General features: G+C 39.5%; 5 protein-coding genes, 1 non-coding gene and 5 pseudogenes across 11 annotated transcripts; 5 read left to right on the top strand and 6 right to left on the bottom strand.

Moving 5' to 3' along the window:
* Positions 1-48568: 48568 nt before the first annotated feature.
* LOC123807731 lies at positions 48569-50162 on the top strand (annotated as a pseudogene).
* Positions 50163-73021: 22859 nt separating this feature from the next.
* On the top strand, positions 73022-147459 carry SLC15A1 (solute carrier family 15 member 1). Its single transcript, XM_045821832.1, has 23 exons — positions 73022-73141; positions 99040-99056; positions 99463-99544; positions 99641-99782; positions 100706-100825; positions 105041-105140; positions 105697-105787; positions 108093-108176; positions 110557-110639; positions 113170-113256; positions 115559-115648; positions 117362-117406; positions 117575-117607; positions 117690-117778; positions 118906-118987; positions 120986-121105; positions 123231-123377; positions 124227-124276; positions 142949-143059; positions 143426-143531; positions 144457-144600; positions 145695-145802; positions 146757-147459. Exons 1-23 carry the CDS (start codon positions 73138-73140, stop codon positions 146940-146942), a joined length of 2121 nt encoding a protein of 706 aa, XP_045677788.1. The 5' UTR covers positions 73022-73137; the 3' UTR covers positions 146943-147459.
* Positions 147460-209469: 62010 nt separating this feature from the next.
* LOC123807730 lies at positions 209470-215207 on the top strand (annotated as a pseudogene).
* Positions 215208-279357: 64150 nt separating this feature from the next.
* LOC123807810 (ubiquitin-60S ribosomal protein L40-like) lies at positions 279358-279722 on the top strand. The gene is made up of 2 exons (XM_045821922.1): positions 279358-279460; positions 279544-279722. The coding sequence occupies exons 1-2, from the start codon at positions 279358-279360 to the stop codon at positions 279720-279722; spliced, it is 282 nt and encodes a 93-aa protein (XP_045677878.1).
* A 14838-nt stretch (positions 279723-294560) lies between these two features.
* STK24 (serine/threonine kinase 24) lies at positions 294561-425512 on the top strand. 3 transcript variants are annotated; one of them, XM_045821582.1, is made up of 12 exons: positions 347993-348129; positions 364855-364993; positions 367054-367129; positions 397941-397997; positions 401910-402018; positions 402311-402468; positions 411874-412059; positions 414137-414282; positions 416123-416252; positions 418038-418106; positions 420486-420622; positions 424494-425512. In XM_045821582.1, the coding sequence occupies exons 3-12, from the start codon at positions 367094-367096 to the stop codon at positions 424528-424530; spliced, it is 1065 nt and encodes a 354-aa protein (XP_045677538.1). In that variant the 5' UTR covers positions 347993-348129; positions 364855-364993; positions 367054-367093; the 3' UTR covers positions 424531-425512. The 3 variants fall into 3 exon arrangements, with proteins under 3 accessions (XP_045677537.1, XP_045677538.1, XP_045677539.1); XM_045821581.1 differs by lacking the exons at positions 364855-364993; positions 367054-367129 and adding an exon at positions 294561-295344 and having other exon boundaries at positions 347899-348129; XM_045821583.1 differs by lacking the exon at positions 364855-364993 and having other exon boundaries at positions 347998-348129.
* Positions 425513-428493: 2981 nt separating this feature from the next.
* On the bottom strand, positions 428494-809237 carry FARP1 (FERM, ARH/RhoGEF and pleckstrin domain protein 1). 4 transcript variants are annotated; one of them, XM_045821170.1, is made up of 27 exons: positions 808821-809237; positions 732150-732343; positions 551538-551642; positions 532477-532519; positions 530430-530508; positions 521675-521772; positions 516180-516294; positions 515185-515332; positions 510981-511076; positions 509334-509497; positions 508536-508604; positions 506359-506434; positions 504971-505217; positions 491664-491821; positions 490204-490293; positions 488505-488638; positions 466645-466726; positions 446955-447192; positions 444557-444687; positions 439911-439979; positions 439592-439681; positions 438827-438909; positions 438638-438750; positions 437948-438114; positions 433094-433201; positions 432530-432681; positions 428494-430645 (listed from the first exon to the last, which is right to left on the bottom strand). In XM_045821170.1, the coding sequence occupies exons 2-27, from the start codon at positions 732318-732320 to the stop codon at positions 430564-430566; spliced, it is 3108 nt and encodes a 1035-aa protein (XP_045677126.1). In that variant the 5' UTR covers positions 732321-732343; positions 808821-809237; the 3' UTR covers positions 428494-430563. The 4 variants fall into 4 exon arrangements, with proteins under 4 accessions (XP_045677126.1, XP_045677123.1, XP_045677125.1 ...); XM_045821167.1 differs by having other exon boundaries at positions 428495-430645; positions 491664-491851; positions 808821-809236; XM_045821169.1 differs by lacking the exon at positions 808821-809237 and adding an exon at positions 808161-808183 and having other exon boundaries at positions 428495-430645; positions 491664-491851.
* On the bottom strand, positions 714114-717131 carry LOC123807714 (annotated as a pseudogene).
* Positions 809238-826669: 17432 nt separating the features above from the next.
* LOC123807844 lies at positions 826670-826762 on the bottom strand (annotated as a pseudogene).
* A 20187-nt stretch (positions 826763-846949) lies between these two features.
* On the bottom strand, positions 846950-847069 carry LOC123807849. The gene has a single exon (XR_006783723.1). It is a non-coding gene; the product is annotated as a small nucleolar RNA SNORA67 (small nucleolar RNA).
* Positions 847070-943751: 96682 nt separating this feature from the next.
* On the bottom strand, positions 943752-990436 carry IPO5 (importin 5). Its single transcript, XM_045821391.1, has 26 exons — positions 990201-990436; positions 982722-982802; positions 977799-977991; positions 974925-975027; positions 971529-971625; positions 971183-971287; positions 969045-969167; positions 968842-968962; positions 967019-967106; positions 964814-964920; positions 960523-960647; positions 960341-960430; positions 960082-960255; positions 957475-957693; positions 956359-956442; positions 954720-954852; positions 954512-954633; positions 953420-953516; positions 952082-952254; positions 951002-951113; positions 950858-950913; positions 949613-949735; positions 948568-948787; positions 947736-947964; positions 945619-945760; positions 943752-945037 (listed from the first exon to the last, which is right to left on the bottom strand). The coding sequence occupies exons 1-26, from the start codon at positions 990288-990290 to the stop codon at positions 944951-944953; spliced, it is 3294 nt and encodes a 1097-aa protein (XP_045677347.1). The 5' UTR covers positions 990291-990436; the 3' UTR covers positions 943752-944950.
* Positions 990437-1007510: 17074 nt separating this feature from the next.
* On the bottom strand, positions 1007511-1008592 carry LOC123807768 (annotated as a pseudogene).
* Between the last annotated feature and the right edge of the window lie 48731 nt (positions 1008593-1057323).

Below are 1057323 nucleotides of genomic sequence, written 5' to 3'. Positions count from 1 at the left end.
TGGTTGCACAATAATATAAATATACTTACTGCCACAGAACTGTATGCATTAAAATGGTTAAAATGGAAACTAGTCCTCTGTTGGGTATGTTGGTTTGCAAGTATTTTCTCCCAGTCTGTAGCTTGCATTTTCATCCTCTTAGCATCATAAGAGCAGAAGTTTTTACTTTTAGAACTGGCTCTTTTCACTATAATTCTCTAGACAATCCTCTTAGAACATGACATTTCACTGGAAAGGGTAGACAGATGGCAAATAAAGAAAAGATACTCAGCATCATTAGCCATGAGGATAATGCAAATCAGAGCTATGTATGATGAGAGGTCACTACACAACTGGCCAGGGTGACTAAAATCACATGTAGAGACAACACCAAATACTGGTGAGAGAGACTAGATCACTCATCTTTTGTTGGTAGAAAGTAAAATGGCACAGCCACTCTGTAAAATGTTCTTAAAAAGCTAAGTATGTAAAGACCATATCACCCAGAAATTGCACTCTTGGTCACTTGTCCCAGAGAAATGAAAATTTATATTCATACAAAAACCTATACAGAAATGTTATAGCAACTTTATATACAATATAATAACCCCCATTGGAAACAACCTAGATGCTGTTCAACAGGTAAATAGATGACTGGTACATCCAGGCCAGAGTGCTACTCAGCAGTAAAGCAATGAACTACTGACACTCACAAGGACCTGTGACAGTCTGGGGAATTATGCTGAGTGAGAAAAACCAGTCCTAAAAGGTTACGTACGGTACGATTCTATTTATATAACATTCTTGAAATGACAGAATTATAGATATGGATACCAGATTACTGGTTGGCAGGGATTAAATAGGAGGTTGGATGAAAGGGAAGTTGGGGGCTGTGAAAGGTTAGCATGAAGGATCCCTGAAGCTTCCTGCTGCCTGTTCTGTCTCCTGCCAGCCAAATGCTCCCACTGCTGGGATGGCCTGTGCTGCCCTTAGGGGCGTTGTCAGAGCCAACACCACAGCTGAGCATCAAGCAGAGAACATGTGACTGGGCTTGGCTTAGAGTTACGGATGTAAATACCTGCCAGATGATTCAGTGAAGGGTAATGCCATTTTAAGCAAGCTGGTCTCATGTGGTATGAAAATAATGAAGTTCCCTTTTCCTGACTCACTCTTTGGTTCTCTTCCTCATGACTATGCATGTCCCCATTCTCTTATGTGACTTAACCCCATGGTGACAAGTCTGGAAGGGAGTTCCCATAGAGTTTGGAGTACACATTTGTCATTCTCTTGGCACTCATAGTTTTCATCCATGTCAGTACAATTTGACCTTGCAAATTTCTTTGAGGTAATGCCCACCTTAGGACAGAGCCTGAGAACCTGGCCTTGAGTCCTACTGTCAACCATACATTCCCCTTGACCAGCATGCCCATCATTTCCCCTTCCCTTCTTCACCAGCTGGTGGTATCAAAGGTATACCTTTAGTACTCTGGGACTGCTCCTTTAGACCACATGAGATCATTCTCTGCCCTGCTTTCTCTCCCAGTTCTGTGTAGAGAAGTGGCTCTGATATACTTGTTTCAACTCCAGCTAGGAACACAAATGTAGCAGTCACCTCCTCTACCTGAGCAGCCATGTGCTGCTCCCCTTGGCCCATGCAGTGGGGTAGGACACACATTGGAAAAAGGGAGGGTTGCTTTGCCAGACCAGCCAAGCCCTCTTGATGTATGAAGTGGCATGTCACAGATCAGCCTGATACCTTGCAATGGTATGGGGCTTGTCATGCTGCACAGGCATTGAGGAGCAAAAGGTTTGGAACCAAAGTCTGGAGCATGCTTCTTCCTTGTCTGCATGTGACTTAAGCAAATTCATCTTTCACTCTCTGTACCTCCCTCTACAAGTCAAGGGCAAAGCCATGTCACTTCCTACATCAGATGGGGATGGTATGCATATTATAGGGAGGATCATCAAGGCTTAGAAGGAACACCTCCTCTTGTCTTTGTCAATTAGAAGTTGCTAGAGTGTAGACTCACTGGTTGAGATGGGGGTGGTGTCACCTACAGGTTTATTGGAGGTTATTAGATTTCTCTAGAAAAACAGAACCAATAGGTTGTGTGTGTGTGTGTGTGTGTGTGTGTGTGTGTGTGTAAGTATAAAGGTTTATTTTAAGGAACTGGCTCACACGATTATGGAAGCTGGGAAGTCCCAAAATCTGTAGGATGAGTCACCTAGCATGAGACCAAGGAGAGTAGATGTAGTTCTAGTCTGAAGGTCAGCAGGCTCAAGACCAAGGAAGATCCAGTGTTTTACTTTGGGTCCAAAGGCAGGAAAAAAGCCCATGTTCCAGTTCAAAAGCTGTCAGGAAGGAAGAATTCTCTCTTATTCAAGGGTCAGGGGGTCAATATTTTATACTACTCAGGTCTTCAGTGATTGGATGAGGCCCACCCACATTAGTCTACTGATTTAAATGTTAATCTCATCCAAAAACACCCTGATAGAAACAATAAGGATAATGTTACACCAAATATCTGGGCATCCTGTGGCCCAGTCACACCTATGATCTGTGCTTTGTAAAGGGAACCATGTGGAGAAATTACTTTGAATTGCTAATTAAGCCTTAGGTATTTGAGCAGCATTATACCTGATTCGAGGCCCAAGCCCACTATTAGGATGTTGAAGTCACTAGGCACCAGAGAAGTTGAAAGAGAATTTCTTTCTTTCTTTGGACACAAGACAGAGCTGAGCTCTGAAAGTTGCTCAGTGGAGGAGGATGTCATCCATTGAGGAGACCCAAAAACTTCCAGGCAAAATTTTTTCTAGGCGTGACTGACCCATCAGCTTAGAAGTAGAACAAGTCTGGCATCCCTCACAAAAGCTGGCAGTTTGGTTAAGTATCAACCATAGCTTTGTCTCAGGAGCTCCTCCCAGATGACAGTAGTTTATAGATTGTTGTCACTCTTAATCCTAATAACTATCCTGTTAAGTAGGTGGTGGTTTCATATGAAGAAACCAAAGCTCAGAGAGGTGGAAGATATTGCGAAAAGTCACACGTGAATGGTGGATCTGGGGTTCTAGTTAAGATTTATCTGACCCAGAAGTCTGGTCAGCTGCTATCTAAGAAAAATGGGTATGATCTGGCTAGCCTGGATGCCTGGGGCCACCTAGCAACATAGGTCTCTGCGGAAGCTGTGGCCCAAACCTCCAAAGGTTAAGTATTATGGGCGGAATTATGTCCCCCAATACTCTTATGTTGAAGTCCTAACCCCCCAGTACCTCAGAATGTGACCTCTTTTACAAAGGTAATCAAGTTAAAACAAGGTTACTAGGGTGTGCCCTAATCCAGTATGATAGGTGTCCTCATAAGGAAAGGAAATTTGGACACAGACATGCACAGAAGGAAGACAATGTGAAGACATAGGGAGAAGATGGCATCTATGAGCCAAGGAGAGGGACTGCAGAAGGAACTAATCCTGCTGGTATCTTGATCTAGGACTCCAGCCTCCAGAACTGTGAGAGAATAAATGTCGCTTAAGCCCTCAGTCTGTGGTACTTGTTATGGCAACCCCAAGAACTTAACACAGCAAGATTCTCATAGATGAGGGAAGATAGGGAAAAGACTTCCCCAGGGTCACGTAGAGGGACTCAGAATGCTCAGAGGGACAACATTTTAAAAAAAACAAAACAAAATGTCACCAAATCAGGACAGAAATGAGGACAGCAAGTCTTTGGAGGGACTAACCCTTACTCTGAAACCAATATTGGGAAATATTGTCACCATTGAATTTGGCTGCCTTGTTTGACTGCTTAATGTGCTTCCTAGGAGTAGATGAACAACCTGTTAACTACTTTGTACCTTTCTAGATGGGGGAGGGGGGTCACCAGGATTGGAAGGCAATAGGACCCTGCCCGTCACCATCCCTGGCAAGTGTCACAGAGAGCCATCCTAATGCCCCACTACTTAGCTTGGCACAGTGAAAGAAGCACTGGATGAGGAGTCTGAAAAGTTGGGTTCTAGTTCAAGTACATCAAGTGTAGAGCCATATTCACCATTTCTGAGCATTAATTTCATCATCTGTAAATGAGAAAAGACCTTGTTTCTCTTGACGTCACAGAGGTTTTCTCTCAAACAAGGTCAATCATTAATATTATGTTCCACACCCTCTCCAAAAGGATGGTAGGGAACTTGTTTTAAAGATATATTAAATAGAGTCATCTAAGTGACCATAAAATAATGGAAGTCAAGGAACAGATCGTTGTACTATAGGCATATCTCATTTTGTCGCACTTTACCGAGCTTCACAGATATTGCATATTTTTACAAATTAAAGGCAAGACCCTCCACTAGCAAAAAGGTTATGACTTGCTTTATTACAATACTTGCTTTATTGCAGTGGTCTGAAACAAAACCTGTAATATCTCCAAGGTATGTCTGTACTATAAAATATGGACTAAGCCCAATCTTTGAATATCCAAGAGAAAAAGTAAAAACACTTTGAAAAATAGGAAAAACTATAAAGTTTAAGATACTACTTTTTCAGTTACTGTACTCTTTTTAAAAAGTAAAGTATTACACAGTATTTAAAATGGTAGTTTTATGCCCTGGCCAGTGTGGCTTATTTGGTCGGAGCATCATTCCATAAGCCAAAGGCTACAGGTTCAATTCCCAGTCAGGGCACATACCTAGATTGCACATTACGTCCCCAGTCAGGGCCCATGCAGAGGGCAGCTGGTCAATGTTTCTCTCTCACACCACTGTTTCTCTCTCTACCCCTTCCTTTCTCTAAAAAAGCAGTGAAAAAAAGTCTGTAGGTGATGATTAAAAATAATAATAGTTTTATTTCAATGTGCAGGTTCAAAACATGAAGAATCCATCTACCAGGTTCTAAACTCAAATTTTCTACATTTCTAGAAAGTCTAGAATAGATGACTTTATCACTATCTCTTCACAGTCAGTCTCATGTTGTAGGAAAATCCAGTAAACTTTTTTCTCCTTTATAAAAATAGTACTTATTCTTTTTTTCTAATTGTGAAAGCAATACTTGCTCATAACCTGGAATAAAATATATAAAATACTGGAAAATATAAATAAGAATCAAAATATCCATCCTCCCTGCTCTTTCCCTTCCAGATAACTCTTATCAACATTTCAGTTGACTTAATTCCAATATTTTCCCTATGTTTTTTAATCTCCCAGTTATTCTGACCTACAGATTTTGACTTGCCTCAACCTTAGAAGTTTTCATTCCAGGTAAACACTATGTAGGGGCACCTAATATTATCAGCTTGTCAACCTCTCCTGGACTTGGAGCTCATTTCCTTTAAAACAAAACTGAGCAGTCTCCGTGGTGCCAGCTTATCTCATCCCACCTGAGGACCTGAAGACATCAGCTGCCTCCGCAGGATAGAGTTGTGGACATCCCATCGTGACACTCACTTCAACCAATTCCCACTCCAAAAGGGATCTTTGTGCCAATTGTAAGAGACCTCAGTCTAGTGGGAAACCTAGTTCTAAGCTACTACTGACTTCTTTTGCCCAATATTTTAATTTTCTTGGTAAAATTTACCTGGAGGCAGAGTGGGCTTTGAGAAAGGACTCCTCATGATCCCATTCCATTACAAAAAAAAAAAAAAAAAAGTCTTCACCAATCTGAATTTTCTTGCCCCTTATTTTCTTATTTAATTTAGTTATAATTGACATAACATTATATTAGTTTCAGGTTCACAACATAATGATCTGATATTTGTACATATTGCAAAATGATCACCACAATAAGTCTAGTTAACATCCATCACCATAATTCAGGGATGTCCAACCTTCAGCAGCCCAGGATAGCTACAAATGTGGCCCAACACAAAATCATAAATTTACTTAAAATGTGAGATTGTTTTGTTTTTGTTATTGTTTGTGTATTTAATGTGTGACCCAAGACAATTCTTCTTCCAGTGTGGCCCAGAGACACCAAAAGTTTGGACATTGCTGCTATTTCTTTGCCCCTTCTTATTTCACTGTTTTAAATTCCACCAACAGGAGAGTCATACAAATTAACACATGCCATTTAAAAATCCCACTCCAAGATAAACTGATCACCAGTTTTTGTGATAATTGTGTCAATCCATGATTTTTCTTTCTCCATGTGATACTAACTGCACTAAGGGAAGGGAAGGCTTGTTGGAGGGAGTAAAAGAAGTCATTTATGATCTGAGGAAAGCAACCCTCTCTGGCTCTGCAAAGAGCATCCTGTAGCCCCTGGAGGCACTAGATGCTGGGAGGCACCAGTGGCCCCACCTGCTTCTCCTTGTTGTCAGGATAGGTCCCTAGTTCCATGGAACCCTTGGGCCAACCTCTTTCCCCTGGTCTCTTTCAAGTGTCATCATCCTTTAGTGTCTGCTGGAGAGAGGGGGACTGAGCTCTCTCATTCATCCTGAGTTGTCCACATGGCAGTTTCCCTCCTGGGTCACCATGTACTCCCCTGGGGTTACAGCCTGGGCCTCTTGGAGACTCCTGCCCTGAGAACAAGCATCTTCTCAGCCTAGTGGAGGGCAGGGGTTGGCCATGGTGCAGATTGCAGATCCCTTCAGTTCCCACAGCACCACCAAGACGGTACCTGTCTAGGCCACTCCACCTGACAATAGTAGCAGTGGGTGCAATTGACAAAAGACCCTTAGACCCAGCAAGATCACCCAAGAATCTAGCCTATCCTGGGGCTCCTGTCAAGAATGTACCCCAGTTCCAACTATGTTCCCGTGACCTCAGGTCTACTCTCTTCTGTCACAAAGTGAGTTGTTTTGCAAAGCTCCTTAGAGATACACCTAACCACCATAATCTCCTACCGGGTCAGAGCTGTCTTAAGGGATGCTTCAGGCCTGAGGTACAGGTTACCACCACTCCACCAAAACCTCTCTTATAAAATCCTCCTATGCCTTTCATGTTGCCAGTTCCCTTAGACAACCCTCAGTTCTCACCTTGCCTGATCACCAGTGGCATTGTATACAACAGTCACTCCTTGACTCACCATCTTCACTTGGCTTCTAAGACACAACCCTCTCTTGCCTTCCTCCTGTCTCATGGTTGCTCCTCGGGTGCCTTTGCTGCTCTCTAACTTTTTCTTTTCAGAGTTCCCTAGCGTTCAACATCACGTCTTTTGTTTGCCTTCACTTGCTCCCTTGGTGATATTGACTGATCCCCTTTACATGCTGATTGTATGATTACTTCTACCCTCTGTATGATGGCTTCCACATGTCTCCAGTATAGACTTCCCCAAACTCCAGGCTCTCTACTTACCTGTGTATTTGACAGCCCCACTTGGAAATGGATTAGAATTTGTAATTCAAATGTGCCAAGTCAAAGTACTCATCACTGAAAGCCTTTCTTGGCCCAGTTGATAGCACTGCCAAATGAAAATGAGGTATGTGTAAGGAAATAGGGTTTTATGTACATACGCTGCTTTACTTTTACTTTACAGAGCCAAGGAGAATCTGGTAAAAGTCAGATTTCTAAAGGGTTTTTGGAACCACACGGGCTGGTGTGCTCAAATACTAGCTTACCTACTTACTAACAACATGACTTTGGGCAGATGACTCATGCTCCCTTACCCTGCCAACATCGGAGGACTGTTGCAAGGATCCAATCCTGCATAAGCAGGGTCTGGCACATAGTTCTTAGGAAAAGTGCCTTTCCATCCTGTCCCTCCACTGTGCAGAGGTTGCAGTTTCAGAAACATCCTGGGGACCCATGGAATTCCTCTTTGTCCCCACTGTTGCCCAATGAACCATTCACTGTTGCTTCAACCTTCACTGTTGCTCTGCAACCCCAAAGTTGCAGAGTTCTGCATCTTTGCACATGAAATAACATTGACCTGGGATGTCCTGGCCCCACCACACCCCTCTTCATGGGCCAATCTTCCATATTGCAGGTGCTGATTAGCTGTTATGTCCTTGGGGGCATGGGCCATACCCCCAAGCAGAGGCAGCACCCACATGGTGCTCTGTGCTTCTTAATTAACACTCTTATTCCACTCTCTGAGCCATGAGCTGATACTGAAGAAATAGTGAAATAGCAAAGATGGGAAGCTAACATACATTTAGCACTTAGTATGTGGCAGACACTGTCTTGGTGACTGACAAATGTGAGCTTATTTAATCTGCCCAGCAACCTCTACAGTGGTATTTCTATTAGCCCCATTTCACAGATGAGGGAACTGAAAGGAAGAAAGGATGCAAGGTTATATAGCTAGGAAATAGCAGAGTTGGAGTTTGAAGCTATGCACTTGGCTCCCAAGTCTGTGCTCTTCACCATCCTGCTATTCTGCAAATTAGAGCCATCACTAAGGATCCTTAAGGCTGCGTGCAGGCCCAGGTTACAGATCAGGCAGCTGGTACTGAATAGTGATAGAGCCTGAAAGGAAACACAAAGGCAAAGACATCCCTTCTTTTGGAGCCTTTTTTATAAACACTTGACATTGATGTACAGGGGTGGGCGGAAGTAGATTTAGAGTTGTGAGTACACAAACACAGAGTTTATTCTTGTGTTATTGATTATTAATTATTGTATTATTTCCTTATATTACAACTGTAAACCTGTCTTTGCCCACACCTGTATTTATTTTTTATTTTTTCATCATGGAAAATTTCAAATGTACACAAAAGAGACAAACTAATGCAATGACTCCCCATGAACCCATCCCCTAGCTTCAGCAATGATCAACGAACTCACTGCCAATCTTGTCTCACCTTCACCCTCACCACTTTCCTGTCTTGTGCTAATTAGAAGCAAATCCCCAACACATCTCACTTCATCCCCAGGTATTTCAGAATGTATCTTTAAAAGATGAAAATACCATTATTATACTTCAACATTAACAATTATCCCTTAATATCATCAAATATCCAGTCAATGTTATTTCCAGTTGTCTCATTAATGTCATACTTTCTCAAAATATTTTTTATTGATATCCACATTTTAAGAAGTAGACATTTCTTTTGAGCCTTTTTCATTAATAGTTTTCCCCTTTACCTTTTAGTTCCTTGAAATTTACTTGTTGAAGAAAACATTTCATTTGTCCTGTGGAGTTTCCTACTAGAGTTTCCAGATTGCACCCCTACAATGTCTCTTAATGTGTTCTATCCTTTGTATTGCTGATCAGTGAGAACTGGGATCCAGAGGATTGATCAATTTAAGAACTGGATTTTTTTAGCAAGGTTATTTTGTAGGTGGTAGTGTATTCTTCCATTTTGAGGTACATAATGTCTTGTGTGGCTGTTAAGAATTCAATTTCATTAATTAATTAGAGATTGCAAAATAGTGATGTTTTTTTGTTTCCTAATTGGAATACTTCTAATAAGAAAAACTGCCCTTCATATACCATTCCATTAGTCCTCAGTGCAGTTCATATAAGAAAAGCAAGTTAAAGATCGAGTTGGCCAAAAAGTCCATGTAGTTTTTTCCATAAAATAAAAGACACATTTTTTATTTTCACCAATAATTATATTGATTTGGATATTTTGAGTATGTCAGCTGTCTCCTGTGTGGTATAACATTGATTGTTCTCAGTTAATGTCTTGATTTGATCGATATCAACTTCAACCAGTCTACCCGACCGTGGAGCAATCATCCAGGGAGAAATCTCCAGCACGAAACTTTGCAAACCGCTTTTGACACTTTCAATCAGTCACAGCACCTTCTCCATACACTGCACAGATCTTGTGTTTCAGTTGTGTGTTTAGCTTTCTTGAAAAAAAAAACATAATATGCCAAAAATGTTGTGTATTTTCTCCTATCTACAATATTAAAATGGCTGCACAAAAATTCACCAATTTTGATAAGGTTTTTAAAAATTACACGCTGATATGACAGCTGTCACAATACAATCTAACAAAATTGTTTCAAGTGAAGTTAAAGACAACTAAGTGCTACTAGAGCCATCTTATGGGAGAAAAATGAACTTTTTAGCCAACCTTCTTCTTTAATTACCATTTTTCAAAATAATGACTTAGTTCACTTGCATCCTCCTATAGCAACCAATTTGTTTTCTTTTTATTGTCATTTTGAATGCACAAATTTAAACATATTTGATGTTGCATTGCAGTATTATTCTTATTGGTGTTCAAATTGTCATCAATAAGATGTGGGTACTTCTTCAGGCTGTACCTGACCCCTGTTGCCATGACCCTCAAAGTCTTTGGTAACTTCTCTCTTTTTGATATCATGAGATGTTTCAGATTCATCTGGTATATTTCCTGGTGCAGATGTGGAATCAGCCCATTCTCCAAGGATCCCTGAGTTTTGTTGTTGTTGTTGTTGTTGTTGTTGTTGTTTTAGTTAGAAATTTGCAAATCAAAGTCTGGACAAAAGGGGTACTCATTGCTCTGGGTTGGTCATTGGTTTGAGGCCTTTACAGTGAAAGAGCTAGGAAATACAAATCTGTAAAATACTTCCTACACCATGAGCTCCTAATGCTACTTTTCCAGGACTGCAGGTGTTCACTTAGCTTCATCTATCTTCCACTTCTATCCCCTTCTTCCACACTAACAATCCTGGCTTTCAGAACATCAGGAATGATAGAATATCACTAGTAACCTGCTAACTTTATTCCACATTGTATACTTGACAACCTCATACTAACAATACCAATACTATCTCAAAAAAAAAAACTGTATAATGCCAAGTGTTGAAAACTGTTAAAAACATTTTTTGAAGTTATTTTGTCTTAAGCTATAGATTTTTGGTTATAATGACCTGTTGGTTCATAGAGTGTGATGATTGTCCCACTCTTGTGTAGGATGTCCATAGTGAGGGAGGCTGTACTTACGTGGGTGTGGGTAGGAAGTATGTGAAAACTCTACTTCCACCTCAATTTTGCTGTGAACATTACTCTAAAAAATAAAGTATTTTTTTAATTTTCATAATTCCAGGGTCAGATATGTCAGAATAAAAAGGTACATTTGAAGAAGTCTAGTTTCTATGCTTGTCCCTCCTTAAAGAAAAGCCATTTTAAGCATGTTGGATTATACTACCACTTTTTTTTTCAATATAACACACATGCACACTATTTCTACTCAGCACTGTCTCTGGAAATTTCTCTACAATTGTTGTTTGTGGAACTTTCCATCTGAAGACTTGATCTTGTTACTTGGGAAGCACAGTAGTTTATCCAACTGCTTAAATACTGTCTCATTTTTCCTTCAGAGCAATAAAAGCTAATAGCCCATTTTCAAATAAACAGGCATCCACATAGGCAATAGTCATTAATTGTCCTCTTTGCTCACTCTCTCTGTGGTGTTCAGTCTCCAGGCTCTCATCCATCCTGGGCGGGACCAAAATGCTTGTCTTCTCAATTAATGTTGGACCTCTGCTACCATCCTGATGTGCACTGAGCAATCAGCCACTCATCCAACCCCATTTAAAGCCTTCACACATCTACTAGGTCCCCTGGATAATGGGATCAAAGTCCCCTTGTAAAGAAAGGAACACATTCTGTTGATTTAGATGAATTGCCCCTTTGCCTCTTAGGGAAAAGCTCCATTGCTGAGCAGGAGTGAACAGCACTTGTCCCAGCAGGTGGGCTCCCATCTGTCTTGTCATGGAGCACCTGTGTGGGGAGATCTGACATCCCCTCCTGGACACCCCCACCCAGTCACACCACACACCAGGGTCCCTTTGAGGATGCAAATGCCACTGCGCCCGGCCTTAGCTGGGGTGCAGGGGTGGCGCTGCTACATGTAGCTGTTGTGAAGAAGGTTGATCTGTGACCTTATATTGTTAGAAGTAAAATAAGAGGCCAGCTCTGGGGACATCTTTTCCAAGCTTAGTGGCATGTGTGTTTTCAAACTAAGAGGTTTTGAATGGGCTTTTGATCAAAGAAACATGGACTTGGGAGAGTTTTTGAAAGTCGTCTAATCCTATGGTTCTCAACTGGGAATGATTTTGCCTCCATGGGACAATTGGCAATGTTTGGAGACATTTTTTGGTTTTTACAGTTGAGTGTATGAGTGCTACTAGATTCTGGTGGGTAGACTCCAAGGATGATGCTCATGGTCTTTAGTATAGGGACAACCCCCACAACAAGTAATTGTAAGGCCCAGAATGTCGGTAGTGCCACAGCTGAGAGACCTTGATCCAATAAATGCCTCTGTGTTCAGGACGTGGTCTGCAAACCAGCAGCCTCAAGCAGACAAGTGAGCAAGCTTGTTAAATAGAGGGTCTTGGCCTCTACCCCAGACCTACTGAATCAGAATCTACATTTCAACATGACCTTAGGTAATTCATGCTAAGGTTTGTGAATCACAGTTGTAAGTGACCTCCAACCCAATGCCAAGAGGGGCCTGATAGCAAAAGTCAAATCTCCCGCCAAAATGTAGTGTTTGACAGTTTTGTCTAAATAGCCATCTCTTTTAATAAATTCAAGATATTTTTAAGGAATGATTTAGCCTAAGAAGTTCTATAAATATATACTATATAATGTGTAAAGACAGGTACCACCATAATTTTGATTTTTAATCTAAGAATAAAAAGATTCCACAAACCTTTCAGTTGCACATTCTGGGGTTGTGAAACTCCCTTAAGGCCCTTGCTCAGAGTATCTGCTGGTCAGTTACAGAGGTGCAGTCTTGAAACCCACTACCCACTCACCCCACCCCACCCCCAGTTATTTCCTGTGTATCAGAATAACCTACACAGAAAGTAAGCTTCACAAGAAAGCTGTCCAAGCACAGTGCTAGGCAGTTAGTAAATATGGTCTTCCTTTGGTATTTGCAGAGAACTGGTTCTAGTAACCCCACAGATACCAAAACCTGCAGATACTCAAGTCCCTTGTGTAAAATGCCATAGTATTTCCATATAACCTATGCACATCCTCCTGTATACTTTAAATCATCTCTAGATTACTTGTAATACCTAATATAATGTAAATGTGTGTGTAAATAGTTGTTATACTATATTGTTTAGGGAATAAGGACAAGAAAACAGTCTGTAATGTTCAGTACAGACACAATGAGCAATCATTGTAGGCCTACATAGTACATCAGCAATAATGTAACTTTTTTCTGGATATTTTTGATCCATGATTGGTTGAATCTGTGGATATGAAACCCATAGATAAGAAGGACTGACTGTATTCCACAGATTGGATTAATAGAATTGAGAGAAGTGGGGAGAAGGAGAGAGGGAGGGAAGGAGAAAGTAAGGAAGGGAAGGAGGGAGGGAGGGAGGGAGGGAGGGAGGGAGGGAGGGAGGGAGGGAGGGAGGAAAGAAGGAAGGAAGGAAGGAAGGAAGGAAGGAAGGAAGGAAGGAAGGAAGGAAGGAAGGAAGGAAGGAAGGAAGGAAAGAAGGAAGGGAAGTGACCACCTCCAGAAAACATTCAGGACACAAAATTTTAAGTCCATAAGAATGAAGCTCCCTAAAGTACAATCCTCATAGTGTTCACATCCACCACTGAAAGGATGGCTGAGGAAAGCACTGAGGTACCATAGCTGGTCAGCTTCCACCAGAACCCTTGCAGGCCTTGGAATTGCTTCAGAATGTTCTTCGAGCTGACTCATCAGTTTTAAGTCTTTACTTTCTCCCTCTCTACCTACATCAACACATCACTTCTAGAATGATATTATCTGTGACTGGCCAAGAGTTCAATGGCTAGCAAGAATTTGGACCTAACCCCTGAGCTGACTTCTCACTCTTGATTGCCCTTCCTTGCACATTTGTGAGCAGAAATCTAAGTGCTGGTGTTCTGTTTCAGTAGAACTCTCACCACAATTACACCTGTTATTGTGCTAATAAAGTACCTGATCCAGTGTTTTGTACTTATGTTGTTATTCTTCACCACTTCACAATAAAGCTCCATAACAGGAAAAGGAGGCTCAAAGGGTATAATGACTTGCTGGCAGAGTCAGGACCAAAACTGCAAGTCCTCTATGCCAGTGTTCCCTGAGCCAGTACAAACAGCAGTGACTGACAGAGCTGCTAAAAAGATAAGGCAAGAAAAGAGAGGCCTCTTTATTAAGACTTTAATGTGTTTAACTAATTTATTTGTATTTCATACTGTTTCATAAATAACTTTAAGTAGAAAGTAGAAGGTGGTGGAAAAGAAGAAAACCAGTCCAGGAACATAAAAGAGAGGCAGGAGTGAGACTGAGACAAAAGTGTATCATTAAAGACCTAGACATTTGCCCACAGGAAAGCACACATTTGGCTTTTTACTTGCCAGTGAAAAAGAAATTCAGTTTTCAGTAGAAGAGTAAAACAATTGCCAAAGGAAAACAAGTGGTCCTGAAACTGAGATAGGACATGAACTTCTCCTTAGGATCCCTAAAAAATGGCCATTTCGACAAGCTTCCAGTAGATCTTGTATATCAAAAAGGGTAGCATATGGAAGGGCAATTCAATAAAAACAGTTCTATGAAGGGCATCACCATGCAATCCTGGCCCATATCTCTGCAGGTCTGGTTCATTTCAGAGGTAGACCTGAATCACCAAAAGTCTACCTCCAAAGATGACCCTCACCTCCTCCAAGTACCCCACACTTGAGCCTCTTAACCAAGACTCTGAATCTCCCAACTACCAAGAAGAGCTCTTCCTTAACTTTTTATCTTCCCGAGGGCTACAGCATCCTTTTTTCCTTACCTCGTCCCCATCAGGAACAAAATCATGGCTGGCACTCATGGAAGGCTGTAGAGCAGAATGATAAGCTTTTGGGCTCTGGAGTCAAGGGGCCTGGGCTTGAATTCTGACTCTGCTACTTCCTGACACTGTGACTTGGAGCCACTCACTCATATCTGCCATAGTAAATGGAGGATAATAATGGCATCTACCAACCAGGTTTCCTGTGAAGAGTAAATGAGATTATACAGTTGTTCAATAATTTCTTGAGCTCCTATTATATACCAGGCATTATTTTAAGCCTTTGGAATACATCAGGCCACACAATTGATAAAGCCCCTGTCCTTGTGGGACTTAACAGTTCTGTTATATGTGTGAAATAGTGTTTGGCATATAATTAAGAAATGTTAATTGCCCAGTGCTGTTGAGAAGGAGTTAATGGTGGTAACAGGAAACATCTTTCTTTGTTTCAATCAGTCAAGTAGCTAATGAGGATGAGGGGGTAACTAGAGAGGTGGCAAAAGGCTGATTCATACTCTCAGAGTTCGCAACCCCCATGAGGAAACAAAGTCTGAGGAGAAGATGTTCCTCTCTTCCCTGCTCCTGGCAGCTATTAACCTATTTTCTCTCTCTATGGACTTGTCTATTCTGGACATTTATATAAATCAATTAATACAATATGTAGTCTTTTGTGACTGGCTTCATCCACCCAGCATAATATTTCCAAAGTTCATCCAATGTTGTATCATGTGTCAATACTTCATTTCTTTTTATAGCTGAGTAATGTAGATAGACCACATTTTGTTTATTTTTAATCAGGTGATGAACACTTGGGTTGTTTCACTTTTGGTCAATAGTAAATGATGCTACTATGAATATTTGTGCAGAAGTTTTTGTGTTTTCAGTTCCCTTGTGATTTATCTAGTAATGGAATTGCTGGATACAAGGTTCAATAGACCTGTCTACAGAAGACATTCTTGCCTTGTTTTTGATCTTAGGAGAAAGGTAGCCTTTGTCAAATTGAAGTAGTTTCCTTCTATTTCTAGGTTGTTGAGTGTTTTTAACATGATCAAGTGTTGGATTTTGTTGAATGCTTTTTCTGTGTCTATTGGAATGATCATTTGGTTTTATCCTTTAATCTATCATTATGGTATGTTATGTTGATTTTTGTAGTTAAATCTTGTATTTTGGGATAAATCCCACTTAGTTATTGTGTATGGTACTTTTTATATATTGCTAGATTCAGTGTATTAGTATTTTGTTGAGAAATTGCTTCTATTCATAAGGCATGTTGACCTTTTCTTGCAATGTTTTTAGATTTGTATGAGGGAAATGCTGGCCTCATGCAATGAGTTGGGAGGTGTTTCTTCCTCTTCCATTTTGACAAAGAGTTTATAAAGGTTTGGCATTAATCCTTCTTTAAGTGTTTGGTGGAATTTACCCATGAGGTCATCAGGGCTTAGGCTTTTCTTTCTGGGAAGTTTTGATGTACTGATTCAACCACTTAATTTGTTAAAGGCCTATTCAGACTTTTTATTTCTTCTTGAATCATTTGGAGCAGTTTGAGTCTTTCTAGGAATTTGTCCTTTTCATTGATATTATCAAATTGGTTGTCATACAACTGCTTATATTGTTTCTATATAATCTTGTTAATTTCTGTAAGGTCAATAATGACGGTCTCTCTTTTATTCTTGAACTTAGTAATTTTAGTTTCTCTCTTTCTTTCTTGATCTAGCTAAAGATTTTTCAACTTTGTTAGTTTTTTTAAAAGAACCAACTTTTGGTATTAGTTATTTTTTCTATTGTTTTTCTATTCTTTATTTTTTCCACTGTAGTTTTTATTATTTCCTTCCTTCCTCTTACTTTGGACTCAGTTTTTTCTTTTGTTTCCAGTTTCTTAAGGTATGTGTTTATTGATTTGAAATCTTTTCAGTTTTTTAATATAGCAATTCACAAGTATAAATATTCCTCTAAGAAATGCTCTACCTGTATCCCATACATTTTAGTATATTGTATTCCCTGTGCCCTTGAAAAGAATTGATATTCTGCTTTTGTTATGTGTTATTTAGATGTCAATTAAATTTAATTGGTTGACAATGTTGTTCAAATCTTCTATATCTTCACTTTCTTCTACAAGTGATTGAGAGTGGGATATTGAAAACTTCAACAATAATTGTTGAATCATCTCACAACCTTGAAAAAAGAAATTAAGGAAGACACAAACAAATGGAAGCACGTACCATGCTCATGGATTAGAAGAATTAACATCATCAAAATTTCCATACTACCCAAAGCAATTTATAGATCCAATGCAATCCCTATTAAAGTACCAATAGCACATTTCACAGATAGAGAACAAACATTTCAGAGATTTATATGGAACCATAAATGACCCTGAATAGCTGCAGTAATTTTGAGAAAGAAGAGCAAAGTAGGAGGGATCACAATACCTGATATCAAACTGTATTACAAGGCTACTGTAATCAAAACAGCCTAGTACTGGCATAAGAACACACAGATAGACCAATGGAACAGAACAGAGAGCCCAGAAATAAACCCAGGTCTCTATGGTCAATTAATATTTGACCAAGGGGGCAGCAGCATAAAATGGAGTAAAAAGAGCCTCTTCAGCAAATGGTGTTGGGAGACCTGGAGAGCTACATGAAAAAAGAAGAAAGAAAGAAAGGAAGAAAGGGAGAAAGAAAGAAAGGAAGGAAGGAAGGAAGGAAGGAAGGAAGGAAGGAAGGAAGAAAGGAAGAAAGAAAGAAAGAAAGGAAGGAAGGAAGGAAGGAAGGAAGGAAGGAAGGAAGGAAGGAAGGAAGAAAGAAAGAAAGAAAGAAAGAAAGAAAGAAAGAAAGAAAGAAAGAAAGAAAGAAAGAAAGAAAGAAACTCGAGCACCAACTTACACCATACACAAAAATAAATTCAAGGTGGATAAAAGAGTGAAATATAAGTCATGACACCATTAAAGTCCTAGAGGAGAACATTGGCAGGAAAATCTCAGATATTCCACACAGAAATATTTTTACTGATACATCATCCCCTACAGCAAGGGACATAAAGGAAAGAATAAGCAAATGGGATCTCATCAAAATAAAAAGCTTCTGCATGGCTAAAGAAAACACCATTAAAATGAAAAGAGAGCCAACCATATGGGAAAACATATTTGCCAATGACACCTCAGACAAGGGCTTGATCTCTAAAAAATATAAAGAACTACACAACTTCACTCTAGGAACACCAAAAAACCAATTAAAAAAATGGGCAAAAGACTTGAACAGACACTTCTCCAAGGAGGACACACAGAGGGCCCAGAGACATGAAAAGATTCTTAGCATCACTAGCCATCAGAGAGATGCAAATTAAAACCACAATGAGATGCCACTTCACACTGGTCAGAATGGCCATCATAAACAAATCAACAAACAAACGTTGGAGAGGATGTGGAGAAGAAGGAACCCTAGTGCACTGTTGGTGGGAATGCAGACTGGTGCAGCCACTGTGGAAAACAGTATGGAAGTTCCTCAGAAAACTAAAAATGGAACCGCTTTTGACCCAGCAATTCCACTGCTGGGATTATACCCTAAGAGCCCTGAAACACGAATCCAAAAGCACCTATGCACCCCAATGTTCATAGCAGCACAATTTACAATAGCCAAGTGCTGGAAACAACCTAAGTGCCCATCAGTAAATGAGTGGATCAAAAAACTATGGTACATTTACACAATGGAATTCTATGCAGCAGAGAGAAAGAAGGAGCTTCTACCCTTTGCAACAGCATGGATGGAGCTGGAGAGCATTATGCTGAGTGAAATAAGCCAGGCAGTGAGGGACAAATACCATATGATCTCACCTTTAACTGGAACCTAGTCAACAAAAGAAAAAAGGAAGCATACTATAACCAGAGAAATTGAAATTAAGAACAATCTGACAATAGCCAGAGGGGAGTGGGGAGGGGACAGTGGGGAGAAGGGTTTTCAGGAACTACTATAAAGGACACATGGACAAAACCAAGGGGGAAAGTTGAAGCATGGGAGGGAGGTGGGTTTGGAGGGGGTGGGAGAGAGTGGTAAGGGGCAAAGGTAGACAACTGTAATTGAATAACAATAAAATAATTTTTAAAAAAAGAAGAAAGAGGAATAACAGATAAAAACCAAGAGTGTCCGCCCTCCATCTGATCACTCATTGATTCCCTTACTGAATCGTAGGCCCTAAGTGAAGAAGAGCTTACAGGCTGATGAGGAAGACAGATTTAATAAGCAATCACATCAATCAATGCACAACTACAGAATGACATAAATGCCCTGAAAAAGAGGAACTCAGTTCTGTCAGTTTCATGCCTGTCCTAAACCAAGGTGTGAGAAGATCTTCCCTGCACTCAGAAATGAGCAAGAACCAGTGTGCACCAGGCATTTTACTGTTTATCACAATGTGGGTACCACATTTCAATTTTTTTCTTTAATACAAAAGAAAAGAGAATGTGATATTGGGACTTATAATAAAAAGTATGTATTTAAAAAATGGAAGAATTATTCCTTTCCTATACTCCTTTGAATTTTAATATTCCAAACTAAATTTTGGGCTCTCTGACTAAGAATGTGACAATAAATTTTAAAAATATATAAAACCGTCAATTTCAGAAATACAGAAATGACATGTGGGGCTCAGGATAAATATTAGAACTCATAATTGCTACAATATTTATCTAAAATGTCCAATTTTCAACAAAAAGGTATGAGACAGTTGAGGAAACAGGAAAGTGTGACCCCAGAGTCCAGAGAACATAGTCTATAGAACCTAACTCTGAATGGGTCTAGATACTGGATTTTGTAGGAAAATACTTTTCAGCTATTGTAATTGTATCCAAAGAATTAAATAAAACCATCTTTAAAGAATTAAAGGAAAATATGTGGACAGATAGGAAAACAAAAACACAGCAATTAAAACCATAAAAGAACCAACTGGAAATTCCACACTTGGAAAGAACAATAACTGAACTGAAACTCATTAGACAAGCTCAATAGTATGTTTGAGGTTCCTTTATCTAGCAAAATTATTCTTCAAAAACAAGGGCATTAAAAAATCCCCAGTTGATTAAAGATTGGGATAATTTGTTGTTAGCAGACCTGCCTCACAAGAAATACTAAAGGAAGTCTTTGCACTTGAAGGAAAATAACCCCAGATGGTAGCTGGAAAGGACATGAGGAGCTCTAGAAAACGTCAATTTGTTGGTAACTACAAAAGACTGTATAATCAGTAGGTTTCTGTAAACTACTCTCAGTTTGTTTTTAAAACATAAAATTATATAAATCAATAACTACAACATCATGTTGTTAGGTTTGAGATATATATATATATATATATATATATATATATATATATATGCGCCAAAAATAGAGTAAATACATTTTTCCAATAATGTATTGGAAAAAGGAGTAGAGGAAATGAAGTTGTATTTGAGCAAAATTGCTATATTTTACTGCTATTAAGTTAGTTAGTATTGTGCATATTGTAATTTCTAAAGCAACCTCTTGGGAAATAACTTAAAATATGTAGTTAAAAAATCAACAGGAGTTAAAAATAATATGCTATAAACTATTTTAAGTATATATTATTGATTATACTACCACAGTTGTCCTATTTTTTCTCACCTTTGTTCCTCTCTGCCTGCTTTCCCCATTCCTTCCAGCATGTCGCCCCACCTTAGTTCATGTCCATATAAGTTCTTTGGCTTCTCCATTTCCTGTAGTTTTCTTAAACCCCTCTGTCTATTTTGTACCTACCAATTATGCTTCTCATTCCCTGTAGCTTTTCTCCCATTCTCCCACCTTCACTACCCTGCTGATAACCCTCCATGTAATCTCCATTTCTGTCATTCTGTTCTAGTTTGCTCAGTTTGTTTTTGTTTTTGTTCTTTTTTTTAGGTTCAGTTGTTAATAGTTGTGAGTTTGTTGTCATTTTACTGTTCATAGTTTTTATCATCTTCTTTTTCTTAGATAAGTCCCTTTAACATTTCATATAATAAGGGCTTGGTGATGATGAATTCCTTGAACTTGACCTTGTCTGGGAAGGGCTTTATCTGCCCTTCCATTCCAAATAATAGCTTTTCTGGATAGAGTAATCTTGGATGTTCCTGCCTTTCATGACTTTGAATACTTCTTTCCACCTCCTTCTTGCCTATAAGGTTTCTTTTGAGAAATCAACTGATCGTCTTATGGAACTCCTTTGTAGGTAACTCTTTCCTTTTTTTCTTGCTGCTTTTAAGATTCTCTCCTTATCTTTAATCTTGGGGAATTTAATTATGATGTATCGGGTGTGTACCTCCTTGGGTGCAACTTCTTTGAGAAGTCCAGGACTCTCTGAGCTTCCTGGACTTATATGTCAATTTCCTTTGTCAGATCGGGGAAGTTTTCATTCATTATTTGTTAAAATAAGTTTTCAATTTCTTGCTCTTCCTCTTCTTTTGGCTCCCCTATGATTTGGATGATAGGGCATTTAAAGTTGTTCCAGAGGTTCCTAAGTGTCTCCTCATTTTTTAAATTTTTGTTTTTTCATTCTGTTCCAGATGTATCATTATTTTTTCCTTTTGTTCCAAATTGTTGATATGAGTCTGGTTGCCTTCTCTTCACTGTTAGTTCCCTATATATTTTCCTTTATTTCACTTTGTATAGCCTTCACTTCTTCCTTTATTTTTGTGGCCATACTCAATCATTTCTGTGAGCATCCTGATTGCCAGTGTTTTTGAACTCTGCATCGGATAGGTTGTCAGTCTCCTTTTTGCTTAGTTCTGTTTCTGGAGTTTTGATCTGTTCTTTTGTTTGGGCCATATTTCTTTGTCTCAGCCCACTGGTAAGGGGAGGAGCCTTAGGTATTTGCCAGGACAGGGCAACCCACATGGCTATGTTATGGTCTATATGTGGGGGAGGGTTCAGAAAAGGAACAATGCTGCTTGCTCAGCTCTTGACCTGCTTTCAGTCACTTCCCTTACTACCCATAAGTGAACTGGGCCCTTCTGGAGCTGATTCCCAGGTGTATGGGTTTGTGTACATTGTAGGACCCCATTGGTCCCTCCAACACACTCTCCTGTGAGACTGGAAGTTTATTCCACTGCCACAACTCCCACAGGTTTTTACAGCCATAGGTTTTGAATCTATTTCTCTGCAGTAGAACCTTGAGTTATATGGTCTGTCTCATGCCCTAGTTGTTTTTCCCGGCTTATCTGCACACAAATATGGGACTGTCTGGTCTGCCAGCTGCAGCCTCACCTGCATGGTCCAGCAATCACTGCCTTGCCACATGTCCTCTCTGCTCCAGCTGTCCATCTCTGCCCCTCCTAGCAGTCTGGATGAATGTTTCTTCTGTCAACTCCTTGGTTGTTGGGCTTCCATTCAGTTTGATTTTCTGGCTGCTCTGGCCGTTTTTGTTTTTAAGTTGATCATTGTACTTCTTTTGGTTGTGCTAGGTAGCAAAGCATATCTAACTACACCTCCATCTTGGCTGGTGCTATAAAATATTTGTTTAACATGAAAGAGAGCAGTAAAGGCTATAAAAAGGAACAAAAAAAGACATGAGATATATAGAAAACCAATAGCAAAATGGCAGGTGGAAATCCAAGCATATCATTAACCACATTAGTGGGAATTAATTAAACATGCCAATCAAAGAACAGAGATTGTTATATTATATTTAAAAAACAGATTCCTTCTGTATTTTGTCTACAGGACACACATTTTAGATTAAAATCACAAATAGTTTCAAAGTAAAAAAAAAAATGAAAACAAAATATGCCTTGGAAAATCAAAAAAATATAAGGAAGCCCAACTGCCTACATAAATATCAGACAAAATAAACTATTTCTAGAGACAAAGAGAGACACTTCATTTTGATAAAAGGCTCAATACATTAGAAACATATACCAATTATAAATGTATACTTGTGTAATACATGTCCAGAATATATTAAAAAAAAACTAACAAAGTTCAATAAGAAATAGATAATTCAACAATTATTTTTTTCTTGGTGTTAAATGAGTGAATTTATTATTCATTTAAAAAATTCTTGTCTTGGCTGGTGTAGTTCAGTGGATTGAGTGCCGGCTGCGAACCAAAGTGTCGCAGGTTCGATCCCAGCCAGGGTACATGCCTGGGTTGCAGGCCATAACCCCCAGCAACTGCACATTGATGTTTCTCTCTCTCACTCTATCTCCCTCCCTTTCCTCTCTAAAAATAAATAAAATCTTTAAAAAATTTTTTATTAAATGAATTTTTGTTAAATGAGGCAGGAAGTAATAAGTGTAAATTAATCAACTCTTTTATTTTATTATTTATTTATTTATTTATATTTTATTGTTGTTCAATTACAGTTGTCTGCCACCTCCCTCCCATGCTTCAACTCTCCCCCTTGGTTTTGTCCATGTGCCCTTTATAGTAGTTCCTGAAAACCCTTCTCCCCACTGTCCCCTCCCCACTCCCCTCTGGCTATTATCAGATTGTTCTTAATTTCAATTTCTCTGGTTATAGTTCGCTTGCTTTTTTTCTGTTGTTGATTATGTTCCAGTTAAAGGTATTTAATGGTATTTGTCCCTCACTGCCTGGCTTATTTCACTCAGCATAATGCTCTCCAGCTCCATCCATGCTGTTGCAAAGGGTAGAAGCTCCTTCTTTCTCTCTGCTGCATAGAATTCCATTGTGTAAATGTACCATAGTTTTTTGATCCACTCATTTACTGATGGGCACTTAGGTTGTTTCCAGCACTTGGCTATTGTAAATTGTGCTGCTATGAACATTGGGGTGCATAGGTGCTTTTGGATTCGTGTTTCAGGGCTCTTAGGGTATAATCCCAGCAGTGGAATTGCTGGGTCAAAAAGCGGTTCCATTTTTAGTTTTCTGAGGAACTTCCATACTGTTTTCCACAGTGGCTGCACCAGTCTGCATTCCCACCAACAGTGCACTAGGATTCCTTCTTCTCCACATCCTCTCCAACGTTTGTTTGTTGATTTGTTTATGATGGCCATTCTGACCAGTGTGAAGTGGCATCTCATTGTGGTTTTAATTTGCATCTCTCTGATGGCTAGTGATGCTAAGAATCTTTTTCATGTCTCTGGGCCCTCTGTGTGTCCTCCTTGGAGAAGTGTCTGTTCAAGTCTTTTGCCCATTTTTTTTAATTGGGTTTTTTGGTGTTCCTAGAGTGAAGTTGTGTAGTTCTTTATATTTTTTTAGAGATCAAGCCCTTGTCTGAGGTGTCATTGGCAAATATGTTTTCCCATATGGTTGGCTCTCTTTTCATTTTAATGGTGTTTTCTTTAGCCATGCAGAAGCTTTTTATTTTGATGAGATCCCATTTGCTTATTCTTTCCTTTATGTCCCTTGCTGTAGGGGATGATGTATCAGTAAAAAATATTTCTGTGTGGAATATCTGAGATTTTCCTGCCAATGTTCTCCTCTAGGACTTTAATGGTGTCATGACTTATATTTCACTCTTTTATCCACCTTGAATTTATTTTTGTGTATGGTGTAAGTTGGTGCTCGAGTTTCTTTCTTTCTTTCTTTCTTTCTTTCTTTCTTTCTTTCTTTCTTCCTTCCTTCCTTCCTTCCTTCCTTCCTTCCTTCCTTTTTCTTCCTTCCTTCCTTCCTTCCTTCCTTCCTTCCTTCCTTCCTTCCTTCTTTCCTTCCTTCCTTCCTTTCTTTCTTTCTTTCTTCCTTTCTTTCTTTCTTTCCTTCCTTCTTCCTTTCTTTCTTTCTTTCTTTCTTCCTTTCTTTCTTCCTTCCTTCCTTCCTTCCTTCCTTCCTTCCTTCCTTCCTTTCTTCCTTTCTTCCTTCCTTCCTTCCTTCCTTTTTCTTCCTTCCTTCCTTCCTTCCTTCCTTCCTTCCTTCCTTCCTTCCTGTCTTTCCCCCTTTCTTCCTTCCTTCCTTCCTTCCTTCCTTCCTTCCTTCCTTCCTTCCTTTCTTCCTTTCTTTCCTTCCTTCTTTCTTTCTTTCTTTCTTCCTTTCTTTCTTCCTTTCTTCCTTCCTTCCTTCCTTCCTTCCTTCCTTCCTTCCTTCCTTCCTTCCTTTCTTTCTTTCTTTCTTTCTTTCTTTCTCCCTTTCTTCCTTTCTTCCTTTCTTTCTTCTTTTTTCATGTAGCTGTCCAGGTCTCCCAACACCATTTGCTGAAGAGGCTCTTTTTTACTCCATTTTATGCTGCTGCCCCCTTGGTCAAATATTAATTGACCATAGAGACCTGGGTTTATTTCTGGGCTCTCTGTTCTGTTCCATTGGTCTATGTGTGTGTTCTTATGCCAGTACTAGGCTGTTTTGATTACAGTAGCCTTGTAATACAGTTTGATATCAGGTATTGTGATCCCTCCTACTTTGCTCTTCTTTCTCAAAATTACTGCAGCTATTCAGGGTCATTTATGGTTCCATATAAATCTCTGAAATGTTTGTTCTCTATCTGTGAAATGTGCTATTGGTACTTTAATAGGGATTGCATTGGATCTATAAATTGCTTTGGGTAGTATGGAAATTTTGATGATGTTAATTCTTCTAATCCATGAGCATGGTACGTGCTTCCATTTGTTTGTGTCTTCCTTAAATTCTTTCTTCAGTGTTGTATAGTTTTCTGCATACAGGTCTTTTACCTCCTTGATTAGCTTTATTCCTAGGTACTTTATTTTTCCTGTTGCTGTATCAAATGGATTTTTTCCCCTGATTTCTGTTTCTGATGTTTCATTGTTGGTGTACAAAAATGCCTCTGATTTCTGAATATTGACTGTGTATCCTGCTGTTTTCCCAAATTCATTTATTAGTTCAAGTAGTTTTTTGGAGGTGTCTATAGGATTTTCTATGTACACTACTATGTCATCTCCAACAGTGACAGTTTTGTTTCCTCCTTTCTAATTTGGATACCTTCTATTTCTTTTTCTTGTCTGAGTGCTGTGGTTAGGACTTCCAGTACTATGTGGAATAGGAGTGGTGAAATGGGCATACTTTTATTCTTCCTGATCTTAGTGGGAAATCTCTAAGTTTTTGTACTTTGAGTATGGTGTTGGCTGTAGGTCTCTCATATAAGGCCTTTATTATCTTCAGGAATGCTCCCTTTATTCCCACTTTGTTGAGTGTTTTTTACCTTAAGTGGGTGCTGTACCTTATCTAATGCTTTTTCCTCATCTATGGATATGATCATGTGACTTTTCTGTTATGTTTTATGTGGTGTATTATGTTTATTGATTTGTGAATATTGTAACATCTTTGCATCACTGGAATGAATCTCAGTTGATCATGGTGTATGATCTTTTTAACGTATTGCTGGATGCATTTTGCCAATATTTTGTTGAGAATTTTAGCATCTATGGTTCATCAGCAATGTTGGCCTGAAGTTTTCTTTTTTTGCTGTGCCTTTATCTAGTTTTGGGATTAGGATGATGTTGGCTTCATAAAAAGACTTTGGGAATCTTCCATATTCTTGAATATTTTGAAATAATCTGTGGTGGATGGGGGTTACCTCTCCCTTAAGTGCTTTGTAAAATTCTCTTGTGAAACTGTCTGGTGCAGGGTTTTTGTGTGTTGGAGGCTTTTTAATTACTGTTTTAATTTCATCAGGTATATTGGTCTGTTAAGGCTTTCTGCTTCTTCTTTATTGAGTTTTGGTAGATTATAATTTTCTAGAAATCTCTCCATTTCACATAGGTTTTCAAATTTCTTGGCATACTGTTCTTTGTAGTGATTTCTTACAGTCCTTTGTATTTCTGTGGTATCAGTTGTAATCTCTCCTCTTTCATTTCTGATTGTGTTTATTTGGGTCCTCTCTCTTTTTTTCTTGATGAATCTGCTTAAAGGCTTGTCAATTTTGTTTATCTTTTCAAAGAACCAGCTCTTGGATTCATTGCTCCTCAGAATTGTGCTTTTAGTCTTTATGTCATTTAATTCTGCTCTGATCTTGGTTATTTTCTTCCTTCTACTTGCTCTGGGTTGTCTTTGTTGTTGTTCCTCAAGTTCTTGTAGGTGTAGGGTTAGGTTGTTTATTTGAAATGTCTTTTTTAGGTAAGCCCATATCACTATAAATTTCCCTCCCAAGAATGCCTTCGCTGTGTCCCATTTTGGGTTGTTGTGAGTTCATTTTTGTTTCCAGAAACCTTTTGATTTCTTCCCTAATTTCATTCTTGACCCATTCATTGTTTAATAGCATGCTATTTAATCTCCATGATTTCGAGAGTTTGGTTTTTTTTCCCCCTTGAGGTTGGTTTCTAGTTTCAGTTCTTTGTGGTCAGTTCCTTGAGTAAATGCTTGGTATGATTTCAATTTTCTTGAATTTGTTGAGGCTTGTTTTGCATCCTATTATGTGGTCTATCTTTGAAATGTTCCATGTGCATTTGAAAAGAATGTGTATTTAGCTTCTTTGGGATGAAGGGCTCTATGTATACCAGTTAAGTCCATTTCCTGTAGGGCATTGTTCAATTCCACAATATTTTTGTTGATATTTTGCTTGGAAGATCTGTCCATTTTTGACAGTGGAGTGTTAAAATCTCCTACTATAATTGTGTTGCTGTCAGTATCTTTCTTGAAGTCCTCCAAGATTTTCTTTATATATTTGAGTGCTACTATATTGGGTGCATACATATTTACAATGTTTTTGCCTTCTTGATGGATTCTTTTCTCAAGTATTATCAAGGGACCTTCTGGGTCTCTTTTCATGGCCCTTGTTTTGAAGCCTATTTTGTCTGCTATGAGTATTGCTACCCTGGCTTTTTTTTTTCCTTTCCATTTGCTTGGAATATTTGTTTACAGCCCTTCACTTTCAGTCTGTGTAGGTCTTTTGTTCTGAGGTGGGTCTATGGTAGGCAGCATATATGTGGATCATGTTTTCTTATCCATTCTGCTATTCTTTGTCTTTTGATTGGGGCATTTAATCAATTTATGTTTAAGGTTATTATTGATGGGTACTTATTCATTGCCATTTTTTTGTAGCTGTGTTCCTCTCTCTTTCAGTTTTTCTTCCTTTTCTTTAAGCAAACCCTTTAGCATCTTCTGCAGAGCTGGTTTGAAGGAGGCATATTCTTTGAGGATTCTTTTGTCCAGGAAGCTCCTTATTTGCACTTGCATCTTAATTGAGAGCCGTGCTGGATAAAGTAATCACAGTTGCAGTCCTCTGGTTTTCATTACTTGGAATATTTCTTGCCATTTCCTTCTGGGTTAGAGCATTTCCATTGAGAAGTCCGCTGCTAGTCTTATTGGGGCTCCCTTGTAGGTTAGTTCCTTTTTTTCCCTTGCTGTCTCTAAGTTTCTCTCTTTATCTTGGAATTTTGACAATTTAATTATGATGTGTATTGAAGTGTGCCTATTTGGGTTCCTCATGACTGGGACTCTCTGTGTTTCCTGGATTTCTGTGACTTTTTGTCTCATCAGATTAGGGAAGTTTTCCATCATTACTTTTTCAAACAGGTTTTCTATCCCTTGCTCTTCTTCTTCTCCTTCTGGTATCCCTATTATATGGATATTACATTGCTTTATGTTGTCCTGCATTTCCCTAATCCCTCTTATTCTTTCTGAGCCTCTTTTTCCTTTTCTTGCTCTGTCTGGGTGTTTTTTTCCTACCTTGTCCTCCTGCTCACTGACCAGATCTTCGGTTTCATTGATTCTGCTTTTGATTCCTTTTACTGTGTTCTTCAGTTCAGAAATTGTATTCTTTACTTTCTCTTGGTCCTAGCTGATCATTTCTATTTCCTTTTTCATGTTGACATAGTTTTCAGTGAGTTTATTATAGTTTCCCTGTAGTTTTTGGTAATTCTCTGAGATCATTGAGCTTCCTGATAACCATTGCTTTGAACTCAATATCTGATAGTTGAGTTGCCTCTATTTCATTTAGCATTCTTTCTGAGGCTTCCTCCTTTTCTTTCATTTGGGGATTGTTTTTTTGTCTTCCCATTGTTCATGAGACTCTTCTTGTTAGTCTCTGCTTCTTAAATTGATCTGTTCTGACTATCTGGGTTTATGGTGTGAACTTCTATGGTCGAATACCTCTGAGATTCAGTGGTGCAGTCTCCTTGATCTCCTGAGCTCACTGGTCTTGGGCTTTCGCTTATGTTGGCTCTGTGTATGTCTTTGTGTTTTGATTGTTGTTGGGTCTTTCTTTCGTGGGTCCTTCTCACCAGCTGGTTAACTGAGGGTCACTCTGTCCACCACATCTTGTATTCTGTTGTGCAGGTGTGGACAGATTCTGTTGAAGCTGGTTCATCCTTGTGTACAAAGTTTTGAGGATTCTCTCTTGCTCTTGTTCAGTTGTTTGTTCTGGGTAATTTTTCAAGTATTTAGTTTTATTTCCAGATAGGTCCTGGGTGGAGTTAGTGTGGCTTCCACTCCCTCCTTCATCTTCTTCTGTTGTTATCTGTTGGTGGTTCCTTTGTTGGTGGGTTTCCTCTTCCAGCAGGTACCCCTGTGTTCATAGTTTCCACCTACCCTTTTTTTGTGTGATCATTTGGAGGGGGAAGGCCAAATGGTTTAAGACAGCAAGAGTGTATTCTATGATATTTACAGTACCAGCCAGTAGAGAAGAGATAGGAGATCCTTTGGCTATATATAGTGTTAACCATGATATTCTACCCTACAAGCCACTTTTTAGGAAGAGTGGAAAAAAGATAAGACTCTTGTTGGGAAGGGAAGAATTGTGATTTGGATCTAGAAAGCAGTAAGCTTGTGAGAGGTCAGATTATGGGGTATAATGAAAGTAAAGGATAGAAAATAGGTGTAGTGTGTGAGAGAATAGAGTTAACCACTACAGTAATAGAGTTCAGGAAACTGTGAAGTGGGCTAAGATCTTGGAGGGGTGCTGTGTAGTATTTACAATTGTATGGAACAGCTATTATTTACAATAATAATGGAGCAACAATCATATTACAGAATCTTTGTGATCTGGATAACAAGGTCTCCAATTCTTCTATTTTGAAAGAAAATGTTTTATTATTTTCAAAAGGCACTTTTTAGAAGGAGATTATAATGTAATTTTTTATTCAAATATACATAAACAGAAAAAAATTCAACACCATCAAAAAAAGAATGAGTACACTTCTTTGTGTACTATTTTGGGAAAAAATAGCTAAAATGAAATTTTAAGTTTAAAAAAACAAGGGGTGGAATGGTGTGCATAGTGTGCTCCCTATTATATATGTGCTACCATTGGCTTGTACATACCTAAATTATCTCTGAAGACAATTTGGATGTTGGGAGAAGTGGGTAGCTGAGGAATAGAAGTGGGAGAAAGAATGTTCACTCTCCTATACTCTTGAATTTTAATATTTGGGAAGAAATTTTGGATAAATCCTTCTAACTTATGATAATGAACATTTGATAAATACTTATAATGTGTAAATATTTAGTAACTTATTGAGTCCTCACAATAATTCTAAGACATAAGTATTATTTTAAGCCCCACTTTACAGATGCAGGAACTGAGGCCCAGAGACCACCACAAAACTGGGTGTCCGAGACCCCAAAGCCAGTAAGTGGTAGAAATAGTTTTGGGGCCCAGGCTCTTAAGATCCCATCTGATATGTAGCATCTTGCTTAGCTACCTCTTCTTATTATTTTGTTTAAATAATTTTAAATTTTATTGTTGTTCAAGTATAGTTTTCTGCCTTCCCCACATCCCTCCCCTGATTCCACCTGCCCTTGTTTTTGTGCATGTGTCCTTTATAGTTGTTCCTGCAAACCCTTCACCCTTTTCCCCCAATTATCCCCTCCCATCACCCCTCTGGTTACTGCCTATTTGTTCTTAATTTCAATGTCTCTGATTAAACTTTGCTTGCTTGTTTGTTCTGTATTCTCAGCTGATTATATGTTTATTGATTTTAGAGAGTGAGGAAGGGAGAGAAAGAGATAGAGATGGAGATGGAGATGGAGATAGAAAGAAAGAAAGAAAGAAAGAAAGAAAGAAAGAAAGAAAGAAAGAAAGAAAGAAAGAAAGAAAGAAAGAAAGAAAGAAAGAGAAAGAGATGTGTAAACATCGATTGCCTCCTCTACATGGCCTGACTGGGGATGAAACCCATGACCTAGGTATGTGCCCTGATCAGGGATGGCACCCACAACCTTTTGGTGTACAGGTCAATGCTTCAATCAACTCAGTCACTCAGCCAAGGCTCAGCTTCCTCTTCATATGCCACTCAGAACACAGAAAAGTTATTGTTTAGTATGCACAGCCTGTCCCACAAGACTAAATTTTATGAGAGGAAGGGCTTCTCATTTTAAATATGACTCATAATAGATGTCAGTAAATATTTTTCCTTTTCACTTATTATATATATATATATATAAAACATATATATACTATAAATACTATATATACTATATTATAAAAACTATATATACATATGGTGTTTTTCCATTGCCATTTAACCCCCTTATGCTCAGTAAATATTTTTTTGGATTTTTAAATATGTTTTATTGATTATGCTATTACAGTTGTCCCACTCCCCCCCTTTATTCCCCTGTGCCCTGCACACCCCATCCCACCCACATTCCCCCCCTTTAGTTCATGTCCATGGGTCATATATATAAGTTCTTTGGCTTCCACATTTCCTATACTATTCTTAACCTCCCCCTATATGTCTTCTACCTATCATTTATGCTTCTTATTCTTTGTACCTTTTCCCCCACTCTCCCTACCCACTCCTCGTTGATAACCCTCCATGTGATTCCACCATTTCTGTGGTGTTCCTGTTCTAGTTGTTTGCTTAATCTGTTTTTTAGGTTGGGTTGTAAATAACTGTGAGTTTGTTGTCATTTTACTGTTCATATTTTTTATCTTCTTTTTCTTAGATAAGTCCCTTTAACATTTCATATAATAAGGGCTTGGTGATGATGAACTCCATTAACTTGGCCTTATCTGGGAAGCACTTTATGTGCCCTTCCATTCTAAATGATAGCTTTGTTTGATAGAGTCATCTTGGATGTTGGTCCTTGCCTTTCATGACTTTGAATACTTCTTTCCAGCCCCTTCTTGCCTGTAAGGTTTCTTTTGAGAAATCAGCTGAGTCTTATGGGAACTCCTTTGTAGGTAACTGTCTCCTTCTCTCTTGCTGCTTTTAAGATTCTCTCCTTCTCTTTAATCTTGGCTAATGTAATTATGATGTGCCTAGGTGTGTTCCTCTTTGGGTACGACTTCCTTGGGACTCTTTGAGCTTCCTGAACTGCCTGGAAGTCTATTTCCTTCATCAGATTGGGGAAGTTCTCCTTCATTATTTGTTCAAATAAGTTTTCAATCTCTTGCTCTTCTTCTTCTCCTTCTGGTACCCCTATGATTTGGATGTTGGAATGTCTCAAGATGTCCTGGAGGTTCCTAAGCCTCTCCTTATTTTTTTGAATTCTTGTTTCTTCATTCAGTTCTGGTTGAATGTTTCTTCCTTCCTTCTGGTCCACACTGTTGATTTGAGTCCCTGTTTCTTTCCCATCACTGTTGGTTCCCTGTACATTTTCTTTTATTTCCCTGAGCATAGCCTTCATTTTTTCATCTAATTTGTGACCATACTCAAACAATTCTGTGAGCATCCTGATTTCCAGTGTTTTGAACTGTGCATCTGATAGGTTGGCTATCTCTTTGTCGCTTAATTGTATTTTTTCTGGAGTTTTGATCTGTTCTCTCATTTGGGCCATTTTTTTGTCTCAGTGCACCTGTTGCATAGTGACAGGTGGAGCCTTAGGTGTTCACCAGGGCAGGACAACCCACATTGCTGCATTGTGACACTGTATGTGGGGGAGGGGTTTGAGAGGGAACAATGGCTGCTTGCTCCATTCTCTGCTGGTTTTCAGTCTCTTCCTTGCTACCCACAATCAAATTGGGCCCTTCAGGTGCTGATTCCTGGGTGGGTAGGCTTGTGTACATTCTAGGACTCTGTTGGTCTCTGTGACGAATTCACCTGTGAGACTGAGAGTTTCTCCTGCTGCTGTCTCAATTCCCACAGATGTTTTCAGTCAGAGATTTGAGTCTTTATTTCCCCACAGTGGAACTCTGGGCTGAGCGTCTCCCCAGTAGCTCCTCCTGGTTTATCTTCACAGGAATGTGGGACCATCCAGTCTACAATCCACCACCTCACCAGGTCCACCACCCGCAGCCTTGCACACCAGCACCCTGTCCTTCAGCCACAAGTCCTCTCCACCTGGCTGCCTGTCTCCACCCCTCCTACCAGTCTGGATGAATGTTTCTTCTTTAACTCCTTGATTGTTGGACTTCCATACAGTTCCATTTTCTGTCAATTCTGGTTGTTTTTTCCTTTTAAATTTGTTTTTGTCCTTTTGGTTGTTCAAGGAGGCACAGTGTGTCTACCTATGCCTCCATCTTGGCTGGAAGTCTCAGTAAATATTTTTGAACTGAAGAATTAATTCTCCTCAGAATATTTTCTTTTTACACTATGGTGTAAAATCTGTATTTCTTCAGGTCACCCTGAAAATGGCATAAGACTCATTTTAAAAGTTTAGAGACCCTATAGGATTCTTTAAGAGCTAGGAAGTTTAAGACAAAATGTTCTGATATCTTATTAATCTCCGGAAGTTGTCTGACACCCTCTTGCTTCCATCTCTGAGCACACAGCCTTCTCAGAGGTGTGTCCCTAGGAAATTTAGCTTGTGTATAAGTAACTTGTGTATATTCAACCTATGCTCAGGCACATTCATGTACATGCAAAGGATTAAGTCACCCAGTCATTTTGCCTCCTACCCTCTTGTCCTGGCTGTATTCTCAGAGGCTTCTCACCTGCCTATGCTGATCTCCTTACCCGGCTTACTGCCCCAGTGAGAGTTCAAAGGTCACAGAGCTTATCTATTGAAGCACAGTGAACCATTACTCACTGATTCCAAGGTGCATTTTCCCATTTAAACATCTCTGAAATTAGATGCCACATATAGTCAATGATAAGAAAGCCTTATGTCATCATTGAACTGTAGTTTTTTTCTTTCTTAGTAATCCATGCAACTTCTCGTAATAGTTGGCATCTTAGATTTGGTGAAATAAAGTTGGCAAAAGTATAAGCAGAAGTTCAGTTCTTCTGAAAACTGATGCTCAACTTAATTTAGATTCTACACTTGGGTTTCTGGATATTGCAGGGTCACCCAACTAATAATAATTATTTAAAACAGTATCACCCTGGCTGGTGTGCCTCAGTTGGTTTGGCATTGTCCTGCAAAGTGAAAGGTCACTGGTTTGATTCCTGGTCAGTGCATATGCCAGGGTTGCATGTCTAGTCCCCAGTCGGGGCACATACAGAAGGCAGTCAATCAATGTTTCTCTCTCACTTCAATGTTTTTCCCCTCTTTATCTCCCTCCCTTCTGCTCTCTCTAAATACCAAAAAATAAAAATAAATTTAAAATAGTACCTATATAGCTTTTATAGCTCTTAAATGCTACGCACTGAACATAGACTACCTCTCCTCTTTATAATAACCAGGAAAGGTAATTTTCTTTCATTATAGAATAGAGAAACTGAGAGAGAAATCAAGTAAACTAGTCCTTGATTATGTGCTCCCCTTCCAGCCAAATGTACCATCTACCTGCCTTTCCCATTCTTATTTCAAAATATTTTCCAGAGGCTGAAGGGTACACATGGATTCCTCCTGAAGTCCTCCCACCAGAGGCCTCCCTTCCTCAGCCATAATCACATATTATTACAGCAAATAATGACAATTTACCAACTGTCCAGAGGTTACCAGCATGATAGCTCAATCTGAAGACACACATAGCTGCAGCTGTGTGCTTTACACAAATCATTATAAAATACTGTGTGATCTATCTACATCTTTGAGTGAAGTAGAGAGTGGCAGGTTTGTGTAAGAGTGAATGTAAGAGGATAAGGAGTAAGAAGCAGGCAGATGGCAACATAGCCGCACCTGGCTGCAGAGGGATTTTAAGGTGAGTAGGTGAGCCACCGACCAGTTGCCTATAAATGCTGCACAGGGAGCTCCCATCAGTATGTGCCCATAACAATCTTGGAAACAGGTCTTCTAAAACAGTAATGACATTAAATATTCTCCTTAAGTTTATGAGATTTTTTTTCATAGTCAGTACATTTTGTCTCATTACTTTCATACACTGCTGAGGAGAGAAAAGTATTTCTGGAAGACAATTTGGCAATGTGTTTATTTTATTTTATTTTTCCTTTCCTAATTTTTTTATTTAATTGTTGTTCAAGTACAGTTGTCTCCATTTTACCCCCACCACTCCCTCCAAACCCAGCCATCCTCAGTCCCTGTCCTTGATCCTACTGCTCTTTGGTTTTGTCTATGTGTCCTTTACACATGTTTCTGAAAACCCTTCTCTCCATTTCCCTTCATTGCCCTCTTCCCCGCTCCCCTCTGGTTACTGTGAGTTTGTTCTTAATTTCAATGTCTCTGGTTATATTTTGCTTGCTTGCTTGTTTTGTTGATTAGGTTATAGGTGAGATAATATGATATTTTTCTTTCATGGCCTGGCTTATTTCACTTTGCATAATGGTTTCCAGACCCATTCATACTGTTGGAAAGGGTGGGAGTTTAAAGAGAGCCTAAAATCGTTATCATACCCTTTGACCAAGAAACTCCAATTTCTAGGAATTTGTACTCAGGAAATAATTGGAGAGACACACAACTATTTCAGTACTAGAGTCTTTATTGTAGTGTTGTTAAAATAGCCAACAACAACAACAAAAAACAACAACAAAACTTAAAGGCCCAAATAAAAGGGAAAAACTTCTTTATTTATGGTACCTATTTACAGTGAAATACAGCCATTAAAAATAATTTGAACACTACTTAGTGATGTGGGAAGATGTCCAGGAGATAAGGTTGAGTGAAAATAGGTTACAAGTACCATGTATGAAATGATCCATGTTGCTGAGTTTATTAATTTATATACAAAGAACAAGTCTACAAAGAAGGACAATAAAATATTAGTATTAGCTATATCTAGATTTTTTGGATACACTTTTCAAAACTTGCCAACAAATTTTATAGTGAAAGTGTATTACTTTTATACTCAGAGGAGGTAAAAAAAGATACCTAAAAACATTGTCCTCTTCATTTTGTTGATAATATGGGAGTAACTTTCTTATCTTCAAGAAGGATGTTAATTCTTCTCTGTTAGTAGGTTTAGAGAAATTATCTATGATTAAAAAGAGAATTTCCCATCCCTGGCTGGTGTGGCTCAGTTGGTTGGAGAGTCATCCTGTGCACCAAAAGTTTGCCAGTTCAATTCCCCATCAGGACACATACCTGGGTTGCAGGTTCGATCCCCAGTCAGGACATGTGCAGGAAGCAAACAATTGATATTTCTCTCTCAGATTGATGTTTCTCTCTCTTTCTCCCCCCTCCCTTAAATGAAAATAAAAAAATAAACCTTCAAAAAAAGAGAAATAATTTCCCAGTATATTTACTATGGAGAGCAAACATTACTTATTAAATAGACTAGGGTAGGGAGGGTTAATGAATGTCTTATTTCTGCAGATCCAGTTTGTTCTTATTGATGGTAACACTCTAGGATCTTAGGACACAATCTCCTGGACCATGAGAAATGAGCATTATTTGGTCTGTTTTACAGATGAGAAAAGTTCTGTGCAAAGAATTATTGGTACTTTTTTTCCCAACTCAATAAAATCAGTAAACTTATTCTTTGAGTTTCTGGCCACTGTGTTTCACTTGTTGCTTGTCCATAGGCTTTTAGAGAGTAAAATCCCCAAAGTAATATAATACTCTGATATTTGTCCCAGAAAATCTTATTTTCAGAAATCAGTAACACATTAAGTTAAAGCTGTTTTTCTTCTCTAATCACAGACTCTCTCATTCAAAGGGAAGTATGCTTTATGGTTTTATATTGTCCCCACTGAAGTGATACGATTCACCTTGTTCATGAAATATTTTTCAGGGAATATTGTTCCCATGAATCCTATAGGAACTATGAATGAAATGTATTCACCAAATGATAACTGGGAAATTTTGGCAAAGGAACCAAGGGTGAATACTGAATATGTTTAAAAATGAAGTTGAGACTAAAAGAAATCTGAGAAAAAAAGTGACAGGTCATAATTTAAATGTATAAAGTCTTGAGAAGCTAGAAAGGACACAAACAATAAAACTCATTGGGGGAAAAGGGATGAAGGTGGAGAGTAGAGTAGGTTTGTTGATTACCTCATCTATACTTGAGAGTCAAAAATATTTCTTAAAACTGACAAATCAAATAACAGAAGTATAAGTATATGTATCAGTACTAACACAAACATCAAAAAAGAGAACATCCTTAAGTTGGGTGGTGAAGAAGAGGAAAAGAATACAAGAAGAAGAGAAACATTTTAATGTTATTTCTCATAGCAGGGAACAATTGGTAATATCTAAAGAAACAGATAATTAAGGTTGTTACATAAGATTATAATTATAAACTGACCACATGGGCAAAAATACTAATCTTCTTCCTTACATATTAGGAAAAAGTAAGTCCCCAAAATACAAAAAACTAAAACTCATCAAACTGCATACTTAGAATGGACAAATTTTACATTATATAAATTGTATATCTATAAAGCTGTTAAAACTGCAAAGAAAATGGCCACATAAGGAAAAGCTTTATTATACTATGAAAACATAAAATATGAAATAAAACACTTTGACAATTAAATCTAACATCCATAAATGGACTAACTTGCCTATTAAATAAGAGTTGCAGATTGGTTCACAAAGAAAATCCTAGCCTGTGATGTTTGAAAGAGACACATCTAAAACAAAGAAATTTAGAAAGATTGAAAATAAAAGAGAACAAAGTTTCTCTCTTAATTCCAATCTCTATTAAATGATCCTTATCTGTCACAACTTAACAAATGTAGCCATCTGCTAGAGTAGTGACTAACATTTGATGGTTATTTTACAGAGCACTTTTATATATACTATCTTAATTAAACCTCTGTAAGTTGATGAGAAACATAATTTTCATTAGTCTTTTACAAAAAGGGAACCCATATATGAAACTTGAATGTGATTTACCCAACTTCATGTAGCTATCATTTGATTACACAGGAATCAGTCCTAGGTTTTCAACTTTACTCATCCTATGCCATTTTGTCAACAGTGTTTCCTCAGGAAGAACACTGAGGGAGCAGGTCGTAGGTATACTTATGTAAACCATCCTCTTCATAATAAAAATTGCTTCCAATTTTGAGTGCTTCCTTGTTTTACGGGACTCCTAGGCCTAGACATTTTATGTTATGTACTTAATCCCCACAATATCAGCATGAATTATATATCATTATCTGTATTTTTACATTTGTGTTAAGTAAACTGTCCAATCACATACAAGATATGCAACAAAATTGAGATCCCAAATCAGGTATGCCTCACTCCAGAGCTTGAGGGATTTCCAGTATGTTACTAACAGCAGTATTAGTAAATGTTGGGGCTGGAAGGGAATAAAAGAACTTAAACTGAACCATCAATCCTAAAACATTTTTTATACTTTGTTTTGCAAGTGAAATCTGATGGGACACTGGAGCATGAGCCTGAGCAGTGGAGGTACACTCATAAGCATTGTCTGCTGCCATTCCTTACCACCCCACTGACCCATGAGATTCCAGTGGACCTGTGATGCATGGCAGTTCAGCAGGAGTAAGCAGGGGTGCTGACAGCCCCAAGGGGCCACACTTTTCATTACAACCAGAACTTGTTTCTGATGCAGAAAGGAAGCAATTATGTTCTAAGAAACACAACCACAAGACTCTGTCATATCCTTTCTTCACTTGTGTTCTTACTCCGTGTTAGCCAATGACTTATACTGAAAATGACAACATAGAAGGAAAAAGGAAGATAGAGCAACTCATAGTTCCTTTTCCTTTCAGATCTCCTTCCTCATCAGTAAGCCAAAGTTTGAGAGTGTCGGTAGAATGTGTGTGTGTAGCAAGAACTGAAATAAAAAACAGTAAGTTCATTTCACCTAGTGTTTCTGCTCTTCTGGTAAGAACAAAATACATATGCATGTATGAGCTATGAAGTAAGAATTATGTAATTTTGATGATTTTTCATGTGAGTTAAATGTACTTATACTTGCATTTAAACTGGCATCACATAATATAAAGATGAACAGTAAAATTCATTTACACTTTTCTTTACTTAAAAAATAATTTACATTTTTCTTTACTTAAAATGACATGAAATAGCAAATGAACAGTGTGACAAGTCAAGAGAAGAACTGTCCTGCTTTTTTAATAAGGGGGCATGTGTTTTTATTTTTCACAAAGCCCTAACCCACAAATTAAGTGGTTGGCCCTCAATTAAATACAAACACACGTAAATTTGTAAACGTGAGCTTTTGACCAACAACTGTTGTACATTTACATTGCATTTACATTATATATATTTTGGGATTTGAAAATTTCAGTAATATCTCCAATTTCAAAGAAAGATCAGTCCCACATTGCTCGTTGGTTCAACTCAATTTCATAGTTACACAATTTTGCACCTAGGATGATTTTTCCTTGCCACTGACTCTGAGACCATATCCATCATGCCAAATGTGGCAACGTCTGTCATGTTTCACTAAGCTGGTATCTTAGTTGCTATATGTTTTACCAATGACCTTGTGCAAAGGAGGTGAAGGTCTTAGAGGTTGACCAATAGTAAAAATATAGAATAGTAGGTGCGGTAGTTGACTAATGACCTTCCCCAAAATAGGTCCTAATCCATGGACCTTGTAAATGTTAATTATGTGGAAACAGGGTTCTTGTGGATGTGATTAAATTAAGATGGGCTTAGTTTACAAGGGTAAGCCCTAAATGCAGTCACAGGTATCCTTATAGAAAAGAGGCAGAGGGAGATTTGAGGACACACAGAAAAGAAGATGATATGAAGACAGAGGCCGAGGTTGATGTGGTTACAAGCCAAGGAATGCAGCCCCCCGGCCCCAGAGTTAGAAGAGGAAAGGAAGAATTCTTTCCTAGAGCTTCCAGGAGTATGGCCCTGTTGACACTTTGATTTTGAACTTCTGGCCTCCAGAACTATGAGAGAATAAATTTCTATTGTTTTAAGCCATCAAGTTTTGGTAATTAACTTACTCCTCAAAGGAAAACAAGACAAAAAAAGAAAAACAAAACAAAGCCTATCTCTTAAGGTAGAAAATTAAGACTGTAATAGAAGTTTCTCACATACTGAAGAGTTAAAGGAAATTATTTAAAGGCCTTAAAATGACTGAAAAACCCAATTAACAATAGTCTTATCTCCTCTCTTCCTGTTCGTGAAGTCCATGGACCACATGTAGCAGAAGCTGAGAATCAAAGCACAATTTTATACAGTCATAACAATCTATCCTTGATAGCTTGTCATCATACAGAAAAGATTCAAATCATTTATTAAAGCACATTGGTATTTTGCAAGGGCATAGTTTTTATGAAAAACATGTTTTCATAAATAATTTTGTGATGTGGGACTTATATAATAATTAGCAAGAAATGTGTATTGCGACCCTTGTAACAAAATGACACCACCTCTCACATTATTCATTTACAACCTTGTTCCTGTTAAACTTCCTTTCTTCTATGCATGCAGTTTTCTCCCTGCCTGATGTGTAGTTTTGCAGCTTTGGGGAGCTGATTCATACTGCAATTGTGAGTGCTTTGTACTCTTGTTAGGTTCATATCATTCATCCTCTGTTGTCTTTTTTTCAAGAAATAAATTTACAAAGTATAGTCTGAGTAGATATTACAGAATAATAGGGAGTATAGTAGATCTTTATAGATACTTATAGAACTTAATAAGAATAATAGATTTTATGTCATTTGAAACAAAACATAAACAGAAAAACATATGATCTTAAAGTAATGTGATATGTAAACACTGTGTTATTGGTATTTATAATGTTATAAATCATTTATGATATAATCAGCTCTTGGAGAAAACAAAACAGTCATAGTTAGAGAATTTGCAAATTTCTTTGGTGTAAATGCTCCCATTGTTGCTGATATCAAGCCACCTATCTGAAGTCTAAAGGCAGACTTGGGAAGAGTGGTACACAATCAGTTCAGGGTGAACTTCTCCAGTACACCACTGCTCCTTACACTCCAGAGCTGCCACCATCAGCCTCTCCATTCAGAGAAAGGGACTGCTGAGTACATCGATCTACCTGCCCAAGTATAGGGGAAACCCATGCCAGCTGCCTACAAAAGTCTACATATTCCTTCATTCTTTAAAGGGACAAGTAAGGGCAACTGTAATAGCATAATCAATAAAACATATTTAAAAAGAAGAAAAAAGTACAAATAAAGAAGGCTCACCAAACTGAGAAGGATATCTAGCAGCTTAAAGGAGGAGCCCATGGATGGTTAAACAAGACCCTGGAGGGTGACTGAGATGATTTAGGAAGAGTAAGGGATTTTTTTTTGAAATTTTAATTTGTATCCCCAAGGAGATTCAAGAAAATATTCCAAAAACTACAATAAAGATTAAATTTTAAAAAAATAGCACCTAAAAAAGAAAAAGAAAGTATTACACCTTTAAATTTAATTAAAAGGACAGGAGCAGATGGCAGCAAGTTAGGTGGGAGCAGAGCCCAGTTCTTCCTGTGCCCAGCAGGAACACCTAGCCAATCTTATGGAGAACAGAGTGAACAGCCAATGGAATCCCAGCTTATAGAAAGTTTGGAGGCCAAAAATTGTAGGGGACACTGAAAAACAGATGGTGAGGAGATTGCGCTGGGACAGTAAGGTCCCCAGATGTGTGGGGACCAAGGCTGCTGCCTTGGCCTAATGCCTGCCCCAGGATATGGGAAGGAGAGTTAGATCACCAGCTCCCTCCCCTACTAGACCAGGGAGGGCAGCCCAGCACCAGGAGAGACCTGGATGCTGGAAGTCACTGGGGAGAATAGAGATGAAGTGGGAGATACACAGAGGCAATACACATCCACTGGTACTACAGACACTGACACCAGAGAAATTGAGGTGCCAGGCAAAACCTGGAGAAGGGAGGAGTTGGGCCATGTCAGACCCTTATTTGGATAGTCTCTGGAATGGTTGGAAAGTTGGGCTGTGTGAAAAGCCGTGCACTTTTCAAGAACCATGGGCAGCTGCTTTGTAAGGAACTCTCCAGCAGCAGCTGACTTGCCCTGAGGGTGATTTCTGCTGTGTGTGCCCAGAGACTGAGCTGCTGAGGGGAACCATGTGCCCCACTTGTCTCATGCTACGCACCCAGAGGCTGGGTGCTTGAGTGAAACAGCACGCCTGAGATTGACTCACACTGTGAGCAGCTGAGTGGTTGATTTGAGCCTGGCAAATCACAGAGGACCTGGGCCAGAGGCCAGAACACTGTGAATATTGTGACCCAGACCTAATCCCCATTCTCTCAAAACCATAGGAAGGGAGAAAGTGAAGCACAGCTCCCCTCTTCCTGTGGCATCTAGGAGGACCAGCAGAACTGGCTGAACAAGTTTAAAGTCAGCAGGAAGCTTATTATTATTGATTTTTCATTTTGTATCCTATCTCTTTTTTTGTTTCCTTTTTTTTCTTTTTTGTTTCCTTTTTTTTCTTCCCCCAAGTGAAACAGTAAGATATGGAGTTACAAAGGGTCCAGAGAAAGATCCAAAGGGGCATCACAAGGCTAACCCCCAAAACTGAGAAACTGAGACAAAATGCCACTTTGCTATCCCATAGAGCTGTCATTTTATTGTTTATGTGTATTATATTATTATTATTTCATTATTTTAACACTTTTATTAGTATTTTTCTTATTTCTTTTCCTTATGTTTAGTTTTCCTCATTTTATTTCTCTGTTTAATTGCATTGTTTGACTGGTTTTCCTTATTCTCTCTTTATTGTGTTTTAATTTTCCTTCTTTCACTTTATTCATGTACCAATAACACACTACTCTTGATTGGGTACTTTCTATTCTGGTTATCCAAATCATTTATTTCTTGCCATATTATTGTTGTTCCAGTGTTATTGTGAATAATTGTTGTTCCATAGAATTGTACATACTACACAGCAACCCTCCAGGATCTTAGCCCATGTCACTTTATTCCTGAGCTTTATTATTGTTGTGGTTAACTCTATTCTCTCACACATTATGTCTACTTTCTATCCTTTACTCCGCTATATGTCATCATCTAACCATGCACAAGTGCTCTGTTTTCTGGAGTAAGCTCACAATCCTCCTCCCCTCTAACAAGAGTCTTATCTCTCTTTCATCTTCATAAAAAGTGGATAGTTGGGTGAAATATCACAGTTAATGCTGTACTTATCCAAAGACTCTCCTACCTCTTCTCTACTTGCTGGTACTTTAAATCCTATAAAATACTGTCAGGCTGCCTTAATCCATTTTGCCTACCCTCTTCCACTGATCACACACAAGAATAGGTGGGAGCTGCAAACATCAGTACACCTGCTAGAGAGAAACCACCAACAAAGGAACCACCAAAAGATAAAAACCCAAGTACAAGAAGAGAGCCCACACAAACAGAAGAAAAGTCAAACCCAGAGCATCCAGACAAAGAGATCAAAGAGGCCACACCACTGAACCCCATAGAATTCCTACCATAGAAGTTCACCCCACAAAGACAGATAGCAACACAAAACATCAGGAAGCTGAGAAACAACAAAAAGAGTCACCTAAAATGGGGAGACAAAAAAAGAACATGCAATCAAAAACAATGGAAGACTCCCCACTAAAAGAGCCTAATGAAATGGAGGCAACCAAACTACCAGATATAGAATTCAAAATAATGGTTATAAAGATGCTCAAGGAACTCACAGAAAACTACAAGGAACTGAGTGAGAACTATATCAGCATGAAAAATGAAATAGAAACTATAAACAAAAGCCAGGATGAAATGAACAATAAACTCTCTGAAATGAGAAACACATTAGGAGGAATTACAAGCAGGCTGGAAGAAGCAGAGGATCAAATCAGTGAGCTGAAAGACAAAGTAGAGAAAAACACCCAGAAAGCAAGAAAAGAAAAAGAGACTCAGAAAGAATGAACAGGTGGTCAGGGAGCTGCAAGACAACATGAAATATAATAATATCCATATAATAGAGATACCAGAAGGAGAAGGAGAAGAGCAAGAGATAGAAAACCTGTTTGAAAAAGTAATGCTAGAAAACTTTCCTAAGAGAAAAAGTCACACAAATCCAGGAAAAACAGAGAGTCCCAATCAAGAAGAACCCAAAGACACCCAGTTGAAGACACAGCATAATTAAAATGGCAAAACTCCAAGACAAAGAGAGAATCTTAAAGGTAGAAAGAGAGAAACAGGAAGTAACATACAAGGGAGCCCCGAAAAGACTAGCACCTGACTTCTCAATGGAAACACTCCAAGACCAATGATAATGGCAGGAAATATTCCAAGTAAACAGAACCAGAGGACTGAAAGCAAGATTACTCTACCCAAAAGGCTCTCAATTAAAATAGAAGGCCAAATAAGGAGCTTCCCCGACAAAAAAAAATATCTAAAAGAATACACCTTCACCAAACCAGCTCTGCAAGAGATGCTAGAAGGACTGCTTTAAGAAAAGGAAGGAAAAGAGTGAGAGAGAAAGGAACACAGGAGTGAAAAACTGGCAGTGAATAAGTACCTATAATAATCACCTTAAATATAAATGGCTTAAGTGTACCAATCAAAAGTCATAGAATGGCTGAATGGATAAGAAAACATGAACCACACATATGCTGCCTACAAGAGACCCACCAGAACAAAAGACATACACAGACTGAAAGGGAAGTGCTAGAAACAAATACTACAAGCAAAGGGACAGGAAAAATAGCCAGGGTAGCAATACTCATAGCAGACAAAAGAGACTTCAAAACAAGGGCCTTAAAAAGAGACCCAGAAGGTCACTTCATAATACTCACGGGAAGAATCCATCAAGAAGACATAAACATTGTAAATATATATGCACCCAACATAGGAGGACCCAACACATAAAGAAAATCTTCCAGGACTTCAGGAAAGCTACTGACAGCAACACAATTATAACAGGAGATTTCAACACCCCACTGTCAAAAATGGATAGATCCTCCAAACAAAATATCAACAAAAATATTGGGGAAATGAACAATGCCCTAGATGAAATGGATTTAACTGATATATATAGAGCCCTTCATCCCAAAGAAGCTAAATACACATTCTTTTAAAATGCACATGGAACATTTCAAAGACAGACCATGTGATGGGATGCAAAACAAGCCTCAACAAATTCAAGAAAAATTGAAATCATACCAAGCATTTACTCTGACCACAAGGCACTGAAACTAGAAACCAACCTCAAGGGAAAAAACCCAAAACACTCAAACTCATGGAGATTAAATAGCATGCTATTAAACAATGAATGGGTCAAGAATGAAATTAGGGAAGAAATCAAAACGTTTTTGGAAACAAATGAAAATGAACTCACAACAACCCAAAGCTTATGACACAGCAAAGGCAGTCCTGAGAGGGAAGTTCATAGTGATACAGGCCTACCTAAAAAAAAATAGAAACATTTCAAATAAACAACCTAACCCTACACTTACAAGAATTTGAGGAACAACAAAGCCAGCCCAGAGAAAGTAGAAGGAAGGAAATAACCAAGATCAGAGCAGAAGTAAATGATACAGAGACTAAAAGAAAAATTGTAAGGATTGATAAATCCAGGAGCTGGTTCTTTGAAAAGATAAACAAAATCAGCAAGCCTTTAACAGACTCATCAAGAAAAAAAAGAGAGGACCCAAATAAACACAATCAGAAGTGAAACAGGAGAGACTAGAACTGATACCACAGAAACACAAAGGACTGTATGAAATTACTATGAAGAACTATATGCCAAGAAATTTGAAAACCTGGGTGAAATGGACAAGTATCTAGAAAAATATAATCTTCCAAAACTCAATGAAAAAGAAGCAGAAAGCCTGAACAGACCAATAACAGCAGATGAAATTGAAGCAGTAATAAAAAAAAAAACTCCCAATACATAAAAGCCCTGGACCAGATGGTTTCACAGGAGAATTCTACAAAGCATTTAAGGAAGAGCTAACCCTTATCCTTCACAGACTATTACAAAAAGTCCAAGAGATGGAAGAGTCACAAACTCTTTTTATGAAGCCAGCATCGTCCTAATCCCAAAACCAGATAAAGATGCAAGAAAAAATGAAAACTTCAGACAAATATTGCTGATGAACATAGATGCTAAAATCCTCAACAAAATATTGACAAATTGCATCCAACAATGCATCAAAAAGATCATGTACCGTGGGCAACTGGGCTTCATCTCAGGGATGCAAGGATGGTACAATATTCACAATCAATCAATGTAATTTGCCACATAAACAAAAGCAAAGACAAAAATCACATGATCCTATCAATAGATGCAGAAAAAGCATTTGATAAGGTACAGCACCCATTTATGATAAAAAAAAAACACTCAGCAAAGTGGGAACAGAGGGAGAATTCCCCAACATAATAAAGGTCATATAGGAGAGACCCACAGCCAACATCATACTCAATGGGCAAAAACTAAAATCTTTTCCACTGAGATCCCAAACAAGATAAGGTCATCCACTTTCACCACTTCTATTCAACATAGTATTGGAAGTCCTAGCCACAGCAATCAGACAAGAAAAGGAAATAAAAGGCATCCAAATTGGAAAAAAGGAAACAAAGCTGTCATTGTTTGCAGATGACATGATAGTGTACCTAGAAGATCCTATAGACTCCACCAGAAAACTGCTTGACTAATAAATTAACTTGGCAAAATGGCAGGATACAAAGTCAATATTCAGAAATCAAAGACATTTTTGTATACCAACAATGAAACATCAGAAACAAAATCCCATTTGATAGAGCAACAAGAAAAATAAAACACCTAGGAATAAACCTAACCAAGGAGGTAAAAGACCTGTATGCAGAAAACTACACAACACTGAAGAGAGAAATTGAGGAAGACACAAACAAATGGAAATATATACCATGTCCATGGATCAGAAGAATTAACATCATCAAAATGTCCATACTACCCAAAGCATTTTACAGATTCAATGCAATCCCTATTAAAGTACCAATGACACATTTCACAGATAGAGAACAAACACTTCAAAAATTTACATGGAACCAGGGTCAATGACCCTGAATATCTGCAGCAATTTTGAGAAAGAAGAGCAAAGTAGGAGGGATCACAATACCTGATATCAAACTGTATTACAAGGCTACTGTAATCAAAACAGCCTAGTACTGGCATAAGAACACACACATAGACCAATGGAACAGAACAGAGAGCCCAGAAATAAACCCAGGTCTCTATGGTCAATTAATATTTGACAAAGGGGGAAGCAGCATAAAGTGGAGTAAAAAGAGCCTCTTCAGCAAATGGTGTTGGGAGACCTGGACAGCTACATGCAAAAAGAAGAAAGAAAGAAAGAAAGAAAGAAAGAAAGAAAGAAAGAAAGGAAAGGAAAGGAAGGAAGGAAGGAAGGAAGGAAGGAAGGAAGGAAGGAAGGAAGGAAGGAAGGAAGGAAGGAAGGAAGGAAGGAAGGAAGGAAGGAAGGAAGGAAAGGAAAGAGAAAGAAAGAAAGAAAGAAAGAAAGAAAGAAAGAAAGAAAGAAAGAAAAGAAGAAAGGAAGAAAGGAAGGAAGAAAGAAAGAAACTCGAGCACCAACTTACACCATACACAAAAATAAATTCAAGGTGGATAAAAGAGTGAAATATAAGTCATGACACCATTAAAGTCCTAGAGGAGAACATTGGCAGGAAAATCTCAGATATTCCACACAGAAATATTTTCACTGATATGTCCCCTAGAGGAAGAGACATAAAGAATAAACAAATGGGATCTCATAGAAATAAAAAGCTTCTGCATGGCTAAAGAAAACAGCATTAAAATGTAAAGAGAACCAACTGTATGGGAAAATGTATTTAAATATTTTGATCTCCAAAATATTTAAAGAACTCACATGGCTCCACTCTAAGAAGACAAGCAACCCAATTGAAAAATGGGCAAAGGACTTGAACAGACACTTCTCCAAAGAGGACATACAGAGGGTCCAAAGATATATGAAAAGATGCTCAGCATCACTACCTATCAGAGAAATGAAAATTAAAACCACAATTAGATACCACCTCACACTGGTGAGAATGGCCATCATAAACAAAGCAACAAACAAGTGTTGGAGAGGTTGTGGAGAAAAGAGAACCCTAGTGCACTGTTGGTGGGAATGCAGACTGGTGCAGCCACTGTGGAAAACAGTATGGAATTTTCTCAAAAACTGAAAATGGATCTGCCTTTTGACCCAGCAATTCCATTTCTAGTATTATATCCTAAGAACCCTGAAAGGCCAATCCATAAGAACCTATGCACTCCAATGTTCATAGCAGTACAATTTACAATAGCCAAGTACTGGAAGCAACCTAAGTGCCCATCAGTAATTGAATGGATAAAAATCTATGGTATGTTTACAGAATGGAATTCTACACAGCAGAGAGAAAGAAGGAGCTTCTACACTTTGCATCTCCTAGTTCATCTTTAGTTCATCTCCTTTGCAACAGCATGGATGGAACTGAAGAGCATTATGCCTAGTGAAATGAACCAGGTGGTGAAAGACAAATATCATATGATCTCACCTTTAACTAGAACCTAATCAGCAAAATGAACAAGCAAGCAAAATATAACCAAAGACATTAAAATTGAGAACAGGCTGACCAGAGGGGAGAGGGTAGGGGATAATGGGGGGAAAGTGTGAGGGGTTTACAGGAACAATTATAAAAGACACATGGACAATAACAAGGGGGGTGAAAACAGGGGAAGAAGGTAGGGAGGGGTGGGAGGAAAAGGCAGAAAACTGTACTTGAACAAAATAAAAATGTTTAAAATAAAAAGAATAAATGTAATAAGAAAAGCTCTTAGAAATTAAAAATATTCTCACAGTCTTCATGCTGATTGATGTTGGACATTTTCAGAGCAAGCAAAATGCAGCCTGTCCACTTTCCACCATCACCTGTGAAAAGCCTGAGCCAGCTTTCTAGGTACAAACTCAGGCCCTGTCCAGTCAGATAGCCATCTCCCTTTGTGTAATAACGATGCCCACCAACAAGAATGCTAATTTGCCAGCTGCCTGCCTTAATAGATTTAAGAATGGGAGAACGTTAGTACAGAAATGAGGAGTCACTGAATAGAAGTTAATATGAAGCTGAGAAAAGCTAAGAAGTATGAACAGGTGCTGAAAAGAAGAAATGTAAGCTTCTTTCCTGATGATGCTACTTTTCCACTTCAGGAAAACCACAACAACCAGGGTACTATAAATTGGTCTGTTGAGGACATTGTCAAAGGCATCAACAACAACAATTTGGAAAGCCAGCTCCAAGCTACTCAGGCTGCAAAGAAACTGCTTTCTAGGGGAAAACAGCCAGGCACAGACAACATAATCTGGGCTGGTTTGATTCCAAAAATGTGTCCTTCTTGGGCAGAACTGATTGTAGTCCCATTCAGTTTCAATCTGGCTGGGCCCTCACTAACATTGCTTCTAGGATATTGGAACAAACCAAGACCAACAGATGGAGGTGCTATTCCAGTATTCATTTCTCTGTTGGCATCTCCCCATGCTCAAATCCGTGAACAAGCCTTATGGGCTCTAGGAAACATCACAGGTGATGGTTCAGTTTTCCAAGAGTTGATTATCTGGTATGGTGCAGTTAATCCACTGTTGGCTCTTCTTGCAGTTCCTGATATGTCATCTTTAGCATGTGGTTATTTATGTAATCTTACCTGTACACTTTCAAACCTTTGTCGCAACAAGAATCCTGCACCCCCGTTAAAGGCTGTTGAGCAGATTCTTCCCACTTTAGTTCATCTCCTGAATCATGATGATCCAGAAGTATTAACAGAGAGCAGCTGGTCCATTTCCTGCCTTACTGATGGTCCAAATGAATGGATTGAAATGGTTGCGAAAACAGGAGCTGTGCCTCAACTTGTGAAGCTCCCGGGAGCTAATAAATTGCCAATTGTGTCTCCTGTGCTAAGAGCCATAGCAAATATTGTCACGGGGACAGATGAACAGACTCAGGTTGTAATAAATGCTGGAGCACTTGCCATCTTTCCCAGCCTGCTAATAAACTCTAAGACTAATATTCAGAAGGAAGCTGCATGAACAATGTCAAACATTACAGCTGGCCACCAGGACCAGATACAGCAAGCTGTGAATCATGGATTAGTCCCATTCCTCATTGTTGTTCTCTCTAAGGCAGACTTTAAGACACAAAAGGAAGCTGTTTGGCCTGTGACCAACGATGCAAGCAGTGGAACAGTTGAACAGATTGTATACCTTATTCACTGTGGCATAATAGAACCATTGGTGAACACCTTAACTGTGAAAGATACCAAAAATATTCTGGTTTTCTGGATGCCATTTCAAATATCTTCCAGGCTGCTGAGAAACTAGGTGAAACTGAAAAACTTAGTATAATGATCAAAGAATGTAGAGGTTTGGGCAAAATTGAAGCTCTACAAAATGATGAAAATGAATCTGTATACAAAGTTTCATTAGACTTGACTGAGAAGTATTTCTCTGTAGAGGAAGAGGAAGATCAAAATGTGCCAGAAACTACCTCTGACAGCTATATGTTCCAAGTTCAGGATGGCACTCCTGGTACCTTTACTTTTAGATTGTACAGCTAAGGCATAATATGTTTTTTCGTGTGTGTACTATCTTTGGTATAAGTTTGTCTTACTGTTTCTCTACTAAGAACTTTTTTAAAATGTGGTTTGTTGTTGTAGCACTTTTTGCAATAAAACTATACTTGAACAGTTCCAAACTGTACATAGTGTATGAAACTTCTCCTCTCAATGGGTTTCTTATTTCTATGTGGAATTTCATATCTTACAGTGCCCTGTTAATAAAGATTAAGTTCCACCATAAAAAAAAAATTAAAAATATTTTTTGCTAAATAAAAATATAAGGATGAAAAACAATGCTGTGGCAATGTAATATAAAAGAAAAATAATTTATTGTATTTTATCAAATGAAAAATTTTAACTTACCACAATCTATCAATAAATACATAATTTTTAGATGTTATATCTTTAAAACATTCTAATTTTAAAATAACTTTAGATTTATGCAAAAATACTATTGCCCCAACTTTCCCTAATGTTAATGTCTTATATAACCATGGTACAACAATCAAATCCAAAACATTAGCAATGATACTATAGTTTAATTGAGGGAGCAGATAAGAAGGATGAAACTCCAGAGGTGCTCCAGAGCTAAAATAAGGAACCTCCATACAAGACAGAGACCCTGTTTTAAGACTGGTTATTCCTGCTTCCTGGAAAAGTGCTGAACATGGTGACTCATGAATGCACCTGCACAGAAAATGCTACATGATGCCTGCTCCATTATAATAAATTAACATTGTGTGACCCCCTTCTCCGTTGGCCAGTCAAGGAAAATCACTGGAGACCACATGCACAGTAGCTTTAAAATACAACTACTTGTATATGAGCAATAAAAGGCCACCAAAACTAGTCAGGAGGGATCCCCCCTATAAGAATAAAATCCCTCTAGCCCACGAGGTCAATCTCTGCTCAGAGTTGGCCCACTCCCATGTTCTTTGAACTGTACTATTGCTTAATAAATCTGCTCTCTCTCTCTCTTTATGCTGTAAACTCTATGTATTTGGTTCAATTCTTTGTCTGTGATCACTGAGAACCTGGTTACCTGTGCCCATCTGTGACATAATGATACTAGACTATTTATTAAAACTACAGACCTTGTTTGAATTTCACTGTTTTTTTTTTCACTAACATGCTTCTTCTGTTACAGTATCCCACATTGCATTTAGTTTTCATGTGTCTTCAGTTTCCTCTAATCTATGACAGTCCCTCAGTCTTCCTTGTTTTTCATAGCCTTTACATTTTTTAAGCATACTGATCTGTTATTGTATAGCATGTCACTCAGTTTGGGTTTGTCTGATGTTTTCTCATTATAAAGTTATGCATTTTTGGCAATAATTCTACAGCAGTGATATCCTGCCCATCTCAGTGTACCATATTGGGAGTATATGTGTTGACATGTCTTCTTTGTGAATATTGACCTTGATCACTTGGTCAAGATGCTATCTGTAAAATGTCTCCACAGGGAAGTTACTGGTTTTTCTCTTGTAATAAGTTTCCTAGGAAGATATTTTGAGACTAGATGCAATACCTTTTGATTGCTCATTTCTATTGGTTATCAGTTCCTTAACATTTTCAAAGGGTTTTTAGAGTGGCTAGGTAATGATTCTAATAATGACAAAGGATCTAACTTGTAAATATCTATATCATAATTTTTAATTATTTCCCAGTTTTCTCCTTACTTCTTTCCTAATGAGACTTACACTCCTTATATGAGGAGTGTAAATCCTCATATACTTTCCTCACATGAGGAAAGTAATGCAGTGCATTGGTCCTCCACATTTGAAGGCTTATATACACTTAGGACTTTTATACATGTAGGACAATCAATGCTCAGGATTCTTTACATATTCATTTGCTTTTCCTTTTGTTTTATTCATGCATATTAAATGAAATTTCCTGGGGCCAAGAGGCTGGAGAAGGAAACTGACAACTCCATAGTTTGTTACGTCAGAGTTTCAGGAAATTTACAAAGAGATGCATCTTGGGTGGTGGCAAGACCATGTGGATATCCCTGCATCATGTGGCAGAAGCTAAAGGGTTAAATAGGACAGCAGGATGGATAGGGACACTGGGGTATGAGCCACCCCAGATCAGGGGGAAATGCCTTTACATACTTTACCAGAGCCAGGGCCTCTTCCAGGAACCAGCATACCTAAGGCACAGGGGAGCAGTCTGATAGTCTCTGAGGTGATTTAGGGGAAGGGATCTCTGTTCTGGCCCAGATCTAGTTGGATCTAGCACAAGGGCCCAGTAGCAGTCAGGCAGGGTCAGGCAGCAGTCATGTCATAGAATAGTCTCTCCTCTGAATTAATTGTGAATTTGAGGAATGGACTTGATACTATCCAAATATGTTTTTAAAATCATGTGTGTCATAGTGTTTTCCTCTAAGAAAACATTGTCATGTACTAGCAGTATTCAGTTAAATATGTTACCACCTTTAACCATATAAAGAAATGATCAGTCACAATGGTAGAAACCAGTATTTTGGTATTATTACTGCCTGTGATGGACAGTAAAATGTCCTGTGTACAAAAAGATGTCCATGTGCAAATGCTCAGAATCTGAGTGAATATGCTACCTTAGATGGCAAAAACTACTTTCCAGATATGATTAAACTAAAGATCTGGACATGGAAAGATTATCCTGTATTATCCAGGTTGGTCAACTCACAAGGGTCCTTATAAAGCAGAGGCAGGAGAGTCAGAGTCAGGGTCAGAAGGAGATGTGACCAGGGAAGCAGGTATGAGAGAGCGGGGGAAAGGGGGGATTTGAAGATGCTACACTGTGGGCTTGGAATGCAGGCAGCCTTGAGAAGCTGAAAAAGACAAGGAAATAGATTCTACCCTAGAGCCTCCAGAAGGAAGTCAGCTTTGCTAGGTGGGGAGGAAGAAACTTTCCTCTACCCTCAAGGTTCTTCTGGCTGGTCTAATAATCAAACAGACAAGAGACAGATTAACAAGAGAAAAACACTGCATTTTGCCATGTATAATGTGCACTTTTTTGCCTAAGTTTTTAGGGAAAAATAAAGATGTGTGTTATACATGGGTATGATGATTACATACCATGATTGTATTTTTTTTTTGGAGTTTCCAGACTTTCTTTTTTTTAATTTTATTTTAATCATTGTTCAAGTACAGTTTTCTCCCTTTTACTCCCAATCCATCCCACCCTCCCAACCCTCCCCACTTCCCTCCCATTACCACCCTTCCCCTAGTTTTTGTCCATGTGGCCTTTAAGTTTGTTCCCGTGAACCTTTCCCAATGTCCCCTGAAATTCCCTCTTCTCTCCCCTTTGGTCACTGTGAGTCTGTCCTCTATTTTAGTGCCTTTGGTTATATTTTGCTTGTTTCTTTGTTGTTTAGGTTCCTGTTAAAGGTGAGATCATATGGTATTTGCCTTTCACTGCCTGGCTTGTTTCGCTTAGCATAATGTTTTCCATCTCCATCCATGCTGTTGCAAAGGGTAGGAGCTCCTTTCTTTCTGTTGCATAGAATTCCATTGTGTAAATGTACCATAGTTTTTTGATCCATTCATTTACTGATGGGCATCTAGGATGCTTCCAGCACCTAGCTATTGTAAATTGTGCAGCTATGAACATTGAGATGCATAGGTTCTTTTGGATTGGTGTTTTAGTATTCTTAGGGTAGAGTCCCAGCAGTGGAATTGCAGGGTCAAAAGGTAGACCCATTTTTAGTTTTCTGAGGAAGTACCATACTGCTTTCCATAGTGGTTGTACCAGTCTGCAGTCCCACTAGGGACCCCTTTTCTCCATAACCTCTCCAATACTTGTTGTTTGTTGCTTTGTTTATAATGGCCATTCTGACTGGTGTGAAGTGGTATCTCATTGTTTTAATTTGCACCTCTCTGATAGCTAGCGATATTGAACATCGTTTCATGTGTTTTTGGATTTTCTGTATATCCTCCTTGGAGAAGTGTCTGTTCAAGTCCTTTGCTCATTTTTTAATTGGATGCCTTGTCTTCTTAGAGTGTAGTCATGTAAGTTCCTTATATATTTTGGAGATTAAACCCTTGTCTGAGGTATCATTGGCAAATATATTTTCCCATACACTTGGTTCCCTTTTAATTTTGATACTGTTTTCTTTAGCTGTGCAGAAGCCTTTAATTTTGATGAGGTCCCATTTGTTTATTCTTTCCTTTATGTCCCTTGCTCTAGGGCAAAAGTCAGTAAAAAAAGTTTCTGCGTGAGATATCTGAAATTTTCCTTCCTACGTTCTCCTCTAGGACTTTAATGGTGTCACAGTTTATATTTAAGTCTTTTATCCACCTTGAACTTATTTTTGTATATGGTGTAAGTTGGTGCTCAAGTTTCATTTTTTGCACCTGGCTGTCCAGTTCTCCCAACACCATTTCTTGAAGAGGCTATTTTTATTCCATTTTATGTTGCTGCCTCCTTTGTCAAATATTAATTGACCATAGAGACTTGGGTTTATTTCTGGGCTCTCTGTTCTGTTCCCTTGGTCTATGTGCCTGTTTTTATGCCATTACCAGGCTGTTTTGATTACGGTGGCCTTGTAGTACAGTTTAGTGTCAGGTATTGTGATCCCTCCTACTTTACTCTTCTTTCTCAAAATTGCAGCAGCTATTCGGGATCGTTTATGATTCCATATAAATTTTTGAAGTGTTTGTTCTATGTCTGTGAAATATGTCATTGGTACTTTAATAGGAATTGTATTGAATGTGTAAATTGCTTTGGGTAGTATGGACATTTTTATGATATTAATTCTTCCAATCCATGAACACGGCATATGTTTCCATTTGTTTGTGTGTTCCTTGATTTCTTTCCTGAGTGTTATGTAGTTTTCTGAATACAGGTCTTTTACCTCCTTGGTTAGGTTTATTCCTAGGTATTTTATTTTTTCTTTTTGCTATTTCAAATGGGATTTTTTTTCCCTTGATCTCTGCTTCTTCTGTTTCATTGTTGGTGTACAGAAATGCCTTTGATTTCTGGATATTGACTTTGTATCCCTGCTGTTTTGCCAAATTCATTTATTAGGTCAAGCAGTTTTTTTTGGTGGAGTCTATAGGATTTTCCATGTATACTATCATGTCGTCTGCAAACAGTGACAGTTTTGTTTCCTCCTTTCTGATTTGGATGCCTTTTATTTCTTTTTCCTGTCTGATCGCTGTGGCTAAAACTTCCAGTACTATATGAATAGACGTGGTGAAAGTGGACAGCCTTGTCTTGTTCCTGATCTTAGTGGAAAAGATTTTAGTTTTTGCCCATTGAAAATGATGTGGGCTATAGGTCTCTCATTATGGCCTTTATTATGTTGAGGAGTGCTCCCTCTATTCCCACTTTCCTGAGTGTTTTTTATCATAAATGGATGCTGTACCTTATCAAATGCTTTTCCTGCATCTATTGATATGATCATTTGGTTTTTGTCTTTGCTTTTATTTATGTGATGTATTACATTTACTGATTTGTAAATATTGTACCATCCTTGCATCCCTGGAATGAATCCCACTTGGTCATGCTGTATGATCTTTTTAATGTACTGTTGGATGCAGTTTGCCAGTATTTTGTTGAGGATTTTAGCGTCAATGTTCATCAGCGATATTGGCCTGAAGTTTTCTTTCTTTGTTGTGTCTTTATCTGGTTTTGGAACTAGGATGATGTTGGCCTCATAAAAAGAGTTTGGGAGTCCCCCATCTTTTTGGATTTTTTGGAATAGTCTGTGAAGGATAGGGGTTATCTATTCCTTAAATGCTTGGTAGAATTCTCCTGTGAAACCATCTGACCCAGGGCTTTTGTGTGTTGGGAGTTTTTTGATTGCTGCTTCAAGTTCTTTTGTTGTTATTGGTCTGTTCAGGCTTTCTGCTTCTTTTTCATTGAGTTTTGGAAGATTATATTTTTCTAGAAATTTGTCCATTTCACCTAGGTTTTCACATTTCTTGGCATACAGTTCTTTGTAGTAATTTCTTACAATCCTTTGTATTTCTGTGGTATCTGTTGTAATCTCTCCTCTTTCATTTCTGATTGTGTTTATTTGGGTTTTCTCTTTTTTACTTGATGAGTCTGCTTAAAGGCTTGTCAGTTTTGTTTATCTTTTCAAGGAAACAGCTCTTGGATTCATTGATCCTTAGAATTGTGCTTTTAGTCTCTATGTCATTTAATTCTGCTCTGATTTTGGTTATTTCCTTCCTTCTGCTTGCTCTGGGCTGTCTTTGTTGTTGTTCCTCGAGTTCTCGTAGAGTAGGGTTAGGTTGTTTGTTTGGAATGTTTCTAACTTTTTTAGGTGGGCCTGTATCACTATGAACTTCCCTCTCAGGATTGCCTTGGCTGTGTCCCATAAATTTTGGGTTGTTGTGAGTTCATTTTCATTTGTTTCCAGAAACCTTTTGATTTCTTCTGTAATATCATTTTTGACCCATTCATTATTTAATCTCCATGATTTTGAGTGTTTTGGGGTTTTTTTCCTTGGAGTTGGTTTCTAGTTTCAGTCCCTTGTGGTCCAAGAAAATGCATGGTATGATTTCAATTTTCTTGAAACTCTGGAGGCTTGTTTTGTGTCCTATCATGTGGTGAATCTTTGAAAATGTTCCATGTACATTTGAAAAGAATGTGTATTTAGCTTCTTTTGGATGGAGGGCTCTGTATATATCAGTAAAGTCCATTTTATCAAGGGTATTGTTCAATGCCACAATGTCTTTGTTGATATGTTTTTTGGAAGATCTGTCCATTTTTGATAGTGGGGTGTTAAAATCCCCCAGTATAATTGTGTTGCTGTCCATATCTTTCTTGAAGTACTCTAAGATTTTCTTTATGTATTTGGGTGCTCCTATGTTGGGTGTATGTATATTTACAATTTCTATGTCTTCTTGGTGGATTCTTCCCTTGAGTATTATGAAGTGACCATCTGGGTCTCTCTTTATGGACCTTTTTTGGAAGTCTATTCTGTCTGATATGAGTATTGCTACTCCGCCTTTTTTTTTTCCTGTCCATTTGCTTGGAAGATTTGTTTCCAGCCCTTCACTCTCAGTCTGTGTCGGTCTTTTCTCCTGAGGTGGGTCTCTTGTAGGCAGCATATATGTGGGTAATTTTTTCTTATCCATTAAACTATTCTATGTCTTTTGATTGGAGCATTTAATCCATTTATGTTTAAGGTTATTATTGATAGGTACTTATTCAGTGTCTTTTATGTATGTGTGTTCCTCTCTCTCTCTCTCGTCCTTCCCTTCCTTAAAGCAGTCCCTTTAAAATCTCTTGCAGAGCTGGTTTGGTGGAGGTGTATTCTTTTAGACTTCTTTTGTCTGGGAAGCTTCTTATTTGGCCTTCTATCTTGATTGAGAGCCTTGCTGGATATAGTAGCCTTGGTTGCAGACCTCTGGTTCTCATTACTTGGAATATTTCTTGCCATTCTCTTCTGGCTTGAAGTGTTTCCATTGAGAAGTCAGCTGTTAGCCTTATTGGGGCTCTCTTGTATGTTACTTCCTGTTTCTCCCTTGCTGCCTTTAAGATTCTCTCTTTGTCTTGAAATTTTGCCATTTTAATTATGATGTGTCTTGAGGTGGGCCTCTTTGGGTTCCTCTTGATTGGGACTCTCTGTGTTCCCTGGATTTGTGTGACTTTTTCTCTCATCAAATTAGGGAAGTTTTCCTTCATTACTTTTTCAACTAGGTTTTCGATCCCTTGGTCTTCTTCTCCTTCTGGTAGCCCTATTATACAGATATTATTGCATTTCATATTGTTTTGCATTTCTCTTAATCCCTCTTCATTCTTTCTGAGCCTCTTTTCCTTTCTTGCTCTTTCTGGGTGTTGTTTTCTACTTTGTCGTCTAGGTCACTAATCCGATCTTCTGCTTCATCGATCCTGCTTTTCATTCCTTCTACTGTGTTCCTCAGTTCAGAAATGGCATTCTTCATTTCCTCTTGGCCCTTGTTGAGAGTTTCTTTTTCCTTTTCATGTTTATATAGTTTGCAGTGAGATTGTTGTATCTTCCCTCTAGTTTCTGATAGCTCATTGTGAGTTCATTGAACTTGCTGATAATCATTGTTTTGAACTCACTATCTGATAGTTGAGTTGCCTCTATTTCATTTAGCATTTTTCCTGAGGCTTCCTCGTTTCCCTTCAATTGGGGGTTGTTTCTTTGTTTTCTCATTGTTCGTGGGTTTCTTCTTGTTAGCCTCTGTTTCTTAAATTGATCTTTTCTTGTTCCCTGTAATTATGGTGTGAACTTCTGTGATAGAATACTTGTGAGATTCAGTGGTGCAGTCCCCTTCATGTATCCTGGTGTTCACAACTTCCCCCTACTCTTTTTGGTGATCAGTTGGAGGAGTAAGGCAAAATGGTTTAAGACAGCAAGACAGTATACTATGATATTTACATTAGCAGCCAGTAGAGAAGAGATGGGTTATCCTTGGCTCCTTATAGTGTTAACCGTGATCCTCCACCCCACTATCCACGTTTTAGAAAGGATGGAAAGAAGGTAAGACTCTTATTGGGGACGAAAGGATTGTTAGTTGGATCTAGCAAGCTGTGAAGCTGTGGGGGGTCAGATTCTAAGGTAGGGTGTGAATAAAGATTAGTAAATAGGAGTAGTGTGTAAAAGAATAGAGACAACCCCCACAATAGTATAATTCAGGAAATTGCAAAGCGGGCTGAGATCAGGGAGGGGTGTTGAGTAGTAGTTACAATTGTATGAACTAGGTCTTATTAACAATAATAGTAAAGCAACAGTCTTGTGGCAGAATCAATGAGATCTAGATAACAAGAATAAGGGGTATAGAACCTTGAGAGGTGTATTAATGGAACACAGGTGAAGGATAGTAAATTATCAACACACTGTGACTGAGATACCAGGGGGAACCTATCAAATGACAGTATAACCAGCCAAGCAAAGAAGATTATACAGAAAGAAAAAGAATACCAAAATACTATTAAAATAAAAATTGTCGGAAAAGTGAGAAAAAATACAAATTTACAGTAACCTGCAAGATAAAAAAAAAGCAAAAAAAAAAGCAGAAGATGGAGTGCAGGAGAGATAAATTTGGAGTGGAAGGAATAATACTAGGATGAATGGAAGAGAAACATAAAGGATTGAGAGATATAAAAATAATAAGAATTCAAAAATAAAATGTCATTTAAAACACAAGATAAAATCAATCAACCAACAACAGCCACAAAAGCAAAACAAAACAAAACAAAACAAAAAAACCTCTTGTTGGTTTCTAACTGGCCAGACCATTTTTTCTGATCTTGCTGGCTGTTTGAAATGCTTATCACTCTTCCCAGCCAAATATCAGTAAGTCTCTCAGATACTATCTCCAGGGCCAATCTGACTTTCCCCTACAGGACCCTGGGCACTCCCGAGCAAGCCCGCTCTCCGTAGCTCACTGCCGTGTTCTCCTGGGCTCCGGGGTCCCCGCAGGGTTCCTCTTCAGTTTCAGGATGCAAGCTCCCAGCATTGCATGAAGACTTGCCCTTCCGCCAAATTACTCCACGGCGAGCTCTATGATCTCAGGAAGCACCCACAACGTTTTGGAATTCACTGTGCCATCTTTGGGGATCGTAAAAGGGAATGCCCATCAACCAAATTTTTGAGTTTCGGACTCTAGGAATGCACTAAGCACCATGTCCCTTTGGGGTTCATAGCGCAAGAGTCAGGATTCCCGATGGGGCGCGCGCTTCCACAGTTCACCACTGAAGGCTCCAGAAACCTGAGAACACCCGCGCCCTTTCCTGGATGGGGCTACGTTGTCTGGGTTTTCCACCGATCCACACTCCCACCAGGCTAGGGGTGCAGGCGCACTTCCAGACCGCCCCTGGTCATGCCGGGTGGAGGCACTCACTTCTCCCAGAGCTATGGGTGGGTGTTCACAGTCCCTGGGTGTTTTTTTCCCCAGTCCAACTGCCCTCTCTGTGCCTTCAAGCCACAAGGTCTCCCCTGGTGTTTCTCAAACCCTATAGTCCGGGGAGGGAACAGTGACTCCCCTCTCCCGGGAGCCCTGAGGCAGACCCAGGAGCACCAGGCCTGGGGACTGCAAACCCCTGGTCCCCACGCTGATCCCTGGGTCCCTTTTGTTCTGAAGCAGTCTCCTTACCGTCTGGTTTTTCAATGATCGCTATTAATTTTTGGTGTCCTGTTTTCAAAAATGTTTCAGTAACCTAGGCCACTTGCTCTGTTCCTCCACCAATCCGCGAGTTTCCCTCCTCTTCACAGAAGCCAAGAATCATGCTGCCTAGAGTAAAGCCACAATCTTTCCCCTCTCCCCATACCATGATTTTAATAATGGGTATAATAATGCTGTGCATAACTGACACAGAAGTGTGGATGCGTATCATACATGGCAAAACATGGTAACCAAATTTAATACATAAATATGTATGGGAACCCCACATACATGAGAGACTGAGAGATGCCACATGCACAGGAGGTTCAGAGAGAGAAAGGCAGATTAAGATATATAAGCCACTATGAACTCAGGATGAAGTAAATTGCCTTGAAGGCTTCAAAGGTTGTTGTAACATGATAAGAAGAGCAGAATAGAAGTTTGCCCTACAGAGAAATCAAAAGAGGTCATCTCTGATAATGTCTTACTATGGGCAAGGCCTCTAATTTAAGTTCTCCTAAGTAGTTAAGAGGGACAAGAAGTTATTCTCGCTGAAGTTGCCCAAAGTGGCTAAGGTTGCCTTAGGTTAAAGCAGTCTGCATACCACAGAAGCACACCTTGGGTTGGCTCATTCTGAACCCCCCATCAACATAACACTTTCAGTCCTGTAAGACCCGTTTGGACTTCTGATCTCCAGAACTCTAATAAATTCATGTTGTTTTATGCCACTAAATTTGTGGTAATTTGTTACAGCAATAATAGCGATAGGGGATTTAAGAGTTGGAAAATTTCAGTTTAAGTAATAGCTAATAAGCTTAGTAATCAATGCATGTAAAAGCTTTTTTTTTTTCCAAGAAACTGAAGACATGACCCACCCTGACTCCAGGAAACCATAAACAGTTCCACCTTTGTTCCTTGGAAGGACTGCAAGCAACTCAAGATGATATCTGAGCCATTGAACTCCAGGGTGAGATGACCACCACCTGGGGCACAGCTAAAGACCACCACCCAGGACAAGAGTGAAGTTGTTTTTTTCTAATCCAATTAACATTTCCCTGAATTTCAAAACTCCTCACTTGTACCTTGTTTATTCCCTGCTATAAAAGTTATAAGCCTAGCAAGTAATGTATATGTTAAAGCTTTTGTTTCAGAAACTACAGATAAGGCCTGTCCTGGATCCTGGAAAAACAGCTGACCTCCTGGGGCACTACTAAAGATTACTGCCTGGGGACAACTGGAGGCATCCAGGCCACTGTGTTTTAGGGAGAGACAGAGGACCACCCACCCCTGGGAATAGCTAACTGCCCAGGACAGGAATGTTGCAGCTTCTATCACCTAATCCTCCCTGAATCTCAAAGCCCTCACTGCACCTGGTTTATTCTGTTATAAAAAGTCTGGCCTGGAAAGAAAAGACAAGTTGCTCTGTTAGGATATGAACCCACCATTTTCTCAGATTGCCGGCCGTCTGAATAAAGTGCCCATAAAGATTCAATCCCTGTCTTTCTTTATTGGGTTTGGTAGTGACAGGCAGCCTGAACTCCAGTGTCTTTTCCGATTTCAATGGGAAACTAATATACTGCCTCAAAAAATTATTTATACTTCTTTTATTTGCCAATAATGTATATTTAAGTGATATAAAACTTGAAACATAAATTAAGTGATATGTTATAAAAATGCCTGAATTTTTCAATTTGTGCCTTCCATGGCATTTGCAGAGATGATATGTCTTTATTAATTCTAGAAAATAAAATTGAATAATTGTATAAGAGTAAACCAGGTGCTAAAAGTATTTATTTATTCACAGTAAATTCCCTAGACTCCATCACTTGTATTATTTTAAGTTAGCAGTAATTGACTAGAGCAAGTCATTAGATAGATACACTTTGACAAATTCTGGTTTTGTGTAATTAAACATGAAGAGAATAAATGGGCCATTTGGGTCTGTATTACTTATATCAAATGATAGATGTTATATTATTGACACATAAACCAATATGCATGAGACATTACCATTTTTATGCCTAGCTATTCGAAATAATTTCTGAGCAACTACTAATAGTAGTCTGAGCAACTACTAATGATTTTATTTTATTTTTTTAGAGAAAAAGCAGTGGAAAGAACACATAGGAAATGTAAAGATATCTGCTTTCATTTTTATTTTTTATTGTCCCAGGGATTTTATATTAATTAATTAGAAGTTTTTCCAAAATACACTGTCCTAACACTTTCTAAAGCAGTGGCATTCCAGATAATGAAAAGTTTCCAGCATCTACTGCTGATCTAGATGGAATGTGTGCATGTGTGTGTGTATATATATACACGGTATTTTTGGGACTGTAAGATGCAGGTTTTTTACCACATTTTTTGCTTCAAATTTTTTTCCTATTTTCCTCCTCTAAAACCTAGGTGCATCTATTTTTTGGACCATAAGACACACCTAAGTTTTAGAGGAGGAAAATAGGAAAAAAAAGTTTGAAACAAAAAATGTGGTAAAAAATGTGCATCTTATAGTCTGAAAATGTGGTGTACATATATATTTCCCTGTATTGCTATCACATGGATCTCTTTTTAGTTTCTTCCACGTGCCTACAGAAGGTAAACCTTGTTATGTTATTTGGTCTCTCAACATATGGAGGTCTAGAATTATTTGATGGCCTTTATTTTCCAAAAAAAATTGATATTTTTTATATCAAAATAACTTGTGTGTGTTATTGTCATTGTTTTATTTTCTGGCACTTTAGGTGAGGACAGAATTAGATTATTTTGCACCTTAGATGAGTCCCTCCCTCAACCCCTATTTTCTCTCTTTGCTGATCAAGTTGAGGGCATCAGTTTTAGTTATACACCTTCCTCTCTTCAGGCTATGCCTTTGTCCATACTTCCCATGACTCGTCACTCAGTGGCTGACCAACCAGACCGTGTTGTCAGGATGAAAGAAGAAGCCATGGAGAAACTGTGACTTGGGCTACACCTCAGCCATCACGAGGCAAGCCAGTCTTATGCATAGGAGGTGGCCCATGTGATATAATTACCTAAATGCTGGGAAGAAACTTGCTTTTAAAACATCTTCCTTTCTCTCAATTTCACAGCTAGAGTTTCCTTTGTTTCATTTAAATAGGTAGCTTCCCCCTCCCTGTTAAAATGCAGATTTTTTAAAAAGTAATACTTTGAGGATTAGTAGGCATTTATTTCATAGTGTGGGTGAGTTACCAGATTCCTTCTTGAGAGTAGATTTTGATGGAGAAAGGGAACAAAAAGACTTTGATGGCTAAGGAACAGGAGACATTTATGAAAGGAAAATAATTCAGAAAGGGCAAGCTATTCACAGGGAATCAACATTTCATAGGTTATCCTAAAATAAGCCTTTTGTTCAAATTATGATATATCTACTCTTTATCCTTCCTCATCTGCTTCCCATAGCTTAAGGGAACTGCAGGACAACAAGAAACACAACCACCTTTGGATCATAGCAATACCAGAAGGAGGAGAAAAGGAGCAAGGGATAGAAAGTGTGCTTGAAAAAATAATGGTAAAAAATGTCCCTAATCTGGAAAGGGGAAAAGCCATGCTAGTTCAGGAAGCACAGAGGGTCCCAATCAAGATGAATCCAAAGAGGCCCACTCCAGCACATATCATAATTAAAATGACAAATTTCAAAGACAAAGAGAGAATCCTACAGTCAGCAAAGGAGAAACAGGATGTGACATACAATGGAGCTTCAATAAGGCTAGCAGCTGATTTCTCAATAGACACTGCAAACCAGAATGGAACGGCAAGAAATATTTCAAGGAATGAAAAGCAAAGGCCTGCAACCAGGACCACTCTACCCAGCAAGGCTCTCAATTAAAATGGAAGGCTAAATAGGTAGTTTCCCAGACAAAAGAAGGCCAAAAGAATACATGTACACCAAACTAGCATTGCAAGATATGCTAAAGGGACTGCTTTAAGAAGAGAGAGAGAGAGAGAGAGAGAGAGAGAGAGAGAGAGAGAGGGAGGGAGGGAGAGAGAGAGGGAGGGGAACACAAGAACAAAGCAGAAAAACATGCATAAGTACCTGAAATAATAACCATGAATGTAATGGTTTAAATGCTCCAATCAAAAGACATAGGGTAGCTGAATGGATAAGAAAACATAAGTTGTACATATGCTGCCTACAAGAGATCCACTTTAGAACAAAAGACCTACACAGACTGAAAATGAAGGGTGGGAAAAATATTTAAAGCAGATGGACAGGGAAAAAAAGCTGGGGTAGCAATACTTATATCCCAGAAGGTCACTTCATAACACTCAAGAGAAGAATCCACCAAGAAGACAAAAGCATTATAAACATACAGGCACCAAACATAGAAGAATCCAAATATATAAGGAAAATCTTGGAGGACTTCAAGAAAGGTAGACAGCAACATACTTACAATACAGGAATTTAACACCCCACTGTCAATAATGGATAGATCTTCCAAAAAAATACCAACAAGGATATTGATACCTTGAACAATGTTCTAAAACAAGTGGACTTAACTGATATATTTAGGTCCTTTCATCACAGGAAGCAAAATACACATTCTTTTCAAATGCACATGGAATATTTTCAAAGATAGACCACATGATAGGACACAAAACAAGCCTCAACAAATTCAAGAAAATTGAATTCATATCAAACATTTTCTTGTACCAGAAAGGGCTTGAAACTAGAAACCAACGGCAAGGAAAAAGCTAAAAAAATATTCAAAATCATGGAGTCTGAATAGCATGCTACTAAACAATGAATGGGTGAATAATGACATCAGGGAAGAACAAAAAAATTTTCTGGAAACAAATGAAAATGAACACAAATAGTCCAAAACCTATGGGACACAGCAAAGGCAGTCCTGAGAGGAAAGTTCATAGCAATACAGACCTACCTAAAAAAGATAGAAACATTTCAAATAACCAACCAAACATTACACCTACAAAAACTGGAGGAACAACAACAAACAAAGCCAAGAGCAAGTAGAAGGAAAGTATAACCAAGATAAGAGCAGAATTAATTGACATAGAGACTAAAAGAAAAATTCAAAGGATCAATAAATCCAGGATCTGGTTTCTTGAAGAGATAAACAAAATTGACAAACCTTTAACCAGACTCATCAAGAAAAAAAGAGAGCAGACCCAAATAAATAAAATCAGAAATGAAAGACGAGAGATTACAACTGACACCACAGAAATACAGAGGATTATAAGAAATTACAATAAACAACTATATGCCAGGAAATTTGAAAACCTGGGTGAAATAGTCAGATTTCTAGAAAAATATAACCTTCCAAAACTGAATCAGTAAGAAGCAGAAACCCTGAACAGACTAATAACAGCTAGTGAAATTGAAGCAGGAATCAAAATACTCCCAACACACAAAAGCCCTGGACAGGAAAATTTCACAGGAGAATTTTATCAAAGATTTAAGGAAGAGCTAACCCTGGTCCTTCATAGACTATTCCAAGAAATCCAAGAAGATGGAAGACTCCCAAATTTCTGTTATGAGGACAGCATCATCCTAAACCAAAATCAGATGAAGATGCAGCAAAGGAAGAAAACTACAGGCAAATATCACTCATGAACATATGATAAAATCCTCAACAAAATATTGGTAAACCACATTTTGCAATACATTAAAAAGATCATGCACTATGATCAAGTGGGATTCATCCCAGGGATGCAAGAATGGTACAATATTTGCAAATCAGTAAACATAATACATCACATAAACAAAAGCAAACACAAAAATCACATGATCCTATCAATAGATGCAGAAAAAGTACTTGATCCAGTACAACACCCATTTATGATCAAAACACTCAACAAAGTGGGAGTGGAAGGAGCATTCCTCAACATAATAAAGGTCATATAGGAAAGACCCACAGCCAACATCATACTCAATGGGCAAAAACTAAAATCTTTTCCACTGAGATCCCAAACAAGATAAGGTCATCCACTTTCACCACTTCTATTCAACATAGTATTGGAAGTCCTAGCCACAGCAATCAGACAAGAAAAGGAAATAAAAGGCATCCAAATTGGAAAAAAGGAAACAAAGCTGTCATTGTTTGCAGATGACATGATAGTGTACCTAGAAGATCCTATAGACTCCACCAGAAAACTGCTTGACTAATAAATTAACTTGGCAAAATGGCAGGATACAAAGTCAATATTCAGAAATCAAAGACATTTTTGTATACCAACAATGAAACATCAGAAACAAAATCCCATTTGATAGAGCAACAAGAAAAATAAAACACCTAGGAATAAACCTAACCAAGGAGGTAAAAGACCTGTATGCAGAAAACTACACAACACTGAAGAGAGAAATTGAGGAAGACACAAACAAATGGAAATATATACCATGTCCATGGATCAGAAGAATTAACATCATCAAAATGTCCATACTACCCAAAGCATTTTACAGATTCAATGCAATCCCTATTAAAGTACCAATGACACATTTCACAGATAGAGAACAAACACTTCAAAAATTTACATGGAACCAGGGTCAATGACCCTGAATATCTGCAGCAATTTTGAGAAAGAAGAGCAAAGTAGGAGGGATCACAATACCTGATATCAAACTGTATTACAAGGCTACTGTAATCAAAACAGCCTAGTACTGGCATAAGAACACACACATAGACCAATGGAACAGAACAGAGAGCCCAGAAATAAACCCAGGTCTCTATGGTCAATTAATATTTGACAAAGGGGGAAGCAGCATAAAGTGGAGTAAAAAGAGCCTCTTCAGCAAATGGTGTTGGGAGACCTGGACGGCTACATGCAAAAAAGAAGAAAGAAAGAAAGAAAGAAAGGAAAGGAAGGAAAGGAAAGGAAGGAAGGAAGGAAGGAAGGAAGGAAGGAAGGAAGGAAGGAAGGAAGGAAGGAAGGAAGGAAGGAAGGAAGGAAGGAAGGAAGGAAGGAAGGAAGGAAGGAAGGAAGGGAAAGGAAGAAAGAAAGAAAGAAAGAAAGAAAGAAAGAAAGAAAGAAAGAAAGAAAGAAAGAAAGAAAGAAAGAAACTCAAGCACCAACTTACACCATACACAAAAATAAATTCAAGGTAGATAAAAGAGTGAAATATAAGTCATGACACCATTAAAGTCCTAGAGGAGAACATTGGCAGGAAAATCTCAGATATTCCACACAGAAATATTTTTACTGATACATCCCCTACAGCAAGGGGCATAAAGGAAAGAATAAGCAAATGGGATCTCATCAAAATAAAAAGTCCTGCACAGCTAAAGAAAACAGTATTCAAATAAAAATAGAGCCAACCATATGGGAAAACATATTTGCCAATGACACCTCAGACAAGGGTTTAATCTCCAAAATATATAAAGAACTTACATGACTCCACTCTAAGAAGACAAGCAACCCAATTAAAAAATGGGCAAAGGACATGAATAGACACTTCTCCAAAGAGGAAATACAGAGGGTTAAAGACATATGAAAAGATGCTCAGCATCACTAGCTATCAGAGAGATGAAAATTAAAACCACAATAAGATACCGCCTCGCACCATTAGGAATGGCCATCATGAACAAAGCAACAAACAACAAGTGTTGGAGTGGTTGTGGAGAAAGGGAACCCTAAGTGCACTGTTGGTGGGAATGCAGACTGGTGCAGCCACTGTGGAAAAACAGTATGGAATTTTCTCAGAAAACTAAAAATGGAACTGCCTTTTGACCATGCAATTCCACTGCTATGATTATACCCTAAGAATCCTGAAACACCAATCCATAAGAACTTATGCACCCCAATGTTCATAGCAGCACAATTTACAATAGCCAAGTACTGGAAGCAACCTAAGTGCCATCAGTAAATGAGTGGATCAAAAAACTGGTACAATTACACAGTGGAATACTGCTTAGCAGAAAGAAGGACGTAAAATAACTTCCTACCCTTTGCAACAGCATGGATGGAACTGGAGAGCATTATGCTAAGTGAAATAAATCAGACAGTGAAAGAAAAATACCATATGATCTTGTCTATTAGTAGAAGCTAATCAACAAAACAAACATTCAAAATACAACCAGAGACATTGAAATAAAGAACAAACTTATGGCAACCAAAGAGGAGGGGGACAGAGGATAATGGGGGAAAGAATAGGAAGGGTAGTCAAGGAACACATATAAAAGACCTATGGACAAAGTCAAAGTGGAGTTGGATTGAGGGTGGGAGGTTGGGGTGGGTGGGGTGGGGTAGTGGTGTGAGGAAGTGGAAACGACTGTACTTGAACAACAATAAAAATATAAAACTAAATTAAAAAACTGACAAGCATCTTTGAGTCAGCTTGAGCTGGTTGCTGATAATCTTCTCCTGAAACCTGTTTTCCAAATTAACTTTAGTATATTTTCAGACCTCAAATTCTTCCTTTCCCCATGTCAGGCCATTTTACAAAATCTCTCACTCTTCTCAAATAGGTAGCAGTGGGACCCACTTTTTTTGTTGTTGTTTATTTCTAAAGTTCTCCAATTAACCATCAGCATCTCCATTGTGACACTAGTTGCTTTATAAAAAAGACTTCTACTCAATTTTCCTCTGAGACCAAATTAAGAGGTCTTTACAGTCAAGAAACCTGAGGGACAGAGCTCAAGAAAATGATACTCTATTACTCCAAAAAGTTCACAAGCCACCTTCCCAGTTAGCATTCTTACTGAAATAAATTTTATTAAACCTCTGTACCATTGCTTCAGTAAAAGAAATTATGAATGGTCTGGGTTTAAATCAGCCTTAATGCAAGTATTTTGTGCCAATCTCAGTGTTACCACTAACATTCACTTCTCCCCTAATAGTATTCACGAGGACCACCCTCTGAGGCTAAGTAACAGTTCTGTATATGCAGAACCAGTTTGCCAATTTTGCACATTCAATTTCCACACATAGAGGCACTTTGGGGATGTGTAGTGGGTTCAATGGCCCTACCCCACCACTGCCCTTGATAGTTAAGTCCATTTGGAACCATTAAATATGCCTTTATTTGGAAAAAGACAGACAGAATTATGTTAAGGATCTTGAGATGAGATCCTCCTAGATAGGATGGGCCCTAAATCTAATAACAAGTTCCCTTAGAAGAACAGAGGAAAGGGGAAGTGAAAACAGAGATGGAGATTGGAATAAGCCACTGGAAGATGGAAGAAGCAGGGAAGGATCCCCACTGTAGCCTTTAGGAGAACACTGTTTCTCTACTCCCTCAGTTTTAGTTCTTCAGTTTTGCTTCTCCATCTCAAGTAACTTGCTTCTTCTTTTCATGCTTAAAAGATAACATAAGCTCTGTGAGTACAAGGCTGTTTGCCTGATATCTGTCACTAGTATAGTACTTTGCCTGTAGAGACAATAAATAAATAATAACTGGACTTAAATAATCACATGAAAGAAATAGCATTTGCTTTACGAGTACTGAAAAGTGGGCTGCATCATACTGAAGAGTTTCTGATTCAGTAGACCTGGCATAGGGCCTGAGAATTTCTTTTGTCACAATTCCCAGGTAATATTGATGCTGCTGGTCTGTAGACCCTGTTAGGGTGGTTGGTGACACAGGCCGTGAAAGAATTCACAACGAGGAGAAAGTGTAGAGAGTAAAGATTTTATTTGCTCTCCAAGAAAGGAAAGGGACATGGTGTGGAGACATACAGCAGCATTAAGAGGTGGGGGTTTTGAGCTTTTAATAATTATAATTAGATTTTAAAAGGGTGGGGGTGCTGTTGTATGGCCCCTGGGCTATTGGGGTCATTGTAACTGAAGCTACAATTTGTTCCAATGTTATCTTCTGCCTATGGCTGTAGGCAGTGGTTAGTCACTTAAATCGTGTTCTGTTCTTGCTTTCCAGTAATTTCCAGTCCTGGGGACAAGCTCAGAGAGTAAAATGGCAATCATGTTTAACAAGGTTGTAGGCCTGTTCAGTAAGTGGAGCCATAGTAGCAAATGGCTTTGGCTTTATTTACCCTTTTAGACCCTACTTTGAGAACCACTGGCTGTAAAATAATAATAATAATAATAATAATAATAATAATAATAATAATAATAATAATAATAATAAACAGAGCCACTTTAAAATAGAGCTGGAGCTACCTCAAACATCTCATGCCTCAAACCTTTCCAATGTCGAAACAGGGCAATATAACCTTTGGACTAAGCCGAAAGCAACATTGTACCTCAAAGGGCTGTTTGCAAAGATAACGAGAAAGAAGTTATTTTGACTACTGGACCTGGGTTGGAATTAGCATGGCTATGTTAGCCCATCTGCACTGATAGAAATAACTTCCTTCCCTTTTTCAAATACCCCTTGCCTTTGTCTCCTAATTGAAATATTATTTAGGGTTCTGTCTGAATCAGTGCTTCCCCATAGCTATTCTTTGATCTCAAATAAATGTTGTCTCTTGCTTTGAAAGGTCTTTTGTTTTTAGGTTAACATGGCCTAGAACAAGAGTGCCTAGGATTCCTAGCTTCATGAGCTCATCAACAGAAATACCACCTGGTAGAGAAAAGTTTAATCAAGAGAAAATACCACAAGCTTTTCCTTTCTACCCCTGACTTATCTGACAGCAGGACAACTAGGAAGCATGCTTCCAATACTTCAAGAGCATGTTTTCTTTCCTCCAGTCAATGCTGCATTTTTCTGTTTGATGTAGTGTTTCTACTTGTAGCTCCATGCCCTTTGGTAACATCAGCTGCTGCCCTGTGTATATCAATTAAGCCACTGCATGAAGAGGTTTCTTCTCATGCACAGTGAAGAAGCCTAAGGAGGGCAGGTCCAGGCACCTTTGAGGAAGAGCTGCCTGGGTTTGTCTCTCTTACCACAGTCTTCCAGTCAGGCTGGAGGAACTGCTAAGACAAAAATTAATAGAGACAGAGGAATGGATACATGCAAAGTGCATATGTGATAGAATATCATTCAGCCTTAAAAAGGAAGGAAATTCTGACACATGCTACAACATGGTTGGACCTTGAAGACATTATGCTGAGTGAAAGAAGCCAGATACAAAAGGACAAATATTTTTTTATTTCAGCCATATTGGGTACCTAGAGTAGTCAAATTCATAGATGGGAAGTAAAAGGGTGACAGCCAGGGGCCAGGAAAGGGGGAGTGGAGAGTTAGTGTTTAAGGGGTAGTGTTTAATAGAGTTTCTTTGAAAAGATGAAAAAGTTCTGGAATTGAATTGTGGTGATGTTTGCACAACAATGTAAATGTACTTAATGGCACTTAATGTACACTTACAATTAAGAAGGTGACTTTTATGTTAAGTATATTTTACCACGATTTTCTGAAGGCAATAGAAACTCACCTTCATTTCTATTTTTTATTTTTCTTTCAGTGTTTGCTGAGCACACATCTCTCAAGTCAGACAAGGAAACAGAAAAATAACCTGGGGATAATCACTATATCATTGCTATTTTTGTTTTTGTTATTTTTAAAGAAAGTGTTATCAAGAAGGGTACCAGCTCAAAGTACAGATGATTTTGAGAGTGTGTTTATTAAAGCTGGGGGTGGGAAACCAAAGAAAGGTCTCTGATAGAAGAAGCAACAGGAGAGAGACTAGGCAGGGCTGCGTTTGGCACTCTAGAAACATGATAGGGAAAAAAGGGGGCCAAGGTGAGGCTGCTGTCAGCTCACAGGAGAGCTCACAGGAGAGTCAGAGAAAAGGAGGCCTTGGAGACAGGTTCAAGGGATTAGCCCAGGACAAACTGCTGCTGTGCATTGCTTCCCTGGTTGTAAGTCTCATGGGGGCCCTTAAAGTTAAGGAAGATGCATGCCTGTGGGGGAAGAAAAGGGGTAAGGAAAAGGTACAGGCTTGCTCCCCAGAGGAAGAGGAAGCACCCTGGGTCCTTTGGCTTGAGGGTTTTAAAGGCCAGGGGGTCTAGGGGTGGTTTTAGGGGAGGATCTCAATAGAGTATTCATCAGCTTTTCCAAGGTGTACCTTTTTATGGTCATAGTTTCCATGGATTGGTCAGCACAGAGAAGAGGGTTATTAGTCATTTCAGCTGCTCCTGGCAACACCTGCCTGGTTTTGATGACTTTTCTGGGCCTGGAGCTGAAAATACAACTGAGGCCTAAATGTTATCTCAGGGGGGAATGTCAGGGGTCTAAACCACAAGACCAGTGATATGCCAGGGGAGGAGAGGACTCCTTGGGGGCCAGGCAGCACCAGTTTTCTCCATTATCAGGCACCAGGGGCTTACCACCCTGGTGATCTTTTGTATCTGGCTGTAAATTGCTCAGCCAGTATGTTCAGCTCTCTGTCTCGGTTTCCCCATTCTACTTGCCAAGGTATTTTCCTAGCTTCTTACTAACCTTCCTCCAAAAGATAGGTAGAATCCTTCAGAAACGCTTTCCATGGGTTCACATTCCAGGTGTGTGCAGGTGGCACACATGTGAAACTGGTCAATGCCCCACCCACTTTGCTTCCTGCTGCAGAAGTGTGTTTTCTCAGTGCAGTGGTTTCCAAAGTGGAGTCCTCAGGAGCAGCAGCAAAATCACATTAGAATTTGTCGGAAATGCGAATTCTGGGGCCCACACCCCAACCTACCATGTCAGCAAATAGGGTTGAGGCACAGACCTGCATTTTGAGAAGCCCTCCAAGTGACTCAGATGAGCACTCACGTTGGGGTGTCCCTACCCCAGGACTCCCGCTGCCACGTGCAGCCCTGCCCCTTGCTCAAAGGCGTCCCAGGGCTGGGCACGGGACAGGTATCCCTCTGCTGAGGCTCAAGGAGCTCTTAACCTCTGCTCCCTGGGTGGAGTCCGGCCGACCCGCCCGCACACCTCCAGCTGCGCAGGTGGCTGGGCAGGGCCTGGAAATAAAATCAAAGGAGCAACACCTTGAAAAAAGGTCTTCCTGCCTAGACTCCTCGGTCGCCAGTCCCTGGAAGCCCTTGGATCCGCCACCATGGGTAGGCTTGTGTGTCCGGGCTCGGGCAGGGTTTTCGGAGGCTGCGTGGTCAGGGCGCTTGAGAGGGAGGGGGCGTCAAGGGTCCAGCCGGGCTGCGACGTTGGTCCCCTCTGTCGCCTGCGGCTCGCGGACCGGCACGCCGTGCCGGGAGGGATGGCACCGCGGGCGAGCTCAGGGATGCACGGCAGGGACTGGTCGCAGCAACGAGAAGCGATGAGGGGTTAGTGGAGCTGGAGTTTGAGGGCTCTGGGGAAGTTACTGCGTGTGGGATCGCCCTGCCAGGGGGTGTCTTGGCTCCCAGGTGAAGATGTGGAGGGCCCTGAGGTGCCCTGACTCAGAGATTGCAAGATTGAACGCAATAACTTTGACCGGCCCACGCCTGTTAGGAATCGTCAGTCCTCGGATTGTAGTCTGGAGGTGTGGGCATGAAAGCAGGGCTAGCAGAATCTCCACCCACCTTGGGCGCTTAGCGGCTGGTGACCGCAGAGCTCCAGAGTGAGTCCTGCCTGGCCCAGACGAACTGGGGCTGGCCCTTTGTGACCCTTCTTTTTATTCTGTCACTATCCTCAGACTTCAAGAGAAGGCAAGAGGAGAGTTGCTGGTTCTCCATAGGTAGGGTGTCAGCAGAACATCTAGGAAACAACTACATGCTTCCCGCTTCAGAATAAACCACTCTGCAATAAATGCAGAAGCAGAGAGTAGGGTTTGGAAGACACCAGAGGTCAGCCAGACCTCTTCTCCCTTAAACATGGGGAAAACAAATCAAGTGATTCACCTGGGTGCCATGGATGGGCCCAGGCAGGGATAGTGTGGCTTTGGGGGTCAGACTCTAACCTGCCAGCCCTAATACTCCTATTCTACCACTTGCTACTTCTATGATTTTGCCTCAGTAAAATAAATTCTTTGGGTCAGACTTCCTCAGCCATTGAACAGAAGTATCAGTACTGACCTCAGTGGCTGTGTTACAGTGTACAAGAGTGTTACACCTGTGTGGGCTCACAGTCTCACTGTCCCGTGCATTGTCATGGTTCTGAGGAACCAGTTCTGAGTGTTCCCCATGTGGAACTCATAGTTGTCTAGCTGTGCTGTTCCAGAAAGATGCTACAGCCTCTCTCTCAGGTGCAGGTGCAGGTGCAGGTGCAGGCTGTCAGCAGTGTGTGCTTCGCAGACAGACTGACTCCTGGGTTGGAGTTCTGGATCCCACCTCAAACACTATTGGCTTGTCAGTTGGTTAACTTTTCTGGGAGGTGATCTGAGTATTGGTTTTGGTCTTTAGGTGGCAAATACCTGAATAGCATCTGTGCTGATTTACAACTTCCCTAAAACATTTCCAGTCAGGATGGCCAATTATTGATGAATGAACACAACTAGCTTTTGAAACGTAGCCCTAGTGAACTGAATTTTTCCAGTTTACAAATTTGTTCTTAAGTAGTTTTGTTTTCATTTTGCATCTGAGTTTGGCATAGCATGTGAGTAGCAATGAAAAGTTTATATGCAAGCAACAGTTTTATTTTTAACTCAGGTTCTAAATTTTCAGTATCTAGGTTTAGTTAGTAAGTGCAAAAAATAATTAGAAAATGTTTTTAGTAAAGATCTAGCAGTAACTTCCCCTTTTAAGAACAGATCTTTGGTGCTTAGATTATGCCAAGTTCTTTCAGATCCCCTGGTGACTGAAGGGGACACTTGGAACAGTTGATGAATACAGCAGGAGGGAAAGAAGCAAGGAAATGGTTCACAGGAAAAAATGTTTGCATTGAGCTAATTTCATTTCATGTGTTGTTGGAATTAATTTTCACACCAGGTTCTTTCTCTCACCCTAGGAATGGAGAGGCAGAAATTATGACCGAATAAGAAAGTGAGAGATGTGATGAGAGTCAGAACTGTACTATTAAGGCACTAGTTAGACTTAGTAACACAAGCAACAAGAATCCACAAGAATAAACTGGATAGAAAATTGCTTTGGGGTGGGGCTGGATAGCTAAATCTGGCTGCAGAATCTGGTTAGAATCTCTAATGCCAACACTTTGCTTTAAGAGGAGTCAGCAAACTTCTCTTGCAAAGGGTCAGCTAGTCAGTATTTTTGGCTTTAGGGACTATACAGTTGAGTGACAACTACTCAACTCCACCTTTGTAGTTCCAAATACATAAACAAATAGGTGGAGTTGTATTTGTTGTTGTTGTTTTAAAAATATTTTATTGATTATGCTATCACAGTTGTCCCATTCCTGCTGTTCATTCCCCTCTACCCTGCACATCCTCTCCCACCCACATTCCCCGCCTTTTAGTTCATGTCCATGTGTCATAAGTTCTTTAGTTTCTACATTTCCCATACTATTCTTGCCCTCCTCCTGTCTGTTTTCTACCTACCATCTATGCTACTTATTCTCTGTATCTTTTTCCCCTCTCTCCTCCTCTGTTGCTAACCCTCCATGTGATCTCCATTTCTGTGGTTCTGTTACTGTTCTAGTTGTTTGCTTAGTTTGTTTTTGTTTTTGTTTTAGGTGTGTTTGTTAATAATTGTGAGTTTGCTGTCATTTTACTATACATGTTTTTTATCTTCTTTTTCTTAGGTAAGTCCCTTTAACATTTCTTAAAATAAGGGCTTGGTGATGATAAACTGCTTAAACTTGACCTTATCTGAGAAGCACTTATCTGCCCTTCCATTCTAAATGAAAGCTTTGCTGGATAGAGCAATCTGGGATGTAGGTCCTTACCTTTCATGACTGAATACTTCTTTCCAGTCCTTTCTTGCCTGCAAGGTCTCTTTTGAGAAAGCAGCTGACAGTCTGATGGGAACTCCTTTGTAGGTAACTGCCTCCTTATCTCTTGCTGCTTCTAGGATTCTCTCCTTCATTTTAATCTTGGGTAATGTAATTATGATGTGCCTTGGTGTGTTCCTCCTTGGGTCCAACTTCTTTGGGACTCTCTGAGCTTCCTGGACTTCCTGAAAGTCTATTTCCTTTTCCAGATTGGGGAAGTTCTCCTTTATTATTTGTTCAAATAACTTTTCCACTTGTTGATCTTCTTCTTCTCCTTCTGGTACCCCTATAATTCAGATGTTGGAACGTTTCAAGATGTCCTGGAGGTTCCTAAGCCTCTCCTCTTTTTTTAAATTATTTTTTCTTCATTCTTTTCTGTTTGATTGTTTCTTTCTTCCTTCTGGTCCACTCCATTGATTTGAGTCCCAGTTTTCTTCCCATCACTATTGGTTCTTTGTGCATTTTCCTTCATTTCACTTAGTGTAGCCTTCATTTTTTCATCTAATTTGTGACCAAATTCAACCAATTCTGTGAGCATCCTAATCACCATTGCTTTGAACTGTGCATCTGATAGGTTGGCTATCTCTTTGTTTCTTAGTTGTATTTGCTATGGAGCTTTCATCTGTTCTTCTGTTTTGGCCATTTTTTTTTGTCTTGTCGTGCCTGTTACATATGGGGGGTGGAGCCTTAGGTGTTCACCAGGGCAGGGCAACACAGTTGCTGGGTTGTGATGGTGTATATGGGGACAGGGTCCAAGAGGGAACAATGGTGCTTGCTCTGCTCTCTGTCAGATTTCAGTCCCTTCCCGTGCTTCCCCCAAGCAAACTGGGCCATTCTGGTGCTGATTCCCATGTGAGTGGACTTGTGTACATTCTAGAACCCTGTGGGTCTCCCCAGTGAACTCTCCTGTGAGGCTGGGAGTCTTTCTCTGGGTCTCAGCCCCCACAGATGTTTTCAATCGGTGTTTTGAGGCTTTATTTCCAGGCTCTGGGGACCCTGGGCTGTGCGGTCTGTCTTGCTCCTGAGTTTCACCTGATTTATTTGCACTGGAATATGGGACCACTCAGTCAGCCAGCTACCTTGTGTGCAGTGCCTCAATTCACAATCGCTGCCTCGATTCACAATCACCGCCTCGCTGGATATGTCCGGTGCCACCCAGCACCGAGGGTCTGCCAGCCACCTCCTGCACACCCAGGGTTTTCCCGCTGCCATCTTGTGCACCCAGGGTGCCTTGCATGCCTGGTGCCACCAGTTTTTGTGCCGAAACCCCTCTCTGCCCAGCCATCTGCCCACTGGTCAGGATGAATGTGTATATTTTAACTCCTTGGTTGTCAGACTTCCATACAGTTCAATTTTCTATCAGTTCTGGTTGTTATTTTGTTTCTAAATTGTTGTTGTTTTTATTTTGTTTGTGCGAGGAGGCACAGTGTTTCTACCTATTCCTCCATCTGGGCTGGAAGTCCTAGAGTTGTATTCTAATAAAACTTTATTTATGGCCCTGGCCAGGTTGGAGCATGGTTCCATGCAGCAGTAGGTTGTAGGTTTGATTCCCAATCAGGGTTTGCAGGTTCAATCCCATTGGGTTGCATATGGGAGGAAACCAATCGATGTCTCTCTCTCTCTCTCTTTCTCTCCTCCCCACTCCTTCATCTCTTTAAAATCAATAAATGTATCCTCAGATAAGGATTTTTTTGTAGCCCTTAACTACACAAGGGCTGTCTTGTGTAGTTAAGTCTCAGAATGACTGAGGACCCCTCAAGTGACTGGAGAGCCTCCTCTCAGGCCTTTGTGGAGCTAGACTTGCTTTGAAGATTTTAAGTACTTGATCTCTATCCTCTCACCCCACCCCACGTTCTTACCCACAGTTTAGCAAGCATCTACATTAAATCTGTTGCTATCACAAATTACTTTGGTCTGAAAAACCATAGATCCTGCTCTGTCATTTGCCACGTATTTGACTGAAGATTAATCAGACTCATAGATTGAGAACAGGATAACAGCTAAGGGGGTGAGAGAAGATGAGGGAATAGAGGGATTGAGCAAAAAAGAAAAAGGATTCAGACATAGACAAGTGTGATGGTTGTGGGGTGGGATGAGGGGATGTAAGGGAACTAAATGGTAATGGAAAAAAATATAATAGGAAAAGAAGAGAAAATTAAGTATGAGGAGGCTTCAAGTTCTTCCTCTTCTGGGGCCTCCAGACTGATTTGTGAAACTTACTCACTTAAGAAAGGACAGTTTATTATGTTCCTGACCCTCTTCCCCAGTTATCAGCCTCCTGCTTGAGCATAAAATGATGGATTAGTCTTAAAGGTGTGGAAGACCAGGCTATTAAAAAACCTTTCTGCATCCTCTCCTTTTGCTAGAGGCTCTTGGGTAAACCAGTGAACAATACTGAGGTCCCAGAGCAGCTGGCACTTCTGCTACAGGCTGTATATGCACAGCTAGAATCTGAGATGGCGGCACACCAAAAGTGGCCTTGGGCTCTGACCCCTGGGAGAATCTTCTTCCTCCCAGACAGCAAGAAGAAAAAACTGACATTGGTTCTTCCATGTTGGCATGACTCTAAGTCAGTGGTCTTCAAACTTTAGCATGCATCAGGATCACCAGAGTGAGGGCTTATTCCGACAGGCTGCCAGGCCCTATCACTAGAGTGTCTGCTTCAGGATATCTAGGACAAGGTTCAAGGGTTAATGTTTGTACAAGCCACCAGGTGCTGGAGCTGTTCCCAGGACCACACTTGGAGAATCACTGCTTTCAATGACAGACTCTCTTTTTCTTGACCCTCGCCTTGGCCACATGTTGCCACTGTGCCCCCAAATAAGGTCATGGCTAGAAGATCTCAAGAAGTCTGGCCCCTGGCTTATCCATGATGGTCAAGTTTTGGGTGAATTTGAAAACTAGTTTGCAAAGGCTCAGAACCTGTGGTGGAAAAGAATAGAAGTGATGAATCTATATAGCCCAGCAAAGGCTGGCAGGGAGCAGACCTAAATTCCTTAAAAATCTATGCAGATATTTATTTGCCATGTAAAGGTAGAAAAGAGTCCTGCCTTGAAGAAATACATATACTCAGGAACAGAAACACAAGCCCATAAACAACATTTTTCCACATTAAGTTACAGTTGAGGCGCATGAAGTATAAGACCAGTGAAAGCAGCCCCTAATAGTTGCTTGTCAAAGTTGGATGATTTGCCATCTTAATGCTAAATTTTTACATAATCCTCCATACCTCTGCAAAATGTCCCGAGTGGAAGTATTCCATTATTGGTTTACTTGGATTTTTGGATTAATAATTTTCCTGCTGCCTTTTGAGTCACTATTAGTTAATGGGCTTGTTGAGCCACTGGGAAAGTTCACTAGTGAGAGGGACAGTCATCAGGGCATGAGCGGAAGCATGGAACTGGAACTACACAACCAGCTATGTCCCCTCCCAGTGTAGCTCATGGACACAATTGCATCTTGATTTCATCCCTGTCAGGAGAAAAAGTAGGTAGGTGTTCCAGGTGAGCTGATAAGGAACTAAAACCAAGAGTAGACTCTGAGGATGATGAAAGAATGAGAGCAGTATCGTAAACAGGTGAATGAGAACATTGACTCATAGACTGGGGTTGCAACACAAAGAACCAGAGAATTGCTATTTTGTAATTTTGTCTATTGGTTTCAGAGGCCAGAAATATATCACTGAGAAAAATGGTCACAGGGTCATCTCATGGGGTTGTTTTGAACAGGGTTGTGTTAGACAGGCCTGGCCATGCTTGTGTTCACTGCTGAGATTGGATGCAAGTACAGCTAATGATTCACTGGACAGTCTCCACAGTTGGAAATTACCACAGTCAAGGGGAAGGAATAGGATCCTCATAGATGATTTAGTTCCTCCAGATTGCAAACTAACCAAGGCCTCCCACTGGTCTGCCAAAAGGAGTCTCTCATTGGGTTTGGGTTTAGAGTCATCAGTTATTGTCTGGAGCTTATATAACTGAGCAAACACCCAAAGGAAAACATGCTTTAAGAATCAGACTTAAGACTGGAAAGTTCACAAAATTTACTCACATGTGACAATTCATTAAAAGCTCACATACCAAGCATTTGAAACTTCTACAAACCACCCCAAGTGGGAAGATTTTGTTATAAAATCTATTACAACTATCAGGAGATATATTTCAGATGTTCTTAGAGGAATGAATCTTTTTTTTCACTTAGCCAAAACATATAAGTTCATATGGTGTGTTTGTTTCCCATGGCCACTATAAGAAAAGTAGCACAAACTGGGTGGTTTAAAGAAACAGAAACCTCTATGGGCAGGAGGAAGATGTAATTGAGGTAGGAGGGAACAGATTCCACTTCCCCTACACATGGGAGAAGATCCTAGCTGATCAACGGAGTAAAAGAGAAAACAGCCAACAGTACATCAGCATATATAAAAATAAGAGACCAAAAATTGTGGCAGAACCAAAAACCAGATGGTAATGAGAGTGCTTCAGGACAATAAGATCCCAGGGACCAGGATAGCATGGGGACCAGGACGGCTGCAGCCCCAGGCCCTGTGCACCCCGGGTCTGCGATAGAGTCCTTGGGAGAGAGCTGGGGCAACTGCTCCCGCCTCGGCCAGACAAGGTCTGAGCAGCACTGGGAGAGACCTGGTTGCTTGAAGTCGCAAAGAGGGGAATAAGGATTAAGTGACAAACACAAAGGGGCTGTGAGCACCCATGGAGTCGGTGGACACCTGTTGGGGAGAGTTGAGACTCACACAGTGATGGGCCCTCACACTGATAGTAACAGGTCTGGCTGGAGAATTGGGCTGTGGGAGAAGCCAGGTCACTGTATGGAGCAGCAGTCTTGAGTAGGAGGAATTTCTCAAAAAGAAAAAGTGAAAAGACTGTTTGGGGAATTCTCCTGCAGCAATCACTCTGGCCTCCCCGCTACCCAGCCCAGCAGAGATCCCGAGGGTGCAGGGAAGGTTGCCAGGAAGTCCCTGAGCAACCCAATAGCACTGGGAAGGGTGTGTGCACCTGAGGGACTGAGGTAGCCTGGCTGAATGCATGCATGTTTGCACTGCAGCCAAGAGTGATAACCCCCAGGAAAAGCCTGGGTCCCACACCCAGGAGAGGCACTTGGGTAGCTGCCAGGAGGGTGTGCGCAAGGATGACTGAGTGCAGAACGGGAAGGAAGAAAAGCCATACCAATTGCTTCTCAGCCTGCTGCAGCCAGCAAGACCAGAAAAATGGCTTTGGCCACATTGAAACCAAGAGGCTTTTTAATTTAATTCTATTTTTATTGTTTTTTAATAACTTTTTATTTTTTATTATTTTTTATCTTTCAATTCCTTTTTCCTCTCTTTCCTTCTTTCTTGTTTTATTCTTTCTTCCTTTCTTTCCAACTTTATCTCTTCTTCCTTCCTTCTTCAGCCTTTAAAAAAAAAACATCTACAAGTAAGACAAAAAGAAAATAACCTCGAACTGTGAAAAGACCAGAGTTGGACCCAAAGAAGGGGCATCCCAACAGCTGAGACAGTGAGACAAATTTCACTTTGCTATTACAGAGAACCTCAAGTTATTGCATATTTGTATTATTATGATATTTTTCATTATTCTTTCATTTTTTATTTTAATAGTATTTTTGTATTCCTCTTCTTTCTGTATAGTCTGCTTTGCTTGGCTGGTTATATTGTATCATTTGACAGTTTTCCCCTGATGTCTCTTTCGCAGTGTACTACTAATTTACTGTCCTTCACTTCATTTGTGTTCCATTAGCACATTACTCAAGATCCTATACTCCCTATTTTTGTTATCCAGATCACATAGCTTCTGTCATATTATTGTTGCTCTAATATTATGTAAATAATAGCTGTTCCATACAATTGTAAATACTTCACAACACCCCTCCCAGATCTTAGCACACTTCAGAGTTTCCTGAACTCTATTACTGCAGTGGTTAACTCTATTCTCTCACACACTACACCTATTTACTATTCTTTACTCTCACCTTACCTCACAATCTGACCTCCAACAACCTCACTGCTTCCTAGATCCAACTCACAATCCTTCCCTCCCCAACAACAGTTTTATCTTCTTTCCATCCTTTCTAAAAATTGGCTAGTTGGTTGGAAGATCATGGTTAACACTATACATAGCCAAAGGATCTCCTATCTCTTCTCTACTGGCTGCTACTGTAAATATCATAGAATACTCTCTTGCTGTTTTAAACCATTTTTCCTACCCTCTCTAACTGATCACAAAAAAGAGTAGGTGGAAGCAGTGAACACAGGGATACCCACTGGAAGAGGAAACCCAAAAACAAAGAAACCACTAACAGATAACAACAGAAGAAGGTGAAGGAGGGAGTGGAAACCACACAAACCTCAATCCAGGACCTATCTGGAAATACAACTAAATAGTGAAGAAAATACCCAGTACAAAAATTGAACAACAGCAAGAGAGAATCCTCAAACCCTTGTACACATGGAATAATCAGCTTCAGCACAAACACCCTCATCAGCACAACAAAATACAAGAGATGGTGGACAGAGTGACCCTCATTTAACCAACTTGTGGGAAGGACCCATGAAAGAAAGACCCAACAACAATCAAAACCCACAGACAAACACAGAGCCAACTTAAATGACAACCCAAGACCAGTGAGCTTGGGAAATCAAGGAAACTGCACCACTGGATTTCACAGGTATTCTACCACAGAAGTTCACACCACAAACCCAGGGAGTCAGCACAGATCAATTTAAGAAGCAGAGGCTAACAAGAAGAGTCTCAGAAACAATGGGAAGACAAAGAAACAATCCCCAAATGAAACCAAAGGAGGAAGCCTCAGAAAGAATGCTAAATCAAACACAGGCAACTCAACTATCAGATATTGAATTCCAAGCAATGGTTATCAGGAAGCTCAATGAGCTCACAAAGAATTACCAGAAACTACAGGGAAACTGCAATGAACTCAGTGAAAACTATGTCAACATGAAAAAGGAAATAGAAACTATCAACAAGGGCCAAGATGAAATAAAGAATACAATTTCTGAACTGAAGAACACAGTAGAAGGAACCAAAAACAGGCTAGATGAAACAGAAGATCAGATCAGTGAGCTCGAAAACAAATTACAAAAAGAAAAAAAAAAAAAACCAGAAAGAGCAAGAACAGGAAAAGAGACTCAGAAAGAATGAAGAAGGATTAAGAGAAGTGCAAGACAATATGAAACATGATAATATCCATATAATAGGGATCCTAGAAGAAGAAGAATAAGAGCAAGGGATAGAAAACCTGTTTGAAAAAGTAATAATGTGAAAGTTCCCTAATTTGATGAGAGAAAAAGTCACACAAATCCAGGAAACACAGAGAGTCCCAATCAAGAGGAACCCAAAGAGGCCCACTTAAAGACATATGATAATTAAAATGGCAAAATACCAGGACAAAGAGAGAAACTTAAAAGCAGCAAGGGAGAAACAGGAAGTAATATACAAGGGAGCCCCAATAGGGTTAGCAGCTGACTTCTCAATGGAAATGGTCCAAGTCTCAGAAGAGAATGGCAAGAAATATTCCAAACAATGAGAACCAGAGTCGTGAAACCAAGGCTACTTTACCCAGCAAGGGTCTCAATCAAGATAGAAGGCCATAAGGAGCTTCCCAGACAGAAAAAAAAAACCAGCCTAATAAAAGAATACACCTGCACCAAACAAGCTCTGCCAGAGATGCTGAAGGAACTGCTTTAAGGAAAGGAAGGAAAAGAGAAGGAGAGGAGGAGGGAAGAGGGGGAGAGAGGAACACAGGTATGAAAATGGCAATGAATAAGTACCTATCAATAATAACATTAAATGTAAATGGATTAAATGCTCCAAACAAAAGACATGGAATAGCTCAATGGATAAGAAAGCATGACCCACACATATGCTGCCTACAAAAGACCCACCTTGGAACAGATATATACACAGACTGAAAGTGAAGGGCTGGAAACAAATATTCCAAGCAAAGGGACAGGAAAAAAAAGCCGGGGTAGCAATACTCATTCAGACAAAATAAATTCCAAAAAAGGGCCATAAAGAGAGACCCAGAAGATCACTACATAATACTCAAGGGAAGAATCCACCAAGAAGACATAAACATTGTAAATATATATGTACCCAACATAGGAGCACCCAATACATAAAGAAAATCTTAGAGGACTTCAAGAAACATACTGACAGCAACACAATTGTAGTAGGGGATTTTAACACCCCACTGTCAAAAATGGATAGATCTTCCAAACAAAATATCAACAAAGATATTGTGGCATTGAACAATGCCCTACAAGAAATAGGCTTAACTGATATATATATAGAGCCCTTCATCCCAAAGAAGCTAAATACACATTCTTTTCAAATGCACATGGAACACTTCAAAGACAGACCACATGATAGGATACTAAACAAGCTTCAACAAATTCAAGAAAATTGAAATCATACCAAGCATTTACTCTGACCACAAGGAACTGAAACTAGAAACCAACCCCAAGAGAAAAAACTCAAAACACTCAAAATCATGGAGACTGAATAGTATGCTATTAAACAATGAATGGGTCAAGAGTGAAATTAGGGAATAAATCAAAAAGTTCCTGGAAACAAATGAAAATGCACTCACAACAACCCAAAGCTTATGGGACACAGTGAAGGCGGTCCTGAGAGGGAAGTTCATAGTGATATGGGCCTACTTAAAAACAACAGAAACATTTCAAAAAAAAAAAAACAACTAACTCTACACCTACAAGAACTCAAGAAACAACAACAAAGACAGCCCAGAGCAAGGAGAAGGAAGGAAATAACCAAGACCACAGCAGAAGTAAATGACATAGAGTCTAAAAGCACAATTCTAAGGACCAATGAATCCAGGAACTGGTTCTTTGAAAAGATAAACAAAATCGACAAGCCTTTAAGCAGGCTCATCAAGAAAAAAAGAGAAAGGACCCAAATAAACACAATCAGAAATGAAATAGGAGAGATTAAAACTGATAGCACAGAAATACACAGGATTGTAAGAAATTACTATGAAGAACTTTATGCCAAGAAATTTGAAAACCTAGGTGAAATAGACAAATTTCTAAAAAAATGTAATCTTCCTAAACTGAGTGAAGAAGAAATACAAAGCCTGAACAGACCAATAACAGCAGATGAAATTGAAGCAGTAATCAAAAAATTACCGGCACACAAAAGTCCGGGTTTGGATGGTTTCACAGGAGAATGCTACAAAGCATTTAAGGAAGAACTAACCCCTATCCTTCACAGTCTATTCCCAAAAATCCAAAATGATGGAAGACTCCCAAATCCTTCTTATGAAGCCAGCATCATCCTAATTCCAAAACCAGATAAAGACACAACAAAGAAAGAAAACTTCAGGCTAATATCACTGTTGAACATAGATTCTAAAATCCTCAGCAAAATATTGTCAAACCGCATCCAAAAATACATTAAAAAATCATACACCATGGCCAAGTAGGATTCATCCCAGGGACTGAAGGATGGTTCGGTATTCACAAATCAGGAAGTGTAATACATCACATAAACAAAAGCAAAGACAAAAATCACATGATCATATCAATAGATGCAAAAAAAGCATTTCATAAGATAAGGTACAGCACCCGTTTATGATAAAAAAAAAAACACTCAGCAAAGTGGGAATAGAGAGAGCATTCCTCAACAAAATAAAGGCCACATATGAGAGACCTACAGCCAACACCATACTCAATGGGCAAAAACTAAAATCTTTTCCACTAAGATCAGGAACAAGACAAGGTTGTCCACTTTCACTACTTCTATTCAATATAGTGTTGGAAGTTTTAGCCACAGTGATCGGACAAGAAAAGGAAATAAAAGGCATCTAAATTGGAAAGGAGGAAACAAAATTGTCAATGTTTGCAGATGTCATGATAGTGCACCTAGAAAATCCTATAGACTCCACAAAAAAACTGCTGGACTTAATAAATGAATTTGGCAAAACAGTGGGATACAAGTCAATATCCAGAAATCAAAGGCATGTTCATATACCAAGAATGAAACAGCAGAAGCAGAAATCAAGAAAAAAAAATCCCATTTGAAATAGCAAAAAGAAAAATAAAATACCTAGGAATAAACCTAACCAAAGAGGTAAAAGACCTGTATTTAGAAAACTACATAACACTCAGGAAAGAAATCAAGGAACACACAAACAAATGGAAACATGTACCATGTTCATGGATTGGAAGAATTAATATCACCAAAATGTCCATACTACCCAAAGCAATTTACACATTCAATGCAAGACCTATTAAAGTACCAATGGCATATTTCACAGACATAGAACAAACACTTCAAAAATTTATATGGAACCATAAATGACCCCGAATAGCTGCTGCAATTTTGAGGAAGAAGAGTAAAGTAGGAGGGATCACAATACCTGACACTAAACTATACTACAAGGCCACTGTAATCAAAACAGCCTGGTACTGGCATAAAAACAGGCACATGGACCAATGGAACAGAACAGAGAGCCCAGAAATAAATCCAAGTCTTGACAGTCAATTAATATTTGACAAAGGGGGCAGCAACATAAAGTGGAGTAAAAAGTGCCTCTTCAAGAAATGGTGTTGGGAGACCTGGACAGCTACATGCAAAAAAAAAAGAAAGAAAGAAAGAAACTCAAGCACCAACTTACACCATACACAAAAATAAATTCAAGGTGGATAAAAGAGTGAAATATAAGTCATGACACCATTAAAGTCCTAGAGGAGAACATTGGCAGGAAAATCTCAGATATTCCACATAGCAACATTTTCACTGATATGTCCCCTACAGCAAGGGGCATAAAGGAAAGAATAAACAAATGGGATCTCATCAAAATAAAAAGTTTCTGCACAAATAAAGAAAACAGTATTCAAATAAAAATAGAGCCAACCATATGGGAAAACATATTTGCCAATGACACCTCAGACAAGGGTTTAATCTCCAAAATATATAAAGAACTTACACGACTCCACTCTAAGAAGACAAGCAACCCAATTTAAAAATGGGCAAAGGACATGAACAGACACTTCTCCAAGTAGGACATACAGAGGATCCAGACACACATGAAAAGATGCTCAGTATAGATAGCTATCTGAGACATGCAAATTAAAACCACAATGAGATACCACTTCATACTAGTCAGAATGGCCATCATAAACAAAGTGACAAGCAAGTGTTGGAGAGGTTGTGGAGAAAAGGGGACTCTAGTTCACTGTTGGTGGGATTGCAGACTGGTACAACCACTATGAAAAACAGTATGGAATTTTCTCAGAAAACTAAAAATGGATCTGCCTTTTGACCCAGTAATTCCACTGCTTAGGATTATATCCTAAGAACCCTGAAACACCAATCCAAAAGGACCTATGCACCCCAATATTCATAGCAGCGCAATTTACAATAGCCAAGTGCTGGAAGCAACTTAGGTGCCCATCAGTAAGTGAATGCATCAAAAAAAACCATGGTACATTTACACAATGGAATTGTATGCAGCAGAAAGAAAGAAGGAGCTCCTACCCTTTGCAACAGCATGGATGGAACTGGAAAGCATGATGCTCAGTGAAATAAGCCATGCAGTGAAAGATAAATACTATATGATCTCATGTTTAAGAGGAACCTAAACAAAACAAACAAACAAGCAAGATATAACCACAGGCACTGAAATAGAGAACAGGCTGACAGTGGCCATAGGGGAGAGGGGAGGGAATTTCAGGGGAAAAGGGGAAGGGTTTACAGAAACTAGTATAAAAGACACATGGACAAAACCCAGGGGGCAGTGGATATGGGAGGGAGGTGGGGAGGACTTGGAGGGATGGACTGGGATGGGAGTAAAAGACAGAAAACTGTACTTGAACAATTAAAATTAAAAAATAAAAAAGAAATCTCTATGTATTCTCTCATAGTTCTGAACATTGGAAGTTCAAAACCCAGGTATATGTAGGGCCATTCTTCTTCTGAAGACTCTTGGGGAGAATCTGTTCCATGGCTCCCTCTTAACTTCTTGGCATTCCTTGGCTTGGAGATGCATCACTCTGAACTCTTCCTCCATGATCACCTGGCCATCGTGCTCTATCTGTGTGTCTTCATCTCATCTCCCCTGTGTGCAAGTCTGTCCTTACATGGCTGTTTCCCTATAAGAACACCAGTCATATGGATTGAAGACCCATTCTATTCCAGTATGACCTCATTTTAACTCATTATATCTGCAGTGACCCTATTTCAAATAAAGTCACATTCTGAGATTCTGAGAAGGAAATGAGTTTTGGGGACACACATCATTGAACCCAGTATGCATGGTAATATAAAATGTTCCCTCTGAAATGTGTACATCACTGATGCATAATATTAGGTAGAAAATATTCTTCATGTGTAAAGATAACTATATTGCAACCTGCATCCTCAGCTTAAGATGCTAAATTTGGTGACTAGTGTCTTCCCCCAAAACAGCAGATGGACTTTTCTGATCATAGTTTAAATCAATTGTAAACAACAATCCTTTTAATAACAGAATTAGTATGTAGAAAACACTTCCCATATATAATATCTGGTGAATTAGAGATGCTCATAGTGATGTCATAGATTCAGGTAATTTACCTCAAATTAATTCTAAAAATTATGTCCATACTGTGGATAAAATTTCCAGGCAACATTTAGCTGTGGATAATGTTTAACCTTTTCTTTATAGTTGTTTTTTCTATGCATGCTTATTTAAAGATTACAAGAATGGAAAAAATGTGTCACCTAACATTTCTATGGAGAGTTGTTAGGTAACATCTAACAGAATTTAAAATATGCAAATATTTTACCAGCATTCTAGTTCTAGAAAATTCTTATAGATAGTCTCATGATAGGAATGAGGCATGTGAAATCTAAATATCAAGTGGGGGGAAATGTGCATTTTGTACATAGCTTTGTAGCCTCACACTTTCCATGATCATAAAGCAAATTTTCTAGCCAGGATTTAACATCTAAGAGTGAATCTTTGTCTCTGATATTTAGAGTCTCTAACTTAACTGCCTCCAAATCAACACCCTGCTCCCCCTGCCCAATGACAAGAATATTAGTTCCTTTTGATTTAGTGACACTTGTGTGTCTTTGGTATTGTTTTCTCACATGACAATAAACAATACTATTAGGGCCAATGCTAATAAATTTGCTAGTGTCTCCTGTTGGGTGTGTGTGACTACCTGTGGTGGGAGGGTGTTGTTCAGGTAGCTGATAGCTGCTTCCCTTCTTGTGCTGTTCTCTTATTTCATTTTGGAGCCTACTCTGAGGATAAGTCTGCCTTCTCTCTAACCTGAGAACTTACTCACTCTCAGCAATCATAGCACCTAAAGTAAGCCTGACTTGATGTGCAGAATAAAGGATGTTCTAGAATAAAAGACTGTCCAGGTGTAGATAAAGGACATCACATGGAGAACAAGTGCTGCCTTCCTAACACCCAGTAAAATCATCTCCCTGTAGTAACTGTTCCCTGCTACTACCTGAGGCAGAGCCTAAGCCTGTGCCTGGATCTTTCTGTTTTGCATAACAGGTCATTGCACATTAACTCTCTAGCACCCTCTGGACTGGCTGCCCTTTCCCTGCAATTGAGGAACAATCAATCTCGGAGCATGTCTACATGCCAGTTGGATCCTGAGACCCATAGGGATCATTTTTTTTTCTGAAAGAGAACAGAAGTGGTGGTCAGGATACACATATGTAGTTATGAAACAATGATAAAAGTCATAGTTTATTTATGAAACCATCAGAGGCAGCTATTATGGACCTCTTAAGCCTATCATTTTAGGCAAGCATGTGTAGAAGTCTTTTTGAAAGGTAAGAGAATATCTGTAGCATACAAAAATAGGCTGTATACTATAAATGTTCTCTGACTGATATGGGTTGACCTCTGTTGCTCCCCAAACCCCCAAATTTATGTGCTGAAGTCCTAACCCCTGGTACCTCAAAAAGTGACCTTGTTTGGAAATAAGATCATTGTAGATAAAATTGGTTCAGATGAGGTCATACTGGAGTAGGTGGGCCACTAATCCAATATTGAGGGTCCTTACAAAAAGGAAAAATTTGTACACAGACATGCACACAGGAAGGGGACCCTGTGAAGATGAAGGTAGAGATCAGGGTGATGCTCCTACAAGTTAAAGATTGCCAGTAAGCCACCAGAAGTTAGTGAAGAGGCCTGGAATAGATTCTCCCCCACAACCCTCAGAAGGAACAAGCTCTGCCCACACCTCGATCCTGGATTTGCAGCCTCCAGAATTGTGGGTCAATAAATTTCCATTGTGTTTAGCCACTCCATTTTTGGTATGTTGTTATGGCGGCCCCAGCAAACTAATGAGCTGTTTCCCTCAGTCCTGACCAGTGGACTCCCAAGCTGATAGACGAGGTGGTTTTAACCAAAGGCAAGGCAAGAAAGGCAAGGGCATAGCTGTCAGTCACACCTAGGACAAGGCAAGGACAAGACCTGGCTGATGTATAGCTAAAGACACAAGAAGGCAGTTTATTACACCCACAGCAAGGGAAGACTAGCCAAAGGTGCCAGCTCCCTGTGGTCCCTGTTCCCACAAAAAAAAGGGCAACACTGAAACAACAGGAGCTCACGATGGCAACATGTGTTGTGAGCTACCCTTTGCTGAGAAGACTATGACAGACTAAGACTAAGTGGTTTTATATTCTGTATCTGATTTCTGGGCAGGGAGCAGGGCAGAAGGTGTGGAAGCTGGACAGAAAACTCCATTCCTCATCAACGAGACTCACACCTTTGCCTGCATTGCCTGAGTGTATAACAAGTAAGGTTGCAAGTGCTCCAGAGCTGAGCCATTCCTTGCAATGGTATCATGCCAAAGTCACTTAATAAAACCTATGCTGTCCCGTTAGCACTGATTGCCTCATATTTCTAAAGCAGCTTCATGTTATTGGGGTTTAGTTGGCACTCTTAGTTCTGAAAGGGCTGATCACTCCTTAGCTTTTCACAATGGTGCAGACGAGGAAACGAGTGGCATGTTTAAAGTGACTTGATTCCTCAGAGCATACGTGAGTGCCTTCTGTGTTTATGTAGCTACTTGTTGAATATCAGAGAACAAATAGATACTCTCTTAGCGGGAAAGAAGGTGGTTGTGGAAAGGGAACTGTTTCTATAAAAAAAAAATTGGAGGATGGGCAGGGCCTCTGCCCATATGTGGACAGGCTGCATGAAGGCCCCAGCAAGAGGGCCCCAGGGTCTGGGATGTAGCCCATGCTCCATTCCCAAGCAATGCATCCTCCCAAGGACACCTTTTCTTATTGGAGCCAAGCTACTGTCCACTCATCAAGCTGTGCCTCCTGGGGAAGCATCTGGCCTGAAAGATCACAATTTCCTAATGGGTAAAAGAAGTGCTATGTGGACTAGCAGGGACCGTGAGAGTAGGACATGGGGCAAAACATTCAAGTAAGGGGGGGAAAAAGTCATCAAGTTGTTACCAGACAGGCACCTGGCCCTGAGTGGGTTGCCCTAGAGCCAGCTGTAGCGTGTGGGTTCTTGACTTTGTGTAGGAAAGATTTTACAACATGAGTCCAGGTGACTATGAGGGTACATTTATTAAAGATAGGGATAGTGAAACAAGGAAGCACTTAGCATAGAAAAAGCAACAGGAGAACCTAGGCTGGGCTGCCTTAACTCACTGGGAAGTCAGAGAAAAATGGGCCTTGAGGGCAACCTGGGACAAGCTGCTGCTATTGCCCATTGCCTTAGAGTTCAGGACTTGGGGGTGGCTGTGGGAAAGAAGTGGGGGAAGAAGAAGGGAATGGCCTGGGCTGCTCCCCAGAGGGCATGCACACTGGGTCCTTTGTCTTGGGGTTTTTATCTCTCTCTTGCAGGCAGGAATCTTAGGGGAGATCTCATGGGAGTGTTTCAGTAGAATATTTACCAGTTTTTCAGGTGTGCCCTTTCAGGGTCATGGTCTCCTCTGATTGGTCAGTGCCAGGGCAGAGGGTCTTTAATCGTTGTAGTTGGTTCTGGCATTGCCCACCTGGTTCTGCTGCTTTTCTGGCGCTGGAGCTGAAACACAAGTGAGGCTTAGATGTTATCTCCAGGGAGGTGACCTTTTGTATCTTCTTGTAAATTGCTGGGCCAGTTTGTTCAGCTGTGTGTCTCAGTTTCCCTACTCTACTTGCCAAGGAACAGTCAAAAAACAGGCTCAAGAAGAGCTGCTTCAGAAATGAGGGACTGGGTTACAGACACAGAATTTGGTCTAAAGTTCATCTGCTATTATGGAATCATTCATTTAAGGAGAGAAAAGCACTTTTCACTTCATTTTTTATCCTTACCCAAGGATATGCTTATTGATTTTAGAGAGGGACAGAGAGAGGAAGAGAAACATTGGCATGAGAGAGAAACATCTATTGGCTGCCTTTTGTATTCACCAAGACCAGGGATCGAACCTACAACCTAGGCATGTGCCCTGACTAGGAATTGAACCTTTGACTTTTCAGTTTAAGGGATGATGCTCCAACCAACTGAGCCACACAAGCCAGAGCACTTTTCACTCTTGATCAAAGTTGACCAATTTTGGGGAAAAAAATCAAAGCAAGTATGCAACACAAGGCACTCAAGTTTTTTCATCTTCCCCTGGATTCCCACATCACCTTGCCTCAGGTCAACCACAGTTATGCCTCATGCATATCCTGGTAGGCTCTTTTTGAAGTGGTACACACTGTTCTCTTAAAAAAAAGTGATGTGTGAGGCTCTAACTTTTTTCAGAAATCAGAACAACTTGCTTGGTCAGGGGCAGTTGACCAAAAAGATTTAAGATGGGGAGAAAATATGTGGAAGGCTGAGAGAGCAGGTGAGGTGCTAACTGCCCTAATGGTGCAGGAATCTATGAAGAGCCCGGCACAGAGGGAAAAGTCGTGTGCCTGCACTCTCTGTAGGGTGGAGGAAGATGGAAGTTAGATCCCAAATGACATTGAATGCTGTGTGGAGCAGCAGGTCTGACTGTACAGGTAACAGAGAGCAAGCAAGGTTTGAGAGCAGTCCTAAAATGCACCATCTAGGGAAGCTCAGGTTGAGTGGACAGGAGACTGGGAAGGTTAAAAAAGGATGGAGCCTTAGAAACAGGCAAAATTAGCAAAGGCCAGAATCATATCAGAGGAGCTAATCACCAGGATAGGAGTGACCACTTAGCATGCACATCTTTGCACCAGGCCCATCTCTTTATGCTCTGTAGTGTTGTTCTGGAGTAGTAGTGTAGTGCCATTCTAGACTTCAGCATAACCAGAAGGGCTTGATAACTTGCAGAAAGCCAGGCCCCACCCTCAGAGTTTCAGATTGTGTTGGTCTGGGATGGACCTGAGAGTTTGCATTTCTGATGAGTTATCAGGTGCTGCTGCTGGTGGTCCAGAGACCCCACTTTGAGACCCACTGTCCTGGGGAATTAAAAATTATCCTTAAACCCTTACAGCTACCCACATGTCACACACTGTAGTGCTGCCCATTGGAAAAGCAGCTTGATTGAAAAGCAATGCTTGCCACTGTGGCTTGCATTTGAGAATATTGACTTTTCTCTGTCCTAATCTCCATGTTTAAAGTTCCCAGGGTGACATCATAAGGACCTTCTGTGTTTGGTCAATGTGAGCAACCCTGGAGGGGACTGCATCTTTCATTGAGAGCCTTCTCACCCCTGCCAAGGCTTGCCATGGAAAATTCTTCTCCATATTTTCATTTTAAGTCAATTCATTCAAAACACCCATCTATACTACCCAGCTGTCTTCCTGGGGTGCAGTGAATAACAAACTTCATTTTATTAATGTAAACTCTGATTAATCAACTTGCAAAGAAGGTGTTAGCCTCTCTAGATGAAGGAATGGAGGTGATTAAGTGTTTTGAACAAAGCCACATGGCTAAGAAGAATGTCTTCAAGCTGCAGTTCAACCTCCTTATTTCCAAGGATCATGTCCTTCTCCCTATTAGATTCAGGAGCAGTATTGAGAGAGGAGTTCTCACCTTAATTCAGAAACCACTTAGGCTAAGAGTGAGGCTAAGTGTATTCTAGCAGAGACCACTACATTCCCTGGTGTCTCATGTGACCTACTTTGTGAGGCATGTGCATGGCCTAAAAACAATAACGATCAACTTAACTCATTTTAATCCTGGTTTATTAAACTATTGGTAGACCACTCCTGCTTTGCAGCACCCCTGGGAGGCAGCATCCATGCACTAGAGATGGAGAGTCAGTAACCTGCCGAAGAGAGCAGAGCACATACAGATGCTGCCAGATCACATCAAAAAGGCAGGTGCCAGGTATGGACTTCTAAGGCCCCAGGTAGAAAATGTAGCTTAGAAAAAAAAATACAAAAAGGGCATTCTGCCAACAAATAAAACTGCTAAGAAGTTCAAGACTTGGTTCTATATAAATTATGATAAAAACCTATGTTTACAAAGCTTGAGGCCACCCATGTGTTATTTCCTATTGCAGCTATAACAAATTAGCACAAACTTAGTGGCTTTAAATGTCACAAATATATTGTGTTACAGTTCTGGAGGTCAGAAACTGACCTGAATCTCACTGAGCTAAAATCAAAGTGTCAGCAGGGCTGTATTCCTTCTGGAGTTTCAAGGGGAGAAACCATTTCCTTGCCTTTTTTAGCTTCTAGAAACTACCATATTCCTTGGCTCTTGGTGGCCTTCCAGCAATTGCCATCACTCTAACCTCTGCTTCTTGCCTCATATCTCCTCCTTGGACTCTTTTAAGGACGCTTGTGATTGCCCTGAGGCCACCCAAATAATCCAGGGTGAACATTCCATTTCATGGTCTTTAACTGAATCACAGAGTCCCTTTGCTGGGGAAGGTAACATGGCCACAACTGCCAAGGATTAGGACATGGACATCTTTGGGGCACCAGCGTTCTGCATACCACACCACACAACTTTGGAAATACCATCTCTAATACATTATGCAACATTTAAAGTATTCCCCCAAGTTCATTCTTGGTAACGATAAGGAACAATTTTCTGTCAACATGAAGGTGAGAGCTCCTCTGTTAGACTTCAGCAAAATGTTTCATTCCTTCTCTCCTTAAGTCCGAGTACTAGAAACTCATTCTTTAAACCCATCATGGTGCTAAGGGAGTTTTTAATTTCTAGGTAACGAACAGTTAAAGTTATGATTTCCACCCCTAAATAGTTTAAAATGTGAAATGTGTTTTGTTAGATAGTAGGAAATAGTCACCTGAATGGAGAGATTTCATTAAGTAATGAGAAGTGTAGACTCCTTTGTTTTTCCTGATACTATCCCCAAGTCAGTAATCATAGAAATGTATAATGTATATTTATTTTATTAAATTCTTTAGCCAAAAGAAAGATAAAAGCACTGCTCATCTTAGAATAACAATAAGAACCAGTCTTGATCAGTGCTTGCCATGTGCCTGGTACTGGCTAAGCTATCTCCATGGCAAGTTTGATTCTAAACTGGCTTACTTGGATCAGTAGTTAAATCCAAGTAACCCATGAATGATACTAGAAACATCTGACCACTCAAATATGCTGATTAGATTTACTTTCAGGATACCAAGAACAGACACAGTTATACCAGAATAAACAGACTCTGCGACAGTTGAAATTTGAGTTCAGATTTAAGGCTCAACATAAGCACTGCTTCTGCTTTCTAAGATAGCAGTGCTTAATACACCTGTTGACACAGGTGTATTAAGATAATAAATACTGACTACAGTATTACATCTAGTAAATAGCTCTTAATTCTGCAGATGAGTTTATCAGCCTCTGCCCTGCAATACATGCCTTTTAAAAGTACACCTGTCAGAAAATTAAAAAACTTCCTGAGTGATGCTGTGTACTCAGATTTTTTCTTGAGTGAGCTTAGAAATACCATTTTCCATAATGTAGTTCTAGGTGTGATGGTTGTGATGGTTATAACAAGACCTAAGTTGTCTGATTGTTTTGGTCTCTTTTCTATAATCTTATTTATGTTTGAACTAAACAAAACCTTTGCCATTATTATTTAGCAAATAATCAGTGTTAAATAATATTTAGAAAAAAAATTATAGATGCTACCTTGGCCAAACAAAGCCTTTCCTTGAAAACCAAAATTCTGAGAAATTCGCAGAAGGCATGATTGCAGTGAAGATCTAGGCTATCTCTGTTGAGGTTGAGTGTCCATATCTCCCTCCTGTTTTTCTAAAGAAGGTTCATTGCAAGGACCAGTCTGTGGGTGTCAGTCCCTTCTGTGTCTTGTCTTTGGGAGACAATAGTAAGACAACATCATATGGAGTCTAAGTAGGCAGAACACTGTAAGGTCCTGCCATGTCCTCAAGAAGACAGAACACCATTGCAATGAAACTGGGCTTCAAATACTGCCAGCAGGCTTTATAAAACATGTGTCCTAAAATCCATACAGCTCAGCTTAATGGGCAGAAGGTGGCTAGCAGGAGGGGCAAATGCAACTAGCAAGTAGCAGAGCCAAGATCTGAACATGGTAATTGATGACTTGGCACTTTGGAATATATATTTATTCAACAAACATTCAATTTCCGCTCTGTTAAAAGCACCATGAAAGGTGCTAAAGACCCTGTGGTAGTAGAATTTCCCACTGAATGATGTGTCAAGCCCTGGGCTGAGGCTTTTCACATGGAACATTTACGGCAGTCCTGTAAGGTATGTGGCATTATCTTCATTTGATAGGTAGGCTGCCCAAGGTCACAGCTGGAAAGTAACCGGACTGAGATTTAATCATATGAACCCATGCCCGCATTCTTCACATGATGCCCCTCAAAGCAGCCCATTCCCACAAGGAAGTCTAACTGAGGAGAAAACCAGTCTTTTTTTATTGTTATTCAAGTACAGTTGTCTCCATCCCCCCAAATTCCCCCCAGCCATCCCCACTCCCCACCCTTGATCCTACCTACCTTTAATTTTGTCTATGTGTCTTTTATAGATGTTCCTGAAAACCCTTCCTCTTTTCCCCTCCCCCCTCCCCTCTGGTTACTGTCAGTTTGTTCTTAATTTCAATGTCTCTGGTTATATTTTGCTTGCTTGTTTGTTTTGTTCATGAGGTTCCACTTATAGGTGAGATCATAGGGGAAAACCAGTCTTACAGTGTTGAGGAATCTCCTTCCAGAATTTTTGTAGGCAAGAAGAGTTCAGAATCAGAGCCTTGTGAGATCAGAACAGTTTATTTCCCTCCTAAAGACAAGGACTAAAATAGCATTACTGTTCTTAAGTGGGCCCAAGTGAAACTACCTGGTATGAGGCCATGGGGCCATGCTGAGCTGGAGAAGTGCAAATATCCACAGTAAAGCATGACCAGAATCAGGAAGTATGGCCCCACCAGAGGAGTGAGTGGAGGCCTGAAAGACCACATGGGCCAAGAACGGAGTTCCTCAGGCAGAGTTGCAGTTTTGCTTATTGTGTCATGGGGCCCTGGACTTGCACATAATAGACCCCAGAGGAAGGGCCCTGAATGGGGAACCATGTAGGAGTTTGAGATGGGAAGCCTTGGTGAAAACTTCAGTGTACTCTCCAGCTTCTGTAGTCAGTTCCTACTCTAAACTGACATAGAATGGTCTCTGGTCTCAGGGCCAGTGAAGTGATAAAACTTACTTATGTAGATCAGACAATTCAACATCACAGCACCCCCCCCCCCGCCCCGTGGTTCTCAAAGAGTAGTCCCTGGACCAGGGTATCAACATCACCTTAGAACTTTTCAGGGATGAAAGCTCAAGGGGCCACCCCAGACCTATAGAGACAACTCTGGGCATGTGGTCCAGCAACCAATTCTCATAAGCCCTCGGGTTCATGCTGAGATACATACCAGTTTGAGAATCACTGCTGTGGAATCACTGATTCCTAATAGAGGTAGGGTGAGGCAGCGAAGCTCAGGGGACCCTGAGAACAGGATCTCAACAACAAAGAACTCTAAGATGTGGTCTTTGATGGCTGGAGAGGGGGAGGGAGATGATTCCCCATGGAAAGAGGCCTAGCATGTAACAGCCACTGATAATTACTGGGCAATGTGTTGGTGTAGGAAGTAGTACAAGGAAATGTTAGGACTTGAGACAAGACTGTGGTTCAATTTTTGTCAGAATTCAGGGGAGACAGAAGATCAGGGGCTAGGCAGTGGAGATGAAGGACACTAAGTTAAGAAGATAGTCAATGGCCCTTGGTTTTTACCAACTCATTTGGATTCTCACCCTTTGTCTTTTTGCTCTTCTGATAATAGGCCCCACTCTGGTAGGTATTGGGAAAGATGTGGAGATGGCCAGCACATGATTCTTCCATTAAAGTGGGACAAAAATATAAACTGTTATTGCACTGTGGTAACATAGGAAGTCAGAGAGGCCTTCATGAAGGGAAGGAGGGCATAAAAGGAGCATTCCTTGCAGAGAATTTGTTGTCTTCTGCATTAAGGGCTTTGGGTGGGTATACGACGTGGTCAGTGAACAAATGTTTGGGTATCATGGGAGCCCTCTATGTATGGGGAAGGGGCTGGAAGGAAGATGGGTCTAGTTAACAGGAATGGTGGTTGAATCTTCAGTGTTTTAGGTACCCATTAGCAGTTCATATTTCCATTATTTAATCCTCACCAAAGCCACCTTGTGAGATACTAAAGAACATGCTAAAAGTTTGAATTTTATTCTGTGGACAAATAGGCAGCCTTTGAAGTGTTTTAAGAAGGAAATGGCATTCTCTGTGCCTCTGGTTCTCTGCTCTGACTGCACATGAGAATTGCTGGGAGCTAATTAAAAGGAAATGCAGCTGCCAGGTCCTACTCTGGATAAGACACATGGTCTAGGGCTGGAACCCTGGAGAGGGCTGGAGCTATCTGGAATCCCATCAGCCTTTTTGGCACCAGGGACCAGTTTCATGGAAGACAATTTTTCCACGGACCAGGGAAGGGGTTGGGGGTAGGAGGGACACAGAAGACAGAGCTCAGGCAGTAATGTGAGTAAAGCTTTGCTCACTCACCTGCTTCTCACCTCCTGCTGTACAGCCTGGTTGGGCAGGGTTGAGAGTGGTTTGGGACCCTTGGACTCAACATATCTGACTGCCAGGAAAAGTCAGAGGGTCTGAGTTTAGGCTCAACAAAAGGTATGTTAGTTACCTGACTTTAATATTGGCATCTTTGTTTTTCTTTCAGGAATGTCTGAACCACGGGTCAGTATCCTTTTTTCATTTCCATTTGGCTTCATCTTATAAACTTTAGTCTGTTTTGCCCTTAAATGTTCATATTTGTGCTTCATTGACATAACAAATGTGTATCATGCATCTAACATGAATGGGAGGACAATCCTGAGTTGCTGTGTGACATTCCTTCTCTTTAGGAAATGCTATATGTAGCCCTTCTCAGACTAACAGTAAAACTAGATGCTTCATTTCATTGTTGTCTTTGTGTGGTATGTAAGGGAATAGAAATGTTAAAATCCTATATTCTACCTCTAGATAGTCACCGACAAGTTTCTAAATAGGTACAAGCTACTTTTCATGCCATTAGCACTCATTTGGGACTAAATATGGGCCAACGAAGAGCATATTTTAACCCCTGACTGTTTCTTTTTGTCAGAGTGTCTTTGGGTATCCCCTGAGCATCTTCTTCATCGTGATCAATGAATTCTGTGAAAGATTTTCCTACTATGGCATGAAAGGTAAATATTTTTGACATCTCACCCCTTTGCATGAAGAGAGCCAGTTACCACAGCCATTTCTAACTGTGTTTCCCTCCCCCTGCCCACTTCGGAAAGCACTCCTGATTCTGTACTTCACACGGTTCATTGGTTGGGATGACAATCTGTCCACTGCAGTCTACCACTCATTTGTTGCTCTGTGTTACCTGACACCAATTCTCGGTGCTCTAATTGCTGACTCCTGGCTCGGAAAGTTCAAGTGAGTTGTTGCAACTTTCTTATTCACAAACAAGAAAAAACGTAATTATTAGCCTTGTGATTTGAGATTGTGGACTCTGGGAGAAAAGAATTGGGAGCATAAAACTCTTAGGAGTGCATGTTGGACCCTGTTTTGGCTCATCATCATACTCGCAGAGTTTGGCACTCTGCCTAGCATTTAGCAATGACTGCAAATAGCATTGGTAGGTTCTTTTTGTCCTCCTTCAAACAGGGATAACATCTTTGTCTCATCTTGAAATAGTAGCAGGAATACTGTGTATCATTAATAATGTGTGGGCCACTGAGTTAAGGGCAGGGAGAACAAAGAAACTCCCTAATTTATGTCCCAGCTGCCAAAAGGCTCACATTCCTCCATGAGTAGAAAGGATATGCGACACTCACCCAGTCCTTCAGGAAGTGCATTCAATAGCAGATTATCAGGAAGTTTCTAGAACTTAGTAAGCAAGGAAGTGGAGGCTCTTCCAGGTCAAAGACATGAAGTGTGCAGGAGCAGGAAAATTCATTCTCAAAGTAATTTAATACAGCATAAAAATAACCAATGGTCCACTCCAGCACAAATGTTACCAGGCAGAAGATAACTATCTGAAGTTTTATGTACTGAATCCAATAGTTAGGTTAAAGAAAACACTGAGTCTTTCAAAGAGTTCAAAGATGAAATGGATCTTCCTCCTTGCCTTGGCTCTTCCAGCCAAAACTTTGCTCTACACTTGTGGGCTGGGCTGGGCTGGGCAACAAATTCTTCAGCAGGTTGCCTTTCTAAAAGTTACTGGTTTTACTCAAGTTTGAGAAACAAATATATTCATGTCTGGGCTCTTGAAAGTTTAAGGTAGGGGACTTCTTTGTGGTGGAGTAGGAAGTGGACTGTACAATTAACTTGGATTTTCTTAACCCCTTGAAACACAGGACAATTGTGTCACTATCCATTGTCTACACAATTGGACAGGCAGTCACTGCAGTAAGCTCCATTAATGACCTCTCGGACTTTGACCACGATGGAACCCCTAACAACATTGCTCTACATGTGTGAGTTGATGTTACCCCTGCTGCCTTACCTCAACCCTCCCCCTGGCCTTATCTGATGCTCTAATTTTTAATCTTTTCCCTTGAACTTCATTATAAGTGTAAGAAGGGATTTACTCCCTCACTAGCAGTACAGAGAAAGCCATTTAACTGACTAAGAGTTGGGTCTTTAGTAGGTCACCATCCTAGCAGTTGTCTGGAATCATTGCTGACTTGAAAGCTTGCTGTCCAGACTACATCTCACATGGTCAGTGAACAGAATACTTGCATTAATCTTGGTCTTCCCTAAAGGGACATAACTCCCACTGACCTTGATAGTTAATTGTGCCAGGTTTCCTCAAAACTCTATACATTTGGTTTTCTGTCTTGTACTACATTTTTGCTGAACTTTCACTAATTCAGTTTCATAAATATTTGTTTGAATCCTGTGTTCTGAGTCCTTGATCAAAACTGCTATTGACAAATGCTCCTCTGTGAGACTAATTTCTCTTCACAGCAGTCTGGTCTAGTAGACATGTTACAAAGATTTAGTTTGTTTCCTGTTCCTGTGCTTCAGTTCCTGGATCTCTAAGTAAACCATCTTATTGGTTGGAAAAATATCATTGAAATTCAAATTCATATCCTGAGTCCCTGTATTTCTGGTTTGTTCATCAGTCAGATCGCTGTCCACACTAGGTCCCTTGATGCAATACTCTCAGAGCCCATAGGGAACTGTGTTGGTTGAGGGGAGTGGTTATTAGCTCAGTCTGGCAGCTCAGGCTTCCAGTATTTGACTTCCAGACCGAGGGCAATTTATCTTCTCTGTGCCTCAATCTTCTAATCTACAATATTAACAACATAGACTCTGTAGCCTGGCTATGTGGATTCAGATTCTGGCTGTGCCCTTTACTAGTTGTGTGATCTTAAGCAAGTTTTCTAACCTCCATGCCTAAGTTTCCTTATTCATAATAGGAATCACCTATCTCATCTAGGACTATTGTGTGTTAATCCAAATAGAGCACCTGGAACATTGTCTGGTGAGTGAGAAGTACTCAAGAAAGCTTACTTATTTTATTTGATGGAGTTAGTATTAAAATATTTAATACTAACAATTCTTACAACAGTGCATGGTATACTATATTCAATTAGCCATGTTTTTGTTGTATTCTGAAAGACTTAGAGTGACAGCCTTGGCCAGTGTGGCTCTGTTGGTTGGAGTGTTGTTCCATAAACCAAAAGGTTGCAGTTTCAGTTCCCAGGTTTAGTCTCTGGTCAGGGCATGCACAGGAGGCAACTAATTGATGTTTCTCACATTGATGTTTCTCTCTCTTTTTCTTGCTCCTTTCTTCTCTCTCTGGAATGAAAAAATGCTTAGAGTGAGAGCACTTAAGTTGTATTAAGAAGCAAACAATGAAAGAGGTTCTTCAATCAGCTAATTTGGGAAGATGAACATGATTTTTTAAAGAAGTCTTTCTTGAACTTCTGGCAAGATGGAGGCATACATAGACACACTGTGCCTCCTCTCACAACAAAAAGAAGGACAACAACAATTTAAAAACAAAAAACAATCAGAACTGATAGAAAATCAAACTGTATGGAAGTGCAACAACCAAGGAGTTAAAGAAGACACATTCTTCCAGACTGATAGGAGGGGCAAGTTGGGTAGTCGGGGCAGAGAGGACTCACAGCAAGGCTGGTGGGCCCAGCGAGGTGGTGGATTGTGGAATGGGGTGCACAAGACTGCAGCTGGCTGGCAGGGCAGCGGCTGGTGGACCAGGCGGTCCCACATTCACATGCAGATAAAACAGGAGAAACAAAGCGGGAGCGGGATGGACCACACAACCCAGTGCCCCAGGGCGGGGAAATAAAGGCTCAAACCACTGGTTGAAAACACCTGTGGGGGTTGTGGCGGCAGCTGGAGAAACTCCTACCCTCACAGGAAAGTTTGTTAGAGAGACTCACAAGGTCCTAGAATGTACACAAACCCACCGACCCAGGAATTAGCACCAGAAGGGCCCAATTTGCTTGGGGGAAGCGAGGGAAGTGACTGAAATCCAGCAGAGAGTGGAGCAAGGGCCATTGTTCCCTCTCAAACCCCTCCCCCACATACAGTGTCACAAAACAGCAACTGGGTTGCCCCACCCTCGGGAATACCTAGGGCTCTGCCCCTCACTACATAACAGGCATCTCAAGACAAAAAAAGTGGCCCAAATGAAAGAACAGATCAAAGCTCCAGGGAAAATACAACTAAGCAAGGAAGAGATAGCCAACCTGTCAGATGCAGTTCAAAACACAGCTAATCAGGGTGTGTTTTGGTGTGATCACAGAATTGATTGACTATGGTCACAAATTAGATGTAAAAATGAAGGCTATGCAAAGTGAAAAAAATGAAAATATACAGGGAACCAATAGTGATGGGAAGGAAACAGGGACTCAAATCAATGGAGTGGACCAGAAGGAAGAAAGAAACATCCAATCAGAAAAGAATGAAGAAATAAGAATTCAAAAAAATGAGGAGAGGCTGAGGAACCTCCAGGACATCTTTAAACATTCCAATATCCGAATTATAGGGATGCCAGAAGGAGAAGAAGAAGAGCAAGAAATTGAAAACTTATTTGAAAAAATACTGAAGGAGAACTTGCCCAATCTGATGAAGGAAATAGGCTTCCAGGAAGTTCAGGAAGCTCAGAGAGTCCCAAAGAAGTTGGACCCATGGAGGAACACACCAAGGCACATCATAATTACATTATCCAAGATTAAAATGAAGGAGAGAATCCTAGAAGCATCAAGAGATAAGGAAGCAGTTACCTACTAAGGAATTCCCACCAGACTGTCAGCTGCTTTCTCAAAAGAGACCTTACAGGCAAGAAGGGGCTGGAAGGAAGTATTTGAAGTCATGAAAGGCAAGGACCTACATCCAAGATGACTCTATCGAACAAAGCTATCATTTAGAATGGAAGGGCAGATAAGTGCTTCCCAGATAATGTCAAGTTTAAGGAGTTCATCATCACCAAGCCCTTATTATATGAAATGTTAAAGGGATTTATCTAAGAAAAAGAAGATAAAAAATATGAACAGTAAAATGACAGCAAACTCACAGTTATTAACAATCACACCTAAAACAAAAACAGAAACAAAAACAAAAACAAACTAAGCAAACAACTAGAACAGAAACAGAACCACAGAAATGGAGATCACATGGAGGGTTATCAACAGGGGAGGTGTAGGGGGGGTGGTACAGAGAATAAGTAGCATAGATGGTAGGTAAAAAACAAATAGGAGGAGGGCAAGAATAGTATGGGAAAAGTAGAAGCCAAACAATTTATATGCATAACACATGGACATGAACTAAAGGGAGGGGGGAATGTGGATGTGAGGGAGTGTGCAGGGTAGAGGGGAGTTAAGGGGGGGAAATGGGACAACTGTAATAGCATAATCAATAAAATATATTTTTAAAAAATTCTTATGTGCAGTATCTCCTTTGACTTTATCTTTTCCATCAAATATTTTTTAGCATTTTAAAGCAACATAGCAACCAAGAAGATATGGAAAAAATCATAAAATCTAAAATTTGTAGTACCTGCTATAATTCAATGAACTACAAAATGAGGGTTGGTAAATTCTACGAGTGATTTTTTTTCAATTCAGAAAGTAAAACATTTATAGATAAGTTGGAAAATGCAAAAGTAAATAAAAATAAATAACTTTTATCCCTTCTAATTATTATAAATAATATTTTAATATTGTGAAAGATTATAATAATAAATCTTCTCCTCTACTTTTTTTCTGGTCTTCTGTAAACAAGAACATACCAAATAACTTGATATTCTGCTTTGCAATTAAATCATGTTTTTAATGCTTTTAATGACTGTTATGAGTCTATTAAGATTATACCAGAGACAATGCTTAAACATTTCACTTATCTATTCTTTTACTGAAAATGATAAGGCTGCAAAAGAACTCCTTACAAAAATTTTTATTCAGTATTAAAGCTATAACTTTAAAGTTTCTAGCTAGTAAATTATTAGATAATGGTATAAGCTTAAAGGTCCAAGAGATCAAATTCCATTCACCCATCAAGACTGCATGTCTGTACATTTTCTTCTCATATAGATTGTGTCCCTTTTCTGTTTTTACGGCTGCACCTGGTCCTCAGAGGGAAATTAGGAAACAAGAGGCTCCTGCTTATAAGGATCTTACATTTCAGCAATAACTCCCACCCCGTTGTTCTTTCTCTAGGGCATTGTCCATGATTGGCCTGGCACTGATAGCTCTTGGTACTGGAGGAATCAAGCCCTGTGTGTCTGCATTTGGTGGAGATCAGTTTGAAGAGGGCCAGGTAAGAGCACATGCATTCACAGACACCAGATAAATGAATGATAAACCTCCAGGACTCAAATTCTACTGATACAAAGTCTGTTCTCCACTGGATTCTTTTTTCTTTTTTAAATTATTTTATTGTTGTTCAACTACAGTTGTCTGCATTTACCCCCCTCCCCCCAACCCCAGCCATCCTGCTTCCAACTCCCCTTTATTTTGTCCATGTGTCCTTTATAGTTGCTCTTGAAAACTCTCTCCCCTCCCAACTTCCCCTCATTATCCCTTCCCACCTACCCTCTAGTTACTGTCAGAATTTCAATGTCTCTGGTTATATTTAGCTTGCTTGTTTGTTTCATTGATTAGTTTCCACTTAAAGGTGAGATCATATGGTATTTACCACTCACTGCCTGGCTTATTTTACTTACCATAATGCTCTCCAGTTCCAATTCTTTTCAAGTAGACTTGAAAGTATGACACTGACCAAATCTGAGAAGTAAATCAGGTCATCAGCTACATTTGATCAGTTGATATATAGCCAAAGTCATTATACTTTAACTTTATCCTTTTTATTATAGGAAAAACAAAGAAACCGATTTTTTTCCATCTTTTATTTGGCCATTAATGCTGGAAGTTTGCTTTCTACTATCATCACTCCCATTCTCCGAGGTAAAAATATCAGAAGGGGACTACTGTTTTCCTTTTTTTAATTGTGGGGAGAAAGTCAGATTAAAAGTTTAAGTCCTTGCTTTGTCTGTTTTGTGTCTTTAGTCTCCAATTATACTTCAGCTACCAGGCACACTGGAGTACACATTGAAATCAGAATATGCACTTCTTTTCTTTTGAGTTTTATCTCATTTCCATCTTATTTGAATTCCTTATCCTAATGACTACTGAAGAATCTATGGCATCCTTAGCATAACAGTCAATTTTTCTAAATTATTACCAATGCAAAGTCCTTATTCATGGTAAAAGATGAGATAGGAGAGGCTGTGGAAACCACACATTTTGCCTTCAAATTTTGCTCCCCAGTGATGTTCAGTGAGTTAGGAAGAATTTTGTGGGCAAGGTCTTATTCTTTGCTTTTCTATTATCTCACATATTTCAGAAAGAACTGCTGAAAGTAGAGGATGAGATAGCAACTAGCAACATCACTCATATTTTTATGCTTACTAATGATACATTGAGAGTTTGTGGATTTTTGACATGGAAGGGAATATTTGGGAACAAATTAGACCAAAACAAGATTATGATATGCACACTGAATCATTTTAAATTATGAAATAAAATATTTTGTGAGGATTTCTGGATATCTGCATAGACTAGTGGTTTGGAGATGATACTTAAACCACATTTCAACTTGTATTATAAAAATTTAGTAGTTTTTATTCTTATGTTCCCTCACCTTCCCTACCTCCCCACCTACTAGAATATCTACTATGCATATTTGAATTAGAGAGTGTCTTAAAGTATAACTTTTTTTAAAGGTAAAATCGTGACTCTCACACAAATATGAAATAAGCATGTGACAAATATTTTATATAACTTATTAATTAATGAGGAAATTGGATAGTAGTCAGTTGAAATAGGAATTTGACTAATAGGGATTTATTTATATTCTTTACAGAGAGGGAATTTATTTGTATTGCCATGAATAGGAAACATTGTGTGACTATTAGCTGTCTATTAGTTAACTTCTTGCTCTACAGAATTATGAAATAGCTAGTCAAAGACAAAGTTAAAACCCCCTTAAGATCAGATTCACAGAGGTTCCAGCATTCCATTAAAAGGATTTCCAGAATTCTCTGTTGCCCCTTCCAAAAGTCTTAATTATTTTCATACCAACCCTAGGATTTCAGAGTTGAGATTGTTCCTCAGTCAGGGGTTAGCAAAACTATGGCTCACAGGCCAAATCCAGAAATATGGTAAAGACCATTCATTCATGTATTGTCTAATGCTCCTTTCACCCTACAAAAGCAGGGTTGAGTAGTTGGAACAAGGACTAAATGGCCCATATTTTTACTAAAATATTCACTTTCTGGCTCTTCACAGAAAAGTTTGTTGACCTCTGCCCTGAGTCATCTAATTGTTTTCAAATTGGCATGAATTCAGGAACATGCAACCATGATTTTCCAAGTCACTTTTGATTTTATTTACTGAATATTCTGGTTATTTTTAACTCCCCCACTAAGAAAACCCACTAGACATAAGAACTGATTTTGGCTTAGCTAGTATCAGATATCTACTTAAGGGTTGAAATTAGACCAGTCTCCATCTCCTGCTCTTTCTACTACAAAACTCCTTTGCTCGGCTGCCAAATTGTTGCAGATGGATATGAGGTCCAGGCTCTTGGTGGTCGTGAACAAGGAATTGAATGGACCACAACAAAATAAAGATAAGCAAACAAACGAGAGAAAGTTTCTGACATCATAATTGACATATCCTTTGAGAAACAGGAGAAAGCCTAAAACCAGCAACAGCCACTAGACCCAATACTGACCATCAAAATATCCAGGGAAATAAGGGGAAAACCTGACAATCAGGATCCACTTAATTACAGAGAGGCCAAATCCTGAAATGGCCTCAAATGTTCCAGTAGCTGAAGTGGTCAGGCAAAAAGACAGAAAAAAACCCAGTCTTGTTACAGAGGAGGAAGCACATCATTACAGTATGTTAGGGATCATTTCAAAAATTCCAAGTCAATTATTTCTTTGATCCTAGCAGTTAATCCCTTCCCAAGCTTGGCCACCTCTGACCTGGGGTGCCAGCATTTCAATGTCATTGGCCTGCTCCATGTGAGCTGGTTTAATGAAGCTACTCAACAACTTCTCTGCTGTGTCAGTAAGGCAAATAGATAAGTCTAGAAGATTAAGTGTAAACAAATATGTAATAACCAGTTAGGGATTTTTAAAATGGAAACTAGATAAACATTATCAATGCCATAATAAGCTTTAATCTTGTAATTTCTCCCCAGTTCAAGAATGTGGGATTCACAGTAAGCAAGCTTGTTACCCATTGGCATTTGGGGTTCCTGCTGCTCTCATGGCTGTTGCTCTGAGTAAGTAGAAATGAGTTGAATTAATATAATCCTATGATCAGATCAGGCCTTCACATTAATTATTGTGACCAATTTTTAAAAGTTCCTGTAACAAATTATAATAATATGTAGTATGAAGAATTGTCATCCTATGTTAAACATGCTCTGGGAATTTAAAGAAAGTAGCCTTGGCATTTTTCAGAGGGAATAAGGTCAAAGAAGTTTTACAGAAAAAGGGATCAACTGAGTTGAACATCTAAAGGTGTGATACTATTTAGGCTAGTGATACTTTAGGCTTGATACTATAAGATGAAGTTGATAGAATAGGCTAAACTGGTTGATCCCATTGCTGAAAGTTTTTCTTCCTGTCAACATGTGACCATCTACAACTTGAAGACATGGCAACCTAGTCCAATTGTTTAAATACCTTCAGTACCATCTAGATTTCTATAAGGTATCATCTCAAATGTTTCTATCATAATATATATGTTTATTTTAGATGCATTCCTTTGCACACAAGTTCTTGGCACTAGCTTTTTAAAAAGTGTAAAGAGATTTCTACATGGGACAATCTAGTGTGAGACATGATAGGGGTCTTCATTTCCTAGGACTACCATAACAAAATACCACAGACTAAGTGGCTTAACCAACCAGAAATTTATTTATTGTCTCACAGTTCTGGAGGCTGGAAGTCCAAGATCAATGTGTCAGAAGGGTCATGCTCCCATTTAAAGACCCTGGGAAGAATCTCTTCCAGGCCTCTCTCCCTCTTGAAGCACCCTGGCTTGTGGTAGCATAATGTCAATCTGCCTATGCCCTTCCCTCTGTGTGTCCAAATGTCCCCTTTTTATAGGGCTACCAGTCATATTGGAGTAGGGCCACCATAATGACTCATCTTACCTTGTCACATTCTGAGGTCCTGGGGATAAGGACTTCAACATATTTGAGGCAGGACATGGAGCATAATTCAACCTATAACAGTAGTACAAGAAGGAAACAGAGCCCAGTTTGCCGTCTCAAGCCTTCTTAGCTGCTATTCCCATTCAAAGCACTGTCACTTTCCCTGCTGATTTTTTCAATTCTTAATAGTATCAAGTATGCACCTTTTAAACATCTTTTGCTCATGTAGAAATTGAACTTTTTCTATACACTTTTGTAAGAGTTCAGCATTCTCCTTTTTGTATATGTCCAATTTCTTCCCTAATTGTTTAAATACTTCCCTACTCCCCTACTCCCCTAAAAGGCTCATATATGCCTTCTCTTCTCTAATTCTGGATAAGGAAGTGGAGATAAAGAGGATTTCAAAAAATGTTGTTTTAGGCTGGACACTGTATTAAGTTGGTATTAGGTAAGTAGTCATTTAGTATGTATGAGTCCCTCCTACATCAAAGATTATGCTAATGGAAGAATTGAGAACAGGCCAAATCCTATGTATCAACACCAACTCTAGAAATTTCTATCTGCAGCAGTCTTTTGCTTGAATTAGCTAATCAGAAGCTTAAAGATTAAAATATTAATTAGCAAAAAATGTACACTCAACCTCTCCCATCCATGTCTGGGTTGAGGAAAATTGACATTGGGTGAGAATATGAGTAAGCTCCCTTTTCTTCAATTTGGAGATATGCTTGAGAATTAGCACCTTTCAAAATCTCAAGCCCTTTCTTAATTGAGGGGGGATCTAATTCAGACAATTCATTGGTGTTTTAAAAATTTTGAATTCTTGTATTGGATAATCAGAAATTCTGGTACAGGGATTATGTTTTTAGAGTTTCTTTCAGAAATGCTTTTTTTCCTAAGATTTTTTAAAAAATAATATGTCTTTCCTAACAGGGTTCATGGAAGAATTGCCTCCTTGTATAAGTGCTTTGTCTTGTGTAAAACTGTAGCTATGTTTCTGGACCACGAGCACAGAATAAGTTTTGTCACATTTGATTAAGTAAAAGTTTCAAAAGATTAGTTCCTATGTTTTTCTGAAGATTATAAAAAGAAACTTTCTCCTGTCATTGCAACTGGAAAAATAAAGCTGGTTTTAGTCTGTATAGAGTAATACGTTAATCTGTTATGTGAAAGCACTTATTCCTTTTTTCTCCCTTTACACAGTGAAAGAATTTGTGTCTAAATAACCATATTTAGTGTCTTTGAGCGGCCCCAAGTTCTGGGAAGTAGATAGTAGTAGACCTCATTTTTATATGTGAGAACACAAATATAACATTGCTCAGAAGCTCCTGTGATTGGTAGAATCAAAAGCATTTTCTAAACTGGGAGGTAGGTAGGTAAACCCATTCTATGAGTAATCCTAGTATATCTGAAACAAGATTATAACTGAAATAAAAGCACATCTTCTAGGTCTAAAGTAGTTTTGACAATACCCTGTTAACACATATTCTTTTCCTTTGTCCAGTTGTATTTGTCCTTGGCAGTAGTATGTACAAGAAGTTCCAGCCCCAGGGTAACATCATGGAGAAAGTAGTAAAGTGCATTGGTGTAAGTATCTTAGTAGCTCTCTCTCAATGGCATTTTTAGTCAACCTAGAACCTTCCACCTTCTTCAAATTAAAATTCAATGAAATGTTAACTTTCTTTTAAGCATTTTATTAGTGTTCTTTACTACAGGGGTGGGCAAAAGTAAGTTAAATTATCTGCCATCATTACCTAAAAGGTAAATCGCAAGTAAGGATATGAAAAGAAGAAGAAGAAGAAGAAGAAGAAGGAGAAGAAGGAGAAGAAGGAGAAGAAGGAGAAGAAGGAGAAGGAGAAGAAGGAGACAAATAATACAATGTTTAATCAATAAGTAATTAATACAAGAATAACTGTGTTTTGTATACTCACAACTGTAAACCTCCTTTTGCCCACCCCTGTATTTTGATAAACTGATGCTTCTTATAAAACTCACCACATGGAAAAAGACACAACAGAACTCAAAAAGGGAAGGACAGCAATGACTCTTGAACGTATAAGATTAGTGGTCAAAGAAAATCAAATCAAAGTGACTCTTCACCTATCAAAATGGTAAACAAAGTTTGCCCTTTGTCAGAGAGCAGAGAAACAAAAAAGGAGGAGGCATGGTTGGGCGCTGCTGTGCATTGGGAATCTGAGGAACTGAAAGTATCAGTTAATACTACTTTCAGGAATCAGGCTAAAAAAGTAAATTTTATAAATGAATATTTGATAAATGAATATATGAAATATTATAAATATTTGTAATATTTACAATACCAAAAACAACAACACAAAACAAATATTTACAGCAGCAAAAATTTAAGTCCTCCAAGTTGCAGATAATGGGAGAATAACGCCTAACTTACAGCACATCTATGCCATATTATGCAGTCATCAGAAGTCTTGTCTTCTAAGACTATCTGGTGACAGGAACATGCAGAATATGAATTCCTCCATATACATCCACATGGTGTATGTACATATAGGCACATTTAAAGTCAGGAAACAAATGTTGAGTGTAGGAATCTTTAAATAATGGAGTCAAATAATCCCTATTTTCTCCCATTTTTTTTAGTGAATATGTATACATTGTATAACCAGGGGAAAATGTGTCATTTACTTGTAAAAACAATGTGTGGATAATTTGGGGGATGTGAAGGCAGCCTTACGGCAATGTTAGGTCACTTACTTTCCCTCCGCCTAGCTTTATTGCATTAAATTATACATGTGCACTTTACTTCATGAAATAAATGTGTCCTCTCAAAATCAAAAACATTATCTTTCCTTTCAACTATTTTTTTTCTTTTTGTACTTTCCTCTAACAGTAATTAGATTGATTCCCTTCACAGACTTTTTTCCAAGTTAGGGAAGGATCTAACCAATGGTCTCTTCAAGTTCTTACTTCCCTAGTAATTGACAACTTAGTTCAAACTCCAAAAGAACAACTTCAGGCTCTTTAGAGTCATGAGAACTGTATTGCCCAGCATCCAAAATAACCCACAGCTTTGAGTTATTTACTGCCTTTTAGTCACATCCATGTTCCCAACCAACCCCACCATCTCTTTCTCTTAGTGTTACATATATAAATGCGCTTTGCTTTTCCTAAAGGCCTCTTATTAACAAGGAATCTTAGAAACCCCTGGTTTTATGATGGGTGGTCAGTATATTTTTCTAATCAGTGTTAATGTACTATGTTAAAACATGTTCAACTATAACCTTTATTTTTTTATAAATCCATTTCCGTGTAGTGGGTTTTCACTGTTCTTTGTGTAGCTATGATCCATTTATTATAGACCTTTACTATCTAATATGGTAGATATTAGCCACATGTGGCTATTAAGCATTTGAAATGCAGAAAGTTCAATAGAGGAACAGAGTTTTTAATTGGATTTCATTTCAATTAATTTAAATTATATGATTTCTTATAATGTATTTCTATGTAATGTGTTCTTTTAGATTTTAAAAACCAATACTTAGTTCAGGTATTGGAAAACTATAAAGTATATTTGGAACAACATGGGTATATAAATCTAGTTTTTCACACAAATTTTATGAAATGTAAATACAGATCAAATATTTCTAACAAAAATTTAGCATTCAAATTAAAATGTGCTGTGAGGATAAAGTATACCCTGCATTTCAAAGGCTTGGTTTAAAAAAAGAATGTAAAACTTATGAGTTTTTAAAATATCAATTACATATTAAGATCATGTTTTGTGTTTCTTGAGTTAAAGAAAATATATTTTAAATTAATTTTACCTGTTTCCTTTTTGCTTTTTAATATGGCTGACAGAAAACATAAATGTCACCTTATATTTCTATTCAATGTTCCTCTCTGGAGAGTAGAGTAGTAACAGAATGACTTTGTTTACTTTAAACTCACACACTCGTAGTTAGTAAAAGATTAGATAAATGCATGTCATGCCTTTTAGCATTGTCATATATATATTAGTGTATACAACTTTCTATTTTGCTTCTCTCACAAGTTTTCCATGAAAAGGAGTTTAATTGAAATGTGTTTTCCTGGTAAAGTAATCAGTCCTGTTTTGAAATTTCCTTTTTCTTCTTTCTTTCAGTTTGCCATCAAAAATAGGTTTAGGCACCGGAGTAAGGAATTTCCCAAAAGGGAGCACTGGCTGGACTGGGCCAAAGAGAAGTATGATGTAAGTGATCATTATTGCTACAGTGGTCCCAGTCACTTTCCTCTAGAAAGTGAACATCCATAGTTGCAACTCATATTGTTAAGGCTTCATGGACAAGATAATCAGCTATATCTTTAGAACCTTTATATCACATTAAGTAAGATTCTGGGAGTCTGTTTTTTCATATTGAAAAGAACTTGATGAATAATGGATATAATTTATCTAGAAACAATATTATCTTTTTAAGTATATTTTATTGATTATGCTATTATAGTTTTCCCAATTTTTCCCCCTTTATCCCCCCTGTACCCTGCACCCCAGCCCTCCAGCATTCCCCCTTAGTTCATGTCCATGGGTTATACAGATAAGTTCTTTGAGTTCCCTGCTTCCTACACCATTTTTTACCTCTCCCTGTCTATTTAATGCCTACTAGTTATGCTTCTTCTTCCCTGTACCTTTCCCCATTCCTCCCCTCCCCCTCCCCACTGAAAACCCTCCATGTGATGTCCATTTCTCTGATTCTGTTCCTGTTTTAATTGTTTGCTTAGTTTTTGTTTTCATTGTTTTTTCTTTTACTTTTTTTAGGTTCATTTGTTGATAGTTGTGAGTTTGTTGTCATTTTACTATTCATATTTTTGATCTTCCTTTTCTTAGATAAGTTCCTTTAACATTTCATATAATAATGGCTTGGTGACAATGAACTCCTTTAACTTGACCTTATCTGGGAAGTACTTTATCTGCCCTTCCCTTCTAAATGATAGCTTTGCTGGATAGAGTATTCTCGGATATAGGTTCTTGCCTTTCATGACTTCAAATACTTGTTTCCAACCCCTTCTTGCCAGTAAGATTTCTTTTGAGAAATCAGCTGATAGCCTTATGGACACTCCTTTGTAGGTAACTGTCTCCTCTCCTCTTGCTGCTTTTAAGAGTGTCTCTTTGTCTTCAATCTTGGGTAACTTAATGATGATGTGCCTTTGTGTGTTCCCCTTTGGATCCAACTTCTTTGGGACCCTCTGGGCTTCCTGGACTTCCTGGAAGTCTATTTCCTTCACCAGATTGGGGAAGTTTTCCTTTATTATTTGTTCAAATAAGTTTTCAGTCTCTTGCTGCTGTTCTTCTCCTTCTGGCATCCCTACAATTTGGATATTGGAATGTTTCAGGTTGTCCCAGAGGTTCATAAGTTTCTCTTCACTTTTTTGAATTCTTGTTTCTTCATTCTGTTCCAGTTGGATGTTTATTTCTTCCTTTTGTTCCAAATCATTGATTTGAGTCCTGGTTTCCTTCCTGTCACTGTTGGTTCACTGAATATTTTGCTTTATTTCATTGTGGGTATCTTTCATTTGCTCTTTCATTTTTCAACCAAGCTCAATCAGTTCTGTGATCATTTTGATTACCAGGGCTTTAAATTCTCCATCAGATAGGTTGGCTATCTCCTCATCACCTAGCTTTCTTTCTGAAGTTTTGCTTTGTTCTTTAATTTTAGCCCTATTTCTTTGTTTGGGGCTCCTTTTATGTTGTAAGTGGGCAGGGCCTTAGGTATTCATCCAGGCAGGACAAACCTCCTTTCTGCACTGGGGCGCTTCCTGTGGGGGAGGGTCCAGAGGAGGAACAATGCACCTCTCCTGCTCATTCTAGCCCACTTTTCAATGAGCTTTCATGTGAGACTGGGAGTTTCTCTCACCTCAGCAACTGCTATAGTCCTCACTCACCTCTGAGTCTCAGTTTCCCCTTAAGTCAGCTCTTCTCGCAAAGTCTGCAGCCAGCCCCACCCCCACTGTCCACTGCCTCACCAAGGTTTCTCTGTGTCCGCCACCTTACTGGCCTGGTTGTTCTGTCTGACTGTTTCTTTAATTCCATGGTTGTTGGAGTTCCATGCAGTTCAATTTTCTGGCACTTCTGGTTGTTTACTGATTTCAGATTGGTTGTTATCCTCCTTTTGGTTGTGCAAGGAAGCAAAGGGTTTCTGGAAACAATATTATCTTGACATAGATTTTCATTTGATACAGTCTGCCAATCATTATATTTAATTGTGATCACATAACTTTAGTTTGAACATAGAACAATTAAAAGATGGTAGTGGAATTTACATTTAGTTAAATTGAAATATAAATTCGAGTAACTTACCTCCTAAACAGACATTTTCACTCATATTTTAAATAGCTTAGGAAGTTTTGCTTTTCCAAAGAAACCTGAGGAAGGGATTTTAGAACTGTTAACTACCACCCAAGTTGCCTTTAGATGTAAATGTCTACACTGAAACTAACATTGCTGATAACTGTAACACAGGTGGTTCCTATTTGTCCCTCCCCCACTCCAACTACAGGAGCGGCTTATCTCTCAAATTAAGATGGTTACAAAGGTGATGTTCCTGTATATTCCACTCCCCATGTTCTGGGCCTTGTTTGATCAGCAGGTAATGTGAAACTGTTTTTGTACATCTTCATGTAGCAAACATCCTTTGGTCACCATGTACCAAGCCATAGTTAGTATCTAGCTCTTAAAAAGGTTCTCTTCCAGTTTCTCTTTTATTCATGTATTTGACCACTTAATCACATTGTATCTCTCTTTAAAAAACCAACTCTAGATGGTTCTATCCACATCTGTGCTGCAAAACAACAAAGAAATTAGATGTGGTCAAGTAAAGGAGCCTTAGGAAAGATTTGATCAAGTGTCCAAGACTCTTTCAAATCAAAACTGAGACTAAAGAAAATTTTTAAAAAAGAAAAACTGAGGAAAAAAAGAAAATTAAACAAAAAATTGAGAAGAAAGAGTTTTTCTACTGATGCATCATGGTAAATGGATGTATTACCTTTTATGGGATCCACAGAATATTTAAACTGACAAGGACTTGATATCTTCTCTTGTAAAATGGAATGCTTGGTTTAAAAGTATCATCCAGGGATGGAAAGTCATTCTTATTAGAGCAGGGAACTAGAACCCTGATCACTGGCATGTCACCTGCTCTTTCTCCCACAGCTATAAGATGTGTACCTAGGAATTTTTCAACATAGGGTTAGATAATTCAATGTATGATGCCTACTAATCAAAGTCCTAAGATATTATTCCTTTTAGAAAATTGAATTTCAAAAAAATTTATAAACATGAATAATTTTATTGTGCAGGAAGGATTATTATAAGGGTAAACCATCTCTTGGAAAAAAATTGAGTGTACACACTATTCTCCTTATTTGTAAATACGGAATTTAGAACAGCATTTTAAAGACCAGGAGGTGGTTTTGCATGTTGAATACAAAGCTATTATTGGATTTAGACTTGCACTAGAAATACGTTCATCACCTTTTAGCTGTGTGACTTGGGGTAATCCCTTAACCTATCTAAAAGGGTAATAACAGATGGCAAAGTTGTGAGGATCAAAATTGAGAACATATACAAAGTAACCAGAGACTGGCATATATGAAGAATTCAAATAATTAATGGTAATGGAAAAAATACACAATAAAAAATGAACTATTTAAAAAAGAAAAATAATTCAAACAGTGTATTTCATGACTTTCTATGATGTTCTCTTAGTGGAGTTGATAGATTATATGGACACATTTATATCTTTAGTCCTCCATGGAAATGATCATATATATTTATACAGTCCTGAGTCATCTTTTCCTATAAAATAGATTGAATGTAATGAGGCTGCCCAGGTTTAAATTTGTCAGTCTCTTCATAGAATCACATTTTCGGACATCCTATCCTGTCAAAAATGATTCTTAGCAATAATAATGTTCTTGACACTATGATGCCAGTGAATGTAGAATATCTTCAGGGTATAAAGCTACTTTCACCTTGCAGGTAATGTCTTGCTTCCCAACAAGCCTCAGAAAAGCATTTTTGTCTTTCCTGAGGAAAGTTTTCTCTCAGAGTAGTACTTTGTAGATTCCTTGTGGGGGTGGGGGTACTATATGTTATGTTAACTTGCAGAGCAGAAATGCAAGTTGTTTCTTCTCATCCAGTATCACAGTGGAACTAGGAAACAAACTTGACGTTGAAAAAAAATTGTAAATCCTGCAACATTTCAGACCTCCTTCCTGATTTGGAAAAAAACTCAGTATCAACTTGTAAAATGTTTAAAACCCATGCTCTGAATGATGCAGTAAACTTATTTATTTTTAAGGGTTCAAGGTGGACACTTCAAGCAACAACTATGAGTGGGAAAATTGTAAGTTTGAGCCATCAGGATATTTTAACTCCCCTGGTCACTGTTTCTTTGCTTTAGTCCCTTTGTCCCCTTTCTCTTTTCCTTTCATGACATTTTCAAACCCCAAATTGATCATCTGTGGAAACTAGATGATCAACTCAATGAGATTCCCCCCACCCCCATTTCTAGGGAATTATTGAAATTCAGCCAGATCAGATGCAGGTAAGACAATATTTAAATTGCTTTTGGAAATCAAAGTCACCTTTGAGACAATGGTAACTGTTCATCTCCACTTTACCTGCAGACTGTCAACGCCATCTTGATCGTCATCATGGTCCCCATCGTAGATACTGTGGTGTATCCTCTGATTGCAAAATGTGGTTTCAACTTCACGTAGGTGACCTTAGTGTTGAGGTTGGTGGGAGCCTCCATTAGTCTTAGAGCTTTGCAACTAGACTGCACTCCCTCAGCTTCCAGACCTCTATGGAAAGAAGCCTTTCTTCCCTCCCACAACACCAACTATATAATGGGGCTTTTAAAGAAATATATTTGAAATAGATATCTGTGTGCTGATGTTTCTGAAAATTTGTCCTTAAATGTGCTATTTACAGCAGCCTGTAAAAGCCTGTAATTAAGGCTCTCTTTTTTATATATTGAAGGCTGTTCAGAACAGGCTTCCCCAGGGTGTGCCACTTTGGTCTACAGAGTATTTTCAGCTGAATACAATCTAGACCCTACAGGCTCAGGACAATCTTTTGACCCTCCCTACACTACCTAGAAGAATCTAAATTGGGGGTCTTGAGCTGAAAGCAATCCAGACCCTACGGGCTTACAAAAAACTTTTACCTCTCCCTTAAAGAATTTAAATTTGGGGGCTTGCCCATAATGAGTCATTACCAGAAATAACTTTTTATGACTTATCTATATGGCAGAATAAATATCTAAATTGCTGAACACCTGCTTCTCTTATCATCTTGCAAACTGTGCTTCTTCCTTCAGAAGGCCCAAGGCATCTTTCATCATTCCTTGACTCAGGATGCGGCATATACCTCATTTTCCCTTTCTGTCTCTGAACCTCTCATATATATAGGGTTCCCATACATATGTATACAATGAAATTTGGTTACTTTCTCTTGTTAATCTCTTGTTAAATTGACATGAAATACATGTCAATTTGATCATTAAACCAGCAGAAAGAACCCAGAAAGGTAGAGAAAAATTTCTTCTTCCCCCAAAATCTAGACAATAGAAATGTTAACTATAATCCAAAGTATCACCAGGATTATAATGAAATTTCTAGAAATTAAATGTAAAAATGTAAATGAGAAGCTGTATTACATTTAGCATCCCTAGTCTTGATGATGAAAAACAGATGAAGAGATGCTCTCAATCTCATGTATTTTGGGAGGGAAGTTAGTTTTGTTTGGGGGGATGGTAGGAGAGGAGTGCTTCTTTGGGGAATTTGTCATTAGCTTGTTTGTTTGAAGCTGATTGGGAATCACTCTTGCTTGTCCCATCAGCTCCTTGAAGAAGATGACAGTTGGAATGTTCCTGGCTTCCATGGCTTTCGTGGCAGCTGCAATTGTGCAGGTGGAAATTGATGTGAGTTGCCCTCTGATTCTCTAGTGGCCTTTCTTAGCTCAGGTGGGATGTTCAGAAGTCTTTCTCTAGGACTAAAAGGATTAGGACAGGCCATGATCTTTGCTGATAAAATAAGTTCTGGAGCTATGGGTGATGTACTAAGGGGCAAAATAGTCCCTTCCTGACAGCATGGACTATGGATTCTTAGCTCTGCAAAGGATGCCAGGAATAAGGTCAAATGGGTACACTTAATTAGGAGAAAAACTAGACAACAGTTACATAAGGAGCTCCCACTGCAGTTCTTATAATGGGAGAGAAGTTTATGGAACTTGTTCTTTTTTTTTTTAATTTTAATCATTGTTCAAGTACAGTTTTCTCCCTTTTACTCCCAATCCAGCCCACAGAACTTGTTCTTTTATGAACTCCTAAAAGATCTGGTTAAAAGAAGTTCAGCACTCACAAAGTACTTCAAAGCTGTATAAATTATCTTTTTGATGAGTGTCTTGGCTTTTGTATTCTAACTTTCCTTATGATGGTTAGTTCCCAAGTTAATTCACATGGCTATTGAACACAAAATAGGACTAAAGTGGGCTTTTAATGCCCTTAGTCTGAAATCAGGTCCTAGAAACCTGATCTCTCCCTCTCTCTCTTTCCCTCCCTCACTCCCACCCACAACCACTCTCACTCTCTCTCCCTTACTCCCTCATTTCTTCTCTATTTTTTCATTTTTATTTTTAACAGATTTTATTTATTTATTTTTAGAGAGCAGGGAATGGAGGAAGAAAGAGAGAAACATTGATGTGTGAGAGATACATCTGTCAGTTGCCTCTCATATGCTCCTCTACTGGGGACCTGGCCTGCAGCCCAGGCATGTGCCCTACTAGGAATCAAACCAGTGACCTTTTGGTTCACAGGCCAGCACTCAGTCCACTGAGCCACACTAGCCAGAGCTCTATTTTTTTATTTTTAATTGTGATAAAGTATACATAACAAAATTTACTATCTTAATCATTTGTACGTGTACAGTTCAGTAGTAGTAAGTACACTCACATTATTGTGCACTTAATCTCCTGAATGCTTTATATCTTCCCAAACTGAAACCTTATATTCATTCAACAACAACTCCCCATTCCTCCTCGCCACCCCCGCAACCCCTGGTAACTACCATTCTACTTTCTGTCTCTATGAATTTGAATATTGTAGGCACTGCATTAAGTGAAATCATACAGTATTTGTCTGTGACTGGCTTATTTCATTTAGCATAATGTTCTCAAGATTCAACCGTGTGAAGTGTGTGTTAGAATTCCCTTCCTTTTTAAGGCTAAATAATATTCTGTATGAATATAGCATATTTTTAAGGCTGAATAATATTCTATATGGATATAGCACATTTTATCCATTCATTTGTTGATGGATACTTGGTTTGTCTTACCTCTTGGCTATTATTAATAATGCTACTAAGATCATGGTACTCACTTTCCCTTGAACATAGCTATTCTTGTGGAAAATGAATTATGGGGCTAAATTAGAAATAGATTGCTTAGTGACACTGGAATTTGAGAGAGGACAAGCAGGGAAAAGGCAAAAACCCTGAGGCAGGAGGGCATAAAGTGTTTGTGAGAGGCTGTTTAGAGTACCAGTCTAGGGCTGATGTCTGAGCTTCCAGAGTTACAGGAGAGGCATCCAGGGAAAGCACATCTTGGGTGCCACAACAAAATAAGTATTCATTTAAGCTATGGTTACTCTGACCCCCTTAGATATTAGGGTTCATAACTTAGCATCCCTTGACCTGCAGGTAGATGGGTAGATCTGAGATATGAACAAGAACAGCTTCTTTCTCATTACATCATTTTCTAAGGGTGCAATAAAGTAAGAGATTGGAGGTTGGCAGAGGGGTATTTGGTACACCTCAGCCAGAACAGATTTCCATGGCTGGGGGAAGTGACTCCTGTGCAATGGTTAAATTATATTCCATACAAACTGAAGACCTCACTTCCAATTATGTTTTATTTTGCTCAGAAAACTCTTCCGGTCTTCCCCAAAGGAAACGAAGTCCAAATTAAAGTATTGAATATAGGAAATGATAATATGACTATATATTTTCCTGAAGAGACGGTGCACCTTGTCCAACTGTCTCAGGTAAGTAGAAGGAACTGCAGTTTTCTTTTTCATCATCTGATCTGAGTTATAATAGAATTTGCAGGAGCTAATCTTCTTGGTCCTTGTATAAATTCCAAGAGGAACCCAGAAGTGAAAATATCTTATTATCTTGATCTTTTGGCTTCACTCTAGACTGTGGGGAGACTCTGCCCACAGAGATCCCCCAGATGTGGCAGATGAGAATAAGTCTACCCAGACAGGATCTGCTTGGAGAGGAAAGGCTGGCCAGTCTCTCAGAGGAGAAAGGCGTTTAGCCTCTCTCTCAGTGGGCTTTTATTGAGTTTATCTTGCATAGGGATGCATATCAAAGAAAGGAGGTACGGTTTACAGATAATATTTCTGGGATCACAGGGGTCCTTTTGAGTCAGGGTCTGGTAGACAGGGTAACGCCAATTGGCTATAAAACCTTGGGAAACAAACTTATTTTGTGCTTGGACCCTTAACATTTAAATTGAGGACATTCTTAGCAAAGCAGGTTTCACAGGACTTTATGCAGTCTTTCTTAGTCCTGATTCCCGCCCCCCCCCCCACCTTCCGCCACTGGGAACTGCCAGTTCTGGCACAGGGCTGCACCCCCGTTTGGCATTGTTTCAGGCCTGAATCAGGTGGGGGAAGGAAGGAAACCAAGAGATTAGGAGACTTTTACCGATAGAATGAGGATTCAGGCTATGATAAAGCTGAGGGGGGGGTGGTGTCCCTTCTCCACAATACCCTAAGTCCTTCCCTGATGCCCCATTCACAACTGTGCCTGTCTTAGGTTGTTCCTTTCTTGAGGAATCTTACCAGTCATTGACTATCCAGCCATCCTTCAGAGGCCAAGCAAGGTGAAGTAAAGGGGACAGAGGCTACACCCCTGCCAGGAGGATAAGTTTTGTCTCCTTAGTGGCTTATGGTCCCAAGGTCCCCTAGCTGTGAGGCCTTTTCACCTGTTGGTGGGGTTATAGCTTCTGAAACCAGGCAGGATGGTTCCCAACACTGGACCAATGCACATCAAACTTTAATGGGCATATGAATTACTGAGGGAGCTTGTTAAAATGCAGATTCTTGATTGGTAGGTCTTTAACCTTCATTTTTAAAAAGCTTTGAGGTGATGTTGTTGCTGGTAATGCATGGACCCACAATTTAAATAGCAAAGTCTGTGTCAGTGGTCTTCCACCAGGAGCAATATATAATGGGAAAAAGTCTATGGAACTTGTTCTTGGCAACATTAGCTCCTGAAAGATCTGGTTAAAAGAAGTTCAGTGCTTACAAAGTACTTCAGAAATGTGTCTTTTTGATGGACTTCCCTTTTGTGTTCTAACTTTTCTAATAATGGTTAGTTTCTAAGCTAATTCACATGCCTTTTGGACCCACAACGGGGCTAAACTAGACTCCTAATGTCCTTAGTCTGAGGCCAGATCCTAGAAACCAGATGTTATATAGTTAAGGGACATCTGACAATCTCTGGAGGCATTTTTGTTGTCACACCTGGGAGTGCTATTGGCATCTTCTATGTACACAGCACCCCATCCCAACAAAGAGTAATCTGGTTCCATGTGTCAATAGTGCCAAGGTTGGAAAAACCTGATGCAGACAGTCATTGGTCTGGATTAAAGGTTCTCAATCTTGAGTCCACATTGGAATCTCCTGGAAAGCTTTGAAAATTCTGATACCTGGGTCCCACCCCCACAGATTTTGATTGAACTGATCTCATTCCTGTTTAGACATGGTTAAGAACCACTACCTTAGATCTTGCCAAACTAATAATCTCAAAGAAAAAAGAAAGTTTGATCCCTGGTATTAGGCGCAGCCCAGTATTTATTATCTCCAGGGTTGATGCTCTTCTTTGCCCAATGATAGACATGATTACCATAGCATTTATTTTCATAAAACAAAAGTAAAATGCTGGATGAAAACTATAATTCCTCTGGTAGTACTAAGCAACCTTATGGCAGAGTCCTTAAGGGTCAGGGGCTAAGACAAACCAATGCCAACTCCCCAAATCATTTTTCAATATGTTTGAACATGCACCAGCAATGTCAAATAATATGCCATGACAGTGTTCAATGACACAGTACAGAGCAAGACTCTGTGGTGTTAATTATGACCCCTTTTCCTGTTACAGACAAATATATTTAGGACTTTTGATGTGGACAAACTGACAAGTATAAACATTTCTTCTGCTGGATCAGCAGTCACTCCAGTAACTCATAACTTTCAGGTGGGCCATCGCCATACCCTTCTAGTGTGGGATCCCAACCATTACCAAGTGGTAAGTAGCTGGACACCTACAGCTGACTCTTTATTTACTATATGTGGTATTGGAGACATGGTCTTTTAGTGGTGTGACTTTGTTTTACCACTTTGTAGAATTACATTAGATAAGCCTCAATTTGTTCCTTCTTTAAAGACACAAGTCATTTGACTTCCAATAAAAGTTTAACTGGTGGATGGGAAGGACCAATATTAAATTTTTAAAAAAGAACTTTTGAATGTAGTGTGTGTATGTGTGTATACATATACACAAGTCACATAGAGTACACGCGTTCATTCTCAGTGACTTTTTGAGGTGAAGTTTAAAATATATCTTTAATTGCATAAATTTTAAAATTTTGCTGAGTAATTAGAAAATTGGAACAGTTTCTATAAAAATATAGTGAATATATGAGGTAAAAACAATAAAAATACATATAAATATTTCATTAGAAATATAGGCATCTGGATGTGCCATTCAGCATATGAAGTAGTTATGAAGGTGTAATTGATCTAGATGAAGGAGTTGTGGATATTCTGTAAGGTGAATTTAAGTGAACTTCCATAGAACTGCAATATAGAATTAGGACTTCTGGATCATGTGTTTAATCAGGGAGCTGTTGAATGGCATGTTCTACATTCTCAGAGAGTAGTGTTCTGTGGAACCATTGGAAAGCAAGCATGAAAAATTGTAGAGACTCATGTTAACTTCAAAGAAAACCAGGGCAGAAGGATGGAGTCCTGCAAATGTAATCATTATTCCCTCAGCTTACAGGATAAATGTCAACATCATTCTCCTTTTCAGAGGCTGAAATGTTAATCTAAATGTATTTTAATGGATTAGACTTTAAAGTGTTTTCTTTTTCAGGTAAAGGATGGCCTTAACCAGAAGCCAGAAAAAGGAAAAAATGGAGTCAGGTATATGTATTTCTTTTAAAATTCAGCTATATCAGCTTCTTATGGAAGTAATGCATATCCGTAGTAAAGTCCAACTATAACAAGGATATAAAGTGAGAGTATGGGTTTATCCCAAGAAGTAAAGTTGGTTCAGTATTTTAAAAAATTACTCAATATAATTCATTATTTTAATAAAACTAAAGAGGAAAATCCATAAAATCATATCAATTGATGCAGAAAAAAGCATTTGATAAAATTCAGTATCCATTTATGAGAAGAACTCTCAGCAAACTAGTCATTGAAGGCAACTCCCTTACTCAGAAAATGGCATCTAAAAAAAATCCCCAAGTTACCATTATACTTAATGGTGAAAGTCAAGTGCCCTCCCCATAAGATATGAAACATGATCAGATCTTCTATCCTCTTTACTCATATTCAACATCCTTCCAGAGGCTAATGCAATATGATGAGAAAAAGGAGTAAAAATATCTAGATTAAAAAAGGAAGAAATAAAACTCACTACTCACAGATGATATAATTATCTGCAGAGAACATCCCAAGGACTCTACAAAAAAACTCATGGAGTTGATAAGTAAGTTTGAAAAGAGTCCATGATACAAGGCCAACCACAAATCAAACATATTTCTATACACCATCAGTGACTGACTGGAAACTGAAACTTTAAATAGCAGGAACAATAGCTCCAAAAAAGGATGAAGTACTAGTTATAAGGAAACATATACAGGATTTGAGAGTTGAAGCTACAAAAGGTTTATGAAAGAAATCAATGACGAGTAAAATAAATGGGCAGATATAGTGGGTTCATTGATTAGAAGACTTAATACTGTAAAGATGTTGGTTATCCTCAAATTGATCTGTGCATTTAGTACAATTCTTATCAAAATCATAGCATTATTTCTTGTTTATTTCTTCTAATTTTATTCTATTATAACTGACAAACCTGTGTGTATTTAAAGTATACAATATCATGATTTAGTATGTGTGCACATTATGAAGTATTTACTGCAACTAACACATACATCATATCACAGTTAACCTTTTTTGTGATAAGAATGCTTAAGATCTATTCACTTAGCAAATTTCAAATATACAATACAATGTTATTACCTATAGTCACCATGTTGTACATTAGATCCTCAGAACTTATCTTAGAACTAAAAGTTTATACCCTTTAATCAACATTTCCCCATTTCCTAACCCTTACACCCTGGCAACCACTATTGTACTCTTTATTCTATGAGTTCAGCTTTTTTTTTTTTTTAGATTCCATATATAAATGATACCATACAGTATTTGTCTTTTTCTGACTGGCTTATTTCACTTAGTTGAATGCCCTCCACACCCATCCATGTTGTCACAATAGCAGAATTTTCTTTTTATGGATGACCAATATTCCATTATATATTTTATATATATATATATAATACATATATTATAAATGTATATGTGTATATATTTAATATATATGAACATATTGACAAATTAGATTTCATCTAAACTAAAAACTATGTATTTCACTGTTAAGAGAGTGAAAAGTTAAGCTACATACAGGTAGAAAATATTTACAAATCACATGTCTGACAAAGAATTTGTATCGAGAATATATAAATTACTCTCAAAACTCAATATAAGAAAACAACCCAGTTAAAAAATAGAGCAAAAGATTTTAACAGACATTTCACTGAAGAAGATTTTCAAGTGATAAACACATGAAAAGATGTCCAACACAATTGGCCATTAAGGGAATATAAATTTAAACTACAGTGAGTTTCATGACACACTTATTGGATGGCTAATATATTTTTTAACCAACAATGCCAAATGGATTAGGCCCCATCCTAATAACATTTTACCTCTTTATTTTTAAAGTATACTTTATTCATTATGCTATCATAGTTTTCCCAATTTTCCCCCTTTTTCCCCCCGTACCCTGTACCCCCAACCCTCCAGCATTCCCCCTTAGTTCATGTCCATGGGTTATACAGATAAGTTCTTTGAGTTCCCTGCTTCCTACACCATTTTTTACCTCTCCCTGTCTATTTAATGCCTACTAGTTATACTTCTTCTTCCCTGTACCTTCCCCCATTCCTCCCCTCCCCCTCCCCACTGAAAACCCTCCATGTGATGTCCATTTCTCTGATTCTGTTCCTGTTTTAATTGTTTGCTTAGTTTTTGTTTTCATTGTTTTTCTTTTATTTTTTTTAGGTTCATTTGTTGATAGTTGTGAGTTTGTTGTCATTTTACTATTCATATTTTTGATCTTCCTTTTCTTAGATAAGTTCCTTTAACATTTCATATAATAATGGCTTGGTGACAATGAACTCCTTTAACTTGACCTTATCTGGGAAGTACTTTATCTGCCCTTCCCTTCTAAATGATAGCTTTGCTGGATAGAGTATTCTCGGATATAGGTTCTTGCCTTTCATGACTTCAAATACTTGTTTCCAACCCCTTCTTGCCAGTAAGATTTCTTTTGAGAAATCAGCTGATAGCCTTATGGACACTCCTTTGTAGGTAACTGTCTCCTCTCCTCTTGCTGCTTTTAAGAGTGTCTCTTTGTCTTCAATCTTGGGTAACTTAATGATGATGTGCCTTTGTGTGTTCCCCTTTGGATCCAACTTCTTTGGGACCCTCTGGGCTTCCTGGACTTCCTGGAAGTCTATTTCCTTCACCAGATTGGGGAAGTTTTCCTTTATTATTTGTTCAAATAAGTTTTCAGTCTCTTGCTGCTGTTCTTCTGGCACAAATTTGGATATTTGGAATGTTTAAAGTTGTCCCAGAGATTCCTAAGCTTCTCCTCATTTTTTTTAATTTTTGTTTTTTCATTCTGTCCCAGTTGGGTGATTATTTCTTCCTTTTGTTCCAAATCATTGATTTGAGTCCTGGTTTCCTTCCTGTCACTTTTGGTTCACTGAATATTTTGCTTTATTTCATTGTGGGTATCTTTCATCTGCTCTTTCATTTTTTGACCAAGCTCAGTCGGTTCTGTGAGCATTTTGATTACCAGGGCTTTGGACTCTCCATCAGATAGGTTGGCTATCTCCTCATCACTTAGCTCTCTTTCTGAGGTTTTGCTCTTTTCTTTCATTTGAGCCATGTTTCTTTGTCTTGGCATACCTGATAAGTTGTAAGGGGGCAGGGCCTGAAGTACTCCCCAGGGCAGGGTAACCCTCCTTGCTGCGCCAGGGCGCTGTCTGTGGGGGAGGGTCCGGAGAGGGAACAATGCAGCTTCCTGCTCAGCTCTGGCCCAATTTCCAACAAACCCTCATGTGAGACTGGGAGTTCCTCCCACTGAGGCAACCCATGCCAGAGTCCACAGTGAGCTCTGAGTTTTAGTTTCCCATTCAGCCAGACCAACCGGCATGGTTTGCCACCTTGCCACAGGTTCTCTCCATCCTCCTACCTTCCCAGTCTGGTTGGTCTGGTTGACTGTTTAATTCCTTGGTTGTTGGAGTTCCATGCAGTCTGATTTTCTGGCACTTCTGGTTGTTTATTGATTTTAGATTTGTTGTTATCCTCCTTTTGGTTGTGCAAGGAAGGAAAGGGTTTCTACCTATGCCTCCATCTTGGCCGGAGCATTTTACCTCTTTAAAGACCCTATCTCTAATGGTCACTTTCTGAAGTACTGAGGGTTAGGATTTCAGCATATGAATTTAGGGTCAGTGGAATATAATTTAGTCCATAATACCTTCTTTTGTGTCTTCTGGATTGCTCCTCTGTCCCCCACACATACATGTACCACAGCTGCCACAGCATATCTGGAAGGACATACATTGATGATGGTCACCTGGCCCTTTTCTGATCTTTGTATTGGATTCTAAGCTGGAAATGCCTCTGGGATATTCTTTGTGCCTCAGAATCATTGTTTTGATTTCTTCAGAAATGTCTCTTATCTTTGGAAACTTTGAAGAATTTATTGTGGTATGCTTTCTTATTCCAGTGCTGTTAAAGCTTCATTTTTCTTTAAATTGTCATTGTTGAGATCTTGGAAAAGGACCCATGACATCATCAACATTTTACCCCACCAACCCACCCATGTGGTAAAAGACAAACCAGAAGCATTTTTCTTCTAATTGCAATATCAAATCCTTAATGGATCCAAATGTTCTGGAGCTAACTCATGAAAAAGGGGAAGTCCTAAAAAACTAGTCTGAAACTAAATGATAAATAGAACAACTTCAAGAATTTCAGGAAGTCAAATTTGCGAGTATGTGAATTAAACAAAGAGTACACAGAAGGGCTTGCCAGATGGTGGAGGAATGAATGGAAGTCACACTGACCTCCTCCCTGGACCAATCTGGATTTACAAATAAATTGTGGAGAAATCACCTGGGATAAACAACTGAACAATAGTGAGAGAAGAGTCTTAAACCTCAGACAGAAGGATCATCTTTAGCACAACTTGACTGCTAAGGAATGTAGTGGAGACTCAAGAAGGCTGGCTAGGCCCCCACAGGTGGCAGTGCTGGAGGGATAACTAAGCGACTAGTTGGATCCTCCTGAGAAGTGTGGGATCTAAACCCTAAGCTGGGATCCCCAGCTAGAGCACCAGAACCCAAAAAGTACACAGATGACATCCAGCTGCAAAAAGCATCAGGGTTGCTCTCTGCCAGAGCACTTAGCTGGGGACACAAAGAGCCATTTAAAGGGACAACACACAAATTTTCATTTTTAGCCACTTACCCTGGGCTCCAGCAAAGGTGGGGTCAGAGTGGGCTAGAGACTCCTGAGGAGAGACTGGGCATGGAAGCTTTGAGGAGAGAACTGAGAGAGTAGCCCCTGGAGATCCTGGTGCTGAGTCATCCCCCATACAATAGCAGCCATCACGCTCAGGCAGACCACTCCCCTCCAAGCAGCAGCAGCCTGAGGGGAAACAACAGTCCCAACCCCAGGAGGGATTCTGCCCTTCCCTGTGGTGCTTATCTGACTGCTGAGTGCAGAGTGACTAGCTTAACAATCTTGGGAGACAGCCACAGACTGTAGATCCCTGGAAGTCTCAGAATAGGCTGCCTAAGGTCAGACAGGGTCACCATTTCACATCACCAGAAGCAGATCCAGAAAGAAAAAAACAGTGGTAAATATTAGAGGCTACAAAGACAAAATCCACTGTGGTCTTCTCCATGATTTGTGATATTTCCTTTCCTGCACAGCATTTTAACTTTCATTTCTTGTCTGTCAAGTTTGTGCATATTAAGTCACTAGATTTTATACTATAGTTTATTTCAATTCACATATTTTGCTCATCCCTTCTCTAACCCCATTTTACCTTCTTTTTTCCTCTCATTATTTTCATTTTAAATTTTGATTTCTCTCTTGCTACAACTTGTTTTTGTTCTTCACTCTTACTATTTGTCCCCCATACAGCCCCACAAAACCAAGTTTCCTGTCACTGGCCACCTCACATACTTTCCTCCTGCTCTTAAAATACCTGCCTTCTCTCTCTACCTTTAGTAATATTTGTTCATTTGTTCTACATAGAGCAGTTGTTATACTTTTTCATTTTTATCTCTAGATCTTCACTATTTTGTATTTCAAATCTCAAATTTTACTGGTCCCCTCTCCTACTCTTTTTGGAAGAGAAACAGGAAGTAACATACAAGGGAGCCCTGATAAGACTAGCAGCTAACTTCTCAACAAAAACACTGCAAGTCAGAGGGAATAGGAAGAAATATTCCAAGTAATGAAAAGCAAAGGCCTGTGACAAAGATGACTCTGCCAAGAAAAACTCTCAATTAAAATGGGAGGCAAAATAAGGAGTTTCCCAGACAAAACAAGAATACATGTCCACCAAAGTAGCATTGCAAGATATGCTAAATGGACCATTTTAAGAAGATGAAGGAAAAGAGTGAGAGAGAGAAGAACACAGTTACAAAGGGGGTGAAATGGCAATGAAAAAGTACCTATCAAAATAACTTTAAATCTAAATGGATTAAATCCTCCAATCAAAAGGCATAGGGTAGCTGAATGGGTAAGAAAACATGACCTGCACATATGCTGCCTACAAGAGACCACCTCAGAACAAAAGACCTACACAGACTGAAAGTGAATGGTTGGAAACAAATATTCCAAGCAAACAGACAGGAAAAAAAGCCAGGGTAGCAATACTTCTATTACACAAAGTAGACTTCAAGACAAAGACCATAAAAAGAGATGCAGAATGATATTTCATAATACTAAATGGAAGAATCTATCAAGAAGACATAAACATTATAAACATATATGCACCCAACATAAGAGCACTCAAATATATAAGGAACATCTTGGAGGATTTCAAGAAAGACATAGATGGCAACAAAATTATAGCAGGAAATTTTAACACTCCACTGTCAACAATGGATAGATCTTCCAAACAAAATATCAACAAGAATATTGTGGAACTGAAAGGTGCATTAGATCAAATGGACTTAACTGATCTATATAGAACCTTTCATCCCAAAGAAGCAAAATACACATTCTATTCAAGTGCACATGGAATGTTTTCAAAGATAGTCCACATGATAGGACACAAAACAAGCCTCAACAAATTCAAGAAAATTGAAATCATACCAAGTATTTTCTCTGACTACATGGGCTTGAAATTAGAATTCAAATGCAAGGAAAAAAACTCAAACACTTTCAAACTTATGGAGACTGAATAGCATGTTTTTAAACAAACTGTTGAATAATGAGATCAAGGAAGAAATCAGAATGTTTCTGGAAACTAATAAAAATGAGTACACAACAGTCCAAAACCTATGGGATATAGTGAGGGCAGTCCTGAGAGGGAAGTTCCTAGTGATATAGGCCTACCTAAAAAAGATAGAAACATTTCAAATAAACAACCTAATCCTACACCTACAAGAACTCAAAGAAAACAACAAACAAAGCCCAGAGCAAGCAAAAGGAATGAAAGAGTCAGGATCAGAGCAGAATTAAATGACATAGAGAAGAAAAGAACAATTCAAAGAATCAAAAAATCCAGGAGCTGCTTCTTTGAAAAAGTAAACAAAATTGACAAGGCTTTTACCAGCTTCGTCAGCAAAAAAAAAGGGAGAGGACCCAAATAAACAAAATCAGAAACAAAAGAGGAAAAATTACAACTGATCCCACAGAACACAAAGGACTGTAAAAAAATAACAACTATATGCCAAGAACTTTGAAAACCTGGGTAAAATGAATAAATTTCTAGAGACATGATTTTCCAAAACTGAATCAAGAAGAGCAGAAAGCCTGAGTAGACTAATAACAGCTAGTTAAACTGAAACAGTAATCAAAAAACTTCTGGCACACAAAATCCCTGGACCAGGGGGTGTCACAGGAGAATTTTACAAAATATTTAAGGAAAACCTAACCCCTATTCTTCACAGACTATTCCAAAAAAATCCAAAATGGTAGAAGACTCCCAAACTCTTTTTATGAGACCAGCATCATCCTAAATCCAAAACCAGATAGATGCAACAAAGGAAGAAAACTACAGGTCAATATTGCTCATGAACATTGATGCTAAAATCCTCAACAAAATATTGGCAAAACACATCCAGCAATACATTAAAAAGATCATACACCATGACCAAGTGGGATTCATCCCAGGGTTGCAAAGATGGTACAACATTCACAAATCATAAACATTATACATCACATAAACAAAAAGAAAGACTAAAATCACCTGATCATATCAATAGGCGTGGAAAAAGCATTTGATAAGGTACGGAACCCATCTATGGTAAAAACACTCAGCAAAGTGGGAGTAGAGGGAGCATACCTCAACATAATAAAGGCTTTAAATGAGAAACCTACAGCCAACATTATATTCAATGGGCATAAACTAAAATCTTTCTCACTAAGATCAGGAATAACACAAGGATGTCAGCTTTCATCACTTCTGTTCAACTTAATATTGGAAGTCCTAGCCACAGCAATCAGACAAGGAAAAATATGGCATCCAAATTTGAAAGAAGGAAGTGAAACTGTCACTGTTTGCAAATGACATAATAGCATACATAGAAAATCCTATAGACTCCACCAAAAATTACTCAACTAATAAGTTAATTTGGCAAAAAAAAAGCTGGATACAAAGTCAATATTCAGAAACCCAGGGCATTTGTGTACACCAACAAAAAAATATCAGAAACAGAAATCAGGAAAAAATCCCATTTGATATAGCAAAAAAAATAAATAAATAAAGTACCTGGAAATAAACCTAACCAAGGAGACAAGAGACCTGTACTCAGAAAACTACACAACAGTGAAGAAATAATTTCAGGAAGACACAAATAAATGAAAGCATATACCATGTTCTTGGATTGGAAGAATTAACACCATCAAAATATCCATACTACCTGAAGTAATTTATAGATTCAATGCCATCCCTATTAAAATACCATGACATATTTCACAGATATATAAACAAGTATTTCAAAAATGTATATGGAACTATAATTGACCCTGAATAGCCTCAGCAATTTTGAGAAAGAACAAAGTAGGAGGGATCACAATACCTGATATCAAAACTATACTACAAGGCCACTGTCATCAAAGCAGTGTGGTATTGGCATTAAAACAGGCACATAGATCAATGGAACATAATAGAAAGCCCAGTAATAAACCCATGTCTCTATAGTCAATTAATATTTGACAAAGGGGACAGCAGCATAAAATGAAGTAAAAATAGCCTCTTCAAAAAATGATGTTGGGAGATCTGGACAGCTACATGCAAAAAAAAAAAAAAAAATGAAACTCAATCACCAACTTATACCATACACAAAAATAAACTCAAGATGGATAAAAGAGTGAAATATAAGTTGCAACACCATAAAAGTCCTTCAGGAGAACATGAACAGGAAAGTTTGAGATATTCCATGCAGCAATATTTTTACCAATATGTTCCCTAGAGGAAGGGACATAAAGGAAAGAATAAACAAATGGGATCTCATCAAAATAAAAAAGCTTCTGCGTGGCTAAAGAAAATAGTATTAAAATGAAAAGAGAACGAACCATATGGGAAAATGTATTTGCCAATGATACCTCAGAGAAGGGTTTGATCTCCAAAATATATAAAGAACTCACATAACTTCACACCAGGAAAACAATCCAATTAAAAAATGTGCAAAGGACCTGAACAGACACTTCTCCAAGGAGGACATATAGAGGGCCCAGAGAGATATGAAAGGATGCTCAACATCACTAGCCATCAGAGAGATGCAAATTAAAACCACAATGAGATACCACTTCACACTGGTCAGAATGTCTATCATAAACAAATCAAGAAACAACAAGTGCTGGTGAGGTTGTGGTGAAAAGGGAACCCTAGTGTACTGTTGGTGGGAATGCAGACCTGTGAAGCCACTGTGGAAAACAATATGGAATTTCCTAAAAAAACTAAAAATGGAACTGCCTTTTGACCCTGCAATTCCATTGCTATGATTATACCCTAAGAATCCTAAAACACCAATCCATAAGAACCTATGCATCCCAATGTTCATAGCAGCACAATTTACAATAGCCAAGTGCTGGAAGAAACCTAAGTGCTCATCAGTAAATGTGTGGATCAAAAAACTGTGATACATTTACACAATGGAATACCACACAGCAGAAAGAAGGAAGTAACATAACTTCCTACTCTTTGCGACAGCATGAATGGAACTGGAGAGCATTATGGTAAATGAAGTAAGCCAGGTGGTGAAAGAGAAATATCATATGATCTCATCTATAAGTGGAACCCAATCAATTAAACAAGAAAGTTAGCAAAATATAACCAGAGACATTGAAATAAAGAACAAATTGACAGTGACCAGAGTGGAGTGGTGAGGAGGATAATGGGGGAAAAATGGGGCAGGAGAAAGAAGGGGCAGGTTTAAGTCAAGGAACATGTATAAAGTACTCCTGGACAAAACGAGTGGGGCAGGTAGGATGGGAGGTGGCATGGGTAGGGCAGAGTAGAGTAATGGGAGGATAATGGGAACAACTGTAGTTGAACAACAATTAAAAAAAAAAGAAAATCCTCCATTCCAGGAAAAAAAAGAAAGAAAGGTAATGGGGTAAATATGAAGGGAGATATAATCATATGATATAAAACCATGATATAATCACATTTTCTTTGAACTTACAAATTTGTAAAACTAAAACAAAATAAGGGAAGATCATGCAGTTTCAAATGTATTCAATTGTTAGTAAATAAATATATAAAAAATTTGATTTAGTGTAAATTTGACAAGCACAATAGTTATAATTTTGCATTGTTCTTTTTTCCTTATTGTGTTTAAGCTGAATGTCTTCTAAAATTATATCACTCAATGTTAGAAAATGTGAACAAACTTGATTTTTACTTCATTAGATTAAAAAGTGTTTTTTCAAATTAAAAAGAAAACAAAAAGCACACTGAATTTTAAGCAAAATGGTATCCTTTTAATTATGTGGTATAACTAAGTTGCAGGATGTAAATAGACTACCCTAAATAGAGCTTTTAAACAAGGTGGCAGTACTTCAGTCAAAAATTAGGTGAAAATTTGATACTTATGCAGTTTTCTCATGCATTTTTAAAATTTTATTTATTGAATTTATTGGGGTAACACTGGTTAATAAAATTATATTGATTTCAGGTGTGCAATTCTGTAATACATCTCATCTGTAATTGTATTGTGTGTTCACTACCCCAACTCAAATGTCTTCCATCACCATTTGTCTCCCCATTACCCTTTTCTACCTCCCTTCACCCTCTTTCCCTCTGGTAATCACTACACTGTTGTCTGTGTGTTGGTTATTTTGTTTGCTTAATCACTTCACCTTTTCCACCCAGCTCCTCGACACTCCTCCTCTCTGACAGCTGTCAGCCCGTTATCTTTATCTATAAGTATATCTCCATTTTGTTTGTTAGTTAATTTTGTTAGTTTATTTTGTTCATTGGATTCCACATGTAAGTGAAATCATTTGGTACTTGTCTTCCTCTGACCAGCTTATTTTACTTATCATAATGTTCTCCAGGTCCATCCATGGAATCACAAAAGGTTGTAAATGTACCACAGCTTTTTATCCACTCATGTACTCATAGGCACATAGGCTGCTCCCAAATCTTGGCTATTGTAAATAATGCAGCAATGAATATAAGAGTGCATATATTCTTTCAAATTAGTGTTTCAGATCTCTTTGGACATATACCCAGGAGTGGAATCAATGGGTCATAAGGCAGTACTACTTTTAATTTTTTGAGGTGGTACTCCATACTGCTTTCCATAGTGGCTGAACCAATCTGCATTCTTACCAACAGTGCACAAGGGTTCCATTTTTCCCACATCCTCACCAACACTTGTTGGTTATTGATTTATTAATGATAGCCATTCTGACAGGTGTGAAGTGATATCTCATTGTGGTTTTAATCTGTATTTCTCTGATGATTAGGGATATTGGCCATCTTTTCATGTGTTTCGGCCATCTATATGTCCACTTTGAAGAAGTGTCTATTCAGGTCCTTTTTCCATTTTTAAGTTGGATTGCTTGGGATTTCTTGTTTTGGTGTTGAGTTTTATCAGTTCTTTATAAATTTTGGATATTAACCCCTTATCAGATGTATCATTGGTGAATATGTTCTTCCATTCAGTGTGTTGTCTTTTCATTTTGTTGATGGTTTTCTTTGCTGTGCACAGACTTTTTAGTTTGATGTTCCATTTGTTTATTTTTCTTTTTTTACCTTTGGCTAAGGAGATACAACAAAAAATATATATTCCTATAAGAGATGTCTGAGATTTTACTGCCTTATGTTTTCTTCTAGGACTTTTATGGAAAGTAAATTAGAAAAAATGTTTATGGTTTTTGAGTCTAATATAATGTCTTGAATCCATTTTGAGGTTATTCTTCTGATATAAAAGATGGTCTATTTTCATTTTTCTGCATGTATCTGTCCAATTTTCCCAACACCATTTATTGAATAGACTATCTTTACCCCATTGTACATTCTTGCTTCCTCTGTCAAATATTAATTGACAACAAAATCATGGACTTATTTCTGGACTCTCTATTCTGTTCCATTGATCTCTATGTCTGTTTTTATGCCAGTACCATGCTGTTTTGGTTTCTATGGCCTACTAGTATAGTTTGATATCAGTTAGTGTGATTCCTCCAACTTTGTTCTTCTTTTTCAAGATTGCTATGGCTATTTAGGATCTTTTGTGATTCCATATAAATTTTTGGAATATTTGTTCTAGTTCTTTGAAATATGCCATTAGTATCTTGACAGGAATTGTGTTGAATCTGTAAATTGCTTTGGATAGTATGGACAGTTTAATTATGTTTAATTCTTCCTATCTGTGAAGATGGTATATATATATGCTTTCACTTATTTGTATCTTCTTCAATTTCTTTCTTCAGTGTCTTATAATTTTTCAAGTACAGGTCTTTTGCATTCTTGGTTAAGTTTATTCCTAGGTACTTATTTTTTAATATAATTGCAAATGAGATTGTTTTCTTAGTTTCCCTTTCTGATTATTGACATATAAAATGACACTTATTTCTAGATATTTATTTTGTATCTTGCTATTTTACTGAATTCATTTATTGGTTCTAATAGTTTATTGGTGGAATTCTTAGATTTTTCTATATACAGTATTATGTCACCTGCAAATAATGATTGTTTTACTTTCACTTTACATTCTGAATGCCTTTTATTTCTCTTCTTGTCTAATTACTGTGTCTACAACTTCCAGTCATATGTTGAATAAGAGAGGTGAAAGCAGACATCCTACCTTGTTCCTGATCTTAAGAGAAATGGTTTAGTGTTTCCCCATTGAATATGGTATTAACTATAGGTTTGTCATATGTAACCTTTATTATATTGAAGTATGTACTCTCTATTTCCACTTTGCTGAGAGTTTTTATCATAAATGGGTACTGGATTTTATCAAATACTTTTTCTGCATCTATCGATATGATTATGTGGTGTGATTTTTCCCCTTCATTTTGTTTATGTTTGTTTGTATGTTGGGTGCATAAATGTTTATAAGGTTTATATCCTCTTGTTAAATTGTTCCTTTTATCATTATGTGGTATTCTTTCTCTCATACTATAGTGTGTGTTTTAAACTCTATTTTGTCAGATATAAGTGTTGCTACCCCAGCTTTGTTTTTCTCCCCATTTGCATGAAATATCTTTATCCATCCTTTTATTTTAGTCTGTGTGTATGTTTTTTTCTGAGATGGGTCTCTTATGGTCAGCATGTATATGGATCTTGTTTTCTCATCCATTCAGCTCCCCTGTGTCTTTTTATTGGATCATTTAAGCTATCTACATATAAAGTGATTATTGATAGGTACGTATTTATTGACATTTTAATCTTTTCATTATGTTCTTCCGTTGTGTTTTTTTTTTCCCTCCTCTTCCTTCTTCCTTTAACATTTCTTGTAATACTGGCTTGGTGGTAACAAACTCCTTTAGTTTTTTCTTTTCTGGAAAGCTCTTTATTTCTCCTTCAATTTTAAATGATAGTCTTACTGGGTAAAGTAGTCTTGGTCATAGGTCAATGCTTTTCATCACTTTGAATATTTCATGCCAATCTTTTCTGGTCTGAAAAGTTTCTGTTGAAAAATAAAATCAGCTGTCAGTCTTATGAGAACTCTCTTGTAAGTAACTGTCTTTCTCTTACTGCTTTTAAGATTGTCTCTTTGTTTTTAACCTGTGCCATTTTAATTATGATGTGTCTTGATGTGGACCTCTTTCGGTTCATCTTGTTTCAAACTCTGTGCTCCCTGGACTTGTATGTTTTTTCCTTCACCAAGTTAGGGAAGGTTTTGATAATTCTTTCTTCAAATGGGTTCTTGATCCCTTGCTCTCTCTCTTCTTCTTCTGGTACCCCTGTGATGTGAATGTTGTTCACTTCATGTTGTCCCAAATATTTCTTAAACTATCTTCTTCTTTTTTTTTCTTTTGCTTCTCTGATTGTTTTTTCTACCTTATCTTCCAAATTGCTCATTCAGTCTTCTACTTCTACTGTCTAGTGTATTCTTCATTTCAGATATAGCATTCTTCATTTATGACTGGTTTTTATGGTTTCTGTGTCCTTTTTCAAGGAAATCATGTTGTAGTTCTCACTAAGTTCTTTGTAGTTCTTATTAAGTTTCTTTGAGCATCCTTATAGCCATTGTTTCTAAACTCTGTATCTGATAAGTTGCTTACCTCCATTTCTCTTAGGTCTTTTTCTGGAGATTTCTCTTGTTCTTTCATTTGGGACATGTTTCTTTGTCTCCCCATTTTGGCTGCCTCTCTGTGTTTCTTTCTGTGTGTTAGGTAAATTTGCTATAGTTGTCAGGGTGAGGCCAGTGGAATTTATCAGGCCCAACAAGACCAAAATTTGACCATGTAAATGGAGGGCTGTGCACTGGTCAGGCATACAGAGGAAATAAGGCCCCCATCCTAGAGCCACACAACTCAGTCTGTCCTAACTTCTTTTCAGAGCATGATCTCAGCAGGGGGTGGTAGTTCATCTCCCATGAGGGGTAAGTGCCAATAAGCTTGTGGGAAGGTAAAAAGGGTAGTCCCCACCCAAGAGCCACACAGTTCAATCTGTCCTGGATTCTTCCCAGCCCTCAGCAGGGCAGAGCCTCCAGAAGTCAGGAGGATGGAGCCACTGGGTTGGGCTTGTGGACCTTCTGTGAAGGAGAGGCACCAGTCAGTTTCAAGGGAAGATGTAGGAAATTGCTCCCACCCCAAAGTCACACAACTCAATCACTGATGCCCCCTGAGTCCAGATCTCTATACCTTGACCCAGGCAACTGACTCCTCAGCAGGATGCAAATTCCACATGAATGGGTAGCCGGGAATCCAGAGGATAGGGCTATTGCATTCCCCCAATCTGATGCTTTAGAGAGGGGAGTGCTCCATCTGAGAAAGTTGTCATCTGTGGTGTGGGAGCAGAACTCAGCTCAGGGATCCTGGTGGCTGTCCCTTCAGCTCTGTCCAAGAGCCACAAACCCCAGTCTCTCCTCATGTGACTCCAGGGTCCTTCCAGCAGAGCCTAGGGTGAGGGTCTGTAAATGAGATTTTGTGTATTGCCCTTTAAGAGGGCACCTATGTCTCTAGCAGACATCTGTCTCTCCCTGGTGGACAGAATCCCCACTGATTTTCATTGCCAGATGTTACACGGGTGCCTTTTCTTGGCTCTGGTGCTCTAGACTGGGGATCCAAGCCTGGGGTTGAGATCCCACGTTTCTCAGGTGGAACTCCATAGCTGAGATATCCTTTTGGAATCTCAATCACTGCCCATGGGTGAAAAGAGCAGCCAGCTGTTTTCACATATCCACTCTCCCTACTAGTCTCGATGTAGCTTCTTCTGTAACTCCTTGATTATAAGACTTCTCTTCAACTAGTCTTCCATTGGTTATTTAGATTGTTTGCTCTATAATTTAGTTGTAACTCCAGGTTTTCCCTGGTATGAAGTAAGTGTACCTTCCATTTATTCCACCTCCATCCTGGATCCTTCTATCTTATGCATTTTTTGACATTAGATATTACTACATAAATACGTGTCTATAAACAATATGTTTTTAGCATGTTTTAAAATAGTTGGTATTGTCCTGTGTATATGTCATTCTGCAATAATATAAACCATATTATAAAATATTATTTTAATGTTTAGCCATATTGACATCCACTGTATAATAATTTATTGTATGGGTATACCACAATTTATCCATTTCTCTTTCAAGGAAATTTAGGCTTTTCACATTTTTCCAAATAATGCCACAATTTACATTCTTGTGGGTGTTTCTCTGGGGAAGTGGTCTTTAGACTTTTCATCATATTCAATAAAAATATTTTGAGCACACAACCACAATGGATGAATATCACATCCTTTATAAATTTGTACATATAACCAACATATAACTGTACCAAATTAATATGTGCCTCATAGCAATATAAAAAAAGAAGTATAAAAAATGAGAAAAGTAAACAAACAATATTTTACAAATATTTTTATTCATTATAGGTACATAAATACTTAGTGTAGATAATGTGAATGTATGCTTCATTAGTTTCTTTTAAAAATCTCAATTTTAAGTCTTGAAAAAAAAGTTATGCAGAGTCCTGGTTTTAAGTTAGGTGTATTTCAATCCTGTCATACTGACAAAAATACTTTAAGGAGGGAGTGAGGGTGAGACATAAGTGGTCTTAAGTAGATTCAAAAAGAAACCTTCATTTAAAAAGTAAAATTTCAACAAAAACTGCTTAAACAACTGGAAATTCATATGCAGAAGAGTAAAGTTAAATTTTCCCGACCTGATACCATGCACAAAAATTAACTCAATGGATCATAAACCTAATAAAATGAATATAATAAAATGTAGAAGAATAACAGGAGTAAATGTTTGTGACCTGGGTTAAGTAATGGTTTCTTAGGTATGAAACAAAAAACATAAGCAACAGAAGAAAACTACAATAACTTGGACTTCATCAAAATTGAAAACTTTTGTGCTACAAATGATATTATCAAAAAAGTGAAAAGACAACTCACAGAATGAGAAAAATATCTGCAAATCATAGATCTGATGAGACTTATATTCTGAACACACAGGGTCTGGCACAAATAATACCCCTTTTATTATAAAATCTCTTATTACAAAATCATGAGCATGTAATTCTATAACATAAAAATATCACACTCAAGCACACCATATGACATTTTAGGTGAAATGTTCAAATTAAATTTATAAATTACTACATCCATATTATTACCCTACCAACCACACTCAAGCAAGCATTACTTCTGCTAGATGCTGTATAAAGAATTCTTACAGGTCAGTAATAAAAGGACAGATATCCCAATTTTTTACAGGGGCAAGTATTTAAACTGAAATTTTTCTAAAGAAAATATACAGATGGCCAAAAACCCATGGAAAGTTTCTTAAAATAATTAATCGTTAGGGATAACTATGATTCAACAAATGAAAAACCAAAACCATAATGAGATACCACTTCAAACAGGCTCTATTTTTTTTTAATTAGACAATAACAAGTCTTGGTGAAGATGTGGTTAAATTGGAATCTTTGAAAACTGCTGATGGAAATGTAAAATGATGCAGCCACTTTGAAAAACTGTCCCTCAAAATGTTAAACAGAGTTACCACATGATCAAGCAATTTCACTCCTAAGTATATGCCCCAAAGAAATGAAAACATATGTCTACCCCAAAACTTCTAGATGAATGCTCATAGCAGCATTACTCACAATAGACAAAATGTGGAAACAACTCAAATGGCCATCAAGTGATAAACAAACTGGGATCCATCCATACAATGGAATATTATTTAGCCTTAAAAAGGAATGAGGTACTGATATATGTTATGAATGCACCAAAAACATTATGCTAAGTGAAAGAAGCCAATCAGAAATACTCCATACTATATGATTCAATTTACATGAAATGGCAGGCAAATCCATACACACACAGAGCAGATTAGTGGTTGCCAGGGACTGGAGAAGGAACCATGAAGAGTCACTGCTAATTAGTTTGCATTTCTCTTTGGAGTGATGAGAATTAGATTGTTGTGATGGTTGCACAACCCTGTGGATGTACTAAAGCCACTGAATCGTATACTTTAAATGGGTGAATTTTGTGGTATGTAAATTTATCTCACAAAGCTGTTTAAAAAAATCAAAAGGAACCAACCACTAGGTGCCTTGGTTATTTTTTAAGGAACTGATCCCATCTTGTTATTTTCTCAGCTGGTTCCCATTCTCCATACCTCATTCCATGATCAGTTTGTAGCCTTAGATTCTGGCACTCCTAAGAGGCCTAAGCTAACTTGAGCCTTAACAAGGACTGACTGGGCCTGATCACAATTAATAGAGCATAAGAGACCTTGGATCTCTGCTCTCCTCACCCTTCAAAGCACTCAGTGTGTTTGCTACTTATGCTCTATTTTCTATTGTTTAAAACACATCTGATATATATGATGTTGCTTTTTTCAGTTTATTTTATTCTTTTTGATATCTTATACAGGCTGAGATGTATGTCAGGAAGATAATAATACTCTAGTATAGTACTCTAGCCTTATGGCGAGATTATTTAGAGTCTTTTAAGTTACAAAGCCAGGCCCCAGATGTAAGTTCCTAAATTCATACTCTTTCCACTGTCTCTTTTGAGTGGTTCATCTTAATCTTTGTTAAAAGCAGCTTTGAGTGTTTGGGGCCATATTAATTCTATCTATTAGGTTCCTTGGCACACATATCAGGTTCAGTTTCCTATACTAATTACCTATTGAACTACAACACATCAAATGCCTAAGGATGTCAGGGCCTGAGTTTAATTCATAAGTTCCCATCAATTTCTGCTTTTTGTCCTCCACCACTTTAGCTCTAAAGTTGCTGAAGCAAGGAACACAATGGCATAGCTACCTTCTTGAGAGGAAAGAGATCAGTACCTGTTTCAGTCCATGTTTAACATCCCAAACATCCTTGAAATAGTTCCTAGTTACAAAGTACTTAGAACAGTTCCTGGTATTTAACTACATTAAAATTTTAGGTGTGTTCTTATGCAAGGGCAAGCCTGGGGTTGCTTACTTTCTGCCTTTACTCTAGAAATCTAGGAGATTCTAAAGTAAACATCTTCAATTCCTTCTAATAGGAAGTATAGCTTACTTCAGGTGCTGTGATTTAGAGCTAATCATTCCTTAGTCCAGTCACAAGACAGATTCCTGTTTTCTGTTTCAGGTTTGTAAATGCTTTTGGTGAGGAGAGCTTCAATGCCACAATGGATGGGAAAGTATATACAAATGTCACCAGCCACAATGCCAGCATATATCAGTTTTTTCCTTCTGGCATGTAAGTACCTATACTAGACAGTTTGTTCCAAAGTTCAAGGATTTCAAGTCTTATTCTTTAAACAATATATTGAAGCTTTTTCAAAATTTTTATTGTTATTCTATTACAGTTATCTGAATTTTTCCCCCTTTGCCCTCCTCCACCCAGCCCATTCCCTTGCTCCCACAGTCACTCCCCACACTGTTGCCCATGTCCATGGGTCATTTATACATATTTTTTCACTAGTCCTTCCCCTTCTGTCCACCATTATCCCCCTCTCCCCTCACCTCTGGTCACTGTTAGTCTATTCCATGTTTTCATGCCTCTGAATATATTGAAGCTTTTAATACCTAGAATGTTAACCTATATTATTCTTTCTTTCCATAGGAAAAATATCACACTAAGCTCCTCAGAGATTCCAGGGAACTGCAACAATACTTTTACATCCAGCCTTAGTTTTGGTAGTGCATATACCTATGTAATCATCAAGAAGGTTAGTAACCCATTCAATCAAATCAGAAGTGCTTCTCAAACTTTCTTCACCTGAGTCCTCACAAACACTTAGGACATAGTCATGATTTAAATTATTATTAAGATCTGTACTTTAAATGGTGTTGGAACAGGGGTGTCAAACTCATTTTCACTGGGGACCACATTAGCCTCACGGTGCCTTCAAAGGGCTGAGTGTAATTTCAACTCCTTAACAGTTAAGTAGTTACATTTAAACAGTTCTAAAATTATTTCAGCCCTTTGAAGGCAACCATGAGACTGATGTGGCCCCTGATGAAAATGAATTTGACACTCCGCCTTAGAATTAATTAAGTTTACCACCAAGTCTTTACTTAACATTGACTTAGGTTCACCATTAAAATAAAACTGAACTCAAGCCCTGGCTGGCATAGCTCAGTGGATTGAGTGCGGGCTGTGAACCAAAGTGTCGCAGGTTCGATTCCCAGTAGGGTACATGCCTGGGTTGCAGGCCATGACCCCCAGCAACCACACATTGATGTTTCTCTCTCCCTCTCTCTATCTCTATCTCCCTCCCTTCCCTCTCTAAAAATAAATAAAATCTTCAAAAAATAAAAAATAAAATAAAACTGAACTCACTAATAGTTCACGTTGACCAGTATTTGATACTTCTAGTTCACAGAGATGGCAATGTTTTGAACAAAACTGACTGCCAATCTACTCTCTTATTTAAGGGGAAAACACTAGTGAACATATTTTCAAATCCCATGATGGCTATCTCATCCCAAGTATAAAACATAATGTTGTGTATTTACATTGAAAATATGTACTTGATAAATCATTTGACATAACCGTAAAATCAAAATTCAAATTGCTAGTTTGAACAATTTTTACTTTAGAAGCAATCTTGATTTTAATTTATTTTTCTCACTTTTGCTTTATTGATTTAGGGTGATGGCTGCCCTGAACTGAAAGAATTTGAAGATATTTCACCCAATTCAGTTAGCATGGCTCTGCAAATCCCACAGTATTTCCTCCTCACCTGTGGGGAGGTGGTTTTCTCTGTCACAGGATTGGAGTTCTCATATTCTCAGGTTTTTTGTTTATTGGTTTTACGACCCTTCCTTTAAACCTCTGCCTTCAAAATGCTGCTGGGCCTTCATTTAAATCTGGGTTAGCCATATATTTATAATGTAAAATAATTCTAGAAAACATTATGGTATATTCCACTAAACAAGGTTTTTGAGGTCACCATGCGTTGTCTTTATATTGACTACAAATATTACTGTTTAATTTCATGAGTGCATATATTATACATGTCTATATTCCCACAGTCATACACAGAGGTTTATACTTTTAGTAGGAAAAACTGTATTAACAATGGTTACAAAGGTCATGATAATCAGGTAACTCTGCATTCTGAAACAACCAAATGGTATCAATAATTCATAACAGTGCTCATTTTCAGGTCTCTGTTCTCACTATCTTTAAGGTTCATTTGAGGTCTCTCTGTAGCTCCTAATAAACATACTGATTAAGGCCTAGATTTTAAACATTAAAAAACTATTACTTTATGTATATATACTAATGAGGCAAATCTTGCTGATACCCTTTGTAGGGTTTAATTTCTGAATGATTTTATCAAAGCTAGTTATAGTAATTATATCCCCATAATATCTAGTACCTTCAAGTTTTCAGTAAAGATTGTAAATATGAGCTAGATAACCCCTTTCTGTGGTGACCTCAGTCTAATAAAGGAGATGACATAAAACAGGTAACAACAGTTTGAAGAGAGGTTTTGGTGATGTGGCAGGGAAGCTCACAGAAGAGGAAACTTATAGCCTCCAGACAGCAGCCTCCATGGGATGGGGGAGAGTGTCATGCTGGATGTCTTTACTTGGAGACTTCTGCAGAAATAGAATCAGTTCATCTGTAGAGTTGTCTGTTTAACTAGGATGGCAACTTTGTGAGTATGTGGAGAGGGAAAAACAAGGGCTTCTTGCATGTTTGTACAACTTGAGGATTTAGAGTATCTTGCTACCAAAGCAATTATTTCTTTTACATTCAAGTCAGCCTGACTTCTAATGTGCATTTTTAGCATGACTGCTTAATTAAATTAATTGGTAAATTGTATTCTCCTGCTGAGGTTGAGATCTGGATTGGGATTCTCTTTGCTTTGCTTCTTCAGGCTCCTTCCAACATGAAGTCAGTTCTTCAAGCAGGATGGCTGTTGACAGTGGCAGTTGGCAACATCATTGTGCTGATTGTGGCAGGAGCAGGCCAGTTCAGTGAACAGGTACGAGGTAGAAAAGGGGATGTACCTTTGTGTTATCTATCAGTGGTCATCAAGACGTCCCTCCCTAGCCATCTATATATACATGGTCATCTCAGCTACTGGATGAATAAAACTGCCAGACTGGCCAGATAGGGTAGCTACCAAATGGTCTTATGGCCAAGCATGTGCTAATTCTTATTTCTACTGGGAGTTATGCGTTTGAAAATTGGCAACCAAAATAACCAGATTGGATTAACGTACATACACCCTAATGTCATTTACTAGCAAAGAAAAGATCTTTCTTAGCTTCAGTGAATGTAAGTTAATAATCTCAAACTAGACATGTTATCTAGAAGTTGTCATAATTACTAAAGTTAAAGTCATTCTAAAGATTGTTGTGATTTTTTTTCCAACTAAAATAAAGGGTTTTTTATGATCCTTAAATTCTCTCCTTCAGCACATCAGCATATCTACCCCATAAGGGAGTTATGCCATACTCCACCCCATCAGTTTCATTACCTCCTCTACTGGGTCCCCTCAGAGTGTGCTTATGACCTCAGGGTACTGGCAAAGGATAACAGGGGGCTCTTAACTTCAAACAGTTCAATATATTCTTTTTCTTTCAAGTACCTGGTGTTCTCTTGATCTCCATCCTTTCAGGGGCTAACTATGTACCTTAAGACTTGAGTTTTTCAGAAATTTTGTGTTGTCTTCCCAAAGTCTCATGTTCCTACTTTCCAGTGTTGTTAGAAAAATGTTATCTTGATCCTCGAGCATTCACAAAATACTAGCCCTTCTGTATCAGTGGTGATAACTGACCATTCTATATCTATAGCATAAGCCTACCAATTTTCCCTAACAATTTCAAACCACCTTTCATCTGGACATAGCAAGAAAATATACATGTGCTATATAAACTACTATAACTGATATTGTTTTTGTTTTTTTCTTGCTCCATCTCCAATTCCTTCAAAGTGGGCTGAGTATATTCTGTTTGCTTCATTGCTTCTGGTTGTCTCCATAATCTTTGCCATCATGGCTCGATTCTATACTTACATCAATCCAGCAGAGATTGAAGCTCAATTTGATGAGGATGAAAAGAAAAAGAAGCCAGAAAACCTATATAGCACATTGGAACCCACCTCACAGTCACAGATGTGAATGTCAGGAAGCCAATGGAGGATGGATTGGGCCCAGAACATACCCTGACTTCTGTCCGAAAGTGGCAGGACACTGTTGGATGGCCCCTGATGGGGGAGACTTAAGAATTATGAGCCAAACCAAGAAAGCAATTTTTGAAGTAGCCATCGGTGAACCTAAAACTCTGGAAGAAGTCTTTTTTAAAAAGTCTTATTTAAGTATGCATGTGTGCACACACACACTTTTACACACTAAAAGCCTATCCTGCATTTAACTCCTTTCCTATCACACAAATAAAGTTATTTTAGACTAACTTAATTTTTGAAAGGATGACAAAATTTCCATATCACTTGTATTCTAACACTGTATGAAAACAATGTTAACCAAGGCCAAGACAATGTGAAAGTGAATTTATAGGTTTAAGGATGGTGTATAATAAGCTAGTATTAACTGATACCTTTACCTTTTTTTTCCAGTCCCTACCCCTTTTAAAATTATGTGTAACTCAAAAGATCACTCAATAAAAGCCAGTAATGACTTTTGGAGTCTCAATGATATGAAATAAGTTCCCACTCAAGAGAATAAGTTTCTCTGTGCTTTTGGGTAGAGTAAGAAATTCTTAACATGTTTTCTGATTATTAAAGCTGTACACACATTAAAATTTCATCAGAAGTTGGTAAAAGCATGAACAAAAGACATGCCCACATATAGTAAATTCCAGGAACATGAGATATAGAGGTTTGTGTCTTCCTGGTTTTATTCTCTCCAGGGATAGATAGATATACTTCTTTTATTACTATGATCTTTCTATGTGCATGTTTATATACCATCTCAAAGTGTTTTTCTTGATATTCATTAGCATTTTCTGCTTGAATAAAAATTCTTCCAAAACATTATAAACGCTTAATGCCTAATTTATTCTATAGGTACTTATCATTTAACCATTCCCAGGTTTCAGAGCCAAAAAAAATCCATGTTGGTACTCTTGTAAAGAGAAGCAACTCTTCTTAGATAACTTGTGCACAGCTCTCAATGTAGAAACTGGTCCCTGGGTTCAAAGAGAGGGCCCACGTTAGACATGCTTCATGCACAAATTTATTGCACTGTTGAGATAGAATGAAGCTGGCGGAGGAAGTAGGAGACTCAAAATCCAGAGCAAGAAACACACATGTGATCACACCTTCCTGAAGACCTTTTTCACCATTAGGATCAAGTGCTCATTCTTTAACTCAGGCCCATGAGGCTCCTTTTTCTCTGGACATACCTCCTTTCTGCTCACTCCAATCTAACCAACATTGAGTTTCTTCTAGTTCCTGGAATGCACCAACTTCTTACTTCCAGGTCAAAGGCTAAAGAAAAAACAGGTCCTGAGACACTTATTCTCTACCTACTGTTCACCCTTCCCCTCCACCTGGCTCAGTACTCTTCATTTGCAGGATTCAGCCCAGTTCCTCCAAAGGCTTCTCTGTCCCCATTCCCCTGCTTTAAGCTATATCTTCTTTGAGGTCTCTGCCATCGCACACCCTAAGCGTACTATAACTATGTAGCTTTCCCTGGGCTGAAACTTTCTACATGTACTCTGTTCTGTGTTCATTCTCTGTGAATGTAGGTCTCTACATGTTAAATAAAATTTTTAAACTTCTTGGGCTATGAAGAGTGAGATGGAAGAGGAGAAAAACTGAACATTCAATAATGATTTGAATGGGCCTAATTAAAGGACTTGAATGTGACAGACTAGCTATAAGGGGCAGCTAATTTTGCTTCTCTGATCATTTCTACCTTGTAATTTCTATCTTTTGCCTTTGATGGGTAAACCAATAGTTATAGTAATGAGCACTCAGTTTTCATTACTTCTCTTGTCAATAATCAAAAGAAAACTAATCCTAAATCTGCAAATGATATTCTAGTTCTAACACCTCTTATAGCCTCAGGGAACTTTGAGCCACTCTGGATCTTTTTTTTTTAATTAGTATGCATTTTTTAATTTTATTTAAATTGTTGTTGCAGTACAATTTTCTATCTTTTACTCCCATTCCAACCCACCCACCCAGCCCTCCCCTCCTCCCTCCCATTTCCACCTGCTCCTAGTTTTTATCCATGTGTCCTTTATACTTGTTCCTGTAAACTCTTCCCCTTTTCCCCTGAAATTCCCTCTCCTCTCCCCTCTGAACTCTGTCAGTCTGTTCTTTATTTCAGTGTCTTTGGTTATATTTTGTTTGTTTCTTTGTTTTGTACTCTGGATCTTTTAGATCTTATTTTCTTCTCCTTCAAAACAAAGAGAACGCTGGTTGATCTGAGGTCTTAAAAATTCTTTGTTCAAGAGTGTCTGGCACACAATAGGCTTCCAAATATTTGAATGAAGGCCTGCCCCTCTATGAACTCTGATCTTGACATTATAGATGGCTTTTGTGTATGGATGGAAATTACTCCTATATCATATTCATTGGCCTTTAAATAATATGATGAAGCATGGAGGAGAACAGGGACACTTGGCTCATCAGGGTTCAGTTTTCAGAGTAATCTTCTAACTGTAATCAGAACTGATGGTGTTCTGGATGTGAGACTTTAGACAATAACAAACATCATGGGGTATGGGTGGCAAAGGGGTACACATGAGGCCAGATCAATAACTTTGGGTCTTCTACCCTTTCCTCAGCTCCCATTTTTTTGTGCTTCATGCCCTTCTGTACATTCTGAGCTGATCAGTGTATAATCAAAATACTAGACTTGAAAAATTGACTGACTCTTAAAGTACAATTCAACATGGGTTGGTGAGCATGGAAATACTTTCATTGAAAATAGCAGGGCTGCTCTGGCCAGATAGCTCAGTTGTTTGGAGCATCATCTCGATGCATTGAGGTTGCAAGTTTGATCCGCAGGCAGAGCACATATAAGAATCAACCAATAAATGTATCAATAACTGGAATAACAAATCAATAGTCTCTCTCCTTCACCTTTTCTATCTAAATCAACAATTTAAAAAAAAATTAAATAGCAAGGCTTTATTGTTGATATTAAAAAGGTATATTATTTATACTGAATATACTGAAGAATATTGTGAGAAGAGTTTATAATGTTCATATGAATCTTTTAAATTAAATAACTTATTTATTTACCTTCAACATTATTAATTTTTTATTAAGACTGCTTGCAAATTTTAGGGTTTTCTGTGGTTCCAAATTAATTTAAAGATCATTCTGCTGGTTCTGAAAAAAAAATGAGTATTTTTTATTATATATTTTCCTTGGGATCCTTTCCTTTTTTTTTCTTTTTTCTTTATTTTATTTTATTGTTCAAGTACAGTTGTCTGCATTTTCCTTCCACAACCCCCACACCCCAGCTATCTCCACTTCCCTTCCCTGATTCCACCCTGCCCCCCTTGGTTTTGTTCATGTGTCCTTTATAGTTGCTCCTGAAAGCCCTTACCCCCTTCCCCCAGTTATCCCCTCCCACCCCTCCTCTGGTCACTGTCAGCCTGTTCTCAGCCTCCTCTGGTCACTGTCAGCCTGTCTTTGGTTATTATATCTTGGTTCCCTGTCTGTTTTGTTCATTACATTCCACTTAAAGGTGAGATTATATGGTATTTGTCCCTCAATGCCTGGCTTGTTTCACTTAGCATAATGCTCTTCAGTTCGATCCGTGCTGTTGCAAAGGGTAGGAGCTCCTTTCTTCTTTCTGCTGCATAGAATTCCATTGTGTAAATGTACTATAGCTTTTTGATCCACTTACGTACTGATGGGTGCTTAGGTTTTTTCCAGCACTTGGCTATTGTAAATTGTACTGCTATGAACATTAGGGTGCATAGGTTCTTTTGAATTGGTGTTTCAGGGTTCCTAGGATATATATAATCTAAGCAGTGGAATTGCTGAGTCAAAAGGCAGATGCATTTTTAGTTTCCTGAGGAAATTCCAACTGTTTTCCACAGTGGATGCCCCAGTCTGCATTCCCACCAACAGTGCGCAAGGTTCCCTTTTCTCCACATCATTTCTAACACTTGTCTTTGTTGATTTATGATGGCCATTCTGACTGGTGTGAAGTGGTATCTCATTGTGGTTTTAATTTGCATCTCTCTGATGGCTAGTGATGCTGAGCATCTTTTCATATGTCTCTGGGCCTGCTGTATGTCCTCCTTAGAGAATTGTCTGCTCAAATCCTTTGCCCATTTTTTAGTTGGGTTGTTTGTCTTCCTGGAGTGGAGTCCTGTGAGTTCTCTCTATATTTTGGAGATCAAACCCTTGTGTGAGGAATCATTGGTAAATATGTTTTCCCATACAGTTGGTTCTGTTTTCATTTTCACGCTATTTTCTTTAGCCACGCCAAGCTTTTGATTTTGATGACATCCCAGTTGGGAGGGGGGGGTCTTTTGATTATTCTTTCTTTTATGTCTCTTGTTCTAGGGGACATATCAGTGAAAATATTGCTGTGTGGAATAGCTGAGATTTTCCTGCCTATGTTTTCCTTCAGGACTTTATGGTGTCACGACTTATAGTTAAGTTTTGATGATCAGGTTTCATTGTTTTGCATGTAGCTGTCCAGATCTCCCAACACCATTTGTTGAAGAGGCTATTTTTACTCCATTTTCTGCTTCTGTGCCCTTTGCCAAATATTAATTGACTTTACAGACTTGGGTTTATTTCTGAGCTCTCTAGTCTCTTCCATGGTCTATGTATCTGTTCTTATGCCAGTAACAGGCTGTTCTGATTAGAGTGGCCCTGCAATAGAGTTTGATATCAGGTATTGTGATCCCTCTTACTTTGCTCTTCTTTCTCAAAATTGCTGCAGCTATCTGGGGTCATTTATGTTTCCATATAGATTTTTGAAATTTTTGCTCTATATCTGTGAAATATGTCATTGGTACTTTAATAGGGATTGCATTAAATCTATTAATTGCTTTGGATAGTATGAACATTATGATGATGTTAATTCTTCCAATCCCTGAGCATGGTACATGCTTCCATTTGTTTGTATCTTTCTTAATTTTTCAGTGTTGTGTAGTTTTCTGAGTACAGATCTTTTACCTCCTTGGTTAGGTTTATTTATAGGTACAGTATTTCTCTTGTTGCTATATCAAATGGGACTTTTTTCCTGATTTCTATTTCTGATGTTTCATTGTTGGTGTACAAACATGCCTTTGATTTCTGAGTATTGACTTTGTATGCTGCTGTTTTGCCAAATTCACTTATTAAGTTGAGCAGTTTTTTGGTGGAGTCTACAGGATTTTCTATGTACATCATCATGTCCTCTGCAAACAATGACAATTTTGCTTCCTCCTTTCCAATTCAGATGCATTTCACTTCTTTTTCTTGTCTGATTCCTGTGGCTAGGACTTCCAATGCTATGTTGAATAGGAGTGCTGAAAGTGGGCATCCTTGTCTTATTTCTGATCTTAGTTGGAAAGATTTTACTTTTTTGCCCACTGAGTATGATGTTGGCTGTAGGGCTCTCGTATATGGCCTTTATTATGTTGAGGAATGCTCCCTCTATTTCCACTTTGCTGAGTATTTTCATCATAAATGGATGCTGTATCTTATCAAATGCTTTTTCTGCATTATTGATATGATCATGTGATTTTGACTTTCATTTTGTTTATGTGATGTATTATATTAATTGATTTGCAAATATTGTACCATCCTTGCATACCTGGGATGAATGCCACTTGATCATGGTGTATGATCTTTTTAATGTATTCTTGGATGCAGTTTGCCAATATTTTGTTGAAGATTTTAGTGTCTATGTTCACTGGCAATATTGGCCTGAAGTTTTCTTTCTTTGTTGTGTCTTTATCTGGTTTGGGGATTAGAATGAAGTTGGCTTCATAAAAACAGTTTGGGAGTCTTCCATCTTCTTGGATTTTTTTGGAATAACCTGTAAAGGATAGGGGATGGCTCTTCCATAAATGTTTTGTAACATTCTCCTGTGAAACTGTCTGGTCCAGGGCTTTTGTGTGCCAGGAGTTTTTGATTACTGCTTCAATTTTGTGACCTGTTATTAGTTTGTTCAGGCTTTCTGCTTCTTCTTCATTCAGTTTTGGAAGATTATATTTTTCTAGAAGTTTGTCCATTTCACCCAGGTTTTCAAATTTCTTGGCATGTGCTTCTTCATAGTAATATCTTACAATTCTTTGTATTTCTGTGGTATCAGTTGTAAACTCTACTCTTCCATATCTGATTGTGTTTATTTGGGTCCATCCTCTCTCTTTTTTCTTGATGAGTCTGCTTAAAGGCTTGTTGATTTGGTTTATCTTTTCAAAGGACAATCTTCCTGGATTCATTGATCCTTAGAATTGTGCTTTTACTCTCTATGTCATTTACTTCTGCTCTGATCTTGGTTATTTTCTTCCTTGTACATGCTCTGGGCTGTCTTTGTTGTTGTTCTTCAAGTTCTTGTAGGCATAAGGTTAGGTTGCTTATTTGAAATGTTTCTTTTTTTTTTTTTTTTTAGGTAGGCCTGTATTGCCATGAACTTTTCCCACAAGACTCCCTTTACTTTATCTCATAAGTTTTACATTGTTGTGAGTTCATTTTCATTTGTTTCCAGAAACTTGTTCATTTCTTCCCTAATCTCACTCTTGACACATTCATTGTTTAATAGCATACTATTCAATCTCCATGAGTCTGAGTGTTTTGAGTTTTTTCCTTCAGGTTGCTTTTTAGTTTCAGTCCTATGTGGTCAGAGAAAATGATTGATATGATTTCAATTTTCTTAAAGTTGTTGAGGTTTCTTTTGTGTCCTATAAAGTGGTTATATTTGAAAGTGTTCCATGTGCATTTGAAAAGAATGTGTATTTTTCTTCTTTGGGATGACAGGTTCTATATCTATCAGTTAAATCATTTGATCTAGGACATTGTTCAATGCCACAATATCTTTGTTGATGTTTTGTTTGGAATTTCTACCCGTTTTTGACAGTGAGATGTTAAAATCTCCTATTATAATTGTGTCACTCTCAATATCTTTCTTGAAGTCCTCCCAGATGTTCCTTATAGATTTGGGTGCTCCTATGTTGGGTGCATATATATATATATTCACAATGTTTATATCTTCTTGATGGATTCTTCCCTTGAGTATCATGAAGTGACCTTCTGGGGTTCTTTTTAAGGCCCTTGTTTTGAAGTCTCTTTTGTCTCCTATGAGTATTGCTACTCTGGATTTTTTTCCTGTCCATTTGCTTGGAATATATTATCCAGCCCTTCACTTTCTGTCTGTGTGTGTCTTTTGTTCTGAGGTGGGTCTCTTGTAGGCAGCATATGTGTGGTTCATTATTTCTTATCCATTCAGTTATTCTATGTCTTTTGATTGGAGAATTTAATCCATTTACGTTTAAGGTTATTATTGGTAGGTACTTATTCATTGCCAGTTTTTCCTACCTGTGTTCCTCTCTCTCTCTCTCTCACTCTTTTTCTTCCTTTCCTTAAAGCAGACCCATCAGCATCTCTTGCAGTGATGGTTTAGAGGAGGTGTATTCTTTGAGCCTTCTTTTGTCTTGGAATCTTCTTATTTTGCCTTCCATTTTAATTGAGAGCCTTACTGCTTAGAGTAGTCAGTTTCAGGCCTTTGTTTTTCATTACTTGAAATATTTCTTGCCAATCCCTTCTAGCTTATAGCATTTCCACTGAGAAGTCAGCTGTTAGTCTTGTCAAGGCTCCCTTTTATGTTACTACTTGGTTCTCCCTTGCTGTCTTTAAGATTCTCTCTTTGTCTTGGAGTTTTACCATTTTAATTATGATGTGTCTTGAAGTGGACCTCTTTGGGTTCCTCTTTATTGAGACTCTCTGTGTTTCCTGCATTTGTGTTACATTTTTGTCATCAAATTAGGGAGGTTTTCCATCATTACTTTTTCAAACAGGTTTTCTATCCCTTGCTCTTCTTCTTCTCCTTCTGGTATCCCTATTATGTGGATATTATTATGTTTCATATTGTTCTGAAGTTCCCTTAACCCTTCTTTGTTCTTTCTGAGTCTTTTTTTTTTCATTGTTTTTTTCCTGGGAGTTTTTTCTACCTTGTCCTCCAACTCATTGATTCAGTTCTCTGCTTTGTATAGCCTGCTTTTGATTCCTTCTACTGTGTTCTTCCATTCAGAAAGTGTATTCTTCATTTCCTCTTGGCCCCTGTTGATAGTTTGTTTCCTTTTTCACATTGGTATAGTTTGAAGTGAGTTCATTGTAGTTTCCCTGTAGTTTTTGGTAATTCTCTGTGAGCTCATTGAGCTTCCTAATAACCATTGCTTCAAATTCAATATCTGATAGTTGAGTTGCCTCTATTTCATTTAGCATTCTTTCTGAGGCTTCCTCCTTTCCTTTCATTTGGGGATTGTTTCTTTATCTTCCCATTGTTTCTGAGACTCTTCCTGTTAGCCTCTGCTTCTTAAATTGATCTGTTCTGACTCCCTGGGTTTGTGCTTTGAACTTCTATGGTAGGAGACCTGTGAGATTCAGTGGTGCAGTCTCATTGGTCTCCTGATCTCACTTCTCTTGGACTGTCATTTATGTTGGCTCTCTGGATATAGTTGGGTCTTGACTGTTGTTGGGTCATTCTTTGGTGGATTCTTTTCTCCATCTGATTAACTGAGGGTCACTCCACCCACCACATCTTGTATAGTGTTGTGCAGGTGTGGACAGGTTGTGTTGAAGCTGGTTCTTCTGTCTGTGCCAGGTTATGAGGCTTCTCTCTTGCTATTCTTCTGTTGCTTGTTCTGGATAATTTCTCCACCATTTATTTGTAATTCAGTTCATTCTGGGTAGAGGTTAGTGTGCCTTTCACTCATTCCTTCACCATCTTCCCCTATTATCTGCTGGTGGTTCCTCTGTTGGTGGGTCCTCTCTGCCAGCAGGTATATTGGTGTTCACTCTTACCTACTCTTTTATGTGATCAGTTGGAAGGGAAAAGCAAAATGGTTTAAGACAATGGGAGTATATTTTATAGGATTTAAAATACCAACCCATAACCAGAGAGTTCTGGCCAAGATGGAGGCATAGGTAGAATCCCTTCACTTCCTCTCACAACCAAAAGGAGGATAACAACCAATCTAAAATCAATAAACAACCAGAAGCACCAGAAATCAAACTGCATGGACTTCCAACAACCAAGGAATTAAAGAAAAAATCAACCAGAACAATCAGACCAGTAAGGTGGACCCTGCAGGGTGGGTGACTAAGAAAAACCAGGGAGAGGTGGCTAAGGTGTGGGGCTGACTGCCAAGCTCAGAGGAGCTGCACAGGAGGGACTGACTTAAGGAGGAAACTGAGACTCACAGCTTACTGTGGTCTACAGCTGGGGTTACTGCAATGGGAAATACTTCCAGTCTGACTCAAGAGTCTGTTGGAAAGTGCACTAGAGATGAGCAGGTGAACTGCATTGCTCCCTCTCTGACCCCTCCCTCACAGGCAGTGCAGCAAAAAGGGTTGCCCTGCTTCTGTGAGTACCTAAGGCCCCACACCCTTACAACTTATCAGGTGCCCCAAGACAGGGAAATATGACCCAAATGAAAGAACAGCCTAAAACCTCAGAACTAAGTGATGAGGACATTGCCAACCTAACTGAAGAATTTAAAGCCCTGGTAATCAAAATGCTCACAGAACTGATTGAGGTTGGTTAAAAAATGGAAGAACAAATGAAAGATACCCAAAATGAAATAAAGCAAAATATTCAGGGAGCCAACAGTGACAAGAAGGAAACCAGGATTCAAAGCAATGATTTGGAACAAAAGGAACAAATAAATATCCAACTGGATCAGAACAAAAAAACAAGAATCCAAAAAAAAATGAAGAGATGCTGAGAACTCTCCAGTAAAATGTGAAATGTTCCAATATTCGAATTATAGGGGTGCCAGAAGGAGAAGAGCAACAGCAAGAAATTGAAAACTTATTTGAACAAATAATGAAGGAAAACTTCCCCAATCTGGTGAAGGAAATAGACTTCCAGGAAGCCTAGGAAGCTCAGAGAGTCCCAAAGAAGTTGGACCCAAAGAGGAACACACCAAGGCATATCATCATTAAGTTACCCAAGATTAAAGACAAAGAGAAAATCCTAAGAGCAGCGAGAGAAAAGGAGACAGTTACCTACAAAGGAGTTTCCATAAGGATATCAGCTGATTTCTCAAAAGAAACCTTGCAGGCAAGAAGGGGCTAGAAAGAAGCATTCAAAGTCATGAAAGGCAAGGACCTACACCAAGATTACTCTATCCAGAAAACTTATCATTTAGAATGGAAGGGCAGATAAAGTTCTTCTCAGATAAAGTCAAGTTCAAGGAGTTCATCATCACCAAGCCTTTACTCTATAAAACATTAAAGGGACTTATCTAAGAAAAAAGAAGATCAAAAATATGATCAATAAAATGACAACAAATTCACAACTATCAACAAATGAACCTAAAAATAAAGAGAAACAATGAAAACAAAAACTAAGCAAACAGCCAGAATAGGAGCAGAATCAGAGAAATGGACATCACAAAGAGGGAGTTCAGTGGAGAGAGAAAAGGGAGGAATGGAGGGGGAGATAAAAATGGTATAGGAAACAGAGGACTCAAAGAACTTATATGTACAACCCATGGACATGAACTAAGAGGGGGATGATGCTGGAGGGTTGTGGGGCAGGATGGATGGGGGGATAAAGGGGGAAAAATTGGAAAAACCATAATAGCATAATCAATAAAAATACTTTAAAATAAAAATTAAAAAAAATAAACTACCAACCCAAAGAGAAGAGATAGGAAATCCTCCAGATATGTATAGTGTTAACTGTGATATCTCACCCAACTAGCCACTTTTTAGAAAGGGTCTTTCCACAAGATAAGACTCTTGTTAGAGGATGGAAGGATTGTGAGTTGAATCCAGAAAACAGAGGGCTTATGGGAGGTCCAATTATGAGACATAGTGAGAGTAAAGGATAGAAAATAGGTGTAGTGTGTGAGAGAATAGAGTTAACCAGAACAGTAATAAAGTTCCAGAAGATAGTGAAATGGACTAAGATCTAGGAGGGATACTGTATAGTATTTATAATCGTATGGAACTACAATTATTTATAATAATACTGGAACAACAATCAAATGTCAGAAACTATATGATCTAAATAACAAGAATAGGAAGTACATGACCTAGAATAGGGTGCTATTGTAACACAAGTGAAGTGAAAGAAGGAATGTTAAAATATACTATGAAAGAGAGAACAAGGAAAACCAGTCAAATAATGTAAACATACAAATAAAACAAAGAAGACTGAACAGAAAGAAGAGAAATAAAAAATACTAATAAAATGAAAGAAGTAAAAATAACAAAAAAATAATAATAATACAAATAAACAATAACATGCAAGTTCTCTGGAATAGCAAAGTGAAATTTGTCTCAGTTTCTCAGTGATTGGGATTAGCCTTGTGATCCCTCTTTGGGTCTGATTCTGGTCCTTTCACACCTCCAGGTCTTAATGTCTCACTTGAGGGGGAAAAAACCAAAAGAAAGAAAAACCTCCTGCTGACTTTAAACAGTCCAAGAGAGCTCTGCTGGTCTTCCTGCCTGTTGCAGGCTAAGGGGGATTGGGCTTCACTTTTCTCCCTTCCTGTGGTTTTATGAGGATGGGGGCCAGGTCTGAGCCACAATCTTCATAGTTGCTCAGCCTCCAGCCCAGTTCCGCCATTTGCTGCTGGCCCCCACTGCCTGTCTGTGCCAAGCCAGCACCTTTAATCCACCAGTTGTGCTGTCCTTGAGGTGCACTAATTAGGGGCAATTCACACACCAACTTCTCGCTCCTTGTTGTTCTAGATGCTAGGCACTCTCAAAGTCTCTTCAGGGTAGTTCAGCTCTGCTACTGAGTTAAGTCTTTCTGGGTACTGCTAACTCCTGGAGCCCTGCTGCTGTCCTCTGCAGAGGGTGCCTCCTCCTTACTCTTAGCAAGCCAGCCCAGCCATGTGAGCACCGGTGCACCTTGGTGGCCACTGGGGCAGCAGGGACCAGCAGGAGACTGTATTGTGGCAGCAGGGGCAGGGGCATGGCCACTGTGGGAGTGGTGGCATAGGCACAGCCTAGGCAGTGGGGGCAGCTGCTGTGGGAGAATTCCCTAAACAGCCACCAACAGCCTTCTTTTGATCAAAATCCCCCTGTTCAAGCCTGCTGCTCCTAACAAGTGCCCAGCCTCTCACACAGCCCAACTTTCCAACAAGACTGGAGACTATCTGGGTCAGGGTCCATCACAGCCCAACTCTTCTCCCTTCTCCAGGCATCACCCAGCTCCCCAATTTCTCCGGTAATGACCTGTCCGGTGTCCACAGTCTTAGTGGGTAAACACTGTCACTGTGCATCTTCCAGTTCATCTTTATTCCCCCCAGTGACTTCAAGCATCCAGATCCATCCTGGCGCTGCTTTATCCTCCCTGTTTGGCAGTGGGGGTGGGGGAACTGTTGATTTGGCTCTCTTCAAAGAATCCTGTGGCAGGCACCTGAAGGCACTGGGATAGGAGATGCAGCAGCCCTGGTCCCTGTGCTGGTCTCAGAAACCTTACTGTCTCAAAGCAATCTCCTTACCATCTGTTTTTTGATTTTGGCCTCCAACCTCCATATATGCTGGGATACTGTTGGCTGTTCACTCCGTTCCTCAGAAGATCGGTTATGTGTTCCACCTGTGCACAGGGGGAAGTGGGCTATGCTCCCACCTACCTCACTGCCACCTTCAAGAATCCTGAATCTTTTTTATTTAATATATTGACCTATTCTTGTTTTGATGCCACATTTCTCTGTTTTTTTTTTATTTTGTGGATGTTCAGTGTACAAATTATTTGTTTTGCAATCTATCTTAGACTTTATAAAAACTACTTTATTAAATGTATATTCAAGTTTGATTTTTGTCATGCATTCTGAAATTTTTTTGCAACCTCATTTTTTAAAAGATGTTTATTTATTTATTTATTTATTTATACAGAGAGGGGATGGGTAGGAGAAAGAGAGGGAGAGAAACATCAATATGAGAGAGAAACATCGATTGGTTACCTTTGTATGGGCCCTGACTGGGGACCAAAGACACAACCCAGGCAGGTGCCCTGCCTGGAAATCAAACAGGTGACTTTTCACTTTGCGGAACAATGCCCAACCAAATGAGCCACACCAATCAGGGCTACAATCTCATTTTTTAATGATAATCAATAATAGTTAATATTTATTGGACACTGAATGTGTGTAGAATAACATGTTAAATGTCTATTACATGAAGTTTACAAACACATACTTCTTGTAACAGACCTATAAAGTAGATGACTATTATTATTCCCATTCCACAGAGGAGAAAAGCAGCTCAGAGAAACCAAAGAATTTGCCCAAGGTCATGACTGGCTCCCAAGCCCAGGCTGCCAGCCACTACACAAACCTGCCTCTTGATGCCAATGTTTAATGAGCACTGTGGATGGATTCGATTTAATCCTTATAGTAATACCAAGAAAGGTCTTATTATCTTTGTTTTAGAGATTAGAAAACTGAGGGCTCTCTGGTTTACGCAATTTGCCCAAGGCCATACCTCAAGCAGTCAGCTGAACCAGGATTTGAACCCAAACATAGACCCCTGAGAAGAAAGACCCCTCTTAACCACCAGGCTATGCTGTCCCCTTTCACGTAGTGAAATGCAAATATGTGGTGGTGGAGATGATATAAAGGGGCCAAGAGAGCAAACCTCAGAAAGTCAATGATCCACTTGAAATTCAGGGTGGATGCCTCAGGGCTTCCCTAGATGGACAAGAGCTGCTTTGTGTAGAGAGGAGTGGCTGGTAAGCTCTGCTCTCAAAGGATTAAGCAGGAAAGATTAAACACATTTACTACCTTAGAAGGAGCCACAGGACTTCTGGTCAAGATGCAGGTATAGATAAACACAGCTCACCTCCTTGCACCACCACAGCAAAATTACAACTAAAATATAGAACAACCATCACACAGAACCATCATAGCAATATGGAAGTCAGATAACTAAGGAATTAAAGAAACCACATTCACCTCAATGGATAGGAGGTGTGGAGGAGTGGAGATGCGGTGATGTAGAGACACAGAGACGTGGAATTGCCTGATCCCAAACCCACAAGTGGTGAATATAAAATGGATGGATATCTTGGGAGTGATATTCCACACCAGACCTACCAGTTCAAGGTTCCAGTGCCAGGAAAATAAGTCCCCATAACTTCTGGCTGTAAAACCAGTGGGGGTTGGGTTGTTGGAAGAAACAGCAGAATTCTCAGACCTCTTTAAAGTCTTAACAATGCACATGTAATTACTCAGACTGACTCCCTCTGGGCTCCAACACTCGGGGCAGAAGTTTGAAGGGCACAAATGGCATACAAAGAAGAACTGCCTGGCATCAAGACGAGAGCTGGGGAACAATTCCCTTCCAGACAGAATTGTAGACAGTGGCCAATACAAAGTCACAGTGCAGCACCATATCTGCATCTTCATCAGCCTGGCTTACAAGGTAAGCCCCACCCTGATGATTACCTAAGGGTATGCCCTGTCCAACTTATGGGCCCACCCAAGTAACCCTCCCACTCAGGTAGCAGTGGCTTTCCCATATGAAGAGCTCAGCTAGGCACAGGCTTCAAACCTTTCTAAATCCATTCAAACAAGCAAAGCTCAGCCCAGCCCCCATACCTCTCACTGAATGGCCCCAGGCCCAGCACTAGCAGCAACCACCTGCATATCACTTTATAGCTTATGTCAAGGGAACCCAGAGAGAACACAGGTAGAGGCTGACCTTGGTCTGTACCACCCAGGACACCCCAGAGCCTGGGCACCCAGTGTACAGTTACAGACCAGGTCAGAGCACCACCCAACCACCTCCACAAGCCACAGAAGAAGGTGGTTGCTGGCCAGGGGTCACAACCAGTCCTACCAGCTGTCTGGACTGGGTAAATCCCTCCCATTGACCTGCTTACAGTAACTAAACTCATCTATTAGAGGAGGGAGTACTCAGCCCACAGGAAGGGCATACCTCGAGTACCCATTGGGGATAAGGGAGGCTGTGCCACTAGACCCTACAGGATATCTGCTACATTAGGCCATGCTACCAAGACTTGGAGTAAAAGCAGCTCTACTTAACACAGAGAAACAAACACAAAGAGGCTACAAAATGAGGAAACAAAGAAATATGGCCCAAATGAAAAAACAGATCAAAACTCCAGAAAAAGAACTAAACAAAATGGAGATAAGCAATCTATCAGATGTAGAGTTCAAAATACTTGTTTTCAAGACACTCAAGGAACTCAGTGGATACTTCAACAGCATAAAAATATGCAGACAGAAATAAAGGATATACTAACTGAAATAAAGAATAATTTACAGGGAATCAACAGTGTAGTGGATGAAGTCAAGAATCAAATCAATGATTTGAAACATAAAGAAGAAAAAAACATCCAATCAGTGCAGCAAGAAGAAATGAGAAGCAAAAAAAAAAAAGGATGAGGATAGCATAAGGAGCCTCTGGGACAACTTCAAACTTTCCAACAGTCATATCATAAGGGTGCCAGAAGGAGAAGTAAAAGAGCAAGAAATTGGAAACCTACTTGAAAAAATAATAAAGAAAACTTTAATTTGGTGATGGAAATAGATGTATAAGTCCAGGAAGCAAAGAGGGTACCAAACAATAGGATCCAAAGAGGACTACACCAAGATACATCATAATTAAAATGCCAGAGGTCAAAGATGAAGAGAGAATCTTAAAAGCATCAAGAGAAAAGCGGATAATTACCTACAAAGGAGTTCCCATAAGACTATCAGCTAATTTCTCAAAAGAAACTTTGCAAGCTAGAAGGGACCGGCAAGAAGTATTCACAGTGATGAAAAGCAAAGACATACAACCTAGATTATTCTACCCAGAAAAGCTACCATTTAGAATTGAAGGACAATTATGGTGCTTTCCAGACAAAGTAAAACTATAGAAGTTCACCATTGCCAAATCATTATTATTTGAAATGTTAACAGAATTTAAGAAAAAGAAGATAAAATTATGAACATTAAAATGGGAATACATAACTATCAACAATTGAGTCTAAAAACCAAACTAAGCAAACAAGCAGAACAGAAACAGAATCATAGATTTGGAGAACATTGGGATGATGGCCAGTAGGGAGGGGGGTTTGGGGTAATGGGGGAAAAGGCGAAGGGATTGTTGGTAGTTACAGAATACACAGGGGGATGTTAAGAGCAGGTATAGGAAATGGAGTTGCCAAAGTACTTATATGGATGACTTGTGGACATGAACAAAGGGGGTGTGATTGCCAGAGGGAGTGGGGATTTCTGTGTGGAGGGGGGTGAAGGGGGGAAAAACTGGGGCAACTGTAATAGCATAACCAAAAAAATTATATAAAAAAAAAGAATCAGTGACCTTTTGCCACATCAGATGCCACTTAGCTGATTGAGCCACACCATTCAGGGCCATGGATCATATCTTTAAATTCATAGAATGAGTCATCTGTTTCTGTCCTCTAGCTCAAGAAATTAGCACTTTAACAGCTGTTTTATGAAACCTTTCTTTCAGTTAATTCATATGCATTATAATTTTCAAATACCTATTTGCAAATCTGCTTTATTATAACTTCCTCTAGGTTAGCACTGACCAATAATTTCTTTACTATTTCCTTAATTCTGTGTATATTTTTAATATCTGTGCTTATACTTTATATGTGTGTATAGCCAGACAGAAATAGACACATGGTGTTTGATTTCATTTATGTGTAATGTCCGGAACAGGTAAGTCCACAGAGATAAGAAAAGGGTTACTGGTTACCAGGGGCTAGAGGAGATGAGGATTTGTATAGCTACTGTTAATGGGGATGAGGTTTCTTTCTGGGGTGATGGAATGTTCTGGAATTATTGTAAACCATTCATATTGTGATGGTGGCAGAGTGGTACAAATTTACTAAATATCATTGAACTGTACACTTTCAAAGAGTAAACTGGACTGCCAGTCAAGATGGCAGTGTAGGCAGACATAGCTTGCTTCTTCACACAACCACATCAAAATAACGAATAAAATATAGAAAAACCATCACTCAAACCCATCAGAAATCTAGTTGAATGGAAGTCTGACAGCTACAGTATTAAAGAAACCACATCCATCCAGACAGGTAGGAGTGGTGCAGACGTGGAATGGGCTGGCCCTACACCCACATGTGGTAGAAAACAATTCAGGAGGGATATCTCTGGAGTGAGGAGTCCCAGACACACAACAGGCTCCCCAGCCCAAGGTTCCAGTGCAAGGAAGATAAGTCCCCACAACTTCTGGCTGCAAAAACCAGTGGGCATTTAGTCAGTGGAAGAAATTTCTGGAGCCTCAAGCAGTTCCTCTTTAAAAAGCCATGCATGGACTCACCTATTCAGACCGTCTTGCAGTCTGCCAAGGCCCGGCAGTTTCCTGGATTCCGGCAGACAGAAGAAAATTCATGGAGTCATAGGGATGCTTGACATGACTTTATTCAAGGGAAGGAGATCCACAAACACTTCAAGCAGCATGTGCCCAGTGGGAACCCCTTACCCCCTTATATTCTACATACATACAAAGCTGCCAGGGACCCAGAATACATTGTGTAACACAGCGAGATTCTGCACATGTGAACCCACTTAATGTTATGGGAACTGTTTATCAGACCCAGTCTCAAGGCTTTGAGAACACAGCTTCTCTTAGTTCCCCAGACAGTGGGGTGAGGGAGCCAGACTGACTCTGTTTACCCTACAATCCACCCCTTCTGGGTTCCTCATCATACAATATATATAACAGTGTCTTCTGAGATGGTCCTTGGTGAGGAGGACAAATTCCTGCACCCATTAACCACAACAGCAGTACAGACTACAGCAACAAGCAACCAAAACACAAGCACTGCCACCCAAGACAGCAAGGACCCACCACTATTCAGGCATTTGGGATGCCCATCATTCCTGTAGACCATGTGTTTAACAGCACAGGTCTCAGAAGCCAATGCCCACAGAGCTTGGCTAACATTGTGATGGACATCAGGAATATATACACAGCATTCAGCCCCTACTAGGGCACACACTCCACCTTGGGATGCAGTGAACATGTCTAAGGCCACACATTTTGCAAGGCTGCATTTCTCAATTGATACCTTTCTTCATTTAAGAGACTCAAAGAATCATGTGTTGCATTCAACACACAAGCAGTGTGCAAAGCCAAAGCCATTATCTCAGTCTCAATGACTATAGAAACAGCTTGAGGAGAAAAAAAAATAGATAATGGATAATACCACCAGGGGTATGCTCTACCCACTGTCACACTTTAAACACCACCCAACTGGCTGGCCAGACTATAAGTTTTCTGAACTCAAACAGGCAAATAGGGCCATCCCCAAGTACAACAGACAGTCCAATTTCCAGGCAGGTAGGCTACCCATGTGAGCCACATACCCAAAGGGCTCCAGTGGGAACTTCAGCCCACACATCATTCTGCACCTCCCAGAAATTCTTTAGTCTCAGTCTGAAACAGATCTGTCAGAGTCCAGCCTACCCAGCAGTAGGCTTGTCCATTGAGGTTCTCAAGACAGAGGGGCCTAGTCCAGCCAACTCCATGGTCTGAGCCATGAACCACCCCAAGTCATCCCATATGGAGTAGCCAACTGAAAGCTGAGTCCCATCATACTGTTGCTCTGCCCCAGCATAGATTTTGGTCCAGGCAAACCTTGTGGAATGCACATACATTCCACAAGGTATGTGCACTGTTCCACTGGTGCTGTAACCAAGTCTAATTTGAGACAGAAGCTGGAGAGATGTGCCATGGGAGGTCATGCTCAGGGGGATTTCGGCACAGATCCAGCATGCTGATTGGTTAGCCACAGAGGCATAGGTATGTACTCAGTCCACTAAGGTGTTGTTTATATCCTAGGGGCAAAAAGACAGAGCAGTTATAGAAACCAATAAGGACAAATACCTCAGGCAATATAAAGGCAAGTATCTGGTCAGCCTATAAGACAATGGATGGCAGAGGGGGCCTTCCTGGGCACAAATGCCATATTTTTCATGCCTCAACTGGGAGTTCAGCATCTACTTGCAAAAACAGTGGAGAACTCATAGTGGGCCACAAGGATATCACAAAGGTGCTATAAAGAAGCATTTTGTGGTCTGCTGGCCCTGAGTATGTAACCTTTAAAATTGGGGGCCATGTCCCAATCACCCAGGGCACTATTTGCAAGTTTCTCTCCAGTCATTGTCCCCAAGGAGTAGAAATAGCCACCCAACTTTTATTTCCTAAGGCCACCCAAGTGGCTATTTGCCCTTACTCCAGGCCTTCAGGAGCAAGCAAGAGAATATTCCCCTGTTTTCCCATGCCTGGTTTTAGTAAAACATCCTTACTCTGTACCTGCAGCTGAATTGGAGCTACAGTCCAATGGAGCAAGGCTTCCACCAGAGCCGGGCCCCACTTTGACTACTCTCATTTAGAGTATGGGGTACAGTTTATAAGCATTTCATCCAACCCCCTAGCATAGGGGTGATAGGCCCCGTGGAATTTCCAGTCAATCTGAAAGTCTCGAGCCCATTGTTGTACCTAGACACTAGTAAAATGCATCCCCTGATCACTTTCAATGATTAAGTGTCACCCCTAAGCAACACTTAAGCACTCCAGCACAGCAATTACAGCTTTCTGATCCCGGTGCCATGTGGGATAAGCAGCTAAAAGTCCAGTAGCCATGTCCAAATGTGTAATAGCATACTTAAAATTCTCTGAACTAGGTTGGGGCCTGATTACATCTACCTGTCACCAGGTCAGCGGTGTTCATCCACTGTGTCCAGTAGTTCCCACAAGCCTTCGAAGATGCTCTCATGAGCAGACAACAGGCCTCACAAGCTTCCTGCACCAGATTGTTACAGTAGGTCACATGGTTTTCTATCCAGCATGTAAGAGGTGATGGTGTAGCCACTGAGCTACTTCCATTCCTGAGGGATTGGTAGGTACCGTTTTTAGCCACCATACCTTGGCTAGAGTATCAGCCTCATCATTCCTTGGGGAGGCTAGGGGTGCATGCCCAGTCACATGATATACAGTGATTTGTTTCTGGTGGCTTAACTCCCAGAGGTCTTGCCTAAGGCCTGTCCCTATAATAGCCTATGCATAACCATCTGTGGCGGACTCCGGCCAGCAGAGTCACCTGTTGTGACTGGAGATGAGAATAAGTGCACAGGTGACAGCAATCCTGTGGAGAAAAAGGAAACGGCACAGCTACTCTCTCAAGGGGAGAGTGTCTATGAATGCCTCGGCCGCTCTCTCAAGAGGAGAGCACCACGACCCTTGCCTAGACAGGCTTTTATTGTTTTTCTCCAGTCTTACAGCAGAGAAAGATTTATCATCTATTACATAGAATATTATTGTCTACATTTTAGGTACAATCAAGGAAATGAAAACAACATGCAGAGGGGAATGGCAATGAGCTAATTAGCTCTGTCCTTGGGCAAATTCACACAAGCTTTGGAAATTACCTTGAAGATAGATAATACACATTTGTTGTTTTAGACCAGGGTGATGGATTTTTAGCAAGAGCAAGCCATAACAGTCGGTATGCATTTTCTAGGTCTGATTCCCATGGGAAAACTCGGCTTGAAGGTCTGGCTCCTGCCCACCACCTCACTTCTGTAGGTTTTCCATACAGAGCTGATTTGCATTTGCCAGACTGAAATAAACCGGTCCCCTACAACTATCCATTTATTTGCATGCTGTGCAGAGATCAATAACGTTAGCCCCAGTACACTGCCCAACTATCCATGCAAATAGTCAGGGGCAGTGCTTCACTGGCAAACATGAGCCAAACAGCTCATAGTTCTGCCCACTGGCTACTCTGACTTACGTCAGCATTAAGCCAGATTGTGTCTGTTTAACTGCCATCACCCTTCTAGAGGACAGCAACTGAACAGGGGGGATGCTCAGCATATCCCCTCAAAAAGCCTTAACAGGCCCCCACAAGTGGCACCAGATACACTCAGGAATGGGGAACACAAACAGTATACTCACAGAGAGACAGTTGCCCAATACCCAGAGAGAGATGCACAGCCTTCATCTTTTCTGGTCCCTGCCCATCGCCTGTAGATGGGTTTCTTGGCCCTTCACCCTATTCAAATTTTCAAAGGATAGTTCCTCCCCCTTCTTGGGAGGTTGGCACAGCCATACAATCTTTCAACATACAGGATGGACCTGCTGGGGTGTACCCCCAGGTTTTTCTCTTCACCTCTGGCTGCCTTCTTCTTTTGGGACCATAGTAAATGTAGTTCAGCTTGCAACCACATGGGCTTAGTCTTTAAGTGTGAAACAGAGGAAAATACCATCTCTCCCTTCTGCTACTTCATCCCTTTGGACCACTCTGCTCCCATCACCTCTTCTGTGGCTCCAGCTGCTGCCACCTCTGTGGCTCCAGCCTCTTCTGTCTTCTCCTTTCTTGCTGCCTGCTTCACCATCTTGTGCCCGCTCCAGCATGCTTGGAGGCTTTTTGCCAGGGTGCAGATTTGAGCCTTTCAGGCTTTCTTTCTGCCTCAAAAAAATGTTCATGTAACTTTGCTGAGTCAGGAAGTGCAGCCTTCTCTTCTCCAGGCTTCAGGGCTTCTGCTCCCTCTCAGGTCTCAGAATTTTGCTATGCTGTGAAGTGCTATCTTTGTTTTAGCTCTCAAAGCTGAGAAAAACACCCAGCTTATGGCTCCCACAGCCACATGGGTACTGGGCTTTTCCAGAGTATTCCCCACAACCCACAGGGTTTCTTCTATCATGTTGGGTACACCACTAACATCAGGCCAGTCCTGGAGGGGAAGGCCAAGCCACCAGGAGCTTGGCCACTGAATACTACCTGCCAGTGATCAGCCACCCTTCCAGGTCCCTCTCTGGGGGCACTGGCTCCATACCATTCTGTGACAAATCCTGCTGCTTATGCCAATTGTCTTGTAGCCTATCAAGGCCTGGCAGGTTCCTGGAATCAGGCAGAAAGAAGAAAATATGTGGAGCCTTGGGGATGCTTGACATGCCTTTATTCAAGGGTGGGTGGGGCGATCCATGCATACTGCAAGCTGCATGTCCCCAGTGGGAAGCCCCTACCCCCTTATATACTACATACATATAAAGCTGGCAGGGACCCAGAATACATTGTAACACAGCAAGATTCTGTGCATGAAAACCCACTTAATGTTATGGGAACTGTTTATCAGACCCAGCCTCAAGGCTATGACAACACAGCTTATCTTAGTTCCCCAGATATCTTGTTGAGGAAACCAGACTGACTTTGTTTACCCTACACAGATTCACTTTCTCTGAGCTCCACACCAGGGTAGCAGCTTGAAAGCCACCAGTGGTATACAGGTAGAAATGGAAGTGTCTGGCATCTGGGCCCATTTTCTAAACCCTTCTCCTACAGAGCTGGTAAGCTGGTGCCATATCTGAGATTCCATCAGCATTGCTAACACTGTTTGACCTGCCTTGGAGATTCCCAGAGACTCTGCCTTACCCAACTTATGGGCTCCACCCCCCATGCTGCTTTTCCATATGAATTACTGGTTTTAGCTGATGCTTCACAACTTCCTAAATCCTATCAAACGAGCACCCACAGGTCTCAGTGAGCCCAGGTTCAGGTACTAGCAGCACAGTCAGCTAAGCTTCACAGCTTGGCTTTGCCTGGCAATCTCCAAGCCCAGCACAAGTAGCAGCCATATCAGATTGCTTTATAACTCAGGCAGGGTGGCTCATGGCAAAATACAGGTGGGTGCTGACATTGGCCTGCACCACCTGGGAAACACCAGGGCCAGCACACCCAGTGTACAGCTAAAGACCACTTCATAGCACCACCACCCTGCCACTGCACAGCTGATCCTCCACAAAGGATGGTGGTTGGTGATCAATGGTCACAGCCTGTCCTTGCAGCTGACTGGCCTGGGTAAATCCCTCCCATTGATCTGCCAACAGCAACCAAGGCTCACCTACAAGAGGAGAGTATACTCAGCCCACATGAAGGGCATACCTCGAGTACCCAGCTTGGATGATCAGGGGAGGCTGTGCCACTGGACACTACAGAACACATTAGGCCACAATGTAACCAAGCAAATCAAGGCTTGTTAATGTGGTGCCTTGACACATGACCCCACAATTAGTATTGAGGGAAACAGGTTTTTATTTACAGCAGTCTAACCTCAGTAGGGTGAGGGGCTGAGAGCACTCCTGCTGGGAGCCCTGTTCTCCCATGAGACTCTTCCTTTACTCCCCACCAGGCTATAAGCCAAAAACTTGCCCAAAAGTTCCCCATATAATCTGTCCTTAAGCTTGCTGCACAAACAGTTCTCCAAAATCTCTGGAAGATAAATTTGTGGGTTTCAGAATCACCATCCTCTTGCAACAATTATCTCCTTCAGGACCTAGGGTATGTTGTCCTCAGCCTCCATGTAGTAGTCCAGGAAAACATGTGCCATGTTACACTGGATCATGGTGCAATCCAGGGAGGCACACACCCCAAGAGAATGGTCTTTCCATATGTTCTTCAGAGAAGCAGAAGTCAGCATTCCACATTCAGCATTCCAAGCATCTCTCACAAATATGTGCTGGGTTTGGCAGGTCCCCACATGGCTTCATCAACTATTTCCTTACCACCCCAGGCTGCATGGAAAATCTCCTTACTTCATGGCTCCTTTCTCATAGCTGCCTTCTCAGAGCAGAAGATATAGCTCCTCCTTCACTACAGAGAGCATGGCTGAATCTCAGAGGAGCAAAAGTAGCTCCTCTCTCACTATAGAGAGCATGGTAGAATCCCTCTTGGCTGTCTCTCCTCCTGCCATTATTTTAAATGCTCACCTGGAGCTTTCCACGTGACCTCACATCCAGCCCCACCTACAATGAGCTACTTTTTCCAGTTACTCCAGCTACATCATGAGTCACTGAATGTTCTTACAGTCACATTCACATTTTTCCCAGGGTAGCAGCACAACTTCTTAACTGCTGTATCATCCTTTCTCCTCACCCCCCAACCATGGGTTGTGGGGAATATTTTAGGCCCCTTCCCTTCTCTGCACCACATCATAACACTATCAAGACATGGAGACAGAGCAGCTCTACCTAATACATAGAAACAAACACAGGGAGGCTGCCAAAATTAGGAGACAGAGAAACATGGCCCAAATGAAAGAACAAACTAAAACTTCAGAAAAAGAGCTGAATGAAATTGACACAAGCAATCTATCAGATGCAGAGTTCAAAACACTGGTTATAAGGATACTCAAGAAACTTTGAGGACCTCAACATCATAAAAAGATCAAGTCAGAAATGAAGGATTCACTAATTGAAATAAAGAACAATTTACAGGGAAACAATAGTACACTGAATGAAGCTCAGAATCAAATCAATGATTTGGAATATAAGGAAGCAAAAAACAACCAATCAGAACAACAAGAAGAAAAAGAATCCAGAAAAATGAGGAGTTCTGGCCAAGATGGAGGCATAGGTAGAAACCCTTCACCTCCTCGCACAACAAAAAGGAGGATAGCAACTGACCTAAAATCAATAAACAAGCAAAAGTGCCAGAAAATCAAACTGCATGGAACTCTGACAACCAATGAATTAAAGAAAAATCAGCAGAAAAAACAGACCATAAGGCAGTGCACTGCTGAGACAACTCAGAAAAGCCATGGTGAGGCAGTAGACTGGGTGGGCGGGGCTGGCTGAAGGCAAAACTGAGACTCAGAGTAGATGATGGACTGCAATGGTTGCTGCAGTGGGAGAAACTCCCAGTCTCACAGGAGAGTATGTTGGAGAGTTCATTAGAGACAAGCAGGCGAGCTGCACTGTTCCCTTTCTGGCCCCTCCCCCACAGGCAGCACCACAGCACAACAAAAAGGGTGGCCCTGCCTGGGTGAACACCTAAGGCCCTGTGCCATTACAATGTAACAGACATTCCAAGACAAAGAAATATGGCCCAAATGAAAGAACAGAGCAAAACCTCAGAAAGAGAACTAAGTGATGAGGGGATAGCCAACCTATCTGATGGAGAATTTAAAGCCCTGTTAATCAAAGTGCTCACAGAACTGATTGAGCTTGGTTGCAAAATGAAAGAGCAATGAAAGATACCGAAAATGAAATAAAGCAAAATATTCAGTGAACCAACAGTGGCAGGAAGGAAACAGGAATCAAATCAATGATTTGGAACAAAAGGAAGAAATAAACATCCAATCGGAAAAAAATGAAAAACAAGAATTCAAAAAAGTGAAGAGAGTCTTAAAAACATGTGGGACAACTTGAAATGTTCCAATATCTTAATTATAGGGTGCCAGAAGGAGAACAACAGCAAGAAATTGAAAACTACTGCCATTCCTGCTTTATTTATTAATTGCTGTTAGTTTATCCACATCATTTTCCATTAGTTCCATGACAACAAACTTCCATCACAATCATTACTTATCCCAATGTTCAGATTACCCCACATTTGACCACTGGGAACTCCTTCAACTTGGTCCCTCTGTTCCTTTGATATATCCCCATTAGTATTTAAGCCACTTTTTTTACTTAATGGCACAGGATGTTTTGGGGGTCACTTTGTACTTTCCCTGCTCCAGCCCTGGAGTCAGCCATTTCCAAAAAACCCTAGTTCCTTTTAGTAGAGAGTGGTATTTAGAAACCAAGATCTGCACTCTGCATGTGCTCATCATTCCTGGTACATCATTGCTTCCAGGCCCTCTCAGCAGATAGAGTTAGGAAATGTGTGTGAGTGTGTGTACATGCGTATACATCCATACATATTACATGAACACATATACATATAGGTATATTTCTATCTATCTATATAAAACCATGAGTTTACTGATACCTCCACTTCTAAACCCATACCACAGAGCACACATTGTAGTCTTCCCTCTGTCCACATTCATAATTCCCTTCTCCAACAGTGAGAAGCCTAGCTCTCAGTATCCTGAATATATCCTATTTATTTGCTCAAGACCTGAGTACACAGAAAGTAATTTCAGAGTTACTAACCTATACCGCTATGAGAGGTAAATCTACCAGCTAGAGTTAAATATGTCTTTACAGTTTCTTTTAGGTAAAATTTACACCCAGTGAAATGTATACATATTAAGTGTACAATGCAATGTGTTTTGGTGAATGCATAAATCCAGTTATAGAAGATTTCTGTCACTCAGGAAATTCTCTCAGGCTCCTTTGCAGTTACTTTTCATACCCCATCAGAGATAGCCACTGTTCTGATCCACACCCATAGATTAGTTTTGCCTTTTCTATAACTTCATATAAGAAGAATCTTCCAGTATGTACTCTTTGGTTTCCAATCTATTCTGCTTAGCATCATGTCCATAAGAGTTGCCCATGTTGTTGCATGTATAAATGTTCCATCCTGGAACTTTTGGTCAAGATGGAGGCATGAGTAGACATGCTTTACCTCATCACATAACCACAAGAAGAATTACAACTAACCTCAGAACAAATAACACGCAGAACTGCCAGAAAAACAAACTGGATGGAAGTCTGACAACCAAGGATTTAAAGAAGCCACATTCTGCCAGATGGGTAGGAGAGGTGGAGGTGCAGATATGGGGCAGAGAGGTGAGAAGATGCGATATGGCACAGAAAGGTGGTGGTGGCAGAACAGGTGCCCCCACATTTAAGTGTGATGGATAAAAATCAGGAGGGATACATTGGGACTGAGCAATTCCAGCCCCAGGCCAGACTGCACAGCCCAGGGTTCCAGCACCAGGAAGATAAAGGCCCAGAACTCCTGGCTGTAAAAACTAGTGAGGATTAAGGCAGCAGAAGAAACTGCTGGTTTCTCAGGAGAGTCTGTTTATAGGGCCACACAGACTTAGAATGTCTGCAAACCCATCCATTCTGGCATTCACCACCAGGGCAACACCAGGAAGGGCACCACTCACCTACAGGAAGTGGGACATGAGGAGAGTGCCAAGCAAAATTCTAGAAACCAGGCAGCAGCATTGTTCCCTCTCTAAGCCCTCCCCACACAGAGCCACAAGTACTGAAGTGAGTTGCCTCACCTTAGCGAATACCTAAGGCTCAGCCCCATAAAACTGAACAGGTGTGCTAAGACAGGGAGTCACAGCATCTCCTCCTAATACACAGAAACAAATACAGGGAGGCTGTCAAATTGAGGGGACAAAGAAATATGGCCCAAATGAAAGAGGAACAAAACCCCAGAAAAAGAACTAAGCAAAATGGTGGTAGCTAACATATCAGATGCAGAATTCAAACCCCTGGTGATCAGGATGCTCCGAGAACTCACTGAGTATGGCAACAATATAAAGGAAGAAATGAAGGTAACACCAAATGAAATAAAGAAAAAACCTACAGGGAACCAACAGTGAAGGGAATGAAGCCAGATTCAAATCAATCATTTGGAACATAAGGAAGAAATAAACATTCAACTAGAACAGAAAGAAGAAACAAGAATTTAAAAAAGTGAGGATAGTATAAGAAGACTCTGGGACATCTCCAAAAGTGCCAACATCCAAATCATAAGATGCCAGAAGGAGAAGAGGAAAAGCAAGAAATTGAAAACTTAGTTGAAAAAATACTTCCCTAATTTGGCGAAGGAAACAGACATGCAAATCCAGACACTCAGAGAGTCCCAAAGAAGTTTGATCCAAGAAGAAACAAACCAAGACACATCGTAATTAAGTTCCCCAAGATTAAAGGTAAGGGGAGAATCTGAAAAGCAGCAAGAGAAAAGGAGGCAGTTACCTACAAAGGAGGTAAGACTATCAGCTGATTTCTCAAAAGAAACCTTACAGGCAAGAAGCAGCTGGAAAAAAGTATTCAAAGTCATGAAAGGCAAGAACCTACACCCAACATTACTCTATCCAGCAAAGCTATCATTTAGAATGGAAGGGCAGACAAAGTGCTTCCCAGACAAGGTAGAGCTAAAAGAGTTCATCATCACCAAGCTCTTATTATATGAAATGTTAAAGGGACTTATTTAAGAAAAAGAAGAACATCAAAACTATGAACATTAAAATGACAACAAACTCACAACTATCAACAACTGGATCTAAAAAAATTTTTTTAATGAATTAAGCAGACAACCAGAACAGGAACAGAATCATAGATATGGAGATCATTTGGAGGGCTATCAGCTTGGAGGGAGAAGGAGGAGAATGAGGAAAAAGGTGCAGGGATTAAGAAGAATAATTGGGTTGGATCTACTCCTGTACTGATATGCCAAGGATTTGGAGGAGGTCTATGGAAGCATCAATTTACCAACATTCCAAACTTGGAACTTAGAGATAGAAAGCAGCCCAGGAGTTCTGGCCACAACTTCTTGGAGACATAGGTAGAAACGCTTCACTTCCTTGCACAACCAAAAGAAGGACAACAACAAATTTAAAAACAAAAACCAACCAGAACTGCCAGATATTCAAACTTCACGGAAGTCTGACAACCAAGGCATTAAAGAAACATTCACCCAGACTGGTAGGAGGGGCAGAGACAGGCAGCTGAGGCAGGGAGGATGCACAGCCAAGGAGGTGGCTGGACCAGTTGGACCAGTTGGTCCCACATTCGTGGGCCGATAAGCTGGGAAGAACCATTGGGAAGTGAGATAGACAGCAGAACCCAGGGTTTCAGCATGGGAAACTAAAGGCTCAAAACCTCTGGATGTAAAAATCTACGGGAGTTGTGGCAGTGAGAGAAACTCTCAGGATCACAGGTGAGTCTGTGGGAAAGGCCCACAGGACCCTAGAATGGACACAAACCCACCCATCTGTGAATCGGCATCTGAAAGGCTACAATCCACTTGTGGGAAGTGAGGAAGGTGAGGGAAAGTAGGGCTAGAGCAGAGCTAGTAAGTGGCATTGTTCCCTCTCTGACCCTTTCACTACTGACAGCTCCACAACACAGCAAAGAGGTTGCCTTGCCCTGGCGAATACCTAGGTGTCCACCCCTTACAACATAACAGGTGCACCAAGAAAAAGAAATATGGCCCAAATGAAAGGAGAGATCCAAACTCCAGAAAAAGAACTAAGCAACAAGGAGATAACCAACCTATCTGATGCAGAGTTCAAAACACTGGTAATCAGGATGCTCACAGAAATGACTGAGCTCAGTCACAAAATGAAGGAAGAAATGAAGGCTATACAAAGTAAAATAAAGGAAAATATATAGGGAACCAAAAGTAAAGGGAAGGAAACTGGAACTCAAACCAAGGATTTGAAACAAAATGAAGAAATAAACATCCAACCAGAACAGAATGAAGAAACAAGAAGTCAGAAATATGAGGAGAGGCTGAGAAAGCTCTGGGACAACTTTAAATGCTCCAACACTCAAATCATGGTGGGGCCAGAGGGAAAATAGGAAGAGCAAGAAATTGAAAACTTATTTGAACAAGTAATGAAGGATAACTTCCCCAATCTGGCAAAGGAAATAGACTTTCAGGAAGTCCAGGAACCCCAAAGAGTCCCAGAGAAATTGGACCCAAGCAGGGACACACCAAGACACATCATAATTAAGTTACCCAAGATTAAAGATAAGGAGAGAATCTTAAAAGTAGTGAGAGAAATGGAGACAGTTACCTACAAAGAAGTTCCCATTGAGCTATCAGCTGATTTCTCAAAAGAAATCTTACAGTCAAGAAGGGGCTGGAAAGAAGTATTTAAAGTCATGAAAAGCAAGAACCTACATCCCAGATGACTCTATTCAGAAAAGTTATCATTTAGAATGGAAGGGCAGATAAAGTGTTTCCCAGAGAATGTCAAGTTAAAGGAGTTCATCATCACCAAGCCCTTATTATATGAAATGTTAAAGGGACTTATCTAAGAAAAAAGAAAATAAAAAATATGAACAGTAAAATGACAACAAACTCACAACTATCAACAAATGAACCTAAAATAAAAGACAGACAATGAAAACAAAAACTAAGCAAGCAACCAGAACAGAACAGAATTACAGAAATGGACATCACATGGAGGGATTTCAGTGGGGATGGGGAAGGGAGGAATAGAGGGGGAAAGGTACAGGGAAGAAGGAGCATAATTACTTGGCATAAAATAGACAGGGAGAAATACAAAATGGTATAGGAAACAGAGTACTCAAAGAACTTATATGTACAACTCATGGACATGAACTAAGTGGGGGGAATGCTGGAGAGTTGGGGGTGGGGCAGGGAGGAGAGGGGATAAAGGGAGAAAAAAATGGGGAATATAACAGCATAATCAATAAAAAATACTTAAAAAATTAAGGATAGTGTGAGCAACTTGGACAACTTCAAGAGGTCCAACATTCAAATTGTAGGGGTACCAGAAGGAGAAGGGAAAGAGCAAAGAAATTGGGAATCTGTTTGAAAAAGTAATGAAAGAAAACTTCCTTAATTTGGTGAAGGAAATAAACATGCACATCCAGGGGGCACAGAGAGTCCCAAACAAGATGCATGCAAAGAGGCCCACTCCAAGACACATCATAATTAAAATGCCAAAGGTTGAAGATAAAGAGAGAAGCTTAAAAGCAGAGAAAAGAAGAGAAACTAGAGAAAACTAGAGATTCATTTAGAATCAAAGGGCAGATAAAGAGCTCCTCAGACAAGAAAAATCTAAAGGAGTTCATCATCACCAAACCATTATTACATGAAATGTTAAACTTATTTAAGAAAAAGAAGATCAAAACTAGAAACAATAAAATGGTGAAAAGTATAAATCTATCAACAAATTCATCTAAATAACAGACTAAGCAAACAGGAAGAACAGAGACAGAATTAGGGACATGGAGAGTATTTAGATCATTGCCAGATGGGTAGGGGATGTCGGGGAATGGATGAAGAGGGGAGGGGATTAAGAAGTACAATAGGTACTTACAGAATAGCCAAGGGGGTATAAAGTACAATATAGGAAATGGAGTAGCCAAAGAATTTATGTGCTTGACCCATGAATAGGAACAAAGGAGGAGGGGGGTTGCCAGAGAGAACAAGGGGTGCTGGGTGGAGGGGGGCAAAGGGGAAAATCATGAAAACTGTAATAGCATAATCAATAAAATATAAAAAACAAAGAGTAATCTCTATGGTGTGTGAATTGCATCTCAATAAAGCTGTTAATTTAAAAAGAAGAAGAAGGAAGAGGGGGAGCAGGAGGAGGAGGAAAAGGAGAAACCAGGACTTCCTGGTTTGGTGATGTCCTAAAGACACTGGAACCTACCCTCCACCCCCATGGATCTGAGTTTTGTACATCCCCATTGTCAATGGGAGTCCCAGTGTTGGCTCCTAAAGGTCATAAGGATTTGCTGTGAAGTTTGCCATGCAGAGCTCAGTGACTCACCCTGAGGGGCAGCTGGCTTGAATGGCAGAGGTGGGTGTGAGGAGGAGTGGCCGTGGATGTGCTAGAGGATAAATCAGGCAGGGGAGTCACAGCACAAGGCAGCAGAGAAAGCAAAGGCCATTTTGTTTAGTTTTTAATTGTGGTAAAATATACATAACAAATTGACCATTTAGCCATTTTTAAATGTACAGTTCGGTAGCATTAAGAGCCTTCACATTGCTATTCAACCATCACCACCATCCATCTCCAGAACTGTGCTCATCTTGCAAAACTAGCAACTCCCCATGCTTTTCTCCCCACAGAGGACTCCAGAGAAACAAAAAGCATTTCTCCTTCCATTAGCCTCCATCAGATGCTCTCGGAGGGAGCCCCATATGTCAGGGGCCTCTGTCTCCAACCTGATCAAAGGCAATAAACAGGAGAGAGCTTGGGTCTCCTGGGACTCCAGGGTGTGTCAGTAAGGACACAAGTTTATCTCTGTCCATTGCAGTGTGACCAGAATGGCTTTTGGTCTCACTTTCCTGTATTCTACTATCCTCTGGCAATTAGAGTCACCAAAGTTTTTATTTGATATAACATCTGGCTTGTTCTAACGAGACTTGTAAAATTTATAAATGTGTTTAAAGACTCAAAAGAAACAGAAATCGAATCTGCTAAGTCACTATTCTGGTGACTCTGGAGCAGGATTAGTCCCAACAACAGGCCTCTGTTCCTGGGTACTGTCCTATCCTAAGCACTGAGTCCCGCAAGTTTCCCTTAGGTTTCTATTTCATAGGGGGCTCCTACAAAATGTCCCCCATCACCAGAGAAAAGAGAGGAGGGGGATATAGGCCATCCATCAGAGAACTCTGACAGATTTCCCCTGCTTCGCAGTTGCTAGCAAAATGTACTAAGACCCCCCTACTAAAATGCACTTTTGGGCAGAGATAACATTTTCTGCTGCCCCCTGTTGTGCATCCAGATTTTAGTCTTTGGTGAGACCAACCTTCAGTGAGACTAAACTTCAATATGTCACTAGTCTTATTTGAGCCCTTGGTCTGGTTTACAAGCCTGGAAAGAATTCTTAGTACAGGCAGACCTTGAGGTATTGCCAGTTCAGTTTCAGACCACTGCAATAAAGCAAGCATCACAATAAAGTGAGTTGTCATCTTATTGCTGATAAAGGGTCTTGTCTCCAGTTCGTAAAAACCACATCTGTGAAACACAATAAAGCAAAGCCCCATAAAACAAGCTATGCCTGTATGTCCCCCTCAACTGCTAAAAGTCACAAGCCATGTTTTATGTCCAGTAAGTGTTAGGAACCTACAGCAGGCATCCAAGGAGTGAGTGAGTTAGTGAGCCCACATGTTGGAATTAGGGTCCTCATAGAAGAGGAGAGAAGAGCTTGCCTCTCACCACAGTGAGAAGTCCACAAGCCAGGAAGAGAGGTCTCACCAGAAACCAATTTTGATGGTATCTTGGACTTTCAGCCTCCAGAACTATAAGATATTAATTTCTGTTGTGTAATTTAAGGCCCAAGTCTGTGGTAAAGTGTTATTGCAGCCTGAGCTGACTAATACAGGGACCAACTGTCCCCATTTGTTAGGGACTGAGGGAATTCCAGGGACAGTTCTGAGCAAACTAGGACAAGTTGTTCACCCTAATTTATGAACTGATGAATGTAAAGTGCTTGGACTTCCTATAGTGCATGGCAGTGCATGCACTTAATGGCATACATTAAGTGCTCTGCATACATTAAGTGCTCGGCATACAGTAAGTGCTCTATAAGTGCTAGCAATTATTATGTAATTCCTTCAACAACTATTTAGTAATCTGCTCTGTGCTAAATGTGATTTAATATATGGGGGCTTACAAAATAGATAAAACCTTCCCTTGTGGAGTTTACAAGAGTTTATTGAGATCAGGATCTAGCTGTGACTGGTTGATAATGGGGACTGTGTGAAAATGTGGGGACAAAGTTTAGACAGGGCTGGGCTGTGGGGAGGTGGCCATTAGGCTCTCCCCTTATCTGACCTCTACAGAAGCCACCAAAGGAGGCAGTCATCTCAGTTGTTTCATGCTTCTAAAAATGGAAGCCTGAGAAGCTGGATAGCACTGGGGCTTGGTCAGGCAACCACAGGTGTTTTGCCAAGTGGCTCTGGGCAAGCCCAGGTGCCCTGAAGTTTCCTTTTACTAAGCAAGTTCATCACAAACTGAAAGTTCCCATGTTGGCCACAAGATAGCAGAAGAGAACAAACTTTAGAAAATGTGGTGCCGACCAGAGGCTTTTGTAAATGTCAGAAACCTCTTATTAGGAATTTTTGATGAGTGCACATCATCAGTCTTCATCAGATACTGAGTATTTATACACCTGGTATCTTGGGACTAGCTTTAGGGGACTCATTCTTTCTGAGACTCAGATACAAATTCCAGCAGGGGTCCCTGTTTCTCAGTACATCATAAGGCTGCAAGTGGAACAACAAGCTTTCCTTGAGTAGGGAAAGAGACCTTTATTAAGTACTTTCTACATGCCAGAGTTTGCATTATTTTAGATGCAAACTTTATCCACTCCTTATCCACTCCTGTATCTTTAACCACTCCTTATTTATTAAATTTCACAGACTGATGGCTGTAGGAGGGGAGGGGGGAATGGAGGCAAGAAGGGGAAGGGACGAGTTGAAGAACATGTATGAATGACTCATGGACATGGATAATGGATAGGGGATTGGCTGTGGAGGAGATGGGTGGGCTGGGTGTAGAGGGGAAAAGGGGAAAAGTTGGGACAACTGTAACAGAATAAATAAAAAATATTTATTAAGTTTCTACTGTTCTCCAGGTATTTATGTAGAACAGAAAAACTAAAATATGTCAGATGTTGATAACTGCTATGAAACAAAATAAACAGAGTAAGGGGATAGAAAGCAGTGAAGACTGGTATTTTAGCTGAGGTGGCCAAGGACGGCTTCTCTGAGGAGGTGACCTTTGAGCAGAGACCTGAATGGACTAAAGCAGCAAGATAGGTAAATGCCTAGGGGAAGAACTTTACAGAAAGCATCCCAACAAAAGCCAATGTCCTGACATGAGAATTTGGTTGGTGTGTTTGAGAATGGCAAAGAGGCTCCTGTGTCCAGGGCATAATGAACAAGGGACAAGGGAGAGGTGACTCGGATTGATCAAGTAAGTCCTTGTGGGCCATGATAGAGACCTTGTATTTTGTCTTATGCATGTTGGGAAGCTATCAGAGAAGTGATTCTCAATGCTACCTGTTCATTAAAATCATCTGAGGAGCTCTAATTCCAACACCAGGGCTTCACCCTATACAACTGGAATCAGAACTCTGGAGTTGCAGCCTGGGCATGCTGCTTTTTTTCTAAATGCTCCCAGAGATTCTCATAAGCAACCACGACTCAAAACCACAGCATTCAACAGCCTGTGTGAAACCAACATAAAAACAGCAGAAACATAATGTGAACACTATGATTAATAATATGTGCCTTTCTGGAAGACTTCAGATCTAGTAAGTGCATGGAAATGAGGCATGAGTCATTGAAGACAGCTCTTTAAAGCCAACAACTTTAAGTTGGAACTCCTGTCTTGTTGGGAACCACTCTGCCTGGTCTCAGGAAGCTGTAACCTACCGTGACTTAGGCTGAGTGAAAGACCTCCAGACCAGGAGCCACTAAGGAGACAAAACTTATTCCCCTGGCATGAACACTGCCTGTTCTGTGCCTGGCCTCTTAGGCTTGATCAGTTAGCCAATGATGGGTAAGATTTCCCATGGAGGGAATCATCTAAGACAGGCATGATCACTAGGAGGCCTCTGGGAAGAGACTCAGGGGCTGTGGAAATGAAGGGGTGATGGACATCAACCCCTGCCCCCTTGGCTTTGTCAAAGCCTGAGTCCTTGTTCTTAGATGTGAGAAATCCATGTCTCCTGGCTGCCTTTGTCTCCTCTGCCTGACTCAGGCCTGTGGAAATAGCAGGGGCGGTGCAGTCCAGACCAGAGACGGCAGACCGCCGGGGTAATCAGGCCTAGGACATAGAATATGCAAGATCCTGTGAGATCTGTTTGCTGGAGGACGATTAGATTAGAATTTGAAGGCACAGACAGGAAACCAAAACTAGCCCTTTGAGCCCTGTAGTCCTTTCAAATGATAAAACTCCAAACTTTGCCCAGAATCACAGCGGGGGTTCTGTCAGCATCTTTGAAAGTCACCTATTTCTTTTGATCTTTTCTGCCAGACTGTGAATCCACAAACTAAGTCTGTATTCTTAGTAAAAAACCTGCTTAGGAATGGAAATGGTGTGCTCCCCACTAGAGAGAGTGGCCATTCCATCCCTACTTCCCCACAGGACATGGTTATCTCTGTGTATGTTTTTCTCGTGTTTCAATGAGCCATCTGCAGCATTCTGTGCTCACTGCAGGCCAGTGAGCATGCATCACTGTCTCCCATCAACACAAATGAATCTTTACTAGGGAAAATGCACTTTCTAAAAGCATCATGAATCACTCAATGCTATGATGACAGTCACAATAAACATGGTGGTATAGCTAAAATACAGGCATATTTTTGTTAGTGTATATTTTTCAGAATATGAAGTTTAGATATACACTTGTCCAAAGTAAGGTTTGGACTTCCACTGTGCTATTGTTAACAGCAAGCATAGTGAGAGGCTGGTGATAACAACTCTGTAAACTGTGAAACACGTCTCATAACTTGCCCTTCCTCCTGGGTCTTTGCTCTCTTTTTCTCTCCACATTGGCATGTGATCTGCTGAAGAGATCTGTGGAAATAACATTCATTTAATTAAGCGAATGTGTTGACTTTGACCTGGAAAAACAAATGTATTGGGGTCCCCCAAGGGGATTTCAGTGGTGCTGGGACCCTGACACAGTCATGTGTAATTTTTAGATAATTTTCTCAAGCAAGATAGGCCAACCAAGACAACTATGCTTTTCTTTCGACATTAGAACCTCTGCACAGAAGAACTATGAATATTACATAAACATGCTTGCTTGGACTCCATTTCACTACAAAATAAAGTGTGATGAGATTCCCTCATAACCTCTGCCCTGGGAAGATAACTGATTACCAACAGGTTGGAACACTTTTTCCATTTGCAGCAACTCCCTCTAGGAGTTCTGCTAAATCCTGCAAGCTCTTCTTCCTGACCACTTCCTTTCTCACCCCACTCCTCCAATCACAGCACCAGCAACCTTCCTAGCTCTGGGCCCAGGAAACCTTTAGATGTAGATGTTGGCATTTTTGTTTCCCACATTCAGGCTGAAGGTTGAAATTCCTGTGGATAAAAATCAAATATCACCCTGGCTGGTGTAGCTCAGTGGATTGAGCATGTGCCTGAGAACCAAAGGATCACTGGTTTAATTCCCAGTCAGGGCACACACCTGGGTTTCAGATCAGGTCCCCAGTAGAGGGCTTATGGGAGGCAACCACACGTTGATGTTTCTCTCCCTCTGATGTTTCTCCCTCCCTTCACCTCTGTCTATAAAAACAAATAGAATCTTAAAAAATAAATAAATAAAAATCAAGTATCAGTTGCAAGTGACATTTAATAGAGATTAAAGTGCACAGGAAGCTTTTTGATTGGTCTCTGAAATTTTCACATCCTTGCAATTAAAAAAAAAGAATGTTGGATCTAAACAATGTGTTTTGGCACAGAGATAAGAAAGAGAACTATGCTGGCTAGCCCTTCTTTGTTCTTCTCGAGCGCACCTAGTGGAGTGCAAAAGGCACAGTACATGTTGGTACTCTAGGCTCGCAGATCATGGTCCCTTAACGTTAAGCATAGCAAAACTGCATGCAGAGTGGCTGGTCACCTGCTACCCCAACTTTATTTTTACAACATGGAGGTAAAGCACCCAGTCAGCTTCTCGCTGGAGCTTTGGGTACATGAAATCTCTCCATACCTAGCTGAAACAAAATGTTTGTCCAACCACAATCCATTCTTTTGAATATTCTGTATAGTCTAGTATATTTTTAAATTAGATTTTATTATTTTTTTTATCAAATCAGTATATGCAAAATCTAAAAAGGCAAAGATCTCTACAAGATTTGAGTTGGAAAAAAGCAATCCTCATTTTCTCTACCCTGCCAATTCCCTCTCCCTGGGGAATGCTTTGAATGTTTTTCATATGATTATTTTTCTCTAAATAGCTTTCTTATATAACTACTTGTTGGTTTATTAGTTTTAAACATTCTATATTAACTTTCTACTATAGAGGATGAGACTTTAGCTCTCCATTCACACCAGCAACAATTAACAGTTGTCTGTGTGTGAAGACAGGTGCCCCCACTCCCCACAACAGTGATATAGTGACTTTTGTTAGACTAATATTACTTTTATATTATTATGCTCATATGAATTCTATTTTCACATAAGCCATATAGTGTGCTATGATTAGATTTTTTCTTCCTTGCACAGTACCATAGTTTGGTTTGCCTGTAGTTAAGCTCCTTTTAAAATTTTGCTTAATTTCTACATATTTTTACTAATTCAACTTCCAAATCTCCTCTCAATATGATCAAATACACTAAATATTCTATCCATTTCATCTTTTTAAAGAGGTTTCTTTTGGGAATTTCTGAGGGCCAGAAAGATCCTTTCAAAACTGCCTTGAGGTTTTCTTTACCTTTCCACTTTCTTATCTCCTGCATTGTGCACCCTACATCACCTTCTTTCTTGATTTATTCCTTTTGGGGGGCATTGGGCACTTTTTTTGTAATATCTTCCTGAGAAATGGAACATGGGGGGTATATTTTTTTTCTAGGGTGGTATGTGTAGGAAAATGTTTTTATTCTAGCTTCCCATTTGATTGACATTTGGCTGGGTGTAGAATTCCATTGAAAGCCATTTGCCCTAGGAATTTTGAAAGCTATTGTCTTCTAGTTTTCAATGTCACTGTTGAAAATCCCAAGCCATTTTGATTACTGATCTTTTGTAAGAAAACGTTTTTTTCTTTAGAGACTTCTAGTAAGTTGAAATGTCATGTTGATGTATGTTAGTGTGGGTCCATTTTGCCTATTTTTCTGAATGCTCAGTGGGCCTTTTTGATGTGGAAACTCATGTCCTCTGAGTCTGGGCCATTTTCATGAATTTTTAAAAATTGTCTCTCCTCCATTTCCTGTTTTCTCTAGAACTCCTATTATTTAGACGTTATTCCTCCTTGACCAGCCCTCTAATTTTCTTATCCTTTCTCTCCTAATATTTTTCTTTTAGTTTTACTTTTGAGATTTCTTCAATTTATTTTTCAAACTCTGTAATGTTTTTTTTTAATTTCTACCATCACGTCTTTAATCCAAAGAGTCTTTTTAATTCTAAATTGTTATTTATGATAGTACCCAGCTCATATTTCTTGACAACTGCATCTTCTAGTCTAACTTTTAGACTATTCCTATGGTTGTTTTGAGGGATCTTACCCTGTACAGTCCCTATGCCCTCTAAGTTGCTATTCTTCTTATTTACTTCTTTCTTAGTCTGTTTTTAAACAGCACATTTCCTTTAATGTCCTGTGAGTCTTGACTGTCTGCTCATATTTAAGAGGAGGGGTCTAAAAAGCTGATTGGAATCTCTGTGCACATGATCTATAGGGAAATCTGGATGAGCTATTTTGTTTCAGAAACCCAGAAGGTGGCATTTTTAGAATTTCTTCCCTTCAGGTAATCCAGATGGGAGGATAAAAGTATGACTGTCCTGAGTTCCAGGTGGGGGAGGAGGAGGAGTAGCTTAGCATTCAGTGTGTAAACCTTCATTTACACCTTATGTTTGCCATCTAGTACCCTATCTCCAATTGTGCCAGCTGTCTCCTGATCCAGTCTCTCCAGACACTAAACTACACTGAGCCACTGAGGTGGTAGAGCAGGAAAAGGTCTCAATTGTGCAGGGAGAAGAGGGACTCAATGATCAAATTCCTACTTGTTGCTCTCTCCTGCTTCCTAATGGACTTGTTGTTTTTTTTAAGATTTTATTTATTTATTTTTAGAGAGAGGGCAAGGCAAGGAGAAAGAGAGGGAGAGAAACATTGTTCAGTTGCCTCTCCTACACCACCAGATGGGGTCCTGGCCCATAACTCAGGCATGTGTTCTGACAGGGAATCAAACCAGCGACCTTCCAGTTCACAGTGTGCTCTATCCACTGAGGCACACCAGCCAGAGCACAAATTGACTTGTTTTATAGCTTCCCTATAAAACAAACTTTCAATCCAGCTTTCTGAAATCAGCTAAGTTACTTACCACTGCTTTTTAGTTTTGAAAATTGTCAATATTGTCTTCTCTCCAGTTCTTGTGGGCTTATACATGTACAAGAATATATCTTACCATTTTTGCTGTCATTTAGTGACCTTTAAAGTAGAAGTAAATGTAAATTTATATTTATATTTAGTTCTCGTCTCTATCCAGGAGTCCTAATGAGGCCTTTTTTATATTAAATATGCTTTCTGTCTACTCTTCCCAACAGTTTGTTCAAAATACTCGGAAAAGCTACCTTTTCTTCCAGGTGTAGTTTCCTAACCTGTTCTTCCCAAGCCCAAAGTAGTCTGTCAGATTGATCCTGCAGAGGTTAGCTTGCCACCTGCTCTCCTTCCCCTGGGGCTTCAAGCTGTAAGCCAGATTGTGGCATCCACTCAGAACAGACCCAGTGGGGCTGAAAATGCAGGGATCTGGAAAGAGTAGTGTGATTCCCATCAACATCCTCACTGAGAACAAGGCAGCCTCAAATTCTGATCTGGCCACCTCACACCCACGACAATTAGTTTCTAGATTTGTATTTAATTTGGGGGGGTGGATATTGGGAACTTTCTGTAATACCTTCCTGAGAAATGGAACATGGGAGGTTTATTTTATTCCATCTGCTTAGTGATTTGGAAACAGAAAAAACAGCAGTGGTATACTTGCCTTTGGCTGCAAGTAACAAAAACCCCAACCTAATCTGACTTAATAAGTGACATGGACATTTTCTTAGATTACATAACTGAAAGTCTGAAGGTTGTTCAGCCTGCAGGCCTGGTTGATACAGTTGTTCTACAATGTCATCACTGACTCAGTTCTTAATGGCTTTTCATATTCTTTCAGTTTTTCTCCATCCACATTACTCTTGTTTCATTCTAAAACCAGTTTGCCTCATGGTTATAGGAAGGCTATGCCAATAGCAGTGCTTCCTGACTTATGATCAATGTGTGTGCACATGACAGTGTGGGAAAAAAAGGGGAGGCCTTCATGGCAGGCTTACAAATTCAGAGACCTAAAGTAACCACATAGCGTGGTCTGAAATTAAAACTTCTTTGTTAAGATTGAGTCATAATTTTCTGGTCAAGACAGAGACATATGTAAACATGCTTCTCCTCCTCACATAAATACAGCAGAAATTATAACTAGACTACAGAACAAATATCGCCCAGATTTGTCAGAAAATCAAGCTGTATGTAAGTCTGACAACCAAGGATTTAAAGAAGACATATTCATCCAAACAGGTAAGGGGGTGGAGATGCTGAGATATACAGAGAGGCATGGAGACACCGAATGGGTGGTCCCACATCCATGTGTGGTGTATAAAAGAATCAAGAGGGTTACCTAGACAGAGAGGGACCCCAGCACCAGACCAGACCAGACCAGACCACATCAACCAGGGTTCCAGTGCCAGGAAGATAAGTCCCTACAATTTCTGTCTGTAAAAACCATTGGGGGTTGGAATGGCAGAAGAAATTGTAGGATTCTCAAGAGATTCTTCTTAAAGGACCCACAATGGACTTTGAACTTCTGCAGACCCACCCCCCACAGGGATTCAGCACCAAGCCAACAGCCGAAAGGACACCAGTGACATACAGAGAGAAACTAAAGTAACTGGCAACAGGGCAAGTGCCAAGAGACAGCTTCCTGCTGTACAAAACTTTATAGGCCAGGCAGTGGCATTGTCCCCCTCTGAGCCCTCTCTCACACAGAGCCACAGATCAGTGATGTGGGTTGTCCCACCCCGGTGATTATGTAAGTCTCTACCCCACACAACATACAGGTGTGCTTTTCTATAAGAGGACATACTACTAAGACAGGGAGGCAAGGCAGCTCTACCTAATACACAGAACCAAACACGGGGGGCGGGGGGGTGCTGACAAATTGAGGAGACAAATAAACATGACCCAAATGAAACAAGAGATCAAAACTCCAGAAAAAAAAAAAACTAAATGAAATGGAGATAAGCAACCACCTATCAAATGCAGAGTTCAAAACACATTACCAGGATGCTCAAAGAACTCATTGGGTACCTCAATAGCATAAAAAAGACCCAGGCAGAAATGTAGGTTACATTAAATAAAATAAAGAAAAATCTATAGGGAATCAATAGTGGAAGGGATGACTGAGAATAAAATCAACAATTTGGAACATAAGGAAGAAAAAAAAAGCATTCAATCATAATAGCAACAAGTATGAAGAATCAAAAAAATTAGGAAAAACGAAGGAGTGCCTCAACAACTCCAAACATACCAACATCAGAATCATAGAGGTGCCAGAGAAGAGGAAGAGCAAGAAATTGAAAACTGATTTGAAAAAATAATGGAAGAAAACTCCCCTAATTTGGTAAAAGGAATACATATGCAAACCAGGAAGCACAGAGAGTCCCAAACAAGTTGAACCCAAAGACGACCACACCAAGACACATCATAATTGAAATGCCAAAGGTTAAAGATAAAGAGAGAATCTTAGAAGCAGCAAGACAACAGCAGATAATTACCTGCAAAGGAGTTGCCATAAGACTGTCATCTAATTTCTGAAAAGAAAGTTTGCAAGCTAGAAGGGCCTGGCAAGAGGTATTCAAAATGATGAAAAACAAGGATCTACAACCTACATTACTCTATCAAACAGAGCTATCATTTATAATTGAAAGGCAGACAAAGTACTTCCCAGACAAAGCAAAGCTAAAGGAGCTCACCATCACCAAGTTATTATTATATCAAATATTAAAGGGGCTTATTTTTGAAAAAGATCAAAATTATGAATATTAAAATGGGAATAAATATATAACTATCAACAAGTGAATAAAAACAAACTAAGCAAACAAGCAGAACAGGAACAGAAACATAGATATGGGGATCATTTGGAAGGTTATCATGGGGAAGGGGGGGAAAAGGAGGGAAAGGTGCAGAGATTAAGAAGCACTAATTGGTAGGAACCAAATAGACAGGGGTTGTTAAGAAGAGTATAGGAAATGGAGTAGCCAAAGAACTTATATGCATGACACATGGACATGAACTAAGAAAGGGAATTGCTGGTGGGAATGGGGGTACCAGGCAGAGGGGGAAAAGGGGGAAAATTGAGACAACTATAATAGCATAATCAGCAAAATATATTTTAAAAAATAAATAGGTGAGTCATAATAGATAGTCACATCCTATGCCAGTATCTTCCTTGACAAACATCAATCTTTAACTGAAATGAGGCTATCTATTGTCTTTCTCCATCTACAATAAAATATCTTTGGAATGTCAGAATAATCTCTCTTTTTCCAGATCCCTTAGGGTAAAAATCTCCCATCAGAACATCAAGACCAAAGAACCCCTCATGGTTATCTTGTTCCCTGCATACTATCTCTATATACTGTGAATGTTCATTGTTAACTATCCTGTACTGACTGAAGTAAAACAAGTATTTCTCTCTTCATTTCACTCTTTATCCCATCTCAGAGAAATCCCCACTTTGCTTTCTTCTGCCTCTTAACGTACCACCAATGAATTTCATGTAGCCTTCCTTTTGCCACCTCCATTGACAGTAATATATAAAATAAAGTGTAAAACTGCCATTCTCTGGAACATTTTCTTAATCCATTGAGATGTTGACTTCCAGCAATTATCATCAGTTTGGCTCAAATAAATTGATAAAAATTCTCTACAAATGTGGACTTTTCTTACATCAGTAAGAGAAACAAGAAGAACAGGAGACTTACCTCTATCTATTAAACAAAATTCCTTTTCTTCATGCTAAGTATAGATCACCAGCTATCCATGTTTACACTAATAACTACAAATAGAGAATGCCTTGGCAACTTGGCTCAGACTTGGGAGGTGGAAAGTTACTCAGGAGACCAGGATAGGTCAAAGGAAATAAATGCCTTAAAACTAGAATAGCAATAGGGTCAGAACAAAAATAAGAGCTTTAAGGGGAATATTAAAGTAATAGGGAAATCAAGTAGGAAAGCACTTCAAGAAAGTGAAGCAGGAAGAAAGACAAATGGAGGGAGATTGGGGCTCATAGGAACCTGGAGAGAGAGAAAACCTCCCTGAAGACATTACATTTGTCAAGCTCAGTTGTGACTGAACTATATTCACGCACCACCCCCCCAAAAAAAGATGTGTTGCAGTCCAAATCCCTGGCACTTGTGAATGTGATCTTATTTGGAAATAGGAACTTTGCAGATGTAATCAAGTTAAGACAAGGTTATACTCATTTTGCATTCCCCCTCCAAATGATCACAAAAAAAGACAAGGTGGGAGCTCTGAACACAACTATACCTGCTGGAAGAGGAAACCCATCAACAAAGGAACAACCAACATATAACAATAGAAGAAGGTGAAGGAGGGAGTGGAAGCCACACTAACCTCAATCCAGGACCTATCTGGAAATATAACTAAATGGTAGAGAAATAAACCAGAACAAACAACTGAACAAGAGTGATAGAGAAACCTCAAAACCACATACAGTCAGAAGAACCAGCTTCAACACAATCTGTCCACATCTGCACAACAGAATACAAGATATGGTGGACAGAGTGACCCTCAGTTAACCAGCTGGTGGGAAGGACCCACCAAAGAAAGACCCAACAACAATCAAAACCCAAAGACAAACACAGAGCCAACTTAAACAACAGCCCAAGAGAAGTGAGATCAGGAGATCAAGGAGACTGCACCACTGAATCTCACAGGTCTTCTACCACAAAAGTTCACACCATAAACCCAGGGAGTCAGCACAGTTCAATTTAAGAAGCTGAGGCTAACAAGAAGAGTCTCAGAAACAATGGGAAGACAAAGAAACAATTCCCAAATGAAAGAAAAGGAGGAAGCCTCAGAAAGAATGCTAAATGAAATAGAGGCAAGTCAACTATCAGATATTGAGTTCAAAGCAATGGTTATCAGGAAGTTCAATGATCTCACTGAGAATGACCAAAAATTACAGGGAAACTACAATGAACTCACTGCAAACTATATCAACATGAAAAAGGAAATAGAAACTATCAACAAGGGCTAAGGGCAAATGAAGAATACAATTTTTGAACTGAAAAACACAGTAGAAAGAATCAAAAGCAGGCCTGATGAAGCAGAAGATCAGATCAGTGAGCTAAAAGACAAAGTGGAAAAAAACTGCCCAGAAAGAGCAAAAAAAGGAAAAGAAGCTCAGAAAGAATGAAGAGGGGTTAAGGGAAATGTGGGACAACATGAAATGTAATAATATACATATAATAGGGATACCAGAAGGAGAAGAAGAGCATGGGATAGAAAACCAGTTTGAAAAATTAATTATAGAAACTTTCCTAATTTGATGACAGAAAAAGCAGCAAAAAAACATGGAAACACAGAGTCCCAATAGAGATGAACCCAAAGAGGCCCACTTCAAGACATATCATAATTAAAATGGCAAAATTCCAAGATAAAGAGAGAATCTTAAAGGCAGAAAGGGTGAAAGACGACATAACCTACAAGGGAGCCCAATAAAATTAGCAGCTGATTTCTCAATGGAAACACTCCAAACAAGAAGGAAATGGCAAGAAATATCCCAAGTAATAAAAACCAGATGTGTGCAACTGAGACTACTTTATCCAACAAGGCTCTCAATTAAAATGGAAGGCCAAATAAAGAGCTTCCTGGACTAAAGAGGCCTCAAAGAATATACCTCCTCCAAACCAGCTCTGCAGGTGATGCTAAAGGGTCTGCTTTAAGAATAGGAAGAAAAACAGTGCCAGAGAGAGGAACACAAATACTGAAAAAGTACAATAAATAAGTACCTATCAATAATAACCTTTGACATAAATAGATTAAATGCTCCAATCAAAAGACATAGGGTAGCTAAATGGATAAGAATGCATGATCCACACATATGCTGCCTACAGGAGATCCACCTCAGAACAAAAGACATACACAGACTGAAAGTGAAGGGCTGGAAACAAATATTCCAAGAAAATGGAGAGGAAAAAAAGCCAAGGTGGCAACACTCATATCAGACAAAATAGACTTCAAAACAAGGGCCATGAATAGAGACCCAGAAAGTCACTTCATAATACTCAAGGGAACAATCCATCAAGAAGACATAAACATTGTAAATATATATGCACCCAACATAGGAGCACCCAAATACATAAAGAAAATCTTGGAGGACTTCAAGAAAGATATTGACAGCAAAAAATTATAGTATGGGATTTTAACACTCCACTGTCAAAATGGAGAGATCCTCCAAACAAAATATCAACAATGATTTTGTGGCATTGAACAATGCCCTAGATGAAATGGACTTACTTAACTGACATATATAGAGCCCTTCATCCAAAAGAAGCTAAATACACATTCTTTTCAAATGCACATGGAACATTTCAAAGATAGACCACATGATAGGACACAAAACAAATCTCAACAAATTCAAAAAATTGAAATCATACCAAGCATTTTCTCTGACCACAAGGGACTGAAACTAGAAGCCAACCTCAAGGAAAAAGACCCAAAACACTCAAACTCATGGAAACTGAATAGCATGCTATTAAACAGTGAACGGGTCAAGAATGAGATTATGGAAGAAGTAAAAATTTTCTGAAAACAAATGAAAATGAACTGACAACAATCCAAAACTTATGGGACACAGCAAAGGCAGATCTGAGAGGGAAGTCCATAGCGATACACGCCCACCTAAAAAAGATAGAAACATTTCAAATAAACAACCTAACCCTACACCTACAAGAACTCAAGGAACAGCAACAAAGACAGCCCAGAGCAAGTAGAAGGAAGGAAATAACCAAGAGCAAAGCAGAAGTAAATGACATAGAGACTAAGAGCACAATTCTAAGCATCAATGAGTCCAGGAGCTGGTTCTTTGAAAAGATAAACAAAATCTACAAGCCTTTCAGCAGACTCATCAAGAAAAACAGAGAGAGGACCCAAATAAACACAATCAGAAATGAAACAAGAGAGATTATAGCAGATACCACAGAAATACAAAAGACTGTAAGAAATTACTACAAAGAACTATATGCCAAGAAATTTCAAAACCTAGGTGAAATTTACACATTTCTAGAAAAATGTAATCTCCCTAAATTGAGTGAAGAAGAAACACAAAGCCTGAATAGACCAATAACCCCTGATGAAATTGAAGCAGTAATCAAAAAACATCTGACACACAAAAGCCCTGGACCAGATGGTTTCACAGAATTTCAAAAAGCATTTAAGGGAGAGCTAACCCTCATCTTCCACACATTATTTTTAAAAATTCAAGAAGATGGAAGAGTCCTAAATTCTTCTTATGAAGTAAGCATCATTCTACTCCCAAAACCAGATAAAGACATAACAAAGAAAGAAAACTTCAGGCCAATATCACTGATGAATATAGATGCTAAAATCCTGAACAAAATATTAGCAATCCACATCCAACAATACATTAAAAAGATCATACACCATGACCAGGGGGGATTCATCCCAGGGATGCAAGGATGGTTCAATTACACAAATCAGTGAATGTAATATAGCACATAAACAAAAAGAAAGACTAAAATCACCTGATCATATCAATAGGTGTGGAAAAAGCATTTGATAAAGTACAGCACCCATTTATGATAAAAAAAAAAACACTCAGCAAAGTGGGAACAGAGGGAGCATCCTTAACATAATAAAGGCCATATATGAGAAAACAACAGCCAACATCATACTCAATGGACAAAAACTTAGAGCTTTCCCACCAAGATCAGGAACAACACAAGGATACCCACTTTCACCACTCCTACTCAACATAGCACTGGAAGTCTTAGCCACAGCAATCAGACAAGAAAGAGAAATAAAAGGAATCCAAACTGGAAAGGAGGAAACAGAACTGTCATTGTTTGCAGATGATAGTATGATAGTATACATAGAAAATCCTATAGACTCCACCAAAACACTACTTGACCTAATAAATGAATCTGGCAAAACAGCAGCATACAAAGTCAATACTCAGAAATCAAAGGCATTTTTGTACACCAACAATGAAACATCAGAAACAGAAATCAGGGGAAAAAATCCCATTTGATATAGCAACAAGAAAAATAAAGTACCTAGGAATAAACCTAACCAAGGAGGTAAAAGACCTGCACTCAGAAAGGTACACAACACTGAAGAAAGAAATTAAGGAAGACACAAACAAGTGGAAGCATGTACCATGCTCATGGATTGGAAGAATTAACATCATCAGAATGTTGATACTACCCAAAGTGATTTATAGAGTCAGTGCAATCCTTATTAAAGCACCCATGACATATTTCACAGATCTAGAACAAACATTTCAAACATTTACATGGAACAATAAACAACCCTGCATAGCTACAGCAATTTTTAGAAAGAATTCAAAGCAGGAAGGATCACAATACTTGATATCAAACTGTATTACAGGGCCTCTGTAATCAAAACAACCTGATAGTAGCATAAAAATAGGCACATAGACCAATGGAACAGAACAGAGAGCTGAGAAATAAGGCCAAGTCTCTATGGTAAATTAATATTTAACAAAGGGGGAAGAAGCAGAAAATGAAGCTAAAATAGCCTCTTCAACGAATGTTGTTGGGAGATCTGGAGAGCTCCATGCAAAAAAATGAAACTGGATCACCAACTTACAACATACACAAAAATAAATTCAAGGTAGATAAAAGAATGAAATATAAGTCATAACACCATTAAAGTCTTAGAGGAAAACATTGGCAGGAAAATCTCAGACATTCCATGCAGCAACATCTTCACAGATGTCTCCTAAAGCAAGGGACATAAAGGAAATAATAAACAAATGGGATCTTACCAAATTAAAAACCTTCTGCATGGCTAAAGAAAACAGCATTAAAATGAAAAGAGAACCAACTATTTGGGAAAACATATTTGCCAATGATACCTCAGGTAAGGGTTTGATCTCCAAAATATAGAAAGAACTCACATGACTCCACTCCAGGAAGACAAAAACCCAATTATAAAATGGGTAAAAGACTTGAACAGACACTTCTCCAAGATGGACATACAGAGGGCTCGGAGACACATGAAAAGATGCTCAGCATCACTAGCATCAGAGAGATGCAAATTAAAACCACAATGAGATACCATTTCACACTGGTGAAAATGGACATCATAAATCAACAAACAAGAAGTGTTGGAGAGGATGTGGAGAAAAGGGAACCCTAGTGCACTATTGGTGGGACTGCAGACTGGTGTAGCCACTGTGGAAAACAGTATGGAATTTCCTCAGAAAACTAAAAATGGGACTGCCTTTTCACCCAGCAATTCCACTGCTAAGATTATACCATAAGAGCCCTGAAATACCAATCTAAAAGAACTTATGCACCCCAATGTTCATAGCAGCACAATTTACAATAGCCAAGTGCTGGAAGGAACCTAAGTGCCCATCAGGAAATGAGTAGATCAAAAACTATGGTACATTTACTCAATGGAATACTATGCAGCCAAGAGAAATGAGCTCCTAACCTTTGCAATAGCATGGATGGAACTGGAGAGTACTATGCTAAATGAAATAAGCCAGGTGGTGAGGGACAAATATCATATGATATCACCTTTAACTTGAACATAGTCAACAAATGAAAAAAGCAAACAAAATATAACCAGAGTCATTGAAATTAAGAACAATGTAACAATAGCCAGAAGGGACGGGAAAGGGGACCATGAAGGAAAGAGTTTTCAGGAACTACTGTAAAGGACATATGGACAAACCCAAGGGGGAGGGTGGAAGCAAGGGAGGGAACTGGGTTTGGCTGGGGTGGGGAGGCGTGGTGGGGGACAAATGCAGACAAATGTAATTGAACAAAAATAAAATAAAAAAAAACAAATAAAATATAAATACATTTTATTAAGTTTTTTTTAGTGCTACTGTCTTAAATTTGCACAATATTTGAGAATTTAAGAAAAATCTCCAGTAAATTCTCATTCTTGTGTTATGGAATTTTCAATTAAAAAAAAAAGATAAGGTTATACTGGAATAGAGTGGGCCCTTAATCCAATATGGCACGTTTCCTTTTAAGATGAGAAGAGACACAGAGATACACAGGGGACAGAATGCAAGGTATGAAGAACGCAGAGATTAGAGTAGTGCAGCTGCAAGCCAAGGAAGGCCAAGGATAGCTGGCAACACCAGAAGCTAAGAGAAATTCCTAGACAAAATGTCTACTAGAACATTCAGAAAGAGCATTACCTTACAGCAGCTGGCACCTTGATTGGGGAGTTCTAGACTCCAGAACTATAAGAGAATACATTTCTTCTATTTTAAGTCACCCAGTTTGTGGTTGTTTGTTACAGTAGGAAACTAATACAGGCCCCAGAAGAAAATAGATGGCACACTCAAATGGGGGAAATGAGAAGAGTTTATAGGAACCATAAGCAAGAGTGTGGGTGAAACTGACGGTATCAACACATGAAGATGAGCACCCAGATCTAGTAAAGACCTTACCAATGTGATACTCAGGTGGCAAAGTGAGACAGCAGTTTCTAAAACTAGGAGAGAACTGCTAGGCTGTTGGAGAGGGCTGCAGTCCTTGATGGAGGTGCACAGCTAACCCAAGACAAGAGAGTAAAGACCCTTACCTCCCTCTCCTCCTGCTTCCATTGGCTGAACCCAACCAGAAGCCAGAGCAAGGGCACCATTGATGTGGTTCCAACAGACCAGCCTCCTGGGGCAGAGAGCAAAGTGGAAATGGATGGAAAGGGAAACTTGACAGGCCTCTGGAAACTATACCTAGAAAAAAACACGGAATGTGGTTTCAGCTACAACCTTCTGAGAGAACCAGTCAATACATTGGGTGCTTTTTCTGAAAGGCAAGGCACCTAGGAGACAGAACCAATTAACATGACAAATGGGAACTTGGCCACATTTCAATGTATCTACTTATATAGAACTCTTCAAATTATAACAGTTTCTGATATTTTAAACTGCCAAACAAGAGTGGAGGAAGGGATACTGAGATGAATAGAGAATTAAAACCAGAGCTCTCATCAAAGATGACTGATATTAAAGCCTTTCTCCTGCTCCTTTCCATTACTCCTCATAAAACATGTTTTTTGTTTTTTTCTGGAGAAATGTGTTAATAAGGTTTTCTTATTCCTGCTAACCAGGTGATGTTAAACTAGCTTCTTGGTTTCCCACATTAGCATGCTTCTTAAGAAGCCATAAGAATTTGAAGGAAGGAGGTTGGGATTAGAGATCATGCCTCAGACCCCACTTGGCTGGTCCAAACATCCATGCATGCCTTGCCTGAGTTTTGTTCCTGCTTCTGGAGAAGGTTGCATGCTTGTTCTTAATTCAGAACTCCATTTGAATTTTAGATTTAGGCTTTTTTAAAAAAGGCTAGCAGATTATCATGGAAATCATTCAGGTACTTTTATACTTTTATAACATAAAAGGCAAGTCTTCTAATATCCTAATAAAATTATGAGAATTGAAAAAATATGTCTTAAAATAGAGCAATTACCAAGTTACAGTTAAACTGCTTAAGATTGCTATATCTTCTGTCAGTTTTAGTCTGTGACCCAACAATTTCCAAGGATGGAGGACTCAGAATTATTGAAATATTTCTGATACAGAACAAAACCATCCATTATGATCCCTTTCCTGAATAAGCAGGGCTTTCATTCTCATTTAACTGTAAAAATTATAAAGTAGTGACCTCCGTGGGGAATGCAAATGTTTTTTAATTAAAAATACATTTGAAGGAGAAGATTTTATTTGTAGATGATTACAGTCATATTGGTCAAATTAATGAATCTATGTTGGATTGGTCTATAATAAATCATATTTTCTTTTTTTTAAGTTTTCATTTATTTATTTTTAAAAAGATGGGAAGGGAGGGAGAAAGAATGGGAGGGAAATATCGATGTGTGAGAGATACATAGACTGGTTGTCTCTCACATCCTGCATCCCAGCCATGTGCCCCAAACAGGAATCAAACTGATGACCTTTCTGTTCACAGGCTGGCACTCAGTCCACTGAGCCACACCTGCCAGGGCCATATTTTCATATTTTAAGAATTCTCCAAAGCTTCCTCACCATACAGATTTGCACATATTAAAATGGTTAGATGCGGGGTTTTTTCCAACAAAATGAGATGAAAGATCACTATTATAAAAAAGAAATAATTATAATCATTACAATTACTAACAATTATTGCACTTTTACCATGCCTGAATCACATGTATGAACTCATTTCATGTCATGACAGCCCTGTGGGGTGTGTTCTGTAATTACTCATTTTGCAGATGAAGCCTAGATTCCAAGTAACAAACCATGTTTGTCCACTATGCTTTTCATCCTCCAGGTTTAAGAGGGCTTTCATTCAGTTTATTTAAAACAAAATCCAAGATTTGATTTTAAAAAGAGTTGTAGTTCAAGTATAAATTGAAAAACCTGGATTATAATGTTGACCATGAGAATAGAAAAGGGGAACATTTAACAATGAAGTTATATGTTCTCCCTAAATTGATGTGAAAAAGCAACACATTCCATATAAAAATACAAGTTTTTGTTTGTTTGACTGGCTGACTTTAAGAACTAGATAAAGTAATTCTAAAGTTGGACAAATAAACATGCAAGAATACCAATAGAACTCTAAATAAGAAGACCATTGAGGAAACTCTACCTTAAGAGATTTTTATCAACTGGGAAGATAGTCTGGCAGAGTTACATGTTGCTGGTAGAAGACATGAGGTCTGGATAAAGTCAAAATTAGACATCTGGCCTAGCCAAGTTATACATAAAATTAACTATCACATTCCTCAAATTTTCATTCAATAATTTTAGCACTCACTGATAATTTTACTTTTAATCAATCATTACTATGATGGATAAAAATGACAATATACTCACTTTATTACATCCATATTTGTTAGCTCTTTAAAAAGTTAGAAAATTGCAAATAAAGCAAAGTTCTCCTTCTAACTGTTTCTGAGAGGTATAGTACATGTACTTACTTTGATGTATAGAGTTTCACATAATTTCTTTCTTATTTTTTCCTTGGTATTTAAATCTTTGCTTCATTTAGAACTTATTCTGAATGCATTGTGCCATATGGAGCCAAATTAGTTTTTCCCCCAGATAACTACCCTATCTTCCTAACTTCTTTTGTTGAAAAGTCAATTTTTTCCAATGATTTAAGACACTTCTATCAAATTCTAATTCCCATTTAATTTGAGACTGTTTTGATCTTTATACTCTGTTTCACTTTAAATGTCACTGGAAGGTATTTTTTAGATGCAATTAATATGAAAGTCAGTAGATTTTGAGTAAAGTAGTTTAACCTCCATAATGTGAGTTTGCCTCATCCAACCTGACAATGGGCAGTTGAAGGCCTTAAGAGAAAAAGACTGAGGTCCCCCACGGAGGTGTCTCTCACCTACAGACTTTGGAGCTGACAGCTTCCACAATTGTGTGAGCCAATTTCTTAAATCAATTAATCTCATTATTTCTCTATCTATATAGATATGTCTATATATCTACATATATTTTTCTTTGCTTGTTTCTCTGGAGAACCCTGACTAATACAATAGATTACAGGTTATTACATATGTCAAAATATACCCTCACAATTAATTTATTAATTGCAAAGGAAAAAAAGGAACTTTGCAGTTGAGACCTAGACAGTATTGCCTTCACTGAGAGGTCACCAATAATGGGATGAACCAACTTCACATGCTCCCTAATGTGCTGTGCTAAGAAGGATCCAAAATCATCAATGAGAAATACTGCCAAATAAAAAACTCAGTTCTAATCAAGGGGAAAGCTGACTGTAATCATGAGGAAACAAAGTAAAATGGAAGAACAATCTACAAAACAAATGGCTGTACTCTTCAAAAAGCCAATGTCTTTGAAGAACAACAACAAAAAATAAGCCTGAGAAAATGGTCCTAATTAAAGGAAAGTTCCAGTCAAGATGGTGGCTAGGCAGACATGCTCACCTCTTCACACAACCACATCAAAATTAAAACTAAGATATACTGTTGTATATCTTAGTTTTGAGTGATGGTTGTGAGTGATGGTTGTTACCATCACTCACAACCATCAAAAATCAAGTTGAATGGAAGTCTGATAACTATAGAATTAAAGAAACCACATCCATCCAGATTGCTATGAGGGGTGCAATGCAGAACAGGCTGGTCCCTCATCCATGTGTGATGCATAAAAATTGAGGAGGGATATATTGAAAGTGAGGAGTCCCAGACCCACACCAGTCACAGCAGTGTCAGGAAGATAAGTCCCCACAACTTCTGGCTGCAAAAACCAGAGGACATTGGGTCAGTGGAAGAAACTTCTGGAGCACCAAGCAGTTCCTCTTAAAGAACTCACACACAGTCTCACCTACTCAGATTCCACTGCCTTTGAGCTCCAGAACTGGGGTAGAAGTTGAAAGGCACCAGTGGCATACAGGGAGATAGTGAAGATCTGGCAACTGCGTGAACAGAGGCCATTGTCCCTTTTCTAAACCCTCCCATCACAGAGCCTGCAAGTGGTGCCATATTTGAGTCTCCATCAACCTGGCTAACACTGTTTGATCCACCTTGGAGATCTCCAGAAACTCTGCCGCACCCAATTTACAGGCTCACCCAAGCTGCTTTTCCATGTGAATTGCTGGTCTTGGCTCATGCTTCAGATATCTTGCCTAGCCAAGTTATCTGGCTAGGCCTCAGGAGGCCTCAGTGAGCCTCAGGCCCAGCACTAGCAGGAGCCATCCTAGTTTCACACCTTGGTTTTCTCTGGGAATCTCCAGGCCAAGCACAAGTAGCAGCCATCTCAGATTGCTTTATAGCTCAGGTAGGGTCCCCTGGGAAAAACACATGCAGGCTGACCTTGGCCTGCACCACCCACAAAACTCCAGGGCCAGCACACCCAGTGGACAGCTACAGACAACACTGGAGAACCATAATCCTGTTGCTGCATAGCTGATCCACCATGGAGGTCGGAGGTTGGTTGTCAGTAGTCACAACCAATCCTTGCAGCTGACTGGGCTAGGTAAATCCCTCCCATTGATCTGCCAAGAGCAACAAGACTCAACTAGGAGAAGAGCATATACTCAGCCCACATCAACAGTGCACCTCGAGTACCCGGCTTGGGTGATAGGGGAGGCTGTGCCACTAGACGATACCATCTACTACATTAGGCCACACTACTAGGACACAGACTCAAAGCAGCTCTACTTAATACATAGAAACAAACACAGAGAGGCTAGCAAAATGAGGAGACAGAGAACATGGTCAAAATGAAAGAACAGATCTAAACTCCAGAAAGAGAGTTAAACAAAATGAACATAAGCAAACTATCAGATGCAGAGTTCAAAACATTAGTTATAAGGATGCTCAAGGAACTCAGTGAGGACCTCAGCAGCATAAAAAAGATACAGTCAGAAACAAGGGATTCACTGATTGGAATAAAGAACAATTTACAAGGAAACAACAGTAAAGTGGATGAAGCTGAGAATTAAATCAATGATTTGGAATATAAGGAAACAGACAAACAAAAAAAAACACCACCAATCAGAACAAGAAGAAAATAGAATACAAAATAATGAGGGTAGTATAAGCAGTCTCTGGGACAACTTCAAGAGGTCCAACATCCACATCTAAGAAGTGCCAGAAAAAGAAGAGAAAGAGCAAGAAATTAGAAACCTTTTGAAAAAATAATGAAAGGAAACTTCTCTAATTTGGCAAAGGAAATAGATACACAAGTTCAGGAAGCACAGAGAATCCCAGACAAGATGGATGCAAAGAGGCCCACTTTAAGACACATTATAATTAAAATGCCAAAGGTTAAAGATAAAGAGAGAATCTTAAAAGCAGCAAGAGAAAAGAAGTGAGTTACCAGCAGGGGGTTCCCATAAGACTGTCAGCTGATTTCTCAAAAGAAACTTTGCAGGCTAGAAGGAATTGGCAAGAAATATTCAAACATGAGAAGCAGAGACCTACAGCCAAGATTGCTCTACCCAGAAAAGCTATCATTTAGAACCAAAGGACAGATAAAGAGCTTCTCAGATAAAGAAATACTAAAGGAGTTCATCACCACCAAACTATTAAGAAAAAGAAGATAATCAAAACTGTGAACAATAAAATGACAAAAATACATATATATCAACAATTGATTCTAAAAACCAAAGTAAGCAAACAAGGAGAACAGAGACAGAATCATAAATATGGAGAACATTTTGATATTTGCCAAATGGGAGGGTTGTCTTGCAGCCCTTTAAGGCCAGGCAGCTTCACAAGGATTCAGGGTGATATAAGAAAATTTGTGGAGCCATTGGGATGTCTGAAATGACTTAATTCTGGGGTGGGGCACACGTGCCACAAGCCATGCATTACATTGCGGGAGGTTCTGACTCCCTTATATACTAAATGCATGCAAAGCTGACAGAGTGCCAAAATATTATATAAGAGAGTGTGATTCTCCATGTGTAGGCCCATACTTAACACTATGTTAATAGTGCTAAGTAAGCATTGCCTGGATGTCCAGGTGAGGGAGCCTGACTGACTCCACTTTCCCTACAATCCACCCCTTTAGGGTTCCTCACTATACAATCTATGTGAGAGTGTCTTCCTCTAGGGTCCCTTGGAAATGAGGGTAGAGCCCTGCCCCCATATGCCACAACAGCACTACAAACTGCAACAGCATGCAAAGAAAACACAAGCACTGCTGCCCAAGACAGCAAGGACCCACAATTCAGTGGTTAAGTATGCCCACCATTCCTGCAAGGTGTGGACTGTTGGGAACTCAATAGCATGGGTCTCAGAAGTTAATGCCTGTAGAGTTTGACTAACTTTGTGATGGACATCTGGAATGTACACACAGCATTTGGCCCAACTAGAGCACATATCACACCTTGTGATACCGTGAGCATATCTATGACCATATGATTTTGTAAGACTACTTTTCTCAATTGTTACACTTCCTCATTTAAGAAGCTCAAAGAACCATGTGCTGCATTAAATGCATGAGCAGTGTGCAGAGGTAAAGCAGTTATGTCAGCCTCAGTGACTATAGAAGCAGGTTGAGGAGAAAAAACTCATGGTTAATGGGTAGTACCACCAGGGGTACACTTACCCGGTGTTGCACTTTAAACACTTCCCAATTGGTTGGCCGGATTGCAAGAGTCTTCTGAACTCAAGCAGGCAAATAGGGCCACCCCCACATATAATGGCCAGTCTAATTCCTGAGTAATTAAGACCACCCATGTGAATCACACACCCAGAGGGCCCCAGTGGGAATTGCTGCTGACAAATTATTCCAAACCTCCAAGGAATGCTTCAGAGTATGAGTCTGACACAGACCTATTGCAGTCCTACCCACTTGTGCTTGTCCTTTGAGTTTCTCAGTACAAAGGGAAGCTGGTCAAGTCAGCTCCACAGTCTCAGCCATGAGCCACCTCAAGTCATCCCATATGGAGTAGCCAACTAACAACCTAGGCTGGTCATACTGTTGCTTCACCCCAGCATAGATGTTGGTCCAAGTCATGTTCCATAAGAGATGTTCACTGTTCTACTGGTGCTATAACCAAGTCCAATTTGAGGCAGTAGATGGAGAGGTGTGCCATGGGAGGCCAGCAGATGTGCTCAGGGGGATTTTGGCACAGATCCAGCATGCTGAACTGGTTAGCCACTGAGGCATAGAGATGTACCCAGGCACTAAGGTGTTACTTTGTATCCTAGGGGTGAAAAGGAGCAGTTATAGGTACAAACAATGGCAGATCATGACTCTCAGGCAATATATAGGCAAGTTTCTGGTCAGCCGATAAGACAATGGCTGGCAGAGGGGGCCTTCCTGGGCATGAATACCACAATTTGTGCACCTCAACTGGGATAACAACAGTGGTGAACTCATAATGGACCATAGAGATATCACAAAGGAGCATTTCATGATCTGCTGGTCCTGAGTATGTTACCTACAAGATTAGGGGCCATGTCTTGATCATCCAGAGCATTATTTTTAAGTTCCTTTCCACCCTTTTCCCCAAGAGGCAACAAGAGCCACCCAGTGCATGTGGAGGGACCTTTATCTCCCAAGCCCATGTCCAAGTGGCCTTTGCCCATGCTCCAGGCCCTCAGGTGCAGGCAACAGAATGTTTCCTTATTTTCCCATGCCTGGTTTCAGCAAAGCATCCTTATTCTGGATTGGAGCAACACTCCAGTAGAGCAGTGCTTCTGCTGGAACTGGGCACCCTCTCTGACTCCTCTCATTTAGAGTTCAGAGTACAGTCCATAAGCATTCATCCAGCCCCCCAACATCAGGGTGGCAACTGTGGCCTGCAGGCTCTGCTTTAAGAGACCATTGTACCATTCAATCATCCCAGCAACTTGGGGGTGATAGGTCACATGGAACTTCTAGTCAATCTGCGTGTCTCGTGCCCATTGTTGCACCAAGGTCCCTGTAAAATGCATCCCCTGATCACTTTCAATGATCAAATGTCCACAATAAGCAATACATAAACACTCTAGCACTGCAATTACCACTTTTTGATCTGGGTGGCATGCAGGATATGTGCTAAAAATCCAGTAGCCATGTTCACACATGTGATTGCATACCTATACCCCTCTGAACTAGGTAGGAGCCCAATCATATCAATCTGCCACCAGGTCAGTGGTGTTCATCCCTACACTACATGCCTGGTGATTCCCACAGGCCTCTGGGGATGTTCTCACAAACAGACAACACAGGTCTCACAAGCCCCTACCTCTGTTTTGGTGACAGGTAACCCCCAAGCTTTTATAGTAGACCACATGGTTTTCTGTCCAGCATGTAACAGGTGACAGTGTAGTCATTAGGCTACTTCTCTTCCTGATGGGCCCATAGGCAACATTTCCAGCCATCACAGATTGGCTAGAATGTCAGCCTCATCATTCCAGAGGGAGGCAAGGAATGCATCTCCAGTCACATGATAGACAGTGATTTGTTTCTGGTAGCCTAATTCCCAGAGGTGTTACCACAAGGCCTGTCTTCATAATGGCCTATACATAACCATCCATTTATTTACAAGACATGTAGAGATCCATAATGTTAGCCCCTAGTACACTGCCCAACTACCTGTGCAAATAGGGGCTGTGTTTCATTGGCAGCCACAAGCCACACAGAATCTCACAATTCTGCCCATTGGCTACTCTGACCCAGGCCAATGTCAAACCAGATTGTATCTGTTTCTGAATTGCCACAGCAGTCCAAATGGCAGGCTGGCCCATGGTGGACTCATCAGTATATCATGCATCTGAGGGAATGGTGTCCACCATTCATGGAAGGGGCTAGCTTCTGGTTCTTCTATTGTGGCAGGGGCAGTACATTGTTCATCTATATAGGTAACAGGGCCCAACATTTCCTGTGACTCAGCTCATAGAGGGCTAGTGGAAAGGTAGTTCTTTGTTGCAGATAAGCCCCCCATTTAGCCAATGTGGACATCTGAGCTGTCCCACTGTGAGGTTGGCCATAGTCTTAGAACCACTCTGCAGTGGGATAAGTGGTCCTTACTGTCATGGGGCAGTTCCTATTGCAGCTTCCATGGCCAACAGGGCAGCATATGCCACTACCCATTGCTTTTCAACTAGGGAGTACTGTACCTCTGCTCCTTCCCATAGTTGGGACCAGAATCCCAAGGGTTGATGTAGCTGTTCCAGTTGCTGCAAAGTCACCACCCAAAGCCTTCTTGTGTCACATGTACATAAAGATCACAGGGTCTAGCAGGATCCAGAGCATGCAAGGCCTGAGCATGTTAAATGATGTGCTTCACTCCTTGAAACACTTGTTCCAAGGTCGGGTCCAGTCCCAGCTCACTCCCTTTTTTACCAAGGCATACAAGGGGCGAACAACCTGAGCAAGGTGAGGCACAAACACTCTCCAGTACCCAGGCAGGTTCAAAAACTTTTGGAGCTGCCTCACAGTGGTAGGGGTAGGATATGCTTGAATTTTATCTATCACAGCATCAGGAATTACTTTTGTCTTACTCAACCATACAACCCCCAAGAATTTGACAGATAATCCAGGCTCTTGCAGGTTGGCCTCGTTGACTGCCCAACCACATGACTTCAGGTATGACACTGTGGCACTGCCTTCTCTAACTCTGTAAGAGACTCACTGGTTAGCAAAATGTCACCAATGTAGTGAAAAAGGCACACTTCAGCAGGCCATGGACACTTAGCCAGGTCCTCCACCACAAGCCCATGACAGATAGTCAAGCTATGCAAATACCCTTGACAGTACTGTAAAGGTCCACTGTCAGCCTTCCTATGTGAAGGCAAACTGATCTTGACTCTCCAGAGCAATATCAATGGAGAAAAAAGCATTTGCCAGATCAGCCACAAAATGGTATGTTCCCAGCTCATTGGTTACCTAGTCCATCAAGTCCACCCCCGAAGGGACTGCTGCATGTATTGGGGTAATGACCTTATTGAGCTCCTAGTAATCTACTGCCACTCTTCACGTACCATCCAGCTTCCACACTGGCCACACAGGAGAGTGGAAGGGACTGTGAGTGACCCTAATTATCCCCACTTTTTCCAACTCTCCTATAGTAGCTGTGATCTCCTCATGGCCACTGGGCAGCCAGTACTGCTTAAACGCCATCACCCATCATGGGAGCAGCAACAGAATGGGGGAATGCTCAGCATGTTCCCTCAGAATAGCTTTTACCACTCACATTCTTAAGCAGAACTCTCCTGCAGTACTTTGTAGCCATAAGCCTTGGAGCACATCAGTGCCCAGGATATACTCAGGAATGGGGGTCAAATATACAGTATTTAAAGGGAGGCAGCCACCCAATACCCAGGGAGAGCTGCACAGCCTTCACCTTTATACTATGCCCCCTATAACCATCAACAGAGGCCTCAGGCCCCAGAAACTTCTCAGGGTTTCCATGTCGGAGGTTACACTCAGCTCCTGTGTCCACAAGAGCCAAGACCTGCTGGACATTTGTAGGGGACTAAAGAGTAGCCAATTTGACATGCAACCTCTCATCCCCACCTGTCCCCTGTAGAGAGATTCCTGACCTGCCCCCTATTCAAATGTCCAAAGGATATCCCCTCCCTCCTCTCAGGAAGTTGGCACAGCCAGGTGGTCTTCCAGCCAGATAGGATGGGCCTCTCGAGTTGCATCCCTGGGTTTCTTCTTTGTTACCTTCTTCTTCTGGGGCCACAGGAAATGTTGGTCAGCTCCCAGCTGTTCCCAGAGTTCTAATAGGTAAGTGGCTACCTATCAATCTTATTTTGATCTACTCCAGGCCTCAAAATGGCTGACCACATCTGGGTTCTTGTTACCCACATGGGGTTGCTCTTGACTATAGACAGCTTGAGACACCATCTGCACTCCTTTCTGCTGCCACCAAGTCTCTGCCTCCCCCAGATTTGTCGCCATTATGGTGACGTCATTAATGCAACACCCAACATATGTAGCCAAGGTAGCCATGATGGATCCAAAAGAGGCTGAAGGGGCATGCTTCAGCACCAGATCTCTCATCCCCACTGTAAAGCATTCATCATCGGGGCCATGAGTATTGGGATTGAACATAGCCTGGTGCATGCCCAACTCCCATAGGATCTGCACTAAGTCTGCATAGGACTGCCATTTGCTCACAGTTTCTGACATGTCTCCCTCATCTGTCCAGGCTGTACCAATGGTAGCCATGACCCATTCCAACAGAGAATGAGAACCCTGCACCCTTGCATTTCACCAGCTATTTTGCAGTCGTTGTCTCAGGGAGGTGTGAGTCATGATGGAAGCTAACTTTTCCATCTCATTATAGTGCACATAATACTATCCACCCCTAAACCCCAAAGGCAGAAGAGCCACACTGCTAAGGACTCCATGGCCTGCTGCCAAAACTGCTTTCCCAGATCAACTAGTTTGGCATGCATATAGGGGAAATTCATGGTGTGCTCAACCATCTAGGTAGGGCCAGCTGGATTCCCCCTGGCGCTGTGGGCTACCTCGACTTCATCTTTTATATCACTACCAGGTGGGCCTCCAGGGAATTCAGTTCCCCCTCCTCTCGCTCCTCCAACTCATCTGCTACAACTGGGGAGGGGGGATCCCATAGCTCTGCTGTTCAGAGGTCTTCCTCCGGGGCTCAGATTCTGGCCTCCAAGGCTTCCTCTCTTCCTCAGAGTTGAGTCCACATAATTTAGCTATATTGAGAAGTGCAGTCTTCATCTCAGCTCCCAGAGCTGAAAGAAATATCCAGCCCACAGCCCCACAGCTGCCCAGGCACTCGGCTTCTCCAGGGTCTCCCCTACCACCCACAGGGCCTTCTCTACTGTGTTGGGGGCACCTCTAACACCAGGCCAGTTCTGGTGGTGAGCCCAAGCTACCAGGAGACTTACCACTGGATGCCACACACTGGTGGCAGACCACCCCTCCAAGGCCCCCTCCAGGGGTGCCAATGACTCCTCCATACCATACTGTGATAAATCCTGCCAACTATGCCAAATGTCTTACAGCTACTCAAGGCCAAGAAGGTTCACATGGGATTCAGAGATGGAAGAAAATTCGCAGAGCTGTTGTGATGTCTGGCATGTCTTTATGCATGCCACAAGCTACGTGTCTCATTATGGGAAGTCCCAACTCTCTTATATACTAAATGGACACAGAGCCAGCAGAGTGCCAAAACATTACATAACAGAGGGTGATTGTGTGCATGCAGGCCCATGATCAAGATTATATGAAGAGTGCTAAATCTGAGTTGCCTGGACATCCAGGTGAGGGAGACTGACTGACACCATTTACCCTACAGATATCATCAACCAAAGGGCACATAAAAAGCTTCTTAGACCAGAAAAATCTGAAGGAGTTCATCACCAAACCATTATTATATGAGATGTTAAAGGAACTTACTTAAGAAAAAGAAGAAGACTAAAACTACAAATAATAAATAAAAATCTATTAACAATTTAATCTAAAAAACAAACTAAGCAAACAAGAATACAGAATCATGGACATGTAAAGTGTTTTGATGGTTGCCAGATGGGAGTGGTGTATGGGGGAATAAGTGAAATGGTGAGTGGATTAAGAAGTACAAATAGGTAGTTACAGAATAGCCATGGGGATGTGAAGTATAGTATAGGAAATGGAGTAGCCAAAGAACTTATACACATGACCCATGGACATGAACCTGGCAAGGGTATGGCCTGAGGGAGGGGGAGAGACTGGGGGGGATGGGAGCTGAGAGGGAAAAACCAAGACCATTGTAGTAGCATAATCAATGAAATATAATTAAAAAATAAAAATAAAAAGCTTCCAACACACACAGAGGGAAGAAAAGAAATGAAAGTGAAGAACCATGACAACTACAAAGTGTAATCTGAATTATATCATGGATCAGAAAATAAATGCAATAAAGGATTTACTGCACAATTGTTTAGATAATAAAGTGGCATTATTATGAAATCTCCTGATTTTGATTAATTGTACATAGGTAAAGACTGTCTTTGTTTTATGAGAGAAAGGAGAGAAAGAAGACAAAATGACAACAAGAAAACAAATGTGTAAAATGGCTAAAATTGCTGATGGGTACATAGGGTTCATTGTATTATTCTTGAAAGTTTCTGATATCTGAGTTTTTTTCAGAGTAAAAAGTTTAAATTAAAAAAAACATAAGCATTGTAAAATTTCAAATCAAATATTAACAAACCTGCTTTGAAAAAGGCAGACATTGAAGGATTTCCAGTTCATCTAATTATATGGCAAATTTTTTTGAGTATCCACTCTACTATTCTAGGCATGCAGTCAAGACAAAGTAAGATACTATAACAGTGACCTCTCCACTTACCCTCCCACAGCTATCTGATGCAAGTCTTCCTGGGATCCCCACTCCCTATTTATCAATATAATCAGTATCAATTCAAGGACAGGTATTAGGTGGCTTGGTATAAGAGCTATATTTTTAAATGCCTGAACTTGTGACATGTTCTTCTTCCTTTACCTATTGATTCCCAAGATTTCTTGAATTCCAATCCATTTTTGCCTTAAAGCTCTGATCAAGCACATTTTTCTATTTAACCATATGGCAGCTTTGCCATTGTTACAGGGTTTCAGCCCATGCAATTCAGAGGCACACACAGCCCATCCTAGAGAGTTTGGCCTCAGCTCAGGAAGGCACAGGCAGTGAAAGTGACACAGGGTTAGGCTCTGGGAGATGGAACCTCTTGTCACAGAACCTGACATTGGGCAATAGAGGTATAGCCACAAGCTCAGGGTTTCAAGGGTAAGCATTGGGGCCCTTCAGGTCTTAGGGGACACCATAAGATCCCAGTCCTGGAAGAACCAAGGCCACTGGACAGAAGAACTTGGAACAGGAGTGGAGACAAAATGAGAATGCAGGTGTTAAAATGCTCCTACTGAACAGCACACTGGTCTGAAAAACAGAACGCAGGTGTCCCTTCCTTGAGAAGGAAGAGGGTATCCATGTAGGATCAGTTTCAAGACTAATATTATCATAAGCTCTTGAGCTCACAACTTCTCCACCTATTTTGGTTATCCTTTGACCTTTGCCTTCATTGTCATTCACTCACCCCCAACCCATGCCACCCCACTTCAATTTTCCCTAGACCAGTCATTTAGAACTGTGTGGGCTCAGCTTAAGTAAGGGTGTCCTCTGGGACTACAGATGCATTGAATGTTTCTTTTGGCTGAATGGGAATAGCTAAGGGTTAAAATCAACATCCAGTTGATGTTGAAGCCAAATAGCAAAGCTTTAACTCGTCAAAGACTAAACACATGGGCTACAAAAATAAATCTGGAATGTCATCAAGATTTAATTATGATTACAATGTTATTATTAAAAATTTTAGAAGTCAGTTTTTACATGTGACATTTTAACATAGAGACAATAACTTCTCTTGTCCAGATCCTGACAGTGCAGCAGCCCTCACACCTAGCCAGAGAGTCCCAGGCACTTTCAATAGAGAAGCCGAACCAGCCATCAGCTGCTACACCACCACCATCATTATGATTTCTACAACCACCACCACAACCACAATCACAAGTGGCCTAACCAATACCTACAGCGTGGAGCCAAGGGCAGCCCCAAGTCAAGTTTCAAGTTTTGACTGAAAGTCAAAAGTCACAGCCACATGAGCAGAAACATGCCCTCCATCAGCACCAGGACACATCAAAGAGGAAAATAGGCTATGGTGAACTAAATGGTAATGCTGGATAAAAAGAAATATCTTTCAAGAACCTGGGTCTTTATGTAGCTACCAATCCTATTTCCAGGGTCTTCAATGGCAGCCAACAAGTTGTAACCACTGATCTCAGACAGACTCTAAAGGCTAGAACTCTTGGAAAAGCAGAATTAAAACCAGGAAGTTCATTCAGTAAAACAGTATGGACAAAAAGCACAGGAAGACTTATAAAAATAAATCTGGAGACAACCAGTCTGTAGATAAGAGTGATAGTGTAGCAATTCCAAATGGTGTTGTAACAATTAATTCTGTCTATATTACTAATGGTTATATGGCCACAGGAGCAGGTAATAATGGTAGTGGATCTGAGAGCAAATATACCACTCCTAACAAAAAAAAAAGCTAGGCACAATAGTGTCAAGGGTTGTGAAAATCTAAATTTTTGCAGGACAAAATAATGCAAAAAGAGACCAGTGTCCCAGCATTAAATAGACTTTCAAGCCTGACTACACTGAACAAATGGGAAGAAAGAGAAGTCGAATAGGTTGTTCTAAGCCAATCTGGAAGTATGAACCTGGGCTTGGAGTAACAACTTGAGGAAAACCTGCAGTGGAAAAACTGTGAAATTAACCTGGAGTCAGCAGCAAAAAGTTTGATGATTGGCGCAAAGGAGAGCATGCTTCTTCTGTTGTCTCCCAAGAGGACTTGTGGGCCCTATTTAAAACACTCCAAGTTTTTTCCAGTGGATAATGGTAGCGCTAAACCAAGTTAAGCAAGTGAAGTTAAGGAAAACCTCAACAAAACTGTGTAGATCTCTTTTGTGTCACCATCCTCTTCATCATCTACTAGGAAAACTCTGTCCCAGTCTTCAAGTTGGTTATCCCAGGTCCCTATGGCAGTGAGTAAAACTGTTTCTGGAGGATCCAAGATAGAGGCATAGGTGGTCGTACTGTACCTCCTCACGCAACCAAAACTAAGGACAACAAGAATTTACAAACAAAAAACAACCAGAACAGAGAGAAATGAATCGAACGGAAGTCTGAATACCATACATCCGGTCCTGTAAGGAGGGGCAGAATCGGAGGCCTACAGAGAGGGGTCGAGGGGTACCAGCAGGAAAAATCGGTGGCTAGCAGACACTTGTGCACAGGGTGCAGACTGCAGACCATAGCTGATGGACCCATGGCAGACCCTGGGAAAGTGAAGCAACAAGCAGACCCAGCAAGGTGCGCAAGGCAGCTAGCTGTCCGCAGCCTCACATTCGCTCACAGAACTAAGCGAAAACAGGCAGCGCAACACAGACCACGCATTTCAGGGACCCAGCACCAGGAAACAAAGCCTGAAGGCACCAATTGAAAACACCTGTGGAAGTTGAGGCTGGGAGATTCAACCTCACAGGAGGCTCCTTGGAGAAACCCACAGAGTCCAAGAGAGTGCACAAGCCTGCCTGGGAGCAAGCACCAGAGGGGACCAATTTGCTTGTGGGAAGCAGCAAAGGGGAGTGAAGTCCTGGTGAGAGCGGAGCAGGCGCCCTCGTTCCCTCTCAGACCCCACCCCCACATACAATGTCACAACTCAGCGACTGAGGTGCCCTGCCCTGGTGAACACCTAAGGCTCACCCCTCATATGTAACAGGCACGACCAGACCAAAGGAAAAAAATAAAATAAAAAAGATGGATCAAACAAAGTTAAAAGCCCCAGAGCCAATTTTTTTAAGCAACCAAGAAATAGCCAACCTATCAGATGCACAGTTCAAAGCACTGGTGATCAGGATGCTCACAGAATTGGTGGACTTTGGTCATAAATTAGGTGAAAAATGCAGATTACAATAAGTGAAATGAAGAAAAATGCATGTGGAACCAATAGGGATGGAAAGAAAACTGGGTTTCAAATCATTGAAAGGGACCAGAAGGAGGAAAAGAACAACCAAACAGAAAAGAATGAAGAAACAAGAATTCAAAAAAATGAGGAGAGGCTTAGGGACTTCCAGGACACCTTTAAACGTTCCAATATCTGAATTATAGGGGTACTAGAAGGGGAAGAGGAGACACAACAAGTGGAAAAGTTATTTGAACAAATAATAAAGGAGAACTTCCCCAATATGTCAAGGGAAATAGACTTCCAGGAAGTCCAGGAAGCTCAGAGAGTCCCAAAGAGGTTGGACCCAAGGAGGAACACACCAAGGCACATCATAATTACATTATCCAAGATTAAAGAGAAGGAAAGAATTCTAGAAGCAGCAAGAGATAAGGGGACAGTTACCTACAAAGGAGTTACCATCAGACTGTCAGCTGATTTCTCAAAAGAGACCTTGCAGGCAAGAAGGGGCTGGAAAGAAGTATTCCAAGTCATGAAAGGCAAGGACCTACATCCAAGAATACTCTATCCAGCAAAGCTTTCATTTAGAATGGAAGGGGAAATAAAATGCTTCTCAGACAAGGCCAAGTTAAAGGAGTTCATCATCACTGAGCCCTTATTTTATGAAATGTTAAAGGGACTTATCTAAGAAAAAGAAGATAAAAAATATGAACAGTAAAAAAAGACATCAAACTCACAGTTAGTAACAACCACACCTAAAACAAAAGCAAACTAAGCAATCAACTAGAACAGGAACAGAACCACAGAAATGGAGATCACATGGAGTGTTAGCAACAGGGAAGTGTGAGGAGGAGAGAGGGGGAAAAGATATAGAGAATAAGTAGCATAAACAATAGGTAGAAAATAGGGGGAGGGCAGGAATGGTGTGGGAAATGTAGAAATGAAAGAACTTATGACACATGGACATGAACTAAAGCGGGGGAATGTGGGTGGGAGGGGGTGGGCAGGGGTGAGGGGAGTGAAGGGGGAGAATGGGACAACTGTAATAGCATAATCAATAAAATATATATAAAAAACTGTTTCTAATGGGCCTGTTTTAGGAGGGACAGATGCAAATGCATATTCTCCAGGAGGTCAGCTAGCTACCGTTGCTAATATACTAACACTCATCTCTTCTGGGACTGATTCAGTTCTCCAGGACATGAGTCCAATTTCAGCCACTGTTGAACAAATTAAGGCCAGCCTTTTGATCGACCCTTCAAATGTGCAAACTATGCTATTGAGATTAGCACAAGTAGGTCTATCCTTTCAGATAGATCAGCAAAACCTGGGGGATATCTCCCAGAATCAGTGGGAGTTATCATTTATAAATGAACTCAGTGTTGCTCCTGAGACTACTGGGAAGTCATCACATCATATAGTGATGCAGGTGACATTTCCAGGGAAATATTCTGCCACTTTGGTTTCACAGGGTGCTGAAATGATTCCCTCAGGAAGTGAGCATCCTGTGTTTCCCAAGGCTTATGAGCTGGAGGAACAGACTAGTCCTCAAATTCCAGGTAGCATTCTAAAATCTGGGACTAGTGAGAGTGGAGCCTTATCCTTGGAACCCAAACATAGCAAACACCCACAGTCAAGGTGCTTTAGTGTTTCCCTCAAAGGATTATGAGGTATAAAAGCAAAGTCCTCTGGTGTCTCCTATAAACACTATGTTAGGCTTCACCAAACAACAAAGATACCAGAGAGGCCTAGAAAAGAATGATAGCTGAGGTTCTTTTTACCTGAGGGCTGCTATTGTATATCACACTAAAGAGAGGAAGTCTGTTTAGAATTTGCAGAGGCAAGACCCCAAAAGATAATCACTTTCAATGAAACCATGGATAGTCCAGATCAATGAAGGACTAGACTGCCACTTGTAACCTACACTGGCATTAGAGTCACCACTCATGGAGGACACAAGGTTTTTATCCTACTAGATCTTCAACACAGCAGAGGAACCATAAATAGAACCACAGGCTTGTATGTGTATATGTATAGTTTTATAGAGAGAGTTATGAAGACAATATGGGGAAAAAGTAGGTTTATAGGTGTGAGTTTGCAAAACAGTTTATTCTTGTGTTATTATTTGTTTGTTGTATTATTTTCCATATAAACAACTATATACCTACATTTGACCCACCCTGTATTATATATGTATATATAAATCTATATGTTTATGTTTAAATCTATATATGTATACATATAAACATATATGTTTACACACACACACACACACACATATAGTTTTTTTTAAAGGCACCTGAGCCCTGGCTCATGTGGGTCATATGGTTAGGCATCATCCTGCACAGCAAAAGTTAACCAGTTTGATTCCTGGTTGCACACAAGAAGCAACAAATGGATGTATCTCTCCCTTTCTTTCTTCCTCTCCTCCCCTCTATCTAAAAATAAATAAATAGGGGCAGGGCCAAGATGGCAGCACAGACAGAAACACTTTGCTTCCGCACACAACCAAAAGAAGGAAAACAACCAATTTAAAAACAAAGAACAACCAGAACTGCCAGAAAAACATTTGCATAGAAGACCAACAACTAAGGAATTGAAGAAACATTCTACCAGAGGTAGGAGGGGCAGAGACAGGCAGCAGGGCAGAGAGGATGTGCAAGGATGTGCTGGCAGACCTCACAGTCAATCCCACATTCTTGTGCAGGCAAGCCTGGGGGAAAGCAGAGATGGACCACACAACCCAGAGTTTCAGGGTGGACAGCTAAGGACTCAAAACCACAGTTTGAGGAAAAGATCTATGGGGATTATGGCACCAGGAGAAACTCCCAGCCCTACAGGAGAGTACCTTGGAGAGACCCACAGGGTTCTAATATGAGCACAAACCCACCCACCTGCAAATCAGCACCTAAAGGGAACAAACCACTTGTGGGAAGTGAGAGGAGTGACGGAAAGTGCAACTAGAAGAGAGCAAATGGCATTGTTCCTTCTCTGACCCCTCCCTCACAGACAGCACCACAAAGCAGCAAAGAGGATTGCCCTGCCCTGGTGAATACCTAAGGCTCCAACTCTTACATGTAACAGGTGTGCCAAGACAAAGAAATATGGCCCAAATGAAAGAACATATCCAAACTCCAGAAAAAAACTAAGCAACAAGAAGATAACCAACCTATCTGATGCAGAGTTCAAAACACTGGTAATCAGGATGCTCACAAAAGTGATTGAGCTCAGCCACAAAATGAAAGAACAAATAAAGGCTACCCAAAGTGAAATAAAACAAAATATACAGGGAACCAACAGTGAATGGAAGAAAACCAGGACTCAAATCAACGATCTGAAACAAAAGGAAGAAATAAACATCCAACTGTGACAGAATGAAGAAACAAGAATGCAAAAAATTAAGATATGCTTAGGAGCCCCTGGGACAACTTTAAACATTTCAAAAGCCAAATAATGCAAGTGCCAGAAGGAGAAGAAGAAAAGCAAGAAACTGAAAACGTATTTCAGCACATAATGAAGGAAAACTTCCCCAACCTGGTGACAGAAATAGACTTCCAGGAAGTCCAGAAAGCTCAGAGAGTCCCAAAGAAAGTGGACCCAAAGAGGAACACACCAAGGCACATCATGATTAAGTTACACAAGATTAAAGATAAGGAGAGAATCTTAAAAGCAGCAAGAGAGAAAGAGACAGTTACCTACAAAGGAATTCCTATAAGACTATCAGCTGATTTCTCAAAAGAGACCTTACAGGCAAGAAGGGGTTGGAAAGAAATATTTGAAGTCATGAAATGCAAGGATCTGCATCCAAGATTACCCTATCAAGCAAAGCTATCATTTTAGAATGGAAGGGCAGATAAAGTACTTCCCAGATGAGGTCGAGTTAAAGGAGTTCACCACCACCAAGCCCTTATTATATGAAATGTTAAAAGGAATTACCTAAGAAATAGAAGATAAAAAAACTGCTAACAGTAAAATGACAATAAACCCACAGCTATCAACAACTGAACCTGAAAAACAAAAACCAAAACCAAGCAAACAACTAGAACAGGAACAGAATCACGGAATGGATATCACATGGAGGGTTATCAGTAGGGAGGGAGAGTGGGACAATGTGGGGACAAGGTACAGGGAATAAGAAGCAGAATAGGTAGGCACAAAATAGTCGGGAGGTTAAGAATAGTATAGGAAGTGGAGAAGTGGTAGAACTTATTTGTATGACTCATGGACATGAACTGTGGGGGTTGGGGTGGGAGGGCTAGAGGGTAAGGGGGGCAGAGCAGGGAGGAGGGGGATAAAGGGGAGGAAAAAACTGGGACAGCCGTAATAGCATAATCAATAAAATACACTTAAAACAATAAATAAATAAATAAACAAACAGATAAATAAATAAATAATTGATTAATTAATTTTAAAAATGAAAGTGAATAAACTTTTTAAGGAATCAAATTTATTTCAAAAGACTACACATGGTTACTTAATCCATGGTACTGAACATCTTTTTCTTTTGTTAGTTTTTGTTTTTAAGTGTGAATGTGACCTCCAGACAAGATGGAGGCATAGGCAGACACACTGCCTCCTCACACAACCAAAATAAAGACAACAACAATTTAGAAACAAAAAACAACCAGTACTTACAGAAAATTGAACTATATGGAAGTCCAAGAACCAAAGAGTTAAAGTAGACACATTCATTCAGACCAGTAGGAGGGGTGCAGTCAGGCAGCCAAGTGGAGAGAGGTCATGACAAAGCAGCGGTTGGCAGACCCTGGGCATGCAAGGCAGCAATGGGTGGACCCAGTGAGGTGGCAGACTGTGGAGGGGTACAGCACACAAGGCAGCTGGCAGACCAGGAAGTCCCACATTCATGCACAGATAAACCAGGTGAAACTGGGGAGTGAGACAGACTGCACAACTCAGGGTCCCAGCATGGGGAAATAAACCCTCAAAACACCAATTAAAAACACCTGTGGGGGTTGAGGTGCTGGGAGAAACAGACATCCTCACAGGAGAGTTTATTGGAGAGACCCACAGGGTCCTAGAATGTACACAAACACACCCACCCAAGAATCAGCACCTGAAGGGCCCAATTTGCTTGAGGGAAGCAGGGGAAGTGACTGAAATCTGCCAGATAGCAGAGCAAGCACCATTGCTCCCTCTCGGACCTTTGCCCCACATACAGCATAACAACAAAGCAATGTGGGTTGCCCCATCCTGGTGAACACCTAAGGCTCCACCCTTCACTATGTAACAGGCACGTCAAGACAAAAAAAAAATGGCCCAAATGAAAGAACAGATCAAAGCTCTAGGAAAAATACAACTAAGTAAGGAAGAGACAGCCAACCTATCAGATGCGCAGTTCAAAACACAGCTAATCAGGGTGCTCACAGAATTGGTTGACTATGGTCACAAATTAGAGGAAAAAAATGAAGGTTATGTAAGTAAAATAAATGAAAATATACAGGGAACCAATAGTGATGGGAAGGAAACAGGGACTCAAATCAATAGAGTGGACCAGAAGGAAGAAAGAAACATCCAATCAGAAAAGAATGAAGAAATAAGAATTCAAAAAAATGAGAGCCTTAGGGACCTCCAGGACATCTTTAAATGTTCCAACATCCAAATTATAGGGCTACCAAAAGGAGAAGAGGAAGAGCAACAAGTGGAAAAATTATTTGAACAAATAATAAAGGAGAATTTCCCCAATATGGCAAAGGAAATAGACTTTCAGGAAGTCCAGGAAGCTCAGAGAGTCCCAAAGAAGTTGAACCCAAGGAAGCACACACCAAGGCACATCATAATTACATTATCCAAGATTAAAGAGGAGAGAATCTTAAAAGCAGCAAGAGAAAAGGAGGCAGTTACCTACAAAGGAGTTCCCATCAGACTGTCAGCTGATTTCTCAAAAGAGACCTTGCAGGCAAGAAGGGGCTGGAAACAAGTATTACAACTCATGAAAGGCAAGTACCTACATCCAAGATTGTTCTATCCAACAAAGCTTTCATTTACAATGGAAGAGCAGATAAAGTGCTTCTCAGATAAGGTCAAGTTAAAGGAGTTCATCATCACCAAACCCTCATTTTATGAAATGTTACAGGGATTTATCTAAGAAAAAGAAGATAAAACACAAGTATAGTAAAATGACAGCAAACTCACAATTATTAACAACCACACCTAAAAGAGAAACAAAAATAAACTAAGCAAACAACTAGAACAGGAATAGAATCACAGAAATAGAGATCAGTTGTAGGGTTAGCAACAGGGGAGTGGGAGGAGGAGAGAGAGGGAAAAGTTACAGAGAATAAGTAACATCGATGGTAGGTAGAAAATAGACAGGGGGAGGGTAAGAATAGTACGGGAAATGTAGAAGCTAAAGAACTTGTAAGTATGACACATGGACATGAACTAAAGAGGAGGAAATGTGGGCGGGAGGAGGTGTTCAGGGTGAAGGGGAGTGAAAGGGGGAAATGGGACAACTGTAATAGCATAATCAATAAAATGTATTTTTTAAACTGTAAATGCAAGTGATTAATGATTCCAGACTTGTTAACAAGCATCATTCTAAAGTTCCTGCTCTCATCAACTTGGGTAACAAATTATTTACTGGAAAGAGAAATTCACTTAAAATGTCTCCATATCTTCTGTGACTCAAGTGGTACACTAATTACAGGGAACCCAGAATGATTCAACACTTTTCCCCATTGTTCCCATGATCTTTTGGTTATACTTTGAGACCTAGAAGAATGCTAGATAAATGCTTCGAAATTTGCAGGGTGTATGTTTTTAGCCCATATGCAGGTTTTGCCAGAAGTTGAACAGCATTTCTGGGATGTTGCAAAAATATTTTCTTCCTTTCCTTTTATATTTTTGTGGGGTTGAGAGAGGGGAGGGCATTGCCTTCTGGCATAGTTGGTGGTAGACAGTTTACTTGGCTTTGGTTTTATATGTGTGTGTATGTGTGTATAATATGTATAAAATATACACACACACAGAGAGCAAGAGAGAGAAAATATGCATTAGTCCAGAAATTGTGGCCAGTCCAGATACTTTCTTTTTTAAAAATTTTATGTGTTTATTTTTAGAGAGAGGGGAAGGGAGAAAGAAAGAGAGGGAGAGAAACAGCAATGTGTAATTGCCTTTCATGTGGCCCCATTGAGGACCTGACCTGCAACCCAGGCATGTGCCCTGACTGGGAATCGAACCAGTGACCCTTTGATTTGTAGCCCACACTCAGTCCACTGAGCCACATCAACCAGGGCCTCTACATACTTTCATTTCAGCTGTAAACTGTATCACTTACTGACATTGTAATTTGCAAATGTATCATATGTTTACAGAAGTGCCTTGCATTTAGTCTGCCTTGTTTCTATTTTGATTTTTTGTCCAGTTTGCTGCCTGCTTGCCCAAAGCTAGTATGCTTTAGAACCATGGACAATCAAAAACAGACATATCCTTGAGGTTTTTAAAGCATTGAACAAACTGGAAAATGTGACATACTACATATGGAAGTGGAAAACATCTGTGTTTTTGTGGTTTTTTAAAATAAAAATTATAAAAAATTAAAAAACATAATTTCTCTTGTGGTCACTAAACCCATTTCAATTATGTCAGTGTTGATATAACATAAAATTTATTTAAGCCAAACAGAGGATACATCTGGAAGAAAGATCTTAACAGACTAAGAAAAATATTCTTCCAAGAATGACAGTTTGCAGCTGTTTTTATGCATTTGGAATTAAGGAGAGAACATAAGGAAGATCCCATGAAGGTGGGAGAAAGCAAGTTGGGGATTGGATTACAGGTTAGTTAAAATTATGTGCTCCCATGAGGGTGATTACTTTAAAAAGAAATATTTCAAAGGTGTGTTAAACCAGATGCACAAAAACAATGGACAGGGCTTGCTTAAGTCAAAGATAAACCTTTTACTAAAGTTATATGCCTGGGTTGTGAGTACCCACCATGAATTTTTTATGTTCAGTCCACCCTTTGTGGTTACTTTTGTCTCTGGGTTTGTAAGGTCCACCCTACAGGCCTCTCTTAGCTTGTCAGTTTTAGCATGTGGCCTCTTTTTTGTCCACACAGCCTTATCCTCTACCAGGTATTTTTCAAGAAAGGTTTCCTGGTCTTTCTACTGAACACTTTTTGGGAAAGTGAGTAACAACAGGATTCAGATCACATGCCAGGTGCTTCCTGGGGGCCCTGGACACTGAAGAGCTCACTTCCTTGGGGATAGATGGCTTAGTCCCTACAGCTTGACATATTTGTTTTTCTCTCATATTTATTCTTTGTGCACAGGCAGAATCTGTCCACACCATCAGAGTAATGCCCAACACAAAGTTGACCATCAATCCATTTTTGTTAATAGCTTGAATGAGTGAACAAATGAATGGATATCCAGTAGATTGTAGCAATGTTGACATTTTATTTAAGATGAGACCAGCAGTTACCTGCCTGAGGACATCAGATCATGACCTGTCTGGAGGCAGAGGATTTGACTTTATGGTTTATCCGAGATCTATTTCAATCTCTTGACAGTTTCTGGTAGGGGGCTGCCATAGGTGCCTGGGGCCCTAGAGAATGTTTCAGAAGAAGCAGGAAGTCCACTTCACTGGAAAGCAATCAAGAGGACAGGAGCAGCATTCCAGAGAGGACTAGGTTGGGAAAATATTCTTGTAGGTAAAGGGAGAAAATGTGTGTGTATGTAAGGACTGTGCTATTTGCAGGTGTCTGTTCTCTAGTGTTCATGTTGCAGCCTTTGGAGCAGGGCTTCTTAAGTTGCTTGTTGAATAGCTCTAACTCACCACCTGATGCTTGTTTTCACTCTAATTTTCCATTATAGAAACCTTATCTTGTGAGTCAAAATGAGAGACAAAAAACAAGAAAATAGAAAGAGTGGGGTGGAGTGGGGGTTAAGGCTGAGTAGAGATAAGCATTGGAGAAATAAGCTCTTATAAATCCCACCCCAGCTTTGCCCCAGAGGGCTTTTCTACCAGGAATTCAAAGCCCTCTTCCCTCACCATGGGCTGCATGGGGCAGAGGAAAGCTAGAACCTCGTCTGAATGGAAAACTGCTCCCACAGCCCTGTGTGTCCACACCAGGCTTAATGGCTGCAGGTTCCAGCTGAGTCTCTCTAAACCAGCCCTAGTTCTTGACCTGAATCAGGTGTGGCTTTTTAAGGGAAACTATTAATTTAAAAGTAAAAGGCTTAATTTTTCTAGGTGAAAGGAAGGGAAAAGCACTTACCCCACCACTCCCTTTTCTTTCAGAATTTCTTTCTTCATCCTTTTCATATGTACTTAATTTTTTTTGTGGCCACATAAGTTACTTGCCAGTCTTATAACTCAGGATTGTTTCCTCAAGGACCTGGAAGCCACCTCTTTGCAATGTAATCATCAAGGAAGATAACACCCTATCTCCCAGTTTCCTGGGAACAGATGGTCTAAATTGCCACCTGACTCCATTTGTGGTAACCTACCTAATCTAATCAAATTCATCCATATAGTAATGTAAGCGTGAGATTGCTTTATCTTTGCAATCTCTTCAGTTGCTCATTTCTGGTTTATGCTTGTTCAGTAATACAACTGTTTTTTTCCTCTTCTACCTTTGTGGCTAGATTTTGGGGGTTAGGAGTGGATTTCGTTTTTAATTATATTCTCCACACTTTGTACAGCACCAAGGACATGAATTTCATGTCAAGGACAAGCAGGAGACCTGGAACCTCTCTAATGACCCAACAAAAACAGTTGAGTCCCAGTCCTCTGTGGCTTCTCTCCCAGGTCCCTAACCACTTATTTTTTATCGGTAGGCTTTGAATCTATAGGGTTCAATCTACAGTACAGGTGGCAAACACAAGGCCTGCAGGCCAAATCTGGCCCTCCACCTTGTTTTATCCAGCCCCACACCTTGTTTCTACCTGGCGGGAGCACTGAGTTCCTTGCCCCTAGTTAAGGAATAGTTATATTTTTACAGTCCTAAAATTACTTTCGACCCTTTAAAGGCAACCTTGAGGCTGATGTGGCCCCTGGTGAAAACGAGTTTAACACCCCTGATCTATAGGGACAGAAGGTTCAGTATGTGACATAGCATGAACGCCAGTCTTTACTGGTTTCAGCAGGAAGCAGTTAATTAAAGTTGGGGCAGTTACTCAAAGTTATTTATGGGCTGCTTCTTTGGACACTATGGAACCTCTCTGCATTTCAAGCCTTGGGATGAAATCACAGTTTCAAGGCTTTCTATCCCAGATAGTGGAAACACTACATAGAATTTCAAGGACTTCCCTCCTTGCATTCTAGCATAGTGTTTCTTGTGATGTTGGAACACCTGGCAATGTTATTGGACCAGGCTCAGGACTAATGAGTTAGTGGGGGAAACATGTCTTCCTCCTCCTCCCTGCGTTGGTTTGCTATTCATGTCTTGCAGCCTGTCAAGGCCAGGCACATTCACTCAGGATTCTGTTAGATGGAAGAAAATGCGTGGAGCCAGTTGGGTGCCAGACATGCCTTTATTCAAGGGTGGGAGATCCACACTCACCACAAGCCATGTGTCATACAGCAGGAAGCCCCAAGTCCCTTATATACTACATGTACACAAAGTGGGCAGGGTGCCAAAACATTGTATAACAGCATGATTCTGTGCATGCAGGCCCACTCAAGGTTATGGGAATAAAGTTTCATGGACCCTGCCTCAGTTGCCCAGACATCTGGCTGATAAAGCCTGACTGCCTTTGTTTACCAAACACATTTTACCTAAGTGATAAAAGGTGTTTTCTGTCAACCAGGATGCTAGGTCCTGGCCAATAATAGCAGCACAGTCTCAGAGTTCTTCATATACTAGTCCCTGCCTCAATAAGAATTGCAGGGCCCCAAGGTGGCATCAAATCTCTTGCTTACTCCTCATTTTGCTGCTTGCCCCTGGCTGTGGCTGTCATCTTAAAACCAGAAAAGTCATCATTCATGCTGCCTGTCACTTTCAGAACCAATAAGTAGAGCCAAGGATTGAATCTTTACAGGAACTTTATTGAGATGTTCACCATCTAAGAAGACAGTGGGTTATGTACCTTAAAAAAGTCTTAAAATATCATCTCAAGCCAATCTTTTTATAGGGAGAGGGAAAGGGTAGGTAAAGGGTTTGGGGAAAGGTCAATCAGATAAGAGTTGCATTCCAGAAGTGGTTGTCCTAGTATTTCTTTATGTGATGATAATCAATTCTTTTTTTTTGCGGGGGGGGGAGTAATTCTTTTTTTTTTAATTTAAATTATTTTATTGTTGTTCAATTACAGTTGTCCATAGTTTCTCCCCACCCCTCCCTGCCACCCTGTCCAAACCCAACTCCCTCTCTTGCTTCCACCCTCCCCCTTGGTTTCATGCATGTGTCCTTCACAGTAGTTCCTGAATACCCTTCTTCCCACTGTCCCTTTCCCCCTCCCATCTGGCTATTGTCAGATTGTTCCTAATCTCAATGACTCTGGTTATATTTTGTTTGCCTTTTTCTTTTGTTGATTATGTTCCAGTTAAAGGTGAGATCATATGGTATTTGTCCCTCACCACCTGGCTTATTTCACTTAGCATAATGTTCTCCAGTTCCATCCATGCTGTTGCAAAGGGTATAAAGCTCCTTCTTTCTCTCTGCTGTATACAATTCCATTGTGTAAATGTACAATAGTTTTTTGATCCACTCATTTACCGATGGGCTCCTAGGTTGCTTCCAGCACTTGGCTATTGTGCTGCTATGAACATTGGGGTGCATAAGTTCTTTTGGATTGGTGTTTCAGAGCTCTTAGGGTATAATCCCAGCAGCAGAATTGCTGGGTCAGAAGGCAGTTCCATTTTTAGTTTTCTGAGGAAATTCCATACTGTTTTCCACAGTGGCTACATCAGTCTGCATTCCCACCAACAGTACACTAGGGTTCCCATTTCTCCACATCCTCTCCAACACTTGTTCATTGCTTTGTTTATGATGGCCATTCTGACTGGTGTGAAGTGGCATCTCATTGTGGTTTTAATTTGCACCTCTCTGATGGCTAATGATGTTCAGCATCTTTTATGTCAAATTTTTTACTTTAATTGTTGTTTCAGTACAGTTTTCTGTCTTATACTCCCATCCCAGCCCACACCCTCAGCCCTCCCCCCAGCCCTTCCCACCTCCCTCCCATTTCCATGCCCCCCTAGTTTTTGTCCATGTGTCTTTTATACTGGTTCCTGTAAACCCTTCCTCCTTTCCCCTGAAATTCCCTTGCCTCTTTTCTCTGGTCACTGTTAGCCTGTTCTCTATTTCAGTGCCTGTGGTTATATTTTGCTTGTTTGTTTATTTTGTTGTTTAGGTTCCTGTTAAAGATGAGATCATATGGTATTTGTCTTTCACCGGTTGGCTTATTTTGCTTAGCATAATGCTTTCCAGTTACATCATGCTGTTGCAAAGGGTAGGAGCTCCTTCTTTCTTTCTGCTGCATAGAATTCCATTGTATACATGTACCACAGTTTTTTGATCCATTCATTTACTGATGGGCACCTAGGTTGCTTTAAGCACTTAGATATTGTAAATTGTGCTGCTATGAACTTTGGGGTGCATAGGTTCTTTTGCATTAGTGTTTCAGGGTTCTTAGGATATAATCCCAGCAGTGGAATTGCTGGGTCAAAAGGCAGATCCATTTTTACTTTCCTCAGAAAATTCCATATTGTTTTCCATAGGGGTTGTACCAGTCTACAATCCCACCAAAAGTGCACTAGGGTCCCCTTTTCTCCACAACCTCTCCAACACTTGTTGTTTGTTGCTTTGTTTATGATGGCCATTATGTCTGGTGTGAAGTGGTATCTCATTTTTAATTTGCATCTCTCTGATAGCTAGTGATGCTGAGTAACTATTTATGTTCTCTGAATCCTCTGTATGTCCTCCTTAGAGAAATGTCTGTTTGGCCCATTGTGATCCCTCCTACTTTACTCTTCTTTCTCAACATTGCAGCAGCTATTCAGGGTTGTTTAAGGTTCCATATAAATTTTTGAAGTGTTTGTTCTATGTCTGTGATATATGCCATTGATGCTTTAAGTAGGGATTGCATTGAATGTGTACATTGCTTTGGGTAGTATGGACATTTTGATGATGTTAATTCTTCCAATCCATGAGCATGGTACATGTTTCCATTTGTTTGTGTCTTCCTGAATTTCTTTCTTCAGTGTTGTGTAGTTTTCTGCATACAGGTCTTTTACCTCCTTGGTTAGGTTTATTCCTAGGTATTTTATTTTTCTTTTTGCTATATCAAATGGGATTTTTTCTTGATTTTTGCTTCTGCTGTTTCATTATTGGTATACAAAAATGCCTTTGATTTCTGAGTATTGACTGTATCCCACTGTTTTGCCAAATTCACTTATAAGGTAGAGCAGTTCTTCGGTGGAATGTATAGGATTTTCTAGGTACACTAACATGTGATCTGCAAACAGTGATGGTTCTGTTTCCTCCCTTTCAATTTGGTTGCCTTTTATTTCCTTTTCTTGTCTGATCGTTGTGGCTAAAACTTCCAGTACTATATTGAATAGAAGTGGTGAAAGTGGACAACCTGTGTTGTTCCTGATCTTAGTGGAAAAGACTTTATTTTTTGCCCATTGAGTATAATGGTGGCTGTAGGTCTCTCCTCTATGGCCTTTATTATGCTGAGGAGTTCTCCCTCTATTCCCACTTTGCTGAGTGTTTTTGTCATAAATGGGTGCTTTACCTTATGAAATGCTTTTTTCTGCATCTATTGATATGATCATGTGATTTTTTGTCTTTGCTTTTGCTTATGTGATGTAGTACATTTACTGATTTGCAAATATTGAACTATCCTTGCATCCCTGGGATGAATACCACTTGGCCATGGTGTATGATCTTTTTAATGTATTCTTGGATGTGGTTTGCCAATATTTTGTTGAGTATTTTAGTCTCTATGTTCATCAGCAATATTGGCCTGAAGTTTTCTTTCTTTGCTGTGTCTTTATCTGGTTTGGGGATTAGGATGATGCTGGCTTCATAAAAACTGTTTGGGAGTCTTCCATAATTTTGGATTTTTTGGAATAGTCTGTGAAGGATAGGGGTTAGCTCTTCCTTAAATAGTTTATAGAGTTCTCCTGTGAAGCCATCTGGACCGGGCTTTTGTGTGGGGAGTTTTTTGATTGCTGCTTCAATTTCATTTACTGTTATTGGTCTGTTGAGACTATCTGCTTCTTTTTCATTCAGTTTTGGAAGATTATATTTTCCTAGAAATTTATCCATTTCACCTAGGTTTTCAAATTTCTTAGCATACCATTCTTCATAGTAATTTCTTACAGTCCTTTGTATTTCTGTGGTATCTGTTGTAATTTCTCCTCTTTCATTTCTGATTGTATTTATTTGGGTCCTCTCTCTTTTTTTCTTGATAAGTCTGCTTAAAGGCTTGTAGATTTTGTTTATCTTTTCAAAGAATCAGCTCCTGGATTCATTGATCCTTAGAATTGTGCTCTTAGTCTCTATATCATTTACTTCTGCTCTAATCTTGATTATTTCCTTCCTTCTGCTTGCTCTGGGCTGTCTTTGTTGTTCCTTGAGTTCTTGTAGGTGTAGGGTTAGGTTGTTTATTTGAAATGTTTTTATATTTTGTAGGTAGGCCTGTATGACTAGGAACTTCTTTCTCAGGACTGCCTTTGCTGTGTCATAAGCTTTGGGTTGTTGTGAGTTCATTTTCCTTTGTTTCCAGAAACTTGTTGATTTCTTCCCTAATTTCATTCTTGACCCATTCATTGTTTAATACCATGCTATTCAATCTCCATGAGTTTGAGTGTTTTGGGTTTTTTCCCTTGCAGTTGGTTTCTTGTTTCAGTCCCTTGTGGTCAGAGTAAATGTTTGGTATGATTTCAGTTTTTTTGGATTTGTTGAGGCTTGTTTTGTGTCCTATCATGTTGTCTATCTTTGAAATGTTTCATGTGCATTTGAAAAGAATGTGTATTTAGCTTCTTTGGGAAGGGCTTTATATATACCAGTTAAGTTCATTTCATCTAGGGCATTGTTCAATGCCACAATATCTTTGTCAATATTTTGTTTGGAAGATCTGTCCATTTTTGAAAGTAGGGTGTTAAAATACACTACTATAATTGTGTTGCTGTCCATATCTTTCTTGAAGTCCTCTAAGATTTTTGTTATATATATGGGTGTGCTTATGTTGCATGCATATATATTTACAATGTTTATGTCTTCTTGATAGATTCTTCCTTGAGTATCATGTAGTGACCTTCTGGGTCTCTCTTTATGGCCCTTTTTTGGAAGTCTATTTTGTCTGATATGAGTATTGCTACCCTGGCTTTTTTTGTGTGTGTGTGTCTGTTTGCTTGGAAAATTTGTTCCCAGCCCTTCACTTTCAGTCTGCGTAGGTCTTTTGTCCTGAAGTGGGTCTCTTGTAAGCAGCATATGTGTGGATCATGCTTTCTTATTCATTCAGCTATTCTATGTCTTTTGATTGGAACCTTTAGTCCATTTATGTTTAAGGTTATTATTGATAGGTTCTTCATTGCCATTTTTGTACCTGTGTTCCTCTCTCTTTCTCTTTCCTTCCTTTCCTTAAAGCAGTCTCTGTAGCATCTCTTGCAGAGCTGGTTTGGTGGAGGTGTATTCTTTTAGACTTCTTTTGTCTGAGAAGCTCCTTATTTGGCCTTGTGTCTTGATTGAGAGCCTTGCTGGGAAAAGTAGCTTTGGTTGCAGGCCTCTGGTTTTCATTACTTGGAATATTTCTTGCCATTCTCTTCTGGGTTGGAGCATTTCCATTGAGAAGTCAGCTGCTAACCTTATCAGGGCTCCCTTGTATGTTACTTCCTGTTTCTCCCTTGCTGCTTTTGAGATTCTCTCTTTATCTTGGAATTTTGCCTTTTTGATTATGATATGTCTTGAAGTGGGCCTCTTTGGATTCCTCTTGACTGGGACTCTCTGTGTTTCCTGGATTTGTGTGACTTTTTCTGTCATCAAATTAGGGAAGTTTTCCATCATTACTTTTCAAACAGGTTTTCTATCCCTTGCTCTTCTTCTTCTCCTTCTGGTATCCCTATTTTACAGATATTATTATGTTCCATGTTGTCTTTCATTTCTCATAATCCCTCTTCATTCTTTCTGAGCCTCTTTTCCTTTTCTTGCTCTTTCTGGGTGTTTTTTTCTACTTTGTCTTCAAACTCACTGATCTGATCTTCTCCTTCATCTAGCCTGCTTTTGACTCCTTCTATTTCAGAAATTGTATTCTTCATTTCCTCTTGGCCCTTGTTCAGAATCTCTATTTTCTTTTTCATGTTGCTATAGTTTGCAGTGAGTTCACTGTAGTTTCCCTATAGTTTCTGGTAATTCACTGTGAGCTCATTGAACTTCCTGATAACCATTGCTTTGAACTCAATATCTGATAGTTGACTTGCCTCTATTTCATTTAGCATTCTTTCTGAAGCTTCCTCCTTTCCTTTCATTTGGGGATTGTTTCTTTGTCTTCCCATTGTTTCTGAGACTCTTCTTGTTAGCCTCAGCTTCTTAAATTGATCTGTGCTGACTCCCTGGGTGTATGGCGTGAACTTCTGTGGTAGAAGACCTGTGAGGTTCAGTGATGCCATCATCTTGATCTCCTGAGCTTACTGGTCTTGGGCTGTTGTTTAAGTTGACTCTGTGTTTGTCTTTGGGTTTTGATTTTTGTTGGTATCCTTCTTTCTTGTTTTATTTCTTCTTCCTTTCTTTCCAACTTTATCTCTTCTTCCTTCCTTCTGTTTTTTTTTAATACCTACAAGTGAGACAAAAAAAAAACCCTGAAACTGTGAAAAGACCAGAGTTGGACCCAAAGAAGAGGCATCCCAACAGCTAAGACAGTGAGACAAATTTTACTTTGCTATTACAGAGAACTCCTTTGTAGTAGAAGTTCTTTTATTTCTTTGATGGGTCCTTCCCACCAGCTGGTTAACTGAGGGTTACTCTGTCCACCGCCTCTTGTATTTTGTTGTGCTGGTGAGGGCAGTTTGTGTTGAAGCTGATTCTTCCGTGTGTACAAAGTTTTGAGGATTCTCTCTTTCTCTCTCTCATTCAGTTGTTTGTACTTCGTATTTTCTTCACTATTTAGTTGTATTTCCAGATAGGTCCTGGATTGAGGTTAGCGTGGCTTCCACTCCCTCCTTCACCTTCTTCTGTTATTATGTGTTGGTGGTTCCTTTGTTGTTGGGTTTCTTCTTCCAGTGGGTATCCTGGTGTTCACCGCTTCTACCTACTCTTTTTTGTGATCAATTGGAGGAGGAAGGCAAAATGGTTTAAGACAGCAAGAGAGTATTCTATGATATTTACAGTAGCAGCCAGTAGAGAAGAGATAGGAGATCCTTTGGTTATGTATAGTGTTAACCATGATCTTCCAACCAACTAGCTGATTTTTAGAAAGGATGAAAAGAAGATAAGACTCTTGTTAGGGAGGGAAGGATTGTGAGTTGGATCTAGGAAGCAGTGAGGTTGTTGGAGGTCGGATTGTGAGGTAAGGTGAGCGTAAAGGATAGTAAATAGGTGTAGTGTGTGAGAGAATAGAGTTAACCACTGCAGTAATAGAGTTCAGGAAACTCTGAAGTGTGCTAAGATCTGGGAGGGGTGTTGTGAAGTATTTACAGTTGTATGGGACAGCTATTATTTACAATAATATTACAGCAACAATCATATGACAAAATCTATGTGATCTGGATAACAAGAATAGTGAGTATAGGACCTTGAGTAGTGTGCTAATGGAACACAAGTGAAGTGAAGGACAGTAAATTAGCAATACACTATGAAAGAGACATCAAGAGAAACCTGTCAAATGATACAATATAACCAGCCAAGCAAAGCAGACTATATAGAAAGAAGAGCAATACAAAAATACTATTAAAATAAAAGATGAAAGAATAATGAAAAATATCATAATAATACAAATATGCAATAACTTGCAGGTTCTCTGTAATAGCAAAGTGAAATTTGTCTCACTGTCTCAGCTGTTGGGATGCCCCTTCTTTGGGTCCAACCTTGGTCTTTTCACAGTTCCAGGGTTTTTTTTGTCTCACTTGTAGGTATTTAAAAAAAAGCAGAAGGAAGGAAGAAGAGATAAAGTTGGAAAGAAAAGAAGAAGGAATAAGACAAGAAAGAAGGAAAGAGAGGAAAAAGGAATTGAAAGGTAAACAATAATAAAAATTTAAAAATAAAAAATTATTAAAATAACATAAAATAAATAAAAAATAAAATAAAATAATAAAAAGCCTCTTGGTTTCAAAGTGGCCAAACCGGTTTTTCTGGTCTTGCTGGCTGCAGCCAGCTGAGGGGCGATTGGTGTGGCTTTTCTTCCTTCCTGATATGCACTCAGTCAGCCTGGTGCACACTCTCCCTGGAGCTAGCCTGGTGCCACTCCCCGGTGCCTTGGGTGTGGGATCCAGGCCTTTCTGAGTGTGTACTTTCCCTGGGGTTACTGCTGTGGACTCGGGTGGTGGTACACTTGCACTCGGCCAGGCTGCCTTGGTCCTATGGGTTCAGGTGCACATCCTTCCCAGTGCTATGGGGGTGGGCAAAGTCTTCCTCACAACCTTCCCTGCGGCCTCGGGATCACTGCCTGGCTGAATGGCGGGGAGGCCAGAGTGATTGCTGCAGGAGAATTCCCCAAACAGTGTCTCTCTTTTCACTTTTTCTTTTTGAGAAATTCCTCCTACTCAAGCCTGCCACTCCATACAATGGCCTGGCCTCTCCCACAGCCCAATTCTCCAGCCAGACCTGTGACTATCAGAGTCAGGGCCTATCACTGCGTGAGTCTCAACTCTCCCCACGTGGTGTTCACTGACTCCGTGGGTGCTCACAGCCCATGTGTGTTTGCCACTTAGTCCTTGTTCCCCTCTCTGTGACTTCAAGCAACCAGGTCTCTCCCAGTGCTGCTCAGACCTTGTTTGGCCGAGGCGGGAGCAGTTGCCCCACCTCTCTCCCAAGGACCCTGTGGCAGACCCTGCACATGCCCGGCCTGGGGCTGCAGCTGCCCTGGTCCACACACTGGTCCCTGGGACCTTATTGTCCTGAAGCACTCTCCTTACCCTCTAGTTTTTCAGTGTCCACTACATTTTTGGTCTCTTATTCTCATATATGCTGGGTACTGTTGGCTGTTTGCCCTTTGCTTCTGTAGATTGTCTAGGTTTTTCTCCCATATGCAGGGGGAAGTGGAATCTACTCCCTCCTGCCTGGACACTATCTTCCTCCTTTTCATGCTGAGCATCTTTTCATGTGTCTCCGAGCCCTCTATATGTCCTCCTTGTAGAAGTGTCTGTTAAAGTCTTTTGCCCATTTTACAAATGCATTTTTGTCTTCCTGGAGTGGAGTCATGTGAGTTCTTTACATATTTTGGAGATCAAGCCCTTGTCCAAGGTGTCATTGGCAAATATGTTTTCCCAAATAATTGGCTCTCTTTTCATTTTAATGCTGTTTTCCTTAGCCATGCAGAAGCTTTTTAATTTGATAAGGTCCCATTGGTTTATTCTTTCCTTTATGTCCCTTGCTTTGGAGGACTTATAAGTGAAGATGTTGCTGCATGGAATGTCTGAGATTTTCCTGTCAATGTTTTCCTCTAGGGCTTTTATGGTGTTACAACTTATATTTCACTCTTTTATCCACTTTGAATTTATTTTTGTGTATGGTGTAAGTTGGTGATCGAGTTTCATTTTTTTGCATGTAGCTGTCTAGATCTCCCAGCACCATTTGTTGAACAAGCTCCATTATATGCTTCTTCCCCATTTGTTAAATATTAATTGACCATAGAGACTTGGGTTTATTTCTGGGATCTCTGTTCTGTTCCATTGGTCTATGTGCCTGTTCTTATGCCAGCATCAGGCTGTTTTGACTACAATGGCATTGTAATACTGTTTGATATCAGGCCTTGTGATCCCTCCTGCTTTGTTCTTCTTTCTCAAAATTGTTGCAGCTATTTGGGGTTGTTTAAGGTTCCATGTAAATTTTTGAAATGTTTGCTCTATATCTGTGAAATACGTCATGGGTACTTTAATAGGGATTGCATTGACTCTATAAATCACTTTGGGTAGTATCGACATTTTGATGAAGTTAATTCTTCCAATCCATGAGCATGGTACATGCTTCCACTTGTTTTTGTCTTCCTGAATTTCTTTCTTCAGTGTTGTGTAGCTTTCTGAGTGCAGGTCTTTTACCTCCTTGGTTAGGTTTATTCTTAGGTACTTTATTTTTCTTGTTGCTATATCAAATGGGATTTTTTTCCCTGATTTCTGTTTCTGATGTTTCATTGTTGGTGTACAAAAATGCCTTTGATTTCTGAGTATTGACTTTGTATCCTGCTGTTTTGCCAGATTCATTTATTAGGTTAAGTAGTGTTTTGGTGGAGTCTATAGGATTTTCTATATATACTATCATGTCATCTGCAAACAGTGACAGTTCTGTTTTCTCCTTTCCAATTTAAATGCCTTTTATTTCTCTTTCTTGTCTGATTGCTGTGGCTAAGACTTCCAGTACTATGTTGAATAGGAGTGGTGAAAGTGGGTATTCTTGTCTTGTTCCTGATCTTGGTGGGAAAGCTCTAAGTTTTTGTCCATTGAGTATGATGTTGGCTGTTGTTTTCTTACATATGGCCTTTATTATGTTGAGGAATGCTCCCTCTGTTCCCACTTTGCTGAGTGTTTTTGTCATAAATGGGTGCTATACCTTATCAAGTGCTTTTTCTGCATCTATTAACATGATCATGTGATTTTGTCTTTGCTTTTGTTTATGTGATGTAGTACATTTACTGATTTGTGAATATTGAACTATCCTTGCATCCCTGGGATGAATCCCATTTGGTCACGGTTTATGATCTTTTTAATGTATTGTTGGATGTGGTTTGTCCATATTCTGTTGAGGATTTTAACATACATATTCATCAGCGATATTGGCCTGAAGTCTTCTTTCTTTGTTATATCTTTATCTGGTTTTAGGGTTAGGATGATATTGGCTTCATAAAGAGTTTGGGAGTACTGCCCTGGCTGGCATAGCTCAGTGGGTTGACTGCAGACTGCGAACCAAAGCATCACAGGTTCGATTCCCAGTCAGGGCACATGCCAGGGTTGCAGGCCACAGCTCCCAGCAACCACACATTGATGTTTCTCTCTCTCTCTCTCTCTCAATCTCTCTCTCTCTCCCCCTCTCTCCTTCCCTTCCCTCTCTAAAAATAAATTTTTTAAATCTAAAAAAAAGAGTTTGGGAGTCTTCTATATTCATGAATTTTTTTAATTAATCTGTGGAGGATGGGAGCTAGCTCTCCCTTAAATGCTTTGTAAAATCTCCTGTGAAACTGTCCAGTCTACTTGGTATTGCTGGATACCAACACCATCCAGATGAACGCCAAGAAACTTTATGATAATTTTGCAGAAATAATGGACGTTCGTGACAGTGATGAGGATGAAGATGAGGACGACAGCACAGAAGCAGGACCATCAAGTGCTTCTCCCACCAGACCAACCCCATTCAGTGCCAGCAAGGGCTGGTTTGACAAATTCCAGAGATGCTTTGAACTCAAGAGCATTTCTCTGCATGGAGAACCTGCCTCTGTGGATGAAAAGCTGCACTAGGAACTCCCCACAACTATGTTCATCACTCAGGCAAAGAGATCAGTCAAGCCCTATGCCTTTAGTGGAAATAGAAGTTATGGCCCAGGGCAAAGATACCGCACCACCTGATGAAGCGCCTAATGAAGTCGTGCCTTCAGAAGAGTTGCAATGCTCTTCTTGGCTGTGCAGTACATTCATCGTATTGTCATCATCTTCATTGCCATCAGCACTGCACAGCTACATAATTCATGATCTTCATCATTCAAGTTGTAGTATACTTCACTGGTGAGTACCCATATAGAATTTCATATGTTGTTAAAATTACGTAGGTTTAAGAGTATAGAAAGTGTTTAAGGGCATATGAAATGTTTATATGAGTGTGTGAGAGGTTAATAAGACAGTGGGAAGGGTTTATAAAGCCTTAAAATATATATAAATAATAAAATAAATGTAATGCTGCTACTTCACAGATTTTCACCTATCACGGGGGTCTCTGGTATGTAACTCCCTCAACAGGTGAGGGATCACTTATGCATTCTTTTCAAATGCACATTGGACAGTTTCAAAGATAGACCACATGGTAGGATACAAAACAAGCTTCAACAAATTCAAGAAAATTGAAATCGTATCAGGCATCTTCTTGGATCACAAGGGCTTGAAACTAGAAACCAACCTCAAGGAAAAAACTCAAAAACTCATCAAGAAAAAAAGAGAGAGGACCCACATAAATAAAATTGGAAGTATAAGAGAAGTCACAATTGATACCACAGAAATACAAAAGATTGTGAGAAATTACTATGAACAACTATATACCAAGAAATTGGACAACCTGAGTGAAATGGATAAATTCCTAGAAGCATACAATCTTCCAAAGAAGATTGAAGATTGAAGATTGCTTCTTCCAATCAAGAAGAAGCAGAAAGCCTGAATAAACCAATAACAACTAGTGATATCGAAGCAGTAATCAAAAAATTTCCAGCACAAAAAACCCTAGACCAGATGGCTTCACAGAAAACCCTGGACCAAACATTCCAAGAATAATTAACCCCTATTCTTTTTAAACTATTCCAAATAATTTAAGCAGAAAGATGAGTCCTAAACTGTTTTTACAAGGCCAATATTATCTTAATTCCAAAACCAGGTAAAGACACAACAAAGAAAAAAGACTATAGACCAACATCTTTGATAAACAGAGATGCTAAAATCCTCAACAAAATAGTAGCAATCTGGATTCAGCAATACATTCAAAAGGTCATACATCATAATAAAGTTGGGTTTATTCCAGAGATGCCAGGATGGTACAATATTCACAAATCAATAAACATGATATACCACATAAACAAAATGGACCAAAATCACATGATCATATCAATAGATGCTTAAAAAGCATTTCATAAAATCCAGCATCAATTTATGATAAAAACAGTCAGCAATGTGCATATAGAGGGAGCATTCCTCAATATAATAAAGGCCACATACAAGAAACCTACTGCCAACTTCATACTCAATGGGCAAAAACTAAACTCTTTTCCCTTAAGGTCAGGAGCAAGACACAGGTGTCTGCTTTCACCACTCTTATTCAACATAATGCTGAAAGTTCTAGCCACAGTGATGTGACAAGAAAAAGAAATAAAAGGCATCCAAATTGAGAAGAAGGAAGTAAAACTGTTATTATTTGCAGATAACATGATAGTGTACATAAAAACCCCTATAGACTGTACCAGAAAACTACACAACTTAATAAGTGAATTCGGCAAAGTAGCAGAATGCAAAGTCAATATGCAGAAATTGAAGGCATTTGTGTACACTAATAATAAATTATAAGAAAAAGAAATTAGGGGGAAAATCCCATTTGATATAGCAACAAGAAAAATAAAGTATCTAGGAATAAACCTAACCAAGGAGGTAAAAGACCTAGACTGAGAAAACTATAGAACGCTGAAAAAAGAAATTGGGGAAGATACAAATAAATGGAAGTATATACTGTGTTCATGGATTGGAAGAATCAACATCATTAAAATGTCCATACTACCCAAAGCAATCTATAGATTCAATACAATCCCTATTAAAATACCAATGACCTATTTCACTGATCTAGAACAAATACTCCAAAAATTTACATGGAACCAAAATAGACCCCAAATAGCCTCAGCAATCTTAAGAAAGAAGAATAAAGTTGGAGGGTTCATAATACCCAATATCAAACTATATTACAAGGCCACTGTAATCTAAACAACCTGGTACTGTCATAAGAATAGATGCATAGATCAATGGTACAAAATAGAGATTCCAGAAATAAACCCATGTCCCTATGGTCTATTGATAGTTGACAAAGGGGGCATGAGCATACAATGGAGTAAAAACAGTCACTTTAATAAGTAGTATTGGGAGAAATGGAGGGGTATATGCAAAAAAATGAAATTTGATCACCAACTCACACCATACACTAGAATAAATGCAAAATGGTTAAAAGACTTAAATATAAGTCATGATACCACAAACATCCTCATGGAAAAGGTAGGCAATAAAACCTCAGATATCTCATGTAGCAATATTTTTGCTGATATATCTCTATGGCAGAGATGTCAAACTCATTTTCAGCAGGGGTCACATCAGCCTCGTGATTGTCTTCAAAGGGCCAAAAGAAATTTTAGGACTGTATAAATGTAACTACTCCTTAATTAGGGGCAAGGAGCTTGGCACTACCACTGTGTAGAAACAAAGTGCCGGGCCAAATAAAACAGGGTGGAAGACTGGATTCATCCTATTGGCCTTGTATTTGCCACCTGTGCTGTAGGGCAAGGTAAATAAAGCAAAAAATAAATAAATGGGACTACATCAAAGTAAAAAGTTTCTGCACAGATAAAGAAACCATGATCAAAATGAAAGGGGAACTGACTGTATGGGAGAACATATTTGCCAATGATACATCAGGCAAGGGTTTAATCTCCAAAACATAAAGAACTCATAGTACTCAACACCAGGAAGACAATCCAATTAAAAAATGGGCCAGAGAGGGAAGATGGCGGCTTTGCTCTAGGCAGCGTGTTTCTAAGCTTCTGTGAAGAGGAGGGAAACTCCTGGTTCGGTGGAGAAGCGGAGCAAGTGGACTAGGTTACTGAATCACTTTTGAAAGCAGGACATCAAAAATTATTGCGATCATTGAAAAACCAGACGATAAGGAGACTGCTTCAGGACAAAAGGGACCTAGGGATCAGCTCGGGGACTAGGGATGTGCAGTCCCCAGGCCCGGTGCTCCCAGGTCTGCCTCGGGGCTCCTGGGAGAGGGGAGTCGCTGCTCCCTCCCCCAAATACAGGGGTTGAGCAACTCCAGGGGACAACTTGTTGCTTGAAGGCACAGAGAGGCCAATTGGACTGGGAAAAAATCACCCAGGGACTATGAACACCCACCCAGAGACCTGGGAGAAGTGAGGGCCTCCAGCCAGCATGACCAGGGGCAGCCTGGAAGAGCGCCCCACACCCCTAGCCCGTGGAAGTGTGGATCAGTGGAGGACCCAGAGCCGGGAAGGGCTCGGGCGTCTTCAGGTCTCAGGAGCCAGCAGTTCTGATCTGGGGAAGTGCGCACCCCATCGAGAATCTTGACTCTCAGGCTGTGATCCCGGAAGGTATGGGCGATTAGTGCCTTCCTATAGCCCGAATCTCAAAAGTTGGTGGAGGGGCGTGCCCTTTTATGACTCCCAGGGAGGGCACAGTGAATCCCAAAACATCTCGGGTGCTGCCTGAAATCATAGAGCTGGAACCCTGCAGGAACCCTGGAGTCTGGAAGAACGTGGCAGTGAGCTCCAGAGAGCAAGTGTCCTCAGGAGCGCCCAGTGTTCCTGAGAGACTTGCTGAGATCTGGCTGGGAAGAGAGAGAAGCATTTCAAAGGTCCCTCAGCCAGCTGAAGCCAGCAAGATCAGATAAACTGGTCTGGCCAGTTAGAAACCAACAAGAGGTTTTTTTGTTTGGTTTGGTTTGGTTTGGTTTGGTTTTTGTGGCTGTTGTTGGATGATTGATTTTATCTTGTGTTTTAAGTGACATTTTATTTTTCAATTCTTACTATTTTTATATATCACAATCCCTTATGTTTCTTTTCCATTCATCCTAATAATATTCTTTCCAATCCAAATTTATCTCTCCTGCACTCCATCTTCTGCTTTTCTTTCCTTTTTTTTTCTTGCAAGTTACTGTAAATTTGTATTATCTTTTTCTCATCTTTCTGACATTTTTTATTTTAACACTATTTTGGTATTCTTTTTCTTTTCGTATAAACTTCTTTGCTTGGCTGGTTATACTGTAATTTGATAGGATCCTCCTGGTATCTCAGTCACAGTGTGTTGATAATTTACTATCCTGCATCTGTGTTCCATTAATACAACTCTCAAGGTTCTATACTCTTTATTTTTGTTATCTAGATCTCATCGATTCTGCCATAAGACTGTCACTTTACTCTTACTGTTAATAAGACCTAGTCCTTACAATTGTAAATACTACTCAATACCCCTACCTAATCTCAGCCCACTTTGCAATTTCCTGAACTATACTATTGTGGGGGTTCTCTCTATTCTTTTATACACTACTCCTACATACTAATCTTTAATCCAACCCTACCTTAGAATCTGACCTCCCACAGCCTCACAGCTTTCTAGATATAACTATCAATCCTCTCATCCCCAATAAGAGTCTTACCCTTTTTCCATCCTTTCTAAAACGTGGATAGTGTGGTGGAGGATGACGGTTAATACTATAAGGAGCCAAAGGATAACCCATCTCTTCTCTACTGGCTGCTAAAGTAAATATCATAGTACACTACCTTGCTGTCTTAAACCATTTCGCCTTACTCCTCCAACTGATCACAAAAAAAAAGAATAGGGGGAAGCTGTGAACACCAGGATACACGAAGGAGATTGCACCACTAAATCCCACAAGTATTCTACCACAAAAGTTCACACCATAATTGCAGGGAACCAGAACAGATCAATTTAAGAAACAGAGGCTAACAAGAAGAAACCCACAAACAATGAGAAAACAAAGAAACAACTCCCAATTGAAGAGAAACGAGGAAGCCTCAGGAAAAATGCTAAATGAAATAGAGGCAACTCAACTATCAGATAGTGAGTTCAAAACAATGATTATCAGGAAGTTCAATGAACTCACAATGAGCTTTCAGAAATTAGAGGGAAATTATATCAATCTCACTGCAAATTATATAAACATGAAAAAGGAAATAGAAACTCCCAACAAAGGCCAACAGGAAATGAAGAATAAAATCTCTGAACTGAAGAACACAGTACAAGGAATGAAAAGCAGGATTGATGAAGCAGAAGATTGGATTAGCAAGCCAGAGGACAAAGTAGAAAACAACATCCAGAAAGAGCAAGAAAAGGAAAAGAGGCTCAGAAAGAATGAAGAGGGATTAAGAGAAATGCAAGACAATATGAAACGTAATACTATCCATATAATAGGGATACCAGAAGGAGAAGAAGAAGAACAAGGGATCGAAAACCTAGTTGAAAAAGTAATGAAGGAGAACTTCCCTAATTTGATGAGAGAAAAAGTCACACAAATCCAGGAAACACAGAGACTCCCAATCAAGAGGAACCCAAAGAGGCCCACCTCAAGACACTTCATAATTAAAATGGCAAAATTTCAAGACAAACAGAGAATCTTAAAGACAGCAAGGGAGAAAAAGGAAGTAACACACAAGGGAGCCCCAATAAGGCTAACAGCTGACTTCTCAATGGAAACACTCCAAGCCAGAAGAGAATGGCAAGAAATACTCCAGGTAATGAGAACCAGAGGTCTGCAACCAAGGCTACTTTATCCAGCAAGGCTCTCAATCAAGATAGAGGGCCAAATAAGAAGCTTCCCAGACAAAAGAAGTCTAAAAGAATACACCTCCACCAAACCAACTCTGCAAGAGATGCTAAAGGGACTGCTTTAAGGAAAGGAAGGAAAAGAGAGAGAGAGAGAGGAACACTCATATATAAAAGACAATGAATAAGTACATATCAATAATAACCTTAAACATAAATGGATTAAATGCTCCAATCAAAAGACATAGAATAGCTTAATGGATAAGAAAAAATGCCCCACATATACGCTGTCTTCAAGAGACCCACCTCAGATTAAAAGACCTACACAGGCTGAAAGTGAAGGGCTGGAAACAAATCTTCCAAGCAAATGGACAAGGGAAAAAAAGCCAGGGTAGCAATACTCATATCAGACAAAATACACTTCCAAAAAATGCCCATAAAGAGAGACCTAGAAGGTCACTTCATAATACTCAAGGGAAGAACCCACCAAGAAGACATAAATATTGTAAATATATATGCACCCAACATAGGAGCACCCAAATACATAAAGAAAATCTTAGAGGACTTCAAGAAAGGAATGGACAGCAACACAATTATACTGGGAGATTTTAACACCCCACTATCAAAAATGGACAGATCTTCCAAACAAAATATCAACAAAGACATTTTGGCATTGAACAATCCCCTTGATGAAATGGACTTCACTGATACATACAGAGCCCTCCATCCAAAAGAAGCTAAATATACATTCTTTTCAAATGTACACAGAACATTTTCAAAGATAGACCACATGATAGGATACAAAACAAGCCTCAAGAATTTCAAGAAAATTGAAATCATACCAAGCATTTTCTCGGACCACAAGGGACTGAAGCTAGAAACCAACCCGAAGGAAAAAAACCCACAACACTCAAAATCATGGAGATTAAATAGCATACTATTAAACAATGAATGGGTCAAGAATGATATTAGGGAAGAAATCAAAAGGTTTCTGGAAACAAATGAAAACGAACTCACAACCACCCAAAACTTATGGGACACAGCCAAGGCAGTCCTGAGTGGGAAGTTCATAGCGATACAGGCCCACCTAAAAAAGTTAGAAACATTCCAAACAAACAACCTAACCCTATGTCTACAAGAACTTGAGGAACAACAACAAAGACAGCCAGAGCAAGCAGAAGGAAGGAAATAACCAAGATCAGAGCAGAATTAAATGACATAGAGACTAAAAGCACAATTCTAAGGATCAATGAATCCAAGAGCTGGTTCTTTGAAAAGATAAACAAAATCAACAAGCCTTTAAGCAGACTCATCAAGAAAAAAAAGAGAAGACCCAAATAAACACAATCAGAAATGAAAGAGGAGAGATTACAACAGATACCACAGAAATACAAAGGATTGTAAGAAATTACTACAAAGAACTGTATGCCAAGAAATGTGAAAACCTAGGTGAAATGGACAAATTTCTAGAAAAATATAATCTTCCGAAACTCAATGAAAAAGAACCAGAAAGCCTGAACAGACCAATAACAACAAAAGAAATTGAAGCAGCAATCAAAAAACTCCCAACACACAAAAGCCCTGGACCAGATGGTATCACAGGTGAATTCTACAAAGCATTTAAGGAAGAGCTAACCCCTATCCTTCACAGACTATTCCAAAAAATCCAAAAAGATGGGAGTCTCCCAAACTCTTTTTATGAGGCCAACATCATCCTAATTCTAAAACCAGATAAAGACACAACAAAGAAAGAAAACTTCAGGCCAATATCACTGAGGAACATTGACGCTAAAATCCTCAACAAAATACTGGCAAAACGCATCCAACAATACATTAAAAAGATCATACACCATGACCAAGTGGGATTCATTCCAGGGATGCAAGGATGGTTCAATATTCACAAATAAGTAAATGTAATACATCACATAAACAAAAGCAAAGACATAAACCACAAGATCATACCAATTGATGCAGAAAAAACATTTGATAAGGTACAGCACCCATTTATGATAAAAACACTCAGCAAAGTGGGAATAGAGGGAGCACTCCTCAACATAATAAAGGCCATATAGGAGAGACCTACAGCCACCATTATACTCAATGGGCAAAAATAAAAACCTTTTCCACTAAGATCAGGAACAAGACAAGGCTGTCCACTTTCACCACTTCTATTCAATATAGTACTGGAAGTTTTTGCCACAGCGATCAGACAAGAAAAAGAAATAAAAGGCATCCAAATCGGAAAGGAGGAAACAAAACTGTCACTATTTGCAGATGACATGATAGTATACATAGAAAATCCTATAGACTCCACCAAAAAACTGCTTGACCTAATAAATGAATTCGGTAAAACAGTGAGATACAAAGTCTATATCCAGAAATCAAAGGCATTTTTGTACGCCAACAATGAAACTGCAGAAGCAGAGATCAAGGAAAATATCCCATTTGAAACAGCAAAAAGAGAAATAAAATATCTAGGAATAAACCTAACCAAAGAGGTAAAAGACCTGTATTCAGAAAACTACATAGCACTCAGGAAAGAAATCAAAGAAGACACAAACAAATGGAAACATATACCGTGTTCATGGATTGGAAGAATTAATATCATCAAAATGTCCATACTACCCAAAGCAATTTACACATTCAATGCAATTCCTATTAAAGTACCAATGGCATATTTCACAGACATAGAACAAACACTTCAAAAATTTATATGGAATCATAAACGACCCCCAATAGCTGCTGCAATTTTGAGAAAGAAGTGTAAAGTAGGAGGGATCACAATACCCGACACTAAACTATACTACAAGGCCACTCTAATCAAAACAGCCTGGTACTGGTATAAAAACAGGCACATAGACCAATGGGAACAGAACAGAGAGCCCAGAAATAAACCCAAGTCTCTATGGTCAATTAGTATTTGGCAAAGGAGGAAGCAACATAAAATGGAGTAAAAATAGCCTCTTCAACAAATGGTGTTGGGAGAACTGGACAGCCACGTGCAAAAAAAATGAAACTTGAACACCAACTTACACCATATACAAAAATAAATTGAAGGTGGATAAAAGACTTAAATATAAAATGTGACACCATTAAAGTCCTAGAGGCGAACGTAGGTAGGAAAATCTCAGATATTTCATGACGAAACTTTTTTACTGACTTGTCCCCTAGAGCAAGGGACATAAAGGAAAGAATAAACATATGGGACCTCATCAAAATTAAAAGCTTCTGCACAGCTAAAGAAAACAGTATCAAAATAAAAAGAGAACCAACTGTTTGGGAAAACATATTTGCCAATGATATCTCATACAAGGGTTTAATCTCCAAAATATATAAAGAACTTACATGACTGCACTCTAAGAAGACAAGGAATCCAATTAAAAAGTGGGCAAAGGACTTGAACAGACACTTCTCCAAGGAGGACATACAGAAAATCCAAAGACATGAAACGATGTTCAATATTGCTAGCTATCAGAGAGATGCAAATTAAAACCACAATGAGATACCACTTCACAACAGTCAGAATGGCCATCATAAACAAAGCAACAAACAACAAGTGTTGGAGAGGTTGTGGAGAAAAGGGGACCCTAGTGCACTGTTGGTGGGACTGCAGACTGGTACAACCACTATGGAAAGCAGTATGGAACTTCCTCAGAAATCCAGAAATGGATCTGCCTTTTGACCCTGTGATTCCACTGCTGGGACTCTATCCTAAGAACACTAAAACACCAATCCAATAGAATCTGTGCATCCCAATGTTCATAGCAGCACAATTTACAATAGCTGGATGCTGGAAGCAACCAAGATGCCCATCAGTAAATAAATGGATAAAAAAACTATGGTACATTTACACAATGGAATTCTATGCAGCAGAAAGAAAGAAGGAGCTCCTACCCTTTGCAACAGCATGGATGGAGCTGGAAAACATTATGCTAAGTGAAACAAGCCAGGCAGTGAAAGACAAATACCATATGATCTCACCTTTAACAGGAACCTAAACAACAAAACAAAGAAGCAAGCAAAATATAACCAAAGACACTGAAATAGAGGACAGGCTGACAGTGACCACAAGGGAGAGTAGAGGGAATTTCAGGGGACATTGGGAAGGGTTCATGGGAACAAACTTAAAGGACATATGGTCAAAAACTAGGGGGAGGGTGGTAATGGGAGGGAAGTGGGGAGGGGTGGGAGGGGGGTGCTGGACTGGGAGTAAAAAGGAGAAAACTATATTTGAACAATGATTAAAATAAAATTTTTTATAAAATGGGCCAAGGACCTGAAAAGACACTTCCCCAATAAGAACATACAGATAACCCATGAACATATGAAAAGATGCTCAACATTAGTAGCATCAAAGAGATGCAAATTAAAATCACAATGAGATATCACTTCACACCTGTCAGAATGATCATCATTAATAAATCGACAAACAATAAGTGCTGGCAAGAGAAAGCACTTATTGGAGAAAAGGGAACCATAGTACATTGTTGGTTGGAATGCAGACTGGTGCAGCCTCTTTGAAAAACATTATGGAATTTCCTCAAAAAATTAAAAATGGAAGTGTCTTTGACCACGCAATTCCATGGCTGGGGATATACCCCAAGAATCCCTAAATATAAGTTCAGAAGAACTTATGCACCCTTATGTTCATAGCAGCACTATTTACAGTAGCCAAGTGCTGGAAACAGCCTAAGTGTGCATCAGTAGATGAGTGGATACAAAAACTGTGGTACATTTACACAATGGAATACTATGCAGTAGAAAGAGAGAAGGAACTCCTGCCTTTCACAACATCATGGATGGAACTGGAAATGATTATACTAAGTGAAATAAGCCAGGTGGTAAAAGATAAATGCCATATGATCTCACTTTTAAGAAGAACCTAATGAACAAAATAAACTAACAAGCAAAACAGAACCAGAGACATAGACACATGGAACAAATGGACAGCAGCCAGAGGGGAGGTGGAAGGGGGATAATGGTGGACAGAAGGGGAAAAGATTAGTCAAAGAACATGTATGAATGACCAATGGACATGGACAGTGGGGATTGACTGTATGAGTTGGGGGGTGGGCTAAGCAAAGGAGGGAAAAGGGGAAAAATTGGAACTGTAATAGAATAACAATAAAAAAAACCCCAGGTGATCATGACAGCTGTTCTCTCTCATTCAGTGGTTCTTAGAGTTCCTGACAAGCAGTTTCAGCATCATTTGAGAACTATTTCAAAATGTTCAACTGTGCTCAATCAGAAACTCTTTTTATAAATATATTTTATTGATTACGCTATTACAGTTGTCCCATTTACCCCTTCACTCCCCTCCACCCTGCACAGCCACTCCCACCCACATTCCCCACCTTTAGTTCATCTCCATGTGTCATAAGCTCTTTAGCTTCTACATTTCCCACTCTATTCTTCCCCTCCCCCTGTCTATTTTCTACCTACCAATATATGCTACTCATTCTCTGTACGCTTTCCCCCTCTCTCCTCTTCCCACTGCCCTATTGCTAAACTTCCATGTGATCTCCATTTCTGTGGTTCTGTTCCTGTTCTAGTTGTTTGCTTAGTTTATTTTTGTTTTAGGTGTGGTTGTTAATAACTGTGAGTTTGCTGTCATTTTACTGTTCATCTTTTAAATCTTCTTTTTCTTAGATAAATCCCTTTAACATTTCATATAATAATGGCTTGGTGATGATGAACTCCTTTAATTTGACCTTATCTTAGAAGTGCTTTATCTGCTCTTCCATTCTAAATGAAAGCTTTGCTGGGTAGAGTAATCTTGGATGTAGGTTCTTGCCTTTCATGACTTGGAATGCTTCTTTCCAGCCCCTTCTTGCCTGCAAGGTCTCTTTTGAGAAATCAGCTGACAGTCTGATGGGAACTCCTTTGTAGGTGACTGTCCCCTTATCTCTTGCTGCTTCTAGAATTCTCTCTGTAATTATAATCTTGGGTAACGTAATTATGATGTGCCTTACTGTGTTCCCCCTTGGGTCCACCTTCTTTGGGACTCTCTGAGCTTCCTGGACTTCCTGGAAGTCTATTTCCTTTGCTGGACTAGGGAAATTCTCCTTTATTATTTGTTCAAATAAGTTTTCCACTTGTTGCTCTTCCTCTTCTCCTTCTGGTACCCCTATAATTTGGATATTGGAACATTTAAAGATGTCCTGGAGGTCCCTAAGCCTCTCTTCATTTTTTTGAATTCTTATTTCTTCATTCTTTTCTTATTGTATGTTTTTTTTTCTTCCTTCTGGTCCACTCCATTGATTTGAGACCCAGTTTTCTTTCCATCACTATTGGCTCCCTGTGCATTTTTCTTCATTTCGCTTAGTGTACTTTTCATTTTTTCATCTAGTTTGTGACCAAAATCAACCAATTCTGTGAGCATGCTGATCACCAGTGCTTTGAACTGTGCATCTTATAGGTTGGCTATCTCTTGGTTGCTTAAAAGTATTGGCTCTAGGGCTTTGATTTGTTCTTCCATTTGAGCCATTTTGGGGGGGGGGTCTGGTTGCGCCTGTTGCATAGTGAGGGGCGGAGCCTTAGATGTTCACCTGGGCAGGGCAACCCAGTAGCTGGGTTGTGACTTTGTAGGTAGGGGTGGGGGTCAGAGAGGGAACAATGATGCTTGCTCCACTGTTGGATTTCAGTCCCCTCTGCCACTTCCCACAAGCAAATTGGGCCCTTCTGGTGCTGGTTCCCAGGTGGGTGGGCTTGTGTACATTCTAGGACCCTGTGCATCTCTCCAACGAACTCTCCTGTGAGCCTGGGAGTCTCTCCCAGCACCTCAACCTCCACAAGTGTTTTCAGTCAGTGCTTTCAGGCTTTATTTCCTTGCGCTGGAGCCCTGGATTGTGAGGTCTGTCCCACTGCCTGTTTTCACCTGGTTTATCTGCGCTCAAATGTGTGACTGTGGACAGCCATCTGCCTTGTGCGCCATACTGGGTCTGCTCATTGCCTCCCCGTGCCCGCGCCCTTGGTCTTCCACTGGGGTCTGATAGCCGCTGCCTGTGCCCTGTACACGCTGGTCTGCCAGCCACCACTTTTTCCTGCCACAATCCCTCTCCACTGGCCACTGACTCCATCCCTCTTACTGGCCTGGATGAATGGTTGTTGGGACTTCTGTACAGTTCAATTTTCTGTCTGTTCTGGTTGTTTTTTTGTTTCTAAATTTTTGTTGTCCTTAATTTTGGTTGCTCGAGAAGGCACAGTATGTCCACCTACACCTCCATCTTGCCCAGAAGTCTCAATTGGAAACTCTTGGTATGGGGTCCAGGAATGGCAGGTTTAACAAGGTCTTCAGGTGATTCTGATACATACAAGTGAAGTGGGCAGAATATATCAAGAAAGGCTTTGCTGAAATGCTGTGCCCTTCATATACCTCCTTGTCACCAGGTAAGTGCAGATGGCTGACAGGCCCTGACCATAATCTTGGGATTTCTGGATTGAATCAGTAAATCCTCCAGATACTCAAAGACAATAGTCAAAGATTTCCTGAAACAATACTCTCACGAAGACAAAGGAGATACAGAATAAACTCCATTATGTCACCAACACTTCTAAGCCCCAGCTCAAGGTGGAAAGCCATCATGCTCCTCTGCTCCAGAAAACAGTTCATGTAATAGTAGCCTCAGAGGGCCACCTGATGTAGACTGTGGCTCAGCATATTTAACTCAAGAAATACAGGACTAGGGTAAGGCTGTGATTTTGAATTTTATGCATTCAGTAATCACTGAGAAGGAATGCATTTCCTAGCCTTTAAAATAAAATAGAGAAGTGCTCCAAGACATCTTGAAAGATGTAAGTTAGAATAAATTCCAGTCTCAAGCTAATAACTATTTAATTTATTGACTTTGGCATCAGGCATTGTGCTGGGAGTTTCCTGGTTGCTTCTCAGAACAACTGTGTGTGAAAAATGCGTCGATGGAGAGATGTCAAGGAGTGGAAGGACTGTGTCTCGAATCTGAGCACTTGGATTGGGGTTTCAGTTTCTCAGTTCTGCCCCTAACCACAAACTAACTGAAATAAAAGATAGATGGTACTGGATTCCTGGGTTGTCGTTTGTTTGTTTGTTTGTTTGTTTTTTCTGATGGACAAGTGAGAACATGTTTATAGGTACTCAAAAAGTAAGCTTTGGTTATGACTGGTTATTCCCATTTTATACACAGGAACGAAAAGGTTGGAGAGGTGAATCAGAGATTCTCAATGCTGGTGGCACTTTTGAATCACCTGCAGGGCTTTTTAAAAACCCAGTAATACCCAAGTACAGTAGATAGGATTTAAACCAGCAGGTTAAATGAGTTGCCTGCCATTGTACAGCCAGCAGGTGGCAGGGTTGGGACTCGAGCCCAGGCCTATTGATACTGAAACCCAAGCCCTGCTGAAAAACCAATTCTTGGAGCTCATAGTGCAGTAACACCTCTGAGGTGTAAGGCAGATGTAGTGTGAGGATTCTGGCCTCTACTGGGCTTCCCTGTGACAATACTTGTCACAGTAAGCATGGTATTTTCCCAGCAGATCCAGTTCAGAGTCTGTCTCAGGTGGTGCTGATCTCAGCAAGAGCAGTCCTTGGGGAATAAAAGCAAAGTGTGAAGTCACAGAGAAGGAGCAAAAGGTTTCCTTCTGACTAAAAGTATTACTCTGCCACTAAAGAAAAGAAAAAGAAAAAGAAAACCCATACAAATAAACTACCTACTCACTTTATAATGAGCTGTGGGAGTCACAAGGCACATTCATACTCATTTCCCTGCACTGCTACTTCCTCGCTGAGCGTCTTTGGGCAAGTTACTTAATCTCCCTGTTCTCACTTTCCTCCTCTAAAAAATTGGGGTGATAATAATATCTATCCCATAGTGTTTCTGTGATGATTGGGTGAGATGGTTGTAAAGCACTGAAAACAGGAACTGGCATATAGAAAGCATGCAATGATGTCAGCAGCTATTAAATTCAGACTTCACAAAAACCTGAGGCTTGATGTCTTACCCCAAGTTAACAGCTAGTAATTCAGAGCTAGTATCAAACCCCCTTTTCTAAGTCTAGATTTAAAAGTCCTCTCCTTCTATACCTGTATCTCATAGGTCCTATCTTTGTCATCTCTCACCTGGGCTTTTCAGGGCTGCCTACCTGTGTTTCTGTCTCTAGGTCCTTTTCCATTTAATGCCTCTTCCTCCTTTATATTTATATACTTAGAGATTTTATATATTTACTTTGAGGGATGGGAAAGGGAGGGAGAAAGAGAGAGAGAGAAACATCAATGTGCAAGATATATTCATCAGCTGCCTCTCAAATGCCCCCAAGTGGGGACCTGGCCCACAACCCAGGTATGTGACTGACTGGGAATCAAAGTGGCAACCTTTCAGTTTGCAGGCCAGTGCTCCATCCACTGAGCCATACCAGCCATGGCTATTTACATATTTTAAAGTTTTTATCTTTATCTTTTTTATTATAAAAGTAACATACTTCACTTTGTATTATAAAGGTAAAATAGCATTAGTGAAAATGTGGGGTGAGAAAAATTTATCAAGAATCCCACTACATCTGACGTAAGCTTACTGCACAGTTTCACCCTAAGCACACAGTTTTCTCCATCATGGCTCTTTTTCTTTAAAATCCATAAGAACCACCAAGAAAACTTGGTTAAATTTCAGATTCCTGGGCTCTAGCCTCAAATGTTCTCATTCAGCAGAACTGGGACTGGAGGCCTAGATATTTCTAGTAGCATCAACTTTGAGAAATATCCTTGCGGCATCATGTACATTCCTGTCCTATTTCACAGGAAGTTTTTGCTACAAGCCCCTTTCCTAGTTTCTACATAGGCTTCACACCATAATTTGGCCTCTACAGGGCTTCCATGGGTCTTAATGGTCATTGCAAAAATATGGGTGGTATTCTCCTAGCCAACCCAGTTCAGATTGTTTCTATGGTTGTGTTGATCTCAGATAAAGGGTGTAGGAATACAACATTCAGTCAGGGGGATGCACAGTTGTATACCTCTGGTGAAGTCTTTAAATTGAATTCGTTTAAGCCGTCCAGGCAGGTTTGTGTGTGATAAAGCCAAGTGGAGATCCAGAATGGAGACTTTGACTTTGTCCAGAACCTGAGCTGGACAAAGTCAAAGTCTGGACCAGAAGATTTGAGGCTGCAGGAATTCCAGAAGCTGGTGGTCGGAGCAGCCAGAAGAAGGCCCAAACCACCAGGAGGCGAACTAGTGTGAGCATCGCCCAGGGCTCAGAATCAAGGTTCAGAATGTAAAGAGGCACTGCCCTTCTCGACCGACCCTCAGATCAAGAGGGCCTTGCTTGCCTCACCTGGTCCACTGTCTCTTAACCACATTGGCCTTGACAACTGCTCAAGGGATTCTGCTGAGTTTTAAGCTGGAAAACCTTATATGCCTACTGACCTGCTCAGGTTCATCTGTCTGCTCTATGCCTCTGGGTTTAAAAGGCCCTTCTCTTTCCTTACCACTTACTACTTGGTTAATTAGTGAGTTTATGTAATTGGTGGTACTGATGCAAGGACAAAATCCTTCCATGGGAGAGGAATAACCAAATAAGCCAATGTATCAGAGGCTTTATTTTCTCACTTCCCTCCCTCAGTGTTGTCAACCACTAAAAACTGGGAAGGACCTTGGCTTTAGGGAGCACGACTCTGCTGGGCAAATCTGTGCACAGAGATTTCAGCACCACTCATGCTGAAAACAATTTTTAATACCTTATTACTGAAAGATTCCACTGGAAGCAAGAGGTCCCTCACCTTGTTGCCATGGAAGTCACCAAAGGCCTCCAGCTCTGTTTCCAGGGTCCTTAGCATTGTAGGTCTTGCAATTCAGACTCTCTGAGGGTGAATGGGCAGGACTCAGCAAAACCAAAATGATCATTTATTAACTTACAATAAAAACAGTCACATCTTTATTTTAGCTGATCAACAGAAAACCATGCATAGATATAGACAACAGCATGGTTATTACTAGAGGGGAAAGGGGGGATAAGAAGAGGGTAAATGGGGGGACAAATGGGTGATAGAAAGAGACTTGACTTGGGGTAGTAAACGCACAATACAGATGGTGCATTATAAATCGTAAACCTGAAACCTATATAATTTTATTAACCAATGTCACCTCAATAAGTTCAATTTTTAAAAAAAAAAAGCAGAAAACACACTGAGGTCAGGATTGCATAGTGAATACAAAATTAAACTAAAAATTCTGAGACTGTAAGAAACATTTTCACCAAGCCATAGTCCGGTAATAGGTTCCCATTCTTCACTATTGAGACATGGATGTTATTTCATCCTGTCTGTGAACCCTCTTTCTCTCTGGTCTCTGACCAGTTCCTTTCTCTTTACCTTTCCTCTTTCAATGCTGCAAGCCAGCTCTCAGGATTAAACTTATCAATTCTTGCTTGATCATCATCCTTTGGATGGAGTATGTGCCAGTTTTTTATATACTTCCTCACTATGACTTGATTGCTTTATGATTTTTTCTTTTTTAAAAGATTTTATTTATTTATTTTTAGAGAGAGGGGAAGGGAAGGAAAAAGAGAGGGAGAGAAACATCAATGTGTGGTTGCCTCCCACATGCCCACTACTGGGGACCTGGCCTGCAACCCAGGCATGTGCCCTGACTGGGAATCAAACCAGTGACCCTTTGGTTCTCATGCCCACACTCAATCCACTGAGCTAGGGCCAGGGACAATTGTTTCTGATAATTTCTCCTCTTAGGCCAATTCCCCTTCATCTCATACTTGGCCTCCTTGCCTACATGCCCTCATGTGCCTCTGAGTTCACATAATCAAGAAACATGAGATTTGGAAGTATCAGGGACATGCTGTCAAGCTTGAGAAACAGGTTTTGCAAGAAGCTTGCTGTGGTGAGTAGTAGTATTTACAGAAACAGTAATTGGCACAAAGAAGGCATGAGTGTGTAGGAGTATATGTCACTGGTGCTATTTCAGGGCAAAGTCCAATTTCGTGTGTCCACATGTGAGCACACTCCAGTCAGGTCAGTCTTCATCAACATAGCTTCCTGGTACCAGATTTCCAGGTCTGATGATGTCACTGGGCAGAACTGCAGGACTAGCTGTGACCCTTTACTTACTTTCTTTGCCCTTTGCATGACAGCCTGTCCCCACCCTGTCTTCATTCCTCTTATCTCTAAAGCACAGTTTTTCAACCTCAGCACCAGTGACATTTTGGGCTAGGTTATTCTTTGCTGTGGGAAACTCATATGCATTGTAGGATGCTTAACAGCATCCCTGGCATGTACCCATTAGATAGAAAGCATCTTCCTCATTTATGACAACCAAAAATGTAACCAGACATTGATAAATATCCCTGGTGTGAGGGTGGGGGGCCCATAAGAACCATATATGTAAAGAGGATGGAAAGCAAGTAACACTAATTGCCTCTGATTTCAGGTAGGTGCAGAGAGAGAGACTGGAGTGAGGAAAGTGTTGGAGTAAGCAGGTATATCCTGAAACATTGGGCTCAAATGGTCCCCTGCCACACTACCTCTCAAAAACATTTTTATGCAACAAACCATTAAATATGCTTTGTGCAGAAATCTGCCTGTTTATAGATTCTAACCAGTTTTAGAGATTTTCCTGAAGGCTACCCACATCTATTATGTTTACTCACTCTGACCCAAACTAAATAGGATTTTGAAAAAAAAAATTTTGCAATTTTTTTATTCAGTTACAGTTGTCCCACATTTTCCCCCATTGCTCTCCCTTGCCTCATCACCACCCACTCCCATAGTCAATACTCTCTTCATTGTCCATGCCCATGAATCCTCTATTCATGTTCTTTGGCTTGCTCTTCCCCTTCTTTTCCCATTTTCCCCTTCCCCCCTCCCCTCCAGTCACTGTCAGTTTGTTCTTTATTTCTAGGTCTCTGAATCTGTTTTGCTCATTTGTTTTGTTCCTTAGGTCCCACTTATAGGTGAGATCATATGGTATTTATCTTTCACTGCCTGGCTTATTTCACTTAGCATGATACTTTCCAGTTCCATCCATGCTATCATGAAGGGTAGGAGTTCCTTCTTTCTTTCTGCTGTGTAGTATTCCATTGTGTAAATGTACCATAGTTTTTTGATCCACTCATCTACTGATGAGCACTTAGGCTGTTTCTAGCCTATTGTAAATAATGGTGCTATGAACATTGGGCTGCATAGGTTCTTTTGCATTGGTGATTCAGTATACTTAGGGCATAATCCCAGCATATAGGCAGGAAAATTTCAGATACCCTTGCAGCAATATTTTTACTGATACATCCCCTAGGGTAAGGGATAAAAAAGAAAGAATAAACAAGTGGGACTACATCTAACTAAAAAGCTTCTGCATGGTTAAAGAAAACATCAACAAAATGGAAAGGGAACCAACTATGTGGGTAAACATATTTACCAATGCCTCAGACAAGGGTTTGATTTCCAAACTATATAAAGAACTCACATGACTCCACACCAGGAAGACAAACAATCCAATTAAAAAATAAGCAAAGGACCTGAACAGACACTTCTCCAAGGAGGACATACAGTGGGCCCATAGACACATGAAAAAACGCTCAGCATCACTAGCCATCAGAGAGATGCACATTAAACCCATAATGAGATTCCACTTCACACTCATCAGAATGGCCATCGTTAATAAATCCACAAACAACAAGTGCTGGTGATGTTGTGGAGAGAAGGGAACCCTAGTACATTGTTGATGGGAAGGCAGACTCGTGCACCCACCATGGAAAACAGTATGGAATTTCCTCAAAAACCTAAAGATGAATTTTGAAAAAATCTTGAAAGAACAAGACTTTACTTTTTTAAAGTTCTGAAGCAAAGTTCTCAAAGCCAGAATTTACCACCAGCATCTTAAGAAGTATCATTATTGTTGTTGATGTTGGCATTGCATAAACAACATTGAGGATAATAGAAAGGAAAAATTCTATTTTTATGCTATTCCCCAAATCCAATAGCTTTAATTTTCCATTTTCCTTCTAGTTCTTAACCATACAAATGCATGTTTTTCTCACATACTAAACTCTTCAGTAGACTCAACTTCAGTTTCTCAACACCATGTTCTAATAAACATTTATGGGATGTGAACACATGGCTTGTTCTTCTGTGTCTGAAGATACTTTGAAAGAAAATGTGTACTAATGTACATACATTTGCAACCACTGATTCAGCTACATTTAGTAGAAGGCATCTAGAAAAACAGTTCCAGTTTTATTTTTTAAAACCCTCACCCAAGGATATGTTTATTTTATGTTAGAGAGAGAGGAAGGAAGAGAGAGAGAAGCATTGACTGGTTGTCTCCTATTCACTCCCCAACCAAGGATTGAACCCACAACCTAGGTATGCATCCTGACCAGGATCAAACCTGCAAACTTCTGGTGCATAGGACAATGTTCCAAGCAAGTGAGCCACCTGGCCAGGGAGATAATTTCAGTTTTGATTACCCTGATTAGTCCACGTTACTCTACTTAACGATTGGACTTTAAACTAGAATAAGTTAACTGTCATCCAGATATGTTGACTGTTCTGCTAAGATAACATGAAGAGTAAATGACAGGGCTGGGGACAAACAACAGGCCTCCTAATTCTCTGACCAAACCTAATGGCTTTTCACCACACCCCCTTCCTTATTGCATACCCATAAAATTTACTAAGGGAAGGATAAGTCAGAATGAAACAATACTATTACAAGGAAGCTCGTACACAGTTGATTTTCACAAAGTGTTTCCCATACTGCAAGGATTAAGGTTCTGGGTTTTTGACATTTAGTAGAAATTGCCCAAGGCAAAAATTAGAAAATATGGGTTTAGTCTGGACTCTACCATTTATGAGTGCTAAAACCATGGCTGAATCATTTAACTTCTCTGATCCTTGGTTTCTTAATTTGTAAAATGTCATTGAGTCCTACCAAGTATGTATTAGTACATTCTATCTAAAGAACATTCTATCCTTTGAACAAATAATCCCCCACTTCAGGAATTTTATAATTTAAGAAAAATTTTGGTATGCAGAAATAGCATTATGTACAAAATATACTATCACCCCTTTATTTATAACTACTATTTGTTAAGCCTGCTGTGTGTGAGTGCTCCTCTGCTGATTGATGTAATTGTCTCAAATCTTTATAACAAATCAGAGAGAGGAATAGTATAGTGTTTATTATACAAATGAGAAAACTAAAGGCCAGACAGGAGAAATCCCATACCAAATTAGACATGGTATGTGGTAGAAGCAAAAGTCAACCTCATAATTGCTTTTCTCACTGCTCATTTTCTTTCCTCCTATGCCTTGCCAGTTTTATAATGGCAAATATTTGGAAACACCCTAAATAACCAATAATAGGGATTGACAATGAGGACCTGACTGATGTAGCTCATTGGATTGAGCATGGGCTGTGAACCAAAGGATTGCCAGTTCTATTCCCAGTCAGGGGACATGCCAGGTCCCCAGTATAGGGCACTCGAGAGGCAACCACACACTGATATTTCTTCCCTCTCTTTCTCCTTCTCTTCCCCTCTATCTAAAAATGAATAAATAAAATCTTTTAAAAATTACACAATGGAATCTTTCCAGCCATCAAAATCCTATTTCTATAAAGTTTTTAATCACTTTTATTAAAGTGCTTAATAGAGTCTTCTACCTAATAGAGATGAAAATGCTCTGGAGTAGAAGGAAAGGATCTCCATGCCCCACACCTGGATGAGGATGGGAACAGATGGGCTTGGGTGGAGGTGGGTGGCCAACAGGGATGGGTATCAGCCATCCTTGTGCGACCAGGCATTCACAAAGATGCCAAGCCACTGGGTCAAAGGACAGAATAAGGATAAAGCCAATGGGAGCTGAGTATAAGCTCATGTAAGAAGATATGTTGTTAGGATTTAGGTTTGGCTGCTCTAGCAGAGAAACTTTTGTTTAACAAATGGAAGTAGAATTTTGTTGCTGAGAAATCCAGGCAGGTTCTCAGGAACTGGATTCCCATTATCGGAGACCCAGCTTCCTTCTATTCTGTGGTACTGCCATCCACCACTAAGCTTCCATCTTATAATTCAAGATGACTATTCTAGTGCCTCTGTTCTAGTCAAGGAGAAGGATGGAAGGGGAAGAAAAGGAAACACCTTTTTCCTTTAAGGCTACAACCTGGAAGTTATGAGAATTAATTTATGCACGCCCCATTGGCTAGAATTTGGTCACAATACCCTTTCAGTGCAAGGGAGTCTGGAAAATGTAGTCTTTAGTAGATCCACCATATGCCCAACTGGTGATCCCATTTATATCAAATTAGGAGAGAGAATCTTTGTTGGGGGACAATTAGCCCAGAAGGCTAAAGAAAAGCAAACAACAAAGGAGATTTTATCCTGTTATTATCTATAGAAATTGTCAGTTCTACTCATGAAAACAAAAACATCCAGCCCTGGCTGGTGTGGATCAGTGGATTGAGCGCCGGCCTGCATACCAAAGGGTTGCCAGTTCAGTTCCCAGTCAGGGCACTTGCCTGGGTTGTAAGCCAGGTTCCCAGTAGGGGGCACATGGGAGGCAACCACACATTGATATTTCTCTCCCTCTCTTTCTCCCTCCTTCCCCCTCTGTCTAAAAATAAATAAATAAAATCTTTTTTAAAAATCCAAAAATCCATTTTACACCACTTTAACTTTTCACAGACTTCACCTTATTTCACCTGCTTCAAACTTCCCCTATCACCATCTTCTTAAGAGACATTGAGTAAAATTCTACCTTATCTCTCTATGCTTTTGAGAATCACAGATGAGTTCTTATTGTACAGAACACTGTGCCAAGACTGGTGTGGAGATGATAAAGTTGTTGTTTGCATTATATTAAGAACCAGGGCACATTATTAAGAGCCAGGACACAAGATTGCATATAAAGTTGAATCAAAACTTTAATTCTTTTAAATTCATAGGAAAATATTTGGGGGGGGGACACCATTTCCTGTTTTTGGTGTTAGGACAGTAAGTTTTTACACTTAAAAAAAATTATTTTCCAGCCCTGGCTGGCATAGCTCAGTGGATTGAGCATGGGCTGTGAACCAAAGTGTTGCAGGTTCAATTCCTAAACAGGGTACATGCATGGGTTGCAGGCCATGACCCCCAGCAACCGCATACTGATGTTTCTCTCTCTCTCTCTCTCTATCTCCCTCCCTTCCCTCTCTAAAGATAAGTAAATAAAATCTTTAAAAAAAGAAAAAAATTATTTTCCAAAATGTCTAAAACTTCTTTAATGAGCACCTATAAATTTTATTTTTAGAAATTTTTAAAGTGTTTATTTTTTAAGCCACTATCTTCTTGTCAATCTTTATGTGGAAACAATGAATATAGCATATGTGAAATTGCTTTGAAAACTATAAGGAAAATTGAAAATGCAACAATTTTTAATATGTCATAATTGCTTATTATCTAAAGAATGGGCATTACTAGCAAGGCAGTGGATTTAGGTATTGATTCTTCAAATACCAAGGCAGATTAATTGTGTTCTGAAAGATAAAGTTTGCTACCATACTAGCTAATATATACCAAGTATCTACTATTTACCAGACAGGAGCTTTTCACATATGGAGGAGTTTCTGTCATTATCCTCTTTTTTTCTGGCAGAGAAACTGAGGTTTCCAGTTATTAGGAAACTAGCCTAAGATAACATAGTTCATGATCTAATGTATAATTTTCAAGAAAAACACTACCTATCAAAACTAACGTGTCTGTTTAAACTCCTGGACAAGATGGGGGCATAGGTAGACTCACTGTGCCTTCTCACACAATCAAAAGAAAAACAACAAATTTAAAAACAAAAAACAACTAGAACTGGCAGAAAATTGAACTGACAACTAAGGAATTAAGGAAATATTCATCCAGACTAGTAGGAGGGATGGAGATGGGCAGCTAGATGGAGAAGACTTATGGCAAGGCAGCAGCTGGAGGACCAAGGCAGGCAAGGTGGTGGCTGGTGGACTGGGTGGTCCCACATTCGCATGCAGATAAACCAGGAGGAACAACTGGGGAGCATGGTAGACTGTGCAATCCAGGGTTCCAGCACTGAGAAACAAAGCCTCAGAGCCTCCGACAGAAAACACCTGTGGGGATTGAGGTAGCAGCAGGAGAAACTCCCAGCCTCACAGGAGAGTTTATTGGAGAGACTAATAGGGTCCTACAGTGTACACAAATCCACCCATCCAGGAATCAGCACCAGAAAGTCCCAATTTGATACTGGGTAGCAGAGTAAGTGACTGAAAGCCATAAGAGAGCAGAGCAAGTGGCACTGTTCCCTCTCAGACCCCTCTTCCACATACAGCATCACAACCCAGTGAGGTGGGTTGCCCCTCCCTGGGGAACACCTAAGGCTCCACTCCTTACTGCATAACAGGCATGCTGAGACAAAAAAAAAGGCCCAAATGAAAGAACAGATCAAAGCTCCAGAAAAAAAATACAACTAAATGACAAAGAGATAGCCAACAAATCAGATACACAGTTCAAAACACTGGTAATCAGGATGCTCACAGAAATGGCCGAGTATGACCACAAAATAGAGGAAAAAGTGAAGGCTATAAATAGTGAAATAAAGGAAAATGTACAGGGAATCAACAGTGAAGGGAAGGAAAACCGACACTCAAATCAATGGTTCAGAGCAGAAGGAAGAAAGAAATATTCAACCAGAACGGGATGAAGAAACAAGAGTTCAAAACAATGAGGAGAGCCTTAGGAACCTCCAGGACATCTTTAAATGTTTTAACATCTGAATCATAGGCATACCAGAAGGGGATGAGGAAGAGCAAGAAATTGAAAACTTATTTGAAAAAATAATGAAGGAGAACTTCCCCTATCTGGCAAAGAATACAGACCTTCAGGAAGTCCAGAAAGCTCAGAGAGTACCAAAGAAGCTGGACCCAAGGAAGCACACACCAAGGCACATCATAATTACGCCAGCCAAAATTAAAGAGGAGAGAATCTTTAAAGCAGCAAGAGAAAGGGAGGCAGTTACCTACAAAGGAGTTCACATAAGACTATCAGCTGATTTCTCAAAAGAAATCTTACAGGCAAGAAGGGGCTGGAAAGAAGTATTCCAAGTCATGAAAGGCAAGAACTTACATCCAAGATGACTCTATCCAGCAAAGCTATCATTTGGAATGGAAGGGCAGATAAAGTGCTTCCCAGATAAGGACATGTTTAAGGAGTTCATCAACACGAAGCCCTTATTTTATGAAATGTTAAAGGGACTTATCTAAGAAAAAGAAGGTAAAAAATATGAACAGTAAAATGACAACAAACTCGCAGCTATCAACAACTGAACCTAAAAAAAAAAACAACTAAGCAAACAGCTAGAACAGGAACAGAATGACAAACGGAGATTACATAGAGAGTTATCAGTGGGGAGGAGGAGGCAGGAGAATGGGGGAAATGTACAGGGAATAAGAAGCATAAATGGTAGGTAGAAAATAGACAGGGAGAGGTTAAGAATAGCATAGGAAATGTAGAAGCCAAAGAACTTGTATGTACGACCCATGGACATGAAATAAAGAGGAGGGAATGTGGGTGGGAAGGGTTGTGCGGAGCGGAGGGGAATAAAGGGAGGGAATGGTACAACTATAATAACTTAATCAATAAAATACATTTGAAAGAAAAATAAATAACCTGTCTAGACCTGGCTGGTATGGCTCAGTTGGTTGGAGTGTTGCCCCATAGCTGAAAGGCTGCAGGTTTGATTACCCATCAAGTCACATACCTAGATTTCATGTTCATTTCCCTAGTCAGGGTTCATACCATCCCTGGTTCCCATGTGTGGGCACATTAGGAGGCAACTGATTGATGTTTTTCTCTCACATTGATGTTTCTCTCTCTCTAAAAGTAATGGGAAAATGTCCTTGGGTGAGGATTTAAAAAAAAAGTCTGAACAGACTGACTAATTACCAGAGAAGAAATTAAGAAAGTAAAATTCTAAAAAAATACATCAAATCCAGATTTCATGGGGGGATTCTATCTTCTATTTACTTTTAAAGATCAGATAATCCCAGAGTTATTTAACATAGTCCAGAGCATAGAAAAAAAAAGGAAAATTTCCAATTCCATTTTATGAAACAAGTGTCATTTTGATCCCAGTACTTGATAAAGATGGCACCAAGAAAGGAAACTATAGATCAATTTCATTTATGAATAGCAATGTAAGCATCTTAAATAAAACATTAGGAAGAAGAATCCAGCAGAACATTTAAAGTAAAGCATCATGTGGTTGAGTTTTGGTGTCAGTTATGTCTTACTCCATCTGTTGCTGCCACGTTCCCTGAATAAGAACCTACTGAGTATTTTAAAATTGTGTTAAATACACAGGGGTGTGTTTAAATCATAAGTGTACTAGTTGGTAAATTTTCACCAATTGAACATATCCATGTATAGCACTCATGTTAAGAAATAGAACATTATTAGAATCCCAGAAGTCCTCTCATACCTTCTTTCTCTCTTACCCTTTATCAAGGGTATCTATTATCTTAATTTCTAGCACCCTAGATCAATTTAGCTCATTTTTAACTTTATAAGGGGTTCATACAGTATGCATTCACTTGTGTCTAGCTTCTTTCACTCAAAATTATGTTTCTGAGATTTGTCATATTATTTTATGTAGTTAAAGTTGATTCATTCTCAATTTACAGAGTTTTGTTTACAACAGTGTGAATATATAATCATTTCATAGTCCACTTTACTGTTAGTGGTGAGTTGGATAGCTTCCAATTTGGGACTATTTCAATAGTGCTGCTATGAATATCCTTATATACGCCTTTTGTCACACATATATATACACTGATCTTTGATATCTACTTAAAACTATCCAACAGCATTGAATGAATGTACTTGTTCTATATTCTGATTAGCCCTCAATATATGTCTTTTTCTATTTTAACCATGTAATAGTGTTACCTTAGAGCTTTAGTTTGCATTCATGATGTCTAATAAGAATGAAAATCTTGTCACATATTTATTGGTCATTCTTAAAATCATACTTAAATTTGTCAGGCCACTTGAATTTTATCTCACTTTGCATCAGTAAAGAGATGTGTGTGTTAAAATTGAGTGTGTATGCCTTCTAATCTTTGGTAATATGACACTTAAATAGCTCTCATTCACATAGTCCAGGCTCGAGTGGTGTGTAATTAAAGAGTTCACTCAAAAAAATTAATTTCAAAATAATTCAACTTTAATTCTCAGACATTATGAAAAGAAACACATAGACTACAGTAATGCCTCATTAAATCTCTGTTTCTCTCTTATCTCCACCTCATAGGTTCCCTAGCATTTTTCCAAAAAGCATTAAAAAGAATTATAAAATAATTTTCAGTAGGAAACTCTTTTCTATCATTACTTTAAATCCAAAACTCATATGAGATGATAAATGCAACCTCAAAAAAATAACAACAAAATAAACCTCACAGACCTCTGCATCTTCTTTTTAGTTTTTATATTTTAAAAATATACTTTATTGATTATGCTATTACAGTTGTCCCAATTATTTCCCCTTTGCCTCCCTCTACCTGGTACTCCTCATTCCCTCCTGCAGCCTCCCACCCCTTAGTTTATGCCCATGGGCCATACATATAAGTTCTTTGGCTACTCCATTTTCTATACTGTTTTTGACATTCCTATGTCTATTCTGTACCTACCAATTTGTACTTCTTAACCCAGCACCTCTTCCCCTGTTCTCCCCCTTCTCCCTCCCCACTGATAACCAACCATCCAAATGATTTCCATATCTATTATTCTGTTTCTGTTCTGCTTATTTACTTAGTTTGTTTTTTAGATTCAATTGTTGGTAGTTATGAATTTATTGCCATTTTAATGTTCATAGTGTTCATCTACTTTTCCTTCAATAAGTCCCTTTAACATTTGATATAATAATAGCTTGGTGATGATGAACTACTTTAGCTTTACCTTGTCTAAGAAGCATTTTATCTGCCCTTCGATTTTAAATGCTAGCTTTACTAGATAGAGTAATCTAGGTTGTAGGTCCTTGCTTTTCATCACTTTGAATGCCTCTTGCCAGGCCCTACTAGCCTGCAAAGTTCTTTTGAGAAATCAGCTGACAGTCTTATGGGAACTCCTTTGTAGGTAACTGTCTGCTTTTCTATTCTTCTCTTTTTATCTTTAAACTTTGGCATTTTAATTATGATGTGTCACAGTGTGGTCTTCTTCGGGTTCATCTTGTTTTGGACTTGCTGTGTTTCCTGGACTTGTATGTTTATTTCCTTCATCAAATTAAGGAAGTTTTCTTTCATTTTTTTTTAAGATTTATTTATTTATTTATTTATTTTTAGAGAGGGAAGGGAGGGAGAGAGAGAAACATCAATGTGTGGTTGCTGGGGGCTGTGGCCTGCAACCCAGGCATGTGCCCTGGGAATCGAACCTGTGACACTTTGGTTCGCAGCCCGCGCTCAATCCACTGAGCTATGCCAGCCAGGGCTCTTTCAGTATTTTTTCAAATAAGTTTCGATTTCTTGCTCTTTCTCTAATCTTTCTGGCACCCCTATTATTCAAGTGTTGTTACGTTTTAAGTTGCCCTAGAGGCTCCTTAGCCTACCCTTGTTGTTGTTGGTTTTTTTTTATCTTTTTCCTTCTTGCTATTCTGATTTTTTTTTCTTCCTTATGTTCCAATCATTGATTTGATTTTTGGTTTCATCCCCTCCATTGTTAATTCCCTGTAGATTTTTCTTTATTTCACTTAATGCAACTTTCATTTCCACCTGAGTATTTTATATGCCATTGAAGTACCCAGTGAGTTCCTGGAGCATCCTAATAACCAGTGTTTTGAACTCTGCATCTGATTGATTGCTTATTTCTATTTTGTTTAGAGTTTGTTCTGTTCTTTAATTTGGGCAAAATTTCTTTGTCTCCTCATTTTCGTAGCCTCCCTGTTTGTTTCCATATATTAGGAAGAGCTTCTTTGACTCCCTGTCTTAGTAGTGTGGCCTATGATAGATAAGTGCACTGATAAGTTGGTTGAGGTGGAGATTTAGGTAATCTCCAGGGTGGGACAACCCATGTGAACCAGGTTGATGGAGCCTCCCATATGGTGCCACTGCTCTGTGGCTCTGTGTAGGGGAGCACTCAGAAAGGGGACAATGCTGCTGCCTGGCTTCTGGATTTTTACCTGGGTGGTAACTGTCCCCCAGCACTCCCTAATACCAGACACCTTGTTTCCCCTTGTGTGCCACTAGTACCCTTCCAGCTGCTGCTCTGGTGCTGGACCCCAGAGGGAGTACGTCTGCTAAGTCCTAAGTCCATTGTGGGCCCTTTAAACAGACTACCCTTGTTGAATCCCACAGTTTCTTCCGCTACCCCAACCCCCACTGGTTTTTATAGCCAGAGGTTATAAGGACTTATCTTTCTGGCACTGGAACCCTGGGTTGGGTGGTCTGTCTCACTCCCCAGTTATTCTTTCTGGTTTATCCACATGCAAATATGGGACTGCCAGCTGCTGCCTTGCTGTGCATCCTCTTCTCCCAAGCTGCCTATCTCTGCCCTTCCTACTAGTCTGGGTGAATGCTTCTTCTTTAACTCCTTAGTTGTCAGACTTCATATAGTTCAATTTTCTGTCAGTTCTGGTTGGCTTTTGTTTTGAAATTTGTTGTTATCCTTCTTTTGGTCATATAAGGAGGCAAAGTGTATCTATCTACACCTCCATCTTGGCCAGGAGTCTCGAAGGGATTTCTATATACCCTCTCTGACTTCTTTGATCCAGCCACTTAGCAAGGATTTACTGAAATATTATGTACAGTGCTGTGCAAAGAGCCTTCTAGATTTGCAATCAGCATTCAACAAAATCAAGTCCAGTGACCTGTGATAGTTCCAGATGAAAATGTTTGGAATCCCTAAATATTGCTCATATGTGTCCAAAGGTTGAAGGTAATTGGGGTGTCAAAAGAATGACGGAAAACGAAGGAGGAGTTTGGGGAGAAAGCAGAATAAAAAAAATAAAATCTTAAACATAATGGAAAAAAGACAAGCATTGAATAAGGAATGAGAACTCATTTCCAGTCCTATACTTCTCCAAATCAATGTGTGGCTAACATTTCCTTCCAATATTTCCTTTTTGAGCATTGTAAGGAACTATTGAGGCCTTTTATATCCACATCATTATTAAGGAACACAATGAAACCCAGGAGGGGTGGTGACTTGATGGAGACATGGCTTCTGCTAGGTCCACAGTAATCTCCACTCTTCTTCCTGATTTTCTATATCTTTAAATTGTTTTATAATGGGTTCTCAATACAATGGAAATAGTGCATTGACTGAAAAGTCAATTGATTGATATTACTTTTTGTCACACCCAAGAGGAACGTGATACCTAATATACAAATAAGTCCCTGGCTTTTAGGTACAAACCTTAAAAAAAAAAAAAGAAAGAAAGAAAGAAACAGTGTGTCAAAAACAAAAATCTTTGTTAGGCAGGCTTTAGAAGGAGAAACACAAACACCAAATGAGGAACATGAGATTGTTTTTTTCACTCTATAAATAGACTTTTGTATAAAAAGGCAAAGGACATGAACTGTCCCTTAAAATATTTTCTTCATAGCTGGTTTTTAATTTTTATTTTTTTAATTATATTTTATTGATTATGCTGTTACAGTTTTCCTGATTTTTCTCTCTCTGACTCCCTCCACCCAGCATCCCCCACTCCCTCAAGCAATCCCCCCACCATTGTTCATATCCATGAGTCATGTGTATTAGTTCTTTGGCTACTCCATTTCCTATACTGTACTTTACATCCCCATTGTTATTCTGTAACTATCTATTTGTACTTCTTAATCCCCTCACCCCTTCACCCATTCTTCCCCTCCTGCTTTCCACCTGGCAACTATCTAGTAACTGACTTCTTTTCTCTTGCTACTTTTAAGACTATTTATCTTTGACCTTTGGCCTTTTAATTATGATGTGTCTTGGAGAAGGCCTCTTAGTATCCATCATAATTGGAACTCTCTGTGCTTCTCGGACTTGCATGTCTATTTTCTTCGCCAAATTAGGGATGTTTTCTTTCACTATTTTGCCAGGTAGAATTCCAATTGTCTGCTCTTTTTCTTCTCTCTCTGGTAACCCTATAATGCAAATGTTGGGCATCCTGAAGTTGTCTGAGAGGCTTTTATACTATCCTCATTTTTTGGATTCTTTTTTCTTCTTGTTCTGTGTGGTTATTCTTTGCTTCCTTATGTTTCAAATCATTGATTTGATTCTCAGCTTTATCCACTCTACTGTTGTTTCCCTGTAAATCAGGGCTGTCCAACCCATGGCCCACAGGCCACATGTGGCTCAGGATGGGTATGAATGCAGCCCAACACAAAATTGTAAATTTACTTAAAACATTATGAGATTTTTTGGTGTAACTACATGTCACAATGTCACATAAAATAAATGTATGTATGATCTTTCTATTTGTACACAAGCATGACTTCAGTTTTATTGTGGTGTATGGCTTCCAGTGAGTTATCTTCCAAGTTCTGACAGTAGAATTGACACCATCAGACATATGTGCTTCTGGTGATTTAGTGAAGAAGTGATTATCAATCATATTTCAACCAACCATTGCAATATTAGGTGTTTTACATCCCCATGCTTAATAAGTTATTTAGAAGTCAGGTAAGCATTTTTATTTGATTAGTAATGGTATCACATCTCAGTGGCACTTCACACGTGGCCTGCCACACTTTATAATTGGTTTTCCACCTCGCCCTGCATCAGCAGACAAGAGGGCTGTGGAAGGGCCAAAACCTTTCTTTCTATTTTCCTGTCAGTTAATTTTAATAATAAAAGTAAATAAAAGTCCCTTATCTATTTTTTTTAATCCTAGCATGGCTTCTACACTGTCTCAAAAGAAAAGAACCCAAACAGAAAAATTACAGAGGAAGGAAGATTGTTCAGTGAAAAGTGAACAGATGACTACCTTTTTATCTAGGCAAATAGTAAGGCACACTACTTCATCTGTAGGGAATTTATGCAAGTTTACAAAGACTATAACTTGAAAAGTATTATATACAAAAACAGGCTGTCAAATTCAATATGTATGAAGGATAGTGTCATACGGGCAAAAACAGCAGAATTGAAAATAAGTCTGTCTTCTCAACAAAAAATTTTTCAAAAACTTACAACTCATGCAGATTCCATTGTAAAAACTACCTATGTGGTAGCATATTTAATAGCAAGGAAATCAAAACCATTTATAGATGGTGAGTTTATTAAGCAAGGCACAGAAAATGTGGCAGATATAATTTGTCCTGAGAAAAAGGGAGGATATTTCTAAAATTAGTTTGTCTCACCAGACTATATAGACAGATGAACTGAAGAAATTGGAAAATCAATTGAAAAAAGTTCGAAGAGTAAAGCTGCTAATTTTAAATTTTATGCTTCGGCAATGGATGATAGTACTGATGCTACATATGGCTCAGCTTGTTATTTTTATTAGAGGTACTGATGATGCTATAATGTCACTGAATAAATGGTTTCTTTAGTGCCATTAAAAGACACAAAAAGAAAATGAACTCACAATACCTCAAAAGTTATGGGACACAGCAAAGGAGGTCCTGAGAAGGAAGTTCATAGCGATACACGCCCACCTAAAAAAGATAGAAACATTTCAAATAAACAACCTAACCCTACACCTACAAGAACTCAAGGAACAGCAACAAAGACAGCCCAGAGCAAGTAGAAGGAAGGAAATAACCAAGAGCAAAGCAGAAGTAAATAACATAGAGACTAAGAGCACAATTCTAAGGATCAATGAATTCAGGAGCTGGTTCTTTGAAAAGATAAACAAAATCTAGAAGCCTTTAAGTAGACTCATCAAGAAAAACAGAGAGAGGACCCAAATAAACACAATGAGAAATGAAAGAGGAGAAATTACAACAGATACCACAGAAATACAAAGGACTGTAAGAAATTACTATGAAGAATGGTATGCCAAGAAATTTGAAAACCTGGGTGAAATGGACAAATTTCTAGGAAAATATAATCTCCCAAAACTGAATGAAAAAGAAGCAGATAGTCTCAACAGACCAATAACAGTAAATGAAATTGAAGCAGCAATCAAAAAACCTCCACACAAAAGCCCGGTCCAGATGGCTTCACAGGAGAACTCTATAAACTATTTAAGGAAGAGCTAACCCCTATCCTTCACAGACTATTCCAAAAAATCCAAAATTATGGAAGACTCCCAAACAGTTTTTATGAAGCCAGCATCATCCTAATCCCCAAACCAGATAAAGACACAGCAAAGAAAGAAAACTTCAGGCCAATATCGCTGATGAACATAGAGACTAAAATACTCAACAAAATATTGGCAAACCACATCCAAGAATACATTAAAAAGATCATACACCATGGCCAAGTGGTATTCATCCCAGGGATGCAAGGATAGTTCAATATTTGCAAATCAGTAAATGTACTACATCACATAAGCAAAAGCAAAGACAAAAATCACATGATCATATCAATAGATGCAGAAAAAGCATTTCATAAGGTAAAGCACCCATTTATGACAAAAACACTCAGCAAAGTGGGAATAGAGGGAGAACTCCTCAGCATAATAAAGGCCATAGAGGAGAGACCTACAGCCACCATTATACTCAATGGGAAAAAATAAAAATCTTTTCCACTAAGATCAGGAACAACACAGGTTGTCCACTTTCACCACTTCTATTCAATATAGTACTGGAAGTTTTAGCCACAACGATCAGACAAGAAAAGGAAATAAAAGGCAACCAAATTGAAAAGGAGGAAACAGAACCGTCACTGTTTGCAGATCACATGTTAGTGTACCTAGAAAATCCTATACATTCCACTGAAGAACTGCTCTACCTTATAAGTGAATTTGGCAAAACAGCGGGATACAAAGTCAATACTCAGAAATCAAAGGCATTTTTTGTATACCAATAATGAAACTGCAGAAGCAGAAATCAAGAAAAAATCCCATTTGATATAGCAAAAAGAAAAATAAAATACCTAGGAATAAACCTAACCAAAGAGGTAAAAGACCTGTATGCAGAAAACTACACAACACTGAAGAAAGAAATTCAGGAAGGCACAAACAAATGGAAACATATACCGTGTTCATGGATTGGAAGAATTAACATCATCAAAATGTCCATACTACCCAAAGCAATGTACACATTCAATGCAATCCCTACTGAAGTATCAATGGCATATATCACAGACATAGAACAAATACTTCAAAAATTTATAAGGAACCTTAAACAACCCTGAATAGCTGCTTCAATGTTGAGAAAGAAGAGTAAAGTATGAGGGATCACAATACCTGATAGTAAACTGTATTACAAAGCCACTGTAATCAAAACAGCCTGGTACTGGCATAAAGACAGGCACATGGACCAATGGAACAGAACAGAGAACCCAGAAATAAATCCAAGTCTCTATGGTCAATTAATATTTGACAAAGGGGGCAGCAACATAAAATGGAGTAAAAATAGCCTCTCCAACAAATGGTGTTGGGAGAACTGGACACCTACATGCAAAAAAATGAAACTCAAGCACCAACTTACACCATAAACAAAAATAAATTCAAGATGGATAAAAGGTTTAAATATAAGCTGTGACACCATTAAAGTCCTAGAGGAGAACATAGGTAGGAAAATCTCAGGTATTTCATGAAGAAACTTTTTTACTGATATGTCCCCTAGAGCAAGGGACATAAAGGAAGAAATAAACAAATGGGATCACATCAAAATAAAAAGCTTCTGCACGGCTAAAGGAAACAGTATTAAAATGAAAAGAGAACCAACTGTATGGGAAAACATATTTGCCAATGATGCCTCAGACAAGGGTTTAATCTCCAAAATATATAAAGAACTCACATGACTCCACTCCAAGAAGACAAGCAACCCAATTAAAAAATGGGCAAAGGACTTGAACAGACACTTCTCTAAGAAGGACATACAGAGGATTCAGAAACACATGAATAGTTGCTCAGTATCGCTAGCTATCAGAGAGATGCAAATTAAAACCACAATGAGATACCACTTCACACCAGTTAGAATGGCCATCGTAAACAAAGCAATGAACAAGTGTTGGAGAGGTTGTGGAGAAAAGGGGACCCTATTGTACTCTTGGTGGGATTGCAGACTGGTACAACCACTATGGAAAACAGTATAGAACTTCCTCAGAAAACTAAAAATGGATCTGCCTTTTGACCCAGCAATTCCACTGCTGGGATTATATCCTAAGAACCCTGAAACACCAATCCAAAAGAACCTATGTACCCCAATGTTCATAGCAGCGCAATTTACAATAGCCAAGTACTGGAAGCAACCTAGGTGTCCATCAGTAAGTGAATGGATCAGAAAACTATGGTACATTTACACAATGGAATTTTATGCAACAGAAAGAAAGAAGGAGCTCCTACCCTTTGCAACAGCGTGGATGGAGCTGGAAAGCATTATGCTAAGTGAAATAAGCCAGGCAGTGAAAGAAAAATATCATATGATCTCATATTTAACAGGAACATACACAACAAAATAAACAAGCAAAATATAGCCAAGACACTGAAATAGAGGAAAGGCTGACAGTGACCAGAGGGGAGAGGGGAGGGAATTTCAGGGGAATTTCAGGGGAGAATGGGAAGGGTTTACAGGAACAAATATAAAGGACACATGGACAAAACTAGTGGGGGTGGAAATGGGAGGGAGGTGGGGGGGATGGGTGGGTGGGCTGGGATGGGAGTAAAGGAGAGAAAACTGTACTTGAACAATTATTAAAATAAAATTTTAAAAGACAGAACTAAATCAAGAGATTTATAGGAGGCAATAAAAAATATGTTAATGTGATTTTCTTTGTCCATTGTCAACATATCTGGTAGTTACTGATGGTGCCCCAGCAATGGTAGGGAAAAGAGAGGGACTTGTAAAATTAAGAGAAGGCAATGCAATTGTCATCCAAAACTCATGTTTGATGAAGTATCATTGCATAGTACATCAAGAAAATTTATGCACAAAAGCTTTAAAAATTATTAACAACATGCAAATCATCAAGACTGTATTTCATAAGAGCCAATCATGGCCAATTTTAGGAATTTCTTGAAAGTGTTGATGCCGACTGTGGCAAAAAATGTTTACTTTTGGAAGTAAGATGGCAAAATTGAGGCCATATGTTGAAAAGATTTTATGATTTTCAGCATGTTATCAAGTCGTTTATGGTATCAAAAAACAAATTTGTGCTGAAACTTAATGATAAAAACTGACTTAAAGATTTAGCATTTTAGTGGATTTAACCACTCATTTAAGTTAGTTAAACATGCATCTTCAAAGTGAAAACCAACTCATCAATACCATGTATCAAACCATAACAGCATTCCAGATGAAACTGGAATTATGGCAAGCTTAAATTAAAGCAAACAGCCCTGCCTGTTGTAGCTCAGTGGATTGAGCGCGGGCTGTGAAACAAGGCATCGCAGGTTCAATTCCCAGACAGGCCACATGCCTGGGTTGCAGGCCATGGCCCCCAGCAACCGCACATTGATGTTTCTCTTTCTCTCTCTCTCTCTCTCTCTCTCTCTGTCTCCCTCCCTTCCCTCTCTAAAAATAAGTAAATAAAATCTTAAAAAAAATTAAAGCAAACAATTTAATGCATTTCAACACATTGGCTAAACACAGTCCCATGAACAGTGAAAAATATGCAGCCTTGCTTTTCAATTTGATACAAGAATTTGAAAGCAGATTTCAAGATTTCTGGGAAAATAATATTTTGCTATATTTGTGACTCCATTTTCAATAGACATAAATATGTTACCTGTCAGTTTTCAAATGGAATACAGGGAGCTGCAATCTGACATTGAACTTAAAGAAAAATTTGATCATATCTCTACTGGACTTTTATAGGTGCTATATTCCCAAAGACAAATATCCCTTGCTTCACAATCATGCCTTATTCAAATCATGGCTATTTGGCAGCACCTATATTCACGAGCATCTATTTTCAAGAATGAGACACATTAATATTACAGAAACATGCTCCCTGCCCCTGGGGATCTTGTTACTCTATGGTTCTTTTTGCCCACCACTGGTGAGAGTTGTGGCTTTCAATGCCAGAGTTTGGTAAAAAGGAAAGGAATTGTTTTATTAAAAGTTATACAGGTTTAGAGTACTGGCAGAATGTTGCCATTAAATCCCAAAGTCCCTATAAAACACCCACCCACCCACCCACACAGTCCTGCCTCCCATTGCCAAACCAGGACAGTCAAGGGTACCATATTTTAGGAAAAGAAATAGAACTCCATAGCTCAGTTATACTCCCATTCTTAATCCAAAACTGCATCTTCATGGTGGGCTGGTGGGAGTCCTTCTGCATTCTTTCAAACCATGTGGCCAAGAGAAACAGAGCTCTGCTCAATTGCTACATCCTGCTTTACTGGTTTCTAAACTGCGTGGTCAAGAGAGTCAGCTCTCTGCTCCAAAACCACATGGTAAAGTCCCAGCATGGCAGCCACGCCTAGGTTTTAATCCCAGCATGGATTTTCCTCCATGACCCCATTTCCGACTCCTCCCACACTGGGTTACACTTGTCAGTAGTCTGCCTTTCGTGGCTATGGTTGTTAGTCTGGGCAAATGTGGCCGCCTGACACAGATGCTGCCTCCAAGCTGCTCTCACAAGGCACAGGAAGCCTCTCTGGCTACATCACATCATGGGTTAGAGTCATACCCATCTCCCTGTCTCTGAGCGCTGGTGAAGCTTTTTAATGTTATTAAAATACTGACCAAGTTCTTCAGATATGAAAAGTACCTCTCAATGGCCCTGCTTCATTTCCCTTATTTCCCAAATGATAGCCATCAGTGTTTTCTGCATTTGGGGGGAACCTCTAGCTCAGCACCCCATTACATTAAGAGTAAAATTAGAAACAAAATATCTGATAAGCACCTTGAAAACTCACTGAGAATTGCAACTACTTCTATCAAACCAGATATTGATGCACTAGTTTCTCATATACAATGTCAAATATCCCACTAGTTTTATGTTGCTGTCTTTTCTTTTACTTTTATAATAAAAATATTAAAAAATCAATGATGTTTTATTACTTAGAATTGCACATTTTCTATGTTAGTGATCATAAATTTGGGACCTGCTCGATGATTTTAAAAGATTATTGAGCCCTGGCTGGTGTAGCTCAGTGGATTGAGCACAGGCCGGCAAACCAAATGGTCACTTGTTGGATTTCCAGTCAGGGCACATGCCTGGGTTGCAGGGCCAGGTCCCCAGTAGGCGGTGAGCGAGAGGCAACCACACATTAATGTCCCTCTCCCTCTCTTTCTCCCTCCCTTCCCCCTTTCTAAAAGTAAATAAATAATATACTTTTAAAAATAAATTAAATAAATAAATAAATAAATATCGAAAGGACCACTGCATAATTAGGGCTATTATGTGAAGACTTCTTTACTTATCTGTGGTGGTGGATATCACAAAAATTATGTGCAGAACTTTTTTTCCCTCATCAGTTTTCATTAGTGTTTGCGTATTTAATGTGTGGCCCAAGACAACTCTTCTTCTAGTGTGGCTCAGAGATGCCAAAAGGTTGGGCACCCTTGATGTAAATTATTCTTTATTCCAATTAGAGTATTCTTCATTTCTGATTGGGTCTTTTTTATGCTGCTGAGGCCCTCATTAAGCTCCTTGGGCATCCTTATAAGCAGTGTTTTGAATTCTGCATATGCTAGATTGCTTATCTCCATTTAGCCACTGGTTCATTTAGCTCTTTTTCTGGAGTTTTGATTTGTTCTTTCATTTGGGCCATATTTCTTTGTTTTCAGGTTTTGGAAGCCTCCCTGTGTTTGTTTCTATGTGTTAGGTACAGCTGTTTTGAGTCCATGTCTTGGTAGTATGCCCTAATGTAGTAGGTGTCCTGAGGGGTCCAGTGCCACAGCCTCACCTATCACCCAAGCTGGGTACTCGAGGTGTGTTCTTCATGTGGATTGAGTACACTCTTCTCTTATAGTTGAGCCTTGTTGCTACTGGCAGATCAATGGAAGGGATTTACCCAGGCTAGTCAGCTAGCAAGGATTGACTGTGACCACTGACCACCAACCTCTACCCTCTGTGGAGGATCAGCTGTGTAGGGGCAGGGAGGTGGTGCTCCAACATGGCCTGTAGCTGTCCACTGGGTACACTGGCCCTGGGGTTTCTCAGGTGGTGCAGGCCAAGGTTAGCCCCTACCTGTGTTTTGCCCAGGGCACCCTGCCCAAACTGTGAAGCAATGGAGATGGCAGCTGCTTGTGCTTGGCTTGAAGATTCCTGGGGAAAGCCAAGCTATGAATCTAATCTGGCTGACACTAGGGCTCACTGAAGTCAGCTATTGCTTGTTTGATAGGATTTAGGAGCCAATACCCTCCATTCTTATGGAAAAGCAGTTTTGGTGGACCAATAAGTTGGGTGGGGCAGAGCCTCTAGTGATCTCCAAGATGAGTCAAATAGTGTTAGCCAGATTGATAGAGCCTCAAATATGGCACCTGCTTGCCAGCTCTGTCAGGGGAGGGTTTAGCAAAGGGACAATGGTCTCTAGTCACCTTGATATCAGGCACTTCATTTTCTCCCTATGTGCCACTGGTGCCTTTCAGGCTGCTACCACAGTGCTAGAGTTCAGAGGGAGTGAATCTGAGTCTGAGTCTGAATAGATCCTATTAACGAACCTGGGTGTGGATTCCTTAAGAGGAACTGCTGCAACTCCAGCAGTTTCTTCCACTGACTCAATGCCCACTGGTTTTTGCAGTCAAGTGTTGTGGGGACTTATCTTCTGGGCACTGGAGCCGTGGGCTGGGGGACCTGGTATGGGTCTGGGGCTGCTTGCTCCCAGGACATCCCTCCTGAATTTTTATCCATGTGGCTGTGGGACCAGCCCATTCCATGTCTGTGCCTCTCCTGCCAGTCTGGATGGATGTGGCTTCTTTAATTCTATAGTTATCAGACTTCCATTCAACTCCATTTTGTAGTCGTCAGACTGCCATTCAGCCTGATCTCTAACATTCCTGAGTGATGGTTGTTTTATATTTTAGTCATAATTTTGATGTGGTTGTGTGAAGAGGCAAGCCATGTCTCCCTATGCTGCCATCTTGACTGGTAGTCATCTAAAATAATATTTTTAAAGCTGTTAATTATAGTAAAATTTTGTTCTAGACAAAAGTGATACACATTTGTAAATATTGATATATACTATTTACATATATTAAATGTATATATTTATGACATAATAAATATACATTTAGCTTTTCAAGGTCTAGAAACAAATATAAAAGCATAAGGCCAAAACTAGTAGTGATGAGTGACTTAAAGTTCTAGAAATTGTGAAGCCACTTTTCAGTAAAAACAGAGCCTCTTATAAATTCTAAACTTGTCTTGCTGTTAATTTCATCTCCCAAATGCTAACTAATTTGAAATAAATAATCAATCAAAGTGAAAGCTTGGGACATCTGGAGGACAGTGACTGTGCCAGCAGAGAGGGAATGCTGAGTACATGAGGAAGGTATTTAAGGCAACAACAAGTCATAGAAAATGACTGGTTCAAACTTAATCCAGAGGGGAAAGTGAGCCAAAGATTCAGGAGCATTCCCCACAACCAACAGAAGGAAAACTTTTGGGTCTCATAAGGGACTCATACCAGGAACTAGACATCTCTCGGGCCCGAGGACACTATCTGTTCTTCTGGGATGCCCAGTTTCCCATTTGTTCTGCATCAGATTGTTTCAACCACCAAGGGTTTAGGTGTAAGTGAGATGCTCCTGGGGGAACTTAGTTGCTGGGAAATGAGAAGGTCAGGGGTATAAATTAGACCTCAGGGTTTGTTCTACTTTAATCAATGGATGTGGACTTTTGTACTTGGACATTGATCAGTTGATGATTATAACCTGTGGAAAGAGGGGTGAGGGCCATGAAGGGAAACAAAAATCCCAGGGGTTTCTAGCTCTCCAGATGGTTGGGTGTCTTTGGCACCCAAGGTCAATCCTCAGAAAGTCACTGGTGAGGGTGGTGAACAACAAGGCTTGCAGAAGCTGGCAATGGCATGCACAGAGCTGCTGAAAGAGCCCAAAGGGGTTTGGGCAGGGAAACAAGTATGTCTGCCATAGTATATCTGCTTCTTTCCCTGTGCCTGCTCTGTTCTTTCTGAAAACCAGATTTCTCAGCTGTCTGCCTGCAATGGGCCAGATGCGGCTATTGCAGGCTCTGCTTCTTACCATTTCCCATGCAAGTGTCTGGAAGAGACTGAGAGTCTCTGCTTCCCTATTCCATCTTCCCTGGAAAAATAATCTACAAACTTGTTTTGACCAGATATTTCCAACTAAGACCAACTGACTTGTCATAGGGCCAAGGATGGTCCATAGATCAACCACTGAGTCAGGGTCTTAGCTTGTGTGTGTGATGTTGGGGCACAGGGGTAAACACAGCAACAAAATTGTCTGAAAGGGTCAGAGTAAACCTGGCCAACCCTGCACTGGATTCTCTGCTCTGGGCTCAGTCAACTTCATACCCTAGATTTTAGGAAAGAAGATGTAAAAAATGTCCAGATGGAAGAAATAGATCTGATTCCAGACCCAGAGGCTCTAAACACTTAGTTGCTCAAGAGGGATAAAGGCTTACCAAAAGCAAAATTCTGAACAAGCAATTACCAATGATGGGGTTTTTTTCCTGAGAAAAAAAATGGGAAGATATCTTGTTGCGCGTAGGTCACCAACCAGCAGTGACCACGGAACGCTGTGGATGGCTCGACGATAAACACGTGAGAAAAAACATGCACAGAGACAAACTAGTTTCTGTGGAGAAGTAGGGACGAAATGGCCACCCCTTCTAGTGAGGAGCGCGCCGATTTACAGTCCATACCTGCTTTTATTGGGCTCATGCTACATAATAACTCAGGTAAAGTACAATACTCATTAGGGGAAGTAAGGAACCATAGAAAACAAAGAACTCTGCCCGTCTATTGAGTTGGGGGTCAAAGAGCTGTAAGGCTGAGGAACAAACTAGCTTCCTCCTAAGACCCTTCTCATTCAACTGAGAGCACTCTTGAACAAAGAAGGTTTCACAGTAATTTACATGTTCTTTCTTAGGCCTGATCACCCCGGGAAATCCGCACTTCCCAGTACCGAGCTGTACTACCCCGTCATTGTTTCAGGCTTAGGTGGAGCACGGGAACTAAGGCCACCGAGAGATAAGGAGATTTTCTTCCGGACGCTGAGAACTCAGACTTTGTCAAAGCCGAGGAGTGAGGGTCCATCACCCCCTTTTGCTGCAGCCCCCCCCCCAAGTCCTTCTTTTGGGGGGGCCTCCCAAAGTGATCGTGCCTGGCTTGGGTTGTTCCCTCCGTGGGGAATCTTACCCGTCTTTGGCTAACCGACCAAGCTTTTTTGGGGTTCAGCAGCAGAAGCAGCATTCCTGCCAGGGAGATAAGCTTTTGTCTCCTTGCTGGCTCACGGTTCCAAGGGCGTTCCCTTAGCCTTAGCTAGGCGGGGGTTTCAGCTTCTGATACCAGTCAGGGCAGTTCCCAACAATATCTAAAGAAAGTCAGGTTGTAGGAATGAGTGACACCAATATAGACAGATTATAGGTGATTGTGTACACAAGACAGAAGGATGTATACAGAATCAAGTCAGTGAAAGTTATGGAACAAAAAAGTAGTACCAGGACCCAAAGAACAAAATATTCAGGATCTTAAAAAATAGGTGCATTTGAAATTAAAAGAATCACTGAGAAACAACTCACTGCTTCATACTGTGGTATAACAATAAAAGAATAATGTGAGAATGCATGCGTTTTCAAGACATATTTGTTAAGTGGAGAAAGCAAGTTCAAAACAGTACAGACAGTGGGATATTTGGTAAATGTATAATCATGCTTATATTTATTTATTTAAAAAGAGAGAGAGATCTGGGTGTTGAGTTTATGGGTAACTTTTTCTTCTCATGGTCTACCTTTTTTCACGATTTAAAAAAAAAACTATGAACTTTCATTGTTTTTATAATGGCAAATAAAGTTAAACAATGAAAGAGAAAAGGAGAGCTACGTAATTTCAATTTCATTTTTTTAATAAGAAATTTTTCAAATGGAATGTGGAGAACAGACATCCTTAAGAGTATACAAAGTTCTGGACAGAGGAGGAGTAAAGATAAGATCCATTTGTTTTAAATGAGTTTAAGATTCCAGACTCAGGCAGATTATTCCCCAGAGTCCTGCTAAAACTTTAAAATTATGTCCCTGAAACCACTGCTAATAAAGTAGACAAATTCAGGGAAGCAACAAAGATAAAAGATGGATCAGTGAAAAGAAGTTAAAGAGGCAGAATTTGCCTTAAATTAGAGCTGCTCATAAAAGGCATCATTTGTCCCCAGTGAACAGCTGTTTTCTGTGCCTGGACACGATGGAGCAGGAGCTAAGTGAAATGTGTGTTCTACATGATGGGAGTTTGGACCAGATCAGGATGCTTGAAGAAGGTTTGATGGCCCTTACCAGTGTGGCTCAGGTGGTTGCACATTATTCTGCAAAACAAAAGGTTGCCAGTTCTATTCCTGGTCAGGGGTACATGCCTGGGTTTTGGGTTTTGTCCTTGGTCTGGACACAGATGAGAGGAAACCAATTGATGTTTCTATCTCACATTGATATTTCTCTCCATCTCTTTCTCACTCCCTTCCCCTCTCTTTAAAAATAAATAAATAAAATATTTAAAAAATGATTAGTGGACCACAACATTCCCCTGATAAACCTAAAACTAATCTAAAAACACAAGTTCTCTCTTGATTCTTATGAATGATTAATGCACAAATCATTGGTTTTCATTTTACGAACGACACAGGGTCACTTATACATAAGGTATGTGACAAGATGACTTATTGGGGTCTCTTCCAACTTCCCAAACGTCACCCCTCCCATTCCACTAAGATGGGTAGGACCTTTGTGCCCCCTCAGCTCCACAATTAATCCTGTGCCTCAGAGGAAGTTGGGGGCTACTGTACCAAAAATAAAATTACTCGAAAGATGCTTTACCTCTTGATCTTTATTTTTCTAAACACCAGAACTCACCAGATAAATCATGCTCTCATCCTTTGAAGACACCAATGGGAAGAGGAGCATCTTAGAGGCAAAGGCAGGGCAGAAGGAGGGTCCTTCCAGCCTTTTGAAATGTGTGTTCTACATGATGGGAGTTTGGACCAGATCAGGATGCTTGAAGAAGGATTGATGGCCCTTACCAGTGTGGCTCAGGTGGTTGCACATTATTCTGCAAAACAAAAGGTTGCCAGTTCTATTCCTGGTCAGGGGCACATGCCTGGGTGCCTGTGCTCCCTGTGGAGAGTGTTGAGATTTAGGAAGGGTTTGGGAGGTGGACCCTAACTACCAGGCTCCTGGCCCCAAGGAAGCAGAGGCTTAAAGAGACTATGATTGGTTTAGAAAATGGAGATGACAAAGAGGACACAAAACCCAGGAGAGTGGACTTGCAAGTTCTCTGCCCCACATGTATTTTTTCTAACTTCTGTTGAGAGTCTGGGAAGAAAGGAGAGAGGACTTAATAACAATGGAAATTTAATTTCCCTCCAGCCAAGGAGGCTGGAGAGTTGTAAGATTTAGTCTGATATAAAGAACTAAAGAAATTTGTTACCTTCTCAAAGAGGCTGCGGAGTGGGTCAGTGGTGGTGTCCATGTAGCTTCTCCAGCAGATGCAGAGATGCAGTTCTTGGTGAAGACCCTGACTGTCAAGACCATCATCCTCAAGGCTGAGCCCAGTGACACCACTGAGAAGCCCAAAGCTAAACTTCAAGACAAGGAAGGCATCCTGCCTGACCAGTGGTGTTTGATTTTTGCAGGCAAAAAGTTGGAGGATTGCTGTACTCTCTCAGATTACAACATTCAGAAGGAACCCACCCTACACTTGTGTTTCACCGGTGGGGTAGCATCATGGAGCCCTCCCCCCACCAACTCATCCAGAAGTACAACTGTGGAAAGATGATCTGCGACAAGTGCTATGCCTGCTTGCACCTCATCAATGTCAACTGCCACAAGAAAAAGTGTGGCCACACCAACAAATTGTGACCCAAGAAAGTTAAATAAGGCCCCTCCACCACCTCCTTGGGCCCACAGGATGGCTTTCTGCCTAAACCCTGTGACCTGGGTTCTCAATAAAGTTTCCCTTTCATTGACTAGAGAGGAAGGAAGGAAGGAAGGAAGGAAGGAAGGAAGGAAATGAATTATTTTTGGAATACCTTGAATTTCTGAACTAAGCTTTATACCTGTTATTCTCACTAGGTGTGGTATGGTTACCATTATTAGAGTTGGAAGTGATGTCAAAGCTCTTGGTAAGTTAGCAGCAAGTGTACGTACTTGAATAGTTGGCATCCCTCCAGGAACAGGATGCTATTTATCAGGGCATTAACAGTACTTTCTTAAGTAGAACATGTTCTCCAACTACTGCCATTCCTGCTTTATTTATTAATTGCTGTTAGTTTATCCACATCATTTTCCATTAGTTCCATGACAACAAACTTCCATCACAATCATTACTTATCCCAATGTTCAGATTACCCCACATTTGACCACTGGGAACTCCTTCAACTTGGTCCCTCTGTTCCTTTGATATATCCCCATTAGTATTTAAGCCACTTTTTTACTTAATGGCACAGGATGTTTTGGGGTCACTTTGTACTTTCCCTGCTCCAGCCCTGGAGTCAGCCATTTCCAAAAAACCCTAGTTCCTTTTAGTAGAGAGTGGTATTTAGAAACCAAGATCTGCACTCTGCATGTGCTCATCATTCCTGGTACATCATTGCTTCCAGGCCCTCTCAGCAGATAGAGTTAGGAAATGTGTGTGAGTGTGTGTACATGCGTATACATCCATACATATTACATGAACACATATACATATAGGTATATTTCTATCTATCTATATAAAACCATGAGTTTACTGATACCTCCACTTCTAAACCCATACCACAGAGCACACATTGTAGTCTTCCCTCTGTCCACATTCATAATTCCCTTCTCCAACAGTGAGAAGCCTAGCTCTCAGTATCCTGAATATATCCTATTTATTTGCTCAAGACCTGAGTACACAGAAAGTAATTTCAGAGTTACTAACCTATACCGCTATGAGAGGTAAATCTACCAGCTAGAGTTAAATATGTCTTTACAGTTTCTTTTAGGTAAAATTTACACCCAGTGAAATGTATACATATTAAGTGTACAATGCAATGTGTTTTGGTGAATGCATAAATCCAGTTATAGAAGATTTCTGTCACTCAGGAAATTCTCTCAGGCTCCTTTGCAGTTACTTTTCATACCCCATCAGAGATAGCCACTGTTCTGATCCACACCCATAGATTAGTTTTGCCTTTTCTATAACTTCATATAAGAAGAATCTTCCAGTATGTACTCTTTGGTTTCCAATCTATTCTGCTTAGCATCATGTCCATAAGAGTTGCCCATGTTGTTGCATGTATAAATGTTCCATCCTGGAACTTTTGGTCAAGATGGAGGCATGAGTAGACATGCTTTACCTCATCACATAACCACAAGAAGAATTACAACTAACCTCAGAACAAATAACACGCAGAACTGCCAGAAAAACAAACTGGATGGAAGTCTGACAACCAAGGATTTAAAGAAGCCACATTCTGCCAGATGGGTAGGAGAGGTGGAGGTGCAGATATGGGGGCAGAGAGGTGAGAAGATGCGATATGGCACAGAAAGGTGGTGGTGGCAGAACAGGTGCCCCCACATTTAAGTGTGATGGATAAAAATCAGGAGGGATACATTGGGACTGAGCAATTCCAGCCCCAGGCCAGACTGCACAGCCCAGGGTTCCAGCACCAGGAAGATAAAGGCCCAGAACTCCTGGCTGTAAAAACTAGTGAGGATTAAGGCAGCAGAAGAAACTGCTGGTTTCTCAGGAGAGTCTGTTTATAGGGCCACACAGACTTAGAATGTCTGCAAACCCATCCATTCTGGCATTCACCACCAGGGCAACACCAGGAAGGGCACCACTCACCTACAGGAAGTGGGACATGAGGAGAGTGCCAAGCAAAATTCTAGAAACCAGGCAGCAGCATTGTTCCCTCTCTAAGCCCTCCCCACACAGAGCCACAAGTACTGAAGTGAGTTGCCTCACCTTAGCGAATACCTAAGGCTCAGCCCCATAAAACTGAACAGGTGTGCTAAGACAGGGAGTCACAGCATCTCCTCCTAATACACAGAAACAAATACAGGGAGGCTGTCAAATTGAGGGGACAAAGAAATATGGCCCAAATGAAAGAGGAACAAAACCCCAGAAAAAGAACTAAGCAAAATGGTGGTAGCTAACATATCAGATGCAGAATTCAAACCCCTGGTGATCAGGATGCTCCGAGAACTCACTGAGTATGGCAACAATATAAAGGAAGAAATGAAGGTAACACCAAATGAAATAAAGAAAAACCTACAGGGAACCAACAGTGAAGGGAATGAAGCCAGATTCAAATCAATCATTTGGAACATAAGGAAGAAATAAACATTCAACTAGAACAGAAAGAAGAAACAAGAATTAAAAAAGTGAGGATAGTATAAGAAGACTCTGGGACATCTCCAAAAGTGCCAACATCCAAATCATAAGATGCCAGAAGGAGAAGAGGAAAAGCAAGAAATTGAAAACTTAGTTGAAAAAATACTTCCCTAATTTGGTGAAGGAAACAGACATGCAAATCCAGACACTCAGAGAGTCCCAAAGAAGTTTGATCCAAGAAGAAACAAACCAAGACACATCGTAATTAAGTTCCCCAAGATTAAAGGTAAGGGGAGAATCTGAAAAGCAGCAAGAGAAAAGGAGGCAGTTACCTACAAAGGAGGTAAGACTATCAGCTGATTTCTCAAAAGAAACCTTATAGGCAAGAAGCAGCTGGAAAAAGTATTCAAAGTCATGAAAGGCAAGAACCTACACCCAACATTACTCTATCCAGCAAAGCTATCATTTAGAATGGAAGGGCAGACAAAGTGCTTCCCAGACAAGGTAGAGCTAAAAGAGTTCATCATCACCAAGCTCTTATTATATGAAATGTTAAAGGGACTTATTTAAGAAAAAAGAAGAACATCAAAACTATGAACATTAAAAATGACAACAAACTCACAACTATCAACAACTGGATCTAAAAAAAAATTTTTTAATGAATTAAGCAGACAACCAGAACAGGAACAGAATCATAGATATGGAGATCATTTGGAGGGCTATCAGCTTGGAGGGAGAAGGAGGAGAATGAGGAAAAAGGTGCAGGGATTAAGAAGAATAATTGGGTTGGATCTACTCCTGTACTGATATGCCAAGGATTTGGAGGAGGTCTATGGAAGCATCAATTTACCAACATTCCAAACTTGGAACTTAGAGATAGAAAGCAGCCCAGGAGTTCTGGCCACAACTTCTTGGAGACATAGGTAGAAACGCTTCACTTCCTTGCACAACCAAAAGAAGGACAACAACAAATTTAAAAACAAAAACCAACCAGAACTGCCAGATATTCAAACTTCACGGAAGTCTGACAACCAAGGCATTAAAGAAACATTCACCCAGACTGGTAGGAGGGGCAGAAACAGGCAGCTGAGGCAGGGAGGACGCACAGCCAAGGAGGTGGCTGGACCAGTTGGACCAGTTGGTCCCACATTCGTGGGCCGATAAGCTGGGAAGAACCATTGGGAAGTGAGACAGACAGCAGAACCCAGGGTTTCAGCATGGGAAACCAAAGGCTCAAAACCTCTGGATGTAAAAATCTACGGGAGTTGTGGCAGTGGGAGAAACTCTCAGGATCACAGGCGAGTCTGCGGGAAAGGCCCACAGGACCCTAGAATGGACACAAACCCACCCATCTGTGAATCGGCATCTGAAAGGCTACAATCCACTTGTGGGAAGTGAGGAAAGTGAGGGAAAGTAGGGCTGGAGCAGAGCGAGTAAGTGGCATTGTTCCCTCTCTGACCCTTTCACTACTGACAGCTTCACAACACAGCAAAGAGGATTGCCATGTGTTGGGAACTGCCCTGCCTGGTTTCAGAAGCTGTAATCCTCCATGGCTTAGGCTGAATAAAAAGACCTTGGGACCCTAAGCCCCTAAGAAGACAAAGTTTATCCTCCTGGCAAGAGTGCCACCTCTGCCCCCTTTACTTCACCCTGCTTTGCCCTGAGAGGATGACCGGTTAGCCAATGACAGGTAAGATTCCTCAAAGGAGGGAGGACCTTTGAGGAGAGACAAGCATGGTCACAAAGGGGCCCTCAGGGAAGGGTTGGGGAGCTATAGAAAAATGGGTTGATGGATCCTCACCCCTCAGCTTTGACATAGCCTGAATCTTCATTCTGTCTGTGGTAAGTCTCCTAATTTCTTGGCTGCCTTACTTCCCCTGCCTGACTTAAGCCTGAAAGAATTCCAAAAGTGAATGCAGTCCTGTGCTGGAAAGGGCAGGTTCCCTGGGATGATCAGGCCTACGAAAGAATGCATAAAATTCTATGAAACCTACTTTGCTAATACCCTCACTTTAAATGATAAGAGTCCAAGCATAGAATGATTTTGCTTCCCCAAAGTTTTATGGCCCTTTAGCTATCTGACCCTGACTCAAAATAAGCCCTCAGAGTTCTTTGAGTGTTATCTATTGTTTGATACTTACTGCCTGACAATGATTGATGAGTTTTACGTATATGCCCTGTATTCCTATGCAAAGTAAACCCAATAAAAGCTCATTGAGGAGCAGGCTCCTGGCCCTTCCCCTTTGAAAGATTGACCACCTTTTCTTCTCAAGCAGATCCTGTCTTGGTAGACTTATTCTTATACTTGGTGGCTGGTGCCGGGGTTAGGGGTAGGGGTCTGTGGGAGAAGCCCCTCCACAGCCCTGCCCTGGTGAATAACCCCTGGTGAACTTCCACCCCTTATAACATAACAGGTGCCGCCAAGAAAAAGAAACATGGCCCAAATGAAAGGACAGATCCAAACTCCAGAAAAAGAACTAAGCAACAAGGAGATAACCAACCTATCTGATGCAGAGTTCAAAACACTGGTAATCAGGATGCTCACAGAAATGGTTGAGCTTGGTCACAAAATGTAGGAAGAAATGAAGGCTATACAAAGTGAAATAAAGGAAAATATATAGGGAACCAAAAGTGAAAGGAAGGAAACTAGAACTCAAACCAAGGATTTGAAACAAAATGAAGAAATAAACATCCAACCAGAACAGAATGAGGAAACGAGAAGTCAAAAATACGAGGAGAGGCTGAGAAAGCTCTAGGACAACTTTAAATGCTCCAACATCTGAATCATAGGGGTGCCAGGAGAGTAGGAAGAGCAAGAAATTGAAAACTTATTTGAACAAATAATGAAGGTAACTTCCCCAATCTGGTGAAGGAAATAGACTTCCAGGAAGTCCAGGAAGATCAAAGAGTCCCAAAAAATTGGACTCAAGCAGGAACACACTAAGACACATCATAATTAAGTTACCCAGGATTAAAGATAAGGAGGAATCTTAAAGTGAGAGAAAAGGAGACAGTTACCTACAAAGGAGTTCCCATCAGACTGTCAGCTGCTTTCTCAAAAGAGACCTTACAGTCAAGAAGGGGCTGGAAAGAAGTATTCAAAGTCATGAAAAGCAAGAACCTACATCCAAGTTGACTCTATTCAGAAAAGTTATCATTTAGAATGGAAGGGCAGATAAAGTGTTTCCCAGAGAAGGTGAAGTTAAAGGAGTTCATCATCACCAAGCCCTTATTATATGAAATGTCAAAGGACTTGTCTAAAAAATAGAAGATGATAAAAAATATGAACATTAAAATGACAACAAACTCACAACTATCAACAACTGAACCTAAAAAACAACAAAAACTAGGCAAACAACTAGAACAGTAATAGAATCACAGAAATGGAGATCACATGGAAGATTATCAGTGGGGAGAGGGATGGGGAGAACAGGGGGAAAAGGCACAGGGAATAAGTAGCATAAATAGTAGGCACAAAATAGACAGGGGGAGATTAAGAATAGTTTAGGAAATGGAGAAGCTAAAGAACTTATATATACAACCAATGGACATGAACTTAGTGGTGGTAGGGAATGCTGGAGGGTGGTAGAGTTCAGGGAGGAAGGGGACAAAGGGATAACAAAATTGGGGCAAAAAAGAAGAAAACCGAATTAAAAAAAAAGAAGGAAATTTGGTATGTACAAAATAGACAGGGGGATGTTGAGAATATTCATATATTCCTATAACTTAGTTTCCTCACACATCCTCATGTGAACTATGAATATCTTTAATAAGTTTTTCAATATTTACACAATAATTTTAAGTTGCTACATAAAATTTATACCTTCTATGAGTGAATCATAATTTTTTGGCCAAAGCTTTATAATTTGATAATTCTACTATCTTTTCCTCTGTTACAAATAACAATATAATGTTCATCTTCATATATATTATCCTAAGTAGTTGTAAGTATTCCATAAGTATCTTGAAATAAAAATGTAATATTAAACAATATAAATGTTTCTGTTATATTAAGATCCTCTAGAAAAATCACATCAATTTACACTTCCATGAGTAGTGTATAGGTGTTAGTTGCCCTATGTTTTTAAGCACTTTGTAAATAGTAGAATTTTAATTTTCAAACTTGCCTATGTCTGACACAAATAAGCAAACATTTACTGCAGGTTTCTTCTGTATCTATATACCAGGAACACTTTTAGGATCACAAGAAAAAAATTTAAACTTAAATTCCAATCTTAAGGAGCTCATGATTGTTCATAGATATTCTTCTATGACTCCCTTTTCATTACGAAGGTACATAGGTAATGTTCCTGGAAGGCCTAAATCCTCAGTATAGAAATTTCCCTCCTCATGTTCTCACCACTTATACTTGTAACTTGGACCCTGCCTTTATCTTTAACTACAATTATGTAGTATGGACACTTAATTACAGTACCCAGTTAGCATAACTCCTTTGTCTCTTTCTGTCAACTCTACATATCCATGTAGTATGTTTATAGTTTCTTTTTCCTCCTCCATGTACTTCCATAAACTTGTCCTCTTTAAACTCTATTCAGTGGTCTGACACCTCAACCAACTTACCAATGTCATTCATCTAGATCAGGATTCAACAAAGAACACCCTGGGTATAGATCTGGCCTGCCAGCTGTGTCTATAAACTGTGTTCCTTGGAACACCTGTGCTCATTTGCATGCATAGGCTGTTGCTGTTTTGCTGGCAACAGTGAAAATCACACAATCCAGTAAGCCTAAAATATCGACTGTTCAGCCCTTTACAGAGTTTGCCAAACCCTGATCCTCAGAACTCTATAAGAAGATCCTGAATAAGAAAGATTTCCCCATTGCCAAATTAAGCAGCTATAGGAAATGAACGTCCAACTCTCCCACTTGGTAGGTATAGGGCTCTTGTCTGCTCTGCACCCCAACCCCTATCCTCTAAGAAACTGTCCTCTGTTCCTTGATTCTGATGGGATGATTCTGCCTCTCCCACTACTCCAGCCAATTGGAAATACTCCCTGCAACTTATGGTACAGCTATTAGGACAGATGTTCTTTTTAAATCTGGGCTCTCAATCTGTGAGGCTGTTGAAGAACTAAGGCTGATATAACCATCCTTTTCTCCTATGGCAAGAGCCTGTCTGACAGGTAATTCAGGCAGAGGCCAATGAGCCAAAATATCAAGATACACAGAGTCCTGGTTACTTTCTTTAACTCTCCAAATCGAGTTGTTAGAGGTAGTTGCACCTCTTACAACTTTTCTCTTTGAACTTGACTGCAACTTACTTATAAATACTATAGTCCACAGCTATACAAGACAATAAATTACTCTTTCTTCTTAAGCTAATTTTAACTGGATTTCTGTTATACGAAACCAAACAAGTCCAGACAAGTAGGAAAACTAGAGCCTGGAATGGAAGGTAGAAGAGAAAAATTGGGTAGTTGACATGGATAAGACTGAATGGAGTATAGTAGGAGACCCTGTATCTGGAGAGCTGGTGATCTTTGACTTGAATGATCCTTGGTGAAGTTGACTGAATCATTTGTTACCCGTCATGCTTCAGGACCTGGATCATTTGTAGACTTTGGACTCAACAGGTATAAGGGATGAAAAGTTATGACATCCACATCTACATATACTGGTGTAAACAAAAGAGGGTGCTCCCCAGCAGAAGTCACTGGCCTAGAGCTCTGGATGCCTTGGCATTGTCCTTGGCATGGATATCTGCCATATTGGAGTGCCACAGCCCAATACTTAACAGGATAAAAAGGTTCAGGTTCAAGAACCATAACTCAATAGGTTGATGACTTTGGTCTCCTACTTAGTTTTCAACGTAGTTATGTCACCAGAGCAATTTACTGACTATTGAATCTCATATACATGGTTCCCAAACTCTACCCCAAGGTGCTCTGAGTACTGTGGAGAATTTGCAAAGGTACCATGGGATATTTTAAGTTTTTTAGAAAACACAGAAGTGCTAAATGTCTATTAGATACCGCACTGACAGGTAGTTTACAGTTTTAACATTCTTTTTGATGAAGTGATATGTCTGCAAAGTAGTTGCTTTTACAAATATCACAGTTGCTATGATAAATACCATAAAAATCAATGTGTAACAAGAACTGAAGGTGGTGGTGTCCAATCTGACTTTAGAGTTTGAGAAGTTGTGCTGTGTCCAACAGGAACACATGTCTCTTAGCAAGTAATTTTGATGATTTAAGAGTGAAATTAAAATATTATTTTAATTTGCAGCATTATTTCTTCAAATGGCTACTAAGCTCTATAAGACAAATAGTCAAGCTGTTTGTACCTAGCTTTTCAGTTAATTAGACAGATATTTCTTCTGGCTCAGAGGTGCTATGAAAAAATTACTAAGATACTAAGAAGGTTGTGAAGGAAAAAGTTTGGTACCTCTGCGTTAAGACAATCCCCAGAACCCTAAATCCTCACCAACAGAGCTGGGCTAGTAAAGTGGTGCAGCCTCCAGAAGGACCAGCCCACTCAGGCTCCTCTTGAATGTGGCCATGGAGGACTACGGAAAAGGTAGAATCTTCCAAAGAACAGAGCCAAGTGTAGCACCAGTGGCTGACCCAGGCAGTCCTCCTAATGCCTTATTTTCCAGGAAGATGCACAGTTGATCCTTGGAAAACTCGAGTTTGAACTGCATAGATCCACTTACATGAAGATTTTTTTCAATAAATATTGTAAAATGTATTTTCTTTCATTTTCTTTTATCTAGCTTACTTTATTGTAAGAAAATAATATATAACATACAAAATATGTGTTAATCGACTGTTTATGTTATTGGTGAAGCTTCTGGTCAATTGTAAGCTATTGGTAGTTAAGTCAAAAGTTATGTGTGAATTTTCAACTGCACAGGGAGTTGGCACCTCAATTCCTACATTAAGCGTCAACTATATATTACAGATTACTATTTCCTGCTTATTTCCCTTTCCCCCCCTTTCCATGTGAGTTTTTAAGGTGGTTATCAAAAGTTTTCTTTTCCATAGTATATAAAACACATTAAGGATGTTAATACTTACCATTTAGATATAGATTGCTGGCCTGTGAAATGCCATGTCCAGACTTGACAAAGAACAATGCATATTACCCAGAGCCCCTAAAATAGTATGATCTAACTAAAGGGCACATGGGCTCCACTTGCTTTGGGGAAGAGATAAGTACATGAATGGATACACATAGGTTGACTGTATTATGTTGGGAAGGGTACAGAAGAAATTATACATATGGAAAAAGAGAACAAGTGTGTGCACAAGTGTATGCATGTGCTGGGCAGCCAAGGGGTGGAATGTATCAGGACAGTCTTCTCTACGTTGAGAAATTGCCTCTTCCACATTGCATGCTATGTGAATTGGACTGTTTCCTCCCTGTGTCTTCTTGTCGTCTGGTCAGAAGAATGCAGATAAACAAATCTGAGTTCCTCCATTATATGTGGCATAGGGACACTGAGTAAGAGAAAGTCACTCTCTTTTCTCTAGGATTACAAGGACCAAATAGAATGACTCTTGACACCACACAGAAAACCTATGTGAGGATAAAGCCACACAGAGCTGGCAGAGGAGAAGCATAGAGGAGAGGCATAGAGAAAGATACAAGGTCTGATTTTATTATTTAACCCTCCCTCCTGGATTTATCCAAGCCTGATTCAACCAACCTTGGATTCTGTCACTGAATTAAAATTTCCCTTTTGTGCTTATGCAGGTTTGAGCTAGGTTCCTGTCACTTTTACTCAAAGAGGTCTGACTGATAGTATCACTAACACAGGTTCTTAGGAAACCAAATAAATTGGCTGGAAAATCAATGTATGAGACTACATGCTTAATTTTTTGCAGGTGAAGCCTTGATGAAATGGTACTGTTTTCGTCAGTATTTTCAATGAGGGTTCCAAGAATACTTGGTTATTGCATTCAGGAACCAATGCCTGTAACTCATAGGTACATTTTATCTTTGTGTGGTTATATAACCACCTTTATGCACATAACTTCCTAGATCTCCTTGAAATGAAATAAAAATAATTTTCCATGATTGTCTTCCTTGTCAGAAAGTAGGGCCAAGGACTTTTAAGAACTGGTGCTGCAATTTTTGTAAACTGTAGGATGGATGACATCACCCTTCTGGGGATGATTTCATTTATGCCCTTTCTGGATATATCTTCAGAAAGCAAACTTGCCCCTGGAGGGAGGGAAATTCACACAGCTTGATTAGTCTTTGTATACTGAAGACTTTATAAGCTGATTGGCAGGGTCAAGGGGCCACTGTTTAGAGGGGGACAGATAGTGTTAATGGGCTCTTTGCCAAACAAAATTGTGCGTGAGAATTTTTCTAGTGAACCCGTTCTAGAGCCCTCTTCTGCACAGCCTAAACTTCTCTAGTGAGAGCCTCTGGAACTTCCATACTGGGAATGTGTATCTAAAAGCCGCCTCCACTGCCCTCGCCCACTTGGAATCTCAGACCCTAGTCCTCCTGGTAAATTTCACCTCCAAGTACAATGACACTCATGGATGAAGGAGGCACTAGAGAGAAAGACAGTCCTTATTAAATAAATCATAAACTTTTGGATGAAATGAGTATTTATTATTTTTTAGGTACTCCCAGCTAAATATTCTGAACTCTTTTCTGGCAAGTTCTTCCGTGTATTCCAAATAATTTCTCATCATTAGAAATATTTTACCAAGCAAACACCTGATTCTATTCCCTGCTTTTGCATTCAGTTGTCCAGTGATTGGAGATTAGTGCTCTGGTTTCTGTGGGAGATAACTTTAGAGACTACACCCAAGGAAATATGAAGCAATGCCTTTTAGTAGAAATGTGAAGTATGTAGCAAGGTCCACAGGCTTTGGGAGAGGACAAAGGAAGCTCTTGCTCATGGAGCTCAGCCTGGAGGAACCAGTTACAGGGGGTTGATCAGAAACACATATACATAAAATGTACAATAAAATGAGTGTGTTATGGGTTGAATAACGAATGTCACCTTTCCCTAGTTCATATGTTGAAGTCTTAAGCCCCAGTATCTCAGGATGTGATTGCATTTGAAGATAGGGTCTTTAGAGAGGTAATAAAGTTAAAATAAAAGTCATTAGGGTGAGCCTTTATCAAATATGGTGTCTTTAAAATACGAAACCAGGACACACACACACACAGAAGACTATGTGAGGACACAAAAGAAAATTGGCCAACTATAAGCCAAGGAAAGAGGCCTTACAAGAAACAAACCCTACTGATACCTTGATCTTGGACTTCTAGGCTCAAAAACTGTGAGGAAATAGATTTCCAATATTTAAGCCACCCCACCCATGGTACTTTGTAATGGCAGCCTGAGACATTACAAAGCCATGCGGCTGCAACCAAAACTTAGAGTGATGTTGCTGTGACAGCTTGTGCTCTGAGCATTACACCCACAAAATGAAATTGTCTTTTCACCATTCCACAGTGTAGCTGGATCTTTTCTGAAAGCTGTAGCATACATTTCCTTGCTGTCACATGATCCAGCTATGATGGCACATGCTTCTTTATATTGATCTTAATAATCTGTCTTCTTCTTTTGCATCTTTACCTGCTCAACACATGCAGAAATTTGTCAAGCCTTCTGTTACTTATCCAAGCTACTCATATTTCCCTCTTTAAAGTTCACCATGCAAGTCTCTTTCATTAATCTATAAATTTAAATTGCTAATGTGCTACTTGTCTAGTGGTTCTTTATAACGTGGCATTTGGGGGTGTTTATCTTTTCAACTCAGAAGTGAAGAGAGTGATTGTTGGATTCTTGTTTTTGGCTGCATTCTCAGTTCTGCTGAGGCTATTAGCTGGCTTAGGGGGAGTCAATACACAGGGCTCTATATATGGAGGGGCTTTATACAGGGTTATAGAAATATCCTTTGTGGTCCCAAATATGTGTCAGAACCCAATTCACATCTTTAGGTCAACATAAAAGACAAAAAGGGCCCCAGGGATGAAAATAATTCCATGGGTTACTGTCTCCATGGAGACCAGGAAATGCATAATCTCTATGGAGACCCTCAAAATCACTCCTTCTGAAATTACAGTAGTATACGATCTTTTGTAATTATAAGTTGAAGGCAGAGTAAAAATGACAGGAGGAAGAGGATGAAAGGATAACCCCCTTCTTTCCTTAGAAATATAATTATTGTGACTCTAAATTTAATCAGTTGTGTTATTGTAAGATTCTTAAGTTAGGATTCTGGGAGGATAGGATAAGAGGCATCTGAGAATCTAGTATTTATATGCCTAACATTGGACTAAATGTCTGACATGCAGTTGGCTTTCAAAAACTGTTAGTGTATGATGAATGTAATGAACATTTGGGGCTCAGGCCCTGTCTATAATCTCTGCTCTGCTAAAACAAAGGGAGAGGGCCACTGTCCTGGGGATACTGGGTAATGTCTGTATATGACTGAGTGGAACACTAACTTCTATTTTCCTTCTTCCCTTTCAGGGAGAATGCTGTTCAGTAGTACAAATATAGTAAAAGGAGGAAATGAAGTTCAGTTGTCGTGAGGAGATAAGCAGGGTATATGGAAATAGACCAACTAGTGAGTGCAAGTCAGTGTCCAGATACATTATATCCCACTGTAACCCACATATTCTTAACTTTACTAGCTTCCAGATAAAAAAAGGGACTCGGATTACTTTTTATACCTAGATTATGATCCAATGCCTCCTGCAGCTTATTTGTTGGAAATTAGCTCACTGCAAAAATAGGCCCCAGTGTTTCTTTAGTTTCCTATGGTAATGCCTTAGATCAGTATCCAAACATTTCTATTTGTCCTGTTTCTTCCTCATCTTGCTGCCGTGTTATTGCCCTGACTGCGGACCCTAAGGAGAGACATCTTATAATGATTTCTACTGGCTGACTACTGCTGACAAAATCATCTTTACTTCCAGAGATAGCCACTGCTAAATCTTGGTTTATATAATTTCAGGTTTTTCTGTTTATAAATATATACATAAAATTACACATATAGGTACATGATATATATTTAAGTATAACTTCATATACATGAAGTAGCTTGAGATCAGACTATATTGTTTTGTACCCTGAATTTTTGTCTTAATCATATAAAAAGAAAATATTTTTCCATACTATTTTTAATGACTATGTGGCACTCACTGTATGAATATACCATCATTTGCTTTGGTAGTGTTTTAATCTGTTCTCATTTTTTCCCACAATTATAAATATCACTGCACCGCATCTTTTTATATCCATTCTTACGCACTTTTTGGTTGTTTCCTTGGCATATGTTACTATAAGTAGAATTCCTGGGTCGAATAGTATGAACATTTTAAATATTTATGCTCTTGCTTGTTTTGCTGTTCATCTCCTATGTAACCGTTTTTCAGGTACACAAAATTTACACAAGATGATAAACTAGGTAGCAGGGTTCAAGCTTTGCCATAGTCTTCATAGTATTTGGGGCTGGCACGGCTTTAGTGAAGTTAGTGTAGTACCAAGTGACAACCATGAAGGTATTTGAAGGTGTTCTGGAGAACCCTGAGGAAAAATTTGCGTATTTCTCAAGGGAAAGCAGGTATTAAGTTTTAGCATCCATGCTTTGTGTGATCCAGAGCACGGGAGGGAACTGAAATTCTGAGTACAATGATCTCAGAAAATAAACAGTCCTTATCCCAGTGGAGGACTTTTTAGAGTTTCCTCCAATAGTCTGTAAACTCTTTGGGGCTCATTTTTTGCATGTTCACCATCGCACAACAATAGTACAACATGGGCGCTCATGGCATCAAGGAGGTATCAGCGTCCCAATAATTTGACCTACAGATTAACTTCACTGGCTACCACTCTGTGGTTATAAATAAAATACTTTCTGAAGGCAGCACTGTCTCATTCCATCTTATTTCTTTCCTCTGTAGTTGGAAAATAGAGGAGTAAAATGTGGAGACAGTACTGCTGCCCATAGTGGGGCCTCGGCTTTTGTAGGCCATGGAAAGAGAGGGAGAGGGCTGGGGAAAGCCTAGACTGGCTTCCTTCTATTGTCCTCCCTTCCTCCTCGCCCCTCCCTCCGTTTCCCCTTCTCTTAGTGAACTCTCCCGCTTCGGACCAGAGCCCAGAGGCCATGGAGTCCCCCCTCACTTACTCCTTGGCTAAGTTTACAGAGCCTAGCATTCCAGGCGGGGCTATTTTCAAGTGGAAAAAACACCAGGCATTACCAGCTCTTGGTCTTTCCCCTCTGTTCCCTCTTTGGCTTGGTTGGAAACTTCACAGAGACCCCGAAGCTCCGCCCAGGTAGTTTCGAACCCGCCCTTGCCTGCGGCCCCGCTGGGCGTTCTTCCTCCCGGTATCTCCGGGCCCCAGACTGCCCTCGGGGAGGTCGCCCAGACCTCGTTTCCCGGCGGGGAGGTAGGGAAGCGTGGGCTTGCTTGGAGGAGAGGAGGAACATGGTAGAGTAAGAGTTGGTGCTAACCGCTCCCCCCTCACCAAACTCCTTAAGCTCCCAACCGGGCCCGGGCCGGGTACCCACTTCTCCACGCAGGGAGGACACCCAGTTGAGGCCCGCTCCTCGCACGCAACTGCCTGCCTCCGCCCTGCTTCGCCAACTGGGGACGAGGGGCAGCTCGCTAGTGACGCTCAGATTCCCCGCCAGCCCCTGCAGAAAGCAGCTCAGGCTTCGCTAGGCGGCTGCGGCCTACAGCGCCCGGAGGCCGCGAGCCTCCTCCCCCTACCGGAAGCGCGGGGCGGGGTCCCCGGCCAGGCTGCGGAGGCGGGCGCGGGGTCCGGGCGGAGGCGGGACGCGGGACGCGCTGGGCGGTAGCGGGCTCCGCGGTCTGTGGGCGCCCACTCAGGCTCCAGGCTGCCGGGCTCCAACCAGCAGCAGTTGTAGCGGAGGCGGCAGCCCCGCGCCCCTCACAGCCACTCCCTGGCGCTGTGAATGGAGATACTGTCCACCACTTGCCGCTGAGCCACCGCTTGGCCCAGGACCCGCGAGGGCTTGGGTGGCTTCAGGCTCTGGCCGGCTCTGCGGAAGCCGGACTAGGGCTTGGCCGGCTACCCCCGCCGCCCAAAGGCTGCGCGTGGCTCGCGGGTCTCGTCGCTAGCGTAAATCCTCGCAGCCCGGCCGTCCCGTCTCAGGAAGTAGCCGTCCTGACCGCCATGGCTCACTCTCCGGTGCAGTCGGGCCTGCCTGGCATGCAGGTAGGCATGAGCCGGGCCGCCGAGGGCTGGGAGCGGGGGTTGCGCCGGCCCGGGCGGAAGCGGGGAACTTGGTGTAAACACGGCCCCCCCCCCCCACGTTGCCCCTCCCAGGGTCGCGCCGACCTCCGGCCGCTCTCCCAGCCCCCCAGGGCATCCTTGCGGTGTGCAGCGACCAGCTCTTGGGCTTGGGGGTGGGGGCAGCAGGCGCCTGAGGCCGCGGCCTGGAGGCGGCCTTTGCTATTCTAGAGTCGCGGTGGTCAAGGGAGGATGTGGGGTGCCGGCCTCCTAGCCCTCGCCGCTACCCTCTTCCCCCACTGTCTCTAAGCTGCAGGCCCAGCGCTGGCCCCAGCCCGGAGGGAGAAGTGATGTGGGGAAATGCCTTTGGAGGCCCCTGCGCGATCTCTGGGCCCTGCGTGCGGGCGGGGGTGGAGTGGGGTGGCCCCAGTCCTCCGCTCGGCGAGCCGGCTGCGAAGTTAAGAGGCGGAGAGGAGCGGGGTGCGCGCCGGCACAAGTCCTGAGCCGGGCGGGGCGGAGAAGGCTGGGTAGAGTGGAGGAAGGTGTAACTGCCAGCCCCACTTACAGCGTGTCAGTTTCGCGCGTTTCCTTTTGGTGTAGACTGAGGGGAAAGTGTGCGAGACTTTAAACCTGGAACAAGGAGTCATTCGGACAACTTGCACTCGGAGCCTAGGCTGACCCGCGGGATCCCGGGGTTTTTTACTTTGAAACTTGATTGGATCCAGATGAGTTCCTTTCCAGTAAACCTCTTTAGTTGATGCTTTGTGGCATCTTGGCCTACCAGTGACTTTTTTAGAGGGTGGGGAGAAGTTGAATTTCAAATTTACATGAATGCATTAAAGTTTTTCTTCACTTGGGACTGTTTTTCGTCCTTTGAAAAAATAAAACCTCCATTCTTGGCTAGCTTGTAATGTTTGTAAGCGCTTAAATGGTGGCAAATGATTAGGATTAAAATCTCCCGATGCAGTTAGGGTTTTTCTTTAAAATTTTACTTTCCCACTGTAGCTAAATGAGTGAGCCTAAGAAAACAACCACAGTATCCAATTGGATTATTTATCTTACAGACATCTACCGGCTCATTTTCTCTTACCTCGCTTTTGAGGGCTGAGAGGAATACGGCGGGCCTCTTAGAAGTCAGGACTCTGTTCCCCTCATCTGACACAGATCATTAATTCTATTTTTTAAACTATGAAAAAACTGGATTTCATTGTTCAGGTTTGAAATAGAAAAATAGTGACATAATGTAGCCAGAATTTTAGTCCGCGTTTTTTTTTTTAAACTCCTCCATTGGAGTAGCAGTTAAAGCTAGTATCTTAGGAGTGTGCTTCATGAAACACTGCCCTTGAATCTCATCTAAATAGTTTAAAAACTGAACAGGCATTTGAAACCTAAGCTTCTGCTGACTGCTAGGCAAAAATCAGATGTAGTTTCTTGGTATTTCTTAAAGTTTTTGCTTTGGTTTGGTTTGAATTGGAAGGCAGTGTGAACTGGGTGAAAATTATCCCTGACCAGGAGAGTAAAAAGGCCCTCTTGTCATGATTTTAAAAAACAAAACAAAACAAAACAAACCCAACCCAAACTTTTACTCAATACTTCCTTTAGACTGACTTTTATGCTGTGTTAGATTGCAATCTAACACACATAACTCCTTAGAGTTCACTTCGGTCTTGGTGGAAAGAGAATCAGTTTGAAGAGGTACTTAAAGCCCCACTAGCTGGTGCCCTGAAGTCAGTATCAGATAATTACTAGGCGGTTTCTAGTCTTTACTTTTTTTGTCCTCACTTTTTTCTTTAAGAGTGTGGACCAACACTTTTAAATCTTGGGAAAACATGAATTTTGTTTAATAATTTTGCCTTCCAAATATGGTGTATTTCCTAGATAATGGTACAAGGGAACGGTTTCTATTTTGCTTTCTCAGTATAACAGCTGATAAGTTTGCAGCTGTTACAGTTTCAGTGGTGCTAAGGTGACTTCTGACAGTCTGTGATACTATATTAGTATGGTACACCTACAAACTGCAAAATGGTTTCTCGTGTACCATTTGGGGAAGAACATTCCTTTCTTGCCCTCACCCTCCAAAAAACCCCACAAAAAACAAGAACATTTATTTTCTTTGAATTAGTAGCTGCTGCTGTCCAAGGGAGGCTTTCCTTAGAAGATTAAGTTAGAGGCACACCTGCCTTTGACTACTCTCCGGGATAAAACAGAAGCACTAACCCTTCTGTGCCCTGTCCTGATACATCTCACATCCCTTCCATTTTTACCCTCTCTCACCACATGACCAGGGCTCACAAGGGTTTGGCCTAACAATTTCAGAAAGAGCAGAATAAATTGGTGGCCTAGGCAAAGATGCTTAAAAAATAAACCTGAATGAAACAGCCGTTTAGTATAAACATCATTTTTCACTGTCTTGCAAAACATTTTTGTCTCTTGATTCTTACTGGTACCACTCAAAGCATGCTGTTTTCTAAATGTGCAAACCAACAGAGACTAATTGAACTAACCAAGGTGAGGTATTGTTATGTGGCAAATTTGTGACTTGAAAACCAGATTTTTTCCTACCTTCAAGAGCATACTCCTAACCATGCTGTATTACTGCTTTTTTATTAGTTTTACATAAATTAATGTTTAATTCTTTCCAACTTGGGTTTGCTGAAGAAATTAGAAATGTGGCATTGATATTTTGTTTAGTCAATAAACAGTCGTTATTGAATGTACCAGGCCCTAGGTAATTAATGACTGTAAACCTGAATAACATCATTTTAAATAAATGTTTAACGAAAATTGCCCAAAAGCCTTTTCTTTTGTACCTCCTACACCCCAGTTTCATATTAACGAAGGGGGAAAAATAGAAATCATGAACTGAGTGTAATAACTACAAATAGACAAGAAGAAATTAGGTTAATTTGTGGATTTAACTATACCTTGTTCTTCATTGAACATAGTGGCATTTCACTCAATTAAGATTAAAAGAAAATCAAACTTCAGTTGGAGGCAGGTGCACTCATCAGCCTATAGTTTGCAGTTATAATTTTAAAAGAAATAGATTTTGGTTTATTTTTACTACAGAATTTTATCAGTCACTTTAAACATTTCTGGACTGTGATCCATATAAGAAATATATTTTACATCAAGACCTGAAACAAAACTTTTAGAAGACAGTCCTAATTATTACCTGGTGAAGTAGTTGTGTGATGTATTTTATTTTTTAAAAAAAGCTGGTTGCAACACCAAATTGATTTCATACCTGAGTGGTTTTGACCTAAGTTTGAGACACTGATTAGCTATGTCACATGTGTAGTAGGTCTTGAGATCAGTTAGCATGTTTTGAGGATGCCATAAATTTAAGATATTTTCGTATTTGAAAGTATAGACACTTTAGAGGAATAGCTAGAAAATTGAAAGTTTCTAGTGGTTAGCATCATACTTCCACTTTTTTAGCTGCTTGGAGAAACCTTCCCCTGAGAATGCCCCTTTGTGTGGGGAAAGAGGGAAAAACATTTATTTAATGGCCAGATTGAGTGCACTGGGAACCTCTTTCAAGTGTTCTTGCTTACCTTGGGGAAACCTGTGTGTTCTGCAAAATCTGGGAAATGAAGGTAAACAGAAGGACAGCTGGATTTAATTGTAGCTTAAGTGCTCCTGTCCCCCCCCCCATTGTCACATTTCTGTAGGGTTTTTTTTTCCCCTGTTTCCATGGGAGAGGCCTCCCCATGTTTAGCCTGTTACCATCTATACTCAAGGAAAAGGTTGGCCTGTTAAAGAGTGTGGACCTCTAGGGTGTTTGTGAGATTGAGGTTCTAAAAAAGCACCTTAAGGAAGATGTTGAACTGTAGAATGTGGTCTGGTGTCTTAGAACTTTGGGGATGGGGAGCTTGCATTCATGCAACACATTTGTCTCTGTGGTGTCAGCCGCCGTGGGAGGTATAGGTGATAAACTCCTTTGGTCCTGTCCTCAGGAAATCAGCAGCTTAGTGAGGGCTGATTTAAATGAGTAACTGAGGTGCACAGAGAGCAGAGGTGTGTGGTTGAAAATCTGGCTCTTAGACCTGGGAGTGGAGGGGCAGCACACGCCCAGGGAAGGGATCCTGTGTTCCCAGCTACAGTTGGGTAGCATTGTTAAGTGTCCTGTATATACTTTAGGAATCATGCTTCCTCCAGTAGAAAGTGTGAGGAGTTGGATTCTGGGGAGTGCTGGGTGCCAGCTTGGAAGGTAGTGGTAGCACTTTAGGTGAGAGAGGAACCTCAGGAAAGTGGGAGTAGGGGCAGAGGAGACAGTGGTTGGAGGTCCCAGTGTCAGCAGAGTAGCCTTGGTGGACCTTTTCACAAAGTTCACTTAAACTTTGGTCATTTGAACTCTCAATGAACATTTTGTAGTCCTTTATTTATTGTTTTTCATCCCCCTTCTTTTGACCCTTTTTGTTGTTTTATGCTGGAGTAATAAGGAAAATAAAGGTACATTTTTCTGTAACTATTAGTTGCTTAAATTTTTTTTTAATATGTATTTTAATACTTCACATTCCTCTTTTCCTCATCACAGCTTAACAGTATTAAGAATTTGTTTTGCTTAATGTATTTTGGGGGTGAGAGTTGTCAGAAGATTTTTAAAAATTAAAATTAAAAACATAACTTGGAGCATTCTTGATACTTCTGTTTCACATAGAACCAAGTCAGCTTCAAGTACAAATTGGTCAGATTAGATTTTTCTAGGCAGCTCATGTAGTACAATTCCAGCAGAGAGTTAGGGGTAAGTGGCAGCGATTGTCACTGTATTCCTGTTTCTTGTAATTTTTTTGTCCTCATTTTTGAGCTATGGCTCTAATGTGTGGAGCTGAGCTTACTTATTTGATGCAGGTTGACACTGCTTTTCAGTTGAGTATTTTTCTAAGACCTTGGTTCAGGATGTAGTGTGAGTGGTTACTGAAGAAATGAGCCTCTGGTTGCTGCTGGTTTCTATGGAGTCTGATGATTTCTTGAGAAACATGCCACTTCACCCTCTATTTGAGTGATTTCTCCCAGTGATTCACAGTTGCTGGCTTGGAAACTTGGTACCTGCAGGAAATGGACTACACCCAACCAACCCTTCTGTGGGTTCTTTTTTTTTCTTTCTGTTTTAGCTGAGTATTGTTATCATAATTGGAATCTTGTGGCAGGAGTACAGGAAATAGAAGTTGCTCTCTGATAGTCCTCTCTTGCTGCTTCGAGTCAACCACTGTCATTGGACCTGTCATTTCCCATAATTCACGTTTTTGCATTGCAATGCATTTAAAACTCTTAATATCAAATGCTTTGGGAAAAATAAAAACATGGCTATTGCAACATCTGGCTCCTGGGGGTGAACATGGAGTTTCCTAATTTAAAATTTGGCTCCCTGGTTTCCAGGTCCAAGATTAGAGAAAACAAAACAAGATGTACCTTTGCTACAAAGTATGAAACATCCCAAATTGTGGATTACAAAGATACTCTATGTATGCACCCCTGAACAAGCACAAGCACAGCCTTGACTTTAGGTACCTTTTATTGTGTTCTCATGAGGCTTCTTGGCCAGCAAAAGGAATCCTGTATGTTCAGCATCCTATTGGTATGTGAGTAAATCGTGAGAATGTTTCAAGTTTTATGCTGATTATCAAATATGTACCTGGTGTTTATCTTCCTGTTATTTTCAGTCTGTTTTTAAAAAGACTTTTCTGCCTTAAGATTTGAAAGAACCATATAGACCCAAATCCTTTTTAAATGTTTAATTATTTAGGATTTTAATTTAGATTTTATTAAAGAAATTATGCATATGTGTTAAAGAATCAAATGGTTTCATAAGGTTTGTTTGGAAAGATAGCAGTTACTTGTCCCTTGCCTCCATTTCCTCCTCCCGAAAGACAAGCCCCTTTGATCTCTTAGCTAATTGTTGATACGCCTTTGTTTATAAAGAACATTTAAAAAATTGGTGGTGCTTTTTTTCCTAGTTTCAAGCATTATTTCTGAAGATAAGGATTTAACTTCTTGCCTCCTTCACTCTCATGTTACCTCCCCTTTCCCTCCCCAGAATAGTTAGTTACATTGTAACTTTGGTTAGATAGCTGAACAATTACTGTGACAGTGTAAACAGTATTCATAGCCCAGCTGTTAGTAAACCAGGATTACTTTTTAAATCTTTTTTGAAAGTTGTTTTTTGGTAATGTACTTAGCTTTAACAAAATAGCATAGATTGGGTGGCTTAAACAACATATATTTCTCACAGTTCTGGAGGCTGGGAAGGCTAAGATCAAGGTGCTTCAGTGTCTGGTGAGAATCCTGATTCATTGAAAGTATATTTTTGAGCCCTGGCTGGTGTAGCTCAGTGGATTGAGCGCTGGTCTGCGAACCAAAGGGTGGAGGTTCAATTCCCAGTCAGGGTACATGCCTGGGTTGCAGGCCAGTTCCCAGCAGGGGGTGCATTAGAGGCAACCATAAATTGATGTTTCTCTCCCTCTTTCCTTCCCTTCCCCTTTAAAGATAAATAAATAAAATCTTTAAAAATAAAAAAAGAAAAAAGTAACTGTGGGAGTATTATAAACTATTATTTTTTTTTAAAATGCATTTTTGCTGTGTCCTCACATGGCAGGAGGGGCAAGGAACTTGCTAGGGTCTGTCTCATTTATAAGAGCATTAATTCTAATCCTCAGGGCTCCATTCTCATGACCTAAACACCTCCCAAAGGCCCCACCTCCTAATACAGTGACATTGGGGGGTTAGGTTTCAACATCGAGATTTTGCGGGGAGACACACAGACATTCAGTCTGTAGCAGTACTTATCCAACTCCCAACTTGCACCAGTTGTTGAAACCCTCTCTTGGGAAGTGCAGGAAGAGCAGACAGGCTTTCTGCAGTTTTACCTTTCTACAGAAGGCTTCCCTGTGAGCCTGTGTATCTGCTTGGTACGGATTGGTGATCTTCCACACTTGGTGCACTGCTGGCTTCCTCTGTTTTTGTCTGCCAGATTTCTCATGCTGCTCTCTGTTGGATGTCCAGTTTTCTGTTCCCTGTCATCTTTCTTGGTTTACATCATTGTGTTGGTGTAACTACTTTGCATTGCCTTCCTGCAAATGGAGTACATGGGAGACAGGTTTTTGAGGCTCTACATACCTGAAATTTTCTTTCTCTTTTTTTAAGAATTTATTTATTTACTATTACAGAGAGGTGGAGGGAGGGAGAAAGAGAGGTAGAGAAACATCAATATGTGAGAGATACATGGATTGGTTGCTTCTCAGTTGCCTCTTGCATGCCCCAAACTAGGGACCTGGCCTGCAGCCCAGGCCATGTGTCCTGACTGGGAATCGAACCAGCAGCCTTTCGGTTTGCAGGATGGCACTCAGTCGACTGAGCCACACCAGCCAGGGCTGAAATTTTCTATATATTTCCCTTCCATTGATATTTTGGTATGCAGTAGAGTCATAGGGTGGGAATTATTTTCCTCCAGAATTTTGAAGTCACTTCTTCACTGTTTCAGCTTCCAGATGCAATGCTACACCAATTTTGTAGAATCTGAATTTTTCTTTTCTCCTGCATTCATGTTACCTCCCCTCACTGTCCTTGACATCTTTATATAGGGGTCTATTTTTATTTTTTGTGATAGGTACTTTGTTAGGTCCCTTTAAGTGGTCAGTGCAGGTCTTTTTTGTTGATTTATTTCTTGGATTCCCCTTCCCTTTTCTTTGTTCCCTCTTAAACTTTTATTTTTTGGGTGTTGGACCTTCTGTACTGGTCTTCAAATATTCTTACCCTTTTAAACCTAATCTCTCTTTTTTCTTTGGCTTTAGTGATTATCTCAACTTTTTCTTCTAGTGAGTATTTCATTTCTGCTCTTGTTTTGTAAATTCTAAGAGCTTTTTTTGGTTCCCTGAATGTTCCTTTGTTACACTGTTCTGTTCTTGTTGCAGTTGAAATATCTGTTCTTATCTCCCTGAATATATTAATTTTGGTATTTTTTTTCTCCCAGTAGAGTCTCCCTGCCCCGCCTTTGGTAGGTTTTAGTCTCTATTGTTGTGGTAGAGGCCACCTTCAGATGTCCACTAATATGTAAGAGTGGGGGACTACTAAGATGGTTAGAAATCTGAGCTCTTGAAAGGGTTTTTAGCCCTGGCTGGCGTAACTCAGTGGATTGAGCGCGGGCTGTGAACCAAAGTGTCGCAGGTTCCATTCCCAGCCAGGGTACATGCCTGGGTTGCAGGCTATAACCCCTAGCAACCGCACATTGATGTGTCTCTCTCTCTCTCTCTCTCTCTCTCTCTCTCTCTCTCTCTCTCTCTCTCTCTCTCCCCCCCTCCCTTCCCACTCTAAAAAAAATAAATAAATAAAATCTTTAAAAAAATTTTTTTAAAAAAAAAGAAAGGGTTTTGTTTTTTGTTTTTTTTTTAACCATACTTTTGTCAGGTGCTCTTACTGGACAGGATAGTTGAGGAATGGCTTATGTCCATTTCTTTCTTTCTTTTTTTTTTTTTAAAGATTTTATTTATTTTTAGAGAGGGAAAGGGAGAAACATCAATGTGTGGTTGCCTCTTGCGCGCCCCCTACTGGCGACCTGGACTGCAACCTAGGCATATGCCCTTAGATTGGGAATCAAACTGGTGACCCTTTGGTTTGTAGGCCCGTTCTCAATTTACTGAGCTGTACCAACCAGGGCTCTTTTCATCTTTTTATGCATTTCTGTTTTCTGAGGAAGCCTTTTCTGAGGTCTTCTGACCTGCTCCCATCTGGACTGGTTGTCCTTGTTCACACTTTATATACCACTCAGGCTGATGCCCCTTCTCTGGCCTGAGGTGTCATGCCCACCTGAGTGCTAGATGGAGGGAAAGGACTGAGTGTGGACACAGTGTCTTATGTAGCTTCATTCTGTTCCAGAAACCCTCAGTTTCCTTTCCAGGGAATATGCTTTCAGTTGTTTTCTTGATAGGGAAGGCATGAAGCAGTTGCTTGGCTTTGAAGGGTGGGGAAAGCAGTCAGAGGTATCAGATCACTTCTTTAACTCTTCCTCACTGTAGGTGCTCCCTTCCAGAGGTTCCTGTGCTCAAGTTCCTGAGTTTTGGGGATTTGCCACTGCAAGTGAAGTTGATTCTCTGCTTTTTCCACTTGTCTTTTAGCATTTGTTTTCTCTTCTCTCTTGGTACACAGAGATTTCAGGATTAATCAAAATAGAAGGTCATGCTCAGTGTGCTCTCTACCTGTAAGTCGCTACAGATCAATGAATAGAATTTGAATTCCAATGTCAGGATTGTTTGGGCTTCATTGTTCCCTTCTGTGATTGTGCCTTCTGCTTTCTTTCTGTAAGTATACAGGAATATAAACATATGCTTGTTTTCCATATCTCTAATAGTCATGGACCTCCACCTCCCTAACTTGAACCGAGAACCTATTTTGTCTTGTTTACTGGCCCCAAGATCTTGTGGGCACAGAACCAATTTAGGGAGCCCTCTTTGGAGAAACATTTGCTTGAGTTGAATGATGTTTTGGGGGCTCAGGCCATGGTCTAGAATTGAGTGCTTCTTGGGAGGATGGTGAGGGCAGCGTCAGTCATGGCTGTTATTTTGTGGCTCTCAGCATAGCACTTGAGCGCAGGTGCACAGCAGATGTTGAATAGCTTTCCACGGTGGGTTCAGGAGCCTGTGTGGCAAATTCAGTTTGCCACTTGTGAGAAGATAGTGGACTGAGGAATGGAGAAGAGGTATCTTGGCATGTTTAGTGCAGAGCACAAACTTGGTCACTGCACAGTGTTGTTCCTTACACATGTGACATCTGTGGATGAATGACTCAAGGGAGCAAGTAGAAACAGGGAAAGCTGTTCTTTGGGAGACTGCCTTAAAATGTTATCTGACTTAAGTACAAAATACTTTTTTGGGGGGTAGAAATTTACAGTAACGAACCACTGAGTGAAAATGGAAAGTAATCCAGAATCTGGGATTAGCCAGCAGCTATTTTAGGCAGAGTTTGTAGAACTGTAAAATCATTTTCACTTGTGGTTAATTCAGAGTTGTTAAATTGGTACCTGAACTCTGGATGAACTGAGACTCTGCTGAAGAGAAAGATACTATTTGAAAGTTCCTTTACTGTGTTCATGTGTTTTCATTGTATCAAACATTTCTTGAGAGGTAATTTAAAAAAAAATAGAGACCTCTGGTCAAGATTGTGGCATAGGCAGAAATCGCTTGCCTCCTTGCACAACTATGTCAAAATTACAGCTAAAATAGAACAGCCATCATTCAGAACCATCAGAAATTGAGTAACAACTATGGGAATAAAGAAACCATATCCACCCAGACTGGTAGGAGGGGTGTAGACATGGAACAGGCTAATAATCCCTCACCCCAGTGTGGTGGTAAAGATTCGAGAGAGGTATCTTGGGAGCCAGCAGGCTCAGCACCACACCAGGCCCCCAGCCCAGGGTTCTAGTGCCAGGAAGATAAGTCCCCACAATTTCTGGCTGCAAAACCCGGCAGGGATTGAGTCAGTGGAATAAACTTTCGGAATCCCAAGCAGATCCTCTTAAAGAACCCATTCAGGGACTCATCTACTCACACTCACTCCCTCTGACCTCTAGCACTGGGGTGACAGCTTGAGGAGCACCAGTAGCCTATAGGGAGAAACTGAAGTGTCTGGCATTGTGGTGAACAGAGGCCATTGTTCCTTTTCTAAACCCTCTCCTCACAGAGCCTGCAGGCTGGCGCCATATCTGAGACTCAGTCAGCCCGGCTAACACTGTTTGACTAACTTTGGAGATCCCCAGAGACTCAGCCCTACCCAACTATGGGCCCACCCCTGCTGCTTTTCTATATGAATAATTGGTCTTGGCTCTTCCTTCCCAACTTCCTAAATCGTATCAAACTAGCCACAGCAGGTCTCAGTGAGCCCAAAGCCAGGCACTAGCAGAAGCTGGCCTGGATTCACAGTTTGGCTTTGCCTGGGAATTTCTAAGCCAAGCACAGGTAGCCGCCATCTCAGATTCCTTCATTCAGTCATTCATTCATTTATTTATTTTCAGTTTTTCTTTAAAAAAAGGTTTTATTTATTTGTTTCTAGAGAGAGGGGAAGGGAGGGAGAGAGGGAAAGAGTCATCTATGTGTGGTTGCTTCTCATGTGCCTCTGACTGGGGACTTGGCCCGCAACCCAGGCATGTGCCCTGACTGGGAGTCGAACCAGTGAACCTTTGGTTCACAGGCTGGTGCTCAATCCACTGAGCCACACCAGCCAGGGCTCAGATTGCTTTATAGCTCAGGTAGCATGTCCCTGGGCAAAACACAGTTGGAGGCTGACCTTGGCCTGTACCACCTGGGAAACCCCAGGTCCAGTGTACCCAGTGGACAGCTGCAGACCACTTCAGAGCACTGCCACCCTGCCTCTCCACAGCTGATTTTCCACATAGGGTGGAGGTTGGTGGTCAGTGGTCACAGCCAATCCTTGCAGCTGACTGGTCTGGCAAATCCCTCCCATTGATCTGTCAGCAGCAACCAAGGCCCAACTACAAGAGGGGGTATACTCAGCTCACACGAAGGGCACACCTCAAGTACCCAGCTCAGGTGATATGGGTGGCTGTGCCACTGGACCCTACAGAACACCTGTTACATTAAAACACACTACTAGACATAGAGTCAAAGCAGTTGTACCTAATACATAGAAACAAACACAGAGAGGCTGACAAAATGAAACAAAGAAGCATGACCAAAATGAAAGAACAGATCCAAACTCCAAAAAAAGAGCTAAATAAAATGGAGATAAGCAATCTAGCTGAAAACACTGGTTATGTAAGAGGGTGCAACCAGGGGGCCCCCACAAGAAGGATTTGTAATGGGGTCCAGAACTCAGGGTGTCCAGGAAATATTAAAAACATGGGATGTCTTCATCCCCACAAGTCTGAACGGGGGGGTGGGACACATGGAGCAGGACCATTGAGAGTTGTTTTGCATAGCAACTGGTTTCATAAATATGTTAAATAGCTGTGGCCTTGCTCTGAGCCAGGGAGAAGGGAGCAACTTCCACCCAGGATGTAACTGGGAGGCAACTCGCTCTGGTTACAGAGCCTGTATAAGAGCTTGGAGATTACTGGCTCCACACCACAGGGCCATGCCTGCCCGGACTTACCATGGCAGCCCAGAAAAACTGGAAAAATAATGGGAATGCTGGCAAGTGTAGCCGATTGTGCAAGGAGTTGGAAATGGGGCTGCAGAGGATGATTGGCACTGGGATTTAAACCCAGGTGCGGCAGCCATGACAAGAAGAATCATGTGGCTCTGGCAGGGGAGAACCACGCGGCTGTGGGTCTCCCTTTGCCACATACCTTAGGAAGCCAGAAAGCAAGATGTAGAAGTGATGCAGAGCTCTGTCTTTAGCTTTTTGAAGAAGGCAGGAGAGACACTGCGGGAAGGAAGGGGTAAAAGGACTGGTGGGCCACAAGGAGGTGCCATGTGGATTTGTATTAAGAACTGGAGATCCCAGCAACACAGCTGATGGTGCTGGGAACCGAGGGAGGCCTGCCAGCCAAACGGATTACTGGGAAGAGCCGGGGGCTACCTGAGCCACAGACTTCTATTTCTTTTCCTGAGATACAGTACCCCAGACTGGGCAAAGGGGGGAAGGAAGGACTGTGTGTGTTTGTGGGTGTTTTAAGGGACTTTGGAATTTTAATGAGGACATTAAGTCATTACTCTTAAATCTGTATAACTTTTGAATAAATAATTCCTTTCCTTTTCACCAATCTCTAACATGGAGAGCTATAATTCCCTGGTGGTGGGCAAGGCGAACCTAGTACAGAGGACTCCAGGAGAAGGGGGGTCCATTTGGTAACATTGTGCAACCCCTTCTCCAGTGACCAGTTGGGGAAAATCATGGTAGACCACATGTGCAGTAGCTTTAAAGTAATACAATTGCTTGCACATGTGCAATAAAAGCCCACCAAAACTAGTCTGTAATGATCCACCCTATAAGAATAGAATCTCTCTAGCTCATGAAGTCAGTCTTTTCTTGCAGTTGGCCTGCTCCAATGTTCTCTGCTATAAACTCTGGGTGTTTGGTTCAATTCTTTGTCTCGATTACCAAAAACCTGGTTACCTGTGCCCACCTGTGACATTTATAAGGATGCTCAAGGACCTCAACAGCATAAAAAAGATCCAGTCAGAAATGAGGTAAACACTAATTGAAATAAAGAACAATTTACAGGGAAACAACAGAGTAGATAAAGCTGAGAATCAAATCAATGATATGAAACCGAAGGAAGCAAAAAAACAATCAGAACAACAAGAAGAAAAAAGAATCCAATAAAAAGTGAGGATGGTATAAGCAACCTCTGGAACAACTTCACAGTGTCCAACGTTTGCATCATAGGGATGCCAGACGGACAAGAGAAAGAACAAGAAATTGGAAATCTATTAGAAAAAATAATGAAAGAAAACTTCCCTAACCTGGTGAGGGAAATAGACATGTAAGTCCAGGAAGCACAGAGACACCCAGCAAGATGGATGCAAAGAGATCCACACCAAGATACATCATAATTAAAATGCCAAAGGTTAAAGATGAAGAGAGAATCTTATAAGCAGCAAGAGAAAAATCAGAGTGACCTACATGGGAGTTCCCACAAGACTGTCAGCTGATTTCTCAAAGGAAACTTTACAGGCTAGAAGGAGTTGGCAAGAAATATTCAAAGTTATGAAAAGCCGGTACCGATGGCCGATATTTCTCTACCCAGCAAAGCTATCATTTGAAATAAAAGGGCAAATAAAGAGCTTCCCAGACAAGAAAAGAACTCATCATCACCAAACCATTATTATATGAAATGTTAAAGGGACTTATTTTAGAAAAAGAAGAACATCAAAACTATGAACAATACAATGTCAAAAAAAATACAAATCTATCAACAACTAAATCTAAAAAAATAAACTAAGCAATCCAGAAGAACTGTACAGGATTTTGGACATAGAGAGCATTTTGATGGTTGCCAGATGGGAGGTGGGTGTGGGGGAATGGGTGAAAAGGTGAGGGTATTAAGAAGTACCAATAGACAGTTACACAATAGCTGTGAGGATGTAGAATACAGTATAGGAAATGGAGTAGCCAAAGAACTTACTTGCAGGACCCATGGATCGAACAATGGTGGGGGATTGCCTGAGGGAGTGGGAGGTGCTGGGTGGAGGGTGGTAAAGTGGGGGGAAACCAGGACAACTGTATTAGCATAATCAATAAAATATTTAAAAATAAAGGTGTAAGAAAATAAAGATGTGCAAGTATAAAGAATTACTCATTTACTCAGCACTTCCTACTGCTACAGGTTTTTGTTTTTCCTTCTGCTTCATTGTGTTACTGAATAGATAATTGGAAAAGTAAACATGCCTTTGGCTTGCTGTATTGATGTTAATACAATAAAAATTTGTTGGACTTAGTAGAAGCCTTGTGGGATGGGAACTGAATTTTATTTCCTCCTGAGGGCCAGGTACTGTGGTAGGCTGCTTATACCCTTGGGTAATCCTTAGTTGCTGCTGTTACACTAGTTTTATAGAGGACAATCCTGAGGCTCTTAAAGCTTACCCAGGGCCCGTCAGAGAGAACACAGCCCCATTGGTATTAGAGCTCTAACTTTTGGTGCCAGCCAATTGTGTTCTTTTGCTTCTTTACACCAGCATGCCTCCTACTAACCATTTCTGATCTTGCTTCTCTACTCTCTGGGCCCCCGTGGGCTCCTATTTCACTTTGCATACAGCTTATTGAAACTGCCTCAGTTCAGGGCTAGTAACTGATGGTATTTTTTGGCACTTTTATTTCCACTATTCTTTTGACTTTTAAAGAAGATTTTGTTACTGCTCCTGTATTATTTTTAATTGGCATCTTGGAAGGTAGGATTGTGTGGGGGGTGGTGACTTGGACTTTTGATGTTTTCCCTGTTCCTTCTTTGATCTGGTCTCTCTAGAGATAAAGTCCTTAGGTTTTCCTCTGTTTATTGCCTTTCAGGTATTGCCCAAATTGTTTTGAACTGTGAAGCAATATTAACTGAAAAAGTACCCTGCAAATCTAGCATAGTAGTTTTCAGATTTTAACATTTATCTTTATTACCTGGAGGCCGACTGCTGGTCTGTAGGCCTGGGATGGGGTTTTCTGTTTCTAACAAGTTTTCTAATATGTGGCTGCTTAATATTAGAACCACTGTACTGGAGAATTAAAACTGCTTAAATCCCTGTTCCTCTCCACTGTGGAGTATACTACAGTGATCCCCACTGAAAAGCACCTCAGTAGAAACAGTGCTTGGGACCTATGTATGGCTTGTATTTCAGAAGACTGAGTTGGTAACACTGGTCTCATTTTAGGAGTTGAATAGGCTTTTAATTGTAAGAACTGTCAGTGCCTTTACTATTTCATCATGTATTATACAACTGTTGAGGTGTAGAGGAAGGCATGTGTTCCCATGTCTTTATGATCTTATAACCTTATTTTTTAAGAAATGCATCTCTCAGAACTAGCATTTCTTGGTTCTTTTGGAAAATCCTGAACCTGATAATCTTCCACTTTAACAGTAGTTTTTACATTGTCACTCCCTGCTTAAGAGCCTTTGGTGACTTCCTGTTGCTTCTGCATCAAATGTAAACTCCAGTTTAAAATTCAAGGTCTGTGTTAATAATACCAAGCTTCCTCTTGGGCAACTTTCCAGCCACCTCTCCCTGTCAGCTCACCTTGCTTTTGCTTCCCTGTGCTCCTCCTGCCTCTGAGAACTTGCTTATCACTGCAGGGTACCCCCTCCCCCATTCCTTTGCCTGGTAACCCCTGTGAGTTGTTAGTGATTTATATCATGTTTTTTTCTTTTGGATTTTAAGGAAAGACACAGGCCCTTTGTTGATCATCTGTTGGCTTTAGGGGTCCAGTTAGAATGGGTTCTCGGGCAGGTTTGATTTTTTTTTCCATGTAATTGTTCTGTTTAACACTTAATTGAAATGTATGTATTTCTCTGAACTGGGAAAAATATTCTGGATCAGTAGATGTTTTAATGTTTGGGATGTCAGAGGTTTTTATGCTTAAAAAATATTTGTTTATTTTTAGAGAGAGGGGGAAGGGAGGGAGAAAGAGAGGGAGAGAAACATCATTGTGTGGTTGCTTCTTATGTGGTCCCCACAGGGGACCTGGCTTGCAACCCAGGCATGTGCCCTAACTGGGGATTGAACTGGCAACCCTTTGGTTTGCAGACCACACTCAATCCACTGAGCTACACCAGCCAGGGTGGTTTTTATGCTTTTTATGTATATGAGGGGGACCCCCCCAAAACTGGAATTTATTTATAAAAAATTGTGTATTTATTCTTACATGTTTAAACTTCAGTATCCTTCAAAGTACTTTCCATTTGATGCAGTACACCTATTGAAATGTTATTTTCCACTGCTCAAAACAGTTTTTGAACTGACATTTGATGCCTTTTAGTGCTTCTGCTGTGTTTGGTTTGGTTTGGTTTGGTTTGGTTTGATCTCATCTCTTCCACATCGGCAAAACATTTCCCTTTGAGGACTTTTTTTTTATCTGGGGAAACAAAAAAAAGGGGGGGGGGAATCCCTCCAGGTGAGATCAGGTGAATAAGGGAGGGTTAGGCAAGCAAAAAAGTGCTGAACACTCAGCACAGTGTGGCAGGTGTGCTCGTAAATTGCCCATTATGAAATGGGCAAACTTGTTGAGTCTTCAGAAAAATTCACTGAAGCGACCTCTCACGACAATGTCTCGCAAGCTGGTACACTGATACTGATGGCTTCATAGAACACTCACCTAGCAGGGTAAGCCTGTAGTACATGAGGCCTACTAGCCTGAAGATAATTCTGTTTTTGTGGGGGAGGTCCTCCCTTTTAAATAGTTGATTTGATTTTTAATTCAAACAATGATCTGTATTAGCAGTCTTTATTAGCGTGTACTGCAATTAGCTAGGCTTTGATCTTACCACACTTGCTTATTTGAGGTTTTTTGGGGGTGGGGTGGGTGTTGGTGCTTGATTTTTGTTTTTTAAGTGCATTGTTATTTTTCTTTGGTTTGTTTTGGCTTTTTCCAATATAAGGTAAATGGCATATTAAGCAGACTTAGGGCATTGACTGTGACAGGAAAGGAAGTTGTGAGGTTTGGACTCCTTTCATTTGTCAGTGAACAATCTGAAGTCATTAAAAAAAATCCCTTGTGTCATTCAGAATGCTTTCCTCCATATTGTCTTTTTTAAGAAAAAAATGAAGCACTTAAAAGTGAAACTGCTTCATTTCCTGGCCTTAGTCACACAGGCCATCTGTCTTTATCTGTGAAGCAGATTGGGACGTGATTGGCGGCTGCTCACCTGGTAATTGGAGGTCCCAGGTCATTCCCAAAGGGGCCTGGTGCTGTTGGTGCCAGTAGCCCAAGGGTGTGACCCTAGATACTGAGGGATAGAATTTCTTCTCCCTGTAAGGCATGAAGTGGAGCCATATTTTAAAGTGATCACATAATTTAAAACGGTTTTGAGTTGAAAAGCAATTGACTCTTTCCTCTTGAATGAGTTACTGTTTATGTGGAACCAATGGTTTTTTTAGAGCAGGCTTTCTTACCTCTCCCCCTCCCAAATATGTATGCACATATGTGTTTATGGTACATATGTGTGTGCATAAAATGTGTTACTTTATTTTTTGTAATTGTAATCTGACTTTATTAGTAAGTAGCCCAAAGGAGCTCATGCTATAGTACTCATGGTCAGAATTAATTTTTCCTCTGTATTTCCAAAAGGAACAAAATCCTCAACATCCTGAAAAATAACTGGAATAAAAAGTTACTTAAGGTAAAATATTTTAAGCCTTTTTAAAATGGTACAATTATTAGTGTTTTTATACATGGCTTGTTGCATGGATTATTTCTTAACATGTTAGCCAGAGAGGTCAAATAAGGTTGAGAAACCCTGTGAAAATGATTCTTCCCTTGGTTCTTCTTTTATCAGAATATCTGTAATTCATCTGTTTCTGCTGGGGAATTGGTGGTGGGTGGTAAGGCCCTTTGAAACCAAGTGGAAGGGCCCTCAGTTGCTTATCTGCTGCAGTGTTCCAGCCCCATTTCCTATCCTGGCCACGTTGTCTGAATAAGCTATTAAAAAATAATATGAAATGGGGGGTTGGAGATCGGTGTAGAAATGGGGGCTTTTTCCTCCTCACCAGAAAAACACTCTCACTTTACCCTTCATTAAATTATTTTTAAAGCAAAGGCATCTATAATCACATTACTAAAATAGCTGCTTTCTATTTTGTTTATTTTCTAGTTGTTTATGTATACATGTATCTTTAGGTAATTGCAGTCATACATATGCACTTTTATATTTACTATTCAGAAGTGGATCATAAATACTGTTCTCTATTTCTATACAGTTTTCCTGATGATTATTTTAATGTCTTAACTGACTTACCCTTGCCTCCTTTGGACACAAGAGTTATAGGCAGAAACAAATTCCAGTTTGGCTCTGTTGGTTAGAAAGAATGATCTTGCTGCTTTCTTTTGCCTTTGGGGAAAAAAAAATTATCGTTTCTCTTCTCCAACAGTATTATTGGAAAACACTGTTGTTACTTAATGAGGTTTTTGTAGTTAATTGCTTTGGTCACATTGATAAGCTAGACCTTTCACCCAGTAGTATTACAAATTCACCCTGGGCTCCTTACCCCTTGACCAGTTGTACTGTAAACAGAGGACAATACAGTGGACTGGGGCCCACAAACAGTGTGTGTGAGCATTAACTTGGAACAACAAAACCACTCTTCTTGCTGGGCCACCTCTTCTAAAGTGTCAGTGAAGGGGCCTAAGGAAGATGAATGGGTAATTCTGCCTGGCTGAATTATATTCTTCTTAATTGTCCTCCAGATGAATACATTGTATATGTGATAAATATTTCAGTTTTAAAATAACTTTAGATAAAAGATTTTATTGTTTTTAGAGAGAGAGGAACAAAGAGAGGGAGAGGAACATGGATGTGAGAGAGAAAAACTGATTGGTTGCCCCTTGTATGCTCCACAACCAGACTGGAACTGAACCCGCTATCCACTTTTGCTTTGCAGGACGACACCCAACCAACTGAGCCACACCAGTCAGGGCTAAAATAGCCTTTATGCCCAGTATGATGAAAAGTTGTAGAAGACATGAACATTCCCAGGACTATGATAGGCACAAATATCGTGACTTAATATTATTGCTGTATGAATATTTATTCCAAAATGGAACCAGTCTGTTTTTAACAGTTTCATATTATGTAAATTTTAAGTGAGGTGGCAGTAGTCATTGAGATAACAACATACTGTGTATACATGTTTTTTTCCTGTGTAAATTGCCTGCATGAGTAAGGGACTGCAGGCAATAGTGGCGAAAACCGTTGAAGACAGGACACAGGATGCCTGGCTGCATGGAGCAGCCCATGGGGCTGGAGCAGTGGGTGTTTGTTAGGATTGAGACTGAGTCTGCCCCACATTTGTTCCTGCCAAATTTTTTGGATCGGTCTGTTTATTTTTAATATTTTATTAATTGTGCTATTACAGTTGTCCCATTTTTTCCCCTTTATTCCCCTCCACCCCGCATACCCCCTCCCACCCGTGTCCCCCCCCACCTCTCCCTTAGTTTATGTCCATGGGTCATATGTATAAATGCTTTGGCTTCTGTTACACAAGAAAGGGTGAGCCTTAGGTATTTGCCAGGGTGGGGCAACTTACTTCACTGTGTTGTGGTGCTGCATATGGTGGCGGAATGGGGGTGGGGAGCATCCAAGAGGGAACAATGCCACCACTTGCTGGGCTCTTGTCTGGCTTTCAGCCAACCCCCCCGCCCCACACACTACCCAGAAGCAAATTAATTGGGCCCTTCTGGTGCTGATTCCCAGGTGGGTGGGTTTGTGTATGTTCTAGGACCCCATGGGTCTCTCCAACCAACTCTCCTGTGAGGATGGGAGTTTCTTCCACTGCCACAACTCCCACAAATTTTTACAGTTAGGTTTTGAGACATTATTTCCCCAAGCTGGAACTCCATGTTGCATGGTCTGTCTAGCTCCCCAGTTGTTCCTTTCGGTTTATCTGCACACAAATGTGGAACTACTGGGTCCTCCAGCCTTGCTGTGAGTATTGTCTGCTTGGCTGTCCATCTTTGCTTCTCCTGCCAGTCTGGATGAATGTTTCTTCTTTAACTCCTTGGTTGTCGAACTTCAATACAGTTAGATTTTCTGGCAGTGCTGGTTAGTTTTTGTTCTTAAATTTGTTGCTGTCCTTTTCTTGGTTGTGCGAGGAGGCAAAGTGTATGTGTTTTCAGATCAGTTTTGATCTTTCCTCCAAGGAAGTTATGAAAACTTGATTTTTCAGAATTTTGTGGAGGGGATGGAGACCTGTACTAGTACCTTTCTACTATATATAAATATGTCTCTATAGATATATATTTAATGAATAAAAATGTAAGAAATATAAGGTAATAACGTGAGGCTTTAGCATTTCTGAATTTTACTGCAACACGCTTGCTTTTTTCTTCATTCAAATTAAAAAGTTTTTCTATATTGTATGATTTTTAGTTATTTGTTTAACTCTTATGAGAGTAACCCAGAAATGGATAATTTTTGACTAGAAGTACAATTGAAGAAACAGAGAAAGTGTTGTCAGACTAAGTCATAAAGGTCTTTGCTATTTTAAACTGAGAAACTGTGTGTAGACTATTTACCTCATAGTAGTTTTTTTAAAACAGAAAAATTAACCAAGGATATTTTGATTATCATTTAGTCCTGTGATCACCATGGCTCCAGTTTGATGCATAAAGAAGCAAAATTTTCTGTGGGTCAGAAATAAAGTTAACATACGGAATAGTTTCCAAATGCATTTCATATTTCATTTTTAAGTTTGTTGAAGTCCAGTATGTTTTCTTGTAGAAATGAGTTTATAAATGTAGTGAAGTTGAGAGGTTAGGCTAGAAAAGCCTAACTGGACTATAATGTTAAGAGTTAAGTTTGTGGCTCTGGGAGGAAGCTAGTTGGTATAAGGATTGGAGGAGAAGAATTTTCTTAACTTTTCTTGGTGCATGACTGGTTCTGTACAATATTTCTGAGTTCAGATTGGCCTGTGCTAGCCCTGACTGTTACCTCCAGTCCCTTTTTCCTCTATTCTATAATTCCTTCTTGATACCATGGCTCCAGTGTGATGCCCTCTTTACTACATCTCTTCGATAAGTTTCAGTAGTTCCCAATTAAATTTCCCATTTCTTGTTTTAAAATTGATTTTAGCTAGGTGTTGGGAAAGCATTTATACAGTTTGTGCAAGGTTGTAGTGCTTTTAATTATAGGAAGAAAGAATGTGTGTTGATCCATCTAGATATCTAATAGGTGGAATATCAGGCAGTGAAGAATTGGTGGCGTTATATAAGAATGATGTTTGGTGTTGAAGAAGAGGAATCTGCCACGTGTCAGACACTGTGCTGGGATTGGGATTAGGAAGATAAATGGTAACCCTCTCTTTTAGGAATTTACAAATCTCTTAGCAGAGGCATGTATGTGAACATACATTTCAGTGGGATAAATGCAGCTGTGGAAGGAAGTATTGGGTTGGCCAAAAAGTCTGTTATGTTTTTTCCATAAAATAAAAGACACATTTTTCATTTTCACCAATAAATTGTATTGATTTGGATAGTTGAAGTATAGAGATAGTATGTTAGCTATCTCCTGCTATTGGCTTCTAGTGGGAAGAGGCCAGGGTGGTGCTAAACATCTTCCGATGCATAAGACAACCCCACAACAAAGAATTATTTGACCAAAATGTTAAAAGTACAAGAAACTTCACAAACTACTTTTGACATGTTCAACAAGTCACAGCACCATCTCCATACATGGCACAAATCTTTTTTTGCATTTCAGCTGCATTTTTACCTTTCTTGAAATAATAGAGTACAATATGCTGAAAATTTTGCACATTTTCTTCCATCTTCAGTATTAAAATAGCTGCATAGGAATTCACTAATTTTGATTTTTTTTTAAAAAAATATTTTATTTATTTACTTTTAGAGAGGGGGAAAGGAAGGAGAAAGAGGGGAGAGAAACATCAATGTGCCTTTGCCTCTTGCGTGCCCCTTACTGCCTGGCCCGAAACCCAGACGTGCCCTGACTGGGAATTGAACCAGGGACCATTTGGTTTGAAGGGCCAAGCTCAATCCACTGAGCTACAACAGCCAGAGCTGATGTTTTTTAAAGAGCTGTCACAATACAGTCTAACAAAATTGTTTCCAATAAACTTAAAGACAACTATACTACTAGAACCATGGTACAGAAAAAACTAAACTAAATTTTTGGCCAATCCAATATAAGGCATAGAAGAAGTAGCACAGAGGAGGGAACAATTAAATATCAAGAGATGGCAACTTGAAGATTAATAAAGAAATGATGCCTGAGCTCTGTTCTAGAATTTCTGTTAAATGTGGAAGGAATCCAGAGACAGTGTTTTTTGTTTGTTTGTTTGTTTTGTTTTTTAAATAGCATGGGGTGTTTGGAAAAGTGTAGGGAATTCAGTTTTGCTGGACTTCAAAGGGAAATAAAAAACAAGTCCTGAAGTTGAAGAAGGTGTTGGGGGATCAGTTCATAAAGGAAGGACCATGCTGAATGGTTTAGGCTTTAGCCTATTAGATGATAGGAAATTTCCGGGAAAGTTTAAAGTGGCAGAAATGAGACCAGTTTTAGATTTTAACAGTTTGGTGGTTGGACTCCAGGAGGTAGAGGCTGGTCCCTCAGCCTGGAGACCATTGCTGTGGCCCAGGAGAGAGCTTATTGGGATTGGACTGAGTCACCCATGGCTGGGTGAAGAGGAGGGGGAGGAATTCAAGAGTGACCTATGGGTAATATGGGACAGGTTTGGTTATAATGGAAATGGGAGGAGGGAACAATCCTAGTATGGCTTCTAGGGTTCTGGCTTGGGTGTGTCAGTCACTCAAGCATAGTAGATGAAGAACCTATGTAGATAAGATGTTCTATTTCAAAAAACTGGAATGTGGGTGGAGTTAATCAGTAGGTGGTTACATAGTTGGGTCTGGCTGGAGCTTGGGGGAAGAGTTCAGGCTAGGGACTGAGGCTGGCAGTTTAATTGGGGCACCAGTGTTGGTTAGCAATATGAGAACAGGTGTTGTGAGCACTATGAAAAGGGTGATTGAAAAGCGAGGAGCCCATGTTTCAGTTCTCACAGGCACCTAGATGCTTCACTTGGCTTTACCTGCTATTTGCAGTGAGTTCAGACTACTTTCACAGTGTCAGAGTTTTTACTTGTGATTTCCATATCTGGCCCAGGTGGATGGATCAGAATAGAGGGGTGCTGTGGATAGCTAATCTGTTACTGCCATTGGGAGCAGATCATGAGTTAATTGTAAGTGAAGAGCAGCTTGAATGTGGTTTCTTAAGTGACAGGAGTTACCTTTTAAGTGCTTTATTAGATAATTGTATGTCAGAGCTCCACATACATAGTAATTACTTATTTTTGACCGGAAACTCATTAATGTGTACCTCAATGGATGTCACTCCTGAAGAGGATCAGAAAGTAACTTTTGGTTGAGTTGAATAGAATTTAACAAGGAAGTTTTTGAGACATACTGGTTATGCTTGCAAAAATTGGTATAGGAGCCTCTTGGTTTACTAAACCAAGAAAGCTTTCATTTTAATGAAGATGGATGATACTGGGGTTCCTGTGGTGCCTCTTTACCCCACCTGGTACAGCCTGGAGATTAATCAGAAAAAAATGAAAACACTGTTAGGGGTAGAATATTTTAAGTGATTATGTTATTAAAATAATTTTATTTAATATTGGTACAATTTAAGCATTGTAAAATACTTTTTACATGAGAAAGGGATTTTGGAGTTTCATCTGGTTGGTTACTTTTAGTCGATTAATCTAATCTCTAAGAGGCATGATGTTTTAGATAACTTGGGGGTCCGAAGATGACAGTTTATATTCAGCTTGGCAGGTTAAATCTGAATTCTTGTTTTAAAACTATTTTAGTCAGAGGTAATTTCCATAATTAAAGTGAAATGGTTCATTTCAAAATTCTGTTCTATTACGAACAGTGGGCATTAAATGTCTTAGGGAAGTGTGGGCTTTTTGGGGATTAACTGGAATAATGGGGATATATTTTTAAAATATAGTATATCTTAGAAAAGTTTTAGGTTAACAGCGAAATTGAGTGGAAGATACAAAGATTTCCCGTATACCTCCCTTTGTCCTCCATCAATCTCCTGTACCATATTATATTTGTCACAATTGATGAACCTACATTGACACATTGGCACCCAAATTCCATAGTTTACATTAGGGTTCACTCTTGGAGTTGTACATTTTTTGGGTTTTGACAAATTTTTAATGACATACATCTACTCTTATAGGATCATACAGGATAGTTTCACCCCCCTAAAAATCAGTGAGGGTATTTCAAAGACATATCATTTTGAATTTCTACTGATTTTTTTCCCCTGCATATACCATTTTTTTTCTTTACTGGCTTTTTTAGTTTTTGACTCAACTAAAAGTAGTTTCTCTTGGTGTGGTGATGCCAGAATCGCCCTTGGTCTCTATCATCATGAAAGCTCCACTCACTTGGGGTTCTCAAGGTGCGAGTGTCTGAAATTAAATCCTGAGAGGTTAGTGGCTCTTGGCAGCCACCCAGGAACCCAACAATAGGGAAGATTCTAATAGGGCAATTCCTTTTGGTCTTTGTCCCTTAAATTATTTTGAGACTGTTAAGTTAAAAAGCAAATGTCCACACTGAAAATGGAGGTCGCTTTTTCTCTGTATAGATCTCCCTCTTTTTATATTGACTCCCTAAAATTTTCCTTATCCTTTACCAGCTGGGTCAAGTGGAAGGAGATCTTGCCCCGGGGATGGAACTGGCGCCCCCTTAGCCTTTGCAGGTGGTTTGCCTCTGAGCCTCTCCTGCCTCCACCACATCCCAGCTCTTGTAGCTCCTGAGGTCCTGTCTTGAAGCTGCCCTCACCTTGTGCTATCCCCCATGTCTCTCATCTTTCTGACCTTGGTTTGGTATGTATGATCTGTCTAAATCACTTTCTTAACACCATATCTCGTGGACAGCTGTTGGTGATTGTAAGGAGGGAAGAATACCACATGATGCTTCTTCTCCACCCCTTCCCCAACTAATACAAGTTTTTTAAAAAATTGAGCTATTTTAAATATTAATTCATTCAAAATATTATAGAAATAATACATAACTAATTGTAGAAAAATCAAACTGTACAGAATTGTATGATTTTATTCCCCAGTAGTAACTAATGTTGAGGGTATATATTCTGTGGTTACCTTAATTGCAAAGAATTGTTCATTATCCACCATTTAGAATGGAAAGGAAGACTGAGAATTCTATTTGATGTTTTGTTTTCTTCCTTACCACAGAATTTTCATCGGAAATGTCACTGACCTCTAACTAAGACCTCTTAAGCAATCTAATTTCTACCAGCACTTAAGTGTTTTTCATACTCCTGATGAGGCATGATACTCATTCTTCAAGGAGGGGAGATTTATTAGATGTCCTCTAGGTTTAATTCACCATGTTAGAGGCCAAGGGAATTGATGAGCTATTCCCACTGTCCTTAATACACGCACAGCCCAGCTTTATTGGGCAGACATTTCACCAAACAAGTGCTGGGATTACAAGGCAAAATTAAACAAAGTGGGTAAAAGAAAGGAAGTCTTCCTGGAGGAAGTGGAATTCAAGTATGTATTTAAGCAAATTTTTAAGGAGCTGAAGGTAAAGGAATTTTAGGCAGATAGGGTATATTCATAGAATTCTCTGTAGTAGAGGGTGACTGGTGTAGAGAAGTAAGACTCAGTCAGGTTTTTCCTTCTTCCTTCTCCTACCTGGAAAAATGGGAAAGAAGAGGTATTAGAAACATGTTAGTTTGGAGTGGGATAAAAGTACTAAAAAAGAAAGGAATTATGATGGGGGGTTGCTTCTCCTTAATGGATTGGATATCTGAATCAATCTTAAAGTGGTCTTGGTGGCTTCTTACTTATTTCTGATTTGCTTCAGGTACAGATAAACAAGGAGAGATTGGAAACCTAGGTAGGTCTTGATTTTTATAGGCTGGTCATATATGTGCATACTTTTTAAAAAGTTGAGCTTAATTTTCATTCCTGATTCAGAAGATGCTTTAAAAAAAAATTGAGCCAAATACACTTGGCTATATAGATGGTTTCATTTTATTGTCATACTTAGAGTTAAACCTTTAGAACTAAATTGAATTTATACAAAAATAATATGCAAATGAGTGTTGTACCTTTGAGCCAAGAGTTTTGGGGCTTGAGAAGAGAATAGTGGGGCCTGTGAGCTTTTATTGGAAGCCAGTGTATTAGGAAGCACAGCTGGACTTCAGTGATGGTTACTGGTGGTTTGTCTTTTGAGAAAATCACAAAACTGTAGGAAGGAGGCTGCCCTTTCTTTTTCATGCAGAAGAAGCAAAGACTTTCACCTTATCTGTAGAATCACCTCAGTTGGCAGTGACTGTTACTGATGTTTCATGAATTAGGATGAAAACTTGGCTATTGAGGTTGGAAACCTGAAGCATTACAACTTTAGTAACTGTAAATAAGTGTATTAATATGTTAAATGAGTAAGTGAGGTTCCTGTAGAAAAGTTGAGATCATTAAGTTAAAGAGTTGTAATGCATGATTTCCTACTGTCAGGTTACACCAAGCATAGGCAGGCAGGCAGGGGAGAGGAGAGAAGGGTGGCATTAGGCTAATGGAGGACGTTGTTAAGCTCAATTGATAATTTGCTGAACATATTTCACATGGTTGGAGCAAAAAATACCCTTAACTGAAATCTTTGTGTTTCATAGCAGGTATGCTGTCTCTGTGGTCTCAGCATGGAGCTGCTGATGGAGTTGTTGTAGCAATAGCCCAGTTGCAGAGGCCCGTGAACCATGACCATTGTGGTCCTAGCCTAGGGTAATAATCTTCTCTATTTTAATTACTTACAGAGCTTGCCTGAAAGATGCAGATGTACATCGAAGGCCATAGAGTAGTTAAAGCAGTTTATTGATTTTCATTGAGAAAGAAGTGGCATGAGGGAGAGAATAGGGACATGTGTACATGGTCAGGTGTTTGATTTAATGGTAAACTCTTGACAGTTCCTTGACACTTGCATGATTCATCTTCCCATATCCAGCCATCAGTTGAAATTTACTGTGTGCCATTCATCTGTGTTTCAACTAACAATGCCTATAATTTTGGCAGTTGTGACTCAAGAAAAATGCAACTGAAGTACAACTATAATGGGAACATGGGAATATTTGTTATATACCAGTTTTTCAAAATACTAGTTTTCATATCTTTTTTCCCTCAGGAAAACTATAGTATGTATGCATTTTAACTCATCTTTTGTAAAAGAGTGAACTAAGGCCTAGTGAAACAAATAACTAGTAAGAGGTAGAGATGGATTTGAATCCACATGCATCTGGCACCATGTTGTTTTCTTCACACTGTGCTAGGTTCTCAAGAGAAGAGGGAGAGACTGGTGATCCAGCTCCATAAATGACATCAGCTACCCTGAGGGTTTAGCAGCAGGTGGTTTAATATGGATAAGAAATATAGTTTGGAATTGTTTTATTGGAGTATTTACTTGGATAGGTGATTGAGGCTATGGTATTGAGATATAGAAAAGGTTACTTATATGTTGTGCATTTTTTCAGTTGGTCAGAAAGAGTTGGTATCAACCCAGTGGGTTGATAGCTGAACATAACTGGGAGCTTGGCAGAGGAACGGTGATGGGCAGTTAGAGATTACACCTCCTAATAACCTTCCCTCCTCCACCTCCATGGCATACCCTAACAGGAATCCATGGACAAGAGATGTCTTGGTACAGATGTTGGGAAAACAACACACAACTAACACTATATTGACTTTTTAATGTGTATCATCTTTTAAGTTTTTTAAATATAAAAAGTTGTGCCTTAAAACAATTAGATATAGGAAGAAGGGGAACCTCAGGTGTTAGAGGGCCTTAGAGATCAAGGTGTGAATAACTCTATAAGGGTTCACGTGACAAGTGTGAATAGATTGTGCTATGTTAGTTTTTAGTTGAGAAAATCCATCTTCTTGGCTCTTTTGAGCCTGTTGCTTGGTTCTCAACACCTTTTTGGAAGTGAGAAATGGGAATTTAACTTTTCATGGTGGAGGTCATGCTACCTGCTTTTGTGGGACTGGTGATATAAGAAGGCCTGTTGTGGGTGATAATTTGGAAGATGAGCAGCCAGCCTGCTGGTCTTTGGGTTGGTTGAAAGGAAACCAGGTAGAAGGACAACAGGCAATCTGGTGATGGATGAGGCCTTTGCTGCCTCTGATAAGCACTTGAGTTGGTCAGTAAATGGAAGAAAGCCTTTGTTCACCATATTCTGCAGAGTTGGTCCCCTTATGACAGCATCGTCCATAGTTTAAGCTTTTTGACAAGTCTGATAGTTTCATCACTAGAAAAAAGAAAAGCACTATGCCTGGTGTGGCTCAGTGGATTGAGCACTGATCTGCAAACCAAAAGGTTGCTGCTTCAGTTCCCAGCCAGGGCACATGCCTGGATTGAGGGTCAGGTCCCTAGTTGGTATTCGAAAGGCAACCAATCTATTTCTCTCGCACATGAATGTTTCTCTCCCTCTCTCCTGTCTGTCCCCTCTCTCTAAAAATAAATCTTAAAAAAAAATAAAAGAGAAAAGCAAAACCAAAAATATAAGAAGACTTTTACAATGAATTACTCAAATAATGAGTTTTGTAAAATTGAGTGGAAAGAAGGTAAGTAGATCTTTGAAAGTAAAAAGGTGGGTTTTTTTTTTTTTTCCCCTCTTCTATTTATGGGCTTGGCCATTTGAGATCTGCCTGGCCTGGTAGAGACTTGTCTGGAGGGAGAACAGTTTTTGGGAGCAGGTGAGATCAATGCCACGTGTAGGCCAGAACTTTACCAGGTGTCCATTGTAAAAGGTGAATCAAACTTAAGAGGGGAATGAACCCCTGCAACCTCCTCAGCCTTTACTGCTGTGATATTTGTTTTGCCACATCTTACTCTTTGCCTGAAGAGGAACCAAGTCATTGCTTTTAAATGTAATGATTTTGCATATTGAAGTTACTTCTGTTTCTTCAGTGAAACCTAGAATGACAAATTAAGAATAGTATTTGAATTATACCATATCTTAAGAAATTTTCACCCTGACTACTGTGGCCTGGTTAGTTGGAGCATTGTCCCGTACACCAAAAGGTTGGGAGTTTGAATCCCAGTCAGGGTACATACTGAGGTTACAGTCTCTGGTTGGGACGTGGATGGGAGGCAACCAGTTGATGTTTCTCTCTTACTCCCTTCTTCTTTCTCTAAAATCAATAAACATATTTGAAAAAATTCTCAGATCTCCCAATTTTTAAACAACATGTTTCTTTTTTTATTGAGTAGAAACTTAAATGGGTTTAAAAATGAATGCAAACATAGTGGGAGTTAAGTTTTCTTGAGGTTTTCATATTTATATTTTTTAGTATTTTTATTTTGTTTATTTGCTCTCCTTATGGAGAGAATTGTTTAAAAGTAATGCAGTAATTACAGTGTTTGGTATAATATAATTCAGGATGTTTAATCTAATACAAGAACATTTGCTGCATTTGACTTCTTTAGTATCCAGATTGATTTAGGACAATGGATTAGAGATGTCTAATAATGAATATTTTGTATTTTTGTAACCAGAATAGCTTGATCCAAGAGTTTTGGACCATGAACTTAAAAACCTTCCTGAGGTCAAGCCTGGCCTTCTGTCATCTTTTAGTGTATTGATGTGTGGAAAGGTTACAGCTTCACTTTTCTTAGCATAATACATTCGTAAAATAACCTTATTGTCAACATTTGAGACAATGCAGAAAGACAGTGATTAGAAAAACAGATTAGTGCTGTTAATATTTTAGTGTACATTCTTCCAACCCCCCACACAATAAGAATAGGGGCAGGTGAACCATTCTTCGTGTACTGTTCTGTAATGTAATGTGCTCTTTCCTTCTTAAACATAAGGATGATTTTCCAAGGCAATAAATCAACATTATTTTGAGTGGCTGCTGGTGTTTCATTGTATAGCTTGCAGGACGATTCCTATAATTAATCCTACATTGACATCTGCTTACAGTACATAGAGTCTTTGTTGCTTCAATAGGTAGTATTTTATGTGATCATTTATAGCCTCACATTTTTAGGTGGTCTGTCCTCTCTATAATTGTTTTTTAGCAGTGTCTCTTATACTTTTGCTGCTTTTAAGGTGATGTTTACTTTGGTAATGGTTTTTATTATCTCCAACTGTGTTGATCCTTTTTTGAGATTGTTAGAAAAGAGCATTCCAGTTTTCTTTAATTTCTCTGAGAGTCAAGAGAACTATTTGAACCCTTTCCCCTCTCCCTTGGGAATTCCTCTGAAATGTCAACTTCCTTCTGCCTTCGGCTCGTTGTACTTCATTTTTACACTACCTTTTCTTTTACAGGCATCTCTGCATGTTTCTATGTGGAGTTTTTTGGCTTAGGAGCCATCGCTGAAGGGACAGTTCACATGGGCCTAAAGTCGGCCTCAGACTAGTGCAAGGACATGGGAGCCCCTCCAACACACCTGTCTAGGTCAGCTCTATCCTCTTACACCCTGTCTGACTCTCTTTTCTGCCTGTCAAGGAGCATGCCTCCGCCATCTCTTACATGATGATGTAGGTGGCTTACTTGGTAAGGGTTAAATGGGCTGCTCTGCCTTAGGTCCATAGTGGGAAGCTGGTCTCTCTTCCTGTTTGGGGAAGTGGAGATACCCCTCATCAGCCAGGCCTCCCCCAGGCATGCTGGGTGGCTTTGTGATGTGAACCAGGTGCCCACAGGTTGGATGGATACTTACCACCCCAGAATACTGCCCACAGCCTTAGCCCCTGCCATTCGTAGAAAAGGGCAACTCAGTTTTAAAAGCCCCATCTTGTGCCAGGCCTAGCAAGTTGTGGATTTGTTCTCTTTTCTTCCTTCACTTTGGTTCAGTTGTCACTGTATTTTGCAGATAGTCTTTGCTATCTGTTCAATTGTCCTTGTATTTTTGGAGCTACTCTTTGCTATCTGTGGTTTTGGGTTATGGCTCTTTTCTAGTCTTGCTGTAGATGGACTTTTCTTCTCCTTTTTATGATTTTATTTCACGTGAATTAGGAGAGAAGCATACATGTGGCTTTTATTTTGTCTTCTTTACTGGAAGTGTCCTCATAGTTATTTTTCAGCTTAGGTTCCATCAACACAACTGACTTTGAATTAAAGTCAATCTGCATTGCATGCTCTTCTCATTAAGCATAGGAACAAGAAGGACTTAGAAGTAAAATGGAGTTTCTTTTGTATAATGTGTGCTTAACACATATATGTGTATAATATGTGTTTATCTAGATAGATAGATGTGTGGGTGACTGAGTCTCCCAGATATCTAGTAGTAAATGGTTAGTGATTTTGATGGGAGTCCTTTAGAGATATGCCTCTTAATTTAAAGCTTTCTTTAACAGTGTTTGTTGATCACTTTCCCATTGGAAAAATGGTCACATGTATCATTGTAATCTGTTGAGATAGTAGGAACGCTGGACTCACTGTCCCTTCTCTGTGGTTTGGTTCTGACCCAGCCTGCCCCACTTGCTGCAGCAGTGGGGACAGAAGCCTATACACAGCTTTCTTATAGAAGGGACCTTACAGAAATTACCTCCCCAATTCCATTTGTAGAATTGGAGAAATATTGAGAAGAGGATATCTTGAAGGAGAAACTGTGGGGCAATGTCTGGTATCTTTTTGTATTAGGAGCAAGTCCTTTTTTGGGGGGCATATATCTTCATTATTTCAGTAGGGTATTTTCAGACTTTACCTTATGGAGGATGGCTGGCATTTCCTCTCACAGTTGGGGAGGTCTCCTGGGTCATACTTTAACTCAGTGATGTCCTTGGGCACTAGCTGGGAGTGGAAGGATTTGGTGCTGCACCATAGGGCCTCAGATAGCTGGCCTCTGTCCTCTGCATTTCCTCTCTTGATAGAATCAAAGCCACTTCTTAGGGTTGTTGCCACCCTTGCCCTTTCTGCTGCTTCTAATCTGCTGCTTCTAATTTGTCGTGGGAGAGGAACCCAGGTATTTGGCCTTTTTTAGAGTGTGTGTTGATTGTGGTCCCGAATATTCTGAACAGGGTCTGGGTTTCCCTCTTGTGAAGAGCAGTGCATGTGAATTCAGGACCCAGGATTCCTGACAGCTGTTTCCGTGTGTGGAGGCCTGAATTTTTGCTTCATGCTTCTGGAAAGTTAGGGTTTCTAAAATCCAACCTCTGAGTCTAAGTAAGTTGCTATACTTGAATAGTTGTGTGTGTTTCAGTTAAATATATGCATACCTCTTTTTGGAGTCAATCCAGGGGGAACAAATTTGTTGCATTATTCATTTGATTTTCTCTTTAAGTGTTTAGTTATCTTTTTTTGGAATGCATAAGCTCTGTAGGGCATGAGTGTCCAACCATTTGGCATCTCTGTGCCACACTGGAAGAAAAAGAAGAGTTGTCTTGGGCCACACATTAAATATATTGTGACATGTAACCACAAAAAATTCATAATGTTTTGTGTAAATTTATGATTTTGTGTTGGACCTCATTCACAGCCATCCTGGGCTGCATGTGGGCTGCAGGTTGGATACCTCGGCCAGTACAGGGTATTGGGTAGGGAGAGCTTTGACTGGAGCTGTGAACTTGGGGAGGATTGTATCGCAGGCTTTTTTTTTTTTTTTAATTCTACCAATTCTACCAGAGAAGAGCCCTGGCTTGTCTTCCCTCTTTTACCTTTGCTGGCATTTTCAGGCCCAGTGTGGCTTCAGTTAGGTGACTTTTCCTTATATACTGTCTGCCTGGAGGGTTTTAAGGCACTGTGGATTAGAGGGTCTGAAATTTTTCTGTCTCACTATCTCCACAAACACAGTCATTCTTGGCAGGCTGTATGTTATGACTTTGAGTTTGGGAATTATGGAGTCTGAATTTAAAGAGTTATTGCAGCTTAGTGAGTGTTAATACTTGGACATGTAGATAGAGAAATACAGTAAAACAGAAAGACTTAAATGAAGTCAACTCCGTCATCCACTTTACTAGGGTCTGCTTTGTTTCCCCTCAGTTTCCTCTTCATGAAAAGGGAATTTGATACAGAAAGATGTAATGGAAATTAGTAGCTAGGAAACCTGAGTTTTTATTAAGCTCAGCCATGTGAGTTTTAATGTGTCTTTCTTAATCTGAAGTAAATGAACTGTGTTATGCTGTGTCTTGCATCTAAGAAGTCATCAATAGGATGAGTGTGAGGGTTAACCACAACACAGTTAAATTGAATCCAGAATCTGTGAGGTTGGCTCAGTTTTAGTTACCATCAGTAAAAATGCAGGGCTGGGAGGAGTTGGAACTGATCTGCTATTAGAGATTGATACATACACACACACACACACACACACACACACACACACACACACACACACACACACACACACACACACATGCTTTTTTTTCCCTTACCTAATAGATAATACAAAGTTGGCTGGAATGGTCCTGATTCAGCAATATTTATTTAGGTTTGCATACCTTCCAAAAGGTAGCTTATTTAAGTTTTCATTTATAATACTTCAAAATGGATGAATACCAGTCTATACTGGGGTAGTGGAATGTGGTGTCAAGAAAATACTAAATCATGAGAGCTGTTACCATGTCCAGAAAATAATGTAGTCTTGTGAAGACCTTAGTGTTCAAACTGGGATAAGAAGTAAGCTATAAATAGCCTATGATTAAATTTAAAGGAAGTTGAATCATTGAATCCTCACCTTTTCAAAGTTAAGGAAACCACAACACAAAGGTTAGATGAATTGCCCCAGATCAAAGCAAATGTGTGGTGAAGACAAGATTTGAACCAGTTTGTCTCAAGAGCCTACACCATAACCACTATACTTGACACTTCTACATAAGGAAATGTGTTATGTTTCTATATCTGCATGACTGATACTGGTGTAACTGAAACCTGGGACTAAGTAGGACATGTCACGTGGAATTCTAGGTAGCAATGCATTTTTACTCACTTCTACAGTACTAGTTAAGAAAATAAAATCTTTCATTTTAAAGCAAGATTGGTATTGTTCTTCCTTGATATTCAATAATTAGGGTCTACTGAAACAACTTCCTCTTGGGAGCTATTTAGTACACATAAAACAACACAGAACCCAAGTGAGTCAAAGCTTATTCCATTTCCTCGCTTCCAGTATTTATTTAATTCCCTTGGGACAGTATCTGGTGCTTTTATTAAATTGGCTGCTTCTAAGTAAAAAAATAATATATTTCCTGAAAATATAAGAATTATTTTAAGTTAGATTATAATTTTCCCAAACCTTCACCTGTTCTGAATCCAATCTCATTTATATCATGTTTTGTTTTCTATTAACAGCCCCAGAGGTTATCATAATGTTGCTATTACGAAAACATAGGAAACAATATTCCTTTTTAGACTTTGAACAGAGGCAACTATTGCACTTCATAAATAGTTGGTCAGGATACATCTTGAAGTGTTGGGGTTATGTTTTGATTAGCTTGGAGCTTCCTGGACACATTTACTTTGAGGCTTTTACAGGCTGTTCTGTTTTGGGGTTCGATTGGATAGAAGAATAGATAAGGATGTGAAGTTTTGGCAAAGCATGAAGTTATAGAGAAGACAAAACTTTATTTTGTTTTTCAAAAAGGCATTTATTCATGGACATTTTAGCACTCACTCTATGCCAGGTAAAAATTTTGCTAGATGTTGGGGTAAGATGAACTGAATGAAGCCTTTGTCCTTTCTGTGCTTTTTCTTTTTACAAAGCTTTGTTGTGACATATTTTACATGTCATAAAAATGCCCTTCTTATAGGCATACAAGTCAGTGATTTTTAGTACTTTACCAAGTGGTGCAGCCATTACAACAAACCTGTTCAGAGTATTTCATCCCCCAGTATCATCCCCTATTCTCAGCCCCAGAAAACCCCTGATTTGCTTTTTGTCTTTATCAGTTTGCCTTTTCTGGACATTTCATATAAATGGAATCATACAGAATGTGATCTCTTGCGACTGACTTCTTCCACTTGGCATAATGTTTTTGGGTTCATGATATAGCATGTATCGATCGTTTGCCCCCATTTATTGATGAATATTATCCCATTGTGGAGGTATCACATTTTATCTATCCATTCACCAGTTGATGGACATTTAGATTGTTTCCAGTGCTAGGCTATTATGAATAATGCTGCTATGAACATTAGTGTGTATGTCTCTGTGGGGATGTGTGTTTTCAGTTCTTTTGGGAATTGAGTTTTTGGGTCATGTGGTGGTTTTGTGTTTAATTTCTTGAGAAATTGCCCGGTTGCTTTTTGAAGTGGCTGCACTATTTCACATCCCTCCAGCAGTTTATTATAGAAAGAAACAACATGCTTTTAATTCATTTACCACTACTTCATTAAAACATCAGTATGTTATGCCAGTATGACAAAATGAAGAAAAGCAACCAAAAGCAACAAAAAGTCATGTTACATTATTTACTCTTTTGGAGGCAGTTTAGCATTCTAACCAGCTTAACCCACCCATGGAAGAGTTCAGGGCAATATGATTGGAGAGAACAGAATGGAAATTGATAGTAGTGTACAAAGTGGTCAGCAGACTGACATAATATAAACAGTTTGTCTTGTTTTGTCTTGGTGGGTGTCAGGATTTTTGTAATAATTCTTTATATTAAATTTTGGTTATTAATCCTTTTCTTTCAATCATCCTCCAGTCCTGGGTTCCTATGTCTCCTCATTTAATTTTCCTTATGGTATCCTCCAGAAATTATGACAGGTTTTGGGTGGATTGAACAAAATATCTGTACTATGATTTTCTCAGTAGCAATCAAATTGTTTTAGGTTAGTTTGGGTCTAATTAAGGAGCAGAAAGGAAGAAATGCCAGTGGCCCTGTGGGACAGAAGTAATGATGAGGTGAGCCTGGGAGGTTAGGTGGCAGGTGGGACTGTGCTTTAAATTAGCATTTTCCTGATGATTAATGATGTTGAGTATTGACCGTCCTTTTATATGTATGTTGACCATCTGAAGGTACTCTGGAGAAGTGTTTATTCAGGTCCTCTGCCCATTTTTTTGTAACTGGATTACTTTTTTGTTGTTGAGTTGTATGAGTTCCCTATAGAGTTTGGATAAACCCTTTGTTGGGTGTATCATTGCCAAGTATCTTATCTCATTCAGTATGTTGTTTTCTTTGTTTTGTTTTAATCCTCACCTGAGGATTGTTGATTTTTTTTTAAGAGAGAGAGGAAAGGGGAGACAGAAACATCAGTGTGAGAGAAACATTGATTGGTTGCCTCCCATACATACACACCTTACTGGGGATGGAACCTGCCACCTTTTGAGGTTGAGGGGATGATGCTCTAACCAACTGAGCCACCTGGTCAGGGTCAGTATGTTGTCTTTTCATTTTGTTGATGGTTTCCTTTACTCTGCAAAAACTTTTCAGTTTACTGTAGTCTTAGGTTTTAAATCTTTCCTTTGTTGCCCTTGCCTAAGGAGACATATCTAAAAAGATACTGCTAAAAGTGATGTCAAAACATGTACAATATACTCTTTAAGCCTCCATTTTCTCATCTATAAAAGTAGCTTCTTTAGAGGGTTGGGTGAGGAGATGAGACTAGCCTAAGTGAAGAAAGCTCTGGGTAGAATGTTAAAAGTGCTCAAACTGTCATGTTTCTTTCCCCTGATTGCAGCTAGAGGACAAGGAAAGGAGCATGTCAGGATAGGGGAGAGGGAGGGGTATTGTTGGTGCTGTTGAATAATGCATGGAAATTATTTCTGCGAGGTCACAGACAGCTCCTGTGCCTGCTTGAGCTAGTACTGGTTCCTTCTTCATTGGGATTAGTCAGTGTTACTAGTATGATAGGTGAGAGACATAGTTTCATGTTTTGACCATCTTGATTGTTCAGCATGGGGATAGGTAAACTACAGCTGCCTTGGCTTGTTTTTGTCCACTCTTTTTGTATACTCATGAGTTGAGGGAGTTTTTACATTTTTAAAGGGTCATTAGGGGTTCCCGTTAAGATGGAGGCATAGGTAGAAACCCTTCGCTTCCTCACACAACCAAAAGGAAGATAACAGCCAATCTAAAAACAATTAATTAGAGGTGCCAGAAAATCAAAGTGCATAGAGCTCCAACAACCAAGGAGTTAAAGAAACATTCACCAGACTGGTAGGGGGGATGGAGACAGGCACCTGGGTGGGTGGAGAGGACCCAGGGCAAAGCGGAGGACCACGTGAGCAAGGTAGCAGACTAGCGAGGTGGGGCTGATTTAGAGGACCCCGGGCAAGGTGGTGGATAGCATGAGCGAGGTGGAGATGCCTGAATGGGAAATTAAAGACTTAAGCTAGCTGTAAACTACCTTGGGGGTTGCCATGGTGGGAGAAACTCCCAGTCTCACACGACAAAGTGGGGCTAGAACCAAGCATGCTGCGTTGTTTCCTCTCTGACCCCTCCCCAATAGACAGTGCCACAAAGCAGCAAAGAGAGATGCCTAAGGCCCCGCCCCTTTATAACAGAATAGGTGCACTGAGGCACAGAAATATGGCCCAAATCAAAGAATAGATCAAAACTCCAGCAAAAGAACTAAGCAACAAGGAGATAACCAACCTATCTGATGCAGAGTTCAAAACACTGGTTTATCAGGATGTTCACAGAAATGAACATCCTGATAAGGATGAGCTCTGAGTTCATAGAGCTCTGTTGCAAAATGAAGGAACAAATGAAGGCTACCCAAAGTGAAATAAAGCAAAATATACAGGGAGCCAACAGTGAAGGCAAGGAAACCAGGATTCAAATCAATGATCTGAAACAAAAGGAAGAAATTAAACATCCAACTGGAACAGAATGAAGAAACGAGAATTCAAATAAATGAGGAGAGGCTTACGAACCTCTGGGACAACTATAAACATTCCAATATCTGAATCATAGGGGTACCAGAAGGAGAAGAACAAGAGGAAGAAGTTGAAAACTTACTTGAAAAAATAATGGAGAACTTCCCCAATCTGGCAAAAGAAATTGATTTCCCGGAAGTCCAGGAAACCCTGAGAGTCCCAAAGAAATTTGACCCGAAGAGGAACACACCAAGGCACATCATCATTAAGTTACTCAAGATTAAAGATAAAGAGAGAATCTTAAAAGCAGCAAGAGGAAAGGAGACAGTTACCCACAAAGGAGTTCCCATAAGTCTATCATTTGATTTTTCAAAAGAAACCTTGCAGGCAAGAAGGGGCTGGAAAGAAGTATTTGAAGTTATGAAATGCGAGGACCTACATCCAAGATTACTCTATCCAACAAAACTATCATTTAGAATGGAAGGGCAGATAAAGTGCTTCCTGGAGAAGGTCTAGTTACAGGAGTTCACCATCACCAAGCCTTTATATGAAATGTTAAAGGGACTTATCGAAAAAATAGAAGATCAAAAAGTATGAACAATAAAATGACAACAAACTCACAATTACCAACAACTGAACCTAAAAAAAAAATAAAAACTAAGCAAAAAACTAGAACAGGAACAGAACCTGAGAAATGGAGATCACATGGAGGGTTTTCAATGGGGAGGAGGAGGGGAAGAATGGGGGAAAGGTGCAGGGAATAAGAAGCATAATTAGTAGGCATTAAATAGATGGGGAGAGATAAAAAATGGTGTAGGAAACAGAGAAATCAAAGGACTTACATGTACAACCCATGAACATGAACTAAGAGCGGGGAAGGCTGGAGGTTTGGGGGTGCAGGGTGAGGGGGGAATAAAGGAGGAAAAATTGGGAGAACTGCAATAGCATAATCAATAAAATATACTTAAAATAATTTAAAAATGGAAAAAAGGTCATTGGAAAAGAATATGCACTAGATACTAATTGGCCCTTGAAGCCTAAGGTGTTTACTATCTGGCCCATCACAGAAAAGGTATGCTGCCCCCGCTCTAGTCTACTGCCTGAAGAGTCTTTAATCCTTTGAAGATTACACAGGACAGCTGATTTGGCAGCAGTCATTTTACTGATTGACACAGAGCCACAGAACCTCTGTGAAATGTAAGATTAGGTAACCCTGAATGCACCTTACACTCTCTGTTGCCCTTGCTGCCCCTTCTAGGGATAAAAGAATGCTTAGTGACATTCTTCTCTCCCCTAGTGGGCAGGATTCATGTATTACTGTTTGTGACAAATCAACCTTGTCCATGACTTGAGCATTTCTCCTCCAGCCATTTTCCTCCTGATGCCTCTAGAAGCTGAAGGATTTTCAGGTAAAGGAAATGTGGTTATTGATTTAAATATACATACACCAAGACTATTGGGTCTGGTTTTTAGAATAGGCAGTGTTTCCTGACAGTCTTGTGACTGCAGGCTTTTATTAGAAGCAAACATGAAGGTGAGTTTACCTGTAGGGAATTGGAAGTAGTATCAGATTATGTCACTCTTGCTGATTGTGTCATTCCAGTGTGATATAACTCAAGGGCATTCCTTGCCAGCTAGGTTGTCTAATCAGGCATCCTGCCAAGCTTTCAGTTTACAGGCACTTTTCAGTCTGACGGATGACCTATAATACACAGAGACTTAAAACCTACTTAATACCTGGGGGGGTGGGGACATTGTTCAAGTGATCTACCGGCTGCCCCCAGGTTTTTTCAGCTGTGTCATGCTGCCTTTCTCCTGGGCTGGTTGTGATGTCTAGAAAGGGTTAGGAAGATTTCTTAGCATGGAGCCTTTGGGTGGAGGAGCTTTGGGCAGTAGGGTTAGAATCTTTTCCATGACTTGTTTGTTGTTTGTGCCTTGGTTTTAATAAAGGAGATGCCAGGATTCATTTATCAATGAGCTATATAATTTATTTGGAATGCATTGATTTTTCAACAAGTGAAACCATCCCAATTTCACTATTTGTCTTGGTGTCTCTGTCTGCTTGTCATCTCAAGGAAGCTCCAGCCTTCATCTTTCATCCAGGGAACCTTTTATTGAAGAAGGGTGAACCCAGCAACCACTGGGAGAACGTGCTGAGGACTTAAGGTGAAGTCTAGCTAGGGGCCAGGACTTAACACGGAGCTCTGTGACCACCAACAGGCTACTTTTGCTGTCAGTCTCCTTATGGACCAGGAGGGATGTGAATGGGCAGAGTGGGAATATTTGATTCTTGGCAGCAATCTGCAGAACAGTAGTGGGAGCCTCAGAGCCTTTTGTTCAATCCACACTGAGAAAGAGCCCGAGACCAGGTAAATGAGGGCCTGAGAGTCTCTCCAGGCAGCTTTCCAGCCTGTACCTTGGACCCTATCCCCTGCACATGCCAGGAGTACATGTCCAGACAGTCATACTCCAGGTCTGATCATGTGCCCCCTGGCATGGCTTTTCCCTGAACTCTGACCTCAGAGCTTCAGACAGTGTTTTTTCCTAAGGTTAACAAGCAGGGATGTGTGTATGGAGGCAAGGGGTTTTTAGATACTGAGGCTAGAAACAATAAATGCACTTTGGTGGTGCAGACATTTTTTCCCCTAAATGGTTTTAGAAAATTGTATATGCATTTTTCTTATTAGCTAAAGCAGTTTCTACCATAAATAAACATCCGTTTAAAGATGAGCAGACCCTGGGACTAGGATTCCATAAAACTCCTGGTGGTTTGGATTCATAGGATATAACACCTGCCTCAAATTTCGTTTTGTGTAGAATATTTATTCACCTTCTAGATTATGTAATAGTTGCAGGATTGAAGTAAAGGGTATTATGTGGGGGAAATGAATTTACTAAGCCAGATTGTGGGGGGCGCATTTGTAACATGCTTAAAAGAGTTGAGGTAGAGAAAATGAGTGCTGTCATTTAGAAAAGGAAATGATCTGTTCATGGCCATGTTTCCTTTTAGTGATTAGTAGATTTCTTGTAATGTGGAAGAAAGTATGTTTCTGTATAAATCTGTGATTTGGGCTTTCATTGGGAAAAAATGATCTTTCATTTAGCTAGGAATGAGACTTTTTTGCTAGAGAATATTTGGGAATTGGGAGATCTGTCACTTCTTTGAGCTAATTGCAGCCATTTGCTATTTAGTTGTTTTTATTTGGTAAATAAGGTTTTTTTTTTTTTTTGGGTGGTTTTAGATTGACCAACCTAGTTAGTATGCAAAACACACTTTGGGGCTTGAGGTGGAGAATGGGTATGGCAGGGTCAGTGACTGGGTTGTCAGCCGAGGCAGAGGAGGAAAGAATTGGAGAAAAAAAAAAGATGAAAAATGTGAGCTGCAGGGAGATAGTCAGTGGTTAGTTGCTGTGTGAGGTGATCCACACACAGTGGGGGAGGGCTACCTTGTAAACCACTGCTTGTGCTTTGAGTTGAGGTCGCACAGCAAATGCAACTGCTGTTCTCATTGCTCCCTTCCCGACAGGGTCTCCTGGCCCTGCTTACAGTACTGCATCTGTGTGGTTTTGCTCACTTCTGAAGGAGGCTAAGGATGTCTTGGAGATGGCAGACACCGTGCAGTGGTTAGTTGTTTGTTTGTACCATTTGGTTTTTTTTTTTCCCCATTGCTTTTAGAGAGAGAGGAAGGGAGAAGGGAAAGGAGAGAGAGAGAGACATAGAAACACTGATTGGTTGTCTACCATATGTGCCCGCAACCTAGTATGTGCCCTGACAAGGAATCAAATCCCCAACTTTTTGGTTACAGGATCACATTCCAACCAAATGAGCCACACTGGCCAGAGCTGCTGTTTGTACCTTTGAAGGGCGCTGGCTGACTGTATAGGAAAATATACTGCAAATTTTTCCTCCTCCTCAAGAAGGAGCTCTCGTGTTCTGAGTCTACATTTGGTGTAAAAATGAAAGTCCTGACCTTAGACTTTTTTTTTTTAAGATTTTATTTCTTCATTTTCAGAGAGAGGGGAAGGGAGGGAGAAGGAGTGGGAGAGAAACATCCATGCGTGAGAGAAACTTTGCTCTGTTGCCTCTTGCACGTCCCCAGTTGGGGACCTGGCCTGCAGTCCAAGCATGTGCCATGACCGGGAATTGAACCAGCAACCTTTTGGTTCGCAGGCTGGTGCTTAATCCACTGAGCCACACTAGTCAAGGTGACTTTTTTTTTTTAAATAGTCAAAATAAGGCGCGCCCAACAGGTTTACCCTCTTCTGTTCATGTCAAAATGTGTTGTAGGTTGGCTTTTTTAGGGTTCTAGGTTTTGGAGGGTGTTTATAAGCTTTACATTGGCCTTGGATACATATATTTCTGTAGGTTTTTATTAAAAGGGCAGCTTGATTTTCAGATGGGGGAAACATGGGAAAGATCCTGATAAAGAGTGAGCTTCAAAGTTTTAGACAGTGAGAAAAACTTGACAGGTTAATAGGCTTGGTTAGACAAATTGCCCAATATTACGTTCAGTACAGAATGCTTCTTGAAATGTAATGATGAATATGATGAGGTGGGTTTCCAGGGCATTTTATTTGCTTGTAATTAGCCTTAAGATTTCTTATTTATGGGAAGAAGACTAAATTGTATAAAAATAGGAAAATAAAATTCAGCCAGACTTAAAAAACAATAGTGTTTAATCTATTTGGCACTGTGTTGCATTGTGTTTGTTATGCATAGTATGTTCTCAGTAAGTGTTTTGGCCAGTGTTTTATTGGTTTCTAAAAATGTCTCCAAAATCAAGTGCTGTTTTAGAGATGACCTCACTTAAATGTGCTTGCTGAAAGTTCACACCAACTCTAGCAAAAATAACAATCAACTATTTATCTCTGCAAAAGGTTTGGGACTGGCCTCACTTTTTCCCCTCTTACCCTAGGTTCATCTGATCCTGACAAACCTCTGAGGTAAATGAATACTTAAGGTGTCATTTTTCTGTTTTACTGAGAAGTCAAGAACTTGCTCAAGGTCATGCAGCAAGTTGTTATGGCAGGACAGTCAGGTCTTTTGATTGTTAATTTTGTGCTCTTTGTATTTTGCTGTCAGAACCAGGGAGGTAGTGATAGACCTGTTCAAACTTTGGAATCAGATGACCCTGGGGTTCTAGTTCAGGGTCTGTCACATGCACTCTCTCCTTGAACACATTGTAAAGCTGCTGTAAATTGGATGTAGTAAAGCCTCTTTCCGAGTAGGTACTCAGAAATGGTAGTAATTTTTGTGAAGGCTTTATTTTTCCTGGGCCACATCCAAGATCATAGAGTTACATACATAGCCTCTGACTGTAGCTTTCACCTGATTTGTGACATAGGGAAGGCCAGGCATTCTGGGACTCTAGCTCCTTTATGTCTGTCAAAATGTAGCTGCCTATGTATTTGAATCTTCTGAAGATTGTTCTGCAAGATAGTCTCTTAGATTTAAGTGTCTGTTCAGCAATCATTAGTGAGGTTATATCTTTCACAAACTGTCTAAAGGTAAGTGCTTCTGCTTGGGAACCACATGGACCTCTTGACAAGCTGTCTGGGTGAGTTTTGTCCCCCAGGCCAGTGCTTTTTGCATCTTGCTTTCTTAGCTGTAATTCTCTCTGTACATGGGCCTGGTACAGAGACTTCTTTCCTATTTGAAGTCTCTTCTGCTCATCTAACTTGAGTCCCTTCTCTTGAGACTACCTGTAGAGTCTTCTTTCTGTTTTGATTTTAAGGGATTTGGTAGTCAACATCATAGGAAAGTTCTCATAGCTATCCATGACCTTTTGTTTATAGTTTCTAGCATCATTTTTTAGGCCTAAGAGTCTTATAATTCGGGTTGGGGTCATTGCATCAGTGGCTCAGCCTTCTCTCCAAAAGCCACATGTTAGAACATTACCCAGGCTGTGGGGCCCTCTGGCCTCCCTCGTGGGTGGTTTATTAACCTGTATCATGTGTAGGTTCTATCACACATGGCCTCCAGAAGGTCAGCCTCTGTAATTTAGAAGTTGTTGCAGATGTTTCCTTGTCTTTTCCTGAGGACGCTCACTCAGGCCTCCTAGAATTTCCCTTGACTCTTGTGCGGGAGGAAGGCCACATTATTTTAGTTGATTTTAGGATGATAGTGCAGTAGAAAGTGTGCTGGTTTTGTGAGTTAGTTGATCTAGGCTTTGCTTCTGGCTCTAGTTCAAGTGAAATGCTTCTAAGGAACTACTGAGTCTTGAACAAGTACTGTCAGAAAGAATAGCTCACTATAACTACACCAAAAATAATACCACAACAAAAGCAGTTTCTACTTGTTACTACCTATTGATCAGCAGATACTGTCTAAGGAGCTTTCCTTATGATCCTTATTTTATTTTAAGAAGTAAGTAGTGTTACCCCATTTTACAGATATGGAAACAGGCTGGGTTGCTGAGTAACTTGCTAGTAATTTGGCAGAGCCGAGGTAGGAAATTGTGTTTAGATACTAAGTCTCTGGCTCTTAGGAACCATAGTTTTGGGCAAACTATTTAAGTGTTTAGAAGGACAGTACTGAATATCTCTGTCCCATAGCTTATTTTGGGGATGTATCTAGTATCTTACCTCTCTAGGTTTTATATAGACACTGCGCCAAATGAGATATTTTGCAAAATTAGAACAAAACAGCTGTTTGGTGCACATTTGGTTGCAGTTTTTTAGGCTATGGCTATATTTTCCTTGTGTCCATGTAATGCTCTGAATTTGAACTGGGTTTTTGTTTTTGGTTGTTTGGTATATCTGGGACTGCTTTCTAAGGAAGTCTGTGTGTGGCCTGGAGGTACAGTTAGCAAGATTATAAGATACAGTTTTTAGTAGTAGATCATATTCTGGAGGAGAAACAACATATGAAATTAATACACTTTTCAACCTAAGGCATAACCGTGTACTCTCGGGAAAAAGGAGACTGCAGCTGTTTTTACTCAAGGGAGTTGTCATGTTTGAATGTCTTTTTTGTTTTGTTTTGTTTAAGATTTTATTTATTTATTTTTAGAGAGGGGAAAGGATGGAGAGAGAGAGAGGGCGAGTTGCGTCTTGAGTGCCCCTCTACTGGGGACCTGGCCCACAACCCAGGCATATGTCCTGACTGGGAATTGAACTGACGACACTTTGGTTTGCAGGCCGACATTCAGTCCACTGAGCCACACCAGCCAGGGCTTGAGTGGATTTGAAACAGCAAATGGGAATTTTCCACCTATAATGGTGAAATAAGAGTGACTTCTGTGAGGCAGAAGAAAAGTTGAGATTGGGCTTAAACAAATTTCTGGAACTTTAATAACTTTATTTTTGAATAGTTTCAGGCTCATAAGATGTTGTAACAGTGATGGGAAGTTCCTGTATGCTCTTCACCTAGTTTCCCCCAAATGATAACTAGGTGTGTCCAACCCTGTGGCCCACATGCAGCCAAGGATGACTGTGAGTGCGGCCCAACACAAAATCGTAAATTTACTTAAAACCTTTTTTTAAAAGATTTTATTTATTTATTTTTAGAGAGGGAAGGGAGAGAGAGAGGGAGACACCCCCCCCCCCACAATGTGCGGTTGTTGGGAGTTATGGCCTGCAACCCAGGCATGTGCCCTGGCTGGGAATCTAACCTGCGACACTTTGGTCCACAGCCCGAGCTCATTCCACTGAGCTACGCCAGCCAGGGCTTAAAACCTTTTGTTTTTGTTTTTGTTCATCAGTTTTTGTTAGTGTTTGTATATTTAATGTGTGGCCCAAGACAACTTTTCTTGCAGTGTGGCCCAGAGATGCCAAAAGGTTGGACACCCCTGTCTGTAAAATCAAGGAAGTTTATGTTGGTACAGTTCTCTTAATTCAGGTGCAGACCTCAATTCAGATGTCACCAGTTTTGGCATGTCTTTTTTTTTTTTGACTTACAGTGCTGTGGTTCCAACACCACAAAGAATCTCCCTGTGTTACCTGTAACCCATCACCCTCTTTCTTCCCTCACCCCACTCCCAGCAACCACACATATGTTCTGTCACTCTAATTCTGTCAGAATTTTCTATTAAATGAAATCATACAGTATCCAACTCTTGATGCTTGTACACAGTGTTAAGAAGTTGGATGATGGGAGTGTAAGTGGGAGTAATGGCAGAAAGTGGGACTAAAAAGGAGCTTACAGGGTTTAGATTCACAAGTGTTGGTGATTTCCGTCTGAGATGGTATGTTCTTGATTGTTTAAAGCAGTAAAGGAAACCCTTGAGCTTTGAGGAAGGTAAATTCCAGTGGCGGGGTGGGGGCGGGGTAGGTCTTGAAGTCGTTTGCCTGCTCGGTTGCTGTGGGTGAGGGAGGGCAGGGTGTGGAGTCAGACTAGGGTGTGGCAGGGGGACTGCATGGTCAGGTATTTTGGAACAATGAAGGTACAGTTTGGATGTTGGTGTAAGCAAGGAATTGGGATACAGGGTGTTCCAGTTTTGGAAATGGGAGGCAACAACACTACTAGTAGTGAAAAACATAGGGACAGCCTGGTTGGGAGGGTTATGCGGATATGGAAGGATATAATGATGGTGAACAGCCATGCAGAGATCTGCAGATAATAGGGATATATCAGGCTAGCAAATAGGTTCCACCTGTGTGCCCAGTCGTCTGTTTTGTTGGTGGCTCCCTAGGGTGGCGGGGTGAGAGGGATTCTGAAGCCCAGTTGAGCTCGAGGGGGAGAGTTCTGTGGTGTATTAGGGATGCTTGCTAAGTTCAGAAGAAGGGAGGGGGCATACCTGCCACAACTTACCTTCCTGGTCTAAACCCCCCCAAACTATAGTGTTTCTTGTCTTTTACTGCAGAGATAGTGGTGTGTAAGTAGCAGGAATTAGAACATATCAAACTTAGTTCCTTTCTCTTTTCATGGAAAAAAAAGTGGAAAACTTGGGCTTCTTCAATCAGAGTGGTACATCTGAAACTAAGAAACTTTGAAAGTTGATTAGTAATGCCAGATGCATTTTCCATTGCCAGAAATGATCAAAAGAAAACAGTAATAGCTACTGAGGTTTAAAAATAAAAAAATACATAAGTCATCATCAAACTATTTTATTGAATTTTCTTAAGAGATTGTGAAATTCAGTGAATTATTGTAGAAGCCTGAGTTCCAGAATGGCGTAGCTTTGAAATTTCTCTTAAGTCTTGGAGTGAGGAGCAGGATATTGCACTGTGGGTTTTCTTTTCAAAGGAATCTTGAAATTTTAGATGGCCTGCCTTCTTGTGCGGTGTGGCAGTGTAACAGCTACTTGTGTGGGGCAAATGTTTGTTCTTTTCTCATAGCTGGGGTTTCTAGGAGACCCCAAGCTTTGGGGTAGTTGGTTGCCCCCAAACTTCCCTGTCATATCAGTGAGAAACTTGTACAGAACCACTGATTTCAGATTCACCTGGGGCACTTTCCCTGGCTTTTAGTTCTTCCCATGATCTCCAAGCCCAGTAAAGGTTTTCCGGGAGGAAGGGGCTTAAGCGCATTTTCAGAGGCCAAACTTGTGCATGGGGCCTGTTGCTTTGGGAAAATTTAACTTCTACTTATTTTGGTCAGTTTTTTAAGGATCCTGACCTTAATACAATTAAGTTTAACAAATGCCCTGGTTTTCCTAATTTTGTAATTAAAAACAAACAAAACAAGGTGTGACTCTGTAGGAAGGCCCAGAATTTAGCAGGCTAAAGAGACAGCCCAGTGTTGTCATGAGTAGTGCAAAAGACAAGAAAATGAAGCCACCAGAAGTAGGAAAACCAAGTGACATTTCCCTGAGGTTTTTAATTAACCACGAAGCTCCTCTAGACTGGAAGTTGGGCTCTTAGGTTTTGAGGGAACTTGAGAGTTGTGATTAGAGAAGAAGCCTTCTGTTACTGACATTGCACTAGCTATGTCAAAGATCATGATGAGAAGGTGCTAGATTCCCCACTCTAGTTGCATTTGCATTAGCTATGTCAAATATCTTGATGGGTAGGTGCTAGATTCCCCACTCTAGTCTCCAGTCCAGAGATAAAGACTGATCAAAAGTGTCAAAGTGGTTTGCCAAGTTTTGTGCTGGAGATTTCTCACTGGATGATGCTTCATGGTTGGGTAGACCATTTGATGTTGATAGTGATCAAGTGGAGACATTAATTGAGAACCATCAGGGAGGGGTGGGGTGATGGGGAGGGGTGGTGGGGAAAGGCAGAAAACTGTACTTGAACAACATTAAAAAATGTTAAAATAAGAAATATATTTTAAATAAAAAATAAAGTTATATGATAATTAAAAAATGAACAGTCAACATTGTACCATGTGGGAGTTAGCAGACATACTCAGAATATCTAAATGAATAAAGTTATTGGTGAAAATTAAAAATACGTCTTTTATGGAAAAGAACTAAATGGGCTTTTCTGGCCAATGCAATAGTTTATGTTTGCTATGAGATGAAAAAGGTTGAAAATCTCTGCCTTAGAATGATAATCTCCTAGCTCAGCTGTGGGAATGGGAAGTTGCACTCGGCATTGGTATTTTTGGTTGAGTCTGGGTCCTGAGGACTGGGATGTTTATGTGCAGGCAACACCCAACCCCTGTTCTCCCCAACCCCCCAGCCTCTCAGCCTCATCTCTCTTAAGAAAGGGGCATGTAAGGGGAGGGTCCTGACATTTCCCTGCCTTAGATTTAGAGAAGACAGAGCTACTGTGACTCATCAGCCAGACCCTGTTGCCTTTCAGGCACTTGGAATGGGCAGGCTGGGATGGGTAGAGGCCTTCCTAATCTGGAGTGATGACCTGTGTTTAGTTCAGCAGAAACCTCTCTGAAAAGAAAATCCTCAAAATGGTTGGCAGAATAGTACCTTTTCTACCAAGGAAATCTCCTTTCCTCAGCAGATTCTGGCAGCAGAATATTGAAGGTTATTTTTGACACAGATCATTGTTGGCATTGATTTTTCTTACGGCTATTGGGCTACACTGCATGTAATCTGAGTTTTTGCAAGGATTGCCAAAGGGCAAGGAACCCTGCTTGTTTAGTGCCCTGCTGTCACTATCTTAGCAGATGTCTCTATTCTTGCCAGGGACAGTTTTTAGCCTAGTTAACAGTTGCTAACAGTGACAAAGAGTGTGGAATGACACACTACACTTGAGTACACAAGACCAAGCAATTGCCATTAGCTTTATAGGTGCAGACTCCAGGAAAAAGGGCCTTTGAGAAAGACAGTCAAGCAGTAGTGGAAGTTATTTCTAAGCTTAGGCCAAGCAAAAGGAAAATCAGGCAGTTTTTAAAATGAAACCTGTCCAGCATTAGTACCCTTTAAACACTGTCCTCCTGCAGTGATCTCTGTTGAATCTGTTAGGTATTGTGTAGCAAATCACCCCAGAACTTGATGATCTAAAATAATAATGACTTAGTATTTCTCATGGTTTCCCTAGGTTGGCCAAGGGTTTTTCTGTACCTCTCGCTTGGGCTCACTTGTGTGCCTGTGCTTAGCTAGAGAGTTGCTGGCCTGGGCTCAGCAGGGGCAGCTAGGAAGCTGGGGATCTCTCTCCATGTGTACAGTGGGCCTGTGTGTGGCTAATGCCTTGGATCTCAAAGTGTGGTACCCTGTCCACCAGCAGCTGTATTACCTAGGCACTCTCTGTTTCTTGAGCCCCACACCAAATGTACTGAATGAGGAACTCTGTAGTGGGACCACTCAGTCTATGGTCTAACAATTTCTCCAGGTGATTCTGATGCTAAGACAGGAGATTCACTGCTCCTAGCTCTTAGCACCTCTTCCTTACCCTTATTACCATCCCCTGCAGCTCTCTCTGAATTGGGATATTTATTGTGTCTGACCTGGATCCTGTTTGTGTCAGTGTAAGGCTGGGGTTTTCTTAACTGCTCACAGGACATTTATTGACCTCAGCTATTTTTTTCAGACACATCGGTATAGAGGTAAGATAGGTCCTTGAACGTCCTCAGTTTATGTAGTCTATCAAAGGTGTAGTGTGCTGTGGGAGATCTACCAGTTTGTCAGGGGAAATAATTCAGCTCATACGTGTTGAGCTTCCAATATCCAGGTAGAAAGAAATATCTAGCAAGTAATTAAATGTAGGAATTAAAACACAAAAGGCAAGGCTGGAGCTAGCAATTTGAAAGTCCCTGTGTACACCATGATTCAAAACCACTTTTCCTCAAAGGTGGCTATTCATTAGAATCAATTGAGGTCTTTTAAAAATGTGGATTATGCACCCCCCACTCCACATGTTTGTAAGTGTTTGGGATCTCTCAGTGTCCCGGATATTTCTGACCAGCTAGATTTGGGAACATGGCCCCAAACCATGAAAGTGAATGACAACCTGGGGGTGAGTAGAGAAATAATAGGCTAAGTCTGGAACCTTGTGGGGAACTGCCTGTGATTCTGGGCTGACATAGGTAGAGTCTGACTGTGAAGACTCTTCTGGGCGTAGGGGAACTAGAAGAAGATGAGTGGAGAACAGGATTGTAGACACCAAGGGACTAGAGAGTTAATAGGGTGTTCAAGAGGAGGATCAGGTGTACAACACTGCTGCCCCATTGGTAGCCAGAGCTGGAGCCAGACTGTGGTGGTGGCCAGTGAGGGGTGGGGCACCTGAGACATCTGGATGACTTTCAGGGAACTTCAAAGCAGGGAGAGAAAGAAGGAGAGGGCAACTGATGAAGCAAAGCAAGGTTTTTTTTTTTTGTTTTTTGTTTTTTTGTTTTTTTTTTTGAAACCTGAGTAGCCTGCCCAGGGCAGAGTGGCAGTAGAAAGGGATAAATGTGAGATAGTTATTGATGAAGCCACATCCTGGAAGAGAGGATGGATTTAAAGGCCCAACTTTTAGAATTGGCCTTTAAGAAAAGGAGAGCCATTTTTTCTCATCCTGGAAGAAAGGCGGTAAGAGAAAGGTTATGAAAACAGGAGAATTTCTAGCTGCTAAAAGTGGACGTGGTTTCTCTCATGTCCCTTTTTCGTGGCCCATTTTCTCACTTATTTTGTTTCTTTTTACTGATAGGCTAGGTGGGTTTTGGGAGTTTCTACATTATTTATTACCTAGTCTGAAAACAGGGCCTCTTTGGTGTTAAGTGAGGCCAGCCATGACTGTTGTTTCTGCAGTGTTGGAACTGCAGCACCCTTTGACCTTCCACATTGAAAATGGGCTGGCTGGGTTTCAGCAGTTCCCTTGTAAAGTGCTGCTTGGGACTCCATGTTTCACTTTGGAAAGCAAGTTAGTGATTAGTGCCTGGTTAAGCCCACAAAGCTCATCTAACTCAAAATGCTGTAATTCTGTGTTTATGATAATGTTTAACCATCTGTGGATCCCTCCTCTTCCCATGCGTGCTTTCTTCCTCCTTTTCAGTCCTCCTTTCCTTCTCTATTCCTTTTCCCATTAGTATTACTTCCTGAAGGAGTAATAGGCTTTGAGGGTTGGCTTGGTATCCTCTTGCTCATGTGCAGTGTTTCTAAGGGAAGATGTATCTGTAAGGGTTGGTGGCTGTCAGGATTCTCTCTTACTTTATGGGATTGCAGGCCATTGGCATTTAGAGCTGGGCAGTTCCTCATGGTGAGATGTGCAACATCCCTAGGCTCTCCTTGTTAAATGCCAGCATTGCCCCTAGTTTGTGACAGACACCCTCTCATGTCATTTCCAGATGTCTCCTGGGTATGACAGGTTGTTGCCTGTTGAGAATTCAGCTGTTCACACATCTCTGTGGTCAGGGAACTGTTAGGATGGGTATTGTATTCCCTACAGCTGTATTCCTTGGAAATGTGTACTCTGTATGTGTTTTCAATTAACCAGGTTGGTAGATAAGAGCTTTTAGAGGCTATTCCAAAGGCATGATGTGTAAACAACCAAAGAAAACAGGTTGCTTTTTGTTTCTTGGGATCTGTAAAATATTTAGTTAGATCAGGGCAGGAGCTGTAAGTGAAGATACATGGCACAGTATTTGTTGGACTTTAAAATCGTGGCCTGTTAGGAAACAACTAAGTTAGGGTATAAATGTTTCTTCCTGTTACATGACATAGCTATTTAACCTGTGTTTTATAATATATCAACCTGAACTTAGAAAATTGAAGAGGGGGTGAGGAAAAAAGTAGAATTTTTGCTAGATGAGAGAGATTTTTCGATAAATCTATATATCTTAACACAGTTGTAGTCAAGTAAGTGTTTTGATTTTCTTTTAATTTTAACTATACAAATGCTGGAGCATTTTCCAGTTTTTATAACCTGCGTATTTGTTTACACACTGTGTTGATAGTCTAATGCACCCATATGAGACTTAGAAATCTTTAAGTCCTGGATATGAAGAACCATGGTCACAACCAGCCTAGTCCTTAAATGAGGAAGATGGATCAGTACTTGAAAGACTGTGGTCTGGCCCTTGCTAGGTAGCTAAGTTGGGTAGAGCTTCATCTGGATATGTCAAGGTTGCGGGTTCTATCTCAGGTCAGGGCACATAAAAGAACTAACCAATGAATGCGTAAATAAGTGGAACAACAAATTCATGCTTCTTTCTCTTTCCCTCTCCCTTTCTCCTCTCTCCCTTTCTTTCTTTCTCTAAAAATCAAGAAATAAAAATAAAAGACGACTATGGTCTGTGTGTTATAAATAAATGCAAGGAAAAAGCAATCCCAGTACTGTGAGTTATTGAAGTTTGCCTTTTCTTTCTTTTCTATAGAACCTAAAAGCAGATCCAGAAGAGCTTTTTACAAAACTGGAGAAAATTGGAAAGGGCTCTTTTGGTGAGGTGTTCAAAGGCATTGACAATCGGACTCAGAAAGTGGTTGCCATAAAAATCATTGATCTAGAAGAGGCTGAAGATGAGATAGAGGACATTCAACAAGAAATTACAGTGCTGAGTCAGTGTGACAGTCCATATGTAACCAAATACTATGGATCCTATTTGAAGGTAAGGCTTAAAAATAAAAATGTCATTTTCCATGATGCAGCACTTGACTGAGATGTGAATAGTATATGTGAAGGACTTCAATAAATAACATAGCAGGTTTTCAAAGGAAGGATAAATGTTTTGACCTTTGCAGTCAAAAAAACTGGGCTTTGATAGGTTCATCATCTTAAATGTCACTATAGAAATATATTTTTGGTAAGAGTGTTTGATATTGAATTGCCTTTCTAACAAGAAAGTATTTTTGAGTGGGACTTTGTCATAAAAATGTATTTCTTATTAAGTTACAATGATGGCTGTTAAACATCTAATGTTAGCATGGTTTATAACTCATGCCAACCCAAGCATATTTTAGTCTTTTGATATTTAATGTGGTTTGTTTTAACACCATTTTAAAAAACTGCTGCTGAGAATTGATAATGTTGATTAGTGAGCAGTTTATCTACACTGGACTTTTAAGAATTCTAGGTAAGTAAATAATTACTTAAAATAGTAATTATAGTATGACACTACATGTTGTTGTTGATCTTCACCCAGCTCTTTAAGTGGAAAAGAACAGTATTAAAACTGGTTTTTCAGTCCTACATGGAACCATTTTAGATGCTGTAGGGTAAAAATCATGTCACACCACTAAGAAAGTTCAAGACTATCCCTTTGTTTCAAGTTCACTGACATATACCTGTTTTACTAAACTAAGAAATGTATCTTTCAAAATGGGGTTTTGGAAATCTAAGAACTAGTAAAAAATATTCTGAAGTAATTCTTGTGGAAACTAAAACTTAATAGGTAAAAAACAAGTATTTCCTCAGGGAGGCAGTGATTAAGTCCAGATAATGCAAGAAAGACGAGGCCTCCTCCTGTCCTGGGTTTATCCTCTAAATTCTTTATGTTGCTGATTGCAGCTGACTTTGTAGTCAAAGGGACAGTGCAGGCTTTCATTTTGTGGAAATGGGATAATACGGTGTAAGTGGAAGGATGGACATTTTAAGAACCATTGCCTCACTAAAATAAATGTATAAAGGAAATCAAAATTGAGTGGTAATCATATTTTTTTTCATAGCCTAAAGTCTGGCAATATGTAATAGGTTAAATGCAGCATTTTGAAATGGAAAGGATAAGTTTAGGAGTCAGATATCCAGGACTTGAATCTTGATTGGGTATGTGGTCTTCAGCATTTTTTTTTTTAATTTTAAATAACTTCTCTGCTTCTCATTTGTAGAATGGAAAATAATGGAAAAACCTCATTGTTGCACAGATGAGATTGAATTGTGTTAAAGTACCCAGCATGTAGTAGCTACTTAATGAGTACTAATTTCCTTCCTGAATTGGTTCTATTTATTGATGTCTCATTTCTGAAATTACATTGCAATGAAGGACTTACCCAACTGAGGTCAAAGCAAGGAGGAGGAAGTATACCAACAATAATAATCAATGATCCTTTGGGAGTTCATCCGCTTTGGGTCTTGACCAGGGCATAAAGGGAAGTACTTTACATTTTGTCATTCTTATGACCAAGAGGAGAGCCCATGCAACTTCCATGTGGGAAAGGAAAGATCATCTTGATGTTAAATTTCTGTTGAGAAAAAAACATCTGAAGAAACCCAACTTGAACTCTGTCTCCTATATCACTTAATATCATTTGTGAAATGACTTCAACAATAGTTTTTAAGTAAATTAAGAGTTGGATTTCATGTAGTATTCTAATGTTGTGCTTTAATATGAATTATGATAACGTTTGGCAATGGAAGTACAGAAGATCTTCACAAACTTTTGGTGATTAATACCATCTAATATTTAACTATGGAAATTAAGGATCAGTGGTTCAAAAGTATCTTTTTCAGCCTTGTATATATATATTGCTTTACTGTGGCCAAACCTGGTGTTACCTTGACTGTGTATATTTATATATTCCATCTGGTATGCCTATGATTGCCTGTGTCACTAATTCTAGAACATACATTTCAAGTCAACCTAACCTCCATCTAGAGTTACCCAGTTAATTTATTTAGTCAAACATAATGTCAGCTGCTAGAATAACCCCCTCCGTTTATAATGGTTTAGATATGATAGATATTTATTTCTTGCTTGCTTGCTCACAGGTAGCCTTTTTATGTGGGCAGTTTTCCTCCAAACAGTGATTGAGGAACCAAGTTTCTTCTACCTTGTTGCTGTCTTCCTTCCATTTTCCACATGTGGCTGTGCTTATCTGCCTTAAGTCATTGTGGAGGGCAAAAAAATGGAGGTTCCTGTGTGAAGTTTTCATGTGTCCAGGCCTAGATATACAGCCCATTATTTCTTCTGCCCATATTGACCTGGCCGGAAGTCAGTCATACAAGCACACCTAAATTCAAACAAGGCTGGAAAATGTTACCTAATCATGTGCTTCATGGAAGAGGAAGTGGGCCTGGTACACAGTTGGCCATTCCTTTCCAAAGCCACTTACTATATAAAGGAAGTGAAATAACTCATGGGATGATTTTCTCCATTGACTGTCTTCAGGTAGGATGAAAAGTTTTGATAATTTTGTCTGTAGTGTCTTGTATATTTTACTAGGCAGATTATTCTTTAGGACATATAACTGCCAGGAATGCCAGGAAATGCCAGGAAATCAATCATATAACCCTTGTGAAAAGTTGCCCTGATTTCTTTCCTTTTCTCTCTCTCTCTTTTTTTTATGTTCACCCAAGGACATGCTTATTGATTTTAGGGGGTGGGGGGAGAGGGAGAGAGAGACAGAGACAGAGAGACAGACAAAGAGAGACAAAGAGACATCGATCAGCTGCCACTCATAATGTGCCCTATGTGGGGACTGAACCTGCAGTGTAGGTATGTGCCCTGACTGGGAATCAAATCCATGACCTTTTGGTGTACAGGACAATGCTCGCAAACAGAGCCACATGGCCAGGGCCAGTTATCCTAATTTCTTAAACCATGTAAAAGATGATTCTATCTCATTTGACTAAAAACATGGTGAATTGCTGTTGTTAAACAATATTAGCTATGACAAATTAGGCAGGACAATAATCCAGACCTGTGATTTTTTTTTTCTTTTACTGGATATCAAGATTTATAATAAAGCAGTAGTAATAAAAACAATGTTATACTGGCAAAGGGAGAAACAAGCCTGGTTTCAAAATAGTATAGAAGATGCCCTCAAATTATATAACTAACTTTACATTAAATAGGCCAAATTTTTCTGTATGTACATTATATTTCCATAAAAGAACAAAATGACCTTATGTGTTTGAGTATATTTCTCGACTCTGTTTTGTCCCCTGTTGGTTCTCATGCAACATTGTCTTGAATATGTTGTTTTCTATGTATTAAGTTGTGAAGTCAGGAAGTATTAAGTACTGCAACTTTGTTGTGTCTCAATCTTACTTTGGATATTCTAGGTCCTTTCTTTACATTGAAATATAAATTTTGGAAGTCGCTCACAAATTTTTTCTGTTCTTTTTGGTGAAAGCATTTGAATTCCACTGTAGTAAATTTCAATTACTAATAGTTTATCAGTTTATAAAAAAAATTAACCTGAACAAACCTAGTGGGATTGCAATGGGGATTGTGTTGAGTTTGTAGATTAATTGGAGGATTTGAGGTTTTAATATTGAGTTACCCAATCCATTACCTTGGAACTTGTTATATACATGAACTTCATTTATTTAGGTATTCTTTAATTTCTCTTACCAGTATTTCATAGTTTGCATTTGAGTGTCTTGGATGTTTCTTATGAAATTTATTTTTATTTATTTTGTGCTTCTGATATCATAAGTGGGATTTTAAAATTTTATTTTCCATTTCTTTGCTTCTAGTAACTAAAATAAAATTGATTTTTGTATTTTAAACTTGGATTCTGTGAACTTGCTACATGCACATAATAGTACTAGTTGCTTTGCAACTTAATTGAGGTTTTCTATGTAAACAGTCATGTTATCTGTAAGTAGGGAATATTTAAAGCCTTCATTTCTGCTCTTTATGCCATTCATTTCTTTCCTTTGCCTTATACCACTGGGCAGGACCTCTGATACAATATTGAATATACGTGATAAGAGTAGGCATCCTTGCATTGTTCCCAGATTTAGGACTACAGGGATATTTTTACACCTTTTTTAAACATATATTTTATTGATTATGCTATTACAGTTGTCCCAATTTTTCCCCCTTTGCCTGCCTCCACCGGATACCCCATTCTCCAGCAATACCGTCTTGTCGTCCCATTCCTCCCCCAGCCTGCTTAGTTCATGTCCATGGTTCATGCATATTCTTTGGCTACTCCATTACCTATACTGTTCTTAACATCCCATCCCCCTGTCTATTTTGTACCTACCCATTTGTGCTTCTTAAAATCCCATCAACTTTCCCCTCATTTTCCCCCTTCCCTTGCAAACTGGTAACCCTTCACATGAACTCCAAATCTATAATTCTGTTCCTGTTCTGCTTGTTTGCTTAGTTTGTTATTTGGATTCAGTTGTTGATAGTTGTGAATTTATTGCCATTTTAGTGTTCATTGTTTTGATCTTCTTTTTCTTACATAATTCCCTTTAGCATTTCATATAATAATGGCTTGGTGATAATGAACTCCTTTAGCTTTACCTTGTCTGGGAAGTACTTTATCTGCCTGTTTATTCTAAATGAAAGCTTTGCTAGATAGAGTAATCTAGGTTGTAGATCCTTGCTTTTCATCACTTTGAATACTTCTTGCCAGTCCCTTCTAGCCTTCAAGGTTTCTTTTGAGAAATCAGCTGACAGTCTCACGGGAAGTCCTTTGTAGGTAATTCTCTGCTTTTATTTTGCTGCTTTTAACATTCTCTCTTTATCTTTAACCTTTGGCATTTTAATTATGCTGTGTCTTGGAGTGGTCCTTTGTGGGTCCATCTTGCTTGGGACTCTCTGCTTCCTGAACTTGTATGTCTATTTCCTTCACCAAATTAGGAAAGTTTTCTTTCACTATTTTTTCAAATAAGTTTTCAATTTCTTTTCTTCTCTGGCACTCCTGTGATTCTGATGTTGATATCTTTAAAGATGTACCACTGGTTCCTAAGCCTGCCCTTGTTTTTTGAATTCTTTTTTCTTCCTGCTGTTTTGATTGAATGCTTTTTGCTTCCTTATGTTCCAAAACATTGATTTGATTCTCATCTTCATCCCCTCCATTGTTAATTCCCTGTAGATTTTTCTTTATTTCACTTAATGCAACCTTCATTTCCTCCTGGGCCTTTTTTATGCTACTGAAGTACCCAGTGAGTTCCTAGAACATCCTAATAACCAATGTTTTGAACTCTGCATCTAATAGATTGCTTATCTCTATTTTGTTTAGTTCTTTTTCTGGAGTTTTGTCCTGGTTTTTTTTTCCCCCCTCCCCATTTGTGCCACATTTCTTTATCTCCTCATTTTGGCAGCCTCCTGTATTTATCTCTGTATATTAGGTAGAACTGCTTTGACTCCCTGTGTTAGTAGTGTGTCCTATTGTAGAAAAGGATACTTGTTAAGTTGCATGTGGTGGAGCCTTAGGTAATTGTGAGGGCAGGACAACCCCTGTTACCAACCTGTTGCTCTTTGTTGGGGAGGGATCGCAGAACAGACAATGCCCCTGCCTGTCCTCTGGAGTTTTGCCCAGGAGGAAACTGCTTCCTGTCACTGGTACTTCATTTTCTCTCCATATGTCACTGTTGCCCTTTCAGCCATTGCCCTGGTGCTGAATCCCAGAGCGGGTGGGTCTGTATGAGTCCTAAGCCAGTTGTGGGGCCTTTTAAGAGGAGTCTCTTGCAAATCCCAGTTTTTTCTCCCCCTACTGGTTTTTATAGCCAGAAATTACTGGGATTTATCTTCTTGGCACTGGAACTTTAGGCTGGGTGGTCTGGACTGGGGCTGGGATCCCTTACTCTCTAGGTATTCCTCCCACTTTTTAGCCACCACATATGGATGTGGGACCACCCATTCCTGTCTCTGCGCCTCTTCGTGCCAGTGCCATTCCATGTCTCCATGCCTCTCTGTGTCTCCTCCCTCCTACTTATCTGGATGAGTGTGGTTTCTTTAGATCTTTGGTTGTCAGGATTCCACACAGCTTGATTTTCTGACAAATCTGGGTGATACTTGTTTTGTACTGTAGTTGTATTTTTTTGCTATAGTTACGAATGGAGGCAAGGCATTTTTACCTATGTCTCCTTCTTGACCAGAAGTTCCAGACCTGTGATTTTTATCTGCCCATTTTTATATAACAGTTTCAAGAATTTTCTTAGCCTAGAGGAAGACCCTCATGATGAGCCAAAGGCTGTTTTCCTATTATCTCAGTAGGCTTATGAAGTTTAAACTAGTATAGTCCTGTCAAGTAAGATATAAATTAAATTGCTATGTAAGGACAAATGGGTCTTGGACACACAATTGAAAATAATTGTGGTTTATATGTTTTTTCCCCTTTAAGAAGTTCCCCATAGTATTGTCAGAGGTAATATTCGTAGTTTTAAAGTAGTGATTGGAGGAGGGGGCTTAGGATTTCATCTCATGTTAAAGGGCTTTTACATAGCAAGATTGGTCAAAGAGGAAATTAGCTGTAAATGGTTTCTTCATTACTGGGTTATCATTAAAAGATCTCATAGTGTTTTGGTTTCAGTGATGCAGTCCAGAAAAAATATTGAAAACAATAGGTAAATGGTGTAAATTTATGAATATTGTTTAAGATTAGGGCAGTGGAATTGATTTTGACTGTGTAGTTATGATCAAATCACACTGCTGCTTTGTAGCGTGTTTCCCCTTGAAAGATTAAACACAGTGACAATTTAGGGAAGAGAAGGAATAATATAACAGTGACAATTCGTTTATGTTGATGAATCTGAGGGCTGGAAAGTCCCCGATAGATTATGACATACCATAGAAGAACTTAATTTGTTGTAGTTTAAACGTTTACTTTTTTGGGAAATTAAACCAGCTGGAACTTTTAATTAACCAGAGACCTCTGTGTCCCAACCATAATACCACTGGAAGTCCCCCCCCCCCCACCCCAGAAAAATACCATCCACAAGGTCATAGTGAAACTTTGTGTGTTTGTGTGTAAGGGGGTACTTTGGGAGGTGTACAGTAAGAGAGAGAGAGGAGTTTTTGATTTTTTATTTAAGCAGTGAAGACATACTAAGACAATATAAGATCATAACAGAGGATAGTAATTGGCGTTGCAGGATTTTAAATCTTTTTTTAAATGAAGCATTCACAAGTTCTCATTCTCTTTAACAATATAAATTTCTAAGTTTTTTTTTTGTTGTTGTTTTTTGTGTTTTTAGAGGTGCCAGACTATTAAAATCTCCACTTTGGGATTTACTTAGAGTTAAAGCCAGGGCTTTAGTCAGATCCTAATATAGGTACTTAATTATGTGGGTGCTCTTTAGGCTGCTGACTGCCTCAAGCATAAAATGCAGATAAATGCAGATAAATGAACTTACCTTACTGGACTACTAATAGAGATTTAACTTATATATAAGTAAACTGCCTGACATGTAATGTAGGTGATTTTTAGCAAATGATAACTTAATATTTTTAGTAAGAAAAGTTATCTGTACCAAAATGACTTAGAATTCATGAGTCTTAAAATAGATTATTATAGTTTTATCATTTTCTTTTACAGTAAATTATGTAGTACTGTCAAACATCAAGCCAATTTAACCCAAGAAAATCAGGTTGAAGGCAAAAACCCAATAAACAAAAAAGGTGTGTTTATCAAATGTTTACTTCATCTTAGTTGTTTTTGTTGTATTGAGTTGGTGAAAAAGTCTGTTGAATTTTTTTCATAGAATAAAGGACACATTTTTCATTTTTACCAATAACTTTATTGATTTGGATATTTTGAGCATGTTGGCTATCTTGCATGTGGTATAACATCAATTGTTCTCAATTAATGTCTTGATTTGATCACTATCAACTTCAACTAGTTGACCGGACTGTGGAGCATCATCCAGCGAGAAATCTCCAGCCGGAAACTTGGCAAAACACTTTTGACATGTCCTTTCAGTCACAGCACCTTCTCCATATACCAGGGGTGTTGCAAACTCATTTTCACTGGGGGCCACATCAGTCTTGAGGTTGCCTTCAAAGGTTGAATGTAATTTTAGGATTGTATAAATGTAACTACTCCTTAACTCTAGGGGCACGGAGCTTGGCGTTGCCGCTGGGTAGAAACAAGGTGCTGGGCCGGATTTGGCTCGTGGGCCTTGTGTTTGCCACCTGTGCCATCACTGCAAAAATCTTTTTTGTGTGTTTCAGTTGTATTTTCACCTTTCTTGAGATAATAAAGCATAGTATGCATAAAGTGTTGTTTATTTTCTTCCACTTAAAATTGGTAAAAAACATTTACCAATTTTGATAAGTTTTTTAAAATGCACACTGATACGATAGCTGTCACAGTACAATCTAAGTTGTTTTGAATGAAGTTAAAGACAACTAAGCTCTACTAGAGTTATCTTATGGAAAAAGAATCTGAACAAACTTTTTGGCCAACCCACTAGTATGACTATTAAGGAAATCTATCTGTGAAGTGAGTATTTGTCTACCAGAGGGATTCAGGTCCTTGACTTCATAGTGAGTTTTTTTCTAGTTCCTAAAAATTTTTAGAGTAGTTTAACTCATTGGATTCACTAGGAAAACTAATGTGAGAAAATCCCTTGATGAGTTTTAGAAAACTAAGTCCTTTAGGTAAGTGAATCTTATTCTGGTAAAGGATTGATTATATTGTATTCATTACAGATGTATGTACTTAGGCATAATTTTTTTAAGTTATATTCTTTTGACTTGGTCATTAGAGTAGTGTTAATGAATGAAAAATCAAGGAAGATGCTGATTCATTCCCTCCCTCCCTCCCACATGGTATGTCATTCATAATGCTAAAGCAGAGATCTTCCCACTTTAGCCTCTGAGCTTTGGGTGTACTGCCCTGCCAATGAACTAGCTTATTTTAAATCAAGTGATTATTTTCTTCCTGTGTTTCTTTCCCCCTTTTCCATTTGTGGACATTAGACGAGGGGAGTTGAGTTGAGTTTGATATTTTTTGATTTGTGGCACCATCATCATTGATCTGTGTAAGATCCTTGTTCTTTTTTTATTCACTTTAATATTTCATTCTTCATCTCCACTGCATTTCTCTTTTGTACCACAAGTTATTTTAAAAAATTTATTTATGTATTTTTAGTGAGAGGGCAGGGGAGGGAGAAAGAGAGGGAGAGAAAGATTGATGTGTGAAAAACATGGATCGGTTGCCTCTTGTACTCTCCCAGACTGAGACTGAACGTGCAACCCAGGCATGTGCTTTGACTGGGAGTCAAAACAGTGACCTCTTGCTTTGCAGGAGGACACCCAACTAACTGAGCCAAACTGGTCAGGGCTGTCCCACAAGTTCGGATATGACTTAGGGTATGTATGTCCTCAGTAGATAAAACATTTTTTTGTGTGTACTGTGTATGAATTTATTTTTCCTGCTACCTATAGTGATTTAAAAAAATTTGAACACAATAAAATTAACTTTGAGTGTCCAATTCTTATAGTTCTGTGCATTTGAACACTTATGTAGATTCTAATAACCATTGCTACACATAGGATATATACAGTCTCAGCATCCCAAAGAATTCCTGACCCCCTTCCCCACCTCAACCCCTGGCAACCATTGATCTGTTTTCTGTCCCTGTAGTTTTGCTTTTCCCAGAGTGTCATATAAATGGAATCACATACCTATTGTTATTGGCTTCTTTCAGTTGGCATAATGCATTTGGGATTCATCCATGTTTGTACATGTATCAATTGTTCCTTTTTATTGTTGAGTGGTATATCATTATATGGATGTACCATATTTACTTGTGGACGGACAGTTAGGTTGTTTCCATATTTTGGCGGTTATGAGTAATGTTGCTGTAAACATTCATGTGCAGTTTTCATTCATTAACACTAATGACCAATGAGTCAAAAGAATACCTAGAAGTAGAATTGCTGGATTGTATGGCAACTTTTAATTTCTTTTGGGTATATGCCTAGGAATAGTTATGGGGTCATATTGTAACCATGTTTAACCTTTTGAGGAACTGTTGCACTGTTTTCTGATGCATCTGCACCATTTTTTATATTCCTTCCAGTAGTGAGTTGAGGGTTCCAATTTCCCCATATCCTCATTACATTTATTATCTGGCCTTTTGATTATAGCCATACCTACTGGGTGTGAAGTGGTATTTCATTGTGGCTTGGGTTTGCATTTCTCTCATGGCTAATGATGTTGGGCATGGTTTGTTTCCTTTCTTGCCAACACTGATGTAAAACTTCCCAATTTTTCCTTCTGATTAAAAATTTTTTGTGTGTGTGTTTATTTTAATCATTGTTCAAGTACAGTTTTCTCCCTTTTACTCCAAAAATTTTTTAAATTGAATTTATTTAAACCAAAAAATAAACAAAACCCAGTCCATTTGTTCCCCTCCACCTGCCTCTTTCAACCACCTGTCTGTTCTCTGTATATATATGTGTTTTGTTTTTTTTTTTTTTTAGTTTAGGTTCTACATATGGGAGAGATCTTATGGTATTTGTCTTACACTGACTTATTTCACTTAGTTGTAATGCCCTAAAGGTCCATTCATGTCATCACAAATGGTAGGATTTTATTTTTTTTTTGTTATGGCCAAATAATACTCATATATATATTTGTGTATCACAGTTTCTTTATTCCTTTATTTGTTTGTCTATGGGCATTTATTTAGGTTGCTTCCATCCATATCTTGGCTATTGTACATAATGCTGCAGTGAACATGGAGTGCATATTGAAATTACTGTTTTTGTTTTCTTTGAATAAAGACCCAGAAGTGGAATTGGTACATCATATGTTAATTCTGCTTTTAAATTTTGGAGGAACCTCTATACCATTTTCTATAGTGTTTTCAGTAGTTTACATTCCCAACCAAAACTACACAAGGGTTCCCTTTTCTCCACGTCCTCAACACTTGTTTTCTTTTTGATAATAGCCATTCTGACAGATGTGTGGGGATATATCATTGTGATTTTGACTTGCATTTTCCTAATGATTAGTGATGTTGAGCATATTTTCCTGTGTCTATATGTCTTCTTTGGAAAAATGTCTATTCAGATCATCCCATTTTTTATTTGAATTGTTTGCTTTTTTGCTGTTGTTTGAGTTCTTTTTATATTTTGGATATTAGCCCCTTCTCGGATATATGATTTGCAATTATTTTCCCCATTCCTTAGGTTGCTTTTTTATTTTGTGAATGGTTTCCTTTGTTGTACACAATTTTTCCACTCTCTTAGGTGTAAATATAGGATTTTATTATGCTTATTTGCATTTCTACTATTAATAGTAAGTTTGAGCATCTCATAGTCTTAGTTAGACCTTAGCATTTTCAACTTTGTTGAGTTGTTCATATTTTTTGTGAAGTTTTCCATTGTATTTTCTGTTTTATAGAAGCTTTTTATACTTAGATATTTTGATATGGCTTGTAGTATGAAGTAGGATTTAATTTTTCTCCGTGTAGTGGGGTAGATTTTCACCTGCTCTTTTATCAACTGTCTTTTTCCCACTCATGTACGATGCTATTATCACACCAATGTCTCATACGAGTTCTATTCAGAAGGTATCCAGCCATGCAATATGAAAAATAGAGACATTTATTGAAGAAGATACAAGAAACATTGTACACAGGACAATGATGCCTCAGTCTCCTTCAAAAGTAGGCACTTTGGGATCTCCCACAGTTCTCCCAATCACCATTAGCTGCCTCCTCATATTTTCCCAAATCTCACTGACAATCTTAATCTCTTTCCTTTCAAAGGTGATTTTAGTTTTGGGAAAAGGCAGAAGTTCTCAGGGTGCCAGATCTTGGGTGTAGGGGGGCTGAGTCACCTGGGTGATTTGATGTTTCTCAAAAAAACTGCGTGAGTGGACATGTTGTCATACGAAGCCACCAATCACTGGTTATCACCCATAGCTTTGGCCTTCTAAATCATCCGGATGGTTTCTGCAGAGGAAGTTCAACCTGAACATAAAATGTGATGCAGATTTGTTCCTCTACTTGCTCAATCATTTTGAATGTGATGATCACACAATACACATGCTCATTCAATAGCGTCTACCACCCCTACTGACCATTACAGTGAAGTCATCATTGTTTATACATGTGCATTCCAGTCTACTCTCCTTCTCTGCCAAGTTACATAGATGTGGCACAAACTGTTCTCATTATATTAACAATGACTGGACCTTTTCCAAACAGACATTGTGTCTATATGTATATGTGTGCATATACACATATACACATGTGTGTGGCTAGGGCTGTTTCTGGATTTTCTGTTCTTGGGCCAATATCATTCATGGGGTGTGTGTGTGTGTGTGTGTGTGTGTGTGTGTGTGTGTGTGTGTGTGTGTGTATTTTAGATTTTCACCTTGGTTTTAAATCTTAATATCTGAAAGGAGTAACCCTGTTCACCTCTCCCCACAGACACACTTTTACTACTTTAAAAAAGTTTATGAAGACTTTCAAGACCTTCCATCTTTTATATAAGGTTTAGAATGTTTCTACATTTTTCTGTTTAAGATCCTACTAAAATTTAAAAATTGATTTTAAGCCTTCCCATTCTTGAACATGAATGCCTGTCTTTTTGTTTGGGTTGTTTGTGAGCTTTAATAAAGTTCAAAACTTCCCTTCATAAAGATCTTGTGGATTCATAAGTCAGTTTTTAGATACAGAGTTTTTATTGATATTTTAGTGATAGGTGTTTGGATTGGTAATTGCTTAGTTAAGGGAATGGTGGTGATTATTTTCACATTGCATGTGATGATCTTGCTAGTTTTCTATGTATATGATTATATCTACAAATAATGATGGTTTTCTGCCTTCTCTTCCATCCTTATCACCACCTTACATTTTGACCATGACCTCTGGTAGTATGTTGCCTATGTAGTTGACTTTGCTGACCATATTTGCTTTGTCCATGACCTCTAGTGTTCTGTTGATTATATAGTGATAGGAAGGATATATTTGTCTTGTTCTTGATCTTAAAGAAAATGGATCTTAAATTTTGCTTTAATAAGTGTGGTATTTGCTCTAGAGTGTTGGTATACAACCTTTATTTTTTTTAATTAAGGATGTTTGCTTCTATTCCTAGAGGTTTATTTATTTTTTTGTTTACTTTTAAACCAATCATAGCACATACTTTTTACTGTAGTTTTAAAGATATGTGATTTTTCTCTTTCAACTTTGGTGGAAATAGGTGGCAGTTGGCTAGATTTAAGGTGTGCCCTTTCTGACTTCTAAGAAAATTGGCATCGTAGAGCAAGGAAAGCCTTTTAGTTGATGTTGCTAAGGAAACCAGAGAGTTGGCTTTATTAGTTAAGAATTTTGCAATTCTCATCTGAGGCAGCTTCTTACATCAGTCTGCAGTTTTGCACAGTTCTCATATACCCAAAAGAGCAATAGAAGCTGATCTTGTTTTGGATAGTAGGCTGTTGGAGAGGCCCCATCAACACTTCCCTCTCTAGTATTTCCTCCCTGGCTGTTGGGTAGGAAGGATGCTGTTCAGAGAATTTTAGCTGGCAGTTCTGCATGTTGGCTTCTAAACCTCTGGGTTCCTAATGTAGAGGGCTAACCTGGCTCAAAGTGACTAAACTGAAAACACTGCAATGGCTTGTATGTTCATTTTGAGCAAATGTTTTCAGTTTGCAGAAAGTTTTTGTGTTTGGACTTGGCAAGAAGGGACTATTTGTCTCCTTCAGAATCATTCAGATGGTGTCTGGGTGAGGCTCTGGGTGGTTATCGCTTCTGTGTATGCAGCTTGGAATGATTTCTCCCTTGGTAAGAGTCTATGAGGAGGAAGGAAGGATCCTGGGTGGCCTGGACTACCATGGTGAACCACACAATTCTTTATGTTTTTGAGCTGACTATAATACTAAGTATTCTTCATACAATAGCTTTCAATTACACTTTGGTACTTTTTCCCTCTGCCTTTTTGGCCAGGTGGGCTTGTGGGATAATGCAACTCCAGTGTGACTTGGAGTAGAGGTTTGTGGATTGGGAGAAAGGTCTGCAGATTTGGTTTTGGGAAATAGCATAAAGGAGCAAGGGAAGAGACCTAGTTAAAAAGGAGGAAGACTGTCTTTACCCATCACTTTTCTGTTCTTTGATAGCCATTTCTGACCCCAAGCTCTAGGCCATCTGGAGACCTTCTGTTGAAGATCTAGTCCTGGCTCTGAATTAAATCAGAAGTGTGGTTACCTATTTTTGGGCCTGTGTCCTCATCTGCAAAATAATGAGATTGGACATGTTTGTCTTAAAAGTTTTTTCAGTCTCTGATTTGGCTTAGCTTGCTATTACTAAAGTATTTCTTGAGCACAGTCAGAGAAATTAGAACCATAGATTATTAGAAGAAGAAAGGAACTTGGAGGCACCTGGCCTACACTTTTTATTCTCTATATTAGAAAACCAAAGCATGGAGAAACCATTTTTTTTTCCTGGAAGTATTGGCTTCTTTAGGTTCCAGAAACCTTTCTTAGAAGCCTCACCAGACCACTTTCCTCATATTTAATTCATCAGAACCCATTGCAGACTGATGCCTTAGTTAGATCCTGGCTTGGGGGTTGGGGCCACCTCATTGGCTCCCACCAAACAGGATTTATCTCCGGAGCTGGGAGAAGGGTCCGTGGAACTTCTCCAAAGTCACAAAGTCAGGAGAGAGAGAAAGGTGGAGGTGTTGGTTGAGTGGATCAACCATCAGCACCTCTGACAAGGAGTTCTGGTAGGTCTTGCCTTTGACATGCCCATTTTTTGAATGAATGCTCTATACCACCACCCTTCTGAGTAATCTGGCATCTGCTTACCTGTGAGCACTCCCTGTGCCTGTGGCCATTGGGGTCCCACTGGAAGCTTGAGCAAATTAGTCAGACAATGGATCTATAGGCTCTTAGCCCGGGGTCACCATTTCACATTTGCCTTGAATCAGAGGCTGTTGAATTTTCATGAACTTCTTGGGTAGTTCAACAGAGGAAATTCTTGCCTACCATGTATAAATGGTTTTATTTAGTTTTCGTTGCATAGGTGATGTTTACTCTGTAGCTCTTACATCTTAAATGAATGGATTTGCATTAGAATTTGTTCCAGTAGCTATGGCCTATTGTGAGATAGATCCAGACACCTAGAAAAATCTTAACTGGGTTGTTGGGAAATTGGACTCTTGCAAATGGAGAGCTGCTTCAGCTGCCACGCAGGGCGGCCCTTGTCCCTCCAGCTCCTTTGTTTATACTCAGTCTCTTCCAAGAATCATTTTGATTTTATGGTCTTGTAGCTTTCTTTGTCAGCATGCCCCTTTTCTTGTTGTTCATCTGTGGATGGTTCTGTGGTGGCCCATAAAACAATCTGGCTGAGATGGCTTTCCTCTCCTTATAGCCAGTCCAGTTACTTATTAGCAAACTTGCTTTCTGAAGAAATGAGGTTTTCCTTACAGCTTGTGTTTGTTCTTCATCCTTATATCATGGGGCAAGTCCTTGGTGGTAATACTGCTTTTTTATCTGACAACTGAGAACTGTTGGATCTGAAGGATAGAATGATGTGGAGTTAGTTCCTGGTCATTTCAGGAGTAGGTGAAAGGTGAAGCAGTTTAGATGTTTCCCTTTTGAAAACCTACCAGACCTAAAGGTTTCATTGATCTATTTGGGAGTCTTTTGGTCCCTGTTATGCTGATTCATTTTAAAAGGAGTAAATTAATTTGTTGATACCTTTTCTCCATCCTCTTTGACTAGATATCTAAAAGATATATTGAATCAAACCTTTACAACACAGTCTCCCTCATTATGAGTAGATTGTTTTTTTCCTTCTCCCTTTCTATGTGTGATGCACAGATAACTATAAAAAGAGTATTCCGATTTATTATTTGCATTACTGTGGTGGCAAGAATCAAATATCTTTAGGTATTTCTTTGCCTGAAGGAAAGAGGATTTTTTTTTTTGTAGAAAGGAAATTGTGAGATGATACACAATAGAAATATACACAAAGAACTTTGCTAACTCTGCAGTCATTTGGGAAGTATCAGTGTTTTGGCATTGGGTGGCTATTGACTTACGGCAGATTGAATTGTTAAAAACAATTTATATAATCTGTTAAGTAGACCAAGCATTGTTACATTGGATGAGGTACTTAGTTCCCTGAATTTTCATGCTTTTTGGTTGATGTAGTATGAGATTGTTTTTGTAATTGATTATATGTTTTGATCAGCTCTAATGACTTTTCCTTGTATTTATCAGTTGAATCAGTGGAGATAAGTCAATGGCCAGGTTGATTATAGACCAGTGTTTACAGGAGTTAATGACTTATATTTTTCATTTACGTAGAATCCTTTTTTACTTCTAACCAAGGCTGGTTGGTATAGGGTGGCACATGGATTTTGGAGTCGTCATGGGTCATGTATTTTAAACTGGTGTGATGAGTTGGCTTGTGTTGAAATGTTTGGTAGAAGGCATTGGTTCTTTAAAAGTAACAGTTGATTTATTCCTCTTTTTTGGGAAGGAAATGCTATTACGCTGACTTTCTGCCCTGAGGTTTAGCATGAGGCTTCCTGCCTTTGTCTTGTCTCTTTTATACCTAGGTAGTCCTATATTTCTGGATGCTTTCTTTTTGAAAGTTAAGATTCATTCAGAAGTCTTTCAGACTTGTCCCTAAAAGAAAGGGCATAAATATGCCAAATGCAAAACCACAATGATTTCTTTGATTTCAGGGACCTTTGGGCCAGCTTGCAGTAAGAACTTGCCTTTAGAAGATCCTTTGGTTCCCATCAATGTCTCCCTCTCCTCAAAGGGATGGCAGTCCAATGGACAGTGGGCACATGACCCTGACATCGACAGACTTCCACAGAGGTAAGCTGCTCTGTCAGTGTCATCCAGACAGATATGCATCTTCCTCATCAGTCCCGAGCCCTGCCTCCATCCATACCTTGTGCGCATGAGGTCAAAGAACCTGAGGCTTTTTCTCTTGTTTCCAGCCAAGGCTAGGGTTCTGGATCCTCAGATAACAAATATCCCTTCTTCCTTGGGGCTTAGGAATGAGTGCAGTGAAAGATTTCTGTGGCAGCTTTCTTCTGGGTGAGATGGTGGTCTTGAACTTACGGTCAATCCTTTATGGCTTTGTGTCTGTCTATCATTGCACATTGAGCTTAATTATGGCCACTGGTGGCATTTGGGGTTAAGTTGCAAAGAGTTTCTTTCCCTTCTCACTTGTATTAGGAGATAAACTATGGATGGATTTGTTTTAATTACTGTGGTGGGTACCCCTGCCTGAGTCTGATGCTAATGTGCTTGAATTTTAGAGACCAAGCTCTGGACTTTTTAGAAGGTATTGCTCTAGATCTTGAGCTAGGGAACACATAGTAGACCAGAGTCATCTCTCTAGAAAGTGGATTGTGACCCTGGAGAAGTTTATTGTTGGCAGAGATTCTGTTTCCTTCTACTATATTGCTTTATTCTTAAAAGAAATATATATATATCAGAAATTAATGTGTTTCCTAGCATATTTTAGATGTTTAAATTGTGTTAAAAATTTATCCTCTTTTCAATATTGTAACCTAAACTTGTAATTAAAACAAAAACAATTGAAACAACAAAAATATGCTTGGAAACACTAATTTGTTCTGATTGATATATATCTCTTATATCTCTATATCTGTGTCTATATCTATATATATGTATCTTTAAGAATAAAGCAATACAGTAGAAGGAAACAATCTCTGTCCAGAGTTGGAATCCACTTTCTAGAGAGATGATTCTGGTCTAATATGCCTTCCCTAGGTCAAGATCAAGAGCAATACTTTCTAAAATTTTGCTTTAATGACAAGCTTAGGTTACAATGTTGAAAAGAGGAGAAATTTTAACTTATTTCCTTGGGAAAATCCCTGGGAGTGAACCTTTACTTTTACTGTTTTAATGTAAAACTTCAGGAGTTTAGGAATGGCTGTTAAAATTGATTTTAACCAAGTATGATCTTTTTAAATTTAGTAGAGGTCACATTTGCCTTTTTGACACTAATGAGGAGAGTGAGTGTGTTTGGGTATTGCAAGACTTAGGAGCTATTGGTGGTTTAAGAAGTCACAGTGGTTTTTTGCAAGGCTCTCTTCCACGGAGTATGAGATGGGCTGCCAGAGAGACTGTGGTGCTTGCTGCCTGTTGTCTTCGGTTGGTGAGATTACTCTTTTTGTGACCTCACTGTGAACATTTCCTTACAACAAGTTGAACCCATTTTTAAAAAAGGGAAAATGTTCATTGTTAACCTTTTTTTTTTTTTTTTTTGCCTTTTTTTCTAACCCACTAAGATCATCTTTATGACTGTTGTCAGGATCTCCTTTCTGAGCTCATGGGCACACTTAGCAGCTGTGCTCCTGTAAGGCTCTGGCTACTGTAGAATGTATTAGGAAGATTATCTCCTGGTTTTTACATGTTCTTTTATTTTTCAGGTCTCTTACTATGGTGTTTACTTTCTAAGAGGCACATTAAGCCATGTGTTATCGCTTGCTTATTCTTTTATGGACTATGTGAACAAGGAGGCAGCGGCTCTAATGGAAGGTAGCCACAGTGAACTTCCATGTGATAGCAGGTGTTCATGAAAAGGTTATTAAGTGAATTTAATTCTAGCTTCACATCTTGGTTTAGTAATGTACTAAGTTTGATACTGCCTTTTCTGGTTTTAATCATGTTTCTCTCTCCATTTTATAATTGAGAAATTATAACTGGTCCACTGGAGTAGCTTTCAGGAAGAGGGACATGTTCTTAGTCTCTGCCTTTTTGCTTTCTTCTTTGAGCAAATAATTATTGGGTCCCTTAAACCTACACTGGAAATACAAGTGTGCAGAGTTGTGTCCATCTTTAACTTGTTTTTAAAAGTTGAATCTCTTATTTGGTAAATTGGGATCTCTTATCTGGTTTAGGACTGGAGCCCATAGAACACATTTAACTACTGAGGAAAACATGCTGGGAAAGTATTTCCAATATGCTCAACATGAGGTATGTGAGCCCTTAATTACCTGGGATCTGAAGTGTCATCCCCCACAGGTAATTCTCACAATATTTGCTTTTAAAAAATTGTTAACGGGATTTCACATATGTGAAGAAAGTACTTGGGATTACCAATGCCCCTATCTCCCTCCAATAGTGTGTTACAGCTGTGTTGAAATCATTTCTGTGTGTCTGAAGGTCATACTCTCTCTTGATCCTAAGACCCAGTTTCTAGGGCTCTAAGACTTGGCAGCAGGTCCATATCTTCTTCCTTGCTATCATTCATGGCTCCCTGATTCCTGAGCTTTTAGAGCCCTGCTGCTCAGCCTTGGGACAGGAATGCAGGTGTGGGCCTTGTATGCATAACTTCTTTGGTGTAGTGAGGGAAAGAGACAAAGCAAACACACACACAACAAACAAAAAGCAACCGGTAGTCATTACCTGAATAAGTACTCTGGCAGGCCACAGAGTTGTGCTTGGAGAACAGGAGGTAGCACCCATCCAGGATGGGGGAGGTTAGGGTGAGGGCAGAGTAACACGAATGCAGGACTCTTGGATTCTTTTCTTGGAGTTGCTCTAGCACTGACTTAGGAATAGAAAGCCAAGAGAGCAGTTCAAAGAAAATAGCCTTGATTGGTGTTGGAGACTCTGGGAGAAGCCTGGGTAACAGATTAAGGAAGTGGGGGAGGTTTAAGAGATAGCTGCAAGGACCCTGGCTGTTGTGGCTCTGGATTGAGTGCAGGCCTGCGAACCAAGGGGTCACTGGTTCAATTCCCAGTCAGGGCATATGCCTGGGTTGTGGGCCAGGTCTCTAGTAGGGGGCACATAAGAGGCAACCACACATTGATGTTTTTCTCCCTCTTTCTCCCTTCCCCTCTCTCTAAAAATAAATAGATAAAATCTTTAAAAAAAACTTTAAAAGAAAGAGAGATATCAGGGAAATTTGTTAGTAAAGACACTGAACTGAAGGAAGAAGAAAGGAAAGCCAAACTGGAACTTTGGGCCATGTAAGGAAGCTGTTGTTTAGGTGGTTGCTTATTGTACTTGTCCCACCATAGGAGTTGTACATGAGTGTTGTTCAGTGTCAGATAACTTTAGTTTGAATTGTATTTGATCACACCAGCCAATTCTAAACATGCACCCAATTTTCATAGTTTATTACACAGCATGGTTTTCTGTTCCTAAATTTTAAAGAAAGGAATTTCACTTGAAAAATTTTTCCTCTAAAAGTTTGACACAGGTGAGTGTCAGTCTGTTTGCTGTCCCATTTCCCTACTTGCCTCTCTTGGCTATTCCCGGTAACAACCCCCTGACCATGCTCTCCCTGGCTGTGTCTGTGTACAGCCTCACTGACCCCAGGAAATGAGAGCAAGTAGTGTGCAGATTCTGTGTGGCTCTAGCCTGGGGTTGCTCTGTTCCTGGCAGACCACGCAGGCCTGGGAGGCTATGCAAGTGAACCCTAATTCAGATCCTGAAAACAAATGTTTTTAGTCACTTCAGTGAATTAGAGGCTCAGGAGTTTCAAATCACACATAACAGGTGTGAATAATGTGATATAAATATTGTTAAAACCCTCTGTTATGGTTTCTTTTTTTTCTTGTATTCTTATTTCAAAGTTTAAGCAGTAACTTGAATGACCAAGTGGTTTCTAGAAAGACGATGTGTTGGCTAGCTTGACATGGATATACCTGATTTACTCATATGTAATAAGAAAAGGTGTGGGCACTTGAGAATATTGAGGTATGTGACTTTTGACTTTGAAAGTCTAGACGTGTAATTAAAAAATGTGTCCCCTATTGTTCTCATGAGTTTCTTGAATAATGAAATTTGCTACTAATATCATTCATACTGTATTATGTCAGGCCTACCCAACCTTTGCATGCTGAATCTCATTACAAGCACATAATTGGGCTCTTTGGTGGTGGTGGGATGGATGGGGAGGGCATGGAGTGGGGTGAGGTGTGAGAGGAGATAATGAAGGGTTTCTGACTGGTGAGCTGATGGACAACTTCTAGCTGATGGATAGCTCTCTAGGTAGGTTTGAGCGGGCTCTTCTGGAGGACTCCCATTCGTGGAGTTACTAGTAGGTGCTACCTGATAAAATTCTGGATGTGTTTGATGTAGCAGGTTTTTATTGTTTTCTCAGAGTGTTTGAGACTCTTTAAGGGAGGTAAATATGCAGCATTTCCTGATTGTATTTTATTTTGGGACCCTCCATTCTCTCTCTCTTTTTTAATGTAAATTTCATTCATTCTATACCAAGTCCCTGGCAGATCTCTTTTGAAATAGTTCTTTAGTCAACATGCTTGGGAAGATTAGCCTTAGGAAACGCCACATGGTTAAGAACCTAGTAAATCTGGAGATGTCAAGTTAGCTGTAAGTAATAGCTTTCTTCTGGTCTCCTGCTATTTTGCTATCTTTTGAAAAACGTTCCTTAAAATGTTGGTATTTTAAAAACTGGATGAATTAATAAAGACCATGAAGCAGTAAATAAAAGATAACTACTGAAGTAGCATATTAATGTTTTATGCAGTTTTATTTTTCAGTGAATGATTTTCTGAGTGATATTGTGGAAATTGAGAAAACAAAGTGTGAAGTATTTGGGCACATTCTGTTTCTTAGGAAACTAATGTTACATAAAATCATGAGCTGAAACCTACAGTAGGTTACAATTTTAATGAACAGAAAATTTTCAGGGATTGAGAGGGTTCTGATTAATACAATATTACCCTAAAATCTTTTTGTCTGTTTTTCTTAAAATCTTTCTAAGGATATAGGTAAGATTTCCTCTGCCTCAGATGAGTGTGGTTCACTTTTTGTTTTATTTAGTGAACATTTGAATGTTAATAAGCTGCTTTGTTGGCTTTGTGGAGTGCAGCAGTAGGCAGAGCAGTGATGACCCTTGCCCCCATGTCTGGGGAACATGATAGCCTTTCTTTGATCAGAATTTCTAGTGTGTCTGTTCGCCATTCTTTACTTCGATTACTGTTGGTGGTCAGCTTGTTATTCCTGCTTGTGTTTTTGCATGCTCATCTAGGCTGATCTTTTAACTACTGCCTGACCTTCCAAATTTTAGCTCCAGATTGGGACATTCTCTAAACCGTAGATCCAATTATGGAAGCATCTGCCAGATAGCCCTCCTGAGAACTTCACAATCAACATACCCAAAGCAGTGAAATCTCTGATTGATGAGCTGGGTCTCCATAAGTCAAAAGTTCCCATTACAAAGGGATTGATTAGAAGGTGCTTATTTACTCCAGAGGTAGTAACTGAAAACAAGGACACATGGGGCTTTGAAAACTGCATATGCACTGTGCCACCCCTGAGCTGGGATCTCAAGGCAGTGGACCTGGTAATGTTTATGAGTGACCTGATTTAAATTCCTTGGTGACGAATCTGTCTTAGGCCATGCATTGAGGAACCTTAGAATTGTGTTAGTGGTTTGTAAGAGTGAGCCTGTGGAGGCCTTTATTTAAAGCTATTTTCCGAGGAGCCATTTTGAGGGCCCTCGTGGAATCAACCAATGGTCTGTAGAAGACAATCTGGAGGCAGCTACTAGAACATTCTTTACAAGCTGCTGTCTAGGATGTCTTAGTGCTCCTTACATCCTGCTTTCCCACTCCTTTCTGTAGAGTTGCTCCTGTGCTCTTCAGGTGGGAAGTACAGACAGGTGACCCCTCCTGTCCCTTTGAGGGAGAGGCAATGTGATAGCCCTACAGGCTGTTTCACAACACCTACCAGGCAGGGGGCTGGGGCTGCTGGGTACTTCCTGAGGTTATTCTCAGCTTTCTACCTCTGTGTAGCTTGTTCCCCTTGCTTTTTCTTGCTGGTGTAATTGAGGGATGGAGATTACCTGTCCTTCTTGGGTCCATTGTAGGGCCAGTCTCTTTACATATCTTGTTATCCACTCAACCTGTACTCTAGGGATGAAAGGAAAAAGCCTTCTTTTCTTCAAGTGAAAGATGAGGGCCAGGGTTTGGGTGGTCTGCAGAATTTAGGTGCAGCGGTCAGCAGGGGCCTAGCTGTTTTGTAGGCAGAGTGGCCTTTGTGAGCTTTGCAGCAGGACCCCCACCCATATATCTGGAGCACTTAATTCAGTTAAGTTACTCAAAGACCATGGCACATAATTTGAGGTGTATAGTGTGAGACTGGGAAAAATGGATTTTAGCCTCCATAAATTTGTGGGGTATCATCACTGTTTTTGTGGCATGGAAAGTAAAATAAATGGGCAGAGAACATTCGGCATTTTACTTTCATTGATTGGGCAGGTATGGGAAAAAGGATTTTGTTGACGGTCCTCAAAGTGGGAGACCACAAAGCAATACATAAAAACACATGGTGGATCTAACTCTGGCAGGTGCTGTAGGGGCTGCAGTGGTCAGGGAATCTCCCAGAAGGTGGCTCTGAGCAGAGAAACCTGTGGAAGGAAGGCAGGAAGCAGACTGGCTGTTGGGAGGGAGAGCGCTGTGGGCTGAGGCGATGGTGAGGAGCAGGGCTGGCAGGTAAGGAATGCTTCCACACCTGACCTGCTTGCTTCCCTGGCCTGTACCAGAATTTGGTGGAGTTAGGAGTTGTCTGGAATATGCCTGTTGCTTCTAGAAATGCTCGACTAATCTTCTTAGACTCTTAAGTATATTAAAACTTGGAAGGGAGACTGGAATGTATGACAGGAAATATGATTTGTCCATATTATCATCTGTCTTGTAATTCTTTTGGGGTGTGTGTGTTTTAAGGTTTCTGGCTTATTTTGATTTCAAGGTTACTTCCAAATAGCTGTCTTGTTTCCATGCTTCTTATTTCTGTTTTCTCTATGCATTGGCTTTAATTAATCTCCTTTACTCTCTAAAGAAAATGGGTTTTGGGTTTATGATTCTATTTAAGGACTTGAATATATTGTAGTAAGTAGAGTCCCTGAAAAGAAGAAGTTTATGCATACTTTAATAAACATGATCAGATGCACAGCTATTTGAAACCTCCTCTGAGCGGTAATTTCCCAGATGTTTAGATTGGGTTTTTTATTTTGTGGAGGAGGAGTTGAAACATTCTTTAAGAAGGACAAAACTATTGATCCTACATCCAGAGGAGACTACTGATGATGACCCAGGGCAGAGCCCATCTGATAGATGGTGACTTGTTTTAGTCATTGGTTTCTGGTCATTCAGACAACTGGCAGCAACAGCCTGTTGCTTGGTCCTGCAGCATTGCTAGGATAGCTTTTCCTTTGCACAGTAGAGTAGCCTCATGTCTTCTGTCTGACATGGCAGTGCAGACTTCTTTTTTTCCATGAGATTTCCTTTCTCTGAGCAATAAACAAAAGTAAACAAAAGCTTTATGCTTGTGACTTAAGCAAGGATTTTAACCATGATCTCTTCCACTTTTGCTGCCTTGTCAAGGCTTAGAGCTCATCCTTGTTGATTCCAGATTAGAGAGAGGATGTCTTCAGGGCTTGAGAGTGTGGTTGCTGTCCCTTGGCTAGCAGAGTCATCGTTTCCCTGTATTAAAATAGGTGCTTATCTGTGCAGTCACTCAACCAAAGGGTTCTTGGTTGGAACAACAGAACTTCCTTCCTCTTCCACATGCATGCACGCACACAGTGGCAGCGCCCTCCAAGTCTTCCTCTACCATTTGGAAGTCATCTGCTGCATTCCCCATTGGCCTGAACAGCTGCAACTTCTGGGAGAGGGAGAAGTACATCTGCTTTCTTGGGGAGTGATTTTTACTATGTAAGAATCTGTCCTTAATGTTTCTGGGAAAAATAGAAAAGATACATGGAACCCATGGTATCAGAGACGACAGGGTGGTAGTGGGTAAAAGCGGAACCACTTAACTTTTTTTGAGGGTGGACTAAACAAATCTGCAAGTAGATCTTGCTTTGAAATCACATGGGAATACATTTCATTTTGCAGTCAGTCATGGGAAAAAATTGTAGGCCCATGCCAAAGATAACATAAAAGATCTGCTTTGAAATGCTTCTGAGGATGGGGACTGCGGATTCCTTTCTGTCTCATGAGCATGCTGTCCTAGTATAATTGAAAATTCCTGAAGATGTTACGTTTTTCTACCCAGAAAGTTGAATGAATTAAAATTTCAGTTAGGCTAAATATTTTACTTCAGAAAGGAACTCAACTCTGTTTTCTGGCTGTTATGTAGTTTAAATTATGTATTAATTTTATTTCTGGGTCTATTTTTCTCAATATATTGTACATGTTCTATAAATTTAAACCTCTATCTGCAGTAGCCAAGTATAGCTGATATATTTGTTTTTTATTTTAAAGAGAGGGTAAGGGAGGGAGGAAGAGAGGGAGAGAAACATCAGTGTGAGAGAGAAACGTTGACTGGTTGTCTTCTGTGTGCACCCTGACCAGGGACCGAACTTGCAACCCAGGCATACACCCCAACTGGGATTGAACTGTCTACCTTTTGGTTTGCTGGACGATGCCCAACCAACTGAGCTATACCAGCTGGGGGCACTCAGCTGATATATTTAGATAAAATAACTAATTATGCCAAATGCTTTTTTCCCCCTAAAACTTTCATATTTGAGTAAATTTCTAAAAAATGGTATTATATATAACATCACAAATCTTAACCTAGATTATGTAATGAGCTGGTTGGTGTGTATTTAAAGAATACTGATTTCCAGTGAGGTGAACAGACTTTCTCTTGTCCCATGGTATATGTAGCATAGCATGCATGACTTTTGAGGCATTGGGGTAAATGAAAACATCTGTTTCAAAATCAGAAGATTGGGCTGCTAGAACCAAGCTCCTTTATTGACTCCTGTGAGCAGTTATATGTTGTCATGATTATTGCTGACTGACCATGGTTTGCTGGGTGTTAGAGCAGTTAGGCTCCTGTTTTGTAGGTGTCTGCAAGGAGTGATATGGATTTTTACAGTGGAGTTGTGAGCACATGTTTGCTCACCATTTTTGGGCTATGAGTCTTCTGTTGTTTGACCTTTGAGCCCCAGGTTTGCCTCAGTTGAGGGAGTTACTGAGTGAAAGTGGGGTTTGGCTGCCCACTGCCACCCATAGGTAAATTCTAGAGGGCAGAGGTTTGGTGAGAAAAGGAAAGAGGTCTTTTATTCAGTCTGGGAGGATGGCAGGCTCCTGCTTCAGAGCCATCCCCTCCAGAAAACTCTGCCACTCTCTGCCAGACCAGTCCCAAGCTGCAACCAGAGTTCCTTCTTCCATTAAAAATACCATCTTGTGCCCTGGCTGGCGTAGCTCAGTGGATTGAGTGCGGGCTGCGAACCAAAGTGTCGCAGGTTCGATTCCTAGCCAGGGTACATGCCTGGGTTGCAGGCCATGACCCCCAGCAACCGCACATTGATGTTTCTCTCTGTCTCTCTATCTCCCTCCCTTCCCTCTCTAAAAATAAATAAATAAAATCGTTAAAAAAAAAATACCATCTTCCCCTGGCTGGCGTAGCTCAGTGGATTGAGCGCGGGCTGCGAACCAAAGCATCGCAGGTTCAGTTCCCAGTCAGGGCACATGCCTGGGTTGCAGGCCACGGCCCCCAGCAACTGCACATTGATGTCTCTCTCTCTCTCTCTCTCCCCTTCCCTTTCCTCTCTAAAAAAATAAATAAATAAAATCTTTAAAAAAATACTGTCTTTGGGAATTTCAGGTGGCTGCTGAGTTGCCCTTTAAGCAGCTTAGCTTCTCTCCCTGCCATTCTTGGGCCTCAGGCTTCCTTCTTTTCAGAGTTGCCATTTGCCATGCAGCTTCCAGGGCCAGTTCATCCTACAAAGCACTGGCCTGAATGTCCTGGTGGTGGAACCAAGAGAGCCTGTGTCTCCCCCTTCGGTTTATATAAGCTGCCCATGTGGAGTGTGTGCTCCAACTTCCATGTCCTTTGGTAGGGCCTCTCCCAACCAATCCTGTCATCCCAGACTGGACTGACAAGTGTTCACCAGACTGGAAGGGAGTAGGAGCTTTTCCCTTAGCCAGTCACCCTCAGTAGCCTGGAGCATGCTCAGTGCAATGACTTCCTCCTGCACTGTGGTACCCTGGGGTGGGGTGGTTGGTGTTCCAGGCAATGCAGCACTACCCCAGCGGGCCCTGCTTTCTGCTTTTACTTTTACTGTAGGCACAGGCCACAATACCAGCACTGGACAGGTATCAAGGGCACCTTGGGATTTGCATGTTTGATTATAAATTGAGAACATGTGCACGTATCTGACTGTAGAATACACCTGTGCAGAAAATAAACATTAGCAAAGCGGCCAGAACTTTGGAAGAGAAGCAGAGGGTTCAAGTAGCAGAAGCATTTCCTCAGTACAGTCAAGCATTGAGCAGTTACACATATTAAAAAAGTCCCTCCAGTAGCTATTTACCTTTAGGCCAAACTCTACATATGGCAGTAATAGTATAGACATTAATTTGCCACCCATGCATTTGAAGCACATCATTTGTGTTTTGTGAATCTACCAATTCCATAAATTGTCTGATGATACTAAAGGCACCTCTTTAAAAATCTGTAAAACACAATGAAGTCTTTATCCTTCATCCTTCAGCCACAGCCACCCTCTGACTTGGTCTTGTCTGATCTTTTTAGTCTGGGTTTTTATCAAAGAATTAATGCTGAGTTCTCTATAATCACTTGGTTTTATGGTTTTTGTGATTGATATTTCTGACATATGTTGCATAAAGACCACTGAGATCTTCACCTAGCAGCAGATAATCTTGTAATTACTAAATTGTTCACTGTTGCAGAAAGAACACATCATTAGCTTCACAGCAAGGTTTGTGGCATAGAACTCGTTTGATATAGCAGTTTGTAATCATTGACTGATGTTTTGTCTTAAAGAAAATGCTTCCCTTTTTCCCAGGGTACTTTTTTCATGCTTCTCTTTTTTACTTCTTTCCCCTTAGATTTAGATTATTTGTGAGCATATTTTTCTGATAACCTTGTAAGTGTCCTTAAATTTAAGCAGCTTTTTTATTCATTTAAATATATATGAGCACTCAGCACAGGAACTTCCCTTTAATAGAGTTATTACTGTGTTGTGTCAAATTTATGTTGATGGAAGAGAGAGGAACATCCCTACCCACTGGGGAAACTTAATTACTGTTGGGTTGGCCAAAAAGTTTGTTCAGTTTCCCCATAAACTGGCTCTAGTAGCGCTTAGTTACCTTTAACTTCATTTGAAACGATTTTGTTAGATTGTATTAGGATTAGTTGTCATATTGGTGTGCATTTAAAACAAACTTCTCAAAATTGGTGAATTTTTGTGTAATAATTTTAATATTGAAGGTAGAAGAAAATAGAAGAAAATAAGCAACATTTTTGGCATATTATGCTTTATTATTTCAAGAAAGGTAAAATGCAACTGAAACACATAAAAAAAGATTTATGCAGTGTGTGGAGAGGTGCTGTGACTGATGGAACATGTTGAGTGTTTTGCCAAGTTTTGTGTTTGGGGATTTCTCGCTGGACCATCTATGGTAGGGTAGACCAGTTGAAGTTGATAGTGATCATGTGGAGACATTAATTAAGAATAGTCAATATGCGAGAGATAGCCAACTTACTTAGAATGTCCAAATCAATAATGTTTTGGTGAAAGTAAAAAAATGTTGTGTCTTTTATTTTATGGAAAAATCTTAACTGGACTTTTTGGCCAGCACAATAAAATATGTAAACTGTACACACAGTTATATGGCAGCCTCTACCAGAAGAGACAGTCTTTCGACTTAAGTCCTAAGAAGAGCTTTTTAGGGAATGCCTGGTGTTCTTCCAATTTATTAAAAGACATTAGGACAGGAATTCTTAAACTTGGGTATGATTGACTGGGATCCTCAAATTACAGGCAAACACTTTATAGTTTTCAGGCAGTCAGAGTAGAGTTGATTTCTAAAAAAGAAACTCATGAAACAGTTAAATATTAAGAACAATAATTAAGTTACATTAGAATGTATTTTCCACACTGGAATTCTATAGAAATTGCTTAGAGTCTATGGTTTTTGTTATTGTAATTTTTGTTTAGGTTTCTGACTCTGTCAGAATATCTGGTTTTGACTCTTGATTGGTATCCTTCCTTTCCCTTGTCTACGTATCTTAATTTGTAAAATGGAAAAAACAGATTACCTAAGTAGACAGGATAATTGAATCAGATGAACAATAATCTATGAAGGTATTTAGTAATCTGTGGAGTGTTGTTGCCTTGCACTAATGTAAAATGATGGTGGGGATCCCATCTACCTGACTAAGAGGAAGACACTAGAAATTCTGGAGCTGTTTCTTTTCCTAAAGGAGCCTATGGTCACCTGTTATGAAGGAGGATGTGGCCATCCCTAGTACTGTGGAGGACTTGGCCCTACCTTCCTTGAATGACTGTTCCCTCCGGACACTGGTTCACAGCTGAGTCGGACCCAGTGGTGAGAGGGGATGGAATATGCCCCTGGAAGACAACAGTTCCCCCCGTAAAAAAACAAGAGTTGACTTCTCTTCCTGTCATTTCAGGTTTCTTCAAAGTCAGGGCTATCTGTTTGTTATGGAGTAGAGCAGAGTAGAGTACAGAGGTGAGTTCAAGCCTTCTGAAAGCAGACCAGGCTGTGCTGGTCTGAGCAAATCCTGAGAGTTGGTAGGGGTAGGGCAAGTGATATTGAAAAATCAAATGAAAAAATGTATGCATACAGTGACTCTCACACCTAACATTCATTTCCCAAAGCATCCTTTTCTTCTCTAGAAATAATCCTCTTTGGGCCCAGGCAGTGCTGCATCCCTGTACATAGAAATGCACTGGTTGCCTTAGTACCATTTCTCTTCCTAGGAGTTGTGTTTATTCCTCAGTAGGAACCTTCTCCACCTCTTACTTCTGGAGTTTTTCCACAAGTAAGTATTATGTTGTGATGTCATGAAAAGTCCTGTGTGTAAGGCTAGTTGTTAGAATAATCTGTTCTTTCAAGATTCAGAATTTTTCAAGGACAAAAATCATTTGAACTTCTTGCTGTCTGTTCATTCTTGTGTGTGTGTGTGTGTGTGTATTCAGAGGAGGTTTGTGTGTGTGTGTGTGTGTGTGTGTGTGTGTGTGTATTCAGAGGAGGTTTATTGATCAGTTTCCCTAATCCACCTTTTTCTGCCTGTAGTTCTTACTCTTTTTTTAAGTAAATTTTAATTTATAAGTTATAAAGAAATTATCTGTTTCATTCTGGATTTTTAAATTTCCTGTCATAAAATATTATAATCTGTTTGCATTTAAAATCTTTTCCTCTGTAATATTCTTTTTTAAGTGTTATATTAATGTGTTTGCTATTTTTTCTTGATTACAGTAACTGGATGTTATCTATTACTTGAAAAATTTTTCTTCTAACATTTTCTATTAATTATGCACATGTCTTTATTAATTCTTTTTGCTTTCCTTAGGTTGATTTCTTTTCTTAGGTTTCTGTCTGCCTTTTTTCCTTTTGGATTGAGCACTCAAATATTTTTCTTTGTTGGCTTGGTAATAGAAGTACATAATGGTGTAAGTTTCCCTTAGAATAATTCTTCAGGTCTTTTGTGTAGTTTTGGTGTATGTAGTACTTCCAACAGTATTTTTAGCTAATGTGTGGTGCTGGGTTTTTGTTGTTGTTGTTTGTTTGTTTTGTTTGAGCTAAAAATTTGATCCAGTAATTTTCAGTTAATTTGTTTCTATTTGTGCTGTTTCAGGTTTTGTTGTAAAACCTGTCCTTAGTTGATATTTGTGTATACTGGCCTTTTTCCCATTTTGTACTTGTTTCCAGCACTGGAAGACTTTCCTTGCCTTGCAGTGCTGTTGTCTTCCTATTAGGGCCACCGAGAGAGGAAAGACTGGGGTTTCTTTTTCCTACCCTTTTACTTATCATTGGGAACCCCCCTCCCCACAGTGATCATATCTTTAATGGGCTGAATGATTCCCCTGTCACCTGTCCCATGCTCAGGTTTACTTTGGGGTGAGCAGAGAAAGGATGTGCGAATGGAGTGAGAGGTGGTAAGGCTGAGTAAAGGCTTCAGGACCTGTTGCATTCTAGGATCTGGCAAGTTATTGTGTTCTTTGTACTCCTTTTCTAGAGCATGGGCCTACTACAACTGAAACATAGGAATGTGGTGAGCACTGGCGGAAATAATGTGTGTGTGGCATCTCATACTGTGCCTAACATATAAAAGGTGCACAACACCTACTTCTCTCTTGCTGCGGCCAGGCAAATTACAGCTTTCTGTGGAGCAGTCTGCTCCTTCTACATCTGTCCTGGGATGCTTCATAGCACTCATTTCTTCCAAAGAACAACCTTATGCTGGGTCCCTGTTGCATCCAGCAAACGCGAGAACAAATGTCGGAGACTTTCAGGGTACCAAGGATGTTACTTTATTGGCCAAGTTTAACCTGTGCAGGGGCGAACTCTCAGAGTGTCCAGAGACACGGTACCCTCAAGGGGTACCGTGAAACGAGAGACGCCCTGAGTGCTTACAATTAAGTCCTTATATAGGGGCGGGCAAGCAAGCGTTTATACAGAAGCAGATGTGGCAGTTAGCAATTCGCTTACAAAGACCGAGCGCGGGAATTTCAAACCAAGCATTCTTGCATAAGGCAGGAAGGCAGGATGTTTGTTCAGTAACCTAGTAATCTCCTGGCTCTGGCTAGCTAGGTTCCTATTTTCTCATGGTCTAAGTTTTTTCCCTACTCCTTACATTCCCCCGTTTTCTCTTGGGGGTTTGTCAAACCCTTGACTCTTCATCATTAGGAATAATGGTATAGGGTTGAGATAGAACCATTAGCTTTACTACCTTTCTTTAATAAAGGCTATGACTTTATTTAGAATACAGGGCCCTATAGTAACTAATAACAGAGGCAAAAGAAGGGGTCCTGCAAGTGCAGATAAAAGGGTGGTTAGCCATGGGGAAGTATTAAATATAGAGGCATACCAGTTGGAGTTTTCTTCTTCACTGTCTCTCTCTTTGAGTCTTTTGGTTAAAGTCTTGATATTCTCCCTTATTACTCCTGAACATAAAAACAGCATTTCTCTCCTAAGGCAGCATAAAGTCCTCCCTGCTTGAGGAATATGAGATCTAATCCTCGTCTGTTTTGGAGAGCTACTTCTGCTAGGGAGTCTACTTGACACTCTAGATATATTACCTGATCTTGAAGGAGAGAGATGTCCTTGGTAAACATTTGGGATAATCTCCTTAGGCTTAGTTCTTCCTGTTTTATATTGGACACCACATCATTTATTTGCTTTACTTTATGCTCTATAAGCTGTGAAGTATCAGGTTAAAACAGCAGAGTCCCTTATATTCCTCACATCCATGATTATGTCTCAAAAGAAGGTAGTCTATAGCTGCACGATTTTTCAGTACTGCTTCTCTGACTTGTCCTAGTTCTTGACTAGTGGCACTAATAGCTTGAGAGGTGGCATTTAAGGCTTTCACCATAGCGCAGGCTAACCTGCTTATTTTTACATTAAATAAGTTACCATGGTTGACATTATAAACACAATTAAGGACACATATTCAGCAGGCTAAAAGGTGCAAGTCACTGATACAATCAGGTGTAAGGGAGACATCCTGTTGAACCTGGGTTAAGTGAGGCTTCTGAGGCATAAACACCGTTAGTCTTCCCAGAGAGCATGGTCCCCCAGAGCTGTTTGCTGAAACATAAGAATAAACTGTTATTTCACATATCAGGAACCATCCTATTGGCAGCTTAACATGGGCATAAGCATAAGATACATCAGTGGTGGTGGTGCAATTCATCTTCACACCTGCAGAGAGCACAAGACAGTTTTTATTGCAATTGACAAAAATTACATATTCCCTCTCTAGGGTTACATTAGCAACCTTCAATGAAAACATTTCCCTGTCTTTTATATTTACCACTGGTCCCCAATTATAAATGTCAGAGTAGGCCATTTTCTTTTCAATATGCTCAAATATAGTATAGTTTTTAAAGCTTTCCAAAGGGGCACAGACGCCTATAAGACATGAAGTGAAAGTTTGTTTTACATAAGTTCTTCCTGCAAGACAAAAGTCAGAAATATTCAGGACGTTTTTCTCCAAATATACCCAGATGTTGTCATCCCATTTGAATGGAATAAGTTGTCCATAACAAGGGGTCAAATAGGAGGTAATGAAGAGAACATAAGTCACTGTTTTTCAAAGATGACTTTTAGATCTTCTTCCTGTGCTTTCTTTATTCTGGTGTGATGAATCTACAGTTTTATTCCTGCCAGCTTCACTGCAGTTGGGGTGGTGAGGAGTATATCCCAAGGTCCAGTCCACTTTTCTTCTAGCTGATTTTCTGGGGATCCTGTCCTCCAAATCTTGAGCAGCTCCTTATCTCCTGATTTGAATGAATGCAGTGGACCTATGGGAGAGAAGTCCCTAATACAGGCAAAGTTATTCATCACAGCTAAGGTCTGATTTAAATATTGCACATATTTTTTTCTTACCTTCATATTTTTATCTATATACGTATCTTTCACCCCAATTGTGACCTGAAATGGCTATCTGTACACAATTTTATAGGGACTGAACTGAATCCCACTTCGAGGAGCCATCTTTATCCTGAGCAGGGCAATAAGTAAAGCTTGATTCTAATGAAGATGAGCTTCTTGACACTTTGGCTATATTTTTCTTTAAGGTGTGGTTCATCTTTTTTACTTTCCCAGAAGCCTGGGGTCTCCATGCCGTATGGAGTCTCCACTTAATTCCTAGGATTTTACTAACCTTCTGTGTGATTTCTTGAGTTGATACACACATTCACTCTCTTTACATGAGACAATTCCATCGCCCTTGTCAATGCAGCCAGTTTAGCCTTCTGGGCAGAGGTTACTGGCAGCAAGGCCTTGGCCTCCACTACTCCTTGAAGAGTCACAACTGCATATCCAGCTCCTCTGCTTCCTTTGTCCATATAACTGCTTCCATCTGTATAGACAGTCCAGTCTGCTTCTTCTACAGGATGGTTCTGTAAATCAATTCTGCTAGAATACACTTCATCAGTTATTTCAGCACAATCATGTGTTAGTGCAGCCAAGTCAGGGTCTGGGAGAAAAAGGCAGGAATTACTTTAATTACAGTTTTGAGGGAGACATTGGGATTGTCGAGAAGAAAGGGCTTGGTACCTGCCCATTCTTTCAGCAGTCAGCCACATTTTTCCTTTTTTGCTCCAGCAGGCTCAACACTTGCTGCGACACATAACTGGCATAGGCTGCCCCATGGCAAACTTTTTCAGTTTCCTCCAAGAGCTTGCAGGTGGTTGCCACTCTCAAGCAGGCTGGCCACCCCAGGACAGTGTGATTTAATATCCTTGACAATTATGTGATGGATTGCAAATGTCACTAAGCATTTGGGTGAGGAATCCTAGGGCAGCACCCTGTTTCTCACACACACATCATTGAAAGGGCTCCAGTAAGCTTGAAAGCCCCAAGGCTGGTGCTGAAGCCAGGTGCACTTCCAGAGACTCAAAAGCCTGAGTGCGCTCCTGTGTCCACTCTAAAGGGCTATATTCCGTTCCCTTCAGAGCCTCACACAGTGGATTAGCAGTGAGCCCAAAGCTTGGAATTCAAATGCAGCAGTCACTTGCCATCCTCAGGAATCTCCTTAACTGTTTCCTAGTGTTGGGAGGAGTTTTCTGTGGACTTTTGTTGCACGGCCTGCACTTACTCAGACTTTCTGTTCAGGGATGCCTTTCCCATTCCCTCAAGGAGGCATCTCTTATAATGCTCTAAGAGAGAAAGGCCATTCCCTTAAGGGCTCAGATATAGGTATTGCCCTGGGAAGGCCCAGAGCCCCATCTGGATTTTCTTGGCTTAACCTCGGAGCCTCTTCATTTGCCTTATCCAACACCAGCCTCTGCTCATCCCCCTTACTGAAGCAAAGAATTCCATAAGGCTCCTATGTCTGCCCAATTGAGAAGATAAGTGGCAAAAACTGACACAATCAAATCAGTCATTTTAGCAGGGTTATGTCCATAAGAAGGGTTTGAGCTTTTCCAGTTTAACAGATCCAACGTACAAAACAGAGTATGTGCCAGATAACATCTAGCAGACTGGCCTCCTGGCTTTACTCTCACTGAAAAAAGTCTCCAAAAAGGATATTGCCCTGCCCCGGTAGGGTGTTTTCCTCCACCGAATCTGGTTTTTTGACTGATTCAAGATAGTGATGCCAGTTCAGGTGCACTTTTCCCATTTCACTCACAGGAGTGGATCCCCTGGGGCTGCAGGAACTCTGACCAGCCTGCAGCGGTTTTAATGCCTAGATCTTCCTGGCCCCTCTCCTCTGATGTTATATCTTTCATATGTAAATTCCCTTTTCTCTGAGCTATTAACTGACTTTCCTCTCTTTCCTTTTTAACTCTGCATGCATCTTTATCATGTAAACCCAAAAACTTCTAGGTAAGGCAATTTGTCCCACTTCCCTGATTTTGACAAAACAACTTTAGTTACAGTATAATACAGTAATTTAAAGACCCATTCCATGACCGGCACTCTCCTGAGTCTAAATTATACAAGACACAAACAGAACAGTACTACAACAAAACAACATACACCTTCGATACACGATTATACGTCTATCAATTTACCAGAACCTACCCCAGCAGGCTGTTTTTCGGAACGGAGGGTTTCCCCCCATATTACCAGACAGAACTCCACGGAGCTCCAAACAGACTCCCCTTTCGGGACCAGACCAGATGTCCTTTCGGACCAGATGGAGCTCCAAACAGACGGTACCCAAACAGAACAGATGACTTAAGTCGTGACCCGGGTTTTCAACCTGAACCAGAAAGCGCAATGATTCAATCCAGTGTGATGCATGACCAGAGGTGCTGGGAGCAAGGGGTGAGAATTCCCAAGTGAAATCACTTGGCAGCTGCTTGGGATTCTCTGACTCCAAGCCCCCAGAGCCCCTCAGTCCAGGCAGCCAATGGGACTCCCCACCAAACACCCAAACTTACCGGAGAGTCCCGAAGTCTGTCCCGGCTCGGAGTTGCCAAAATATGTAACCGGAAAAGACACCGGTGTTCGGGCTGCCTGTCACTACCAAATCCAATAAGCAATGACAGTGATTGAATCTTTCATAGGCGCTTTATTCAGATGGCCGGCGATCCGAGAAGATGGCGGGTTCATACCCTAACAAACCATCTTGCTCTCTCCTTCCTCTCCAAGTACAGATTTTGCAGCCTCTCTTATAATAGGGTCTCTTTCCTCTGATGTGAAGAGAGTCTGCAGAATCTGCTGACAATCATCCCAGGTCGGCTGGTGAGTCCTGAAAATAGTCTCTAGGAGGGAAATCAATCCCTGGGGTTTTTCAGAAAATGGGGGATTCTGATGCTTCCAATTATATGTCACTAGTAGAAAAGGGGACATAGATTAACCGTGGGGGTGCTCTCGGCGGAGCGTCCGGCGCCGCGGGCGCCTCCAGGAGAGGCAAAATGGCGGCACCTCCCGCGCCCGCTCCATAGTGGGTTCCCCCTCGCGTATGTGGCGGGCTGGAAAATCCGCCTATATCCTGCAAGGAAGAATCAGGCTCCTCCTTCCGGGGATAAGGCGGGGGTGCATTCACAGGGTCTAAATGGTCCTGTGGCGGTCCTGGTAAGATGGGGACAGCCTCGACCGCCCTGGGGGCCCACCTGATGCGGTGATCGGGGTCTCAGTTCCCCTCCCCTTTGCCTTATTCCCTGTTGATGCTAGGCACACCGCCCGCCTCCCTCCCTGATTTCCACCCTGACACTTCTTGATGTACTGGGGTCGCTCGGTGGCAATGTTGACCCAGACATCTATATAAAGGAACTGATCTGGATGGGGAACCCTGTATACTGTGGCTCAAACAGCAAAGAGGGTGGGCAAGTCAAAGGTCCCCTCCGAGGGCCATCCAACATCAAAAGTGGGCCACTCAAGCTGGCTTAATGTTCTTAAAAATTCTGGATCCGGTGGAGGTCCTCCATACCCTCGTGCCTGCCGCTGGAAATCGGAGAAATTCTTAAGGAGGCAATCCAGTGGGGATCCTGGCACCGATTCCTGCTGGCCCATTCTAATAAGGTCCGGGATGAAGGAGAAGAAACAAACAACACAAACCAACAAGGCGACAGACAATGCAATATCTCTCACACACGAACTAGGCATATAATCCAAAACTAATCGCAGCGCAGCGCAGGGAAAGAGGAAATCTGACGTGACCGGTCACCCCTAAGATTACTGAAACCAAATTTCAAAGAGCGGCGTCTTGCCTTTGGAAGTCCCTAGGTAGGTTACCGGCGGTGTCCCACCTACTACCTCAGGGTAAGATTGCCCAGAAACCAAAAGAGGATCCTCAGCTAATACTTACTCAGCTTGAGCTGCCCATCCGGCCTCCAAACCGAAACTCCACCAAGGGAGATCTCGCTGGGGCCTCCAAATGTTGCATCCAGCAAACTTGAGAACAGATGTCGGAGACTTTCAGGGTACCAAGGATGTTACTTTATTGGCCAAGTTTAACCTGCGCAGGGGCGAACTCTCAGAGTGTCCAGAGACACGGTACCCACAAGGGGCTGCAAACGAGAGATGCCCCGAGTGCTTACAATTAAGTCCTTATATAGGGGCAGGCAAGCAAGCGTTTATACAGAAGCAGATGTGGCAGTTAGCAATTCGCTTACAAAGACTGAGCGCGGGAATTTCAAACCAAGCATTCTTGCATAAGGCAGGAAGGCAGGATGTTTGTTCAGTAACCTAGTAATCTCTTGGCTCTAGCTAGCTAGGTTCCTATTTTCTCATGGTCTAAGTTTTCTCCCTACTCCTTACAGTCCCTATTTTTCTTCTTTACTCCAAGCAGCCTCTTAAGACAATGTCGATAGAAATGATGTTCTACAAAAATTCCTTTTTTATGTTGTTATTGTTGTTTTAATGTAAAACCTTCTTCCCTACCAGAGAGTATTAGAGATAGACAACTGCTGTGTGATCCTGAGTTGGGGGATGGAGGATAGAAAGTGGGAGAGTTAGCCTCCTCCTTCCTACCACAATGCCCAGTATTAGGTTGGTTAGTTTTGATAATGATTACTTAGGGGAACTGAAGCATCCCCCAAGTGAAAGTTTTGACCCTGAATATTACCAGACAGCATTGTTATTCTTCCACCCCCTTCAGAATGTGGTTGAGAACTAGGGTAGCCAGTGGGGAAAGTGACTCACAGAGATTTAATGTTCTCATGTGCTTATGGGGCCATCTTATTAACTAAAGATCAGTAAAATGATAGGGACTGACCTTTATTTACCTGGGGTGGCTTGCATACAGGGATGGGCAAAAAGTAGGTTTACAGTTGTTTGTATGACAATCTATAATCCAAAAAGAAATAATAATACAGGAATAAACTCTTGTGTTTTGTATACTTACAACTGTAAACCTACTTTTGCCTACCCCCGTATGTTCTGAGCAATTGTCCTTCATCTGTTCAAGGCCGGGCAGGTTCACATGAAATTCGAGCAGACAGAACACAATTCATGGAGCTCTTCGGGTGTCTGACATGCCTTTATTCCAGGGTAGGGTGAACCACGGGAGCCCCAAGCTTCCCTGGGAAGTCCCAACTCCCTTGTATAGTAAATGCACACAATGCCGGCACGGTGCCAAATTATTATATTACAGAGCTTGATTCTGTGCATGTGGGCTCATACTCAAGGTTATATGAACACTGCTAAGTTATAGTTGACTAGACTTCCAGGGGAAGGAGCCTGACTCACTCCATTTTCCCTATGGCACCCCTTCAGGTAAAGTTTTATAATATATTACTTATTAGGGAAAAAAACAACTTTTCCTTTACCCCCTTTTTGACTAGGGGACCTGCAAATTAAAATGACAAAAGACAAATTAACAGGAACATTTATAAGAATGCCTACTCATTAAATGATTAAAGATAGAGGCTTATATCTTAACTAGCAGGGGAAAGGGAGAGGGAGAACAGGTGTGTTCCTTTAGGAAAGTCAAATGAGATTTTACAAGTACAAACAGGAGATAAGTAAATTTGTGGTTTGTCTTTGAAAATGGGAAAGATCTTGCTTCCTCCTTCAGGTCCTGAGGGGGATATATGATTGGTTTATTCTGTTCTTCCTCCTGAGAGAAGACCCACCCTTAAAGAGGGGATTTGTGGCAGCCTCATTTACTAGAAATAGCTGCTTTAGTCAGATAAGGGAAGTTCCTAGAAGGCTTCTTTCTGCCTCTGTTGAATGTCAAATATTTGTGTTCAGCCTAAAATAATTTTCATAACCTACCCAAGGGTCCTCAGTGGTTCCCTATACAGTTTCTACTGTATATTAGTTATTATCTCTATGTTGATCCTAGTCTGTCTCCTGAACTTCAAAACCATATTTTCCCCTGCTTTCGTGTACTTACCAGACTGTGTCATAATATTTCAAAAGTACAAAGAGCCATCTCTGTTTCCCTCCCCTGTCCACCCAGTTGTCCTCTTTTTGATCTTCACATTTGTATTCCTGGAGTCCTCACTTACTGGGGCTCAAAACTGGGACAGTTTTGATTTGTCTTCTCAGCAAACACTCATCAATGTCACTTTTAGAATGTCTGCAGATCTTTCCCTGACCTTCTGCTTTGCTTTGTGATGATCTTCTTACTCTTCTCTCCCCTTTCATTCTTTTTATTTTTAATTGAATTTATTGGGGTGATATTGATTAATAAAATTATAGGTTTTATGTGTACAGTTCTGTAACACATCATCTGCATATTGTGTTGTTTACCACCCTGAGTCAAGTCTCTTTCTCTCCCCATTCATTCGGTAGTGTAGGTAGTTGCTGGTTACTTATCCTTTTATCTAAAATTTTCAGTGATTTCCTCATTGCTTATTAAGTTAAGCTGAAACTTTATGAACTGGCATCATTCTCTGTTGCTTTAGCTGAACAAGATCACTTGTTTATTCCCTGACCATCCACTTTGCTTTCCCACGAGTCTGCCAGAAACACATTCCTTCTCACCCCTGCGCCAGTCTGTCACAGTTTTTCAAGGTGCAGCTCTAATACTACTTCTCTCTTAATGCCTCATCTAAGCCTTCTCCTCGTCAGTTCAGATGGGCCTCTCCTCTCAACACCCGTGACATTTTGTGTCACCTACCACAGGTTGTCTGATTGTAGTTATTTGTCCACTTTTTCCATTATGTGAAGTTCCTTAAAGTCAGAAACTAGATATTTATTACTCATTTTTTTTTACCCCTCAGTGACACCATGTGCATGGTAGCCATCTATATCATTTAAGAAATGCTAGGATCAGTGAGATAGGGGAATAAGTTTTTGAGGTCAGGAACTGTGTTCTGTACTTGAATGCAGTTGAAAAGGGGCTGTGGTGTCAGGGAGTCACTGAGGGACTGGTCTCAGGGTCATAGAGATGGTAAGGGTCAGGGACAGGGGTCAAACCCCATCTGAACATTTTATTTTTATTTATTCAATTTTTAGTTTATTATTATTGTTCAAGTACAGTTGTCTCCATTTTCACCCCACCTCCTCCACCCCAGCCATCCTAATCTTCAACATTCTGTATTCATGCCCACATCTGAACAGAAAGGTATTTCTACTTTAAAAACCATATTCTTAAGGAAGTCTGTGACCACATGTTGTTTTAAAAAGACTTACTGCATTGTAGATAATTCTTGAGCTCAGCCTTTTGTTACAGCTAATGAATTTGGAGGCCTCTGAATGAAGTATAGATGCAAAGCAGATTTAGTTCATTTTAGAATTCCTACTTAAAAATCTTGTTAATGGTGCAGAATCTACCATCTTGTTTACTTCCTTTTAACCTTTCTGTCATCTGCTGATGTCTGTTAAGCCCCCTTCTCCGTACTGAGAAGGGAGCCCCCATTTTGAGTCACCAATTCCAGGTTCTTAGGAAACAGTTCCAAACAATTCAGAGCACATTTAAATGTAGGGTGGTATTGTTGTCGGAGGCTTGGTTCTTCTTGCCAACCAGTAAAGAATTATAGATCAGCAAGCCTATTTAGCCTGTAAACAAAGTTTATTAGTGATATGTTCTCAGGAAGAGAATAGGCCTAGCTGAGGTGGGTGAGAAAGGCATAGGTGATTGGTCTCTTGGTCCTGAGGATTTATATAATTTGTGGGCTGGGATGAGGGAATAATACATCAGTTTGCTGGGAGAATGGGGTGTGTACTCTTTCAAGAGAGGGTTCGACCTCCTTAACATAAGTATAGGTAGAGGTCTGTTAATTCAGGTTTTTGTCTTGGTCCAGACCACCTCTTGTTATCCTGTTAAAAACAGATACTTGGTGGAAGCAGTTAATCAGTTGTTTATGAACTTTTTCTGAAAGTACTGTGTATCCCCTCCCACCCATACTTCTCCTAAACTTCTACCTAACAGTATCATTATTGATGTTGTGTTGCCATTAATTTCTGCAAGCCAAAAGTACCAAAAACAATCCAAAGACAAATGAGGAAAATGCTGTTTGTAGATCATATTACAGCTCTTGTTTTTTAAAAATATCTTTAACTCAATAAAAAATAGGCAAAGGAAATGAATTGAGGGTTCACCAAAAATGTGCATGATTCTTTAATATGTAAAGATGTTCAACTTTACAATAAGAGAAAGATGAACTCCCTGAGATACTATTTTTTCTCACTTGTGGATCATCTTCATTTTCTGCCACAACAAAGTACCACAGATGGTGTCACAGGTGTGCACAGGTAACCAGGTTCTTAGTGATCAAGGACAAAGAATTGAACCGAACACACAAAGTTTATAGCATAAAGAAAGAGAGAAGATTTATTAAGTGATAATACACTCCACAGGACATGGGAGTGGGCCAAATCAGAGCAGAGAAGGAACACGTGGGCTGAGGGGATTCTATTCTTATAGGGCAGAAGCTCCCTGGCTAGTCTTTGGCGGGCTTTTCCTGCGCAGGGTCAAGGAGTTGGATTTCATAGCTACTGCGCATGTGTGGTTTCCGATGATTTTCTTGATTGGCTACTGGAGAAGGGAGTCCCACAATGTTATTTCATTATAATGATATTCTAATGAATCAGGGGTAGTGTGCAGGTGCATTCCATGATTCAGAGTTATCCCAGAAAACAGGAACAACCCCTTTTAGGGGGTCTTTGTCAGGTATAGATGTTTTCTACCTCAGCCCTGTGGGGCCCCTGGAGTTTCCTTCCTGACTATCTCCTGCCTCAATGGCATAGTTTAAACAACATAAATTAATTTATTTTCCTCGAAATCTGGAGGTTACAAGTCTGAGATTAAGTCAGGGTTGGTTCCCCCTCAGGCCTCTCTCCTTGACTTGTAGTTACATATTTTCTCTGAGTGTCTTCACTGGTCTTACCTCTGTGTGTGTTTGTGTCCTAATATCTTCTTAGAAGGACACCAGTCAGATTGGATTAGGACCCATCCTAATGGCTTCTTTTTAATTTAATCACCTCTTTAAAGATTGGATCTCCAAATCTAGTCACATTTTGAGGTACTGGAGATTAGGACTTCAAAGTACAGATTTGGGGGGGACACAGTTCAGCCCATGACAATAGGGCCCCCAAATAGTTTGAGCTCTGGCTAGGTGGCTTAATTGCTTGGAGCACCATCCCATATACCAAGGAGACATGGGTTCTTTTCCTGGTCAGGGCACATACTTGGGGTATGGGTTTGATCCCTGGTTGGGCTACATATGAGGGGAAGCTAATCGATGTTTCCCCTCACATTGGTGTCTCCCTTTGTCTCTCTACCTTCATCTCTCAAATCAGTAAGCATGTAAAAAATAGTTTGATTACACTGTAGTAAAGGGGAAATTAAGATTCTCATACATTGCTGGAGGTAGTATAAATTGAAGTAATCTCTTTGAAGAGTCATTTGTTGTTATCTGTTAAAATTCAAGTTGTTTGCTTTGACCTAGCAGGATTTGGGAATTCCAGGAATTCCCCAAATGAGAGGTTCTTGCGAGCCAGCTCAGAACTACAACAAAAATGATAAACTTAATGTTGTCACGTAGGGAATGGATTAGTTATGGTTAAAAAGTCCTTTATGGACATGTATTAAATACTCTAATGAAAAGCAAGATACAGAACAGTGTAAAGAATGTTACTATTTGGATATAAGGGTGTTACAGAACAAACAAGGGGGGCCAGGGAAGATATACTATTACTGAAAGAAGCCCCCAGGTCCGTTATGTCCGCCGCCAGAGGAAAGACGTCTCTCAATGCCAGAGATTCATGAAAAGGAAAGGAAATGTTTATTTAATGCTATACAAACTTAAAGTAGTGACCTAATGTCTTTATCAAAAATCCTGAAGTCCTTTAAAACACCCACAAACAGACACAGTCCTTCCTTCCTTCCCCCTTTGCCCAGTCCAGAGTACCGTATCTCTGGAAAGGAAATAGAAATCCATGGCTCAGGCAGTCCTCTGGTTCTTCCTAGTTAGTACTCAATCTCGACTGGGAGACCTCCCTGGGTTCCCGGCACCCTCAGCAGAGTCGCCGGGATCTCTGCTAAAACCGGGTGGTGGTTCCCCTTTCTAAAGCTGCGGGAGCCTCCACTCTGTCAAGGCCGCGTGGTTCTCTCTCTCAGGGCTGCAGGAGTCTCCACTCTGTCAAGGCCGCATGGTTCTCTCTCCAATGGCTGTGATGCTCTCTGCACTTCCACAGCTGCATGGTTCTCCCCCTGCACAATGGCTGCAAGGGGGGTGGGGGTTGCCACTCTGCCAAAGCCGTCTGGCGGTTCTCTGCTAAAGGCGCATGGTGATTCTCTCTCTCAGGGCTGCGGGAGTCTCCACTCTGTCAAGGCCGCGTGGTTCTCTCCCTCAGGGCCTCGGGAGTCTTCACTCTGCTAAAGCTGTGTGGTTCTCTCTCACAGGGCTGCAGGAGTCCTCACTCTACTAAAGCCTTGTGGTTCTCTCCAATGGCTGCTGCATCTGGGTTTAAATCCCCCCACCAATCTTCCTCTGCAGCCCCATTTCTGACTCCTCCCACACTCGGCTTCACATGCCAGAACTCATACCCTTCCAGCTTTACTGGACTGCCATCATGAGTCTGGGCAGGTGTGGCCCCAAGTCCCGGAGCCAATCTTCTCCAAGCTCCCACGCAGGCGCTGTAGCTCGGGGGACCTGCCCCTAGTCACATCTTGGTGGGGAAGTTACTTCCATTCCCCTGGCTCAGAGCATGGCCACAGCTATTTAACACATCTAAGCAACCAGCCAAAGGCTATAAATATGTTAAATGACCACACCAGGGGTTAGCTGCAAGGCTGTTGCTATGCAAAACAGCTCTCAATGGCCCTGCTCCATGTGTCCCTTCCCCCAACCCACACCTGGGGAGTGGGAGTGAGGACATCCAGAAATCCCCTGGACACCTTGAGTTCTGGACCCCATTTCAAATACCCATTTGGGGTCCCCCCTCTTGGCTGCACCCTGTAACAAGGGGAGAGAGAGTGTCTAGGTACATATTTGCATAAAATACTTCTGAGGTTACGTAGGATATGATAACTTGTTGGACATGGAGACTGACCTGGGGGGCAGGGATGGGAGGGAAGATTTTCACTGCATATACTTGAGTATCTTTTACATTTTGATCCTTAACTAATTAAATAAGCCATTTTCTTTCCCTTTTAAGAAAATTGTATTCATGACTTACACTGTTTGAGGTAATTTTTTTAAAAAATGAAATTATTCTGATCAAAATTATTCTCATTTTAATATTGCCTCACAGGCCGCCATTTATAAGATTTTATAAGGGCATTTACATCTGGACAGTGACTGTGTGGTCATTTGGTCATAGAGAACAGGCTAAGGGTATCCCTGGCAGAATAGTAATTATTTTTTCATTCTAGTATAGAATATGTAGGAATCATTGTTTCACTTTTTTTTCCCTCAGAAACTCCTATGCAGAGAAATACTATTTGTTCTGTTAATTTGGCTTTTAGCAGGTTATTTTAAGGCATTTATGAGTGATGATGTTGATAAAGCACTTCCCATGTGTTTAGTAACTTGAACTTTATAAAGTGCTTTAACATTTATTATCTCATTTTATTGTCAGTTGAACTGTGAAGTTTGGAAATGTAGAGATTATTACCTTTTTTTTTTTTTTTTTTTTATGGATGACGAATCCAAAGCTTAGATGTATCATGGTGAATTAGTGATAATCTTTTAGCTGGATGTTTTAGGGTATATGCAAAACTGATTCTGTTAGAATAAGGAGGAAATTATTTGTCAGTGTTTCTGGTATAATAACACTTCATGTTTATCACTGTTGATCATATTGTTTAGTGGTTTTCGATGACTTTGTCTCCTCGAGGTCATTGGAAATTTTGGAGAAACTTTGGGTCATCAGAACTGGAGATGTGTTGTTACTGGCAGGGATGCTGCAGGACACTCTGTAGTGCACCAGACAGTGCACACAAAAAAGGATTATTCCCCAAATTTCAGTAGTGCCAAAGTTGAGAAACATGATGTAGCTAGCTGCATGGCCATTCTTGGATGGAGGATAAGGTGGACTTCTCTCTGAGGGGAGGGGAAGAGTGAGGAGAGATGTTTGGGTCTGGAGAATGAAGTAGGGAGATGGATACCCTAAATCATCTCCTCAGAGGATCAGAGGGAGCTGCTGTGCAGAACCATGCAGGAGTTAGACAGGGTTATATTCCAGGGGCATGGCACAGAGCTTGTGGAAATGAGATGGGGAGACAGATGGCTACGTGCTTGTGATTGGGGTAGTTCACCAAGCCAAAGAGTTTGGAAGTCATAATAGAATTTAATAGAAGCTGTCAGATATTTTTAAACCAGGGTTTTGTTATTTTTTAAGATAAAAGGAGATTGACTCATTCTCTATAATGTTGGGGGAGCATCTTTATGTCAGACCTCTCATATTTGCAACCCCTTACCTCCTTCCCTGTGCTGCCTGTCAGTAGATGGCATTGCCAGGTGTTTGAGTGAGGTCAATGCCGGAACTTGCTTTGACCTTCCTGTGCACCATGGAGTCCTGCCACTTCTGCCTCCCAAGCCTCTGAAGATGAAATCATATTCATCTTTCACCTCTCCCCTTCCCTTTCCGCAGACCATGCAAGAACCATTAACTATTTCCAGCCCTTTCTCACACACATTGAGGGCCTATTCCAAAATGAATATATGCTTTGGTACCCTTCAGTGACTTTTAGGAAAAAGTCTGACATATTTGCCTCCAGTTACTATAAGATCAGCCTTTTTCTGTGGTTTTACTTCAGGTCACTCGCCACCGGGCCCCCTCCTTGTGCCTTCTTTCCCTTAGGTCCTCAGTGCTGCCTGTTCCCTGCATTGCAGCTTCATTTCTGCCATTCTGGTTGCTGACCTGCACTTCTTCCCTTGGTCCCCTTCCTTAGTTTCTCCCCTGATCCCAGTGCCAACTCATCATTCGACTTTATTTTAAGAGATACTTGGTTTTGATTTGAACTGGCAGATCCCTGCTGTACTCTCCCATTGTACCCACTTGTGAGTTATGATTCGTTGGAGGTCGTCTTCAGCTCTAGAACACAAGCTCTCTGTGGGGAAGACAGGTGCTCATGCTGCTTATTGCTGCCTCCTGGTGCTGGCTCCTGGGAGAGGCTGCCCAGTGGCAGCTCATCTTGGAGTGAATGGGGACTAGCCGACTGTCCATGGTAAGAGTCAGTGACATACTGAGTAAGGTTGGAAAGCAAGTGGAGCTTTTCATGGTGCAAATTCCATTCTATTGCTCAGTTAGTAGATTAGTGGTGATGATGGCACTGGGGGCAAAAGTCATAGGACCTAGCCAGGGTACTTAACACATTGTTTGCGGGTAGTTTTTATCACGTGCTCTACTACCAGTCAACGTAAAACGTATAAATACATTTCCCGCATACAATGTGTTAAAAAGCAGTGGCCCAAATAAAGGACCTAACACTGTTTTCTTAGGTGCCCTTGAATCTGGTGGACTTTGTGTTTGTATAGCATTCACACCTCAGTGTGTCTGGTACTAGGAAGCAGCTGGATGAAAATAGAAGTAGGCTGGTCATTTTACTGCATTTCTTCTCCAGGAAGGTGGGGTCTGTACAATGAAGGAGTGGGGTTTTAGCCTTTCAGCTAGGGAGCACTTAGTTTACCACTTGTTCTGCTATTGCTTTAATCCCCCTGTGGTATTAGGGCACCACTGGAAAATGTGTCATCCCTGAAAAGAGGATATAGTATTTTTAAAGGGTATTTTGTTTCCTTAGTGTAGGTAGTTGCTGGGCTAGGCCAGCAGGGATTTAGGAGTATGGAGTGTTGGAATGACAGACAGGGTGTGGTCACTTGCCTCTTCCTGTTCCAGGAAGCAATTTGGTGACACTGGGATCTCCAGAGTCAGCAAAGATTGTTCCCAGGGTGTGCTATGGCACAGCTCCCTGCAGGTCGGGCGTGAGGCGAGGAGAGATTACCTACCTGTTGAAAGTTTATCTTGCTCTCAGCAAGCTTGCCCTTAATGCCCATAAAATAATAAAAAAGATAGGAGCTGGGTCAAACAGCCCCATAAAAAGGGAATGGGAGTAGAAATTTGAAGTTCTAAGTTCCCTTATAGAAAAACAATTTGACCCTGTCCAGTGTGGCTCTGTTGGAGTATCGTCCTGTAACTGAAGTGTTGCAGGTTTGATTCCTGGTCAGGGCACATACCTGGGTTGTAGGTTCAGTCCCTAGTCTAGAAGTGTATGATTTCTTGTCTGGTCATGTATGGGAGGCAAGCAGTCAATACTTCTTTCTCTCATTGATATTTTTCTCTCTTCCTCTCTCTCTAAAAGCAATGAAAATATGTCCTCAGGTAAGGATAAAAAACAAACCTTTCATTAAAAAAATAAAGAAAAACAATTTAAGTTTCCCGTGTCATTGAAAATGGTATTAGGTGTTTCCTGGAGTACTTTATTTCTAGCTATCAGACAAGATGCTTTTGAAATGTTCAGAAGGAGCAACACAAACATTCTCTAGTAGCAGGTGTTACAGAAATCTATCATTGGGCTTATATGTGAAAGGAGAAGAAGGCTGGGGAATATTCCTTCTGATAAGAAGTTCTCTGTAAATCAGAACCAGGAGGTGATTGAGCCCAAGGCAGGTGCTCTTAACTGGATGGATGGTTATTAAGTGAGTAAAATCTTTGTATGGATACAGTGAATTCCAGACATACCATTTAAGTCTTCTGTGCCTTTTCCAATCTAGACCTAAATTGTCTTCATCACATTAGTAGTCAAGGGCATTAAAAAGCTTGAGAAAGTATTCTGTATACAATCAAACTTGGACTTTTTATTTATAACATTATAGAATTGACTTCAGATGTCAGGATTTATTTTAAATTTTAGAAGTTTATTTTACAAGTGCAGAACATGCCTTAGTGCCTCCCTGAAGTGAATACCCAGGAAATATAATTTACCCTTCCTTGACTACAGAGTACCATAGCTAACCTTTCCAGGGATTGAACATGCCAGGCACTGTCCCCTGGCACTTGTTTGTTGTTGGTGGGAAACACAGACAAGTAAACCTAAAATGAAAGTCAGACTAATAGGTGCTAAAGCAGAAGTCTGCACAGCATATGGGGCACATGAGGGTTGTCCTGACAGTGAACTGCTGAGGTGAAAGGCCTGAGAGGCCAGAGTCAGTGTCACTGGAACCATGGATTTGCATGGGTGCCTGGCAGAGGGGCCTTCTTGGGGATATTCTGAAGACTCAAGACACGGTTCCATCCTGAAGGTACTAAAGAGCCTTGGAAAAGTTTTGTTTTTCTATTTTCTCTTGATGCATACAAAAACTACCATAAAATACTGAGTTAGCAATGAATCATGCTGATATAAGTATGCCCATGATTGTAGCTCCCAGGTAGCAGGCCAGAATACCACCAGTGTTGTGCTAGGTTATCTTCTACCAATATTACTGATGGGTTACTTGCCACTGGTGCTGTTATGGTTTATACGTGTCACCAGCTCTTGTTCTGGCACTTAGCTAACCTCTCAATTGGAAGCTTAGAGAGGAAATAATTTTCCTGGCCCCTCAGATAGTAAAGAGGAGTCAGAATCTCAACCCTGGTCTGGCTTATCCCCAAGCCCACATATTCCTGATCACCACATAGGCACTCCCTCTTGGGGAATGGTGCAGATATGTGCTTGCTTGCTTGCTTGTTTGTTTTCAGGGTAGAATCAGTTTGGGATTTATGTCTAAAAAGAGAACTCCAGCCTCATGAAAGACAAAAGGAAAAGACAGTCACAAGTGGCATCTCACCTTCTGGTGAAGGGGGAGCTAAGGGACACAGGTACAAAGCTCAGTAAGCAGGTGCCTGCTTTCCTGGAAAGCTCCCTTGAAGAGAGGACAGTAGCCTTTGGGGGGAGTCTGGAATTGGCTGCCTTCATAAGCAGCTCACATTAGCTGCCATCCACCTTTGCAGTATTGCCTTTCCCTTTGCTCACAGGGACTGAAGGTCAGTCTCTGTACCTCAGAGCTGCAAGACACTAGCAGGCAAGTGACCTGATCCCTTGTGTGCTCTGGCACCTCCTGGCTTACACCCAGGGTGGTACTTGTGTGACAGCTGCTGTCCTTAACTGGCTTTGGGAACTGATTCTCAAACCCTACTGCGCTTCTGGGTCACTAAGTTAGTTTGAGAGGATACCATGCGCTCCCCATCCCCTTACCCCCGTTCGCATCTTCAGAGATTCTGGTTCATGAGGTCTGGAACACGCTGCCTGGAAGAGTCTGATGCCGGGGTCCCAGCCAGACTGTGAAAGCCCTCCTCTGACCTTGTGTAGTTTTTCCTGCGCTTGACTAAACTTTAGACACACTTTTCTTGATGATGTACATGTATATATAAAAATTAATAGTTTCAAAATAACAAAAAGATCCCCTTAGATTATTTAATTTTTGGAGGGGTTTGCTTGTTTTAAAAAAGTAATTTCTATTTTGTTTTTGTAGGATACTAAATTGTGGATAATAATGGAATATCTTGGTGGAGGCTCTGCACTAGATCTAGTAAGTATTAAGTTGGAAGCTGGTACGCATTAAAGCTCTTCTCAGTAAATCTTGGTTTTGAATATAATTCTGTGCTTACCCATTTCTGTTTCTCTCTTTTATGTTCCATGAAAAATGGACCAAACTGTTTCTTATAATATGTATTTTCGCTTCTGATATACTGAAAATTACAGGTCTACTTAATGTTATAAACCACAAAGGCAGTTGGTCAAAATGATGTTCAAAGGAAAGTTAAATAAAATTAATAAGCTATAAACCATTACATTAAAATGGGAAAAGAGACAAAACAGCTGGATAAATGTTATAACTTGCTTTGCTGCTTTCCAATAAATATTCACATTACACAGGGAATTTTCATTTTGTTTTTACTCTTTTAAGAAATGCTACAGGACTGTAGAAAATTATCTCATTTTGTATAATTAGATTTCCTGTTATATTAAGTGAATTTCATTTGTGACATATACGAAGTTGTTTGTGGGGACTTTTTTTCTGACCTTGAATCCTAAGAGCAGCAATTCTCTCTAAATGTTGTGATTTATTCATTCTTAAAGCTACAGTAATTTAACTTCTTTAGTGGTAACTTTCTTGGAGCTTCAAATTGAAATCTGTGAAATTTTAGACATTACAGTTTAAGAAGTTCAGAACTCTCCATTTTAAATAAAATCCCATATGGTATGAGAGTCCCAGCAAACTGCTATCTGCTTTACATATCAGTGGTCCTGGGTGACAAGAACCAGGCTTCCCTTTTTAGAGATCCCTAATCATCTCATTTTTATTGATGATGAAATGGAGACACTAAGGAGATGGGTGCCACATGCAGCCAACAGAGCTGGACTTTGGGCCTCATTGTGACCCGGTATAAAAACCTGTGGCCTTCCCTGACACAATGCTGTCCTTCCCCTCCCTCTGACTTTGTTGTATCTTTATTTGTCTTTTCTCCCTTCTCTGTTGGCTGCCTGCACCCAACTCTCTGAGAATAGGACACACTTTTATAATGGGATACAAGAATTATTTTTTGCATGTTGAAAACTGTTAGTATTTTTTTGAGATGGCCTTCGTTTATAACAGATTTTAAAAAAACAGAATGTTGTCACACAAAACAATTTGATACTATGTAGAGATGTTTGATAAACTTAAAAGATGTATCTGCAATGTGTTTTTAAAAAACGAGATAGCATATTCATTAAGGTTTGGGTTGAGCTGCTGTTGTAGTGGCCCCAGTGTCTCACATAGGTTAGAAATTTATTTCTCTCCCACATGTGGGGGTCAGTGGACTCTAGTCCATGTGATCTTCAGGGTCCTGCACTGGTGGGTGGGTCTACCATCAGTAACCTGTGGCTTTCTATGGTCTTCAGTCATTGTTCTCTCTGGCTGCCAGTGTTTCAAGGCCAAGACCAGGAAGGGAGCATGTGTCACTTCTGCTCATATTCCACTGGGGAGAACTTATTCACATGTGCAGACTTGCTGCTGCAGAGGCTGGTATATGAGGCCTCTTATTGGGTGGCCATGTGCCTGGTTAATAGTCTCTGTTGCAGAGGAAGAAGGAGAGGGAATTAGAAGTCATCTAGAGATGAGGTATAGCCTAAATTTTTTTTCCTGGGAGTCTTTCTTTTGTGAAGATTATTTGAAGATTCCACAGTTCTCTTAATGATAGAGACTACCATATTTATACTGTTTAGAAATGGTGGAGAATGCTAATATGTGACTCCAAGAAGTTAGCTCATCCTGGTCTCACCCACTAGTGAGGATCTCCGTGATGTAGAGAGCAACTGAATACCGTTTATAGTGAATTTTGACACCAAAAAGGTCCTCTCTTTTACCCTCTTCACCCCTGGTGACTAAATTATTGGTGGGTGGTGTTTAGGCCACATTTAAATACATATTTTAATCAGAGAGCCAGTTCTCAAATATCCAGGGGAAGATTTTTCTGTTAGTTTTTCTCAACTCTTCTTATCTCCCCTTGCTAAAGACATGAGGCTGCTCTACTGTTTCTTTCCAAGACTTGATAATAGAAGGAAGGTTAAAGTTCAGCACAAGTCTAGCCAAATGTTACTGATAATTGGCTTGGGACAAAATGTGCTGGAGGAAGAACTGGAACTTACATTCTTTGATATGATTTTGAACAACTGGATTATCCTTCTGTGTTCTGATGTTGTGACTAAGAGCAAATACACCTTTCTTCCTCTTACCCCCAGCTTATGAGAAATAGTGTCTTTTCCTCATTTTGAGTATTAAAATTTCTACTTTGCATGAAAACTCAAAAGTAGATGTGGAGAAGACGGACAGGGAAGGTTCCAGACTGTGCTCTTTGGAACAGTAGTTTCAATGTGTGTTTCTTGAAAATAAGACTCTTGGTCAGATAACTAGGGGAAGTTAGGTTCTGTGGAACAAAGTGTGCAACATGTTGCCTCTGAGGTAATGTTTAGATAGTACCTTAATTAGAATTTGGGATACTTTTTGGCAGGCTAGTTGGTTCAAGCAGTGCGACTGAACATATAACATATACAGGAAGACTACAGTGAGTAGCAGCGCCATTCTCTTACACCTGTGTCCTGAAGGCAAGGGAGCTGAGAAGTGCTACCAGACAAGCCCACTGACCTCACCATCTTTTCTCCAGACTTTGTGGATTTTTGTATAGACCATGTTGGGCTAGTGAGCAGAGGAGACACGGGTCACTAGATGAATCAGAAAGCAGTTCCAGGTGAGAGTAAAGCTGTAGTGAAGCAGGAATTGTGTCTCAGCTGCCCTCTGCCTTGGACCCCATAAACAACTGTGCTATCACTGTTGTCCCAATGAAGGCCATGATACACACAGGAAAGTAGGAGCATTAATCAGAACTCCAGGAGAGCCTTAGTTTTCACTCCTTTTCAAAGAGTGTCTTAGTTTTTATTCCCTTTGGTTTAAAGCACATCTATCTTTTTAAAACTTCGTGAATGTCACAGGATTGTGTGAATTTGAGTTATGATAGCTTTAACTGTGATGTGAATTTGGGTTATAATGTCAAATCTGAAAATGCAATACTGAGAACCATTGTTTAGAAGAAAAATTAATATTAGAATTCTGACCCCCCCACCCCCACCAGTTCCTTTATTAGTTCTTTAGGGAGTGTTCAGTTGTTTTGCTATAATTATTAAGTTGTGGTTGAATTCCTTGCTCTGTAAGTGATGGTGGACTCACCCAATTTGAACTGAGCTTTATAGCCTAATTTTTCCCTTTTAAAATGGGCATGTTTCTTGACATTTCTTCCTTCACCTTTATACAATTGTGGCTATTAAGAAGTCAATATCAACTTCTTTGAGTTTCTCAGAATGAAAGTTTTCAGAGGAAATTATTATCTTATTTGGGATAATATAATAGTAATTTTTGCTTATATATACAAAATACAGCAAAAAAATCTTAATCATCAGGAATTGAGTCCTTTCTGCTGTCTTCCCCATGTTTTAAAATTCAGGCTTAAAAAATTCTGGTGCAGGGGTAGCCTCAGGAAACAGTGGGCTCTCAGGCCTTCTCTTTTGAACTACTTGTGTTTTGATTACCATTACATATGTTAGGACAAGGCCAAGCTGCTTTGTACCCTATCTAGCAAGTGCTGTGAGTTTCTGGGCTTTTGCTTTCTGGACTACAATCTATTATAGCTCAACCTGTAGCCATGGCAGTGCTGACCATGGACTTTCTCACTGCTCCTACTTTAATTCTTAGCCAGCTTCACTTCATTCAGCAAAGTCGTTTTCTCTGGTTCATTATAGCTGTTGTTTTTAGGGACCTTTAAGTAGATTTTAATTGGACAAAAATGCCTGTTCTGGCATAGAGAAGTTTTTCGATTTTAATTATTGTCATCTATTTAACATGAGTATTAACTTTGCTTTATCATTTCAAACTTCTTATAATTATTTAATCCTTTTTTTTTGTTAGTTAGAACCTGGCCCTTTAGATGAAACTCAGATTGCTACTATATTAAGAGAAATACTGAAAGGACTTGATTATTTGCATTCGGAGAAAAAAATTCATAGAGATATTAAAGGTAAGAAAGCATATTGTTTTTATTCCTTTGAAATACCTAAGGTGGGTAGGAATGTGCTGTAGAATTAAACCATGCTCCTCAAGGGAGGTTGTTCTGTGGGTTTTTGTAGAGTACCTTCAGCTGCATGGGGGTGAGTTGGCTTTGAGGGGTGTCTAACCAAAAGTATCCCTTGGTGCCTTTTCTTACTGAGCACATGGTCCCACTGGGAAGAGAACATACATATTCCTAAAATGATAATGGGTGAAACAGCACAACAGACAGTCCCAGGAGTCATCTTGGTTTTATTTTGCAGCTGCCAATGTTCTGCTCTCCGAACATGGAGAGGTTAAGCTGGCTGATTTTGGAGTGGCGGGGCAGCTGACAGATACCCAGATAAAAAGAAATACCTTCGTGGGCACCCCTTTCTGGATGGCACCCGAAGTCATTAAACAGTCAGCCTATGACTCAAAGGTTAGTGCTGACACATCATACTTGTTGGGTCAGGAGAATTCTCCACTTTTATGTTTTCAGTTTCTAGTTTTTCCAGTTAGAGTAAAGACTAGCACCTTGAAGTAGGTCGTAAGGTCATTCTTGGACCTTGGTTAAAAACGGGTTTATTCTTTGTCCCCTACTGTATCATATTATACCTTTTGTTTATCCAGTCCACAGTTAATGAATTTTTTAGCTTAAACGATATCAGCTTGGTGGTGGGGAACAACAAGAAAGGAGGGTGTTTGAAGGTGGGTGTGGAGGAATGGAGGATCAAGGTGGCAACCATGGTGGAAGCACCCAGTAGAGGCATGTAGGGTGAGCACCCACAGAGAGAGATCTAGGGTTGTGAAGAGGAGTAAGTGATGGAGGAAGACCTTGGACCATATTTGGAATGATATTTTACGGACAAGTACAGAAAGAGATCCTACAAATGAAACAGAGAATCCACAAAAATGTAAGACCAGATCCTAGAAAGAATAGTGCTTTTAGTGATTGCTGCAGATTCTTCCTCTCATTATTTTTAGTTCCTAATTAGTATCTTTAATCTCACAGGCTCCTAGCCACCATGAGGCAAAGTTATAATTCTTTTTTTCTAACCTCTTATACATGTCATATATTCTGTCAAATTTTCCTGCATTTCCCTTCCCCCCAACCCGTTGCCCTTCAACTCTCTTAACCTTTTTAGTATAGACTGAAAATCTAGAGACCCTACCTCCTGGATCTCAGATTTAATTCCAGTCTCCCACAGGCTGCTCTTTCTCAGCCCCCAGGATAGGAGAGCTATCTAGTCTTTGGTGTGTTTGTTGCTTGTTAGGGCTTTATCCTGTGTGATGGATGGATTACCCTATAGCTACTTCTAATCTCTGCAGCTGCTTTTGATATTGGCCTTTTCCTGGGGACATCTCATTTTAGGCCTTGACAGGAACTTAATATTCAGTCTATTCTCTTTATTTTAAGCTCAGGTTCATTTATCAAAATTCATAGGCCTACCTGGCTGGCACAGCCCAGTAGATTGAGCGCGGGCTGCGAACCAAAGCATCGCAGGTTCGATTCCCAGTCAGGGCACATGCCTGGGTTGCAGGCCATGGCCCCCAGCAACCACACATTGATGTTTCTCTCTCTCTTTCTCCCTCCCTTCCCTCTCTAAAAATAAATAAATAAAATCTTTTAAAAAATTTCATAGGCCTAGATTTTGGTAGGGAGTTGAATCCAGATTTCTTAACTCCTTTGATTATATCACACTAATTATTCTCTTTCTAGTAAATTAGCTGATCAACTGTGGCACATGTGACTCAGGATTCAGATCTTCTATTTTTATTATTACCCATCATTGTTCACTTTATAGTTATTCTTCAAGAATTGTCCTGGCTGCCCTGTTTTCCACTCCACCTTTCTAACTAGTGCAGGGTCTCTCTGGATGTTTGCCTAAGGCAGGCTCTGAGCAGCAGGGATTTTAACATATCAGAAAGCTTTGCACTTTATTTCTTGAAGGCACTCCCCCCCCCCACCTGGTGTTCAAGATCATAATGTTCTTATCTGATCAGAAAATGCTGCAGTATTCTTTTTAGGTAGATTAAAAGATGCTGTCTCTCAATAATAAGATCAAGGAAGAAATCAGAAGATATCTTGAAACAAATGAATATGAGGATACAGCTATCCAAAATCTGTGGGACACTAGGAAAGCAATCCTAAGAGAGAAGTACATAGCATTAAAGGCCTATCTCAAAAAAACAGCAAAAAGCTCAGCTCAAGTGATCTAACTTCACACTTAAAGGAACTTGAAAAGGAACAACAAACAAAGCCCAATGTGTGTAGAAGGAGGGAAATAATTAAGATCAGAGCAGAAATAAATGAAATAGAGTCTAAAAAAATGATACAGAAAATCAATGAATACAAGAACTGGTTCTTTGAAAAGATAAACAAGACTGAGAAACCTTTAATCAGACTCATCAAGAAAAAAAGAGAATGGACCCAAATAAATAAAATCAGAAATAAAAGAGGAGAAATAACAACAGACATCAAAGAAATACAAAGGATTATAAGCAAATATTATGGATGATTACATGCCAACAAACTGGACAGCCTGGATGAAATGGATGAATTCCTAGAAACACACACCTCTTCCAAAAATAAATCAGGAAGAATCAGAGAATCTGAATAGAGAGATTACATGTAATGAAACTGAAGCAATATTCAAAAAATTTCCAAAAAACAAAAGCCATGCACCAGATGGCTTCACAAATTAATTTTACCAAACATTCTGAGAAGAACTAACACCTTTCCTTCTCAAGCTATTTAATAAAATTTAAGAGTAGAGAAGGCCCCCAAACTCATTTAATGAGGTCAGCATTATCATAATTCTAAAAGCAGATAAAAATACTACAGAGAAAGAAAATTATAGGCATATATCACTGATGAACATAGATGCTAAAATCCTCAACGAAAGTAAATACAGCAGTGCATCAAAAAGATCATACACCATGATCAAATGGGATTTATTCTGAGCATACAAGGATGGCACAACATTCGCAAATCAATAAAATGTGATTTACCACATTAACAAAATGAAGGTTAAAAACCACATGATTATATCAATAGATACAGAAGAAGATTTTGATGAAATCCAGCAACCATCTGTGATAAAAACTCTCAGCAACGTGGGAATAGAAGGAACATACTTGAAAATAATAAGGCCATGTATGACAGACCCATTGCCAGCATCATACACGATGGGCAAAAATAACAAGTGTTCCCCTTAAGGTCGGGAGTAAGACAGGGATGTCTGTTTTCACCTCTACTAGTCAACATAGTACAGGAAGTCCTGGCCGGAGGAATCTAACAAGAAGAAGCAATAAAATGCATCCAAATTGTAAAGGGAGAAGTAAAAATATCTATTTGCAGATGACATGAAAACCCCAAAGATTTACCAAGAAACTGATAAATGAGTTCAGCAAAATAGCAGGATGCAAAATTAATATTCAGAAATCAGTTGCATTTTTATATGCTAATAATGAACTAACAGAAAGGGAAGGAAACAATTCCATTAACAATTGCTTCAAAAAAGAATAAAATAGCTAGGAATAAACCTAACCAAGGATGTGAAAGACCTGTACTTGGAAAGTTATAAGACACTGAAGAGAGAAATTGAAGAAGATACAAATAAGTGGAAGCACATACCATGTTCATGGATAGGATGAATTAACATCATTAAAATGTCCATATTGCCCCAAACAATCTATAAATTCTGCGCAATTCCTGTCAAGATTCCAATGGTGTATTTCACAGAACTAGAATATTTCCAAGATTTGTATGGAACTACAAAAGGACCCTCTTAACAATTGCGATTCTGAAAAAGAAGAACAGAGGTGGAGGAATCATGCTACCTAATATCAAACTTTATTACAAGACCATAGTAATCAAAACATCCTGGTACTGGCACAAAAACAGAAACATGAATCAATGGAATGGAATGGAGATCCCAGAAATAAACCCACACCTTTTAGTCAATTAATATCTGACAGAATAAATAAGCACATACATTGGGCTAAAGATAGATTATTCAATAAATGGCGTGGGAAAAAATGGACAGGTAAGTCCTGAAAAATGAAGGCAGACCACCTTCTTGCACCACACACAATAACAACTTCAAAATGGATCAAAGATTTGACACCTCCGAGTTTCTGGTCAAGATGGTGACATAGGCAGACATCGCTTGGCTCTTCACACAACCACATCAAAATTATAACTAAAATGTAGAACAACCATTCAGAAACATCAGAAATCAAGTTGAATAGATGCCTGACAACTACGGAATTGGTGAAACTATACATCGAGACTAGTAGGAGAGGCACAGATGGGGAACGGGCTGATCCAACACCCATGTGTGGTGGATAAAAATTTGGAAGGGATATCTCAGGAGCAAGCAGACCCAGACCCACACTAGGCCCTCCTGCCGAGGGTTCCAGTGGCAGAAGGAAAGGTCCCTACAAATTCTGGCTGCAAAATCCAACAGGGATTGAGTTGGTGGAAGAAACTGCTGGAGCCCCAAGCATTTCCTCTTAACTCACGCATGGACTCTCCAACTCAAACTCCCTCTGAGTTCCAGCTCTAGGTTAGCAGATTGAAGGGCACCAGGGGAATACTGAAAGAGGCTGAAGTTTCTGGCATCAAGTTGAGCAGAGGCTATTGTCCCTTTTCTGAGCCATCCCTCCTGCAAAGCCATGGAGCAGGAAGGCAGGTACCATATCTTAGACTCCATCACCTGCCTAACACTGTTTGACCTGCCTTGGAGATCCCCAGAGACCCCACCCCACCCAATTTATGGGCCCATCCAAGCTGCTTTTCCATGTGAATGGCAGATCTTGATTCACGCTTCACAACTTCCTAAGTCACAGGTGGCAAACACAAGGCCTGCAGGCCTAATCTGGCCCTCCACCTTGTTTTATCTGGCACAGTACCTTGTTTCTACCTGGTGGCAGCGCCAAGCTCTCACTTAACTGTTAAGGAGTAGTTACATTAATACAGTCCTAAAATTACATTCAGCTCTTTGAAGGCAATTGTGAGACAGATGTGGCCCCCAGTGAAAATGAGTTTGACACCCCTGTCCTAAATACTATCAAACAAGCAATAGCTGGCCTCAGTGAGCTCTAGGCCAGGCAGTAGCAGTAGCCAGCTTAGATTTACAGCCTGATTTTGTCTGAGAACCTCCAAGCCCAGTAAAAGCTGCAGCCTTCTCAGATTGTTTTACAGCTCAGGGAGAATGGCCTTGGGCAAAACACAGGTAGTTGCTCACCTTGGCCTGCACCACATGGGACACTCCAGGGCCAGTGCACCCAGTGGACAGCTATAGTCCACACTGGTGTACCACCACCCAGGCCCTGCACAGCTAATCTTCCATAAAGGTTGGAATCCATCATAAGGGTGACAGAGAAGAAGAGAAAGAGCAAGAAATTGGAAATCTATTTGAAAAAATAATGAAAGGAAACTTCCCTAATTTGGCAAAGGAAATAGACATACAAGTCCAGGAAGCACAGGGAGTCCCAGTCAAGTTGGACCCAAAGAGGACCACACTAAGACACGTCATAATTAAAATGCCAAAGGTTAAAGATAAAGAGAGTATCTTAAAAGCAGCAAGAGAAAAGCAGAGAGTTACCTACAAAGGAGTTCCCATAAGACTGGCAGCTGATTTCTCAAAAGAAACTTTGCAGGCAAGAAGGCTGGAAAGAAGTATTCGCAGTCATGAAAGGCAAGGACCTACATCCAAGATTGTTCTATCCAGCAAAGCTATCATTTAGAGTAGAAGGGCAGATAAAGTGCTTTCCAGACAAGGTAAAACTAAAGGAATTCATCATCATCAAGCCATTATTACATGAAATGTTAAAGGGACTTATTTCAGAAAAAGAAGATCAAATCTATGAACGCTAAAATGCGAACAAACTCACAACTATCAACATCTGAATTAAAAAACAAAACAAACTAAGCAAACAACCAGAACAGGAACTGGGAGGTGGAAGGGGTTGACATGGAGAAATGGTGTAGGGATCAAGAAGCATAATTGGTAGGTACAAAATAGACAGGGGGATGTTAAGAATAGTAGTATAGGAAAGGGAGAGGCCAAGGAACTTACATGCATGACCCATGGACATGAACTAAGGGGGATGTTACTGGAGGGAAGGAGGGTACTGGGCAGAGGAGGGCAAAGGGACAAAAAAATGGGACAACTGTAACAAAATAATAAAATATACATTTAAAAAATGGATCAAAGACTTAAATGTTAGACCTAAAACCATAAAAATCCTAGAGGAAAACATAGGCAGCAAAATCTTGGACATTGCTTATAGAAATTTTTTATTGGTTATATCTCCATGAGGCAAGGGAAACAAACAAACAAAAAACAAATGGGATTTCATCAGACTAAAAAGTTTTTGCACAAGGAAGGATACATCAATAAGATAAAAAAAGACAGCCCACAGAATGGAAGAACATAGCCACCAATGCATGTTATAAGGGGTTAATATCGAAATGTATAAAGTACTTAGAAATCTGAACACCAGAAAAACAACTAATTAAAAAATGGGCGAAGGACCTGAATAGACACTTATCCAAAGAGGACATACACTTGGCCAGTAAACACGTGAAAAGATGCTCAACATCACTAATCAGAGAAATGTAAATAAAAACCCCAATGTGATATATCCCAGTTGTCAGAATGGCTGTCATTAATAAATCAAACAACAAGTGTTGGAGATGATGTGGAGAAAGGGGAACCCTTTTGCACTGTTGGTAGGAATGTAGATTGGTGCAGCTGCTGTGGAAGGAAATACAGAGGGAGATACCTTAAATAATTAAAAATGGATCTGCCTTTTGATCAGCAATCCCACTTATGGGTGTATATATCTGAAGGAACCGAAAACACTAATTTGAAAGAATATAAGCTCCCCATTATTCATTGTATCATAATTTACAATTGACAAGATATGGAAACATCCTATGTGTCCATCAATAGATGAGTAGATTAAAAAAACAACAACTGTGGGACAGTTACACAAGGGAATTCTACTTGGCTATAAAAAAGAAAATTTTACCCTTTGCAGCAGTATGGATGGACCTGGAGAACATTATGCTAAGTGACATAAACCAGTCAGAGAAAGACAAATACTATATGACTTCAGTCACATGTGGAAACCAATGAACAAACTGAACTAACAAGCAAAAAAGAGACAGACTTATAGGTGGAGAACAGACGATAACTAGTGAGTGGGGGTGGAGTTAAGGATGTGGCGGGAATGAGTAAAAAGGAGAAAGGACTCATGGACATGGACAACAGTGTGGTGATTGCTGAGGGGTGGGGGGATGTAGGGGGACTAAATTGTAATGGAAAAAATACAATAAAGATTATATATTTTAAAAAATAATATATATTACATTAAAAAAATGCTGCCTGAAGTGCACATTCAGTTGGGACCTCGAGAATCTGTCACCTGACATTTAATTACTTTACCTTTTCCTCTGGCTTGTTTTTGAAGTAAAATCTTTCATTTGGGTCATAACTAGTGACTTAAGTTTTCTAAACCTTTTTAAAATTTTAAAAAAATTTCCAGTGACTCTTTAGTAGAAACAATCTGTGAAAATATGTTTATGTGAAATTTACTTCCCAGGTTTGTTGACCCAGAAGGTGTGGAAATTGTAGATAAGGATAATGTCTGTCTGAGAATTGAGGCTTACGGGAAGGATTTCAGATGCTGAAGTCTTAGGGGGTATCTCTCTCTCTCTCTCTCTCTCTCTCTCTCTCTCTCTCTCACACACACACACACACACACACACACCACCCCACCCCTGCCCACCCACCCACTCCTTCATTAGTTTCGACTCTGGGCTAGCAGCTCTTGTTATAAGCAATGCCTAAAAAAAGGGCCTTTTCCTGAGGTTGCTGTACTGTGTGGAATATCCTTCCAGTGAATGCATGTTCTCAACACAGCTTTTGCCTGACAGGACAGTTTGTGTTCTTTGATGGGCACTGTTGCTCTTTTGGTCACTGTGGTCTCCAGCTACACAAGTTTAATTCAGCTTCTTTCCATTTCTCCCTTCCATTTTTCTTTGTGTATCTTCTGGACATTTTCATGACTGACTGGTCTCTGCATCACAGGTAGAGCTTAACAGTTGTAGGGTAGCAGGGTTTGTTCTGTTATCATTGTCATGAGAGCACGCTCCCATCAGTTTCATCTTTGAGTATGCACAGTGATTCGCAAAGGAAGATGAGGCTGGGAAAAGAAAAGGATTTATCTGCCTCACTAGCATCTTCATCTCATTGAACTAAAAGGGAATGTAAGTCTTAGTTTTTCTTAAACTTTATTTTTAGAGAGTAGAAAGGAGAAAGATGGAGAGGGAGAGAAACGGTGGTGTGAGAGAGAAACATTGATTGGCTGCTTCTCACACATTAATTTTAGATGTTAATAAGTAATAACTGTTGGCAAACTGAAGTACTTGGGGGAAATGTCATGACATTTTTTATCTATTGTCATATACTACAAAACTTGTGTTAATGATTATTAAATTTATATGATAGGCATATAAGGGTGCACTATATGAATATTTTCCACTTCTTTGTGTATTTGTACATTAAATTCTGGGTGTTGTGTTAGGCACCTTGCACAGTCAACATGTTGCTATTCCCATTTTACAAATGAGGGAACTACGCTCATGGATTAGATCTTTTGTCTTAATGTCACAAGACTTTTGTGATAGAGCTAGCATTTAAAGTTACAGTCTGCAAGACCCAGATGGCTGTTCCCAATCTCAGAACATTATATTACTTCTAAGCATTGCTTAACTGGCAAACACACCTCCACTCCCCAGATCTGCCCTCTCTGCTCACCTCTGTTGGCCTACCCTACTGATTGACTGAGGGACTACAGGTGGCGTTAAATGCGTTATACCTGCAACAGTGAGTGGAAGAGGAATAATCGTAAAAGCTGTCTTCAGTTCAGAGATAGAAGATGTTTTGTATATTAAATTTTCTCCCGTGCGTTGCCTATTTTGAAATTAAACCAAAAGCTTATATTTTTTATTTTTGGTTAAAAATAATGTTTTCAAACCCTTTAAAGTACATTGAGAAGTACTTTTTTTGGTAAGAAGTATGAGGCCTGTCTGGAAAAAGTCTAGCCATTGTTAATATAATGAGAACAGTTTGTACAACATCAATGTAACCTGGATTGGAATGTGTATGCATGAACAATGATGACTTCACTGTACTAGTCAGTGGGGGGTGCTAAACGCTGTTGAGTGAGCATATGTATTCTGTGACCATGCATTCAAAATGACTGAGCGAGTAGAGCAATGGATCTGCATCAAATTTTGCGTTAAGCTTGCACATTCCTCTGTGGAAACTATTCCAGTGATTCAGAAGGCCTCAAGCTATGGGCAACTGGTGATTGGCAGCTTCATCATGACACAGTGCCCACTCATGCATCATGGTCTTATGCAGAGTTTTTTGGCAAAACATCAAATCACCCAGGTGACTCAGCCCCACTGTAGTCCAGATTTGGTGTCCTGCAACTTCTGGCTTTTCCCACACTCCCACACTGAAATCAGCTTTGAAAGGAAAGATTTTAGAGCATCCTTGAGAATCAGAAAAATATAATAGGGCAATTAGGAGAACTGTGTGAGGTCCCAAGGTTCCTGTTTTGAAGGAGACTGAGATGGCATTGTCCTATCTACAATGTTTCTTGTATCATATCTTCTTCAATAAATGTCTCTGTTTTTCATATTACATGGCTGGGGCTGGATACCTTCTGGACAGACCTTGTATATTTATTTGAATTTACTCCTGCTTGAATTTATTGCTACTTGGTAGGTCTCTAAATTAGATATATTTTTTTGTTGCAGGCAGACATCTGGTCCCTGGGCATAACAGCTATAGAACTTGCAAAAGGGGAACCACCTCATTCTGAGCTGCACCCCATGAAGGTTTTATTTCTCATTCCAAAGAACAACCCCCCAACACTGGAAGGAAACTATAGCAAACCCCTCAAGGAGTTTGTTGAAGCCTGTTTGAACAAGGAGCCAAGCTTTGTGAGTTTCATGAGATCAGAACAAGCAGGCACCTCTTCGTGTGTAGCTTGATTTGGTCTAGATACATCTTAGTGGGATTTTTTAAATCAGTCATGTCAGCTATCTTCACAATCTCAGTTTTTTTTCTCTTTCTAAATGGGTAAGATTGTATCTTTGCATTGCAAATATGTTTTAATTTTTTTTCTTGAAGGATTTAATGTTTATGGTGGAAGGTCAGGCTGTAAACTGTTAAGCTTTTTTTTTAGTAATTGCAAAGTCTGGCCTGAAAAATAATGGCTAAATTTTTTAGAGTAAATGTTTTCAGTTTCTTCTTGGCATGTGCCAGGAAAGAAAAAGCAAATGAAATGTAAATGAACCATCCACTTCTCTTCCCTCCCCTTCCTCCTCCTTTATGTTTGACTGACTCTGGGAGAGCTATGTAGCAGTAACAACTGCATAACTTTAGCCTAATTTTCTCTCTGAATTAGGACAGTTTTTGAAAGCTATCTGTATATTTTGGTGTTGTTTATAGCACCATAAGTCCTTGTTTTGCTTATGAACTTTTCCAGCAGGGTTAGCTGGACCCCTTTTTATTAACTCTTACTTAAAAACAGGTGATTAGTTTTACAAGAGCACCATGGTTTATTAGAGCATTAAAAAGGGAGCGCAGTATATTCTAAGATCCTTTTGCAGGGCTGTCCAACCTGTGGCCCATGGCTGCACGCGGCCCAGGATGGCTGTGAATGCAGCCTAACACAAAATTGTAAATTTACTTAAAACATTATGAGATTTTTTTTGTGTGTGATTGTGTCACAATGTATTGAATGTGTGGCTCAAGACAACTATTTTTCCAGTGTGGCACAGAGACACAAAAGGTTGCACACCCCTGCTAGGGGATGCAGAGTACAGCAGGTATTGGTGGTGTGGGGCTGTTGTTCTACATGCCATGGTGTTCCGAACTTTGTATCCTGATGTTAGCTCCTAGTCATAGGGCACCAGCACTCAAGAAGATACACCCATACATGTATACATCTTACTGTTAAAAATGCCCTGCTGGTATTGGCTTACTTTCTCTACCCCTATCTTGACCCCAAATGCACTGAGAGAAGGATAAGAAGCTGAGAATGTGAGCACTTCTGAGATAACTTGGAGTTTCACAATCACCTGGACAGGGAGAGAGAAATACCTGAGGTGGCCCAGGTTTTTCACAAGCTTGAATTTGAGAAACATGTCTGGCTCTTGTTAATAAAGCTTTAGTAATTTGGAATAAGTGGGAGTTTAGTCTTACTAAATTGTTTAGTCTTACTAATATTGTTTGTGTGTTCCCACTGCCTGTTCCAATTTGGGCTTCATTCAACTTCCTTGGGAAGCATGCTCCCTATAATTTGTTTTGCCAACCTCAAGGGCAAAGCAGTTGGCCAAGTTCAAAGCATGCTGTATGGCTGTGGCCATTCTTAGTCCAGGGCCTTGGCACCCCGACCACCACAAAAGAGGCAGACTTGGGAAACCTGCATTTCTAAATTGGGAGAGCTGGATGACTAAGAACTCAGACACTCTTTCAGCAAACAGGAGAAGGGTAACTTTTATCTCCTTTCTAGTTTCTTCTAGGTGGAGCCAAACGAACATTTTTCTTTATTTTGGGGGGTGGAGCCAAACATTAATATAGAAAGTTAATAAGGTAATACAAAATGTTTTCTTTTTTGCCAGCATTTGCAATAAAATGTTTTATAAAAACTAGGAGGCATATTCTAGCTCTTCTGAATGATCTTTGTGAAATTCTCTGGAGTATTTTCTAGGTAAATGCTTTTTTCTGTGTAAGTTCTCTTGCTTTCATTGAATGGTTTCCTGAGGATTTAACATCAGATACTAAGTGCTATGTCTACACTGTACACGGTATCCCACACACAGGTGCTAAATGGCTATTTACTGAATAGGTCTTAGGGGAAAAAACTTTGAAGTAGAACTTGATCTTTAGGTATTAGTGTGGTTGGTTGATATTTCGAGGCAGAAGTCTGACTTTTGGGATAGAATCAAGTAAAATGTAGGAACTGCATCTTATGCTTTCTCTGTTTTTTTTGCTTGGTGGTTTGTTTTCCAGAGACCTTCTGCTAAGGAGTTACTGAAGCACAAGTTTATAATACGCAATGCAAAGAAAACTTCCTACTTGACTGAGCTCATTGACAGGTACAAGAGGTGGAAGGCCGAACAGAGCCATGAAGACTCTAGCTCTGAAGATTCTGACACGTAAGTTGGCTCCTCCTGAGTCGTGCAAGTGCATGTGAGCCAGATGGTGTGTCCATGCCTGCTCTGTGCCTAAGCTGCAGGCATGGGGGGCGGGGCATGGGCTGTTTGTTCTAGTCTCCTCTTTGCGTGGGCTTTAAGTCCTTCTCCTTTTCATCCCTTCCTTAGTTAATCCAGGTTGATTGTACTCCTTGTGTTAGTAAAATATGGGGCTATTTGGGAGTTTTTTAGCCTCTTTTGGTTGTCAGTGGGATTTTTCTGTGTCAAGTCTGTGATAAAACTTCATAAAGTAAACTTGACCTGTTTTTTTTGCCTTTGTTATACTTCCTGCTCTCGAAATTCTGATCAGATGAAACTGCTTTAGATACAATTGTGTGTTTTTGTGATACTGTGTTGTGTTCTAGTAGATGCTGGGCATTGTAAAATATCTGTATCATGAAGTTACCAAAAACCGGTGTCAAGTTAAGCATCTATGAATTCTGTTAGCTAAAGAGATGAATGAGGTCCAGGAGCCATTTCAGTACATAAAAGAAGAAGGAAAGCCAGGCCAGTTGAATCGAAGTTTCTGGGCATGAAACCCAAGTATTTTTTTAAGGTTCCAGGTGATTGATTATAAAGCCAATAATGAGAACCACGTCAAATTTGTTGAGGCTGTGAAGATGAGGAATTAGGGTGGTAGCAGTGGGGTTAGAAAGATGAACAGAGAACCTAGATGTGGCCATGGATTTGGGTAAAGGAGGCGGACACAGTCCTGGCTTCAGCAGTGTGGTGGATGGTGTTGAGATGATGATGTTAGAGAAGAGGCTGGTCTGGGGAGGCCAGGGTACAGGAAACTGAGTTTGGTGTGGGACGTATTTGAATTTCTGACAGGATGACCAAGAGGGTGTGTCTAGTTGAGCATGGCACTGAGGTTTAGAGTTTAGGAGAATGCTTTGGTAGATGATACAGATTTAGGAATCACTACTCTAAAAATGGTCATTGGAGTCATGAGAACAAATGGTGTCATTCATGGCATACCTGCAGAGTGAGGAGGACCTGAGGCTTAGGACCAAGTATTTGGAAATGCCAGCATAAAGGGTGAACCTGGGAATGACATGAGTCAGAAGAAATTCAAACATTGTGGCTTCAGGAGTCTGGAGCATCTAAGGGAGGTAGGTGTGATCAGCAGGGTCATTTGCTGCTGACAGTTCAAGCAGAATAAGGATTGACCAGTAAATCCTTTGTCTAATGGTATATAGAGGCTTGGTGGCCTTGGCCATAGCAGTTCAGGGCTAGGGTGAATTTTAGAGTGAATGGAAGGTAAGAAATGGAGGCAGTAAGTATAGTAACGTTTAAGAACTGTGGCAGAGAGATTGGCTACAGGTAGAAGGGAGACAGTGTTGAGTAAGCAAAAGGAATACATTTTGAATCTTGGGTGGGAAGGAGCCTAAGGGGAGAAAAATCTAAGAGAAAGGGGCTGTCAGCGGAGGAAAGGATTGTTTTGCAGGGGAGGAGACCCTGCTTTCCATTTGAGGAAGAGGTGGGAGGGGTGGGTGTGGATGCAGCTGGCACTGTGGGATGTTATGGGAACCACATTCTGATGGTCTCTCTTCTCTGTGAGTTAGGAGGCAAGCTTTTCTTCTGAAGCCCAAGAGGGAATGGGAGTGGGTGTCACTGGTGGGGAGTGGAGAAGATGGGAAGTAGCTGTGGAGTATGAGTGTGAGACAGAGAAGACATGCATAGTAGCTGGGCAATGTTGAGTGCCGAGTTGTGGTTTGAGAGGCCACCAGCGGGTCTCCTCCATGAAGTCTTAGCCCCTGCAGAGCCAGGTCAGTTATGAGTTCTCCTGGGTTTCTGTGTTAAGGGAAACGGACACAGATGGCCAAGCAGCTGGAGGGAGCGACTCAGGAGACTGGATCTTCACGATCCGAGAGAAAGATCCAAAGAGTCTTGAGAATGGAGCTCTTCAGCCATCGGATTTAGAAAGAAATAAGGTACGTTTGGTTGTTGTTACTGGAGTGACTAACACTTGTTATCAGTCAGCAGCATTTTTCAGTCACTTTTCTGTGACTGTTAGGGGGCTAGGTGATCCCTCATGGCAGCCTGTTTTGGAATTTTGCTGCCAATGAATTGACAGTAAGAGATTTTGTCTTGTCTGGTTACTCAGAGAGTCAGACCTATAGTGCTCGTTTCTGCTCTCTGCCCTGCTGTTCTGTGGAGTCAGCATGACACTTGGACATATAGTGGGAGTCAGGGGTTGTGGGGTGAAGTTTCAAATATGAAATGACTTTAAAGCTCTCTTGACAGGACTGTGTCTGTTTTGCACATAGGGTCATTCATGTGAAGTACTAGAATTTTGAGATTAAGTTTTATTTAAAGTCGCTAAAACCACAGTGAGATATCACTTCACACTTGATAGAATAGCTGTCATCAATAAATCAACAAACAACAAGTGTTGGTGAGGATGTGGAGAAAAGGGAACTCTTGTGCATTGTTGGTGGGATTGCAAATTGGAGCAGCCCCTATGAAAAACAGTGTGGAGATTCCTCAAAAAATTAGAAATAGAACTACCATATGACCCAGCAATGCCACTTCTGGCTATTTATCTAAAGAAATCCAAAACACTAATTTGAAAGACTATATGTACCTCTGTGTTCATTGCAGCATTATTTATACTAGCCACGATATTATGCAGCCTAACTGCCCATCAAAAAACAAATGGATAAAGAAGATGTAGTACATATGTATACTACTCAGCCATAAAAAAAGGATGAAATTTTACTGTTTGTGACAGCATGAATGAACCTAGAGGGCTTTTCTGCTAAATGAAATGTCAGATAGAGAAGGACAAGTACCATATGATTTTACTTATATGTGGAATCTTAAAAAAAAACAATAAATGAACAAAAGAACAACTTATAGAATAAACTGATGGTTGCCAGATGGAAGGGAGGGTTAGGGGGCTGGGTTAAGGGATCAGGAAGTACAAATTGGCAGTTATAAAATAGTCATGGGGATTCAGCATAAGGAACGTAGTCAATAATATTGTAATAACTATCTGTGGTGTCGTGTGTGTATTAGACTTACCAGGGGGATCACTTTGTAAATTTTATAAATGTCTAATCACTATGCTGAACACCTGAAACTAATAGAAAATAATACTGGGTGTCAATTGTAGTTGGAAAAATCTTAAAAACAAAGATTGTTTTTGATAGTTATATAAAACTTTATTTTGATTAATTGATTTCATGCCTGTTTTAAGTTTATGAAAAGCTGTTTTTAGGATGTCCTTAAAGCACAGGGGTGTAATTTCTCAGACAGAGTTGACCAGTGGCTGTCCTTTGGTGTTATGATTAAGTCCTCCTTTGATAAATGGATATGAGTCATTAAGTGTGCGGATAGAATTTGCAAAAGTGAAGAATAGGCTACTGTTTTATGACAGCCACCAGCTCTGACCTGATCTCAATTTCCAGGGATTCATTGGTCAAGTCCTCCAACATAGGTAGCACAATTGTGCAATTCAGCATTGCCTGCATCCACAAAGTGCCGTTTTCTGGACCCCTAGTACCTTTCCATGTGGAATCCAGACCATGGTTTTGCATGTCACTGCTAATGGAACTTTGTTGTCCAGGGAAGGATAGTAAAACAGTCCTATTCAGATTTTGTATAGAATAGACAACATTGCAGATATTCTATTTGGATAGCAACTATCAGAAGTTTATGGAATTTTTGCAAACGTGAATGTTAAATATTTCTAATCACCTTTTTTCTTCCCCAAGATGAAAGACATCCCAAAGAGGCCTTTCTCTCAGTGTTTGTCTACAATTATTTCTCCTTTGTTTGCAGAGGTAAGACACCCAGTTGACCCTTGGGGGGAGCTGGGAAGGGAGGAAAAGAACTAGAGAGTAGGGTATTCCTTGTGTGACAGTGTTGCCAGTAGAATCTCAGAGGTTAAAACGTGCAGGAGAGTGTGCGGTTTGGTCCTGGAAGGCTGGCTAGAATCCAGCCTCTTGGAAATGTCATCGTATTACCACCTTGAGTATACAGATGGGGCATCAGTGACCCAGCCTAAGTCCATATATTATCAGAGCAGTTTTTAACTTCAGTTGTGCTGCTTTTAACAAAAAGTATTGGGGTATAACCTGATCTGTCTGGCTCAGACACATATATGGCAGGGTAAAAAGTCAATTTTTATTTTAAAGGAGACACCGGGTTTCCTGGAGTCCTCATGTTTTCCATTGAGCCCCCAGATTAACCCTAACCCTTACTCAATACCCAGAGTAGTCATCTTACCCAACAGGATCACTTGTTTCCCAGATGAGGGCCCTTTTCAGTTCCTTATTCTGTGACTGCATCCTGTGCCATATCCCTGTTCCTTCTCAAGGAGGCATATAGATATAGATATAGATATAGATGTCTATAGGCCTCCTGTAGATATCTATATGCATACTGTATTTGAGATGTTTTAAGAAGAGATTTCGTGTGAGTGAAGATTATTTTTCATTTGATTAGTGTCTGAGTGGGGGAAAAGTTGAAAATACCCCTTTCTTTTCATTTTCTTATGCCCACTTCCTGGCTCAGGTGGCCTTTAAGATAATTCAGAGTGAGTCACACTAGTCAGTAACTTCTGTTTGTGTGGTGATTCAGTGCTTTCCACTGAATGCTGTGTCACAGGGATGCTGTGTCACAAAACCTTCAGACTTGAGGTGGGCTGTCAAAGGTGGGAAGGAAGTGCTCCCCTTGGCCTGAACCCAGTCCCATAGTGCCTTCACCTTGGCATTGCCCAGGTGCTCTAGGGCAGTCTCTATCCCGCTCCCTCTTTTAGCCCCTCCTTCAAGCTCCCACCCCTTTCTCAGCCCAGCAACTGCTTTCACAAGCTTGCTTAAGGGCCCTGCCTTCCACCCAGGCAGACTAGGGTCCAACCCTGTAACCACTGAACACACTGCTTTTAGTTGGAAAACTAAACAACACAGGGCAGATAGAGGCCCCTTCTGTGTTGCTTTCTGGTTCCAGCCTTGGCTGATTTTCTGGATACCATTGCTCTTCCTAGGGTGCCAGTAAGGCCCCATTTTGCTCTTTTTGTATATTGTTTGGAAGATTGGTCCTTCAGGTTTTCTAGATGCTCTCTTGCTTTCCTGAGACCCTTTATTGTGACTTGACTGGGATCAGTCAGGGAATCAATCAGGAAAATGGCACGTATTTTCTTATATGTCTGAAGCTGTTTATTTGTTACTGGGCATATGAAGAAATTATTCTGAAATCATTATTCAGAATTAATGAGTAATCCTAGATATAATAATATTTTCATTTTTTATTCTAGCTAAACTTAAACTCACAGGCCAGGCCTTTCCTGTTGTTCTATATGTCCCTTTAGCAGGGAGAAAGAGAAACTATTATTTCTTGAATGAAACTGATGCTGGGAATGATAGCATGTGTTCACAGCAGCTTTAAAAGCCAAAGCTATTTTGTAAACTATTTCTTAAACATGAAACTGAGGAGGAGGACTCCTGAAGAGGAAGTCATTTTTTTTGTCTGCGCCTGGCCCTCAGTCCTGGCTTGGCTGCTCCTTGACCTGAGCAGCTCTCCTTCTACACTGTACACTTTGGTCACATTCCAAGAAGAGACCAGTTTGACCTTAAAATGAGGAAGGTGCCTGAACAGATTGTCATGATACTGTCATGATTTCTCATGGGAGCAGAGGTGTTAAGAGGGATGTTGCAGATTCCCAGAATTTAGGGCTGGCACTCATTTACATGAAATAGAATATTTTGAGAAAAGAGGACCAACAAGACAGTTTGTTGTCTTTTATGAACCAACCTATTATTAATATTAATAAGCTTTCTCTAATTAATAAGCTTTAGATAGCCCACATGGCAACCTGAGTGTGGAAACTAGTAATTTCAAAATTGCTTTTCTGGTGTAAGATTAGATTGAAATGGAAAAATAAAACAGAGGACAGATTGCCATGATCACATTTTGAATAGATGCACAAGAATCTAGTTGTCTCTGTTCACTCTAGTGAAGATAATGACTTAAGTCTCAGTAATGACCTTTCTATAAATAGTGTTCTTAGCATTCAGAAAGCTGTTCATTGAAAGAAATGGGTCCTGAGCTGAAGCCGCTGCCAGTACTCATGTGGCTGGAGTTGTTACAGATCCACACATTTTGTTACTCTCTAAAATAGATGCTCATTGATTCCTATGATCTTCACATTTGTGTCTTTCAAGTTGAAGGAGAAGAGCCAAGCATGTGGCGGTAACATGGGCTCCATAGAAGAACTGCGAGGGGCCATCTACCTGGCAGAAGAGGCATGTCCTGGGATCTCGGACACCATGGTGGCCCAGCTCATACAGCGGCTTCAGAGGTAACTGCCACCAGTGTTGCAGCTGAGGTCACTGCCTCCAGGAAACAGAGCCTCATGGAGGCCATTACCATTTGTCCTCTGGCTTTTGCAGGCTGGGTGTGGGAGCACCTTCAAACAAACTGCTCTTCTATCCTCCATTTGATTGTTTGGTGCTTTGTTCCTACTCTGTTTCTCTTCTCTTGTTCTGAATTATAGAAATCAGTATGAATGAATGATACGAACCTGGAAACAACGGGGAAGGACCACAGAAGTTTGTGCCACATGAATATAGAATGACTTTAAAATGTCTGCTTTAATGATGTAGCCTAATTATATAGTCCTTAGCTAGGTGTTGGTAATTATCTGTTTGGTTTTATGCTTTAAAGTCAAGTGTCCAAAAATTCCCTAAGTTTGGGCTTGGTGAGTTTCATGAGGATAGATGTGGGTCTGCTCTTTTTCTTGGGTTTCCATGCCAGATCTCAACTCTGCCTCTTGCCCTGAAGCTTTGTTGTGACTCAATACACTCTGTCTACACCAGCCTGCAGGGTGCTCCTGGTCCCCACTGGTAGCCCTGGTTGTGGGTGAGGAATAATGAGCTGTATTCCTACCCACTCTCTTGAACTCATTTTAGAAGACTCATTGACTGATACCCTGGCGTACGTACAGTCATTTGAGGGTATTTAGAGAGAAGGGACAGGTGCTGTCCAGCATCTCTATGGATCCATATCTCTTCCACATCCCAAACCTTCAACACCCTGAGCACAAGGCATGTCATTGCTTTGACATTCCCCTTCCAAATGATGACTGAGCCCTTCTGAGAATCTGGAACATTTCAGGTCTGTTGTGAGGTGTCAGCTTGATAGCATATGAGGAAGTTTGGGGTACATGGGGTCATCTTTGCCATTTCTTATAAGTGATGATTGAAGGGGCTTCCCGATATCCTGTGAAGAGTCCCTCTAAAGAGGGACATCAAGAGAAACCTTAATTTTTACCCTTCAGCTATATTCTCCTGAACTCGCAGGTTTCTTTGTAAAAGACATCCCAACATTCTACCTTGCTCTGAAGCTTAGGCTAGAGAATACAGTTTACTTATCTTCCTTCAATTTTGAAGCAATAGGAAGAATTGTCCTCTTTCCCCCTGCCCCGTTTGGTACTAATGAATTACAAAAATAAAGGAAAACAGAACAAAGAAGTCACATCCTCACAAAAACATTGTTGTTACCATGTTCATGCATGTCTATTACGTGTATGCACTTGACTTCTAACATAGCTTTCTTGTAATATTCATTGACTGTTTTTATATTATCATCACATAAGCTTTTCTCCTTATGTATAATGGTCCATTTTTCTAATTTCTTAAAGAAACTTAGAATCACTTCATACTTCATTTTAGTGACATTTACTTTTCACTAAAAATAAAGAAGACTTTAAGTCTCAAAGAGAGCTTAAACCAGAAACCGGTGGCCTTACCATCTTGTTTTTGGTCTTGTTTTCTGCTTTTGTAGTGCCACTTTTAGGGCTGATATTTTTCCAACTTGCCTGAAATTGTCCCTAGTGATTCTTATACGTGCCTTGGTTTCCCTGCAGCTCCAGGACTTGGGTGTGGCCTGTGCATATTTAATTGGTCTGTCTCTCTGTTCCCCTTTCTTCAGTTGCTGATATGAGTTGATCTGTACCAGCACTAGTAGGAAAATAATGTGAGCCACACACAGAACTTTAAATTTTGTAGTAACCACATTAAAAAAAAAGTAAGAGGAACAAGTGAAATAAGTTTTAATATTAGATTTTTTTAACCCAGTGTATCTGCAATCTTATTTTAACATGTAATCAATATAAAAAAAAACTATCAGTAAGGCATTTTACATTTCTTTTGGTGCTAAGTCTTTGCAGTCCAGTATGTCTTTCATTTCACAGCACATCTGTGGTGAACTCACCACATTTCAGATGCTCAGCAGCCATATAATACAAATACAGCTGTCCACATTATGTTTGAGGTTTTAATTTCCAGTGATGCATTACACATACTAAGTTAGCATTCTTTCTTTCTTCCCCAGATGGCTCTCTCTTGTTTTTCCTTCTTTGTGATTGTGAACCCTCCTCCTTGGCCATCAGATGACCCTCTTCCCCCGGGGTCCCGGTCTGCTTTTTCAGGCCTTGGCTGATACTGTCCATTTACTCCTTCTGGACTCCCCCATGCTCTTCCTGAGTGTCCCCACCCAAATGCTGCCAAACCACACAGGTCCTTGCTCATGCTTCATAGTAATTTTATTCCCAAATGCACTAGTTCAATGGATCACCTAAAAAAACCCCAACACCTTTTGTCTAAAGCATTTCAAAGGCTTCCTGTACATCTTAGTTTGAATTAATGTGTGGATCCTTTTGTGTGGCACCAGGTCCTCCTGTGACTAAGGCATTTGTGTTTTCTGAAAAATGAGTCTTAGGATCTGTGCTAAAGCTTGCTTTTTAAGAGGTTCTTATGTAACCATTTGTTTTCTGGGAGAATGCCAAGCTAATCTACTGTGACTGAGTCAGTTTTGAGGTGGTTGAGGAAATCTTAGCCATGAGGGAACCCTCCACCTTCATCCTCATCCATTTTTATATTCCAAAGCAGGAAAATACTGTGGAATTTTTGGAAAACAAAAGTTGTACACGATCCCACCCCTCTAGCCCAAGTACATTATCATTATTTTTGGTGTGTTGCCTTCAATTATTATATATATATATCATGAACTTACTAATTTTTTTACATTTATGAAAATTGTAGTGCACATGTAATTTTTGGACATTGTTTTGTACTTAGGATAAATTCTAAAACTACGTGTATAATTTTGTGCACACTTACTATGTATAGTTTTCATATTGTTTGAATATAATTACAATTTCTGATCTGTTTTATTCATTTTTATTTTTTTTCATTTTGTAAAGATTTATTTATTTTTTTTTTTTGAGGGAGAAAGAGAGAGAGATATCAATGTGTGGTTGCCTCTCATATAGCTCCCACTGGGGACCTGGCTAGCAACCCAGGCATGCACCCTGACTGGGAATCAAACTGGCGACCCTTTGGTTTGCAGCCCGTGTCCAATTCAGAGCTACACCAGCCAGGGCCTGTTGTTTTATTTAGATGCTTATTTACTTAACTCTTTCTCTCTTATTGGGTGTCATAGTTGCTTCCTAATTATTATAATTACAAAAAAAAAAATCTAAGAGACCTTGCCAGGAGGTGGATTACCTGTACAACTGTCAGTGTTTTTGTGGCCAAAATAGTTTCTTGCACTGGTACTCAAACAAGCCATGGTTATGTATTCCTGGAATCTTACTATGTTGTTGGGTATTACTGATTTTTCAGTTTTTAAAAATTGATTATAAGTAAAGATGTATCATCTACTGTTTTATTCACATCTGTTTTTTCCCCCTCTGGAAGGCTGAATCACATTCTCACTTTTTACCTAACAATGAAAATTTTTGTGTTGAAATCAGGATTTTCTTAATTTTTATGAATTCTTTTGAAAAAATGTTATGTATCTCTTGTTTTTTAGATGTTATTTATTTATTTTGTAGAGAGAGGAAGGAAGAAAGAGAGGGAGAGAAACATCAGTGTGTTGTTGCCTCTTACACCTCTACCAGTGGCCTGGCCTGTAACCCAGGCATGTGCCCTGACTGGGAATCAAACTGGTGACCCATTGATTTGCAGGCTGGCACTCAGCTACTGAGCCACCCCCGCCAGGGGTGAATTCTTTATATAATTAATTCATTGATAGTTCCTCTGTTGTTTTATGACTTGGGAATGTTTGTAAAAATTAGGATTTTGGTTACTGTTTGAATTTTTGCAAATTAATTTTTTAATTTAGAGAAAATGGCATTTATTTACTTTTATTTCTGTTTTTTTCCCTAGATATTCTCTAAGTGGTGGAGGAACTTCATCCCACTGAAATCCCTTTGGCATTTGGGGTTTTGTTTTTTCTTTCTTCTTTGTCCTCCTCCTTCAAAAAAGTCAATGAGAGCCTTTGCTGACTTTGCTGAAGATACGCACCATCAAGGGGCTGTCCCCCAGCTGAGGCTGCCTGTCCAGAGCCACGGGTCCTTCCTCACTAGCCTTGGCCAGATAAGTCTCTATCAGCTCCTTCAAGTGATAATTTTATTTTATTATTCTTGTTTTTAATTTTAACCATAGCACACATATCAAGGGAAGTATCTTTAAAAACAAAAATCAAACCCAGAAATGTATATTTGGGATTATGAAAAGGCAACTGAAGAAATGAAACCTCAGGTATCTGGCTTTAAGTTGTAATTCCCCTCCCCGGGAGAATCGCTCTGGTGGATCAGTGTACAGATTTGTATATAGTGTCATTTTTACAGAAACCTTTTCAGCGTGCATAAGGAATCACTGTGTACAAATTGGCCAAGTGCTTCTGTAGATAATGTCAAGTGGAGTAAATATTTGACAGGCCATAACTTGAGTCTATTGCCTTGCCTTTATTACATGTAAATTTTGGATTATGTGACCAGTGATTTGGGTTTTATTTTGTATTTGCAGGGTTTGTCATTAATAATAATTAATGCCCCTCTTAAGGAATATTCCTATTTGTACCTCAATAAATGAAAATTTTCATTTGCCCTCCAGCCCTTTTGGTACACTTAGAAGTTGATTTCCTTTTTCATTGATGGTACTATTTCTTAGTGTTTTAAATTCGAACATATCTTGTCTCGTGAAGCTTTAAATTATTATTTTAAGTTTTTCCCCAATGAAGTGCTCTCATCTAATATTCGTTTGGAATTGTTCCACCGCCAATCCTGCACCAGCTGTACCATTCTTTCCTGTATGATTTTGTTGCACCTGTAGTGAAATTTGCATATCACCTTTCCCACCTAAAAATATGTGAATGCTTCCACGAATAAATTTTATAACACTTATCTTGCATACTCTCCTTGAAATGTGACTACTCTGAGGGCACAGTGCACCTGCTGTATTTGTGTGTGTGAATGTGTGACTTTGTATGTGATAAGACATTTTAGAATACTCTGGAAGGGCCCACATTCAAAATGCTGAATGTTCAGGTCAGTTCTCTATGCAAGTTTTAAAAATTGGTCATTGAGAAGATAAAGATGAACACTGCTGATTTGTGAAAGTGCTCTTTTCCTCCCAGGGACCTCAATTAAGGATTATTTTGTTCTCTTATAAGGGCCTGTGTCTGCTAGCTTGTCAGCCAGGTGTATACTTTTCTTGGCTTGTGGCAGGGTTTTGCTTGCCAGGAGGGGAAATCTCTTGGGTCTTTGATATGGGAATTAGGGTTCTCACAGCAGCTCTTGGCTGTCTGATTTATATATGTGTGGCACTTTTAATATTTGTTGATATGAGTCATTGTCATCTCTTGTTGGAGTAGCAGTTCTTGAGGGGGAAGACAAAGGATTTTTGGAGGCAAGGAAGTTACTGGGTAAACTTTGGGATGGAAGGTCAGATACCTGCTGGTTTTGTGGCCTGGATGCTACAGGGAGAAGAGGACAGAGGCCTGAGTCAGAGACACTAGAGTGGGTGGTTATTGTTTAGGTTTGTTAATGCGGTCTAATTTTTAAATTCTGAAATAAAATTTTTTTAATTAGAAGTACATTTGGGTTGAATTTCTGTAAAGGATACCTTTTGTTTATGGGAAATAGAACTGACTTGCTAATTCTTACTGTGTATGTTAATTCTGCAGCAAGACTGTTAACAAATAATAAATTTTGAGAATACTTCATTTTGTTTCCGAGAGTGTGAGGGAACTTTAATTTCCCTGTGAGGCATGTACCAAAGATGAGTTTTGTTTATTACAGGAGAATCACTCAAAGAATGAACAGTGTTTCCCCACAGTGCTTATGTAATTTTGAGAGAGACAGAATAGACAGCAGCTTTCTGATTCAAAGTTCCTATAACTGGACAATGAAATACAAGATCTGTCTGGAAAAAGTCAAGCCATTGTTGATATAATGAGAACATTTTGCACAGCATCGATGTAACCTGGCAATCAGAGAGAGTGAACTGGAATGTGTGTGAACAAAGATGACTTCACTGTACTAGTCAGTGGGGGTGGTAGACACTGTTGAGTGAGCATGTGTGGCCATCACATTCAAAATGGCTGAGCAAGCAGAGCAGCAAATCTGCATCAGATTTTGTGTTAAGCATGAACAATCCTCTGTGGAAACTATTTGGATGATTCAGAAGGCCATAGCTATGGGCAACTGGCACTTGGCAGCTTCATCAAAACAACATGCCTGCTCATGCATGTCTTGTGCAGAGTATTTTGGCAAAACATCAAATCACCCAGTTGACTTAGGCCCCCATACCAGATTTGGTGCCTTGTGACTTCTGGCTTTTCCCAAAACTAAAATCACCTTTAAAAGGAAGAGATTCAGACTGTCAGTGAGATTCAGGAAAATATGATGGGGCAGCCAATGACAACTGGGAAAACTGTGGTCCCAAGGTACCTACTTTGAAGGAGACTGAGGCGTCATTGTCCTGTGTACAATGTTTCTTGATTCTTCCTCAATAAATGTCTCTGTTTTTCATATTACTTGGCTGGATACCTTCTGGACAGACCTTGTATCAAGATGAAGCTGAAGCTAATTGCAAATACAAGTAATGGTTATGCTCATAGATAGACTGGATTCCAGTCAAGCCTATTGGTATAAATGGTTAGAGATATTTAGCAATCATTAGACTATAATACACAGTGCTGTCTCTAGGGTAAAGCAGCAAATTATTCTTTAGTTTGTTGATAGTATCTTCTGTTGATTGAGCTTCCTGGGGAAGATGTCATTTTACTGGATTTTAGAAGTGGATCATCTCCTTATAGTCTTTTCTGATTTGTTACTTTCTGTAAATGCATAAACTCAGTTTATGTGTTTTTAAGGGTATCCTGTTTAGACTAGGAGGCTGGCATTTGTGTATCTGCTTCAAGCCTTTCACCAGAAAAGACAGACCATACCTCAGAGCTAAAATGGGACCTGCCTCAGACCATGTAAACTGCTGTTGGTGTTGAACCATACCTGTGAGCTCAGCATTCAGGATAGATGTATGAACACTGGCAAGGCTCTTGATGCCAAACCCCAGCAGTTTACAGTTCATCCGCCTGGATGGTGGCAGAGCTCCTCCTCTGGGAGCACACACAAACATAGCTACCACCTTTTGGAAACGGAAGCAGTGTGTTCACCGTGCCTGGCTGGTGGTTGATGCTTTTGAATTGTCTTTTCTGTGTGCTTGTTGGATATGCTAAGTGAGGTGGCCACTGGTGTCATTCAAGATGTCTTGGTGCTCTAACAGTCAATCTCAGTTTGGTCTTGTGAAGTGTCTAGTTTAGTTCTTCATATAGTATTTTGTACCTTTCTTTTGGCACAGCATATGGTCTGTTTATAAGCATTTTTATAGTTTCTTAAAATACAGTTTCTGTATTTCTGCTATAAAATATGGCAATAAATGGAAAGTGCTGCAAGGTGTGTTCTTAAGCACAGGTACTGTATCATGCTAGGGTGAATGAAGTTAACAGAAAAGTTATTTTTGTAATTGTGTGTTATGCATAGAGGGAATAGATTAAATGTCTGTCTTACCCTATTTATAAGTTGAAATTCTAATGCCCACTATGATGGTATTGGGAGGAAATGATTTGGTCATGAGGATGGAGCTCATATCTGGGATTAGTGCCCATAGAGAAGAGATTCCACAGAAATTCCTCAGCCCTTCCACCTTGTGTGGACACTTTGAGGCTGGCTGTGAACCAGGAAGTAGGTCCCACCAGACACCAACTCTGCTGGCACTTTGATCTTGGACTGTAAGAGAAATTTCTATTGTTTATAAGTCCCCCAGTCGATGGTATTTTTGTTGTATTAGGTGTCTGAAACTGTTCCTGGCAACTTGGGATCAGTCTAAATTGCCCATGTGATTTGGACTCGTAGGTTTTCTTTGAAGTCACAAAGGAGTAGGGAGAACAGTGGTGCTGCTCATAAGTCTGAACTGTTTCCAATCATTCAGAAATACTGATGTGGAGACCACCTTATCCCTGGACCTTGTAGAATTTAGTTGACTTCTGAAGAACTTTAGTGATACTGCCTCTGCTCAGAGCACTTGAGCTTCATCTTTCCTGTTGAGTAGGTGTTGGTCTTGCCCCAGGAATGTGGGGGAAATCTCAAGGAACTAGCTTATCTCCAGGGTTCTTTTTATAAAGGAAGTGCCAGGTAGCCCTTCTCTGCTTTGCCTTCCTCCTTTGGGTTTTAGTCATTGTCTTTTATAGCCACTGAAGATCAGTCTCCTAGAAAAATTCTGTCTCTGAGGGCCAAGTTGAATGAAACAGAGACTATAAAATACCAATTTTTTTCAAAACGTTGTTTGTCTCAGTGAGCAATCAAGTTAGTTCATTGTGTTTTTCTCTTTGACCATAAACTCTGTAGTGACCAGCCAACTCTGACCTTTGCCTATAGATCACCACCACCCAAAATTAGATGAAAATAAAGACGAGAGACAAGGTGAGTTGTTCTGCCTTAAAACTTCAATATGCTGGAGTGTGGTGTGAGGTATTTTTATTCCCTTTTGTTAGTACTTAAAACCATCTGGTACACATTGTAAGGCAAATGATTAACACATTTCAATCTACTTGTCCATTTGTACATTGCCATTTCCACATAACCAGTCACACAGCTCCACAAAGTTGGAGTAGTCCTGTGTGTTTTAGGTAAGGGGATTTCCCAGCTGTGGTGCAGGGGAGAGATCTGGGTTGATTGGCTGCCCCCTCTGGACTACATCAGAAAGGGCTTGAGAACACTGAGGAATAGCAGCCACCTGATCTCCACAGAGAATAGGCAAACAGATTTTGACCAGTGGGCCCAGCATTACTGGAAACAATGTCCCTATGTAGTCTGACTGTCAAGGATGTGCAATGTCATAGTGTTGATACTCTATACCTGGGGAGGAATGAGTATCAAAAAGGAAAAAGAATGTTTTTTGAAGACAGGCACGATATATACTACTATAAAATGTGCAGTTCCAAACCACAGTTGCAGTAGGATACAGATAGGTATGATAATGGGTGCCTGGGGACTACACACCATTATTCATAGTGCTTCTGCATTCACTGAAGCTCACAAAACCCCTCCATAACATAACATCACAGATGGCCCTGATTACGGACATACAGGTTTTCATGCTTGTGAGACAGACAGCAAAACACCACAGCTTAATATCTTCCCATTATATATACCACTAGCAGTACAGTGAGTCTAGACATCGCACTGGATTTCTGCTTCACTTGACAGAAAACCACCTGCTACACTTTGTAAATAGTAACTACTTAAACATTTTGGTCAACTTGCGCCAGCAAGTAGGTCTGGTAACCAGCGTTTCATTGGAGCACAAGACCCCCGAGTGGAACAAAGTGTGCTCCAAATTTCTTACTAATTGAAGGAGTCAATCCAACTAACTTCCTGTTATTATAAAAGTAGAAAGATTGAAAAAAAATGAAATCTGAAAATGATCTCATTTGCTTAAGACTGCCATGTGTATCGCAAACACTGGAAAAATCCTTTTTTAAAAAAAATGCAGCAGCCTATAAAAGAAAAGAGTGCTTGCCCTGTCTTTTAGTTGAACAGATGTGTCTGTACTGCTTTTAATGTGCAGTCATGGAGGAAAAATTGTCATTTGGCACTATATTAATGACAATGTTTTAATACTGGCACAAGCTAAAAACTGCCGTCAAGAGAATAACAGAACGCCACCAAGCCTTGGAGGTGGAAGTACTTCCTTTCAGATGAGAAATTAACAGTGGAAAACACAAGGTTAAAAAAGGTTCCATGGAGACAGATGAGAGCTGCTGTAAAACCATGTTTTTGTTTTCTAGACAGATGTTAATTTTACTAGGCTTCATTAATACAGGCATTCACTTCCTTAAATGTCTTCCAGGAAAGCAGCCACTACTGAAACAATCGACCGATATGTTCTGTCATTAATATACATGAGATTCATTGTGACTCAGAATGTGGGCACGGGAGGCCGAACTGGTGGCACTTCGGATCACCTCCATCCACCTAAAACAAGGAAGTGAGAAGTAACTGTTGAGGGCTACTTTCGATAAACTCATAACTCTGTTTTTTTTTATTTGTAATCTGCCATTTTATTTTTAAAATTTATTTCAGATTTTATTTATTTTTAGAGAGGGGGAAGGGAGGGAGAAGGGAGGGAGAAAGGGAGAGAAACATCAATGTGTGGTTGCCTCTTGAGTGCCCCCTACTGGAGACCTGGCCTATAACCCAGGCATATGCCCTAGATTGCAGGCCAGCACTCAATCCACTGAGCCACACCAGCCAGGGTTCATCTGCCATTTTAGCAGATTAAGAGTTCTTAAATGAACTCTTTAGTAAATTAAGTAATGGAAAGCAGGGTTAGGGGTTACTTCAGGTGTTCCTCAGTATCAGTTTGAGAACTGTTGACCTCGGTGTGCTAATTTTTCCAGAGAACCAGAAGTGTCTGAGTTGGATATGCCTTGCCCAGGATGCAGCAGCACACTCCATTTAGAGGTGGCATCTGGCTGTTAGGAGAGTTCTGCTTTGTAATCCTTCCCACAGACACTGCTGTACATTCCATCCTGCTTCGTGGGAGTTCTGTTTTCTATATTTGAGTACTTGTAGTGTGCTGGTAGTTTCCACATACCTTGGGGACACTGGCATTGCCTGGAAACATTTTTAATTGTCACAACAGAGGAAGTGCAACTGATATCTAGTGGGTAGAGGCCAAAACATCCTACAGTGCATAGGACAGACCCTACTTTGACCCTAACAAAGGATTATATGGTGTAAAATGTCAGCAGTGCCAAGGTTGAGAAAACCTGGGGTGCGCCAACCTTCTTGCCTTCATGGAACTTACAGCATGACTTCAGGCATTCTGTAATCGTAGGTCTTTTAGGATGTTAGCACTGCAAGGCTAATTTAACCTTGCCACAAGTGACAGGATCCGAACTTGGATAAATTTTCTAGCCCAGCATCAGAGTTGAGAATTGCTACGCCCTGGGCTCACTGCTCAAGCAGTGCACCATAGAGACTGCTGCTTAGACGACATGGGAGCTTTCAGCCCTGGTTGTAAACCACCGCGCTGTTTCCACTCAAATAACTTACTAGGGATTGCACACAGATCAAAACTGGACCATCGATTAGAAACCCTTGTGGGTTCAGTATCAGTGGGGGGGTAAGGAAACAAGTTATTTTCCTGTCAAATAGCATGGCAAAGAGAATTTTCTGCCTTAATGGGGGTGGGGACTATTGCCCAGTCTAGTCTGTGGCCTGAGGATTCCCTCCAAGGTACTGGTTCAGCAGTGACAACTGCCCATGTAGCCCGCATCAGGACGCAATTTCAGAGGCCCAGAATTTGCACTTGAAATTTCAGGAGCAGACTGAAGCCACTGGTCAAATGTGATAGCTGGGCTCTTTCCACTTTATTTTTATTCTTGGCTCAATGAAGACTACTGCCCCTGTGTCTCATCATACCCATAGTCAGTCTAAGTAATAAGCACCAGGTTTCTTTCCCTTCCTCATGTGGTCTTTTGACTGGAAACGGCCTTTGGCCATAGCCCAATCAGGGATGTTAGAACTGAACTACTGAAGTCGAAAACTGAAAAAAAACATAAGAGTTTCAGAAGTGGAATGTGTGTGACATGAATACTAATTAAAGTTGTACAGGTAAGGACGGGCCTGTTTCCCAGGGGAATCATGGTTCCACTTTGAGAACAGAGGTGGGTTTTGGCAGAGGGACCCCAGGTTTATTCTAAGCAGGTGCTGGGGTTAGGAGGACAAGCCCATTCTGGAAGGCTGTGAATGCCCACAGTGGAGAGCCTTATCTACTTGCTTGCTTGGGAGAAATCCTATTTAGAAGAGGATTATCCTTTTTCTGTAGGTCCCTGGGCAGAGGGAAACATCTACCTTTCAAACGTGTATTCACTTTCAGCCCTGAAGTAGTACACGTGGGACTTGAAATGCAGCTTGAACACGTAGTCTTTGTGGATGTCCTCAGACTCCGAGGGAATGGTGAGTGAATACCCAAGCAGGGGCAGGCTGGCGAGGGGGTGATTGTCCTGGAAAGGGTCAACAGAAGGTGGCCACAGGCATTGAGCTTGGCTGCAGCCTCTCACCCTGAAGCAACTCTGGAAGCCAAGGCAGCTGGTTTGGGCTAATGCTCTGTGGTCCAGCTGGTGCCTCCCAGCCAGGACATGAGCCATCAGTTAAGTCCTCCCCACTCCCTTATCCAACCAACAACATGTAGATTGCCTGTCAGCAAATGGATGTCAGTTTTCACTTAATAATCTAGGGCCTCATGGATATGGTCCTGCCCTGCACACCCCTTGCAACACCTGGCTTTTTTCTCCCCATGCCTGCCCCATGAGGGGAGGGTGCTGTTTTGGGGGTCCCTCAGGCTCTCTGCAGCCTACACACTAGATGCCTCATCTGAAGGGTCACAGGGCCACCTGCCCTGCATGACACACGTACCTGGTGTGACTTGTAGAAGAACAGGCAGAAGTTTGTGAACACCACCCACAGCTTCTGCCACCCATTGCTGTTTTTGAATTTCCGCAGCAGGTTCCCAGACAGCTGATTCTGAAAGACAAGTATGGCTGTAAGGAACACAGATGGGAGCCCCCAACACTAGTGGGGTGCAGCCTTGTGCTGTGGGAAGGACATCTCAGTCTTCAGACTAGTGAGGCTGTTATTTGACAGGCTCACAGGTGGGGGGGTCTGTGGTTCTGAGAACAGGCTTTCTGTAACTGATACTAAAAAATGGCCTTACTCTGTGGTGGGTGGAAAAACTTTTTAAGAGGTGGACTCCATGAGCTTCATTTAATTTTTTTTGTCATCTATGGGTTGAATTATGGCCCCAACTGCCCCAAAAGATATGCTAACCTCCATTACCTCAGAATGTGGCTTTAGCTGGAACTAGGGTCATCACAAATATACTACTTAGTTAAGAGATAACCATAGCGGAACAGAGTAGGCACTTAATCCACTGTGACTGATGTCCTTTGAGAGAGGAGATGCAGATTCTCAGGGAAGAGCTCCCTATGATGATGGGAACAGACTGGAGTGATGTATGTAAAGAATACCAAGGAAACCCAGCAAGCTATAAAAGTGGGAAGAAGCAAGGGAGGATCCCCCTGTAGGTTTCAGAGGGGGCTTGGTCTTCTTGACACCATGATTTTTAGACCTGTCACCTCCAGAATGGTGAGACAAATCTGTTCGTGGTGCCCATCTGGTGGTGGTTTGCTGTGGCTATCACAGGTCCAGGACCCCTCAACAATAAGCACCCATGAGCACTGCACCAGCAGCTCCTTGCTGCCATCTAGTGGCCCAGGTAGAACACTGGATTTTGGGAGAGAAGTGACCTCTCCAGGAGATACAGGTCAACATTGGTAAAACCAAGCATTCCAGGGACATCTGGTAGCTCCTGTGGTCTCCCAGCGGCTGCAAGAGTTGCAGGCACAGGGCTTTACTGTGAACTCCCACACAGCCGAGATGCAACGCCAAGAGTAGAGGATGCATGTCCTTATTGACTCCAAAGCCCCTCAATGTCTGGCTGTGAAGCAGACACTGGGAAGGTCATCCACATCCCTGACAAGCTAGCTGGCAGCTCATTCCCAGGGAGACTTGGAGAAGAGGAAACGGATGGCGGTGGTGGGCACAAAACTCTGCAAATGTCATTACTGCCACTCAATTGTTCATGTACAAATGGTGAAATGGCCAAGTTTGCCACAAGTCAAGAAATGTTTAAAACTATGCTGAGTCTAGTTTATTCTATCCCTTTGGTGCATCTCCCATAATTTGTGTTTAATAAGCATTTTTAAGTGCCCGTTTAAGGCAGGACTTTAGACAAAAAGTTTAAATGTGTCTGCTCTCAAGTTGCTTGCAGTCTGAAGGGGGAGACTGACAGCACATGGGAAGGAGAGCCGGTCCCTGCTGTCAGGAGCCTCAGCTGGACTGAGGGGGACCACAGATGGAGGATGTCCTATCCCTGCACCAAGAGACCACCACCTATCATCACATCTGGCTGCCACTCACCAATTGGCAGAAAGGCATACGAAAGTGGGGTGCTCTGAGTGCCAAGCAGGTGGTGGCACAGCCAGAAGTAGGGGGTGGTGGAGCTTTTGCATCATGACACATGGTTACATGCAAGTCACACTGTGCAGGCAAGAATAACAGCACATTTTATTTTCCTTCATGTTTATATTGAACCAAGTAAATTCCTCTATCTGTGGGACAAGAGCCAGTCCCACAGTGTGGTATACATACCAAATCGAGGTAGGTTCATGAAAATGCCAGCTACCTTAAATCCTTTCTGGAACATGCAAGGGTGTAAACTCTGAATAAATTCCCCTGGCCTTGCCATCCTAATAGTTTAGATGCTTCTTAATAATCATACCCACTGGCCTTTTCTCTCCATTGCCCTAGCCATAGTCTCCAAAGTTGCCAATGACACTGAATCTTCCTCCAATACATTTCAGCCTCCTACTTAGCTAACCTGGCTCCCTATGCTCTGCCCTCCTCTTTCTGTCACTCCTCTCAAGAGGCTGAACCCTTAGGAGAGAAGTCAACATCCTTGCCCCAGACCAGCCAACTCCCCATTCCCTTGCTACCTTTCACAGCAGCTTCCTACCCCAGACTCTCACTGAAGAAAGGCCTCTCTGCTCCGCTCTCCTTGGCTCCCAAACTGCTCAGTCCCTGTTGTCTCTGCTCCAGAACAGACAACAGTACAAAGTCCTGGTATCTACGGAGGTGATCTTTGGAAATCAGTCCTTTGCAGGTGCGGTCAAGTTAGGAGGTCGTACTGGAGTAGGATTACATCCTAATCCCAATGACTCTTGTCCTTAAGAGAACATTTGAACACAGGATACTCACAAGTGAGATGGAGATGGAGATTAGAGTGATGTACCTACAAGCCTTGGAACAACAAGGATTGCCAGCCATCACCAGAAGCCAAGAGATAAGCATGGAACAGACACTTCCCACTTAGGGCCTCCAGCAGTAGCCAATCCTGCCAACACCTTGATCTTTGAATGCTAGCCTCCAGTAGTATAGAAGACAAAATTTCTGTGGCAACTACAGTAATCTAACTGTCCCCTCCTAGTTGTCCTCACCTTATCAGACTGTAAATAGCACCCATGTCTCCCAGATCAACACACCTCCTAACTCCAGTCTTAAAAAGTAACTTGGCTCATTTCACCTCATATCCCTCTGAATGCTAGGCTTCATACTTCCAGGCATAAGACTGTCCCATGTCTAATGTGAGCCCCTAGTGCCCGCTTGCTTGACCCCAAACTTTGAGCTCACTTCTGTGTTAACCCCAAACATCCCTGTTACTCATTTCTACTGGTATGAGTCCCACAGGAAACAGAATTGGAAGAGAGAAACAAGTGAAGGATGATGAGAAAGCACAGCAATAGTAAAGGAGCTGCTGCTTTCCTTGGGCAGCAGGACTCACGGTCCTGGAGGAATGGAGCTTGTTTGCCAGGGGTGGGAAAGTGGGGGTCTGTCAAGGGAGAGACATTTGCAGAGTGACAGATGAGTCAACTCCATGAGTATTTAACCTGCATTTTGCCATCTTAAAACCACATACCTAGGGGCTTCCTTGGAATTTGGGGGGAAATTTTCTTCTAAGTGCCTCATATTAAATATTTTAGGCTTTTTGGGCCACGAGAAAAAAACAGTTATTTGTATTTGCAGTACCCATTTTAGAAAATAAAACCCTGTTTTTGGTTCATGGGCTGTAAAGAACCAGGGATGGGTAGGGTTTGGCTTGTGGGCTACAGTCTGCTGGCCTGGCTTCTAGACTCATCTGGCTGGCTTTGAGGAGGCTTCTCCGGGCTGCTGAGGACCCACCTGACTTGGGTGTTAGCTGCATTCTTGAATGATCTACATGTCTCTAGGGATTAAAAAGGAGGTTTCAGATCTGCCAAATCCCCATGCCTTGACAATCCTAACTACACCTCACAAAAGTCACTGTAAAGTGAGGCAGAGACAAGTTCCCTCTCGTGATGTTGTATTTCCACCAGCTTCACTGGACTAGATTGGCAGGCTAGATCTGATCAGGTGTTTTTCCCACCAGACTGGCACTGGTTCTTCCCTCTGTGCTGGAAAACTCCCTATTCCCTGGAAGAAATCTCTGCCTGGCAAGCTTTGCAAACAGACCCAGTGTGGAGGGAGGAAGAATGCTGAATACGGTGAGCCTGTGAGGGAAAAGGCTGTCCCTGTGGGAGATGAAGGAGAGGGAATGGTCACTGCAGCCTACTCAAGGCCAGGTGCAACCCAGGGAGCCTTACACCCTGACCCTGTGCCTCAGACATCTTTGGAAGCACATACGGGTTTTTGAACCCTATGAAGCAAATGCAAAGTAAGCAGCTCCATGGAACTGTGAAGGTCACTTCTAGAAAACAATCTCAAGAGATACATTCCCAATACTATTGGTTCAAAAACCAAACAAAACTGCTATTCTTGACATAGTCTCTTACGTGACATTTTTTGGGCCAGGTGTCTTTATCTTTCTAAAAAAATTGAAAAGTTCTGAATTCCTGATCACATGCGTCTACTATGGTACCCCTGGCAGTGGGGTCTGGGGTGACACCTCAGAATCAAAAGGATTATTTGCCAAAATGTAAACATTCACACAAAACATGATCAGCAGCCTCATGACAGCTCAGGTTCTGTTGTCAATGGGATAGATAAGAAGAGAGCCTAGTGGTTTTAGAGCTTTCTGGGTTTGATGTTTTCAGAAAGGATAGGGATTATGGCCTGGGACTAGAGGATGTTTAGGGAATTGGGTTTGGAGAGTTCTGGAAGATTTACAGTCACAATCTGGGGAGAGTCCCATTACCAATGCCAACTCTCAGGACAACTCCAGTGCCCCCAGAAGCTATGCTCCAAGGTTCTTCATGAACTGCATGTGCTGTGGCCCTGGTTGGCATCACTTTCTGACCCTACTGCTTCCTTGAATCCGAGTTCAGGTGTGTGTGTGTGTGTGTTGGGTGGGGGCTGGCCACTCTAGGATGTGGCAGCCTTGATGCAGGGAGCTGTCCATCCACACCTGCACTGGGGACCTGTTTCTAGGCCTCTGTGGCACAGACACATGGCTAAATGCATGGAGAGTCTCTGCCCCACAGTTAACTCCACAAGAGAAAGGGTAACAGTGGTGATGGCCTGGAGAACAAAATCGGGGGATGAATGAAGGCCAAGAGACTCGTTTGAATTCATAAGAGAAGGTCAATGCCAGCTGGCCCAACCTGAGAGGTCAAGCTCAAATGCTCAAAAGGATGAGCTGTTGCCCTGCCCCCCACCCTCTGGGGTCACAGCTGGTACCTCCACAGCAATGCTGAAGTCCACCATGGAGACACTGGTGTTGCGGTGCCAGCACACGTGCACCATAGTGTTGCCACGGTGGGGGGCCTGGCGCTCCAACGAGGTGCGAGAGGCGTTGAGGTCATCCTCTGACTCCTGGTCAGCCACTGTGGCCTCATCGGGGCATTCTGCAGGATATGACAAAAGGCATCGGATCTTTGCTCTCCAGAAGGGACCCTTTTCTTATCCCTCTCAGGATCTCAATGGGGAAACGGCCCTGAGGACCCCCATATAGCCACCTGCTTGTCAGGGTCCCACCCTGTGGAACGTCCCACCAGCCCCTCTGCCAGGGAGCCGCTCGTAGCACACTTGGGCCCTTGGCCCACAGTGCTTACCCAGCATATGGATGGCCTTATTTTCTAGGTTGTGACATTCTATGTAAAAAGTAGCAATGCTGGCCCCAGAAAAGAGTACTTCCCTGCTCTCTCACCATTTTAAGGTTTTAAAAATATTTTCGGGAAATGGAATTTCCTTGATTTTTAGCTTTACATACAAATACAGTCCATGGATCTGAGGTTTATTGGGTAAGGTAACTTTAAATCCAATAGGATGCTTGCCTTCTGTAAGCCAGAGATGTCCCGCCCCTCCGTGGCTAATTCCTTGAGGCGATGGGCCTGTGTGCCACCCCAGAAAAGCCTCCCCCACACTTACTGTTGTCAGGGGGGCTGCTGGTGAGGAATTCGGCAGTGGGGCCACTGCTCTTTTCTGCCAAATCAATGGCCATTTGTATGTCCTCAACCCACTTTTCCATCTCGGACCGGGAACTGAAGAAGAGATGGATGTCAGGTTTTCAGACCACAACCGGTAAAAGAGTAAATACGTAAGAGATCCCCGAGTTACCTGGCGGCCACGATGATGGACTGCTGTTGGCCCCTCAGGGTAAGGCAATGGGGCACGCCCCACTCATCTTCACTTTCCTCTATCTGTGGGATGAGTGTTCATAACTTACTGCCAAGAAGCAAGCAAGACACTCAATGCATTTTCAGATGTTCACTAATGGCTACGACTGGGAGAACAAAGTCAGAAAATTCATAACTGGAAAGGGAAATGAAAGATCAAAGGCATTAAATCTTTTTGGCAGAGGCCATAAACTTCTCTTTATTCAGCCACTGAGGAGAATGTAGGTATGACAGACAAATAATGCTTTGCTGACTAGCCTGTTAGCATCTGCCAACCAAGGGTCACCGAATATGGAGAACTGTCCACTGGCACATCTCAGGGAAGGTCAGATGGCTCCCTGGTCTACGAGTGGGCTCTGTGCCTCCACATGGATGGTGAGGATTGTCTTTCAGGGCCCCTGGGGCTGGGCACAGGGCAAATTCACCCTACGTGGCCACATCATCTTGCCTCTTCACTTGGTTCTAGAAGCAACATACCCATGTATCCCACATACAGAAGAGAAGCCAGGTCCCAGAGCCCCTCTTGGGAAGTCTTATTAAGGCCCATGTTTCTCATGGCACCTGCGATGCTCTCACTTCCTTGTCAAGTCTCTTCTTTTCCTTCCTCATGTCACTCTCACTGGCTCTTGCTCCCTTAACCTGGTCTGCAAACTGCAGGCAGCCCAGAGGGAGAGGCCCTGTCCTCATACCCATACTGCATACTCACGGTCATGCCATAGAGCGGGAGCTGCCCGTGAACTTTAAACTGATTTGAGATCGTTAGTCCCCTACTTGTGTACAGCAAGACGTCATTGAACTAGAGGAGAAAGGACAAGGGTGAGATTGCATGGGCTCCATTTTAAACCAAAAAGTACAGAAAGTGTTTTTAAAATCTTGCATGAAAATTTGCTCATCTCAACAACCTTAATCTGAGCAGCTCTGGCTGATCCTCCTGCCTTCCAGGTACCCCCCTTGGACAGCAGAGTCCTGGCCCTATGACCCCATGAATCATGGGTCGTAGGACAAAAAAAGCCCTTACCACTTACCAGGAAAAACATGCGCTGCTGAAGCCCCTTTCCAGAGAGCTTGCTGAGGCTTCCCAGGCGAATAAACTCCTGCAGAGAAAACAGTTCCCAAGAGTTAGGTGGGAGTGTACAGACCTGGGTCAACACAGAGACTCTGGCTTCCTAACACCGCACGCAGTCCCTTTCATACTAAAAAATCATAGCGATCATGGTGACTATTTATTGAATGCTGTGCTTTGCCTTCTCTAAGCTTCTCTCCTTCCCAGGAAGCTGTGAGGCAGGGACTACTATAGGCTCCACTAAGCACTCAGAGGTCCCGTGGTGTGCCTGCTGGTTCACTCTGGCCTATAATTATGCACTTAATCTGCAGGCCCTGAAGGCTTCCCAGTGTGAGGGAGGGGAAAAGGACCTGGCCAGATACAAAGTGGCAGCCAGGGACCAGAAGTCATAAGCCATAGGAGAGTACTATGAATAGAGGAATCTTCTCTATGACTTAAACTTTGCTTCTCAAAAACTAGTAACTATTCTGGGGTAACAGAGCAAGAAGCAAATATATCTAAGGAACTCTTCCTCCTGAACTGTAAACTCTCAAGGGTATGAACCATTTGGAGCCACTTAGGAAAAAAATCCCAACAATTAAGTTACTCCCCATTTCCCCTTCTCTTACCACCTGGCAACCACCAATCTTTTTTTTTTTTTTAAAGATAACTCTCTGGATTTGCCTAATCTGGATATTTCATTTAAGTTGAATCATATAGATGGCCCTTTGTGTCTGACTTCATTCACTCAGCATAGTGTTTTCAAATTTCATCCATGTTGTAGCATAGATAAATACTTCATTCCTTTCTGTGGCTATTTCATCGTATGGACAGACCACATTTTGTTTATCCATTCAACTATTGATGGTAAATTTTGGTTGTTTCCCCTTTTGTCTAACTGTGAATAGTATTACCAAGGACAATCATGTTGAAGTTTTTGTTTGAATACCTGTTCTCGATTCTTTTGGGTATATACCCAGGAGTGGAATTGCTTGGTCCTATGGAAATTGTACAGTTAACTTATTGAGGAAACTCTAAATTGTTGTCCACAGCTCTGCTTTTAAAACAGAGTTGCAAGTTCTTTGACATCCATTACAGGTGGAGTCTCTGTCCCTTTGATGTGGGTGGGCTGGTGACTGATTTGACCAATAGAGGATGGAAGTGATGCCATGTGACCTCCGAGACTAGGTCATAAAACTATATATAGTCTCTGCTATGTCCTTGGAGATGATTGCTCTTGGAACCCTGAGGTGCAGGTAGTCGGTAAGACCACTTTGAATACAGACTAGGGAGACCCCTCATGGACTGTCTGTGCAGTCCCAGCTAAGCCCAGCCTCCAGTTGTCCCTGCTAGGCATCAGCCTTGGTCCCTCCAGGCCATTCCATCTGGGACCTCTGTCAATACCACATGGAGCAGAAGAATCACCTGGCTGAGCCCTGCCCAATTCCTGACTTGCAAAACCATGACAGATACTAAAAGGTTGTAATCAGCCACTAATTATTGGAGTAGGTTCTCATAGAATAAAAAATCCCTGGAGCACCTGCCATTAGATTTTTGTGTGCTCACAGTAGCTTCTGAGCCAAGAATAGGGACTCAACCAACTTCTTTGGACTCTATAGACTTTGGCATGGCCTAACAACTGTTTGGTGCTTTATGAAATGTGGATCAAAGACTATGTCTGCTAGTAATTTCATTGACATTCTTTGGAGATCAACAAAGTAATATATAATAAATGCTTGCAGGACTGTAGGATGGATGTTATCAGGCATAAACAATACAACATGAGGAAATGGTGGCTAGGGGACTGCTTTCATCACTGAAGGGTATCAGAGAATAAGAATGGGGACCCTAACATGCTGTTGTCACTCCTGTTTCAACCTTACAGGAGGTTGAAACAAATGGCAACCTCCATCTGTTGCCATTGAAACACATGCATTTTCTATGGAATTGTAGGTATCTCAGCTGTAACCTGAGTGGGAAGGAAAAGACAGGGTGCCTAACATACTTACTACAGAAAGAAAAGGGAGTGTGGTCTGGCATGTGTGTTCCAGGTCTTCAGGGGCAGAGATAAGGGTGCCTATGGATTCAGATGTCAATGTCTAAGGGCTGGAGATGGAAAATGTCCCTTGCCTAGGACTTTTTTTTTTCCCTTCTAAACTGTGGAACAGGAAAAGAAAAAAGAAAAGAAGAAAAAAAGAAAAGACACCCCCCCCCCCCCCGAAAGCCTTAAGCTCAAGCAGCTTTCTTCTGTAGGGAAATCCATCCAAAGATGTCTAGACCTCTGAGTTTTAACCAAATGATCCCCTTTCCCCTTGCTCCACCTCCCCAGCCCTGCTTCATTTTGTTTAATGAAAAAGAATGGGCTCCTATAACCTAGAAAGCACACAATTCCTAGGATAAACACCCCCAGGGGACCTGGCTCAGGCCAAAGTGTTCTGAGGCCTTCTTGTTTCAAGGACAAATCCTGCTTATCAGAACATAAAACCATCTCAGACTAACCCCAGCAGAAGGATGAGTGGGATTTTGCCTGAAATCCATGTTAGGGATTAGGCTGCAGGTAGTTTTGGGGGCATTTCTGAAATTACCCGCTCACCTTCAAATCTGTTTTTCAAATTCCACCTGTAGACAAATCTATCAGAACCTTCTTTCTACCCATTACGTTATTTGACAATGGAAAATTAATTAATGATAATCAGTTGGCCTTGGTGTGTGGAATGCCCCATCTCAGAACTCATTCCTTGAGGGCCTGAGCCCTCCCCTTCCCTGTCACTCAGGGCTGACTTGGAACAGTGAATAGCTGTAAAGCCAGTTGAAGAGCAAAAGAATATGCAAATAAGGTGGGTCTGCATTTAGTAACCAGCACCCCAATTCCAACTTCACCTTTATAAATAACAATGACCTTTTATTTAACATGGTATATGCCTCAAATATGCAGTGTGTTTATGTCAGCTTCATGCATGAACCTGTGAATTCAATATTATCTCCATTTTTCAAATGAGGAAACTGAAAAGCAAAATGATTAGAAACTTGCCCCAAATCACCTTGTCAGTTCTGGGTTATAGAGCTCATATTTGGTTAAATGCTTATGATGTCTTCCACAATGCTGGGCCATGTAACCAATAACATTATAATAAGTGTGTATTTAGTCATTCAAATAAATGGAGGCGGGGCAAGGGGGAAGAGAATTCATATTTATTGTGTTAGTTTTACACATTAAATCTCATTAAATCCTCATGACCTAGGAAGGAGAGGATATCATCCCCAAGTAATAGAAGGGAAGGAACGTGTCAGTTGGTAAAACATCCTAGCTCTGGTGCAGCTAGAATTTCAACCCATGGCCACCTACTCTAAGCCAATGCTTTTTTCATAGCACCATGGAAAACAAACTTTCTTCAAAATAAATGATTTACAAATGGTCTGTTTGACATGTAGCATAATATGATAAATATTTTATAATGTCCAAAGGTAAGAGAAAATTACATTGATTTCACAGGGCTTTACTAAGAGTTCTGTGTGGATGGGTAAATGTGGGTGTTTGTTGTATACTAAAGCCTGGTAGGATTTTCTCAGTAGCAGAGATGGCAGAGCTGAAGCAAATCCCAGCTTTAATTCCCACCCATACTTACACATCACTCTTCTGACAACCCTTTACAACTAATATTTGGTCAGTTTTGTAATTAGGCTTCCCAACAGAAATACCAAATACACAGAGATGTTCCCACATCCTCCCTAGGCTTCACAGGTTTAAAGTTTCCAGGACAGCTACTGAGAGCCCCTGGTGTAATGGCAACTTGTATGAAGGTTGAGGCAGGTACAAAGCAGATCAGAGACTAAAATTCCCTTCTGAACCTGGGTGATGGATAGTTGAAAATTGGGTAGCTATAGGAGAAAGATCGCACAGAGAGATTTGATGAGATGTATTACCTGACTAATAGTTTTGATTCTCGGGAGAGAACTGAAAAAAAGGCAGGCTGTGCTGTGTTTTTTAAAATTCCGATTGGCCTGGAAGAAGCATGTTTTTGCAATGAGGCTCTGCTTCACTGCAAACAACCTATATCTCATGAAGGGTGCTGGCTCGGTGAAGGTTAACAGCACAAGAGAAACTGCATTTATCCAAGAATCATGTTCTAGCTAAAATGTTATTTTAATTCCTAATTAAAATTACATTATGTACAGAATATTGTATCTTTTAAAAATAGTTTCATACATGGAAATTTACAGCATGTTTTCATGTATTAACTTTTCCTCTGCCTTTATATCACTATTTTACCCAATTAAAAAATTTTTATCTTCCATTTTCATTTACCTAAATTTGAACAAATAAAATAAGCTATCTCAGATTGTCCTAGAACATGGTAGGGAAAAAAGTAAATGAACAGATCAACCAGTAAGGAGAAAAAGCAGAATACAAGGCCAAACACTTGCTTTGTCTCCTTCTGACACAAAATTTCCAAATGACACTGTAATGTTCAAGGTTTTTCTCCAGTTATCCCGCAGGTGAAAGGAAGCCCTTTCAGAAGGAGGATATTTTAACTTGGAGTATCTGTATTCCAAACATTCAAATTTAAGTCACTTAAATGTTGCTTTTCTATCTTTACTTCCAATGCATGAGAGAGCACAGCTGCTTACCCTTCCTGGAATCACAAGATTGTCGACGCCAATCAAATCCTTCTTGAGTTCATGCAGCTTCTGGAAATTCTCCATCTTGATCATTGTACCATGAAGCTGTGCCACCATTTCTGTAATCTCTGCCAAAGCAGCTAGTGAAGGAAACACACACAGACTGCAGCATTAATGACAGATAAGGGTTTTTCCCCAACATATTTAAGCTCAGCTCTCCAGGGTATTATCTTTCAGTAGCTGAACTATGTTAGATGCTGTCCTTCTAGGGAAAACACTGCTACTTCTCATGAATAAAAACCAAGTGATTTGTTTTAATGGATCTACTTTACTTTATGTATTTATTCACTTAGCTTGAGTTTCACAAATGCATTATGACAATGTAAGTTGGCATAAAAGGGAAAACTGCAGGGGAATAAGAGTTCCTTGAATTCCGTCTCCAGGTTAGAGATCTTTCTATCCCCCTTCTCTGGAAAGAAGAGAGTCCAGAGAAGCCAAAGAAAAATCTGGGGCAAAGAGTGATCTTTCTGGGAGACAGTCTAATTGATAGTGAAACTTTTGAGTAATGAACATTCATTTCATCACTTCCCAGCATTACCTTATGCAGAAATCACACTGTTTACCAAGATGGCTATAAAGAATCACTGCAAAACAAAACTTTATTTTGCAATATGGACACATCCTTTCTATACTGGTGAGTACCCAATGTGTACGAGGAGCTAATGCCCAATTAGCATGAGTTTGGCTGGCAGGCAAAGCCACCATAGCTGAGCATTTAGGTATTTTTTTCAAGAAAGCAAAAAAATTCTTGTCAACTGAACTTCAATCATCAGAAAACTAAGTACCTCTTTTATCCCAGCACTTCAATTTTGGAAGGGAAGCATATTGTTTTCTGGCTTTCTCCCTGTGGATGCAAATTAAATGCTTCCTGGATTATCACAGAATGCTTGGTCTAAGCCACAGTAATAAACCCCAAGGCTTGCTCAGTCTTCAGACATTACCAGCCTATTTAGTCCAATGAACAATTACTGGGCACCAAAAGCTCAGTGGGGTTGGGGTGAGGAGCCTCTCAGGGTAGGGATGGCACCCTGGTCTCCAGGAGCTCATGCAGCAGGCATCTTAGGAACAGCTCTTGGCACTCTTCATCCCTGACATTCAGGAAATGTATGTTTAGGTATACTCTGATTTCCACAGCCTTTTCGCAATGATGGCTACCATATGGTTTAAGTTATATAACAAATGCTTTTCCCTTTTAATTGTCAAGGATAGACTTTTCTCATTGGGGACTATTTAGTAAAATGCAAACTGGGCAGGTGGGCCAAAGATAGCACATGCAAGACTAAAGATAGTTCTCACCCTCCTGGGTAACATATCTGTACAGCTTTGAGTCCTCAGAGGTGGAATGGCTTTGGGTCATCCTGTCCAGGCAACGGTGATACAACAGAACAAGATAGGTGGGCAGAGAAGGTCATCTAACCTCATGGGTCAGGCAGGAACTGAGGATTAAATGAGGAGGAGTATTGTGCAGAGAAGGACAAGGAGGTGGTAGCAATGACTCCAAGCAAAAGGAAGAGAATATGCCAAGGCATGAGGCATCATGGTTTGTTTTAAAAACTGATAGTAAAAAAGAAGGAAATTTTACCCTTTGTGACAGCAAGGATGGACCTGGAGAACATTATGCTAAGTGAAATAAGCTAGTCAGAAAGACAAATATCATATAATCTTACTCATATGTGGAATCTAATGAACAAACTGAACTAACAAGCAAATAGAGACAGACACATAGAGAGCAGGATGAGAGCTAAGGGGTGGGGAGGGTAGGGAGTGGAGGGATTGAGCAAAAAAGAAAAAGGACTCATGGACATGGATAGCAGTGCAGTGATTAAGGGAGGGAGGGGGTATAAGGGACTAAGTGGAAATAGGAAAAAAAAACACTTTCAGAAACAAAACAATAAAAATAAAAAAATTTTAAAAAATTGATTCAGGTGAAGTGCTCAGTAAGGTGACTGGCATATTACCAATGCCCAGCAGCAATGAGCACTATTTGTTACAAGCTGTTTTTCATGGGCAGTCCAAGGAGGTAGTGATGAGTTTCAACTGTGTAGATAGAGAAAAGGTTCTTGGAGGGACTGACTCTATGTGTAGCTTCTCTAGGGCTGACTGCCCTAACCCACTCAGGATCAGAGGAGAAAGTGTATGCAGTAGGGGAAAGAAAAGTGAGGTCCTAATGATCATCACTTTTTTAATGGAAAGATCAAGAGATAAGAAAAAATATTTGACCAGGTACTAAAAAGCAGTGTCTGCCCTGCATGATTATGAAAACGTGGGGCTGTGATTACAGAGCTCTTCTCCAGAAAGACCCCCCTCCCTGCAGGGCTGGGTCTGGTGGTGCCTGTCCTGCACTTACCTCGGCAGTCTCTAAAGTCAGTGTGGCTGGGTGGGTGATGCTTGCACAACCGCTCCAGGACCTGCTTGTAGTGCATAAGTCGGTGCAAAGGGCGCAGGAGGAAGGTGTTAAGAGGCAGATAGCACACCTTCTGCAGTTCGAAGTCTCTGCACAAGTTCTCTAGCCGCCGGGAGCTCCTGATGCTGGTCTCCAGGGCCTCCAAAGCCTCGCTGTGCTTCCACAGGTGAGCAGCCAGTTGCTGGTGGGGGTGAAAGACAAGGGTTGGGGTAAGGGTCCTGATCAGCTGCACTGAATGTGCACATGGTCCATCCACTAACTTCTGGAAATGAAAATTACTTTCACTTTTCTTCATTTTATTAAATTTCACATTTCTCAAATTTCATGATTTATTTCATTATATTAAGTTTCAGGATGAAATAAAATGCTCTAATAAAGCAATGAGGGACTTCTGGCCAAGATGGAGGTGTAAGTAGACACGATGTGCCTCGTCGAACAACCAAAAGAAGGACAACAATTTAAAAACAAAAAAACAACCAGAACTGACAGAAAATCGAACTGTATGAAAGTCCGGCAACCAAGGAGTTAAAGAAGAAACATTCATCTAGATGGGTAGGAGAGGCAGAGACAGGCAGGTGGGTAGAGAGGACTCTTGGCAAGGCTGGTTGAAGGACTGGGACAGGCAAGGCAAGGTGGCGGCTGGCGGACCCAGCAAGGTGGCGGATTGTAGAGCAAGTGGTCCCACATTTATGTGCAGATAAACTGGGAGGGAGGAACAACTGGGGAGTGAGAGAGACCATGCAACCCAGGGCTCCAGCTCATGGAAATAAAGCCTCAAACCACTGATTGAGAACACTGTGGGGGTTGAGGCAGCAGCAGGAGAAACTTCCAGCCTCACAGGAGAGTTTGTTGGAGAGACCCACAGGGTCCTAGAACGTACACAAGGCTACCCACCTGGGAACCAGCATCAGAAGGGCCCACTTTGCTTGTGAGTAGTGGGGGAAGTGACTGAAATCTGGCAGAGAGCGGAGCAAGTGCCATTGACCCCTCTTGGACCCCTCCCCCACATACAGCATCACAACACAGCAATGTGGTTTACCCCTCCTTGGTGAACACCTAAGGCTCTGCCCATCACTACGTAACAGGCACGCTGAGACCAAAAAAAAAAAAAAGGCCCAAATGAAAGAACAGATCAAAGCTTCAGAAAAAACACAACTAAGTGACAAAGAGATAGCCAACCTATCAGACAGACAGTTCAAAACACTGGTAATCAGGATGCTCACAGAATTGGTTGAATTTGGTCACAAATTAGATTTAAAAAAAATGAAGGCTATGCTAAGGGAAATAAAGGAAAATGCATAGGGAACCAATAGTGATGGGAAGGAAACTGGGACTCAAATTAATGGTGTGGACCAGAGGGAAGAAAGAAACCAGAATAGAATGAAGAAACAAAAATTCAAAAAAAATGAGAGGCCTAAGAACCTCCAGGACATCTTTAAATGTTCCAACATCTGAATTATAGGGGTACCAGAAGGAGAAGAGGAAGAGCAACAAGTGGGAAAGTTATTTGAACAAATAATGAAGGAGAACTTCCCCATTCTGGCAAAGGAAATAGACTTCCAGGAAGTCCAGGAAGCTCAGAGAGTCCCAAAGAAGTTGGACTCAAGGAGGACCACACTAAGGCATATTGTAATTACACTACCCAAGATTAAAAATAAGGAGAGAATCTTAGAAACAGCAAGAGATAAGGAGGCAGTTACCTACAAAGGAATTCTCATAAGACTGTCAGCTGATTTCTCAAAAGAGACCTTAAGGCAAGAAGGGGCTGGAAAGAAGTATTCAAAGTCATGAAAGGCAAGGACCTACATCCAAATTACTCTATCCAGCAAAGCTATCATTTGTAATGGAAGGGCAGATAAAGTGCTTCTCAGATTAGGTCAAGTTAAAGGAGTTCATCATCACCAAGCCCTTACTATATGAAATGTTAAAAGGACTTACGTAAGAGAAAGAAGATAAAAAATATGAACAGTAAAATGACAGTAAACTTACTGTTATTAACAACCACACCTAAAAGAAAAACCAACTAAGCAAACAACTAGAACAGGAACAGAACCACAGAAATGGAGATCACATGGAGGGTTATCAACAGGGGAATGGGAGGGGAAGACGAGGGGAAAAGGTACAGGGAATAAGTAGCATAAATGGTAGGTAGAAAATAGATAGGGGAGGTTAAGAATAGTGTAGGAAATGTAGAAGCCAAAGAACTTATGTGTATGACCCATGGACATGAACTAAAGGGGATGGAATGTGGGTGGGAGGAGGTGTGCAGGGTGGAAGGGAATAAAGGGGAAAATGGGACAACTGTAATACCATAATCAATAAAATATATTTTAAAAAAGCAATGAACAGTTTAAAATACATACGATTTATAAACAGGGGACTTATTTATCATATTAGAGGTATAAATGTTCTTTTAAAAGCCAGACTGGCAAAAGTGGGGAAATAAATGAACAGGAGCTCCTTCAGGGGGCCTGTGGTTTTCTTCCACATGTCGCAAGATGTCAAATAGACCAGAGCTATTCAATAAATGTCATACAATTACATATATTTCTGATTAACTCTCCAACTGTCCATACAATGCCTGAGTATCTGTCACCAGCCACCTTCTTTGCTAGACTCCAGGGAGCTGGATGAGAATTAGACAGCGCCCCTCCACTCTTCTGGGGTCTGACCAAAATCCTTTGCTTAATCACACACATTGGTCAGGCTCCAGAACCTCCTCTCAGACCTGTAAGTACCCTTCCATGTATTCAGTTTTAGCAAGAACCCTGCTAAGGCAGTTAAACCAGAACCCTCCAACCTGGGTATCTGGTATGCATGATCTCAAGTTCCTCATCTCCTACCATCCTTAAGGTGATGTCTGATCACCCTGTCCTGTGTGCAACAAGAATCGCCCCAGATGTTTTCTCTTAGTATTTTTCCATTCTGACCCTGGCCTTGCTCCTTAGCTATAAATTCCCAGTTGCCCACACTTTATTCAGAGTTAAGCCTAACCTCCCCCTGCCACCCTCACTATAAAATCCCATTGCAGTGGTCCTACATCTATCGCAACCGCCCTGAATAAAGTCTGCTTTAGTATTAACAAGTGGTGAATACTTTTTTTCTTTAACAAGTCATGGTGAAGACAGATGCAGGGTAAAAAGTTTGATGGTAGAGCATTAAAGGAGGACTGAATCTTCACGATAGGTGGGGAGGAGTACAAGGGAGCACATTTCCAGACAGATGGGTACTAATGGGATGGGAGAGACATGACACTCCAGGACTAGAGAACAGCAGTTGCTTTAAGTCTTACCCTGTAAGTACTTCCCAGGAATAGGCCTACTACCTGTGTGCTGCTGCTAGCCCCCACACCGACAGTTCTAATCCCAACATCTGCACTCTCATTCTCCAGGAACATCTAGAAACTCAATTAATTTAGACACAAACCTGCCACCACCTGGGGCCACCCTGTGATTCTCTAACTTCAAGAACAGTGCCACCATTAGCCACTTACTCAAGACAGAAAATGCTGGAGAACATTCCAGAGTCCCTCATGTTTTGAATCCTTCACCAAAGTCCTACCAATTCTACCTCCTAAAACCATCAAACCTGTGTTTGTCCTCATCCCTGCAGTTTCAAGCCTTGTGCCATCCACCACTGGAATGATGTCTCCACTGGCATCTCTGCCACCTCTCCTCACCCACCACCTTATTGCATATCAACCACCAACATGAACTTAAAATTTAACTGAGCAGGTCACTGATTACTTGGATATGACAAGAGCTCCCACCATCTTAGAATAACCCCCAGAGTCTTCAGCAGGGTGCATAGGGTTCTTAGGATGAAATCCCTCCTAGCCCTCCATCTTCACCTCTTGCTGTGCATCCCAGGCCATCCACTGAACAGCCTGCACTTGAATGTGTTAGAACCTTTGCATATGACACTAGCTTCCTAAGACATCCTTCTACCCCAGCCCTGCCTCACCCTTCAGGGTTAGCTCTGGGGCCTTCCCTGATTTCCAGCAGAGTTAGGGACTCGTTTATCCTCCTGTTCTCACACTGTGTTTGTCTACCTTGTTCTTATCACTGGTCTCCTCTGTAGAGTTTATTTTGTGACTTTTTAAAAAAAAAATACAGATTCATAGGAAGTTGCAAAGAAATGTACAAGGAAATCCTGTGCACCTTCACTTGGCCTTCCTCATGCCAATATTAAGCACAACAACAGACATCACAACCAGAAAAACACTGGTATAGTCCATTGAGTTTATTTGGATTATACCAAATAAACAGTTACACAGTGTCAATTATACAATGCCTTCACCTGTGTGTGTGCATGCAAGTAGTGTGTTATGTCACTAGATCCTTAGGGCCTGATATACATAGTAGGTGCTCAATAAATGTCTATTACCTGCAGGCATTAATGAACAAATGAACCAAATGCATGCATGCAGCGGAGGCAGGAGTCTTACAATGACCTGAGTGCCTGAAGAAATGAGTTCATGGTCACTGGAACACAGAGTAGAATGTGAAAGAATGGGGAGAGAGGGTCTGGAAAGAGTGTGAAGGATTTTTCAACAGGTTTAAAGTTTGGACTGCATTCTCCAAATCACAGACAACGAGAGTTTTGAGTCTTGTCAGTCTGGCTGTAATATAAAGGCTGGTATAAAGGCTCAATGTGAAGTGAGGAGGCTCATCAGACCCTGGCTGGTATGGCTCAGTGGATTGAGTACGGGCCTGAGAACCAAAGAGCACATGCCTGGATTGCAGGCCAGGTCCCCATGAGAGGGCATGCGAGAGGCAACCACACATTGAAGTTTGTCTCCCTCTCTTCCTCCCCTTCCCTCTGTCTAAAAATAAAATCTTAAAAAAAGAGAGAGAGAGGCTCATCAGGAAACTGGGTGGTCATCCAGGAAAGGGAAAACAGAGTGAGAAAAAGTAATGTCACAGGAGTTTAAGGCAGGAGGTAGAGGCCTGGGGAGACAGACAACTCAAGTGCAAATGAAGATCCCAGCTTGGGTGGCAGGTGAAGGATCAAGATGAAAGGTGGGGACCTTCTTTCTTTGTGTGGATGTTGAAGTGCCTTTGTGCATGTAGCAGATGTTTCCAGTTGAAAGTTCACTGTGTGGGCTACAGGCCACAATTTGGATATCTCTGCCGTTCCAGTGGGGATTGGAGCCCTTAGCCCAGCTCCTTCAGTCCTGTGCAGAGGGTCTGGGAATAGCTGAAGGGTAATGACAGCACCCTTGCTGAGCCTCTGCAAAATGCAGGTAAACACAAAGGTTGGGGGGTGCGTGGGAAAGACAGTGAAAGCAGATCACCCTAAGCATTTTGGATGAAAATGCTAACCAGGGTTTCTGTATCTTCTGCTGCTCCCTTCCACACTTCATAAAAATTCTTTAAAACTAACAATAATAACTATAGTAATCATTAAACAATAATAGTCTCCAAAAGTCTGCTAGTGGCTCTGAGCCTCTCCATCTATTTCCATTTTGCTTGTGCAGAGTTCTGTACTATAGATGCTCATGGCATCAGCCCAATAACTAAAATGCCAGCACAGCCGAGGAAGCTGACTAAATGTAAAAATGCCAACTCAGCAGACTGAGGAGACAGAATTGTTATGAGCGGAAATTGGGTATATTTTTAGGTCTTAGGTGCTAGGTGAACAGAGAAGAGGACCGATGTGTACTCAATGTCAGCTCTCCGTGGAAAGTCAGCAGACAGGCCAGAGAGAGCCACAATGTAGAGCTGGTAAATGGGAAACTCTGGGAACTGTCCCAGAGGGGCTGGGGAATGTAACTGGCAGGTTTTCACTGCTGTTCCCACAGGCCCATGGTGGAGTCCACGCCTCCTTAAAGGGAGCAAGCTCAGTTTTATAATCTCAGATAAAGGAAACACTGTGAGAAAAGGCAAAAAATCAAATTGGGCCAAGAAAAAGTAGAGAATATGGGAAAAGAGGCTTTCTGTGAGGAAAAATAATTGGGAAGTAAAAGAGTAACAAAAACATGTCAAGAAGAGAGGAAAAGGGCTATTTTTAACAAGTGACAAAAGCCAGCCTGAAAAGGCTATATATGCAATGATTTCAACTCTACGACATTCTGGAAAAGACCAAACTATGGAGACAGTAAAAGATCAGTAGTGTCCAGGGTGGAAAGGTGGGAAGGATGAACAGGAGGAGCACAGAGGACTGTTAGGGCAGTGAAACTCTCCTGCATGCAACTGTCATGGTGGATATGTGACATTATGCACTTGGCAGAATCCATGGAGTGTACAACACAAAAAGTGAATCTTAATGTAAATTATGGGTTTAACAATAATATATCCATATTGGTTCATCAGTTGTAAGAAATTTGCCACACAAATGCATGATAATGGGGAGACTCTGTGTATGGGATGGTGGTGAGAATATGGTGTTATTATATAATATATATTAATTTTTTAAGAACCACCATGGACATGAACAGATGTCTGGTACTGTTACATCTGAGTTTTGTACATCAACCTCATTGTGGCAGTAACGATACCATAGTTGTGGAACATCTTGGATAATACTTGCTGTCTTTTTTTTTTAAAGAATTTCCACCTATATTTATTTATTTTAAAGATTTTATTTTATTTTTGATTTTATTTTTTAGAGAGAGGGGAAGGGAAGGAGAAAGAGAGGGAGAGGAAACATCAATGTGTAGTTGCATCTCATGAGCTCCCTGCCAGGGACCTGGCTAACAACCCAGGCAGGTGCCCTGACTGGGAATCGAACCTGTAACCTTTTGGTTTGCAGGCTCATACTCAATTCACTGAGCTACACCAGGCAGGGAATCCTCGCTTTTTTTTAGCATGGTAATCTGCAATCCCAATCACTTCCATGGCCTCTGATATTGTCTAAAGCAGGGAGGGTTGCTTTTTGAATACCATGAAAAAATAAGCTATAGCTCAGGGTCTGTTAGATAATTTCTTGATGTTTATTAAGAGTAATAGGAAATCTCTTGACAAGCTTTAGATCTTATCTTTGCTGGGTCATATATCACGCCCTAAATCCTCTCCCGCCCTATCTCATGAGATTATACAATTCTAAAGGGAAAACATTAAACTCTAAACAAATTAGCCAGATTCTTGGGATTTAATTCCATCCCCAACAGTAACTTTTACTCTATGAGTGCCATATGTATAGTAGGTACTAGATAGATGGATGCATGGATGCATGGATGGATGGATGGATGGATGGATGGATGGATGGATGGACAGATAAATGATTGGACAGCTGGACAGACTGAAATGGTGAAAGTTATGAGCAATCTCTTTTCTTTAGGGGGTTATTAGCTTGTTCAGGGCAGTTATCAGTTAAGGTTTTTAGGCAGGCTCTGGGGCAGTCAGGATATAGAAAGAATGCTTTAAAATGCAAATGTATATGTATTTATATTCAAAAGATAAGTTGTGTGAATTAAAAGTCTACGCTAAAATAATTATTCATAGATTAAAATGAAAATGCAAAAATGAAAGTTTCAGATATAAAAGATGGGGCAGCTTTCAAAAACAAGGTAGAGGAGGAGGGAAGATGGCAGCGAGATAGGTGGGAGTGGAGTCCACTTCCCCTGTGCATGGGGGAAATACCTAGCTGATCTTCTGAAGAACAGAGTGAACACCCAACGGTATTCTAGCCTATATGAAGACTGGAGGCCAAAACTGAAGAGGACATTGAAAAATCAGATGCTAAAGACAGTGCTTCAGGACAATAAGGTCCCTGAGACCAATGCGAGGACCAGGGCGCTGCAGCCCCAGGCCTGGTGCCTGCCTGGTCTGCCACAGGATTATTGGGAGAGAGCCAGGTCAAAGGCTCCTTCCCCTGCCAAACAAGGTTTGAGCAGCACAGGAAGGACCTGGATGCTTGAAGTCGCAGGGGTTGAATAAAGATGAAGTGGCAAACACACAAGGACAGCGTGTACCTATGAAGACTGTGGATGCTGGCTGGGAAGAGTTGGGCTGTGATGGACGCAGACCCGGATAGTCTCCAGTCTGGTTGGAGAGTTGGGCTATAAGAGAGGCTAGGCACTTGTTTGGAGTGGCAAGCTTGAATAGGAGGGAAGTTTTCAAAAAGAAAAAGAAAAACAGAGGCAATCAGTGGCTGATTAGGGAATTCTCCCACAGCAGCCACCCCACCTCCTGTGCCCCTACCTCTAGCCCCAGCTGCTGTGCTCCCCCAGCAGCAATGGAGGCCAAGGCCGCAGGCTCACACCTGAAGCCCAAGGGATGGTGTGCACCTGACCTTGCTGCCCAGAGGCACCTCGAGTCCAACCCCACTGCCCCAGACGCAACAGCAAGGGGACACCTTGTGCACAACCCCACTGCCTTGGGTGCAGCAGCAGAGGAGGCGTGTGCCTGCATTCCCCGTGGCAGCCACAGCAATGTTCCTACCCTGCAGGACCGACTGGCTCTCTAAGAGGAAGGCGGAGATGTCCCCCGCAGAGGAGAGCAGCAGGGCTCAGGGAGTTAGCAATCCCCAGAAAGATTTAACTCACTGGTGGCTGAGGGGGTGCTGAACTACCCTGAAGAGACTCTGAGAGTCCCTAGCACCTAGGACAGCAAAGAGTGAGAAGGTGATGTGTAAATTGCCCCTAATTGGTGCATCTCAAAGACAGTACAATTACTGGGCTGAAGGCATGGGCTGAGTGCATAAGGGCACTGGGGGCCCAGCAACGAACTGAGGAACTGGGCTGGAGGCTGGGCAACTATGAAGAATGCAGCTTGCACCTGGCCTGCATTCCTGCAAAATCACAGGAAGAGAGAAAAGTGAAGTCCAATGCCCTGCTCAGCCTGCTGCAGCCAGGAAGACCAGCAGAACTGGCTTGGCTTGTTTAAAGCCAGTAAGAGGTTTCTTTTTTTTAATTAACATTTTTTTCATTACTTCTTCCTTTCTTTCCTCCTTTATTTTTTATTCCTTCTCCTTTTCTTTCTTATTCATTCTTCCTTCCCTTTTTTTTTTAATTCCCACAAGTGAGACAGTAAAACCTGGAGTTATGAAAGGACCACAATAAGATCCAAAGAGGGATCATCCCAACAACTGAGACAGACAAATTTCATTTTGCTGCTCCAGAGAACTTGCAAGTTATTGCATATTTGTATTATTAATTTTTCATTGTTTTTACATCTTTCATTTTATTAGTATTTTTATATTTCTCTTTTTTCTGTTTAGTCTTCTTCACTTTGTTTGTTAAATTGCATTGTTTGACTGGTTTCCCTTGTTCTCTCTTTCATTGTGTATTTTTAATTTTCTGTCTTTCACTTCACTTGTGTTCCAATAGAACACTACTTACTCTAGGTCCTGTACTTCCTATTCTTGTTATTCAGATCACATAGATTCTGTCATATGATTGTTGCTCCATTACTATCATAAATAATTGCTGTTCCATACAATGGTAAATACTACACAGCACCCCTCCCAGATCTTAGCTGACTTCACTGTTTCTGGAACTTTATTACTGTTGTGGTTAACTCTGTGCTCTCGCACACTACAACTATTTTCTATCCTTACTCTCACTGTACCTCAGAATCTGACCTCCCACAAGCTCACTGCTTTCTAGATCCAACTCACAATCCTCCCCCACCCCCCAACAAGAGTCTTATCATTTTTCCACCCTTTCAAAAAAGTGGCTGCTTGGGTGAAATATCATGGTTACCACTATACATATCCAAAGGATCTCCTATCTTTTCTCTACAGGCTGGTACTTTAAATACCATAGAATATACTCCTGCTGTCTTAAACAATTTTGCCTCCCCCTCCAACTGATCACAAAAAACAATAGGTGGGAGCTGTGAACACCAGTATACCTGCTGGAAGAGGAAACCCACCAACAAAAGAACCACCAACAGACAACAATAGAAGAAGATGAAGGAGGGAGTGGAAGCCCCACTAATATCCACCCAGGAAAAATCTGGAAATACAATTACATGCTGGAGAAGTTACACACAAAAAACAACTGAACAAGAGAGAAAAGCCTCAAAACCTCATACAGACAGAAGAACCAGCTTCAACACAACCTGTCCACACCTGCACAACAGAACACAAGATGTGGTGGACGGAGTGACCCTCAATTAACCATCTGGAGGGAAAGACCCACCAAAGAAAGACCAAACAACAATCAAAACCCAAAGATATCCAGAACCAACATAAATGACAGACCAAGACCAGTGAGCACAGGAGATCAAGGAGACTGCATGACTGAATCTCACAGGTCTTCTACCATAGAAGTTCACACCATAAACCCAGGGAGTCAGAACAGACCAATTTAAGAAGCAGAGGCTAACAACAAGAGTCTCACAAACAATGGGAAGACAAAGAATTCCCAAATGAAAGGAAAGGAGGAAGCCTTAAAAAATGCTAAATGAAATAGAGGCAAGTCAACTATCAGATATCGAGTGCAAAGTAATGGTTATCCGGAAGCTCAATGAGCTCACAGATAATCACCAAAAACTACAGGGAAACTACAGTGAACTCACTGCAAACTATATCAACATGAAAAAGGAAATAGAGACTACCAACAAGGGCCAAGAGGAAATGAAGAAAACAATTTCTGAACTGAAGAACACAGTAGAATGAATCAAAAGCAGGTTATATGAAGCAGAGGATCGGATAAGCGGCTGGAGGACAGGGTAGAGAAACACACCCAGAAAGAGCAAGAAAAGAAAAAAAAGCTCAGAAAGAAAAAAGAGGGGTTAAGGAAAATGCAGGACAATATGAAACACAATACTATCCATATAATAGGAATACCAGAAGAAGAAGAGCAAGGGATAGAAAACTTGTTTGAAAAAGAATTGCTGGAAAACTTCCCTAATTTGATGAGAGAAAAAGTCACAAAAATCCAGGAAACACAGAGAGTCTGAATCAAGAGGAACCCAAACAGGCCCATTTCAAGATACATCATAATTAAAATAGAAAAATTCCAAGACAAAGAGAGAATCTTAAAGGCAGCAAGGGAAACCAGGAAGTAACATACAACAGAGACCTGATAAGACTAGCAGCTGACTTCTCAGTGCAAATGCTTCAGACAGAAGGGAATGGCAAGAAATATTCCAAGTACTGAAAACCAAGGGCCTACAACTGAGATTACTCTATCAAGCAAGGCTCTAAATTGAAATGGAAGGACAAGTAAGGAGTTTCCTGGACAAAAGAAGCCTCAAAGAATATAGCTACTCCAAACAAACTCTGCAATAGATGCTAAAGGATCTGCTTTAAGAACAGGAAGAAAAACAGTGAGAGAGAGAGAGAGAGGAACAAGGGTAAGAAAAATTGGCAATAAATAAGTACCTATGAATAAAAACCTTAAACATAAATTAATTAAATGCCTCAATCAAAGACATAGAATAGCTGAATGATAAGAAATCATGACCCACACATATGCGATCTAGAAGAGACCCACCTCAGAACAAAAGACCTGCATGTACTGAAAGTGAAGGGCTGGAAACAAATATTCCAGGCAAAAGGACAGGAAAAAAAACCTGGGGTTGCAATACTCATATGAGAAAAAAATAAGACTTCAAAACAAGGGCCATAAAAAGAGACCCAGAAGGTCACTTCATAATACTCAAGGGAAGAATCAATCAAGAACACATAAACATAGTAAATATATATGCACCCAACATAGGAGTACCCAAATACATAAAGAAAATCTTGGAGGACTACAAGAAAGTTATTGATGTAACACAATTAGAGTAGGAGATTTTAACACCCCACTGTCAAAAATGGACAGATCTGCCAAACAAAATGCCAACAAAGGTATTTGCCATTGAACAATGCCCTAGATGAAATGGACTTAACTGATATATACATAGCCCTTCATCCCAAAGAAGCAAAATACACATTCTTACCGAACGTACATGGAACATTTTAAAAGACGGACCACATGATTGGACACCAAAGAAGCCTCAACAAATTCAAGAAAACTGAAATCATATCAAGCATTTTCTCCAACCACAAGGGACTGAAACTAGAGATAAAGTGGGAAAGCTCTAAGTTTTTTCCAGGAAAAAAACCCCAAAACACTCAAAATCATGGAGATTGAATAGCACGCTATTAAACAATGAATGGGTCAAGAATGAGATTAGGAAAGAAATAAAAAAGTTTCTGGAAACAAACAAAAATGAACTCACAACCCAAAACTTATGGGACATAGCAAAGGAAGTCCTGAGAAGAAATTCATAGCAATACAGGCCTACCTAAAAGAGATAGAAACATTTCAAATAAACAACCTAACCCTATGCCCACAAAAACTCGAGGAACAACAACAAAGATGACCCAAAGCAAGCAGAAGGAAGGAAATAACCAAGATCAGAGCAGAATTAAATGACATAGAGACTAAAAGTGCAATTCTAAGGATTAATAAATCCACAGTCTGGTTCTTTGAAAAGATAAACAAAATCAACAAGCCTTTAGCAGGCTCATCAAGAAAAAAAGAGAGAGGACCCAAATAAACACAATCAGAAATGAAAGAAGAAAGATTATAACTGATAGCACAGAAATAAAAAGCATTGTGGGAAATTACTACAAAGAACTGACTATATGCCAAGAAATCCAAAAACCTAGATGAAATGGACAAATTTCTAGAAAAATATAATCTTCCAAAACTCAATGAAGAAGAAGCACAAAACCTGAACAGACCAATAACAGCTGATGAAATTGAAACAGTAATTAAAAAGTTCCAAAAACAAAAGCCCTGGACCAGATGGTTTCACAGGAGAATTTTACAAAGCATTTAAGGGAGAGATAACACCCATCCTCCACAGATTATTTCAAAAACTCAAGAAGATGGAAGTCTCCCAAACTCTTTTTATGAAGCCAACATCATCCTAATCCCAAAACCAGATAAAGACATAACAAAGAAAGAAAACTTCAGGCCAATATTGCTGATGAACACAGATGCTAAAACCCTTAACAAAATACTGGTAAACCACATCCAGCAATACATTAAAAAGATCATACGCCTTGATGAAGTAGGATTCATCACAGAGATGCAAGGATGGTATAATATTTGCAAATCAAAAAACATAATACACCACATAAACAAAAGGAAATACAGAAATTGCATGATCTTATCAATAGATGCAGAAAAAGCATTTGACAAGGTATAGCACACATTTATGATAAAACACTTAGCAAAGTGGGAATAGAAGAGTATTCCTCAACATAATAAAGGCCATATATGACAGACCTACAGCCAACATCATACTCAATGGAAAAAAACTTAGAGCTTTCCCACTAAGACCAGGAGCAAGACAAGGATGCCTGCTTTCACCACTCCCATTCCACATAGTACTGGAAGTCCTAGCCACAGCAATCAGACAAGAAAAAGAAATAAAAGGCATCCAAATTGGAAAGAAGGAAGCAAAACTGTCATTGTTTGCAAATGACATGATCATATACGCACATAATCTTGTAGGCTCCCAAAAAAACTACTTGACCTAATAAATCAATTTGACAAAAGAGCTGGATACAAAGTCAATACTCAGAAATCAAAGGCATTTTTGTACACCAACAATGAAATATCAGAAAGTGAAATCAGGAAAAAAATCCCATTTGATAGAGCAACAAGAAAAATAAAGTGCCTAGGAATAACCTAACCAAGGAGGTAAAAGACCCGTACTCAGAAAACTATACAACACTGAAGAAAGAAATTAAGGAAGACACAAACAAATGGAAGCATGTACCATGCTCATGGATTGGAAGAATTAACATAATCAAAATGGCTATACTACCTGAAGTGATTTATAGATACAATGCAATCCTTATTAAAGTACCAATGACATATTTCACAGAGACAGAACAAACATTTCAAAAATTTATATGGAACTATAAATGACACCGAATAGCTGCAGCAATTTTGAGAAAGAAGAACAAAGCAGGAGGGATCACAATACGTGATATGAAACTGTATTGCAAGGCCACTGTAATCAAAACAGCCTGGTACTGGCATAAAAACAGGCAAGTACACTAATGGAACTGAAAAGAGAGTGCAGAAATAAACTCAAGTCTCTATGGTCAATTAATATTTGACAAAGGGGGCAGAAGCATAAAATGTAGCAAAAATAGCCTGTTCAACAAATGGTGTTGGAAGAACTGGACAACTACATGCAAAAAAACAAAACTCAATCACCAACTTACACCACACACAAAAATAATTTGAAGGGGGATAAAAGACCTCAACATTAAGTCGTGACACCATAAAAGTCCCAGAGGAAAACATTGGCAGGGAAATCTCAGACACTGCACGCAGCAACATCTTTGTCGACATGTCCCTTATAGCAGGGGACATAAAGGAAAGAATAAACAAATGGGACCTGATCAAATTAAAAAGCTTCTGCATGGCTAAGGAAAACAGCATTAAAATGAAAAGAGAACCAACTATATGGGAAAACATATTTGCCAGTGATACCTCGGACAAGGGTTTGATCTCCAAAATATGTAAAGAACTAACACAACTCCACTCCAGGAAGACAAAAAACCCAATTGAAAAATGGGCAAAGGACTTTAACAGGCAATTCTCCAAGGAGGACATACAGAGGGCCCAGAGACACATAAAAAGATGCTGAGCATCACTAGCCATCAGAAAGATGCAAATTAAAACCAAAATGAGATACCACCTCATACTGTTCAGAGTGGCCATCATAAAGAAGTCAACAAACAAGTGTTTGAGAGGGTGAGGAGAAAAGGGAACACGAGTGCACTGTTGGTGGGAATACAGACTGGTGCAGCCACTCTGGAAAACAGTATGGAATTTCCTCAGAAAACTAAAAATGGAACTACCTTTTGACCCAGCAATTCTACTGCTGGGATTATATCCTAAGAATCCTGTAACAGCAATCCAAAAGAACCTATGCACCCTAATTTTCATAGCAGTACAATTTATACTAGCTGAGTGTTGGAAGCAACCTGAGTGCTCATCAGTAAATGAGTAGGTCAAAACTCATGGTAACTCTGATACATTTACAGAATGGAATACTACGCAGCAGAAAGAAGGAACTCCTACCCTTTGTGACAGCATGAATGGAACTGGATAGCATTATGCTAAGTGAAATAAGCCAGGCAGTGAGGAACAAATACCATATGAGCTCGCCTTTAACTGGAACATAGTCAACAAAAGAAAAAAGCAAATGAAATATAACCAGAGATACTGAAATTAAGAACAGTCTGATAGTAACCAGAGGGGAGGCGGGAGGGTATAATGGGGGAAAGATTTTCAGAAACTACCATAAAGGACAAATGGACAAAATCAAGGGGTAGTGTGGAAGGAAGGGAGGGAGATGGGTTTGGCTGGCGTAGGGTAGTGGGTAGGGCAAATGCAGACAACTGTAATTGAACAACAATAAAATAATTAATTAAAAAACGGAAAAAAAAAACTCCCCAAAAACCAAAACCCAAGTAGAATACTGACTCAATATGTAATGAATTTTTGGGGTATGTCTTCATTCTTTTGTATGATTACAGATATTACTGATAGTTAAAACTATATTTGTTGGGAACCGCCCTGACTGGTATCAGAGGCTGAAACCCCCGCCTAGCTAAGGCTAAGGGAACGCCCTTGGAACCGTAAGCCAGCAAGGAGACAAAAGCTTATCTCCCTGGCAGGAATGCTGCTTCTGCTGCTTTATTCATGACTGAACCCCAAAAAGCTTGGTCGGTTAGCCAAGACGGGTAAGATTCCCCACGGGGGAACGACCTAAGACAGGCACGATCACTTTTGGGAGGCCCCCCCCAAAAGAAGGACTTGGGGGGCTGCAGCAAAAGGGGGTGATGGACCCTCGCTCCTCGGCTCTGACATAGCCTGAGTTCTCAGCGTCTGGGAGAAAACTTCCTTATCTCTTGGTTACCTAGTTCCCTTGCTCCACCTAAGCCTGAAACAATGACAGGGTGGTGCAGCTCGGAACTGAGAAGTGCGGATTCCCCAGGGTGATCAGGCCTAAGAAAGAATATGTAAATTACTGTGAAACCTCCTTTGTTTAGAATGCTCTCAGTTGAATGAGAAGGGTCTTAGGAGGAAGTTAGTTTGTTCCTCAGTCTTACAGCTCTTTGACCCCCCAACTCAATAGACCGGCAGAGTTCTTTGTTTTCTATGGTTCCTTACTTCCCCCTAATGAGTACTGTACTTTACCTGAATTATTATGCAAAATGAGCCTAATAAAAGCAGGTATGGACGGTAAATCAGCGCACTCCCCACTAGGGGGGGTGGCCATTCCGTCCCTACTTCCCCACAGAAACTAGTCTGTCTCTGTGCATGTGTCGTTTTTTCTCGCGTGTTTATCGTTGAGCCATCCACAGCATTCCGTGGTCACTGCTGGCCGGTGACCCACGCACAACATATATTTAGCTTGTATATTGATGGTTTTACCATTAAATTATTTTTGTGGTAAAATGTACATATATACCATTTTAACCATCTTTTTAAACAATTGTTTTTTATTGATTTTGCTAATACAGATATTTTGATTTTTTCCTGTTTGTTGCCCTCCACCCAGCTTCCCCCACTCCCTCAGGTAATCCCCTCACCATTGTCCATGTCCATGGATCATGGGTATAGGTTCTTTCGTTACTCCATTTCCTATACTGTACTCTATACCCCCATAGCTAGTTTGTGACTACCTATTGGTATTTCTTAATCCCCTCACGTTTCCACTCATTTCCCACCCCTGCCCACCCCCACCATCTGTCAGCAATCAAAACATTCTCCCTGTCCATGATTCTGTCTCTGTTCTGTTTGCTTAGTTTGTTATTTAGATTCAGTTGTAGATAGATTTGTATTTTTTGCCATTTTATTGTTCATAGTTTTGATCTTCTTTTTCTTAAATAAGTTCCTTTAACATTTCATATAATAATGATTTGGTGATGATGAACTCCACTAGTTTTTTTCTTGTCTGGGAAGTTCTTTATGTGACCTTCAATTCTAAATGACAGCTTTTCTGGGTAGAGCAATCTTGGCTGTATGCCCCTGCTTTTTATGTTTGAGTATTTCTTGCCAATGCCTTCTAGCCTGCAAAGTTTCATTTGATAAATCAGCTGACCAGTGTTATGAGAACTCCTTTGTAGGTAACTCTCTGCTTTAATCTTGTACCCTGAAGATCTTCTCTTTGTCTTTAATCCTCGGCATTTTAATTACGATGTGTCTTGGTGTGGTCCTCTTTGCATCCACCTTGTTTGGGACTCTCTCTGCTTCCTGGACATGCATGTCTATTTCCTTCGCCAAATTAGGGAAGTTTTCTTTCATTATTTCTTCAAATAGATTTCCAATTTCTTGTTCTTTCTCTTCTCCTTCTGGCACCCCCATGATGGGAATGTTGGACCTCTTAAAGTTGTCCAAGAGGCTGCTTATACTACCCTTGTTTCTTTGCATTCTTTTTTTCTTCTGATGGGTTGATTTTTGTTTCCTTATGTTCCAAATCATTGATCTGATTATTGGCTTCATCCAGTCTACTGTTGTTTCCCTGTGAACTGTTCTTTATATCAATTAGTGAATCCTTCATTTCTGACTGGATCTTTTTTATGCTGCCGAGGTCCTCACTAAGTTCCTTGAGTATCCTTATAACCAATGTTTTCAACTCTGCACCTGAAAAATTGCTTATCTCCATTTCATTTAGCTCTTTTTCTGGAATTTTGATCTGTTCTTTATTTGGGCCATGTTTCTTTGGCTCCTTGTTTTGGCAGCCTCCCTGTGTTTGTTTCTATGTATTAGGTAGAGGTGCTTTGAATCTGTGTCTTGGTAGTGCGTCCTAATGTAGTAGGTGCACTGTGGGGTCCAGTGGCACAGCCTCCTCTATACCCCAGCTGGGTACTCAAGGCGCATACTTTGGGTGGGCTGAGTATACCCTCCTCTTGTGGTTGAGCCTTGGCTGCTGTTGGCAGATCAATGGTAGGGATTTGCCCAGGCCAGGCAGCTGTAAGGATTGGCTGTGACTACTTACCACCAACCTCCTCCTTCCCTGGAGGATAAGCTGTGCAGGGGTAGGGGAGTGGTGTTCCGAAGTGGTCTGTAGCTGTCCCCTAGGTGGTCCTGGGTGGTGCAGGCTAAGATCAGCCCCGACCTGTATTTTCCCGGGGACCACCCTGCGTGAGTTATAAAGCAATCTGAGATTGCTGTTACTTGTGCTGAGCTGAGATTCCCAGGTGAAGCCAAGCTGTGAATCTAAGTTGGCTGCTGCTAGTGCAGGGCCTGGGTCTCACTGAGGCCAGCTGTTGATTGTTTGATAGGATTTAGGAAGTTGTGAAGCATGAACCAAGACCAACCATTCATATGGAAAAGCAGCTTGGGTGGACCCATAAATTAGGTGAGGTAGAGTCTCTGGGGATCTCCAAGGTGGGTCAAACAGTGTTAGCCAAACTGTTGGAGTCTTAGACATGGCACCAGATTGCCAGCTCTGTGGCTCTATTGGAGGAGGGTTTAAAAAAGGGACAATGGCCTCTGTTCACCTTGATGCCAGACACCTCAGTTTCTCTCTATATGCCACTGGTACCTTTCATTCTGCTAACCCAGTCCTGTAGCTCAGAGGGAGTCAGCCTGAATAGGTGAGTCCACATGTGGGTTCTTTAAGAGGAACTGCTTGGAGCTCCATAAGTTTTTTTCCACAAACTCAATCCCCACTGGTTTTTGTAGTCAGAAGTTGTGAGGACTTACCTTCCTGGCACTGGAACCCTGGGCTGGGGGATGTGGTGTGGGCCTGGGACTCCTAGCTCCCAAGATATCCCTCCTGAATTTTTATCCACCACAGGTGGGTGGTGGGACCAGTCCATTCTGCGTCTGGGTCCCTACTACCAGTCTGGGTGGATGTGGCTTCCTTAATTCTGAGTTGTCAGACGTCCATTCAACTTGATTTCTGATGGTTCTGAGTGATGGTTGTTCTATATTTTAGTTGTAATTTTGAGTGGTTGTGCTAAGAAACAAGCCATGTCTGCCTATGCCACTATCTTGACTGGAAATCTTGTACATTTAAAGTCTTGTACTTTTTAAAGTCATATACCTGACTAGAATTGTCATATAGCTTTGAATCCAATATTTTTGTCATGCTTAGAAGAAGCCAAACAACTGACTGAAAATGAAATGTTCAGTCAGAGAGAGAGAGAGAGAGAGAGAGAGAGAGAGAGAGAGAGAGAGAGGGAGAGAAATATGAATGTAAGAAGGAAACGCTGACTGGTTGCCTTCCATACCTGCCCTAACCGAGAATTAAATCTCCAACTTAGGTATGTCCCCTGACTGGAGACTGAACCTGTAACATAGGTATGAGCCCTGACCAGGGATCGACCCTCAACCTTTTGGTGCACAGGATGACACTCCAACCAAGTGAGCTACCTAGTCAGGATTTGTGTACACAATTTCTTGAAACAAGTTTTGAATGATCTGTTCATGGAAAATACCTTTTGTTTTGGTTACAACATAGAGTTTTTGAGTAGAAAATGTACAAAAGTGTTTCTTCCCCTATAGTGATTGGATTTCCCATTATGCTCTGAAATGAAATTACCTAGAAAGGATAGAAGAGTTTATATTTACCCTGCTCTGTGTTAGGTGCAGGCTGTCATATCATGCACTGTATGTTCATTGAAAGGTTATTATGGCTGGCTGACTCTGGCAGCCACAGCATTGTTTTTCCTGGGGAATTAGCTGTGCCCAGATCCCAAAGCAGCTTACCTTCATGGCCTGAATGTTTTTCAGCATGACATCTCCGATTCTTTGGTAATCTCCTCTGATGTGGGCATTGGAGCGGCCCTCCCTGAAGACAAAAGGAAAGGATTAGACACGAAGGTGTTAGCACCGAAAACATTACTGGAAAAATGTCCCAGTGCTAGATCACAAAATAACAAAATTGAGGTCTTCCTTCCCATTGACTATTTGTGTCTCTTCCTTCTTGGGTGTTAGAGATTGTTAGCACTGGGAGGAAATTATGATATTAATGCAGTCATTCTGCAGGCAGTGAATTCTATTTGCCCTTTGAAAGAGACAGGGCAGACTATTTTCTGATCATTTTAATTTGACCTCATTTTACATTTATACTCTTGTAAGAAGCAAGACTTAGCCTCAAAAATCAAGGTTTCTGCTCCCAATATCCCTTAGTGTGAAACATAAAAGGAACTGTGTGAAAATCAGTTGGGAAGAGAAAAATATAAATGAGAAAGTGCAGGAGACCCATACATGGAGGTAATGGGAAGTATGATCCAGAAGAAGGTAGGATGGGTGTCCCAGGTTCAGAGATGGGCAGGGAAAGGAGGGACCAACGTACCCCCAGATGTGCTAAGTGGCAGATGACAAAGATGTGAGCATTTTCAGTGAGTATTTGGGTATATATTCATATTTCTTATAGCTTAGTGGTTTAGCCAACATTGATAATCCAGGGGCTTAAAGAATAGAGAGAAAAGTAATAATAATAGTAGCTAGTACTTCTTAAGTAGAGTCCACCACACTGAGCACATTATAGGAATTAACTCATTTAATGCCTTAATTATGGCAGCAGTGTGAGGTAGGTACCATTAGCACCTTCATTAAATAGCTAAAGAAACTGAGGCAGAAAGGACCATATAACTTGTCTAATGTCAGTTATCATGAGACAGTGAGCTTTGTATTTGAGCCCAGGAGTCTAGTTTGAATCTATACTCCTAATCATGATGTCAGTGTTTATCTGTGAAATTTATCTGATGACAAGGAAAGAATTTCTCAGATACAATTAGAACATGACTTTCAATAATCAACCAGGCTAATACCTTCAAACCAACTATTCAGGATAGCCAGAAGCCAATTTAAATAAAAGAAATGAATTAAAAATAAAAAGGTGTAGTAATCTGGGTAGGACTGTGAAGTGAGAAGTATTCAGTGTGGATAACAACACGTACAATACAAATCAAGAGGGACTGTGATTTACACACAACAGGTGCCATTGCTAATATACTTCTGGCAATGGGAGAAACAACTGCCATCTTAGAGGAAGCAGCTGGAGCCTGCCAGTACTCTTGACTTAATCACTGATTCAATCAAATATCTCAGGTGGGGAAGTGAGAGCAGGGGGGAATGTACCTGCTATCAGGGGGTAGAAAATCCAGGGCAAGTAGACACAGAGGAGCTAGTTTCTTATGTAGCTCCTGGCTGTCCATATCATGCCACTTAATCCACTAGTTTTAACTGAGCATGTATTATAAATTACATCGCAGGGGAGACAGTGCACCCAGACCTATTAGGCAACTAAAGCTTCTCTGAAATATAAGAAGGGAGAGCATCCATTTTGCCCCCAGCCCCTCCTGGGGGCTTCAATGACTCCTCTAGGCTCTGCCTCCCTGTTACCTATTCAATTCTCTTCCCCCCAGAAATAGAGTTCATTCTTCAACCCTTCTGCTTCCTCTTGGCTGCCAAAAGAAACATTGCTGGCCAACTGCCTTAATTACTACTCACCTCTATGAATTAAAATATGGATTCTATGCTCACCTTTCCTGAAATGGTCCCATGGAAGATTACCTTCTCAATGACCTAAACCATTGAGGTATCATCACTCCTGCACCTAGCCGACCTCTCTGGGCTAGTTGGCCCCAAACTTCCTGGCTCTCTGCTCTTTAGCTTCTGGAAGCCTCTGTCTCCAGGTTGCCGGACTTCTTAAGTTCTTCAGCCCTCTTTGCAACTCTTCTTCAGGCTACTCCTAAGCTGTCTGTGTTCTTTTAGTGGTAATCTTCTCTCTTCACTTTCTATTTCTTCTTCTATTTTCTTACGTCATCCTTCTATTCCACATGGTTTCAATTCATGATGTCAAATCTATACTCAAGTGTTCTTTGTAGCTACTGATCTGAGTACTGTATTTCCTGTACCTTCCAGAGGGTTCTACATGAATGACCCCACAAGTATCTCAAACTCAACAAGTTCCACACAGTTATATTATTGTCCAAACCCAATCCTCTTCCAACATTTTCTTCCTTAATGATGTACCTGTGCTGTCCCAGTCTCAAGCTAGAAATCTCAGTTATCCTCACTCATTTGTGTCTTGTATCTACACCCATCAAATCAAATTCTACCCTTAAATAGAGAATGCTCAAGGATCTGACTTAGACCCAGGCTCTGCTCTTAAGATAGTTCTCAGTTCATTGCAAATCACCCCATCAGCTGCAGGACTGAAGTACCTCTGGATTTTTGACAAATGGTTATTAATCAAACTGCTGTTGAAAAATTCATCATTTGACCATTCTGTTGATCCCTGCATGGCTGGGTTTGGTTGAGAATTTACTGGTTGCTCTTCTCTTCCCACTGGGAGCAGAAAGGAGCTCCAGCTGGAAATGGAGGCTTTCTGCTATTTATAAACACCCAGCTCCTGCATCTTCACTGTCACATGAAGCTCTTCTAGGAGCTAGAAAGTCCTCCTTCCTTCTCCCCACTGCACCTCATGCCTGAACAACAAAAGACCACCCAGGTACTGAGCCAGAATGACCTAATATTGAGTAAATGCCACACATCAATAAAAGGAGGCAACACACAATTTAGACCTGATTTGTGAGAATGTAGCTATTATCCAGGGCTTAAATAATTGACCCCAAACTTTCAATCATATCACTGACAATGCATATAAGATCTTTAATTAGTTAGAAGCACATAATTTAGGTATTTTATTTTTTTAGAGATTTTATTTCATTTTAGACAGAGGGAAAGGAAGGGAGGAAGAGAGGGGGAGAAATATCAAAGTGTGGTTGCCTCTCATGTGCCCCATACTGGGGACCTGGAATGCAACCCAGGCATGTGCCCTGACTGGGAACTGAACCAGCGACCCTTTGGTTCGAAGGCTGGTGCTCAATCCACTGAGCCACACCAGCCAGGGCTATAATTTAGATATTTTAGAGTCCTCTGGATTGGGTGGGCAAGGGGAGAAATGGGGGTCTCTGGCTTCTATTAATAATAAGCATTTTCTTCCTCTCACAGATAATGCCCTACACTGAGGAGAAAATGAAGTGCTGGGAGGCAGATACTGGGAGAGGGTTGTACAGCAGTGATGGAAGCCAAACTTCACTGACTTCACTTCCTTTCTTCTTTTGCCAAGTATTTATCAAAAGAAAATGTACTGATGTTAAAACCCTAAACTGAAGGGAACATTCTTCCTGCATCAGCTTGCTAGTACAACACTGTCTGTTTCCCTAAGTCTTTAGCATCTTAATTTTCATTTTAGAAACTGCTCTGGGTTAGTAACATCAATCCCCTGTGTTGCAGGGAAGACAATGATATCAGTAATTCAAAGGGGACAGCTCTAGGTGGTGTAGTGAAACCAGGCTGGGGCCTCTGAAGTTAATGCAGTCAGTGCAGGCAGCTCATCTCCTCCTCCCCGGAAACCCCTACCCTGAGTTAGGCCATGGGAACAAACCAGAAACTCCTGCTGCCTCCTATAGAAATACCATCATGTTTTGACTTCCTCTCTATGTTAGTGCCGCCAAATCAACAAGTCCAAAGCATATACTTTACTGTGAAGAGCTAAAAGGTCATTTTATTATTGGGAACATGAAAAAGTAATTATAACTCTTCCAAAACATCCTCCGGATGTTAACCTCACAAGGGTCCTTGTTTGGAAGACAGGGCCACATATTTGTTGTCTGCGTAATTACCACGTGGCAGCAAAGCTGAAAATCCTTTGACAATTTCACTTTAAAAACCCATGTACTGAGTAGCCTCCTTGATGCTAAATTCTGACCTGTGTACCATGATTAATGTACTCCCAGGATCAATGACATAGGATTTCAGCACAGGGTTGAAGACACAGACACGCACACAGACTCACACACCCCCTCATGAATTTCTGAGTCTTGGATTCTCTGGAAACACTTCATTCACCACTGCGTGAGCTGGTCCATAACTAACAGCAGCCAGTCTCAGAAGAGAGGAGGCAAAGAATAGGGGAATAAGAACCAGTTCTCCGGAAAGGTTACTGACGAACAGCGAGGCTGTCCACCTGTCTACACAGGGCACAAGGAGGCAGGTCTCTGGTTGTGCCCGTCAGGAAACACTTTTACAGGCTCTAGATGCAGATGGGGCAAGGCCAACAGGATAAATCACCACTAATCACGACTCTGCCACCCCATTCACTTCCCCAACCCCAAGGTGGGACTTAAGAAACAGTTTACAGTATGCTGATGACATTCTTGGTGATACAATCCCCAGTTATGAAATACGCACCCCCTATGGCACTGTCCCCTTCTGGGAGGGCAGGAGGGCAGTCCTGGGCTTAGGTCAAGTGTCAGAGGAGATTCTTTACCAGGGAATGTAGGAAACAACTGACCCACTGGGCTTTTAAAGTAGCCCAAGGTTAATCTAAGCATGTTATTAAACATACAGCTCTCCTCATCTTCTCCCAACAAAATTAAGAGTCATCCCCTTAGATTGAAACACAACAGTAAACTGTGCATCTGGGAGCTACAGGGTTGACTTTTTCACCTGGCGTTGTGTCTGGATGCTCCCTAACCCTGGGAAAATAGATGTAACTATGTGAAGCCTCACTTGCAAAACAAACATCACATCCCCGTGGTTTCTATGATTCTAAATGAAAAGAGTGTAATTACATGTGTTTGTCTATCTGCATAAGTAAAAGGATAATACATAAATAAGTAAGTGAATAAAAAATCTTCCATTTATATGTGGGTAGGGAGAGTGGCTAGGTTCAAAAAGCTAATGAATTAGAGTAATAGATTATAATTATGCACAACTTAATGACTAGAATTCATTCTGAGGAATGTGTGGTTAGGTGATGTCATTATTGTGCCAACATCACAGAGTGCACTTACACAAATCTAGATGGCCTAGCCTACTACACACTTGGGCCATATGGTATAACCTACTGCTTCGAGGCTATAAGCCCATATAGCATGTTACTGTACAAATAACACAACATTAAACCAGCATGAGAAAAATGATGCAGTCAAGAGACATAGTAAGAATTAGATGAGGTTGCTGGTGGCATAAGATGACACAGTTTTATAGCAAACTTTTTCTTAAAGTATCGTTTTATTTTTTAAATTTTATTTATTTATTTTTAGAGAGAGGGGATGGGAAGGAGAAAGAGAGAGAGAGAAACATCAGTGTGTGGTTGCCTCTCACACACCCTATACTGGGAACCTGGCCTACAACCTAGGCATGTGCCCTGACTGGGAATCGAACTGGTGACCCTTTGGTTCACAGGCCCATGCTTAATCCACTGAACTACACCAGCCAGGGCCTAACTTTTTTTTTGTAAGATTACACTCTAGTGTAGTAAACTCATACACCAGTAACATAGTCATTTATTGTCAAGTATTATGTGCTGTACATAATGGTATGTGCTATACTTTTATACACCAGCAGCACAGCAGGTTTGTTTGCACCAGCATTCCCACAAAGGTGTGAGTTATACACTGTGATATGGCATTACAATGGCTACCTCACAGGCAATAGGAATTTTTCAGTTCCATTATAATCTTATGGGGCCACCATCATGTATGCAGTCCATTGTTAACTAAAATATCATTATGTGGTGCATGACTGTGTATTAACTTATATATATAATATATTAGCCACATGTAATATATGTGGATCTCAACATTCTTCGATGGATTTCTATAGCCTTTGAAATCCCTAGAGTGGGAAAATTCCACTAATTTTAGGAAAGATGTTTGTATAAGAGCTGTTTTCCTTCACTAGGAAAGGCACTCAAGTTTCCCTTGGGCAGCTGACAGATAAAAGATTCATCCTGTACATTGGCGCCATGGGTGTATACCTGCTTCCCATTCTTGGCTATCATGTGCCCATGAGTTACACTACTGCATTGCATTAAGTGGTGCCTTTACCTCTTCTGAGGTTTAACTTCCAGTTTAATTAGAGGAGCTAAAGTTATACTCAGCACTTGTCAAGCAGGCTTGTCAAACAGGCTTGACAAGACCCAGATGAGACCTCATGTGGTCACCTGGGTTCAGTCTTGTTAATGAGCCACATAGTAAAATACAGCAAAACAGCAGTTTCAAACTGTTTAGTGACCTGGAGAGTGCTCTTTCTCAAGTGTTTTCCAGCAGAAAGCCACCTGTGATTCAGGCAACTGGAAATAATCATTTTTATTTTCTAAGAAAAGAAGCTTGCTCTCAAAGCACAGAGGCTATACAGTCAGGAATAAAGCAGAAAACCCAGGAAAAACTATTTACTACATATGACTGGCAACATGCAATTTTATTCATGTATGACAGGGAAACAGTCACCCATATCCATCATCCCTGGAACCCTAGGTAGACAGTGGAGAGCAGAGTAGGACAGAATATTGTGGGAATATCACAGTGCCCCTGAAACATATCTCTTGCCTTTGAAACCAATAAATGTAAAAATTTTAATCCTAAATAAATTTATATAAATCTAGTAAATATACAAGTGATTTCCCCTTATGGTATACCCATAATACTTATCTTGTCCTAACTTCCTTTTAATCTTTCTTTCATTGTGTATTCTTCCAAGCTGTCTTCCAGGTAGACCACACTGCTTTGTCTCCAATGAATTTCACTGCTATTTACTTTGAAAGCAGTGACTTTTAAATCTTTTGTGTACAGTTTTGTTTTTACGACTAATGAAAATCTTACAACTAACGCTTTTACACAAGAGATGTTGCCCTGATCTGGCTAAAGCAGGGAGTGGAGGGCTCAGAGAACTGCCCTTGAGTTCTAATTTTTGATAACTGCCTCAAGGACTCTGAGTTCTAGGACAGTGGGTGGTAAAGGGCATAGTGTGCTGGGCCTTCAGTCACAATGGGAAAGGAAGACTGAGTCCATTGTCTTGCCCACCCCATGGTGCCTCTCCTTCAAGCCTCTAAAACTGTGTTGTTCCAATATAGTATCCACATATGGTTATTTAATATTAACTTCACTTAGAATAAAATAGAACTTAAAGATCCAGTTCCTCAGCCACAGTAGTCATATTTCAAGTGCTCAGTAGCCCCATGTAGCCAGTGCCTAATATATTGAATAATGCAGATATAGAATATTTCCATTATTACAGTAGGGTGTATTAGAAAGCACTGCTTTAGATAAAACCAGAGAATAGGTAATGTTAATAACTATCTCTTGATCCCTCAGGTTCATTCCTGGCCTCCAGGGAAAGTAAGAAAAGGGATACAGTCCTCCTACACAGCTTTATTCTGACCAACTTCTGGAAAGGCCCTCTCCATTTCAGAATCTCATTTCCCACTGGAGGAAACATGAGGACAATTCCACAGACTGTTTTGATTGTTAAATGAGACAATTTAAAGGAAAATGCTTCAAAAGATATTGCAAGAGAAAAAAATGCAAGGTGCTTTACTGTATGCATATTTCCAATCTTAGAGCTATGGTTGTCTTTTACCACCTCTAGAATTTTGACAATGATTTCTGTTCTGAGAAAAGTGTCAGATACTCACTGATCTGTCTTGGCATAAGTAGAAAATAAAACAGGGTCTCTTGAGCTTTCCCCAGGCTCCGCTATCTAATCTTAGGCTGGTTCCGGCTGCATCCTTGATGCAGAGCAGAGCACACAATGTGAGCAGAATGCAAGCCCTAGGAGAATGGGAATTGTGGCCTGTTTTGTTCACTGAATAGTGAGAAAAAGGAAGGACACAATAAATACTTGCTGAACAAATGAAAGAAGACCCTGGCCACCCTAGCCACATTTGCTGACATACACATTTGCATGGACCCTGCTGCAAATGAACAGAAAGAAAAATGAAAAACCCACCCTGGCTGGTGTAGCTCAGTGGGTTGAGCGTGAGCCTGCAAATCAAAGGGATGATGGTTCAATTCCCAGTCAAGGCACATGTCTAGGTTGCAGGCCAGGTTCCCAGTTGGGGGCATGCGAAAGGCAAACACACATTGATGTTTCTCTCCCTCTCTTCCTCCTTCCCTTCCCCTTTGTCTAAAAATAAATAAATGCAATCTTAAAAGAAAAAAACTCAGGCTCTTTCATTCATTGATGGCATTATTATAAGGAAGAGGGTAGCTCTCAGGGCTGCCCCAAGGTGGAGGCTGCAAATATTTTATTGGGGAGGGTTTTAGCTATTGTGTGTTGAGTGCCATTGTGTTTCAGAAATCATGCCAAATGCTTTACCAAGTCCTCTCCTTCACCCTTCATAGGCAAGATATCACTATTTCCACTATGCAAATAAAGAAATTGAGGGTAGAAAGGTTTAGTGACTTGTCCAAGGATGCCCACTGGTAAAGAGGGATGAAACTGGGCTTTGAAGTAAGGGCTGCCTGACTCGAAGGCCTGCTTTTTCTTTACTATCCTATAAGGTCTAAAACCAACAGCACAAATACACAGGCCATTGCTCAAGGTTGTGACGTGCTGATGGTGGCTCCTGCCACCAAAACCCCAAGTGTGTGAGAAAAGGGAGAGTGTCACAACCTCATCCGTCTACACAGTCTGTGTATAGTTTGGCAGGAAAGGAATGAGTAGCACAAGCTGGTAGGTGCAGAAAGCTGAGTTTTCCAGGGAGCCAGGAAGTTCTCATGTTACAAGTGAACAGCAATGAGGCTGCTTCTCAGAGTTCTTTTTCCCTAAATCAGAGGTGTCAAACTCAGTTTTACCAGGGGCCACATCAGCCTCATGGTTGTCTTCAAAGGGCCGAATGTAATTGCAACTACTTAACAGTTAAGGAGTAGTTACATTTATACAGTCCTAAAATTATTTTGGCCCTTTGAAGGCAACCTCAAGGCTGATGTGGCCCCTAGTGAAAATGAGTTTGACACCCCTGCTCTAAATGTTAGGCCTAAAGCTATGCATGGTAGTTTATTATTAATAGTTATACCATAAACTTTGCATGTGAATATGAGTTTAGATTTGTAAAAGCACTGTCCAGTCTTACTAGCCAGGCCCCCTCTGCTTCGAGCCTTTGAAACACCACAATAGTAAACTTATAACTCTTCAGGATTTACCTCGGGGGAAATCAAGACATTTTCATGCATTTGTTTTATAAGTATTTGAGCAACTATTGTGTGGCAGGTCCTGTGTTCATTATGGTACTGAGTACTAATTCCTGTTTTATTCTTTAGATCAATGCTGTCCAGAAGAACTTTCTGTGATGACAGAAATGTTTTTTTATATCTGCTATCCAATACAGTAGCCATTTGCCACATGTGGCTAATAAGCCCTTGAAGTGTTGCTCATGTTACCAAGAAAGTGAATTTTTATTTTAACTAAAATTATGTTAAATTTAAATTGCTACAAGTGGCTAGTGGCTATTACATTGAACAGAACAGTGTTAAGTGTTCTTGTTTATCACTTACATTATTTTCCATTTGTAAAGTGTCTCAAAATCTTTGAGGAAGATGAGGCATAAAAAGATTGAAAACCACAATAAAAATGAGCCCTAATAAGAATTGTGATACAGTTTACAAATGAGAAATAATTCATTTGTCAAGCAAGCAAACATCATCCTAAATTTTAATCTGTACTAAGTGGTTCAGGAATAGTTTTCCTTGGAGGAATCCATAGTCTTGGCCATGGGGTGAAACATGAACATAAGGAACTGAGATTCCAAGTGAAAAGTGATCAGTGGGTAACCAATCATAGGATTTCAGAGGAGAGGGGGAGAGGGGAGGGAGGAATCATAGCTTCTGAACTGGGCTAATCAGTTTTTCTGGTAGAAAAATCAATGTACTTAATTGGCTTTGCCAGATTAAGGAGAGACTTGGGATTCCAGTCACACAGGGTTGTAACCCTGATTCCTTGCTCATGACTGAAATCATGGCTACTGGGACATTGGGATCATTTATATCCTATAAGACAGTGGGACAGTTCACACAAGAATGTTCCATGAGAAAAAGCACTGCAGCCAATTTTTATGCTAAAAGAAGTAAAAAAGTTTTCATTGTCTTTTGTACATGTACTATGGTAACATAGGAGACCTCCACACTGTGGCAGTAATTATCACCCTGGGAAATAATGACAAGGGGTTCTCCATAGTCAATCCACCTTTACAAATATTTTGATCTTGGGCAATAACAAAATAATACAGAAACCAGGTCCTTTCCTTATGTGGATATGGGAAGCAGTTTACAGAGAACAACTTCAGGCCACCAAAGCTTTTGTGTCAAATAAATTATCTGTATGGGCAAAGCCAGCACTATGCCACAGTCACCACTGGCAACCTTACAAGAGTATGCTGCTGGGTTCTACTTGTCCTTCCTAGTGAGACAGAGATGAAGCTGAGTGGTGGTGTTGACTCTCAGGGTTCAGGGAAGAGGTGGGGTGCATGTGCACACACATGTAGAACACAGTTATGTGTTTGGGCCTAGTTTGATACCTGCCTCAACCACAAGTGGACACTGTCCCTTTGACAGAGAATGTTACAAGAAACTGCTTCTGATTTAAGGTGCATCTACCTTTCTGGAGAGTGGAGGAGACTGGGTGGGGGTGACTATAGGAGACCTCAGGGGCCTGTAAGAACAGCAGTATCCCAGCCTGCCCTACTTACAGGAACCTCTGGGTGCGTGCAGCAAGCTCCTGAAAACAGGCTGTCCCACCATAGAGCTCCTTTCTACCATTTCTCATAATGATCCTAACTCAAATGTAGGCCTGAGAAGGCATGAATTTTAATATCAAAGGTTTTTCCCTTAGCAAAAAAAGTGCAACATCTCACCAACTAGGATGATTGCCCCAAATGCCCTCTTACTAGATCACTTTTAAAAGGTAAAAAGGCCATTTCACTTCCCATCTGCTGAGTATAAATAAAGCCCTGCGACCTCTCGGACTGTTGGGCAATAAAACAATAATGAAAGATGAAAAGAACTTCTACTGAGGACAAGATAAAAAGTGAAATGTGAGCATCACAGGGCTTGCACTCAGATGGAAAAGGCACCTGGTAAACCCTACCCACCCCCCAAAGGAGTTTGAATCAATAAGCTGGGAGCTGAACTGTCTCCTCAGTGTAAGAATGGTTTTGGCTTTAAATGGAGGTTCCCAGTTCAATTTACCCCATTAAGGCCCAACTGCCAGTGCTGACCAGGGCAGAATGAAAGCGGTTCAATGAACAAGCACACTGCCTCCTGAGGTCCACCTGCCACTGTCCTGAGCTTTAAATGAGTTCTTTCAGGGTAGCACTTGGTTGGTGCCCCACACAGTCACTGTACCGTCCAGGCCCTCTGGTATAAGGCACTGTTTTGAAGTTTCTGGTTTATATTATAAATATATATATATATATATAATTTATTGTCTTAATCATTGTTAAGTGTATAGCTCAGTGATATTAAGCACATTCACATTGTTATGCATCTACCACCACCAACTATATCCAGAACTTTTCCATCTTTTCAGACTAAAACTCCATATACCTTGAAAAGTAACTCCCCCTTTCCCTCCCTAACCCCATGGCAACTACCATTTTATTTTCTATCTTTATGAATTGAACTACTTTAGGAACTTTATATAGGTGGAGTCATACAATATTTGTCCTTTGATGACTGGCTTATTCCACTTAATTTAATGTTCTCAAGGTTTATCCATGATGTGGCATGAGTCAGAATGTCCTGTTTTTCTAAGGCTGAATAATATTTCAGTGTGTGCTATCCCACATTTTTTTAATCCATTCACATGGCAATGGGCATCTGGGTTTTCTCCACCTTTTGGTTATTGTGAATAATGCCCTAGGAACATTGATGTATAAGTACCTGTTTGAGTCCCTTGTTTTATTCTTTTGGATATATATCTAGAAGTGGGATCACTGGATAATATGGTAATTCTATATTTAACTTTTCAAGAAAATGTTTAATTTATTTTTGTTCTATTGTTTACTGGTGCTAATGCAAAAATGTTCCACTTTTTGGGGTGGTGGAATGGGGATGAAACAATTTTCTGACCACTCAGTCATCTCTACTCCACTTCAGCCACTGAAGAATGTCATAGTGAGACAAAAACACTCCGCCTATAAACTTCCTGATCAACCTGCAAGAGTGTCACAGTCCTGAAAGAAAAGCCATCTTTTGCTCCAGAGGGACCTCTGATCCTGCAAGGATGCCCCTCTCACCTCTCTTCCCTGGAGAACTCCCTTCTGTTTTGAGCCTACTCCACACACCAGGGAACACCTTCCTGAAATCACTTCTGCCCTCCAGGAATCACTCTCAAAGACACGGCCTCCTCTTGGACCCTCTATTCCTGTGCTCTTCCTTTTTTCACATCTCTGCCAGCTTCTTCCATTGTCTGTGCTGGCTCTTGCTCTGCCATAAGCTACCTTTATGGAAAGTTGCCAAAAATGTGTATTCAATACACCTGGCTCTCTTTAGTTTTAGCATTCTCTTCCTTAAAGATTTGATTCTTCTTGTAAATAACTTCCAAAATCCATACCACTGCAACTGCTTTCTCTCCCAGGGCTGAGATGAGCATCTTCCACTGCCTGCAGGACTATGTTAGAACCCTTAAAATCAATATGCTGCAAAGCAGGCTGATCTTCCCTTTGCTTTACTTGTTTCTTCCTTTCTTCTTTAACTGTTTTCTTCATTTCATGACCATCCTCTCAGTCAACTGGGCTCAAAGCTCTAAAGACCTCCCTTTCCCTCTCTGTTCCATGAGACCTGACTTGTCTGTTCACTGACATCTCGACTTCCAGTCTTCCCAGTTCCTCCTGGCTAGATTTCTGTACTCTTTCCAAGCGAACTACCTCAAGTTTCTTTTGGAAAAAAAAAAAAAAAAAAGCATCTGCTCCATCTTGGGAACAGTATGTGCCCACAGCCTATCAGAATGCCTCTTTGCATGACATGACTCTTTCCTGGATCCCAGCTCCCTGTCAGCTGCAAGCCAAGTTTTGTACACTGAAGAATCCACCAGGCACCCTGTACCAGAGTAGGTCTTCATCCGTTTCTGGGGACTGACTTGGCTAGTTTGTGCTCAGTGCCTGCCGGTCATTTCAGAGCCGGTATTCAGGATTCCTGCCTGAATGCCAAAGGCTGAAGTGGCCTTCTCTGAATGCATTTGAACAGCTGAGTAAAATGTCCTTGCTTTCCTTTCAAAAGGATAAGCATTCTTCATGTTTTCATAAGTCATCAATCCTGGTGTTTTTTTTTTTTGCTTTTGAAGAAACAGAAACTTGAGCTTTGGCCAGGATGAAATGGTCCATCCTTTTTTCAAGTGTATTTACTTAGGAGAATGCAAGATTTGGACAGGGGCAGGTGTGTACACTGAGCTGAGGTTCAGACTAATCATTTAGGAAAACTTCCTGGTAATATTTCTCCCCTATGACTTCCCACTGTTGACGGAAGTATATGACAACCCAATGTAGGACTGCAAAATTAAAGCATAGTGGCTATCATTTAAATATGAAATTTTTGGAATTTTAGGTGTATAGTAAACTTTAGATTCCTTTTCCCAAATTAATAATTTAACATACCACTGAATAAAGTTTGGAGTTTAGTTTACAGTAATGTACCAACCCTGGATTTTTAGTTTTGATGAATGTGCATGATGATGTTAAAGACTGATATTAGTAGAAGAGTAGGGGTGGGGGTGTACAGAAAGTGCTGCCCTGGCAACTTTCCTTTAAGTCTAAAATTATTTCAAAATAAAAAGTTTATTTAAAAAAATGATCAGCTTTTCCCCCTTTCTACATGTGGGTCAGAAGACTGAGCCCTTTACAAACACTGTCTCATTTAGTTCATGTAAGAGCTGTATGAGGTGGAAGCTGCATTCTACATTTTACAGATGAGGAAATGAAACTATGCAAGGGCCATGGACAGCAAGACACAGACCTCAGGTGGTGGTATGATGGTGAATGCGGATCACAACCATCCCAACCTGCATGAGCCAACCCATGTTTCTCATGTCATTGTACAAATACATACAGGATCTGGCATAAATAATGCCCTCCCTTTTTTATTATAAACTATTTTATTACAAAATTATAAGCATGTAATTCTGTAACATAATAATATCACACTTAAGTACACCATTTGACATTTTAGGTGAAATGTTCAAATTAAAAGTATACATTATTACACACATATTATTACCCTACCAACCACAATGAAGCAGGTGTTACTTCTGCTGGACCTTGTGTGTGTGTACACACACACTCTCTCTCTCTCTCTCTCTCTCTCTCTCTCTCATATAGAATTTGTCAGTTAGTAACTCAGTGTGAACTCCTTTGTTGGTTAACGTCCCTGTGTCCATTCTTCTCATTGAATATATTCACTCACAGGTAGCCTCTTCTGTGCAGGCACTAATGGCCCACATGTCCTCCAAGGCAAAACTGGTGACACTCTGTGCCCACACTGGACATGGCACACACATCCATGAGAGGGCCTGGCACACCTACCCCTATGTGCCTGCCTCCTCCTTTGAGAATGCAAGTCCCAGTGGGCAAAGCCTAATGATCTGGCATTCACTCATCCACCCATTCATGCATTCATTCATTGTTTGAAGAAGAAACAAGAGTAATCAAAATGCAAATTAAGGAATCGCAGAATCTCAGGTTTGTCTGGGGGACTCCACATTAGTTGTTACAACAAAAGGTATTAATCACAATTACCTCGAGAAGCACTCTAAGAAAACAAATTTCTGGATCACCTCAATATTCTGATTCAGAAGGGCTGGATGGCACCTGGAAATCTGTATTTTTCCAAAACTCCCCTATCTCCCAGCCCCAGGTGACCCTGATGCACTGCCAGATTTGGAGTTTCACCCAATAAATAGCTTCTGGAAATAGTCAACCTCTGCTCAAGAAACCTCAAGGTGGAGAAACTTATTACCTCTAAGGCAGCTTCTCATTGCTAAGATGTACTTCGTGTTAAGAAATCCTTTTCTGAGTGTCGCAGGTTTGATTCCTAGTCAGGGTACATGCCTGGGTTGCAGGCCATGACCCCCAGCAACTGCACACTGATTTTTCTCTCTCTCTCTTTCTCCCTCCCTTCCCTCTCTAAAAATAAATAAATTCTTAAAAAAAAAAAAAGAAATCCTTTTCTGTATTCAACATAATATACCTCTTTGGAAAATCAATCCTTTGTTTAAATTTTGTCCTCTGGTACAACCAGAAAGACATATACTCCCTGTTTAATACCATCAACCTGAAGTGAGTCATCATATTTTTTAAAAAGTTCTCTCTTCTAAACCAAATGTGGAACTCAGAATTGGGTTGTATATTCTGAAGGAACTCTAAAATTTGATGTTTCCAGCAGCAATTGTCTTCCATGTTCCAGTCTCTTTCTAATGTGGCAGTCTAGGCCAAAGGTTCTTGACCTTGGCTACACACTGGAGTTATCTGGGAAGCTTCAGTAACCACTGATGCTTAGGTCTTACCTTCTGGAGATTCTGATATAACTATTCTGGGGTTCTGCCTGGATAGCTAGGTTCTTTAATTTTCCAAGTGGTTTTAATGAGAAGTCAATGTTGACAGCTACAGATAGAGACAATAGTTTATCTCCACATTATTCTATGAGCTCATACTAAACTCATTCACATTCAGGCTTTTTACCTTGAATCCCTGTCTAGCCAGGTCTTCCTCATTATGCACTTGAAGAATTGGTTAGTTGAACTTAATGGCAGACTTTTACATTTATTCCTGATAAACATCATCAATTTGGTCTGGGTCCTCTGCTCCAAGGCTACTGAAGTTCATGTCAATTGAGCTACTTCTATCCTCTGCTTTCTCTGGCTTTGAGTCTTTTATATGATTTCTGGTATCTTCATGTAAAACGTGAATAAAATTATGAATCTTTGAAAGATACTATAATGAAAATTCTTTGAGAAAGAAATGATAGCAGCTGTTTTTTAAGCAATTGGATATTCTTTCATAAATAAGGTCCAGATGCTAAAGATTTATGGTTGTGGATAAATCCAAGGATATGGCATTTATTCCTAGAACGAAATACAGCTCTCCAAAGTTCTCTCTGATGGCAAGAGCTAGCTAAAGCCACCATGCTGGGCTGCCAGGTATGTCAATTGATGACATATCCTATGTCATCAATTTTAGGAATCTTCCTAAAATCACTTAAATCAACATCCATGTGGACTAAGCCTGATCTAGTGACACCAGCTCAAGATGCTTTGAGCCTACAGTGTACACAGGTATACACCCTAAGCTTTCTCTGTCCTCAGATCTATGGTCAGTGACCTTGTGTTTCAACCCACAGGTCATTCATTCTTACAGGTGTTTCTGCAGCTTATGTGCTGCCTTTTATCTTCAATAATGATGATGTTAGGATGGTGACAATTTGTATTAAACATGACAACTTATCCCACTGGGTTGGAAAGTTAAAAATATGTTGGTTCAAGGTCTAAACAAAAGTGGTCATCAATTCTTATAGCATTAGCTGTGATTATGAAGCCATTGGTAACCCTGAGAGCCCTTTGCTCTGATGGAGCTCGAGTCCCCGTGGTTTGCATGCCGGGCTCTGGACTCACATTGTCTCCATTTCCCTGTTCTCCTGAGGTCAACAGGAGATGGAGATAGGGGAAGAAAACACCACAATAAGGTGTGGAATCTGCTGCTAGGACTTGGATGGAAGCCCACCTAGTGGTGAAGAGAGCCCAGTGAGCAGGCTGGGAGTGATCATAGTTTGTGGGTTTCCTGCAGAATGTTCAGGAATATCTTGCCCTACTACTGAGCTGTATTACCTCCTCTAAGGTAGACTCAGTTGGGGAGGAGTATGGCACCCAGCTCCAGGCAGAGTTTGTGAGAAATTTATCTTAATTTAAAGAAGCAGGGGCAACTGTTGGTGTTTCAGAGCATGAGCAGGGAAGCCAGCTTTCCCATGCAGGCAGTGGGGCTGCGGCTAGAAGACCGGCTGGCTTACGTGCTGTGCCAGATGCTCCTGAGGCCCTTAGGCCCTTCTAGCATCATATCCTCTGTATAGTGTGGCACTAGCCCCAGTGCATTTCTATGGTAACCTCAATGTTTTTATTTGCAAATTTTTATTTTATTTTTTCTCAACTAGAGTTGACATTCAATATTATTTTGGACCTTAATGATTATGAAGGAACACTGTCAGTTTAATGAACATATGCTCAAACAAAGATCTGCTTTGGAAGAAAAGGATCATAGCAACATGTAGCAAGGCTGCTAATTAACAGAGAAAACATTTTTGGATGGAGATCACACATCTGTTAAATAGAATACCTCAATTTGTTTGTTTTGGAGAGAAATAATAGTTTTAAGTTTGTTTAATTTTTTTAACCTAATTATCTAAAAGCAAATATCAAAGGCTGATGTCTGTATTTGGGGCAAAGGGTCAGTATAATGTTTTTCAATGTTTTTTTAGTCAGCTATTTTGTATTTAAAGTGAAAACTGTAAATGTTTAAAATAAATAATTGCTAAAAAAAGGATGCTCTGAGTCTATGGGAACACTAAAACTATATTAACATATATCTCACTGGCTAAAAAACAAACTGTTAATTGATTTCTCTAGAGTTGTACAGTCTTTGACTCCATTATGGAAGCATCATTCAATTTTGTAGGAATGATGAGGCAACGTGGCAGAACACAACTGGAAGTTTCCAGGTAAACAAACTTGGGGAGGTAAAATAAAGTTAGATTTTGTAGATAGTTTTTTAATTTTGAAAAGTGGTACTTCTCTTATATTCACAGTATCAACCTAGAATAAGACTCTAAAGTGGCATTTTTACTCTCTCCCCACGTTCAGTGAGGCTTCATGGTACCTATTATTTCCTGATCCTGGCTATACCCTCTTCCCTGGGGCATCTAGGTCAAGCCTCCCATCTTTCAATCTCAGGATAGAGAAATGCACAAAATTATCTCCAGATACAAAAAACAAACAAAGCTGGATGCCTGAGCACATCTGCTTCACAGCACAGGGGAGCAGCTCTGCTAACCTGGTAAGCTGAAACTTGAATCCCATGATCTGGGATCACCTGGAGCAAGACCACCTCATCCCAGCTTCATCAGGTCGTATAGTCACTAATGCCCAGGAGACCACTTTCAACCAAGTTTCATCTGCAGTGAGGATACAGAATGAAATGGGTTCCATTTCTGCCAAAACCATGGAAGAACCATTCTCCTACTTTGATCCTGGCATTTTTTAAATGTGACTTTAGTAAACAGTCACCTCCCCATGCATCTGCATATAAGGTTTGTCTTCATAAACCCTATAAAATTTTTCTCAGAAAGGTTCTATTTTAGCTAAGAATATGTCAGAGATTTTGTATTCCACAGCAGTCTTTCTTGATTTTTTGTGCCACAATCTTCCTTCAGATTAATGTTTACTTGGCTTAGTAAAACTGATAAAACATTATTTTTAACTAATCTGTTATTCATGGACATTTAGGTCATTTCTAATCTTTTATTTTATTTTATTTTATTTTTATTTTTTCAGATTTCTTTTTTATTCTTGTATTATTTATTGATTATTGCATTATTTTCTTTCCGTTTTAAAAGTGTATTTTATTGATTATGCTGTTACAGTTGGCCCAATTTTTTTTTGCCTTTGCTGCCTTCCACCTAATACCTCCCTTTCCTCCAGCAATGTCCTCCCCCTCTTAGTCATGTGCATGGGTTGTGTGTGTAAGTTCTTTGGCTTCTCCCTTTCCTATACTATTCTTAACATCCCCCTGTCTGTATTGTTTCTCCCAATTATGCTTCTTGATGCCTGCTTCTTGGTCATTTCTCCCATTCTCCTGCTTCTTCTTCCCAACTGATAACACTCCAAATGATCCCCGTACCTATGATTCTGTCCCTGCTCTGGTTGTTTGCTTAGTTTGTTTTTGTTCTTATTTTTTAGATTCAGTTGCTGGTAGGTGTGAGTTTGTTGTCATTTAATGTTCATAGTTTGTCTTTTGATCTTTTTCTTAAATAAGTCCCTTTAAGATTTCATGTAATAACGGTTTAGTGATGATGAATTACTTTAGCCTTACCTTCTCTGAAAGCACTTTATCTGCCCTTCCTTTGTCTGGGAAGCACTTTATCTGATAGCTTTGCTAGAGAGAGTAATCTTGGATGTAGGTCCTGGCTTTTCATGACTTTGAACACTTCTTGCCAGCCCCTTCTTGCCTGCAAAGTTTCTATTGAGAAATCAGCTGACAGTCTTATGGGAACTCCTTTGTAGGTAACTCTCTGCTTTTCTCTTGCTGCTTTTAAGATACTCTCTTTATCTTTAACCTTTGGCATTTTAATTATGACGTGTCTTAGTGTGGTCCTCTTTGGGTCCAACTTGATTGAGACTCTCTCTACTTCCTGGACTTGTATGTCTACTTCCTTTGCCAAATTAGGGAAATTTTCTTTCATTATTTTTTCAAATAGATTTCCAATTTCTTGCTCTTTCTCTTCTCCTTCTGGCACCCCTATGATGTGAATGCTGGACCTCTTAAAGTTGTCCCAGGGGCTGCTTATATTATCCTCAATTTTTGGATTCTTTTTTCTGTTTGTTGTTCTGATGGGTTGTTTTTTGCTTCCTTATGTTCCAAAACATTGATTTGATTCCCAGCTTCGTTCACTCTACTGTTGTTTCCCTGTAACTATTTTTTAAATTTGATTTAGTGTATCCTTTGTTCCTGACTGGATCTTTTTAATGTTGCTGAGGTCCTCACTAAGTTCCTTGAGCATTCTCATAAACAATGTTTTGAACTCTGCATCTGACAGATTGCTTATCTCCATTTCATTTAGCTACTTTTCTAGAGTTTTGATCTGTTATTTCATTTGGGCCATGTCTCCTCATCTTGGCAGCCTCCCTGTGTTTGTTTCAATGTATTAGGTAGAGTTACTTTGACTGTGTCTTGGTAGTGTGGCCTAATGGAGTAGGTGCCCTGTAGGGTCCAGGGCACAGGCCCTCCTATCACCCAAGCTGGATACTCAAGGTGTGTACTTTGGGTGGGCTGAGTACACCCTTGTCTTGTAGTTGAGACTTGTTGCTGTTGGCATATCAATGGGAAGGATTTGCCCAGGCCAGTAAGCTGTAAGGATTGGCTGTGACCACTTACCACAAACCTCCGCCCTCCGTGGAGGATCAGCTATGCAGGGGCAGGGTGGTGGTGCTCTGACAGGATCTATAGCTGTCCACTGGTTGCACTGGCCCTGGGGTTTCCTAGGTGGTACAGACCAAGGTCAGCCCCCACCTGTGTTTTCCCCCAGGGCCACCCTGACTGAGTTATAAAGCAATCTGAGATGGCTGCTACTTGTGCTGGGCTTGGAGATTCCCAGGTGAAGCCTAGCTGTGAATCTAGGCTGGCTTCTGCTGGTGCTGGGCCTGGGGCTCACTGAGGCCAGCTGTTGATTATTTGATAGGATTTAGGAAGTTGTGAAGCATGAATCAAGACCTGCCATTCATATGGAAATGTGGCATGGGTGGGCCAGTGAGTTGGGTGGTGCAGGGTGTCTGGCTCCAAAGCAGGTCAAACAGTGTTAGCCTGGTTGATGGGGTCTCAAACATAGCACAAGCCTCCTGGCTCAGTGTCTCTGTGTGAGGAGATCTCAGAAAAAGGACAAAGGTCTCTGCTCTGCCCAATGCCAGACACTTAAGTCTCTCCCAGTATGTGTCTAGTGCCCTTGAAGCTGCCATCAGGGCTGCTGGAGCTCAGAGGGATTGAATCTGAGTAGGTGAGTCTGGGTGTGGGTTCTTTAAGAGAAAGTGCTTGGGGATCCAGCAGTTTCTTCCACCAACTCAATCCCTACTGAGTTTTGCAGCCAGAAGTTGTGGGGATTTATCTTCCTGCCACTGGAATACTGGTCAGGAGAGCCTGGTGTGGGGCTGGGCCTGCTCGCTGCTGATATATCCCTCCAGAATTTTTATACACCACAGGTGGGTGAGAGACCACCCTGTTCCACATCTGCACCCCTCCTACCAGTCTGGATGGATGTGGTTTCTTTAATTCCGTAGTTGTCAGACTTCCATTCAACTTGATTTCTGATGGTTCTGAGTGATGGTTGTTCTATATTTTAGTTGTAATTTTGATATGGTTGTGCAAAGAGGCAAGCCATGTCTACCTACACCACCATCTTGACCAGAAGCTCAGATTTCTGTATTTCTAATCCTTTAATCCTGCCATAAATATCTTTGTCTTATGTCATTTCACATATTAAAATACATCTTTAAGATAAACTCCTAGGAGTAAGATTCAAGGTAAAAGAGTGTGTATAAGGTGTGTATAAGGTGTTTATAGCATTCTGTATTTTTCAAATCACTTTTAAATACTGTGAAATATAATACAGAAAACTCCATCACGAGGCATACAGATACTTAACAAATGAGTATAAAGCAAGCACCAGTGAAATATTACCAACACCTTTCAAGTCCCTCATATGCAGAGGGACTTACCTAACCCATATTGTCCTCCCAGAAGTAACTACTATCTTTATTTTGTGACATTCATTTAATTATCATACAAAAACATGCATCTTGAAGAACTGTAAACCAAAGGGAAAAAAATTCAGGATGTGATCTAAATACATGTGGAATCTAACTGAACATTATTTTCAGGTTGGCTTGTCTTAAGACAGTTTCTTGTTCTTATCTTTTCTAATATCTGCTGCTTATGAGGACCAACATAAAAATAACATTGGGAATAGAAAGAGGAGAGAGAGAAGTGAAGGTGAAATATAATTATTAAACATAACTGTACTCACCACAGGGCTAGTCGTTGCTCAATTTCCTTGAGAAAATTTGTATGAAATTTGTGCAAAGGTTCAAAATTTGGGAATATGATACTTTTCAATGTTTCGGGCATGGAGTCCTCTTTGCTCACTGTGCTCTGAAACCACTGGGAATAAAAAGAGCACACCCTTAAAAGCGTAAAGATGAATGGTGTTTGCAATTCTTCAAAAGCAAAGCTGCAGCCAATTCTTCCTGAGGACAAAGGGCTTTACTACTTGGTTTGTAGAATTTTCGGAGCATTGGGGGTTTTCAGGCCTCTCTGCTTGTGGCTTCTTTCATCAGATAGGGTGACAAGCACCCATCTCTTTCTCCTTGCTTCCTGAGACTGGTTACCAAAAAATTGCTGAAGTCAGAACAAATCTCTAAAATGAGCAGGTCTTTAAATCAAATCTTCCATTCTAGCCAAGTCACTGAGTAATCACTAGTTTATAGCACTGAACACCCCCTGGCTTAATACTTTAGGAACTTCTATTTCTGCTCCTTTCTTAAAATGTTGAGCACTAAGGTGGCTGAACCAGAGATAAAGCCACTATCTTCACACAATGCCAGTCACCCTGCTGAGGTAAGGCAGGGCTGGGGACCAGGATGTTTACTGAATATCTGCCCAAGGCCAGTCACCATACATGACATACAGGAGGCACACAAACCTAATGATTTCACTGACCTCCAAAGGGCCAGTTCTTTCCCAGAAATCAGGGGTCATAAAGACTTCCCGATTTCTTTAATGCTTTAAATTTGTTTCCAAGGCTGAACAGAGCTCATTAAAATAATAAAAGACAGTCGTCTGACAGATTTTGCTGACATGGCTCAATCTATTATGAAAGATAAAAGGAGGCTTCTATTCCCTCTGAGCTCTCCTTTAGGTGTACTAATTTTTTTCGAACTGTAAGATGCACTGGACCAGAAGATGCACCTAGGTTTTAGAGGAGGAAAATAGGGGAAAAAAATTGAAGTAAAAAATGTGGTAAAATATTTAATAACATAACTTACATAGGCCCCACTGCCCCACAGCAAGCCAGGTATGCTACATTTGGACTATAAGACATACCCCTTCCCTTTCAAATTTGGGGGGGCAAGTGTGTCTTATAGTCCAAAAAATGTGGTAGCTATATTTGACAATGGGCAAAACAAAATGTTCAGCATTGGTGCATGCAGACAGTAAAATGTTTATTTTTAATTTTTTTATAAGTTATGTTTTTCCTTTTTTAAGACTTTATTTTTATTTATTTTTAGAGAGAGGGAAAGGAAGGGAGAAAGGGAGGGAGAGACACATTGATGTGTGTTTGCCTCTTGCACGTACCGAACTGGGGACCTGGCCTGCAACCCAGGCATGTGCCCTGACTGTGAATCAAACCAGCAACCCTTTGGTTCCCAGGTCAGTGTTCAGTCCACTAAGCCATACCAATCAGGACTGTTTAGTTTTAATTTTATCCACTTTAGAAACATCCTGCCTCTACACTTAAAAAAAATCACAATTTTAAACATTTTTATAGAGCACATTCCAAATTACATATGCTATTACTATCTTAATTTCTATAAACCAGGACCAAACTCATGTTAATTGAATTCAGAGAATCCAACTTTTAATTAGATCCAGCTTCTCTCCTAAAGCTGAGTATTAGTTGAGATAAATTATGTAATTTAATGCTTTAGGGGAAATGTTACACATACCGAAGTGATGACTTCAAGATCCTTCAAATATGTCCTCTCAGTGGTGGATACTTCCTTAGCTATGAAGTATGCTTTGTCAGTTGGGAATCTCTGCGAAGTCCATAAAAAGAAATAAGACATGATTTTTGAGTATGACTCTAAGAATATCTTGATTATGAGAAAGCGGTACATATTTTGTTAGCTGGTATCACGCCTAATTGAATTCTTATTTATTCTTTTTTGTATGAGAGGAACTATGTATGAGAAGAGAATAAATTTCCATGATGAGAAAACAGTCCAGGAGAATTTCCTTCCAAGCAAATACCACCCTCAGTGAAAGGCCTCAAATGGGTATGTTAGCCATCACTGAGGACTATTCATTCAAAATTGGGCATCTGAAAATCTAATTCATTAGTAAAACATCAGAGTGATGCAGTCTTCAGGGAAATAAATGAAACAGAAACCATTAGCAGCCTTTGTCCCAGGTGCTGGGCTGGTGGTGTTGGTGTTCAGGAAACAGAAGTCACATCGTTTGTGGGACTACAAAGGGTGACTTACAGAAACAGATGAGGGTGAAAATAGCTGGTGATGCCAGTGTGAATTCTTTGGAACCCATTGTTTAGGTGGGCAGGTAGTACCACTCTAGATTAGGCCAGTTATTTTTATTGATTTTAGAGAGGGAAAGGAAAGGAGAAAGAGAGGGAGAGGGCAGGGGAGAAACACTGATTTGTTGTTCCATCTGTTGATGCATTCATTGGTTGATTCTTCAATGTGTCCTGCCCAGAGATTGAACCTGCAACCTTAGCATATCAAGATGACACTCTAACCAACTGAACTACCCAGCCAGGGCCTGTTTTTTCTTGAAACAATAAGTAAAAGGAAATCCTTTGGTGCTAGCTATCTTGCTTGCTTCCCAGAAGAGTCCACCCAATTCCACTTCTGGGGATATACAAGGAAGCACTGAAAGCAGAGACTTGAATAGATACTTACACACCCATGTTCCTAGCAGCACTATTTACAATATCCAAAAGGAGGGAACCACCCATGAATGGACAAACAAAATGTGGTATATCCATACACTGGAGTATAATTCAACCTTAGAAACAAAGAAAATTGTGACACATGCTATGACATGGATGAATCTTGAGGATATTCTGCTGAGTGAAACAGACCAATTGGAAAGGGATAAGTAGTTTAGGATTCACTTACATGAGTTATCTAGAGTAGTTAAATTCACAGAGACAGAAAGTAGAATGGTGGTTTCCAGGGGCTGGGGTCGGGGGAAGGGAATGGAATTATTGTTTAATTGGTATGGAGTTACAAAGTTCTGGAAATAAATAGTGATGATGGTTATATGACATAAATGTACTTAATGTCACTGAACTGTACCCTTAGAAGTGGCTAAATGGTAGACTTTATGTTATGTATATTACTACAATTAAAACAAAGAATAACATGCTGTTGTGCACAAGTCCCCGCACCTTTCTTCGGCCCTCCTCCTCGTCATCAGTCCGTGGGCATGGCTGGTCGTTCAGCAGTGGGCTGACCAATGGGGAGGCCTGCTTAGTGTCCGGGCTCAGGTTGGGAGACAAGATCAAGTTGGTGGGCACAGCTCCTCCCTGAGAGTTGATGGACAGCTCTGAAAGGTGAGGGCTACCAGTCAGGGAGCCTGTTTGGGGATGAGAAGTTTAAAAAAAAAAAGTAATTCTTCTAGGACCTGATTTCTGCTTACAATTTTCACTTTTTTAAATGTTTAGAATCGACTACTCTGTGGCAAATGATATGCTTCATTATTTTCTAGTTTTTTTCCCCTTAAGTTGCAACTGCCTTAACAATAAAGATACCATAGTATGAGTAATTCAATGGAGCCTCAGTTATGTGATTAATAATAAGGCAGAATACTCTGCTTAGAGAATAATTACAATAAGTTAAAAGCATAGTGTATCCCCAAATAGAATCTTCATCTCCTAACTACTGCCTTCCTTAGTTTCTAAGAATTACTTAAGAAAGACACACTGTCTATATTACTGCAAGACATGGGAAATGACTAGAAAATAGAGCTACACTAATAGGGCACTAAATGACTGGTACACTGAGGACAGACTACATCTTGTAACAACAGGTCGCAGCTAAAGAAAGCTAAAGCAGCTAACTCCCCATTCGACAAAGAACAGAAGCAAACTTGTTATACCTGGTGATGTCACTCCATGTCTCTCTCACTGTTTGGGACAGAAATACTAGCATCACATTTACATGCAAAGATGATCATTTAAAAATACAAAGCTGGAGGCTATTACATTACCCCAAGTCCCCTTTATGAGTCAAAAAGTGACAGGTAATTAATTATTCCTCTGAAAAGGATACCATATTAAATAACATAGAAATGTATAACTACCCATTATGAGTCAGCCAAAAGGAGATGATGTGTACATGAAACTCTTTACCTACAGAATTTTGTAATTATCAATACAACAAACCATGGAAGCTAAACAGGATATTTCAAATATACCTCTAACCTAAGTGTTTTTACCTAATGTAGATTTGCTAGAACTAGTATCAGGGTAAACAAAGTTAAAGCAGCCTACAGTTCTGTCTGTTACCATTATAAAGAAAGACAATGTAAATATTTTCTCCATTTTCCAATATACAGTTTCAGATCATTGCTACTCCACACACTATCAAGGATCTTGGAGAAAAAGATGAAGTGCCATTTTCTTGACATCTATCTTCTCCCTCTAGATTGTCATGTCTGTTTTGAAATTATAAGATAGGGCAGCCTAGAATAACGTAGAGTAGTTTACTTGATCCCCGTATAAATGAACCATGAAGAAACCACCACCAGCCCCCTGCCCCCAGTCTCAGGTGGATCAGCTAGCTGTGTCACTAACACATGAGTGAAAAGCTATCACACCCAGAAAAAACAATGGAAAGCATGCATCCTGCCTACTGACTATTGGTCAGTACAATGACCTTTGAAGAACAAGGTTAGAAAATGTGAGGAAAAGGCAGAGTCAAGAAGTCCACATTTAAAAATCCCTCCATTTAAATCCTGGCATTTAAATATACAATTACTGAAATGAAGTTCTGTTGTTAGACAAAGATCCAGTTGCCCCACACACCACCAGCCCCAGTGAAATCCAGAGAAAAAAAGTCAGAAATTGCTTCACAAATGTCAATTTTATTGACACTAGTGCACAACTGAATACAATAAATTCAGAAGAATTGAAACTCATGAAATAGAAATGGTGACAACAATTAGAACTGCAATTGTTTCAAGGTACTACACTATTCTCTTTTTTTAAAAAAATCACAAAAATGTTACTAGTACAAATAGGAATTAGAAAAAAACAAATTCTGGCAGTCTGGAGATCAAAACATTTCATGCATTTGTGACTTGCTAGTCTGTTTGCCTGTTTGAGAGTCCCTTTTTCTTTGTCCACCATTATCTGATAAAATTTAGGGGCTTACCTTCAGCTCTCACACTGCATGAGATCAGGTGAGGCAGTTATAAGTGAGAACATGTTGGGGCCTTGATTTTGCAGCGACATGGAATAGAAAAAAAGGATTCGCTTCATCATTTAAAGAGTTGAAGCCAGGAATAAAAAAGCAGTTAAAAGGCTAGCTTGAAAGGGGAGTGGGGGTTGGGGTGGGGAAACAGTACCAATTAGCCCTGGACAGCATCCTCAGCAGTAAAAAAAACCAACTGCCACATAGCGAGGGAGAAAACAAGGGTGAACACACTCAAATACGACCACTTCTGCTCTCTGAAGGTCAAAAGCTGTTGCCCTTGTGCATTCCTCCAGGGACTTCTATTTAGTAGACTGAGAAGGCAAAAAGAATGAGCAAACAGACTAGGTTTCCACTCTGCCAAGAAGATAGGACCCATTTCAAAGAAGAGAGCCACCTAGAAGAATCCCCACTGGACCATATCAGAGACAGGACTCAGAAAAATGGGACACTGAAAGTAAACTTCACAACAATCTGTGTTCCTAGGTAGAGGACAGCCCCAGGTCAGGCACAGGTTGTTGGGTAAAAGCCTCATTGGCTCATGTAGCCTAAAGATATGTATGTAACCACTGACTTTACATGGGTGGCCCATTTCTATTTCCAGAGTGGCTACTTCAACTGGTTTGTTGGGGCCTAAGAAAGGCTGGGCAATGGGTGTATTTAAACTGCTAGACCAATAAATAATATATACCAAGCAGCCTGTTCTGGAAATCTATCAGCATTTCTAAGGAAGGGAAAGGTCCAAAACTCTGAAGTTCACATTTGCTCATTGAGGGGCATCCATGGAGAAGAGCCCTCTTCTACCCTTACAAGATAAACTACTCAAGGCTTTGAAAATGTATAGGTGACAAGGTCTAAAGAAAAACATTTAGCTCATTTACCATTCAGCAATCAATGAAATAGGCTGACTAGGGTACTTAGTTGAATTTAGCACCTTAATGAGTAATTAAAGTTCTCTTCTGACTTTCAGTCTGTGTGTGATAATGGTCTGTACAAACTGGTGCCCACGTTGGGTCCGCCTCTGGGTAAGAGTGAAGAGCTGAGTCTTAAAAGAAAGTCAGCATCTAAGGTGATAGCAACTAGAACTACATGTAACCAATTTTCACTGAAATAGTCCATGTTACAAAAAGAGCTGGACAAAATGAGTTTGCTTGACTTAGCCTGTTCAAATCACTGCAGTCTGTGACCTGGTTTGAAGGCACATCATTGCTACTCAATGAACTTACTAATGCCTGGGGTATTGTCTTTTCTTGTCCCTGTGACAAACTGACAACAAAAAAATTTCTTTTAGCAAGGGACTCTGGGTAAATAATTTGGGGGTCCTTTTGAGAAAGCACCTGGGTATTAAGGCAATAGATGAAATAAGTGTGAAGAGAAGAGATTAGAAAAAGGTTAGTTACACCCTGAAAGTCTGGAAGCTCTGATTCTTTTTTAAAATTATTTTTCCTATTTCCAGAAATTGCCTGCTGTTTTTTTTAGGCATTCACTTATATTTTCAGTTAATAACTCTTAGATCCTTTACCTCTTCCAGATGATTTCTCCCCTGCTCCATGTCCTCCTCCCTGTCATTCATCTGTATCAAGAGGATTGAATTTAAGGCACCCCCTGCCCCTGCCATGGGCTAGAAATACCTTCACTAATATTTCTCTCAAGGGAGACTCTCAAGGGAGGCATTTTAAAATCTTTTTACCTGTACATATTCTCATGGCACAAACAATTATGGAACTTCAAATTAGTACAGCGGTATTTATGGATTTAAATTTATCACCTACCCTAGACACAGGCTTAGCTTCTCTTTTTAATGCCAAACATATTCATAGTTCTCCTTTCCTGACTTCTCTGGGGAAGGTGACTTTGCAGCATCACCCAGTACTGCAGCATCTCCTGACTAGTTTTTCATCAGTGGCACATACAGTGGGAACACAATCTATGATCAACAGGCCAAATCCCTCCTGCCTGTGTTCCTTTCTGGGATCTGGCACAAGTTGCCCAGGAACTACACACTGCCTCTGACTATATTAAAGGCTTAAGAGCAAATTCACACAAGTGTGGGAAAAGAGATTTTCTTGTACATATTCAGTATTTTAAATTGGGCAATAATTTGGTAATCTTCATTTTTTTAAATTGAGATATTGTTTTTCCTGTTAAGAATACTAGAAAACATGACAATAATTTAAAAAATAGTAATCTACAGATTTGTTAAATAATATTTAAATATGTGAGAATGAGAATACTGAAGAAAATAAGAATATTGATCACTTTCTCAAGTCTTCTTTTCAAAATTTTAAAAAGTACTATTCTTTAAAAAAAAATCAATGCTGCCCTGACTGGTGTGGCTCAGTGGGTTGGGCTCCCACAAACTAAAAGGTCGCTAGTTTGATTCTGGTTGGGGCACATGCCTGAGTTGTGCGTCAGCTCCCTGGTTGGGGCTGTGCAGGAGGCACGTGATTGATGTTTCTTTCTTTCTCTTCCTCTCTTCCCCTCTCTCTAAAAATACATACAATCTTTAAAAAAAAAAGATTTAAAAAAGTATGCTGATTCTTCAATTTTCCCTCAAATAAATAACTTTATTTGGTATGCTTCTAGATTCCACCCATCTATCATGATTTGTTTCCTGTTATTTGGTCCTAGAATATAGGAGATTTTATCTCTATATACCCAGAACATGTTCCAAAGGCACATATAGGAAATACATTACAGGGGTAGGTTTTCCTCTGCTTTTTAAAGTTTCTTTTTTAAATCCACAATCTCCCTATAGAAGAAAATACAATGAACTCTCTGTGAAGACTGTCTGCATTTGAAAGCCATTTATCAAAAAAAAAAAAAAAAGTCAGTATTGTGTTGAATAATGCATCATCTCTAGAACTTGCAGTTCCACTCTGATAACTTAGCTGGGTACCACCCCAATGGAATATGTGAAAACAAAACAAAACAAAACAAAAAACCTGACAGTTTTATTGAAATTACAAGGTTCCACAAGAAAAACTAGATTATAGGATTACCAATCATAGTGGTGTTGTCCTCTTCCTGATAACTTAGGCTGTTGAAGGTAATGTATACATGCTTCTTAGACCAATTCCTTTAAGAAAAGTTTTACAAGCAGCTAAATATCAACTTCACCATTTATCATCAAGCAATTCAGAAGCACAATAGGGATGCCACTTGCAGAGAAATAAAGAGAAAAAATGCCACCAATGGAAAATGGTAGTGAATGCACTAGCTTATTCTAACTTACGGGGAAAGATAAAGGATAATTTCCTTTGTTTGAACATGGTGATGGCAGTGTTTGGGTTGGGGAACATGGTGCTTCATACAAATGAAAAATACCAACTTGCACTCAGGCCAAAGCTTCAGCCATCAATGGGAAAGAACAGTTAAAATTGACAGTCTTTACAGTAAGATACCTGTTAGGACAAGTAAAAGCCTCTTCAGTTTAGATTAACAAGAAATATTAATAACATGCATACATTGTTACATGAGTTTGGCCTTCCATGCTTAAAGAATCACCAGGCTCACTGTTATTAGAGAAGCTGGCAACCTTTCTAGTGGTGTAAATCCATGCTTTATTGAGGTACTGCACCCTTAGGCCATGGAGAGAAGACGAAACCAGAGAGCATCTGTGAGAGCCTACATTTTAGGTATGTATCACAACTAAAAACAGCTTATTGGCCATGCGTGGCTAAGGGGGGCTGAGCTAAGTGAGCTCTTCTCTACACTTACTCCCACACCCCTCCAAAGCAAATACACAACTAAATTTTCTTATAAACTATGTAAAATTCTCCATTCCCCCTTGAATAGATGTTCCCATTCAGAGTACGAAGCCAGTCCTTTGATTAGTTGTCTGAACTCTCCTATGTAAGCTACTGTCATGGATGCTCTCTGTTTTCTTGGATACTCTCCCCCAGCCACAGTGATTCTGCTCACTTCCAAAGACTACCCTGCCCCACTGCCCCGATGCACACAGTACACAGTTTAAGGTTATTAGAAGATGAAATGAAAACAGTGAAGTTTTCTATTCACTTTCTATTTCCCCACCCTTAGTGAAACATAACACCACCCAGTGTTAAAGCTTGCTTCAGTGAATAGGACCACTGTATTCTGGAGGAAATAGGTATTCCAAGTACAAATTGGTATTCAGCATTGAAAAAAAAAAGACATCAGACAGTGCTCCAACAATGCAGGGAACAGAAGGAATACCATGCTTTGAGGATAAAGACACAACATTGGGAAAAAAAAAAAAGCTTTTTCCTGTTTGATAGGTACATGCTGACAAAACAGTGCATACAATGTAAAACAGAAAAATGCTGTCTTAAATTCATTAAACAAATGACAAAAATGAGAATGAAGTCCCCAGCCTTTTCTATTTTAAAATTAATTTGGTATATTAGAAATTTTTAATAAAATATTTTCTCTATAGTATTAAATATACACACAGAGAGAACAGAAGAAAATTAGATTAATAATTGAGGCCAAGCTTGTGAGATTTGGTTAGTTAGGTTTTCACGGCAACTTTTCAGGCAGAAAGGGGGTGGAACAAAAGGGATTGAATCCATTGGCCATTTAGGTGCATGTGGGGAGGGCAGCAGGTGTGTGTTCTTCACCAAGGAAAACCTATCATCTTTGGTCTTTCTATATACCACTGTAGGCAGAGTGACAAATGACTTGATTCTTATAAAGGAATTTTGAGGCCCAGGAAAAAAATAACTGCAGTTGTTAGCACAGTTTCATGACCCAGAAAGCCCATCCATGAGTAATGACTGGCCTACCAACACACCACTGCAGGCTCCAAAATGACACTTCTATTGTTTCCTGGTTGAAAGTCAGTTTATAACAAAGCAGAAGCATGGCCTGCACACCCCCCAGTACCTCCCTCACCTCCACTTCAAAAGTAGAGTTAATCATTTTTCCATGCTTTTTACCACACACACACAGACCTCCTTCCTTCCTTAATGCCCTTGGTTTGTGTTCCATTTTGCAGTGATTTCTACTCTTCAATACTCTGAAATTATCGGTCCTGGCCCCAGTAGCAAGCTCAAGTATCTTCGGTACCATTTCTATGACTGCATTAATAGCATTAGTCTTGCATATATCCCATGTCAACAGTTGATTTTTAATTCTCCCTGCTTTGAGATATAAAGACATGTTAGAGTAACCTGATCTGGAACCCACGTGAAGAGGCAAATGAGCTACCTTCCACCAGAAGTTATAATCATATGCCAAGGGCCAAGATCCTGCTGCAGGCAGTTTCCAGGCTAAGCTGTGAAGCCTGCGTCATTCAGCTGATCCAGTGAAATGATCCTGAACAAATCAGAGTCTGTTCCATTTGTAAAGCTTCCAGGAAATGATGTTCTAATTCTTCCCTAGCTTCCACCAGGGTGTTTAATTGCTTTCACTGGAAAAGAAAAAAAAGTTCCTCATGCTAGAAGTTTCATCTGTGATTTTTGAAGCTATATGTTATTTCATGAAGAACTTTCTTTTCAAAGTAAGACTCTACCCACCTCCTCCCAAATGTTTACAGGGCATACAAATTAGCATTTGCAACTTTTCTTCATGGGGCAAATACTTGAAAATCTCTAGGTTACAACCCAAGAAAACAGTAAGCAGCTCTTTTCTATTGTGTATCTAAACAGCTGGCACAAAGGCCACTTTTAATCTTTGATGCTACAACACTGGGCCAAATCCTCATGGACTTTTTTTTCCATTTTCATTACTATCACTCTTTTATTTTTAAATAAAAAGAGCACTGCTACATTAAGTGACATGCTTATTTTGATCTAAAAGTCATGATCTAAAAGTCACCAGCAACTAGTGTTAGAGGTATGCACAAATGTATACTAGAGTCCCTGTTTCCCTTTGTTAACTTTCACTCAACTAAACAGAAACAGATGAAATTAAACAAACAAGGAAAAAGCAGCACCAGTAAATTCTTCAATCACTTAATGCTGGTAGAAGTTCGTTTACTAGTACCTTCCCTCCCATCTGATCACACAGATTTGGCTAACATGGCTGAATGTCAACCTCATCTTAGATCTACCTGCAATGGATTATTTTGAAATGTTCACTTCTTTCAGGTTCAACGAGACTTACTCTACTGCACAGAAACTCCTTTTAAATTTGATTTATAAAATTTGCAGAAATAAAACAGATTCATCTTATGAAACTAGAGGTAGGTAGGCCAGCCTTAGGGTAACTAAGCTCATTACTGTCAGAAGAAGAATATTTACATACTGCAAAGGAGAAATCTAGCAAAAAGAGCCCTTCTTGGGAAGGCAACTCTGAAATCTCTTTAAACTTTGACTAATTAGAATAAGGACCTACATAAAGAAAAGTGATTGAGATGAAGCAACTCAAATCTAAGAATGAAGATTTTTCTTAATCCTCTTAATTTAAGGCTGGGCTTAGCAGTAACACATTTATTCACTAAAGTCTACAACTGCACCAAACCTAGTCTGTGTTGAAATATGGAATAACAATTTAAGTGGAAAAAGTTGATTAAACGCATGTGAACACTGATTATAGACATAAAAGAGAAAGCTGTATGCACATTCCCAATATTTTTAATACAATTTAAAATGACAGTTTAATATTTTAATTTTGTCTTCTTTTAGAAACTGCTTGGCAACACAATCAAAATGAATCCAGAGCTAATAATGCAAGATGAGTTTCTGATTCAATTGAGGACAAACTGGATTTTGTATACTTGGTGGAAATTTCATGAGACTCATGCTGTATTTTAGTTTTGCAGACATAGCTTATTTTAGCATTACTTGGCTTGAATCTTCACAGAAGTTCTGGAGGGTAAAATTGGGATTATTCACATTTTAAGTGAAGGCCACACAGCACAATTTGGTGAGATAAATCTATGAGAAATTTCCAAGTAGGAATCACATATTTGGGTAAGAATCTGGCCCACAGACTTTCTTTAAGTAAATGCCTAATAAAATATTGTCAATGGTATACACATTACTGTTAAAAGAGCTGGAGCAATTCATTTTAAGTTCTGGAACTCATTTCTTCATGCTAAGATAACATCTTGCATTTTTATTTTGCCTTGAACAAGCAGCAACTAAATCAACCACAAAAGGGTCTATAATTTATGTATTTTGAAATGCTATCTAATCAAATATATTAATCCAGGGAGGCCCTGGAGTAGCCTGGAGTGGCTTGAAGATTTATTTCTATATATGGTTTGTCTTCCATTCAAGGCCTTACAATATCATTTCAGAGAGTAGCTATTAAGTGAAGACCTGGGTACTCTGTTGATTCAGGAGATCTCTTCACTAGCTATTGTCTTAGAAAAACTCATTGACAAGTTTTAGAAACCCCTTTAAAATATGAAAGAATTCACAGGTCTCTGATCTCTGTTGTCTATTCTTCATCCCAACACCCCTTCACCCCATCTTCCTGCACTCTTATGTCAACTTTATGCATGTGCATGTCCTCGTTATGTCACATAGTGAGATTTCGGGGGTCAGGTAAAGACCTGGGGACCAGAGTTGCACAAAAGGTAGGGGGCATGGAAGGTGGGATGCTGGAGTCTGTTGGCTTTCCTTGATCTACACACAGAGAAAGACAATATCACCTCAGCAAACTGGCTCAACTAGGCTCACAGAATGCTTATGTTTACTCTCCCACCAAGGCTTGGAATCTATTAGGGCAAGGCAAGCTCCTCCAGAGGCAATTAGTGAATATTCTCAGCACTTAAGGGTATGTGGCTTTTGAACAAGCTACACCCTTTTCCTTTTAAGCACTGTTAATCATACTGGGATTGTTGTTTTCATAAATATTGGTCAAGAGGCAAAAATTTGAGTTGCCTGGCTGGTACCAAACCAAAATGATAAACTATAAGCAACCCTGAAAGTGGGAAATCTATTCAGTATAGAACCAAGTACCCCACCATTGATCGGCTGCTTTTAAAACACTTCAGATAAAATCACTTCTTTAAGAAAAAGCAAACCAAATTAGTGGAGCCTGTTTGGCTTTGGAGGTTTATATTTGACGATTTGCATCATATGCTGGGTAAGTTAACACCTATCACTCATTTACATTTCATTATCAGGCTACTTTATAATTAGATGTAAAAAGAAAACTCATTTGCACAAATCACTTTCACAAATAAACCACAGGGTTGCAAATATGAGTCTGCTTAACTCACATTTAACTAGATTTTTATATAGTAAGTTGATATCTTTTTCTAAGTCCAAAACAGAATATGCAGAAACACGTTATAACTGCAAAAACCTCAAGATATAAAAAGCAATAGTTCTTCCTACCTAGTATAAACTATAATTATTTAAATCTACATGATTACTGGTCTGCACATTATTTTAATTATTAATCCATACAAGATTTTCAAAAATTAAAATACTGACCCAGAAAAATCCTATTGCATCAAGATGTCACAAAAAGTGAAAAGCTGAAGTCTAGAGACAGGGTCTAGTTTGAGCTTTGTCACACCAGCTGTGTGACTAGGTGATATCTCTTAACTTCATCTGAGCAAGGTTTCTCATCCAGAAAATGAAGGTGATCTCTAAGGTCCCTTCTAGTTTTAAAATTCTGTGACTCTGTTACATATATAAATCTAAAGCAAGACATATAATTACTTTAATGAGCACCTTTCAAACTATCAGTTTGATTCATGAATCATGCACTGAATCAAATGATTAAGAAGATAAAACAAAAATCTGTTTAAAAATGGATTAAGTTCTCAGAATCGTTAAAACCAACTTCTTGACATGCATATGGACCAGTAATCACTTGTGAACCACAAGGTCAGTCAATACTGCTATTCATGATATGCTGCTGCCAAATTTTACTCACTTTCCCAAACAAGTTCAGCTCTTCCTCTGTGAGAGTCATGTGATGAGTTTAGTAAGACCACTGGTGTGGTAGCACACCAGGGATGTATCTTTCCTATAACTCTTTCAATAATTTTGTAGTTACTTAGGATGTAAATATTTGATTCTATAATTCATCTTTATATAAAAGTAGCAAAGACTGAAAAGTACCAAATAACAAGCATGAAAAAAAATTCATTTGTGATGCTTTTCTTACTCTGCAAACACACCAAAAATTCAGCTAATGTTTTAAATATATTTCACTGGTTCTAGAAGGCAATTGTGTCTGGCTGAGAAGTGACCCTTAGCTACCTAGCAGAACCATCTGGAGGCCCAAGTGGTACCCAAGACTAATTAGATCAAAATTTCTAGGGTCAAGGTCCAGGCATTACCAATTTTAAAATATGATGCTAAGGCTGAGAAATAATGAAAGTTAAAACCAGATTCTCTTCTATCTAAAATACAGAAATGCTGGGTAAAAGCCACTGGCACAGGTGGGCAAGATTTAAAAAGAAATGAGACTCCTCACTACTCACACTTTCTTTCTTCCTGAACAGAGAAACATCGAAAGTCACTTCCCAAGAAAAGACACCCGGAAATGATCCTTCTCTGTACTTTGCACAACTGAGAGGCAGACATTTTGTTTGTTAACCTGCTGGTGACAAGTACTTACTGCAAGGACTCACTTTCTCCTGCATCATCACTAAACAGCATTTCTGATTCACCAAGGGATTCTGACAGCCAGAGTTATAGCTTCTTAAAAAGAACAATTTGATCCAGCAATGCAAATCCAAACCAAATCAGCATTTCCATGTAAATTATAGTTCATGAAAATTTGACAACTTTTATATCATTTTATTTGAAGTCAGGAAATACGAAATAACTCCAAATTCTTCTGATTAAAGTATTCATTACACTTGACTAAGATTTCACCAACACAATCTAAACTAGCAATCAACTTACATTTGGCCTTAAATTTTGTTAATTGCTCACTTTATGAGGCACAGAAAAGCAGCCCTCCTTTTAAAGAAGGGGGGGAAAGTAAAATCAACACCTTTCTGGATCTCAATGACACTTTAGTCAAAACATTTCAAAAATAGGAGGGTGATGTGCACACAAAATTAAACATATACAGAAAATTTCCACATAAATACAACACACTATAGGCATGATCAAATTCCCAGCGAAGGATTTCAACTAGAAAGATCAACAAGCTCCTGATAACTTGTCATTATGACTTACTATTTATCTTGACAATGTTTTTTGGAATGCAAGCCACCATGTGAAGTTTTGTTTTTCTGAAAGATTTTAGAAGTCAGGCATGCCCTATCCAAACAAGTGCCTGTCCAAAACTTCCTCTAACAAATGTTTATTAAAAATTAACAAGTCATTAGAATAGGTATTCTTCACTGAAGCCCTGGCCTCATGACTCCGGGTTCCTGACTCTTGAAGACGTGCCTTCTAGTTTCCTCGTTCATCTTCCTCTTGCTCCTCACTCAAATGCAGGCTACCCAAGGACTTACTACTTCTCAGCATGGAAGAGGGACTCAGCACTGCTGAATTACCAAACATGAGGGGATGGCTTGAAGGGTTTACCTTTTCAGAGTCTGAATCACTAGATTCAGTCCCACTGCTGGTGGAGCCCTCCGTCATTTGCAGGGGTGCCAGCTGGTCTGCCATGCCACAGGCACGCCCTGTCTGCATGATGAGAACCTTTGAGGTGGGACCCAGGAGAGGTGTCCCATTAACCAGCATTCTACTTTCTAAACCAGCCAGACTGGCCAATTCTCTTTCTTCATGGCCATCAAGCCTATCCATTGCCTCTGGGATTGATGCTACCTGGCTAAGGATGAGGGGATCTGTCTCTGACTTATTATATCTACTGGGAAGATTTTGTAAATATGGCCTTTGTAAGATGGGGGAACAGTTTTCATAATGAGGACCCTGACTGTGGAGAGTATCTTCTCCTATCCTTCTCTCTGTAAGGTCATGTTGGTTTTTGGAAACATAGCCTTGAGACCCAATCCTGTCCCAACTGATATTTGGACTTGAACTTCTGCTGCTGGGAGACAATGCTGTGGCCAGGGGACTGTGACAGCCTGAGCCCCTGAACATCTCATCTATCAGAGAGCTATGTCTTGGGAGTCTGGGGCTCCCACTCATATCAAAGGTGATGTCTGCTGAATCATCATCAAGCAATTCTCTGGAAGGAGGCCGGGACGACTTCACAGAGTGGGGGTATGCCCTGTGCCTAGCTTCTATTCGCCTCTCGTCCCTGGAGAGCAGATAAACACCACTGGTCAAATCACCCTCATAATTGTCATTTGTTTGGGACTGTGACTGGGATGTTTGTTCCCTGAGAAGATCATATTCACTATCTACATCACTGCAGTCAATGAAAGGAATAGAAGTGCTGCTGCCTCTAGCAGCCCTGGATGCTGGACCTGTTGGCTGCTGGGGCTGAGGTTTATTCTGCTGGGTCCTATCCTTAACGACCTCCTCCTCTTCCTCTGTTGTTGCCTTCATGCCTCCACCGGCCTTCTTGTTACCCACTGGGCTCTTCTGCAGAGCAGGGCTTTGGCATGACCCATACTCGGTGGTAGAAACTTCCAGTTCCTTTCTTTGCTGGCAGCTCTGGCCACCTGGGGATTCAGCACCTTCTCCAAGTGTAAGGCTGGCTCTCTGCTGAGCCTGAATTGGGCAGGGGCAAGAAAAAGATGAAGGAATGGGAGAGAAAAGGCAGACTGTTACACCAGAGTTGGGAAAAAGAAAGACATCAGAGTCTAGTTTATTAACTCCTCTTTAAGCTTTGAGCATCTGTATCACCAAATAAAGGCTGCCTCCACAGTATTAGGACAGAGCATTCTGACAAGAAGCAGCACTCCTGAGTGTGTTTGGTTAGTATCCAGAAAGCTCTTTCAGGGTATGGAAACTGACAATGCAGGGTCCCCAGCAACACACATTAAGCAGTGTCTCTGCTTTCCAGGACCCATAGTCTCATACTGGGTTTCCAAAGTGTCTTTGGAATGAGTCTCTCTAGGCCACAGGCTTCCTGAGGAAGCGCGAACAGGGGCAGAAGATAACACTTCATGGACCCCAGAAGGCAAGTTGACAAGTATTTCAGGCAAAGGACAAAAAAACTTCTTTGTTTATACTTCTAAGACTAGAATGAACAAATTAGGGGGTCTTTTTGGATTCACACAGTGAAATCTCCTTTATGTCCTTTCTCAACAATGTTCTTATTCTCTTGTAGAGAAAACCCTGAAAACCCATCCAGAGACCAACTCTAGGGAAAATGATCTCTTGCCACCCTGAGAGCAAGAGTGATAATGTCTCTTGTTGCCAACTATGGTCATTGCCCTGTAACACAAGCCCTGGGAGCTCACCACCCAGTTCATTGCCAGAGAAAGGTTCTAACCTTGGCACCAAAGGGGAGCTACACCCATCAATTGCAAAGCAGGCCCTGATCTCTTCATAGAAGTGTATGCATTCACTGGAGGATGCGCTCTCCCATCCTGGCTTTCATGGAAGGTTCCACCCCTCAGCTGAATAAAGGCCAACAGAGCAAACTTCTCCATGGCAAGAGCATGGGAGGGAGGATAGGAAGTCAGTTGAAAAAGGACACACTTCAGGGCCATTGAGCCCAGGATGGGGGTATGCAATGCAAAGCGCATGTATCTGCTCAAAGTCAGGGTGCAAAACTGGACTCTCCTCTGCGAAACACCCCCAACAGTAAAGGGTGGAAAATTTGAAAGCATTCTACGAAATACAGAATTCGGCAGAGGAAGTCAGGTGAAAAACAGAGCTATAGCAGTGTATCACTAGTACTGACTTGTTTTGGCACTTCTGAATTCGGCTCTGTAGGCTGCACTGCAAGGCTTCGGACAGAATGAATCTTGCTGTGTTTCCTTGGGGAAAACACATAACACAGCTAAAGTTAGGTGAGTTGTATTTATTTTTCTTAATGAAAAATAATAGCATTAGACACTTCCTAAAAAATGAAGGTACCCAAAATAGTTTGTATAAATGCTCCCTGGAAACAGACCCAGTCACCTTTTCCACAATTCTTGCAGGTTCCAGGATTACTTAAACCTTGAAAAAGTTCTCAGCAATCCTGTTCCCATTTGAGGGGCATAGCCGGTTAGGAGCCCAGCAATGGAGCACTGTCTAGTTATAGGGAAAGTCACTGGGAGGAAGAAGTTAGGGGGCCCACATATGCTCTGAATTACTAGCTATGGTCTAATGAAATCAATTCGTGCTTTTGGGGTAATAATTTTCTAGATCAGTTCTATAACAGAAGCGTTAACTACTCATCAGTTAATTCTTTCATAGTATTGAGTTCAGAGGAGAAGACCTGCTCTGTGAATGAGTGTATAGACTCAACAGTAGATGAAACTGGCTTTAATGCCACTAGCTCCTCTCTTAAAATTCCTCTTCCTTAGTCTGTCTCTCTCCTCCCCAGTGAACAAGCATTAGAAACTTCTCAGGTATGCAAATGGAGTGAAACTGTGTAAATATTAAATTCCAATGTACAGCCAACTTTTCTTCAAAATACTCCAAGTTAATACTCAAAAGCTCTGCAACATCCACTGTCTGAATCAGAGAACAAACTGGACCACTTCTATGATCTTCAAAAGATTAATTGTGGATTACCCAAGGAAATTATGTGGCTTGTTGTATCAAGGTAAGCATGCAAATAACCTTCTGAACATTATATTTCTGGGTACATGGAGGGAGAAATGACCCCAGGCCTGCATCAGGAGAAATGCACAAGGATGGTCACAAGCAGCAGGTTTGTTGCAGCAAAAGCAAAATACCAAACAACCAGATGCTTACCGATAGGGAATCAGATAAATATAATGTAATACTCTCAGATACCATAAAACACTTGAAATAGATCTCAAAATCAGGGAAGGGTTTCAAAAGCAAGATGCAGAATTATAGATAGTGTGATATCACTTATACAAATAAAAAAGCACATATTCTACATAGTCTTTTTGGGTGCATGAAGATGTGTAACAGAGTAAAATGAATTAGCCAGCTGTTACCTCTGGGGAGGGGAGAAGGGAAATATGAAGACTGCTGGTAAGAAGGCCACATCGCTAACAATAGCTACAGATAGGAGAAGAAGAAAAAGAACTCCAGAAACACATGTTAAAATGTTAATTCTAAGTAGTAAGTATATGGGTGTTTGCTATATTCTATGTACCTTATTGTAATTTTTAAGTGTATTAAAATGAAAAAAGAAAAAGATTTAAAAACACATGCACTAAACAGTCCTCGGAGCACCATCACTCACCCCTTTACCCTTGGATCTTAGACCCTCTGGGTTCTCTGCTTCTCCCCCTCTGGGAGGCAGGGCAAGGCTTAAGGACAGTGGGCTCCAGAACCAGCCTCCAGAGGCTGCTCACCAGCTCAGAGACCTGGGCTGGTTATTCATCCTCTTTGAGCTGTAGTGTCTACATCTTTAAAAATGGAATAAGATAGCACGGGCCTCACAGTGTTGGTATGGAGACTATGAGTTAACATAGTAAAGAGCTTGGAATACTGCCCAGTACATCATATGAGCAATAATCATTTGCTAACAACAACAGTAATAAATCCAGTTTCTTCTCCAAACGTTATTTAATTGAAAAGTTTATAAAAATGCATTCAATACAAACCCCCAAATATTTAAGGACTAACCAATGAGTAAGTTTTACAGCACTGTATCTCCACTGTAATCTCCTGTTCCTTTTCCCTCCCTGCCTTCTACTGTCTTTTTCTTCTTCCTCACTTGTTTCTCTCAGTTCATTCTCCTTACCTCTTCTTACCCTCAGTAAATGCCCCTGTGCTCTACAATGTTTCTGTCTAACACTAAACTGTCTGAACTGGCCAAGGTGACTATGATGCAGGGATTCTCTAACTCACAAAGCCTGGGTGAGCGCTATCTCACAGCAATTGCACTGTTACCTGGAGAGAATGGCTTGACTCCTCCCATATCAGAAGTAGCATGGAAGTTCCTCTTACCTTTCAAACTGCACTTTCTTATGTCCTCCTTCTTTAACATAGTCGAGAACCTGCTTCTGAGTCCGACCACTAAAATGAAGACCGCGAGAGGAAAGGGAAGAAGACACCAAGGCATTCTCATTTAAACACACAACACAACACTCTACTATCTTTACTTCCCTTCCGTGATGAGGAGATATGTGGGTTTTCTCGGTTAGCCAGCAGTATAAGCAGACTAAGAAAAACCATGTTTTCATGTCTAGTCTACCTCTTGATAATTTCCTTAAAAATAAAAGAAAATGTTCAATTAACTAAACCACTGAATTCTGTGATTGGTTATTATGCAAACATTCTGAGTATATATGCTTTGAGAAGGCAGGGATAATTTTGTTTTCACCATATGTCCCCAATGGCTAGAAGAGTATTTGACATGCAGTAGACATTCAAAGTGTTGAAAGAATGAGTGAGAAAGTGACCCAATGATAGGCAAGTCTACATAGCATTTTATGAAGCTACACCAAATGTTAATAAACACTTTCGCTTTTATAGAGAAAGGAAATTCTTTCTGAATTAGAGAGTTCCATTAAGAGTTTACTGTGGCAAGGTAGATGGTCCTGTGCCTCACTGACATTCAGACAGAATGCAGCAAGGGTCTGCCAAGGAGCCTGCTGGGATTACCAAGCAAAACCCCATTAGCAAACTGGAGACTGGCTCTGACCTTACCTCCTTGCTGTATACCACAGCAGCTGCAATAGGTAATATAGCACAAGGAAAGTCTCAGGGGAAGACAAACAGAAAGGTGTGAAGTAGAATACTTACCTGAACCGAAATGATGATCCTCGACTAAAGAGAACAGGCTTTGGCTTTGGTTTGGGTTCTTCAAAAAGTCTAAAAAAGGCATGATGTTCAACACAGATTTTCCAGAAGGATTTACAAAAGTCTCGACTGGCCATTAGGAATTCCAAAGTATCCTGGTATGAGCTCTAAAAAGAGAAAATGCCATTTTGGCTTTTATCCATTACCCATGGACACTGAAAAACTAAAAAAAGAGACAGAAAAAAATCTGTCCAATTAAATTTCAATCGTGTATTTTATTATAGCATGACCATAAATTCACGTATTTAGTAAAACACTGTTGTTCCTAATGACAAAATATAGTTATCATTCAAACATTTTATTCCCCACAGAATTCCTTAGAGGAACTAACAGAAACCAGGGGTACTCAGCAAAAATCATATTTCTTTTGACAAAATTCATAAATAAATTGCATTTACTTGGTTTACATTTCCTTAAAAAATATCCCAGCACAGAAATTCCTTTCTTGCACTCTTAAAATAACTGAAACACAGTTCTTCTTTCTGTTTTCTCCCTTATGGTTCAGGCCAACTTTAAATGTTCTCTATAAGGCTGTTCTCTATCAAAAAGTATATGGCTCAAGACCCCAGGTGGCCCCAGGGACCATACAAGGAAAACATTTTTTCTTTCTGGAGCACAAATTTATCAGTCAAGACTGAAGACTCATGTCCTTTGATTTTGGAAAGAGGACACAGAAATTTTCTATTCCCAGATGGAATGTCCCTAATTTATGGAGCCATATTATATAAATAAAAATTACCACAGTCTTTAACATTCCTAGCAGTTCCAACTATTTGGTGGATCCCACAGTTCTGGGCAGTGGAGTGGCAACTTAAAAAGAAGTTGTGCTGTAATTTTTCATGTGTAAACCAGCCTTTTGGAACACAAAATGCATTTTCCCATGGAAAACAACTAATAATGGGTGCTTGCTTCTGAGGTCAAGCCATAAAAGCCTATTTAAACCATACTATAGCTAAACTATAAGCCTAGACTTACATTTATAATCTTTTTTTCCATGAGAAAAACCACTCCCAAGTACTGGCTAGAGACATCAGTGATATATTATCCATCTCCTCCACTGCTATTTCTGGCAAAAAAGATGCTGTTCTTTCTTCTCTGACCTAGTCCCAGTATAAGCAACATCTATAGGGTTTCTGTGGGAAGTGGACCTATCTAGCTCATGACAATGCACTGTCAGAGGTCTGGGATAACAGCAGGCAGTCAAGAGTTTGGGACTGCTGCTGTGTGGGCAGGGATATGCCTGGAATATGGCAGAATGCTGAATAGGGTCTCAAGGTGACCCAGAGGCTGGAGACACAGCAATTGCAGAGCTCATGTTGTTTATTGGGGATAAGGTTAAAACTGCCGGTGTTTGCACAGGCAGTGACCCTATCCCCAGGCACACATCTGTGCTACTTATCCACTACCTTCTTTCTACTGAGAGTGACAACTGTGGCAATACCAAGCATTTAGAAACATCTCTCTGTAAGACACTCAGACACCTGAATGGCTGCTGGCCAGTTTCTGCCTATGCCTTAGCTTGGCCCACTCCATCCCAATGGCTCACAGGGAAGGCTCAGCAGGTGTCCCTCTTTTCTGGGAGCCACTTACATTTGTATCTGGACGGAGCTTAATGAGAAAGCGCTTCCTCTTGAAGCTCAGCTTCCGAACCTTTGCCCAGTTGAAGGCATTGATCTTCGTGAAACCCTAAGAAGAAAGGTGTCAGCCAGTGAGCCAGGAAATGCACAATAAGCAACATGGGAGTTGGTGTGCGCTGCTTATGGGGAACAGCAAGGAGGACTGATGTCCTATGGCTCTGTAAAAATTCATTAGATCTGAAGCTGTGGGAGTGATGCTGGTTCCCAGATCATTATTGCTCACTGATTACATGATTTGGTATTCCAACTAAGTCTGCCTCCAGGGAAGAAAAAGACTAGCCAAGGGAATGATAAAGAGAAAGAGAAATAAAAATAAAAACTGTAACAACCACCACAATAATTAGCAATCATCACTTACAACATGCCAGCACTGGCCTAAGGACTATACAGATCTTTTCAAACCTTACACAAAACCCAGTGATATGGCTTTCTTATCTTCATTTTATAGATGTGGAATCTGTAACATGGATATATTTTAATTTGGTCAAAATGACACATTGAATGGCAGAATGAGATTCCTGAGCATGTGTCTGTTAACCAGTAGCTGCAACACCACCGGTTAGCAACACAGAAGCAACATTACATGTTAGCAATCATCCCCTTGTCCACATGGCTCCCATGTCCACTAGGCTTCCAACAGCACAATCAGGACCTGGGAAGGAGGGCCCTGCCTTCCCTGTGTTTTCTAGGCCAGAGAACACTGTACAGAAAAGATATCCTCATCTTTGATAACCATGTGGGAAGTGGTGGAGAAGTAAGAGGGAGTTGTCAGACACCAGCTCCTATTTGTCCTATCATAGCAATTGAAAATAGAATTCCTCTATTTTCAATTCCTCTATTTTCAGCCCATTTGAATACCAGGACCATTTAAGTTGGTTAAGAATGAAGCAATTATACACTGAGAAGAAGATTAATTCCAAGAATCGCTTTTGTACATAATTAAATTACTGAGCAATTCTCAGTATTCAGATTGTACCTAACATAATCAAAACAAATTAATTCAATTGTGAGGCACTTCTTTTTCCCCCTCTATGATTTTTAGAAATGTTCCAGGGATTTAATTTTGAAATTTAATAGTAGTATTGAAAACTTCACTTGGTTTATTGTTGTGTTTTTTCATCAGAGAGTCCTACATTATTTTTGCAGGTCCAAACCTATTAGGAGGAGTAGCCTCCTCAAATACCACACTATTTTCAACACATCACTTCTTAGTATCCCATGTGCAACCCAACTCAAACTCCTTTCTTGGGGCACAGGTCTATGATAATTAGCATCCATAATAAACATCTGATATATGAGCACAGAATCATAGGCTATTTTAGTAAAATAAGAAGGGGGAAATGTAACCAAACCAGGCAGAGCTCTTAAAAGTTTTAGTTCATACACACACCTACACCTTCAAAATTGGGTGAAATCTGACTCTATTGCATGAGAAAGACAGATGCTTTCTCTATACCCATTTGCAAGCAAAGCACAGATTGCTGACTTTTGTTTAAAACAAAAGCCTGGAGAAGATTTGGGGGGGGGGCAGGGTTGGTGAATATGTTCATTATCTTGAATTCATTGATGTTTTACAGGATATGCATATATAAAAAATTATCAAATGGCACATTTTAGATATGTGCATTTTACTGTATGTCAAGTAACATTTCAGAATGTGGAAAATCTTATGTTCCTAAGAAAAACAGGTAAACTTCCAGCCAAGATGGAAGCGTACGTAGCGTAAACTTGGAAGCGTAAACTTGGCCCACTTGCATAACCAAAAGAAGGACAACAAAAAATTTAAAACCAAAAAATAACCAGAACTGCCAGAAAAACAAACTGTATAATAGTCCGACAACCAAGGATTTAAAGAAGAAACATTCATCCAGACTGGTAGGAGAGGTGGAGATGGGAAGCCAGGGTGGAGAGGACGTGTGGCAAGACAGGGGCTGGCAGACTGGGACAGGCAAGATACTGGCTGATGGACTAGGTGGTCCCACATTTGCATGTGGATAAACTTGGAGTAATAATTGGGGAGGGAAAGAGGCCCCGCAACCCAGGGTTCCAGTAGGGGAGAAGAAAGCCTCAAAACCTCTAGCTATAAAAATCTGTGGGGGTTCTGCAGTGGGAAAAACTCCCAGCCTCACAGGAGAGTTCACCGGACAGACCCACAGGGTTCTAGAATGTACACAAACCCACACACCCAGAAATAAACACCAGAAATACTTAATTTGCTTGTGGGTCACAGGGGAAGTGACTGAAAGCTGGTTGAGGGCCAAGCAAGCTCCATTGTTCCCTCTTGGATCCCTCCCCCACATACAGCACCACAAGACAGTGATGTGGGCTGTCCTGCCCTGGCAAATACTTAAGGCTCTGCCTCCTTACAGTGTAACAGGTGCACCAAGACAAAAAATTATGGCAAATAATTTTGACAAATGAAAGAATAGATCAAAGTTCCAAATATAGAACTAAGTGATGAAGAGACAGCCAGCTTATCAAATGCAGAGTTTAAAACACTGGTGATCAGAATGCTCACAGAAATGGTTGAGTACAGTTGCAAAAAAGAGGAAGAAGTGAGGGTTATATAAAGTGAAATAAAGGACAATATATAGGGAACCAACATTGAAGGCAAGGAAACTGGGACTCAAACCAACAATCTGTACCAGAAGGAAGAAATAAGCATTCAGCTGTAACAGAATGAAGAAACAAGAATTCAAAAAAATGAGGAGAGGCTTAGGGACCTCCAGGACAACTTTAAACATTCCAACATCTGAATCATAGGGGTGTCAGAAGGAGAAGAGGAAGAGCAACAAGTGGAAAAGTTATTTGAGAAAATAATGGAGACTTTCCCATTATTTTAATATGGCAAAATAGACTTCCATGAAGTCCAGGAAGCTCAGAGAGTCCCTCAGAGAGGCTCAATAAGTTGGACCCAAGAAAGCACACACTAAGCCACATCATAATTACATTACCCAAGATTAGCAGTAAGGTGAGAATCTTAAAAGCAGCAAGAGAAAAAGAGATAGTTACCTACAAAGGAGTTCCCATAAGACTATCAGCTGGTTTCTCAAAAGAAACCTTACAGGCAAGAAGGGCCTGGAAAAAAGTGTTCCAAAGGGCCTATATCCAAGATGACTCTATCCAGCAAAGCTATCATTTAGAATGGAAGGATAGATGAAGTGCTTCTCAGATAAGGTCAAGTTCAAGGAGTTCATCATCACCAAGCCCTTATTATATGAAATGTTAAAGGGACTCATCTAAGAAAAAGAAGCTAAAAAACTACAAACAGTAAAATGACAACAAACTCACGACTATCAACAACTGAACCTAAAAACAAAACAAAAAACTAAGCAAACAACTAGAACAGGAAGAGAATCACAGAAATGGAGATCACATGGAAGGTTTTCAGTGGGGAGTAGGAGGGATGAGAATGGGGAAAAGGGAATAAGAAGAATAATTTGTAGGTACAGAGTAGACAGGGGGAGATTAAGAAAAGTACAGGAAATGGAGAAGCCAAAGAACTTGTATGTACAAACCATGGACATGATCTAAAGAGTGGAATGCTGGTGGGAGAAGTGGTACAGGGTGGAGGGGAATAAAAGGGTAGAAAAAAACCGGGACAAGTGTAATAGCATAATCAATAAAAATATATACATATATAAAAAGAAAAACATAGTTAGGATCCATCCAAGTGCAGTGTGCATTTTGCTGCAAAATTACTGCAGTACAGACATGGCTCTTATAAACTTATGAAAGCTATATCTTACAAGTGGATACTACAGTTTTTTTTTAAGTTAGGTAAATCTGTAATCAGAAATAGGCTTATGTAAACCCCAAATTAGGTTTAAAGAAAAGTGAAAAAGGTTGTTTTGGAATCTAAAATCTTGATCCTATCATATGTGTTCTAAGCATAAGTCCACAGAAAGATATAGATTTCTGTGATCCTATAAAGTGAGTAAATGCAAAGAACTCTATCATGGTGGATTGATAGAATCTGTAAGTTGAGTGCCTGGAAAGAAACAGAAGCTCTAAGATGAGGTTAGTTTTTCCCTATTCACCTAAAAATAACTATTAGAGGCCTTTGCTTAGACTGCACAGCATGGAATCAAAGTTGAAGGGCCCATTCTTATCTCCCCAACACCAAGGGAACTCAGCTGTGTTCTAAATGCTCTTACCTGAAACACTAGAATTCCTGTGTTTGCAACAGCCAGGTTGATCTTAGTACCTTCTCTGTCCTTAGCCGGGTGCAACCGGATCCCATACATCTCCAGCCTACGGGCAATCTCTAGGAGTTGGAAATCTGATTCTGCTGGTGTTTGTCCACTGAAAAAACAAAAATTAAAGAGAAAGGCCAGGAAATTTGAGTTCTCTGTGTCTATGTGAGATTAAGAAGCTTCTCTTGGGAAATAAAAAGGTATTTCATCACAAACAATGGGGCTACCCAGTTAGATGACACCTAACCCCCCATTCATTATAAGCCCAAGTTGGGTAGCTTGAACAAAAGCTCTATTGCTTGTGTAACACAAAACCCCAAAGGTTTATCTCAAACTTGACCAGTTTTTTTGAATCTCAAAGAGCTTCCTTTAAGGTCATAAAAAAGCAAAACACTATCGTGTTAAAACAAGTTTTTAGTCACTTACAATAGACCTAAACTTGCAAGCAAAGTTCAAGTCATATTATCACATTATTATCAGGACTCAAATGCCTTCCTTAAAACAACAACAACAACACAAACAAAAGGCACAGAGAATCCTTTGAAAATGTTTTACTGATCCAAACAAAAAAACAAAGTGGAGATGATACAAAGGTTCTAGATTTTCACAATATTCTTACTTTGTCCCTAGTGTACCATGTTGCTTTCCCAATTTCCTAATAACTGGCCTTATGTTCTCTCTTTTATTCCAAAGCCATCGCTTGCCCTAAAATTCCAGTGTTAACTTAGGTTTCACAGGAAGAAAAGCCAAGAGGCCTGGAGCTCTGGTTTTCAAGGGTAACCTGCATATTTCAGAGTCTATGAATAACACCATGTAAGCTGTTGTGATCTTTCCCCTCAACCTTTGCATATTTCTTCCAATAGTTATAGTGTCTGTGCATGTGTGTGTATCCATGTATATCAGAAGGATAGAGAGAAACAGTTGAAAGGAAGTACAAAGCAACAAATGAAACTTACATGTGGTTATGGTGAAATTCCACAATTTTGTCTTCTAGTGCATCTTGCTGAGGTACGTACTTATTTTTTGCTAAGTGCTCTCTGTCCGATGCTTCATCAAAATCCCCAATCTCAGCTACAAAGAGACAGAAAGAAAAGCCAGCCAAATATGCTTAATATTCCACAATTTGTTATATTCCCAGTGGAATATCCCCCAACTAGCAAATCACAAGATAGATGACAACACAAGGCAATCCTGGCTGGTAGGTGGCATAAGGGCTAGATGCCAGAAGATGTGGACATGAGGACATATTTAACAATTGTTCCAATATAAAATCATGTTTCTTCTTCTCATCTCTAATAGCTGGAAAGAAAACTTCAGAATTATCCATCTTTAGCCATTCATGTTCCTGGTTTGTTTCTTTCCTCCCTACCCAACTAAGGGTAACTTCTGTTCTAGGTAGTAATTTGAGATGTGGTTTTTGACTTATGACTTCTAAATAAGACCCCAAATTTCAGAACTTCACAAAATCAACTTTGAAAGCCATATATATATATAATATATAACAATGATTGGTGCAAATTCTAAATGTTTTATCATGTACAGAAAAGACGATTGTAAATAGGTATATAGGTATGCAATCTGATTTGGGTAAAAAAAATTACCACTTATTAAATTTCTTGTAGTCCTTGTACCAGAAATGACTGGTTGGACTATAAATACTTATGAACTTTTTTTTTAAGGCTTTATTTATTTATTTTTTAGAGAATGAAGGGAGGGAGATAGAGAGAGAGAGAAACATCAATGTGCGGTTGCTGGGGGTCATGGCCTGCAACCCAGGCATGTACCCTGACTGGGAATCGAACCTGAGACACTTTGATTTGCAGCCCGCGCTCAATCCACTGAGCTACGCCAGCCAGGGCTAATACTTATGAACTTTAAAAAAAAAAGACTTCATTTATTTATTTTTTAGAGAGGGGGGAAGGGAAGGGGAGGGAGAGGGGGGAGAGAGGGGAGAGAGAGAGAGAGAGAGAGAGAGAGAGAGAGAGAGAGAGAGAGAGAAGCATCAATGTGTGGTTGCCTCTCATGTGCCCCTTACTGGGGACCTGGCCTGCAACCTAGGCATGTGCCCTGACTGGGAATTGAACCAGTGACCCTTTAGTTCGTAGGCTGGCACTCAATCCATTGAGCCACATCAGCCAGGGATGCTTATGAACTTTTTGTCTATAAGAAATAGGATGTATCTTTGTCTCATGTAACCTCAACATAATCCCCAAATTGTTGTAGTCGGGAAATTTAAATGGTAGAACTTCAAAACAATAATTGTACCTTGACAACAACAGTTTCAGCTCTGTTTATGCTGGTTTAATACCTCTGGGACAGCATGCCATTTTTGTTTATGTCATGTAGTCTGTGTTACAAGCTTTAAAAAAACGTAGTCTAATGACCAGAGCCCAGATGTCTTGAGTAAAAGCAAGTGAACTGTTGCTATGAAACCTACCTCCCATTTTGTCATGTGAAGCAGCTTGTCATACTTTAGCCAATGCCCCTCCAGGACTCCTGCAGGATATGGCTTACATGTAACCATAAATCTTACCCACTGACAATTATTTGCTCTACATAAAACAGTGCCAACTCATCTGGCACCAGCTGGAAGAATTAATCAATCACTTCCTTCGGCTATGACAGATCAGTAATGCAACCTCCTAATTGCCTTTTCTAGTCTAATTTTTCCTTCCCTAAATACAGTAAAATTGCCACTCTCCATCACAAAAAACAGTACAGAAGTTGGGGGGATCTCTTTAACCATAATGCCATCTTCATTGGTTGCCTTGATGATGGTGGTATTGACTTTTCATACCTTCTATCTGGCCTTGAGAAAGTACAGTTCATTTTCATTCTTCACGTAAGTTATGTTCTGTGAAGACCCCTTGAACATTAAATTAACAAATACCAGACCACTGTTCCTAAGAGAAATACAGGGTTAGGGTTCTGCAAGACTCTTGAAATGACATTTTTGTCAGTGGACCTTGTTTTATGTGTGTTTATGTTGAAAGACATATTTTATATATATTTTTAATTCATTAACATTGAACTTGTGGCCAACAGCACTATCACTCATGCCTGGAAAAAGCTTATCTGATATACATATTTATGTTCTCTGTAAGGCACATCACCGTCTTCCTGCACTTAGGAACACTAGGCAGCAATTCAACACGACACTTGGGGACCACTATATATAGGGGAATCACCAACAAAATGCACAAAAATGCAACAGTGTGGCACTAAAGAGACCGTGAAAACCACCCTTTTTTATGGTATGAGAGCTGAAACAGGAAGGCAAAGTACCACCTTTTTTGGCCTCAGCTGGGAACATAGGTGTGGGATGACTCAGATGTTCTACTATCTTGTATGGTAGACCACAAATGACCATAATGCACCACAAGTATTGGTTTGGGGGTTACAAATAACTTTTATAGAGTAGGTGAATTTGCAAATATAGACTATATAATATAATGAAGATTGACTGCATGTGGAGGCCTCATCTAAATCCTAACTTTTCGTGAGCTTTAAGCTTAGGCTTCTTATCACATATGGATTTTAAAACACACTCTTTTCCATAAGTCAATATAATAAAGGGGTTAAGAATTCCTATTTTTCCTTTGGCATCAGGGTCAATACACCTGTCTTTTTTTTTTTTCCTCCTGAGTTACTTTCCTTTCACTGTTCACCTAAAATTCAATGGTAATATATGACTATGGCATTCATTTTCCCCTCAGTGTTCTCTTCTTTGAAACATGGAAATAGGCTCCACCTTATTTATGGAGAGTTTGAAAGCTGACAAATATTCAAGAAATGATTTAATATTTTTAAATATCTTTATGCCAAGATATCTTATTAGCTTATGCATATACTAAATTCCATAGCAGTCTACTCACAGCAAAAAATAGGAGCAACAAGAATACCCCAAAATCTGTGATTTTACTAAATGAAATCTCATGAGGATATGCTCTCATGAGGATTTTACTAAATGAAATCTCATGAGGACAAACCTATTTGCTATGCATGATCTTTAGCATGGAGACACACACAACTTGAAAATGTAGCCCTGTCATGTTTCCAAGTTACCCAAGTGGAATTTTAATATCAGGGATATCTAGTGATTGATTCTTCATCAACTTGTCATACTTAATTGATTCACAGTAAATTAAAGAAAATTAAAAGTGAGAGAGAAACAAGTGAAAAAAATAGAGACTATCTGAAAGACAACTCCATGAGTTCAAGAAAGGAAGATTTTTTAAAAACTCAGATTGGATGTATAGATACATGTGAGATAAACATATAGCTCATTCAAGATAATTTTCCATCACTATTAATATAGCTTCTGCAAAGGGGAGATGAGTTGACCCCTTACACCTTACAAGTAATGTAAATAACAATCAATAATTTTGAATAAGACTACTCACAGAGGATTGAGCAATTCCTCCTCCCATGACTGAGAGCATGAGATGCTTAAAAATGCAGGAATGGGGCTTTAAAAGCATGAGAAGTTTATAAAATATCGTGTGTCTCATCTCTGAACAAATAGTATTCAAATAGCAAGCATACTTTTGAACCCATCTATTACATTTTCTCTGGAGAACTCAAGATTCTCAGGTAATTTTGAGCTTCTTGCTGGTGTGTAGGAAAGAGGGGCCAGTCAGACGGAGCACATGGTTTTCTGAGTGCTAGTTAGCCTCCATTTCCCATATGTGCAAGTGAGATTTACTGAGTTAACAGAGTTTAAAAATGAAGAAACATAAAAGGAGGAAACAGGCACAAAATTAAGTGGCATCAGGAATATTCGAGTAAATAAGTTTCTTTTTTGCTTATTAAAAAAGCCCAGGATCAGGAACATTTTATACATTTACTATCCAATAAAGAAGTTTCATTCATTTTAAAAATTTCCACTGTTTGGAAAGGGAGGTTTGCAGGTGAGTGAGATAGAGAAAGAAGAATATCTTTACTGAATACCTAACATGTATTGGGTATTTAATTTTCACACCCTCATGAAAAATTTTTTTTTTAAATTATATATATATTTTTTTAAGATTTTATTTATTTATTTTTAGAGAGGGAAGGGAGGGAGGGAGAGAGAGAGAGAGAGAGAGAGAGAGAGAGAGAGAGAGAAACATCAATGTGCGGTTGCTGGGGATTATGGCCTGCAACCCAGGAATGTACCCTGGCTGGGAATCGAACCTGGGACACTTTGGTTCCCAGCCCACACTCAATCCACTGAGCTACACCAGCCAGGGTGAAAAATTTTTATTATTTTCATGTTCCAAAATAAATAACAAGTAGGGGAAGGGGTGGATAACACGCCAGGGTCATCAATCAACTGATAGAAATGGGCTCTGCCTGATTCAAAGGTCTCCTCTCTCCACTATCATATGAAGAGAGAAGACCAAACACAACAGACAAAAGCTATGTAACTTTCTGTAACAAAGCTTCCTCACTTATAAAAATGGGGATAATAAGAGTACTGATCTCACAGAGTTGTTACAAGATTTAAATGGGATACACAGTGCTGACACTTAACAAAGGATACCTATTTTTGTTTTTGTTTTTTTCCCCTCACATCAAATTTTCAAATTGATATGAAAATATCTCTCTGCTAAGTTTGGTAGATATTCAATAATGCCCATATACAAAAAAAAAAAGGATAAGCGTGGTTTATAGAAACACTACCATATTAGACTAAGGTAATTTTTTGACTACTAGGAGTGACATTTCCTACATTACTTTGGGAAGTCTTCATATCTGGGAAGTTATCAAACAAGATGGGACTGATTATATGGAACTGCTTTGTATACATTGGAAATTTTAAAATGATAGTGTAATATTTTTTATGCTAGCACTTATACATGTTGATCTCTGTCTATATATATAACTACTTTCCCAAAACAGCATGTGTATATCCCACTTTAAGTAACTAAGTAACTTCTGCCTTGGCCAAGAGAAAAGAAATAAATGCTCAGGTGGATTGTCAGTAAGCCTTAGAATGAGCACAATCTAATTTATCCTTTGTCTAGGTTAAGAAAGTTAAAATATTTTATTTCAAACATCACTAGGATTTAGTCTAGCTAGAGAGCAAAATACAAGAAATGAAATCTTTGACAGTTTTATATCTATGGCTAATGAGCCATATTCAATGATAAGGGACAGAACAAATTTAGTCCACTTGGCCCCTGTCCCTCTAAGCTTCTCCTTTGAGACAACTGAGATGTCAACAGTTGCACTAGTCCTTGAAAAGGGTAGACAAACACCAGAACATAGAATTGCTGGGTCAATGTTTTGGTGATATGCATATTAAATAAAATTAGGAGTACTGTTTTCCACCCATAAACATTCATGCTAATAGCAAAAGAACACAAAGACATTAGTATTATTTTTATGAATGTGATTTTCCTTTCCAGTCAATCAGATCATTGTATTATTTCCAATGTGATTTCTAAAGAAAACCAACAGAACTTACATTGTACAATGTGTGAGATCAGGAGAGCAGCACTGGTGTCATTACACGTCAGCCTGCCCTGAGCCAGATCCTGCTTGACCTGCAGAGCAAACAGGTACCTGCGAACACAGAGATGGGCATCATAAACACAGAGATGGGCAGCATGTGAAGAGGGTGGGGCATGTCCCCATCTAAGTCTGATGTCAGGCTCACCCCTGGCAATCTGTCCACACTGTGAGCAACTAAAGAAATGTACATAAACCAAGGAAAAGAATGCCTGCAAGGTTGGGATGAGTTCCTGGTGCCACTGACTGCCATGCAGATACTCATAGCTTCCTGAAAGAACAGGGAGACATGTGCTGTAATCTTTATACACAATGAACAATATGTTTCATTTTATATAGAGAAATACAGTGATAAAAAACATAAGACTGTGACTTACCATCCTATATATTTTGGTAGAGCGAAGCAAACACTTAACAATTTTTCACAGATCAAATGTATTTAAAAATGGCTTTATGGCTCAGACAGTAACAATAGTTTGTTATGCTTATGAACAGCTTTGCCAACAGGTAACAGCAAGATAGGGGTGACTTTTTGTGGCACATTATTCACTTAGGTGCTGCCATACTATCAGCTCCCAGATGTATACGAATCAATTTATTTTAAAACTCTTTTCTTTACATTGTAGGAAAAAGCAAGTGAACATTTTTGGCAAAAGAGAAAAGATATTCATAAAACAAAGAAATTAAGGGAAAACATTCATTCATTGTTAAAATTGATTTGAAAATATCATATGGACATGGGCAACGGTGTGGCAATTGCCTGAGGGAGTAAAGGTGGGGGCTAGGTGGATGGGGGCAAAGGGGGAAAAATTGGACAACTGTAATAGCATAATCAGTAAAACATAATTAAAAAATGAGATATCAGTATGCACTCATAAACTTTTCTAAAGGTATTTACTAGGTTTGTCCACTACCTAGTAACAGTGTCATCTCAGAAGCAACCCTAAAGGGACTTCCAGCCAAGATGGAGGCATAGGTAGACACACTTTGCCTCCTCGCACAACCAAAAGAAGGACAACAACAATTTTGAAACAACAAAACAACCAGGACTGGCATGAAATTGAACTGTATAGAAGTCCGACAACCAAGGAGTTAAAGTAAATACATTCATCCAGACCAGTAGGAGGGGCAGGATTGGGCAGACAGGCAGAGAGGGGTCGCAGCAGCAGTGGCTGGCGACCCTGGGCACGCAAGGGAGCAGCGGGTGGACCCAGTGAGGTGGTGGATTGTGGAGGGGTGCGATGCACAAGGTGGCTGGCAGAACCAGGTGGTCCCACATTCATGCACAGATAAACCAGGTGAAACTGGGGAGCAAGACAGACCATGCAACTCAGGGTCCTGACTCGGGGAAGTAAAGCCTCAAAACACCGACTGAAAACACCTGTGGGGGTTGAGGTGCCGGGAGAGACTCCCAGCCTCACAGGAGAGTTCGTTGGAGAGACCCACAGGCTCCTAGAACATACACAAACCCACCCACATGGGAATCAGCACCAGAAAGGCCCGGTTTGGTTGTGGGAAGCAGGGGAAGTGACTGAAATCTGGCAGAGAGCAGAGCAAGCGCCATTGTTCCCTCTTGGACCCCTCCCCATGTACAACGTCACAACCCAGCAATTGGATTGCCCTGCCCTGGTGAACACCTAAGGCTCCGCCCCTCACCATGTAACAGGTGTGTCAAGACAAAAACAAATGGCCCAAATGAAAGAACAGATCAAAGTTCCAGAAAAAATACAACTAAGCGATGAAGAGATAGCCAACCTATCAGATGCACAGTTCAAAGCACTGGTGATCAGGATGCTCACAGAACTGGTTGAATTTGTTCGTAAATTAGATGAAAAAAATAAAAATTGGCTAAGGGAAATAAAGGAAAATGTACAGGGAATCAATAGTGATGGAAAGAAAACTGGGACTCAGATCAATGGAGTGGACCAGAAGGAAGAAAGAAACAACCAAACAGAAAAGAATGAAGAAATAAGAATTCAAAAAAATGTGGAGAGGCTGAGGAACCTCCAGGACATCTTGAAATGTTCCAACATTTGAATTATAGGGGTACCAGAAGGAGAAGAGGAAGAGCAACAAGTGGAAAAGTTACTTGAACAAATAATAAAGGAGAATTTCCCCAACTGGAAAAGGAAATAGACTTCCAGGAAGTCCAGGAAGCTCAGAGAATCCCAAAGAAGTTGGACCCAAGGAGGAACACACCAAGGCACATCATAATTACATTACCCAAGATTAAAATGAAGGAGAGAATCCTAGAAGCAGCAAGAGATAAGGAGGCAGTTACCTATAAAGGAGTTCCCATCAGACTGTCAGCTAATTTTTCCAAAGGGACCTTACAGGCAAGAAGGGGCTGGAAAGAAGTATTCCAACTCATGAAAGGCAAGGACTCACATCCCAGATTGCTCTATCCAGCACAGCTTTCATTTAGAATGGGAGGCCAGATAAAGTGCTTCCCAGATAAGGTCAACCTAAAGGAGTTCATCATCGCCAAGTCCTTACTATATGAAATGTTAAAGGGACTTATGTAAGAAAAAGAAGACAAAAAACATGTACACTAAAATGACAGCAAACTCACAATTATTAACAACCACACCTAAAAGAAAAACGAAAACAAACTGAGCAAACAACTAAACAGGAACAGAACCACAGAAATGGAGATCACATGGAGGTTTAGCAACAGGGGCATGGGAGGAGGAGGGAGGGGAAGGTACAGAGAATATGTAACATAGAAGGTAGGCAGAAAATACACAAGGGGAGGGCAAGAATAGTATGGGAAATGTAGAAGCTAAAGAACTTATGACACATGGACATGAACTAAAGGTGGGGGATGTGGGTGGGAGTGGGTGTGCAGGGTGGAGGGGAGTGAAGGGGGGAAAATGGGACAACTGTAATAACATAATCAGTAAAATATATTTTTTTTAAAAAGGAAGCAACCCTTAGTAACTAGATTCTGGCTGTCATCCAATTACCTACTGAAAGGACACAGAGGTGAGTCCTTGGAGAAATGGTGGATTCCAGGTGTATGGTAGGGAAAGGTGCAAAGTGAGCCTGGAGTATCTAGTTATGCTGAAAAGCAAGGCAGCTTCCAAAAATAAATGTATCAAAAGGGTGAAAGATACATATTGAAGGGACATTCATTGGCCAAAGTGACAACCATTTAGTAGCAACAAGAATAATTAAAGAGGAAACAAATGAAATTAATGAAAATTCAAAAGTTCAAATAATGATACTGAAGAAAAGAGTAAACAAAAAAGACCCTGAGTGTGTCACCAATTTGAGAAGACTATTAAAGCAATTCTTTATTTAAAAATTGATAACCCATGGCAAAAAAGTGGTCATGTAATCTGCCTCTTCGGTAGGAAGGGTGTTTCAGGATATACAGATAGTCCAAGTGGATGAGGCAAAGTTTTACCTTACAGAAGAATGCTAACTAATAATGTTAGCATTATTATTATTACTGACTCTGGCAAGGATTGTTAATTGGTGAAAAAACCATTTAGTAAATTGGATATTTGCATAGAGACAAAGTAACATGACCTTATTTCACAATGGGAAGATCAGAATGTCAACACCCTAATGATCATTCTTTGTGTCATTAATGATATAGGAAGGACAAAACATTACTTATGATGAATTCTAGTAAAAAATGTTTAACTTGTATCTGTCAAGTCTTTAGAACTAACAGTTTTCAGAAAACAGAGACTAAAGGAATAAGCTAAGAAGCCCAAGGAAGCAACCAGATAAATTCAAGAGGCAATATATTTTATAGTATAACTGGTCCATTTTCTATATGAAGAGGGTATATTGAGGAAAAAAATGAGGGACTCTGATAGACTAAAAGAGGTTCAAGGCCATGCAATGTGTGGTCCTTCAGTGAATTTCATTTTAGAATAAGCAGATATAAATGGCATTTGGGAAACAAATGGGGAAATTTGAGTGTGGCCAGGGTAATAGGTGAGATAAAAAAATACATATATGTGTATAGAAAAAAATCAGAAAGGATACCACATTCATGTGTTTATTAACAATGATAATCTCTGGACAACAGGAATATAGTATTTTTACGTTCTCATTCTTGTTTATCTGTACTTTCTAACTTTCCACACTGTACACTAATTGCTTTTGTAATAATGAGAAGTTATTTTTAATTAAAAAAGGCTTTAACAAGATCAACCACAGGTTTCCATTAAATGAGATAATACATGGAAGACACAGTGACTAAACCAAAAATATTAAATAAATGTTAGCAATTTTTTTAATAAAATAAAAACTAACCCTCTTTAAGTCATTTAGAAAGTTCCATTATTAAGAACTAAAAAATAAGGGGCAAATCTATAACCATCAAAAATAAAACAAAACCCCAAAATAAAACTAAATCACCTAGAGATCTACCAATTAATAGTTGATCTCTATCCAACCCCTGTAATATTTATTTCTGTTCTCAAGTTTCTCCCCACCTCCCTTCTCTTTCTCAGGGAAGCCAATGGGAAGAAAAGATGAGAATATGAAATAACAATTATCAACATATAATGTTATATGAGAAAAGGTAGTATAAACCATCTTTCTGCATTAGGTAGTGGCATTGTCTTTTGAATCCAAGACTTCTTAGAGCTACAGGCTTTAATTCTCAGTTATGTGGTTAATTTAAAAGTAAGTAGGAGAGCTTTGTGTTTCACAGATATTACATTCTGAGTATTTTACTATCTACCAGTTCAAACACAGGATCCTGTGTTCATAGGAATGGGTTCAGAGTCTGACAGGCTTTCGTGGCCTTTGGTGACAGTGTCCTGTGGGCTGTGAGATGGCAGCAGGTTCTGAAAGATCACACATTTAGCTGGAGGGCAAGTGCCATGTCGAAGACTGCAGGAAGAACTTGTCACCCTAATTATGCCAACTCTTTTTGTTCTAAGGTCAGTGTAATATGAGAAAGACCTTCTTGGGTACTGACTTCTCGATGATAGCCATAAGTTGAGCACACTGGCCACAAGGCTAACTTCAGAGATTCAGCAACACCTTTCACCCTATAAACTGAAACAATTCCAATCAAATTCACAAGAACTAAAGGCTAAGATGTACTCAGTAGGGACTAAATAAATTAAACTGGTAAACACAATGGAAATGTCCAAAGCACTCAAAAGGGAATTGAGTCTCCTTGGGTGGATGTGAGGAGGAGGCAATGATAGTGGTGGGACTCCTCAAGAAGGGCTTTCAGTTCTGGGGACCTCAAGAGTTGCAAATCACACCCATCTGATGCCTGATTTTACACATGTCTATTTTCATTTATTTCACGTGGGAGATCTGACTCTGTCTTTTCTTCCCCTGTATCATGTACAACTCCTCTGCCAGCCTAAGGAAACACACTTTAGCAGACCTTGCATATTAGCAAGTTGTGACAGGGTCTCTCACTTGTTTGAACACAGCTCAGCAGAAATTATGTCTGACTGATGATGGGACACCCATTAAGAAGTATGCCTAAACTCATTAGCATGACAAAAAGTGACTTAGGGCTCAGTAATAACACTGAAATTGAGAACAGGCTGACAGTGACCAGAGGGGAGAGGGAAGGGAATTTCAGGGGAAAGTGGGAAGGGTTTGCAGGAACAAGTATAAAGGACACATGGGCAAAAACAAGAGGAGGGGTGGAAATGGGAGGGAGGTGGGAAGGGCTGGGGGAATGGGCTGGAATGGGGGTAAAAGGCAAAAAACTGTACTTGAACAATAATTAAAATAAAATTAAAAAAAAAGAAAAAAAAAAGAAAGCCTGGTAACTTCTTTTCCAAAGATCTCTCCCTACCTTTTAAAACCTGCACCTAAGTCAGCTTTTCTCCTTCTAGACATTGTCAATAGGACAGAGTTCCACTGAAAGTGCAGTTCTATAAATAGGAATTGAGCTTCTTGTTTAACCAAGTAAAATTTAATCTTCCATCTATATAAATGGGAAGCCAAAAGCTATTCCCAGAGGCTCAAAGAACTAACCACAGGGCTACAGTCTGCCAAACTATAAAGTCTACAGGTCCATTTCTATCTGTCTCGCTCTTTTCTACACATCCCTTGCCTAAAGCACTGTCCACACAGACCTTGTCCAAACCCCTTCCTCCCTCACCATCTGCCATAGAAAAGTCCCTGGAATCTCAATGGTCACATCATTCAGTTTTTGCTCATGCAGGAATCTGAGAGTGTGGGAGTCAATACGTTGGATCTGGGAGGTCCTCTTCATGTCATACCTCATGACAAAGTAGAAAGCAATGGGGAGCTTCTAAATTTCATATCAATTTTATTCATCTTTGAGCCCAAAATTTTTCTCTCTTTAGGAAAGCTTTTTAAAATGTCAGTTAACACTAGGAGACAGAAAACAAAACCCTAAACTTGCTGCTTCCAGCTGAGCTTGTGTAATGTGAGGAAGTTTTATCAAGTCAGACAGAGCACCTGGCAAGATACCAGTCCCACTTGGCTTAAGGGGAACAAGTTGTATGGAATTTTATACCAAGGACCAGAATGGTAGAAAACTATAAACTTCTAAAGGCAATGAGTCATAAAAATTGAAAAGGTGCAAAACTCATTGCAAAGTAGAACAGGGAGAAAAAGTGGGAAAAGGGGGGTTTATAATGCCAATTTTCTAGGCAGCAGAGAGGCCCCAGTGCAATGCAGAAGGACAAAGCACATTGCTGACCCACAGCTGGACTTGCCTTTAGATTTGTTTCAATATTCTGAGCTTGGAGCAATGCATGTTCCCACAACAGAAAGGCTGGCTCCAGAAACTGAGACACAGTAGCCCTAATAATGACAACTCATGAAAACTTGTCAGCCCCTCTGTCTTGTGCAATTTGGTAGAGTAGCTCCAGCTGCCCCTCCTCTACTTAGGTGTTCTGGCAAACTGTATACAGTTCTCAGAAGGCTGATGGCTTCTGCAGTTCCTAGCCACCTCTAATTGCTTCAATGATTTCAGGATGGTGGGTGGGGGTAAACAAGGAGTAAAGACTCATTCAGAAAACACAAAGCCTTTGTCTCTCCCTGGAATCCACATTCAGGTGCCCAATGACCTTCCTGACACATCCACATAATGTGGAGTAGGTATCTCAAGTGCAGCCTTGCAGAAGCAAACTCCTGACTCTCTTCCCCTCCCCAATCCTCTACTTCTCTCCACCCATTACCATTTTAGTCATCACCACTACCACCCAGGCAATTGCTAAAGTCAAATCTAAACATCCCCTCTACTTCCCTCAGTCTCTATCACCCAAATGGATTGACCCCACTTCCAGCAAGAATTGCAAAAGCTACCACATGTCTCTATTCCCACTTCTACCATCTCCTCTATCTCCATCATCTTGGCCTGGATGACCAACATCGCTTTCTCACTGGCTTCCTTGTAGTCATCCTCCACCCAACATCCACACGGCAACTAGTCTTTAAATAGGACGTATATTTGGGCCTCTGTCCCACCTCACTGCACTTCACCCTCAGGGCCTATCATGCCAGTACTTTTATGATTGACCTGATACTTGCTCCTGCCTTGGGCACTGTCTACCTGGAAAACTCTCCCTCTGAAAATGACTGACAGATTCTCATCATTTCTTCAGAGGGCACCCTAGACTAAAGAGTTTAATTTAAAATTGTCACCCACCATCCTATTTCAATGACCTTAAGAGCCCTTACTATTATCTGATGTTTTTCTTCTCTATTTAATCATCTTGTCTATTACCAGGCTTGTTTTGTCACCAATATATTCCCAGTGCCTAGAATAATTCTTGCACACATTGTATATACTTCATAAATATTTGACTGAATGTCTTCAACCCTTCATTGATGACGGTCATCAACCCAAGACATTGGGCTCTATATCAGAAATGAGAGGATAAGAAAGATGTGATAGTCTTGGTCTTAAACAGAGTTTAAAAGGCATGTGTAGCAAGAATTTGGCTGGTCAGACTAGTGTGTTAAAGGGCACTTTTGAAAGGGAGGCATTTTATCTTCATGTGTTCCCACTGGGCTCTGATCTCTTTTAGAAAGCTGTGTGTCCTGCCACAAATTATGAAATATGTAGTGGTAGCAATGATGGGGACAATGATGGTGATGATGATGATAGTGATGGTGATGATGGTTATTATTCATGGTGTCCCTACTAGGTTCCGGCCATTATATGTAATAATGCTTACCCTCAAAACAACCATGTCCAACCCAGCCTTATACTCACACTGACACAGAGGAATTAATACAAGTGCAGAGGGAACAAGTAACTGGCTAGTCACAGAGCTATCAAAGGCATGACTGATGCCAAAGCCAGGCAAGACCTGATGCTTATGCTTCTTCTACTTGGCCAAGCTGCCAAAGAAACTGACCTACAGTTCATGTCCACTCACTCATGACAACAATGAAGAGAAACTCTTGAGTTAACAACTTAGTTTCACAGAAGAGATTCACTTTCCAAAACCATCTTGTGATGTGATAGATAAAGAGGGAAACTATGGCAGTAACCGGTTAAGTTCAGTCCACTTTGTATCACAGCCTCAAAGAAACGAGGCTTCATGGAAAACATGGTACTTTCTTACCCCCCATATTTATAAGCCTAACTGGAAGAGAGGGGGTTAAACTGTTCAGCACAGAGCTGATGCTAGGCAAGCAGACTTTGAGAAAATGTTAATCAAATTGATTTAGAACACCAATTTTCTCTTTTCCTTATCGTCTCTCCCATAGCAATAAATAGCCAAACCACTAACCTTGTGAGTTCTTCCTGGAGTTGTGTGTGGTCAGGTGGAAAGAATTTCACCACAAACCTAACAACAACGTGCTTTGGCCCTAAAGAAAAAAATAAAGCAGTTATTGATTTGTGTCTCAAAAGCAGTTAAAGAAAAATATTTTCTGGGGTATATTATACGCCAAATAATAAGTCTCATTCCAAGTTGCAAAGTGTACACCTAGCAACACATAAGTCACTAAATGACTAGTTAAGCTCGGTTACTAAATTGCACTTTTACATTGCAGGGAAACAGATGGCTCTTTTTTTTTAAACTGTGACAAAGATATTACAGAGATGTTAAACTTTTTCTCTGAAGACTTCAATTGTACTCAGATTTAAAAGGCATTTCTCTTCAAAAATTGCCTAATTAGCTGCTTTAGTGCAAGTATAAGTTTTACATAATTTTAAAAGGGGGTAATAAAAATGTAAATCCATCATGTAATTTATTATTTTTAACAATCTGTAAGTTACAGCAGCTAATGTATTTATTAAATATGTACCCAGCACCAATCTGCCAGGTACTTGCCTGAAGTCTGGAGAGAAACATCAACAAGCCAAGTCCCTGCCCCTGCCACAGTCAGCCAAAGTCTTTCAAGTGTCTCATAGCCATCTTGTTGATGAGTTTAGACAAAATTAGGAAGCAGATCTGGGAGGGAGTGGTCAGGGAGAAACTGAAGGAGATGGGTAAATTTTGTTTTCAGAATTAAAACAGAACAAATAGATTATAAAATAATAATTTGTAATCTGAATCAGAGTTTGATGTGTGAACTACATTATAAGGGCAATCTTATACGTTCTGCCATTTAGAGTGATAGCAATGAATTTATATGTTTTGTGAAATATAAGGCACTATAATGAAATCCCAATTTTAACAGTACATGTATAAAAGCAGAAAACGTCTTTTTGCTCTACCATTCACTATCACAAAAATAGATGGGTGTATCATAATTTCTATGCTAACACATTCAAGTTTACAAAATAAACAAAACTGATATATGATAAGGTGAAGATGTCACCAATATACACAAAATTAGGAGGAAGAAAACAAGACACACAAATACAGAAGCCAAGAGAAGCTGGACTTTTCCCTAATCATTCTAAAGATTAAAACCCTTGTATATCAACTCTGGGTTACAAAAGAACAATAGCAAAATGGAGAAGATGGGTAGGCCATGCTATTTCCTTTCAGTTATTTTTACAGAGAGGGGAATTAAATGAGGGTACTCAGATCCTTAGAGAACCTGAAGTTGAGTAGCTGCTAGCATTAAACACAAAATGACTGTTTTGTCACACATGGCTAGTTACACAGCACATGGGATGAAAAGGCGCACCTGGTGCTGACCCAATAGGGACAGACTCTCTTCGTCCGCATTTGCTAATATGCTAAGAGATTCTTTTCCACCATTAGCAGAGAGAGGGGAGGAAGGTCCAGTGCTGAGGCATGATAAGAAGGGAGAGAAAAAGCAAGTGTTCTCTTTCCTTCCTTTTCTCCTAGACTCTCCTTAATTTTTTTCCCAACACATGGCCTAAATGCAAGTCAGACTCACTTCAGTTCTGCCTGCCATTCAGTAATTCAGAAATACATACACACACATACATGCACCTTATTTTTCCAAATTTCACTTGCATTCTGATTTTACAGGTTTTGATGAGGCAGGACAGAAAATCTTACACCAATTTTATAAATAAATGCCTCTTCCTCCCCCCTTAAAAAGTGACAATAAACCTGGGCACAAACAAGCCAAGCTCAATTATTTTGGGGCTTAACAGCATGCTTTAGTTGTTAATCAAAATGATACCTGATTTCCCATGCAAGGTTTTGATTACCAAATTGTTATTTATTAAAACTGCAAAACATATATTTTAATGGTATGTGAATTAAAAGATGATGAAAGGCAATTATGATGTAAAAAAAAAGAACCTGTATCATTAAGTGTGCTTGATGACACAGGACAGACAACATCTAGATGAGGAAACTGTCTGGTTTTATATTTAATATCACTGTTAAACATATGGTATATACTTACTTCTAATCTGCTTGACAATAGGTTTTAACAGATCCAGCCACACCTATAAAGGAAAAAAAGGAGACACAAATTCTCAATAATAGTTTAACTAATTTGAAACTTATGTGGAGCTGTTTAAAATAAAATTTTGTGTAGTTGAAGTTGTACCTTTTTTCTCCAGAATTTTGTTATTTTATATCGTATACCACTTTTAAAGAACAGATTCAAATTTATTAACATTATCCCTAAGATCCAAAATTAAAATCTCTCCTAGACTCAGTTAACTAAGAATTTTTCTACTCTCATTTGTACTTTAGTCATAATTACCTAGTCAGCAAGTATTAATGTATGACTGCATGTCTGGCTACAAGCTGAGTGAAATACGCACGCTCCTTAATGAAACAAAATGCATGTATGTGTATGTATTGTATGTATAGACAGAATAGCTTTGAGGGATATGGAAAGTAAATGGTATTTATAGAATACCACCTTTGCACCAGGCACTATCCAGAAGCTATTTATTTATGGACAAGGCCAGAAGAATTCCTGTTACCCAGGAAAGAAATCTAAGAATTGGAGAGGTTCAATAACTTGTCCCAGTTCTCTCAACTCCAGAGCAAAAGAACCAGAACTGAAATAAGGCCTGCCTAATTTCAAAGTCCAGAATCTTTTCACACATACTTGCCTTAGCATGCAGTTTGAGCTGCAAAATTAGAGGGGGGGGGCAGATACCAGCTGCCCTTATTAATAAAGTATGTTAACCATTTTATCTCATTTTACAACGGTTTTCTTTAAACTCACCTTGAATTTGCAGCCATTTGAAAATGGTTCTACTGAAGCTCATATTTGCATATATGACAAAAACAAGGTTAATGTGCTTAATGTAAAAATGGTTTTATAAGTAAATGTGAAAAAGAGAACACAAAACTATACAAAGAACAACAGGTAATTGAGGAAGAAAAAATGACAATAGCTAAGGAGAAATGTTCAAATTCAGGAGTAATTTGCACTACAAATGTATGTTTAAATAACCATATACTATTTCCACCCATTAGATTTGCATCTATATATGCCTACATGTCTTGCATGCTTTATTTTATAATACCCAAGGGTGCATGGAATTGGCACTCTCTTACTCTATTGGTGGATGTATAAATTGGTACATTTCTGGAGGACTAATTTGGGAATAATTATCTAAAGCCAAAAAAGTATTCCTACACCCACTCTTTCACCCAGTCATTCAACTTTGGGTAATTAGACATTGATGCACAAAAATATTTATATATAAGGACTGTTAATAGCATTTCTTTTTTTAATATATTTTATTGATTATGCTATTACAGTTGTCCCATTTCCTGCCTTCACTCCCCTCCACCCTATACACCCTCTCCCACCCCCTTCCCCCCCTTCAGTTCATGTCCATGTGTCATACTTATAAGTTCTTTAGCTTCTACATTTCTCATACTATTCTTACCCTCCCCCTGTCTATTTTCCACCTACAATCTATCTACTTATTCTCTGTACTTTTTCCCCCTCTCTCCTCGTCCCACTCCCCTATTGCTAACCCTCCATGTGATCTCCATTTCTGTGGTTCTGTTCCTGTTCTAATTCTTTCCTTGGTTTGTTTTTGTTTTTGTTTTTTTGGGTATGGTTGTTAATAATTGTGAGTTTGCTGTCATTTTACTATACATGTGTTTTATCTTCTTTTTCTTAGATAAGTCCCTTTAACATTTCATAAAATAAGGGCTTGGTGATGATGAACCCCTTCAACTTGATCTTATCTGAGAAGCACTTTATCTGGCCTTCCATTCTAAATGAAAACTTTGCTGGATAGAGTAATCTGGGATACAGGTCCTTGTCTTTCATGAGTTGGAATACTTCTTTCCAGCCCCTTCTTGCCTGTAAGGTCTCTTTTGAGAAATCAGCTGACAGTCTGATGGGAACTCCTTTGTAGATTACTGTCTCCTTATCTCTTGCTTCTTCTAGGATTCTCTCCTTCATTTTTACCTTGGCTACTGTAATTATGATGTGCCTTGGTGTGTTTCTTCTTGGGTCCAATTTCTTTGGGATTCTCTGAGCTTCCTGGACTTCCTGGAAGTCTATTTCCTTTGCCAGAATGGGGAAGTTCTCCTTTATTATTTGTTTCAAGTAAGTTTTCAATCTGTTGCTCTACCTCTTCCCCTTCTGGTACCCCTATAATTCAGATGTTGGAACATTTAAAGATGTCCTGGAGGTTCTTAAGCTTCTCCTCATTTTTTTGAATTCTTATTTCTCCATTCTTTCCTGTTTGGTTGTTTCTTTCTTCCTTCTGGTCCACTCAATTGTTTTGAGTCCCGGTTTCCTTCCCATCATATTGGTTCCCTGTGCATTTTCCTTAATTTCTTTTACGGTAACCTGCATTTGTTCATCTAATTTGTGAGCAAAATCAACGAATTCTGTGAGCTTCCTGATCACCAGTGTTTTGAACTGTGCATCTGATAGGTTAGCTATCTCTTGGTCACTCAAAAGGATGAGTTCTGGGGCACTGATTTGTTCTTCTGTTTGAGCCATCTCTCTTTCTCTCTTTTTTTTGGTCTGGTAGCTCCTGTTAAGGTGAGGGGCGGAGCCTTAGGTGTTCACCAGGGCTGGGCACCCCAGTCGCTAGATTGTGACGTTGTATGTGAGGGCGGGGTTGAGAGGGAACAATGGTGGTAGCTCCGTTCTCCATGGGACCCCAGTCTCTTTTCGGGGATCCTGGGTTGCACACTCTGCCCTGCTCCACAATCGCAGCCTTACTGGGTCTGCCAGCTGCTGCTTGCATACTCAGGGTCCACCCACTGAGATCTTGCGAGCCCCAGATGCCTTATGCGCCCAACTCTCCCTGCTCTCCACGCTGTGACCCGTGCCTGGCTGTTTGTCTTCGCCCCTCCCACCGGTCTGGATGAACAGGTCTACTTCAACTTCTTGGTTGTCCAACTTCCATTCAGATAAATTTTCTGTCAGTTCTGGGTGTTATTCTGCCTCTAAATTGTTGTTGTTCCAATCTTGGTTGTGTGTGGAGGTACGGTGCGTCCACCTATGCCTCCATCTTGGCCAGAAGTCCTGTTAATAGCATTTCTATAACAGTAATTTATTTTCCCAATAAACTAAATAAATAAATAAATGGTCTACATCTATATAACATTACCATGCAGGAATTAAAAATTATGTTCTTGATAGATACTTATGAATGTAGGAAAATGTGTTTGGGAGGTTGCAAAATGAGTGATTTCTTGTCTTCTGCCTTTTTTGTTATCCAAATTACCTTAAATAAGCAATTTATTTCTCATAATGAAAAATTCTCATAATGAAAATAACTAAAAATTTTAATTCCTACCTATTCACATTAAACTTCCACATCACCTTTTCAAATATGTAAGAGTTTATAATAAAACTCTCATTTTTGTATTCTCCACCCTATATCACTATCCTGTAAGATAAAAATATATTGGCAACAGCTGATTTAGGATCACCTCTACTGTGGTGTTCAAAAATCTCAACCTTAAAATGAGAGAGATAATCATGTGAAACAGCAATTGTCATTGCAAGATGTATTATTTTCCTCCAAAGAATCCTAAAAGATGGATGAGGTGGCAAATGTATCTTCATTTGATAAGAAAGCAGATTCAGAGAACAGACACCCAAATTTGGAACTTAAATCCTATACTTCAAACTTATGTATTAATTCTACTAAATATTACTATGTCCCTATGCTTGGCTCTGGGAATCCAATGATGAGAAAACCAATCATGGTCCTTACTTTATGGAGCTTATGGTCTAGTGAGGAAGACAGACAAGAATCAAAAGACCTTCTCAACAAAAATGAAGAACCTGAGACAACTGAGTAAGAAAGTGGAGTTCCAGGAGACTCAGAGTGTCTGGGATAGAGAAGTTTGAAACAGTCATGGAAGAAGCAGAAATAGAGGGAAACAGAGACTTGATATGAATATGACACTATTCAGGGAATATGGCATTGTACTGAGATCTGAAGGGGAAGAGAGTAAGAAGAACAGATGACACAGTAAAAACAATTGTCTAGATGCCTAAGGTGAAGGACACTAACATGGCTGGTGGGTCAGGAAGTGGTCAGACCCCACAGAGGTCAGGTTAAGGTTCTTCGCCCGTATCCTAAGAACAATGTGAAGGTTTTAAGCATGGTGCTGATCCAGTCTGATGTGTACTTTAAAAACATTAATCTGGAAGTGTGAGAATAGATGGGAGAGCCAGAATGTATATATTTTTTCAATTACAGTTTACTTCCAGTATTATTTTGTATTGGTTTCAGGTGCAGAACATAGAGGTTAGACAATCATATACTTTACAAAGTGTTCCCCACATTATTTCCAGAACTCACTTGGCACTGTACATACTTACTGCAATATTATTGCCTATATTCCCTATGCTGTACTTTACATCCCATGGCTATTTTGTAAATGCTGATCTGTACTTCCTAACTGATGAAGGGCTTTTTCAAGAAGCTTCCTCCTCCCTGTGAAGGGGAAGAAGACAGGCTAGGAGTATAGAGGGTAAAAAAAATCAAATAAGGGCAATGATTATTTGCTTATTTTTAACAGAAAACCCCTGGATACTTTCAAAAAGGGGAGGGATTGAGAATATGAGCCAGCAGAGCTAACTGATGTCCTGAGGGACTTGAAATAATGTGACAAGAACTCTAAAACAGGGGAACTGGATTGGGAGTAAAAGGGAGAAAACTGTACTTGAACAATGATTAAAATAAAATTTAAAAAAAAAACCCTCTAAAACAGAGGGCAATGACTTGAATTAGAAAAGAAGAACTCTTCCATTGGGGGAGAAAGATGGAAAAGTTAATTATAAGTGTAATTAAGTTTACATTTGTTTCTTGGGAGGATAGGAAAGTTCCTTTTCAGTGACTTCTGTTTCCCCTTTAACATTTGAGAGTTGGTAAATTGAGGCATTTGGAGAAGATTCAGAATAGTTATATTGCATGAGGCATTGAGTTAATATGGAATTCTAGTGGGATTCTGCAGGGCTGCTGAGCACACACTCACACACCTGCTATCCTGTGCTCTTTCAGCCTCTGTGGCTGCCTCAGGAGACCCATCTCAGAGATATTTCACTGTCATCAATTCTGCCATAGGATCTGCCTAAACACTGCAAGCAACTCAGGACAAAACAACTATACTCTGGCAACACAGTTGCCAATTTTATGAACTGTTATAAAACAACTCTCTTCTATTTTTGGCATTTCTGTGGAAAGCATCAAATACAAGCACCAATTTGAGCCAACTGAGTATGTGGTTTTTAGAACATGTAGGTCAAGAAACATCAGATTGGCCTGAATGAGGCCATCTGGCAGAGCTCTACAGCAGTAATGCCACAGGGCACTGATCACAGCTGCACTGGACTGGGCGAGAACACTGAACATGAGGGAACCTCTCCATTAACCAGTGAGGCTAGTATCTGCAGAGCTGAGAGAAAATGACTTGCACACATATACTATAAATGGATGGGCTGGAAGGAGCTCCTCTCATTTCTAAGAAGAAAAATAGGGTTGCTGACTAGAGTTAAAACACTGAAGTGTGATCTATAGGAAGGGCTACTGGGAAACATTTGAACTGAATCAGATTGCCTTAGACATGTCACTTGTTCATTCAACTTAAGCAGAACAGAAACAAGTTTCACATGAGTTAAAAAGGCATCCAAGCACCATAATCTGTCTTTCCCTGTGAACAGATTTCTAATCTCTAGAGGGTCATGACTGTAATGATGTATCTCGAACCCAACCCTCCACCCCTTCAACCAAGCCACACATCCTTGCTCTTTCTAAAACCATGCTGCTCATCTCCAGAGCACAACTACACATACACATTACTTGACTGTAAAGAGATTTGATTAAAATGAGTGAACTTCTAGAAATATCATTCCCAGTGAGTAGGACTCACCAAATCAAGAAACTTCCCAGCTGAAATTTGAAGGCCTACTGGAAGAGTTTGCTAGGGATGCCATGACTAAGCACCACAGAGTAGGTGGGAATGGACAACAGAAACTTATTTCCTCACAATTCTGGAGGATCAGGGTGTTGGCAGGTTTGGTTTCTCTTGAGGCCTTGCTCATTGGCTTACAGATGGTTGCCTTCTGGCTATATTCTCACATGGTCTTCCCTCTATGAACACATGCCTCTGGTGTTTTTCAGGCATCTCTAAATTCCTTCTTCTAAAAATGATACCAGTCAGCCCTGGCCGGTGTGGCTCAGTTGGTTGAAGCATAGTCCCATGGACCAAAAAGCTGCAGGTTCAATTCCTAGTCAGGGCACATACTCAGGTTGCGGGTTCTCCCCCCAGTAGGGGTGTGTATAAGAAGGCAACCCAATTGTTTTCTCTCTCCTTTCTTCCCTCCTTCCCTTCCTTCATTTGTTTAAAAAAAATGACATAGTCAGATTGGATTAGGGAGCACTCTAATGGTCTCATTTTAACTTAATCACATCTTTAAAGGCACATCTTCAAGTACAGTCACATCCTGAAGTACTGAGCATTAAATTTTTCAACATACAAAGTTTAGGGGGACACAATTCAGCCTATTACAGCTATCTTCCACAATTTGGTTTCATCACAGCTTTACTCTGCTTATATACATTTTATTCAGGCTCCCTATTTTCCTCCAACACCCTGTTAATATTACTTTCCCCTTTGGAATGTGCTCTGAAATACTGTTAGCTGAGAGGAAATGTTTTAGTGCTTAGGTATCAAAGACAAAGCAAGATGAATCACTGTTCCCAAACCTGTTCTCTTCTTTCCCTCAACATTTTTTGCCAATATTATTTTGGCGAGTGACATTTTAGCATTTTTAGGTGGATTTTGTAGGCAACTGAAATATTTGAGGTATTTTGCAAAAGGTCTTATTAAAAGAAAGTCAGACCCTGGTCAGGTGGCTCAGTTGGTTGTAGTGTCATTCTGTGCACCAAAAAGTTGTGGGATTAATGCTTGGTCAGGGCACATACCTAGGTTTTGTGACTGATCCCCGACAGGCACACTGTGGGAGGGAGCCTATCGATGTTTCCCTCTCACATCAATGTTTTCCTCGATCTCTAAAATCAGTAAACATGTCCTCGAGTGAGGATTAAAAATATAAGTAAATAAAATATAAAAGAGAGTCAGTTACTTGATATTACACAAGGGGCAGGGAAAAGAGACTGTTTCTCGAGCAACTACTGTATGCCAGGCATTGTATAGTTGCTTTATATATTCTCATTTAATATTCATAACAATGTGGTCATTTTACACAGGAAGGAAGCCAAATTCACAAAGCTTATTTAAGTTGCCCAAGGTCACATAGCTGGGGTTCAACATCGAGTTTATTTGACTCTAAACAATTGCTTTTTCTACAACAAAATATCCTGCCCCTCAAAAACTACAAGACTCAACAACAGTTCAAGTCTCATCTTCATGTTTAAAAATCAAAACTGTATACAACAAGAATATTTCACTGTAAACTATAACATATACAGAATCAGAAAAATAGGTTATAAAAAATTATCCAGTATCTAGAAATCATTGCAACAATTTAGACTTTCTTCAGGCTGACTCCTGGAAGAAATAACTTCACTTTGAATTTTTTTTTTTAGTAATTTTACATTTGTTTATATTTAAAAGATATGTAAAGTGTGGCTTTCTTTTTAAAACCCATTAGAGGTTTCTGATTCTGGTCTAAATAGAATAAGAGGGACAGGATCTTCCCACATGAAACAATAAAAAAATGGAAATAATACATAACACAAAAGATCTGGGACACCAGGCAATGAGTATCAGTGATTTCCTGAGAGATAACAAAATAATCACAATCCCTGCAGTCAACCCAGGCTTCCACTTTGAGCAAGTCTCTAGACTGTGGTACAGGAAGAAACAACCTGGAAAAATCCATGAGTTGAAGAGATGGGGCTGAGAGTATAGGGAACCTGAGTAGCAAAAGTTCACAGGAGAGTTCCAAAGAAGAGAAAGTTCTCTCCAGAAAGAGCACTGAAGAGAGTAAAGAAGGTAACCCTTCAGTAATCAGCTGAATACTGATCAACATATGCTTGTGAGAAAAATACCAATATTGGGAAAAAGAAACAATAAAGACATTAGATGTCATAGTACCTGGTGTTCACACAGGGCTAGGAACATTACTTATGTGCACCAGGCAGATTGGAAAACTTCCTTGTTCATGGGTATTGGGTAGAATGCTGAAGGGCCATCCCTAGCAGTAGGGAATAATTTATTCCATGTTGTAGACTATACCAGTCCCACCTAACAGGCGTTAAAAGTCAAATCTGAGAGCCCAGAAATAAACCCACACCTTTATAGTTAATTAATATTTGGCAGATGAAGCAAGCACATACAATGGGCTAAAGATAGTTTATTCAATAAATGGTATTGGGAAAACTGGACAGACATGTGCATAAACTGAAACTAGACCACCTTCTTACACTACACACAAGAATGAATTCATAATAGATGAAAGACTTCAATGTTAGATCTGAAACCATAAAAATCATAGAAGAAAACATAGGCAGCAAAATCTCAGACATTGCTCTTAGCAGTGTTTTATCAGATATATATCCTCAAGCAAGGGAAACAAAAGAAAAATAAATGGGACTGCATCAAACTAAAAAGTTTGTGCACAGCAAAGGAAATCATCACCAAAATAAAAAACCCACAGAATGTGAGAACATATTTGCTGATACATCTGACAAGGGGTTAATATCTGAAATTTGTAAAAAACATACAAAACTGATCATTAAAAAAACAAACAACCCAATTAAAAAATGGGCAAAGAATTTGAATAGACACTTCTCCAAAGAGGACATGCAGATGGCCAATAGACATATGAAAGGATGCTCAATGTCACCAGTCACCAGAGAAATGCAAATCAAAATGAAAATGAGATTATCATCTCATACATGACAGAATGGCTATTATCAATAAATCAATAAACAACAAGTGCCGGCAAGGATGTGGAGAAAGGGGAACCCTTCTGCATTGCTGGTAGGAATGCAGATTGGTTCAGTCACTGTGGAAAGCCGTATGGAGATACCTCACAAATTTAAAAATGGATCTGCCTTTAGACTCAGTGATCCTACTTTTGGGAATATATCTGAAGGAACCCAAAACACTAATTTGAAAGGACATAAGCACCCCTATGTTCACTGCAGCATTATTTACAGTTGCCAAGATATGGAAGCAACTCAAGTAGATGAGTAGATAAAACAAGTATGGGATATTTACACAATGAATACTACTCGGCTGTAAAAAAGAGGAAAAATTTATCCTTTGCAACAGTATGGGTGGATCTGGACAACATTATGCTAAGCGATATTAATACGCCAGTCAGAAAAAGACAAATACCACATGATTTCACTCTTATGTGGAATCTAATGAGCAAACTAAACTAAGAAGCAAAGTAGAGACAGATTCATAGATAGAGAGCAGGATGACAGCTAAATCGGAGAGGTTATGAGGTAGAAAGATTGAGCAAAAAGGAAAAGGAACTCATGGACATGGACAATAGTGTGGTGATTGCAAGGGGAGGGTATAGGGGGATTAAATGGTAATGGAAAAAATACAATTAAAAAGTTTAAAAAGAAAAAATAAAGGCTATTGATTTTTGCATGCTAAAAAAAGGGTAAAGATAAATGTGACAGTAGATTTGTTAGAAACAATGAAAGTGAGAATGCAGTGAAGGAAAATTTTAATATATTGGAAGAAAAACACAAAATTCATCTTACAATTTTATACCCAGCAAAAAAAAATACCTTTTAAAAAAGCAGGCAGGATAAAAACACTTTCAAACATAAAAGTTGAGAGAATTCGTCATCCGTAGACTCATGTAACATAAAATATTAAAGAAAGTCCTTCAAGCAGAAACAATGATATCAGATAGAAATCTGTGTCTACACAAAGGAATGAGGAATACCAAAATGTTAACTCCTGGTATATAGGTAAGATGCTTTAAAGATTTTTATTATTTATAGCTACAAAAAAGACAACAAAAATAGTAATAGTAATGTGGTGTTTATAACTTATATATACAAAAAGATCAGCAAAGGGTAACTGGAATATATTATTTTAAGTTTTTACACTGTATGTGAGTGACATAATATCCCCTGAAAGCAGGCTCTAATAAGTTACAGATGCATACAAACTCCAAAGCAACCACTAAAGTGACAAACCAGAGTTATACCTTATAAGCCAACATAGATGGAAAAGTGGAATTATCAAAAATATTCTATTAATCAAAAAGAAGCAGAAAAACATGAACAAAGAATGAACAAGACAATAAAAAACAAATACAAGATGCATGATCTAATCCATATTGCCAATCACATTAAATGTAAATGGTCTAAATACTACAAATTAAAAAGCAGGACTGTCATGACTGAACAAAACAAGACCTAACTGTACACTTCCTATAAGAAATGCACTGTAAATATAAAGATATAAGTTAAAAGGAAAAGGATGAAAGGTATATTATGCTAACAGTAACACTTTTTAAAAACTAAAGAGGCTATCTTTGTATCAGACAAGGCAAATATCAGAGTAAAGAATATCCCTAGGGATAAACAAGGTAATTTCTTTATCTAATAAAAATTAATTAAGAAGATATAAAAGTGTTTTACATTTATATACTTAAATGTAAATGTAAATACACTTAAACTTAAAAGCAGAACTTCAAAATCCATGAAGCAAAACCTGATCAAACTGCAAAAAGAAACTGACAATTTCACAATTTTAGTTTGAGATTTTAACACCCATCTCTAGCCCTGGGAAGGGCAGTCAGTCTCCAGTCAGCAACACCCAGATATCAGAACACCAAGAATACAGAAAACAAGAAAATATTTTTTTAAAAAATCAGTGGTTGCTAGGGGCTCAGCAGGAAGGGAGGGATCAAGAGGTGGACCACAGGAGATTTTCATGGCAGTAAAGCTATCCCTTATGATACATGTCATTATATATTTGTGGAAACCTGTAGAATGTATGATACAAAGAATGAACCCTAATGTAAACCTTGGACTGTAATAATGTATGAATATTGGCTCATCAATTGTAACATATGTATTACATTATTGCAAGCTGTTAATAAAAGAAGTCACTTGAGCACATGTTGGGGGAGGGTAGTATATGGGAACCTCTCTGTACTTTCTACTCAGTTTTCCTTTAAACCTAAAACTTCCCTTAAAAAAGTCTATTAATTAAAACAAAACAAAACACAGAGTTGGAAGATGGAGGTGAGGTAGGTGGGAGCAGAACCCAGTTCTCCCTGTGTCCAGCTGGAACACCTAGCTGATCTGAGGAACAGCCAACAGAACCCCAGTTTATATGAAGTCTGGAGGAAAAAATTGCAGAGGACATTGAAAAACAGGCCGTGAGGAGATTGCACTGGGACAGTAAGGTCCCTGGGATCTGCATGGGAGCCAGGGCTGCTATGGCCCCCAGTCTGGTGCCTGCTGAAGGATACAGGAAGGAGAGTTAGAGCACCTGCTCCCTCCCCTACCAGAGCAGGGAGGGCAGCCTGGCACCAGGAGGTACCTGGGTGCTGGAAGTCGCTGTGGGGGTGAACAGAGACAAAGTGGGAGACACACAGAGGCAGTACACATCTGCTGGGACTGTGGACGCCAGCATTAGAGAAACTGAGGTGCCAGGCAACACCTGGAGAAGGGAGGAGTTGGGCCCTGTCGAACCCTGACTCAGATAGTATCCAGACTGGCTTGTTAAGAACGATGGGCAGCTACTTTGTAAGGAACTCTCTAGCAGCAGCCAGCTCACCCCGAGGGTGATTTCAGCTGTGCCTACCCAGAGACAGCAGCTGAGCAGAACTGCACGCCTGCTTGTTTCGGGCTCCATGCTGTGAGCAACTGAGTGGCTGATTTGAGCCTTGCAGCTCACAGAGAACCTGGGCCGGAAGCCAGGAAACTGAATATTGCAACACAGACCTGGTCCCCATTCTCTCAAAACCATAGGAAGGAAGAAAAGCAGAGTCCAGCCCCCTTCTTCCTGTGGCATCTAGGAAGATCACCAGAACTCCCTGAATAGGCTGAAAGTCAGCAGGAGGCTAGTTATTATTATCATTATTATTTTTTGGATCCTCTCTCTTTTTTCCTTTTTTTCCTTCCCTCAAGTGAGACAGTAAGATGTGGAGTTACAAAGGGTCCAGAGATAGATCGAAAGGGGAGCACAAGGCTAACCCCCAAAACTGAGAAACTGAGACAAATGTTACTTTTCTATCCCATAGGGCTGGCATTTTATTGTTTCTGTGTATTATTTTTACCACTTTTATTAGTATTTTTTATTTCTCTTCCTTATGTTTAGTTTTCCTCATTTTATTTCCCTGTTTAATTGCATTGTTTGACTGGTTTTCCTTATTTTTTCTTTATTGTATTTTAATTTCCCTTCTTTCACTTCACCTGTGCTCCAAAAACACAAAACTCTTGATCGGGTACTTTCTACTCTGGTTATCGAAATCATATATTTCTTCTCATATTATTGTTGTTCCAGTTCTACTGTAAATAATTATTGTTCTATACAATTGTACATACTACACAGCAACTCTCCATGATATTAGCCGACTTCACTTTAATACTGAGCATTATTATTGTTCTGGTTAACTCTATTCTCTAACACATTATGCCTACTTTCTATCCTTTACTCCGCTATATGTCATCATCTAACCATGCATAAGTGCTCTGTTGACTGGAGTAAGCTCATAATCCTCCTCCCCTCTAACAAGAATCTTATCTCTCTTTCACCTTTTATAAAAAGTGGCTACTTGGGTGAAATATTATCATAGTTAATGCTATACTTATCCAAAGAATCTCCTATCTCTTCTCTACTTGCTGATACTTGAAATCCCATAAAATACTCTCCTACTGTCTTAATGCATTTTGCCTACCCACTGCCACTGATCACAAACAAGAATAGGTGGGAACTGCAAACATCAGTATACCTGCTGGAGGAGAAAAACCACTAACAAAGGAACCACTAAAGGTAAAACCCATGTACAATAAAAGAGCCCACACAAACAGAAGAACCTAGTCAAACCTAGAGTGTCTGCACAAGGAGATCAAATACACCACACCACTGAACCCCAAAGAATTCCTACCATAGAAGTTCACCCTACAAAGATAGCTAGCAAAGTGAAACATCAGGAAGAGCAGAAACAAACAAAAAAAGTCTCCTAAAACAGGAAGACAAAAACAGAACACGCAATCAAAAGGAATGGAAGACTCCCCACTAAAAGAGCTAAATGAAATGTAGGTAACCAAACTATCAGATACAGAATTCAAATTAATGGTTATAAAGATGCTCAGGGAACTCACAGACAACTACAAGGAACTGAGTGAGAACTACATCACCATGAAAAAGGAAATACAAACTGTAAACAAAAACTAGGAGGAAATGAACAATAAAATCTCTGAAATAAAAAACACATTAGAAGGAACTACAAGCAGGCTGGATGAAACAGAGGATAGAATCAGCGAGTTGGAGGACAAGGCAGAAAAAACACCCAGATAGAGCAAGAAAAGGAAAAGAGGCTCAGAAAGAATGAAACAGGTGGTAAGAAAGCTGCAAGACAACATGAAACATAACAATATCCGTAATATAGGGATACCAGAAGGAGAAGAAGAGGAGCAAAGGATAGAAAACACGTTTGAAAAGGTAATGATGAAAAATTCCCTAATGTGATGAGGGAAAAAGTCACACAGATCCAGTAAACACAAAGAGTCCCAATCAAGAGAAACCCAACGAGGCCCACTTCAAGACACAACATAATTAAAATGGCAAAATTCCAAGACACAGAGAGAATCTTAAAGGCAGCAAGGGAGAAACAGGAAGTAATCTACAAGGGAGCCCTGATAAGGCTAGCAGCTGACTTCTCAATGGAAATGCTCCAAGACAGAAGAGAATGGAAAGAAATATTCCAGTAATGAAAACCAGAGGCCTGCAACCAAGATTGCTCTACACAGCAAGGCTCTCAATTAAAATGGAAGGCCAAATAATGAGCTACCTAGACAAAAGAAGTCTAAAGGAATACACCTCCACCAAACCAATTTTTCAAGAGATGCTAAAGGGACTACTTTAAGGAAAGGAAGGAAAAGAGAGAGAGAAGAACACAGGTACAAAACTAGCAATGAATAAGTACCTATCAATAATAACCTTAAATGTAAATGCATTAAATGCTCCAATAATAGACACAGAATAGCTGAATGGATAAGAAATCATGATATAAATATATCATGATTTATATAGAAATCAATATATCCACACATATATTGCCTAGAAGAGATCCACGTCAGAACAAAAGACCTACACAGACTGAAAGTGAAGGGCTGGAAACAAATATTTCAAGCAAACTGACAGGAAAGAAAATCTGGGGCAGCAACACTCATATCAGAGAAAACAGACTTCAAAACAAGGGCCATAAAAAGAAAGCCAGAAGGTCACTTCATAATATTCAAGGGAAGAATCCATCAAGAAAACATAAATACTGTAAATATGTAGGCACCCAACATAGGAGCACCCAAATACATAAAGAAAATCTTGGAGGACTTCAAGAAAGATATTCAGAGGAACACAATTATAGTGGGGGATTTTAACACCTCACTGTCAAAACTGGACAGATCTTCCAAACAAAATATCAACAAAGATATTGTGGCATGATTTTTCAATAAGTCCATTTATTCAGAGATTTAAGTCCATTTGATCTAAGACATTTTTGTCTTAGATCAAATGGACTTAACTAATATATATATATAGACCCTTCATCCCAAGAGGCAAAATACACATTCTTTTCAAATGCACATGGAACATTTTCAAAGACAGACCACATGACAGGACACAAAACAAGCTTTAACAAATTCAAGGAAATGGAAATTATATCAAGCATTTTCTCTGACTACAAGGGGATGAAACTAGAAACCAACCTCAAGGAAAAAACTCAAAAACACTTGAACCCATGGAGATTGAACAACATACTATTAAATAATGAATGGAATAAGAATGAGATCAAGGAGGAAATAAAAAAGTCTCTGGAAAAAATGAAAATGAACTCACTAAATCCAAAATTTATGGGACACAGTGAAGGAACTCATGAGCGGGAATTTCATAGTGATATAAACCTACGTAAGTAAAATAGAAACATTTCAAATAAACAACCTAGTCCTATACCTATAAGAACTCAAGGAAGAACAACAAAGACAGCCCAGAGCAAGTAGAAGGAAGGAAATAACGCAGATCAGAGCAGAATTAAATGACATAGAGACTAAAAGCACAATTCTAAGGATTAATAAATCCAGGAGCTAGTTCTTTGAAAAGGTAAACAAAACTGACAAGCCTTTAAGCAGACTCATCAAGAAAAAAAGAGAGAGGACCCAAATAAACACAATCAGAAATGAAAGAGGAGAGATTACAACTGACACCACAGAAACACAAAGGATTGTAAGAACTTACTATGAAGAACTGTATGGCAAGAAATTTGAAAACCTAGGTGAAATGGACAAATTTCTAGAAAAATATAATCTTCCAAAACTCAACAAAAAAAGAAGCAGAAAACCTGAACAGACCAACAACAGCTGACAAAATTGAAGAAGTAATAAAAAAACCTCCCAATACACAAAAGCCGTGGATTGGATGGTTTCACAGGAGAATTCTACAATGCACTTAAGAAAGAGCTACCCCATCCTTCACAGATCATTACAAAAAATCCAAAATGATGGAAGACTCCCAAATTCTTTTTATGAAGCTAGCTTCATTTTAATCCCAAAACCAGATAAAGATACAACAAAGAAAACTTCAGGCCAATACACTGATGAACATAGATGCTAAAATCCTCAACAAAATATTGGCAAACTGCATCCAGCAATACATTAAAAAGATCATACACCATAACCAAGTGAGATTCATTCTAGGGATGTAAGGATGGTAGAACATTCCCAAATCAATAAATATAACCCATCACATAAACAAAAGCAAAGACAAAAATCACATGATCATATCAATAGATGCAGAAAAAGTATTTGATAAGGTACAGCACCCATATATGATAAAAACACTCAGCAAAGGGGGAATAGAGGGAGCATTCTTCAACATAATAAAGGACATACATGAGAGACCTACAGCGAACATCATACTCAATGGACAAAAACTTAGACCTTTCCCACTAAGATCAGGAACAAGACAAGGATGCCCACTTTCACCACTCCTATTCAACATAGCACTGGAAGTCCTAGCCACAGCATCAGACAAGAAAAAGAAATAAACGGCATCCAAATTGGAAAGGAGGAAATAAAACTGTCACTGTTTGCAAATGACTTGAGAGTATATATAGATAATCCTATAGACTCCACCAAAACACTACTTGACCTTAAATCAATTTGGCAAAACAGCAGGATAGAAAGTCAATACTCAAAATTGAAAGGCATTTTTGTATACCAAAAATGAAACATCAGAAACAGAAATCAGGAAAAAAATCCCATTTAATATAGCAACAAGAAAAATAAAGTACCTAGGAATAAACCTAAGCAAGGAGGTAAAAGGCCTGTACTCAGAAAACTATACTAAACTGAAGAAAGAAATTAAGGAAGACACAAACAAGTGGAAGCATGTACCATGCTCATGGATTGGAAGAATTAACATAATCAAAATTGTCATACTACCCCAAGCAATTTATAGATTCAATGCAATCCCTATTAAAGTACCCATGACATATTTCACAGAGACAGAACAAACTTTTCAGAAATTTATATGGAACCATAAACAACCCTGAATAGCTGAAGCAATTTTGAGAAAGAAGAATAGAGCAAGAGGGATCACAATACCTGATATCAAACAGTATTACAAGGCCAGTATAATGAAAACCGCCGGATACTGCCCTAAAAACAGACACGTAGACCAATGGAACAGAACAGGGAGCCCAGAAATAAGCCCACATGTCTATGGTCAATTAATATTTGACAAAGGGGGAAGAAGCATAAAATGGAGGAAAAATAGCCTCTTCCAACAGATGGTGTTGGGAGATCTAGACAGCTACATGCCAAAAAATGAAACTCAATCACCAACTAAACCATACACAAAAGTAAATTCAAGGTGGATAGAAGACTTTAATGTAAGTTGTAACAGTATAAAAGTCCTAGAGGTAAACATCGGCAGGAAAATCTCAGACATTCCATGCAGCAACATCTTCACTGATACATCCTCTAAAGCAAGGGACATAAAGGAAAGAATAAACCAATGGGACCTCATCAAATTAAAAAGCTTCTGCATGGCCAAAGAAAAGAATATTAAAACGAAAAGAGAACCAACTACATGGGAAAACATTTGCTAATGATACCTCGGACAAGGGTTTGATCTTCAAAATGTATAAAGAACTCACATGACTCCACTCCAGGAAGACAAAAAAAAAAATTTAAAAATGGGCAAGAGATTCGAACAGATGTTTCTCCAAGGAGGACATATAGAGGGCCCAGAGACATAGGAAAAGATGCTCAGCATCACTAGCCATCAAGAGATGAAAATGAAAACCACAATGAGACACCATCTCACACCAGTCATAATGGCCATTATAAAGAAATCCACAAATGAGTGTTGCAGAGGATGTGGAGAAAAGGGAACCCTAGTGCACTGTTGGTGGGACTGCAGACTGGTGCAGTCACTGTGGAAAACAGTATGAAATTTCCTCAGAAAACTAAAATGGAACTTGCCTTCTGACCCAGCAATTCTGCTGCTGGGATTATACCCTAAGAGCCCTGAAATACCAATCCAAAAGAACCCATGCACCCCAATGTTCAGAGTAGCATGATTTACAATAGCCAAGTGCTAGAAGCAACCTAATTAGCAAATGAGTGGATCAAAAAACTATGGTACATTTACACAATGGAATACACAGCAGAGAGAGAAAAAAAGGAGCTTTTACTCTTTGGAACAGCGTGGATGAAACTAGAAAGCATTATGCTAAGTGAAATAAGCCAGGCAGTGAGGGACAAATACCACCCAATCTCACCTTTAACTGTAATATAATCAACAAAAGAAAAAAGGAAACAAAATATAACCAGAGACATTGAAATTAAGAATAATTTAACAATAGCCAGAGGGGAGAGGGGAGGGGACAATGGGGAGAAGGACACAGGGACAAAACCAAGGGGGAGGGTAGAAGTAAGGGAGGGAGGTGGGTTTGGCTGGGGTGGGGGCTAGGGGTGGGAAGAAAATACAGACAAGTGTAATTGAAGAACAATAGAGTAATTAAAAAAAGAAGCAAAGCAAAACAGCTGTGTTCTAAGAGAACAATATGACATACAGGGTGGGGCAAAAGTAAGTTCACAGATGTTCGTATGGAAAATAATACAATAATTAATAATAATAGAAGAATAAACTGTTTTGTGTAGTCAAAACTTTAAACCTACTTTTGTCCCACTGTGTATTTAGCCAGCTTTTTGAAATAGGCAAACCCATGCATTAGGTAAGTCAATGCTTTTGGATCTGAACTACTGAAATTCGTAGCCATGGGTGCAAATACAAATGTACTAGTATGTTTACAGTAGAATCATTTGTAACAGCAAAAGTTTGAGAACAACCCAAGTATCCCATCATTTAAAATAGAGGTTGGCAATTATGGCATATGCATTCATTGGAATTGTATGAAAGAAACTATTTAAAAAGAAGGAAGTGAATTCTTTTTAGGTCCTGCAAAGGAATGATCTTAGTGACATTTTAATGAGGGAAGGTATGAAAAGTACAGGTGTGTGTGACACTTATATTAGCATATTTCAAAAATATGTATTTATGTATATATATACATGGACTTTGATCAGAAGGATACACAAGAAACTGTAATGGTGGCCCTGGAGGGAAAGTTGTGGGAAAAGGGTGAGAGTGAGATGGTCTTCCTTGTGTGTTCTCTTTTAATGCCATCCACACATTACTTTCAGAAAAAGATTAAAAGTGCTCTGGGCATTTTTCTGCTGTATATTTCTGTATGGTCAAGGAAAGGTCCCAACTACTCCCTTCTCCCAAGTGAAACAGGAAACAAAATAGCAACATCAATATGACATCACCTACCGTGATCTTTTTGTGGTCAGGAAACTCCAGGCCAAAATAGTCGCCTTCCACAAGGTTGAGGTGGTTGCAAACTGCATCCAGCAACACTTTCCCCGGGGCTCTTTGCTGGGAACAGAAACAAGAGAAGTTATGCCCTCTGAGACAGGCAGGAGCACAGAGAGTTCCCAGATACCTCTCCCTGCCACACACAGTGTTCTCTGTCACTATCATCTTGCATTAGTGCAGCAATTTTCAACCAGTGCATTGCAAGAATTTTTAAAACATGTAATACCTGAGCATTTAGTCAGGGGCACTCACCTCTCTTCCCTTAGATTGTCAAATAAAAATGACAACAGCCAGCACAACAATAGCTGTCTGATGTGAACAAATCAAAATTATACCTATTTTTTGTCAGATTTGCAAAAAATATATTTTTTGGCTTGCCACAAAATTTTAGTAATTAGTTTATGTGTGCCATGAGATAAAAAAGGTTGAAGATCACTGCACTCATGCAATGTATTTGTTATAATTAGCCAATACGAATACATTACTATCAACTGAAGTCCAACTGTTTGCAGTAGTGCTCATTCTTTGTGTTGTACAGTTCTATGGAGTTTGACAAAGGTATAATATCATGTATCCACCATAACAGTAGCATCATCCTAAAAGTCCATTGTGCTCTACCTCTTCAACCTTTATCCTCCTCCTCCTTAACCCCTGGAAACCAATGATTTTTTTTATTGTGCATTTTAAAGAATATCATATATCTGGAATTACAAAGTACGCAGATTTTTCAGACTGGCATCTTTTACTTGACAATGTACATTTAAGCTTCCTTTATTGTCTTTTCATAGCTTGATAGCTCATTTCTTTTTATCATTGAGTAATAGCCCATTCTCTAGATTGATCACAGTTTGTTTATGCATTCACTTATTGAAGGACATCTTGGTTGCCCAAATTTTTGCAATTATGAATACAGTTGCTATAAATACTTTTGTGTAGGTTTTGGGTGGATGTAAGTTTTCAATTCATGATCCCATTCCCTTTTTGTTGCCATTGAAACTCTGCCCTGTGCCTCTCTCCTCCATGAATATGGTAAAATTTATGGCTTTTTTTCCATCTAGGTTTCTATAGCATTTTTTTTAATAAGATCTTCTTTTAGATTTTTTATTTATTTATTTTTAGAGAGGAAGGGAGGGAGATAGAGAGATGGAGAGAAACATCAATGTGCAGTTGCTGGGGGCCATGGCCTGCAACCCAGGCAGGTACCCTGGCTGGGAGTCGAACCTGCGACACTTTGGTTCGCAGCCCGCACTCAATCCACTGAGCTACGCCAGCCAGGGCTGGTTTCTATAGCATTTTGTGTAGACTCATCTAGACTACATATACAGTGAAGGTAAAGGCCATATTTTATTAATCCTTCTATGCACAATGTTTAAAGAACAACCAATTTTATTAAAATGAATCATAAAAGTTTCTCATTCCACTATATTATATATAAATAGCTATGCGTCTATCTCTCTTATTAAATTCTGAACTATTAATTCCCCTTATAGTCCTACTGTTTAGCAAAGCACCTGACACCTGCTCAATGTCTGTTAAATCAATACTACACTGAATCTGTAAGGAAAGGGAATATGATATATAAGAACCCAATTTGTACCCTAAAAGCTTAGAATCATATGCTTTGGTTTCTCTTCACTATCCAGTGGACTCCTAATGACCCACCAGTAAAATATATTCAACTCCACCACATCAAACACTGAAAGAAAAATGTTTCAAAGACATGGTTATCTCTAGTTGCCCCTTTCCTAGCTTCACCTCCCCTCTGAGAAAAGCAGAACATTTAGAAACCAATTAGCAACCCAGGAGACTAGCTGATAGAGTCAGAGTCTGACAAGTACAAAGATGAATGTATCCAATGGCCTGCCCCAGTGTGACCTGAGGAGCCATCAAAGGTGCTTCAGTGTCCAACAATAAAGCATCTTTGTTTTAAACAGATACCAATTTATGCTCCAATAATTACTCATCATTAAAGTCCAGAAGATGCTCACAGCTGTCTAAGGGAGAGCAACATCCTCCATGGATAATTCCAAACTCACCAGGCTTCAGACTTTGAATGCCTGGTCCAAGGGTTGAGTCATTTTACTTGCACTGATGGAAGGCAGGAGTAACATGTGATTGAATGAAAACCCCACTCTCTTCTGTCAAACACTCCCCCATACACCTGCATTTACCCAGTGGATGTAAGAGCCACATGAATTACTGGTAACCAATCTTATTTCTCATCTCTTCGTGACACCACTGTTCCCTATTCAGTCTTGCTGAAAGCATTCGGGAATTCCTCAGCCAGGCTAAAGCAGGGTCCTGGGTGCAAGTTCTCACACCTGCCTCCAAAGAGCTACATGAGTAACTGATACACAACTCTTGGTTCTAAGTCCTCTTCTCTGTCCAGTAAAATATGCAGGCATTAATAACAACATAATAAACAAGAGTCTGGAGATAAAAAGTTATGGAAGTATTCCTATATTATCAGATGTTTTTAAAAAAGAAGAGCACATGCCAGTTTCACAATCCTTTTTCACAATTCTTTTTTTTAAATTATATTTTATTGTTTATGCTATTATAGTTGTCCTGAATTTCCCCGTGGTCCCCTCCACCCAGGACCCCACAGTACCTCAGGCAATTTCCCCACCATTGTTCACATCCACGGGTCAAACATGTAAGTTCCTTGGTTACATCATTTCCTATACTGTACTTTACATCCCCATGGCTATTGTGTAACTACCTACTAATACTTCTTCATCCCCTCACGTCTTCACCCATTCCCCCACATCCCCTACCCATCTGGCCACCACCAAAACATTCTCCATGTCCACAATTCTGTCTCTGTTCTTGTTTTCTTAGTTTGTTTTTTAGATCAATTGTTGATAAATATGTATTTTTTTCCATTTTATTGTTCATAGTTTTGATCTTTTTCTTAAAAAAGCCCCTTTAACATTTCATATAATAATAGTTTGGAGATGATTAATTCCTCTAGTTTTTTCTTATCTGGGAAGCTCTTTAGCCACCCTTCCATTCTAAATGACAGCTTTGCAGGGTGGAACAATATGGGCTGTAGGTCCCTGCTTTTCATGACTTTGAGTATTTCTTGCCTATTCCTTCTAGTCTGCAAAGTTTCATTTGAGACATCAGCTGATTGTCTTACGGGAACTCCTCTGTAGGTATCTAACTGCTTTTTTCTTGCTGCTTTTAAGATTCTCTCTTTATTTTTAACCACTGGTATTTTAATTATAATGTGTCTGGGAGTGGGCCTCTTTGCAGCTATCTTTTTGCAACTCTCCATGCTTCCTGGACTCTCCATGCAACTCTATTTCCTTCACCAATTTGGGGAAATATTCATTATTTTTCAAACAGATTTTCCATTTCTTGCCCTTTCTCTTCTCCTTTTGGCACCCCTATGATGTGAATGTTGGACCTCTTGAAGTTGTCCCACAGGCTGCTTATACTACCCTCCTTTTTTTGGATTCTTTTTTCTTCTCGTTGTTCTGATGGGTTGTTTTCTGCTTCCTTATGTTTCAAATCATTGATTTGATTCGTGGCTTTATCCACTTTACTGTTGTTTCCCTGTAATTAGTCCTTTATATCAGTTAGTGAATCCTTCTTTACTGACTGGATCTTTTTTATGCTGTTGAGTTCACTAAGTTCTTTGAGCATCCTTATAACCAGTATTTTGAACTCTGCATCTGATAGATTGCTTATTTCCATTTCATTTAGCTCTTTTTCTGGAATTTTAATCTATTCTTTCATTTGGGCCATGTTTCTTTGTCTTCTCGTTTTGGCAGCCTCTTTGTGTTTGTTTTCTGTTTTTAAAATGTATTTTATTGATTATACTATTGCATTTGTCCCATTTTTTTCCCCTTTATTCCCCTCTACCCTGTACCCCCTGGCCCACCCTTATTCCCCCTTCTTAGTTTATGTCCATGGGTCATACATTTAAGTTCTTTGGCTTCTCCATTTCCTATACTATTCTTAACCTCCCCCTGTCTATTTTGTATCTATCATTTGTTCTTCTTATTCCTTGTACCTTTTCCTCCATTCTTCCCCCTTCCCTTCCCTGCTGATAACCCTCCATGTGGTCTATATTTCTGTGAATCTGTTACTCTTCTAGTTGTTTCATTAGTTTTTGTTTATGCTTTTTTAGATTCAGTTGTTGATAGTTTGTTGTCATTTTACTGTTTATATTCTTTATCTCCTTTTCCTTAAATAAGAACCTTTAACATTTCATATAATGTGGGCTTGGTGATGATGAACTCCTTTAACTTGACCTTATCTGGGAATCACTTTATCTCCCCTTCCACTCTAAATGATAGCTTTGCTGGAGAGAGTCATCTTGGATGTAGGTGCTTGCCTTCCATGACTTCGAATATTTCTTTCCAGACCCTTCTTGCCTATAAGGTTTCTTCTGAGAAATCAGCTAATAGTCTTATGGGAATTCCTTTGTAGGTAAATTCCTTTTCTCTTGCTGCTTTCAAGATTCTCACCTTACTATTAATCTTGGGTAATGTAATTTTGAGGTGACTTGGTGTGTGCCTCCTTGGGTTCAACTTCTTTGGGACTCTCTGAGCTTCCTGGACTTCCTGGAAGTCTACTTCCTTTGCCTAACAGATTAGGGAACTTCTTGATTATTTATTCAAATAAGTTTTACATTTCTTGCTCTTCTTCTTCTACTGGCACCCCTCTGACTGGGATGTTGGGACATTTAAAGATATCCTGGAGGTTCCTAAACCTCTCCTCAATTTTTTGAATTCTTGTTTTTTCATTCTGTTCTGGTTGAATGTTTATTTCTTCCTTCTGGTCCAAATCATTGATTTGAGGCCTGGTTTCCTTGCCTTCACTGTTGGTTCCCTGTATATTGTTCTTTATTTCAGTTTTCATAACCTTAACCTCTTCCTGTATTTTGTAACCATATTCAACCATTTCTGTGAGCATCTTGATTACCAGTGTTTTTGAAGTCTGCATCTGACAGGCTGGCTATCTCTTCATTGATTAGTTGTATTTTTTCTGGAGCTTTGATCTGTTTTCATTTGGGCTGTATATTTTTTGTCTTGGCATGCCTGTTATGTAGTAATGGGCAAAGCCTTAAGTATTCACCAGGGCAGGGCAACCCATTTCACTGGGTTGTGACACTGGGATGTGGAGGAAGGGACCAATAGGGAACAATGCCGCTTGCTCAGCTCTGGACCAGCTTTCAGTCACTTCCTCCACTACCCACAAGCTAATTGGGCCCTTCTGGTGCTGATTCCTGGGTGGGAGGGTTTGTGTATGTTCTAGGACCCTGGGGATCTCTCCAACGAACTCTCCTGTGATGCTGGGAGTTTTTCCTGCTGCCTCAACACCTGCAGGTTTTTTCAAAGGTTTTGAGGCTTTATTTCTCCATGCTAGAACCCTGGGTTGCATGGTCTGTCTTGCTTCCTGTTGTTTCTCCCGGTTTACCTGCACACGAATGTGGGACCACCAGCTCAGCCAGCCAGCTGTCTTGCCTGCCCTGGTCCTCTAGCCACCACCTTGCTGTAAGTCCTCTCCACCTTGACTGCCATCTCCTCCCCTGCTACTGGTATGGATGAATATTCCTTAACTTCTTGTTTGTCTGACTTAGATACAGTTCAATTTTCTGACAGTTCTGGTTATTTTTTGTTTTTTACATTTGCTGTTTTCCTTCTTTTGGTATGTGAGAAGGCTAAGTGTATCTATGTATGCTTCCATCTTGGCTGCTCCCTGTGTTTGTTTGTATGTATGTAATAGGTAGAGTTGCTTTGACTCTGTGTCTTGGTAGTATGGCATAATATAGTAGCTGTCCTGTAGGGTCCAGGGGCACAACCTCCCCTATCACCCAAGGTGGGTACTCAAAGTGCGCCCTTTGTGTGTAGGCCTGAGTACACCTTCATCTTATAGGTGAGGTATGGTTGCTGTTGGTAGATCAAGGAAGGGAGTTGCCTGGACCAGTAAGCTGCAAGGATTGTCTGTGACTTACCACCAATCTGCCCTCCGTGGAGGATCAGCTGTGCAGAGACAGCATGATGGCGATCCTACATAGTCTATAGCTGTCCACTGGGTGGACTAGCCTTGGGGTTTCCTGGATGGTGCAGGCTAAGGTCAGCCCCAATGTGTGTTTTGCTCGAGGCTACCCTACCTGAGGTATATGACTGTTACTTGTGCTGGGCTTGGAGATTCCCATCGAAGCCAAGCTGTGAATCTAGGCTGGCTCCTACTAGTGTTGGGCCTAGAGCTCAGTGAGGTCAGCTGTTAAGCATGAGCCAAGACCAGCCATTCATATGGAAAACAGCTTGGGTGTACCCATAAGTTGGGTCCGGGGAGTCTCTGTGAATCTCCAAGGTGGGTCAAACAGTGTTAGGTTGATAGAGTCTGAAATATGACACCAGCTTGCTGGCCCAGTGGCTTTTTGGGAGGAGGGTTCAGGAAAGGGGCAATGGCCTCTGCTAGCCTTGATGCCAGATCCTTCAGTTTCTCCCAGTACATCACTGGTGTTTCAAGCTGCTACCCCCATATTGGAGCGCAGACAGAGTGAGTCTGAGTAGGTGTGTCCATGTGTCGGTTCTTTAAGAGGAACTGCTTAGGGCTCCAGAAGTTTCTTCCACTGACTCAATACCACCTGGTTTTGCAGGCAGAAATTGTGGGGACCTATCTTCCTGGCTGGGGGTCTTGGTGTGGGGAGGAGACTCCTTGCTCCCAAGATATCCTCCCGAATTTTTATCTACCACACGAGTGTGGGACCAGCCTGTTTCTATACCCCTCCTTCCAGTCTGGATGGATGTGATGTTTTAATTCCGTAGTTGTCAGACTTCCATTCTCCTCGATTTCTGACTGTTCTGAGTGATGGTTGTTCTATATTTTAATTGTAATTTGATGTGGTTGTGCAAAGAAGTGAGCTATGTCTGTCTACGCCACCATCTTGACTAAAGTCCTCTCTCATAATTTTTGATATTTCCTAATTGTTAAAATATGAGTTACCAATTACATGACCAACTGACAAGCACTCATATTTCCCAAGAATCCCTGGAAAAAAGTGAATTTGATAACTTCATCTAGGGTTTACAGTCTGGGAAATAAGATTTTATAATTCAATGCTGGAAGTGTAAACAACAACAAAAATTCAATATGCAGTGGATGTTTTTATAGAAATGATGTTCTACTAGCACCTTGTGGAACAAGCTGGGATGAGGTGTATTTACCACCTGAACTGGGTCTTTTACTGAGTCTGCAGAGATTTTTGTGAACATATCAAACATATCTTGGTAATACTAAGTGGCTGAAAATAGATGCTTGAAATCTAGTTGATAAATGACAAATCTGGTCTCAATTCTTAATAACTTCCTTAAAGTTTTTTATTTTGTATAAATCCTTTGTAGAAAACGACTTTTCTATGATACCACAATTTTTATACAGGGAAAAGTTCAAGTTTGAATGATATTAAGCTCTTACCATTCATCTATAAAATAAGTGCCTAGGTAGCATTATATTAATTTCTCTGTGAATGCTGTTAATATTTGGGTATATAAGGAAAGCCAGTATGTAGCACTGCTAGAAAGTATTTATAAAGTTTCAATGCAGCCACTACATGACAATTTCATGGGTAAGTGGTCCTCAGCATTCATTAACATTCCAATGTGTACCAGACACTGCAGTAAAAAATGCTTCTAGACATCATGATTTCAAAGCTCAGGGACCCAGTTTACCTTCCTTTTAGGAGCTGGGGTAGAAATGTCCAGAGGTATCCATGTACCAAGGCTAAATTCTGCTTTAGAGAAAGCATCTTGGAGAAGGAAAGAAGCAAAGGAGTTGCAACCTCATTCTTTAAGAAAAATCATCCCTCCTTTTCCTTTTACTATGGATTTTCTCCATTGGTCTGCAACATCATTTCTCTACACTTGTCTCCAATGAATTTTTGAGCTTCATACTATTGGTTTGGCCAAAAAGTTTGTTTAGTTTTTTCCATATAATGGCTCTAGTAGTGCTTAGTTGTCTTTAACCTCATTCAAAACAAATTTGTTAGACCTCATTGTGACAGCTGTCATATCACCATGTATTTAAAAGAACTTACCAAAATTGAATTTTTGTACAGCCACTGTAACATTGAAGGTGGAAGAAGATACACAACATTTTCAGTGTATTATGATTTATTATTTCAAGAAAGGTAAAAATGCAACTGGAATGCAAAAAAAAAAGGATTTGTGCAATGTATGAAGGAGCTATGACTGATTGAACGTGTCAAAAGTGATTTGTGAAGTTTCTTGGTACTACTGACATTTTGGCAAAATAATTCTTTTTTATGGGGCTGTCTTATGCATTGGAAAATGTTTAGCACCACCCCTGGCCTCTATCCACCAGAAGCCAACCAACATACTGAAAATATCCAAATCAATAAAGTTATTGGTGAAAATGAAAAACATGTCTTTTATTTTACAGAAAAAAACTGAAGAGACTTTCTGGAAAACCCTATAGAAGTCATTCTATTCAAAATCATATCACAGAATGTAAAATGCAGAGTGGTGATGACTGCACAACATTGTGAATGTACTTAATGCCACTGAAGTATATATTTAAAAATGGCTAAAATGGTTAATTTTATATTATGTCTGTTTTGGCACAATATAAAAACACAGGAGGGAAAAAGAACTGAGGAATGGGGTTCACATTGTAATCAACTGGAGAGGGTTACTCACAACAGAATCCATTTACTTCACACAAGAGCTCAGAAAAATATTGATGGGTTGGACCCAGCTCAAGCAGAGTAGCTGTGAGGAAGAGCCTATCACATGGGAAGAATATGTGAATATCCACATGTGTGCACTAAAATTTTGCAAATATTTCTAAGCGTGAAGAGCTGTTATATGTGTCTGGCAAAAAAGGCATAAAATAAACATTGTTGGGAGTAACCACAAATTATAGATTTGGTGCAGGCTTTACACTGAAAACTGATGAACAAACTGACAGTAACCAGAGGGGAGAGGGAGGGGGATAACAGGGGAAAGAAGGGGAAGAGCTGTCAAGGAACATGTATAAAGAACTCACAGACATTGAGTCCATGATGGGTGGGGTGTGGGGGGAGTTGTGGGGGCAAATGGAGACAACTGTACTTGAAAAAAGAAGAAAAAAGAAAAACACTGATGATGAGGTTAAAAAGCTACAAATCCACTAGTCCTTTATTGCTAAAATGAACATGTAAGTCAATAAAATCTGAATGGTGGAAAAGGTGGCAACACCATAGATTAAACTGGCAGGACAGAAAGTAAGAGATCCTGAGGAAAATTCATCTGTAAAGGAACTTTTCTCAAATAGTAACTTTCTTTAAGAAACACAAAGATATACCATTAACAATTACAGCTATATAAGGTGTCATACATGCGGAAGGGAAATCAAGTTATTTAGGCATCTTTTGAAAGCCTATATTTGTTAGTAATGATTTAATATGAAAGGGATCTTTTGACAAATAAATAAAAAAGATTGACTTCAAGTGTTTGAATTGGGAGTGAAGGGGCAGACCTGTAAGATTCCCACAGCCTCTAAAAAACTGTGATGCACACATACTGTCAGCCTTGATTAACATATTCTAGAAGTGTACTCCTTACAAAAAAGAAGCCAAATGGTAATTATGTGTTATATTTTAGAGAACAACCCAGTAATGAGTGAAACTAAATAATCAAATTTTATCACTTTTTTTCTTACTGGCTGTTTTTATTAAACACTGAAAGGCACTTGAATTTTAATCTATTATACAAATAAACTGACTGATTTCAAACTGTATGCCCTTATGCTTTCTGCATTTTGAATTAGATTTTCATGGAATTCTATGAAATTAAATTTTAGGAGGAGGTTTACATTCTTGGGGAATGTCTGACAAGTAAGCACTGAATAATACACAGTGTATGCTGTTGGGCTGTCTTATGCATTGGAAAATGTTTAGCAGCACCCCTGGCCACCACCCACCAGAAGCCAGCCAACATACTGAAAATATCCAAATCAATAAAGTTATTGGTGAAAATGAAAAATATGTCTTTCATTTAACAGAATAAAGCTATATTCACATACAACTTCAAGCTATTAAAAACTGTTAACCAAAGTTGCTTTAGTTTACTGTGCTTTTAAAATATTTCTGTGCCTTCAGGTTACTTTTGTTACATAAAGTTTTATGTGAGAGTACTTCTTTTCCTCCCCTAAAAGAATAAAGACACCACTCTTTCTGAGTTGCAGGTGTCTTCACCTCCCCCTCTCCACCTCCACACAGGGTCTGAACAAATGGTTCATCCTACTTGATACAAGCAAGTTCTGCCTCTCTGAAATAATTTCATAGACAGAAATCTATGAAGATAATGTCTGACTGGGTTTATAAAATTTGCATTGGCAGGTTTCAGAGAGCTCCTTCTGAAAGTGTTTTGTTTTTTTCTGGTTTGGGATCAACATAACCATGATGACCAGGGTATGCTGTTATTCAGCAGAAGGGAAGGCCATTTCTCAAAGGCCTTTGCTCCCTTTCTGCTACTATTAAAAGTTATTATTGATTAGAATATTGTTCCATCTCCCATAAATCACTAGCCTTTAACATGTCTGATCTTAGGGCATTAAAATGTCATGGATTTTGTAATGGCCCTTTGGCAATTTTTGACCAGGTGAGTAGAACTAGTAATAATTATGATGGTTTGAGACACCTGGGGTACACTTGTCATGTGAGTAGCTATGCACAGGTGCTGTGCTAGGTGCTGAGTGAATGGAATCAATAGGTATCTCTTTCTGAGTTGGGGTGCAAATAACCAGCTAAATTAGAATATGTAATAAGTGCTGTGTTAGAAACAGAGAGGAAGAGAGGGAGAGGGGCAGAAAGGGGAACAGGATGGGGGAGGGAGGGAGTGAGCAAAGGAGAGAGAGAGAGAGAGAGAATGAGTGAACATGTGCTCTCTGGCATTTCTTCTTATAATAACACTAATCCTATTAAATTAGGGCTTCACTCTGATGACATTTGACATTAATCACTTCTTTACTCCAAATCCAGCAATATTGGGAATTGGGGCTTCAACTTATGAATTGGGAAGAGGAGCAGGGGACACAATTCAGTCCACAGCACTTGGAGTCATGAAAAGACTGGAGATACTATCTACTCCTAAAATCAATGTGAAAACTAAATTTATAGATTTCATGGCAGAGGTATAGACTGACATTGAAAAGGAGGGGGTCCACTTACTAACCCTAAAGTCATGTCTGTGCAATATCACAGAATGAAAAGCCCAGTTAACACATTGATGTGCTGTGTGACAATGTCCCCAGGGGCAGAACCCATACTTGGGTCCATGCTTATTCTGTCCTAGAATGCTGCAGGAGGTGATTTCAAGCAGCACTTCTCCAATTTATGTGCTCACTGATCACCTGCAGACCTTGATAAGCTACAGATGCTGGTGTGAGGCCTGGGAATCTAAATTTCTATCAAGCTCCCTGCTGCTGTTTTGAAGACTATACTTTGAATAGCAAGGTGCACACACGTGGATGAGTTGCTACTAAATGATAGGTGGATCCTTTACAGGCAAGGCTGGCTGGCTCTGTGGACTCTTGCAAAAAAATACCAAACCTACTGTTATGGGCTGAATTGTGTCCTTCAAAAAGATATGTTGAAGTACTAACTCCTAGTACCTGTGAATTTGGAAACAGGGTCTTGCCATTGTATCTAAATTAAGATGAGGTTAATAGGGTGGGCCCTACCTAACCCAGTAGGACTGGTGCTTTTATAAGTAGATACTGTGAAGACACAGACACAAAGGGAGAAGGTTATGTGATGATGGAGGCAGAGATTGAAGTGATACAATTGCAAACCAAAGAACACCAAGGTTTGATGGCCTTCTCAAAGAGCTGGAAGAGGCAAGGAAGGATTCTACTGGATTCTACCAGAGTTTCAGAGGGAGCATAGCCCTGACTATGCCTCAATTTGGACTTCTGGCCTCCAGAACTGTGGGCGACCAAACTTCTGCTACTGTAAGCCAACCATTGGTGGTACTTTGTCACAGCAGCTCTTGCAAACTCTATCAGCCATTTTTAGTGGTGCCATTACCCACCTCTCAGGGACAAAAAATTCATGTTAAGCACTCTCCCTTTTGAATAAAGGGAGTACAAGAAGTTAATAACCTAATAAATGGATTTGAGATAAAAATTTTGGCTTCAAATTTGAGTACCTTGATAACCAAATATACTCAGCTAGTAGCTGACTAATTATGGGAGGTAATTCATTTCTCCTGCTGTTAAAAGATGTTCCTCTTTTTACTATTGTTGCTTCAGATGTGAATGGTGTTCTACAACTCAAGTTCTTTTTATAAAATATTCTCTTTTGAGAGCCTTCTACCTAGTGATGTAGAGGGTGGGATTCTGGCTAAGAAGTCACACAGATCACACCCTTTCCTCTACCCCAGGGTCCACCCAGGGTGTCACTTTTCCAGCCCCTCTGCACACAGTCTGAAGCTGTCAATGAAGTACAGTACAGTTTGAGCAAAAGGTCATGGCTAGCCTAGGCTTACTATAAACAATGAAAAGAATGTCAGACTTGTGACTAAATATGGCAGACTGAAAACATGCAAGTTTATCTCTGCAATATCCAGAAAGCCTGCTTTAAACAAAACAAAACAAAACAGTAAAAGAAAAAAGGAATAAATTCATTAAAAACCAGTGAAAATGAAAGAAGAGATAGCAGGCATGAGATTTCCCCCAGATTCTAGAAGATGACAGAGGAGAAAGCTGAAATCAAATTACAGAGGAGAGGAGAGAGAGAGTTAGGAACAAGAAGCAGACAAATCACATAGAACTCCCCAGAAGGTCAGAAGTGGGAGATGCCAGGTACTTTCAATAATGCAGGGTAGCGTAAAAACTTTTGAAAACGTTGTAATTTGTATCCTCATATAGCTAAGAGTTTACAACAAAAAGAAAAAAGATTAGAAGGTTATAAAAAGGAATGTTTGGATAACAAGAAAGAGCTCTTCAAAATAAAAAAAAATAGTGCAGCAGAAATAAAACTTGCATTAGAAGAGTCTAAAGATACAGGTGAAAATTCCTAGAAACTAGTCCTGAGGACATAGAGATGGCAATGAGGAGAGAATATAAGACATTTTGGACTCCATTCAAAAGTTCCAACATTTAAATAATGTAACTTCTGGACAGAGACACCCAAGAGGAAAGGAAATTATGGAAGAATAACATAAGGAAAATTTCCAGAACTGAAAGGTTTAACTTCCTAGACTGAAAGGGCCAGCAAGTATCTCACAGAATGGAGTACAACGCATTTCAAGGCAAAGAAACTCAGAAATACAAGGATTGAAAAGATGATTCTAAAAGTTATGAGAAAGCAAAGGCTAGAATCAAATGGCACAAGACTTCTTGACAGCACATCAGAAGCCATAACAGCAAGTCCCTACCATTTTCCCTATGGAACATTAATAATAATGTCTGTGTGACCTGCTGTAGTAAATAGACACTGGAGACCAGATGTGACTGCTCTTGGGGCTCACCCTGTGGCCAGAGGGACCAATACATCTGATACCTGCAGTTCATCTAGGCTACATGCCCTAGAACATGCTAGGCTGGAGAACACAACATTGTCAAGGTCACATTCACTGTGGAGCTCAGATTCAAACCCAGCTTCAGAGAATCTGCTCCTAACCATTATACCACAGAGTCTATTTACTCTCTTAATCTCTTTCAAGACTTACATCTCTAATTTGATGGACCAAATTGTCCTAGAGAAAACTTGCTGATAAAACCAAGGGAACAGGCTCAGACTTTGCAAGTGCTAAGGCACCAAAGCTAGTTAATAGGATATACAGTATGATACATATAGTTAGTATGATACATATGGTTAGTATGACCACAGTATGACACTATCCCTGCAAGCTACAATGAGTGTCACATAAACCAAGCATGATCTCCACTGCAAAGGCAGGAATCCTTAGTTAACAAAGAAATGGGACATTTGTACTTCTTATATTCAGTACAAACTTCCAGTTGTAAAATAAGTCATGGTGCTAAAATGTACAACATAAGAAATAGAGTCAATAACATCATAATAACTATGTACAGTGACAGATGGTTACTAGACTTACTGTGGTGATCACTTTGTAAGGTATATAAATGTTGAATCACTATATTGTACAACTAACACCAACACTGTATGTCAACTATAATTAAAAATGAATTTTTAACAAACAGAAATGGGACAGCTGAAATGTGGGAGATGTTTCTTGCTGTTTTTCCAGCCCTTCAGTGACTTGGAGAGGCTGTATGATATAATTATTAAAAATACAAACTCTGGAGGCTCTTTGCAAATCCCCTATCTCTAGTCCATGGAGGTATGACCTTGGGCAAGTTACCCTTGGGGTCTCAGTTTCCTCTTCTGTAGGCCGGGAGTGATGGCTGAATCACTTCCAAGGGTTGTGGTGCAGGTTAAATGACTTAGTATACACTGTGCTCTTCGAATGGTATCCAGTACTAAGTAAGCTCTACTGGGTGGTGGTAAGGTAAGGGTGGGGGTGAGAGTGTGGATGGTGGGAGGGGTGCTGATGGTGGGGAGGGTAGTGGTGGTGGTGGAGGAGGAGTTGGAAGGAAAATTACTCAAATGCCGAACAGCAGACCTGGTGGTAGCCAGGTCAACACAGTGTGATCACTGTTGTGAAATGCCAACCAGAGCAAGAAAAGGAATTACAACTTTAAAACCAAAGTCTGGGGAACCAGGACAAGGCTTTCATTCTGGGAGAATATAGCTAAATGTTTATTAAGCTTGCCCATCTACTGGGTCCACAAATGCAGCAATTCTTTCTCCTTGCTGTGGCTCCACGGGTGGCCACACTGTCTGCCAGGACACACTGCACTCCTTGTTCCCCTCTGCACTGAGCCCCAGCATTCAGAACACTCGTTAAACACATTTCAGACTGGATTTCAGAGTCCCAACTCCAAGCCAAGAAGAGAATGGGCCCTTTCAGCTCCTTTGCTATAATTTAGCTATGTTATAACCATGGCGTCATTAGTAGAGAACGGCTCTTCTTCCTTCACTCCAAGACTGTGTGTGTGCATGCACACTCATTCAGTGGCAGGTTTATGTTGCTTTCTTTTGCTCACTGTATTGCAGAAAAAAATGTTTATGGAGAATATGGCTATTCATGATGCTGGCTTTGTCTGCTCTGGACCTTGAGCAATTCATTGTCTTTTGATCACTTTTAGAAATAGATGAGTAAAAAATATTCAAAAATTCACCCACCAGAATAAAAAAATCTTGCTACCTTAAATATCCATTAGGCAGGGGCTAAAATATCACACAAATAATGAATGAGGTGAGTAGAAACTAGATTATGACTGCTCAAGGAAGGCACTCAACCCTTTCCAGCAACAAAATGCTTGCATTTTCTGTATGTTCATTTACTTTGACACTTTTCTTTTTGGGTTCAGTGGTCTAATTAAACCTCAAAAGTGCATTCTGCCTGCTGAGCCTAAACTTTCTGAAAATATACCTCACATGATACACTTGGCCTCCAAAAATGATTATTCTATAGGAACACGGAAAGTAGATATTTTATTGAATTTAGTTTAACATTTGAACAGAAAGGTAAAGACTTTGTAAACCAAAACCACCAAATGTGGTTCCTGGTTCTCATCTTTCCTTATGCTCAGGAAGAGTTCTTATACCATGTTTTTTGAAATACAGCCTTTTCCCAAGGTTCTTGGAGAACTTCTAAGAACATTAAATGAAAGAAAATTATTGTTAAATGTTTACAGACACTTTAATCAGAACACATTTTTAGTGCTTTTCAATTAGTCAGTAGAGAGACTAGGAATGTTTTCTCAATCCTAAACAAGGATTTTTAAATTATTTTATGCATAAGGCTTTTAAATTTAAAAATATGTAAATAATGGCTTTCAGTTTCCTTTAAGAACTTATTCTTGGCTATGGAATACCCAGAAAAACTCCCAAATCAATACTATTTTTCATTCTTTTTCATATACTTCTCAGGTTTAGTATTCTGTTAACAGTGCAACTTGAGGTGGAAGTGGGTTCCAGCTTCAGATTTGTGTATCTGCAAGGAAGTCAGAGTTCTAATCATAAAGTTAACACTTCTTTGCCTTTGAAAAACTGAAATGCTCAGATTAATGTAAGCACAGAGGCACTTTCTTTTTAGGGAAAAGAAACTTATACATAAGTATATAATAAAAGGACCAGAAGCATATGCAATAAAGACAGAAAGTAGAATAGTGGTTCTCAAGGCCTGGGAAGAGGTAGGAATGGGGAGTTATTGTTTAGTGGGTACAGAGTTTCAGTTTGAGAAGACAAAGACAGTTCTGGAGCTGGATGGTGGGTGAGGGATGCACAATGTGAATGTACTTAATGCCACTGAACTATATGCTTACAAGTGGTTAAATAAGTGTATATATTATATGTAGTTTTACCACAACAAATATTGGAAAAACTCCAAAAATATTTACACTCTATTTAAGGAACTGGTAAATTTGGGGAGGAGGGAGTCAAGACCCATAAAAAGCATTTTCATTATAAAAACAGAGGGAAACCTAAATTTTACATCTTTTCCAATGAATGAAACTATTACTATTAGGTATAAAAATGTATAAGATCATATTTGAGAGCAGCACGGAGTATCACCAGGTTATAGCTTCGATGCCCAACTTGTCACTTACCAGCTATGTGGCCCAGGCAAGTTAAATGGCCTACCTGAGCACTGATTTTCCCATCTGGAATACAATGAAATAATAATACCCTCTAAAGAAGTGGCTAGGATAATTAAATAAGGTAAAGACACATAAAGTGCCCACATTTATAAGGTACTCAAAAAATCACAGTGAACCATTATACTTTAGTTTAGCTGAAACCTCTTCAAGGTTATTTCCAACTTTTGGTTGCTATGCAAACTCCCTCTTGAGCATTTTTAAGCCTAACTACTCTAACTAGTATAAAATAAACACATATTTCCCCTTATTCCCTTATAGTCACATATTTTCTGATGAAGGGTTGGGGAATGAGAAAATGGATAGAAGAAAAAGTGTGTGTTGGGAGTTGGGGTGGGGAGAGACAGACTGCATGATCTACAAACTGGAAGCCACAAAAAAGCCACTGCATGATCTACAAACTAAAATAACAAAAAGGAAAAAAAATTATGTGTTCACTGTTGATGACAGTCCCTTCGCACCTGCAACTTGCTAGAGTACAATAAAAATATAAGCACACAGACCCTACATTTAGGAAAAAGAAACATACAAATAAGTATATAGCAAAAATATGGAAAGCACATCCAAAAATACTCCACTAGAAGTACTGCCAAGAGTATGAATTAAACACATTTTTCCTTTAAGTATCAGACAACAAGCTCCTTGTGTGCTAATAAACTATAGTGTTCACAAACAAGATCTTTCTGCATGGCTTACATCATGGACTCTTTTAAGTTATTGCAAACTTACTAGGAAGGAATGCTGATCAGCAGCCAGGATTTAATTAAGGAGCTAATTCTACCATAAAGCAGAGATTCTGAGGGGACTCTGAAAATCAGGTCCACCTGGAAAATTCAGATCATTCACAGTTGAGTATAACCTCATACATACCTAGAGTCTCACATGTATTAAGGGTTTGGGAAAGTATCTCGTGATGATTCTGATTCATACACACATAGATGGCACACAAGAACTTGGAAACCATTCAGCTTACCTTTTATGACATTCTCCTCAAATTTACCTATTTGAATACCTTGATGAATTTTTTTCATGAAAATTTCCTTGTATTTCTCTGCTGTATTTGACCTCTGTCACTTATGATTACTGACTTACCACATAATTAATTCCCAAATAGCTTTTCAGGTCAGCTCTATCAGAAACAGTCACCTTTTACTAAATCAGATGTATCACTCCTCTGCTCACAACTCAGAGTAAAACCCAGGGAGAATTCTGTCAATGGAAATCAAAGTCCCAGGGAATCTGCTCTACCCCACATCATCTGTCCAAGATCATATCAAATTGCTCTCCCTCTTGTTCACTCAGCTCCAGCTGCACAACAACAGGACTCCTGGCTGTTTTCTGAGCATATCAGAAACATACCAGCCTTGGGGCCTTTCCACTGACTATTCCCTCTGCCTGGTCTACTTTCTCTCCCAGAGATCTTTATGAATAATTTCCTCACCTTTTCCCAATCTTTGCACAAATGTCAGGTTCACAAAAGGACTGACCCAAAATTGTAATTTGCTCCCACATCTCCATCCCTCTTATTCTGCTCCATTTCTTTTCATTTTCACTTTCAGTATGAACTCCGTAGTATCCAAAACAATGTGTTTATAGTGGTTCTTATACGCGATAGTCTTTCTCTGGTAGAATGCATGTTCTGCTAGCACATAGATCTTCATCGATTTTGTTCATCAGAACAGTATGATATAAAGTGGGGGCTTATAAAGATTTGCTGAATGGATGAATGTATGAAATTACTTAAAACTGTAATTCTCATGGAGACACTATAATAACAAAGTCTTTAACAAATATATACAACTATAAGCTGGGGTCTAGATTCTAAAGCCAATTTGAGTATATTTTATTTCAAGAAACTACAGAGGGAAATGTTAAAAAGGAAAATGAGAAAATAAAGAATGTCATTCCACTAATTAGGAAACAAATGTCAAACTGGGCAACAATACACAAGACTGAGCTGACAGTGAAAACTGTCACATCACCAGTATTACTGGGCCATGCAGCCTTATCCCTCAGATGGCTTTTATGAATACATACAACATGTGAAATAAAAGGAGGGTTTATGTTCTTTCAAATGTTCAGATGACATATCAATGTGTTGGCTATTTTTGGTGTAGTGCTTTTGGAGGATCCAGGACATCAGCTCCCCTTTGAACAGGTTCACTAGTTTACTCCTGTGTAATTATTTCAAAATTTGGTAAAGAAAATATTGCCTTTGGATTTAGCACATTATGTTATTACACTATACTGGCTTTTAGTTCTTGGCTCAGTTCAAAGCCTTGTTATAAAACCTTACCTTAAAGCCGAACATCCCAGAAATCACCGTTGTAGTGACACTCACCTTTATGTAATGATATCACCAATGCTCAAAGTCAACACTGGGAAATGGAAATGTAAGATAGGAAAAAGCGGAGTCTTAAGATGGTGGCGAGATAGGTGGGAGCAGAGTCCACTTCCCCCTGCGCACAGGTGGAACACCTGGCTGACCTTCTGGGAAACAGAGTAAACCGCCTACGGTATCCCAGCATATATGAAGGTTGGAGGCCAAAAACTGTAGAGGACATTGAAAAAGCAGATGATAAGGAGACTGCTTTGGGACAATAAGATCCCTGGGACCAGCGCAGCTGTAGCTTCAGGCCCAGTGCCTGCCTGACCTGCCCAGAATTCTTGGGAGAGGGCCAGGTCAACAGCTCCCTTCCCTGCCACAAAGGGAGTATAGAGAGGGACGAGGATGGGCCTGGATGCTTGAAGTTGCTGGGGGGAATAAAGATGAAATGGCAAACGCACAGGGATGGTGTCTACCGGCTGAAACTGTGGATGCTGGCTGGGTCATTACCAGACAAACTGGGGACCTGGATGATACCTGGAGAAGGAAGGAGAGTTGGGTCGTGATGGACCCTGACTTGGATAGTATCCAGTCTGTTTGGAAAGTAGGGCTATGAGAGAGGCTGGGTGCTTGTTTGGAGCAGGGGGCTTGAACAGGAGAAATTTGTTAAAAAAAAAATGGTGTGGCTCTCGTGGTTGTTTATGGAGTTCTCCCCCAGTGGCTGCTCCCACCTCCCCAGCTGTGCCCTGCAGCCGCAGCCACAGCCACAGCTAATGCCCTGCCTCTGTCCTCTGACTGGCTCCAGTAGCAGAGAGTGGAGTGCTCCTGACCTTGCTGCCCCACAACTGCGCCCCTGCGGGCAGCAAAGGAGGCTGCGTGCCCATGCCCGCAGTCTCAGCAGCTCATGCCTGAACCAGCCACCCAGTGGCTGCACTCCCACACCCACCACAGCAGTAGAGGAGGCTGCATGCCCATGCCCAGAGCCCCAGCAGGCTGCGCCCACAACTACTGCAAAAGAGGTGGGCAACACACCCACTGCGGCAGCCATGGTGGCACTCTTACCCTGCAGGACCAGACTATCTCCGTAACAGGAAGGAAGAGGTGCCTTCTGCAAAAGAGAGCAATAGGGCTTAGGGAGTTACCAGTCCCCAGAAAGACTTGACAAGTGGGGGAGCTGAACTACCCTGGAGAGACTTTGAAAGTCCCTAGCACCTAGGACAGCAAAGAGCAAGCAGGTGGTATGTGAGTGACCCCTGATTGGTACACCTCAAGGAAACCACAAGTGGTGGACTAAAAGCATAGACCTGGCTCAGACAAGCACTGGGGGCCAAGAAGCGAATGGAGGAACTGGGCTGGAGGCTCGGCAACTGTGTGGAGTGTAGCCCAACCTGGCCCCCATACCCCAAAACCACAGGAAGGGAGAAAAGTAAAACCCAATCCCCTCAGCCTGATGCAGGCAAGAACCAGCAAATAAGGAGCCAAACCAGCTGGTTTAAAGTCAGCAGGAGGCGCTCTCTCTCTCTCTCTCTCTCTCTCTCTTTCTTTCTTTCTTTCTTTCTTTTTTTTCTCCCAAAGTCAGACAATAAGATATGGAGCTGTGAAAGGACCCCAGTCAGACTCAAAGAGGGATCACAAGATTGATCCCAACAACTGAGAAAATGAAACAAATTTCACTTTGCTATTCCAGGGAACTTTAAAGTTACTTTATTTGTATTATTATTATTATTTTGTTATTTTTACTTCTTTCATTTTTTGTATATTTTAATTTCTCTTCTTTCTGTTTAGCTTTTTTTGTCTTTTTTCTTTAATTGCATTGTTTGACTGGTTTTCCCTGTTTTCTCTTTTATAGTGTATTTTTAATTTTCCTTCTTTCACTTCACTGAGCTCCAATAGCACACTACCGTAGCTCCTGTACTTCCTATTCTTGTTATTCAGATCACACAGACTCTGTCATATGATTGTTGCTCCGTTATTATTGTAAATAATTGTTGTTCCATACAATTCCAAGCAATAAACAGCACCCAGATCTTAGCCCATTTCACTGTCTTCTGGGCATTTATTACTGTGGTTAACTCTATTCTCTAGTACATTACACCTATTTTCTATCCTTTACTCTCTCTGTATCTCATAATCTGATCTCCCACAAGCTCAGTTTTCTGGATCAAACTCACAATCCTTCCCCCGTCTAACAAGGATCTTATCTTTTTTCCAGCCTTTCTAAAAGTGGCTAGTTGGGTGAAATATAATGGTTAATAGTATACATATCCAAAGGATGTTCTATCTCTTCCCTATGGGTTGGTACTTTAAATCCCATAGAATACACTCCTGCTATCTAAAAGAGAACCCACCAACAAAGGAACCACCAACAGATAAAAACAGAAAAACATGAAGGAGTGAGTGGAAGCCATACTAACCTCCACCTAGGACCACTCTAGAAATACAACTAAATGGTGGAGAAGTTACCCAGAACAAACAATGGAACAATAACAAGAGACTAGCCTCAAAACCTCTTACAGACAAAAGAACCAACTTTGACACAACCTGTCTGCACCTACACAACAGCATACAAGACATGGTGGGTGCAGTGAGCCTCAGTTAACCAGCTGGAGGGAAGGACCCACGAAAGAAAGACCCAACAGCCCTGGCTGGTGTGGCTCCATGGATTGAGCACTGGCCTGCAAACCAAAGCGTCGAAAGTTCGATTTCCCAGTCAGGGCAAATGCCTGGCTTGTGGGCCAGGTCTCTGGTGGGGGGTGGTGGGCATGTGAGAGGCAACCACATATTGATGTTTCTCTCCCTCTCTTTCTCCCTCCTTTCCCCTATCTAAAAATAAGCAAATGAAATCTAAAAAAAGAAAAAAAGAAAGAAACACCCAACAACATTCAAAACCTAAAGACATATGCAGAGCCAACATAAACAACAGCCCAAGACCAGTGAGCTTGGGAGATCAAGGAGAAGGCACCACTGAATCTCACAGGTCTTCTACCATAGAAGTTCACACCATAAACCCAGGGAGTCAGAACAGATCAATTTAAGAAGCAGAGACTAACAAGAAGAGTTTCACAAACAATGGGAAGACAAAGAAACCCCAAATGAAAGGAAAGGAGGAAGCCTCTGAAAGAATGTTAAATAAAATGGAGGCAAGTCAACTATCAGATACTGTGTCCAAAGCAACGGTTATAAGGAATCTCAGTCAACTCACAGAGAGTTACCAAAACCTACAGGGAAACTACAATGAACTCGCTGCAAACTATATTAACATGAAAAAGGATAGAAACTATCAACAAGGACCAAGAGGAAATGAAGAATACAATTTATGAACTGAAGAACCCAGCAGAAGGAATCAAAAGCAGGTTAGATGAAGCACAGGATTGAATAGAAAAAAAAAAACCATAAAGAGCAAGATAAGGAAAAAAGACTGAGAAAGCATAAAGAAGTGTTAAGGGAACTGCAGGGCAACAAGAAACATATAGCAATACCCACATAATAGGGATACCAGAAGGAAAAGAAGAAGAAGCTCAAGGGATAGGATAGAAAACCTGTTTGAAAAAGTAATGATGGAAAATTTCCCTAATGTGATAAGACAAAGTCACACAAATCCAGAAAACACAGAGAGTCCCAATCGAGAGGAGCCCAATGAGGCCCACTTCAAGACACGCCATAATTAAAATGGCAAAATTCCAAGGCAGCAAGGGAGAAACGGTAACATACAAGGGAGCCCCAATAAGACGAGGCGCTCACTTCTCAATGGCAACGCTCGAAGTCAGAAGAGATTGGCAAGAAATATTCCAACTAATGAAAACCAATGGCCTGCAACTGAAAATACTCTATCCAGCAAGGCTCTCAATCAAGATAGAAGGCCAAATAAGGAGCTTCCCAGACAAAAGAAGTCTCAAAGAATACACTTTCTCCAAATCAGTATTGCAAAAGATGCTAAGGGGTCTGCTTTAAGAAAAGGAAGAAAAAGAGTGAGAGAGAAAGAGGAACACAGGTATAAAGGAAGTAAAATGGCAATGAATTAGTACCTATCAATAATAACCTTAAATGTAAATGCATTAAATGCTCCAAGAAAAGATATAGAATAGATAAATGGATAAGAAATCATGACCCATACATATGCTGCCTATAAGAGACCCACCTTAGAACAAAAGACCTACACAAACTGAAAGTGAAGGGCTGGAAACAAATACACTAAACAAATGGAAAGGAAAGAAAATCCGGGGTAGCTATACTCATATCAGACAAAACAGACTTCAAAACAAGGGCCAAATAAGAGACCCAGAAGGTCACTTCATAATACTCAAGGGAAGAATCCATCAAGAAGACATAAATATTGTAAATATGTAGGCACCCAACATAGGAGCACCCAAATACATAAAGAAAATCTTGGAGGACTTCAAGAGAGATATTGACACAATTATAGCAGGGGGTTTTAACACCCCACTGTCAAAAATGGATAGATCTTTCAAATAAAATATCAACAAGTCTGGCGGCTTGAACAATATCCTAGATCAAATGGACTTAACTGATACCAATAGAGCCTTTTATCCCAAACAAGAAAAATATACATTCTTTTCAAATGCACTTGGAACATTTTCAAAGATAGACCACATGTTAGGACACAAAACAAGCCTCAACAAATTCAAGAAAATTGAAATCATATCAAGCACTTTCTTGGACCACAAGGGCATGAAACTAGAAACCAGCCTCAAGGAAAAAAATTCAAAAACAGTTAGACCTCATGGAGATTGAATAGCATGCTATAAGTAATGAATGGGTCAATAATGAGATAAAGGAAGAAATCAAAAAGTCTCTGGAAACAAATGAAAATGAGCTCACAACAATCCAAAACTGTTGGGACACAGCAAAGGCAGTCCTGAGAGGGAAGTTCATAGTGATACAGGCTTACCTAAAAAAGATGGAAACATTTTAAAATAAACAACCTAACACTACACCTAAAAGAACTCAAAGAACAACAATAAAGACAGCCCAGAGCAAGTAGAAGGAAGGAAATAACCAAGATCAGAGCAGAATTAAATGACATAGAGACAAAAGCACAATTTTAAGGACCAAAATCCAGGAGCTAGTTATTGGAAAAAATAAACAAAATTGAAAAGCCTTTAAAGCAGACTTATAAAGAAACACAGAGAGGACCCAAATAAACACAATCAGAAATGAAAGAGGAGAGATTATAACTGATACCACAGAAATATGAAGGATTGTAAGAAATTACTACAAAGAACTATATGCTAAGAAATTTGAAAACCTAGGTGAAATGGACAGATTTCTAGAAAAATATAGTCTTCCAAAACTCAATGAAAAAGAAGCAGAAAGCCTGAACAGACCAATAACAGCAGATGAAATTGAAGGAGTAATCAAAAAATTCCGAACAACCAAAAGCTGTGGACGAGACAGTTTCAGAGGAGAATTGTACAAAGCATTTAACAATGAGCTATCCCTTATCCTTCACAGACTATTCCAAAAAATCCAAGACGGAAGACTCCCAAACTCATCTTATGAGGTCAGCATCATCCTAATACCAAACCGAGATAAAGACTTAACAAAGAAAGAAAACTTCAGGCCAATACACTAATGAATATAGATGCTAAAATCCTCAACAAAATATTGGCAAACCACATCCAGCAATACATTAAAAAGATCATACACCATGACCAAGTGGGATTCATTCCAGGGATGCAAGGATGGTACAATATTCACAAATCAGTAAATGTAATACATCACATAAACAAAAGCAAAGACAAAAACCAAATGATCATATCAATAGATGCAGAAAAAGCATTTGATAAGGTACAGCATCCATTTATGATCAAAACACTCAGCAAAGTGGGAATAGATGGAGCATTCCTCAACCTAATAAAAGCTATATACAAGAGACCTACAGCCAACATCGTATTCAATGGACAAAAACTTAAAGCTTTCCCACTAAGATCAGGAATAAGACAAGCAATGCCCACTTTCACCACTCCTATTCAATATACTATTGGAAGTCCTAGCCACAGCATCAGACAAGAAAAAGAAAGAAAAGGAATCCAAGTTGTAAAGAAGGAAGCAAAATTATCATTGTTTGCAAATGACATGACAGTGTACATAGAAAATCCTATAGATTCCACAAAAAACTACTTGACTTAATAAGCAAATTTGGCAAAACAGCAGGATGCAAAGTCAATATTCAGAAATGAAAGACATTTTTTGTACACTAACAATGAAATATCAAAAACAGAAATTAGGAAAAAAAGTCCCATTTCCTATAGCAACTAGAAAAATAAAGTACCTAGGAATAAACCTAACCAAGGAGGTAAAAGACCTGTACTCAGAAAACTATACAACACTGAAGAAAGAAATTAAGGAAGACACAAACAAATGGAAGCATGTACCATGCTTATGGATTGGAAGAATTAACATCATCAAAATGGCCATACTACCCCACGCAATTTATAGATTCAATGCAACCCCTATTAAAGTACCCATGACATATTTCACAGGGACAGAACAAACATTTCAAAAATTTATATGGAACCATAAATGCATAGCTGAAGCCATTTTGAGAAAGAAGAACAAAGTGGAAGGAATCACAATACCTGATATCAAACTGTATTACAAAGCCACTGTAATCAAAACAGCCTGGTACTGTCATGAGAACAGACACACAGACCAACGGAACAGAACAGAGAGCCCAGAAATAAGCCCATGTCTCTATGGTCAATTAATATTTGACAAAGGGGGCAGAAGCATAAAATGGAGGAAAAATAGCTTCTTCAACAAATGGTGTTGGGAGATCTGGACAGTTACATGCCAAAAAATGAAACTCGATCACCAACTCATACCATACACAAAAATAAATTCAAGGTGGATAGGAGACTTAAATATAAGTCATGACACCATAAAAGTCCTAGAGGTAAATATAGGCAGGAAATTCTCAGATATTCCATGCAGCAACATCTTCACGGATATGTCCCCTAAGGCAAGGGACATAAAGGAAAGAATACACAAATGGGATCTCATCAAAATAAAAAGCTTCTTCATGGATAAAGAAAACAGCATTAAAATGAAAAAAGAATCAACTCTTTAGGAAAACATATTTGCCAATGATATCAGACCAGGGATTGATCTCCAAAGTATATAAAGAACTCACATGACTCCACTCCAGGAAGACAAAAACCCAATTAAAAAATAGGCAAAAGACTTGAACAGACTTTTTTCCATAAAGGACATATAGAGGGCCCAGAGACATATGAAAAGATGCTCGGCTTCAGCAGCCATCAGAAGTATGTAAAATAAAACCACAATGAGATACCACTTCACTTCATCATTCTCACTTCACTAGTAAGAATGGCCATCATAAAGAAATCAACAAACAAGAAGTGTTGGAGAGGATGTGTAGAAGAGGGAACCCTAGTGCACTATTGGTAGGAATGCAGACTGGTGCAGCAACTGGGAGAACAGTATGGAATTTCCTCAGAAAACCAAAAATGGAACCTCCTTTTGACTCGGTAATTCCACTGCTGGGATTATATCCTAAGAACCCTGAAACACCAATTCAAGGGGGGTTAGAATCAGGGGAGTGAGGTGGGGATGGGTGGGGCTGTAGAGGGGAGTCATGGGGGGTAAATGCAGACAATGGACAATGAAAAATAATTTTTAAAAAGCATGGGTGCAGATTACACCTTTTGAGTAAAATTGTGCTCATTATAAATTTATAAACTAAATTAGTAATGGGGGCAGCCTCCAGTGACATAATATCAGCACTGAGAGAAAAAGCCATATTGAAAAACACAGGTGTTTCTGGAAAAACAACAACAACAATAAGAAAGCCAAACTTTAAGGGTTCTATTTAAAAACAGTCCTCCATGATTTCATAGCATTCAAAACATTCATCTACTATGGTGAGATACAGCAAGGGATACATGCCACTGAGAACTGAGTGTGTCCCCTCGATAAAGTTGGTGTTATTCAAAATGACATTCTAACAAGTGTGTAGTCATTAAATGCATTTTGTTTAAATTTATAAACAGTTACATTAGTGTTGAAAACCAATCAAACTAAAATACTGGAGGGCAATAAGCATGTTTTTGAAACAGATTCCATCATCTGCTCAAAATTAAACACACCCTGGTAGAATAAAGAGAGTTAACAGTTTTACCTAGTAACTGGATAGTCCAACATTTCTGGCTGAGAGAGAAAGGAGAATTATCTAGTTCTTAAAGCTTGGCTGGCCTCTTACCATCTAATTTCTTAGTTAATCATGCAGGATGACTTTAATATATTTCAAACATTTATGCTATATGCTAAAACCAAATTAGAAGCCCATTTACTCCTAAGTGTAGGTTGGTACTCCATTTTATAAAGTCACTGCGAAAATTACATCGAGTTCTCTCTTAAAGGCATGATTAGTCCAAATGGTACTGAAGCAGGAAAGGAGACCTGGGAGTGATTGTTTGTAAAAGAACAAATTCATAGAAACAGAAAGTGGAATGGTGGTTATTAGGGGATGGGGGGAGGGGGAGGGGGTGTTGTATTTTTTAATTGGTATCAAGTTTCAGATTTGCAGAATGAAAAAGTTCTGGAGAGATGTTTCACAACAATGTGAATATACTTAACACTATTCAACTGTGTTAAAAATGGCTAAGATGGTAAATATTATGGGTTTTTTTAAACCACAATTTTAAAAAAGGCAAGTAAGGAAGACTAAGTATGAGCCTGTGGAATAGAATCTTCCCTTCATGATACTATAGGCCAAGGTGGTTTATTACCTGCATGGAACAAAAATATAAAGCAGAAATAAAACACTATAAACAAGTGACACACATGCACTTGAATGTTCTTTGGCATGTGTTTATTTATTACTGAGTCATTTGTGTCTTTATGTTTGATTTTGATTAATTTTTCTTTTTTTAAAATGTTTTTTGATATATTCCTCCTTTTTTTAAAGATTTTATTTATTTTTTAGAGAGGGAAGCGAAGGAGAAAGAGAGAGAGAGAGAGAGAGAGGGAGAGAGAGAGAGAGAGAGAGAGAGAAACATCAATGTGCGGTTGCTGGGGGTCATGGCCTGCAACCCAGACACGTACCCTGACTGGGAATCGAACCTGCGACACTTTGGTTCACAGCCCACACTCAATCCACTGAGCTACGCCTGCCAGGGCAATTTTGATTCATTTTTCAAAGCAGCCATCTATTGATGGAATTCCCAATGGGAAAGTTTCAAAAGAATTTATTATAATGTTAATTTCAATTTAACTCAATGTGCTTCCAAGCCTGTTAGGCAAATCTATGGCTTAAGGGAGTGGTGGGGGGAGTGGGTGGAGGGGTGCAAAGGGGGAAAAATTGGGACAACTGTAATACCATTATGAATAAAATATAATTTCAAAAAAGTATGGATATAATATGCCCATCATATGCAAGGACACTGGGAATAAACTGATGACCAAATCAGACATATTTTTGTTCACAGGTAGGACAGACCAGCAATGAAGCAGGAGGGACAATGCCATGTACTGAGTGCTCTGATGGGTTGAGAGACACAGGGTGCTGCAAAGGCACAGGACAGTGGAACCTAAGCTAAGATCTGGACTCCATTCCTCCTATGGCCTTGATCTTGAATGAATGACAGAAAGAAAGAGAAAGAGGGGGGGAGGGAGGGGGGGAGGGCGGAAGGAAGGAAGGAAGGAAGGAAGGAAGGAAGGGGGAAGTAGTAACAAAACAAGCTTGTTTTCTCTGCTGAAATGCTCTGTGGCTGTTTCAGGGTATTAGGAAAAGTGCAGCTTTCAGACTTTGGTGGTTTCAGTTTTTACTTTTCTTTCTTTAAAACAGGAGACATAAGTTTAACCAAGATACTGTGTTTTACCAACTCCCCAGCCACAAATTCTTTCTGTATGACAGCTCTATTGAGAACAAACTGGAAAAGCTACAAATATTAGGTAAATATTATTGAGAAAACTTTTGAGTATGTGTTCAAGAAGGTACCTCTCCAATTTATTAATGCCTTTGACACACATGTAATATTGAAGTGAGAAACCTGATTTTGAATTCACAAGTACAGAATGGGTTATTAGCAACATAGGAAGGGCTAGCATTTTCCCTAGACTTCAGTTGTAACTCTCCACCCAGAAGTCCACATTACTTCACCAATGAAGAAGCTGGAAGAGTGCTGGGGAGACTGTTTATTTCCCAAACGACCCATCTAACCTAAATTTAATCAGCCAATGAGGGAAGCAAGAGCCTTTATTTTTGGTAACATTGTATGGATACCCAAGTATACTGGGAACAGTACGAGAATTAGAGAGCCAGAAACAAAGGCCAACAGTTTTTTTAAATCAAATCAGTAATAAGTTGTGTATAAAGATGGGTCCAATGATGTAAAAAAAAATTAAGTATATATTCCTAGAAGTACTGTTTTCAGTATTCATGGGAATATGAGTATAGGAAAGAAATAATTTCTCCCATTTCAACATCAAATGTGTAAACTTAGCACCCCTAGTACAGTGGACTGAATGTTTGTGTATCCCCTTGCCCCTCAATTCATATGTTGAAATCTAATCCCCAATGTGATGACATTAGGAAGGTCTTTGGGAGATGATTAGGTCATGAAGGTAGAGCCCTTATGAATGGCCTTAGTGCCCATAAGAGAGACTCCCAAGACCTCTCTTGTCCTACATATACCATGTAAGGACACGGTGAAGAGAACCAGGGCTGTATTTTCACCAGATACCAAATCTCCAGCACCTTGATCTTAGATTTCCCAGCCTCAGAATTGTAAGAAATAAATTTGTTGTTTAAGCTACCCAGTCTAAGGTGTTGTTAGATTTGCCTGGACCTAAGACCCTGGGGTAACTATACCAAGACATTTTACTTTAGAAAAAAGTGGGAGGGAATCTGTACCCATTTATTTGGGATCCGACCATCTAGGAAGAATACATCTGCTATTTTCCTTCTGCAGAAAAGGTATTTGCTGAAATATGGAGGGATATAAAGAACTAAGGGCCAACTAGATCTGGTAGGTAAGAGAAATAAGAGCCAGCAAAGAAAATTTAACATTAAAAAAACTTAACATTCAGATCTTCACTTTCTAAAAATGGCACAAGGAGGGCAAACCATTCAAATGACAAATAATGTGGATGCAGTTGACTCCAAGCTCAAGGGCAGCCAATGTTGTAGCTGATAATGGAGAGTTGTTCTGTTGTTTCAGCCAGTAATGACAGGGTAGGGCTAGGACTCAAAAGGCTAAGGAAATGTCAAAAATTATAGGAAAGGAGCACTGGTCGGATGGCTCCAATGGTTGAAGCATCATCCCATATACCAAAAAGTTGTAGGTTCAATCCCCAGTTGGGGCCAGTATGGGAAGCAACCATTCAATGTTTCTCTCCCTCCCTTCCCCTTTTTTAAAATCAGTAAAAATATCCTTAGGTGAGGATTAAAAAATATATAGGAAAGGAGTTTTAGTTTAGAGAGAATGAACCTTCTGATGTAAAAATATTCAACAGCCTAACAGTGTGTCTTAGAAGGAAATAAACTGCTACCTCCAGTTTGTCAACAGATTTTGACCACAGAAAATAGACCAGTGAATATTTCATATTTTTTCCTGATAATGGTAAAAAATTTTTTCTTTTGAAGACGTATAAAAAGAGTTCTGTATAGGCAATATACCAAAAAGAAGACTCCTTCCAGAAAATGTCAAAACATGATTCCATCAGACTATATAATCTAAACTGATGGATCATGAATTTCAGGTTGGTAACAATTTGCAGATAAGTTGTAAAAAGTCTAAACACCAAGGTTACCCACTACAAAATAAATCTTATATAAGGAGCAGTGGGAACTGTACTTTCCTTGTCCCTGTTGCCAAAATACATAGGCTGAATTACGTGCCCCAAGATTTCATCATGAAAATGGGATTTCCTTCATTAAAGACTAGGCAGTAAAGTATGAGAGCAACTTGAACTTTTTTTTTCTTTCCAAGCCACAAATTAAAACACAAAGAAAACTGAGAGCCACCTGGAACTGAGAAAACATCTTTAAAAACAGCACTATACAAGAACTCAAAGTTATAGATGAAATAAAGTGAAGAATTGTTTTAACCCTTAAATCACAGACCTATGAGCAAATTTTCCTATTGTGTTGAATCTATTAACCAAGTAATACAACTCTGATTTATGTTTAATTCTTAGGCATAGTTCAATTGTGAGGCATCTCAGAATGTGTATTAGTTATAATTATAAAGATGACTGAATTCTATTCTGGTTCTTGAGTATATAATTGCTATAAAGGTAATTTCCTTAGAGAATTAAAAAAAAATTTCTGACACTCAACAGGAAGACAAAGTTATGGGGCATTGCAAATATTCTCTGAATTACTCCGGAAAGGGAGATAATTTTTTGTTCCCTTTAAAGGTTGAATAAGGCAAAAAGCAAATAGTAAGAATCTAAATTTTTTGTTGTTTTCAGTAACAAAGTAAACTAGACATATATTTGTTTGAAGACCTGTTTTTCTAGGCTCCTTTAAAAGTAAAAAATTCTATTATGCTTGTTAGTTTGGTTTGTTCATTAGACAGATAAAGAGCAGGATGATAGCTCTTGCTGGGGGCAGGTTACGGGGTAGAGGGACTGAGCAAAAGGGAAAAAGGACTCACAGGCATGGACAACAGTATGGTGATTTGCCGGGGGGAGAGAGGTATAAGGTGGGTAAATGGTAATAGGAAAAATACAATTAAAATTAAAAAATAAATAATAAGTTAATTTAAAAAAGTAAAAATTACTAAGCAGAAATAGGTCAATTAGAGAAATCTAAAACATAGCCTTCAAGAATTTTCCTTTAAAATAAAGCAATCCAGAAAGAACTGAAAGACATATAGACCAAGAAAAGTATGTGATATTTTTATGTTAGGAAGAAGCTACAAAATATTTAATAGGCATAAATTTCACATATCTCTTATTGATATAATAATGATGAAGTCTCAAATGGGGGAAAAAAAGACTACTTTAAATAACTACACCTTTGAAGCCAGTAGGAAACTCAGCAAGAAAAATAATTTATGTCAATGAATTTCTCATTATATAGGCCTTTTGAACCACATTTTAAATAAAGTCTAGTTGCCTTTCTAATTCTACTATATACTAATAACAATTGCAATAACATCTCTAAAATCTTACATGAAATAATTGTATGGCAATTGCTTTTAACACTGAACCAAAAATCAGCCCTCTCTCAAAGGTGTTAAAACATACTGATCATCTTATTTATTAAGTGCAACATATGCTTTCTTTCACCACAGATATCACAAATGAAATAAATATACCTTTTCTTGTAAAGCAGTTCTCTCTGTTGCTGTCATTAATGTGTGTGGTATGTATGGTGTGTAGGTGTGTGCATGTTTCCAGTTGGTTGGGTTTGGCTGCCTCTTGTGCAAAATGGCTACAACAAAAAAATGAAATTAGAATTTGTAAATTCCACACTAGTACTAAAAATTCTGCAGTTAAGCTGTGATCCTTGGATGATTCCCAAGCAACAGCTTTTATTCAGTTACTGCCTTCTTCCGTGTTCCTCAACAGTTGGCCTTCTGTTTCCAATAAAGAACACCTAAGCAACATCGTGGTCTTGCTCACATGGCATTCAGACAGAACCACATTCAGCCAAAGATCACTGACAATTGAAAAGAAAGAAAGCACAGCATTTTGCTGTTGCAAAGTAGGGTGGAGAGTGGTCCAAATCACAGTGTTAAAGGCATAGAGACTTGGGCCAGAGGCAGGCTGGCATTCACTTTGGGAGTCAACTGCATGTCACTGACGTTTCTGCATAGTTGGCAGTATTATGCATAAATTACCTTGTGGGTGTTGCTGTCTACTACATGCTGTGCTTATGTATTTACATGGCCTACAAGACACCCACTTCAGATTTAAGGACACACAAACTGAAAGTAAAGGGATAGAAAAAGATATTCCATGCAAATGAAAACAAAAAAAGCTGGGGTAGCAATACTTGTATCAGACAAAATAGACTTTAAAACAAAGGCTGTAAGACACAAAGGAGGACACTTAATAACGATAAAGGAAGCAATTCAACAGAGAATCTAATTCTTATAAACATGTATGCACCCAACATAAAAGCACCTAAATATATAAAGAAAACATTGATGAACATGAAGAGAGAGGTTGACAATAACATAGTCATAGTCAGGGACTTTAACATCAATTGATAGATCATCCACACAGAAAATCAACAAGGGAATGGTGGCCATAAATGATACGTAAGACTAGATAGATTTTTATTTTTATTTTTTTCACAGATGATGTCTTTACGTACTTTACAGTAATTATAACACATGCAGTAACACTAAAATGCATACATGTTTAGAAAGGCCATTTCTTCTATTGTTCTTCTTCTTTCTTAGAATCCACTAACTTGTACCCAGTGAGTTACCACCTGGTAATTTGTTTCTCAATTTTTGGATCATTAATACTTGCATCAGATTTACTTAGGGTATGCAGCAGATGGTTCAGACTAGCTTCCTCTTCTGCAATCAGATACAGCCATGAAACTGCGAGGGGAGTAACTATCATGAAGCAGTGGCCCTTTTCCTGCTACTTTCCCTATTTCTGCTGCATGTAGGGTTAAGGTTATGGTAAGACTTTCCTGGGACAACTGTAGGTGTTCCCTGTGCTTCTTCCATAGCTTTCTGGTGCCACCAGGAGAGGAGAATGCCATCTATTTTGCTGGCATATTTGGTGGCAGAGATTGACTAATTCCCTAATGGCTCAATCAAGACAGGCAAAGAAACTCCCTTGACGACCAAGTTCCATGATGTTATTTGGGCAGTTATTCCCGGAAGTCACACCTGAAGCCAGGTACACAAACTCTCCCTAACAATTGTGTGGGCATCCAATTCCTGCTTTAAAACTCTTTCCTCTGAAACTAAGTAGATTGGTTTTATTATCTGCAACCTAATGAACCCAGAATGCTTGTTACCCTGGGAATCTTTACCTTAAACTACCTTCCAAGGATATTTGGTACACAGTGAAATTTGAGAACCCCTGCTTGGTCACACATGTTGAAGGGTAAATCTGTAAGGTGATCACCACTATGAAACTGCAAGGCAGGCAGTGAGCTTCAGTTTGACCCCTACAGATAGATTTAATTGATATATTTAGAACATTTCACCCAAAGCAGTAGAATATTCATTATTTCTAAGTGTACAGGGAATATTCTCTAGGCTAGTCACATGCTAAGCCACAAAACAAATCTCAATAAATTTAAGAAGATTGAAATCATGTCAAGTATCTTCTCTGATCACAATGCTATGTAAGTAGAAATCTATTACAAAGAAAATGAAAAATACAAACACATGGAGGCTAAATAACATGTTATTAAACAAAGAATGGGTCAATAATGAGATCAAGGAAGAAATCAAAAGATACCTACAGACAAATAAAAATGAAAACACAATGAACCAAAAGCTATGGGACATAGCAAAACCATTTCTAAGTGGGAAAAACCATAGCAATAGAGGCCTACCTCAAGAAACAACAACAAAAAAATCTCAAATAAACAATCTAACTAACCTTACACCTAAAGAAACTAGAAAAAAAACAACAAACAATGCCAAAAGGGATTAGAAAGAAGAAAATAATAAATATCAGAATATAAATAAACAAAATAAAGACCAAAAAATACAGAAATGAGTAAAATCAAGAACTGGTTCTTCAAAAAGATAAATAAAACTGATAAACCTTTAATCAGAAAGAGTTTGAAGAAACTCTTCAAACTCTTGAAAAGAAAAAGACTAGAAAAAGAGTGGACTCAAATAAATAAAGTCAAAAATGAAAGAAGAGAAGTGACAACTGACACCACAGAAATACCAATGATTATAAGAAAATATGACAAACAGGTAACAGGCGTGCCAAGACCAAAAAAAAAAAAAATGTCCCTAATGAAAGAACAGTTCAAAGCTCCAGAAAAAATACAACTAAGCAATAAGAAGATAGCCAACCTATCAGATACACAGTTCAAATCACTGGTTATCAGGATGCTCCAGGAACTCACTGAGTACTTCAACAGCATAAAAAAGACCCAAGTAGCAATGAAGGTTGCATTATGTGAAATAAAGAAAACTCTACAGGGAACCACCAGTGATGGGAAGGAAACCAGGACTCAAATCAACAGTTTGGAGCGAAGGAAGAAAGAAACATTCAACAATAACAGAATGAAGAAACAAGAATTCAAAAAAATGAGGAGGCTTAGGAACCTCCAGGATGTCTTTAAACATTCCATCACCCAAATCATAGGGGTGCCAGAAGGAAAAGAGGAAGAGCAAGAAATTGAAAACTTATTTGAACAAATAATGAAGAACCTCCCCAATCTGGCAAAGGAAAGAGACTTCCAGGAAGTCCAGGGAGCTCAGAGTCCCAAAGAAGGTGGACCCAAGGAATCACACACCAAGCCACATCATAATTACATTAGCCAAGATTAAAGAGAAGGAAAGAATCTTAAAAGCAGCCAGGAGGAAGGAGTTACCTACATAGGAGTTCCCATAAGGCTGATTTCTCAAAAGAAACCTTGCAGGCAAGAGGGGGCTGGAAAGAAGTATTCAAAGTCATGAAAGGCAAGGACTTACCCCCAAGATCACTCTATCCAGCAAAGTTATCATTTAGAATGGAAAGGCAGATGAAGTGCTTCCCAGATAAGGTCAAGTTAAAGGAGTTCATCATGACTAAGCCCTCATTATATGAAATGTTAAAGGTTCTTATCTACAAAAAGGAAGATAAAAAATATAAACAGTAAAATGACAACAAACTCACAGGTATTAACAGCCGAACTGAAAAAAAAAAAAGCTAAGGAAACAACTAGAACAGGAACAGAATCACAGAAATGGAGATCACATGGAGGGTTATCAGTGGGGGAGTGGGAGGGCGAGAGAAGGGGAAAAGGTACAGAAAATAAGTAGCATAAGTGGTAGGTAGAAAATAGACAGGGGGAGGTTAAGAATAGTATAGGAAATGTAGAAGCCAAAGAAATTATATGTATGACCCATGGACATGAACTAAAGAGGGGAGAAAGCGGGTAAGGGAGGTTGTGGAGGCAGGAGGGGAAAATAAAGGGGGAAAAATGGGACGGTTGTAATAGCATAATCAATAAAAAAGAAAAGAAAAAGAAAATATGACAATTATATGCCAATAAATGGAACAACTTGGAAGAAATAGATAAATTCCAAGAAACACAATCTTCCAAGATTGAATCAAGGGAAGATCGGAACAGACTGATAGCTCCAAACAAAATTGAATTACTAATCCAAAAGTTCCCAACAAACACAAGTCCTTGACCAGATGCCTTCAGAGGTAAATTTTATCAAAGAGGAATTAATATCCTTCTCAAACTATTCCCCCCCAAAAAAATAGCAGGGAAGGCTTCCTACAATTTTTGAAATTGAAAGGGAAGGTTTCCAATCTCATTTAATGAGGCCAGCAATAATATCCTGACCAAAACCAGACAAAGGTATTACCAAAAAAAAAATTATAGGTCAGTATCCCAGGTGAACATCCTCAATAAAATATTACTAAAACTGATTGAAGTGGGATTTATTCCTGGGATGCAAGGTTGGTTCAATATCTACAAATCAATTAATGTGATATACCACATAAACAAAATGAAGGATAAAAGTCATATAATCATATCAATAGATTAAAAAAAAGCACTTGTGAAAACTCACCATCCATTTATGATAAAAACTCTCACCAAAGTGGGGATAGAGGGAACATACCTCAACACAATAAAGGCTATATAAGGCAAACCCACTGCTAACATGAAAAACTCAATGATAAAAAACTGAAAGCTTTTCCTTTACAATGAGGAGCAAAACAATAATGTTCACAGTTACCAATTTTATTCAACATAGTATTGGGATTCTTACCCACAGTAATCAGACAAGAAAAAGAAATAAAAGCCATCTGAATTGGAAAGGAAGAAGTAAAACTATCATAATTTTCAGATGTATGATAATATATAGAGAACACTCAAGAAGCCAAAAAAAAAACCCAATTAAAACTAACAAATGAATTCAGTAAAGTAGGAGGATACAAACTAATATTCAGAAATTGATTACATTGTTATATACCAATAATGAAGCACCAGAGAGAAAAATTAAGAAAACCATCCATTGGCAATTACATCAAGAAGAACAAAATACCAAGGAATAAATGTAACCAAGGAGATAAAAGACCTATATTTGGAAAACTGTGACATTGAAGAAAGAAAGTGAAGAATATACACTTCTTGGAATATGGAAGAATATGGAAGGATATACATTCATTGATAGGAAGAATAAACATTATTAAAATGCCCATACTACCAAAGGAATCTGCAGCTTCAATGCAATCCCTATCAAAAATACCAGTGGCATTTTTCGAAGAACTAGAAATAATAACCCACAAAATACTGCAAATAGACAAAGCAATCTTGAGAAAGAACAAAGTTGGAGGTACCAAACTATACTACATGGCTATAGTAATCAAAACAGTATGGTACTAGCATTAGACAGACACAAAGACCAATGGAACAGAAGGGAGAATCCACCTCTATGGCCAATTAATTTATGACAGCAGAGGCAAGAATATATAATGGGGTAGAGATAGCTTCTCTAATAAATGGTGTTGGAAAACCTAGACAGACACATGTCAAAAAAAAAGTAAACCACTTTCTTATACTGTATACAAGAATAAACTCAAGATGTCTTAAAGACTTAAATTTAAGACCTGAAACCATAAAAATTGTAGAAAAAGCAGAGGCAGTAAATACTTTGGCATTGTTCTTAATAATATATATATATTTTTTGGATAGGTCTCCTCAGCAAAGGAAACAAAAAGAAAAAAAAAGAACAAATAGTACTACAACAAACTAAAAGAGTTTTTGCACAGTGAAGAAAACCATTAACAGAACAATAAGACAACCTACTGAATGAAAGAAGATATTTGCCAGTGACACATCCAATAATGCACTAATACTCAAAATATAGAAGGAACTCATACAACTTAACATACATACACACAACCTTGATTAAACAACGGGCAGATGATCTGAAGAGACACTTCTCCAAAGAGGACATACAGATGGCCAACCTAGATATATGAAAAGATGCTCATCACTAATAATTAGGGAAATGCAAATTAAAAGCGCAATGAGATATCACCTCACACCTGGCAGAATGACTACCATCAATGCATCAACAAACAGTTTCTGGCAAGGAGGTAAAGAAAAGGGAACCCTCATGAACTGTTGGTGGGACTGCAAAATGATGCAGCCACGTGAAAAACAGTATGGAGTTTCCTCAAAAATTTAAAAACAGAACTACCATATGACCTAGTAATTCCACTTCTGGGTATTTATCTGAAGAAGTCCAAAACAGTAATTTGAAAAGATATGTACATCTCTATGTTAACTGCAGCATTATTTTATAATAGCCAAGAAATGAAAGCAACCTAACTGTGCACTGATAGTTGAATAGATAAAGAAGATGGGGTACATATATACAACAGCATATTGCTTGGTTATTATAAAAAAAGAATGAAATCTTGCCATTTGTGTTGATATCGATAGATCTAGAGAGTATTATGCTAAGTGAAATACTATATTTCCCAAGTGTAATGTGCGCCCATGTTTTTGGCCTGAACTTTCAGGAAAAAAATCCTTCATTTTAATTTTTAATCCAATTATTTATTTATTTATATTTAGATACTTGTTTTTTTGTATTAAAAGGGTATTATTTTGCATATGGATATATCATTATTGCTTTCTAAAGTTACACTTTTAACATATAAGCATAAATAAGAGCTAAAACATTTATGTAAGTCAGACAAAGACAAATAACATATTATTTCTTTTACATGTGGTATCTAAAAAACAAAATAAATGAACAAAGAAAAGAGAAACAAACTCATAGATATGGAGAACAAATTGATGGTGGCCAGATAGATGGAGGGTTGGGGGGAATGGATGAAAAATATGAAAGGAGTAAGAAGTACCAATTGTCAGTTACGAAAAAAGCCATAGGCCTGTAAAGCACAGCATAGGGAATATCATCAATATTATTGTAATAACTATGTATGGTGTCAGATGGGTACAATTTAATGCGGCGATCACTTCAAAAGTTATATAAATGTGTAATCAATATGTGTACCTGAATTAATATAATATTGTGTGGCAACTTAATTGAAAAAATAATAAAAATTTTAAAAAGGAATAAGAATTCCTCCATTCCATAAGATTTCCAAATAGCAATGCACACATAAGCTATGCTTTTCTTTTACTAACTGAGAAGTTAAAATATGAAGGTCATTTGAAGCAAAGAGGTTTTCCTCAACTGATGTTTTGTAGATGAGTCAACCATTTATTAATTATGGTTAACTTTCCATAGCCTTCTATCTCCACCTCAACATTAATATGGCTCTTTTTTTATCTTTTTTAAAAAATATTTTATTTATTTATTTTTAGAGAGGGAAGGGAGGGAGATAGAGAGAGAGAGAGAGAAAGAGAAACATCAATGTGCGGTTGCTGGGGATCATGGCCTGCAACCCAGGCATGTACCCTGACTGGGAATCAAACCTGCAACATTTTGGTTCGCAGCCCAAGCTCAATCCACTGAGCTACGCCAGCCAGGGCTTAATATGGCTCTTTTCTGCAATAACCTCATGTCATTTTTCTCCTGGAATTTTCTCTGAGTATTGCTGCTTCAACCAACTATCACTTAAAGAACATGACACCGCAAAAACCTTGGATGAATCTAATGGTGACTTTTTCCTACCCTAAAGCTGCTTAATTCTTAGACCTTTTTTTTCAGACCTAACCATCTCTAAGTGTAAATTTAACTTAAACTCAGGCTAATGCTTTGATATGTAACTCAGGTTTGCTTTAGTCACCTTGACTCAAGAGCTTTCTCATAAGTTAATCCATTGGCCAAGGGCTGTGAGCGTGTTTCTTGACTCTACAGAAAGAAATGGGATCTTCAGTTTTAAGGCACAGAGGAAGCCAGCCAACAGTGACAAACAATTAAAAGAGAAGGGGTTTCTTCATTCTGTAAGGTCAGTGGCGACAGCTTGGCTTTCCCTGGCTTTCCAGACCAGAAGGACTGGAGGGTTTGTCTGAATCAGATTAAGAGCAGCAAAACAGAGCTTTAAACATTGTAAAAGGAGCTTGTGAAAGGTTAGAGGTTCCAGTCATATACCTCTTACATAACTCAACGGACTCCAAGTCTTTGAGTCACAGACAATGACAAGCACCTGAGGGGGTCAATTGTACTTTCTCAAATTGGAGGTGCCTGGGAAGTAAATGTCAGCTCCAGTTTGTATTCAGATTCACAGGTCTTGTACAGAGGGCACAGAGGCAATGGGGAGCTCACAATTAACTGCCAAACAACATTGGTGCTTGTTGACACAGGACTTGGTTCCAGAAGCTCCTATCAACTTGCAGAACTGGTGGCTTTTCAGAAAGGGGATAAGAAGAACAATGCCTGCTTTTCTTCGAAGGTCACTGTTGGAGAAGTTCTGAATAAATGACTAAAATGACTGTCTTAAGAGCTTCATAGATGGAGAGCAGGATGACAGCTGGGGGTGGGGAGGTTAGGGGGTGGAGGGATTGAGCAAAAAGAAAAAAGGACTCATGGACATGGACAACAGTGTGGTGATTGCTGTGGGGAGTGGGGTATAAGGGGACTGGGAAAAAATACAATAAAGATTAAATAAAAAATACAAGTGAAAAAATGTACACAAAGAAAAAATACAGGGCCTACATTTCTATGTTTCAAATTCTAACAAATTCTAAAGTTTATGTAACAGTCTCAGGTGTCACATGGACACCAAGAAATCAAGCTGAATCTGCTTATTCTCATCTGACTTGAAAAACCATGTATTTCATTAGGTGTTTTGCCACCAGCTTATGGTGAATGAAAGAAGTCAAAGGAGAAGAGAATACCTGTTCTTTTCCCATTTCATTCTAATCTTTTAAGGTGATATTTAAATAATAATAAAATGTAAATGCATTAAATTCTCCACTTAAAAGACAAAAAATAAAAATAAATAAAATAAAATAAAATAAAGTCAGCCTTGCATGGCTTAGAATGATTACAGGAGTTATTCCCAAGTGGTGTCTAGAAAGTTGATCAAAACTGCATTCAGACAAACAAGAGGTGCACATCCAGACTGTTCTGTGAGGGAAGGGGGGAGGAGCCAGAGGGAGTCCTAGCACAACTGGGCCAATCAGAGAGCCTTTTCAGGAATTTGGAATCACTACTGAGAAAATGACATTGTACCTTCTCTTGTGATTCTAGACTCAATTCCAAGAATTGGCATCTCTCATTTTCCATTAGGCCTCTGCAGACAGAAATAGACAGGCCCACAAGAGAAGGAGACAGTGTGTCTGACCCTCAGACCAGGGTTGAATACTCACAATCCTCAACTGCATTCCAACCCAAGTGGCTGAGATGCCCCTGTAGCCTGGGAATTGATTTTCATGCTCTGCTTAACAGATCTTCACTTATAACCTAAGGTATCCAATTCAGAAGTACACCTTTAATTTTTTCCTTAGTGAATATAGGTATATAGGTATTTCAAATATAAAAACTAGGCTTGGATTTATACTTAAAATATTCTGGAATATTTTTGTTCTTGAGGGAATTATGCTAAGTGAAATAAGCTAGGCATGGTATCACTTATACACAGACTCTTAAAACAAACAAACCGAAATCAAACTTATAGAAACAGAGTAGAAAAGTGGGTGCCAGATGCTGAGGAAATAGAAAGAAGTTGGTAAAAGGATATAAACTTTCAGCTATAAGATGAATTAGGTCTGAGGAGCTAAGGTAACACATGATAACTATAGTTGATACCACTGTATTGTATAAATGAAATTTGCTAAGACAGAACTTAAATGTTCTCACCAAAAAAGAAAAAGATAAATATATGCGGTGATAGATGTGTTAATTAACTAGATGGGAAGAATCTTTTTATAATGTATACATAGATCAGCATGGTGTATACTTTCAAAATCTTACAATTTTATATGTCAGTGATATATCAATAAAGTTGAACTTTTAAAAATATTTTAGAAAGGGGGATTATAACAAGTTATTTGAGAAAAACAAAAATAATTTGATCCTGCCAAGTTATACCTAAGTTGAGAGTTGTCTTTCCTATGGATTTATATATAACTTAAGGGGGGAAATGAGAGAAATAAGATTGTGAACTTATTCTTGATTTTCTATAATGGATTATATTTTTCCTGTCCGAGTATTTTACTAATTGTTTAAAAACCAAATTACAAGGGTGTACTATATACATATCTGAAGATATATGTATTTTACATATCACACAGATGCATAAAAGAAAACATACATACTCCTTATACAAAAGCCACAAGGTGCACGGTCAAGCAATGAGAACCCATCACTTGCTGCTTGAAAGTGGAAGCAGTGGCATGGAGCTTTAGAAGGAACAGGGTAGATGGCAAAGGAAACTAAAGAAAAGACGGGTTGCTTGGTGGTACAGTGGCAGCACCCTGGATATCAGTCCAGCCCTCACCACCTGGCAGAATATAAGACCAGACAGGAAAAGTGACAAGAAGTCCAGGAAAACAACAGCCACTTTCAAAAGGAAAGATTCTGAGGAAACACAGGGTGGTCTGACCTTCTACACCAGAGCACCTCCTGAACTTTTCTACCTGATTATGTGAAGTAACAATTTTTACAGACTGAATTGTGTTTTCTGCCAAAATTCCCATGTTGTAGCCCTACCCTCTAGTATGGCTGATTTTGGAGTAAGGAAGTAATTAAGGTTCAATGAGGTCAGAAGGATGGAGCCCTGATTGGCAGGATTAGTATCCTTGTAGGAGGAGACCCAAGCTTGTTTTCTTCTATCTCGTATGAGGACACAAGTGGAAGGAAACCATGTGCAAACTGTGAAGAGAGTCCTCACCAGGAACTGAATCAGACAGCACCTTGATTTTGGACTTCCCAACCTCCAGAACTGTGAGAAAATACATTTCTGTTGTTTAAGCCTCCAAGCTTGTGGTATTTTGTTATGGTAGCCTGAGCTGACCAAGACCAACAGCCACTTATCCTAAAAGATAGTGGGGATCAATTGAAAACTCCAATTCTTTTTACCTTCTATGGAAAACAAGTGGATAGAAACTAAATAATCACCTTTATAGCTGAAAGGGGCCTTATAATATAAGGAAGGACATTTTGTCTCAGAAACAAATGTCCATTTCCAAATACATTTATGAAGTTGATGCCTCCAGTTCTAAGCAACAGCATGGGACACTCAAAATGGAATTTCATTTTAAAATTTCCCTCACTCTCTGGTAACAGCATATTTCCCCTGTGCTTATTAGCTTTGGTCAAAATAAGAACCTACCTTTCTGCAAGCAATGGTGGGACTAAGGAGTGGGACCTAGAAATGGAGAGAGGTTTCTCTGCACTCAATGTTGCTGTGGGGTTCCCACATGCTGAGAATCGAGTGGCTTGTTTTCTGAGACGAAGCCCTGAAATTCAGAGTTTCTGCTCCCTCAAATGTATAATATTGGGGGTATTTTAAGCATCAGCCTTACAGTTTCTCCTTCCTTGGTTTACTACTTTACCAAGAACATATAACAAAAATAGAATGAAAAAACACATCTCTGCTTTCTAACCAGTTGCTTCTGAGCAGAAGTTGATTCTTTACAATGACCCTATGGATCACACACACTTGCTCAAATGTCAGAACAAATTTTATCCCTGCCTACATCGCATCTGTGGTCATTCAAATGCCATTTAAGGGCACAAGACCCATTTTGCCTAAATTTTCTAATAATATAATCCTTGGGTAGAGTTATATTATGCTTGAAATGTGGTCATTTAGAATCAGCTTATTAGTGAAATTCTAGCTGTACTAATGGGTGGCTTTGGCAGTGAAGCAAACTGTCACTCAAAGGTGCTCTTGTGGGAAAGGGAGAAGCAAGGATGAGGTGAGTAGGGCTTGGAAGGCTCCCAAAGGAAGCAAAGTGGGTCTGTACAAATATGGGGCTGCTTGGGACGGGCTGTACCCTCAAAGGTGATGGTCTCACACATGTGGGGGCAGGGGCCTCCAAGCCCTATGTTAACAGGAGCAGCACCAGGAGCTTCAGGGGGTCTGCTGTCGCTGTTAGAGTTCAGTGTCTTCCACAAGTGAGCTGTGTGACCTTGGGCAAGTTCTTCAACCCCTCTGTACCTTCATTTCTTCATCTATAAAATCAGAGTTGATAAAAGAAACTACCAAACAGGGTTCTTATGGAGATTAAATATTAAGAATTTACTGGGGTCACAGCAAATAGCTATGGGTAGGTGGTGGTATTTGTCAGTGGTGTCATGGCTATTATTTAAAAAGCCTGTCTGCTCAAGGAGCAGGATGATGACCTAGCAGAATAGTCTGTGGGGGTGTGGGATAGCTTACCCCAGCCCAGGAGGCAGGCCTGTCTTCTGAGAGGGAATTCAGAGTGCCAGAAGGAAATCGTGGCAAACCCTTATGATATACCAAAATTCCAAGGTCTAGGGGTGGCCCCTCCACACAGAAACACCACGCTCACCCCAGGGCACAGCACAATCTCACGTGTAGGATCATATGGAGCAGATAAGATACTGATTTTCTTGCCTTAGTCGAGTTAATAGGAATGAGCTGAGCCAGTGAGTAGAGGCTGCATGTGCAACCCATCCCATGCATGGGGCTACCATGTCTGCCCAGAAAGTTCACCTTTCTGTAATTCATCCTTCCAAATGGGACCTTTTTCAAATTCACACAATAATGCCAAAGAGCCTAGGCACCTTCCTGAAACGGCTTTGACATAAATACTGAATGAGAGAACAGACTCCAGTCAAACACTGACACAGATAGGAATTCAATCACAGCCAACAGAGTTTGTTTAATCCAACTGAAATTGTCTCCTTTCATGGACATCCCCAAGCCCATTACATAAGACTATCTTTATTTTTCATAGTTGAAAGGGTTGGCTGTGTTCGTAGGAGGGCTAGGACTAAATTTGTTGCATATCTAAAATCATTTAAGATTATTAATGACAATTAGATGCTGAAAAATGTAAAGTTTTAAGAGCTATTTCATTTGAGGATAGTCATTATGACTGTGTTTATCTTCGTCTTCTCCAACACAGCCTGATTATTTCAGAGTAGCTATTTTCAACCTATGTGCCGCAAAAACTTTTAAAACATGTAACACCTGACTATTTAGTAAAGGGGCACTGACCTCTTTTCCCTTACACTATCAAATTAAAAAAATGACTACAGCCAACACAACAATAGCCATGCAGTATAAATGAATCAAACTTAGACTTTTTTTCAGATTGGTAAAACATATATATTTTTTGGTGTGCCACAGAATTTTAGTTATTAGTTTATGTGTGCCATAGCATGAAATAGGTTGAAAATTGCTGTTCTAGAACACACTGTCCTTTGTATAAAACCATATAATCACATATTTATACCCCCAAATTTCCTTTTGGAGTGGGAAGCAAATGGGCACAAGTAAGTAACTTGAATTGTGAAGTTCACCAGCATAAATCAGATAAGCACTTAACCCTACAGGAGTCATATTAACAGAACATCTCTGCTTATAACATTTCAACCTTAATTTCCAATCACTTGTTATTGTGCAACCATCTGACAAGGCCCAAGAGGTATGTGGAGGAGCCCCAGCCACCTGTTGCTCAGCCCTCTGTACTGGCTCTGAGCTTCATCCTCTCCCATGTTGCCCTGAGCCTTTTCCAGACTCCCTCCAAATCTGTAAACCATCTGCTGCCTCCAATCAGAGTCCCCAGGAAAACAAAAAGTTTCTCTGGATCACACATAAACACAGTATGTAAAGATGGTCTGCTGTTCTCTTTTCCCTAATCTGATCATTCTCCATGGCAGAGGTGGCTGGGTCCCCCAGGGAATGTCACCCCTTATTTGATATTTCCTTCGAGCAAATACTGCTATCAAGTCCAGCTATATGGGATTCCATCACAGACGTTTTTTTTTCCTCTTTCTTTTTTGAGCTACCTTGAAATTGTAAAATCAATGGCAATATTTTAGAGACCAAAATACCATTTAGTCAGCATTGTCCCTTACATTATTTGATTTTTCAGTTTTTTGATGTGAAGAATAGAAAACTAGCATTTACTAAGTACCTACTGAATGATGTGAATTATAATAGGTACATAATGTATATTACGTTGTCTAATCCTAATCCTAAATCCTACCTCTGAGAGGTAGGAATTATTTGGGAAGATTTTAATTATTATGAGGTCATGTCATAAGCACTAGGATAAATCACTTATTTGTAAGTATTTTTAAAGAGTAAATAAAGTATTACATTTTGTTGCCCAGGAGAGTAGCATGTATATAGTAGACTCTTGGGAAAATGTTCATTCCCTCTACTTTCTTACTGAGGAGAACATGAATTACATAAGTGCCTCCATGTCATGCACTGAAGGCAAGAGTGAGGGTTGTAGTCAAGTCTACTACTTCTACCTGGCCTGACCTAGCTCCATGCACACACACCACATAGGATCTTAGACCCAGATTCTTTCATCGTACACACAAGGACACTGTACTTTGGGGAGGTATAGTAACTTGCAGAAGTCTTCAGGCAAAGAGGTAGAGCCCCCAATCCTAAATCCAGTCTTTGTTTAGACTATGACAGCTTTCAAGGTAGTTTTTATGAAATATGTGCTTTTCTAAAAGTGAAATATCATAAGACCTTTGGTGGAGGGAATAGGGGAGCAAAATATAAGCAAAGAGGATGGAGGCTGGTTCTTTGCCTTTCGTTCCTTCCTGGTACTGTGATAAGTAATTTCTTCTGTATTTCTTTTTCTGAAGGATACTTTTCCTTTGTTTGCTGGAATGATACTAGATTCATGCTGAAGGGCAAGTAAAACAAGCAAAACTCAACTGAGTGTGCAAGGGGGCTGGTCCTGTATCACAAAGAGAGATAAAATAAGTACCCAGAGCAGCCTAATATCCATGCACATGTGACCTATTTCCTAGGATTATTGTTTCAAACTAAAAGGATTTGGGTGGTTTAAAACAACAGAAGTTTATTCTATTACCATTCAGGAGGCCAGAAGTCTGAAATCAAGATGTTCACCAGGTTGATTCCTACTAGAAACTGAGAGAGAACCAGTTCCATACTTATCCCTGACTTCTAGTGGTCTCCGGCAATCTTTGATATTCCTCAGCTTGTAGACCTGTCACGCAGATGTCTGCCTCTGTCTTCATGTGGCATTCCACTCCCTGTGTGCCTTTTCTTTCGAAGACCCTTTTCCCAAATAGTGTCACACTTACAGGCCCCAGGGGTTAGGATTGCAACATGCCTTTTGTCTGTAATGAAGTCAGCAACAGTATAAATATATGAAGTAAGTTGGCCACACTGGCTAAGAGAGAAGGCAGAGAGAGCCCTGTGCTGGTCAAATTAGAGAGTAACACAAGAATGAAGGTCAGCAGCACTCAGCTCTGTTCTGTATCAAAATGTACTCTTGCTAAAAAAATTTACTCTTGTTTTTATGCAAATGATGCTTGGTTTTTAAAATTTTCAGTTATAAATAATGTTCCCATCTTCCAAATCTTCCTACTTGAAAACAAACAAAACAACCCTGCTGCAACTGGGTACACTAATTATTCCATTGAGTTTTGTTAACCTCTTTTCAAATGAAAAAGCATTTCAAAATATCTTCACACATCATGAAAACTAAAACTAAAATGGTAGAAGAAATTTATCTTTGTCCATCTTTAATCTGTACAATTTGGAGAGCAAACACAAACCTTGGTGATCTAGCAAAGGCCATCTTAAAAACAGTGCTTAAATCGCATGCAAGGCAAACCCACCACACAGAAGGCCAGTCCTGCTCATTCAGGTTTAGTTTTTAAAGTACAAGTTCTCTCTGGGAGTTGAGAGATAGATCTCAAAGTCTCTTTAAAATTCCTCTAGAAAGAGAAGATTTTTAAAGTAGTTAAAAGGGTCACCTATCAAAACAATGGAATTATATTTAAAAGCCACCATTTTACTAACACACACACCCCTGACTTGCCTTCTGTCACATTTCGTTCCTCTCAGCAGGCAGGAAAAGTTTAAGAGCACTTATCATGGAACTAAAAGATGCTAAACAGCTCAAAGTCCAAAATTCACTGCCCTAGCATAAAGCAAACAGGGGTGGAGAGTGCAGTGGGGGATTCAGATCTACTGATATTTTGGTAATCACATCCCTTTTGGCAAAATCCTGGGATTAATCCCATCTAGCCACTTTGTAGCCATATAACCTGGATAAGACATTGAACTTTCGGAGCTTCAGTTTCCTTATCTGTAAAATGAGTATCATACAATTTACCTTGCAGGTTTGTTGTAAAGGTTAAAACTATCACATGTAAAAGGTTGACTGTAGGGCACCAGGCCCAGAGTAGAAGTTCAATAAATGGTGTTGTTACTATTGCTGATTATATTACTGTTTCTGCTGTCATTGTATGTGTCATTGACATTATTAAGGAGTACTAGATCCCAAGGCCAGTCTCCTGATCATCCTAACTACCTCCCTGCCTTCCACAAGCCCTCAAAATGGAACCCATTTCCCACTCCCAGAACCCAGACAATTTGGGGGAATGCCATTGCCTGCACTTTTACCTCTTCTTCTTAGGTAATTGGGATCACCTGTACCCAAGGACAACTTTGATTCCCTTTAAAAGGGGATAGAATAGGAAGAAGTGTAAACTGAGATTCTTCTCAAAAGGGAAATTTCAAACAAATAAAGTGAAATCTTAGTAAGCAATTAGAGTGTACTTAAAAACACTATATTTCTTGGGAGATACAGTTACTGTTTGGAAGAACTCTGTATTATGATCCTTTCACCCACAATCAGTTAAGCCACTGGTCCGATTTCACAGCCCCTGAAGGTAACATTTCTTTCCATTGTCTAAAATCTCCAGTTTTCCTACTTGTAACTGATATCCACTCCACCTTCAAATGTCATATTAGGATCTCCATGATATACAACCTGTGAATTAGTAAAAGAATAATTCTAAAAATTTCATCAAGACTAGTAATTTCAAAAAATTAACTTCAAATTTCTTAGTATAATGTGCTCTGGGCCCCTTCACACAGCTGTGCCCAGGCATATGCACAGCTGTGTGCAATGATAAACCTTGAATCTGAATTACTGATATTCAGATTTATTATAGTCTGTAGCTATAATTTTTAGAAGGAGAAAGGGTTTAAGCAGTGGAATTTAGGAAATGCCTTTAACTGGGCCATTCCTGTGGGAGCACAGAGGTGACCTGCCTCTCTGAAGTTGATGAACCCAGATCAAGGTCAGTCAAAAATGCTGACACCCCAACAGAGGAAATCCAGAGAAGAAAGGAATCAAACATTCTGCATTATGGAAATAACATTCATTTTCTATCTTTACTTCTCTATATATTCCAGCAATAAGTATCTTAAATTTAAGGTTACTATGGGAAAATATTTATTAAGTGGAACAAAAAAGCAGATTATGAGAAGTAGAAGTATATAGGGTACAGCACAAATAATGCCCCTTACAAAAAGAGTTATTACAAACTCTTTTTTAAAAAAGATTTTATTTATTTACTTTTAGAGAGGGGCAGGGAGAGAGAAAGTGAGAGAGAGAAAGATCAGTGTGTGACAGATATATAATTCAGTTGTGTCTCTCACACACCCCCAACTGGGGACCCAGCCTGCAACCCAGGCGCGTGCCCTGATTGAGAATCGAACCAGTGACCTTTGGGTTCATAGGCCAGCACTCAATTCACAGAGCCACACCAGCCATGGCAAAAATCTGTTATTATAAAATCACAAACATGTAATTCTGTAACACAACAATATGACACTCAAGCATACCATATGACATGTTACGTGAAATACTCAAATTAAAACTATAAATTATCACACCCATATTATTACCCTACCAATCACACTCAATCAGGCCTTAATTCTGTCAGACACTGTACATAAAGAATGATCTCATTTGCATAAAAACCAAATATAAATGCATATGAATAAGAGAGATCTGAAAGATGGATTATACCAAGGTTTAAGGGTATTGTTTTTGAAGACTAGAACTATAGGTAATAAGTATGTTTCCTCCTGTTTGCTTATTTCATTCTCTAATAATGCTACAGTGAACAGGAATAGCTTCATAAGGAAAAAAATCCAAGTTTTCATCTACTATTTGAACTAAGTTTTAGATAAGGGGCTGCCTACTTAGTCTATATTCCACATTACTTATCCACAGTGCCTATACTGTTTTCTGTCTTCCTTTTAACTTTTCACAGTATATTATTACTCACTCTGTCAAATATACCACCCCACTTCCCTTTCTTTTTCCTTGATTATTTTTTAAGCATTTGTTCTTTCTCTCATCCTCTGCTTCCTACAGCATCTCTCTGGCCCAGCTAAGAGAAATGTAGTGTGAAACACAAATAAAATTAATTTTTTTTAGTTTTAAAAGTTAAGAAAACTAATGAAATTAATCTTAACATACTTTATTTAACCCAATATATTCAAAATACTACCATTTTAACCATCGATATTTTAAAATTGAACTATTTTACTTTTGGGGGGTAACTAAGTCTAAAACCAGTTTAGACTGCCCACATTTCAAATACTCATTGGCAACATGTGACTGTATTGGTGTAGCCTGTAAGCCTATCTTCTATCTTTATCCACCATCCTTCCTTCATGATTCATTCCATGTACCATCTAAATGGGTACAGATTTGTCAATCTCTCCAAGTCATAGTTCTCAACTATTGGATCAATAAAGGATGTGCCTTTAACTTGGTTCTCCAGGCATATATAACAGGACCCAAATGAGCATCAGAAGAGCAGTGGTCTTGAAATGTACTCAATGATTAAATATTTACTGAATACCCACTATATGAAGAATGCCGACAAGGCAGTTAATTGTCCTCAAGGTCTTTATCCTTTGGGAGGAGCTGTGTAAATGAAGCAAAATATAATACAAGGAATGTTATGTGTTCAAGGAATGTCATATGTGCTGGAACCACAGTGGGAGAAACAGTTATAATGAATTCTGTGGGTTTCAGAGCCCAGAAAATCCTCTGAGATGAGGGAGGGGAGACCAAGGCAAGGGGAAGACTATGCTAAGGCTGAGAAGCATGAACTTGCAGAATCTTGTTCCAAAATGACATACAATATGCAAAAAGGATGACAAGTGAATAAGGCAGGAAGTTAGGCTAGTGTCAGACTGTAAAAGATCTTGTATGTCTTGCTAAGTAATTTGAGCTTATCCTGTGGGCAATGAACAATTACCAAGAGGTATATTGCAAAAGCATAACATTGTCAAATTTGGAATTTAGAAATTCTGGTAGAAGGTATGGTAATAGTGAAGGGGGGAAGACAAAAATATAAGGAAAATAGGCCTCATATTTCCAGTTAGCTGCTATAAAGAACTAAACAGATCACCAGCAACAGAGATAATAAATGAAAGAAATAAATGTTGAAGGATATTTATTTAGCAGGGGGGGCACTGGAAGTTGGTGCAGCCTTGAAGAAAAGAGGACACAGATAAGACAGCAGTGTGAATTCATTCGTTGTATATCTGGTGTGGTAATCTCCAAGATGTGAGGCCTGTGGGGTGACAGCAGGTGTTAGGAGAGAACCTCAGGGACACCCACAATGTTGGGCATCTCGGACAGGAGTTGGTCAATGACATGAACCTGGTGGACCTAAGGCAAGAGATGTGTTTCAGTGGGAAAAGAAAATACTTTTCATTAGGAATTAGTTCTATAAATCCCATCCATAACATGATCTGCATGAGGTATTCAAATTCAATTTTTAATAAGTTTGGTAAAATTCCTACCCTAATTCAAAAATCATCAATTTTATATTAACCAAAACTGCCTTTTGAGAAAAACATCAATATTTATAAGTAAAGCCCTAAACCTTTGCTTTTTTCCAGCTTTCAAATCTGTTCACCTACAATTTATAAATGAAGAGTTAAGCTGTAGAATAATACCAATGAAACAGCATGGTAGTCATATGTGGGATGACTAGACTCTGTTTAGACCCAGAGCTTCTCTGTGATTTGCATTGTTACTTTCTCACCTTAAGTAAAGGAGTGGGTCAAGCAATTGCCCTTTTCCCATATTTTTAAGAATACAGGCAGTCCTCACTTTGTATAATTGATATACACCAATTTCAGGTCCCACAATTTGGTTAAATATCACCAGTCTCCCAACAACACAATTTAAATTTCAGTTATAGTTTCCCTAATTGAGAACTGGGAATAACTATATAAAGTACAGTTTTAATGCTAGCTCCCCAGTGAACAAATAAGTGTAAAGAATGTAAATTGCTTCAGAAGTCTTTTATAACTATTTAAAAATAATTTTTTTGCCCACCTGGTCCTTAGGTAAAAATCATAAAGAAAAACTGGTGAATAAGGGTGAAAACAAGGGCTTTCAATTAAGCAGCTAGAAAGTCCCAGCCTACCAACTGTGATGCTGTTGGCTTCTATAATCAAGTCTAGCAATGTAAGAAGTTTCTGGAAGGGAGTTCAGGCCCCACTAGTTGCATACCAAGACGAATCTACCAGTGGAGGTAGAGAAAGGAAAACTTGTATTTTCACCAGACCTGAATCGACTCTCAGCAGCCCTACTAATAATAATCATAGCATTTCCCTAAATAAACCCAGGAGTATCATTAGGTGTGGAGTTTTCTAAATACCAAGGGAAAGGAGACTCATGATTAAAATTCAGACCACCACTGTGGTCAAATAATGAATAAAATCTGATGAAGAGAACTTTCTAATTAAAGGGACATTCATTAGATTTGAGGTCTCTCAATCTGCTAATCAAATATACTCTAGATTCTTTAATTTTTTTAATCATCTGCTATTTTTCAGTGTCTGTGCTCCAGCTCTTAACCTTTAAAGTCCTTTCCAACCCTGAGATCTTACAGAATTTTACTCCTTTTACACAGAGATGTTCTTAATTTGGACTATATTCAAATATCCAAATTAGTGAGATCTTCCCATCTATACAAATGTATGCCTATATATATGTACACACACTCACACACACACACACACATATATATATATACTATGAATTATTTTATATTAAGTATTTCAGAAAATGAATGATTATAACAGGTCTACTGACTAAAGTTGGGTGAGCAAGTTCAGACTACAACTTTGGTTAAAAGTTTCAACTGGTAATAGCATCATTCATAGACTATTTCTCCAAAATCAGAATCAACATAATGGGGACCAAACTCCATACCATATAATTCTTTTTGTGTGTTACTCAGCTGCTCCCTACAAGCCCACCATCAAAATCTAATAAAAGTAAAATTTCATTGCAGTATAATTTAAATCTTACAAAATTCAACCAGAAGTGTTCAATTCAATGATTTTTAGTAAGTTCATAGAGTTGTGTAAACAACACCACAATCCAGTTCTAAACCATTTCCATCTCTCCTAAATGTTCCCCAATCCAATCTGCAGCCAATGATAGTTATCTGCTTCCTGCCTCTTTAAACTTCCTGACACTTCATATGAATGGAATAGACAGGTAGTCATTTTTACCTGGCTTCCTTCATTTACCATGTTTGTGAGGTTCATACAAGGTGATCCTGTTCAAATGAGGTATGTATGCAGGTATGTATCTAATTTTTTCTATTACCATCTATCCCCCTTATACCTTCTGCCCATTGAGGTAAGTTTTACTGATATTCCCTTTAAGATCAAAAGTGCCTGCTACCCAGAAAGCACACCCAAGGGAAATCTAAAAACTCCACTAGGGCCAAATGGTCACCTCTAGACTCTGAGCAGACTACTGCACAGACTCTCTGCTCAGTTCTTGTCTCAGGAACTACCACACCAGGACCTGCCTGACGCCTCTTTTTTCATTCACCCAAGTGGGCTTATTTCACTCACTATAAGTCTCCATTGCCCAATTTCAAAGCATCCACAGCTGCAGCTCAGACTCCTGACTCCAACCTGAGGGGTCACTATCCACCGAGCTACCTGCTGCCTCATTCTCTCAGTGAAGAGGAGTATGTCCCATAACTGAGAAGTGATTGTGAACATTTTTACCCTAATGAGATCATCAGTTCCTCCTTATTCTTCATATTCCTTTTCTCTATCAGTCCAGAGAACTATTATTACAGAGAAAACAGATGGTGCTTGATGATCATGCCCATAAAGGATAAGATTTGGCAAACTGGATCTGTCTGTGGCTGGAAAGAAGTGGCACATGGAAAGCAAAAGTGACCATCTCTGGCCACTCGTGACTGCAGTAGTTAAAAAAAGGTATGTGTGTTCCAGTGGTGGCGGGTATTTACTGTAACTTGACAGAGTGGAGGAATACAGGTGAGGTACAAATTCATTCCTTGTGATACACAAAATGACAAGCAAGTGTGGCATTTGGTGCTCACAGGAGAGTATATAGAAGTGGTAGAAATGAATTTCCTTAAGTGCACTTGCCCTGTTATTCTGGAGGTTTGATGATGACTTTCTGTCAAAGAGGAGTCCTAGCAAACTGGCAGGTCCCAGATTTTTGTGGGAGCTGAACCAAAAGCATGAAAGTTTCTTTCTGCTTCTTGCCTCCTGGCAGAGGAGCTAAGGAGATGTACAGAGAGTGTCTGAGTATGGGGTCAAAATTGAGATGTGTCTATAAATATTCCTTAAAAGGAATCAAGCTTCCTTAGAGAAAATTGCCAGGCCTATCTGTTTTGTTTCTGAAATTGGATCACCCTAATTAACGAGATTGTTCTGGGCAACCTTCTTGCTCTGGCTTTTGCTTAGGGGACAGTTTTCCATTTCTGCTTTTCAAAGAGGTCTAAGCCATATGCCACTAAGCATATGTGCCCTTAAATAAATAAACAACAAAAACGTGCTCCTTAAGGCAAGTTACATATGTCTCTGTGTGTTTTCAATGTGCCATCATTTCTTGGCTTGTTTTTCTCCCTGAGAAAGCCCATGGAAAGGTTTATACAATCATGTTAATTTATTTTGTCAAAAGGCCTCTTCTTCAGGCATCACCCCTAGGAAGATTAAATGATACATGATCATCTAGAAAATGATAAGCCTTTAACATTCCAAGTCCCAAAATGTACTGGAAATATAGAAAAGTAAATAAATACCACGTTTCCAAGTCACTGCCAGAAAAACTCTAAATGAGAGAAGAAAACAAGCCACATATTTTTAACATGGTTTAGAAAACCAACACCTCCATGTATGTAGTGACTTCAGGCTTCTCACATTTGCCAGCAACATCATACAATAGAAATTTTGTTTTCTTTAATTGAACCCATCTCACTTATTCCATAAGCAAGCTCTTCTATCTTTTCACCTAGAGAAGTTTCAGATGGTAAACGGATACTGAAAGTGAAACATGGACCAGACAGAACCCTGTAAGCCCAAAGAAGAGACAGAAAATGCAATGAGAAGGTCAAGAGCTGGTCACTCACCTCTGCTGGCTTCCTCTAGAATTGAGTTTCTCAACCTTGGCACTACTGGCATCTTGAGTGAGTAATTCTTTGTTGTGAGGGGCTACCCTGTATATTGTAAGATGATTAGCAGCTTCCCTAGCCTGTACCCATTAGATGCCATTAGAAAGCAACTAAAACAGTCTTCAGACATTGCCAAAGGGCCCCAGTTGAGGGCCATTTGTCCAGACCAACTACAGAATTTCAGGTTGGAGAGACCCAGGAGATTATTTAGGCCAAGGCCAAGGCTCTATCATTTAGGAAGACCCTTTAAAGGTAACTCTAGTTTGTGGTAGCACAGACACCGGGAGCTATGATACCTGATCAGGACATGGAGAAATCTTTTTCCAAAAAAATGACTGAATTTTAAGAGCATCATAAATGTTTAAAACCACTATTTGGTTAGCAAAATAGTACTGATAGTGTTGTTCTATCTTTATTTTAAAAAGTAAAAAGTACAGAGGGAGCAAGAAAGAGTGGCTCTACTGGGACAAGTGTCCCAGCTGCTAAGATGGCAGGTCTAATGACGCCAAGAGGCAGAATGCAAAAGTAGTTTATATTTATAGAATACATTTTATATAAGTTTATAAATTTATTATTTTATGTAATAAAAATTTTTCCTGGATATCAACCAACTCAAAAAAATAATTTCATGTACACACACCCTGGGTGCTCTATGAAGACGGATTCCAAGTGTCTGACCATCCCCCTTTACTGTCATTTGAAGAACAGCCTATTAAAAATAAGATAGTGATGTGGTTTGGATAATGACTACCAAATCTGGAGAGACACAGGATCTATACATACAGAGTGACTGCTGAGTGACTTACAGGAAACCCAGATGTCATCACCAAAACCAGTAAGACAGCATGGACTACTAACCTGCTAACTCAAAAACTACTTCCTCTTTGTCTTAATAAGTATCTCAATTGAGATACAGTACTGTTGGGGCAATGGTGTATTCAAAATCTGAGTTTGGTGGCATTCTTGGCATACTATGGGGACCTATAGGTAGTTTATCAACAAATTCTTAAAAGATTATTTGAGAGAATGTTGGTGACTATTCAAAAGGGAGATTAGAACAAAAAATGAGAATTTTCAATGCTCTTGGAGCATTTTAGTCCCAACTAATTAGCACTCTATACTTGAAGCATCAGGTAATCTGAGCAGACAAGAAGAAAGACATATAAACAAAAAACTATTTAAAAATAATAAAGAGCTTGAATCAAATGAACTGGTTACTAAAATAGCAATGACTTCAGGACACCTTTAATTTGCACATGCACTCCAGCAAAAAACTTTTTGTTACTATTTATATTCTTAAACTTTCAAAGAGAATGATTTAAAAATTACATTTCTAGCTAAAGCTGCTCACAGAAAGAAAAACAAGGAAGGAGGGAGAAAGATGTGGGTAAAGAGGAAGGGAGGTAAGGAAGGAAAGGATCTTTTTAAAGTCCATGAATTCGGGTTTATAAGCTGATTTACTGGGCTTAAGACTTTAATGTAGTTCTTCTGAGCCCAGACAAGATTTTATTAATATTTTTCCTTCTTTAGCAATTATTTTAGCTCCTTCTTCTGCCACCAGGAGCTTAACTCTATACACAATGCTCAAGGCTCAGGAGCCCTATGTAAATCAGGTGAGGAAAATCATTTGAATGAATAATGTCAAAGTCCTCAAACTGATGGTCACCTGCTACATTTCAATACACTTCACTAGCCAGGATCCATCTTTCAAATGGAGCTGGCCAGGGAAAGCTTTTATGACTCTAGGCTATTAATGTTTATTGTCAGTGTATGACAGAGACAGTATAAAGAGAAAGGTTGCTTTTAGCAAATGTTAATTATTAATAGGATACTCAGAATTCTGGCCAAGATGGAGGCGTAGGTAGATAAACTTTGCCTTCTCGCACAACTAAAAGAAGGACGATGACAAATTTAAAAACAAAAATGACCAGAACTGGCAGAAAATTGAACTGTATGGATGCCCAACAACCAAGGAGTTAAAGAAGAAACATCATTCAGACTGGTAGGAGAGGCAGAGATGGGCAGCCAAGATAGAGAGGACATGTGGCAAGACAGTGGCTGCAGGACTGGGCGGTCCCACATTTGCATACAGATAAACCGGAAGGAACAACTGGGGAGTAAGGCAGACTGTGCAACCCAGGGTTCCAGTGTGGAGAAATGAAGCCTCAGACCCTCTGACTGAAAAAACCTGTGAGGATTGCAGCAACAGGAAAACCTCCCAGCCTCACAGAAGAGTTCCCTGGAGAGACCCCACAGGGTCCTAGAACATATGTAAAACCACCCACCTGGGAATCAGCACCAGAAGGGACGGATTTGCTTGTGGGTAGTGGGGGAAGTGACTGAAAACTGGCCTCCGGTATGAGGAGTCCCACATACCAGAGTCCGGTATATGGGACTCCTCCCCCACATACAGCATCACGATGCAGCAAAGTGGGTCACCCTGCCCTGGTGAATACCTAAGGCTCTGCCCCTTATGACCTAACAGGTGTGCAGAGACAAAAAACAATATGGGCAAAATGAAAGAAGAGATGAAAGCTCCGAAAACAGAACTAAGCAATGAATCTAGCCAATCTATCAGATGTATAGTTCAAAACACTGGTAATCAGGATGCTCAAGAAATGGTTGAATATGGTCACAAATTAGAAGAAAAAGGGAAGGCTATGTAAAGTGAAATAAAGAAAACCATACAGGGAACCAACAGTGAAGTGAAGGAAACTGGGACTCAAATCAACAATTTAGAGAAGGAAGAAATAAACATTCAACCAGAACAGAAATGAAGAAGCAAGAATTCAAAAAATTGAGGAGTGGTTTAGGAACCTCCAGGACATCTTTAAATGTACCAACATCTGAATCATAGGGGTACCAGAAGGAGAAGAGGAAGAGCAAGAAATTGAAAACTTATTTGAACAAATAATGAAGGAGAACTTCCCCAATCTGGAAAAGGAAATAGACTTCCAGGAAGTTTAGGAAGCTCAGAGAGTCCCAAAGAAGTTGGACCCAAGGAAGCACACACCAAGGCACATCATAATTATATTACCCAAGATTAAAAATAAGGACAGAATCTTAAAAACCCTAAGAGAAAAGGAAACAGTTAACTATAAAGGAGTTCCCATAAGACTGTCTGATTTCTCAAAAGAAATCTTGTAGGCAAGAAGGGGCTGGAAAGAAGTATTCAAAGTCATGAAAAGCAAGGACCTACATCCAAGATTACTCTATCTACCAAAGCTATCATTTAGAATGGAAGGGCAGATAAAGTGCTTCCTAGATAAGGTCAAGTTAAAAGAGTTCATCATCACCAAGCACTTACTGTATGAAATGTTAAAGGGACGTATCTAAGAAAAAGAAGATGATAAAAAATATGAACAGTAAAATGACAACAAACTCACAACTATCAAAACTGAACCTAAAAAAAGAAAAACAAAAACAAACTAAGGGAACAAGTAGAACAGGAACAAAATCACAGAAATAGAGATCACATGGAGGTTTATCGGGAGGGGGAGAATGGGAGGAAAAGTACAGGGGATAAAAGCATAAATGGTAGGTACAAAGGAGACAGTGGAGGTTAAGAACAGTATAGGAAATGGAGAGTTAAAAGAACTTATATACACACCCATAGACATGAACTAAGTCGGTGGGAATGCTGGTGGGAGGAGGGTACAAAGCAGAGGGGCATAAAGGGGGGAGAAAAAAATGGACAACTGTAATAGCATAATCAATAAAATATATTTAAAAATAGGATATTCCATGCAAAGAAAACAGATACCAAAATTTTATAACTACAGTAAATGATGCAGGGTAGAATTTTTTTTCCTTCTTTTCTTTGGGCTCGATTTTTTTTTAGACAGGAGAGATATTACTTTCTTATTCAGAATTAAAGTAAGTTAATTTTTAAAAATTATAATACAATCAACATTTTCTGAAGTTGGGAATTATGGTGGCTAGAATACCCAGTAAATCTGCTCCCTACACTCCTAACCAAACCTCTGCTTTCCTATTTTCATTCCTCCAGCCAGATGTCATCTGAGCAGGATTCCTCCAAATTTGGCAACCCACTCCACTTACAATATGATAGTCTTGCTGAGACCAGAGTCAGAAACCTCTTTTCTTTTAATGTATTTTACTGATTATGCTATGAGTTGTCTCATTTACCCCCTTTATTCCCCTCCACCCTGCACACCCCCTCCAACCCACTTTCCCCCCACTTTAGTTCATGTCCATGGATTGTACATAAAGTTCTTTGGCTTCTACATTTCCTGTACTGTTCTTAACTTCCCCCTATCTATTTTCTACCTACCATTTATGCTTCTCATTCCCTGTACCTTTCCCCCTATATCCCCCTCCCACTCCCCTGCTGATAACCCCTCATGTGATCTCTATTTCTGTGATTCTGTTCCTGTTCTACTTGTTCACTTAGTTTGTTTTCGTTTTTTTAGGTTCGGTTGTTGAAAGCTGTGAGTTTGTTGTCATTTTACTGTTCATATTTTTGACCCTCCTTTTCTTAGATGAGTCCCTTTAACATTTCATACAGTAAGTGCTTGGTGATGATGAACTCCTTTAACTTGACCTTATCTGGGAAGCACTTTATCTGCCTTTCCATTCTAAATGATAGCTTTGGTAGATAGAGTAATCTTGGATGTAGGTCCTTGCTTTTCATGACTTTGAATATACTTCTTTCCAGCCCCTTCTTGCTTGCAAGGTTTCTTTTGAGAAATCAGCTGATAGTTAATGGGAACTCCTTTGTAGTTAACTCTTTCCTTCCCTTTTGCTGCTTTTAAGATTCTCTCCTTTTCTTTAATCTTGGCAAGTGTAATTATGAAGTGCCTTGGTGTGTGCTTCCTTGGGTCCAACTTCTTTGGGACTCTCTGAGCTTCCTGGACTTCCTGGAAGTCTATTTCCTTTTCCAGATTGGGGAAGTTCTCCTTCATTATTTGTTCAGATAAGTTTTTAATTTCTTGCTTTTCCTCTTCTCCTTCTGGTACCCCTATGATTCGGATATGGGAGTGCTTAAAGACGTCCTGGAGGTTCCTAAGACTCTCCTCCATTTTTTGAATTCCTGTTTCTTCCTTTTGGATGTTTGTTCCAGTTGGATGTTTATTTCTCCCTTTTGCTGCAAATCATTGATTTGAGTCCTGGTTTTCTTCCCTTCATTGTTGTTTCCCTGTACATTTTCCATTATTTCACTTTTCATAGCCTTCATTTTTTCCTCTAATTTGTGACCATATTCAACCATTTCTGTGAGCGTCCTAATTACCAGTGTTTTGAACTATGCATCTGATAGGTTGCTTATCTCTTTACTGCTTAGTTGTATTTTCTGGAGCTTTGATCTGTTCTTTCATTTGGGCCTTTTTTTTTCCCTCAGCATGCAAGTTACATAGAACGGAGTGGAGCTTTAGGTGTTCATGAAGGCGGGGCAACCCACTTTGCTCAGTTGTGATGCCCTATGTCGGGCAGGGGTCCAAGAGGGTACAGTGTCACTTGCTCCATTCTCTGCCACCACTTCCCCACCTACCCACAGTCATATTGGGCCCTTCTGGTGCTGATTCCAGGGTAGGTGGGTTTGCGTATGTTTCCCACCCTGTGGGTCTCTCCAATGAACTCTCCTGTGAGACTGAGAGTTTCTCCCACTGGCACCTCAAACCCCACAGGTGTTTTCAGTCAATGGCTTTGAAGCTGTATTTCCCAGTACTGGAACCCTGGGTTGTGGGTTGTCTCCCTCCCCAGTTGTTCCTCTGGTTTATCTGCATGTGAATGTGGGACCACTTGGCCAGCTGCCACCTTGCCTGCCCTGGTCCACCAGCTGCTGATCTGCTGCAAGTCCTCTCCATCTGGCTGCCTGTCTCCATCCCTCCTCCTGGACTAGATAAGTGTTTCTTCTTTAACTCCTTTGTTGTTGGACTTAGATACAGTTTGATTTTCTGTCAATTCTGATTGTTCTTTGTTTTTAAATTTGTTGTCCTCCTTTTGGTTGTACAAGGAGGCACAGTATGTCTACCTAGGTCTCCATCTTGGCTGGAAATTCAGAAACCTCTTATGTGGAGACCAAGCTTAGTATATGACCAATTAGTTCCTAAATCCTACTCACTAGTTCCTTTATATTTTAGCATTAAAGAAAAAAATATATTAGTCATCAGCAGGTAAAACTCACCTCATTTACAGTCCAAATTACTATACAAAGCAAGCTGCTGAAAAGACAGAATACTAATTTATGATCTAGTAAATTATGATGGTCTAAGCTCCTACAAGACAGGAACTGTGTTTAACTCCTCTGCGCAGTGCTTAGTTCCCATGACCAGAGAATTAATGAAGAAAACTCTGCACAAAAGGTCAACAACAATAATACAGATAAAGACAAAACAAGGAGTTTGATGCATTCCTGGGAACAGCTGGCAGAACTAACCCCAAATAATTGAAAAACACAGTAAGCTAAAAAGAATTAAGCTGATTGTTGTACCCTAACTAAATCTTTCACATAAACTGTTAATACAAAGCAAAGAATATTGAAGTGCAGCTCCATAAGAGGTTATGTCTACCACTTTGGGACTTATGTTTCCTCTGCTAGTCAGTTAAATTTGACAAATTACTCCTGAGCCCAATCTCTGTGCAGGTATGGGACTACCCCGATGCAGTCCCCATACTGTAACATGCCAGTTTCTTCACTTTTCCTTGGTAGATGTGGACAATCAAGCCTCCTCAAAATGCCAATCTGAGGGATAAAAATGAAAGTACGAGGTCTGCACAGAAGGTATCCTGATATATAATGTGAAAAATAGAGACATTTATTGAAGAAGATACAAGAGATGAGAAACATTGTATGATGCCTCAGTCCCCTTCAAAGTGGCACCTTGGGACCTCACACAGTTCTCCCAATGGTTGCCCCATCATATTTTCCTGAATCCCATCAATGGTCTAAAATATCTTCCCTTTAAAGGTGATTTTAGTTTTGGGAAAAGGAGAATTTGCAGGGCACCAAATCTGGGCTATAGACAGGCTGAGTCACCTGGGTGATTTTATGTTTCACCAAAAACTCTGCAAGAGATGTGATGCATTAGCAGATGTGTTGTTGTGATGGAGCTGCCAATCACCAGGTGCCCATAGCTGTGGCCTTCTGAATCATCCAAATGGTTTCCACTGAGGAACGTTCAAGCTTCACACAAAATTTGATGCAGACTTGTTTCTCTACTTGCTCAGTCATTTTGAATGTGTCAGCCACATAGTACACATGCTCACTCAACAGCATCTACCACCCCCACTGACTAGTACAGTGAAGTTGTCATTGCTCATGCTTGTGCATTCCATTCTACTCTCCTTGGCTGCCAGGTTGCGATGATGTCCCACAGACAGTTCTTGTTATATTAACAATGGCTGGACTTTTTTCAGACAGACCTCATATATACAAAGGGTCTAGTATGTGACAGGTACTCAAAAATGTAGGATACACCAAGGACCACTGTAACATAGCTCCTGGGCTGTGGGGGACATTTCCATCACAGATCTGCACAGCCTTCCACAAAAATCCTGGATCATCTTTTTTCTTAACTTCCTATTTTGTGGTTCATTTCCCTTTCCCTCTCTGCCTGTCCTCATCAGAAATGTCAAGATCAAAATTCAAATGCATAGGATGATGGCAAACAAGATAGAGGATTATGGATAATTTAGAAAAGAATTGGCTTCTGATGGATATCTATTTCTATGTCATAGAGAATGACAAGAAACTCATTCAAGATCTATCTTTAACTCCTAGATATTACTGACAGCTTCAAGAGACATAAATCATGTAATACTCTCATTCCTCTTGGAGGAGGGTTTTCCACAGGATCCTGTTGAGAATTTTATGAAAGACAGAAGCCTTCTTCCCCCCCAATATATATGTTACTAGACAGGGGCCTAGCCCTGAGCAGGTCTGCCTAGGGCCAGCTGTAGTGTATGGGTTCTTGACTTTGTGTAGGAATGATTTCACAACATGAGTCCAGGTGACTGTGAGGATACATTTATTAAAGCTGGGAACAGTGAAACAAGAAAGGGCTTAGCATAGAGGAAACATCAGGAGAGTACAGGCTGGGATGCGTTCGCTCACTGGGAAGTCAGAGAAAAGAGGTCTTTGGGTACAGGTTCAGGGGGTTAGCCTGGGACAAGTTGCCAGCTGCCCATTGCCTTAGAGTTTAGGACAGGGGTGCCTGTGGGAAAAGAAGTAGGGGAAGAAGAAGGAAAAGAGAATGGTACAGGTAAGCCTCTCCCCAGAGGGGGAGCACTGCTGGGTCCTTTTTCTTGAGGTTTTTGTCTCTTTCTTGCAGCTGGGAATCCTAGGGGAAGTCTCAGGGGAGAGTTTCAGTAGAACATTAATCAGTTCTCCAGGTGTGCCCTTTCAGGGTTATGGTCTCTGATGATTGGTCAATGGCAGTGCAGGGTGTCTTTAGTCATTGCAGTCGGTTCTGGTGTTGCCCACCTAGTTTTGCTGCTTTTTTGGGCTTGGAGCTGAAATATAACTGAGGTCTAGATATAGTCTCTGGGGGAAAGGTCAGAAGAGGATAGGTTACCCTGGGGGTAAGGTCCTTGTTTTCCCAGTTTTGCCTCCTGCTAGCCATTCCTCCCTGGTGTATATCAGCATCTAGTTGTAAATTGCATCGCCAGTGTGTTCAGCTATCTGTCTCAGTTTCCCTATTCCACTTGCCAATGAATTTTCCTAGTGTCTTACTATCCTGTCTCATATGCACATATCCCAATTTTTCTTACACTTCAGACAATTCATAAACACATACCCCTATCCTAAAGCCCCTTGCCCCACAGCAGTATAAAAGACTCAGGCAGGCCTTCTTGTAATTCAAATGTGGAACAATCTGACTTTTAAAAATTATTGTACATACAGCTGGTTGCAGTCCCCAAAATTCTCTCTCTCTAGGTTGTGTTAAAATTCCAAAGAACAAATAGCATGAAGAAAACCTGAGAGGTATGTGAAGCCAGTCTCTGGTCCAAAAATGCCTGCTGCTTCACCAAATAATTAAGCCATTACTTCAACTCTGTTGCACACCTGCACATAACTATTTCACAAAACCAAACTCACAGATGACCTTGAGAGATCAAAGCCCATGTAATAAAAGTTCACTGGCAACTCAGTTATTTGGACATAATTTTGGAATTATGGAAACGCTGCCCAAGGCGAACACAGCATCTAATTAGCTCCAACTAATTAGCTGAGCTGCACTCTGCACTGGGCCCATGTAGAGTACCAGACAGCTGTCCTCAGAAGGTGGGGGCTGTTGCATCCACCTGGAAGGCAACCAGATTACATTCTAAACAATAAACAAAGCACGACATCCCACATTCTAACTTGAAGAGTAGTTTGTCTACATAAAGGTGACAAATGAATATTTACTTGCTATCATTTAAGGATCAAAATGAATAATAATCATAAACCACTTTATATTTATAAGATGCTTTACAGTTTACAAGCACTTTAACATAGTTCAGAATGTCAGAATCTCAGAAAGAAAGGCAGATACTATTATCAATTCACCATTTACTAACAAATGTTTTTTGAATATAGGTTGTGCTAGGTGTGGAGGAGTAAAGAGGGGTCATCCCTGTCTTCCAGTGGTCATGGAAATACAGAAGAAGAATGCCAAGTGTGCCTCGGGGAGGAAAAGGGATGGTTTTATGAGGGAAGGACAAAATGATTGAGGGAGAAAGTAACTCTGTGCAAAGAATTGGAGTGGGAAGAGACTGGGGAAGTGGCATTCAAGTCAGAAAGAATAGTGTGTGTAAATACAAAGGTAGAGAGTTGAGAAAGGACACTTCTGCTGGCTAGAGGTGCAGGAGCCTGGGGAGCCCGGACAAGGGGAGGAAGTGATAGGGGATGAGGCACAGAAGTAGGTGGGCCACACCAAAGACTGTCTTTCCTGCTGTGGATACTGGGAGTTTATAGATAGGAAGCTGAAGACATAGAATGGCTAGAGCAGTTGTTCTCAAACCACAATGTGCATTAAGACCATATGGGGAGCTTTTAGAAACGCATTACCTCTCAGGTCCCACCTCCAAAGACTTGAATTCAATTAGCCTGGTGTGGTATCTGGGCATCAGTGTTATTTTTAAAAAGCACCCTAGGTGAGTCTAATGTGCAGTTGGCAAATAGCACTGACCTAAAGATTAAGCAGGCACCTAAGGTCATCCAAGTTCAGGGCTCTTTCTTGAGCTTTAAACTACAGCAATTACTGCCTTTTAATTTCATATATCAATTTTAAGAGTGAAAAAAAAATGTGGAGAGAAGGCTTTCAGTACAACACATACACCAATGTTTCAGATACAGCTCTTCATTACAGCTAGAATTTTAACATTAATTTAATATGCAAGATGTCCTAATTAATATGGATACCAACAAATCCAAACTGACCTTTATTTCTGGATCACGTGAGTAGAAAAAAATTATGAATGTCTCCTTATACTTTGAACCATTCTTTAAGACCATGATGCTTTTCTGAACAAGATTAACAAGTCCAATATACTTTGTAAACTGACTCACCCCACCAGTACAACATGGGGGAGAGAAGGAGACCTGGGAGATGACGTTTATCTGAAAAGCTACAATGCTTTCAAAGGTCATCTGACTGACAAATCTGCAGTTTATAAGCAGAATAGGTGAATCAGAGGTAGTAACCCAGCATACTTCCATATATCCAAATGGCTAGCACTCCCCAGGTAGCAAGGTCAGCAAATTGGGGTCATGTCTACTCCCCCTTCATCCTTCTCATGTCCAACAAGAACACCACTAACAATGACACCTGCTGTCTTTCAACACAGTGCTCCTTCAGCTGCTTTTACGTCCAGTTGCTTCATGAATCAACTGGACTCAGCAATGAAATCAAAACCAATTTATAATTCCTGCACCATAATTTAATACTACTTAAAAAAAACACACTCACTAGGACTACTTCAAAAGAATACCAATTTATACCAGGCAAAAAGTTCAGAACATTGATTCCATTCATTTAAACTAACAGCATACCCTTTTAGGTAAGAAGTGGACTTGCAAAAAAATGTTTGAAGACATAAATTTTAGGGGAAGAATGACATGCTTTTCACTCTTGTCAGAAGAGAAAGAAGAAATGAGGGAAAAAACTCAATCTCAAAACAACATTTTGTACTAACCTTTGAGCATAATCTCTTCAAAAGTAATGATATGAATTCACCTTAATTCCAAGAGTCAGGTTTGTGTCTATTGCATTATGACACTCCATACAAGGACACATACGGGGAAGTAAGTGGTGAGGCTATTGCCTTTACCTCACAAGTTATTTTTTTTAAATTAAGTAATATGACATCTAGGAAAACCCAACTGCATGGAATGATATAAATAAAGTTTACAAAAATATATTAATAACATTTATCAATATTTCTTGGATGCTTGAAAAGTGATGGTTGACTTTCGGGCTATCCAATAATTTGCTGTCATTAATTTAGTTGTTTGTAAAGTTGGTTGCTTAACCAACATGTCTTTAGACCAGCATATCCCCAGGAATCATCATATATACCTCACATCTGGAAACACAGCTATGACCAAAAGTTTTACTGACTTAGTAGTGAACATGAGAGAAAAGAACTGGGTAAGCAACACTACAGGCCCTCTGCCACATGGACAGCCAGGGAACCTTCTCTGCTGGCCCATGTTAACCTGATAAATCCTTTCTCTGCTTTCCCCCAGCTTCCTCCTATTACTGTTTGTCATTATAACATCCCTGGTTTCAGCACACATTCTTGATAAGCTGTGAACTTAGAAATTCCAATGACTTATACTGACTATATTTCATGTTGTGTTGACTATTTCCTGTGTTTCCAAGCCTCTCTGTGGGCTGCATTACACCTGGAAGTTTTCCCATGGGTTCTGGGGCAACCAGAGGCATGGAGTTTGGTGTCCCAGAGAAAGGCCACATTTCCTTAATGGTCTTGATTTAAAATCACTGTACCTTCCACCAAGTGGCTGGGAGTTACCTCCTTTGAAGTAATAACCTCAAGACACCTGATGTATCTGGAGCAGTGGTGTCAGGCACCTCTGCTATGAGGGGAATGTTACTGGCTCTCAGACACCCCAACCCAGTCGTGTTCTTACAGGCCTAGCCAGCTTAGTAAATATTTACCCGGCATACCTGACCCAGGCAAAAGAACGCTAACCACCCTTTGTCTACTCTTCACACTAGAAGAGAAAATGATTGACTCTATTTAAACATAACTGAAAAATAACAAGTTGGCAATCCACAATCAAGTTAAGAAAAGAGCCCTCCATCTAGTTAGCTGTTCTTGAGAATTGGATCACACAATACACGCAGAACTTTAAAAATTCCCCCCGTTCTGCTTTGTATATTTATGGCCTTATTAATTTAAACTACTCCATTACCTGTATTTTTCGGACCATAAGACACACCTAGGTTTTAGAGAAGGAAAATAGGGAAAAAATTTTGAAGCAAAAAAATGTGGTAAAATATTTAATAACATAAATAACATAATATTTCACCAATGTAACTATAAACAAAACTCAACAGCAGCATTAACAACCATTATTCCTCCCAAATTTGGAGAAAAGAAAGTGCGTCTTATAGACCGAAAACTGTGGTGCTTTCTTACTAAAATGGTTATGTTTCTATTTCAGCACTGTGGAAAGAAGCAAGCATGTTACTACATGGTAACTCTTAACTGTCTTCCACCCGAGTTACAAGCAGGATAAAGGTACAAACCGAAGGATGCAAAAGTGAGCCCCTCCCCTCCCATGCAGCACCTCCAAGATCATACTATTTTCAGAAGACTGGAGATTTTCTTTCAGCCTCTCAGCACATTCCTACCTTAAGGCCCTGAGCTGGATGGCAATGTGTGAAATGTATGACAATTTATCATAGATTGTTCTTATTTTATATTCTAGACCAATACTGTCCAATACAATGTTCTATCATGAAGGAAATGTTCCATATCTTAATACAGTAGCCATGAGCCACAAATGGCTACTGAGCACATGAATGTCGCTAGGGCAACAGTATTTTTAATTGATTTCATTTAAATTTAAATAGTCACATGAGGCTATGGACTACTGTATGGGATGGTATACTTTCAGACTAAGAGACACAATTATTATTACTTTATTTAAAAACTAATGTGTTTTGACAAATCCATTTTCCCCTGAAGCTTTTCACCATCCTATTCATTTTACCAAGAGCTTATCATCTTCTATCACTTACAGTCCCCCTCCTCTCATTAAGAAAATGTTAATAGTTCAATGGAAAAAATGGGACGCAGATTAAAACTTTAGGTTTCTAGTTGAAGCTACTGATGCTATCTGCCTTACTTTCCCCCACCTGTGTGATAAATGCGTTCTTTTAAATTACAGCATGTAAGAGATGCTGAAATGACTGTAGATTCTTCCACAACTACACACTTCAGGGTGCATACTATGCTTTGTTAAGGAGCAGGAAATTTCAACAGAAAAAGCCTGGCAAAGGAAAAGAATTACACTTTGTTTCCTACTCTTGAGAAAGCCTTTTCAATGCCCACCCACCCAAGTTTAGTTTGCTGTTCAAACAGGTTCTTGTAAAGAACATAGATGCTATTGTCTCCCTCAAAAATTCTCCTCAAATAAGGCTCTGTCTTTATGCTTTTGGAGACAATCTCTGAGAAAATGCTGCTGAATAATTGGGCCAAATTGTAACAGCTTGGTGGTGTTTACAGACTGTTACCAGAATGAACATGAGAGAGGTGGCAGGGTCACCCAACACCAAAGAATTGAGACCAGAGACTGTGTCAGTCACTCCATCCAAATGGGGAAAAGCAACTTGTGGCAAGAACACCCTTCTCCACAATATTGGGGGTTAGCTAGCTGGGGAAAGTCCAAACCAACTATGCTTAGTATTGGGATGCAGCATCTTGCTGGGGATGTAGGGCACTTGGGCTGGTGTGGAAAATGCCCACTGGCAGAAACTTGCCCATCATGAGAGGTACTCTGCAAGCCAGAAGCTGCATGGATCACTCAACATACTGTGTGATCAAAAACCCTGCCAGTGATGGAAAGCTAAGGACAACTACACAGACCTAAATACTCTCGGACATTAGGCAATTGTTAATATTTACTTTTATATTCAGGAATATTCATCCTTTCGAATTTCAAGTTCCTCTGGTATTGAGCAAAGGAAACAGATAAGATTCAGGGCTAACATTCTTTTCCTTGTGTTTACTTCTTGGTCTTCCTCTATGCAAAACTGGTAACTAACTCCACGCCAAAAAATGCTCAGACCAAACCCTCCTAGTTATCTTTGCTTCTTTCTCTCTCACCTACTATCTAATTCCTTAGCAAATCCTGTGATCTTTACCTTCAGAATATATCCTGGACACAACCACTAACTGCCACCATTAGTCTCCTGACTACAGTAGCTTTCTCAGTGGTCTCCTCACCCAAACACTATAGTCTGCCGAACTCAGCAGCTGGTATGATCCTTGCATAAGGTCCAGTCAGTTCATGTCAATTAGAATAAAGTCTGTACTCCCTCTCCTGGATTACCAGACCCTGTTATTTCTCTGGACAACATACCCCCTCACATTCCATTTCTTGCTCATTCTATTCTGCCACTGTGGTCTCCTTACTGTTCCTCAAATACATTGAACACGTTCCTGCCTCAGAGCCTTGGCACATCCTCTTCATTCTCTACGAAATGACTTTCACCTCAAAATGTAGAACTTGCTCCCTCATTCCCTATACTGTCTGCTAAATACCATTTTATCATAGAAGCTTCCTGGACAAGTTTATTTAAAATATGGACACTACAAGTTTTTAAAGGTGTGGACCATGACACACTCCTTTCTCCATTGCTTGATTTTTCTTGTCATCACTTAATACTACCTGGCATATGATGTATTTGGTTCTGTTTCTATCTTTTTATACTGGAATACGTTTCATGGGGGCAGGAATATTGTCTGTTTGGTTCACTGCTATATCAGGACCTGCCTAGCACATAGAAGATACTCAATAAATATCTGTGGGTTTTCCTTTTGAATGTTTGGTTTGGTCCTTTACAAAGCAGAATTCTCTCAAAATGAAATTTTTGTGACTATGTACTATGTAAACATCATGAAGAAGACTCACATAGTTATGGACCATAATATTATAATTTAATTTATACAAAGCAAATAAAGTTAAGACAATATAGTTCTATGTAATTGGCTCCAGACTCAAAATTATATTCCCCAATTCCTCAAATAGTTCTTCCTCAGAGGCATTCCCTCCAGTTCACAAAGTAAAAGGCACATCTGCCCAACTGGGCTGTTCTGGTCAGAGGTGGGACTCTGGCTCCCCTTCAGCCACATAAAATGAGGGAATCCCCACAAAGTAAGATTTAGTGGTCATTGATGGATCTCTCCCACTTAAAAAAAAGACAAATGTTTACCACATGTGTGTACATCAAAGGGTTGTACAGTCAAGTACAAAAATGAATGTGCATGTAGCATGTGTGAAAAACACCTACCTTTCTGTCAGGAAGTCTATTCAACAGACACTAAACTCTGTTCTCCTTCTCTATCACCAACAAGGAGGCTTTGTGCACCTCTAGACCTGCTCCTGACCTCAGTCACAACCTAGAAGGCTCTAAGCTCTGTGAAGACAGCACACTTGCCCTTTAGGTTCACCTGTCTATACCCAGGAGGGCCTCTCCAAGAACCAAGAACATTGCAAGGGCTCAAATGTCTGCTGAATAATGAAGGCACCAGTTCAGAGCTGGAAGGGTCTAACAGTTAATAATCTATACCCAGTAGCCCTGAGATTGTGCGGCTCTATGGCATCTTAAACATCATGAGGGACATGGTTGCTTTGCTTTTACTTTTGAGAGAAAGTTGACCACACAGTGAAGTTTTTCCCATTTATTTCCAGAACAGAAGTATGTATCTCACTGATGGTTCCCATGTTCTTCCTGTACAAGCTAATTTTAATTCCATCTTAACAGATCCCTTTAATAATAAATGCTGACAATCCCAGATGCCAAAGCTTATCCTCTCAGGATTAAACTAAATGACTTAACTTCCAGGACAGCAGGTCTTCCTCCAAAGTTTTGCTGAAGAAAAAGCATACAGCACAGACCCAGCCAACAGACACATGTAAATAAGTCACTGTACTCAGACACCTATTTATCTAGTCAGTGACATCCTTGTGAGCAGGGACCTTTTCTCATTCATCATTACCAATGCATATAGTAAAAGCTCAATGAAAGAATGAAGAATGTCACAGGATGTGGTAAGTACTGACCAACTGAAAATTAGTAGTAAACCAAACATTTTTCAGGTTGGTTAGTTACTATTTAAGAATGGTTCACATAAATGTTTATCATCTGCTGTTGGAAATTGATGTATTTTTTTAAGTATCATACTATGTTACAGGAGTTCACATTAAGTATATGATCTTAGACACCACACATGCAGCCATATTTACACTCCATAGGAATGAGACTACTTTCCATTTTATGGGTAACCTCTTAGAATTTCATATATTGTATTTAATTTCATTGTATTTAATTTAACTTTGATACTTTGCTTTAGCCAAAGCAACATTTAAGTTAATTCTTTCTTTGCAGAAAGAAAGGCATGGTTGGATTTGGTACACATACCAGGCTAAGCATGTGGTTCCCATCTTCTACTGGGTTCATCATGCTCCCTTGAGTCTTGGCACAGGACTAACTACTACAGCAGAAAAGTACAATCTGATGGTCTGTGGAATCAACCCCAATGATAACTGAGAGCTGACAGTGAGTATTTGGGTACACAGGGCCACAAATATTAGTGAGTTATAAAATAAAATATCATCATCCCACTGAGCTCAATTGTTCATACACAGAAAAAAGCACTAGGGCAGTAGTTCCTACACTACCCAGAAACAGAATTCATAACATATGACAGATTCAATGAAGACATTTGGGAGCTTGGGAAAAAATTATGTAGTGAAAACCAAGTAGTGACAACTAAGAATCAGAAAATTTAAATGCCATGTAGGCCAATATCCTACCAAATATAGAATCTCACTCATCGGATCCAACAGGGATTTAGGTGTTTATTTGAGCACTTGCAGAAACTAGATGTTACTACCTCCATCAATACAATGGTTCCATTTGTAGGCCTCCCTTACCATTAGACCTACAAAGGACCTATTATATGTTAGATGTTATGCTAGCTACCAAGAATAAATTGATAGAAGATATCATCTCTGCCCAAAGGGTCTCAGAATCTACTGGAGGAGAAAATAAATACTGTTTGGGTGATGGGGCACAGAGAAGCTATGGGGGCACAAAGGAGAAACATCACCCATGAAATATCAGGAAAAGCTCACAAGAAGTGACAGTGGTAAGTTCCATACAGAGGTTTCCCCAAGAAACAAGGGGCCAAGACACTCCAAAGAAGCAGAGACTGGAAAGCCAGGAAGTGCAGTGAGCTTTGGAGGTATGTCAGTCCGTGGGGCCATGGGTGAGACAGGACATAGCAGCCTGGAGAGAGGATTCAATCCAGAGGTTGCAAAAACTGGGAGGGTTTTGTCTCAAATAACTCCCATTGAATTCCCTTTTATTATTGCAAATGATCACTGAAAAGCAACTGAGCAATTTGCTATAAGCATTTCCTTTCAACGTCTAAGATTGCCAATAGCTCAAGCATGAACTAGATTATGTCCAGAGAAAGAAGACAGACATTTGAATGCTGGCTATTGGGTGAAAAAGCAGTTGAAAACAATATGCATAACAAAATTAGTCCAATGTCAGATGTCAAAAGGACTAATGATGACTCTCTTCATTGCAACCAGGATCTACTTAAGCTCTGAGTTTCTGTGAACACAAGGGAGCATATTATAGGAAAGATAATGAGTGTGCTTTAACGTCTAGCAAGCACCTGGCTTTCTCACTAGCAGTGACATCACTAAGCAGGCAAACATATTCCTGGAGCCTCTTTGAGATGAAGAAAAATTGCTCAGAAAATTCTGACTGAAATAAGTGAATAGCTAATCCAATAGTAAAGAAAATGTAGCTGTTGGGAAGAGGCTGGGGTTCATGACTAGAAAATATAAATTAATCTGCTTCATGACAATTTTATTAAGTCCTTATAAGTATGATAATCTCCAGGTTGGAGGGAAGAGGATCTTCTCCAAATTAGAACAAATTTAGGAATAATTTTAAAGTGTGTACATGTTGCCTTTTTTCCTTCAAAATTAAAATAGCTTTGTTTAGTCTGATAAAGAAAAATTTACACTGTTATAATCTAGACTGACTTCTTTACTGAATGAAATAATGTCAATGAGAACATTACACCACACTTTAGATACTAAAAAAATAATTCTGGCACATTTTTGAAAAGCAACATGGAGGCAGCTTTCAAAATCTTTTGTTCTGAAATCAGATCAGAAGCCAGACCATAATGTTAGACAGAGTCCATGTGGCTTTCAGGTTCAGATGAGCTCATGATGTTTGCTGTTTTCCCATCTATCCAATAGGGAATGAGTACTCTCAACATTAGTGAGATGTGTGCCTTAGTTGAAGAAGAGTCATAACCAGTAATTCACAATGAAAGAGTCATTTCGATGCCTGTTTATTCCAAAACATACTCAAATTATCCTGAGGCATACTGAAAGCCTATGAATATTAAAAATTAGCCTTCTCAGTTCATTATAAGAACAAACTTCACTTGCAAATAGGGAGTCAGCAATCTAGATAAATAACTGGGATTCACAATTCTGAAGAGTCTATGAATCCCTACTACACTCAGGAGAATGATAAGGGCAATCAGTTTATTCAACTAATTATTGAGATTATAAAAAACTATTGCTCCCCCCCTCCCCCAAGTATCCTGTGTCTGTTGAAGCCAGTTTAGCCACCTGGTTCTTGGGGCTCAATTTCTAACTCTCAAGTTGGTGTGAACTTTTATCATGAAGTTAGCTTTGTTGCCTAGAGAAGTGATAGCAGGGCAGGGAAAGGACAAGTGCAGGGAAAATTATGATGTATGTATCATCTCCAACTTTTTAAGACACTTACACATAGAGAGGAGGTGGTGACAATGGTAAGCCAAGTGCTGACTAAAGAGAGCTTTCTGTAATGATGGGAATATTCTACACATATCTGCACTGCCCAGCATGGTAACCACTAGCTCTATGTGGCAACTGAGAATGTACAACATGACTGGTGTGATTCTGGAACTAACATTTTAAGTGTATTTAAATTTAAATAGCCACATGTGGCTGTTGGCCACCATATTGAATAGTGTAGACTTACAAGATATAACCTAAATACTTTGTCAACTGTGCACCCAAATATAAATTCTAACCTTGAAAATGTTAGGATTATTTAAGGAATGTGTCAGTCCTTAAGTAAAGTCAGCAAAACCCAGAGAATTAATTAATCTTCATCTTCAGAGATATACAGACAATCCAAACAAATTTTCTCTTACAGGTACAACAATTATATAAAAGCACACATTTTTTGTTTTATTTCTCCAAAATAAGTAAAAACAAATATCTAGGCAAATAGTACTAAACTACCTGATAAAAATCAGAAGGTTTATTATAAAAAAAACTTTTAAGATAAAAAACAAAACAATAATGTTGTAGCATCCTATAATGAATCTCAGGCTTTGCCACAATCACACCAGGTGACTTGAATTCTTATCTTGCCTCTCTAAAAGGTCTTTTGGGTGATTATATCAATACCTCAGTAAACTTTATTGTGTCCTTAGGCATTTTGGGAAAATACTAAGTTTTAAACACCACACGTGACATTTTGCAGAAGAAAATGCATTCTGCCAATCTGAAAGTCTGAAGATAGGTAAAAATCCCCAAGTAATTTTAGCCTTTCCTGACATTAATTTTGCTTAAATAGCTTCCTCTAAAACTTCTCTTTGGTTTTCTCTGCGGAATGGATGAAGATGTCCTCATTTACCTCATGGAAATTTCAAATTAAGTCAATTTACAGGGAAGATACTTTCTTTCACCATTTACAGGAAAGATATTTTCTTTCACAGCACTTATTGTATGTGGTTATCCTGTTTAATCAAGAAAAATTATCCTTTTTCATGTCTAGAAAGATAAATCCTTTCAAGTGCACATAAAGTCCTTTATTATACAGAAAAATGCATAATGTGCATATTGAACAATTATTTTTGTGAAATGCATGTTCTAAGGTGGTAGGTACAGTGATATTTCATATATACAGCAATGTCAAAAATACAGCATTCAGAAGTTCAAGTCTCTTTTAATCCTCTGATAAAAATGATTTTCAAATGTTTATAATTCCTTGAATTCTGAAAGAAAAAGAACTGCATTTCAAACTTTTCACTGAATATCCATAAATATTATTATTACTATTCCAACTATAGTTTCTAACTCTCTGTGGCTGATTTTTTAATTACTCTTTACTTCTTCAAAGTCAGCATCAGCTATCAACCCTCACAGCTTGCTTTGCCTAATTTCCCAGATTACAGCTTCCAATTTTCCATGGAGTAAGAACAACAATAACCAAGTCTGGGTAGTTTAACTGAGTTAATTATGCTTTGAATGAGGAGCTAAAGAGTAAATTTCAGGGCTGAGGGGCAGAGGATTTCCGCCAATTAAAGCACTCAGAGGATCATGTCCCACTCTCCTTCCCACCCACACCCATATTAGAATTTGACATGTGCTGAAGTTGAGGAGGAAGCCAAAAGAGTGTGGCCTCCAATGAACACCTAACGTCCCAATTTCAATTAATATAAAATCAATTGGTCAATTTTAGTATTACACAGAATACTATAAGTATTTAAGTTTATACTATAAGTTTACCATATAATTCTTGTGATAATCAGAGAGATGCATAGCTCATTAACAATTTAGGAATGCCTCTGCCATAAATTTTTCAATGCCAAAGGCTTATCATCTATAATGGTGACCATGTGGCAGAATCTCTTTGTAGTTAGCACCATTTAATTTTTTCCTGTTAAAATTAGCTAGTGCATTTTGGTGATCTTCCTTTATGACCTTCTTCTGCTGATTTTATAGGAAGGTGGGGACATGGAGTGAATGTATCTGTACCTGAATGTAGGGCAACAAGATAATGCAAGCTGGAGGGCAGACACCTGCACTATATATTCTGAAGAGAACAGTAATGAACAAACTGAATGTCACTGAAGTTATTCCTCTGAAAACTATCTTTAGATAACAAGTGATTTTTATCAGCTGTTATCTATAAATGGAAATATTCTTGTTTCTGCTTTCATCATTTATAGTATACAAAAACTTTTTAAAATACTATCATATGAAGTCCTATAAAAATTTACTCATAACAAAGGCAATCCTATCTGTATTTTTACTTTTCTTAGAATTCAGTCATCTATAGTTGATGATTGAAATACAATGAACCCTAAGTGAGTGGTTTAATAGCCCCAGAACAAGAATATAGTATTTTGTAAAAAGAAAAATCTGGAGTTGATGAAACTGAGCAATCAATAAAAAAGTCTGGGGGGGTGAGCAACTCCAGGGGAGAACTTGTTGCTAGAAGGAACAGATTGGCCAGTTGGACTGGGAAAAAATCGCCCAGGGACTATGAACACCTGCTCAGAGACCGGGGAGAAGTGAGGGCCTCTAGCTGACAAAACCAGGGGCAGCCTGGAAGAGGGCCCGCACCCCTAGCCCGGTGGAAGTGCAGATCAGTGGAGAGCACAGAGCGGGGCCGAGCACGGCTCTCCACCCATAGGGAGGCCTGAATTGCGCGCTGTGATCCTGGGAGGGACATGGTGCTTGGTGCGTTCATACAGTAGAGTGGCTCAGAAATTTCCAGCCAGCCCAACCAGGGGAGCCAGAAAAGGCGCCAACACCCGGTCGGAGAGTGGTTCTGCGAGGATCACAGAGCTGGAAAGGGCTCGGCTCCTGCACCATCGGGAAGACTGTCTCGCGGGCGCTGTGAACCTGGAAGGGTCGCATGCTCAATGGGGAGCCTGTCTCTCGCTCACTGTGAACCTGGAAGGGTCGCGGCTAGGCCCTTAGGGCGATCCTAGACCCCGAATCTCAAAAGTTTGGGGGAGGGGTGTGCCCTTTTACAATTCCCAGGGAGGGGGCAGTGAATCCCAAAATGTCGCGGGTGCCTCCTGAGATCACAGAGCTGGAACCCTGCAGGACCCTGGAGCCCCGAAGAACGTGGAAGTGAGATCCAGAGAGCCAGTGTGCTCAGGAGTGCCCAGGATACCTGACATACTTGCTGAGATCTGCCTGGGAGAGAGAGAAGCATTACAAAGGTCCCTCAGCCAGCTGAAGCCAGCAAGATCAGAAAAACTGGTCTGGCCAGTTAGAAACCAACAAGAGGTTTTTTTTGTTTGTTTGTTTTGTTTTGTTTCTTGTTTGTTTGTTTGTTTTGTTTTGTTTTGGTTTGGTTTGGTTTGGTTTCTGTGGCTGTTGTTAGTTGATTGATTTTATCTTGTGTTTTAAGTGACAGTTTATTTTTCATTTCTTATTTTTTTATCTTGCAATCCCTTATGTTTCTCTTCCATTCAACCTAATATTATTCTTTCCACTCCAAATTTATCTCTCCTGCACTCCATCTTCTGTGTTTCTTTCATTTTTTTTAATCTTGCAAGTTACTGTAAATTTGTATTACCTTTTTCTCACTTTTCCGACATTTTTTATTTTAATAATATTTTGGTATTCTTTTTCTTTCTGTATAATCTTCTTTGATTGGCTGGTTATACTGTCATTTGATAGGGTCCCCCTGGTACCTCAGTCACAAGGTGTTGATAAGTTACTATTCTTCATCTGTGTTCCATTAATACACCTCTCAAGGTTCTATACTCTTTATTCTTGTTATCTAGATCTCATCGATTCTGCCACAAGACTGTCACTTTACTATTACTGTTAGTAAGACCTAGTCTATACAATTGTAAATACTTCTCAATACCCCTACCTGATCTTAGCCCACTTTGCAATTTTCTGAACAATACTATTGTGGGGGTTCTCTCTCTTCTTTTACACACTATTCCTATATACTAATCTTTAATCGAACCCTACCTTAGAATCTGACCTCCCACAGCCTCACAGCTTTCTAGATCCAACTAACAATCCTCTCGTCCCCAATAAGAGTCTTACCTTCTTTCGATCCTTTCTAAAACGTGGATAGAGGGGTGGAGTATCACGGATAACACTATAAGGAGCCAAAGGATAACCCATCTCTTCTCCACTGGCTGCTAATGTAAATATCATAGTATACTGTTTTGCTGTCTTAAACCATTTTGCCTTATTCCTCCAACTGATCACACAAAAGAGTAGGGGGAAGCTGTGAACACCAGGATACATGAAGGAGATTGCACCACTGAATCTCACAAATATTCTACCACAGAAGTTCACACCATAATTAAAGGGAATCAGAACAGATCAAATTAACAAACAAGAAGAAAAAAGAAGAAACCCAAGAACAATGAGAAAACAAAGAAACCACCCCTAATTGAAGGGAAACGAGGAAGCCTCAGGAAAAATGCTAAATGAAATAGAGGCAACTCAACTATCCGATAGTGAGTTCAAAACAATGATTACGAGGAAGTTCAATGAACTCACATTGAGCTTTCAGAAATTAGAGGGAAACTACATCAATCTCACTGCAAACTATATAAACATGAAAAAGGAAATAGGAACTCTCAACAAAGGTCAAGGGGAAATGAAGAATACAATTTCTGAACTGAAGAACACAGTAGAAGGAATGAAAAGCAGAATCGATGAGCAGAAGATCGGATTAGCGAGCTGGAAGACAAAGTAGAAAACAACATCCAGAGAGAGCAAGAAAAGGAAAAGAGGCTCAGAAAGAATGAAGAGGGATTAAGAGAAATGCAAGACAATATGAAACGTAATAATATCCCTATAATAGGGATACCAGAAGGAGATGAAAAAGAGCAAGAAATCGAAAACCTAGTTGAACAAGTAATGAAGGAGAACTTCCCTAATTTGATGAGAGAAAAAGTCACACAAATCCAGGAAACACACAGAGTCCCAATCAAGAGGAACCCAAAGAGGCTCACCTCAAGACACATCATAATTAAAATGGCAAAATTTCAAGACAAAGAGAGAATTTAAAGGCAGCAAGGGAGAAAAAGGAAGTAACATACAAGGGAACCCCAATAAAGCTAACAGCTGACTTCTCAATGGAAACACTTCAAGCCAGAAGAGAATGGTAAGAAATACTCCAGGTAATGAGAACCAGAGGTCTGGAACCAAGGCTACTATATCCAGCAAGGCTCTCAATCAAGATAGAAGGCGAAATAAGAAGCTTCCCAGACAAAAGAAGTCTAAAAGAATACAACTCCACCAAAGCAGCTCTGCAAGAGATCATAAAGGGACTGCTTTAAGGAAGGGAAGGAAAAGAGAGAGAGAGAGAGAGAGAGAGAGAGAGAGAGAGAGAGAGAGAGAGAGAGAGAGAGAGAGAAACACATGTACATAAAAGAAAATGAATAAGTACCTATCAATAATAACCTTAAATGTAAATGGATTAAATGCTCTAATCAAAAAGCATAGAATAGCTGAATGGATAAGAAAAAATGACCCACATATCTGCTGTCTACAAGAGACTCACCTCAGGATAAAAGACCTACACAGGCTGAAAGTGAAGGGCTGGAAACAAATCTTCCAAGCAAAAGGACAGGATAAAAAAGCCAGGGTAGCAATATTTATATCAGACAAAATAGACTTCCAAAAAAGGTCCATAAAGAGAAACCCAGAACGTCACTTCACAATATATATAGGAGCACCCAAATACATAAAGAAAATCTTAGAGGACTTCAAGAAAGATATGGACAGCAACACAATTATAGTGGGAGATTTTAACACTCCACTATCAAGAATGGACAGATCTTCTAAACAAAATATCAACAAAGATATTGTGGCATTGACAATACCCTAGATGAAATGGACTTAAATGATATATACAGAACCCTCCATCCAAAAGAAGCTAAATATACATTCTTTTCAAATGTACACGGAACATTCTCAAAGATAGAAGACATGATAGGACACAAAACAAGCCTCAAGAATTTCAAGAAAATTGAAATCATACCAAGCATTTTCTCAGACCACAAGGTACTGAAGCTAGAAACCAACCCTAAGGAAAAAAACCCACAACACTCAAAATCATGGAGATTAAATAGCATACTATTAAACAATGAATGGGTCAAGAACAATATTAGGGAACAAATCAAAAGGTTTCTGGAAACAAATGAAAATGAACTCACAACAACCCAAAACTTATGGGACACAGCCAAGGCAATCCTGAGACGGAAGTTCATAGCAATACAGGTGCACCTAAAAAGGTTAGAAGCATTCCAAACAAATAACCTAGCCCTACGTCTACAAGAACTCGAGGAACAACAACAAAGGCAGCCCAGAGCAAGCAGAAGGAAGGAAATAACCAAGATCAGAGCAGAATTAAATGACATAGAGACTAAAAGCACAATTCTAACGATCAATGAATCCAAGAGCTGGTTCTTTGAAAAGATAAACAAAATCAACAAGCCTTTAAGCAGACTCATCAAGAAAAAAAGAGAGAAGACCCAAATAAACACAATCAGAAATGAAAGAGGAGAGATTACAACAGATACCACAGAAATACAAAGGACTGTAAGAAATTACTACAAAGAACTGTATGCCAAGAAATGTGAAAACCTAGGTGAAATGGACAAATTTCTAGAAAAATATAATCTTCCGAAACTCAATGAAAAAGAACCAGAAAGCCTGAACAGACCAATAACAACAAAAGAAATTGAAGCAGCAATCAAAAAACTCCCAACACACAAAAGCCCTGGACCAGATGGTTTCACAGGTGAATTCTACAAAGCATTTAAGGAAGAGCTAACCCCTTTCCTTCACAGACTATTCGAAAAAATCCAAAAAGATGGGAGTCTCCCAAACTCTTTTTATGAGGCCAACATCATCCTAATTCTAAAACCAGATAAAGACACAACAAAGAAAGAAAACTTCAGGCCAATATCACTGAGGAACATTGACGCTAAAATCCTCAACAAAATACTGGCAAAACGCATCCAACAATACATTAAAAAGATCATACACCATGACCAAGTGGGATTCATTCCAGGGATGCAAGGATGGTTCAATATTTGCAAGTCAGTAAATGTAATACATCACATAAACAAAAGCAAAGACAAAAACCATGATTATATCAATTGATGCAGAAAAAGCATTTGACAAGGTACAGCACCCATTCATGATAAAAACACTCGGCAAAGTGGGAATAGAGGGAGCATTCCTCAACATAATAAAGGCCATATATGAGAGACCTACAGCCTACATCATACTCAATGGGCAAAAATAAAAATCTTTTCCACTAAAATCAGGAACAAGACAAGGCTGTCCACTTTTACCACTTCTATTCATATAGTACTGGAAGTTTTAGCCACAGCGATCAGACAAGAAAAAGAAATAAAAGTCATCTCAATCGGAAAGGAGGAAACAAAACTGTCACTGTTTGCAGATGACATGATAGTATACATAGAAAATCCTATAGACTCTACCAAAAAAACTGCTTGACCTAATAAATGAATTTGGAAAAACAGCAGGATACAAAGTCAATATCCAGAAATCAAAGGCATTTCTGTACACCAACAATGAAACAGCAGAAGCAGAGATCACGGAAAAAATTCCATTTCAAATAGCAAAAAGAAAAATAAAATATCTAGGAATAAACCTAACCAAAGAGGTAAAAGACCTGTATTCAGAAAACTATATAACACTCAGGAAAGAAATCAAGAAAGACACAAACAAATGGAAACATATACCGTGTTCATGGATTGGAAGAATTAATATCATCAAAATGTCCATACTACCCAAAGCAATTTACACATTCAATGCAAGACCTATTACAGTACCAATGACATATTTCACAGACATAGAACAACCACTTCAAAAATTTATATGGAAGTATAAACGACCCCGAATTGCTGCTGCAATTTTGGGAAAGAAGAGTAAAGTAGGAGGGATCACAATACCTGACACTAAACTATATTACAAGGCCACTGTAATCAAAACAGCCTGGTACTGGCATAAAAACAGGCACATAGACCAAGGGAACAGAACAGAGAGCCCAGAAATAAGCCCAAGTCTCTATGGTCAATTAATATTTGACAAAGGAGGCAGCAGCATAAAATGGAGTAAAAATAGCCTCTTCAACAAATGGTGTTGGGAGAACTGGACAGCCACGTGCAAAAAAATGAAACTTGAGCACCAACTTACACCATATACAAAAATAAATTCCAGGTGGATAAAAGACTTAAGTATGAAACGTGACACCATTAAAGTCCTAGAGGAGAACATAGGTAGGAAAATCTCAGATATTTCACGAAGAAACTTTTTTACTGACTTGTCCCCTAGAGCAAGGGACATAAAGGAAAGAATAAACATATGGGACCTCATCAAAATTAAAAGCTTCTGCACAGCTAAAGAAAACAGTATCAAAATTAAAAGAGAACCAACTGTATGGGAAAACATATTTGCCAATGATACCTCAGACAAGGGTTTAATCTCCAAAATATATAAAGAACTTACATGACTCCACTCTAAGAAGACAAGGAATCCAATTAAAAAGTGGGCAAAGGACTTGAACAGACACTTCTCCAAGGAGGACATACAGAAAATCCAAAGACACATGAAACGATGTTCAATATCACTAGCTATCAGAGAGATGCAGATTAAAACCACAATGAGATACCACTTCACACCAGTCAGAATGGCCATCATAAACAAAGCAACAAACAACAAGTGTTGTAGAGGTTGTGGAGAAAAGGGATCCCTAGTGCACTGGTGGTGGGACTGCAGACTGGTACAACCACTATGGAAAGCAGTATCGAACTTCCTCAGAAAACTGAAAATGGACCTGCCTTTTGACCCTGCAATTCCACTGCTGGGACTCTATCCTAAGAATACTAAAACACCAATTCAAAAGAATCTATGCATCCCAATGTTCACAGCAGCACAATTTACAATAGCCAGATGCTGGAAGCAACCAAGATGCCCATCAGTAAATGAATGGATCAAAAAGCTATGGTACATTTACACAATGGAATTCTATGCAGCAGAAAGAAAGAAGGAGTTCCTACCCTTTGCAACAGCGTGGATGGAGCTGCAAAACATTATGCTAAGAGAAACAAGCCAGGCAGTGAAAGACAAATACCATATGATCTCACCTCTAACAGGAACCTAAATAACAAAACAAAGAAACAAGCAAAATATAACCAAAGACACTGAAATAGAGGACAGGCTGATGGTGACCGGAGGGGAGAGAAGAGGGAATTTAAGGGGAACAGTGGGAAGGGTTCACAGGAACAAACTTAAAGGACACATGGTCATAGACTAAGGGGAGGGTGGTAATGGGAGGGAAGTGGGGAGGGTGGGAGGGGGGACTGGATTGGGAGCAAAAAGGAGAAAACTGTATTTGAACAATGATTAAAAGAAAAAAAAAACAGACTAAAAAAATCAATAAAAAAGTCTGAGGAATCAAGTTGAGGCAGTTGGATTCTCTGTGAAATTTACTAATTTATCACACAGGATTTAAAGAAGTGTGTACAAGCAGATACCAGCTAAGATTTGGGTTTAATGATGAATTTATTCATGTTGCTCATTCACCAAATGCAGTCACTAATTGTACAACATGTGCTCAGGGTCCTTCCAAGCATGGCTTGGCTTCACAGATTCAACATGGGAACAGACTGGTACCACAGGGACCGAACACCCAGGAAGGATACCTGACCATCCTGGACAGGTTTGCTGGACTTCCTGCAAGTCATGTCAGCCAACACAAAAAGGAGCAAGGCTTAGATGAACCATGGCAGAGTGTAATTCAGGAAGATGTGAACTAGGGAGCTGCCAAGGCCCGGGAGCTGGCAGGCACAGCAGCAGTTAACAGTACTTACTGTAGTGGTTTTGGGGCTGAGGGGTGGGAGCAAAGGTGAAGCTGGGGAGACAAATGATCCTGGAGGTCCCTAAAGCATATTCAGGAGCCTGTTTTCTTAGGGAAGCCATGGACTGTGGTTTCAGCTGAAGGGGGGGGGACAGTACACTAAAGAGGAGGGGTGGGAAGAAGGCAGGCAGAGTCAGATACAGGGATGTTGATGGGACAATACTTATATCCTGCCAGAAAGGAGGCAGGACAAAGCTAGAGGTTGAGAATACCTGAAAAACATAGTACACACATTAGAGCAGGCTGTCTGAGGACATGGGTTGGGTATGTAAACTGCACCTCTATCCCACAGAGCTATATCCTTTCCCAACATCACACATTCTTATCCAAGCCTCTATGAGAGTACCAAAGCAGGGGATGGCAGAGTACTTGCCATCCATGGGAACAAAGGTCTCTTACATGGGAAAGCTGCCACTAAGGCACAGCTCAGCCAATACTGTCCTCACGTTATGCCGAACAAACCTCGAAACCTGCTCTGCCTATTCAGTAGCCAATAACCACATGTGGCTATTGCAATATAAATTAATTAAAATTAAATAAAATGAAAAATTCAGTCTGTGTCAAGAACCACATTTCAAGTACCTACCAGAAGTAGCACAGATGCAGGCATTTCCTTCATAATAGGAGTTTTATCACACAGAGCTGCTGTGAACTAGCAATGTGTGGAATTTGTCTCAAACAGGCATGTTCAAAGGGTGAATAAATTTAATTTTACTAATAAAAAGGTAGAAATTTCAGTCAATCATTACTAATTATTTCAACATTTTCAGTGAAGAGAATCAATGTAGGAAACAAATATAAACAGCAACTACAAAATTGTCTTGAATATACAAAATGTTCAAAACAATAAATTTCAAATGCCAACAAAGCTACCTAAAAATGTCTCCCTAGTGTATATGTATAAACTTAGTATTTATTTACTATGCTGTCAATGTGGATAAATAACATTAAAATGTTAAGAAAAACTTGCAATCAAGATGGTAGAATAGGTAAGTACGGCTCACCTCCTTGCACAATGACATCAAAATCACACCTAAACTATAGAACAACCATCACCTAGACCACAAAAAATTGAGTTGAATGGGACTCTGACAACTAGGTAAAGAAACCACATCCATCCAGACTGGTAGGAGGGGTGCAGACATGGAACAGGCAGGTCCCACATCCACGTGTGGTGGGTAAAAGTTTGGGTGGGATATCTTGGGAGTGAGGAGTCTCAGTCCCACACCAGGGCCCCCAGCCCAGAGTTCCAGTGCCAGGAAGATAAGTCCTCATAACTCCTGGCTGCAAAAACCAGCAGGGACTGAGATGGTGAAAGAAACTTGTGGAGTCCAAAGCAGTTCCTTTTAAAGGACCCATGCACAGACTTACTCAGACTCACTCCTTCTGAGTTCCAGCACCAGTGTAGCAGACTGAAAGACACCAGTGGCACACAGGGAGGAAATGAGGTGTCTGGTATCAAGAGAGAGCTGGGGGATAGCTTTCTCTCAGACAGACAGGCAGACAGAGGCCACTGTCCGCTTTCTGAACCCTCACACCACAGAGTTGGCAGGCTGGTGCCATAGGTGAGACTCCATTAACCTAACATTGTTTGTCCTGCTCTGGAGATCCCCTAGGACTCTGTCCCACCAAACTTACCAGTCCACCCAAATGTTTAACAGTAATATTTCCATATAAATGGCTGGTCTTGGCTCATGCTTCACAACTTTCTAAATCCTCTCAAACAACCCCCAGCCTCAGTGAGTCCACAGCCTCCATAACTGTTGCTAAGAGACCCCAGGCCCAGCAGTAGCAGCAGCCAGCCTAGATTCATAGCTTAGTTTCACCTGGGAATCTCCAAGCCCAGCGCAAGTAGCAGTCATCTCAGATCGCTTTATACCTCATTCAGGGTCACCCTGGGCAAAACACAAGAGGGGGCTGACCTTGGCCTGCACCTCCTGGGAAGCCCCAGCAACTGTGCACCCAGTGGAGCACTACCCTTCTGCCACTCCAAAGCTGTTCCTCCATGGAAGGTGGAGGTTGGTGGTCAGTGGTCACAGCAAGTCCTTGCACCTGACTGGCCTAGATAAATCCCTCCCATTGACCTGTCAACAGCAATCAAGGCTGAACTACAAGGGATGGGTATACTCAGCCCACATAGTGGGTACACCTTGAGTACCCAGCTTGGGTAATAGGGGAGGCTGTGTCACTTGAACCTACAGGACACCTACTACATTAGGCTATGTTACCAAGACACGGAGTCATAACAGCTCTACCTAATACATAGAAAAAAACAGAGAGCCTGCCAAAATGAGGAGACAAACATGGCTCAAATGAAAGAGCAGATCAAAACTCTAGAAAAAGAACTAAATGAAATGGAGATAAAAAAAGTATTAGATACAGAGTTCAAAACAGTTTTATAAGAATGTTCAAGGAACTTAGTGAGGACCTCAACACCATAAAAAAGATCCACTCAGAAACAAAATATACACTAATTGAAATAAAGAACAATTTACAGAGAAAAAACAGTAGGGTGAACGAAGCTGAGAATCAAATCAATGATTTGGAACATAAGGTAGTAAAAAACAACCAATCAGAACAACAAGAAGAATAAAGAATCCTAAAAAAACAGGATACTGTAAGTAGAGCCTAGGACAATTTCAAGCATTCCAACAGTCACATCGCATGGGTACCAGAAGGAGAAGAGAAAGAGCAAGAAACTGGAAATCTCTTGGAAAAAATAATGAAAGGAAACTTCCCTAATTTGGTGAAGGAATTAGACATGCAAGTCCAGGAAGACAGAGGCCCAAACAAGATGGATGCAAACAGGCCCACACCAAGACACATCATAATTAAATTGCCAAAGTTTAAAGGTAAAAAGAGCATCTTAAAAGCAGCAAGATAAAAGCAGTTAGTTACCCCAGGGGAGTTCCCATAAAAAGTCAGCTGATTTCTCAAAAGAAACTTTGCAGGCTAGAAAGGATTGGTGAGAAACTTTGAAATTCATGAAAAGTGGGGACCAATAGCGAAGATAGCTTTACCCAGCAAAGCTACCAGTTACAATCAATGGGCAGATAAAGAGCTACCCAGACAAATATAAACTAAAGGAATTCATTATCATCAAGCCATTATTATACGAAATGTTAAAAGAACTTATTTAAGACAAAGAAGATCAACACTATGAACAATAAAATGGTAAGAAATACATGTCCATCTCAACTGAATCAAAAAACAAACTAAGCAAGCAAGAACAGAGATAGAATTATGGATACAGAGGGTTTTTAAAAAATATATTTAATTGATTGTTATTACAGTTGTCCCATTTCCCCTTCACTCCCCTCCACCCTGCACACCCTCTCCAACCTACATCCCCCCATCCTAATTCATGTCCATGGGTCAGAAGTTCTTTAGCTTCTACATTTCCCATACTATTCTTACCGTCCCCCTATCTATTTTCTACCTACCATCTATGCTACTTATTCTCTGTACCTTTTCCCTCCCTCTCCTCCTCCCCCCACTCTCCTGTTGATAACCCTCCATGTGTTTTCCATTTCTGTGGTTCTGTTCCTGTTCTAGTTGTTTGCTTAGTTTGTTTTTGTTTTTCTTTTAGGTGTGGTTGTTAATAATTGTGAGTTTGCTGTCATTTTAATATATATGTTTTTTGTCTTCTTTTCCTTAGATAAGTCCCTTTAACATTTCATAAAATAAGGGCTTGGTGATGATGAACTCCTTTAACTTGACCTTATCTGAGAAGCACTTTATCTGCCCTTCCATTCTAAATGAAAACTTTGCTGGATAGAGCAATCTGGGATGTAGGTCCTTACCTTTCATGACTTCAAATACTTCCTTCCAGTCCCTTCTTCCCTGCAGGGTCTCTTCTGAGAAAGCAGCTGACAGTCTGATGGGAACTCCTTTATAGGTTACTGTCTCCTTATCTCTTGCTGCTTCTAGGATCCTATCCTTCATTTTTACCTTGGCTAATGTAATTATGATGTGCCTTGGTGTGTTCTTCCTTGTGTCCAACTTCTTTGGGACTCTCGGAGCTTCTTGGACTTCCTGGAAGTCTATTTCCTTTGACAGATTGGAGAAGTTCTCCTTTATTATTTGTTCAAATAACTTTTCCACTTGTTGCTCTTCCTCTTCTCCTTGTGGTACCCCTATAATTCAGATGTTGGATTGTTTAAAGATGTCCTGGAGGTTCTTAAGCCTCTCCTCATTTTTTTGAATTATTTCTTCATTCTTTTCTGCTTGTATTTTGTTTTCTTCCTTCTGGTCCACTCCACTGATGTGAGACCCAGCTTTCATTCCATCACTACTGGTTCCCTGTGCATTTTTCTTCATTTTACTTATTGTACCCTTAATTTTTTCATCTAATTTGTGACTAAAATCAACCAATTCTGTGAGCATCCTGATCACCAGTGCTTTCAACTGTGCATCTGATATGCTGGCTATCTCTTGGTCACTTAAAAGTACTGGTTGTACGGCTTTCATTCTGTTTGAGCCATCTTTATTTTTTCCCCTTGGTCTGGTTGCACCTGTTATGTATTAGGGGCAGAGCCTTAGGTGTTCACCAGGGCAGGGCACCCCAGTCACTGGGTTGTGACGTTGTATGTAGGGGCGGGGTCCAAGAGGGAACAATGGTGCTCCCTCCGCTCTCCGTGGGACTTCAGTCCCTTCTGCAGCCTCCCCGGAGCAAACTGAGCCCCTCTGGGGCCAGTTCCCGTGTGGGTGCTCACATGTGTTTTCAATCAGTGTCCTGAGGCTCTATTTCCCGTGCTGGGACCCTGGGTTGCATGGTCTGTCTCACTGCCCAATTTCTCCTGGTTTATCTGTGTGGGAATGTGGGACTGCCCAGCCAGCCAGCCGCCTTGCACGCAGTGCCTCACTTCACAATCACTGCCTCGCTGAGTCTGCCAGCCGCCTGCGTGCCCAGGGTCCGCCCACTGCGGTAGTCTGCCCAGGATGCCTTAAGCGCCTGGTGCCACCACTTTTTGTGCTGCGGCCTGCCTCTGCCCAGCTGCCTGACTCTGCCCTTCCTACCAATCTGGATGAATGTATATATTTTAACTCCTTGGTTGTCCAACTTCCATACAGTTTAATTTTCTGTCAGATCTGGTTGTTATCTTGTTTCTAAATTGTTGCTTATAGATTGTTGACCTTATTTTGGTTGTGCAAGGAGGCACAGTGTGTCTACACATGCCTCCATCTCGGCTGGAAGTCCAGAGAATGTTTTGATGTTTGCCAGATAGGAGGTGTTGTTGGGGAATGGATGAAGAGGTGAGGGGATTAAGTACAAATAGGTAGTTACAGAATAATCATGGGGATATAAAGTATAGAAAAAGCAGTAGTCAAAGAAACTATATGTATGACCCATGAACATGAACAATGGTGTGGGGACTCCCTGAGGAAATAGGAGGGTACTTGGTGAAGAGGGGAAAAGGGGGAAAATTGGAACAACTTTAGTAGCACAGTCAATAAAATATAACTAAAAAATAAAAATGTGGAAACAGGAAAAAATTGTTAAGAAAACCAATATTGCAGTCTTATCATTGTAGGCATCAAGGAGCCTTCATAAATGTTTATAATTCATGTTTTTAAATTTACAACATATTCCATGAAACTAGAATTGAGGAGCTGCTGAAAGTAGCATTTAAAACTGTTAAATCTACCAAGTCCTATGTGCCTTTTCATGTTTATTGCCAGGTAACAGTAGTTATATCTATAAAGATATAATGTTCATATTCAAATTGCTAGTCCTGTAACGTAAAAACAGTGTTCCAATAAAGGGGGATGAATCTCAACCTATCTGCACATTGAGGTCATCTGAGGAATCAGTCACACATGAGCACACTCACACCACTGCCCTCCCAGACCACGTCGTCCTTCAGAATGGGTTGGGGGTGGCAAGTAGGGGCAAGCACTTGTGTTTTTTTAAGTGCCCCTGAGGACAAAATAATATGCAGATGGGGTGGAAACAACTGCCAGGAATGAGACAAACCTTTCACATAGTCTTCGTGCATACTATTGAAGTCTTATTAAGGATCTGTGGGAGAAAACACAGCCCTTTTAAATAGTTACAATAGTATTTTTCTTAAGCTCAATTTAAAACAATGTCCTATTATCCACTAGGATACTGGATTTTAACCTCAGCTGCATGTTAGAATCATCTGGGAAGCTCGTTAAAAATACTAATTCCCAAGCCCCCTCTATATCAACTGTATCATTATTTCTTGTACTGAAACTTGGGCATGTGTGTGTTTACAAGATTCCTATGTGACGCCAGGAGGCAGGGAAGACTGAGTATTCCAGTTCATCAGATGAACTGAATGCCTTGTTTTTGAGAAACTAAAATAGCAGCCACATGCCCAAAATAAGCCCAAGGAAATTAGACTCACTCCACTGAGTTTGTCCAAAGCTTTGCCACCAGTGCATGAATTTATCCTGAAGGTAGCATTCAGGTGTTCACACCAAGCCTTCACTAATTCCCCAGTACCACCTCCTCACAGTATGTGACCATAACTAGCACTCAAGGGAGGCCTTTGAATAAATGGAACCAATTTATGTGGGTATGAATACTCTTTTTATACATGTTGAGTAAATTAAAATGTTTCATTCTCAAAGAAATCCAAGAGTTCTGATATAGTCTGGAACAATATCCAGACTATTTTTTTATTTGACAGATCACTTTGAACAAAGTATTTGTATTTATGATGTTAAAGCTTTTATATCAATCAGCTTTTGTCATCAACACAAAATACCAGAAAATCTTAAAATTAAGGACAGAATAGCAAACAATCCTATATGTAAGCAATAATGGAATCTTCCTTCTCTTCTAATCCTTTTTACACAGTCTTGCTGGAAAAATACCCAGTGTGGGTGGTAGGTGGCAGTAGCAGGAATCCCTTCCCCTTGCACAGAGTTTGGGAGGTAACATTCAGATCTCAGGAATGGCACAGGGATGTGCTAAATGGTATTCAATTACATTATAGGTTCATTTATCCTTCCTACATACCTAACCATTTACACCATTGCATTATGACAGGAAATTTCATCTTTGGAATTTTTGAATGCCAACTTATTTTACTTCTTCTGTCCACAAAAATACAACTGTAAAACAATACAACATTGAAGATAAAATTAAATAAGAAAAAAACACCCATATTCCCTTTGCCCTAAAACAACTATTTATAAATTTGTTTAGGTCTTCCGTTTTGTTTACTGGTGCAATATCCTAATACAGCTTTTGTAATGAAGATTTACATATAATCTCAAATTCTTCTATTTTCAGTTACAATTATTCTGTAATATATGAATCAAGAGCTGTATAAAACAAGCAGAGCTAGACACAATGATCCAGGGAGAACTCTTGTTCTCTAACACTGCTACAAACCCTGGACACCTCAAGCAAAATCAGCAGGCTTCTGAGTGTCTTATTCAGAGACTCTGAAATAAACAGTAATCTAGAAACTGATCTCATCCTTGGCATCTAGGTCCTCATTCAATCAAGTACATTAATAAAGGGACAGCTGAACACAGCACCCCAGGCTTCAGTTATGTTTAATGACAATGGTGACAGGAACAAAACCATCAATGATGGATGGCGTGGCCTGCCATCCTGTCAGCCACTGAAAACATTACACAGAGCTGTCAACAATGAAACAAAGTGGAACTCCATCTGCCTACAAGGCTGAGAAGAATGAAGACGGGATTGCCAGCGTCCCTTATGCCCTCTCATGATCACACTCATTGCAACCCATGTCTCTGCTAGTTTCACATGCGGATTTTAACTTTTGCAGCCTTTCAATTAAAACATTTTAAAAATGCACTAAGAAATTCAGGCAAGGAAGAGTGTTATATGTCTCTCTACTGTGTTTAAACGTTACACAAGTCACACTACCTGCAGCCACAGAAAGTGACCAGGAGATCAGATGTCAGCCATTCATCAGTCACTCTAAGGTTTTATTTTCTTCTCAGGCCCCAAATTGGTGAGTCACCAAAAGCCAACCAGTCATCTGGAAAGAGGGACATTTTATACTAATTGTCACAATAGTTCAGCTCAGTCTGTAAGAGAAAAAAAAAAGTGGGGGATGGGGGCGGGGGTGGGTGGCAATTTCCATTCAAAATGTGAAAATGTGACAAATTACTCTATCTGGCCAAACATTTTCCTCCCTGCAAACTTGTCAGATTTGGCCTTTAGGAAAACAATTAAATCCACTAAATTTTTTAGTATATAATATTTTAAAACATACACCAAGTTATCAACCAACCTCAACAACAATCAACCCATGGTTGATCCTGTTTACGAGATCATACAGCAGTCGTACATAGCACCACCCATTTTATGTGGAAGCAAATCCCAGATATCATTTATTTCATGTATGTAAATAGTACACTATGTTGAGTCTACTTTTGAATGATAAGAACCAGAATTCACTTCTTGGTGTTGTTTGTAAAATTTGGTGACATTAGAGACTAAGCTAAGGCATTAACTTACCACAAAATCTCTATAAGTGAAATCATCACCTCAGTCCTCTTCTCAAAACTGTGATGTTCCTTTGAGAAGATATTTGCCAGATGAATGCAGCCCTGTGTCACATGCTAATTCACTGACTACTCAAGGGCAACAAGGTGAATAGTTTCATGAGCACAAAATTCACTTTTCAATAAAATCATATTATTTGCAAACTAACAAATCATTTTATAGCCAAGTATCTCCGTTACCTGACCTAAATTAAAACTTTGAGAGAGAAATTATTTGATCTGAATACGAAATGTACCTAGTATGCAAATAAAACCCTAACTTTTTTATTGTTGTTCAGTTACAGTTGTCACCATTTTTCCCACATTGCTTTCTTCTGCCCTGGCCACCTTCCCTTTCCCATATTCAACCCCTTCCCACAACTGTCCTTGTCCATGGATCCTTTGTACATGTTTATTGATTTGACGCTTCCCTTTCTTCCCATTATCCACCTCCTCATCCCCTCTAGTCCCTGTCAGTTTGTTCTTTATTTCCACGTCTATGCTTCTTTTTGCTTGTTTGTTTGTTTTGTTGATTAGGTTCCTCTTATTAGTGAAATCATACAGTATTTTTCTTTTACCACCTGGTTTATTTCACTTAGCATAATACTTTCCAGTTCCGTGCATGCTGTTCAGAATTGTAGGAATTCCTTCGTTTCTGCTGTGTAGTATTCCATTGTGCAAATGTACCACAGTGTTTTTATACCTCATTTACTGATGGGCACTTAGGATGTTTCCAGCACTTGGCTATTGTAAATTGTGCTGCTATGAGTATTGGGGTGCATAGGCTCTTTTGAATTGTCAATTCAGGATTCTTAGAATATAATCCCAGCAGTGGAATTGCTGAATCAAAAGGCAGTTCCCTCTTTAGCTTTTTGAGGAAATCCATACTGTTTTCTACAGTAGCCGCATCAGTCTACATTCCCACTAGCAGTGCACTAGTATTCCTTTTCTTCACATCTTCACCAGTATTTGTTGGTTATGATTTGTTAATGATGGCCATTCTGACCAGTATGAAGTGGCAACTCATTGTAGTTTTAATTTGAATCTCTCTGATAGATAGTGATGTTGAGCATCCTCTCATATGTCTATGGGCCCTCTGTATGTTCTCCTTGGAAAAGTGTCTGTTCAGGTCCTTTGCCCATTTTTTAAATTGAATTGTGTGTCTTCCTAGTGTGGAGCTGTGTGAGTTCTTTATACATTTTGGAGATCAAATCCTTGTCCGGGGTATCACTGGCTAATATATTTTCCCATATTTTGGTTCCCTTCTTATTTTGCTGATATTTTCTTTAGCCGTGCAGAAGCTTTTTAATTTGATGTAGTCCCATTTGTTTCTTCTTTCCTTTATATCCATTGTTCTAGGAGACATATTGGTAAAAATGTTGCTGCATGGGATATATGAAATTTTCCTCCTTATGTTCTCTGGTAGGACTTAGATAGTGTCACAGCTTATATTTAAGTCTTTCATCCATCTTGAGTTTATTTTTCTGTATGGTGTAAGTTGGTGATCTAGTTTTTTTTTGGTTTTTGTTTTGTTTTGTTTTGCATATACCTGGCCAGATCTCCCAAAACCATTTGTTGAAGAGGCTATTTTTCCTCCATTTTATGCTCCTGCCCCCTTTATCAACTATTAATTGACCATAGAGACATGGGTTTATTTTTGGGCTCTCTATTCTGTTCTATTGATCTATGTGTGTGTTCTTATGCCAGTACAAGAGTGTTTTCATTATAGTGGCCTTGTAGTATCATATGATATCAGGAATTTTGATTCCTTCTACTTTATTCATCTTTCTCAAAATTGCAGAGGCCTTTAAGGGTCATTTATGGTTCCACACAAATTTTTGAAATTTGCCCTGGCTGGTGTAGCAAAGTGAACTGAGCCTGGGCTGTGAACCAAAGGATGGCCAGTTAGATTCCCAGTCAGGGCAAATGCCTGGGTTGCAGGCCAGATCTCTAGCGGGGGCCATGTGAGAGGCAACCACACATTGATGTTTCATTCCCTCTCTTTCTCCCTTCCTTTCCCTCTCTCTAAAAATAAATAAACAAAATCTTTTTAAAACTTTGTGAAATGTGTGTTCTATACCTATGAAATATGTCATTGGCATTTTAATAGGGATTGCACTGAATCTATATATAGCTTTGGGTAGTATGGAAATTTTAATGATGTTAATTCTTCCAATCCATGAACACGGTACATGATTCCATTTATTTGTGTCTTGCTTAATTTCTTACTTCAGTGTTGTGTAGTTTTCTGAGTTAGATCTTTTACCTCCTTGGTTAGGTTTATTCCAAGGTATTTTATTTTTCCTGTTGCTATAGTAAATGGGACTTTTTCCCAATTTCTGTTTCTGGTATTTCATTGTTGGTGTACAAAAATGCCTTTGATTTCTGAATGTTAACTTTGTATCCTGCTGTTTTGCCAAATTCACTTATTAGGTTGAGTAGACTTTTTGGTGGAGTCAATAGGGTTTTCTTTCTTTTTTTAAGATTTCATTTATTTCTTTTTTTATATACAGAGGGGAAGGGAGGGAGAGAGATAGGGAGAGAAACATCAGTGTGTGGAGGCTTCTCTCATGCCCCCTGCAGGGGACCTGATCCTCAACCTAAACATGTGTCCTAGACTGGGAATCAAACCAGGGACCCTTTGGTTCACAGGTCAGCCTTCAATACACTGAGCTGCATCAGCCAGGGCCATAATGTTTTCTATGTACATTATCATGTCATCTCCAAACAATTACAGTTTTTCTTCCTCCTTTCCAATTTGGATGCCTTTAATTTCTTTTTCTTCTCTGAACACTGTGGCTAGAATTTCCAATACTATGTTGAATACAAGTGGTGAAAGCAGATACTCTTGTCTAGTTCCTTATCTGATGGGGAATGCCTTAAGTTCTTGCCTGTTGACTAGGATGTTGGCTATGTTTCTCACATGCGGCCTTTATTATGTTGAAGAATGCTCCCTCTACTCCCACTTTGCTGAGTCATTTTATCATAAATGGGTGCTGTACTTTTTCAAATGTTTTTCAGCATTCATTGATAGGATCATGTGATTTTTGTTTTGCCTCCTGTTTATGCCATGTATTATGTTTATTGATTTGTGAATATTGTACCATCCTTGCATCCCAGGTATGAATCCATCTTGATCATAGTGTATGATCTTTTTAATGTACTCCTGGATACAGTTTGTCAATATTTTGTTGAGGATTTTAGCATCTATGTTCATCAGTGACATTGGCCTATAGTTTTCTTTCTTTCCTGTGTCTTTATCTGGTTTTGAGATTAGGATGATGCTGGCCTCATGAAAAGAGTTTGGGAGTCTTCCCTCTTCTTGGATTTTTTTTTTTTAATAATTTAAGGATAGTGTATGTTCTTTCGAAATGTATTGTAAAGTTCTCTTGTGAAACCATCCAGTCCTGGGCTTTTTTTTTTTTCTTTCTAATTGTATTTTACTCATTGTTCAAGTACAGTTTTCTGTCCTTTACTCTCATCCCAGCCTACCCCCCTCTCCCTCCCCACCCCCCTCCCATTTCTACACCTCCCAGTTTTTGTCCATGTGTCCTTTATATTTGTTCCTGTAAACCCTTCCCATTCTTCCCTGAAATTCCCTCCCCTCTCCCCTCTGGTCTGTGTCAGCCTGTCCTCTATTTCAGTGTCTTTGGCTATATTTTGCTTGCTTGTTTGTTTTGTTGTATAGGTTCCTGTTAAAGGTGAGATCATATGGTATTTGTCTTTCACTGCCTGGTTTATTTTGCTTAGCATAATGCTCTCCAGTTCCATCCTTTTGCATGGCAAGAGTTTTTAGATTACTGCTCAATTTCACCAGCTGTTATCAGTCTCTTCAGGCTTTCTGTTTTGTCTTGATTCAGTTTTGGAAGATTACAATTTTCTGGAAACTTGTCAACTTCACCCACATTTTCATATTTCTTGGCATACAGTTCTTAGTAATTTCTTGCAATACTACATATTTCTGTGGTATCAGTTGTAATTTCTCCACTTTCTTTTCTAATTTTACTTTTATAGGTCCTCTCTCTTTTTTCTTGATAACTCTGGTTAAAGGTTTTTCAATTTTGTTTATTTTTTCAAAGAACCAGCTCCTGGATTTATTGACCCTTTGAATTGTTCTTTTAGTCTCTATGCCATTAATTCTGCTCTGATCTTGATTATTTCCTTTCCTCTACTCACTCTGGGCTTTGTTGTTGTTCCTCCAGTTCTTGTAGATGTAGAGTTAGGTTGTTTATTTGAAAAATTTCTATGCTCTTTAGGTAGGCCTTTGTTGCCATGAACTTCCATATCAAAACTGCCTTCACTGTGTCCCATAGGTTTTGAGCTGTTGCGTGTTCATTTTCATTTGTATAGAGAAACTACATGATTTCTTCCTTGATGTCATTGTTAACCCACTCATTGTTCAATAACATGTTATTCAGTCTCCATGAAGTTGACTGTTTCTGAGTTTTTTCCTTTAGGTTGGTTTCTAGTTTCAAGTTATTGTAGTCTGAGAAAATGCCTGATATGATTTCAATTTTCTTGTATTTTTTGAGGCTCGTATTGTGTCTGATCATGTGGTTTATCTTTGAAAAGGCTCCTTGTGCATTTGAAAGGAATGTTTATTTTGCTTCTTTGGGGTGAACAGTTCTGTGTATATCAATTATGTACATTTGATCTAGTGCATTGTTCAGTGCCACAATATCCTAGTTGAATCTTTGTTTGTAAGATCTATCCATTGTTGACAGTGGCGTGTTAAAATCCCCTACTGTAACTTTATTGCTGTCTATATCTTCCTTGATGTCCTGCAAGATTTTCCTTATATATTTGGGTGCTCCTAGGTTGGGTATACATATGTTTATAATGTTTATGTTTCTTGATGGATTCTACACTTGAGTATTATGAAATGTCCTTCTATGTCTTATTTTATGGCCTTTGTTTTGAAATCTATTTTGTCTCATTTTAGTATTTCTGCCCCTATTTTTTTCTCTGTCCATTTACTTAGAATATTTTTTTCCAACCCTTCACTTTCAGTCTGTGTAGGTCTTTTGTTCTGAGGTGGGTGTCTTGTGGGCAATTTATGTGTGGGTCATGTTTTCTTATCCATTCAGGTACCCTATGTCTTTTGATTGGAGCATTTAATCCATTTACATTTAAGGTCATTATTGATAGGTGTTTATTCATTGTCATATTTACCCCTTTGTACCTGTGGTTCCTCTCTATCTCACTCTTTTTCTTCATATTTTTAAAGCAGTCCCTTTAGCATGTCTTGCAATGCTGGTTTGGTGGAGGTGTACCGTTTTAGCCTTCTTTTGTCTGGGAAACTCTTTATTTGGCCTTGCATTTTAAATGAGAGTCCTGCTGGGTAGAGTAATCTTGGTTGTAGGCCTTCGCTTTTCATTACTTGGAATACTTCTTGCCATTCCCTTCTGGCTTGTAATGTTTTTGTTGAGAAGTCAGCTGCTAGCCTTATTGGGGCTCCCAGTATGTTACTTCCTGTTTCTCCCTTGCTGCCCTTAATATTTTGTTTGTCTTTGAATTTTGTCATTTTAATTATGGTATGTCTTGGTGTGGGCCTCTTTGAGTCCCTCTTGATTGGGACTCTCTGTGCTTTTTGGACTTTTGTGACTTTTTCTCTCATCAAATTAGAGAATTTCTGTCATTACTTTTTCAAAAAGGTTTTTTATCCCTTGCTCCTCTTTTTCTCCTTCTGGTATTGCTGTTATACAGATATTATTACATTTCATGCTGTCCTGCATTTCCCTTAATCCCTCTTCATTCTTTCTGAGTCATATTTCAGTTTTTTGCTCTGTTGGGAATTTTTTTCTACCTTGTCTTCCAGCTTGCTGATTCAATCCTCTCCTTCACTCTGCCTGCTTTTAACCCCTTCTACTGTGTTCTTCAATTCAGAAGTTATATCTTCAGTTCTCCTGGGTCTTATTGGTAGTTTTTATGTTCTTTTTCATGCTGATGTGGTTTACAGTAAGTATCTTACGACTTTCCTACAGTCAATTGCAATTCTAACTGAGCTCATTGGGCTTCCTTATAACCACTGTTTTGAACTCAATGCCTGATAGTTTATATGCCTCACTTTCATTTAGCACTCTTTCTAGGGAATCCTCCTCTCCTTTACATTGAGGGTTGTTTCTTTCTCTCTCCATTTTCAGGGAGATTCTTCTTGTTTGTGTCTGCTTCTTAAATTGATCTGCTTTGACTCCATGTCTTTGTGGTGTTAACTTCTATGGTAGCAAACCTGTGGGATTCAGTCTCCTTGATCTCCTGTACTTGGTGCTCTTGGGATCCCTTTATTACACTGATGGCTCTCTGGATGTAATAGAATTTTGATTGCTGTGGCCCAACAATATGAACATACCTAACCTTTCTGAACTCTACATTTAAAAAATGGTTAAGATGGTGAGTTATGGCATGTGTATTTTACCAATACCAAAACTTATTTTAAGCTAAAAAAAAAAAAAGTAGAACCATTCCCACAGGCCAGTACTTTGCTGGCCCCTTGATGTAATCTCACCTTTCAACTTCATCTTAAGACAGGCCTTGATATATTCTTCAAGTTCACCAAAAGTGACTAGAAAATAGCAGTCAGAATCACCAGACATTGCTTCTGTCACAGGCCAATTAACCAGAACCCTAGAGTCCTATAACCCTTTGTGTGAGGGCAAAGACATTGTTTTGGTTCCTGTCATATTTCTTTTGACCTTGCCTAGGGGTCTGGGAACTGAGGGTACATCCCTTTAGCCTGTTTGAGCTTCCAAGAACTGGAATCCCTTTCTACAGGTTAAAAAAAACAAACCTGGATTTGAGGAAGGATCTTCATGTCCTTTTGACAGCCACCCACCTAGCCCTTTAAGGATGCACTACCCAGCAATGTAGCAGGGGAAGGGGTCCCAAGCTTCTGTACATCCTCCCCCCATCCCATGGCCAAAGGAGAGGACCTGTAGAAAAAACAAGTACAAGTTTGGAGAAGTGCAATCAAGCTATAGAAAGCATCTACACAATCAACAAAGGATAAACAAGCTGCATTTACAAACCCCACATTTCCTACCTCTACACCAGTAACCAGACAAAGGTAGAGAGGCCAAGTTTACATAAAGCAGAGACTGTGATGCAAGAAGACAAGCTCTGAGAACAACTGCAGTCGGTCTGCCCCATGATGCCACAAAACCAACGTATTATATTCAGAGTGAGTGTCTTTAGAAAAAACAGGGCCCTTGTTTCAGAATTAGCCTATGGCTAAATAATGCAACTGTTTATGCAAAAATAGATTTTTGTACTATGTTAATTTGCTAAACACCTTGATAAAGTAATAACCCCTTTCATGATGCCCGTGCTGTATCTTTGGTGCCTCATTGGGTTATAAGGATAACTAAGACCAAAATCTTGCCTTTAAAGAGCACAAGTCAGGAAGCAATAGTACTATGTAAGCAAGTCTGAACAATACCATTTGTTCAGGTTCTGTAACAAACCACATTGTAGATATAGAGGTGGCATGGACCTCCCAAATGAGAAAATGTCCCCAGCAAGGTTTGGAAGGGGAATAGTTTTCAAGGTGGGGGCAATGGAGTAGAAGAGATCATGAAAGAAAGTTATTCCAGTTGGAGAAATAGCATATGTCCCAATAGCAAAAAGGCCATGTCCCAGCACACTGGGTAATGTATTTTTAAAAATCATAAGTGGGCATTCTGGAAGATGGTGGAGGAGTGAATGGAAGTCACAGTGACCTTCTCCTGGGGCCAATCTAGAATGACAACCCAATTGTGGAGAAACCACCCCAAACAAACAACTGAACAATAACGAGAAAGCAGCCTTATAACCTCGGACAGACAGAAAAACCAACTTTGGCACAACCTGTCCCTGTCAGGTAAGGAGTGTGGTACAGATTCGAGAAAGCTGGCTGGGTGCCCACAGGAGGCAGTACCAGAGGGATAATTAAGCAGCTGGCTGGACCCCCCTGAGAAGAATGGCATCTAAACCCTAAGCTGGGATCCTTAGGCTAGTACACCAGAGCCCAAAAAGTACACAGACAACTACTGATGGCAAAAAGTGGCAGGGTTGCTCTCTGCCAGAGATGGATGGCTGGAGATGCAAAGAGACATTGAAAGGGCCAACACACAAATTTTCATTTGCAGGCACTTACACTGGGTTCTAGCAAAAACAGGGGCAGAGTGGCCTGCTGATGCCTGAGAAGAGACTAAAGACTGAGGTTTTGCGGAGAGAAGTGAGAGAGCGGCTACCAGAATCCCAGTGCTGAGACATCCCCCATACTGCAGCAGCCATGTGCTCAGGCAGACTACTCTCCTCAGAGGGCAGCAGCCTGAGGGGAAACAATAGCCCCCACACCAGAAGGGATTCAGCCCCACCCTACGGTACTTAAACCTGACTACTGAGTACAGAGTGACCAGATTAACAATTGAAGGAGACAGCCAGGGACAGCAGATCTCTGGCAGTATCGAACAGGCCACCTAAGGTCAGATGGAGGCAACATCTGACAGCACCAGAGGCAGATCCAGAACAAAAAAAAACAGTGGTAAATACAAGAGGCTACTGAGACAAAAACCACTGTAGTATTCTTGATGATGTGTGACATTTTCTTTCCTGCATAGCTTTTTATCACATTTCTTGTCCAGCAAGTTTGTATATAATAAGTCACTAGATTTTATACAATAGTGTATTTCAATTCACATATTTTGTCTCTCCCTCCTCTCATTACCACATTCTACTGTCCTCTTTCTTCACACTATTTTCATTCCAAATTTGGCTTTCTCTCTAGCTACAACCTGTTTCCATTTTATATTCTTATTATTTTCCCCTTTCCAGACACACAAAACCAATTTTCTTGTCAAGGGTCATTTCACAAACTTTTTCCCGCTCTTAAAATACCCATGTTCTCTCTCCACCTGTAACAATCTTTGCTAGTTGGTTGTGGGTAGGGTAGTTGTTGTTGCATTCTTTTTCAATTTTATGTCTACAGGTTCACTAATTCTGTATTTCAAATATCACATTTTGCTAGTCTTCTCTCCTACTCTTTTTTTTTATTTCAAATTTCACTTTTGCTGTCATAGCCTGTTTTTCCATTTTCTCTTTCTTCTATTTTTCTTTCATTCCTCCCTTTTATTTTTCTTTATTCTGCTATTTTTTCTTTTTCCTTACAACCCAAATTTTACTTTTTACCTTTCCTAGCCTAGTTTTTGTTCCTCACTCTTAGTACTACCTCACCCTCTATCATTTCAAAATCACTTCCCATTCCTCTATATACCTCTTACACTTTTCTTTGTTTCTTTTTCACCTCTTATTCCCATAACATCTATACTAATTTTAGCTCGTTTATTGTTGATAGTACTGTGGTGGATTTTTCTCTCCAATTAGGCTCCTACATTTTTATTAATTATTTACTACTTTTCCTTCCATTTTTTATCTCTCTTGTTTTATTTTAAATTATTTTAATTTCTGTTTAAACTTAATACTACACGCTTCTCTTCTCAAATTTCATTCCACATGCTTCATTCCCTTTTCTACTCCTGAGATAAATTTTACTTTCTCTCTTTCCATTGCTCCAACTACCAAATCTTATTAGTGCTCCTCCCTCTGCTCTCTCAAAATTGTTTTCTTTTAAAGCAGGTTATCTCATATCCGCTCTCCTTCCTTATAATAGACTTAATCTCATTACACACTTATTAACACTGGTTCATTTGCTGATAGTGGGATGCTGGCGGGGAGCTGTATTTGTGAGTATGGGTTTGTTTCCTTAGCTTGTGGTTTTATTCTGGCAGCACCTGCACAACAACACACAAGAAGTGGTAGGCGGGATGAATCTCAATCAACCAGCTGGAGGAAAGGACGCAAGAAAGACCCAACAAAAATCAAAACAAAATTATATCCAGAGAACTATCATAAAAGGCATAAAGGTCATCCAAACTGCACCAAGTTCAGGTGATCAAGGAGACTGGAGCACTGAATCTTACAGTTCTCTTACAATAGAAGTTCACACCACAAAGTTAGAAAGTCAAAACAGATCAATTTAAGAAGGGGAAGCAAACAACAATAGTCCAAAAAATACTGGGAAGACAAAGAAAAGACCTCCCAATCAAAAGGAAAGGAGAAATCCTCAGAAAGAATGCCAAATGAAATAGAACAAGTCAATTATCAGATATCAAGTTGAAAACAATGGTTATAATAAGGCTCAATGAGGTAAGAGCAAATTACAAGAAACTACAGGGAAACAATAAGGAACTTACTGAGAAATATGTCAGCATAAAAAAGGGCATAGAAACAATCAACAAGGGCCAAGAGGCAATGAAGAATACAATTTCTGAATTAAAGAACACAGTAGAAGGAATCAAATCAGGGTCAATGAAGGAGCAGATGAAATCATTGAGCTGTTAGACAAGGTAGAAAAAAAAACTCCCACAAAGAAAAACAAAAGTAAAAAGGAATGAGGAACAATGAAGAGGGATTAATGAAAATGAAGGACAACATGAAATGTAATACTATCTGTACAATTGGGATACCTGAAGTAGAAAAGAAGCAAAGAATAGAGAATCTGTTTGAAAAATTAATGATGGAAAACTTTGCAATTTGACAATAAAAAGGCCACACAAATCCAGGAAGCAAAGTTGATCCCATCAAAAAGAACACAAACAGACCCAGTGCAAGACTCCTATAATTAAATGGAAAAATTTTGGACAAAGAGAGAATCTTAAAGGCAGCAAGGGATAAAAAGGGAGTAACATAAAAGGAGCTCCAATAAAATGAGCAGCTCACTTCTCAATGGAAACACTCCAAGCCAGAATGGAATGGCAAGAAATATTCCAAGTAATGAAAAGCAAAGGCCTGCAACTGAGACTACTCTACCAGGAAGGCTCTCAATTAAAATTGAAGGCCAAATAATGAGCTTTCCAGACAAAAGAAGCCTCAAAGAATATACCTTCTAAAAAACCAGTACTACAAGACATGCTAAAGAGTCTGCTTTAAGAACAGGAAAAAAACAGTGAGAGAGAGAGGACACAAGTACAAAAAATGGCAATGAATAAGTACCTATATACAATAACCTTCAATGTAAATGGATCACATACCCCAATCAAAAGGCACAGAATAGCTGAATGGATAAGAAAGGATGACCCACTCATATGCTGCCTACAAGAGACCCACCATAGACCAAAAGACCTACACAGACTGAAAAGGAAGGGCTGGAAACAAATATTCCAAGCAAACTGACAGAAAACAAAAGCTGGGGTAGCAATACTCATCACACAAAACAGACTTCAAAAAAAGAAAAAAACATAAAAACATAAAAACAGGCTCAGAAGATCAGTTCATAATACTCAAGGGAAGAATTCATCAAGAAGACATAAACATTGTAAATATATATGCACCCAACATAGGAACACACAAATACATAAAAAAAATCTTGCAGAACTTCAAGAAAGATACTGACAGCAACACGCTCATAGTACGGGATTTTAACCCCTCACTGTAAAAAAAGATAGATCTTCCAAACAAAATATCAACAAAGATATTGTGACATTGAACAATGCCCTAGATCAAATGGAATTAACTGATATATACAGAGCCCTTCATCCCAAACAAGCAAAATACATATTCTTTTCAAATGCACATGGAACATGTTCAAAGACAGACCACATGATAGGACACAAACAAGACTCAATAAATTAAAAAAAAACTGAACTGATATCAAGCATTTCCTCCACTAACAAGGGACTGAAACAAGAAACCAGCCTCAAGGAAAAAAAACCCAAACACTCAAAATCATGGAGATTGAATAGCATGCTATTAAACAATGAATGGGTCAAAAATTACATTAAGGAAGAAATCAAAAAGTTTCTTGAAACAAGTGAAAATGAACTCACAATGATCCAAAACTTATGGGACACAGTGAAGGCAGTCCTGAGAGGGAAGTTGGTAGAGATACAGGCCTACCTAAAAAAGACAGAAACATTTCAAACAAACAACCTAACCCTATGTCTGCAAGAACCCTATGTCTGCAAGAACTTGAGGAACAAAAACAAAGACAGGCCAGAGCAAATAGAATGAAGGAAATAACCAAATCAGAGCAGAATTAAACAATAGACCGATTAAAAGCACAATTCTAAGGACCAATAAGTCCAGGAGCTGGTTCTTTGAAAAGATAAACCAAGTCAGCAAGCCTTACGCAGACTCATCAAGAAAAAAAGAGAGAAGACCCAAATACACACAATCAGAAATGAAAGAGGAGAGATCACAACTGATGCCACAGAAATACAAAGGATTGTAAGGCATTACTACAAAGAACTATGTGCCAAGAAATTTTAAAATCTAGGTGAAATGGACAGATTTCTAGAAAAGTATAATCTTCCAAAAATCAAGGAAGAAGAAGGAGAAAGCCTGAACATACCAATAACAGATGATAAAATTGAAGCAGCAATCAAAAAGCTTCCAACACACAAAAGACCTGTACCAGAGTGCTACACAGGAGAATTTTACACAGCATTTAAAGAAGCGCTAACCCCTATTTTTCACAGATTCTTCCAAAAAATCAAAGATGGAAGACTCCCAAGCACGTTTTATGAAGCCCAAATCATCCTAATGCCAAAGCCAGATAAAGACACAACAAAGAAAGAAATCTGCAGGCCAATATCACTGATGAACATATACGCTAAAATCCTCAACAAAATATTGGCAAACTGTATCCAACAATATATTAAAAAGATCATACACCATGATCAAGTATGAGTCACCCCATAGATGCAAGGATGGTACAATATTCACAAATCAGTAAATGTAATACACCACATAGACAAAAGCAAAGACAAAAATCACATGATCATATCAATAGATGCGGAAAAAGCATTTGATAAGTACAACATCCATTTATGATAAAAACACTCAGCAAAGTGGGAATAGAGGGAGCATTCTTCAACATAATAAAGGCCATATATGAGAGACCTACAACCAACATCATACTCAATGGGCAAAACCTTACAGCTTTCCCATTAAGATAAGGATGCCCGCTTTCAACACTCCTATTCAACATAGTACTGGAAGTCCTAGCAATTAGTCCACAGCAATTAGACAAGAAAAAGAAAGAAAAGGAATCTAAATTGGAAAGGATGCAAAACTGTCATTGTTTGCAGATGACATGATATTTTACATAGAAAATCCTTGGACTCCACCAAAAAACTACTAGACCTAATAAGTGAATTTGGCAACATAGCCAGATAGAAAGTCAGTATTTAGAAATCAAAGGCATTTTTGTATATTGACAATGAAATATGAGAAACAGAAATCAGGAAAAAAATTCCCTTTGTAAGAGCAACAAGAAAAATAAAGTACCTAGAAATAAACATTACCAAGGAGGTGAGAGACCTGTACTCAGAAAACTATACAACACTGAAAATAGAAATTAAGAAATACTCAAACAAATGGAAGCATGTACCATGCTCATGGATTGGAAGAATTAACAATCAAAATGGCCACACTACCGCCCTGGCTGGTGTAGCTCAGTGGATTGAGCACGGGCTGCGAATCAAAGTGTCGCAGGTTCGATTCCCAGTCAGGGTACATGTCTGGGTTGCAGGCCATGACCCCCAGCAACCGCACATTGATGTTTCTCTCTCTCTCTCTTTTTCCCTCCCTTCTCTCTCTAGAAATAAACGAATAAAATCTTTTTAAAAAGCCCGTTTCTTCTAATTATAAAAAAAATTTTTTAAAAAATGGCCACACTACCCAAAGCAATTTACAGACACAATGTGATCACTACTAAAGTACCAATGACATATTTCACAGATATAGAACAAACTTTTCAGAAATTTATATGGAACTATAAATGACCCGAAACCACTGCAGCAATGTTGAGAAAGAAGAACAAAGTAGGAGGAATCACAGTACCTGACACATCAAATAGTATTGCAAGTAATCAAAACAACCTGGTACTGCCATAAGAACAGACACATAGATGAGTGGGAAAGAATAGAGAGCCCAGAAATAAACCCAAGTCTCTATGGTCAATTAATATTTGACCAAGGTGGGAGAAGCATAAAATGGAGTGAAAATAGCTTCTTCAATAAATGGTGTTGGGAAATCTGGACAGCTACATGAAAAAAAATGAATCTCGATCACCAATTTACATTATTCACAAAAATAAATTCAAGGGGAATAAAATACTTATGTAAAAGTCATGAAACCATAAAAGTCCTAGAGGAAAACATTGGCAGGAAAATCTCAGACATTCCACCCAGCAACATCTTCACTGACTCATCCTCTAAACCAAGAAACATAAGGGAAAATAAAGAAATTCCATCTCATCAAATTAGAAAGTTACTGCATGGCCCAAGAAAACAGTATTAAAATGAAAAAAGAACCAACTATATGGGAAAACATATTTCCCAATGACACCTCAGACAAGGGCATGATCTCCAAAATATATAAAGAACTCACATGACTCCACTACAGGAAGACAAAATACCCAATTAAAAAATGGGCAAACGACTTCCAGCTAAGATAGAGGGGTAGGTAGATATACTGTGCCTCCTTACACAATGAAAAGAAGGACAACAAAATTTTAAAAACAAAAAGCAACCGGAACTGATAGAAAATCAAACTGTATGGACGTCCCACAGTGAAGGAGTTAAAGATGAAACATTCATTCAGACTGACTGGAGAGGTGTAGACGGGATGCCAGGCAGAGAGGACTTGCGGCATCGTGGCATCTGTTGGACCCAGCAAGGTAGCTGCTGGTGGAGAGGGTGGTCCCACATTCTCATACAGATAAACTGGGAGGAACAACTGGAGAGTGAGACAGACCATGAAACCCAGGGTTACAGCATAAGGAAATAAAGCCTGAAAGCTCTGATTTAAAACACTGGTGAGGGTTGAGGTGGCAGCAGGAGAAACTCCCAGCCTCACAAGAGATTTCGCTGGAGAGACACACTGGGTCCTAGAACATACACAAACCCACCCACCCATGAATCAACACCACCAGGGTCTAATTTGATTGTGGTTAGTGGGGGAAGTGACCAAAAGCTGGCAGAGAGTAGAGCAAGCACCATTGTTCCCTCTAAAACCCCTCCCCCACATACAGAGTCACAACAAATCAACGTGGGTTGCCCCATTCTGGTGAACAACTAAAGCTCCACCCTCACTACATAACAAAAAAACAAAAAACTGCCCAAATGAAAGAATAGGTCAAAGCTCCAGAAAAAATAAAACTAAGTGGGGAAGAGATAGCCAACCGATCAGATGCACAGTTCAAAACACTGGTAATCAGGATGCTCACAGAATTGGTTAAGTTTGGCTGCAAATTAGATAAAAAAATGAAGGCTATGCTAATTGAAACAAAGGAAAATGTACAGGGAACCAACAGTGATGGGAAGGAAACTGGGACTCAAATCAATGGTGTGAACCAGAATGAAGAAAGAAACATTCAACCAGAACAGAATGAAGAAACAAGAATTCAAAAAAAAAATCAGGAGAGGCTTTGGAACCTCCAGGACATCTTTAAACTTCTCAACATCTGAATCATAGGGGCACCAGAAGGAGAAGAGAAAGAGCAAAAATTGAAAATGTATCTGAACAAATAATGAAGCGGAACTTCCCCATTCAGGCAAAGGAAATAGGCTATCAGAAAATCCAGGAAGCTCAGAGAATCCCAAAAAAAGTTGGAGCCACACTTGGTGGAGGAACACACCAAGGCACATCATAATTACATTACCCAAGATTGAAAATAAGGAGAGAATCTTAGAAGCAGCAGGAGAAAAGAAGACAGTTACCTACAAAGGAGTTCCCATAAGAATGTCAGCTGATTTCTCAAAAGAGACTTTGCATGCAAGAAGGGGCTGAAAAGAAGTATTCCAAGTCATGAAAGGCAAGAATCTACATCCAAGATTGCTCTATCCAGCAAAGCTTTCATTTAGAATGGAAGGGCAGATAAAGACCTTATCTCAGATAAGGTCAAGTTCAAGGAGTTCATCATGACCAAGCCCTTAGTATATGAAATGTTAAAGAAATTTACTTAAGACAAAGAAGATAAAAAATATGAACAGTAAAATGACAGCAAACTCAGTTATTAACAACCACACCTAAGGCAAAAAGAAAAGCAAACTAACCAAACAACTAGAACAGGAACAGAATCACAGAAATAGAGATCACATGGAGGGTTATCAGCAGGAGAGTGGGAGAGGGATATAAAGGGAAAAGGTACAGAGAATAAGTCGCATAAATGGTAGGTAGAAAATAGACAGGGGGAGGTTAAGGATAGTACAGGAAATGTAGAAGCCAAAGAACTTACATGTATGACCCATGGACATGAACTAAGGGTAGGGAATGTGGGTTGGAGGGGGTGTGCAGGGTGGAGAGTAATAAAGGGGTAAAAATGGGACAACTGCAATAGCAAAATCAATAAAATATATTTTAAAATATCCATAAACAGAGTTTAAAGTATTGGTCATATTAAGAAAATAGATCTTAAATGTTACCACCCCAAAAATAGTAATTATGGAAGGGGACATAGGTGTTAATGTTACTGTGGTAATCATTTCACAATTATACATGTAGTAATCCTTCATGTCATATATCTTAAATTGTATATGTGACATGTGTCTAATATCTTAATAAAGCTGGACTTTTTAAATTAAAAAAATGGGCAAAAGACTTGAACAGACATTTCTCCAAGGACTACATACAGAGGGCCCAGAGACACATGAAAAGATGTTCAGCATCACTAGCCATCACAGAGATGCAAATTAAAACCACAATGAGATACTACCTCACACCAGTCAGAATGGACAACATAAACAAATCAACAAACAAGTGTTGGAGAAGATGCAGAGAAAAGGGAGCCCTAGTGCACTGTTAGTGGGAATGCAGACTGGTGCAGCCACTGTGGAAAACTCTATGGAATTTCCTCAGAAAACTAAAAATGGAACTGCCTTTTGATCCAGCAATTCCACTGCTGAGATTATATCCTAAGAGCCCTAAAACACCAATCCAAAAGAACCTATGCACCCCAATGTTCATAGCAGCACAATTTTCAATAGCCAAGTGATGGAAGCAACCTAAGTGCTCATCAACAAATGAGTGGATCAAAAAACTGTGTTACACTTACACAATGGAATACTATGCAGCAGAAAGAAAGAGGGAGCTCCTACCCTTTGCAACAGCATGGATGGAACTGGAAAGCATTATGCTAAGTGAAATAAACGAGGTGGTGAAAGACAAATACCATAGAATCTCACTGTAAGTTGAACCTAATCAACAAAACAAACAAGAAAGCAAAATATAACCAGAGACATTGAAATAAATAACAAACTGACAGGAACCTGAGGGGGGCAGGGAGGGGATGATGGGGGGAAAATTCAGGAGGGTTTTCATGAACAAGTATAAAGGACACATGGACAAAACCAAGGAAGGTTTGAATCAGGGGTGGTGGTGGGGATGGCTTGGGTGAGGGGGAGTGGTGGAGGGAAAAGGCAGACAATGTACTTGGACAACAATAACATTTATAAAATGAGGAAAAAAATTCCAATTCCTCTATATCCCAAAGAACGGTAATCGAATGGTTTAGTAAATTATACTTGTGTCTGGCAAATTACAGCCTGTACTCCCATTGTTCTAATTATACTTCTTGGAAAAGTTTCAACTAAAATTCATGTGCAACTACAATTATCAACCCACCATCTGAATAGAAAAACACTTGAATACCTACCCCAAAACAGAGGTAAATCATAGTTATAAGCCGCTACCCAGCTACTTATGGATCCCTAAAATAAGCTGTGTGTAGTGGGCACTATCTGTTTGAAGCCTGGAAGAAGAGGAACAGTTGGCAAATAAAAATAATGTGTTACCAACCTGTAGGAAGCAAAATAGTACATGGAGGGGCTGTTCAAGGAATGATCCACACAGAGAAAAATCAAACCATGTATTGCTTCTTTTTCTTTCTTTCCTCAGTCCTACACAAGCATGTTATGTATGAAAAAGGTAGCATCTATACTAACAACTGCGATGTTCACAAACATCAATAAATGCTCTTCCTACCCAACTCTGTCCCACACATGAACACTGCCACCCCACATCCTCATTCCATTCAAAGCTCCAGGTCAAAAAAGCACTCATGCAGATTTATGGGGGTTGATTTAAATCTATGAGGAGGAATGTTGTCTGATCAAAGAAGTGAGGAGGGTATGGAACAAAAGGTTGCATTCAAAGGGAGATGAAGGCAAATTGACACCACAATTTCTTCCTGGAAGGCAGGAATTCTACCACCCTCCAAAATGAGCCAGTTGCACAACAAATCCTAACTGCTCAGGGACCCAAAGGTGAGGGCCAGCACTTCCTCATGGAGCCCTGAGCAAGACATCTCCCTTTCTGACCTACTCTGGCCTCACCTATAAAACACTCCTTCTATTAGCAATACTGAATCCCCCAGGGTGGTGACCTCAGAATCCAACCCTCTTCTGAAAACTATCTCTTCTGTCCATACTTGAGTCTAAGATGTCCTCATAAGCACCCCAAAAGAGCAAGAATTAAATGTGAACATAAGTCTCAGACTGTACAAGTCTCTCCCAGAGCCCTCTCCTCTTGTCTCTGTGTCTGTCAAACTGATTAATATTGAGAGCCTTGACTATCCAGTGGGTAGGGTTCTGGGATTGCACTTGGCCCTTTGCCTCCTGTCTGTGGCTTCATTTAACATTGCTCTTGAACTGGTAAACTGGGCAAGTAGCAGATAAAAAGTGAATTTCCAACACTGGCCAGTTTTTTGGTGGAACAGGATAATTAAAGAAAGAATACAGTCTATCTGTTAGAACCCACTGCCTTGGGAGAACATGAACAAGCAGCTCTAGCTAAAAGTGTCAGGGATTCTAAGAACAAGGGCCTAAAAGGCAGGTAGAGAAGGAGGGAGTTCGGACAGTTTTAATAACCAAGTACTTGTGGACAAGCTGAAATTTACCCTCATGTTTTCCTTTCACAGGCCCAAAGTTGAGCTGGGTTGAGTTCCAGATGTCTAGGTACCATAACCTTGGTCTTTCATAAGACTATACAGTTCATCCAGGAAGAAGAGAATATCTGCAATGGCTGAACTCAGCATAGATGAAGGAGACTACACTGCTTGAACCTTGTAATTTTTTTCTTAATGAAATAAATGAAGAAAATAAAAACACCATGAAAGTCCTAGAGGAAAACTTTGGCAGAAAAATCTCAGACATTCCACTCAGCAACATCTTCACAAATATATTCCCTAAAGCAAGGGAAATAAAGGAAAGAATAGACAAATGGGATCTCATCAAATTAATAAGCTTCTGCATGGCTAAAGAAAATAGCATTAAAATAAAAAGAGAGCCAACTCTATGGGAAAACATATTTGCCAATGCTACCTCGGACAAGGGTTTGATCTCCAAAATATATAAAGAACTCACATGACTCCACCCCAGAAAGACAAAAAACCCAATTATAAAATGGGCAAAAGACTTGAACAGACACTTCTCCAAAGACTACATACAGAGGGCCCACAGACACATGAAAAGATGCTCAGCATCACTAGCCATCACAGAGATGCAAATTAAAACCACAATGAGATACTACCTCACACCAGTCAGAATGGACAATATAAACAAACCAACAAACAAGTGTTGGAGAAGATGCAGAGAAAAGGGAACCCTAATGCACTGTTAGTGGGAATGCAGACTGGTGCAGCCACTGTGGAAAACTCTATGGAATTTCCTCAGAAAACTAAAAATGGAACTGCCTTTTGACCTGGCAGTTCCACTGCTGAGATTATATCCTAAGAGCCCTAAAACACCAATCCAAAAGAACCTATGCACCCCAATGTCCATAGCAGCACAATTTACAATAGCCAAGTGATGGAAGCAACCTAAGTGCTCATCAACAAATGAGTGGATCAAAAAACTACGGTTACATTTACACAATGGAATTCTACACAGCAGACAGAAAGAAGCAGCTCCTACCCTTTGCGACAGCATGGATGGAACTGGAGAGCATTATGCTAAGTGAAATAAGCCAGGTGGTGAGGGACAAATACCATATGATCTTGTGATAGGACATAGCTGAGCAGTAGCTATTCTTAGGTAGGAGCTGACCAGCAGCCGTTCCCAGACAGCAGCCGTTCCCAGATAAGCAGTTATCTCAAGGTCATACACTAACCCCCATGATAAGCTCCTGTGCTCTGTAACTCCCATAATAAGGTCCTGTGCTCTGTTGCTTCTGCAAATTTCCTCCTGCGGTTTGCTCCTTTGTTTCCCATAAGGTAGCTAGACCTAACTTCTGTATTTGGCTTCTGTAACCTCACTTCACCACTAGGTAGGAAGCCCGGGGCTATTTAAACCCCAGGAGAACAAAGATCGAGGCTCAGAATTTGGGATTCCCCTCTGAGCCCTAGCGCATAATAAAGGATCGTGCTCCACAATCTCTCCCACGTGTGAGTTATTTTTCTGAAACAATCTCACCTTTAACTGTAACCTAATCAACAAAAGAAAAAAAGCAAACAAAATATAACTAGAGTCATCGAAATTAAGAATAATATAACAATAGTCAGAGGGGAGGGGGAGGGGACATTGGTGAGAAGGGTATCCAGGAACTACTATAAAGGATAAATGGACAAAACGAAGGGGGAGGGTGGAAGCAAGGGAGGGAGGTGTGTTTGGAGGGGGTGACAGGGAGGAGTGGGGAGAAAATACAGACAACTGTAATTGAACAACAATAATTTAAATACAAAAATATTTTAAATGAAGTAATGTTGTACCATTCAATAGGCAACAGAAGAAATGATTAACAGCGTATTGAAATTTAAACAAACTTTATATATTTAAGGCAGTTGGATAAACAATGAGCAAAAATACACACGAAAGAATATATTATACCTTTGGCATGGTGTCCAGAACCACTGAGGACAACTAGTGAGTATTCTAAGTCATAAATAAAAAAAGGAATAAGGAAAAAGCCCTGTCATTTATTAAACCAGCTAACACTAGGAGCACAAAAATTCTTTTCAGGGGCAGAAAAGACCAGTCATTTTATTAAAAGTAAAAAGTGTCCCTCCCCCCCTTGCAACAGGCAATAAGGTTCTCAGGCTGTAAGTGGACAGTGAAAGAAAAAAATGTATTATAAAGCCTGAGAATGCCTGATTTTTTTGTTGTTGTTGTGTCATTTACTTAATGTAAAGATTAGTTATTCTAGAATTTCCCTTGACATGGGCTGCCCATCTAGCAAATGCAGAAAGAACCTGAGTGAATCATTTGTTGTTTTATGAACATCAGAACTGAAGCTCAGGGGTTAACTGGCCAAGGTTACACAGCTCTTCTCAACACACACATATGCACACACACAGACATAAACTGAGATAGACACATACACAGACATGCATATGCACATACCCTTCATATGCACTTTTGAATTTCCTATTTCTATAGACCCTGGAACATTCCCCAAGCCATCTCCTCTTCACCCAACCAGATTCTTTGGTCTGAATCTCTGTTTAGCTTATACCAAAAGCCTCTCCCTCTTTTCTTCTGATTCTCTGAAGTGCACACAAGATCGAGTTTTCAAGAAACCATTTTGGAATATGAATTTTAAAAATGTAATGCCACCTATTTTTATAATGAAACACTGTGAAACTTGATGAAAAGGATGGTATCAGCTGCCAGTGGCCAGGAAACTGGGCATACAAACTTCTGGTCCTTTGTGCTCACTCAGGGGAGGCCCAACACTGAGGGCAGAAGGGCATGTAGACAGCTGTTACATAAGCCCAGCCTACCTCCAAAATAAATTTCTTAAGACAAGCAAATGTGTGTTGCTGGTTAAACAAACAAAACAAAAAAGTAAATTAAGAACATTTCTAATTCTTGAATTAACTACCAAATAAAATCACATAAATACATATAAAGAATCCTACTAAATGGCAGTATTCCTGGGTTGCTTCACCTAGAATTTGTCACTTCGTTATGATAAGAAATTAGATGCCTGGCAGAGAATGAGAAGCTCAACAGAGAGGTAGTGATTGATTTTTCACTTTCTTCTTCCCTTACCTTCTCTGCTATTATTCAGGTTTCTCACTTCAAGCCTGTACTCTTGGTAATCTGCCATTCTCAAATTAAATGATACTCATTTAATGCAACAAATTAACAAGCACCATGTTCAGTGGTCTAATACATTATCAAGTTGTACTGACATCTTGACATGAAACAATACTCATTAGTGGCTTTATAAACTCTACTATCGATTTTTCAAAGGCAAAATCATAGTGAGAATAAGAGGGTTTCACACCTGCTTTTAACAGGTCCTATTCATAAGGTAAACAATGACTAAAACATCAGCATCTGAGAGATTGAAAGTTTTAGCTAGGGTATCTTCACTGTAGCCACACATCAATCAGGGTTCTACTTCTTAAATGGGAATTTGAACAGATATATGTATATAGAGCAGCAAAAAGGCAGTAAAGGATGAGGGAAAAGTGATGAAAACAAAAGAGAAAAAAGGAAAATGCTTATTTTCAATTTGGCATCATTAGACTGTGTCAGGAGGAAAGATTGGCAAATCCTATCACTCTCACCCTTCATAAAATCCTACCATGTCCAACAGAACATATTTCTATTGTATCAGATTCTCTCTTTTTTAAAGGTTTATTTTTGGATAGAGGGGAAGGGAGGGAGAAATAAAGGGATAAAAACATCAATGTGGGAATGAAACATCAATGGACTGCCTCTCCTACGTGCTCCAACCAGGGAACGAACCAGATCCCAGGCATGTGCCCTGATCAGTAATCGAACCAGCTTACCCTTTGCTTTGTGGGATGATGCCCAACCAACTGAGCCACACTGGCCAGGGCTATTGTGTCAGATTCTTTACACTGCCAACACCAGTGGTGTTCTAGAAACACAGATGATTCCATTTCCAAAAACAGCTTGAGGAAGTGAAGCACACATACTGCATTTTTCAACAAAAAAAGGTTTTTGGTATTCATGATGTTATTTTGATAATTATTTACATGTGATAATGGTATAGTAACTGTTTTGAAAGAATTGATATTTTAAGAGATACATACTAAAATGTTTATAATTGAAAATAAGTTTCCTTCAGAAAGCAAATCAATGGTGAGTGACAACCACATGCACATTTTAAAAGTTATTATTGCTAATATTCATTATTTTTATTATGTTTATTTTTTTTAATTTGTGGTAAAATCATATGACAAAACTTACCATTTTAACCATTTTTAAGTGTGCAGTTATTCAGTGGCATTAAGCACATTCTCACTACAGTTCTCACTAAATATTTCTACTATACATCCTTTTCTTGTAGTTATAAGAGATCTGTCCCATAAGATCTCTGCCTGACATACGGTATAAGAAATCTATAAAGGCCATGCAACCCTCATCACCATCCATCTCCAGAACTTCTTTCATCTTCCAAAACTGTAGCTGAGTACCCATTCACCAATAACTCCCCATTGTCCCTCCCTCCAGTCTTTGGCAACTAGCATTCTACTTTCTGTCTCTACCATGCATACATTTTACAGTTTCATGAATTCAGAATTAATAACATTATACAAAAATTTCTCAGATTTCAAATATTGATTCATTACTTTAAACAGGATAACAAATGTCCTATTTTATTTGCAATAAAATACTTATCAACATTTTACTAGTTACATAGGATTCTGTGTGTGGTTAAACAATAATTGAAATAGACTTATGGTTTTGTTTTTATTATTAACATCACTTTCATGAACACCTTTCAATGGGCTCTTTCTTTCTATTAAATCTGTAAGAGCACTTTCTAGAAGTGAAATTGCTGGAGCAAACTATGCACATTTTTAACATTTTTGACCAGTTGCCAAATTGCCCACCAAAAGGGTCTTTGCTTTAATTTTCAGTGATGTTTCTAGTATTCAAATAGATTTTTCTGGATTTGGGGGTGGAGAAAAAGGCTAGATGATGCCTAAACAATGACCCACAGTTCTCAATAAATATTTCTGCTATACATCCTTTTCTTGTAGTTATAAGAGATCTTTCCTACATGACCTCTGCCTGACATACAGTATATGAAATCTACAAAGGTCATGAATAGTCATGAACTGGGAATCAGATTTTCTGAAAGGGACCTTTTTTTAATTTAAAAACTTGAATTTATGCTGTGTGAATCCTTAGAACTAAGAAGGGCTCCCCGTGCCTAACTGGGCTCAAAAAAAAAAATTAAAAAGGCACAAAAGCAGAAACTAGTATCCATTTCTGTCAGGCAAACTGTGTTGGGGACCACTTTGTGTGGTATCAGAAACTGTAGCCTTGCCAGAGTAAGGCCTTGCCTGTAAGTGTCCACCAGAAGATGGGGGATACAGGAGGCAAGCACGGCCCTATGCTAACACTGAGGGTTCCTGTGGGAAATCAGGCCTGAAGAATACATTGTATCCTTTGAAGCCTGCTTTGTTTTGTATAGCTCTGTGGATATAAACCAGATGTTTAAATTCAAAGCATAAGGGAGTGAACTCCTAATCTCATGAACCATGCCTTAACAACCATCTGGTGCCAGTACTTCTAACAGACCCTGACATGAGGCAGATCTCTGTGTTTTCTCAATTGTTATCTATGGCCTTTAGACATTGATTGAAAAGCTTTGCATGCATACTGTATACCCCTGCGTTATACCGATCCCAATAAAAACTGTTTTGGAGAAGGGCTCTAGCATTCTCCACTAGAGGGAATCACCACCCACTTTCCCACTAGAACAACAGATTGTGTCAAGGATGACTCATTCTCATCTGTGGCAGCAAGGAGAGCTCTGTGGGATGGGGCCTCCCACAAAACTGTACTTCCTGGAGAAATCTCTGTGCTAAATTGCCTGTCTGAACTGTATTTTCTGAGCCAGAGCTCATTAAGAGTTTCTGAAGTTCTATTTCAACCAATAGGAATGAGGCTTTCCCCATTCAATTAGAGCTGCATGGGCTCTGACCAATCAGAGCTACTCTAGTCTGACCAACCAGAGACCAGGGCATGGAGACTTCTGTCTTTATAAGCCAGCTCCCCTCCAAACTGGGAAGCGCACTTTCTGCTGAAAACTGTAGATTGCATTTCCCTGCCTGATGTCTCAGTGGACCTGTGCAGAGTGGAGCCACCTAGCTGAAGAGGGGCCTGACCCTAGGGCAGCACCGCGGCACAGTTTTCATGGCCACCCTGTAGCACAATTCAACTGTCCCACGGCAGCGCTGTTTTCACAGCCATGCTGTATCACTGTTGAGCTGTTTGCACTAAATAATTTCCTTCTTCACCGCACCCCAAATTGGGGATTCCTGTTGGTGTTGAATTTGCACCAATTATCGTTGGTTGACAGATATCATGCTTTACCAGCTCTAAAAGAAATTTGCTATGTACAATGGCTATAAAAGAGACAGTAAATAAAATACGCAGGTCCACCTAATTCTCATTACTAATATTTTTCAAAACCAACCCAGGGAAAGTAAATTCAATTAAAAAGACCTGTTTTGTAATATTTTAAGTTGTCAGCAAATCAGTGTATCTTACGATTACATAGCCACTTTTGCATTCACAAGAAAATTGCAAAATGGACATTTTCTACTTTTTAAATTTTCTGCCTTGCTCATAAATTGAGCTAATTTTGGGTGGCCAAAGGAGACTTCCCCACTCTTGCTTACCCTTACATGCCCAAAATCTCATTTCTTAAATGTAGCTCAATTCTCTTGGTTTTGGAAATTCATTGTTTCCTTATTTTATTCTAGGAATAAAAATTACTTCCTTTGCTTTTCAATGCAAACAATCTTTAAAAAAGAGTATTGCCATAAAAGGAACTTAGTACTAAATGTGTCTTTTTCTTTCCCCCAGCTGTGGCAAAGCCAGCAGCTCTTCTCCAAGAAGTAGTTCCTGAAAATCTCTGTGGTTACTTTTCCCATTTCTGCACTGTCAGTTATACTAACATATGTTTTTCATTTATAGTATTATGGATATTCTCTAGATAGTCTTTTGAAAGGAAATTAATTCTAGCACTGAGCTAACTCCTGAATTCTCCACAATTTCTTGTGAATTCATGTGAGGTAATTAATGCAGAGGTTGAATATGAATGTGTAAACAGCTGACCAGGGCTAAATTATTATGCATTTGGCTTATATGACTTAAATGTCATTCTGCATTTAGAGCAATATAGGAAGAAGAATACTTTTTTCATTAATAGAGTCAACATAAATACAACAAAATTCTTCCAACAGCCTCATATTATTGGGATAGAAGACCTCCTTTTTATTGAGCACCTATTAAGTGCCCAGAGATATCTGATTATTTCACATGTGCTATCTAGTCACTTCACAGGCACTATTGCTAACTCAAAAATAGATAACTATTATTCTCATAATTTTACAGTTAATGTAACTGAGATTCACCAAAGTAAAGTAGTTTGTTCAGAATCACACAGTTGTTAAGAGTAGAGCTCAGATTTAAACACTTGCCTCTTACACCAAACCCAAAATGCTTAGACAAGACAAACACCAATAATGGTACATATCATTATGAGATGGCTATTTGTGCATGCTGGAGAAGGACACAGTGCTTTTCAAGGGCACCGACTCATATCACCACTTTGTCTGGAAACTCAGAGTCCCCATAATGAGAAGTGAGTGAACTGAGGTAATCTCAGAATACAAGTAGCTAGAATGAATGATTACATGGACAACAACTACAGACAGTGTTCTTTTCAAAATGTTCTCAATGATCTGATATGTCCCACACTGTACTACAAACAGACAAAACTGCTGATCAATTTCTTCAAGATCCCACATGGAAAGTATATGCGCGTGCATAGGCACACACTAGAGATTCTGACCTCAAGGCCAGAAATAACTTCTCTATCAAATACTATATTTGTTATAACCAACCAAAAAATAACCACAAGGCCCAGATTACATGAAAATTTGCTGTGAACTAATGAAGGGCTATAAAGTCAAATGGGTAAAATCCTGGGTTCAAAGCTGAGAATCAAAACTGAGGTCTAAAAATGAGCTCAACAGAGACTTCCAGCCAAGATGGAAATGTAGGCAGATACATTTTGCTTCTTTGCATAACCAAAAGAAGAACGAACAATTTAAAAACAAAAAACACCAGAACTGCCAGAAAACTGAACTCTATGGAAGTCCGACAACCAAGGAGTTAAAGAAGAAACATTCATCCAGATTGGTAAGAAAGGCAGAGATGGGAAGCAAGGGTGGAGAGGACACACAGGCAAGGCAGTGGCTGGCAAATTGGGCCAGCAGACTGGGTGGGCAAGGCAGCTGAGGTGGCTGGTGGACCAGGTGGTCCCACTTATGCAGATAAGCCAAGAGGAACAATTGGGCAGCAAGACTGGCTACACAACCCAGGGTTCCAGTGTGGGAAACTAAGTACTTAAAACCTCTGACTGTAAAAAACTTTGGGGGTTCCAACAGCAGGAGAAACTCCTAGTCTCATAAAAGATTCTGTTAGAGGGGCACACACGATCCCAGAATGTACATGAGTTGACTCACCAAGGAATGAGAGCAGAGCACCACCTGAAAGGGTACAATCTGCTTGTGCAAAATGGGGGAAGTGACTGAAAGTGGGGCCAGAGCTGAGCAAGCAGCACTGTTCCCTCTCTGACCCCTGTCCATATACAGTGCCACAATGTAGGGAAGTGGGTTGCCTCACTGTGGAGAATAACCAATGCTCCACCCCTTACAATGTAACAGGTGTGGCACTGAGACAAAGAAATAAGGTCCAAATGAAAGGACACATCAAAACTCCTGGAAAAGTACTGAGCGAAGAGGAGAGAGCAAACCTATCAGATGCAGAGTTCAAAACACTAGTAATCAGGATGCTCACAGAAATGATTGCATATTTCCACAAAATAAAGGAAGAAGTGAAGCCTATAAGTGAAATAAAGAAAAATAAAAAGGGAACTAAAAGTAAAGGGAAGAAAATGGGGACTCAAATCAATGATTTGGAGCAGAAGGAAGAAATTAACATTCAACTGGAAAAGAATAGAGAAACAAGAATTCAAAACAATGAGGAGAGGCTGAGGAACCTCCATGACAACTTTAAATGCTCCAACATCCAAATCACAAGGGCGCCAGAAGGACAACAGGAAGAGCAACAAATGAAAAACTTATTTGAGAAAATAATGACAGAAAACTTCTTCATTGTAGAGAAGGAAATGTACATGCAAGCCCAGGAAGCTCAGAGTCCCAAAGAAGCTGGACCCAAGGATGCACACACCAAGGCACATCATAATTACATTACTAAAGATTAAAGATAAGAAGGGAATCTTAAAAGCAGCAAGAGAAAAGGAGACCATTACCTACAAAGGAGTTCCCATCAGACTATCAGCTGATTTCTCAAAAGAAACTTTACAGGCAAGAAGAGTCTGGAAGGAAGTATTCGAAGTCATGAAAGGCAGTATCCTACATCCAAGATTACTCTATCCAGCAAAGCTATCATTTAGAATGAAAGAGCAGATAAAGTGCTTCCCAGATAAGGTCAAGTTAAAGGAGTTCATCACTACCAAGCCCTTATTATATGAAATATTAAAGGGATTTATCTAAGAAAGAGAAGATGACCAAAAATATGAACAGTAAAGTGACAACAAATGTACAACTATCAACAACTAAACCTTAAAAAAAGAAGAAAAACAAATACAAACTAAGGGAACAACTAGAACAGGAACACAATCACAGAAATGGAGATCACATGGAGGGTTATCAGCAAGGGGGCAGTGCGGGGAGGAAGGCAGAAAGATACAGGGAACAAGAAGCATAATTGTTCGGTACAAAATAGATAAGGTTAAGAATAGTATAGGAAAGGGAGAATCCAAAGAACTTATATGTATGACCCACAAATATGGACCTGAGCTAATGGAGGGGTAATGCTGGAGGGAAGAAGGGTGCAGGGTGGAGGGGAATAAAGGAGAGAAAAATATGGGACAACCATAATAGCATAGTCAATAAAATAAACTAAAAAAAGTAAACTAAAATAAAAATAAGCTCAACATTTACCAATGGTTTGACCTTGGGCAAAAGCAGCAATCTACACTGACTGTGTACAGTCATTGCTTGAGATTCATGGGGTGTTGGTTCCAAGACTCCCTTCTGATACCAAATTCAAGGATCCTCAAGTCCCTTATATAAAAATATCATGGAACAATGCATACAGTCACCCACCCCTCTGCATCCTCAGATTCCCAACCATGGATCAAAAACAATATTTTTGATCCACAGTTGGTTGAATCCAAGGATATAAGCCAACTCTCCTCTGGATTTGGAGTACATATGGATACAAAGGACTGACTATATATACCTCATAAGTTACATTTCATTACCACATACATTATCTCATTTAATCCTCAAAACCATCTTTTGAGGTAGAAACTACTATCCTTATGTTTAGAATGGTAAAACCCAGCACACAGTAAAAAATGTGGCAGAAACAGGATTGGAATCCAATTTCTGTCTCATTAGTTTCTTGATATGAGCCTTAGTTTCTTCATTGAAAAACAAGATCAGAATATCTGACTCAGAGGACTGCTACAGTGATTTACTGAGACAAGATATATAATGTGGGATGTTGTCTTTAAATAAGGCTTAATAAACGGTAGCTACTTTATTGAACTGTACTTAAAGACGACATCTGGAATACATCAAAATAAAAACTTTCTGCACTGCTAAAGAAAAGATCAGCAAAATAAAAAGGGAACCAATCATATGGGAAAATATATTTGCCAATGATATCTTGGACAAGCATTTGATCTCCAAAATGTATAAAGAACTCACATGACTACATTCCAGGAAGACAAACAATCCAATTAAAAATAGGTGAAGGACCTGAGAACAGGCACTTGTTCAAGGAGAACATACAAAGGGCCCATAGACATATGAAAGGATGCTCAACATCACCAGCCATCAGAGAGATGCAAATTAAAACCACAATGAGGTACCACTTGACACCAGTCAGAATGACCATCATAAACAAAGCAACAAACAAGCTCTGGTGAGGATGAGAAGAAAAGGGAACCCTAGTGCACTGTTGGTGGGAATGCAGACTGGTGCAGCCACTATGGAAAACAGTATGCAATTTCTTCAGAAAACTAAAAATGGAACTGCCTTCTGACCCAGCAATTCCACTGTTGGGGATTATACCCTAAGAATCCTGAAAAACCAATTCAAAAGAACCTATGCACCTCAATGTTCATGGCTGTGCAATTTACAATAGCCAAGTGTTGGAAACAGTCTTGTCCTGGAAACAGCCTTGTGCTGGAAATAGCCATCAGTAAATAACTGGGTCAAAAAACTGTGGTACCTTTACACAATGGAATACTATGCAGCAGAAAGAATTCCTACCCTCGCAACTGCATGGATGGAACTGGAGAGTATTATGTTAAGTGAAATAAATTAGGTGGTAAAAGACAAATACCAACAATCTCACCTATAAGTGGAAACTAATCAACAAAACAAACAAGCAAGCAAAATAGAACCAGAGACATGGAAATAAAAAACAAACTGATAGTCACCAGAGAGGAGGGGGAGGGTGATAAAGTGGGAAAGAAGGGTAAGCGTCAAGTCAAGGAACATGTATAAAGAACTCATGGACAAGGACATTGGGGGGAGGGGAAAGGGGAGGATTGAATGTGGGAGGTGAGGTGGACAGGGCACAGGAGAGTAATGGGGGAAAATGGAGACAACTGTAATTGAACGACAATAAAAAATTTTAAAAAATAAATGGTAGCTACCAATGTTTTCATCATCCCCATCACATCCTCACTACCATCACCACCACCACTACCTCATCATCATCATCATCATCATGTCATAGAGGATAAAAGACTAAATTTATGGCTACTGCTAATAAACATTTTACAACATTTCTTAAGGCTTACAATTATTTTCATCTCTCTAAATACCCTTTTCAAAGATTAGAAACTTCACATTTTTTCTTACTGAACAATCTTGGTTTGAAAACTGCTTTTGTTACAGCTAAATCAACATACTGTTATTAATTCATTGCACTCCACATTTACAAAATCAGTGCCAACTGATATGGAATTCTACTTTCTTATACCCAAGTAGCTGGTTTTACTTTGATAAAAGCTATTTGAAAATTTCAGAGTTCTATGCTTGCCAAAATCAAGTGGGAAAATTCTGGGTGTCAAACAATTTGGAAGTGCTCTAAAAATAACACTGTAAGAATGTGGCAAGTATATTTTCTTCTGAAGTATAAGTTATCACCAGGGTTCATGAAGTATGGATGTGAATATCTGAGTAGGCTAATCGACAGCTTTCTTCAAAGACTGGACACTTTTGTTGACAGTGACTTACATACAATTTCAGGCCCTTGATTGGTATGAGAGAAAAAAGTCTACAAAAGTGTTTAAAGCATACCATACAGAGGTGGCTGGCATTTTCAGAGAGCATGTTCTAAAGCAGCCCATGAAGGCAGGAATCTGAGCATTCTGTAGGGGTCAGGCCTGAATGTCTGCTATCATATCTCTCTTGCCCTTTTGCTGGACCAATGTTGGCTTGTCTTTGGGTTCATGTAAAAATAATGTGAAAAAATCATCACTGTATGTGTGTACATTGTGCATGCCCAAGTAAGAAGCTACCTTGGCAAGTGGAATAGGGAAACTGAGACACACAGCTGAACAAACTTGCTGAGCAATTTACAGTCAGATGCCGAAGGTCACCTCTCTACAGATAACATCCAGGCCTCAGTTGTATTTCAGCTCCAGGGCCAGAAATGCAGAAAAAACAGGTGGGTGACATCAGAACCAACTGCAATGACTAAAGACACCCTGCCCTGTTACTGACCAATCAGTGTAGATCATGACCCTGAAAGGGCACATCTGGAGAACTGAATATTCTACTGAAACCCTCTCCTGAGATCTTTGTTAAGATTCTCAGCTGCCCTGGCTGGTGTGGCTCAGTGGATTGAGCACCGGCCTGTGAGCCAAAGGGGTCGTAGGCTGGATTCCCAATGAGGGCACATGTCTAAGTTTCGGACCAGGGCCCCAGTAAGAAGCGTGCTAGAGGCAACCACGCATTGATGTTTCTCTCTTTCTTTCTCCCTCCCTTTCTCTAAAAATAAATAAATGAAATATTTAAAAGTTTTTTTTAAAAAAGATTCCCAGCTGCAAGAAAGACAAAAGCCTCAAAACAGAGGACCCAAGGCAGTAGCTCTCCCTGAGCAGGCCACCCATTCCCTTTCCTTTCTTCTTTCCCCACCAACACAAGTCTCTTAAACTCTAAGGGTCCCCAGGAGACTTGCAATCAGGGGAGAAATGGGCAGCAGCAGCTCATCCCAGGCTAATTAATTCCCAGAACCTATCTCCAAAGCCCCCTTTCCTCTGCCTTCCCAGTGACCTAAGGCAGCCCAGCCTAGGCTCTCTTGTTGCTTCATCAAAGCTAGGCCCTTCCTTGTTTCACTGTCCCAGCTTTAATAAATTCATCCTTAGAGTTGCCTGGACTCATGTTGTGAAATCTTTCCTACATGAAGTTAAGAACCCACATGTTACTAGCAGGTCCTGGGTACACTCATTCAGGTCCAGGTCCCTGTCTGGTAAAAGGGAATGGGTCGAGAGAATCTTCAAACACCAAAACCCAGGCCCTACTCTTTGGGAAACATCATCTTTTGGAACATAAAAAAAAGTCAGGTAACAAATTTTATATGTATTTAGTCTACCAAAGACTCTGGATTTCAACCAGCCAAGGGTCACATTAGAAGTCTTAAGTTAGTAAGTGATACCAATACACTAATTTTCTTTTAGCATGAGATTCTCACACTAAATAACTGAGAAGTTTAGATGGACCAAAATTACCTTCCAGCAAGTACTTTGAAAAATTATACTGCACATTTTATAGCCTCTTTTGCAAATATGTCTTAAGAAAAAAATCATGTACAAACCCAGAAGACTGGCATCACAGAACATTTCTTTAGGATGTAAAGCATCCAAAACATAAATGGTTTCAGATTTTAGGATTAATAGCTTGGATGCCACTTGAGATGATATGTGAAAGAACAACAAACTTCAGGTTTGTTTTCAGTTTAATCCCACATTTCTTTTCAAAGTGCCAAACTTCTTACAATTAAGTCAATGGACAACTCCAATGTCCAGTGTTTAGAAATCACTGGTAAATTTCTTAAATGTATTTAAAGTAATGTATCATTTAACATATAATCACACATTATTTTTCTCTTTTATTAAATGCATTTCCAGACCTAAGACTCAAGGACTTGAAAACGTATAAACACGAAAAATTTGGTTTTTGAAAAGGTCAACAACATAATGCCTGTTTAATTTTGAATACTTCCAAAAGATATCTGGGGAAGGAGCTGTCAAACATCACATGTAACTGAAAGGATAGAGGTAGGGAACCAGTGTTCATTTTCTACTGGAATTTCATTTTTTAAACATGACCACTGGACACCATCATTAAAAAACAGCATTGTTTCAGGTTTGCCCTGATCATTCTTCCTCTATTATCCCAAAGAAACTTATAAACACAGGACTCCTGGGATCTTTCTGTCATCAATACTCACCTGGTCACCATCCTGCTTTCCCAAGATGCAAGTCTGTGTGACATCAATCAATTTGAAAGCTACACAATTTATGTGTCATCAAGAACCATCACTTGGGCAGAGGACATGGGAAGAAACACAAGATTTTTTGCTACTTAAATATCACTGTGGCATAAGGAAAAAGAAAGGCTGATTATTTTTAATGGTTATTTTTAATGCTATATTTCTCAAGCAAAAATGCAGAATATCTATCTCTTCCCTAAATAAGTGGATCAAAGACTGATCCTTGCAAAAAAGGGGTTTATATTACAAATGTTTAAGTTCTTACCTCATCAAGTAAAAGAAGTATCACACCATCCAAAACATTTTCCCCAAAAGTCCCTAACACATTAACAAAGAACTGTTATGCTTGGATATTTCCAAAGGTAAAGTTGTAAAAGTAAAGAGCACCTGATCTGTGCCCATTTGCATACAAGATATCTGAAAACTACTATTAGATTATTAAGTGAAAACTGTGACACCAAAAGCAGTTACTGCTTAACTTGGGTGTTCATTTCATTGAAATACAGTTGATTCTCATTCCTCGCTGTGTTATGTTCTATAAAGTTACTGCTAAATTAGGGACTACTGAACCATTGCTCCTATGGGAAATACAGGGTTAGGCTTATATCATCAACCAATGCATAACCTCATTTTATCTATGTTTCTGTATAAAGACACCTACTATTAATTTATATATTGTTGAGTCATTAACACTGAACTCATAGCCAACAGCACTGTAACATGCTTAAATGAAATTTCCCAAATGAATGCACTTTTTCCATAGGGCATATCAATCACACCCTTCTTGTGCTTAGAGACACCAGAGGGCATTTCAGGTCTATACCTTGGGACCATTTTCAACAGCAAAATTACCAACAAACAGCATAAAAATGAGGACAATGAAGCACTAAAGAGACCACCAAAGGACACCTGTTTATACTAAGAGCTGAAACAAGAAGGCAGAAGTATTGCCTTGTTCAATCTCAGCTGGAAACATTGAGCAACCAAATTTTTCACCCCTCTGTGCATGTCCATGAATGATCACATAAGCAACATGAGTAGCGATTTGCAGGTTACAAATATATTTGAGGGAGTAAGTGAATTCACAAACATTGGAATCTGTGAATAATAGGGATCATCCACAATTCAATAAGTGTTAATGATTCAGCACATCAATTTTAACAAATTAACATCTAAAAATGTTTATGAAGTTTTTGTTATGATAAAAAAGTATACTCGACATTTCTTTTCCTGACACTGTATCCTATAAAAGGACAACTTACCACTTCCATGGCCATAATAAAATATTATGTTGAGTGATCCACATGTTCTGGGATACTCTCATACTGTCTAATGTGCAGCTATTTTCTCATCCACTTCTCCATCTGGTCTTGATTGAGTCCACCATTGAGTCTCGTTCCACCAAAGTATAGTAGAAACAGCTCAAAAATCACAGAATATTTCGGACAGAACTAGTTTGTTATTCTTTGAGATACTATGTAATCTATACCTAACCCAAGCTTGGTATTAGATGTGTAACAGGCACATTTCCCCCATTAAAACTGCTATTTATTGGGCTGGCTGGTGTTGGGTGTGACCATCTGCCTATTGGAGAAACTGGCCCCTTGAACCTGTCTCTACAATACTGAACATGTTGAGGGTGTTGGTCATTATATATAATACATGATTCCTTCATAAGGATCCTTGGAGAGGTTCATTTCTGGTCTTAGAGTCAGAATTCTGTGAGTCTTCTGAGAATTGGTGTGTTCCCATGACACAATCTGTGGATCAAGTGTCCAATGAATATCACTCTTCACAAGGACTGCTGGGAAGCTCACGGCCAAATTGGTGGCTCACCTTAAGAAGCGAGGGCATTCATTTTATGAACTGGTCTCATTCTTGGATCCAGTTTTTATCTTCCCCTCTTTCTCCCTTTGCTTTGTTTTTTTTCCCAGCCTACTTCCAATTTACATTATCTACACTCTGACTGTTTGTCAGTACCTTTAATCCTTTGTGAAGTTGGAGAGAAGGAGGTAAATAATTTAACCTTTGCTGCACCTTCCTAACTTCCCCTGGAGAAGGTCTCTTGGCTACTTTTGATTCCAAGAAAACCCTGAACTTATCTCCTCTGTTTTCCTGCCATCACCTTATGTTAGTGTAAGTTGCTCTTGGTGTTTTTATGGCCATGCATCCTCCCAGGATGTTTCATACAGCAGGGCTGTGGGTAGTAAGAACCCACACAAGTCACACTGAAGACTGGGCTGTCTTGGTTACTGATCTGGTCTGGTCAGTAGGGGCCAGTGTAAATGTCTTGAAGAGCAGTTAAAAGAAATCCTATGTGGGAACAAAAGTGGACCCAACCATGTCAGCCCAGTGTGTTGTGTGGAAGACTGCAGGTAATCAGCAGTCCACACACCTACAGCCTGACACTGTTAGCAGATGGCTAACAGAATAGAGACTTGCATTTTAGCCCAGGTGTACAGAATATATTCCATGAAGTGGCACTTGTCCCATTTACATGCAGTGTAGTCGCGTGCACCAAAAACAATACACTGGGTGTAAGGGCCTCACCTATCAAAACTGCTCAACACTTCCACAAAACAGCCTCCAAAGGGTCTTCCTGGACCACTCCTACAACATGGTATGCACCTCTCTGCAACCACTCTGGGACCCTTCCTACCAGCTGAGACCCTGGAACTCTGCCCAATTCATCCATGGCCTTTTTAAAAACTTCATTTAGGGCTTATCTATGGCAGAAATCTACCTATTCCTCAACTTCACCCAGCTCTTCATACTCCCAGGTTTTACACTCCCTCACAGTTTATGAATTTACTTTATACCATACTCTAGTCACTTATATTCACCCATGTTTTTATACTATCATTATTCATCAGCTGTTGAATGTACATATCAGATTAGAATCTTAGCTAGGGCAGGGAGCTTGTCCTAACTTTTTTCTACTAATTACTTCTCTAGAGTCCTGCTACAGTATCTAACATAGTAGATTCACATAATATACCTCAGAATAAGTCAAAAGAGAGCCCTCAATATCTGATTAAAAGGAATATTGAGTTTCCAGATTATACTAAATTATTTGCATTCTGTCTTTAACCACTCCCTCCCATCATAAAATTTTCACTATGAACAAAGAAGTACTGAAAAACTTTACAGAATTAACTGTCACTATATGGGGTAATGACTGTCAATATGGTGACTTTATGTTTACATAATTAAAATTATCTTTATTGAACAGCAAGGTAACTTTATCACACAGTGAATTTCAAAACTATAGGCTCCTTTTGACCTCTTTTCCACCACCATTGAAGTTTTCCTCCAGTCCTTCTTACCAAATGACTTCTTTTCCTTTCACTTCATCTTTAATATTTTTATTTCCACAACATGACCCAAAATATTCACAAACAAAAGACTGAGTACAATACTCAATTTTTTAATTTGTCAGTCTCTTTTTTAAAAGATTTTATTTATTTATTTTTAGAGAGGGAAGGGAGAGAGAAAGAGAGAGAGAGAGAGAGAGAAACATCAATGTGTGGTTGCTGGGGGCCATGGCCTGCATCCTAGGCATGTGCCCTGACTGGGAATCAAACCTGCGATGCCTGGTTTGCAGCCCGCGCTCAATCCACTGAGCTACGCCAGCCAGGGCCAATTTGTCAGTCTTAAAATAACAAGAATGCATCAGTGCCCTTTTTATTTGTTTGCCTCCCAAATTTCCTACATCTTCATTCTTCTCTCAGAACTGTCAGGAGAGGGGTAACAAATTCATGTTTCAACAAACTAAAAACACCCATCTTTTTCTCCTGTTCTGCCTCAGAACACCACTCAGGCAATGGCTGTGGAGACATTCATGCTGAAGCTAAAGCATCTTGAGCTTTATGTAGTCACTTGCTGACCCTCCCAAGACCTCATACCTAATTTTTCATTTATGATAGTGTGTTCCTTTCTTTTTAAAGGAAGGCCCCACAAAACATGTGTCTGCCCTGTTAATAAAGTCACACTTTAACCACCAGAAGGGACTGGCCAAAGAGCCTCCTCACCCTAAGCCAAAGCCAAACCTGCTCCAGAGTAAAGAGAGGGAAGACTCCTTCCCATACTCAGGGCTGCCTTAGCAGAAAGCAAGGAGGCCTCCCCTCCTACTAACTTCCCTGACTTGGCCAACTTTCCTCCATGTAATGATCATGTCACAGAATTATCCTGTCTCATTATCATATCTCTCTAAAAAAGAACAGTCTTTCTTCCTGATAAGGGTACATGTCCAGTGAGACACTAGGCTCACCCTCTCCTTGCTAACCTCTAAGAACACAAACAGCAGCCCTTTGCCCACTGGTCTCTTCTCTGGAAAAGCTCTAGCCCAGCACAGAGCAGCACCACCACCATGTGCCCAGGACTCCAGATGGAGTGTCTAGCTTGGATCTGCAAAATCAACTGAACCTTCTTCCCCTGATACTTCATCTTAACTCAAAATGACCTTGCTCTCCTCTGCCAACTCCCTGAGTATACCTCTATACCCAATGCCATTGGACATGCAGCAGCCCTTCTCCCCTATACCCTATAAACCTGCTTAGTCCCCTGGTAGTGTCCTCTGTGCTTGGATCCTGCTAATTCCCTCTCTAGCCTGGTCTCCTGCAAGAATTTCTAAATAGCTCTGCCTAGCCCTGGCAGCCCTCTCCATGCTGAAGGATTAGACCTTCAGCTCTGATACATCTCTTCCTGAAACACTTAATGTTCTTTCATGGTACAGAAATAATTTGAAAATAACTAAAAATCTGGATAAAGTATAACACCTTTGTCACTGCAGAAAGTAAGAACACTCAGGTCCAAAGACTAAGCAATAAATGGAACAACAGAGACAACTCTTATCCTGAGGGCCTTTGCTAAACCTGGGGCTCCATTTTTTATGATGGGGATAAAGGAGAGAAACACTCCCAGTGTCTGTCCAGAGTAGAAGTCAAGTAGGAGACATCTGCATAAAGTTATCTGACATGATACTTTAATATTTCAGGTGTTCCAATGTACCGAATTCTGGTGTTAATTATTTTCCCACTGCTGCAGAAAGGCTTCAAAAATAGGCTGAAACCACCCTGACCAGTATGGCTCAGTTGGTTGGAGTGTCATCCGGTGCACCAAATATGTTGCAGGTTTGATTCCCAGTCAGGGCACATAATTAGGTTGTGAGCTCAATCCCTGGTCGGGGCACATCCAGAAGGTAACAGATCAGTGTTTCTCTCTCTCTCTTTCTGTCTATTCCCTCCCTCTCTCTCTCAAAAGAATCAATAAACATATCCTTGGATAAGGATTGGGATGAAAAAGAAGGGGAAATGTGGCTGTAAAAACATACCACATTGATTCAATGCTGCTATTATGTGTTGTCCAGCTCAGGGCTTGGGTACAGCATTCACAAGCTGTGTCCCATTATGGGCACAGGCAGCTTCCCCTTCCTCTCTAGCACCAGGTTAGCTCCCTTAACCACATTCCCAAGAGTTCTTTATATTAGAAATATCAGCTATAATCAAAAGGTTACATACAAATTAATGCAACAGAATTTCTCCTCAGGTAATGCCTGTCAAGTCACTCATGGCTCTTTTTAGGACTTTTAATTTCTATTACAACATTATACTGGATTTCATGTGACCAACAGCAATAAGGTTCATATGCTTCATGGTGACTCTGGGGGCCACCATGGAGAACACCACAGAAAATCCTCATACAACTGATGTTAAAATTGAGGGGTCTGAAATTCTGTACAGCTACAGCAAACTTGAAGGCAGAGAACATGGATAGGCACATGGAGCCAAACACTAGCTAGAATTGATCTGATTCTCCACTTGCCAGCTATATGGACTTGAACAAGTTACCTCACCTCTGGGCACCAGATTTCTAATGTCTGTAAAATGGGAATAACAATAGCACCTCTCTAAGAGCTTAGAACAGCTCCTGGCTCTGTAAGTGCAAACTGCTATTATTGTTTTTGTTATTATTAAGCAGTAAGTTATTTCTAAATTTACTCTGTTCATATGAGTTTTCTCAGGCTGCTGCAACAAAATAACACAGCCTGGGTAACTTCAACAACAGACATTTATTTCTGAGTTGTGTAGTCTGTAGTCCAATCAAGGCACCAGCAAATCTGGTTCCTGATAAAAGCTCTCTTCCTAGCTGGCAGACAGCCACCTTCTTGCTGTAGTCTCACATGGTAGAGATGGAGGGAGAGAGAGAGAGAGAGAATGAACTCTCCTCTTATAAGGACACTAATCCTATTGGACCGAGCTCTACTTTTATGATCTGATTTAACCTTAAGTTCCTGTTATGGGTTGAAGTATGTACCCCCTCCCCAATATTTGTATGTTGAAATCCTAACCCTAAGATCAAAGAATGTGACCTTATTTGGAAATAGGAAGATCCTTGCAGATGGAATTATTTAGAATGAGGTGATACTGGAGTAGGGTGGGCCCCTATAAAAAAAGGAAATCTGGACACATATGCTCAAAGGGGGAACACTACATAAAGATTAGATTTATGGTGCTACAAACCAAAGTCTGGGAGAGAGACCTGAAACAAATCCTTTTGTAGTGCCTTCAGAGTAAGCAAGGCCATGCCAACAACTTGATCTTGGACTTCCAGCCTCCAGAATAATAGATAATAATTTTCTATTGTTTAAGATCCCCAGGCTGTAGTACTGTGTTTCAGCAGTCATAGAAGAAAACTAACACAGTATCTATGTTCCATGCATGGTCCTCAGGGGTAGGAAACAACAGTGAACAAAAATGGACATGGTTTCCACAGAACCCAACAATTAAAACATAAAATTATAAAGGACACCCAATAGCTGTAAGTTCATACAGGAGGTCTCTGTAAACCAGTGTAGTCAGAGTATATTCTCCAATATGTGCTTCATAACATTGCCTCAGAATTATCCAGAATAATTAGACTAGCAGGACTTCTATTACAAAAATAATAATGTCACAGATAAATAAACTATCACTTTAGGAATCAAATAACTACTACCAATAAGAAAATTTTTGCACTTATGTATAATGGCTCATTCCAGGACCACAAATAAACACAACCTTCTCTCTAAATACTAGTCACCAAATCTATTTCCCCTTTCCATTCTGAGACCAAGACAAAAATCTACTGAGTGATGTCACAGCCTTCAAAGTCAAGAGACTAAAAAATGTTTGATCTACTTTTTTAAAAAAGATTTTATTTATTTTTAGAGAGAGGGGAAAGGAAGGAGAAAGAGAGGGAGAGAAATACCAATGTGTGGTTGCCTCTCACACAGCCCCCACCAGGGATGTGGCCTACAACCCAAGTATGTGCCCTGACTGGAAATCAAACTAACAACCCTTTGGTTTGCAGCCTGAGCTCAATCCACTGAGCCACACCAGCCAGGGCTGATCTACTTTTTATTACTCAATGAAAGGCACAGGAAGAATGTGATTTAGCTATATTTATCCCCTAAATAACATCATAAAATTTATTTTGTTTGATATCTCATTAGAATTACAAGATATGACGACCCTTGGCTTAGGAACAGCATTATTACAAAACTAATGATTTTAGGAAATACCAAAGAAAAGTGAAGAGGTTGGAAATATTTCAGAGTAATTTGGTCATACATAAAAAAATGGGCTTAGAGCACTTCCCAGGTCAATCTACTATCTCCAAATGAGGCTATTTTGTTATAGATTGACTTTCAAAGAAATACTTTAAAATCAATGAGCTACATCTTCAGCTAATGGTCTATATTCATTTCTTTCTTTTTAAAACATCTGAGATTAATTCCAGTAAATTGGTGTAGATAAAATAAAGTCAGAATATTATTAATTTAATATATCTAATAGTATTTGCTCTGTTTTTAAAATTGAGCAAACTCTTTTTCATGTATAGATCGAAAAGCAATGAAGAAGAGTTAAACATTTAATTTTAAACATACTCTGGCCTATCTTTGTAGATGTCACACTCAAGCATACTTATATAATTGGGTGGGCCTCATCCAATCAGTTGAAGGCCAGAAAGGAATAAAAAGGCTGACGGTCTCCCAAGAAAGAGGGAATTCCCTAAAACTGACTGCCTTCTGACCTGGAAGTTAGGTTTTTTCCCTGATGTCAGACTTCAAACTGAAAAAACATCAGCTCTTCCTGGGTCTCATGCTTGCTGGCCTTCAGATCATAATTAACACCATTGGCTCTCCTGGGTCTCTAGCTTGCTGACTTACCTGCAGATCTTAGGACATTTCAGCCTCCATAATTGTATGAGCCCATTCCTTGTAATAAATCTTTTTCTATATAATACATACATATGCATCCTATTTGTTCTATTTCTCTGGAGAACTCAAGCAAATACAGACAGATTTGGCAAGGTATTCAGTTTCATTATTTGCAAAATTGAGATAATAACCATTCTGAAAGTTTTATGAAGATTAGAGAGAAAACAGGCTGAGTGCTAACACATTTGCCAGGCTCAGTCAATGGGAAGAGGTGAGAGGCAGGCAGTTGCTACCACCACCAGACCCAGGTGTACATGGAGCATGCCCAGTTAAAGGCAGTGACCTGCTCATAGAGAAGCAAATGCCATCTTTTTAAAAGCCCAAATGGTTATAAACACATTAAAGTAAATCAGAGACACCCAAAGACAGTAAAATATAGAACATTCAAAATAGACATTAACAGTCCTAAAAACACAAATTGTGAAAAATCACCACAAATGACAACTTGAAATACCATTTTGACAGAAATCGTAATATCACCAAAAGTGGAAATTATGAATAAGTAAATTCTAATGCTGTTCAGAAATAGATGAGGCACATCAATGCATAGAATGTTTCCCTCTCTGCTGATCTAACAGGTAATATACACATCTGTAAGGATAAAATACCATGTGTAAACAGTAACAACGGTCTACTTCAGAAAACTTTTTATCATTTCCTTGTTGCTACTGTTCCAAGTTATTCTAAGGAAATAATGAATTTACTTTATAGCATACTTCAGACAAGCCAACCTGAACAATCCCTACTACTGAAAATAACTGACAATACTAGAAAGAATTTTCAAATGATCTTTTCAGCTGCATTGCTAAACTGGCAAGAAAGCAGAGGCCCAAAACAAAGAGAACAGGGAGCCCCAAGAGTCGCACAGAGCACCAAGAAACACCAGATGAACTGAATCTGAGGCAGGACAGCCCTCATCGATAGATAGAGACAAATTCATGAACAGGTCTTCCAACCAGTTGCTCCTGGGTGTTTTTGTTCCCAGGTGCTAAGGACCTGGGTAAGGACAGAGACAGAGGGTAGGAAAGAGCATATAGGACACCAAGTCCAAAACCAGCCATTCTCCTTAGATGTGAATGACAAATTCAGCTACTACTCTGAGTTCTAAGACATCTGCCATGTCTTTGTGGCAACCCCATTTCAACATGGAAGATAAGATTTCTATATTCTATTTCTTATCACACTAAAAAAAGCCAAAGAGCTTAATTAGTTAATGGCTATTAAAAACTCAAGACCCTAGGCTTCAAGTTTTCGTGTCCTACCAGTGTTCACTGTTGAAGAGCCGAGCTCCAGCTGTTATAATTCCATGCCTTGACTTTGCCCCAAAGGGCTCCTGGCTCCACCCCACACAGAGGGGTGCTGGCTACTTAGGAAGCTCTGCAGGCAAAGAGATGCAGAAACCTCTCCTGATAGTGGGCCTGTCTCCACCATCATCTAAAACGTAGACTAACTGGACACTGTCTTTGCATCTTGGCACCAGTACCCATTCTCCCCCACTCTGGGCCTGAAAATATGTTGTATGAAACACTCTTGCAATTTGGAGCAGGAGTTGTAGTACAGAAGATGAGAAGAATGAATAAGGAGGCTGTTTTCCATCTCCAGTAGCAGATGGTGTTTGCTTCCAGTGACTTCCTTTTTTATAGAAAGAAGAGAAAGAACACACATGCCAGAAAATGAAAAAAAAAAAAGAATTACAGAAAAACAACTAATTCAGAGTAAATTCAAGAGAAAGACATTTCTCAGGTAGTTGACAAAGAATATGCTCAGCTCACAGAAAGAACTAGGCAATAAGGTGAGGAGAGGCTTGGGTATACCCCGCCAAACATGTCTTATGGACACAATTAAGTACAGACAATGTCCCCCAGGAATTGAAACTAACAGATGTGGAAGGGACTTGTTTTCTGTTCCTTTGGCCTCTGTATTGGGGATCACTCCTCCAGAACAATTAGACAAAGCATAATGCTATTCTGAAAGGTATGAGAGGAAGGGAAAGCAGACAGGAGGAGGGAGGAGAGGGGAGCCAGGAGCCAGCAGTTGGGTAGCAGTAGCTCTGTTGCTGGGACTAACGTGGAGCATCATATAAAGTCTAGAAAAAGTCCATCCATTGCTAATATAACGAGAATGGTTTGCATGACATCGAAGTAACCTGGCAGCCAAGGAGAGTGGACTGAAATGCACATATGTGAACAATGACAACTGCATTGCTGTCACTACCCCCACTACCCCTGTCTATTGCCCCCACTAATGAACCAGTCAGTGGTGGCAGTAGACACTGTTGAGTGAGGAAGTATACTGTGTGGCCATGGCATTCAAAAATGAATGAATAGAGCAACGGATCTGCAACAGATTTTGCATTGAACTGGAATAATCCTCCATGAAAACTATTTGGATGATTCAGAAGGCCAGCTATTGGCAACTGGTGATTGGCAGCTTCACCATGACAATGCATCTGCTTATGCACACGTTTCATGAAGTTTTTTTTTGGTGAAACATCAAATCACCCAGGTGACTCAGTCCCCCTGCAGGCCAGATTTGGTGCCCTGTGATTTTTGGCTTTTCCCAAAACTAAAATCACCTCTGAAAGGGATGAGATTTCAGACCATCGATGAGATTCAGGAAAATATAACAGAGCAGCTGATGGCAATTGGGAGAACTGTGTTAGGACCCAAGATACCCACTTTGAAGGGGACTCAGGCATCATTGTCCTGTGTACATGTTTCTTGTATCTTGTATCTTCTTCAATAAATGTCTCTATTTTTAATATTACATGGCTGGATACCTTCTCAACTGGCCTCATATTTCCCTCCTATGTAGAAATGAGCCAAAGACTGTGAGCACACTAAAAAACAGATATCAAACTAGAATTACAGAGCCCTTCTCTGCTTCCCTCTCAAACCAAGAAGCAAGTACATGTTCTAACTTCTCTTTCCATCCCCATCTCTCTCCCTTAGGTAACATTCCTTTGGATAAGTAGCACAGAATCTAAGTTTCAATAATCATGTGTAGCTGGAAATGCAACTGCTTGTTATTTTTAAGGAACAGTGCCAAGTAATTAGAGCTTATATATTTTTATTTATATATTTGTATTGTTGTTCAAGTAGAGTTGTCTCCATATTCACCCCACCACACACCTCCCTGCTCCACCCATCCCCACCTCCCACCCTGGAACCTACCACCTTTGGATATGCCCTCTAGAGCAAGAGACATAAGGAAAGAATAAACAAATGGGACCTCATCAAAATAAAAAGCTTCTGCATTTAATTCTGTAAAGAAAACAGAATTAAAATGAAAAGAGAGCCAACTCTATAGGAAAACATATTTGCAAATGACACCTCAGGCAAGGATTTGATCTAAAAAATATGTAAAGAACTCACATGACTCCACTGCAGAAAGACAAAAAACCCAATTAAAACATGCGCAAAGAACCTGAACAGACACTTTTCCAAGGACAACATACAGAGGGCCCAGAGACGTGAAAGGATGCTCAGCATCACTAGTCATCAGACAGATGCAAATTAAAACCTCAGTGAGGTACAACTTTGCACAGGTAAGAACAGTCATCATAAATAAATCAACAAACAACAAGTGCTGATGAGGCTGTGGAGAAAAGGGAACCTTAGCACATTACTGGTGGGAATGCAGACTGGTACAACCACTGTGGAAAACTCTATGGAATTTCCTCAATAAAGTAAAAATGGAACTGCCTTTTGACCCAGCAATTCCACTGCTGGGATTATATCCTAAGAGTCCTGAAACACCAATTCAAAAGAACCTATGCACCCCAATGTTCATAGTGGCACAATTTACAATAGCGAAGAGCTAGAAGCAACCTAAGTGCCCATCAGTAAATGAGTATATCAAAAAACTATGGTACATTTATACAATGGAATACTATGCAGCAGTAAGAAAGAAGGAACTCTTACCCTTCACAACAGCATGGATAGAAATGGAGAGCATTATGCTAAGTGAAAAAAGTCAAGAGGTGAAAGACAAATACCATATGATCTCACCTATGAGTGGAACCTAACCAACAGAACAAACAAGGAAACAAAATACAACCAGAGACACTGAAATAAAGAACAAACTGACAGCAACCAGAGAGAAGGGGGGAGAAGGATAATAGGATATAATAGGGGAAGGGCTACCAAGGAACATGTGTAAAGGACCTTTTTAAATATGGTACAAATATGAGTGCATATATGTGTATATTCATGTATATACTAAAAGTATTTTCATGATTCTGAGAATCAGTGGGCATAAACAACAAATATTATCAGACATATTCCTCTGTTATACCAATTCCAGCCCTTCTGCTGACTACCCTTACTTACCCATCTCCCAGCTAAACTCTCCACAGAGCAGCAGAATGTTAAATGTCTAGTCAGAAATTTTAGAGCAAATAAATAGGCATATATTAATTTTTCTTCTTCCCTTTAATCAGAGCACCCATTTGAAACTAGAATATTAATACAGAACACAGACAAAGTAGGTTGCAAGAATAGACAGAATTTAAAATGAGGCTGGACAAAGACCATCCTAGAAAGCTGGTAAGTCTATCATGTAAATAAAGGGAATGGTAGGTGGATTATGCTCTGAGTGCATTTTGTCTACAAAATTTGGGTCTACTGTACCAAGAAGAACATAAAAGTGAAGTGAGGTATCTAGGATACATGGGTAGAGGTGGAGAGACAATGTTAGTTCTCAAGTCAAAAGGGGTTTTAACTTTCAAATCTACCATCTACTTGATTGGCTTCAAGGGCTAACTATAATTTTGCAGTTACAAATGGAATTTCAGTAAGTGTAGGGCTAATGTATCAACTTCAATTCTCCCAGGGTTCACATCATCTTTAGTGAATTGTTTAACTCACATTGAAAGTGGTATATTTATTCAGTGTGAGTGACCTATTTATCTATTTTGACAGCACACTGTCTTGATACTATAGCTTCATAATGAGATCTGAAAGCAGGTAGTGGCTGTCCTCCAACTTTGCTCTTCTTTTTCAGTTTGTCTTGGCTATTATGAGTACTCTGCATTTCTATATGAATTTCAGAATCAGGTTGTCAATAGCTACAGGAAACCTGATGAGATTTTGATTAGGACTGCATTAACTCTACAGATCAATTTGCAAAAGGGTATTAATTGTTGGTGATGACTATTGCAATTGTGTCTGCCTACTGGATGCCCAATGATTCTAATCAAATGTGAGGATCACCGCTATTACTGATTGCTACTTGTTAAATGCATCCAGGTACCTGATGCTAACGAAGAGATATAAATATAATGTCTTTCCTTATTTTATTCACAATAGTACACTACTGAATAAAAACCTACCTAAGATTATTTTAAAAAGTGGTATTTATGAAAAAGATTATAGAGAATTATTATACATATAAACTAATTAGGCTGTATCAATGTGTTAGTCAAAATCAGTCAGGGTATGGGTGTAGAGATGGCCAAATTAGGATGAAGCTGGTGTATCTCTGGTAGGAAACTCAAACTGAATGATTGAATGGATGGATGGATGGATGGATGGATGGACGTTTAGGTATATATTACTTACCTTTCTCCTTATGGTCTCAGAGTATCATATATGACACAAAGGCTATGTAAATAATTTACCAAATATTTTCCTGATGTTTAATTTATTTTTATATTTAAAGCTGGAGCTTTATCTGTCTGAAAGCTTTACTGTATGGGGTTTGAGATGGAAAAGCTATATATTTTCTTCCAAATGAATAGCTAAGTAACACAGCACTATTTATTAAAGAAACCATTCTTTTTCCCACCCAATATAAATGCACTTTACCGTATGTAATTGCCCATATGTACTAGGACTCTTCATTCTATTTCTATGTCAGTACCTGCTGTTTTAATTCAGTGGTTCTAAAATTCTAATATCCTGAAGAGAAAACTATTTTATATATTTCAAAAATACCTTAATGATTCTCATACATTTATTCACCCACATGCCATTAAAATCATTTTGCCTGGTTCCCCCTCCCACCCCCTAAAAAAGTGATACTAAGATTGTAAGGGCATCAAATGTGTAAATTCCTTTGGAGAGAACACTTTATGATACTATCTTCACATCCAGGAGTATGGTGTGTTCTTCCACTATTTAGATCTTGTTTAAATAACTTCCTTAGTTTTCCTTTTTATCAAACATGTTCCTTCCTAGTTAAATTCATTACTAAGTATTTTTACTCTCTGACAGGTTAATTTATATTATGAGTGATTTCTTTCTTATTTTTCTATATTTTCTAGTTTTTATAATGAGAGTGTTGCTTGCATTATGTTTAAAATTGACGACATTTGGAGGATTAAATTCTTTACAACTCTTTGGAAGTAGTAAACAGAGAAATCATGCCTTGATACTCGATTTTCCCATCCTAAAGTTCACAGGCAGTGGGGTAGAGGGAAAGCTGAAATCCCCTATTTACCACAGCTTGTCCTCTAAGAACTTTTCTCTGATTCAGTGCCAAGGACCCAACTGAGAGCCCAGAGGTGCCTTTTCTGAGATTTTCATTCTTTCTAATGTCTGAGAGTTTAAGTCCCCATACCTTCCTTTCTGGTTTCAAGACCAGTGGTGGCCAAAAAGCCACTTACCCACTCCCAGCTTGCCTCAAAGAATATTCAATGAAGACCAGCTTCTTTGGTCTAACTGAGAGTTTCCAAAAATTCAACTCCCCGTCTAAAAACAAGGTTTGAGAATGAAGGCGAGATAAGGTGAAAAGAAGTAATTATGCAACACTCAAGAATGTTCAAAGACATCATCAAGCACAGGTTAGTTTCCCTGAAGAAACAGTTGACCTGCACAAGGTATAAAAAGCCAAGATACTAATGCAAAATAAGTCTTGCCAGAAGAAAGGGAAAGTTAGTAAACTGACAACTTGGTTGCAAACGTCAACTTTTCTTGATTGTGGAAGAAATCCTTGGAGTCAGATGTGACAAATTTACTCAAACCAAGTGAAGATGTGAGACAACTTTCTCACTCTTTCCAATTTTAAACTTGAAAAGGAAGTATACAAGAGAAGAGTTCTTGTGGAACTGATAGTCAAACCTTCCTGAGACAAGCAGAGCACCTCTATTTGAGAAGAAAGTTTAAGTAATTTCTGAGATCTGAGAACTAGAAGATTCCAAATGATGAATATATAATGCTATAAAAAGTCAGAATCCCTGTCATTCCTCAACCACAATCTTTGAAGTTTGAAAGGAAGTAAAAAATATTCCTCAGGAACTTAGAATTTCCTCACTGAATTAAGTAGTGGGCATAATGAGTCCCAGAACTTTGCTATTTCCCCCAAGAAGTCAAATTTCTTCACATATACAGAATCCTCCTACAGTACCTATAATAACAATTAAACATAATTTCCTAACCACAGTTCCCCACTGAGGAACCTTCCTGGCCTTTCCCCTACCCCTCACTCGCTCCTCCCCTGGTAGGATTTATCTGATGGGTGAATTTAGGGAAACAATCTGGGTCTCCTTGCTCAGACCTCTTCCTTATCGTGTCTGGTCAGCTGTGCCTACTGGCACAGCCTACAGTCTGGACAGTTCTCACCTCAGGGGCACCTGTGGTTGCTCCATCTGTATGCCAGTGATTGGGTGGTAAGTCTATCTAACCCAGGACACAGTTATCAGCACAGCTGGACAGCAACAAAGTCTAATTATAAGTCTTAGTGCTGACATTGTGATTGGCAGTAGATACCACTCCTCCTCAGTTGGTTCTGAACTCAGGAGAAGAAAAGGATGTTATTAACACCACCCACTCTTTACACAATCCCTTTACTTCAACAAAGAACTATATAAACCAAAAAGTAAGATGTTTTGAATGAGATGCTTTGCCAATGCCCTCAATTATCTCTATCTTGTGAAGAAAAGCCCAGCTATAGGGCCTGATACGTAAACCCATGGCAATACTGCTAATTTTTAACTACAAAACCTGCAGGCATCAGGCCCAAAGGACATGCAAGCCTGAAGACAGAGGTCCTCCTAAATAACAGCATGACAAAAGGCCTGCATGTGGTCCTCACTTGATCTTCTGTAGACAGGGTAACTATTAGGGCCCTTTTCTGGGAAAATTAGACCATACTATCAAAAACATCATTCACTCTATAGAGTTTCCAAGCACTGAATTCTCAGTAGAAACATTATTTTAAAGTACATGATCTATACCTGCCTTCACAGCATGGAAATCTAAAAACTACTTCTGATAAATATTTTCCCCTATGAACTCAAGCAGTTCTCCAAAATAACAGTAAATGAAACTGAAGTCACTGCATACCAAACTGCGGTTTACAGCAAAGAGGTTTAAATGGCAATAGGAGGCTATGCAAAGTAAACATAATAGGGCTCTAGAGATTCATAATCATTAAACAAAAATCTAAGTGCAAGGGCAAATTTTAAACAGGATATTTTATTGTCTACAAGAGAAAAATACTCCAGTCCTTTCATGATTCCTAAGACTGCTGTAGAAATGGATTACAAAACAGCATCTAAGTGGGAAAATCTACATGTTGTCCTAAAAACTGCTTCTGTTGTCCTTCCCCAGCTGATAATAAATTTGTCTAGGGTTTTATTTTCTGCTGTCACTTTCCATCCCTTTCTTGACCAGGTCTTAAGAATTCATTTTCTATCTTCTGTCCAAATACCAGGTTGGCCCAGGAAGTAATTTGGAGTTATCCTTGCTCCCCAAGCCCACCACAGTGAACTGCTAAACCATTCCCTATAATCACACTACTGTGAGCAAACTAGAGGTTAATTTCTTTGTTAACCTCTTATATTCCTAGGTTCTTCCTTTTTGAGACTCCCTCCATTCATCAGTAACAGTATATTTCCCAAGCTGGATAGAATGAGGAATACCCAATATGTACAGTAAGTTCTGGTTTTATAAAAAGATATTCTAAAAGACAAAAAGATATTCTAAAAGATATTCTGTCTTAAAATAATTCCAGGCCAAGTTATATTGGCCATGGAAAGCTTCCCCAATGGCTTTTGAATAAGCCCCTTTCCATGCTAACATTAGCCAGAATCAATTTTCTCTTACTTTACAACTTAAAAAGACTCTTGACTGAGGAAAAAATATAAAACAACTATATGGAAATAGCATAAAATATCAATACTTTTGTCTTGTTGGATAATGGGGGCTTTTTAAGTTTCATGCATTTTTCCTAATTTTCTATAATAAACACAGATTGCTTTAGAGGTCTTAAGGGACTCAAAGGGTTTTAGAGTTTTTACTCTTTAAAGACCAGATGTTTCTCTGGTTCTCACTAAATCCTATAATCTGCTCAAAGATGCTAAAACCTCTAATACTCAAAATCATCATGTTAATAAGCAATTATTAATATGAGTTACTATGACAACTTCATGGACAATGATAATTTTTTCAAAAATGCCCAAATCAATTTCTGTCTGTCTGTCTGTCTGTCTGTCTGTCTCTCATTGGGGAGAGGCATACCAAATTCTCAGAGGCAAGTAAAAAGCAATAGCATTTATCCTATGGCCCCCTGGGTCTTGGGCATGACCAGCAATCTGCTAGGAAATGTCAATATGGCATCAAAACTTAGGTTTTAAATAATTTTTTTTCTGAATAAGTCTTAAAACACACACAAAAATTATATATTCAACCTACTTGTTCTTTTTACTTTACTTCTCCAACCTGCCATGGCCAATACAATAGAGATAAATGAGGTCTGGTAACTCAGGGGAGATAATGCAAATCCCACAGCTTTCCACTCATGTTGCTGACATCTCCCTTTTACTTTCTCTCATATGCTGTGCTATGACTTTGCCTTATCAGAAAAAAATGCTGCTGAGATTATGCTATATGTCCCGTTTCCAACATAAGTTAATCGTATTTCTCATTGCCATTCAGAGGCCTCAAGTGATGAATAAAATATAAATGGAAAGAATTTCATGATGGGAAAATTTACCCAAATGCTATCCTCTTGGGACACAAATTTAAAATTGCTTGTAAAAATTTCCTGGCTACAGGTTTTCAAATGCTACAAAAGAAACAAAATAAACACCATTTTGACTTGTTTAATCTTCTCTGTCACATGAAACTTTGCAAGGAGGAAAAAGTGTGCACAGAGCAAAGAATACAAAATTTATTATTTGCAGGGAATTAATTGGAGCAAGGTCTAAATGGTATGTCTTCAAAGGTTTCTGCTTGGAATGTCATACGTTTCTCAAAAAAATATTTAATTACATATCTGCAAGCCAAGCGGAGTAGGAAGATACTATTTGGCTTGTTTACTGGAAGGTATGTTTTACGCAACATTTAAAGATTCTGTTTCTAAGGTTATAAGAATCTATTATTCATATAGTCAATTCACATAGAAATTGGTAGAAAATAAAGAGTGCACAATTTCTGGGCATTCCAGCCAAGATGGAGATGTAGGTAGATATGCTTCACTTTCTCACACAACCAAAAGGATAACAACCAATATAAAATGGGCAGCTGGAGAGGATGAGAGGCAAGGTGGCAGCTTGCAGACCAGGCAGTCCTACATTCCCTACATTCCCATACAGATAAGCTGGGAAGAACAACAGAGAAGTAAGATGGACCTCACAACCTAGGGTTCTAGCACAGGGAAGTAAAGCCTCAAAACCTCTGACTGTAAAAAATCTGTGGGGTTTGCAAGAGCAAGATAAACTCCTAGTCTCACAAGAGAGTCTGCTGAAGAGGCCCACAGGGTGCTAGAACTATGTAAGCCCACCCACCGGGGAATCAGCACCTGAAAGGACACAATCTGATTGCGGGAAGCAGAGTAAATGATGGAAAGTTAGGCAAAAGTCTAGTAAGGTAATAAGTGGCATTGTTCCCTCTCTGACCCCTCCACCACATACAGTGTGGGTGCCCTACTCTGATGAATACCTAAAGCTCCACCCCTTACAATGTAACATGAGTGCCAAGACAAAGAAATATGGCCCAAATGAAAGAACAGATTACAGCTCCAGAAAAAGAACTAAGTGACAGGGAGATAGCCAACCTATCAGATGCAGAGTTCAAAACACTGGTAATCGAGATGCTCACAGAAATGATTAGTATGGCTGCAAAATAAAAGAAGTGAAGGCTATACAAAATGAAGTGAAGGAATATACACAGGGAATCAACAGTGAAGGGAAGGAAACCAGGAAACATTGTGGAAGAAAAGGAAGAAATAAACATCCAATTGGAACTGAAAGAAGAAGTAAGAATTCAAAAAAATGAGGAAAGGCTGAGGAACATCTGGGACAATTTCGAACATTCCAACATCTGAATAACAGGGTGACAGAAGGAGAAGACAAAAGCAAGAACTTGAAAATTTATTTGAAAACATAATGAAGGAAAACTTCCCCAATCTGGCAAAGAAAACACATGCAAGTCCAGGAATCTCACAGAGTCCCAAAGAAGTTGGACCCAAGGAGGAACAAACCAAGATACATCACAATTAAATTACTTAAGATTCAAGATAAGGAATTTTAAAAGCAGCAAGAGAAAAGGAGACAGTTACCTACAAAGGAGTTTCCATAAGACTATCAGCTTATTTCTCGAAAGAAACCTGACAGGAAAGAAGGGGCTAGGACAAAGTATTCACAGACCTGAAGGGCAAGGACCTACATCTAAGATTACTCTATCCAGCAAAACTATCATTTAGAATGGAAGGACAGATAAAGTGCTTCCCAGATAAGGTCAAGTTATGTAATTCATCATCACAAAGCCTTTATTATATGAAATGTTAAAGGCACTTATCTAAGAAAAAGAAGATCAAAACTATGAACAGTAAAATGACAACAAACTCACAACTATCAACAACTGAATCAAAGAACAGAAACAAAAACCAAGCAAACAACTAAAACAGGAACCACAGAAATGGAGATTACATAGAGGGTTATCAGTGGGGAGGGGAAGAAAGGAAGAAAAAGGTACAGGTAATCAGAAGCATAATTGGTAGGCACAAAGTAGAGAGGGTAAGGTTATGATAATATAGGAAATGGAGAAGCCTAGGAACTTTTATGTACAACCCACAGACATGAACTAACAAGGGAAGAATGCTGGAGGGAGGTGGGTGCAGGGCAGAGGGGGAAAAAGAGAAGGGAAAAAATGGGACAACTATAATAGCATAATCAATAAAATATACTTAAAAGTTTTTTTTAAATGTACAGTTCAGAGTCTCGGAAGATGATGGCTAGATAGGTGGGAGAAGAGTCCACGTCCCCCTGCACATGGGTGGAACACCTACCAGATCTTCTGAGGAGCAGAGTGAACAGCCAACAGTATCCCAGCATATATGAAAGCTGGAAGCCAAAACTACAGAGAACATTGAAAAATCAGATGGTAGGAGAATGCTTTGGGAAAATAAGTTCCCTGGGACCAGCATGGGGACCAGTGCAGGGATCAAGGCAGCTGCAGATCCAGGCCTGGTGCCCACTGGGTCTGCCGCTGGATTTGTGGGAGAGAATCAGGTCAACGGCTCCCCTCTCTGCCAAAAAGGAAGGTTTCAGTAGCACCAGGATGGATGTGGATGCTTGAAGTCTCTGAGGGAAATAAGGAGGAAGTAGCAAACACACAGGGGTGGTGTTGGTCTGCTGAGACTGTGGACACTGGCTGGGAAGCTTTGGGCTGTGACAGACCCTGACCCAGATACTACCAAGTGTGCTTGGAGAGTTGGGCTGTGCAAGAGGCCAGGCGACTGTTTGAAGTAGCCATCTTGAATAGGAGGTATTTTTGAAAAAGAAAAAAAAAAGAGAGGAATCAGAGGTGTTAGGGAATTCTCCTGCAGCAGCTGCCCCCTGTTTCCCTGGCTGCACTTGTGTAGCCTCTGGAGAATCAGCCCTGGACCCACCTCTGCTGCCAGGACTGTGACTGCACCTCTATCCCAGGCTGCAGCAGCAGAGGCAGCCCAACCGCTCCGGAGACACCAGTAGTATGCCACCACCACAGCCGCCCCAAAACCCACTGTGGCTGCCAAGGAGCAGCGGAGGCCAGGTGCTTACGCCTGCAACCCCAGGGGCAGAGCACTCTGGACACCACCAGCTCCACTGCAAGAGCAGAGGAGGCAAGCGCCTGCATCCACTACAGCCAAGGCACCCCCACCACTGCCCTGCAGGCCAACTGGCTTTCTAAGAGGATGGTGGAGACGCCCCCACAGAGGAGAGCAGCAGGACTCAGGGAGTCAGCAATCCCCAGAAAGACTTAACTCAGTACGGGGCTCTGAACTACCCTGAAGGGACTCTGAGAGTCCTTAGCATTTATGACAGCTTATGAGAAGGTGGTGTATGAGTTGCCCCTAACTGGTGCACCTCAAGGACAGCACAACTGGTGGACTGAAGGCATAGGCTGGATGCAGCACCACACTGGGGGCCCAGCCTGGCAGCAAACTGAGGAGTTGGGTTGGAGGCTGGGCAACTATGAAGAGTGTGGCTCAAACCTAATCCCCATCCTGGCAAAAGCATAAGAAGGGTGAAAAGCAAAACCAATCCCTTCTCAGACTGCTACAGCCAGGAAGACCAGCTGAACTGGACTGGCAAAAGCCAGCAGGAAGATTCTTCTTTTCTTTTTTTAATTTCTTCCTCCTTTCTTTCTTGTTCTTTTTCTATTTCTTCTTCCTTGCTTCCTTTCTTTTTTCTTTTAATCCCACACATGAGACAATACAACCTGGAGCAGTGAAAGAACCAGAATTAGACCCAAAGAGGGGTCATCTCAGCAACTAAGACAGTAAGACAAATTTCACTTTGATGCTCCAGAGAACTTGCAAGTTATTGCATATTTGCATCATTATTATTTTTTCATTACTTTTACATCTTTTATTTTCTTAGTATTTTTTTATTTCTCTTCTTTCTGTTTAGTCGTCCAAGCTTCGTTTGAAAAACTGCATTGTTTGACTGGTTTCCCTTGTTCTCTCTTTCATAGCGTATTTTTAATTTTCCGTCTTTCACTTCACTTGTGTTCCAATAGCACATTACTCTAGGTTCTGTACTTCCTATTCTTGTTATTCAGATCACATAGATTCTGTCATATAATTGTTGCTCTGTTACTATTGTAAATAATTGCTATCCCATACAATTGTCAATACTACACAACACCCCTCCCAGATCTTAGTTCATTTCTCTGTTTCTGAAACTTTATTACTGTTGTGGTTTACTCTATTCTGTAACCCAATACACCTATTTTGTACCCTTTAGTCTCACTTTACCTCATCATCTGACCTCCCACAAGCTTATTTCTAGATCCAACTCAAAATCCTTTCCCCTCAACAAAAGCCTTATGTTTTTTCCGCCCTTTCTAAACAGTGACTAGCTGGGTGGAATATCAGAGTTAACACAATAAATATACAAAGGATCTCCTATCTCTTCTCTATGGATTGGTAATTTAAATACCATAGAATGTATGCCTTAAAAACCATTTTGCCTTTCCCCTCCAAATGATCACAAAAAAAGTAGGTGGAAACTGTGAACACCAGTATACCTGCTAGAAGAGGAAACCCACCAACAAAAGAACCACCAACAGACAACAATAGAAGAAGATGAAGGAGGGAGTGGAAGCCCCACTAATATCCACTCAGGAAAAATCTGGAAATACAACTACATGCTGGAGAAGTTGCACAGAACAAACAACTGAACAAGAGTGAGAGAAAAGCCTCAAAACCTCATACAGACAGAAACACCAGCTTCAACACAACCTGTCCACACCTGCACAACAGAAACAAAACATGGTGGACTAAGTGACCCTCAGTTAACCACTGGAGAAAAGGACACACCAAGAAAGACCTAACAACAATCAAAACCCAAAAACAAACACAGAGCCAACATAAATGACAATCCAAGACCAGCAAGCTCGGGAAATCAAGGAGACTACACCATGAATCTCACAGGTCTTCCACCACAGAAGTTCACACCATAAACCCAGGGAGTCAGGAAGCAGAGGCTAACAAGAAGAGTATCACAAACAATGAGAAGACAAAGAATCCCCAAATGAAAGGAAAGGAGGAAGCCTTTAAAAATGCTAAATGAAATACAGGCAAATCAACTATCAGATATTGAGTGCAAAGCAATGGTTATCTGGAAGCTCAATGAGCTCAAAGAGAATTACCAAAACCTACAGGGAAATGACAATGAACTCACTGCAAACTAAATCAACATGAAAAAAGAAATACAAACTATAAACAAGGGTCAAGAGGAAATGAAGAATATAATTTCTGAACTGAAGAACACAGTAGAAGGAATCAAAAACAGGTTAGATGAAGCAGAGAATCAGATCAGCGAGCGGGAAGACAAGGTAGAAAAAAAAACAAAAAAAAGCAAGAAAAGGAAAACAGATTTACAAAGGATAAAGAGTGAATTAAGGGAAATGCAGGACAAAATGAAACATAATAATATCCGTATAATACAGATACCAGAAGGAGAAAAAGAAGAGCAAGGGATAGAAAACCTGTTGGAAAAAGTAATGATGGAAAACTTCCCTAATTTGATGAGAGAAAAAGTCACACAACTCCAGGAAACACAGAGAGTCCCAATCAAGAGGAACCCAAAGAGGCCCACCTAAAGACACATCATAATTAAAATGGTAAAATTCCAAAACAAAGAGAGAATCTTAAAGGCAGCAAGAGAAAAACAGGAAGAAACATACATGGAAGCCCCAATAAGACTAGCAGCGGACTTCTCAATGGAAACACTACAAGCCAGAAGAGAATGGCAAGTAATATTCCAATGAATGAAAACCTAGGGCCTGCAAACTAGACTACTCTATGGAACAAGACTCTCAATTAAAATGGAAGGCTAAACAAGGAGCTTCCCGGACAAAACAAGCCTCAAAGTATATACTTCCTCCAAACCAGCTCTGCAAGAGATGCTAAAGGGTCTGCTTTAAGAATAGTAAGAAAAACAGTGAGAGAGATAGAAGCACAAGTGTGAAAAAATGGCAATGAATAAGTACCTATCAATAGTAACCTTAAATATAAATGGAGAAAATGCCCCAAAGAAAAGACATACAATAGCTGAATGGATAAGAAATCATGACCCTACAAGAAACCCACCACAGAATAAAAAACATACACAGACTGAAAATGAAGAGCTGGGAACAAATATTCCACCCAAGGACAGGAAAAAAAAGCTGGGGCACCAATACTCATATCAGACAAAACACACTTCAAAAAAAGAGCTATAAAAAGAAACCCAAAGGCCACTTCATAATACTCAAGAAAAGAATCCATCAAGAAGACATAAACAATGTAAGCATATAGGCACCCAACATACGAGCACCCGAATACATAAATAAAATCTAGGACTTCACAAAAGACATTGACAGCAACACAATGATGGTAGGGGATTTCACCACCCCACTGTTAAAATTGGACAGATCTTCCAAACAAACTATCAACAAAGATATTGTGGCACTGATCAATGCCCTAGGTCAAATGGACTTAAATGATATATATATATAGCCTTTCATCCCAAAGAAGCAAAATACATATTCTTTTCAAATACACATGGAACATTTTCAAATATAGACCACGTGATAGGACTCAAAACAAGCCTCAAGAAATTCATAAAAATTGAAATCATATGAAGGACTTTATTGGACCACAAGAGACTGATACTAGAAACCAACCTCAAGGAAAAAAAAAACCCAAAACACTCAAACTCATGGAGATTGAATAGCATGCTATTAAACAATGAGTGAGTCAAGAATGAAATAAGGGAAATCAAAAAGTTTCTGGAAACAAATAAAAATGAACTCACAACAACTCAAAACTTATGGGACACAGCCAAGGCAGTCCTGAGACGGAAGTTCACATCAATACAAGCCTACCTAAAAAAGATAGAAATATTTCAAACAAGCAACCTAACCCTAAGACTACAAGAACTCAAGGAACGACAACAAAGACAGCCCAGAGCAAGTAGAAGGAAGGAAAGTAGAAGGAAATAACCGAGATCAGAGGAGAAATAAATGACACAGAGACTAAAAGCACAATTATAAGGGCCAAAATTCAAGATCTAGTACTTTCAAAGACAAACCAAAGCACCAAGCCTTTAAGCAGATTCAGCAAGAAAAAAAGAGAGAGGACCCAAATAAAACAATCAGAAATGAAACAGGAGAGCTTACAACTGACACCACAGAAATACAAAGGATTGTAAGAAATTACTATGAAGAACTGTATGCCAAGAAATTTGAAAACCTAGGTAAACAGACAAATTTCTAGTAAAATATGATCTTCCAAAACTCAATGAAGAAGCAGAAAGCCTGAACACACCAATAATAGCTGTTGAATTTGAAGCAGTAATCAAAAAGCGTAAGACACACAAAAGCCCTGGACCAGATGGTTTCACAGGAGAATTTCACAAAGCATTTAAGGAAGAGCAAAAACATATCCTCACAGACTATCACCAAAATTCAAGAATATGGGAGACTCCCAAACACTTTTATGAAGCCAACATCATCCTATCCCAAAGCCAGATAAAAACACAACAAAGAAAGAAAACTACAGGCCAATATGGCTGATGAACATATATTTTAAAATGCTGAACAAAATATTGGCAAACAGCATCCAGCAATACATTAAAAACTTCATACACTATGGTCAAGTGGGAATCATCCTAGGGACACAAGGATGGCACAATATTCACAAATCAATAAATGTAACATATAACATAAAAAAACAAAATACAAAAATCACATGATCATATGAATAGATGGGGAAAAGCATTTGATAAGGTATAGCACCCATTTATGATAAAAACACTTAGCACAATGGGAATACAGGGAGCATTCCTCAACATAATAAGGTCCATATATGAGAGACCTACAGTCAACATCATACTCAATGGGGAAAACTTACAGCTTTCTCACTCAGATCAGGAACAAGATAAAGATTCCCACTTTCACTACTCCTATTCAACATAGTATTGGAAGTCCTAGCCATATAAATCAGACAAGAAAAGGAAATAAATGGCATCCAAATTTGAAAGGAGGAAGCAAAACTGTCATTGTTTGCAGATAACAAGGTAGTGTACATAAAAAATCCTATAGACTCCACCAAAAAACTACTCGACCTAATAAGTGAATTTGGCAAAATAGCCAGATAGAAGGTCAATATTCAGAAATCAAAGGCATTTTTGTACACCAACTATGAAATGAGAAACAGATATCAAGAAAAAAATCCCCTGTGTTAGAGCAGCAAGAAAAATAAAGTACCTAGGAATAAACATTACCAAGGAGGTGATAGACCTGTACTCAGAAAACTACACAACACTGAAAAAAGAAATTAAGGAAGACACAAATAAATGGAAGCATGTATTATGTTCATGGATTAGAAGAATTAACATCATCAAAATGTCCATACTACCCAAAGCAATTTATAGATTTAATGCAATCCCTATTGAAATACCAATGACATATTTCAAAGATATACACCAAACATTTCAGAAATTTTTATGGAACCATAAATGACCCTGAATAGCTGCAGAAATGTTGAGAAAGAAGAACAAAGTAGGAGGGATCACAATATCTGACACTAAACTATACTACAAGGCCACTGTAATCAAAACAGCCTGGTACTGCCATGAGAACAGACACATAGATCAATAGAACAGAACAGAGAGCCCAAAAATAAGCCCACATCTCTATGGTCAACTAATATTTGCCAAAGGGGAAGAAGCATAAAATGGAGTAAAAATAGCCTCTTTAACAAATGGTGTTGGGAGATCTGGACAGCTACAGGTCAAAAAATGAAACTTGATCACCAATTTACACCATACACAAAAATAAATTGAAGGGGGATAAAAGACTTAAATGTAAGTCACAACACCATAAAAGTCCTGGAGGAAAACATCAGCGGGAAAATTTCAGACATTCCACGCAGCAACAACTTCACTGATACATACCCCGAAGCAAGGGGCATAAAGGAAATAATAAAGAAATGGGACCTCATCAAATTAAAAGGCTTCTGCATAGCTAAAGAAAACAGCACTAAAATGAAAAAAGATCCAACTCTATGGGAAAACTTATTTGCCAATGATATCTTGGACATGGGTTTGATCTCCAAAATATATAAAGAACTCACAGGACTCCAGGAAGACAAACAACCCTGTGTACAAATGGGCCAAAGATTTGAACAGAGACTTCTCCAAGGAGGACATACAGAGGGTCCAGAGACATATGAAAAGATGCTCAGCAACACCAGCCATTGGAGAGATGCAAATTAAAACCACAATGAGATGCCACTTCATACCAGTCAGAATGGCCATCATAAACAAAGCAACAAACAAGTATAGAGAGGATGTAAAGAAAAGGGAAACCTAGTGCATTGTTGGCGGGAATTTGGACTGGTGCAGCCACTGTGAAAAACAGTATGGAATTCCCTCAGAAAACTAAAAATGGAAATGCCTTTTGTCCCAGCAATTCCATTGCTGGGATTATATCCTAAGAGCCCTGAAACACCAATGCAAAAGAACCTAGGCACCCCAACATTCATGGCAGTACAATTTACAATAGCCAAGTGCTAGAAGCAACCTAAGGGCTCATTAGTAAATGAATGGATCAAAAAACTATGGTACATTTACACAATGGAATACTATGCAGCAGAGAGAAAGAAAGAGCTCCTACCCTCCACAACAGCATGGATGGAACTGGAGAACATTATGCTAAGTGAAATAAGCAAAGCTTATTTAAAGCTTAAATGCTTTATGAGACAAATACCATATGATCTCATCTTTAAGGTGAACCTAATCAACAAAAGAAAAAAGCAAACAAAATATAACCAGAGACACTGAAAGTAAGAACAATCTGTTAGTAACTGGAGGGGAGGTGGGAGAGAATAATGGGGGAAAGGGTTTTCAGGAACTAGTATAAAGGACACATGGACAAAACCAAAGGGGAGGGTGCAAGCAAGGGAGAAAGATGGGTTTGGCTTGGGTTTGGGGTACTGGGGGTCGGGGAATGCAGATAACTGTAAAAGAACATTAAAATAATTTTAAAAATAAAAAATAAAACTATATTAATAAATATGCACTTCCTTGGTAACTTCAGTATCATCTTGAAATTATCTTTGCAAAGTGTTCTCAAACATTAGATAGTGTAAAACTCAGAAAATAATGTAACTGGAGGTAAAATTATCCTTACAATTAAGTAATTTGCTAAAGGTCCCACAAGTAGATCAAAGGACAAAAAACGGTCTATTAACTATTCCTAGTATGTGCAAGACACACACTTACAGCTGTGGGCGTCCAAAGAATCCAGTTCCAGCCTTAAAGGATTTAACATCTCTCTGGGAAACAAGAGAGATAAAAATATTAACTACGGACTTCCAGCAAGATGGAGGCATAGGTGGATGAACCGTACCTCCACGCACAACCAAGATTAGAACAACAACAATTTACAGCTAGAATAACACCCAAAACTAATAGAGAATTTATCTGAATGGAAGTCAGACAGCCATGAAGTTGAAGTAGACTCGTTCATCTAGACCAGTAGGAGGGGCTGAGAGGAGGAGTGGGAGAGGGTCCTAGCGGGAGGAGATCGGGGAGAACTGGGCGCATAAGGCAACCGGGAGTGCGTAAGCCTTCCGGGACACAACAGTGGACCCTGAGTACGCAAGTGGTGGCTGGCGGACCCAGTGAGGCGGCATTGTGGACCAGGGCAGTGCGCACAACCCAGGATCCCAGAAAAGGGGCTGAGATCCCAAGAGAACAGAGCAACCACCATTGTTCCCTCCCACCACCCCGCCCCAGCCCCCACATACAACGTCACAATCTAGTGACTGGGGTGCCCAGCCCAGGTGAACACTTAAGGCTCCGCCCCTCACCGTAACAAGAGTGACCAGATGGGGAAAAAAAAAACAAAAAAAAAGGAAAAAAAGGAGAGAGAGAGTGAGAGTCCTGTCTCCAACAGAAGAACACCTTAGTCCCCCAGGACTCATCCTTTTGAGCGACCAAGAAATAGCCAATCTGTCAGGTGCACAGTTCAAAACACTGGTTATCAGGAAGTTCACGGAATTGGTTGATTTTGGGCACAAATTACATGAAAAAATGCAGGTTACCATAAAAGAGATGAAGGAAGATGCATGGAGAACCAATAGTGAAGGGAAGGAAACTGGGACTCAAAACAATAGAGTGGACCAGAAGGAAGAAAAAAACAACCAAGCAGGAAAGAATGAAGAAATAAGAATTAAAAAAAACGAGAAGTTTAGGAACCTCCAGGATATCTTTAAACGTCCCAACATCCGAATTATAGGGGTACCAAAAGGGGAAGAGGAAAAGCAACAGATTGAGCACGTATTTGAACAAATAATAAAGGAGAACTTCCCCACTCTGGCAAAGGAAATAGACTTCCAAGGAATCCAGGAAGCTCAGAGAGCCCCAAAGAAGTTGGACCCAAGAAGAAACACACCAAGGCACATCAAAATTACATTAGCTAAGGTGAAAATGAAAGAGACAATCCTAGAAGCAGCAAGAGATAAGGGACAGTAACCTACAAAGGAGTTCCCATCAGACTGTCAGCTGATTTCTCAAAAGAGACCTTGCAGGCAAGAAGGGGCTAGAAAGAAATATTCCGAGTCATGACAGACAAGGACCTACATCCCAGATTGCTCTATCCAGCAAAGCTCTCATTTAGAATGGAAGGATAGATAAAGTGCTTTTCAGATAAGGTCAAATTAAAGGAGTTCATCATCACCAAGCCCTTATTTTATGAAATGTTAAAGGGACTTATCGAAGAAAAGAAGATAAAGAAAAAACATGTATAGTAAAAGGATAGCAAACTCACAATTATTAACAACCACACCTAAAGCAAAACCAAAAGAAACTAAGCAAACAACTAGAACAAGAACAGAACCACAGAAATGGAGATCACATGGAGGGTTAGCAACAGGGGAGTGGGAGGAGGAGAGAGGGGGAAAAGGTACAGAGAATAAGTAGCCCAGAAGGTAGGTTGAAAACAGATAGGGGGAGGGTAAGAATAGTATGGGAAATGAAGAAGCTAAAGAACTTAAAAGTATGACACATGGACATGACTAAAGGGGGGGATATGGGTGGGAGAGGGTGTACAGGGTGGAGGGGAGTGAAGGGGGGAAAATGGGACAACTGTAATAGCATAATCAATAAAATACATTAAAAAATATTAACTACTGATTTGTAAACAGAAGATAAATATCCATAGCGCCCTGCATGGCAGTGAAACTTAAAGTTACCTTGGATGTATTCAAAGCTTCTTCATTAGTTATCTATAGAGCTAAAGTCACAATATTTGTGAAGTAGTATTTTAGTTCATTTAAATGAATTTTTCCCATCCTCCAAGTCTTACCAAAAGTTGAATTTATTCCCACATCCCCCAGAACCTGTCTGGTGCACTGTCAGAATTCAAATGCAGTATGTGCAAGTGGAAGTGAAGGTCTAGACTAGTTTCCTCAAAAGCTGAAATCATCAGTGGCTATTTTCACTAGTTTCCTTATTTTTTAAATTGTGGTAAAAAAAAAACCCACATCGAATTTCCTACCTTAACTGTTTTTAAGTATACAGTTCAGTAGTGTTATAGTATATTCACATAGGTCTCCAGAACTTTTTCATCTTGCAAAACTGAAACTACATTCCCACTAAAAAAACAACACTCCATTTCCCCCTCCCCGCAGCCACTGGCAATCACCATTCCACTTTCTGTTTCTAAGAATTTGACTACTCCTTGCTACCTCCTGTGTTTGGATTCATATAGTATTTGTCTTTTTGTGACTGGCTTTTTCACTCAACATACCATGTCCTCAAGGTTCATCCATATTGTAGCATTTTACAGGATTTCCTTCTTTTTAAGACTGAATAATATTTTAAAGTATGTTATTCATTCATCCTTGATACACATTTGGGTTATTTCTACCTCCTGGCTATTGTAAATAATGTTATAATGAACACAGATATACAAATATCTCTTCAAGATCCTGATTTCAATGATTTTGGACATATACCCAGAAGTGAGATTGTTGGATCATATAGTAAATTCTATGTTTAATTTTCTGAGCAACAACCATAATATTTTCCATGGAGGCTGCCATTTTATATTCCAACAACTGGGAATAAGGGTTTCAATTTCTTTATACCCTCACTAACACTTGTTATATTCTGCTTTTGAAAGCAGCCATTCTAATGTGATTTTAATTTGAGTTTCACTAATAAGTATTGGCATGACTCTTTGAAGACTGAGAGAATTCTGGAATAACAGTAAAGGCTTCTTTTTTCAACCTGGACTAATACATCAAAAGAATGGCTATTTGCCAGAATCAGAGTGTGTGATATTGGAAACACAACAGGACTGACTATGTTAGGAAGTACTATATAAGTACTATATAGTGACTTTCAAGCTAGCACTCTCCCATTACTGAGTCATTGAAATATTGTGGGGGAGAAAGGGAAATTACTCAAAACCAATGTACTCCTACAGTTCACTTGATTTAACAGCCAAAATTTCTCATCTAATATGGCTGTCCAAATTACAGATTTCATTTTACTTATGCATGTGTGTGATTTAAGAGAGTTTAGGGAGCTAATATTCGCTTGGAAATATTTTGGAAAAATGTCCCACTCTACACTGTGCTCCAAATGTACCAGAGAAGAAAACTGGATATATAAGTTGCACAGCTAGAAGTCAGGGCAGCAAAAAGCCCAACCATTTCTCAAATGATGTTTCGTTAAGAAGCCAAACAGTGAAAGCTGCTATATGTTTAGTTTGAATTGTGTCTCCCCAAAATTCTTATGCTGAAGTCCTTAGCCTCAGTTTCCAGAGATCTTATTTGGAAGTAGGGTCTTTGCAGATGATCAGCTTAAGATGGGGTCATTAGTGTGGGCCCTTAACCAATGACTGTGGCCTTATAAAAGGAAGAACCTGGGAGAAGACACCACACACAGAGAGAACATCATGTGAAGATGAAGGCAGAGATTGGCAGAGATACAGCTATAAGCCAAGGAACACCAGAGAACGTCAGCAAATCACCAGAAGCTGGGGAGAGGCATGGAATAGATTCTCCTTCACAGCCTCAGATGGAACCAAGCCTTCCAACACCTTGATCTCAGACTTCTAGCCTTCAGAACTGTGAGACAACAGATTTGAAACTGTGTACTTTGTTACAGAAGCCCTAGCAAACTAATATCTATATTTCAAAACATGTGAAATTGAGTCATTAAGTGAGGAAATAGCCAAAGAAACAGACTACAACTAAAGTGTCATGTTAATGTGACAGCAGAAAGTGTTGCCAGTATGACTTACAACCATTACTGACCACCAAGGGTTCATAAGGGTACAGGGCACAGAGAAAAAGGACTTGCTTGTGTTCCACCATACAATGACCAAAAACAAACCAACACCCCAGGAAACTTCTGGAGCCAGGCAGGGGGCAAAAATAAGTTTGGCAGCTAAGCAACGCTACTTGTACTCACATAAAACCTCTCTCTAAACAGCCCTGGGTTGGCAGGATGCCAGAGGGCTGCTGGTGGTGTCTTAGTTTCTGATGAACCAGTTTTACAGAGAAAATTATGACTTTACTTTCTAAGACTGCCATGGACCTTTTTTGAGCTTCACAACAGAAGCAAGGCAGCAGGGGGCACTGACAGAAAAGCCAACCTTAGAGAAACTGTCCTTGGAATGGAAAAGTTGGGAAAAAAGACTATCTTTTTCACTAGGTGTTCTGAAAGTTCAGTTAAGAAACACTCAGATCTTGCTTGGAATGAAGGTATTTCTCCTTAGATGTGAATAATGGGTGAGAGTTAATACTGCAAAAGACTCTGAGCAGGTCAATGGCAGGAATCCAGGTGCTTCATCACGTGGTCAGCACACAGGAACTTGTCATCACAGTGAAATACATCTGGATGCAATAAGTTATTAAACACAACTGAAACTCAATTAATACAGAGAAAGTAATTCTCCGCACTATATTATGAAACCAGACATACCTGCTCTATTAAAATCTGTCATCTTGGTACTTACAAAATTAATTAAATCAGGCTAAGGGATGATAAAATGGCTAACAGGTTTAAGTTTTGTTTCAACTCACATATATATTCTTCATTTGGATTCTACCAATAAAACTGCCTACAAATTAAATAAAGGCATGTCTATATGTGAATAAAAGGTATTTGGTGCCTTTTACTCACATATGTGAAGCAATGGCCTACAAAAGATGCGATCAAGGATAGAGAGTCAGTGAGTATAAAGAGGAACACATCACCTGAGACTGCAGGGATAGAAATGAAGGCGGGGAAAGGGAGACAAGCTTAAGTTTTAGAGGTATGACCTTGATGGAGCCCACCCCCGAAGACCTTTATTTTCTCTGTAAGGCAGGAGTCTTGGTCATCTGTTATAAGAGAGATGACTATTATCTCACTGCCCCTGCTGGCTGGCCTGTCCAGGCTGCCTACCTTTGTTCCCTTGTGGGCTCTGGCTGGGTTCAGCGATGACAGGCACTGATGGGTGGTCAGGAAGAAAAAGTGGGCTATTCATCATTTACCCTCCTCTGGTTCCCTCATGGTCCTGCAGTGGCCCTGGTTCCTGCTGACTGGCCCCTCCTGCTAGCCACAGCATGACCACCTTGAGACCCAATTCTTCTCCTTGCCCCTTTAGGACTAAGGGTGATAACAGCTTCTCAGTGCTGCTTCATTATCTCTTACTGCATTCCTGAATCTTCCTGTCCACAATTCTATGAACTGTCCTGTCAGTAAATCATTTCCATGTAAAACTTTCTGAGGATATCATGTGTTTCCTGCCATGAATCTGACTTGTGGTGGGGGTGGGAGGGGGTCACAGGACTAAAAGGACCTGCAGGGTCTGAAAGGTCTGCAAGAGCCTCCATGGGGCACAGGAAAGCAGTGGTCCAAGGGAAGCTCCAAGGACCAGGTGAGATCTGAGTTTGTAAATTTACAGTGGTGACAACTGCCAATTTTTTCCAACAGCTCTTAACTGCCCGGGTATAGCAGCAGAGAAGGAAGGAGCTGGGGCCACTGCTAGAATTGCAGCAAGGCAGCAGAGTATCTGAGGTGCTGGCATGGGATGAACATCCCAAATGCTAAATCACTGAGATCTGAGCAGAGAGCACAGGATCAATAAGGGCCAGGTGTCTGGGAAAAGAAGGCTAAGGTCACTACCAGGCTAAACGACAGATATAATGGGAGGGACAAGATAAAGAGGCAGATCAGTTAGGATTCAGAACACCACCTCAATGGAAAAATATCACCAACACCAGGGTGTGAGCTTTCACTGAAATGTTACTAAGTATTTACTATGGGACATCTATCACATTCAAGGGTCCCCTGTACCCTGGAAAGACCAGTCACACATGCCCTTTATGTCTTCTGCTGTTCCACATACTCAGAATTTGGAATTAAGGGATGCTTTAAGTTATCTATCAGATAGTGTCTTAGACACAATAAGCCTTAACTATTTTTTTTCAAAATGTATTAAAAAGGAAATCTTTCTATAAAATTTCCAGTGAGAGTAAAGTCTAAACTGGTTTATTTAATGAGCTGTGTCTTGAGGGAAATCTTTCTTGAGGCTCACAGTGAAATACATGTTCTTTTTTTTTTACAATGTTAAATGTGCTTTTGTTGAGGGTTGAAATGTGTTCCCCTAAATTCATGTATTAAAGTCCTAACCTCCAGTACTTCAGAATGTGACCTCATTTGGAAATAGGCTCTGTACAGAGGTAATTAAGTTAAAATGAGGTAATTAAGGTGAGACCTAATTCCATATGATCCATATCCTTATAAAAAGGAGAAATTTGGAGACACCCACATACCATGTCAAGATGAAGGCAGAGACTGGCCTTCATCTAGCCAGGAAATACTAGAGATTGCCAGCAAATTGTCAGAAGGTTAAGAGATGTGGAATGCATTCTCCCTCAGAAGGGACAACCCTGCCAGCACCTTGATCTTGGACTTCTAGATGCTTTAAGAGGATAAATCACTCTTGTCCCCCAATCTGTGGCACTCTGTTACAGTAGCCCTAGGAAATTAGCACAGATTTTAACAATGAAAAAAGTATTGTTGTGATACCCTAATGACCAATACTCTCTAGTCTTGCTTTTCAATAAGTTAGACATTCAGTCTTATGTCCAGATCAAAGGTAACTGAGCATTTGAGTTCCGTGTTCTGTCAGAAACATTCTGACAAATGACCACTGGAAGGTATTATAATAGCCAAATGCACTTTATGGTTCACTTCATAAGTAAATTTCATCAAAATTAAACAAGCTAATGAAAGCAATCACCCCTACCCTTTCCAATGATTTTGAAAAGAGTCTGTTGAAGATGCTGGATTTAAGTGTTTTCCCAGTCCAGCCTTCAGTTGTGTGTGGCAAGGAAACTGAAATACAAAGAACAAATATGATTTTTATAATATAAATGGAAACCAAGCAACCAATCTCCAATTCATACTTGTTTGTACAATTTGCATAATCACTATGAATCTTGGAGGTTCATTTACAGAGCCGCACATTCTTCTTTGTGATTAAAATAAGACAATGCCTTTTGTTAGCAACATCAGCAATGCTCCTTTCACATAAACTAAAGGAAGATATTATTCCTAGTATTATAGGGAGCCAATCTGCCTGGCAATGGCAAATGCAGCCCAGCCCTATTGGAAAGCCCATAGGTGTGTGGTGGCATACAGGATGCCAAACCCACTGATTGGTTCTCCCTTGGGAGATCAGGCCTGCATTATACCTAGGCTGCTTATAGGGGACATCAGGTTGAAGTCTACCTGAAACTTGACCGTCAGACATAGTTGGCTTCTGTCAGGCAAAGGATGTCAAGGGTGCCTCCTGCCCCTCTCCCGAAAGAGCTGTCCCTCTTGGGCCCTCCAGGAGCTCGCAGCTTCCCAACAGCAAGGTGGAGACACCCAGCCTCCTCTGCTCAGGAGAGAGGTTGGAATAGAGCAGGAGTGTTGGGAACCGCCCTGACTGGTATCAGAAGCTGAAACCCCCACCTAGGCCAAGGCTAAGGGAATGCCCTTGGAACCATAAGCCAGCAAGGAGACAAAAGCTTACTTCCCTGGCAGGAATGCTGCTTCTGCTGCTTTATTCATAACTGAACCCCAAAGCTTGGTCGGTTAGCCAAAGACGGGTAAGATTCCCCAAGGGGGGAACGACCTAAGCCAGGCACGATCACTTTGGGAGGCCCCCCAAAAGAAGGACTTGGGGGGCTGCAGCAAAAGGGGGTGATGGACCCTCTCTCCTCAGCTTTGACATAGCCTGAGTTCTCATCATCTGGGAGAAAATCTCCTTATCTCTTGTTTGCCTTAGTTCCCTTGCTCCACCTAAGCCTGAAACAATGACAGGGTGGTGCAGCTCTGTGCTGAAAAGGGCGGATTCCCCGGGTGATCAGGCCTAAGAAAGAATATGTAAATTACTGTGAAACCTTCTTTGTTTAGAATGCTCTCAGTTGAATGAGAAGGGTCCAAGGAGGAAGTTAGTTTGTTCCTCAAAGTCTTACAGCTTAATGAGTACTGTACTTTACCTGAATTATTATGCAAAATGAGCCCAATAAAAGCAGGTATGGATGGTAAATTGGCGTGCTCCCCACTGGGGGGTTGGCCATTTCGTCCTTACTTCCCCACAGAAACTAGTCTGTCTCTGTGCATGTGCTTTTTCTCGCGCGTGTTTTCGTCGAGCCATCCACAGCGTTCCGTGGTCACTGCTGGCTGGGGACCCACGCTTCACAGGAGGAGCACATTGGTGACAGGGGGCATGGGAGGCCACTGCCAACACTCTTGAGCCAAAATGGGCATCCGCTCCTTCAGTTCCCTGGGGTGCTTCAGCCACTTGGAGAGTGGCCCTGTCACCTCTAGGACCATGCTGCCAGAAGAAAAGGTAACCTGGGACAGAGTGACAGTGAACAGTTCCATCCAAGACGTTTCAGGCAGCTGGCTGGGTCCTGATGTTCCTCCAGCTTTGGCTGATGGAAAATCTCAATGGAGAGAGGGACATCAGGGGAAAGGTCCACAGGGCTGGACAGCTGCAGCTGGCCATCAACCCACTTCAAATCCTCTTCTTGGTTCAGGAAGGAGAAGTCAAAAGCAAAGGTCCAGTTCTGCCCATCCACCTCCACATCTTGCTCCTGCAAACTGCAGATGATGTTCTTCTGAGTTGGATTGCAGTAGAGGCTCAGCATATACACCAGAGGGGAGAGCGATGAGGGCTGCCCCCTCATACATAGGGGTACGGGGCTACTGTAGCGGCACCTGCCTGGAGGAGAGCCCAGTAGATGTGCAGAAGGAGGAAGTGGGGCCAGTGGGCATGTATGGTGGGCTGGCCATTTTCATCAAATTTAGAGCGGCACTCTCTTTGCCTTTGCCACAGTGCAGACAATCCTTGAAGGGAGGCTTGTCATTACTTATTCCCCCTCTCAGTGTGGATGGACAGTTTCTGTGCAGGTGAGTGGGCTGTTTACAGTTATAACATTTCAAACCTCGCTTACTTGCAGCAGCTAAAAGAGAGGCCCTATGCTGCTCTGTGCCAACACCTTGGCAAGCCTTGATAAACTCACTGATGTCTTCTGTGGTAGTTTGCAGGGGTCTTATAATGGCCCTGCAGTCCTTGTTAGCATTCTCATAAGCTAGCTGGCACAAAAAGAGTTTTGGCAGCTTTGCCTTTATCTATTTGTCTTTCAATAGCTTCTTGGAGGCAATTAATAAAGTCAATATATGCCTCTGTAGCACCCTGATGGATATTCACAAAGGGAGAAATTTCCTTGGTGTGAGAATCGGGCACAGCTCTGAGAGCAATTTGAGCACTTTGACTAAAAGCATGGGGATTAAGCCTGGCTTGATCCGCAGTGGTGGCACATTCACCAGACCCAAGCAGCATATGGAGGATGACAGGATTATTTATTCATACCTTTTCAGCCACTTGGGTGCCGGCCCTGTTGGGAATATTCTAAATGCCAGAAACTGAATTAGTTCAGCTGGGGTTAAAACAGTCCTAGTGAGGGCAATCCAGTCACAAGGGGGTATTTTATAACTATCAGTAATGGCTTGAAATAGTCCACTAGTATAGGAAGACTAAAACCCATTTTCTTTAATGCTCTTTTTTAAATCTTTATAAAGAGAAAAGGGAAGGGGCTCACGCACATTTCTTTGACCCTTAACTATAATGGGGAAGGCTAAAAGGGCACCCCAATCCCCACCCTCCACTGCCTGCTGAAGACACTGTTGCATAGCCCTGATAAGATATTTGTCTGAATTTTCTTGCTTTGTTGGTGGTGACATATCCTGCAAGGAGGAATGCTCCCAGAGTAGGGACAAGGAACAATAACTACTCGGCAGGCACTCCGGTGGGACTGAAGGCAGAACTTCCGTGGACTGTTCTCCTGTTACATCATATATGACTTCCTCCTCTGAACTAGGCTCCTCATTCTCCTCTGTGACTAACTCCGTTTTCTTAGCCCATATGGGCATGAGAGCAGTCCTGACTAGTCCCCAAATTACTACTAAGTTGTGAATTCTGATAGAAACACCACGGTCCTATAAAGATTTCAACTTGTCACCTGCCTTTTCCCAAATTTCAGTATCTAAGGTTCCCTTGTCAGGAAAAGCAGGGTAGTATTCCTTTATAGTCTGTAAAAGCTGAATGAGATGCTGTTCCTTTACCTCACATCCTGCTGCCTGGAAGAGTTGCTTTAACACACACAGGTAGACTTCCTGCTCTTTAGATAAACCAGAGCCCATTATTGCTATTAAAAGGTTCCTTTTTACTTTCAATTGTTGTCTTTTCAGATTCCACTGTCCATACTGAACCCTAGTTAGTTACTTACTGGGGGACACAGTGTGGTGGGCTGAAATGTGCTGTTGGTGGAAGACAGTCAGGGAGAAGGTATGGGACTTTCTGAGTACTCTAACCCTGCTTATGGGTCTCAGGTACTCCCCCAAATGTTTAAGACTGCAAGGGGGGGCTCAAAGCACTAGGTTACCAACCTTTACATCGTGCTTCCCCAGATGAGCCAGAAGTTAGATTAAGTGGTGTTAGAAGTCCCTATAAGGCCCCTGCACATCTCAGGAATTGATCCCAGACACCCTTGTAAGGTTCCAACCCACATGGGAACACCCAATTTCTCAAGCCAAGGGGAGGAAATGCCTTTTGTCTTTGGAACTCGGCAAATGCCAAAAGCTCTCATACAAAACCTATGACTAACACTAAATTTTTCTGGAAAGCAATCTTCGGGGTCCAGTTGAAACCGAAACACTCATTCACTATCTGCTTTTCCTTATGCAGGTGGGTGGAGGGAAAAGGCAAAATTGAAAGGACTGCAAGAGGCAGCTTGAAAGAAACAATTTGCTGATATGCTTGTAAATAGCCCTATAACTAGTTGCTGTTTTTAAAGTCGATTAAAGGGAAAGTCTTTGCTCTTTCTCCCAAGCCTAGACCTAGTTGGGGGTTATGCCACAGGGATGAGCTTATGAGCGTTTTTACAGTGTGCCTCTCATTGCATGGACTTCGGCTTGTGGCTGGCGGGAAACCTAGTGTTCTGTCCCAGTCCACGTTCTAGCTCATCCTCTCATGGGTTTCTTCTAGAGATGAGTGCCCTTGTGGCTCTAACTGCTCAACCAGTGCCCATGAGATTGCAGCAAATACTTGGGAGAGAGAGAGGAAGGCTCCTGCTTACTAAAGAAGGTAAGGTTGTAAAGCAGTTGTAAGAGAGGGTGACCTAGGAAGAAAACCCTTTTCCTCTGAAATCCAACACACCCTATGACCTAACCAAAAAGCACTTGGTGTCATCGGCCCTTACCTGGGCTGATGCACACACTCCAACCAAGTTGATGTGTTGTCCACAACGATGGCTTGTAGCCCTGGGCCTGTTTCAGTCACCAGCTAATGTGGACACTGGCCCACAGTGTCCACAGCATTATGGATGGGATGAGACAAATTCACATGGACTACCGGGTCCTGTGGAGAAAAAGGGACAGCACGGCCACTCTCTCAAGGGGAGAGCGCCCCGACCCTTGCCTTGACAGGCTTTTATTGGCTTTCTAATAGCATACATCAAAGAAGGTTTTCATTCACTATACTTAGGTTTGCTCTAGGTAATTACTTTTTACATATAGCAACAAAAAGGATGTTACTGATTACTTCCTACAGATTAACAAGGAACAAATGTTGCAAATGCAAGGGAACAATAAGAGTAATTGGTCTGGTCATCCTTCAGTCCTTGGGAGAGTTAGCACAGACTTCAGGAAGTTACTTTAAAGATATGCAATAAGCATTTGCTGCCTCAACTCAGGGTGAGGGAATTTTAGCAAGAACAAGTAACAAAGAAATAACTGTGTAATTTCAGTGATTCTACATATATTAGTTAATGCTCTTCTGTTTAAAACTGGCAATAAAAAATATAAGATGAGGCCTAGCCAGTTGGTTCAGTCGGTTGGAGTGTCATTCCGTACACAAAAAAGTTGTTGGTTTGATCCCAGGTCAATGTGCATACAGGAAGCAACAGATCGATATTTCTCTCTCACATTGAGGTTTCTCTCTCTTTCTCTCTCTCTCTCCTCCTCTCTCTCTCAAATCAATAAACATATCCTTGGGTAAGTATTAAAATAAAGATGAGTATAGTTTCCAAGGAGGATACACTGAGGGTCCAGAGACATATGAAAGGATGCTCAGTATCTCTGGTCATCAGAGAGATACAAATTAAAACCACAACGAGATACCACTTCACACCAGTCAGAATGGCCATCATAAACAAAGCAACAAACAACAAATGTTGGAGAGGATGTGGAGAAAAGGGGACCCTAGTGTACTGTTGGTAGGATTGCAGACTGGTGCAGCCACTGGGGAAAACAGTATGGAATTCCCTCAGAAAACTAAGAATGGAACTGCCTTTTGACCCAGCAATTCCACTGCTGGGATTATATCCTAAGAGCCCTGAAAAACCAATGCAAAAGAACCTATGCACCCCAATGTTCATAGCAGCACAATTTACAATAGCCAAGTGCTAGAAGCAACCCAAATGTCCATCAGTAAATGGACATTTGAATGGACAAATGAATGGACCAAAAAACTATGGTACATCTACACAATGGAATACTATGTAGCAGACAGAAAGAAGGAGCCCCTACCCTTTGCGACAGCATGGATGGAACTGGAGAGCATTACGCTAAGCAAAATAAGCCAGGCGATGAAAGACAAATACGATATGATCTCACCATTAACAGGAACCTAATCATACTAAGCAAAGTATAGCCAAAGACACTGAAATTGAGAAGAGGCCGACGGTGATCAGAATGGAGAGGGTAGGGGATAAACGGGGAAAAGGGTGATGGGTTCACAGGAACAATTATAAAGGACATATGACAACAACAAGGCGGGGTGGACACGGGGGGAGGGAGGCTGGGAGGGCTGGGGTGGTTGCGGGGCGGGGGGGAAGGCAGAAAACTGTACTTGAACAACAATTTAAAAAATTGAAAAAAAAAAAGAGCAAGTCACAAAGCAGCCTAGGTATAATGCAGGCCTGGTCTCCCAAGGGAGAACCGATCCATGGGCTTGGCATCCTATGTGCCACCACATGCCTATGGGCTTTCTAATAGGGCTGGGCTACATTTGCCATTGCCAGGCAGATTGGTTCCATATAAGTATAATGTTTGTCACAGAAAGGGCTGTGCCATCTGATTTCCTAGTCCTCTGTGACAGCAAAGCACTACTCAGGTTGTAAACCTTAGGACTGTCTATGTTCTTCCACTCTCTGGGTGCTCCCTTCCCACCAGCTTCCAAGTCTTATCAATTCTACCTCCTCCATTTCTCCTGTGTCTGTCAGTCCCTGGCATTCTTTCTGAGGCCCTTATCAGTCTCCACCATGCTTATAGCACACTGCAAGTACTCTGTTCACTGGGCATCCCTCCCACAGACTTAGCCCTGTTCAATATCCTACCCACTTACGAGAGCCTATCACTGGCATCTGTTTTGGGGAACAGCATGACTGACATGCTGGGTTATCCTCTGTGACGGGTCCTATGGTCCAGAACCATCTAACTGTGCTGGAAAAGCACATAAGTGTGGGATGGTGCTGGGCCAGTATGTGGCTCCTTATCCCCAGCTCTAGGACCCTGACCAAATCCCTTATGCCCTTTAAGTCTCACCAGGGTCATTCATGCCTACCTCATAGGGTCACTGATCAGCCATCAATGGGATTATGTCTGTGCAGACTTAGCACAATGTCTGCCACACAGCAAGGAATTTTTAAAGGGGTAGCCATTATTTTTATTCATTTCTTATCACCAGCAGAACCTTGCCTCGTATGTCCACAAACATTTGTAGAATGCATATCACGTGTCCAAATCCACATTCCATAAAATAACTCCAGAGCCACAGAATTCTATTGTGGATATCCAGGCTAACTTCCTGTTTGTGTAAATGAGGAAAAATAAACCTACAAAACTCTCACAAATATAAAGCAGTAAAGACTTTTAGAATCACCCTACACAATCATTTTAGTTACAGACAATCCCAAATCAGTTAAATAATTTCGTTCATATGTTTCTTAGGAGTTAAAACTATGATGCCCAACTCAAATGTTCAAGGTGATAGAAGACAGCAAATAAGCAAATCATTTTAAAAGCTAACAATTTAATAATCAGTCTGATTTGTATGTCAGTATGTTTCAGATTAACACTCAAACAGGACTGTCTAGCCAGCAAAGCATTCCTTTCACTTGGGCCCACAGAGCCCACAATGTGAAGAGCTGCCCCAGAGGGTCTTGAAAACCAACATCTGGCCTGTGCTAGACAGAGGCAAGGTTCTCCTAGAAAAATCCTGGATCTAAGAAAATGGAAAAGCTTTGGGCCAAGTAAATAGATCAAGAAAACTCAGCAAAGCAAAAATGCACATGAGAATTTTAAGCTGAAAGAACACCCTCAATTTTAAAAAGTAACCTAACTAAACTCAGACAACCTGCAGATTTAAAAAAAAGGAAGTAAATATGCTATCAGAACTTGGGAATTCATCAGCACTGTCCAAGAGTCACTTCATTCTTATAGCTCTTGAAAGCCACCTGGGGTAATCTCTGTTTTTGCTAATGAATCACCCTCTAAAGAAAGCTCAACTCTAATGTGAGACTACAAAAAGCTGGGGACACAGGGAAGAGAATTAACCACCCACCTGCACCGACACAAGAATGCAAGTTTTTATTTTAAAGTGTTTTCATATGCTTTCTTTTTTCCATTTCACCTACCCAACAGCTCTACAATGAAAGCAGGGTCTCAATTCTGTTAAAGAACAATAATGAACCTAAAGTTTAGAATGAAGCAAAAAAAAAAAAACAAAACAAAAAAGGACTGACTTTTATGAGAACTTAATGTGTGTCCAGAACTTTGCAAAGTATTTTGTACAGAGTGTATTTCATCTGAATTTCACCTAAACAGCATGAAGTAGGTAATCTCCTTATTTAGAGACAAGGAATAGGTTGGGAATGGTTATCCACTCATCCAGAGCTACACAGCCAGGATCCAAGGTCCTACACTTTCCCCTTCAACCTGTTATTTCTTATCATTAAGAAAATTTATCTCCACTTAAAAGAGAGGAAAAAGAGCAGCTTCTCTAACTCCCTACTTTTTCTGAGAATGTTGGCCACTTTAAAGTCAGATACAGAACTTCTCAATTACAGTTTATTCTTCTTATTTATTAGGTTCTATTCAGTGGTTCTTTTTTTTTTTTCAGGGAGAAAATAGCAAACAGCTGTTAAAGAATTCTTGCCATCATTTCAGAGCTACAGATCTGACTTTGATCACAACTGTCTAAAGTTGAAAGGGGCACACACAGACAGTTCAGGCCAACATTTAAATAACACTCTTTGCTTCTAAGGAGCTAGAAAGAAAGGCTAACAGTGTTGAGCTGAAATGATTTATGAAAAATGTTTTAATCTATTAAAATAGCCTTTAAATGTATCCACATGAGGCCAGACCCAGACAGCACCATTTATCATTCAAGTTAAATAAAACACAGATAGGAGTATGCAGAGCAGAGTGGACATAAAAACTGTTTCAGAAACTTTGCTAATAAAAGGAGCCAAAAGCAACACTGATAAGAAGGAAGAAACACTGATTCATTTTTAAAAAGCTCAGTGAACTTGTGACATTCTTTTTCCTCATTCTGGTTTAAACTGCAGCTGCTTAAGAGGTAGTTAATACAACTCTGGGCATACATATCTTCCTTCTGGTTTTAAACGGCCAATTATATTTTATTTAGATATCACCACCACCCTCAAAACTTGTTCTAATGGGTATGTCATGCAAAATCTGACTTTGGTTGGTGAGCACATTATGCAATATACACGACATGTATTATAGAATTGTATACTTAAAACTTACATAATGCCATTCACCAATGTTACCCCAATGAATTTAATGTTAAAAAAAAAGAAAGAAAATAATGTAGCCCAGGAACTCATACCTGACTTCCAATATCACTATAATCAGGTCAACTGGAGTGAGAAGTAGAACACATAAGAAAGTAAGACATATTTCCCCCCAAGGCCTTTAGTTAAATGTACATCCCACCACTTTAGCAATAAGAGAAAAAGAGTATCAGTAGCTTATCAAAAAAGGAATATTCCAAAGTTCCAGCCAAGATAGAGGTGTAGGTAGAAATGCTTCACTTCCTCGCACAACCAAAAGAAGGGTAACAACCAATCTAAAAACAAAAAACGTCCAGAACTGCCAGAAAACCAAACTGTATGGAAGTCCAACAACCAAGGAGTTAAAGAAGAAACATTTATCCAGACTGGTAGGAGGGGTGAAGAGTGGAAGTAAAGGGGTAGAGGACACAAGGCAAGGCAGCAGCTGGCAGATGGGGCAGGTGAGGCAGCAGGCACACTGGGTGGTGCTACATTCACGAGTGGATAAGCCTGGAGGAACTACTGGGGAGTGAGACAGACCATGCAATGCAGGGTCTCACTGTGGGGAAATAAAACCTGAAAATCACTAGCTATAATTCTGTGGGGGTTGTGGTGGTGGGAGAAACTCCAAGTTTTACAGGAGAGTCCACTGGAAAAGCCAGTGGGGTCCTAGAATGTAAATAAGTCCAGCCACCTAGGAATCAGTGCCTAAAAGGGCACTTGTGGGAAACGATGGAAGTGAAAGAAAGTGGGGTGAGCAAGCTAGCAAGTGGCACTGTTCCCTAACAGATCCCTCCCCCACATTCAGCACCACGACACAGCGAAGTGGGTTATCCCACCCTGACAAATATCTAAGCTTCCACCCCTTACAAAATAACAGGTGTGCTAAGACAAAGAAATATGGCCCAAGTAAAAGAATATACCAAAACTCCTGAAAAAGAACTAAGCGACAAGGAGATAACTACCTATCAGATGCAGAGTTCATCACATTGGAATCAGGATGCTCACAGAAATAATTGAGTACGATTGCTAAATAAAGGAAGAAGTGAAGGCTATACAAAATGAAATAAAGGAAAATATACAAGGAACCAATGTTGAAGGGGAGAAAACTGGGCCTCAAATCATGGATTTTGAACGGAAGGAAGAAATAAACCTTTGACCAGAACAGAATGAAGAAACAATAATTCAAAAAAATGAGGAGAGGCTGAGGAACATCTAGGACCATTTTATACATTCCAACATCTGAAACATGGAGGTGCCAAAAGGAGAAGAAGAAGATCAAGAATTTGAAAATGTATTTGAAAAAATATCATTATACTATACTTTCTACATAACTTTTCTACTCTGTCTCTGTATTTTAATTGTTGAAGCCTTATTCTGTTATGTACAATTTTTTCACACACTGAAATGTATCAAACTTGTGCTTAATAGGTTTGGTGTTTTAACATGTTTAAATGCCTTCCCTATCATAAGGTTATACATATTCTCCCATGTCATATTGTAATTCTTTCATGGCTTTATTTATTGACTTTAACTCATTTGGAATTTTTTTAATGATGCATATTAAATACATTGGAAAGTGTATGTTGCTATATGCTTGCAACCACCTAAAATTATGTGTGATAAAATAATGCACAGAATTATTCAGGCCATTAAGTCTACATACAATCTGCCTCAGATAAACCCTATGCAATAATTGAATTGAAATTGGGGTGAGGCAAGGAATATTTTTGTAAGCTCTGTGTGTAATTGATAAAAGCATAATAAAGAGAAAAGAAAAAAGAAAAAAAATAATGAAGAAAAACTTTCCCAATCTGGCAAAGGAAATAGACTTCCAGGAAGTTTAGGAAATTCAGAGAGTCCCAAAGAAGTTGGACCCAAGGAGGAACAAACCAAGACACATCATAATTAAATTACCCAAGATTAAGGATAAATTACCTGAGATTAAAGATAATGAGAGAATCTTAAAAGCAGCAAGAAAAAAAAGGAGAGAGTTACCTACAAAGGAGTTCCCATAAGACTGTCAAAAGAAACCTTATAGGCAAGAAGGGGCTGGAAAGAAATATTCAAAGTCATGAAAGGCAAGGACCTACATCCAAGATTACTCTATCCAGCAAAGATATCATTTAGAATGGAAGGGCAGATAAAGTGCTTCCCAGATGAGGTAAAGTTAAAGGAGTTCATCACCACTAAGCCCTTAGTATAGGAAACGTCAAAGGGACTTATCAAACAAAAAGCAGATCAGAAACTATGAACAGAAAAATGACAACAAACTATCAACAAATGCATCTAAATAAACAGAAACAAAAACAAAGCAAACAACTAGAACAGGAATAGAATCACAAAAATGTAGATCACATGAAGGGTTATCAGCAGGGAGAGCAAGAATGGGGGGAAAAGGTACAGGGAATCAGAATACAGTTGGCATTAGAATTCTACAATCATGTAAGATGTTTCCTGGAATCACAAAACCCTTAGAAGAAGAAGCTCTAAATTGATGTCAAGCCCAGTTTTCAGTAATAATTAAAGAAGTTAAATGACTGTTTAATTTCAAAAGTTAAGAAAATGAAATAAACGTTTCATCATTGAAGGGCTGACAGTATGAGATTCCTCATTAGGTCTTCCAGAGAGCAGAGGCAATTTTGCACCTAGTAAAAAGCCTTCAAAGTCTCTTTTATTATGACATGCAAACAAATTGCTTCTCTTAAATTTTTTTAGATGTTTCTCTGTTTTCAAAAAACCTGTTTATTTCCTACTGCTAATGTGTCTTCTAGAATGTATTTGATTTCTTTTAGTCTTCTGTCACCCATTGTCAAGTGGCATATAGTTCAGTCCAATTTAGTTCAGCGAGGTTCATGTATATTACCCCCCACCACACAGACACACACACAATTTAGATCCTGACATTTCCTGATGCTCCTTAAGTAGCATTTCATATATAAATCATAGCATGCTGATTTATCCTTACCACATATTCTTTTTAGCACTTACCAGGAACACTGTAACTGCTATGTCTGAACAGGCTTTGGAAGGTGGCTGGGGGGCGGGACACAGACAGGGTGATGGTGAGGGAGGCATTAATTAAAAATCCCTTCTCTTAGCTTACCATCTGCCTGAGGAATTAACAAATCCAGCCACAAAGAGTTAAACAATTCATCAACAAAGAAGTCAGCACAGGGTCCCAACTTCCACAAAAATGGAAAGGAGAAAGAAACCTTAAATATCATCTGGACCAAACATCTCATTTTGCAGATGAGCAAACAAAGTCTCAGCAGGGATATAAAGGAACTAATTAGGGAGAGAAGCAAGATTAGGGACCATGACTCAAAATCTAATTAGAGGTACAAACAATAAGTACTGTGAGAAGAGAAAAATGACCCCCAGTGAGAGTCGGGTTTGGGTGGAAGCCTGGACAGTTGATGGGAATTTTATCAATGTGTTAGAAGTGGATGATGAGTGGTATTTAGAATGGAAAATTATCCATAGCAGCACAAAGGGAAGAATGGGGTGACCTCCCACTTGGGAGCCATTGGAGGCAAGTATGAAAAGACCCAGTGGGGTGAGACAGTGGAAGTCCATGGATCTTGTAAGGTGCTGTTTAGTGCAGTGAAGGCAGACAGTTTTGTGGTCACCCTCATTGCGGTCACTTCCAATCCCAGTCCTATCTTAACTCTGTGCAAACGTGAGGAAGTGACTAAAAAGTCCTCTCATGGGTTCCCTCATCTCAACAGGAAGACAACATCAACCTTGTCTTATAATGTGTGAGAGTTAAACAACTGAACATAGGTATGGCAGTTGGTCACAGGTGTCAGGTATCTGCTGGGTCCAGGCACAGGTCAGGTGTAGAATCCAATGATAAAAAAGAACAGAATAGGCCTTGCTCCCCAAAGAATTCACATTCTACTTGTGGGAGGCCAAAAATTAGCACGTAAACAAAGAAAAGAATTTTCTGGCATGAGATGTTCACGCCAAAGGTAACATACCTAGGAAAATGGTGTAGATAACAATGGAAGCAGCTTAAAAAAACTGAGTCGTCTATTGCAGACCCTCATTGAGGGATCACTGGTGTCTCCCAGCCTCTCCAACTCAGAAGTCTATGGTTTACCCTAAAGCAGTTAGAACCTATAAAGCATCTGAGTAAAGTTATGACAAGACATGATGACAAAAAAACACACAAAATGATTGTTTCCTGGTATGACCACTGTTTACATTAAGGTCTTTCTGCTGCAATTAATACTGTCTGTGGTCAACCCTCATAAAAGCTGCACCGCTTTCCACACACCTGCACCCAGGACACTCCTGCTCACTCCTCAACAAAAACTAGGAGTCTCCTTGTCACCCATGAGCACCTTTCTCAACCATTCTCACTTGGCCTGCTCAAGAGAAGCAAAAGATGGCTTGGTTTCACTTCCTCTGTTCTTCTTGGCTCTTCCTAAAGTGACCTTGCTAGTGAAAACACACAAACTGAATAAACACTTGGAAAGGAAACCATCTGCTTCATCCTCAAAATGTCAATAGGAATCGTGTTTGTTTACCAGCAGGGCCATGAGGACAGGACACATAAAAACTTCTCAGGGACCTTATGGGGTGATGATAATTGCAGGGCAATGGAGGGATGTCCTTAACCCTTTCAAATCCTCAAGAGTCAGTTGGTTTTATAACCTCTGGTTCAAAGAGTAACCTACATATATCATAAACCACAGGGTGAGGCTTATTTGCACAGCTTTATCCACATAAAGATAATAAAACACCATATAAGAATTTACTCTAAGTATTGTTTTTGAACTTTCAACTCTGCATAGGAACTGCCTAAAAAGATTGCCCAAGTTCAAGAGCAAAGGCAGTGGTAAAACTAACTACAAAGTAGTAAAGTCTGATGCTCACTGCTGAGGCCTTTCAAAAGGTTAAACTCTTAAATAATTTTTTAAAGGCTATATACCAATTGCCATAGAGGCAACCATGGAGAGTATGGTTTGATTATCTGTGCCAGAAATGTTTAGGGAATTTGCATTTACAAAGATGATTTTGCCTATATCCATACTAAAATGATTAAAAAAAAAACAAAACACCATCACCACCCAGGAAATTCAATCCCCAACGGAAAAAATGTTTCAGAGAACAATGTTCCCAAAGGGAAACTGTAATGACTTCTGGCTGTGTGTCCTGCACATCTGTGTGGCAAATGTGAGTGAGCAAGGAGACTTCATTCTCTTGGGGCACCCATCAAAGAAGGGATCACGTGTGGGAAGGGGGGCACTTCTAGAGTCACTTAGCCTTGATGAAGTACACAGCATAGTTCTGGAGCAAAGTTTTTGTTTTTTGTTTTTTTGTTTTTAATTCTAGCATACTGCTGTGTGCTTTAGGAGTTTTTAATATTTTTTATTTATTTATTTTTAGAGAGAGGAGAAGGAAAGGAGAGAGAGAGAGAGAGAAACATCAATGTGTGGTTGCCTTTCACATACCCCCATGCTGGGGACCTGGCCCACAACCCAGGCATGTGCCCTGGCTGGGAATTGAACTGGGGTGATCCTTTGATTCACAGGCCCATGCTCAATCCACTGAGGTACACCAGCCAGGGCTTGGAGCAAAGTTTTAAAGCAGTTATGGGGAGCTGGGTCTCTTGCAATCCTGTGTCACCATGGCCAGCCTGATGCCTTTCAGCTGCATGAAGACCTGGTTGCTTCAGTTCTTAAAGAGCACAATGTAGGAATTGAGAATCAGGTTAGTCAATAAAAATGCTGATATCTGCTTTTCTACAAGCAATTATAAAAACATCTGTTGCCCATTGGTTGAGAAAGGACATTCTAACCAAACTAGAAAAATAAAAATGAAATATGAATGGATGAGGCATGTGAAACACTAACAATTAATTCTACTTGAAAAATAAACTCAGTCCAACATTCAGTCAGCAAACACTTAATGAGAACCTACTACATGCCAAGGTGCTGTGCTAGGTGCTGGGGATGAGATAAGGCCCCTGTGCCAAGAGGCCAACAGTAGATGACAAATGGACATCAATTCTACTAATCATTCTTGTGTCATGCTCATTGTATGTGCCAAGAATTGTTCCAAACACTTCAGCTGTATCAACTATTTTTCATTGTCAGAAAATGTGGTAGGGTTTAGGCTAAGGAACCTCTGGGACAACTTTGAACATTACAACATCTGAATCATAGGAGTGCCAGAATGAGAAGAGGAAGAGCAAGAAATGGAAAACTTATTTGAAAATATAATGAAGGAAAACTTCCCTAATCTGGCAAAGGAAACAGACTTCCAGGAAGTCCAGGAAGCCCAGAGAGTCCCAAAGATGTTGGACCCAAGGAAGTACATACCAAGTCACATTATAATGATGTTACCCAAGATTAAAGATAAGGAGAGAATCTTAAAAGCAGCAAGAGAAAAGGAAACTGTTACCTACAAAGTAGTTCCCATAAGACTGGCAGCTGATTTCTCAAAAGAAACCTTACAGGCAAGAAGGGGCTGGAAAAAAGTATTCAAAGTCATAAAAGGCAAGGACCTACATCCAAGATTACTCTATCCAGCAAAGCTATCATTTGGAATGGAAGGGCAGATAAAGTGCTTCCCAGATAAGGTCAACTTCAAGGAGTTCATCATCACCAAGCCCTTATTATATGAAATGTTAAAGGGACTTATCTAAGAAAAAGAAGATCAAAGCTATGAACAGTAAAATGACAACAAACTCACAGCTATTGACAACCAAACCTAAAAAAAGAAAGACAAAAATGAACTAAGCAAACAACTAGAAAAGGAACAGAATCACATAAATGGAGATCACATGGAGGGGTATGAGTGGGGAGGGGGCAGGGGAGAATGGGGAGAAAGGCACAGGGAATAAGAAGCATAAAGAGTAGGTATAAAATGGACAGGGGGAAGTGAAGAGTAGTGTGGGAAATGGAGAAGCCAAAGAACTTACATGTATAACCCATAGACATGAACTAAGGTGGGGGAATGATGGTATGAGGAGGAGGGTACAGGGCAGAGGCGAATAAAGGGGAGAAAAAATGGGACAATTGTAATAGCATAATCAATAAAATATATTTTTAAAAAAGAAAATGGAATAGGATTTATTATTAGCCTCATTTTAAAGGTGAAAAATTGAGATATAAAAAGGTTAAATACCTTATTCAGGGTGATCATAAGTTAGTAAAAGAAGCTGGGATTTGAACCCAGCAGTCAAGCTCCACCCTAATGAGTATATGAGCAAACAGGTCTGATTGAGGGAAGAAAGAGCCTCAGCCACTGCCTCAAGAAGTTAGCATCTGGATATAACTGATAGGGCCTTTAAGGGTGCATTTGAGTTTATGGGGGAGGGAGGTGAAAGGTTCCCTCCAGGCAGAGGAGTTACAAATACAAAGCACAGACATCAGAAATTGTCAAGTAATACAAATTAAAAAGATAAAAACATATTTCTATTCCTATTTCTTAGGCAGGGAGCTCCTATATAGTTCCTAAATAGTAGTTAAGAACAGAGTCTTGACATTCCTTGGTTTAGGGAAACTGAAGAACTGCAACTGAATATAGTACAATGCTTCCTATAGTTCATGCACACAAGAGCAGCATTTGATAGCTCTCCAGCCCAAACCACATACAGAAACACCATTTAATAGAATTTGTTGCTAGGAAAGAGACTTGGGCTCAGAAGTCCTCAGCAATACCAAATAGGAAATTCTGAAACAATGAAATTAAATACCTCACCAAACCAGTCCAGCAATGCAGAGAAAAAACTGCCTGGGGGTAAGAGAGGACAGGCTACACGTTCTAAAAGACCTAATTCTAGACAGCCTGGCAGGTGCACTCCTCAATTTATTTTTACAATTTCAGCAGATCAGCAAGTGTTGTTCACCAAAATACAAAGATGTTTCCAAGGCCTTAAGAGATATGAATTCTAAAATAAGAAAATTAGAAATACACAAAGGTTGTTTGTGATATGCAATAAATTGGTGGTTTTTACACATAGCTATTCTGAGGTTTATCTTTTCCTGAGACAATGATAATTCACACTCTCTCGATAATATTCTTTGAAATGAATATATTCAGTAAATCACATCACTTAAATGATTAAATAATGACAACACCAACTTAAATTTCATTAAATAATGACAACACCAACTTAAATTTCAGTTGCTCTGGTCAACGGGATCAAAGTTTGTTCGTAAGTTGGCTGTTATAATTCGAGAGTTATTTTATTCCTCCCCAAACAATGTTAGATATAGTGCTTAGTATCCAAGACAGAACACAGAAAACGAAAGCCCAAGTGTACTAAGAATTCTATGGACTCTGATCCATTTAAGGAATAATGATTCTTGAGGAAAGTACAGTCAAAGTTCTGGAGAGCTGGACACACACATCTGACCCTCCCTGCCTTGGGAAAAAGAAATCCTCCATCTGTATATAACTGATGGTGGGACCCTAACCTCTAGCAGGAATTCTGTTTATGAAGGAGGCTGTGAAGAAAGATGAGGGAGGGCAGCGGATGATGAGGCAGGTACTCTGAGGTAAACAGCAGAACCATGGGGGCATGGAGCTCCAACAGATAGAAGAAGCTGAGGCTGGCAGGTCCTTCTTCACTGCCCAGCTCCCAGACACTCCTTTGCTCCATCCCTGGGACAGTGAGCCTCTTCCACTCTAGAGCTGCCACACGGCGGCCTTGGATCAGGATTTTTTTAATACTCTGCTCCCCACAGACATGGTCATCAACTTCTCTTCTGATATGAGAACACCCATACAGGTCTTCCATGGTCTTCTCAGGATTTTTCTTGCCAGTACTTTACAGAAATGGTGCACACACACAGGCACACACAGAGAAAAACTATCTGTAAAAAGCAAATTAAACTGAGATCCAGTCACAAGACCACAATTCTCTCGAATACAAATATATATAATATATATGCACATACATACACATATACAGGGTTTGGCACAAAATATGGCCCGTTTTTATTACAAAAATCATAAGCATGTAATTCTGTAACATAACAATATCATAGTCAAGTACACCATATGACATTTTAGGTGAAATGTTCAAATTAAAACTATAAATGATTATACTATTATTACCCTACCAACCACACTCAAGCAGGCCTTACTTCTGCCAGACTCTGAATATTCATATATGGAACGTCAGGAAAATTCAAGTGATGTACCCACTGATACCACTATATAGGCTGAGACAGTTCAGAACTAGACAGGTCAGAGGAGCAAGTTGGGGAACTGGGTAGAGTGGTGCAAAATACACAGATCTTCTTCCTGACACCTTGTGTTACTGAAACTTAGGCATGAGATGAACCTCCCCATGCAGAAGGCTGCCCACACATTAGAATTAACAGATATACCCCCAACTTACTGGAACTTCAAATGCCTCCTGGGTGTCATCCAGCATCTGAATTTTGATGGACATGAGTTTTCCAGAAGGTGGTGGGGGCAGCTTCTGTCCATGTTCCAAGGTACTGATCCCCGAATTTTCTGTGATCCCCAGTCGTGATCCTGGAGTTGGCCTCTGCTCTATTTCTCCCATGATGAAAATGGATTATATAATATCTGTAGGAAGCAGAAACAAAGAGAAATACATCAATCAGAAGAAGATTCATTTATTTAAACCACCTAAGTAACATTTATCATCTTCTGCCCTTCGTTTTAGGAATTTCCCCAAATCACACCAGGCTCTCCATTGTCTGTTTAGGAACCACACAGGGTGAGACTTTGGTCCATTTACCAACAACATCCCCTTCAAATAATGGTGCATATTTTATTCTTTTGCATATTCTTACATATTTTATTCTTTCCTCATTTTACAGTCATCTCTTCATTATTCATACCATAGAGTCAGTTGTATTCAAAATATTCAGTCTCTACAATGAGCCAGGTACTACTTTTTACACATTTTGAGTCTGGTGGGAAGATGATTAATGGTCCCTAAGCCATATCATTAGCATCCATTAATTACTTCTTATGGACACAGTAACATACTAAATAATATATTATAAAGATAATAGATAACATACATGGTGGCTCCTGAGTTTATAATCTGGTTGAGGAAACTAAATGTACACTCACATAAACACAGGTTAAATAACGTAGGATCTTTTGATTTCTTCTGCTTGTTTCCATGGCAACTACCTAATTAATTTCTTTGCTACCATCCAAAGTTGTAATCCTTTCCCAAGTACATATCATTGTATCAAGAGTTATTTTTCTGCACCAACTAGTGTGGCTCAGTTGGTTGGATGTTATCCTGAAATGTGAAAGGTTGCCCTTTCGATTGCCAGTCAGGACACATGCCTGGGTCGTGGGCTAAGTCCCTGGTCAACACATACAAGAGGAAATGGATCATTATTCCTCTCTCATATCAATTTTTCTCTCTTTCTCTCTCCCTTCCCCTCAATCTAAAAATAAATAAATAAAATCTTTTAAAAAATTATTTTCCCCAAAACAAAACACAATAATCTTTCCAAATTGTCTACTCTTCTTTCATTCCATAAACCTACTTCCCACTCTGTTATTCCCTCTTTCTCCAGGTCTTTGCATGTGTAGCTCTCTCTGTATAAATGCTTTGTACTCATTCTCCACCTGAAGCTTCTACCTTAGCTTCAGTTAAAATGTCTCATCCCTGACAGCAGAGCAGAGCTCAGGTGTTGCTGTCACTCTTGCTCATTACCCTGGCAAGCCTCAGCACAGTGGTAAGTTCTATCTATATTTGCCAGGACATCATGATAACCCTAAAGCAGAAACCAAATTTTGAATGTTCTTAGGACTTCAGCATCTACCTAGGCACAACGCCCAGCACAGAGTAGAATTCATTAATGGCTGCTTGATGACTAGATCAATCAGCCAGAACATTTACACTATGGCCAATATCATAAATGTGACAAGAGCACAAAGAAATGAGATTTCAATGTGAGATGAAGTGGGTTTTGTTTTTGTTTTTGGCAGGGGGCTTCCATCATGGAGAAGGTAGGGATTCAATTCAATTTAGTCTCAGATGCCAGGTGATACTTGAAAGAAGAGAGGAATATACAAGGGGAAGGCATGCCAGAATGCCAACAGCACCAACAAAGCTATGGGACAGATATTAGATGCCATAAAGGAAGAAGAGTGAGAATTAATGACAGAGTTAAAAATACATTTAGAAAATAATTTAGAATCAGATGATAAAGAACCTCAAATGCCCATTGAGAAATATGGTCTTTACATTGTCAGTGGTAGAGAGCCACTGGGGTAAGAATATGAGACAAAATAGGACTTTTGAAAAATGAATCTGAAAAATAATATATAATAGGGAGTGCAAAAAGAGAGATGGGATGGCAAGAGTTGGGAGCATTTAGTTACAAAGCTATTGCAACAATTTGTGCTTCAGGGGATAACCTGGACAGCAGCGAAGAAAATGAAAAGGTGACTGTATAAAACCCACTTCTGTGAAAAAAATTAACCTGATGTAGTAATTGGTTAGCTGCTGACAGGAGAAAAAAGTATAATAATGATCAGAAAATTTTAAATGAGGGCAGAGAAGAGGAAGTAGGAGGGGGAGGTGTGCGTTTGATTGGAACTACTTTTCAGGGTTATAAAAGGACACACAGTAAGCTGCCAGGAAGGTGGAGCTGGATGTGAACTATAGGTTCAGAATCCATCTCAAGGTATAAGTGAAAGCCAAGATGAAAGTGAAGGAAAGTCAGGGACACAGAACCAGAGTAAAAATAACAAACATGCCCAGTCATGAAGTCTGTTATTTGCTGAACCCCCAAATTATGCTGAAGCCCTAACCCCCAGTAATATCAGAATGTGACTATATTTGCGGAAATTAAAAGCTGTGATTAAGTTAAAATAAGGCCATTAAGATGGGTCGTAATCCAATATATTGTCCTTTTAAGAAAAGGAATTTTGTACAGAGAGACACCAGGGATATGAGAACACAGAGGAAAGACAATGTAAGGACCCAGCAAGAAGGCAACCATGTGCAAGCCAAGGAGAAAGGCCTCAGGAGAAACCAACTTTGCTGACAATTGATCTGAGACTTCTAGCCTCCAGAACTGTGAGAAACTAAATTTCTCTTAAGACAAAGTACTTGTCTGTGCCACTCTGTTGTGGCAGCCCTAGCAAACTCATACAAGGCAATGGAGAAGATGGGAAAGAGGCATGGGAAGAATGACACAGGGACACTTAGTGACAAAGAAAGCCATGGAAGGGGCATCAAGGGGTCACCTGTGGTCTGAGGGACAGAACTAAGAGGGCTGTGTATTACCTGCACATTTGAAAGTGAGTCCCCCTTCAGCTCTTTTCTTCAGGAAAAACTATCCAGTTCGAAATCTTATTTTGTAGGTTCTTCTTGCCTAACTCATGTTCATCCTTTTCCTTAAGAGTCAGATTCCAGACGTTCCCCCCAAAAATTCCATATGGAAAACATTTCCTTCCTCTCAGCAAAACCTCTGACCTTACCATGACACAGAGGGCTATCTATGAAGTAGCATATCAAAAGCAATAGAGTCACCTCAAACCACCCTATAGTAAAAAGACATGTCCTTTGATAGGGCAGGAAAAGGGTCTGATCACCACATAGGAAACAGTATTTACTTATAAGTCCCAATACTTTCCCCACCAACTTTCTACACTAGCCTATAAGAGATTATTGTTCATTCTTATGCAATCCTTTAAAATTGGATTTTAAATGATTGTACTATAACAAGACATATCTAGTAAAGGATCAGCCTTTCTGAGAATTGCTCTATCTTTTTTGAATACCCATTTGTAATTTCACAGGCCTGCTATATAAGCACCTTTCTAATTTCTGCCCCAATTAAGGTTTTTTAAAGAACCTAATTCTAGTCAGTTTGGTTGTGTGATCTGTGCTTTGCTTAATTCCTCCATTAGTCTTAAGAGACAGGAATAGACCTTGTTCATCTATAAAGCTTAGCATAGTGCCTTACACCAAGTAAAAAAGAGATCATTAATATTTAGTCAATGAATCAAATCTAGATGTTAAACATTTAGTTAATTATAAAATCAGTTGTGTTTAAAATAATCTTCACAAACCAGCTGGAGCCCCAGAAATCACTTCCCTATATGTTTTCTATTCATTGTCTCATGGTTAAGAATATTGGGTTGGCTAAAAAGTTTGTTTTTGTTTTTTTCCATAAGCTGGCTCTAATAGTCCTTAGTTGCCTTTAACTTCACTTGAAACAATTTTGTTAGAATGTATTGTGACAACTGTCATATCAGCATGCATTTAAAAAAATCAAAATTGGTGAATTTTTGTGTAGCCATTTTAATATTGAAGATAGGAGAAAATATGCAACATTTTTGGCATATTATGCTTTATTATTTCAAGAAAGGTAAAAACGCAACTGAAATGCAAAAAAAAAAGATTTGTGATGTGTATGGAGTAGGTGCTGTGACTGGACATGTCGAAAGTGGTTTGTGAAGTTTTGTGCTGGAGATTTCTCATTGGATGATGCTCCATGGTTGGTAGACCAGTTGAAGTTGATAGTGATCAAATCAAGACATTAATTGAGAGAGCAATCAGTGTTATATATACTACATGGGAGATAGCCGACATACTCAAAATAATTCAAATTGAAAACATCATTGATGAAAATAAAAAGTCTTTTATTTTACATAAAAAAATAAACAGACTTTTTGGCAAACCCAATAGATGCAACTTCCAGAGAAAACTATGATGTCAGTCCAGATGCCTCCCTCCCCCCATTCCCAGTTGTCTTCTTTGCTCTCTTCCCTACTTTGGTGTTCACCTCTCCTTTCCTCTCCAAGCATCCCACCTCTGAACCTGCCTTCTCTGCCCTGCATACCATCAGAATGAATGGGTCCTGCCCTTGAACACTGATGCTGGACCTGGACACTTTGCTTACCACTGCTCTGAGTCAGGGAAACATGGTCTGGCTGTGGCTCTGACACCCATCCAGGGAGCTGATGGAAGGGCCTATTCTCCCATGTCACCCCATCTCAAAGGTGTTAGGGCCCCTCCCCACAAATGTATTTTCTACTTGTTCTACCCAAAGAGCAAGGCCCCTAATCCCCTAAACTAAATCCTGTCTCTCCCTCTGGTCTAAGGTCTCCAGATGAATATTGTTATTTTTAGCACCTTCAAAATTAAATTGATTTGGTGATTCATAGATACTTGCTACTTTAACTTACTTTTTCTTTAGTCTTTGAATGACTTCATTCATGCCTATATTATTTCTACTTCTGGATATTAATGTTTAAACAAAGTATATCACACTTTCTTTTGCTTTCATACTTGTATGCAGACTGCTGCTGTACATGGAAAGTATTGTTTAATTCAAATATAAATCCAGCCAAGAGATCTCAATTGAGCATTCCAAGAATGTCAAGGAAATATCTGAGGAACACTGGCAAAGTCATAAGTGAGTAACCATAATGGATGCTTGATATCAAAACTACTGAGTTGATAACCAGAAGTCTAACAAACCTAAAACCTTCCTGCTTATAAATATCAAGCCATGCTCTATTCTGATTTTTACCTCCATAACTTCCTCTGACTTCTGATTGCCTTAAGCAAGAGTCAGAGAAAAGGAAATTAGTATTTTTCTTGTGATACATTGTACTAACATGATCACTCCAGACCAAAAATAAAAAAACTATTTGTGAAACTACTTTATTCTTTAGATCTATGTGAAAAGTTAGTTAAAAGGAAATAGTAGCTACAACAAAAGTAATAATATTTTTCACTGGCAGAGAAAAGATAAAAAACTAGAGCTGTCTTGTCATAGTGTCCTGGCTTAAAGACTTCCTCTAAAAGTCACCCAAAAGCACACACACAAATGCAATTCTATCACTGAGGAATCTAGACAAAGACATTTGCAATCCAGAACCACAAAATGTGACGAAGAGGTGCCCAAACTGCACTGGAAGTCAGACAGAGAAGAGGAAAATGCTATAAGAGGCTGTCCATGCCTGCAGAGCCACACTCCCCAATAAGTAGAATATTCTTAGCAACAAACCCAGCAATAGCTTTCTGGGAATAAGGGGAACAGATACACAGATTAGCATTAAGAGCTTCACTGGATGCATTGTGGTGGGAAATCTCCAGAAGCACTCAAGTTGGACTTGAATGAGAAACTAAACTACACAGCCAAGCCATATTTGCAAGAAGCAATCTATTTTCTAAGGCAAGGTGAAAAAAGAGAAAGACAGCATGGGAAATAATACCAGTCTCAGCAACCAAGAGAAAAATAAAGGTTGAAAATATTACCTGTACATACACACACGTAGACACACACTCCCCCCTCAGGTCACAAGAATTTCTACTAGCATAGGAAATGGCCCTGTCTACTGGCTCACAGGAAGCTCCTGCAAACAGCAACTTCATAAAAACTTGACTGGTAACAAAAAGTGATGTTTACAAAGATGTGCTAGAAGAGAAAGAAAAATGAAAATGAATGACAGGTGAACAACACCCACAAAAGAAATGTTACATGCAGCAGATCAAAATTTTGTACAAATGTACTGTCATATATTAACAAAGCAATAAAATAACCAATTCTATAAACAAAAACATAAGGAAATTTAAAAGATTTCAGGGAAGTTATGGAAAAACATGAGAAGGAAATAAAGTAGGAGGGCAGACCTGAGAGAGGAAAAAAGGGAAGAATGAGTAAAAATATCTGCTATAAACTGCATGTTTGTGCCTCATCCCCAAATGTGTATTTTGAAACTGAATCCCCAATGTGATGGTATTAAGAGATAGAGCCTTGGGAAGGTGATTAGATGGTGAAACAGGAGCCCTTATGAATGGGATTAGTGTCCTTATAAAAACAGGCCCGAGCCCTGACCAGTGTGGCTCAATTGGCTGGGCATAAGTCATCCTGTAAAGTAACAGTGCTACAGTTCCCAGTTTGGGTACATGGCTAAGTTGCAGATTCAGCCCCCAGTAGGGTCCCATGCGAGAGGCAATCAATCCATGTTTTTCTCTCACATTGATGTTTCTCACTCTCTCTTTCTCCCTCTCTTCCCCTCTCTCTAAAAATAAATAAATTTTTTTTAAAAGAGTCCCCAAAGACTTCTCTTGTCGCTTCCACCATGTGAAGACAAAATGAAAAGACAGCCAGCCATCTATGAACAGGAAAAGAGACCTCACAAGACACTGAAGCCACTAGCCATTGATCTTAAATTGCCCATCCTCCAGAACTACGAGAAATAAATTTCTGTTGTTTTTAATTCCTCTTGTTTATGATGCTTCATTATAGCAACCCAATCAGCTTAAGGTAATCATCAAAATGAAAGTGGTTAAAAAATATGCACTGGTGAAACTATGAGGGTTTTCAGGGGAAATACTGAAAAATACTAAAACAAGGCTTTTGGTCAACATGGTGATATAGGCAGACATGGCTTGCCTCTTTACACAACCACATCAAAATTACAACTAAAATATGAAACAACTATCACTAAGGAATGTCAGAAATCGAGTTGAATGGGAATCTGACAACTACGACACTGAAGTGACTATATCCATCCAGACTGGTAGGAGGGGTGCAGGCACAGAATCGACTGGCCCCACACCCACGTGGATAAAAATTTGGGAGGGATATATTGGGAGCAAGGAATCCCAGACCCACACCAGGCCCCCCAGCCCAAGATTCCAGTGTCAGGAAGATAAATCTCCACAACTTGTGGGTGTGAAAACCAGCAGGGATTGAGTTGGTAGAGGAGGTTGCTGGAGCCCTAAGCAGTTCCTCTTGGGGAACCCATACACAGACTCACCTTCTCAGACTCTCTCTGTCTGAGCTCCAGCACCAGGGTGGCAGTTTGAAGGGCACCAGTGGTATATAGGGAGAGACTGAAGTGTGGCATCAAGGTGAGCAGAGACCGTTATCCCTTTGCTGAGCTCAAAGCCAGTAGGCTGATGCCATCTCTGAGACTCCATCAACCTGGCTAACACTGTGTGACCCACCTTGAAGATCCACAGAGGCTCTAGCCCCCACAATTTACCGGCCCACCCAAACATCTTTTCCATAAGAATGGTTGGTCTTATCTCCTAAATCCTGTCAAACAAGCAACAGCTGGCTTCAGTGAGCCTTAGAGGCAGCCAAATTAGAGTCTCAGTTTGGCTCTCCCAGGGAATCTCCATGCCCAGCACAAGCAGCAGCCATCTCAAGACTACTTTACAGCTCAGGCAGGGTGCACTGGCAAAACAAAGGTGTGGGCTAACCTTGGCCTGCACCATCCAGGAAACCCCAGGGCCACTGTACCCAGTGGACAGCTACAAGCCATGTAGGAGCACCACCACCCTGTCCCTGTACAGCTGATCCTCCACAGAGGGTGGAGGTTGGTGGTCAGTGGTCACAGACAGCCCTTGTACCTCACTAGCCAGGGTAAATCCCTCCTATTGACCCACCAACAGCAACTAAGGCTCAACTACAAGAGGAGGGTGTGCTCAGGCCACATGAAGGGTGCACCGTGAGTACCCAGCTTGGGTGATAGGGGATGCTGTGCCAATGGACACTACAGGACACCTACTACATTAGGCTACACTATCAAGACATGGAGTTAAAGCAGCTCTACCTAACACATGGAAACAAACACAGGGAGGCTGCCAAAATAAGGAGACAAAGAGACTCAAATGAAAGAATAGATCAAAACTCCAGAAAAAGAACTAAACAAAGTAGAGATAAGCCATCTACCAGATGCAGAGTTCAAAATACTGGTTATAAGGATGCTCAAGGAAATTAGTGAGGACCTCAGTAGCATAAAAAATACCCCAGTCAGAAATGAAGGATACACTAGCCCCTGGCAGGTGTGGCTCAGTGGATTGAGTGCCAGCCTGCGAACCAAAGGGTCACTGGTTTGATTCCCAGTCAGAACACAAGCCTTGGTTACAGGCCAGATCCCCAGTGGGGGACATGCAAGAGGCAACCACGCACTGATGTTCCCCTCCCTTTTTTTCTCCCTCCCTTCCCCTATCTCTAAAAATAAATAAATAAATAATAAAATCTTTTACGAAATTATAAAAAGAAATCAAGGGAACATTAATTGAAATAAAGAACAATTTACAGGGAAAAAATAGTAGACTGGATGAAGATGATAATCAAATCAATGACTTGGAACAGAAGGAAGCAAAAAATGACCATGCAGAACAACAAGAAGACAAAAGAATCAAAAAAATGAAGATAGTATAAACAGCCTCTCAGACAACTTTAAGAGGTCCAATATTCATCTCATACAGGGTGCCAGAAGGAGAAGAGAAAGAGCAAGAAACTGGAGATCAGAAAAAAACAGTGAATGGAAACTTCCCTAATTTGGTGAAGGAAATAGACATGCAAGTCCAGGAGGCAGAGAGAGTCCCAATTATGATGGATGCAAAAAGGCCCACTCCAAGACACATCATTATTAAAGGGTTAAAGATAAAGGTTAAAGATAAAGACAGACTCTTAAAAGCAAGAGATAAGAAGTTAGTTACCGCAATAATGCCACATGGGAGGGAGTGGATAGAAAGGGTGAAGAGGTGAGGGGATTAAGAAGTACAAACAGGTAGTTACAGAATAGCCATGGAGATGTAAAGTACAGTATAGGAAATAGAGTAACCGAAGAACTTATACGAATGACTATGCACATGAACAATGGTGGGGGGATTGCCTGAGGGAGCAGGGGGCACTGGGTGGGGAGGGGCTAAGAGGGAAATATCAGCACAACTAATTTTTGGCCTAATCAATAAAATATAATTAAACGAAAATATATTAAAACTAATGGAAAAATGATAAATATGGAAAGACATAGAAAAATAAGAGATCCAACACATCCACAATTGGTATCCCTAAAGGAAAAAAAAATAAATGAATAAGAAAATAATTTAAGGTATAATTCTGGATAACATTTCAGAAATAAAAGATGATTTTCCATAATAAATGAACATACCATATCCCAGAAATAATTAACATGAAATGATGAATACCAAGATATTTCCTGTGTCATCACTGATCCTCAAAAATTAAAAAGAAATTATTTGGGCACTGAGACAAAATGTTCAAACACATATGAGGGAACAAAAGTTCAGACTTATTCACAGCAACATTCAATGCTTAAATGTCCTCAAAGAAATAAGACAGGAATCAAAACTTCAAGTCCAGCTGAATTTTCATTCAAATATAATAGCCAAATATGTTAAGTAGTCAAAAGCTCAGAAAAATATTATCCTAGCTCTCCTAAAGGATAAAATGCAGCAAAACAAGAAGCAAAAGTATGTGGTGGAACAATGGAAAATGATTATTAGTAAACTTCCATTTATACTGTAAGAGAAAGACTAAAATATTATAATAGCTGCGGAATACTATAACAAGGAAGACTAAAATAATGATAATAGCTGCAGAATATTGTAACTCCTGACCAATAACAGAACTAAAAATTGGCAGGGGAAGGAGTAGAGGTGGTCAAAGGCACTGTAAGTTAACTATTAGCACACATTTTAAAATTAATAATAAAAAGAAAATTCAAATCTCCAAAGATAAACAAATGGTTAATAAGCACATAAAAAATGTAGAACATCATTCCTTAGTCATTAGGAAATGCAAATTACATCCACAATGAGAAAATATTTCACACCCATTGAATGAACACTAACACTATTATGGGGAATGTGAAAAAACTGGAATTCTCATACACGCTGGTGGCTGGTGGTAATATAAAATGGTACACACACTTTTGCGGTAGTTTTTTAAAAATTAAATCAAAGCCCTGACCAGAGTGGCTCAGTTGGTTGGGCATCCTCTCACAAAGCAAAGGTCACCAGTTTGATTCCCAGTCAGAGCACATGCCTGGGTTGCAGGTTCAATCCCTCATCAGAGGACATATGAGAGGCAACTAATCGGTGTTTCTCACATCAGTGTATCTCTCCCTATCTTTCTCCCTCCTTCCCTCCTTGTTAAAAAAATTAAATAAAAATCTTTTTTTAAAAATGTAATCATAAATTTAGCACACATCCCAGATGCTGGGTTTTCCTAGTGACTCAGCAATTTCACTCCTAGTTATCACATTAAGATGGATGAAAACTAATGTCCACAAAGACTTGTATGGATGCAGATGTTCACAGCTAAAAATTACCAGCAAGTGGAAATAACCCAAATGTTCATCAATTGGTGAATGGATAAACAAAATGTGTCATGTCCATACAAGTGTGGCAGAAAAGAGGCAACATGCAAAATCTGACAAGCTCAGGGGAGGCCGGCATGGCCTTATAAACTCAGAGTCCTAAAGTAACCAGATAGGATGGTCTGAAATTAAAACTTTCTAACTAAAAGCAGGTCATAGCAGGTTGTCATGTCCTAGGCTAGTATTTTTTCCTAACAAAGGTCAATCTTTACCTTACCTGAGTCTGTCTGTCGTCTTTTTGCATCTATGATAACACACCTTTGGAATGTCATATTTCCTTTCTCCAGATCCCTCAAAGCCCAGGTACTGCATCAGGGGGAGACCACAAATCCCCTCATTATCATTATCATGTTAATTGTCGACTATTAACTATCCGATTCCCACTTACGTAAAAGTAAGTATCATTTCACTTTTTATCCAATTCCAGATCCCCCGCTTTGCTTTCTTCCACCTCCTTAATCTATCACCAGTGGATTTCTTATAACCCCCTTACACCTCCTCTTTTGATTATAATGTATGAAATGAAATGTTAAACTGCCATTTTACAGAGCATTTTCTCAGTCTGTTGAAGTTTTGCTTCCCAGCAATTGTCATCAGTTTGGCTTAAATAAACTCACAATAATTCTGTATGGGTCTGAATGTTTCTTACATTGACACAAGGAACTATTATTCATCAACAAAAAGAAATGAAATGATGAGACATGTTACAACATAGATGAACCTCAAAAACATTTTGTTAAATGAAAGGAGCCAGATGCAAAAGAATACATAGCATATGATCCTATTGATATGAAATATCCAAAAAGTCAAATCTGTACAGACAGAAAATAGGTGCCTGGGGTTAGGGACAGGAGCTGGGACTGATAGCAAAGGGCCAGAGAAATGGAGATCTTTTGAAAGGTAATGGAAATGTTCTGAAACTACATTGTGGTGAAACTAGATTGTTGTGCAAGTCCATAAATTTACTAAAAACCTTTGAATTATACACTTAAAACAGGTCAACTTTATGATATGTAAATAGACACACACACACGAATACTCTTGTGAACACACAAAACCTCTGTGGAAGGACAAAGACATAAGTAGTAGGAAAGCTGGCTCCACTGAGGCAACCAGTCTGGTGAAGGACAGTAGTGAGAGTGACCTAAAACTTGGTTGTCATTGTACACATTTTGGACCCTTTAAATCTTATACCATATATACATATTACCTATTAAAAAATAAACAATTTTATAAAATGCATGAATCTACTAAGAACATCCTGCCAGGTACCCCAACCCCATTTAGGGAATGAAATGTAGTAAGATGAAATCACAGTAAAGAGTGACAACTACCAAAATAGGCTGACCAAGAACTCTGATAAGAGTTTTCCCTCCAGTTTTAAATATAAGCCACTTAAAAATATTAGGTAAAGAAAAATTCATAGAAAGTGTTTATTCACAGGAGAAGAGAAACCCACAAGGTAGATTGGTAGGAAGCTACAGGGCTGGACTCTACAGCCACCAAAGCACTTCCAACTGACCCTTACAGAACATGAAGGATCATGAATTTGCCATTTTGTGGGGACAAAAATCAGCTATGTCAGACATCCAGGAGAGCAAAGGGTGAAAGGTGGGTGATTCCTACCAGCTCCATTCAAATTGCCTCTTCCCTTAGGAGCCACACACTGCCTGGTTACAAAGCCACCTTGTGCTTCTGTCCCTCAGGGAGCCAAAGACCAGGAGGTGACTATGGGGATGGGAGGGAGAAGATAGGGATGATATACCCCAGAAGAGCTGGCTGTAAGACACTGTCTTAAGAGCACAACCAGCCGAGTTTGGCTTTTTCACAAGGACTTTAGATAAGGGACTTTGAGCAAGTCCAAAAACAGCTATCTATATGGGTAGATTTGCTTATTTCAAAAAAGTCTGTGAGCAAAAGAAACAACTGCAGATCAGCTGTTTTACATCAACCAAGAGGCATACTTCAAACGGGCCAGAGACTGTTTGGCTTGTTTGATCATTTGGGAGACCAGGATACTATTTACAATTAGGTGCCCTACTGCAGATGCAAAGTAAGGAAAAGAGAACTAAACTGTGGCAGCTAAATAAAGATTATTCCTTCACTGTCTTTCCTCTCTGTTCCTAGAAAATTAAATTAAATTAAACAGACTACCTTAAATGCCCCTGACAAATCTCTGGAAATTCCAAGCAGAAGAGAAATTTTCTCTTTTTCACAGAGGTTATTTCAAAAGTATACTTTTAACCAAATACTTTTTCTACTCAAAAACTTGAATATAATAAATACCAAGTTAAATGTGAAAATTTCCAGTAAGGCACTTCAATAGTTTGCCCTGATTTCTCCCCTTGTAAATAAATTGTTTGCTAATCCAACTGGACTCTGCTGTTCGGCACACCTGCATTTTCCTGGTGTTGTGCTGTTGATATTGTTGCTTTGTAGGGTAAGTAGAAGCAGTCTGGCTTCCTCACCCAGGTGTCTGGGTAACTAAGGGAAAGTGTTCCCATAGCCTTGGAGGGGCCTGATAACTAGTGTTCTTACAGCCTTGAGACTAGGTCTTATAAACTGTTCCCATAACATGAAGTGAGCTTGCATGTGCAGAATTATGTTATGTTATATAATGTTCTGGCACCTTGCCAGCTTTGTTCCCTCTAGTACTTAGGTAGGAACTCCCTGCAGGTGGTGATGATGAGAGACACACAAGGGGACAGGTGTCATGATGGATGACACGCTGGGGAGCAAGGGCCATGACATGAGACATGCAGACGGACACGCAGCTTGCAGCATGCGTGGCTCGCCCACCCGTGAATAAAGGCATGCCAGACATCCCAACCACTCTGTGAATATTTTTCCATCTGCATGAATACAATGAACCTGCCTGGCTTTGAAGGGTGGCAACACATTCTTCCTCCAAAAATACTGTCTTGTCTACCTGGCTCTAATGACATCTCCTCCAGAAAGCCTTTCCTTATCTACTCATTAAATGGTGGAAGGGAACAGCTCGCTTTATTCTCCTTGGAGTTTCACGGCATTTTGGCTTGTATTTATTTCAATTGCTCACCAGGCCTTTCTCCTCTTTGCCTGCATTGTTAACTAGATGTCAAGTCCAGAATGGTAGGAAAGGTACTATCTATATAACCTAGGAGTGTGATGTGCTCTTCTTGTTTTCTTGCAAGAGACAGCCCTAGCCTCAGACCTGGGGACTGTAAGAACTTCAGGCAATCCTGTATCCATTCTAGCCATCATGTCAGTTGCCTAGAAAACAGAAAAAGTCGACCATATACAGCAGGCTAATAAAGTAGGGCTTCTTAACATGTGCTCGCAACTCAGCTAGCAGCATCAGCATATTCTGGGAGCTTGTTAGAAATGCTAATTTTTTTATGAAAGGCTGGGCCCAGCACCTAGGTTGCAATAAGACTTCCAGGGATTCTGATGCAGGCTCCACAGGCTGAGAACCTTCAAAGGTTTCCAATGAGAATTAGCTAACAGGTAAATCCAACTGACACACTTCGAGCATCTATTTGGTTAGACAACTTCCAAAAAAACCTCTACTCCGCATTTCACATGTGCACCAAATGTAGTGAGTGTCTAATTTTTCAATAGCTCCTGGCAAGAAAAAGTGGCATTCCTTTTCCAATCAAATTTTAACCTATACTCTAACTTTGTTCTAAAAATGTTTTTTAAAAATCATTAAAAATAAATAAAAACAATTTAAGACAATACTTTTGTTTGTATTTTCACTGATTTGGTAGAGCATTTACCTCAATTAAATAAATAGGCAAAGACAATAATGTGTAGAATGGAGGTGGAAATAAAAGGTGCTGTTAAGAGAAGGCTCCTTTATCCAAGTAGGAAAAAAAATCAGGAAACCAGAAAGAAATCTCCAATTTTAATGTTAATTTCTTGATAATTCTGAAGAGTAAAAATTTCAACTTTAGCTCCCACCTCCGTTATACCTTTAAGTGAAAGACCAGGGTAATAAACAAAATGTTAGCAGATAGGTGCTATTCTTGAAGACAAGAAACCAGGTTGTGAAACCAGAAAAGTTGGTGTTCATGCTGCCTGTCACTACCAGAACCAAGAAGTAGAGACAAGGATTGAATTTTTACAGGCACTTTAGTTAAATGCCAGCAGGTTATGCCATCTTAACAACTCACCTCAAGCCTACCTTTTTTGTGAGGAGAAGAAAAGGGTAGGTAAGGGGTTTGGAATTTAGGGGAAAAGGTTATTCAGATACCATCTTGATCACTTGCAATCCTCCTGTGGCACAAAGGTTGAATTACTTACAGGCCTCCTGGAGTCAGGGCAGGTCCGGTCTTACATTCCAATTTCTGGAACAACAGCTTTCTACATGCATTAGTCACTAAACCTATTAACTATACCAAAGCTAAAAAATTTTAACTCTTGAGTTCCCCCATCATTCCCTACTGTTAGCCTTTAACTATCTTATTTCTATGAATTAGTTTCACATGGAAGTAATCATTTTGCTGTTAAGCATGTATCTTAGCATTAGATAGTCTCAATACAGGGTTTAGGAATATGTTAAATTAGAGAACCACATACAGAGGCATACTGTATGCAACAAGCTATGATACTGAAAAAGATAAAAAAAAAGAAAAAAAATGCCTCTCTTAGACCACTAATGCTAGGCAGCTAGGTTAGTTTAGATTAAGCAAATACCAAAGAATCCTGTTATTTTCATTTCATTTGAAAGGAATAAGTTGTCCATACATGGGGTTAAACAATAAGTAATGAAAAAAGTATGTCAGTGTTTTTGAAAGATGACTTTCAGATCTTCTTGCAATTCAGTGGCCCATTGTTCTTCCAGAGCTCTTTTTACTCTGGTGTGATGAACCCAAGGTTTTATTCCTGCCAATTTCATCATGGTTGGGGTGATAAGGAGTACATCCTAAGGTTGTGTCCACTTCTCGTCTAGTTGGCTCATTTGGGATCCTGTCTTCCATGTCTTGAGTAGCACCTTATCTCCAGGCTCAAAGGAATGTAGTGAACCTACGAGGAAGAGGTCTCTAATACAAGCAAGGTCATTAATTACAGCTAAGGTCTCAGTTAAATGTTGTACATAGTTCTTTACCTTCACCTCCAGACGTATCTCCCACCTGAATCACAGCCTGAAATGGTCACCTGTACACAATTTCATAATGATTCAACTGAATCCATGTCTGAGGAGCCACCCTTATCCTGAGAAGGGCAATAGGTAATACTTAATCCCAATGGAGATGGGTTTCTTGACACAGTTTGCCTCTTTATTTTTTTAAGGTGTGAGTCATCTTTTCTACCTTCCTAGACACCTGAGGTTTCCATGCCATGTGGAGTCTCCACTTGATTCCTAAAAATTCACTAACCTTCTGTGTAATTTCTGAATCAAAAGCAGGTGCATTATCACTCTGGATGCTGCCAAGTAGGCCAAAGTGAGGAATTACTTCCTTCAGTAGGGTTTTCACTACCTCCAAGGATTTCTCACTTCTAGTATGATAAGTTTCTACTCATCCTAAAAAGGTATCAACAAAGACTAACAAACATTTTCATCCTCAGACCCTTGGCATCTGGGTTTTTGCAAGTCCTCAAATGGGCTCGGTCCTTGGTATTGTTTCACTTCTTTCTTTTCATAAGGATATATCTTGTGGTTGTTCCTCTGCCACACAACACATCTAGCTATTACTTTTCGTATGGCTTTAGAAATTCCAGGACCTGTGAGCCATGGTTTAATATAGGTGGTTAACAAATCCCTTCCATAGTTAGTAGCCTCACACAAATGCTTCATGATTGGCTCTACTAAATGTTCAGCAAGCAGTACAAATCATTTCTTATTCTTTCTCCATCTACTATTGGGACCTCTTCATCGCAACCTCAGCTCTTAGCTTTTTCTGAGTCTGCAGTCAAATACTCAGGGTAGAATTGTGACAAGTCTGTAACAGATACCCAAGGCATTGCAAATGTTCCTATAGCATTCTCTTTCAGTGCTCAGTTGGCCAGATGGTTTCCTTTAACCATTTCAATGTCCTATTTCTGATGCCCGGGGCAATACATAACTGCCACCTATAAAGGTACCTGGACAGCTTCTAATAATTTTAAAATTTCTGCTGCGTGCTTAAATCTCCTTTCTCACGGAGGTTCATAGTCCTCTTTCCTTCCAGATGGAACCATGTGCATGTAATAATTAGGTATATGCATTCACTCTCTTTTCATGGAACAATTTCAGTGCCCTAGTCAATGCAATTGGTTCAGCTTTCTGAGCAGAGGTTTTCAGCGGTAAGGCCTTGGCCTCTACTGTTCCTTCAAAAGTCACAACTGCATACCCAGCCTTTCTGTTTCCTTTGTCCTTATAACTGCTTCCATCTGCACACAGAGTCCAGTCTGCTTCTAAAGGATGATCCTGGAAATCAGTTCTGCTAGAATAAATTTCATCAATTACCTCAGCACAGTGATGCGTTAGTGCAGCCAAGCCAGGCCAGGCTCAGGGAGAAGAGAGGTGGGATTTAACTTACAGTCTTGAGAGAGACATTGGGATTGTCAAGAATTGCTTGGTACCTGCCCATTCTTCCAGCAGTGAACCACAGATTTCCTTTTTGCTCTACAGTCTCAACACTTGGTGGAATGCATAAATGGTGATAGGCTGTCCCAAGGAAAATTCAGCTTCCTGTAAAAGCTCAAAGGTGGCTGCCACAGCTCTCAAGCAGGCTGGCATCCTTAAACAGCATGATCTAATTTGACAATTATGTGATGGCTTGCAGAATGTCACTAAGCATTTGGGTAAGGACTTCTATGGCAATTCCCTGCCTTTCATGAACATATAATTGAAAGGGCTTTAGTAGGTTTTTGGAAGCCCCAAGGCTGGTGCAGAAGCCAGGTGCATCTTCAGAGACTCAAAAGCCTGAGTGCACTCCTTCATCCATGCTAAAGTGCTATATTTTGGTCCTTTCAGAACTTCATACAATGATTTAGCAATGAGCCCACATTGGAATCCAAATGCAGCAAATGCCCACCATTCCCAGGAATCCTCTTAACTGTTTCCTGGTACTGGGAACTCTCGTTTGCATTATGGTTTCTTTTTGGTTTCCAGTAAGACTTCTTTTGCTAGGTTCAAGCAGGAAAGAAAACTTACTCCTTGTTGGCAAACTTATGACTTTTGTGCTGATACTTCATTGCCAAAAGATGCCAGATGGTTCAAGGTAGCTATAGTATTAGTTAAACATCACTGAAATGATGTCCCTGTAATTAAGAGGTCATCTACATAATATAACAGACTTTAGATCCTTTAAGTACTGGCTTATGGTCTCCCCCAAAATGATAGGGGAGTTCTTAAACCATTGTGGAAAGACTGTCCAGCAGTACTGAGTCTTGAGCTGAGATTTCAAGTCCTGCCATTCAAAAATCAAACAGTTGTTCAGAGTTTTGATCAACTGGAATGCAAAAGAAGGCATCTTTTAAGTCCAATATGGAATACCATAGGCTGTCCCTGGGTATACTGTTCTCCAAGGTATAAGGATTTGGGACAATGGGGTGAATATCCTGTATAATATGATTTATGGTCCTTAAATCTTGTACAAATTGATACTCATCTGAGTGGGGTTTCTTAACAAACGAGTGTATTACATAAGAAGCAGCAGGGCTGAATAAGTCCATATTCCTGAAACTTCTGAATTATTGGCCATATTCCTTCTGGGATCTGATTCCACAAGGGATACACTCTCTTATTGGGAGTCCCTGTGCCTGATTTGTGGTCAGCTTTAACAGGGGAGGCTCATTTAGCCCAACCTGGCTTTCCAACAGCCCACACAGCAGTGTTTACCTGATTCTCAATTTCTTCTGACCAGAGTCAGTTTTCTTCTCCCCGCCATGGTTTCATAAGGAACTGCCAAGCATGCTCTGTAGGAACCTGAAGGTGGAGCTGTTATTCTTCTGGAGAGAAAGTGATCTGAGCATCAAGTTTAGACAGCAGGTCCCTTCCCAGAAGAGGAATTGGACACTCAGCAATATAGAAAAATCTATGAGTTAAAAAAGCATATCTCTCACAGCACATTCTAATGGTTTCAAGAAAAACTGGCCTTCAAGGCTTCCAGAAATTCCAGTTACAGGCTATTGTGAGGAATCAAAGATCTACTGACTATGGAATCCATTACTCTGGTATCAATCAAAAAGTCTACAATTTGTTCTGCAACTGTTAGTTTTACCTGAGGTTCCTGGGGGTAACTTTATTTATTTATCTTTATTTAATCTTTATTGTATTTTTTCCATTACCATTTTGTCCCCTTACACTGCTTCCTCCCAGCAATCACAACACTGTTGTCCATGTCCATGAGTCCTTTTTGCTCAGTCCTTCCATCCCCTAACCTCCCGGGGGTGGGAGGGTGACTTAAATAGGTAATTATAATGATAGAACCTCTAGACCCTATGATTCATTATCAGAGCTATTTCCTGTTCCCAGCATAACTCTCAAGTTCTCAGACTGTGACTTCCTTTTCCCTGGCTTGGAACACTCATTTTTCCACTGCCCCTTTCCTTTTTAATATGCACAATGATCAGTGGCATGCATTTTAGATAGGGCTGGGCACCTCCTGCCCACTGATGGAATTGCCCTGAGGCCTGTTCCAAGAAAATACTGGTTGCTTAGGCCTTTTTATGTTCTCTGTTATTATAAACTTTGAAGGCAATGTTTACTACTAATTGGGAAGGATTCATGCCTATTCCTCCTTCATTTCTGAAGTTTCTTTCTAATATCAGGTGCACTTTGAGAGATAAAGGTCATATTCACCATTCTAATATTTTCAGGGGCTTGTGGATCCAAACCAGTATATTTTATTTTTAATATGTTTATTTATTTTTATAGAGAGGGAGGAAGGAGAAAGAGAGGGAGAGAAATGATGTGCAAGAGAGATAGGTTGCCTCTCACCAACTGGGGACCAGGCCCGCAACCCAGGCATGTGCCCTGACTGGAAATCGAACCAGTGACCTTTTGGTCCACAGGCCGGTGCTAAATCTACTGAGCCACACCAGCCAGGGCCAAATCAGTATATTTTCTATAGAACTGGTATAATCTTTAAAGAAACCCAGAGTGGTCCCCTGTGAGCTTTTGTTGTACCACTCGCACTATATTAAGACTTTTCTGCTTAAGAACTCCTTTCTTCTCTCACTCAAGGATGCACCTCTTATAATGCTCTGAGAGAGGAAGGCCATTCTCATTAGGGTCCCAGTTGGGCTTGGTTAAAGGAATTGCCTCAGGAGGGTTGGGAGCCCCATCTGACTGCCATTTTTTTTTTTGCTTCAGTCTCCAAGCCTCTTCATTTGCCTTATACAATACCAACCTTTACTCATCCCTCAAATGAAAAACATTCAGTAAAGTTTCTATGCCTCCCTAGTTGTGAAGGTACGTGGCAAAAATTGACATAAGTCAGTCATTTTAGTAGGATCGTCCCTCTAAGAAGAATATGAGATTTTCCAGTTTAACAGGTCTAAATTAGAACACAGAGTATATGTCCAATAATATCCACTGGGCTGGCCATCTGGTCCTACTCCCATTGGAAATCTACAAAGACTTTACCCTGCCCCAAGGGCTTGTCCTCTACCAATGTCAGAAAACTGACAGGTTTGGAACAGAGACCAGTTCAGACTAATATCCTCCAGCTTCCTCAGCCGAGTAACAAGGAAGATCACCCAAGGTTAGAGGGGCTGTGGGAACACTGAACATGCTCCCAATAGTCATAACATCGTGACATTCCTGGTCTCTCTCTTCTGAAGTTCTGATATGTGCCACAGGAAAATGCTCTTTTTTCTGGACCGTTAATCTATTTCCTTTTAACTCTGTATTTTTATATTTTTAAGGGTATTTTATTGATTATGCTATTATAGTTGTCCAATCCCCACCCCACCCCCAATCCCTTTACCTTAGCTCATGTCCATGTGTCGTACATGTAAGTTCTTTGGCTTCTCCATTTCCTATACTATTCTTAACCTCCTTGTGTCTATTTTGTACCAACTAATAATGCTACTTATTCCCTGTACTTCCCCCCAATTCTGCCCCTCACCCTCCCCACTGATAACCCCCCAGTGATCTCCATTTATGTGATTCTGTTCCTGTTCTAGTTGTTAACTTACTTTGTTTATTTGTTTGTTTTTAGGTTCACTTGTTGATAGTTGTGAGTTTGTTGTCATTTTACTTTCAAAGTTTTGATCATCTTTTTCTTAGGTAAGTCCCTGTAACATTACATATAAGGGCTTGGTGATGATGAACTCTTTGCACTTGACTTTTTCTGGGAAGCACTTTATCTGCCCTTCCATTCCAAATGATAGCTTTGCTGGATAGAGAATCTTGGATGTAGGTCCTTGCCTTTCATGACTTCGAATACATCTTTCTAGCCCCTTCTTGCCTGTAAGGTTTCTTTTGAGAAATCCGCTGCCAGTCTTATGGGAACTTTTTGCAAGTAACTGTATCCTTTTCTCTGGCTGCTTTTAAGATTCTCTCCCTCTCTTTAATCTTGGATAATGTAATTATGATGTGCCTTGATGTGTGTTTCCTTGGGTCCAACTTCTTTGGGACTCTCTCAGCTTCTTGGACTTCCTAAAAGTCTATTTCCTTTGCCAGATTGGGAAAGCACACATTATCTGTGTGCCTTCATTATCTATTCAAATATGTTTTCCATTTCTTACTCTTCCTCTTCTCCTTCTGGCACCCCTGATTCCGATGTTCGAACATTTAAAGTAGTCCACAGGTTCCTCAGCCTCTCATCATTTTTTTGAATTCTTGTTTCTTCATTTTGTTTCAACTGGATGTTTATTTCTTCTTTTTGTTCCATATTGTTGATTTGAGTCCCAGTTTCCTTCCCTTCACTGTTGGTTCCCTGTGTATTTTTCTTTATTTAACTTTAAATATAGCCTTAATTTCTTCCTTTATTCTTCAACCATACTCAATCATTTCTGAGCATCCTGATTACCAGTGTTTTGAACTCTGCATCTGATAGGTTGTCTATCTCCTCATCACTTATTTCTTTTTCTGAGTTTTGTTCTGTTCTTTCATCTGGGCCTTATTTTTCTGTCTCAGTGCACCTGTTACATTGAAAGGGGTAGAGCCTTAGGTATTTGTCAGAGTGAGGAAACCCACTGCTGCGTTGTGGCCCTATCTGTGGGGTGGGGTCAGAGAGGGAACAAAGCTGCTTGCTCAGCTCTCACCCCACTTTCAGGCACTTACACTGCTTCCCACAAGTGGATTGTGTCCTTTCAGGTGCTGCCCTGGTACTGATTCCAGGATGGGTGGGCTTATGTACATTGTAGGGCCCCGTAGGCCCCTTCAACAGGATCTTCTATGATACTGGGAGTTTCTCCTGCTGCTGCAACCTCCACAGATTTTTTCAGCCAGAGGTTTTGAGGTTTTAGCCATTACGTTTTAGTTTACTGTGCTGGAACCCTGGCTTGTGCAGTCTGTCTCCCTCTCCAGTTTTTTCTTCCTGGTTTATCTGCATGAGAATGTGGGACCACTGGGTCCATCAGACACTTTGCTGCCGCCTCGCCTGCCACGTCCACCAGCCCAGTCTACAAGCTGCTCTCTTGTTGCATGTCTTCTCATCCTTACTTTCCGTCTCCACCCCTCCTACCAGTCTGGATGAATGTTTCTTCTTTAATTCCTTGGTTGTTGGACTTCCACACAGTTTGATTTTCTGGTGGTTTTGGTTGTTTTGTTTGTTTTGTCTTGTTTTCAAATTATTGTTATACTTCTTTTGGTTGTGTGAGGAAGTGAAACGTTATCTGTCTATATCTCCACCTTGGCAAGAAACTAATCATGCATCTTTATTATATAAAGTCATAAAGGCCTATGTATAAGGTATTTTACCCCATTTCTCTGATCTTTGACAAAACAACTCTAATTGCAGTATTGTGTAATAATTTAAATACCTATTCAACAGCCTGAACTCTTCTGAGTCCAGATTATACATAAGTCAAGAAACATTACAATGAAAAATCATTTTCTTTTTAGTTATAGGTTCATAAGCAGAGGTTGACCAATCAGCCAGAATTCACCCCAAAGGGCCTTTTCCCAGAAGGGGGCTCCCCCACATTTCTACCAGACAGAGCTCCATACTATCACACAAACCATAAGGCACCTTAATTCCTGATGACCAGTCTAGGTCATAACTCCATACTGAATCCTGAACCAGAACACACAGTGATTCAAGGGAAAGTGAAGGCAACAGGGAGTGCCAAGAGTCAGAGAATGTTGGGAACTGCCCTGCCTGGTTTTAGGAGCTGTAACCTCCCATGGCTAAGGCTGAGTAAGTGAACTTTGGACCATACGCCACTAAGGAGACAAAGCTTATCTCCCTGGCAGGGGTGCTGCCTCCCCTCCTTTTACTTCACCCTGCCTGGCCCCAATGCTTGATCGATTAGCCAATGACAGATAAGTTTTCTCAAGGGAGGGATGACCTACGACAGGCACGATCACAGGGGGTCCCCAGAATAGGACTTGGGGGCTAGAGAAAAGGGGTGATGGACCCTCGCCCCTTGGCTTTGACACAGCCTGAGTCCTCATTCTGTCTTCAGGAAGTCTCCTAATCTCTTGGCTACTTTACTTCCCCTGCCTGACTTAAGCCTGAAACAATGCCTTAAGCGCGAAACAATGCCAGTGGTGGGTGCAGCCTTATGCTGGAAAGGGTGGGTTCCCTAGGGTGATCATGCCTAAGAAAGAATATGTGAAATCCTGTGAAACCTGGTCTATTTAGAATGCTCTCAATTAAATGATAAGGGTCCAAGAAGGAAGTGAGTTTGTTCCCCAAAGTTTTATGGCCATTTAACTATCTGACCCTGACTCAAAATAGGCCCTCAGAGTTCTCTGTATGTTATTTATTGTTTGATCCTTACTGCCTGATAATTGATTAATGAGCTTTATGTATACACCCTGTATTCCTATGCAAATTGAATCCAATAAAAGCCTCTCAAGGAAAGGGTCAGGACGCTCTCCTCTTGACAGGGTGGCCAAGGCGCTCTGAGGCTTGCTCTCCCTTTGAGAGAGAAGTTGTGTCATCCCTTTTCCTCCACAGGACTCAGTAGTCCATGTGAATTCATTTCATCTCATCCATAACGCCATGGACACTGCAGGATGGTTTCTGCGTCAAGAGAAGGAAAGTCCCCATGTGAAATCACATGGTAGCTACCAGAGACTCTCAAAATCCACACTACAGAACTTCCCAGTTCAGGTACTGAACTGGACTATCCACCAAATACCCAGACTTACCAGAGAGTCCCAAAGAACCCCAGCAGAGTCACCAGAATGTGAAACTAGAATAAATGGTGTTAATGCCACCTGTCACAACCAGAACTAATAAGTAGAGACAAGGATTGAATCTTTATGAGTGCTTTATTCAGATGCTGGCAATCTGAGAAGATGGCAGGCTATGTACCCTAAATACACTCTTTTAACATCTCATCTCAAGCCTACCTTTTTTTATAAGGAGAAAAAAAGGGTAGGTAAAGGGTTTAGAATTTAGGGGAAAAGATTACTCGGACAAAAGTTGCAGTCTGGTTATTTTCCTAGTATCCCAGTGACTCTTTATCTGTGTCGTGGTTGGTGGACATTCACTCTCTGGAGTACAATGGCTAAGATACCATCATGATCCCGTGCAGTCCTCTTGGGGCACAATGGCTGAATTGCTTACATGTCTCTGGAGTCAAGACAGGTCCAGTCATACATTCTAGTTCCTTGAACAACAGCTTTCTACATGCATTAATAACTAAGCCTACTAATTATAACTTAAATCTAAAAAAGTTTAACTCGAGTTCTTCCAATCATTTGCATCCTCTACCAGTTCCTCCATTCCAATGCTGCTGCAGTGCCAATGGGCTACATTCTTAGGCTGCTGCCAAGTACACTCTATGTAGCACACATCATTCCCAACCACTCACTAAAGTCCTCTTTCTTTCTCTTCAGTTGATGCTGGTCAGCCTCTCCAAATATTGTGGAAAGCACCTAACTCTTGTTTAACCCCTAATTAGAGTTCAGTATATTTTTGGAGTCACTTGCTCAACATATTTCAAATTTCATAATAATTGGGATCACTATTAACAAGCATTGAGGAGGGCCTATTAAGTTTCAGCAACTACACTTAGCACTTTATGGGACACAAAACAGTAATATGGTACCATATGACACCTTTATGGGATATATAATCTATCAGATGAGAGATCAGGTACTTACAAGATAATTGTTAAAGGCAATTTGTTTACTTCTGACAATGGGTATATTACATGAACTTTAAAAGCTACAGAAACACAGAATGCCACCTCACTGAGAAGTGGGAAATCACTTGATTCTTGGGAAAAGGCTGTTTTTCAATAGGCCTGACGGTAAGTGAAACAGTGTGGATAAGACACATTTTTGCTAGAGTTCCTTCTTGCATTCAATAAGGAAGTGTCTGCCATGTGCAAAGAGTTCTTCTGATGATGAATACAGACCAACAGAAGCAAGCATATGTGAAAAGAATATAAGAAAGGGAGGTGAGTGGCAGCTTTTGGTCTGCCTGAAATAATAGCTCAAGGTATAGGAAGTTCATTTAATGGAATAGAATGAGTCACTGTGGTTTATAAGCCAAGGTGAAACCATACAGTTTTAAGAAAAAAAGTGACAGTGAGGTGTTTGCTAGGTTAAGACATGAGTCAATTAGGAAACAACTGTAATATACCATGCAAGACAGCATGATGGAAATGATGAGAATAGAGGGAAGGGAGGCTTATTTGGGAAATACTTGGCCATAAAGAAGCTTTGCAAATTTACAGGTATAGAGCAAATATTTGAAAAATTAATATGGAGCCATTAAAGACCCAAAACAGTCTCAGCTATTTTGAGAAAGAAGAACCAAGTGGGGCAGACCACAATACCTGATATCAAACTATAAGGCCAATATAATTAAAATAATATGGTACTGACATAAAAAGAGACACATAGACCAATGGAACAGAATAGAGAGCACAGAAATAAACCCATATCAATGTGGTCAATTAATATTTCACAAATGGGGCAGGAACATAAAATGGAGTAAAAATATCCTCTTCAACAAATGGTGTTGGGAGATCTGGACAGCTACATGCAAAAAAATAAATAAATAAAACTCGACCACCAACTTACACCATATATAAATATAAACTCAAGATAGATAAAAGACTTAAATGTAAGTCACAACATCACAAAAGTCCTAGAGGAGAATACAGGCAGGAAAATCTCAGATATCCCACACAGCAATATTTTCACTAATAAATCCCCTAGAGCAAGGGACATAAAGGAAAGAATAAACAAATGGGACTCCATCAAATTAAATAGCACCTGCATGGCTAAAGAAAACATCAATAAAATGGAAAAGGAACCAACTATATAAGAAAACATAATTGGCAATGATACCTCGGACAAGAGTTTGATCTCAAAAATATATAAACAACTCATATTACTCCCCTCTGGGAGGAAAAACAATCCAATTAAACAATGGGCAAAGGACCTGAACAGACACTTCTCCAAGGAGGACTTATAGAGGGCCCAGAGACGTGTGAAAGAATGCTTAGCATCAAAAGTCATCGGAGAGATACAAATTAAAACCACAGTGAGATACCACTTCACAACAGTCAAAATGGCCATCATTAACAAATCAACAAACAAGTGCTGATGAGGTTGTGGAAAAAAGGGAATCCTAGGACATTGTTGGTGGGACTACAGACTGATACAGCCATTGTAGGCAACAATATGCAATTTCCTCAAAAAACTAAAGATGGAACTGACTTTCGATCCAGCAATTCCACTGCTGGGATTATACCCTAAGAATTCTGAATCACCAATTCAAAAGAACCTATTCACCCCAATGTTTGTAGCAGTGTCATTTAAAATAGCCAAGTGCTGGAAATAGCCTAAGTGCCCATCAGCAAATGAGTGGATCAAAAAACTGTGGTACATTTATACAATGGAATACTATGCAGTAGAAAAAAGAAGGAACTCCTACCCTTCACAATAGCATGGATGGAAGTAGAGAGTATTTTGCTAAGTGAAATAAACCAGGAAGTAAAAGACAAATACCATATGATCTCACCTGTAAGTGAAACCTAATCAACAACAACAACAACAACAACAACAACAACAACAACAAAAACAAGCAAGAAAGCAAAATAGAACAAGAGACTTGGAAAGAAAAAAAAAACTGACAGTGACCAGAGGGAAGTGCTGAGGGGGATAACGGGAAGAGTCAAGTCAAGGAACATGAATAGAGGGAGGAGGAAGATAGAAGCAAGGTAGAAGCAGATTCCACTTCCCCCTACACACAGGAGAAGAACCTACCCGATCTATAGAGGAACAGGGCAAACAGCCAACAGTACCCCAGCATATATGAAAATAGGAGACCAAAAATTGTAGTGGACATTTAAAAACCAGATGGTAAAGAGAGTGCTTCAGGACAATAAGGTCCCAGGGACCAGTGCGGAGAGAAGGGCACCTGCAGCCCCAGGCCCTGAGCCCCCCGAGTCTGCCACAGGGTTCTTGGGAAAGACTTGGGTCAACTGTTCCCTCCCCAGGCAAACAAGGTTTGAGCAGCACCTGGAGAGACCTGGTTGCTTGAAGTTGCAGAGAGGGGAACAAGGACTCAGTGACAAACACGCAGGGGCTGTGAGCACCCATGGAGTCTGTGGACACCAGTTGGGGAAAGTTGACAGTTGGGCCATGGTAGGCCCTGACCCTGATAGTCCCCAGTCTGGCTGGAGAATTGGGCTGTGCGAGAGGCCAGGCAGATATATGGAGAGGCAGGCTTGTGTAGGAGGAATTTCTCAAAAAGAAGAAGTGAAAAAAGAGACTATCTGGAGAATTCTCCTGCAGAAATAGCTCTGGCCTTCTCCCCAATCAGCCAGGCAGCCCTTCTGAGGAGGAGTGGGAAGCTCTGCAGGACCCCATAGAATTGGGAAGGTTGCACACCTGAACACTTTGGGCAGGAGACAGCCTGGCTGTGCATGCGCATCCACGACCCAGGGAGAATGAACTCTGTAGAATGCCCCAGCCCACAGTGGTAACCCGGAGCAGAGTGCGCTCTGAGGAAGGCCTGGAACCCACACCCAAGGCCCCTCAGAAAGCAGCCAGGGTAGCTCTGGGGAGATTGTGCGCAAGGCTGACTGAGAAAGGGAGAAAAGCCCCTCACCCTCATGCAACCAGCAAGACGAGAAAAACTAGTGTGGTCAGTTTAAAACCACCAAGAGGCTTTTTTTTTTAAGTAATTTTTTATTTTTTAATTTTTATTATTTTTTGATCTCTCAATTCCTTTTCCTCCCTCTTCTCTCTTCTTTTATTCCTTCTTCCTTTCTTTCCAATTTTAGCTCTTCTTCCTTCCTTCTTCTGCTTCTCTCTCTCCCTCTCACTTTCTTGTTTAATAGTCACAAGTGAGAAGAAAAAACCTGGAACTGTCAAGACCAGAGACACAAAGAGGGGGCATCCCAACACCTGAGACGTTGAGACAAATTTTACTTTGCTATTACAGAGAACCTGCAAGTTATTGCATATTTGTATTACTATTATTTTTTTCATTATTCTTACATCTTTTATTTTAATAGTATTTTTGTATTCCTCTTCTTTCTGTATAGTCTGCTTTGCTAGGCTGGTTATATTGTATCACTTGACAGGTTTCCCCTGATATCTCTTTCATACTGTATTGCTAATTTACTGCCCTTCACATCATTTGTGTACCATTAGCACACTTCTCAAGGTTCTATACCCCATATTATTGTTCTCCAGATCACATGGATTCTGTCATATGATTGTTGCTCTAATAATGTAAATAATTGCTGTTCCAGGCAATTGTAAATACTACACAACACCCCTACCAGGTCTCAGTACACTTCACGGTTTCCTGAAATCTATTACTGTAGTGGTTATCTCTATTCTCTCACACACTACACCTATTCACTATCCTTTACTCTCACCTTACCTCAGAATCTGACTGCCCACAACCTCACTGACTCTCAGATGCACCTCACAAACCTTACCTCCCCAACAAGAGTCATATCTTCTCTCCATCCTTTCTAAAAATCAGCTAGTTCGGTGGAAGATCAAAGTTAACACTATACATAGCCAAAGGATGTCCTATCTCTTCTCTACTTGCTGCTACTGTAAATATCATAGAATACTCTCTTGCTGTCTTAAGCCATTTTGCCTCCCCTCTCCAACTGATCACAAAAAAGAGTAGGTGGAAGCTGTAAATACCAGGATACCCACTAGCAGGGGAAATTCAACAACAAAGGAACCACCAACAGAGAATAACAGAAGGTGAAGGAAGGGCTGGAAGCCACACTAACCTCAATCCAGGACCTATCTGGAAATACAATTAAATAGTGGAGAAATTACCCAGTACAAAAAACTGAAAAATAATGAGAGATAAGACTAAAAACCTCATGAAGAAAAAAGAACCAGCGTGAGCACAAGATGCCCTCACCAGCACAACAAAATACAAGAGGTGGTGGACACAGTGACCCTCAGTTAAACAGCTGGTGGGAAGGAACCACCAAAGAAAGACCCAATAACAATCAAAAACCAAAGACAAACACAGAGCCAACTTAAATGACAGCCGAACACCAGTGAGCTCGGGAGATCAAGGAGACTGCACCACTGAATCTCATAGGTATTCTACCACAGAAGTTCACACCATAAACCCAGGGAGCCAGAACAGATCAATTTAAGAAGCTGAGACTAACATGAAGAGTATCACAAACAATGGGAAGACAAAAAAGGAATCCCCAAATGAAAGGAGGAAGACTCAGAAAGAATGCTAAATGAAATAGAGGCAACTCAACTATCAGATATTGTGTTCAAAGCAATGGTTATCATGAAGCTCAATAAGCTCACAGTGAATTACCAGAAACTACAGGGAACCTACAATGAACTCACTGAAAACTATATCAACATGAAAAAGGTAATATAAACAATCCACAAGGGTTGAGAGGAAATGAAGAATACAATTTCTGAAATGAAGAACACAGTAGAAGGAATCAAAAGCAGGATCAATGAAGCAGAAGATCAGATCAGTGACTTGGAAGACAAAGTAGAAAAAAAAACCAGAAACAGCAAGAAAAGGAAAAGAGACTCAGAAAGAATGAAGAGGGATTAAGAGAAATGCAAGACAATATGAAATGTAATAATATCCATATAATAGGGATACAGAGGGAGAAGAAGAGCAAGGGATAGAAAACTTATTTGAAAAATTAATGATGGAAAACTTCCGTAATTTCATGACAGAAAAAGTCACACAAATCCAGGAAACACAGAGAGTCCCAATCAAGAGGACCCCAATGGGGCCCACTTCAAGACACATCATAATTAAAATGGCAAAATTCCAAGACGAAGAGAGAATCTTAAAGACAGCAAGAGACAAACAGAAAGTAATATCCAAGGGAGCCCAAATAAGGTTAACAGGTGACTTCTCAATAGAAACGCTCCAAGACAGAAGAGAATGGCAAGAAATACTCCAAGCAATGAGAACCAGAGGCCTGGAACCAAGGCTACTTTACCCAGCAAGGCTCTCAATCAAGATAGCGGGCCAAATAAGGAGCTTCTCAGACAAAAGATGTCTAAAACAATACACCTCCACCAAACCAGCTCTGCAAGGGATGCTAAATGCACTGCTATAAGGAAAGGAAGGAAAAGACAGAGAGGAACACAGGTACGAAAATGGCAATGAATAAGTACCTGTCAATAATAACCTTAAATGTAAATGGATTAAATGCCCCAATCAGGAGACAAAGAATAGCGGAATGGATAAGAAAGCATGATCCACACATAGGCTGCCTAGAAGAGACCCACCTCAGGACAAAAGGCCTACACAGACTAAAAGTGAATGGCTGGAAACAAATTCCAAGCAAATGGGCAGGAAAAAAAATCCAGGGTAGCAATATTCACATCACAGAAAATAGACTTCAAAATAGGTCCACAAAGAGAGACCCAGAAGGTCACTTCCTAATAGTCAATGGAAGAACCCACCAAAAAGACATAAACATTGTAAATATATATGCACCTGACATAGGAACACCCAAATACATAAAGAAAAATCTTAGAGGACTTCAAGAAAGATATTGACAGCAACACTATTATAGTAGGGGATTTTAACACCCCACTGTCAAAAATTGACAGATCTTCCAAACAAAATATCAACAAAGATATTGTGGAATTGAACAAGGCCCTACAGGAAATGGACTTAACTGATATCTATAGAGCCCTTCATCCCAAAGAAGCTAAATACACATTCTTTCCAAATGCACATGCAACATTTTCAAAGATAGACCACATGATAGGACACAAAGCAAGCCTCAACAAATTCAAGAAACTTGATATTATACCAAGCATTTTCTCTGACCACAAGGGACTGAAACTAGAAACCAACCCCAAGGGATGAAACCTGAAACACTCAAAAATCATGGAGATTTAATAGCATGCTATTAAACAATGAATGGGTCGAGAATGAAATAAGGGAAGAAATCAAAAAGTTTCTGGAAACAAGCGAAAATGAACTCACAACACCTCAAAACTCATGGGACACAGCCAAGGCAGTCCTGAGAGGGAAGTTCATAGCAATACAAGCCTACCTAAAAAAGATAGAAACATTTCACACAAACAACCTAACCCTACGTCTACAAGAACTCAAGGAACAACAACAAAGACAGCCCAGAGCAAGCAGAAGGAAGGAAATAACCAAGATCAGAGAAGAATTAAATGACATAGAAAATAAAAGCACAATTCTAAGGATCAATGAATCCAGGAGCTGGATCTTTGAAAAGATAAAGAAAATCAACAATTCTTTAAGCGGTCTCATCAAGAAAAAAAGAGAGAGGAACCAAATAAACACAATCAGAAATGAAAGAGGAGAGATTACAACAGATACCACAGAAACACAAAGGATTGTAAGAACTTACTATGAAGAACTGTATGCCAAGAAATTTGAAAACCTAGGTGAAATGGACAAATATCTAGAAAAATATAATATTCCAAAACTCAATAAAAAAGAAGCAGAAAGCCTGAACAGACTAATAACAGCAGATGAAATGAGGCAATAATCAAAAAACTCCCAACACACAAATGTCTGGGTCCAGATGGTTTCACAGCCGGATCCTACAAATCATTTAAGGAACAGCTAACCCCTATACTTCACAGACTATTCCAAAAAATCCAGAATTATGGAAGACTCCCAAACGCTTTTTATGAAGCCAGCATCATCCTAATCCCAAAACCAGACAAAGACACAACAAAGAAAGAAAACTTCAGGCCAATATCACTGATGAACGTAGACGCTAAAATCCTTAACAAAATATTGGCAAACTGCATCCAGAAATATATTAAAAAGATCATACACCATGACCAAGTGGGATCCATCCTAGGGATGCAAGGGTAGTACATTATTCACAAATCAGTAAATGCAATACATCACATAGACAAAAGCAAAGACAAAAATCACATGATCATATCAATAGATGCGGAAAAAGCATTGGATAATGTACAGTACCCATTTACGATAAAAACACTCAGCAAAGTGGGAACAGAGGGAGCATTCCTCAATATAATAAAGGCCATACATGAGAAACCTACAGCCAACATCATACTCAATGGGCAAAAACTAAAATATTTTCCACAAAGATCAGGAACAAGACAAGGTTGTCCACTTTCATGACTTCTACTCAATATAGTATTGGAAGTTTTAGCCACAGCAATCAGACAAGAAAAGGAAATAAAAGGCATCTAAATTGGAAAGGAGAAAACAAAATTGTCATTGTTTGCAATGACATGATAGTGTATATAGAAAATTCTATAAACTCAGCCAAAAACCTGCTTGACCTAATAAATGAATTTGGCAAAACAGCGGGATACAAAGTCAATATCCGGAAATCAAAGCCATTTTTGTATACCAACAATGAAACAGCAGAAGCAGAAATAAAAAAAAAAATCCCATTTGATATAGCAACAAGAGAAATAAAATACCTAGGAATAAACCTAACCAAGGAAGTGAAAGTCTTTTATTCAGAAAACTACACAACACTGAAGAAAGAAATCAAGGAAGACACAAACAAATGGAAACATATACCATGTTCATTGATCAGAAGAACTACCATCATCAAAATGTCCATACTACCCAAAGCAATTTACAGATTCAATGCAATACCTATTAAAGTACCAATGGCATATTTCACAGACACAGAACAAACACTTCAAAAATTTATATGGAACCATAAACGACCCCAAATACCTGCTGTAATTTTGATAAAGAAGAGCAAAGTAGGAGGGATTACAATACCTGATACCAAACTGTATTACAAGGCCACTGTAATCAAAACAGCCTGGTACCAGCATAAAAACAGGCACATGGACCAATGGAACAGAACAGAGAGCCCAGAAATAAACCCAAGTCTCTACAGTCAATTAATATTTGACAAAGGGGGCAGCAAATGAAATGGAGTAAAAATAGCCTCTCTAACAAATGGTGTTGGGAGAACTGGACAGCTATGTGCAAAAAAATGAACCTTGAGCACCAACTTACACTATACACAAAAATAAATTCAAGGTGGATTAAAGATTTACATATAAGCCATGTCACTGTTAAAGCCCTAGAGGAGAACATAGGCAGCAAAATCTCAGATATTTCATGCAGCAACATTTTTCTGATATGTGCCCCAGAGCAAGGGACATAAAGTAAAGAATAAACAAATGGGATCTCATCAAAATGAAAAGCTTCTGCACAGCTAAAGAAAACAGTATTAAAATAAAAAGAGAACCAACCATATGGGAAAACATATTTGCCAATGATACCTCAGACAACAGTTTAATCTCCAAAATATATAAAGAACTTGCACAATTCCACTCTAAGAAGACAAGCAACCCAATTAAAAAATGGGCAAAGGACTTGAACAGACACTTCTCCAAAGAGGACATACAGAGAATCCAGAGATACATGAAAAGATGCCCAATATCGCTAGCTAGCAGAGAGATGCAAATTAAAATCACCATGAGATACCACTTCACACCAGTCAGAATGGCCATCATAAACAAAACAACAAACAACAAGTGTTGGAGAGGTTGTGGAGAAAAAGGGATGTTAGTGCACTGTTGGTGGGATTGCATACTGGTACAACCACTATGGAATTTTCTCAGAAAACTAAAAACGGATCTGCCTTTTGACCCTGCAATTCCAGTGCTAGGATTATATCCTTAGAACCCTGAAACACCAATCCAAAAGAGCTTATGCACCCCAAAGTTCAGAGCAGCACAATTTACAATAGCCAAGTGCTGGAAGCAACCTAGATGCCATCAGTAAATGAATGGATCAAAAAACTACGGTACATTTATACAATGGAATTCTATGCAGCAGAAAGAAAGAAGGAGCTCCTACCCTTTGCAACAGCATGGATGGAACTGGAAAGCATTATGCTAAGTGAAACAAGCCAGGCAATGAAAGACAAATACCATATGATCTCACCTTTAACAGGAACCTAAACAACAAAACAAAGAAACAAACAAAATATAACCAAAGACACTGAAATAGGGGACAGGCTGACAGTGACCAGAGGGGAGAGAAGAGGGAATTTCAGGGGAGAATGGGAAGGGTTTACAGGAACAAATTTAAAGGACACATGGTCAAAAGCTAGGGGGAGGGTGGCAATGGGAGGGAAGTGGGGAGGGTTGGGTGAGTAGGCTGAAATGGGAGTAAAAGGGAGAAAACTGTGCTTGAACAATAATTAAAATAAAATTTTTAAAAAATTTAAAAAATTTAAAAAGAAATAAATTAGGCTGAACCATGTGCCAAAAAAGTCTTGAATAATTAAAATGTATCTTTAATTATTGCAACTTACCTGGTATCTTTTATTAATTGCTTCAGTGAAGGTTCAATGATGGCATACAAATCATATTTATGGATGACAATGCACTAACACAGAAACACCAAGAAGGAATTTAATAAGAATGTGTGAAACACCCTATGTTATATCTCTTTGTAGTGCATGCCAACGCTCTGACATATTGCTCTAAATTAAAAAATCAGCTGGCTATTCGAGTACACTTCTAAGAGGGGAAATAAACAAATGTAAGAAGAATCTGGTTTGCTAGTGACTAGATTACCATAATTATCAGAAGACAAGAATTAGCAGCCTGGCATCTTACTGTGAAAGACTGGTGAGCTATATCTATCTATCTATCTACCTACCTACCTACCTACCTATCTATCATCTATCTGCAACTTGTTGCTTAAGTAAGGAAATAGAAAAAACATACATCTCATAAAACTAACTTTGCTTGATAAAATATCCACTGAAAATTAGAAGGACAGCATCCTTTCTTATTACTTATATAGGTAAATTTCTCTGGCTTCCTCATTTTTCGCATCAGTTTAAAATACACACCTATAGTCAATGATTTTTTTAATGGCAAAATAAATTTTTTGGAGATTATTCTTTCTATAAGTAAAATAAAAAGAAAAATTCAACATTACATTGCTGGTGTTGATGAAAATGAGATAAAATCCATCTTGGTAGTCTATAGATTATGAACAGGTTATATTCCAAATATTTACTTTCACACTGATGAATATTTGGAACCTAAAATGCATTTTCTACTGTTACAGTAGAAGGGTTCTTAAGCCAGCCTTGGGAAGCCTATTTCAGCACAATGAAGCTTAGACCAGTATCAACAAGATCTAACTACTATTTTATAGTTTCATTTTTATTAAAAATTATATTCTGCAACCCAAGTCAATGTCCTCAATACTCACTTCATCTGTTTCAGACTCCTAAGTTTGCTCCACTAAGGGCAGGGTAATGGAGGGGACCAGTCGAGGAAGTGTCTTTAATGTTGAGAATCCTAGCAAATTCTCAATAGCTCATAACGTTAAGGGTTCTGCATGTCAAAGCTCTTGAAAACAGGAAGAACTGGGACCACTGTGGGAAACCCAGCAGCATCAGAGGTCACCATGATGGCTGAGGCAGGACTGGAAGTTCCCATAATGCCTCCAGCAGTGTGGGATGGGAGGGGTAGAAGTCCTAGCCATGTTGTGTTGTCAAGTTTCCACTCTCATGAAGGGTTGGGGCACAGGTGAACAACAAAGCCAGGAGCCAGTATAGGGGAGGTGGTAGAAGACCAGTATCTGTTTATTTAGAGCATTCGTGATTGGTATTCTGAAGTCAAGAACTAACTGTGTAACCATTTTTAGTGGGGAAAAAAGGAAACCATATGTAATGAACTAAACTGCTGTCCTCCTCCCAAAAAATATGTTCAAACCCTAGCCCGAAACATAACTATATTTGAAGAGAGGGCTTTTAGGAATTAACTAAGGATGAAAGAGGTCATAAGGATGGGGTCCTAATCTAAAAGGGTTGGTGGTCTGATAAGAAAAGGAAGAGAGAAAGAGCCCCTTTCCCACATGCACCCACCAAGGAAAGACCAGACCATGTAACAACACAGTAAGGTGACCATTTGTAAGTCAGAAAGAGAGCCCTCACCAGGAATCAAACAAGGTGGTATCTTGATCGTGGACTTCCCAGCTTCCAGAACTGTGAGAAAAACATTTCTCTTAACTCATCAGTTTATGGTATATTGTTATGGCAGCCTGAGCTGACTAAGACACCACAGTTTATGGATCTACTTCAAATGTCATACTACATTGGCTATCTATCAATTACCTGGCTAAGAAGAAATTGAACTGCACAAATTTATCAGTCAACCTTGATTCTGCTTCTAATACATATGGGGAGAGAGGAAAAGGTACAAAATAAACATATGCAGAGTTAAAAATTTGTAACATGACATAGGATCTTTTTTGAATATTGATTTAAAATGAAAGTATCTCTTGAAAGAATGGCCTAAGGGAAAAAATTGTGTTCAGTTTTACTGTTTATCGAGATGATCAGAGTTATAACATAGGAAGAGAATCAATTCTGTTCATATACCAATGCAAAATTACCTTGCAGAAAAGAGACTGTTGTAAAATATTTTTTAAAAAAATAACAAAGGACTGGAGATTACTTGAATACCACTACCACTCCAGACATCTAGGCATTGCTAACCAACAATTCTTCTGCAGGTCAGTTCAGAAAAAGAAAAGCTTAAAAAAGGCTATTACAGACAGGGTAAAGAAAACCAAATGGATAGGAATGAGAGGGAATGACATATGGTTATAGGCAGAAGACAGAGGAGGCAAATCTTAGTCATTAAACATAGACATTTCTAGTAAAGGAAATATTGTATAACATGAAAATGAACAACTTAAATCAGAAAGAAAAAAATAAACTTTTCATTAAGAAGGTCCATCAAGGAACATGTATAAAGGACACATAGACAAAGCCACAGGGGGCACTTTCAGTGGTGGGAGGTGGTGAAGTGAAAATGAAGACAACTATACTTGAACAACATTAAGAAAAAAAAAAGAATCACCCAAAGGCTTCTGCTAACTGAAATCACAAACCTCAACTATTGTTCCTAAATTTCTAATAACACTACTACATTTCAAATATTTTTGGGGCAACTGAAAATAAGAATTTAAAATATATTTATTATATAGGCCTCAAAAACTAGTTTTTATATTAAAAATTCAACTCTGTGCAACTTAATAAGTCTTTGTAATATGCATGGTAATAATAAGTACACATTCTGTGTATTGAATATACACTTAATTTTAATACATTTGATTTGGGAATTTCTATTCCTATGATTTATATAATCTGGCTAACTAATTTATCCTTTATCCAAATCTATGTCTGTACTGCTCATTGTAACACAGAATCTTTAATTTTTTTCACATAGTCAAACATAGTTACTGTCTACCTGTAACAGTGATCAAAGTGTGAAAAAATAAACAAACAGGTATACTCAGTGAACTTAGTCTAAAGTAGCCAATGGTAATCTAAGTAAACATTAAACATTTACTTAGGAATATCTTTAAAAGGCCTTAAGTATAATTTAAATGCTTTTCTTATATAGTTTCATGATTACAAAAAACAAATAAACAACAACAAAAAACACACCTACAAAGAACTTATTTCTGACCACCACAACCTTAAGAAGCCTGTCTCAAGTGCCCCATCTCCTTAAAACTCTTCAGAGGGCATGAATTCATGCCTCCTGCACACCTCTGTCTCCTAGTTATCAAGCACATCTCCATCAGTCAGTACTCAGCTGGCTACCTAGTACTGGTCACTCACTGAGAACATAATGGTAAGAGGTCTGGGAAAGCACAAATGGTTGAAGAGAAGTACTCTGTCTACTACCCTGTGCACACAGATGCTATGAAGCTGATGCAAGTATGACACCCACAGGCTTGCTGGGAAACCTCTGTGCACCATACCAGTTTGCAGCCAAACTGGAGTTTCAACCCTGGAAACATCCTGGAGTAAGAGGCCCAAGCTTTTCCCCATGACATATAAGGTCAATGTCAATTAAAGAATTAGTCTAAGCCCACTAGGTGTATCTTGGATATCCAGGACAAGCCCTCCTGTTTAACACTCTTGTGAATTACTCAGGGACTCATCTCTAGGAAGGAGCGGGTCCTTCAAAGGGCATTAACTGTATCCAGCTCAGCTGTCACTGTCCTCATAGCCACAGAGGGACCCACATCAGGCCCTACATTTGGGCAGTTCAGGAAGTAGTCAAGGCATGAGGGCATTACTAAAAACCTTTAAACATTAACCCTCACCTTTGTACCTTGAAACTTCATTCATTCAACAAATATTTATTGGAGTTTCTTGCTTACAGGAACTGTTGTAGGTTTTCTGGCTGGAGCTGTGAACAAAACAGAGTTCCTGCCCTCACGGGCACTGTCAAAGTGTGAAATATGGGACAGCCTTACTAGGAGAGGCAGAATACCCAGAAATACAACCAACTGCCATCTTCAAGTTGGTAATACTGCCAACTTATGTTCAGCAGAACAAACACTGCACCCACTGAAGAAAGATTAGACAATGGAGAATGTTTGCTCTCACAGGTTGAAATCTCACATTTGAACAACAGTCTCCTCAGGATTTGTGTTTTATTTTTTAAAGATTTTATTTATTTATTTTTAGAGAGAAGGGAAGGGAGGGAGAAAGAGAGGGAGAAAAACATCAATGTGTGTTGCCTCTCAGGTGTTCCCCCACTGGGGACCTGGCCTGCCAACCAGGCATGTGCCTTGACTAGGAATCCAACTGGCAACCCTTTGGTTCGAAGGCTAGCACTCCGTCAACTGAGCCACACTAGCCAGGGCTGTTTTATTTTTCTCTAACTGTGGCAGTTAGCCACAACTAACTGCCTTGATGATTTGAATAACTCTGTAGAGAATGTTCAACATACATATGTCATATAATTGAAGGATATAAATAAAAGTAAAAAGGTGATAGACAAAAATTAAAACTCTGGTCCTGGACATAGCATCAAGAGGAATGGGAATAAAAGAACTTTCTATTTCCCCATCAGACCTCTCCACTGGATTATTTCAACAGCCATTCAAAAATACCTAGGAAATTTGAAGGAAAAAAATTCACTCAATATCAAGATATGTTCTTAACCTACCATTGTTATTACAAAAGACAAAGAAAGTTATCCAAAGTAGTTTGATCTTCATAAGATCTTGTAAGATGACAAGCTATACCATGGATTATCTTTTTTCTACATATGACAAGTAAATATTTGTTTATTTCTAGTCTCTTGTGTATGTGTTTATGTATGTTGGTTTGAAGGAAGAAAAAAGGGGACAGAAACTGTCATTGTGAAAATAAATATTTTCCATCAGCAAAACTATTTAAAAAAAAATTATTTGCAGTGGTATGCTAGAGCCAGTTTGTATCAGACTCATGAGAGCAACTTTTCAGGAATTTTTACCAGTCAGTTGATAAATACATTATTAAACACTATATTACATAAAGTTACAGTGAAGCTATATTTAAAACAAGGGTAATAACTACTCAAATGTTATTACTTCCTAATTATTTTCCTATATTCTATGATCTTGAGGGTATTTTCTGCCTATTGTACTTCTACAGTGACAGTATTATAGAATGACGTACCACTGCACACCCCTTTCTGTGTTTAATGATGTCACATCAGTAGCCTGAAATCCAGCCAATGGTGGAAATATTTAGACCACAGAAATCAGTGAACTGATGGACCAGGGTGTTGTTTTTGTTTTTCCAGAGATCTGGTTGTTAAACTGGTTCTTCCCCATTCAAACTACCTCATCAATAAAAGTATGTACCTTTAAAAAAATAGTTATAGTCTTAAAGGTGACCAACCTTTAGTATTTGTCCAAAACATAAAAATGAATTTTATTTCAATCCACGGGTACAGTAACTAAAACAATCTTTTGGAAGTTTCTCACAAATTCTTAGAGATTATTACTGGGATACCCCTAAAGGACACAGAGCCTGCTACCACTACCCACAGTCACCACAAGCATAGAATGGATTTTAGAAATCGGGAAATGACATTTTGGTATTTTTTCCTTCCAATACTTTTTAATGCAGTCACACTTTTTTAAAAGCAAAAGCAGGATCATATTACACATACTGTTTTATAAACTGCATTTAAATTTTAGTATCAGATCAACAATTTTCCAATTATTAAGTATCCTCCCTCATCCCTATTATATAAGTTTAAAGTAATATGTTAAAATACTAGCTAAATTGAAGGAACATAATTCTTAAGGTAATAGAAATAACAATTAGTAAAAAGGATTGTGGAGGCAATGAATATGAATAGATGTTTAATAATACTCCCTACTCCAGCCTTCAGACCCTCAATATATTTCACACATCAGTTTTTTAGCAAATAGCTCACCCTCATTAAAAAATGAGTAATAATGGACTAGGAGGAACACAGGTAAAAAGCAGACGACAATATGCATTATAAAAATAATCAACACGAGTAACTACATAATGAAAATCCAGGTCCCTTGTTCAAAAACTTAAGATTTCCAAGACAGTGACAACATAGCATTAATTTAACTGTGTGATCTTTAACTGTGCATTCGCACAGGACACACATCCATGAAGCTGGCCATGAAAATCAACAAAGGTAACAAAGAGTTCAGAAAAAAAAATAGCTCTCCGTTGTTTGAAAAATATTAAAGATAAAACTGTCTCTCTCTAAAAAAAAAGGAACTCAAACACAAGACATGAAGTTTCCAAGACATGATGGTCAGTAATATGAGATTTTAAATGGACTAAAAGGGCTAAAGAAATGAATTAGAAAAAAATTACAGAATAGAAGTCACACAACTATAACAATAAAATATAGAATAAGTACCTGAACATATAGACATAGGAAGCAGACTGAGGAAGTCACTCAAAATGAAATGGAAAGAAACAAAGATACATAAATGATTGCAAGAACAAATATTAGATTTGGAAGATGAAGGGGACAGAACACAGCAACTGTAGTTCTTGAAAAGTGGATACAATTCAAAATATGTACAAAAATAGTAAAAGATCTAATAGATTGTCCATTAGACTCCATCTATGAGTAAAATCATATGGTATTTGTCTTTCTCTGACTGGCTTACTTCACTTAGCGTAATGTTCTCCCAGTCCAACCATGTTGTCTCGAACCGTAAAATTTTCTTCCTTTTTATGGCCAAGTAAAGTAGTATTCCATTGTGTAAATGTACTATAGCTATTTCATCCATTGATCTACTGATGAATACTTCAGCTACTTCCATATTTAGGCAATTGTAAATAACGCTGCAATAAACACAGGAGAGCTTATGTTCTTTCAAATTAGGGTTCTGGTTTCTTCAGATATATTCCCAGAAGTAGGATCACTGGGTCAAAAGGCAGATCCATTATTAATTTTTTAGGAATCTCCATACTACTTTCCACAGTGACTACACCAGTGTGTATTCCCACCAACCATATACTAGGGTTCCTCTTTCTCCAAATCCTCACCAGCACTTGTGTGTTGGTTTATTGATGATAACCATTCTGACAGGTGTGAGGTTTTAATTTGCATCCCTCTGATGATTAATGATATTCAGCATCTTTTCCTAAGTCTATTGGCCATAAACTGAACTAACGGGTAAAATAAAGACAGACTCGTAGAGCAGGCTGACAGCTCTTAAGGGATGGAGGTTTCAGGGGTAGAAGGATCGAGTCAAAAAGAGAAAGAACTCATGGATACAGAAAACAGTGTAGTGATTGTAGGGTATGTGAAAGGGGTGGAGGTGGAAGAGAATATCAGGGGGATAAACAGTAATGAAAAAAACAATAAAAGCAATTTCTTTAAAGAAAGAAAACAAGAGCTAATAGAGGAAAACTTTTTGATGCAACGACAGACTTAAATCTATAGACATAAAACAACCAATGCCCAGAAATGCTGAAAAAACTCTAAACTCCAAGAGAATGAAAGAATACGAGGGGAAAATTGCATAGAAAAAGCTAGTCATGTGTAAGAAAGGAAAATACTAACCTGGCCTTAGTCTTTTCTTATGCAAGCACCCACTAACAAAAATGAAGAGGAATGTCTGAAATCCAAGGGCAAAAAAAATGTGACCCAAGACTTGCTACTCAGCCAAATTCTCCTTCAAATATAAAGGCAAGAAATAGCCATTCTGAGTCAGTTAAGAACTCAGGAATCTTCTGGTCAACATAGAGGCATAGGTAGATACACTTTGCCTCCTTGCATAACCAAAAGAAGGACAACAACAAATTAAAAAAAAAAACAAAAACAGAACTGCCAGAAAATTGAACTTTATGGAAGTCCGACAACCAAGGAGTTAAAGAAGAAATATTCATCCAGGCTGGTGGGAGGGGTGGGGATGGGCAGCTGGGGTGGCAAGGACACAGGGCAAGGCAGTGGCTGGAGGACCCGGTGGTCCCACATTTGCATGCAGATAAACCAGGAGAAACAACTGGGAAACAAGAGAGACCGCGCAACCCAGGGCTCCAGAAGAGGGAAATAAAGCCTCAAAACCTCTGACTGAGAAAAACCTGTCAGGGTTGTGGTAGAAGGAGAAACTCCCAGCCTCACAGGAGAATTCATTGGTGGGAGAAACTACCAGCCTCACAGGAGAGTTTGCTGGGGAGACCCACAGGGTCCTATAATGTACACAAACCCACCCACCCACCCCAGAATCAGCACCAGAAGGGCCCAATATGCTTGTGGGTAGTGGGGGAAGTGACTGAAAGCTGGCTGAGAGCCAAGCAAGCAGCATTGTTCCCTCTCAGACCCCTCTTCCACATACAGCATCACAATGCAACAACATGGGTTGCCCTGCTCTGGTGAATACTTAAGGCACTACTGCTTACAACATAACAGGTGTGGGAGACAAAACAATATAGCCCAAATGAAAGAACAGATCAAAGCTCCAAAAATAGAACTATGCAATGAAGAGATAGCCACTTTATCAGATACAGTGTTCAAAATATTGGTAATCAGGATGCTCACAAAAATGGTTGAATATGGTCACAAAATAGAGGAAAAAGTGAAGGTTATACAAACTGAAATAAAGAAAAACGTACAGGGAACCAGCAGTGAAGGGAAGGAAACCAGGACTCAGATCAATGGTTTTTACCAGAAGGAAGAAATAAACACTCAACCAGAACAGAATGAAGCAAGAATTCAAAAAAATTCGGAGAGGCTTAGAAACCTCCGGGACAACTTTAAACGTTCCAACATCTGAATCATAGGGGTGCCAGAAGGAGAAGAGGATAGCAAGAAATCGAAAACTTACTTGAAAAAATAATGAAGGAGAACTTCCCCAATAAGGCAAAGGAAATAGACTTCCGGGAAGACCAGGAAGCTCAGAGAATCCCCAAGAAGTTGGACCCAAGGAAGCACACACTAACATTATAATTACTTAACCAACATTAAAGATAAGGAGAGAATCTTAAAAGTAGCAAGAAAAAAGGAGACAGTTACCTGCAAAGGAGTTCCCATAAAAGTATCAGCTGATTTCTCAAAAGAGACCTTGCAGGAAAGAAGGGGCTGGAAAAAAGTACTCCAAGTCATGAAAGGCAAGGACCTACATCCAACATTACTCTATCCAGCAAAGCCATCATTTAGAATGGAAGGGCAGATAAAGTGCTTCCCAGAAAAAGTCAAGTTCAAGGAGTTCATCATCACCAAGCCCTTATTATATGAAATGTTAAAGGGATTTATCTAAGAAAAAGAAGATCAAAACTTTGAACAGTAAAATGACAACAAGCTCACAACTATCAAAAACCAAACCTAAAAAAAAAAAAACTGAGGAAACAACTAGGACAGGAACAGAATCGCAGAAAGGGAGATCACATGGAGTTATCAACAGGGAGGGGTAAGGGAGAGGACATGGGAAAAGATACAGGGATTAAGAAGCATAAATGGTAGGTACAAAATAAACATGGGGAGGTTAAGAATAGTATAGGAAATGGAGAAGCCAAAGAACTTATATGTATGACCCATGGACATGAACTAAGTGGTGGGAATGCTGCTGCTGTTGGTGGGGAGGTGCAGGGTGGAGGGGAATAAAAGGGAGAAAAAAATGGGACAACTGTATTGGTACAGTATATCAATAAAATATATTTTTTAAAAAAGAACTCAGGAAACCCAGTATCCACAAAGACTTTAATCTGACAATAAAATCCAGCCAACGTAGAATGAATCAAAATTTTAAAAACTCAAGAATGGCAAAACCACAGTAAAAAGTACTGGAAAAAAAAAAGACTAGTAAAAGAGCTATGGGAATTGTGATTATTTGAATAGGATATAAATGCTATAAATCCTTTCTACTGTAAAATTCATAATTGCTGAAAATTTGGAATTGGAGGGGAGAGAGGTGGCATAAAGTCAGTGTTAATGTTTTTACCTTTCAAGGGAGTCAATTTGTCTCCATTTGAAACAAGCGGTTTATAAGAAATTGTTTCATTCTCAATATATTTCATCTTTTTCTCATAAATTAGGCTTCTAAAAGATAATTCTAATATCTCTCCTGATGAAGAAAGTCAGCAATTCTTTCAGTCTCACTTTAATTTCTTTTTCTTTGCTTTAATTATAGTGAATTTTATTTTATACCTTTAGGTAAAATAACATGTATGATAAGATTTCATCCATCCTTCTGACTTTACCTATGGCAAGTTCTATGTGGAATTCACAAAACATTAACATTAGGGATTTTTTTCTAATCTTCACCAAGGATATGTTTATTGATTTTAGAGAAAGAAGAAGGAAAAGAGAGAGAAAACATCAATGTGAAAGAGAAACATCAATCAGTTGCCTCCCATAGGTGCCCTGACTGGGAATCAAACCCATAATCAAGGTATATGCCCTGACTGGGGATCAAACCTGTAAACTACTAATGTGTAGGACAATGCTCCAACCAACTGAGCAAGCCAGCGAGGGCAACATTAGCATTTTTTAGGAGTATAAAGTTATACATGAATTGTTGACTGCATAGGGGTTGGCACCCCTAACCTCTGTGTGGTTGAAGATTCAACTGTATTTCTTAATGGTGAGATTTGGGGTGAGTTTTTAAATTTCTTCTTTTTTTTGTACTATTTGACCTTTTTTTGTAGTAAGAATATATCATTTACCCCAAACAAATCTCTGTTTTAACAACAACAAAGAAAATCTTATCATTGCTACCTACAAAAGTTTTACTGGTTTTGCTCTTCTCCATTCCTATCAGTCAAGCAAATATCTAAATTTAAGTCTAGTGACATATTATGCCTATTATCTTCATTTTATAGGGATGAAAACTGAAACCCATAGTTAAGTAATCTGTTCAAGGTCACTCAGCCAGGATGTAACCTTAGGTAGCGAGGTGTGCTAACGGAATTACTGGAGTTAATTTGGTTCACTCCAATTCTTTTTTCCACTCAGTAGGCTTGTCTGTGCCTCTAGTGACAAAAAAGAAAGAGTGACCTGCAATGAAATGGGTACATTTATTCATTCCTGTTGGACATGGAAACTGGTACAACTCTTTCAGAAAGCAAGCTGGAAATATATGTTCAAGAGGCTTAAGAATGCATAGATGTATATACTAATTCTATTTTCAGAAAACCATCATAAAAACAAGAAAAAGTATGTAAATGAAGATATTAAATGGAGGATTATTTATACGGCAAAAAAAGAAAATTAGCCACACAATGTCTAACAAGAGAATTGGTACAATAAAGCATAGTAGACTCATACACTTGATCACTATGCAGGTATTAAAATACACATTATGAAAAATACTAAGTGCCATAGGAAAAACCTTATCAAGTGAAGAGAGCCCACTAGCACTCCTACTTAAATACAGATGATTATGCTCAAGAATTTATCTCTATTTCCTCTTCAAACTCCACCTCAATGATAATAATTAAATTAAAAAGGCAGGGTCCCACAAAAGGAGTCAGAAGAAAGACAGTAGAAAACAAGAATGTCAATATTTTAGAAGAAAAAAAGTAAACTGAAATAGACCTCTGAAACCTAAGCCTAAATAGGAAGATGACAAGAAACAGTACCTCAATTCTAAGACAAACTCTGAAAGCTCAGGAGCTATAGGCATCATCAGGTAGCAATGAAAATAGAGAGTAGTGAACACAAGAGGGAGGCCAGCTGAAATCTGGAATATTTCCCAGCCCCTGTGGATACTGAAACTGGGAGTCCCTTCCCCTGCAAATAATAATAATAATAATAATAATGAGCTCCAACCTAATCACACAAAGTAGAGGCCCACCAATGTACAAACCCTATCAACACACATGGATTCCAATCAGCTTTTAAGTGTCTCACTCTCAGATGTAAACAGCCAGATATAACCAGGTATTTTAGGAAAAATTCCAACATGAAAGATGAGAACAAACAAACAGTTGAAGGAAATAGAGGATTGACAAATGATCAATGGTTCATTGAAAGCTCATTCATCTCACTTGTTCCAACTGGGGATGCTTTCGAGTCTAAGAATACCTAGAAACTCTAATAGCTTCTCCCTTATGGCATAAAAGCAGCACTGAAGGGACTATGCAAGTGAGTTACTTCTAATCTTCCATACTAGTAAGCAGAGAGAAGCAGCTTAAATTTGAAAAAGAAATCAAGAAATTACATAGACCACTTTATGGTATAACTCTGCTGAACAATTAAGAATTATAATCAATCAAAATTATATAAATAAATTATTTCAAAACTTATGAATATAAACATTTTAAAAAGAGTTAAAATTTTTTAATATGATTACCTCTAGGTATTAGGTATTAGTGTGTAGAGGGGCTGGGCATGGGATAGCTGATTTTCATAATAAAATAAATGTTTAAAATTTTTTAAATATGTGCAAATATTTCTTTTATAAAACATTAAACAAGACTGCAATATTATATATGCTGTGTGATATGAGAGTCAATAAACAACTATGTAGAAAAAATACCAGAAAGAATATGCATGGAACTGTTAATACTCATATTAGTTAATTTTGAGGAGCGGGATTATAGATGTCTTACTTTTTCTTTGTATTTGTGGGCATATGTGCTTTTATTTTCTGCACTGAGTGCACACTATGTTTAAATCTTTTATAAGTGTATGTGTTTTCGGATAACCACTATTGCAGTGGAATGACTCCATTGGAAGATGTGTCAGAATATGCTAACAAACAAATGTTAATTGAGGGAGTTGAGCAGCAAATGAAGATTCTTTCAAGAAATCCACATGAGAATGAGGAAATCAGTCAATATAGGGAAAGGTTTGGGAAAGAAATTTTTCAGTTCACTACTGTTTTTAAAGATGAAAGACTTAAGTCTGTTTATGAACAAGGAGAGGAACACAGTTAAAGACGAGGAGTAAAGAACTATTAGAGCTTCAGCCACCCACTTCGAGGTATAGTCCCATCTCTCACTTAAGACAGCAACTTATTCCTCTCCCAAGACAGACACAAACATACATTAAGTCTCTTAAGAGGAACTGTGTCATATATTATATAATTTTTCACAAAAACATATCTCATATCTCAACTTTGGCTGTGAATTCCCTGAAGACAGAAACCATTTCTTATACTTCCTGTTTTTGAATGGCTAGCAGAATAGCTGCTTCAAAAAAGACTGAATGGTTAGCAAAGTTAATTAAGTTTCCCAGCAGTCTGTGACCCAAGCACCTGTTACACATAAGGCTTCAGCAAAAACTTCAATCTGATTTTACTCTTGAACCACACCCACCCAATCCCAATCAGCCCAGGTTTCAGTCTGAGGCATGGTAGTGGCTGAAGGCACAGGAGCTAGTCTGGGTTCAAGTCATGGCTTTACTAATCACCAGCTTTGTGACCATGTACAGGTTGCTTGACCTCTCTGTGTCTTAGTTTCCTCATATGCAGTAGCATCTACCTTTCAGTGTTGTTTTGAAAAAACAATACAGGATGGGGCAAAAGTAGGTTTACAGTTGTGAATATGTAAAACAGAATTTATTCTTGTATTATTACTTATTAATTACTGTATTATTTTCCATATGAACAGCTATAAACCTACCTCAGAACCATGCCTGACATATAGTATGTGCTCTAAGTGTGGTGGTTATTATTTTCAAGGAGGGAAAATGGCAATGGGGTAGGAGACAAGCAAAGAGTTCAATTGTCCCAAGAAGAGAGTCACTTCACAGTTTTCTTACATTACTCCTATACAATGAGTCACTGTACCCCCATCCCCCCATTCCTGTCAGTTCTGTTAAAGGGTTATTTTATTCACTTTTCAAGCCTTCCAAAGACATGTGGAATCTGCACAAAAGAAGAAATATGAAACTTTCAAGCAGTGATAAGCAGAAATTCTAAGCTTCTGCCCCAGAGCAGTATTTTTTGCAACTTTCACTTGACTTTCTGCCACAACACTTCAGGGGTGTTTTAGAATTCCTGAGGTGTGCTAGGCTCAGCTATACCTCATCAACACTAGCAGGTGCTTCAAGACATCACCTTTGAAAACATTCCAAATACACATGAAAACAATACATATTTTTCTCCCACTTTAAAATGACACAATAAATCTCATTTTAGATCCTTTGCAAAATAAAAGCAGAAAGGCAATCCCTGCAAAGCATTGCTAAATGTGGTGATCTGGCCTACCAGTATACAATCAGTAAACAAAAGTTAACTCTTTGGTCAATTTCCTGTCAGTTTTTACTATGTATTTTTACTACATGAAATAACATTCTAGATTTGGAATGAAGAAAGCCAGTAGAATCCACACATCACTGGCAGCTGAGTCCTTCCTATCACCATACTCCAAGATCACACCTGTGGCAGATGCCTGGCTTTTGCTTAAATAATAGCAAATAGGGATGAGAATACTCCCCTTTCAGGGTGATCTTTGTCATCACAGCACACTGAGAGGATGTGAACAGGGCAGCATGGGAACCATGGTCACCAACTCTTCATTCTCTCTGAATCTGGGGCCCCTTTCACTAGTCTCTTACCACATCTGCTTACCCCAGCCACAATCCCTCGATCAAATAGCACAACTACCAGGCGGCAAGTTAAAAAGCAACAACTAACTCTACTTCCTTTTCATTCATTGAAGGGCACATGTAGTGACTGGTCCGTAAGTCCTCTGATAAGCATGCGAGTGCCTGTTACCACACCCAGGTGAAAAAGATCTGGCCACACCCAACAACATGTGGAAGTTTTCCTTGATTTTCAGGGACTTACTGACATGCTGCCCTCTCCCAGGACCAATTCCAGCTGCCATGTCTGAGGGACTCTGGTTATAGCACATGTGGCAAACACAAGGCCTGTGGGCCGAATCCAGCTCTCCACCTTGTTTTATCTAGACTGGCACCTTGTTTCTACCTGGCAGCAGTGCTGAGTTCCTTGCCCCTAGTTAAGAAGCAGTTACATTTATACAGTCCTAAAATTACATTCAGCCCTTTGATGGCAACCACGAGGCTGACATGGCTCCCGGTGAAAATGACTTTGGCACCCCTGGGTTATAGGCTTTCTGAAATCTTGAACATACCTCACAGGCCTGCATTCCCAGGATGCAAACCCTTTAAGAATCCAAAGACTCCAGGGTGAGAGGCAAAACCTAGAATATATGAAAATCAAAACCTGAAGAAATTTTACCCTGGTTGATTGATATCCTGAAATATACAAAATTCCTCCTAAGGAATTTTCATAAATATCACCTGAAATTTAAGCAAACCATGGAACAATCTGCCATTGACTTTTTACTTAGGCCAAGTAAATGCCTCTTTTGCTTTGCAAGGACAGAACTCAAGAACAAATGACCTAATTAAACCTGAGATTTCCTGACTTAGAGCTAGGCGAGAAACTAACAAGCAATTAAACGATGCTGAATTTGAAAGGGGCAGATTGAGTGAATTGGGTGTGTTTTTTTCTGACATGCATATCCAACATTAGTACTAATATGTAAGAATGACAGATATTCTTAACTACTTTTATTTATGAAGCAAACAGAATGCAGATTTTGCCACTTATCTACTGCACATTTTTCAAAATGTGATCATACAGCACTATGAATGCATCTTTTTGGCACAATTTGTCTGCCTGCCTTCACTACTGGGTGCTTGCCTGTAAATACAATAGGGTGTATCTGTTGTCTCTCATCCTAACCTTCAAAAATGTACTACGTTAGTCCTGGCTTGTGTGGCTCAGTGGATTGACTGCCAGCCTGCAAACTGAAAGGTCACCAGTTCAATTCCCAGTCAGGGCACATGCCTGGGTTGCTGGCCAGGTGTCCAGCTGGGAGCCTGCCAGAGGCAACTGATCAAAGTATTTCCTGCACATGAACATTGCTCACCCTCTCTTCCTCCCTCCCTTCCCATTAAAAAAAAGTGCTAAATTATCCCATACTCACACTGAGCTCTAAACACTCCCACAGATGTTCAAGGAGAAATAATTTTTTTCTTTAAACCAATCTCAAGGGCTTGGCAAAATACTATACAAAGAAATGCCAAAATCAGCAGTGTGTTCAAAAGCTGGTAATTAGCTTACTTCCTTTTCTCTCCAGTTTCTCCACATCCAAAAAAGTAAACATGTAAACTATCACACAAGCTCAAGGTCTTACACACACACACAAAAAAACCCTGAAGTGGGCAGGTTATAGGTAATATTTCTGGTTTTTTATGCTGATCTTTAAGAAGCTGTTAGTATTGTGGGTGAGTATTTGAAGGGTGCTTTGCTAGAGGCAGCCTGTGATTCTCATTCTTTTGGCTACAGTCCTTGGGGAGGTTAGGTCATGGGGAAATTCCAAGGGGGTCACATAAATGCTCAGTAACACTGGTAAAGTAGCCTGAGACCAGTCCCATCCCTCTTACCAACCCCCATGACACCCTATTTTGAGAGCCTTGTTTATTCTGCCAGTTTATCCCTCCTCCCGATCACTTCCTCCCCATGCCAACAAAAATTCTTTGAGCAGTCCAAAATTAAGCCAGTACCCTGGTATCTGCTGGATTCCTACTCAGAACTGTGTCATTCATGGCCAATCAGAACTAGAATTCTCATACTTTTTCCCACCCCACCCAACAGAACAGCACTGAGCAGGGAAAGCAAAGCAGGATTTCCAGGTCCGAGTTGTCAGTGACATCTCTTTGTTCCATCCAGCAGAAAACTGCTAAACTAATGTGATATTGACAAGCACCCACAGAGAGAGTGAAAACATCTGTGGTCAAGAGATTAAAAGCAAAACCAAAAACCAGAACAAACCTCTCAGACAAATTGTACTTAATTTTCTGTGTGATAGTGAAAAAAATGAGATAGAAAAATTTGAACATATGAGCATGCAGAGGCACAAGTATGTTTAACTGCAAACCTATCATATAACAAATCATATAAATTCTCTTTGACTAATCCATAAATATTGGACTGAATATGCACCCTTAGAAAAATGAAAATTTTACATCTTTTTTAAACAATTTAGATCTGGTATTACTGCTTTTATAGTAAATTTTTTTATCAACTTCTACTGCACCTTGGCAAAATAAAATGAACATGTTCAAAATAAAATTTGAACATGGCAGATAAACCACATACCTGCATCACTTCTCTCACCAAAAATCCTACCAAAATAAAAGTATACCTATCTTTTCAAAAGAACAAAAAAATACATAGCAGCAGAAACAAGACATTCAACTGACTCTTCGATGATAGGTAGCAGAGAGGAGGAGGAGATGATTTGTGTCCTATGTTATGTTCAAAGGGGTTTCAACAAATAGGCCAGTTCCCACCCATAGTGCCTGGGAGGCTCCTGCTGCAGGGAAGGTTTGGGTAGAGTGGGACAGAGTGTGCAAATCAGATACAAAGAGAATGGACCTTGGGGCCCTAGGTAACCTTCCTCATCTGCCCCAACTGCCAATGATGAGGTTTATTATTCAAAGAAGCTGAACCAAGGAGATCAAATAAGCACATAACACCAGGAACAATGAAAAAGAGTGGTATGATTCAGGGTTGAAAATGCTGCAAGAGATGGTGGGAATTAAGGAAGGATATTAATACCCCAAGGGACGCAAGTTCCCTTCCTCCATTCTGCTTCCAGAAACTCGTAACTTATCCCAGGTTTATCCCAGGCAAGCCTGGTGAAATTATTCTCTGTAGAATCTGTATGAACCCACATACTGATATTTGAGGGTTTCTTCCAACATAAAGACCAGTTGCTGCTTCATCTCTACAAAGAAAAATCAATAGTTGACAAGCTCTGTCCACATGCACAAAGATACAGATTTGATTTTTTTGTGCCTTACTCTTAATATTTGCTCTTAATAAATAGCCAGTGATCAGCAAAAATTTAAGGAGAACCTACAAAATGAAAGTTGGGACCAAAGCAGAGGAAAACAGCCTTCTGAAACCATGTAGATGTTATAGGAAGCAGAGGAAAAAGCCTTTTAATTTAGAATTCATATCCCCAGAGAGAATATCATGTCTCAAAATACAGGGAGAGATGCTACAAAAAAAGGCCAAGAACTATTAGAAATTAACATACAGATACCTCAAATGTTTGTTTCTATAGTTAGGTGAATGGTTAATTTCAGGAAATTTCATAGAAAGTCAGGCAAAAAATAAATCTATGAAAATTTTAAAAAATAAGTAGGGTATCTTCTAAAAAGCCTAATATTCAAATAGGGAGAATTACAGAAAGAATTAAAATCATTTATTTTTCAAAATTCAAGAAATAGTCCAGTGATAAACAAGGGTCTCTAGTTTTAAAAGAAAAGCAATACCCACCATATGTAATTTTAAAAGGACCCATTGAGATATATGCCAAAAACTGTGAAACTTCAAAATATAACAGGTTAAGTGAAGGTTCTAAAATATTTCAGGGATAAAGAGAAAAAAATAAATCAGCCGTGGCTGATGTGGCTCAGTGGATTGAGTGCTGGCCTTCAAACCAAAGGGTCACCAATTCAATTCCCAGTTAGGGCACATGCCTGGGTTGTGGGCCAGGTCTCTAGCAGGGGGGCGCTTGAGAGCCAACCATACATTGATATTTCTCTCCCTCTCTTTCTCCCTCCCTTCCCCTCTCTCTAAAAATAAATAAATAAAATCTTTTTTAAAAAAAGAAAAATAAATCACATATAAAGGATGCTAGAAGACAATCAAGCAATATCTTTAGAACTTCAAAGATAATATTTTCTGAGAATCCAAGATGGTGGAGGATTAAGTAAAAGCTACACTAACCTCCTCCCAGGGCCAATCTGGAGTTACAACTAAATTGTAGAGAAATCATTTTGTATAACCAACTGAACAGCACCTGGAGAGAAGTCTTACAACCACAGACAGACAGAAGAAAACACTTCAGCACAGCGTGACTAGTAGGGAGTGTGGAGGGCTGGCTGGGCTCCCAGAGGTGGCAGCTGAAGTCCTTGAGGGGTATTTCAGTAGCTGGAGGATACTCCCTGAGAAGTGTGGAGTCTAAACCCCAAGCTGGGGTGCCCAGCTTACAGCACCAGAGCAGAAAGGAACCCAAATAACATCTACCTGTGAAAAGCAACAGGGTTTCAGTCAGCCAGGGAGAGAATGCAGGAGATGCAGAGAGTGTTTTAAAGGTCCAAAGCACAAAATTTCATTTGCAGCCACTTACCCTGGGTGCTGGCAACAGGAGGGCAAAGTGGACTAGAGATACTTGAGGAGAGTCTGGGGTAGGTGGCTCTGGGGCGAAAGCTCAGGGAACAGCTGCCAGAATCCATGTGCAGAGACATTCCCCATACTGCAGGAGCCATCTCTCTCAAGCAAAGCACTCCTCTCTGAATGCCATCAGCCTGAGGGGAAGAAATAGCACCCCCACCAGGAATTACTCTGCCTCACCCTGTGGTGCTTAAATCTGAATGCAGATTATAGACTGATTAGATTAACAACTAATCAGTTTAACAGGTAACTGGTTTAACACCTAAGGCAGAAAATACAAACTAGCAGCCAAAATAGGAAGATGAAGGAACAGACCCCAAATGAAAGAACAATTTTAATTTTCTGGAAAACAGTATTTTCCGGAAGAACTAGATGAAATGGAAGTAAGTAATTTATCAGGCTGAGAGTTCAGAGTAATGATTATAAGGATTCTCAACAGCATGAAAAAAGACATAAAAATGATCAGAAATAAAAAATGAAACATCTGATTAAAAATAATACACTGGAAACAATATACAGTAGGTTATATGAAGCAGAGGATCAAATCAGTGTCTTGGAAGACAAGGTAGAAAAAAACACCCAGGTGGAGCAGCAAAAAAGAAGAAATAATTTATAAAAATGAGGAAAGCTTAAGAAACATCTTGGATAACATGAAGCATAACAACATCCATATCAAGGGAATACAAGGAGAAGATAGCAAACAAGGGAATGAGAAACTATTAAAAGAAATAATAACTGAAAACTTCCCTATTCTGGTGACGAAAAAAGTAGCACAAGTCCAGGAAGCTCAGAGAGTGCCAAACAGGTTGGACCCAAAGAGGCCTACACCCAGACACATCATAATCAAAATGACAAGGCTTAAAGATAAGGAAAGAATCCTAACAACCACAAGAGAAAAGTAGGTAGTTATCTAAAAGGGACCACCAATTAGACTGTCATCTGATTACTCAAGAAAAACATTTCAGGCCAGAAGGGAGTGGTGTGAAATGTTACAGATGATGAAAAGCAAGAACTACAACCAAGGCTACTTTACACACCAAGGCTATTATTTAAAACCAAAGGAGAAATAAGGAGTTTCCCACACAAGAAGGTAAAGGAGTTTGTTAACACCAAGCAAATACTGCAACAAATGTTAAATGGCTTGCTTTAAGAAGAAGAAAAAGAGGAAGAAAAAAAACAGAGGGGAACAGTCTAACAATAATGGCACTACAGACTATCAATAATCACTTTAAATGTAAATGGCTTAAATGCTCCAATCAAAAGGCAGAGGGTCGCTGAATGGTTAAGAAAACAGAGCCATATATATACAGCCTCCAAGGGACCCATCTCAGATCGAAAGACACACACAGACTAAAAGTAAAGGGATGGAAAAAGATATTTCATAAAAAATGGAAAAGAAAAGAAAGTTGGGGTAGCAATACTTGTATCTGACAAAACAGACTTTAAAACCTAGGCAGACAAGAGACAAATAAGGACACTACACAATGATAAAGGGAACAATTCAACAACAGGATATAACCCTAGTAAACATTAATGTACCCAACATAGGAGCACCTACATGTAAAGCAAATCTTAATGTACATAAAAGGAGAGATCGACAGATGTACAGTCATAGTTGGGGATTTTAACACCCCATTGACTTCAATGGATAGATCTTTCAGGCAGAAAATCAACAGGGAGACAGCAGCCTTAAATGACATGCTAGATCAAATGAATTTAATAGATATCTTCAGAGCATTTCAATGCAAAGCAGCAAAATAAACAACTTTTCAAGTGCACATGGAATGTTTTCTAGGAAAGACCACATGCTAGAACACAAAACAAGTCTCAATAAATTTAAAAAGACTGAAATCATATTGAGCATTTTCTATGACCACAATGCTATGAAACTAGAAATCAAACACCAGAACACTAAAAAACACACAAAGACATGGAAGCTAAATAACATGTTATTAAACAATAAATGGGTCAACAATCTAACCAAGGAAGAAATTAAAAGATACCTTGATACAAATGCAAATGAGAGCACAACAATCCAAAATCTGAGACAATGGGAAAGTAATCCTAAGAGGGAAATTCATAGCATTACACGTCTATCTCAAAAAAAAAAAATACAAAAAACAAGAAAAAGATTAAAAATAAGATCAGAGCAGAAATAAATGAGAGTCTAAAAAAATGATATAAAAGATCAATGAATCCAAGAACTGGTTCTTTGAAAAGATAAACAAGACTGACAAACCTTTAACCAGAGTCATCAAGAAAAAAAGAGAAAGGACCCAAATAAATAAAATCAGAAGTGGAGGAGGAGAAATAAAAACTAACACTAAAGAAATACAAAATATTGTAAGAAATATTATGAACAACTATATGCCAACAAACTGGACAACCTGGACAAAATGGATAAATTCCTAGAAAAATATAGTCTTCCAAAATTAAGTCAGGAAGAACCTAAGATTCTGAATAGACAGCTTAAACCTAGTGAAACTGAAGCAGTAATTAAAAAAAAAAAATTCCTAACAAACAAAAGCCCTGGACTGGATGGCTTTACAGGTGAATTTTACCAAACATTCCAAAGAAAACTAACACTTCTTCTTCTCAAACTATTTCATAAAATTCAAGAGGAAGGGAGGCTCCCAACCTCATTTTATGAGGCCAGCATTATCCTAATTCCAAAACCAGATAAAGACACTACAAAGAAAGAAAATTATAGGCTAATGTCACTGATAAACATAGATGCTAAAATCCTCAACAAAATATTAGCAATCCAAATACAGCAATACATCAAAAAGATCATACCTTATGATCAAGTGGGATTTTTCCTGGAAATGCAAGGATGGCACAACATTCACAAATCAATTAATGTGATTCACCACATAAACAAAATGAAGGACAAAAACCACATGATTATATCAATAGATGCAGAAAAGGCACTTGATAAAATCCAGCACCCTTTTATGATAAAAACTCTCAGCAAAGTGGGAATTGAGGGAACATACCTAAACATAACAAAGGTCATAAATGACAAACCCACTGCCAGTATCATACTCAATGGGCAAAAACCACAAGTGTTCCCCTTAAGATCAGGAACAAGACAGGGATGTCCACTTTTATCTATCTTATTCAACATAGTACTGGAGGTCCTAGCCAGAGCAATCAAACAAGAAGAAGAAATATAAAAGACATCCAAATTGGAAAGGAAGTAGTAAAACTGTCTTTATTTGCAGATGATATGATACTGTACATAGAGAACCCAAAAGATTCCACCTAGAAACTACTACAACTGATACATGAACTGAGCAAATTGGCAGGATACAAAATTAATACTCAGAAATCAGTTGCATTTTTATATGTCAATAATGAACTAAAAGAAAGGGAAATTAAAAGAGCATTCCCAGTCACAATTGCTTCAAAAAGAATAAAAATACCTAGGAATAAACCTAACCAAGGATGTAAAAGACCTGTACTTGGAAGATTATAAGACATTGAGGAAAGAACTTGAAGAAGATACAAATAAGTGGAAACACATATTGTGTTCATGGATAGGACAAATTAACATCATCAAAATGTCCACACTACCCAAAGCAATCTATAGATTCAACACAATTCCTATCAAGATTCCAATGACATACTTCACAGAACTAGAACAAATATTTGAAAAATGTATATAGAACCACAAGAGGCCCCACAGAGCAACAACAATCCTGAAAAAGAACACCAAAGTTGGAAGAATCACAGTTTATAATATCAAACTATAATACAAGGCACAGTAATCAAAATAGCCTGGTACTGGCATAAAAACAGACACATAGATCAATGGAACAGAATAGAGAGCCCAGACATAAACCCATGCCTTTATAGTCAATTAATACTTGACAGAGGAAGCAAGTACATATAATGTGCTAAAGATAGTTAATAAATGGTGTTGGGAGAATTGGACAGATAAGTGCAGAAAAATGAAACTAGACCATCTTGTTACACCACAGACAAGAATAAATTCAAAATGGATCAAAGATTTCAATGTTAGACCCGAAATCATAAAAATCCTAGAGGAAACCATAGGCAGCAATATCTTAGACATTGCTCATAGAAATTTTTTATTGGATATATTTCCACGGACAAGGGAAACAAACAAAAAAAATAAACAAATGAGACTTCATCAAACTAAAGTTTTTGCATAGCAAAGGAAATCATCAACAAAATAAAAAGACAACCTACAGAATAGAACATATTCACCGATACGTCTGATAAAGAGTATTTACAAAATTCAACACCAAAACAACAAACAACCCAATTAAAAAAGGGTAAAAGACCTGAACAGACACCTATGCAAAGAGGACATACAGATGGTTATTAGACATATAAAAAGATGCTCAACACCACTAATCATCAGAAAAAATACAAATCAAAATCACAATAAGATACCATCTCACACCTGTCAGAATGGCTGTCATCAATAAATCAACAAACAACAAGTGCTGGTGAGGATGTGGAGAAAGGGGAACTCTTTTGCACTGTTAGTGGGAATACACATTGGTGCAGTGTTGTGGACCACCCTGCCTGGTCTCAGGAAGCTGTAACCCCCCGTGACTTAGGCTGAGTGAAAGACCTCCAGACCAGAAGCCACTAAGGAGACAAAACTTACTTCCCTGGCATGAACGCTGCCTGTTCTAATGCCTGGCTCTCACTACATGATCGGCAGTCAATGACAGGTAACAGTTCTCTAGGAAAGAGAATGAATATAAGACAGACACAATCACGTGGGAATGCCCTAAGGGAAGAGGCTCAGAGCTGTGGAAATGAAGGGGTGATGGACATCAACCCCTGCCCCTCGGCTTTGTCAAAGCCTGAGTCCCTGTGAGAAATCCAAGTCTCCTGTCTCCCTTTGTCTTCTCTGTTAACTCAGGCCTACAGAAATAGCAGGGCCGGTATAGCCCAGACGTAACCCTACGGTAATCAGGCCTGGGACATAGAATATGCAAGATCCTGTGAGGTCTGTTTCCTGGAGGATGTTATTAACTTGGAATTTAAAGGCACAGGCAGGAAACCTTTGGAACCTGTAGTCCTTTCATATGTTAAAACCCCAAACTTTGCCCAGAATCAGAGTGGGGGTTCTGTCTGCACCTTTGTAAGTCAACTACTTCTTTTGATCTTTTCTGCCAGACTGTGAATCCACAAACTAAGTCTGTATTCTCAATAAAAATCTGCTTGGGAATGGATATGGCGTGCTCCCCACTAGAGAAAGTGGCCATGGCGCTCTCCACTAGAGTGGCCCTTCTGTCCCTATTTCCCCACAGGACCTGGTTGTCTCTGTGTATGTTTTTCTCATGTTTTGACGAGCCTCCGCAGCAGAGATGGATACTGCAGACCGGTATCACACACAGTGCAGCCACTGTGGAAAGCAGTATCGAGATACCTCAAAAAAATAAAAATGGATCTGCCTTTTGACCCAGCAGTCCCACTTCTGGGAGTATATCTGAAGGAACCCAAAACATAATTCTAAAGACCATAAGCACCCTATGTTCATTGCCACATTATTTACAATCACCAAGATATGGAAGCAGCCCAAGTGTCCACCAACAGATGAATGGATAAAACAACTCTAGGACATGTACACAATGGAATATTACTTCGCCATAAAAAAAGAAGAAAATGAGAAAACTGTACTTGAACAATGATTAAAATAAAAAAAAGAAGAAAATGTTACCCTTGCAATAGTATGGATGGACCTGGGGAACATTATGCTAAGTGAAATAAGCCAGTCAGGGAAAGACAAATACCATGTGATTTCACTCATATGTGGAATCTAATGAACAAACTGAACTAACAAGCAAAACAGAGACAGGCTCATAGATGGTAAATAGATGACAGCTAATGAGGCAGGCAGATGAGGAGGTAGAGAGATTGAGCAAAAAAGAAAAAGGACTCATTGACATGGACAACAGTGTGGCGATTGCCGGGTAGAGGTGGATATAAGGACACTAAATGATAATGAAAAAATATAATAAAGAGTACACATTTTTTAAAAAGATAATATTTTAAAATTTTAATTCCACATGTAGTAAAATTATCAAGCAATCATAAGTATACATTAAAGACATTTTTACATGCAAAGACTCAAAAGAAATTAGCTCCCTTGAATCTTTCTGAGAAAGCCAATGGAGTATGTGTTCTATCAAAACAACCAGGTAAACCATGAAATTAGAGAATATGTAATCCAGAAAACAGGGAGCCCAGGAAAGAAGACTAGTTAAGGAAAGTCCCTGAATGACGGTTAAGTACAACACATTCAGATAGGAGTTTGAGGATGGGAGTGATACAGATGGTAGTACACTACACAAAAAACGATTTGGTAATAAAAAATATTGGAAAAATTGAATGAAAATTGACAGGCTTGTTGAAGTTATTTGGAAGAACATAGCAATGGGTATATTAAAAAATAAGTAAATTTTAAGAAATAAATTATCTCCATGAAAAGCAAAGTTTTTTGAAGAAAAAAGCAGTTAACACCACTAAGTGATAATGATGTATCCTACAATGACTGCGTTCATAAAACACTGTACTATAATGACATGGAGGGAGAAGAAAAAAGAGTAAGATAAGGGTTCAGATTGCTAAATCACTGTGTGCATTAGGAAGGACGGGGGGGATCTGAAAGTTTTAACTACTTAAACAGCCTTTCAACTCATCATCCTGTTTTCAGATCTTCCACCAAGGCCAAAAGGTGTCTCTATATACTGAAGGAGAAGATCCACCAAAATGAGGGACAACACCTGAAAACAGAAAGACACAAGACTCTAGGAAACAGATGCCATAAAGAGAAGCAAGGGAGGTTCCCAGGTTAAGCCAGAGAGACCCCTGATGCTGACCAGGTCAAGAGAGAAACCCAGCCCAGAAGGAAGCAACTCAAAAGACTTCAAAAACTAAATCTCCTAATGAATAAAACACAGAATATCTGAGCAACAGTTGAATTGGAATATACTGAAAGGGATTTAGACAAGGGGTGACAGTTTTAGAATGAATTAGGTAAGTATATGGAAATTGAAGCAGAGGAAAAGCTAGAAAATTATTAACTCCAAGGGAAGCAAAATTGGGCAAAAAAATGAAAAGCTGCCATTGTGTGAACATAAGCCATATGCTGACTGCAAGGCTCTACTGTCAATAGTCAAAGCAGAGTCTATTACAATAGCAGGATTTGCAAGTACCAAGCTATTGTGAGGTGTGTATTTCATTTTTGTATAGCTGCACATCATTGCCACTGATTATAATTAGAAAAAAATAAAGTTAGATCCCATATTATTCTTTGAAGCAACATGAATTTTAAAAAGTAAGTCACAGGCCTGGCTAGTATAGCTCAGTGGATTGAGCACGGGCCTGGGAACCAAAGGGTCGCCGGTTTGATTCCCCATCAGGGCACATGCCTGGGTTGTGGGCCAGGTCCCCAGTAGGGGGCATGCAAGAGGCAACCACACATTGATGTTTCTCTCCCTCTCTTTCTCCTTCCCATCCCCACTCTCTAAAAATAAATAAAACATTTTTAAAAAATAAGCCATAAAATTCTAAAAAAACATGAGGTTTTTTTAAAAGATTTTATTTATTTATTTTTAGGGAGGGGAGGGAGGGAGATAGAGAGAGAGAGAGAAACATCAATGTGCGGTTGCTGGGGGTTATGACCCGCAACCCAGGAATGTACCCTGGCTGGGAATCGAACCTGGGACACTTTGGTTCCCAGCCCGCGCTCAATCCACTGAGCTACGCCAGCCAGGGCTAACATGAGATTTTTTTAAATGCTCTCAGACTGAGGAAGATCTCTAAACATGACCTAGATCCCAAATGTCATAAAGGAAAAGACTGATAAAGTACAAAGCCAAAAGCAAAGTACAAAGTAGCACAAAGCATTTGTAATACATCTGATGAACAGCTAATTTTCTCCCTGTGCAAAGGAACTCCTACAAATCAGTAAGAAAAATATTTACAACCTAATAGAAAAATGAGCAAAAGATAGGAACAGGTAGTGAATAGATAGCCAAGACAATCCACATAGGTTGCCATCAATAAAAATGTGTCCAACCTCGACTAGTAATAAGAAAAATGCAAAATAACAATTAAGAAAAACTGACTTCTCACTGATCAGATTAGTAAACAGAAAACTTTAACTCTGGATCCAGACTGCCTCTTTCAAATTGCCACTTACTGAATGCTGCCCATGGGCAGGTTATGTCATATCTATTGCCTCAGTTTTTCCATCTGTAAAGCTGTGATGATGATAGTGCCTCAAGGGTTGCTCTGAGGATTAAGCAAGTTAATATTTATAAAGTACTTGAAATAGTTTCTGGCACAAAGTAACCACTATATGAGTTACTAAAACAAACAAGTATAAACTCTTAGAAAGAAATACAGCAATATCTATCTATATTAAAAACAAAGGTACCCTTTGACCAGAGTATATACCCTTTGACCAAGGATCCTACTTCTTGAATTTATATTTCAGATATACTCACAAAAAGATATCAAGGATCTTCATTGCAGCATTGTTTATAACAGCAAAATATTTGGAACAACCTTAATGTCTATCAATAGGGCAAGTTTACAAATAATTAAAGGTACCTCTATAAAATGAAATATTATATGCCAATAAAAAGAATGAGGCAGATCTGTATATACCACTATATAACAATCTTAAGAGTGTAGAAGTGAAGAGAACAAAATACAACACTATATAGTAAACGCTACCATTTGTGTTGTTGCTACATAAAATATTTTGGAAGTCATTTTTTTAACGAAGATTATCATATAAAGGTCCTATCAAATTTGTTTTAATGAATAAGAATCATGATTCATTTTTGCCAAAGTGATGGAAAAGTATATTCTCTTAAAGAAAGTAAACTTTCCCCCTGTAACTTTATTTTCACTATTTGCTTAACAAACCTAGTTCCACAGCATTGGGTTAAAACAAACTTCAGCCTGACATAACTCAAATGGCCTTAAACTCTTAATTAGTGGGGTTTAAAACCAAGACATGTTGGTTCACATGTGCAGTGGTATGCTCACAATATCTAGTAATATGTCAATAATTACAAGTCATTTTAAAGTACTGATGTATCTCAAAAATGTTTCATTTCTTTAATATCAGCATAATGTGCCAAATTACAGTACAATTGTTAAGTTTTTTAAAAGATAAATAACAAACTCCAAAATGGACTCAAAAGTAGAATTTTAAATCAAACTAAACATCACAGTATTTTGCGATGAATAATAACATTAAAGGAATATTCATATCATTCACTTTTGACAATCCTAAGTGCTGAACACCTTGACCAACTAGGATGCCTCTGTTTCAGAGAGACAGAGACTTCCCCCTCACATAAATACACATTCAATGACAGAGGAGAAAGCTATAACAACAGTAATAAAGAGTGCTATACTATATAATTTATAAAACAATTAAGAATATGAGCTTGTTTCATATTAAACAAAAATCTAAGTTCTCTAATGGATTAATAATGCCTCCACTGGATTCACACCAGTGGGTAAAAATAAAAATGCATAGGAAGTCAAGGCCACAGATGTGGCACTATGCAGTAGTCTGAGAGATTCAATTAAAAACAATCAAGAGACTTTGACTTCAGCATAAACCAATCAAGAGCAAGACTTTCTGGTTCTTTCAATCTCAAATTAAAATGCTCTTTCCTCCATTCTGAAAACAAGTCTGTGAAACACTGCCCAGTGAGTATCAGTTAAAGAGTCCAGATGTTCAACCTGTTTATGATTTAAACAAATGGCATTTCCTCACAAGAGACCACGGTAGCTAGAAAGTCAACAAACATTAATGGAAACAAATACTCATATGACAATTTCCTGATCCTTTCTTTTCCTCCTCTCCCCAACAATCTTAAATGCTATTAGGTATATACTGTTCACTAAACAGCAATTTATTTGAGTTGGTGCCAACTGCCTTACTTATAGAATCAAGCAATCTAGTGATTTACTCAGAGTTCAGGTAAAAAGGCAAACAGAAGTATTAGAAAAGGCCATGTCAGGTTAAATTTATAGGCTAGTGATGTGGAATATCACAGTTGCCAAACAAGTAATTTCTTTCCTCTAAATGGGGTATTTGTTTTTTAAGATCTTAAAGCTCCTGATTTGCAAGGCACCTCAGACATTATAGCACAGTTAAAGAATCTATAAAGTTACTAGAGACTAAGCAGGCCTGTACCTGACTGAGGATAAAATAAAGCCCAGAAGCTAAATAACAGATATGCCTTTCTCTGGCCAGTGTGGCTCAGTTGGTTGAAGCATTGTCCTGTAAACCGAAAGATCATGGATTCAATTCCAGGTCAGGGCACATGCCTGTGTTGTGGTTTAGTCCTGGTTGGGCACTTGGGAAAGGCAATTGATCGATGTTTATGTCCTTGGAGGGAGGGAGGGAGGAAGAAGGGACAGGTATTCTAAAGTAGATGAACATAGTCTAAGGGATAGGGTGTATAAATTTATACATGTATAAATTTAGATTTGGATCAACTTATGGCTATAATTTCAAGTATTTTACAGACCCCAGGAGCCAAAAAGCTGATGAGAAAGTCAGCTCAGGTATGACAACTTCAAGGTAATTTTACCAAGCCCCAAAAGGGGGTCTCATTTTCCTTCATTCAACAAAGATTTAGTGACCACCACCAATGGGCCATATGGCCTGTGCTAGGCCAAAGTTACACAGAAATAAACCAGAGTACAAGTATGCAATGGCACGATGCTTTTTTTCAGCACATATCACAGAAGAGGCAGACATGTTCCCAGTTCTCCCCTGGCCCCTACCTTGGAAATACTGCACCACTTTGCAGCCCAAACTGGCAAGCATACCCCCAGGAGTTTTCACTGCCAGAGGCATCCATCAGAATTAGGTGTTTCCCTTAACACTCAAGACTGTTCTTGGAAACACTCCTTCTACAGTTCTGTTTTCTAACTTGTGAAGAAGGCTAAACACTTCTAATAGAAAATGGATCTGAAACCTCATCCTCCAAACACCACTGAGAAAAAAAAACCCCAGTGATAAAACAAAAATACAAGGGGGAGGGCAGAATGTTAAGAGCCTCTAAAACTTTCTAAGCCCATTTTAGAAAATCTGCACATGATAAATATTCAAAGAGTAAGTCATTGGGAGATCAACTCCTCCCCATGGTGAGCTCAGTGGTATTCCTCTGAGGAAAGGTCAACAGGAAATGACCTCATTTTGACCTTAATCATATTAAGGATAACTGAAGCAATATTAAGGAGGGGAAAATTCACAAAACATATGTACACTATATTACAAATTGGGAAAAAAAAAACATTGTAAAAGAAATCTAGAAATTTAAAATGCCAGATGCTGACAATGGAGGTAGGTAGAATGTCTATGGGAAATTTCTGTTCCCAAATGGAACCTTCCACTCCAAAATGGAACTTTCTACTCCATTTTGCTGTGAACCTAAAACTTCTTTAAAAAATAAAGTTGATTTGTTTTAATTAAGGGAGAAAAAAACTATGTAAGGTGAATGTGAAGAAAGCAATGTCCATCTGTGTGTGTGTTGCCAAACTACTTGTCTTCATTTTCATAATTTCTATGATGACCCTGTTATCTTGGGAATTTAAAAAGACACACACACACACACAAAACAAGGTTATTTCTAAATGTTTTATTAATAAAAAGAAACATTCCATTAAACACAGCCAATTCCCACATGAGATATATTAGGATAGACTTATGATCTATTTAGGACAAGCAGAACACTCAAGCCATTCTTGAAAGCAATGCAGAAGAGAGGCATAGCCAGCATCACCCTGCACCAGGCTGGCCCATGCTGCAGCGCTGTGCTATGCTGCACTGGTCCCTGTCATCAGGTGATGACCAATAGCACCTACCTGCTAGAGGGCTGGCATTAGCATTCGGGGAACCCCTAGTTTCACAGCTCCTTTATTATGTGGCTTTAATTCAAAAACAGAAATCCTTCCTGCCACTGCCCACAACAAAGCATTAGTACTGAGCTGTTGTACGAAATCCTCAGCTTTCTAGCAATGGTGAGTATAATAGGTTTTCATCGAACATAAGTCTCAGTTTCTCAAAGCCAAACTGCTTTGAGTAACCTATGGTACTATTAACATAGGCAGCTAGATATTAATAAGGAAAGAAGCAAAGGGAATCAGACATTATTAAGCATAATCAACTGAGGAGCATAAACTTGTTCCACTAGAAAGTTACAGCTTCACATACTCCCCAGAGGATCAGAGCACTGCCCTGCAAAGGGGATTAATAACCCTCCCCCATACAGATAGGAAGGACCATCTTTTCAACCTCACCACCAAGTGTTCTTGCCCAGAACACTGTGAGGGGAAATAAGCACATGCGCATTCAAGTCAAAATGGCATAGGAGGAGGTGCTTGACCATAGAGGCCTGTCAGTCTAACCTGGAAAGGGATCAATTAGGCAGGAGATAGACCCATCAGATAGATGCCCGCAGAAGCCTGGGAAGCTTGGGAAGATAATCAATCATATTCCCAGGAAAAAATGTCCTTCCAAGCTCAAAATAGTATAACCCAGCTTAACAAAGAAGTGCTGCTCTCGCGCGCTCGCGCTCTCTCTCTCTCTCTCTACCTCTCTCTCTCCCCTCACTCCATCTCTCTCCCTCTCTTTCTCTGCCCCTCCTTCTTCTCTTCTCTCCATAGCAACCATGTGGGTCTAGAAGCCACTGGACTCCCAACACAGGCTCCAAGTGAGACCATGGGTATAGTAGAACAGCTCAGAATACTACTTACTAAGCTACCTGGATGGGGACTGAGACCATCTACCAGTCACCTGGACTCCAAAGGACTAAGCTTGAATATGAAACAGAAACTCTAGACAGTAGCATTTGTTTTGGCCTTGATGAAGACAAAATTGGACTTTTTCCATGGCAGGATGAACAGAGACGGGACACAAGGGAAGCCTTCTCCTTCTGCCAGAATAAATCTTGCCACACAACAATCTCCCATGTGTGGGTTTGTGAAATGCTTTTTTTCACCATCCCCTGAAAGAGCCCCACTTCCACCAGCAACAGTACCAATAATTGTGTCTATCAGGGGCAGAGAAGTATATTTTAAGGTGAAGTCAAGATATGTCTTTATGACTTATCCCTCAAAATGCCCTGAAGGAGTGGAAAAACAGTATTACAATGCTAAAAACACTGACAAAATCCTCTGTTGGCTGATTAAACCACCATCCTATTGACTCCAGAACTGCTTGCTACTGGGAATAAGAGGCAGGTAAGGCCCTTCCTTGCCTTGGGTGCAAAATTTAAGGGAGCACCGAAACACTCGTAATTAAGACAATCTTTTTAGAATATTTTCAATATCAAAAGTAAAAAACTTCACAAAGAACAAAGTAATGCAATTTTTAAATAAAGACAGGATCTGACCCTGAATTTGCAGGAACCATTTCACCACATCCTAATTTCAGCATGCTCAGTTACACCTGTCCTGGTAGAAGACCCCAAACTGAGCACAGAGAAGAGTGTGGACTTTAGGAAAACTTGATTTCACTTATTTAGTTGCTTGACTTAGGCATGCTACCCACTAATCTAAGTTTCAGTTTCCTCTTCTTTAAAATAGATATAATACCTTCCTCCTTGAATAAAATAAAAATATATGCAAAGTGCCAAGCTCATTGTCTAGCACAGTACTTAGTAGGAAACTGGCAATCCATACAGAATCACACTTGGTATCCAAGTTCTAAGGGGAAGCCAGAATGTGTATTCTATGTGCTGGTTGCCCTTCTAGCTCACAGTACACTTTCAAGCAATTTTCATGGGTCGGTTTTGATTGGTTATTGGGTTTTCCCTACTATCACCCTGAAGACATATTTTCCTTATTGTCTCTTCAGTTTTTAGAACTGACGGCCATTCCCAGCACAGAATAATGCTAGTGGAAGAGAGTGAGGGGGTTCTGGAGAACTAGGATGATGCCTACTCTAGTTAGCTCCTCAAGATGAACAGGCAGGTGATGCTCAAATAGCATAGCATGACTAGAAGACAAAAACAATCTCTTGAGTCTCAGAATTTTCTGACCAACAGCAAAGTATGACCATTTTTTAAATAACAGGACTCATCCCCCACAGTTCTTGCTGATTTACCTAAGAAACCTGGGAAAAGAAACTGTTCCTCCATCCTGTTCCCCTGCAATAGGCACGGAGTCTTACTGTCAGCTTTAGACCTAATAACGCTGACTCTGATTTATTTACACTGCCTGGGAATTACTGCTCTCAAATGGTACCTAGAGTCTGAGTTCAGACTTATGAGTCATTCTACCTCCTAAACAAAAGCAACACACTGATCTGGACCACAGGCCTCAGGCAAACTTGAACTTCTGAATCACAAATAAATCCTTTTGATAGCCATCTCCCTTAGAAAACCACATCTCACCCAAGTGTCATGAAGATCTATATTCCTTTGTTATGTGCTTTGGAAACACTAGAAAGGAGAAAATGGTCTTTGAGTAGATGGTTTCAATAATACAGAGGGAAAAGATTTGCAAAGCCCAAAGTATATATCATGTGACTATTTACATATGTAGACAAGATTGGCTTAACCTGCAGAAAAAAAAATCTTAAAAGGTTTTCCTGTTCCTGGATCTCTAAAAAATAGTTTACTTTTATCATTTCAAATAACAAGGCTGACTAATTATAAAAGCCATAAATATTTATTATAGGACATTTAGAAAACAGAAAAGAAAAAATAAACACTCATATTAGTCCTATCCAAAGAAAATCACCAGTTAAAAAAAAACTATTTGCAACACACAAAAACATACAGCTTACACAGAATTTTAAACATATGTGCTCATCTTTTAAGCAGCAAAATATAATAACAAAAGAAGAGGTAGGTGAACCCCAGACATAAGAGGTTCAACAAATAGCATTAGAAGTAATCTCAGACCCTCATTATCCTGCAGAATGCCAAGGGGAAACCACATTTTACAAAGAAATATAAAGAAATAATTTGTGACAAGGTGTACCTTTAAAGAGAGTTAAGCTTCAGCGAATATTTATTGAGAACCTATCTACATTCAGGGAATTCTGCCAATGCAGAGGTGTAAAATACTGAAGTAGAATATGCTCTCAATAAGTGAGGAAAGACTTCATGAGTTTCTTTCCTGGCTCTGCCAGTTACAAGCTGTGTTTGAAAATCAGTGAGGTTGGAGTGTTTAAATGACTTTCTACACATAAAGTAATTAGAACTTGGCTGAGACTCAGAGTTACTCAATAAAAGTTAGTGCTCAAATAAATAAAATGGGTAGATAAGAGAGAAAACACACTGGTAGAAACCCAGAGGGTCCAGGTTAGCAGCAGAGATAGAAGTTAGCTTCAGGAGGGACTTCTGGAAGGAGATGGGCAGAAACTGGGTGGATATTAAAGATGAGAACTGAAGAAAAAGCTCTTGCATTCCAGGCAGAGGAAATAAAAGATGTTGAGATGAGAGGATATGAGAGAGAAGGGCCCCTGCAACTTGCTTCAGGAACATCACACAGATCAGCATGAGGGTGGAGGGCAAGTCAAGGGAAAGGGTAAAACACAGGAGGCCTGGAAAGAAAATGGGGCAAACACTCCAGATTTCTTTCAGCCACCGTTCTTTTCAGTTATAACATTAACAGGCAGAATTGCATTATCCCACATTACAATCACGTCAAAAAGGAAAGCTTTTTAGATTATGCCAATAGGCCAAAGGTTGTTGATTTGTGTATTTTTAAATTACTTTTATAAGTAAGCATTTTCTTTAAAAACAAAAAAAAATTTCTCACTTCCAGCCAAGATGAAGGCATAGGTAGATACTTTGTCTCCTTCCACAACCAAAAGAAGGACAAAAACAAATTTAAAAACAAAAAATAACCAGAACTGCCAGAAAATAGAATTGTATGGAAGTCCACCTGCCAAGAAGTTAAAGAACAACCATTTGCCCTGTCTGGTGTGGCTCACTGGGTTGAGCAGCAGCCTGCAAGAGTGAAAGGTTGCGGATATGATTCCCAGTCAGGGCACATGCCTGGGTTGAGGGCCAGGTCCAGATGGGGGTGTGCAGGAGGCAACTGATCCATGTGTGAACATCAATGTTCCTCTTCCTCCCTCCCTTCCCTTCTCTCTAACAAATAAACAAAATTTAAGAAAAAATAAAAGAAGAAACATTCATCCAGATCAGTAGGAGGGGTGGAGATGGGCAGTCCAGGGGGAAAGGACTCACAGTAAGGCAGCGGCTAGAAGACCAGGGAGCAAAAGGCAGTGGCTGGCCAAGTGGGTGGTCCCACCTTTGTGTGCAGATAATCCGGGAGGAACAACTGGGGAGTGAGACAAACCACACAATCCACAGTTCCAGTGTGGGGAAATAAAGTCTCAAAACCTCTGACTGAAAAAACCTGTGGGGGTTGAGGCACCAGGAGAAACTCCCAGCCTCACAGGAGAGTTTATTGGAGAGACTCACAGGGGCCTAGAATGTACACAAACCCACCCACCTGGGAATCAGCACCAAAAGGGCCCAATTTGCTTGTGGGGGAGTGGGGGAAGTGACTAAAAGCTGGCCAAGAGCCCAGCAAGAGGCATTGTTCCCTCTTGGACCCTTCCACAACACACAGGGTCACTACGCAGCTCTGTGGGTTGCCTTGCCCTGCTGAATACCTAAGGCTCTAGTGCTTACAACGTAACAGATTCCCTGAGACAAAAGAAATATGGCCCAAATGAAAGAACAGATCAAAGCTCCAGAAAAAATAGAACTAAGCAATGAAAGATGGCCAACCTTTCAGATGCACAGTTCAAAATACTGGTAATCGGTGTGCTCAAAGAAATGGCTGAGTATGGTTGCAACATGGAGGAAAAAGTGAAAGCTATGAAAAGTGAAATAAAGGAAATGTATGGGGAACCAACAGTGAAGGGAAGGAAACCAGGACTCAAGTCAACGATTTGCAGCAAAAAGAAGAAATAAACATCCAACGGGAACAGAATGAAGAAACAAGAATTCAAAAAATGAGAGGCTTAGGAACCTCCAGTACATCTTTAAACATTCAAACATCTGAATCATAGGGGTGCCAGAAGGAGAAGAACAGCAGCAAGAAACTGAAAAATTATTTGAACAAATAATGATGGAGAACTTCCCCAATATGGCAAAGGAAATAGACTTCCAGGAAGTCCAGGAAACTCAGAGAGTCCCAAAGAAGTTAGACCCAAGGAAGCACACACCAAGGCACATCATAATTACATCACCCAAGATTAAAGAAAAGGAGAGAATATTAAAAACAGCGAGAGAAAAGGAGACAGTTACCTACAAAGGAGTTCCCATAAGACTGTCAGCTGCTTTGTCAAAAGAAACCTTACATGTAAGAAGGGGCTGGAAGGAAGTATTTGAAGTCATGAAAGGCAAGGACCTACATCCAAGATTACTCTATCCATCAAAGCCATCATTTAGAATGGAAGGGCAGATGAAGTGCTTCCCAGATAACATCAAGTTCAAGGAGTTCATCATCACCAAGCCCTTATTACATGAAATGTTAAAGGGACTTATCTAAGAAAAAGAAGATCAAAAACTATGAACAGTAAAGTAACAACAAACTCATAACTATCAACAACTGAATCTAAAAAACAGAAATAAAAACTAAGGAAACAACTGGAACAGGAACAGAATCACAGAAATGGAGATCACATGGAGAGTTATCAGTGGGGAGGGGAACAGTGGGGGGTGATACAGGGAGTAAGAAGCATAATTGGTAGGCATAAAATAGACAGTGGAGAGTTAAGAATAGTATGGGAAATGAAGAATCCAAAAAACTTATGTGTATAACCCATGGACATGAACTAAGTGTGGGGGCAATGCTGGAGGGTGGAGGGTGCAGAGTAGAAAGGGGATAAAGTGGAGAAAAAAAACTGGGACAATTGTAATAACATAATCAATAAAATATTCTTTAAAAAAGAAGCGTACACCTGAAACCTATTTAATTTTATTAACCAATGTCACCCCAAAGAGTCAATTAAAATTTTTTAAAAATTAGACAGAAGACTTGATACTTAACAAATGAAGATATAGAAATGGTTAATAAGCACATGAAAAGCCACCATGAGTCATCAGGGAAATATAAAATTGAACCATACTGAGATACCACTACATGCCCAGCAAGCAAAATGGCTAAAATGAAAAACACTGACCATTTCAAGTGTTAATGAGGATTACAGTAACTGGCTGGCTCATACATCACTGGTGGGGATGTAAAATGGCAAACGCTTTGGGAAAAAAACAATGGCAGTTTCTTATAAAGTTAAGCGTACACTTATTATAAGACCCATTGATAAAAATGAAAACAGATCACACAAAGACTTGTTCACAAATGTTCATAGCAGCTTTATTCATGATAGTCCAAACTGGAAACAACCAGAGTGGCCAAAGGTAAATAGATAATCAAACCGCAGCATAATCCGGACACTGAAATACTACTGAATAACAGAAAAGAAATGAGAGGGAGGAGGAGCATGAAGTAGGAGAGGAGAAAGGAGTAAAAGTAAAGAAGAAAAAAGAAATTAGAGCTAGTCACAGTGAAACTACAGAGCACCTAAAAACAGCCAAGGAGAAAAGACAGGCTACTTACAAAAAAAGAAAAATTAGCCTGACAGCCAAAATGTGTGATACAGGAAAAATAATCCATATTTGCGCACCCAGGTAATCTATCATTCAAGAACAGAGATATTTAAAGGCATACAAAAACTGACATTACCACCAAGAAATGCTTACTAGTGGAACATCTAAAAAAATATCTCTCTGGAAGAAGGAATATTATCACGGAATCAAGTTTCAACATATAAGTAGACATGATGAGCACATTAAATCTATACAGACAAGAACTATATAAAACAATGACAATTTGAGGGAGGCTAAAAAATGAGAAAGATATATAAAAGAGCAGAAACTAAAAGGTTAATGGTGGATTTGTGTGGTAGATTTCAGGTAAGTTTTACTTTCTTCTTCATGCTTTTATTGTCTGATTTTCAAAATAAACCTGAATCTTTTTACAGTATTACACAGCTTTAAAGGATAGTTTAAATTTTTAGATTAGAATGAAATAGAATCAAAATCAATTATCAAAATTTAAAATTCCCAGGACAGCTACCTATCAGTGCTAATATATCAGTGCTAATATCAAATTTCCCATAAAAACCTTAAAGATTAATTTGAAAGAACATCAAAACCTAGGCTTAGTCATTCACTCAACAAGTGTTCACTGAAGGTTTGGTATGTGCCAGGCACTACACTTGATCCTGAATTAATAGTTTGAAAACAAAAAATAAAAGTCATTATCATACCAGATTTATAAATCTTCTAAGATACCTGTATGGAACACCAAAAGTCTATATGTAAAGTGAAGTAACTCTTCTCGCAAGGAATGTTACTGTAACAGATATATAAAGGCAATAGTTAAAGGCAATCTAGTTTGATCTATAGTTCTTTTGTTTAAAAATGCATGCAAAAATATGACAATTTTACACATGAAATTAATTCAGTGTCAGTGATGTAGTCTCATGTTAATTTGATTGCCATTCTTGCTGTTTGTCTATGATTTCCATCCCACATTAAAATTAGAAAACTGCAGGCCATGGCTGTTGTGGTTCCTGGATTGAGCATTGATCTGCAAACCTGAAGGGTGCTGGTTTGATTCCTGGTTAGGGCACACGCCTCTGTTGCAAGCCAGCTCTCCAGCTGAGGGTGTGTGAGAGGCAACTATATTTCATGGTCCCCTGGCTTATTTCACAAGTATCAAAAACTTAGAGCACTGTATTTAATATGTATCAATCATTCACCTTTGCTCAAAGTACCCATTTTGCAAAGCACTTAACTGACTTAAACCAGGACAAAGGCAGCCTATAAAAGGCCAATTGCCCTACTTCATACTAAACATTTTCTGGGGGTTTCTTGATTAAAAACAAAGGTTGCATTTGGAATAAAAGGACTGGCAAAATCATTATTTCAAGTAACCTGAATGGAAACTACTGGGCTCTGATCATCGTGGACATGTAGAACTGGTTAACACAGTAACCTGGCAGAAACAGAGGGTGCAGAGACTATGATGAAGTAAGGCCCCAGCGGAAACCCTAACCACTAAAGAACAAGAAAAGAAGTTGATCCACCACTTTCCAGGGTAGGTGAGCCGTCCTTTCAATGGAAAGCACCAAACAATAGAAGAGACAGACACAGGAACCTGCAAGCCCTCCACCTCTCCCCAGGCAGCGGTAACGATCACCTGGAATACCTAGGTACCCAAAATAGAAATAACTCAAGCAACTGTATTTTGGGATTATTATGTGCTCCTCTCTTACCTGTAGCATCTTCAGTTAGGAGGGAAAGTGCATTTCTCAAAATATTAGGCAGTTCTCTGCAATAAGCAAGGCCAGTTACAAGGGGTTTGTTTCAATGCCTGGGACACCATGCAGTCAAAGCATTTAGCCAGGTACCTATGAATCCATAAAGCTTCCCTTATCCACTAGAAAAGTCACAGTGCCACCTTTCCTAAAAAGCATTCAGCAATCAAACACAAGGTTCTTTTCTTTTGTCCAGTGTTTGTTACTTCCTCTAGAGAGAGAATGGGTTTTCTCTTTTATCACAAGTACCCTCCTCATTCATATATATATGTGTATATATATGTGTGTATATATATATATATATATATATATAAAATTTTCCAAATGAATTAAACTTTTCTATGCTCAATGAATGTTAGAGAATTAATTTCACTTTTTGAAAAGAAAACATTTCAATATTCTTATTTAATTCTTATCTTTTTAAAAAGCCATTTTCTTGGAAAATTTCTTTCATGAAAAAGCAAAATAAGAACATTCACCTGTGTTCCTTATAGTCTCACTTCTGAAATAACTGCCATAAACCAGAAGAAATTGTCTAGGATAGATTTTTAAATCTCCTTTTAGTACATTTGTCAATAGAGGAACATTATAATTATTTTATGAACCAAGGAATTAAATCCATGTATAAATTTCAGGATAAGACTATTATTATGAAAGGGGCCTTATACACCTAACTCTAAAATTTCTACAGGGATACAACTCCTAAATGAAAAAGCATACCCCAACTCTCAGGGGCTTGCTATAGAACCTGTGACCCTAAGGGGTACAGCTACAACATAACCAAGTATTTGAAGTTTTCCATCCATATAAAAGAAACAAGAGATTCTGGGAAGAGCTGGGCTGGAAAGACATCACTATATTCCCCAGCACTTCATTCATCAAGCCAACCACTGGCCAATAATGTGTCTATTTATCTTACCCAGAAGCGGATCTATTAACCAGACATTCTAAAAACACAAATGTTTCATTGTACTTGGAGTAACTCCAATATGGGTGCCATGCTGCAGAACCATGCTGCAGGAATACAAAGTAAGCCATGTGGATGCTGAACCCACATATGAAGTGCATCATCGCAAAATGTAATACCCAGAAAACCAACCCTTAGGAAAGGCTAAGGGTAACTCCTCAGTAGGAAGGTTGTGGAATGAGGCGAGAAAGCCAAATACAGGACTCCACAAGGACCCACTTGATCCAAACAATGAGGACAAATTTTAATGCCACTCCCCGAAAGCTCTCAAGACTAAAAAAACCTGTTTAGACTGAATTAAAAAAACCAAGACAATACTGGAGGATGTCCTGAAAGGGGCTTAGCAAGTCACCACTGTACACATTAAACATAACCCAAAGCTACAGCCAGGGTGAAGGCACGCCTGAATAGTGGAGAAGATGGGGGCATCTATAAAAGCCACGGCTCAGGAGGAAGAGGAAACAGAAAAGGGCCAGGCTGAGCAATCAAACCTGGGAAACTAACAAGACATTAACAACAATAAAACGAAAGCGCCAGAGGCCAACATGGTACTACAGAAGGCTCAGAGAGACAAGCTGAGATGGATAAACTGTTCCAGATGAGACACAAGCTCTCCACATCTCAAGGAGCATGTGATACCATGGCCCTCGTTTCTTTGTGAGCCTCATTTCTCTTCTTTTGGAGGAATGGTACACAGACCCCAACAGCCGCTGAGCTCTAACCGCCACAAACAAAAGCCAAACCCATTACGGTGAACTCCTTTTTCCCCCTCAAATAAAACACACACGTACACTGAAAGCTCTGGCCAGATCACACAGCTAAAGTTTCCGGAACTTATATCGTAAAACCACAATCAGAAGTTGTTTTTGAAACGCTCACCACAAAAAATCTGTGTCCTTTCTTTAAAATAAGGAAAAAAAAATGTTCTCCATAAAGGCAAGAGGTAAAGAGACACAAAATCTAACGTGGGCATTGGGTGTGTTCCTCTCCGTCACCCACCAGAGACCTAGCGCCGCGCGTGGGCGAGCTAGGGGCACCTGGCAGCTCGGTGGCACCCACACCAGCGGCCAACTTCCCGGCCCTAGATCTGCTTCGGGGGCCGAGATTACTGCCGGAGGTCCGGAAGCGGCATCTGGCGCTGTCTCCGCGCTGGGTGGGATGGGACGAAAAAGGAGGAAGGGAGCCGTGGGGTGGGGAAGGCGAGTGGGAGGCTCAGGCAGAGCCGGGCAGGGCAGCTCGAGCCTGGGAAAGGGAAGAAGGTGCAAAGGGCGGCGCGAAGCCCAGAGGCTCCGAGCTCCTGCTATTGTTGCCGGGGCTGCCCTGGGCCCTGAGAGCAAATCTCCTGCCTTAGATGGAGAAGCCGGGTCCCCGCTGCCACCGCTCCCCACCCCCCCCACCCCCCCCCGCTTTCAGGAACGACCCTACGGGCCACTTTCCCACCTCCACCCGCACCCCAGATGGGCCAGCTCCGGGGGCCGGGAGTCGCACAAGTTGCCACCCGCCCGCCCCACAGCGGTCATTGTTCCCAACGCCTCCTACCTCTAGGCACCGGCTGCTCCCTCCTACTCCCGGCCTGCACGATCAGCAGCTGCGGGCCCTCGGCTCCAAGGGCGCGGCGGCTTTGAGCTGTGAGTGCAGCTGGGGCTCTTGGCTAATAATACCCGCGGGCCGCGGCTGCCGCACGAGCGAGCAGGGTTGGCGGTGGCCAGCCGCTGTCCGAGCCATCAAAGGTGGCGTGGGGCGGAGGGGAGGGCGGAGCAGGCACGGTGGGTGGGGAGGGAGCACTGGGTCGCCACGGCAGCCTCAACGACTAGCCGAGCCCCCCAGAGCGCGGGGAGGAGCTGCGCAAAGCTGACGGCGGCCGCGTCCCCAACCCCGAGCCCCGCTAGCAACCCTGTGCCCACACGGGATTCGCCGCCTCTGAAGCCTGCAAGGGGGAAGTGAAAGCCCTCGCGCCCCTCCCCAGACCTGGGACGGCTCCACAGCCGGGGGGAGCTGGAGAGCCGCACAGTTCCAGCTGCTAGGACAGCGGGAGAGCCACAGCCCCCTCCAGCGTTCAGGCCCTGGAGCTGCGCGTCCGTACACCCCGCCCCTCTCCACCATTGGGGCAGGTGAGCGGTGGGGCAGCGGGTCCGCAGCGCCCCTCCGCGACCGGGTCGAGCACACCTCAGATTTGTGTCTTACTTGGTCCAACAGTCAGAGCCAGTCTGTGCGCTCTTCGCCACCGAACCGAGCGCTGCAAGCGCTGGGGAATGCGCTGAGCCACCAGGGACCTTCCAGTCCTGCTGCTGTGGTTGCAAGCGACTGGAGGAGAGTGGGAGGGCGGGAGACAGGGAGACCAGCGCATGGACGAAACCAGAAGCAGCGGGAGGGTGATCGGTGGCGCAGGTTATGCAAGTCGCTTGTTGAGGTCATCAATGGGGGTGCACTGCCTGTGTGCCCACCTAGGATTTTACTACGTCGCGCGGGGAGCGGTGCTTTGCAGGGACCTACGAACACCCCTCCCACCCGGGGCTACAAGAGCGGGCCACTCTGGGCTGCGAGGGACTTAACCACGGAGGGGTAATTGCCTTCTGCCTCCTCACCCTACTGCCTGGGCGCGGTGTCTTCCACCCCGGTGAATCCAAGGACAATCCCTTCCTCACCCCCTCTCCGGGGAAAAGGCGTGGAATGTCTTAGGAGCTGGTTTACAGATTTTTGTTTGCCTTCAGGGTTTGTGGAAGTGGATAAAGGTTGGAGCAAGATTCAGGACCGAGGATGCAGGACCTAAAGGGGACAGTCACTGGTCCCACCGTCCAGCTGAGTTCTGCCGCCTTACCATCTCCCCTTTCTGACTCTAGTCTCCCTTGATCTTCATGTCGCAGTAGACCCTCTGCTAATGGAGGGAAAAGGTCTGGTGGCAGCAGATTAGGAAAGAAAGCAACCCACTGGTACTTCCCAAGACTAGTGGGCGTCTGCCTCTGAAGTCCCTGGCTCCAGAGCCGTGGTCGTTTTGTGACCAGTGACCTCAAGCACAGAGTGTAGATTTCATGGGAGAGTCCTCAGGTGAACTTGCAGATGAATAAAAGCAGGGCAGGGGGCCCTTGAGGGAGAGCGTCTGACACAAGAGCAGGGCTTGTTACAAGGAAGGGTATTTGTGCAAAGCTAGTGTGAGTGGTTTCTGAAGAAGAGCAGAGACATGTTTTGAGTATAAAGCACTGAACTGTATTTTTTTTTTTAAACCGCCTGTATATTTGGTGAAGGGGGAGGTAAAGAGGGCATATAGGCCTCAGGTCTAGAAAGAAACGGCAGATAGGTAGTTTCTGGTTGAAAAGAAACAGTGGGTTCCAGGTTTGGCTCTGATCTAACAGCTGTGTGGGTCTAGAACAGCGGTCCCCAACCTTTTTAGCACAGGGGACCCGATTTTCCACGGATGGAGGGGCTAGAGGGCAGGAGGCGGACCTCAGGAGAGCTTCACTTGCTCACTGGGTTCACCTGGTGCTATGGACCCGGTGCAGGCCCAGACGGGAGCTGGGCCAGGGTGGGGCGCAGAGACGCTATACGGAGCTCAGGCGAGCTTTGCTCACGGCTGGTTTCCTAACAGGCCAACGGATGCTACCTGTCCACGGCCCTGGGGTTGGGGTCCCCTGCTCTAGACTAACTGTGGATCAGAGGTTTTAGGCCAGTGATTCTGTAAGTATGGTCCTCAGACTTGCAGCAGGAGCACCTGGAAACTAAGAAATGCAAATTCTTGGGCCCCACTTCTGACCTACCTTCTCAGATTCTTCAACCTTGTGTGCGTTGGAATCGCCGGGAGGGCTAATTTCAACTAACTGGTCAGAGCTGAAATGGGGCCTGAAAATTTACATTTCTAACAGGTTCTGTGGTAGTACTGGGCCTAACTTTGAGGACCTAATCATTATATTAGATTAATGGGTCTCAAGTTCATAAAATCACCTAAGATTGTTTAAAAAAAAAAAAAAAAACTCAATACCCAGGCTTCACCAAGCCAAATACATCAGAATTTCTGGGATTGGGACCCAAGCCTCAGTAGTTTTAAAGTTCTGCAGGTGATTTGAATGTGCAGCTGGGTTTGAGAAAAATTGTTGTAGACAGCACTTTTTAAACTCTAACATATATGAGTCACTGGGGACCTTGTTAAGCGCCACATTATGGTTCAGTAAGTTTGAGACTTTGCTTCTAACAAGCTCTAAAGTGTTGTGGTTTTCACTAGTCCAGGGATGACACTGAGAAGTAGCAAGCAAGGTGTCATGAATACCTCACAACTAAAAATAATTGTGGAACTCACAAAAAAGTTAGAAAAGTGACAATAACCCAATCACTGTCTTTGGAAGACAAGTATTTTCTACAGTGCTTCTTTTATCTTCTTTCTAGTCTGTAATAAGATTTGGGCTGTTTTGCTCTTTGCATACATATGATCAGAATGCACTAAGTCCTCTTTTATTGCCAGTGAGAGATTCTGCGACCTTAAGTGACACCACCATAATGAAACCAATTTTGCCAGAGGTTCACTGATATAAACAAAAGTTAAGTTCCTATGGCATCTCAACATTAAAACAAAACAACGTTGCATAAAACATTATTTGAGGACCCATTGTATATAACATCTAATGCTGTTTGATTATCTTAGTATTACCTGCATTTTTGAGGGAAGGTGACTTTTATTTTTTAAATTATTTTATTGTTGTTCAATTACAGTTGTCTGCATTTACCCCCCACCACTCCTCCCCACACCAGCCAAACCCACCTCCCTCCCTTGCTTCCACCCCGTCCCCCTTGATTTTGTCCATGTGTCCTTTATAGTTGTTCCTGAAAACCTTTCTCCCCACTATCCTCTCCTACCTCCCTTCTGGTTACTGTCAGATTGTTCTTAATTTCAAGGTCTCTGGTTATATTTTGCTTGCTTTTTTCTTTTGTTGATTAGGTTCCAGTTAAAGGTGATATCATATGGTATTTGTCCCTCACCACCTGGCTTATTTCACTTAGCATAATGTTCTCCAGCTCCATCCATGCTGTTGCAAAGGGTAGGAGTCCCTTCTTTCTCTCAGCTGCATAGTGTTCCATTGTGTAAATATACCATAGTTTTTTTGATCCACTCATTTACTTATGGGCACCTAGGCTGCTTCCAGTACTTGGCTATTGTAAATTGTGCTTCTATGAACATTGGGGTGCATAGGTTCTTTTGGGTTGGTGTTTCAGGGTTCTTAGGATGTAATCCTAGCAGTGGAATTGCTGGGTCAAATGGCAGTTCCATTTTTAGTTTTCTGAGGGAATTCCATACTATTTTCTACAGTGGCTGAACCAGTCTGCATTTCCACCAACAGTGCATTAGGGTTCCCTTTTCTCCACAACCTCTCCAACACAGGTTGGTTGATTTGTTTATGATGGCCATTCTCAGAGGTGACTTTTAAAAAAGGTCATCCAAGAAGGTTTGTAGACTGAGGGTAGGAGCCTGTGGGGAAAGAGTTAATACAGAATAGAAGAAAAGGGAGGCTTGGGGGCTCCAGCTACCAGAGGTTAGAAAAACCCCCAGCTTCCTTCCAGCTCAGACAAACATTCTGTGCTTTCTACTTAATCTAATTAAAAGCACTTTTTAAATTCCTCTTCCTGAAAAGTCAGGCATACCTGGACTAGAAAATCTGCAACCTGGACAATCAAACCCTGATTAATTGAGGTGTTGTTTTTTTTTTTATTATTTTGTGTCATGTATGCCTAACTTTCAAACTATACAAATTTATAATTACCTAGGTCCTCTTTTTTGTACTCCATATTACAGATGAGGAAACTGAGGCCAAGAGAGGCTCAGTAACTTTCCCAACATCATACAGCAAGTAAATGGTAGAGGACTTCAAACTCAGGTCATGACACTTCAGAGGCTATCCTCTTAACCATGCTGTGTTGTGGCTGTGGATTCATAAATCTAGGACAATTGAAGAAAAGTGTTGAAAACATACTTCTTTTAGGGTAGAAATAGGGTAAAAGTAAGAACATTTTTCTATTTTTTTTTTTTACTTTCCTTTCAAAAGGAGAAATTTAGAAGGAAACCTGAGAGAGGTCCTAGACAGTAGTCATTTTGAATCTGGCCTGTGATCTTGCCCTTTGATTCTCAGAGAATGAAATGGCACATAAGAAGAAAATATATCATTGTGGATGGTTACTTGAAACATTTTCATTCTTCAAAATGCATTTAAAATTGAAATAGGATTGTGGGGGTACAAGGAGTATATGTGTGTGTGTTTGTCTCCATAATCAAGATAGCAAATCCCTTTGGGTTATTGATTTTATGTATGATGACCCATGAAAAAGCACTCTAACACCTACTGCATTTTTTGGACCATAAGATGCACATAGGTTTTAGAGGAGGAAAATAGGGGAAAAAAATTTTGAAGCAAAAAATGGTAAAATATTTAATAACATAAATGCATAATATTTCACCAATGTAAATGTAAACAGAACTCACCAGCAGCATTAACAACCATTATTCCTCCCAAATTGAGGTGGGGGTATGACGTCTTGTAGTCCAAAAAATACGGTAGAAATCTGTAGTAGGAGTTTCATATGCTTTTTGTAATTATCTCCTTTTTAAAACTGTACCTACACACATTTTAAGGCAAAAAAGAAAAATGTTCTTCTCTCCCTTTCCCCTAATAATTGCTGCTGAAAAATCTATAAAATCTAATACATGCTGAAGGATTCTCAAAGAATAAATTAAAGAAGAAATCATCTACATACTTGACCCTTCCTGAATAGGATGAGGGACAGCTGCTGGTCAACATGGATGCCTGAATTTCCAAACTTTACTCTTCCCTCAACATAGTGTAGGGCAATTAGTCCTCCTAACTACCCCCAATTTTCACCAACTCTGTGGGGAAATATTTCTTTATGAACTGGGCTTTCAGTGCTTTTTTTATCCTGCATGGAATCAAGGCTGCCTAAATGCAACTCCTAAGCCTTGAAAATAAAGTGAATCCTAAATACAGCCATACTTTTTTCCTAAGTAGTGGGATATTGACAGCTCAGCAAGAAGAGGCCTGTTCCTTAGCTCATTGGTTAAGGGGTTAAAAATGGACAAACATAGCAATAGTACTTGGTTGAATTATTCCTTTTAATCTTGTTCACAAAGATTGAAAATACCAGTGGAAAGGAGGCAGTAAAGACATATTATTCATGAAATAATTTCTATAATTTTTATTTTTTAGAGAGAGAGTCGAAAGAAGGGAAAAAGAGAGGGAGAGAAACATCAATGTGTGAGACAAACATCAATCAGTTGCCTCTTGCACATCCCCAACCAGGGACCTGGCCCTCAACCCAGAAATGTCCCCCAGTTGGGAGAAATGCAACCCTTTGGTTTGTGGGACGTCACCCAGCTCACTGAGCCACACCAGTAGGGAATAATTTATATCCTTTAACAAATTAAAAGCCTTATTATACATTGAAGGTAACCTATATAAGTATGTAATGCAAATTATCTCTAAATGTTTGTTTTAATACTGAATGAGTAACCAAGAGAAATGGACTTAATTGACAGTAATCTGAAATCAATTAACTTTTTACAGTTAAAAATCATGCAATACCAAAGAAATATTAAAATTTTCCTGTCCTAGAATTGCTTAAAAATAGAGTAGATTTGTATATTATCCTTTGTTTTTCAGTACTGACCTAAATATGAAGATAGTAAAATCCTTTTAAATGGGCTAAAGATTTGAATAGACACCACAGAAGAAGATATGTGAATAGCCAGTGATTAAAGAGCTATTATCTGTCTGGAAAAAAAAAAATTAAAGCCACATTGAGATATACTACATGCCTACTAGAATTGCTAAAATTAGAGACTACCACCATCAAAGCTTGATGAGGATGTGGAACAACTGAAACTCATGCTAATAAAATGCAAAGGGGTGCAACTACTTTGGGAAAAATCTGGCAGTTTCTTATAAAGTTAAACATACACTCACTATAAGACCAAGAAATTCCACTCCGATGTATTTACCCAAGAAAACCAAAAACGTATGTTTACAAAAGACTTGTACAAAAATATCCATAACAGCCTTATTCATAAAACCCCAGATGCCCATCAACAGAATGGAAAAGTAAGCTGTGGTATATTCATACACAATGTACTTACTAGTCAACAGTAAAAAGAAATGAACTATTGATACACATAGCAACACGGATGAATCTCAGAAGCATTCTGTTGAGTGAAAGGACCTTCAAACACAAAAAGCTTTATTGTACTTTTCTATTTTTATGATATTTTACAATAGGCAAGCCAAATACATGGAGAAAAACTCAGTGTCGATATTGTCTTTGAAGGGCAGAGGATGGAGATTGGCTGGAAGTTACATGAGAGAATGTTCTGGAGTGACTATAATGTATTTATCTTGACAGATTTGGATTATACTAGTGAATACATTAAAACAGTGAATATACACTTAAGATTTCATCATATGTAAATATTACCTCAAAATAAATGAAACAAATATTGAACTTTAATAAAAGAAGGGGAATATGCCCTTGCTGGTGTGGCTCAGTGGACTGAGTGCTGGCCTGTGAACCAAGGGGCCACCGGTTCAGTTCCCAATCAGAGCGTATGCCTGGGTTGTGGGCCAGGTCCCCAGTGGGGAGCACATGAGGGACAACCACACACTGATGTTTCTCTCCCTCTATTTCTCTCTCCCTTCCCCTTTCTAAAAATGAATAAATAAATAAATCTTTAAAAAACAATAAATAAAAGAAGGGGAATATAAAATGTTAATAGTAGAATCTTGTTGGCGACTAGAAGCATGTTCACTATAAAATTCTCTCAACTTTACCTGGCTGGCGTAGCTCAGTGAATTGTGTGCCGGCTGCGAACCAAAGGATCGCAGGTTCAATTCCCAGTCAGGGCACATGCCTGGGTTGCAGGCCACGACCCCCAGCAACCACACATTGATGTTTCTCTCTCTTTCTCCCTCCCTTCCCTCTCTAAAAATAAATAAATAAAAAAAAATAAAATCTTAAAAACATTCTCTCAACTGTATTGTATGTTTAAAAACTTTATAGTAAAATGATGAATTCCACTGCTAGTTATAAACGCAAGATAAATGAAAACATATGTCAACACAAAAACATACATGAATATTCATATGAGCATTATTCATGATAGCAAAAGTAGAAACAACCCAATATCAGATGATGAATGGATAAACCAAATATTATATCTGTGCAATGGAATATTATTTGGCAATAAAAAGAAATGAAATACTGATGTGTGCTAAAATCACAATGAACCTTGAAACGTAATGCTAAGTGAATGAAATTAGTTAGAAAAGAACACATATTATTATTGCATTTATATGAAAGGTCAAAAATAGGCAAATCTAAAGAGACAGAAAGTAGATTAGAGGTTGCCTCAGGCTGGAGGAATTAGAGGGAAATGGAGATTAAACTGTTAATGGGTAGCAGCAGATTTCTTCTTGGGGTGATGAAAATGTACTAAAATTGATTGTGAAGATCATTGTAAAACTGAATATATTAAAACCTATTGAATAGTATCCTTTTAATGAGTGAATTGTATGATTTATGAATTGTAGTCAATAGAACACTGGAAAATGTTTAGGATCATACTTATCATCACACACTTAATTCCCTGTGAACTACAGATCTGTTCAGCTAAATGAAGAGAAAACATCCTTATCATATTTTCCAATGTGTATATTTTAATACAAATTTCTTAATAAGGAATTTCTAAACTCATAAAACATACAAACATAATATTAATCTTTGATTCATCAAACTTACTCTAACTGAACAACAAATATTCTAGCAGATGGATTTTGTTTGTTTGTTTTGGAGGGGCGGTATTTTTTGTTTTTGGTGTTTGTTTTTTTGTTTATTTGTTTTAACAATTCCTAGTTACAAATGTCTCAGACAAGGGAGTTAGAAATGCCTAAATGCTTTCTCCTGTTCACCCTAAATACCTATAAAGTCCCAAAGGAACAGAGAGACACAGGGAATGAGAATGCATGTGAAATGAGAAAGGTATTATTTATGTAGGCCACCAGTTCTCAAACTTGCATGCATATTGGAATCTTCTGGGTGGCTTAAAAAAAAAAAGCATTGATGCCTGGGTCATCATCCTCCCCCTCTCAGAGATCCAGATGGAATTGATATGGAGTGTAATCTGGGCATTAGGATTTTTTAAAGCCTAGGAGATTTGAACATGCAGTAGAATTGAGAATCACTGTTCTGGGACAATATCCTGAGTTCATAGAGAGGTGGCAGAGGCTTAGTTCAAAACCTAAATCCAAATGGTGGGGTCCCACTCCGCTCTAGGTGGACCCAGGATATAAGAACCTCCAGCAGGGGTGAGTGTGTGCAGATAGACGACAACATGGCAAAGCATGACACCATCAACCTCTTTTAAATTTCAAAAGAGAATACATAATTCTAAATCAAACTATTTAAAAATGTATTTTATGAAAAGCTTTCCTGTTTACTTGTTCCCCTATCACTCAATTCTCATACCACTTCCAGCCCTCAAAGAGGTCGCCACTATCAATAGTTTCTTTTTTCTAGAGAATGCAAGCCAATCCAAATATATATTCTTTTTCCCTTTAAAAAACAGAAATGGTAGAACTTAATGCTATTTTTTTCTAGGAAAATGTTGACAATAATTTCATATCAATGCTTAATGAGCTTCCTCATTTTTTATGCCTGCATAGTATTCCATTACATGGATACACCAGAATTTATTTTAAAAACAAATTACTGATGGGCATTAATACTGTTTCCTGTTTGGTGTTATAGCCATTGTGCCCATGAATAACTCTGTGCCATTTAGCACATGCATGAATATATCATGCACATTTTAAAATTGCCCTTCATGGGGTTGTTGCAATTCACACTTAGACTAGCAATGTACAAAAGTTCCTGCTTCACCACTGCCTCACCATAAGGTGGGTTGTCACAGTTTTAAGTTTTTTTCTAGTTTTATAAGGAAAAAAAAACACCAAAAAGCAAAACAAAAAACCCGCAGTGTAGTTTGATTTATCTATCTTCTCACTTCTGAAGTGCTATGTATTTTTGTATGTTTAAGAACCTTTCTTGCCCTTACCCACTATGTGGCTCAGTTGGTTGAGTGTCCTCCCAAAAACTGATAGGTCGCCTGTTTGATTCCTGGTCAGGGCACATCTTTGGGTTGTGGGCTGGTCCCAGGTTGGGATGCATGGGAGGGGCAACCAATGGATGTTCAATGGATGTTTCTCTGTCTCTCTTTCTCCCTCTCTAAAAATAATTAATTATGAATTAATTGTTAATAATTCATTAATTTTAAAAGAGCCTTTCTTATTTCCTCTCCTATCATTATATACTCATATCCTTTGTGGCCCAGCAACAGCACCAAAGAAAAAGATGATCTCAGAAAAAGATGATCTCAGATGATCTCATGCGGTTTTCCCTGCTGCTCACACAATCCAACAATTTATCAATTATAGGAGGAACAAGGAGATGAGTGGACAGATGGGCAAGCAGAAAGGTAGAAGCTCTCCAACCCTGACAAAAGGGACAAAATGATCCCCAAGGGGTCATTATACACCATCATTCATTCATTCCTATAATATTAATTGAATGCCTACTGCTATACACAAAACATAGCCTGTGGGTGAAAGATGAAAGCACAGAGGAATTAGGAGGTATTGCTCAAAACTGCATCATAATTATAGGAGTCTTTCTACCAATATTCATACATGTTTCTTTTTTGGGGTATTGATGTGAAATTAGACCATCATTAACCAAAATTAAACTACCATTTCATACTTTCCCAATTTTCCTTGCATTAAGCTAATCCAACTGAGCCAATTATCCAATATTGGAAAGTAATGTTTCTACAAATAAAACCTTTACACTTTTAGCATTTTCCACAACCTAAAAGAACAAAATTTCTGATTTATACTTTACTATTATTTCCCCAAAGTTTTTTCTTATTTGAGAACTTTATGTTTGTCTATTCTCTTATTTGAATTTTTTGGTGTAAATTAGAGACCTAATAAGGACTTTCTACTGAAATCTAGTCAACCCCCCAGGCTCCTTGCTAGACAGAGGCTTTCAATCTTTCTTATTTTAAAGCATTTCCAAGGAAAAACCTAATTTTTTCAATAATCTTCCATTCCAGTTTTTATGATCCAGTAGTCTAAATAACTTTCCACTGCCCATCACCTCAAAATGATCTTATTGACTATCTTAACATAATTTGATGCTAATTACTCCTAAATTTTTCTTCAGTTCTCACAAATTAGTCATCAAAACCGAATCATACTGTAATTAACTTGTGATTTTGCTTTTTTTCCCCATAGTGGAATTAACAGACTTTGATTTCTTTCCATGGTGGAAACAACTCTATATTTGTTTCCAAATTCAGGCATGCAAAAATACCATTTAAATCAATTTCTATTCCAAATTTCATCCCACCAGGCAGGGAGAACCTAATCCCAGTCATTACAGGCTTACCTTAGTCCCTTCCCTGTGCCTTTTGTAGGAGAGCAGGGTCCCAGCAGCTCAGGTAGCATGAAGGTGTCAGGGAGACCCTCTCAGGACCACATCACTGTCCTGGGCTGCATTTTGGTTCAGTGCAATAGATATGCTACTCCCATGTATGGCTTAGGCAGGGGCACTGCTGGCAACCACAGGTGACTACAGATGAGCCCAGGTCTCTGCTGCCTGCAGGACCACAGACACCTCTTTCCTTTTTAGCTTGGAGGAAATCCCTTACTTTTTTCTCATTTTCTTCAGAGGCATTTCCTCTCTCTCCCCTGCTGCCATAGAGCATTGAATATAATTAGGGCTTTGGCTTTTGAAAATTTGAAAATCTTCCATTAAATTTCCACCATCCATTTTACCTCAAATACCTGAGTGTCATGGATGTGTGCTAGGTGGCCCCTACTGAAGAGGAGCTGCTGAGGGAGATGCACTTATCTGGCAGCAAGCATGATACTGAGAGGTAAGTGCCATGAAGGTGGGACTGGGGACCTGGGAGGCAAGAAGACCTAGATGTATAAGAAGCTTTCTGGAAGGAAAGTATACTAAACTGGGACCTGAAGTGGTAGGAAACAGGTAGTGGACTTGGCAGATAATGGAAAAGGTGGTCCCAGCAGTGTTTAACTTCAAAATTGCATTTCTCAATAGCATTTGCTCAAATATTTGTGGAATTAGTTACACCTTGCAGTATCTCAGCTCTTGCTTCTGAGTGTCTCTGAGAATATTTGAATTTTAGGAGACCCCCTCTTTTCTATCTCAGTGAAGATTTTCGGGTGTTTTCTAATATAAAATGATAGTTATTGCCTACTTAATATTCTTTAAATTTTCTTCTAACTGCATTTGATGGTATATCAGATAAAGTTTGTCCTTAGAGCTATCTCTTCTAAGATTGAATGATAACCTACCTTGAATGATTACTTCCTTTTTTTGTGTGGGGAAAAGTTATCATAAGATAGAATTAAACTCCTTTTTATTATTTGCCTTACTATTCTATTACCTAAATCCTGGGAAAAGTTGGACTCAAACTACATTGACTTACAGATGTTGCAATGATAGAGTTCATCTGGTTACATTTTATGTGAATTCTATTTTATAGTGTTTCCATGATGGGTAAATGGAAGCTTCTCTATTGCCCTAAAGCACAAGGGATTACAAAGGGTTGGTTTGGGAATGACATAATTTAGTGTCAATTAGCCTAAAAAGTAATGAAGGAGATTTGTTGAGGGGAGGAGAGGCAGATGCTCTCTTAGCAAAATAAAGCAAGAGTATATTCAGCAAAACTAGAATCAAAGTAATGTTAATACAATAAATGTGAATCACTCTAGTGGACCAGAAGGAGGAGGAGGAGAATCAGCCAAAAAAAAATTTCCTACAGGGGAAGATGGGTTGATCTCAGATGACTAGGAGAAAACTAGATAAAGCCTGGTATACAAGCACTCCCATTTTCCAACTACTTCATCAAATCCCTATCCTTGGGAGCAAACTCATTCTGAATAGGCAACTAGGAAGGCCAAAAGATATGAGACCCAAACCCATTCCTTTTGGGTCTCTGTAACTGAGCCAAAACGAAAAACATCAATTGATCTCTGAGACTTCAAAATGTGCAGTATTTGGAGCCCAATCTGCAGAGCATAGAGGGATCAAAGCACTGAAACACAGAATAGGACCCCCTAAAGGAGATTCTACTTTATGCAGAAAAGTACACATGAGGTGCACACACCTAAAAAGCAATATAAATCTTTAAGAAATATGAGAAAATAGCCAAGGAGAATGATGTGGGAATAACATAGAAATACAAAGTATGTGGTGGAAAAACAAAACAAAATCCGGAATCTGATCTCAATCTCACAATCCTTACTAGAAGTAAGTAAGACTAAATTACCATGCCTTGGTAGAAGTAGTAAGATTCAGGGCATCTCTAAAATAGGTACTCCCTAATATATTGTAGTTTGATATTTTGGTATTTAAAAGCAAAATAGAAGTATTTGAAAAAAATACAGCACTTCTGGCCAAGATGGAGGCATAAGTAGATATACTTTGCCTTCTTGCACAATCAAAAGAAGGAAAACAACAAATTTAAAAACAAAACACAACCAGAATTGTCAGAAAATCAAACTGTATGGAAGTCCAGCAACTAAGGAGTTAAAGAAGAAACATTCATCCAGATTGGTAGGAGGGGCAGAGACTGGCAGACAGCAGAGTAGAGGCATGGCAAGGCAGTGGCTAGAGAACAGGGTAGGTGAGGCAGTGGCTGGTGGTCCCATATTTGCATGCAGATAAACCAGGAGGAACAACTGGAAAGTGAGACAGTGCAATCCAGGGTTCCAGTGTGGGGAGAGAAAGCATCAAAACCTCTGATTGTAAAAATCTGTGTGGGTTGCAGCAGTGGGAGAAACTCCCAGCCTCACTGGAGAGAGTTCATTAGAGAGACCCACAGGGTCCTAGAGCATACACAAACCCACACACCTGGGAATCAGCACTAGAGGGCCTATTTTCCTTGTGGGTAGCAGGGGAAGTGACAGAAAGCAGGGCGAGAGCCAAGTAAGCAGTGTTGTTCTCTCTCTGACCACTCCCTACATACATCACCACAATGCAGTGATGTGGGTTGCCCTGCTTTGGCAAATACCTAAGGCTCTGCTGCTTACAACATAACAGGCATGCAGAGGCAAAAAATATGTATGTATGTATGTATGTATGTATGTATGTATATATATCTCTCTCTCAAATGAAAGAACAGATCAAGTCTCCAAAAAATAGAACTAAGCATTGGAGAGATAGCCAACCTATCAGATGCAGAGTTCAAAACACTGGTAATCAGGATGCTCACAGAAATGGTTGAGTATGGTTCCAACAAGGAGGAAAAAGTGAAGGCTATGAAAAGCAAAATAAAGGAAAATGTACAGGGCACCAAAAGTGACAGGAAGGAAACTGGGGCTCAAATCAACAATTAGGAACAAAGGGAAGAAATAAACATTCATTCGGAACAGAGTGAAGGAAAAAAAATTCAAAAAAAATGAGGAGAGGCTTAGGAACCTCCAGTACATCTTTAAACATTCAAACATCTGAATCATAGGGGTGCCGGAAGGAGAAGAACAAGAGGATGAAGCTGAAAACTTATTTGAACAAATAATGAAGGAGAACTTCCCCAATCTGGCAAAGTAAACAGACTTCCAGGAATTCCAGGAAGCTCAGAGAGTCCCAAAGAAGTTAGACCCAAGGAAGCACACACCAAGGTACATCATAATTACATTACCCAAGATTAAAGAGAGGGAGAGAATCTTAAAATGAGCAAGATGAAAGGAGACAGTTACCTGCAAAGGAGTTCCCATAAGGCTATCAGCTGATTTCTCAAAACAAACCTTGCAGGCAAGAAGGGTCTGGAAGGAAGTATTTGAAGTCATGAAAGACAAGGACCTACACCCAAGATTACTCTATCTATCAAACCCATCATTTAGAATGGAATAGCAGATAAAGTGCTTCCCAGAAAAGGTCAAGTTCAAGGAGTTCATCATCACCAAGCCCTTATTATATGAAATGTTAAAGGGACTTATCTAAGAAAAAGAAGATCAAAACTGAACAGTAAAATGATAACAAGCTCACAACTATCAACAACTGAACCTAAAAACAAAAACAAAAACAAACTAAGCAAACAACTAGAACAGGAACAGAATCACAGAAATGGAGATTACATGGAGGATTAACAGTGAGGAGTGGGTTGGGGGACAATGGGAGTAAAGGTACAGGGAATAAGAAGCATAATTGGTAGGTAGAAAATAGACAGGGGTAGGTGAAGAATAGTATAGGAAATGGAAAAGCCAAAGTACTTATATGTATGACTCATGGACATGATCTAAGGTCGGGGTGTGGATGGTGGTGGGACGGTGTAGCAGGCCAGAGGGGAATAAAAGGGAGAAAAATGGGACCATTATAATAGCATAATCAATAAAATATACTTTAATATAAACAGAAATACATGTCCATTAAAACCAATGGTAACTGAAAGATTAAGTCAGAAGAATGTAAACATGATTTTGAGTTTTAAAAACTAGTTTTATATCAAAAATCTTAGGATAACACATAAAATCAAGTGGAAGTATATGAGAAGTACTTCAAGATATAAAAAAAGATGTTACATAAGGATATTGTTATTATTGCTATGAATTAACATCCTATAATTTTTAGAGTTTTGTAGGCCATAAAATGTATTTTGTTCAACTGTCCCATCATTAACCAGAATCTCTCTTACGCTTATGTGCTATCTTTGCTCTGTTACATATTTGCAATTTAACCTTGAACATCTAACTTCATTTTTTATAGCCTTTGTTTCTGCATTTGTGGAAATGAAAGTTGCTACCTTACATGACTTTTGGGTGGATTAAATAAAACCATACAACTAAAGCATTTATGCAAAATAAATATCTTTCTTTTTAAAAAAGGGAAGGATTGACAAAACCCCACTAGATGGGAAAATATCTTGCTGGGAAGTGGTAGCTGAACTGGTCAGTTATCTCTTCCTCCCCTACTTTCTCTTTCCATTCAGGTTTTCTCACTTCACTGACTTTGGCCAGCTTTGCTCTTGCTCCTCCTCCTCTGCTAAACCTATCTAGTGGACATTTGTTTGATTATTTGAGCATTAGGCCCTGCCTCCTGCATAGCTGTAATCCTAAATCATACCACCCAGGCAGCATCTGATGGGACCCAAGATGAGCACTCAATCCAAGTTGGACTATGTGTGCCTGAGGTAGCAGAGGGACTTGGAAATGGAAAATACTGAGTAGCTAGTAAGCCAGGTTAAGACCTGGTGATCAAAAGGAATGCAAAAATGTAACCACCCCTCCACTCTCTACTCAAAAACACAGAAGTAGCTGATTTTACCTCCCTACTAAGTGCCTGTTTAAATTACTTAGCTGCATGCAGTTGATCTAGATTTGATTGTTATTTGCCCTTTCTAGGGTGGTGGTAATGAAGTCTGCCATCTTGCCCTCACAGGACAGGTGCAAACATAGTTACCAGGCAATGCAGCTGGAAAAGGAAGTCACCCAATCCTGAAATGGAAAATCTGCAAGACTGCCTTTTTTAAAAAAAGTTACCTTTTCTCAGAAAGCCTGCTTTGTCCCCAGCTTATAAAAGTAGCCAAGTAGAGCCAGCCCCTGAGCCAGTTCAGAGGACCTTCCTTTATTTCCTCTATGCTGTCTCTCTTGTACCTGAGCATAAGCTTAATAAAACCTGCCTGGAAATTTCTCTGGGATTCCCTATTGATTTCTATCTTGGGAAACTCAAGAATCACAATGCTGGTAACATCCCTTCCCTGAGAATTTGGAATAGGGATAAAGAAAACTGTTTAGTCTCTCTGTATCACTATTGCTATATGATATAAACTTGGAAATTGTTGTTGACAACTGTTTTCTACCATATGAACCAGGAAACAGAAACCTTCAGTTTGCAGTATGAAAGATGAGTGACACAGATATTTGGAGGGAGGCAGAGGCAAAGAGGCAGAGGGTGTATTTGTTTCTCCGAGCTGCCATAAAAAAGTGTCTTAGACTATGATGGTTAAAAATGTCAGAAATGTATACTGTCACAGTTTTGGAGGCTAGAAGTTTGAAATCAAGGAGTTGGCAGGGCCATACTCCCTTTGAAGAATTTAGGGGGGGATCTGTTCCATGCCTTTTTCTTTGCTTCTGGTGTTGCTGGCAAAGCTTGTGCTGCTTGGTTTGTAAACACTCTACTCCAGTATCTACCCTCATAGTCACATAGCATTCTTCCCTCTGTGTCTATCTGTGTCTCTTCTTCCCTTCCTAGGAGGACACCAGTCCTGTTGGATTAGGGCCCATCTTCACTGTGACTTCATCTTAAAATGTGTAACTAACAAAATGCAGGTTTTCTGTCTGACCTGATTTCTGTCTGCTTATATCAGATTTAAGTGCTTATTCTACTATACCTGATATCTAAAGACAGCATTTTCTTTTTTTCTTTTTTTATTGTTCAACTACAGTTGTCCCCATTTTCCCTATCACTCTCCCCGACCCTCCCACCACCACCTCCCACACTCAATCCTACCCCCACCTTGTTGTCTTTCTCCATGGGTCCTTTATACATGTTCCTTAATGACCCTCCTCCTTTTTTCCCCATTATCTCCTCCCATCCCCTCTGGTTACAGTCAGTTTATTATTTCTTTCAATGTCTCTGGTTATATTTTGTTTTCTTCTTTGTTTTGTTGATTAGGTTCCACTTATAGGTGAAATCGTATGGTATTTGTCTTTCACCACCTGGCTTATTTCACTTAGCATAATGCTCTCCAGTTCCATCCATGCTGTTGCAAATGGTAGGAGCTCCTTCTTTCTTTCTGCTACATAGAATTCTATTGTGTAAATGTACCACAGTTTTTTGATCCACTCGTTTACAGATAGGCACTTAGGTTGCTTCCAGCACTTGGCTATTGTAAATTGTGCTGCTATGCACATTGTGCTGCATAGGTTCTTTTGAACTGGTGTTTTAGAATTCTTAGGGTACAATTTCAGGAGTGGAATTTCCAGGTCAAGAGGCAGTTACATTTTTAGTTTTCTGAGGAAATTCCATAGAGTTTTCCACAGTGCCTGCACCAGTCTGCATTCCCACCAGCAATGCGCTAGGGTTCCCTTTTCTCCACACCCTCTCCAGCACTTGTTTGTTGATTTGTTTATGATGGCCAGTGTGAAGTGGTACTTCATTGTGGTTTAAATCTCTCTGATGGCTAGTGGTGCTGAGCATCCTTTCATATGTCTCTGGACCCTCTATATGTTCTCCTTGGAGACATGTCTGTTCAGGTCCTTTGCCCATTTTTAATTGGATTGTTTGTTTTCCTGGTGTGAAGTCATGTGAGTTCTGTATATATTAAAAATACGGAACTCTTCATAAATTTGCATATCATCCTTGCACAGGGGCTAATTTTCTCCATATTTTAGTATATGTGCTGCTGAAGCTAGCACTAAAGATAGCATTTTCTAAACTATATCATACAAAATGATGTTTCATTAAAAGGGTTACACCAAAGATTGCTTCACTTAAAATTAATTTTTATAAAATGTTATGATTAAGGAAACTGAGAACTTGGAAGACTATTGTCTTGCCCAAAGGCTTACATCCCAAACCAGGAAACCTGAGATTGGAAATATGTTCTCTTCACTACACTTAATGATTAAATCTTAACAATTATGTTCAATGCTAAGACAAAATACTAATGTATTGTTTTTACAATATCTAATGATAAAATTGTCAGATTTTTCAACTCTCTACAGAGAGCCTCCCATTTACCAGGTACTAAACTAGATGTTCCAGAGACAGAGATCACCACCAATACCTGTAAAGCACATAAATTTAAAATCATTATTGTCTTGCCCAAGCTGGATACCTCAGTTGGTTAGAGAATCATCCTAATATGCCAAGGTTGTAAGTTTGAACCTCAGTCAGTATACATACATTAATCAACCAATGAATCCAAAAATAAGTAGAACAAATTGATGTTTCTCTCCCCCACCTCTCTCCCCTCCCCACTCTCTCTCTTTCTGAAATCAATCAATAAATATTATCTTTAAAGAAACAGAAAATAGACTGTAATTCAATCAAGGTTCCACAGAGCAATCACTATGCAAGAAACCAGTGAGATCCTTACTCCTTCATTCTATGTTTCCACGTGTTTTTAACCAGACTATATTTCTACTATACATGTAAATATCATTCTTGTTCCTCTCTGTCCTCATCTGTGTTTCTGACATAAAAATTTTAGTTAAAAAAACATATCACACATTATGGAAGATGGTGGCTTTGTTGGAGGGAGCGTGATCCCCTTCCTGTATGCAGGGGAGAGAAACTCGTGGATCTGTGGAGGAACAGAGCAAGGGGCCTGAAACATTGAAAACATTTAAAATATTGAAAAAAATTTTGAATTTTTGAATATTTTCAATTTTTAAATATTGAAAATATTTAAAATATTGAAAACACTTATGAAAACAAGACATCAAAAATTATAGTGGACTTTGAAAAACCAGACAGTAAGGAGACTGCTTCAGGATAATAAGGACCCAGGGATTAGTGCTGGGATCAGGGAGGTTGCAGCCCCCAGGCTCAGTGCTCCGGGGTCTGCCTCGGGGCACCCAGGAGAGAAGAGTCACTGCTCCTTCCTGGGACAACAAGGATTGAGCAGCACCAGCGGAGGCCTTGTTGCTTGAAGGCACAGAGAGGGGAGTGAGACGGAGAGATAATCACACAGGGGCTGTGAGCACCTACGCATAGCCCTGGGAAGAGTGAGTGCCTCAGCCTGAGTGACCAAGGGCAGCCTGGCCGTGTGCCCGTGCCCCCAACCCAGTGAGAGTGTGGTTCTGTGGAAGAACCAGACCCCACAACCCTGAACAAGGAAAGGGCATGGGTGTTCACAGGTTTCTGCAGCCTGCGGTGGTGAACTCATGGGAGCGCGTGCCACTTCAGGATTCCTGGCTCTCACACTGTGAACCCGGAAGAGACGTGGCACTTCGAGGGTGTCTGGAGCCCACAGCAGAAAAATTGGGGGAAGGGCCCAACCCCTTGCAATCCCTGGGGCTTACACCATGAACCCGGAAAAGATGAGGGTGCTCTGCAGGGCCCTAGAGCCCGGGAGACCGCAGCAGTGAGCTCCGGAGAGCGTGCTTGGGAGCACCCATATCTACACCCAAGGTCCTGCGGGAAGGCATCAGATCGACTCTGGAGAGAGCACGCTGCTAGCCCTGGGGACAGACTGAGTTCTGACTGGGAAGAGTAAAAAGCATTCCAGTCGCCCCTTACCCTGCTGAAGCCAGCAAGACCAGAAAAACTGGTTTGACCAGTTAGAAACCAACAAAAGGTTTGGTTTTTGTTTTGTTTTGTTTTTTGGCTGTTGTTGTTGTTTGTTTGATTTTATCTTCTTTTTTAAGTGAGTTTTTATTTTTTAATTCTTATTATTTTTATCTCTCTCAATTCCTTATGTTTCTCTTCATTTCATCCTAGTATTATCCCTTCCATTCCAAATTTATCTCTCCTGCATTCCATCTTCTGCTTTTTTTCCTTTTTTTTTTGAGCCTGCAAGTTACTGCAAATTTGTATTATCGTTTTGTCAATTTTCTGACATTTTTAATATTAATAGTATTTTGGTATTCTTTTTCTTTCTGTATAATCTTCTTTGCTTGGCTGGTTATACGGTTGTTTGATAGGTTCCCCCTGTTATCTCATTCACAGTATGTTCATAATTTACTGTCCTTCATTTGTGTTCCATTAGTACACCACTCAAGGTTCTATACTCCTTATTCTTGTTATCTAGATCTCATAGGTTCTGCCACATGATTGTTGCTTTAATATTATTGTAAATAAGACCTAGTTCATACAATTGTAAATACTACAAAACACCCCTTCCAGATCTCAGCCCACTTCACAATTTCCTAAACTCTATTATTGTGGGGTTGTCTCTATTCTTTTACACACTACTCCTATTTACTATTCTTTATTCCCACCCTACCTCAGAATCTGACCTCCCATAGCCTCACAGCTTTCTAGATTCAACTAACATTCTTTTCCTCTCCAATAAGAGTCTTATCTTTATTGCATCCTTTCTAAAATGTGGCTAGTGAAGTGGAAGCTCACGGTTAACACTATATGGAGCCAAAGATTCTCCCATCTCTTCTCTACTGGCTGCTACTGTGAATATCATAGAATATTGTCTTGCTGAATTAAAATCATTTTGCCTTACTCCTCCAACTGATCACAAAAAAAGAGTAGGGGGAAGCTGTGAACACCAGGATACACGAAGAAGACTGCACCACTGAATCTCACAGGTATTCTACCACAGAGGTTCACACCATAATCACAGGGAACCAGAACAGACAATTTAAGAAACAGAGGCTAACAAGAAGAGTATCACAAACAATGAGAAGACAAAGAAACAATCCACAAATGAAGGGAAAGGAGGAAGCCTCAGAAAGAATGCTAAATGAAATAGAGGCAACTCAACTATCAGATAGTGAGTTCAAAACAATGATGATAAGGAAGTTCAATGAACTCACAATGAGCTACCAAAAACTACAGGAAAGCTAAAACAATCTCACTGCAAACTATATCAACATGAAAAAGGAAATAGAAACTATCAAAAAGAGTCAAGAGTAAATGAAGAATACAGTTTCTGAACTGAAGAACACAGTAGAAGGAATGAAAAGCAGGATCAATGAAGCAGAAAACTGGATTAGCAAATTGGAGGACAAAGTAGAAAACAACACCCAGAAAGAGCAAGAAAAGGAAAAGAGGCTCAGAAAGAATGAAGAGGGATTAAGAGAAATGCAAGACAATATAAAATGTATTAATATACCTATAATAGGGATACCAGAAGGAGAAGACTAAGAGCAAGGGATAGAAAACCTAGTTGAAAAAGTAATGATGAAAAACTTCCCTAATTTGATGAGAGAAAAAGTCACACAAATCCGGGAAACACAGAGAGTCCCAATCAAGAGGAACCCAAAGAGGCCCACTTCAAGACACATCATAATTAAAATGGCAAAACTTCAAGACAAAGAGAGAATCTTAAAGGCAGCAAGGGAGAAACAGGAAGTAACATACAAGGGAGCCCCAATAAAGCTAACAGCTGACTTCTCAATGGAAACACTTCAAGCCAGAAGGAATGGCAAGAAATATTCCAAGTAATGAGAACGAGAGGTCTGCAACCAAGGCTTCTTTACCCAGCAAGGCTCTCAATCAAGATAGAAGGCCAAATAAGAAGCTTACCAGACAAGAGAAGTCTAAAAGAATACAACTCCACCAAACCAGCTCTGCAAGAGATGCTAAAGGGACTGCTTTAAAGAAAGGAAGGAAAAGACAGAGAGAGAGGAACACATGTACATAAACGGCAATGATTAAATACCTATCAATAATAACCTTAAACATAATGGATTAAATGCTCCAATCAAAAGACATAGAATAGCTGAATAGATAAGAAAAAATGACCCACACATATGCTGCCTACAAGACACCTACCTCAGGATAAAAGACCTGCACAGGCTGAAAGTGAAGGGCTGAAAACAAATCTTCCAAGCAAATGGACAGGAAAAAAAGCTGGGGTAGCAATACTCATATCAGACAAAACAGACTTCCAAAAAAGGGTCATAAAGAGAGACCCAGAAGGTCACTTCATAATACTCAAGGGAAGAATCCACCAAGAAGACATAAATATTGTAAATATATATGCACCCAACATAGGAGCACCAAAATACATAAAGAAAATCTTAGAGGACTTCAGGAAAGATATTCACAAAAACACAAGTATAGTGGGGAATTTTAACACCCCACTGTCAAAAATGGACAGATCTTCCAAACAAAATATCAACAAAGATATTGTGGCATTGAACAATCCCCTTGATGAAATGGACTTCACTGATACATACAGAGCCCTCCATCCAAAAGAAGCTAAATATACATTCTTTTCAAATGTACACAGAACATTTTCAAAGACAGACAACATGATAGGACACAAAACAAGCCTCAAGAATTTCAAGAAAACTGAAATCATACCAAACATTTTCTCAGATCACAAGGCACTGAAACGAGAAACCAACCCCAAGGGAAAAACCCAAAACACTCAAACTCATGGAGATTAAATTGCATGCTATTAAACAATGAATGGGTTAAGAATGATATTAGGGAAGAAATCAAAAGGTCTTTGGAAACAAATGAAAATGAACTCACAACAACCCAAAACTTAGGGGATATAGCCAAGGCAGTGCTGAGAGGGAAGTTCATAGCGATACAGGCCTACCTAAAAAAGATAGAAACATTTCAAACAAACAGCCTAACCCTACATATAGAAGAATTCAAGGAACAACAACAAAGACAGCCCAGAGCAAGTAGAAAGAAGGAAATAACCAAGATCAGAGCAGAATCAAATGGCATAGAGATTAAAAGCACAATCCTGAGGATCAATGTATCCAAAAGCTGATTCTTTGAAAAGACAAACAAAATCAACAAGCCTTTAAGCAGACTCATCAAGAAAAAAAGAGAAAAGACCCGAATAAACACAATCAGAAATGAAAGAGGAGAGATTACAACAGATACCACAGAAATACAAAGGATTGTAAGAAATTACTATGAAGAACTGTATGCCAAGAAATTTGAAAACTTAGGTGAAATGGACAAAGTTCTAGAAAAATATAAACCTATAAAAATCAATGGAAAAGAAGCAGAAAGCCTGAATAGACTAATAACAGCAGATGAAACTGAAGCAGTAATCAAAAAACTCCCAACACACAAAACCCCTAGACCAGATGGTTTCACAAGAGAATTCTACAAAGCATTTAAGGAAGAGCTAACCCCTACCCTTCACAGACTATTCCAAAAAATCCAAAAAGATGGAAGAATCCCAAACTCTTTTTATGAGGCCAACATCATCCTAATTCAAAAACCAGATAAAGACACAACAAAGAAAGAAAACTTCAGGCCAATATCACTGATGAACATTGACGCTAAAATCCTCAACAAAATATTTTCAAACCACTTCCAGCAATACATTAAAAAGATCATACACCATGACAAAGTGGGATCCATCCCAGGGATACAAGGATGGTACAACAGTCACAAATCAGTAAATGTAATACATCACATAAACAAAAGCAAAAACAAAAACCACATGATCATATCAATAAATGCAAAAAAAGGATTTGATAAGGTACAGCACCCATTTATGATAAAAACACTTGGCAAAGTGGGAATAGAGGGAGCATCCCTCAACATAATGAAGGCCATATATGAGAGACCTACAGCCAACATCATCCTCAATGGGCAAAAATTAAAATCTTTTCCACTAAGATCAGGAACCAGACAAGGCTGTCCACTTTCACCACTTCTATTCAATATAGTAGTGGAAGTTTTAACCACAGCAATCAGACAAGAAAAAGAAATAAAGGCATCCAAATTGGAAAGGAGGAAACAAAACTGTCACTGTTTGCAGATGACATGATAGTGTACATAGAAAATCCTAGCCCTGGCTGGTGTAGCTCAGTGGATTCAGTGCAGGCTGCAAACCAAAGTGTCACAGGTTTGATTCCCAGGCAGGGTACATGCCTGGGTTGCAGGCCATGACCCCTAGCAACCACACATTGATGTTTCTCTCTCTCTCTATTTCTCCCCCCCTTCCCTCTCTAAAAATAAATAAATAAAATATTTAAAAAAAAAGAAAAAAAGGAAATCCTATAGACTCGGGCAAAAAGGTGATTGACCTAATAAGTGAATTTGGCAAAACAGCAGGGTACAGAGTCAATATCCGAAAATCAAAGCCATTTCTGTACACCAACAATGAAACAGGAGAAGCAGAAATCAAGAAAAAAAAATCCCATTTGAAATAGCAGAAAGAAAAATAAAATACCTAGGAATAAACCTAACCAAAGAGGTAAAAGACCTGTATTCAAAAAACTACATAACACTGAGGAAAGAAATCAAAAAAGACACAAACAAATGGAAACATATACTGTGTTCATGGATTGGAAGAATTAATATCATCAAAATGTCCATACTACCCAAAGCAATTTACATATTCAATGCAATACCTATTAAAATACCAATGGCTTATTTCACAGACATAGAACAAACACTTCAGAAATTTATATGGAACCATAAACAACCCTGAATAGCTGCTGCAATTTTGAGAAAGAAGAGTAAAGTAGGAGGGATCACAATATCTGACACTAAACTATACTACAAGGCCACTGTAATAAAAACAGCCTGGTCCTGGCATAAAAACAGGCACATGGACCAATGGAACAGAACAGAGAGCCCAGAAATAAACCCAAGTCTCTACAGTCAATATTTGACAAAGGAGGCAGCAACATAAAATGGAGTAAAAATAGCCTCTTCAACAAATGGTGTTGGGAGAACTGGACAGCTACGTGCAAAAAAAATGAAACTAGAGCACCAACTTACGCCTTATTCAAAAATAAATTCAAGGTGGATAAAAGACTTAAATATAGACCATGACACTATTAAAGTCCTAGAGGAGAATGTAGGTAGGAAAATCTCAAATATTTCATGCAGAAACTTTTTTACTGATATGTCCCCTAGAGCAAGGGACATAAAGGAAGGAATAAACAAATGGGACCTCATCAAAATTAAAAGCTTTTGCACAGATAAAGAAAACAGTATCAAAATAAAAAGAGGACCAACTGGATGGGAAAACATATTTGCTCATGATACCTCAGACAACAGTTTAATCTCCAAAATATATAAAGAACTCACACGACTCCACTCTAAGAAGACAAGCAAACCAATTAAAAAATGGGCAAAGGACTTGAACAGACACTTCTCCAAGGAGGGCATACAGAGGATCCAAAGACACATGATGATGTTCAGTATTGCTAGCTATCAGAGAGATGCAAATTAAAACCACAATGAGATGCCACTTCACAACTGTCTAAATGGCCATCATAAACAAAGCAACAAACAACAAGTGTTGGAGAGGTTGTGGAGAAAAGGGGACCCTAGTGCACTGTTGGTGGGACTGCAGACTGGTACAACCACTATGGAAAGCAGTATGGAACTTCCTCAGAAAACTAAAAATGGATCTGCCTTTTGACCCTGCAATTCCACTGCTGGGACTATATCCTAAGAACCCTAAAACACCAATGCAAAAGAACCTTTGCACCCCAATGTTCACAGCAGCACAATTTACAATAGCCAAGTGCTGGAAGCAACCTAAGTGCCCATCAGTAAATGAATGGATCAAAAAACTATGGTACATTTACACAATGGAATTCTATGCAGTAGAATGATAGAAGGAGCTCCTACCATTTGCAACAGCATGGATGGAACTGGAGAGCATTATGCTAAGCAAAATAATCCAGGCAGAGAAAGACAAATACCATATGATCTCACATTTAACAGGAACCTAAACAAAAAAAGCAAAGAAACAAGCAAAATATAGTCAAAGACACTGAAATAGAGGGCAGGCTCACAGTGACCAGAGGGGAGAGAAGAGGGAATTTCAGGGGAGAATGGGAAGGGTTCACAGAAACAAATTTAGAGGACATGTGGACAAAAACCAGGGGAAGGGTGGTAATAGGACGGAAGTTGGGAGGGATGGGTGGGTGGGCTGGAATGGGAATAAAAGGGAGAAAACTGTACTTGAACAATGATTAAAATTAAATTTTTTAAAAAGTGAAAAAATGTATTATGCAATAGTTAGCATGAAAAAGAAATAAAAGGGGGCTGTTTTAGATTTAAAAAGAATTAAGAGACAGAACAAAAGAACATGTGTGACATTTGTTTAGAGTCTGATCCCAACCAAAGAAATGTAGAAAGATTTTCTGACACAACCAGGGAATTTTTTTTATGGTCTAGGTATTATGATTCTAGGAGTTATTGTGAATTTTGTTAGGTGTGCAAATGGCCTTGTGGTTATGTAAGAAAATGTCCATAATTTTTAGAGACACATTATGAAGATATAGGAATAAAGTGACATGAAATCTGAAATGTGCTTTATAATATTACAGTGAAGGAAGAAAAGAGGAAGCAAATGTGACAAAAATCTTGACAATAATCTAGGGTTTGTTTCATGGGAATTTATTCTACTATTCTACTTCTGTTTTAAAATTTTCATGGTCACTTAAAAGAAACATGTGAGTAAAATAGTAGTTATCCTGTGATAACCTGCCCATATCATGTGGTAATAAACTCAAATATACAGTTTATGTTAGGTAATTTCTCAAGTGAATTCCTGGTGCTATTTGCCATGGCAGCATCTTTTTAATTCAATAAACTCTTTAAATCAAATCTCAGACATCATGTCATTTCACCCAGGCATCCTTTGTGAAAGTTTGCTCCATTCAGAAATGGAATGAAAAAACATTATGGAGGTTTCCTTGTGTTGTAGACAGTTGGGGGTGGACATAAGTCAAGAAATTAATGGATATTAATGTATCAGGTGGTGGTAGGTGCTAACAAGAAAAATAAAAGCAGGGTGAGATAATAAGGAATGATGGGGTGGGGTGGACAAGGAATTCTCTCCTGAATGGGTGATATTACAGCAGAGACCTGGCATAGTGATGAAATAACTGATAAAGTGAGGAAATAGGCCACATGGTGGTGTGGGGCACAGTGCTCCAGATAGAGGGAATAGTGAATGTGCCTGAGTTTGGAGAGAGTTGTGGCAAGAGCATGATAGGTGATAAGATCAGAGAGGTGCCTAGCCTAGATGAGGAAGGGTATGTCAGGGGTTCCCAAGACCTCTCCCAGGTTCAATAATTCATAGAAGGACTTATAGCTTCAGCATACAGTTGTACTCTTGGCTATGGCTTATTACAGACAAAGGATCCAAAGCTAAATTAGCAAAGACATCAAACGCATGGGGCAAAGTCAGGAAAACCAGGCACAAACTTCCAGAGTTCTCTCACAATGGAGTCTTATAGGACATGCTTAATTTTCTGAGCAAGGTGTTATGACAACACGTGTAAACAGTTGTATACCAGAGAACTCAGATTCAGTGCCCAAGGTTTTTATTGGATGAGCACACAATGCTCTCTGCTTGCCATGTACCCAAATTCCAGACTCCAGAAGGAAAGCAGATATTTAGTGTAAACTGTATTGTTTGTACAAATAATTTGGGCACAATGAGCTACTCTTACCAGTTAATGATGGGAACCTTCCCAAAATCTAAATTCTCAGGTATCCTCCAATAGCTAACCTTGCAAACAGTCCTCTCTCAAGGTAGTGATCAGGGCTGCTGTTCTAACTCTTCTCTGAAGAAGGGCCTTGAAGGCAGTGATAATAATTTTGGGTGTGGGAAGATGGAAATGGAGGTGCCAGAGTCACCATTTCTTCACCCTCCAGGGATCATAGAAACATTACAAGAGGACAGATACCTGTGAGAATGTCAGTGCTAGTGCTTCCCTGGGCATTGGACCCTCCATACCTCTAGGATCCAGTACACTTTCCAAAAAGCATGTGAATCATGTGAATGAATGAGCTGTACTGGAAATGAGGGTGTTCCTACCTCCCCAACAGCCTAGGTGTGCCTATAGGAGGTCCCTAAGTCATTTGAAGCCTGTTGACATGGAGAACTTCTGAGAGATCATAAGCTAGTGGATGTCCAGTGCAGAATCAAAGGAGGTAGTCATGCGCCCGAGTCCAGTGCCAGGTGTTAGTATATCATCCCAGAAGACTGGATGGGGCCAGTCACATTTCAGTGGTTACCAATCTAGGGACTAAAAAAATACTAAATACTTTACAAAAGAGAATAGCATACATCTGGAGAACAGAGTATAATTCTGGGGTCCCTTCCTATCCTGCCACAAGGAAAGTAAAACCCCTGCTATGGACTGAACTGTGTCTCCTGCCCCCCGCCCCATGCAAATCCATATGTTGAAGTCTTAACCTCCAGTGTGATGGTATTTGGAGATGGGGCCTTTGGGAGAGAATTAAATTTAGATGAGGTTATGGGGGTGAGGACTTATATCACAGGATTAGTGTCCTTATAAGAAAAGACACCAGAGAGCATTTTTTCTACCTCTGTCACCCTTCCCCCACCCAATGTGAGGATATAGCAAGAAGGTTGCTGCCTCTAAGCCAAGAAGAGGACCCTCCCCATGTGGCTTTTGCTGAAGTCTACATTTTCCCAGGAAACAACCTTAGTTTGGGCTGAATTCCAGCCTCCACATAAAAGAACAAGGTTTTACTATTATAGGCCTAGGGGGGCTATTTCCTAATGGTATATTCACATCTCAACTCCAGCCAGTTTTTTTTTATCGTTGTTCAAGTACAGTTTTCTCCATTTCACCCCACCCCATCCCACCCATTGCTGCCTCCAACCCTTGATCCTATCACCTTTGGCTTTGTCCATGTGTCCTTTATATAATATTCCTTAATGACCCTTCCCCTATTTTCCCCCACTATCCCTCTCCCCCGACACATCAGGTCCATTGCCCATTTTTAAATTGGATTGTTTGTCTTTCTGGAGTGGAGTTGTGCGAGTAATTTACATATGTTGGAGATCAAATCCTTGTTCCAGTCAGTTTTATACAGAAGAAAGTTACCCACCTGTGACAACAAGAAGTTTGTTCTTTTACAACTTAACACAGTTCTTGATACATAGCACCTGTGAATTAGATATACATTCGCTCCCCCTTAATTTCACATGAGGTAATATTTAGACTATCCTAGGTGTACGTACCCATGGTCTGGCATCTTCTCCCTATTTTGTCAATATTTTTCTTAAAATGTGTGGCACCTAAAATTCATTATATTGTACTCTGTGTTTACTAACAAAATCAGAGGAAATGTTAATTTTGAAATCAACTACAAGATGCAGCTGTGTTTTATTTTAGCTCTGCATTTGCTCACTCAGAAAAAATTTATTGAGTTACCTATTATGTGCCAGGTACTGTTCTAGATACTGGGGATACAGAGGTAAATTAGAGCTTGCATTCCCGTTTGGGGAGGCAGATATACAAGCAGACAGGTAAGTAACTCAGATCATTTCAGAGAGTAAGTGCCAGGAGGACATGAAACAGTCAAATGTCATGGCGATTGACTGGGAAGGGGGAGCAGTATTAGGCTGGGTAGTTAGGGAGGACTTCTTTGAGGAGGTGATTTATGAGCAGAGACCTGAATGATAAGTTGCTATATGAAAAGCAAAGTACAACACTTCTTTGCTACTCTGCTACATTGGTTAGGGTTCGTTTACCAAAAATAAAATAGAATGAAACCCTAGATTTTCTTTTATTGTTGTTCATTTACAATGTCCCCATATTTCAACATGTAGCTCACCCCTGCCCCATCCAACCCCCCCTCCCTAAGACAATCCCCACCCTATTGCCCTTCACCAAGTGTCCTTTGTACATGTTCCTTGACTTGGCCCTCCCTATCTTTTCCCCATTATTTGCAGCACCCCTTCCCTTTGGTCTTCGTCAGTTTATTCTAAATTTCCATGCCTCTGACCATTTTTTGCTTTTGTTTTTTGTTTTGTTATTTTTGTGGGTGTGAGTTTATTTCCTGGGCTTTGTGGCTTTGTCCTGGTATAGCACTTGCACAACAGCAGGCAAGACATGGTGGGCAGAGTGATTCTCAGAAAATCAGCTGGAAGGAGGAACCCACCAAATAATGAACCAACAACAATCAAACTCAAATTACATCTGCAGAGCCAACATAAAGAGCATAAAGGACATCCCAAGAGCATCAAGTTTAAGAGATGAAGGAGAATGCACCACTATATCTCATAGGTCTCCTTCCATAGAAGTTCACACCACAAAGACAGGGAGTCAACTGATCAATTTAAGAAGCAAAGCAAACAACAAGAGTCTTCCCCAAAATGGGAAGGCAAAGAAAAAACCTAAATTGAAAGGAAAAGGTGGAATCCTCAGAAAGAGTGCTAAATGAACTACAGGCACGGAAACTATCAGATACCAAGTTCAAAACAATGTTTATAAGGGAGCTCAAAGAGCTCAGTGAGAATTACCAAAAACTACAGGGAAGCTACAATGAACTACATCAGCATGAAAAAGGACATAGAAACTGTCAACAGCCAGGAAAAAATGAAGAATACAATTTCTGAATTGAAGAACACAGCAGAAGGAATCAAAAGCAGGCTAGATGAAGCAGAGGATCTAATCAGTGAGTTGAAGGACAAGGTAGAAGAAAAAAAAACCTCCCCAAAAGAGCAAAAAAATGAAAAAAGACTCAGAAAGAATGAAGAGGGTTGAAGGGATCTGCAAGACAACATGAAAGTAATAATATCAGTATAACAGGGATACCAGAAGGAGAAGAAGAAGAAGAGCAAGGGATAGAAAACCTGTTTGAAAAAGTAATGATGGAAAACTTCCCTAATTTGATGAGAGAAAAAGTCATGAAAGTCCAGTAAGCATAGAGGGTCCCAGTCAAGGGGAACACAAAGACGTACACTCTAAGACACATCATAATTAAAATGGCAAAATTCAAAGACAAAGAGAAAATCTTAAAGGCAGCAAGGGAGAAACAAGAAATAACATAAATGGGATCTCCAAAAGACTTGCAGCTGACTTCTCAACAGAAACACTACAAGCCAGAAAGGAATGGCAAGGAATATTCTAAGTAATGAAAAGCAAAGACCTGTAACAAAAACTACTCTACCCAGGAAGGCTTCCAATTAAACTGGAAGGCAAAATAAGTAACAAAACAGGACAAAAGGAATAAACCTCAACCAAACCATCACTGCAAGATATGCTAAAGGCACTGCTTTGAGAAGATAAAAAGAGTGAGAGAGAGAGGAACACAAATTGGTAGGGAAAAATGATTAAGGACCTAGGAATAATAATCTCAAATGTAAATGGATTAAAGGCTCTAATCAAAACATATAGGATAGTTGAATGGATAAGCAATCATGACCCACACATGTGCTCCCTATAAGAGACCTACCTCAGAACAAAAGACCTACAAGACTGAGAATGAAGGGTTGGAAAAAAAAACATTCCAAGGCAATTGACAGGGGGTAAAATCCAGTGTAGGAATACTTATATCAGAAAAAAAATAGATTTCAAAACAAAGTCCATAAAGGGAGACACAGAATGACACTTCATAATACTGAAGTGAAGAATCCATGAAGAAGACATAAATATTGTAAACATATATGCACCAAGCATAGGAGCACCAAAATATGTAAGAAAATCTTGGAGGACTTCAATAAAGATAGCAACACACTAATAAGAGGGCATTTTAACACCCAGCTGTCAACAATGACAGATTTTCCAAGCAAAGTATCAACAAGGATATTGTTGAACTGAAGGACACACTAGATCAACTGAACTTAACTGATATGTATAGAACCTTTCATCACAAAGAAACAAAATATACATTCTTTTCAAATGCACATGGAATATTCTCAAAGATAGACCACATGATAGGACAAAAAACAAGCCTCAACCAATTCAAGAAAAACGAGATCATATCAAGCATTTTCTCGGATCACAATGGCTTACAACTAGAAAACAATCTTAAGGAAAAAACTCAAACACAGTTAAATTCTTGGAGACTGAATAACATGTTATTAAACAACAAATGGGTTAACAATGAGATCAGGAAAGAAATAAAAATGTTTCTGGAAACAAATGAAAATGAACTCACAACAACCCAAAACTTATGGGATACAGCCAAGGCAGTCCTGAGACGGAAGTTCATAGTGATACAGGCCTACCTAAAAGAGATAGAAACATTTCAAAAGAACAACCTAACCCTATATCTACTAGAACTAGAGGAACAACAGCAAACAGTCCAGAGTGGGTGGCAAGAAGGAATTAATCAAGATCAGAGCAGAATTAAATTACACAGAGACTCAAAGACCAATTCAAAGGATCAATAAAACCAGGAGCTGGTTCATGATAAGCTAAGCAAAATTGACACACCTTTAAGCAGACTCATCAAGGAAAAGAAGGGATAAAACCCAATTAAATAAAATTAGACATGAAATGAGAGAAATTATACCCAAGAAATATAAATGATTGTAAGAAATTACTATAAACGACAATATGCCAAGGAATTTGAAAACTTGGGTGAAATGGACAAATGTCTAGAAACATACAATCTTCAAAAACTGAATGAAGAAGCAGAAAGCCTGAACAGACCAATAACGGCTGGTGAAATTGAAGCAGTGATCAAGGAACTCCTGGCACACAAAAGTCCCAGAGCAGATGGCTTCTCAGGAGAATTTTACAAAACATTTAAGGAAGATCTAACCCCTAAATTGCCCAAACTATTCCAGAAATCCAAGAAGAGGAAATACTCCCAAAGTCTTTTTATGAGTCTAGCATCAATGTAAAAACCAGATAAAGACACAATAATAAAAGAAAACTACAGCCCAATATCACTGATGAACATAGACAACAAAATCCTCAACGTTGATATAGACAAAACTTCAACATTCACAACAAAATCTTCAACAAAATATTGGTCAACTGCATATAGCAAGACATTAAAAAGATCATACACCATGATCATTTGAGATTCATTACAGGGATGCAAGGATGGTACAATATTCACAAATCGATAAATGTAATACATCACAGAAACCAAAGGAAAGACAAAAATCTTATGATCATATAAATAGATGCAGAAAAAGCATTTGATAAGGTACAGCACTCATTTATGATAAAAACATCCTGCAAAGTGGGAACAGAGGGATCATACCTCACTATAATAAAGGCCATATATGAGAAACCTATAGTCAACATCATACTCAATGGACAAAAAGTAAAAGCTTTCCAGCTAAGAACAGGCACAAGACAAATGTGTCCAGTTTCACCACTTCTATTCAACATAGTATTGGAAGTTCTAGCCATAGTAGTCAGAGAAGAAAAAGAATTAAAAGGCATTCAAATTGGAAAGGAGGAAGTAAAACCATCATTGTTTTCAGATGACATGATAGTGTACATAGAAAACTCTATAGACTCCACCAAAAACTACTTTACCTAATAAGTTAATTTGACAGAACAGCAGAATACAAAGTTATTATTCAAAAATCAAAGGCACGTTTGTATACCAACAATGAAATATCAGAAACACAAATAAGAAACCAAATCAATTTGCTATAGAAACAAGAAAAATAAAGTACCTAGTTATAAACCTAACCAAGGGGGCAAAAGACCTTTACTCAGAAAACTACACAACACTGAAGAAAGAAATTAAGGAAGACACAAATAAATGGAAGTACATACATGTTCATGGATTAGAAGAATCAACATCATCAAAATTTTCATATTACCCAAAGAAATTTGTAGATTCAATGCTAACCCTATTGAAATACCAATGACACATTTCACAGATATAGAATGAACATTTCAAACATTTATATGGAACCATAAATAACCCTGAAGAGGCTCAGCAATTTTGAGAAGATGAACAAAGTAGGAGGGTGCTGGTACCAAATACCTGGTACCAAACTGTATTACAAGGCTACTGTAATCAATACAGTCTGGTACTAGCATAAGAACAAACACACAAATCAATGAAACAGAATAGAGACCCCCCAAATAAACTCATGTCTCTATGGACAATTAATATTTGACAAAGGGAATAGAAGCATAAAATGAAGTAAAATTAGCCTTTTCAACAAATGGTAATGGGAGATCTGGACAGCTGCATGGAAAAAAAACCCAAAAACAAAAAATCAAGAAGATACTCAACCACCAACTTACAGCACACACACACAAAAAACTTAGGATGAATAAAAGACATCAATGTAAGTCATGACTCTATTAAAAGAGGAGAACATAGGAAAATCTGAGATATTCCACGCAGCAATATTTTCACTGATATGTTCCCTAGGGCAAGGGATATAAAGGAAAGAATAAACAATTGGGACTACATCAAATTAGAAGTTTCCACATGGCTAAAAGAAAGATCAGCAACATGAAAAGAGAACCAATTGTATGGGAAAATATATTTTCCAATGATATTTCAGACAAGGTTTGGTCTCCAGAATATATAAAGAAGTCACTTATGACTGCACTCCAGGAAGAATACAATTGGGCAAAGGACATGAATAGATATCCTCCGAGGGCCCAAAGACATATAGAAGGATGCTCAGCATCATTAACCATAAGAGAGGTGGAAATTAAAACCACAAGGAGATACTACTTCACATAAGTCAGAATGGCCATCATAAACATATCAACAAGCAAAAATGCTGCTGAGGTGGTAGAGAACAGAGAACCCTATGATTGTGTTGGTAGGAATGCAGACTGGTGCAGCCACTGTGGAAAACACTAGGGAATTCCCTCAAAAAAACTAAGAATGGAACTGCCTTTTGACCCAGCAATCCCAGTGCTTGGATTGTACCCTCTGAACCCTGAAACACCAATTCAAGAGAACCTTTCCACCCCAATGGTCATAATAATATTTACAGTAGCCATGTGGTAAAAACAGCCTAAGTGCCCATGAGTAAATGAGTGGATCAAAAAAACTGTGGTACATTTATACAATGGCCTAATATACAGCAGAATCAAAGAAGAAACTCCTACCCTTCTGACAGCATGGATGGAACTGGAGAATATTATGCTAAGTGAAATAAGCCAGGTGGTGAAAGACAAATACCATATAATCTCACATATAAGTGGAACCTAATCAACAAAACAAACAAGTGAGCAAAATATAACAGAAACATGGAAATTAAGAACAAATTGATAGTGACCAGAGGGGAGAGGGAGGTGAATAATGGGGGAAAGAAGGAGAAGGGTCAAGTCAAAGAACATGTATAAAGGACCTATCAACAAAGATAAATGTGGTTGTGAGGGCTGAATGTGGAAGTTGGTGGTGGGTAGGGCAGGGCAGACTAATGGGAGAAAAATGGGGACAAGTGTAACTGAACAGTAAAAAATATTTTAAAAAACGCCTAATCTTATCCTTTCCTCAGCAAGAGATTTATGCATTGTATTTATGTGATAACCACATTCTCTAGTTTTTCTATCTGATGCTTTGACATCTTGAAGCCTTGCTGAGTCTAGAGGTACAGCACCCATTGGGACTAGCCAACTTCTGGAGACAGTAAACCTGCCTGCAAGTACGCCTTTCTAATGCAAAACAACCCTCCAGAGCCCACACTTCCAACCACCTCTTCTACTGCATTTTTACACTCTGGAACAATAACCTGCCTTTATCATCTCAAGATAATGCCACTGTGTCCCAGAGTCTGCTAGAATTATCCAAACCAGCTCATTGTTCCTTGCCTTGCCTTTTCCAAGGAAACCATGATAAAGGCTTTTGTCCACCTTTTCCCCTGACTCTTTCTGCCACCTACTTGACCCTATTGCTTCCCTATGTGTTTCTGCATGGTATGCTCTGTCTCCTGTTTCTAGGGAACTACAAGTATAATAAAAACTTTTGCCTTACTGACAGTCATTTCCATTTCTGTGTGTATTACCATCCCTAATTAAAACAAAAGCCACTGTGGAAAACACTAGGGAATTCCCTCCCTAAATTTTTAAACACTTCACCATTTATCTTCATTATGCTTTTTCCTATTAGCCTTGGCCCAGTGTTCCAAGCTGTCATGATCATTTGAAACTCTTGGGTAGTCTTTTATCACAGTACATATCCCTCCCATCTTTGTGTTATCTGCCTAATTGCAAAATGTCTTCTGCATATCCATGTTCATACTCATCTCACATGACATCACTAGGAGGAATCACAAGCCTTTCTATGACATTCCCCTAGAGACTCCCTAAGTTAATCCATTGACATTACATTACATTGGGGTGACATCAACTTGTTTTAATTTCTCTAAAATTTCCTTATCAAAAGCCTTACATTTCTCTATCTTATAACACAAGAGATGATGTTGATGGCCTGGTGAAACTCAAAACACTGAACTATAGTATCACTTTATTAAGCTAGAGTCTGCCTCAGAAAAACAAATGACATGAATTTTGTATAACATGCTTAGTTGATCCATATGGTCTTTCATAATCAAGTTACTTCCTGAATGCTTGCAAAAATTTTTTGCCAAACATTGGGCTATTGGTTCTAGAATCCCATTTTAACTGCTTTTGAAAAATTGGGACCCCCATTTGCTGAAACTAAGACTTGTTACTTGTTACTCCATTAAATTTCATTTTACTGATAAAATGTATGAGAATCTGGGAGTTTAACATGGCAATGACAATCATTCAAAGCAAAGTTGTAATTACTGGTGAGTCATGGCATAATATCCCCAACATGTTAAAATTAGTGGATTCTGGGCACTCAGTAGTATCAAAACCATGAATATTGTCCATAGTTTAGAGCATTTGAAAGTAAGAAAACTTAAAACTGAGAATTATAAAATTAGAAGCAAAACTGTATTTTATAAGTTAGTCTCCATTTTCTCAGCATTTACTTCCAATTCAAACATAGTGGAATGCTTTAACATTTCCCATGAATGTTTCCCAAATTAGAATACAGAAAGTATTAAACCAGCACAGGTTTTTATTAAAGCAATAAATGCTGCTTTTAAAATAAAACCTCTACAAGGACTTGAAAGCTCAGTTTTCTTTTTAATTTGAAGACTAGAAACTAGCCATTTTACTTCAATAAAAAAGAAATTATTGTACTCTGCCTATTCTATGTTTTATGTGGTTTTATTGCATGCAGGGGCTATTTTTTCTCAGCACAACAAATAAATGTTAAAAAGTACCTCAAAATAACTTTTGTATTATTTTCCTTTTAAAAAAATACTCAAATTGTGAATGTTCTTGAAAATTAACAGCCTTTCAAGATTTAGCCCTTTATTTGGAAAAAAAATAAAAATCTTTTCTCCTAATCCAAAAAATCTGCTTTGTCCTGTTTATTCTAAAATGCAGAGGACAGCAGATTTTGGGAGTGGGCTCTATATCCCACAAAGAAAGGCAGGGAGCCAGAGGTGTTGTTTCAGGGACAATAATTCAGTAGGATCCTTGCAGTTTGGCTAAAAGAGAGAGAGCATTAGCCAAGACTAACTAGGCCAACAGCATGAGGAACACAATAGAGAAAAATCGAGTCCTAAACCATGAATGCTGACCTAATTTCAAGGCAGGTTGATAGTAAAAATATTGTATAACACCCAGGGGGGAAATATTTTTTTAAAAATATAATACATATTATATACATATTACATATGAAATCTCCAAGTAAGCCATGGTGAAAACGGAATTTTTTAAGGCCTCGAAAAAAATAAGAAAAAATATTAAAAATTATTTAAGGACCACATGATATTTACATGTGGACTAATTCTGCTTTATGAAATGTACATTTAATTGTTTTTAAAGTTTGGCATGATTTGTATCAATACAGGTTTTTGTTCGGACATAGAATTGAAAAATGAATGTCAAGGCTTTAGTTGCTTTCATTCATTTTTCCTCTTTGATGGAAAATTTCAGACATATACAAAAGTAGAAAGAATGATATTGTAACCAAGGAGTCCGGGGTTTGGCTGCTTGCCCCCATGCACAAACATAACACAGAAATAGGTGAGGATGGAAAAAGGTTTTTTATTAACAGGGTTCCTAATTGTGGGGAGCTGAAGTCTCCTTTTGTCCAAGCCATTCTCTTGCAAAACACTGAAATCCCCTTGTTCCCAGAGACTGAAATCCAGATGTACACCCAGAAGTTTCCCATTATCCTTATCTGTTATTTTTTAATTTTTTATTTTTAGTTACTTATTTTTTACATGTAGGCAGCCAGAGAAAGGCAAAGGAAATTGCACATGACCTTCTGCCCTGAAAAGATGAGGCATGCCAGATTTTATTCCAAGTTGCTACTTTCCTAAAGAGTGTCACTATTAGGATTGTCTGTTATTTTTGGAACCCACAGTCGCTATAGGGATAGGTCTCCATACTCCAGCTTTCAGGGTCTCCCTCTCAGGGATATACACTTGTGGGCTCCAGAGTTGACATTACCTCATGCAGTTTCTTCTCTCCTGGGGTCTGGGGTGTGTTGCCAGTTCACTCCAGCTGGCCATGCAGAAGAAGCTTCCTCCATGGGGACCTAGGGCCCAGGGCTGCTCGTTCCCCTGGGGCTGAGGAACTTTCCCAGTCTATGTGTCTGTGTGCAGCTGTGAGGATGAGAGAGCGGAAGCAGTCCAGGACCCTTCCACAGGTTGCAGTATCCTGCCACCCACTACTGGCAAAGTGCATCCTGGCCTGCTCCAAACTATGCCAGCAGGGCACGGCAAGAGCCACAAGCAGGGCCCAGCATCTCGTAGGCTCCCACAAACACTCTCTGCCACACCCCGAGGGTGAGGGGAGAGGAAAAGAAAGAGCATGTCTGCCCGCACTCTTTTAAAGTTTCCGCCCACAAATCCATGCGCAGCGGAGCATCAAGCTATTCAATCAATGTGCGCTAATGTCCGCTATGTTGGTCAGCCTACTAGGGTCTTTGCCCCTTTTCTGGCTGCCCTGTTGTGGGAGTGGAGGAAGTTTACAGGACACGAACAGTGGCACAAATGTCTCGGCCTAAAGTGTGGTGTCTGGCCCCCACAGGGAGTACAGGTTCTGTGTAGGCTGTGTCATGAACTGCTCAGCTGCTGGGGCACCTGGTTCCTACAGGTGCCTTGGCATTCTTTACAGTTCCCCTGGAGCATGGAAGCCTATAAACCTCAGCTCCAGTTTCAATCCTGGGGTGCCTTTGATGCTTCCTGTAACCCCCTCCTTGCTAGGCTCTCAGGGTATTTTCCTTACCCGCAGCCATCTGGCCAGATTCCTCTGTTACGACATAATCATCTTTCAAAGGTCAACTTCAATATTTATCAACTCCTGCCCAATCTTGTTTTATTTATAATCCTACACATGCCCCTCCCCATATACACACAATCAAGCATTATTTTGAAGTGAATTCTAAACAGCATATAATTTCATTTAAATATTTTGGTGTATAATGTGTGCATGATTACTTTTTAAACTAGTCGCAAACCATTATTTTCACTAAACATATTCATATGCAAATTTCTCCAGTTGTCTCATAAATTACTTTTAACGTATAGGTTCTTCTTACTGTATTTTTTCATTATTTTGTTATTAAACAAATCAGATCATTTGCCTTGTATAGCTTTCCACATTTTGGATTTTGCTAATCACATGCTTGTGGTATTAATATATTCCTCTGACTTTAGTACTTGCTTTAACTAGTAGTTAGATTTAAATACCTGATCAGTGTCTATTCAAGTCCATTGCCCATTTTTTAATTGGGTTGCTTGTCTTCTTAGAATGGAGTTCTGTGAGTTCTTTATATATTTCGGAGATCAAACCCTTGTCCGAGGTATCATTGGCAAATATGTTTTCCCATACGGTTGGTTCTGTTTTCATTTTAATGCTGTTTTCTTTAGCGATGCAGAAGCTTTTTATTTTGATGAGATCCCATTTGTTTATTCTTTCCTTTATGTCCGTTGCAAGAGGGGACATATCAGTGAAGATGTTGCTGCATGGAATATCTGAGATTTTCCTGCCTATGTTCTCCTCTAGGATTTTAATGGTGTCATGACTTATATTTAAATCTTTTATCTATCCTGAATTTATTTTTGTGTATTGGGTAAGTTGGTGTTCAAGTTTCATTTTTTTTTTTTGCATGTAGCTGTCCAGATCTCCCAGTACCATTTGTTGAAGAGGCTATTTTTGCTCCATTTTATGCTGCTGCCCCCTTTGTCGAATATTAATTGACCATAGAGACTTGGGTTTATTTCTGTGCTCTCTATTCTGTTCCACTGCTCCATGTGTCTGTTCTTATGCCGGTACCAGGTTGTTTTGACTTCTCCAAGGAGGACATACAGAGGGTCCAGAGACATATGCAAAGATGCTCAGTACTGCTAGCCATCAGAGAGATGCAACTTAAAACCACAATGAGACACCACTTCACACCAGTCAGAATGGCCATCAGAAACAAAGCAACAAACACCAAGTGTTGGAGAGGTTGTGGAGAAAAGGGAACCATAGTGTACTGTTGGTGGGAATGCAGACTGGCACAGCCGCTATGGAAAACAGTATGGAATTTCCTCAGAAGACTAAAAACTATCTTTTGACCTGGCAATTCCACTGCCAGGATTATATCCTAAGAACCCTGAAATAGCAAACCAAAAGAACCTATGCACCCCAATGTTCATAGCAGCACAATTTACAATAGCCACGTGCTGGAAGCAACCTAAGTGCCCATCAGTAAATGAATGGATCAAAAAACTATGGTACATTTACACAATGGAATTCTATGCAGCGTAAAGAAAGAAGGCGCTCCTACCCTTTGCAACAGCATGGATGGAACTGGAGAGCATTATGCTAAGTGAAATAAGTCAAGTGGTGAGGGACAGATACCATATGATCTCCTGTTGAACAGGAACCTGACCGACAAAATGAACAAGCAAGCAAAGTATAGCCAAACACATTGAAATTGAGAACAGGCTGACAGTGACCAGAGGGGAGAAGGGAGGGGATAATGGGGGAAAAGGGAGAAGGGTTTACAGGACACATGGACAATAACAAAAGCAGGTGGAAAGTGAGAGGGAGGTGGGGAAGGCTGGAGTGATGGGAAGGTCTTGGGGGAAAAGACAGAAAACTCTACTTGAACAACAATAAAAATAAATAAATAAATAAATAAATAAATAAATAAATACCTGACCAGATTTACTTTATTTTTTCTTTTCTTTTTTTTCTTTTCTTTTCTTTTCTCCCTTCCTTCCTTCCTTCCTTCCTTCCTTCCTTCCTTCCTTCCTTCCTTCCCTCCTTTCTTTTTCTTTCTCTCTCTCTTTCTCTCTTTCTTCCTTCCTTCCTTCCTTCCTTTCTTTCTTTCTTTCTTTTTCTTTCTTTCTTTCTTTCTTTCTTTCTTTCTTTCTTTCTTTCTTTCTTTCTTTCTTTCTTTCTTTCTTCTTCTTCCTCTTCTTCTTCCCCTCCTCCTCCTCCTCTTCTTCTTTTTGCAGAAATACTTTAGAAGTGGATATTGTAAACTTCCAACAGGAGGCAGATAATATCTGGTTGTCTCTTTTATTTTTTTTACACTTCTTAAAAATATTTATTTATTATTTATTTTTTACTGTTGTTCAAATGCAGTTGTCTCCATTTCCCCCCTACCCCTCTGTACCTCCTACCCTCTATCCTACCCCCTTTGGCTTTGACCATGTGTCTTTTACATATGTTCCTTGACAACCCTGTCCTTATGTTCCCCATTATCCTTCTCCATTCCCCCACTGGTTACTGTCAATTTGTTCTTTATTTCAATGTCTTTGGCTATATTTTGCTTGCTTGTTTGTTTTCTTGATTAGGTTCCTCTTATAGGTGAGATCATATGGTATTTTTCCTTCACTGCCTGGCTTATTTCACTTAGCTTAATGCTCACTAGATCCATCCATGCTGTTGCAAAGGATAGGAGTTCCTTCTTTCTTTCTGCTCTGTGGTATTCCATTGTGTGAATGTACCAGAGGTTTTTTGTTGTTGTTGTTTTTCATTTTGACAGTTATGAGAAATGCTTTTCCTTCCTGTCCCCAATGTACCAGATTTTTTTGGTTCATTCATTTACTGATGGGCACTTAAGCTGTTTCCAACACTTGGTTGTTGTGAATGTTCTATTAACATTGGGGCACATTGGTTCTTTTGAATTCGTGTTTCAGGATTCAGTGGAATTTCCAGGTCAAAGGGAAGTTCCATTTTTAGTTTCCTGAGGAAATTTCATACTGGTTTCCACAGTGGCTGTGCCAGTCTGCATTCCCACCAACAGTGCACTAGGGTTCCCTTTTCTCTACAACCTCACCAGCACTTGTTGTTTGTTGGTGTGGTTATCATGGCTATTCTGACAAGTGTGAAGTGATATTTCATTGTGGTTTTAATTTGCATCTCTCTGACAGCTAATGATGCTGAGCATCCTTCCATATGACTCTAGGCCCTCTAGACTGTAGGCCCTCTGTATGTCCTCCTTGGAGAAGTGTCTGTTCAGGTACTTTATCCATTTTTTAATTGAATTGTTTGTCTTCTTGGTGTGGAGTCATGTGAATTCTTTATATATTTGGGAGTTCAAACCCTTGTCTGAGGTATCATTGGCAAATATGTTTTCCCATATAGTTGGTTCCCTTTTCCTTTTAATGCTGTTTTCTTTATCTGTGCAGAAGCTTTTCATTTTGATGAGATCCCATTTTTTTATTCTTCCTTTTACATCCCCTACTCTAGGGGACATGTTGTTGAAAATATGGCTGCATGGAATATCTCAGATTTTCCTGCAGCCAAGAGTTCTCCTCTAGGACTTTTATGGCATTATGACTTATGTTTAAGTCTAATATTCACCTTGAGTTTATATTGCTGTATGATGTAAGTTGGTGCCTAAGTTTCATTTTTTTTTTTTTTGCATGTAGCAGTCCAGATCTCCCAACACCATTTGTTGAATAGGATATTTTTGCTCCACTTCATGCTGCTGCTCCCTTTGTTGAATATTAATTGACCGTAGAGACTTGGGTTTATTTCTGTGCTCTCTATTCTGTTCCATTGGCCTATGTGTCTGTTCTTATGCCAGTATCAGACTGTTTTGATTACAGTGGCCTTGCAATATAGTTTTATATCAGGTATTGTGACCTTTCCAACTTTGTTCATCTGTCTCAAAGTTGCTGTGGCTATTTGGGGTCATTTAAGGTTCCATATAAATGTTTGAGATGTTCTCTATCTGTGAAATATGCCATTGATATTTATTGCTTTGGGTGGTATGGACATTTTGATTATGTTAATTATTCTAATCCATGAATATGGTGTATGCTTCCATTTATTTGTGTCTTCCTTAATTTCTTTCTTCAGTGTTGTGTAGTTTTCTGAGTACAGGTCTTTTACATCCTTGGTACGGTTTATTCCTAGGTACTTTATTTTTCTTGTTTCTATAGCAACAGTTCAGCACTGCAGGCTCCCGAAACCTGAGAATGCCCGCGCCCTTTCCTGGATCAGGGCTGTGATGTCTGGGTTTTCCACCGATCCACACTCCCACCCACTGGGCTAGGGGTGCGGGTGCTCTTCCAGGCCACCCTGGTCGTGCCGGCTGGAGGCACTCACTTCTCCCAGTGCTCTGGGTGGGTGTTCACAGTCTCTGGGTGATTTTTTTCCCCAGTCCAACTGGCCTCTCTGTGAATTCAGGCAACAAGGTCTCCCCTGGTGTTGCTCAACCCCGGTATTTGGGGGAGGGAGCATCGACTCTCGTCTCCCGGGAGCCCTGAGACAGACCCAGGAGCACCGGGGCTGGGGACTGCAACCCCCCTGGTCCCCGCGCTGATCCCTGGGTCCCTTTTGTCCTGAAGCAGTCTCCTTACCATCTGGTTTTTCAATGATCACAATAATTTTTGATGTCCTATTTTCAAAAATGTTTCAGTAACCTAGGCCACTTGCTCTGTTACTCCACCAATCCACGAGTTTTCCTCCTCTTCACAGAAGCCGAGAATTACGCTGCCTAGAGTAAAGCCTCCATCTTTTCCCCCCACCGACATTAAATTTTTTTAAGGACAGCTGTGTACCATTAAGTCTGGAAGCAGTAGCAGTTTTTAGCCAGGCTATGATTCCTGCAAACCTATAAGCCAAATATTAAGTTCTTTTAGGTAATGTTCATAAAAGTTATCAAGCTCATCATAATAAAGGTATTATTAAATCAACATCTGTGACATCTTCCAAATTTCTAATATTATCTTTGGGGGGAAGTTTATTTTTTCATTATTCTGTATTTCAAAATCATTAGATTTTATATAACATCTAAATGTTGAGACTGATGTATTAGTTCAAAGTAAAAGGAAATAGTACCTTGCTTTTCTGCCTTTTACTTTGTTATATAAGTATATGCTGCACAATGATTCTAATATTTGTTAAATTCTTCCCCAATCAGTGAATGTATTAAAATACCCCCTAACTACTGACCAGCCTTCTCATATTTTCATGTAAACTGGGTAAATTAACTAGATTACAGAAATAGGTACATACATATTTGAATTCTTTTAAATTTGAAATCTTTTAAGTGTTCCCCTTTCTCCACATCCTCGTCAGCACTTGTTGTTTGCTGATTTATTGATGACAGCCATTCTGACAGTTGTGAGATGGTATCTTACTGTTACAAAATAAAAATGTTATTAAGACAACTATTTTCAGTGCATCACGTAATCTAATTATTGTTTTTAAAAAGGGAATCTGACCCAGCGTCATAGTTAAATAATTTTAAAAAGGGATTTGAATCTCCAGTTGATTGAAAACTAGAATTTTTTTCCTGTGCCCTACTTCAGGGAAAATTGTGCAATGTTTATTTTTATGGGGGGAAAAGCCACAAAATCTTGGCTTCTCTAGTTGTTATTGTTACTTGTCATCTATTCTCATCCTTAGGTTCTCCAGAGAAAAATAATTCACTCTTAGCAAACATATTTTCAGTTAAGCAGTCATTCTTACAAGCTTTCAGAGTATCCTGGAGGGTCCAAGAATTCTTTGATTAGAGCCCAGCCTTCATATTATTATGAAGGAATATTTGTCAAGGTAGAAAGGTAGAACATATTTTACTTATCAATTTGTTAGCTTGGCAAATTGCATAGCTAGTCCAGTCTACACCCCAACCCAACCACACACAACAATTATCGAGATTTTGCTCATTTTAATCAGTAAAATTTTATTGAAGACCTACTACGTGCCAACTATTGCACTAGGTCATGTGATCTAAAGATAAATAAGGTATAATTCTGTTTTTGTGATGTTCTACAGTCAAGTATAAATAAAATTGCTAGATATAGCAAATAAAAATGCAGGATTCCCAGTTAAACAAGGTCTTGGTTTAAGTAGGCCCCAGATATAAAATGTGGTCTCCAAGTTTTTCTGATGACCACCCTGCCAGTAAAGTTTGGGGGACATGAACTCTAATATTTCCCTGCACTGGAAACCTGGGTTGCTTGGTCTGTGTTGCTACCCAGTTGTTCCTCCTGGTTTATCCGCACTCAAATGTGGGACTGCCCAGTCCACCAATTGCCACCTCTCCTGCCCAGGTCTTCCAGCCACCACCTTGTAGAGAGTCCTTTCCACCATGGCTGCCCATCTCCACCCCTTCCACCGGTCTGGATGTTTCTTTTTTAACTTCTTGGTTGTAAGATTTCCATGCAGTCCAATTTTCTGGCAGTTTTGGTTGTTTTTAGTCTTTAAATTTCTTGTTGTCCTTTTGGTTGTGTGAGGAGGCACAGTATATCTACTTATGCCTCCATCTTGGCCAGAAGTCACAATTTACTATCTTAACAATTTTTTAATGTACAGTTCAGTAGTGTTAAGTATTTTCACATTGTTGTGGTACCAATCTCCAGTGCTTTTTTATCCTACTAAACTGAATCTATACCTGTTAGAAAACAACTCCCATCTGCCCTGCCCTCACACAAAACCACTACCACTGCCAACTACTCTTCTTTATTTCTCTATGAGTTTGACTACTTTATTCTTTAAAAATTTTTATTGTATTTTTCCAGATTACCTATTAGCCCCCTTATAAGTCCCTACCCCCTGCATCACCACACTGTTGTCCATGTCCATGAGTCCTTTTTCATTTTTGATCATTCCTTCTTCCCCTTAATTTCCCCACCTTAGCTGCCATCTTGCTCTGTGTCTATGAGTCTATCTCTATTTTGCTTGTTAGTTCAGTTTGTTTATTAGTTTCCACATATGAGTAAAATCATATGGCATTTTTCTTTCTCTGACTGGTTTATTTCACTTAGCATAAAGTCCTCCATGTCCATCCATACTGTCACAAAGGCTAAAATTTTTTTCTTTGTATGGATGAGCAGTATTTCATTGTGTAAATGTCCCATAGTTGTTTGATCCACTCATCTATTAATGGACATTTGGGCTGATTCCATATCTTGATGATTGTAAATAATGCTGCAATGAACATAGGAGTGCTTATGTTCTTTTGAATTAGTGTCATGGGTTCCTTCAGATATATTCTCAGAAGTGGAATCACTGGGTCAAAAGACAGATTCATTTTTAATTTTTCAGGTATCTCTATACTGCTTTCCACAGTGGCTGCACAAGTATGCATTCTCACCAACAGTGCAAAAGTGTTCCCCTTTCTCCACATCCTCGCCACAACTTGTTTGCTGATTTATTGATGACAGCCATTCTGACCGTTGTGAGATGGTATCTTATTGTGGCTAAAAAAATGCAAATGTTGCATAAGTATCTTTATTTTTTCTTTTTATTATTGTTCAAGAATAGTTGTCTCCATTTTCCCACAACAACTTTACCACCCCCCGCCGCTCCCATCTTCCACCCTCAATCCTATCCCTCTTTAGCTTTGTTCATGAGTCCTTTATACATATTCCTTGATGAACCTTCCCCTATTTTCCCCCATTATCCCTCTTCTACCTCCCCCCTCGTTGGTGTCAGTTCTTTATTTCAACATCTCTGGTTACATTTTGCTTGCTTGTTTGTTTTGTTAATTAGATTCCTGTTAGAGGTGAGATCACATGGTATTTGTCTTTCACTTCTTGGCTTATTTCACTTACCATAATGCTCTCCAGTTCCATCCATGCTGTTGTGAAGGTAGGAGCTCCTTCTTTCTTTCTGCTGCATACTATTCCATTGTGTAAATGTATCACAGTTTTTGATCCACTCATTTACTGATGGATACTTAGGTTGTTTCCAGCACTTGGCTACGATAAATTGTGCTGCTATGAACACTGAGGTGCACAGGTTCTTTTGAATTGGTGTTTCAGGATCCTTAGGGTATAATCCCAGCAGTGGTATCACCAGATCAAAAGAAAGTTCCATTTTCAGTTTTCTGATGAAATTCCATACTGTTTTCCCCAGTGTCTGCACCAGTCTGCATTCCCACCAACAATGTACTAGGGATCCCTTTTCTCCACAACCTCTCCAGCACTTGTTTGTTGATTTGTTTTGATGGCCATTCTGACTGGTGTGAAGTGATATCTCATTGTGGTTTGAATTTGCATGTCTCTGTTGGCTACTGATGATGAGCATATTTTCATATGTCTAGTGGCCATTTGTATGTTCTCTTCAAAGAAGTGTCTATTCGTGTCCTTTGCAAATTGTTTTTTTAGTTTTGGTGTTGAGTTTTGTAAGTTTTTTATAAATTTTGGGTATTAACCTAATGCAGATCCTGGCCTGCAGATTCTGTGTATGTTGTGGCTGCTAGTGAACAAATACACATGGACAACAGAAGTCCTGTGGAGAAAAAGGGATGGCATGGCCACTCTCTGAGAGAGAGGGGATGAGAGGGCCAGAGGCCCCAAGTCTCTGCCTGGACAGGCTTTTATTGCTTTTCTAGGTACACTACATGGACAGTAGTCCTCATTTACTATGCACAGGTTCACTGCAGGGGATTACCTTTTACAGGTAACAACAACAACAAAAAGAATGCTGCTAATTACTTCAAAGAGGAGGATGTTGCAGATCAGGAGGAAAAGTGGTTGAACTGGTCACACTCCATACTTGGGAGGTTTAGCTCAGATTTTAGGAAGTTGCAGTAAGCCCTTGCTGCCTCAATTCAGGGTGAGGGAGTTTTAGCAAAAGCAAGTCTCACAGCAGTCTAGGTACAATGCAGGCCTGATTCCCCACAGGAAAATCTCTCCATGGGCATGGTCCTGCATGCCACTTGTTCCCCACTAGTTTTCAATGTGGAGGCTGAGCTACATTTCCATACCATGTGAAGCAGTTCCCTATATTAACCCTTACCAGATGTGTCAGCAAATATGTTCCCCCATTCTGTGGTTTGTCTTGTTATTTTGTTGATGATTTCTTTGCTGTGAAAAAAGTTTTTAGTTTGATGTAGTCCCATTTGTTTATTATTTTTCTTTTGTTTCCCATGCCAGTGGAGGCACATCCAATAAAATATTGCTACAAGCAACGTCCAAGAGTTGCTGTTTATGCTTTCTTTTAGGATATTTATGATTTCCAATCTAACACTTAAGTCTTTAATCCATTTTTAATTTATTCTTGTGTGTTGTGTAAGAAGATGGTCTAGTTTCATTTTTCTGCACTTACCAGTACAATTTTCCCAACATTGTATGTTGAACAAACTATCTTTATCCTATTGTACGTGCTCACTTCCTCTGTCAAATATTAATTGAGTATAAGGGTGTGGGTTTATTTCTAGGCTCTCTATTATTTTCCATTGATCTACATGTCTGATTTTATGCAGTAACATGTTGTTTTCATTTCTATGGTTTTATAGTATAGTTTCTCTTTTTAAAAAGATTTCAATTATTTATTTTTAGAGACAAGAAAATGAAGGGGGAAGAGAGGAAGAGAAATATCAATGTGTGGTTGCCTATCATGGGCTGCCCACTGGGGACCTAGCCCACAACCCAGTCATGTGCCCTGACTGGAATCGAACCAGTGACCCTTTCATTTGCAGTCCAGTTCTCAGTCCAGTGAACCACACCAGCCAGGACTAGATAGTATAGTTTCATATTGGGTAGCATGGTTTTCTACCACCTTTGTTCTTATTCTGGATTGCTGCTGCTGTGCAGGGTCTTTTGTGGTTCCATATAAATTTTTGACATATTTGTGGTAGTTCTGTGAAATAGATCATTGGAATCTCAATAGAAATTGCATTGAATCTATAGATTGCTTTGGGTAGTATGGACATTTTAATGATGTTAATTCTTTCTATACATTAACATGGTGTGTGTTTTCCTTCATTTGTATCTTCTTCAATTTCTTTCTTCAGTGTCTCATGATGGTCCAAGTACAGGTTTTTTACATCCTTGGTTAGGTCTATTCTTAGGTATTTTGGGTTTTTTTTTTTTGAAGCAATTGTGAATGGGAATGTTTTCTTGATTTCCCTTTCTATTAGATCATTATTGGCATATAAAAATGCAACTGGTTTTCAAATATTAATTTTGTATTCTGCAACTTTGCTGAATTCATGTATCAGTTCTAGTAATTTCTTAGTAAAATCTCTGGGGTTCTCTAAATATAGTATCATGCCATCTGCAAATAAAGACAGTTTTACATCTTCCTTTTTAATTAGGATGCTTTTTCTTTTTTCTTTTTGTCTGGTGGCTGTGGCTATGACATCCAGTACTAGGTTGAATAAGAGAGGTAAAAGTGGACATCTGTGTTATGTTTCTAATCTTAAGGGGAATGCTTGTAGATCTTGCCCATTATGATGCTGGCAGTGGGTTTGTCATATGTGGCCTTTATTATGTTTAGGTATGTTTCTTCTATTTCCACTTTTTTGAGAGTTTTTATCATAAATGGGTACTGGACTTTATCAAATGCTTTTTCTGAGTCTATTCATGTGACCATGTGATTTTTATCTTTCATTTTGTTATGTGGTGAATCACATTTATTGATTTGTAAATGTTGTACCAACCTTGCATTCTGGAATAAATCCCACTTGATCATGGTGTATGATCTTTCTGATGCATTGCTGTTTTTTTAAAAAAATATTTTGTGAGGATTTTAACATCTATGTTCTTCAGAGATATTGGTGCATAATTCTCTCTCTCTCTCTCTCTCTCTCTCTCTCTCTCTCTCTCTCTCTCTCTCTCTCTTTCTCTCTCTCCAGTGTCTTTTTCTGCTTTTGGAATCAGATAATGCTGACATCATAAAATGAGTTTGGGAGCCTTCCCCCCTCTTGAATTTTTTGAAGTAGTTTGAGAAGGAAAGGTACTAAATTTTCTCAAAATGTTTAGTTAAATTTGCCTGTAAAGCCATCTGGTCAAGGGCTTTTAATTGTTGGAAGTTTTTTGATTACTGTAATTTCATTCAGTGTAATTTATCGATTCAGAATCTCAGATTCTTCCTATTTAGTTTTGCAAGAATGTGTTTTTAGGACTATATCCACATTGTCCAGGCTATCCAGTTTGTTGCCTTATTGTTGATCATAATATTTTCTTACAACCCTTTTTATTTCTTTGGTGTGAGTGGTTATTATTCCTCTTTCATTTCTGATATTATTTATTTCTGTCTGCTCTCTTTTTTTCTTGATGAGTGTGGTTAAGTGTTTGTCCATTTTGTTTATCTTTTCAAAGAACTAGCTCTTGGATTCATTGATTTTTGTATAGTTTTTTTTAAGGCTCTATTTCCTTTATTTCTGCTCTGATCTCTATTATTTCCTCCCTTCTACTCACTTTGGGGTTGTGTATTGTCCTTTTTCAAGTTCCTTTAAATGTGAAGTTAAATTGTTTATTTGAGCTTTTTCTTGCTTGCTTGTTTGTTTTAGATAGGTCTATAATGTTATGAATTTCCCTGTTAGGATTGATTTTTCTGAGTGAAACAGTTTTGGGATGTGTGTCTGTTGGGGGGGGGGGCTCTGCCCGCAGGGGCCCCCCGACCACCATAGATGAGAATAAGTCTACCAAGACAAGATCTGCTTGGGGAGGAAATGTGGCCTATCTCTCAAAGGAGAAGGGCCCAGAGCCTTTTCCTCAATGGACTTTTACTAGGTTCATTTTGCACAGGAATACAGGTAAAGCTCATTAATCATGGTTAGGCAGTAAGGATCAAACAATAAATGAAATACAAAGAACTCTGAGGCCGTACTCTGAGTCAGGGTCTGTTAGCTAAAGGGCTACAAAACTTTGGGAAACAAACTCGTGTCCTGTTCGGACCCTTGTCATTTAATTGAGAGCATTCTTAGCAAAGCAGGTTTCACAGGATTTTATGTATTCTTTCTCAGGCCTGATGACCTGGGGAACCTGCTCTTTCCAGCACACGACTGCACTGCCCTCTGTCATTGCTTCAGGCTTAGGTCAGGCAGTGAAACTAAAGCAGCCAAGAGATTAGGAGACTTCTCACAGACAGAATGAGGACTCAGGCTATGTCAAAGCTGAGGAGTGAGGGTCCATCACCCGCTTTTGCTATAGCCCCCCAAGTCCTTCCCTGGGACCTCTCCATGATTGTGCCTGTCTTAGATCATTCTCCCCCTGGGGAATCTTACCCATCACTGGCTACCTGATCAAGCATTGAGGGTCAGTTATGGATGAAGTAAAAAAAGCAGAAGCGGTGCCCCTGACAGGGAGATAAGCTTTGTTTCCTTAGTGGCTTATGGTCTGAAGGTTGCCCACTCAGCCTTAGCCATGTGGGGGTTACAGCTTCTGAAATCAGGCAGGGCACTTCCCAACATGTGTCCTAATTTGCATTTGTTTCAAGGCATCTCTCCATTTCTCTTTTGGTCTTGTGGTCAACCCATTCATTCTTTAATAACATGTTATTTAGCTTCTATGTCTGTGTGCTTTTCAGTGTTCTTGTGATTGATTTCTATTTTCATAGCATTGAGATCAGAGAAAATGCTTAATATGGTTTCAGTCATCTTAAATTTATTAAGACTTGTTTTGTGTTACAGCATGTAGTCTTTCCTAGAAAACATTCCATGTGCACTTGAAAAGTATGTATATTCTGCTGCTTTGGATTGAAATGCTCTGAAGATATCAATTAAACCCATTTGATCTAGCCAGTCATTTAAGTTTGTTGTCTTCTTATTGATTTTCTGTCTGGAAGATCTATCCACTGAAGTCAAAGGTCTGTTAAAAACACCAGCTATGATGGTATTTCTGTCTTTCTCTCTTTTGTCCATTAAGATTTGCTTTACATATTTAGGGACTCTATGTCAGGGATATAAATGCTTACTTGGATTATTACCTCTTATTGGATTGTTTGTTCCCATTATCATTATGTAGTGTCCTTATTTGTCTCTTACTATAGTCTTGGTTTTAAAGTTTATTTTTTCAGATATAAGTACTGCTACCCCAGGGTTTTTTTTTCTTTCCATTTGTATGAAATATCTTTTTCCATCCCTTTATTTTTAGTCTGTGTTTATCTTTCAATCTAAGATGGGTTTCTTGGAGGCTGCATATATATAGGTCTCTGTTTCTAATCCATTCAGTCACCCCACATCTTTGGTTGGAACATTTCAGCCATTTACATTTAAGATGATTATTGAGAGATGTATATTTACTGCCATTTTATTGTTAAACTGCTTTCTTGTTTGTTTTTTCTTTCTCTTTTTCCCCTTCTTCTTGCTAAAGCAAGCCCTTTATCATTTGTTGCAGAATTGGATTGGTGTTAACAAACTCCTTGAGCTTTTTCTTGTCTGGGAAGCTCCTTATTTCACCTTCTACTTTAAATGATAATTTTGGTGAGTAAAGTAGCCTTGGTTGTAGGTTCTTGCTTTTCATCATTTTAACTATTTCACACCACTCTCCTCTGGCCTGAAATGTTTCTGTTGAGAAATCAGATGAGAACCTAATTGGTGCTCCCTTGTATGTGACTACTTATTTTTAGGATTCTCTTTCTGCCTTTAAGCCTTTCCATTTTATTATGATGTCTCCTGGTGTATGCCTTTTAGAATACAACTTGTTTGTGACTCTCTTATCTTCCTGTTTTTGTTTGTATTTTTCCTTCACCAGATCAGAGAAGTTTTTAGTCATTATTTCCTCAAATAGGTTCTCAATCCCTTAGTCACTCTCTTCTCCTTTCAATTTTCTCATGATATGGACATTGTCATGCTTCATATTGTGTAAAATATTTCTTAAGTTCTCCTCATTTTTTAAAATTCTTTTTTTTGTTTTTGCTACTCTGCTTAGATTTTTTTCTACTTTGTCTTTCAAATCATTGATTCAATCCTCTACTTCTTCTAAACTACTGTTTCTTCTTTCTAATGTATTTCACATAATTCATTTTGTTTCTGACTTGTTCTTTATTTATGATTTCTACTCTTTTTTCATGCTGTTGAGTATCCTTATAATCATTACTCTAAACTCTCTATATGATAAATTGTTTTTCCTCCATTTCTTCTAGTTCTTCTTCTGGAGAATTCTCTTGATATTTTATTCAAGGTCTGTTTCTTTGTCTTCCCACTATGGCTGATTCTTTGTATTTGTTCTATGTATTAGGCAGATCAGCAAAGATTTTGGTGCATATCTTTGTCAAACACTGTGTGTGACTGGCCCTGGGCAACCTGTTTGGAGGTATCAATGGTACACAACCTGTAGTGTGTATCTGCTGGGTGTGTTTATGTCTATGCAAAACCAGGTTGTGCACTGAGGTTGGCTTTTGCCACCACAGGGCCCTGCTAAGGGTCAGCTAAACTCCTAGATTTCCCAAAGGTCCACTTTAGCTGCTACACTTAATCTTTGATACAGCCTCAAGCTGTATTTAGCAGCCCAGCATAATCTCCACAGGGTGAGGCAGAGTAATTCCTACAATGTTTCCCCTCAGGCAGTTGCCACTTGGAGGGGAGTGTTCTGCCTAAGAATGATGGCTTCTGCAGAATGGGGAATGACTCAGCACAGCGATCTTGTTGGCTGTTCCTTCAGTTCTCCCCCCATAGTCACCAACCCCAGACTCTCCACAAGTGTGTCTATTCTACTCTGCCTTCCTTTTTCTGGAGTCCAGGGTGAGTGGCTGTTAGTGAAATTTTTGCATTGGTCCTTTAAAAGATTCTCAGAATCTCTAGCTGTCTCTCCCAGGCAGACAGAAATGCTGTTGCTTTTCACAGCTGGATGTTATTTGGGTTTCTTTCCTGGCTCTGGTGCTGTAGGCTGGGGAGCTCAGCTTGAATTTTAGACCCTGGAGGAACTCCCCCATCCAACAGTCATTGATATATCCCTTCAACACTTCTGCTGCCACCTATGGGAGCCCAACCAATCCTCTTGTGCCTTTTCTGCACTCCCTCAGTCTTGTTGTGGTGAAGTGGTTTCTTCTGCCTATCCTTGGTTATGAGGCTTTTCTCCAGCTAGTGTTCCATTGGTTATTCAGGATGATTTCTCTACAATTTAGTTGTGATTCCAGATTGGTCCTGGAGGAAGAAGTTTGTTCAGCTTTCACTTACTCCTCCACCATCTTAGGTCTTCTCTGACTACTTTAGATATCTCACATAAGTGGAATCATGCAATAATTACCTTTTAGTGGCTTGCTTATTTTACGGAGCATAATGTTCTCAAGCTTCTTCCATGTCATAGCATGTGACAAGATTTCCTCCCTTTACAAGGTCAAATAATATTCCATTTTATGTAAATACCACATTTTGTTTATCCATTTATCTGTTGATGGGTACTTGAGTTGTTTCTTTCTCTTGGCTATTGTTATTGGTGCATCTATGGACATTGATGTCTGTATGTTTCTTAATAAATTAATTACATAATTACCAGTAACCTTAGCCACAATTATTTAATTATTTGCATAGCCCAGTCTTATGCAATCAAGAACTAGAAGGGAAAACCTCTAAACCCCTTGTCACATCTATCTAAAATCTGAAATTTGGCCCCTGAGCAAAACAAATATTTTGTTGAACAAATAGGCCTGAGAAAGGACTACTTTGTAATATCTTAAGGAGATGTTTTTAGACTCAAATGAGACAATGCACTTTGAAAATGGAAAATCTATAGGGAGTTGAATGATGGTGGCAAAGTAAGAGGATGCACCTCCTCTTGGAACCTAACTGGAAATAAAACCAAAGAGGGGAATAGTCACCTGAAATAAATGAAAGACTAACCAAAAAATGATTTAACCAAAGACAGGTAAAAACCACCATGAAACCAGTAGGAAGTGTGAGGCTGTTTAAGGGGCTGGCCTGGTTCACACAGGTGGTGGGCCAAAGTGGCAGCACAGTGTGGGAATTTCCCCTTGAAAGGTGAGAAGCCAGGACAACTAACTGGGCTCCCAAGCATGGAGAACCATTGCTGGGATCAGCTGACTTTGTAGCATCCAGCATTGAAAGGCTGCTGGGTTTTATGCTGCTGCGGAGAGATGAGACCCAATGGAGAAAAAGCCACTATTTTTCTTAATTATTAAAGGGGCCAAAGAACAGGTTTTGAGTTTGCAACCACTAGCCTTGGTCCCAGTGAAGGGAGGGTGGTGGGAACTGCAGTCACTTAAGGAGATTCTGGAGTGGGAGACATTGGGAAGAGATATGGGGAAATGACCATGGGGTTTTCTGTGCTGAGATATACCTGGATTTCATAGCAGCCATCTTTCTTGTGAAGAGGAAACCTATCTCAGGGGAAAATAAATTATCTTACCCCATGGGATACCTCTTGCCCCACTCTCTGGAATCCTGCTCAACCTGCCCTGCATTTATTTATGTTTTTGTTCTGTTCTGCTTTTTATTCTGTTTTATCAGGGATATTTTTTCTTTTCTTATTTCTCTTCTCCCATCCTGCATCTTAACTCCTGCTGATGAGATAGCAACATGTGCAGACTCAATGAGTGTCAGAGACAGGCTGTAGGGTGAAGCCATTCCATACACTTTCTCAGGAGATAGACTGGCAATTCACCCTCACAGGAGGGCCATAGAAACACACTCCTGGTTTCTGGCAGACCCAAAGTTTGGGCTCTGGAGACTCACCCATTAGCATACAAGGGGCCCCACCCTGCTGAGTACAGGGAAATATTCTCAGACAGACTCAGACTAGTGACTGGGGCAGTGGCACACATCCACCACCTTCTCTGAAATCTGAAAGGCAACTGCCATGGGAGATCCAGGAGCCCCAATCACTTGCCCCCCTGATTCTACTAGAAGCCTTCTCAGAAATAGTCAGACTAGACTAAGACTGACAACAGGGTAGGAGGCAGAGACAGGCAGAGGCAGATCCTGCAGTGACAGGACATTTGCTAACATACCCCTAAACCAAGGGCTGATAAACCCAGTTTTACAGAGCAGCCTGGCCCAACCTGGATGTAGCCAAGCTGGAGGAATCAGTCACAAACTGTGGGTCACTTGTAGCTTTGAACAAGCTGCTGAGAGCTGCTGAGAGCAGCTTCATGGACTGAAGCTGACACTGGCTTAGAACAGCCTCATATATCAGATGCATCCAAAGAGACAACAGAAAAGACAAGCACTAAACTCTGTTCAAATGAATTCCAGTTTGTTCTTTTTCATTATTTTTCTTTTTATAACCTTTTTATTACTTTTATGGTTCTTTTATTTTTGTTTCTCTTTTTTCTTTTATATTTCTTATTTAACACTAGCCTTTGATAAGCCATTGTTCCCTTTTTCTTTCCTTTTCTTGTATTTGTTATTATTTATCTTTCTTTGTATTTTTCTTGTTCCCCTTTTTAGTTTATTTTTTATTTTAATTTGATAACTTTTAAAGATTTTATTTACTTATTTTTAGAAAAAGGAGAAGGGAGGGAGAAAGAGGGAGAGAAACATCAATGTGTGGTTGCCTCTTGTATACCTTCCACCAGGGACCTGGCCTGCAACCCAGGCCTGTGCCCTGACTGGAAACTGAACAAGTGACCCTTTGGTTTGCAGGTCTGCACTCAATCCACTGAGCCACACCAGTCAGAGCTCCTATTTTCCTCTTTCACTTCATTTTTCACAGTAGTTATTTTTTCTTTTTGTCCTCCCATAATCACTTTTCTGTCTTTGGTCTGCTCTTATTCTTTTCCTCTTTTTCCCCTATCCCTAATATTCCATTCCTTATTTACTTTTATTATTCCCTCACTATTTTTTTCATTGATATTGCTGTTGTTGTTCAGTAGGGGGGTTGCTTGATTTTATTTTATTTTTTTGTGTAGTTTTGCTTTTTGTCAGCACATGTACAACAACATACAAGATGTGATGGGGGTTAAGCCTCTCACTCAGACAGTGAGAGGGAAGATCTCACCAAAAATAGACCAACAATATTCAGGACCATGTACAATGGGAGAGCCCACATAACCCACACAAAGGGAACTCCCTAAGAATCCAGACCAGGAGATCAAGCAGCCTGCACCAGTGAGTCCCACCAAACTCCTACCACATAAGCTTACCTCACAAGATAAGGAATCAAAGATGTATCTAACATATAGGATGAAGAAAAAAAGAGCTAAAACTGGAAGGAAAGAACATCTAAACTAAAGAAAAGGAGGACTCCCCAGAAAAAGAGCTTAATAAAATTGAGGTGAGCAAATTATCAAGCATAGAGTTCAAAATAATGGTTATAAGGATGCTCAAGGAACTTAATGAGAACTATATCAGCATTAAAAAGGACATACAAACTATGAATAAGAACCAGTTGGAAATAAAGAATGTGATATCTGAAGGAAAGAATACACTAGAAGGAATTAAAAGCAGGCTAGCCAAAGTCCCTGGTGGGGAGTGCACAAAAGGCAACCACACATTGATTGAATCAGTGATTTGGAAGACAAGGTGAAAAAAAAACCACCCCACCCAATCTGAGCGACAAAATAAAAAGAGGACTTAAAAAGAACAAGGATAGTCTAAGAGAGCTTTGGGACACCATGAAATGTAACAATATTTGCATCATAAGGACACCAGAAGTACAGGAAAAAGAGCAAGGAATAGAGAGTGTGTTTGAAGAAATATACCAGAAAGCTTCTGGTTTTAAGTTGGCCAGGGAGAGAGTCACAAAGGTACAGGAGGCAGAGAGGGTCTCAATCAAGATGAACCCAAAGAGGTGTACACCAAGACCATCATAATTAAAATGGCAAAGTTTAAAGGCAATGGGAGATTCTTAAATAAAAGGCAGCAAGACAGAAGCAGTTAGTTACCTACAAGCCAGCTCCAATAAGGATTTCAGCTGATTTCTTAACAGAAATACTACAGATCAGTATGGACTGGCAAAAGCATTACAACTAATGAAAAACAAGGACATGCAACCAAGATTACTCTACCCAGCAAGGCTCTCATTTAAAAAAGAAGGTGAAATAAAGATCTTCCCAGACAAGAAGAAGAAGAAAAAGAAGAAAGCTAAAGGAGAACATTTTACAAAACCAGCAATGCAAGACATGTTAAAAGGACTTCTTTAAGAGAAGAAGAAATAGAGAGGGTAACACACATACAAATGGAAAAAAAATGGCAAAGAATAAATACCTATCAATAATAAACTTAAATGTAAATGTATTAAATGCTCCAATCTAAAGACATAGTGTTTCTGAATGGATAAGAAAATATGACCCACATATATGCTAGGTATAAGAGACCTACCTCAAAAATAAAGATTTACACAGGTTGAAAGAAAAGGATGAAAAAAAGTATTCCATGAAAATGGAGGCAAAAGGAAAGCTGGAGTAGCAGTACTTCTATCTGACAAAATACACTTCAAAACAAAGACTATAACAAGAAAAAAAGTAACTATATAATACTTAAGGGGTCAGTCCAACAAGAGTATATAACCCTTGTAAACATATATGAACTCAATACAGAAGCACCTAAGTATTTAAGAAAATCTTAGAGGACTTTAATAAAGAGATCAACAGCAATACAGTCATTGTAGGTGATTTTAACAACCCACTGCCAACAACGGACAAATCTTCAGATAAAAAATCAACAAGGATATAGCAGCATTAAACAACATACTAGATGAAATTGATGCAATTGGTAATTACAGAACAGTTCACACCAAGGAAGTAGAATATATATTCTTCTCAAAAAACACGGATCATTCTCAAAGATAAGACCACAAAGTAGGACATAAAATAAGCCTAAAGAAATTCAAGAAAATTGAAATTATATCAAGTATTGTCTTAGATCACAATAGCTAGAAACCAGAAACCAGCTTCAAAAAAAAAAACCCAAAAACCTCAAAAACTTTGAAATACAGAGAGCAGGGGTGTCAAACTCATTTTTACTAGGGGCCACATCAACCTCACAGTTGCCTTCAAAGGGCTGGGTGTAATTTTAGGACTGTATAAATGTAACTACTCCTTAACTAGGGACAAGGAGCTCAGTGCTGTCACTGGGTAGAAACAAGGTGCCGGGCCAGAGAAAACAAGGTGGAGGGCTGATTCAGCCCACGGGCCTTGTGTTTGTGACCCGTGATATAGAAGCTAAATAACATGTTATCAAATAATGAATGGGTTAACAAGGAGATCAAGGAAGAAATTTAAAAGGACCTGGAAATACATGAAAACAAAGATACAATCCAAATTCTATGGGACACAATGAAAGCAGTTCTGAGAGGAAAGTTCATAGCAATTCAGGCCTACCTAAAGAAGATAGAAAAACCTCAAACAAACAACCTAACCCTTCACCTAAAAAAAAAAAACAAAAACTAGAAACAACAAAAACCAAGCCCAGAGTGAGTAGAAGGAAGAAAATAATCAAGATTGGAGCAGAAATAAATGACATAGAGACTAAAAAATACAATTCAAAAGATTGTAAATTCAGGAGCAGATTCTTTGAAAAGATAAACAAAATTGACAAGCCTTTAACCATATTCACCAAGAAAAAGAGAGAGATGACCCAAATAAATACAATCAGAAATGAAAAAGAAGAAGTAATAATAGATATCACAGAAATACAAAGGAATGTAAAAAATTATTAGGAACAAGTATATGCCAAGTAATTGGACAACTTGGGTGAAATGGATAAATTTCTAGAGACATGCAATCTTCCAAAACTGAACCAGGAAGAAGCAGAAAACCAGAATAGACCAATAACAACTAGTGAAATTTAAGCAGTAATAAAAAACACTCCAGGCATACAAAAGCCCTGGACTGGATGGCTTCATAGGCAAATTTTATCAGTCATTCAAAGAACTAACACCTATTCTTCTCAAACTATTTAAAAAAAAAATTCAAGACTTCTGACCAAGATGGAGGCATAGGTAGACACACTCTGCCTCCTTGAACAACCAAAATAAGGACAACAAAACTTTAGGGGGTGGGGGAAAAGCAGTACTGACAGAAAATTGAGCTGTAAGGAAATCTGACAACCAATGAGTTAAAGTAGACACATTCATCCAGACTGGTAGGAGGGGTGGAGTCAGGCGGCCAGGTGGAGCTGGGTCGCAGCAAAAAAAGTGGTGGCTGGCAAACCCCAGGTACAAAGCAGTAGCTGGCAGACCTTGGGCACACAGGCAGTGGCTGGCGGACCCAGAGAGGCAGCGGACTGTGGTGTGGAGCCCAACACACAAGGCAGTTGGTGGACCCTGTGGTTCCACATTCACATGCAGATAAACCAGGTGAAACTGGGGAGCAAGACAGACCAAGCAACCCAGGGTCCCACTGCAGGGAAATAAAGCCTCAAAACACCAATTGAAAACACCTCTGGGGGCTGAGGCAGCAATCAGAGAAACTCCCAACCTCACAGAAGAGACTGTTGGAGAGACCCACAGGGTCCTAGAAGGTGCACAAACCCACCCACATGGGAATCAGCACCAGAAGGGCCCAATTTGCTTGAGGGAAATGAGGGAAGAGACTGAAATCTGGCAGAGAGCAGAGCAAGTGCCATTGTTCCTTCTCGGACCCATGCTCCACATACAACTTCACAACCCAGTGACTGGGTTGCCCCACCCTGGTGAACACCTAAGGCTCCGCCCCTCACTACATAACAGGCAGGTCAAGACAAAAAAAACAAAAAATGGCCCAAACAGAAGAACAGATCAAAACTCCAGAAAAAATACAACAAAGTGACAAAGAGATAGCCAACCTATTAGATGCACAGTTCAAGGCACTGGTGATTGGGATGCTCACAGAATTGGTTGAATTTGGTCACAAGTTAGATGAAAAAAAATGAAGGCTATGCTAATTGAAATAAAGCAAAATGTACAGGGAACCAATAGTGATGGGAAGGAAACTGGAACTCAAATCAATGGAGTGGACCAGAAGGAAGAAAGAAACAACCAAACAGAAAAGAATGAAGAAATAAGAATTCAAAAAATTGAGGAGAGGCTTAGGAACCTCCAGGACATCTTTAAATGTTGCAACATCGAATTATAGGGGTGCCAGAAGGGGAAGAGGAAGAGCAACAGATTGAACATGTATTTGACCAAATAATAAAGGAGAACTTCCCCAATCTGGCAAAGGAAATAGACTTCCAGGAAGTCCAGGAAGCTCAGAGAGTCTCAAGGAAGTTGGATCCAAGGAGGAACACACCAAGGCACATCATAATTACATTACCCAAGATTAAAATGAAGGAGAGAATCGTAGAAACAGCAAGAGATAAGGAGAGAGTTACCTACAAAGGAGTTCCCATCATACTGTCAGCTGTTTTCTCAAAAGAGACCTTGCAGGAAAGAAGGGGCTGGAAAGAAGTATTCCAAGTCATGAAAGGCAAGGACCTACATCCAAGATTGCTCTGTCCAGCAAAGCTTTCATTTAGAATGGAAGGGCAGATAAAGTGCTTCTCACATAAGGTCAAGTTAAAGAGTTCATCCTCACCAGGCCCTTATTACATGAGATGTTAAAGGGACTTATCTAAGAAAAAGAAGATCAAAAACTTGTACAGTAAAATGACAGCAAACTCACAATTATTAACAACCACACCTAAAACAAAAACAAAAACAATCTAAGCAAACAACTAGAACAGGAACAGAACCACAGAAATGGAGATCACATGGAGGGTTAGCAACAGCGGAGTGGGGAGGAGAAATGGGGAAATGGTACAGAGTAGCATAAGTACCATAGATGGTAGGTAGAAAATAGACAGGGGGATGGCAAGAATAGTATGGGAAATATAGAAGCTAAAGAACCTATAAGTATGACACATGGACATGAACTAAAGTGGGGAAATGTGGGTGGAGAAGGTGTGCAGGCTGAAGGGGAATGAAGCAGGGGAAATGGGACAACTGTAACAGCATAATCAGTAAAATATATGTTTAAAAAATTCAAGAAGAGGAAATACTTCCAAACTTTTTTTATGAGGTCAGTATTGTCCTAATTTCAAAGACACAACAAAGAAAGAATATTACAATCCAATATCTATGATGAACATGGACCCTAAAATCCTCAACAACATATTAGCACATTGGATCCTGCAATACATTAAAATGATCTTACACCAGATGGGGTATGGTGGCAGCCAACTAGGTGGAAGCTGAGACCACTTCCTCATGCCCTAAGCACAAATTTTTGGCTTATCTTCCAATAAGTGACCTGAACAATCAATGGAATCTCAACGGATACAAATTTTTGAAGCTAAGAATTATAGAGGATGCTTTACAGCATCTAGTAAGAGATTCATAAGTTGAGGGGGAAAAGCCCTTTATGAGGCCCCTGCAGCACTGGAAAAGCCAAACAGAATAAAACATCTCAGTGCCTCCCTCCCCTTAAATGGTGGGGGCTCTGGCCCCACACAGGGAATCCCCAACCCTAACAGGAGAGACTTGAGAAGATATACAGAAACTGGCAGACTCAGGCAGCACACACTGTGAGTAGATCTCCATAGCTGCAGTGCCAATCAGGAGAGTCCAGAGAGAAACTGTATCTCCTAAAACTTTTGAAAGTACTGGTAGGCTGCAGTCAGCCCTGACAGAGAGAGACTTATTTTTTTGTGGGGAGGTGGAGTGTGTGGATAACCAGTTGGTGACTCAGGGCTAGAGTATAGGTGCCACATGGAGACTTTTTAAAAGGGGAGCTGAAGGGTGGTTGAGCAGGGACTCCATTTGTGTACACACAATGGCTCTGCCAGCAAAAAAATCCGATGGAAAGCATACTTCATTCCCACTTGTAGGGAACCAATTCGCGTGGAGTGGAATTGTAGCTCAGCCTCCACATGGAAAACCAGTGGGGAGTGAGTGGCATTCAGGACTATGCCCATGGAGAGGTTTTCCCATGGAGAATCAGGCCTGCATTGTACCTAGACTGCTGTGAGACTTGCTTTTGTTAAAACTCCCTCACCCTGAACTGAGGCAGCAAGGGCTTACTGCAACTTCCTAAAATCTGAGCTAAACCTCTCAAGTATGGAGTGTGACCAGTTCAACCACTTTTCCTTCTGATCTGCAACATCCTTCTCTTAGAAGTAATTAGCAGCATTCTTTCCTTTGTTATCTGTAAAAGGCAATCCCCCTGCAGTGAACCTGTGCACAGTAAATGAGGACTACCCTCCATATAATGTACCCAGAGAGGCAATAAAAGCTGGTCCAGGAGGGGACTGTCTCTCTGGCCCTCTCACCCTCTCTCTCAGAGAGTGGCCATGCTATCCCTTTTTCTCCACAGGACTTCTGTTGTCCGTGTGTATTTGTTCACTAGCAGCCACAACATACATGGGTCCTGATGGCCAGGGTCTGCCACACTCACTAAAACCAGCTCCACAGGATTAACAGAAAGTGGTACAGCAAAGGGATTGCAAGACCCCACCCAACACAGCTGGTGAGTGGGGGGCTGTGCAGAACAGAAAGTTTAGGTCTGAATCACCTGTGAGAGCAGTGGGCTGGGAGCTAGATGGACAAGAGCTTAGTTCCTGAAATTCTATGCAGTCAGATAGTTCTCCTCACAGACAGGTGTGCCCACTCCCCATTTGTGAAATCAAACTCTGCAGAACAGTGAGACCAGGCTCAGGAGGCCCCTGCTGAGTACATATCCACAGGGGATGGAGGAGAATCTCCAAAAGGACCATTTCTGAATTTTTATAAAATGCTATGGGCTACTCTGGTTCCTCAGGCCTAAATTCACTGAAAACAGCTGAGCAGAGAGATTAGAGGTAGATGCAGCAAGGGATGTTCAGGGCCTTGGTCAGTCTCAGCTCTTATACATAGCTGCTATCAGTGCCAAGCAGGAAAGAACTTGCCCTTTTCTCTCTCTCTCTCTCTTTTTTATTATTTGTTGTTTAGTTACAGTTGTCCTCATTTTTGCCCACATCACTCTCCCCTGCCCTACACTGCCCCATCTTTCACATTCAATCTTCTGTTCTCCATTGTCTTTGCCCACGTGTCCTTTATACAAGTTCCTTGACTCTTACCCTTCTTTCCCCCATTATCCCCTCCCCATCCCATCTGGTAACTGTTAGTTTGTTCTTTATTTGCATGTCTCTGGTTCTATTTTGTTCACATGTTTGTTTTGTTGATTAAGTAACATTTATAGGTGAGGTCATATGGTATTTGTCTTTCACAGCCTGGCTTATTTCACTTAGCATAATATTCTCCAGTTCTACTGCCTTTTGACTCAGCAATACCACTGTTGGGATTATACCCTAAGATCCTGAAACACCAATTCAAAAGAACCTATGAACCCCAATTTACATAGCAGCACAATTTACCATAGCCAAGTACTGGAAGCAACGTAAGTGCTCATCAGTAAATGAGTGGATCAAAAAACTGGTACATTTACACAATGGAATACTATGCAGCAGAAAGAAAGAAGGAGCTCCTACCCTTCACAACAGCATGGATGGAACTGGAGAGCATTATAATAAGTGAAATAAGCCAAGTGGTGAAAGAGAAATACCATATGATCTCACCTATAAATAGAACCTAATCAACAAAACAAACAAGCAAGCAAAATATAACCAGAGACATTGAAATACAGAACAAACAGACAGTAATCAGAGAGGACTGGGGAGAGGGATAATAGGGGATAATAGGGGAAGGGTCATCAAGGAACATGTATAAAGGACACATGGACAAAGCCAATGGGGGAAGGTTCAAGGATGGGAGGCAGGGATGGTGGCACAGGGCATATGGTGGAATGAAAATGATGACAACTGTACTTGAACAATAAAATAAAAGAAAAAATATGTTCTCCAGTTCCATCATGCTGTTGGGAATGGTAGGAGTTCTTTCTTTCCGCTGTGTAGTATTCCAGTGTGTAAATGTACCACAGTTTTTTGATCCACTCTTATACTGGTGGGCATTTAGGCTGTTTCCAGCACTTGGTTATTGTAAATAATGCTGCTATGAACATTGGGGTGCATAAGTTCTTCTGAATTGGTGTTTCAGGATTTGGGGGTATAATGCCAGCAATGGGATTTCTGGGTCAATAGGCAGTTTCATTTTTAGTTTTCTGAGGAAATTCCATACTGTTTTCCACAGGGGTTGCACCAGTCTACATTCCCACAAACAGTGTGCTAGGGTTCTCTTTTGTCTACAACCTTTCCAGCACTTGTTTGTTGATTTGTTTATGATGGCCATTCTGACTCGTGTGTGGTGGTATCTCATGGTGGTTTTAATTGGCATCTCTCTAATGGCTAGTGATGCTGAGCATACTTCCATATGTCTCTTGGCCTTCTGTATGTTTTCCTTGAAAAAGTGTCTGTTCAAGTCCTTTGCCCATTTTTTAAATTTGATTGTTTGTCTTCCTATTATGAAGTCATGTGTAGTACTCACCCATTTACATGGATTGGCCCCTCACATGAAACAGACAGCTAATTCATCAGAAACTATGTATCACTGGAAATTATCTGAGGCAGACCAAGACAGCTAGAGAAACACACCCACCATCTTCTCTGAAGACTGAAGAGCACCCAGCAGGGGTGATCCAGTGATCCCACCTTCACAATGACACCAGAGACCCCTCTGGAGGCAAACGGAGGTGGTACTTGCAGTGCTGTCAGATTTATATAAACCAAACCTGGACCTTGTGCTAATGAAAAGCCAGCATGACAAAACATCAAGGAACAACCAGGCATGAAGGAGATAGCCATAGACTTCGGATCACTTGTAGCCTCAAACAGGCTGCCTAGGACTAGACTGGGACAACATCTAACTTCACCAGAGCAGATACAGAAGAAGTAAGTGGCAAACACTAGACTCTGTTGAGATGAATTCCACCTTATTCTACTTCATTATTTGTGTTATTTTTCTCCTACATAGCTTTTTAACAGTTTTTTTCTTCAATTTTGTTCACATTATTCACTATTCTTTATTTTAGTTTTATTTCAAATCTCATATTTTAGTCCTCCTTTCTCTTACTCCATTTTTCCTTCTTCCTCCCCTTTCTTAATTTCATTTAAAATTTTCCATTTCTATAACTTGTTACTATTTTTTACTCTTACTATTTCTCCTCCCTCCAGTCTCTAAAAACCATTTTTATTTCCATTAGTGATTTCACACCTTTTTCTTTTCTATAAAATCCTTATTCTCTTCCTCCCTTATTAATATTTGCTCATTTGTCATTGATACTGTGGTGGTTGTTGCACTTCTTCAATTTTATTCCTAGATATTCACTATTTTTGTATTTCAAATCTCAAATTCTACTGTTGCCCTGTCCCACTCCACTTTGCCTTCCTCCTGCCCTTTCTTATTTTCATTTTAAATTTTATTTTTCCCCATTTCTACCCTGATTTCTATTTCTTACTCTTGTCATTTCTCCTCCCTCTACCCTCTCAAAATCATTTTTCTTTCTTTTAGACATCTTATCATCTTTTTTTTGGTTTTATTTTTGTTTTCCTTCTTATAGTATTCCTATACTCTTTCCACCTTTATTAACCTTTCTCATTGATATTGCTGCAGTGGTTATTTTTTTTTTCAGTTTTGTTCCTATTTTTCATTATTTTTTTAAAATTTCAAACCTCATATTATATTATTCTCTTTTCTTACTCCTTTTTTCCTTCTTCCCTTTTTTATTTAAGTTGTATATTTTATTTTCTCACTCTCTGCTTCATTGCTATTCCTTACTCTTATTATTTGTCTTCCAGGTACCCTCTCAGAATAATATTTCTTTCCATTAGTCATCTCATATTTTTTCTTTTTTTATAATATTCTTACTCTCTATCCACTGTTACTAATCTTTGCTCATTTGTTGTAGATATTGCAGGTGTTGTTGGGGGTTATTTTTGCTTGTGTGAGTTTTGTTTCCTGGGTTGTTTGTTTTGTTCTGGCAGCACCTGTACAACAGAATACAAGATGCGGTGGGTGGTGTGACACTCAGTCAGCCAGCTAGAGGGGAGTACACAGCAATGAATGAGCCAAAAACAACAAAAACCCAATTACAGTAAGAGAACACAGGTAAACTGCAAAAAAAGTCATCCCTAGAGCATCCAGCTCAGGAGATCAAGGAGACTGCACCACTGAGTCCCACTGGTCTCCTACCACAGGAGGTCACCCCATGAAGACAGGGAATAAAAGAAGATCAATATAATATGATGAAACATACAAAAATGGGGACACAAAGAAACAACCCCCCCAAAAAAAAGGAAAGAATTCCCAGAAAAAGTACTGAGTGAAATTGAGGCAAATAATTTATCAGAATAGAGTTCAAGAGGACTGCTTTAAGAAGAGAAGAAATAGAAAGAGAGAAATTCAGGTACAAAGGGGAAAAATGGCAATAAGTACCTATCAATAATAACCTTAAATGTAAATACATTAAATGCTTGAATCAAAAGACATGGTGTAGCTGAATGAATAAGAAAACATGAACTGCATGTATGCTGTCTACAGAAGACCCACTTCAGGATTAAATATTGACACAGGCTGAAAGTGAAAATGGAAAGTGAAAATTGTCCAAGCAAATAGACATGAACAAAATGTGGGATAGCAATGCTAATATCAGACAAATAAACTTCAAAATAAAGAACATAAGAAGAGACAAAGAAGGTAACTACATAACAATTAAGGGAGTAGTCCAACAAGAGGGTATTTGTAAACATATATGCACCCAACAAAGAAGCAATATAAGGAAAATCTTGGAGGACTTTAAGAAAGAAATTAATAGCAATAAAGTCATCATAGGGTATTTTAACACCCCACTGTCAACAATGGATAGATCATCCATACAAAAAAATCAACGATGATATTGTAGCATTGAATGACAGTCTAATTCAAATGGATTTAATTGATATTTACAGAGCATTTCACCCTAAAAAAGCAAAATATGCATTCTTTTCAAGTACACGTGGATCATTCTCAAAGATAGATCACATGGTAGGACACAAAACAAGCCTCAAAAAATTCAAGAAATTTGAAATCACATCAAGCATGCACTCAAATGACAATGGGTTGGAACTTTAGAAATCAACCTCAGGGGAAAATCTCAAAAACACTCAAATACATGAAGATTGAATAACATGTTATTAAATAATTAATGGGTTAACAAAAGGATCAAGGAAGAAATAAAAAAAGTATTGGGAAACAAATGACAATGAGCACATAACAACTGAAAACTTATTTGACACAGTGAAGGCAGTCCTCAGAGAGAAGTTCATAGCAATACAAGCCTACATAAAGAAGATAGAAAAAATCTCAAATAAACAACCTAACCTTACAGCTACAACTACTAGAGGAATAACAAGAAACAAAGCCCAGTGTGAGTAGATGGAAGGAAATAATCAAAATCAGAGCAGAAATAAATGATATAGAGACTAAAATAATTTAAGAAATTGATGAACTAACTAGAAATTAACTAGGAGCTGGTTCTTTGGAAAAAAAATAAACAAAATTGACAAACCTTCGACCAGACTCATCAAGAAAAATAGAAGACCCAAATGAAAAAAATCAGAAATGAAAGAGGAAAAGTCACAACCATACTACAGAAATATAAAGGATTGTAAGAAAGTTACTATGAATAACTCTATGCCAAGAAATTAAACAACCTGTGTGAAATGAATAAATTGCTATCACCATACAATCTTTTAAAATTGATTCAAGAGGAAGCAAAAAACCTGAATAGACCAATAATAACCTGCAAAATGGAGCAGTAATAAAAAAAATCTCCTGGCATACAAAAGCCCTAGCCAGGTGGCTTCATAGGCAAATTTTATTGAACATTCAAGATGAATTAAAAAATTTTAATTGAAATCAATTCATCCTTCTCAATCTGTGCTAAAAATTTCAAGAAGGAGAAAGACTTCCAAACTCTTTTTATGAGGCCAGTATTCCTAATTCCAAAAACAGGTAAAGACACAACAAAGAAAGAAAATTACAGGCCAATATCTTTGATGAGCACTGATGATAAAATCCTCAACAAAATACTGGCAATCTGGACCCAGCAAAACATTCAAAAGATCACACACCATAATCAAGTGGGATTTATCCCAGGGGTGCAAGGATGGTATGATACTTGCAAGTCAATAAATGTAACACACCACATAAACAAAATGTCTAGCCACAGCAATCTGACAAAAAAAAAATAAATAAAAAGCATGCAAATTAGAAAGGAGGAAATAAAACTGTCATTTGAAGACAACATGATAGTGTACATAAAAAATCCTATGTACTCCACCAAAACGCTACTCAACCTAATGAGTGATTTGGGCAAAATAGTGGCATATAAAGTCAATATTTAGAAGTTGATGGCATTTCTGTGCACAAAAAAAAAAACCCTCTCAGTAAGAGAAACTAAGAAAAAAGCCCCATTTAACAGAGCAAGAAGAAAATTAAAGTACCTAAGAATAAACTTAACCAAATGGATAAAATAAAAAATCTGTACTCAGAAAACTACAGAACACTAAAGGAAGAAACTGAGGAAGACACAAATAAGTGGAAGCATGTGCTGTGTAAAAGGATTAGGAAAATTAACTTAATTAAAATGTCCATACTAAAATGCCCAAAGCAATCTATAGATTCAATATAATTCTTATTAAAATACTAATGGCATGTGTCACAGACCTAAAAAAACATTTCAAAAACTTATATGGAACACAAAAAATCCCAAATAGCCTCAGCAATCTTGAGAAAGAACAAAGTTGGAGGGATACCTGGTATCAAACTGTACTACAAGGCCACTGTAAACAAAGTAGTCTTGTAGTGGCATAAGAACAGACACATAGATCAATGATACAAAATTGAGAACCAGGAAATAAACCCATGTATCTATGGCCAATTAGTATTTCACAAAGGAGGCAAGAACATACAATGAAGAGGCATAAAATGGCATCTTCAATAAATGGTGTTGGTAAAAGAGGACTAATACATGCAAATAAATGAAACTAGACAACCAACTTACACCATACACCAGGGTAAACTCAAAATGGATAAAAGACTTAAACGTAAGTTGTGTTACCATAAAGATCCTAACAGAAAAGATAGGCAGTAAAATCTCAGATATCCCATGTAGCAAATGGGACTACATCAAATTAAAAAGCTTCTGCACAGCTAAAGAAACCATGATCAAAATGAAAAAGGAACAACTCTATTTGAGAACATATTTGCCAACTATATATTGGACAGGGGGTTAATCTCCAAAATATATACAGAACTCATAAGATTCAACACCAGGAAGACAAACAATTAATTGTAAATTAAGCAAAGGACCTGAATAAACACTACTCAAGGAGAATATACAGATGGCCCACAAACATATGAAAAATGATTCAATGTCACTAGCCATCAGAGAAATGCATATTAAAACCACAATAAGATATCACCTCAAACCTGTCAGAATGGCTATTATTTGTAATTCAACAAACAACATGTGCTGGCAAGGATGTAGGGGAAAGGGAACTCTAGTACACTGTTGGTGGGAATGCACAGAAATATATCTACCATGGAAAACAGTGTGAAATTTCCTCAAAATTAAAAATAGAACTGTCTTTTTACCTAGCAATTCCTGCTAGGAATATACTGCTGGGAATATACCCTAAGAATCCTGAAACGACAATTCAAAAGAACTTATGCACCATGTTCATAGCAGGATTATTTACAATTAGGCAGGTTTTGGAAACAGCCTAAGTACCCATCAGTAGATGAGTGGATCACAAAACTGTGGTACACTTACATAATGGAATACTATGCAGCATAAAAAAAGAATTCCTACTTTTTGCAACAGCATGGATGGAACTGGAGGCTATTACACTAAGTAAAATAAGCCAGTCAGCGAAAGAAAAATACCATATGATCTCATTTGAAGAGGAATCTAATGAACAAAATAAATGGGAAGCATGGAATAGACAGACAGCTGTAAGAGGGAAAAGGGGAATTGCAGACTGATTAAAAGAAAGTGAAAACATTCAAGAACATATGAGAAGGTCCCATGGACATGGACAATGTTGTGGGGACTCACTATGGAAATGGGGAGTGGGTTGGCTGTAGGGGACCAAAGGGGAAAAGTGGGACAACTGTAATAGCATAAACAATAAAATAGTGTAAAAATAAGAATAATTTAAAATAAAAAGAATAAGACTTAAACAAAAGAAAAGGCAAATGGAGAATTTATGTAAAAATATAGATATTGCTGTTATTTATTAGTATTGACTTACCTAGCCTGTATTTTATTCAGTGTATCTGCTTTCACTGTCCCTACCTACTTTGGAGAAGGATAAAAACACTCCTGTAGTCTATACCTCCCTATGCCTCTCAGATTCTGCTCATCAGATTTTGTTCAACCTTCTCTAGTTTCCTGCCTTATTTCCTCACTCTTCTCCTGTTGGCACCACGTCCTCACGGGGACTAAGCAACCAGTCCCACTGGGTCATCTATGATCTCTGCAGCTTTCCCATGGCCAAGCTCAGAGCTACTGACTGGCTCTCCCTAATAACTGCTCAGTTGGGGGATCCTGATGAGAAGTTAAAGGCATAACAAAAGTGGTTTGTGAAGTTTCTTGGTACAATTGACATTTTGGCCAAATATTTCTTTGCTGTGGGGCTGTCTTAGGCATTGGTAGATGTTTAGAAGTACCCCTGGACTCTATCTACTAGAAGCTAATAGTAGAAGATAGCTGACATACCGGTACTCAAAATATCCAATCAATAAAGTAATTGGTGAAAATGGGTGAAAGAAATTAAAGGCACAGGAAGCTTGTCTCCCTGGAGATGGAAGGGGGAGGCGTGGTTGCATATTAATTATTAATACATTTTATTTGCTAACAATGTGTCAGGACCAATTAATTCTCCTTTTTTAAAGTGTCTGCTCACTTCTCTATAGCAGCCTTGGTGTGGTTTCTTAAGGTCTGTGAGTCCCCAGGTATTGAGAGCTGCATACCTATGCAGTGGCAACACCAGTGCTTTCTACTGCTGGAGTCAGTCTCCATTCTCACCATTGTCTGAGGCTGGGGTAGGGTGGAGTGAAGCTAAGGGTTTCTCCATACCCTGTAAAACAGAAAATGCTAATGAAATACTTCTGGTGAGTTGGATCAGTTATTGAATTCCCAGGTGATAGAAGAATCAGTGAAGAATGTTCACCATTGTCTTCTTATGAACACAATTCATTTTCTACTCAGGCACCTGCATCTTAATTTTAATAGAGAAATATGGTGGCAGTAGGGCTTAGGTCTCTTATCCTAGGCAAGCACTTGAATAAAGCAGGAAAATGGCTCTTCATGTGTGAAGACTCAATAGAGCCCTATACAGGTTGCATATGGATTAGCTGGGGTCAGGCCTCACATTTTCTCATTCTCCCAGTCAGGCCTCTGAAAGTCATACCACAGAAGGTACTTGGGAAATTCAACATTAGATTTTCTTATTTTGAAATTCCTTGCTTGCTTTTTTCTCTGATGCATTTCCTCATTGTGCCACATTTTAACATTCATTTTTTTCTCTCTCTTCTCTGTTACCCTGTTATTTTTTAATGTTGTTTCTTTGAAAAAATAATTATAATAAGGAAATTACTACTATAGCTGTATAGGTCTGAGTGCAGCATTCTAAAGATTTTGAACCAAATATACAATTTCACACATAAAATAGATTAAAATTCATGAGTCCAGATTATAACTGTTTAAAAATATAAATCACCAAATCCTAGGACTCCTATAGAACCAACTTATTGTTATAAAACTGGTAACTAAGATTTGGTCTGTCTTTCTAAATGAACTGTATTCCTCTACACGTTTCTTTTTCTAGAAGTGTTTCAGTCTCAGCTCCTATAAATGAAGAAAGGGCAACAGAATTAATATCTATAAATACTTCATTATGTTTCTATAAAAAATAAAAAATCTTTTTGCACACATAACCATGATTTATTTTTTATTTTTACATATATTTTATTGATTATGCTATTACAGTTTTCCCAATTTTCTCCCCTTTATTCCCCTTCTGTACTGCACCCCTAACCCTCCAGCATTCTCCCCGCCTTAGTTCATGTCCATAGGTTGTACTTATAAGTTCTTTGAATTCTGTTTCCTATACCATTTTTTACCTCTTCCTGTCTATTTTATGCCTACCAATTGTGCTTCTTATTCCCTGTACCTTTTCTCCCCATTCTTTCCCTCCTCCTCCCCACCAAAAACCCTTCATATGATGTCCATTTCTCTGACTCTGTTCCTGTTCTAGTTGTTTGCTCAGTTTTTGTTTTTGTTGTTTTTCTTTCCTTTTTTTAAGGTTCATTTGTCAAGAGTTGTGAGTTTCTTGTCAATTTACTGTCATAGTTTTTGATCTTCTTCAATTTCTTAGCTAAGTCCCTTTAACATTTCACGTAATAAGGGTTTGGTGATGATGAACTCCTTGAACTTGCCCTTATCTGGGAAGCACTTTATCTGCTCTTCCATTCTAAATGATAGCTTTACTAGGTACAGTATTCTTGGATGTAGGTCCTTGCCATTCATTACTTGGAATACTTTTTTCCAGCCCCTTCTTGCCTGCAAGGTTTGTTTTGAGAAATCAGCTGATAGTCTTATGGGCACTCCTTTGTACACTCCTTTCCTCTTGATGATTTTAAGATTCTCTCTTTATCTTTAATCTTGGGTAACTTAATGATTATGTGCCTTGGTGTGTTCTTCTTTGAGAGTACAACTCCTTTGAGACTCTCTGATCTTCCTGGACTTCCTGGAAGTCTATTTCCTTCACCAGATTGGAGAAGTTCTCCTTCATTATTTGTTCAAATAAGTTTTCGATTTCTTGCTTCTGTTCTTCTCCTTCTGCCCCCACCTCACTATAATTTGGATATCTGGAATGTTTAAAGTTGCCTCAGTGGTTCCTAAGCTTCTCCTCATTTTTTTTTTGATTCTTATTTCTTCATTCTGTCCTGGTTGGATGATTAATTCTTCCTTTTGTTCCAAATTGTTGATGTGAGTCCTGGTTTCCTTCCTGTCACTGTTGGTTCCCTGAATATTTTACTTTACTTCATTTTGGGTATCTTTCATTTGCTCTTTCATTTAGTGACCCAGCTCAATCAGTTCTGTGAGCATTTTGATTACCAAGGCTTTGAACTCTCCATCGGATAGATTTGCTATCTCCTCATTGCTTAGCTATCTTTCTGGAGTTTTGCTCTGTTCTTTCATTTCTTCCATATTTCTATGTCTCTGTGCACTGGTCTGGTTGGTCTGGTTAACTGTTTTTTTAATTTCTTGGTTGTTGGAGTTCCATGCAGTTTGATTTTATGGCACTTCTGGTTGTTTATTGATGTCAGAATGGTTGTTATCCTCCTTTTGGTTGTGAGAGGAAGTGAAGGATTTATACCTACACCTTCATCTTGGCTGGAACACATATAACCATGATTTAATTATCAAATTAAATGTCCAAATGTTTGCCAATGAAATTGCTTAGGCAAGGATCATCAATGAGCATAAACTACATAAAAAGAGACAACCAGGAGGAAAATGGTGGTGACGTAGGTGGTAGCTAAACCCACTTGCTCGTGCATCCAACTGGGACGCCTAGCCCATCTTCTGAGAAACGATTGAACAACCAACGGAATTTCAGGTAGTATGAAGTCTGGAAGCCAGAGGTTGCAGAGGATGATTAGAAATAGATGATAAGGTGATTTTGTAGGCCAACGGGAGGGTCCAAAGGCCCTGCACTTGAGACTGGGCTGCCATGGCAGCTTTGTAGGAGAGCCAGGCCAGTGATTATGACTTGGTGGCTCCGTCCCCTCCTAGAGTGGCAAATTTACAGACCCATGCCAGGAGAGACCTGTACACTAAAAGTTGCTAAGAGGATAAAGACTCAGTAAGAGACAAATGGTTGGCAGTATACCCCAGCTGGGACTGTGGTCACTGCCTGGGACAGTACCAGAGAAATTGGGGAGCTGAGTGACACCTGGAGGTGGGAGAAGAGAAGGGCCATGACTGGCCAGGACCCAGATAGTCTCTGGACTAATAAGAGAGTTGGTCTGTGTTGAAAGCTGAATGCTGGAGAGAACAGCCTGCCTGCTGCAAACAAGGTGAATTTGCTAAAAAAGAAAGGGCTCTCAGCTGCTGTGCAGGGACCTCTCACACTAAGTGGCAGGGCAAGTGTAGAGGGAGTAGGAGGTACATGATTTGCTCCCATTAAGGGCACCTCATGGATTGATAAAAAGTGGGTACCAGGGGCTCAGAGAGGCAGCAGAGCTCAGAGAGACTTAATAGGGGAACTTATTAAGTGCCCTGAAGGAATTTGCTCCCGTGCAGGCCCAGGCCAACAAATAAGGAAAAGGATGGGGTTGATTTGTTCATACTCAGTGTACCTCAAGGACTAAATGGTTACACAATGAGGTGGATTAGAGGCACTGGCCAAGCACACATATGCAGTGGACAATGTGAGCCACACAATGCTCTGAGGGAGTGGGCCTGAAACTGGGTACCCATAAATACTGTAGCCCAGACCAAGCACCCATCCTTGTGGAAACAAAGGAAAGTGGGAAAAAATACAACATGACCCAGCCCCACTCAGAAAGTCTCCAGGAAAACAGCAAAACCACTTGGCAGGTTTAAAGTCAGCAGAAGTTTTTTTCATTTTTGTTTGCAAGTGTAAGACAAAAAGACTTGAAACTGTGAGAAGACCAAAGACAGGTCCAGAAAGAAGTGAGAGGGCTAACACCAACAGTTGAGAAATTATCAATTTGCTGTCCTTCAGAACTTGAATTTTTAATTTTTTAATTTTTATTTTTTTTACTTCTTTCAGTCTAGCTTATTATGGTTTTGTTTGTTTAATTTCATTGTTTGATTGTTTTTTTTTTACTTTCCCCTTCATATTGCATTTTATTTTTTCTTCTTTCACTTCACTCATATTCCAATAACACACTACTCTTGATCTTTAACTTTCTATGCTTTTTATTCAGATCATATATTTCTAATCAAATTATTGTTATTCCAAATCCCACACAGCACCCTTCCCTGGTCTTAATCCATTTTGCCATCTTCCTGAGCTTAATTATTATTGTGATTAACTTTATACTCTCACAACTATGTGATGTTTCTACCCCTTGCTCTTACTATATCTCATCATCTAACCTCATATAAGCACTCTACTTTCCAAAGTCGGCTAACATTCTTTTTCCATTCTAATAAGAGTCTTACCAGTTTTTCACCTTCCATAAAGAAGTGTTAGTTGGGTAACCCATCATGGTTATTGCTGTACTTCTCCAAGAATCTTCTAGCTGTTCTATACTTGTTATACTTTAAATCCCCCAAAATACTCTCCCACTGTCTTACTCCATTTTTCCTTTGCCCTGCCCTGATCACATACAAGTCAAGGTGGAAGTTGTGCATAACAGTTAACCTGCTGGAGGGGAGAATGCACCAACAAAGAAGCCACCAACAGATAAAGACCGAGTACAACAAAAGAGCCCACACAAACAGAAGAAAGGGCATCCAGACCAGGCGATCAAATAGAATGCAACACTGAGTCCCACAGAACTTCTACCAAAGAAGTTTACTCTTCGAAGACAGCTGACAAAGCATAGCATCAGGAATCACATAAACAAACAAAAAGAATAACCTAAAATGGGGAGACAAAGATAGAACCTGCAATCAAAAGGAATGAAAGACTCCCCAGTAAAAGAGCCAAATGAAATGGAAGTAAGCAAACTATCAGATATAAAATTCAAAAGAGTGGTGATAAATATGCTCAAGGAACTCAGACAACTAAAATCAACTGAGTGGGAACCACAACAGCATGGAAAAAAAGAAATAGAAACTATAAACAAAACCAGAAAGAAATGAAAAATACAATTTCTGAAATAAAAAAAAATACACTTGAAGGAATTACACTCAGGCTGGATGAAGTGAGCTGGAAGACACAGTAGAAGAAAACACCTAGGTAGAGCAGCTACATGAAAAAAGACTCCAAAAATATGAAGATAGCCTGAGGGAACTGAAAGACAACATGAAATGCAACAACTTTCAAATCATAGGAATACCAGAAGGAGAAGAAAATGAGCAAGGGACAGAAAACTGCTTGAAAATACAACCACAAAAACTTCCCAAACCTGGAGAGGGGGAAAAGCCATACAAGTTCAGGAAGCATAGAGGGTCCCAATCAAGATGAACCCAAAGAGTCCTACTTAAAGGCACATCATAATTAAAATGGCAAAATTCAAAGACAAAGAAAGAACCTTAAAAGCAGCAAGGGAGAAACAAGAAGTAACATAAGAGGGAACTCCAATAAGGCTAGCAGCTGACTTCTCAACAGAAACACTACAAGCCAGAAGGAAATGGCAAGAAATATTCCAAGTAATGAAAAGCAAAGGTCTGCAACCAAGAGTACACTGCCCAGTGAGGCTATCAACTAAAATGGAAATTGATATTAAGAATTTTGCAGAAAAAAAAGGAGGCTGAAAATATACACATCCACCAAAATAGCATTACAAGATATGCTAAAGGGACTGCTTTAAGAGGAAGAAAAAAAGGAGTGAGATAGATTAACACAGGTATACCTGGGAAAGTGTGGTGGACTCCAGCCAGCAGTGTTTGGCCTTGTTGTGACTGGAAGAGAAAATAAATGCACAGAAGACAGAAATCCTGTGGAGAAAAAGGGAATGGCACAACTACTCTCTCAAGGGGAGAGTGTCTATTAATGCCTTGGCCACTCTCTCAAAAGGAGAGCACCCTTGTGGCTTTTAAATGGTTGACCCATGCCCACAGGGTGCGGCAATTGTTGGAGATAGAGAGAAAGGCTTCTGCTTACTAAAGAGACTGCGGTTGCAACAAAGGGTGACCTTGGAAAAATACCACCTTTTCCTTAAAATGCAACACACCCTATGACCTTGCCGAAAAGCACTCAGGGTCGTCAGCCCTTACCTGGGTTGTTGCACGCATTCTGACCACATTGGTGTGTTGGCCGCAATGACAGCTGATAGCCTCTACGTCCCTGTAAAGGGAGTAAAAGATAGAAAGCTGTACTTGAACAATAATTAAAATTTAAAAAGTTATAAAAAATATGTCCCTGTTCCTGGGTGCCAGATGTGGTGGACTCCAGTCAGCAGAGTCCACCTGTTGTGGCTGAAAGAGAAAATAAATGCACAGGTAACAGCAACCTTGTGGAGAAAAAGGGAATGGCATGACTAGTCTCTCAAAGGCATGACTAGTCTCTTGTCTATGAGTGCCTTGGCCACTCCCTCAAAAGGAGAGCACCCCAACCCTTGCCTAGACAGGCTTCTATTGTTTTTCTCAGGACTTACATCAGAGAAAGATTTATTATCTATTACATAGAATATTGTTGTCTTCATATTAGGTACATTCAAGGAAATGAAAATAACATGCAGAGGGGAATGGCAGCAAGCTGATTAGCTCTCATCTGTGGGTGAATTCAAACAGGCTTTGGAAATTACCTTGAAGATAGACAATACACATTTGTTGTTTTAGACCAGGGTGATGGAGTTTTAGCAAGAGCAAGCCAAAACAGTCAGTATGCATTTCCTAGCCCTGATTCCCACAGGAAAACTTGGTTTGAAGGTCTGGCTCCTGCCCACAACTTTGCTTCTGTAGGTTTTCCATACAGAGCTGAGTCACATTTGCCAGACTGAAACATACCAGTCCCTTACAGGAAAGAACGCATACCTATTAATAATAACCTTAAAAAGGGGAAGGGTTTACAGGAACAAGTATAAAGGACACATGGACAAAAACTAGGGGGGTGGAAAGGGGAGGAAGGTGGGGAGCACTGGGGAGTGGGCTGGGATGGGAGTAAAAGACAGAAAGTGGTACTTGAGCAACAATTAAAATTTTAAAAAATTATAAAAAATAATAATAACCTTAAATATTAATGGATTAAATGTTCCAATCAAAAGACATGGGGTAGGTGAATGAACAAGAAAACATAACCCACACATATGCTGCCTAAAAGACACCCACCTCAGAAAAAAAAGACATACACAGACTGAAAGTAAACAGTTAGAAATAATATTCTGGGGCCCTTCTGGTGCTGAGTCCCAGGCAGCGTGTTTCTCAGCTTCTGTGAAGAGGAGGGAAACTCACGGATCAGTGGAGAAACAGAGCAAGTGGACTAGGTTACCGAATCACTTTTGAAAGCAGGACATCAAAAATTATTGCGATCATTGAAAAACCAGATGGTAAGGAGACTGCTTCAGGACAAAAGGGACCCAGGGATCAGCGTGGGGACTAGGGGTGTGCAGTCCCCAGGCCTGGTGCTCCCGGGTCTGCCTCAGGGCTCCCAGGAGAGGGGAGTCGCTGCTCCCTCCCCTGAATATGGGGGTTGAGCAACTCCAGGGGAGAACTTGTTGCTTGAAGGCACAGATTGGCCAGTTGGACTGGGAAAAAATCGCCCAGGGACTATGAAAACCCACCCAGAGACCTGGGAGAAGTGCGGGCCTCCAGCCGGCATGACCAGAGGCAGCCTGGAAGAGCGCCCATACCCCTAGCCCAGTGGGAGTGCAGATCAGTGGAAAACCCTGAGCCGGGAAGCGCTGGGGCATTCTCAGGTTTTGGGAGCCTGCGGTGCTGAACTGTGGAAGCGTGCGCCCCACCAGGAATCCGAACTCTCGCGCTGTGAACCCAGAAGGGATGTGGCACTTAGTGCATTCCTAGAGCCTGAAACTCAAAAATTTGGTGGATGGGTGTGCCCTTTTATGATCCCCAGAGATGGCACAGTGAATCCCAAAACGTCACGGGTGCCTCCTGAGATCATAGAGCTGGAACCTTGTGGGGACCCCAGAGCCCGGGAGAATGTGTCAGTGAGCTCCGGAGAGCGAGTGTGCTCGGGAGCGCCCAGGGTCCTGTAGGGGAAAGTCAGATTGGCCCTGGGGATAGTACCTCAGAGACTTACTGAGATTTGGCTGGGAAGAGTGATAAGCATTTCAAATGTCCCTCAGCCAGCTGAAGCCAGCAAGATCAGAAAAACTAGTCTGGCAAGTTAGAAACCAACAAGAGGTTTTTTGTTTTGTTTTGTTTTGTTTCCTTTTGCTTTTGTGGCTGTTGTTAGTTGATTGATTTTATCTTGTGTTTTAAGTGACATTTTATTTTTCAATTCTTATTATTTTGATATCTCTCAATCCCTTGTTTCTCTTCCATTCATCCTGGTATTATTCCTTCCACTCCAAATTTATCTCACCTGCACTCCATCTTCTGCTTTCTTTCCCCCTTTTTTTTTGATCTTGCAAGTTACTGTAATTTGTATTATCTTTTTCTCAATTTTCCAACATTTTTTATTTTAATAGTATTTTGGTATTCTTTTTCTTTCTGTATAATCTTCTTTGCTTGGCTGGTTATACTGTCATTTGATAGGTTCCCCCTGGTATCTCAGTCACAGTGTGTTGATAATTTACTATCCTTCATCTGTGTTCCATTAATACACCTCTCAAGGTCCTATACTCTTTATTCCTATTATCTAGATCTCATTGATTCTGCCACAAGACTGTCGCTTTACTATTACTGTTAATAAGACCTAGTTTATACAGTTGTAAATACTACTCAACACCCCTACCTGATCTCAGCCCATTTTGAAATTTCCTGAACTATATTATTGTGGGGATTGTCTCTATTCTTTTACACACTACTCCTATTTACTAATATTTATTCACACCCTACCTTAGAATCTGACCTCCCACAGCCTCACAGCTTGCTAGTTACAATTAACAATCCTTTTGTCCCCAATAAGAGTCTTACCTTCTTTCCATCCTTTCTAAAACATGGATAGTGGGGTGGAGGATCACAGTTAACACTATAAGGAGCCAAAGGATAGCCCATCTCTTCTCTACCGGCTGCTAATGTAAATATCATAGTATACTGTCTTTCTGTCTTAAACCATTTTGCCTTACTCCTCCAACTGATCACCAAAAAGAGTAGGGGGAAGTTGTGAACACCAGGATACACGAAGGAGACTGCACCACTGAATCTCACAAGTATTCTACCACAGAAGTTCACACCATAATTACAGGGAACCAGAACAGATCAATTTAAGAAACAGAGGCTAACAAGAAGAAACCCAGGAACAATGAGAAAACAAAGAACCCCCAATTGAAGGGAAACGAGGAAGCCTCAGGAAAAATGCTAAATGAAATAGAGACAACTCAACTATCAGATAGTGAGTTCAAAACAATGATTATCAGCAAGTTCAATGAACTCACAATGAGCTATAAGAAACTAGAGGGAAGCTACAACAATCTCACTGCAAACTATATAAACATGAAAAAGGAAATAGAAACTCTCAACAGGGGCCAAGAGGAAATGAAGAATGCCATGTCTGAACTGAGGAACACAGTAGAAGGAATGAAAAGCAGGATTGATGAAGCAGAAGATCGGATTAGCGAGCTAGAGGACAGAGTAGAAAACAACACCCAGAAAGAGCAAGAAAAGGAAGAGGCTCAGAAAGAATGAAGAGGGATTAAGAGAAATGCAAGAAAATATGAAACGTAATAATACCCATATAATAGGGATACCAGAAGTAGAAGAAGAAGAGCAAGGGATCGAAAACCTAGTTGAAAAAGTAATGAAGGAAAACTTCCCTAATTTGGTGAGAGAAAATGCCACACAAATCCAGGAAACACAGAGAGTTCCAATCAAGAGGAACCCAAAGAGGCCCTACTCAAGACACATCATAATTAAAATGGCAAAACTTCAAGACAAAGAGAGAATCTTAAAGGCAGCAAGGGAGAAACAGGAAGTAACATACAAGGGAGCCCCAATAAGGCTAACAGCTGACTTCTCAATGGAAACACTTCAAGCCAGAAGAGAATGGCAAGAAATATTCCAAGTAATGAGAACAAGAGGTCTGCAACCAAGGCTTCTTTACCCAGCAAGGCTCTCAATCAAGATAGAAGGCCAAATAAGAAGCTTCCCAGACAAAAGCAGTCTAAAAGAATAAACCTCCACCAAACCAGCTCTGCAAGAGATTCTAAAGGGACTGCTTTAAGGAAAGGAAGGAACAGAGAGTGAGAGAGAGAGAGGAACACTCGTACATAAAAGACAATGAATAAGTACCTATCAATAATAACCTTAAACGTAAATGGATTAAATGCTCCAATCAAAAGACATAGAATAGCTGAATGGATAAGAAAAAATGACCCACATATATGCTGCCTAGAAGAGACCCACCTCAGGATAAAAGACCTGCACAGGCTGAAAGTGAAGGGATGGAAAAAAATCTTTCAAGCAAATGGACAGGAAAAAAAAGCTGGGGTAGCAATATTCATATCAGACAAAATAGACTTCCAAAAAAGGGCCATAAAGAGAGGCCCAGAAGGTCACTTCATAATACTCAAGGGAAGAATCCACCAAGAAGACATAAATATTGTAAATATATATGCACACAACATAGGAGCACCCAAATACATAAAGAAAATCTTAGAGGACTTCAGGAAAGATATGGACAGCAACACAATTATAGTGGGGGATTTTAACACCCCACTATAAAAAATGGACAGATCTTCCAAACAAAATATCAACAAAGATATTGTGGCATTGAGCAATACCGTTGATGAAATGGACTTTACTGATATATACAGAGCCCTCCATCCAAAAGAAGCTAAATACACATTCTTTTCAAATGTACATGGAACATTTTCAAGGACAGACCACATGATAGGACACAAAACAAGCCTCAACAATTTCAAGAAAATTGAAATCATACCAAGCATTTTCTCAGACCACAAGGGACTGAAGCTAGAAACCAACCCCAAGGGAAAAAAAACCAAAACACTCAAAATCATGGAGATTAAATTGCATGCTATTAAACAATGAATGGGTCAAGAATGATATTAGGGAAGAAATCAAAAGGTTTCTGGAAACAAATGAAAACAAACTCAAAACAACCCAAAACTTATGGGACACAGCCAAGGCAGTCCTGAGAGGGAAGTTCATAGTGATATAGGCCCACCTAAAAAAGTTAGAAACATTGCAAACAAACAACCTAACCCTACGTCTACAAGAACTCGAACAACAACAGAGAGAGCCCAGAGCAAGCAGAAAGAAGGAAATAACCAAGATCAGAGCAGAATTAAATGACATAGAGGCTAAAAGCACAATTCTAAGTATCAATGAATCCAAGAGCTGGTTCTTTGAAAAGATAAACAAAATCGACAAGCCTTTAAGGAGACTCATCAAGAAAAAAAGAGAGAAGACCCAAATAAACACAATCAGAAATGAAATAGGAGAGATTACAACAGATACCACAGAAATACAAAGGACTGTAAGAAATTACTACAAAAAAATTTAATGTCATTCAGAGTAGATAACTGAATTAGCACTGTGTAACTTTTTCCTTTTGTCTTGCCTTTTAGAATGTGTCCTGGAAAGTGTTACTTTTATAAACCAGAAAGAAGAAAGGGAAATGCAATCTGATGATTATAAACTGCTCTTATTTTAAAAAAGAAGTTCTTTCTTATAAAATTTGGAGAAGTCCACTTAAATCCTTGTGATACCATATTGAAAGATGAGAGAAATTTCAAGCAACTATTCCCCCATCATTTTTTACATGATTTATAGGAACAACCTATGGTGAGAGGATGTTTCTAAGTGAAAGACAAGGTGAAATAATTGCTATATTTTGAAATAAGCTCAGGGAGAAATGGAAGCCTGCCCCCAGAAGTTTGTACATTGCATATCATCTCAGTAACTTACAAGAATCCAGAATATTAATCGTGTATTTGATACTCTGTCTAATATATTGTAAAGCACAATCTTGTCATGTTCCATAGTTAGTTGGTCAGACAGTGCTAAACAAAATTCAGAAGAAACTAATAATATATAAACCAGGATGCCAATTTACTAATTTCTGATGATAAATGGACTGACTTATTCACATTGCTTTTCTTATGCTTCTGAAAAGGCTTAGTCATCCTCTCTGGGTACTCACTTCCAGGCACTGAGGTTCTTGGAAAGCAGATGAGTAACTGGAAGGTTGCTTTGGAAGCACAGAATTGGATATTTTTGAGGGTGGTTTCATTCACATTATGGTGAGACTCAAAACAGATGGATGTCTCGCCCTGGCTGGCGTAGCTCAGTGGATTGAGCGCGGGCTGTGAACCAAAGCATCGCAGGTTCAGTTCCCAGTCAGGGCACATGCCTGGGTTGCAGGCCACGCCCCCCTGCAACTGCACATTGATGTTTCTCTTTCTTTCTCTCCCCCCTCTCTCTCCCTTCCCTCTCTAAAAAATAAATAAATAAAATCTTAAAAAAACAAACAAACAGATAGATGTCTCTTGATCAGGTTACTGCTGTCCTCCAGAATAGATTTTTTGTAGTTTTGAACTTCCTTTTCATCTTTCATCATGATCTACCATCATGATCAGAAGAGATTCATATTTAATTGGGATCCAATTGGCTCACAAAGTCCAGGCTTTAGAGCTATATCATATAAACTAAAACCATAGGTATAAATATATTTAACTTCTGAATTTATCCTGGCTAATTGCAGAAAACTCTAACAAGACATCAAACAAATGAAACTCTAAAGTGCTGAAGGCCCAGCTCTTCCATTCATGAATTATAATTGATCAGTTTATCCCAAAGAAGCAAAGAATTCTTCTGACTGACTGAATATATATATATTTTATATAAAATGCCAATCATTTCCAAATAGATGAAAATTATTGGAGGAGGGTGAAATAATCAAAATTCTGAGAAAATAAGATCAAAGAAAAGTTTAGAGAACAGGAGAGAGGTAGACATTCATATTAGAAGCTCCAGTGGTGGGCACAGAAGCAATGATAATTAAGATATATCACAGAAGAGAGAGAGCAGCAATAAAGAGACTAAAAGAGAAGAGCCCAGACATCTGTAGATGATGAGGAACTCACCACGTACCTTCCCAAGTCTTAAAGCACAGGGCACCTCTAGGACACATCTGAGAAGAAAACTTAGGTTGTTTTATTTATCCCCTTTTTAGATGTGATTTTTTAAAAAAATTTAAGCATCCTTAATATATTTAGCTCTTTTTTCATGCTGCTGCTCTACCTGGATATTTTTTTTTTTACATTGTCTTCCAGCACATTAATTCTGTCCTCTGCTTCATTCAGCCTGCTGGTAATTCTTTCTAATGTATTTTTTACTTCAGATATTGCATTCTTCATTTCTTTCTGGTTTTTATAAGTATTTTTATTTATTATGCTATTACATTTCCCCCAATTTTTCTCCCTTTATCCCCCCCATCCGCCCTGCACCCCCCAACCCTCCAGCATTCCCCCCCTTAGTTCATGTCCATGGGTTGCACATATAATTTCTTTGAGTTCTCTGTTTCCTATACCATTTTTTATCTCTCCCTGTCTATTTTATGCCTACTAATTATGCTTCTTCTTCCCTGTACCATTTTCCCCCTATCCTCCCCTTCCCCCTCCCCACTGAAATCCCTCCATGTGATGTCTATTTCTCTGATTCTGTTCCTGTTCTAGTTGTTTGCTTAGTTTTTGTTTTCATTGCTTCTCTTTTCTTTTAGGTTCATTTGTTGATAGCTGTGAGTTTGTTGTCCATTTATTGTTCATATTATTTGAACTTCATTTTCTTAGATAAATCCCTTTAACATTTCATATAGCCCTGGCTGGCATAGCTCAGTGGATTCAGTGTGGGCTGTGAACCAAAGTATAGCAGGTTTGATTCCCAGTCAGGGCACATGCCTGGGTTGCAGGCCACGGCCCCCATAGAAAGAAACATCACACACTGATGTTTCTTTCTCTCTCTCTCTCTTTCTCCCTCCCTTCCCTCTCTAAAAATAAATAAATAAAATCTTAAAAAAAATTCATATAATAAGGGCTTCCTGATGATGAACTCCTTTAACTTGAGCTTATCTGGAAAGCACTTTATCTGCTCTTCCATTCTAAATGATAGTTTAACTGGATAGAGTAACCTTGGTTGTAGGTCCTTGTGTTTCATGACTTTGAGTACTTCTTTCCAGCCCCTTCTTGCCTGCAAGGTTTGTTTTGAGATATCAGTTGATAGTCTAATGGGAATTCTTTGTAGATAACTGTCTCCGTTACTCTAGCTACTTTTAGGATTCTCTCTTTATCTTTAATCTTAAATCTGTGTCTAACTTCTTTGGGACACTCTGGGCTTCCTGGACTTCCTGGAAGTCTATTTCCTTCACCAGATTAGGGAAGTTTCCCTTCAATATTTGTTCAAATAAGTTTTCAATTTCTTGCTATTGTTCTTCTCTTTCTGGCACCCCTATAATACAGATATTGGAACATTTCAGGCTGTTCCAGGGGTTTATAATTATTTCTTCACTTTTTCAAATTCTTTCTTCTTTCTGGTTGAATGTTTATTTTTCCCTTTTGTTCCAAATTGTTGCTGTGAGTCCTGGTTTCCTTCCTGTCACTGTTGGTTCCCTGAATATTTTGCTTTTTTTCATTTTGGGTATCTTCCTTTTTTTTTTTTCATTCTTCTACCAGGCTCAATCACTTCTGTGAGCATTTTGATTAACAGAGCTTAAATTCTCCTTCAGATAGGTTGGCTATTTCCTCATCACTTAGCTCTCTTTCTGAAGTTTTGATCTGTTCTTTCATTTGGGCCATATTTCTTTGTCTCAACGCACCTGTTAAGTTGTCAGTGGGTGGGCCTTAGGTATTCACCAGAACAGGGTAACCCCCTTTGCTTCACTGCAGCACTGCTTGTGCAGGGAGAGGCTAGAGAGGAAACAATGCAGCTCGCCTGCTCGGCTGTAGCCCACTTTTCAATGAACTCTCATGTGAAACTGGGAGTTTCTCCCACTGCAGCAACCACCATAATCCACAGTCAACTCTGAGTTTCAGGTTTGCTTTCAGCCAGCCCCACCTATGCAGTCTACCACCTTGCCCCCATTTTTTCTGAGCTGACCCCATCCTTGCAGTCCACCATTACTGCACTTTGTTACCAGTCTGGTTGTTCTGGTTGACTGTTTCTTTAATTCCTTGGTTGTCAGAGTTCCATGCAGTTTGATTTTCTGGCACTTCTGGTTGTTTATTGATTTTAGATTGGTTGTTATCCTCCTTTTGGTTGTGCGAGGAAGTGAAGGGTTTCTACCTATGCCTTGACCTTGGCCAGAATATCTGGTTCTTGTTTATAGTTTCTATTTCCTTTTTCATGATGTTGTAGTTCCCACCCAGTTTCTTGTATTTGTCACTGAGTTCCTTGAACAACCTTATAACCACTTTTTTAAAAATTCTATGTCTGATAGGTTCCTTGCCTCAATTTCATTTATCGCTTTTTCTGGTGACTCTTCCTTTCTTTTTTGTTTGGGGGGTTCTTTCTTTTTTCCTCCATTTTAAGACTCTTTTTGTTTGATTCTATATCTCAGGATTCTCTCTTTCTTTGTCTACCTGTCTTTATGGTGTTGACTTCTGTGGTAGGAATTCTGTGGCATGCATTCTCTGTGGTCTGCTTGGCTGGATGCTCTAGGGTTGCCCTTTCTTCAGTTTGTATGGGAGCTCCTGTTGTACTTGGGCTTTGCTTGTTTGTGGCTTCTCTGTTGGTATGTTTTCCCTTCTAGCTGGCTACAGGTAGTCACAATTCCCACCTTGACTTGTATGCTGTTGTACTGGTGTTGGTTAACAAAGTAGTATTACCAGAAAACCAAACCCCCACCAGCAAAAGAAATGCCCCCCTATCACATTACCAATAGTAGTTCTTATTGAGCAAAGATAAATGAAATTGAAGAGAGATTAAGACAATTATAAGATACAAAAAAGGGGACTATGAGATTACTAAATGAAGATAAAATGTTTTTGAATGGGAAGAAGGAGAAGAATTAATAAGGGCAGGCATACAACTGAGGCAAAGAAAGAGAAAGAACAAAATTTCAAATGTAAGTAAAACATGGTAGAATGATTGCCAAAATGAAGTAAGAAAAGGGAATAGTATGCTCTGAGGTTTGAAGTTAAATTAGGAAGGTATTGGACCAACCAGAATGACACTGCAGAAATACTACAGCAAGATCAATAACAACGATAGCTGAGTGAAGGTTAATAAGGGTGGAAAGGAAATAAGAATATTATAGAAAACAGAAAAGTGAATATGAGATGTCTAAGTAAGCCAAATGATTTTGGGAGGATGGGGGAGGAAAACTAATAAGACTAAGAAGTAAAGCCCAGGCTAAGAGAGGGAAAAAATTAAAATTCCTCATTCAACTGATCAAGGGCAGGTGGAGAGCATCCTATGGGATTTAAAGTAGAAATAAATAGTGTACAAATAGGAGTGCCATTGGAGAAGAACAGCAATAACCATAATATCCTCACCCAACTAGCCACACTTTATAAAGGTAGAAAGGAAGTAGTAATATTATAAGAGGGGAAAAAGAATGTGAGCTGTCTTAGGAATGAAAAGTGCTTAAGCAAAGTTAGATGGAGGAGATTAGTAAGAGAAAGGAATAGGAACATGACATACTGTGAGGGAAGATAAAGTTTACAACAGTAAGAAAGGTCAGGAAGATGGCAAAATGGAGTAAGACTAGATAAGGGTGCTATGTGCGATTTGGAATAACAATAATATGACAAAATATATAATCTGAATAAAAAGAATAAAAAAAGACCAAGAATAGTGAGTTAGCTGGAATATGAGTGAAGTGAAAGAAGAAATATTAAAATGCTATATGAAAGAAAAAAAAAGAAGAAAGAAAAAAAACATGTAAGTTCTGAGGAAGAGCAAGGTGAAATTCATCTCAACTGTTGATGTTTGCCTTTTGACTTCTTTCTGGATCTGTCTCTCATTTTATTTTTTTATTATTTTTATTTATATTTAGAGAGAGAGAAAGGGAAAGAGAGAAACATCAATTCATGGCTGCCTCTTGTGTGCCCCTTAGTGGGAACTGCAACCCAGGCTTGTGCTCAGACTGGGAATTGAACAGGCAACACTTTGGTTGGCAGCCTGCGCTCAATCCACTGAGCTATACCAACCAGGGTGTGTCTGGTTTTCTATCAGCTCAATGTCCCAGAGTGGGTCCTCCAGCTTCTGACAACACCACCTGTATCTCCTTCCCCTGCCTCTGGATGTAGCTTCTGTTGTGATTGAGAGGGTGAAATCTTTGTGTCTTCCCTGGGATGGGATGCACTGTTCAGTCTTCTGGGGAAATCATGGGTGTGTTTCCCCTGCACTTACACCTCCTGTCTTAGTCTGTCCCTGTTTATTACCAATAACATATAGTTTTTGATTAAATAATTGTCTGTTCCATGGGGGGGTGGGGGTACTCTGTGTAAGAGTGTCAGTTCTCTCCTGCATGGTGTAGACAGCAGCTCTTTGTGTGAACTAAGCTTAGCAGTACCCTGAATCCTCCTTTGTGTACCCTTTCTTAACTTCCTGCTTTGATAGCCTCAGTGAAATAGGGCCTTATGACCCAGTGTACTTTGTCTTGCTGTGGGGAGTTCAAAATGGACCTTGTTCAACATTTATCTTACTATCTTTCTCTTATAGGAATACCCTCTGCATATTGTTAAGTCTCCCCATTTGGTTTTGAAGATGTTCCCACCCCTGCTATAGGTAGAGGCTGGGCTTACTCTTCCATTCTTGGAAGTTCCACCAGGGAAGTGGTCCTGTTTAGCCTCATTTAATCTCAGGTGCACAGTTCCCAGCCCACCCCTCACAGCATGCTGTGGCCTGCACTCTCCACTCTGTGCCATGGCTCCAAGCTTGGGCCAAGAAACCACTTGACTTCCCCCTGCCCTTTTTATCAAACACCCAGGTGTACTAAGTGGGAGCAGATTGTACCCACAATTCTCTTAGCCTATCAGCTGCACATGTGGGGTTTCTACCCAGCACACCTCAGTTCCCCTTTTGAAAAAAGTCTCTCTGGGAGCTCCTACCATAGTACCAATCTACTGCCTTGCTTTCCATACAGTCCAACTCTCTGATAAGTGAAGAGTCCATCTCAGTCATGACCAGTCATGGCTCTCCTCTTCACTCAGCTCCAGGTGTAGCCAGAATCCCCCAACTTTCTGGTACTGTCCCAATTGGTGTCCACTGCCATAGCTAGGGTGTGGCTTCACTGGTGAGCATGTGAGTTGTCTGCTTCTCCCTGGTGACTCTGCATATTCAAGTTGCTACTGGCCACTGGTTCTGTGGATTCCTTGCCCTGGAAGGAGAGGGAGACACTAGGCTGCTATCTCTGACGAGGCTGTCCTCTGATGCTGTCCCCATGGCATCTGTGGTTTCTGGTGCCATGCCTAGAGACTTTCCATGTCCACCTATAAAACCTCCTCACTGCCCATTTTGAAGTGTCTTCTGTACCCTTTGGCTTCCAAACTTCATATCAGCTAAGATTCTGTTGACCCTTCACTTTGTTTTTCAGAAGATCAGTTAAGTGTCTGAGTTGGGTGCACTAGCAAGTGGGCCAGACTCCCACCTATTCACCATCATCTTCCTCTCTTTGAGTCCCTTTATAAGTGTCTCAGCACTCCTGATGGCAAGTGGGTTCCATTTCCCCAGGAACCTGTCTATGGGCGGCCCTGCTCTGCAGAAATGGCTATTCTGATCACATGTGCAGCTACCTTAGGTGTGTCTGCTTGCCAGATGTGTCTAGCATGACTTATGTAGTTTCCCTCTTGAATCAAAGTGTCATGGATGACTGTCAACCATCTTGGTTGACATAGATGACTCTATTTTGTTTTATATACTTTATACTATCTTGAGTAGACCAATGTCATTTTATTGGTCCTGCTCTCCACACTCATTCACTCAGAAGTTGAGCTGGCCAACTAGCTCCAAGATGGAGTCTCCTTTTCAAAATGGAGTCAGTTTGGTTTTCACACTCATTCTGTGGCCTCATCATACTTATATCAGCAGAGAGCATTCTCAGGTTGATAATGCATCAACAGTGCTACCAAAGTGTTATTAGAACACTGATAACCATTACCCAGGAGAATATATATATATATAATCTGTCCAGAAGGTATCCAGTCATGTAATATGAAAAATAGAGACATTATTGAAAAAAATACAAGATACAAGAAACATTCTACATAGGACAGTGATGCCCCAGTCCCCTTCAAAGTAGGAATGTTGGGATCTCACACAGTTCTCCCAATTGCCTTCAGCTGCCTTATTGTATTTTTCTGAGTCTCATCAACAGTATGAAAACTCTTCCCTTTCAAAGGTGATTTTAGTATTGGGAAAAGCCACAAGTTGCAGGGCACTAAATCGAGGCTGTAGAGGGGCTGAGTCACCTGGGTGATTTGATACTTCACAAAAAAAACTCTGCACAAGATATGATTGTGAGTGGGTGCATTGTCATGATGAAGCTGCCAATCACCAGTAGCCCATAGCTGTAGCCTTCAAAATGATAATAATAGTTTCTATGCAGGAATGTTCAAGCTTAACACAAAATTGGTGCAGATTCGTTGTTCTCCTCTCTCAGTCAATGTGATGGCCACACAGTATACATGCTTATTCGACAGGGTTTACTGCCCCCACTGACTAGTATTGGTCACATGTGCACATTACAGTCCATTCTCCTTGGCTGCCAGTTTACATTGATGTCGCACAAACAATTCTCATTATATTAACAGTGGCTGGGGGAGTCCTAAGATGGAGGCTTTGTTGGAGGAAGTGTGATCCCCTTCATCTGTGCAGGGAGAAAAACTCTCAGATCAGTGGAGAAACAGAGCAAGGGGCCTAGGATATCGAAACATTAATGAAAACAGGACATCAAAAATTATAGCGGACATTGAAAAACCAGATGGTAAGGAGACTGCTTCAGGACAACAGGGACCCAGGGACCAGCACAAGGGACCAGGGGGGTTGCAACCCTCAGGCCCAGTGCTCCTGGGTCTGCCTCAGGGCACCCGGGAGAGCGGAGTTGCTGCTCCCTCCCCAGACAATGGGGATTTAGCAACACCAGGGGAGACCTTGTTGCTTGAAGGCACAGAGAGGGGAGTTGGACTGGGAGACAGTCTTTCAGGGGCTGAAGGCACCCACGCATAGCCCTGGGAGGGGTGAGTGCCCCCAGCCTGCGCAACCAGGGACAGCCTGGACACGCACCCACACTCCCAGCCTGGTGGGAGTGTGGATATGTGGAAAACACAGACCTTGCAGCCCTGAACAAGGAACAGGTGCGGTGTTTCACAGGTTTCTAGAGCCTGCTGTGGTGAACTTGGAGAAGCTCGAGCCCCTTCAGGATTCCCGACTCTCTCGCGCTGTGAACCCGGAAGGGATACAGCGCTTTGGGGGTTCCTGGAGCCCACAACAAGGAAATTGGTGGAATTTCACACCCCTTCGCGATCCCCGGAGCTTGCACCGTGAATCCAGAAAAGATGCGAGTACTTCCGAGAACATAGAGCCCACCATGGTGAAATTTGGGGAAAGGGCACATCTCCTTGCGATCCCCGGAGCTTGCACCGTGAATCCAGAAAAGATGCAGGAGCTCTTCGGTCCCCAAAGCCCAGGAGACAGAGGCAGTGAGCTCTGGAGAGTGTGCTTGGGAGTGCCCAGGGTCCTGCATAGGGACGTTGGATTGGCTCTGGGGAGAGTGCCCTGCTGGCCCTGGGGAGAGTGCCCTGCTGACCCTGGGGACAGTACCTGAGAGACTGTATGAGGTTTGATTGGGAAGAGTGATAAGCATTCCAAACAGCCCTCAGCCTGCTGAAGCCAGCAAGACCAGAAAAACTGATCTGGCCAGTCAGAAACCAACAAAAGGTTTTTTTGTGTGTGTGTTTTGTTTGGTTTGGTTTTGGTTTTCGTTTTGGGTTTTTTTTTGTTTTGTTTTGTTTTGTTTTTGGCTGTTGTTTGATTTTATCTTGTTTTTTTAAGTGACTTTTTATTTTTTAATTCTTATTATTTTTATATCTCTCAATTCCTTATGTTTCTCTTCCTTTCATCCTAGTATTATTCCTTCCACTCCAGATTTATCTCTCCTGTGTTCCAACTTCTGCCCCCCCTTTCTTTTTGAGCTGCCAAGTTACTGCAAATTTGTATTATCTTTTTCTCACTTTTCTGACATTTTTTATTTTAATAGTATTTTGGTATCCTTTTTCTTTCTGTATAATCTTCTTTCCTTGGCTGTTTATACTGTTATTTGATAGGTTCCCTCTGTTATCTTAGTCACAGTGTGATGATAATTTACTGTCCTTCATTTGTGTTCCATTAGTACACCTCTCAAGGTTCTATACTCCTTATTCTTGATATCTAGATCTCATAAATTTTGCCACATGATTGTTGCTTTAATATTACTGTAAATAAGACCTATTTCATACAATTGTAAATACTGCTCAACACCCCTCCCTGATCTCAACCCACTTCGCAATTACGGAAACTATATTATTGTGGGGGTTGTCTCTATTCTTTTACATACTACTTTTATTTACTAAAAGTAAATATCATAGAATACTCTCTTCCTGTCTTAAACCATTTTCCCTTACTCTTCCAACTGATCACAAAAAAGAGTAGGGGGAAGCTGTGAACACCAGGATACACGAAGGAGAATGCACCACTGAGTCTCACAGGTATTCTACCACAGAGGTTCACACCATAATCACAGGGAACCAGAACAGATAAACTTAGGAAACAGAGGCAAACAAGAAGAGTCTCACAAACAATGAGAAGACAAAGAAACAATACCCAAATGAAGGGAAGGGAGGAAGCATCAGAAAAAATACTAAATGAAATAGAGGCAACTCAATTATCAGACATTGAGTTCAAAACAATGATTATCAGGAAGCTCAATGAACTCACAATGAGCTACCAGAAACTACAGGGAAGCTACAACGATCTCACTGCAAACTATATCAGCATGAAACTATTAACAAGGGCCAAGAGGAAATGAATAATACAATTTCTGAACTGAAGAACACAGTAGAAGGAATCAAAAGCAGGATCGATGAAGCAGAAGATCAGATGAGCGAGCTAGAGGACAAAGTAGGAAAAAAAATACCCAGAAAGAGCAAGAAAAGGAAAAGAGGCTCAGAATGAATGAAGAAGGATTAAGAGAAATGCAAGACAATATGAAACGTAATAATATTGGTATAATAGGGATACCAGAAAAAAAAAGAGCAAGGGATAGAAAACCTATTTGAAAAAGTAATGATGGAAAACTTCCCTAATATGATGAGAGAAAAAGTCACACAAATCCAGGAAACACAGAGAGTTCCAATCAAGAGGAACCCAAAGAGGCCCACCTCAAGACACATCATAATTAAAATGGCAAAAAAACAAGACAAAGACAGAATCTTAAAAGCAACAAGGGAGAAACAGGAAGTAACATACAAGGGAGCCCCAATAAGGTTAGCAGCTGACTTCTCAATGGAAACAATTCAAGCCAGAAGAGAATGGCAAGAAATATTGCAAATAATGAGAACGAGAGGTCTGTAACCAAGGCTACTTTACCCAGCAAGGCTCTCAATCAAGATAGAAGGCCAAATAAGGAGCTTCCCAGACAAAAGAAGTCTAAAAGAATAAACCTCCACCAAACCAGCTCTGCAAGAGATGCTAGAGGGACTGCTTTAAGGAAAAGAGAGAGAGAGGAACACAGGTAAGAAAATGGCAATAAATAAGTACCTATCAATAATAACCTTAAACATAAATAGATTACATGCTCAATCAAAAGACATAGAATAGCTGAATGGATAAGAAAAAATGACCCACATATCTGCTGCCAACAAGAGACCCACCTCAGGACAAAAGACCTGCACACACTGAAAGTGAAGGGCTGGAAACAAATTTTCCAAGCAAATGGACGGGGAAAAAGGCCAGGGTAGCAATACTCATATCAGACAAAAGAGGCTTCAAAAAAAGGCCCATAAAGAGAGACCTACAAGGTCACTTCACAATACTCAAGGAAAGAATCCACCAAGAAGACATAAACATTGTAAATATATACGCACTCAACATAGGAGCACCCAAATACATAATGAAAATCTTAGAGGACTTCAAGAAAGATATGGACAGCAACACAGTTATAGTGGGGGATTTTAACACCTCACTATCAAAAATGGACAGATCTTCCAAACAAAATATAAATAAAGATATTGTGGCACTGAACAATACCCTAGATGAAATAGACCTAACTGATATATACAGGGCCCTCCAATGCAAAGAAGCAAAATCCACATTCTTTTTAAAGGTACACAGAACATATTCAAAGATAGACCACATGCTAGGACACAAAACAAGCCTCAACAATTTCAAGAAAGTTGAAATCATACCAAGCATTTTCTCAGACCACAAGGGACTGAAGCTAGAAACCAACACAAAGGAAAAAAAAAACACTCAAAATCATGGAGATTAAATAGCATGCTGTTAAACAATGAATGGGTCAAGAATGAAATAAGGGAAGAAATCAAAAGGATTCTGGAAACAAATGAAAACAAACTCACAACAACCCAAAACATATGGGACACAGCGTAGGCAGTCTGGAGAGGGAAGTTCATAGTTATACAGGCCTGCCTAAAAAAGTTAGAAACATTTCAAACAAACAACCTAACTCTACATCTACAGGAACTCAAGGAACAACAACAAAGACAGCCCAGAGCAAGCAGAAGGAAGGAAATAACCAAGATCAGAGCAGAATTAAATGACATAGAGATTAAAAGCACAGTTCTAAGGATCAATGAATCCAAGAGCTGGTTCTTTGAAAAGACAAATAAAAACAACAAGCCTTTAAGCAGACTCATCAAGAAAAAAGAGAGAAAACCCATATAAACAGAATCAGAAATGAAAGAGGAGAGATTACAACAGATACCAAAAAAATACAAAGGACTCTAAGAAACTATTATGAAGAAATGTATGCCAAGAAATTTGAAAACTTAGGTGAACTGGAAAACTTCTAGAAAAAATATAATCTTCCAGAACTCAATTAAAAAGAAGCAGAAAGCCTGAACAAACTAATAACAGCAAAGAAAACTGAAGCAGTAATCAAAAAACTCCCAACACACAAAAGCCCTGGACCAGATGGTTTGACAGGAGAATTCTACAAAGCATTTAAGGAAGAACTAACCCCTATCCTTCACAGACTATTCCAAAAAATCCAAAAAGATAGAGACTCCCAAACTCTTTTTATGAGGCCAACATCATCCTAATTCCACAACCAGATAAAGACACAACAAAGAAAGAAAAATTCAGGCCAATAACGCTGATGAACATTGATGCTAAAATCCTCAACAAAATACTGGCAAACCACATCCAACAGTACATTAAAAAGATAATACACCATGACCAAGTGGGATTCATTCCAGGGATGCAAGGATGATACAATATTTGCAAATCAGTAAATGTGATACATCACATAAACAAAAGCAAAGACAGAAACCACATGATCATATCAATAGATGCAGAAAAAGCATTTCATAAGGTACAACACCCATTTATGATGAAAACACGCAGCAAAGTGGGAATACATGGAGCTTTCCTCAACATAATAAGGCCAAATATTGGAGACCTACAGCCAACATCATACTCAATGGGCAAAAACTAAAATCTTTTCCACTAAGATCAGGAACAAGACAAGGCTGTCCACTTTCACCACTTCTATTCAATATAGTACTGGAAGATTTAGCCACAGCGACCAGACAAGATAAAGAAATAAAAGGCATTCAAATCGGATAGGAAGAAACAAAACCGTCACTGTTTGCAGATGACATGATCGTGTACATAGAAAATCCTATAGACTCCACCAAAAATCTGCTTGACCTAATAAGTGAATTTGGCAAAACAGCAGGATACAAAGTCAATATCCAGAAATCAAAGGCATTACTGTACACCAACAATGAAACAGCAGAAGCAGAGATCAAGGAAAATTTCCCATTTGAAATAGCAAAAAGAAAAATAAAATATCTAGGAATAAACCTAACCAAAGAGGTAAAAGACCTGTATTCAGAAAACTATATCACACTCAGGAAAGAAATCAAGAAAGACACAAACAAATGGAAACATATATCATGTTCATGGACTGGAAGAATTAATATCATCAAAATGTCCATAATACTCAAAGCAATTTACACATTCAGTTCAATACCTATTAAAGTACCAATGGCTTATTTCACAGACATAGAACAAACACTTCAAATATTTATATAGAACCATAAAGGACCCCAAATAGCTGCTGCAATTTTTGAGAAAGAAAAGCAAAGTAGAAGGGATTACAATACCTGACACTAAACTATACTACAAGGCCACTGTAATCAAAACAGCCTGGTACTGGCATAAAAACAGGCACATGGACCAATAGAACAAAACAGAGAGCCCAGAAATAAACCCAAATTTCTATGGTCAATTAATATTTGACAAAGGAGGCAGCAACATAAAAGGAGTAAAAATAGCCTCTTCAACAAATGGTGTTGGGAGAACTGGACAGCCACATGCAAAAAAATGAAACTCAAGCACCAACTTATACCTTATACAAAAATAAATTCAAGGTTCATAAAAGACTTAAATATAAACCATGACACCATTAAAGTCCTAGAGGAGAATGTAGGTAGGAAAATCTCAGATATTTCACGCAGAAACTTTTTTACTGCCATGTCCCCTAGAGCAAGGGACATAAAGGAAAGAATAAACAAATGGGACCTCATCAAAATTAAAAGCTTCTGTACAGCTAAAGAAAACAGTATCAAAATAAAAAGAGAACCAACTGTATGGGAAAACATATTTGCCAATGATACCTCAGACAAGGGTTTAATCTCCAAAATATATAAAGAATTTACACGACTGCACTCTAAGAAGACAAGGAATCCAATTAAAAAGTGGGCAAAGGACTTGAAAAGACACTTTTCCAATGAGGACATACAGAAGATCCAAAGACACATGAAACAATGTTCAATATTGCTAGCTATCAGAGACATGAAAATTAAAACCACAATGAGATACCACTTTACACCAGTCAGAATGGCCATCATAAACAAAGCAACACACAACAAGTGTTGGAGAGGTTGTGGAGAAAAGGAGTCCCTAGTGCATTGTTGGTGGGACTGTAGACTGGTACAACCACTATGGAAAGCAGTATGGAACTTCCTCAGAAAACTGAAAATGGATCTGCCTTTTGACCCAGCATTTCTATTGCTGAGACTATATCTGAAGAACATTAAAACACCAATACAAAAGAACCTTTGCACCCCGATGTTCATAGCAGCACAATTTACAATAGCTACATACTGGAAGCAACCAAGATGCCCATCAGTAAATGAATGGATCAAAAACTATGGTACATTTACACAATGGAATTCTATGCAGCAGAAAGAAAGAAGGAGCTCCTACCCTTTGCAATAGCTTGGATGAAGGTGGAAAGCATTATGCTAAGCGAAACAAGCCAGGCAGTGAAAGACAAATACGATATGATCTCACCTTTAACAGGAACCTAAACAACAAAACAAACAAACAAGCAAAATATAACCAATGACACTGAAATAGAGGACAGGTTGACAGTGACCAGAGGAGAAAGAAGAGGGAATTTCAAGGAAGAATGGGAAGGGTTCACAGGAACAAATATAAAGGACACATGGACGAAAAACTAGGGGAGGGTGGTAATGCGAGGGAAGTGGGGGAGGGTTGGGTGGGTGGGCTGGAATGGGAATAAAAAGGGAGAAAACTTTACTTGAACAATGATTAAAATTTTTTTTAAAAGATGGGCAAAAAAAAAAAGACTCAGGAGCTGAAACATAACTTAATCAAAAAGGTTATCTTTAGCTTAATAGAAATCCATACCCTGTGACCTTATTCAAGGCATGACCATTGTTTCTGGCTGCCTTGTGGGGTTAATGGTTTCTAAGGGAAAAGACTGAAGCTTACAGAGCATGCTGTGAATAAACTGAATAAAGGGCTGGGATTATATATTAAATCCAAAACATACATTAAATCATGAATCCTAGCAGTGGCTGAATTTTTTCCAAACAGACCTCATATATAATGTAACACCTCAATAGTCAAAATTTCACAATCCTGATTCCCCTTTTTCCCAAATATCTTACTATATCATTATTTGGGCAGTGACAAAAATAAAAGAAAGTACCTGTCTTTCTCATTGTAAATACATAATTTTAAAACCTGGAGTTGTAGTACTGAAACTGTTGTTTATTTTGTTCTTTAGGTTGATTCTAAGTTGATTTTATTGATTTTTTAAATTAAATTATTAGGATGACATTGGTTTATACAATTATATAGTTTTCAAGTGTACAATTCTGATACATCATCTATATTTTGCATTGTGTGTTTCTTTAGGTAAATTCAAAGTTTATGTATTCTATTATCTATTGAAATTGATTATTTGCCCATCAGTAAATGAATGGATCAAAAACTATGGTACATTTACACAATGGAATTCTATGCAGCAGAAAGAAAGAAGGAGCTACTACCCTTTGCCACAGCATGAATGCAACTAGAAAACATTATGCTAAGTGTAATAAGCCAGTCAGTGAAAGACAAATACTATATGATCTCACCTTTAACAGAAACATAATCAACAAAATGAACAAACAATCAAAATATAACCAAAGATACTGAAATCAGAACAGGGTGACAATGACCAGAGGGGAGAGGGGAAAGGATAATGGGGAAAAGGGTGAAAGGTTTACAGGAACAATTCTAAAGGACACATGGACAAGAACAATGGAAACAGGGAACAAGGTGGGAAGGGCTGGGGTGGTGGGGAGGGATGGGGGTGAAAGCAGATAACTGTCCTTGAACAACAATAAAAAATGTTTAAAAAATAAAATAAAAAGAACAATTATAAAATTTTTTAAGGCCTCCTGCTGGCTTTAAACCAGCCAAGGCAGTTCTGCTGGTCTTCCTGGCTGCAGGAGGCTAAGGGGGGATTGGTTTAGCTTTTCTCCCTTCCTGAGCTGCACTCTTCCCTGTTGCCTAAGCCCAGTTTCTCAGTTTGCTGTGGCCCCCCAGTGCCCTTCAGTGCCCTTCAGTGCCCAGCCTACCCTTTAGTCCAGTAGTTACACTGTCCTTGAGGTGCACCAGTTAGGGGCAACTCACATACCACCTTCTCACTCTTCACTGTCCTAGATGCTAGGGACTTTTAGAGTCTTTTCAAGGTAATTCAGTTCTCCCCCGCCCCAGTTAAGCCTTTCTGGGGATTGCTGACTCCCTGAGTCCTGCAGCTCTCCTCTGGGAAAGGCATCTCTGCCTTCCTCTTAGCCAATTGGCCCTGCAGGGCAGGGGCATGGATGGTTGTGGCTTCCAGGGGCGGAGGGTCAGATTCGGGCACATGCCTCCTCTGCTGCTGCACCCGGGGTGCTGGGGTTGGGTGTAAGGTACCTCTGGGTGGCGGGGTCAGGTGCGCTCTGTCCCCAGGCTGCAGGTCTGAGTGCTCAACCTTCACTGCTGGCACAGGATGGGCAGCCCCTGGGCCATGAGTTCTGGGGGTTCTGGTGCATACAGTCCCAGGGGCTTTGGGTGTCAGTGCACAGCCTCCACTGCTGCAGCAGGAACACAGCCACTGCAAGGGTGGGGAGGCATGCAGGAGGCAGGGGCAGCTGCTGCAGGAGAATTCCCTAAACAGCTGCTGAGTGCCTCTTTTTTATTTTTTCCTCTTTAAAAAATTCCTCCTGGACTTCTGGCCAAGATGGAGGCATAGGTGGACGTACTGTACCTCCACGCACAACCAAGATTGGAACAACAACAATTTAGAGGCAGAATAACACCCAGAACTGACAGAAAATTTATCTGAATGGAAGTTGGACAGCCAAGAAGTTGAAATAGACCTGTTCATCCAGACCGGTAGGAGGGGCGGAGACAAGCAGCCAGGCGTGGGTCGCATCACAGAAAGCAGACAGAGTTGGGCACATAAGGCATCTGGGGTGTGCAAGATCACAGCAGGTGGACCCTGAGTATGCAAGCAGCAGCTGGCAGACCCAGTGAGGTGGCAATTGTGGAGCAGGGCAGAGCGCGCAACCCAGGTTCCCAGAGGAGGGACCGAGGTCCCACGGAGAATGGAGCTACTGCCATTGTTCCCTCCCGCCCCTGCCCCCACATGCAAAATCACAACCCAGTGACTGGGGTGCCCAGCCCTGGCTCCACCCCTCACCATAACAGGAGCGACCAGACCAAAAAAAAAAAAAAAGAGAGAGAGAGATGGCTCAAACAGAAGAACAAATCAATGCCCTAGAACTCATCCTTTTGAGTGACCAAGAGATAGCCAACCTATCAGATGCACAGCTCAAAACACTGGTGATCAGGAAGCTCACAGAATTGGTTGATTTTGGGTGCAAATTACATGAAAAAATGCAGGTTACCATAAAAGAAATGAAGGAAAATACACAGGGAAACAATAGTGATGGGAAGGAAACTGGGACTCAAAACAATAGCGTGGACCAGAAGGAAGAAAGAAACAACCAAACAGGAAAGAATGGAGAAATAAGAATTCAAAAAAAAACAAGGAGAAGCTTAAGAACCACCAGGGCATCTTTAAACATTCCAATATCCGAATTATAGGGGGTACCAGAAGGGGAAGAGGAAGAGCAACAGATTGAACATGTATTTGAACAAATAATAAAGGAGAACTTCCCCAATCTGGTGAAGGAAATAGACTTCCAGAAAGTTCAGGAAGCCCAGAGAATCCCAAAGAAGTTGGACCCAAGGAGGAATACACCAAGGCACATCATAATTACATTACCCAAGATTAAAGATAAGGGGAGAATCTTAAAATCAGGCAGAGAAAATGAGACAGTTACCTACAACGGAGTTCTCATAAGACTTCCAGCTGATTTCTCAAAAGAAACTTTGCAGGCAATAAAGGATTGGAAAGAAGTATTCAAAGTGATGAAAAGCAAGAAGCTACAACCTAGATTACTCTATCCAGCAAAGCTATCATTTACAATGGAAGAGCAGATAATGTGCTTCCCAGATAAGGTAAAGCTAAAGGAGTTCATCATCACCAAGTCATTATTACATGAAATGTTAAAGGGAATTATTTAAGAAAAAGAAGTTCAAAACTATTAATACTAAAATGGCAACTAAGTCACAACTATCAACAACTGAACCTAAAAACATAAACTAATCAAACAACCACAACAGGAACAGAATCATAGTTATGGAGATCATTTGGAGGGTTATCAGTTGGGAGCAGGAAGGGGTACAGTAGGAGAAAAGGTGCAGGGATTAAGAAGCATAATTGACAGGCACAAAACAGTCAAGGGATGTTAAAAATAGTATAAGAAATGAAGAAGCCAAAGAACTTATGTGCATAACCCACGGGCATGAATTAAGATGGGATTGTTGGAGGGAATGGGAGTACCAAGTTGCGGGGGGAAGGGCAAAAAATTAAGACAACTGAAATAGCATGATCAATAAATATATTTTAAAATAAAATAAAATAAAATAAAAAGTAAAAATGAGGAATATCTCTGTGAGTGACTTTGCAAAATGCAAAAGCAAAGAACAGGAGCTTATCTATAGTATGTTAAGCTTCATGTAAGAAAAAAGGGATTGTAAGGAAATATCCCTGTATCTGTTTATGTGTCCAAAAAAAGGAAGATGGATAAATTAGGAACACAGACACCAATTATCAATGGGGAGAGAGATGGAAAAGGAGTAAGAAAAAGAGGTTAATGAAATCAAATTATGGATATAGAGGGAGTGACATTTCTCTGAGTATATCTTTTGTATAGCTCTGACTCTTAGAACTATAGTAATGTTTCATAAACACTTCAAATACCCAAAATAAGGTACAAATGCCAACAAATCACCCTTAACTGTATTACAAATGAATCATTAACAACACAGAAGGGGATGAGCAAGAAAAGACCTAATGTAAGTAGTGTTCATAAACAGTATCTTTAGCAGACACCAACAGAACAGTACATGAGTGCTATAATATTGTTTGTAAATGTGTTTCTCACAGGGGTACGGGTTAGTGATTCCAAAATTACTATGGGTGTGCTCGAATTGAGCAAATAAGTGAATATACTATAGATAATAAAAGCCAGGATTTTTATCATTGCTAAAAGTTGTTCCAAGTGAAGGCTAAAATGATCCCTGCAGTATCAGATTAGAATCACAGATATCAGTATAAATTCATGATTTTAAAAATATATACAGATATATATATATAGAAATATACATGTAGGTGTGTGTGTTTGTGTGTGTATGTGAATGTATAGGTTAGTTTACATGTATACATCTTTTTCCTAGAGTTGTCTATTAAGAGAGCCTAGAAGCAATGACACTTCCATAACAATGAGAATGCCTGGCATCCCAATCTTGGTTCTAAATATCTCCAATGAAAGGAACTAGGGTTCCTTGGATAATTTGTTAGTTAGTTCCAGAGCTGGGTAGGGAAACCACAAGATGATCTTGGAACATTTTTTGGACCCAGATGTAAGGAAACATTTTTTTAAAAATGGCAGGGAGCTTGTTGAAAGAATGTAGGATTCAACCTAAAGGGGTTTCTCATGGTCAAAGCTGAAACAATTTGAAAAATTAATTAATTATTTTTAAAGTAATTAATATAGTATTGGATTTTAGTCCACAGAATAAAACAATATCCATGATTCCATACTGATAGAAATAGTTAAACAAATATATGGCAGAAGGTGCATCTTTTCATTATAGGGGAATTGCAATTAATAAAGAAGAGAGAGAAATAGAAAATTGCCACTAGGCTAACATGTAATTGTGACAGACAAGATCCATTGAACTAATAGATGCTAAAATTAGTGGTGAAACTTTGAGAGATAACAGGATATTGTCATAGCTTGAAAATATGTCCCTGGGAGAAAGAGAGTAACTTTACAGTGGAGAAAGCCAATAGACATCACCACAACCAAGCACTGGAGGTTCATTAACATCACCAATGGTAAGGTCTTGTGACATCATACACCTTTGTGTCTACCATACCAAAAATCACACAATACCTTTTCTATGGTATTCTTGCGAAAAAAAAAAAAAAATCCCATAAGACCATTCTAATCAAGCGAAAACATCAGGTTGGAGAAGATGGTGACAAGGTAGGTGGGAGCAAAGCCCAGTTCTCCCTGTGCCCAGCTGGAACACCTAGCTGATCTGAGGAACAGAGGGAACAGCCAATGGAATCCCAGCTTATATGAAGTTTGGAGACAAGAAATTGCAGAGGACGTTGAAAAGCAGACAGTAAGGAGTTTGCACTGGGACGGTAAGGTCCCTGGGATCTATGCAGGGACCAAGGCTGCTGTGGCCCCCAGCCCAGCACCTGCCCAGGGATACAGGGAGGAGAGTTAGAGCACCACTCCCTCCCCTACCACAGCAGGGAGGGCAGCCCAGCACCAGGAGGGACATGGACCTTGGAAGTCGCTGGAGGGAATAGAGATGAAGTGGGAGACACACAGAGGGCTACACATCTGCTAGGACTGTGGATGCTGTCACCAGAGAAACTGGGGTGCCAGGAAACACCTGGAGAAGGGAGGAGTTGGGCCATGTTGGACCCTGACTTGGATAGTCTCCGGACTGGTTGGAAAGTGGGGCTGTGTGAAAAGCCATGCACTTGGGAACTGCAGGCAGCTGCTTTGTAAGGAACTCTCCAGCAGCGGCTGGCTCATCCCAAGGGTAATTTTAGCTGTACACACCCAGAATGAGTGGCTGAGCAGAACCATATGCCCTGCTTCTCTCACACTGCACACCCAGAGACTGTAGCTGACCAGAATTGTGCACCCCGCTTGTCTTGCACTGTGTGCCAAGAGTGAGGGGCTGGCCAGAACAGTGCACCCCACTTGTCTTGAGTTCCACGCCAGAGATTAACTCACACTGTGAGCAATTGAATGGCTGATTTGAGCCTGGCAGTTCATGAAAGACCTGGCTGGAGGCCGGGAAATTGTGAATATTGCAACCCAGATCTGGTCCCCATCTTATCAGAACCAAAGGAAGGGAGCAAAGCAAAGCCCAGTCCCCCTCTTCCTGTGGCATTTAGGAAGATCTGCAGAACTCACTGAACAGGCTTAAAGTCAGCAGAAGACTTATTATTATCTCTTTTTTTTTTCTTTTTGGATCCTCTCTCTTTCTTTCTTTTCTTTTTTCTTCCCCCAAGTGAGACAATAAAATGTGGAGTTGCAAAGGGTCCAGAGGCAGATCAAAAGGGGGAGCACAAAGCTAACCCACAAAACGAAGAAATTAAGACAAAGGTCATTTTGCTGTCCCATACAGCTGGCATTTTATTGTGTATGTGTATTATTATTACTTTTTCATTATTTTTACCACTTTTATTTTATTAGTATTTTTTTATTTTCTTCCTTAAGTTTAGTTTTCCTCATTTTATTTCCTTATTTAATTGCATTGTTTGACTGGTTTTCCTTATTCTCTCTTTATTGTACTTAATTTTCCTTCTTTCACTTCAACCATGTTCCAATAACATACAACTCTTCATTGGGTACTTTCTATTCTGGTTATCCAAATCATATATTTCTTCTCATATTATTGTTGTTTCAGTACTATTGTAAATAATTGTTGTTTCATACAATTGCACATACTACATAGCAACCCTCCATAATCTTAGCCCCCTTCACTTTAATTCTAAGCATTATTATTGTTGTGGTTAACTCTATTCTCTCTCACACTATGCCTACTTTCTATCCTTTAATCTCACTATATCTGATAATCTAACCTTGCACAAATGCTCTGTTTTCTGAATTCAGCTCACAATCATCCTCCCTTCTAACAAGAGTCTTATCTTTCTTTTACCTTTTATAAAAAGTGGCTAGCTGGGTGAAATAACACAGTTAATGCAATACTTATCCAAAGAATCTCCTATCACTTCTCTACTTGCTGGTAGTTTAAATCCCATAAAATACTCTCCTGCTGTCTTAATCCATTTTGCCTACCCCCCTGCCACTGATCATATACAAGAATATGTGGCAGCTGGGAATATCAGTATACCTGCTGGAGGAGAAAAACCACCAACAAAGGAACCACCAAAAGGTAGAAACCTAAGTACAACAAAAGAGCCCATACAAACAGAAGAAAATCTAGAGGATCCAGAGAGGAGATAAAAGAGACCACACCACTGAACCCCGTAGAATTCCTACCATAGAAATTCACTGTACAAAGACAGCTGGCAAAGTGAAACATTAGGAAGCACAGAAACAAACAAAATTAGCCACCAAAAAAAGGTGAAACAAAGAAAAGAACATGCAATCAAAAGGAAGGGAAGGCTCTCCAATAAAAGAACTAGATGAAATAGAGGGAACCAAACTATCAGATATTGAATACAAATTAATGGTTATAAGGATGCTCAAGGAACTGACAGACAACTACACAGAAATGAGTGCAAACTACATCAGCATGAAAAAGGAAGCAGAAGCTGTAAACAAGAACCAGGAAGAAATGAACAATAAAATCTCAGAAATAAAAAACACACTAGAAGGAATTTCAAGCAGGCTGGATGAAGCAGAAGATTGAATCAGCAAGTTGGAGGACAAGGTAGAAGAAAACACCCACATAGAGCAAGAAAAGGAAAAGAGATGCAGAATGAACACATGGTGAGGGAGCAGTAAGACAACATGAAGCATAACAATACCTGTGTAATAGGGATAACAGAAGGAGAAGAAAAGCAAGGGATAGAAATACTGTTTGAAAAAAGTAACAATGGAAAGCTTCCTTAATATTATGAGAGAAAAAGTCACACAAATCCAGGAAACACAGAGAATTCCAATCAAGAGAAACCCAAAGAGGCTCACCTCAAGACGCATCATAATTTAAATGGAAAAATTACAAGACAAAGAGAGAATCTTAAAAGCAGCAAGGGAGAAACAGGAAATAACATACAAGGGAGCCCCAATAAGACTAGCAGCTGACTTCTCAATAGAACGCTCCAAGCTGGAAGAGAATGGCAAGAAATATTCCAAGCAATGAAAACCAGAGGCCTGAAACTGAAACTACTCTATCCAGCAAGGCTCTCAATTAAAATGGAAGGCCAAATAAAGAGTTTTCCAGACAAAATAAGCCTAAAAGAATACACCTCCACGAAACCAGCTTTGTAAAAGATGCTAAAAGGACTGCTATAAGAAAAGGAAGGAAAAGAGTGAGAGAGAGAGGAACACAGGTACAAAAAAAAAAAAGGCAGTGAATAAGTACCTATCAATAATAACCTTAAACATAAACGGTTTAAATGCCTCAGTCAAAAGTAATAGAATAGCTGAATGGATAAGAAATCATGATCCACACATATGCTGTGTACAAGAGACCCACCTCAGAACAGAACACCTACACAGACTGAAAGTAAAAATCTGAAAACAAATACACCAAGCAAATGAACAGGAAAAAAAGCTGGCGTGGCAATACCCATATCAGAAAAAATACACTTCCAAAAAAGGGCCATAAAAAGAGACCCAGAAGGTCACTTCATAATACTCAAGGGAAGAATCCCTCAAGAAGACATAAATATTGTAAATATATATGCACCCAACATAGGAGCACCCAAACACATAAAGAAAATCTTGGAGGACTGTATGTGAAGAAATTTGAAAACTTAAGTGAAATGGACAAATTTCTAGAAAAATATAATCTTCTTAAAATGATTGAAGAAGAAGCATAAAGCCTGAAGACACCAATAACAGCTGATGAATTTGAAGTAGCAATAAAAAAAAACTCCCGGCATGCAAAAGCTCTGGACCAGATGGTTTCACAGGAGAATTCTACAAAGCTTTTAAGGAAGAGATAACTATTATCCTTCACAGGCTATTACAAAAAATCCAAGAAGACGGAAGACTCACAAAACTCTTTTTATGAAGCCAGCATCATCCTAATCCTAAAACTAGATAAAGACACAACAAAGAAAGAAAACTTCAGGCCAATATCGCTGGTGAACATAGACACTAAAATCCTCAGCAAAATATTGACAAACTGCATCCAGCAATACATGAAAAAAATGATACACCATGACCAAGTAGGATTCATCCCAGAGATGCAAGGATGGTACAATATTTGCAAATCAATAAACGTAATACATCACATAAAAAAAAACAAAAGACAAAAATCACATGATCATATCAATACATGTGGGAAAACTATCTGATAAGGTACAGCACCCATTTATGATAAAAACAGTCAGCAAGGTGGGAATAGAGGGAGCACTCCTCAATATAATAAAGACCATGTATGAGAGACCTACAGCCAACATCATATTCAATGGGAAAAACTAAAAATTTCCCCACTAAAATCAGTAACAAGACAAGGACGTCCACTTTCACTACTTCTATTTCAACATAGTATTGGAATGCCTAGCCATAGCAATCAGATAAGAAAAGAAAATAAAAGGCATCCAAATTGGAAAAGAGGAAACAAAACTGTCATTGTTTGCAGGTCACATGATAGTGTACCTAGAAAATCCTATAGACCCCACCAAGAAACTGCTCAACTTAGTAAATGAATTTGGCATAACAGCGGGATACAAAGTCAATATCCAGAAATCAAAGGCATTTTTGTATACCAACAATAAAACATCAGAAACAGAAATCATGAAAAAATCCCATTTGATATAGCAACAAAAAAAATAAAATACCTGGGAATAAACATAACCAAGGAAGTAAAAAATCTGTACTCACAAAACTACACAATACTGAAGAAAGAAATTAAGGAAGACACAAACAAGTGGAAACAAATACTATGTTCATGGATTGGAAGAGTTAACATTATCAAAATGTCCATACTACCCAAAGCGATTTATAGATTCAGTGCAATCCCTATTAAAGTACCAACAACACATTTCAAAGATATAGACCAAACCTTTCAGAAATTTATATGGAACCATAAACAACCCTGAATAAATTCCATAATGTTGAGAAAAAAGAGCAAAGTAGGAAGGTTCACAATACCTGATATCAAACTGTATTACAAGGCCCTGTAATCAAAACAGCCTGGTACTGGCATAAAAACAGGCACATAGACCAATGGAACAGAACAGAGAGCCCAGAAATAAACCCAAGTCTCTACAGTCAATTAATATTTGACAAAGGGGGAAGATGCATAAAATGGAGTAAAACTACCCTCTTCAACAAATGGTATTGGGAGAGCTGGACAGCTACAGGCAAAGAAATGGCAGTTGATTACCAACTTACACCATACAGAAAAATAAACTTAAGGTGTACAAAAGACATGAATAAGTCGTGACACCATAAAAGTCCTAGAAGAAAACATCGACTGGAAAATCTCAGACATTCCATGGAGGACCATCTTCATAGATATGTACCTTAAAGCAAGGGACATAAAGGAAAGGATAAACAAATGGGACCTTATCAAATTAAAAAGCTTCTGCATGGCTATAAGAAAAGAGCATTAAAATGAAAAGAGAACCAACTATATGGGGAAACGTATTTTCTAATGATACCTCAGAAAATAGTTTGATCTATGTCCAAAATATATAAAGAACTAACACAACTCCACTCCAGGAACACAAAAAACCCAATTATAAAATTGGCAAAAGACTTTAACAGGCACTTCTCCAAGGAGGACATACAGAGGGTGCAGAGACATATGAAAAGATGCTCAGCACCATTAGGGATCAGAGAGATGCAAATTACAACCACAAGGTGATGCCACCTCACACTGGTCATAATGGCCATGATGAGCAAATCAACAAACAAGTGTTGGAGAGTATGTGGAGAAAAGGGAACCCTAGTGCACTGTTGGTGGGAATGCAGACTGGTGCAGCCACTGTGGAAAACAGTATGGAATTTTCTCAGAAAACTAAAAATGGATCTTCCTTTTAACCCAGCAATTCCACTGCTGGGATTATACCCTAAGAACCACCAATCCAAAGGAACCTGTGACCCCAATGTTCATAGTAGAACAATTTACAATAGCCAAGTGCTGGAAGCAACCTAAGTGCCCATAAGCAAATGAGTGGATAAAAAAACTATGGTACTTTTACACAATGGAATTCTACACAGCAGAGAGAAAGAAGGGGCTTATACCCTTTGCAACAGCATGGATAGAACTGGAGAGCATTATGCTAAGTGAAATAAGCCAGGCAGTGAGGGACCAATACCATGTGATCTCACCTTTAACTGGAACATAGTCACCAAAAGAAAAAAACAAATGAAATATAACCAGAGACATTGAAATTAAGAACAATCTAACAATAGCCAGAGGGGAGGGGGAGGGGATGGTGTGGAGAAGAGTTTTCAGGAATTACTATAAAGGACACATGGGCAAAATTAAGGGAGAGAGTGGAAGCAAGGGAGGGAGGTGGGTTTGGTTGAGGTGGGAGGGAATGGTGGGCAGAAAATGCAGACAACTGCAGTCAAACAACAATAATTTATGGGAAAAAATAAAAATAAAGAAATTAAAAAAACAGAGTTGATCAACAACTTACACCATATACAAAAAATAAATTCAAAGTGGATAAAGGACTTAAGTATATGTCATGACACCGTAAAGGTCCTAGAGGAAAGCTTAGGTAGGAAAATCTCAGGCACTTCATGTAGCAATATTCTCATTGATATGTCCCCTAGAGCAAGGGACATAAAGGGAAGAGTAAACAAATGGGATCTCATCAAATAAAAAGCTTCTGTAAGGCTAAAGAAAACAGCATTAAAATGAAAAGAGAACCAACTATATGGGAAAACATAGTTTCTGATGATATCTCCGACAAGGGTTTGATCTCCAGAATATATAATTCTCACAAGACTCCATCGTAGGAAGACAAAAATCCCAATTATAAAATTAGCAAAAGACTTGAATAGATACTTCTCCAAGGAGGACATACAAAGGTCCAGAGACATATGAAAAGATGTTTAGCATTGCTGGTCATCAGAGAGATGCGAATTAAAACCACACTGAGATACCACTTCACATTGGTCGGAATGGCCATCATAAACAAATCAACAAACAACAAGTGTTGCAGAGGTTGTGCAGAAAAGGGAACCCTAGTACACTGCTGGTGGAATTGCAGACTGGTGCAGCCACTATGGAAACCAGTATAGAAATTCCTCAGAAAACTAAAAATGGAACTGCCTTGTGACCCAGCAATTCCACCACTAAGATTATATCCTAAGAACCCTGAAACAATAATCCAAAAGAACCTATGCCTCCATAGTTCATAGCAGCACAATTTACAATAGTCAAGTGCTGGAAGCATCCTAAGTGCCCATCAGTAAATGAATGGATCAAAAAACTGTGGTACATTTACACCATCATACACTATGAAAGAAAGAAGGAGCTCCTACCCTTTGTGACAGCATGGATGGATCTGGAGAGCCTTATACTAAGTGGAATAAACCAGCCAGTGAAAAACAATTACCATATGATCTCAGTTTTCAGTGGAACCTAATAAAAAAAACAAACAAGCATGCAAAATATAACCAGAGACGTTGAAATTAAGAACAAATGGACAGGGACCAGAGGCGAGATGGGGAGGGGGGGAAATGAGGGGAAAAGAGTGAAGGGTTTTCAGGAACAAGTGTAAAAGGACACATGGACAAAATCAAGGAGGGATGGATTCAGGGGAGGGAACTGGGGATGGCTGGGGTTAGGGGGCAGTTGTGTGAGGGGAAAGCAGAGAAGTGTACTAGAACAACAATAAGATAAAAGAAAATCACCCCTCCCCCCAAAAAAAGATTGAAAATAAATAGAGTCCTACTTGAATTTTAAAACTTCAAGTGCCACAAAATCTCGAACTTCCATGATATAAAACTGTAGTTGTTTTCCTTCCTTTGATAAGCAAGATCATGTTTTTTATCTATTAGGAGGTATGTGGAAACATCTGAGGCCACTGTGACTTTGCAAGGCTCAGCCCAAGCACCATATCTCATTTTTATCTCACCCTCAAGTATTATAGACTTACCCAGCATATGGCTCTGTCTTCATTAATGAAGACCACTCACTCAATTTGCAGAGCAATAATAATGGTTGATATCTTTCTGATAGGAAGAACATTTCAAAGAATATTGTGGGAAGAACATTGCTGGGCAACCTGCTATTCTGGACATGCTCCACAAATTTAAGAAGAAGGTGTTCCTTAAATTCTCTGTTGCTGTAAACAACAATTGAAAATACCTTCAGCTGTTGGCAAGTTGGATAAACAAAATAAGGGATTATTTCTTCCTTTTTACTACCTGTGCAACTAACCTCTGAAACCAACTCTTATTATTAAATGTTATTTTGGAGGAAGCCAAGTAAAAAGATTTCATTTTAATGCAGAAAAACAATATGAGCTTGTGTTATTTGCTTCAAAAGATTGTTTTGGTCTTTAAGGTTCCATGCAAGAGAGTCTATCTATACAGCCAATTATCTTCAGCCACTGGCTCTCTCCATGGCTTAAGCATGGCAGTAGTGAGGCCTAGGCCTTGGGTTCAGTCCCCATGTGGACAAGTAACTTTGCTCCTAGCAATGACAAACTGCATCTCAACTTTGGTATTCTTGAAAATATATGTTCCAGGTCCCAAGAGAGCCTTGATAAGATAGCATGGTTATGCTCATCAGCACAATTAGAAAAGCAACTTAAAGTTCCTGACTCATTGACCTTGTGTTTTCAGTAGATGAAGAGCAGAATTAGAGGACATTTAAGAAAGTAAAAAGGATGAATAAAATAAGAAATAGCAAACATTGTAGACTGAATGAGTGTCTTCTTTCAGTTTTTGCTAGAAGGGCCATACACAGCCATTAAAATGAAATAAATTAGAGTTATACCAGTGCTTGGATCTAATTCAGTAGGAATTTCTGGTGAAAAAAAAAGAGCAAGATCTAGAAGGCATATATAATATGATCCCATTTTATAAGACAACTAAAAACCTTTGTATATATCTATGTACATATGTATACATGTCATATATATAGAGAGAAACACAGTGTTAACATGAGTTTCTCTGGGGAATACATGATATGACGATACAGAGAGGAGGGAAAAGAAGACAGCAGAAGAAAGCGGAGCTACAATGGATTCTCTAGGTAAACACCATCAATAGTGTATATATGTGGATATACCAGGATACACACACACACACACACACGCACGCACGCATGCACACACACACCAGGATTATGGTTGTTGGGGCCACAATCTACCAGCCATGAACTGGAGAACCAGGAAAGCTGGGGAATAGTTCTGTCTGAAACCTAAGGCCTGACAAACAGGAGAACCAATGTCTCCGAGTGGGAAAGATGAATGTCTCAGCTCAAGTAGAGAGAAAATTTGTGCTTCCTTTGTTGTGCGTCTTTTTGTTCTATTCCAGGCTCTCAACAAATTGTATAATGCCTACTGGCATTGGTGAGGTTAATCTTTACTCAGTCTACTGATTCAAACACTAATTTCTTCCAGAGACACCTTAACAGACACAACTAGAAGTAACATTTTTTTACCAGCTGTCTAGGAATCTCTTAACCCAGTCAAGTTGACACATAAAACTAACCATCACAGTATAGAATGACTATAAATTTCATACATTTCAGTGATATGTATTATATGTGTGTATAAGGATATTAAAATTTTTATTCAGGTGAAATTTATATAACATAAAATCAAATATTTTAAAGTGAAAAAATCTGGTCGTATTTAGTACATTGACAATGTTGAACAACCATACCTCTACCTATTTCCCAAATATTCCCATCACTCCAAAATAAAACTCCATATTCATTAAGCAGTTTCTCCCTATTCCTTCTCTACCCCTGACACCAGCTTGTTTGTGGCAGCCACAATCTGCAGTCTGTTTCTATGGGTTTACCTATTCTAGATATTTCCTATAAATGGAATCATACAATATATGAACTTTTGTGTCTGATGTCTTCCACTTAGCATACTGGTTTTTTATTTAAATATTTTATTGCTTATGCTATTACAGTTGTCCCAAATTTTCCCTTTTTGCCTCCTTCCATCTGGCCCAACCCCTAGCATAATGTTTTTGAAGTTCATCCATATTATTGCATGTATCAATACTTCATTCCTTTTCATGGCTGAGTAATATCCCATTTGTATAGATATACCAATCTGGTTTATCCATTCATTTACTGATGGACACTTGGGATGTTTCTACCTTTTGACTATGAAATTTACAGCTATGAACCTGCATGTACTTGTATTTGCTGGAGTACCTGCTTTCAATTCTTTTGTGAATGAACACAGGAATAGAATTTCTGGGTCATATAGTAATTCAATACTTCATATTTTTTGGTTTATAAACAACAGATTTTTTCTCTCACAATTATGGAGATTGGGTCTATGTTTAATTTTTGAGGAACCAGCAAAATTTTCCACAGTGGTTGAACAATTTTACATATCCACCAGTAACATGAAGGTTCCAATAGGATTTTTTTAATATTAAAAAAAGGAAGGCACTAGAGAGGATATAAATTATTGGAGTTCATGAAGGGTGGTGTTCACAGGGAACACAGGATTATTAATGGGATGAAAATTACCTTTGTCCTGGCTAAGTGCTCAGTTGGTTGCAGCATCATCCCATACACCAAGAGGCTGTGGGTTTGATCCCTAGTTGAGGAATATACAGAAGGCGACCAACTGATGTTTCTCTCTCACACTGATTTTTTTATCTCTCTCTCTCTTCTTCTCTCTCTAAAATCAATAAAACATATCCTCAGGCAAAGAATAAAAAAAAAGAGATTACCTTTGGTCTTGGGCCAGTTCCTTACTTTCTGTGTCCTCATTGGTCAAACACAGAAATTATAACATTATTCTTTATTGACTACTATATGAAAAAAAAATGAGAAAATATACTTGCTAACATAGTGTAGATGATCAACAATAGTTAGTTAAATCTCAATAGTCTTTACTAAAAGGAGCACTCATTTTACTTGAAAAGGTAGTGGAAACCACATTAGACATACAGATGATGATTCCTTCAAAAAGGAAATTTTCTAAGAAAAGAAAAAAGTACCTCTAGGGTGCCTCAACAACATGAGGGAACCTATGGCAGTAAAAAGAACCCCACAGCTTTTCAAATCAGGAAGTCCTGGGTCCACAGACTAACTTGCCCCGAAGTAATAAGAATTCCTTTCATTGCAACTGACAAGAATCCAACCCAAATAGCATATACAAAGAGGGAGGACTTGGTGGCTATGGCAGAACTTCCTGAAGAGTATGCTGTGCATGGGTTACAGGCAGGCTGGGATATTCCTCCTTTCAGACCTGGGGAAGGGGTGGGATCAACTTGCACTACCATTTCAAAGGAAGAATATGTAAAACCTATCAATGACTCTGATTTCCTTGTCTAAAATCTCTACCTAGCCCTAGGTCTTAGAGATTTTGCCTATTGCTTTCTTCTACAAGCATTATAGTTTTACATCTTACATTTAAATTCATATTCATTTTTAATGAATCTTTGAATCTAGTACAAAGTTTAAGTTGAACTTCATTTTTTTGTCTATAAATGTCCAATTCTCCAGTATAATTTGTTGAAAAGACTATAATTCTTCCATTTAATTGATTTGTACCTTTCCCAAAATTTAATTGTACATATTTCATTGATCTATTTATGGGTTCTCACTTTTTATCCATTATCTTTGTGTCTATTTCTCTTCCAGTACTAGGGGTCTTAGTTACTATAGCTTTATAGTAAGTCTTAACATCAAATAGAGTATTTCCTCTATGCACACTTAATTCTTTGTCAAAATTGTTTTGGCTATTCTAGCCTGCAATTCCATATGCACTTTTGAATAAGATTCTCTATATCTACAAAATAAACTTGCTGAGATTTTGATAGGAACTGTGTTGAATCTAGATACTAATTTTTGGAAAGTTGATGTGTTACTATATTGAGCATTCTAAGTCATAAGTCCAATATATCACTCCATTTATTTAGATCTTATCTGATTCATTTTATCTGCATGTTGTGATTTTCAGCATACAGATCCCATCTATTTTGTGCTGCAAAAAACACTGTTAAGAGGATGAAAAGAAATCTACTAACTGTGAACAATATCAGTAAATCATGTATCAGACAAAGATCTTATATCTATAAATGCAAAGAACTTTCCAAACTTGACAGCAAAACCCCCACATGCATAGATTAGCAACCAAGCTGTAAAAAAGGCAAAAGATATAAACAAATATTTTGCCACATGCATGGCAAATAGCACATGAAACATGTTCAACATGTTTAGCCATATCATATTTTATCATACACAGAAATGAAAAGATTTAGTGTTTATTCTGACTACTTAGTGTGAGAGAACGAAGACAATTTAAAAATCCAGTGCTATGTCAAAATTACATATTTTATCATATATAAAGGCTATTATTTTCTTCACAGGCATATGCTAAATTTATAAAGATGTAAAAGGTATTAACAGTATGGTATCCATATTTTCTTGCATAAATGTGTTCACCTGTATTTTAGGGTAATATTACTTTTTATACTTTCTAATATGCATCCTAGCTGATTTCCTTAGTCTTACTATGTTATTATTTTGATCATAAAACTCTCATGGCTTCTCCAAATTCTTCTTACACATGTGCTTAACTGGGATCTATATATTGCTTTAAAAAATAATGCTAGATATCAGGAATAGCTTCTGGCCAAGATGGAGGCATAGGTAGATATGTTTCACTTCCTTGCACAGCCAAAAGAAATATAACAACAAATTTAAAAACAAAAACCAACCAGAGCTGCCAGAAAACTGAACTGTGTGGAAGTCTGACAACCAAGGAGTTAAAGAAGAAACATTCATCCAGACTGGTAGGAGGGGCAGAGATGGGCAGCTGGGGAGCAGAGTACATGCAGCAAGTTGGTGGCTGGTGGATCAAGTGGTCCCATATTTGCATGCAGAAAAACCTGGAGGAACAACTGAGGCATGAGATAGACCTCGCAACCCAGGGTTCCAGTGCAGGAAACTAAGGTCTTAAAATCTCTGGCTGTAAAAACAAGTGAGGGTTGCAGTGATGTGAAAAACTCCTAGTTTCACAGGAGAGTCTCCTGGAGGGGCCCATGGGATCCTAGAATATACACAAGCCTGTCCACTTGGAAAACAACACCTGAAAGTGCACAACCCACTTGTGGGAAGTGAGGGAAGTGGCTGAAAGTGGGATGAGAGCCAAGCAAGTGGCCTTTTACCCTCTCTGAACACTCCTTCACATACAGCACCACAACAAAATGAAGTGGGTTGCCCCACCCTGGTGAATACATGAGGCTCTTCCTCTTACAAGGTAACAGGTATACTGAGACAAAGAATATGGCACAAATGAAAGAACAGATCAAAACTGCAGAAAAAGAACTAAAAAATGATGAGAGATAGTCAACCTATCAGATGCAGAGTTCAAAACACTGGTAACCAGGATGCTCACAGAAATGACTGAGTATGATTATAAAATAAAGGAAGAAGTGAAGGTTATACAAAGTGAAGCAAAAGAAATCATACAAAGATCCAACAGTGATGGGAAGGAATCTGGGTCTCAAATCAACACATTGGAATATAAGGAAGAAATAAGCATTCAACTTGAACAGAATGAAGAAACAAGAATTCAAAAAGAAAATGAGAAGAGGCTTAGGAATTTCTGGGACAACTTTAATGTTTCAACATCCAAATCATAAGGGTGCAAAAAAAAAAAAAAAAGAACAGGAAAAGCAAGAAATTGAAAACTTATTTGAGAAAACAATTAAGGGAAACTTCCCCAATCTGGCAAAGGAAATAGACATGCCAGTGCAGGAAGCCCAGAGAGTCCCAAAGAAGGTGGACCCAAGGAGGAACACACCAGGACACATCATAGGTACATTACCCAAGATTAAAGGTAAGGCGAGAATCTTAAAAGCAGCAAGAGAAAAGGAGACAGTTACCTACAAAGGGGTTCCCATAAGACTATCAGCTGACTTCTCAAAAGAAACCTTACAGGCAAGAAGGAGCCAGAAAGAAGTACTCAAAGTCATGAAAAGCAAGGACCTACATCCAAGATTACCCTATCCAGCAAAGCTACCATTTAGAATGGGAAGGACAGATAAAGTGCCTCCCAGATAAAGTCCAGTTCGAGATCATCATTACCTATCCCTTATTTATGTGAAATGTTAAAGGGACTTATGTAAGAAATAGAAGAAGATCAGATCCATGAACAGTAAAATGACAACAAACTCACAACTATCAACAACTGAATTGAAAAAGAAAAACAAAAATTAACTAAACAAACAACTGGAGCAGGAACAGAATCACAGAAACCAAGATCACCTAAAGGGTTTTCAGCACGGAGTAAGAAGGGGTTGAATGGGGGGAAATGGTACAGGGAACAAGAAGTATAATTTGTAGGCATAAAATAGACAAGGTGAAGTTAAGAATAGTATAGGAAATGGAGAAGCCAAAGAGCTTATATGTATGACTCATGGACATGAACTAAGTGGGAGGAATGCTGGAGGGAGGAGAGGTGCAGGGTGGAGGGGGATAAAGTGAGAAAAAAAATGGGAGAGCTGTAAGACTATAATCAATAAATTATACTTAAAATAATGCTAGATATCAAATAGCAATGAATTCTTTGCTACCATTATTGAAGGTCAAATAGTTTTCAGGCATTGGATGTAAAGAAAAGATTTTTAAAAATACTTTATTATTTTTTATTACATTTTACTTTCAATATTATTTTGTATTAGTTTCAGGTATATGACATAATAATTAGACAATCAAATACCTTATAAAGTGTTTCACACTGCCTGATATCTCTAATACCCACCTTGTACCATACATATTTATTACAATATTCACTATATTCCCTATGCTGTACTTCACATTCTTGTGATTATCTTGTAACTACCCATTTGTACTTCTTAATTCCTTCACCTTTTTCAGTCAATCCCCCCAAATCCCTCCCTTCTACAACCATCATTCTATTCTCTATATTTACAAGTCTGTTTCAGTTATGTTTATTTTGTTCCTTAGATTCCACATAAAAGTGAAATCTTATGGTATTTGCCTTTCTCTGACTGACTTACTTCACTTAGCATAATATCCTCTTGGTCCATTCACACAGTCACAAAATGGTGATATTTCATTCTTTTTTTATGGCTGAGCAATATTCCATTGTGTATATGTACCACATCTTCTTTTTTTCATTTTATTTATTTATTTTTATTTATTGTTGTTCAGTTACAGTTTTCCCATCTTTTTCCCCATTGCTCACCCTTCCCCATCCCCCAACTTGCACAGTCGTTATCCCCCATTGTCCGTGTCCACGAGTCCTCTATTCATGTTCCTTTCATTGTCCCTTCCCCTTCTTTGCCTCATTATTCCCCTCCCCCTCCCCTCTGGTCACTGTGAGTTTATTCTTTATTTTCATATCTCTGGTTCTATTTTGCTCATTTGTTTGTTTTGATTAGATTTCACTTATAGGTGGGATTGAATGGTATTTGCCTTTCACCTGATGGCTTATTTCACTTAGCATAGGGCTCTCCAGTGCTATCTATGCCATCAGAAAGGGTAGGAGTTCCTTCTTTATTTCTGCTACATACTATTACATTGTGTAAATGTACCATAGTGTTGTTGTTGTTGATGTTGTTGTTGTTTTTGATCCACTCATTTAATGATGGGCACTTAGGCTGTTCCCAGTACTTGGCAATTGTAAATAACACTTCTATGAAAGTTATAGGTTCTTTTTTGAATTGGTGATTCAGGATTCTTAGATAGTCTCAGCACTGGGATCATTGGACTGAAAGGCAGTTCCATCTTTAGTTTTTTGAGGAAAATCCATCCTATTTTCACAGTGGCTGCATCAGTCTGTATTCCCATCAACAGTATACTAGGGTTCCGTTTTCCCCATAACCTCACAAGCATTTATTTGTTGATTTATTAAAGATAGCCATTCTGAGCTGTGTGAAGTGAAACCTCATTGTTTTAATTTGTATCTCTGTAATAGCTGATGATGTTCAGCATTTTTTCATGTGTCTATGGGCCACATGCACATCCTCCTTGGAGAAGTGTCTGTTCAGGTCCTTTTCCCATTTCATTATTGGATGGTTTGTCTACATGGTGTGACATCATGTGAGTTCTTTATGTATTTTGGAGATGAACCCCATTGGCAAATATATTTTCCCATATAGTTGGTTCCATTTCTATTTTGTGGATGTTTTCTTTAGCCATGCAAAAGCTTTTCAGTTTGATGCAATCCCATTTGTTTATTTTTTCCTTTATATCCCTTGCCCTAGGGATATTGGTGCAAATATGGCTGGGTGGGATATCTGAAATTTTCCTGCCTATACTTTCCTCTGGACTTTTATGGTGTCGTGACTTGCATTTGTCTCTTATCCATCTTGAGTTTATTTTGGTGTATGTTGCAATTTGATGGTCTAGTATGATTTATTTGCATATACTTGTCCAGATATCCCAACACCATTTACCAAAGAGGTTATTTTTAATCCATTTTATGCTTCTTCCCCCTTTGTCATATATAAATTGACTGTGGAAACTTGGGTTTATTTCTGGGCTCTTTGTTCTGTTCTATTGGCCTATGTGTCTGTTCTTACGACAGAACCAGGCTGTTTTGATTACAGTGGCCTTGTAATACAGTTTGATATCAGGTATTGTGAACTCTCCTACTTTTCTTTCTCAAAATTGCTGCAGCTATTCAGGGTCATTTATGGTCCCACATAAATTTGTGAAATGTTTGTTCTGTATCTGTGAAATATCTCATTGGTACTTTAATAGGGATTGTGTTGAATCTATAAATTGCTTTGGGTAGAATGGACATTTTGACGATGTTAATTCTTCCAATCCATGAACATGAAATGTGTTTCCATTTGTGTGTGTCTTTGTTAATTTATTTCTTAAGTGTTGTGTAGTTTTCTGAGTACAGGTCTTTTACCTCCTTGGTTGGGTTTATTCTTAGGTATTTTATTTTTTTGCTGCTATATCAAATGGGATGCTTTTCCTGATTTCTGTTTCTGATATATCATTGTTGGTACACGAAAAGTATGATTATGGATATTGACTTTGTATACCACTGTTTTTCCAAATTCATTTTTTAGGTTGGGCAGTGTTTTGGTGGAGTCTGTAGGATTTTTTTTTAATTTTATTGATTATGCTATTACAGTTGTCCCATTTCCCCTCTTCATTCCCCTCTACCTTGCACACCCTCTCCCACCCACATTCCCCCACTTTGGTTCATGTCCATTTGTCATTTCTCTCTGACAAGCTGACCAACTCTGCCCTTCCTACCCATCTAGATGAATGTGTCCTTTTTAACTCCTTTGTTGTCTGACTTCCATACAGTTCAATTTTCTGTCAGTTCTGGTTTTTATTTTGTTTCTAAATTGTTGTTGTCCTTATTTTGGTTGTGCAAGGAGGCACATTGTGTCTACCTATGCCTCCATCTTGGCTGGAGGTCCTATAAGATTTTCCATGTAGACTATTATGTGATCTGCAAACAGTGACAGTTTTGTTTCCTCTTTTCCAATTTGGATACCTTTTATTTCCTTTTCTTGTCTGGTTGATCTGGTTAGGATTTCCAATACTATGTTGAATGGAAGTGGTGAAAATGGACAACCTTGTGTTGTTCCTGATCTTAGTGGGAAAACCTTTAGTTTTTGCCCATTGAGTATGATTTTGGCTGTACGTCTCTCATATATGGCCTTTATTATATTGAGGAAAGCTTCCTCTATTCCTACTTTACTGTTTTTATCATAAATGGGTGCTTCACCTTATCAAATGCTTTTCCCAAATCTATTGATATAATCACATAATTTTTATCTTTCCTTTTGTTTATGGGATGTGTTATGTTTATTAATTTGCAAATATTATACCGCCATTGCATCCCTGGGATGAATTCCACCTGATCATGGTGTATGATCTTTTCAATGTATTGCTGGATGCAGTTTGCCAATATTTTGTTGAGGATTTTAGTGTCTAGGTTCATCAGCGATATTGGCCTAAAGCTTTCTTTCTTTGTTATATCTTTATATGGTTTTGGAATTAGGATGATGGTGGCTTCTTAAAAAGAGCTTGTGAGTCTTCAATCTTCCTGGATTTTTTTCAAACAGTCTATGAAGGATAGGGGTTAGGTCTCCCTTAAATGCTTTGTAAAATTCTCCTCTGAAAGTGTGTGGTCCAGGTCTTTTGTGTCCTGGGAGTTTTTGATTACTGCTTCAATTTTATCAACTGTTATTGGTCTCTTCAGGCTTTCCGTTTTCTCCTCATTCAGTTTTGGAAGATTATATTTTTCTAGAAATTTGTCCATTTCACCTAGGTTTTCAAATTTCTTGGCATATAGTTCTTTGCAGTAATTTTTTACAATCCCTTGTATTTCTGTGGTGTCCGTTGTAATCTCTCTTTCATTTCTGATTGTGTTTATTTGGGTCCTCTCTTTTTTTTTCTTAATGAGTCTACTTAAAGGCTTGCCAATTTGGTTTATGTTTTCCAAGAACCAGCTCCTGAATTTATTGATACTTAGAATTTTGCTTTTAGTCTCTATGTCATTTAATTGTGCTCTGATCTTGGTTATTTAGTACCTTCTACTTGCTCTGCACTGTCTTTGTTGTTCTTCGAGTTCCTGTAGCTGTAGGGTTAGGTGGTTTATCTGAAATGTTTCTATCTTTTTTAGGTAGGCCTGTGTTGCAATGAACTTCCCTCTCAGGACTGCCTTCACTGTGTCCCATAAGTTTTGGATTGTTGTGAGTTCATTTTCATTTGTTTCCAGAAACTTTTTGATTTCTTCTTTCATTTCATTCTTGACCCATTCATTATTTAATAGCATACTATTCAATTTCCATGAGTTTGAATGTTTTGGGGTATTTTCCTTGAGGATGGTTTCTAGTTTCTGTCCCTCATGGTTGGAGAAAATGTTTGATATGATTTTAATTTTCTTGAATGTGTTGAGGCTTGTTTTGTGACCTATCATGTGGTCTGTCTTTGAAAAGGTTTCACATGCACTTGAAAAGAAGTGTATTTTGCTTCTTTGGGATGAAAAGCTGTATATATATCAGTTAAGTTCATTTGATCTAGGACATTGTTCAATACCACAACATCTTTCTTGATATTTTGTTTGTAAGATCTATCCATTTTTGAAGAGGGGTGTTGAAATCCCCTAGTATATTTGTATTGCTGTCAATACCTTTCTTGAAGTCCTCCAATATTTTTTTTGTTATGTATTTGGGTGTTCCCATGTTGGATGCATATATATTTACAATGTTTATGTCTTTTTGATAGATTCTTCCCTTGAGTATTATGAAGCCACCTTCTGGGTCTCTTTTTATGGCTCTTTTTTTGAAGTGTATTTTATCTGATATGGGTATTGCTTCCCCGACTTTTTTTTTCCCCCTTTCCATTTGGTTGGAATATTTGTTTCCAGTCCTTCACTTTCAGTCTGTGTAGGTCTTTTGGTTAAGGTGCATCTATTGTAGGCATCATATGTGTCAGTCATGATTTCTTATCCATTCAGCTATCCTATGTCTTTTGAATGGGGCATTTAAACCATTTATGTTTAAGGTTATTATTTATAGGTACTTATTCATTGCCATTTTTTTGTAACTGTGTTCCTCTCTTTCTCACTCTTTTGCTTACTGTTCTTAAAGTAGACCATTTATCATGTATTGAAGAGCTGGTTTGGAGGAGGTATATTCTTTGAGGCTTCTTTAGTCCAGGTTACTCCTTATTTCACCTTCCATTTTAATTGAGAGCCTTGCTGGATGGAATAGTCTTGGTTGCAGGCCTCTGGTTTTCATTACTTACAATATTTCTTGTCATTCCCTTCTGGCTTGGAGCATTTCCATTGAGAAGTCAGCTGCTAGTCTTATTGGGGGTCCCTTGTATGTTACTTCCTGTTTCTCCCTTGCTGCCTTTAGATTCTCTCTTTGTCTTGGAATTTTGCCATTTTAATTATTATGTGTCTTGAACTAGGCTTCTTTGGGTTCCTCTTGATTGGAACTCTCTGTGTTTCCTGGATTTGTGTGACTTTTTCTCTCATCAAATTAGGGAGGTTTCTATCATTACTTTTTCAAACAAGTTTTCTATCCCTTGCTCTTCTTCTCCTTCTAGTATCCCACTATACTGGTATTATTATGTTTCATGTTGTCCTGCATTTCCCTTAACACCTCTTCAATCTTTCTGGGTCTCTTTCCCTTTTCTTTCTCTATGTGGGTGTTTGTTTTTTTTTTTCTACCTTGTCCTTCAGCTCACTGATCCGATCATCTGCTTCATCTAGCCTGCTTTTGATTCCTTCTACTGTGTTCTTCAGTTCAGAAACTGTATTCTTCATTTCCTCTTGGCTCTTGTTGATAGTTTCGATTTCTTTTTTCACACTGATATAGTTTGCAGTGATTTCATTGTAGTTTCCCTGTAGTTTTAAGTAATTCTCTGTGAGCTCATTGAGCTTCCTGATAACCATTGCTTTGAACTCAATATCTGATAATTGACTTCCCTCTATTTCATTTAGCATTCATTCTGAGGCTTCCTCCTTTTTTTTCATTTGGGGATTGTTTCTTTGTCTTCCCATTGTCTGTGAGACTCTTTTTGTTAGCCTGTGCTTCTTAAATTGATATGTTCTAACTCCCTGGGTTTAAGGTGTGAATTTGTACAGTAGAATACCTGTGAGATTCAGTGGCACCTTCTCCTTGATCTCCCAAGATCACTGGTCTTGGGCTGTTATTTATGTTATCTCTGTGTATATCTTTGGATTTGATTGTTGTTGGAGCTTTCTTGGTCTGTCCTTCCCTCCAGCTGGTTAACTGAGGGTCACTCTTTTCACCATGTGTTGTATTCTGTTGTGCAGGAGTGGACAAGTTTTGTCACAGCTGTTTCTTCTGTCTGTATGTGGTTTTGAGGCTTCTCTCCACTCTTGTTCAGTGGTTTGTTCTGAGTAATTTCTCCACCATTTAGTTGTATTTGCTGATAGGTCCTGGGTTGAGGTTAGTGTGGCTTCCACTCCCTCTTTCACATTCATCTGTTATTATCTGTTGGTGGTTTCTTTGTTGGTGGGGTTCCCCTTTGAGCAGGTATACTGGTGTTCACAGCTCCGACCTATTCTTTTTTTCTGATCAGTTGGAGGGGGAAGGCAAAATGGTTTAAGATGGTGGGAGTGTATTCTATGGTATTTAAAGTACTGACCTATAGAGAAGAGATAGGAGATCCTTTGGGTATGTATAGTGTCAACTATGATATTCCACCCATCTAGCCACTTTTAAAAAGAGTGGAAAAAAGATAAGACTCTTGTTAGTGTGTGGAAGTATTGTGAGTTTGATCTAGAGAGCATTAAGGTTGTGGAAGGTCACATTATGAAGTAAAGTGAGGGTAAAGGATAGAAAATAGGTGTAGTGTGTGAGAGAATAGAATTAACCACAACTGTAATAAATTTCTGGAAAACAGTGAAATGGGCTAAGATCTGGGTGATGTTTAGTACTTATAATTGTGTGGAACAACAATTATTTACTATAATAATGGAACAAAAATCATATGACAGAATATATACGATCTGTATAAGAAGAATAGGAAGTACATGACCTAGAGTAGTGTGCTATTGGAACACAAGTGAAGTAAAAGATGGTAAATTAAAAATACACTATGAAAGAGAGAACAAGGGAAACCAGTCAATGCAATTTAACAAACCAAGTGAAGAAGACTAAACAGAAAGAAGAGAAACAAATACTAATAAAATAAGAGATGTACGAATAATGAAAAAATAATAATACAAATATATAATAACTTACAAGTTCTCTGGAGTAGCAAAGTGAGATTTGTCTCACTGTCTCAGTTTTGGGATGACCCCTCTTTTGGTCTAACTCTGGTTCTTTCACAGCTCCAGATTTTATTGTCTCACTTGTGGGGGATAAAAAAAGGGAAGGAAAAAGGAAGAAGGAATAAAAATAAGAAATAAAGGAAGAAAGGAAGTGGGAATTTAAAAAAAAAGCCTCCTGTTGGCTTTAAACCAGTCTAGCCAGTTCTGCTGGTCTTCCTGGCTGCTGCAGGCTGAGGGGGAGTTGATTTTGCTTTTCTCCCTTCCTGTGATTTTGTGCAGATGCAGGCCAGGTCTGAGCAGTACTCTTCACGGTTGTCCAGCCTTCAGCCCAGTTCCTCAGTATGTTGCTGGGCCCCCAGTGCCTTTCTGTGTCCAGCTTGTGTCTTGAGTTCACCAGTTGTGGTATCCTTGAGGTGCACCAATTAGGGGCAATCACAAACCACCTTCTTGCTCTTTGGTATCCTAGATGCTAGGGACTCTTAGAGTCTTTTCAGTGTGGTTTGACACCCCCCCCCCCCCCGAACCCCCTTAAGTCTTTCTGGGCATTGTTGACTCCTTGAGCCCTGCAGTTGTCCTCTGAGGTGGCTTCTCCACCTTTCTCTTAGAGAGCCAGTCAGCCCTGCAGGGTGGGGGTGCCACTGTGGCTGCTGCTTCAGATGTGGGCACCTGCCTCCTTTGCTGCTGTGCCAGGGGATGGGATTGGGCAAGGTGCATCTAGGCAGCAGGGTCAGGAAGCTTTGTCCCAGAGCTGCAGGCATGAGTGCTGGGCCTGTTTTGCTGGGGTGGGATTGTCAACGTCTGAGCCACGCGTTCGGGTGTGCGCTGTCCCCGGGGCTTCGGGTGTGAGTGCTCAGCCTCCACTGCTGTGGCAGCAGGGATATTGGGGTCAGGGGCATTCCACCTCTGGGCCTCTTAACCTGAGAGCTCAGCCTCCACTGCTGCAGCAGGAGTGCAGCCGCTGTGGCCAGGGCTAGAGGGGCCAGAGGCGGGGCAGCTGCTGCAGAATTCCCTAAACAGCTGCTGAGTGCCTCTTTTTTTCCTCTCTTTTTCAAAAATCCGTCCTATTCAAGCCTGCTGGTGCAAACAAGCACCTGGCCTCTCACACAGCCCAGCTCTCCAACCAGACCTGGGACTGACAGGGTCACGGCCCATCACTGCCCAACTCTTCCAAGCTGGTGTCTAAAGTTTCAGTGGGTACACACTACCCCTGTATGTTTGCCACTTTGTCCTTATTCTCCCCCTGTGACTTCAAGCATCCAAGTCCCTCCTGGTGCTGCTCAAACCTTGTTTGGCAGGGGAGGGAGCTGTTGACCTGGCTCTCCCCCAAGAATCCTGTGGCAGACATGGCAGGCCAGACTTGGGGCTGCAGCCTCCCTGGTCCCTGCGCTGGTTCCAGGGACCTTATTGTCCTGAAACACTGTCCTTACCATCTGATTTTTCAATGTCCTCCACAGTTTTGGCATCCAATCTTCATATATGCTCAGATACCATTGGCTGTCTGCTCTTTTCCTCAGAAGATTGGCTAGGTGTTTCACCTGTGCACAGGGAGCAGTGGACTCCGCTCCCACCTGTCTTGCTGCCATCTTCCCTCCCTATTTACTGTATCTTCTGAATCACTTGAGTGACAAGCACACAAACACAAGCTCTACTTTCATTTTTTTATTTATACAAAAATAGCATTGTACTCTATGCATTACTTTGAAATCTTACTGAATTTTCCACATGTTGATTAAAAGAATGAAAATCACTTTCTTCCATTTAAAATTTTTGCCAAACACTAAGATTAAAACTCATTTTTTCTTACTTAAAAAAAGTTTAAAAAACCCACACAAACCTGTATGATTCTATTGTTTTTGTCTCACTCATGCCTCCCAGTGTCTTGTTGGATGAATCATATTCTTGCTGACTTTTGTTCATCTAATGTGACAGAATAATTATTGCATTGTATTTCTCACCACTAGGTAAAACAAACCTATATGATAGCATTGAACCTATATGATAGCATTGTAAACCATGGCCAAGAAAATGTATTTCCTAGACTTCAATCATGAGTACCATCTGCATGATTTCTGTTACACCCCCAAAGCAGTTGTTTACATTACACTATTTTAAAAAATCAGCCCTGGCTGGCATAGCTCAGTGGATTGAGTGCAGGCTGTGAATCAAAGCATCGCAGGTTTGATACCCAGTCAGGGCACATGCCTGGGTTGTAGGCCACAGTCCCCAGCAACCGCACATTGATGTTTCTCTCTCTCTCTCTCTCTTTCTCCCTCCCTTCCCTCTCTAGAAATAAATAAAATCTTTAAAAAAATCAATTCACTGGCTTTTTTCAAAAAGCACTTAAAAGGAAAATTTATATCATTGCCACAAATGAAAAAACAGTAGGCAACCACAAAAATATACTAAAACCAGAACATTATTTTGAAAAAATAACATGAAATTGCTAGTAAATATCATTTTATGAACATACATAATTAAAATATGCTAATGAGAATGAAACCTGTTGTGCTGATTTAAGCCTGATGCCACTTAGTTTAAGATGAAATGAGGTTCTAAGTCAGTGTGATGACCTAGTTTTAACATTTTCATGGTAACCAGTGCTAAGCATATCAATTTAAATGTTGTCAATTAAAGAGCAAAGGATGTTCAACCTCTCTTTTTTTTAGAAAAGATTTTATTTATTTTTAGAGAGAGGGGAAAGGAGAGAGAAAAAGAGGCAGAGAAACATCGATTTGCGGGACAACACCCAACCCTCAGAGCTACACCAGTCAGGGCTCAATCTCTATCTTTAATGAGAACTTATCCCTAGCCAAAATGAAGTAATTTTTATTCCAAAAAGCCACTTGAATATGAATAATCCTGGAAGGATACATAAGGATAATCTTTCCTATTGTGAAGGATGTTTAAAAAAATCCTTTTAGACAATTTAGTTATGTTGGAATCTTATACATTTACTACAAAGACATAGGCCTCACGCAGGCCAATTTCTAAGAAGCACTTAGAGGCAAAAAATTACAATAAATGGTCATTGGTTTATTAAAAAAACAACTCAAATATCTGGTTAAACAATTCAGGCTTGGTTAATGAGGTGGACGGGTAGTTTCTCAGCAGCTTTTAACCTGAGTTCTATCTACTAGAAAGACACTCAGGTATTTCATCAGGAGTGCTAACTTCATTCCGGAAGGAGGATATGAATTACAGGTAGCAAAAAGCTTCTGTAGGGAACGAGTTCTGTGAATTTTTCTTTCACAAAGGAACTGAATGGGGGTAGCTCAGGGACAGAGTGGCAAGTTTGATAAACTTTGAATTTTGAATGAGGTACAGGTAATCCTTTGTGTAAAAAGTAAGTTAAATAAGCCCTGACCTGTGTGGCTCCATTGGTTGCATGTATTCCTATAAAGTTGAAAAGTCTCCAGTTGGATCCTAGTCAGGGCACATGCCTGCGTTTACTGGTTCAGTCCCTAGTTGGGTGTGTACCAGAGGTAGCTAGCTGATGGCTGCCTCTCACATTGATATTTCTCTCCCTCTCTTCCTTCCTTCCCCTTGCTCTAAAAATAAATACAATCTTAAAAAAAGTTAAATAAAACTGAAGACTCTCCGGAATTCAGGCCTCTCCTCAAATACCTCCATATTTTGTAATGTATGGAAATTAAAGGAAGAGAGCATTCCTTCTTTATCCAATTACCCATGCCATCTGGCTTGAAAAAATGTCGTGGGTCTTTTCAATAAAATGTTTCCAGAAAATGTTCAGATGGGTTCAGAAATAGGAAGTTTAGGTTATCAATAGGTTCTCAATCTTGGTGGGTTTTTGGAATGTTTGAATGATTGGGGCTTGTCTCAAGGGCCTGCCTGGATGTAGCTGTCACAGTAACACCCACTACCTTTCTCCCCCTGAGCACTTCGGTTACATTATTTCTTTGAATTCTCACCAGTACTCACTTCCACACACAAATCAGAGGAAGTCTTTGGGGTATCCAAAAGAAACTGCTTAGAAATAATCTATTCTAGATAACCCAAAGGCCAAGATGGGATGTTTGCTATGAAAACAGGTTCAGGCAAGAAGCAAATGCTTTCCTAGTACAATAAAGAAGTGGATACAAAGAAAAACAGTCCCTTATCTGCAAGTTGAGGCAGTTTTTAAACAGCAGAAAGCCTGTGGGTCCAGGATTCCCTTATCAGGTGGGTGTAAGGGATGGTATGGTGAGTGGAATCAAATGCTAGGATGGAATCAGGGGCTGCTGGCCATTCCTCCAGCTTAGCATTCCCTCTGAGTGACTTTTTAGAGATGATCATTGCATTCACATTGAGTAGTCTGGGGAAGCACTTCACTTCAGAGTGAGTGGGATCCCTGAAGGCCTGCCCAGAGCCCGATTCATGTCTCCAGAGGGAAGAAAGAAATGATCCCCATTGTGAATCAGAAATTAAGTGTTCTCAGATGTAAACCTTGTTTCTCCTCAGAATCCTTTACTATTGCTATTTAGGTTAATATGACTCTATTGAAAGTTATTTCAAACTATTATAATGTCTTTACATTTGTTGCTATTTTATACTTTTACTTTTTTCTTAAAACACCAGCTACAATATGACCTTAATGATCATTTACAGTGACTTTTTCCATGAGACCCAACTTAAGAGCACTAAAAGTATTGATGGGCTATATACATTTTTGGAAATAGAACTATCTTTTCTGAACCTTTAATACACTTAAAATCTTTTTATAATCAGAAAATGAAACATCATAACTATTCTTTATCTTCTGTCCAAGGAGGGCTTTAATTCAATGGCTAGATGTTTAAATCTACATGAAAAATGAGAGCTGAGACCAAGAGGAGATGGATTTGAGACAATCTGGGAGTGTGAAATTTAAGTGGTAAACAGCAGCCACATGCTACTGGGATGAACAGAAACAACAAAGGCCACCTGCTCCACTGGGAGGTTTCTAGACATGGTGAAATCAGGATAACGGCAATTGGAGGTCAAGACCAAGTCTAAATGGGGTACAAATGACTTGGCATGATCTCTTTTCACTGTCAACATAATCATGACAATATTCTCTCGTGTTATGCACTGGTCCCAAGTTTCCCACTGTGGGCCATTTCTGTCACACAGGCCCTGGAAAATCACAATGGTGGCAAGGCTGGATAGAAAGCCTCACTCACAGTGGGGCAGGGGGAGGGTTCAATGACCAGGAGTGGACATATTTTGTCTCTGGCACAGTTTGCTAGAATGCCTATACTGGAGCTGTTACCAGACAGGAGCCTGGCCCTAAGAGGGTCTGCCTGGGGGCCAGGTGTACTATGTGGTTTCTTGACTTCTTGTAGGAAAGATTTCACAAGTCCAGTCGACTACAAAAATACATTTATTAAACCTGGGGACAGTGAAAGGAGGGCTTGGCATAGGAGCAGACAATAGGAGAGCCTAGGCTGGGTTGCCTTAGCTCACTGGGAAGTCAGAGGAAAGGGGACTTTGGGGACAGGTTCAGGGGGTTAGCCTGGGACAAGCTGCCAGATGCCCATTTGCTTTAGAGTTTAGGACACCAGTGCCTGTGAGGAAAGATGTGAGAAAGAGAATGGTGCAGGCTTCTCCCTAGGGGAGAGCACATACACTTGTTGAGGTCCTTTGTCTTGAGGCTTTTTCTTTCTTGCAGGTGGGAATCTTAGAGGAGGTCTCAGGGGGGAGTTTCAGGAGAATATTTATCAGTTCTCCAGGGTCATGGTCTCTACTGGATGTTCAGAGCCAGGGTAGGAAGTCTTTAGTTATTGTAGTCGGTTCTGGTGTTGTCCACCTGGTTTTGCCACTTTTCTGTGCCTGGAGCTGAAATACAACTGAGGCCTAGATGTTATCTCCAGAAAGGAAAGGCTAGGGGAGGAGAGGTTATCCTGAGCACTGCCTGGCACTGGGGGCCTTCTACTCTGGTGACACTGCACCTGGTTGTAAATTTTCAGCTGTTTCCCAATGTTACTTGCTAAAGAATTTCCCTAGCTTCTTACTATCCTGTCTCAAAGCCAGTGTATGCACATCCTACTTGTATTATTTAATGACTCATTTCCCTGACTTCTTCCTATTACACTCAGCACTCTATACTTTTCCTTGCTATGTAATTATCTGTTTTCTCTACCTGAAGGCAGACCATGTGCTTTCCTCAGCACTTACACTCGAGCCACTGTATTGACTAAAATGTCCATTTAGGTAAAAAGACAGTTTTTTCATTTTCACTAATAACTGTATTGATTTGGATATTTTGAGTATGTTGGCTATCTCCTGTGTGGTATAATGATTGTTCTCAATTAATGCCCCAATTTGATTGCTATCAACTTCAACTGGTCTGACTGTGGAGCACTGTCCAGCAAGAAATCTGCATGCAACTTTGCCAACCACTTTTGACTTGTTTGTTCAGTCACAGCACCTTCTCCATAATACACTGTACAAATCATTGTTTCAGGTGCGTTACCTTTCTTGAAATAATAAAGCATAATACGCTGAAAAAGTTGTGTATTTTCTTCCATCTTCAATATTAAAATGGCTACACAAAAACTTACTGATTTTGAGTTTTGAAAAAATGCATGCTGATATGACTGACAGCTGTCACAATACAATGTAACAAAATTGTTTCAAATGAAGTTAAAGACAACTAAGCGCTACTAGAGCCATCTTATAGAAAAAACCCAAATGAACTTTTTGGCCAACCCAATGACTTTTGTTACATAATAAAAATGTCTGGATTCTTTTTGGTTCACGAGTCCTACATTTTCCATGGAATATGACAATCAACTAGCTGTAAAAACATGTACAATGCAATTAACTCTATCTCTTCAAACGTGTACTTTTAATGGACCTTCACTGCCAGACACTGTCCTAGGAGTTTCTATATATTATGTATACCTACTACCTCAAGCCTCACAACCAACCTGTGGGTAGATACAGTTGAACTTTCATGAATACTGATATAGAGAGAGGTTAAGGAGCTTGGCATAGGCCCAGACTCATAAGCAGTTAGGACTACACGTGTCCTATTATTTCCACTTTAGAGAGTGGGCAACTATGGCACAGGTGAATTTGTCCAAGATGTCAAAACATGTACAATGCAAATTTCTGAACCCCGTCAATGTTTTTTTAATCAGGTGAAGGGCAAACTTTGGGCAGCCTGTTTTTGGAATTTAATCAAACAGCTACACACTTACTTAGCATTGTGCTAGAATGGCTGCGGTAGTTGAGACAGAGACCTTGGAGCCTGCAACGCCCTATATATTTATTGTTTAGTCCTTTAGAATTTGTTGATCCTTGGTCTTAACCATGGTCTTAACCGTTTAACACTATAATCTTTCAAGGTATACTTTAAGACCACAGGATATTGTCAGGCTGTGATTCAAAATTTGTATTTTCTATCTATCTGATACAAAACTTCCAGGGAAGTAGGGGAACTAATTTCTAAACAGTATCAAATGGCACTAGTCTTAATTTCAGTTAGGTTCTGAATGCTAGTCAAGAGGACAAAAACAGATGTCTAGATCAATCAACAAGTAACGCACAGTTTAAGATCCAAAATTATTGAGGAATATTTCACAATTCTACTCTGCTGCCTCACATGGAATTTAAAGACCATTTTTTTGTGATGTTTTACATACAAACCATTGTTGTACTGCTTTTAGTTTTATTCTTAGAAGTAGAACTCTAATTTATTTTCAAAGCATTGGTATTTGTTCACTCAAATACGTAGCAATATACATAATACATAGAATAAGCCCAAATATTGTCTAGCAAATGACTGTTAGAGTTACAACTGATGGTTTTAGAGTTAACCAGCCCCCTTTCCACCCATTTGGAAGTTCAAGTGCCTACTCCTTGAAGATAAATCACTTCTAAAAAACTGGTACTCATACTTCCAGGGCTCAGAAAATGAATGATGGCAGGTTTTGGGTGTTGTTTATTTTAGGCAAAGAGGGATTAAGAGGAGCAAAGTGATTTCTGTGTAACAAGACAAGAGCTAGATCTTTTGATGTAATACTTGTAGGCAGAATGAAGCAGTACCAATTTCAGCAAAACATTTAGCTAGCTCCTTAGCCTTTCAAATTGTTTTAATTCCAAATAATCAATCATTAAAGATTAGATCATAAAAATATGCTTACAACAGCACTATAGATATGCTCTCCCCCTTATTTGTTCTAAGACCAGGTGCATCAAGAATATTTGCTCATGTATATACTGATGGTTCTGTTAGTCAAACTACAATTCCAACATTTTGATACAGTTGCCTCCCATTACAGAACTGTCAAATTAGCTTTTACAATTTTAATTTTCAAGTTGACAGCATTAAAAAAAAATACTACAAAGTTATGTTAAAAATTTCTAACTTGTGCATGCAACTCAATCCTGTTAGAAAATCTAAAAGCCACACATATTTCCCCCCTCCTCGACATAGCTTGGGTTCACAACATTACTGGCTGAAACGCAAGGCCACAAATTTTGGTATAAAAGAAAAAAATGGTAAACTTTCATCTGAGCGTAAATAAAACCAGGTATTAAGTTTCTCACAGATAATTAATAGAATAACATATTACAATTAATTATGAGTCCTGGATTACAGATCATGTCACAGTAATAGCCTTTTGTACTAACTTTTCCTGATTATCTTGACTCAACTCCACTTATTTTACTGTCAAGAAGGATCCAATCAGCTTTTGATTGATTTATGCGCATTTACTATTTTTTGGTGACCTTAGGCTCTTTTTACTGGTCCATCTTCTGATTATTCCATTAATATTTAAAACAGGAGCTATGAGGTTCTTACCCATAAGTGCTTTGCAAACAATAGACACTCCAAAATAATGTAGCCATCTTCAGACCACACTTTCATCTGAATGTTTTCTTTAAGTGTAGTAATAATTAGACCCCAATTGCTCCAGTTTACTGGCCTTTCAAACTCTGTTCTATGTAAGAAAGCAGAAGAGGGTTGTTCTGACACATTTTTACTATGTGGGGGATATGGGGTACATAGACAGAGACAAGAGTATGGTGCTTACCTGAGGGGAAGGGGGAAGTGAGGAAGTAGAAGAGGGTATCGAGGTGATACATGGTGATGGAAGGAGGCTTGACTTTGGGTGGTAAACATACAAAATACAGATGATGTATTATAGAACTGCATACCTGAAGCCTGTATAATTTCATTAACTAGTATTACCCCAATGAATTCAATAAAAATTTAAAAAATGAAAATAAATATATAAAAGAATAAAGAGTATAAAGTAGCTCCAAATATTACCCAAGAACATTCCAAGTCAAATAGGTACCCACTGAAAGCAAAGACTGTGATAGTGAAGTCATTCAACATGTTGTTCTGACAGACACTGATGTTTCCAGGCTAATAATAATAGCTGAAAACTGAAAATGTATTCAAAGCTGCTACCAAGTGAACCATCTTTATATAATCCATTCTACCTTACATTCCATTTCAGATTCAGTTTTTAATAAAGTAATGCAAATCACTTAAGGAAAAAAACCTTTAATTTAAATTCTGATCTAAGCATAAAATGCATTTTTATACCACGGTTGAAATTAGTACAAAACATAAAAGTGTTAACACTGATGTTTCAACAGAAATCTATTAAGATCTTTTAGAAAAATTATTTGAGAAACAAACCATTTACTGCTATGAGGTTAATACATAAAAAAAGCAAACATTTTACTGAATTAGAAAATAATTTTAGTCATCACATTTCTCATGAAATTAAATGCTTAAAAGTTGTGTGTGGCTTTATAGCAATTACAATTTGTAATGAAAATACTATGCCAAATCTTTTTATATCTAAACATAACAATACTAGTTTTAAAATGTAACCAATTGTGAACATAGTAGGTATATCATAACTTAGCTTAAATTAAAGTTGAAGACGGTAAAAACTATGTTTTTAAGTTTGAACTGCACAAGGAAAATTATTAGGGGAAAAAAACATTCAGAGCCACAGTTACTACTTTAAAAAATATTATTCTTACATTAAAAACATTAAATGAATCAAAGCCAGACAATATGGAATTTTTACACAGATTTCTTTTGTATTTCAATGCTGTTTATTGAGGAGAAAATGAGAAACTACTGCCAGACATGCCAACAACACCTCACATTCAAGGGCTGGAAGCTAAAAAGCTTTCCAATCTGAGTCACCACATAAGCCTTTTGGGGGAAAAAAACAACACACTGAAAGTGAGATAAAATATGACATCTTCATGCTTGTTTTTATCTTCAGCTTTTTTCCCCTCCAATTCTTGGATCTACTAGTCTGCAGGGTAGGATTCTTTCTACCTTACAAAAAGACACGCTCTAATTCTAACACATATCTATGGTGAGTAACGGATCTTAAAGCTGTTTGTCTTAAATTTCCTTATGTCTTAAAGAGAAAAATTAATTTTATTTCCCTTTCACTTTCAGATTGGTGGGTAATACCAATAAAAAAATACTCTTCAGTGCTACTATAGGGCTTATGGGAACTTCTTCGGTGGTATGATACAAATCCATTTAAATACCAATCTGAAACCCAGTGCTTCTCTTTCTGCTGTTGCAGCTTTGCAGAAGAATAGCCTACACACAACTCTACTGTTCTCTTTTTCTTAAAAACAAAACAAAGAAACCTAAACAAAATGGTAACGTTTATTTGCAGTTAGTTTTCTGGTGGTGATATTAAGGCCCTTCAAGCAGAGTTCAGGAGCTCCTGTATGGCTGCCTGATGCTCAGGACTGAGGTGTGCTATGCATTCAGTCCACAATCCTCCAGAAGTCTACGGAAAAAACATTTTCACAGATTTAGATGTGATGAAATGGTCATGTGGAAGTATTTTAATAATCATCATTTGACAGATGGTAATAACGCCAAAATACTTTCTTCCCAAGTATATTAGTTCGATGAGTATCACTGTAAAAGTAAGACCTACTCATTTCTTTAAAGTTCATTGTATTTACAGTAAGTTTTCTTCATTTTTGCACTGATAAAGCTACAATAGGTAGATGACACATTCAAGTAGCCAACGCACATGAATTTAGAAAGTAAAAATCATTTAAAAATATGAGACCAGCTGCATCTTTTTTCTTCCCCAGTTACACAGACAAATTTATACATAATGAGTATGTGTTAAGCATGAACCAAAGGTGCAAAACGTCTCAAATTGAAGAGAAAGGTTTCAGTTCTAATATATAATGAGGACATATAAATAAGCATAATCCATTTGAGGTATGAAGAGAATATAAAAATAAGATTTCCTTAGATTAGATTTCTATTTCCTTCTAATGAAGAATATAAAAACAATACAAAAACACCAAACCATTTTACTTCCCCTTCACCAATTTAACCAGATCAGCTTACCTGTACCTGGCGAACTACATTAGCCAAACGTTTGGCACAAGGATCTTCATGTTTAATTGCCTCATGCATTTCTCCTTCGGCAATTATATTGAATATTTTGGGCAGATTGGTATTGTTTGGGCCAAGAACAATTGGGTGATTACTGACAAAAGAGAAGAAACCCATTATAAATGAAAATTACAAAAAGAAATCACTCAAGCACTTATACTTTCCTACACCCTTCCTCTAACACTGGATTTTGTTATAAGGTTTTAAAACAGAGTGATTATGCACTTACTAAAATCAACTGCCTTTTTAAATTCAGTAGGAGGAAACCCAGCTGATTTTACTTATTAGCTCTTCAGTTTTTTCCCCATATAAATTAGAAAAAAATACTTGGCTCATCTCTCAGGGATGCTTAAGGGCCAAAAAATAGAATGCTGTACTCTAACTGCTTTAAGAATAATGTGACTTATTAAAACAAAAAGATATTAACAAGAATAACACCTTCTTCATACAAATTTCATTCACATACTACAAAAGGTTTCTAAAATAAATCACACTGATAGATGGGCATTTTAAGAATAAGCCAAGAAATAAACTACAGGTAGGTTTAATGCAAAGAAATGTAACAGTGAATTTAATTAGATTTCCAGAGCAGTCATTTCCAAAGGAGATGGTCAAACAGCATGGTGGAAAATGGTCACTTTGGAGGCAGAAGCAGGTAAGGAATGCATAGTCTCCAGGATGGCTATTCTCAGCAGGAAGGCTCAAACATAATTATTTGTGTAATGTGAACTTACAAGCATAAAGAAATATGACCATTGGTCCATTTCTAAAAACTCTAAGATACGAGTGGTTATAGCCCTTGGACTTATTCACAAACTAAAAGAAGTAATTAATAGCAACAGAGCCTAGACCTGACTAATATTTAGGGGAACTTGAACTTAGAAAAACAGACCACCAGAGAACATGCCTTTTATGGCTTCTATAACCTCCAGGTTGTTGCAATTCTTAGATTTACTCATTGACATAACTGGACAAAAAGTCTGTTTGGTTTTTCCTGTAAGATGACTCTAGTAGTGCTTAGTTGTCTTTAACTTCATTAGGAACAATTCTGTCATTGTGGCAGCTGTTATATCAAGCGTGCATTAAAAAAACTTATCAAAATCAGTGAATTTTTGTGTAGCTATTTTAATATTGAAGATGGAAGAAAATATGTAACATTTTCAACATATTATGCTCTATGATTTCAATTAAGGTAAAAATGCAACTGAAATGTGAAGAAAAGATTTGTGCAGTGTATGGAGAAGGTGTTGTGACTGAACAAACGTGTCAAAAGTGGTTTGCAAAGTTTCGTGCTGGAGATTTCTCCCTGAATGAAGCTCCAAAGTTGGGCAGACCAGTTGAAGTTGACAACGATCAAATTGAGACATTAACTGAGAAAAATCAATGTTATACCACAAAGGAGATAGCTGACACACTCAAAATATACAAATCAATAAAGTTACTGGAGAAAATGAAAAAAAAAATCTGTCTTCCATTTTATGAAAAAAACTAAACAGACTGTTTGGCCAACCCAATACTTCAATCTCATCTACTAATAGTCATTTATACCTCAGTAAAATGGAAAGTAAAAAAAAAAAGTAAAGCCAAATGAATGAATGAATTGGATGGATGAGGTGGGAGACAGAATAAAAGGAAGCCTTAAAACATATTCTGTAATGCCTCATCCGTTCAATTTAATTCCATAAATATCCCAAATTAGATTATGAGGCAATCTTAACTGTAATATGGTTTCTTAACATGACTCATAAAGACAGCATTATTACAAACCTACAGACCTGAGGGCTGTGCACTGGAAGCACTGTTATATGTGAAGGGGAAAGAAATAAGGTCTATCTGTTCTCTTTCTTTTTTAAAAATTATTTATGTATTTATTTACTCCTTTACAGAACTAAGAGGAGGGAGAAAGAGATTAAGAGAAACATCAAGAGACATTGATAGGGTGCCTCCTATATGTGCCTGTGGCTGGGGACCAATGTGTCCTGACTGGGAACTGAATTGCTGACCCCTCACTTTGTGGGACAACGCCCAAACAACTAAACCACACCAGTCAGGGCTGTTCTCTTTCTTACCTTTCAATCAGATCGCACAGATAATTGAAAGTCTGAACAGCTTCTTCTTTATCTTCATGTAGTGGAAGCCATGACAACCAGTGTGGCAGGACTTCTTCAATGTTCACACAGTCAGGTTTGTACTTCATAATTTTCCCTACTGCTGAGATGCAGTTCTCTGTAGCATTAACATTTTCTTTGGTCTTAGAACCGACAGACTGTATAACTCTTACCAACAGTGGGAGTGCTTCTAAAATAAGCATTTAAAAAATGCCAGTTAAAAGCTCACATTTTTATGCAAATGAAAATAAATATTTATCTTTGGTCCAGTTATTCATTATAGTGAGGAAATGCTGAAGTGCAAGGAATGTTTTATCTTGTCCACAAAATGACTTACATATAATGGAAGATAGTGGAAGAGAGACTGTCCCAACAGTCAGAAACACTAGCACTTTACTAACTTCCAGACCCCAAGAAGTTAGTAGCTTTCAAATTTACACTCCTGGTCACCTCGATACTTAAGCTTTTTTTTAAAGCTGCCTAACTATATTCTTGTGCTAAACATACAGGGACCGCCAGTGTATTTTAAAAATCCTGTGTTGGGGCTGTGGTATACCTCCCAAACCCAAATGAAATCAAGATGGGGAGGCTCTGATTCCATTCAGATTTCATTTCCATTTCTATGAGAATAAAAACTGTAAATTCTTAAGTGCTACATATGGAGTTTTTGAAAAAGAGAAAGACAATAAAGCAGAAATAGGTAGATAATGTTTGGGTGTATGGAAGGGAGAATGAGGTAAAAACAAAAGGGATGCCTGGAAGAACATGCAGGTAACCAAATAAACATCAGTACCTGTGCAAAAAGGACGATAGCTATCTCCACCATACTGTGCCATGACTCCTAGGCCATATGCAGCTGCTTGCCTTACTTCTGGGCTGCTGTCACATACATACTGGAGCATTGGTCTTAAGAAATACTCTGCATATTTAAATGAGGCAGGACTACAGTGTTCTATAACATCATCAAATATGCACAATCCCCATTGTCTGTCTGGCCATGGTCTATGTGGACACTACAAAAGAGATACTGTTTTAAACTTTGAATACTGAAGTACATAAAAATGTAAAGAAATAAATAGTCGCTACAAACTACTGGCTTACACAAATGTTTCTGATATAAGCAACAACAAACAATTTAGCAACAATCACAGCTTTAAATAAGTACAGGTTTAAAAAAGACTTGTATAATTTGTTACAGAATTCCACAGCCTGACATTGCCATATACCAGAAAGAACTGACAGTGGCAACAATGTACATACATTTACTTTACATTTAAAAAAAACTGAAATATGAGGCCATCATCCAGAATCTGGCAGCAATAGCCCCTCCACTGCCTGGACAGCCAGCTGTCTTGCTGAAACTGGTCTCTGTCTAAGTGTCTCTTTCCCACCTGGTTTGATTGAACTATGTAATCAAGTGTTTTCCTATACAACAAAACAAAACAAAAGAAAAGAATCTGATTGATGGTTGTATACAACAAAGGTCTTAAATGAATTCTTGAAGGTCCATTGCAAAAAATGTAATCATTCTGTTTTCATTTACTAACTTAGCAGGACATAGATAATCTGAAATAATTAAAAAAATCACTTGCATGTCTATAGAATGTATTATGATTTAACTGAATTATGGAAAACTTAATTAGCAAACTTTTAAGTATATATTGAGTGAGAAGATATCCGGAGCAATGCAATAAATTTGACAAAATTAAAGATGCACAGAGGAAAACTGTTGATTTCTAAGATCCATTTTAACTTGAAAGTGTAAGTTTTCAAATGGTGTAATGAAAGAACTCCAGATCAATTATCTAAAGCAACTGTCAAAAAGAGGCAACACTTACAATTAGATTGACGATTAATGGAAGCAGCTGTTCAAACCATGGTAACACCTTTTCCTTGTAGCTACTGAATATTGAATGTAAAATGTCCGACACTTTGGTCAGAATATAAACATCATTATCGTCCTAAAACAAAATAAAACAAAGCACATGCATATGTATTAAAAAGTATCCCCACTATTAACAGTAACATTTATTTTTAAAAATCTAAGAAATTTAGAAAATTAATAATTACTTTATATTTTATTTTTTTCCATTACCATTTATCCCCCTTATATTCTCTCTTCTACCTCCACACATGGTCCTTGCAATCAGCACACTTTCATAACTTTCTTAAGGGCAAAGCAAGAATCTAGAGACAAGTTACCTCACCAGCTGGGTGTCATGTCTCTTAGTGCCTATGGAAAGATAAATGTGTATCCCTAGTATTGCACTTACTGCAAAGACTTTTCTTGGTACAAACTTAAAAAACAAGGTTAATAATTATCTTAAGTTTCAAAGTTCTGAAACAAAGGTGTTTTTACTTTAGCATTTTTTGCAAGGTTTGAATTTTGAGGTGGGATGGTGGGGAGATGTGGGGTCAGTTATTTACAACATCTCATCCCTGCGAATGATTTGTGTACGGCATGCTGTAAGCAACCTGCAGAGAATTAGGATGACCTGCATATACCAGCACTGGTCCACCAGGATGGCAAATACCACGTATTCTGGATCCTAAATACACATTTTAAATATGTTTGATGGTGTTAAGTGGTATGATGAGGTGAGAACCGAGTAACAAGGTAAAGAATTCTATTATATATTATTTACTGGAAGGAAATTTGCATTATTCTGTGGTCCATTAGAAAGACAGCCCATATTACAGAAAGATCTGGCCTCATGCCCTAGGTCATCAAGTGTGGCTTTAGGCAGTCATTTAACATCTGAGTCTGAGTTCAAGTATCTTAAGATAGCGAAAACACTAGTAGTCACAGGGAGTATGTAAAAGGAAATACTAGGCAAACTCCAAAGTACTTTTATATGTGAAGTATTGCAATAAAATGCACACACAGCATCCAAAACACAAACCAGCTAATTTCAAATTATCTATTTCCTAAATTAATGAATAAGATACAAGTCAGATTCTTCTGCTAAAGATTATTGATAACTACATCAGAATGACAAGTCAATGTATTAGAAACTTAAGCATTTAAAAATCTTCCCAGTGTAAATGGTGATGTAAATTAAGTTCTGAAGGGAGTAATTTACCTCATCTTGTAGTGACTCTTCCACTTGTTCATCATAGTCTTCGTCTTGTCTTTTAACTAAAACAAATCCAAATAAATGTCTTTTTTAAGTAGTTGCCAAAATGGTCAAGGGTTACATTCAGAAATGAAAGTATAAGAAAGGTACCTTGCCGTAATTCTTGATTTTTAAAATGTTCTTCCAGTTTAGCTTTCAGTATACCTCCTAATTCTTCAAAGTGTTCATTATTAAGGCATCCATCTCCCATTACTTCAATGCACTAAAATGTGGTTGAGGAAGAAAGCAACTAATGAGATTTATGTGTTTTTAAGAGTAAGAAGTTAAACTTCATTAAGAATCACATGGAAACATGAGATAAATTAATATAACTCACTACCCTGGAAACCAATGATTGAGTGAATACACTTGGTTTTTGTTTTTCCCAAAATCCCAGTATTTAAAGAATTTTAAAAACTTTCCTTTTAAACTTGTCCTTGGCATATGTTAAATGCTAGGCATTATTGGTAGGTGCTGAGGCTTCAAAGACAGAACAGATCAACTAGCATCTAGGCGCTCAATTACACATATATACTCTATAAAAGACAGCACTGGAGAAGTTAAGTCTGCCATGAAAGAGCATTACAGGCAAAAGGAATGATATGGGCAGACATGGAAGCATGGAAGCATGCACTCTTTGGGAAAATAGAAGAAATTTTGAAATGCGGAATGTAAATGGGGACAAATAAAGATGCTGAAGATCTTTTAAAACAAACTGCAGAACAAGCTATGGTGCTGTGAGTAACAGGGGTAACCAAGAATATGGGAAGGTGAGTGACTCAGACAAAAGACAAATTAATACTTGAGAAAAGGAGAATAAACTGGGAGGGAAAAAAAAGCAACTCTGGAACAGACCAACTGAGGCTACTTCAAAAGCACAAAGGAGAGATAAGGCAATGGGAAAAAACGGAATTTAGTAGAGAAACAAGGATAGAAACTAGATGTGAGCTGGAGATGATACCCAAGCTTCTGTAATTGGATTATAGGCAAATGATGGTGGAAACCAATCAAGACTGGACTACATAACTCTTAAAAAACAAAATGACAACACCAAAATATTTTAAAAAGAACTGAACACATTTGGTTTAAAAAAATTGTTAGAGCACACATAGAAAAATTCTGCCCATGTATTAGCAAGACTAATAAATGTACATACAACCTTATATATACTTTTAAGAGAAAGATATTTACCTTTGCAAAAGAATGCATTATTTCTGAGAGGACATCTGAATCTGGTTCTGTGCCAATGGCCTTGATTAGAGCATCACACATAAAATGCCACATCTGTGTGAGATACTCAGGACCTCGAACTCTTGCACATTCTAACAGAAGGGGCATGGATTCTGCCGCCGCCACTCGAACACGTTTTATTGTTAAGGAAATAGTAATCATTATCCTCAAAAGACTGCTCTTTCATTTTGTTCACTTAAATGTTAAAGTGATCAGAGTTAAAACGTGCTCTGGGCAACCTCTATTTATCTAAGACCACCATCCAAGAGCTTGTGTTAAATGTATATGTATAAAAATAGAAGTCTCCCTGCTCATAAGACATAACTCCTGTCTGTTCTTTCACCTGCAATACAGCAAGAATGAATCTCAAATGTAAATAAAAAAACATAAAAATGACTGTGAAAAGACCTGGGCTCTTGGGTCACTTCCTCTAAGATTAAGTTGCTTCTCCCTATCCAATACCTTATAAAGTAAGGTCTTGAGACTTCCTCCTAACGATAATTCTGTTTTGTCCTCTTGTAACAGGAGAAGTGTCTGATGGGCAAAAGCCATCTTCTGCAAAGGATGCCACCCAGAATACTCCAAGAGGAACAACAACAATGGGACTCCAGAGGCAGACAGATCTAGGTTTGGGCCTGGGCTCTACCAGTCTGTTTACAGCCCATCTATGAAATTTTATGTGTGTAAAGGCGTAAGAATGCACATATACATAGTATTTACTATCATTAGGTCAAAGAATAAAACATTTAACATGCAGATTTACTAAGAGATGTATTATCTCCAAAAGTTCTACCCATATTTGCAATGTAGGATTCTGTGCTACAGAAAGTTAAGTATCAGTGGGTTTCTAACCTATTAAGAAAGGCCTTACTTTTTAAAGACTACTAAAAGTAGCAATTATATACAATGTAAACATTTGCTAATAAAACATTAATCCTTAAAATCCTTCAGTGGTCATAGAAAACTACCAACCAGAGCAGGGGTCCCAACTTGAGCTCTGCCTCCTGCCTTTTCCCCCATCCATAACAGGTGAGCTTGAGCCCCACTCCCTCCTCAAAACTGATCCCTGATGCCAAAAAGGTTGAGTACTGCTGAACTAGAGGATAGGTAACATTTCTTTTTCACGTTTTTGGTTCAAGTGAAACAAAGGACCAAGTTTATAACCTAAAAGTATAGTTAGTGTAAATACAAACAATAATGGTGATATACCCTTCAGTTAACACAAAGTCTAATAGTATTTGAACAAACTACAATTTAACTAAATCTAGACTTATTTTGCATTTAAAAATTGTAGGATATCATCGTGGAAATAAAATTTCAGTAAAGGGACCATCAGTTTGACAACCTGTTCAGTGTACTCCACAAAGCCTTCCTTTAACTCCTTAGCATAGCAAACCTGAAACCAAAGTATTGGAAAAGAAATCAAGTCCTCGTTAGTTTATAGGTATTTTTATTAACAAACAGTAAAATCATAAGGACCACACAATGTTGTATCCTGACTAAATGCATTTACATTTAATGCATGCAGGGATGTCAAATTAGTTTTCTAACATTAAATAAAATAAAATACAATAAAATTGAAAAGGCCATAAATTAATTATAGTATATAGTCATTTAAAGTCTGAAATACTCCATAGTTTTATTTGTGAGTTTAGCAAAAGTTTCAGCACTCTTGAATACTTTAAACAAAATATATCACCTAAGAAAAAATAATTTAAAAAGATATAAAAACCCTAAAACTCAATTATAGCACATCAATTACTTTGTAAATTTGTAGCCAACAGGCTTACCCTATTTTGTTTAAAAAAAAAAATTAAGTGTTGAAATATATTAACCCTCATTATCATGTTCATAAAGGAAAAAAACAGAATAAAATACTCAAAGATTACTTAAACACACATCCTCCATAATACCACAGAAGATAATCATTGTAAACATTTAAATTTTCCTACCATGTTTACTTCTACAATTGAAATCATACCAGTTTTCATTTTAAATGGAGTACATTTCAAAAAGTAATTCCTTGGCTACCTATTTATACGCTAAGCACAAAACACAAAAATTCTTGCCCTCCATGGCTGTGTAATGGTATATAATACTCCAAAGTACTATAGTTAATGATTATCTACCTAATAATAGGCATTATTCAGACTGCTTTTTTGTTGTCCTTTTTTATTTTGGTTATTAGAAAAAGCATTGATAATGAAGTTTTATCCACATGATTTCTTTAGGATGGAAATTCAGAAGTAGGAATGTTGGGTCAAAAGATTTCTTTATTGTTTTAAAGACTATATTCCTACTCCTCAAAATAATTTCTTTAGTATTGATGAAAAGTATGTAAGTGTGTTATGAGAAGTTGTTAAACAATGTGTAAACATTATTATCACTTACCAGCATCTGACAAGCAGTTGATTTTTCTTCCAGTCCTGCAGTTTTAATACCAAAACTTTGCTGATCTCCAAGGTTCACAAATTCCCAACCATCATCATCACTCATATTCTCCATGTCTTGGGCTATTAACAGGGAAAATAACCAAATTCATGTTAAAATTAATAACAAAGAGAAATTTTACAACTGCTGTCTTAATGAAGACACTTACTATCTAAAAGGGCTACTTCAGGCTTAATTGAAGCTGTCTTCATTAAAGGCCCCATGACCACTGGAAGGTATTGCTGAAATTCTTTTCCAAGGATCTTGCACATTCTGGCCCATGCTGAGATCATGTAAGAGATCTGGGGGGGGAAAGTTAAAATTAAATTAAAATCGATTTTAAAACAACAGATTTAAAATAAGATATTTTATTATAAAGGATGCTATTTCACTATTTCATGGAAATAATGTTTTTTTACATTCATGGCTCTTTAAGCAATACTTGCATTTTCTAAGGTCATAAACTTAAAATGTTCAAAAACAGTAACAAAATCACTGTGAACCTCTACACTGGAATACAGTCAGCAAGTGAGGCTACAGTCAGCAAGTGAGGCAAAAGACGACAACTAGGATTGTTTCTATTTTTTCCAACTTTCAATGAGCAATATATTGCTTTCTCAACTGTCATCTAAATCACATAAATAAAACCCACTGAAATATATCAATTCCTAGGTACTAATTTAATTTAGAAAAAACCAAAATTTTTTAAAATGTATAGAAGATATAATGTGACTGTGTAAAGTCAAAATGTAATTAAACTGTTTGAGTGCCTGTTTTATTTAGGAATTGTCAATACTATTAAGATTAGGATGAACATTTATAATTATTACAAATGTCACAACACAATGTAATTAAGTACCTACCATCGAAGCTTGTACTGGATGTGAAATACGAGGAGTTATTGGCCAGTTTGAGTGGGGGAGTCTAAGTTTATTCATAGGCAGAGACAAGAGAGCATGGCATGTTCTAAGATCATTGGGTTTCTGTATTTTTCTTTTGACAGGGGAGGGAACTCATGGCATTCAAAAGACCAGGGGACATCCCAATGGGGATATTTAGTAAGTATTTAGACAAATAAATCTTGAATTTAGAGAAAGATCTGAAGTGACAAGCATATATAGGAAAACCAAACCAATGATTATAAATGACACTGCTTAAGAGGAGTGAGAAGAAAAGAGGGCCTAGGACAGAACCCTCAAGAGCAACAGAACTTTGACAGTCCAAGAAGAGCCTCAGCAAACTAAAAAAGAAGTCAAAATTTAATTCAACTATTTATTAAGTACCTGTTTTCTGAAATTATTGTTGTTATTATTTTTTAGAGAAGGGAAGGAAGGGAGAAAGGGAAAGAAACACGGATGTGAGAGAGTAGCCTTGCTTCCCAACCAGGGGCCGAACCTGCAACCTAGGCATGTGCTCTGACCAGGAATTCAACCTGCAACCTAGCAAGAATCATACTGGTGACCTTTCGCTTTGTGGGACAATGCCCAACCGAGTCACCCAGCCAGGACAACTGCCTGTTTTATGTTAGGCCTTGTGAGTATTATTATGAGAAGTAGAAGTCAAGCCAATGAAGAATGTCTCTGAAACCAGGGGCTGGTATCTCAAGAAGCCTATTACTCAATTTCTTCCCTTGCCTTGCCTTCCCTTCCCTTTTCCCCCTCCCTCCTTCTCTCTTTTTCCCTTCCTCACTTCCCCTCTCTCTCCCCCTCCCTCCCGCTCCCTCTCTTTCTTTTTTTCTTAGTATATTTAGCCTTGCACTAGCTGCAACTCCTAAGTGGATCAAGATGAATGTGTGAGGGCTGCTTTACCTGAGGATCATCATCCTCCATATCACTGAAGTCTGTCTGTGTCTTCAACAACAGCTGCATCACATCCGATGCATCTTGCATGAACTAGAAAGTATTTATGAAAATCAATACTAATATTACTCATGTATAACAAATCAGAGAGGCATTTTATGTTCCTCGTGTAATAACAAAACTTTCCCAAAAGATCTATTACATTTCCCATATGGGTCATAACCCCTCAGATATAAGTATTATGTAGAAAATTTTTCATCATATTCAAAAGACTCAGTGCTCTTTACAGAAAAATATATTCTGTTAAGTCAAAGTAAAATGCAGTATAGAGCTGTTCCTAATGGTATCAAGTTTTGGTCTACGGCTTATGCATTTCCAGCAGTAAAATGATACTACCAATCCAGAAAGAAAATTTTGGATTGCTCTATAAACCTGTATTATTTTCAATTAACTCTGTGGTTCTGGCAATCTCCACGGTATAATCAGGCAGTGTTTTAAAAATAGTTTGAAAGCCATATACAGAACATGAAACAAAAATGTTTTTTTGCTGGTTAGCTTCTTGGGTAACTCACAGAAAACAATTCGTAAGTAAGTTAATACTGATGCTGGTTTTGGAAACCATAGTAAGGGGTTCTACGTTGATAATTCTGAGAACACAAGGGTTTGATGACAAGAATTTATTTTTGGATTAGCTTTGACAAGTCTGAGATTTTGGCTGGGAAAAAAAAAAACCCACAATGGACCAATGGCCTTTCCTAATTATTATCTGGAAAGCTAAATTTCTCTCTTAGGACACTTGATTCTTTTTTAGTGAACAGGAAAGCAACTGGAATGGTTCCAGGCAAATGTTTAAATGGGTGAAACTAAACATGGATCCTGAACTCCTGGACTGTACATGTGGTAAGAAAAGGGAGAGGTCTCAAGAGCGTAACTGAGTTAAGAATCTTAATACTAACAAAAACAAAACAAAACAAAAACAAAGGCAACAATTTTTAAAATAAAATAGGAGTAATGAAAGAGTAAGATAATGGGAAAAAACAAGCATCCAAGAAACCTTCTTGTACCCTAAATGCCTCCGCAGAAAAATTATATACAGTGATTTCAACATACTATAAAATCACTTACTTTTTCCTTTCCAACAGCCAGACCAATGAGGCTGATGCATTCAATAGTTTTTCCTCTGAGAAGTCTAAGTTCCTTTTGAACTGCATTCTCAACAATGTGCTTTAGTGATGGCATAAATAAGTCATAGTAGGGGACAAATTTTTCTTCTGCAGTATCTGCAACTGATGCGATAGATGTCACAACTTGTTCCAAAACTAACTTGGTGCCTTTCTGAATCAACTAGAAGGAAGACACACAAAATACATTACATAAATGAGAAACTGGAAGAAATACTCTGGTTTCCAAATGCTTTTCTGAAACAGTAAGTGGTAACCACCCTTCAGCAGTCAGAGTGGAGATGACAGATTTTGGAGGAAATTTAAGAATCCCTGTTGAACTATTTATGTAGGATGTCTTTGTTCTGTTACCACAGCACTCCTTATTTATTTTTGCTTTATCTCAAAGCATAGCTAGTCCTTGAGCACAAAATTGCCACCAAGTAAATGCCTACCCTTCTTATTTATTTTTTTTCCATTTATTGCTCCTACCCTATATTTTGTCCTGTTCTATGTCATGGAGGAAATTCCCTTTTTGATCCATTCCTTTATCTTCTAATCTGACTCTTCTGAGAAGATACCACTAATGATAATACTGGTGTGCTCTTTTTCACTCATTTCTCCACTCTACATCTTCAATGTAGTCATCCTTTCTCCTGCACCAAAGATCTACAGTATTCTTTGACCTTGCTAGTAACAAGTACTACCTGTGTATTTGCAACTAAGCTCATGCTGTCACATGGTAATACTATTTATAATTCCTAAAGATTAATTTGAACACTTGACCCAGTAACTATTTCAGGTTTTCTCCATTTTCCCCATTAACTACATCCACATTCTTCGCAGAGCTCCTCACCTTGTATTATGAATTCCACCATTCCTTTAAGAGGTTAACTTACTCCCTTCTCTATCTCTATGTTTAAGCCCTCTATGCAAACTTATTTGTAAAATCATGTTTGGTTATCTATTCCTGTTTTAACTAGCCAACCAATCTGCCTTCAACCTGGGTTTACGCTTTAATCCTCAAATACACTCATGTTCCTTTATTACACTCCTATTCTGCTATCATATGGCACTGAACACATCCTTTGTTTCAAACCCATTTCTTTGCCTTCTAAGACATTGTATATATTTTTTAAAGATTTTATTTATTTTTAGAGAGAGGGGAAGGGAGATAGAAAGAGAGGGAGAGAAACAGATGCATGAGATACGTCAACTAGTTGCCTCTCCAACACCCCCAATTGGGGACCTAGCCCACAACCCAAGCATATGCCCTACAATTAAACTGGTGACCTTTCGGTTCCCAGGCCAGCGCTCAATTAACTGAGCCACATGAGCCAGGGCTGAGACACTGTATCTTTATTTTTTAGTTATTGAACTTATTGGGGTGATGCTAGTTAATAAAATTATATGTTTCAGGTGTACAAATCTATAATACATCATCTGTACATTGTATTATGTGTCCACCAACTCTAAGTCAAGTCTTCTTCCATCACCATTTATCCCCCCTTTACCCTCTTTCACCTCCCACCACCCACTCTCCTCTCTGGCAAGCCCCATACTGTTGGCAGTGTCTATGAGTTTTTTTTTTGTTTGTTTTTGTTTATTTTCCTTTTTGTTCTTCTTTAGACCAGTGCTATGCAAAATGTGGTTTAAAAACCGTCTGTTACTAGTTCATGTTCAAGTAGAGGAATTGAGAGTTAGAAACTTTTATAGCAATTTAACAGTAACTTTATATCTGTTAAATAGTAAGAAAAGGCTTTTATGTCCTTTTTATTCATTTCATTTTTATAGTAGCAATTTATTTTCATTGTACTTGATAACTGGGACTCAATCTTTGTTTTCCTTACCTACATCTTTTCTCACACACTGCTGTACTAACACCATTTAATTGTTTGTAGGTTGCCTCTCTTACTTAAGCTATAACTAATTACAAACCATTTTCTATTTGAATGGCCAGGCTGTATTTAAAAAATAACATATTTAAAGCAAAAAGAATGGATTGTGAAAGAATTCTTCTTCACATCTTCTTTATTTCTATCACCTAGATTAGGATAGTGGTCAACATTTTTTACTTCCTTCTCTTTCATATTTTAAAACTCAAACTGGTAGAAAGAAACTGCTAATGCTTCCCGAGTAATGTTTTTTAGTTACCTTTTCCCCAATTTCCAGTATTACCACCCAAGGTCCTTGAACAATGATCAAGATGGTCTTGCCTTAAATTGATTCTTCGTGTGTCGCACAATGCTACTGTGCTGATTTCCTAAAATCACATTATCATGATTTCTCACAACAATTAAGAACATAAATTGGTTCTTCCAAGTTTAGATAAATTAGTTAAAAAAAAATAATTTTGTGTTCAATGCATTCCATATACCGATTTTACCTAACCTTTAGTCCGTTATCTTCCCTATTCCAAAACTGGCTCATTCTCTGGTCAAGCCTAGAATGTCCTTCTAACTTTCTATTCTTTATAACCATGCTGAAAAGTCCCCCTTTCTCCAGGGGTCTTATTCATCAAATTGACCTAAATTAATATCTAACTAGGGAGCTTAAAGACCTTAAAACTTACCTCTTGAAGCTTAAGTACCATGATGGAATGCAGATGTTTCACCAAATTATCCAAATACGGAATAAGTAGTGACTTGGGACAGTCCTCAGTAAAGTTTATGAGAGCAGCAGCAGCATGGGCCTGCACTCGCTGATTACCTTGGTCTTCCATGGTCTGCAGCAGGGCTGCAATCACCTGTGAAATGAAATCACGTAAGCATACACTTTGAAATGTCACCACTCTTCTCAAAGTTTGAGTGTTTGAGGACTTGTTAACTTACCTTCTCATGGAATTTCTTTTGGAAACCAGGTGCAAAATCTGTAGCCATCTGTCCCACAGCATTACAGGCTGCATACCTTACTCTTGGATGCTGGAATATACTCCTTGGTATTAGTAAAGGCTATCCATTTCCCACGTGAAACTGTAGTAATAATTATGAACCAAATATTTATTGGTACTTACAGGATCCTGAAGAAAAAGCAATACAAAATTTACTATCTCATTTAGAATTCCTTCCATCTGCTGGTGGCATCCTTCACCAATGGCAGATAAAGCCATTAATCCTGCATGCCGATATTTCCAGTCAGCTATAGAAAATTAAAAACCAAAGAAAAGCAATGAGACACTACAAACATGTCATTCTAGCAGAAGTATAAAAAGTTCTTATTTTGAAAAGAGTAACGAAATATTTTTTATACATTAATTAAAAAACTGGATAGAAAAAGTACATGACTAGGTCATTTCATTGTATTGTAACAGTGGTTATGTCACACAAGCATTTCTATGCCAAGAGTTAAAAGGTGATATATGAAAGCTAAGACCTTTAATATTAGTATTTATAAACTACTTAAAATAAAGAGACTTTTCTCCTAATATTTTACTACAAGCAATAAATATCTGGATTTTGTTTCACACACTGCTGTTTATTGAATAGAGATTTACTGATTCAATCATATTTCCTTAAAAAGAGAGAAAAAATGTTGCTTTTAAAGAATTTGTTTTAGTAGTATGGTAAATGAAAATAGATGAACTTTATTTGTATTCTAATATTAATAATGTATATGTGATTTTTGGTTAACAGAATATTAGCTAGGCAATGTTTACTTTTATTAGACTTCATATCCTATTCTAATATATAATTTCCACAACTCTCACTTCTAAATATTTATATATTATTGTTCACTTTAGGTGGTTTCAGTTTCCTTGTAGAACAAGGCAAAATATACATAAGTACAAGGCAGGACAAAAGCAGGTTTACAGTTTTCAGTACATGAAACACAGAACGTACATTTGCATTCTTAATTATTGTATTGTTTCCCATATGAACACACATAACAAAAGCACTGTGGGATCCTCAGTAATTTTTAAGATTGTAAAGGGATCCTGAGAAGAGAAAGTTCATGAATTGGTAGTATAAGAGTTAAGCGTGTTGTAGAAAAATCCTAAAATACATCATACTTAAGTTTTCATTTTGGGGAGTCCAAAACCCATGTAGAAAGAACTCTGTTGAAACTAATTGTACTGTAAAGATTTTCTGAAAAATTGCTAATGTTCATCTTAAGCATTAAAACTTTATCACTCATAATGACATTATATGTTTTAGGCCTAGCTGGTGTAGCTTAGTGGATTGAGCGCAGGCCTGTGAACTAAGGGGTCGCTAATTTGATTCCCAGTTAGGGCACATGCCTGAGTTGTGGGTCATGTCCCCAGTACAGGGTGCTTGAGAGGCAACCACACATTGATGTTTCTTTCTCCTCCTTCCTTTCCCCTATCTTAAAATACATAAAATCTTAAAAAATGTTTTAATTATATAAATCTTTAAGTATATTTTATTGACAGTTTATCAATATAGTATATTATGCTATTACAGTTCTCCCATTTTTTTCTCCCCTTTATCACCCTCCCCTTACATGTCCATGGGTTGTACACGTAAGTTCTTTGGCTTCTTCAGTTCCTATGCTATTCTTAACCTCGCCCTGGTAATGCCCTACCAATTATGCTTGTTCCCTGTACCATTTTCCCCAATTCTCCCCATCTTCCCCAACTAATAACCCTCCATTTCTGTGATTCTGTTCCTGTTCTAGTTGTTTTCTTAGTTTTTAATTTTTAGGTTTAGCTGTTGATAGTTGTGAGTTTGCTGTCATTTTACTGTTCACAGTTTTTTAACTTTTTTTTAGATAAGTCCCACCTATAACACTGCAAACATTGCATATAATAAGGGCTTGGTGATGATGAACTCCTTTAACTTGACCTTATTTGGGAAGCACTTTATCTGCTCTTCCATTCCAAATGATAGCTTTGCTGGATAATGTAATACTAGATGTATGTAGGTCCTTGCTTTCCTGACTTGGAATACTCCACCCAGCCCCTTCCTGCATGAAGGATTTTTTGAGAAATCAGTTATGGGAACTCCTTTGTAGGTAGGCAACTCTCTCCCTTTCTCTTGCTGCTTTTAAAATTCTCTCCTCTTTAATCTTGGGTAATGTAATTATGAAGTGCCTTGGTGTGTGCTTCCTTGGGTCTACCTTCTTTGGGACTCTGAGCTTCCTGGACTTCCTAGAAGTCTATTTCCTTTTTCCAGATTGAGGAAGTTTTCCTTCATTATTTTTTCAAGTAAGTTTTCAATTTCTTGCTCTTCTCCTTCTGGCACCCCTGTGATTAGGATGTTGAACATTTAAAGCTGTCCGGGGACTTCCTAAACCTCTCCTCATTTTTTTTTTGAATTCTTGTTTCATCATTCTGTTCTGGTTAGTTATTTCTTCCCTTTTTCCTAATCTTTGATTTGACTCCCAGTTTCCTTCCCTTATCTGTTGGTTCTTTGCGTATTTTCCTTTATCTCACTTTGGATAGCCTTCATTTCTCCCTTTATTATGTGACCATACTCAATCATTTCTAAAGCACCCCAATTATCAGTGTCTGTATCTGATAGGTTGTCTATCTTGCTGTTGTTTAGTTCTTTTCAGGAGTTTTGATCTGTTCTTTCATCTGGTCATATTTCTTTGTCTTGGTGCACCTGTTATATTGTTAGGGGCAGATTCTTAGGTATTCACCAGGGTAGGGCAACCCACTTCACTACATTGTGGTGCTATATGAGGGGGAGGGGTCAAAGATGGAACAATGCTGCTTCCTAGCTTGCCCGACTCTTGCCCCACTTTCCCTCACTTTCTTTACTTTCCACAAGTGGATTGTGCCCTTTCACATGCTGATCCCCAGATGGGTGGGCTTGTGTATATTCCAGGACCCTGTGGGCCTCTCCAACAGACTCTCCTGTGAGACTAGGAGTTTCTCCTACTGCTACCACCCCCCACAGATTTTTACAGCTGCAGGTTTTGAGGCTTTATTTCCCCATGCTGGAACCCTGGGTTGTGAGGATTGTCTCACTACCCAGTTGTTCCTCCCAACTTACCTGCACATGAATGTCAGATATTTTGGTCCACCAGCCACTGCCTTGCCATGCCTCCTCTCCGACCCAGCTTCCCATCTCCACCCTTCCTATTACTCTGGATGAATGTTTCTTCTTTAATTCCTTGGCTGTCCAACTTCCATGTAGTTTGATTTTCTGGCAGTTTTGGTTGTTTTTTGTTTTTAAATTGGTTATCCTTCTTTTGGTTGTGCAAGGAAGTGTTGTGTATCTACCTACATCTCCATCTTGGCTGGAACTCCCTCTAAATCAGGGGCGTCAAACTCATTTTCACCAGGAGCCACATCAGCCTTGCGGGTGCCTTCAAAGGGCCGAATGTAATTTTAGGACTGTATAAATGTAACTACTCCTTAACAGTTAAGCGAGAGCTTGGCACTGCCACCAGGTAGAAACAAGGTGCTGGGCTGGATAAAACAAGGTGGAGGGCCGTGTTTGCCACCTGTGCTCTAAATTATATAGATTTGTTTCAATTACTCAATATACCATTAAGCCAAAATTGAGACAACTGAGGAATAATTGTAGGAATCCAGTATGTCAATCAGTATCTGATACTGATCATTGCATACTAAACTTACTAATTAAACTTAAGAAAAGCAATAAATATTTACTGATACAAAAGGATGTCTATTCTTGATTCAGAGATATGCCTCATATATTCTCAATGTGCAAGGTTTCTAGACAAATGCTGCATAAAATGTGATGATGGCATGCTATAGGGATTTGGAAATGGTTTTCCTTCTCTGAACTTAAAGATTTAAAAAATTTGCAGTTCATTATTTAAAACAAAACAAAAAAAAAGTGGGGCTTACGTTAGCCAAGAAATATGTACCGTTTACCATTGTTAAAGTGCTTTTCACCAATATTAAATACAGCTTTGGATTCTAATCCCAATCATGGGTGTAGTGTATGACTGACTGATTGTCTGACTGATTATTTAGCCTCACCTGCGCGTACACTTAAGAGTGAGGTGAAGGAAGGGAGAAAGACAGAAAGCGAAACACCAATAATAGAAATTTCTATCAGTTGCCTCTTGCACATGCTCCAACTGGGGACCAAATCACTAACCGTTTGCTCTGTAGGTTGACGCCCAACCAGCTTAGCCACACTGGTCAGTGCTTGAGTACTTTTAATACAAAAAAAATATTTTTGGTGTAAAAGTGAACAGTTGGAAAGACAACTAATAAGAATTTTATCAGTATAATTTAAAATCAGGTTAAAGAAGATATAAGAAAGATAAAGATTAATTTTTAGACACAGGCTAAGCATTCATTAGAGTTTATGATTTAGAAGCCACTTTCCAGTATTCTATCATTTGAAAGAGTTATAGCTTACGATTTTGAAGCATTTGCATAATGTGTTCCTTGATCATCGGCAAAACGAGCTTTCCACCAAGTCCACAAGCCATTCGGTCCAAAGCACTCTCACCAGCAACTGCATTGCTACACACCAACAGAATGTAATGTTTTCAACATAATCAAAATACACAAGAATAGTACATATTATTAAACTAGGACTGAAAAAGAGTAACTCAAGGAGTCTTGAATGTATGCAGTAAGTTGTGGGTTAAAAACTCTAATGTTAAAAGGGGGAGGAAGGCAAATAAAATTATCATGATTCATTGTAGTTTAAAAAACCCTATGTCTGCATCTTATTTGTCAAGGCTTTCTCCCTTCTCCTTTTACATGCACAAACCCCTCAATGGCTAAAACTTAGCTTCTGATACTTTGAAGACTCAGGAGTGTGAGCAGAGCATTTAGAAGAGTCTTGTTTCTCATTTCCTGGACATATATCCTTTAAACTTATCAGTGAACAGAACACAGAAAACTGAAAGGGGTGCTGAGACTGTATACGATTTTCTTCCTCACTGTAAGCTTATTTATGTTTAAAGAGGAATAAACTGCATTGTCAAAAATTAGGTATAAGTGAAACCCCATTCCAATGTTTTCACTGAAAACTGAAGAAAACCTGGCATAAAAGTCTTTGTACTTTCTTAGAATTCCAAGATTAAGTAGAGAGTTTGTCATGTGCATAATTTTTAGCTGTTTTGTGAGGACAAGACTATAAAGGATGGACAAAAGTAGGTTTATAGTTGTTCATATGGAAACTAATACAATAAACTAATTTTGCTTACTCACAACTATAAACCTACTTTTGCCCACATCTGTATATAAAGATAAAGCTACACATGATCTTTAGAAGAGGTTCTTAGACTTAAACTGATCTTGAAAGTATACTCATGGCCATTTATTCACAGATAAGAAAATCATATTCATTTGGTCCAGAAAAAAATAGCTTCATAAACTGTATAAAGTCAAATGCCTTTTACATGGCAAATTATGGGCCCAGGTAGCAGCACATTATAGTAACTGAAGTGGAAAAAGGAAACTCGATCTGATCCTGGTTTCTACTGAGCCCTATTGGGGTATATCCAGTGAAGGACTACCTTCATACAATCCATCACAGTATTTATAAGCCAGAAGTCAGTCATTTTTAATGATGGCAGTTAGCCTCAGAAACTACCATATATTCTGTAAGTGAAATGTCTTCATTTCTAGTATTGTTACAGTTAACTTATACTGACTACCAGCCTTTCAGGAGAATAATTTGTTCTTTTTAAGAAGGAGATAATATGATGCCCTAGGAAGAGTAAGAGAGATGGTATTAAAGCCCATCCTACCAACTGGTTATGTAAGCCTTGAACAAATCATTCAACCTTCTCTCTCCATTCTGCATCTAATAATATGATAATATACCTTTATGACTATTGAAAGAATCTATTAAAACAGCAGAGCTCTGAAATGTTGTTTCATGTACATGTAAGGGGTCATCATTGCTACTGGACAGTGAATATAGATTTTGGTTGACTTCTCCACAGGAATCAGTATTCATGGGGGACTCGTAAGTCACAACAAGTAAAATAGTAATTACAGTGGTACCGTCATCTACTGTTCAAATCTCACCACTACTATCTCCTCTCTAGTCTCAAGTTAAATTGTATTATATTAGGAAAATAAGAAGTTTCACTGGGAACTGTGCTGAAACAATCATTCTAAATGAAGCATATGCATATAAAGCCATTTATCACAATAAAGCTTTTTTTAAAAAAGATTTTATTTATTTATTTATTCTTAGTGAGGGAAGGGAGGGAGAAAGAGAGAGAGAGAGAGAGAAACATCAATGTGCGGTTGCTGGGGGCTGTGGCCTGCAACCCAGGGATGTGCCCTGACTGGGAATCGAACCTGCGATGCTTTGGTTCGCAGCCTGCGCTCAATCCACTGAGCTACTCCAGCCAGGGCTTACAATAAACCTTCTTTATACATATTTTAAGATACTCAAAATAAAAAATCTCGAAGAAAATTTAGAGTAAAATAGTGATGCAGAAATGCATACAACAGAACGCCTAAGTATCCCATATGCTAAACTTAGAAGTTTAACTTCAGATTATAGAATACAGCAGGAAAAAGATCTCTCACTGCCACCTGATATTGCTTTTCCCTGTCAAGGAACCTCCATAATGTATTTGGTATATATGATTACCTGTCAAAATCATCATCTTCTAGTTCATCTGCATTTGCCCAGTCCTCATCCTCTTCCAAATCAACCATCATTGCTAACATCTGAGGAACTAAAGGAAAAAATAATTTCAGACTTGAATACCATTGCTTTTTTACTGTCATTATAATCATTTACAAACAAGAATTTTAAGAAGTAAAAAACAAAGAATTTACTTTGCCTCTAAAAGAGTGAAACAAAAAACTATTTGCCTGTGTCCCCAACACCTCTTTTGTTAAGTTTTAACCTTTTAAGGAGGGTCACATTTGCTTTAGATCTTATTCTTTTTAAGAAGTAACATTAAGGGAAAAAAAATCAAACTTTCCATGTTCTACTGCATTCTCTTCCCCATTCAGCATAAGTGAGCTTCATGATAAAATATAGTTCTACTCCCAAACTGTTTTTATACTTGAACTACAGATCTCAATATGTATATACAAAGATAGTACTATTTCAAATTTTTAATTTTTATATAACACATAGTTATCACACTATATGTATCCTCTGGCAGTTTTCTTTTTTCTCAACACATGGATTTCATTTTAATTACTTCACAGCAATGCATTATATGAACACTTTCCCACTGATGGACATTTTGGGTTTTTTTTCAATTACAAAATTTGCTTTGATGAAATTTTTATACTTAGTTCCTTGAAAAGTGTTAGTTCAGGACATGAAATTGCTACAGGTATCTTCAACAGTATTAAAAATCACTGAACTGCATTCCATACTGGTTGCATAAGCCTATATTTCTAAGTTTATAAGGCCTGTCTTAATTCACAACAATGTGTGAAGTGCCCAAGAGCTGTGAAAAAGTCTTCTAACCACACCCTTTATCAACATTTGATATTGTCAAAGTTTCTAACAAGTTATATTCCACAATTACACTTGTTTTTATTGAGAAGGAGCAGTGTTTAGCTATTTCAGATTCTTCTTTTATAAATTTCCTGTTACTAACCTTTGTCTAATGTCCAGATACCAAATCTTTGTTGATTGTGTGCATTACAATTAGTTTCTTCCAGTCTGTAACTTATCTTTTAATTTCACTTATGGTGTACTTGGTCAAAAAACTGTTTTTCTTTTAGCAAATTTAGCAATGTTTTTGCATCTGTGGTTTCTGATCCAGTCTTTAAAAACAATAGTTCCCTACTATCAAACTCTCCTTTTAAAATGTTATTTATTTAAAATGTATTTAGTTTTTATCAACCCCAATTGATTGTTATAGAATATTTAAGATGGATATACTTTTTTAGGTAGAAATAACCAGTTGCCACAATGACCTTTCATGAATTATCTTTTTAAATTAGCTTTTGCTTCTATGTGAGTGGATCTGCTCCCACTCCTAAATCTTCACAGTTGACAGGGCAAGATCTCTATTTTGTTTGTAAAAATTCTCTTGGCTACTCCAAGTCCCATTTTCTTTGACTTGGAATTTCAGGATAAATCTTATGACCAAATCTATTGGGGTTATGACTGAAATTCTATTGAATTTATAGATTAATTTGAGGAAAATTGATATTTAGTTCTTTCAATGTTTTAGTCTTTCAATATCCTATTCAAATATCTCCATAAAGTTCTTAAACATCTTCTAAGTGATTGCCAGGTATCACATGTCATGCCTGTTATCATATGAAAATTTGGAGAGCTGAAGCAAATCCATCAAGTTGAGTACATGCACTTTCCCAAACTCTTCTGGTTTTGAAAGGACATTCATTGTATCAACAAACTATGAACTTATACAATTCTCAGCAAATTTATTTAACAATTTTTCCATATTAATATAAACTATTTAAAGATCTTTGACTTACTAGTCTGCGCAACAATATTGGTATGTTTTCTTAACATAGCAGCTGCAGTCTCAGAGAGGGTCACAATTACTTCAAGAGCAAGTTGGCGTTGCATGTTATTGAGGCTCGTGTCTCCACACAACTACAAAGACACATTTGCATACATTTAGTAGTTTGTTCATTGAAAATAATAAACAGAACAGTTACTGAACTATTTACTTTACCTTTAGACTTAGCTGTAAAGTAGCTTCCAAGTGAGGACGTAAATACTTTGGAACAGTATCTGCAATCTCAACAAGGGATTTAAGGACTGAATCATCATTCTGGTAGCATGAATCATTTACAGCCTAGAAAAGATGAAAGAGAATTTTAAAAAGTCTGTGCTCAAGAGTCACTTTATGATGACTCATTAGCTAAAACATTAAGAGGCAGACAATAGAGAAATACTGCTAGAATATTTTTCACTAAATAATAACATAGCAACCTACATCATGCAAATGTTTGTTCCACCTACAGCCCTGTGTATACCTTCTCCTTTTAACTAACATTAACTAGAAACATACAAAATAAGCATTTAAATATAAGTCAATATTAAAATCAGTGAAACTACAATAACTACCACAATAAAACTTAAGGCTATCAAAAGGAATCCCTTTTCTCTATCCTTCCTACATCCATGCCCTAGTCTTTTTTATACATACAGTAAATACATTTGATACATTTAAAGTGTCCCATATTCCCAATTTATTTCTCTGACGTCAAGCTTGGTCACCATAGTACTTAAGTGCACATTTTGTATTTACCACTGCCTATTTCAGAGTGACAACCCCCAGAAGTTTTGTCTAACATTTTAACTTACTCTAAATTCAGAGAAACAAAATCTGAAATCAGGCTTAGTGAGTAATTCAAGATTTTTTGATAATAAAAACTGCTCAAATAGAATGGAACAGTTAATGTTTTGTCATTGACCTAAACTATCTTTTTAGTTTGATGTCATAGGGAGAAAAGTTTCTACTAAATCCTTTGACCCATGTAGGATGTTTCAGTTTTGGCTCCTATAAATCCTCTTTAACCCAGTTCTTAACAGGGTTGCTATTTCTCCTAGGAGGTATTTTCTTGATTGTCATGACTGAAGATGAGCAAAAGCCTAACTAGATAGTCTGCATCTGTGACACAAATGCTTCTGAGGAACTCACAAGGCTTTCTTATCATGCATTTTTCATGATCCTAAATGTCTGACACTTACAAAAATTTAAAAACTCATAACTATCTGAACCTAGAACCTAACTCACAGATTTTTTTTGCATCATTTAAAAAATGCACCATAATGCACCCCTCCTAAATGTAAATACTGTACAAATCAAGAATGAATACCTTTGTTTTATTCAAAACTTTACTGCTTCTGGAAATCAAATTACTAGTAAGTAGTAACAGCAACTGTGGTGTTTGACATGTCAACAAGACCTCTGTATCTGTTCGTTCACATTTTTAGCTATTACACCTGTATAGATCACTTAAAAAAAGCACCTCATCTGCTCTGTCTCTTGTGGTAGACACGCCCTAGAATTTGTATGTGGAAAGCATGCCATTTTTATTATATGTTACTTTCTCTTTTTCTTTGGATATCTTAAAACATGGACTGATATTTTAAAAACATGCATATATGTGAGTTATGTTATCTATGCATTTCATTTTAGGACAGAATATGAGCAGTTACAAAGTATTTGTTATAAAGTGGGTTTGGGGTTTGACAAGGCTAAGAATAACTGCTCCAACTCATCCAATCTTATTTTATCTTCTCACTGAGGCAGAAGGTGTCCTTAAAATAATAACTTATCCTCAACATCCAATAATGGGAATTAACCATAAACTATTTACTTTATAATACAAACTGTTAAACCCTCTCATTAACAGTTAAAACTGTAGTCTGATCTGGGTGTGAATCATGCATGATTTTACCACTAACCAACACTGTGACCTCGGTTTCACCTTAGGTAAAATGATTCATAGGCTAAATTCATAGGTTATTTGGTTGATTCAATGGAAATAACCTATGTAATTATATATTCAATAAGCATAAGTTGCTTATATCATTTGCATTATAGAAAAATTCTGGAACTCTAACCTAAATATTTGAAACGACTAAGAATCTATCAAATCTAGTAGAAAGATGTAAGTTCAATGGGGACAAAGATTTGCATGTTTTGTTCACTGCTGTATCCCCAGTGCCTAGTACCAGAACACAGTAGACAATCAATATTTACTGAATAAATGAATACACTAGAGAACTCTGATGTGAATTTATTAAGCTACAGAAACCAATGAAGATATAATTATCACCTATTTTAAACAGTTTTCTTACCTGTAAGAACCCAGGTAACAAGTCTGCAAAATGTTTGAACAGAGCAACATTATGCTCATTTGCAAGTATAAATGCAGCTGTAGCTCTAGCAGATAATGTTCGGATCTAAAATAAAGAGAGTAAAAAATGACAAACATGAGACATTTTAGATGGATGCCAAGTTCAAGTTTTCTTACACAAATGAAACTTTTCTTTATCAGTAAAACTAGTAATTTTCCTTCAGCAGTAAAAACTAGTATTTATATTTTAATGTATTAAAGACAATCTCCAAATACATAAATTTCTTTCATGAATTAGATATTATCTCAAATTAGGTGTTAATATTAATGAAATTAAAATGATTCACCGATGGATGTTCCTGATCTTGCATACACTGAACTAACATCCGTTTGATGACATCTAAGTAGTGTTGCTGTTGGTTCCCAAAAATTCCAGGAAAGTTCCTAAAAAATGATCCACAGTGGTTTTTAAAAAGTACATGTTAGTATAGTATCAGCTAGAGTATCTAATTAAACATCTGCATGACTCGAAGAATATGTATTAGTACTTAAGGTTGAACACTCATCCCCCCTTCAAGCAGTACTCTTTTGGTGTAGGATGAATGGAAACAAACAAAATAAAGAGGATTAGTCTAAGAACTTGGAAAGACTCAGTCATACAAGACTCAGTCACCCACCCTAGTCCAATATTTTATTCTTATCACGGTCTCAGTAAGAAGCTAACGTAGAGGGCAGGATAGGACAAGAGCAAACAGTCTCAGGTGGTACTGCAACAACCATGCTTTCTGACAATCTGCTCCCAGTCTTGGTGATCCAGGGAAGTCTAAGTTCTTCTCTACTTTAAATTAGGTATACAATTAACCTAAATACTTTTACTTAATCCTCTACTCTAGATTACTGATATAAATAAGATAAATTTGACAAAGAAAGTAGACAATATATACCCTATCCTCGCCTGATGCTCAAAGTATATCTTATTGAAAAAAATGCATATGATCTTAAAAAATTATAAATCTACTTGTATTTTAAATGCAGTATACTGTATTACATAGCAAGGGTAAAATTTTTCTTAATGTAGTTTTTGCATTCTAAACCTTGATCATCTCCTTATAAATACAGTTTATTAAAATGTTACATTTTATAAAGCTGGACTGTAGAAGACCCAGAAAACAATGGGGATTCATGAGCATTTTCTTTCTCTTCTTCAAGATGTCATTATTAAAGCAGCTTTCTCAAGAGTTACATTTAGTACTGTGTCAGTCTCCGAATGAAACAGAAGAAACCATGCTAGAAACTTTTTCACAATCATAAAGAACAAAGGAAAGAAATCAAGCTCCAGAGAACCTTATATACAAATAAGGATCATAATACGAAATAAAAAGATTTATTTTTTTCAGTTTTACTTCCAAATCAAATACAAACTTTATCGAAGGTATTATATTAAGTCTAAAAAGTTGTCAGGAACTTTGCAGAGACTTCTGGCAAAGATGGAGGCACAGGCAGATAAACTGTGATTCCTTGCAAAACCAAAAGGACAACAAATTTAAAAACAAAAAACAACCAGAACTGACAGAAAATCGAACTATATGGAAGTCTGACAACCAAGGAGTTAAAGAAACATTCATCCAGCTCAGTAGGAGGGGTCAAGATGGGCAGCCTGGTGGAGAGGGACTCACAGCAAGGTGGCAGCTGGAGGACTGGGACTGGCAAGGTGGTGGCTGGTGAAACGGGCAGTCTCATATTTGCGTGCAGATAAACTCAGAGGAACAACTGGGGAGTGAGATAGACTATGCAACCTATGGTTCCAGGGTAGGGAAATAAAGCCTCAAAACCTGAACAAAAAAACCTGTGAGGGTTGAGGTGGCAGGAAAAACTCCCAGCCTTACAGGACAGTTTGCTAGAGATACCCACAGGATCTTAGAATGTACACAAAACCACCCACCTGGGGAATAAGCACAAGAAGGGCCCAATTTGCTTGTGGGTAGCTGAGGAAGTGATTGAAAACCAGCAGAGAGCAGAACATGTGGCATTGTTCCCTCTCAGACCCCTCCCCCACATACAGCACCAAACCCAGTGATGTGGGTTGCCCAGCCCTGGCAAATATCTAAGGCTCTACCCCTCTGAATGTAACAAGCCCACCAAGACAAAAAAAATATGGCCCAAATGAAAGAACAGATCAAAGCTCCAGAAAAAAAATACAACAAAGCAATGAAGAGATAGCCAACCTATCAGGTGCACAGTTCAAAACACTGATAATCAGGATGCTCACAGAACTGGTTGAGTATGGTCACAAAATGGAGGAAAAAGTGAAGGCTATAAAAACTGAAATAAAGAAAAATGTACAGGGAACCAATAGTGATGGGAAGGAAACAGGGACTCAAATCAACAGTTTGGACCAAAGAAAGAAATAACCAGAACACAATGAAGAAACAAGAATTCAAAACAATGAGGAGAGGCTTAGGAGTCTCCAAGACAACTTTAAATGTTCCAATATCTGAATCATAGGGGTGCTAGAAGGAGAAGAGGAAGAGTAAGAAATTGAAAACTTATTTGAAAAAATAACAAAGGAAAAAAAAAACAATTTCCCCAATCTGGAAAAGAAAATAGACTTCTAGGAAGTCCAGGAAGTTCAGAGTCCCAAAGAAGCTGGACCCAACGAAGCACACACCAACGCACGTCATAATTACATTATCCAAGATTAAAGAGGAGAGAATTATAAAAGCAGTAAGAGAAAAGGAGAGAGTTACCTACAAAGGAGTTTCCATAAGACTATCAGCTGATTTCTCAAAAGAAACCTAACAAGCAAGAAGAAGCTGGAAAGAAGTATTCAAAGTCATGAAAGGTAAGGACATACATCCAAGATTAATCTATGCAGCAAAGCTGTCATTTAGAATGGAAGGGCAGATAAAGTGCTTCCCAGATAAGGTCAAGTTCAAAGAGTTCATCATCCCCAAGCTCTTATTATATTATGTTAAAGGCACTTATTTGAGAAAACAAAGATAAAAAATATGAACAGTAAAATAACAAACTCACAACTGTCAACAACCAAACCTAAAAACAAACAAACAAACAAACAAACAAACAAACAAACACAAAAATGAACTGAGCAAACAACTAGAACAGGTACAGAATCACAAAAATTGAGATCACTTGGAGGGTTATGAGTAGGGAAGGGGAGGGGGAAATAGGGGAAAAGGTATAGGGAATAAGCAGCATAAATAGCAGGTAGAAAACAGACAGGGAGGTTAAGAGTAGTACAGATAACCTGGCTGATATAGCTGAGTGGATTGAGCGTGGGGCTGTGAACCAAAGCATTGCGGGTTCAATTCCCAGTCAGGGCATGTGACTGGGTTGCAGGCCCCAAGAGGCAACCGGACATTGATGTTTCTCTCCTCCTCTTTCTCCCTCCCTTCCCTTCTCTCTAAAAATAAATAAGATCTTTAAAAAATAAATAAATAAACTCATTAAAATAAAAAGAATAGTATAGGAAATGTAGACGCCAAGCCAAAGAACTTACATGTATGACCCATGGACAGTAAGTAAGGGCGGGTCAGCAATGCTGTTGGGGGGGGTGTGCAGTGCAGAGGGGAATAAAGGAGGGAAAATGGGACAACTGTAATAGCATAATCAATAAACTATATTAGAAAATAAAGAATAGGTAAGTTAGACTAGAAAAATCAAAATATTCTTTGCATATTCATAACACTGAAGTTTAAAAAACAAAATGAGATCAGTGTACATACCAGAAAATGTGAAGGGCGGCTTCTCGCAGTCCCACATTTTGAGAGCTGACTGAATCAAAAAGGAACTTCAAACCTTCAGGCCATTGGTTGTTGCCATCCTCATCTAAAAATAAAGAAGTCCAGGCATAAAGTATGTAAGTCAAAACTAAAGGGTAAATCCTTACATTTTAAGTCTTATTTGAAATATGCAGTAGTAGAAAATGTCATTTGCTTGACATTTTAAAAAAAATTCCAACACAATTAGGTCCTTTAACCTAAAAATGACATAATAATCTTGTAAAAAACAACTGTTTATATTTGAGTTACTTAAGCACAGATATTAACAGTGGTCATTTAGAAGGAGGGGGATTGAGAAAAGATATCACTATGACTGTCTGGTTGAATCTTTAATATATACTATTGTTATTAAAGAGTTTAAAAAGCAGTTAAAGTTAATATATGGTAACAAAGTCTTGAAACCAGGACTCAGAGTGGGGTGCTGATGCTTTCCAGTTTTAAGTCCTTTTCAACAAGATTTTAAAATAATAAAATTTTTGTGATACTTTATAATAAAAATGAGAAATCTCAATAAACTACTATATTAGTTAAGAGGCTCATTAGTTATACTCTTACAAAGAACCTGAATTGTACTGGGTTGGCCAAAAAGTTCATTTAAGTTTTTTTCCATTAGATGGCTCTAGTAGTGCCTACTTGTCTTAACTTCATTCAAACAATTTTGTTACATTGTATTGGGATAGCTGTCATATCAGCATGCAGTTAAAAAAAAAATCAGATCTGGTCAATTTTGTGCAGTCATTTTAATACTGAAGAAGACAGACAACATTTTTGGTATATTATGCTTTAGTATTTCAAGAAAGGTAAAAATGTAACTGAAGTGCAAAAAAAAGATTTGTGCAATGTATGGAGGAGGTGCTGTGATTGACTGAAAGTATCAAAGTGTCTTGCCAAGTTTTTTGGTACTACTGATATTTTGGCCAAATGATTCTTTGCTGTGGTACTGTCACGCATTGGAAGATGTTTAGCAGCACCCTTGGCCTCTTCCACTAGAAGATAACAGGAGATAACCAGCACACTCAAAATATCCAATCAATAAAATTACTGGTGAAAATGAAAAAAAAAAAAAAAAAAAGTGTCTTTATTTTTTGGGGAAACTGCCCCCCCCCCTCCAAAAAAAATTAAGCAGACTTTTTGGCCATCTCAATAGAAGTTACACTCAAGTTATACACTTTTTCTTGTTAAACATTTCCCTCCATATTTACCGATATTTTCTGAAATGAACACTACTTGGCTGACGTTAAAAATAATACCCTTAATCTGTCCCTTCAACTAAAAAATGATTTGAGGAGGTTTAAAATAACTGCTTTAAAAAAAATCCATGAAGAGATCACTCTTGAAACATTTTGAAAATGTTTCCATTATTAAATGATTTTGAGTTATAAATGTTACCTACAAAAATTCTTATTTGTATACTTAAAATTTTTTAATAGAATCTTCTATAAGCTTTTTAAATAATTCAACATTAAGAGTTTCAGTGAGTTCTGAACTCAGTAGGTAGCTGAAATTAAAGAATTAGTGTTATGATATACTAAGCACAACCAACAAAGTTCTCCTATTTAGCCCTTATTTCAGTGAGATATCCTTTTCAACGTTTAAAAATTCCACCTAAATGAATTCAGTTTAAAATCATATTTATGAATCTGTCAAAAAAGTATGTTTAATTACATTATTATTTAAAGTGACCAAAAGGTTTTGACAGTTCATAAAATGCAGTACTAGATGTTTTCCTTTAAAAATATATTTGGGTGTTTTATAATGTAAATATTATAGTAGTATAAAAGCATATGTACATAATTTATAAATATACAAATATAACAGCAAAAGCACCTGGATTCCACTGATTTCTACTTCTATTGGCAAATCTGTAAAGAAGGCTCTAAATTAGACTATGCTTTCAAAACTTTACAGATTAAGAGGGAATAAAACAGACAACTTTCAAACAAACTACAAAAACTTCTCCACATGAATGTATTAGAACCAATAGTATGATGACTGCATTTCATAAACATCTGTGATTTTTGGCTCCAAATGCAGAATTCATAATCACTCTCATTTTCAACAGAATAAATGGTATTTAGGGAGCTGGGGATTTTCTTCTAAAGATTCCACTTAAAAATATATATATTTACAAGGTCTGTCCAGAAGGTATCCAGTTATGTAATATGAAAAAATAGAGTTATTGAAGATGATACAGGAAACATTGTACAAAGGACAATGACACCCCAGTCCCCTTAAAAGTAGGTACCTTGGGACAACCTCACATTATTCTTCCAATCACCATCAGCTGCTCCATCGTATTTTCCTGAATCTATCTCATTGACAGTCTGAAATCTCTTCACTTTCAAAGGTGATTTTAATTTTAGGAAAAACCCAGAAGTCACAAGGCACCAAATCTGGGCTGTAGCAGGGCTGAGTCACCTGGGTGATTTGCTGTTTCACTAAAAACTCTGCATGAGATGTGACCCTTAAACAATGTGGAGGTTTAGAGATACCAATCCCCAACAAAATGAAACTCTGCACATAACTGTTGACTCCCGTAAAACTAATTTGTCTCTGATTATTTGCTGGGTATTGATTTCAGGACCTGTGTCAGATAACAAAACCCACAGATGTTCAAGTCTCATATCAAATGGTATAGAACAATGCATACAGTCAACTTTCTGCATCCAGACTCTCCACAATAAATTGAAAAAGGTACAGGTATTTATTGTAAAAAGTCCCCATATAAGTGGACCCACACAATTCGAACCTGTGTTATTCAAGGGTCAACTGTGTTCATTTTCTTGAATAACATAATAAGTACTTTTGTATACACACCTATTAAATTTCTTGCTAGCTCTGCAGCAATATCACAAATTTTCTTCCTCATGCTAGACTGTGTTTCCATTTGTATAATCATTAGTAGTTCACTCTTGATAGCAGTCTGCACATCAGAGGGAAGAGTTGGGTAGACTTCATCAAATGCAGAGGACAAAAGACGTCTTAGGAGAACAGCAGCCATTTGTCTAGCCTATAAACAGATAACATGGTTAATACACTGGTGTCTTACTAGAGAAAAAATTTCCAACATACTAGATTCACTCTGCCACTGATTGATTTTACTATTCCATTTTTACAGTTCATTCTGAAAACATTTTATTAGATTTTGTGAAAAACAAAACTGTAATCACATTAGCTTACTGTATAGAAAATGCCATCCAAAAGCTATTTTTGTTTATACCTGAGGAAAAGCCCTAAACATATTAAATCTCAAACAGGAGCACCTATCATAGCAATAATAAACCTGTTTAAAATTTCTATTTTTAATACATTCTTTGGAGAAAAACAGACCTTTTTTTTTTTTTAAAGATTTTATTTATTTATTTTTAGAGAGGGAAGGGAGGGAGAAAGAGAGAGAGAGAAACATCAATGTGCGGTTGCTGGGGGCTGTGGCCTGCAACCCAGGCATGTGCTCTGACTGGGAATCAAACCTGCGATGCTTTGGTTCACAGCCTGAGTGAGAAAAACAGATCTTAATATAAATTACAAACCCTATAATGCTCTTTTCCTACTTCTCCATTTGGCTCTCATTCTAGTATCTTGAAGTACTTTTCCTACACAACCTTAATACTCCCAGTCTGGACTACCTTGCTATATTACTGACCTTTCATTAACTTCTGAGACAAAATGCTATTGAATCTATTTATCTTTATGCCTCATTCATACAAAGAAACACTACAAGTTCCCAACACCTAAAAAGTGGTAATTAATTTCAATGTGTATATTCTTATCCCATTTTCAAACCTGTAGAATTAAGTTTGTCATTTTCTGTATAATATTCCTTTGGATTATAAAAGTTGAGATAAACAGGACTTCAGCAAAGATGGAGGCACAGGTAGATATACTTTGCCTCCTCACACAACCAAAAGAAGGACAACAAAAAATATAAAAACAAAAAATATCCAGAAGTGCTTGAAAATCAAACAGCATGGAAGTCCAACCACCAAGGACTTAAAGAAGAAACATTCATCCGGACTGGTGGGAGGGGGGAGAAGGGCAGCCAGGGCAGCAGGTGGAGGACTGGGTGGTTCCATATTTGTGTGTGAATAAACAGAGAAAACAACTAGGGAGAGAGACAGACTGTGCAACCCAGGGTTCCAGCACAGGGAAATAAAGCCTCAAAACCTCTGACTATAAAAAGCTGTGGGGGTTGTGGTAGTGGGAGAAACTCCCAGCCTCACAGGAAAGTTTGTTGGACAGACCCACCAGGTCCTAGGATGTATACATACCCACCAACCTGGAAATCAACACCAGAAGGGCCCAATTTACTTGTGGGTAACAGCAGAAGTGACTGAAAGCAGCCCACAGCTGAGAAAGACACATTGTTTCCTCTTGGACCCAGCCCTTACAGCACAGTGAAGTGGGGTGCCCCACGCTGGCAAATACCTAAGGCTCTGCCCCTCTGAATGTTAACAGACAAGCTGAGACCAAAAACAACAACAAAAACTCCAAAAATAGAATTAAGCAATGAAGAGATAGTCAACCTATCAGATGCACAGTTCAAAACATTGGTAATCAAGATGCTCACAGAAATGGTTGATTGAGTATGGCCACAAATGAGAGGAAAAAGTGAAGACTATGCAAAGTGAAATAAAGGAAAATATACAGGGAACCAACAGTGACTCAAATCAATGATTTGGAGAAGGCAAAAATAAACATTCAACCAGAACAGAATGAAGAAACAAGAATTCAAAACAATGAAGAGAGGCTTAGAAGCCTCCACCGCAACTTTAAATGTTCCAACATCCAAATCATAGGGTGCCAGAAGGAGAAGAGGAAGAGCAAGAAATGGAAAAGTTATTTGGAAAAAACAGTGAAGGAGAACTTCCCCAATCAGGCAAAGGGAACAGACTTCCAGGAAGTCCAGGAAGCTCAGAGAATCCTAAAGAAGTTGGACCCAAAGAGGGACACACCAAGGCACATCGTCATTACGTTACCCAAGATTAAAGATAAAAAGTGACTCTTAAAAGCAACAAGAGAAAATGAGACAGTTACCTACAAAGGAGTTCCCATAAGACTATTAGCTGATTTCTCACAAGAAACCTTGTAGGCAAGAAGGGGCTAGAAAGAAGTACTCAAAGTCATGAAAGGCAAGGACCTACATCCAAGATTACTCTATCCAGCAAAGTTGTCATTTAGAATGGAAGGGCAGATAAAGTGCTTCCCAGAAAAGGTCAAGTTAATAGAAGAGTCCATCATCTCCAAGCCCTTATTAAATGCAATGTTAAAGGGACTTAATCTAACAAAAAGTTAATAAAGAAATATGAACGGTAAAATGTAAATAAGCTCACAACTATCAAGTGGACCTAAAAAAACAAAAACAAGCTAAGCAAGCAACTAGAACAGGAACAGAATCACAGAGATGGAGATCACATGGAGTGTTACCAATGGGAAAGGAGTGGAAGGGGAATGGGGGAAAGGGTATAGGAAATAAGAAGCATAAATGATATGTATAGAAGAGATAGGGGAGGTTAAAAATAGTATAGGAAATGGAGAAGCCAAAGAACTTACATGTACAACCCATGGACATGAATTAAAAGGGGGAGAATACTGGTGGGAGGGGAGTGCAGGGTTGAGGGGAATAAAGGGGAAAAAACTATGGGACAACTGTAATAGCATAATCAATAAAATATATTTTTAAAAAAGTTGAGACATACACCTTTCTAAAATTTGATCATATTAAATCTATAAGCCATTGAAAATATTAAACACAATTATTCATGTTCCCCCGCCCCATGTTGCAGCTATTCATTATCACTATAATTACTTTGGGACTATGATCAACAAAAAGAGTTAAGCTATACAAATAAAATTTGCCTTTTTTCCCCCATTTACTTTTCACTGAGAAATCTTTTTATCTGAATTACTTTTGGCAGACAGCCAACATATTAAAACTTTATGCTCTTGAAAGGATTCAAAGTGGTTAACCATTCCCATAAAAGCAGCTGAAATTTGTGCAATTCTCACATATATACTGAAAACTATGAAGCCACAATCAAGATGATGAGGCTAGTTCACAATCATCTAATTCCTAAATCAATATTTAAATGGGGCTCAATATAAGTTTTTTAAAAATAAAATTCAATACTTTTCATAATATTCTTAGCTTTAAAATTTGTTTTGTAGTGGCACACTCTCCCTCTGGGGAGCACGCTTGCACCTTTCACTTACCCTCCCTCTTCCCACCAGGCACATTACCTTTGCCTTTCTCTCTCCCAAGCTCCAAAGGCCCTTCTTTTGCTTTTGTAACTTGTTTCCTGAGCCTATGCAGCCCAGTTGGCTTACTTCTATTACCTCTGTAATTTCAGAAATAAACTTTCTCTTGTAGTATGAAAAAAAAATTTGTTTCATAGCTAACTTGCACATGTCTTCAAGAATTAAAACAGCCAATTTTTTAAGAGATTTAAGTACTATCTGTTTGTTGTTTATATTTGACATTCATTTTGAATTAAAGAAAAAGTCAGGTGTATTACTATGTAGTTTAGTGTGACTTCATTTCCATCATGTGTTAATATAGGCATTTTACATATAGTGTGACTATTAATAAAGGAGCCTCCTCATTTTACAAATTCTAAGTGCATTTCATAGATGGGGTAAGTTTTATATACTTGGGTATTTTGATGTTTTTCCCAAAACTAACAGGATATTCGGTTAACATTCAATGTTATACACAGATATTACTTTTGTAAAGAAAAAAAAATAGCTTGTAAATGCACAGAAAAGCAGTAAGAAGCTATATATTTCATTTGGTACAGTAACTAGTTAATTTGCTAAAAGCCATATTTTATTAAAAATATATTTTATTTATTTACTTTTTTTAGAGAGAGGAAAGGGAGGGAGAAAGAGAAGGAAAGAAATATAGATGTGAGAGAGAAACATCTATTGGCTGCTTCTTTTATACTACCTCAGGGACCAAACCCATAACCTAGGCAAGTGCCCTGACTGGGAACTGAACCAGTGATCTTTTGCTTTGCAGACCTGTGCCCAACAGACTGAGCCACAACAGTTGGAGCTAAAAGCCAGGATTTTTTTAAAAATAATTTTATTTATTTTCAGAGAGGGATGGGAGGGAGAGAGGGAGAGAGGGGGAGAGAGAGAAACATCAATGTGATCAATGTGCGGTTGCCGGGGGTCATCGCCTGCAACCCAGCCATGTACCCTGACTGGGAATCAAACCGGAGACACTTTGGTTCGCAGCCCGCGCTCAATCCACTGAGCTATGCCAGCCAGGGCCAAGCCAGGATTTTTAAAGGACTCTACAAAGTGTCTTGTTTCCTAAGCACCTTTATAGCACATAATTATTCTCCACTTAGAGATGACTATAAGCATAACATTTTTAAAGAGAGATAAAAAGTAGTTTTTCAAAATCATTTGGTAACACATTAAAACACTGAATAATTTTTTCCTTTTAGAATGAATTTAAGGAAGAAAATTTTTTATAACTACAGAAACCACTTATATTTAATAATTTTAATATAATTATTTTTAAATATGCTAGACACATCATCTGGCATGGGGAAAAATATTCTCATTCTTAATATGAGTATTTCAGAAATTTTAACTCCAAATAGCTTTTAGCAAATAATGAGTTCAAAATTCTGTTAACATCCAGGCAGTAAACAACAGTTCTTACTACCTACTTTTACCACAATTTAATACCCAACTTGTTTTCTAAGAGTATATTCTCAAATATTACAGTACCTCCTCAGCAGCTGTAGTATTTCTGATGGCTTGTAAAAGGAATGTGATCTTTGAATGTCCTGGGATATTCTCATAGGTTTCCTACATGAAAAAGAAAAACATTAAAGGTTAGAATATAATATTAGAAAGCCTCATGATTACACTAGGGAAAAGAAATGAAGGCTGGGAAAGATCTCATGGGAAGTCATATAATCTAAAACTAGTATTAAAAATTTCTCCTGTAACATAAAATATACTTCAGATAGGTTAAAAAAGAGAAGATAATTCAAGGAGTTACTTTTAAGTTCCTTTCTACCTCTACCTCTTAAAAATGATGTGTGCATGCATTTCCCCAGCTTTTGTTAATATCTGATTAACAAAACTCAAAGCTTAAGAAGACAGGTGTTAAGTGTGACTTGAGCTACCTTGCTGCAAAATAAGTGCTGAATATCTCCTTATGTCATGGAAAACTGGTTATCTTGTCAACATTTTTTAGATCAGAAGATGTAAAACTGGTTCAAATGTGCACTAAGAATCACCAGAGAACTACCTCAGATGAAGGAAGTCAGAGAAAGAAAAAGAAAGTAGTCAAATTCTCCATGCTACCTTTTCTTTAAAGCAAGGATTATACTAAAACCATATTTATATACACCAATAAATGAATACAGTCAGAAGAAATTTGGCCAGGAGACTTTACTAGATCTAGAAATCTAGATTTTGAGACTCAGGTCTTCTACTCCATTAACAATATAAAATGAGAGCAAACTGGTTAACAATAAAAACTAAGTTGACACCAATTAAAAAAGACAGATGATCTAAATCGATCAAAAGACAAGGCCTAAGTATATGATGTCTATAAAATTGAGTGAAAATATAGATTTATGTGCATGTGTAAAAAATTCTAACATTAGTATTACTATGGAAAAAAACCCATTATTTTAAGTACACTTTGATTCCCCCCGGCAAAAGTCTCTTTAAACTGATTGACTAGAATTGGCAATCAGTAAATAAGTAAAGATACTCCACTCTGATATCCACTTTAAGGGTATTGTAGATAACTTTAATTTCTTTGCAGTCCAAGTTCAAAGAGCTTGTCTATTGTCTAATAACTACTACCCATAAAATTTACCTGGTTTCTCTGGAGAAGGGATAACAACAAAAGAGGGAAAACAGGGCTTCTCTGTATCCTCATCTTCCTTACACCTTTAGTTAAGTGCTTGCTCCATAGCATCCTTGAGATATTGGCAGATAAAGAAATAAAGGCTCAAAAGTTAAATGACTTGTCCAAGGTCTTGCTTGGTTTTCTGAGGCCAAATTGTACTCAAAATCTCCTTGGCACTAAATGCTCTCTGGGTTTCAACCCTGGGGACTGACACCACCAAATAACCAGCTCTATTCACGCAGTGCTACATAGTTTTCAAGCTTCTCGAACATATGTCAATTTGGGGAAGAACAAATTTGGGAGAAAGAACCTGGTATCTTCTGATAACCTCAGGTTCCTCTCAAATACACAGGTACATGGAAACATAATAATGCTGAAAACTGTGACACAAAGTATTCTCAGCTGAAAAGAGATGGTTTAATTTATCCAGAAATGAGATAGTTTATGTAAAGATATTCTCAAGATTGCAAAAATGGATATGGTACCTTCAGGTTTTTCATTTATCTTTATCAAAGCAACTAAAAAAACAAATATAGCCTTTTCATTTGAACATATCTCACAGTACACTAAAATATCTTTTTATTCCTTGTATCAATGCTTAGCTTAGCCCCCCATGTACTGTAGATGTTGTAAGTGTTTAACACTTAAAATTTCTGTGGCTAAATCAAGTTTTGGAAAAAAATTCTTAAGATACCACTCTCAGAAAACCTGTTATGAATTCTGATGGTCTCTACCCTTGGCCCTGCTGAGACTATTAATGTGAGTTATCCAGTGCTGATTATAATAGAGACATATAAACAAACATTAAATAGTAAACTCTATTCCATAATGAACTAGAAATCAAGGAAGAGTATAGTATGAGTGACATCTGACTCCTAAGAGAGGACTCTCCTTATTTGATATGTTCCTCTGTAGCAATCCAGATATAGTATTACAAAATATGGGTCAAGGATAACAGTTTGGGCAGGAAAAAAAGGATAATAGTTTGACAAAAAGAACACAGCTTTAAAATCTAAAGTGCAACTTTTTCTTAGCCAAAATAGCTGAGTTCCACAAAGACAGGTATGGTATGTTTTTCACATCTGTGTTCCCAGGATATAGAACATTACAGTATAAAGAATATTTCTCAGCAGACAAATTTCTAAGCAAACATCTAAGACTAAGCCTAGCACTAGCCTAGGCAGGTTCAATGAAGGTTACCAGTGTGTGGCAAATAAAATTTCAATTCCATTTGATTCTACTATGAACGATCATACAATGTAAAGCACATTTCACCCCATATACTTTTCTCACTCATTCCATAAATATTTAGGAAGCCTACCTTGCACACGGATATGTAGAAGGGACAAACAAATTCAAGAACATTTTTCAAGTATACCCTCCTTATCTTCCTTCAACTCAAATCTTGCTAATGAAGTTCTATATTAGAACCAATGAAAGAGTTAGGGCCAAGATGGAGAAGTACGTAGAAACCCTTTGCTTCCTCACACAAACAAAAGGAGGATAACAAACAATCTAAATCAATAAACCACCAGAAGTGCCAGAAAATCTAACTGCATGGAACTCCAACAACCAAGGAATTTAAGAAAAGGTCAAACAAAACAACTAGACCAGTGGGCTGATACAAAGAAATATGGCCCACATGAAAGAAAAGAGCAAAACTTCAGAAAAAGAGCTAAGTGACAAGGAAATAGCCAACCTGATAGAGAATTTATAGCCCTGGTAATCAAAATGCTCACAGAACTGATTGAGCTTGGTCACAAAAGGACAAATGAAAGATACCCAAAATGAAATAAAGCAAAATATTCAGGGAATCAATAGTGACAGGAAGGAAACCAGGACTCAAAGCAATGATTTGGAACAAAAGGGAAAAATAAAAATTCAACCAGAATGGAATGAAGAAACAAGAATTTAAAAAATTGAAGAGAAACTTAGGAATCTCTGGGAGAACCTGAAACGTCCCAATATCCGAATTATAGGAGTGGCAGGAGAAAAACAACAGCAAGAAGTTGAAAACTTATTTGAACAAATAATGAAGGAAAAGTTCCCCAATCTAGCAAAGGAAACAGACTTCTAGGACACACAGAAAGCCCAGAGTTCCAAAGAAGTTGGACCCAAAGAGAAACATACCAAGGCACATCATCATTAAGCTACCCAAGATTAAAGACAGAGATAGAATAGAATCCTAAAAGCAGCAAGAGGAAGGGAGTTACCTACAAAGGAGTTCCCATAAGACCATCAGCTGATTTCTCAAAACAAACTTTGTAGGCAAGAATGGGCTGGAAAGAAGTATTCAAAGTCATGAAAGGCAAGGACCTTGGACCTATATCCAAGATTAATCTATCCAGCAAAGCTTTCATTTAGAATGGAAAGGCAGATAAAGTGCTTCTCAGATAACATCAAGTTCAAGGAGTTCATCACCACCAAGCCATTATTATATGAAATGTTAAAGGGACTTATTTAAGAAAATGAAGATCAAAAATATGAACAGTAAAATTACAACAGACTCACAACTTTCAACAAATGAACCTAAAAGAAAAGAAAAACAATGAAGACAAAAACTAAGCAAACAACTAGAACAGGAAAAGAATCAGAGAAATGGACATCACATGGAGGGATTTCAGGGGGGAGGGGGAAGGGAGGAATGGGGGGAAGGTACAGGGAAGAAGCATAATTAGTAGGCATAAAATAGATGGGGAGAGATAAAAACTGGTATAGGAAACAAAGAACTCAAAGAACTTATATGTACAACCCATGGACATAAACTAAGGGGAGGGGAATGCTAGAGGACTGGGGTGTGCAGGGTGAAGGGAAGATAAAGGGCGAAAAATTAGGAAGACTGTAATACCATAATCAATAAAAAATACTTAAAAAATCAATGAGGTACAAAGTCAATGCAAAAAATTAATGAAAATATAAAATCCATGCATATGATTGATAAAATACTTATTTTGTATAAAATGTATTATGAATGTCATGGATATTTAATTTTGGATTACTTGTCAATTATTCAATTGTTTATTCATATTATTGTATTTTGAGACAAGGACATTTAAATGATTTCTTTAAATACTGCAAATATTTTTTTAAAGTTAAAGAGAAAAATCCTCTAAGATTTTTTTAGTGGAAGATATAGAGCCTAACTCTGGCTGTATAGCTCAGATGGTTAGAGCATCATCTGCCTATACCAAGGTTGTGGGTTTGAACCTTGGTCAGAGCACATATAAGAAGCACTCATGCCTTGGCTGGTATGGCTCAGTGGATTGAATGCTAGCTTGCAAACCAGGTCCCCAGTTGGGGAAGCATAGAGGCAATCACACATTGATGTTTCTCTCCCTTTTTCTCCCTCCACCCCTAAAAATAAGTAAATAAAATCTTTTTTAAAAAATCAATCAATGAATGCATAATTAAGTGGCACAACACATCGATGTTTTTCTCTGTACCTTCTTCTCTCCCTTAAAAAAAAAAAAAAAAGATACAGATCCTACCAAATGGTTTACAATGGAAAACAATGAAAAACTTTTTAAAGTTTCAAAGCCCTTCAAAGATTTCAACAGTAATTACTATAAATGAACCTTTAATTGTACTTGATTTCATATTTCAATATAAAAGAAGTCATTTTAGTCAACAGTTTGGTATGTATGTGTCAGCTATGTACTTTTATTTTGATTGATTAAATTTCAAAGATACTTACCGAACCCTTGCCAAGCCTTTAGCAAGGCTAAAGTTAGCTAAAAAAAAAAAAAAAATCAGTATTTGCTATTACAGACTATAATAAAAGACTCATTTCATGATGCAAAAAAAAAGGGGGGGTATTAAGGCATCATTCGAAGAGCCCTGGCCAGGCGGCTCAGTTGGTTGGGGCATTGCTCTGCACACCAAAAAAAGGCTGCAGGTTAGATTACTGGTCTGGGCATATACCTAGGTTGTGGGTTCAAGCCCCAATCAAGGTATGTATGTATGGAAGGCAACGAATCGATGTTTCTGTTTCCTTTCCTCTCTCACCTGAGATGTTTCTCTTCAGAAGAAAAACATCTCAGGTGAGGATTAAATATATATCTGTATATTACAATGCTATACAAAAAAAGTAAAAATATGATATTTTAACATTTTCACTAGGAATAAAGAGACTTAAGAGAATAACAGTACTTATTTTTAATTGCTCTATAATGAGAAAGTGTACTGAATGCTGCTAACTACCCCCAAAGTGATAAAAGTGATAAAAGATTTACAACAGGCACCCACTGGAATTCAAGCTGAACCACATGCGTATTTGGCTGAATAGAAAAAGATTCCTCAATAGAGACTTAAGCAACTGGAGGAAAGAGGCAGACTTAAACTAGCTTACTAAATACATTGCTGTTCTTCTTTGTAACACATGACAATTTCTATTATGGGCTGGGATTAAAAACTTATTTCTGTGAAAACTTACCCGTAGAGCTAACAGAAAGCATTAAAATGTTTTATTAGGCATTGTCACATGACACTGATAGGAGTGCAATTTGATGCAGCTAATAAATAAATGCATATTACTTCTAAGGTCAAATGCTCCTTTTAAGTATTCTACAAACAAACCTGGCAAAGTCTGAAAAGATAGGGATACATGTACTTTTATGTATAGCACTGTTTTCAAGAATAGGACCCTGGAAATCTCAATGTCCATTTCATTCATAGAAGATTAGTTGCATAATCAATATGTACATCCATTAGATGGAATACTACATAGCTAGCTGCTTTAACAAAATCTCTTATGTGGCCATTTGAAATATATTGAGTGAAATATTCAAAGTGCACCAACAGTGTGTGTATTAGAAGCCCATTTATATAAAAATGAATATACACACATATATGCATATAAACACTTCTTGTAAAGTGATTTCAGAGATGATAGATACACAAGAAACTTAAAAACTGGTTATCTTCAGAGAATGAGATAAAAAAGTATCTGCACCTTTTGAATTTTTACCCCAAACAAGTATTACAAGTACAATAAACAAGTCAATCAAAACTCATTATGATAAAGTTAATAACAATTTAAAGTACTTTTTCATACAGAACTAACTTCCAGTGTATTTACGTTGCAAATTATAAAACCACCTAAGTGTAACCAGCATCCCTAAATCTATTCAAAATCTATTAACATTGTGATTTTAAAGACTATAAATCTTGTGAGTCCAGAGGAGGCAGTGTCCCCCGAATTCATTAGCTATATGTAATATAAATGTTCACTCTGTAAAAAGATATGGCTGGACATCCTTCACTGAATCATAGAAATCTTCAATCACATGGTGGCAAAGAACTCCGGATATAATCAAGTCTGAAGACAGGTTCTGATAATGCATTTCAAAGAAACTAAAGTTTCTGCCCTTCCCTTTAAGTGTCAAATAAATTGTGGTCTCAACATTGACAGAGTAGCATTAGTCTTATATGCACCAAATGTGTCTTACTACTACTGCTTGGTAAATGAACTTGAAAATGCATATGAAACATCGTCTTTTGAAACTGTATCACAGATGCACATTTTGTAGGTCAGGAGTCAGAGGTGATTAAAAAAGGAGAGATTAAGGTTAGACTTAATGAAATCAAAGCTTTAAGCATACAGCACTGGCCCAGTTCAACAAAGGAAGTCCCAGGACATCCCATTTATGATATGAGACCACAAATCTCTTGAGATCAAAGATTTCTCTGAAGAGCAAAGTAAGGTAGAAGCTGCTTAGAAAGAAACCATAAAGGTAACTTCACAAGACTGTGAGAGATGTGGGAGAAACCCAGCTTGCTATGTTAAGAACTAGGCAAGAGAAGAGGACTAAATGGAAATTAGTGGAAAGGGCTAGAAACACATTTCAAGAGAGGATGGTGAATTGGAGGAGCAGATGGTAGCTTAAAATGAGAGGTCAGGAGAGAAGCAGGGGTAATGGGTTAGATAGCAGCCAGGGTTTGGGGAACCAAGAAGGTTGGGCTGGGTGGACACCATGGGGGAGGCTTTCAATGGGAGAGAGCCAGAAAGGGGCGAGGGGAGCCCCGGGGCCTGGGTCCGGCCCACGCCCCACTTCCCTTCCAGCTGCCTGGCTTCCCCATCTGGGCGGAGGTTGTCAGCAGCAACAACACACGTGCGTGCGAGGCGCGGCTGAGAAAAAACTGGCGCCGGCCCCGTGGATGCAAGAGTCGGAACGGGCCCATGGGATCCTCTGGCCCCCTCGCACGTGGGCTGAGCAGCCATCGCTAGCGGTCCCGGCCTGCGCCGTGGCGGCTGAGCAGCCAAGGCCTGGTGTGGCAGTGTCGCTGGGAGAGTCAGCGCGCCGGCCAGGGCAAGGAGTCTGGGCGACAAGCTCGATTACCTCTGCCTGTTTCCGGACCACATTGTCGGGGCTGAGCAGGTTTCCCAGGAGCAGGTAGAACTGTTGCTGCTCCGCCGCGGACGCCGCCATTGCGCTAGGCGTGAGAAAGAGAGAGAGAGAGGGTGAGAAAGAGAAAGAGAGAGAGAGAGAGAGAGATGGGAGGGAGGGGAGACAGAAGCCGTGAGGCGCGCTGGCCGCTGGCGGCCGGCGGGAGGGGTGGGGGCGGGCCCAACGCGGGGACCCTGCACCAGCCAGGCGCGCCAGACTCTGGGAGCCCGGCGGGAAAGGGCGGGGCAAAGGGGAAAGGGGAGAATGGGGCGGGGCCTCTCGACCCCTCACCCCGCCGTGGCCGCCGGCGTCTGCGCCTCATTGGCCCTGGGAGTGTGGGGAGGGACCGGGTCGTGCGGATTGGCCACGCACCCTGCAGTGCCGTCACTGGCGGCGCGTAGCGTGCTGCTGGGATTTGGAGTGGGCCGGCCGAATAGGGAATTTAGCACCGTGAATACTGCTGGGGCTGCGTGGCCACCGTAAGGCCTTGAGCCCGGCGTGGGAGGAGGGGGCCAGCTCAGAGCGCGGGAGATTTCGGCGTCCCGGGCTATCCAGCCTCATCGCCTCATCGCCTCCTGGCCCTAGCCGCAGGACAGGGAGCGCTGCCAGTTCCATGCCCTTTCGCCCCTGCAATCCCATACTCCCACTCCTCTGGGAGAGAGTTCCTTTAAAACGCGCTTCACACTTAAATTCCACGCTCTGCCTCCCCAGAACCCTTCATCTGTCAGACCCTCTGACTTCCCTCAGACCGCCCCTTCCGCTGCGTTCACCAGTGACTCACGCCCTGGGCTTGTCCGGAAGAGGGGTTACTCAGCCCTGGGCTCTCTCTCCAGGCCTTCTCTACCCAGCTTGAGATGTGTGGGTACCGCACACGTCCCCACTCTCTCCCCACCTCAGGATCCGTGACTGTTTCCTGAAATTCCGGGTTTTGGAGTCCTGTTCTTTAAACGGTTGGGAAAGTTGAGAGAGACACCCTAAAGCAACAGTTGTAGGGCTGATCCCGTAAGTGTTAACTGATTCCCAAGCAACAGTTGTAGGGCTGATCCCTTAAGTGTTAACTGATTCCCACAGGTACTGCAGTCCCAGAGACCTGATTTCAATTGCAGCGCACTAATGTTTAGGTAATAAACCCAATATTCCTTTACTACTGAAGTTACCAAAGGCTGAGAGAGCAGCGCCTGCTTTGTCCATCGCACTGGGCTGAAGTTGACAAAGAAGAAAATAACAATTCATCTTTGCTTTAAAAGGACACAGCTTTTCTAATGAGGTTACACGTTGGGTGAGATGGAGGTTAGTACACTTCTGGCAGGCCATCGAATTTAATTTAGGAAATTTAATTTACTGTTGACTATTTTGCTCAAGTTCTGCTCTTTGGAAGTCTACTTAAAACATTTGCTTTTAGGCGAAGGATTTAAAACATTGGCTGTACATTAGAATCTGGGCCGCTGTGTCCAGAATCTCTGGGCAGAGTTCCTGGGATCCCCATACAATTGTGATTATCAGCCAAGACATTTTAAAGGATTTTAATTAATTTGTGGAGAAACCCCCCTAAGTTTTAGCTGTGACAGTGATAGGGTTCTCTACAAAAAGTCTGCAGACCTATCTTTGTAGAATTGATATTTCTTAGATGTGACAATTTATCATACTTATGACACATTTCTTCAAAGACAGACCATTAGCAGTGGGAATGTCTGTATTCAGAGAAGGCTTTTTCCTCACCCAAGGTAATTAAGATATGGGGAATCACATATTATAAACCATTTTTAATGACCAGGTTACCAGTGAAATAAGGTAAATTGCCTAGAGTCTTGCTCAAGAGTATGGCCTAATCTCCAGTTATTTTTTAACACCTGCTGTGGTGTTTTTATTGGCAGTGACTCCATAGAGTATATATATTTGTTCAGTAATTATTAAATAATAGAAATTCCAACTTAAGTCTGCACATTTCAAAACAGAGAGTTTATTTTTCAGGAATAGATGGTAGAAGGTAAAGAACCTTGAACTTGAGTGGATTTGGGTCTTTAGTCTCTAGATATGTAAACTTGAGTGAGCACATAATGTCTGTAAGCCTCAATTTCTCATCTATAGAATGGAATAATAATGACTGTTAAGGTATGGTATTAATATTAATCACAAAAATTCTAACATTACATTATACTTGGGAATAAAATGGAAGGGTAGAAAACTTTAAATCTTGCCTACTCCTGACAGCTGCCATTGCTTTGGGCTGATTTACTGTGAGTGGCCAGCTGCTGATGCCTTTCCCTTCAGCTTATTAGACCTGACTTTACCGCTGTTAAGTTCTGCAGCATATTTGTTTAGAGCATTTTTTGTGAAAAAGGGCGAGGTTGTGAAAATAAGAAGACTGGAAGTTTCTCTCAACTGGTTCATGAAATCTAGCTGATTTAGGATTTTTGATGTTTGTCAAAAGTCACTGCACAGTCTGGTCATGACATGTATAAAACCACAGCAGGCAAGACTCCTTAAAAACAGCATTAGGCCCTGGCTGGTGTAGCTCAGTGGATTGAGCCTGGGCTTGTGAACCGAAGGGTCAACCGGTTTGATTCCCAGTCAGGTCACATGCCTGCGTGGTGGGCCAGGTTCCCTGAAGCAGGGTGTGCAAGAGGTAACCATACATTGATGTTTCTCTCCCTTTCTTCTTCCCTCCCCCTTTTTAAAAAAATGAATAAATAAAATCTTTTTAAAAAGAGAGTATTAGCATGTTCTCCAGCTACTGTTCTTCCATGGACTTCCATATTGATGAAAGTGTTTTAGAAATGGGAGGTGGCTGGAGAAGTTAGACTTATAAAACCTCTGTGAAAGCGTCTCTCAACTGTGGTTGAATTTGGTCTTGCCTATTTCTAGTTTATTGGGTGCTGAATGTAAACAGAATAAGATTCTTCCAAATAAACAATTGTAATTTTCTAAAAGTTGCTCCAAGACTCCAAAAAAACTATAACCACTTGTCCTGATAGTTGTAAGCACATGTGCTCTCTATATCACAACTTATGAGGGTTAGTTTAGATAATATAAATTAGAATCTGTAACTGTACACAGATGTATAGTGATGGTATTATTTACAGGTATTTATTAACATGGTACAATGAAAAAAAAGATTGGCATTGTTTCCTTACCTGAAAATGAGAACAGTATTTCTTCATAGGGGTGTTGTAAAAGCTAAGATAATATTTGTTAAATCCACATAGCATGGTTTCTGCATAGTAGTAATTTTTTAGCTGTTGATTAATTAGATAGATTTTGGGGTTAAATAAGAAGTAAACCTAAGTAAATAATTACCCCTAAAGCTACATGTGGTATAGATGTGTGGGTCACAATTTTGTGTTTTTAAAATATATGTGTATATTTTCTACTAGTCTTCCAATTGTGCAAAATAAAATAGTACGTGGAATGGATTAAGGATAGTTCATAGACACTTGGCTGATAAATATAATTTTTAACTTTTTCAAATAATAATATTGTTTGTTGCCTAGACAAAAGCCAGCAAAAAAATGAGAACAGTTTAAACAGGGTCCCCAACTTTTTTGGCACTGGGGATCAGATTCATTGAAGACAATTTTTCCAATGACCTGGGGTCGGGGTATAGTTTGTAGATGATTTAAGTGCATTACATTCATGCTCACCTCCTGCTGTGCAGCTTGGCTCCTAACAGGCCCAGAGGTTGGAGACCCCTTGTTTAAAAGATTATTTACTGAAAATAAAAATGCTGAATTGTTCACACTTCAGCTGCTTTTTTATCAAAACGTGCAAGTCCCTGATCTCTGAAGCAGTGTGCTACTTAAAGTATTCCAGCCAGGGGCAAGGGAAACCTTCACATTCCCTAAGAGCATTGTGAGCAAAAGGCCCTCAGCAAATTGCTGAATTGAGCACAGGCAGAGGAAATGTGGACTCAATTATGGGATCTTCTTTTGCTTTCTCTCATAGTTTTATTTATGAAAGTTGCTGAATGACTGTAGATAGTAGGATGCATTTTAAGTCAGCAGTCAATTTTGGAGGCTAGAAGCAGAGACTCCAGAGCTAGCCCAAATGAGAGTTCAAATAATGACTTCACAACTTCTGTGCTTAAGTGTTCTTGCCCAAGTTAAGTAACTTTTCTCAGTCCCCATTTCCTCTTCTATGAAATGGAGATAACAGAAGTACCTTTCACTATTAGTTAAAATACTTGACATAGTGCCTGGTATAAAGTAAATGCTTAATAAATATTAGCTGTCATTAAAAATGCAGATTGAAACCTCCAAAATTTGTAAACTTAATCTTGATTGGACATCTACCTATTGATTATTACATTTTTATAATCCTATTATATAAGCAGTCATGTTATAGCAATGTATAATAACTATAGTTAAGAAAAAACTTTCCAGTTTGATATGATCATCATAGAGTATTTTAAGGCCATTTTAAATTTTAAATGCTATAGTGGCACTGTCCAGTGTAGCTACAAGCCATTATGGCCATTGATCACTTGAAATGTGGTAAGTTCAAATTAAAGTGTGCTTTAAACATAAAAAACACACTAAATTTCAAAGACATAGTAGAAATTAAGAATAACTAACAATTTTATACTGATTACATGTAGAAATGATAATATACTGATTTAAATGTATTGATTATATTTATTAATAAACTAATTATTAATTATGTTAACAATTTTGCCTGTTTTTACCTTTTAAAATATGGCTACTAGAAATTTTAAAGTTACATATGTAATTTGCATTTGTGAGTCACAGTGTATTTTTATTGGACAGTGCTTTACTAGAGAATAAAATAACCAGCTAGCTATACACAGGTATCCTCCATACTTTGTTCATTTAGATTTAGTAAGTGATTTGTTACAAAGTGAAAATTAGCTACCTTATAGTGCTTTCTGTTGCTTCCAGTTTTACCACTGGATTCTCAGGAATTTGGTGTCATGGCACGGTACTTTCTGAGCAGTGTTCCTTGCTGAGGACTTTTCTTTCCCTGCTGGTTTGACATTAAACAGATTTGTTAACCTTTAGAAGGTAAGACTCCAGATTTGATACTTATAACATAAATCAAGGGCAGGTTAAGATTTGGGGGAAGAAAGAATACCTTTTATTTTTTTTATTATTTTCTTTTAAATGTGGTATATGAATTTAAAAACCATCATTGGCTGCATTTTAACAACTGAAATAAAGACATGCTTAGCAGAAGAATTTTATTTTTAAGTTGTGTGTGTGTGTGTTTTAGAACACAGATAGGTTTAAAGTAAAAGGATGGGAAAAGATATACCATGAAAGCAGTGTTCAAAATGGAAGGGTTGACTATGGGAATGAGGTGATGGGACAGGGGAGAGCAATGAGGAAAAAGGCGGCACAGCTGTAACTGAACAATAAAAGGAGAGGGAGAGAGAGACCTGAAATGGCTGTACTAATATCACATAAAATAGATTTTAAAGTGAAATTGTTATCAGAGACAAAGGAGGACATTTTATTATGATATTTAGGAAGGTCTAAATTAATGAAAACTCATTACATATGCATGGATTAAAAGAATTCATATCAAGATGGCAACACTCCCTAAATTGACCTATAGATTTAAAGTAATTAACTATCAAAATTTCAGCTGCTTTATTTTTAGAAATGGAGAAGCTAATCTAAAATTCATATTAATTGTAAGAGGCTACAAATATCCAAAACAATCTTGAACAAAACAGAAGTTGGAAGATTCACATTTTGACTTTAAAGCTTACTACAAACTACAATAATGAAGACACTGTGGTACTGGCTTAAGGATAGACATATGGTCAATGGAATTGAATGGAGAATCCAGAAATAAATCTTATATTTGTGGTCAATTGATTTTTGACAAGAATGCTGTGATGGTTAATTTAACGTTTCAGTTTTGCCAGGCTATGGTACCTAGTTGTTTGGTCAAATACTAGTTGTTGCTGTGAAGGTATTTGTGCATGTGATTAATATTTAAGATCACTTGAATTTAAGTAGAGCAGATTAACTTCCAAAAGGTGGGTGAGTCTCATCCAAGTAGTGGAAAGCCTTGATTGAAAGCAAAGACTAGTTTCCAAAGGAAGAAGCAATTCTGCTTCAAGACTGTAGCACAGAAACACCAGGCTTGCTCTGCAAATTCAGACACAGGATTGCAACATCACCTTTTATCTGGATTTCCACTTGCTGGTTTGCCCCTATAGATCTCAAACATACCAGCCCCTCAATCATGTGAGCTAATTTCTTAAATCTCTTTCTGCATCCTATTGATCCTATTTCTCTGGAGAACTCTGATGAATAAAAGTGCAATACCATTCAGTGTGAAAGAGCAAACTTTCCAACAAGAGTTATAGGTAGAACTGGATGGCCACATGAAAAAGAATGAAGCTGGACTGCTACTTCACACCATATACAAACCTCAAAATAGAACCCAGACCTAAATGTAGGAGCTAAAACTATAAAATTCTTAAAAGAAAACAGACCAAATCTTCATGGTCTTGGGTTACACAATAGTTTCTTAGATATAACACCCAAATCACAAAAGACAAAAGGAAAAAATAGATAAAATGGAACTTTATAAAAAATAAAAACTTTTGCCCTGGCTGGCGTAGCTCAGTGGATTGAGCGCAGACTGGGAACCAAAGTGTCCCAGGTTCGATTCCCAGCTATGGTACATTCCTGGGTTGCAGGCCATAACCCCCAGCAACCGCACATTGATGTTTCTCTCTCTCTCTCTCTCTGTCTCTCTCTCTCCCTTCCCTCCCTAAAAATAAATAATAAATAAAATCTTTAAAAATAAATAAATAAAAATAAAAACTTTTGTGCTTCAAAGGACACCATCAAGAAAGTGAAAGGACAACCCAGAGAATGGACAAAAATATTTGCAAATCATATGAGGGACCTATATCCAGAATATATAAAGAACAGTCACATTCAATGACAAAAAGACAACCCATTTAAAAAGTGGGCAGAACATTTGAGTAGACTACTTCCCAAAGAAGTTATAAGGATACAAATGACTAATAAGTACAATAAAAGATGTTCAACATCATTTCATTAGGGATATAAAAATTAACACCACAATGAAATGTCACTTCATACCTACTAGGATGGCTGTATTAAAAAAAGACAATAGCAAGTGTTGGTAAGGATGTGGAGAAATTGGAACCCTCATACATTGTCTATGGGACTATAAAATGGTATAGTCAATTTAGAAAACAGCTTGGTACTTCACCAAAAGTTACACATAAGAGTTATCATATGATGCAGCAATTCTACTACTAAGTATATGCTCAAGAGAAATGGTAACATGTCTACACACAAACTTGTACATATTCATAATAGCCATAAAGTAGAAACAAGCCAAATGTACATCTATTGATGGGCAGATAAATAAAATATGGTATAATATACAATGAGATATTATTTATCAATAAAAAGAAATAAAGTATTAATACATGCTACAACATGGATAAACTTTATAAATATGGTAAGTGCCCTGGCTGGTGTGGCTTAGTGGATTGAGTGCCGGCCTGTGAACCAAAGGCTCATTGGTTTGATTCCCAGTCAGGGCACATACCTGGGTTGCAGGCCAGGTCCTCCATAGGGAGGCATAAGAGGTAACCACATGTTGATGTTTCTCTCCCTCTCTTTCTCCTCCCTTTCCCAAATAAATAAGTAAGTAAACAAACAAGTAAATAACAACAAACATGACAAAGAAATCAAACATAAAAAGTCACATATTTTTTGGTTCCTTTTATATGAAATGTTCAAAATCAGCACATCCATAGAGACAGAAAGTACAATAGTGGTTGTTAGGGGCCTGGGGGGAATGAGGGTAAGTAGAAGAGGAGAGGAGGAAATGTGGAGTGACTGCTAATGGGTATGGAGTTTCATTTTGGGGTGATGAAAATATTCTGGAATCTAATAGTGGTAAGGATATACAACTCTAACTGAACACTCTGTTGTACACTTTAAAAGCATGAACTGTATGGTATGTAAATGATATCTCAAGAAAGCTGCTATTTTAAAAAATTGTTTTTTTCTTAGAGATCTGAAGGAACTTGATTTAAACCTTGATTATTGACTTTTTGCTATTTTTCACAATATTTTGAACTCAGTTCAGAATACATGGATGATAACATTCATAGTTCTCAAACCTTCTGAACATTCCTAAACCATTATTTGGAGGGGAAGAGAAATGGGGAAATACAGATATAATCTCTATAATTTCCACTCCATCTATTTGCTGCTTAAAGCAAGTATCTTACAGTTTGGACACAACGACATACACATTTTATCTCATACATTATGATGGCTTACATAGTAGAATATTAATTGTGACATAAATCCACATCTCAAATTAGCATCTCCTGGCAAGATAGATTTTTTAATGGTCTAAAGTTAATAAGGAAGAAACAAAAGGAATTTTACGGTAGTTCATATTCTTCAATTTTACTCACTCTATGTGTAGTACTGCTGTATGCTACACTTTACTGTTAGTATTTATTCAACAAACAATTTATTTACTTAGCAAATATTTGTTGGACACCTTCTCTGCAGTGGGCACTCATAGGCTGTGGGGATTCAGTGGTGAGCAAGTGGACTGAGTTCCCACCTTCATGGAGCTCAAAACCTTTTCAAGGAAATCAAACAATGAACAAGTAAGCTGAGTAGAAAAGATATTTTTAAACAGTGACCACTGGCAAAAAAATGAATAACGGGATCAAGAATGACTGAAGCAGAGTTTGGGCACTACTTAAGGGATACAGTGTTTTGAGGGGAGGTGGTATCTGAACTGGGACTGGAAAGATGAGACAAGCAAAGAAAGGGGGGAAATTCCCCCAAACAGGAAACAGTCAGTGCAAAAACCCCAAGTCAAAAATGAATCTAATATATTCCAGCAAGGAAACACTGGTATAGAGGCGGGTGAGCTATGAGGGAAGGTGCTGGGAGGTAAGTAGGGGCCAGATCATGTAGGGCATTGTCATAGTACAGTATTATGACTTACTGTAAGTGGAATGGGAAGACATTTGATGGTTAACTAAGAGATATGACCTGGAAAACAGCTTTAAAGGATTGTTTTGTCTGCCAAATAAGAAATCAACTGTAGAAAGAAGTGGGTGAGCATTAGGACGTCATTGTAGCACTCCGGGTCCCAGAAGATGGTGGCTTGGGCTACAGTGATCCCCAGTGTCTGAAGTGGTCAGATTTAGATAACTTTTCTTTTGAAAATAGAGCTGGATATGGGGTGCAGAGGCAGATCCAAGTTTTGTGGGACATGAAATTTACATAATTTGAGGGCCATCTATAAGAAAAATAAATAATACAAAACGAAGTGCCTTAGAAGGTTTCTGTGCATGTGAAGGGCTCAGCAGCTTAAACTTCATGAGCTTCATGGTGGCTTTACCTCTGATGGGGGTGAGAGGACATATCAAGGATGCCTAGGTTTTTGATCTGAGCAGTTGTGATAGCATTAAGATGACAATGTCTGATTATGGTCTGGAAAGAACAAAATAAATGAGGTTTCCTTCATAGGAAGTTTGAGATGCCTAGTAGACATCCAAAAGGTTATGTCCAATAAGCAGTTGGACAGATGGGCCAGGATCTCAGGAAGAGGGCAGAGTTGGAAATCATTTAAGTCATCACATTTATGGCATTGGAAGCTGTGGAAGTGGATGACATCACCCAGGGAAGAGAAAAGATGGCGAGAGACTCAGTCCTGAGACATTCCAACACCTAGAGGTCAGGCAGAGGAGGTTTTTAATTCATAATATAAATATCATAAGAGGAAACTAGTGGCAGTACATTGAACGTTAGGCACCTTAAATTCTAATTCCCTTTTGATCTCTGATTGCAAGTGTTTCTTTAATATCTAGGAATCCACTAATGAATGTAAAGATAGTGGAAGAACAAGTAAGCACAATGTTACAGTAAATTACACAACATTTTATGTTAGGGAACTACTTTTATTTTTATTTTTGTTACTTTAAGAAGTGGTATTTTCTCGGTGCATCTCTACATCTTCAACCATATAATCTAATCTATTTCTCTATCTCTTACTTAGAAAGGATGTTTTACAAAGAAATTAGGTCAAACTAATACTGCCAAATGATGTCTTCCCATCTCATTCTAAGCATTTTTCTAATTAATTTTATGTGTAAGTTTGTGCTTGATTAACAGAGATAATATGCCTGCTTTTTTAAAGAATGGAGAAAAGGAATGGGAAAGGCAGGAATGTGTTTTAAGTTTTATCTGCCATCTAAAATAAGAGTGACATTGGAGCCATGTTATAAAAATGCTTGTGTTACAGGGATTCAACTATACCATAGGCCAAGTATTTTCTCTTAAAACATAACTACATTTATAAAATATTGATAGAATGCAGCTGAAAAATGAAATATTAATCCTTGCATTTAAGCACCATCATTTTAAAGGTCCCATTACATCATTACTCAGGTTGGTTAGAGTCCAGGGGCTTATTAATTAATTGCTTTGGGGTTACGAGATTGAGAATAAGGACTAAACCTTTTCTGAGGAAGGAAGAGGACTATTTTATTTAAAACTAGAAAAAAGTCATATTTAAGCTTTCAGTTTAGAAGAAACTGGGAAAATATATATGTATCTTCATATGTTGATAGGTTACAAAGCATATTAAATCAAGGTAAGGAGATAGAAAGTGAAAAAAGTATTATTTTTAATAGAGTGGTCAAGGGAAACCTTTCTGAAGAGGTGACATTTAGCACCTGAGAATGGATTGATTCATGGAACTTAATTTTCTGAAAGAGCAATGTTACTTAATCAATTAGTATTAAAAATGTGCAATCTTTTTTAAATACCAGGTTTTTAACTAAAAATAAAAGCTAACAAGATTTTAATCATTTTCTGTGAGTACTTCTGTACTTTATCTCAGTTAATCCTCATATTTAACCAATGAGGCTTCAATCATTTTGTCATGAAAAAATTTATTGGGGTCAAGAGATCCTGGCTTCACTTGTAGCTTCACCACCAACCTACTGACACTGAACTGGGCTTTCAGTGCTTTTCTAGGTCTCCATTTCCTCATCTAGAACCCCAGTGTATCTTTTCAGCTACAAAATTGGAATCATTAAATTGATTATCACACTGTGTTGAAATAGAGTGATGATTACAGAGGCCACTTTGGGTTGCTCTTCCATAAACTAAATCGCTCTGGATCTCTGGGACCTGAGGCCTTACATCTCTGCTTGTATTTTAGAAGATTTCTCTCCCTCCTTTTCCCTGTCAGTCAGCTGCCACTTACTAGAGCTGCCAACATAAAACGATAGCTGTCTCTGCTTATCAGCTGCTATCATCATCTTGTTATCTATGTGTTTTGGAAACCAGATGACCAAGTGCATTAGATGGTAAATGAAATAGGCACAAAGGAGAGAGAGCTGAATATATTTCATGTAGAGTACCATGCGTGAGCTTGACAATTATTTGGCCACTCAGGTATTTTTCATTTGGTGGTTCATAACTATGTTACAGAGGATTAACTAGACTACTGATGTTATGAAAGTTCCAACATATATAGGCAGAAACACTTAAGTGACAGAACAGTAGAGCAAAACTGTTTAGGGAGATCTAAATTAAACTTTATATAATAAAGACATTGCCATTGACAAATCCCCTATATCTAATTTTCTTTGTAAGATGACTTTTTGGCTTTTTGATGTTTACTTAGAGAATTACATTCTAGAGGAAGGTATTCTTTTGACTATTTAGTGATTAATTTTTCTACAATAAAAATGAATTATTATTTCTCTCATTTACTTGATCTCTGAAAATTAAGATAAAATGTACTCAGCCTCTGAGAGGACACAACCATAATATATAGAAGCCTAAGATGGGAATTCTAAAAATTTTAAACAGAACTTTGAGACACTTGATAAAGTTAAGCATCTTTGTGTGATACTGCTTTTAAGTGCTTTTTTCTATAGGAAAGTCAAGTAAAATGTCCCAGTGAATTGGATTTTGATTAATTGGTGAATAGAAGGTGAAATGATCAAGAAATAAAAATTCTCTGTCCAAGTAGCTCAGTTGATTAGAGCATAATCCCAATAAACCAAAATTGCGAGTTTGATCCCTGGTCAGGGCACGTACAAGAATCAACCAATGAATGCATAAATAAGTGGAACAACAAATCTCTCTCTCAAAATCAATTAAAAAAAAGAAATATAATGATAAGAGTTTTCTGTTAGAAAGGAAATAAAGAACACAGTTAGCAGTGGCCAGAGATGGAATAAAATATATCTTACTTGGGTATATACTACAAGGATCCTGATCAGGAAAAACAGCTGTGCCCATACATGGGTCCTGGGAAGATTTCTCTCCGGAACCACCTAAATAAAATAAAAACTCATTTTGGCTATTTCAAGTAGGCTACACAAGTAATTAGGACAATAGTTTACATTATTTGGGGCAATTCTAATAATAAGTACACGGAGACATTCATCAGGTAATTTAGGACACTATCAAAGAACAATGAGCAATCATGAAATTCTTATTCTTTCATTCTAGGTGTCTTTCCAGTCAGTGCTCAAAATCATTTTTTTTTCTGGTCTTTCCTTCTTTTTAGATACTACTATGGGGACTCTGGAAGGTAACAGAGTTGCAATGACCCCCTGGATCTCACACAGAGATACCTTCCCTCCAGAATCACCCTTATCTATCCCTCAATATGGATTAAGTTCTTAATTTTTTCATCTGAATTTAAGGTTTGGGGATGGCTTACAGTAGTCAAAGCTGTTTTTGGCACTGTGGTCACTCCTGTCGTGGCATGTCATGAACCCCACAATTCCGTCCTCATGGCTGAGAGAGGTCACCGTGGAGACATCTGACTGCAATTGTGACCCATTGCAGGTAAGAAATGCTTTGCTGTTGGTATATTTCAGTTTGCCCACAAACAAGTTTTACAGGGTGTTCAGGCATTCACATATTATAAGCTAACCCAACTGTTTCCAAAGACATGGAAGGGAAAGGGAGCTCTGGCCTTTCAGAACTCAAAGAAAAACTCATGCTTTTGAGGGTTTCTTAGATTGAATACAAATATATCATCAATTTCCATTTTGAAATAGTTTATTTACCTACGAATTTCAGTTCTGTTCTACAACTCAATATTGAGGGGGAAAACTGATCTCTCATAGAGACAAAGGAAATTTTATATGGAAAAAAGAAAATTTCCTATTAAATGAGTTTGTGGCATTTTGTAGTTAAATTTTTATGTGATATATTAACTTTGCAAGTTTGGCCTAGATTATCCTGGTCCTGGATGACCCAGTTTTACTACATTTAGAATTCTATCATTCTGTTTATAAATTTTCATAGATAATTAATTGAAACCAAACTTCTTGGTTTTTAGAATCATTTCAGAAAATGTACACAGACCTCTTTGGATGGGTCACAGTGTTTCTTGGTAAAATGTGAAGTATAAGTACTTTGGACATCATCTTGAAAGCTCTTTAGCACCATTCATTGCTTCTTGGTCCTCATGTCTATCACCTGTAGTTTATTCTGATATTTTAGCTCAGGGGCAGGGGTGATGGCTGTGAGGTGTCCTCATGGCTCTTTGCTCAAGGATCCTACCAAGAGTCCAAAGCCAGAAATTATGCAGATTAAGTAATTGAATGATTATAAGATGTATGAAGAACACATTGAAAGAATGAATCCTAGCCATTCCTCCAGCCCCTACAGTATTGACAGTTGCTTAATTTTATGGAAGGTGCTGGCTGACTTCAGCTGCCCTTGCTGATATTTGGGCATGCCAAACCTAAAACAGAGATTGGATTTAGAGGAATATCTATTGATTTCTCCATCAGCAAGCACCCAATAAGTGGAAGAACAGTTGACTAGGAAGCATGAGGTAGATAAAGGTAGGCCAAAAAACCAGGTGTACAGAGGACTGTGGGGGTTATTTTGCATTAAGGTCCTGTTGGCCTTTTTTTTCCACTTTATGGCTTGAACCAAATGAGTTGTGGGAATTTTGGATAATCAATCAACTCTATGACTTGTTTATTTTCTCTTTAAAAATATAAAGTTTCTAATAATCATTTGAATATTTGTCCTTCTTCATGTAATGGTAGGTTTAGATTCTTTGGGCTGTTTATAACCCTCACAACATGTCCTTTAATAATACTGTTTGGGATGGTGGTGTGTTAGTGATGGATAATATAAATGGCCTTTTGTGGTTTTTGAAAAAGGAAAATTCCTATTCTTAATTATTAAATATTCATTGAGCTCATAATGTGTTCAAATAATCAACTGTGGTGCCCTCAGCTGCCTCAGATATTGTCATAACTTTTCACTCTTTATTCTCAAACCTTACATTTACATCTATGTACTCACAAGTGGGTACATACTTATTTCTTTCTTACCATCATTAGCCTTATTTTTGGAAATGTTGGGCCTAGCCACTTAAAAAAACCCCAAATATTTTTTAAATGTTTACATTTAAATGAGACAACATAATAACTTATTACAGAGTTGAAGAGAAAGGCCTGGAAGCAAAATACAAGCTTTTCCTATCCATGGCTGCCCCTTCATGAACATGTTTATGCTGAGACCCTGCTGTGTTGCCTTTCCTGGGGTGCATATTTTTAAGCTGCATCACACATTTAGTGAAATAGCTCAGCTACAGTCTTACCTTGGGTGGAAGATGGACCACCTTAATGTAATTCAGACAGAAACTGGATTTAATTTTTTCAGGCAATAATTTCAACGTGTCTCAGAAAATGAAGCACATTTCCCCACTGGCTTCTTTCTGTGTCAGTTTTTGTACTAATATAGAGGACTTGTTTGGCAGGACTTGCCACTCAAAAGACCTGAAATTATTTGCATGGACCTTCTATCAAAAGTTCATTTCTGCAGAAACTGGAGACCTTTTGTAGCACTTTATCTTCAGCTTCCATTCAGTGAATATCCAACTTGACATGTGACTTCTTTCAATCCATAGATTCATGGGCCTAGCTAGGATTGGAAGAATTCAAATTCATTCAGTTAGGACTAATGTAATTCATATAGTAGAAGACTAGATCTGAAGTAACCAAGAGTTAAGAATCTGATCTTCACTTGATCTTTCAAAAAGAAATTTTTCATAGACAAGGGATCTGAAAAGACATTTCTCCAAAGAAGATAAACAAATAGCCAGTAAGTATGTGAAAAGATGCTCGACATCATTAGTCATCAGAGAAATGTAAATCAAAACCACAATGAGATACCACTTCACCCACTAAAATGACTTTAATTAAAAAGTCATTACAACAATGTTGGTGAGAATGGGCAGAAATTGGACTCTTACACTGTTAGTGGAAATGTAAAATGGTGCAGCCAATTTAAAAAACAGTCTGACAGTTCCTCAAAAAGTTAAATAGAAAGTTACTATTTGACCCAGCAATTCTACTTCTAGGTATATACCCAAGAGAAATGAAAACATATATTTACATAAGAACTTGCATATGAATATTCATAGCAGCATATTTCATAAAAATCAAAAGGTGGAAAACAACTCAACTATCTCTTAACTGATGAATGGGTAACAAAAAGTGGTATATCCACACAATAAAGTATTATTTGGCAATGAAAAGGAATTAAGTACTGATGCATACTACACATAGATAAACTTTGAAACATTATGCTAAGTGAAAGAAGATGGTCACAAAAGACCATATATTATATAATTCATGAAATGTTCAGAATAGGCCAAACTATAAGACAAAGTTGTTTAGTGGTTACATAGGGCTGGGGGAGGTGAGAAAACAGGGAATGACAACTAAACAGCATGGGCTTTTTTCAATTGATGAGAGTGTTCTAAAATGGATTATGTTTCTCATTTCACCACTGTGAATATACTGAAGACAAACGAATCATATACTTTAAAGGGTAAATTGTATGGTTTGTGAATTATATCTTTAGCTTTCCTATCTCAGTTTTTTATTATTCTGCCTACCAGAAAATTCTCTTTTTTTCACCTTATTGCTTTAGCTCACTCTAATCAAAATCATTTCTTTTTTAAATGCCTTTTGTTTTTCTAAATTAGTTTTTATTGAATATTCTATTATAATTTTCCCAATTTTTCCCCTTTTGCCCCTCTCCATACAGCACCCTCCACTTCCTCAGGCCATCCCTACACCATTGTGCATGTCCATGGATAAAGCATATAGTTATCTGGCTACTCCATTTTCTATATTATACTTTACATTCCCATGCTATTCTGTAACTATCAATTTGTACTTCCTAATCCTCTCACCTATTCACAGCCCTCCACAAGCCTCCTATCTGGCAACTATCAAAACCCTATCCATATCTATGATTCTGTCTCTATTCTTTTTGTTTGCTTAGTTTGTTTTTTATTTTATTTATTTTTTGTTTTTTTTAAATTGTTCTATTTATTATTAGTTGTTATTGTTAATAATTTACTGTGCCTAATTTACAAATTAAAATTTATGTAGGTATGTATGTATAGAAAAAATATATAGTTTTCTCTCTATAAGTTCAGTATTATCTGCCGTTTCAGGCATCCACTGTGGGGTTGGGACATATCCCCTGCTGGTAAAGGGGGACTACTGTATTGGTAATACAAGAATCCAGGCAGCTTTTCACAGGGTGGTGAAAATGTGCCTAATGACCAGCAAATACAGGAATGGTTTTGTTTGAATTGTAGGTAGATAGCTAATTTTATGGCTTCTAAATGCCTGCCCCACTATGCTCTATCTCCAGTTTTTTTTTTTAAAAGGCCCATAATTGCAAGTGAGACCTTAATTTCTATGAGAAAAAACAGCTGTTTTCCTTCATGCCATCGGGAATATGTCACTCTTTCTCCATAGTTACATTAATATCTGCAAAGAATGATTGTTGACAGTCTTTACTTTATCTTCAGAGGCTCTAGAACAGGGATAACAGACACATGGCCACACTTCATCCTCCACACTCACTGTGTATGTACCTAGACTGAAGGATTGGAAAGGAAATCCTACCCTAGATCATAAGCTCCTGGAACCAGGTACCATATTTATTACCTTCATAGTTCCACCTCCTGGATCATGAATGAAGGGAAAGAGGAATTCATTAATAAATATGATACTGGCAAAGTGGCTTGGATATAGTATCTTTTCATCTCCACCCCTCTCTGTTTATAGTTGGCATTCCAGGTGTCCCTTTTTTAATTAAAAAAAAATTTCAAACCCCTCCATATGAAATCAGACTACTCTCATTAGAAATTGTCAGCAGCTAGTCACTGATTATTTCTGGCATAACAGATAACACACTACCTCTGCACTTGGTACACTTGAGTCCAAGGAGGTACACCAGGGCAAGAATCTAAGCCACCCACTCAATCAGGTCACTAGGAGAGTAGCTCTTATATCTCCCTGATTTCCACAGCTCATACAGCCCACTTTCATGAATCATTAGGGTAGGGTAAAGTTTTAAACGATCAGGACAAAAAGCAGGGTTTTCAAAAAACTCTGTAAACTGTTCAATGTCTCTCTCCAGGCCCACATTCAGCCGATCAGGCATCATATGAGTGGCCAGGTGAAATGACTCACACACTGCCTTCACAGTGTGACCCCTGTTGGTATCTCTGGCCATATCTTCATAGACACTCTGTACCCCAGTCTCCAGCCTTGTGCAGACATAGGTCAACATGTCACTTAACTGCCACTTCATGCAATAATCAGGTCTGGTCTCAATGGTAACCCTAATACACTTTGTGAGGCTCCTCTCAGAATACTTGATAGCCTTGTAAATATTGTTGGAGGTATGTCCTGATAAGGCATCATGTAAATTTCGAATAAAGTAATCTCTGTATTCTTCTCGAAGGGCCATAAGTGTTTCACCTATCACAATAAACTCCACTTTATCCACACTGTGACCAAGCTGTTTCAACTGCTCTATTCAGTGTCTCTTCTGTAGATAAGGGTCATATCTAGCATGAATAACTAGCGTGGAGGTTGGCTCATATCCAGTGTAAGACAGTGTCAATTATTCAAAGTCTGAATCAGGTCCTCCAGGGCAGTATACACATATATTGCCTGTAAAACTGATGTGTGGACATCTGTGGGGCTTGCACATCATCACCAAAACTGCAATCCCACTAGCAGTTCTGATGGGTTTGGCCTTTAACTTGGGGATGAAGACCTTTCAATACTGAGGCAGGACTGCAATAATGATGTCCACCAGGTGAGGCTGTGACAAAAGGCCATATTTGGCAACTGTCTTCATTTTCACCTTACTTAGATTGATGTCTTTCCCCTGTTCATAGGCTTCAGTTAGTTGTTTAATAACATCTCCTATGGTCAGCATCATTAACTCAGCAGGGCTGAGATCTCCTTTCCATTTCTGCCTCATTTTTCTGCTGTCATAGCTGCCACTGTCACTGGTAATGTGGCTGGCTGCCAAGTTGAACCACTGCGAAAGTTGACAACCTTTGTGTTTTAGATTCAATTGTTGATAGATATGTATTTATTGCCATTTTATTTTTAATAGTTTTGATTTTCTTTCTTTTTCTTAAATAAGTCACTTTAATATGTCATATAATACTGGTTTGGTGATGATGAACACCATTTCTCTTATCTAGGAAGCACTTTATCTGCCTTTTGATTCTAAATGATATCTTTGCCTAGTAAAGTAATCTTAGCTGTAGCCCCTGCTTTTAATGACTTTGAATATTTCTTGCCAATCCCTTCAAGCTTCCAAAGTTCCTTTTAAGAAATCAGCTGACAGACTTATAGGGATGCTCCTGCAGGTAGCTAGTTGCTTCTCTCTTATTACATTTAAGATTCTCTCTTTAGCCCTGACTGGTGTAGCTCAGTGGATTGAGTGCAGGCCTGTGAACCAAAGGGTAGCCAGTTTGATTCCCAGTCAGGGCACATGCCTGTGTTGCAGGCCAGGTCCCCAGTTGTGGGTGTGTGAGGGACAACCACACATTGATGTTTCTCTTCCTATTTTTCTCCTTCCACTCTCTGTAAAAAATAAATAAATAAAATCTTAAAAAAGAGACTCTCTCTTCAAAAACTACAGGCCAATATTACTAATGAACATAGATACTGAAATTCTCAACAAAATATTGGAAAACCTCATCCAGCAACACATTAAAATGGTCATATACCAGGATCAAGTAGGATTCATCCCAGGGATGCACAGATGGTATAATATTTGCAAATAAATAAACATAATAAACCACATAAACAAAATGAAAGGCAAAAATCACATGATCTTATCAATAGATGCTGAAAAAGCATTTGATAAAGTACAGCACCCATTTATTATAAAAATACTCAGAAAAGTGGGAATGGAGGGAGCATACCCCAATATAATAAAGACCATATACAAGAAACCTACAGCCAACATCATACTCAATGGGAAAAAAATGAAAGCTTTCCCCCCAAAATAGGAAAAATACAAGGATGTCTGCTTTCACCCCTTCTATTCAACACAGAATTGGAAGTTGTAGCCACAGTGATAAGACAGGAAAAAGAAATAAAAGGCATCCAAATTGGAAAGGAGGAAGTAAAACTGTCACCATTTGCAGACAACTTGACAGTGTACATAGAAAACCCTATAGGCTCTACCAAAAAACTGCTTGACTTACAAGTGAGTTTGGCAAAACAGTGGGATACAAAGTCAATGTGCAGAAATCAAAGGCATTTTAGTACACCAACAATGAAATATAAGAAACAGAAACTAGGAAAATATGCAATTTACTATAGCAACAAGAAAAATAAAGTACCTATGAATAAACTTAACCAAGGAGGCAAAAGACCTATACTCAGAAAACTATGGAATACTGAAGAAAAAAATTAAGGAAGATACAAACAAACTAAGGAAGTAGCGTATACTGTGTTCATGGGTTGGAAGAGTCAACATCATCAAAATGTCCATATTACCCAAAGCATTCTGTAGATTAAACACAATACCTATTGAAACACCAATGATATATTTCACAGACTTAGAACAAATATTTCAAAAATTTATATGGAACCAAAAATGACCCAGAATAGCCACAGCAATCTTGAGAAAGAAGAACAAAGAAGGAGGGATCACAATACCTGAAGTCAAACTATATTACAAGGACACTGTAATCAAACAGTCTGGTAGTGGCATAAGAACAGACCAATAAGATCAATGAACCCATGTCTCTATGGTCAATTAATATTTGATAAATGGGGCAGAAGCATAAAATGGAGCAAAAGTAGCCCTTCAATGAATGGTGCTGGGAAATCTGTATAAGAACATGCAAAAAAAAAAAAAGAAGAAAAAAAAAGAAAAGAAACTAGACCACCAACTTACACCATATACCAGAATAAACTCAAAATGAATAAAAGGATTAAACATAGGCCATGACACCATAAAAGTCCTATGGGAAAAAAAAATTTCCCATAAAAGGAAAATGGCAGTAAAATGTCAGATATCCCATGCAGTAATATTTTCACTGATACATCCTCTAGGGCAAAGGAAAGAAAAGAAAGAATAAACAAGCGAGACCACATCAAACTATAAAGCTACACAGCTAAAGGAACATCATCAAAATGAAAAGGGAACCAACCACATGACAATATGGAAAAGTATATTTGCCAACATTACATTGCACCAGGGTTTAATCTCCAAAATATATAAAGAACTCATATGATCAATGCCAGGAGGAAAATCTAATTAAGAAATGGGCAAAGGGGACTCAGAAGATGGCGGTGAGATAGGTGGGCCAGAGTCCACTCCCTGCTGTGCATAGGTGGAATACATGGCTGATCTTCTGACACTTCTTCAGAGTGAACAGCCAATGTTATCCCAGCATATATATGAAGGTTTGAGGCCAAAATTGTAGAGGACATTGAAAAATCAGACGACAAGGAGATTGCTTTGGGATGATAAAGTTCCTGGAACCAGCGTGGGGTCCAGGGCAGTTGCAGTCCCAGGCCCAGCACTTGCTGGGCCAGCCACAGGATTCTTGGAAGAGAGCCAGGTCAATGGATCCCTGCTCTGCCAAACAGGAAGGGTTGAGCAGCAATAGGAAGGACCTGGATGCTTGAAGTTGCTGAGGGGAATAGAGACAGAGTGGCAAACATGCAGGCATGTTGTGCACTGTTTGAGACTGTGAATGCCAGCTGGGTCATTACCAGAGAAATTGGGAAGCCAAGTGACACCTGGAGAAAGGAGAAGAGTTGGGCCATGACATCCTAACCTAGAGAGTGTCTAGTCTGGCTGGAGAGTTGGGCTGTGTGAGAGGGCAGATGCTTGTTTGGAGCAGCAGGTTTGAACAGAAGGAATTTTAAAAAAAGGATCCCTGTGGCTTTTCAGGGAATTCTCTCCCATTGGCCTCCATTGCTTCCCCAGGTGGCATCCCTGCTGCCTCTGCAGCCTCCGCAGCGGGCCCACCACTGCTGCCGGTACTGTGACAGTGCCCCTATCCTTTCCCAAGCTGCAGCAGCAGAGGCTGTGTACTCACGCCCAAAGCCCCAAGGGTGCCATATACTTGACCCTCTGCCCCGCCACAGCAGTAGTGCACATACCTGCCACCCTGGAGGCTCATGCCGATGACCACCCTCACTGCCAGAGCTGTGCTCCTGCCCTAACTGGTGGACTGGCTGGCTAAGAGGAAGGTGGAGGCATCCCCTGCCCCACCCCCTCCCTGCAGAGGAGAGCAGCAGGGCTCAGGGGGTCAGCAATCCCCAGAAGGAATTAACTCAGTGGGGGAGGCAAACTGTCCTGAAGAGACTTGAAGAGATCTTAGCACCTTGGACAGCAAAGAGCAAGAAGGTGGTTGTGAGTTGTCCCTAATTGGTGTACCTCAAGGACAGCACAACTGGTGGACTGAAGGTGTAAGGCTAGCTCAGAAGGACAGTGGGGGGACCGGCAGCAAACTGAGGAACTGGGCTGGAGGCTGGACAACTGTGAAGAGTACTGCTCAGACCTGCCCCCCATCTGTGCAAAATCACAGAAAGGGAGAAAAGCAAAACCCAACCCCCCTCAGCCTGTTGCAGCCAGTAAGACCAACAAAACTGACTTGGCTGGTTTAAAGATAGGAGGACTTTTTTTTTTCTTTCTTCTTTTTTCCCCCACAAGTGAGACAATAAAACTGGGAAGTGTGAAAGGACCAGAGTCAGATCCAAAGAAGGGTGAGCCAACAACTGATAAACTAAGACAAGTATCACTTTGCTATTTCAGAGAATTTGCAAGTTATTGTTAGTTTGTATTATTATTATTTTCCATTATTTTTACTTTTATTTTATTAGCATTTTTGTATTTCTCTTTCTGTTTAGTTTTCTTTATTTTCTTTGTTTAATTCAATTGTTTGAATGGTTTTCCTTGTTCTCTCTTTCATAGTGTATTTTTAATTCTCCTTCTTTCACTTCACTTGTGTTCCAATAGCACACTACTCTAGGTTGTATACTTCCTATTCAGATCACATAGATTCTGTCATATGATTGTTCCAGTATTATTGTAAATAATTGTTCCACACAATTCTAAATACTATACAACACCACTCAGGATCTTAGCCCGTTTCACTGTCTTCTGGAAATTTATTACTGCTGTGGTTAACTCTATTTTCTCACACACTACACCTACTTTTTAACCCTTACTCTCACTATATCTCATAATCTGACCTCCCACAAGCTCTCTGTTTCTGCATCCAACTCATAATCCTTCCCCCCTCTAACAAGAGTCTTATCTTTTTTCCACACTTTCTGAAAAGTGGCTAGTTGGGTGAAATAAAATGGTTAACACTATATGTATCCAAAAGATCTTCTATCTCTTCTCTATGGGTTGGTACTTTAAATCCCATAGAATACACTCCCTCTATCTAAAAGAGAATCCACTGACAAAGGAACCACTAATAGATAAAAAGAGAAAGGTGAAGGATTGAGTGGAAGCCACACTAACCTCCACTCAGGACTGATCTGGAACTACAACTAAATGGTGGAGAATTACCCAGAACAAACAACTGAACAATAACAAGAGGCAAGACTCAAAACCTCATATAGACAGAAGAACCAGCTTTGACACAACTTGCCCACACCTGCACAACAGCATACAACAGTGGTGGGTGAAGTGACCCTAGGTTAACCAGCTGGAGGGAAGGACTCACCCAAGAAAGACCAAACAAACTTCAAAACACAAAGACATCCAGAGAGCCAACATAAATGACAGCCGAAGATCATCAAGTTCAGGAGGTCAAGGAGATTGCAGCACTGAATCTCACAGGTTTCCTACCATAGAAGTTCACACCATAAACACAGGGAGTCAGAAGAGATCAATTTAAGAATCAGAGGCTAACAAGAAGAGTCTCTCTCACAAATAATGAAGACAAAGAAACAATCCTGAAATGAAAGGAAAAGAGGAAACTTCAGAAAGAATGCTAAATGAAATAGAGGTAACTCAACTATCAGACAGTGAGTTCAAAGCAATGGTTATAAGGAAGCTCAATGGTTATAATGAGCTCACAGAGAATTGCCAGAAACCATACTGAAACTACAGTGAAATCACTGCAAAGTATATTAACATGAAAAAGGAAATAGAAACTATAAACAAGGGCTAAGAGGAAATGAAGAATACAATTTCTGAACTGAAGAACACAGTAAAAAGAATCAAAAGCAGGCTTGATGAAGCAAAGGATTGAGTCAGTGAGCTGGCGGTCAAGGTAGAAAAAACACCCAGAAAGAGCAAGAAAAGGAAAGGAGGCTCAGAAAGAATGAAGAGGGATTAAGGGAAATACAGGAAAATATAAAACATAATAATATTCATATAATATGGACACCAGAAGGAGAAGAGAAGCAAGGGACAGAAAACATGTTTGTATAAAAGTAATGATGGAAAACTTGCCTCATTTGATGAGAGAAAAAGTCACACAAATCCAGAAAACACAGAGAGTCCTAATCAAGAGGAACACAAAGAGGCCCACTTCAAGACACATCATAATTAAAATGGCAAAATTCCAAGACAAGGAGAGAATCTTAATGACATCAAGGAGAAACAGGAGGTAACATACAAGGGAGCCCCAGTAAAACTAGCAGCTGACTTCACAGTGGACACATTCCAAGTCTAAAGGTAATGGCAAGGAATATTCCAAGTATTGAAAAACAAAGGCCTACAACCAAGACTACACTGTCCAGCAAGGCTCTCAATTAAAATGGAAGGCCAAATAAGGAGTTTCCCAGACAAAGGAAGCCTCAAAGAATACACCTCCTCCAAAGCAGCTCTACTAAGAGATGCTAAAGGATCTGCTTTAGAAAAGAAAAAAAAAAAGAGTGAGTGAGAGAGGAACACAGGTACAAAAAAATGGCAATGAATCAGTACTTATCAACAACATTAAATCAAAATGGATTAAATGCTTCAATCAAAAGACATAGAATAGCTGAATGGATAAGAAATCATGATCTGCACATATGCTGCCTACAAGAGACTCATCTCAGAACAAAAGACCTACACAGACTAGAAGTGAAGGGCTGGGAAAAAATATTCCAAGCAAATGGACAGGAAAAAAAAAGCTGGGATAGCAATATTCATATCAGACAAAAGAGACTTCAAAAAAAAAGGGGCTATAAAAAGATACCCAGAAGGTCGCTTCCTAATACTCAAGGGAAGAATCCATCAAGAAGATATAAACATAATAAATATATATGCACCCAACATAGGAGCACTCAAATACATAAAGAAAATCTTGGAGGACTTCAAGAAAGATATTGAGAGCAACACAATTATAGTGGGGGATTTCAACACCCCACTGTCAAAAATGGACAGATCTTCCAAACAAAATATCAACAAAGATATTGTGGCATTGAACAATGCCCTAGATCAAGTGAACTTAACTGATACACACACACACACACACACACACACACACACACAGCCTTTCATCCCAAAGAAGCAAAGTACACATTCTTTTCAAATGCACATGGAACATTTTCAAAGATAGACAACATGATAGGTCACAAAACAAGCCTCAATACATTCAAGAAAATTGAAATCATATCAGACATATTCTCTCACTGCAAAGGACTGAAAGTAGAAACCAACCTTAAGACAAAAACTCAAAAACACTCAAACTCATGGAGATTGAGTAGCATGCTATGAAATAATGAATGAGTCAAAAATAAGATTAAGGAAGAAATAAAAAAGTTTCTGGAACTAATGAACACGAATTCATAACAATCCAAAAGTTATGGGATACAGCCAAGGCAGTACTGAGAGGGAAGTTCATAATGACACAGGCCTACCTTAAAAAGATAGAAATATTTCAAACAAACAACCTAACCCTACATCTACAAGAACTCGAGGAACAACAACAAAGACAGCCCAGAGCAAGTCAAAGGAAGGAAATAACCAAGATCAGAGAAGAATTAAATGACATAGAGACTAAAAGCACAATGCTAAGGATCAATGAATCCAGGAGCTGGTTCTTTGAAAAGAGAAACAAAATCAACAAGCCTTTAAACAGACTCATCTAGAAAAAAAGAGAGAGGATCCAATAATCACAATCAGAAATGAAAGAGGAGAGATTACAGCTGATACTATAGAAATAAAAAAGACTGTAAGAAATTACTACAAAGAACTATATGCCAAGAAATTTGAATAACTAGGTGAAACACAAATTTCTAGAAAAATATAATCTTCCAAAGCTAAGTGAAGAACAGGCCAAAAGGTTAAACACATCAATAAAAACTGACAAAATTTAGCAGTAATCAAAAGGTTCCAACACACGAAAGTCCTGGACCAGACGGTTTCACAGGAGAATTCTACAAAGCATTTAAGGATGAGCTAACCCCTATCATTCACTTACTATTCCAAATAAATCCAAGAAGATGGAAGTCTTAGAAAATCCATTAGTGAATCCAGCATCGTCCTAATCCCAAAACCAGATAAAAACATAACAAGCAAAAAAAAACTTTAGCCCAATATTGCTGATGAACATAGATGCTAAAATCCTCAACAAACTATTGCCAATGCACATCCAGAAATATATTGAAAAGATCATACTCCATGATGAAGTGGGATTCATCCCAGGGATGCAAGGATGGTTCAATATTCCCAAATCAATAAACATAATATATCATATAAAGAAAATGAAAGACAAAATTACATGATCATAACAATAGATGTGGACAAAGCATTTGATAAGGTACATTACCCATTTATGATAAAAACACTCAGCAAAGTGGGAATAGAGGGAGCATTCCTCAACATAATGAAAGCCATATATGAGACCTACAGCCAACATCATACTCAATGGCCAAAAACTTAAGAGCTTTCCCAGTAAGATTAGGAATAAGAGAAGGATGTCTACTTTCAATAATCCTATTCATTATAGTATTGGAAGGCAACCACAGGAATTAGACAAGAAAAAGAAATAAAAGGCATCCATATTGGAACAAAGAAAGCAAAACTATCATTGTTTGCAGATGGCATGATGCTGTACATAGAAAATCCTATAGACTCCACTAAAAAACTACTTGACCTAATAAGTGAATTTGGCAAAACAGCCATATACAAAGTCTATATTCAGAAATCAAAGGCATTTTTGTACACACAATGGTACACCAGAACAAGAAATCAGGGGTAAAAAACCCACGTGATATAGCAACAAAAATAATAAAGTACCTCGGAATAATCCTAACAAAGGAGGTAAATGACCTGTACTCAGAAAATGACATAACAATGAAGAGAGAAATTAAGGAAGACACAAATGGAAGCTCATGGATTGCAAAAATTAACATCATCAAAATGTCCATACTACCCAAAGTAGTTCATAGATTCAATGCAATCCCTATTAAAGTCCTAATGACATATTTCACCCATGTAGAACAAACATTTAAAAAATTTGTATGGAACCATAAGTGACCCTGAATACCTGCTGCAATGTTGAGAAAGAAGAACAAAGTAGGAGGGATCACAATACCTGATATCAAACTGTATTACAAGGTCACTGTAATCAAAATGGGCTGGCACTGGCATGAGAACAGACACATAGACCAATGGAACAGATATAGCCAAGACATAATAGAGAGCCGAGATATAAACCCAAGTCTTTATGGTCAGTTAACATTTGACAAAGGGAGTAGAAGAATAAAATGGAGTAAATAAGCCCCCTCAACAAATGGTGTTCGGAGATCTGGACAGCTACATGCAAAAAAATGACAGTTGATCAACAACTGATACCATACACAAAAATAAACTCAAGGTGGATACAAGACTTATATATAAATTGTGATACCATAAAAGCCCCAGAGGAAAACATAGGCAAAAAAATCTCAGACATTCCACTCAGCAATATTTTCATGGATGTGTCCCCTAGAGCAAGGGATATAAAGGAAAGAATAAACAAATGTTATCTCATTAAATTAAAAAGCTCCTGTATGGCTAAAGAATACTGCATTAAAATGAAAAGAGAATCAACTCTATGGGAAAACATATTTGCCCATGTTACCTTGCATAAGAATTTGATCTCCAAAATATATAAAGAACTCACATGACTCTACTCCAGGAGAAAAAAAAACAACCCAGTAAAAAATGGGTAAAAGACTTGAACAGACACGTCTCCAAGGAGGATCTACAGAGGGCCCAGAGACACATGAAAAGATGCTCAGCATCACTAGCCAGCAGAGAGATGCAAATTAAAACCACAATGAGATACCACTTCACAGTGGTCAGAATGGCCATCATAAACGAATCAACAAACAACAAGTGTTGGAGAGGATGTGGAGAAAAGCGAACTCTAGTGCACTGTTGGTGCAAACAAAAACTGTTGCAGCCACTGTGAAGAACAGTATGGAATTTCCTCAGAAAACAAAAAATGGAACTGCTTTTTGACCCGGCAATTCCACTGCTGGGATTATATCCTAAGAGCCCTGAAACACCAGCCAAAAAGAACCTATGTACCCCAATGTTCATAGCAGTACAACTTACAATAGCTGAGTGCTTGAGGCAGCTTAAGTGTCCATCAATAAATGAATGGATCAAAAACAATGGTACACTGACACGGTGGAATACTACACAGCAGAAAGAAAGAAGGATCTCCTACCCTTTGTGATAGCATGGATAGAACTGGAGAGCATCATGCTAAGTGAAATAAGCCAGGTGGTGAGGGACAAATACTATATGATCTAACCTTTAACAGGAACCTAATCAACAAAACAAGCAAGCAAACCATAACCAGAGACATGGAAATTAAGAACAATCTGACAGTAACCAAAGGGGAGGTGGGAGGGGAAGCAGGGAAGAATTTTCAGGAACAAGTATAAAGGACACATGGACCAAACCAAGGTGGGGTGGAAGCAGGGGAGAGGGGTGGGGATGGCTGGGGTTGGGGGGAGTGATGGGGGTAAATGCAGACAACTGTAATTGAACAACAATAAAATAATTTAAAAAAGGTTAAATTTCATACAAGAAAGATAAATACTGTATGATGTCACTTATATGTAGAATCACTTATAGTAGAAACAGAGAGTAAATTGATGGCACTAGTGGTTTGGAAGATTTGGGGATAAGAGGAGATGATGATCAAAGGGTACAAACTTCCAGGTATAAGATGAATAAATTTTGGGGGTCTAATTTACACTTTGGTGATTACGGTTAACAATTTTATATTGTCTGCTTGAAAGTTTCTAAAAGAATAGATCTTAAGTGTTCTCACCACACACATATACAAATGTTAACTATGCAAGGTGATGGATATGTTTACTAACTTTAGTGTGATAATCATTTCATATTATTTACATATATCAAATCATCACATTGTGTACCTTAAAATTATACAATGCTGTCAATTATTTCTCAATAACACTGGGAAAAGTACATTCATATAGCCCCTACTATTGCCAAGAAACTGTAAAAAGTACTTTGCTGACATTATTGTAAAATCTTATTATACTTATTGTTGCTGTTTTGATATTCTAAGAAATAGAAACTAAGTGATATTTTAGTGCCTGAGAACACAGGCTCTGGAACCATCCCAGCTTACTTCACTTGTAATTAGCTCTGAAACAAGGGGTAAGTTACACAGCTTCTCTATGCTTTGGTTCCTCATCTGTAAAATGGGAACATTGATTTCCACTTTATTGGGTTGTTGTGTCATTTCATTTAAAAGGGTTAACATATCAGCCCTGGCTGGCATAGCTCAGTGGATTGAGCGCGGGCTGCGAACCAAAGTGTTGCAGGTTTGATTCCCAGCCAGGGTACATGCTTGGGTTGCAGGCCATAACCCCCAGCAACCACACACTGATGTTTCTCTCTCTCTATCTCCCTCCCTTCCCTCTCTAAAAATAAATAAGTGAAATCTTTAAAAAAAATCTTTAACATATGTAAAGTTCTTATAACAGTGCTTTTAATTTCAATTGATAGTTTCTAGGTCAAAGACAGTAGATTAGTGAAGAGGATAAGAGAAAAAACTGTTGTAATATACAGGAGAAAGAATGAACATTTGCAGTACAATCTTAAAGTTCCAAGACTGCAATGAAGAACTAACAACTAACATCTTTTTTATTTTATTTTAATTGTTGTTGCAGTACAATTTTCTATCTTTCACTCCCATCCCAACTCACCCACCCAGCCCTCCCCTCCGCCCTCCCATTTCCACCCACACGTAGTTTTTATCCATGTGTCCTTTATACTTGTTCCTGTAACCCCTTCCCCCTTTCCCCTGAAATTCCCCTGAAATTCCCCTGAAATTCCCTCTCCTCTCCCCTCTGAACTCTGTCAGTCTGTTCTCTATTTCAATGTCTTTGGTTGTATTTTGCTTGCTTCTTTGTTTTGTTGATTAGGTTCCTGTTAAAGGTGAGATCATATGGTATTTGTCTTTCACCACCTTGCTTATTTCACTTAGCATAATGCTTTCCAGTTGTATCCATGCTGTTGCAAAGGGTAGGAGTCCCTTCTTTCTTTCTGCTGCATAGAATTCCAATTCTGTAAATGGACCATAGTTTTTTGATCCATTCATTTACTGATGGGCACCTAGGTTGCTTCTAGCACTTGGCTATTGTAAATTGTGCTGCTGTGAACATGGGGGTGCATAGGTTCTTTTGGATTGGTGTTTCAGGGTTCTTAGGATATAATCCTAGCAGTGGAATTGCTGGGTCAAAAGGCAGATCCATTTTTAGTTTTCTGAGAAAATTCCATACTGTTTCTCATAGTGGTTGTACCAGTCTGCAATCCCACCAACAGTGCACTAGGGTCCCCTTTTTCTCCACAAGCTCTCCAACACTTGTTGTTTGTTGCTTTGTTTCTCATGGCTATTCTGACTAGTGTAAAGTGGTATCTCATTGTGGTTTTAATTTGCATCTCTCTGATAGCTAGTGATATTGAGCATCTTTTCATGTGTTTCTTGATCCTCTGTATGTCCTCCTTGAAGAAGTGTTTGTTTAAGTCCTTTGCCCATTTTTTAATTGGGTTGCTTGTCTTCTTAGAGTGGAGTCATGTAAGTTCTTTATATATTTTGGAGATTAAACCCTTGTCTGAGGTATCATTGGCAAATATGTTTTCCCATATGGTTGGTTCTATTTTTTTTTGATACTGTTTTCTTTAGCTGTGCAGAAGCTTTTTATTTGGATGAGATCCCATTTGTTTATTCTTTCCTTTATGTCCCTTGCTGTGGGGGACATATCAGAAAAATGTTGCTGCGTGAAATATCTGAGATTTTCCTGCCTACGTTTTCCTCTAGGACTTGAATTGTGACATGGCTTATATTTAAATCTTTTATCCACCTTGAATTTATTTTTGTGCATGGTGTAAGTTGGTGCTGGAGTTTCATTTTTTTGCACATAGCTGTCCAGTTTTCCCAACATCATTTGTTGAAGAGACTGTTTTTCCATTTTATTTTGCTGCCCCTTTGTCAAATATTAATTGATTGTAGAGACTTGGGGTTATTTCTGGGTTCTCTGTTCTGTTCCATTGGTCCATGTGCAAGTTTTTATGCCAGTACCAGTCTGTTTTCATAACAGTGGCCTTGTAATAGAGTTTGGTATACAATGGGCTTGTAGTTTAGTTTAGTGTCAGGTATTGTGATCCCTCCTACTTTGCTCTTCTTTATCAAAATTGCAGCAGGTATTCCAGGTTGTTTATGGTTGCATATAAATTTTTGAAGTGTTTGTTCTATGTCTGTGAAATAAGCCATTGGTACTTTAATAGGTATTGCATTGAATGTGTAAATTGCTTTGGGTAGTATGGACATTTTAATGATGTTAATTTTTCCAATCCATGAACATGGTATATGTTTCCTTTTGTTTGTGTCTTCCTTGATTTCTTTCCTCAGTGTTGTGTAGTTTTCTGTATACAGGTCTTTTACTTCCTTGGTTAGATTTATTCTTAAGTATTTTATTTTTCTTTTTGCTAAATCAAATGGGATTTTTTTCCTGATTTCTCTTTCTGCTGTTTCATTGTTGGTATACAAAAATGCCTTTGATTTGTAGATATTAACTTTGTATCCCGCAGTTTTGCCAAATTTGTTTATTAGGTCAAGCAGTTTTTATGGCAGAGTCTATAGGATTTTCTATGTACACTATCATGTCCTCTGCAAACAATGACAGTTTTGTTTCTTCCTTTCTGATTTGGATGCCTTTTATTTCATTTTCTTGTTTGATTGCTGTGGCTAAAACTTCCAATACTATATTGAATGAAAGTGGTGAAAGTGGACAACCTTGTCTTGTTCCTGATCTCAGTGGAAAAGATTTTAGTTTTTGCCCATTGAGTATGATGTTGGCTGTAGGTCTCTCATATATGGCCTTTATTATGTTGAGGAATGCTCCCTTTATTGCCACTTTGCTGAGTGTTTTTATCATAAATGGGTGCTGTATCTTATCAAATGCTTTTTGTGCATCTATTGATATGTGATTTTTGTCTTTGCTTTTGTTTATGTGATGTATTAAATTTACTGATTTGGGAATATTGAGCCATGCTTGCATCACTGGGTTGCATCCCACTTGGTCATGGTGTATGGTCTTTTTAATTTATTGTTGGGTATGGTTTGCCGCACCCCAATATTTTGGACCCAATATTTTGCTGAGGATTTTATAGTCTATGTTCATCAGTGATATTGGCCTGAAGTTTTCTTTCTTTGTTCTGTCTTTATCTGGTTTTGGGATTAGGGTGATGCTGGCTTCATAAAAACAGCTTGAGAGTCTTCCATTATTCTGGATTTTTTGGAATAGTCTGTGAAGGATAGGGGTTAGCTCTTCCTTAAATGCTTTGTAGAATTCCCGTGTGAAATCATTCGGACCTGGACTTTTGTGTGTAGGGAGTTTTTTGATTAGTGCTTCCATTTCATCTGCTGTTATTGGTCTGTTCAGGCTTTCTGCTTCTTTTTTATTGAGTTTTGGAAGATTACATTTTTCTAGAAATTTGTCCATTTCACCTAGATTTTCAAATATCTTGGCATACAGTTCTTCATAGTAATTTCTTACAATCCTTTGCATTTCTGTGGTGTCAGTTGTAATCTCTCCTCTTTCATTTCTGATTGTGTTTATTTGGGTCCTCTCTCATTTTTTTCTTGATGAGCCTGCTTAAAGGCTTGTGGATTTTGTTTCTCTTTTCAAAGAACCAGCTCCTGGATTCATTGAACCTTAGAATTGTGCTTTTAGTCTCTATGTCATTAAATTCTGCTCTGATCTTGGTTATTTCCTTCCTTCTGCTTGCTCTGGGCTGTCTTTGTTGTTGTTCCTTGAGTTCTTGTAGATGTAGGGTTAGGTTGTTTGTTTGAAATATTTCTATCTCTTTTAGGTAGGCCTGTGTCATTATGAACTTCCCTCTCAGGACTGCCTTAGCTGTGTCCCATAAGTTTTGGGTTGTTGTGAATTTATTTTTGTTTGTTTCCAGAAACTTTTTGATTTCTTCCCCTATTTCATTCTTAACCCATTCATGATTTAATAGCATGCTATTCAATCTCCATGATTTTTAGTGTTTCGGGTTACTTCCCTTGGGGTTGGTTTCTAGTTTCAGTCCCTTGTGATCAGAGAAAATGCTTGGTATAATTTCAATTTTCTTAAATTTATTGAGGCTTGCTTTGTGTCCTATCATATGGTCTATCTTTGAAAATGTTCCATGTGCATTTGAAAAGAATGTGTATTTTGCTTCTTTGGGATGAAGGGCTCATATATATCAGTTAAGTCCATTTCCTCTAGGGCATTGTTCAATGCCACAATATCTTACTTGATATTTTATTTGGAAGATGTGTCCATTTTTGACAATGGGGTGTTAAAATACCCTACTATAATTGTGTTTTTGTTAATATCTTTCTTGAAGTCCTCTAAGACTTTCTTTATTTATTTGGGTGCTCCTATGTTGGGTGCATATATGTTTACAATGTTTATGTCTTCTTGGTGGATTCTTCTCTTGAGTATTATGAAGTGACCTTCGGGGTCTCTCTTTGTGACCCTTTTTTGGAAGTCTATTTTGTCTGATATGAGTATTGCTACCCTGTCTTTTTTTTTCCTGTCCATTTGCTTGGAAAATTTGTTTCCAGCCCTTCACTTTTAGTCTGTGTAGATCTTTTGTCCTGAGGTGGGTCTCTTGTAGGCAACATATGTGTGGGTCATGCTTTCTTATCAGTTCAGCTCTTCTATATCTTTTGATTGGAGCATTTAATTCATTTATGTTTAAGGTTATTCCTGATAGGTACTTATTCATTGCCATTTTTGTACCTGTGTTCCTCTCTCTTTTCCTGCTTTTCCTTAAAGCAGGCTCTTTACCATCTCTTGGAGAGTGGTTTGGTGGAGGTGTATTCTTTTGGACTTCTTTTGTCCTGGAAGCTTATTTGGCCTTCTATCTTGTTTGAGAGCCTTGCTGGGTAAAATAGTTTTGGTTGCAGACCTCTGGTTCTCATTACTTGGATTATTTCTTGCCATTCTCTTCTGGCTTGGAGTGTTTCCATTGAGAAATCAGCTGCTAACCTTATTGGGGCTCCCTTGTATGTTACTTCCTGTTTCTTTCTTGGTGCTTTTAAGATTCTCTCTTTGTCTTGGTATTTTACCATTTTAATTATGATATGTCTTGAAGTGACCCTCTTTGGGTTCCTCTTGATTGGAACTCTCTGTGTTTCCTGGATTTGTGTGACTTTTTCTCTCATCAAATTAGGGAAGTTTTCCATCATTACTTTTTCAAATAGGTTTTCTATCCCTTGCTCTTCTTCTCCTTCTGGTGTTCCTATTATAGGGATATTATTGCGTTTCATATTGTCTTGCATTTCCCTTAATCCCTCTTCATTCTTTCTAAGCCTCTTTTCCTCTCCTTGCTCTTGGGTGTTTTTTTCTATTTTGTCCTCCAATTTGCTGATCTGATCTTCTGTTCATTCATCCTTCTTTTCATTCTTTCTACTGTGTTCTTCAGTTCAGAAATTGTATTCATTTCCCCTTGGCCCTTGTTGATAGTTTATATGTCCTCTTTCTTTTTTTTTTAAGATTTATTTATTTAGTTTTAGAGAGGGAAAGGAGGGAGAAAGAGAGAGAGAGAGAAACATCAATGTGTGGTTGGTGGAGGCCATGGCCTGCAACCCAGACATGTGCCCTGACTGGGAATTGAACCTGCGACACTTTGGTTTGCAGCCCATGCTCAATCCACTGAGCTACGTTAGCCAGGTATATTTCCTTTTTCATGTTGATATAGTTTTCAGTGAGTTCATTGTAGCTTCCCTGTAGTTTCTGGTAGCTCATTGGTAGCTTATTTAGCTTCCTGACAAGCATTGCTTTGAACTGAAAATCTGATAGTTGTGTTTCCTGTATTTCATTTAGCATTCTTTCTGAGGCTTCCTCCTTTCATGTCATTTGGGGATTGTTTCTTTGTCTTCTCATTGTTTGTGAGACTCTTCTTGTTAGCCTCAGCTTTTTAAATCGATCTGTTCTGGCTCCCTGGGCTTGTGGTGTGAACTTCTGTGGTAGAATACCAGTGAGTTTCAGTGGTGCAGTTTCCTTGATCTCCTGAGCTCACTGGTCTTGGGCTGTCATTTAAGTTGGCTCTGTGTTTGTCTTTGGGTTTTTATTGTTGTTGGGTCTTTCTTTGGTGGTTCCTTCCCACCAACTGATTAAGTGAGGGTCACTCTGTCCACCACCTCTTGTATTTTTTGTGCTGGTGAAGGCAGGTTGTGTTGAAGCTGTTTTTTTTTTTTTGCGTGTATAAGGTTTTGAGGATTCTCTCTTGCTCTTGTTCAGTTAACAAGTAACATCCTGAATGCCTGAATTTGTGTTTGACTATAAACTGACCCCAGAAACTTTTTGTTCTTGATTCAACATTTTTCTATAATATAGAAATGTTCCTCCCATTATCCTCTTCCCCTCCCCTCTGGTTATAGTCAGATTATTCTTAATTTCAACATCTCTGGTTATATTTTGCTTGCTTGTTTGTTTTCTTGATTAGATTCCAGTTGGGTGGAAGGGTTTTCAGGAACAACTGTAAAGGACACATGGACAAAACCAAGGACGGGTTGCAAGCAAGGGAGGGAGGTGATGATGGCTTGGGTAGGGGGGAGTGGTGGGGAGTAAATGCAGATAACTATAATTGAACAACATTAAAAAATAAATAAATAAATAAAACAATACAGGAATCTAATTTCTTTGTAGCCTCCAGAACTGTGAGTCAATAAATTTCTGTTGTTTAAAGCCACACAGCCTGTGGTACTTTGTTATGACAGCTCTAGAAAATAAATACAAGATGCTATGACAAACTTCCTCTACCTTTCCTATCATTTTCTTTTCTGATTGAAGTAAGACTAGTACCAAAGTGCTTATAATGACACATAACAACTTTGTGCCTCATCCCCCCCATCATATTGTCACGTCCTAAAGAGGCTTTTAAAGAGCTCAAATTTCCACCTCTTCAAAACATTTTCCAACTACCTGGAAATAAGGTGTTTGGTTTCTCATTTTTACTCAAATTATTCTTATACGAGCATTCCTCTGTGCCATACATGAAACTTTTATGCCATGCATGTGCATAATAAAAATTTTTTCTATGTTTGAACAACTCCATGTCAATCTTCTTTGGAAGCAATTTTGGTTTTTGGAAGGCTGTTTTACACTGAGATTCTGTGGTCAGTTGATTATAGCACAGGCTTTCCATTGGGGCCCACCTGATTCCCTACCTTATCTACCACTGTCTGGTTATTTCAGTGTCTTCCTTTTGGTTGCTCTTATTTTTAAAAATATGAAGGGAAATAATATCTCCAAAAATTAAACTAAAAGCAGAAACAACTCTAACAGCTTAAACAATAAACAATTTAAAAAAATTTTAAATAAGTTAAACTCAGTGCTCTATCTTTCTTCTTCTTTTCTTAATTATTCTGTTGTGAAATATGAACCATCCACAAAGCCAAGTATGAAGGATATATGCAATTCTAAAGTATGCACTCCTCAAGTCAGAAGAAAGAACATCACCCTGTCCAGTGATATTCACTATCACTAGCCACTAACAAAATGAAAATTAATACCATGACAGTCTATCATTACACACTTATCAGAACAGCTCATATTAAAAATAATGGCAATGCCAAATGCCAGCAAGGATGCAGAGAAACTGGATTCTCACATATTGTTGGTGGGAATGTAAAAAGATACAGCTACTCTGGAAAAACACTTTGGTCATTTCTCATAAACTAAGCATACAATTACCATGTAAGCCAGCAGTTGCACTGCCAGCCATTATCACAAGAAGGGAAAACAGCCCACACAAAACTCTGCACACAAATGTTTACAGTTTTCTTCATAATAGCAAAAAAAACCCAACCCCAAAATGTTCTTGAATGGGTGATGGTCAAACAAACTGTGGTACAGTTCATGTAGGATGGCTCCAGGCAAAATACAGGTTGGGAGCTGACTTTGGCCTGCACTACCCAGGAAATCCCAGAGCCTGCATACCCAGTGGACAACTGTAGACCACCTCAGAGCACCACTACCCTGTCCTTGCACAGGTGATCCTCAGTGGAGGGCACAGCTTGGCAGTCAGTGGTCATATCCAGTCCTTGCAGCTGATTGGCTTAGATAAATCTCTTCCATTGACCTGCTGACAGTAATGAAGGATCAATTATAAGAGGAGGGTGTACTCAGCCCACATGGAGGGTGCATCTTGAGTACCTAGCTTGGGTGATAGGGGAGGCTGTGCCACTGGACCCTGCAGTACACCTACTATATTACACCACCCTACCAAGATGGAGAGAAAAATCTGCTCTACCTAATACATAGAAACAAACAGCGAGGCTGCCAAAATGAGTAAACATAGGAACATTGCCCAAATGAAAAGAACAGATCAAAAATTTAGAAACAGCTAAACAAAATGGGGACAAGCAATCTATCAGATGTAGAGTTCAAAACACTAGTTATAAGGATGCTCAAGGAGCTTGGTGAGGACCTCAATGCCATAAAAAAGGTCCAGTCAGAAACCAAGGATACACTAACTGAAATGAAGAACAATATACAAGGAAACAACAGTAGAGTGGGTAAGGTCAAAAATCAAATCAATGATGTAGAACATAAGGAAGTGAAAAAAATCAAACAACCAATTAGAACAAGAAGAAATAAGAATCATAAGAAAAACAAAGAGTGTAGCAGTCTGTGGGACAACTTCAAGCATTCCAGCATTCCCTTCATAGGGGTGCCAGGAGAAGAGAAATAGCAAGAAATTGTAAATCTATTTGAAAGAAAATGTCCCTAATTTGGTGAAGGAAATAGAAATGTAAGTCCAGGAAGCACAGAGAGTCCCAAACAAGATGGATGCAAAGAGTTCCCACCAAGACGCATCATAATGAAAAGAGAATATTTTTTTTTAACTCTGAATTTAATTCTTTAGCTGGGGGTACACCTACTGGAATGAAAGTTGAAGAATTAGTAATGTCCCCTACCCCCTTTTTCATTCTTACAAGCTGTTACTTTTAAAATTTCTTTTAATTCTTTTTATTGTTGTTCAATTACACTTGTACTAATTTTCCCCTGTAGCTCTCCACTACTGCACCCACCTGCACTGCCACAGTCAGTCCCCACACTGTTGTCCATCTCCATGGGTCATTTATCTTGTTCTTTAACTAGGCCCTTCCCTTTCTTTCTTCTTTTATTCTCCTCCCACTTTCCCTCTGGTTCATGCCATTCTGTTCTGTGTTTCCATGTCTCTGGTTCTATTTTACTCATCTGTTTGATTTGTTCATTAGGCTTCACTTATATTTGAGATTATATGGTATTTGCCTTCTGCTGCCTGGCTTTTTTTCAATTAACATAATGCTCTCCATTTTCATCCATGCTGTCATGAACAGTAGGAGATCCTCCTTTCTTTCTTTCCATACTATTCCATTTGTAAGTGTCCACAGTTTTTTGATCCACTCATTTAATAATGGGCACTTAGGCTATATCCAGCACTTGGCTATGGTAAATAATGCTGCTGTGAACATTGGGATGCACAGGTTCATTTGAATTGGTGTTTCGGGATTCTTAGTGTATAATCCAAGTAGAGGAATTGCCATGTCAAAAGGCAGTTCCATTTTTATTTTTTTTAGGAAATTCCGTACTCTTTTCCACAGTGGCTGCACCAGTCTGCATTCCCTCCAACAGTACACAAGGTTACCTTTACTCCACATCCTAACCAGCTCTTGTTTACTAATTTCTTAATTATGGCCATTCTGACCAGCATGAGGTGGTATCTCATTGTGGTTTTAATTTGCATCTCTCTGCTGGCTAGTGATACTGAGCATCCTTTCATATGCCTGTGGGCTCTCTGTATGTCCTCCTTGGAGAAGTATCTGTTCAGATCCTTTGCCCATTTCTTTTTTAAAATGTTTTCCTTATTTATTTTTTTAAACATTATTTTGTTGTTGTTCAATTACAGTTGTCTGAATTTACCCCCATTACTCCCCCAAACCCAGCCATCCCCACCTCCTTCCCTAGCTTCCACCCTTGCCCTTGGTTTGTTCCACATGTCCTTTATAGTTGTTCCTGAAAACCCTTCTCCCCTTCCCCCTGTTATCCCCTCCCACCTCCCCTCTGGTTACTGTTCTTAATTTCAGAGTCTCTGGTTATATTTTGCTTGCTTGTTTTGTTGATTAGGTTCCAGTTAAAGGTGAGATCATATGGTATTTGTCCCTCACCACCTGGCTTATTTCACTTAGCATAATGCTCTCCAGTTCTATCCATGCTGTCACAAAGAATAGGAGCCCACCCTCCCTCCCTCCCTCCCTTCCTCCCTCCCTCCCTTCCTTCCTCCCTTCTTTCCTTCCTTCCTTCCTTCCTTCCTTCCTCTTTTCCTTTCCTTTCCTTTCCTTCTTTTCTTTTCTTTTCTTTTCTTTTCTTTTCTTTTCTTTTCTTTTCTTTCCTTTCCTTTCCTTTCCTTTCCTTTCCTTTCCTTTTTTTTCTTTTCTTTTTTCTTTTCTTCCTTGTGATGCTGAGTATGTTTTCATACTCATGCTGGGTATCTCTGGGCCCATTATAGGTCCTCCTTGGAGAAGTGTCTGTTCAAATCTTTTGCCCATTTTTTTTTATTGGGTTGTTTGTCTTCCTGGAGTGGAGTTGTGTGTGTGAGTCCTTTATATATTTTGGAGATCAAATCTTTGTCCAAGGTATTGGAAAATATGTTTTCCCATATAGTTGGTGCTCTTTTCATTTTAATACTGTTTTCTTTAGCCATACAGAAACTTTTTATTTTGATGACATTCCATTTGTTTACTCTTTCTTTTATGTCCCTTGCTCTAGGGGACATATCAATGAAAATATTGCTGAGTGGAATGTCTGAGATTTTTCTGCCTATGTTTTCCTCTAGGACTTTCATGGTGTAATGACTTATATTTAAATCTTTTATCCACCTTGAATTTATTTTTGTGTATGGTGTAAGTTGTTGATCAACTGTCATTTTTTTTTTGTATGTAACTGCCCAGATCTCCTAACACCATTTGTTGAGGGGGGCTTTTTTTACTCCATTTTATGCTTCCTCCCCATTTGTCAAATATTAATTGACCATAGAGACTTGGGTTTATTTCTGGGCTCTCTATTCTGTTCCATTGGTCTATGTGTCTGTTCTTATGCCAGCGCCAGCCTGTTTTGATTACAGTGTCCTTGTAATACAGTTTGATATCAGGTATTGTGATCTCTCCTATTCTGTTATTTCTCAACATTGCAGCATCTATTCAGGGTCACTTATGTTTCCATGTGAATTTTTGAAATATTTGTTCTATATTGGTGGAATATGTTATTGGTACTTTAGTAGGGATTGAGTTGAATTTATAAATTGCTTTGGGTAGTATGGACAATGATGATGTTAATTGTTGCAAGCCATGAGCATGGTACATGCTTCCACTTGTGTCTTCCTTAATTTCTTTCTTCATTGTTGTGTAGTTTTCTGAGTACAGGTCTTTTACCTCCTTGGTTAGGGTTATTCTGAGGAACTTTATTTTTTTGTTGCTATATCAAATGGATTTTTTCTCCCTGATTTCTGTTTCTGATATTTCACTGTTGGTTTACCAAAATGCCTTTGATTTGAATATAGATTCTGTATTTGGCTGTTTTGCCAATTCACTTATTAGGTTGAATAGTATTTTGGTGGAGTCTATAGGATTTTCTGTATATAGTATCATGTACAGTACAATGGCAGTTTTCTCCTTTCCAATTTGGATGCCTTTTGTTTCTTTTTCTTGTCCATATTTGTCCTTTTTAAAAAATCTCATAACATCCTTGTTCTTCCTTAACTTATTATTTTGCAAGGAAAATGTATTTGGGAATCATAGAGTTGAAGATTACTCTGTTTGTTTAGAAATTATGTAAACCATTGAAGTTGGCAATTGTTGAAATTTTTTTTATTGCTGCATTGATAAATATCCCAAAGATACAATTTTCTGGAAGAGAATACACAATTTTCAACAATTCTGCAATATTTTATTTGATCTGAGGCTAGGCTAGCTTCAGAGACATCCAGTAATATGAGCACAGGGATGTCAATAGAATTTACTTTAATTTCTGAATTCTGATATAGTTCTAAATTTTGGGGAAAAAATGTTTGCCACAAATCAATCTTTGAAATTGAGACTTTTTCAGGTCATGGCTAGATTTTTGCTAGTCTTAATTTTACTTAAAATTACTCTGAGAATGTCTTCTGGATATGGTAACTGCCAGACTTGTGGTTCAATTTTTCCCTGCCTACAAGCTAATAAGTAAGCTTGTTACTGTTTCACCAGTGCCAGCAATAGACAAAGATTTCTCAGGTGAGATAAATAACTCTACTTTTCATTGCAGAGCAAGCAGCATGAGTATCAGCATATTTGCTTTATCTTTCTTTGCCCCAAGTCCTATTGGGATGATGTGATATGGCCCAGGTGACTGCTATCCATGCAGTGGGTTTGAGATACAGCTGATAAACACCGAGCTAGTGGAATGCACCACTTTTAGAGCAAGCAGTAAGCAAGCCTGTTCCTTTTCCTCTGGGAGATATTACCTCATCTCAGGTTATCAGCTGAGTAAACAATATTGCCCCAGAAAAACAAAGCAGGTAGTGAAGAGAAAACTTTCAATAAAGGTTGGATTAGTGTCAAATCAACTGTTAGTGGAGATTGGAAAAGCAGTGAGGAAACTCCTCCCAAAATCTGGGTAAATGGTGAGTAGCATCATGTAGTGGTATAATGATTTGCAAAACTCTTTTGTATAATAACTTGGAAGACAGGAAATGTTACTAATAAACTTTTGGATTTGGCTAAAGAAATCACCAGGCAGAATGTTAAAAGTATCATTGTGTTGGTTCCAAGTACATATGAAAAGGTATAGAAAGTCACAGATGAAGTCAAAATACAACTGTTGAATTTTCAAACAGAATTTAGAAAAAACATAAAGGATCAAAGATTTTCTGGGCTAGAAAATAAAATTGTTTATTATCCTCAGTGTCCACAGCCAAGAAAAGATTTTCAAAATGAAATGAGGACAGAAGCCAAAGTCCAAATTAAGTGAATGGTGGTAACATCATGCCTAAGATTGTTGAAAGATATAAGGCAGTGTCAACTAGATTCTTTCAGCAGACAAAATAGCATTGTCTCGCTGCTGCCTGACTTATAACCCAAAATAGGAAGAAACCTTTCTCAGAAAGAATCATAAATATAACTTTTGCCCCATTGAGTAGACCTGTATCAGAATATAGGAAATCCACAACATTTTAAGACAGGGTTGCTGGGAAAAGTATTGCCAGTTTAGACTAAACAGAACAGAGACAGTTCAAAATGCAAACATTATCTCCAGGCTTTCAGCTCTTTATAGGTAGGAGAAAAACTGAGAAAACTACACAGCTGTAAAGTGGGCCATTTCTGATAGAAAAGTTGTCTCAGAAGGCTGAGTCAAGAACCCCAAGTATGAAGTGAAGAGAGCCTCCTGGAGAATTGAATTTGGCTGTTCGATACCAAGGGAGCAGCAATGGACCCTAATAAAAAAACCTTCCCTGTTTTTAATTTAAAGGGAAGTGGCAGCATGTGCCCAACTACATTTCACAGTTGACATGGAACAGTGACTTCTTATCTTTGCCAATCTCCCCTGTTGAATAGGAGTATCTACTGTGATTATTCTGCCTTACTAATATATATGGGTGTGTAAAGGGTGGACTATTTTCCTTTTTATTGTGTAGGTGTCCAGAATGAGAGGAGCTGCACCTGAGTATATGTAACCAGGGAGCTTCATTTGGACCTGATACAGATGATGGGATCTTAGATTTTGAGCACAATGCCATAATTGGACAAGACATGTGAAGTTTCTGGGATGGGCATGACCATATTTTGAATGTGAGCAGAAAATAAATAATTGCAGTTAGGTGGAAGAGACTGAATGGTAGCTTGAAACAAAATGGGCAAAGTACTTCACTGTTTTCCTATTCAAGAGGGGAAGAATATATTCTTGTTATTGTCGTTCCCCTCTTGAATGTGAATTGGGCTTGTGACTTGCTTTGTGTAGGCCTCAGGAAGTACTACAGTCCTTTTTGAATGCTGCCCTGTGTGAAAAACCCCAGTTGGTCTGCTGGAGACATGTTGCTCAGCCAGGACATAAGTGAGGACATTTTATCCCATTTCACCCTAGTTGAGCTACTAGATGACTACAGCCACTTGAATGGTCCTAGGAGAAATCTTGATTGGGTTAGTCAGAGAAATTATTGACCTACAGAATTATGAATAACAACAGCAAAATAGTTGCTTTAAGCCATTTTCATATGATTTGTTATGGTACCAAGAGTAACTGATATGTAAATTCCTGATGCAAATTTACCACAGGAATAAAACCTTTCCAGGAGTCTCCCAGTACAACTGCCTTGAAAAACTGAAGTAGTATCTATTAAAAGCAGCTCTACTCTTAGGTATATACAATAAAAATATGTACATATATTCACTAAAAGACATATACTATATCTTTGTAATAATCCCAAACTGCTGGCATCCAAATTTCCATCAATAGTAAAATGAATAAATCAATTGCGATATATTCCTACAATAGAATGCTATACAGAAAAGAATGAAAAACTACTTCTATAAAAAGCTACATGGATAAATCTCACAAACATAATGTTAAGTAAAAAAGCTCAACTTGAATGAAAGCACATTGTAGCATGTAGTGTATTGGAGACCTCTTCAGTGAAGGAGAAAGTAATGACTGGAAAGTGGCCCATGTAGGGATTCTGGGGGGATAGTCACATACTGTTTTTGATATGGATGGGAATTATGCTGGTGCACTCATTTTGTGACTAATTGAGCTATAAAATTATGGTTTATACACTTACCAATATGTGTGATATAATTTGATATAAACGGTTCCTCTTTTAAATCTTTTTTAAATTAATTGTTCAGTTACAGTTTTCCTTATTTTTCCTCTATTACTCTCCCCCACCATACCCACCCCTATCTTCTGCATTCAATCCTCTCCCTTATTGTCCTTGTCCATGTGTCCCTTATACATGTTCCTTGATGGCCTTTCCCCTATTTTCTTCAATGCTCCCTATCCCCCCTTCCTGTGGTTACTCTCACTTTGTTATTTATTTCAATGTCTCTGGTTATATTTTCCTTTCTTGTTTGTTTTAATGATAAGGTTCCACTTATAGGTGAGATAATATGGTATTTGTCTTTTACCACCTGCTTATTTCACTTAGCATAATGCTCTCCGGTTCCATCCATGTTGTCACGAAGGGTATGAGTTCCTTCTTTCTTTCTGCTGAGTAGCATTCTATTGTGTAATTGTACCACAGTTTTTGATCTACTCATTTACTGATGAACATTTAGGTTGCTTCCAGCATTTGGCTATTGTAAATTGGGTTGCTATGAACATTGGGGTGCATCGGTTCTTTTGGATTGGTGTTTCAGGATTCTTAGGCTATAATCCCAGCAGTGCAATTGCCAGGTCAAAAGGCAGTTCCATTTTTAGTTCTTTGAGGAAATTCCATAGTGTTTTCCACAGTGGCTGCACCAGCCTGCATTCCTACCAACGGTGTACCATGGTTCCCATTTCTCCACATCCTCTTCAACACTTGTTTGTTGATTTGTTTATTTATGGCCATTCTGACAGGTGTGTAGTGGTATTTCATTGTGGTTTTAATTTGCATCTCTCTGATGTCTAGTGATGGTGAGCATTCTTTCATATGTCTCTGGGCTCTGTATGTCTTTCTTGGAGAAGTATCTGTTCAGGTACTTTGCCCATTTTTTTTCCTTTTTTAAAAATATATTTCATTGATTATGCTATTACAGTTGTCCCATTTTCCCTCCTTCATTCCCCTCCACCCTGCACACCTTCTCCCACCCACATTCCCCCCCCTTTAGTTCATGTCCATGTGTCATAAGTTATTTTCCTTGTATACAAATGTAGAAGCTATTTGTACAGCTTCTACATTTCCCATACTATTCTTGCCCTCCCCCTGTCTATTTTCTACCTACCATCTATGCTACTTATTCTCTGTACCTTTTCCCCCTCTCTCCTCTTCCCACTCCCCTGTTGCTAACCCTCCATGTGATCTCCATATCTGTGGTTCTGTTCCTGTTCTAGTTGTTTGCTTAGTTTGTTTTTGTTTTAGGTGTGGTTGTTAGTAATTGTGAGTTTGCTGTCATTTTACTGTACATGTTTTTATCTTCTTTTTCTCAGATAAGTCCCTTTAACATTTCATGTAATAACAGCTTGGTGATGATGAACTCCTTTAACCTGACCTTATCTGAGAAGCACTTTATCTGCCCTTTCATGACTTGGAATACTTCTTTCCAGCCCCTTCTTGCCTGTAAGGTCTCTTTTGGGAAATCAGCTGACAGTCTGATGGGAACTCCTTTGTAGGTTACTGTCTCCTTATCTCTTGCTGCTTCTAGGATTCTCTCCTTCATTTTTACCTTGGGTAATGTAATTATGATGTGCCTTGGTGTGTTCCTCCTTGGATCCAACTTCCTTGAGACTCTCTGAGCTTCCTGGACTTCCTGGAAGTCTATTTCCTTTGCCAGATTGGGGAAGTTCTTCTTTGTTATTTGTTCAAATAAGTTTTCCACTTGTGGCTCTTCCTCTTCTCCTTCTGGCACCCCTATAATTCAGATGTTGGAACGTTTAAAGATGTCCCGGAGGTTCCTAAGCCTCGCCTCATTATTTGAATTCTTATTTCTTCATTCTTTTCTGATTGGATGTTTCATTCTTCCTTCTGGTCCACTCCATTGATGTGAGATGCAGCTTTCATTCCATCATTATTGGTTCCCTCTGTATTTTTCTTCATTTCACTTATTGTAGCCTTCATTTTTCATCTACTTCATGACCAAAATCAACCAATTCTGTGAGCATCTTGATCACCAGTGCTTTGAACTGTGCATCTGATATGTTGGCTATGTCTTGGTTGCTTAGAAAAACTGGTTGCAGGGCTTTCAATTCTGTTTGAGCCATCTCCCCTCCCCCCACGTTGGTCTGGTTGCACCTGTTATGTATGAGGGGTGGAGCCTTAGGTGTTCACCAGGGTAGGGTACCCCAGTCGCAGGGTTGTGACATTATATGTGGGGGCAGGGTCTGAGAGGGAACAATGGTGCTCACTCCACTCTCTGTGGGACCTCAGTCCCTTCCGCTGCTTCCCCCGAGCAAACTGGGCCCCTCTGGTGCCAATTCCCCTGTGGGGTGGGCTTGTGCAGGCCTTGGGACTTTCCAAGGACCTCTCCTGTGGGGCTGGGAATCTCTCCCTGTGCCTCAACCTCCACAGGTGTTTTCAATCAGTGCCCCAAGGCTCTGTTTCCCAGCTCTGAGATCCTAGGTTGCGCACAATGCCTTGCTTCACAATTGCCACCTAGCTGGGTCTACTGGTTGCCACCCCTTGGTCGGGGTCTGCCACCTGCCGCTTGTGCACTTAGGGTCCACCTCCTGTGGTCTTGTGCGCCCTGGATGCCTATGCACCCGGTCCCAATGCCCTCTGCTCTCTGTGCAGGGACCCTCGCCCAGCTGCCCGACTACCCTGCTCCTACCGATCTGGATGAACATGTCTACCTTAACTTCTTGGTTGTTCGACTTCCATTCAGATCAATTTTCTGTCAGTTCTGGTTGTTATTTTGTTCTAAATTGTTATTGTCTCTATCTTGGTTGTGCAAGGAGGCATAGTGTGTCTACCTATGCCTCCATCTTAGCTGGAAGTCCACTTTACCCATTTTTTAATTGGAATGATTGCCTTCCTGGTGTGGAGTCATGGGATTTCTTTATATATTTTGGAGATCAAACCCTTGTCTGAGGTATCATTGGCCAGTATATTTTTCCATATGGTGTTTCCCTTTTGATTTTGAAGATGTTTTGTTTAGCTGTGCAGGAGCTTTTTAATTTGATGTATTCCCATTTGTTTATTCTTTCCTTTATATCCCTCATTCTAAGGGACATGTAAGTGAAAATATTGCGGGATGGGATATCTGAAATTTTCCTGCTTATGTTCTTCTCTAGGACTCTTATGGTGTTGTGAGTTATATTTAAATCTTTTATCCATCTTGAGTTTATTTTTGTGCATGGTGTAGTAAGATGGTGGTCAAGTTTCATTTTTTGTTTGTAATTATGGAGGTCTCCCGGCACCATATATTGAAGAGGTTATTTTTTTTCCATTTATGCTTCTGCCCCCTTGGTAAAATATTAATTGACCATAGAGACTTAAGTTTATTTCTGAGCTCTCTATTCTGTTCTCTATGTGTATCTTTTTATGTTAATATGAGACTGTTCTGATTACAACAGTCTCATACTGTTATGGGTTTATAATAAGTTTGATACCAGCAGTTGTAATCCCCCCTACTTTGCTCATCTATCTCAAAACTGCTCTCGCTATTTAGGGTTGTTTTGGGTTCCATACACATATTTTCTCTATATCTGTGAAATACATCATTGGTATTTTAATAGGTATTTCATTGAATCTATAAATTGCTTTGGGTAGAATGGATATTTTGATGATGATAATTCTTCCAATCCATGAACAAGGTGTGTGCTTTCATTTATTGATGTCTTTCTTAATGTCTTTCCTCAGTGTTATGTAGTTTTCTGAGTATAGTCCTTTTACCTCCTTGGGTAGGTATATTCCTAGATACTTTATTTTCCTTGTTGCTATAGCAAATGGGGTTTCTTCCTGATTTTTGTTTCTGATATTTTACTGCTAGTGTACAGAAATGCTTTCAATTTGTGGATTTTGACTTTGTATCCTGCTGTTTTGCCAAGTTAACTTATTAGGTTGAGTAGTTTTTTCATGTAATACATAGGTTTTTCTATGTGCACTATAATGTCATCTGCAAACAGTGACAGTTTTGTTTTCAGCTTTCTGATTTGGATGATTTTTATTTTTTTTCTTGTCTGATCACAATGGCTAGGCATTCCAATACTATGTTGAATACAAGTGGTGAAAGCAGACACCCATTGTCTTGTTCCTGACCTTAGTGGGAAAGGTCTAAGTTTTTGCCCATTGAGTATGACATTGGCTGTAGGTTTCTTGTAAATGGCCTTTATTATGTTGAGGTATGCTCCCTCTATTCCCACTTTGCTGAGTGTTTTTTTTTTATCATAATGGATGTTGTACCTTATCAAATGCTTTTTCCACATCTATAAATATGATCATGTGATTTTTGTCTTTCCTTTTGTTTATATGATATATTGCACTTATCAATTTGTGAATATTCTACTGTCCTTGCTTCCTTGAGATGAATGCCTCTTGACCATGGTATTTTTAGTGTATTGCTGGATGCAGTTTGAAAATATTTTGTTGAGGATTTTAGGGTCTGTAGTCATCAGCAATATTGGCCTATAGTTTTCTTTCTTTGTTGTGTCTTTTTCTAGTTTTAGGATTAGGACAACTCTGGCTTTGTAAAAAGAGTCTGGATCTCCTCTCTTCTTGGATTTTTTTTTAATAGTTTGAGAAGGATTGGGGTTAGCTTTTCCTTAATATTTTGTTAAGTTCTCCTGTGAAACCAGCTGGCTCAGGGCTTTTGTGTACCACAAGTTCTTTGATTGCTGCTTCAATTTCACTATTTCTTTTTTTAAATATATTTTATTGATTATGCTATTACAGTTGTCCCATTTGCCCTCTTCTCTCCCCTCCACCCTGTACCCCCTCTCCCACCCACATTCCCCCCTTTAGTTCATGTCCATGTGTCATACTTATGAGTTCTTTAGCTTCTACATTTCCCGTACTATTCTTGCCCTCCCCCTATTTTCAACCTACATTCTATGCTACTTATTCTCTATACATTTTTCCCCTCTCTCCTCCTCCCACCCCCCTGCTGCTTGCCCTCCATGTGCCCTCCATTTCTGTGGTTCTGTTCCTGTTCTAGTTGTTTACTTAGTTTCTTTTGGTTTTGCTTTAGGTGTGGTTGTTAATAATTGTGAGTTTGCTGTCCTTTTACTATACATGTCTTTTCTTTATCTTCTTTTCTTAGATAAGTTGCTTTAGCATTTCATAAAATAAGGGCTTGGTGATGATGAACTCCTTTAACTTGACCTTATCTGAGAAGCACTTTATCTGCCCTTCCATTCTAAATGAGAGCTTTGCTGGATAGAGCAATCTGGGATGTAGGTCCTTGTCTTTCATGACTTGGAATATTTCTTTCCAGCCCCCTTCTTGCCTGTAAGGTCTCTTTGGAGAAATCAGCTGACAGTCTGATGGGAACTCCTTTATAGGTTACTGTCCCCTTATCTCTTGCTGCTTCTAGGATTCTCTCCTTCGTTTTTACCTTGGCTAATGTAATTATGATGTGCCTTGCTGTGTTTCTTCTTGGGTCCAACTTCTTTGGGGCTCTCTGAGCTTCTTGGATTTCTTGGAAGACTGTTCCCTTTGCCAGATTGGGGAAGTTCTCCTTTATTATTTGTTCAAATACATGTTCAATTTGTTGCTTTTCCCCTTCCCATTCTGGTACCCTTATAATTCGGATGTTGGAACGTTTAAAGGTGTCCTGGATGCTCTTAAGCTTTTCCTCGATTTTTTGAAATCTTATTTCATCATGCTTTCCTGCTTGGTTGATTCTATCTTCCTTCTGGTCCACTGTATTGTTTTGAGACTCAGATTCCTTCCTTTTACTATTGGCTCTCCTCCGCGTATCTTCCTGCATCTCTTTTATGGTAACCTGCATCCTTTCATCTAAACTGCGCCCAAAATCAACCAATTCCGTGAGCTTTCTGATCACCAATGTTTTGAACTGTGCATCTGATAGATTCGCTATTTCTTGGTTGCTCAAAAGGATGAGTCCTGGGGGACTGATCTGTTCTGTTGGAAACATGTCTTATGTCTTTCCCTGTCTCTCCTTTTTTTCTTTTTTTTTTTTCTGGTCTGGTCGCTCTTGTTACGTTGGGGGGCGGAGCCTTAGGTGTTCACAGGGGCTGGGCACCCCAGTCACTAGATTGTGACGTTATATGTGGGGGTGGGGGCAGGAGGGGGGACGAGAGGGAGCAATGGTGGTAGTTCCGTTCTCCTGGGCTCAGACCCTTCTCTGGGATCCTGGGCTGCGAGCTCTGCCCTGGTCTACAGTCGTTGCCCTACTGGATCCGCCAGATGCAGCCTGCGCACTCAGGGATCACCGCTGCGTTCCTGCGCCCTGGATGGCTGTCATGCCAACCTCGCACCAAATCTTTCACGACCTCCATGCGTCGCCGACCCGCGCCAGCCCGGCGCCTGCCCGGCTTGTCGCCTCCTACCAGTTTGGATGTACGGGTCTACTTCAACTTCTTGGCTGTCTGACTTCCATTCAGATAAATCCTCTATCAGTTCTGAGTGTTATTCTATCTGTAAATTATTGTTGTTCTAATCTTGGTTGTGCGAGGAGGTACGGTGCGTCCACCCATTCCTCCATTTTGCCGGAAGTCCGTCCAATTTCACTATTTCTAATCCATTTGTTCAAACTTTCTGCTTCTTCTTGGTTCAGCTTTGGAAGATTATGGTTTTCTAGAAATTCATCCATTTCAACCTGTTTTTTAAATTTCTTGGCATAAAGTTATTCATAGTAATGTTTTACAATCCAAAGTATTTCTGTGTTATCAATTGTAATCTCACTTCATTTCTGATTGTGTTTATTTGGGTCTTTTTTTTTTCTTGATGATTGTGTATAAAGTCTTCTCAATTTTGTTTATCTTTTCAAACAACCATCTCCTGGATTTATGGATCCTTTGGATTGTTCTTTTAGTCTCCATGTCATTTAATTCTGCTCTGACCTTGGTTATTTCCTTCCTTCTACGTGCTCTGTGCTTTTTTTTTGTTTGTTTTGTTCCTCCAGTTCTTGTAGATGTAGGATTATGTTGTTTATTTGAAATGTTTCTGTTTTTGGCAGATCTGTGTCACTATGAAGTTCCCTCTCAGGACTACCTTTGCTATGTCCCGTATATAAGCGTTGGACTGTTGTGTGTTCATTTTCATTTGTTTCCAGAAATTTTTGATTTCTTCCTTGATCTCATTTTGACCCAGTCATTGTTTAATGGCATGCTATTCAATCTCTATGAATTTGAGTTTTTCTGAGTTTTTTTCTTTAGGTTGGTTTCTAGTTTCAGGCCTTTGTGGTCTAAGAAAGTGCTTGATATGATTTCAATTTTCTTAATTTGTTGAGGCTTGTTTTTGTCCTATCATGTTTTCTATCTTTGAAAATGTTCCATGTGCAATTGAAAAAAATGTGAATTTTGCCTCTTTAGGATGAAAGATTCTATATATATCAGTTATAGGGCATTGTTCAATGCCCCAGTATCTTTGTTGATATTTTCTTCGGAAGATCTGTCCAGTTTTGAAAGTGGAGTGTTAAAGTCTCTTAGTATAAATATGTTGTTGTCTAGATCTTTCTTGAAGTTCTCCAAGATTTTACTATATTTAGGTGCTCCTTTGTTGGGTGCACATATGTTTATAATGTTTATGTCTTCTTGATGAATTTTTCCCTTAAGTCTCATGAACTGTCCTTCTGTGACTCTTTTTATGGCTGTTGTTTTGAAGTCTATTTTGTCTGATATAAGTATAGCTACACCGCCTTGTTTCCCCGGCCCATTAGCTTGGAATATTTTTTCCAACCCTTTATTTTCAGTCTGTGTAGGTCTTTTTTTTTCTGAGGTGGGTCTCATGTAGGCAGCGTATGTGTGGGTCATGATTTCTTATCTGTTCAGCTACCCTTTGTCTTTTGATTAGAGCATGCAACCATTTGCATTTAAGGTTATTATTCATAAGTACTTATTCATTGCCCCTCTTTGTACCTGTGTTCCTCTCTCTCTTGCTGTTTTTTCTTTTTCTTTTTAAAGCAGTCCCTGTAGCATACTTTGCAGTTCTGGCTTGGTGGAGGTTTATTCTTTCAACCTAATTACTTTCTGCAAAATTCCTTATTTCACCCTCCATTTTTATTGAGAGTCTTGCTGCACAGAACACTCACAGTTGGAAGACCTTTCTTCACATTACTTGGAATATTTCTTGCCATTCCCTTCTGGCTTGTAGTGTTTCTGTTGAGAAATCAGCTGCTAGACTTATGGGAGTTACCTTGTATGTTACTTCTTGTTTCTCACTTGTTGTTTTTAAGATTCTCTTTTTATCTTTAAAACTTGGCATTTTAATCATTATGTGTCTTGGAGTAGGCTTCTTTTAGTTCATCTTGATTGGGACCCTCTGTGCTTTGTGAACTTGCATGACTTTCACCCTCTCCAGGTTCAGGAAGTTTTCTGTCATTATTTTTTCAAACAGGGTTTCTATCCCTTGCTCCTTTTCTTCTCCTTCTGGTATTCCTATGATTTGAATGTTGTTGCATTTCATGTTGTCTTGCAGTTCCCTTAGGCTATCTTAATATTTTTGGAGCCTTTTTTTCATGTAGCTTCTGTACCTGGGTGTTTCCTTCTACTGTGTCTTCCAGCACACTTCATCGAGTCTGCTTATAATTCCTTCTAGTGTGTTCTTTATTACAGAAATTGTATTCTTCATTTCTTCCTGGTTTTGTTTATAGTTTCTTTTTCTTTTTTCATCCTGTTGTAGTTCCTATTCAGTTGCTTGTAGTTGTTAGTGAGTTCCTTGAGCATCCTCATAACCATTCTTTTGAATTCTATATCTGATAGTTGCTTGCCTCCATTTCATTTAGCTCTTTTAAGTGGGGAGTCTTCCATTCCTGTTGATTGTGGGTTCATTCTTTGTCTCCCCATCTTAGGTGACTCTTTTTGTTTGTTTATGTGATTCTTGATGCTCTGCTTTGTCAGCTGTCCTCAAAGAGTGAAATTCTTTGGTAGGAGTTCTGTGGCACTCAGCGTTGCAGTCTGTTTGACCTACATATCTGGATGATCTAGGGTTGCCCTTCTGTTTGTGTGGCCTCTCTTGTTGCACTTGGGTTTAACCTGTTGGTGGTTTCTTTGTTGGTGGGTTCTCTCCTCCAGGCGGTTTACTGGTGTTCACAACTCCCACCTAATCTTGTATGTGATAGCAGGGCAAAGGCAAAATGGAGTAAGACAGTGGGGGAGTATTCTATGGGGTTTAAAGTACTAGTAAGTGATGCAGATCCTGGCCTGCAGGATCTGTGTATGTTGTAGCTGCTAGGGAACAAATACACATGGACAACAGAAGTCTTGTGGAGAAAAAGGGATGGCATGGCCACTCTCTGAGAGAGAGAGAGGGCGAAAGGGCAAGAGGCTCCTGCCTGGACAGGCTTTTATCGTTTTTCTGGGTACATTACATGGTGATCCTCATTTACTATGTACAGGTTTGCTGCAGGGGACTACATTTTACAGATAACAAAGGAAAGAATGCTGCTAATTACTTCAAAGAGAAGGATGTTGCAGACTAAGGAGAAAAGTGGTTGAACCTGTCACACTCCATACTTGGGAGGTTTAGCACAGACTTTAGGAAGTTACATTAAGCACTTGCTGCCTCAATTCAGGGTGAGGGAGTTTTAGCAAAAGCAAGCCTCATAGCAGTCTAAGTACAATTCAGGCCTGATTCCCCACAGGAAAACCTCTCCAAGAGCATGGTCCTGTGTGCCACTGGCTCCCCACTAGTCTTCCATGTGAGTGCTGAGCTACATTTCTATGCCATGTGAAACGGTTCCCTACAAATAAGTAGAGAATAGCTAGGAGGTTCTTTGGAGAATTACACCAATAACCATGATATTTCACCCAATTAACCACTTTTTATAAAAGGTAAAAAAGAGATAAGACTCTTATTAGAAGGGAAAAAGAATGTGAGCTGACTTAGAAAGCAGAGTGCTTATGTAAGGCTAGATTGTGAGATATAGTGAGAGAAGAAAGGGATAGAAACTTGGCATAGTTGTGAGAGTATAAAGTTAACCACAATAGTAATTAAGCTTAGAAAGATGGTAAAATAGAATAAGACAAGGGAAGGGTGCTCTTTGGGATTTGGAATAACAATAATGTGATTAGAAATATATAATCTGAATAAAAAGCATAGAAAGTAAAAGATCAAGAGTAGTGTGTTACTGGAATATGAGTGAAGTGAAAGAAGAAAAATTAAAATGCAATATGAAGGGGAGAGTAAAGAAAACCAAACAATGAAATCAAACAAACAAAACCATATAAAGCTAAATAGAAAGAAGAGAAACTATCTTCTCAAAGCTCCAACTCTTTTTGTCTTACACTCGGAAACAAAAGCCTTTTACTTACTTTAAACCTGCCAAGTGGGTTTTGCTGTTCTCTTGGATGCTGTAGGAAGAGCAGGGCTGGGCTCTGTTTTTTTTTCCCTCCCCTTTCCTGTGTTTGTGCAAGGATAGGGCCTTGATCTGGGCTACAATATTCATGAGTGCCCAGTTTCAGGCCCACTCCTTCAGAGTATTGTGTGGCTCACATAGTCTACTGTGCATATATGCCAGGTCAGTGCCTGTAATCCACCTCATACTGCAACTTTTTGACTAGTTTGTGAGTGGCAGCAAACCACCCCCATCCTTCTCCCTCTTTTTTGGCTTGGGTCTGCGTGTGAGCAAAGTCCCTTCAGGGCAGTTAAATTCCCTTATTAAGTCTCTCGGGACACTGCTACCTCTCTGAGCCCCTGGTACACCCATTTGATCAACCTGTGAGGTGTCCTGCATGGGAGCAAATCCCACCCCCCACATTTCCCTCCACCCTTGCCCTGCCACTAAGCATTAGAGGTCCTTGCACAGTGGCTGAGAGCCTGCCTTTTTTTTTTAAGTGAAATCCCCTGTTTGTGGAAGCCTGTCTCTATCCAGGTCCAGCTTTTCACACAGACCAACTTTTTGACTAGTCTGGAGACTGTCTGGGTCATGACCAGTCATGGCCCTTTTCTTCTCCCACCTCCAGGTATCATCTGGCTCCCCACTTTCTCTGTTACTGTCCCAGCTGGTGAGCATAGTCCCAGCTGGGATATGTGGCCATCTGTGTGTCTCTTACTAAATATTTATCCCCCCAGCAACTTTAAGTGTGCAGCTCTCTCCTGGCATGTGTCTGTGAACTCGCTGCTTTGGAGGGGAGGGAGCTGCAAAATCACAATCAATGATCTGGCTCTCTTCCAAAGCTGCTGCAGCAGCCACAGTCTCTGAGGCAGGTCAGGGACCCTTCCGTTGGCCCATGAAATCTTACCATCTGTTTTTAAGCATCCTCTGCAACTTTTGGCTTCAAAACTTCATATCAGGTGGAATTCTGCTGGCTGTTCACTTTGTTTCTCGAAAGATCAGCTAGGTATCCCAGTCTGGTGCATGAGCAAGTGGGTTCAGATCCTACCTACCTTGTTATCAACCCCCCCCCCCCTTATTGTGTTACTAGTGAATAAAAAAAGAAAAAGAAAAGAAAAGAAAAAAGAGCACCTCCTGCTGGTAGTTGCTAAGAAGGGTTTTACATTTCCTCTAGGCTTCTGCAGGCAGTGGGGCTTGGGCTCCATTTTTACTTTGTGGTGGTTCTGCTTGGAAGTGGGTTCACTCTGAGCTACAGTAATTATAGGGGACCAGTTTCCAGGCCATACCCTTGGAGTGCTGTGTGACCCTCACTCTCCACCTGATGCCTTTGCGTGTGTAGAAACTACCTCACTTTGCACCCCTTTGATCAATCTGTGAGGCACTTCTAGAGTCTATCTCAGACACAGCCAGTTGTGGCCCTCCTTTTCTGCTAGCTCCAGGTGCACCTAGGGTCTCAACTATTCTCTGGCACTGTTCCAGTCTGGCCAGTGGCTACCACCCTGGCTTGGGTGCATGGACTGTTGCGTGTGTGCCTCCAAGCCCTGTGTGCCTTTTATTTCCTCCCCAGCAACTTTACCCACTCAAGCCTCTCCAGGTAGGTCTGCGTTTTTCTCATCCTGGGAGGGAAGGGAGCCACTAGGCTGCTACCATGGGCCAACCATCTCTCCTCTGAAGCCTGATGTTGTCCTTCCAGAAGCTGCAGCTTAGGGCACCCTGCCCAAGGAATATCCTGGGCCAGCTGGCAACCACCACCTGGGCTTGGGTGCACAGCTAGCTATGTGTTTGCATGGGTGCCTTTTGTTTACACCCCAGTGACTTTGTATGGTCAAGCCTCTCCAAGTGCAGGTCTGTGTCTTGCTCGCTCTGGGAGGAAAGAGAGCTGCTAAGCTGTAATCATGGACCTGGTTGTCCTCTGAAGTCTGATGATGTCCACTGGAAGCTGCAGCCTAAGGTGCCACACTGGGGCTTTCCCCATCTGCCTATAACATCTCCTTTCCACCCATTTTGAAGCATCCTCTGCTCACTTTGGTTTCTAAACTTCCTATCAGCTCAGATTCTGTTGGCTGTTCACACTGTTCTTCACAAAGGCAGCTAAGTGTCCCAGTTAGGGGCTCAAACCAGTTTGAGCCATCTTGCCTCCCAGAACAGTTTCATTTTAAAGAAGAGGATATCAGATTAATATATGAATTTTAAAAAAGGAGAAATTAGTTTTTATAATGCAGAATCTAGGACATTAAATTTATATATCCCAATGTCTTTAGGGAGAATTTGTTTTTATTCTGTTAAATATTCTCTGTGTGACAGCTCTGATTACCCTGTAATAAACTCTTCTCTTTTATGCCTAAATCCTGCTTTTATCTTGATAATATTTATCAAGTATGACTAGCATGTTCTAATAATTTGTATATGTTATAAATTTCAGGAGAAGAAAATGCTTTTATCATGGATGACTTGAATAAAGTTCTCTTCTGGCCAGTACAAAGGTACTAGGAGGCAGGAGCAGAAGATGAAGTCTAGAAACAGGCTGGGGCCTGAATATAAAATATCTTGAAGCTCCCTTTGCTTCTCTCTACAAATAAATAAATAACATCTTAAAAAAAGAGAGAGAGACTTCCGCCAAGATGGAGTAGTAGATAGACACACTGTGCCTTCTCACACAAACAAAAGAAGGGCAACAACAAATTTAAAAACAAAAAACAACCAGAACTAACAGAAAAACAAACTGTATGGAAGTCTGACAACCAAGGAGTTAAATAAGAAACATTCATCTAGATTGGTAGGAGGGGCACAGATGGGCAGAGAAGACTTGCAGCAAGGCAGTGGCAGGAGGCCCTGGGTGGGCAAGGTGGTGGCTGGCAGGAAGGGCAGTTCCACATTTCTGTGTAGATAAACTGGGAGGAACAACTGGGGAGTGAGACAGACCATGCAACCCAGGGTTTAATTGTGGGGAAATAAAGCTCCCAAACCTCTGACTGAAAAAAACCTGTGAGAGTTGAGGCAGTGGTAGAAACTCCCAACCTCGCAGGAGAGGTTGTTGGGGAGACCCACAGGCTCCTAGAACATACACAAGCCCACCCACCTGGGAATAAACACCAGAAGGGCCCAATTTGATTGTGAGTAGTGGAGGAAGTGACTGAAAACTGACAGAGAGCAGAGCAAGTGGCACTGTTCCCTATCGGACTCCTCTCCTACATACAGTGCCACAATGCAGCAACATGGGTTGCTTTGTCCTGGGGAAAACCTAAGGCTTCACCCCTTACTATGTAACAGGCATGCCAAGAAAAAAAAAAGCCCAAATGAAAGAACAGATCAAAGCTCCCCCCAGCCCCCAAAAATAACTAAGCAACAAAGAGATAGCCAACCTATCAGATGTAGAGTTCAACACACTGGTAAACAGAAGGCTCACAGAATTGGTTGAATATGGTCCCAAATTAGAGGAAAAAATGAAGGCTATGAAAAGTGAAATAAAGGGAAATGTATAGGGAACCAATAGTGATGGGAAGGAAATATGGAGTCAAATCAACAATTTGAAGCAGAAGGAAGAAATAAATATTCAACCAGTACAGAATGAAGAAACAAGAATTCAAAAAAATGAGGACAGGCTAAGGAACCTCTGGGACATCTTTAAACATTCCAACATGAGTCATAAGTGTGCCAGAAGGAGAAGAAAAAGAGCAAGAAATTGAAAACTTACTTGAAAAAATAATGAAGGAGAACTTCCCCAATCTGGCAAAGGAAATAGACTTTCAGGAAGACCAGGAGGCTCAGAGAGTCCCAAAGAAGTTAGACCTAAGGAAACACACACTGAGGCACATCATAATTATATTATCTAAGATTAAAGATAAGGAGAGAATTTTAAAAACAATAAGAGAAAAGGAGATAGTTATCTACAAAGGAGTTCCCATCAGACTGTCAGCTGATTTCTCAAAAGAAACCTTAAGGCAAGAAGGGGCTGGAAAGAAGTATTCAAAGTCATGAAAGGTAAGGACCCACATCCAAGATTACTCTATCCAGCAAAGTTATCATTTAGAATGGAAGGGCAGATAAAATGCCTCCCAGATAAAGTCAAGTTAAAGGAGTTCATCATCACCCAGCCCTTATGATATGAAATGTTAAAGGGACTTACCTAAGAAATAGAAGATAAAAAATATAAACAGTAAAATGACAACAAACTCACAGCTATTAACAACTGAACTTAAAAGAAAAGAAAAGAAAACAAAACAAACTAAGGGGACAACTAGAACAGGAACAGAGTCACCGAAATGGAGATCACATGGAGGACTATCAGCAGGGTTGTGGAACAGGGAGAGAAGGGGAAAAGGTACAGGGAATAAGTAGCATAAATGGTAGGTAGAAAATAAGGGTAGGTTAAGAATAGTATAGGAAATGTTGAAGGCAAAGAACTTACATGTATGACCCATGGACATGAACTAAAGTGGGGGAATGTAGGTGGGAGAGGGTATGCAGGGTGGAGAGGAATAAAGCGGGGGGGGCGGGATGGGACAACTGTAAAAGAAAAAATTTAAAGAAGGAAAAAAATAAAATATATTGTAGACATGTAAGGTTTTCCTCTTTATTTTTATACAATGATAAGCAAAAGTCAGTAATCTTTTTGTGCTTTATAAAGATAATATTTGTGTTGAAAATGGCACAGTAAGAAGTTTTTCCCTAGTCTTCTCTCTAAAAAATACCTGAAAACAAAAATAAATAGAAAACTCCATGCTTAAGTTTTCAAACTAGGAGACAGCTCTAATGTTGAACTACAATTTATGAGGGGGGCCAAATTCCATGAAAGTAAAACATGGGCTTGGGTGCTAATAAAAGGTGGTGCCCAGAGTGCATACTGGCAGAATGTTAGCAGAGCAAACTGAACAATGGCTTATTTGTAACAAAGGGAAACAGGCAGACCTCTCATATTTGCTTGAAGATAAGTGGAAATGAGAGACTGACTCCATATTATGGATAGCATGGAACAGTATATTCATATTATTTTTGCCTGGAAAAAGCTAGATACTGCAGAACAAAACAAAACAAAACAAACAAAAACACGACAACAACCAAACAAAATACCTCACACAAAATCCTTTGTCAAAAAATCTGTTAACCTGATATTCTGGAAATTTTATCCTTCTCCTATGAAATGTCTGTAATTATTTGGTGTAAAAAGAGCTGGTCATTCAATGATTAATACCAAATATTAGTAATCTGTAACTTTTAATCTATAAAAAATTGTAACAAATAGTAATTGTGATCATATGAAGATCCTGTAGGGAAAAATGAGGAAAGAAAGAAAACAAATGTCACACAATAATACTCATCAAAAACATATTACTTCAGAACAGTTCAAAATTGTGTCCAAACATAAACACTATTAAAACTAAAAAAGGTCACGAAAATTAGTGCTTAGTGCTTTCATTAGTGCTTTCATTGTGTTTATAAAACAGGAGCTCAAAGAAGTCTAGGAAATTCAGGAAAAAATACAGAAAAGCAACAGAAGGAGATGAAAGACTGTGGCCAAAAAAAAAAAAGGAGTGCTACAGAAAGTAACCTCACAAGGTGACCTGATCATAAATTCCTAACTGAACGAGTCATGGTGGGTAGTCACTCCCTGGGGATAAAAGTTTTAAATAAAAGGTCATCTTCCTTTTTAAAAAAAATTAAATATTTAAAGTTATATTAACTATATTTTCTGACCACAATGGTAAGATACTAGAAATCAAATGTGGGGGAGCTTTGTCCAGCAGAGCTTCCCCCAGCCTCCGTGGATGAGAATAAGTCTACCAAGACATGATCTTCTTGGGGAGGAAAGGCTAATCAGTCTCTCAGAGGAGAAAGGCATTAGCCTTTCTCTCAATAGGTTTTTACTGAGTTTAGCTTGCATAGGGGTGCATATCAAAGAAAGGAGGTATGGTTTACAGATAACATTTCTGTGATCACAGGGGTCTTTTTGAGTCAGGGTCTGGTAGAGTAATGCCAATCAGCTAGCTGTAAAATCTTGGGAAACAAACTTATTTTGTGCTTGGACCCTTAACATTTAAGATGAAGACAATCTTAGCAAAGCAGGTTTCACAGAACTTTATGCATTCCTTCTTAGGCCTGATAGCTTGTTGCTGGGAACTGCTGGTTCTGGCACAGGGCTGCACCCCCTTCAGTGTTGTTTCAGGCCTGAATAAGGCAGGGGAAGCCAGACAACCAAGAGATTAGGAGACTTTTTACAGATAGAATGAGGACTCAGGCTATGATAAAGCCAAGGGGTGAGGGTTTTTTGTTCCTTCTCCACAATCCCCTAAGTCCTTCCATGATGGCCCCTTTGTGACTGTGCCTGTCTTAGGTTATTTCTTTCTTGAGGAATCTTACCCATCATTGAATATCCAGCCATTCTCCAGGATCCAAGCTGGGTGAAGTAAAGGAGGCAGAGGCTGCACCCCTGCTGGGAAGATAAGTTTTGTCTCCTTAGTGGCTTATGGTCCCAAGGTCCCCTAATTGTGGGGCCTTTTCACCTGTCAGTGGGGTTACAGCTCCTGAAACAAGGAAGGACAATTCCCAACAGTAAAATATAGGGAAAAATCACAAATATTTGGAGATTACACAAGAGGCTCCTAAACAGCCAATAAATGGAAAATGAAAACAGAAAAACAACTATATTGAAAGAAATAAAAATGCAAACCCAGTCTTAGAAAACTTGGAATTAACAAAAGCTGTTATAAGAGGAAACATTGTAACTATACAATTCTAACTAAAGAGCAGAAAAATTTCAAGAAAATAATTTCAATTTATTTCTAAATACATGATCTTAACCCTAAACAAGTTCAGTCCATTCTTTCTGTGCATCTAGGTTAACACAACTTTGAAATTAATGGTAATCACTCTTTGGTAAGCACATAATCTTAACTACCCTGTAGTCTGATTTCTATGCAACCACCTTCAAGAAAACACATAATCTCAAGTATCCTGTAACCCCATCCATGCATTGCTTCCTCTAACCCTCATGTAATCTTACTTACCTTTCCTCCTATATCTCAAATGCTGAAAAGACACTACAAACTGTTATTCTCTGAAGCACTTGTCTCAGTCTGTTGAGATCTTGCTTCCAGGTATAGTCTTTGTTTGGCTCAAATAAATTTTTGTAAAAATCCTCTACAAGTGTGAACATTGCCTACATTGACAACCTAAGCTAGCACACTTTAGGGAAGAAAAGGAAACTGAATATTATCATTATAGATATAAAACTCTTATTAAAAGTAGTTTGAATGAGCATATGGGTAACACTGAGAATAGCAAACAAAGTGTAGTATAAATGAGCAAACTTAAGAAAGATTAAGGAACAATTGAAAGCTATGGAAGACAAAGGATAGTTAATATATACATAAGTGGTTACATAGAAAAGAGAATTGAAATAACAGGACTGGAAAATATTTAAGGATATATTTAAGAAACATTTCCAGGAATAAGAGATTTCAAAGTTCAATTGTCTAGAAAAGGAGAAACAAAATATCTCAGATATTTATTTATTTAGAAGTAGAAAACTTGAATCTGCTGTTTGAAAGAACCCTTTTATTTGACATAGACTAATCAACAGCAATATGCATCCTGGTAAAATTATTGGCCTACGAAGACAAAACAAGAATCTCTGGCATTTTGTGGGTGGAAGGGGAGGACTTTAAGCCACTTATAAGAGGGAAAGAACTGTTTGGGCTCTGATTACTCTAGGGGACAATCTTAGAAGACAATGGAGCTTTGTTCACAGAATCCCAGAGAAAGTGTGACCAAACATTTTTACCTAGCTATAATTTTAAAATATAAAGGCAAACCACAAATATTTCTGAATAATTAAGAATGTAGTGAGTCCTTCTAAAAAGAAACTATGTGGAACTGATAAGGGAACTCAAGAGTTAAAGATTTTAGTTGAGGGACTTAAGTAATTAATGCATGTGGAAAGCTGTTATTCCAGGAACTGGAATAAATGACCTACATCAGGGTTTCCCAACCCTGAGCTGCAGACCAGTACCAGTCCTTGGCCTATTAGGAACTGGGCTGCACTAAGGAGGGAAGTGGTTGGTGAGCTCCACCTCCTGTCACTGCAGGCAAGCAAAGCTTCACTCACATTATTGCCTGAGCTCCAGTTCCTATTCCCTCTCATTCTGCCCCCACCTTCCAATTCATGGAAAAATTATCTTCCATGAAACCAGTGTCTGGTGCCAGAAAGGTTGGGGACCACTGAACTGTGTGACTTCGGGTGGTTGACAAGCAATTCAGCCATTGTTTCCCAAGGGATATGCAAGAAAAGAAGATAGTATCTGAGCCATTGTGTTCCCGGAGGGAAACTTTCATGATGCAGATAAAGAATTGTTGATCAGCAGATAAATATATACTAGGAAATTCACCTTGGACTACAACTCTTATCTGACTAAACTTTTTTCCAAACCCCTTACCTAACCTTTTATTCTCCTTATAAAAATGGTGTCTTGAAATAAGATGTTAAGGTAGTTTTTAGGATATGTATTCTGTCATCTTATATTGTTGACATCTGAATAAAATGCCCATAAAGGTTTAGTCCTTGTCTTTACTTTTTTCTTCTGGTAGTGACAGGCAACACACATGCTGACTTTTTTTGGTTTCTTTTTCTAGGACACCTCTGGGATTCTCTGGTAAGCCTGGCTTTTTGGTGGGGAGTCCAGTTGGCTACCTGTAATGGGGGGCCCCAGGACACAGATTTGGAGACTCCCTAGCAGCTGCCAAGTGATTTCACTTGGGTACTCTTCAATTTTTGGCACTGCCCATCACCTTCTATTTCAGTTGAATTGTTCTGCTTTCTGGTTCAGGATTACAGTCCCAAGTTATGGTTTAGAATGATCATCAGGAATTAGGGTGCCTTCTGGTTTTTGTGATATTACAGAGCTCTGTCTGGTAGAATGGGTGGGAGAGCCTTCATTCTGGGAAACAGCTTTTCAGGGCAAAAATTCTAGCTGATTTGTCAACCTATGCTTATGAACCTAAGGACATATTTTCCCCCTTTTTAGTGTAATATATACTGCAATTAGAGTTGTTTTGTCAAACTTCAGAGAAATGGGATGAAATACCTTATGTACAGGCTTTTATGACTTTACATAATAAAGATGTAGACTTAAAAGGAACTGGGTCAATGATCCAAAGAAAGGGAATTTCCCTGTGGCTTATAGCAGGAACTCAGAAGAGAAAGACCAAGAAGATAGGGATAGCTGCTGTGAGCATGGCTGGTGTTCACATGGACCCTTCAGCCCTGGGGGATCCTCCTCCTTACTCAGCTGAAGGAACCAAAGGAGGTGAGGCTGAATTGGTCCCTCCATCCCAAACCTTTCAGGGAGCCAATATCAGTGGATGACAAACCCCTCCTGGGGAAGTGCTTCATATTGAAAGGGGAAAGGGCACTGGAAAAAATGAATGCCCCAAATAAGAGAAAAGGAGGTCAGAGTCTGAGAACTCAAGAGTTATTCTGGGGAAAGGAAACAGCTCTAACAATGAATGATAAGGTCCATAGTTTCATTCATTACCATAACCTATTAAAATCACCTCTAGGAACCTCAGGTAAAACATTGGGGGGACAAATTGTAGACCTTTTTCTTTATTTTTTAAAAATTTTATTACAGTTGACATTCAGTATTATTTTATATTAGTTTCAGCATAGTGATTAGACATTTATAAAATTTAGAAAGTGATTTCACTGATAAATCTAGTACCCATCTGGTACTATATATAGTTATCACAATATTATTGACTATAATTCCTATGCTGCACATTCCATCTCCATGAATATTTTGTAACTGCATGTGTGAAGTTGTAGAACTTTTTGATTGATATGAAAGTGACATATTCTGTGGTCAGTAGACCTCTAACTGAACTCTAATTGGAATATCTGGAAGCCCTGAAAGCCAGTTTTTCCTGAAGCCATTAGAATGTGCTGTGAGAAATATGGTATTACTCTTCTGGGAAGGGATTTTTTTGTCAAAACTCCATGCTCAAATCATTTTATCTCCAGAACAACAGTTTCACCTACAGATCTCTCCAGAGCATGCACTATGTTCCTTATAAAACTGTGAAGAAGAAAAGTGGACCTGGCCAGAAGAAATTGCGAATCAGGTAAACTTCATTGTGTGGGCTGCTGGGAGGCTGGGGAGGGCTACGAGAGCCTCTCCCTTTATAGTTGACCTCAAACAAGGGACATGGACTCTCAGTAAGAGGCAGTACCTCTTATGAAAGGAGACCCTACAAGGAATACACCCCAAAATTCAGATGTTTTATGAATATGAACTCATTTGGCCATGCTGCTCCCCATATAATACAAGATTTAGTGCCATAAATGACATGTACATAACAGTATACCTGGAACAGCCTCAGGTATTCAGTATTGGACTTTAAAAAAGGCCTTCTTTTGTATTACAATTTATCATAACTTTTGACCATTGTTTGCATTGAATGGTAGGACCTGGAATCTCAGGTCAATACTCAGTACTAATAAATATTCTTAGCACAAGGGTTCAAGAACTTCCTCATGATTTTTGGGAAGACACTGAGACTAGACTTCAAGATCTAAAACTAGAGGGAGGAACTTACAATATATAGATGAATCATTAAACTAATTAAACTAAGTGGCTACCTTGAACCACTTGGCATATTGTGGCTATAAAATAGCACAGAAGGCCCAGATTTGCCAAAAGTCAGTAAGGTTTCTTGGGTTCCTGCTTGAACCTGGCAAAAAGAGTCTTATTGAACTCATCAAAGAAACTATATCACACTATGTCCAAGGGTGACCAGCTTGCTTGAGAGCTGTGGCAGTGCCCTGTGAGCTTTTATAGGAAGCTAAAAAGTTATCCCTGAGACAGCCTATCACTATTTATACTCCCCACAAATGTTGAGCCTGCTAGAGCAAAAAGGAAATCTGTGGCTCACTGCTGGAAGAATGGGCAAGTAGCAAGCAATTCAAAACTGTATGTAGGATTAAATCCTGCCTCCCTTTTCCTGGAGCCTGGCTTAGCCATGCTAATGTATGACTGTTTTGAAATAATTGATGAAATTTATTCTAGATGAATTTATTTAAAAGAGAATGAATGTGTATCTGGGAGGAAACAGTACTATTAACCTCCAAATAAATAAAAACGAATCATGCAACAGAAATTTCAAAATATTAGAGGCTATTCAAGTATTGTTACAGGTGGCAGTTATGTACTACCCAGGACATCAGGAATAGGACACTGAAGGGGTGATGGAAACATTCTGGATGATCAAGCAGTGAAGAGGCTGCTAAAGTAACATTTATAATGCTTTTGGTACATGTTCTTGACTTGTCAATATTTGACCCTGAATATTCGAGTGCAGACTTAGACATAGCTAAGAGCTGGGATTTTGAACCACCTATATTAAACCAGGCTCATAGGTCCTGGTATTTCTAAAGCCTTGTGTGCCAGAAGAACAATCCTAAGACAGATCCCATTTAGGAAAAAAGAAGGGAAATGATACCAAGGGCAACATCTGTTTCAGGACTGGCAAATAGACTTTACCGATCTGAGGTAAGTCTGCATTCAGATATTCAGGGTCAAATATTGACAAGTCAAGAACATGTACCAAAAGCATTATAAATGTTCCTTTAGCAGCCTCTTCACTGCTTGATCAGCTGAGGGTCCAAGGATGAAAATATATTTTAGCCTTTGTTGATACTTTTTCAGGATGGGTAGAGACTAATCCTACTAGAACTGAGAAATCCTGGGATAGTGAAAGCCCTACTGAAGGAAATAATTCCTTGCTTTGGGCTACCCAGCAGCATCCAAAGTGACAATGGACCTGCTTTTGTTTCATAATTATGTGGAAAGTTATTAAATTTTTAGGAATCAAGTGGAGACCCCACATGGCAAGGAGACCTCAGACTTTTGGGAAGGTAGAAAAGATGAATCACATCTTGAAGAAAAATGTAGCTAAACTGTGTGAAGAAACTCACCTCCATTGGGATGAAGTTTTACCTATTGTCCTGCTCAGGATAAGGGTGGCTCCTCAAAATGGGATTCAATTGAGTCTTATGAATTTGTGTATGGACGACCATTTCAGTATATGATTGGTATAGGAGACATGTATGTAGGTCAAGAAGTGAAGGTAAAGAACTATGTATATATTGTACAAGATCCAAGTCAGACCTCAGCTGTGTTTAATGACCTTGCTTGTATTAGAGATCACTTCATCACAGGTTCACCATATTCCTTTGATCCTGGAGATAAGATGATATTCAAGACTTGGAAGACAGAATCCCCAAAAAGCCAACTAGAAGAAAAGTGGACTGGACTTTGGGATGTCTGATATTTATAATTGGGGGCCTGTGGTAACTCTAAAGGACAGGGAAGTGTTTTCTTTAAAAATTGTTAATGCCAGAGTTCCAGCCAAGATTGAGGCATAGGTAGAAACCCTTAGCTTCCACACACACCCAAAAGAAGGATAACAACCAATCTAAAATCAGTAAACAATCAGAAGTGCCAGATTATCAAATTGCATGGAATTCTGACAACCACAGAATTAAACAATCAAACAGAACAACCAGACTGGTAAGACGGTGGGCGGATAGAGCCCTTGGCAAGGTGGTGGACCATGTGGGTGGCACTGGCTGTGGTGAGGTGGCAAGCTGCGCAGGAGGGGCTGACTTAAGGTGAAACTGAGATTCAGAGCTGGCTGTGGACTATGGCAGTTGCCGAGGTGGGAGAAACTCCCAGTCTCACATGAGAGTTCATTGAAAAGTGTGCTAGAGACAAGCAGGTGAGCTGCATTGTTCCCTCTCTGGCCCCTCCCCCACAGGCAGCAATGTAGTGCAGCGAGAAGGGTTGCCCTGCCCAGGTGAATACCTAAGGCCCTGCCCCCTTACAACTTATCAGCTGTACCAAGACAAAGAAATATGGCCCAAACAAAAGAACAGAGCAAAATTTCAGAAAGAGAACTAAGCAATGAGGAGATAGCCAACTTATCTGATGGAGAATTTAAAGCCCTGGTAATCAAAATGCTCACAGATCTGGTTGATCTTGGTCAAAAAATGACATACCCAAAGTGAAATAAAGCAAAATATTCAGGGAAC

This window comes from Phyllostomus hastatus, unplaced genomic scaffold, assembly GCF_019186645.2.
Source record: "Phyllostomus hastatus isolate PE091 unplaced genomic scaffold, TTU_PhHast_1.1 phas_scaffold_46, whole genome shotgun sequence".
NCBI lineage: Eukaryota > Metazoa > Chordata > Mammalia > Chiroptera > Phyllostomidae > Phyllostomus > Phyllostomus hastatus.
This window is presented reverse-complemented; position numbering and strand designations above follow the sequence as displayed.

What these genes read in the sequence shown, in the direction of transcription:
- SLC15A1 (XM_045821832.1), top strand. An exon ending in TCCTGGCTCGGAAAGTTCAA is followed by an intron (nt 99,783 to 100,705) that starts GTGAGTTGTTGC and finishes CTTGAAACACAG; the next exon opens with GACAATTGTGTCACTATCCA. An exon ending in AAATGTGGTTTCAACTTCAC is followed by an intron (nt 117,779 to 118,905) that starts GTAGGTGACCTT and finishes TTGTCCCATCAG; the next exon opens with CTCCTTGAAGAAGATGACAG.
- LOC123807810 (XM_045821922.1), top strand. Translation starts at nt 279,358, where the DNA reads ATGCAGTTCTTGGTGAAGACCCTGACTGTCAAGACCATCATCCTCAAG. An exon ending in TAAACTTCAAGACAAGGAAG is followed by an intron (nt 279,461 to 279,543) that starts GCATCCTGCCTG and finishes TACAACATTCAG; the next exon opens with AAGGAACCCACCCTACACTT.
- STK24 (XM_045821581.1), top strand. Translation starts at nt 295,303, where the DNA reads ATGGCTCACTCTCCGGTGCAGTCGGGCCTGCCTGGCATGCAG. An exon ending in AGCTCTGAAGATTCTGACAC is followed by an intron (nt 414,283 to 416,122) that starts GTAAGTTGGCTC and finishes TTCTGTGTTAAG; the next exon opens with GGAAACGGACACAGATGGCC. An exon ending in CGGATTTAGAAAGAAATAAG is followed by an intron (nt 416,253 to 418,037) that starts GTACGTTTGGTT and finishes TTCTTCCCCAAG; the next exon opens with ATGAAAGACATCCCAAAGAG.
- FARP1 (XM_045821167.1), bottom strand. Translation starts at nt 732,320, where the DNA reads ATGGGAGAAATAGAGCAGAGGCCAACTCCAGGATCACGACTGGGGATC. An exon ending in AGGAGGAGGGCCGAAGAAAG is followed by an intron (nt 490,294 to 491,663) that starts GTGCGGGGACTT and finishes TGGACTTCGCAG; the next exon opens with AGATTCCCAACTGACAAAGC. An exon ending in TGACTTTAGAGACTGCCGAG is followed by an intron (nt 444,688 to 446,954) that starts GTAAGTGCAGGA and finishes TTCCTTCACTAG; the next exon opens with CTGCTTTGGCAGAGATTACA.
- IPO5 (XM_045821391.1), bottom strand. Translation starts at nt 990,290, where the DNA reads ATGGCGGCGTCCGCGGCGGAGCAGCAACAGTTCTACCTGCTCCTGGGA. An exon ending in TGGTCCGGAAACAGGCAGAG is followed by an intron (nt 982,803 to 990,200) that starts GTAATCGAGCTT and finishes TTTTTCATGTAG; the next exon opens with GAAACCTATGAGAATATCCC. An exon ending in TGTTACCTGGGTTCTTACAG is followed by an intron (nt 969,168 to 971,182) that starts GTAAGAAAACTG and finishes CATCTTTTCTAG; the next exon opens with GCTGTAAATGATTCATGCTA.